Source organism: Muscardinus avellanarius, assembly GCF_963383645.1.
Source record: "Muscardinus avellanarius genome assembly, chromosome: 19".
Lineage (NCBI taxonomy): Eukaryota > Metazoa > Chordata > Mammalia > Rodentia > Gliridae > Muscardinus > Muscardinus avellanarius.
The window spans coordinates 9,221,658-10,375,090 of record NC_137805.1 but is presented as its reverse complement, the minus strand read 5'-3'; the positions used below and the strand labels follow the sequence as shown (position 1 = coordinate 10,375,090).

At 39.7% G+C, this 1,153,433-nt stretch overlaps 4 protein-coding genes across 5 annotated transcripts; 1 reads left to right on the top strand and 3 right to left on the bottom strand.

The window, feature by feature from the left end:
• Positions 1–30,750: 30,750 nt before the first annotated feature.
• Positions 30,751–89,058, bottom strand: HAO1 (hydroxyacid oxidase 1; the record flags this gene model as incomplete). Its single annotated transcript, XM_080716384.1, has 8 exons — positions 30,751–30,821; positions 33,019–33,088; positions 33,195–33,353; positions 42,281–42,372; positions 49,195–49,370; positions 57,398–57,653; positions 79,624–79,775; positions 88,922–89,058. 8 exons carry the CDS (start codon positions 89,056–89,058, stop codon positions 30,751–30,753), a joined length of 1,113 nt encoding a protein of 370 aa, XP_080572510.1.
• Positions 89,059–119,870: 30,812 nt separating this feature from the next.
• Positions 119,871–159,062, bottom strand: TMX4 (thioredoxin related transmembrane protein 4; the record flags this gene model as incomplete). The annotated part of the gene is made up of 8 exons (XM_080716167.1): positions 119,871–120,247; positions 121,845–121,908; positions 128,688–128,789; positions 134,924–134,969; positions 138,395–138,523; positions 139,346–139,391; positions 147,716–147,831; positions 158,896–159,062. The coding sequence occupies 8 exons, from the start codon at positions 159,060–159,062 to the stop codon at positions 119,871–119,873; spliced, it is 1,047 nt and encodes a 348-aa protein (XP_080572293.1).
• A 125,219-nt stretch (positions 159,063–284,281) lies between these two features.
• PLCB1 (phospholipase C beta 1) lies at positions 284,282–1,040,309 on the top strand (the record flags this gene model as incomplete). 2 transcript variants are annotated; one of them, XM_080716836.1, is made up of 32 exons in its annotated part: positions 284,282–284,380; positions 310,576–310,653; positions 534,263–534,331; positions 760,586–760,723; positions 790,580–790,659; positions 793,375–793,428; positions 794,625–794,700; positions 802,425–802,525; positions 803,763–803,929; positions 825,500–825,646; positions 837,512–837,669; positions 845,811–845,893; positions 854,181–854,265; positions 855,784–855,961; positions 861,385–861,452; positions 864,304–864,400; positions 867,680–867,764; positions 869,517–869,641; positions 874,377–874,531; positions 877,274–877,438; positions 877,909–878,008; positions 879,279–879,383; positions 880,982–881,091; positions 899,350–899,482; positions 902,258–902,311; positions 905,319–905,538; positions 913,323–913,503; positions 929,155–929,231; positions 929,342–929,431; positions 930,111–930,168; positions 932,606–932,692; positions 1,040,082–1,040,309. In XM_080716836.1, 32 exons carry the CDS (start codon positions 284,282–284,284, stop codon positions 1,040,307–1,040,309), a joined length of 3,651 nt encoding a protein of 1,216 aa, XP_080572962.1. The 2 variants fall into 2 exon arrangements, with proteins under 2 accessions (XP_080572962.1, XP_080572963.1); XM_080716837.1 differs by lacking the exon at positions 1,040,082–1,040,309 and adding an exon at positions 949,991–950,089.
• Positions 715,163–741,469, bottom strand: LOC308277085 (general transcription factor 3C polypeptide 6-like; the record flags this gene model as incomplete). Its single annotated transcript, XM_080716156.1, is given in 4 exon segments — positions 715,163–715,291; positions 715,295–715,320; positions 715,323–715,764; positions 741,290–741,469. Coding segments are annotated over 4 exon segments (777 nt in total).
• Positions 1,040,310–1,153,433: the final 113,124 nt, after the last annotated feature.

Here is a 1,153,433-nt window from a genome sequence, read left to right as displayed (position 1 = left end):
GATTAAAGTTTGTAGATGTTCCATCTCCCTACAGATAACATTCTAAAAGTTTAAAAAGTTCTATTCCCCTAAAGATTTAAGAAAAGATTCTGATTTGGTTTTTCAGTGTCTGGTGCTTAGAGAAGTAGTGAGGATATAGATAGTTTTGAGCTGGAGAGTGTCTGGCTGTGTTGTGTTTTACAAAGAGCCATGCAGAATTCAGATGCAGGAGGATTTAAGAGCCCCCCCCCTCCAACCCTGGGAACCAGATAGATGTTCGGTTTACTGCACCAGATCTTTGAGAAGCAACTGGGGCTTAACCAGGCAGATAGGATGGGATAAATGTGAGGAATTATTGATGTAACATGAATAGACCTCTGCAGCTTAACAGATGTGGGAACCTCACATTCACAGACAGGGTGAATCAGAGGTGACTTTTCTGAGTGAATAAAACCTTCTAGCAGGATCTGGGGGAAAATTGAAGCTCAAAGGCACAAGTTCACCAACTGATCAATATGGCTTTGAGGTCTTTTTTTTTTTTTTTTTTTTTTTTAGTAAAAAGATGACTGTATTTCACTGTGATAAAGGCTGTAAACGGGATTGGACCAGAAATGCAGAGGTTATAGAAATTGCCAAAGATCAGACCTGAACTACAAATCTGAAGATGTAGTTTTGAGTCCTGCTCTCTCAACATCTACTTTCATTTCTTTTAGAATATATTCACCCTTTTAGACCTTGACTCTCTGAAATGATTGTTCCATATCACTGGATACTGTATACTGTGCAGGACCCCCAGCAAAGTGCCCACCTTGTCTACCTGAACATCTCACCACGCCCAAAGTCGCCTCTGCAGGACTCGCCGAGAAATGTAAATTCCATGAGGCAGAGCCTTCCAACCAGGTACCTCCTTATTTACTTCTTGTGGAAGAAACAATTCCTCCTTCTTAAGAGCCTTCTAGCCAATGTGTGACCATGTAGCATGTTTCAGTCTAACAATACATAGGTAGAAATATGTTGAGATAGAAATTATGCAAATACTTTTACTTTCTTGGTTTTAAAAAAATGGAAAAGTGTCATACTCTTTTGTTATCTCCTCCTTCTTTTTCATCCCACCTTTATAATTTTGGAGATGAGCCAGTCATCTTGCAACCATGTGATTACCAGTGAGAGAATGAAAGGCAATATACTAAGTTGTAGATGACATAAAAGGGAGCCATGTCTGACTTTTTGAAGCACTGCACCAGCTCCTTATGTAATTTTACTCTTCCTGTCATATAAGACAAATAAATGCTTTATTTTCAAGCCCATGTAATCAATTTTTTTGTTTTTTTCTGTTTTTTGTTTTTGTTTCTGTTTTTACAACTCAAATGATACACCATCAGTTAGCTACTGCTGACTAACAAATAATCCCCCAAATTTGCAGGTAATCTGAGCCATTCTGCTGATCTAAGCCAGCCTTCTGCCAGGCTCCCCAGGCATCTAGAGGGAATGAAAGATAGGCAGTTTCCTCTGGGAAAGCAGTTCTCCATGTCTCTCTGATTTTCTACCTGTCTAGCCCAGTCTTTTGCACAGGAAGCAGCAGGTTTTTGGAGAAAGAAAAATGTGCTTTCCGTCATCACTTCTGTTACACTCTGTAAGCCAGAACAAGTCACTAAACCAACTCAGATGTCAGAGGAGGGACAGAGAATTGGACCCACTGTTTTGCTAAATCTATCCCACGGTCATAGAATGTGAGGATTGAGGCTGGGACGATGGGATTATTTGTAAATTCTATAGGAAGCTGTCCCTAAATTTATTTTTTATCTAAATGTTTTCTCTTTTTAATTCACAGGGCTGTTGAAAGAACCCTTTATTTCTGAGTCCACAGTAGGTTAAATGGGAGGCCTTTGGAGATGCAAGGAAACAGACACTGTACCACAAACTGAATTATGACTGGCATAATTATATCTTTGGATCCACACTTGTGGGAGCCAAATTTTCACCCATCTGTGGGGACTTTGAAAGAAGACAAGGAAGAAAACCAATAGATGGAAGTGCTTCAACTCTGGTTGGTGTACGAAAGCTGAGTTAATACAAAGTGATCCTTTTCTTTGCCATCCAGTAATGACTACTTATTCACCCATAGACAGTATGCTGTACCTTGGTTATCCACTTGGGATAATACTTGCATTTGTCTGAAAGTAAAATCTCCTACCTGAGATATATAGGATCCCCCAGGACCATCTTAAGGAAATCATCCCCAGAGTTACCCAGAATGAGAGAAAAGGATGCTTAAGAAACTTGTAAGGTAATTTCTTGCAAAGGAACATTGTTGACTTTGAACAAGTTGGAACCAGACAGCAGTATGTCCACTCTCTCAGAAAAAAAAAAAAAAAAATGATGAACATTCTATTCCTAATATGTCAGAGACCACCTAGATATTCACCAATTTTTTTTTCCTTCTTGGGCATACAGCCAAACAATACCCACTTGCCACCCTGCATCTAGGTAGAGACATGTAGCTGACTTTTGTCACTGAAATGCAGATGGAAAACATCCCTTTGGATGTAACACAGAGTTCTGAAAACTAGATAGTCTGTGGGCCAAATCTGTCCAATTGGCTGATCTATAAATAATAGTCCTATTGGAGCTGATCTATAAATAATAGTCCTATTGGAGCTGATCTATAAATAATAGTCCTATTGGACCACAGCCACCTGCATTCATTCATATACTGTCTATGGCTCCTCATGCAGCAAAATGGCAGAATGCAGTAGCGTTCATAAGGACTAGGTACTCCACAGAGCCTAATATGTACTGTCTGTCCCTTTTTAAAAAAAAAGTTATGCTCAACTTTTGCTTACGCTATTTATTTATTTATTTATTTATTTATTTATTTGGCAGTACTGGGGATGGAACTAAGGGACATTCTACCTCCGAGCGACACCACCAGCCCTATTTTTTTTTTATTCTTTATTTTGAAACAGGGTCTCACTGAGTTGCAAAGGGCCTCACTAAGTAGCTCAGGCTGGCTTCGAACCTGCACAATCCTCCTGCCTCAGCCTCTCAAATGCTGGGATTATGAGTGTGTGCCACATGCCCGGCTTGCTTAAGTTATTTAAATCAAATGCCGCTTCACTCTCTCTTTACTTTGTCATCTTGAAGATATCTGGCCAATTTTGAAGCTATGATTTGACCTTGCAGAGGCTCTTCATGAAAAAAAATTGGATTCATGAATGAATGCATGGATCAGAGGCCCCGTTCCATCCCCCATCCCCTCAAGACCCTCACTAACCATGCTATGGGAAATAAATCAATAACACTGTATTACATGACTGTACTGAGGTCTGGGGGTTGTTTGACTTAGTATCTAACATGACTTACCTTGACTAATGTGAATGGGTAAATAGTATTGTATACAAATATGAAATTTAAAAATTGAACAATTGTGGCACAGAAAAATAAAGTTTTTGGTCCAAGACCTGTATCAAAGCTTGGAAGAGACAAAAAGTGGTTACCATTTCCCTAATATCGTGATGAATTGGCAGAGAATTACTAGAGACAAATTTCAACGCTGGCCTTAAGGTCATCCTCATGTGATGTGACTTAAGATAATTCATTTTTTCAAGCCCCAAAGAAAATCCTCTTAGTTGCTTACCACAGATGTTGGACTAATTGTTTATATTATTAAAGGCTACCTTGATTTTGTTGAAATGTGAATGTACAAAAAAAATCATGTGTTAGCCTACATTAGGAAGAACTTTACTATAAATACTTTTAAAAACTAGATAAACAAACCAGAAATAGATTTTTCTGCTTTCAAGACAATTAGAATTATAGGCACCAAGTGGAGAGGGCTATGTAAAGAAAGGTAGGTAGGTGCTTGTTGGGAAGGTGGGAGGCTGCTAACTTTGCCTGCTGTGTGGAGGACAGGTGACTGTTTGAAACATTTTAACCAGCATCAGGAGCCTTGACCAGAGAGGCCAGGATGTCGCCCCATCCACAGGGTCCTCTCTCCCTCCCACACCTTGTCGCCTTCTCTGCATCATGAGTCGCTTCCCCTGGGAAGTCTTCAAACCAATCCCAGAGCAGTCCTTCCCTCGTCTTCCGCACCCCTGCACACAGTAAATGCCTCCGAAAGCATTTACCCTAGGAATTCACACATCTGTCTCCCACCAGGCTGTGGGCCAGGACCATTCCCTGGCATCAGCATCGCTGCTCGAATACAGACTGTGCTCACTAAATATGTGTGGAATTGATGGGAAAATATCCTCTAGGCCAGTGGGTCTCTAAATCTGGAGAGGACGCGCAGTCATTTGAGAAGCACATAAAAATATGGATTCTCAGAATGACTGAGTCAGAATCCCTAAGGGTCACACTTTTTTTTTTTTTTTTTTTTTTTTTTGGTGGTACTAGGGGTGGAACCGAGAGGCTTTCTACCTCCAGGCTATACTCCCAGATCTTTTTTATATTTTATTTGGAAACAGGGTCTCACTAAGTTGCTGAAAGCCTCACTAAGTAGCTGAGGCTGGCTTCGAACCCATGCGATCCTTCTGTCTCCGCCTCCCAAGCGCGGGGATTACAAGCGTGCGCCACCACGCCCGGCTAAGGGTCACACTTTGAAGCTGTGTTTTTCACAGAGTGATTGTGGAACATGGGAGTTCGATCCCCCAGACCTTCTAAACAGGACATCTCTCAATCTCAGAAATCTAGTCAAGTGTTAGTCCTTTCTTGTGATGCCTGAAGTTCTGAAGTGGGAGTGAGGTGCAGAACATCATTCATTCATTCAGTCAGTCAGTCAGTTAGTCACAGTGATTGAGTGTTCCAGCCATCGAGCACTGCTGAAGGGTGTGGGGAGGGAAGAATGAGTAAATTGGGCAAGGCTCCCTGCCCTCATAAAGTCTGAATTCCAGGAAGTTAGCGAGATAAATGAATACACATTATAATATAGCTATCATAAGTGCTAACTGAAAAAAAAATTGAACGAGGAAAACGTTAGAGAGAGCTCAATGTTAAGTACAGCATCCAAAGAAGGCCACAGGGACAGGTGATGTGGAGTATAGACTTGACGATTGTGCACATAAGGAAGGAGTCTGAGGATAAAGCAACCCGGCAAAGGGCAAGAGAGCAGACGCTGCTACCGTGGGAAAATCCCCGGCAGGTCTGAGATGCTGGCCAGAAATCAGGGTGGCTGAAGAGGAGCGAGGAAGCGATGGACAGGAGGCAGCCACACATGATCGGTCCATCATCTGAAAGATGCCAGCTGCTCTTAGGTCTTTGGTCTTTGTCCCCGCAAGATGGAAGGCCATAGGAAGGTCCTGAGCAAAGGAGAGACAGATTCCAGCTTAGCTTTAAGTGACATCACAGTGACTGCTGTGCTGAAACAAGATAGAAGTAGGGACGAGGTCTGAAGCAGGAAGGCTGGAAAACTGTTGTCTTAGTCCATGCAGGAGATGGCAGCGGGTGAGACCAGGTGCACAAGAGGAGTTGGGGAGAAGCGCTAGCATTCTACCTGAAAGCCCGAACCAATAGGCTTGTAGATCAGGGGTATACAGGAAAAGAGCGAAGAAGAGGGCAAACACAAGTCCCAGTTTGGGAGTGAAGAGACAGCATTGTCATTTATTTAGAGGTATCAAGATGTGGACACAGGAGCCAGGCGTGGTGGCGCATGCGTGTAATCCCAGTACATGGGAGGCTGAGACAGGAGGATTGCAGGCTTGTGGCCAGCCTCAACTACTTAGTGAGACTCTGCAACTTAGTGAGACTGTTTCAAAGTAAAAAATAAAATAAAATTAAATTAAATTAAAAAATAGGGCTGGGAGTGTACCTCGGAGGTAGAATGCTCCAGGAGTTCAACCCCCAGTACCACACACACAAAAAAAAAAAAAAAAAAAAAAATGTGGACATAAGCTCAGTTTGGGATTGGTTAAGTTGAAACGCAGGGAGGCCTCATTTATCTACACATTTTTTTCTTTGCTTGACCGTCTCTGGTCTTGATCTCTAGTAGCTAATTCAATTTGCTACTTTCTAAGGAAAGCAATACTTGCATATGTTTATAAAATTGTTCTGTACAAACCATAAGGCATTGTCAAGTGAACATTATTAGTGTTTAGATACTGTCATGCCAGGATGATGCCATCAACCCCAAGAAGGACCTTTCATTTGGGCTTTGAAAAATCAGGCAAGAGGAAACCTGAGTCTACAATACCCTTAGGGCTCTTGGGCAGAAAATACAGGTTAGGCTTTTTGTTGTTTGTTTGTTTGTTTGTTTTTGCTTTTTTTGCAAGCAATTACAGTGCTCTTTCTGGAAACCTTCATGGTTTGCTAAACTTTTGGAAAATGAAACACCCATCATTAAATCATAAACGAAGGGGACATAAGAAAGAACTGACCATGCACATTGGCTTCCTCTCACCCAGGAAGCAAAAGCATTATGTGCAGAGACACTAAATTTCAACAGAGAATATCCGGAACACGTGTATCTCCTTTTTAAAGAAACCAGAATCCAAGCTCACAACCATCTCCCACTTCTCCCTCCTTGCAACCACGGGCACATCCTGGTAGAAACAGCTGTCACCGCAAAAGTCATTCCGGTGGGACAGCCAGCTGGCTCTGTGACTCACAAACAAACTACCCTTTGGGTTATATTTTGAGCAAAGGGGCTTCCTCACCAGTGTTCTTCGCAGCTATCCGTATTTTTGATCTTGTGTAAACAAACGCCAACTCAAACATCATATGGAACCATATTGTGGGTTTTCAGGATCACTACCCATCAATGATTTTTAAAGTTTTGTCTTTTTCATCAAAAGCCTTATCTCTTAATAACAGCCAGTGAAGACACATGTCCTGTACAAGTAGTCTGACTCACACCTGAGATTTTGCTTCTCAAAAAGGAAGAGGTGTGAACATTGTGTTTCCATTAACGACTTAACGATCCTTCTCAAAGTGTAGGCAGAAGTCATAGAATTAACAGATGACATCATGCCATGTTTAAATTTTTTTAAGAAACCAGCAGATAGATGTGTTGCAGCACAGCGCCATCTACTGACTAGGTTGGGAAAGACAGTAGGAAAAAGGAGGGAGATGCTGGGAAAAACCTAGAAGACTGGTAGGAAGGAGGCAGGGAAAGAAAAAGAAGAGAAGAGGACTTTAACTGTCTGTTAATACAATTTTGCATCCCACAGATAAGAAAACCGAGCTCAGAAAGTTTATTTGGGCCCACCAAAGGTACAGAACACTCACGTCTCCTATTTATAAGGAAAATCACTTTCACGTTTTCCGGGTTTAAAAAGAGCCTGAGTATTTGAGAATAGACGTGGGAATCAATGGGTCAGAAGAGAGACCAGGTGTAAACTGACACACTGATTCCACCTCTTTTCTGCCCAGGTTCAAAGGTAATTCAACAGAGAAATGATAGTCTTCAGTAAGTTGTCTCAGGACAATCACACGAAACATATTCAACCTCAATCCATACCTTATACCTTGTACAAAAACTTAATATATAAAGCACAAAACTATAAGATTTTCAGAAGGAAATATAAATTGAATTCATTTTGACCTTGGAATAGGCAAAAAAAAAACATTGGATATGACACCAAAAACACAATCAGAAAAGAAAAAATGATAAAGGGATACTATCAAAAAATGAAGAATTTCTTCTCTCTTTGATAAACCCTGTTAAAAGAATGAAAATATGAGCAATGAACAGGAAAAATATTTGCAAGTAACATACCTTATAAAGAACATGTATCCAGAATTATATTGCACTTTTAAAATAGAGTAATGACAGCTGGGCGTGGTGGCGCATGCTTGTAATCCCTGTGCTTGGCAGGCGGAGACAGGAGGATCGCGCAGGTTTGAAGTCAGCTGCACTGGCTTAAGAGACCCTGTTTCCAAATAAAATATAAAATAGGTTTGGGAGTATAGCCCGGAGATAGAAGGCCCCTGGGTTCCATCCCCAGTACCACCAAATAAATAAATTAATTAATTAATTATAGTAATGACAAAGCAAACACATGAGCTTTGAAATGTTCAAAAAATTTAAGTAGACAAAATTCTCAATATTAGCGCTCAAATGGAAATGCAAATTAAAACATCTGTGAGATGCCATCACATACCCATGTGTTTATACTCCTTAAATACTTACAATACCAAAGGATATAGAGATTGAAAATTGTTTATATTGCTAGTGAAGATAAAAAAATAACACAACCACTTTGAAAAAGAGTCAAAAATTTATTGATTGATAAATGTACAGTTACCACAAGATCCAGCCACCCTGTTTCTAGTATTTTCCCAAGAGTGTGTTTTTACTAAAAAAAAAAATAACTATCCATGATTGTTCTTATATTTTATCATCAAATGCAAACCCTGAATAAGTAAGTGATAAAAAAAAATCTGTTGGGGAGAACAAGAAAACGGGTCAGTATTTTGTCTGAGATATTAGTTACAGGACTGTACGCATTTTTCTAAACTATCACAACTACACAATTGAGTAGATTTTTACCATATAAAGTATGTAAAGTATTGCAAAAAGAAGGTAAAATGTAATTAGCCCATATTCCAAAATACAGCATATTTTTAAAGATGAAATTAACATTTTCTACTCTCATACAATGTTCATACTAATCAATCTGTTCTTAAGAGAAATTTTATTTATTGATAAAATTAATACTGGTTCCTGCCTCAAATAACCCACATTAAAAATAGTGGACTCTTTTTGAGTGTGTGAGTGTGTGTGTGTGTGTGTGTGTGTGTGTGTGTGTCTGTTATTGGAGATTGCATCCAACGGCATACTATCTCCAAGATATACCCCCAGCCCTATTTTATTTTTTATCTTGAAACAGGGTCTTGCTGAGTTGCTGAAGCTGGCCTTGAACCTAGCGATTCTCCTGTCTCAGCCTTCAACTACAACCTACCCAGCATTAAAGTAATGGACTCTTGACTGCTAAATGTTTAACACACTCTGAATAGTTATAATGATCAAAATACATTATAGAGAATAGATTGGATTGGCATGTAGTGTAATCTTTGAGTACAGACTTTTTAATGGAAAATTTCATCCTTACAAAATGCCTCTATAAGTTTTGTCTGGTAGCAACCATAATAGGAATAAGCAAATACACATGTCTCTTCCTTTCAAGCTCCTAATCATACCCTATCTGCTTTGGTGGTAGCCCTACACTTCTTCTTACAACTCCATGAGCATCTCTTCCCCCATACAAAAATGCAAATGTTGCCAGCTATAAGCAGAACACTAGGTGTACTGGACTGATGATTCTAGGAGTAAGATCAACCAGCGAAAAGGGGGGAGAGAAATACTAAAACCTCACAACACTGAAGACAATTTTGCTGCATTTGCCTGATCTGTTTCTTGAGCTATTAAAGTTCATTTACGTAACAATTATCTCTCTTGTGTATGTCGAGCACGAGCACGTAAAGTGCTATGCTAAAAACAAAGTCTTGTGGAGACTAGGAAGACCAAGAACCCAGAGCAGCTCAGAACCATTGGGAGGATGTCTTAGACACGTGGAGTTAGAATTGAAGACGTAACGGAATCAGAATGTGTCGAGAAGCTTCAGGGACTACAGAGAGGATGGCAGACTCCCCATTCAGGTTGGCCATGACCCTTGGAGAAGACGTATTATGAGGGCATGAACATAAACTGATTTGATGCCTATAAACTATTCATGAACCAGGTTAACTGGAGAATGTGGGTAATGAGAGAAGATAGTAAGAGCCAAGTCTTCACGGCTTAGCAGTCTCTAGCTTCATATAATCCCAGAATCCAGGCTTTACTAATGATAAAGATCATGCTGAGAAAACATAAAACTCCATATAACATTTTAAAATTCAAATTTTGGTTTGATATATTTGTTGCTCTCCAATGGAAGTAATCGAATCGCCACTAAGTGGGGACACAAGGAGACTAATCATAGCTACGGAGAATTTTATCCCTAAATGAACTAGTCTCTCTATTTACTGTAGGGTGAATTATGATAAAAAACTGAATTTCCCCAGAATGTTGTAAGTTGAGTAAAAAGAGCCAAGTGTGCTTGTCTTTATTGTTCTTTCTAGTTCTGCAACTCTGCATTTGGAGGTGACATAAAACCACATGGATTCCTGAAAGATTTCATTTTAGAAATAGGTATCTCTTTCTTCTAATGAATTTCCTGCAATAGAAACATCTTGAACGCTGAATCTTGCTATTTCTTTGCATAGAACTTTGCCATTCATAAAGAAAAAAAAAAGGATTTACTGTGTCTCAAAATCCTCATCTGAACAGCAAGATGTGGTGGTGCTCACCTGTAAGCCCGGTACTTTGGGGGCTGAGATAGGAGGATCTTAAATTCACAGCCAGCCTCAGCAACTTAATAAGACCATCTGCAACTTAGTGAGACCCTGTTTCAAAATAAAGAATAAAATAGGGCTAGGAGTGTATCTCAGAGGTAGAATGTCCCTGAGTTCCATATCCAATACTAATACATACGTGTGTGTGTGTGTGTGTGTGTGTGTGTGTGTGTGTGTGTGTATCCTCATCTGTATTCTGCACTTGGGTAATGGCTCCCATCAGTCATATAAAAGTCTGAAGATGTACGTAAAATTACTTAACCAGTAGCTTAAATGCTTAGACAAGCGCTCCCTCAAACCTCAAAAGCTATAATAAAACAGAGTCTAAAATGTCACAAATCTAGCCGTATTTGTGATTTGTGCCATTTTTTTCAGATAGAGTTTCAATAAATATTATTTCTTTAGCATGTCATAAATTCACTTCTCTGTAGTTGCAATAGCTGAGACCTTAGTCTATAGTTCTTGGTTTCTGTGAATTCATCCTATTTCAACCATCGGTCTTTGTGCTTCCAAAATACTCTAAATAAATTATTCAAAATGGCATCTTTATTTTTCACTGACATTGTTTTTGTCATTTCTTTCTTTCTTTCTTTCTTTCCTTCTTTTCTTTCTTTCTTTCTTTCTTTTTGTGGTACTGGAGGTGGAACCCAGGGGCTTTTTCTACCTCCGGGATATTTTTCTACCTCCTGACCTATTTTATATTTTATTTGGAAACAGGGTCTCACTAAGTTGCTGAGAGCCTCACTAAGTAGCTGAGGCTGGCTTCGAACCTGTGTGTTCCTCCTGTCTCAGCCTCTCAAGTACTGGGATTACAAGTATGCACCACCACACCTGGCTTTTTTTTTTTCTTTCTTTCTAATTTTAATTTTATTTATTATTTATTTATTTTCATTTAATTGCATTTTATTTTAGTGTGTTAGTGGTGTCTATGTGTATATGTGTGTGTGTGTGTGTTACTGGAAATTGAACCCAAGAGCATTCTACCGCTGAACTACAGGCCTTCACCAAGTTTTTAAGGATCTCGTTACTTTGTGGAGGCTGGCCTCAAACATGCAATCCCCCCATCTCAGTCTCCCAAGTACTGGGATTGCGGGTGTGTTCCACCACACCTAGCTCCCTTCCTTCTTATTTTAGCACTCTAAAGCATGGTACTGACTGAAACAGTACACTGAGGTACCATTGTCTGAAGGAATGTCATGAAAGTTTACAGTCAAAACCCAACAGCAACGTGGCTACAACTGAACCACAATCAAACATCAGAGTTTGACAGTGACCAATACAGCAGAATCTTGAATGTGTTTCAATGAACTAAGCAACCATGAAAAGAAAATCTATCCTTTTTTTTCTTGTCTTTATGATATTCTGCCCTATGCCTTTAGAGCAATTTAATTATCAACTCTCATTTTGGGTTCTTATTTTTCCTGAGCAGAAACACACAATGAGCTGTGTGTGGATAATATATTGATTCAGGCAGAAAGAACATCCTGTAATGCATCCACTATGCGAGCCTGCTCCCTGACTGTCTTAAAACCTGGGCACAGACGGGGCCTGATGGTGCACACCTGTAATCCCAGTACTTGGGAGACTGAAGCAGGAGGATTGCAGGTTTGAGCACAGCCTCAGCAGCATAAGGAGACAATAACAAAAAAAGGATGGCTGGGGGCAAGCTCAGAGGTAGAACACCCTCTGGGTTCAGTCTCTACAATAAAATATAATAATCCTACAACCACAACAACTATAATAATAAAAATAATAATAATAATAATAATAATAATAATAATAATAAATGCTGAGCACAGTGGTCAAGGAAACACCAGGCAGTTGTCACTTTTTTTTATGTGCCCTAGCCATGAAACAACTCTGGCCGCCAACCAAGGCACCAAGCTGGGATGAACAAAGGCCTGTCATCTGCTCTGCCCCTGACTGATACAAGAGTAACACCATCCATGGGGTGTCTCTGCCCATTGCCAGGGGTCGGTTGTCACTGTTGAGATGCCAAGTATAATGCATTTTCTACCAGTGCACCTGCCCAAGGTAGAAAACCAGCCACTATCTCACTCACTCTCCTATAATTTTATAAGCCAAAAAAGGAACATACCAAAAAAAAAAGTCTGACTGCTATAACCAATAAAAAAAAAAAAGAAGACAAGAAAGGGGTGAATTTTTCAGATGATTCGGATAGTTTTTTTTTTAAGTACTGAAGTACTGAAGATGGAACCCAGGGACATCCTACCTCTGAGCTATACCCCCAGCCCTATTTATTCTTAAGTTTGATAGAGGGTTTCACTGAGTTGCAAAGGGCCTCACTAAGTAGCTGAGACTGTCCCCGAACTGCAAATCCTTCTGTCTCAGCCTCTCAAATGCTGAGATTACCAGCGTGAGCCACCAACCCCAGCTCGGCTAGTTATTATTAGCTCTTAGAAGGTAAAATCAGGCCGGGCGTGGTGGCGCCCACCCGTAATCCCAGCATTCAGGAGGCTGAGACCTGGAGGATCGCGGTTCACAGACAGCCTCAGCTACTTAGTGAGGCCCTCTGCAACTCAGTGAGACCCGGTTTCAAAATAAAGAATTAAAAAAAAAAATAGGGCAGGGGGTGGAGCTCGGAGGTTGAATGCCCCTGGGTTCCATCCCCAGACCTGCCCCCCCCCAAAAAAAAAAGAAGGTAAAATCATCTGGACATGATTGTGTGTGCCTGCAAGCCAATACTTGGACTCCTCAGCCAGGAGGAACTCAGGTTTAAAAACAGACTCAGAAACCCAGTGAGAATCTCAGTAATCTAGCAAGACCATGTTTCCAAATGAACATTAAAAAAGGCTGGGGTGGGGGGACAGTGTAGCTCAGAGATAGAATGCCCCTGGGTTATTTTTTTTTTTTATCACCAGTACCACAAAAAAGGAAGTTAAAATCAAAAGCAATGCAGGACTCAGACAGTCTCTGGCAGTGCCAGGGAAGGTTCACCCTGAGAAATCAGGGCACGTGTGTGACTGCCGTCAACATTAGACAACAAAGCTTGGCAGGAAGCCGCAGTCCACGGAAGCTCACTGAGGAAGAGCAGCTGCTCATGGCCATGCGTGTGTGAGCCGTGGATGTGGCTCAAGCTCACGCGGCTACCTTGGCACTTCTAGGCTGCTGTTCAACCTCACTTGCACACCCAGCGCTCTCCACTAATCCACTCTGGAGTCTCCACCAGTCCTGCACCTGCACGTCTTTACCTTGAGCCCCACCATGACTCGGAACTTGAGAGGGAGGGTGTGATGCAAACCTCTCTGGGAACTCTGCAGTCGGGTCCTCAATCCTACACCCACAACCCTCTCACCCACGCCATGCTGTTTCCTAGACAACTGGTTATGAGGAGGGCCTAATGAAGGAACATGGCCGCGCTCTGCTCAGAGCTTCTCCGATTCCTTCTATTAGAGCCCCGTGGCTCTGAATTACATAGTCTGCACCTGTGACTTCGTCCTGAAGGATGACCTTGAGTTATTGAAACCATTCTGCTGCCCAGAGGGCCAGAAGTGCCTGGAGATTTACGGCCTTCGTGGGTGGCCAACCAGCTCGGTTTGCCCCAGACTGAAGAATTTTCCAAGGTATGAGATTTCTGGTTCTAAATGCAGGACTGTAGATCAGGACATCTGATCACCCAGTGCAGCTCTAGCACCATTAACAGACAGCCGTTAGTCCATACGGGCCTGTGCAGGAGTATCAAAGTCTAGCTCCCTCTCTTTAAGTTGGGACAAACTCTTGAGTCAGACTATGCCTGGAGCCCCTGGAGGGATCAGGGAAGGATGGATTCTCATGTTTATCATCCTTCATAACTCTGGTTCTCTGCCTCTCATTCCCTGTGTTTCCTGGAAGTCCTTCCTTCATCGATTATATGCAATCCACTCTTAATGCAAAAAAAGAAGGAAGAAAGAAAGAGATTAAGAAGAGGAAGAAAGAGATAAAGAGAAGAAAGAAAGAGAAAGAAAAAGAAAAAAGAATGAAAGGAAAAGAAAAAAGGAAATAAAAAAGAAAGGAAAGAAGGAAAGGAAAGAAAGAAAAAAGGAAGGAAGGAAGGAAGGAAAGAAAGAAAGAAAAGAAGCTGGGCATGGTGGCAGAAACTTGTAATTCCAGTACTTGGGAGTCTGAGTCAGGAAGATCACAGGTTCAAGAACAGCCTCAGCAAGCCTCAATCTAGTGAGACCCTGTTTCAAAAATTTTAAAAAATGAAATAGGGCTCGGGTGTAGTTCAAAAATTGAATGCCCCTGGGTTCAATCCTCAATACCACAAAAAAGAAAAAAGAAAAAAAAAAGAAGGAAGGGAGAGTAGAAGGGGAACTCTTCTGGAGATCTATACTGAAGAGACCTGCCTCTATGGGATTGTTGGAAAACAGTGGTAAAATCTACAAGGCCGTCACAAACTTCAGTGCAGCCGAACTTTTTTTTTTCTTTTTTGTGGTACTGGGGATGGAACCCAGGGGCCTTCTACCTCCGGGCTACACTCCTAGACCTATTTTATATTTTATTTGGAAACAGGGCCTCTTAAGCCGGCTGAGGCTGGCTTCGAACCTGTGCGATCCTCCTGCCTCGGCCTCCCAAGCACGGGGATTACAAGCGTGCGCCACCACGCCCGGCATAGCCAAACTTTTGAGCTATAATTTTCAAACTTTGGTATAATAAGACTTTTGGTTCCTCTCCTGAGCCAAAAATGATAGTAGAACGATGGGGAAAATGCCTCTTTTTGGTGAGTTTCCATTTCTTATCATAGCTTAGGTCAACCTGGAGGAGATCAAGATCATAGAGATGACAGAAAAGTGCCAAGGTGCCACTACTGCTCCCAGCCGGGGCAAGAGGACACCCAGGGAATTGTGAAAAACAGACTTGAGTGGCCAACAGCTCTGTTTTTGCAAGAGTAGGGAACCAAGGGGTATTTTTCCTGAAATAAGAATAAAGCCCCCAGTACATTTTAAGAAAATCTGATTTACTGTGACAATAGTACAGTTATCCAACTATTACATATACTTAAAGATATAGTTCTGAACTTCAATAAAATATTAACCTATGCCGGGCGTGGTGGTGCACGCTTGTAATCCCCGCGCTTGGGAGGCGGAGGTTCGAAGCAGCTGGCTTAAGAGACCCTGTTTCCAAAAATAAAATATAAAATAGGTCTGGGAGTGTAGCCCGGAGGTAAAAGGGCTTATATATATATATATATATATATATATATATATATATATATGACCAGAATTTCAGAATTGCCCCTTTTAAAATATAACAATTTTAAAAGATCTCTTTCACTGACTTGCTTTTTCCTTGAACCATTAAAATTCTATATGATGAAGAGCAATTTGCAATAATTTACCCCCAAAAAATAATAATAATAAAGTAGCTGTATATCCTGTGTGTTTGATTCAAGGAAAAGCGTTCCCCTTTCAGGACCCCACGAACATACAAGGTTCAAGCGAAGTGCGGTGCTAATGAACAGACCCTGTTTTCCTGCGAAGGCCCCGTGGAGAATGACTTCATTCAGAGCTACCGCTCCACACGGAAAGTCTTGGTAAAAATCCCACAGAGTTCAGAGACCTTTTCCTAACTCTCTCCCCGTCTTGTTTGTCTTTCGGGTCTAAGCCAGGGATAACATAAATATTCATCAGCTGATATTTGCTGTAGCTGTGAAGTTATGAATGAGGCCATACGGCTTCCCTCCTACCCCATCTACAGAACGGCAGCTTCTCCACTGAGCTCTCAGCCAAACGACACTTTGTGAAATCCCCAAAGTACACCAGCAGGCTTTTCAAATTCAGCTTCCCCCCCCACTCCCGCTTTAATGCTCAAAGCAGAAATACTGTCTGCCTAATGTTTATCCTGGGATTATAGAAGAAGAAAAAGAAAAACATCGCTTTGCCAAGCTTTAAACTTTTCAGATACCTTGACGTAACAGGCAAATGTGTGAGCAGCCCAAAATATTGGTAACATATATCAACGGATATGACTGTGGTGGGTTTCTTTTTTTATACCAAATACGAGACAGATACCTGGGGCATTAATCGTGTGAAGAACAGAGAAAAGGAACTAAATCTTTGATCTCTTTCTACTGCTTTAGTTATCTGGACAGGTGTTAGCAAGATTTGTTGGGAAACATTTTTGAGTAACGTAACTTCAAATAAGTCCTCAGTGTTGAGATAGATGGATGGACAGACAGACAGAGGGAAGGAGGGAACTGTGCCTGCCACAGGGCCTGGGATGGAGTTGGTCCTTATTTTCATTTTTCTTTTTTTGTACTGGGGATGAAACTCAGGGGCATTCAACCCCAAGCTATATCCCCAGCCCTAATTTTTATTCTTTATTTTGAAACAGGGTCTCACTGAGTTGCAAAGGGTTTCACTAAGTAGCTGAGGCTGTCTGCAAACCCACGATCCTCCTATCTCAGCCCCCCAAATGCTGGGATTACAAGCATGTGCTGCCACACCCAGCAGAGTTGGTCTTTCTGAAATTCAGAGGTCTCACAAATTGACGCTTAGAATCTGTAACATTCTAGCTTTCAAGGTCTCATGAAAATAAAACTAAGCAGAAAATTAGTTGTGAGTCAGTCTTTGTGGTAATTAATAGCCCATAGCTAATTTATCAATCAATCCGCAGTAATGAATAAACATAAATAAAACATGTATGTTTGTATCACTATAAAAGGCATAATTACAATACATCAGTAAAAGTAAAAATAAATAGACCAAAGATGTTTTTATAGAAACAGGATGAATGTGTCCAATTATAATATTCTTTTGACTTTGCTCATGACTACATTTTATTCAAATATTTAATCTTTGGAGAAATGTTGCTAGAATGTCAGCTAATTGTATTGACCTAGAACTTGAGGATTATTTATAAGAAATATTACTATAAGTGCCCTACTGGGAAAAGTCTTCTTGGAAATGTTCTATATTTATGAATTTAAAGCCACCATTGCAGTTCAATATCTCTCATAATCACTGTTTTGTATTTTTCAAGGTTCAGCCATTTTATCCACACCTGACAGTGGAAATAACTGTCTAGATGACAAAACCATAGAGATGGAGCTCAGGGTCTCAGGTGTTCAAATAAGGACCAGATCCCAGCCTGGCAAGGAACTGGGTTGGAACAGACACTCATGGCTGGAGTCCTCTCTCAGTCTCCATCCTGGAATTCGCCTTGCCAAGGCTGGAATGGAAGCCGGGGGCAAGTACTCAACTGTCTTCTCTCTGGCGTCCAGCCTTTCCAGAACAAGGCCTGACAAAGAGCCATTGGAGGGAGTTAAAGGCAATGACCTTCCGCAGGAAAAACTAACCAGCAGACAGAAATGATGGATTGTCGCACATGCCCAGAGACATTTAGGAGAGCAGCTGAGTTAGCGTAGGCAAGCAAACATTTTCTCTCCCTCCTTTCCTTGCCCGATACTGAACATTCTGACCTGGAAGAAGCAGGAAGCAGAATTACTTGTTGTTCTCTAAGAAACTTTTATTAAAAAATCACACTAGATCTTGATATCAAAAAAGATTCCAGTTAGACACTAATTACTCTTATTTGTTGGGAAAGAAAGTAATCTGATTCAACGGTGGCCTGTATGGTTTTGTAGACAAGTGATTCCATGTTTCAATCTTGGAAATGAACAGGCTAAATTTTTTGTTTCTGCTTATTTTTCTTTGTTTTTCAAGGATTATTTACATGTTAAAGGCTGCTGCCTGTGTACTAGACTTTCCTTCATTCCTCTGGCTTCTCTAGTAATATTGATTTTTTTTCCCATAAAGTTCTCATTTGTTCTAGTCCACAGTAAAATTTTTTTGACAGTACAAGAAGACTTCAGATCAGTTGAGGAATATCATAAGAATAGTTCCGATTATTTTATCAACACAGTCTGTGCAACTTATAACCTAAATCAGGAAACTCTGAGGGTGAACAGGACATTGTTAATTATCATAATTACTGTGGGCCAACTGGACCATATGCCTATCCCTCACAGGTGTGTTCCAGTTGGTTACCTCTACTTTTCTCTTCACTCTCTTCTTTTGTTCTCTGGACAATAAATTGCTTTCTCTAAAAGAGATTTCATGCTTTTGTATTTGAATGCTAATCACAGCATCATTGATATACCTGTTTGCATTCCCCTGAAGTCACTTGTAAACTGCCTTCCTCCTGCCTTCTCCTTGATGAGATCAGAGATTATTAAAGCATATCGCATAGACAAGTGTGTGTTCTTTGTGTAAGGCCCATTTTACTATGTCAGTAAAAATAGAAAATCAGATGATTTTATTATTTCCATTGCTTCTGAAGACTCCTTAGTGGGTTCTAGATATCTGGGGTTTGCTCTCTATCACTAAAGGATGCTCAGCTCCTGGTAACAAAATCAAGATGACTGACAAGGAAGAAAGGGTCCTCAGAGCACGTCCGTGAGGTCAGTGTTCATAAGCCTTAGGGAAGAGCGCCTTTGCAGAACTGCAACTCCCACACACTGGTTTGGGATTTGAGGGTAACATGACATGGATTAGTTTTCCCCTCCTCTGTAGTGAACTCCTCTCACTCTTGTTTAATCTGGAAGAGCCACTATACCTACCTCTCTTGCTACTATTGTTTTTTCAGCATTCTAGGAAAACAGGATTGAACCACTTGAAGCCAATAATTATTTCAGTAATAATCGCTGAAGCCTACTCATGCTATTTCAACTGATTAGAAAAATTATGCCAGTGATTTGCATAAAAACTTTTTTATTACTTACAATTAAGTCATGATTTATATTGCTATTAAAACTTATTGCTTCCAGCCAGGCATGGTGGTGCATGCTTGTAATCCCAGCATTCAGGAGGCTGAGACAGGAGGATTGCAGTTTGCGGACAGCCTCAGCTACTTAGTGAGGCCCTCTGCAACTTAGTGAGACCCTGTTTCAAAATAAAGAATAAAAAATAGGGCAGGGGATGTAGCTCAGAGGTCGAATGCCCCTGGGTTTCATCCCCAGACCCACACACACAAAAAAACGTATTGCTTCCAACTTGGCTACTATTAATAGCTGATGTTGAGTAAGTCACTTCTTGGGTTAGTTCCTTAAGCTGCAGAGGAAGGGACTGGATTTTTCTCGTTTGTAAAGCATCTCACCATATTATTTGTACACATATACAAAATATTTTTAGTAAGCACCTAGTTTAACAAGGTAATTTGATTTTTATAAGATTTAAGATATGTTAATAGCAGAAGGTCTTATGAAACTGTAAGACTTTTTATTATATGAATCTCAAGTGTTCATGTAGATACTTTGAAGCCACCGAGAAGTTAAATGTGCATGAATGAACACAGAAGCTTTGGGATAGCATGTTAAATTTCCACCTAGAATTCTGTGGTCTTAAACTGAGAGTGTGGCTGTGGGTCACTGAGGGGGTTGAGCATGCCACGCGAGACTCTGCTCGCAGTGAGGCCTGGGAGGTTTCTGGGCAAGTACCTCATTTTCCAGGTGTCATGTGGTGCTGTACTCATAGGTATTTAAGATTAAGGTCTAGGTAACAAAAGAGACTCCAGCTACAGCAGGAGAGACTCTAGTGGAGCAATGGAGGGGTTTAGGAGAGAGAGGTAAAGGAGGAGATTTGATGAAGGAAACAGTTCAAATATTGCTATGTACATATATGCAATTATCAATACCAATCTCATTAACATATACAGAGAAGGAGAGAGAGCAGAGTGGGGTCCAGAGGGAGACACCAAGTGCTGTGTCCACGGATGCTCCTGACACTCTGATCCCCATTATGATGTATAATTACAATGCACCAATAAAAGCATATTTTTAAAAAACAGAAAAAGTAAAAGCTTTTGATAAAATCATTGATGTCAAATATATCAAAAAAACTAAGTCATCCCTTGGGATCTACAAGGAATAGATTTGAGCCCCCCCCCACACACACACACAGCTTCTTTTTTATTTTTTTATTTTTTATAAGTGGAACATATGGAGAGTGGTGTACATTTACATTGTGCTTCATGCCCTTCCCTCTCCAATTCCCTTCCCCCTCCCAATAGAGAGTGTCCAGGTTACGCATATTCGTATGTAGCTCCTCCATTGAACAACCTCAGCTTTCTTCCTCTCCTATCCTTCCATTCAAGCTTTGCTGAGGTTTCCGCTCCATCATCTGGAGTCCCTCTGGTATTACCACTACTCCCTAGCTTGGACATATTAGAGAAAACGTATGTCCCTTCTCTTTCTAAAGTCCACAGATGTGGAAGTCCCTCATATATTTCATGTAGCCCATCAGATCTGCATATAACCTACACATGTATATCCTTCTATGTACGTCAAGTCATCTCTAGATTACTATCATACCTCATACAAGGTAAATGAGATACGACCAGTTGTTGTACTATATTAAGAAATAATGACAAGACAAAGTCTGTACGTGTTCAATATAAACACAATTTTTAAAAATATTTTCAGTGCTGCCGGGCGTGGTGGCGCACGCTTGTAATCCCCACACTTGGGAGGTGGAGACAGGAGGATCACGCAGGTTCAAAGCCAGCCTCGCTGATTTAGGAGACCCTGTTTCCAAAAAATATATATAAAATAGGTCTGGGAGTGTAGCCCAGAGGTAGAAGGGCTTCCAGGAACCCCAGTACCACCCCCAAAAAATATTTTCAATGTGGCCAGAACTGGAGGCAGTTCAGAACCCCACACCCCGAGTCACCAGAACACAGCTAGGGACACTCTTACTATAGTTCTGGACATTCTATTTCTGTCTCTGTACTAAAGGATTAGTAAATTCGTGATAAATCCCCAAGATAAATGCCTAAGAAAGAAGAGTGTGGTAAGAGAAGGCTTTCTGTGGGAGCCCAAAGTCTGAGGTGGCAGGTCGTTGTCTCCTCTTCATTGCAGTAAGACCTCAATGCTCAGAAGGCTACCCCGTGGCCTTTAGGCAGCCCAGAAAAGGTAATATCCAACACATACACTTCCTGCCTTTTCTCTCACCCTCTCCATGAAACTGTTGAAAAAAAAAAATGATTGCATATTGCTGGTAGTGGTGGTGCACGCTTATAATCCCAGTACTTGGGAGGCTGAGACAGTAATATCGCAGGTTGAAGCCCCTTAAGCAACTTAGTGAGGCCCTCAAGAACTTAGCGGTACCCTAATTTAAAATTAAAAAAGAAAATAGGGCTGGGCTGTAGCTCAGAGGTAGAATGCCTCTGTGTTTAATCCCTAGTAACACACACACACACGCACACATACACAATTGCACACTGATTTAGTAACTGATATATCATCGTGCAATGGCTGATGACAGACATCATTATTCACTTTACTGAACTGCTTCAGTCGGGCAAGCAAGCTCTGAGCAGGAGCATATTTACTAAGGTCTTCTATTTCTCAGTTTTGTGTGTAACCTTCAGACTGATGGAAGCAAACTACAAATAAATCCAGACTGGTAAATTATACTGACCTTTATATTGAGTAGACCACTGGGAATGCCTGGTTTATGCTTTATTTCTGACTAAGAGTCAAAAAGTAAGAAGGGTCATAAAAACAGAAGCTACTGTTCAATTAATATGAAGAGTTATTTTCTTGCTTAGTGCACGCCTTATTTTGTTGCAATTGCAGTTATCATTCCCCCTCTATTGGACAACATAAAAAAATTAGAAGACCATGTGAGTCTTCATCATCATAAAAGTATATATTTATGAAAATTATTGGTCTGGATAATTGCAATTAATTCATCATGTATCATTTTTAGCCAACATAATAAATACACTTTGTTACCCTTTACTTACCTGAAGCTCCCAAGAACTTTGGAAGTAAAAGTATGTGCATGTATGTCATGACCACTGTGAACCAACTTATGATGTGAAACTTAGGGAGAAGAATCTCTTCCCATCTACGAAACACCCTCTCTGCTCACACTTCTTTTCTCTTTTTATACTTTTATCGGTAGAGGGGCATTTCAAATGGAGGTGCAGTTTGGACACCAACATCCTGTGCCCCGGTAACCATCCCCTTCTTGAGAATGGCCCGAGCCCTGTGGGGGAGCGCCTGGCTTCCCAGAGACCTCGCCTTCTGTGTTTTGCTTGCATTTACATCCATTTCTTTCTCATTTGCCTGTCCAGGAAAGGATAGACAGGAGATGGCGAAAGAGCTGAAAGCTGATGGACTAATCCTGGTTAAAGCGTTAGCAGACCTAGAATAAGAGTTACCGGGGTGCATTTGTCCAAAATAAAGTTTCTAGGGAAATCTGTGGATTTTGTTAAAATTCCGTTTACATGTCAACAAAGCATCTGCTGGACTTAATGGAAATCAGGCAAGTTGTTGATGCCACGGTTGTACAGACAAATCCATCAGTTGACCCAATGGTCACTTTTTCTAATGTATGAATTCTGGCTCTGGGATACACTGCGCTGGCCTAATCAGGACTATTTAATATTTGCATAAATTAAATTATTTTTGATAGATTCACAATTTACTACTGCCTGAGTCTTCAAATACGGTTGTTGTTTTATAGAAATGTTGTTTATTTTGTGTAGGGAGTTATATTGGAAAGAGTAAATTTTAATTTTATTCAACTAAATGAAAAATGCTTTAAAAGGGCTTCTATTTTAATGCATTAAATTACTACTTAATGATGTATACTATATTAAATTCCTATTATTTCAAAATTCTCAAAAATATATAGCATGTGTTTTGATTTGAATCTTGAATGTCCCACAAAGGTCCATATGCTAAAAGTCTTAGTTGCCAGCCTGTGGTGCTTTGGGGACTTGGTAGATCCTTTAGGAGGTGGAATCTAATTAATGGAAGTTGGGTTGTCTGGGGTGTGACCTTGATGGGGATATTGAAACCCTGGTCCCTTCCCCTCTATCTTTGTGTCCCGGCCTCATCCACTGCACACTTCCACCACCATGGACTACCTCACCACTGTTCAACTATTTATAATAACCATTGTTATTAATGTTGTTATAACATTGTTGGTGAGGGTAACAGAAAAATAGTGCTTCATAAAAAATATATGTTCACAGTTGATATAAGACATATGCTTGTTGTTTTTCTTATGTTTAAATTTAAAATAAAGCATAATGGGCTAGGCATAGTTCTGTTCTAAAATTGTGAATCATGGGACACTCAGCATTATCTCAGCTGAAGTTATTGAAATTCAAAGATAAGAAAATAATTTTGAGATATCAGACTGGGGCAGAGAGATGGGATTAAAATGGAGTGGAGAAAAACAGGCCAGTCTCAATTTTTCCAGATTAAATTCAATGCCTTCAAGCACCCCCAGCCCTAATTTTTATTCTTTATTTTGAAACAGGGTCTCACTGAGTTGCAAAGGGCTATGAGCTGAGGCTGGCTGTGAACTATGATCCTCTTATCTGGGCCACAAGTACTGGAATTACAAGCATGCACCACCAAGCCTCGCATAATACCTTTTATTTTTTTAAAGAAGCATCTACCTAAACTTTAATAATTTCTTCAATTTTACTTTCTCTTCTACTAAGTTCAAATAAAAAAATTGAATGAAACCAGACATGATGGCACATGCCTGGAACCCCAGCACTTAAGAGGCTGAGATAGGAGGATGGCAAGTTTGCTGCCAGACTCAGCTACTTAGGGAGACCCTCTACAACTTAGTAAGAGACTGTTTCAAACTGAATAAAATAAAATAGAACCGGGGCTGTAGCTCATGGATAGAATCTGTTCAGTCCTCAGTACTACAAAAAGAAAGAGACAGAGAGATTAAATGTTTCACTTAAATGTAACATTTATTACATAGTTTAATTTTGTAAAGCCATCTCTATTCATCCCGTGGCTACTAGATGTATACAGCAATGTATACAATAATGCCTGAGATGATATCCACCCATTAAATATTAGTTATCTCTGTATGGTAAAAACTTTGGGGAAATTTGCTTTTATTGTGTTGGGTTACTTGACATTTTCAATGATTTTTATAAAACAGTAAACTTTTGTCAAAGAAAATACTGTAAAAAGCCTCTGAAATTTATTTTCCTTTGAATGATGATTAGCAACTCACAATGGGCTCTCAGAAACTCCTCCATGCTAAGCTCGTGATGACCCAGCAGGATCCTCATCTCCTACCTGAGACCAGAGGGCACTGGAGTTATATTAAGATTCACAAGGTTAGTCGACAGGATCTTTAGGGTCCTGATGTCAGTGCTTCCGGTGGGTTAATTTTGACCTTTATTTAGTACAATTGGTAAGGAAACGCTAATATGTAATGTCAAGGATCTTGCCATAAATGACGCTATTGGTAAGAAGGTCTCACTCTTAGAAGCAAACCCAGTGGTCTAGCTATAGTAGAAAACAAATTAGCTTTGAAGACAGACAATCCATCTGGAGGACACAGAGAGGAAACCAAAGCAGGCCCTTTTCCCAGTGGTGGTAAATCAAGCCTAGTGCTCACTAAAATCCCACCTCTTGTTGGGCATCATTCAGGATCCCACAATTATTGATTTTTTAGAAGACCCTTAAATTCTTTCAGGTGAACATAGGCTCATTATCTAAGTTCACAAAATTATCACTGGAGGAGTGAACAGATACCTGGATTTTAAAACAAAGTATCCGTTTCATTTCCTCCAACCCACTATGGGCACTAATTAGGGAAGAAAGAAGATACCTATTCCTTAACTGAAACTTAGCTAAGACTGGAAATGGCACCTTTAAAATGGATCAGAACCAGGTGTGGTGGCACATACTTGTAATTCCAGGACTTGGGAGGCTGGGACATGAAGATCGCAGGTTCATGGCCAACTCCAGCAACTTACTGAGGTTCTCAGCAACTTAGCGAGGTTCTCAGTAACTTAGTGAGACCCTGTTCCAAATACAGTAGGGCTGGAGGTGTAGCTCCCAGGTAGAATGCCCCTGAGTTCAGTCCCCAGTACCACAAAAATACATATATACATACATACATACATACATACGTACATACATTAATTGGATCAGAATTGCCATCACATAAGCATATAATAATGGTCTTCTATCCTTTGAGTTAACCTTTACGTCACTTACACTCTCTCTCAGATGTCTCTCAATGACTGGCATCTCACAGAGGGCACGTTGGAGCAAATATAAGTTCAGAAACCATCCTCTCTCTTCATAAGAAATATTCAGACTTTCCCAACAGACCATCTTTACTTGTTGCTATGCAAGTGACATGCAGTACAGTCTATCAGACAGTAAACAAATTATGAATTTTGCAACAAAGAGAAAAGTCTTTTCTCCCTGTTTGAGAACAAGCCACAACTTCCTTTCATGCTCTCCGAATCCACCACAGGCCTTGAAAGCTATTCCACAAACACCTGTGTGCTTTGGCAAGACAAACAAATGAATAGCACAGCAGTGACAAAAAAATGCAGCTTGCAAACTGCGTGCTAAGAAGCATCAGGATCATTTCATCCGTTCCTACAGGCTAGGCACCCAGGCCCCAAACCTGGAGGAGAGAAGGAAGTTTATTTCACACCCACATCTTTTCAGGTAGCAGAATATAAACCAGCTTAAACAAAGGAGATTCTTGCAATTTCTTTTGGCGGGTACGGCTCACCTATACGGGTCTCAGGCATGAATCTGGTGAGGGCATCAGAGTGATTTCATCCATGAGGAAAATTGACATCTGAAAGGGTAAGATATCCTAAGAGTAATAACTTCGTGACTCATGAACCAAATTCAGCCATATCCATGTTTCCAGTGATCTGGTCATTGTCTAAGATGGCAAATATTTGTCAACATTTAAAATATTTACATAAACATCTAGATGGCTATCTTTGCTGGAAAAAAATTATATAATAATACCACAGGCAGGTGTGGTGGTGTACCCTTGTAATCCCAGTACTTGGAAGGCTGAGACTAGAGGATCATAGGCTCAAGGATAGTCTCAGCAAGTAGTGAGGTCTCATCAACATAGCGTGATCCTGTTTCAGAATAAAAATAAAATAGGGCTATAGCTATAGCTCAGAGGGGGGAATGCCCCTGGATTCAGTCCCCAGTGCCACAAAAATAAATGAAATAAAATAAAATAAAATAAAACTGCATTTGCATTTTCACAGAAATCATTTAGAAGCTGCTTCCAGCAGCAAACCTAGAAACAAGTCTAACACCTACCAAAAGGACAGATAGGCTGTGGTATCATTCTATGATCAATTATTACAGGCCAACAAGCAGAGATGACCCCTGATATGCTCAACAATATGAAAGTATTGCACATATGTGGAGAAAAAGCAACCCAACACTGAAGCACATACTACATTGGTACCATGGATGTGGTGTTCAAGGCCAGTCAAAACCAGTCAGCAGCAAGCGAAGTTGGCAGGGCTTACGTCTGGCAGAAGGCATACTTTGGGGATGCCGGACATGTCCTGCATCTCAACCTGAGAGGAGTCGGATGGATGCATAGGTATAGCTTATCCACCTGTGCACAGGTGTGAACACTTTGTACACCTCACTGTATGCTTTATATATTCCAACAAGAAATAAAATTCAACAGAAGAATCACTGTCCGCTGAGTGGCTGGCATTTTAAAGTGGTGCACAGCTTCTGCTTGTAAGTCAGACCCTGCAGCTGGCGTAGTCAGAAGCCATGGTGACAGGCTCTAGATGGCTCCTATACACTCCAGAGTTTGAGGAAAACCTACTCTGATGTGCACTAAATAGCAAAGAAGAAAAGCAGACAGCCTATTTAGCCCACTCATTCCCTACTGCCCCTTCCCCCAGCATACTCCAAGAAACTCAGTGGTATAGACACATTCAATATGATTTAAACATTACATAGTGTCCATATGTATTGAACTGTCATATAGTGCCTCAGTACAATGTTTATGTTTTTATGTATCAGTTTAAAATTAAATTTCATCTAATGTAATAAAAAAGAAACTCAGAAACAGAAAAGTCAGAAAGCTTATTCAAATAACTTCTGTCAAGTTTATGAAATAAATCCCCAAAAAGAGATATACAATACGTCTCATTCCTGTTTCAGCCATCAGGTATTATTATGGTTTTAGTATTATTACAACTGGATCCAAGTTCTTCTTTGAAAAACTAAAAGCAAAGAACTATACCTAGAACATTTACATCTTCTGAAGTTAAAAATGAAAATCTATATTTGAGGAGGTAACCTGGCTCAGGAGCTCATAAAAATGACAAGAAATTCACCAAGTAAGGCCAATAGTACCATTCTCACTATAACTTCCATAGAAAACACTCTGTGACTGGGTGTGGTGGCATACATCTGTAATCCCAGTACTTGGGAGGCTGAGACAGGAGGATGGCAGTTTCCAGAAGAGCCTCAGCAATTGAGTATAGTGAAAGCCTGCTTCAGAGAAGAAGAAGAAGAAGAAGAAGAAGAAGAAGAAGAAGAAGAAGGAGGAGGAGGAGGAGGAGGAGGAGGAGGAGGAGGAGGAGGAGGAGGAGGAGGAGGAGGAAGAGGAGGAGGAGGAGATGATGATGATGATGATGATGATGATGATGATGATGATGGAGGAGGAGGAAGAGAAGGAGGAGGAAGAGGAGGAGGGGGAAAAAAGAAAAAAGGCTGGGGTATAGCTCAGAGGTAGAATGCCACTGGGTTCCAGTATCAAAAAAAAAAGAAAAAAAAAGAAAAGAAAATATTTGTGTATCTCTATTTTCTGGGAAGTTATTAACACTTCAGGGGAACTACACTCAGACACCTACTCTGATGAAGCCAAAATGAACATTCTGCACCAGCAGCAAGGTGCTGACTATATATATATACCCACTCGTCAATTAATATTAAAAGGGGAAGCAATTATGTAACATGGAAACAATATAGAACAATACTGAAGAACAGTATTATGACCCAACAGTAATATGACAATAATATTCCATCTCAGCACTTAGAGAAAAAAAAAGAGTTAACACTTTGTTTTCATCAAATTTATTCTCTTTATCAAATATGAATATGATTTCGGGAATAAAATCTATGTTTGCATCCATTTTGGTATTTAAGGATGTGCTGCTGGCCAGGTGTGGTCACACACACCTATAATCCCAGTACTTGGGAAGCTGAAACAAGATGATCACAGGTTCAAGACCAGCCTCAGCAGCTCAGCTGGACTCCACTTCAAAACAAAACAAAACAAAAGAGCTGGGAGTGTAGTTGGGAGGTAGAATGCCCCTGTGTTCAATCCCCAGTACCAGAGAGAGAGGGAGAGAGAGAGAAAGAGAAAGGGGGAAAGAGGATGAAAGAGAGAACATCATTTAGAGATCATAGGTGAGAATGGAGAGGAGATCTGAGAATAACACAGCACAGTCATACAATAACATAACAATCACATTTTAAGCCAGGGCCTCTCCAGTACTTTTATTCAGCTGTTCACAGTGCTTGAACAACCAGTGAGATGGTAAGAAATCAACTTCAAAATTACTTTTGGCTACTAAATTTACTTTTAATTTGTCAGATGCTGCTTGGTTTGGCCATAAATCTAAATGGCGTATGACCGGGGCTCCATGGCATGCCACCAGCACACTCACTAACCCTCTGCTCTCAGAAGCGTGCTTGGGGCTTGATGCACTGTGGTTCTCAGCTTTAAATTGTTATACTTTGCCTTCGGGTTGCATGGGGGAAGTTTGATGGAACAGTGGAAAGCATACTGGGGATCGGAGCCTAACATGACACAATGTCTCTTTTCCCACAACATCCCAAGAAAGGGTTCTTGGCTACTGGCTCAGCCACCTTGCTCAGTACTGACAGTTCTGTATCCATGGCCAGGTTCTGGGCATGAGTATCAGATGGGTCAAGACAAAGCACTGGGAACTACCCCAGACATCCCATTTCTCCACGCCCAATGAATCTTAACAGTAAACAGCAAATAAAAACATGACCAATTAAAAAAAAAACCTGTAGAAAACAAAAAAAAAAGGTTTTATTTTTTTTCCTCTTTCTGAACCTTTTCCCAATTCACATTTTCATTTGGCACTGTCCCACAAATTATGTACCCAGCCCCAAATTTGAGATTTGGCCATAAGTCTAAAAGGAATATGACCAGGGCTCATTAAGGAACAAAACAAAAGGATAAAGAAAAATATCTAGGATGATCAAGAGAACTAATAGAGGATGCATAAAAGGAACTGGTTGATAAGGTTCAGAGATTTTTTTTTTTTTTTTTTTTTTTTTTTTTTTTTTTTTTTTGGTGGTACTGGGGTTCCTGGAAGCCCTTCTACCTCCGGGATACACTCCCACGGGCTACACTCCCAGACCTATTTTTTTTACCTTTATATGTGGAAACAGGGTCTCTTAAGCCAGCGAGGCTGGCTCCCAACAAGCACGATTCTCCTGTCTCCGCCTCCCAAGCGCAGGGATTACAAGCGTGCGCCACCACGCCCAGCAGGTTCAGAGATTTAAATGGCTGAATTTCTTATTGTCTCCATCAGCATTCTCACTGTTATAATCCAAAAAAGACTTACCATATAACTTAGTAGACGGAAGATTTCCTTGCTTGTATTTTCTGGATATTCCTTCTTCAGTCCATGTGAGGCTGGATCTCAGGGCAGAGCAGTAGGAAGAGAGAGAGAGGAAAAGAGCCAGAAAAGCACTAGAGAGCCAACAAGCAAAGGAATTCAAAGTCACAGGCAGGATTCCTAAGACCACACCCGCAGGGACCCACCATTTCCAGCCACCCCCCCCCACCTGCCTAGGTTTCCACCAAGAAAATGGATTTCTCTACTGATGAGATTACAACCCTCTTGAGTTTAATTATATCAACCCTGAGCTCTTCAAGGGACATACTATACCTGACCAAAACATATATTGTAAAAAAAGTACTATATATATTCTTTTCAAAAAATTCTTTATTTCTTTCTGATTAAGAAGTAACATGCACCACAAAACATTCAAATATAATCATATGCTCAGGATGCAACCGAAAATATGCATTTGAAGAAGTGCCAAAGCTCAGGGTGTTGGAAAATAAAAGCGTCTAGAAAATCACAAGTCACCAGCACCCATTCCAATGAATGCTACCTTCTCAGTGATGGGATTCCAAAGCTGGTGTTTCTCTAAGCATTTCCAACATTTCAAACCCAAGCTTGCAATTTAAGAACTGTTTTAAGGATATTCAAACACAATGCAGGTTAATAAACAGTGAGAACATTATCTTTTCACATCACATCAGCGTTTACCACCTCCAGTTTTACCAAAGGATATCTTTTGTTTTCCAGCACTTTAGCCTGCCAGGGGATGACGTTGTCTAAACACATTTTCAATGTTTTCTTTTTAACAGTTAATATATTTCCAGGATGCAAGTCCATTTCTTTCTAAAAGGTTCCTAGGACACCCATTGAAAAGTCAAAAGCAATGAACTAAAAGAGATGGCTATTTTGTTGGAAAGAACGACACCCTTTGTATCGAAGTGGGGAATTACAGACTGTGGTCACCCTCTGCACAGTGTCTCTTTGTCAAGTAAAACATGCTGAAAAAAAATAATACAGATGGGAAAATATTGTGCACTGTCAGATCTTGGAAACAGCCAAAGGATTTTTCCTCACCAATGTCTTGTCGATGACTTTCACACTCTGGCACCCTGAAAAAATAATGCATACATTTAATATGAAATGAATGCAATAATAATCAGGCAGGTAATCGTTTTCCCAAGGAATGTAAAACTTGACAAATGTAAGGTTTATGATTCAACGTAGGCTTGCCAAATCTTATGTGGCATGAGACCATTTTTATTACCTAAACAGTCCTTAACACAAAATGACTGGCACATATTTTTATTAACACAAAGAGTGTATTCTTTCTGCCACATTTAATAGAGGACCAGTAGCTGAAAGGCTCTCTTTTAGGATATGTCTGCAGCAAATTAAAATGCGTAGTGAGGATTCACAGAATGACATTCTTCTCCTGGAGTCTGTCTGTCAGGCTCTGCACAGTAGTGAGCAGACAGTTGACCTCCGGGGTTTTATCTCTGTGGACAAGCTGGATCATGTGGGGCACAAAAAGGGAATCCCTCTTTGCCTTACAGACTGAAGGAGTAGATAATTTACTTAAGGCTATTCTTTGCAGCTAGAAGTCCATTCTGAGTCAAATTCAATAGTTAGAAGTAAAAAATGGCACTTATTTAGCCACTTATTTTTTCAACAAGTAATTATTATTTATGTGCCAGGCATGACTCTGGGCATTGGGATAGCACAGTGAAGACACCACTTCACACTTTAAAATACTAGAGAGGATACAGACAATGGACCATGCATGTGATTTAAAGATAAATTCTATGATAGATGGAATTTCAAAGGTGACCGACGCCAAAGAATGAAATAACTCTGGGAAAGAAAACTGGAAGTTGAATGGATGGGTGGGATGTGGATTGTGATTCTAAACAAATCCGTCAAGACAGGCTTCTTCTAAAAAGCGCAAGCTACGTAAAAACTTGAAGGATGCGAGGAAGTTCTTCATATAGCTATGCAGACGAAAGAGTCCAGGAAGAGAGAAGGGTCAGCACAAAGGTTGAAACATGTCAGACAGAGTCAGGGAACATCAGGGGCAAAGCGAATAAACGAGGGTGTTGGCCGTGTCGCTGAGAGCAGAGGTGGCAAGGGTCAAACCGCAGAAGGCCTCGCACATCCCTGTGAGAACCGTGGCATTTACTCAGAGTAAAGCAAGGGCCGTAGGAGAGCTCTGATAGGAAGAGTAACATCATCTACATTAAAGTTGAAAGTGACCATCTGTATCTGCGGTATCTTTCCAAAAGGATTAAAGTCAGATCACTACAAGGATACACATATATCCATGTTTAGAGCGGCACAGCTCACACCTGCCAAATTATGGAACCACCTGGTGTCCATCGACGTACAAATGAAAAAGAAAATGTAGTACGGAATTTTCCCGACCATAGAGAATGGTCCGCTGGAAGAGAGATGCTGAGTGCTCTGGCCAGGGTGGTGGCATCCAGCGATGAGAGGGCACAGGTTCTAAAGATCCAGCCCGAGGATGTCAGGGCATGAGAACCAGGAGGCAAGAGTGACTTGACATGTTTGACCTGAGCAATTGATACTGTGGTGTTACACTGGATCTTAAGAGTCTCCCAGGCCCATGTGTTAAAGTCTTGATCTCCAGCCTGTGGTGCTACTGGGAGGTGGCCAAACCTTTAAGAGGTGAGGTCCAGAGGGAGGTGTGCCCTTGAAGCGGGTTTCAGGATCCTGGCCCCTGCCCACTTTTCTGCCCAGCTGCCCTGAAGTAAGCAGGTTTCCTCCCCCAGGTGTGTGTTTCCGCCATGACGTGAGACTTCACCCAAGGCCCAAAGAAACAGGGCAGAGTGACGAGAGACTGAAATCTCTGAAATCTTGAGTCTGAATAAACCTTTATCCCTCTAAGTTGTTACCTCTGGTTTTTGTCACAGCCACAGAAAGCTGGTTAACACATATAGTATTAACATGAGCTGAAACTGGAGAGACCAAAGGAGGACCTGTTTTAATGGAGAAGTTAGTTTTGAACGGGTGGAGTTTGACCTCCCACTTAGATAGCCAGGCGGAAGCCTTGAGGCCAGTTAATTTCAAGACCGTCAGAAATGGAAGCTAGTGAGTTGCCATAGACTACGCATACCATCAAAGCCCTCGGAGCACTCCGCATTGCAGCTGAAGTTACAGTGTCAACTTCAAACTTAATATGCCCCAAATGTTTCCCCCTTCTCCCCTTCAAATCTACTCCTCTTCACTAAAGAGCCTGGCTTAAAGAGCACAGTGGGGAAAAAAAGTTGTAAATGTGAATGAGAGCCTTACCACTCAGAGCCATGGCCAGCCGGAATTCTTCCTTCAGTATCTCAAGGACATCTTGGACACCTTTCTCACCCTAGGCAAATAAAAGGCAGAAACACTGGGCAAAGCTGTGGGACTGGTGCCTCACACTTGTTTCACTAGCAGATCATCTCGTCTGATGTATCTGTTTGTCTTGTTACCTGGAAAGCCAAACCCCAAATGATGGGTCTCCCCACAAACACAGCCTTGGCACCCAGGGCCAGAGCTTTGAGGACATCGGTGCCTTTCCTTACGCCCCCATCCAGGAAGACTTCCACCTTCCCTCCAACAGCTTCCACAACTTCCGGCAGAGCGTCGATCTGTAGAGAGAAGGGGTCAGTGAGAGAGGTCAGGGCCACTGTTAATGCTGCGGGGATCTTCAACTTCAACTTCACCCCCCATGACCACTGAAGGAAGCTAAGGAGGCCTGGGATCGACAGGAAAAGCCCTCAAAGAGAAGAAGAGCAAATGCTAGTAACTGAATAAACACACGAGTCTGAATTGAGCAGCTTACTTTACTTCCAAAGCCCAACACTGGCTTGGATTTCCTAATACTCAAAGTCAGGGATTAGTATTTTAAAATTATATTTATAACATAATTATATAATTAGTTATGTAATTATAAAACTATGTCAGAGATATATAACTGATTATATTATAAAGTTTAAACATTTGATATTTTACAGTTTTTTTCTTTTATAAAAGTAAAGGAAAACTGGGCAGGGCGACTCATTCCTATAATCATAATACTTGAGAGACTGAGATAAGAGGATCACAGGTTTGAGGTCAGGCTCAGCAACTTAGGGTGACCTTGTTTCAAAACAAAAAAATATAAAGGACTGGGTTTGGGTGAAGAAGCTCAGAGGCAAAATGCCTCTGGGTTCTACCCCAGCACCCCAAATAAATAAACTATCTTATTGATATACATTCTTCTTATTATTATTTATTTGTTACAAATCAGTGGTTAAAACTCCCTCTCCAAGCCAGGTATGGTGATGCATACTTGTAATCCCAGCATTTGGGAGGCTGAGACAGGAGGATTGCAGGTCCGTGGCCAGCCTCAGCTACTTAGTGAGACCTCTGCAACTTAGTAAGACCCTGTTTCAAAATAAAGAATAAAAACTAGGGCTGAGGGTATAGCTCGGGGTAGAATGCCACTGAGTCCCATCCCCAGTGCCAAAATAAAACAATAAACTCACTGTCCAATAAAATGCGAGCAGTTGTGTATACAACAAGCAACCATAGCTAGTTATGAAAAACTGAAGTCTAATTTCCTTGTCTAATGTACTTTGCTCCCAGATATATTTTAAAGAACTCTCTGTGAAAATATTTTCCTTGATTCTAAAGGAAGGTAACCACATGCGCCTCGAATGTCCTCTTGATTGACAATTGCTAATGGGCTTAGGTTAGCACTAGAGAATGCAAGCTCCTGACAGAGGTTGGTCTTGTGGCTTACATTATTGTTCCTGACCGTTCACACCTGTCTGAATCCACTTCCTATCCAATGTGACTTCATAGTTTCTCACACTGAAAGAAAAAGGATGCCTTTGCTCACTCTTTGACTTTGGCCTGGGTCATGCCACTTACTTTGGCCAATACAATAACAGGTGAGCAAGGGCGGCAAAGAGCCATTCCCAAGCATTAACCTCATGTATTTCTACTTACTCTTGCACTAGAACCGCATGCCCTGAGAGGAGTATCCCCAGGTAATCCCAGCCTCTCAGCTTGGGCCCTAGGATGGCCTCTTCAGGAAGCAGAGTTATCCCAGCCAAGGCTAGCTGGACCTGTAACTTGCAGTATTGCCAGCTAGCTAGTACCAGCTAGATCAATAGCCCCCGTTAACACAAAGTTTCAAGGAAATAGTAACTGTCGATTTAAACTACTGAGTTGGGGATCTTTTGTCTTGTAGCATCATGCAACAATAGCCAGCAGATACAATAGACTATCTTGATATTGACTTTCGCATTTGAGAATTGAAACACTTTCTGTAGGCAAAAATCTGTAGAAATTATCTATGGTCATCCCCAAAATGCTTAAATCTAAAGCAAAATGCTTAAATCTAAGCAAAGCCTAGACTCCATTTAAAAATGCATGCTGCCGACACTGCCGAGGGCTCAAGTGCAATTTTTCCAGAAATAATTGTGCTGAAATCATTCAAAGGCTTTCCTATTCCTCCACTAAAATTTTAAGGCTTAGCTTAAATAGAGTTTTATGTAAAAGTCTGAAAACCAAACACAGCTACAGGTTTGCAGGAAGTGGAGGCAACACTTGCCATACAGCCCCTCAGTGTTTGGCAGGTGATGTGATTTTCCCCCTTTCCTCTTGGCTTTTCTGCCTTGCCAAACATGCTTTGGGTCCACTTACATATGCCCCTTCCCTATACATAGTCCTCCTTTTACATCCAGGCAAGTTACATCAACATATAAGTGCTACAGTTTCCAGGCAATGATGCAAGCCATAATTAAGCATATTTCCCCCGTTTGAAACCAGAACCAAAGAAAAATATTAGCTAGCTTGGGTTCAATACACATTTTCAAAGCCACACAAATCAAGCCTGTTTAGGTTATTTCCAATGCCTAACCTGGCCTAAAAGCAAACTAATAAGCATACTTTACAAGTACATCCTGGGTTACAAAACGGAACCTATCTTTGTGTTCATGTATCCGTGGACAAGAATGTCCTGGGCATCCGTTGCTGGACATTTCTAGCCCCCCTTTTTCTTTTCATGAGCTGCAGTTCTATAAGGTATGCATTATACAAAATTCTGATCAGGGAAGACTGAATAAATAAATTCACTAGTCAAACATTATTTTGCAGGCCTGGAGCATCTCTTCTTATTCTATTGATGTCTGATATTTTAGGTATGGAACCCTTTGCTACAACCAAAGCAATTGAGCATAAATACAACTAGATAAAACCAGAGCTGCCTCAGTTAAAAGCAAAGGAGACAGAGTCCGAGCCACTATCTCCTTTTCCATGTAATTATTATTTTTTAACAATATTTAGTTAAAAGATTATCATTTCTCTGAAGTCTTTTCTAAATCCGATATCCCCAAGTCTTTTCCCAAACCCAGTTTTCACACTTCACTGGGGTTTCTCATCAGCAAGTTTAGAAAATCACTGGTCCACAGAGGTGTAGCTCATTGTTTTCAAATGCAAAAATAGCAGCAGTGATTCCTCTCTCTGTCAGCATCTCCTGGCAGGATTACAGGGCCCAGAGGCAGCAGGCTGGGATCTGAACTAGCCTTGTGGCTTGCTTTCACCTCTAGAACATGAGAGAAGTCAACGGTCTGTCAGTTCTGTACCTAGATATCCAGAAATTTGACTATTTTTAAACCTCTGTCTCTAGGAAACCGGCCACCTCATGAGAATAAGCCCACCTAACATGTTGGAAGATGTGAGACAATGTAGTCCCATCCCAGCTGAGCTTGACCTCGTGGACTCAACAACTGACCAGAGGCAGAGATGAGTGAGCCAGACAGAACCTAGGCCCACCACAGCAGATCTCAACCCAAGATGCCAATGCACAAAACTGTGCCATGAATAAAAGACTACTGTTTCTTGGCCAGCAAGTTTCAGAATGTTTTGTTACACAGCCAACGCCAACTGATACATCAAGGCTTTCTCGAGAGGGGAATACATGAATCCTTTTTATTTTACATGTATTTATTTATTTCTTATTGTGTTTTGGGGGATCCAACCCAGGGTCTTTCCTATGCTAGGAAAGTGCTCAAACATTGAGCTAGACCTGCAGCCCCATGGACCCCTTTATAACAAAAATAAATAGAATCCCTTAGATCTTACAAAACATGCCTAAGAACTCAATTTGAGAAATACCAACTCAACAACCCAGTTGAAAAGTTTCAGTGAAAGAGACTATTGTAGTTGTAAATTTTAGGTAATTTGGGTCCAGTTAGTATCAAAATAAAATGCAAATTAAACAGCATCAAAATAAAATGCAAACTAAAAAACATGCACTTAGGAGTCAAACATCCTCTAAAGAGAATCTATCTTTAGATGCTCACTTGAGGAGCTCCAGTGCTACAAATTTTAGGAATCAATTTGATTCTTGAATGATTCCAAGGCCAATTAATACTTCATTGTTATCATACTGATAAGACTGCGAGGTAAACTTGGGGTTTTGTAACTATTTTTGTGGGTAGCAGAGTCGAAAGAAGTTCTTGGCAGCAACCTTTTAGCTGGGTGTGCTGGTGCACGTTTGTAATCCCAGCATTCAGAAGGCTGAGACAGGAGGATCCGGGTTTGTGGCCAGCCTCAGCTCCTTAGTGAGGCCCTTTGCAACCCAGTGAGACCTTGTTTCAAAATGAAGAATAAAAAATTGGGCTGGGGACATAGCTTGGAGGTAGAATGCCATTGGGTTCCATCCCCCCAAAAAGGAAGCAACTTGTTAAGATGAACTGAAATTAAATTTTTGGCCTAGGAATTCTAATGAGTATTTCTTCAACCCAAGGAACCTGGTGATTTATGGAAATGTGGGAATTATATAGTCCAGTCACTTCTCTGGTGCATTGTAAGCACCCATCACATTGAGGCTCAGTGTGACAGACACACACATGCACACGGCACTCAGTGTGCTCCGAGATCCCACCCCTCCCTGCATTTATGGTGTTGAAGTTGGCGTTGATACACTGACAGCTTCATGATGGTCAGAGGATCTTTTGAACTCTTTCCTTCACCAGGGTTTTCCGTTCCCCTCACCTCTTTCCCCAAATCCCCTCCACTACTCTAATGATAGCTCTCCTTATTTATCTGAAATCATTTTTTGTTTCCCAACTTCTTTCCAGCTTCCACACATGAGAGAAAACATATGATCCTTGACTTTCAGAGACGTGCTACCACATCTTTTGCAGATCTTGAGAAAGCTCGATCAGGGGGTCCGCAACGGCGTAGATCCCCCATGAAGTATGTCTAGGGTTCCTTTCTTCATAAAATTATTTTAGGATTATTTGGATTAATATGTATAATTGGAATTTTACTAAAACTGATGGGCAGGGACTTGTGAGAGACTCAGGCAGCAAGGATTTTTCCCCAAGGATAAAGATATTGGGCCAAATATTAAGTTCAAACTGACCTTAGTTAGAGCCGCTATATAAGATTAAGTTTGAGTCAGCCTTGTGAAGTAAGACAAAACATGTTATTATTATTTAAATGTCTGACACCCTTGCCCCAAACTTTATAGAAAATAATAACTTTTACTGTCCTTGGCAATCCTGTTTGCATTGCTATGCCCTTGCTTTTCTGCCAATAAAAAAAGTATAAAAATTATAACAAATCCTTAATGAAAGGGAGAAAAATGGAGAAAGATTGATCTCGTGTAGCACTCTTCTCTCATCAGGCTCGGTTTCCCCCTCATCAACACATGAACCCCGACTCTGCTAGGGCTGGACCCCGGCAGAGACGGGCCGATCACACTTAGCACAGTACTCTGTAGGTCTATCCATTTTCTTGAAAATGCCATAATTGTGTTCTTTATGGCTACATAAAATCCCATCCTGTGTACCTACCACAGTTTGTAACCTGTCCATCCCTTGACAGCCACCTAGGCTGGTTCCGTAGCTCAGCTATTGTGAATTATGCTGCTACGAACATGAATATGCATTATTCCTATAACATTCTGACTTCTGTTCCTTTGGAACAATATGCAAGAGTGGTATAGTAAGTCATAAATTGACTGTTTTAACTGAACACAGTAAAACATTAGTCAGAGGCTCGTGCATATAAGTCTGGGTGACCTACCCCCCCATCTCATCCCCTAGGAGACGCAAGACGAAGTCGGATGAAGCCCTAGAATCCCATTCACTGATCCTCCCATGACATCGCCCTGCCCTTGAGGCTCTGACTTATGATGTAACCAAGTCTGCAGGGCAGTGCCTTCCTCCGTGCATCTATGGAAAAGTCTTACAGCTCGGCCTCCTTCATGACTCCCCCCACTCACCTCAGCACCCACCCACTGATGGAAAACCTCACTTGCCATAAACCAAACCTGTGCTCGCATTTCCTTCGTCATCACAGGGCTTAAATTTGTCCTAAAGTATGTGGCAAAACTCACGCAGGTATCTCCTCTCATGCACACAGCAGGCAAAGGGGAGGGTTATTGTTTTTTTAAAAACGGTCTCAGAGACCACAGCTCAAAAAGCCCTTTTAGATAAGTTTCCATATCCCCTCAGCCAGGGTGAAATAAATGACACCATTTAGATGTTTTCCCTCTTATGATCTAGTTAGATTTGATTTCGTTACATTTATATTTTATTTTTAGAAAACAAACTTAGTTTTGCCCACACACTAAGTCTATGTCTTCATACACAAGCAAGGCATAAATTTGAGAAAAAGCCTGGAGCGGTGACTGAACTCTCCACTCTGCTTAAGGAGGGCTTCACTTCCACCTCTGTTTACCTGTCGGCAACATGTAAGGTCACCTGAGATGGCAGAGCTCTAGGAGTAAAGGTGAGTTGGGGAAGCCCAACACTGTTACAATCCTAAATCTTTAGCTGTACCATCCTATCATGTACAGACATGGTTGATTGCAGCCATCAGTGCTTTAGAAAAAACTGTGAGTGTCTTATGCTTAACCAGTATCCCCCTGCCAATATTTCCTCTGCTTCAAGACTCATGCACATTGCCTATGAACCATCGACCAGCTACTGCAGCAGGACAACGATGCATTACCATGTGGCTCGGTTAGTTGTTCACCTTGATTCCTAGTTGCTTAAGTCGACTCAACTGGTCGCCCTAATTGCGGCCACCTGTATACTCACCATGATTTAATGATTGTGATAAAAGGGAGAACAACGTATGAGTGATGATCCTGTTCAAAGAAATGTTGTGGCTTAGAAGATCCATCCGTATTATTTAGTGAATATATATTTTGAAGTTTTGTTAGAGAATACTAATTTTATTGTGCCTCTGATAAATCAAATGATAAAACATTATAGTTCAAAGACAAAGAAACTATCCAACTGATGTCTAACTTCAAAAGATAAGAGAACCAAGATTTGGAGCAGAAGTTCCTTCCCAGCAGTTCCTTCCCTCATTCTCTTGGCTAAAGACAAAAGGTTAGTCCTTTTCTCTTTCCTTGGTTATGGTAATTATCAAGGCCACCTGCTTGCTGTCGGGCCAAAATCCAATTTAAAAAACTCATTGCTGCTAAACCAAGGCTTCTCTGTTGCATAGCCAAGGACTCCTTAGAACCTCCTCCCTTATCTGTCCAGGCAGGTGTATTCTCAGGAACCTACCCCATACACACGCTGCCACCAGACACCTCCAACAGAGTGCACTCATTGGTGTTCCCCAAGTATACCTCAATCTTTTTTATTCCACATTGCGGGTCACAAGTATAAGGACCAGGGTCCACCTGAAGACAGAGCAAGCCCAAAGTTACCTGCAACATCATTGCCTCATCTGCACAAATATTGGCCAAGGTCTCAAAAGTGGATGACGTATGAGAAAACCACCTTTTAACATCCTTTCTAGAGATTCTGATCACCATTCTAGATCACAGGTCCATGAAATCCTAGGATATGTATCTGTCTCTGTTTTATGGTTAGATGTAGAAGGTCCCCTGAAGAGCTCATGTATTAATGCTCAGACTTGATGTAATTAAATCAAGGGTTATAATCTCAGTTATCAGTAGATAAATCCATTATGATGGATTTACTGGGTGGTAACCAGGCAGGTGGGCTGTGGCTGCAAAGGGTGGGTCCCTGGTGGCGTGGCCTGAGAGACTCTGCTTTTGCTGGATCCCTCGGCTTGCTCTCATTCCAGCCTCTGTGATCTGAGGAGCAGAGCCTTGCCCTCTTCCCTCACTCTGCTGCCATCCCCTGAGCCTCACAGACGCTGGAGTAACATGGACTGAACCCAAATTCTCAAAAACAAAACAAAACAAAAAACACCTGTGAGCAAATAAATCTTCCTCTAAGTTGTTTGGTTAGTTGTTTTGGAATCTAGCACTGAGCATGTAGAGACCAAAACATTCTGTGACTTTTGATTCATTTTTCATCCCTAACCCATGATCTTAAAATCTGCCCCAGAGCCTCTTTTGGTATCTTTGACTGCCGTTGGGGCTAATTGCTACCTCTTACAGTTCTATCTCATTGCCTCGCCTTGCAAGCTAGCTGATATAAAGGCTTTATTTGACCTTTATTTTACTTAGATTCTGGACTCCGAGGCGCCTAGCACAGAGTGTACAGTGTATAGATATCACAGACGAGCACTGGAATCTCCTAGATAGCTTTCAAAAGTACCTTGTGTGCCTCCCTGTGACTCCAAGAGCCTGATGATTTGATGTGGGGTACAGCCTGGGCATTCTGATTCTTTGGAGCTCTCTAGGTGATTATAATGTGCAGCGAAAGTAGTTCACAACTCAACCAGACAGGCCTTCTTGCAGTTGGTTTCTTCTCACCTGTGCTGTAGGCCTTCTCTGTACCTTTCTCTACTCATTTTCTCTCTATGGCTTTTTCAACTCCCATCTTCAGAAGCTGGGGATATAGCTTAATGGGTAGAACATGTGTCTGACATGTACCAGACCCTGGGTTCAACCTCTAACACCACAAAAAAGAAAAAGAGAGAGAGGTGTCTTCAAGTCCCACCTCCACAGGAAATTCAACTCTGTCCCTCCTCTTGACTTCTTGTGAAAATTGTACCTGTGACCTGATATTGCTCCAAAGACCTTGTAATTCCCACAACTGTCTATTAGTTTAAATTTTTCATTGCTTAATTTTTTTACTCTGCTTTATTACAAATATTGATATATCTATGATGACAAGGTCAACCCCTTTCCATAAATACCTTATTACTGGACAGTGATTTTTAATAAGTTTACAAACACACATACTGGGCTAATTAGAAAAAAATGTATTAACCAGCCGGACGTGGTGGCGCACGCTTGTAATCCCCGCTCTTGGGAGGTGGAGACAGGAGGATCGTTCAGGTTCGAAGCCAGCGCGCTGGTTTAAGAGACCCTGATTCCAAATAAATATATAAAATAGGTCTGGGAGTGTAGCCCAGAGGTAGAAGGGCTTCCAGGAACCCCAGTACCACCAAAAAAAAATTTTTTATTAACTAACTTGGGTAGATCTGAGCTACCTAAAAAACCTGAGATCTCACCTATCCACATAGTTCTCCTGAGTGATTGCATAGAAGCATCCAGACAAGACCGGCACAGAGAAGGCCAAAACAGAGATGGAAACAGACTCGAGAAAGAGAAACCCCAGCACCTGCAGAAACTCACGGTGGCTGGCACCCCATCCAGCTGTCGAGCCCCGTGATTGGACACCAGGATTCCATCCACACCATGTTTAACTGCTTCCCTGGCATCATCACCTGGAAGAGCAAAAAACCTGCCCCATGACAATCTGCAACTACACTGCTGGGCTTAGAAGCCAGCCCCCCTCCCAAACACACACCTTGTTAAATGCTTTCAGCATAAAAGTATGCCCAAGGGTTACTACAGTAGTGATTATTTTCTTGGTCAATAAAGGTTAACATTTATCATTGTGAAATAAAAGTAACAAGAGAGAGCAAATTGTTATACAGTGAACATTTATTTTTCTAAGAGGAAAATGGGGAGCACAGGTTAAATCAAAGTGCATTCTACATATGTATGAAACTGTCACATTGACTCTCATTATTCGGTGAATTTAGTATGCACTGATAATTATAATAATTATTTTTCTTACTATGTATTTTTTAATCAATAAGGTCATACCAATTTAGCACTGGGCAGAAATATTCCTCTACAATTTGGATAGTATCAAAGAATATCTAAGTAGTAAACACATGAGTGTAAATGGCAATGACCAATCTATTTCAAAAACATGCTTAAATATAACTTTGCTATCACTTCAGTAACTATTTCAAGTTATATTGTTCTATAAATGTATTTTGTTCATTGACATTTATCAAATTTTTAATATTAAAATTATAAACTACATCACTAATCTTTAAAATGTATAGATTTTTGAAAAACACCTTTAAAACACATTAATGGCCGGGTGTGGTGGTGCACACTTGTCATCCCCGCGCTTGAGAGGCGGAAACAGGATCGCGCAGGTTTGAAGCCAGCCTTGCTGGCTTAAGAGACCCTGTTTCCAAATAAAAATATAAAATAGGTCTGGGAGTGTAGCCCGAAGAAGGGTTTCCAGGAACCCCAGTACCACAAAAATAAATAAATAAGTAAATAAATAAATAAATAAATAAATAAATAAAATAAAACACATTAATGTTCTCTTAAATCAATTTCCAAATTATTTTTAAATGTTTTATATTCTAAACTATTAGTGTTAAGCATGTTCTCTAGTAAAACATTTGCTAATAGAATCACGATAATAATGCTAGTTTTCAAGCTTAACTCTCAAAATGCAACACTAAGTAAAACCAGTTGGTTTAAGGTTATAGTAAAAATTTGGATTTGGAGATGGAGGTAGGTGGACAGAAGATTGTATATATCTATACATTCAACAGTGAGATCAAGGGAAGCATTAGATACAAATAATTTTTTAAAAGTACACAGATGATCTTTATTTCTGATTATTTTTAAAGTGTATATTAAAATGCTATTTTCCAAAATGTACTTCATATTAAAATATTTTCATTTTTAAAAATGACAATAGTAATGTTATTCTGTTATTCTTCCAAAATAATAAGTACATGAGAATATTAAAACTATGTGTTATGAGGGTTGTGTCTCCCCCAAAATTCATACTGAAACCCTAACACCCAATGTGATGGTATTTGGAGATGGGGTCTTTAGGAAGAAGTTAGGACTGGATGAGTTCATGAGGGCAGGGCCCCATGATGAGTTCTGCACCCTTATTAGAAGAGACACTATAAAGCATCTCTCTCTCTCTCTCCCTCCCTCCCTCCCTCCCTCCCTCCCTCTCTCCCTCTCTCTCCAAAGAGATCATATAAACAGAAGACAATTCTCACCAGAAACTATCCATATCGGCACTCTGAGCCTAGTCTTCCAGCTTCTACAACCACAAGATAGTAATTTCTGCTACTTAGACCTCTCCTATGGTACTTTGTTACAGCAGTGTGAACTAACACACATTACTATCAGTATTAGTGTTGCTGGTAATTCCAACTTTAATGAATACCATGAAACACTAAAATGCAATAAAATATTATAAAAGGTCATCTGTTATGTGAATTATCAGCATTTACCAACTACTGATGATCCCTGGTTGTTGGTGTTTTTTTTTACACTAGTTCTTTTTTTATTACTAAATAAATAAATAGTTATTTTTTTATTGTATTGTAGTCATACATCTTCCCCCCTCCTTTGGTGGTGGTACTGGGGATGGAACCCTTCTACCTCCGGGCTACACTCCCAGACCTATTTTTTTATATTTTATTTGGAAACAGGGTCTATTAAGCCAGCGAGGCTGGCTTCAAACCTGCAGGATCCTCCTGTCTCTGCCTCCCAAGCTCAGGAATTACAAGCGTGCGCCACCACGCCCGGCGTAGTCATACATCTTAATGGGGTACAAGATGGTGGAGGCATACATGCACACATCACTCATTTAGCCCTTCCCCAGTTCTCACCCCTTTCCATCCCCCTTCCCTTCTTCTAATTTTGGCTTAGAGATTGTCTTTGATATGTATGTTTGTGACAGTATATCATGTGCATTAAAAAACATTCCTGCCAGGCATGGTGGTGCACACTTGTATTCCCAGCATTTGGGAGGCAGAGACCAGAGGATCGCTGTTCACGGACAGCCTCAGCTACTTGGTGAGGCCCTCTGCAACTTAGTGAGACCCTGTTTCAAAATTTTAAAAAATACAAAATAGGGCAGGAGGTATAGCTCAGAGGTCAAATGCCCCTGGGTTCCATCCCCAGACCCGCATCTCTCTCCCATCCACCACAGTTCGGTCACCTTATTTGCTTTTCTGTGGTTTCTCTGGATCCCTGATATGACTTTTCCACTTTTCATTATGAAAAAGAGTTAATTAGACAACGGTTTCTCAGAACAAAAAGACACGGTGGAAATGAGGCAGCCTCGTTTTTGGAAAAGCAAAAAGAAAAAAAGAAACTCTAAAAAGAATTATGGCCTTACTCATAAAAGTCATTTGTCTGTTAGCCTGAGTTCTGGCAAGGGCCACATTCTGTCTGAAGTTTGTGCTTAAGGTCTCCAGCAGCAGAGTTTAACCACAGCAAGCGATTGCACCTGCATTCATGCTCCTGCAAATGCGATCTGCACATTTCTGGTAAGAGGAAAATGAAGAAAAAAACGGTGACCCTCTTGATCCTTAGACTTCCAGATGAAGACCTGTGAGATGGTGGGACTGAGTTTCCCAGAACTTTCCTGGACCCCCTTTCTTCTACCCAGACTGGATGGATGTGCTCCTTGATACAGATGTCACAGAGATGATTCTTGTTTGTTAAATAAATAAAACAAGTAGTTACAGAAAAGCTAACATAAACTTTGCATGAGTAAGTAAACAGTACCCTTTCAAACATCCCCTTCTCTTTAACATGCTTTTCAAGTTCTCTATAATTATACAGGCTCATATAATTTTCACTGAGTATTGTACTCCATAAACGCTTGGTCGGCTATGTGCAAAATATTGTAGAGACATGTAAAACTGAGCCCCAAAATCCATATGGATGAGAAAAAAATTAGGTGGGGTGATAGCATTGCTGGTCCCCAGTAAAATAAGGACAGTTTAAAATTCAAAGTTACTTTCAATATAATGAATGGTAGTACAGCTAATGCAATAGATTTTCATAATATCTAGAACAATGTTCTAAAAATCATATAAGTTGGGAATCCAGAAATGAAAAATTGCTAAAAAAAACACTATATCAGTTTTAGATTTGTTCCTTATTTAACTAACAAAGACAATTTTGGGATTAGATTAAAATTTTATTCTTCTGTAGTGATTTCAAGACAGTTTCCTGAATTTCTTTCTTTCTTTTCTTTTTACTTTTTTGTTAAGTACTGGGGATTGATCCCAGGGGATTTCTACATCTGAGCTACACTCACAGCCCTGTTTTTTATTCTTTTTTTTTTTTTGGTGGTGGTACTGGGGGAGGAACCCAGCTGTTTTCGACCTCCAGGCTATACTCCCAGACCTAATTATATATATATATATATATATATATATATATATATATATATATATATATATAATTTTTTTGTGTGTGTGTGTGGTACTGGGGTTCCTGGAAGCCCTTCTACCTCGGGGCTACACTCCCAGACATATTTTTACATTTTCATTTTGGAAACAGGGTCTCCTAAGCCAGCGCGCCGCTGGCTTCGAACCTGCGCGATCCTCCTGTCTCCGCCTCCCAAGCGCGGGGATTACAAGCGTGCGCCACCATGCCCGGCTATTTTATATTTTTATTTGGAAACAGGGTCTCACTAAGTTGCTGAAAGCCTCACTAAGTAGCTGAGGCTGGCTTCAAACCTGCGCGACCCTCCTGTCTCAGCCTCCCAAGCGCGGGGATTACAAGCGTGCGCCACCATGCCCAGCTTTATTCTTTATTTTGAAACAGGGTCTCACTAAGTTGCAGAGGGCCTCACTAAGTAACTGAGGCTGGCCGCAAACTGGATCCTCCTCTGTTTGGCCTCCCAAGTACTAGGATTGCAAGGGTGCACCCAGTTGTGATCTTGTATTTTAATTATGCTTTCTCCAGCCCTTCCCTCATGCTATACTAGGTCGTCCCACATTCACCTCCTAGCTGGGTTACAATGGTTCCTGAGTGTCCTCCCTGACTTCAGTTTGGCCACCTCTATCCATTAGATCTACTGATGAAAGCATAATTGTTCTAAGATGCCAATCTGTTGAGGTGACTTCCCTCATCAGGACACTTCAGTGATTCTCAACCTCCTCAAAGTCCACATCCTCCGCTGGGTGCAGTGACTTATGCCAGAAATCCCCACACCTGAGGAGGCTGAGGCAAGAAGATCCCAAATGTGAGGTCAGCCTGGGCAACTTAGCAAGAACCTGTAGCTCAGTGGATGAGCCCTTGGTTTCAAACTCTAGTGCCACAAAAAATTTTAAAAAATCACATTCTATAATATCCATTATATGTTGTAAAATTGTTACCCATTATTGCTTTATTCTGCCACTATTTGGGTGTGAAATAGTCTGCTGACAGGATGCTATGACTCAAGTATTATCACTCAAGTATCATCTTTCATTCTAAAATGAAACCCACTCTTACAATTATCCACAACCATCTTAACGCCACTGTCTTATATTGCATAGAGTTCTATCTCAGTATCTTCGCCATTTTATTTTACTTGAAATACTGGTTTATATGTCTATCTTCTACAAGAATAGGCTCTTATTTTAGACAAGGTGCTTACATTATTCTTTTTAAATAATTTTAGCATAAATCAGTATGATGAATATTCATGAAATGAAGGATTGAGTTAATAAGAGGATGGATGGATGGATGGATGGATGGATGGATGGATGGATGGATGAATGGATGCCACAGAACCTACATGTTGACATTCTTTAGTACCTACAGTTGCCTGTGGCCACAGGATGTAGCAGTAATGATCCTAGGTGGCAAGATTAGAGAGAGTATGATAAACAAAATTATTGTTTTATTTTTTATGTATTTATTTATTTTTATTATTTATTTATTTATTTATTTATTTTTGCAGGTCTGGGGATGGAACCCAGGGGCATTCGACCTCCGAGCTACACCCCCAGCCCTATTTTTTATTCTTTATTTTGAAACAGGGTCTCACTGAGTTGCAGAGGGCTTCGCTAAGTAGCTGAGGCTGTCCACGAACCGCGATCCTCTGGTCTCAGCCTCCCGAATGCTGGGGTTACAAGCGTGCGCCACCACGCCCGGCATAAAATTATTGTTTTAAAGGTGGATGTAAACCAGGGTAGATTCACAGAAGTATAAAACTCACAGAAATGTAGAATTAGGACAGTGATCAATAGATAACAGTGTAACGATATTTTTTCCAAACCCAAATAGTAAGGTATATCTGTGTTTCAACATGTCTCTCCTCATTAAGAGCTGAAGTGAGCCCATTTTTTAACTTTTATAAATTTAATTGTACATACATAGATTACATAGTTATAGTAGTTGGTAGCCTAGGGCTTTAGAAATATGGCTTCTGTGACTCACACATAATCATGTAAGTAAAACCCATGACGAAGATTTTATATATGTCATTAGACTCTGAGATAAGTGAATAGACTCTCTCATCCCAGAACCATTTACTCCAATATTTCACTTTTAAAAAAGGTTTTGGTAGCTATCTATATAGCCATACTAAAAGAAGTTTCCAAAAGAAAGAAAATATTTTTGTGTGTGAACCTATTTACCCTCCACCGTTGTCACAGTTACTATAGCTCCCTGTAGGATTTAGTTCAAGTTGATGTTGGAGTAAGTTATGCCTTCACAACTGGGGATTTAATGTCCAAGTCCACCATTCTCCACAGAGAAGATGATGGAGGTTTTGTCATATTCAAAAATTAATATTGGCTTGCTGAGTGTGGTGGTGCATGCTTATAATCCCAGTATTAAGAGGCAGAGACCGGTGGTTATCACAGGTTCAAGGCCAACCTCAGCTAATTAGTGACACTCTCAGCAACTTAGTGAGACCCTGTTTCCAAATAAAAAGTGCAAAAATCTGGAGGTGTAACTCAGAAGCAGAACATCCCTGGGTTCAATATGCAGTCACACACACACACACACACACACACACACACACACGCACACACACAATTAGTACTGGCCATTGGTACTTGGAGATAGCACAAGAAAAGGAAAAAAGGCTCGTAAAGCAGTCTGGCTATCACAATACCATCCTCAGCGATTCTTTTTGGTTCTGAAAGCAACTATTGCAGCTTTCAGGTAAAATATAAACTCATGATGGTCTTCCAAGATTTTTGCAAGCTACACACCTGAGAAACAACATCAAAAAAAGGCAATGACATCCTGATACTTTAAAAAAAACATAACTAACTTCTACTTAAGTGAGAGTTCATTTGTGTTGTAGAATATTACCTAAGAACAAGGAGGTATTTATTCACTGACACCAAGAAAGAGAACTGAGTTTGAATGTTTCTTTCCATTTTCATGATAACTATTCCTAACAAAAATCATAGTCGTGTCGACAGAAGATCATGAAATGAGTATGGGCTCAACTCTAGAAATGTACAAACCTCTTAAAATGCCCTTTGCGACAATGGGCAGCGATGTCAGCCCTCTCAGCCACTGGATGTCTGCCCAGCTGATGGATGGGTCAATAGCTTTTGCCACATACGCTGCAAGTCCACTGTTGTCTCCGAAATTTTCCTTTGGAGAAAATGCTAAATCATTGCTTTCAAAATTTTTCAACCTGAAATAAAACAAGAAATAAAATAAGAAAATTCTTAAGGTAGCAATATCTTTACAATGACTGATTCAGTGAATAAGGTGACCTTTTCCAAATCAGTTGGCTCCTCCTTCCTTGGTCACTTACTGGTTGGTCCCATGCTTTTCTTACACATTTTGCTGAAAGACTCTAGACTAAATGTCACAATCCAGTGGCCTTAACTGGACACCTTGGTTTACATTTGAGTGTTTATACCAACAAATCAGTTGCAAAGACCAATACATGGCCATGTTCAAGCATTTCCTGTGTCAGTCAGTTTATGGATCTAGACAATGGACTGGGTGCTATTTGCAGCCAGTGGTGCAAAGTAATCTTAATGAAAAACATTTGCATGGTGCTTTGTAATTTACAAAGGGCTCTTATATACTCATGGTTTCAAATTTTTCTTTAAAGAACCTTTAGAAAGCAAAGTTGATTCTCTATGACTCCCAGATTACATAGAAAATAAAAACAGAGGTGCAGAATGAAATGCCCCAAGAATAAAACCAGCCTTTAACAGCATCTGGGCTCCAATCTGGGTCTCTTGACGACTTGACTCCTGTTTCTCTTTCTTGGATCAATTGCACGCTGGCTGTTGCACCTGACCTCAGGGAACCTTACGCTGCTCTGCAGCCCTTTCTGTAGGAGTTGGAACTGCAGTAACACATGTTATCACTTTCTGTCTGTGGCCCCTGTGGATTCTTCCCTGCCAGGACATTAGGGTGGTGCTGATGGTGGGCATGGGGTGCAGGAAGTTGTTTCCCAGAAGATAAGTTGCCAATTCTGCTCGTACCACCTCCATTTGGTTGTTCTGTCTAAAGGTCTCAGCCTGCTGTCTAAACTTCCCTGATCACCCAGGGAACTCTGACAAGGGCAGGAGTTCCCCAATCATCACCGCCTTCATTTCATTGCCTGTGGCTTTTTCTCGTACCTGGGAAACCAACTTACCACCCACACAGAAGACTGGACGTGTCAGGGAAACTGATGGACCACATACACTCCCAGAATTTTCCAGAGGATTCAGCTTCATTTGCCCACAGCCGTAGCTACCTTGACAAGACACCATTTGATTTTTATTTTCCCTCCCTTGCCCTACTTCCCCACTCCCCTAACAATATTTCTTCACAGCCAAAACAAAGCACTGGTACTTAAACACTGGGTAATGGTCTGCTTCGAAGACAACCCAGACGGAGATATGCTGCCTCTGAGCTGCTGTCTTCCCCGGCTAAGATCTTGTGAATCTTGCTTAGCCCCATGTTTCTCTGATTCAAAGCTCTGATTCTGCAGCTGGATCACCCTGTGCATGAAATCTTTTCATTTAGCCTAATATTCTCATAGTCTGATTCGATTGTCAGGTCCTCAGACTAAAGGCAAATTCTTGTCGGCCTACAGTTTTGCCCAGTAGATAAAAAGATGGCCATCTACACACACAGTGACATCAACCACATGACTTAAATGCCCACAGCCCCAAATCCAGTAGCAAACGTTATCCCTTGGAAGCCTGCTTTTGAATGATGAGATGACGAGGGTATACCTTGCCCTTCTGTGTATTATAAATTATTCTGCTAGCCAGTCTCCTTTTTAGACAGAAGTGTAGCTATATCTCCATCTCTGGCTTAGTCTTAGCTCCTCTGCATCCAATAATGCTAACACTCTACACAGAAAAGACTTTGGAGCCATGCCTATAAAAGGTTTTATATAAAACTAGCAGTATTTAGGTACATTATTTTTTCATAAACCCCTATATTATTATTATTATTATTATTATTATTGTTGTTGTTATTGTTATTATTATTACTATTATTATTCATCACTTATTGGTACTGGGGATGGAACCCATAAGCATTTCTACTTCTGGGCTATATCCCTGGCCCTGTATTTTATATTTTTATTGATGCATTATAGTCTTTTATCATTAAAGAATTACAGTGATAGTGACATATATGCCCACAGCACTTGGTGGGCTTTTCCTCCCTTCACCATACAAGATACTGACATTGGCACTGGCATCCTCACATATGTACATGATATCGCTGGAAGTGTTTCCTTCACTCATCCTCCCTCTTTCTTGCCCCACCCTCACCTCCCTAAGACCACCTCCCTGAGTCCACAGAAGTTTCCCCTCCATTATCCAATGTCCTTCTTATTTCCTGATTTCTCCCTTGCTGACTTTTCCTTTTCTAGGTCTGGCTAATCTCACTTAACATAATGTTCTCCAGGTCTGTCTAGATATACTATTTTAACATATTTTTTCAAACAATTTTTAATACAAAACTACATTTGATGCCTTTTATACTTCAGTATATTTCAGCTAAATTGGTTGTGTAGCTTGGGCAGCAAGTATCATTATAAGGACATGGACAGTCCATCATAAAATGATTTAATTCATTGGCAAAGTTTTATAAAAAAGGATTGAATAATCCTATACTCTCCTGGGCTCAGATTATCGTTAAAGATGATAAAAGCTTCAATTCCTTTAGACTCATAAGAATATCCATTTACTTGTTGGTTTCCGTAGGAATTTTAACTGAAATTTGTTTTATAAAAATAAAACTATGTAGAGTCTTACATTTTATCACGGTCCTTGGTCTTCTGTGGTTACCCTAACTCAAATAGAATTAAATGTTCTGGTCAATAAGCATATCCTTACAGTGAAGACCTATTTCATTACTTACAAATGACATTAAGTTACAAATTTCTATATACTATTGTTAATAAGAAGTCCAAGCCAAACAGACACAGTGGCACATGCCTATAATCCTAGTACTTGGGAGGCTATAACGGGAGGATTGCAGGTTTGAGGCCAGTCTCAGCAACTTACCAAGACCTGCAGAAATTTAACAAGACCCTGTTCCAGATTAAAAAAATAAAATAGGGCTGGGGTTCTAGCTCAGAGGTTGAACAAACACACTTGGGTTAAATCCCTAGTGTGTAGAGAGAGAGAGAGAGAGAGAGAGAGAGAGAGAGAGAGAGAGAGAGAGAGAGAGAGAGAGAATATGAGAATGAGAGAGAGAAAGTCCAGTCTGTTTATCTCATAGCAAGACCAGGAAAAAAAGAAAAAAAGAAAAGAAAAACATCTGTATGTGTGTATAATCTGCATGGCACCCTACCCCCACACCAAACAAGCCACAGTGTTTCAGCAGGGGTGGGGTGAAAGGGTGAAATGGATAGGAAAAAACAGAAACATGGATAAAATTATATAAATAACTGTTGTTATTCTTGGACGATGAAATACAGATCAACACTTGAATGAATGTTGCCTTACAGAAATCTCAGTGCACAATGAAGCCTTGTTGTTACTCTAAAACTTTGTTCAAAGCCAGAAGCCAAGAAAAAGTTTTCAGATATCTTGACAGAGACCCACGATGGAGTGTTTTACCAATGGCTCTAAAAGAAACCACCATGAATGCTATTTTATTTGGATTGTGGTGTGTGTGTGTGTGTGTGTGTGTGTTACTTAAGGAACTTCTGATAAGCAAAGTATCCCATTCCATAAAGAAGGAAAGAAGGAGCAGCGACAAAATAATAACACAGTTACTTAGGGCTAATTTTCTGAATCCTAATTTATTTAATCACATGGGTAAGTACCTTCTTTGTAAGGTACTTGTTATGTCTTGAGAGGCCTTAATATAATTTTTAATCTAATATAGAAATTGTTTTGGTTTTTAGTAAGTTAGTATCATGGCAATATTAGCAACTACTGAAGGAATCAATTATTATTAAATAATTAATAGCAACATTAATTATAATGACATCATTGGATAATAGCTAATATTTTTTACAAATAATAATAATGTGATGATAAAGATAAAGCCATATCTCTATATCAGGAAACAAAATATATGTAATAAAATTAAATAAGAAATAAAATTAACTTATTAATATAGAATAAACAAAGAGAGACACTGAGAGAAATTCACAGTCCATACAGGATGGGTACATGGGCCACCATCCTTTAATTCTATGGTTATGAAAATACTTATGTTCAGAACATAGTGCTGGTATTTTCTTCCTCAATTATCCAATCTATTTTTTAAAAAAAGGCTGAGTATAAGTTTTTAGTTCAACTTCTTGTTCATCTTCTTCCTAGTTACATTATACTGGGAAAATCTCATTGTTCTTGTACGTTTTATTTACTGACTCCACAATTATACTAGGAAAAGTTTATTTCCTGGTACATTTTATTTGCTAACTCAGCAATGACTTATTAAGCACCTACTCTGTGCACTGTTTTAGATATTTAGGATGTGCCAGTAAATAAGACAGTCAGAAATCCCTACCCACTAAAAACATAATCAATATGTAAATTATAAAACAAGAGTATTGGGACATCAGTACTATAGAAAATTTTTTTAAAAAGTGGGGCAGAGTAAGAGGGATGTGAACTGGCAGTGACTGGAGTTGAAATGTTAAAGATGGCAACAAGGGTTGACCTCACTGAGAAGCTACTTTGAGAAGGAAATCATATTACATTTTTTATTAGAGCTGTAAACAAATGAACAAAGTTATTCTGGCTTTAAAATGCCACAAATTTGTTATATTACAGTTCGGACAGTCAAAGTTCCAAAACAGGTCTCTCTGAACTAAACTCCAGGTGCCCATGGGGCCCCATTCCTGGTAGGGCGACTCCACCTCGGCTTCTATTTTTCATCTCCTCTCTGATCTTATAAGGACCTTTCTTCCCCCACTACATTAACTCAATTTGGATAAAACAGGAGAGCATCTCCATCTCAAGGTAGGTCCTTAACTAAAAAAGATTTGCAAAATCCATTTTTCCATGTAAAGGGAGAAGTTCTGAGGATTAGAATGCGAACATTCTTGGTGTACTATACGTATCAATGAGAATGTGTCTCTAATCATCATTGCCTTATGCCTCGCCAGTGACCAGAATTAATTTTCTTCTCTTTTAACTGGTCCTGCATTGCACTGAAGAGAAAAAATTTAACCTAGTGTTGAAAAACCATCTCTGTGAAAATATGAAAAGAGCAAAAACTCCTGCCTCAAAGCCTCAAGCGTCATTCTCCAGCTGGATGTGGCGAGGCCTGCCTGTCATCCCAGTACTTGGGAACTTGAGACAGGAGGACCCAAGGTTCAAAGCTAACCACAGCAACGTAGGCCTTCAGAAACTTAGTGAGACCCTTTTCAAACTAAAAAATATAATAGGGCTGGGAGTGTAGCTCAGAGGTAGAATGCTCTTGGGTTCAATCCCCTACACACACACACACACACACACACATACCCTGTGTGTGCACAGGCTTCTTCCTCTCAGTTTCAAGAACTTGCATGCCATTTATGATGTGCATATATACATGTGCTCTGCATGCAGACCAGGCAGAAGATTACCAAGTCCCTGAACTCTTACTGCTCCCAGATGCCAACGGCAGGGACCCTCCCCCTACCCGAGCAGAGGAAGTGGGAAGGAGCCACCGCTTTACAGACTCTTTCTCCTCTGGATTTCCTGCCTCCCTCGCCTGCCAAACCTCACTTCTAAAGAACCAGGCTTCACCTTGTGTGAGTCAGGTCAGCTGCGGAAAGAAACCAATTTCAGATCAGGCTGTAACAGATGAGCCTTTCGGTGCACAAGGCCTCGGGCGGAAGCCTGGACCTCCCATGAGTGTGCTCTGCCTTCGAGGGCTCAGTGTGAGCCGCTGAGGAGTTGAGCAGACGGCACCGAGCTACCCTGAAGCCCATCAGACAAGCAACGCGGGTGTGCGTGCTGTGGGGCTGGGGTGCGGCAGCTGTGGGGTGTTCCCGACGTTTCCACAACCTGGATATGTTGCTCATTATATGATCATCTTCAGACCAGAGATGTGACTAGCTGGGGAGCCCCAGCTGAAAAGGGCCTTTGTTTTCTGCTCCTTTGTGTCATTTGGGCAAAAACTCAGGAGCAAAGGAAATGGGGGAACAAATCCACTTTCCTGCTCCTCGCTGAGTGGCCCCAGTGCTGAAGGAGCAGGATGTGCCAGCCAGGATTAACCAGGGATCATCTCACTGGTTTAATAAGATGCTTCTGTGAAATGCATTTTGCTACCCAGAACAAACAAACAAACAAAACCCTGCTGTGTTAGTAGTAGTAGTAGTGGTGGTGGTGGTGGTATCAGGGGGAGGAGGAAATGTAAGGGCAAATTCCTTTCCAATTGGCCAACGGGAAATGATGAGGAATGCTTCTTTTCAAGAGCCAGGACATAGGGAAACTATTTTAGAGTCTTAAGAAAAATAGGAAGTAAAAATAGAGACATAATGTAATTATAGATTGACTATTGGGGAAATTGGAAGTCATCTGCTTTCTGATGAATTTGGCAAAGTGTGGAACTATGTTAGAAGCTTTTGTTTTTGTTTTTGTGCTCATTAAAGACAAGTTGTTTGCATACCCCTATGTCTGTGATACACAGAGGAGCTTTATTGGAAAATCTGCAGGGAAAAGACATTCTCTCTGATATTGGCCAATACAGGTGCCATATGCAAAGTTAGTGTGTAATTTTTTGTGGGGGATTCTTCTGAAACTTCTTTTTTCCATTCTATTATCTTTCTTAAACCTCCCAGCCCCGGCCATTCCAAATACAGTTGAAATGAAGACATAGTGAACAACGGCCCCTGTGGAATAAGCTCTAGACTCCAGGAAGGCTGTCACACACTGACGGCTGCTGTGGGTCTACATCATCAAAATGCTCCCACTGAGATTAAGTGTTTGATCCCTGTTCAGGCATTTAAAGACACTGAGGGCTATCACACATCAGTCACGCCTTGGTATCAAAAATCCAAGAAATGATTCTGGTGGGAAATACAGGAAGGAAAAACAGGGAACATGGAAGTCTACTCTCTCAGGAAGTTGGAATCTTTACCAGCAAGCTCCAGTGCGTTCCTGGCTTTTACTTAAATTAATCCTAATCTTAAAGTATTGCAAGGAAAGAGACAATTCAAAGTCAGTAGTGAGGCTGAATGACCTAATAGCATCATCGCGGTTCTATTTTTGAATATTTGATATATTGTTTCTACTAGGATGAGTGAATGAACCCTCGTGAGCCTTGTGAATATTGCTGAAGGAAGCAAGGGATGAAGGCTGAAGATGTGGCTTCTTTCACTTTTACTACTTCAATTTTCTTAGCCCTAGTTGTTCCTCATGCAATTTACCATAAAATCTAGCCACCTGTTGTGGGGTGCGCGCCTGAAATCCCATTACTTGAGAGGCTGAGACAGGAAGACCACAGGTTTAAGACCAACCTCAGCAACTTAGTGAGACCCTATTTCAAAACAATAACTCAAAAAGGCTGAGGTTAGCTGGGCGTGGTGACGCAGGCTTGTAAGCCCAGCATTTGGGAGGCAGAGACCAGAGGATCACAGTTCACAGATAGCCTCAGCTAATTAGGCCCTTCACAATTCAGTGAGACCCTGTTTCAAAAATAAAAAGATTAAAAAATAGGGCTGGGGTGGGGGGAGCTCAGAGGTAGAATGCCCCTGGGTTCCATTCCTGGTACCACACACACAAAAAAAAAGGCTGAGGTTATAGCTCAGAGGTAGAATGCCCTCAACCTTCAGTAACACACACACACACACACACACACACACACACACACAATTAAATCTAAGGATAGCTCTTTGATTTCAATATACACAAAAAAGAAGGACCACAATAATATACTGCTGTTTAGACTAAATTCAATGTCTTTCATCTGTATGACATTTTGTACTTATCAAATCCTTGATGTATTCCAGTACTTGTATTTCTACAAGTGTATGGCAATTTCTGCCTTTATTTTGTAGCTCAACTACAAAAGAGGTGTTACTCGCTAGAGATTACATGGCTATTTAGCAATGGCACTATCCCTAGAATACACAGCCCGTCATTTCTTAGACAAGATCCCTCTTATTCATTCTTGGAGACCAATGGTTTTTGTGGAGAGATAATTCCTCAGAGCATCCATTTAGAAACCAGAGAGAGCTTTAAGCTATCAGCTCACAGCAGAGCAAAGAGAATTGGCAAGCCAGCTGGGGGTCCGTGTGGTCGCTGTTACCTGAGCTGCGGCGGCAGCTTGAACCTGTTCCGCACGTCATCGAAGCGGTTCCCCAGGTAAGGGGTGTCCACCGTCACAAATATGGCCTTGTAGCCCATCTGCTCAGCTCGCTTCACCAGCTGCCTGGTGACCTCCCGGTCCTTGTAGATGTACAGCTGCAGCCACCGAAGCGCCTCTGGACCAGCCGCTGCCACTTCTTCAATGGAGGAAGTGGCCCAGGAACTCAGCATCATTCCAGTTCCCAGGGTCTGACAGGCTGAGAAAGAACAAAAACAATCAATGCAGGCCCAGCATATGTCCCCCGCCTAGGCCTTCAGGTTGTCAATCAGAGGGGAGAAAACCTCTGTGAGCGCCACTAAACAACGTGATGTGGAGTCTTTATAAAGCTGATGCATCCCTGTTTACACTGTGTTATGTAGCTCCTGAAGGTAAATGAGTAACTCGCCAAAGATGTGCTCGACGTTAATGTGGAAACATTGAGAGCAACCTAAGTGCCCAGTCTTGAGGGATCGGTTAAAGTGTAGTTTCTATATAAAACAAAATATATACAACCATTGAAGATGCTGTTGTGCTGATTGATTTTAATGTGTCAACTTGGCTTGGCTATTGGTGCTCTGAGATATTTGGTGAAACGTATCTGGTTATTGCTGTGCAGGTATTTATAGAGTAGATTAGCATTACATCAGTAGACTTGAATTAAGCAGATTTCCCACCACAGTGTAGATGGTCCTCATCTAATCAGTTGAAGACATTAAAATAAAGACCGACCTTTCTCCCAAAGATGGAAGAATTGTGCTATCAGACTACCTCTGAACTTGAGCTACACGATAACTTTGCAGTTGGTCCACAAACTACTGCCTACTCTATAGCCTCCGTTATCATGTGAACCAATTTCTTAAATCTCTATCTACCTATGCATAAACATATAGATATTTATCTAGATATGTATCCATCTATACTGAGAGAAATCCTTTTGATTCTGTTTCTCAGGAGAACCCTAGTATAATTAAGACTATCTAAAGACATACAGAGATTTTCAAGGTATACAGATATGTTAAGGAAAAAAATCTACAAAGTAACATATTAAGACAAGACTTCAGATGTGCACAAATTATAATTATTGGTGTATGAAAATCGACAAAGTGTTAGTAATGGGTAGGGGAATTGTGAGTGAGTCTAATTTTTTTCTACTTTTTAATTGTCTGCATTTTATTTTTAAAGCTTTTACTTTAAAATGTTTTCTACAATTTATGTTGTCTTTTAAGTGTTTATGAAAATGTGTGCGATCTTAAGAATGCTCATATCCTTGTGAGTAAGGAAGCAAGGAACAAAGAAATGAAAAATAGAGCCATCTAACCAGTTGTCTTAACAGACTTAACGAGATGTGGCTGATAGATAGGTTTTCCTCCAAAAATAGGTAGTAAAATTGGAGGCAGGTGAGCGGAGGAAGAACTGATAAAATGTTTTCTTCCTCTTTATAGAATCCCAAGAGATACATTATAAGTATCAAAAGCTGACTATGTGGTTCCCGGTCATTGGTCTTCTCGGGTGCCCACCATGCACTGAATGGGAATAAATGTTGACCAAGTGATACAGGATGATAACGAGAATCTAGCAAGATGTTGCTTATACAACTACACTTGAGAGGTTAATTTATACTGCCAGGTGTAGTTGTTCACACCTGTAATCTCAGGGACTTGAGAGACTGAGGCAGGAGGATTGAACGCTTTAGGTCAGCCCAGGCAACCTAGAGAGACCTTATCTGAAACTAAAAAGTTAGGGAATACGTATCTTTATTGAAGTAAATATGAATGATTCTACTCCAATTGCATTTAACTTCTGGTCGGAATTTGAACAAATGAAAACCTAAATGAAACAGAAAAAGTTTCCCTGACTACTCAGGTGAAGATGAAAGCAAAAACAAAACAATAAAATAAAAAGGGCTGAGAATGTATCTCAGTGGTAGAGTGCCTTATAGCATATGTAAGGACCTGGGTTCAATCCCCAGTGCTGCACACACACACACACACACAAAAAAAAAAACATTTCCATGCACCTTGAACTTTAGCCAACAGCCAATGCCCTAAAGGAGTTATGGGAACAGCTTCCTGTACTCTGCCCATAGTTTCTGACCCTAGAAGTTCAAGATGAGGCCCAGAAATTTCCCTTTCCAGCCAGTTTCCAGACAATTCTCATGTTGCTAGCGCTGTATAACTCCTTGACGTTTAAATAGCAGCATCAAGAATCGATAGTAGAAGACCAAGTCCAAATAGTAATGAAATGGATTTGGGGTTTTGTTACTTTCCTTACGACTTTGAAGGTGTTTTCGTTTCTCTTCTCAGGTCACCAGCCACATACAAAGGATGTCAGCTGGAGCACATCGTGTCTATGGGTCATTAATTTGTTTCCCTGAGAGTTCCCTTGAGAATTTCTATCATAGGGATTCAGGACTTGCAAAATATTGTCCCCCCTCCCAAAACCCCACATTTTTCTGAGTAATAACACATGTGAACATCTGGACCACTGTCTGATTTTCATTACGATTTGGAAATATGGAAATAATGCCAGGGGACATTGATTGCTTGGGTCACAATCTTCTAACCATCAATTTTCCACAAAGAAATTATATCCTGGTGAGCTGTTACCTCCTTCACTAAGGTCACACAGACTTGGGCACCAATATAGCACGGAAACCCAACACATCTGACCACTTCTCCAAGGCAATGTTGCTTCCAGAACAGCCAGAAGTCCAAAAGATTCTCTGGCACCAAGCATAGACAAAATTCAATGTTTCAGAGCTATGACATCCAAGAACGTAGGTTTGTCATGGCCTGAGGGACACTGCAAGCCAACAGCCCTGGGGAGGTGTGGGGTCTTGGAATCCAGTGGAAAAGCCTACCCCAAACTATCTACGCACAGTGAGGCTGTGCAAAGGGGTCCAGCAGAGAGGACCACCCAGATGACAGGCCGTCTCTTTGTAGTTAACACAAAAGGAGCATATAACTTAGTAGCATCTCTGCCAATAGGGACATCAGAATTGGCAAAAAAAAAAAAAGATTCCCTTGACTTCCTAAGGAATATCAACAGACATTCCACATAGATTGGCAAATGCATATATGCACCACCCAGACCACTTCACTAGTGTAGGTATCAGCCTTCGCAAACAGGTTAGCCAAGTCGCTTGAGTGTGAGTGTCCAGAGAGAAAGAAGGACGATCCGTGCTCAATTTCCTGAGTCTGTCTCCTCTGGTCGAAGCAGTTCCTGCAGTTACTACTGCTCCACACTTGGTTTTTAATGATTAAACCATAAAGGACTAAAATTTGAAGTCAGGATCCTCAAATCTTAAGTTATTGTTTTTTATTGTAGACACTCAATAAATGTTGTTGATTTAATGTTTTTATGCCTAGAGAGCCTCCTGGATGCAGGAAAAATATCAGAGTCTGAGCTGACATATTATTTATTTATTTTATTTTATTTTTTGGTGGTACTGGGGTTCCTGGAAATCCTTCTACCTCCGGGCTACACTCCCAGACCTATTTTGTACTTTTTATTTGGAAACAGGGTCTCTTAAGCCAGCAAGGCTGGCTTTGAACCTGCACAATCCTCCTGTCTCTGCCTCCCAAGCACGGGGATTACAAGCGTGCGCCACCACGCCCGACTGAGCTGACATATTATCTGCTAAGGCTAAGTTATTACTCTCAGGAGATAATGGAGGAGAAGCACTTACAAGGCTCTATTTCACCAGATATTCAGATATTAATGGTCACCATGATTCCCACTCACTTGTGATTATTTGCTGTGAAAAAGGGAAATTGTTGATGAAATCTATTAATTATTTTCAACACAATTTTATATTAAAGTGAGTGAAAGGAGCCTAGGATTTTATAAGGATCATTCAGAGAGACAATTAAAAAGTTGCCTATTCGCTGAGTGTGGTGGTACACGCTTGTAATATGCTTGTAATCCCCGCGCTTGAGAGGCTTAGACAGGAGGATCGCACAGGTTCAAAGCCAGCCTCAGCTACTTAGTGAGGCTCTCAGTAACTTAGTGAGACCCTGTTTCTAAATAAAGTATAAAATAGGTCTGGGAGTATAGCCCGGAAGTAGAAAAGCCCCTGGGTTTCACCACCTAATACCACCAAAATAAAAAAATTTTTTAAAGTTGCCTATTCAACTAGGGGCCAAATTGGTACACACCAGTATGACAATTATGCTTGCCAAAATATTGAAATGTTTTCATTCTAACCAATAAATAACCATGACTCTGAAGGAAATCTCTCCCTCCTTAGATTCCTTCAATGTATCGATATGCTTCCTGTGCCATCGATTCTTTCTTTCTTTCCCCCAAGGAACCCTGGGGCCTCTCCACAATCCAGCAACTTGAACATCCAAGCCTGAAAGAGCTTGGAGCATCTGTACCTGTTAGAGCCCTAAAAGCCAGCCTGAGCATCACAGCTAGTTAGTCCAAGTCCTTTGCTGAGCTGACTGCTATGTATTTCAAATGTCACCTTTTTCTAAGAGAAAAAGCTGAAATCTTCTAGCTCACACTGTTCTTTGGAGGAAAAAAATGATAAACGTTAAACAATTTAGCATAGGCAGGCTTGGTTAAAATGTTGTCATTGGTGTTATCCTAGTCTAGGGCTTGAAAGCAAACATATGCCCAGTCCTTTGACTCTCCCTGTGCATAGATGAATCTGTGATCTCCTCCTCTCGAAGGGGCAGACTCCATTCTATGAAGGACAGGCAACAGCTTTCATTTCAACCCCCAACTTATGGTTATTTATCACACAGAAGATTCCCAGGTATGTCGCATTTCACAATGCCTGAGAAATGGAGCTCACAGCTCAGCTGCTGTTACCATAAAGTAAGGCCCACCTCTTAGCCATGATGAAAACCCCTGACGTCGTTCCGAATCTAAACACCTTATCTTTGGTAGTAGGCAGCACATCCTAGACATAATGTATCCTAGCACCGACACCGTCAAGTTAACGTTGACCCCAGGGACATCCCAGGACTCTATTTCTTTACTTTCACCAGCTCTTTTATGATCCCCAAGATATATCATCAAAATAGGCATGTAAACTTTTGATGTTCTCCAATTTCTTCAGACTCTGTCAATATAGTTATTCTTTCTCTTCTTGAGTAGGAGGCAACACTAACCCATTATAGAAAATGTGTAGGAAACGTAGGCACTGTCATTGAGGGACAGGTAGATAGCTTTGCAAGATGGCATGAGGGGGCAGTGTCTGCTTGATGGCTGAGAAATGAATTATGTTTCTAGAAATTGGCAAGATCTCTTTATATATCACATCTTAATAAAAACTTTTATTTTTGATGCAGGTAATCTGAATGTGGAGGAGCAAAGACAGAAAACATATTATGTACTTAAATTTTAGGTGCCTGGAGACTAAGCCTGCTCATGCCAGGCCTGTCAGTGGAAATTACTCTGAACACATCTCTCTCATTTGTCAAATCGACTCATTCCAGGCAACCATTTGGAATTTGACAGGCTCTCAGAAGACCTAAGAGGGTCTTTGGAAGGAATTAGTATCCATGCTACATCTAACACTGTTTTGCATTTGAAAAGTGTGTATGTGTGTTTCTTGGAATTGAACCCAAGGGTGTTCTACCTGTGAATACACCTCTAGCCCTATTTTTATTTTGAAACAGGGTTCACTATATTGCAGAGGTGGCCTTGAACCTGCAATCCTCCTGTTTCAGCATCAGGATTACATGTGTGAGCCACCACATCCAGCTCACACTTGAGGATTTAAACTATGCCTTTGCCAGGGAGCCATGAGGAACCTTCATACCAGTTTCTGTACAGTTCTTTTCACACTTTGATGTGCCTAGAAATCACATAGGTGTGATGACAAAACTACTCTGAGATTCCACTTTACTCCAACTAGAATGGCAATCATTCAAAACACAAACAACAGATGCTGGTGAGGATGTGGAGAAGTGGGAACTCTAATACATTGTTGGTGGAATTGCAAATTAGTGCAACCACTTTGGAAAACTGTACGGCAGGTCCTCAGAAGAACGAGAACAAACTTCCTATATGATCCAGCAATACCACTTCTGGGTATCTACCCGAAAGAATGGAAACCAAAAGAATGGAAACCAAACTACCAAACTAATGCATGCCTATCTATGTTCATAGCTGCGCTATGAACTATGGAACCAGCCAAGATGCCCACCAACAGATGAATGGATTACAAAACTTTGGGATATGTACACGATGGAATTTTCTCAGCCATAAAGAAAAACACATTTGTGTCATTTACAGGGAAATGGGTGGAACTGGAGGACATTACGCTAAGTGGGATTAGTTAGTCACAAAAAATAAGAAGTTGGATGTTCTCCCTAATATATGGAAGTTAGGGAGAAAATGGGTCACAGGATGAACTTAGAAGAAGGAGATACTATAGATGAGCAAATACGGCAACCTAAGGTGAGGGGATGGGATGGGGAAGAGGGAAGTAATCTAATATGCAAAATGTTCTTTAACAAACCTGTCAATGTCAACCACTAAGCCAAACATGAGAAAGAGGGAGGGGGAGGGGATGGGGTGGAGATTGGGGAAGGGGTGATTACGGGATGTGTGCATGTACGTACATCTTGGGTGATGTGTGCATGTATGTACATCTTGTACCCCATTGAGATGTATGACCACAGTGCACCAATAAAAATAAAGAAACTAGAACAAAAATGAATAGTGACAAAATTCAGCTTCTGACCCATTTGATCCGTAGTGGGTCCTGACACTGCGTTTCTTTATACGTTTATCGGTGCATTTTCGTCTCACTGTATAACGTAGTCCACGGGAACAGTGACCTGCTTGCACACAGCACGTGTGAGCTTCCTCCTGGCTCCTCCCCAGCCCCTCCCTCACACGAGACATTTAGATGGGTGTCGGTATTCTCACGTGTGCACGTGACGTCAACACAAGTGTTTCCTTCACTAATTCCTCCTTCTCACCCGCTCCCCAGCCTGCCTCCCTCACTCTGCTGGGGTTTCTCCTCCATTACCGAAGGCCCCTCTGGTATCCTGGTCACTCCTCAGCTTCCATACATGAGGGAAAACACGTGACTCTTCACTTTCTGCCACTGGCTGACATGGTGCATTTCTTAAAAGCCCCTGAGGGATGCTAATGCTGTTGACCCACAGGCCTTCATCTGAAGGCAATGAGGCCAACATTTTCTTTGGCAAGAACTTATCCAACATATTGGGATATATGTGTGATGGTCCTCCAGGCTTTGAAGGGCCTCCACAGATATTCCTTAAAGAAAACAGGAGGCGGTCAGTGATTGAAGAAGGCAATGATCGGAGGCCGTGCCCTGCTTGAAGAACCCGTCCTCCTCTGTCTGCCCCTCTGGAGCGGGCGCAGATTCACTTGCCAAGTTTTGTGGTGTATTAACGTTGTACTACTTTTAAATGTAAGGGGCTAAACTGCATTCCGGCCACGACCCCTCAGCAGACCTAATGATCATGAGGTCTATGTTATAAGCTTGCTTACCCACAATTTACCCAACTCCTTAGATTTTAAATTAGAAGGAATATATGTGTATATATATTTATATATTTACAGTACTATATAGTAAACTTGGTATATTTTCCTTTCTTTTTTCATTTTTCTTTTTTTCCTTTTTTGTGGTACTGGGGGTAGAAATCATTGATATATTATTATATCATTTCAGATTAGAAGGGATATATATATATATATATCATTTTATATATAACATTATACATGTAATAAAACAAAAATAAAATGGTGGAAATGAGAAACAAAAGGGAGAGGGTACTTAAGGCTAAGAAGGCACAATTTACCAATTATAAAATAGCTTCCAAATGTTTAATGTCAGGTCCAGCATTCTTACAGAGAGGATGTTGAATCATCAGGTAAAACTAAAGCACGTCACGCAAGGCCAGACACGGAAGGGAATGATGATATCTGAGACTGATGCCATCCACAACCCCCACCACGGGGAGATGTCATTTGTCAATGGAATCGCACGTCTATTATTGGGGACATTAATTCATGTGGGAGAAATCACATACCCAGACTGGGGCAGAACAACTAAGTAATATGTCTCTTTGGACACGAATAATTTCTTTGAAAATAGCTCTCTTTTATGGGAAAAGAAAATTGAGGTTCCTGAATTATGATTTTAAAGGAAAAGAAAGGAAGTCAACAGAGAAAGGGTAACTTGTTCAAAGGGCCTCACATTTTTTTTTAAGGTGCATTTGATTAAAAAGCTTTGGCAAAACTTAGTCACCACAACAGCTGCGCTGAGAATAATTTTGTTGAGGAAAGGAATGTCGTCACTGAGGAAAGGAATGTCGTCATCTGCGCAGGGAGTCGTTGTGTGATGGGGGACACGAAATGACAAAGCACAGAGCCCCGTTGGCTCTGAGCTAAGACTGACAGACCGGAGGGCCTGCACAGTGGGCACCGGCCCCGTGTGCGTGCCAGGCTTTCACCACACGGGTCTGTTAAAGACACAGCTAATGCTAGTGCACAAATGTCTAAAATTACCCAGAAAATAAAGTTCTGAAGTCAGTGACATAAGCAAAGAACAAAACTTCACTCACAATTATGCTTGAAATACGTAGAAGTGGTCAAAGAAATCTCAAGGTACATTGTAGGGAACCTGATCGGTTAAAACACTTTCAAGAAAGTCCAGAAAGCCAGACTCATCTTTCCAGGCCTCCATGACATCCCACTGGCTCAGTCAGGAGCTTGTAATCATGAGTGATGGTGCTGCCATATACCTATGAATCTCTTTTTGCTATATGAAAATATCTGTGAAGAATAATTAGTCCTAGAGACATCTTAGACCTTCCTGCCTTTCCTCCTTCCTCTCTTTCCCTCTTCTCTCCTTCCTCTCTTTCTCTCTCTTTTGCTCTCTCCTCTCTCTTCCTCCCTTTCTCTTTTTCTTTTTCCTCTCACTCTCTCTCCTCTCTCTCCTTCTCCTTCTCTCTCTCTCTCTATCTCTCTTATACAAGGATAATTCTACCTCTGAGCTATACCCTCAATCCTTTTTATTATTTTTTTTTAAATTTTGAAACTGGGTCTCACTAAGTTGCTGAGGCTGGCTTTGGAACCTACCGTCCTCCTGTCTCAGCCTCCCAAGGACTAGAATCGCAGGTGCGCACCACCACTCCTGGCGCATGCGCTCTCTTTATGTCTGCAGTAGACGACACCACCAGCTCTACTGCAATGACTCCCAAGTTGTCATTCTGGCATCTGAATGACCTGTCAGGTACTTGCATAATGGCAAATCTGATGGAAAACACACTACAGTGAGATGCCTTATAAAGATAGTTTTGAGAGCCAGGTGTGGTGGCACATGCTTATAATTCCAGTATTTGGGAGGCTGAGACAGGAAGATCGTGGTTCACGGACAGCCTCAGATATATATATTGACCGGAAGTGTAGCTCGGAGGTAGAATGCCTCTGGCTTCCATCCCCAGTACTGCAAAAATAAAATAAAATAAAATAAAATGATAGTTTTGAGAAGTATCACATTTGAAACTGACAACTCCAATCACCCTCCCACAGTTTAATAGTCTCTGTGTTGGGACATACATGTGAGCATGTGGGGATTGAGCCAAGCCATTCTATTTTTGAGCTACACCTCCCAATAAATCACTGAGAACTTCACCAGATTGCCGAGGCTGGCCTTGGACCTGTGATTCTCCTGTCTCAGCCGCCCAAGTACTGAGATCACAGGCATGTGCCATTATGTCCAGATTCACGGTCTCATTTTAACATCAGCTAGAACACAGATTGCATCTCATGCTCTCAGGAAAGCTGCCCAACAGCTTAATTTTTGAGGTAAAATCCTTAATATCATATTGTTTGGCAGAGGTCTTTAACATAGCTAAATTCTCTATTTTTTTTTTTTTTTTTTTTTTTTTTTGTGTGTGTGTGTGTGTGTGTGTGGAACTAGAGAATGAACTCAGGGGCACCCTACCTCTGAGCTACACCCCCAGCCCTATTTTTTTTTTTTATTTGGAAACAGGGTCTCACTACCTTGTGGAGAGCCTCCCTCAGTAGCTGAGGCTGGCCATGAACCTGAAGTAGCTCTCCCATCTCAGCCTCTAAAGTTCTGGGATTACAAGCATGCACCATCATACCTGGCTAAATTCTAATTTTTTTTAATGGGTGTTTGGAATGACACATTTTTGTCTTATTGCAGAGTGGTTTCAACAGCGAATCTACCATTTATGTGAAGGTGATCTTTTAATTTGTATGAAAATTTCTAGAAACAAACTATATATTTTATAGAGACAGAACACTCCCAGTGCCTAAGGGTTCCGCTTAGGGATTTTAACTTTGTGATGGTATAAAAGCAACGTGATCTTTTTCTGGACTAGAAACATGTCATAGCATACACTCTTGAAATGCCGGGCAGCTGCACAGTTTTCAGTTTGCCATAGGAAAAGAAAGGCAAACACCCAAACACACAGGGTAATGTGTGGCTAAGCCAGGGAGTTCGGTAAATTAGGTATATTTTTTTCTTCTTTTTTTTATTTTTCCTTTTTGGTTGTTTGTTTGTATGTGGTACTGGGGATTGAAATCAAGGACATTCTACCCCTAAGCTACACCCCCAGCCCTATTTTATTTTATATTTTTAAAGCAGGGTCTCACTAGGTTGCCAACGGCCTCAAACCTGCAATCCTCTTGTTTCAGCCTCCCAAGTACTGGGACACATTTTCAACCTGATGATATTTTTAATTTACAATTACAGGGCATTCATCAGTTCATAATCCCACTGTTAGGTCAAGAGGTTATGTCCTGTGAGGACAGAGTACTATAAACATGCCCAAGTATAAAAGAGGTCCATATTCTTTTCATACAATTGTGTATATATATGTATTTATGTATATGTGTGTGCATATATTTATGTGATATATATCTCATCTACTTCTTTCGATTATTGGAAAATCAGGTCCAAAATATGAAGTAGCATTAAAACTGGTTAAAAGGGGATGACTAGAATGTGAACTAGGTTTTATTGCTGTTAGTGTGTTTTTACTACACTAACACAAGGAGATATTCTCTACAAAATGTTTCTCAAATTTGATTCAGAACTTTTTCCTTTGTTTCCCCGTAGTTTTGTTTCTTTTTTGTACAAAAGGACAAACAGCAAGGTCAGACTCTAGAGCAAAACAAACCTAACTTCAAATTCCGTCTCCATCAGCATCTGGCACCAAAAGTGTCCTTTTTCTCTGTCAAATGGCAGTGACCTCGCAGGTCTGTCGTCATGAGGAGTAACAACAGGGATGTGAACTTCAAGCATGATATCTGGTGCATACAAAGTACTTCGTTTTGGGAAAAGTTCAAGTTTCCTTTAAAGCAAGTCTAGTGTTTCGCCTGGATTAGGCAAAATTGAGAAAAATGGGGATATTTTCCTCACAGGTATACTGAACTGTATATCTACTCAGTCACCTAGTAGAGCACATAAATACATAAATCGACAAAACTTTCAAAAGTACCTGGCTTGAGTTTGGAGCAAAGGAAATGACAATTTTTTCCTGTTGAATGGTCTTTCACTCAATGTTAAGTTTGATCACTTAATCTTGGAAAATCCAGAAAATTCAACAGCTAAAGCTCTCACCTCCACCCTAATTTGGTTCCTCGGGGTCTGTATGGCTCTTTGTGTCTCTCTGCAATCTGTCCCGCCTGCGCCTGATAGGTGGTCAACTCTCAGCTGAGTCTCAGAACTTCACTGTGGAATGTTTGGGCTTTTTAGGCTCAAGAAGAAAGTGTTTAGATTTAATGGTTTTATGGCCCATCAAATCCTGTGTGGTAGTCTCTAATTGCATCCAGGGGCAGGAATTTCTTTTTAAACTTTTTTTTTTTTTGACAGTTTAATAAGAACTTGTTAATATGCTGAGCATTCCTGGCAGGCATTCGGTGGGCTTAATTTCCCTCTATCTGAGGTCCCAGCACTCCCTCACGTGGTGCCCGTTCACATAACAAGTCAGAAGCCAAAGGATGAGTGGCTTTCATCTTTTTTTCTTTTAGGTTTTTGATTACCCATGCATAAAATCAGGAATTAAAAAGAGAGAGAGAGAGAGAGCTCATATAGCTCCTAGAAGATAAAGGAAAAAAATTTTTTTTTCTTTTTGGTGCTGAGGGTTGAACTTAAAAGCATTCAACCTCTGAGCTACACCCTGATCCCTTTTTATTTTATTGTTTTAAAGTAGGGTCTTGAGCCGGGCGTGGTGGCGCACGCTTGTAATCCCCGCGCTTGGGAGGCAGAGACAGGAGGATCGCGCAGGTTCGAAGCCAGCCGCGCTGGCATAAGAGACCCTGTTTCAAAAATATAAAATAGGTCTGGGAGTGTAGCCCGGAGGTAAAAGGGCTTCCAGGAACCCCAGTACCACCAAAAAAAATAATAAATAAATAAATAAATAAAGTAGGGTCTTGCTACGTTGCTGAGGCTGGCCTCAAACCTGAAATCCCTTTAAGTAGAGAGACAACAGGCATGCCCAGCTAAAGGAAAGTTTGATGATAGTCACTGAGCATGGAATCAGAAGATGTCCATGGTAGAACTCATAAAACATCAAATGGCAGAGTGTTCCGTTTATTAGTTCTTTGATAAATCAGAGATGCCCTACTTATCTGGCAAAACTAAAAATTTATTTTGTGTGTGTGCAACTGTGGATTGAGCCCAGAAATAGTCTACCTCTAAGCTCTACCCAGCCCTATTCTTTATTCTGAAACAAGGTTTCACTAATTTGCGGAGGCTGGCTGTGAACCTGTGATCTCCCTATCTCAGCCTCCCCAGTACTGGGTTACAAGCATGTACCCCAATGCAAGACTAAAATTTAACCTAATGATACCACCTATTTTATATACTGCGAGCACTTGTGTCTATTAGGTTTGTTTCCTTCAATATGCTAAATATTTGTAGAATAGATTCAGCATTCTTTCCTAAGGAATATTCAGAGCAAAACTTTAAAAACTTAAAAAAAAATAATCTACCTGAATCTCTAATGCATGCACCAGTACTAATAGAATCATTTATAAGACTGGTTAAGCCTGACAATTATTCAGATGTTGATAAGAAGTCTGCAACAATAAATATTTTATTTAAAGCACAATGCATAACAAATCCCACTTGATGCTTCAGTTATTTTTCTCCCTCTTCAACGTTTTAGGAATTGTGATTTTTGTTACCTATAATTAAAGACATTTACACATGCTCCTGAATTTTGCACAAGGCTCATGTTTCCTAAAAGATTATTTCATCCTTTCAAAGTCAAAAAGAAAAAACCATAGAAACACACTCTGCTTTCACTTAATATTCCAAGACTATAGCATAGGGCTTGCCTTGGGGTCTTAATGATATTTGGAAACATCAGTAACTGACAGCATATTATATACAACATTATCTTCAGCGAGGTACTTAGCCTCCCCTCTTCAACACAAGAGTTGAAAAATGATACTTAGGAGCCGGGCGTGGTGGCGCACGCTTGTAATCCCCGCGCTTAAAAGGCGGAGACAGGAGGATCGCGCAGGTTCGAAGCCAGCCATGCACGCTGGTTTAGGAGACCCTGTTTCCAAATAAAAATATAAAAATAGGTCTGAGAGTGTAGCCCAGAGGTAGAAGGGCTTCCAGGAACCTCAGTACCACCAAAAAAAAAAAAAAAAAAAAAAAAAAGATACTTAGGGCTTTGGATTTGCATGTTTATAAATGGTGGTAAGAAATAGATGAGATTATAAATTCAAATTGTCTGGGATACATTAATTGCTCCATAAATGTTAGGTATCACTTTTTCATAGGATTTTGAAGTATCACTTTCAGAATTAATGTATTATTTATTAAATGCATATTTGTGTTTTCAGCAAGACCTGAAGATAAGTATGTATCTGCTTGTTTATATCACAAGTCCGCAATGTGAGTAATAGAAATCAAGCCGGACATGGTGGCACATGTCTGTAATCCCAGTACTTGGGAGGCGGAGACAGGAGGATTGCAGGTTTGAAGATAGCCTCAGCAATTCAGCAAGACCCTCAACAACCCAGTGAGACCCTGTTTCAAACTAAAAAGGATTGTGCTGGGCACGGTGGCGCACACTTGTGATCTCAGCATTCGGGAGGCTGAGACCGGAGGATCATGGCTCACAGACAGCCTCAGCTACTTAGTGAGGCCCTTTGCAACTTAGTGAGACCCTATTTCAAAATAAAGAATACAAAATAGGGCAGGAGTGTAGCTTGGAGGTCAAATGCCCCTGGGTTCCTTCCCTAGACCCGTAAAAAAAAAAAAAATCTAAAAAGGATTGGTAGTGCATCTCAGGGACAGAATACATCTGGGTACAACTTCCACTACCAAAAATAAATTCAGGAAAATAGAAATTAGATACACATAGAACCTCAATCCCCATCACAACCCTATAGGGTTGGAATAAAATGTAATGAGATGGTGGAATTTCTAAGAAAGTACAGCTGTATGCTTTGAATTGTGTCTCTTTGGTTTTTGATACAAGGTGAAATGGGGATAAAACTGTTTATTTATATATTTTTTTTAAATCATGAAAATCATCCCTCCTGCTGAGAATTTTCTAGTTTTATTTTTGGAGCTTTCTTATTATAGAGTCTTATGTTGTTTGTTTTCATATGAGCAGCAGAGCCTTTTATTTCCCTTTAAGATATTTTCTTCTAAACACAATCGATCATCCAACATGAGAGGCTGCAAGCTCAGTGGCACGGGGTGGGGGCATCTCCAAGACCCCTGGGGACAAGCCCAGCTCCCTTGGGACAGGATAGCACACCACTGGTCTTTGCTTAAGAAGCTCACTTTATCAGCAAGGAAACGTAATTCTAGACAGCGAAAATGAGCTGCCACAAGAAACAAAATGAGTTAGCGGCCCATTTCCCCATAAATCAGATGTCCCTGCTGAACAGCCCAGGGGACAGTTGTAGCCCACAAAACTATTTGCTTTGGCCCACATACTGTTGCCCCAAATAGTGTTTTAGAGCATTTTGATTTATTTGCCAACTTTTCAAGGCAGGAGACTTTACGTAAAAAATCAAATTCTCTGGCTTTTCTTCAAATACTTGAAGATTTGGCAACCCCACCTCTTCACTCTGTAGATAGAAGAATCAGATGGAGCTAAGATGTGCTGCCGTCTCTGGGATAAAATGCAATGGCAGGGTGTATGGGATGAAGCACACCATCCAGGCTTACCACATGCTCCTCCACTGGGCTTGCACCCTTGCTTTCTTAGCTCTGCCGTCCCTTGGACGTTAACATTACACACTTAACCCTGAAAGGCATTTTTGAGGTCTCCATTTAAAGCTTAAGACAAAAATAGGGTTAACCAAAAACAAGTCATTTTCATTCCCAGTAAGGTATAAGTGACCTGTGCTTTTCTGAAAGTGAGTCTTTATGTATGAAAAAGAAATACTTGGGAAACTTTAGGCTCTGATGGGTAAATGAAATTGTGCCCCATTCCCATAAGCTTTTCTTGCATTTATTTCAAGACTCCTCATAAAACTCCCTGATAGCCCTTGTTTACATAGTGTTGTCACATTTAGCAAACACATTTAGGGCACTGAATTATAAACAATTTGTTATTTAGCTAAAATTTAAATGAAACTGGGCCCTTGCACTTTAACTGGAAACCCTATATTAATTCCTATTTGTTTTTTGTTTTTTGTTTTTTTAAAGTAAGCCGGGCGTGGTTGGCACGCATTTGTAATCCCAGTATTTGGGAGACTGAGACAGGAGGATCGCACAGGTTCAAAGCCAGTCTCAGCTACTTAGTGAGGCTCTCAGCAACTTAGTGAGACCCTGTTTCCAAATAAAATATAAAAAATAGGTTATAGAGTATAGCCTGGAGGTATAGGTCCCCTGGGTTCCATTCACAGTACTGCAAAAAAAAAGTACTGAAAGTGTGTGGTGCTTGCATACATAAGTGTATCACTTTAAATCTATGATGCATAGTTAAATAGCAACAATAAATATGTGTGCATGTTGTGTGTATGTATAGAGTGTAACTTTGTGTATATGTAGAGTGTAACTTTGTGTATATGTATAGAGTGTGACTTTGTGTATATGTAGAGTGTAACTTTGTGTATATGTAGAGTGTAACTTTGTGTGTATGTATAGAGTGTAACTTTGTGTATATGTAGAGTGTAACTTTGTGTATATGTAGAGTGTAACTTTGTGTGTATGTATAGAGTGTAACTTTGTGTGTATGTATAGAGTGTAACTTTGTGTATATGTATAGAGTGTAACTTTGTGTATATGTAGAGTGTAACTGTGTATATGTATAGAGTATAACTTTGTGTATATGTATAGAATGTAACTTTAACTTTACTTGTTACCCCACAAACATGGAGCAGTTAGAACAAAAGTGAGTCTGTGCTGCCGTGGTGACACGTGGGCCTTTCTGGAAGCATTTTCTAATTACTCAGCCAGATCTTTCCTGCAGATTCTGAAGGCCTTTCCTCTCCCTGACCAGGCTTGCTGATGGGGACACTATGTCCAGAGCAATTGCTAACTGACCTCTCTTTTCTGAACTCTGCCCCCAACTTCTCTTCCTCCCTAAGGGATACATCCCTGGAATCTGAAAAATTTAGGTCTCAGATCATCAAACAATCAATCAATCAATAACTCTCCAGCCATGTGTGGTAGTACATGCTATAATCTCAGTACTTGTGAGTCTGAGACAGGAGGCCTGCTGGTTTGAGGCAGTCTCGGTAACTTAGACCCTCAACAACTCAGTGAAATCCTGTTTTAAAATTAAAAAAATAAAAATAAAAATAGGGCTAAGAGGCGTTAGCTCACAAGTAGAATAGCCTGGGTCCAATTTAAAAAAAAAAATCCTTTCTAATAACTTCCATAGATTTTTACAATATTCCCAAGGATCAAGATTACTTGTTGAGACTTCCATATTCAAGTAACTGTTCTAATTCCATGATTATCGGTTTCAGAAAGGAATCTCTGTATCAAATATGAATGTTCTTGCGCTTACCAGCACTTGCCAGTGGCTATCATAGAGCCTTCAGTTAACTCTTATCTTGGTTTTCATTCTTCAGGAAGCCAACAGAGACGAGAAGCTATGAGGACACGCTGTTTTAGCTGGGAATGACTCAAGATGAGCTGAAGGGGTGGAGGGAGCGAGAGAGTGGAGGAAGGCAGCCAGTGGACAGAGCATGCTCATGGACGGGCAGGTAACTCCTGTGGACACCTGGCGCTCTGGCCTGCTGGGCAATGGCAGAGTTAGCAAAGGCTTTAGTTATTCTGATCAAACACAGATGGGTTATCTACCCACCAACTGCTGTACATCATGGACTCTCATAACAGGGGCATTCTACCTCTGAGCTACACCTCCAGCTCTATTTTTTTTATTAATTTAAAACAGGACCTCACTGAGTTGCAAAGAGCCTCATTAAGTAGCTGAGCCTGTCCATGAACTGCAGTCCTCCTGTCTCAGCCTCCTGAATGCTGGGATTTCAAGCATGCGCCACCACACTTGGCTTGAAATCTAATTTTTAAGTTGGGCATCATGATGCCAGCTTGTAATCCCAGTACTTGAGAGGCTGAGACAGGAGGATTGCAGGTTTGCAGCCAGCCTCAGCTACTTAGTAAGGCCCTTAATGAAACTTAATGAAACCCTATCTCAAAATAAAGAATAAAAAATAGGGCTGGGAGTGTAGCTTGGAGATAGAATTCCCTCCTGATAGAATCCCCAGTATCGCAAAATAAGCAAATAAATAAATCTAATTTTAATTGTTTTCTTTTTATAAAATAATCCAAAGAATAGTTTTCTGTATGGAACAAAAATCAAAAGAACATAAAATCAGAAATAATCTCATCATGTATAAATAAATATTTGCAAACATTAGCAGGTATTTTCATCTTTGAATATATTTTAGAACCTTTGTAACTATTTTGTTAAAATATCTAGTTATAACAACTTTCTATGTCATTACACCTTTTCTATAATACCACTTTAAAATTGCATTCCATTTTCAATGCATCCTATTTTTGGCAACCTTTTCCAATTATGGGACTTTCTTCCAACTTTTTCCTATTAAAAATAACATGTCAGCTGGGCGTGGTGGTGCACACTTGTAATCCCAGTCCTTAGGAGGCTGAGATAGGAGGATCATGCAGGATCAAAGCCAGCCTCAGCTACTTAGTGAGGCTCTCAGCAACTTAGTGAGACCCTGTTTCCAAATAAAATATAAAATAGGCCGGGGCTGTAGCCTGGAGGTAGAAAGCCCCTGGGTTCCATCCCCCATACAGAAAAAAAAAAAAAAATGTGGAGCAAGGTATGGTAGTATATGCCTGCAATCACAGTACTTGGGAGGCTGAGACAGGAGGATTGCAGGTTTGAAGCCAGCCTCAGCAACTTAGCGAGGCCCCCAACAATTTAGTGAGACCCTATTTCAAAATAAAAGATATAAATAGGGCTGTGGATATAGCTTGGAGGTAAAATACCCTTGAGTTCAATTCCTAGTACCATGAAAAACAATTCTTGCAGAAATGCCTTTCTTCACAATGATAATTATTTCCTTGCAGTTCCTAGAAGGTGACTTGTAGCATCATATGGAACTCACATTTTTCGAGCTTTAATATGTAATGTGTAATAATTTTTAGAAAGAATATTCCCTGTCACACTCTTCCATGTTTGAAAATGAGCAATTTATCCCTGGTTTCATTATAATGTATAATCTAAAAATAATGATATTGTAGACCAAAAATATATAGCAATAATGTACATCTCTTGGCTTATTAGTGAAATCAAATAATTTTCCATGTGTTTATTGGCCATTTTAATGTCTCCACCTGTGAGTTTCCTATCTTTTATTTACTTTCACTTTTTTGTCCCTTTGGGGTGACATTCAATTTTCTTTCCCAAATATAAGGGCTCTTTACATAAAATAAACAGACATTAACCTACTGTAGTATATATTTTTTTAATTTTTTTCTGTTTGCCTTTTTTTCTTTCTTTCTTTTTGGTGCTGGGGATTGAACTCATGGGCATTCTCCCTCCAAGCTATACCTGCAGCCTTTATTATTTATTTTGAAACAGGGATTCACTAAGTTGTTGAGGCTCTCCTTGAACCTGTGATTCCCAAGTATTGGAATTACAGGCATGCTCCACCACACTTGGCCTGGCTTGCTGCCAATTTTTATAGAAACTTTAGAACCCTGAAGTTTTAATTCGTTATGTTCTTTTGTTTGTCTTCTTTTATTGCTTCTTTCCGATAGCATCTCATCCCAACTTAAATAGACATATACCCATTTGGTATTTCCCAGGTTTTACCTTCTCCTTCCCTGTTTCAGGATTACCATAAATAAATTTCTGGATCCCTGAAGCCTCTTAATCTTCTTGTAGCCATAGAATTAAAGAAGCTGCCAGCTTTGACCTAAGTCCATCCAGCACAATCTCCCCCTGCCATTCCGATGCCCCAGGTGAATCCACAAGATCTGTAATTCTTCAAACTAAAACACTTTAAAATGTTATTTAGCTTGTTCACTTTGGGTCTTTATTTCCTGCTCTGCTTAGCATCAAAAGATATCAAGTAGAACTAGTTACTAGTTTTTATATACGTTATTAAAGCAGAATTTGTGAAGATCTCTGGATAACCTTTTAAGTGTTCCTTATTCTGAGGGAACTAGGGAGTTAATAAATTAGCCATAATAAGAGCCTTCTTTACATTATAGTGTCTTTTCTCTTTGCTCCTTTCTAAGGCATTTGGAAGTGGTCTTTTAGGATCTTAACCCATCCACAAAAGGAATCAGGACTCTACACCAGAAAAGAAAATACAACAGACCAGACAGCCTCTTTTCCTCTCATTGGCAATCACGTTGCTTCAGTCTATGAAAGACCAACTGTTGAATACTATCTCTGTTCCTACTAAGCTGTGTATGACCTTGGGGGAGTCATTTCTCTGACCTCCTTTTTCTGAGATGTTAATGATAATGCTTTGCATTATTCAGCTTTTTGCAATTATTTTATCAGTTTTCTGTTTTAATTTTTTATCTCTCACTTTAGTAACCATCCCTGGATTAATGTTAGGTACCTATATGCAAATTAATCAACTTGCCTGTTTGTTCACTAAGACAGTTAAGGATATAGCTGTTTTTTTTTTTTTTAATATGTTTCATCATGGATGGCATGGCTACTGCCCTTTGTAACTCTCTTCTTCATTCTCCTTGTCACTTTGCTTTTGGGGCCATGCCTGCCAAACTGTATGGTGAGTTTTGTCTCTTGTAGGCTTGAAGCTTTCAGACTTTGGATGGTTCTGCAAACGTAACCAAAGAGGAACATTTATCCAAGCCCTTAGATGGCCACAGAGATGCAAGATACTCACTCATCTGACTCCCTGTCAAAATGCATAAAGATACCCTAAGCCAGCCCCCCCCCCAGGTTACCCCTGTTCAGCTAGAAGCAGGTAATGACTGAGCTGGCATCCTTATTCCTTTGGTATGGGTACACGTATGTAGTAATGATAAGGAAAAATTGGATGGGGAGTAAGCTCATGTGAATTGTTAATAAAACTGTAAAAGTCAAAAAGCATTTTCTATATTTACCTTTGGCCTGACAGGTGTCAAGAAGTTCCTAGACAAAGGGGGGAATGTACCAGTATTGGGAAATATTTCCAATTTTCAAATATGTCTTTGGTAGTAAAAGAAACCAGGAACTTTGAGGAGAGGGCTGCAGATTTCTAGGCATCATGGGTAATTAGCAAAGGACTAGAAGAAGCCCAAGAGCCTAGGACCTTTTTACATTTCTAAAGAGAGGCAAACTTCCTCAAAGATACTGGGGAAATTCAGACTCCAGATAACAGCTTTTGGAGTGTAACAAAAGGCCTGGGAAGATCTGGGCTGGAGACAGAGCAGGATATCTACATATCATAAGACCTGCCATGGGGTCGGAGGACTGGGTATAAGAATACTCTGTGTCCAGGCACTATGTCACTCTGTGGCGTACTGCTTTACTCTAAGCTCTAGCTTCCCCCTTTCTAATTATGCCATAATAGTTACAATTTGTATTTTTAATCTTTGTAATAAAAATGCATTTAACTCTTCAGCAAGAGTCTGGGCATATTTATCCTTAGCCCAGGACAAGAACCTGCGGTTTTATGGGAATTGTTTCCAGGAGTCTAACAGAGGTCCCTGAGGATAGTTTCCCAAACCATAACAACTATGACCAAAATACCTGACAAGAACAACTCAGAGAAGGAAAGATTTATTTTGATTCATGGTTTCTCTTTCTTTTCTTTTCTTTTTTCTTCTTTTCTTTTCTTTTCTTTTCTTTTCATTTTTTGGTACTGGGGATTAAACCCAGAGGCATTCTACCTCTGAGCTATAGCCCCAGCCCAATTTTATTTTTATTTGGAAACAGGGTCTTGCTAGGTTGCTGAGGGCCTCACTAAGTTGTTGCGGCTATTTTTGAACCCCTGATCCTCCTGTCTCAGCCTCCCAAGGACTGGGATTATAGGCATGTGCCACCATGCCCAGCTCTGGTTCATGGTTTCAGAGTTGTTAGCTCCTGGTCAACCAGCTCCACTGCTCTGTGCCTGGGGGAGGGAGGACATCACGGTGGGAGGGTGTGGTGGAGAGAAGTGAGCTGCTCAGCTCCTGCCAGCCAGGAAGCAGAGAGAAGGTGAGAGGGAGGGGCAATGGACAGATGCAGTTCCCCAGGCCACAGCTCTAGTAACCTATTTCCTCTAGCCACGTTCCTCCTGCCTACAGTTACCAACTAATAGTGCATTAAAATGATTACTTCATTAAAGGTAATAATCATTAGAGCTCTAATGATTATTTCCTAGAGGCTCACCCCGTGGACATCCCTGCACTGCCTAGCACCGGAGCTTTTGGGGACACCCCAAATCCAAGTCATAACATACTCATAATATAACCAATAGTTCTGAGCCACTAATCTATGCCAGACACTTTGTATGTGTGAACTTATGCAAGCCCTCCCAGTAACCAATGAACCAGGCACTATTTTCATCCCTGTTTTACAGCTGAGAAAGCCAAGGTACAGAGAATATCTTGCCCAGAGCCACACAACTAGAGAGTAGGAGGAGAGCAGGCTGTGCAAAAATAGGCAGTGTGGTGGTAAGACCCACCAGCTTCATGGTTCTGAATGTGAAAACAGCCAGGGAAGTGTTTGCTTGGTGCAAACTGAGGACAGGGCTGCTAATGCTGAGCCCTTCTGGCCGGTGCTGAGAACGCTTCCTACCTCGCAGGGTCGCAAGCTCCCCGTCCACATGCGCCATGCACTGCATAGCGGTGGCGCCGGCACAGATTGGCATGCTGACCCTCTGTCCTAAGACAGTGGTTGACAGGTCGACCTCAGCAACATTCCGGAGCATCCGCGGGTACAACTTCCACCTAGTAGTATTAAAAAAGCAAGTTTTAGACTTTTTAAAAGTATAACCAGAATTCAGTTTTTAGAAATTTGAATTTTTAGAAAATTGAAATTTTTGAAAATTGAATTTTTAGAAATTTTAGAAGATCGAACTGAATTTTTAGAATTTTTAGCAAAATATTTAAAAATAAATAAATAAAAAAGAGAAAATATTGAGCAAACTCCTTAAAGCTAAAAAGAAAAGAGGCAAAATTGATGTTTATTCAGGTAGAAAGTGAACAATTAGATGATCATGTGAATGTTACACAACGTAACCCAGAAGCATGTGCAACATTTTTGTGAATCAGTTACACAAAACACAAAAATACAGCAACACACTCCCAGAACAGTTTTTTATTAAAGTGAGTTAACTAACATACAGCAGAATTCACCTGTGTCCATGTGCGTTTTTGCGAGCTATGACATACACGGTGACATAACTGCTTAATACGATCAAAATCTAGAGCAGTTTGGTAATCCCCCAAATTTCCCCATTTCACTATAAAAGGTGACTCTTTCCCCACCTCAGTCTGACAATCACTAATCTGTATTTGTGGGGTGTGTGTGTGTATGTGTGTGTGTGTGCTCGCACATGTGTGTAGTACTGGGGATTGAACCCTGGGGCAATCTACCTCTGCATGCCCAATCTAAACTCCCAGGCCTGCTCGCTCTCCCTCCCTCCCCTCTTTCTTTCTTTCTTTCTTTCTTTCTTTCTTTCTTTCTTTCTTTTTCTTTCAACATGGTCTCACGAAGTTGCTGAGGGCCTTGCTAAGCTGCTGAGGCTGGCTATAAACCTGCAATCCTCCTGTCTCAGCCTCCCAAGTACTGGTATTGCAAGTGTAAGCCACCACACTAGGCTATTTTTTATTATTATTATTATTCTGTTGTGGTTTGGGGGTTTCGTTTTTTTTTGTTGTGGTGGTTTTTTTGTTGTTTTTTGGGGTTTTTTTGTCCTCATCGTTTTGCTTTGCAAGATCATCATACAGCAGAGGCGTCACGAGCATTATCGCCTGCTGGGCCTGGCCTCTTCTGCTGAGTACCGTGCATCCAAGGCCCATCTGTGTTGTTAGATTCTGCAGCCTGTGCCTTGGAGTCGGTGGTTAGTATTCCACCGTACAGAAGCATCACAGTGTGTTTTACCCATTCTGAAGCTAAGGGACATTTGAAATGTTCCCAGCTTGGAGTGATTAGAAATAAAGCCACTTGGTGGGCACGGTGGAGCACGCTTGTAATCCCCGCGCTTGGGAGGTGGAGACAGGAGGATCGCGTATGTTCAAAGCCAGCCTGTTTCCAAAAAAAAATTATAAAAATACGTCTGGGAGTGTAGCCCGGAGGTAGAAGGGCTTCCAGGAACCCCAGTACCACCAAAAAAAAAAAAAAAAAAAAAAAGAAAGAAAAGAAAAGAAAAAGGAAAGAAAAGAGAAGGAAAGAAAGCCACTGCAAACATTCACATAAGGCCTTAGTGTGAACGTAGATTATTTTCCCTCCCTCAGGTCATTTTGAAGACAGTTTTCAAGGATTCTGAGGTGAGTTTAAGAAAATATGTCACATCTACTTTGTCTTCTTCTATAATAAATAATGGTTTCAGGCAATGACTTTGAAAATTAAAATTTGCCTTTTTTCCAAATCCCTGAGCTGTATGTTATATCTATTGAAGTGCGATTATTAGAGATTTTTTTTAATTTAGCTGAACATTTCTTAAAAAATGGTATTTAAAAGAAACCACATCTTTGGCTTGAAAATATTTTTAATGCCTTTTTTTGTAATTCTTTGTGTTGGAATGAAAATTACCAATGAGCCAACAATCAAAAATCTACTAGTAAAATTTACAAGAAACCTAGCTCTGTCTCCTCTCAGCAAAATGTATATCTATGATACACATTCTCCTCATTTGTAACTGGCTGAAACTGAAAAAAATATACGCAGGCCCACGTCTAAATAGTCTCATGGGATAAATGCCTTGTGTAGACTCCCTTCCACACCCAGCAACACTTGTGCTCCACTGCCAAGACTTTCCTTTGCCTCCAGAGAGACAGAGATATTTTTTAGTAAATATATTGCAGTGTTTCAGTAATGAAGTAACAAAAAAAAAATCCTAATTGAAGCATATTTCCTGAAACAGAAGGATAAATGCTGCCCCAGAATTGCTCTGTGAACTAGCTAAGAGTATGTAGTCTAACCCTTAATCACATAGGAAAAGTAAAACCTTAAGAAGCACCGAAAGCCGTCTGTGTGACTCCTGTGCTGTCCTGTGATGTTGCCACTGTTGTTATTTTGTGTCACACCGTAAGTCTTTCCTTCTGTGCTCACCCCCAAAGCATGACTCTCGGATCTCCACTTGAAGGAGAGGCAGAAGCTCTGAGGTGCATTTTTATTATCAGTCATCTTTAAGTGTTATTAGAATGAGAGAAAAAGATTTTAATAGCAGCCATCGGCCCACCAGCCTTGGAAGGCATTAATATTTTCTTATTGTTGAGAACACTGTGTGTGTGTGTGTGTGTGTGTGTGTGTGTGTGTGTGTGTGTGTGTGTGTGTGTGGTAACAGGGACCTTTTCAAATGTCATTCCTTTCAGCAAGGCTCAATCCTGTTTCCAAACAGCAGTTTAATACTTGTCCACCTGGTGGCGCTGTGGCCTTAGGAACTGTCGACCCTAGCTTCCCATGAATTCTATTCTCTAAGATATTACAGAGACTCCTCAACAATGCACAAAATAAAATAAAATGTGGCGATGGACAACGTTAGATGAAGTCAATGGAGTGAGCAAATGTACACTCTCTTGAGTCCTCTATTTTGACGTTCTTCAAACAGCAAGGTCAATAACTTGTTCAGATATTTCCAATAACTTTCCATTTCCCAGCCAACCTCACCTCAACTGGAAGTGCCTGCCTCACAACCAGGTTTAAAATAGTGCCTTGCTATAACGTTAAACTGTGCTGTAACCGAGCCTATGCTTTGGAAAAAGGCTGTCAAGTCGGACAAAAGAGTTGAAGCAGTTAAATAATAAGCTTTTTCAAGGATTGAAAATAAGATGCTGGAGTAAAGAACGGACTGATCATGCCAATTCTTAGACAGGCCTTTCGGCTCACATTTTACATCCAAACTAGTCCCTCAAATTGAACATATCAGGAGATGAACACACTCTCCAGCAGGGGCTTGCTGAAGGCATTCACAGATCTCCTGGCTTTAAAACTGTGTGTTTACTGATCGGACCAAGAGGATGTAGTGGATTAATGTTTTGTAAGTCCTGGAATACTGGCATGTTGCATTTCAACTTCTCCACCTTAATTTTTACATTGCACATTAAAGTATGAGGCAAGAAAGGTTCATCATCATTTACTGTATTAGGTCATTTGGGGACATTTATGCTGAGATTACTGAAAATGCCATGGTGAGTGTATATCATTTCTCAGGTATTAAAGTGAGGATGACATCGCTTTTACCCATCAGTTATTTCAAAGAAAACTACGTAATTATCAGCATCAGTAGGCGACACAGCAGGAGAGCGAGAGTTTCATTCTGAATGCATGAGGGCTTTGAAATACCCAAGTGCCCAAGTGATAGAATTATTTTCCATTAAGAGAGTTTCAGAAAAGAAGCCACAAGATAGGTGTAGGCCATGACTGAGAAGGTTACTTGGAATTAATGTGTCAGAGAAACAGTGCACTGATCGTTTTCAAATTAATCCCAATACGGCCAGGCGATGCAAAGGTAATAAGATGACATTTGACCTGTTCTTGTCCTATGAGCAATAGGAAATTTCACTCACTCTTCTGGGTGGTTTCATTTATTTTTTTTCGTACATATTTTTGGGGTTCTTTTTATGTGGTATTGGGGAATTAATAATATTTTTATTTTTTATTGGTGCATTATAGTCATACATCATAATGGAATACAAAATGTTAGAGGCATATATGTACACATAATTTTATCCCTTACCTAATTCCCACCCAGTTCCCTCCCCCTCCCTCCTTCTCATGTTTGGCTTAGTGATTGACCTTGATATGTTTGTGAATGTACCTTATGTATATTAGGGAGTTTCCCTCTCCCCGCCCCCATCATCCCAGTTAGGACTACTTATTTGCTCATCTAAGGTTTCTCCTCCTTTATCTAGAGTTTCTCCTATGACCCTTCTTCTCCCTAGCTTCCACACATTAGGGACGGCATCTGATTTCTTACTTTTTGTGACTGACTAATCTCATTTAGCGTAATGTTCTCCAGTTCCATCTATTTCCCTGTAAATGACTTAATTTTGTTCTTCTTTATGGTTGAGTAAAATTCCATTTTGTACATATCCCAAAGTTTTGTAATCCATTGATCTGTTGATGGACATTTTGGCTAGTTCCATAGTTTGGCAATTGTGAATTGTGCAGCTATGAACATAGATACACATGCATTGGTTTGGTAGCTTGGTTTCCATTCTTTTTGGTAGATACCCAGAAGTGGTATTGCTGAGTCAAAGAGTAGTTTCATTCCCATTCTTCTGAGGATCCTCCATACTATTTTCCAAAGTGTTTGCACCCATTTGCAATCCCACCAACAATGTATTAAGAGTTCCCATTGCCCACATCCTCGGGGCATTTGTTGTTGTTGTTTGTGGGGTTTTTTTTGTGTGTGTGGTACTGGGGTTCCTGGAAGCCCATCTACCTCTGGGCTACACTCCCAGACCTATTTTTTTATATTTTTGAAACAGGGTCTCGTAAGCCAGCGCAGCTGGCTTCAAACCTGCGCGATCCTCCTGTCGCCGCCTCCCAAGCACGGGGATTACAAGCGTGCACCACCACACCTGGCTTTTTGTTTGTGTTTTGAATGGTTGCCATTCTAGTTGGAGTAAGGTGAAATCTCAAGGTAGTTTTGATTTTCATCTCTTTGATTGCTAATGATGTTGAACATTTTTTATACATTTATTGGCCATTTGAATTTCTTCTTTTATGAAGTGTCTATTTAGTTCACTTGCTCATTTTTTGATTGGGTTATTTGTTTTCTTAGTTGCGAGTTTCTTGAGGTCTCTGTATATTCTAGATATTAGTCCTCAATCAGAGGAGTAGGTGGCAAAAATTTGCCTCCCATTCTGTCGGCTCTCTTGAGGTTCTTGACAGTTTTCTTTGCTGTACAGAAGCTCTTCAGTTTAATGCAGTCCCACTTATTGATGTACCTTTTAGTTTCTTTTGCCTTTGGGGTCTTGTTTAGAAAGTTTTTACCTGTGCCTTTGTGTTAAAGTGTTGGACCTATGCCCTATTCAAAGAGCTGCAAGGTCTCTCTTGTATGATTTCCATCTTGATTTGTCTTTAGTGCAGGGTGAGAAAATGTGTTTTATTTCCATTTTTCTGCAAATGGTTAACCAGCTTTGCCAACACCGTTTGTTGAAAAGGCTATCTTATTCCAGTATATGTTTCTGGCCCCTTTGTCAAAAATCAGTTGGCCAGAGCCAGGCATGGTGGCGCACGTTTGTAATCTCAACACTTGGGAAGCCGAGGCAGGAGGATCACATAGGTTCGAAGCCAGCCTCAGCTACTTAGTGAGGCTCTCAGCAATTTGCTGAGACCTGTTTCCAAACAAAATATAAAATAGGTCTGAGGGTATAGCCCGGAGGTAGAAAGCCCCTGGATTCCACCCATAGTACCACCAATATATATATATATATATATATATATATATATATATATATATATGTATGTATGTATTTCAATTGGCCATAAGTGTGCAGATTTGTTTTTGAATCTTCAATTCTGCTCCATTGACCTATGTGTCTATTTTTGTGCCAAGACCATGCTGTTTTTCTTACTATGGCTTTCTAGTATAATTTGAAGTCAGGTATTGTGATTCCTCCTACATGGTTCTTGTTGCTGAGAGCTACTTTGGCTATTCTGGGTTTTCTTTTTTGTTGTTGTTGTTGTTGTTGTTGTTGTTGTTGTTGTTGTTGTTGTTCCAAATGAATTTAAGGACCGATTTTTCTATATCTTTGAGGAATGACCTTGGTAATTTGATGGGTATTGCATTGAATCCATAGATCACTTTTGGAAGAATGTCCTTTTTTGTTTTTTGCGATACTGGGGATAGAACCCAGGGGCATTCTACCTCTGGGCTATACCCCTAGCCCTGTTTTCTTATTCTTTATTTTGAAACAGGGTCTCACTGAGGTGCAAAGGGCCTCACTAAGTAGTAGCTGAGGCTGCCCATGAACTGCAATCCTCCTGTCTCAGCCTCCCAAATGCTGGGATTACAAGCATTTGCCACCACACCCGGCAAGAATGGCTATTTTGATGATATTTATCCTGCCTATCCAAAACATGGGAGATATTTCCACTTTCTAAGGACTTCTTCAATTTCTTTTTTTAATGTTTTATAATTTTCTTGGTAGAGGTCTTTTACCTCCTTGGTTAGGTTTATTCCACTGAGCTACACCTTACACTCCAGCCCTTTTATTAATTAACTAATTTATTTATTTATTCATGATTTATATTTTGAAACAGGATCTCTTTAAGTTGCTGAGGCTGGCCTTGAACTTGCAATCCTCCAGTCTCAGCTTCCCAAGTGCCGGAATTATAGCTGTGTGCCACCACACCTAGCTATGGATTTTTGTTATTATTGTTGGTTGGTTGGTTGGTTGGTTGGTTGGTTGGTTTTTGGTCACAATAATATTAGAGTCCCAAGTCTTATGAAAAAATCTCTACCAGCAACTTCTGGGTTACATGAGTGTCTCAGTTCCCCAAATTCCAAAATATGGCTGTAAAACTCTGAGTACAGAAAGATGAAGTATGTGTCATAGAGAATGACTTTTTGTTGTACTTGTTAATGGAGGAAGTAGAGAAATTTCATGTCTTTGAAATGTCTGTGGCCTTACATCACAGCAGGTCATCTAAGGTGTTGCTGTTGTGCAGTCTCTGTTTGAATCATGCTATCGACCCAAAGCCACCACAACCCTGGCAGAAAATCTGTTAGTTCCCTGTGACCAGCAGGTGATAGAAGACAAATAAATAATCAAGGGTCATCCCGCAAGTCACACCACAAAGGAGGAACTGAGATGTAAGGCAAGTAACCGCTCCTCATATTTGTTGTGATATAGGTTCAAGTATTTCATATATAGGAGCATCATCCAGGCATGGTGGCACCTGCTCTAATCACAGTGCTTTGGAGGCTGAGACAGGAGGATTGAAGGTTCCAAGACAGCCTCAGCAACTTAGTGAGACTCTCATCAACCAGCAAGACCTTGTTTCAAAAAAAAAAAAAATACAGCTAGGGGTATAGCCCAAAGATAGAATGCCCCTGGATTCAATCCCCAGTAGCACACACACACACACACCATCAGCTATCCTCCAAAGAAAGCTGATAACACCCTTTTCCCCTTAAAGCTGAACAAAAGGGAGTGATCAAAGCTCGTAGAAAAGGTAGCATTGCAAACTCACTCACATTTTCTGTGCCCCATCCCTACATTACACAGTACACACAGACAATGGTAACATCCACCTGAGTGCCATCAGACTCACCTAACCCAAGAGACAATTTTCCAGTTTACAACTCATAAGTCACCAAGTTTTCTATGCCTCACAAAGTTTTTAGAATTTCTAAAGTTACAGAGATGATCCATCAGCTCTGCCAAATCCCTCTGCCCTGATCTGAACCTCCTCTAGGCCAAAGGTTTGGGGTATTTTTCACATCAGTTCAGCCTTCCAAAGGCCAATGTGCTTTCTCTGGAATGTCAGCTCCTATGGATGGAACTGTCTGTCAGTCCTCAATGTGAAGTATAGAATGCAGTCCATAGAGCTTGCTACAAGCTAAGTTAACGCATTAGCAAGCATGGGGTAAAGGAGCTAAGGGGAGAGGATGTACAGAAATGAAATAGGGGATCCCATGTAGCAACATAGTCCTACACATCTGTCCAAGGCCTGACATTTCCTTGATTATAATAGCCATTTGGGTCAAGGTGTTGTTTGCAGGAAACTACTCAAAGACCAACAACATTACCTGGTGAATAGACTTGGCATGGCATCCTGTGGAATTTTAAGCCCCTCCTCTCTTAGCCAACACTGCCTTTCATCCCCAGCATTTGTTGTGGTCAGTTGGGTTTGGGGGGAAACCTGTAACAAGGGTTGCAGGGGCTGGGGAGAGGCCCCACCCACCACTCCACACTCTAAGGCTCCTATGCTGCCCGCTAGGTGGGTCAGCACTGCCTGCCAACCAGCACCCTGCTTAGAATGATTTCATTTCTCCTGATTTGTATATATAAAAGGGGTTTTGCTCCAGATTAAAGAATAAATCCAAAGGAAGGCAGATTTTCTCTTCCTGGATATATATATATATTTTTTTTTTGCTTTTTTCCCCCTTAAAAATTTTCAGCATCAATGAGCACCCACAATATCCATTGCCTTTACTAAACGCCATGCTAGAAGATAAATGAGACTGAAAAAGTGTCATACATTGAAGACTTTCCTCCCCCGTTCTGGCAAATAAACCATTTTTTATCTGCAGAGAGAAATACACCCCTTTAAAGTTACGTTATTTCTTGTTTTCATTACAAACAGAAAACATAAACCATGACACCCACCATCTTGTGCCTTGAAATATGAAAGTCGAGGGAAAACTAATTTGGAAAGAGAGATGGAGCACTTTGGGAGAGAGATGAAACAGCAAAGGTGAAAGATTAATGCTGCGTAGACAAATTGAAATCTAAAGTGAAAATTTAGACGGCAGTAATCAGAATGAAGGATAACACAGCCTGTGGGGTGGGAACATTTGAAGCAATAATCCTATCTGGTTGAACAGATAAGATGGCTATCTTGCATTTAATGCTGTCTCCTACACTGTGAACAGGAGCACTCCCTGTGTACTCAGAAAAAAGAAAACAGAATGTTTACAATTGATGACTAGTTTTATATGTAGTTAAATGAATGATCATCAGACTTCCAAGTAAGGACATGTATGGTTGACTTTTCAGTCAACTGTTCAAATTTCTCAAGCTGGGAATTTTTTTTAAATTTAAGAACCCACAACTTCTCATAACCCCAGAGATTGTCATTTCTCTATGAAACACAAATATAGACAAATAATTTTAAACCATCAAGAAAAACCAGATCTAATTTTGCCACATCTTTGGGTGGTATTAAAACAATTTTAAATATTAAATGTTCTTACCTGGAAAATGCTGTGATATTATCAGTCAAGGTTTCCTGGTCATTTGCCCCAGACCTATAATAGTCATATATTGACTTCTGAAGCACCGATTTCGCATGTTGCTCATAATCGTTGACACACACCGGCCGGGAGAGCATGTTCACAGTTTACTGCAATCTCAGCTGCTGCTGGCTTTTTTCATGTATTGCCTTCTACGCCCTGACAATTCCATTATTTGTCAATTATTAATAGACTTTTGCCAAAGTTCATATTTAGTTCCCTTTTGTTTATACATCAAGTAAGCAAACATTATATGGTCAGACTTTGAAATTTCATTTGTAGGCTGTCAAAGAACAGCTAAGCTGCAAAATGTTGGGGTTGGGGAAGCAGAAGGAGGCTGTTAGATGTTTATCATGTTGAGAAAGCAGAGGAATGAGTCAAAAATTAAGGGCTCACGGAGTACTCTTGGATCAATTCTACCTAAGGCCAATGCTCCTGGCAGGCTGCATTCTTTGTTTGTTTGTTTGTTTGTTTGTTTGTTTGTTTGTTCTTGGTGCCCAGAATGAGCTGCCCACTCATTTCCCATCCACATTTGGATCATGCACATGTCACATGAAGAAGAGCTTACAAAATGAAACAGAGGGCTTTCCACAATATGTAACCCAGCTGATTATAAACATTCGCCTTTAGCACAATCCATTAAGACCAGATTTACAGCTTGTTCTTAAAGAATTTCATCTTGCCCGGGGGGCATCTAGGGAAATGCCATTCCCAAAGACTTTGTGATCTTAATCTAAAATTTTACCTAATCATGGAATACCTGGAGAAGATTCAGATTAGCAAGATGTGTCTAAGAAGGCAATGATTTTGAAGTTGGCTAGGCCTGGGTTTCCATCTAGGAGCCACTACTTCCAGCTGCCCCCAGCTGTTCCCCAGCTGAATTCCAATTGCCTATACCAATATAATACTTGGGAGGCTGAGAGGAGGACTATAGGTTTAAGGCCAGCCTCAGCAACTTAGTGAAACCCTGTTTTGAAATAAAAAAATAATGAAATGGGTCTGAGGGTATAGCTCAGAGGTAGAATGCCCCCAGGTTTAATTTTAAGTATTTAAGAAAGAAGGGAAGGGAAGGGAAGGGAAGGGAAGGGAAGGGAAGGGAAGGGAAGGGAGGGAAGGGAAGGGAAGGGAAGGGAAGGGAAGGGAAGGGAAGGGAAGGGAAGGGAAGGGAAGGGAAGGGAGGGACTTCTGAACTTGAAGCCTGCTTTTTTCATCCTCATGACTCGTTAAGTGTTATGAAATTGGTGCCTGGTAGAAAAGTCCTCAACCATAACTTTATGGGAGATGATGTATAAACACCCTAAATTCTTCCCCTTCCTGAGGGGATGATTACTCCTTGGTCCTTGCTCTACATTAATTACAGGCTTCGGCTGGCCACAGTGTGGTGGTTGATAATCTGCACTGTGTTAACCGTTTTCCTTCTGGTCTCATGTCCCTGCCCCTTACAGATGCTCTCTTCACACCTCCCTAATTAAAACTTACATTGTAATGTGTGTTGTGTGTGTGTGTGGGGGGGCATTCAAATATAAGTGAAACATGAAACATGACACAAAAAAAACTAGGGATACCTACCCTGAGGGCTGATTGTATGTCACTAGTGACTCAGTTCTTAGTAGGTATTTAATAATATCTCTGACTTTATCAATGTAGTTTACCAATACATTTTTCTAAGACTTTTGCTTAATGTCAATTATAGAAGCACAGATTCTTAACACGAAGAAAGCAGACAAAATATTCTTGAGTTTTAAAATGCCACCAAGGCTCTGCGGGTATGTTGGTCCTTCTTAGCATTTTCTTTCTAGATTTGCAATGAGCTCAACTTTTTTTCTACAGCCACGAGAGAAATGCCTTCCTGCAATAATATGTATTTACATATCCAGATCTTTGAGACAATTATCTTATCTCATGCTTTATAAAAGCTCCATAGAGTAAACAGGATAAGTATAGAATTATAGCATCTTCTCTAGGTAACGATGCTCTAAGTTTATTTTGTACAAGGGAAAACATTCAAGGTGAAGAATTACTTGGGCTTGGTGTAAATAATCAGTGACTTGATTTTTTTTTGTGTGTGTGTGTGGGTCTGGGAATGGAACCCAGGGGCATTCAACCTCCGGGCCCCCTGTCCTATTTTTTATTCTTTATTTTGAAACAGGGTCTCACTAAGTTGCAGAGGGCCTCACTAAGTTGGCTGAGGCTGTCCGTGAACCATGATCCTCCGGTCTCAGCCTCCCGAATGCTTGGATTACAAGCGTGCACCACCACGCCCGGCTAGTGACTTGATTTTGACACGGCACCAAGAGTATACACAGATCCCATCAACTGTTGTATAAGATTCCTAAGCTGTGTATCACCAAAGGAAGCAGGAGGGGGATGTGGATCAAACCCATTTGCACTACTGACTAGAAACCAAGGATGCCGCTGGGCACACCTGGAAAGAAACCAGCACCAAAGTGCAAGCCTAGCTAGATCTTCCCCAGCAATAATCGAAAATACATTTTCAAAAGGGAAATGAATTCTGATTTAATTAAAAAAAACATTGTTTAGATTATTATGTAGTTAAGATTGGCATTAATTATATACAGGTTGATTCTAAAGTTCACAAATGCTTACTTTTTGTATCACTGTAGTAATTGATAACATATTAAAATTATGACTGCATATGTTTATGAATATAATCACTAAGCCAAACATAAAAAGGAGAGATGGGCAAGGGAATGGGGTGGGAACTGGGGAAGGGCTAAATGAGTGATGTGTGCATGTATGCCTCCACCATCTTGTACCCCATTAAGATGTATGACTACAATGCACCAATTAAAAAAATAATAAAGTGGTATTGAAAATAATAAATAAAATTGGAGGGTTTAATTCTCAGCACCAAAAAAGAAAAAAAATCTCAATTTAAATTTACTATTAAGCCAGGTATGGTAGCACACACTTGTAATCCCAGTATTTGGGAGGCTGAGACAGAAGAATCACAGGTTCAAAGTCAACATTGGCAATTTATTGAGGCTCTCAGCAACCTAGTGAGACCCTGTTTCCAAATAATAAATTAATTAAGCCGGGTGTGGTGGCGCACGCTTGTAATCCCCACGCTTGGGAGGCAGAGACAGGAGGATCGCGCAGGTTCGAAGCCAGCTGCGCGTGCTGGCTTAGGAGACCCTGTTTCCAAATAAAAATGTAAAAATAGGTCTGGGAGTGTAGCCCGGAGGTAGAAGGGCTTCCAGGAACCCCAGTACCACCAAAAAATAAAATAAAATAAAATAAAATAATAATAATAATGATAATGATAAATTAAGCTGGGCGTGGTGGCGCATGCTTGTAATCCCCACGCTTAGGAGGCGGAGACAGGAGGATCACGCAGGTTCGAAGTCAGCTTCGCTGGCTTAAGAGACCCTGTTTCCAAATGAAAGTATAAAATGAGTCTGGGAGTGTAGCCTGGAGGTAGAAGGGTTTCCAGGAACCCCAGTACCAATAATAATAATAATAATAATAATAATAATAATAATAATAAATTTCTTAAAAATTGAACTGGGGTTAGCTTGGAGGTAAAATGCCTCTGGGGTCAATCCCCAGTACAATGAATAAATGAATGAATAAATTATTTACTTTTAGAATATGAAAATTCTGGCATATTTTTCTTCTTCCTTTCTTCTCCTCCTCCTCCTCCTCCTCTTCCTCCTCTTCCTCCTCCTCCTCCTCCTCCAACATCTCCTTCTTCTTCTTCTTTACTTTTGTTTGTTTCTTTGTTTGTGGGCCATACTGGGGATGAAAGTCAAAAGCCCTCTCTCACTGAGTTATACCCCCATCCCTTTTTACTTTTTATTTTGAGTGTCTCACTAAATTGTCTCAAACTTGTGATGTTCCTGTCTCAGCCTCCAAGTAGCTAGAATTATAGGTGTGTACCTCTACGCCCAACAAAATATTTGTCTAAATAACTCAGTTTAACAGTTCAAATCATGAAAGTTGATCCAAGAGGTCTTAATTGTTCTTGAATTTCAGTGAAATCCTCTGCAGATTAACACCTCAGCACCTCCACAACCTTGGCTCTTTCTCAAGCCATGAAAGATCTTGATCTCTCAGCTAATCCTTAATTTTAAGTAAAACTCAAGTTTGATGTAGCTCAACAGAAGCAATGAGAACTCAACACCCACAGTTGGATATTCTCTGTCTGTCTGTCTCTCTCTCTCTTCCCTCCTTCCCTCCCTTCCTTTCTCATTATCCTCTCTTTCTTTCTTTCTTTCTTTCTTTCTTTCTTTCTTTCTTTCTTGTGTTTTATTTGGAAACAAGAGTTTCACAAAGTTGCTGAGTTTGGTTTTACTAAATTGCAGAGATTGGCTTCAAATTTTCAGTTCTCCTGCCTCAGCCTCCCAGATCCTATGATTACAGGTGTAAACCACCACATCTGGCTCTTCACTTATGTTAATGGGACAATTTAGACTCCTGCTTGAATAATGTCTCATTTGTTTAATTTCCTGCCTTTACTCTCTTGCAAGGCTTCTTGTTTTAAATGAGGGTAAACTTTGATGGAATCTTGGTCTCTTCCACCATCCTGTGCACTAGAAAAGGCAAAAGTTGTAGGATGTTCTCCAGATAGCTGAGAAGAGTGCCTCTTACAAGTATAAAGGTTAAGCTGGGCGTGGTGGCGCATGCTTGTAATCCCAGAACTTGGAGGCTGAGACAGGAGGATCATGGTTCGCGGACAGCCTCAGCTACTTAGGCCCTCTGCAACTCAGTGAGACCCGGTTTCAAATTAAGAATAAAAAATAGGGCAGGGGGTGTGGCTCAGAGGTTGAATGCCTCTGGGTTCCATCCCCAGACCTGCAAAAAAAATTTTAAAATTTTAAAAAACAAGTATAAAAGTTATTTGTTTCTTGCTGAGACAGGAGGACCAGGGGGTCTAGGCTAGCCTGGAAAATTTACCAAGACCCTGCCTCAAACCAAAACATAGCTGGCATGATGGCACAGGCCAGTAATCCCAGTACTTGGGATGCCAAGACAGGAAGTTTGCAGGGATGAAGTCAGCCTCAGTAATTTAGGGAGATGGTTAAAAAATAAAAAAGATTAGAAATAAAAATGTTTTCTTGTTTTATTTTGTATTTTCCTGATCACTTGTGAATTCAGTTGACTTTTTGTGTGTTCTTTGTTCTATTTCCCCACCTTTCTGAAATCTTAGCTACATATCATAAGAGTTTTTTTATTGATTTAGCAAGTTCTTCTAAATATATTTTGGGTACACATCTTTTGTAGTTATTCATATGTAAGCCGCATTTTTACTAGGTTCTTGACTTCTTTTTATAAACTAATACCAATGTGAACCTCAAATCTGCATGATTAAAATTCCATGATTAGAGATGGGTGTGGTGGGGCACACTTGTAATCCCAGTAGTTGGGAGGCTGAGACAGGAGGATCGCAGGTTCAAGAACAGCCTAGGCAACTTAGCGAGGCTCTCAGTAACCTAGTAAAGTCCTGTTTCCAAATATGAAATAAAATTGGGCAGGGGTATAGCTCAGAGGTAGAATACCTCTGGGTTCAATCCCCATTACCCCCCCAAAAAAAGTTTATAGTTAGATATTCTGTCTTCTTTCTTCTATTTTTCTCTTAATTTTCCTTTATTTCTTTTTTCTCTTTTTATCTCCTTTTAAAATTAACAAAGAATCAGCCAAGTATAGTGGCACATGCTTATAATCCCAGTACTTGGGAGGCTGAGACAGGAGGTTCGCAGGATTGTGGTCAGCCTCAGCAACTTGGTAAGGTGCTTTGTAACTTAGTGAAAACCTTTAAATAAAATAAATAAAAATAAATAAAAATTAACCAAAAGCCATCCAGGAACAGTGGTACATGCCTGTAAGCCCCAGTACTTAGGAGTCTGAGGTGGGAGGATTGTGATTTTAAGGCCAGCCTGGGAAACTTAGGGAGATCTTGTCTCAAAATAAAAAAAAAAAATAAAAATAGAACCAGATGTGGTGGTACACACCTATAATCCCAGAACTTGGGGGCTAAAATAGGAGGATTGCATATTTGAGGCCAGTCTCAGTAACTTAGTGAAACTTGCTCCAAAACAAAACAAAACAAAGAAAAAAATAGGGCTTGGGATGTAGCTCAGTGCTAGAATGAACCTGGGCTTGTTTCCCAGTACCACAATTAAATGAACAGGAATCTAACTTTATGCCACAATATATCCTACAAGGTCTGCGATGAAAGACAATGGGTAATGGATGCTAAAAGTTACCCTCTATCTGTAAGTAGTGTACAGAAAGGCAAAGCAGCCTTTAAGAGGCTGTTCTTAGCTGGGCATGGTGGCACACACTTGTAATCCCAGTCCTTGGGAGGCCGAGACAGGAGGATTGCAGCTTCCTGCCATGGACAGATTCAGCTACTTAGTGAGACCTCTGCAACTTAGTGAGACCCTGTTTCCAAATAAAGAGGTTTGGGGAGATAGCTCAGGTAGAATGTTCCTGATTTCAATCTCCAGCACAAGGCGGGGGCATGGAGGGAGAAGTGGAGGGAAGGGGAGGGGAAGGAGGGAGGGAGGGAGGGATGGATGGATGGATGGATGGATGGGGAGAGAGGGAGAGAAATGTAAAATGCTCTTTTATATTTGTATATTTTGACTCAATTGTTAAAATATATTTTATGATAAATATAGTTGCAAATCCACAAAGGAGAGCATAAGAAGAAAACAACGTATATCTTTCAACTTATTACCATTATAGGGATCCTTTGGCAGGAATAATAATTCTCTAGGTGTTTTTCAATGATTGGCGGTTAACTGTTTGGTGTGAGACTTCGATAACATAGGTAAGTTAGGTGAAAATCAACTCTTAGTTTTTTACAGTCTTAGTGGAACTCATTAATATACAACATAAGTCAAAAGCTGCAATAATATATATCTACAAATATATCCATTCAACATATCACATTTAAATGTGTTATGTTTTATGTATAATATGGGGTGTGTGTGTGTGTGTGTGTGTGTGTGTGTGTGTGTGTATCTTTTACTGGGGATTGAATCCAGGGACATTCTACATCCCCAGCCCTATTTTACTTTTTATTTTCAAACACTGTCTCACTAAGATGTAGAGGGCCTCATTAAGTTACTAAGGCTAGCTTTGAATCTGAAATCCTCCTGTCTCAGCATCCCAATTACTGGGATTACAGGCAAGTGTCATCATGCCTAGCCCATTATATGATATCTTTATAATATATAAAATTATTTTATAAGGTCATTATACAGATCTTAGGCTGAGGCAAAATTAGAAACAATAATTTCTTATGATAAGCCATTTCTGTAGTGGCCCTGTTTTTAGAAAAAAATGGTTCGAGGTGGCATGAAGAAGGACAGAAATAAGAAATGAAGTTGCTTTTATCAGTGGCGCCACATAGGAACTGTCAACCTGGCACTTATGAAATCACAGTTTACTTTATACATGAGATAACCTGTAACTATGGCTAACTAGAGGCTAAATGTATAAATATGTGCCAGTGGTGGTGGTGCAGGTTTGTAATCCCAGCATTTGGTGAGGCTGAGACAGGAGGATCCGAGTTCACAGACAGCCTCAGCTACTACTTAGTGAGACCTTAGCAACTCAGTGAGACCCTGTTTCAAAACAGAGAATAAAAAATAGGGCTGGGGATGTAGCTCAGAGGTAGAATGGCCCTGGGTTCCATCCCCAGTACTGCCAAAAAAAAAAAGTATAAATATTGTCACACAGTATCTATAGTGATAGAAGACATTGAAATTCTCACTGAAAAACATCCCAGAAACCCTCCTTAAAATCGTGATTTTTGGTGTTTTCCATAAATTTACTGGAATAGGCATGGTTTTATTTCCTTATCAAAGGAAAAATTTTTTATTTGAGTGATGGGATTGAGCCCGTATTGACTCTTAATAAGAGCTCTATTAATTGTTAATAAGAATAAGCTTTCATATTTAGGCAAAACAATAAAATCCTTTTCTCTGGCTCTAAGCTGTCAGCCAAGAGCTGCAGCCAATAATGACCCCGGTCAGCTAAAAATTGGCTATTAGCCCAGCTAAACACAGAATGTTAAAAGACAAAGAAAGACTAAATTCTCACACTAAAGTTAAAAGGACTCTATAGTAATTACTAATTACACAAAAGAGTTATAGCCCAAAGCCATCATACTTTAAAGGACTATATCCCTGTATTTTTCTCTTCTCTTCATTATAAAATAAATTTTCAACATAATAAATAACTTCTAACAGATATAGTAAAAGGCTGAAAACTCCCCAAGGACACAGGTGAACAGTCATGCCTTAAACTCCAAAGCGGGCATATACTACGTAGTCCTGACACTGCCAATCAAGGTACATACCTTCATCTTTAATCTAACACCTTATTTTGTGGCTTATACCACAAAAATAATTGGCGGGCCTGCACCTGCATTTGGGGAGAAAAGAAAAACTACCCACTAAGGAGGATGAGAGAGGGGATGACGGGGTCCTGCCCCCCGTCAGTGGCGGGGCTGATGAGGAAAGTTGAGTGCCAACGATTCGCGCGCACGCGCACGCGCACGCGCGCACACACACACACACACACACAAGCCGAGAGTCAAGTCAAGCAAGATCTCATTTATTCCTCTTCAAGCAATCATATATATAGCACAAAACCACGAGGGGAATTTCCAATGGGAAATAGCCTAGCCTATCGGGATAAAGATCACTAGCATGTAGTTCACAGCCAATCCCCTGCCAGTACATGAGCCATTCGTGTGTGCGGAAGCTCCTTTAAAGGGAAAAAGGGGAAAACTGCTCAGTCTCCCCACCCATAATGAATGGGGAAACCACGCCTTTGTAGCTTCTTCCAGGTGCCATCTTAGCCCCTATTCTGCTGAATCATTTTACTGCGGAAGTTCTTAAACTTTACCTAAAGCTTTGCCTTAGCCTGCAGGCCGCTCAGGCCGAGGGAGGCTGCATCTCTCTAGGCGCTGTATGGACACACCCCAACAAGGGGAGATAATGAATTCTTAAAGAACGCGTGTTCAAACGCGTCAGTGTCTCCCTTTCGAGGTGCTCCACTGTGTTGCTCTGACCCAGTGCTTCGATTGTTCTGTCTCTTCTTCCTTTGTAATAATAAGACTTGGCGTAAGCTTACAGCAGTTCAGTTCTGGCTATTTTTTCTAAACTAGCAAAGGACGAGAACCCAAGGTGACATCTCAAACTGTTACACTGAGAATTCTGTGTTGGTTCTTAGCAACTACAATTTTCCAGTAGAAGCAAACACCAAGCCATGAGGGCAGGGCAGAAACCATAATGTCCACAGGGCCCAATCGGGGCTTCTGATGCCACAAGAAAGTGACTGAGTCGCTCAAGTTTGCTTATGAAGTGCACTTCAAAATCACATGCGAGAGCAGCTCAGTCAGTGGTAGAGCGCTTGGCTAGCATGTACATGGCTTGGGTTTAAGCCCTAGCGCTGAAAAAAAGGACCTGAAACCAACCTCATGCTGAAAGCCTATGTTGCTGAGGCTGTCCCTGCAATCCTCCTGTCTCAGCCTCCCAAGAACTGGGATTACAGGTATGCTCCACCTTGCCCCACTTATTTTTATTTTGAAATAGGATCTTGCTAGGTTTATGAGAGCCTTTCTACTTCACTTGGCTTTTTGAAATCTTAGCAAACGAAATCTTCTCTGTTCAAGTAGCTATAAGGCATATATTGTGACCCTGCACTCCAAGTGGACTTTAACCCTCATAGCAGTGGCAGGATGGTGCAGATGTAAATGTTGTCCTGAGTAAATGGGTCTTATTTCATAATGAATCCATCCTACAGCTGTCAAGTTGAAAGAAAGAAGAGAGAAAGAAAGAGAGAGAGAGAGAGAGAGAGAGAGAGAGAGAGAGAGAGAGAGAGAGAGAAAGGTAGAGGAGAGCAGGGCGTGGTGGCACACCCTTGTAATCCCTGTGCTTGGGAGGCGGAGACAGGAGGATTATGCTGGTTCAGAGCCAGCCTCACTGGCTTAAGAGATCCTGTTTCCAAATTAAAATAATATATATAAAATAGGTCTGGGAGTGTAGCTCGGAGGTAGAAGGGCTTCCAGGAACCTCAGTACCACCACCAAAAAAAAGAAAAGAAAGGGAGAGAGGGAGGGAGAGGGAGGGGAAGAGAGGTAAGAGAAAGGAGGGAGGTAAAAAGAAAGGAAATAGGGAGGAAAAGAAGGAGGATGGGAGGAGGAAGAGGGAGGAAAGGACAAAAGGAAGAAAGGGAAGGAGGGAGGGAGGGAGGGAGGGAGGGAGGGAGGGAGGGAAAGGAGAGAGAGAAAAACTCAATCTATTAAATGAGACTGTCACTATTCCAGCTCTCTGTTTGATAAAAAGCAATGGAAACCTTCCCAAACTTCTCTAGGTCATTATAAAATTATCTCATACCTATATCTTCATTATAATTAGAAAGATAAAAACTGCTTTTCAACTTCTGTGCAGCATTTAAATCTATTAGTCAGTGCATTGTAGAATACAAAAACGGCCAGTTTTTCAGCTGGTGGGTTTTTTTCTGTCTCTGGTGTCCCAGCCATGGGCAGCCCCTCCATGAAAAGGCAATCACAGGATTCTCAAGTGGCTTTCTTTCCAAGCTATAATACAATATTCTAATAAAAATTTGACGCTCATGTTTTGCTAATCTATGTTTTACCCACTGTGGAATAACTCCTGAAAATTAGACACATATATACTCAAAAACCCTATTGCACTCTTGAAAGAAAATCACATGCCAAAAAATAATCTGAAACACTGGAAATAATATGGTGTATTTGCCACAAAATGATACCTGGGAGCAGGAGTGAATTCATCTTCACATTCTCAAATCAACTGGTTTTCAAATTGTTTTCTAAGAAACTGGGCATTATGGTATATACCTGTAATCCCAGTACTTGGGAGGCTGAGACTGGATGATCACAGGTTCAAGGAAAGCCTCAGCAACCAAAGTGAGACTTATTCTAAAATAAAAAAGGTTTGTGTGTATCTCAGAGATAAAATGGCCTTAGGTTCCATTCCCAGTATCAAAACAAACAAACAACAACAACAAAATTATCATGTAAGGCAATTATCTCCTGTCTCTAGTCACCTTTGAAAGCAGTAAGAGCCCATTGTCTCTGGTGTTTTCTCCCAAGTCCTTAGCCCAGTCACTTCTATTTCTCCTCTCCAGGTCCCCTCATTCATCTCTTCAGTGAGACAACAAGCAGACAACATTGGGAACCAAGCCAACTCACAACTCTGCCCTTTTATCTTAATAGGATTTTCCAGAAACCATGTGGATAAGGATCATACCAATTATTCTGCTTTTTCAGTTCTCAGTAACAGGAGAGTGTCCATTAATGAGATTTTAGTACTGATGGATATCAACATTTTCCAGAAAGGATGACATCATTTTCAATAGGAGGAAACAACCTTAGGATGATGGTCATTTTCAAGATACACAGGAAGTAGAAAATGATGGAATTAAAAACCCTGGGCAAGTTGTTTATTTTAAGCATTATTTCTAAGTGGGAGTAAGATGTGTTTTTATTTATAATTCTTCCAGTCCAGAATCAGTGCCTACTGCTGCAAAAAAAAAAAAAAATCAACATTTAATCATGTTAGTTAAATAGCTCCTGCCTTTAGAGAATCTGTAAGTGCTCAGAATGTTTGGATTCATATATAATGAGCAGGACCTGGAATTCAAGGTCAACTATTGAGACACATAAACTTTGTGTGGCCTTTTCCCATCTTGCTTCTCTGGTACACTTACAGGAAGGCAGCGATTGTTAAAGAAGCTTCCCAAACTGGGTTGTGTGGATCACTAGTGTTTCTTCACGGAAAGCATACGTAGGGGGAAATGAAAGCAAAAGTATGCACACATGGGAAGCTATGGTTATTTAAATCAGAACCTCTGGGTTATTTGAATCTAGTCTCTTATTTTCTTTGAGCAATTTCCCAAATTAATAAGTGTACATCTATATGATAGAAATGCAAATGGACACATTCAGTCCTCATAATAACGGAACTTTAATGATCATTCACACGGGTGCCCTACAATCCTCATAATAACTGAACTTTAATGATCATTCACGTGGGTGCCCTAGCAGAAATCTAGGACATATCACTAATTCTTCTCTATCACTTTCACTGGTCTCAGCTTACCCAGTAGCAACTCCTATTGGCTTTAGAATTAAATTATATCCCAGTTTGTATTTTTTGTTTGCTTTGCTTTGTTTTGTGGAAGTCTTGTTGTTTGGTTTCTATTTGCTTGTTGGTTGGTTCGTTGGTACTTGGGATTGAATCCAAGGGCATTCTGACCTCTTAACTATACCCTCAGCACTTTTTGTTGTTTATTTTGAAACAAGGTCTTACTAAATTGCTGAGGCTGTCTGTGAATCTGTGATCCGCTAATCTCAGCCTCCCAACTGCTGGGATTACAGGCAATCTTAAACCTTTAAGATTGCTGTTCCTACTCCAAGAAACAATTGCCTTCTAGATATTTCTATAGCTCTTCATTTAAAAACCATCAAAATGGCACCTATTCGAAGAAATCTTTGCCCACCCTGTTTAAATTGTGTCCTCCTTGCAGAGCCCTGCCCCTTCTGATTTGTTTCCTTCATGCCACTTATGAAAATGTGAAATTATATTATGTGTCCACATTTGTATCTGTTGTTATCCAGGGGCCATACCAAAGTGCAAACTCTTAGAAATAACAGCTTTGTGTCTCTCTTTCACAGTTGAGCCTAAGCATCCATAACCGAGTATGGCATGCAGGATGCTACAGGAGGCTGAATAATGCCAGTCTTCATCACTGAAGATTCACATTCAAACCCTAGAACCTGTGAATGTGCTACCTTAAGTGGCAAAGAAACTTAACAGATGGGATTAAATTAAGGACTTTTCAACAGGGAGCTTATCCTTGATTACTTGATTACTTGATTACTTGATTACGGTCTCTGTCTCTAGGTCTCTAAATATAATAACAAGAGTCCGTAAAAGGAGGTAACAAGGTCAGTGGGGGAGAAGGAGGTGATCTAATGTAAAAGCCTGGGTAAGAGTGGAAGGCAGGAGCTAAAGGATGCTGGAGGCCCAGACCTGGGAGAGGCAATGAACCAATCCCCCTCAGCCTCCAGAAGAAATACCATCTGCAAACTTTAGATTTCTGACCTTCACTATTCTTAGCTGATAAACTGGTTTTGTGTTAAGCAAGTTTGTTTGTGATCAGTTGTTACAGCAGCAATAGCAAACACAAACGGAGTCAACATATACTTGCTTAATGAATCAAATCCTTAACAGAGGCAACATTATAATACTTTGAAGGACAGGTTGCACACAAACTCTCTAGGCTCAAATCTTATTTCTTAGAATAGTGAGATAGTCTATAAAGTACTGAATATGTTCACTCAATTAATGCCAACTCTTTTTATTTTTGCATTTTATAATTCAAATAAAAATGCTAGCTTAGCATGGTGGTACACACCTGCAATCTTAGAACTTGGGAGGCTGAGACAGGAAGATTGCAGGTTTGAGGCCAGCCTCAGCAATTTAGCAAGACCCTATTTAAAAAAAAAAAAAAAAAAGCAAAATGTCCTGGGGTATAGTTCAGAAGTAGAATGTCAGCCAGGCATGGTGGTGCAGGTTTGTAACCCTAGTACTTCGGAGGCTGAGACAGGAGGATCACAGATTTGTGGCCACCCTCAGCTACTTAGTGAGACTTTCTGCAATTTAGTGAGACTCTCTTTCAAAATAAAGAATTAAAAAATAGGGCTGGGAGTATAGCTTGAGGTAGAATGCCCCTGGGTTCAATCCCCAGTATTACATGCAAAAAAGAAGACAAAGAAGGAGGAGAAGGAGGAGGACCACCACTACCACCACCACCACCACCACCACCACCACCACCACCACCACCACCCTGGGTTCAATCCCCAGTATCAAATAAAATAAAATAAGTACAAAAATAAAAAAGAGAAAGAAGTAACGTCCCTGTTTTTCTTAACCCTGTCTGTACATTAAAATTCCCTAGGGAAGTATAAATTCTCACACTATCTCCTAAAGGCAAGGGGTAGGTACATATTCTGGGGAACCTCATGTAAAATGAAAGTACGTGACTCACTATTCATAAATTATTAATAATTTCAAAACAAAAGCAATAACATAGCACCCAAGCCAAGCTCTGGACCCTGATAGGTAGGACTGCACAGAGCTGCACCCTCTTACAGCCCCTTCCTGCAAAGCATGCTGAAATAATTGGCCTAGGGTTCTTGTACTAGTATTGGGAAGAGGTTTTAAAATGTATTAATGTACCAGTATTGGGAAAGATTTCCAATTTTTAAAATATATCATTTGTGCTAAAGAAATCCAGGACTGGCAGGAAGAAGGGACTTGTAATTTACATTTCTAAAGAGAAGGAAAGAAAGCCAGAGCCAGGGAAGACATCTCTTTACATTTCTAAGGAGAGACAGATGGCCTAAGGGATGGGAGGAAATCCCAGATTCCCAGGAGAAGCAATTTAACACATCTTGGGGGTGGTAGCAAAAGGTGTAGAGGTCTGTGTAAGGAGACGGGGCTGTCCCCCCCACCTCTGGGGCAAATCCACCTGTGATGGAGACAGCAGAAAACTGGGCTAGAGATAGGGCAGCATATCTACAGATCAAAGGACCTGCCCCAGATTTGGTCAGGATAAGAACTCAGCATGCTGGGGTTTTTTGGTGAATTCAGTTGAATTGCCCCCTTGTGCCACCCTTGGCACAGGGTTGTAACTACCTCCTGTATTTCTATCTTTTTAATAAACTTCTTTAAATCTTCAGCAACTGTCCAAGCTATGCATATTTATTCTTAGCTTAGGACAAGAACCCGCGTTTTTCTTCTGTTTTTGGTCGTTTGGGGTTTTGTTGTGGTTTGAGGGAAAGTGTGTCCAGGACCCTAGCAGGGGTGTCCGGGAACAGTTCCCCCACAACCATACTCTCCCAGTCCATAACAGTTCTGTTCTTAAAAGTCTGTGATGTTTGGAAGTCAAGTTGTTCTCAACCACAGATGAGAACCACCATTTCTTGCAGTCCAACAATAAAATTTAATAAATCAAAAATACTGAGACCCATGTGCAGTGATGGCTCTCCAGAATATGTTTAAAACAACTTGTGGATAAGACAGAGATAGAGCTTCTTGCTAACTCCCGTATGGTAGAGCACTACTTTGAAGGAGTCTTAAATTTCAGAAGGGCTGTGGGCAAACTTGAAATATGTATGAAAACTTGGAGTGGCTGGGGCTTGGTAGAAACTGAGTAAAGATCAATAAACAATTAATTGTACAGGATCAGTAAACACTGATTTAGCTTCTCATTGCTGTGACCAAACTGCCAGATTAGCATGACCTCGTGGAGGAAAGGCTCATTTGGGGCTCCCGGTTTTAGAGGTTTCAGAGGTTGCAGTCCATGGCTGGCAGCAAGGCTTTAGGGCATAGCAGTGGGAAGAAGCTGCTCTCACCACATGGGGGTCAGGAAGCAGAGAAATCAGGAAGAGGGGCTGGGGCAAATACAGTGGTCCCCCAGGCCATGCCCATGGTGACCCATCTCCTCCAGCCATACTTCAGCTCCAAACCTGGCTGCATAGTCTAGCATTTGAGCTTCTCTGGAGGATATTTTTATATCCAAACTATAACAACTGCCATGTGTTTGCCTTCTATCGAAGAGTATGATGGGTCTTTGGAAGGTCTCTGGGAGGAAATATAAATCAGTCACTTGTATCTTTGTAGGCAATTGTTTCCTGGTAAGTAAAGTTATGTTGATGAAGATGGTAGAATAATAAAGTCAAGTTAATGCAGATAGATAGCAAGTCGGATTGTCTAGACTCTCACCAGGAAGGTGAAATGGCATGCCCAGTTTTACACGGTGATGGGGGAATAGTGCTTAGTCCTCAAAGGTTCTGACTCAGAGGTGAGTCTCATGCTATCTTACAGCACTCCCGTAGAACGCAAGGATCTAACAAAACTTCTCGAATTACAGCAAAAATTTTCACAGAATTATATTTCAAGAGACAGTATATTTAATGGGCATTAGAATTCCAGGAAAATTTTTGGATAGTAAATTTCAGTTGAAAAGCTCAAAGTATTAATTTTTCATCATTATAAAAGATAGCATCTTTAAATTAGGGAAATTTATGAGTCAGTTTTTAAAGATTTTAAAATTGCTTGCTACATATGTAATAATTTATCTGTAAGTGATATATTTAGCAGAAAAGACTGAATTGGCTCAAGAATTGGAAGAAGGTTTCCCAAGTTGTTATTTCATGGCTACTGTAAATTGAAATATATTCCAAAGTTTTAGGCTCGCTTCTTTCCTTTTACTCAAATGATGTAGCAATACATACCTTAGAAATTTTTATAAGAAACCCCCACCTTTCTGTGTTCACCGAGTTGAGAAGTCTCCATTGAACGTTAGCTAAGCTAGGAAAAGTTTAGCCCATATCTTTGCAAACTTTTACAAAGAAACTAAGTTTTCCCTAATTTCCAATTGGCTTTGACTACTTTTCTAAAAGAAAACTGATTAATAGTGCCTTCCTTTGATTGGACGACTATCTCCCCCTCCTCCTGAGTCAATAAGGGTGTGATGAGGGAGAAGAAAAAACTGTGCACCTAGGGAGAATTTTGCATATTAAGTTGCTTACAGAAAAATGTACACTGAGCCTTGTACACTCTATGGGGAACTTCTGATGGCGAACTGGAAAGGAGAGAGGCAGGAGGAAACTTCTTTCCTATGTTGGGGGAGTAACGTGGAATTGTGTCTACACCATAGAGGCTAACGCCCTCCTTAAGGAGGCTAGAAGAACTTAGTAGAATTGGAATTCCTATCTGTGGAACTCACAATAGTGAGCTCATTATACCTTAAATTCAAATGTAAAACCTGCTATAAGTAAATGTTGGGGGAAAAAGGAAGAACAATAATTTTATTCCTGGTGTTAGGTGGATGATCCCAAGCAAAAGAGTAAGAAAGTGGCGGGCAAAAGCATAGTCCCTAGGGGCTCAAGGTATAGCCACAGTAATTCATTATCATTTTATTGTACTGTGACAGGGATGATGATTTGAGGATTCTTACTCCTCCCCCTCAAGCAAGGAATACCATAGCATTGTTCTCCTATTTCTTCCTTTTCTCATCCCCCCTCCTCCTAGACCTTATCATTTAAATTCAGAGCACTCAGGTGGGAGGGGAGAATAAAAGAAAATATAAAAAGATATATGGCAGAAAAAAATGGAAATGTATGGAAAGAGAAAAACAGACCTGAAAGGGGAGGGAGAAGAAAAGGCAAAACTCAGGCAGAATGAGGGGAGTGCTAGAGGGAGGAGGGGGTGTGGGGAAGAGAAAGGAGGAGGAGGGGCTGGAGGTTGAATGGTAGTAGCTCTGTAGGCCTGGAGAAGAGACAGCAAGGAAACAAATTGTGGAGCCTTTAGGCAATGCTTCTGTGTGTTCTACCTCCAAGATACGTCCCCAGCCTGATTTTAAATTTTTTATTTTTATTAATTTTTTTCTTTTTGCGGGTGTGGGGATGGAACCCAGGGGCATTTGACCTCCAAGCTACACCCCCTGCCCTATTTTTTATTCTTAATTTGAAACTGGGTCTCAATGCATTGCAGAGGGCCTCACTAAATAGCTGAGGCTGTCCGCGAACCACGATCCTCTGTTCTCAGCCTCCCGAATACTGGGATTACAAGTGTGCGCCACCACACCCAGCTTATTTTTAATTTTTTAATTTTTAAATTTTGTGTGTGTGTGTGTGTGTGTGTGTGTGTGTGTGTGTGTGTGGTACTAGGGATGGAACCCAGAGGCTTTCTACCTCCGAGCTATACTTCCAGACCTAGTTTATATTTTATTTGGAAACAGGGTCTCAGTAAGTTGCTGAGAGCCTCACTAAGTAGCTGAGGCTGGCTTCGAACCCATGAGATCCTCCTGTCTCAGCCTCCCTAGTGCGGGAATTACAAGCGTGCGCCACCACGCCCGGTGATATTTTTTATTTTTAATGGTTTCAAATCTGCAATCTTCCCCCTGCCTGTCTCAGCCTCCCAAGTACCTGGGTTATGCTCTAGGAAATGTTAATCCAACTGGGTGTGATGGCACATGCTTCTAATCATAGGACTTGGGAGGCTGAGACTGGATAATCAGTTTTTAGGCCCGCCTCAGCAACATAGTGAGACTCATAGCAATCTACTGAGACCCTGTTTCAAAACAAACAAACAAAAATATATATAAGGACTGGGAGAAACAATGCCACTGGGTTCAATCTCCCCAGTACCACAAAAGAAGGAAGGGGAAAAAGTAGGGAGGGCAGGAAGGGAAGAGAAGGGAGGGAAGGGAAAAGGGAAGGGAAGGGAAAGGAAAGGGAGGGGAGGGGAAAGGAAGGCAGGCAGGCATGTTGGCTGGATTGTTTCATCTGGGTTCATCTGGACAGTGAATAGGACTCTACTAAGATGTTTTTTTTTTTTTTTAGTATCAATTATTTATGCTTCTGAGTTTTGTTGGCTGGAAAAGGTGGGCCATGTTGAATCACTAAATTTTGATGGGTTCTGCTCTGGCAGTTAAACTCCATGTCTTCAGATTTCTGCTGCGATATGGCACCTTGGATAAATGGTGCCCGAGTCAAAACAACAGTGCGTATTTGGTATGGAAGCCAGGCTCTTGGCAGAATGGAGTAAAGAAGTGGGGACTGAAGAGTGGGTTCTTGAAATATCTTCAGAAAGCCAAAGCAGTGTGGTCTAATTTGGCAACAGGGCAGGGGGAGAAAGATGCAAGGTAGGAACAAAAAATCAGCCTATGGAATAAAAATGATGCAGTAAAATTGAGATTTTCTTTAAAAACTTCCCTGTGCAAACTGCAAAATGGACCTTGTCTTTGATATAGCATCAATAGCCATCTCATCTCTTAAGAAATTATATTACATCCTTAAAAGAGAAAGTCAGCCCAAGTCAGTACCACTTGGAGCAGTCAGAAACTGCAGCAGGCTTCCCTGTCTGAGCAGATCCATTCCAGACGGATCTGGCTGCTACCATGCAATTCAATGCCTCAAGCTGATTTGGACCAGTCAGAACAGGCTAATAGCTCCCCGAAACCTGAGAAACCTGTGAAAAATATGCCAGTAAGAGGTAAAAAAATAAAACCAAGGAAAAACCCTACTGAGCACTCTGAGTTGTCATTTGTGATTTGAGCATTTTGTGAAAGTGGTTCAACAAAAGATGCACAGAAACAAAAATAAAAAAGTCTGGCACCTGCCATCCTACAAGGGGGCCTTAGGAAGTGAAAGCCAAAGACGCCAAAACTAATGTTATGCATGGTTGGAGAGGATGTGCCCCTCTGTGGCCAGGAGAGTTCCTAAGGTAGAAAGTCTGCCAGGCATGGCTGATGAGGCTTGGCAAGCCTAGTGGGTGGAGTGGGTAAGTAAGTGAGCCAAAATCTGCTGCATTATCCCCAAAGCAAGAGACTGGTGAAATTTCAGCACCGATGTAGCTGACTAACCAGAGCAAAAGGAATGGTTTTCAATGGCCTTGAGGACCATCCCATGGGGCCCATATGAGATGCCTTGAGCAGGGACTTGGCAGCGATCGCAAGGATGCTGTATCGTCTTTGTTAAGCATAAACGGGGCCCAGATCCCACCAGGGGCCCCAGCAAGATAGCATTTCTTGTAAGAATGGGCACCAATTTGGTTCTAGCAAAAACAGATTTCCTGTGGTGAGGGATTAGAAGAAATCACTGTGGGCAAATCCACATGACAAGCATGCTCAGCCTGCCTGGCAATACTTGGAGGGCTGGAAGTGGCCAATACTTGCTTCTGGGGTAGAGACGTAGCTTCAGGAGCTAGCCTCCACCAGGAGGGTATTTACTAGCTGCATTATCGTTCCTTACAGGAGGAATGGGGACTGGAGGAGAAGACTGTGGATTCTCCAAATGGAAAGAAATATGGGAGTTTGGAATTAAATCCAGAATCTGAGCATGGTGGCTTTCTGGGAGTCTTCTGTTTTGTGCCACCAGAACTTATGGAGAAGACAGTGATAAACTTTGCAGAGTCAGTAGAGTCTGATAGCTCTTTATGTGAGAAGTGCCTGAGACAAATTCTGATCTACCTAGCATGAACTTCCAAAGTTTGGGGAAGGAGTGATAGTGGATGCAAAGCAGAGCAGACACTACAATTCCTGTGGATTCCCAAACACCCTTGGTCTCCCACCTACTGCCTCTCTATTAAGAATAATTCTGACCATGCTCTTTGGTATTTACTAATTTCCCAGATATCCATGGTTAGTGGTGCAGCAAAAAGAACCTTATATGCAAAAATGGCGTCATTATTTCAGAAAGGATCTATGGAGGAAGGCTCTTTCTCCAAAAAGAATAAAGATGGAGAAGAATAAGAGGAACGTAGTTGGGGAACGAGAATGATTAGCACTCCCACTTTGGGGACACCATAGAAAACTTTTAGGGATAAAGTAAAAAGTACAATGAAGCAGTGCATTCGTTTTAGAAATGGACTGCTTTGAAGACTAAAAAAGATAGAAAATGAAAGGAATACAGGCATTTTTACTTTTGACTATGGGTTGGATTATGGCCCTTTTAAATGCAAAAGTGCAAAGACAGGGCTTGTTTAGCCTTCTACCTAAACAAGCATTTTACCTAATAGAAAAATAAAAAGATAACCATAGTCAAACCCAAAAATATAATCATTACCAATAAACTTCCGTCCAACCTTTCTACTTGACTTCAGGATCATTTCATTTTGACTTCAGGATTTGGTTAGAGAAAGGATGAGTTTGATCTGTGCGGGTCTGTTTTCTTTTGGCTCATCCTTCTTTCTTTCTTTTTTTTTTTTTTGGTGGTACTGGGGTTCCTGGAAGCCCTTCTCCCTCCAGACTACACTCCCAGACCTATTTTAGTTTTAGAAACAGGGTCTCTTAAGCCAGCGGCTGGCTTCAAACCTGCGCGATCCTCCTGTCTCCACCTCCCAAGCGCGGGGATTACAAACGTGCGCCACCATGCCTGGCGGCTCATCCTTAATTCTAACATAATTTTTTTTTTTTTTTTTTTTTGGTGGTACTGGGGGTGGAACCCCGAGGCTTTCTACTTCCGGTCTATACTCCCAGACCCATTTTCTATTTTATTTGGAAACAGGGTCTCACTAAGTTGCTAAGAGCCTCACTAAGTAGCTGAGGCTGGCTTCGAACCTGGCTTTGTGATCGTCCTATCTCAGCTTCCCAACCGCAGGGATTACAAGTATGCCTCAATGCTGGCATTTGGGAGACTGAAACAAAAGGATTGCAGATTGAAGGCCTGCCTCAACAAGTTAGCAAAGCCCTCCTTACACAAAAGCTGTGGTGGTACATCCCTGCAATCCCAGCTAGTAGAAAGCTTGAGACCTGACCAGAGCAGGTTCAAGGACAGCCTGGGCAACTTTGTCTCAAAAGAACAGAAAAAATAAGTTGTTCTGGGGAAGCCAGGCATGGTGGCACATACTTTGATGCCAGTATTTGGGAGGCTGAGATAGGAGGATCTTGAGTGCATGGCCAGCCTCAGCGACTAAGTGAGGCCCTCTGCAACTTAGTGAGAACTTGTTGCAAATAAATAAAACAAAAAATAGGGCTTGAGGTAGAGCTTGAATGGAGAATGCCCCTTGGTTTCATCCCCAGTGTCACAAAAAAAAAAAAAAAAAAGTACCAAGGAGACTGAGTCCAAGGTAAGAGGGAAGATTAGCCAACCGTTCCACACCACTTGTGCAGGGGTTACCCCAGAAAGAAGAACGAGAAATTCTTTCTCGCTTTTTGTCTTTTTTTTTTTTTTTTTGGCGTTTTTTTTGCAGTACTTGGGTTGGATTCCATTGGCATTCTACCTCCGACCTAGGCCCCAGCCTTATTTATTTTTTAATTTTGAAACATGGTCTCACAGAGTTGCAAAAGGCCTAAGTAGATGAGGCTGTCTGCTAAGCTGCATCCTTACTTCTCAGCCCCCCAAGTACTGGGATTACAAGTGTGTACCACCATGCCCAGCTGCAATCCACCTATCCACCTGTCTTAGCCTCCTTAGTACTAGGGTCACAGGTGTGGCCCAGCACGCCCAGCTCTCAAGGATGTATTCCCCACCCCCTTCTTCTTCTATGGTGCTATAGATAAAACTCAGGGGAATTCTAACTCTGAGCTACATACCCAATCCTAATTTCATTTATTTATTATTTATTTATTATTTTTACACTACTGGGATGGAACCCAGGGGCATTTCTACCCACTACACCCTCAGCCCTAATTTTTATTTTTTTATTTTGAAACAGGGTCTCACTGAATTGTGAAGGGCCTCACTAAGTAGGCTGAAACTGGCTGTGAAATGCAATCCTCCTGTTTCAGTCAAAACAGGGTCTCATTGAATTGCGAAGGGCCTAAGTACGCTGAAACTGGCCGTGAAGTGTGATCTTCCTGTTTCAGTCTCCCAAATGCTGACATAAGACCTTCCACCCTTAGTAAATCTGTGTCAGCCAGACGAGAAGCTTGAAGGCATTGCTAAGCTTCTCAACACACCTGCCCCCATTCTTCCTTACAAACATCAAATGCTCAGTCCCAAGTGCTAGGATCACTCTTAGATCTTGGCCTGATACATTATAAACTTAATGCCATATAATACTATATATATTTTTAAAAGCAGCTTGTCTAGTTGATCTTATTGCAAGAGCTGGTAAAAATTCCCTAGATCTTTACTGATGGATGTGAGTCTATTATCCACCCTAAAGATGAGGCACAGAGAACTTACATAACTTGCATAAATTCAGGTCAAGGGCAAGTGGCGGACCTGGGATTCAACCCCAGAAATACGTGCTCCAGTGTGCATGTATTCTCAAGTATCTGTTCCCTGCTAGGGTAATACATGATGTTCCGGCATTTCAGAAACAAAACTTAGAAAATCCTGAGAAATGTTTTTCTAACATTCTGCCATTTCTTCCAACAATTATTAGTAAAAACAGTCTTACCATCAGAATGCTCAAAGAACTAGTTAAGTCGAAACACTCTATATGTCTGATAATAGTAAACTGGGTGTGTAATATGTTCATATAATGATAATAGGATCAAATTAATACATGCAAGATAGAGGAACATCAAATACATTGATAAAAAGTGCCTTATTTTGTATTTTATATTCCTTTTATGTTTCTAAGGTTTTTAAAACATTTATTTTTATTTAAAAATTGTATTACTGCAAGGGTCTAAGACAGTCTAATCCTGCTGTCTGCTGAAGTTTCCTCCTGTGATTTGTAACTGTTAATGTTTGGGTGTAACGGGCCTGTATGTTGCAGGTGTGGGGCCCAATGCAGCAACATCCAGAGGAGGGGCTTTCCAGAGTGACTAGAGCCTCAGTGCTTTGACCTCTTGGCAGCTCAATACATTGACAGCTGGAGTACTTCCAGGAGATGAAAACTTTGGCATGTGGGGCATAGTGTGAGGTAGTAGTTCAGTTTCGCCTGCGATCCTCCAGTCTCAGCCTCCCAAGTCCTGGGATTACAGGCTTGCACCACCATGCTTGCTTCACCTCAGCCTTTAAAAAAGATTATCAACTCGCCAGGCGTGGTGGCACACGCTTGTGATGCCTGTACTTGGGAGGCTGAGACAGGAGGATCGCGCTGGCTTAAGAGACCCTGTTTCCACATAAAAAAAAAAAAAAAAGTTAAAAAATAGGTCTGGGAGTGTAGCCCGTGGGTGTGTATCCCAGAGGTAGAAGGGCTTCCAGGAACCCCAGTACCATCAAAAAAATAAAAAGATTATCAATTCTCGCCAGGCATGGCAGCCCAACCCTATAATCCTAGACTCGGGGAAGCCTGAACCAGAGGATAGCAGGTTCCAGGCCTCCCTTGGCAATTTTGTGAGACCCTGTTTCAAAATAAAAAGAAAAAAGGGCTGGGGCTATAGCTCAAACACAGAATGTCCTTGGGTTCAATTCCTGGTACCAGAAAATAAAATGAAATGAAAATATACGAGTCAAAAATTGTGATTTTTTGCAGTGGTTTTTAAATTTGTCTGTTCCACCATACTTAGCAAATAAGTTTTGGCAATCCTAGAGACTCAACTCCTCCACAGAAATTCACATTCCTATTAAATTCACATTTAATAGGAATTCACCTATTAAATTCACATTTAATAGGAATTCACCTATTAAAGGTCACCAATTTAAAATTTCCTTTGACCCAAAGTCCTGGGGGCTGGGACAGGAGGACTGCAGGTTCACAGCCAGCATCAGCAACTCAGTGAGGCTCACATCAATTTAGTGAGACCTTGTCTCCAAATAAAAAATAAAATAGGGATGGGAGGTAGGTTGGAAGTAGAATGCCTTTGGGTCAATCACCAGCACCATAAAAAAACCTTTTGACATAATATATACAAAGATGTCTCCTGACTTGCACAGTAAGTATGATACACAGTAAGTGGTGGAAATCATTGTTGGCATTTTATGAATGAGACATTTCTACAGGCTAGTTTCTTGAGGTCATTACCTGAACCGATCACTAGGCCTGTGTTTGAATCACAAGATACAGAGCTTGTCTTTCTGGTATAGCCAAGAGCATATCTACAGTTTTAAAATAATGCCACTGCTACTCATGTATGTTAAAAAGCATAAAAAAAGAAATTGCTGTCTTCTATGCCCTTAAAAAAGACAACGGCCTCTGTGAGAAGACAGTTACTCCTACTTTTTCTCAGTGCATACATCAAAGTCTCTGAAGGGGTTTCCAATGACTCGGTGCCACATTATAATTGGATGGCTTGGCCTACAGCTGTTTCCCTTCTATGGGGCAGCTGAGGACATGAAAAGTATTAAGAATATACTGTATGATGTTAGCCAAAGTAATTAAAAATGGCCAATCTAAGCTGGGTGTGGTTGCACATGCTTATAATCTCAATACTTGGGAGGCTGAGACAGGAGGATCACGGTTTGAGGACAGCCTCAGCTACTTAGTGAGGCCTTCTGCAACTTAGTGAGAGCTGTTTCAAAATAAATAAAATAGGGCTGAGGTATAGCCCTGGGTTCAATCCCTAGTACTGCAAAAAAAAAAAAAAAAAAACAAAACAAAAAAAAAACTCAACCTACAACCTGCTGACTGTTAACGACCAACTTAATGATATTATATTGAGACTCAGAACTTGTACACAGAGCTAGAGTTCCAAAAGCATTCTCACAGAGTAATAGCTCTGCAATCTTGTGACCCTAGCAGCTTGTCCTTTGGGGGCACAAACATTCTCTGCATTAATCCTATGGTCTGTACCCCAACAACTGTAATTAAACATTTTAGAAAAGGGCTCTGTGACAATAAAACACAATAAATTCTGATGGCACAGACCTTCCAAAGGATGGCATTTACATTATCATTAGTGATTATCTAGCAACCAGAATTCCATTTAGGACTATTTAATACGTCCATAAATTACTGATTGGGTATCAAAGATGTTGAAAAGGGAAAAGAAAAGGTATGCAAAGATTAGCAAGTAACGATTAATCCATCGCTTTGTGAAGTCTTTAAAATACTGACTGGGTACCAAAGATGTTGAAATGGAAGAAAAGTTCAGGCAAAGGTTAAGTAACTATTAATCCACCGTGCCCCAATTAAAAAAAAAAAAAAGCCAGAATCTGTCATGCTCACTTAGTAATGGAGAATTCCCACAACGGATGGATAAGCAAGTTTATCTAGGCTGAGGCACAGGTAACAGACATACTTTTCTGTATGAAGAAACAGGAACTTGGAGGAACTTTCTTACTATATATTATACTACCATCTCCCATAGGAGAAAATCCCAACTCACTACAACTACATCTGAGGTGGTAAGGTCTTGTGCTTTCCTCTGCAGTCGTGGTGGGCAAGGCCAAGTGGACAATGTTGTTTTCTGCAAGTCTTAGGGGATCAGGTCAGTCCAATGTCCTGGAGGAACAGCAGCATGACTTGCCGTCTGCTCCAGGCTGGCCACCCTGACCGCAGGACAGAAAGATGGTAGTGGGCTGTGATGAGGAGAGGTCTTAGGTCTCTGGACTTGTCTTTGAGCAGTTGGCTGAAGGTGCACACTATTTGCATTTTATAAGCCAGAGTGGAACTGGGCGTGGTGGCACATGCTTGTAATGCCAGCATTCTGGAGGCAGAGACCTGAGGATCATGGTTCAAGGACAGCCTCAGCTACTTAGTGATGCCCTCAGTACCACACAAAAAATAAATAAATACAAGGCAGAGTGGGAAACGTGGGGAATGAATAGACTGATGAAGAATAAACACAGAGGAAAATTTTTTAACAAAGTAATATTTTTAACTGCTTAGGCAAATGGTTTCTGTGAAAATACTTATTATGAAAAGCAATACAACATTCTGTTTTTACTGAATCATCACTATAAGGGTTTGATGCAAAAGGAAATTTGCAATAAAATGAAATATACAGGATCAAAGACTATGCACAGTTCTGTGATCAGGACATTTGTAATTCAGGCAATGTACCGCTTGAAATGATACCTTGATTTCTTCATTTCACTTGCTGCAGATGGTATTTGAGGATGCAAAGATTTCATGGATAAAGAAAAAAAAATTAAATACACAGGGCTAAATAACCAAAAATATTACAAGAATATAAATAAATTTGACATTACAGTACAAATAAGCAGTGCCTTTAGTATAAAAATTGCATTTTCATGAAGAAGCTGTTAACTAACAAATCGATCAGATACATTTCAAAGTGTCTGAGTCACGCACATACAGTATCACAGTCTACATTGAACTTTTCTGAGAATAAGCCTTCTGAAGGCCATGTCCTGAGGCTGACACTACCGGAGGCCTCTCAACCCAACTTTCTGCTTCCAGAAAGCTGTTTTTAAAAAGCCCATTTGGTTTAATCAGATTTGATGTCTCTACATTTGGCTTTTGTAAGTCAAGCTGTAATAGTCTCAAGAGAATCAAAGTAAAAGACTGAGGTAAATAGATACTACACAAGAGAGAACTTTTCTGTTGGTACAAATGATTTACATGAATCCTTTCTCTTTTTTTGGTGGTACTGGTGTTCCTGAAAACCCTTCTACCTCCGGGCTACACTCCCAGGCCTATTTTATACTTTTTTATTTGGAAACAGGGTCTCTTAAGCCAGAGCGGCTGGCTTTGAACCTGCGCGATCCACCTGTCTCTGCCTCCCAAGCACGGGGATTACAAGCCTGCGCCACCACGCCCGGCTACGTGAATCCTTTCTTAAACGCTGGTATACTGGATAGGATGGGTCAACTATATATGTATAAAATTGACAGAAATAACACTGCGACACTGACACAAAGAACATGAGACCCACTGACCACCAGCCAAAGCACTAGTGTCCACTTTCTCTTATTTCAGGCCAAAGAGTCTATGATGAAATTTATCCTTCTTTTCAACCTCTTTATTTTCCTTCAGTCTTTATCGTTTTGTGTGCTTTACCAGCTCCACTCCCCAAAATCACACAACAGGCATTCCCTTAAATAGCATTTATATCATCTGCCCAGAGGTGTTAGAGGATATGCAAGTCTGCAGTTAAGTACACTCAAACCCTGTAGCAGCCTCCCAGCTATCAAAATGGGTTTGGGGCCATAAGAAGTCAAAACGTGGCTGTCTCACAGGCGTGGTGGCACACGCTTGTAATCCCAGCCCTTGGGAGGCAGAGACAGGAGGATCACAGGTTTGAAGCCAGCCTCAGTAACTTAGCTCTGCAACAGGAAGACCTTGCTTCCAAATAAGAAATAAAAAATCAGATTGGGGTATAACTTGGGAGGCAGAATGCCTCTGGTTTCCATCCCCAGTACTTCCCCCTCGAAAAAATAAAAGTAACTTCCTCAGTGTCAAAAGCCAACCTGGCCAAAGCTGGTTTACTCTTCACCACTGTAGTTGTTGTTAGGTAGCAGGGATCACGAGAGATTCTAAGCACATGCCACAGTGTGCGTGCGATGCCCAGGGAGCGGAGTCGGCGCTGCCCCTCAGGGCTCAGTAGTGAACACCCCAAAAGGGAACAAGGGGCGCGAGGTGGCGGGGGCTCCACTGCAGCACAGAGCTCTCAGCAAGCTGGCTCAGTGCAGCAGACCTAGCAAGAGATGAGTAGTAATAATACTACAACAGAAGGTAACGAGAAGCGTCGCACATCCTTCTAATCAATGACCAGGCATCTTGCTCCAACTGTCCACACAGGAAAGTGCTCTATGCCCCCCATATTACGAATGTTACTTTTATTTTATCCACCTAATTTTAATTTATATAAAATTCCAATCTGCAACTAAATAATCGAAGCCTGAATTTTTAAGTTTTTAAATCAAAATCATGTTTCTATGCCATTTGAGTCCTCAAATAAATAGAGAGAGAGAAAAAAAAACCCAAATCCTTTTGAAATGTTGTTCTAATTTTATGTTTAAATTATTTTAGGTTGACTCTTTCCTGTTAGTTGTATCAAAACAAACCCAAAGATTCTGAGTAGAAAAAAATTAAATTAGATATGTACTTATCAGGCAATTGCTAGAAACAGTATCTTTTGGCCAGGATGTTAAAAAAGAAAAATATCAGGAAAATTGGTTTCCCCTGACAGAAACTTAAACTTACTGGACCTTCTTATCCAGGATGTTCTTCTCCTCACCTTCCAACTTTTTAAGTATTGCAGAAAAACGAAATACAATTTTCTTATTATATAATTAGGTACTATTTGGGGTCCAACTGGAAATGGGCCTTTATTTATAAAAGCCAGGCAGACTGTATTTCTCCATATCTTCCTCTAGTCAAATATTCCACACAAAAACATAAAAAAGAAAGAAAGCAGTGAGGAAGGTACAGTACAGAAAAGCCAAACTGGGAAACCTTTATTCCATCACTTATGCTTGGACATTATTCTTTGGAAACTTTCAGTTGATTGTAAAAAAAAAAAGAAAAGAAAAGAAAAGAAAAAAACAAAGAAGCCCAGGCACAGGCCAAGGCTCTCCCAAGTCCATTGGGGGCTTTTGTTTTAGCTTTTGTTTTTCTTTTGTGCTGGTGATTGACCCCGGCCAGTCTACCTCTGAGCTACACTCCAGCTCAGGTTTTTTCTTTTGAAACAGTGTGTCGCTAGGTTGCTCAGCATCTCACTACTTGTGGAGGCTGCCCCTAAACCTGTGATTCTGCGCGGGCACTGGGACGGCAGGCTTGTGCCACCAGCCCAGCCTGGCCCATCAGTTCAGTTTTGAGGCTGAGGCTGTACTGCTGTATGAGGGCCACTTGTGGCAGCAGCTGTAACTTCAGTGGACCAGGGGAGACTCGATTAACTGAGCTGAGAAGACGAAAAATGACCATCTCTGAAAATCCCGTCTTAGGATACAAAGCTCCTTTGTGTGAGGCTAGCCATGGCCTCATTCAAACACAGGAGAGCAGGGGTTCCAGAATCCCCCCTCCAGTGAGCCCTGTGTTCTAGTAATATCAAGGGTTATCCAAACAGCCAGACAGACATATTCCATATTTTTCTTTTAAAAGATGACAGAAACCTTTTGAATCTCATAAACCTGTACTCATTATTCTGTCTGGACTCAAGGGGACTAAGATTGACTTGAGGCATTTTTCATCTGCCTAGAATCTCATTTTATGAATTTCTTCCAAGACATAAACCAGGTAAGAGAGTAGATGGATGGATTTTTTTACAAGTTGGGCTCCCTGGGCACTCACAGTACATTGGGTAGTGAGAAATTTACAGATACAATTCTCTAGAAGATTAAAAAGGATGGAAACAAAATCAAATCTTTCACTTCCCAATCTTGACTTTCATTTTTTTTTTTTACCAAAAGCCTATCACTGAAGAAAAACTAGAAATGGGTTTCAGTTGTTATTCAACAATTCAAGAGCCAGGTGCCCCCTGCAATAAATACCAAAGGCACAGTACTCAGGCTTTCTTCACAAGATGACCATGTCTCGGGGTGCCCCTGCTTCAAAAACTGCCAAGAAACTTTCTCAAAGAATGCCACTACATACTGGCAGAACTGTCCTTGAATCTGTGCTGTAAAATCCCCCTTCCTCTTGAATGTCTGAAGGTCACTCTTCACTCAAGATGCCTGGCAGGCAGGGCTTCCTGTACTGTGGCACCTGACTACACCTTTAAGTCAGAAGCCTTCTGGGGGTCAACCTGGCTATCCTGAAGTCCCTCACTATGGATAAATGAAGAGTGTGTGCATGGAGCCTGCAGACTGCTGGGAAAGGTGGAGAATTAGAGTAAGAAATAAAACCTAACCAAGGAGATTCAGGGTCTGGGATGCCATCCAAGCTCTTTTCGAAAATTGCCCTCTCAATTTCTACTTTTTCTTTTTTGGTGGTACTGGGGTTCCTGGAAACCCTTCTACCTCCAGGCTCCACTCCCAGATTTTATATTTTATATTTTTTTATTTGGAAACAGGGTCTCCTAAGCCAGCGAGGCTGGCTTTGAACCTGCGCGATCCTCCTGTCTCCGCCTCCCAAGCGCGGGGATTACAAGCGTGCGCCACCACGCCCAGCTCAATTTCTACTTTTAAAAATGTATTTGTACACAGTGGTACCTGACGTTTCTCGCAGTTTGACAAAATAATCAACACACAAAAAAGGAAGCAAGACTTCTGAACAGTTTGAGGGTGCTCGGGAGTAAAGGCTGTGTTGCGTTCCCTTCCTGGGGCCTCCCCTCGTCTCCTGAAGGTGCTCCTGAGGGTTTGGTTGACTCTAGCCCCAAGCAAGTTAACTTGCTCCCCCAACTCCCCCAAACATATTTTCACACCATGTTCTTTTGCTGTCTGCTGATTGTCATATCTGAAAGATTCTCCTTAGAATACATGAGGCATAATTACTTTCATGAAACCACCATGATGACAGTCGGCGTTTAAAGGGAGAAGCTTGCTCATTGATACAAATGTAGGGCTTGGCTGCAGACCAGAGAGAGGCTGCCATATTCTCCTGGCCCGCGGCTTGGCGCTCGCTTGGGAGACCTATGGCTCCTTATCAGCACGCTGACTCTTGCGCTGCCTCAGGGAGTCCTCGGCCACCTCCGTCTCAGCTGGACAGGGCTGCTCGCGTCCATCCTCCTCAGCTTCCTCCTGGGCTCCGGCGCCCTCCGGCAAGGGCCCCTGGTGGCAGGGTTGGCTCCTCTGCTCATCCACACCACCAGCTGGACTGTCCTCCTCCTCCTCCTCCTCCTCCTCCTCCTCTTCCTCCTCAGCTTCCTCCTCATCGCCCAGCTCTTCTTTCTCCTCCTCCTCATCTGCAAGGCTGTCTTTGTTCTCTTCTTCGTTGTAATCATCTTTTTCCTCCTCCGCATCCTGCAACTTCTCAGCCCTGTAAGCCTCCTCTGACCTCCGCCTCTCCTCTGTGGAGAGAGGAAGACACAACGGCAATCCCCGTCACTGAGGGTACAGCTGACGCAGCGGCCGAGTGGCCCAGCTTTCTGCAGGCTCTGCCTCACACGGACGGACGGAGGCTCTGGCTGCACCCGCCCTCTGGGGGACCTCGCCGCTGCTGCACCGAGCTCGCGGCATGGAGGGCAAAGGCTCCTCATGCTCCGTGCTATGGGCTTAGAGGAGGTTCGGCAACCCACTGAGGGTGACTGGCTCAGAAACGCACTTGAGCTGAGCCAACTGCAGTGCTGTCCAGGAGTCTGGGGCCAGAGGCAGGAAGAGAAGACACCAGCTCTCCAGTAGTTGTTAAACTGATCAGATGTGAGCTGCAGCTGCCGACAGCCACTAAGTGAGCCCATGGGGACAAAAACCAACATCACCTGGGCTGGGCTAGAAGCCAGAACGCCCTTGAATATTCTGCTATATGAACTAATACATTTTTACTTTTCCCCCTCAAAGATGTTTTGTATTAGGTTTCTGTCACATTTAAGAATTCTAAGGATTATATATGTTGAACTATGTTAGTCTTAAAGCCTCAAAAATTTTAAGACCTAATAAATATGAATTTATTTTAACTCCCCAAAATTGCCAGGAATAAAAGCATTCAAATCCAGGATCTCCAAGTCCCTGAAATGATGTGGAACAAATAAAAAACGTAGAGAGACTGCTTTTACTTATATTTGTTTATTTATTTAGAAACAGACTCTCACTAAGTTGCAGAGGGCCATGCTAAGTTGCTGAGGCTGGACTTAAATCTGTGATCCTCTTATCTCAGTCTCCCAAGTACTGGAATTATAAGCTTGTACCATTACACCCAGCTGAGAAAATGATTTTAAAAAACAGTGACAGTGCCAGGCGCGGTGGCACACACTTGTAATCCCCGCGCTTGGGAGGCGGAGACAGGAGGATCGCACAGGTTCGAAGCCAGCCGCACTGGCTTAAGAGACCTGTTTCCAAATAAAAACATAAAATAGGTCTGGGAGTGTAGCCCGGAGGTAGAAGGGCTTCCAGGAACCCCAGTACCACCCCCAAAAAAACAAAACAGTGACAGGTCTGGCATAGTAGCACATGCCTGTAATTCTAGCTACTTAGGAAGCTGAGACAGGAGGTTTGCGGACTCAAGGACAGCCTCAGCAGACCCTGTCTCAAAATTAAAAATAAAAGAGGGCTAGGTATTTGGCCAGGGTAAAGTGCCCCTGGGTTCAATTCTCAGTATCACTAAATAGATAAATACGTATCAGTAACTCCCAGTAGAGTCACTCCCTCCCTTCTCACTTCAATGTGAATGAGCAAAAGCTGTCCACTGATGGATGAAGGGCGTAACGTACAGGGAAAAGGCCACTGCCAATATGAAGTATTCTCTAATTTAAGAGAGTTGGGGGAAAGAAAGTTTTGTTCAAATCCACCTGGAAAACATATTTAAAGAAACTGAGTAAAGTGATAGTTTAGTCATCGAGCAAACCAGAGAGAAAATCTACTATTTTCTCTCTGAGCAAACAAGGTAATTCAAAGCCACAGAACAGCACAAAATCCCCCAAATACTCTATTCCATGAGCTTTTCACACTTACCAGAATGTTCAGATGAGCTCCTTGGAAGTGGAACACAGAAGCATTCTGATATGACCACCAAGACCTGGAGGAAGAACAGGGACTGGCCGTGAGCAGGTGGGGCATTTATTACCGAAGGCCTCAGATTAGGCCTTGTTTCTATAAACAAACATTCTTAGACAAATAATTAGGAGCTGGTCAAAAGTCTTCAGAAAGACAAAATTCTAATTAAGAATTTCCTAGTTTTAAATGTGACATCATATAGGAAATTACTATTAATTTAGAATGATGGCCACAAAGTCAAAGTCTATAGAGAGACCACTATAAAGTAATCAAGCAGGTAGAAGAAAATACACTATCCGTCAAGTCTGAAATGGTCCCTTAAAAACTATTTTAGACAAGCAATACTACTTTCCATTTGAGTTGCCCCTCACGAACACTCACTTGAGTAGAAGAGCAATGTAGGGTCTGGTATCTTTCTCTCCCTTCTCTATTTATTTACTTTTATATACTAGGGAATGAGCCTAGGGCATTCTATCACTGAACTACACCCCCAACCCTTGACAAGGTATCACTAGGTTACTGTGTGCTGGCCTTGAACCTGTGATCCTCCTGGCTCAGCCTCCCAAGAACTGGGATTACAAGTGTGCAACACCAGGTCCAGCTGAGGGCCCAGAATTCTTTAAAGTATCATAAGAGATTTCTAGCAGAGACAAACTCTGAGAAGACCTAGATGAGGTGAACTAGATTATACATGAGGCACAGGTTGACTGGTTCCATCTTTGACCTTGACAGAAGCAGAAGTCACCTTTTACTATACTAAACATGTATTTTCATCGATAAACTGCAAGCTCCTTGAGGACAGGACTAGGCAGTCAGGATCCATTACCAGGGAACTAGTGGGGCACACTGATGAAACTGGTGGTTGAAGTCCAAGAGTCAGCTGAGCCAGACCCAGGTGGAAACGCTCTCTCCCGCTCTCTCCCCCTGCAACCCCACCCTCCCTACAGCACCTCGTGACTCAGGAGCCATTTAGAAGGCTAGACATTCCTCCAGTGACTACTGGACACTACTTAGACTATGGACTTTCTTCAAATAATTGCTCAGTGTTTAAAAACAGGAATAATGCTACATCTACTTGTGTTTTACAGGTGCTCTCAAATTTTAAACTAGTCCTTTTGATTAGATTTTATAAGCATTAAATGAGGACCCTACTTTGTGTTCAGGATTATTACGAAGGATATGTTTATTTATTACTTAATATTTGGTTCATTAAGTTCAAGTACCATGTTGACATGGGGGGCTTGAAAAGGGGAAAAAATGAAAAGCTTAATAATAGAGATAAATGGAACATAAGTCTTAAACAATGAATAAAGCACTGTGATACTTAAGAGAGAGAGATTGCATCCAGTTATGGGGTCCTGGGCTGGTGAGGAGGGAACGGCAATGCCTGCCGCCCCGCTGCTCTGAGCTGCACCACGTGGTCACCAGGGCTCCTGGGGCCAGAGAGAGCAGCAAGCATGGGCTGGCCAGACCCACAGGGTGCAGCGAGGGGATTCGGGAATATGCTGTGGGCATGCAATGAGCTCCAAGCCACTGAACTGATCTGAACAGAACAAGGAAAGTGTTCCCTCTGTTAGGACTGCGGTTACAAACCTCCTGTTTTTAATGTGAGGGTCACATGTTTACTAGTTGTTCACAGGACATAGTGTCTCTTCTCCTTTCTTTATTCTACCAGGAGGGAAAAAGAAGAAGAACCCCTTCAGTGGCAAAATCCAGAGGGAGTAATTTGCGCCTGTGACAGGCCCTGGCCCCTGGAGGGCTGGCAGAGACCTGGCCCACAAAGGCTCTGAGGGCCAGTCTCACCTCTGTCTTTCTTGCACTAGCTACTTAACCTTAGGGAAAGCACTCAGCTGCTTTCTCACTTGCACTCAAATGGGCCTGCCTATTTTCAACATCTGCTTTATGTCTACTAGCAGAGACATCCACACTGTGTACAATTCTTTCTCTAAAACAAGGAGGAGAGCCTTTAACTTTTCATTAGTCACTCAGTCCAAGCTCTATATTCTCATCTAGTGATCCATCCAGAACCCGGGCCTACAGGGAATGGTGCCTTCCTCTTCATTTTCTACAACCAATGACCCTGTTAGGTTTCTGCATTGAACCAGATAGGTGCAGATAGCCATGCAACCCCAGGATGAATTTCTTCACAGTGGAGAACTTCTACGCCTGTAACACTGAAGATGCTCGCTGTGGGAGGCCCCAGGCTAGGCTGGCCAGCAGCCCAGCAGCATCTCTAAAAACAAGCTACTTAAGACCCTATTTATAGTCAACACAAGGGAGATCAGATAATAGAGGCAGCCCTTTATTTTTCCATGAGTAAGCGGAGTCTAAGAGTCTCCAGGACTGAGCCATCCAGGTCTGTATGTTCTGCAGGCTCTTCACTTCATCTAGACCTCCGCTGCCATCTCCCTCAGAGGCCCGTCACTAACAGCAGATGTGATACTGCCAAGGCAACCTGACAGAGAAGCTATGCACAAGGGCCCTCCTTTATTGGTTAAAAGTGCAAAATAGATCCTTGATTCTAAAACTGAGCCCTCTGTTTACATGTAAAAAATAACATTTGGTAAAATATTTGAACCATAAAACAGACTCAGTCAAAAAAATTAAACGAGCAGATTTGCTTAAGTTTTCAATCTTTTAAAATGCAGGGAAGATCTACCATATGATCCAGCTATACCACTCCTGGGTATCTTTCCAAAGGGCTTGAAATCAGAGAACTTCAGAAACATATGCATACCCAAGTTCATAGCAGCACAATTTGCAATAGCTAAAATATGGAACCAACACAGATCTCCATCAACAGATGAATGCACTGCAACATTATGGGAAATACACACAATGGAATTCTACTCAACAAAGAACAAAATCATGTCATTCGTAAAAAGATGTAAAGACGTGGAGAACATTATGTTAAGTGAGATCAGACAAGCACAGAAAGAGAAGCAACATGTTTTCTCTAATACGCCCAAACTAAGGAGTATTAGGGATACCAGAGGGACTCCAGATAACGGAGAGGAAACCTCAGCAAAGCTAGAAAGAAAGGGTAGGAGAGGAAGAAGGCTGAGGTTAATTAATAGAGGAGCTACATTCGAATATGTGTATAAGTGAGAATGTAGCATGGTTAACCTGGACACTCATTGTTGAGAGGGGAAAAAGGAAAGTGGGGGGGCACCAAGCACTGTGTGAATGTATGCCATTTTCAATATAATCTACATAAAAATAAAATAAAAAAAGAAAAAGAAAAAATATATTTTCAAATGAAAAAAATAAAATAAAATGCAGGGAGGAGCCAGGCATGGTGACTCACACTTGTAATCCCAGCATTCAGGGGGCTGAGACAGGAGGAATGTGGTTTGAGGACAGCCTCAGCTACTTGGTGAGGTCCCTTGCAACTCAATGAGACAAAGAAAGAAAGAAAGAAAGAAAGAAAGAAAGAAAGAAAGAAAGAAAGAAAGAAAGAAAGAAAGAAAGAAAGAGGGCTGAGGGTGTAGCTTGGAAATAGAATGCCCTGAGTTCCATCCCCAGTAGCAATAAATAAATAAATACATAAATACATAAATACATAAATAAATAAATAAATAATAAAATGCAGAAGGACAAGCATGGTGGCACATGTTTGTAATCAGCATTTGGGAGGATGAAACAGGAAGATAGCAATTGAAGGACAGCCTCAGCTACTTAGCGAGGCCTATTGCAACTCAGTGAGACTCTATTTCAAAATAAAGAATAAAAAAAATAGGATTGAGGAGCCGGTTGTGGTGGTGCACACTTGTAATCCCTGTGCTTGGGAGGCAGAGACAGGAGGATCGCACAGGTTCAAAGCCGGCCGCGCTGGCTTAGGAGACCCTGTTTCCAAATAAAAATATAAAAAAATAGGTCTGGGAGTGTAGCCCGGAGGTAGAAGGGTTTCCAGGAATCCCAGTACCACCACGACCAAAAAAAATATAGGGCTGGGGCTGTAGCTCGGAGGTAGAACACCCCGGGGTCCCATCCCCAGAACTGGAAAAAAAAATGCAGGGAAAAAATAGAAAATATGATAGTCAAGCTTATGAGCTTGAGAAGCAATGACTTCAAGAATACCTTTTTGAAAAGCACCCTGCTTGCCTGGACTCCAGGAGGAATCGTGGGAGGAAGGGGATCCCAAAAGGCATCAGGGCAAAGCCTGGAAAGTTACAAGCCTATGCTTGGCTTTTGGTCCCAGAAAATGGCGAAGCTGTGGAAGAGCGGGAGCCCACACGTGAAGACATCACCTGTAACTCTGCCTCCATGGAGCAGAGGCAAGTGGGTCACAAAACCTCTGCTGCCTGCGGGGTCCCTGCAGCGGAGATCAAACAGAATCTCAAAGGCTCTTTCCTTTGAGTAACAGGCTAATTCCTACTCTTCTATTTTGGGAAATCGTATACTCAGCAATTTCATCTCAGATGTATTCTGTGTTAACTATTAATTTACTTTTGACTCAGCTAGAGAAACTACTAAAAAAACTCATTAAATCCTGGCTTCCCAACAGATGTGCCATCCCTCAGGCAGTCTGGGCAAGATGTGGGTGGGGCAGCTGCTCCAGTGGGCCCTTGGGGCCAGTCTCCAGGGCGTTGTCCAGCAGCAGCAGCCCTTTACCCTAGGTGTGCTACAAAGTTATCCTTTTCTATGTGGTGATAAGGTAAAACAACCGAGGAAGGCTTCCTATCCCAGAAGCTAACAAAAATGCCATTCCGAAGTAGATTAAAAGGAAGGAAGGCGACTGCTTCAACTAGTATAATACATAAAAGGTAAGTTTACTTTTTTTATTTTTTTAAGTACTGGGGTTTGAGCCCAGGAGCATTCTACCTCTGAGCTACACCCCCAGCCTTTATTTTTTATTCTGAAAACAGAGTCTAAGTTGGGAAGAATGAAACTATTTCAAATATTCTAACTAATTCACAAAATGTAAGTTTTAAAACACACAAAGATTACTGAAAGTAAAAATTCAACATTTGATTGTAGAAAAGGGATTTTGAGTAGAGGTATGTATTTGCTATTTTTTGGAAATGTATTAATAAATTATTTTGCTAAATAAAGTTATATTCTCAATTTCTCGTAAGAAATGATACCATCTCTCAATCATCTGAACAGTCTGGAATCAGCTTTCTTCTTCCTTCAAGCCAAGGCCTTCCTGTACTGTTATTTCTATCTAAGGTTCCAAATGAACCTCAAGCACAGATAGCCTGACTCAATTTCTCAGACTTAAAATCAACCTGAAAGATCAGACTTTGAAGCTCCTTATGGAGAAGAGAGTTCTCACTGGTTTTCTGACAGGCTCGTGTCCACCCACATCCCCGCCCGCCTCTATCTCTGACTCACCCAGGACCTAACACTGGTCCCTACATGGATCTCACATGCATGTAGCCCCGATCCCTGCTAGAAAAATCTAGCCATAGATAATAGATCAGAGAAGCACAATTCTATTTAAATTCAAAGTCGAATCCCTTTCAGCTAGGGCAATGGGGGCATGGTGATTAGCAAGAGGATTAAAACGACAGAATAGAACTTAACTCGGGACCTAGCTCTATCCCCATCTACGGTGTTAACATCAGCAGCCAGATCTAAAGACCAAGCCATGTTGTGAATGAAATATATGCATGGAAAAATGAAATCAAATCTCCTTGGCTCCTTGGAGTTATTACTTTGTCATACTAAGTTAAAATTTGTTAGAGCTTATTATTAAAAAGACCTCGCTAGACAGTCAAATTTTATTATAAAATATAGATAATTTTATCAAGAATTCCTTTGTGTTTTGTTGTTTTTGTTTGGTGGTACAGGGGTTCCTGGAAACCCTTCTACCTCTGGGCTACACTCCCAGACCTATTTTATACTTTTTTATTTGGAAACAGGGTCTCTTAAGCCAGCGCGGCTGGCTTCAAACCTGCACGATTCTCCTGTCTCAGCCTCCCAAGTGCGGGGAAAACAAGCGTGCCCCACCATGCCCAGCAAGGATTTCTTGTTTTAATACAAGACTTTTATAATTGTTGATTATTCTCAACCTAGAGTGTTTAGGAATGATGTAATTACTATCTAATAAAATTTTAAAGAACTTCTTATAATTAAGAGTTCAACATACAATTAAGTTAATCAAGTATAGGTAAGAAAAATATTTTTTAAAAAACCCTAGCTGTTATCAAGAGAAAAACATGTCAACACATTTATGGCTGCCTATTTAATTAAGTAAATAAATTTATTATTCCAACTCTCACCTGAAACACCTAAGGAGAAAATGCAGATACCTACTGGATACTGATCTTCATGCTCAAAGAAGACACGGTGATTTGTCTTTGAATATTATATTTTTCCACAATAATGGCTGTGTTCTTTTATCTATGTTCTCTTATAAAACCCACCTTAAAAAAACCAGAGTGTATATATAAGTAGCTGGTCACGAGCAGAAGTTCAATTGGAAGATGTGAATAAGAAAAAAATCTTAGCTCTGCCCAAGAAAAAAACTGACAACTCTGGCTTTATCCCCACAAGTTCTGATCAAGGTGAGCAACGTGAGAAGTCACAGCTGACTCTGTCCACACCATTTCTTCTTCACCACTGGATATGTCCTGGGCAGCACTTATCTTCAGAATATTTAAGAGGTAGGAGTCAGGATAATAATCAGTTCTCAATATATCTCACATTACTACTGAAAGCAATATCAAACAAGCAAATGCTAATTCACACAGAAGAATGTTTCCTTATGTGTTTTTTCTCTTGGTCATGTTTTAATTTTACACGAAACCCTCTCTGCTTTTAAAGACAAAAAAGAAAGTTGGTTTTATCTCTTACCAGACCCATGAAAAGGCCAAAAACCAAAGTGGCCATGACGAAAAAGATGTACGAACACCAAGCAGGAATCCCAAGGGTCACTGTGAAATAGTTGTGAAGATGCTGTAATCCAAAGGAAAAATAAAATGTTTACTTGAGAGGAAGACCAGAATATTTTAATCTTGCCCATCGCTCCAGGCTGCAAATTATCTTTCCACATATAATTTTCTACATGTGTTTATATACCGAGAAACTACCACGGCCATATGTAGCCAGAGTTGCACTTCCCTAGGACTCAGGGTCTGGGGAAGACTCCGGTAAAAAGTGTTCTGTGTTCTGCCAGTTCTGTCTTCCACCATGATAGTTCTGGTTCCCCTTATCTAATAATTATACACACCTCAATGTTTAATTGTAACACAGCATCCATTAAAAACCATTTGGGGCCCTTTATCAGTTTTTAAGTAAAGGCAAATGAGTATGTATAGAACATCAACCACTTAAATGCTTAATATTTACTTTTTCTAACTAGACTTTTACCGCTGTAATGGTAGCCATCTTTAACAACTTTACAAAGTTACCATAACACATGCTGTAATACTGAGCCAGGTGCATGGTGCGCAGCTGTAATCCCAGTACTTGGGAGGCTGAGACGAGAAGATCACAGGTTTGTGGTCAGCCTCAGGAACTTAGTGAGACTCTCCACAACTTAGACCCCGTTTCAAAGTAAAATAAGGCTGGAGATGTAGCTCAGAGAAAGAATCCCCCCTGATTTTAATCCCCAGTACCAAAACCACAATAAACAAACAAACAAAACCAAATAAAGTAATACTGGGCAGAAGAAACTTCTTTGGTTGATTCACTGAGAGAGTACGAGATGCCATCATTATTTGACACTGTACATTCTCCCACACTTCCTGCTCTTCGAGACTCCACTTGATGAACACTTAGCTAGAGTTTGTCTGCATGCTCTGTCATACAGGAAACGTGATATGAGCACGCGCATTTAATGCCAAAGCCCACTTAGACGTGGACTTGCAGAGGATGCGCTTCCCCGTGATGACTTGGTCATCTGTTTTAGACTCTTAAGACTGTCATTAACTGTCACTAATTTAATCCAAGCAATAACTGCCAGCAAGTAGAGATAATGACTGATCTCCCCAAAACTGATAAAGTTGATGAAAATGACTTCAAGTTTCTCTATGTTAATTTCCTATTTCTCAAAATCAAAACCTCTCCCACTTGGTTTCTTAGTTTATTTCAAGCAATTAAAATACTTTAGCTTAGTTATAAATGACAAAGCAGCAGACAAAAAGTTTGTGAAACAATCTGGAATAATGTGATAGATTTTAATACTCAGCAACTATTTTAAACAGTGATCCACGTAATCAAACTATTCATTCAACATTGTTGAATAAGAAAAAATAAAGCAATGTTTGAAGTAGGCACAGGAAATATGAAGCAGCTCTTGACTTGTTTGTTGTTTATGGCACCTATCAACATCTGCATTCAACCAGGACAATCATTTATTATGTGTGGCCAGGCATTCTGCCACCTAGCAGGCAAAAGGGTATTTGAGATCTCAAAAGGTAGTTTAAGCCCTTTTCAATGCAAGCTCTAGAAGGCCACACCGCTCCCTAACATAGACACTGTGTACTGGACCACATATGCTTTTCTTGATGACTCAGTGTCATTCTCAGGATTAAACCCTGAAATGTGCCAAACAACCAGAAAATGATGAAAGCCAATCTGCGTCTGTACTGACTCATGGATGTATTCTGGAACTTGCCTTAGGAATATTTGCTGATTTACCTTATTCATTGTTGGAATGACTAAGTCAAGTTTTGAGATTAATAATGTACAGTTTTAAGTCTATATCCTTTCTGCAAAACAAATGACTAAAGCAACCATGGAGACACTTCCTAAGTTAATTTTTATTTCAGTAAATTATTTGTCTAAGTCAGTGCATTCTGAGTCTAACACTTCTTGGTATTTTTAAAATGTACTGTTATTTTAATAAGTTCCACTTTAATATTCTTGTATCAACTTAATTTTAATAGGATTTGAACTTCTAAAGAAATTCTGCCATCTTGTGGTCTTTTAGGTAATCATTGTTAGAAACAGTTTCAGAGGCTTTGGGGCTTCTTACAACTATAGGATTCAGTGTTACGGAGCTAGAAGATCTGGATGTAACTGATAAAATTGTTCTGCTGGTCCTCTCTTCCACTGTGATAGATTTTTTTGGTGCCCCTCATGTCTGTGTTGATGTTTGGTTCCAAAGCAATAACTGATTAAAAGGAATATAACTTTAGATTTCTGTGTTTCTGTTTAAGTACCAGCTTCCACAGCGCATGTCGATCCATGTCCCACGTCACGTTCCTATCACAGGACGTGATGAGAACTCCACTTAATTCACTGAGAGGCACTGAAATGTCTCCAATGGGCACACCTACATGTTATACACTGCGCTATAGGATGCTCACGTGTGGCCATGTAGAGAACTGAGTGAGGAAACTTAATGAAAACATCATTAAACTAGAATCAACAAGAAGAACATTAACAAGTAGGTCAGATGAACATCAGGAACAGAGACAGGCCAAGACTTCCATGGTGAGAGGCAAAACTTTTCTCCCCAGGAAGACCAGCAGTCCTTCTGAAGTCTGACCTACTGCACCCAGGGCACCCTCCTCTCATCCAGAGGAGTGCTGTGTGGTCTCTTCAGAGCCGCAAGGTCCCTGAGAATAGAGCCTTCAGAGGTAGCGTGACTGTATCACAAGTACTCTGAGGACTTCAGGGACATGCCCTTGATCTCTTACACACACAGATCAGAATCCCAAAATATCTTCCCTGCATGGGAGTGGCTTGGAAAGACCCCTTGGTGGTGGTGAGGGATCACTTCTTCTTCTCAGTACTTGCACAAGATACAACCTTAGATCTCCATGGGGTGTTTGGGACATGCCTCGTGGACGTGTTCCATCTCCTGTAACTAACGCTCCGGAAGACAGTCTAGACATTTATATAAGGAGGAAAAGAAGGAAAGAGAAGAGGTGCTGCTACTTAAATCAAAGAAAAACGGAATGCCTTTAAGTTTCAAAGTAGTTTTATTCAAGCCAGGCGTCATGGCACATGCCTGTAATCCCAGTTCTCAGAAGACTAAGACAGGAGGATTGCAGTTTAGAACACAGCCTTAGCAATTTAGTGAGACTTTCAGAACCCAGTGAGACCTTGTTTCAAAAAAAAAAAAAAGGCCAGGGAGTATAGCTCTTGGAGGTAGACCACTACTGGGTCCAAGCCCCAGTGCCACAAAAAAAGATAAATAAATAAAATAAAGCATTAAAAGTATTCTACGTTGCCTATAGCCAGAAGGGAAAAGTAAAATAATGAGTACAAAAATAATTAATAACTACAACTAATAGAAAGCAGTTTTCAAGTATATCCTAGGTCTGGTGTCAACACTCAGCATTCAAAGAGTTCTGGTTACAACAGTCTCTGGCAGGGAAAACAAGTTCAGAGACATGCACACAGGCGGAAACAAGGCTTGTGTTTCTGTGAGACAGAACAGTGCGTCTCTGCAGCACCGCGGCCAACTGTGAAAAGATGCAAAAGGCCGGCACACAAGCTCTGGCCAGGGACTCCTAATTTTGCCTACGATGCCAGACCCAACCCAACGGTAGCACTTCCTGAACTGACTACAAAACTGAGTGCTGAAGGAAGAACGACTTCGAGCTGCGTGTGCATCCACGCCACCTCAGTGGTTAACAACGATGGCGGGCAGTGCGGCATCACCAAGCTTGCCTGACGGGCTCTGGCTGCCCCTTCTTGCTGGACTCTTTTTCGTTGACTGTTTTCTCTAAGTTCTCACCTTCTTTGGGTTCTAGCCCCCTCTGTGGTCTGTTTCTCCTTCTTTGTCCATGTGCAGTGTTCCTTCTGTAAGTAATGGTTACACTGCATTTTTATATTATCTAGACCTTAGCAAAAACAGATTATATTCCAGACAGTTCAATGATGTGAGCCTCCTGAGCTACAGAAGAGCCAGGTAAATGAGCTACCTGAGCGGGCAGGTGGTCAGCTAGGCTGGCCGACACAGCCAGCCTGCCAAGAGGTGAGACCTGATGTGAAGTCAAAAACTGGGTCTCACCAGGCTGGAGATCACACACTTTGAGGTAACAAGACAAGCACCTCATTCTAGAATGCATCAATCATATCTCTTCCTTGACAGTTTTGGAAAGTACAACTCCGCTAACAGTCTGTGAAAAACATGACCAACTTCCATCTAAACGCTTCTTAACCTGCACAGTAAGTTCACCTCTTGATCTGCACTCATCATGGTGCCGTGCTGAAACAGTCAGTGCTGTCTGACATTCACCTATTACAATCTATTAAATTAAGATATTAAAATGCTACAAGGTGCAGACACCTATAAGACTATATAACCTCGTCAAAATTTAACGTCAAAAAGGCAGAATCTCTCATTCTCAACTCCCAGTTTGCAATTTATAATTCTTAGTCACTGATTAAATTTTTCACCAAATGTTAATAAAACAGAAGGAAACCACGTGAAACTCTAGCTATCTGGAGAGAAGGGAAATACTAGTTACTGTTTAACATGACGAGTAAGTGTCAGAAATTTGTATTTCATTTTTCTGGTACAAGGATTAAATTCAGAATTCTACCTCCAAGCTACACCCCTACCTGGTCCTTTTATAATTTTTACTTTAGAACAGGGTCTTGCTTGGTTGTAAATATTAGAAAGTTAAACCCAGTTAAACTGTAACCAAAAAGATTAAATCCAACTCTCTATTTGGCTTCTGTTGTAAAAACAAAACAAAATAAACCCTAAAACAAACAAAAAAATCTGACTAAGCATCTATCTCACAAGACAAAATATATAATGTAACTAAGAAATGTACATGGGAAACAAAGGTTTCGTGAGTTTTTTGAATACCAAGTTCCCAATATGATACCCTGGCCTACAATCATAGGATAGGAAAGAGCTATGCAGAAATATAGCTCAAAATATTTTTATTTTATTTTATTTTTTATGGTACTGGGGATGGAAAGCAGGGGCTTTTCTACCTCTGGGATACATCTCCAGACCTCGTTTATATTTCATCTGGAAACAGGGTCTCACTAAGTTGCTGAGAGCCTCACTAAGTAGCTGAGGCTGGCTTCGAACCTGCGCAATCCTCCTGTCTCAGATTACCAAGTACTGGGATTACAAGCCTGCGCCACCACGCCCGGCATTAGCTCAAAATATTAAAAAAAAAAATCTTTAGAAGTAAAGATCATACAGCACTTCTGCCAAATGTGTTGGACTTAGCACCTTCTAAAGAGAAGGAAAACAAAAGGTCCTATTCAAAGGACATAGTCAAGGTTACATCAATGTTTTTACCTGAGTAACAGTTCTAACACACTGAAATAACTAGGTAAAATGATGCAAACCCATACAACAGGGATCTGCGAACATTTTCTTTTTTTTTATTTTTTTGGTACTGGGGCTGGAACCCAGAGGCATTCTATCTCCGAGCTGTACCTCAAGCCCCATTTTTTATTCTTTTATTTTTGAAACCAGGTCTCACTGAATTGCAAAGGGCCTCACTAAGTAGCTGAGGCTGTTCGCAAACTGCGATCCTCGGGTCTCAGCCTCCCGAATGCTGGGTTAACTAGCGTGCGCCACCACGCCTGGCTTGCAAACATTTTCTTAAAGGCCGGGGAGTAAGTTTTTTAGGCTAGAAGGCCACAGCTGTCTGTCTCTGTATATCTACTCAACTGTACCATTTTCATACAAAAGCAGTCAGATGATAGACACTGAATTAACAGTTATCCTGAAACAAAGCCGTATTTACAAAAGCAGGCAGCCTGCCCACAGGCTACAGTTTGCCGACCCCGGACAGACACAACCACGGACAGACACAACCACCTTCACGGTTCAGACTACCTTTGATCTACAGGGAGATTTGCCAGTGGAAAATTAGAGAAAGTGAAAAAAACACACCAACTTTTTTTTTTGCTGTGATAAGAAGTGCATCACCGATCTGACAAAACAAGACTTTGACAGAGTCCCTGCGGATCTATATTCAAAATATGCCCCTCGGTACACTGATACCTTACCTCTGGGCACCACATGAGAAGAGCTGTGTGGTTTAAGGAGAAAAGTGGAACTATAAGCATTTACAATTGTTTTCTTTTGTTTAAAAGCTACATTATTATTTTTAAAAATCTTTCTGCAAATAAAATTATAATAGTTTAAGATAACTCACCCAAATCTTACCAGAGATGCTAAAAAGGCCAGCCATCCCAGACATTCTAAAAAAGTGAAAAGAAAAAAAATTCATTAACCATGTATATTATAAAAAAAAAAAAAACTGAGGCTGAAGGACATCCATCTCGATATTGTTCTCTTTACTAGACTCACTTCTATGTTTATGGCTTAGATTCTGTGACTTCCCTATAATTTGAATTTGCCTGCTGCAAATACATTCCACTTCCTTGGCCTTTTTTCCTCTTCATTGTATTTTCAGGGTTTATAAAAATCCCAACTCAAGTTGGGCATGGTGGTGCACTCTTGTAATCCCAATACGTGGGAGGCTGAGACAGGATTACAGGTTTGTGGCCAGCCTCAGCAACTCAGTGAAGCCCTCCACAACTTAGTGAGACCCTGTTTCAAAATGAAAAAATAAAACAATGCTGGAGGTGTAGCTCAAAGTCAGAATACCCTAGGGTTCCATCCCTAGTACCACTGCAAACTAAATAAAGAAATGCACAAATAATAGAAACCCCAACTCCAAGCAGTTGCATGTCTCTGGGGAAAGACCGCATGCCCAGTTGACTCTCAAATCAGAGAAAACACTCCATGGTGCCCAGCCCTACTGCATTTTTAGGCTCCATAGCACTAGCTCGATTCCTTTTCCTCTCTTTAAACCTTTATACATTCTCCACTCCCCACACACTCTGTTAACAAGCACTATGCATATCATTGAAAAGTCAGAAGCCATGTGATCTCCCTTATCTTTTCTTTCCACCACAAATCTAAGCCTGCTGTATGCCTGCATCCATCTTTCTTCTCAACAGGAAAGTCTATCTGCTCTACACTGGTCCAGTCCTATCCCTTTGTCCTGCTGCTGGCTCGGCTTTCCCAGTATCCCCTTTTTCCTGCATGGTTCTCCATCACCACTGGGTCAGTGTCTAAGCATACAAACACATGACCTTCTCGTCCACCTTTTAAGACGAGCAACCCTGGACTTGGGTGGCCCTCTGATTTTAGAGACAAATTTCTCCAAAGGGCAGTCCTGCTGGCGATTTCTTCTGCACCACACTCACTCACTGTAAGCCGCCTCCGTCTCACCGCTGCATACCACTTCTCTGGAAGGCCATGACAATCTCGCCTTGCCTCCTCTTGTATTTCAGACCTGACCGTCATCCTCTTGGTGAGATGGAATCCACATGACTACACCTTCCTGCTGAGCACCTGACTCGTGGCTTCTGAGAAATGGCACACCATGGTCTTCCTCCTGCTTTTCTAGCCCCTTTTTTCAGTTTTTTACTGCTGGCCCACTCTCTACCCAACATCTTAATTTGGGGGGTGGTTCATGGATCTATCAAAAACACTCTTCTCCTTTTCTTTCTTCCTAGGTGTTCCTCTCCCATCTAAGGTTTAAGTACAATCTAGGTATTTGATTTTTATTCCTGAATTTTCCAAAGAGCCCATCTCCATGCATCCAATTCAGAGGGTTTACAAAGTAAACAATTCAAATTTAACAAATGTAACACAAAATCCTTGATTTTCATTGGCCCAAATTTGTAACTACTACCAAGAACCACCAGGTACTCAAACATGAAAGCCAAGGGTTTTCACTTGTGTAATCTTCTCTTCCTATTGGCTCAGTCTACCTTCAAAACATAATTTAGCCAGGCGTGGTGGCAGATGCTTGTAATTCCAGTACTTGAGAGTCTGAGAAAGGAGGATCACAGGTTCACAACTTGCCTCACCTACTTAGTGAGGCCCTCCACAACTCAGGAAGACCCTGTTTCAAAATGAACAATAAAAATTAGGGCTGGGGGTATAGCTTTGGAAGAAGAACGCCCTAGGGTTCCATCCCCAGTACCCCTCCACCACACACAGAAAAAACCCAACAACTTTAAATCCATTCATCTGCCCCATTTCCACACTGATACCTGCTGAGGCTGGACACTATGAAGCCCTCTAAATGGTCTCTCCTCGTTCATTCTCGCTCTCTCTGATCTCTTAAATGGAAAATTCTTTCTTTCTTTCTTTCTTTCTTTCTTTCTTTCTTTCTTTCTTTCTTTCTTTCTTTCGCAGTACTGGGAATAGAAACTAGGGCCATTCTACCTCTGGGCTATACCCTCAGCCCTATCTTTTATTCTTTATTTTAAACAAGGTCTCACTAAGCTGCAGAGAGCCTAAGTTGCTGAGGCTGGCTGTGAACCTGCAATCCTCCTGTCTCAGCTCCCAAGTACTGGGATTACAAGTGTGCACCACCACGCCCAGCTTCAACTTATTACATACATGTACCAACTGCAGGTTCCTCACTGTGGCCGCAGACCCGCGTGGTCTAGCTTCAGCCCGCCTCCTTCCCGAAGGCGCGTGCTGCTCTCCCGCTTTTCACCATCCAGCCTCCCCCGGCCTCCACGCTCTTCCCGCACACACCAAGCTCCTTGCCAGTCTGGACCTCGTCCCAAGAGCATACTCGGTTACCACCTGAGCACTGTACGTTGCTTGTTCACAATCCTATCTCAGTTGCGATTCTTGCTCTATGTAGTTTTCTCTTAAGCTCCTGAGGGGAGTGAAGGGATCACGTCTGTCTTGTTCACTGATGAATACTTAGCACCCAGAACAATATCAGGCATAAAATCAGTACTCACTTATAGAATGGAAAGCCAGAGATGAACTACACGTTTCCTGAGTATTAATATAGATGCGAGTAGATGATTTATTCCCGAAATACTATACCATATGCTCCTATGTTAAAAGAGATACTTCTTATACCTACATATACTAAAATAAAACTCATTACAATTATGACTATTCAAATTAAAACTGTGAAAAGTTATTATGATTTGGCCTTATCTCCTTACCAAGTATACTTTATAACATTATAGCCAAAAGTTACAACCAGAAATATTCTGCCAGGCAGCCAAAGATACCAAAGACAGGTTTTCTCTTCCACATAAAATAAAATGGCAATCCCTCCAGGATTCAGGAAGGAGTTGCTCCTCCAGCTAACCAGTAACTTAAAAGGAGGAAAACCTAATGTACATGTTACATTCATAAACATATCAAAGTCAATCACTAAGCAAAACATGAGGAGGAGGAAGGGGGAGGGCCTGGGGTGGAGACTGGAGAAGGGCTGAGTGAGTGACCTGCGCACGTTCACATACCTCCGCCATCTTGTACCCTGTTAAGATGTACGACTACAATGCACCAATTAAAAAAGGAGGAAAGGGTAGCAACTGTATTCAAGACTACATTTTGTAAGAAGAAAACAGTTGGCATATGAAAGCCCAAGGAGAGGCTTTCTGTAATCCACACAACCTGCTGAAATATATGTGGGTCAAAACCCAGAAACACCACAGGACCAACCACATGCACATGTGATCTGGGTACCTAAAGTAAATATGAAGGGACAGGAGGCTCTAAGGCCCTTGGGCTCACTTGACAGCTACGCTGTTACCTTTAGAACACTTTATGATTTAGAACACTTTATAATTACGTCAGAGAAGCTGGGGATTTCCAGCCAGTCAGAGGCTCAACTGACTGCCATTTCTTCTCTAAGATGTAATTCTGGAGGTCTTCAAAGATGCCTGGGCCACGGTAACGGCGGAATATCCCATCCTTTGCACTACGGATTATAAAAACAAGAAAAAAATGTAAATAAATAAAAAACAGTACAAACTGAAGTAATTATTGGTCAGACATGTGAAGTCTTCTTAAATTTAAATCAAAAGGCACCCATAAACTTTCATCTATTACAAATGAGAAACTCCTACAATGAAAGCACTGAACATTTAGTTTTATCACTGCATAACTTGTCAGTATATGCCGCAAAATTTTTAGTAATGTACTAAGTTACTTTTTATTATTTTGGCTACTAATTATTTTGATGTTTTTCTTACATAGCAAAATAGCCATTGTTATCAGTCTAAAAATGTATCTACATTTTCACATTTATGGCATTCAAGTCTGTCCCTGATAATAAAAACAAAAGACAGCCTAATCTCGCATCCGCCTCCCTCTCTCCCTCCCTCTCCCCCTCCCAGTCCAGCTTCTCAGGAGAAGAATCTACGCGTCCAGTTTCATTACTAATTCACTGCTCCGGGGCTCTCAAAGGTGTCTCATTTTCCCTGAGCTTAGGTATATAGTTTCCTTTACTTGGAAAGTCCTCCTCCGCCTTGTGGCTTAACCCATCCACCTCTTATGTCACCAGGGAAGTCTCCCGGGCCCCCTTCCTTCCACACTGTCCCTGCCTGGCCGGGGCCTCTCTCTAAGGCACGGCGCACACCCCAGCACCCTTCGCTGCGAGCTGCCGCCATGCAGGCAAGGCAGGCCTTCTCTCCTCCAACATCACACCAGTGAGTGCAGGTCCTGGCAAAGGTCGGGGAATCGCTGCTGTACGCTTACTGTTCTCTCAGTTCTGTAACACCAGAAAATGATTTTAACTTACTGAAAAAACGCTGGGAGCGTGGTGACAAAGAAACGGCCACTCAGACCTACAGGAAGCACAAACAAAAGGTTAAAGGTCAAACTCACAGGAGCCGGGCAGTTAACTGGAGCTGCAAGAGAAGGCATCACCACGCCCGCTTCCACAACTGCCACAAAAATCCCGGCCTGCCACCCTGAGGCCGCAGGAGTCACCTCCAGCAGGGGCGCTCCTGCGGCTGGAGCCTGGGGCACTGCAGAACGTCCATCACCGCGCATAAGCTGTGACATAGGACAGTTACTTTTGCTCATTTTTATCTGCCTAACGCTTTCCAGTCACCGGTGCACATCTCACCCACCTTCCACGTGTTACCCTCAAGGTAGCGGCCTGTGCGTCGCTTGGAAATGTACGGAGGTTGAAAGACGATGCTGTAGTCATATAATCTGGGATAAATACTGACTAGCTTTAGTCTTAGATAAACTAACTTTTCTCAGTCCTAGTAACTGCAGAACTGCAGGACAGGTACATTAAAACCCAGTTTAATTGTTCTAAAGTTAAGCTAGGTTGGATCACGTATATTGAATAGCTTCACACGGTGCCTAGCGCACATCAGAGGATTCAGTAAATTACAGCCGTTCTTACGTGAGCATTTAGAAACAAGGAAGGGTACAGAATACTTAAAATCACATATAACCACTGCACAGTTATAAAATTCTCAAGTGCCATAAGGGAATACATATACTAACCATGTGTTTTCAATTTGTCCTAAGCAAATGTACCAAGTACCAGGTATATATCAAATGTTATACTACCTATATGTAAAGGCAAACATAATAAAACTTAGTCACTCAGAAAATATCTATTAAGAACCTTCTTCGTTCCAGAAACTGTGAAAGCTGCACAGAACACATAGGAACAAAAACTAGTAGTCTTTGTTCTCACACAACTCTCCGCCTCGAGGGACAGAAAAACAATGTAATCAAATAATCACAGTCATGATTCTGTGCAGATGATATCAAGAAAAGGGGCAAACAACAAAAACCTGAGCAGCTAGGAGCAGACCATCTCCTGCCTTAAATGGTTCACAGATAAATGGTGTTTACCAATAAATTATATCAGTGAGGGCCTCAAGAACAAACAGAAAGAAGAGTTGAGATATAGGTCAATGGTGAAGTATTTGTCTTGCAGGCACAATGCCCTGTGTCCCATTCCTAGTACCAAAATATTTTAAATAAATAAATAGAAAGAATACAAAAGAATCCAGTATGGGAAAATGACTGAGACCCTCGTTTTTTTATTATGGTATTAGGGTTTGAAAGCAAAGGTAACCCTCCCTCAGTCCTATTATTTTATTTTTTAGTTTGAAACAGAATCTCAATATGTTACCGAGTGCCTCATGAAGTTGCTGAGGCTGGCTTTGAACCTGTACTCCTCTGCCTCAGCCTCCCAAGTACTGGGTACAAGCAGGTGTCACCAAGCCTGGTTCTGAGACTCATTTTGACCTTCCCACTTAAGAACCTGGAAAAACAACCTGAAAATATTCAATATTGAGTTGTTCAAATTTCAGAGCTCTATGGTCACTTGAAACTTAAAATAGTGAAGCTTTAATTGCATGAGACATTTGCTTTTACTCGTTGTATAGTTTAAATTCACATTCAACATTATACAAACCCACACACATATAAATATACATACACTTTAACTCAGAGACATTCTACCACTGAGATATGACCCTGGCCCTTTTTATTTTTTATTTTAAAACACGGTCTTGCTAAGTTGCTGAGGCTGACTGTGAACCTGCAATCCTCCAGCCTCAGCCTCCCAAGTACTGGGATTGCAGGCATGCGCCGCCAGGCCTGGCTCATATTTTACTGATTAACAATGAGTCTTTTTACAGAAGGACTCTTTTTTCTCTTGTCAGACCAAATGAATGTTAAAACCCCCTCAACGTCCTTAAAAGAAAGCAAAGTAGTGTGGGGGAAATATAAGTAAAAGTCACAAAAAGAAACATTTCACACATTTTTCTTTCTACCCTTTTTACAAGTTGTACATCAGTTACAAAAGCACAGTGGTGCGGGGAGAGGCGGCCGAGGGTTTCATAGGACCTCATCCGAGGGTGCTCTTGCTCTGATGGTGCCTGGAGCTCTGCCCTAATGGGGAGCAAGGCTATTTAGCTCAGAGAATTTCCAACCATAACAGCCAAGGGAAAAATATAAATATTAGTAAGTGCTTAAAAGTCATTAAATGGTTTTGATTTAAGATAATCACTTTATGTAGTATCATATCTCCCTTCTTTCCCAGCTATTGATTATTATGCCTATCCTAAAAATTTATCTAACGAGAGTTATAGCATCGAGCAAGTATAGTGTATTTATGCGGCCTTTTAACGAAATGAACAAAATAAGCAGTATCTCATCTCACCTCTTAATGTTTCTATTTAGACTTTATTTTTATCAGAATAAATGGGATTTCTCATAAATGGTAGGTATTATTTAGAGAAATTCTTTAAGCTTCCTCTTTAAAATCCTTCATTTAGCATCAGTATGGCTATTGGCTATAGCACTAAATAAGTAAATACATGAAATAAGTAAAAGCAATTTCCTCGCCGGGCGTGGTGGCGCATGCTTGTAATCCCCGCCCTTGGGAGGCAGAGACAGGAGGATTGCGCAGGTTCGAAGCCAGCCGCGCGCGCTGGCTTAGGAGACCCTGTTTCCAAATAAAACAATGTAAAAATAGGTCTGGGAGTGTAGCCCGGAGGTAGAAGGGCTTCCAGGAACCCTAGTACCACAAAAAGAAAAAGGCAATTTCCTGAAACACTTTTATATACAGACTACACAAAACACCCTTCCCGACTGAGAAGCCAACATTCCTGGGATCAAACTCCATCAGATGATTTTATATTTATTTTTTTATTTTTTGGTACTGGATGTAGAATACAGGGGCCTTCTACCTCCGGGCTATACTCCCAGACCTATATTTATATTTTGTTTGAAAACAGGTCTCACTAAGTTGCTGAGAGCCTCACTAAGGTACTGAGGCTGACCATGAACCTGCGTTCCTCCTGTCTCAGCCTCCCAAGTACTGGGATTACAAGCATGAGCCACCACGCCTGGCATGATTTTATATTTAAAAAGCACATAGAATGTAGTAGCTGGCAGGACTATATTTAAAACTCTGATTAAATAAGAGAATGTAGCTGGATGTAGTGGTGCACGCTTGTTATCCCTGCGCTTGGGAGGCAGAGACAAAAGGATCTCGCTGGCTTAAGAGACCCTGTTTCCAAATAAAAATATATAAAAAAAAATAGGTCTGGGAGTGTAGCCCGGAGGTAGAAGGGCTTCCAGGAACCCCAGCATCACCAAAATTAATTAATTAATTAATTAATTAAGAGAACGTTAACAGACACAAACTAATTTCATCTTAAGCTCTTTGAAAATTGCACATTATTTACAAAACACAATTATACCCATACAAATGGATGTGTGCATAAAAATGAACAAATAACAAAGAAAATAAGAAAAATATGAAACAATCTGGGAAAATTTTCTGCATCTTCTTTGTTTATTATAGAAAGTATAATAGGACATCTGTTCCTAAAATTGCTCAATTAAAGGGCATATGAATTTTATGACTCTCATATAAGTTGCTGTGTTGTTCCCATAGCTTCTGTATCAATTTGCAAATAATCAATGAGATACGTTTAAAATAATGTGCCGGGCGTGGTGGTGCACTCTTGTCATCCCTGCGCGCTTGGGGAGGCGGGGACAGGAGGATCGCAGGTTCGAAACCAGCTTCGCTGGCTTAAGAGACCCTGTTTCCAAAAAAAAAAAAAAAAAAAAAAAATTATATATATTTGATGTCTGGGAGTGTAGCCCGGAGGTAGAAGGGTTTTCAGGAACCCCAGTACTACCTAAATAAATAAAAAATAAAATAAAATAAAATAATGTGCACTGTTAATCACCTATATCACCTAAAGTTGTGTGCATTTACACTTCTTTGTTAGAATGTATTCAGAGGACAATCCTCATGGAATAGTAATAAAGCTGCAGCTAGCTCAGACACTATTTTATCTGCTGTCTGGAATAATACACTGCAATTGAGGAAAACCAGCAAAATCTAAAGCAGCAGCAGTTGTTCTTGGACTGCGACACATCACTAAAACCCCTACAGGCCTGATGCCATCGAATATTCACCCTAAATTAACGCTGCTTCTAAGAGCCTCAATGCCTGGGTGTCATTTCAGTGCTAAACATATTCTATGTTAGGAGGTGTCAACAGAGCCCTCTTCTTTACCTGTGAAGTTAAAATATGACCACCTTGGCATAGGTAAGACCCATCTGAGGTCCTGGCTTCAGGGTTTGAAGACAAGCAGTGAAAATGGAGTGTGCAAAATCACTACGATACCAGGGAAGACGCCACTGCCAGGACTATATAATGATTCTGTGCAGTGAGCTTCAGAAATTAGAGAAGAACCCAAGTGCACCTCTAAGTCTTTAAATGAAAAGAGTTTAACCACAGCCTCCAAAAATTTCTGTATGCCTTTTCTATTTCCACTTTTAAGAGGTAACTTCTGCTTTTAAAGGGCAGCTTCTGCTTTAAAAATGAAGACTGTAGTGCAACATAAAAAGGACAGAAATCCAGAATGCAAAAAATCATGTTTTATGCGAACACTTACCTTAAACACTTTAATCAAAAGAAAAGCTTAAGAGAAAAAATATGGAAAGGAATTACGTGTTGATATACAAAACCAAAATTAAGGTCAATATTGAGAAAGCAGGCTGGACATGGTGGCAGATGCCTGTAATCCCAGTGTGTGGGCTCGAGGATAGCCCCAGCAACTTGGTGAGAACCTTCTCTAAAACACAAAATAAAAAGGGCTGAGGTGTAGCTCAGAGATGTCCCTGGGCTCATTCCTTGGTACACTAAAAAAAGAAGACAAAGAAAGCTAGCTAATCGCCGTTGTTCTACTATGTAACAGCTTGGTCATGTTACTATACCACTCTGAGGCTCAGTTTTCTGAGGAAGACAGTTTATTCTTCACGGGGTTATTTTATTCTAGAACACATATATATAACACAATTACAGGCAAAAGTGAATGCTGATTAAATGTTAGCTATCACCAAGGAGAGCAGCTGAAGAAAAACCCCACTGAAAAATGTAGGACAAGCCTTACCTCTGAGATGGAAATAAAGTGGCCAGTACGGCAGAATACAAAGAACAGCACTTACAATTACAAACTTAAAGACTTAACACACCGAAACAAAGTCACCAAAAATGGCTTCTGGATTAACTGATGATTTACAGGTGTCGATGGTCAGCCCTGGCTGGATTTGGCTTTCTTCTAATCTGATGACACAGCCGACACCCCGGGTGACGGATGAGCAGCTGCTCTTCCCCGTCCTGATAACTAAGCTCATCTGCAGCAACAGGAGGTTCAAGGACATACTCACCAAACTGAATTTCACAACGACAACGGAAACATCTCCTGATCTGTGCAGTATTCAACAGGCAGTGTAATGTAGCCTAATATAAGACCCATCCTTTCCTTGGCTCCTACATCTCAGCTATAGAAACATGGAAGTCCTCTTTTAATAATTCTGAAATATTTCTTATTTAAGATACACAAACTAATTTTAATTAGATATATCAATGAAAGAGTTATAAGATAAGAATATAGATGGACACTTCAAACATTCTTGCTTTCCCATTTCAAATGTTATTTGTAGAGAAGTTATTTCTGCCTAGCACTGCTGTGGCAAGGCCGTGTTGATGAAAGATACACAAGTGGAGGTCTGTACCCAAATAGAAATTTGTATACAAAATATCCAATAAAGTACTCAACGGTGGGAAAAAGTAATCAATAGTATTTCAATAGATTTCTTAATGCTTATTCAAGAGGTTAACTTTTGTAAAAAGTGGTCAAATTGCTTCCAAGAATAAGGACAAGCTGCCCCAGCAGCTTGCCAGAGTTGTATCACCTAAAATGTCCTCTCTTCACTTGGTTTCTGTGCTTTACTATTTTCCCTCTCTCTCCTATTAAACTGGTTACTCAGCCTTTGCTCCAACCTTTTTTTCTCCCCCTCCCCCTCCTTCTTCTTTGTGGTACTGGGGATGGAACCCAGGGTCACTGTTGGTTATTGAACCCAGGGTCATTGTACCTCTGAGCTACATCCCCACATCTCAGTCCTTCTTTTCTTTTCTTTCTTTCTTGTTTTGAAATAAGATCTCACAAGTTTTCTGCAAATCTCACTATATGGCTGAGGTTGAAACTTGCAACACTCCTATCTCAGTCTCCCAGTACTGGGATTCACCAGCGTGCCGGCTCCAACTTCCTGTGTTGGAGATACTGGAGCGCCCTGGTTCTCATCCTCGAGCACGCACCCCCTAGGCCATCTCAATTCTTCCCCTAGCTTCAAGCCTCTAGGCTAATGATACTGCATCTCCTTAGTTCAGCTCTATTTGGGTGTCTATTTCATACTCTGAACTTAATCCGTCTCAAATCTGCTAACAGTCTTCTCCATCTCCCCTCTTCACACCACCCACATCCCACAGCCAGTCTATCAGGAAATCCTAGTTTCAAATGCAACCATTTTTCCATGATGTCTACTGTCTAAGCCACCATCTTCTCAACTCCAGACTACTGCGCCAGCCTCCTACACGTTCTTCCCGCTTCCACTTCTGGCCCCTAAAGACAACTTTTCACAGAGCAGCCAAAGGAATTCCTTTAAACATAAATCACAAGATGTCACCGCCTACTCAACCTTCCAGCAGCTTTCTTCTTCTACCTCACATAGACTCTACACTCCTTGTCGCGGCCTACAGGACTACAGCGTCCATCTCTAGCGCCTCTCCACCCCGTTCACCTTGGCACTGCACTGGCCACCATGATTCTTCAAACGAGCCGGGTGTACTCCACCAGCACGCGGTGCTTCCTCTGACGTTCACTGTCTCAGTTAATGAAAACCTCTGGTTAAACAGTTCTTCCTTGGCCATCCTATCTAAAAGAAGTATCTCATATTACTACACTATTTTATTTTCCTCCATACCTCCTACCATGCAATGCATTCAGAACAGGATACCAAATAACTCAAATATGAATAGACAAGCTGCATTTTAAAGAATCCCATCATAAAATGTGTCTGGTGCCCACTAATTAACAAATCTAAAGCCAGATGTCAGCAGACTCAAACTACTAAAATAAAAACAAGTACTCAACAAAAATTTAATTAAAATGATTTGATCTCCAAAAAGAATAACTGATGATAGCAGCCCAAACCATGAACTAATCTCTAATAGAAGATGGACAGAGCCAGCTTTGTTTTAGATGCTTACACTGTAGAGACTCTAAGACTCATGGTTTTTAATAGAAACCTCTCTCCATGGGTCTGTCCACATATTCACCTTAATATAACATTCATTTTGGTGTCCAAGTAATTTGTACTTCATTACTACATGTTTAATTATCATAGTTATTGGAGAAAAGTCAATAGCTACTCTTCCATGCCTACCTTCTTTTTCTTTTATAAAGAGATACAGTAGGTACACAATGAATTTCAATAGGAAAACATGGATAAAATGATAGCATTCACAACAAATGGGTACAGACGCAATGGCAGATTTAGATACTCACCATTCTGGACCCCACTGATTTAGGCAAGATCCTTATAGATTGTAAAACCCCAAAGTGTCATCTCACCCATTACTTGCTAATAGCAAAGTGAGGTTGATTCCTAATCACTGAGATATTTACTGTCAGCACCTTGACAAAGGGCTCATATTTAAGCTAACGGTGACAATAGGTGCCTTCTGATGAGGTACAATGTATCACAGTACCACCTATAAACTACTCCTTCCATAAAAGTCTAACTTCAATCAAGTCGTCCCTCTAGATCAAACTTCCAGTTTATAAAAAAATATATATATGACAATAAGTTAAATGTCACCATAAGGGAACAGCTAGGGAAATCCTGGCCTGTTTTCTTCAGAATATCAATGCCATAGGAAAAAGGGGGACAATTTCAAATTGTAAGAGACTAAACAATCAAATACAATTTGAAAACCTCGAGTGGATCATAAACTATAAAAAGCCCTATGGGAAATAATCAGGAAGATTTTAACATGCTAAAGAATTGCGGGGTGGACCATTATTATATCTGCAACTTACTCTCAATGTTTCAGAAAATATAATAATTAAAAATACAGACTATATATGCACCTATGTGTGTTTAAGCACACACATATATAGACCCAGACGTGATAAAATGTAATCTGCTGATTCAAGGTGTTCAGTTCATGGGTAATCAACATTCTGGTCTTTCAATTTTTCTATATACTTAAAAAAATTCAAAATAAAGCTATTAAACTTTTGCATTTAATGTTCAGCATTTACAGTACCTGGTTCTTGTATGACATCTACCTTCCCCACACTGATCTGAAGAGTTTCACCATTCTTTGCAAAAGCCTCCCATTCAGAATCAGTCTGCTGGCAGGAAGGACACCATGGAGCGTAACTGTAAAAGAAGAGGATAGCTAATCAGTACAAACATACACGACAAAATCTGTAAAACAAAATAGAGAAATAAAATATTTTGCAAAAATATATTTTTAACTGAAGAAATTTATAAAAGCAAGCTTTACCAAAATTATTCTCTACAGAAAAGAAGAAGCCTCTTTTGACCCCAGGATTTAGTATTTGAATATCAAGTCTATGGGGGGGAAAAAAGATTTAGTATTTGAATATCAAGTCTATGGGGAAAAATAGCCAATGTTTGAGGATATGTTCAGAAATTATTGTAATATATAGAAATGTTTTCATGTTATTACAGTTGAACCAAATCTTGTCACTTTCAGTGACAGTGAACACTGTTCTGAGCAGTGTTCATGAGGGAGTCTCTGGAGCAGCCAGACCAGTTTCAGATTCATGGCAGCTACAGATCCGGGGACAGAGACCAGAAGATCCGTGACTAGTGGGTCCTCAAGCACACCTCCAAACAGCCAAACATCTGTTGCAGTTCTGAAGCAATCCAAGAAGAAAAGAAGCTATCTGCTAACCTATGCAATATTTCCTTAAATAGAAGAGAAGAAAAATATGCCTTCAAGCCAGAACCCTGCCGCTCACATCCCCCTTCAGTCACTACCACTAAGCGCTCACCAGTGAAGGGGATGGACTCAGGGCTCACAGCCCTGGAGATGAATAGAGACGCGCAGGGCAACCGCGGAGCAAGCGAAAAGGACTGAGGTACAGGCACCGCAGAGCGGCAGAGCGCAGAAAGGCCCAGCAAGGCCGCAGAAGGCAGGAGTAACACCAAGGAGATGTGAAGGAGTGTTCTAACCCAGGCAGAGAAAAGAACAGGAGCAAAGGCTCACAGCACTGAGAGGGGAAGGTGATGACACCACCCGCTGCCTTCCAGTAAAGTAAGACTTTACTGGAAGCTCCATGATACGGCCCTAAGTGCGAGAGAGTTAGGACCAGGTTTGAACTGTGGAGGATCTGAGGCTGTGGCTCCTGTTGATAGTGTATAAGAGAAGGGTGAGATGGAATCAGAGAGAGGACTGGGGCAGGGCCATCGGGCAGCATGTGAGTGGCTTCCCCTTGCCTTCCCATGTCCCAGAAAGGACCATTAAAGACTCATACCATGAAGCGCTGAACTCTTCTCAGGGTTTGGTCTGCAAATGATAAGATAGACATCTAAAGAAGTTTACTACGAAGAAAATGTGGATTGAGTAATATTCTCTTAAAAGACATATCCAAGTTCTAGTCTCAGAACCTGTGAATGTGGCCTTATTTCAAGAAGGGGTCTTTGCACATTAAATTAAGAATCCTGGAATAAGAGCATCTGATCTAAGATGGACCCTAAATTCGGTAACAGTTCTTTCAGGAGGAGGAGAAGGGGCTGCCCAGAGAAATGGGCAGAAGCCATGGGAAAATGCAGGTAGACGTTAGAGAGTAACGCAGCTCCAGGCTGAAGAACACGGCACCAGGGACGCAGCTGCCACAGACAAGGGGTGAGGTAGAGGGGCACCCCACGCCCCGGGGGCGCCAACCCTGCTGCACCTTGACTTTGGACTCTGCACCTTCAGACCTGTGCGGAAGTAGGGTTCTACTGTTAAAGTTACCCAGTCTGTGGTAATTTGTCATAGCACTCCAAGGAAAGTAATACAGAAAAGAAAATATTTTAAATTAGAAGGAATTCAATCAAATAAATCTTATAGAGAATTACAGAGCTGGCAGCTTAATATAAAATAATGTGGACAAACAATACCATATGCTGGAAATCCATTTCAAAATACTAATGACACAATTAAAAGGAAAATTAACATCCACAGAATAATGTCACAAAAATACAAAGGATCAAGTGGAAAAACATTTGGTTTTGCTTAATGATACCCAGAAAGCAGTAAATAAAATAACCAATGCTCACAAAATAGAACCAGATACTCCAGAAAACAAACAAGCACACAAACAAACAAAAATCAGGCGTATGCTTTAAATAATATTTCAGGATGCCACCAACAGCTTTTTTAAAATCTGCTTAAACTTATTTAAAATCTTTAATCCAAGTCAAAATACTGAGGAAAATAAACGTAAAAATGTCTTGCTATCATTAAATAATATAACAAGCAGATTTTATATAAATGAAAAACAAGGGCTACAGGGCAGGAAGTGCAGATGAACCAAAGCTGGAAATGTAATCACAGCAGCTGAACCCCAACAGAGGGGGGAAACCCCCTCTATTTTTATGTCTGTTTAAAAATAGTCAATTTTTTTAAAGACTTGATTAAAGAGACACAGAAAGTTGTCGAGAGCCCTATAAAAATTGTGAATCCTTTCAACTTAATATTTTCTTCCACTTATGGAAGAAAATAATTTACCTTACGTTTTTACGAAAGGTAACCGCTACATTCCTACATTAAGAGAGAAAAAAACGTAGGGGAAAAGAGGTAGAAAAAAACCCTGCACTCCCCAAAGCAAACAAAATGCGCACATGTGCACACACACACACACACACACACACACACACACACACGCCCGCAAACTCGCGCATCATCGAGGAAAGGAAACCAACTAAGGTGAAAAGTGGTAAAGTGCCCAGATTCTGTCACAAAGTTTGTGTTCAGCAGGATGCAGCTCTCCGTTCACAAGTCCTTTTAAGATCTTCAACTGTGCAAAGGCACGTGCAACATCATCAAACATCTGAGGCAACGATACACAGAAAATTTGCTAACAAAAAAGTGAAATCGGGCAAGATTTGGATCTTTCACATCATAAACAACATGAGGTAGGAATGTTAAAAACCAAGTTTAGAGAAAAGGATGCATTTGTATTAGGAAAAGCACTGGAAATTAGGCTGCACACAGAAGAAGGGCTGCACACAGCTGAGGCGGGCATCTCTCTCCCCAGAAGCAGCAAGACTGAGTAAAACTCAGATGCTTCCCCTCTTAGCCCCATCTCCAGAGGAGACTGCTACAGCCAACCCCCAAATCGCTCCTCAGTGCCATTAGTCTTTTCTTTTTGTTCCAGAGCTGGGACCCAGGATTCATGGACCTGAGAACAAGCTCCTGACGACTCTGAACATGGGAGTTTTTAATTTCCCTATTTCCAGAGCAAAGTATACTCCTGCCACACAGTAGGTATTCTATAAATGTATGCTGATAAATAAATGTATGATGTTTGGCAAAAATTATATTCACCCAAGAAAAGTTATTCTCTACATGTCTTCTAAATATCCAACTTAGTTGGCAAACTAGAAAATAAGGAATGCTGAAATAATCAGTATATTTCAATAGGCATTTCAGGACACTGAATAAGGGCCCTGCCACAGGAATCAGAAAGGCCAACTATGAGTTAACCATGTGATCTGGGGCAGATTAATCATCTCTCCAAGCCTCAGCAGCCCCAACTGTAAAATGGGATATCAGTAGTTCCCTTAGAAACCTCCTGGGAGATTGGATGAAACCTGCAAAACAAGCACACAGTAAGAACAATCCTTAATAGAAATCACATTTGACTGCTTGGTTTAGAAAACATTTTATAATACCTGAGCTCATCTGAGCCTCACTGTCAAGATGATAAAGCAGGTTCAGAGGCTTGCTTTATGGTCGTCTAAGATCGCTCAGAGCAAAAATCCAGGAGGAGGTATTTATGTGATTAAAAGAAAAAATGAACACTCAGAGAAAAAACAGAAGAGGCAAAAGAAAAAAAAATGTGCCAAAAATAAGGCAGAAATCTTAAAGCATAATGTAATAGATTTTAGACACTCTTTGCTTTACTCCCCTAGGACACTGTCTTTGCATACATGTGCTACAGTAGTAATTACTAAGTTACACAAATCTAATTAAATCAGTTCCTAACTTCTAGCTAGGCTATTCTAAAAATTGGTACTGTGGTGAAATTGGTCTTCAGATACACAATCATAACACATCCTCAGGCATGTCACTAAGGTGATTCTAAACTACTGAACTTTCCACATTGCCGGGACCCACTGCTCTCTGGCACTATCAGTGCCGCTACTTCTGAGATTTGGTCACAGCTGGTTGTGTTGGAATGCACCAACATGTTCTTTCCGTGGTGAAGATAAGACAGCTCTGAGTTAAGTGTGGGATTTGCTTCACGATTGATGCAGCTTATAAAATTATTACTATTCTTTTATATCTGAAGGACAATAAGTTAGACAAAAATTTAGAACCTGTTATCAATAAAATATCTACAGGGGTAAAAAGGCATGCAAGGATAAGTCATATGACCTTCACTGTCTCCTCTCCTTTTTTCTCTCTCTCCATACATAATTTATGCACATATAATTTATTCATGTACATATGCATAAAGAAAACTCATCAGAAAAGATTGAACATGATCTTCATTTATATTATTTAAAACTAGGAGCCAGGCACAATGACACAGACCTGTAATCTCAGCTATTTGGGAAGCCGAGTCACTAGGACCACAAGGTCTAGGCCAGCCTGGAAAACTTAGTGAAGCCCTATCTCAAAATAACTAATAAGAAAAGGGATGGGGTAGAGTAGCCCTGGGTTCAATCCCCAGTAGCACAGAATAAAATAACTAGCTCACAATGGCAGTCTTTTCCTAAGAACTATAAAGATCTGACTTGCCATAAACTTGTGCCTTGCACATAAATGAATCCTTCTTTGATTTAAAAGCCTTCATGGGGAATTAGCATCATTATTGTTCTAGAAAATGTAAAAAAGTATCTTTTCTACTTAAACTTTTTGAGGGTCACAGTAATAAGTAAAATTAGAAAGCATCATAAGGCATTTGAAATATATTTCAGATAGCCAAAATGCTGTCAAATTTCACCAACTCAGCTATACTGCAAAGAGTATACTCCATTCCTGGGGGAGCCAAATTCCACAGGTTAATATTCATGCACAAAGTAAGATAGTGAGGTTATGATGGAAGTAAGGACCTTGATTCCTTTATTACACAAAGTCACTGAACTTCATGTGAGATTTCATTAGATATACTAAATATTTTAGAGAAATGACGCATTCAAATATATTTTCTAGGAAGAAAATTTTATTAAAAGTAAGTTTTTATTCAACAATAGTGAATATTTTTCTTCTTCTGTCTTGGCTGTAATCTCCAGTATTTCTAGTACATCCTCTTTGTTGACTTTTTCATAACCTTGCAGAAATGAGATGGATGATCACAGACAAAATTTCGCTTAGAATTTGCCTCTAAACATTCAGCAGAAACAGTGACAACAAAGAGAAAGAAGTATACTAGGTTCATTTTCTACAACTTAAATAAAACTAAATCAAAATGTCAGCAAATGATGCCTTAACAACATCAAGTGTCATTCTACCTGAAAAATCTAGAAACAGTCTTCAAGAAGAACTGAATGGAGTGCTGAATGCCGGTGCGTCCCCATCACTCTGGATTTTATTATGATGAGAGCCTATAAGGCACCCGTAAAAGAATGTTAAAAAAAATTGAAACCCTTATGCTCATATCTATTTCCTTAACAAACCATTGCTAGAACACTTCATCTCAAAATGTAGAGAGAAGACAAAAATTGACAGCTATTTGAAAATGATGACACCCTAAAAATGAAGACTCCCTGTAGACAGTAACTTCTGTATCACACATCACTAGTACCTGGAACAGCAGGTCCTGGGTCTCAGAAATACTTATGACACAATGAACACATGGGAGATGGCAGTGGTTACCGTTAGTACTTAAGATACACAGATGCTTCTTTAGTGATATACTTGAAGAAACTCTTGAATCAAGAGACAAAGTCTATCATGCATTCACTTATTTTAGTCAAAAAGGACTAAACACTTATTTAAAAGTTTATTGCCTAGAAGAAGAATGAAACTAAAACCTAGAACAAAAGCAAATAAATTTATAACTAGTTATAGTAAGGATCATGATAGACACAGCAGGGCATTGTAAGACAGACTGTTCCTGAGGAGATGGGATAGAGGGAGGCCCAGGGAACTTTTTAAAAAGTAAAAATGAGAAAGACAACATTCCACAAGAATGCTGGAATGATCAGCATTTGGAATATGTAATGTAAGCATGCAACTGTTTACTCTAAGTGCTGAGAAGGAAGAGGATTTAGAGGTGATTTGATGTTAAGTTTCAGTAAAACTTTAAAGTCTTTGTGGAAACAACCCCAAATCAAATACTTCTACCTTTGCATATTTTAAATACCCATAACAATGCCTAGAGCAATGTCTCCAGTTAGAGGCACTGAGGTGTGCACAGGAAGTGGGAGTTAGAATTCTGTGATGTCACAGGACAGAATGCAATGGGCAGGGCCAGGAGGCCAGGGCTCTGCAACTTGTGGGCCATTCCAGCAAGTCCAACTACCCAGCTATGATGCCAACAGTGCCCTACTGCGAACCACTGATGAGTGTCAAACACAGAAGAAACACCCAGTAAGCATTTATTAAATACATGAGTGCTGTTTGTGCCACTTATTTCCTTCAGAGCAGTGTACAGTGCCAGTCCCATGAAACCAAGGTTGTAACTCATTCATCTTCACTTTCCCAAGTCCCTAACTGTAGAGAGCCATTAAGGTTTTCCACTTATCGTTACTAAAAGAATACTTCTGTCCTTCCTTAGCGATTGTCCTTCACTCAGCTGACTGTCCTTTGCCCAGAGTCAACAAGGTTTGGGGTCATGGAGGGTTCAAAGTAATTATGGTCTGAGAGAAGAATTTTAGGTTCGTGTTGTTCGTGATGGCACGAGGGTGTAGATTGACCTGCCCGTGATGTATGTACTTTGGATTGGTCATTATTGTATTCCGGTGTAACCTGAAGTGAGAAACTGTATGAATACCACAAGAGAAATAAACCCGGGATCGGCAAGTAGAGATATTGACCCAGGAGTAGACTGGCGATTCTCCCTTCCTTGAATTGAATTCTTTAATCCTCACTCCTCTCTTCTGAACCGTACTTTTGCCGGCACCTGACTTGACACAAAACAAGAATCTCTTAAACATTATATCCACAAATCAAGACAATGTATTAAACTGCAAGGAAGTGTAACTATTTGACACAGGCAATTTAAGGCAATGATATTCAATATATTCCCTAAAGGTATGGGAAGGATACTACAAAGACAACCCCCAAACCCAGGGGTCCTAGGGAAATAAATGAGGCCTTCCTCCATCTCCTGGTATTTAATCTATTTAAAACTGTGAACAGTCCAAGAACAAAGTCAGAAAAAAAAAAGTGTTTTATAACAGCAAATCTACTTTATGGAAGTAAATTAACTAAAGATTCACTTTTTCTGTAGATACTAGTTTAAACTTACAAAGGTTAAACTATCAAGCTATTAGAATATCTACTTACTTGGGGAAGAAAAGCCACCAGAAGAATACACAGAATAGATCACACTGCATACTTTGTGTTTCAAAAGAACAAAAGTAGTATTCTCCAAGACTGCATAAGGGAGTCAGCAAGTGTTTAAGAGAGCAAAAGGTTGCAAATCAACTGAAAGAAGGAGAGCAGGAAACAATGGCCAGAATAGGAGCATCAGAAGATCTTCTTTAAAAGCACAACAAGCCAATTATAGTGGCATGGCAGAAATGGGTGGACATTATAATCTAATACGTGAAAGCCAACAAAAGAGAAACAAATACAGTAAGACCACAGCGCTAAAGAAAATTAAGTAACAATGGAATAACTTTACAGATTTATAAAAAGATTTCAGAAAAGAAATGGAGAGTTACTGCAAATATATTCTCAACAGATATTTCTCTTTAACACAGAATTGCTTTTTTAAAACTGGAAATTCAATTGCAAGAATCCCAAAACTTAGCTCTTTGAGAAAGACAATTTAACAAGCTAAATTCTACAATAAAAGCTTTTTGTGTTTCAGAGCTTCCAAATGCTGGTAAACCCTTCAAAATTAAATTGAATTATCAATACCAATATCTGCATAAATTGCATTACAGGGCTATTGTATGGCAGGAGATATAAAAGAACAGATTCCCAGAAGAAAGGCAACACGTAAGCAATGAACAAATTAAGAAGTATCATTTACAGTGAGGCTATGCTGGCCGTGGTGGCGCACGCTTGTAATCCCAGCACTTGGGAGGCTGAGACAGGAGGATCGCATAGGTTCGAAGCCAGCCTCAGCTACTTAGTGAGGCTCTCAGCAACTCAGTGAGACCGTGTCCAAATAAAGTATAAAACAGGTCTGGGAGTATAGCCTGGAGGTAGAAAAGCCCCTGGGTTCCATCACCAGTACTACCAAAACATAAAAAAAAATTAAGTGAGGCTAAATTGTTATCAATTTTTAATACTATCAGAAAGGTTCCTAACTTGCCTCTTTAGAGAATTTAAGGATATCATCTGCAGATTTCTAATAGTCTATTGTAAGACTGAACAAAGTGTCGCCATGAGAGGCAGTACAAACACATTTTGTTCTCTCATATACATCAGGGGGGAAAAAAGTTGATAATGTGTGAATTCTGAGAAATTTACAATAGGTCCACTGTGGTACTGAGAATACAGTAATTTTATATTTTTTAAAGTGTTGGATTTTTTTCAAAGGGAAGAGGAGGAATATCATCTACTAAAACAGAGAAAAAGTAAAAACAGGCAAGAGCACAGTGTTTCTTCAGAGAGAGCACTTCTGAAGAAAGTTCTGATATGCACACAGAAGTTGGATATACAGCAAGTGATGTGCACACATATGGATGGATGGATCTCCTTGACTCTCACTATGGTGTACACTTACAGTGCAACAATAAAAATATTTTTAAAAAAACCATGGCACATCTGTCATCCAGGACTTGGGAGGGAGACAGGAGGATAGGCAGGTTCAAGGCCAGACTCAGCAACTTAGCTACACCCTGTTTCAAAAAAATTTTAAAAATAAATAAAAATAGCCGGGGGTGTAGCTCAGAGGCAGAATAACCCTGGGTTCAATCTCCATCACAAAAAATACAACAACAAAAAGCATATAAAAAAACGAAGTTGGATGTAACAGCTGAAGCCCATCCCCTTCCAGCCTGGCTTCCTATCCTAAGGGTGAGACCTGACAGCCTTACGTCCAGGTTTACGAGAGACTCTTCTTGTACCACATGACAAGTTGACAGCAACTCATTATATCATCTAGGTTCAATCACTTATAAAAAGGTAAAACTCGGGCCCTCACCACAGCCAAACACAGGAGTGGTTTACATTTAGAAGTTTTACATTTCACATTTAGAAGTTTACTGGGGCAATGATATTCAACACATTTCCTAAAGGTATGGGAAGGATACTGCAAAGATAATCCCCAAACCCCATAGCTTTAGTGTTCTTAGTTCTTTCACTTAAAAAAGAAAAAAGCATAAAAAAGGAACTAAAGGAGCTGATGTCATTAAATATGAGGCCTTTCTGCTTTGATACAGAATACAAACATAGAGACACAAATTCAGTTTAACCAGAAAACTAACATCTGAAAAAACTACATGGTATAAGAACCTAAGAAAAGAAAGAACTTCTGTAGTAGTTGCTGAAGAAACACAGTCTCTCTACAGTCCTTATGATTATTACAAACAAGGCAGTCCTAACATAAAGCTCCACTTAGCTTAAAAAACTCTTGTGGAATATAACCTTCTCACTTCCACCCAAAGCAGTTAAGCAGCTTAATAAGTTGTTCATGTCTGTAGCTTTAATAGTTTCACAGATTTATTATAACAAGGGCGTCTCATTTAGTGATCTAAATATCCCCTTTGCAAACAAAAGTGAAATGTCTGTTTTAAGGCATGTTCTTTGAGCAATGTGATTTGTTAAGTGACACAATCTTTGGCTCTGATCTCACAGTGAGTTTTTCAATCCTAGGTATCTGCCTGCAATCTAAATTGAAAGAATCAAAATTTGGGCTTGGATAAATAAAGAAGCTACTCTGAGTGTTTATGTTCTGAATGAGCAAGTGTCAAATATTAGTGAGTAAGCATTTATATTGCCTAATAGCACAGACTACAGAGATGTGGTCTCAGCAATTATTTCTCTATTCTTTATTTTCCATACAACATGATGGTCTCTCAAGCCTATTCAGTCCCCGGTCAATTTCAAGTCTTCCTTCAAATGATCACTTCCTGGCTGTTCAACTTTTTTTTTTTTTTTTTTTTTCTTGCAGTACTGGGAACTGAGTCCAGGGGCATTCTACTTACGAGCCACACCCCCACATCCCCAGCCTTATTTTTTTTATTTTAAAACAGTGTCTCACTAAGTTGCAGAGGCTATCCCTGAACCTGCTATCCTTAGGTCTCAGCCTCCCAAGTACTGGGATTATAGGCACATGCCACCATGCCCAGCTTTTCAAAGCAAATCCTTTGCCTTCTTCTAATTCAAAATACTGTTTTCCATCCTTTATTTTTTTATTTTGGTACTGGGGGTTGGGGATGGGTCCCAGGGCCATTCTACCTCCGAGCTATCCCTCCAGCCCAATGTTTTATTCTTTATTTTTTGAAACAAGGTCTCACTGAGTTGCAAAGGGCCTCATTAAGCATCCTCTTTAAGCGAGAGAAACATAAAACACTGTTTAACTTCTATTGTTGAAAGGTCAATGACCTTTTATGACATCAGCACAATTATGATATCTACCCAAAAGTCCTACCTCTAATAATTCTAATATCAGCATTTACTTGTAATCTTGTTGTAAAACTTAAAATAAGGAAGGCGCCTATGTTTATGTTTTGTTTTCACAATGACATCTCAAGGTCTTCCAAATAAAAGAGACTGCGCTATCCGGACAAACTGGTCTGCCTCTCAGTTCTGCCATGACTTATTCAACACCTACCTTAACTAGCCTGTGCTTGGCGTTCACAACGCACCTCGTGCAGGTGAATGCCTGTTCTTTCTCCTGTACATGCATATTTCTACCTCTGAGCTCACGGTTTTCTTGCATTTCCCCCCTGCTATCTCCTTCTTTTGGCAAACTGCCCATTCCACACCTGAAGTACCATCCCCAAGGTGTGAGCCTGGTGCAGGACGCGTCCATTGCAGAGGCCGCCGGGGGGTCGGACCCGCGCACGCGCAGAGCGAGCGCCCGGGCGGCGGGTCCCGGCCCCAGGTCCAGCCCGGGGCGACCGGGCGGGCACACTCACAATTTCAGCATCCACTCGCCCTCCATCACCAGCGTCCAGTTGGAGGCGGTCATGGGCTGGACCCGGCTGGGCTCCGCCGGCAGCGCGGCCTGCTCGGGGCCCTCGGTTGCCGTCGCCGCGGCGACCCAGGCGGCCAGGAGCGCCGTCAGCAGCGGGCCGCCCGCCATGTCGGCGCGGAGCGGCGCTGCCCGCGGGGCTGTGGCCGAGCGGCGGCGGGGCCGGGCGTGGGGCCGCCCGCTGGCGGGGGCTTTCTGTACCGAGGAGCGGGCGCCGAGCCGCCCCGCCTCCGCCCGCCGCGCACCGGACCGCGAACGCCACGCCGGGCCGCACGCGCGCCTTTTATAGGCCTGCGCCGCGAGGCCACGCCCCTCCGTCCGGCCCCGCCCCGCGGTTGGCCGGGACGTCGGTTGCTACGACAACGGCAGCTCCTCCCCCCGCCCACCCCGACAGCCTCTTGGAAACAAGATCCTAGGTGATGGAAGATAAAGCGCACGCTGCTGGCTGGCAGCCCCGGGCCAGGGCGCTCGGCCTGTGGGGTTTCTCTAAAGAGAAATGTGGCCGGTGCTTTGAAAACCCACCGTTTCTTCAGTAGTAGCAAGAACAAGGGCAATGGACGCGAGAAGTCGTATGGTTAATGGAAAATGGAGGGACAGGGTGAGCTTCTCGCTAAAAAAGAACATTAAGTGCTCTTTGCTTATAGACATTGAAGCATCGCCGCCTAATTGAGGATACTGATGAAACGAGAGGATGTAATTATGTAATGGTGCGTTTAAAATATGTACATATTTGATATGTAAATATATAATTATGTATACTATATAAAATATATATTACATACCATATAAATATATAATCATACATATAATATGCAAATAAATAAAATAATATGTATATACTACGTGTGTGTGTGCGTGTGTGTGTGTGTGTGTGTGTGTGTGTGTGTGTGTGTTACTGGAGATATAACCCAGGGACATTCTACCTCCAAACTATACTCCCAACCTTGTTTGTTTGTTTGTTTTGAAAACAGGGGCTCCTAGATTGTTGACAGTCTCACTATGTTGCTGAGGCTGTCTTCCAACTTGAGCTCCTCCTGTTTCAACTTTCCAAGTGCTATTTTTAGTTTTCTAGAAACTTAAAACATGGGCACTAACAGATAAATTGAATCAATTTAGTATGACTATCCTCCTGTGGTAGTACAGTAGACCTCAGATTTCTCTTAGCTACCGTTTTGTCAGATCTGAAACGAGAGTAACCTTAAATGATTTCCAAATCTCTTTCTAGATACACGCTAGATGAATAAACACTTTTGGACCACCACACCCTGAGTATGTAAGATTGATTAAAATCAGAGCGTGAGAGAGCTTTTTCAAGTTGTCCTTTATGAGCATTTATGGGGTGTGCACAGTATGAACTCAACAGTGTGGTTAATAGATCCTGGAAACGATGGGGTTTCTCTCCTGGGCTTGAAATAAAGACAGCTTTACAACTATGAGCACATCAGGCACTAGCAAGCAATCTCCAGTCAGTGGTATAGGGAAGATTAATTTTGCTCACAGAGAAAAGTTTGCTTGAATTGGGTGTTAATTAGTAGGAGATAAAGCTTACTCTTGATAAGACCCAGCTCTTATCATCAAAATATAACAGAGTTTATAAGCTATTGTAAATTTGAGAAACATCTGGGCAGTGAATATTACTAAGACACATTGTTATTGTATACGGGTCAATCCTAGAAAGTCAATGGAAAACATTTTACTGTGCTTATAAAAAGAATCATAAAATCCGGGCGTGGTGGCGCATGCTTGTAATCTCTGCACTTGGGAGGCTGACAGGAGGATCGCACAGGTTCGAAGCCAGCCTCGGCTACTTAGTGAGACCCTGTTTCCAAATAAAATATAAAATAGGTCTGGGAGTATAGCCCGGAGGTAGAAAAGCCTCTGGGTTCCACCCCTAGTACCACCAAAAAAAAAAAAAAATCATAAATAGGACATTGATCATTCTTTTAGTGTAGCGTTTTGGTATAGGATGTTTACTGGCATAAAACATTCTTAAAACAGCATTTGATAACAATTACTACTAATTTTGTTGAGTGCAATAAAGATCATATAGCTGTACTTTTTAAGTTCTTATTGGTTATAAATAGTAAAATATTTATGAGTGAAACAATATGATGTTTAGAATTTGCTTTAACCCCCCCCCCCAGAAACAAAATGTAGGGAGTAGCACTGAAATTCAGTGTTGATGTTCATCTACTGTTATGAATGTTGAGAAGTTTTCAAATGAGTTGTAAAGACAAAGCATTTAATCTGGGTGTGATGGCACACATCTGTAATCCGAGTACTTGGGAGACTGAAACAGGAGGCTTGCAGGTTGGAGGACAGAAAGCCCCAGTAATGTAGTGTCAGCAACCTAACAAGACCCTGTTTCAAAACGAAAATAAAAACAGCTGGGGGTGTAGCTCAGAAGTAGAATGCCCTGGGTTCAATCCCCAGGACCACGAAAGAGAGAGAGACAGCCTCTAAGACACAAACGCCCTCAGTGCTGAAGCAATTCTGCCTCTGATACAAATTGTATGTTCAGGTATGTTCTGATACAAATTGCATTTCTTGGCCTTTGGGTGGAGGAAGACAGAGAAGGAAGGTAACAATACAGCAAGTATGTGCTACAAGGACTTTGCCATGAAGGAACATAGACCAGAATAAAGGAGCAGTTACTGCTAGACCTCGATGGTAACCAGGTCTTGACACTTACTAGCCATGTGATTTAAAGCTACAACTTGTTTACACCAAGGTTCTGCTCAAATGCAGGTTAGTGAAAGGAGCTGATCTCCAAGGTATAAGCTGCTCTCAAGATGGTGTAAGTACATGTCATGACTCAGAAAGGGTTATTTGGAGGCCAATATATATTTTGGTTAGCATGACACACAGTGTCCTTTGCAGACCAACTTGGGTTTGCCCACCTTACATCCCGCAGCCCGTGCTCCAGTAGCACCAAGCTGCCCCCCGCCCAGCTCCCAAACACACTGTTTTGCGATGCCTGCCTGCCTCTTCATTCTGCTTGCAGTACTCTTCTCCAGTTGCCTAGTGAACCATTACTCTGCCTCAGTCATGTAGTTTACGTCTTACTCAAATGGCCTGAGTTACCAAGCTGCCTCCTAGACAGTAGGTGTCCTGGACCATTCCCTGGTTCCCAATGACCTTCACATAGGTATAAATTTTCCTTATGCTAGCCTATTCAAGTTATCTGTTGCTGCATAAACAACCATCCCAACACTCATCTCTCATGGCTGTGGGGGTAGAAGGCCTGAACTGAGCACATGTGTCAGCGTGTGTTCCTTCATATGGTGACAGCTGCTGAGAGTCTAAGGACAGAGTTACAGTCCTTTGCATTCACATCTGCCACCTGGTTCAGGATTGTTGGGACAGCCAGGGTCTGCTCAGGCATCTCTCTTATCCCAATGGTCAAACAAGGCACTGGAGGCCAGCCTAGACTAAAAAGGGAAAAGAAGTCAGATTTTCTCCCTTAACACGAAGCAGCAAAATATAAATTGTGGCCATTTTTGATCTACCAACAAATCACATAAAGCACACCTGATGGCACATGCCTGTAATCCCAGCAACCTGAGAGACTGAGACAGGGGAATCACAAGGACAAGTCAACCTGGGCAGCTTAGTGAGGCCCTGTCTCAAGAAAACAAAACAAAACAAAACACACAAGATTAGTACTGAACCTCTGTGGTGCAGTACTCTTGGCTTCCTCCCCACACCATGCATACAAAGTCACTGAAAATATGGAATTGTCACTGAGTATAATTTAGCCTTTTCTGTGGAAGCACATGCTTAATTTCAGTACTTGAGAGGCTGAGCCAGGAGGATCACAGGTCTACAGCCAGCCTCAGCAACTTAATGAGGACCTGTTTCAAAATAAAAAGCAAAATAAGGCTAGGGAATATAGCTCAGAGGTAGAACACCCCTAGGTTCAATGCCCAGAAGGACTACCAAAAGGAATTATGTAAAATCATGATACAGAACAAAGTAGGAACTATCTCTTTCCTTTTGAGTTTTGTGAGTAGGCCCCTATGAGATGCTTGTTTTGGCAAAAGATACTGGAGAGAATAATTTTCAAGCTCTTGGGAAGTCAAATGGTTTGATACCATGGTATTTACTCAAAGGACTTCACAAAATTTTTGTCAAAAACTGTTCAAAAAAGTTTCAAAAGTATGTGGTGAAACTCATGTAAACATCTCTCTAAGGATTAGGTAGTTTATCTTTTGTATTTTGAACCATTTTCCCCTTGAATAATGGGTGTTAGAAAATAATTTTCAATAGAGATAAAAATCTTATATTCTAATCATGAGAGTTTTCAATTACATAGTTACCAACCAAAGACTTGAATAAAATCGTTTACTTAGTTGGGATTTGATATCAAAAAGATAATTGATGAAAGATAAATAGATTACATTTTTGTCACAAAACTGGAAAAATACGGTATAGAAATAGTAATATACAATGGTTTTCCTGTGGAGGATGATGAAACTGATACGGAAATATTAAATAAAGTAAGCAATGCTGTAAAATTAGTCTATAAAGTAATAATAGTACAGGAATTTAATTACACAAACAGATTTGCTAAATGCCTTACAGGAACAAGAGGTGGAAAGGAAAATTTAAATAGGACACAGTAATATGTCCTAGAACAGATGGTAGAAGAAACCATGAAGGATGGAAATAGACTGAAGAGATTTAGGCAAATCCAGGTTTGGTAAGCCTCTAAACATTGACCTTAGGCCCATGTCTTGATAGGAGGAAAATAGCTAAGTTTTTTCAGAATAAATAGGCTCAGGAAAAGAATATCTGCATGTAAGAGAAACACAAATTAATTGTCTTCCTATACACTAATAATTTTAAATGCAATATAGCAAAGATTCTATCTAATAGCAACAAAAACTATTTTTTAAAAACATGGGGAACTAATACGAAATACAGGAAAACAGCTAGAGGAATTTATTTGGCATAGACGTCAGTTCTCCCCAGTTCATCTTTAAATTGAACGCAGTGTCCTTCAAAAATTGTATCTTAGAACTTAGTGCTTAAAACTACCCAACATGAGTTTTGAATTGTAGCAATGATGTAGGTCTTGGTCCCACTAGGTATTAAAAGTCACTATAAAGTTCCAGTGAAACAGGGGAGTATTGGCATAAGAAGCAGCAAATAAATGAATCAAAGTTAATACCCAATATATATGTTTGGAGGGTGTGTGTGTGTGTGTGTGTGTGTGTGTGTGTGTGTTTGCGTAAGGCAATATATCAGACTTAGGCTACAATAACAAACAGCCTCTAAGTCTCAGAAGCTTAACTCAACAAGTTTCATTTCTCTGTGATGAACACTCTACCTTGGATCAAAGCAATGCTCTGCAGTGAAGCCGTCTACCAGGCAAGGCGCATACACAGTGCACACTGCTTCAATCTCACAGCTCAGCTCTCTCAACATGACACTTTCTCCATGGTCATAGCACAAAAAAAGAAATGTCTGACTGCACGAAGCCTTTGCTCTCTTACTTAGGAGTAATGCACACCAATTTAGCTCACAGTGCTTTAACCAGAATAAAATCCTGCCTAACTGAAACAAGGAGGAGGTCTTTCAAGGAAACTCAATATTAATTAATGCAATATTATTCACAAATGACATTTTAACTTAGTAGGAGAAACTGGACTAATACAGTAGTATTGAGACAGTTTCCTTTTAATCAAGAAAATATATGTATATAATACAGATTATATACATATACATATATGTATATAATGCATATACTATAACCCCAAATAAGTGTCAGATTTACAAGTTAGAAAAATCCAGGGTTAGGTATGTAGGTCAGTGGTGGAACATTTGCCTAGCATACATGAGGTTCTGGGTTCAATAACCAGTACCAAAAAAAAAAAAAATCCAGAAAGTATTATTTCTGGAAGTTCCTAACCCACTAATGATGAAAATTGAAATACTCTTGGAAAGTTTTGGAGAATAGTTTTGTGTTCATCTTTTAGGCAAAGCCTTCCTAAACACATTTAAAAAAAAAAATCTCTGGAAACTCGCCACACGATACAATAATAAAATAAAGCAACACAAAACTCAGTAAAATGGTCTGAAGTATACACAGCACATAAATATTGAGTAGCATGCAAAGTCAAAGTAGTTCTACAAATAATTAAGAAAAAGGCATACAGTCCAATAGGAAAATAGAGAAGATTGCCTACAGAAGTTGGCATGGTGGTGTAGGCCTTAATCCCAGTACTTGGGAGGCTGAGACAGGTTTGCAGATTCCAGGACAGCCTCAGGAACTCAGGTCCTCGACAATTTATTGAGATCCTGTTTCAAAATAAAAAGTAGACCTGGGAGTGTAGGTCAGAAGAAGTAATGAGATGGATATGGAACGCTATCCACCTATGCTGCTCATCAGGAAAGTACGTTTTACCACTACTGATAGTTTATTCGATTTCCCCCCATGATTTCCATTAGAGCTCAATTAACTGTGAATAGGACTAGCTGCCTAGTATTGTACAGTGCTCAATGGACTCTGCTCACAATTTCCTTTTTATAACTATTCACCTCTACTTGCCTTATAATTATACTCTTTGGTTACATGATATTTATAAATTTGTCAGGTCTGTATCAATTTTAAATTATGACTAAATGGAAACTGGAAAAGAAGTATATTTTATTCCATATCATCATGAATCTCAAATATGGCAAATTGTCCATAAAAGGAAAGAAAATCTATAATGTATAAAAATTACTCATAACGTTGGGCGTTCTTCAATAACTACCAGACCCGGATATGGGGGCATATCAGTTGGTGTATTTATCTTATTCATCAAATTTCATTCAGCACAAATCGTGCACAGGCCGGATGTTAGATTCCATGAGACAAGAGAGGAGAATCTCTGTTCTTCATGAGACAAGTACTGACTGATTTAAGTAACAGTAGACAGTGTTTAGAAAATAGTAACCCAAGAGCTGCTGGGCAAACCATTGAACAATGGCTAGATGAATGTTTACATATATAAGTGTCAGTGATCTAGAACATTTTAGCATGGGAAGACTCAGCATATACCAAGGAAGATATTGAACCTGGGAACCACTGTGATAGGTAGGTAGGAAGAAAACAGATTTGGGGAAAATGGCGACATAAGAAAGTATGAGAACTCTAAAGTGGGGCTGAGGATGCATAGCGTAGTAGGTAAAGCACTTGCCTAAGCATGTGCAAGGTCTTAAGTTCAATCCCCAGCACTGTCAAAAAAAAAAAAAAATGAACAAAAATTCCTTAATGTTTAACTTTCAGCCTATACAAACCAACTGAAAATCTCGACCCCGCTAATTATGAACAAAGGGCTCTTCTTGCCTTTTGGCACTTGAAGTTTGGGGGGTTAGGATCTGCATTTGGGCCCTTGACACATTTAGTCAAGATTTCTTTTCATTGAAGAGAAGAAACTGGAAGGGAACACACATGTCCACTGAGTTTACTGCTGTGTCCCACAGTAATAAAACACACTAACTAAGCCATCATTCCTCACGTGTTTACCCAGAGTCCACTTCACTTCAGAGATATCTTTCAGGAAATATCCCTTGATGTTTGAGCTGAGTCTTTCTCAGCATACTTAAGTCGTGTGTGTGTGTGAGTGTGTGTGTGTGTGTGTGTGTGTGTGTGTGTGTGTGTGTGTATTGCAGTACTGAGGATTGAACCCAGGGGCATTCTGCCTCCGAGCCACACCCCCAGCCCTATTTTTTATTCTTTATTTCGAAACAGGGTCTCACTGAGTTGCAAAGGGCTTCACTAAGTAGTAGCTGAGGCTGCCTGTGAACCGCCAACCTCCCATCGCAGCCTCCCAAATGCCAGGATTACAAGCACGTGCCACCACCACACCCGGCCATATAATTTTTAAACTTTGTTTTGTTTATATTTTGATGAAGGTAGCAATCAAGTGTTCACAGTGTAATAAGCATAATTTTATGTTTCTAATTTATCATTTATCTTTGTTCCTGTATCAAACTCTTCGCTTATTTTCATATAAAATTGTGAAATCCAAAGTTAGACGCAGATAAGCATTGACATATTTGATAATGTAGGCTAAGAATTTAACACCTTCAACCCAGGTGTGGTGGCACATGCTTGTAATCCCCGCACTTGGGAGGCTGAGACAGGAGGATCACACAGTTTCAAAGCCAGCCTTAGCTACTTAGTGAGGCTCTCAGCAACACAGACCCTGTTTCCAAATAAAATATAAAATAGGTCTCGGAGTATAGCCCAGAGGTAGAAAACCCCTGGGTTCCACCCCCAGTACCACAAAAAAATAAAAAAAGAGAGAAAGAATTTAACACCTTTAATTTTACCTAATATAATATTTTGGAATAATTGCTAAGTAAATGTGTACTGTGTTCCTGATAAAACCTTAGAAAACATTAAAGATAAATTCTATAAAAGAAAATACAACTAAAATAAAAGTTTACATTTGCATACATCATACAATTTAGCATATATACAATACATTAAAAATTTAAATATAGTTAAGATAGAGTTCACACAGCCTTCAACCTATGCACCTGTGGTGTGCTGGCAACTATTTAAAATGGATGAGTGAAGACTATACTTTCAGGGACCATTTCTATAGTTCGCTACTAGAGAAGTTTCTCTGATCGTGTAGAGTAGCCGGGCGTGATGGCGCACGCTTGTAATCCCTGCGCTTGGGAGGCTAAGACAGGAGGATCGCGCAGGTTCGAAGCCAGCCTCAGCTACTTAGTGAGGCTCTCAGCAACTTAGTGAGACCCTGTTTCCAAATAAAATATAAAATAGGGCTGGGAGTATAACCCAGAAGTAGAAAGCCTCTGGGTTCCACCTCCAGTACCACCAAAAAAATAAAATAAAATGGATGAATGAGCTAGTTTTCTATGATCTGTTTCCTCACCTTATCTGATTTCAAACTGTAACTTAATATTCATTGGATATTAAAGTTTCTGGAAAATATCAAGTGGTTCTTACAGTTTGGTATGAGACAACTCCAGAACCACACTGCAAACACTGATAATAGTATATTACCACTTAACAAATTGCTTACCCTTTACTCATGCTAAGTACTAATGGCATGGACTAAAACTTTAAAAGCACATGCAGAAATTATGACTTTAGGTGTGCATGTTGCATATTTATGAACTTAAAATGCTACAAGTGATTCAATCCTATGTTTTTATTAAACTTCTTTTCTTAGCTTATTTTTTTTAAAGGGGTTCATTTTTTTTTTTTTTTTTTTTTTTTTTTTTTTTTTTGTCTTTTTTGGAACCGGGGATTGAATGCAGAGCACCACATCTGCAAAACAGGCGCTTTGCCACTGAGCTACATCCCGGCCCCTATTAAACTTCTTTTAAAGTGTTTTGCAAAATATAATCAAAGAACATATATATTATTAGGTTAATTCTTTTCTTTTTCTTTTTCTTTTTTCTTTTTTTTTTTTTGCAGGTCTGGGGATAGAACCCAGGGACATTTGATCTCTGAGCTACACCCCCTGCCCTATTTTTTATTCTTTATTTTGAAATTGGGTCTCACTGAGTTGCAGAGGGCCTCACTAAGTAGCTAAGGCTGTCCGCGAACTGCCATCCTTCAGGTCTCAGCCTCCGGAATGCTGGGATTACAAGCGTGCGCCACCACGCCCGGCTCAAGTGAATTCTTATAGGTGAATATAACTTGTACTGAGTTACTTCTTGTACTCGCACCCACACACACTGACACCCACACACACCTTTGAGTTTTTAAATGACTCAGTTTAGTACAGGTGGTTGGGCTGTGGCAAATGATGCTTTTTCCAACATAACTGAATGTTACTTTTTTTAATGTTCCCTGGCAGATTTCCAGACTGCTTAAACCCTAATGAATCATAATATTACTTTTTCTCAAAATGTACTTATATAAAAGACAACATGTACTTTAAAATAACCACAACAAAATATGGACCATCTTGTCAAGTTTTCAGCTTCTACCTTTTTAAAATAAAAATAAAAATAAGTCTACCTAGCTCTTAAAAATACTTGTTTTCCCATACCAAAGGCCAGAATACTTTTAATAGTATCAACAAACTAGTTTTTAAGATGCTTATTTTGAAAAGATAAATATGTTCTCTACTGATGCTGTTTCACGCCATGTAAATTAGAGAATTTTATCAAATCATTTAATATAATTAAATTACTCTTCTATAAACTAGGAGTCTTTAAAGCTCTCAGTGGTTAGAGGAACTAGGGAATAGAAGCGACCTCAAACCCTGAATTTGAGCAAACAGCAGAAAACCCTCCTGAGAGAAGGTACACAAATGTCCAGACTCTGCTTATGTGGTAGGTTTAAAATCCTGTTGACTATTGTGCAAGAATAGCAACCAGGTCTTGTGTTACAGATTTTCATTGCACAACTACTGTACCACTTGTGGGACATGACTTTGTGCCCCAGGGGACATTTAGCAATGTCTGGAGAAATTTCAGTTGTCAGTGGGGTCTCGTGGGTAGAGGTCAAGGATGCTACAAACATCCTATCATAACAGAATAGCACTTCCACTATAAAAGCCACAATGTCAAAAGAAACCTCGTCCGATACCTAAACAATTACACACATGTCAATCACACAGATAAAGAAATGAACCATCCTTAGCCCCATGAAAGCTGCTCACCCCGCCCTCCCTAGTCCTAGGACCCTGATCCCTTCCGGAGGTCATCTCGGTCTCTACTTAGGTGGCAATTATTTGCGGGCTTACCTTCATAGTTGATAGTTCTTGTCACTATTGGAAAACAGTTTTGCGTGTCTTCAAATTTTAATGAATATGATTTTTAGGTGACTGTGATACTTTTACCAGACATTCATTAGCATATTTCTTCTCTGCTCTAACATTATATCTACAAGGCTTGCACATTTCAGTCAGTGGATGTAGCTGTGTAGTCTTTTAATTAAAGTGTATGCATACTATTGCATTGTATAAACATAACATACTTTATGTATTTAGTGTCATCTAGATTATTGGTGTGTAGATTGTTTCTTGTTTGAGACAATTCTGGCATGACCCTATGGGTAGATGAGCTCTGTGATCCATGAATACCAGTTCTTTACTTATACACATATGGTGGGCATACTAAATATTGGGGAATGTACGGTTTCAATCTTATCAGTACTAAATTATTTTCCAATATAGTTGTACCAATTTATAATTCTCCCAGTAGGGTATGAGAATATCTGCTGAATAACATTTTCTCCAATATTTGCTATGGTAAATTCTTTAAACCTACTGACTTGTTGAGTCTGGACTGATATCTTATTGGAATCTTAAGTTATATTTATCTGATTATTAATAAGATAAAAAAATCCTTACAGATGTTTATTGGCCAATTCTTCCTCTTTAAAGATGGATCAGCTGAGGGCTTTTGCTCATTTTTTTTATCATGTTGTCTCATATTTTTTTATTAATTTATAGGAGTTTCTTACATGTTCTTGAAACGAATCCTTTGCCAGTCACATGTGATTATTTTTAACTAATTGAATGGTATCATTTTGATTAAAATGTACCACTTTGCCATAGACCACTTGTTTACTTATAATTTGATTTCTGATTTGTCTACTTTATTTCATTGAGCTTTTTGTCTTCTCTGTATTCTTACTATATATATATATTTTTTTTTGGTGTTTTGTTTGTTTTTTTTTTTTTTTTTTTTTTTTTTTTTTTTTGCTTTTGTGGTACTGGGAAATGAACTCAGGGGCATTTTACCTCTGAATTATACTCCTAGCCCAATTTTATTTTTTATTTTTTTTGAAATAGGTTCTTACCAGGTTGCTGAGGGTTTCACTAGGTTTCTGAGGCTGTCTTCAAACTTGTGATCCTCCTGTCTCCATCTTCCGAATACTGGAATTGTAGATATGAACCACTGTGCTTGATTCTAACCTGCTTTAATTATTATATTTATGATACACCTTGATATCTGGTAGAGAAAATCGTCTGCCTTGGTCTCTCTGTTTTCATGGGTTCCTTGGGCATCGTTTATTACTTTTTCAATATACATTTTAGAATTCTTTGATTTTGGTCAATTATAAAACCAACTAAACAACCCACCAAAAACTTTGGAATTTTTTTTAAATTAAAATATGTATGTAAATAAAATTGCAAGAAGTGATATTTTAGCAACTTAGAGTTTTCCAATTTATCAACAATATAGAGAATTCCTTTAAAAATACCACATTAAGCCAGGTGTGGCGGCACAGGCCTGTAATCCCAGTTACCAGGGAGACTATTCACTGGGCCTGGGCAACTTAGCTGAGATCATGGGTCAATAAAAATAAATAAAAAACAAAGCTATCATCCCAATAACTGAAGGCTGAGACAGGATGATTGCAGGTTGCAGGCCAAATCAGGTAACTTAGCAAGACCCTGTTTCAAAATAAAAAAGGGGTTCGGGTATAGCTCAGGAATAGAACAATCATAGGTTCAATATAGAGTACCAAAAAACAAAAATGCTTTTTATTAAAAAATAAAAAGGGCTGTGGGTTTAGATCAGTGGTAGAGCACCCCTACCTTATTTAAAGTTTAAATTAAATTTAATTAATGCTTTCATTAAATTTTTACATTTTTCTCCATAATTTTTTTGTCATATTTACTGATTACTCTCACTTGGTGGTTTTTTTTTGATACTAGAAATTGAACTTGGATTAGGGCATTCTAACTCTTATCTACACCCTCAGTCCCATTTTATTTTTTACTTTGAAATAGGTTCTCATTATATTGCAGAGGGCCTCAATAAATTGCTGAGCCTAGTCTTGAACCTGTGATCCTCTTGTCTCAGCCTCCCAAATACTAGGATTACAAGCATGCTACCATGTCTGGACTCATTGCTCTTTTAAATAGTTTATTTTAAATTTTTCAACTTTTTCTATTACTTAAAAATTCAAATGACTTGGTACATACATGACTTGGTATATACACACACACACACACACACACACATATAGTGTATATGTATATATATGTATGTATGTGTATATGAATTCTATATACACCTAACTGGCTAAACCCTTAAAAACATTGTCTGCTCTTGTGTTGCAGGAAGTGTTCTAGGTCCTGGATTCCTGCCCTGTGATGTGCAGGCCCCTCTAGGGTTGCGGGGCCTATATGATGAATTTTCACCCCATATTAGGTAACCTTTCAGGCAAAGGTAAAGGGTTTCTGAAGATATCACTAAGGTCTCCAGTCAGTTGATTTTGACTTACTTAAAATGGAGTTTAGAGCCGGGCGTGGTGGCTCAGGCTTGTCATCCCAGCATTCGGGAGGCTGAGACTGGAGGATCGCGGTTCGCGGACAGCCTCAGCTACTTAGTGAGGCCCTCTGCAACTTCGTGAGACCCTGTTTCAAAAATAAAGAATAAAAAATAGAGCAGGGGGTGTAGCTCAGAGGTCAAATATCCTTGGGTTTCATCCCCAAACCCGCAAAAAAAAAAAAAAAAATGGAGTTTATTCTGGGACTAACCTAGTCATTTGAAAATGAAGGGAGAGACCAGGCACTCCATGATGAAAGAAAGGCTCTCGTGATGGCCTTAGGAAGCAAGGAGGCTCCCCGCATGGCCTCTGCCCGGGGCTGGCCTTCAGCAGCTCAGGGCCTCAGCTTTTAACTGCAAGAAACCAGTTTCTGCCAACAACCTGGGCAAGCTTGGAAACGGTCCTGAGCTACAAGGAGAGCACCTGGGTCAAGAGAGAACAGGAGCAGAGCGCCCATGAGGTGTGGGTTCACAGCCCACAGACACTGGGAATGATACGTCTTTTAAGCCACCAGGTTTTGGCTTATTTTAATTTTTTACAAATACAACTTTATTAGTAGTAGTAATATTTTCTGCAGTACTGGGGCTGGAACCCAGGGGCATTCTAACTCTGAGCTATACTCCCAGCCCTAATTTTTTATTCTTTATTTTGAAACAGGCTCTCACTGAGTTGCAAAGGGCTCACTAAGTAGCTAAGGCTGCCCAGGAACCTGCAATTCTCCTGTCTCAGCCTCCCAAATGCTGGGATGACAAGCGTGCACCACCATGTCTGGCTCTAAATACACCTTTATTCTAAGTAAATAGAGTTTTATATCTTCCTTTTCTTTGTCTTTATACTACTTATTTCTAATGTTATAGCAAACTTTTATTGAGAGAAGCAATTTAGTCATGATACCTTAATCCTTATTATAATATTTTGAAATCATATCTCCAACATATTTCTTAAGAATTTTGCAGCTATATTAATGACTAAGAATGATAATTTTCTTTCTTTTTTTGTGTGTGTGGTACTGGGGATTGAACCCAGATGCATTCTACCTCTGAGCTACACCCCCAACCCTCTTTTATTTATGTGTTTTTTATTTTGAAGCAGGATCTCACTAAGTTGTGGAGGGCCTCACAAGTTTTCTGAGGCTAGCTGCAAACCTAACATCCTCCTGTTTCAGCCTCCCAAATATTGAGATTATAGGTGCGCACCACTGTGCCCAGCTTTTCTTGGTGTTTTGATAAAAAGAATATGCTCATCTCTTGCAATGAATTCTCTGAAATTGTTGCATAAGACTGAAATATCTCCGCCAACCCCATGAATACTAGAAACGAATGACAAACCATCTACTCCTAGGGGAACAGTGAAGACTTAAATATGGTAGCTACCGGTTGTCAGAATAAACATGGTAAATATGCTAATGGTTAAAACACCCACCTACATCCAGCTAAACTTGTTTTCTCAGCAGACTGGCATTGTAAAAACATGCCCACAGAGAGCAAATGAGACCCTGAAGCAGTACGCTGTAAACTTCTTTGGCCACAGAACGCTTCTTCAATTTTAACTTGCGATGTAGAGTGTACTTTGTTAACCTAAAACTTTCTTTTTTTTCATTCATCCAGTTTCCTAATCAGTAGATTCTGAATGAGTGGACAAATGCATGCCAAATTTAAACATTGAATGACATGCCTCAGTTTGTGGATAAAGGTTGCTTGGGGATTAAAGCTCTGATTTTTGCATTCATGCTATGAACAAAAGTATCAACCACGTGGTTCAGTTATGGAGCAAGAGTACAGTTCCGTACTCAAAAGTAATGTCGAAACACCTTGGCTTGCATTGCTCAAGTCTTATGAAAGGAAAGGAACATTCAAACCACAATGCTTCCTAGAAAAAGAAAAAAGTAAAGGAATAAAAATGTCATTTCATTTCTCCCATTCAATACCTAACGCATCACAGCTATTCTCAGGCCTCACCCTGACACGTAGACACACATGTGCACACTCCTTAAAGACTGACCTATTTCCCTACACCTTAGTTTCTCCCACTATTTATTTTTCCGTGGTACTAAGGATTGAACCCAGGGGCATATTCTATCTCTGAGCTACATCCCCAGCCATTTTGTTTTGTTTTGTTTTGTTTTTGAACCGGGGTCTCTCTAGGATACGGAAATTCTCACTAGGTTGTTGAGGCTCTTTTTAAACCTGTGATCCTCCTGTCTCAGCCTCCCAAGTACTAGGATTAGGGTGTGTGCCTCCACTCCTGATGGCTTCCTCTACTTCTTTCAAGTTACAGACTCATTAGCCGGGCGTGGTGGCACACTCTTGTAATCCCCACCCTTGGGAGGTGGAGACAGGAGGATCGCACAGGTTCAAAGCCAGCCTGTTCCCAAATAAATATATAAAAATAGGTCTGGGAGTGTAGCCTGGAGGTAGAAGGGTTTCCAGGAACCCCAGTACCACCATCAAAAACAAAAAAAAAAGTTACAGACTCATTCAAAGATGGGAGGAGAAAAAAAAAAAAAAAAAGCTGGAGGAGATGAGGCTAACTTCCGTAAGGCAAGAAGCCTACCAGTTCTTCAATAAGCCCTGAGCTTTCTGAGCTTCCTGACATACATTGCTAGACCATACCATTTACAAACGTGAGTTATTATATGCTATCAAGAGCATTGGTTATATATTTTTGGTCATTTTTACTTATATTCATGAATACTTTCAAAGAATTTATTTCTTATGAGTGATATTTTTCTTCAATACTACTACTTTCTGTGACATACAAAGTTTTCCAAGAAACACACATTTCATAGAATTTACTTTTCTATTATATTTTAGTTTACTTTTTTGCAGGACTGAAAATTGAGCCCAGGAACATTCTACCTCCATGCTAAACCCCCAGCTCTATTTTTATTCATTATTTTGAAACAGGGTCTCACTAAGTGCCGAGAGCCTCACAAATTTTAGGGGCTGACCGCGAACCTGTCATCCTCTTATCTCAGCCTCCCAAATACTGGAATTAGAGGCATGTGCCACCATGCCTGGTTCAGAGGACTTTCTTAGTCCTTTCTTTCAAGTCACCATCTTTAAGGTGACTTACAGATGTCCTTGTTGAAAGTGAATTATGTAATAAAATTTATTCCCAGTGTCAATCATATAAAAGCTACTAAGAAATTATAGCCTTAATTTGTTAGATGCCTTTATGGTTTTAGACATGTGAATTCAGATGGATAGTCTCAGCTTCATATATATCATAGACACCTCACAAGCTCAGATTTGTAAAAGATCCACTGAGTGTTAATAGCAGCACAGAAAAATATGTTGCAGCCAATGTATTTTCAGAAGCAAAAGTCATAACTCAACACGTTATTGCTAATGAAAAGTTTGAAGGCTTAAAATACAAAATTATGCTGGGCTCAGTGACTCATGCCTGAAATCCTAGTACTTGAGAGGCTGAGACAGGATGATCACAGATTTAAACTGTCCCCAGCGGCAAAGCAAGACCCTGTTTCAAAATAAAATAAATGAATAAATCAAAATGGAGGGTGAAGGGTATATCTCAGAGGTAGAATGCCCCTGGCTTAATGCCAATACACTCTCCAAATGCAAGGTTGAGAATATACAGATAGACCACTTCCTGTGGTTAAAACCGGATTCTGTTTCAAAGAGTTTTGATGACGAATATAGCAGCAAGAGGCAGGAAGGGATTGCCTTGGACAATAAGAAATGTGTTTGTCCCCTTTTGATGACCAATTGAGCCATGTACGCTTGCGGTTGTGAATGTTTCTCTGTGTGTATGCTACTTTAATTAAAACATTTAAAATTTTAGTTTACTTGAAGTTTATTAAGATGAGGTAATGCATACTACATTGGGAAAGATAATAAAATGAACCATAAAATAGCACGTTTATCCTACTCTCATATTGGAAAATATATAACTGTGTTTGATCACAAAGGAGAAAAACGCTTGAAAAACATATATCAACAATTTCCTAGTAGTTAATAACTAACTGAAGCTGATATAATTCGTAGATAATGCTACATTAGTACATAAAAATGTTCTCATTTTAACAGCTTCCTCATTTATGCATAATATTTTATGCAAAATGTATTTATGCAGATTTTCATTAATGCCATTAATTCATTTAGATTATTTCTAAACCTGTACCTTTGTAAACAGCATTGCAAGAAATAATACCCTCTATGCACTGTGTTGCATGTGTGCAAATATATCTGTAGAATAATTTTCTAGAAGCATAATTGTTAATTGTTAATTTAGAGGAAATGTATATTTGCAACTGACAGGCATGGTCCTCCCCAGCAATGGTCCTCCATAGATTTTTTTTTTTTTTTTGGTGCTACTGGGGTTCCTGGAAGCCCTTCTACCTCCGGGCTACACTCCTAGACCTATTTTATATATTTTTTATTTGGAGACAGGGTCTCAAGCCAGTGAGGCTGGCTTCGAACCTGCGCCATCCTTCTGTCTCCGCCTCCCAAGTGCGGGGATTACAAGCGTGCGCCACTACGCCAGGCTCTCCATAGACATTTTCTATTTTTACACTTGTAAGCAATGTCTTAAAGGGCCTGTTTACATACCTCTGCCAACATACTTTAGCGTTTTCTTCAGAACACTTACCAAAAACATAAAAATCACACAGATAAATAGTTTGCTGATAAGTGATTTTCTTCCCTTTTGTTTGTTTTCTTTGATTTTTTTGTTTAGGTTTTCAAATTAACTGGAAAAATTCAAGTTACAGAACAGTGTGTATAGTTTATTACCATTGGTGTAAAAATAAGAAAAAGCAAAAGGTATGTTTATGTATATGCAAAGAAATAATTTAGAAGTTGAGGTGACTCCCAGAATGCCATTAATCTGTGACATATTTCTCCATGTTGAGCTTTATTAAGCATAACAGTCCAGCCAGGCATGGCGGTGCATGCTTGTATTGCTAGCATTCTGGAGGTGGAGACTGGAAGATGGCGGTTCATGGACAGCCTCAGCTATTTAGCGAGGCTAAGTGCAAACTCAGTGAGACCCTGTTTCAAAATAAAAAGACTAAAAAACATATAGGGCTGAGGTGTAGTTCAGAGGTACAATGCCCCTGGGTTCCATCCCCAGTACCGAAAAAAAACCCAAAAAGAATAACAATAAAGCTGGATATGGTGATGACCATCTGTAATCCCAGTACCTGAGAGGCTGAGAGAGGAGGATCACAGGTTTGAGCCCAGCCTTGGTAACTTAGAAGGACTGTTTCAAAATTTAGAAGAAAAATAGACCCAAGAGCTATGTGCATGTGTGTAACTGTCAACATGATGCACATTATGAGACTATGAAGCAGCAATTAGAACACAAAAATAAACAATTGAATTTAAAAAATAGAAAGCGTGGCATATATATTGGAGTAGAATGTCCCTGGGCTCCATCTCCGCTACAAAAAAATAAATCAAAATCTCAGATAAAGCGAAGAGGGGCCTGTGAATTTCTGGTGGCTGAGCGGGTGCTCAGGGACCATCACCTAGAGATGGGCTCTCGACGTGAGGTCCAGGGGTCTGTGAAGCATCTTCATTCTGTGCTCAGGGACTGCCAACTTGACTTTCCAGGAGCCCCCCACCTTGGCTATTCTGGGTTCCCTTGACTATGGGCTGTCTTTAGCCAGGGACTGTCTCCCGAGGGTTCTTCAAAGAGATGCCTTTTCCTCTTAAGAAACATCAGTAAGTCTGTTTACCTGGAGATCCGAGACTTGAAGGTGAGACCTGGTCCTCTGCCTTTGCTCTGAGAATGTTTGCCTTGTAAAGAAAGCGAGTGCCACTTTCAGGCACCAGTTCCGCCTCCTTCCTCTCAACACATAACAGTGTTAAAGAAGCCATTGAACTAGAAACAGGGTAAGGAGATTTTAAACTGAATATCTTTGTTTCTTTGTGAACCTATCACCTATTAAAATGACTAAATAAATATAACTAGCACCCTCCGAGTGCTGTGTGCATGTACGCCACTATCATGGACCTATCACCTATTAAAATGACTAAATAAATATAACTAGCACCCTCCGAGTGCTGTGTGCATGTACGCCACTATCATCGTGACTTACGTTATGATGTGTGACAATAATGCACCAAGAAAAGTATATAAGAAAAAGAAAAAAGGCCCTGGGTCAATTCCCCAGCACTGACAAAAATAAAATCAAGCATACAGAGAGGGGAAAAATAAAATTAGTAAAAGTAGAGTTCAATCATGAAGTCTCTAATCAAAGGAATATGATATTGCTGGTTTCCTCTTTTGTCCATATAAATGGAAAATGCTTCTTTGCCGTACTTAAACATTGCCAATTTAATTTTGATAATGGAACATTTGGCATAGGGAAGATTGGATCCAGCTGGAGAATGTGACAAGATTAAAGTCCTTTGGCTAAGAACAGTACAGATCCTGTGTTAGATTTTGGAGCTCTGCCTAGTAACCCCCCATCCCCCTTCTGAAATATATTAGTGGATTTTATGTGCTTTCTGAATGTATTAATGAAATTACTAATTTTAGGTTTGACCATTGTTTTTTTATCATTCTTTTTGAAGTAATGATTAGGCTTCAGGACTTCACTATACTAGTCCCCTCTCCATAACTTCATTGCCTTAAACAAGACATAGCTCTTTTTTTTTTTTTTTTTTTGCTGTTGGTTTACTTTGTTTTTTTTGTTTGTTTGTTTGTTTTTGGTGCAAATATAGTTTTGTATGGTAAAGAAAGCCAGACAGATTAGGATGTAGATTGAATTTGGCCTGTTTAGGCAACTCCAATGTTACTCAACTTCTCTGTTTCACTAATACTATCTTCATTTATAATATAGGAATACCAATGGCAAGTGAGCCTAGATTCCTGAGAAACCAAAGCTCATGCAAGGCTGAGAGCACCAATTCTCAGTGTGGGAAGATGGGAGTGGGAATCTCCAGCTATACGAGAAAAAGAAAGAGGGGACATGGGGTAAATGGAGATATGGATACGCACCTGCAGACATATTGACCAGGCAGAAGTTTTCCTATGCTGCTAAAAATAGAATCCAGTTGGGTGTGGTGGTGCCCACTTGTAATCACAGTACTTAGTAGGCTGAGACGGGAGGATCACAGGTTTGAAGTCAGTCTGGGCAATTTAGCAAGATTTTTTTTTCAAAAAAAAAAAAAAAAGAAAAAAGAAAAGAAAAAAAAAAGGAGGGTGGTTCTAGTGGTGTAGCTCAGAGATAGAATGCCCTTGGCTTTAATCCCCAGCACCTACTCACATCCACAAAAACAAAACAGAATACAGAATCCATGCCTCTGTTCAGTCCATGGGAAGGAGCCAGAGGGCGCATATTGGCTGAGCTTGGCACACCTCCTCTTCCTCACTGGCCAGTTTACCTCAATGGGCTTTAACTCTGTGTGCTGCCAGGGGCTTCCTCCAGCTCTTCAGCTGCCTCTTGAAAAGCCATAGCCCATGTCCTAGCTGTGACATTTTACTGAAGTTGTCAAGTGGCTGAAAAGTCAAAATTCCAGAGGCGTGTGCCTGGATGCTTCATGGAGGCACTGGAGGAGCGTCAAGCATTCGTGGGACAAGTGGATGTGTGCTAGGGCAGTGCAGGGCAGCGTGGGGCGAATGGCATGACTCCCTTATGCCCTCTGATTCACAGCCTATGCAAGTATTCTTCATTCCTTGGGCATGTCTTCTAGCTGTTATTGTGATCAGATCAGAGACAAGATCAATACACTGCACTTGCTGATGTGTCCTTTACATTAGTATAAATGTTCTTCAACTTACAATAAGGTTATGTACCAACTTGAAAATACTGTACATCAAAACAGCACTTAATACTCCTAACCAGCGGGGTACCATAGCCTGCCTGGCAATGTCGCGTGCCGTGGAATAATGCCTGCCTACTTTTGTGATCACATGGCGGGGAGCTGCCCATGATCAGTGGGGTATCTTACCACATATCACCAGCCCCAGTGAAGAACAAAATTCAAGATTTTGAATTTTCAAGTTTCTGTGAAATTAATATCACTTTCCTACATCATAAAGAAGAGAACTAATAAGCCAAATCTCTGTAATTTGGGGACCGTCTGTATTGTATCCCACTTGTGTTTTGAAGAAATGTGGCCTTTGTCTTATAGAAGTTCCCTGATTTTAATTAGGATGATATAGCCAGTTTCATCTTCATTCTTTAATCCTGAAGATTTCTGATCTACTCTGGGTCGAACCAGTTTTTTTCCTCCAGAATGTCACAGAAATACAATCTTCATAGATAGCCTTTTAAGTCTGGTTTCTTTCACATATCAGACGTCTGAGATTTACCAGTGTTGGCGGGTGTGGCAGCATCGTGTGTCTTTCTATTGCTGAGTGTATTCCACTGTTTTACATGTTCCCTGGCTCAGGGGGATTTGTGCTACATCCAGGTTTTGGTAATTACATAAAGCTACTTTATATTCAAATACAGGTTTGGTTGCAAACTTAAGTTTTCATTTGTCTTGAATGTAATTTCTGAATTAGATGGTAAGGTGTTCAACTTTATAGGTATCTGCCAAACCCTAGTGACAGGACCATTTGGAATCCCTATGAGCAATGTATGAGAATTAAATCTGTTCCCTATCCTCATCAATACTTGCAATTATTATGTGATATAAACATGTACAATAAAACATTATTCAAGAATGAAGTTCTAATACATGGAAAAAATGTAGATAAACCTTAAAAACATTATGCTAAATGAAATAAAACAGACACAAAATGACAATTATTTCAGGATTACATTATTTTGTAATAACGACAACAGGCAGATTCAAAAAGATAAAAGATCAGAGGTTTCTAGAACTGGAGAAAATGGAGTGTTATTGTTTAATAGATAAAGAGTTTCTGCTTGAGGTGGTACAAAAGTTTTGGAAATGGTAATGGTAGTGGTTGTGTATCATCGTGGGTATAATTAGTGGCATTTAATCTTTGTGGGGCATGCCTGAAATCCCAGCTACTTAGCAGCTGAGGCAGGAGGATCACAAGCGTGAGACCAGCCTTGGCAACACGGAGAGACCTTGTCACTAAAAAGGAAAACCCAACAGGCATTTTCTGTTCAATAAGATGCACATTTTTACATATTCATATAAAAATAGAAAAGTGATTACTGAGATATTCTGATCCGTTTCAATAAGTGTATGAAAGGAAAGAATTGATGAGTACTCTCAGGTGTCACAGACTGTGGGTCTGTTTGTGCTCTTAAGACAGAGCACACAAAATAGTGAGGTGTGGTAGTACATACCTGTAATCTTGGTATTTGGAAAGCTGAGAAGGAGGGTTGCACATTGGAGGTCAGCCTCAGCAATTCAAAATAAATAAGTAAGTAAGAAAAAATATAAATAAAAATCTTCAAAAAGGCTGGGGTGTAGCTCAGTGGTAGAATGCCCTTGGGTTCAGTCCACAGTCCTGCTCCCCCAACGCACACACAGAAAGAAGATTATGAGAATGAGGAAGATATTGGTTAGGTTTTAATGACATTGAGTCTGAGATGGTTACGAGCTATTAGTAATACGTTCATACGGTTCTGAGTAATGGAAATGTAGGTTTGTAGATCATTAGTCTTTAGTTGTAGCTGAAAAAATTATATCATGATAATTAAAACTTGAGATGATTTTAGGGCAGTTTAAGCTTCTCTCCAAGTGTAATGAATTTGACTACATTATCTGAAAATAATCATAAAATAGCCTTTTCCTTAGCTGTAGTCATAATTCTCTTCTTGATGTTTGTGGAGATGGAAAAATCCGAGGTAGCATTGCTGTGACACTTCATAGCAACAGTCTAATTTGGTTTTTCTTTGTTTGTTGCCAAAAATTTAATTAGAGACATAATCCAGGGCCATTAGTAGTTTGTCTCTTTACTTCAGGAGACAATGGGCTTTTGAAGGCTAGTTCTGAGAATCAATTTACATATGTGACCGGTGCTTTCAGTGGGAGCGGGCATTGTTGCTAGGACTCTATGAACTTTTCCCAGACAGTTCATCATGCGCTAACCTGGAATGGCCTCACTGTGATAGCATCCTTTGCCAAAGCTCAAATGAGGCAAAGCATGAGAAAATCTTGATATCATTTAAAACTCTATAGAAATAGTACTTATTGTTGATATTATTACTGTTATGATACAATAAGCTTGAGTCATTGGATCAACTTCCTCATTTGCATAACAGGATAAAAGAGAAGTTAGGAACGTGATAATTTGAGCCTGTGTGTGTGTGTGTGTGTGTGTGTGTGTGTGTGTGTGTGTGTCACTCGCAGCTTTCCCTAAGGATTAGAGGACTCTGATATGGTTCCTTAGCTAGTATCTAAGAAAGCTACACCACCGGTATATTCAGGGATTCTCAGTATCAGCAGAATTAATGTTTTGGACCAGGTGATTCTTTTAATCAGAGCATCTCGTGTGCATTGTAGGATATTTATTAGCTTGGCTGACCTCTGCCTGCTGGGTGTCTGTTCCACTTCGCCAGTAATAGCAACCAACAATATCTCCCAACTTTGTTACATATTCCCTGTGTGTAGTGGAGAGGGAAGAATTACCCTGGGTTGAAATATCCCATGTATAGATCATGTAAAAGACACATGGGAAGTGTCAGTTTTCTGTGGTGGTTGCTGCCCTTGCTATTGCTGTTTGGAAAGTACAAACGTGGAGTTCATCTTCAGGTGCATAAAAGAGATCATCCTTCCCTTCGTTGATAAGTAAAAATAATAAAAGCTAAAACAGCATAAAACAAAAAAGAGGACTAATGTTTAATAAATATACAATATATTACACATTCTATTTTAATAATTTCAGGTATACAGAGATGTAGCAAAAATAGCATATAGTTTCAGCTTTTACTAATGTTAACATCCTATAATTATTAAAGCAATGATATGAATCTTGGTACATTTTTAATCCAAAATCTGAAATGCTCCCAAATCCAAAACTCTGTGAGTGACAATGTGACACCAGGAATTAAAAATTCTGCACCTGATCACAGTTAAAGTACAGGTGCACTAGCCGTCTGCATAAAATTTCCTTCAAGCTATGCATATAAGGTATATATAAATAAGCTTCATATATAGATTTGGGTCCCTATAACCCAAATAGTTTTTTTATGCATGCAAATATTTAAAACTGTAAAAGAAATCAGAAATCCCAAACACTTCTGGCCCTACATTATGAAGAAGGGATTCACAGCTTGTATTAACCAAGCCCTGTTAGTTTGATGTTCACCACTTTCTCCACTAGTGTTCCAAGGTCTGCATTCTGTTCCAGAGCCAATGTTCAGTTAGCATGTCCGCTTGGAATCCTCCAACCTGCAACACTTTCATCTTTCTTCGCTTTGCATGACCTCTACAGGTAGGCTGTTCCTCCAGTTGGGTCCATGTGATCTTTTCTCGTGATTTGATTGAGGGTTTGCATTTTTGGCAAGAATACCACAGATGTAATTCTTTGCCCTTCTCAGAGCATCCTACGAGGGGTTTGCTATGAAAACGTGTCTTATGATCAAAGGATGTCATTCTTGTTCCCTCGGTGTAGGTGGTGTCTGCCTAGCTTTCAGACCTTTGAAGTTCCTTATTTTCCTTTTGCACTTAGTTAATGTATTGGGAAGGTACTTTAAGATTATGCATGCATCCTGTTTCTCAAACTTTCGCCTGTAACCAGAATGTCCTTGGTAGTACTGGTGTGTTCTATTCCTCTCCTTATTTTTACATTTATCAATTAGAATCCATGGGTAGAGATTTCTCTGCTTATTTATTTATTTATTTATTCAACTATTTATTCTTCCAGCAGGGGCCCATGAATATTGCTTTTAATCTCTGGGCTATAATTCAACGTTATCATTTATCTTGTAGCTCTGCGTCCTGTCTTTGGACGTGGGGACTTTCTCAACCTGGTGTCTGTGTCCCTTTGACGTGCCCTTGTCCTCTTCCCAGCATTTCCTTAACTGTCTGGCTCCATCAAACCTTTGAGGCTCACCTCGTATTTTTTAAAATGAAATCTTCTCTTTCTTCTCATTTAAAAATCCTAGAATAAAAAGGCTTTTCATGCAGTTAATAAAAAATGAACTAGGATTTACAAAAGCCCAGTAATGATTTGGAAAGAAAAGAGATTTAATCTCTAAGAAGAAAGAAAATGATAGATTTGGGAAGAAAAATATGAAAAGGCCATACCAAAGAACAATACAAATGACACATACCAGAAGCAAGTGTGTTTGAGAAGAGAAAAAATTGAGCGTAGGAAGGAGGACTTTATCAAAACATAAATGACACTAAAGCACATTAAGTTTTTAAAATGGAACTGAAAAAGAGAAAAAAAAAGTAATGGTTTTAAGCAAACAGTAAATCTGAGTTTATAGAGACGTGGGGACCTTGTGATGTTAAAATTAAATATTTCGTTTACACCATGATAGCATTTATAAAAATTTATGAGAATATGAAAGTTTCCAATTTTATTGCTTGGGGTCTTTTGAATTTAGAATTTATTAGATTTGGAAGTAGCTGCCATCTCTGAGACAAAACATGCTATTATTATTATTATTATTATTATTATTATTATTATTATTTGCTTTGTTTTGTTTCTCTAAAAAACATGACATGGAGACAAAATGATTACATGTTTTAGCATGTTGACATGATTTCCTTCCCTGTTCTTCTTTTAGAGTCTAAATAACAAGGCCTATAACTAATAGATCAGCTCCCCCACACCACCACTCACTCTATTGTATACTGACAATGAGCAAAGAGAAACTCCATTCTATGGCGCTTGGTTCTTGAGACTAAGTTTGCAAGCTCCCAGGCAGGTGGGGCTCCCTCTGCTCTGCTATCTGGGTCTTGTTCTTAAGGTCTTTGACACTAGATGGCGATAGAGTTCATAATTGCATCTTCGGTCTTGTAGTCTACCAGATCTTTTAAGGGCTCCATTATTTATTCATTTGATTTAAAATCATTCCTTAATGTTCAGTTATAATTATTATTCGATAGCCTCAAGGCGCTATAAATTTCTAGAGGACATAAACCCTTTCTATTTTTGTGTAATCTCTTAACTCCTTGCATAAGCCCGATCTATAAAATGATACATATTTATACTGTGTATAAATTATATACCACATACATACATTAAGTATGTAAATGTAAAGCAGTATGAAAGGGAAGCATTAGACAGCAAAGTTTGCTGTTTTATAAATAAAGATTAACCCCAGAGTGTGTCAATCTTGTCACTTGAAAAACACTTTTTTGTTTACCCATCTAGTATAGAGTCTGAAAAACAGCACGTACTCTGTAAAGACTTATCAAATGAATGAATTTATTCAGTTGACTTTTGTCCCTCCTCGATTTTTAAGTTTAAATATTCAATTTAAGCTGGGCGTGGTGGTGCACACTTGTAATCCCTGCGCTTGCGAGGCGGAGACAGGAGGATCGCGCAGGTTCGAAGCCAGCCGTGCTGGCTTAAGAGACCCTGTTTCCAAATAAAAATGTAAAAATAGGTCTGGGAGTGTAGCCCGGAGGTAGAAGGGCTTCCAGAAACCCCACTACCACCAATAAATAAATAAATAAATAAATATTCAATTTAAAAACTGAATATTTAAAAACTAACTCATTTAAAAATATTCAATTTCCAAAAATCATTAAGTAGGTGACTATTAAATTTGACATTTGAAGTATAGTAGCAAATTTAAGCATCACAGTGACTTGAGACCGTCCCATCTTCTAAAAGAACCATATTTTCCGACAATTACTTTTAAACTTTGTCTTTCATAGTAGTCAGACACACAGGAAAGAGAAAACAACTCCAAGTGCCTAAAATCAGATGAAACTGAAAAGGATCATGGGATTGTTAAAGGAGACACAGCGAATTCAATGTCTGCTTGACACTTCACATGTACTGTGGAAGAGTCACTCAATATGGCCCAACCACGGCACAGTGAAAGCCCACTGATGTGGGAGATGCATAGAATATGTTCGGTGAGTAGCTATGTACTTCCTACCTCTCATCCCCAGAGAGCAGATTATTTCTGACTTTGTCTTGAGTTTTGGAATTAACTTTCTTATTTTTATTGCAATTATTAACAAATTTTAATTGTAAAAATTAAGTGTGATTAATCAGTGTGTTGTTTCTTTACATGTATGAATTGTAGTTTGAACATATCTACCCTCTACCTACTCCTTTCCTTTTTCACTAGTTATTCCCTTTTTATTCAGTTTATATTTATGTATTTATTTCACATATGAGAGAAAACACTGGATATTTTTTTTCTGTATCTGTCTTATTTCATTTAATCTGATGTCGTCGAATTCTACCCATTTTTCCTCCAAATTATATAGTTCATTTTTCTTTATGGCTAAATATTATTGCATTGTAAATATATGCCATTTTTGTGTGGGGGATTGAACTCAGGGGCATTCTACTTCTAAGCTAGACTCCCAGCCCAATTTTATTTTGAAACAGAGCCTCACTAAGTTTCTGAGGCTGGTTTCTCTCAAACCTGCAATCCTCCCGTTGTCTGCCCCCCAATCCCTGAGATTACAAGGGTGTGCCACCGCTCCTGTCTAATACCATGTTTTAAATGAATTTCTCTGTTGCTGGGCCCTATAGCTGATTCCACATCTTGGCTACTGTGAGTTGTGCTACAATACATGCAGGCATACAGAAATCTCTTGGCTGCAGACTTCATTTCCTTTAAGGATGTATCTAAGAGTGTTCTCACTGACTCCCGATGTTTTAGTTTTAGTTTGTTGAGAAAGCACCATACTGTTTGAAATTAACTTCCATATATGATGTTCTTTTCACTCTGTGGAGTCCCTCCTTTGAGCTCAGAGACACCAAGAGCTGCTGCTCCTGCCCGTCCTCAGAGGTCTGACCCCCTGTGGGGGGGTCAGATGCTAAATTTCTTGTGCTAAATTCTCATCCTCAGAATTGGTGTGCTTTGTGTCTCCTAAGGAGACACTGATTAATCTCTGATTTTCCTCTCAAATCTTCTCCATTAAATCTTTGCAAATTTCTCATTAATAATGATAAAAAGTGAATTTATCCATAGTACACATATATTCATATTCTAAGGGGTCTTTCTAACATACAAAGGGAGATCTAACAAACATCAGCTGCTTTTGCAGAGTACATGCCTTATTTCTACTGAAAAAAACTCATTTTTACAAACTATTAACTTAAACTTGTTAGAAAAATCTGGTCAAGGACTTCAAAAAGCAGAGGACCCTGAAATTTAAAGTATACGTAGCTTATATAATACTGAAAGAAAATTGAGTGTTTTAAGGAGTTCTGACTATTACATTGTCAGTTAAGTAGCAAAAACACATTGCATTTTACATAACTTCTTGCTTCTCTGAGTGGAAGAAAACCATTTGGACCTTGTTTCCTCTTTCTATAGCATGCCTTTCTCAAAAATGCAGCCATGGTTTAATTGGAAAGGAGTTCTGTCAGAGGAAAATGAAATTATCTGGCCTTAAGATTCAAGGAGTCTGATTTATCTATCTTAGTAATTCGTGTTTATATGGAATGTTTCTCAGACGGCATAATGGACTTCAGTAGACAGCTCAGTTTTAGTTTGTTTTGTTTAATGAGATGTCCTATCTTGCTTTCTTATTAAGGCATGTGAGTTACCATGGCTACTGTATTTTTGAAGAGTGAATTTTTTTTCTTATAATGAACCTACCTTTACCAAGTGTTTTAAAAAATATTATATAAGTGATACTCGCTTTAAAGCAATTTAGGAGGCAGATAAAATTATATGGAGAAAAGTTAAGTTTCCCGGAAATCTCACAGTCCTGTCTCATTATTTACAACATTAATTTATATTGTTTTTTTTTTTTTTTTGGTGGTACTGGGGTTCCTGGAAGCACTTCTACCTCTGGGCTACACTCCCAGACCCATTTTTAAATAATTTTGAAACAGGGTCTCATAAGCCAGCACGGCTGGCTTCGAACCTGTGCGATCCTCCTGTCTCTGCCTCCCAAGCGCGGGGATTACAAGCGTGCGCTACCATGCCCGGCCAAATTTACATTGTTTTATAAAAAGGTTATGATGGAAAATTTTCAACGCCACTTTGTGAAACTAGTTTGCATTATCTAGTGAAGATAACATTTATGCACCCTTTAATGTGGCAATTACAGCCCTAAGCATAAATACTCGAGAAACACTGGTCCATGTGTCCCAGGGGAAATATCCAGAGATGTTACATCCCAAATGAGGGAACAACAGCCTGTCCATCAACCGGAGTGGAGGTGAACAGTTTGTGGTATAGTCATAACTAGATAATTATATAGCAGAGAAAAATAAACTATCGGTGCGACTAAATAATCTTTTGAAATTATTATTATTGTTATTATTATTATTATTATTATTATTATTATTATTTGCAGTACTGGGGATGGAACCCACGGGTATTCTACCTCTGAACTACACCCCCAGGCCTACTTTTTATTCTTTATTTTGAAGCAGGGTCTCACTGAGTTGCAAAGGGCCTCACTAAGTAGCTGAGGATGTCCGCAAACCACGATCCTCCTGTCTCAGCCACCAGAATGCTGGGATTACAAGTGTGCGCCACCACGCCCAGCCTCAAAATTATTTTTGAAAGAAAAAAAGCAGTTGCAAATATGTGTCTGCAAAAAATCCCACTTTTCTATGAAGATGAGAAAGAAGAAAAAAATATTAAATTCTGTTTAGAGATATATGATTAATCCGTAAAGGAGAGCGAGGGAATGACAAAGCACCATACTCTTTCCCCTTTTTGGTTACCTCGATCCCTCTCTCTGAGCCGTGTCTTCATTTCTTACTAAACCCTGACGCATGCCTTCCATACTGTGATGGCCATGGACTTGCACTGCATCCATAGCCTTTCCAGAAAGAAATCAACATCTCACTGGAAAATTGGAGTTGGCTGACAGCCTCCATGGTGGGGCCCTCAGGCTGCCCGTGGCTTTGGATTTGCTGTTGCCCTCCTCCTAGGACCACACACAGCCCATGACTGCAGAGTGGGGCCTTAGGGCCATTTGTGCTCTATGTAAGGCTCCTGTAGGGGGCAGTCTTTGCTCCAGCACATCCTCTTAAGTCAGCCAAGACTTTGGCGCATCCAATTATAATGTAAAGTGTTCTATTGTATTTTGCTTCTTTCTTTTTGTTTCCTGAGCACAATCACAAGGAGAAAAAAAAAAGCTCTTTTAAAAGATGATGATGATGATGACGATGATGATGGTGATGATGACGACGATGACGACGACGACGATGATGATGACGGTGATGATGTTGATGACGACGATGATGATGGCGATGATGATGACGGTGATGATGTTGATGACGACGATGATGATGGCGATGATGATGACGGTGATGATGTTGATGACGACGATGATGATGGCGATGATGACGATGATGATGACGATGATGATGACGATGATGACGACGATGACGACGACGACGACGATGATGATGACGATGATGATGACGGTGATGATGTTGATGACGACGATGATGATGGTGATGACGACGACGATGACGACGACGACGACGATGATGATGACGACGATGATGACGGTGATGATGTTGATGACGACGATGATGATGGCGATGATGATCTGGTGTTGGGGATTGAACCCAGAGGCATTCAACCTCCCAGCTACTCCTCCAGTCCTTTTTATTTTTATTTTTGAAACAGGTGCTCACAAAGGTGCTGAGGCTTGTCTTGAACCTGCTGTCCTGTCTCAGACTCCCAAGTACTGAGATGCCGGGCATGCACCACCATGCCAGGCTCTCTTGCACTCTTAAGCTCATGTGAACATCTGTTTCCCAAAGGACCAGAATGAAGCACGTATGTTTCTCCATTCACCCAATTATATGCAAATGCATACATTAGAAAGCTTAGCATTGTTTACAAAATTGTGATAATAACCACAATTCTAATCATTTTGCTTTTCAACCACTTAACCAGTAGTGTGGACACACCTCCAAGACCACCATGGAGTCCCAATTCATTGTTTAATAGTCAGGTAACATTGTTTGACAGTGATATACCTCAACTTAGTAGTTTCCCCACAAATAGTATTTTCCCCAATCTGTTTGCACACCATAACACACCTGTAGCAAACACACTTGTAGTAAAAACAAGTGCTTTTATTTATAGATTTATAGATATTTATAAATTTATAGATATTTATAGATTTTCAGAAATAGGTTTCAGACAAAAGTGGTGGGGCACACCTATGATCTCAATACTTGGGAGGCTGAGATGGGAGGATTGCAGGTTTGAGAACAGCCTCAGCAAGTAGTGAGACACTCATTAACCAAGCAAGATCCTGTTTCAACATACAAATGAAGTAGAGCTGAGGATATAGTTCAGAGATAGAATGCCTCTGGGTTCAATCCCCATTATGCCTTTCCCCAAAATAAACAAAATAGAGTTTCTGGAACTAAAAGTAGGTGTGTTATAAACATAGTTGTTCATGCATTAGTTTTGTATTTTGGTTTTCATTCTTTTGGGTAGATACCCAGAGGTGGTATTTATTGCTGGATCATATGGTAAATTCATTTTCCTTCTTCAGAGGATCTTCTATGATGTTCTTCAAAGTGGTTGCACCAACTTGCAATCCCACCAACAATGTATTAGAGCTTCTATTTCTCTGCACTTATTCCCACTTACTGAAAACCTGAAAGCCAGAAGGTGAGGAACTTTGACAGGATGGTCCACTCACAACCATTTTTTTTTTAAACAGAGGTCACTTGGGTCTGGAAATCTGCTGGGAGATGAGGTGAGGCAGCTGCAGCTTCTAGTGCTTCCTGGCCGCACAGTTGAAGAAACCCGCTGAAACCCACTAAACCAGGTGTTCTTCAAGGAATGAGTGGATTTCAAAACTATGGGATATGTACACAATGGAAATTTGCCCAGCCGTAAGGGAGAACAAAATTATGGCATTTACAGTGAAATGTCACCAAAAAATAAGAAATTAGATGTTTTTCTTAATGTGCAAAATATCAGGGAGAAATGGGTAACAGGAGGAACTCTAGTTGAAGAAGGGACCCTACAGAGGAGCAATGAAGGTGACACATCTGAGGGGATAAGGAGGAGGATAAGGGAAACTCTTTAAAGCACATGATGGACTTAAACATATCAAAGTCAGTCAGGAAGCCAAGCATGGGTAGGAGGGAGGGGTAGGGTAGGGGTTGGGTAGGGGTTGATTGGGTGATCTGTGCATGAATATCTCCACAAGTTTTTTTGTTTTTGTTTTGTTTTGTTTTTTGGTGGTACTGGGGGGTTCCTGGAAGCCCTTCTACCTCTGGGCTACACTCCCAGACCTATTTTTATACTTTTTTATTTGGAAACAGGGTCTCTTACGCCAGCGCAGCTGGCTTCGAACCTGTGAGATCCTACTGCCTCCGCCTCCCAAGCGCGGGGATTACAAGCGTGCGCCAACATGCCCGGCTCTTCACTTGTTTTTTTTATCCCATTGAGATGTATGACTACAATGCACCAATAAAAATTTATTAAATAAAAAAAGTAGATGTGCATAGAATTTTACTAACACGTTGGTAGATCACATCCCGAAAGGCCCTCAACAATGACTATCCACGTCAACAGAATGGAAAGACACACTATCCCCCACATTCCTACTGGTGTAGTTTTAATATTTCTTCCACCATAATTATTGGTATTTTATTATTTTTTTATAATTTTTTCTTTTCAAGTGATTCACGTTTATTTTATAAATCTACAATCACTCATTTGGCTTTGGTGCCATTTAGTGTCTTTAAAAGAATAATTATAAGCCGGGCGCGGTGGCGCACACTTGTAATCCCCACACTTGGGAGGCAGAGACAGGAGGATTGCGCAGGTTCGAAGCCAGCCACACGTGCTGGTTTAGGAGACCCTGTTTCCAAATAAAAATGTAAAAATAGGTCTGAGAGTGTAGCCCGGAGGTAGAAGGGCTTCCAGGAACCCCAGTACCACACACACAAAAAAAGAATAATTATAGCTAGGCATGGTGGCACATACCTGTAATCCCAGTGCTTGGGAGGCTGGCACAGGAGAATCGTCATCTGTCTGAGGACAACCTCAGCAATTAGTGAGATACTCATCAACCTAGTGAGAACTGATTCTAAAATAAACATGAAATGGACCTGAGGGTGTGGCTTGGAGGTAGACGCTTCTGGATTCAATCCCTGGTCTGTCTGTCTGTCTGTCTCACACACACACACACACACACACACACACACACACACACAGAGTTTCCAGACTCTTATTAGTCTTATACTGTTGACTAATTTTGAGGTCAATTTTGCTATTTTTCATTTTTCTTAGAAAGCATACATTTTATCACAATTATATATAATCACCTAATCACCTGCTTTCATTTTTTATCTTTTCACCTATACAGCTCCTTTTTTAGTTCATAGTACTGAATATTTTCTACTTACTCTCTTTTATCCAGTAAGTATGTTTATCTGTTTAAGTCCAGGAGTTATCTATTTACTATTTCATTTTTGGAGGGGAGGGAGCTGAGGATTGAACCCAGGGGCATTCTACCTCAGAACTATACCCCAAATCTGTTCATTTATTTATGTTTTCTTAGAAACAGGGTCTTTCTAGGTTGCTGAGAGTGAGAGTCTCGCTACCCACTATGCTGTTGAGGCTGTCCTGGAGCCTGGCATCTTCCTGTCTCAGTCTCCCAAGTACTGGGAGGACAGGCATGTGCCACCACCACATTCAGCTTTATTATCTTTATTCACCTCTTCCCCTCACTTGCACTTATTTTTATGTTCTTTCATTTTCTTAAAATGAGTTTTGTTGATGAAAGGGTATAAACATTATTTTTAAGATGTACAGGTTCTGAACATTGGCTGGTAATAGATCTATAAATTAATTTGACTATGGTCATCAATACATAATGGAAAAGGATCTCAAATCACCACACTGTAAAACTTTAACATACTGAATCTTTATTTGAGAACTAGTTTTAAATGAAAATAATAATTTTTAACAGAATAGTGTTTAAGGGTATGGACCAAACTCCTCTGCCTTTAAAGCTTCAAGGGGGGATTTATTTGCCTTATACTTTTGTTTCATTTATCTAATGAGGAGTAAAATAATCGTATAATCATTTGTGAGCATTATATATTTTAACATATATAAAGAATATATAGTACTATCTAGATGTAGTGAGCACTCTGAAGAAATGGAACTGTTTCTTTAGCGGATTTTTTTCTCTTTCTTTTTTGGTAATAAAGATATTTCAACATATTGATGTAAAGTATTTTTCTTAATAATCCTTTCTATATAGATTTTTATGTCAACTTTATTTTCCTAACAAAATGAAACGTCACTTGTTTTATGTGTGTGTGTGTGTGTGTGTGTGTGTGTGTGTGTTACTAGTGATTGAACCCAGGGACATTCTATCTATGGGATACACCCGCCACCCTATTTTTTTTATTCTTTATTTTGTTTTATTTAATTAATTAATTTATTTTTTGTGGGTCTGGGGATGGAACCCAGAGGCATTCTACCTTCGAGCTACACCCCATGCCCTGTATTTTATTCTTTATTTTGAAACAGGGTCTCACTCAGTTGCAAAGGGCCTCACTCAGAAGCTGAGGCTGTCCACAAATCGCGATCCTCCGGTCTCAGCCTCCCAAGTCCTGAGATTACAAGTGTGTACCACCATGCCTGGCTTTTTTTCAATTTTTTGAAGATTTTTTTTGTTTATAGGTTATAGAAGATGTGGGTAATAAAGTAGAATTGTTCAGCTTTGAATGGCTAATTATATGATTAATTTTTATAAAACTCCCACATATCTATGAAATAATTTCATATTATTCTATACATGCTACTATTTGCTATTTCATAAGATCAGTTTTTGGCGTTTCAGTCATTTCTTGCTCAACTCTCATTGAGTTTTAACATTTTATATTACAATATCTTTCCAAAGCTGTATTTTTATTAAGTTCTCCTTGTGTTTCTAATTGTTCTTATATTGCACATTTAGTTGACACAGGCTATTGGTTTATAATTCTTATAACTTATTTATTAACCATACATTTCATCTTACATAATATTTCTTTATCCTGTTCATGCTTTCGATCTGAAACACTCTCTTGTCTACTATTAATATTTTAAAAGCTTGTGTCCCTTCTATTTTTGTTATCCCATAACTACAGTGTTAGAATCTTCCTTCTTTTCTTGAGGACTCTTTTCTTCCTTTCTTAAAGCCTTCCACAAATGTACCTTCAGGTTCAGGAGTTTTGCCAGGATGCACCAAGCCTCACCTCACCGTCCCTAGCAGGAGTATATTTTATCTTTTCATAAGAAGAATCCAACTTTCCTCCACTCGGGGTAAATATCTTCTATTGCTTAATTATTACCTCTCCTCCATCTGTTCCTTTCTGCCCCTTTGGAGCGCTTATTCATCACATATTAGATTCCCTGGAGTTGCTTTCCAAATGGATTTTGGTTTACTTCTTGATTTCCAACCCTTCATTACATGTTGTGAGTTTCGAGATACTAGGCAGCGTCTTGCTGGCTGATATGTGTGGTCTGAGCTCCCCTTCAATATATCTCCAGAATTATAAAAACTTTAAATCACTTGTTTCCATTTCCCAAGAACATCGTGTCTTATAATCGAATACACTCACATCCTTTATTTGTCCACTTACTCAGTTCCTTAGCCAGTTCCCATGTGTTTTCCAGAGTCGTCCTTTTCTTGCTAGAAGCCACCTGTGCGTGGCAGTCACATCCCTCATGCTTCCTCTGGCTCCTGCTTCAGCTCACTTTAATGTTTTCCCACTAGCTTGTAACCAGTGCAAGGTCTTTGCCTTGTGTATATATTGGTGTCGGTTGCAAATAACAGGAAAATACCTAACAGGGAAATACCTAACTGTGATTATAGATTTATTCTAAATCTATAATCATTAAAACAGTGTGGCAATAAATTTTTAGAAAATGTACCTAGAGGAGTCAGATATTCTAATTAGGCCCAGTACAAAATATCTTATAAATTCCAACTAAAGTATTGAACAAGGCAAGGAAAGCTATTATCATGGTCACTTGTTAGTGATTATAGCCAATGTCATAAAACAAGACATAAACTACGCACATTGATTAGAAGGGAGATGAGTAAACTGACATCATTTGCAAATCATGTCCTTTGACCAGAAAAATCTGCGTGTATAAAAAACCAAAATCTTCCTTGGAATAGTAAGATAATTGATTGACATGGTCAGATGTAAAATCTCAGATTGGTTCAATAATAGCAATAAATATCCTAAAATAAATAGAAATAAGTCCATCAAAGGACGGGTGGAAGATATAAAAGAAGGAAAACATGAGATGCTATAATAAAGTGAATAAAAGGCAATTAGTAGGTAGAGAAACATGTTAAAATTTTATATAAAAATTTAGGCCAGCATGCTAAGAACACCTGTCATCCCAGTACTTAGGAGCAGAGAACAGGAGGATCCCAGGTTTGAGGTCAGTCTCAGAAATTTAGCAAGATCCTCAACGACTTAGGAAGCTCCTGTTTCAAAAGAATAAATAAAATCTGGGCGTGGTGGCACACACTTATAATCTTAGTACTTGGGAGTTGGGAGGCTGAGACAGGAGGATCCCAGGCTCACGGCCAGCCTCAGATATTCACTGAGGCACTCCACAACTTAGTGAGACCTTGTTTCCAAATAATGAATAAAAAAAGGGCTGGGGATATAGCTCAAAGGTACAGTGTCCCTGGGTCTGTTCCCTAGTGCTGAACATAAATAAATAAATAAATAACTTATTAATTAATTAATTAAAAAGAGGGCTCAGGGTATAGCTCAAAGGTAGAATGCCCCTGGGTTCAATCGCCAGCACTACTACTACTACTACTACTACTACTACTACTACTACTATTACTACTACTACTATTACTACTGATAATAATAATCACAAATTTTCAATCTTCTACGTATTAAACTCTTAATTTAATGCAATAACAAAGTCAACATTAGATTTTTATATGAACTTGAGAAACCATATTTAAATTTCATCTTTAAAAGGACAAAACCAGCATAAGGAAATCTAATATACTTTCACAGAAGCCAAAAATAATATATTTTGTCTGACCTAATATTAGAACTTACTTTAAATCTATAATCATTAAAACAGTGTGGCAATAAATTTTTAGGAAATGTACCTAGAGGAGTCAGATATTCTAAATAGGCCCAGTACAAATGTATGTCCAGTGGGAAATTTAGTATATAATGAAAGTGACATTTTAAATTGGGAATAAAAAGATGGATTGCTCAGGTTGTGAAATTCAATATGTGATAAAGATGACATTTTAAAATGAAAGTAAAAGGATGGATTGCTTAGTAATATGTACTTAGGTTGTGATTTTGGCATTTGGAAGGAAAGCAAATTCAGTTATCTACTTCAAATTTTTTGCAGATAAATTTCTTCAAAGAGCAATGTTTGAGACAGAGATGTGTTGGCAGGATGCTTACTAAGGATTCGCTCCTAAAATCATGCTGTGAGCTGGGCATGATGGTGCATGTTTGTAATCCCAGCATTTGTGAGGCTGAGACAGGAGGATCTGGGTTCATGGACAGCCTCAGCTACTTAGTGAGGCCCTCCTCAACTTAGTGAGAACCTGTTTCCAAATAAAGGATTAAAAAATTGGCCTGGGGGTATAGCACAGAGGTAGAATGCCCCTGGGTTCCACCACAAAAAGAAAGACGGAAAGAAGAGAAGAACAAAAAGGAAGGAAGGAAGGAAGGAAGGAAGGAAGGAAGGAAGGAAGGACGAGAAAAAAAGAGAAAGGAAGAGAGAGAGAGAGAAAGAAAGAAAGAAAGAAAGAAAGAAAGAAAGAAAGAAAGAAAGAAGAAAGAAAGAAAGAAAGAAAGAAAGAAAGAAAGAAAGAAAGAAAGATCATGCTGTGAAGGGCGTACATGGAAGTGAAGCGGCCATGGACAGACAGAGAAGCTGAGCTGTACTTTGGTCTGGTTGAGGCCTCAGTGGATCTGAAGGTAGGTATACAGCTGGGGTGTCCCCTTACAGCTGCGCAGGTCTGGGATCAGGGATCAATTATGGGGGCAATCACTGAATGTGGGCTGCCCCTGGGAAGGGGGTATGAACTTGGGCAAGGCCACAGCCCCCCAGGTTTAATGTATGACATCCTTAAAATGAATGCCAGATGGATCTAAAAACAATGGTAGAAAACTTAAATATGGGATGGGAGTGACAAAAAAATCAAGATATATATAACCTTAGAGTAAGATGGTATTTCAAAGGACAGCTGAGTATCAAGCCCTAACAAAAATGTCTACAAACTTATCATGTTAAAAAAAAAGTCAATGGATAGGGGGAAAAAAAAGGATTTTCAAATGTTTTGGTTACTATGTTTTTAGGGATGCAATAAAAAGTAACTTCACTCTTGATGACCACATACATCCTAAAAATTGCCTAAGAAGAAGCCTCAGGGGCCCCATGATGTTTCTGACTTACATCCATGTTAAATTGGAAATGCAACCTTATTCTGGTCCAAGATGTTTATCAGTGCTTCCAACTTTCTTCCAAGAGAAGAGTCTCTTCTAACTCTTGCTGCATTTGTGGAAGGGGGATGAGGTTTTATCTCTTTCCACCTCATGCTCTCTTGGTAACTATGGTTTTAGACTCTGCCTGGCAGAAACTGGCGGAGGGAAAAATTGGACAGAGCTGGAAAGGTCTCTCTTGCCTGGGGAGGGTCTGTCAGAGCAGACTTCCTGTGTTCTGGCCTGGCTGATGTTCAAAGGAGAAGCTCTTACACAGGGAATTTGATCAGGAAATCCCAGTGGTCCTGCCAACCCCAACCACAGAATCCATGCCTCCCTGCTTCATGCTTTCAGTTGCTACTGGACCACTGTCCTCCTGCCACCATCTAGACATCTTGAGCAAGAGGCAGAGGCAATGAGCTTTGCACCAACTGCAACCCTGTGGACAATGTTGCTGACTCTAAGAGGAAAAGAAGAAGTCATGGGTACATGGGACAGGACTGGAAGAGAGTTGGAACCCACACTGGGCAGAGGGCTCCCAAAGAAATCCGCTAGGAATCCCTGCCCATCTTCTGTTGTGGGGAGATTATTATAATTTTTTTTTAGATTCAAACGTGTTCTTTTTGGGCACATTTCTTCATGCTGTATACAAGAAATATAATTAAATATATATATAAATAATTCATATGAAAAGCCTCTACAAACCAAGAAAAGAATGACAAGTAACTCAGTGGCGAACTGTGTTGGTGGCATAGTCATATACATATACATATCTTCACGAAAGACAAAGAGACAATTGAATGAAGCAAAGGGGCTCAAAGTCATTAGTGATCACCAGGATGTAACTTTGCTCAATTGGCAGTTGAGTTGTCAAAATTGAGAGAGTTTCAAGGCATCGGATTTGCCAAAGATGTGGGGAAGTAGATATTCTAATTCACGTAGTGTGAGTTCAAATTGGCAGTCTGGCAGACTTAAAATGTTGGAGGGCCGTTTATCTAGATAATTAAGATGTTAGTCCTCAAACCCTTCAGTCTGCTAGAAGTGACTATATTAAGTTTTCTAACGATGTTTGAAAAATTATTATTCAAGATTAGGAAAAATACACAGCTATGAAGTAGGGATTTATGTTATGCCATCTGATCTGTGACTATCAAAGCTGTGTCTGTGATATATTTTTTACTTTAATTTTGGTGAGAATATATTTCTATAATATTTGCATATTTTAAATAATTTTAAGAGAACATTCCTGAGATAAATTCCATTTATTGTTTTGCAATAAATTGGAACAATTGTTTATAAGACTAAAAGTGATTTCACTAGTAAACCCTTTTTTGCCTTTTTAAAAGGCTACTAGCCTTAGAGAAAAGCAACACATTTTAACAACCATTTTATTCAAAAGGAAGATTGCAAAATGATAGAAATCAAAGGACAAGTTATTCCTTCAAAGCTCTAGCTCCATCAGGTCATTTCCTGTATTCTTCTGAGATTTTAGAGCCTAGGTCCTCAGATGATGTCAGGTGATGGTATCCCTTGTCCTCAGATGAGGCCAGGTGATAGTATCCCTTAAGAGGCTGTGGACTTTCTGCAGGATGGATTGTGAACAGGCAAGGAAAGTAGGGACTCCAGAGCAAAGACTCATTCTCTTCTCTTGCTGAGTAGTGTTCTATTGTACGAATGCAACACAATTTGTTTTGTCCATTTACCTGCCAATGGATATTTGGGTTGATGTCGGCACAGAACATTTTTTTAGAGTAGTGGAAAAGGGCAAAGATGCACCTGGGCATATAGCTTAAATTTCTTAACTCCCTTCATAGTGCAGGTCATTCTGAGTTTTCTACTTAGCAAAACTTAGAAATCATCAATTCGATGGGAATCGCACAAGGGAAAGCAATGATCTTTTTCTAAATCATTATTTTCCTACTGAATTCCTTCTTGTTTGGAGCAATTGATCCTGTTTCTCAGCCGGCCAACATGTTTTTGGAGAGTGTTTAAAAAGGAATGTGTTCCAGTGAGTGGCAGCCGGCCTCACAACAACTGGATGACCAAGGATGACCCAAGTATATAACTTTAAAAATTGGGCCGAGAGTAGCCAGGTGTGGTGGTGCTTGCCTGTGGTCCCAGTTCTTGGGAGGCTGAGACAGGAGGATCACAGGTTCAAGGTCAGCTTCAGCAACTTAGCAAGACCCTGTTTCAAAATAAAAAAGACTGGGAGTGTAGCTAAGAGATAGAATGGCTCTGGTCTCAATCCCCAGTACCAAAACAAAACGACAAAAAAAAAAAAATGGCCAAGGGTTGGGTCAGAGGGTAAAGCACCCTCTTGGGCTGACTTTTAAGCCTCAGATCCTCAGATGATGCTGTTGTTTCGGTGGTCATGGGGTGGCTGCAGGTTGAACTGCACACAGGCAAGGGCAGGAGGAGGTACCCTGGATCCTGAAGAAATAACATGCATATTTATTTTTTCCCATTATGCAGTTTCCTCCCCGTGATAACTCAGAGCAAGTCATTGCACATGCCGTGCACGATTTCAATAGGTGAAAGCTAATTTTAAATCCATTAAAAATGATCCTGTCTCAGCATCATCTCTGTGACCCCTTGCCTTTCAAGCGAACGAGAACAAAGCAGCTTTGCCGCATTTCTCCTTCTATTGTGTCATTTGGCACAGAGCAGGTGTGCCACGGAGGATTCACCGCCAGCTCGACAGAATCTGCCTGCACAGTTCTCTAATTTCACTGTCAATGCGGCAATCTTCTCTCCTTTGTGAAAAAGACTCACCCTCGAAAATCACTGTTAAGTAATGCCAGGGCATCCTGAATTTAAGTCAAATAATACACTCATCTTTCCCACTAACTTTTGAATCTTGAAAAAGCAAGATCCAAAAAAACCCAGAGATTAGCCTTGGAGTGAATCACTCAGTACTGGATTTCTCTGGTTTTGTGACCGCCAATGTTTCTAAAAGGAAGAAAATGACAGGAAGTAAAAAAAGAAGTTGTCTAGTATGGTTGAAGCCTCAATTATATGTTTTATTTTTTATGGATCTATTTGTTTATTACCAACCCTCTTTGTTTTGTAATACTCATTTCAGTAAGAACATTTTCATTGAAAAATTAAATATCAGCCTACCATGGTGGTGCAGTTCTAGTTTTTGAGATGTTGAGGATGCAGGTTTGAGCCCAGCCTTAGCAACATAGAGAGACCCTGTTTCAAAAAGTAAAACAGGGTCTAAGTTGCAAAAATAAAATAGGGTTATAGATGCAACTCAGAGGTCAAATATCTTAGTACTGAATTCAATCCCAAGACTATATATATATATTATATTTTACATTACCCACAGCTGTTTACATTACCCATAGCATGTGCAAATGCATATATAAATACATAAAAAGAATCAAAGAATCAAGTAACTATGTGTATAATTTCTGGTGACGTCCCCCACCCCCACGGCTTCCTGCTGGTGCCAGTACCTGCCCCACCCCCACTGCATCCTTTACCTTCTTTTCCCTGCTTTTTATCATTCTGGCTCCACAAGCTTTTTATCAGCTTTTTAAATGCGCCAAGCTAATTTCTGAAACCTTATCTTTGCTCTCCATGTCCTCTTGGCCCAAGAAATCTCTTTTCTTCTCTGATTTGATTAAGTCAAATGCATTATTTGACTTAAATTCCAGATGCAATGGTATTACTTAATGGTGATTTTCAAGAGTCTTTTAACAAAGGAGAGAAGATTTCTGCATTGCCTATGACCAAGCCTCTCTCTTCTTGCTTGTCTCAGCTTGATATCACACACTTAGAATAATTTTTGTTGGTCAATTTTTATTTATTAATTTTTTGGTAGTGGAGATTGAAACCAGGGGCATTATACCTCCAAGCTACACCCTCAGCCCCATTTTATTTCTTACTTGAAACATGGTCTAACTATATCATTGAGAGCCTGGCTAAGTGGGTGAGGCTGGCCTGGAGCCTGCAATCCTCCAGTCTCAGCTTCCCAAGTAATGGGTTACAGGCCTGTGCGGCAACACGCCTGGCTTTCAACACACTTTTACTGTCTGTCTTTCCTTTCTTCTTTTCCTTCCCTTCTCCCTTCTCCCATCTAAACCATCCGTGACCTCGTACTTGTTTCAGGGTTGTGCTTCTGAAGCATTCGACCTAAGATGCTCCCTGAACTAAAATGTAAGATCCACTAAACGCAGACAGTGACTGCCTTGCTCATCACCCTTTGCCTTCCCTAAGGCCCAGCTGGGCACACGCTCAGCACAGGACAGATTTGTTGACTAAATAAGTACTCATTTGTGTATGCATGAATGTGCCGTAGGGTGTGATTGGGATGCTTTGAGAGGTTTGTTCATAACCTATGCAGTTTCTTCATTGGCGCTAGGACCTGCCTGTGTCCTAACGGAAAAAAAGCTCTCCATTGCTTTGGTGCCTAAAACATAAAAGAGAAGTCACAAAAGCATGCAGAGGACTCGCAAAAGACAATTTGGGACCTTGGCGGTTTTAAATTGATAGTTAAGACTACCTGAATGTTAAGGATCTGATTTCTGAAAAGAGGGATTTTTGTAGAGAGGATGATGGGTTGAGGACCTAGTAATTGCTTTTGCCATGCTGCCTATGTCCAACGCCATTTCTCCATCAACCAGAGAAAAGGAGCATATCAATTTAGTGAAGATTGTCAGTGGGTTAAAGTCATATGTTAACATCATTCAATCAAAAGTAGTTATCCAATACCTCTTCTATATTTCCCAGACTATTTTAGACATTGAGTTTATGATCATGAACCAAATAGCAAGAGATCCCTGTCCTGGGGGAGATGGTGTTTGAGTGGACAGAGGTAGATTAATGAAAACATTTTGAAAATTATGCTAAATGTTAGCCAGACACCATGGTAAACATCTGTGATTCCAATACTTGGGAGGCTAAGACAGGGTGATCACAGGTTTAAGGCCAGCCTTCACAACTTAGTGAGGTCCTCAGCACCTTGGTGAGACTCTGTTTCAAATAAAAGTATTAAAAGGGTCGGGATGTAGCTTGGAGGTAGAATGCCTTTGGGTTCACCGGGCGAGGTGGCACACGCTTGTAATCCCTGCGCTTGGGAGGCAGAGGCAGAAGGATCACGCAGGTTCGAAGCCAGACGCGCTGGCTTAAGAGACCCTGTTTCCAAAAATAAAAAAGTATAAAATAGGTCTGGGAGTGTAGCCCGGAAGTAGAATGGCTTCCAGGAACCCCAGTAGCACCAAAAAAAAAAAAAAAAGCCTTTGGGTTCAATCTCTAGTAACTATAAATAAATAAATAAATAAATAATAAATAAGGAGGAGGAGGAAAAAGATGAAGAAAGAGAAGGAGAAGGAGGAGGTAGAGGAGAAGGGAGAAGGAGGGGGAGGTGGGAAAGGAAATGGAGGAGAAGGAGGAGGAGGAAAGAGAGGAGAAAAGGGAGGAGGAGGAGGAAGAGGAGGAGAGTTGATTCCTATTTATGATCCAGAGGTCTTTGATGATACTAGAAATATAACTTTCAACTCATTAGAGTGACCCTGAAATATGGAAAGAGGATAATAATAATAATAATAATAATAATAATAATAATAATGAAGAAGAAGAAGAAGGAGGAGGAGGAGGAGGAGGAGGAGGAGGAAGAGGAGGAGGAGAAAGAGAAGGAGGGAGAAGAGGCATGGTGTAAGTATTAATCTAAATGGTGAAAATGAAGGAAGGAAAGAGGACAGATAGAAGTGGTGCTACTTGGATCGAGAGGTGAGGTGAGTCCCTCTAACACAGCACTTGGGCAAAGGCCACAGTAATTTGCAGAAGCCAGCTTAGCAGGTATCTCTGGAGAGAGGGCATTTGAAGTAGCTAAAATAGTTCCAGGCAGAGGCTCTGCATCTGGAATGTGCTCAGTGTGTCTGAGCAGCTGCCTGGAGACTCTGAGGTGCAGCTCAGAGAGGGAAAGAAAGGGTGGTGGAGGATAGGACCAGGGACCCTGGGAAGTGTAAGGTCTGTAGTTTCCAGTTCATCATTGTTGGGCCTCAGGTGTGTTGATCTGACTCTCATGCATTAGCAGAAGAGGTATTTGATCATCCATTTTCTTCAGAGTCACAGGATGGCTGCTGTCTCTCAGCCTATGTCAAAATGTCAGGTAAACCCGCAAAGGTTTAATTTCACCTATGAACTATCAATTGAAAGGTAACCTGCATACTCAGAAGTGTTAAATCCATAAGTGTGCAGATTGGTGGGTTTTCAGAAACCAAACATATCTATGTAACCAATATACAGATCAAGAAATAAAACATTATCCTTTTTTTCCACGGAGAACCACCATTTTGACTTCTGATACCATATATTACCTTTACTTCTTTTAAAATTCTATATAAATGGAATAAAATTGCTCACCAATAGCTTTAGAAAGAGCCATATATTTTACTACACATAACTGTGCTCCATTCTCTTTGCCATGTGTAAATTATGTTATGAATATATCACAGTTTATTCATTCTGATGTTAGTGAGCATTAGTATTTTTCATTTTGGGCTACTACAAATAGTGTTGCTGTGAACATTCTTGTATTTTTTGGTTAACATATGTGGATGCTTTTGTGGATATTTAACTAAAAATCAAGCTGCTAGGTTAAAGTATAAACATCTAGCTGGGCATGATGGCACATATCTGTAATTCTAGTTCTTTGGACTTTTAGACAAGAGGATCACAGGTTTGATGCCAGCCTCAGAAACTCATGGAGACTCTGAGCAACTTAGTGAGACACTGTTCCAAAACAAAAGATATAAAGGACAGGGAGTATAGCTTGGAGGTAGAATGCCTGTGGGTTCAGTCACCACTACCAAAAAAAAAAAAATTGACCAAAAAATTATTTAAGTTTTCCACTCCCAGTTTTTTAAATTTTTAAGTTTTTTAAATTTTTAAGTTTTCCACTCTTGCCAAAAGTGGAGAATAAAAAGTTAAAAAGTATAGGCATTGCCGGGTGTGGTGGCGCACGCTTGTAATCCCCGCGCTTGGGAGGCAGAGACAAGGAGGATCACGCAGGTTCGAAGCCAGCCGCGCGCGCTGGCTTAGGAGACCCTGTTTCCAAAATGAAAATATAAAAAAAATAGGTCTGGGAGTGTAGCCCGGAGGTAGAAGGGCTTCCAGGAACCCCAGTAGCACCAAAAAAAAAAAAAAGTATAGGCATTTATTAAGTTTTAGTATATTCTCCTGAACAGTTTTTCAAAGTGATTTACCAACTTTTTCTCCCATTAGCAGAGTATAAGAATTTCTATGGGTCCAGCTGAGATAACTGCTATTTTCTCATCACTTGGCTTTGAGCTGTTCTGTGCACAGGTCTTAAGATTTTTGTAGTTTTAATTTATATATCTGTAATGATTGGTGAAATTTTACACCTCACTTTTTGCTGGCAATGAGATATTTATACTTCCAAAACAGCTCATAAATCATTCTCAAAGTGGAAATGAGAGTTATAAATGGAAATAATAACAGGCCCCATGTTATGGGGTGGAGAAGATTACATGAAAAGACCCATGTAAAAACTGTAGTTGTGATCCCAAGCAGAGGGTTAGAGTGCAATTAATATTCCGTATTATTATCCTTATTATATAAGACAAACAATAGCCTAATATATGGTAGTAATTAATCTTTGATACTAAATATTCATTTGAAGATGAAATTCAAAGAAATTGCTATGTATAAATAAAAAAGATAAGCCTTTTTGATAGGACCAATAGAAAAAAATGGTACCAGAATATAAACAAACAGTCTAATCAAAATAACTTCAAAGGCTGTGCTATTTTTATTTCAAATTATAAACAGAGTCTTAAAAATGACGGTGAGGGTCAAAATGATGACATTGAGTAAGTTTTTGAATTTAGCAGCTTATGTACTTTGGGAGTGGCGATTGACAGATCTCATGGAGCAGGATATTTTCATCTTTGGCTGGGTAGTCATGTGTTTTGAAGATATATAAAATGTATCCAGTTATAGTCAGTGCAATTCATCTGTGGCCTATTTTCACAATTATCGCCATCAGGTATTAATAGTTATTTAGAAGGGTTTTAACTGATTTAAGCCACATCAGAGTATAGGCAGAGGAAATCAACATGGTAGAATGTTAGCATCAGAAGTTGGCATCTCATTTCTACTTTTAAGGATGAATTTTTAGTAAGTAAATTTTTAGTAATTTTTTTTAAGGATCTACTTTTAGTAGGATGAATTGCAGTCTATAACAAAGAAGGTTATAGGAAGACATTAAAATAACAACAGAAGAACTGACAAAAGTGCTACATGTAATGTGTGGAGGATTGTGAGGTCCGGGATTACAGATGTGCAATAAATAAGTAGAGGGACATAGGTTGCAAAGATACAAGGGGATCTAGATTTTGATGGATCTTGACTATCATGCTAGATTTACGTTGGTAGCCTCCAGGGACTTGAGAAATAAATGATGCTGAGTGGAGAAATGAGAAATGACATGTCCATAATCTGAGAAGGTAACTTTAGGAATCTTATACATTATGGATGAGGTGGCATTAGGGTTGGGAGTGACAAAGCCCTAAAGATTTTGTAGCAGTTGGTGTATAATGAAAGCCTGACTGTAATAGAGACAGGGCAAAAGAAATGATTAATTTGAAATAAGTTTTGAAACAGATTGGATAAAAGTTAATATAACTTGATAAAATAGTTGAATTGAAGCATAGCCCAAAACAACACCATTCAAAAAGAAATGACACAATCCTAGCCTAACGCTAGAACTTTCTAATTTTACAAAGTATTAACAGCACTCAGTAGAGACCAAATTTCTAGAGGACCATGAGTTCTATTTGAGACTTTTTGATGTTGATAGCTAATTCCTTCACATTTGTGAACCTATTGCAGATAGTAATTATAACTAATGTAAAGTCAAAGGTGGAAGCAGTTTTGATTGTGCCCAAAGCATCTATAAAGGAAAAAGTAAATTAAAGGAGGGAGAAGAGAGATAAATAATCACAACAGTGGGGCAAGTTTATGAGACAAACCAATTTGGGCAATGAAACAATGAAATGATATTTTGTATGGATGATATAACTTACGGTAAAACAGTTGAATACATAGATTTTTGTACATATCCATATTCCCCTCAGTATCTTTACCTCAATTTAATCCAATGAGGAATTATTAGCACTATAATAAAAAATAGTTAAGAGAAATTTTAATAATTAACTTATATCCATATTTTTATCCTCATAATTAGAAAAGAGATCTCCAAATGGGTTGTAATCTTGTTTTTCTTTTGTCAACTCTTTGTATCATATAATTTATTTATTCATAACATTTAAAAATTTTTTTACCATTTGGGGGTACTACTTTAAGCCATGGGTCTATAGCACACTATAAATCCCAAATCTCAGTCTTTCTCGAGAACTTTTGAATGAGTATCCAGAAAATAATACCTGGCCCCACATTCACAGGAACATATCTGTTTACTTATTTTTCTCTCCTTGCCAAATACAACTAGAATTAGACATTTCCATAATTGTTATAAACAACCTACATATTCTTGGCAATTGTGATAGGCTAAGAAACACCTGTCTAATAGAGATAAGTGGCATTATGATTTCAGCACAACTCTGCTAACTGGAAAATGCTAAATAAACATTTAAGGTGCCTCCTGTAATTTAACAAGTGAAGTCCACGTTTTATAACAGATATTAATCCACACTTAAAACCGTTCTAATTTTTCACATCATGAGAGATTTTGACACTGCAGTTTGCTTTCCCAGAAAGGACAGCGTGTCCTTAAAATAATTATTTAGCTAACCTCTGAGTGAACTAGCTCCCCTGTCACTGATAAAATTTGGAAGTACTCATTACATTAATAGGTTTTGGCTCATTTCTGCTTATTTCCCTTTTTTAAGAACAGTTCTTGTTCTCAGTGGTCTACATTGTGCAAAGATAAAAGGCACGTTTATAAATCAGTCCTACCATTCTTTTTAACTTTTCTTTATCTCTTATAATTTGGATCGGGAATCTCACACTGTTTAATCGCAGAATAAAAGGCATCGGGGCACTCATCACTATGAGAAACTTCCTTACATAATGTTGGCTCTCATCTCTGATATTTTATCTTAGCTGCAGAAAAGTTCCCAGGATTCGGAGTAAATATCTTTTCCTCAACTGTTCATTAAATCCCCAAATATTTACTACCCACATATTAGTAAATGCATATTTGAAAAAAAAACAAATTTGGACATGTTTGATTCTATTTTAAATACGGCCTCTGTGTATTATAAATCTTGCTTTGACAACCCATTGTTATTGTTACTTAGTTTTTGTTGCTTTAATGCAATTTTTCACTTCAATGAGATGAATTCCTGCCAGAACATCAAGACCACAGATACACTAAAATCTCATCGAAGCCAAGCAAAACATTTAAAAATAGCCATCTGGAAGAACTTCGAATTTTAGGAAGATATTCTCACCTTGAATGTGCAGCACTTCTATGCAATAAAGTTCTGATCTGTTGTATTTATAGAATTTTCCAGATGCCTTGAAATATGTGTTTTTCCTCTGAAAGAACATGAAGAAGACTAAGTATCTACAAGAATTCCCAAGATGGTATGTTTAAAAAAAAAAAAAAAAAACTATGTCAAGAGGGAAAAAAAGCAAAAAGGATTGAAAAGATTTTTATTTTTCTCAGAATACTGACTAATTTCTCTGGAAAAGGGTTCAGTAGAAGAAGTCATAAAATAAAATTACAAATAAGGTAGCTCGCTAAATTATGCATGAAAAACTTCCTCTACTGTGCGTTCCAGATGAAAGGAATTTATATCCATATTTCAGTGTTAGTCATATATTCACTACATAATCTGTTTCATTTCATTACATATTTCATAACCTTCAGATTAGATTTTGAATCTTTTTAATACACTATTACCCCCATTCCGGGTGTGGTGGTTCATGCCTGTAATTCTAGTGCTTGGAAGGCACAGACAGGAGGATCATAGATTCAAGGACAGCCTCAACAAGCAATGGGACACTCATAAAACTAGTAAGACTCTGTTTCAAAATAAAAATAAAATAGAGCTGGAGGTAGAATGCCCCTGGATTCAATTCCCAGTATCACAATACAAATTAAGTTAAAAAAATAAAAAAGATGAAAATGCATGATATCTCCATAGCTTACCTTTCCAAAACACATACTGAAGATAGCTTTTCTACACTTTTATTTTTAACATCATATTGAATTATAGGCTTACCCTGTCTGTAAGGCGCGAGTTGTATGGCTTATGTTGCATGTTCTTGCTTAAAGGAACGAGAGTTTATCTCTCACTGTACTGAAGGTCAAAGTATATTTCTCACTACTGTAGTTCAAAGTTTTTTTTTTCTCACTTTACTGAAGTTCTAAATTTAGTTCTCACTTTACTGAAGAATGCAAGATATAAGCAATCCATTTAAAAAATAAACCACCAAGAGTGTAGTAGAGATAAGCAACATTGGTATTTCTTCTAGTGAAAGTCAACCAGGTGACTGGAGTTTCCACAGTCTAAAACCAAGTCCACTGCATGTGTCATTTGAAGTATCAGAAAAAAAAAAATACCGAAGTATCTGTGTTTTAACTATGCCTTTGTATTTTAAGAGTGAGCCCAAACCATCCCAATTATGAAAATAACCATTATTGGGAAGGTATTCAGTCCCCTATAGCCACTATGAAGATACCAGGTGTTCAGACTTCAAGTGTAAGTAACAATCCAGGTATTTGTTGGAAGATCCATCGCTGGAGCAAGCCCAGGCTTTCTAAGGGGATGGCGTCGTGGGGGTGGAAGAGAGAGACTTGTGTTGTTTTGCTTCTGAGATCTAGGATGTCAAATGTTCAACTACATCACATTAGACGGTGACCTTCAGTGACCTTCAGATTTGTTGATTATCTGTATAGAAACCAAAGCAAGAAAGTCATAAAATAATACCATAACTAAAGAGAATGGCTTTAGGATGGATAATTTCCTTTCTATGAGATATAAAATTATAGATCAAATAAGATTTAAGGCTAAAGACAATATTTTCCAATTTCAGCTGGATATATATATGATATGAATATATATATGTATACACACATATAAAATATACATATACATGTATATGTATACATATACAGGAAAATTCAGTATATATATGAAAACATATATATGAAAATATTTATGTGTATATATATGAAAATATATATGTATATATATGAAAAAATATATATGTATATATATGAAAAAATATATATGTAAATTCAGTGAGTCAAATGCCAATGCATTATTTTAGAATCTTTTCATAGGTAATATATAGCTCAAAAATATATTTGTGGGACTCTGGGCCCCAGGCCGAACTGCGCATAGCACGCCAGACCCCTGGAGAAACCAGGCCCAGTAAGACACTGAGTTCTGGGCGGGGGTCGCGGGCGGGGCACGCCTAATGGGGCCCGGGTCGCGGGACTCTGGGCCCCAGGCCGAACTGCGCGTAGCACGCCAGACCCCTGGAGAAACCAGACCCAGTAAGACGCTGGGTTCTGGGCGGGGGTCGCGGGCTGGGCACGCCAGATGGGGCCCGGGTCGCGGGAGTCTGGGCTCCAGACCGAACTGCGCGTAGCACGCCAGACCCCTGGAGAAACCAGACCCAGTAAGACGCTGGGTTCTGGGCGGGGGTCGCAGGCTGGGCACGCCAGATGGGGCCCGGGTCGCGGGACTCTGGGCCCCAGACCGAACTGCGCATAGCACGCCAGACCCCTGGAGAAACCAGGCCAAGTAAGACGCTGGGTTCTGGGCTGGGGTCGCGGGCTGGGCACGCCAGATGGGGCCCGGGTCGCGGGACTCTGGGCCCCAGGCAGAACTGCGAGTAGCACGCCAGATCCCTGGAGAAACCAGGCCCAGTAAGACGCTGGGTTCTGGGCAGGGGTCGCGCGCGGCGCACAAAAGCCGGGGCCTGGGTCACGGGACCCTGGGCCCCGGCCGAACTGCGCGTAGCACGCCAGACCCCTGGAGAAACCAGGCCCAGTAAGACGCTGGGTTCTGGGCGGGGGTCGCGGGCGGGGCACGCCTAATGGGGCCCGGGTCGCGGGACTCTGGGCCCCTGCCGAACTGCGCGTAGCACGCCAGACCCCTGGAGAAACCGGACCCAGTAAGACGCTGGGTTCTGGGCGGGGGTCGCGGGCTGGGCACGCCAGATGGGGCCCGGGTCGCGGGACTCTGGGGCCCTGCCGAACTGCGCGTAGCACGCCAGACCCCTGGAGAAACCAGACCCAGTAAGACGCTGGGTTCTGGGCAGGGGTCGCGGGCTGGGCACGCCAGATGGGGCCCGGGTCGCGGGACTCTGGGCCCCAGGCCGAGTAGCACGCCAGACCCCTGGAGAAACAAGGCCCAGTAAGACGCTGGGTTCTGGGCGGGGGTCGAGCACAGGGCATGCCAGCTGGGGCCCGGATCGCGGGACTCTGGGTCCCGGCCGAACTGCGAGTAGCACCCCAGACCCCTGGAGAAACCGGGCCCAGAACAGAAAAAGATAAAGAAAAATATCGGAGAGGTGGTAAGAAAGCCGTTATGGATGCCAGGACACTGGAGATGCAGACAAAACTTATCTAAATGCACTGGAACTTATGGAAAAATTCGCCGTGAAAGAGGACTGCTATCTCTCTATATTGTTAAGAATCTCAGACATCACATATAAGGAGAGAGTTTAGCGGAGACCAAGGAGAAATGCGGTGTTGAAAGAGTTCTTCGCGATGGTGGTAGAGACTTGTATTCAGGAGAAGCAGAAACCGGATCTTACCAACTTTATTTTTTTGGAGAAATTACACCAAATGTCGAATGCTACCATCACGCATGCTTAGGAACACTGGACAACATTCAGAGTGGAAAAAGAGCCTGGGAAGGATTTGAAACGGTGGAGGCAGTGGCAATGCCAGTGGCCAATATTCGGGGGAGGCAGAGATCTGATACATTACAACTGGAACCTTTGAAATACTAACCACAGAGACAGTGATCGGAACCTGCTGAGGGGTTAGGCGGGCGCCGGGGCCAGTGGCCGACATCGGAGCTTGCTGTGAGACAGGGCCACTACTGAGGCCTCCGTGGCCGGGATTGGAACCTGCAGAGGGGTTAGACCGATGCTGGGGCCAGCGAGGCCGGCATTGGAGCCTGCCATGATGCAAGGCTTGTGCTAGGGCCTCCGAGGTCGGGTCCGGAACTTGCTGAGGGGTTAGGCCGGTGCTGGGGTCAGCGAGGCCGGCATTGGAGCCTGCCGTGAGGCAAGGCCAGTGTTGGGGCCCCCGAGGACGGGACCGGAGCCTGCTGAGGGGTTAGGCCGGTGCTGGGGCCAGCGAGGCTGGCATCAGAGCCTGCCATAAGGCAAGGCCGGTACTTGGGCCTCCGAGGCCAGGATAAGAGCCTGCCGAGGGGTTAGGCCGGTGCTGGGGCCTCCGAGGCCAGGATAAGAGCCTGCCGAGGGGTTAGGCCGGTGCTGGGGCCTCCGAGGCCAGGATAAGAGCCTGCTGAGGGGTTAGACCGGTGCTGGGGCCAGCGAGGCCGGCATCGGAGCCTGCCTTGAGGCAAGGCCGGTACTGGGGCCTCCAAGGCCAGGACAAGAGCCTGCCGAAGGGTTAGGCCGGTGCTGGGGCCAGCGAGGCCGGCATCGGAGCCTGCCTTGAGGCATGACCAGTGCTGGGGCCTCCGAGGCCGGGATCGGAGCCTGCCGAGGGGTTAGGCCGCTGCTGGGGCCAGCGAGGCCGGCATCGGAGCCTGCCTTGAGGCAAGGCCGGTACTGGGGCCTCTGAGGCCGGGATCGGAGCCTGCCGAGGGGTTAGGCCGCTGCTGGGGCCAGTGAGGCCGGCATCAGAGCCTGCCGTGAGGCAAGGCCGGTACTGGGGCCTCCGAGGCCAGGATAAGAGCCTGCTGAGGGGTTAGGCCGGTGCTGGGGCCAGCGAGGCCGGCATCGGAGCCTGCCTTGAGGCAAGGCCGGTACTGGGGCCTCGAGGCCGGGATAAGAGCCTGCCGAGGGGTTAGGCCGGTGCTGGGGCCAGCGAGGCCGGCATCGGAGCCTGCCGTGAGGCAAGGCCGGTACTGGGGCCTCCGAGGCCAGGATAAGAGCTTGCCGAGGGGTTAGGCCGGTGCTGGGGCCAAAGAGGCCGGCAGCGGAGCCTGCCGTGAGGCATGACCAGTGCTGGGGCCTCCGAGGCCGGGATCGGAGCATGCCGAGGGGTTAGGCCGGTGCTGGGGCCAGCAAGGCCAGCATCGGAGCCTGCCGTGAGGCAAGGCCGGTACTGGGGCCTCCGAGGCCAGGACAAGAGCCTGCCGAAGGGTTAGGCCGGTGCTGGGGCCAGCGAGGCCGGCATCGGAGCCTGCCTTGAGGCATGACCAGTGCTGGGGCCTCCGAGGCCGGGATCGGAGCCTGCCGAGGGGTTAGGCCGCTGCTGGGGCCAGCGAGGCCGGCATCGGAGCCTGCCGTGAGGCAAGGCCGGTACTGGGGCCTCTGAGGCCGGGATCGGAGCCTGCCGAGGGGTTAGGCCGCTGCTGGGGCCAGTGAGGCCGGCATCGGAGCCTGCCGTGAGGCAAGGCCGGTACTGGGGCCTCCGAGGCCAGGATAAGAGCCTGCTGAGGTGTTAGGCCGGTGCTGGGGCCAGCGAGGCCGGCATCGGAGCCTGCCTTGAGGCAAGGCCGGTACTGGGGCCTCGAGGCCAGGATAAGAGCCTGCCGAGGGGTTAGGCCGGTGCTGGGGCCAGCGAGGCCGGCATCGGAGCCTGCTGTGAGGCAAGGCCGGTACTGGGGCCTCCGAGGCCAGGATAAGAGCTTGCCGAGGGGTTAGGCCGGTGCTGGGGCCAACGAGGCCGGCAGCGGAGCCTGCCGTGAGGCATGACCAGTGCTGGGGCCTCCGAGGCCGGGATCGGAGCATGCCGAGGGGTTAGGCCGGTGCTGGGGCCAGCAAGGCCAGCATCGGAGCCTGCCGTGAGGCAAGGCCGGTACTGGGGCCTCCGAGGCCAGGATAAGAGCCTGCCAAGGGGCTAGGCCGGTGCTGGGGCCAGTGAGGCCGGCATCGGAGCCTGCCTTGAGGCATGACCAGTGCTGGGGCCTCCGAGGCTGGGATCGGAGCCTGCCGAGGGGTTAGGCCGCTGCTGGGGCCAGCGAGGCCGGCATCGGAGCCTGCCTTGAGGCAAGGCCGGTACTGGGGCCTCTAGGCCAGGATAAGAGCCTGCCGAAGGGTTAGGCCGGTGCTGGGGCCAGCGAGGCCGGCATCGGAGCCTGCCGTGAGGCAAGGCCGGTACTGGGGCCTCCGAGGCCGGGATAAGAGCTTGCCGAGGGGTTAGGCCGGTGCTGGGGCCAACGAGGCCGGCAGCGGAGCCTGCCGTGAGGCATGACCAGTGCTGGGGCCTCCGAGGCCGGGATCGGAGCATGCCGAGGGGTTAGGCCGGTGCTGGGGCCAGCGAGGCCGGCATCGGAGCCTGCCGTGAGGCAAGGCCAGTACTGGGGCCTCCGAGGCCAGGATAAGAGCCTGCCAAGGGGTTAGGCCGGTGCTGTGGCCAGCGAGGCCGGCATCGGAGCCTGCCTTGAGGCATGACCAGTGCTGTGGCCTCCGATGCCGGGATCGGAGCCTGCCGAGGGGTTAGGCCGCTGCTGGGGCCAGCGAGGCCAGCATCGGAGCCTGCTGTGTGGCAAGGCCGGTACTGGGGCCTCCGAGGCCAGGACAAGAGCCTGCCGAGGGGTTAGGCCGGTGCTGGGGCCAGCGAGGCCGGCATCGGAGCCTGCCTTGAGGCAAGGCCGGTACTGGGGCCTCTGAGGCCGGGATCGGAGCCTGCCGAGGGGTTAGGCCGCTGCTGGGGCCAGTGAGGCCGGCATCGGAGCCTGCCGTGAGGCAAGGCCGGTACTGGGGCCTCCGAGGCCAGGATAAGAGCCTGCCGAGGGGTTAGGCCGGTGCTGGGGCCAGCGAGGCCGGCATCGGAGCCTGCCTTGAGGCAAGGCCGGTACTGGGGCCTCGAGGCCAGGATAAGAGCCTGCCGAGGGGTTAGGCCGGTGCTGGGGCCAGCGAGGCCGGCATCGGAGCCTGCCGTGAGGCAAGGCCGGTACTGGGGCCTCCGAGGCCAGGATAAGAGCTTGCCGAGGGGTTAGGCCGGTGCTGGGGCCAACGAGGCCGGCAGCGGAGCCTGCTGTGAGGCATGACCAGTGCTGGGGCCTCCGAGGCCGGGATCGGAGCATGCCGAGGGGTTAGGCCGGTGCTGGGGCCAGCGAGGCCGGCATCGGAGCCTGCTGTGTGGCAAGGCCGGTACTGGGGCCTCCGAGGCCAGGATAAGAGCCTGCCGAGGGGTTAGGCCGGTGCTGGGGCCAGCGAGGCCAGCATCGGAGCCTGCCGTGAGGCAAGGCCGGTACTGGGGCCTCTGAGGCCAGGATAAGAGCCTGTCAAGGGGTTAGGCCGGTGCTGGGGCCAGTGAGGCCGGCATCGGAGCCTGCCGTGAGGCATTACCAGTGTTGGGGCCTCCGAGGCCGGGATTGGAATCTTGCCAAGGGGTTAGACCGGTGCAGGGGCCAATGGCCAGCATCGGAGCCTGGCGTGAGGCAAGTTCACTCCTGCGGCCTCCAAGGTCGGGACCAAAGCCAGCTTAGGGGTTTGACCAGTTCAGGGGCCAGCGAGACCAGAACTGGGTCCTCCCATGAGGCAAGGCCGCTGCGTGAGCCAGCGAGGTCTGGATCAGTCCACTGAGTAGCCAGGCCACTACTGGGACCATCAAGAGTGGGATTGGTACTTGCAACGCAGCATGCACAGAGAAATATCGCAGAAAATATAAATCAGACGCTTCTCTTAATCAGCAATAACTAGGAGGAAAAGGGCAACAGGAAGAGGTTGAGCTATAGAAAGGGCCCTATAGTGAAGCAACTAATGTGATCAATCAGAGGGTATGTAATACTGGAGGACGGAGCCTCTTTAAAATGCAGGAGGTACATAAATAAATGTATCAAAGTAAATCACCAAAGAAGTGTGGGATGGAGGGAGGGGGAGGGAATGGGACGGGGGCTGGAGGAGGGCTAATTGGATGATGTGTGCTTGTATATCCTCTCAAGTCTTGTACTCCAATGTGATTGATATATGACTACAATGCACCAATTTAAAAAATAAATTAATTAAAAAAAAAAAGAAAAAAAAAACATTCATAAATATTTATGTATAAATTAAAATTATTTCTTCTGTACCAATATATTACTATGCCATATATATTATGTTATAATGTAAAATAAATATTAATAAAACTTTAATGCTTTCTTCTCAAAAAAAATATATATATATATATTTGTGCATTCATCACTTTTGTGTGTGTGTGTGTGGGACTGGGGATGAAACTCAGGGGAGTTCTACCTCTGAGTTACACCTCCAGACCTATTTTATTATTTTATTTTGAAACAGAGTCTCATGAAGTTGTTGAGGCTGGCCACAAACTTGCAATCCTCCTGTTTCAGTCTCCCAAGTACTAGGATTACAAGCATGTACCACCATGGCTAGCTACCATTCTCTGAATTGAAAATGTATTTATTTTTTAAATATATAATACTACTTGATGTTCAATTCACACTGGTTCCTTTCTTACTTCCTAAGAGCCTTAATTCATTTCATAAAAATCAAGGAAAAGTTGATTTGTGATTTTTTTTTTTTTCTGTACTGGGGATGGAACCCAGGGGCATTCGGCCTCTGAGCTACACCCCCAACCCTATTTTTAAGTCTTTAGTTTGAAACAGAGTCTCATTGAATTGCAAATCTGCGAACCATGATCCTCCTGTCTCAGCCTCCCAAATCCTGGGATTACAAGCATGTGCCACCATGCATGGCATTAATTTGTGATTCTTAAGTGTTAAACTTTAGAAACTAATTACTGCCTTTAAGATAACAGTAAGAGAAATACTTTTTTGAATGTTTATTGTTACACATTCAATGGTAGAAGTCAACATCAAAATTTCTTCATCAGAGTGGAAAATGATATAAAACATAAAAGTCATATTTTAAGATTATGGCTCAGACAATAAATACTATAGAAATTTAAAGGAGAGATCTCCTGGGGCCAAGGAGGCTTTATGGGAACCCAAAAAAGGAGGCTGTGTTTTGTTTGTTTGTTTTTTGTTTGGTGGTATTGGGTTTCCTGGAAGCCCCTTCTATTTCCAGACTACACTCCCAGACCTATTTTACTTTTTTATTTGGAAACAGGTTCTCTTAAGCCAGCGCGGCTGGCTTTGAACCTGCGAGATCCTCCTGTCTCCGCCTCCCAAGCGCGGGGATTACAAGCATGTGCCACCACGCCTGGCAGGAGGCTGTGTTTTAAAGAGAAAATCAGTCATTCATTCACTCAACAAACTTCTTGTAAGCGCTTCACATATGCAAGAAGATCCACAAAGTACTGCGCCTATGGAAACAACAGCTATAAACAGGCACCACTATGGCTTGAAGAAAAAGATTGACCGGTCCATCAGTTATCTATTGCCGCAGCGATGAGGCATAAGGATGATCATAAAAACCTCACAAATGTTCATTTAGTTCATGAGTGTGGTTCTCCATGGTATGAGCAGGCCTCAGTTGCTGTCACCTGGGCTTGACCTTTGGTCTGGGGTTAGCCACGGGTTGTGAAGTTTGTTTTGCCGATCTTGTTGGGGTTCCCTCCTGTGGACCGGGTCTGAATATTGGCTGATGACCCTCGCCAATATGACTGGGGCATATTTTATCCTTCAAATATTAGCTCAGGCATGCTCTCTTTGCTTTGGAAGGGGCAACTCTTGGAATAAGCTCAGTTGCCCAAAAACTTTTGCGAGTTTCTGCCCATGTTGCTGTGACTAGCGTTCAGTTGGTCAAAGCAATGAAATAACTGCAAACGCGATTATAAGGTAGTTCACCAAAAATATGACAGTCCTATGGTCAAGGCAGAGACAGAAGAGGTGGGTTCAATAAGAATGCAAAGATCAAGGGATGGTGGGCCTGGTGGTGCATGCCTATAATCCCAATACTTCGGAGGCTGAGAATAGAAGATCACAGGTTCAAGGACAGCCTCAGCAAGTAGTTAGAATCTATTTGATCTAGTGAGACTGTATTTTAAAACCGAAATAGGGCTGGGGTATAACTGATAGGTTCAATCCCCAGCACCATAAAAAGAAAAGAAAAAAAAAAAACAGAATACACTACACTTCCATATCCATATGTTCCCCATTCATGGATTTAACCAACTATAGATAAAAGTTCTATACTAAACATATATAGATTTTTCTTGTTATTATTCCCTAAACACTACAACAAAACAACTACTTACATTGCATTAACATTGTACTGGGAATTATAAGTAATTTACAGATGATTTAAAAAATATAGAAAGAGAGGTACATAGTTTATTTGCAAATTCTATGCCATTTTATATAAAAGACGGGTATGTAAGGGGTGGTGCTGAATGAATCTCTCATGGATACAGGGAAAATATATTTGAGTATAAGATTTGTGTGTCTATGAAGAAAACAAGGATAAATTCAAGTTATGTTAGGCTCATGAAAGAGTTTTTGAAATGAATCGAATTTGAGTATGATTGTGAAAGAAAAGTTTGATGTGAAGGAATTTCAGTAGAAGATTTAATGGAGGAAAAACATAGAGGTAGACAAACTCAGAGAAAAACAAATTTAATACTAATGTTAGTTTGGGGTAGGGAAGCGTTGAGAGGCTGGGTTTCCAACCTGGACTTCGTAGGGGTCTGAATTGCTTGTGCTATTTAGCTAAGGAGTTTGGATTCTATCCTGTAGGCAATAGGAGACTTAAAATTTTCAGGAAGGGACATGCCTTTTTTAGGACAATTCATATTAAAATAGATCTTGTATTTTTCTATATAGATTTGCTACTTATTATGCCCAAATTGTTTATTTGAACTAACCAGAAAGCCATCACTACATCGAACTCCTTTAATAAGGAAATAGACTAATGCAGAAAGGATCAAAGTGTATATAAAACCTGTGTGCCATTCTGAGAATGACTTCTGAAATATGTTGCAGTCCATTCTTGTTTCAGACACTGATTTTGCAGAGTCTTAAATTTTTCTTTAGGGAAAGAAGAAAAATAAAGATTTCTCCAAGTAAATAGGGGTTGTGATTACTAGAAAATGGAATAAAGTACAAAGGAATTTTAGAATCAGATATATTATCTGATAGAATAGATATTCTTAATGGGAGAGAAGTAAAAGTGCAAAACAAATACAGTTAAAATATGTTATGGTAAATTAATATAGACATAGGAGTTTTCAGACAATTTTATGACAGAAACATATGTAGTTTTAAACTCATTAATAAGAGAGGCATCTGCTGAGCATGGCGGCACATGCTTGTAATCTCAGGATTTGCGAGACTGAGACAGGAGCATCATAGGTTCTAAGACAGTCTCAGCAAGTTGTGAGACTCTTATCAACCTAGGGAGACCATGTTTCCAAATAAAAATAAAATAGGACTCGGGGTATAGCTCAGAGATAGAATTCCCCTGAGTTCAATCCCCAGTAGCACACACACAAAAAAAAAACAAAAAAAAAAAGAAAGAAAGAAAGAAAAGAAAAAAAAGAAAAAGGAAAAAGAGTGGTCTTGTGGAACTAAGCTTTTCGGGAATTACATCAAAATCTCACTTGTACTTATTTGTCACAGGATGTTACTGGACTGTGGAGGAAACGCCACCAGCACCTAACTTTGTCTCTTTTGTGTCTTCCAGCCCATTTTGAACTGCCACTGTCTAGATCCCTGTGATGAAGACCTTTCTCCACAGCTGTTCACTTCCTCCTTTCTCACTGCCTGTGCACTTGGAGGAATGAAATAATAAGGACTTTTTACCCTTTGGCAATAGCCCTCAACCAACGACAGAGGTATTGATTATAAATCCCTTGATCCTAAACTGGGGTAACACTTTGTAACGGCTTGAACTTAGAATGTCCCCAATCCCTCGCAAAAGCAAGGGATGATGTTGGAAGCAGAGCTTGGTTACTAGGAAGAGGCCCCTGGGGGGGATGGCCGTGAGGACTATGTGTGCTTCTCTCTTTTCCCTGCCTTTTCTCTCTTCCTGTCTTGCTTCTGGCCTACATGATGAGAGTGCAGCCCTGCTCGCTTGCTCTTTCTGTTTCTGACTGCCATGCCCTGAGATATGCAGACCTTGGCCTCACAAGAACCAAGCCTCAAATCTCCAAATATTGTGAGCAAATAAATCTTCCCTCCTCTAAGTTGTGAGGTCGGTTCCTTTGGAATATAGCAGTAAGAATGTCGACCGAGACCTCATCGCCTGTGTGTTCTATGTGGCCTCCAAAGTCCCTCAGCAGGTGGAACTTCAAGGAATTTAGCAGCTGACCTGCTGGACAGCACACCCACCAAGCACACGCTTTCTTCCCTTCCTCATTTCAGTTCCCCACTTCTCTCCTGATAACCTCTCAGGTCAGCCCCCAAATCAACTTTTTGTACTCAAACTATGCATATATGTATATATACATGATAGGAATGCCTGGAGATGAGCCTACGGGGGTGCAAAGCTCTTAGGAGCCACGCTCCTAATAGTCTTTTCTCTTAATATGCTTAGAGCTCCACTGTGTCCTTAGCAACAAATCGAGAATTGTGTTCTGTTTTGCCTTTAATGATATGCTCTTCTAGCACATTCTAATACAATTGAAGCCTACTTAAAATGTTTCTAAAATGTAGAAAAATACAATAAAGATACAAAAATGTCTGAAAATTACAATTCCCTCTGCTCTGCTTTTGTTTTCTGTCTTTACCAAGCTTGAGGTGAAACTGGATAACTGAAGGTGATATAAACCACAATTAGTGATGAAAGAGAGCTCACGAGCAGTCAGAAAGATCCTTTTCTATGCATTCTTTAGTCATTCCTTATTTGCCACTGGATTTCAGAATCACAGATTTGATTGCATAAAAGTGATTTCAGAGTCCACTAGCATTATTAATTATATATCCTTTTGTGTGTGAAATGGTAATAATTCTCTCATCTCATGTGAAACTTAGAAGAAAGAAAATAGAAATAAAACAAAAGATATTGCAGGGAAGTATATGAGAAAAAATATCTTTACTGGTCATACTTAATTATAACTCATGAAACCTAGATTATATACCTGCCAGAAAATAACCATTTAATCTAAGAATTATAACATTGCTAATGGTTTTCTCAAAAATAATGATCTTATTAAGAAGAAATAGAATGAATTACAAAGCTCACCCCATAAAATTACATTCCTGAACCATGTTTATTTATGGAAAAATCTCCTACTCTTTTCAAGTCACGTTATCACTAGCATCATGCATTTCCCTCACTACAGCTCATTCTAGAGCAGCAAAGAATAAACAGACCTACACACTGAATACTGGCCAGTCCATTAAAATGATTAAGATAAGCTTTTAAACTATGATCTTGTTCTCAAAAGGAGAGAAGGATGACCTATAGAAAGGGCAATGACTTCCTTCCCATCCCCAGAACATCAGCAGAACTCCTGTCAGATATTGGACTGGTATCCTCCTTAGCTGTAGAGGGTAATGGCTACATTAAATCAAGTCATGAAAACAACTTTTCAAATATTAGTCATTCTTTTGTAGCATAACCTAATTAACCAAATTAGTTTTAGAAGCAGACAGTGCCTGACCAAGGTCCATTTTTTCAAGTTGCTGTTACTAGTTGCATTTCATAGATAATAAAATGTTAAGATAATAAAGACACTAGAAACTCTCCAAAAGTTGGTAAGTGCGAATCTAGAAACTGCCTTTTCTCTTTGTGCCATAGTTAAAAAGAAATAAGGCCCAAGAATAGGACATCTGAGCTGTCAATATGGGAGAGAGATGTAGAGATTTGGAACATAAGGTTCTGTCTCTAGGGGCTGGGACAACTCTTTTAAACAGTAAAGAAACCAGTCTTAATTTCCTTACATTACTTCCAATTATTCATCATTTATAAACCGCTCTCAAATTTATGGAAAAGAATAAAAATTCAAAGCAGACATCGCCTTTGAAAATGCAGATGTCTTGTGCCATTTGTTATGTCTTTGTTCAGGGGCCGGTTTTATTTATTTAGGGGGCAGCACAAGAGAGAAATCTCTTTCCAGAAACACTCTGCTCAGTTATTCTCCAGCTTTTCATTTCAGGTCAATTTGAAATCACAGTATCTTTGATTGTATGAGAGTTTTCATGTTAATAAAATGACTGTGATGATATGTAACTACTCATCAGAAGGGACAGAAACTCATTCTCTTTAGTTTCCACTGTTTATTTGGCAATATCTTTGAAGGATAAATAACTGGGACAAAGATATCAGCCATCAATGCACTGTAAATCTCAGTGATACATACTTCCTGTAAAGAGCAATATACAACAGGCATGTCATTCCAAATCTACTGACTAAAGTGTAGGGCAATTTTAATAAACTCTGGTAATGTTATCTAATAGTAACTGTACACTTGTTGAAGACTAAAAAGAATTCAAGTCATTAAAATAGGAATAATTTCATATAACACCTCTTCTGGTCCCCACACCCACATCTAGTAGCAGGAAGACCAGCCACAAATCAAAAAGAGCCCATCTAAGATTAAGTCATAGCATCAGCAAATGGCAGAGGGCCAATAATGCAGACACTGGGACTGAATCCTATTAGTAGCACTTGACATAGAACACAGGTCTTAGATTGTGCTCTTTAGAAGCAAATCCTGAAAACAAAACAAACAAAACAAAAAACATGTGCCAACAATCAATTTAGGAAGTAATTATTCCCAGAAGAAACCGGGAAAAATAAGGAAGAAAGAAGAGGAAAAGAGAGTAGACTAAGCCACGGCCCAAATTCAAGTGAAGTCCCAGCTTGGTCCTGACCCCAAGGGGAACTCTGGAGCACAAAGCACACCTCAGAGGTGGTCCCATCTCAACACAAAGAAAATGGCCGCTTTCTATTTCCGTGACATTATTGGCTACAGCTTGTCTCTGGTATAGGGCTTTTTTGCAGAAAGTTCCTATAGGTGGGAGTTGCTAGTTGTAAAGCACATAAAAGCAGAGGGTTGGGAATAAAGAACCAATGAAGAGTATCTGGGTACTCTCAGAGGTAGGGACAGCAATAGCACCCACTGTAAATGGAACGAGACGCCATACCTCTTGCCACTGTGCCAATTCATGTCTGAAGTCAGTTGTGTCCCATTAGCCAGCTGTGTTGGTTCAGGAAGAAATACAATGTGGCTGTCTCTTTGTGGAAAGGGCTGGATTTGGCCCATGCTCTGAGCCAGCAGGATTTGATGATCCCCAGTCAAGATTAATGGGATGAGATAAACTTTCTATGTGATGTTACCGCTGTCGACACTGAACCTCCGAGTTTGCTGTCTAAGACAAAACAAGGCAAATCTACTATTTCACACCATTCTCAAGGTATTGCCTGGTGCACCATAAATAGACATTCTACCTGTAAGTATCAAAATAATTCTATTTAATATTTTCTGTTCCCATTCACTCAGCATTTCTTGGCACTTTTAATAGGACACTTTACAGGAAAAAGGAAGTTTTCCCTTTCATATTGGAAAGGGAAACAGAACTGAGTGCACATGTCTCTGCTGTATGACTTTCTATTATGAATCAATGTTTACTGTGCATCACTAAGAAGTGTGGAACTACATACAAAATTGTCATACTGAAATGACTGTGCAGCCCTTACTGTGTGTGGGCACCCTGTAAGACGAATGATTCATGGCATTACTTATGAGTGGCTAGCAGTGAAAAAATTACAGACTCCTTGACTCTTTTTATAGATGTGAATGTCCGAAGCAATATCTATATATCTATATATCTATATCTATATCTATTTATCTATCTATCTATCTATATGTGCAGATTGAAGCAGGGTATAAAAAGGTGACAAGCTGTGACCAAGATGCCAAGATGAATTTTAAAAACACACAATCATTTTAATAGTTGTGGGATAACAATTGTATTCTTCTGGATTTTATTTTTTGGTGCTGAGGATCGAACCCTGGGGCCTATGCATCTTAGGCAATCATTCTACCCCTGCGCTACATCCCCAGCCAAAGATAAGGAATTGTAAAATCTCTATATTATAAAATCTTTCTTTCTCTATATATGTGTGTGTATATATATATATATATGTATATATTTACATATATACATATATACAAATATACATATATGTATATATGTATATATTTACATATATTTGCATATATTTACATATATACATATATACATATATACATAAATGTATAAATTTAAATAATATATAAATTTATAAATAATATAAATTTTTAATAATAATATATAATATTATTATAATAATATATATTATAATAATATATAATATAAATTTTAAAATAATATATAAAATATATAAATTTAAATAATTTATATAAATACATAAATTTATAAATTTAAATACATATATATATGTATTTAAAATTAATGTGAGGAAAGAAGGAAATTTCAAGTCTGCCTCAGATTAAAAAACAAAACAAAATCATTGTAAATGGTGAAGAATTAAAAAAATTCTTTGAAAATTAATTAAAAGGAGTTCTACTACTATTACTTTTACTAACTGTATTGGAGGTGTGGGTCAGTACAGTAGGAGAAGGAAAAGAAATGAGGAACATGAAAATTTGAAAGCAGGAATTACGACTCTCATTATTTTTCCCTCCCTAACTTCCTTTCTTCCTTTTCTTCTTCCCTCTATCTAGCCCCCCTCCCTCCCTTCCATCCTTTCTTCCTTCCTTCCTGTGCTAGGAATTGAACCCAGGGGCATTCTCTCTGAACTATAACCCCAGCCCTATTTTTATTTTTCTTTGGAAACAGGTTCTTGCTAAGTTGCTGACAGCCTCACTAAGTTGCTGAGGCTGACTTCGAACCTGCGAACCTCCTGTCTCAGCCCCCCAAGTACTGGGATTACAGGAATGTGCCACCACATCCAGCTCATTTCTCACTATTTCTATGAGGTGTTTGTTTACCTGGAAAACAAGAATTAAAAAATTCTTAGATGGAACCAAGTTTATTAAGGTTATTAGATATAAGATTAATAATAAAAATCATTTGCCTAATTATACACTTGTGTAACCGCCTCAAAACGTAGTTAAACAAAAGACATCATATATCATAATACCTGAGAATACCAAGGGCTTTGGAATAAATCTAACAAATATATGTCTTAACCAATCAGAAAATTTGTAAAAATTATATTAAGGGGTATTAAATAAAAAGATATAGATTTCATGATTAATAAGAGATATAATAAGAATATTTTAATTTTCTCCCAATTGAACTACAAATTCTATGCAATAATCTGACCAAGATACCAATAGAGTTTTTATCAGAAGTTGTTGGGATAATGCTACAATTTACAAAAGTGTAATAGGCCAGGAATATTAAGGACCTTTTTGAGGAAGGCAGTAGGGAAGGACAAGTAATTATACTAGGAATCCAGACATGTTATAAAACTGTAGAATTTAAGACAGGGAAGTAATAATATAGCAAGAAAACTATTAAACAATGAATTCAGCAGAAGTACATCAGTGAGCAATGAACTTTGATCTATAAGAAGAGAAGTGGATGAGCTATTCAGTTATAGAATGGGGAAGGGTAGCTATTCTTTTAGACAATATTGAAGTTAGATCGAATGTCCCATACTATGTTAAAATGTAAACTCTAGCTGGATTAAAGTCTTAGAAGTTTCTGGAAGCTTTAAAGTTGATTATATATAGGTAAGTATCCTTTAGTGATTCAATCATAAAATGAACATGAGGGAAGTTATGAACATAGGCTTCGTGATGATGGTTATTTATAGAGATGGGAGGGGAAGGGTGAGGGAAGAAGGTGCCATATTTAGAGGGCTATTATTTTAGCTTTTGTATTGGCTAGTTGATTGATGAGCATATAAACTATTATATAAAGTAACAGATTAAATACTGGAATAAAACCACAAAAGTAGTCTATACGTGAGAGTATTGTCAACAAAGGATGGCAATCAATCGAGTTTTGTACAGGTAAGATCCGAGTACAAAAAATGCTATCATTTTAATATATTCATGCTTTGCATTTCAATGTATATGAGCAATGGAGTCTACATAGCATATGCTTATAAACACAGACCTTTGTATCAGGGGGACATGAATTTTCATCCTGAATTGGTTCTCTAAATTTGCTAACGATTGATAAGTCTCCATGTCCTTATCTGTGCAAAATGGAATAGACATTTTGCATTATGTCAGTTCAAGGTCTTCAAAAAAGAACGTAAAATTATTGTTGCTATTGATTCTCAAATATTTTGCAGAAGTTTTAAAAATAGAAGAGGAGAATGAGTGGGCATCTCTGTGTAGAAACAAACACAACCTTCCACAAATATAAGTTTTATTTCTACTCTGGTTTATTGTCTCTAAATTTCATGTTAGCTGAGCCGAGTGTGGTGGCACATGCCTATAATCCCAGTGCTTTCAAAGCTGACTTAAAAGGATCGAAGGTTTATGACCAGCCTCAGCAATGTAGTGAGACTCTTACCAACTTAGTGAGATGCTGTTTCAAAACAAAAAAATAAAAAAGGTCTGGAGGTGTAGCTCAGAGGTGAAATGCCCTTAGTTCAATCCCCATTACCAATAAGTAAGCAAATAAATAAATAAATAAATAAATAAATAAATAAATAAATAAAACAATACATAAAATTTCATGCTGATTTTGACTATTTTTAGGATCTCTTTCTAAAATGTGTTTAATCATTTTTTGATCAGTGGAAATGGGGAAAATAAAACTTTAATAATAAAAGATGCAGTGAGATCTCAGTTTGTGAAGTGTGTGTTTGTGTGTGAGTATGGCACACAAAAGATGTCAGTGTGCACTTAGCTCTGGAATAAAAAAATGTGAATTGTCTAGAAGAAGGGAGCCAGGCATGGTGGCGCACACTTGTAATCCCAGCATTTGGGAGGCTGAGACAGGAGGACCATGGTTCATGGACAGTCTCAGCTACTTAGTGAGTCCCTTTGCAACTCATTGTTTTGAAATGTAGAATAAAAAACAGAGCTGGCGGTATAGCTTGAAGGTTGAATGCCCCTGGGTTCCATTCCCAGTAGCACACACAAAAAAGAATGGGTACACCTTGCCAAGTGTGGGGGGCACAGGCCTGTACTCCCACTAACTGAGAGGCTGAGACAGGAGGATTGCAGGTTTGAGATCAGCCTCAGCAACCTAGCAGAACCCTTAGTAACTTAGTGAGACTCTGTTTCAAAATAAAAAGTAAATAAAAAGGGGCTAGGTATAGCTCAGAGGTAGAATGCCCCTTGGTTTAATTTCTAATACCACACACACACACACACACACACACACACACACACACACACACACGGACGGACGCATGTGCCTCAAGATGAAGAGGATGTTGTTTCTGTGAGGCCCTCAGAGGCTTAGTGGGATCCGGTTTCAAAATAACAAATGAGCCAGGCGTGGTGGCGCACACTTGTAATCCCTGTGCTTGGGAGGCAGAGACAGGAGGACTGCGCAGGTTCAAAGCCAGCCACGCTGGCTTAGGAGACCCTATTTCCAAACAAAAATATAAAAATTAGGTCTGGGAGCGTAGCCCGGAGGTAGAAGGGTTTCCAGGAACCCCAGTACCAAAATAAATAAATAAATAAATAAATAAATAAATAACAAATGAAATGCCTGAGGGTGTGGTTCAAAGGTAGAATGCATCTGGGTTCAATCATTAATACACTCCCTCAAAATGAAAACAAAAGCAACAATAAAGAAAAGATTATTCTCTTAGAAACAAAGAAAACAATTCCATTCACTATAACCTCAAAACCAGTAAAATACCTAGGAATAAACCTAACCCAAGATGTAAAAGACCTCTACAACAAAAACTATAAAACATTAAAGAAAGAAATTGAAGAAGACCTTGGAAGATGGAAAGATCTCCCGTGCCCATGGATAGGCAGAATAAATATCATCAAAATGGCCATTCTGCCAAAACTGATCTATAGGTTCAATGCAATTCCCATTAAAATACCAGTGACATTCTTCAGAGACCTAGAAAAATCAATCATGAACTTCATATGGAGAAAGAAAAGACTAGAATAGCCAAAGCAATTCTCAACAGTAAGAAACATGCAGGAGGCATTACGATCCCAGACTTCAAACTATACTATAGAGCAATAGTAGTAAAAACAGCATGGTACTGGCACAATAACAGATATACTGACCAGTGAATTAGAATAGAAGATACAGAAACAAACCCACACATCTTTAGTCAATTCATCTTTGACAAAGGGGCCAAACACATACGCTGGAGAAAAGGCAGCCTTTTCAACAAGTGGTGCTGGGAGAACTGGCTATCCATTTGTAAAAAGATGAATCTAAACCTCTATATCTCACCAAACACAGGAATCAACTCAAGATGGATCAAAGACTTAGAAATTAGATCTGAGATGGTGAAGTTAGTAGAGGAGAGCATAGGTTCAACACTACAACATATTGGCACAGGCAGTAACTTTCTCAACAAAACCTCCAAAGCTCAGGAAATTAAAGCAAGAATTAACAAGTGGGATAGCATCAAACTAAAAAGTTTCTTCTCATCAAAGGAAACTATCAATAACCTAAAGAGGAAGCCTACAGAATGGGAAAGGATCTTTACCAGCCACCATTCTGATAGGGGGCTAATATCCAGAGTATACAAAGAGCTCAAAAGGCTCTAAACCAACAAAACAAACAACCCAATCAAGAAATGGGCAAATGAACTAAATAGACACTTCACAAAAGAAGAGATACAAAGGGCTAATAGATACATGAAAAGATGTTCTTCATCACTGGCCATCAGGGAGATGCAAATCAAAACTACACTGAGATTCCATCTAACCCCAGTCAGAGTAGCAAGCATAAAGACATCAAACAACAACAAATGCTGGCGAGGATGTGGGGAAAGAGGAACTCTTTTACACTGTTGGTGGGAGTACAAACTAGTTCAACCACTATGGAGATCTGTGTGGAGATTCCTAAGAAAGGTGGGAATAGATCCACCATATGATCCAGCTATACCACTCCTGGGTATCTTTCCAAAGGGGTTGAATTCAGAGAAATACAGCAACATATGCATACCTATGTTCATAGCAGCACAATTTGTAATAGCCAAAATATGGAACTAACCCAGACCACCATCAACAGATGAATGGATAGCAAAACTGTGGGAAATACACACAATGGAATTCTATTCAGCCATAAAGAAGAACAAAATTATATCATTTGCAAGACGATGGAAAGCCCTGGAGAACATTATGTTAAGTGAGATTAGCCAAGCACAGAAGGAGAAGGTACATATGTTTCCTCTAATATGCCCAAACTAGGAAACACAGAGGATACCAGCAGGACACCAGATAATGGAGGGGAAATACCAGCAAAGTTTGAATGGAAAAATAGGAGAGGAGGAAGGCTGATCTTGATTAATGAGGGTCTACATCTGAACATGTGTAAAATTATGAATATGACATGGTTAACCTGGACAACCATTGGTGGGAGGGGGGAAGGGAAAATGGGGGCGGGGGAGAAAGGGTACCAAATATAGTTTAAATGTATACTATTTATGTTCAATTAAAAAAATTGTTAAAAAAATAAGATTAAAATAAGATTAAAATAAAAAAAGATTATTCTCATTGGTGTTTGAAGATACTAGATTTTTATATTACGTAAAGCAAATATTTTATACCAACTATTTGAAAAAATCAAACAGTTTGAAAAAGTACAAATTGAGTTTATGGGAATTAGAACTCATATATTCCTTGTAAAAGTGTCAATGGTCACAACTGCTCTGAAAAATATCTTATAAAAATTAAAAGATGAGCCGGGCGTGGTGGCGCATGCTTGTAATACCCGCACTTGGGAGCAGGAGACAGGAGGATCGCGCTGGTTTGGAACCAGCCATGTGTGCTGGCTTCAGAGACTCTGTTTCCAAATTTAAAAAGTATAAAAATAGGTTTGGGAGTGTAGTCCGGATGTAGAAGGGCTTCCAAGAACCCCAGTACCACTAAAAAAAAAAAAAAAAAAAAAAAAAAAAAAAAAAAAAAAATTAAAAGATGTATACCTATAGCCCATCATATCTCCTTCAAGGTATATGCTCAGGAAGTTATGAGGAAAGGTATTTATTTTGGCATTATTTGGGATAGCAAGAAAGAAATACCCCTAATGCCTATATTATTCGAATGGTAGAGTCAGTCTTTGAAATTGCTTACAGAAAATAAAACGAATGCACTAGACCTATAATCTTTGGATAGAAGGAATACGACATAGTATTATAAATACATAATATAAATACATATTATAAATATGTTTTTAAGACATTCAAAATAATATAGATTAAATAGCATAACATAACAACAATCTTATTATTGATTGGTTTTATTATTTGTAAGAAAATTATCATGATCATCACCTTTAGAAAGGAATAATGGTCCTGTGGTAGGAAATTAATTATTTTTATATCTATTTCATTGGTTTTTATTCCTTCAAGTTCATTATAATTATCTACAGAATAAACATATTCAGATTTGGGGGTAATGGTGTGATAATTGTTATCTTTACCTTTTTATGGGGTATTATTTTTAAAATTATAAACAACATTCAAAATAAAAATGATTATATGTAGCAACCATTTTCTCATTACAATAAGTTATGCTGAAGAGGGTCACCCAGAGATTTTCAGAACACTACTTGAAATGATGTGCTACAATATTTTTGACTGCTGGGAATAAAAATGCCTACAAGGAAATCTCACTTAAAAGTCTATGACATGTCAGACTAGAAAGGTGGCATATGAGTATTTTCTATTCAACTTTAATACAGTTATTTTTAAACACAGATTCAAAGACAAATAACCTTCATTATCAACTGTCTTTGGTTCGCATTCTCATATTTCATTGCTGTAATCTAATCATAAACTGTATCACTTACCACTATATAACAATAACAAACTGCTCCAAGTCTCAGTGGTTTAACACAACAGCCACTTGCTATTTCTCATGAGTAGACGGCTCTACTTAAGAATTTCTGCTGCTCTTGGCCAGGCTCATTCACATATGTGATATTAGCATTGGGGTTGGCTGGAGAGTGGCTGATCAAGCATGGCTTCAGTGGGACAATGAGGATGCGTCCAGGTGTGTCTCGCCCACCCACATGTTACTCCACTTTCTTTTGGTAGGGGCAGGGGTTCGAGAAAGAAAGCAGAAGTACTCAAGTGCTGAAACTTGAGGCCGGGCGTGGTGGTGCATGCTTGTAATTCCAGCATTTGGGAGGCTGAGACAGGTGGATTGAAGTTCACGGATAGCCTCAGCTACTTAAGTGAGTCTCTTTGCAACTCAATGAGACCCTGTTTCAAAATAAAGACTGAAAAATCGGGCTGAGGGTTCAGTTTGGAAGTAGAAGGTCCCTGGGCTCCATATCCAGTAGTGTAAAACAAAACAAAACAACAAAACAAAACAAAACTTACTTGAGTCAGGCTACCAATTCAAGGCCAGAGAGAGTAAGGAAGATTGCCACTACTGCGTAGACGCCAGAAGATATGAAAAACTTGGAACACTTCACAGGCAATCTACCAGAGATACCTAAAAATTAGTCATGGTGTTTCTTATGTCTCTTGCAATAAGATTTTCTGAGTTGGCCATTTTGAGAGACATCCTATTATTATTATTATATAGGAATTCTATATTATTTGTGGTATAAGTAACATTCTTCAGTCAGTCCTTAGATTGCTGTATTTTATTCCCCATTTGTAAATATATAGAGCTGAAGTCCAGTTTATTTTTTTCCATTGTTTCAGTCTAATCCACTAAAGAACAGGACTCCATGCATAATTATACATACAAGAGCAATTCAGTCCATGTTGAAGCAATGTAGGTGGTAGGGTGGCATCTTGCCTAATGCTAGATTTCTCTCAAGGTTAAACTGACCCTTTGACAGGATGGTTGGTGCTCTTTAGCCCCTATCTGGGACATTTTTCCAGTACTAGTAGGCCCCCAAATGATGGAGAGGCAGTTTTTTGTTGGATCCTCTTGAATGGAGATCCAGACAGTTGTGTAACATAGCTTCCAGGACCACCATATCTTCTGTTGATATTCTTCTGCAAAATAATGTCCTATAGGCAGGTGAGATGCTAACTATACTAGGAAAAGGATCTTTGCTGATTGGGGAGAAACCTGCTCTCATCAAAGCCACAGGTGAAAACATGTTGTATCTGTTAAGATAAACTAAGGAGAGACATAAGTCCTGGATGTTACAATCCTCAGTGGCCAGCCCTTTCAGTTAAATACCCAGTGACGTTTTGGGCCTCAGGGAGATGTAGGTCTAATTAAATAACTCTTATATCAGAAATGCTAGTTCCTACAATGGTACCTTGCTAAACCCAAGTAGTATACATGACCTTTGAATTCCACTTATTTCCAAATTTCTAGCTTTTCCTCAACTCACCTAACCTGTGAGCATCATAGCATAGCAGCACTGCACACAGTAGTATATAATGGCTGGAGCTGCCCATCATCAAAAAAGAATATCTTCCCTACTACTGACACTGTGGTTCACCCTTATGAATATCTCTAATTTTTAGCCTTATTTATTAGAGAACAGATTTTTTTCTTCACAGAAGCTCCAGATGTCATTATACAAATTGGTACCTTCTCCGTTTGAGACAATTTCTGACAACCAAGCAAATTCCCTTCTTGGATCATTTTCCTTTGAGCATTACAAATTTACCTAACTGATCACATTTAAACTTTTTCTTTTTATCACTCTAGTCGTTGGATAAGTAGAGAAAATTAAATGGCAGGCTCCTTGAACGAAAGGTACAGCTTACAGAGACTGCAAGGATTTGATTCAGCATCATGTTTCTCATTACAGATGTGCGGCCACATTTTCACACCTAAATCTCAATCTATACTACATTTACTACACACACACAAAAAAAATGATAAAATACATATATATGTAGACCTATGAGCAGCACACATCTAGCATTAATCTGTTCACACCCTTTTCTTCAGTATCTACCTTGTCCCAGTACTGAGGACAGGAAATTAAACGTGGTGTAGTGGTTATTCCTGAGTTCTGTAAGAGTTTTAGGTAGAAAAACTATAGAAAAAAATGTGCATTTTGTCATCGGTATATATGGTCATTGAATATTTGCACAAATATCAACATCTATTATTTTTCAAAGATCAGAGATATTTGTGTGGAATTCACAAGGCTAAAGCCATTTTTCAGCATTTTGAGAGTCTTTAAATAAAAATTTCAGGACAGAATTTATCAGAAGCAGGCCCATTACATACTTGGAAGAGATAACCAAGGTTAGTCAGTTCCTGGCTTTTTCTTTTGATATAACTCAGATGATGGTGACTTTGCCAAAGTTATAAATGGCCAGCAGGCCCTTCACTGAAACACATTTTCCTTATCATGCAGTGTAAGTTTTATAACTTCTATGTCAGTAAATTTATAAATGTCATCTAGAGGCAGGCATTTTAGAGAAAAAGCAGGACTCAGGTTTAGTAGAAAGATCATTTCTTTGGCTCTTCACTGGTTGTGCCTTTTCTAAATTGTATTTTTGGAAATTCTCCATAGGAATAATTGTTAAATGATGGAATGTTCTGTCAACTGATGTCTACATTCAGGACCAAAAGGATTATAAAATCCCTCTTTTTTTCCCATTAATTATTTTACTTTGAGTGAGGTTTGATAATTACAAAGATGATCGGGCAATAAGACATCATTTCAGTCACAAGAGTTTGAAACATAGGATGATGACAATTTCTGTAATTCATACTCGGACTTATAGAAAAAAGGCAATGGCAAAGGAAGGAGAAGAAGAAGAAGAAGAAGAAGAAGAAGAAGAAGAAGAAGAAGAAGAAGAAGAAGAAGAAGGAGGAGGAGGAGGAGGAGGAGGAGGAGGAGGAGGAGGAGGAGGAGGAGGAGGAGGAGGAGGAGGAGGAGGAGTTGATTCCTACATATGATCCGGAGGTGAGGTGGAAAGGGGCTTAAGTCTTTGATGGTACTAGAAATATAACTTTCAGCTCATTAGAGTGACCCTGAAATATGGAAAGAATCCACTATAGTAATTTTTAAAACCTAAGGCCAGCAGTGTATTTAAAAGCATATGCCTAACACTTTTAGAAAGTATGAGACATTATGAAAGAATGCAAGTCATAAAGTAAAATCATTTTCTAACATTTAAGAAAACTGACTTAACACAATTAAGGATTTGGAAATGGATATAAATCAATCACAAATAATTAATAATTCACTTGGTAAAAGTGATAAAATTTTAAATGCTGAGTACAGCCAGCATGGGCAACCTTATATGGTCTGGAAGAGCAGTGACCTTTAGGGAGCTAAGCAGTGAGTCTGGTCTATATTTTTAGAAAGGCTTTGAACACATGGTTTAAAGTATTTCATGAAGAATCCTTAAAAGTTATATGATCAATTTTCAGGAAAAAAATGAAGCTAACCACTGTCTTTGTAAATATTTGTTTTTTAAATATATTTATTCTAGCAATAAACACATGAAAATAAACCCATAAGGCAATAGGGATATTGGGAATTGAGTCACTACTAATAATAAATTTTTGTCATTGAATGGACATTTCTTAATTATAGAAAGTTTCTAAAAATAGGTCTTCAGTTGAAAGGACAACATTCCCCGTCTATTTCTGAGGATGGACAATTTTCTAGTTAATTACTGGGCATGACGAATTCAGCTGGAGGACAGTGAACTCTCTTTGACTCTCAAAAAAGTCAAGTGGCCAGATACTTGAATCTGTTTCTCCCCAGGAAATCACAAAGCCAGAGACGTTAACAGACAGTTATCAAGAACCATAAATGCTAGGAATAAAAAAAAAAAAATGGATGCTGCCAGTATCCATATCTTTCCTGCTTCCTGAAAATGCCTGTCTGACCCCATGGCCATACCTGGGAAGAAAATAAACAATAGGGGTTTTCAAATATATTTGGTAGAAGTTCAAATATATTTGGTAGAAGTAATGCTCCCAATTAATTATTCATTTATATTCTCCTATGGTTTTCAAAGTAATTTAAGTTTAATGACATAAATTTGACAAATTTTGTTTCTAAAATACCAAATAAAATAAAAGTGCTTTTGAATGGCTTCTAATCACACTCTCCTCATCCTGCACGTGTGTCCCTTCTGTTTATAGATGGGCATGTAAATTGTCTGTATGTGTTCATATACTTATTAAAATATAGGTCACAAGTTTCCATATAATTTTTCCATGTTCATTACCTCTTTCATGAATTTTCTATGTATCTGTGAAATTCAAGTGAAGAAATATGGGCATATAAATATATATTTTTATATATGATTGGTTTCATATGGTTGCATCACTCTACCAGTCACTTAGAAAATCTTCAGTTATCTTTCCTTGTCAGAACATAGAGATCTGCTAATCTCTTTTTAACTGCTACATATATATTTCATAGAGGGGATTTAACAGACTTCATTTAACTGTTTCCATTTTGTGGCTCCGCACATGTGTGAAAATTTCCTAGCATAATCAGAAGCAGAATGGTTCAGAGGGATACATATATTAATTATAATTTAAAGGAATTCTGCCAAATCTTTCTTCAAAATGGCTGAACCAAATTATTCCCACCAGCCACGCAGGAAAGCTAATGTATCTCCCACTCTTGCCAACACTTGAGGCTAACAATTTTAGAAAGTTTTGCCAAACCAATGCAAATTGTTGCATCCAATTTGTTTGAATTTTCAGTTCCCTGGGTAACGAGTGCAATGGAACATATTTGGCATTTAGTTATGAGTCAGCTATATTTCCTACCTTGAAATTTCTTTCTACGAAATTCAAATGCAGAACTACAAGGATTATACTGATGTGTGTTGTAGTTTTATTTTCATCTATCTTTTAGCCATATTCTGTATAAGTATTTTCTTGTGGAATTGAAGATGTTTTTATATATCTAGAATACCTATTTAATTTACATTTTAAGTGGTTTCCTCCATTTAATTGCCACTTCTCTTTTAACTTTAACTAGGGTACATTTTATAATAAAACATGTAAATTATGTGATTTAAATGTGTCTGACATTTTCCTTACAGCATTGCCAGTCATTTTTCAAAGTTGTAAACATACTCTCATGTCTGCTAAGGTTTTGTAAGTCATCAGGAATTTATTTTTGTTCAGGGTGGGAGGGATATGGGATTTGAACTTTTTTTTCCAGATGAAAACTTGTTGTCCAATGTCATTTAGTGAATACTTTACTCCTTCACACATTCTAGTAGGTACTATACCATCTATCTATCTATCTATCTATCTATCTATCAATCATCATCATCCAGAAATTTATTACTGGCAATAATTACTTGTGATCTTGATTCACTTAACATCATGTCCCTTTCCTTTGTATATGTGTGACACTGAGTGTTGAACCCAAGGCTTTGCCTCTCTAGGCAAGTCCTCTACCACAGAGCTACATTCCCAGCCCTGTTGTTAACTTTATTTTGAGATTAGGTCTTACTAGGTTGACAGGTTGGCCTGGAACTCGATTTCCCTGCCTCAGCCTCCTGAATAGCTGGGATTAAACGCCTGGGTCGTCTCCCCCAGCTTATTTAACAATGTTTATTAGCTATCTTCTGTGTGTCAGTCATTCTATTTAAAAATCTGGGGAAGAACAAAGAACAAGACAAGCCAAATCCCCTCACTTACTGTGTCTCTTCTGATCTATATGGATTGGTGGGGGCAGAGAATACCACCCAGCCAATGGGTACGAAACAGCTCATTTGCTAGATGTGAAACTTTAAATTTTTAGAACTTCTCTTATGAAGGATTAGAGAATAGAGATCGATTTTAGCTACGTTGTCTATGACAGTATTTTTGTCTGGTATTATTTGTTTTCATAATCTGCTTAGTGTGTGTGTGTGTGTGTGTGTGTGTGTGTGTGTGTGTGTGTGGTGCTGGGGTTCAGCCAGGACCTCACATATGCTAGGCCAACATTGTACCGCCGAGTTTTCGCCCCAGCTCATTGCCCCATTTCCAAACTTTACACCATAGACAGTCAATATGCAAACATACCAAAATACCAAGAAAGTATTTGATTTGGCAGGTTCTTTGTCCTCAAAAGAAAAGAATCTAAAATTTATCTGGAAAAATGAGACATAAGCAAAAAAAAGATATGATAAAAAAAAGATAGAGTATACCTAAATAAAAGGAATAATACAGTTGTTTTAAGGTCGTGTTGCATTGATTTTCAAATTAATAGGATAAACTGTAAAGCTATGCCAGTCTGAGGGACCTGGCCATTGTGATGTGGAGAAACTGAGCTAGACTGTGAATGTAGTTGTGGAAGTACAAAGAAGTGACATAAACAGGCTTAGAATTTTTGATCAGAAGAATGTCTTAATTGTTCATATCAATTGTATAGAAATGAACAAAAAGGACGCATGCCATTGGTGGATTGGCTGGAAAAGGAAACAAGATTAAGCTCTGAGAAGATTTTAATAATGAAGTTTGACTGTATGATAGATATATATTAAAGGCAATCAACAGAAAGCAATCAAGCATAAGGGACACAGTCAATCTATGGTGTCAATCAATCCACAATTCTGGGAAATTTACGACAGCACTTGACAAAAATCTGCCTTCTTCACCTGAACTTGTAGAGTTCTCTCTTTTCCCCAAGGACTCAGTGTCCTTATTCTGACTTTGTGGTAGTGCTATTTGGTATTGAAAACACAAATACTATTTTCTACCCCTCAACTCCCATGGAAAAATTAAAATAGCTTCTGCCACATGTATCGAGTCTGAGGCTAATCCATCCACACTGATTATCAGGGGTGCCCTTGAGTAAACCTTTTCTATAAACTACATGTGCATTTAACATAATTTGATGAAGGGGGTCTGGAAGCAGAAATCTATTTTATATGAACATTTCAGTCTCTAAGGTAACCTGGGAGGAGAAATACTTTTGTCTTAAGGAGGACTTTAGGCTCTGTGGTAGATTTCTCTTTATTTATTTATTTTTTTATTTTTGGTGGTACTGGGGGTGGAACCTGACAGGTTGGGTCCCTCCCCGCAGGGGCGGGACCTTAGAAAAACAGGATACTCTGCTGGGCGATATCATGAGACAGGCGATATCAGGAGAGGGGCGGAGTTTCCACGCGTAGCCCCACCTACAAGACATAAACCTTAAAAGGAAGGGCATTTCCTTTCCAGTAATGGAGGAGTTCAGAGGTCTCCAGGAGCGGTCCAGCCCCTATCCCCGAGAGAAGACCGCTTTAAAATTCTTTTTGGCCCACCTGCACCTGTCTCTCTTGACTTTTTTATTGCCCCTAAAAAACTTAACAGAACCCAGAGGCTTTCTACCTCCGGGCTATACTTCCAGACCTATTTTATATTTTATTTGGAAACAGGGTCTCACTAAGTTGCTGAGAGCCTCACTAAGTAGCTGAGACTGGCTTCGAACCTGTGCAATCCTCCTGTCTCCGCCTCCCAAGTATGGGGATTAAAAGCGTGCGCCACCACACCCGGCTTAGTGGTAGATTTCTTTTCCTTCCTTCCTTCCTTCCTTCCTTCCTTCTTTCTTTCTTTCTTTCTTTCTTTCTTTCGTTCGTTCTTTCTTTCCTTTCTCTCTTTCTTTCTGTAATGGGGCTTGAACCCAGAGAAAATCTACTTCCTAGCTATACACTTTTTGTTTGTTTTTGAAACAACGTCTCCTTAAATTGATGAGAGTAAGCCCGGCGTGGTGGTGCACACCTTGTAATCCCTGCACTTGGGAGGCGGGGACAGGAGGATAGCGCAGGTTCAAAGCCAGCTGCACTGGCTTAAGAGACACCCGTTTCCAAAAATAAAAAAGCATAAAATAGGTCTGGTAGTGTAGCCCGGAGATAGAAGGGCTTCCAGGAATCCCAGTACCACCACCACAAAAAAAAAAAAAAAAAAAAAAAAAAATTGATGAAAGTATTGCTAAATTGATGAGGCTGGTCTTAAACCTGTTATCTTTTTGTCTCAGCCTTCCAAGTTCTGGATTACAGGAATGCACAACCACACCTGGCTTGTGGTAGCCTCTTAAATGGCTTCCAATGTTCCATACTACTGGGTGTTAATTTATTTATAGAATCCCTTTTTCTTAAGAGTGGGCTGGTTTTAGTGACTCGAGTCTCCTGAACAGGATATGTCAAAGGTGCCGGGATCAAAGACTAGGGCTTCCTCCATCTCACTGGGTCACTGTTTCTCTTTCTTACACACAGCTAATGTGAGTCAAAAAAGATGTAAACAGAAGAACAGAAAGACCCACTCAACAGGAGCTCCAGGCAGAATCTGCTCATCAGCCAATGAGGAAGAGAAGCCTGTCTGCTATCACGAGTGAATTCACCCTGTGCAGCTCTCCCTGACTGCAGTCCTGACTTTATTGCAGTCTTGTGAGAAGCCTGGAGATGAATGCCACCCTTAATCCACACCCAGAATCCTGATACACAGAAATCTGTGAGTTAATAAATATTTATTTTATTTTGAGCCATAAATAAATGGTGGTTGTTTGTTATGCAGTATTTTTACCTAATACAAGCCAACTTACAGTAGAATATTCTGAGTATTACAGAAATAATAAAAATACAGTAGAATATTCTGATTAGTACAAAAATTATAAAATTTTGAGATAGAGACTTTAAAAATCATGACACATTAGATATCTGGGAGTCTTCTAATATTCTTTCTCATGTTGGTCAATGTACCCTGGAATACCTACCAAGTTATGAATATTTTCACATAATTAATTTTATTTGGGTTTGGAAATTTCTCCAGGATTAGTTACTGGATGATGAACTGTCAGGTGTCTGTGATCAACTCTAACTAACACTGGCTTCTTGTGAAGGAGAATTATATCATTGGTTAAGACTGATGAAAAAAAATTTTTGCTATGTTAGAGAGGGTCATCGTACATAAACACGTCATCTCATAAAACTGAAATGGAAAATATCAACACAATTGTGCTCTAAGACTATGATAACTAGTGAAAATAGATTATCATTGTAGCTGTAATAATACTCACAAATATTTTTTTTAATAAGCTAAAACACATCTGATGAGTTGCACAGACATGTCAGTGGTTTGAATTGTTTAGAAAGAAAAGCGTCATGACGATAATCCAGTTCATAAAATTGTTTTATGAACTGCCCTTTGTTAACAACCATAGACAGCTGCAACACATCTTGGAATCCCATTTGCATTTCCCAAGGACTTTTTACCAACAGATTCAAGTCATACACTCAAAAGGGGGAAGCAATGCATTCAATAGCAGCTGTCAAGGACTGGTCAATGCAAACAGACTCTAAAGATAACTCAACTGGCAAAGACCATTGAAAAATTACCGCATTCCTGGATTACTTAAATATAGTGGGGGCTACTGATAGCTCGGAAGCTACTGATACCTCCCTCTTATCACCTTGGGATTTACTCCTACACTATGAAGGCTGCTAATTGCAAATGCCCCCTGTTCTCTTCTTGTGAGCTTTAATTCTGATACCACTCAGGGAAAACTAGAATTGCTGGGGGGAAGATAACATTCTGGATGCCAGCTTCTTTCAGTGTCGAAATGGAAATTGGATGATAGAGGCACCTTTTTTCTTACAGCTCTGCTGGCAAAAGTCTCAGCCATGTTCCACATCGTCTCTCAGAGATCCAGCACCACATATAAACAGCGGATATCGACAGTGGTAACTAGTTGTCTCATTTCCCTTCCTTATCTTGTTTCTCTACCAGTGTTTCCTTGTAATTATTAGAGTCCCCAAGATTGCATCAAGTATTTGGACTGAAATCTCTGCTTCTGGTTTAGCTGTAGAAAATCTGTTTGATAGTTGTACATTTAAATCAGGTATTCTGGCCGGGCGTGGTGGCACACGCTTGTAATCCCCGCGCTTGGGAGGCAGAGACAGGAGGATCGCGCAGGTTCGAAGCCAGCCGCGCGCGCTGGCTTAGGAGACCCTGTTTCCAAATATAAAAATGTAAAAAGAGGTCTGGGAGTGTAGCCCGGAGGTAGAAGGGCTTCCAGGAACCCCAGTACCACCAAAAAAAAAAAAAAAATCAGGTATTCTTTCATTACATTAATTCCTAGTATTTGTGTTATTTCCTTTCCTCTGATTATTTTAGGTTTAATCTGTTTCCTCCCCCCCCCCTTCCTTCATTCCTTCATTTCTTCCTTCCTTCTAGGGACGTTTTACCTCTGAGCTACACACCCAACCCTATTTTATTTTATTTTTAATTGGTGTAACAGAGTCTCACACTGTAATATGGATCATGTTGACAATGGCATATATTCACACAGTATTCTCACAGTACCCCCTCCCTGTTTCCCCATTTCCTTCCCTCTGAATACTGAGTGTCCAGGTTAACAATGTTAAATTCACATCATATAGTTGCATGCAGCTTTTTTTATTAATGACCATCAGCTTTCTTTCTCCCCTACCCTTTCTTACTGGCTTCATAGTTTTCCTCTCCATTATCTGGAGTCCCTCTGATATCCCTAATATTCCCTAGCTTGAACATATTAGAGAAAAAATATGTCTCTTCTCTTTCTGTGCTTGGCTAATGTCACTTAACATAATGTTCTCTAGGTCTTTCCATCTGCTTCTGAATGACATGATTTTGTTCTTTATTGCAAAGTAGAATTCCATTGTGTGCATTTCCCATAATTTTGCAGTCTAGTCACCTGTTGATAGAGACCTAGGTTGGTTCAATATTTTGACTATTGCAAATAGTGTTGCTATGATCATGGGTATGCATATGTTCCTGTAGTTTTCTGATTTCAATTCCTTTGGAAAGAAACCCAGGAGTGGTATAGCTGGATCAAATGATGGATCTATTCCCAGTTTTCTAAGGAATCTCCACACTGACCTCCATAGCAGCTGAACTAGTTTGCAATCCCACCAGCAATGTATAATAGTTCCTATTTCCCCACATCCTCACCAACATTCATTGTTATTTGACTTCTTAATGGTTGCCATTTTGATTGAGGTTAGATGGAATCTAAGTGTAGTTTTGATTTGCATCTCCCTGATGGCTGATGACGTTGAACATTTTTTCATGTATCTATTGGCCATTTGTATCTCTTCTTTTGTGAAGTGCCTGTTCAATTTAGTTGCTTATTTCTTGATTGAGTTATTTGTTTTGCTAGTGTAAGGCCTTTTGAGCTTTTTTTATATTCTAGATATTAGCCCTCTATCAGAGTGGTAAGTGGTAAAGATCTTCTCCTATTCTGTAGGCTTTCTCTGGAGGTCCTTGATGATTTCTTTTGGTGAGCAAAACTTTTTAGTTTGATGCCATCTCATTTGTTACTTATTGTTTTAATTTTCTGTGCTTTGGAGGTCTTGTTGAGGAAGTTACCACCTGTGCCTCTATGTTGAAATGTTGAACCTAGGTCCTCCTCTGATAGCTTCACAGTCTCTGGTCTGATTTCCGGGTGTTTGATCCATCTCAAGTTGATTTCTGTGTACGGTGAGAAGTAGAGATTTATTTCCATTTTTCTAAAAATGGATAGTCAGTTCTCCCAGCATCATTTATTGAAAATACTGTCTTTTCTCCAGCATAAGAATTTGGACCTTTGTCAAAGATCAGTTGACTATAAGTGTGTGGGTTTGTTTGTATATCTGCTACCGCATCTTTTGCAGATCTTGAGAAAGCTCCATCAGGGGATCCGCAATGGTGTGGATCCCCCATGAAGAATGTCTAGCATTCCTTTCTTTCTTAAAATTATTTTAGGATTATTTGGATTAATATGTATAATTGAAATTTTATCTATAAACATTATAACTAAAACTGATGGGCCGTGGCTTGTGAGAGATTCAGGCAGCAAAGGTTTTTTCCCAAGGATAAAATTATTGGGGCTAACAATAAGTTCAAACTGACATTAGTTAGAGCCACTGTATAAGATTAAGTTTGAGTCAGCCTTGTGAAGTGAGACGAAGAGTACTGTGATTATTTGAATGTCTGACACCCTGCCCTAAAGTATGTAAATAATAACTTTTTCCCATCCTTGGCTATCCTGCTGCATGACTATGCCCTTGCTTTTCTGCCAAAGAAGAAAGTATGAAAACTGTAACAAATCCTGAATAAAGATGAAGAAGGTTGAATCTAATTCATGTGGTCATTCTTCTTTCATTTTCAACCTCGGCTTCCCCTCATCAACACATGAACCTCGACTCTGCTAGGGCTGGACCCCGGCATATATCTTCTATTCTGTTTTGCTGGTCTGTGTGCCTGCTTTTGTGCCCATACCATTCTGTTTTAACTACTATTACTCAGTAGTATAATTTAAAGTCAGGAATTGTGATGCCTCCTACATGGATCTTTTTGTGTGTGTGTGTGTGGTACTGGGGTTCCTGGAAGCCCTTCTACCTCCGGGCTACACTCCCAGACCTATTTTATATTTTTGAAACAGGGTCTCTTACGCCAGCGCGAATGGCTTTGAACCTGCGCAATCCTCCTGTCTCTGCCTCCCAAGCATGGGGATTACAAGCGTGTGCCACCATGCCCGGCATACATGGATCTTTTGCTAAGAATTTCTTTGGCTATTCTGGGTCTTTTATTTCTTTCATATGAAATTATGGCTGATTTTTCTAAGTCTATGAAGAATGTTGTTGGTATTTTGATAGGAATTGCATTGAGTCTATTGATCACTTTTGGCTGGATGGCCATTTTGATGATATTTATTCTGTCTATCCATGAACAAGGGAGATGGTTCCATCTTCCAAGGTCATCTTAAGATTCTTTCTTTAATGTTTTATAGTTTTCATTGTAGAGGTCTTTTACATCTTTGGTAGGTTTATTTTTAGGTATTTTATTGGTTTTGAGGTCATTGTTAATGGAGTTGTTTTCTTTATTTTTTTCTTTGTGCATTCATTGTTGGCATATAGAAAAGCAAGTGATTTCTTTAGGTAGATTTTGTATCCCTCCACTTGACTGAATTGCTTAATCAGCTCCAGTATTATTTTGGTTGAATTATTTGGTCTTCTAGATAAAGGATCATGTCATCTGCAAACAAGGATAATTTAATTCCTCTCTTCCTATTTGAATTCCTTTGATTTCCTTCACTTGTCTTATTGCTGTGGCAAGAGTCTTGAGGACTATATTGAAAAGGAGTGGTGATAGTGGGCATCCTTGACTTGTTCCTTATTTTATAGAAAACTCTTGCAGTTTTTCCCCTCAATATAATGTTGACTTAATGATATTGAGATACATTCTTTCTTTTTTTTTAATTTTTTTAAATTGGTGCACTGTATTCATACATCATAGTGGGATACATACTTTTGTAGACATACATGCACACATTGCACAGTCAGCCCCCACCCGATCCCCACCCCATTCTCTCCTCATCCCTCCCTCCCATGCTTGGCTTAGTGATTGACATCTAGTATTATAGCAATTTATCAAAAATTAAAAATGATAATCTCACATAACAGTTTCATTTGTCTGATACCAAGCTTTTGATGACCTAAAGATAACATTTCAATATTTCTTTTTGCTTTCTTTCTTACCAGAGAATATTTTTTTTCTATTTTTTAGGTGAAGCTATCATATATTTATATATTTATTTTTCAGAAAAAAAACTATCCTAATATGGATTATGGACTCTAGGTACCCACAACGATCTTGAAAAAGAACAAAGCTAGTAGATGTATATTTTCTGATTTCAAGCCATATAAAGCTACAATAATTGAAACAGTGTAGTAATATTCTAAAGGCAGATATATAAACCATTGGAGTTAAATAAAAGCCTAGAGCTAAATTCTTCCCTATATTGTCAAGTTATTTTTGACAAGGTTTCCACGAACATTTGGTGGTGGAAATAATAATCTTTTAACTAAATATTGTTGAAAAAGAATAATTACATGAAAAAGAATAAAATTGGACCCTTACCTAATCCCATATACAAATATTAACTCAAAATAGATAAAAGACCTAAATATAAATCTTAAGACTATAAACTTTTAGGAGAAAATCTGGGTTATAAAACCTCACAACATTGAAATTGGCAGTGATTTCTTGGTTATGATTTCAATGGCACAGGCAACAGAAGAGTATACAAACTCCCTAAAAAAATAAAAAACATATTGTATATCCAAAGACAATGTAAACAGAGTTAACAGTTACTAATAGAATGGGATAAAATATTTCCAAATGCTATATCTGAAGGTATATTAATATTCCAACTAGAAATCCTAAAAATTAACAAACAATAAAGGCAAACAATACCCTTTAGAGATAGGTAAAAGACTAACATAAATAATGAATCTCCACAGATAACCAATCTTAGTTGTCTGTTGGATGGAAAATCTTGTTTCTCTAGTTCTGATGTGTGTTATCTATTTCTTCTTTGTAGTTAATCTCTTTAAGTATTTTCTCTAGTGCTGGTTTTGAAGACATAAATTCCTTCAGTTTCTGTTTGTCATGGAAGCTTCTTATTTCTCCATCTAATTTGATAGAAAGTTTTGCTGGGTAGGAAATTTTTGGCTGGAAGTTGTTTTCTTTCAAAATTGGGAATATGTTACTCCAAGCCCTTCTGGATCTCATAACTTGGTTTGGGAAGTCTGGAGTGATTCTAATTGGTTTGCCTCTGAATGTCACTTGGCCCTTTGTTTTTGTTGCCTTTAAGATTCTCTGCTTGGCTTCCACATTGGTCATTTTGACAATTATGTGGCGTGGGGATCCTCTTCTCCGATCCTGTCTAAAGGGAGTTCTATAAGTTTCCTGGACCTGCGTATCGACCTCTTGCTCTATGTCTGGAAAATTTTCTGCTATTACTTCCTTGAAGAGATTGTTGATCCCTTTGGTTTCTTTCTATTCCAATTTTCTGCAGTTTTTTTTAACATGAATAGGTGTTGAATTTTGTCAAATGCTTTTTCAGTATCTATTGATATGATCATGTGATTTTTGTTCTCAGTTCTATTTATGTATTGAATAACATTTACTGATTTATGTATGTTGAAGCAGCCTTGATTTTCAGGGATGAAACCAACTTGGTCATGGTCTACAATTCTTTTGATATGGTTTTGAATCCATGTAGCTAGTATATTTTTTAGAATTTTTGCATCTCTGTTCATCAAATATATTGGTCTGTAATTTTCTTATCTTGAGGTATCTTTATTTGGTTTTGGTATTAATGTGATACTGGCCTCACAGAAGGAATTTAGAAGAATTCCATCTCGTTCAATTTCCCAGAACAAGTTGTGGAGTATTGGGGTAAGTTCTTCTCTGAAAGTTTTGTAGAATTCAGCTGGAAACCTGTCTGGGCCTGGGCTTTTCTTTGGTGGTAGAATTTTTATTGCTGTTTCTAATTCTTAATTGGTTGATTTAGGCTTGCTATGTCTGTTTTGTTCAATTTAGGTAGGTTATATGTGCTTAGAAATCTATTGATTTCTTCCATGATCTCCAGTCTACTGGAGTATATTTTCAAAATAGTTTTTGATAATCCTTTGAATTTCCCCATTGTCTGTTGTGATGTCTCCTTTTTCATTTCTGATTTTAATGATTTAAGTTGATTCTATCTCTATTTTTTTTTGTTAGGTCAGCCAGGGGTTTGTTACTCTTAATAATTTTTCAGAGAACCAGCTTTTTGTTGGGTTCTTTGTATTTTTTTAGTCTCTATTTCATTTACTTCTTCTCTGATTTTAATTATTTCCTGCCTTCTGCTGGCTTTGAGATTAGATTGTGCTGTTTTTCTAGGTCCTTGAGATGTGTCAATAGGTTGTTTATTTGAAGATTCTCTGTTCTTTTTATGTGGGCATTCAATGCTATAAACTTTACTCTTAATACTGCCTTCGAAGTGTACTATAGATATTGACATGTTGTGTCTCTATTTTCATTTAATTCCAGGAATTTTTTATTTCTCTTCTTATTTCAGATTTTATCCACACCTCATTCAATAGTGTATCATTCAATCTGCATGTATTTATATAGTTTCTTTTGGTTTTCCTGTTGTTGATTTCTACTTTCTTTTTTTATTTTTGCGGGTCTGGGGATGGAACCCAGGGGCATTCGACCTCAGAGCTACACCCCCTGCCCTATATTTTATTCTTTATTTTGAAACCGGGTCTCACTGAGTTGCAGAGGGCCTCACTAAGTAGCTGAGGCTGTTCTCAAACCATGATCCTCCAGGTCTCAGCCTCCTGAATGCTGGGATTACAAGCATGTGCCACCACACCCGGCTGATTTCTACCTTCATTCATTGTGATCTGAAAAGGTGCAAGAAATTATGTCACAGTTTTCCAGAATTTCTTTCTCTTGGAATTTTCTTTCACTTAGAAGTGGCAGCCTACTTCTAAGGTGTTTTATCAGCAGGCTGAAGATCACTTTCACACAATACAAATGTCAAAAAATGTTAAGTAGATTCATCAGATCTGTCTATATTTTGAAGACATCACCCCATTGTCATCCTCTCACATTAGTTCTAATAAGAACCATTCATTTCATTTATTGACTCTTTCATTCCAGGCCTTGTTTTGATTTTTTCTTAACATCCCAATTTTCTCTTTTATCTTTGTACATTTATTGTGATTGAAGATCAGTATTTGGGACTCTCTTTCTTATATTTATTGTAGGTCATGTACTCATGATTTTTCTTATTTTCTCACTCTTCCTCATTCTCATATTTATGGAATTTTGGGGTTTGTGTTTCTGTTGTCTTGGCATCTTCTTTCTCTGTATGTGAGTTATTGTTTATAGGTGCTGTTCCAGATTGCTGTTACAAGAGATGGTTCCAGATGCCACTCACACTTTGATATTAACACCAAAGTCTATCACTCTACTGTTCTACCTGTAGATTGCCAATAGTGAGTTGCTCTGAGGTTTCTTCTGCTTGCTGATATGCTGGTGTTGATGGGTTTCAGGTGTTATGGTCAGGTATTCTGTCTGCCACTACCTTTATAAAGAGTCAGCTCAGTAGTGTGGGCAGAATAGTTTGTGACCTTTTTAAACCTTGATGTGAAGTCTGTTGAGTGTTTCCTTTTATCTTCTGTGGTTAGTTTATCTTTTTTTGTCTCGTCCTTGTCTATGGATCACCTCTCTGATCCAGTCTTAGCCATAGAGACTGAGAGGTGACAGCAGGTTCGTGCAGAGGGAAGTAGTATTGTTTTCAATGGTGAGTGTTAGGTTAGGAGGGAGAAGCTGAGGTAATGGATATAGGAATAGGGTAACGTAGAGGATATAATCAATTTGAGTAAGAGTTTAAGTATAATAAGGTAGGATCTGGTTGAAATGAGAGATAGTTAATATATAGTAGGATTCTTATACTTAGTATAGAGTATTTAGGTATAGATATATGTAATAGCTGGAATATAAAACAAGGAGATACAGAAAGAGAAAAAACATTTTGAGAGAAGAGAGTAGATTTCCAGCCCTGGGCTCTGTGTTTCCACAACTCTGGCCCTACACTTCCCTATCTGCACTGGCAGAGGGTGTCCAGTGTAATCTCAGAGCAAGCCCCTGTGATCCTGTGCGGGCACTGTGCCCTGGGCATTCTGGGCCTTTTCTGTGTTTCTGTAGGTTATACCCCAACCAGCTCAGAAGTGGGCCTCCAGATCTTAGCCCGCTAGAGTTTCTGTGACTGCTTTGGGTGGTCATCTTCTGAGAAACACGATTACTGTCCTGCAGGCCCAGGTCTCTGGAGGGTACAGTTCACTGCTGCAGGTGCAGGGTTCTTGGGAGCCCATGGGGTTTTGGAGCTTTTATTTTCTCTGTCCCTGAAGCGTGGTGCTGGCCACTTAAGATGTTGGAGTTCTGCCTCTTCTTACTTCACTTCAAGTTCTTGGTTTTCTTGCCAGGATTTCTTGGGGCCGCGAAACCAGCAAACTTGGCTTTGGCTGGTGGTCCGAGATGGCGCTAACATAGCAGGTTAGTCACATGCTTTCTTTGCTACTAATTTTGCATTTTGCCTACTGGATATTGTTCCGCCATGGTTCTCTTTTTTTGTGTTTCCATTCTTATGTATCTTTGCTGCTTTGCTTTAAGGACAGAGACCTGCAGGACAGTAATTTAACCACATTTCTCAGCAGATCATTGCCCAAAGTAGCCTCATCTATTTCCATGTGAATGATGTAATTGTGTTTTTCTTAAAGCCTGAATAAAATTCTATTTTGTACATATCCCATAGTTTTGTAATCCATTCATCTGTTGATTTACATCTTGGTTGGTTCCAATTTGGCAATGGTGAATTCTGCAGCTATGAACATAGATATGCATTCATTAGTTTGGTAGTTTGGTTTTCATACTTTTGGGTAGATACCCAGAAGCACTATTGTTAGATCATATGGTAATTTCAATCTCATTCTCTGAGGATCCTCCATATGTTTTCCAACGTGGTTGCACTAATTTGCAATCCCACCAATAATGTATTTAATGTATTAAGGTTCCCACTTCTCCAAATTCTCACCAGCGTTTGTTTTTGTTTATGTTCTGAATGATTGCCATTCTAGTTGGAGTTAGGTAAAATCTCAGGGTAGTTTTCTACTACCCTGAAATTTGCATCTCTCTGATTGCTAATGATGTTGAGCATTTTTTTTCATACATTTATTGGCCACTTGAATTCCTTTTGTGAATTGTCTATTTAGTTTACTTATCCATATTTTTTGTCAAGGAAGGAAAACTACAGGCCTATATCATTGATGAACTTGGATGCAAAACTGCTAAACAAAATACTAGCAACATGCATTCAAAACCACATCAAGAAAATCACATACCAAGACCAAGTAGGGTTCATCCCAGGGATGCAGGGCTGGTTCAACATAAAAATAATCATCCCATGTAATACATCACATAAACAGAACCAAAGCTAAAACCACATTATCATTTCAATAGGCTCTGAAAAAGCATTTGACAAAATCCAACATCCATTTATGTGAAATGCACTGCAGAAAATCAGAATAGAAGGAACACACCTCAACATAATAAAGGCAATCTACAATAGGCCCACATCCAACATGATATTAAATGGGGAAAAACTGCAAGAATTCCCCCTAAAAACAGAAACAAGACAAGGATGTCCATTATCACCTCTTTTTTCAATACAGTACTTGAGACTCTAGCCAGAGCAATAAGGCAAGAAAAGGAAATCAAAGAGTACAAATAGGAAAAGAAGAGCTCAAACTTTCACTATTTGCAGATGACATGACACTATACTTAGAAGACCCAAAAAACTCAACCAAAAGACTTATAGAACTGATCAACAAATTCAGCTAAGTGTCTGGGTATAAAACCAATCTTTAAAAAATTGGAAGTTTTTCTATATACCAACCATAAATCCACTGAGAAAGAAAATCAGAAAGTATTTCCACTTATTCCACAAAAAATGAAATATATACAAATAAACTTAACCAAGGCGGTAAAAGATCTTTACAAAGAAAATGATAAAACATTGAAAAAGAAATTAAAGACCTTGAAAGATGGAAAGATCTTCCATGTTCATGGATAGGCACAAATCATCAAAGTGGCCATATTTCCAAAAGTGATCTACGGATTCAACACAACACCCATTAAATTACCAAGGTCATTCCTTATAGACATAGAAAAATCAGTCCTTAAATTCATTTGGGAACAACAAAAACCCAGAATAGCCAAAGTAGTTCTCAGCAACAAAAACCATGCAGGAGGAATCACAATACCTGGCTTTAAACTATACTACAAATCCATAGTAATAAAAACACGATAATGGCACAAAAACAGATCATAGACCAATGGGGCAGAATAGAAGATTCATAAACAAATTTGCACACTTACAGCCAATTAATTTTTGACAAAGGAGCCAAAAACATACACTGGAAAAGATAGTCGGTTTAACAAATGGTGTTGGCAAAACTTGTTAACCATATGCAGAAAAATGGAAATAAACCCCAATTTCTCATTCTGCATGAGTCAATCCAAGATGGATCAAAGACTTGGAAATTAGACCAGAGACCTTGGGGCTCCTTGAAGAGGGCATAGATCCAACATTGTAACACATAGGCACAGGTAAAAACTTTCTCAATAAGACTTCAAAGGCAAGAGAAACTAAAAGGCAAATCAATATGTGGGATTGCATTAAATTGAAGAGCTTCTGTTCAGCAAAGGAAACTATCAAGAACCTCAACAAATAGCAAACAGAATGGGAGATGGGATTTTGCCACCTACTCCTCTGATAGAGGACTAATAACTAGAACATACAGAGAACTCAAGAAACTTGGCACTAAAAAAACCCCAAATAACCCAATTAAAAATGGGCAAGTGAACTAAATAGATATTTCATGAGAGGACTTTCTTGACAACTACCAACTAGATCCTTATAAAGGCTGACTCATTAGCCAATTTTCTGGAGATCATGCAAGTAAAAAGCTGAGAATATCATGTAAAATTGTAACAGAGTTGAGGAAGAAAAAAAGAAGATTGATATTACCAATAGTCTACTGTTAGATTTGTTTTCATTTGAAAATGAAGTTTATTTATCATTTTCTTTCTGACTGATAGATGAATGTATGAGACTTTACACATAAGCACACATGCACACATATGTCCATGCTCACAAAGGCCTACATACTCAGAAGTGACATTTTTAATTTGTTCCAACCCTATGAGTCTGTAATTAATTCTAACCATTTATCATTGATTGTAGAAGCTGCCAGGTAATGTTACTCATTTGGCAGCTAAAAAGTCAATGCTTATTGTAAATCTTGAAGTGGTAAAATTATTGAAATCATTTCTTTCTTTTTTTTTTTTTTGCCTAATCTGCCTCCATGCAACTACAGATTAGAGTTAATTTGTGCAAAACACCTGATATAGTGTCTGGTATAGTATATATACCTAATAATTCTCACTTTGTGTTTCAATGAATAAAAATTTGAGGGGATATTATTGAGGGAGAGAATAAATTATAATGAAAGAAGGCAAAATAAAAGAAGAGGCAAGAACGGTGTAGCACTTCTCTCAGAATAACTTTGCATCCACTCAGAATTAGAAAAAATGTTTAGATGACATAGTTAAATAATGAAGAACACAATTAATAAAACCTTCCTACCCAGTCAAGATCAAGTTAACAAGTTTTCCAAAAACCCTAAAAATGAGAATGTTAGCCATCATCTCCATTCATGTCTGGCTAATCACCATCTCAATCGGCTCTTTAGACAGTCTTTATTTTCAAGAGAATTTTGAGGTGACTCTTAAACGTGAAATGTAAGACAAAGTTTTAGGGAAGAAGATAATTATATTTTAAAGGTAGATGATTCAGGACAAATGATAGGCAGGCTTAAGGGACAAATGCCCACACTATTATAATCTTTCCCCCTTTTCATGATGCCTTCATACGTTAGTAAATAAGTTAGTATGTTTTTTTCTAAGTTTGTCTGCTCAGCATCATTAAAATGGGAATTGAGTACATAAGATATTAGGACTGTTCAGTGCAATATTCACAATATTTATTATCAGAGCATTTTATACAGTAAATATAGGCTTCTCGTTACATTTTCCTTTTAAAATAAACCATCGTCCAATATTATCGCCACCTTTCATGAAATTTTCCAACTGAAATTTGCTCTTTGGTCTTGCAGATGATTAGCAGTTTTATTCCAAGCCTATTGCATTGAGTCACATCTTTAGTTCTCTTGCTTTTTCTTCAACTTTTCCAACAACACAAGTTTGAATATTATGGGTGATGTGTTGTTATCTGCAGCTTCCAGGAAACACAGGCCCTTAGGTTTTCTAAACATTTCATCATAGGCCACAGCATTGTAAATTTGGGGAAGAGCTGAGTATCCACTTGTGCAAGACATTTCTGTAGCTGCCAAAATTATACTGAAGAAATTACATCTTTCTCCTCTTTCTTATCATTTAATAGCATGCTTTGAAGTGTACATATTCTCTAGAGAGATATGCCGTCTGCCCAGTGGTGTTACTGATGAGAAAGGTCCCCCACTGACCCTTTTCACCAGAGTCAAATCAACCTTTTTCTAGACTCAGTTTTTAAAATAATTTTATCATATATGCATTCAGCTCTGAATTAAAAAATAAATGGTATCCACGCCTGAGTGAGTTGGTGAACAAATGGTGCATGGAAATTGCATAGCCGTGCACTCTCTTAAATTGTCTCACAAAATTGGTTTATTGAGATGAAGACAACAATTAACTTTTCCCAATTATCATTACTCCAATTCTACATTCAGTGGCTGAGTATCAGAGAGAGCTCCACAAATCCTTCAGGAGTAAATAATTAAACAGCATGACCAGAGTTTTAATGATCTCGATTTCTTTTTTGAAAATGAATTTCAATATTCCTTTAATGTTCCTCTTTCATTTCAAAATATTAGTCCAGTGGGCACTACCTTTTCTTTCTCCCCAGAATACAAGGAAAACAATATATTCTAGAAATCAGAAAACTTCAAAGAATTTATCTTCAGATAGCAAGAACCACAACAATCTAAAGACCAAGACCTTGGGGATCAAGAGAATTGAATCTTAATTCTCTCTTTCCCACCTGTAGGGCATTAGCCAAAGAGAAAAGTGTCTGGATCATTCCCTGTAGACTGGGAGTAATATTAGTTATTTTATATAAAGCTGAAATGAGGAGCAAATGGATTAACATGCAAAATGCCTGATAATAAATATCACTTACTTTTTTTCATGATAAATGCCATAATGTGAGTTTGAAACGTATTCATTGCCAAATGTAGAGAAGTCAGAGTTGTAGGAATATAAACCTACGAGGATTTGTGGGTTGCAGAGATAGAGGGACTGTTTTACTATTATAAGGAACTCTGCCTTCTCTAAGCAGATTTTTTCCCCAAGGGACTTTTATAATTCATTTTAATATTTTCCAACCCATTAAAATCCTAAAGACAACAAACTGAAGTGAGGCATATAGAAAAAGTAGAGGAATACTTGATAGTTTATCTAAAGCTTAGCAGATTATTTGACTCTGTTAGCTTACCCTGGGAGCGGGTTGTGATTCAACTCAACTTTTGGTTTCTGCATGCCCTAAAATCACACCTTTGCCTCTTAAACTGTGATACCTCTCATTTTAATCTATGACTGCTCATCACTAAAAATAATTTGTGTACCATCTTTAAAAATATATTTATTTATAAATAATATTTGTATACCTCGGTATAAATGCAGTCTCTGTATTTAAAACATAGATAAAAGTAAATGGAAACAGAAGCCTTCATATATTCTGGGAATGTTGCAGTTGGTCATCTGTACATTCCTGGACGTGCATTTTATTTGGTTTAGGAACTTTTCCTTGTTGAAACTTGTGTGATGGGGAGGAATGGATGAGGCTGAGCAGTCTGTGCTACAAACTAGTGTAGCTTTGTTATAAATTGTTATAATTTTTTACAAGGCTATAAATTGACCATATTTGTGGTGTGGCAGATTCTTCTCTTCTTCTTTTATAGGCAGCCAAGTTAGACTTCTTTACTTCGCCAACAAGAGTGGGGAAGAAACTGGGCTCTTGGCTGAGTGCCAGCCAACCCTTTGCTAGCTTCATGCTTTTGTAACCAAACATTACACAGTGTCCTCTGAGATTCCAAAATTGGCTTGAATCCCACACTGAGTTCAGCACACATTTCCATGCTCTCTCCAAGATTTCCACAAGTCCCATGGAAGGTTTACATATCCATGGATGTGCCTCTCCTACTTTCTTACTCTTTTTCAATGCCCTGTCTGGTTTACTTTTTTCCTACTCTGCTGAAACACTCTCCTCTCAACCTGTCTCACCAAGTGCAAACATATGGGCACCCTTATAGCAGATGATTATAACAGCTGGAGGGTGGATGTTATATTTCAGCACAGAAGAGAGCAGATATCTATGCTCATCCTTTGATCTTTATTCTTAAAGATTGCAGCAATTTTTGTCTTTGTGCTGAATTGCCTCTGAGATTGCTTTCGCCTCCTCATTCAGTGATATATCAGTCCCTCTCAAAATTTTTCATCCAACTAGGTATGGTGGCACATGCCTACCATCCCAGCTACTTGGGAGACTGAGGCAGGACAATCATAAATTCAAGGACAGCTTGGGACACTTAGTAAGATCCCATTTCAAAATAAAATTGCTAAAAGGGCTGGGACTATAGCTCAGTGGCAGAGCATGTTCCTAACATGTGGGAGGCCCTAGGTTTAATCCTCAGCCCTGAAAAAAATTATCTGTCACTCACTATTTTGGGTAAGACTTTTCAAAGAGGTGAATTCTAGGACAAGAGGCCAACATTAGAGCTGTGTTATAATACTTTAAATAGCAGTTGTGTATCTTTATGTCAGGACACTGATGTATCATCAGTCGTGAAGTCAGCAATTTCTAAAAGACCGTGCATAATATTTCTTGTCACTAAATGTGAATAGCTTCATGGTTTCTGCCATTTAAAAATCTATTTTATTTCTTAGAGTTGTAATACAAATTCTAGAGTAGGAGAGAAAGGAGCAGAGTTGCAATAAATATATTGGGAATTTTGCCCAAAATTGGTTCATTCCTGATCGTGTATCTCTTATGTGAACATCAACTGTCATTAAAGTTTCAGCAAGCACACGTGGAGTTTAGCTTCTTTAGACCAGCTGGGCATGGTGGCACATGCCTATAATCCCAGTACTTGGGAATTTGAGAAGGGAGGAAGTTTGAAAGTCTGAGGCCAACCTCAGCAACTTTAGACCAGAGGATTTCTGATGTGGGGTCCCAAATAAAAAAAAAATGATTGGTTCAGCAAGCTACAATGAAAATATTATAGTTTATATTCATAGTTATATTTATGTAATGCTTTCAAAGCTATCTTTTGTGCGTGTGTAAAGTATACAGGCAGAAATTTTTAAACACATCTGAAAGTTTTTGATATTTTTCTCATCAAGATTTGAGTCTAGCGGTAGAGCACTTGCAAGGAGAGAGGTCCAGGTGTGATCCCAAGCTCTGCAAACCAAACCAAACGAAACCAAACAGAAGACTATGTCCTTTCCTTTGACTTGTATTCACAGGAGCAACTCAATAGAGTGTGGCAGAAGGGAGGGCATATGATTTCCAAGGTCAGGACATAAAAGGCCATGTGCCCTCTTTTATTTGCTAGATTATTACTTTTGCAATCCTGATCTCTCAGGTAAGAACTCCAAATACCCTGAAATCACCATGCTGCAAGAGATCCCAACCTACAAGAAAAGACCATAATTGGAAGTCTTGTTGATCAAAACTGCAAGTGGAACTCAGCCTCAGCAGCCAGATATGTGAGAAAAGAAACCTTCCAACTATTAGAGGCCTTAGCATTTTGGGTCACTTCCAGCTACTTGAGATTTCCCATTGATGCTTCAGGCATTATGGAGCTAAGACAAACCATCCTTTGTCCAAATTTCTCACCCACAAAATACATGGAAAAAAGATAACATCTGTTGGTTTAAGCTACTAAGTTTGGTGGTGGATTTAAATACAACAATAATATGGAACATAAACAGCATGATCTATTAATAAATTAAGACATGTAGGAAATATACAGATAGGTCTATGTTGTGATGGTATATAATATTTTTACCAATGGTTTTCAGGTTCAAGAAGTTTGGAGAGCACTAAACTAGAAAGTAGATGGTCATGCCAGGATAGACAGAAACTAAAGGTAAAGATTGTTACCTTTATGTAGCTAGACGGTTATGTAGCCAGATGGGTCAGTATGCTCTAGGTATAAAGCTGAACAATAGCAAGACAGTACACGGTATTGTAAAAACTAGTGGTCAGAAATCAAACTTGGCAAAGGAGAGAGAGTTAAAGACCACATAGAGGTTCGGTAAAACAAATCCAGTTGCATCAGTAGACAATGTGGTAAAATATCTCGGGCGCTTCAAGTTGACCTAGAGTCAAAGGCAGAATTTCAGCCACGTTAAGATCTCTCATGCATTTTTTATTAGAGTCGAAATAAAACTACAAGTTAGTGAAGCAATGGGAGCTAATAATGTGACCAAGGCGAGCTGAGAAGCACAGAGGAGAGTCAAGGCAATTTTCTTGACCAAGAGAGACTTGCTACTTTCCCTTAAGATTGCACATGCTGCTTTCAAAATACTGAGATGTAATTCATATGCTATAAAACTTCCCATTAAAAGTATGAAATTAAAGCCAGGTATGGTGATATGCACCTGTAATCCCAATAATTTGGAGGCTTAGATAAGAGGACTATGAGTTCCAGGCCATTCTCAGAAACTTGGAAAGACCATATTAAAAAAAAAAAAAAAAAAAAAAAGGCTGGAGTTGTGGCTTGGAGGTAGGATGCCCTTAGGTTCAATCCTCAGTGCCAAATATACATATATTTGGCATGCATACATTTGCATAAATACAAAGTTTAGTGTTTTTAAAATACAAACACAAAGTTGTACAACTATTACCATTATCAACTTCCAAAATATTTTCATCAAAAGAGATAAACTCTGTACAGATTGGTTGTCTTTCTCCATCCCCTCTTCTCTTCAGCCTCTGGCAATCACTAATCTACTTTCTGTCTCCAAGGATTTCCTATTCCAGACATGTCATATAAATGGCATCGCACAACACGTTACATTTGAATCTGGCTTCCATGATTTAGCAAAACGTTTTTAACATTCATTCATGTTCCAGCAGGTATCAGTCCTTCATTCACTTTTACGGTTGAATAATTTGAATAATATACCACGTTTCCTTTATCAGCTCATCAATTAATGCAAAATTCAGATATTTCTGCTTTTTGGCTATTACAGATAATATTGTTATCCGAACACTGGTATGTGAGTTTTTACAAAAACACGTTTTCAATTATCTTGGTTATCATTGGACTTTATGGTAACTCTATGTTTGGTATTTTAAGGAGTTTTCTATTTTTTGAATGGTTTGAACCATTCTACTTTCCCACCAGCAATTTATGACAGTTTCAGTTTCTATACATCTTCAGCAATACCTGTTGACATTTTAAAAACCGCGTGAGGTGGTATCCCACTGTAGTTTTTACTTGTTTCTGATTAGCTAATGATATTGAGCATCTTTCCATGTGCTTATTGGTCATGATGAACTTAGATGTAATTTATCTTTTTATATGCCATGTATTGTGCCGTAGGTGGTAAAATTTACAACGGGGATATACTCCTTTTTTGTTGTTTACCTTTCTTCTATAGTGCTGGTACAAAAGTAGGGAGCCAGGACTTTGGAAATTTTAGAAGTGAAAAATATAATAACTAAAATAAGAGTTGAATGGATGGGTTCAATGCAGAATGAAGAGAACAGAGAGAAAAAAAAATCAATGAACTGAAAGATACAACTATTGAAATTACCCAATCTGAGAAACAAAGGAAAATGACTGAGAAAACAAAATAAATAAATTCTCAGGGGCTTTAACGGACTTTTGCAAAAGACCTACTGTTCATGTCATTAGAGTTCCAGAAGGAGAGGAGAAAGAGCATGGGGCTGAAAAAATATTCAAATCGTCATCATCATCATCATCATCATCATCATCATCAAAAACTTCCTAAATTTGGTAAGAGACAGATATCAAGAGGCTTACGAAGCTTAGCAAACTCAAAACAGATTAAGCATAAGGGAATACATATTGAGAAACATTGTAATTAAAATTCTTTTTTTTGTGATACTGGGATTCCTAAAAACCCTTCTACCTCCGGGCTACACTCCCAGACACCTAATTTTTATATTTTTATTTGTAAACAGGGTCTCTTAAGCCAGTGAGGCTGGCTTCAAACCTGCATGATCCTCCTGTCTCCGCCTCCCAAGCACAGAGATTACAAGCATGTGCCACCACGCCTGGCTATAATTAAAATTCTAAAAAATAAATTCAAAGCAAAATTCAAGTTATCAAAAAAAATAACATCTCAGCTATATGGGAATATCATTTTGAATAAAATAGGATTTCTTATCAGATATATAATAGAGACATGAATAAAGTGGTACAGTATTTTTTAATGTGCCGAGAATTTTAATGTGCCCAGAATTCTACACCCATTGAAAATATCCTTGAGGATAAAGATATTGTCAGATGAAGGAACACAAATAATTTCTTTTATAAAATTAATATTTCTTCATATCAGAACCATATAGTATTTTATTTATTTATTTATTTATTTATTTATTTATTTATTTATTTATTTATTTATTTATGGTGGTACTGGGGTTCCTGGAAGCCCTTCTACCTCCGGGCTACACTCCCAGACCTATTTTTATACTTTTTTAAAATTTGGAAACAGGGTCTCTTAAGCCAGTGCAGCTGGCTTCGAACCTGCACGATCCTCCTGTCTCTGCCTCCCAAGCCCGGGGATTACAAGCGTGCGCCACCACGCCCAGCAGAACCATATAGTATTTTAAAGAGAAATTTACAAACAAGTATTTTACCTGAATATAGACATAAAAATCTGAACCAAATTCAGTAAATAAATTAATCAACATATAAAAATAACTACAAATATGGCCAAATGTTTTTTATTCCTGGGCTTTATAAGCAGTTCAATACTCAAAAATAAATAATGTTAACCATGTTAACAAGCTAAAGAAGAAAATCACATTAACTTATCAGTCAAGGAAGAAAACGCATTTAACAAACTTAAGATACATTTTGTGTAGAAAGCTCTCAAGAAAAAGAGTAATACAGGGGAACTTTCTAAACTTAATAAAAAATCTTACAGATAATATTATACTTATTGAAAGGCAATGCTTTCCCCCAAAGATCAGGAACAGGGTAAATGTATATACTATATCACTCGTATTTAACATAGTGCTGAAAATTCTAGCAGGTACAGTAAAACAAGAAGGGAAATAAAAGGCATACAGACAAGAAAGAATAAATAAAATTCCTCTTATTTGCAAACATCATGATGGTTTAGGGAGAAAATCTCAAATACCTTACAAAAATCTTGAACAAATCATTGAAACCAGTAAGGTCACAGATACAAGATAAATACATAAAATGAGTTGTATTTATAATACTATCAATGAACACATGAACATTAAAGTAAAATATATCATTTACAATTGCTCAAAAATGAGGTAAGTAGAAGTAAATCTAATGACACATGTACATAACTTCATAATATTGATGAAATAAATTAAAGAGGATCTAACTGAATAGAAATGTATACCATGTTCATAGATTGCCAGATTCAATCTAGTAAAATTCTCTCCATATTTATATACAAGTTTAATACAATTCCTGTAAAAATAACAGCACATTTTGTACATATAGACATGTTTATTTTACAATATATATGGAAAGGCCAAGAAAATAAGAGAAATCAAATACTTAATTTCAGGACACTTCATATAATTACAGTTGTGTTGACTAAGGTATAGTCATATAGATCAATGCGACTAAATAGAGAATCCAGAAATAAATACATACAATTTAGCCCAACCGATTTTTGACAAAATTTCAATAGTAATTCAGTGGAAAAAAACATCCTTTCAACAAATGGCAAGTGATGTGAAAACAATGGGACATTCATAGGACAAAAAGAAAAAAAGGAAGAAAAAGCAAAGCAGCCTCAACAGCACACTTCAGCCTAAAACAAAATCGAAATTGATCATAGACTTGAGTATAAAATGTAAATCTATAATATTTTAAAAGGAATTGTAGGAGAAAAATCTTTGGAATCCAGGGTTAGTCAATGTGTTTTTAGGCTTGACATTAAAAAAAAAAACAAAAACAAAAACATGATTACAAAAAGGGAAAATTCATGAGTTAAATTTCATTTAATATAAAAAAATTTTGAACTGGAAAAAACTCCCTTAAAAGAATGAAAATACAGTCTACAGAATAATGTAAGATATTTACAAACCACATGCCTGACAAAGGAGTAGCATATAGAATATATTTGAGAATTGTCAAAACTCAGCAACTAAAAGCAAAGCAATACAAACAGAACATAGTCAAATGGCATGAAGAGTTTATTTCACCAATGATGGCATACAAATGGAACATAAGACCATAAATAAAATGATATTCATCATCACAACCCCAATGAGGTATCACTAAATGCCAGTCATAATAACTGAAATTTAAAATGTTGGTGATACTAAGTGTTGACAATGTTGCAGAGAAGCTGGACTCACATGTTGCTGAATGGAATTAAGATGCTACACCGATCTAGAAAACAGTTTGGCAATTTCTCAAAAAAAATTAGCATGCAGCTACCATACAGTCTTGCAATTGTACTCCTGAACATTTATCCCACATAAAGATTTATAAGTAACAAAACACTATGCTAATGTTTGTAACAGCTTTACTTATAATAGCACAAAGATGGAAACAAACCTTATGTTCTTAAACAGGTGAACAGATACATTCTCATTTATGTAGCCTTATAATAGAATAATTCTGAACAATAAAAACAAATTATGAATATATGCAAAAACTCTGTGATTTAAGCCAATTGAATAAAGCCCAATCCAGAAGATGATACAGTATAGTATATGATTCCATTATATAACTTTTTTTTTTTTTTTTTGGTGGTACTGGGGGTGGAACCCAGAGGCTTTCTACCTCCGGGCTATACTCCCAGACCATTTTTTTTTTTAATTGGAAACAGGGTCTCACTAAGTTGCTGAGAGCCTCACTAAGCAGCTGAGGCTGGCTTCGAACCCATGCGATCCTCCTGTCTCAGCCTCCCAAGTGCGGTGATTACAAGCGTGCGCCACCACGCCCGCTTTTTTACATTTTTTTTTAGAAAAGAAAGAATGCTGGAAATGAAACCCACTTTGTACATGCTAGTCAAATACTCCGCGATTCATCTACATTCATCTCCCATATAATATTTTTGTTTGTGTACTTTTTCTGGCAGTATTGGAAATTGAACCCCAAAGCATTCTATTTCCAAGCCACATCTCCAGTCCTAGTTTTTCTTTTTCTTTCTTTCTCTCGTTCTTTTTTTCTTCCTTTCCTTCTTTTTTTTTTTTTTTTTTTGAAACAGGGTCTCTTTAAGCAGCTGAGTTGCCAAGTTGCTGGGGATGGTCTCAAACCTGTGATCCTCCTTTCTCAGCTTTCTAAGTACTGAGAATACAGGTGTAGACCACCCTAACTGGCTTGTATAGAGTTATTAAAAGTATGAAATTATAAAAATGAAAAACAGTTTAGTGGTTGCCAGAATTGAGGAGGGGAGAGGACAAGAAGATAAGAGTGTAGGAAAACAGAAAAGGTTCTTGTAAAAATGAGTCTTCTGTATTTTCACTGTACCAGTGACACTATCTGGTTGTGTTATCTCATTGTTTCTCTACATGTTACCTTTGACGCAAATTGAGTAGTGGATGCATAGTATAACTCTACATTATTTCTTAAAATTGGATGTAAACCTATAATTATCTCAAATATAAATGTTAAATTTTTAAAATATAGGTAGCGGGCTGTGAGTATAGCTTACTGGTAGAGCACATGCTTAGAGTGCACAAGGCCTTGGGTTCACTCTCCAGCATTGTGAAAAAATTACACACACACACACACACACACACACATACACACACACATGCAACTGGCATGTAATTGATTAGTTTCAACTTTCTAGTTTTGCTCTAAGTTTCAGTCATTATTTCATTCATTACCTTTATAATTTCACTAATATATTTGTTTTCTGTTATTATTTTTTGCTTCCAATGTTCTCAACATTCTCAAATGTTTTCTGTATTCAGCTGAGTTACATTATGAAGTAGAACTTTCCAGAAAATTGAGTTGTTAATTTTAATATTAGAAAACTGCCTTCATTTTTCCTTTATATTTATGCAACTGAAAGCTAGACTGAACACATAATTCTTAATTTGAAATAATTTTCTCTCCGGATTTGGGAGGCATGGTTATGTCATGCTCTGACTATGTTGTTACTGACAAGTCTGATATCGTCCTCATCCTAGTTTTTTGGAAAGAGAGCATCTACACACTTATTTTTTAATTAATTTCAGATATCAATCTTTTTTACTTATCTAGATCTCAGTGAGACTTTTAGGCAGAATATTTTTATTTAATTTAGCAATAGGAAATGTATTGCCATAATTTTTGTGGTTATTTCTAACAGTTCCTAATCCCCTTACCACCCAAATTCTGTTTTCTCTCTCTGGAACTTCTAGCGCATGGCTATTACACCTCCTCAAGTGACTCTTGATGCTTTGAACTCCTCTATAAACTAGCTTCCCTCTTTTATTTGTGCATTTAATCTCAGCATTTCATTAGTTTCTTCCCAACTCAGTACCCAGAAGGAGGAGGGTTTAACTTGCCAGGTCATGGCATTAGTCACTCAAACCCCACATTGTCTCACTTACTTGACAGGAAACCCCAAAGTCCTTAGAATGATGATTCAAACTTGACATACCCATGTCTTGACTTGGAATCTGTGGCTTCATCTTCCAAGACACTTGTACTCAGCCTCTCAGCCTCTGCTCTTTCTCCTGGGACACACTCCTGCCTTACACACTTGGCATAAACTATTCTAGCCCCCAAGAACTCCCATTTCCCCTGAAACTGTCTTATTACACCCTTTCGTCTCTTTCAAGTGTTAGTAGTTTATATCTTAAATTTACAATGACATTCCCACTGTATAGAAAGAACCCCCCCCCTCTCTCTCTCTCTCACACACACACACACACACACACACACACACACACACACACATTTATCTTTTATCCCCTCTTTTGGTACTGGGGATTGAACCCAAAGCCCCACACAGGTTAGGCAAACATCCTATCACTTGGCTACATAACCAGCCCTCGTTTTTCTGCTTGTATCCATTGTCTAACACATTCTGATTGTCTCTTGTTCCTTATGATTGTATTCATTGTCTCCTGGATCTCCAAGCTCAGCTCTCCAAGGATAGAATACTGTGTCTGTTCCATTCACAGTGCAATCCAGCCATCGAGGATATAATACTAGGACCAGGCACATAATAGCAATTAAACTAATATTCATCAAATCAGTGAAAAACTTCATGTCCTGAAAAATTAAGTGATTTGGCTTTTTTGCAGATCTTCAATTAAACATTTTATTCAGTCTTTCTCTTTTAACTTTGCTTGAACTCTTTTTCCTCTTGATTTGTTCTTGAATTGAGTTCTGTTCTTTATAGTTGCAAGATCATCGCATATTGCTCTGAAAATAGTGATTGGCCTATTTCTAAGTTCCTTTTTTTCTTAAATTTTCTTAAGAGAAAAGGTGAATTCTAATTTGTAATTCATTTAGTCATATTCATTTTAAGTTATATGGCAATAGGCCATAATCAGGACATGATTTTCAGTGCCAGATACTTAAATCAAATTAGCTTCAGCAAAGAAAGGATTTGTTCCCTTCCTGTTGATGTAATTGCAAAGACCATGGATACATCTGTCTTTATTTATGGCTGAATCATGTATCTCACTCTCTGTCTTTCAGAAAGACACTCTCCTTGTGGCCGGCAAGATGGCTCCAGTGCCCTAAGATTTCCATTCTGTCAGTTTGCCAATTCCAGTCGTACATGAAAGTTTGTTCTGGTACTTGTGACAAAATTGTTTCAGTGAAGAACGCTGATTGGCTTGGATTGTGTCACATGATTAATCCTGAGCCAGACCTTATGGTCAGGTGTTCGGGATTCTATGATCTTTCACTTGGGTCTCATATTCCCAAAGTGGAGAGAGGTACAAATTGAAACATCTCACCTAAACCACATGGGTTAAGTTTCCTCAAAGAGATTTTTATTGATGTAAGAATAAAGGAGGCAAATGTTGCTTATCAGGCATAATCTCTGTGTATTTTGAGGAAAACATTTTGTGTGTGTGTGTATGTGTGCAGCTGGGGATTGAACGCTACACCCCCAACACTATTTTATTTTTTCTTTGAAAACAGAATCTCACTAAGTTGTTGAGGGCCTCACTAAATTGTTTATGCTGGAACCTGTGAGCCTCTTGTCAGCCTCCTGAGTCCTGGGATTACAGGCATGTGCCACGACGCCTGGATCACTCTTATTTTTGATTAGTCATCTTCAGTTATGATGATAAGTAAGAGTATAAAGGATCTTATCTTCGGGGATAGTTACCTGAATACAACCAATTAACTATTTTATTAATTGCTTTTTAAAATAGAAGAAGCAGTATCTGCAAACTCCTACATGGGAAGTTATTTATAGCTGAACGGAATGCTTCTGAGACTTAATTTGTATATTCTCTCATAAGTCCCACTTACTGAAGAGGAAGTTAAATTCATATAATTAGATGATCAAGATATTGATTCTTTTAGCCTATGCTAGGCAAACTTTTTTTTCTAGAAAGCAATGTTACCTACATTACTAGAATGCCAGCAAGAAACAAACACTATAATTAACTTATTTTATACAAGTAAGGGGTAAGGCAAGAAACATATCAGTATTACTTCTACTAATAATAACTTTATGTTGAATATTCTTAAGTATGTTCAAATATTTTTACTAGTATCATTTAATCACTTGGTATGTAATCTCATAAAATCAGCAAGATAGATATCATTCTGCCCATTGACAAAACAAGAAAACTGAAGTCATTGTAGGTGATGTAACTTTTATACACACCATCATGTTGATTTTATCATATTGTATTAGATATCTATACTTATTACCTAACATCTTCTGTCAGGTTTTTGTGTTATATGAGGTCAGCTGTCTTGTATTATTTATTTCTGTATTTCCAGGTGCTAACTAGTGTCTGGAACAAAATATAACTTGGTTACCTATAGTCACAAATTTATGTCACGCATGGATGGGATGAAAACCAAGTTCTTGTGCTTTTATATACAGCATGTGGAGCCAGACCTTATGGTCAGGTGTTTGGGATTCTCTGATTTTTCACCTGGGTCTCATATTCCCAAAGTGGAGAGAGGTACAAATTGAAGCATCTCACCTAAACCACATGGGTTAAATTTCCTCAAAGATATTTTTATTGAGGTAAGAATAAAGGAGGCAAACGTTGCTTATCAGGCATAATCTCTGTGCATTCATTAAAATGCAGTCCTCAAACTTGGAAGGGTGAGACCGGAGGATTGCAGATTCTTGACCAGCTTCAGCAACTTAGTGGGGCCCTCTGCAATTGAGTGAGATCTTATTTCAGTATAAAAATATTAAAATAGGGCTGTGTGTATCTTGGAGGTATAACACCTCTGGGTTCAATCCCCAATACCAAAAACTATTTTAATACATTACATATGTTTTAAAATAAGTAAACACATGTCAGTCGTGGTGGTGCATGCCTATAATCCCAGTATACGGGAGGCAGAGACAGGAGGATAACAGGATGGAAGCCAATGTGCAGTAATTTAGTGAGACCCTGTTTCACAATAAAAAATAAAAAGGTCTGGGGGTCTATTTCAGTGGTAGAACACCCCTGGGTTCAAACCCTAGTACAACATGTGCACACACACACACACACACACACACACATACAAAATGAACACAATACCCTTGATGGGGTTAGTGAGAAACCCTCCAAGAAAGTGCAAGTTAGGGGTCCCAGCAGAAGCAGGTGACAGACTAGACTCAAGCTGGGTGATTAAGGAAGGCTAATTTTAAAAAGTACTATGAAATACGAGGCAAATAAACAATGGCTCTGGGCCTAGTGATCACAGCAGGAGCAGCTTCAGCTTCCAGTTCTGGACCTGAAGAGACAGAGAGAAGCGGTTTGCAGAGGGCAAGAGCCGTGGGGTTGCTCAACCAACCGATTCCGGGCCCTCAGTAGATACTGCGACATCTGAGACCCAGTGGGCAGAGAAGGAAGAGAATTAGTCCTACTTTACTGTTTTTCTTTCTTCTCATCTCATCCTGATGTACTTCATGGCTAAAGCGAGCCAGGAGACAGAGAGCCAGGAACCCCTGTAGGTGAATGCACCCCAGTTTGTTCCAGAAACCAGGGCAGACAAGCAGGGTAGAGCAGGAGAGGATGGATCCTACGTAAATCCTTGTGTGGCTGGGGTGAAAACCCACTTGACTACTTGGCCTACATTTGGGTGGTGACTGAGGTGGCTGGCAAACTCAGAAGGGCCTGATAAGGGAACAGGGCTGCCGCCGATCTTTGGAAAAGTAATTTGGTTTTGTCAAGAAGCCTAAGCAGATGGGGTCCATGGCTTGACTCTGCACTTGCTCTGTGTGCAGCCGTAGGTCATGGCTGCCATTCCGGGTCCCCGAAGGTTGCAGGCCATCATCTGTAGCCAAGATATTCCAGAGAACAACTGGCATACTCTTCGCACAGTAAGTGCAGGCTGGCCTACCCACACTACAAACAGCAATGCAGAGTCTTCACTAATTGAATGTGACAGTGCATTTACCCCTCCTTTCTGAAGGAACAAAATACTGATTCAAAGATTGTTCAGAGTCTGACCTCCCAGCAGCACACAGAGCAGAGGCCAGTGAGTCAGCTGGGTCTGCTTCCTTGTGAAAGGATGCTTCTGTGTGGTGCGCACCAGCGAGTCCTCGCTGCAGTCTCCACATCGCTCACCCTGACTGAGCCAGCAGTGCTCTTCCCTTTGGCTTAGTTGGCATGGTTCTTCCCCTGGGGTCACCATGATCTCAGCTGTATTAGTGTGCAGCTTGTACACACACTCTATGAAGAACCTCAATAAGTCCCTTTCAAGTAAGGGGCCAGACTCAGGCTTCTGGTATTAGTGTCTAAAATCTAGATGAAACACATCTGGTTCCATTATTGTGTGGCTCTGGTGAACTTAATAACCCCTCCAGAATTTGGTCTTTCTTTCCTTCTTCCTTCCTCTCTTTATTTTTCTTTCTTTCTTCCTTTCTTTCTGGGACTGAACTCAGGGGCATTCTACCTCAAGTTACACCTCCAGCCTTTATCAATTATTTTCATTTCAAACAGGGTCTCACTAAGTTGTTGAGAGTCTTACTACATTGTGGAGGCTAGTGCCAAACCTTGAGTCCTCCTATTGTAGCCTCTCAAGTACTAGGATTACAAGCATTTGCCGGCATGCCTTGCTCCATTCATGGAAATAGACACTCGGGACTTTGGGTATGAGTAGAATGTGTGGTTAGCATGCACAGGATCCTGGGTTTGATTCCCAGAGCCAAGAGTAAATTTTTAAAAGAAACATTCAACTCCTTCCATATTTTGAAATTTCCCCAAAACTACCTAATTATAAAATATTATAATCATATGATATATAGCTACCCCCAAAATAAATTAAATATCTAACGAATAGTATGTTTGTTTTTGTCTCCTGCAGAGTAGTTCATGTCACTTGTGAGGTAGACAGACTTCACTAGACAGGAGGATAGATATTTTTATTTCAACCTATCATGAAAAGTAATGTAAAAATGAAAAAGTCATCTACTGATTTTATAATAAAGATTTCCTATGTGAGAAATGAGGATGGTATACTTACTTCCAGAATTTCTCTGAAACTAAAAAATAAAGCATGAAAAAGCAATCAAATATCATAAAAATGAAAGTTGCTCCTGAGGGTAGTGTAGTCGATGAGTCATGATACTTTCCACGTCAATTTATTTTCATGTTGCGTAAATATTGTTCTGTTATTCTTGACTAATATTAGAGTCAGGATCGTAATCAGTGGAAATGGAGTTTTTCAGAGCTTCACAAATGAAAGTCATAACTCGGAAGGACTTTGGTCAAGTACAAATAAACCCTGGATTTCAAAAAGAAAAGACCTGAAAGAACTCATTATAAACAATAACAAATCTGTCATAAGTATAGTGCCGGAGCCAGCCGGCAAAAGTACGGGTTCTGAAGAGAGGCATGAGGATGAAGAATTTAACTCTAAGAATTTGATTCTCATAATATTTAATTTATTTTAACGTGGGGGGGGGCACCAGCCTACTATCTCTACTGGCCGACCCCTGCTCCTGGGTCAATATCTCTATTGGTCGACGACTACTCCTGGGTCAGTATTCTCTATTGCGCCGATGCTGAGTTTGTTTTTTCAGAGGTATTTATACAGTTACAGGTCAATCAACATCCTCCTGTTACCACCACCAGAATATAATAAAGACCAATCCAAAGCACATATATTACAGATAGGTTAGTCAGTACCCTCGTGCCATCACCATCTCATCTTCTCCCAGATCTTTTACTCTGAACTTTCCATGACCCCAAACCTTGGTGACTCTGGGTGAAGGACAGTCAGCTGAGTCAGAAATATTAATTTAGGGGAAAGCCTTAATGACTCCCACAGTAGAGCCAGAATTTGGTTTAAGAGTTACAGATATCCATACTCATATCCTTTATCTACCACTTCCACAGTGCTTTTATAAGCCACCTCAAAACTGGATAAAAGTGACAAATTTGTTACTGTGTACGAGTGGGTGGATAAGTTGGACAGGGTTTCTTTGACATGCTGAGGTGTGTGCAGTCATCTATGGGTTGGAGGCAGCAATCTTGATTCAGCTGGGCTAGCTCTAAAATTCCTACTTAGATACTGTTAAGATTTGATTTGTTTAAAATAATTGGAATTATGATTTGTAAATAGTTACAATTGATTTTATCGTTATCCAAGTTATCTATCACACTAACCTTTTTGTCAATATGCAAAGCTAGGGACCTCAGATTTCAGGGCATGGAGGCAGGAGGGAGAACACAGGGGTTGTTTACACATCACTGAGACCCAAAGCAAGAGAGCAAGCCCAGCAAAGAGGAACCATATGTATACTCTCCAAGGCTGTACTCCCAGAAACCACCTCCTTCAGCCATATCCTATGGGCCTTCTGGTGTCCTGGCCCATGAGCTTAGCTGGAATGACTAAGCTTCTTTCCCTTGGTTACTCTCATTGCTCCAGGGGCATAGCCTGGACTTATTTCTCATTTTCCCTGGGCCTGGTTGAGGATTAGGCTCAAAACTGGATTACCTTTGGCATTGATCTTTTAGTCTCATATTTTCAGAGTAGGCAGAAAGACTCCATCTCTGGATGGGGGAAACTGTAAAATCGCCTTGAGAAGGAGAAGTAGAGCATTGGGCCTTTTTTTTGCATTTGGTTTAGCACAGCACCCCACTTAAATTTCCTCAGAGCAATACTCAGTGGCTTGTAAACATCTGGGAAGCTTCAGAAATTTGGACACTCTAACATGCCACAACACTAGGCAAGCCAAATTTGTACTAAGAGGGATGTAAGGACATGCCACCAATTTTTATGAATGTACCAGTTCTGCTGGCATACATTTTCTAATATCTGAAACCTCCCATTTGCGCTACTCGAGTGATCAAATCATATGCAGACTCTGGTGTTGTGACTCCCTTCTCAGACATCCTTTCGACAGCATAATTCTTCAGTTGATACTTACTTTACATTTTGAATCTAATTTATAGCATTCTCTGTGTGTATGTGTTACTTGGGATTAAATCCATGAGTGTTCTACCTCCAAGCTACATCCCCACCCCTACTTTATTTTATTATTTATTTAAATTTTGAAATAAGGTCTTGCTAAGTTGCTGAAGCTCTCACCAATTTGCTGAGGCTGGCCTTGAACCTGAAAACATCCTGTTTTAGCCTCTTGTGTACTGGGATTACAGGCATGCACCACTGTACCTGGATGCATATGCCACTTTCTGAAAGCATTATCTCACTTGTGTTGTGTTTTTAGAAGGAGGAAGGCTATCTGCTGACTCATATTTTGAAATATTTGTCCTTATGCAAAGGTCAGCTAAATAGCACATTTACTCCAAAATCCCAATACTAAAAGTGTGAGTAGAAGAGTTATTTACCATTCTTTGCTCTTGAAGCTGTGGGTGATTTTCTTTGTGAGTTCCAAGAAAGCATTTAAATTAATGACAATAACATCTTTTTGCTTGTTCACTGTTCATGACAATGTTTTTGTTTATATGTTGCAGATGGGCAGAGTATAATTAAAGGGTATCATTGGGAAAATAAAATAGATCATTACAATGAAATCACTACAGAAAATATAAAATCGCATAGTTAAGGAAACAGTGATTCTAATGGCATTGAAGGCATAGATAATTCATAAGACAGAAAAGGCAATTTCTCAGTCTATGTTGGTTCCTAAGGTTGGACATGAGAAAATGTACCAGTAGTCCGACAGTTTTTTTTTTTTTTGTTGTTGTTGTTCTAGTTGGGCTTCAAAATATTGGAGAATTATATGTACTGGGAGTTACATGGAAAATCTACTCTTATTCCAATAGTTCGTGGTGTAATGGTCTAGTTAGAAATCTTGCTTTTCTTGATATTTCCTCTGTTCAGATTGTTCAGTTGCTTCCGAACCCCCAAAGTCTGTGCAGATTTCCATACTATGTGTGGAGATTGAAATCTTGTATAAGCCTTAGGTGTACAGTTCTGTGCTGACTTTTATTTGCCCAACATTACTGATGGTCTATTCACTGATATCATGCATGTAGTAGGGTGGGACATTTATAACATTTTAAAATAATAGTCTTTATTTTTTCTTTTTGTGACACTGGGGATCGATCCCAGGGGCATTCTACCTCTGAGCTGCACCCCCAGCCCTATTTTTTATTCTTTATTTTGAAACAGGGTCTCACTAAGTTGTGGAGGGCCTCACTAAGTAGCTGAGGCTGGCTGTAAACCCGCGATCCTCCTGTCTCAACTTTCCAAGTACTGGGATTATAAGCGTGTGCCACCATGCCTGGCAATAATAGTCATTTTTTAAATTCTGTGTTAGCAAAAGATAAGTTTTGGGTTCAAAACCTGTTTCTTACATTACTAATTATATGACATTGATAAGGCTGAAGTTTACTGACTTCAACTCCATTTGCCTAATCCTGCAATTGGGAAAAGAATATGATTTATCTCACAGAGTGGCTGTCATCATAAAACGAGACAATGCGCATAAAGTAACAGGTAGTAAGCATTTTATAAGTAATGGCGTCTAGAAGTCGCTTTAAATGTAATAGTGCCCTAACCTGTGAAAGTTCTTCGCTGGAGTATTTAAACCAATATAAGAGAAAATACTGAAAATATTAACATTGAAGTAATCCACTGAAAAGCCCAGTCTGATTACCTTATGGTGGGAGCCACACATTTTAAGCCCTGCTGATGCCCCTATGGCTTTCAATCAGTCTTTTCTCACTCCACATGTTAAAATAAAGTGGCAGCCAAAGATCATCAGATATTTGTGGAAAGTGTCTAACATGAAAAATGGAGAAAAGTAAGCAGGAAAAAGCCAGTAGATGGGACACAGAGAAGCCATCAGAGGACTTCAAGAGAAACAGAGTAGATCAACAGTATAGAGGAACTGGAAATGAAGACAAGAGCTTCTGAAAATGATTATTCAGAGCATAAAAAGGGCTACTCAAAAATCCTGAGACCAGAGAGAAAAATTGAGGCAGAAGAGTTAGAAGGGAAAGTTAGAAAGTTTCGCAGGAAGTAGAGGAAGAAAAGATATGAAAATTAGTTCAGGTGTGGTGACGTACGCCTATAATTCCAGTACTTGGGAGACTGAGACAGGAGGACCACAGGTCAAGGCCAGCCTCAGCTACTAGCCAGGGCCTCAGCAACTTAGTGAGATACTATTTTAAAATAAAGCATAAGAAGGGCTGGGGGTACAGCTACGTGGTAGGATGTCCCTAGTATTAACACTCAGTACCACAAAAAGGAAAAAAGGAAGGAAGGAAGGAAAGAAGAAAGGAAGGAAGTAAATTAAGAAAAGTAGAAGACTAATCTAGGAGGCCCAGTGTCCAAAACCTAAAGTGTTCCAAAGAGAAAATGCAGAAATTAGTAAAGTACTTCTAAGGCATTTTAAGGCATATTTCTCTAAGTTGGAAGACGCCCCTGAGTTCTCAGCAAAGTGAACGCGAATCACACAAATCCAAGTGCAAAATTCACATACATCCAGAACAGTGGGCACAAAGAGGGGGTGACACACAATTCTAAAGGGAGAACAAAACGCACAAGTCATTTTCCCATGAACATTTCTTTTTCTTTAATCATTACAAAAAGAAGAGAAAGAAAACTTGCATAAACCAAGATAAATAGCTTTTAAACATCTGAATATCAAAGAAATTAGAGGGCCAAACCCAAGGTTTTGAAGATAGCATTTCTTGAGAAAGACGATCAGATTTCTTAAAAGCCATGCTTCTAGAAGACAGTGGCAGAAAGTAAGCCTGGGAGATTCAGAGAGAACCTGAGTTCTCAACTGGAATTGTTTTCTTCGGCCATCTCACAGTTTATTGGGAAGGTCAGAAGACTGGCACTGTGATACAGCCCACAGATGGCTTACCTCCCTGCATCCCTTCTCAAGAAGCCACATAAAGATAAAACCCCCAAAAGCAAGAAGATGAAGCAGAAAGAGGGAGAAGAATGAGGAGTTCTAGCTCAGGAACAAGGTGAGGGGAGCTCAGCTAGATGGTACAGGGTGCAGGGGACGCTTCAAAAGGCAGCCCTGCAGGATCCTGACTTCAGTGGGGCGGAAGTCTCCAGCCAGGACCTGCTCTGAAGAAAAGCTTGGGTGAATACTCAGCGTGCCTGCACACATCACCGGGAGCTTTCAGAAACTGAGGCTCGGTCGGTCTCAAATGAGTGGTTGAGTCCAAAGTAGCTGATTCAATGATGAAACAAGTCTCAAGGAACAAAACTGTGCAGGAAAGAAGAAGTAATAATGGCAGTTGCATAACTCAGACTCAGCTATGAATGTATGTGTGCTCATGTCATCTATCAGTAACTAGCATATCACTATAAGATACAGGGTTTATATGGTATTCAGTAACAATATCACCATGGAATATGGAGCTAATCAAAATAAAGATAAATTTATAGGCAGGGTGGGAGTGTGACGGGGGGAGTATGAGAAATAATATTGACAAGAGCCAATTTCTCACCTCCAGAACTGAGAAGTCAGGGCACAATCAACAGAGTGGACGGATGAGTACAAATATAAACGTTGTATTTAGCCAGGCCCGGTAGGGGCACACCTTGATCCCAGTACTTGGCAGGCTAAGATAGGAGGATCACAGGTTTGAGGACAGCCTCAGCAACATAGTATGAGTCATGGCAACCTAGTGAGACCCTGTGTCAAAGCAAAAGTCCAAAAGAGGGCTGGGGGTACACCTTGGAGATAGAGTGATCCTGGGTTCAGTCCCTGTTACCATAAAAAGTCTCTAATTATAAAGGGCAAAATGCCAAAAAATCAACTAACATAACGGAAAGTATGTCTGTAGAGGTAAATTGAACTGGGTGAGGGCAGGACACAAGGATGCTTCTAAGAAGCTTTATAAATTTTATATCCCTGGCATTACTTCTTGGTTCAGGGTTTTAAAAAGGAAGACAGTATTTCCCCAAATAAACAGATCTGTGGGAGCTTTGAGACATGGACACACACATGCACACACACGCACACATATTTGCACACTTCTTAACATTATAACCACCACCAGGCAACTCTTTTCTAGATGTGAAACATATTTTTTTCCCGAGTATTGCAGTTCTTTGTTTAACTTTTATCTGTAGATTTTATCACACATTCTTGAGAACCAAAACCTGTTAGGCAACTTTACAGGGAAGGCTAGTCAGTCACCACACAGCAGTGGCCAAAGCTGCTTTTTCTGTTCCCTTCCCTGGAATAAAAATCAGGGGACACATAGAGCTTAGCCTTTACTACTAAAAACAATGTTCCCACAAATGAACCATTTTAATTGTCTCATTGAAATTTATAAAAGCACCTGACTAAATGAAAGATCAAAAATTAAAAATATACTAAGGGGACGAATAATTATGTAAGCAGTTAATGACAATATTTAGAAGCTCAAATATCAAGTATCAATCATTTATTTTTATTTTATTTTACGTTTGTGGTCTTGGGGATTGAACCTAAGGACATTCTACCTTCCATATACACCCATACCCTTTTTAATTGTTTGTTTTGACACACGATCTTGCTGTCCTTGTACCTTTGATCCTCATGTCTCAGCCTCCCAAGTACTAGAATTACAAAAGTGTTCTACCATGTCCAGCAAATATTAATAATTTGTAATCATGTAGTGCCTTGCTCATGCATAGCACTAAGAAAAAACATTCGGGGATGAAGAACAGGGAAGGCATTAGGAAAATTAGTTCTCTGATTATATAAATTAAGCACTATGTGAGCCCACTTCAGGTGAGGATGGGATTGGAGGGTCTCAGGGTTGAGGCCAGCTTCAGAAACTTCACTAAAGACTCAGAAACTTAGACTTTTTTTTTCAAGTAAAAATAAAATAAAATAAAAATAAAACAAAGATGGGGCAGTAGCTCAGAGGTAGAACACCACTCACTTCAAATCTCCACCATACCATCTTGATTTTTTTCCACCACAGCACATAAAAACATATTCTGTGAGTAACTTGTAACTAGGTGATCAGTATGTTACTTGTGGAATATGGTGTCAACATGGACTTTTCTTTTCTTTTTCTTTCTATTTGGAAACAGGGTCTCACTAAGTTGTTGAGAGTGTCACTCAGTAGCTGAGGCTGGCTTCGAACCTGTGCGATCCTCCTGTCTCAGCCTCCCAAGCGTGGGGATTACAAACGTGCGCTGCCACGCCCGGTTTAACGTGGACTTTTCATACCCAGCTTCAGTAGCCCATCAAAGCTCAGCATATTACCTGTTATACAGAGTTGAACTCTGCTGTTCTCTAAAGAATAAGCATCTCAGATAGACACATAGAAAGCACTATGATTATTTTATGTGTAATGGAATAGGTGTATTTTCCTCAATGCCAAAATATTCTTTGGTAGAAATTAGATCAACAGCTCAAGGATTATTTTATCAAGAACATGTTTTGCAAGGTGACTTCCTGAGATTTTTTTTTATTGTGGTTTTTCCTTCTGCTTGCTTATTTTCATTGCTACATGGTTGTTATGGACCCAAACTTTATGCTCAATTATTTTTATCTACTGAAGTCAGCTTCCTGTCTTCGTATATAAAAAGCATCCTGCTTTAGATCTGCTGTATTATATGGGATTGCTTGTTTACAGTACACTAGTGGAATTAATTAAAACCACATATTTTATGCCACAGAAAAGAAAGGAATGACATATTCATAAGGCATTAAATGCTCTATTATTTTAGGAAAGACAGTGAATTTTTTTTCAGTACTGGGGTTGAACCCAGGGGCATTCTATCACTGAGCTACACCCCAGCCCTATTTTTATTCTTTATTTTGAAACAGGGTCTCACTGACTTACAAAGGGCCTTACTAAGTAGCTGAGGCTGGCCGCGAACCATGATCCTCTGGTCTCAGCCTCCCGAATGCTGGGATTACAAGTGTGTGCCACCACACCTGGCTCCCTTTTTACTCTTTATTTTGGAACAGGGTCTCACTAAGTTGCAGAGTGTCTCACTAGGTAGCTGACGCTGGCCACCAATCTGCGATTCTCCAGTCTCATCCTCCCAAGTCTTGGGGTTACAAGCATGAATCATCACACCTAGCAACAGTGAACGTTTTCAGAAATCTTGAAAATATTTCTTTCTATAAATCATGGTTGGCAGAGCAAGGCCTATGGGCCAACTTTAGCTTGCTGCTTTTTTTGTAAATAAAGTTTTATTGAGACACAGGCACATCCTTTCATTTACATATTCCTTACATTTGTTGCAGTTTACAATAATGGAGGTGGATAGCTGTGAAAGAGACCACATGTCTTGCAAAGCCAAAAATATTTACTCTGACTTCGACAAAAAGGTGTCCCTTAGTGCCATTCACCTAGATATATGTTCTTCTTTCACATTAATTTAAAAAGATATCAGGAGCTGGCAGTATAATCTTCACTTGGTATGATTAGAATTACACTTTATTATGATTGCAAATTTCTTCTTGTTTCACTAAACAAAGCTCAGGTAACAGTGTAACTGGTTAGACAAGGAGGAGTTTCTCTCCATTTGCAACTTAATTTTTCTTTTTAAAAGCACAAAGGAAAAGCACTTACTGGCTCTTAAAGTGGTTTCTATTTTCTTGTTCAGGTAAGAAAATGGGGGTATTTTTTGACATCTTCATATTGACGATTTGAAATTGTTTTACCATAATTTTAAGAAAGCCATTTTCCCAGGTTATTTTTCTTTTTCCATTTGTGATGTAGCCGCTGCCATCTGTGGCTTAGTTGTTCTGTTTTTTGTACGTGTTTACATATGCACTAATGGGGCTAAGAAATAGTAGGGAAATGGATATTTTATAAAATATTTGTACTTACTCAATATGTATAGGTACAAAATGAATTCATTTCAATGTATTTGAAAGTTAGTGCCTTGAACTGCTAACCTGGGGCCTTATTTTGTGACTGCAAAATCCTAGCTCAACATTATTCTGTGTCTCTAAAATTCAGTTCAGTATCACAAAACTGGATCAGCGATGAGGTGGGATTATTTGTTTATTTTAGTCTTTAAAATCTGAGGGAAATTAGAATATGCTTTTTTCTTTTGAGTCGTGGCATTTAGATAAAGAATGAAATTATCCAAAGCCTCGTCTCGTTAATTTCCTAGCATATTGGGAATAATACAAAAAGATGATATTCAAGTGAGGGGAAAGTAAAACTTTGTAGCGTCTATGAATCATTACAGCTTGACATGAATAGTGATGTCTGCTCTAATTTTGTAGCTGCTCCAGTGCATTGGGACTGATTTTAATAAAATGCGCCATTTTTCTAGCTCCCTCATTAGCTATCCTTAGGAAGACTCTGAGGTAGAGTTTCTCCCCATGAAAACCAGTGTTTCTATGCTAGTCCTGGAAGTCCAGGGCAAAGTTATTTAAAATATTGGGAGGTCTGAGAACTAGTGATTTTCTTTCGGGAACATATGAACCCTAAGGAAATGCATGGAATAGAACAAGAGACATTTCTCCCGACCTGCTGGCACAGAGCTTTGGAAGTCAGTCCAAGAACCTGTGGATCAAAGCAATAGCATGGGAGGCTATAGGTGTTTGGCGATTGCTGTTTGTGTCTTTGTCAGTGAAGGTTAGCTGTGGCTGCGTAGGATAAAATTTCCCAAATGACAGGGACTTAAGCAACCCAGAAGCTCATTAGTTCCTTATTTAGCATCTCTGTGTCCCAGGGTGGTGCGGTGGTTGGGAAACCCAGCAATTGCTAGCTTTCTGATCTGCTGGTCTAGCTCCTGGATTCTGTTTTCTTCATATCTAGGAAAGAACCTGAGTCATGAAGGTTATATTCTAATATTCCTGTGTCTCCATCGCTATGTCTGAGGGGTCAAAGATGGCTGGGGGGAGACAGAGAGATTTATGATCTGCTGGTCTAGCTCCTGGATTCTGTTTTCTTCATATCTAGAAAACAACCTGAGTCATGAAGGTTATATTCTAATATTCCTGTGTCTCCATCGCTATGTCTGAGGGGTCAAAGATGGCTGGGGGGAGACAGAGAGATTTATGATCTGCTGGTCTAGCTCCTGGATTCTGTTTTCTTCATATCTAGAAAACAACCTGAGTCATGAAGGTTATATTCTAATATTCCTGTGTCTCCATCGCTATGTCTGAGGGGTCAAAGATGGCTGGGGGGAGACAGAGAGAGGTGGATTCAGTTGATCGGTCCTGAGGTGTTGCTTCTCTTTCCTCCCTCCCCAACACCTGCATCTTCTGTGAAATCCAGACTCCACCAAGCGCCTCTCCTTAAACACGTTTGGATCTGAGCTTCCAAATTCTTTTTCTGAAATCATGTCTAAGGCGATCAGTCAGATTTCAATGGAAGCCTTTTCTTTTTCTTTTGTATGATAGGATTTATGGAACTGAATTGTGCTATAAGGAAAGAGTTCAAATAAGAGCCTCCAGGGAAGGAAGGATAGGCATGGCTCTTTTCCATGTGCGGGTGATAATTTTAAGCTGTCTCCTTTGGAGGCTCGGTAGGTCTCACTGTGTCGGGGAGCAACAGACCTCACTGAGTCAGAACTTGGCAGTTTCATCCGAATGCATTCGCTCGTTCACCACTTAAAATGTGTAAACCTTATCTCTTATACTAGTCACATGTAATGATAATTATGATGTCAGTGACATTACATTCTTGGCTCAAATATTCTATAAACATGGTTTCATTGACATAACTGCATGGGGCAGGCGAGCGAGTTATCAGAGTGACCTTCTATACAGTTTTTCAGGGACTCTGGGTAGCAGAAGTCTTGCCTTCTTCACATATGGCTCCCTAAGTCACCGTGGTCATGAATGACCACCACCTTGATCCCAAACAGCCAGGCATGGGAGTGGGGTTGAACAGGGCACATGGAGGGTTTTGTGTGCCAAAGACTATTTGCTGTAGCCCAGATGTGGTTTTTATAAAGCTGGTCTTGGGTGGGTTTTCATAATTTCTTCTTCTTCTTCTCCTCCTTCTTCTTCTTCTTCTTCTTCTTCTTCTTCTTCTTCTTCTTCTTCTTCTTCTTCTTCTTCTTCTTCTTCTTCTTCTTTGAGAGAGAGAGAGGAACTCTGATGCTTAGATGTAACCAAAACTCATTAATTCATGATGAAGAAGAGCCTTTCAATTCTAGAAGGTTAGAGGACAAAATGGATATGATTAAAGTTTACAGACTCCATGCAGGCAAAAATAAGTTGACTAAATCATAGACCACAGAATTAGGATGCTATTTTGAAGGCTGAAAGAGTTATTTTAGGGCACAGAAAGGCAGTGTAGTATAATTTTAGAATAATTATAAGTGTGTTAACTGCCATTGATTAACATGAACTATGTGCTAGTGACTTACATACATGATTTTATTTGACCTTTATAATCACTGTTTCGAGATAAGCTTAGTATGGTGATTAAATGTGCAGGTGGGAGGGCGAAACTGCTTGGGTTTAGATTATGGTTCTTCCACTCAGCTGAAAAATTGGGGACAACCATTTAACTCTTCCCTGCTCTAGTTTCCTTAACTATAAAATGAAGATTAAAAATAATAATCAGCTTTATAGCGATAAGGAGCGAGTTCATGCATTATGAGTAAAAATACTTAGAAGAGGGCTGGGCACATAGCAAGCCTTAACCATCAATATTATCAACATTATTATTTCATAGATAGACAGACAGATAGTAGCAAGTGGTATTTCAGGAGGGGGACAAGGATTTCCCAAGGCCACACAGCTATTATTTGGTAGAACCAGCTGTTACAGGTATGTGTATTCAAACCAAAACATCTGTCCTTCCCATGATGATAGGTCTCACACAAATTATGAATTAATAAAAGATTGGGCTACATACCACAATCTAGTTTCTAGGGAAATTATGGGTATTTATATTATATTATGATTAAAAGTAGGGAGAAACTACCCAGATCTTGTAAGTTCTAGAAGTGATCACTTTGATGGATAAGAGTCAAGGCTGTAAGTCGGACTCCCTAGGTCTCCATCTCAATTCCATGTTGTGTGAACTTGGAGTCAATGCACTTCTCCTACCCTCAGCTTCATAATCAGTATAATAAGTGGTAATAATTTTACCCACCAGATCAGCTGATAATATCATTGCTTAAGCAATAAAGACATGTATAATTGCACTTAACAGGAAGTTTAGAGATGGTTCAAAGGGTTAAGTAGCTCAGGAAAGAAGGAGGCTATTTGTATCTTTCTACAGAGAGGGAGAGAGAGAGAGAGAGAGAGAGAGAGAGAGAGAGAGAGAGAGAGAGAGAGAGAGAGAATCTCAGAAGCACCCCAACCTCAACCAACCAACCCACTGGTAAGATCTGGGTCCTTTATGTATCTTTTAAATGCATTACAGACAAAAGGAGAATGGAATTACTGAAATTTGTTGAGACCAATCAAAGTTCATCCTGGAAAGAGGAAGGGGCCACCTTCACTAAGCATGGTTGCCACCTAAACAAAATAGGGCTTGCTTGTAAGAAACAGAGGGTGGAGCACGCTGATGAACAGTGAGGGTCATGGTGCTGAATGTCTAGGAGGTGCTTAGCTCAGTGCTCTGACCTACAGCCAGTACTCAGTGGAGGTTCACTTGGCCGACCCACAGGGGTCATCTTGTGATCTCACAAAACAGACAAAACAGAATAAATCACTGAATCTGTCAGATCACAAACCTGGCTTGCAGAACCTTAGAACATCTTGCAAGTCCCTTTGCACAGCCAAACACCCTATAGGTGAAAAACATTTCTATTTTGTATTCTAAGCAGAAGGTTCAGGGGAATGAGGGAGTTGAACTGAGCTGCTTCATGCCTCATGCCCAGGATGAAAAAATTTATTCTAACACCTTCCCATATTTTTTTTTTTCTGGTAGAAAAAAAAAAAAAGACACTTCTACAGCCTAAGTTTGTTTTGAGGACAGTATCTGCTTAAAATTCTACAGCCTTACTCTCCTTTTTTTTTTTTTTTTTTTTACAGTCCCTTTCATAGCAACTGCTGGGACGAATAAAGAATGCCTGGTTTGATACGCAACCACCCATGGCTGTGATATTGGTGCGTAACAAATGGCCCCCGACTCAGCAGCACCTGAGGATGAACATTTACTGTCCCGCTCCTGCTCCTGGCTCTGCGGGTTGGCTGGGTTCTGGCAGATCTAGGACAGTTTCTGCTGCCTTTGCCTCTAAGCTGCAGAAGATTGGGTCTCATCCTCCTGGCACCAGAGGCTGCCTGACGCCTGGTTATCCTTGGAAATGATAAGAAATCTAAGAAGGCAAGCCACATTCCCAGCCTCTGCTCCTGTCGCACCTTAAAACATCCTACTGGTTTACACAAGTCTCATTTCCCAATATCAATAAGGTATATAAGAGCACACAGTGTGTTTATTGGAAGCCTTAGGTCACAAGGGAAAATGCGTAGATATGGGAGGGGCAAGGAGTGGAGAGCGGATACCAGGAGCCAACCTACCTTCTCGTTTTGCATTGGCCCATTTCTAAAATTCTTCTTTCTTTCTTTCTTTCTTTCTTTCTTTCTTTCTTTCTTTCTTTCTTTCTTTCTTTCTTTCTTTCTTTCTCTTCTGCAGAGAAAGCCCTGTCCTCTCTTGCCTTCCTAAGCCACTCTGATAGGTAAACTTATTTGCTCAATACTTTTGGATAACTAAGGCGTTGAGGTGTGAGAGGGAAAACAAGGAAAAAAAAATAGAACAGGACAATCTGGTAGGGTCAGTTGTAAGGACAGTGGGAATGTGTGGAGCCCAGAAAACAGAATTTTGTTGTAGTCCTTGCAAGTAAAGATAATCGACATTGCTGGCTAGGTCTTTGGATGGCACATGCAGGTTAAGGGCTAGGAAAGTGTGATCTTAATGAACAAGCTAGTCTTTAGTAAATTGTTTTTGGGGGGGATTCTAAGATCAAGGCAAGGCCTCCAAAAGACAGTAGGAGTAAGGGTGTTGTTCACCAGGTTGTCCATGGTGGAAAAAACAGATTGTGCCAAGCATGAAGTTGTTGATGAGTGAATATTCTTTCAAAGCTCTAAAATATTAATAGTCAATTTCCCCATCAAATTTTTTATAATCTTGCATATGTGTTGGGAATTGAGCCCAGGGACATTCTGCCTCTGGGCTATACTCCCAGCCCATTTTATTTTTGTTTGAAACAGGGTCTCACTAGATGGCTGAGAATCTATGTTCTGGAGGCCGTCCTCAAACCTGTGATCCTCCTGTCTTAACCTCCCAAGTACTAGGATTACAGGCATGCAGCGCCAATCCTAGAAGAATTTTGGTAACTTTTTGATTGACTTTTTGAACTTTGTCCCATAGAGATTCCGAGAACAGAGAATAGAGAGAATCAAGATGTAAGAAAAAGTAATTTTTTCTTTCATCATATTCTGTTTCTTCTATTAAAAATTAGCTTTTGAGTGTGGTGTTGGTTAGTGGTACACATCTATAATTCCAGTATTTGGGAGGCTAAGACAAGAGGATTGCAGATTTGAAGCCAGCCTCAACAACTTAGTGAGGTTCTCAGCAACTTATTGAGACCCTGTTTTCAAATAAAATAAAATAAAATAGGGCTGATGGTATAATTCAGAGGTAGAATGCCCCAGGGTTCAATCCCAGCAAAACATGCACGCACACACATACACATCAATTTTTTGGGAATATAATTTAATTACCATGAAATGCACTCATTTTACGTGTCCAGTTTAATGAGTTTGGGCGAATGTAAACACACATGACATTCCGTGGAATGTTTCTATCTCCTTATCTCCTTTTAATGTTCCCGAGTGTTCCTTGTCTGTCTGTCCCTGTCCATCCCTAGTCACATGTAACCACTGATTGGCTTTCATGGGATACTTTGCTTATTCTGGAGTTCTTACCAATGGAATCATGCCTCATATAGCCTATTGTGTCCGGCTTCTTTCACTAAGCTTAAAGCATAAAAATTCACTTATGTCCTCGAATGCTCATTCCTTTTTAATCCAGAATAGTATTCCACAATTTGGGCATACCACAACTTGTTTCCCCATCCACCCGATGATTGACATTTGTAGTTTCCAGTTTAGAGCTGTTGTGAAAAAAGTTACTAATATCGCTGTACAAATCTATGTGGACATACTCATTTCCCTTGGGCAAATGCCTAGGAGTAGAATGTCTGGATTGTATGATAATACATGTTCAACTTTGTAAGAAACTGCTCTCCAAAGTGGCCCTGTCATTTTATAACCCTCCAGCAATAACCGCGAGTTCCCATTGGTCCACATCCGCTCCAACGTTTGATATCATCAGTCTGTAAAGTTCTAGCCATCCTTCTCACCGGCATCCTCTTCAAGGGAGAAATGTTTGATGAATGAATGGAGACAAGCACTCCCGAAGAAGCTGCGTTTAAATGAAATGTTCCCATCGAAGTGACAATTCTCTCTCTCTCTCTCTTTCCCCTCTCTCCTCTCTCCTCTCTCCTCTCTCTCACCACACACACACACACACACACACACACACACACACACACACACACCACACACACACACACACGCCCCACTGAGAGGAGAGGCCTTGGGAATAAAACCTTTCCTTTCCTCAGCCTGCTTGGCTTGGAGACCCACGCGCGGCCGATTGCTGTCAGGCGGATCAAGCTTTCTTCCAAGCCTTCTCTCCAAGGCTCTCAACTGCTCTCTTCTCTGTCCATAAACAATTGCCTTGAAAAAAACAAAAACAAAAAAACCCTGGAGAGCTCCAGCTAGAGCCGAAGGCTAAGGCTTGCCTCTGCGAACCCTCTCAGCATCCCCCTTTCTTCCGGTCTGGATCCAAAGATGCTCAGGAGCCCGCGCCCAAGTTCCCCGGGTACCCCAAGGAACCCGCTGCCCCGGGGCACCCGGGCACCCCTGCAGCCGGGCACGGGGCATGCTCAGAGGGCGCGGGAGGCGCAGGCGGTGGCTGCAGTGGGCCCGGGCGCCGGGAGGTGCCGCTGCGTCCCCGCTCGGCGCGCCTGACCCAGCGCGCAAAGTTGGGCTGGGAGCGCGGGCGGCGGGGAAGGGGCGGGAGGAGGAGAGGGGGGGCGAGCGTGTGTCACCGCTCTCCCTCTGTGTACAGAGGATGTGCTGAATGGTGCGCTCGGAGGCGGCGGCGGCGGAGGAGCAGGAGCCGGCGGCGGCTGCCGGCTCGGGTTGCCGGGCTCGGCTTCTCCCAGTCTTCGGAGGATCGGCGTCCACCGCGGGCTCCAGACCCCCAGTCCCACCCGGGGCATGGCCGGGCGCTGCGCCCTCGCCTGCTGAGCGGCGCCCGAGCGCGGTGCGGAGGCCGGGAGGCCGGGAGGCCGGCGGGGGAGCGGAGTCGAGCGCCGGGGAGCGAGGAGGGAGCCCGCGCCCGTCCCTGCTGCGCTCGCCGGGCCGCCGGAGCCCCGATGAGCCCAGATGGCTGGGGCTCAGCCCGGGGTGCACGCCTTGCAACTCAAGCCGGTGTGCGTGTCCGACAGTCTCAAGAAGGGCACCAAATTCGTCAAGTGGGATGATGTAAGTATCGGGGCGGCCCGGGCCGGGGCGCTGGCCGCCCCCCCCCCCCGGGCGGGCGGGCTGCGTGGGGGTGGGGCGAGGGGCGCGTTATGCAATGGGTGCGCTGGGAGCGGGCAGGGGCGGCCTCGGGCGCACAGGTGGGCATCCGCCGCGGTGGATGGCGGCGGGCAGGAGCCCCGCGCGCGCTCCGGCGTCCTCCGGGTTGAGAGTTGGCGTCCTTGCTGGATCTGCTGCGCGTCCCCTGAGGGTCTTAAGTCTTTGGGGCTCATGGAGCTGGGGCAGGCTGTGCCCGGTGACAGGTCCTGAGAGTTTGGAAAGTGAGCAGAGGGGAGTTGGGACCAGCTGGAAAGCGCTGGGCAGAGAGCGGACGCACCTCTCTGGCCCGCGAGCGCATCCCCGGTACCTCTTCCCCCCCCTTGGAAGAAGGAAAGGTCCCAAGAGTTGGGAACTGGCTGTGATTGTGGTTGCTAATCCTTTTGGCGCTTTTAGGAGTCGGCAAGCAGAGGGCTCAGCAGTCCAGCCGACAGGTGGTCGTCGATGCCAAACTTTAGCGCCTGGCTCCCGAGAGAGGGGCCCGAAAAAGATTTGGGGAGAACGCCTGGAGAGAAGGGTTAGCCGGCCATGAGGGTCGCAGAAGGCTTAGCGGGCCTCCAGACAGGCAGGCAGGCAGGGAGGGCTAGTTTCTAAGAACCAAGTTGGCTGGAGTCTTCAGTTTGAAACAAACTCTTCAAGACGCTCTCCTACAAATTATCTGAACCTTCTGCCAGGTAGGGTAGAGCCCAGCCCTGTCCCCAGGTGTCCAGTACTACAAGTGCAGTTCAGACCCCGGGACTTCAAATGACCTCTCCCCCCCTCTACCACAAATGCTCAGTAAACGTTTAAATTAACAAATCCAGCTGAAAACACTTGAATTTGGGGCTGAACATTATGGTATCAGTTTTTGTCCTGGGTGTCAGTCAAAGGGTTTGATGAAAAAACCCACAGGGGTAAACCTCAGATGTCAGTAGCTAAGGAAATTTAGGTCCCAATGACTAATACATCTCTTAATCAGGAGGAATTATAGGCGAATGAGGCGTTCCTTTCGCTGAAAAGATTTTCCACCTAGTAAATTATAGCCTGTTATCCTCCAGGGTATTTTTCTTTAATCTTCTTAAGCCAATTTCCACTGTCTGAAAACAATTTAAATATTCCAGGTAGCGAATCCAATTACTTAGCTGAGTGCGCCTGTGTCTATATTTTGTCCAGTTGGAAGCGCAAACGGAACTTGCAGTATGAGCCCCAGCTTCCTTGAAAGCTCATGCCAATTATTAAATGCTGTAGGCAAAGACGTAAACATGCATCTTTTCACAATGGACTTTGCACTTTTCTTTCTTTTTCTCCCAGCCTAATTGGACCGAATGTTTTTGTAAATGGGATAGAATCTAAACAATAAATTCAGACAAAGATTAAATGCTTTGTGTCAAGAAAAATAAAAGAAAATGCACTTTGGCAAATAAAACAATCTTGCCAGTTTTGAGATCCTTACTATAGAGCAAATGTAATGATGACTTTACTGAGAAAAAGAATGAGAAAGGCAGAGGGAAGACGAGAGAGAGAGAGAGAGAGAGAGAGAGAGAGAGAGAGAGAGAGATATCACAGAATAGAAAAAGGAGTTTGGCATAAGCTTTGAATTTCTTTAGAGTGATAACTTTAAACAAGTCTCCATAGTTTATTGTTTGGGAGAAAATAACCAAAGCCTGGGAATGAAGGTCTTAGTACGTTTTGAGATATCCACGTAGATGATCTGTAGGATGTTCACTTATGTAACAAATATTCCTTGTTCATTTAGCATCAGCCTTGGACTGCATCCTAGGGTGGTGAAGAACTTAGACCCAATCCCTGCTGTATGGGATCCTCTGTGCTAGGCGGAGGAGACGAAAATGATCGGGAACACCGGAGAGAAAGAGATTGTTAGGGCTGCACTGAGAGTCAGAGACCCCCAGAAGGAGGAGAAGGGGAACTCTCCCTGGGCATTGCAGCAGTAGGTTTCTGGAGAAGCTCTGTGGGAAGGGTGTAGCCACTAAGAAAAGAGCCAGCAGCACTCCAGGTTGTTTTAAAGAGAAAACAAAAGTCAGGTGTGAAGGCACACACCTGTAATCTGGTCCTTGGGAGGCTGAGACAGGAAGATCACAGGTTTGCGGCCAGCCTCAGCTACTTAGTGAGACCCTGCTTCAAAATAAAATGATAGTAATAGTAATAATAATGATGATGATGATGATGATGATGTAAAAGAAGGCTGGGAATGTATCTTAGAGACAGAAAGCTTCTAGGTTCAATCCCTAGTATCAAACAACAACAACAAGAAATAAAAAATGCAGACTACCTCCAGGAGAGAAGTTACCTGGATCATGATGAGTTACCCTGCAGGTGCTTTGTCTGTCTTGTTGTCGATGATCCGTGGGCTGAGAGGGACCTAGACTTTCTTAGGTTTGCCTTTATCTTCCCCTGGTGTCATCTCCTTACCTTGTCCTAGTTTATACAGTCAAGCTGGTTTGGTCTAGCCATTTTATTGTGGCTTTATGAGATTGTGCTCTGAAGACAAATGACTCCTAGATCTTGAGTCAAAGGCCTGGGTTAACCTGCGGGTGTTCTTGCCTTTCTGCAGTGTGAATTTCGGTAAATTATGAATCCTCTCTGAAGCCTTGCTGCTTTTGGTGCAAAGCTATGGTGATGCTGAGATTCCCTGTGGATTTCAGGTAGTTGGGAGATGCTAATGGGAGGAAGTCGCACTTCCCATAAAAACCCACACTGACCCATCTGGAAAGCGTGCTAACACTCAGTTCTCTGGGTCTCAGGGTCTCAGCTTCTAATGCAGGTCTGGGTTGGGGCTTAAGAATCGACATTTCTCACGGGGTCTTGATTTCTGCTGCTGCTGCAACTCAGGTGGGAAATCACACAGTGCAAAGCACTGGGATAAATAAGGTTTGTGAATAAATTTGGAAGGTGCAACAGACCGATGGTACAGTCTCCTCGGCCCATGTATGTTTTGACCGGCTTGTGAATTTTCTTTTATCTCTACATGTGCACTTTAGAAAGGTTCACCCATTGCTTACCTTTCCATCTTGGAGATGGAAAGCCCTCGATGACACAATCATGAGCCGTCGTTTTAGAGCTTGTGGAAGATTCTGTGATGTGTCCCAGGTGCTCAGGCTAGCTTAACTCTTACTCATACAGGTCTTTTGAATTGTTGCTATGCACTAACAATTATTCTTGAAATTTTCACTTGCTTCTACTGGGGCTCGTGAAAGGGGAGAGGAAAAAGAATTTTGAGAAGCTGCCTGGTTTGATTTCGTGTCTTTGGGCTGGACAGCTGTTTTATCTTTCCTTTGAGCACTGGCTTGGGAAAAATACGTGCTGTCCCCTGCCCTAGGGTCGCAGCCTCTTCGGGAAAAGTAAATGCTGGAAAAAAAAAACCTAAAAAATCTTTTGTACATTTGATCTCCCTTAAAAATGGGAGATACTGGCTTTCTGTACTATAAGAGGAAGAGTGAGTGAACTCAACACAGAGTATCCCTATCCCATTAGAGAGCATATCATATAAAAGAACATTAAAAATTATGAGTTTGGGGCTAGTTAGGATTGTGAGATTATTTCTTGTTCCTGAAGTGACTGAAACACCATAAGCACTGGTCCCATTGTCCTGGCCACCATACGGGATGGGAGATGTCACCCAGATGGTGCTGTGCTGTGCATAATTGGTTGGCTCCCTACCAATTCCTGGCGAGGCTGCGGATGCTGTCAGGGTGGTAGTCAAAGCTTTCTCATAGTCACTAACCAGGAGCAACAGACAGCAGGTGGATAAAGCAGGAACCCAGGCCCTTGTACCAGGCCAGGCATTAACTCTTTTGCTGCCTGATCGTGGGGAGGTCGGGGGCGGGTGGGGAGGAAATCTGGAATATTTCAATACTTGAAAACTAGTGATTGTGTATATAGTCTCAACACCAAGGCTAAGTCTATCCTGAATTCGGCAAGCAGATAAAGAATTGACATATCGTGGCTACCTGTTTTGCTAAGGACACTAAAAGAAGCAACATTTATATTATTGCTTCGATTTTACATTTTTATCAGGCTGTGGTGGTGGCAGGTGGGTCTAAAGGACTATAGACATTGATAGAATCCCAGTTAGTGGAGGGAGAGGTATTCTAGCTCAGCTAGGGAGCTGAGGAAATGACAAGACTGGGCCATCTCTCTTCTGGACCTTGGCTTTGCTCTGGATTGGAGTGATCTGAGAAGCAAAGAGGGAGGACCCAAAGGTGTACGATAGGTGATAGGCCTGTCAAGACTCAAGCTGTCTGTCTTCCAGGCCCAGGAGCCTGTCTTGTGGACCCACAACCTCCAGGGTTTTATTTGCTTGTTCTTCTTTCTCTTCTTGAATTTTAGTTTCCAAATTCAGATCCCATTAGAAGAAAGTTATCCATTGCATCCCAACCTCCATTTCCTCAGCTGGACCATGCAGATTGTAGTATTCCTTCCCTCATAGGAAAAGTGTCAAGATCAAGGCATAAACACATATGCATTGTGTCATATAGTACCTGGCACACAGGGAACCCTCAGTAAAATGTATTTTTTTCATGTTATTGTCCTCAGTAGTAAAAGGGACATGATTCTTTTTTCCTACTTAAATTGGTGCACTGCAGTCTCACATCTTAATGTAGTTCACAGTGATAGGGCCATGTGTGCACACAACGTGCACACAGAGTGCACACAACGTGCACACAGTGTGCACACAGCACTCGGAGAGCTTTCCCTTGGCTCACTGCCTACTCCCCAGCTCGCCAAACCATATTGAGGTTGACATCGGCATTCTCACATATGTACATGACATTGATGAAAGTGTTTCCTACATTAATTTTCCATCCCCCCTCACTATCCCTAGACCACCTCACTTCTTCCACTGGGGTTTCTCCTCCGTTATCTAAAAATCCCTCTTGTATCCCGATTATCCCCTAGCTTCTGCATATGAGAGAAAACAAATAACTATTCACTTTATGCGCCTGGATAATCTCACTTAACATAATGTTCTCCAGGTCTGTCCATTTTCATGCAGTTGTCATATTTTTTGTTCTTGATTGCTGCATAAAATTCCATTGTGTGTATATCCCATAGTTTTTTTTTTTTAATTTTATTTTATTGGTGCACTGTATTCATACATCATAGTGGGATACAAACTTTTGTAGACATACATGCACACATCGCCCAGTCAGCCCCCACCCGATCCCCACCCCATTCTCTCCCCATCCCTCCTTCCCAGGCTTGGCTTAGTGGTTGACATCTAGTATTATAGCAATTTATCCAAAATTAAAAATGATAATCTCACATAACAGTTTCATTTGTCTGATACCAAGCGTTTGATGATTTAAAGATAGCATTTCAATATTTCTTTTTGCTTTCTTTCTTACTAGAGCATATTTTTTTCTTTTTTTAGGTGAAACTATCATATATTTATATATTTATTTTTCAGAAAAAAATCGATCCTAATATGAAATATGAATTCTAGATACCCAAAACGATCTTGAAAAAGAACAAAGCTAGCAGATATATATTTTCTGATTTCAAACCATATAAAGCTACAATAATTGAAACAGTGTAGTACTGTTCTAAAGGCAGATATATAGACCATTGGAGTTAAATACAAGCCTAGAGCTAAATTCTTCCCTATATTGTCAAGTTATTTTTGACAAGGTTTCCACGAACATTTGGTGGTGGAAATAATAATCTTTTAACTAAATATTGTTGAAAAATAATAATTACATGGAAAAGAATAAAATTGGACCTTTACCTAATCCCATATACAAGTATTAACTCAAAATAGATAAAAGACCTAAATATAAATCTTAGGACTATAAACTTTTAGGAGAAAATCTGGGTCATAAAACCTCACAACATTGAAATTGGCAGTGATTTCTTGGATATGATTTCAATGGCACAGGCAACAGAAGAATATACAAACTCCCTAAAAAATAAAAGAAAATATTGTATATCCAAAGACAATGTAAACAGAGTTAAAAGTTACTAATAGAATTGGATAAAATATTTCCAAATGCTATATCTGAAGGTATATTAATATTCCAACTAGAAATCCTAAAAATTAACAACAATAAAGGAAAACAATACAACTTAGAGATAGGTAAAAGACTAACATAAATAATGAATCTCCACAGATAATCAATCTTAGTTGTCTGTTGGATGGAAACTCTTGTTTCTCTGGTTCTGGTGAGTGTTACCTATTTCTTCTTTGTAGTTAATCTCTTTGAGTATTTTCTCTAGCGCTGGTTTTGAAGACATAAATTCCTTCAGTCTCTGTTTGTCATGGAAGCTTCTTATTTCTCCATCTAATTTGATAGAAAGTTTTGCTGGATAGGAAATTTTTGGCTGGAAGTTGTTTTCTTTCAGAGTTTGGAATATGTTACTCCAAGCCCTTCTGGCTCTCATGACTTGGTTTGGGAAGTCTGGAGTGATTCTAATTGGTTTGCCTCTGAATGTCACTTGGCCCTTTGTTTTTGTTGCCTTTAAGATTCTCTGCTTAGCTTCCACATTGGTCATTTTGACAATTATATGGCGTGGGGATCCTCTTCTCCGATCCTGTCTAAAGGGAGTTCTATAAGTTTCCTGGATCTGTGTATCAACCTCTTGCTCTAAATTTGGAAAATTTTCTGCTATTACTTCCTTGAAGAGATTGTTGATCCCTTTGGTATCACTTTCTTTTCCCTCCTCTATTCCAATTATTCTTAGGTTAGCTCTCTTAAGATGGGCCCATATTTCTTCAATGTCAGATTCCTGCTGTTGGATACTTTTTTCTAGATTAGAAACTATGCATTCATTTTTGGATTGCTCATCTTCTAAGAGCAAGATTCTGTTCCCCATGTGGTCTAATCGGTTGTTTGTGCTTTGAATTGAGGCCTTTACTTCATTAATTGCATCCTTTATCTCTTTTTGGCTCTCTCTGAGTTCTTTTCGAAGCACCTCTATTATTTCTACAGTTATTTTCCTGATTTGATCTTCTAGAAATCTCTGATTTTCTGTTTTATCAGGTTCTGATGTTGTGGGGTTGTGCACATTCATTACTCCAGTGTTATTCCTCTTTCCCATGATTTCGGAGGTTTGTGCCTTCTCTGGGTTCTTCCCTTGGGTCACTATGGCTTCACTTAAGGTGCTCTGGATCTCGAGTCTGTATTATCTCAGACCCCACTACTCCTTTACTGGGTTGTATCACAGAGTCTCCGACCCAGGGAGTCGATAGAGGCTGCTTTAAACTATGGGGGGTGCCAGGTTGCACGTTCTCCTATGGTGTGATATCTCTGCCACCACCACTCCCTCACTGGGTCAAGTCCCAGGAGGCCCAATACTGCGATTTCTCCTCTGTGGCCCGCAATTTGACTCACTGTTCTTGAGTACGCAGATGTAGCTGTACTGGACTCGGTGAATTCACTGCTGCTGCCGCCGCCGGTGGCAATATGGCGCCTCTGCCACGCCCTCGGCCATGAGGCTGGCGTATTTTTTCTTCTCTGGTTTTGATTTCCACTCTGAATCCCTGCAGCGTGTGCTGAGCTCAGCCACTGGGAGCTTTAAATGCTGTCTGCGCCGAAAGATCCCGCCTGGCTGTTCTGCAGCGGCTCACCTGGCTTGCTGTAGCCGTCCGTTGAGTTCACCGCTGCCGCCGGCAGTATGGCGCTGCTGCCACGTCCTCGGGCGCGTGTGTCTCCTCTGTGGCCCTGAGCTCTGTTCTCAGTCCGCTTTCTCTCTGGAGCCTGGTGGTTTTTTTTGTTTTTCTGGTGATGGTGTTTTCTGGCTATGAAAGGCGCTCTTTTTGTGGTAATGGAGATTGGTTGTTAGCGGGACTCTTAAGCCCCGCTTTTCTCGGTGGCCATCTTCCCGGAAGTCTCCTCCCATAGTTTTGTAATCCATTCATCTTTTACATTTTTTTTTTTTTTTTTTTTTTTTTTTGGTACTGGGGGACGGAACTCTGTGGCTTTCTACCTCCGGGCTACACCCCCAGCCCTTATTTTATAATTTATTTGGAAATAGGGTCTCACTAAGTTGCTGAAAGCCTAAGTAGCTGAGGTTGGCTTCAAACCTGCACAATCCTGTCTCAGCCTCCCAAGCGCTGGGATTACAAGTGTGCCCAACCATGCCCGGGAAATTCATTCACCTTTTGATAGACGCCTAGATTGGTTTCATAATTTGGCTCTTAGGAACATGAGATTTTTAATCAATGAATCTATAGGTGGGAATGTACCACCTTTCTTCTCTTACCTTTATTGTGTGTTTTGATTTTATAGTTTATGTAGGGAAGAAAAATGTCAGCTTTTTACCCTTTTGTAAAATTTCAGATGTCTCAGAGAGAATAAATACACAGAGAGAATGAAAATTCAAGGCAAAACCCACTAATTTTAAAGCAAGTCAGTTTACAAATTAGACATTTTATTTCTGCTTAAGTTACAAATCATCTAGAAATTTTATTTCTATTTAAATTATGTATCTCTTTATATATTTCTATTTAAATTACATATCTACATATCTTATTTTTATCTCTTTGTACATTCTGTTTTGTAGGCATAATCTAACAGTCAAAAGTCATAATTGCTAGACTAAGTTGTTGTAGATTGGGGCGCCTACAGAGGTGGCTTTCTAACAAGAAGGCCAGAATGTCCCTTCTAAAAGAGCCACTTAAATATACCCACATATCTCCACTTTTTATGTCCAAAGAGCTTTGTGAATTTCTCATTGAAAGTCAATAATTACTATAATCTAAATGTAAGAATATAACTTTCTCTAGCAAGACAACGAAGGTGTGCCAAGCCCTCCATCAGCCTGTGACGTGCGTGGCAAATTGCACAGGCTGCATGTCCAGCTGCCCAGAGTGAGCATTCTATGAAAGCAGCACTTGAGGGAGAAGCAGCATCCTCAGCCCCAGGAGTTGCCCAGCATTCCTTTCTGGTCTCTACACCTCCCCACCCAAGGGTAACATTTATCCCAACTTTTAACTCCATAGATTGGTTTTGCCTGTTTCTAATCTACTAGAGTTATTTTTATTTTGAATGAAAACTAAACCAAACCTCTTCATCCAAAAGAATTTTTATTATTGCTGTGTTGACTCTCTTGAACTATAACAACACAAGTGACTTATTTTCAGTTTAGCTGGCCCTTGATTAGGTCCTTAACAGTCCTAAGGTGAAGACTTGAAAGTGCAGCAGCTGTAGTAAAGTCCCCCGAGGGGGAAATAGTTAAAGCTCTAGTAATTTAGCCAAGAATTGTTATGCCTACAGGCAGTTATTGGCATAGCAGAGTAGATTCATAAAGTACTATTTCCTGAATATATTTTTCTCTTATAGGTTTTTCTTTCTGATCTTTTTTTTTCTCTTCCCTTCCCTTATTGTTTTTTTTCTTCTTTATTGGTGGTAGAAATTGAACTCAGGGCCTTGAACATGCTAAGTATATGCTCTAGAACTAAGCTACACCCCTGCTTAAAAAAAACATTAATTTTAAATATTTTATTTTTACATATTAAAAATTGCAGTGAAATTTATACAACACAAAACTAACCATTCTAAAGTAAAAAAAAAAAATGTTTATGGTATCCTGTGCACTTATAATGTTGTACTAACAATCGCTCCATCCAGCTTCAAAATGCCTGATGCAGACATTTCCTACGTATGGTACATTAGGGTAATTTGCTTTGGCTATTAGCATATCTTGAATACTTCCCTTGAAAGTATAGCCTATCAATAAATAACTTCAAATCATATTTACCTGCAGTGATATTTCCATGGAGCAGGAACATTCTGCTTTTATACAGTGAACTTGGTAACCTGTAGTTAAATTTTTCTTATCGGGATTGTTTTATGTTATCATGAGCAGTTGGTACCAGCAGAAAGGGAATAGGATTGATTGTGAATTGTTGACTGACACTGTGGGTCTCCACTTAAATAACAAATCTCTGGTAACTGAAAATGCTAGTTTTCCTGTTACCTGAGCTAACATTAGGTTTATGCAGCCTTTCAGATGGCATCATAAATTCCAAATGCTCAGACAGATTCCATGGTCTAGTCCATCTAATCCTTTCCCTATTCCATGTCGGATCTGCTAATTAGAGCCATGTGCTTCTGTGTTTCAGTAGGCAAAGGACTAGAGACACATCTCTGAGATAATTTGCTCCTATTATCCTAAAGAAGCCATCAATTTTTGGAAAAAAAAAGAGAAAGAACTGAAATAGTAAATAGATGATGGTTAGTTCTTTAAGAGTCTTTCTCTTGTGCCTCTGATCTATTTTAATTCTAATATTTGAGTTTCTCTTTGCCATGTGCCAATTTCGATTTTGGAAATTTTAATTTTAGTTTGTATTCCAGGAAAATGTGCATATACATGTTAATTGACATGGATTCAATTTATACATTTATACAGAAACTAAGTGATAATAAATTGGGAAACAGACCATTATATAAAACAAGAAAAGTAGGCATTTCCTATTAAAACAGAATTACAAACATCCTACATCTGTTTTTTATTTCAAGGACTTTTTTAGTTCACAGTGTTTTGTTTCTTTTTATTGCATTGAAGTTTTATAAGCAAGTTTTTGGAGGAACAGATTAATTAGCAAAGGCAATATTTTTACCTGAACTAGTCATGGTCTATATGAGCACATAGCACTGATACCTAGAAGATTAAGATATTTCACTATTAAAATATCAAATTATCTGTGAAACTTGTCTATGAAATAAATATTGGAAAGTAAATTTGGATTCATTTTTATAGAGATCATATGATATCAAAAGAAGCTAAAAACCCACAGAACAAGTCTACAATTAGACTACTTGATTGAAAAAAAATTAGCTGGGCATGTGGTTTATACCTAGGAGGCTGAGACAGGAGGACTGCAAGTTCCCAGCCAGCTTCAGCAATCTAGTGAGGCCTTTTGCAGTAAGATCCTGATTCAAAATAAAAAATAAAATAGGACTGGGAGTATAGGTTAAAGGTATACTCCCCTTTAAGCCCTTTGGTTCAATACTCACTAACACACACATACACACAAACATGTACACGCACACGCACGCTAAAAAAAAATCAAGGAGACTAAATATGATATTACTCAGTTGTGCTGAACTAAATGTGTTGAGTCTCTACAGCTATTCCTATATCCTATTGGGACTTATTATAAAGTTATATTTACCCAAGTCCCTTGAGGCTAGTATTTTGTCTGCAAATTAAGTTCCACCAAACAGTGCATGTAAATGAAATTTGGTGGCTAGAGCTATGAAAGAGGCCAACTTCCTGCATCTTTTGGGTTGTTTCTTCACAGGTAAGGTACTGAAGAGTGGCATTTTCTGTGGCAGTTCTTCAGTGCCTCCAAGAGGCACAGGGGCATGGCCACTCCCTCCTTTCAGATTGCTCTTTCCTTATCTTCAGCTAAGTTGATGTGTTTGGACCCCAAACACCTTTCTGGATGTGATGAAGGCAGTAGTTCCCTTCAAGGGTCAGATCTATGGTGTTCTGGAATCATTGGTGGGGACCCAACCTGAAGCCCACTTCTCCAACTCTTTAGTGATTCTATCAAGTACTTAAATACCTGTATTAAGACCCTTTGCGTCTTAAATTCCAGAGAGATTTCTGTTTCCTGCACCAAACCCTGCCTATGTGGCCTTTTATAGTTCTAGGACTTCATGAATTTTAATCCTAAGGTGCAAGAGTCATTTAAACAACCAGTGTAACTTCTCCTATGATACTACATTTGAGTAAAGTGGAGTTCAGTAGAGAGAGCAAGTCCTAATAGCAGACACTTAAAAGGACCATTATTTATTTATGTTTATGCCCATTCAGTTATAGAGACCAATTTGGGTGGAGGGGAAAAGCAAGTGTTCTTCTTACCCTCTAGAGTGAGTTGTGACTTACTCAAAGATATACTACTATCAGAGTCAGAATCAAAATGTAAAACTAGGCCTTGTGTTCAATTCAAGGCCCTTTGCAGTCTACCATAATGACGCCGAAAGGGATCTTTTGGTAAAAAAAAAACTTCTAAGTTAAATGAATGCCAGGTAAAAGTCTTTGACTTTTTCAAAGACTTTCTGATTTTAGGATTCATACAAGTGAAGCCCAAATGATAACAAACTCATAAATACTGCCTTTTGCTGGATTGATTATTAAAGGTGGTCCCATGGCTTCTCATGGGAATCGTGGATCATGGAAGAAGATGGCCATGGTTGGAAGTGTAGAACATCAGTCTCTTGCTCCCAAGAAAGATCCAGGATTGCTCGGAATACAGATAATATCAACTCAGACTCCAGATCTGGATGGCCAAGGCAGAGAGTTATATATATGCTTTGTTTATTTTATAGCTAGCTCAGAGCTCCTGGGCTCTAGTTATAGGTTATTTATCTACTTGCCCTATGAATATTAGTCTGTAGCTTTGAAGATGCTAGTGTTCCCTCTCTTTCATGGACTGAAGAAGTGGTTTCATGTGTGTCCAGTTTCCAATGGACTCACACTGGGAGACAAGCAGACTGAGGCAGACCTGGATGGTGGCAACGTTCACAGGAGACTTTCACGACCTTCACCTGGGCATGTGGTCTTGAATGGAAAGCTCTACTCTGTACCCTCACATTCTATCTAAAATCTCCCCGAGTCCTAAAGGAGTCTGGCCTCTTTGAATACAGTCTCTCCATGTGTGTTTGAGAAGCATACTATTTACTGGCAATACAGAATTCATTGCAATCACAGCACTGATTTCCTTTAAGGCCTGCTTAAGGTTGAATCTGTATTCAATTTGATTCAATATTGGTTGGAAATTGTGGTGCTTAATGCATTTACTTCTCTTATTGTGATTATCAGTGGCTCCTGTTTTCTGAAAAAGATGCGCATATAGATAACCAATTAAATTCAGAAGTATTGGGAGTGACAGGACAAAATGTTGACCAGTGTGAAAACATTGTACCATGCTAAAGATTCACAAAAAGGGAAAGTAAATGTATCAGCTTTATTGCAATAATTAGAAAAATAGAAAACGAAGGCCAATAGTTCTAAATCTTTATTTATTGTATAACTTTCATGTACATAATTCCCTATGTACAGAAGCAGTAGAAGTACTCTTAATTTCCTCCATTATCATTTCAAGTTCAATATGCCGTGGCCACCTCCATCCTATCTCCTACAATTCTTCTCCTGAGAAAGCATCTTACCTTCTTCTATGTTCTGGTTACCGTCCTTCTGGGTGTCACTAAATCCTGGTTTTATTATTATATACCACTGTCCTCTCTTTTTACAGTGTCTGTGTACGTGTTTCCACTCTGCTGAAACTATCCTGAGAATGTAGCAATATGCCTGCACTAGTCAGCTTTCTGATACTATATCAAATCCCTGAGATAATCAGTTTATAAAGAGAAGATTTTTTTTTTTTGGCTCACCAAACTGGAAGTTTCTGTTGGATTGGGACTGTCACTTGGGGTGAGGTCTCATATTCTTTCAGAATCCCATTTTACAGCTCATGACCAAGGAGAAAAAGAGAGAAAAGGAAGGGACTAGCATCTCATAATCCTTTTGGGGGCATTCCCCCGGGGACCAAATGACTTACCAGTAAGCCCCACCTTCTGAAGGCTCTGTTGGGAAGTGGCTCACTTCCCAGTATTGCCACTCTAAGCCTTTAACACATGGGACTTTGGGGAACACTAAGATCCATACAAAAGCAATGTCTTTAGTAATAAAAGTCCCAACATGAAACATCTAAGTCCCTTAGATACTGTTGGTGAAATTGTAAATTAGTGCAGTTGCCATGGAGATCAGTGTGTAGTTTCCTCAGAAGACTGGGAAGGGAATCACCATAAGACCCAGCTATACCACTCCTGGGCATCTTTCCAAAGGAATTGCAGTCTGAATATTATAGTGATACATGCATATCCATGTTTGTAGCCCCGCAATTGGCAGTGGCCAAACTATGGGACCAGATTAGGTGTCCGTTAACAGATGAATGAATTACAAAACTGTGGTATATACATACAGTGGAACTTTACTTAGCCACAAAGAAGAACAAAATTATTTGCAGGATAATGATTGGAACTTGAGAATATTGTGCCAAGTAAAATTACTCAGGCTCAAAAAGTAAAGGGTTGTATGATTTCTCTCCTATGTAGGAGGTAGAGAAAAATTGGAAAACAAAAAGAACTTCAGATAAAGGAGGAGGGAGACCAGAAAAATAAGAGAAAGGGGATTTGGGGAGGGAGATGGAATTGGGATAAAAGAGACCTGATGGAGGAAATAGTTCAAACAATGCTATATGCACATATGAAATTATCAATTTCAATCTCAATAATATGTACAGGAAGGAGGAGGGAGTGGAGTGGGATCCAGAGGGAAACATATCAAGTGCTGTGTGCACGTGTGTGTACATGTGTGTGTATGTGTGTGCGTTTCTATCTCTCTGAACCTCATTCTGATGTGCACCAATAAAAGTCTATTAAAAGACCCATCACAATGCTCCCAGTCCTCCTTCATTTACCGTCCTCTCCCTCATTTCCCTCTCTCCACAATGAAAGCGTAGCTTCTCACCGCCTTCCTTTCTTCACCGCCCACCCACTTCTTCTCAGCCCTCTGAAGCCTTATTTCTCTTTGAAAATCCTCTTGCCATGCTATAGAACAACTTGCATGGCGCCAACTACAATTGACATTTCTTGGGGTCTTTCTGGCTTCTTTCTGCACAGGATCCTTCCACTCATCCATTTACCAATTCAGTATTCATACTTCAAATCTTCAATGACACCTCTTATAAGATATTGTGCTGATGTCACAAATTTATGCTGATTAATGGTTTGGTGCCTGTCCTCAGGGAGTTTGCCTTCTGCTGAAGGAGATGACGCTAATAGAATAGAGATATTGATATTTTATTATAACTGGTATGTGCTACAGAAAAATAAAGTACAACCGATTATAAGAAACATGGAAGATTTCCTTGGAGAAATTCTATTTATGAAAAGACCTGACTTATTTTTTAGTGAATAAGACTTATTTGTATTAATCAGGAAACTGAGTCCCGAGGAGTTTGGCGGTGAACTAGTGGCAAATAGGATTAGAATTCAGACACGGAGGCTGCATGAACATTTTCTAAGTATCACCAATGCATATGCATATCTTGCCCAGGTTCTCTTATCCAGGGAAAAAACAAAAAAAACAAAACCACTCAGGCCAAAGTATCTTTCTTAGTTCAGTGGCCACTTCCAACTCTGTCGGACACATACACATGGCCCCCATTTGTTTTATACATTAATTTGTGATCACAGTTTTGCATCATAATGCGGGTCCTGGTGATGATGATATACATGCACAAAGCACTTGGAAGGCTTCCCTGGGTCCCTCCCCACTGCCCCTGCCCCATATATAATATTGAGATTGCATTGGTATTCTCCCATAGGTACGAAGTGTCAATGGAAATGTTTCCTTTTTTAATTATCCTTCTCTACCCTTCCTACACCCAGACCACCTCCCTCGCTCCACTGGAGTTTCCTCTCCATTCTCTGAAGCCCCTCTGGTATCCTGATTACTCCCTAGCTTCTGCATATGAGAATAAACATATGACCCTTCACTTTCTGGGATGGGCTAATCTCACTTAACATAGTGGTCTCCAGGTCCATCTATTTTCCTGCAAATGACATAATTTTGTTCTTCTTTATTGCAGAGTAGAATTTCATTGTGTGTATATGCCACAATTTTGTAATCCATCCATCTGTTGATGGACACCGAGGTGGGTTTCTTAATTTGTCTAGTATAAATTTTTCTGCTTTGAACATAAATATGCATATGTTACTATAATGTTCTGATTTCAGTCCCTTGGGAAAGATACCCAGGAGTGGTATAGCTGGATCACATGGTGAATCCATTCCCAGTTTTCTGAGGAATCTCTCCACTGATCTCAGTAGTGTCTGCCCTAATTTGCAACCCTACCAGCAGTGTAATAAGATCTATTTTCTTACATCCTCACCAGCATTTATTGTTTTTTGACTTATTTATAATTGTCATTCTAATTGGATGTAGATGTAATCTCAGTGTATTTTTTTATTTGCATCTCCCTGATTGCTAATGATATTGAACATTTTTTATATATTTATTGGCTATCTTTATTTCTTTGAAATAAAGTAAAAGTAGGACTGAGGTCAACACAAGTAGAGTGAACTTGTGGGAACAATATATAGGATATTCCAAGCAGGCAAGGGACATGGGACTTTGAAAACCAGAGGCAGAAAGAGCAAGTTGGGATGTGGCTCATATATTGCTATATGGGTGGCCAGGGCTGCCTACATAGGGCTTTAGGTCTGGGGAGTTTTTGGACTTAGAGTCAGCAGAAAGCCAGTAAACACAATGTTTTCCAATTTCAGCATTACTGACATTTGGGGCCAGAGGATGGTTTGTTGTGTAGTTCAGACCTGTGTATTACAAGATGATAAACATCTTCCCTGGCCTTTACCTACTAGATCTCAGTAGCAAAACTCACAGTCATCTCTAGACTTTGCCAAATGTCCCAGAGAAACAAAACATTGCCCCTAGTTGAGAACCGACGATTGAAATGATATTCTTAACTAATTTTAGATATCTCATACCTTACTTCTTATATATAAACAAAGAAACACAGCCAGTAAAAAAGATAATCAACATCATTGGTCATCAAAATAATGCAAATTAAGACCACAGTGAAACTGTGGTGGTACACACCTGTGATTCCAGTCCTTGGGATACAGAGACAGGGGCATCATGGGTTGGAGGGAAGCACATGGTGACTTTTTGAGATGCTTTTTTAAAATAGCAACTAAAAAGGGCTGAGAGTGTAGCTCAGGGGTAGAATGCCCTGGGTTCAATTCCCAGCACTACACACACACACACACACACACACACACACACACACACACACACACACACCATGACCACCACCACCATCAGGTTAAAATGCAATTTTACACCCAACAAAACCCATCTTACTGGAGTGATTCGTTTTCTCATCTGATGCCCCACTTGAGGCAGAAGCATCTTCATTGACCAAGGATCCGGTATTTAACTCTGTTCCTTAGTTCTGTATCAGATGTTCTTCACATGGTATTAGAAGAAACGTACTTCCAACTTTTCCCAGTAGTCTGTTAAAAGGGAATATTTTTTTATCCTTGTCAGTAAAGGGAAGTATCTTAACTGTGCTTCTTTGTACTGTTTTGTATCTTCTACTCTGGACTTAATTGCCTCTCCTGCTTTCCTTCTTCTTGGGGAATTTCAGACTGGGACACCTCCTGGAGAAAGATGCTGCTCAGGGTTGATGCACATGGAAGTTTCACTTCCGGGCTTCTAATCCAGCTTTCTGGCATCACGTCCAAGACTGCCGTCAGTGTGGTTTGATTTCATAGTCAGGGCTGCATTGTTGTTTATGTTTGGCAGGCATCGCATTTGGTTTTCTGTTACCACTAGAATTCTTTACATCACATTCTCCCTCCAGTGGATACACTGCCACATTCCCCTTGACTGCTTCCTGATGTAAATCTTGGGCAATCCCTGTGGACTATTGCTTTTTACTTTCTTCATTAAATCTACAATATTGATTGGTTCAGAAGTGCATGTGTATATTTATGTCTATTTTTCTTGTAATAGGGTAAGAAGCTGAGAATCACTGTGAAGTCACAATTGTGGTCAACCTTGGCCAACAGACCTCTGACAGCGGTGCTAGGAATGCGCTGTGGGTCTGTGGACTGGTCCTTGATGTTACCCTTGAGCTTGAGGGCTTTGCTTTGTTTGCCATAAGGACGTACCACAGCCTGCGAGGCTCACAAAGCGGGGCTTTATTTTCTCCTAGTTCTGAAGGCAGAAAAGTCCAAGATCAAAGTGTCAGGAGGATCCCTTTCCTCTGTGGGCCAGGAAAGAAGGATGGGTTCCAGGCCTGTCCTCTTGGTTTGTAGGTGTCTAACTTCTCTCTTCTTTCCATGCATGTCTGTGTCCAGTTTTCCTCCTCTTTGATTAGATTGTGCCCGCCCTTGTGCCCTTCCTCCTTTTAACTTAACCATCTCTTTAAAGGCCCAAATAAGGTCACATTAAGAGATTCTGACAGTCCAATATATGACTTATTGGTGGGACGGGGGAGCAGATGGCCATTCATAGCATGCCTATCCTAGCAAATATAGCAACAGGGCAGTGCTGGATGTCTGGATTATTACACTTAGAGAAAAAACTGGATTTATTTTGTAATTAAATGTTAAAAATGAGACAGTAGCTACATACATAAAAAAAAATCTAAACTCAACTGGAATTGTTTGATGAGCATCAAGTATGCTTTATAGGAAGGATTTCTCAGTTAAGAGGCATCCCCATCAAGATTTAGAGCTGTTTTGTGTAATAAAAATGTAATGTGAGTCACAGAGGAACTATAAAGTTTTCTAGTAGCCATATTAAAACAAGTAAAAAAAAAACCCAGGTGGAGTTAATATGTTTTAATAACATTCTGTTTTGCCAGTGTTAAATAGAGTGTTTTATATACGTATAATATTATATATAATGTATATATCATATGTATATATATTATATAAAGTATAATATATACATGTTTTATATGTATACACATACATATAAAACACATCTATATATTTCATTCATACATACATACATACATATGTACATATATATTTTTCTTTCTGTATATCTTCCTGCACATTTTTATTTTCTGGTACTGGGAATGGAACCCAGGGGCATTTTACCACCGAGCTACACTCCCAGCCTTATTTTTTAATTCTCTTGAAAGAGGGTCTCACTGAGTTGCAAAGGGCCTCACTAAGTATATGAGGCTGGCCTCGAACCGCCATCCTCCTGTCTCAGACTCCCAAGTGCTGGGATTACAAGTGTGAGCCAACACACCCAGCTCTTGCTACACATCTTACTCATAGTAGCCACATGTCGGGTGCTCGGTGACCACAGAGGAGCCACAGTGGCATTTCCACAGTGTGGCTTCAGAGCCCGCACTCTCAACAAGGCCTGTAGCACCTCCAGGAAATGGCAAATGGTTCTTGGAAGACAAAAATAAAAATAAATAAATAAATAAACAAATAAATCACTTTTTTGGTACTAGAAGTTAAACTCGGGGAGGCATTCTACCTCTGACCTACACTCTTAGCCCTATTTATTTATTTATTTATTTATTTATTTTTCATTTTTATTTTGAAACAGGGTTTTGAAAAATTGTTGAGGGTCTTGCTAAGTTACTGAGGCTAACCTTGAACCTGCGATCCTCCTGTCTCAGCCTCCCAAGCATTGGGGTTATAGGTATGCATCACTACACTGGCCATAGCTTACTTTTTAAAAATATAGCATATATACATATACATATATATATGCTATATTTTAAAATAGTTATGCTATATATAAAGTTATGTTATATATATGCTATATATACTATATATTATATAATATGTATTATATATCATATAATATATAATATATAATATATTATATATATTATGCTATATATATTAAAAGTTATGCTATATAGCATATATGTTTATATAGCATATAAACATATAAACAGATATTCAGAATATCTGTCACATGAAAATGTCATGGGTAATGACTAAACAAATAAATGTCAAAAACAGCTCCTTAGTGTGCCAGTGATGAAAAATATGGAGAAGCTGTGGGCTAGTGTGTATATTTTGAAGGTTCATTTTCTCATACTTCTCTTATTAGCTTAACTGGGTTTCCTTCAGCAATTTATTTAGTCCAAGCCCTGGTCTATTTATCTGAGCAATGAGGCTAATATCATAGGGACTGCCTTTTAATGTACCTTATGCACAGACATGTGTTATTGAATGATAAGGATATAGTATCTCTGTGAAATGCTTCTTTAGACAATTTTGTTGTTCTGAGTACATCATAGGGTATATTTACACAAACCTAGATGATATAGCCTATTACACACCTAGGTTTTATGCTATAACCTTTTTTTTTTCTATTTTTAAATGTCCTTTTACTGGTGCATTGTAATCACATGTCATCATAATGAGGTTCGTGTGACAGGGACATACATGACCTAGTGCACGGTGAGCTTTCCCCCATCCCACCCCACTTCCTCCCCTTCCCTGTACATGATATTAAGATAAGCATTGATAATTTCATATATGTAAATAGCATTTTTTTATTTTGCAGTACTGGGTATTGAACCCATGGACATTCTACCTTTGAGCTATATGCCCAGCCCTAATTTTTATTCTTTATTTTGAAGCAGGGTCTCACTAAGTTGTGGAGGGCCTACTAAGTAGCTGAGGCTGGCCATCCTCCTGTTCAGCATCCGAAGTACTGGGATTACAAGTGTGCGCCACCACGCCAGGCACATAGCGTCATTTTCAGTGTTTTCTTTAAGTCTTCCTGTCCCTACTTCTCCCTCCGTAGACATCCTCCATCGCTCCATTGGGCTCTCTCCTCCTTTTCTGGAGTCTCCCTGGTATCCCTGTTCCTTTCTAACTTCCACATATGAGAGGAAACAATGGTTATATAGCCTTTTGTAGAGCAAAAGTCTGAAAACCTGTACAGCAGGTTACTGTATTAAATACCATAGGAAACTATAACACAATGGCCAATATTTGTGTATCTAAACTAAATATAGAAAAAGGTTCAGTAAAAATATCAGGCAATAAGACTTTTTCAGCTTTGTTATAATCTTTTGGGATCTCCGTCATACACGGGGTCCATTTTCACCCAAAATGCTGTTATATGACCAATGGCTGCATCAGAGCAGAAAATCCATGAGAAGCTTATACCACAGTGACTGGCTTTGAGCAAATGTTGAGAATGAATCCAGGATTATTCTGCCAGGGAACTTTAGAAAAAAGCATTCTGGTATTAGAAGTGAGTTTGGGCTACTAGTGCCTTTGTCTTTTAAAAAAATTTCTTTAAGCCGGGCGTGGTGGCGCACGCTTGTAATCCTAGCATTTGGGAGGCTGAGACCAGAGGATTGTGGTTTGTGAACAGCCTCAGTTAATTAGTGAGGCCCTGTTTCAAAATAAAGAATAAAACACCGGGCGTGGTGGCGCATGCTTGTAATCCCCGCGCTTGGGAGGCGGAGACAGGAGGATCGCGCAGGTTCGAAGCCAGCCACCCTGGCTTAAGAGACCCTGTTTCCAAATAAAAATATAAAAAATAGGTCTGGGAGTGTAGCCTGGAGGTAGAAGGGCTTCCAGGAACCCCAGTACCCCCCCCCCCACACACACACAGATTAAAAAATTGGGCAGGGGTGTAACTTGCAGGTCAAATGCCCCAGATCCCCAGACCCACACAAAAAAACATTCTTTAAGAATTATTATTGAGCCAGGTGTGGTGGCTCACACCTGTAATCCCCACGCTTGGGAGGCAGAGACAGGAGGATCGAAGCCAGCCGTGCTGGCTTAAGAGACCCTGTTTCCAAATAAAAATATAAAATAGGTCTGAGAGTGTAGCCCGGAGGTAGAAGGGCTTCCAGGAACCCCAGTACCACCACCAAAAAAAAAAAAAATTATTATTGATTTATATCAGCGCATTGATAAGCAAATTATTATCATATATAAAAAGTTACAGGAGCTGGGGATGCAGCTTAGTGGTAGAACTCTTGGCAAGCATGAGGCCATGGGTTTGATCCCCAGTACTGCAAACAAAACAAAAAACTAGTTCTGTGATAGAACATTTGCCTAACAATGTGTAAGGCCCTGAATTCCCTTACTAGCACTGTGCACAGAAAGTTAAAAATGTAGGCTAGCTGTGGTGGCACACACTTGTAATCTCAGTACTTGGGAGGCTGGCAGGAGGATCACGGGTTCGAGGCCATCTCAGTGATTTAGTTAGACCCTTAGCAATTTATTCGGTGTGACTGTTTAAAAAAAAATCTAAGAAGGGCTTAGAATGTACTTGGGAGGTACAATGCTCATGGGTCTAATCCCTTGTACTAAAAAGAAGAAGAAGAAAAACCTCCTTAAACAAGAGGTACAGGACTTGGTAATAGTAATTTGATCCCAACGAATGTTTTCTTGCTCAAATGTTACTCATTACTCTGGATGTTAATGTTTTGTGGGAGTCCTTTCTATTTGTTCCTTGACTGTCCTTTACTAGGTCTCAAGACTTTTTGGAGATTCAAACCAGCAGCTTCTTATCTGTATATGAGTCTTCACCATCGATGAGATAGGGACGGGAGTAAAATTGTTGCTTTCAAATAAAGAAGGGTAAATGTGAATTTATTGTACACCTTAAGGCAAGAGTGTTCATTCTCTCTCTATCCCCCCTTCTCCTCCTCCTTCTTTTCTTCTCCTTCTCCTTCTCCTTCCCCTTCCCCTCCTTCTCCTCCTCTTCCTCTTTCTCCTCCCCCTCCTCCTCCTCTTCCTCTTCTTCTTCCTCCCCTCCTCCTCCTCCTCCTCCTCCTCCTCCTCCTCCTCTACTTTCTCCTCCTTCTCTCTCTCTTTGCAGTACTATTCTACCTTCAAGCTGCACCTCCAGCCCCTATTTTTTTTTCATTTTTTAATTTCGAAACAGGCTCTCACTGAGTTGCAAAGGGCCTCACTAAGTAGCTGAAGCTCTCTACGAACCGCGACCCTCCTGTCTCAGCCTCCCCAAAAACAGGGGTTACAAGTGTGTGCCACCATGCCCGACTTCTTTCTCTTTTTAGAGGCAGATGCTTTTTGAGGAAAATGCCTTGGGATTTTAAATAAGTAAATTAAAGTTCATTCTTAGAGGTAATGTATTTACAAAATGCAGGTTTGCCAACATTTTAAGGTCTTTGGTTTTCCGGAACCTTACATTATTGTATTTCTCACCCTTGGAGGCCTGAATCGGTGGTTCTCAAGTGTGGTTTCTGAACCACCAGCATCTAATGAGCTCATAATAAGCGCAGATTCTCAGACCCCACCCCATCGCTAGCAAATAAGATACCAGTGGAAAGGGCCCAGCAATGTTTTAACAAAATGTTGTGGTGCTGCACGCCTCAGAAGCAGGAAAAAGCAGGTGGAATTGAAAATGGAGATTGGTGTATTTCTGGGTCAAGTCCTGCCTCGCATGGTCAGGATGCCAAGTTCCTGCTGATCCTGGAATGTTCAAGGTAATTATGGAGGAAACAGGCAGGGAGCCTAGATGAATGATCACTTAACAGAGAAACTGTGGCTGGAAGAGTGGGGCCAGGAAAATATTAAACAAAGGATCTTCAATTTCGAGGGAGGGGAAGGAAGAAGCTCGAAATAGTAGCTATCTGACACAAGCGAGCCTGGTACGGTGTTCCAAAATCTAAAATGGAGCAGTTGTGCTCTGCTTACTTAAATATTTGAGTGTCAGGAATCCTTAAACTGAATAGCCACCAAGATTGTGATTAGAATTTTGTCAGAAGCACTGATAAGAAAAGGAATTGACCTGAAAATGATAAGTTTTACCTACTGGATAATTCAGTTCATCTGGAAATGAATCTGTCCTGTGTGTGAGCTTCTGTCTTGGCCACCTCTGGAAGAATCGGTGATGAAAGTGGACGAAAGTATTGCTGTGATTTATTGGAAATATTACCTCAAATGAGTATGTATGTACTCTCATAGAAGAACCTAAAAGAAGTTTTAAACAATTTTTTCATTGAGATATCAAATTTGTTCCCAAATGTATTTTTTTTTTTTTTTGTCATTTTGAAAAGTTAAAATCCTAGGTGAAGTTCCATGCAACAGCACAATTCTTTTTTTTTTTTTTTTCCAGTACTGGGGATGGAACACAGAGACATTCTTCCTCTGAGCTATACTCTCAGACCATTTTTTAAAATTCTTTATTTTGAAACATCATCTTACTGAGTTGCAAAGGTCCTCACCTAGTAGCTGAGGCTGTCCGCAAACCAAGATCCTCTTGTCTCAGTCTCCCAAATGCTAGGATTATAAGCATCTGCCACCACACCTGGCTAGCACAATTCTTTGATCCCAGTGAATGTTTTCTTTCTAAAATGTTACTCATTATTCTGGATTTAATGTTTTGTGGAAGATATTTTGCAAACTTTACGTCAAGATTGTATTAAAAACATCAGGATAAAACACGATGGCAGTTCCTCAAAAAATTAAACACGAAAGTACCATACGAGCCAGCAGTTCCACTTTGGGGTATATACTGAGAATGATTGAAAGCAGAATTTCAAAGAGGTATTTGCACATCTATGTTCTTTGCAGCAATCCACAATTGCCAAAAGGTGGGAATAACCCAAATGTCCACTGGCAGAATGGACAAAGCACAGTATATAAAATGGACCATTATCTTGCCTTAAAAAAAGAGGATGATTGACACATCCTTGAACTTTGAGGGCATTCTGCTAAATGAAATAAGCCAGACACAAAAGAACAAGCTTGTGTGCTTCCATCTACAGGAGTTACAGAAAGGTGTCAAACTCAGAGACATCATGAGAATGAGGCGTGAGTGTGCAGTGGCTGTGGAATTTCTGTTTGGGAAGATGAAAATGTTCTGGAGATAGATGATAGCACAATAGTGCAAATGCACTTAATGCTTTTGAGCTGGACATTTAAAAATGATCCATTTTATATATGACTTGTCACAGTAAAAAAGCATAGGAGATAAACATTCATTACATGTCTTCAATACATTTTCCCTTTGGTTACTGATTTACAAAGCATTTATTTATCTTAACTACATAAATATATCCATTTACAGATGACCCTTTGCAATTTGTTGATTCTTTCAACAAATTGCATATATATATATATATATATATATATTTATTTATTTTTGTGGGTCTGGAAATGGAACCCAGGGGCATTCTACCTCCAAGCTACACCCCCTGCCCTATTTTTTATTCTTTATTTTGAAACAGGGTCTCACTGAGTTGCAGAGGGCCTCACTAAGTAGCTGAGGCTGTCTGCGAACCGCGATCCTCCGGTCTCAGCCTCCCGGATGCTGGGATTACAAACATGTGCCATCATGCCCGGCTCATTTAATGTTTCGATACATTTATTTTTAAATATGGCCTACTATAGTATTAATATATATCTTCACGTGTCCTGTATTTGCCCAGTGCTTTATCTAAATTCTATTAGTTTTCACAACTATCTTTTTAGTGACATCATCAGGAAGAAACTAAACTAAAGCCAGATCCCAAACTTACCTCTGCAAGTTCTAGCTTTCATTACAAGTTCTTTTGATTACATAGAAGATATGATGCACTATAGTTATGAGATGTTTACAAATATTGCAAAAAAAACTGGCAATTTATGCCGCTCTCTTTTTGTGGTACTGGGGCTTGAACCCAGGGGTGTTCCATCTCCAAGCTACACCCTTAACCCTATTTTATTTTTATTTTGAAACAGGGTCTTGCTAAGTTGTGGGGGGTCTTGCTAAGCTGCTGAGGTGGCTGTGAACCTGAGATCCTCCTGTCTCAGCCTCCCAAGTACTGGATTACAGGTGTGCATCACCTTGCTTGGCTAATTTATGACTTAAAACAGTGCAATTTCTGCAAAGGCCTGGGTATTTCAGTATAAGAATTCATATCAGGTGACATGTATTTTCTTGTACAGATGGCTTATCTCTCTAAAAATTGCCAAACGAGAAAGAATACATATTTTAGAAATGTTTGGTATTATAATCACAGGCATGCATTTTTTTTACTTTATAATATGCATGCATTAAATTGAGAAGACCCTTTTTAAAGGATGTTTCATTTTTGCCATGTGAAATCTCAATTTCCAACAGTTTTGTGTATATTTTTCCAAAGATGGAGAAGATGGCCTTATTTACCGTTACCTTGGAAACAGCAATGCCCAGATGTTATGCTTATTCTTTTTGGTACAATTAAAAACCATTTTATGGAGCAAATGTAATTTAAAATATTATCCTCAAGCAGGGATTCTAATTAACGTTAATCATCTGAAATAGGTAATGATAGTAAGTGTTAAAACCATTTGGAAAACTAAATATAGCATTTTAATAGGAGACATGTCAATGCCTTTAAAAACTTATCTTAATTGATCACTACATCATTGGTCTTTTTCTTTTACAAGTTGTGTACAAATCAATAGTCCTATGAAGTTAAAAATGCCATGTCTATTTTTTAAAGAATTTTGAAGTAATTGATAACTTTGGACAAATATCAGTTATTACTTTTTTGGTAACTCCTGGGTAGGACTTCCACAGTGATCGATGTTAATATATATGTTTTTTTCTTATGTTTTTAGGACTCTACTATTGTTACTCCAATTATTTTGAGGACTGACCCTCAGGGATTTTACTTTTACTGGACAGATCAAAATAAGGTAAGAAATGAAGTACGTCTTCAATACATTTTCCCTTTGGTTACTGATTTGCAAAGCATTTATTTATCTTGACTACATAAATATATCCATTTTACAGGTGACCCTTTGCAATTTGTTGGTAGATTTAGTAGAAGTATCCAAGGAACATCTATACTGAAATGTCTGTTGGCATTTCAAGGATACTAGTTTGAAATATTAGATTAACTAAATCTTAGAATAACTGGCATTTTTTCTGTTTTGCTTGTATTATTTGTTAGGATAAATACATGCAAATATGAATTGCATTTGGTGCCAAACATAATTAGACAGCAGTGCTGATTGAAGTCCTCGCCCATGAAGAATGAAGAAAAATGATGAGAAAATTACTTTTGGCCCTAATGAACATTTCCTTAGTTTTTCTTTTTCTCTCCCCTTGTGTTATTAAGAATCATCCCAATATCAGTAGGAATTTGCCTTTGATAATTTGCTCATGTTAGAAAAATCAAGGTTAAAAATTATGTTAACCTTTTCCTTCAGTTTTTAGGAAATTTCTAAAATAAGCTTTCTGCCCACAATACCATGAATTTAGTGTCTCACTTATTATGGGGTCAATTGGTGATTCCATATTGAATTAGTAAAAAGCAGGGCATCTTCAGACCCTAAGATTTATTGGGGGGTCTAATGCACACTTAGATAAGAATATTCATAGAAAGGTATTATTATTTCAAGAGTCATTGGCATAACTCTTACACCCGAGAGGCTCAGAATACAGAATGTTTTTGTTTTCTACGTCCTGCTATTTGGAGAGATGGGATATGATTTTATTGAGAATGCTGACTATATTTAAAAACCCTTAGTATAGCTGGGATCTCCAGGATTACTCTTCCAAAACTCCACATTCGATCTCTGGTATCCAAAGTTCTTGACATTACCAGTCTTACCTAACTCAGTTACACTGAGCAATGGTTTGGAGTTGGCCCTCCCCATGGCCAGTGAGGGGAGCCTGGATTCTGGGGAAACTCCCAGGGTACTGGAAGTAATGTCTATTCTCAAGGCCCGTTCTGAATGGATGAATTCAGCCTGTGGTCCTGGAGTTATTTTCTAATTGCCATACGTTTGTCCTGGGACCATCTGTAGTCACAGACGAGGGAGTAAATCATAGCCTCTACGCTAATGTCAAAAATTATGTTTGAGTAAGATTTCATGTTTAACGTTCATGTTTATTACTTGGTGTGTTAATCACTTTGGCTTAGATGTTCTGTCTGGTTTCCTGCTGTTATGTATAAAACAATGACTTGAAAGAGGTTTTTTTTTTTTTTTTGGTTTTTCTTTTTTTTTTTCTTTCTCCCAAAGGCTATTTTTAGCACTGTTGGAGCTATATATTCCTAAAAGATATATTTATAATGCCTAGAGCTTTTCAAGAGGTTGGATATTTGTACAAAAGACCAAACTGTCGGTTTGATTTTTCAACTTGTAAATCAAGCTTTCATAAAAGCAACAGAAGGTATTTTGGGGTTTTTAAATAATTCAAGGCAACTCAGTTAAGCTCCTCTTGAAGACCAATGATAAATATTTCTTTTCTAAAAAGAAAGAGCTTAGAACCAAAGGCTGTTTGACGCATCTGTACTGTTCTCTGAACACCAAATTCTGATCCATGCTTATTTTCAAATCCGTGAAAATTTTGTTTAGTTTTCTTTTACAGCAGCCTTTTTCTCTTGGTGGCAATGCTGTGTATAACTTATTGAAACAAGTAATGGGGTAGCAATTTCTTTGATCTCTTTACTGTTTTGTCTGCTGGATATTAATCTTACAGTTCATGCCAGGAGATGGTAAATTTCACTTTTTCCCTTTTAAGATAGCTAAGCCATCCATCGGTCACATATCGGTTTGGAGATTTGTCTTTTACTCCATGATCTTAGAATCTGAAATATAAGAGGATTTAAGAAAAAAAAAATACATACTTCCTGGGCTTTTGAGTTTTTCATTTTCTCTCTGGCTTTAAGCCTGGTCCTGGAACCAGAGCAAGAGATGCTTGCCATCTAAGGAGCCGGACTGTTGATGTGTTGGGGTGAGAGCGGGCTGGAAGCAGCAGTCTGCAGAAATGAAGGCTGCTCCATCAAGCTTTTAGACGATGCTTTGACATCACATCCTTTGAATGTACTTGACCAAATGGTATGATCGTGAAGCTACCTAGAGGACTATTTCCTCAAAAAAAAAAGTTTTTTTTTCTGGCAAGAAGTCTTAAAAATCTATCCCATGTTATTATAGAGATCTTATCTCTGAGAAAAATATGATACTTTAACGTCCATTCTTCTATTTTACTCTCTTGTGTTCCATTGGTTAGAAGACTTGCCTTGGTACTTACTGTAATAGGCCTCTCTTCTCCTTTTGCGTTTTTCCCCAAGATAGTCCTTTTTGGTCCATGAAGGTTATACCAAAGCGCTCTGATTAGCAATCACCTGAAGCCTGTTATGCTCACGAGTGATCTGAGTGGCTTTGAAAAGCCCTTGGTAAAAGCATCATTAACAAGAGCTTTCTTTTTATAGCATTGGAAGAAACTCCTTACATTTTACAGCATCTACCCCAGGTCCGTCTCTAGTCACGACTACACCACAGCTTTCCCAGGGCCACTGACTGCAAGCTTTGGGCTCTCCCCACCAGACAGCCATTGGCTTCCTTTCCCAACCCATCCTTTGATTTGCCACCATGGAGAGGCTAAGTGACAAAGAAGAGAGAGAGCAGAGGGTGGGTTTCAGAATTACAAACCAGACCCAGCAAGTCATTTTTAGGTAGCTGATATGTGCTTCCGTGACACACTGACGGAATGTTTGGGGTTGGTGGAAACAGACAAACATGAGTATTATTTTTAGGGATAAATGTTCATGCTTTTTACCAGCTCTGGACTTATTTTGACAATTCTTTCCACTTAGGATTGGATCTGTGAATCTTATTGAATATAATTAGCAAAAACGACTTTGTGAATGTGACTCTTTTAAGCCTGGTGGGTTTTCTGGTATAACTGTAGATCATGTGAAAAATATAAGTTTATTTCCAAATCATGGGTAAGAAGGGGCTCCTGTCCAGCTAAAATACTGGAGGACTGAATTAGGATATGACTTTTCTTTGGCTCTCTGCCACGTGGGTCCCAGGAACCATCACAGAAAATGCTAACCCTGAAAATCATGTTAACTACAAGAATCGGTACCACAATGTTAAAGAAAAGGCGAAGGGGAGAGAAAAGATCACTGTAAAAGAACAAAGAAAATCTAAGATGCTGCATAGACTAAAACAAGGTAGACCTTCACCTTGCAACTCGACGCCCCGCTTCCATGCCGGGTTGGTGTGAAAACAAAACTAGTTGCTACTAGTTCAGATCACAAGTTCAGTAAAACCCTTCCTTGTACCCGGAAAACAGGAGTGGGGGGAGGGAGGAACACATAATACATTGAAAAGGAAGGAAAGGAAAGCCACATTTTCAATGAGGGACTCTTACAGCTTTCTTTTTTAATTGTTGTTTCAGATTTCATTTTACTTCTGCAGTTAATATACAGATGTCTCTCTTTTTTTTGGTAAAAGAGTAAAGCAGGAGAAATATCCTTAAGCCATACCTCTTGTTGAGTTCAACACTAGTCTTGTTTCCATAGTCAACTACAGGTAACAGCATCTTGGTTTCTTCCTAGGTCTCTCTTTAATACATTCGTGCATGCAAAACCATGGACAGACTTCATTTTGTCTTTGTGCATCCGTTTTTATATGAACTGTCATCGCATTCTTGTTTGCTGTTCTGCACTTGCTAGTCACCTCACAGTATGGCTTAGGGAACTCTTTGTGTGTGAATCTTCCTCACTCTTTTAAGTTGTTCTGTCATATCCCAAAGAATAGCTTACTGAATTTTACTAATAAGAAGGTTCATAATGACGGACCCTTGATGTTTGTTTGTTTTTAATTTGGGGCTACAGCAAATGATCCGATAACAGACTTATAGAGAGCTTTGTTACCCTTCTCTGGGTATAACAGGGAACCAGAGGTTCCCTCAGGGGAACCCTTAGAAGTCAATTAATTAATTGCTGGTTAAAGGATGTGCATCTCCTAAACTGTTGTTATTGTACAACCCTGACAGGCTTAGGTGACAGGAACTGTTTGTTCAAACCTCACCAACACTGTTAGGACACATTTTAACTTTTGCCAGTTGGATGCAACCATCCCATCTCTTTTTAATCTGTCAGCAGCTGATTTGCTAGCAGAGTGTGTATTTATTGGCCATTTCTGATTTCCCTTACATAGATTGTCTCCCCAGATCTCTTACCTTTGTGTTAACTGTTCTCTCTGGTTCTAGATCTTTATCCTTTAGCTGTCATAAATGTTGAAAATACTTTCTTTCTGCCTGTGGCTGTGGCTTGTCTTGAACTTTTGACAATTTTATGTGTGCCAGAAGGTGACCTGAGGCCTTATACTTTGTGGAGGGAGGGTACTGGCGATTGACCCCTGGGCGTTGGGGCTTCAGACCTGACCCTTTTTATTTTGAAAAAGGGTCTGTGTTGATGAGGGTCTTGCTATGTTGTTGAGGCTGGCCTTGAACTTGCAATCCACCTGTCTCAGCCTCCCAAGTACTGGGATTACTGGAGTGCACCACCACACCTGGCTCTTTATCTAGTCTTCAAATCCGCACACGGCATATTTGGAACTCTATTTTCTTGAAAAGGGTGGTCCTATTGTTTGGTGCTCCTTATATTTCGGTGTTGTAGCCAGCTATGGTATCACCCACAGCGCCCCGACTCTGGGGGCCTCATCTGAGGCAGAGCATGGACGATGTGGAGGGGTGGGATCTACAGGTCCATCGAGTTGGGGCCCCCTTCCTCATCTCTCCCCAGCTGGTTTGAACGGCCCTAGATTCCTTCCTGCGTACCAATGCCTATGGAGTTCTACATTATTATTTCTTCATTTCAATTTATCTTTGCCTCTCATACCTTCTGGTTTAACCAGTATAGCCCTTTGCGTTTATCCGTGATCCTGGCTTACAGACACAAATTTATACCTGTGTATTTAGTTGTTTCTAGGGACTCGGGACAGGAGGGTTTGTCTCTACCATCTGCTCCATCTGCTGCCTCATTTTGCTTGGCGATTTCGCAGGAGGTGCCATTTGGGATCCTTGCACACCATGACGATTAAGTTTCTATAAATGTCAACTCTACATTGCCTTCTCTTACGATAACCTTACATTTCTACACTGAGTTCAAAAGCAAAGTTTAAAAGTTAAATATTTACCTAAGCCACAGTGACATTTTTTTCAGCGTGATATCAGAGTTCAAAAAAAATATTTTGAATGATGTGTTCATGTACCTCTACAAGAAAGTCTCGTGGTTTCCTATCAAAACATAGTCTAGCCTCTGTGAAGAACTACTGAACTTACATTTCAGGAATCAGTGTTAGCCGCAGAGCTTCCTCCTTTGGACATAGTTGTCCGGTAAATTCTGGAAACATCGATTTTGCCCTTTCTTGTGTGTAGGAAGTGGGATAGGGCACTCCTGAGTTGATTGAGTGTCTGAGTACAATGATGTGGTTATAAATTAAGAAGATGAGGTCTATTCATTTTTACGGGTTAGCTGTTCCCAAAGGCTGAGATGATCGCTGGAATCGCCTTAGGAAGCAGAAACAGGCACAGCAGGGTTGTTTGGTGATGGCGACTGGGCGGGGGGCAGAGCACCCACCCTTGCTGACTGATCAGCAGCGACTCTAGATGAAGTCCTCCCTTTTACCTCCGCTGCATTTTCTTTGCTATTTATTAGCAAGATGAACCACATCATGTCTGTGTTCTCTTTTAATTTTTTATCCCCCCATGGGACTAGGGATTGAATCCAAGTGTGTTCTACCTCCAAGATACACACCAGCAACCCATTTTTCTTTTTCTTTTCTTTTTTCATTTTTGCGGTACTGGGGATGGAACCCAGGGGCATTCTACCTCTGAGCTACACCCCCGTCCCTATTATTTATTCTCTATTTTGAAATAGGGTTTCTCTGAGTTGCAAAGGGCCTCACTACATAGCTGAGGCTGTCCGCGAACCCGGATCCTCCTGCTTCAATCACTAAGTTGCTGAGGGCCTTGCTACGTTGCTGAGACTGTCCTTGAACCTGCTATCTATCCTCCTGTCTTAGCGGTCACCTGTGACAAATGCTTGGATGGCAGGTGTGTGCCGCCATGCCTGGCTGTGCCTTCGTCCTTCCTCCTCCACAGGACACTGCTGGACTCTCGCACCCAGCCAGCACCTGCATTCTCTTGCTTTCTCTGGTCCCAAGACCTCAAGCTACCTCTAATGCAGTTGCTCAGAACTTTCTGGCAATTCACACTCGGCCTGACTAATGAGTTCTGAAGGAATATTATCACACCTCTGTCATCTCCAGGGGGGGGCAACTGAGAGGCATAGGCTGAAGGTAATTTTTCAGGGTGCTTCTGTGGAATTCAGCCCTGTTACCCCAATGTATCTTACTCCTGATATGTTCTAAGACTACCTCTAGAATCCTTGTCTGGGAACTTGTGTGTGTGTGTGTGTGTGTGTGTGTGTGTGTGTGCGTGCGTTACTAGAGGTTGAACATGGGCATTCTGCCTCTGAGCTACACCTCCAGCTCTATTTTATTATTTTTTTAAAATTTGAAACAGGTTCTTACTAAGTTGCTGAGGACCTTGCAAAGTTGCTGAGGCTGTCTTCAAACTTGTGATCCTCCTGTCTTAGCCTCCTAAGTACTGGGATTACAGGAGTGTGCCCAGCTGGGACCTTCTTAATATGGATATGCCATGCTTAACAGCTTAATGTGGATATCTTTTGATTAAGGATGTTAAAAGGATTCCTTGGTGAAGAGGCACTGGAACATATTAGGTGAATACTTTGTTTAAAGCCAGGGCTGGTTTTTCTAAAACACTTTTAATTTAGGGAGCCTGAAGCTGGTTATGCAAATAAACATTGAAGTTGTCGAGCAGCTGTGGCTTTGAGTTCTGGGTTTGCTGTGTACCTAATGAGTCATCTTCAGTGAATCGTTTCAACAATCTTAGACTTAGTTTCCTCGTCTATAAGATAATTACTTTTTGGCATTGCTGTGAAGGTTGAATGTGAAAAAGGGAGCACCTAGTATCAGGTGTATGGCTCTGTACACTCTCAGTTCTCTGTGGTGTTTTTGGTATTGTTATCTAATATACAATCAGTCTCTGACTAAACAGTTGTTCCCAAACGATTCTTAGGTACAAAGGTACTGTTTTAAAAAACCCAGTGACCGTTTATTTATGTGTAAATTTGTATTCCTTTTTTTCTTCTTCAATGAAATAGTGACCTGTTTTTTGTGTAGACTGTCTTGCAGTCTTTTGATCTTCAGTGTTGAAGCTGAGGTCTGTCGGCGCAAACAAGATGTTTATTTATGTATTTCATAATGTTTTGGGAGCAGAGCCATGGAAGGCAAAAGAAGGGATTTATTGCTTAAAAGAGTTTTCCTCTGAGGGAAATTTGCTAATAAATATTCTATCATAGGTGAAGGTTTCTTAGACCACTGGGAATTTGAAGAGTCTTGTGGAATAAGCTTTCAGATGATTTAAAGGACTCTGATAGGAGAAAATGGTATAATTCTCATGAAGAATTAGATTTCACCATGGCTGTCTGTGTCTTTTCTCTCTAAGATAATCATTTTAGAATTATTAGCACTACGTTGGCATCAGACAACTCTTTCTCCTTCACACTGACTACATCCTTGGATGTACTTATCTAAGATGTGTCTGAGATGTACATCCTTAGCATTGTTTGGACAGTCAGCCGCGGGTCAGATTCCTAGGAACAAGTCTCTCCTTATTCATTCCACTTCCAGATAAGTTCCATGTGTATCAACACTACCTTTTAGCACAGTCATAACCACCTCCAATTCTATAAACTCTAGTTAGCTTATAATTAATTGCCTTTAGCCTATGTAGATGGAACTTAAGAATAAATGTTGCAAGGATGACATTTTTTTTTTTTTTTTACAAATTCTTAAAGGAGTTGATTCATGGGTTCTGGGTAGATATTTCTAATTGAAAGATGGTCTCAAATTGTATCTTAAAACCAGCCTAGTTGTTATAAAATGGCATTATGGTAGCTTCTTTGGGGTCACTTTTAGGGTATAAGTATATCAATATGAGTTATATAAAGCCGGGCGTGGTGGCACACGCTTGTAATACCTGCGCTTGGGAGGCGGAGACAGGAGGATCGCGCAGGTTCGAAGCCAGCTGCGCTGGCATAAGAGACCCTGTTTCAAAAATATAAAATATGTCTGGGAGTGTAGCCCGGAGGTAGAAGGGCTTCCAGGAACCCCAGTACCACACACACAAAAAAAATGAGTTATATGCCATTGCAGCTGTACATTATCATGAGAATAATAGCATCACTGCACAGTTTAATATGTTCTAACTAGGGTTGAGAAACATATCATACTACCCTGACTTTAATTCGAATTCAGTATTTCTCGCATAATTTAATTAAACCATTCTGCCTCAGTTTTAAGCGTTGCTTATATTTAGCTCTTCCTAGTGTTAGAGGAGAAATTGAATTGGACATTTTCCATCTTATGAAGCTACTTTAATGGAATATTTGTACTTTTCAAAAGCAAATATGTGTTAAAACACTGAATTGGAAGAATTTATAAAGGAAATACTTTTATATATTGTTTATAACTTTTATTTTTTGTTATGGGGAAAATTTACTGTCCTTTATGTGTATAGAATTCCCAGATATCTGCAAACTGGGATCCTCCTGTCTCAGCCTCCCGAATGCCGGGATTACAAGCATGCACCACCATGCCCAGATCTTTAATTTATTTTTTGTAGTACTAGGCATGAAATCCAGGGACAGTTTACCTCCGAGCTATACCCTCAGCCCTATTTTTATTTTACGTTTTATTTTTGAAACGAGGTCTCACTAGTTTGCAGAGGACTTCACTAAGTTGCCAAGACTGACTGAGAACCTGTAATCCTCCTGTCTCAATCTCCCAAGAGTTTGGGATTACAAGCATGACCCACCACACCCCGCTGCACATACTATTTTATTTGTTTATTATTGTCATTATCATTAGCAAAAATAATAGCAAACACAAATATGTTTCCTACATGCCAGGCATCATTTTAATAGATCTATATAGACAGCATACATACGTTATACATTCGTTATATATATTTACAGGAAATATATAAGGCCGGGTGTGGTGGTGCATACTTGTAATCCCAGCTCTTGGGAAGCTGAGACAGGAGGATGGTACAGGTCCGAAGCGAGTCTCAGCTAATTAGTGAGGCTTTCAGCAACTCAGTGAGACCTTCTTTCCAAATAAAGTATATAAAAAAATAGGGTTTGGGGTCTAGCCCGGAGGTAGAAAGCCCCTGGGTCCCACCCCCCCCAGAAGCATAAAATAGATATGCAGTATGTGTAGCATATATCTGTAGTATATATAGTATTTATATTGGCTGCAAACTATGTTTATATAGTGTGAATTTATACATAAATATACACTGGGTACTAAAATACACATATACACACTATAATATAAATACACTATAATATATAACTACAGTACATGCAGGCACATTATTTAATCATTTCCTTAAGCCTGTAAAGGACAGTGCTGGAATTACTCCCAGTTTTGAGTGAGCAAGTTGGGGTGCAGGCCAAGGTCACACAATGACCCTAGGTGATATGAGGTGCAGGCTGAGGTCACATACTGCTCCTGGGTGATATGGGGTGCAGGCCAAAGTCACACACTGACCCTAAGTGATCTGAGGTGCAGGCCGAGGTCACGCACTGACCCTAGGAATATGGGGTGCAGGCCGAGGTCACACACTGAGCCTAGGTGATCTGGGGTGCAGGTCGAGGTCATGCATTGAGCCTAGGTGATCTGGGGTGCAGACTGAGGTCACACACTGAGCCTAGGTGATATGGGGTGAAGGTCGAGGTCATGCACTGAGCCTAGGTGATCTGGGGTGCAGGCCAAGGTCATGCACTGAGTCTGGGTGATCTGGGGTGCAGGCTGAGGTCACGCACTGAGCGTGGGTGATCTGGGGTGCAGGCTGAGGTCACACACTGAGCCTGGGTGATCTGGGGTGCAGGCCAAGGTCATGCACTGAGCCTAGGTGATCCGGGATGCAGGCTGAGGTCACTCACTGAGCCTAGGTGATCTGGGGTGCAGGCCAAGGTCATGCACTGAGCCTAGGTGATCTGGGGTGCAGGCTGAGGTCACTCACTGAGCCTAGGTGATCTGGGGTGCAGGCTGAGGTCACGCACTGAGCGTGGGTGATCTGGGGTGCAGGCTGAGGTCACTCACTGTGCCTGGGTGATGGACCAAAGTCACAGCTGAGCCTGGGTGATGTGGTTGTGTCGTGGCAGAGGCAGGAGCGGCATCATCAGGGCCAGCTTCATGTCCTGGCTCTCCCCTGTCTTCTTCCTAAAGAACTTGATTCAGGTGTAAAGCCACTGCCTACCTGCAGGGTTTGCTTCCTCGCATCTAGTCTTAAAAGAAGCCTCGGTAGGCATGGTACATTTGTCCCCCAAAGAAGGCAAGGAACACGGAGAAGGGGCTCGCAAGTGGGGCTGCTCTGAAATCCCCTGGGGAGCCCTCCAGGCTGCAGGAGTCTCCCTCTGTGGCCTGGAGATGGTGGGTGTGGTCTGGCACTGGGATTGTTTGTTTAAGGCTCTTATTTGATTCTAGCGTGCGTGCAAGGTTAACACTGATAGAAAGCCAGCTGAGATGTTTGGCTGAGTCAGTGGACATCCTGAGCAGCCAGACTCGCCCTACCTTTCACCTCTGCCGGGTGGCCTGCATCCCCCAACGGAGCACCCACAGGCCCTGCGAGATTCTGAATTATTCACCTGTGATTGGCTAATATTCTCTGTACTGTACTTAATAAGGCAGGAAATTGCTAGCATTTTTAGACTGATTCTCAGTATCCAAGAGTGAATCAAAATAGATTTCTTGGGTTATAGTCAGTTGATTAAAATTCCTTTAACTTCCCATTCCCTGATTGCCCCAGGTTTTAGCCACTCTATCTGTACCAAACCTGTCCTCTATATTCAAGCCCTGTTTACTAAACTTTGTTCTGTTTTTCTAGATTCTTCATTATATTAAGGTGCTTTTTAATCCTATTTTTAATTAAATTACCTGCATCTTTAATAGGGCATATGGTTTTAAGAAAAACCTTAGCTGGGTTTGGCGATACATACCAAGTGACTCAGGAGGCTGAGGTAGGAGGATAGAAGATTTGAGGACAGCCTCAGCAGCTTAATGGGACCCTATCTCAAAATAAAAAATAAAAGGGACCAGGGAAGGGGATATAGTTTGTTGATTGTGCACCCCTTTTATCAACCCTTAGTAACCCCTCCCCCCAAAAAAGAAGGAACGTATGACCTTAAAGGGCTAAGGGTGTTGCTCAGTAGCAGAGCACGTGCTTAGACCGTACAGGGCTCTTAGTTCAATCCCTATCACCAAAAAAAAAAAATGTGCTTTATAGATATAGTTCATTTTACATCTAAACTTTTATTTATGAGTACAAAGGCAAATGCAATCTTATTAAATTGCAACATGGTCATATTTCTTATCAGTTTGTAGAACCCTTTCCCTTTCTTGGCACATATACCCAAGAAGGGAAGCCACAGAAAGTTAATTTGCAGGTATGGTGGGAAGCTTGCCCTTTTCGTCACTTCTACACAATACATTTGAGAGCAGTAAAATCCGCATTTCTTCTACTGGGATATGTTGAGCGCTCACTCTGCCTTCGGTAGGGAATGTGAATTGGGAGGTGAGTGATTTTGCATGAGGGTTCTCCCTGCTATTGTGCAAGGCCCCCCACGTACTTAGGGGCTGTGTTGTGGACCTGCCGTGGCCTCATGCTGAACACTGCACCTTTGAGAAGCCAATGCTTCCATGAAAAGTTTTATGGGGCAGAACTAGTTGCTGTACTAGGAAGCTAATGACTAGGCTGCTATACATAATGGGTTCTATTTTTAGATGAACATTTGTTCCCCTTGCGTGGCTTTCTTATGCAAGAAGGCAGATCACAGTTTCAGCCCTCTATTGTGAATATTGAGATATTAGACTCCCAGAGTCGATGTGACCTTAGATATGTTGTGACGTTTTCGACATCTTGAAGCCCTGACATGGTTCGTAACTAGAGAGAAAATATTGAACAACAAAAACAGAGCACCAAACAATGTGTGTGGTGTTTGTAGGTTGAGTTCTTCCAGCAGCTGATGCCAAGGTCTGGTGGTTCATTCAGGAGGTAACCTCAGGAAACATGGCCAGGGCAGAGGGGAAATGAGAAGGCAAGGGAAGGAAGCTGATGCAGGGCGAGTTATCAGCTACGTTGCCATGGGAGACCAGGGAAGCTCCATCCTGCCAGGACTCTGGGAGAGAGTACAAGGGCCAGGGAACTATGCTGTGGACCCACCAGCTCGAGTCGGTGATGGAGGGCATTTTTCCCAGGGGTATTACCTCGGATTTTCTGCCAGCTTCTCTGGGTTTCCAGGGGGCAAAGGCAAGTGAAGCCAGTCTATTTTAATATTCTTTTATTGGTGCATTTTAATCATCCATCATTTTGAGGTTTAGTGTGATAGAAGCTTCTTACATCCACATAGTACTCAGTGTGTTCTTCCCCCAATCCTGCCCTGCTCTGAAATTGGTATGGATAGCTTCATGGGTATACATAGGATTGTTCAAGCTGATTTCTTCATCAGGTCTTCTCCCTCTCCTCTTCACCCCCTCCCCACATCTTCTCCCACTCTTCTCTGGTGGGTATGTCTCCTCATTGAGTTGAAATCTCTTTATTTCCAGATTTTTTTTTCTAGCTTCCATATATGAGAGAAAACCTACAACCCTTCATGTTCTGAAACTGGCCAATCTCAGTTAGCATAACGTTCTCCATTTCCACCCATTTTTCTGCAAATGACATAATTTTGTTCTTTTCGTCTGAGTAGAATTCTGTTTGGGTGTGTACACTGCAGTTTTGTAACTCATTCATCTGTTGATAGACACCTAGACTGGTTCTGTAGTTTGGCTAGTGTGAATTGTGCTTCATTAAACATGGATATGCATATATTGCTTTATTATTCTGACTTCAGGTCCTTTAGAAAGATACCCATGAAGCCAGGCATGGTGACACACACTTGTAATCTGAGTACTTGGGAGGCTAAGAAAGGAGGATCTGGGTTTGCAAGAGGCCCTCTGCAACTTACTGAGACCCTGTTTCAAAATAAAGAATAAAAAATAGAACTGGAGGTGTAGCTCAGAGGTAGAATGCCCCTGGCTTTAATCTCCAGTACCACAGAAAGAAAGAAAGAAAGAAAGAAAGAAAGAAAGAAAGAAAGAAAGAAAGAAAGAAAGAGAGAGGAAGAAAGAAAGAAAGAAAGAAAGGAAGAGAGAGAGAGAGAGAGGAAGAAAGAAAGAAAGAAAGAAAGAAAGAAAGAAAGAAAGAAAGAAAGAAAGAGAAAGAAAGAAAGAAAGAAATGATAGCCATGAGTGGATGAATTACATGCAAGTTCCACATCCAGTCTTCTGAGGAACCTCCAACTGGTCCATACTGGGTGTTGAGTTTTGGGGAAGCCACTCGGACATAGCTATGGCTGGAGTTTATTGGCCAGCATATGCGGGAACCCGTGGGTACCACCAGCTGCGACAACATTAAGGTGGGGCTTTTAATGTCCAGTCAATCAGACTTCCTACCTCTTCATTGCGAGGTGAAGCTGGAGGATGAACCCATTTCAAAATTAGGCCTGGCTTAGTCTGCACAGTGCTTTAAACACATCAATGTGAATTCCCAGGATTTATAAATCTAGGAAGTTTATATATAAATATAGGTTTAAAAACCAAAACCAGAAGGCTTGATAGTTCTGGCCAGCATCGCCACATGGCCACATATGGCCAAGGCAGGGCAGCGGCTGCCTGCTTCAGGGAGGGGAGGCGGGATCTCTTCTGCCACTGTCTCCACCACCTTGCCTGATTTACATGAGCTGTTTAGGTTCGGGCCTCCCTGGTACCATCCTATGCTGAAAGCTTCTGTAAGCTAGTGATCATGAGGCTTTGTGCGGAATGTAGTTAATTCTGTCACAGCGAGCCTGTTGGAGTGTCATGGCAGGAAGACTGAACTCTGCAGTGGAGAAGAGGGTTGAAGGTCTGCGTATCCTGCTCCTGCTCCTAAGTGCCAACAGCAAAGCAATTGATGCTCCTCCTCTTCTCTGAAATATGGGTCTGAAGAGTAAGAGCCTTGAGGTCTCTCTCCACTTTAAAAGGCTATTATTCCAAAGTGACTTTCATGTGACAGTGTGCTAGGTAAGAGTTATAAATATAACTCCTTGGCAAAGGATTTCATGTTGAATTGGGCCAGTAATCTAAGGGAAATAAGATTGGTGGGCTCTGGGACAACCTCGTGGGCTGAAGGGATCAAATTCACCCCCAGCCCAAGGAGCTCAGGGCACCGATTGGTTGAGCCAACTAGTGTAGCTTACCCTCCTTTGCCATAGAGCTGTGCTGTCTGAACCGTATCCTCTGAACACATGTGGTTTCGCAACTCAGTGAGACCCTGTTTCAAAATAAAGAATAAGAAATAGGATTGGGGGTGGAGCTCAGAGGTAGAATGCTCCTGGGTTTCATCCCTAGTACTTCAAATAAATAAATAAACAAATAAATAAAGAAATAAATAAGTAAATAAATAATATATATTTTAATTAAATGAACTGTAATTTAAAAAGTTCCTCAGTCATACTAGCCACATTCTGAGTACTTCATAGACACCCATGGACAGGTGCAGCCATCCATTTTCGTCATGCATAACATCGTGTTGAACATTGCTGTGTAGAGATTGGGTTGGGCCCCTCTAAAGTTTCCTCACAAAGAGAAGTTTCCTTGAACTTTTGGGGAAAATTTCATCCTCTCTGTTGCTGGATCCTGTTATATGATGAGTATGTTCTATCTAGATCTGCCTTTGTGATTTTGTTTCCGTGGAAGAAGATATTGTGCTAGTTAAGGTCCTACTTTGGAAGCCAAGTGGGTAAGTTAACCCTGCAGAAGACAAACCAGTCATTTTAGTCTGTTTTGTATCCCTATAATAAGATCACTGAAGTGGGGGTACTTTATAAAGTAAAGAGGTTTATTTGGCTTACAGTTGTAGTGAATTGTGGGTCCAGGTGTTAAGATTCTGGTGTCATGGTGATAGCCTTCTGGCTTCATTACAAAATGGTGGGGAAATAGAAGGAGGAACTGACAACTTGCAGATAGGGTTACGTGCATGGGGCCACTTTATTTATAATAGTTTTCATGAGAACTGACTCAGTCCTGCCTGAATGACACCAATCCCTTCTGGCAGTGATACCCCTAATAACCTACTGTTGAAGAGCCCTCCTCTTCAGGGTTCCACTCCTTCAACAATGCCACCCTGGGGACCAAGCTTCTAGCATAGGAACCTTTGGGATGCTCTCAAACCATATCTAAGTCATAGCATCGGTGAAGAACTAAGTCCTGATGGTACTATTTAATGTGCCATATTAGTCCATTTCAATTCCATAAGTTGGTGGTTCTCTTCATTGGCTGAGCCAGTTTAACATGGAATATTTTCTTTTTCTTTTTTTTTTTTTTTGTGGTATTGGAGATGAAATCCAGGAGCATTCTACCTCCGAGCTGCACAACCAGCCCTATTTTTTATTCTTTAGTTTGAAACAGGGTGTCACTGAGTTGCAAAGGGCTCAGTAAGTAGTAGCTGAGGCTGTCTGCGAACCATGATCCCCCTGTCTCAGCCTCCCAAATGCTGGGATTACAAGTTTGTGCCACCACGCCTGGCTAACATGGAATATTTTCTAACTGATTCATCAGACATTTGTTTATTTGAGGGAAGGCAAGGATGAAGATGTTGAGGATTCAAGTATATGTGCTCCATGAACTCCAGAGAGAAATAAAAAAAGAACTCATGAAGACTCTCTATACACTCTGGCTACCATTTTCCATATACATTTTTCTAAGTTGGATTTTAGCTATCAAGGCTAATTTTATTGGCTTCTAGCCATTGCAAGGAAGTGTATGTATTAAAAACATGGAGAAAAGTGAGACAAGTGAAAAGCAAACATACATTTTTGGCTTCTTTTTTATTATTAACCTGGGGGTGGTGGTGAATTGACCCCGATAGTCTCTGTTGAACCAAGGAAGGAAAGTAAAACTTTCGGATGAAACTTTGTGTTGTAGACATAGTGGAAAAGTCCTTTATTTTTTATACCTTCATTGGTACATTGCAGCTAGACATCCTACTGAGGTGTATAGCGGTAGGAATATACATGCACATGACGCTGGAGGCATCTCAGTGTCGCACTACCTCCTTCCCCTTCCCCATCCATGTCATTGAGATTGGGACTGGCCATTTTATACATATACATAACATTATTCAGACTACCAGCTTCTTTCCATCTCTACCCCTCCTCCCCATTTCCTACATCCCTCCATCACTCCATTGGAATCTCTGCTTCTCTACCTCGGATCACTTTTGTCTTCCAATTTTCATCCAGCGAGAAAACATACAACAATCTTCTTTCAAGACTGGCTACTCTCACTTATAACACTCTCATATTTTATCCATTTTCTTGAAAACTGACAAAATTGAGCATCTTTCTTTAAGAATTGAAGTCAGAATATTATAGCAATACATGCATATCCATATTTATGGCAGTACAATTCACAGTAGTTGGAGGTGGAATTGATGGAACCAGTTTAGGTGTCCATCAACAGAGGAATGGACTACAAAACCATTATATACACCTAATGGAGTTTTACTCAGCCATAAGGAAGAGCAAAATGCATTGTGTGGACTATCTTATTAAAGCATCATTTGGTTGGTTTTACTAAAGTTGCACTGGGGAGACTGAGGCTCTAGTTAGGGTGTTTTTTTTACTGGAAGGCTACCTTTAACTCTGATAGTTTAAAAGTGCTCCAAAAATATCTTGTGCTTTCCTTCATCCTAGCATTTTATTTTTATTTTTTAATTTAAATTTTTTTTATTGGTGCACTGTATTCATACATCATAGTAGGATACATACTTTTGTAGACATACATGCACACTTTTCCCAGTTAGCCCCCACCCAATCCCCACCCCATTCTCTCCCTATCCCTCCCTCCCATGCTTGGCTTAGTAGTTGATATCTAGTATTATGGCAATTTATCTAAAATTAAAAATGATAATCTCACATAACAGTTTCATTTGTCTGATACCAAGCTTTTGATGACTTAAAGATAACATTTCAATATTTCTTTTTGCTTTCTTTCTTACCAGAGGATTTTTTTTCTATTTTTTTTTAGGTGAAACTATCATATACTTATATATTTATTTTTCAGAAAAAAATCTATCCTACTGTGAAATATGGACTCTAGGTACCCAAAACGATCTTGAAAAATAACAAAGCTAGAAGATATATATTTTCTGATTTCAAACCATATAAAGCTACAATAATTGAAACAGTGTAGTACTATTCTTAAGGCAGATATATAAACCATTGGAGTTAAATAAAAGCCTAGAGCTAAATTCTTCCCTATATTGTCAAGTTATTTTTGACAAGGTTTCCACGAACATTTGGTGGTGGAAATATTAATCTTTTAATTAAATATTGTTAAAAAATAATAATTACATGGAAAAGAATAAAATTGGACCCTTACCTAATCCCATATACAAATATTAACTCAAAATAGATAATAGAACTAAATATAAATCTTAAGACTATAAACTTTTAGGAGTAAATCTGGGTCATAAAACCTCACAACATTGAAATTGGCAGTGATTTCTTGGTTATGATTTCAATGGCACAGGCAACAGAGGAGTATACAAACTCCCTAAAAAATAAAAAAATATTGTATATCCAAAGACAATGTAAACAGAGTTAACAGTTACAAATTGAATGGGATAAAATATTTCCAACTGCTATATCTGAAGGTATATTAATATTCCAACTAGAAATCCTAAAAATTAACAACAATAAAGGCAAACAATACCCTTTAGAGATAGGTAAAAGACTAACATAAATAATGAATCTCCACAGATAACCAATCTTAGTTGTCTGTTGGATGGAAAATCTTGTTTCTCTAGTTCTGGAGTGTGTTACCTATTTCTTCTTTGTAGTTAATCTCTTTGAGTATTTTCTCTAGTGCTGGTTTTGAAGACATAAATTCCTTCAGTTTCTGTTTGTCATGGAAGCTTTTTATTTCTCTATCTAATTTGATAGAAAGTTTTGCTGGATAGGAAATTTTTGGCTGGAAGTTGTTTTCTTTCAGAGTTTGGAATATGTTACTCCAAGCCCTTCTGGCTCTCATGACTTGGTTTGGGAAGTCTGGAGTGATTCTAATTGGTTTGCCTCTGAATGTCACTTGGCCTTTTGCTTTTGTTGCCTTTAAGATTCTCTGCTTGGCTTCCACGTTGGTCATTTTGACAATTATGTGGCGTGGGGATCCTCTTCTCCGATCCTGTCTAAAGGGAGTTCTATACGTTTCCTGGACCTGCGTATCGACCTCTTGCTCTATGTCTGGAAAATTTTCTGCTATTACTTCCTTGAAGAGATTGTTGATCCCTTTGGTTTCACTTTCTTTTCCCTCCTCTATTCCAATTATTCTTAGGTTAGCTCTCTTAAAATGGGCCCATATTTCTTCAATATCAGATTCCTGCTGTCAGATATTTTTTTCTAGATTAGAAACTATGTGTTCATTTTTGGATTGCTCATCTTCTAAGAGCGAGATTCTGTTCTCCATGTGGTCTAATCGGTTGTTTGTGCTTTGAATTGAGGCCTTTACTTCATTAATTGCATCCTTTATCTCTTTTTGGCTCTCTCTGAGTTCTTTTCGAAGCACCTCTATTATTTCTACAGTTATTTTCCTGATTTGATCTTCTAGAAATCTCTGATTTTCTGTTTTATCGGGTTCTGATGTTGTGGGGTTGTGGGCATTTATTGCTCCAGTTTTATTCCTCTTTCCCATGATTTTGATGTTTGTGCCTTCTCTGGGTTCTTCCCTTGGGTCACTATGACTTCACTTAAGGTGTTCTGGATCTCGAGTCAGTAGTATATCAGACCCCACTACTCCTTTACTGGGTTTTATCACAGAGTCTCCGACCCAGAGAGTCGATAGAGGCTGCTTTAGACTGTGGGGGGTGCCAGGTTGCACGTTCTCCTATGGTGTTATATCTCTGCCACCGCCTCTCCCCCACTGGGTCAAGTCCCAGGAAGTAGAGTATTGGGATTTCTCCTCTGAGGCCCGCAATTTGACTCACTGTTGTTGAGTACGCAGATGTAGCTGTACTGGCCTCGGTGAATTCGCTGCTGCTGCCGCCGGTGGCAATATGGCGCCACTGCTACGCCCTCAGCTGAGGGGCTGGTGTTTTTCTTCTTGGTTTTGATTTCCACTCTGAATCCCTGCAGGGTGTGCTGAGCTCGGCCACTGGGAGCTTTAGATGCTCTCTGCGCGGAGAAATCCCGCCTGGCTGTTCCGCAGTGGCTCACCTCGGCTTGCTGTAGCAGTCCCGTGAATTCGCCGGTGCCGCCGGCAGTATGGCGCTGCTGCCGCGTCTGTTGTGGCCTTGGGCGTGAGGCCGGTGTATCTCCTCTGTGGCTCTGTTCTCAGTCCGCTTTCTCTCTGGAGCCTGGTGATTTTATGTTTCACTGGTGATGGTGTTTTCTGGCTATGAAAGGCACTGATTTTGTGGTAATGGAGATTTGTTATTAGCGGGGCTCTTAAGCCCCGCTTTTCTCGGTCGCCATCTTCCCGGAAGTCCATCCTAGCATTTTAAATGCTCTGTTAATTCTGTTCGCCTCCCTTCGCTCGTCTGTCCATGATGACGTTCTTGAATGCAGGGAAATTGCCCAATTTGCTTGGCACCTTCTGGTACATTGCTGGTAGAGAGCGCTTGCTCAATCGGTGTTAACCAAATGAATTAGACTTAGAAAGGCTGGGCAGCTTGTCTAAAGTTACAGGTTCCTGAGTGGTAAGTGGCCAGATGTGTCAGGGTCCAAAGCCAATGCCCTTTCCTGCCAACACTCAGTCACTGAAACCTCCGTGTTTAAATCCCCAGCTGCCTCATTCTTAGTGTTTCTGGAACCTTCTGCCCCCTGGAGGAGAGAGAGAGAGGGAGAGGGAGAGGGAGGGAGGGAGGGAGAGCGAGCGCCAGCGAGAGCGCGAGAGAGCAGGCAGGGCCTCTGCCCACTTCCTGCTGCCTTTACCTTTGGCCTGTTAGTGTTTCCCTCTTCTCCAGCAGGTAGGAGGGCCAGGGCTCTGCTCTGCCTCTGTCCCCAGGTGTCCCTGCTCTCACACTTGACCCAGCTTCTTAATGACTTTAGATCAACATTCCTTTTTTCTTTCCAGTATAAGTACTTCTCCTATCACCAGATCCACACCATGAATATTAAATATGACATATCTTTTCTGCATTTAAAAAACCCATTTCCTGTCTTGAGCCTTGTGTTTGTTTTGCTTCCCTTCTCATTTCCCTTCTCTGTAAACTTTAGGAAGACTTGTCTGAACTTTCTCCATCCTCACTTTTCACCTGCTCTTTGGTCCATTTTTCACTCTGTATTCTGTTCCCATTCCTTTTCCAGAATATTCTTTCTAAAGCCACCAGCTCCTTCCTGATGTCAAAGCATAGTGACCATTTTGTGTATGCGTGTGGTACTGGGGAATAGAACCCAGGGATGTTCTATCTCTGGACTCCACCCCTAGTCCTATTTTATTTTATTTTGAAACAGGATCTCACTAGTTGAGAGTCTCACTAAGTTGCTGAGGCTGGCCGCGAACCTGTGATCCTTCTGTCTCAGCTTGCCAAGAAGAGGGATGACAGGTATACACCAAAACGCTCGGCTCATAGTGACCATTTTGATCTCTTGGTGCTTGGCTTTTAACAGAATTTTCACTATCGGTCACCCCGTTATCCTTGAAACACTTTCATTTCTTGACTTGCTTGCTCACAGACCTACTCCTGCCTCCCCATTTGCTCATCCCAGCCACTTTGTTGGATGGAAACTGCTGCCCTGTCGCTTCCTAGGGAATCTTCGTTTACACTGGCACCTTACTGTACCTTCTGAGCACCGGGCTCCCATGTGACATCCTCATCTCATACCCAGTCCCTGAGATGCTGGAAGCCAACATTTCCAGGATTGGTACCATGCTCTTCCTCTCTATGCCTCACCTGGTCTTGCTGTCTGGTTAGGTACCACCTTTCCCAGATGTGTAAGTCAGAGTGATTCCTTCTCCATCCTCCCCTTCCCTTCCTGGTCCCTTGTCTCGTGTGCTCTGACCACAGTAATTACACTAACCTCCTTCTATTCCCCCCATTGTGGCATATTCTTGTCCAGTTGAAGTCTTCATGCTAATTCCTCTCGGTTTGGAATGTGTATTATCTTCCCTGTTAAACCGCCCCTCCCTTGATTGGCCACACTTCTCAAGATTCCAATCAAATGCCATTTATTTATTAGTTCTGGAAGAACTCTTTCTCCTGTTACACTCTTGACTCACTGAGAGCACAGAGTCTAGTACTGTCCTGGTCAGTGTTTACCAGCTGCTTCTATTGCAAAAGATGGTTTGCAAGGTGAGCCGATTTCTGTGGTGTAAAATCTGCTGTGTCTGCTCAAGGACCATCAAAGATTTGCCACTGAGCATGGATTTGGGAAGCCAGAGGTAGGGGTGGCTCTCGGGAGCTTCTCAACTCACTTGAGCACATGCCTCGGGCAGACGGCTACATTCTCAGCTCGCCGGGCAGTGCTCGGCACTTTGCAGGGACCCAGAGTCTGTTAGTAGGAGGGATAAACACAGTGTTCTTATTCCACTCAGAAATGTGGTGAGAAAATGTGGAGATTTCAGAAAAAAATGACCTAAAATTTTTCATTTTAGATTTGGACCTGGCCTTGGAATTTATTATATCCAGTCCCTTCATTGTCTCTGTTAGAATTGGGATTCTGGAAATAGAACCTTTTGTAGTCACACACCTTGCTGGTAAGAGGGATCAAATGAAAATAGTCATCTCTTCTCTGAGTGTGGTGGAGCTCGCTTCTAATCTCAGTACTTGGGAGGCTGAGACTGAAGGATTGCAGGTTCGAGGACAGCCTCAGCAACTTGGCAAGGCCCTTCCCAAATTAGTGAGATCCTTTTTCAAAACAAAAAATATAAAATAGAGCTGAGAGTGTAGCTTAGAGATAGAATGCCCCTGAATTCAATCTCTATCCCTTCCCAAATATATACCTCTTGATTACCATGCAAGATTCTTTTCACACTCTGGCAATCTGTTATTTTCCCCCTCCCCTGCAAAAAAAAAATAATTTCTGTTATGCTAGCTAGCAATTTAGTGTTTGGTTTGAATTATTTGATGGTAAAATATTTGAACATCTAAATAAATCTGCTTTAAAACAGATTAAAAACGTTCCTTCCCTTCTCATCTCTCTCTTCTTAACCTCAATTTTTTCAGGTCATTCTTCCATGTGTTGACCCTCTGGCCACCTTTGATACTTTTCTGGTCTAGTTCGGCTCCTTCTGCTTCTGTGCAGTACTCAGGGTCAGACTGGTGGCTCTGCTGACAGTGCTGGCCGCTCAGGTCTGAGGCTCAGCAAGGAGGGCTCGCTGCCTTGTTTCTGGCCCATGTGGTCATCTCCAGTGGTCCAGTGTAGCTTGTTTTTGTAGGGTATTGGTGGAGTATGGAGGGAGTATAGAAGCTGAAAGGTGCTGGGAACTGAATTGCCATATTGGTGCCTCTGCCATATTTTATCCACCGAAACAAGTCATTCATAAGGTGGGGAAATAGATCCCACCTATCAACAACAGACCTGCAAAGTTATGTTGCAAAGAGGAATGCAGTCACAGAGAGGAATAATTTTGACAAGGCTCACCATCAAATACAGAAACAGATTTCCCCCTCAGATCCATAGAAAATTCTAATAGTGCAGTGTTTCCATGAGGCAGAGCTGATCAGCAGCGTCTTCATCTTCCAGAGATATGGAGACAGTGTGATACCCTGATCCCAGAAGCTGTGTTAATTGTGTACATAAAGCACTTACACCATTATAGCCTGGAGGTCCTCAATTAAAAGATCTCCGGGCGTGCTGGTGCTTGCCTATAATTCCAGTATTTGGGAGGCAGAGACAGGAAGATTGCAGGTTCAAGTCCGGCCTTGGCAACTTATTGAGACCCTGTCATGGTCTCAAAATAAAAAATAAATAGGGCTGGGCGTCTATATCAGAGGTAGAATATATCTGAGTTTAATCTCCAGCACCAAAAAAATTCAGGTAGCATCCTCCTAGCAGAAGCTGCGAAAACTAGAGTATATTTCAAAATCTACTGAGGAATGAGGTGGGTGGGGCAACCAAGACAAGAGAAGGGAGTCTGTTTTAGGATACTAGTTTGTTGTTGCATTAGTCAGCTTTCTGTCACTGTAACAAATACCTGAGACAATCAACTTATAAAGCAAGAAGGTTTACTTTGGTTCTTAGTTTGGGAGGCTCCAGTCTATGACCAGGTAGGCACCTGGTGGGGTTACCATCTGGCAATGGTGGGGACATGTGTCTGAGCAAGACTACGAACCTCATGGCTGGAAAGCAACAGAGATAGAGAGGAAGGGCCTGGGTTCCCGCCTTCCCCTTCGAAGGCACACCCCCAAGGTCCCACCTCCTGAAGTTTCCACTGCTTTCCAAAAACACCAAGCCCCTGGGGGATATTAAAGGCCCCAAATGTAGAAGTTGTCATCAATCTATCACTTCGTGTTGGTGGCCTTTTTCTTTTTTAATAATTTTAAACTGATTTTCTGGTACTTAACACAGTCTTGTTTTTTCTTTTAATTCTATGTTAGGACTGTGGAAATAGTTCAAAATGTGTAAGAGCACGGTGAATGTGGGAATGAAACCCCAGGATTCTCCACCATTAAAAAAAAATGATTGTGGGGAGTTTTCCGCAGCAGAGAGATGAGAATCGTTCCAGTCCTCCCTCTTCTTCTAGCCTGGGTCCACATCCTGCATTTTTTCAGGGATGAGAAGCACATGAGTGGATCTGAGGCAGAGTTCAGTAGGTTTTGTCAATGAAGCATGAGAAGGGATCAGTCCTTACTCTGAGCTCATCTTTTTTTAAGCTGAGTGTGCCCCGGGAAGATGCAGGCATCAGCGTATTTATATCTCACTGAGCCAACAGGGCATGCAGCGAAAGGAAGGAAGGCCGTTAGCTAGTGAATGTGTATTGGGTGGGGAGCCACTGAGGTTGAAAGTGCAGCTGATTGCCATCTCTTCTCTTTGTGCTGTGCAGAATTAGTTCATGACCTCCATAATTGTTCTTTAAGTAAGATCATAAACTCTGAAATCCCACTCCCTGGGTTCAAATCCCGGAGAGAATCTTGTGTTTCTCAGAGGAAGGCTTTTAACTAGTCTGTACCTCAGACCCTTTTTCTGCAACACTGGAGTTACAGATAGACTTCCTAGGAGTCTTTTTTAGGCTTGAGACGACACAGCTGAAATACTCAGCAGAGTGCAAAGGTAAGTGCTCCATATCTGGGAGCTAATTTTAGTGAAAACTTGTGAAAATTTGGATATATGTCGTGTAAATCTGAACTGTGACAAGAGTCCAGGCATTTCAAGTTCATCACCTACGTCTTTTGGCCAGTGCACTGGTGCATGCCTGCAATCCCAGTACGAAGGAGGCCGAGACAAGGAAATGGCAGGTTTTAGGGCAGCCTCAGTGATATACTGAGGCTCTCAGCAACCTAGCAAGACCCTGTTTCAAAAGAAAAAGCATTTTTAAAAAAAGGGAGCTGGGGTGTAGGTTGGAAGTAGAATGATTTTTGGGACTTGATTGAAAACTCGAGACCTCAAAGGAATGCCCATATCTCAGGTTGCAGATACCCTCACAAGTTATAAATGTGCTCTGTGATTGGAAGGCTGTTGATGTTTCTGTTCAGACTCCTGGCACTTCTGGAACAGAGATCATGGAGCCTGACCAACGAGGGTGGAGGGGCATGGTTCATGTAATGCATGGCTGCCATCTCCTGACCCCCTGAACTTAGGAAGGCTGAGTAAGAGAACATAGTTTGTACCCAAAGCCCAGCCCTGGACAAGCTAGGGGAGCCTGCTTGCTGGCATGCTTCTGAAGAATTAAATTAAGTATCTTTTTAAAATAGCCTGCTTGATTTTTCTTTGTGCCTCTGACAGCTTTCAGCAAAAAATTTGCAGGCTAAAAGAATGGCATGAGGGTCTGGGTCAAGACGGCTTGAGGTAATGGATTGGAGGGATCCTGGTGTATTCCCTCTATTGGTCAAAGCCAGTGCTCCACACAGGTTCCCTGGGATCCATGTGCACCTACCCCATGTATTTTTTAGTGCCTAAAATGTGCTCTTCACTTCTGTTTCTGAGCACTCTGGCTGGAGATGCCTGCTCAGATTGGCAAATTTCTTTATCTGTTGTAAGGAAAAATAGAAAACTTCACTGACTGGGGAAAAAAAATGGCAAGTGCGTATTTTTTTCGCCTAAGATTGCTAACCCTAAAGTGTCTGCAGTGTTTACACTTTAGGTGTAAACCCTAAAGCGTTTACAAAATGCACACTGAACTCTATTTACAAACAGGTCAAATGAAGGCAGCTCTTGGAAGTGCAACTTTGGAGTAAATCATTTTTATTCAAAATGTGAGAAATATTGGGGCAGGAAATCATCTGTAGGTTTATTTTAAATATTATATAATTTTTTAGATTTGAAAGTTCAGGTGCAAAAGGGAGCATCATTGCTTAGAATTTGTTAGGAAAAGATATAAAAAGTCAGGAGGAAATAGGCCAATAAATGGGAATTATTTCATTTGTTTTTTATAACATGCTATATTAAAAGGGTACACTTAGTGATCTTTAATCTCTGGCTTTATGTAAACCTAAAAACCACAAATAGAAAAGAGTGCTAATAAAAAAAAGGGAGGTTATGACTTTGTTGGGTTGAACTACATGAAAATGCCATGATTATAGGTCAAAAAATGGTCAAGCATGAGCAATTTCATATAGTCCCATTCTGTGGTCATTCTGAAAGAACAACACTGTCGCTTTTGCTAAATGGACCATGTAACAATAACAGTTTAGGACCTGACATTGGTGTGGCAAACAGAAATTCACTTATGTATTGTTAATGGCTGTGCTTTTACACTAAAACACCAGTGTATGGTGCAACATTTATAAACATCAGATAATATGTTACTTTCAAGAATCTGTACTGGCTTCTCATGTTTATACACATTTTTTTTTTGTGTGTGTGTATGGGTCTGGGGATGGAACCCAGGGGCATTCGACCTCCGAGCTACACCCCCTGCCCTAATTTTTATTCTTTATTTTGAAACCGGGTCTCACTGAATTGCAGAGGGCCTCACTAAGTAGCTGAGGCTGTCCGCGAACCGTGATCCTCCTGTCTCAGCCTCTCGAATGCTGGGATTACAAGTGTGCGCCACCACGCCCAGCTGTGTTTATTATACACATTGAAGGAGTGAAAATATAACTTTTACTTAAAGGTCAGCTTCTAATTGGAGGTTGAGACAATAAACTTCAAATTAAGTTTTTTATGTATTTATTATTCTGTTTACTTACAAGTTCTCCATGTAGGAGAGAAACTGATTTAGATTTTCTTTTGCAGAATAGGGTGGTAGTTGAAAGTATAGACTCTGATACGATCTGCTTGTGTTTTAATCTCAGTGTTATCAGTTCTGAGCTATGTGGCCTTAGGCAAGTGACCTAACCCTTCTGTACTTTAGTTTTCACATATATAAAAAGAAAATGATCAAGCCGGACATGGTGGTGCATGCTTGTAATCCCAGTACTTGGGAGGCTGAGACAGAAGAATCACAGGTTTGTAACCTGCCTGGGAAACCTAATGAAGCCCTCTGCAACATAGTTAGACCCTGTTTCAAAATAGAAGAAAATAAAATAGGGCTGGGAGTGTAGCTCGGAGGCAAAATGCCCCTGAGATCTATCCTTAGGATCTCAAAAAATAAATAAATGATAAAGAGAGAGATAGAGAGGGGATGAAAGAGAGAAAATGTTCATATTTCTTTAAAATGTCGTAGTAAGTATTATATAAACTACTTTAATATGTTTGGATCAATGCTTAATGTATATGTTTATCCATTATTTTTATTATGGTTTCCTTTATGAATCTTGTGTACATGAGCCATCTAGAGAATGACTCCTAGTCCTTTTTTCCTTTTTCTTTTTCTTTTTCTTTTTTTTTTTTTTTTGGTATTGGTATTGAACCCAGGGGCATTCTACCTTTGAGCTCCACCATTAGAAATTTTTTATTTTATTTTATTTTTTGGTTTTAAACACAGTCTCACTAAGTTGCTGAGGCTGGTCTCAAACCTGTAATCCTTCTGTCTCAGTCTCCCAAGCACTGGGATTAGAGGAGTGCGCCACCATGCCCGGCTTCCTTGTCTTTTAAAGTGAGAAATTCCTGCTTTTCCTGTTGTGCCAGCAGTTTACCTGTGGGAGCGTTTCTTTGTCAATACAAGGTGCACTCCTGCCAGGCCAGCCTTCAAGGTGGAACTTTCCCACTCAGCTGGCATTTCTCGAGGTGCCTGGTGCAGTGATCACCCTGAGTGTTGGTTTGGCTGGGAACTCTCCCACCTGCTGCTACCTTTTGTATGCTCAAGTGCAATTTCCTTTCAGGTGTGCTCTTTCCCAAGAAGCAGTTTGGCATCACCATGTAACCCGCAGTAGGGACAGGAGTAGGTAAGATGGAGCATTGTTGTGGTTATAAAAGGGAAACACGAGGGACTCTTGGGATGATACTATTCCCTGTCTCGACTCTATTGGGAGCACGAAAGATAAAGTTGTGAAGAATACACTCACACATAGAAATAAACACAAACAAGGCTTGGGAAGTCTGAACGAGAATGGATTGTACCAATGTCAATATCCTGGTTTTGATATTGTACTACTGCTTTGCAAACAGAATACCATTAGGAGAAAGGAGGTAAAGGCCACATGGGTTTCTGTGCATTCTTCTACATAATAGCACGAGAATCAATGGTTATCTCAATAAAAATGTCAGTGAAATAAAAAGGACCTCCAAAGTAGTCAAGAATCTTGGTGATATCATTGACCTCAAACCACCCTTAGACAGAACTCATAAAGTATCTCTACCAGGAGTGTTTCATGTGATATTATCACTACTGCCTTCCCAGAGATGAGCAGTGTTATGTTTACAGGTACCTGTCTGATGCTGTATCTATAAAGGGCAGCTGTTATAATCAAATTAAAATAATTTTTCATGAATGTGCAAAGGACCGGTAGATCTTTATGGGGTGTTAACATATTAGGGAAACAATGATGTTAGTTCAGATATGATTACTTTGGGGGAGAGAATTTGGGACAAGCTGGCTTTATTACTGCTTGCTCCTACTCTAGGTTTCTGCTTCGTTCTAGTTATACCAGGGCAGAAATCAGAAACTTGAACCTCTACTTAGGAAAAATGTGATGCAGTGTCCAAGTATTATTATTATTCCTGATGTGATTATTACTACTACCATATTTGGTCTGTGATAGGAAGATGCATTGAGGATAAAAAATTGGATGCATATAAAAATGATACACAAATAGAGATTCCTTACGACTACAGCAGAAACTGTTTGGTTTGGCAGAATTTGAAAAAAGAGAGGTTAAGTAGTAGTTACCAAAATGAGAAATACAGAGATGTGGGTGATATGCCTTTTGAATCTGATATACATCTCATTTTAAAAGTTTGTTAATCTCCTCTTATGTTTTAAATGAGAACTTGAGGTAGCTCACAAGAATATATATATTCTTGTGTATATATGAATTTATATATACAACATATATATGAATATATATATATATATATATATATATATATATATATACACAACATATAGAGCAAAAAGTCTATTGAAATGGGATTGATTGAAATATGCACCTTGTAACCCAGAAAACTCATGCTATAAGTGAACCGTGGAAAAAAAGATATGATACTTTAAGTAAAAATCAAACTGGCATTTTGCAAAGATAATAAATTCTACCCATATTCCTACCATTATTATATTTTACCCTTCTGTGAATACATACCACATTTGATGGCCTTATATTATTGAAAAATTGAAAAATAATACTGTATACACATACCTATGCATGGATGGATCAAAAAAAGTAGAAATTTTAAAGAGGAAGTTGAGCTGGGCATGGTAGTGCATGCCTGTAATCCCAGCATTTGGAGGCTGAGACAGAAAGATCATTTTTCACAGATAGCCTTAGCTACTGCTTAGTGAGGCCCTTTGCAAGTCAGTGAGACCCTGTTTCAAAATAAAGAATAATAAGAAAAAATAGGGTTGGGGATATAGTTCGGAGGTAGAATGCCCCTGGGTTCCATCCCCAGTACCACAAAGAAAAGTAAAGAGGAAGTTGGAGCAGAGAAAAAATTACGATATGACCAAAATAAACAGATATAGAAGTGATAAAGTAATATTCTTTTTTGTCTAACTCACAAAATTCATAGAGATTTACACATGGCTCTGAGTTTCCTAGCACTCCATGCAAAGATTGCTGGTGATAATTAGAGCAAACAGAAGAGGTACTTCAGGGGTGATGGCCACCGCAGCTCCTGATATGACTGATGTTTACATCTGAGAGCGTTTTCCAGTGTGTCAGCATAAGCGGTATTTCTATGAGACACAGAAGATAAAGCATGCACAATGTTTAGTCTCAAATAATTCCGAAAATTGGATCAAAATCTTTTCACCACTAACTCTTCTAGGAGAAATAAAACCAGGTGAACCAAGCGTGCAGCAGCTCTCCAGCAACTAGTGTGGAAGATTGGTGGCCCTCATAGTTCCCTTCTCTGTAGCACACCTGTTTTAGATTTTACTTTGTAGCTCCACCCACCAAGTAGTGCAGACTAAGTCCCTCCTCCCTCTGAGTCTGGCTGGGTTGTGAATATCTTTGCTTAGTAAGAATGTGGTAGGAGTGATGAAGAGTCATATCTGATCCTAGACTTCAAGCAGCTTCTTGTGCAGAATTCTGTTTTCTGCTATAAACAGCAGGCTCTGTCCAGAGAACAATCTGGGGCATGCCTGATAGAAGATGAAGGACCTTGTGCTGCATCAAAAGCCATCCCACACCATCCCAGTCCTGCCTGACTTATGTGTTGATCACATGTGTGTGGGTGAGCCATGTTCAGTTCATCTCACCCTGGTCCAGACCAGCGGGGACATTAACCTGACTCCATATGCTCATGAGCAAAGGCAAGTCCTTTATTATAGTCACTGAGATTTTAGAGTTATTTGTTAACACAGCACTATTGTAGTCATAAATAGCTGTTACATCTGGCTTCATGTATTACAGGGAAAGTGATTGGCTGTGTAGCCTATCCAGATTCTTGTTCTTATTTTGCATTTAACTAGCTTGTGTGACTTTCATTTTAACTGCTCAGAGTGGCATCTCTAAAATGGAAAATAATCTTTTGGTCCTATTCACAAAATTGTTAAGAGAAATGAAATATTATGAATGTATTTATTAGCTGCAAAGTAGAATGAAAATTTAGGTTAATGTAACACTCTTTATAATACTATACCATAGTTAAGCTTTCTCCAGTGCCTTTGACCTGTCAGCTACTAAATAAGACAAAGAAATGAATAAACTTAGAATATTTTGATGCCACACTAGCCAGCGTGTTAACATTATCTAGGTATGGTTTTATATCCTATAATATGTTTATAAATTAACTAGAGAAGAAACTTGCTTTGTTTTTTTTTTAAATGTCTTAAAGAAGGGATTTTGAAATAAAACAAATTGACATATTTGGGTATACATCTTTTCATACTTTTATGGATATATTATAGACTCATAGTGTAGTTCATATTGGGTATACTGAGATTTTAGTTTAAGGAAGCCAAGTATAAATATCAGTCTTTGGGGATACAAGGGTGTGAGGTAGGCCTTGAAAATAAAGTTTGGCTGCTTTAACTGGGTAATTGCATGAACAAAGAGATAGTTAAGACTTTTTCTATGGACATATATTTATGCCTTTGTGTTTTGCAATTTTTGGACACCTGTATGATTCTTAAATACAGGAAAGAATTTCTAGAGGTAAGTCTTATTAGTATTCGGAATTATTACATTTGTATCTACAGAGGTGTGTGTGTTTGTGTGTGCATGTGCATGAGTGCATGTGCGTGTATAACTGGAGACTGAACACAGAGATTCTACCTCTGACCTATACCCTTAGCCCTATTTTATTTTTTATTTTGAGACCAGGTCTTGAAAGGTCGCTGAGAGTCTCACTAAATTGCTGAGGCTGGCTTTGAACCTGTAATCCTCCCGTCTCCAAGTACTGGGATTAAAGGTCAGCTCAGAGCTAAAATTTGGCTCTTGATACTATTAAGTATCTTATTATTACAATTACAAAAATATGATTTTTTAATTTTTATCTTTTCAAAAAGGAAGGAAAAGTTTTCTTGGCTTGGCTATAAATTGCATTGTTTTCCTAGACCATCTTGAAAATTATAAATATTTCTTATTTTTAATTAATTGCCCTTAAAATGATGATATGTAACTATAATAAGATCTGAAGTGATAAAAAAAATTATAAGCTGGATGTGGTGGTGCAAGCCTATAATCCCAGTACTTGGGAGACTGAGACTGGAGAATGTAGGTTTGAAGCCAGCATCAGCAACTTATTAAGACCCTGTTTCAAAAACAGAAAATATAATAGGTCTGGGGTTGTAGCTCAGAAGGCTTGGAGGGAGAATGCTCCTGGGCTTAAACTCTAGTACAAAAAAAATAAGAAGAAATAATAAATGAATAAAATAGAACTTACTACAGAAACCTTTACCCAGAAGCATACCCTATTCCTTTTTTTTTTTTTTTTTTTTTTGCAGTACTGGGTATGGAACCCAGAAGCATTCTACCTCCGAGGCACACCCCCAGCCCTGTTATTTATTTATTTTTTGTTTTGAAACAGGATCTCACTAGGTTGTGGAGGGTCTCATCAAGTAGCTGAGGCTGGCTACGATCTTCCTGTCTTAGTCTCTAAAGTACTGTGATTACACGGGTGCACACCAACAACTGAAGCATTGATGTAAGGTCATTTAATTAATATTTTTTAGATTTAACTTTCCTTGAATTAAGCATAAAAAACTTGTATTTATGGTTAAATTCCGGACACTGGTTTTACTCTAGGATAACTTGGTCTAAAGCATCCCTCTAAAATTAGAGATAAAATGGTCATGAAGAACTTGAAGCTTGGTTCATTATTCATATTACTAAAATTTTCCCCATACCCATATGTAATTTTATATAAAGTAGATTTTATAGGCTTCTTTTTCCTTTTACCCTCTCAGCCCATAAATTTACTTGTTATAGTGTTATTTTTATATTTTTAAGTTTCTGCCATGCCATGATGTTCTTTGATAATAATTTTTGAAATGGTTTAAAATGAATTCTGTCTGCAATCCAGCAATCTAATTAAAATGGAAACTGCAAGCTGGGCATGGTGGTGCACACTTAGAATCCCTGCGTTTGAGGGGGCTGAGACAGGAGGATCGCACAGGTTCGAAGCCAGCCTCAGCTACTTAGTGAGGCTCTCAGCCACTTAGTGAGACCCTGTTTCCAAAAAATATATAAAATAGGTCTGGGAGTATAGCCCGGAGGTAGAAAGCCCCTGGGTTCCACCCTCAGTAACACACACACACACACACACACACACACACACACACACACACACACAGGAAACTGCAGAAAGTCCTTAGATATAAAAAGGGAAAACCCAGACCAATTCTTAACAGTACAAATGCAGATTATAGTCATATTGTTGATGGTCTAAAAGTTTGACCACAGCTTCCAGTGGGAGAGTCTGGGGAGGTTTATCATGCCTCGCTAGGGAAAGCGCAGTTCGTCCATTATGACTGAGGGCAATGTTGAACCTACCAGAACCATACATACCCTTAGCTTTCTGCCCATCAGTTCTGGTCTTGTTTATCTTTTTTTATGTGCCTGTGTTAAATGACATGCGTACAAGCCGAATCATTTCAGCACTGCTTATACAATCCTAACTTAGAAATAACACAAGCGCTCATCAGAGAGAGTTGGTTGAATAAATTATAGACTGTTCATGTGGTAAAAAATTTGCTGCTAAGGGGGACCAAAGGGAAGGGACCACAAAGGGAGAAAGGAGAGCTCTTCTTATTGATGTTGAAAGACCTCTACTAATACACCTGTTGACCAATAAGATATTCATGCTCAGAAATGAGAAGTAATGGGGATTAATATGAAGATATCTGTTTGTATTTGCACAAAGGACACCTATGCATCAGGTAGATGGGGACAGGACAGAACAGGGACCCGGGTACCGTCCATTCCTTCTGTTTCGTATGTCAGTTGATTATTCCAAAAGGAAAGTTAAAACATTAAGTGAGTTCAAGTCTCAACAGCACCTCTTTGCCTCAGAATCTTCCTCATTCATGACTTCTTTAATTTGACTCACTCTTTGGTTAGCTGGATTTTGTTGCTTAGTTAATTTTAAAGGATTCATGAATACCCTGTTTTCTAAGTTTCTACAGGAATGAAAATATCTATCACAATTTTTCTCACTTGAAAACCTTTAAAGCTTTTGGTTCTTGTTTCTACCTTAAAATTATGTTAGCATTCCATTATTTTTTAGAATCAGATTTTAGCATTTTCGCCAAAGTAGAGTTTTGGTTTTTGCTTTTTTTTCCCTCTGCCTTGCTTTTTTGTTGTTGTTGGTGATTTTTTTTTTAGGTGAAGAAGTTCACAATAAATGGCTTATGCTCTCTATTTCTAACCTTTTAGGGAATCTTTTAACATTGTATTATCATGTTGGTGTTAGTTTTATCTCAGACTTTGCACTACAGGATATATTCAGAGACCTTCTGATTTTTGCAGTACTAGGGATTTAATACAGGGGTATTCTACCTCTGAGCTATACCCCCAGCCCTATTTTTTATTCCTTAGTTTTTTTTTTTTTTACAAATTTTTTATTGAACATATTTGGTTTACATTTAAACTATGCTTGGTGCCCTCTCCCCTCCGCCCCCATTTTCCCTTCACCCCTCCCACCAATGATTTTCCAGGGTAACCATGCTACATTCATAATTTTACACATATTCAGATGTAGACCCTCATAAACACGTTCAGCATTCCTCCTCTCCTATCCTTCCATTCAAACTTTCCTGGTATTTCCCCTCCATTTTCTGGAGTCCCACTAGTATCCTCTGTGTTCCCTAGTTTGGGCATATTAGAGGAAACATATGTATCTTTTCCTTCTGTGCTTCGCTGATCTCACTTAACATAATGCTCTCCAGGACTTTCCATCTTCTTGCAAATGATATGATTTTGTTATTCTTTATAGCTGAATAGAATTCCATCGTGTGTATTTCCCAAAGTTTTGCAATCCATTCATCAGTTGATGGAGGCCTGGGTTGGTTCCATATGTTGGCTATTACGAATTGTGCTGCTATGAACATAGGTATGCGTAAGTTGCTGTAGTTCTCTGTATTCAACCCCTTTGGAAAAATACCCAGGAGTGGTAAAGCTGGATCGTTTGGTGGATCTATTCCCAGTTTTCTAAGGAATCTCCACACAGATCTCCATAGTGGCTGAACTACTTTGCATTCCCACCAACAGTGTAAAAGAGTTCCTCTTTCCCTACATCCTTGCCAGCATTTGTTGTTATTTGATTTCTTTATGTGTGCCACTCTGACTGGGGTTAGATGGAATCTCAGTGTAGTTTTGATTTGCATCTCCCTGATGGCCAATGATGTAGAACATCTTTTCATGTATCTATTGGCCCTTTGTATCTCTTCTTTTGTGAAGTGTCTATTCAGTTCATTTGCCCATTTCTTGATTGGGTTGTTTTGCTAGTGTAGATTCTTTTGAGCTCTTTGTATATTCTGGATATTAGCCCCCTATTAGAGTGGTGGCTGATAAAAATCTTTTCCCATTCTGTAGGCTTCCTCTTTAGGTTTTTGATGGTTTCTTTTGATGAGAGGAAACTTTTTAGTTTGATGCTATCCACTTGTTAATTCTTGCTTTAATTTCCTGAGCTTTGGAGGTTTTGTTGAGAAAGTTACTGCCTGTGCCAATATGTCGTAGTGTTGAGCCTATGCCCTCCTCTAATAACTTCACAGTCTCCGGTCTAATTTCTAAGTCTTTGATCCATCTCGAGTTGATTTCTGTGCATGGTGAGATGTAGGGGTTTAGTTCCATCTTTCTACAAATAGATAGCCAGTTCTCCCAGCACCATTTGTTGAAAAGGATGTCTTTTCTCCAGCATATGAGTTTGGCCCCTTTGTCAAAGATTAACTGACTAAAGATGTGTGGATTTGTTTCTGTATCTTCTGTTCTAATCCACTGGTCAGTATATCTGTTATTGTGCCAGTACCATGCTGATTTTACTACTATTGTTCTATAGTATAATTTGAAGTCTGGGATTGTGATGCCTCCTGCATGTGTCTTATTGCTGAGAATTGCTTTGGCTATTCTGGGTCTTTTCTTTCTCCATATAAAGTTCATGATTGATTTTTCTAAGTCTATGAAGAATGTCGCTGGTATTTTAATTGGAATCGCATTGCTATTCCTTCTTTTGAAACAGGGTCTTACTAAGTGGCAGAGGGCCTCCCTAAGCAGCTAAGGCTGCCCCAAAATTGCAATCATCGTGTCTCAGCCTCCCAAGTACTAGGATTGCAAGGGTACACCACTATGCCCAGCTTCAGAGAGACATTTTAATTTTTTAGTGATTTAACTAAAACTTTTCTCTATGAAATTACATATTCTCCATGAGTACATAAGCTAAATATAAGAATAATCTAACATTTTGTCTTGTTTTAGTGGCAATGTACCATAAAATTGATGTTAGTTTTCTAAGCTCTTTATCTTTTGAATTATAAGAGTGCTTTTAAACAAGGAAGTAGGGTATTTTTAGTATCTTTATTCTATATTGGCTGTGATATAAATCTTGTAGATAAAATTTTCTATTTGCAGAAGGTACAGAATGTTTCGTAAACCTTCTGTGAGTTTGCCTTCATGATGCTAAAACATCCTGAATGAGACAGCAAGGGAAGAGACACCATCCAGTTTCTCTGTGAGTCTGTGATTGTCCAGATCCTCCAAGCAGCAGGAGTCAAGATAGAATTATATGTGCAAAGATTTTGCTGGGGGGAAAATCTCTCTGTGCATAAAAAAGAGGGAATCTGGGGCTGTACCTCAATGGTAGAGGGCTCATCTGTCATATATGAGGATTTGAGTTCAATCTTTAGCACTGAAGAAATTATATATATACATACACTAGGAGAGCTCTCAGACTGTGATGTAAGTTGGACCTCAGTGAAGGAGAGAGTGAGAGGACGCTGTTTGGAAGCCTCCTTTACAGGGTTCCTTGACAGTGCCACTTCCCAAGGCTAATACCAAATTTTTGTTTGCCTGTGTATGTTTGTTCTTGAAGGATCTTGGACTGCCACCTCTCCTCAGCCCTTAGTACCAATTGCTCTCTTGTCTGTCTTGCTAAAATTTGCAACCCTGTAGAACCTTCAATCTCAGTACTTCACCATGAACTTGATTCTTTAACCCTCCCAGACTGTCACTGTTTAAAGTGTCTTGGTTCACCATATCCTCCTCCTCCTTCTTCCAGTGTTCCACACCCTATAGTCATCTGTACCTCTTCTTCCCTATGACCTCACACATTTAACCACGTGCCACGTCCTCTAGGTGAATTGCGAATTCTGGACTTTGGCTCCTCCTCCCTTTTTATATTGTGAGGATACTTATTTGATTCAAAGTTTTTCCTTTATAATTATATAGGTTAGGATGCAGCCTGCCCCTCTAAGTTCATTTTTTTTTACTTCCTAAGGGTCGTGATTGGCAGGGTCTCACTACTACCTACTGTTCTCATTTTTGGTCTCACTTCTCCAGAGTTCTTTGGCATTTATGGTCATTAAAAAAGTCAAAGTCAAGCCAGGCATGGTGGAGCATGCTTATAATCCCAGTATTTGGGAAGCTGAGACAGGAGGATCTTAGGCTTGAGACCGGCTCCAGCTATTTAGTGAGGCCCTCCACAATTTAGAGAAACCCTGTTTCAAAGTAAAGAATAAAAAATAGGGCTGGGGGTGTCACTTGGAGGTAGAAGGCTCCTGGGTTTGAATCCCTGTACCACAAAAAAAAAAAGAAAAAAGAAAAGTCTAAAGTGGAGGCTGCAGATAGGGTGATGGCTGTTTCTCTACCTGTGTATAATAACATACAGTTATTCTAGATGATAAATTGTTATTACAGTAAACTTCAGACTTCAGAGCCAGCAGGGCCTCCTCTCCATAGAGCAATATAGAAAGACTTACAAATAAATAATTAAACCAGTAAACATGTAGAACTATATATTTTGTGGGTGATGATGTTGATGACAGTGTATGTGTGTACCTATATACATATATATATGGTAAAGTCGGATATGATAAAAAGTTACATAGGTGATTATAACTCAATCAGTTCTTTGTGTAGCCCACAACCACAGAATCTCTGTGGCATAGATCATTGATCCTTCTTGGCTGTTGGTTGTCCATGGCTTGGCTGGAGTTTGTCTGACATAGGCTTGGTTCGTATGGACTTCATTTCAGGCTGTGTTAGGTCTTTTCTGCTGTAGTCTCTGGGTGTGGACTAGCCTCTGGCTCCCAATATGTGTGGGGTGCCAGAGTTATGGGTCCTTAGCTGTTTGGAGAAGCTCTCATCTTGGATGGCAGAAGTGCAAGAAAATAGATCAACTGCGGAAGAACATTTGAGGTCTCTGTGTATGTCTGGTTCCCTAATGTTTCTTTGGCCAAATCAGGTTCCATGGCCGAAGCCCAACTTCAAAGGATCTGGTAGGAGGAACCACAGAAGTAGACACAGGGAAGAGAGAAGTATTGGGAATGATAATGTAGCCCAACACAATAATGATTGCTTTGCTCCTCCTCCTCCTCCTCCTCCTCCTCCTCCTCCTCCTCCTCCTCCTCCTCCTCTTCCTCCTCTTTCTTCTTCTTCTTCTTCTTTTTTTTTTTTTTTTTGGTGGTACTGGGGTTCCTGGAAGCCCTTCTACCTCCGGGCTATACTCCCAGACCTATTTTATATTTTTGAAACAGGGTCTCTTACGCCAGCGTGTCTGGCTTCCAACCTGTGCGATCCTCCTGTCTCCGCCTCCCAAGCGCGGGGATTACAAGCATGCGCCACCACGCCCAGCTAACGATTGCTTTTCATAAAGGAAAATAATCATAAAAGCTCTTGGGCTCTGTTGTTATGCATATGCCTGTCATGCTGTATATTTAGTTTTATATGGGAAGGGAGATGATTTTCTTGTTTACATTAAATCAGAAAATATGTAGTGTGAATTTCTAGAAAAAGGGAAATTGATGGCATTAATACATTCAAGTACTCCAAGAGTGGCTACTAATTAAACAATTTTCACAAGTTTTTCAGAAACTTCCTGCAGATGGTGGATTTTCATTCACACTTGTAATCTCTGACCCATTGAGAGAGTGAAGTCAGCCAGGTGAGCTGACACATGCTTATAATCACAGCTACTCAACACTGAGGCAGGATTGCAAGTTTCAGGTCAGCTTGGGCAACTTAGCAAGATGCTGTCTCAAAATCAAAAACAAAAAGTGCTAGGAATCCTGCTCAGGAAGAGAATGCTTGCCTAGCAAGCATGAGACCCTGAGTTCATTCTCCACTACAAAAAAAGAAAGAAAGGAAGAAAGGGAAGAAGAGAGGGAAGGAGGGAGGGAGGGAGGGAGGGAGGAAGGGAGGGAGGGAGGGAGGGAGGGAGGGAGGGAGGGAGGGAGGAAAACAGAGTGAAGTGTGTTGTGATGTTTTTCTCTTTCAAACTTTGTCTTAACCAACCATATTACTGTACTATATGCTGAGAAATGTAGTCAAACATTAACACACATGCATTGAATATATTAAGAAATAGAATCCCAGAACAGAAACTTAAAATCCATAACATATCGTTGACTACTGCAATTAGTATATAATTGGTGACAGTGTGATTTGACTGTTCATTCAAATAGTTTGTGTTTCATAGAAGAATTTTGTGAAATAAACACTTTAGAAATTAAAATGAATCGCCGGGCGTGGTGGCGCACGCTTGTAATCCCCGCGCTTGGGAGGCTGAGACAGGAGGATCGCACGGGTTCGAAGCCAGCCTCAGCTACTTAGTGAGGCTCTCAGCAACTTAGTGAGACCCTGTTTCCAAATAAAATATAAAAAAGGTCTGAGAGTATAGCCCGGAGGTAGAAAGCCTCTGGGTTCCACCACTAGTACCACCAAAAAAAAAAAAAAAAAAAAAAAAGAAAAGAAATTAAAATGAGAAGTGAGGTAAATAGTTGTAATAGTTAGAATGAATGTTGCCTGTGTGTTTGACTTTTTTTGTAGTCTACATATAAGTGAGACTGTGAGATTTTGGTTCTTGGCTTATTTCACTTATAATGGCTTCCAGGTGTAGTATTCAGGATTTTTGCTAAATGAGATTATAGATATTTCTTTGCCACAGGGGGAAAACTGAGCAACTGTGAGGTGATTATCATGTTAATGTGTTTCACCATGGTAACCATTTTGTTATATATGAATCTCATAGCACCATGTTTTTAAAGATATCCTTAGAATATGTTTATCTCCAAGATTTATTTGATGAATAAAACATATGCATTAACATTTATTTTAAAATGTAAACTAAACAAACATGATGCATGTTTTATTTGTAAATATTGGGAAGGATTTTACTTGTACATGTAGACACAGGACATTTCCATTTGAACTTTATATAGAAGCAAAGAAATTACACAAGGAAAATGAGACTTCTTCCCTTTTTACAACCAAGATGTTGGCAGGCCCAGTATTACCCAGTCATAGGAGACTCAAGCATATATGGTTAAAAGTATTAGAATTGTCTACTAAGTCGTGAAACTTATCAAAACTGCAACATATTTATCATCTGTATATTGAGAAATGTGGATCTGACAATCCCCTTTACTTTTTAGTCTCCCAAATCTTATTCAACTATTGTTCCTGGAGAGATTTATCCGAGAAATTTAGCTGCTCTGGCTTGGGAGAATTTAAGAACTGTCAGCTTCCCTCCTCTTTTCTGCTTGTCACTTGCAGCATCTCTTAGGTACCTCAACACAAAGGGAATATTCCTGCAGGAAAGAAGTGGGGCGTGTGAGGAAGAGAAGGGGAAAGAAGAGTGTAGTGTTGGCAGAATCTTCAAGATACAAGGTCATGATATGAAACTAGGTAGCATCTGTCTAGCATGTCTCAAATCGGTGATGGGCATGCGGCTTCACTGGGGTGTTTTTCTTCGTAGACTAATTCATATAAACAAGTCTTAAGGAAGGAAAAATTCAAATAAGATTATATACATATATGAAGGGTTCACTACCAATTCCACTAACATGTATGGGGAGGGAGGAAGGGATTGTGAGTGGGATGTGGAAGCAAATATACTATGTGCTGTGTTAACATATTTATGTATCACTCTGAAACTCATTATGATGTATAGTTACAATGCAATGAAAGTTCTGGCGGAACTTTCAATCTCTAGAAAACTAAATTTAGATGGCATCTGACCAATACACTGCTGTGTGTTCCTGAAGTATGCTCCGAGTCCCCCATTTGGTCCATTGTATACATCCCTAATGCTCTTTTTGTGAAGCCTGGTTAATCTTTAAACTGGACAGAGTGTATGAACTACCTGAAATTCTGATAAGTAGTTTCTTGATATCTCTTTTATACTTGCTGTTAAAAAGTACTTAGGTTAATGTTATTTTTTGCTCGATTATTTGAAACTGTTAAGCCCAGTTATTATGAAATATCACAACGGTGATTTGAAAGTTTGAAATACCTTAACCTTCCCCACCAGGGACAAGTTATGTTTTGTTATTAGTGAGCTGGACATCCGCATAAAACTTTGTATTTATCACAACAACATGAAGATTTCAGACAATTCTTTTGGCAGTCAGGTCTCAGATCAGCTGGCTGCTGTGTTTACAGCAAAACAAGCTGGATGTTGAGATGTCTCCAGTCCTCTTAAGTACATAAAGGTTCGATGGCCGTCTATCTCCAGAGCCCAGTCTCTTGCTGGTGTAAGTCAGGTATTTAAGGGCGAGTGAGTATTAACTCCGGTGGGTCGCCAGGGAATCACTTAATAAGTAACCAGAAGCCTGGAGACAACTGTGTATTTCTCCAACTGCCCTGATTTTGTTACTGGTGCAGTTCACTGAAGGTCACTCGTGTGGTTTCAAATATTTGATGTCCTTTCCTAAGTGAGGGAGCTGGGTACAGTGAAGAAGCTGGCTGACTTGTTGTTTGTAGTTGGCCAATATGTAATCACTGATCAAGCTCATAACAATTATATTGTTCTGGCAAGAAAATGCTGATCAACAGAGGTAGTAGGAGACAGAATAAATCTGACTTAGGATAAAATGTCATCAGGTAAGAGCATAATTATATACACAAGGATTTTGAGCTGAATTATTTTTTCTAAATGTTTTTGTAACTTTTAACATTGATATGATGGCAGATTTTACAAACTTTGTAAGAAAATAACACCTCCACATTCTTCACACAGATTCACTGTTTCTAATTGTTCTAGTCTGTCTCATCAGTCTATCCGCATCTAATCTCTATGATATTTTTTCCTGAACCATTTGAGATTAAGTTGCAGGTATCATACCCCTTGAGCTCTGATAATTCAGGGTATATGTTATAAGAAAGAGGATAATTTTTTTTACATAACTATAGTTCACAATTATCGAAATCAGGGAATGTAATAATCATGCATATATACCATTACTATTATCTAATTGTGGGAATGTTTTTAATAATTTCTGTTGTATAGAGAGAAACCAGAAAATGAAAGCAAATGAATATGGTTCCTAAATGTTTTTGAATTGTTACATTGGATTAGATTATTAAGTCTCAATTTTTGGCCATTAATATTTTGGATTTCTGAGTTTACATATCAAGTTCAGTAGGAATGTAAGATAAAAGGCTGCCAAGATGCATGTAAAGGAGAAATATGAACGTATTTTGTACAAGTCAGTGCAATAGTGGAGAATGAAAATAAGGCATACCCTTCAGAATCTGAACTTTAAAAAATGTCATCCACTTTCTGAGATTTCTAATGGGCCATTATTGTAGCAATAATTAGAAAGGCTAAATTTCCCTTCCTAAAGACGGTAGGAGGATTCCTGCTACAGTCTGTGTTTCAAGAAATTATATCAGCTGGATTTCTATTGTCCAAGAAGCCAAGTGAATGAAACTTATTCACAATGTGAACTGTAGACTGCTAAATGGGGGGAGGGATGAGAGGAACACTTAGAACAACATAAAGGTCAGGTGAACCAGTAGCATCACTTACCTGGGAAGACGGGTTAGAGATATATCAGGGGAGTCCTCCCCTAGCTCAAACTCCTGAGAATCTTGTTCTCAGAGCTGTCTTGATGCCACTGGGAGTCTATTAAAGGAGGATGCAATATCACCTGTACTCTCAGGTCAGTTATAGATGCAGGACCTGCTCATTCCTAAGCCAGTTATAGGGGCAAGACTACACTGGTGCCATTCACAAGGAATAACTACCAGCCAACCAGCAGCAGTGTAAGTTCCCAAGGATTCAGAAGATGGAGGTCGTTATCTTGGAGACAAATAGAGAGACTCTTGAGAAAGTGGAAATGGAGATATGAGGGAAGAGAAAATTCTAATAAATCATGTAAATAAAAATAAATTGCTGCAAAGAAGCAGACAGCTGCTAAGTGGTATCCAGCTACGATGGGGAAGGAGGAGCAGTGTGTGTGCTGGGGGTCTTCAGTTCGTTGCTAATTCTCATGATTAAAGGATACATGCTAGGCAAATGAGAAATGATCTCCAACATCTGCTTAGTAGAACAGGCCACACGTCGCTCGCAGATGACTTTCACATATCCATTCACATCTGAAACACTGCTTAGACATGCTCACGTACGTCGCGACGTAAGGAGGTACAGCCCAGGAATTTCTGCCTTCACGTACACAATTTATGCATGTGTAACAGGATATAACTAGAGGGTGACAAAGGACATTCAGAATGAAGAGGACTGCTAAGTTGACCCATTTTGTAGGAGAGGCCATGGGAGAGCAGGCATGTTCCTGTAGTATTGGTGGAAGTGTCAATCATTGCAACATGGAGGGCTACTTGGTGTCGTCTATCAAAATTACAGACATGTCTTTTGCCTGGAAATACAGTTTCTATAATTTATCCTACAGATTCAACTATGCGCAGTGCAATAAAAACAGAAGATTGAAACCCAAACAAATATTTGAAAATAGGAAATGGACAAATAAATCTTAGTAGATTTAGTAGATTCAGCCATGGAATACTATGCAACTGTAAAAGCAAAATTAAAAGGAGAGAAGGAGGAAGAAGAAAAGGAGGAGGGATGTGTTTTTTGTACTGATATGGAAATATCTCCTAGGGGGAAGGCAAGAATAATCTCTTTTGCATATATTTGCATTAAAGAAACTAGAAAAAGATATAAAAAACAATAAAAGTGTCTTGTAGTGGGTGGAAACTGGCAGATGGAGACTGGGTGGGTGTGAAAGTCTTCACTGGGTAAACCTTTTTAGACTTTAAAATTTTTGAGCTATGGTCATGTATTAGTTAATGAAAAAAACATGGAAAAGAAGATTGTCGTGTTCTTAGAGAAACAGCGAGAACCGCTAATTTTCACCCGAACATCGATTCTCCCAGTTGTTTTGGTTTTAAACTAGAACATTGTCTTCTAGACTTTAAGTAATATCCTGCAGCTTCTCTTACAGCTAAATGCAGCTCTAAGACCAGTGACAGATGATAAGAATTGTGTGGTACACCTTGGTAGTTTTAGAGGGTTCTGTCAGCCACATGGACCTTTCTGCTTGCTATCTTCTTCCTGAACATACAAGTTGGTGCCCAGACCTTTAGCATATATCATGGGCACAGAAGGGACCTTGATTTTGAGCAGAAAGAGATGTCAATTCCTCTGATACTGTGAAGCCACCAACCTGGATGCCTCCAGGTTTCTCTTACATGAAAGAAAAACAGCTTCTGTCCTGTGAGCACGACTCTTTATGATCTTTATGATATTGTGAAGACATTAGGATCTAATCCAGTGTTGGCTCCTTCATTGAACCATGCTTTTATTCTAAATCTGTACTTTTGCGAACTGTGTTGGACACGTCTTTTCTTTCTTTACTTCTTCCAGTCTTTGGGGTTGGTGCAGCTATGGCTTTGTGTATTGCTGGAGAATGTTGAAGTAACTGATTTTGCATTTTTTTGGTCCAAAGTGCCACAGTTGGAAAAATCCCTATGAGTACTTCCTGTTCTTTTTTCTTTTCAAGGTAGATATATAACTAAACGTATAATATTTTACAGGCAGTTAAAATTGACATACACATGTCAAAATAAATGTTTTCAGGTTCTCAATCTTGGATTTAAAGATATGGAATTACATTGCTTTCTTTTCTGGTAGTACTGAAGATAGGACCTGGGGCATTCTACTTTCAAGCTACTACCCCCAGCCACCCTCTTTTTTATTTTGTGATACTGGGGGTGGAACCTAGAGGCTTTCTAACTCCAGGCTACACTCCCAGACCTATTTTATATTTCATTTTGAAACAGGGTCTCACTAAGTTATTGAGAGCCTCACTAAGTAGCTGAGGCTGGCTTTGAACCTGTGCGATCCTCCTGTCTCAGCCTCCCAAGTATGAGGATTACAAGTGTGCGCCACCACACCCGGCTCTCCCAGCCCTTTTTTAACTTTAAAACAGGGTCTCACTAAGTTGTTGGTAGCCTTGAACTAGCCATCTTTCTCTTTATGTCTGAAATACTGGGATTACAGGCACGCACTATCATGCTCAGCTAAATTACATTGATTTTAAGAAAGGTACATGCCAGTATTAAGACCATACTTATAATTCAAGCAAAAAAAATTTGTGATGAGTAATAGTAAAAGATGATGTAAATACAAATGGAATTTATCTTTTAGATGAATGGGAATGAAGTGGTAGTGGGGTGGGCTGATGTCTTTTCAGCTCATACTTCTATTAAGGTGACCATAATAAACTCTATCTATGAAGTAAACACTTAGCTGTTTTTCCAAAAGGGTTTGGTAGTAAGAAGATATCTCATACTTTTTTTTTTTTTGGTACTGAGGATTATATTCAGGAACATTCTACCTCTGAGTTACACCCTTAGCCCAATTTTATTATTTTTATTTTGAACTAAAGTTTTTCTGAGTTGCTGAGAATCTCACTAACTTGCTGAGAATATCCTTGAATCTGTAATTCTTCTGTTTTAGTTTTCCAAGTACTGGGATGAGAGATGTATGCCACCACACCTGTGGACTAATACATTTTAATATTGGAAGGGGAATGAAATTTTCATCGGAGGTCACACAGTTACATCTGCCTTTCTTTAGATGTCTGTTTAAACTTATGTTGTTCACTGAAATGCAGTACAATAATACTGAAAAAGCATAATCTAATAGAGTGAAGAAACAAACAGGTTTGACTGGTGTTGCATAACATCGAATTTTTTTGACCTGGGATGACTTCTTTGAGGCCCCTTATACTGATTCTAATTTGCATACCCAATTTAGCAGCCTCTTTCTCAGCTTTAAGGAGAAACAATATTTCAAAAGAAGTTTTAACATCATTATTATACATTATGGAGATGGGTTTACCCACGTGTTATTAGCAGAACATCTTTTTTAGGAACGAAAAGAATAAATCATTGCCAAAAATGATGGAAAGGGGCTTAGATGATATGGCATTAATTTATCACCATGTTATTCATAATAAGGTTTTGCTACAGACTGAATGTTTCTATGTCCCCCACTCCCGCCCCATCGACTCATTAGAAGGAATCCGTAATGGAGATTGAGGAAGGTGATTAAGTTTTTGATTGAAAGGACTCCACCTTTGTGAATAGAATGCATGTTTTTAGGAAGAGACACCAGAGATCTCTGATGACTCTTCTGCTATGTGAAGACATAGCAAAAGATGGCCTTCTATGAATCAAATAGCAGCTCTCATCGGATGCCCAATCTATCATGGTGCCTTTATTTTGGACTTCTCAGCCTCCTCAAGGGTGAGACATAAACTTCCATTATTTCCAAGTCATCCATCCAATCTACTATCATTTTGTTTTAGCAGCTCAAATGGACTGAGGCTTTTCCTCCTCCTCGTTCCTCACAAGCCTATCTCTCAAACATTAATAATAGTGACTCAGTCATCGAAACCGATAACCCTCCATCCTAAGTGTGTTTTGGTCCATTCATTTATGGGTTCATCATTCAGAAGATGTTTATTGGTCATCTCCTTTGCACTAGGACCACGGTCCTACCTGGAGAGAATAATTTGTTCCTGTTGTCATAGAGCTTGGAGTAGTCTTATAATGAATGGATGCCACAACAAATCCTGCTAATTATGCACTGGGATCCATGCTATGGGAGGAAAGCATGCCATTATGGGAGAGTTCATTCCAAAGGAACCTGATCCAAGCCTGGGCTCAGTGTCCAAGCAGGAGTTCCAGGAGAGTGTGGGTCCAGGTGGGTGCACTTTATGTTCTAAATATATGAACCTGTAGAGCTCTAAAACGTGAGGGAATTTTATCTTTCCCACTTGTGGCATTTTGCAGGGTGAGACTAGTGAAGGTGAAGCTGAGAGAGCAGGAGGAAGGGAAGGGGAATTACGAGGACAGGTAGGCAGGACATGGCCATTGAAAGCCTGAAGGGTTACATCTTTACCCTGAAGCCAATGGGAAGCCATTGAAAGGTTTTGGAAAAGCGATAAGTGACTCAAGAGAGACCAGAATCACAGCAGTCAGAGTGGATGCTAGAAATTATTAGAATAAACAGTAAAATTTGAAATGGGGAGATGGGAGAAATGTCAAAAAAAAAAAACAGCATGTGTGAAAAAAATTTAGGAAAACAAAATGGATAGGAATCGATGACGGGTAGGATAAGTATATTTTGGGCATTATTATAACAGTGATCAGAAAATTTGTTTTTCTCAAACTTTTGTTCAGAAATAACTGGATTTATGTGTCAATTGCAACAATAGTAGTGTTCCCTGCATCCTCTTCATCTGACTTCCCCTAATGTTGCCAGATCACATGATCAATGCACATTTTAAAACCAGGAAATTTTCATGGGCATAATAGCTTAAGTACAGACCTAACTTCAAAATTATCAGTTTTTCAACTGATGTCTTTTTACATCATTTTTTCTCCTCCATAAATATTTTCCTCCCTCCTTCCCTCCCTCTTCCTGCTCATGTATCACCTCAGAAAGCAAATGTATTGACATCTTTTTTTAAATGGTGCTAGGGGTTGAACCCCGAGACTTTCTACCTCTGAGCTATACTCCTAGCCTTACTTTTTATTCTAAATTTTGAAATGGGATCTCACTAAGTTGTGGAGGGCCTCACTAAGTAGCTGAGGTTGTCCATGAACTGCAATCCTCCTGTCTCAGCCTCCCAACTTCCAAGTACTGAGATTACAAGTATGTGTGACCATGCCCAGCTGGTATCTATATATCTATATATATCTTCAAATATATATATTTGACAGTGGTTCTGTCAGTCCCCTCGGCTAATCCACTTATTTTTATATCCAATGAACTGAACAATCATCTTTGTAATTTTTCAAATATAATTACAAACTATATCATATGAGGGCAACAACTTTTAATTTTATGATGATGTGATAAACATTTCATAAAGTTCTTCAAATAGACTGTGTAAAAGAAACACATACACACACACACACACACACACACACACATACACAGAGGAACCTGCTATCTGGATAGAAACATGTTAATTTTTAGAATAGATTTAAAAATTTTTTTCTCATGTGCCTGTACATAATCATTTATAAATATTTATTATTTATCCAAAGTAATGGGTAAATATATATATATATTAATAAATTAAGTCTCTCTCCATCTCTGTCTCTGTCTCTGTCTCTGTCTCTCTCTCTCTCTCTCTCTCACACACACACACACACACACACACACACACACACACACAGTATACTTGCTTTCATAACAGGAATCTCCTCCTTGCCGATCAGTATGGTGCAGTGCCATCACCTTGAAGGCTGCAGGGTCTCTTCACACTTGCCTCACAAGCTCCCATCCTGATGAAAACTTTGCCATTGTCCAGAACTTTAAAGTGGATCTCCTTGAATGTTGATGCCCTACTTGGCCTTGATGTTTCCCCTTGGGAACCCAGTTGGAATTACTATATAAAAAATATAGATACTTGAGTCTTTGGTTGCATGCAGTTACATTGACTTCCAGAATAAAATTGTGCTGATTTTAGTTCCCACCACTAATGTATAAAAGTGCCCGTCTTCATGGAAAACAATATAAAAATATGCCATGTTGCCTCAATGGTATTTCTTTCCTTATTTTGAAATGTAATTTTTTTAGTAAATTACTCTTTCTTTTATTTCATCATTTCTTAGACATTTGGTTATATCTTACTTATGTTTTAATTAGGTTGTATGTCTTATTTTTATAGATTTTATATTTTTATTTATTTATTTATTTTTATTTTATTTTTATTTTATTTATTTATTCATTTTTTTTTTTTTTTTACAGGTATGGGGGTGGAACCCAGGGGCATTCGACCTCCGAGCTACACCCCCTGCCCTATCTTTATTCTTTATTTTGAAACCGGGTCTCACTGAGTTGCAGAGGGCCTCACTAAGTAGCTGAGGCTATCCGCGAACTGCGATCCTCCCGTCTCAGCCTCCCGAATGCTGGGATTACAAACGTGCACCAACACGCCTGGCTAGATTTTACATTTTAAAGATATGAATTACTAGTTTATTTCTGCTTTTCAACTTATCTTTTAACTTCACTTATAATATTTTAGTGCCATAGTTAAAACATAATATAACAAAGATCTTTGTCCTTACTACTTGTATTTTATTGTAATAATGAAACAAATAATGGTGCGTGATTCCTTGGGTAGATAATGCCCTATGTACTTATACACTTGATTTATTTGATCCTTATAAAAATTACTTAAGGTAGGTCCTGATGTTAGGTCCATTCTTCAGGTGAGCATTCTCAGGAACACAGAGGTTGAATGTATCACCCAAGCTCATATAGCTATTCACTGGGGAAACTGTAATTCAAAGCCAAGCAATTGCTTTAGAGTTCTGTACTTGTTGCTGTATTTTTTTCAAGAATTACAAACATTTTTATTCTGAGTATTAATATTTTTGGGGGTGATACTGGGGTTCCTGGAAGCCCTTCTACCTCTGGGCTACACTCCCAGACCTATTTTATATTTTTGAAACAGGGTCTCTTATGCCAGCGCGGCTGGCTTCGAACTTGCGCGATCCTCTTGTCTCCGCCTCCCAAGCGCGGGGATGACAAGCGTGCGCCACCACATCCGGCTCTGAGTATTAATATTTGGTCAAATAATTTACATTGCAAATTTCTTCCTCCTCTTGGAAGCCTTTCTTTTAATTTTATTTATGCCATCTATTGGTATACAGAAGGATGTCATGACCACATAATGTGGTCAAGTTTTAAATCTTTTCCTCCCTAGGTTATTATTTTTTTTAATTTATTTTTTATTTTTTGGTGGTACTGGGGTTCCTGGAAGCCCTTCTATCTCCGGGCTACACTCCCAGACCTATTTTTACATTTTTATTTGGAAACAGGGTCTCCTAAGCCAGCGCGCGCGGGCTAGCTTCGAACCTGCGCGATCCTCCTGTCTCTGCCTCCCAAGCGCGGGGATTACAAGCGTGCGCCACCACGCCCGGCATTCCCTAGGTTATTTTTTAATAGTAGGCTTTAAAAAATTTATTCTTATGTCATAAAGATAAGCTCCAATATTTTCTCCCCCAATTCTCAAGTAACCTTTTTTACATTCAGAGCATGAATTTACGTGGAATTGGTTTCTAGTTTAGTATAAAGTAGAAACTTTATTATACCTTTTTTGGTATAGAAAATATGCAGCCTCAGCAATATTTATTAATATAACCTTATTAAGGTCTTGAACTTCATATTTTATTTACTCCTATGTGCTTTTGAAATTTTATTACTATACAAAATGAAGTCATTTTATCTGTCACCTTTCCAAATTGGTTATAAATTGGTTTCAAAACCAGTAACATTGCTCAACTATCTTTTCTAAAAAGTATCTTGGATTTTTATGTGGAAAAGTGATCTATACAAAATCTATACATAATCACATATTTTTTCAAATTCTTTTACCATTTAACTTATTTTTGGTCTTTTTGAATCATCTGGATTCTGGCATAATATGTTAAAGCAGAGCTATTTGGACCTGTGCCTTTTCCCTGTTCCTGGAAAAAATGCTTCTCATGTTTTATTATTCAGCATGATACCTGTTTTAGATTTTAGAAGATATTCCTGGCCAGTGAAAGAAGTTTTCTTTTATACCCGATTTGCTAATGGCTTTTGAAAAATCATGCATAGCTGTCAGGTGACTCCTCCGCTTATGTTGAAATAAGCTTTTCTTCTCTCAGACATTAGGATAAATCTTACTTGCTCATTGATGAATCTATTTGCTAATATTTTATTTTGTTCCTATATCACAAGTGAGAAAGGCCTAGGGTAGTCTTTCATTTATTTTCCTTGTTCAATATCAAGATAATTTTATAAATAACTTGGAGGTATTTTCTTATTTGTTTAAAATAACTTGGAGATATTTTCTTATATGTTTATTAGTTATTTAATGCCTGAAGTTCCATTTCTTAATTGTTTACTTTTAATCTTTGTCTTTTCTATTATACTTATTAAGAAAAGGCCACCCCCTCATTATTATAAAAATAATCATCTCCTTTCCTCTTATATTTTTGATATTATATTTTATTTTAATCTTTAAACCTTAAATAAGTAAATAACATAGAGTTGGCTCTATATACATAATCAAGACAGGGTTACAAAATTCTTATTTTAAAACCAGAGAGAAGAAAAATATCCCAAGCTGTTTTTAGCAGAAGTCTCAAATATATCTTTCATGGTACCAGCTGGAGTTCCCAAGAAATTGCTATAGGTTTCAGGCTTAAAATAAACCCAAGTCTCTACCTCGTTCTACAATATGATCCTCTCCTTAATGCAGAAGTAAGCCTTTATCTCAAAAATATAATGAGACACGACAATTTAATTTGAGAATCTTTCCAACGCCTATCTGCTATTACACAGCCAGCATTAAGGATTTACTTTAGCAAGCAGCAGAATCCCTAAGCATACCAAAGCCAGGTATAGCTAGCCCTCCCCCCAAAACAGCAGTGTGTGAAGGCATCCACCACTGGAGCAAAACCATCTCTTTCTTTCATCGTTGCAATTGATGATGCTAGTGATAATGTGATTTAAAAAGTTAATATTGAATGAACTCAAACTACGGTTCATTTTTGTACATATGCAGAGACCTGTAAAATATAGTTTATGTGCAGCATGAATGAAAGAACATATATTTTTTTTTCCTGTGATATGTTTTATAGGTACTTCTTGATTTCTGCATATTTACTGTGGATTGAACACAAGAACATTCTGCCCCTGGTCCACACCCTAGCCTGATTTTATTTTTAATTTTGAAACAGGGCCTAAGTTGCCTAGGCTGGCTTCCAACCTGTGATCCTTCTGTCTCAGCTTCCCCAGTACTGAGATGACAGGCATGTGCCACCACATCCAGCTTTCTGCCTGTATTTAATACATATGCTAGAGTAAATGTTTCCAACAGGGGTTACCTTAGCATTCAACTTATTCCTCAGACAGTGTATTCATGAAGGGTTTAGAACTTAAGAATATCATTCTGTTCTTAAATTTACTGACTCATCTTTTTTCTCATAAATGTCAATATTATACTATTAGAATTTCATTCATTGAAGCCAGGCTTGTAATCCCTGCGCTTAGGAGGCTGAGGCAGGAGGATCGCACAGGTTCGAAGCCAGCCTCAGCTACTTAGTGAGGCTCTCAGCAACTTAGTGAGGCCCTGTTTCCAAATAAAATATAAAATAGGTCTGAGAGTATAGCCCAGAGGTAGAAAGTCCCTGGGTTCCACCCCCAGTACCACCAAAAAAAAAAAAAAGAATTTCATTCATTGAATATATTATACCTGTGCATGCATACACATGTGCTTATTCCCAAGAGTTTTTACATGTCTGTGGAAATCTATGACAGAGGTTCAGGCATTCAGATGTAGAAGATATACAGGTCTTTGTGAATTACAGAATTCTGATATCGCCTATAAGATGTCCATTAAAATTCTGCTTATTTCAATAACATATATTGAGAATGCAGTGTGTGCCGATCAGTGCATTGTGTTCTGGAATCTCACAAAGGGGCAAGTGCTTCCTAATAGAGGATGATCATCAGACAATATGATGGTTAATATTCTATCTAGGATCATATATAATGATATGGAAGGCATATCATTTATAACATATAACATTATATCATATATAACTTTTTGGAGGGCACACAGAAAAGGAAGGAGTTTGTTATGCAGAGGATTGGGGGGAAATGTGGGGAAAGAGGTAAAGAAGAATTCACAAATAAAATAAGATTTGAGCTAAGCTTTGAAAGGAGATGCATTTTATGGAGCAGGGGCCAAGGCACTGGATCATGAGGGACCCTTGCTCCTTTGAAAAGGGCAAATAAGCCGGGTGTGGTGGCACACGCTTGTAATCCCCGCGCTTGGGAGGCTGAGACAGGAGGATTGCGCAGGTTTGAAGCCAGCTGCGTGCGTACTGGCTTAGGAGACCCTGTTTCCAAATAAAAATGTAAAGATAGGTCTGGGAGTGTAGCCCGGAGGTAGAAGGGCTTCCAGGAACCCCAGTACCACCAAAAAAAAAAAAAAAAAAAAAAAAGAAAGAAAGAAAGAAAAAAAGAAAAGAAAAAGAAAAGGCTGTGGGTGGTGATTCTGGGGCAGGTGCACAAGATGAGCTCCTCCATTCTGTTTATTTTTTAATAAATGAACATGAAAGTGGCACAGAGAATCATTCAGAATATGCGGGAAGTAAAGTAGAGACCTCTGTGGAGCTGAGGATGCAGCTGAGAATCTCAACCATAGTAGTTGGAACAGGAACACGAGAGAGACGCCAGAAAGAGACAGGATTGGTGATAACTTAAATATTGGAAATTGAGAAGAAGGAAGAGGAAGAGAAGGAGGAGAAAAAGGGGAAGGGGAAGAGGAGAGGGAAAAGAGGAAGAGCAGAAGAATGAGGAGAAGATTTACAATTGTCTTCTGGAGTAACCAGGTAAAAGGTTATTATTAGATTGGAGAATTAGGATGGATACATTTCTTTTTACCTATTTATTTATTTAGTATTGAGGATTGAAACTAGGGGAGCTCTACCACTGAGCTGCACCCCCACCTCTGGCAATTTTTTTTTTTTTTTTTTAGACAAGGTCTTGCTAAGTTACCAAGATTGGCTTAAAACTTGTGATCTTCCTGTCACCGTTTCCTAAGTACTGGGTTATGGGTATGCACCAGCAGGCCTGGCTTTTTTCCTTATAATTGCCAGTGTGGTCACAAGGAGGAAGTAGTAGTGAATTTTCATTTGAACGTACCATGTTGGAGGAACCTGCAGAATTGTGTAAGTGGATATATGGATCTTCATGAGGAAATGGTAGGAGCAGGAGGTAGATCTCTCCAGGACGTGGTGATAAAGAGAAGATGAGAGAGAGAGAGAGAGAGAGAGAGAGAGAGAGAGAGAGAGAGAGAGAGAGAGAGAGAGAGAGAGAGAGAAGAGGAGAGGAGAGGAGAGGAGAGGAGAGGAGAGGAGAGGAGAGGAGAGGAGAGGAGAGGAGAAGAGAAGGGAGGAGAGGAGAGGAGAGGAGAGGAGAGGAGAGGAGAGGAGAGGAGAGGAGAGGAGAGGAGAGGAGAGGAGAGGAGAGGAGAGGAGGAAGAGAGAGAAGAAGAGAGAGAAATGCTTAAAGGGTGTAATGGGAAGATCCTGGCTCTTGATCAGTGAGATGCAGGAAGAAAATTTGGACAATATTTTCCTGAAAATTTAGGGATACACATGTCCCCCCCTAGGAGATGTTTAATGAATCCCCTAACTTCCTTGCTCTTTAGTTGGTACAACCATGAAAGGAAATTCCACACAGTCTTGCAGAATTCCCCAGTAGGATTCAGCCCCGGTCACCCACAGTGAGTTATCTTTTCCCTGTAACATCCTCTCTTCCCTCTGTCTTATTTCTTACCTTCCCATTGGGTTGTCCCTGGGGTCTCCTTATGATCAATCACTTGCCGCCAAATCCTTGCATCTAATTCAGGGAGGGGGGCAAATCTAAGACAAAACAAAAGTCTGGGTTTTTTCTTCCTAAGAATATAGGACTGAGAAGTGTTAGAAGGTAGATGAACCGGGAGGAGAGAGAACCTGAAAGTGACAGGATAGAGAAAAAATTGAATAAATAGTCAATTCTCAGAAGAACCGAAGGGGTTGGAGTTGAAGGATTAGGAACTGTTCATTTCCTGAGCTACAGTTGAAGACAATGGAATAAATGTGCAAAGCTTTTTGTCATGCCATATGATCTTTTGTCATGGAAGGAGACAGAGTTTTTTTTTTATTGAGTACACACCTCTTGATAATACCCCAAAATGGTCCCTTCATCCTTAAGCCAGTTATCATTATTCATTCAACAAATATTTATAAACAAATACTGTTTCACACTTGGGATTTTAGTTAATTTTTTATTGGTACATTGTGATCATACATCTTGTTAAAGTTCAGGGTAACAGAGGCATACACACACACAGCACTCATTAGTCCCTTCCCCAGGTCCCGCCCTATCCCCTCCCCTCCTTCCCGCACTCAGCACAGTGATTGGTGCTCATAAGTTTGTGTGTGCGCATCCTGACCACTGAGCTGTTTCCCTCCCCCCTGCTCCCATCTCACTCATTAGGTCCCCTTTTTCACTCATCTAAGGTATCTCTGCCTAGGTCTTATTTTTTCCCCCCCTGGATTCTGCATATTAGGGAGAACATCGGACTTTTCACATTTTGTCACTGACTAATCTCGCTGCTTCTCTGGCATGGAGCTCAGTTAATTCGCCTTTACCTTTGCCCTCTGTGATAATAAATTATTATCCTATAAATATGTTCAGAATTTAAACTCAATATCCACCTTGAATTTTACTGAAATTCTTTGTGGTAACATTCATTTGAGTGTATTAGTCAGGAAAGACAGAGTAAGAAATATTTAAAATAGCCCATTTATTAATGTTGCTGTGAAATATAACAGGACTCTTGAGGAGATAATTAATGTTCTAAAACTTGCTGAAGTTGGGCAAAAATGAGATTTTTTTCTTGTCTGATTTTATCTGGCTTCTCTCTGGCTTCTCCCTTTATTAGCATGCATATATTAATTCTTTTTGATATATAACTATAAAGGAGTCTTGAAAAAAATCAAACCTGAAATTTATCAAGCCTGCAGATCAAAGTACTGATTTATTGAAAATACTGAGAAGAGAAACATGTTGCTAAAGTCATAGAATATTTAATCAATCTGTACTATACTATATAAGAAATGGGAATAATAAACCTAGTTTAGTTAACAAACAAATTGAAAAAAATAAGGAATTATTGTTTGGAATAAGTACAGGTTATTTTAGTCAACTGCAATGTATAATGTTTATTGAAAATAGATTTTAAGAAGAATTATGTATGACACTAAAAAGACAATTGTGAACATTTGACCATTTTGTGATATTTAGGAAGTACTGTTAAATTTTAAAGTTATCTTGGTATTTAAAAGGAAGAAACCACATCTTTACAGATAACATTTTAAGTGATCTATGGTTGGGCGTGGTGGTGCATGCTTGTAATCTCAGCATTCTGGAGGCTGAGACAGGAGGATTGCAGTTCATGGACAACCTCAGCTACTTAGTGAGGCCCTCTGCAACTTAGTGAGACCCTGTTTCAAAATAAAGAATACAGCCAGGCGTGGTGGCCCACATTTGTAATCCCTGCACTTGGGAGGTGGAGAAAGGAGGATTGCAATGGTTTGAAGTCAGCCTCGCTGGCTTAAGAGACCTTGTTTCCAAACAAAAATAGAAAAAAAAATCTCTAGGAGTGTAGCCTGGAGGTAGAAGGGTTTCCAGGAACCCCAGTACCACCAAAATAAATAAATAAATAAATAAATAAATAAATAAACAAACAAACAAACAAATACAAAATAAAAAAATACAAAATAGAGCAGGGGTTGTAGCTCAGAGATCTTAATGCCCCTGGGTTCCATCCCCAGACCCACAATGAATAAATAAATAAATAAATAAATAAATAAAGTAAATAAATCTATGGATACAATTTTATAATACCTTGGGCTTGATTACAATAAAATAAAGGAGGGGATAGGGATAGAGTGAGGGGGGAGGAGAGCCATTGGTGGAGATTCTTGAAGGCTGGTTTATCGGTTTAGGTTATGCTATTCTATCTTCTTCTGTATGTGTAGAAAATTATCCATGATAAATAAATATAGTAAAGTTACCTAGGTACAGTGATGCGTGTCTGTAAGCCCAGCTACTTGGGAGGGTGAGGCAGGAGGCTCACAAGTTCAAGGCCAGCATATACAACTAACTCAGACCCTGTCTCAAAATAACAGCGGGTGTACCTCAGTGGTGGGTATCGTTGCATTCCATTTTCAGATTTGGAAAAAATATCAGTAAAAACCCACAAACCTCAGGAACTTTAAAGTATTAATATATAGCCAGGTTACCTTCAGTGAGTGGACTGAACATAGTTTACTTTTCTACTAAGGAAAATAGTTATGCAATAGTATGGTTCTTAAATTCATCTCTTTCATAGAAATAAGGTTAAGCAAGTTCAAGAATCAATTAAATGATCTCAGGATAGGCTTCATTGCAAATGCAGTTTTGACCTTTACTCAAAGACGAGATGTGGAAAGAACACATTTGTGCATGTTCGTCTCCTTACCTGAGATGTTCATACAGTCTCTCTCTCCCTCTCTCTTTCTCTCCTCTCTCCTCTCTCCTCTCCTCCTCCTCCTCCTCCTCCTCCTCCTCCTCCTCCTCCTCCTTCTTCTTCCTCTTCTTCTTCTTCTTCTCCTTCTTCTTCTTCTTCTTCTTCTTCTTCTTCTTCTTCTTCTTCTTCTTCTTCTTCTTCTTCTCTCTGTCTCTCTCTCTCTCTCACTCTCTCTCATCTTTATCTGTATTTTGTTAGCTGACGTTTTTTCCATCTTTCTCCTCTTCCTATTGTACCTCTTTAATTTTTAATTATAAATGTATATTGTCAACATTTGTAATAAGATATCCAAGCCTTAGTTAGCATCCTTCAATTAAATTGTCTTAGTTTCAGAACTGCAGGATTCAATATCAGGAGGCAGAAACAAAGGGTACTTAATTAAGGAGAATGAAGGCATCTTTACCACTGTTAGATTTTTTTTAAAGCAAATGTCTCAGTTTGACTTGGAAATCATTAGTTTTTCTCATAATTATTTGGTAAAACTAATAAAATTCATTTTTGAAATTAAATGTAGATTTTTTTCTGCCAAAACTAATAGGAAATATAAATACTGTGTTGTTGCTAACATGATGAGTTTTATATTATTTTTACTTCTAAAATGGTAAGCATACAGAAAAATCAGGATTTCTTTGTTAAATAATATAAACCTATCCCAAAAAATATTTTGAAAAGGAAATAAAGTATACATGTACCAAGATAGTGAAAAGCAGTTTGAAGACTAAAATAATTAAAATTAATTGAATGATAATGATTTACCAAAAATAAACAGGTACATCATTATATTTAAAAACATGGTTTGAACTGCCATGAAAAATAAAATTAAAATATGAAGCAATATTGCCGGGTGTGGTGGCACAAACTTGTAATCCCCGCACTTGGGAGGCGGAGACAGGAGGATCGCACAGATTCGAAGCCAGCCTCGCTGCCTTAAGAGACCCTGTTTCCAAATAAAAAATATAAAATAGGTCTGGGAGTGTAGCCTGGAGGTAGAAAGGTTTCCAGAAACCCCAGTACCACCAAAAAAAAAAAAAAAAAAAAAAAAAAAGAAGCCGGGCGTGGCGATGCACATTTGTAATCCCAGAATTCAAGAGGCTGAGACCAGATGATCGTGGTTTGCAGACAGCCTCAGCTACTTAGTGAGGCTCTCCGCAACTCAGTGAGACCCTGTTTCAAAATAAAGAATAAAAAATTGGGCAGGGGGTGTAGCTCGGAGGTCAAATGCCTCTGGTTCCATCCACAGACCCTCAAAAAAAAAAAAAAAAAAAAAAAAAGCAATATGGAAAGATTTTATATAGCATCAGGGGAAAGTAAATAAAATTTGTTCATTCACTCTTACAACAAATATGTAAAATATGCTAGTTTTATACATAAAGACTGGAGGAAAAAATTCAAAAATGAAGCCAGCTGTTATGTTACAGTGTTGGTATTAAGGGTGATTTATTTTTTCTTTAAAATTCTCGTCTGTTGTTTTAATGATATTTGTAAAACATTTAAAAAGGCGCAGAGAACAAAAAAATGAATTCTGCCATGAAAAACTCTAATTATATTGAAAATGCAGTCTTAAAGGGAAGAAAATGGGAGATTAATTTTAAATTAACCCTAATGAACACAATGAATAAATTGTAATGGACTGCCATGCATTTTTAGTGGAGTTTGCATTTATGGAGATAATGCAGGGCACCTCATGGCTCTGTCTTCCTTAGACAGAGGAGAAATGGGGCTGTGAAATCTACACTGAGTGGATCGTTGTACTGCTAAGAAGGCAAGCTCTAGCCAGTGTGCACTACGCTGCTGGCCCTAGGTGGGCACTTGCCGAAAGCTCACAGAAAGTCTGAGAGGACACCAGTAATTCCATATATTGCAGGCTCTGTGCTTCTCCCAAGTCGTATTTTCTTTTAAAAAGTCACATTTTATTTCTGTAACATATTGAGTCCTTTTTTCAGTAACTGCCTTCTTTCTCTACCTGTTTTATAACTTTTAAATTGCAGATCCATGATTTCCAGGGCTAAAATGGAGTCTTATTCTCCCTCTATTCTTGTGGAACCTTGGCCTGCTGGTAGAAAAAGGAGGTGGAGGGGGAGTTGGAGTTTTGTTAGCAGTCATTTCACTGGGAATCATTTTCATATCCTCTAGATATTTGCTTCCTATCATCAGGATCTCAAGGAGTAGACAGATATTTAGACCCAAACTCACCAATATTTGTTTTTATTATTATTTTTTTACCGTTTTTTATCAGAGACAATGCGGGTTCTGCTCTAAGGGCTAAGTTATTTGGTCTATAGGCTTAAAGAAGTTTTTTCATATCTGGAACCAGAGTACAAAAGTCACATTACTGGGTAGAATGTTTCTTGAGCCTGTTATTATTATTTACCATGCAGTCAAGTCAAAATTAGAAACCGTAAGAAGATGGCTGCTTTTTACAAACAGATAATGGAGCTAGGCATGGTGGCGCATGCTTGTAATTCCAGCATTTGGGAGGCTGAGACAGGAGGATCACAGTTCGAGGACAGCCTCAGCTACTACTTAGCGAGGCCCTTAGCAAGTCAGTGAAACCCTGTTTCAAGAAATGAAAAGACTAAAAAATAGGGTGGGGTGTAGTACGGAGGTATAATGCCCCTGGGTTCCATCCCTAGTACCACAAAATAAATAAATAAATAATAAAAATATGGCTGGGAGTGTAGTTCAGAGGTAGAATATCCTTGGGTTCAATCCCCAGTACCCAAAACAAAACAAAACAAAAAGCTGATAATGGGTACACTGATAAAGGCTATCAAAGGGAGAGAAGATAGGAGGAGGCGGTCATTCTTCTCTAAGTCAATGAACCATAGACATGTTTGCCTCATTCCACCATTAGGATACTGCTCCTGGAGAGCAAACATTACCCTGTTTCTTGTTTTTGTGATGCTTTTTCCCCCCAGCTTAATTAAAGGCTTAACAAGCAATATCAGACTAAACACACAGAAGTCTGACAAACAGAGATACGTTTAGTACCATTGCATCTGTTCCATAGATGCTACGTGATGTGCGCTTGAAATATAATAACGCGATTCCCGCTCCCAGAGCACTTTCTGAGGCACATGTAGAAGTGAGGAAGCCTGTGAATCAGATGATCAAAGGAAAGCTAAAGCAATGCTTTTTACTTATTTCATGAGATTTGGGAAACAATTGAATAAAAGTGAAACTGAAGATAAACGAAGAATAAATAGTTCAATGATGAATTTAATTATTAAGTCAAAGCCAAAGATCGACTTGTTAAATAAAAGAGACAATGGGAAAAAAATCTTTTGTTATAAATGCTATTTACATTTTGTGCAGTTTTTGTCTTGATTCTTGTAGTAAAAATTCTGATCAGGTAGTCAAGATCGTATTAATGCTTTTCATGTTTTAATACTTTATTGGCAGTTTTTTTTTCTGGAGAGGAGAATTCATAGTGGAAGAGATTAACTTTAAAGAGAAATTGAGGTCTTCCAAGGGTGGCCACCTTGACCACTGGAACTCAGGCTTGCTCTTTTAATTACACTTGAGAGCAGGAAAGAAGAGAAAGGGGCTGTTTTGTTTTTTCTTTTCAAAGTAAGTATTGAGGTTACACAATGTGTTTAACCTTGGGATTTGTCAACATTCATAGAACAAACCAGTATGCCGTTGTTCAGTCTAGTAACCAAATGACTTTTCCATTGTAAGTGAAACCGGGGGAAAACTTTTCTCAGCAAATGTAGAATTTGTTCTCAGAGGAGAACAATGGGTACTTATCAAATGTAATTTAGGAAAAGAAAAGGAATGTGTAATCATATAATAATTTTACTGCGCTATGTTATCTTGTTTTAAGAGGTTATTTTGCTCTATTGAACTTAACATTCTTTCTCTTTTTTTAATTGCAAAAAGTGATTCTTTCTTATTAGGTGATTTTCAATTCCAGTGTCGAATTTCTGCTGGGAAAGAAGAAACAAAAAATAAAGAAATACGTGAAATACAAAGTGTGGTTCTCTTCAGTCCATGACCCACCCAAAGGTCAACACTGTTACCAGATATTATTTTTATCATCAACTGATGTCTGTCCGAACCCTGAATCTATTGTTTTAAGTCATTCAATTTGGTGGGCATGTTCTAGAAATAATCCAATTGGGAAACTGAGCCTCATTGTCAGGAAAAGTCTGATTTAATTTATCAATGGAGCTAAACGTGTAGACACATATGGCCAGGATCCCCATCTCATTTTTGAATTCTGCACAGGAGAGAGAAGAGGCACCGAGGACTGCCGTGGCCTCACCCTGTAAGGCATCTGAACTGTGAACATATGTCGGATGCAGGGACGACCTGATATCCCACTGCAAGCTCATCGTGCTTTGGATGAAGGAGGCTGATGGCCAATGCTTGGTTCCCTGGCAGATTCTGCTTCAGTACCCCTTAGCAAGCGTTTGGTTGGAGGAGTGGCATGACTGTCCTTTGTCAAGCTGAGCAGGCATCAGGGAAAGGAGAGGGAGTGGCTAGCACTTCTGTTGAAAACCCACTACCATCTTATTTCCTTAAGACATCCCATGTCCAGATTTCTCTTGGAAACTTTTGCTGTGCACTCCCTTCTCCATTTGAATAACACCATTCTAAATTATTCCAGTGGAAGAGCGAATTGGTCTTTATGAGGAAAATGCCAGTGATGGGCATGGACAAATCCTACTGAATTTGGACTTTGCGGTTCTCTACATGTAATCTTATCAGTGCTTTTCCACTTGTGGTGGGATGGAACCCTGATGAGCCTGTTGCAAATAAAAAATGCTGTGAGTTGAAAATTCATGGAATGTGCTAACCCGGGAAAGGTTCAACATTCAAACTTTGAAGTACTCTTTCTATCAAATAATATAGCACTTCTGCAGCAATGTAAAAAAAAATTAAATCAAATCATCACAAGTTGTGGACCATCTAAGTTCAAATGCAATTGTAGAAGGTATGGTTTGGTCCATAAAATTAAAAAAAAAAAAGAAGGCTGAAAATGATATTAAAGATGAAGTAAAATTGAAAACTATTGACTGTGTTGTTTGGGGCTGTGACAACCCTTTAAATTTTGCTTTTGTATCTTAGAGTGGAAAATGGGTTCATTCCATTTCCTTCAAATATGCACTGCAGTTCTGTCATGCGTTAGGATTGGAACAGATTGCAAAATCTCTAGGCGTATCAGTTTTCCTAAAATAAGTCTTCAAAAGCAGTTAATTATCTATCATTCTATCCTGGGTTAAAATAAAAATATGCTTTCTAGGTCAATCTTCATTAAGCTATTAATATCCTTTTCATATTATACGATCTTAATTTCCTTTATTAGCAACTGCAGGTGGCTGGAACATGGACACCATTGTTTTGAGTGTTAATTGATATTTGAATTCTTTTTGCTCTGATGTCAGCATCCTCCATCCTAACACGTACAGGCACAAGGGACTTCCCAACTTAATTATATTTGTTTTTTTTTTTTTTTTTTTTTTTGGTGGTACCGGGGGTAGAACCCAGAGGCTTTCTACCTCCAGGCTATACTCCCAGACCTTTTTTATATTTTATTTGGAAACAGGGTCTCACTAAGTTGCTGAGAGCCTCACTAAGTAGCTGAGGCTGGCTTCGAACCCGTGCGATCCTCCTGTCTCAGCCTCCCAAATGCGGGGATTACAAGCGTGCGCCACCACGCCCGGCTCCCAACTTAATTATATTTACTGGACTGTATTTTTTTTTAGTTTACTTATGGTGATGGATGTGTCTACTCTTTATGATTCGCATTGCAGCAAAATTCAAGAATTGTCCAAGGGACACTCACTCAGTTAATAGTACATTTTGAAAAGCTTGAATTTTATTCTGCTTTATTTAAAAAAAAAACAAAACCTTTTTAGCATAAAGAAATAATAAATCAATTTATCAAGTTCAGAACAGCATCAGAATTTTTGGTTCATGATAGTTGATACTTAGTTCTTCAAAATAATAGCTAAGGACTGTACATTTCTTTTGTTCTAAAAATTCACATCTGTGATTTCAAACTGTGGCTTAAAGCACTGTTTACCCTCCACCGTTTGCTGATGGCTGAAGCCACAGTGCCGTGTGAGCATGCCTGTGTTTGTTTACCTGTTCAAGAACATTGGAGCGCTCTGTAGCTTCTCCTGCATTCTACATGCAGCCACTCCCAAAGAACATTCTCGCACACACTCTAGACTCTGAATGTGAAAATGTTGCATCCAAGTCAGTGAAGTTTTACATTTTCACTTTCACTACCATAACAAAATAAGAAGAATGGACACAGGCAATAATTTTTAATGTCTTTGCAAAATCACCTGTTGAAAAACAAAATGTCTCCCTTCTTGGGTCTCTTTTTCCACCCAGCCTTTGTGATTTGCCTCTTAACTGAAACCTCCTTTCAGATCACACATCATGTTTCCTGTTGGAACAGCGCAAGTTTATTGTCTCAAAATAGAATGGTAATAAAAGTTATGTTTACTAATTCATCCCATATAATTTTTTTGAGCCTGGTAATGCCCTGGAGCCTGTGGCTACAGCAGTAAACAAAAGCTTACTTACAGAGCTTAAGGTAGAGGACAAAACCTTTAATTGGATAATGGCAGGGATGGATGTGCACTTCTGAAGCCAGGGACATCCTGTGAACACGGAGAGGCTGAGGGTGGTGGGACCAGAATGGCTCACTGGGAAGACGTCTTAGCTCTGAAGAAGAGTAAGAGCTAATTGCTCAAAGTAATGGAATAGTAAGTGGGCTAAGAAGAAGAACTGTGTCAGGAGAGGAGACTGGACATGCGGCAGGAGATAGCAAAGCAAGTTTGAGTTGCTGAAATGAGGCCATGAACCCTGAGTGGAGACCTCAAGGTGAAGATTAGTCCAAGGCAAAGCCAGGACTGGGGCTGAAATAAAGACCCCCCTGGTGGCCAGCTCTGATTACATCTGAAATGTAATTCGAAGCCAGTGAACAATATAAGCCAAGATGGAAACAAGGATGGTGAGTGTGTGTGTATGTGTGTGTGTGCGCGTGCACATGCGTGCCTGTGTGTGTATGCCTCTGTGTGTGTATGCCTGTGTGTGTGTGTGTGTGTGTGTGTGTGTGTGTTTGAGTATTTCCAGTATTTGAGTATTTCCAGTTTGAGTATTCATGAGTGGATTTTCAGTAACAATGAAACAGGAAAAGAATGCTTAATTTTTTTTTTTTTTTTTTTTTTGGTGGTACTGGGGTTCCTGGAAACCCTTCTACCTCCAGGCTACACTCCCAGACCTATTTTTTACTTTTATTTGGAAACAGGGTCTCTTAAGCCAGCGAGGCTGGCTTCAAACCAGAGCGATCCTCTTGTTTCCGCCTCCCAAGCACGGGGATTACAAGTGTGCGCCACCACGCCTGGCAAGAATGCTTAAATTTTTAAAGTTATGGCCTTGTTCATCTTCTACCAGTTACTCATGCAAGCAGAGCGTTCACAACTCCTTCTCTCTTTTCAATAATGAAGTTATTTTCTAGCGTGCAGCAAGAAAATAGGAATAGAGTCATTTTCCTACAGGGCAGAGAGTCCCAGTCCAATTTAGCATCCACAACTAACAGTTGCAAAAGAATGTAATGTACAGCTACTCCACCAAAACAGAGACAATAGTAAATGTGCTTTGAAAATCCTCTTGAAGCCAAGCATGTTGGCAGATGCCTGTAATCCCAGGATTTGGGAGGCTGAGATAGGAGGATCACAGACTCAAGTCTAGCATTAGTAATTTAGACAGACTTTCTTTCAAATAAAACATTTTAAAAGGGCCTGGAGGTATTGCTTGGAGGTAGAATGTCCCTAAGATCCATCCCCAATATCAAATAATGATGATTATGATGATGACGATGATAATAATAATTATAAGTATTTGGGATATACCTTGGAAGTAGAATGCCCCTCGGTTAAATCTCCAGCATAATAAAAATAATAAATAAATAAATAAGTAAATAAATAATCTTCTGATTAAGACAGCTGAAAGAAAAGTTAAAGGAGGCTGAAGTAAGGAGCAGTCTTAGAAATAACATTTCAATTTGGAGTGATTTACAAATCATAGTGTCATATAAATGGGTCCAGCATATCTTAATGAAAGTAGCTATGTCTTCGATAGTTAAAAGGCTACGAAAGCTGGGTGTGGATGTGTACGCCTGTAATCCCAGGATTTAGGAGACTGAGACAAGAGGATTGCAGGTTTGAAGCCAGTGTCGGCAACTTAGTGAGACCGTGTTTCTAAATAAGAAATTAAAATAGAGCTGGGGATGTAGCTCGGAGTTAGTAGAATGTCCTTGGGTTCCATCCCAGCACGTGCGCGCGCGCGGACACACACACACACACACACACACACACACACACACACACACAGAGAGATTACTAAAATATGTCTACTGCTATGCTTTATAAACCCTTGCTTTTTTCCCATTTAAGACTACCATCTTTAAATCAAGGACTAATGTTGGTTTATTCTTTTTTTTATGTGATAGCATCCATCCTTTGATGGATGATGCTTTGTGATGCTCACTAAGCTATCATGTGGTTCTTTTGTCACTCAAATAGGAAGAGAAACTAGGCATTGCACTTGAGCTATTTGAAGGATCATTTGGACTTTTTTGGCATAAGGAGTTAAGTCTGTTGGGCAGCTAATGCTCTAGGAAATACCACGCTAACTTGACAACGGTGCCGGTGCCGTTACTACTGAGAGATGTATCCGAACCTCGTTTTTCTTTGTCTACGACTGGCTAAGACAACAACAGCAGCTCCTTCTCAGCTCCACGCCAGCTTTTTATGGTCCTATTTCCATAGTGTGGTGATGCAGAAGTTCAGTGTTTAGCATGTGTGTTTGAAGCCACTTATTAGATTATTTTGTTTTTCTGATCTCCTGACCTCTTGAAAGCTCCCAGCAGCTTTTCCTCCTCCCACCTTCCACTCTATAAATAAAAGACAACCCACAGGCATATGGATATAGCACTTCTTAAACTTCTAAATCAACTTGGAAATCTAGAAAGGCCACAGCAACCTAAAAAAACTTATAGCTAATGGGGGGATAGAATTGAAACAAATTCCTGGATGACTTGGAAGAGAAGATGTTTGTGGAAGTTTGGTTGTTTGTTGAGGGTTTAGAATCAGTTACTGTCCTGTTTCCTAGCAGGACATAGGTAGGTAGCTTTGAATTGCTGCCCATTGGGAGCCATACTATGTTTTTGCAAAGTACTGAAGGCCAGCATTTTTTCCTTCTTATAAATGAGTGTTGACTTCCCCTGCCCACCTGGGATTATTACAGCCAGAAATTATGCAATTTGTTTGGAATTCTCCCTCTCCAGCTAGAGGCTAAGGCTAGTTTGAACACTGAGATTGTGGAGTCTGCCTTGACAAACTTCAGTTCGGCGGATGGTCTGACCATCTGCATTGTTTTGGTTGTATAGACCAAATGTTCTGGGCTTGAGTCCAAAACTCACACAAGTAGATCGGCCTCAGAAGACAGCCTGAAGAACTTTGCAACAAGCTCAAATAGGGCAAAACATTAGACAATCTGCAATACTTTAATTTTTTGTATCTTTATTTATTGACATTCATATATTTAATTCACAGAAGGGAAAAATAAGCACACCATGAATAATAGAGAAAACTAGTATCACGTGGAGTTTATTTGATGATATTCTACTTTTGAGGCTTCTCATCAAATCTATTTATATGATTTTGAGAAGTTTGTTAAAATTAGCCTATATTTTAAGATCATTTTGACATTTTACATGATTATAGGACATGGGGACATAAGTTCAGAAAAACTGGAAGGCTCTCACAGTTGAAGAATTGCCCTATTTGGGAGTGCTTGGCAAAGTTTTATGTAAACTGTATGTTTTTTCTTTCTTTTTTTTTTTTTTTTACTGAGGGAGTCTTTATAGTAGGATCACAAGCACCCATTATACTTTGTACACGGACTTGTAATCGCAGAATGAATTTTGCAAAGCTATTGAGCAATATGGAATTTGAGGCTGGAGAAAAATGTGGATCTCAGGCTCAGCACTGGGCTGCAGGATTCACTACTGAATGTGGAAAGAAGCCAAGTCAAGGATGATGCTGGGCTTCTGAAGTCTTGATCCAACGAGCTTAAGTCGAGTTTGTTGTGTTCTGTTTTGGTGTCCACTGAGAGGGATTTCCAAAACGGAGTTCAGAGAATTTAAAAATACAATTCTAAGTAAAGATTCAAAGTGGGAGTATATCTGAGTAGAAATGAAAATCTGATCATGATTTATAGTGTCTACTCAGCAAAAGGCTGTTTCCTGGGAAGGAGAAGAGTCTTATCCTCCAAGAGGGCAGAGAAAATGCTCTGCAGGTGTTCATATTTAAAGATAACTGCAGAACCACACAAAAATAATGTAGCAGAAAAGAGGGAGTTTCAGAATATTTCCCTTGCTGCTTGTGATTGTAGGAAACATTTGCTGTCTGCAATGGCAGTATAGAAACTTAAGGACTTGGAGCTCTCAGTCACCTACTTATGACATGTTCAGAATGCTAAGCAAACCAAGGAGAGAATGTCAATCCATTTCCATGACACAATGCAACCAGTGGCAGAGCTCCCTGTTCCTCTGCCTGCCCAAAGCCATTCTCCTGTGCAGGGCTCATATTGCATTTCCTCCACTCACTCCCTTTCTCTATATGACTTTAGTCCACCTGAGGGTGAGTGACTACTGTGAAGCCTTCCCTTACTCCTCCTAAAATCTTATTTTAAACCTATCTCACTGAAGTTGATATGATTTCCAGTCAGTCCCAGAACATGTCCCATGCACACAACTCCTATAGCTGGTACCATGGCACAGAGCTATCTCAATCAGCATTCTCACAGCTGTAGTCCAAAACAACTGATCACCACAACTTAGAGGAAGGTTTATTTGCTCACAGTTCTGGAGAAGTTAGAGGCTGAGCCCATGTTGGGCTTGGTTTGTAGAGTTCATAGCATGTCAGTGGGAGGCAGAGAGAGAGAGAGAGAGAGCGACAGAGAGAGAGACAGAGAGAGAGAGAGACAGAGAGACACACAGAGAGAGAGAGAAGAGAGAGAGAGAGAGAGACAGAGAGACAGAGAGACAGACAGAGACAGAGAGAGACAGAGAGAGATGTGTGTAGGTCTGTTCTTACATTTTGGAATCCAGAAACAAGAAAGCTAGCAATAGGATTCAAAGATACAAGCACAGTCCCCAAGGCCATACTCCAGGGACCTACCCTCTAGTCATACCCCATTTGCCTAAGTTATCACCAAGCAAATCCATTACAATGGATTTACCCACTGATAAGATTACAGCTCTCAAGATTTAATTATATCAACTCTGAACATTAATATATGAGCTCTTCAGGGGACATTCTGTATCTAATCATAATAGAAGCCAAATTATCTTGTCAAGATCTTTCAGGTAATAGGGGTCTAGAGCTAGTACTCAGATAAGTTTTCCCTGGAAAGTGAGAAGAGGCTGGGTCAGTTTCAGAAGATTAAATGAAGGGTCAGCTGACTGAATGACGTGGAAGAAAGCCTAAGAGGGGGAAAAAATGATGGAATCAAGAAGAGAAAGACAGGTGAGATGGGTACCCATCACTCCCTAAAGATGGAAGGAGAGAGAACAATACAAGGGAACTTCCAGGTGGGAAGAAGGGTGGAGCTGTACAGTAATGTAATGAAATAGACAGAAAGGAATTGGGGATAATTTGATAGCAATGACTTTCAACTTCTTACAAAAGTAAGAAATGAAGAAACCTGCCAGAAAGTGAACTGGGGATTTTTGAAGAGAGTCAGAAAGCTACTATTGAAGCTAACTACTGAAGTGGCTTTTTAATTCATGTTTATTTATCTACCTATCCAGTAATATTTATATTGCTCTTTATTATGTATCCAAGGCAGGCAGCTGTAGTTTTGTTGGTGAGGAAGATGTAGTTTCATTGATAGTTTTGTTGGTTCAGACAGTTGTACTTTTGCTGGTGAGGAAGATTGCCTGGGACCTTGCTATTTGAAATCTAATCCATAAGTTAGTAGCATCCTTATCCCAGAGACAGTGTCAGAAATGCAAGTTTCTCTGTACATTAGAAGAGAGAAGCATCAGTCTGTGGAGGACTGTTCATTCTGGAGCCGGACTTCCTGGGCTCAAATTACAACTCTTACTACTTATTAGCTCTGTGGCTTTGGGGAAATTCTTTAATCTCCTAGCTTCCTCTTATATAAACTGGGAATAAAAATAACACTTCACAGAGTTATTTTGAAGATTAAATATTTGGAAAATATCCTGGCACATAGCAAATATTCTATAAGTATTGATAAATAAATCACCAGTTAAGAAAGACCAAACCCAGAATGTAACAGAGCATGAACTAATAGGTTTCAGGAGCGAGAAATATACCATTCTATAGAGTATATTTTAAAATTTCATATGGGGAGGGGGAAGAGGGTTGCTTGTTCCATTGATTAGGGAATCACATTTCTGCAAAAGTTTCAAATTTCCTAGAAGACATTCATGCAGCTGGAGGAAAAAAAAACATTTAAAATGATCTAAAGTTGTGTATCACTCCATTTTATACTCTAACAAGATGCTTCAGAGTTTTATTGAGGCAAATTATGTATTTCATAGTTTTATTAGGTTTTGGATTTTCAGGACCCCAGTTGCTTAGTAAACTCAGAGATGATTTTACTTTGTTTTGTATAAAATGTTACCAAGAACTAGTGAGCCTTTCAGAATGTCACTGACACAACACCAGTCCTAGTGTTTGAGTCATGATGTAATGCAAATATGCCCATATGCAGGGGACACTGTGGCTTCCCTTATCTCTGCAAACATCTGAAGACTTCTCCATTTTGTTGAGTGAAACTAGTGCCTGAGCACTAGTACATTCAGATTCATATGCAGGTGGAATAATTTATTTCATATTTCTTTATATTGCAAGGAAGACATTGTGCTGGTGTGGCTGGATAGATTCATTTATCAGTGAATTTTACTTTACTACAAGTATGTGTTCGGGGCGGAGTTGAGCCTGAAATGGGCGAGAAGTGCTTGTATGAATGAAGGCTGTGAGCAGGTGTCAGTCAGAGGAGAGCAGCCTCCAGTTCTCAGGGACCACCCATGGCTGCTCTTGACCAGGAGGATATGCATCAAATGGTCTCAGGCTGTCATCCAAGGGACTGACTGCAGTCTTAGCTTGCCAAAGTCTGTTATTAAGGAATGCTATTGATGCTTCTCTTTAGGTCTTTATAAATAAGGGAGAAGGTGATGTCTTCCCGATGGAAAGCATGCTCTGCACCCAAACCAGCAGCTCGAATTTGTGTTCAGACCCATTCCCATTCTCACCCACTCGTGGGCTGAGGCTCCGTGACTAACTTGAGAGCATTCATCCCATGACTTCTTTCTGTGCATGACAGTGGTGTTATAAGAAGGACAGACAGGAATTTGAATTATGACATATAATTTATGAAGTACATTTGTACATTTTGATATAATTATTTACACACACGCGGTCCATTTAAACCAAATGAAAATTTCATAAGTGATATTTTTTCCTTAGTTTGCAAACAATTTGAGGACAGGGAGTCAATTTCAAATAGTTTTGTGCCCCTGGTAACTAACACAGTGTCAGACACAGAAGAAGAACACAATACATCTTTTTGGGTTTTGATACTGGAGATTGAATCCAGAGTCATATTTCCTCTGAGCTACAGCCAAACCCTGGTTTTTTACTTTGAAGTAGAGTCTTGATAAATTGATGAGGGACTTCACTATGTTGCTGAAACTGGCCTCGAACCTGCAATCCTCCTGTCTCAGCCTCTCAAATATTAGGATTACAGGTGTATGCCACTATGCATGGCTGCCTGCAATCCTCCTGTCTCAGCCTCTCAAATATTAGGATTACAGGTGTATGCCACTATGCATGGCTGCTGCAATCGGTCTTTGATGAATGAATGGACAGTGACTTGAGGGGCTGGTAAAGTAAACTGAGGGATATGGGGAGAAAAGTGAGTTGACGTCACACATTCTAGGCTGCACCTCTAGATCTGCCACTTCGTTGAGTTTTGATCTTGGATAAGTGATTTAAATTTCGGTTTCCTCATCCCAAAGCTGAGATTAATAATACATGCCTCAATTATGTAGAACATGCTCAGAAGAGAGAAGACAGATAAAACCATTTTGAAATTCGCAAAGTGCTAACCAAGTACAAGACTTAATAATTCATACAAAGATTATAAAATCAGATCTGTGCTTATTCAAAGATGAATTGTGCATTTGTTACGGAGTCATGGGCTGAAGAGTGTCTCCCCAAGTTCACATTCGTTTGGAACCTCAGAATCTAAACTTATTTGGAAATAGGATTTTTGTAGATGAAATTATATAAGATACAGTGATGCTGAATTAGGTTGGATCCTGGTATCCTTTTAACAAGAGAGAGGACACACAGTGGGGTACAGAGAGGATGACCACGGGAGGACAGAGGCAGACATGGGCGTGAAGATCTACAAGACAAAGGATGCCCAGGATTGCCAGGAGCCCCTAGAAGCTGGAGAGAGGTGAGGAAACATTCTTCTCTGGAGCCTTGAGAGAGAACAGGGGCTCTGCTGACACCTCTATGTTGGACTTATAGGAGAGAATACATTCTGTTGTTTAATGTTTCCCAGTTTGCAGTACTTTGTTATCACAGCCCCAGATAGTGAATGTAGGGGTAAAGCATCCTTTACCTCTTGTGAAGAAAGGGGCAGGCTCAGGGGTGAGATATTGCTTCTGGAAATATACCTTTTATCCTGGCATCATTATTGTTGTCCAGGGCTTCTTTATGCTAAGAGAAACAGCTAGCACAAGGGCTAAACATCAGCTTTTGAGGCAGGCAGAGGGGAGGGCTCAGTTCCCCCGCTTGGCAGCGCTCAGAGCAGCTGGGCATACCCACTTCCCACCTGTGAGCTCCGATGGCAATAGATCTCTCCAGGACGTTTGTTGCTTTGAAGAGTAAGTGGAAAATATATATATATATATATTCATATATGTACATATTCATATATGTACATGTATATATCTATATCTTGACTCTATCTATGAGCACAAGTAACTTGGACTACTGCTTCCTAAAGGTTACTGAGTCTTACTATTAACTAGGTAACTGGAAGCAATCACTGTCGAATTCCATACTGTTCTAATTTCCAAGATGGTGAGCCAAATACCTTAAAAATAATGTTGATAATTTTCACATTGATTCAAGATTCTTGTGCCCCCTTGGCAGAGCATCTGATTTTGCCTTTGTCATGATGACAGTAACCAAAACTGCTCAGTGAACCTCGCCTAGCTGACTTGCTTTCTCATAGGAGATGTCTTCCTTATCTTTAAAAAGTAACTGACTTTTGCCCGTTTTTAGTATGAACACAGATGGGGAAAGTTATGAGGAGCTTGAAAAGTACCTTAAGCCATATAATTGTGTTAGAGACTCTGAATGTGTTTTGAGACAGATGCAAAAGGTATGTATGTATGTATGTATGTATGTATGTATGTATGCTTCTGGAAATTGAACCCAGAAGCATTCTATCTCTGAGCTACACCCCTAAGCTTATTTTATTTTTTACTTGGAGACAGTGTTTCACTAAGTTGATAAACCTCACCGAGTTCCTGAGGCTGGCTTTAAATTTGTGATTCTCCTGTCTCAGTCGCCCAAGTACTGCGATGTTTTTTTCTTTTGGGGTGTGTGTGTGTGTGTGTGTGTAATGGGGATTGAACCTAGAGACATTCTACCTCTGAGCTACTTTCTTACACTAATTTCTTATTTGGAAACCGGGCCATACTAGACTGCTGAGTGCCTCACTAAATTGCCAAGGCTGTCTTTGAACCTGTGGTCCTCCAGTCTCACCCTCCCAAGTACTAGGATTACAAGCGTGTGCCACCATGCCTAGCTAGATGCAAAGTTTTAAATGTCCGTTATTATGGGAAGAAGCGTGGCTCTGCCAGAATGTTTAACTGAGAGGTGACCGTGGCAGGCCTTCTCCACTCAATCATTACCTTGTATGAGCTCTGTTGGACGCTCCCATACAACTGATCGATAAATGGTTCTTTATTAGGTTTCAAATCTCGAATAGCAAACTAACTGCATTAAGCAGAGAGGTATTATGAGAAGCATTCAAAGAAGTTCAAGGTCAAAGGTAAATTTCCAGCTTCAATATTTAAAAAGACCTGAGAATTCCCCACTCCATAGACTTCTGTGCTTAACTATACATCTCAAAAGTCTCCTTGCATGGTGCTGTAGATTGGATTCAAACAGAGTAAGTTTGATTATGCTTCTAACAGCGTGTTATGAGAGTTTTCAAAACCACATCAGTACTGCGTCTCATCATGTAAAAGTCATTGACGTGGTTCTTGTTTCCCGAGCAGAGGTATTTTAATTACGTCTCCATACATTCAGAACCCCAGAAGACAGTGTTACAATTTTGCTTTAAACAGTAATATGAATTTTAAATAAATTACGAAGAAATTTGTCTTTGTATAAAAATTTGCCCACATATTTACTACTTCTAATGCTTGTTATTTATTCATGAAAATTCAAATTTTCTTCAGCCTGAACAGCTTTCTTGTTTTTTTTTTTTTCTGTTATATATATCTGCTGGAGAATAATTTCATTTATATTACTGTGTTTTAAAATATCTCTTTTTACCTTCATTTTTTGAACGCTTTCATTTTTTCTGGATATAAAATCTTGAGTGACTTATTTATTTTCTTTCAGAATCTTATCAGTGGTCTTTTGATTTCCTTGTTTACCTATCAGTAAACCTTGCTTTACTCTAGTGGCTTTTAAATTTTTATCTTTCTTTTTTAGCACTAATATTGTGATGACTCTGTACATTGATTGATCGATCGATCGATTGATCGATCCATTGATCAATCCATCCATCCATCTATCCATCCGTCTGTTTACCTACCTACCTATCTACCTGGTGCTGAACCCTGGGGCACTTTACCACTGAGTAATATCTCCAGCTATTTGTATTTTCTGAGACAGGGTCTCCCTATGTTGCCCAGGTTATCCATGAACTAGTAATCATCCTGTCTCAGCCTCTTCAGTATCTGCAATTTCAAACATGTGTCAGTCTTAGAAATAATTTTTAAAATTTAGTCTATTTGAGTCTTGCTAAGCTTCTTCAATATGTACTTCCATCAAATTTGACAAAATTTTGGCCATTCCTTCAAATATACTGTCTCACTCTCTTTTGGAATTTAAGTTAGATGTATGCTACATTTTTGTATTATTACACTTTGGATTATTTTAATCAATATGTACCTTTAAACTGTGGTCAGGTGCAAATAGTTTTTCTTAATCTTTAAGCAGCCTCTGTAAAATAAATCTACTTAATCTTACATGATAATGAAGTTCAGAATGATAGGGATCCACATGGACTATATTCTTTTCATAGGTTTTTTTTTTTTTTTTTTTTTGGTGGTGGTGCTGGGGACTGAACCCAGGGGCATTCTACCTCTGAGCTACACCCCAGCCCCATCTATCTATCTATCTATCTATCTATCTATCTATCTATCTATCTATCTATCTACCTTTCTTTCTTTCTTTCTTTCTTTCTTTCTTTCTTTCTTTCTTTCTTTGGTGGTACTGGGGATGGAACCCAGGGGCTTTTCTACCTCTGGGTTATACTCTCAGACCTATTTTAAACTTTATTTGGAAACAGGGTCTCACTAAGTTGCTGAGAGCCTCACTAAGAAGCTGAGGCTAACTTTGAATTTGTGTGATCCTCCTGTCTCAGCCTCTCAAGCACTGGAATTACAAGTGTGAGCCACCATGCCTGGCTTTTAATCTTTATTTTTGAAAAAGGGTCTCACTAGGTTGTGGAGGGCCTCAGTAAGTACCTGAGGCTGACTGTGAATCAGATCCTTCTGTTTCAGCCTCCCACGTAAGCCCGGCTTCTTTTTATACTTTTTTTCTTTAAGAGGTACTGTTCAACTATGTATCCATCAGCATTCTTGCAGCCATAATCTAAAGGTCTGACCACATGACTTAGAGGACAGAAGATTTGTTTACTTATGGTTCTGGGCTCCATCTATGTGGGGCTGGGGATCATCATGGTCTCACAGCAAGGAGGCTGAAGGACAGTAAGTGGGTTGTGCTACTCACCTCGAGGAAGCTGAAAGGAAAAAAGGAGAGAGATAGAGATAGAGATAGAGAGAAAAGAGAGGAGAGAGAAGAGAGGAGAGAGGGAGAGAGAGTGTAAGCAAGGGGCCACACTCTCAGGGACCACTCCTGAGCCACACCCTGCCATTTTACCTGGAGGTACCACCCAAGTAAATCCTCTGAACTGGATTTATTCATTTCTGGGATTACAGCCCTCATGGCTCAATTCCATCAGCTCCAAACACCAACCAGGAGCTTTTCAAGAGGCCATTCTTTATCTAACTAAACTTTGCAACATATCTGTAGCCTGGCCTTTATGTGACTCTGCCATGGCCATGGTATTTGGTAAGTAACTTAACCATTTTGCTTATAAGTGAAATAGATGTCTCCATATGTCTCTTGGCTATTCTAAATCAAACATCTGTCCAGTTACAGTGATCACATTTCCACCGATGGAAAAATATTCTCATTTTCCTTTACCTCTCAGAAGTGTCTCTTAAGTGGAATTCTACTCTGCCTCTCCATCATTAGGATTTTTTTCCCCCTGTGCTCTATATAAGGAGTTGGTTGCATTTTTATTATAGAAACCATAGTACCAGACTGAGGGATCTCACCCTTGTAGAGAATCTCAACTAAACTACCAAAATACAGGCTTTAAAAAATCATTTACACTATTTTACAGCACTATTTATTTATTTATTTATTTACTTATTGTTGTTGTTGTTGTTGTTGTTGTTATTATTATTATTATTATTATTATTATTATTTTGGTGGTACTGGGGTTCCTGGAAGCCCTTCTACCTCCAGGCTACACTCCCAGACCTATTTTTACATTTTTATTTGGAAACAGGGCCTCCTAAGCCAGCGTACGCGGCTGGCTTCGAACGTGCGCGATCCTCCTGTCTCCGCCTCCCAAGCCTGGGGATTACAAGCGTGCCCACCGCGCCCGGCCTTTATAGCACTATCTAAAGCAGACTGTAAAACTTCTCTATCCTTAGCAAGGCTGAAAGACACATTTTTACCCGCACATGGCAAATACCCTGGAAGCCAGCCATTTAGAGGAACCCAAATTGAACAATTCGGCCTGAAGGCTTGTAGGCTTCCAGTTCCTTCCTTCCTTCCTTCCTTCCTTCCTTCCTTCCTTCCTTCCTTCCTTCCTTCCTCCCTCCCTCCCTCCCTCCCTCCCTCCCTCCCTCCCTCCCTCATTTTCTTTCTTTCTTCATAGAGAAATCACTGCCTACTACTGATTGCAATGTCTGTCAACTTCTGAAATTCAGCAATTGAGCGTTCAACTTATTTTGCCCTGCACATTTGCTTTTGTTGAATTAAATCCAGGTCTCTTCATTTCCCAGGGCATAAAATCTTGGTTTAATTCCATGGGAAAGAATTGCGTTCTGGATATATAAACATTTAGCCAAATACTTGTGGAATTCAGAAAGGGCATACGTTCTTAGCAGTGACTCAATTCAAACATGTGCATGTAGATTAAACCTCTTCATCAAGGAGGCATTTTGCATTAATAGTTTTGAAAATAGATTTTTTTTTCAATTTGCCACAAAGAACTCTCATTCTTTCAAAATAGAATATACTTTATGTCAGGTGGGAGAATTAGCATGACCCCTAAAGTCCTTGTTCCAGGAGAGGCAATTATACTCTAGAAAACACAAGTGGTAGAGAATTATAGCAAGATTTGATGATGAATTATAGCAAGATTTGGTGCACGCAAGGTTAATGGAATTTTTCAAAGTAAATCGTTGCTTACAGTTTCAAACTGTTTTCATTTTGAGTTACTTTGGTTAAAAACAGAAACCGAAATTTAAACAAAACAGTCTGCTTAATATAAAATAAACATGTAACTTGATTTGTGCATTTGTTGAATGCTTGTTTTGATACCATTGTGGTAAAATGGAAACAGTCACATAGGCTTCTGAGCCAGGTAGATGTTGAGATGATTCCTGACTGACTAGCTCTCTGGCTTAGAGTGGGTAGCTTAACTCCTCTGAGCCACAATTGCCTTTTTTATAAAGTAGAATTGATAGTATTTTTATGAGTTAGGAGTTCAGCCATTCAACTAGCATGGAAAGGATCTTCAGTAAATCCTTTGAGAATGTGTAGAACCAAAAAATGAAAGAGCTTTGGTTACAACTAATAAGTTCTGGGTTATGTTGTTTTTCTGCAGGTGTGGAGATAATGGAGACTACTTTGAAATCTTTGTATTGTGAAAGTTATATCATGTATATAATATATAATGCATACATTTATCATTGAGTTAATAAGTAAGTTAATGAACTTAAATAATGATACACACTTGTACAAACATCATTCAGTACCAGCAAGATCAAGGCCAGGCTTGGAAACTTAGCAAGATCCTGTTTCAAAATAAAAAATATTAAGGGCTGTGATAGAGCATCTCTGGATTCAATGTCCAGTACCACAATGATGTTTTAATGTGCACACAGAAAAGTATAAGAATCAGATGTGTACAATTCAAATTATGTTTCACAAACTGTTTTAACCCTGTAACCACTGTCCTGATCAAGCATTGTGCTTCCTACACTCTCTACCCAGACTCACCACCACGGCAGACCACGTCTCTGACTTCCATACGTTCTGACTTCCATACATTGCACTAGGTTTGCCTGGTTTTGGATTTAACATACATAGAATCATATGCTATGTACTCTTTTTATGTTTGGTGTCTTGGGGTCTGTATATCATGTTTGTAGTATTTTCTCTTCAAAAGCATCTTTATTATGAAAATGCCAAGTATACACATAGGACTAGAAGACATTATGATCCTTTATATTTCCATAACACTTCAAAACCTTCCATAATGCATAAATACCTTGTTTTACCTGAACACCTTTCTAGTTCTCTTCTATCCCCTGTGCACCTGATTATTTTCCCCAAACATCTTATTTCATCCATAGATATTTCAGTATATGTGATATTTAATAAAAGGGGAGGGTCATTTTCTCATGTCTAAAATCTAAACAATAAATGCATGATACTGGTATCCTCCAGGGATCAATATTTCCCCATTGTCTTCTAAAGATTATTTTTTTCTGTAGTTAGATTGCTCATTACAGGATCAAAGGGTATAGATTCTCTTTAAAATATCTATTTGTAAAGTTAAGGACTTTGAGCCGGGCGTGGTGGCACACACGCTTGTAATCCCCGTGCTTGGGAGGCGGAGACAGGAGGATCACGCTGGTTTGTGGCCAGCCGCGCTGGTTTAAGAGACCCTGTTTCAAAAAAATATAAAATAGGTCTGAGAGTGTGGCCCGGAGGTAGAAGGGCTTCCAGGAACCCCGGTACCACCAAAAAAAAAAAAAAAAAGTTAAGGACTTTGTGTTCTATTTATATAAGCTGAATATTTGAGTGAGATTGCAGTTCTTTATGGCTCAAATGAAGAAAGAAGAAGGTTGCATATTTTCAAATTAGGTATACTAAAATATTGGGGTACTCTTTTAGTTTCCTGGTTTTATGTGTCTTGACAGTCTTCAAGTCCCTCTCGCACTTTGGAGGTGAACTTTTACTCCGATATTTTCTTGTTAGCCTTCAGTCTTAAGAAGTCCCCAGTTTTTTCCTTGGCTCCTTTGATTTATCTCTGAAGTGACAAGCACAGTGGGTTATCTCAGCTCAGTGTGTCTGAAGAAATCCATCACCAAGACCCAAGAAAATTCCTCGAAGGGAGCAGTGTGGAGAGAGCCAGCGTCTTCTCACCCCCGGTTTTCTCTTCTGCCAGTGGGGCAGGAGAGAATGACTTCGAGGATGCAACAGTAATGCTGACATGATTGCACTTGCTCAAAGGATTTTTCTCTTCTCTTTTATCTTACCTTCAAGCAATTTTATCCCTGACCAGAGAGGAATATTTGATGTTTCCAGTTAGATAGCTCTCAGTCATTTGCAGTTTCAATCTTCCCCAGTCTTACATGTCTCCTTCTTTGCCTGTACTTGTCCCTCTGTACAGAGGTACAAGAGTTGTCTTTTCTGTCTCTTTCTTCATAAGGTGGTGCAGGGGGGAGCTCCACCTTGTCTTTGCAGTGGTCTTTAGTTGATGGAGGGCTCTCATACTTTTTTGATATCAAGCCATGTCTTCTGTGGTCATTGAGAATTGTGTGTCCTTTGGAGGTCATCCTGGCAGCCTTGCTGATGACTGCTGGGAACTCACAGGGTCACCTCTCACTGTCGATCCTGCCCTGCGCTTCTCTGTCCACCTGTCCTGTAGCTTGGTTTGGTCCTTCCCACACCTGATGCTGTCTCTTCGCTGTCTGTAATGTGCTGGGCTCTGACCTTTGCTGGTCACGTTCCTCACCTTTGCTGTTTGGCTGTGCCCTGGTTTTTTGGTGCACGCTGTCCTGGGGATGGCTGAGCTCTGAGAGCTCAGGGAGGAGCAGGAGCCACTTGCAATGTTTCTGGAATCTTTGAGCCCCAGATACGTGCTTTTTCCTATCTTCTGGGTTTTCCCTCAAGGGTTTACCAGGATTTTCTGAGTCCTGTCCTCTCTGTCTCTTTTATATCAGAACCCGCTTCTTTCTCTATGGTGTGTTTCAGTTTCCAAGATTGATTAAGTGATTCCCTTTCATCTTCATAGGAAATGTTAAATATCTTTTGTGTGTGTTGGGGTGGATGGAACTACTAAGGACTGAACTCAGGGACTCACTGCCCCTGAGCTACATCCCCAATCCTTTTTAGTCTTTATCTTGAAACCGGGTCTTGCTAAGTTACTGTGTGATGGCCTCCTACCTGCCATACTCCTGTCTCAGCCTCCTAAGTCCTGGGATTGTAGTCATTCATCACCATGCCTGGCTGGAAATGTTATTCTAATTGCTAAATTTAGGAAGGATAAAAGAGAACAAGTGAAACTAATTATTATTTTAATGTAACCTAACACATCAAAATACATTTTGACATGTTATCAGTGTAAAAATATTGAGAGTTTTTAAATTATTTTTCTTTCTTTTCTTGCGGGTGGTTATAGAGCCTTTGGACTCCAGGATGTGTATTTTATACCCATAACATGTCTCTGTTGGACCAGCTGCATTTCAGGACTCCTGGCTGCTAGAGTGGATAGTGCAGGTCTAGCTGATACAAAGTCAGAAAGGAAGAGGCCTCTGGATAACGGTAAAGAAAGAACCAAAACAATAGAAAAACTGAACTCAAAATGGTGCCGCTTTGGCTGCCTTTGAATTTCGTTCATTCCTGATGCCTGCCAGCCACCGCCACTGAATGTATGTAAAACTCGACTTTCACTGAAATAGCTTCCTTTTCATAGGACTCAAGTCTCTGGTGTTTCCTTGGTCTGCCCAGTCACCCAGCAACAGTACTGACCTCACGTAGATACTTAGCCAAATAATCCCCTATGCTTCTCCAACTTCCATTCTCAGAGAGGAAATTTCAGCTTCCTGAAAGTCAGTCCTTGGTGCTCTCTGCTCTTCTTCCCTGCCCACACATTTCCTAGTTTTATTTTAAGGTCAATAGAACTACATTTTAAGAACATCATATCCAGGCGTGATGGTGCCCACCTATAATCCCCGTAGGTGAGAGGTTAAGGCAGGAGGATCATAGGTTTGACACCAGCCTCAGCAACTTAGCGAGGCCCTGTTTCAAAATAAAAAATCAAATAGGGCTCTAGGGGTGTAGCTCAGAGGTAGATTACCTCAGGTTTCATTCCTCAGTACAAAATGGGGGGAAGGGAGATAATTTAGAACATCATTTTATTATGTAGGGTTTAACAGTCAAGAAAGAAAACTGGAAAGTTTATTAAGAGTAGAAACTATAGGACCCCAATAGTGTATATGCCTCAAGTTTAGGAATTCAATGACTTATTAATTAAAGATGAGTCCGGAGTGACTCCAAAATCTTATCTAAAAAAAAAAAAAAATATATATATATATATATATATATATATATGATATATGATAATAGATAACAGTGATAATTCTAATGAAATGTATTCTAATATTCTAATGAGTCAAACAAATCTAAGAAGTCTGCTATATTCTTCATGAGCTCTACTTGGAGATTAAAAAAATAACAGATGGATCACAATTGGCATTCATCTCTGCCCTAGCAAGAGGATGTTGCGTTACGTGATCAGCGTGGTTTACTGATAAAAGCATCCTCCCTGTCCACCCACACATAGGCACTCACCCAGTCACCAAACTTCATCAGCCCTTTAATTCTTCTCAAGCCCCAGATCCCTTTCTGTCCCCCTGTCCCCCTGGGTTGCTGGAATGTCCTCCTTTCATTCCAACCCCCACAGTTGTCCTCTGGCCCAGCACTTCCAACTCTCAGTGGAATAGACCATTTTTTCCCCTCAATCCATCACAGTCTGATATTATTATAAAACATATTACAAATTAACTATTACAAAAGTTGAAAGAGGAGAAAACCAAACACGAAAACTAGAAGTCTATTTTATGGGGGGGGGGGTACTGGGGTTCTTGTAAACCCTTCTACCTCCGGGATATACTCCCAGACCTATTTTATATATATATTTTATTTGGAAACAGGGTCTCTTAAGCCAGTGTGGCTGGCTTTGAGCCTGCGCGATCCTCCTGTCTCTGCCTCCCACGCACTGGGATTACAAGCGTGCGCCACCATGCCCAGTGCTAGTAATTAAAAATTATTGGGTAGCTGGGAGCTGTGTTGTGTAACTGTATTCCCAGATACTCAATGGTAAGGCAAGGGGGTGGATTTAATCTTAGGCAATTTACTAAGAAAAACTACATGTAACTATATAAAAACCTGTATAAAACTATTAAAAGTAATAAACATTGTGCTTTTTTGCAGTACTGGCCATTGAACCCAGTGGCAGTCTACCTCTGAGCTACATCCCCAGCCCTATTTTTTGTTCTTTATTTTAAAGCTGGGTCTCACTAAGTTACAGAGGGCCTCACTAAGTAGCTGAGGCTGGCTGTGAAACCAGACCCTCCTGTCTCGGCCTCCCAAGTACTGTGATTACAATCATGTGCCACCATGCCCAGTTATAAACATTATTCTTATGTTAAAATAATCCTGTTCTTGTACACTTTCTCTAATAGTTTTCAACTACTGGCTCTCAGTTTATGTACTTAGGATCTGGTGAGTTGATAAAACCACTTGGGTTATAGACTGTGATTTGAGTAGCAATGCTATAGATGTCTACCATCTGATGACATTGCCAGAAGCCATATGTGGCTTGTAGAACTTAAACTTTAATTATTTTAAATGAAATGAATTAAAATGCAGTTGTTCAGTGCATTGACCACACTTCAGGTGGTGTTTGCTCGCTCTGTTGGGCATGGCAGATAGAGAACATTTACATCACTACAGAATATTCTGTTGGACATTGCTGCTATAGTTCCTTGCTACCCAAACTGTGGTCCATGGACCACCAGCACATGCTTCACTTGGCAGATTCTTATAAGTGTAGACTCTTGTTCTTCTACCTACTGAAACAGAACCTGCCTTCTTAATAGGTTTCTCAGGTGATGTCTATGGACTTTAAACTTAGAAGCCCCACTCTAGAATGCTTCTAAGGCCACTTAAAATTCAAATCTGACTGGTGACCCATCATGCCGTACCTATCTGGACAATCTCTGTCCAAAATGGTACGCACCAGCCACATGTGGTTACTTAAGTTAATTAAAATTAAAGTTGAAGATTATTTCCTCTACCCCTCTAGGCACATGTCAAGCACCCCGTTGTCATCTGCAGTAGTGGCTATCATCTTGTGCAATACAGGTATTTTTTCTTCACTGAAAAAAAAATTGTCAGGACATACTGATCCAGCCTCTATTTTAGCATCTAGAGGTCTGTATTCCCTGGTCCTTCATGCCTCTAACTTCAACCCCCATTGTGTTCCTAGTTTACTTTTGTCTCTGACATGAGTGAGATACATAATTTAGTTTCTGTGCCCATTTATACCCCTTGTTCTTTTGCTTGAGCACTATTTTTTTCCCTTTCTTCATTCCCATTCACCTTTCCATGTTCCTCAACATCAGCTGTCTCATGGTCAGCCACTACAAGAAGCTTCCTAGAAACCACCCCACACCTCATTCGCACATAGATAATCTCTTTCATTCCGTAGATGGAAGCCTATGCACGTATGTATCACACTCTTCTGTTCCTGACTTGTTCTCTACCTTTACATCAGCATTTTTAAGTTTCAGCACTATTGACATTTGTGACCAGGTAATTCTTTGCTGGGAAAATAGAGAGCTGTCTCTGTGTGTTATAGAATGCTTAGCAGCGTCCCTGAACTCTGCCCGCTGAATATTCATAATCCCCTAGTTGTGACTATAAAAAATATCTCCATATATTGTCAAATATCCCTTATGGGTCAAAATTAGCAGTGTTTGAATCTGAGGAGATGGGAGGGGGAAGATGGAAACTCTCTAAAGCACATGATATACTCAAATAAACATATCAAAGTCAATCACTAAATCAAGCATGGGAAGAGGGATGGGGAGGGAATGGGATGGGGATTGGATACAGGCTAATTGGGTGATGTGTGCATGTATATCTCCACAAGTTTTTTTATTCCATTAAGATGTTTGACTACAATGCACCAGTAAAAATATATGTAAAAATTGTTAAAAAAGAAAAGTATTACTGTACTCTGAATTTCATAAGGAGAGATACTCAAGGTCTAGGAGGCACTTGGAGTCCATAGCACTTTATGTGGTGTTGCACGCGGCTGGCACGGCTGACACTGTGCTGGTACAAAGGCTGTGATAGGAAAGGATTGGAAAATCTGTGCTCTGCTTAGATCCCCTGTCCTCCTTTTCCCTTTCTTTCTTTCTTTCTTTCCTTCCTCCCTCCTTTCCTTCTTTCCTTCCTTCCTCTCTCCCTCCCTCTTTTCCTTTCTTCTTCCTTCCCTCCCTTTCTTTTTTCTTTCATTCTATTTCTTTATAGAGTAAACATCACATTCTCATGTCTAATTTGTGTTTTTGACTGAGCTCTTTGATCAGGATTGCTGGCCTGTAGAAGAGACCATCACTGTTTAGACATGTCATTCAGAGCAGTCTGTTTGGTTGGCTGATGCACAGGTCATGGGCGGGTAAAATCAACAGCCCCTTAAGTTGGAGATAAGATGAGGGTAAACCAAATGTTACAGAGTCTTTTATTTTAACTCTGAAATAGAATTTCTAAATCTATCAGCTTGTCAATCAGCTAACAGCACTGGATTTCAGAATTTCGAGCAAACCTAAAAGATTATGCATCTTTTATATAAGATATATATAAGAGATATAAGAGATATATATAAGAGATATAAGACTCTTCCCTTATATCTCCATATAGACCTTTTGGTCAGTTACTACTCCAGCCATCCTCAGCATCCTGGGTGAACACAGAATTTTGAGTTGCTATTACTTACAACCCATCAAATGCAGAGTTATGAGACAGTGACACTTAATCTAAGCCCTAAACCTTGCCTCCTTCCTGTCCACCAGCTAGTCCTCATGCACTATAGCAGTTACAGGATGTGCAGTCCCCTGTTCCTGACTCCTCTAGCCAAGTATAAAAGACCCAGGAGTTATCCATCATCCCAGTTTGCAACAGCTTTGGAATTGACTCTGTAGCTTCTCCCTCTTTCTAGACTGCTGCCAGAAAACAAATTCCTCACCCTCATTCTGAAAACCTAGACCATCTAATATTCGTCCTTCATGTTGGCCACCATTTCTGTCCTGAGTTTTAAAACGAGTATCTATATGCTTCTAATTGTCAGATTATTATCATTCTCTTGTTTTGGCTTGGGGACAAGATGATGTCCTCTTTTCTTTCTGGATTTACATGTATGTCAAAGCTGTGATGGAGTTTGACCCACCTTTGCGTTCATCAGTGATGGTCTGATACACCACCAGCAGCTGGGGCTGGCATCTCACTGTGGCACGGATACTGTGCTACAGGCTGGGCACTGCCTGGAATGTGCCTGGAGTCATCTCTTATCCCTTAGAGGCTTTTCAGTGCATACCTGAAACCTCAGCTACTTTGTCCAATATTACCATAGGTATTAGCAGCATTAGAGTAGAATTTATTTATTTATTTATGGCATTAAAGGTTGAACCAAGAGATATTCTGCTTCTGAGCTACACTTCAGCCCTATTTTATTTTTTTTTGTTTCAAAACGGGCTTAGCTGGATATGGTGGCGCACGCTTGTAATCCCTGCACCTGGGAGGCGGAGACAGGAGGATCTCACCTTTTCAAAACCAGCCTTGCTGGCTTAAGAGACCCTGTTTACAAATAAAATATATATTAAAAAATAGGTCTTGGAGTGTAGCCCAGAGGTAGAATGGTTTCATCTGCAGTACCAAATAATAATAATAATAATAATAATAATAATAATAATAATAATAATAAATAAAAATAAAACAAGATCTTACTAGGTTGCTGAGGTTGGCCTTGAACTTGTAATCCTGTCTCAGCCTCCCAAGTACTAGGATTATAGGCATGGGCCACTATGGCTGGCTTTTTTTTTTTACTTTAAAGGAAGCAGTTTAGGGCTTCTCTTTGGTGTTTCTGAGTTGCCAGCCTCACTACTCTTATATTTTGGAGCCAGTATGAAGTAAAATGTCAGCTAAAATAAATAAAATAAGCACTGTGGTACCACAACAGTTAATTTGAAAATAGAGACAGCAGCTACTCAGCAACTAATGGTTGGATATTATATACAGCCTGGATACACTAGACAAAAGCGTGATTCACATCCTGGGCAGGACAGAGCAGGACATTGCGAGATTTCATCAGACTATGAGAATGGCTTGCCATCTCAGTCTTCTCAATTGTCTGCTTCTGGAACTTTCCACTTAATATATTCTTGGATGACAGTTGACTGTGGTTTACTAAAACCACAGAAAGGGAAACAGCATATACAGGAGACTACTGTACCTCTCTTCACTCAAAAGCTCAGCTCCCTGGCCCACTGCAGGAGGTGCCTGCCTCAGCTGGGCTGCACTTCCGACCCTGAGCAGCTGCTCATGGGCCACTATGTAACTCAGCCCCTGGCAGGTCAGAGGGAGGAGCCAGGAGAATGACCAGCAAATCACTACTTGCAAAGTCATGAGGCTTTGTGATGGTCATTTATTCAGTCTCATCGAACATTGACCAGATACCAACTCTGGGCCCCTGTGGATACAAACAAGATGTCATGGTCTTCACGTTGCTCATCACCTACTGGAAAAGAAGCAAAGACAGGGTGACATTACAGTGGAGAATGAATATTCAAACGAGGTGGTGTCACTGGAAAGGGAGTCAGACAGTAGTGATAACAATAAACTTTTGGGGAAGAGGAACATTTTTTGTGTCTTTTTTCCAGGCAAAGTACTGGTTATTTTTTTTTTCCCTATAGTTTCCATTTCTGTTTAGTCTCCCAATAGCTTGGCGAAGTGGACATGTGTCATAAAATAGGGGAAACTCCCTTTATAAATTGATGCCTGGCTGAGTTAACTACTTTTTCCATTTCTTTTACTTTTTATTGAGGTATAAAATACAGTTGGAAAAATATACATTACAAATACTAGAGCTTGGCAGTCACTGTCGCTATTAACTGCATTATGATGCGGGACTATAATGCACCGATAAAAGGGTAAAAATAATACAGCTTTGTAAATTTTCATGACATGAGCACATCCATGTAACCAACACTCTGACACAAGATTAAGCAACAGGGCATGCCCAGCATCCTAGAGTCCTCATACCCAGCCCCTTAACTACACCCTCCTCCTCACTTCTAGATTCTGCTACCCTCCACCCAATGATGTTCTTGTGACTTTAACAGTATGCAAAATGCTGGCTTTTTACTTTACATCAATGAAAATACACAGTATGCACTCCCCTTTTTGCATGTCTTAATTTTTTACTCAACACAGTGTTAGTAAGTTTCATCCATATTATTTTGAGCAACTATAATTCTCATCGCTGTATATGATTCCATTGTATAATGCTATATAAGGTCTAACATTTATGTGTCTCTTCTATGGTTAAGGCATTAGTATAGTTTTTGTTTGTTTGTTTAGGGTCAATATTAATAACGTTGCTATAGGTCCTCTAATGCACATCTTTTCTTGTGCATATGTAAGCATTTCTGCTGGGCATGTACCTCAGAGGGAAACATGTTAAGTAAAAGGCAGTTGTGTCTTGAATGTAGAAGAGGAAAGAGATGCACAAAATCATCTCATAAGTCCTCGACATGGTCTCCTCACCCTGATGGTTAGAGGGAGTGTGTATGTCCAGCTTTAGAAGATAGCATAAATTTTCAAAGTGGCTATATCCAATCTTGTGCTTTGAGGAGAACCAAAAGTTATCTAGATGGGTAGTAAAACTGGGCGTGGCGGCACATGCCTGCCATCTCTGTACTTGGAAGGCTGAGACAGAAGAACTTACCTGTTTCAAAATAGAAAACAAAAAGTGCTGATGGTGTAAGCTCAGAGGTGGAATGCCTCTGGATTCTACCAAACAAAACAAACCAAACAAAACACACAAAAAAACCAGATGGTTAACAATAATGATAGCCACAACAATAGTAAAAAGAATATATAAAAGAAAGGAGCAGTAAAAGTGTTCCAGAAACGTGTTATGTGCGATTGTTCAATTAACTGTTACTCATTTCTTCGTTGTGCCTGAATATGAAATCCTGTCCTGAGTTCACTCTGCTTATTCTTGCCGGCAATTCCCAGCCATTAATGGAATGTAACACTCTACCCCTTTTGAACTTGTTCCTTCTCGACGCAGTACCACATTAAAGGTCAACTGTAAAATTTCCACATCCTATTACATACCAGTCTTAGAGCCGGATCTGATACTTCAGAATGATGTTTCTGCTCAAGGACGTGAGCATAAAAGTCATCCTGGAAAATCCAGTGGACATGAAATTCTTTGTTTCAGTATCCACATTTCCCCCCTCCATTGTCTTTGTTTTGACTTTGTAGATCTGGCAACAGTTGATAAATTGTTTGGGGGTAGAGGATTACTAGATTAAAAACAGCATTTTACTATAAATAGACTCTTGGCTCATGATCATTGTCTCAAGAGACAATGTGAGTGACTATTTTTGTAAATAATATTAAGTATCACCAAAACATAACACTGACTGGCTTAATCCATTTTTGTTTACTTGTCTCTTTGTAAAACTCTAAGTTGGGAGGGGTTGGAGACACACAGTGAATGTACCTAATGAGTAGCACTTTGGGGATTATTATTTTTGAAAGTAATTTCCCCCCAAAAGGTAATAGAGGAGTGCCATTTTTTTTTTTCTGGCACTGCACACAGAACCTAGGCCCTTGTGATACTGGTTGGGTGCTTTACTTCTGAGCTATATTCCCAAGTTTGAGCAGTACCATTTTGCCCAGCCAGATTCATGTAACATTTTTCTTTTAGGGTTAGGTTGTTTATTGGCTATTTATAAATAACAATATATGATAAGAAGAAAATATTTAGAAAAGCATGTGTTTGAGATAATTTTTAAAGAGTTTTTGTTCCAGTCTTGTAGAAATATATGTGCACCATGAAAAGAGTGAAATTGTGATGTGTTATTATAATAGGCTGTTTTTAAACCGTGCTTCCGAAATATTCTGTGGATGGTTGCGATTGAAGGTGTATGTAGATAAAACCTAGAAATATAAGAAAAATGCAGCATGATGGAGATTGATCCTGACATGTAAGAGTATTTTAATATTAAAAAACATATCCAGTCATGATCACAACAGATGGAAGGAGGGAAGCCACATGATCACACTGATAAAGTGACAAGAAGATAAACGATAAAATCCTAGTCTTAATACATTTCAAAATGTCTTGCAGATTAGAAATATTAGAATACGATCTCAAACCAACCTTTAGCAGCCTACGTGATAGTCACATTCCACAGCATTTCTCTTCATGGAGGACTCAAGCTTATTCACTGTCATTCCTGTAACTGAATACTGTTCAATCAAAGAAAGTAAGCACTGTAAATGCTAGAAAAATAGGAGCTCCTTTATAATTTTTGTATGATATGCTTGTCTACCTTAAACACCTAGGACAACTAAAAACTCATCTTAGTGAAGAGTTCAATAGAAGATTAGTTCCAAAGTAAATTTGTGCCATGAGTACTCTGATTTGATCCTTACACATCCTTTATATGTATCAGATTATCACACTATACCCCATAAAAATGTGTACCAAGTAATAAAAGCATAAAAGTATATCTTTATGTCCAGTAATCAAAAATTAGTATAGGTGGCATTCAAAACCTAAACGCAAAGAGAAACGTTAACATTCTTAAAAACTAAAGGAATGTATAGGATCCACATCCTTAAAAAATATGAACATCCTTCAATCATAAAAAATAATTTAGAGTAAATAAAGATGCCATATTTCTATATGGAGTCATAGTATTTTAAGGTACACATTCTTTCCAAGTTAAAACAAAGCAAATTTGCTTAAAATTACAGTTTGTTTTCAGATTTGGAAAATGACTCAAATGAATCTGAAATTTCTTAGAGAAACTACTTTAGAAATACCAAGAGTGGGTGTATTCATTTCGAGTCACCACTCCATGCCAGTCTGGTATGGAGCTGTATTTCTATTTTCTGTATTTCTATCTTTCTAATAAACTTCTTTAAATCTTCAAAAAATACCAAAAGCAATTTAGAACCATCTAAATTTCAAAGAGTATCAAATAATATAACATTTTGTTGGCATGGGAAAGAGTACCTCAAGTAAAACAGAGTGAAGAGTTCACAAATGTGCCCAATCGCTGTAAAAAAAAAAAAAATTAACACATAAGAAAAGTTCCAAATCAGTTGGGTAAGAGTAGGTTATTGAACAAGAGTCAGAATCTACAGAAGAATACTTAAATTTGGCAAGTACTCCTGCACAAAACACTTCATGAATTAAGGTAAAATGTGAAGGGAAAGCAGAACAAGCTAGGAATTTCTGTCTTTCTTTTTATTTTTATTTTTTTCACATGCATGGCCTTTCAGAACTTTAAATCCCAGCCTGTACGCTAGCCTTTATAAATTAAGTACAATAAAACCCACAAATAGTTAAAGGATATGAAAGGGAAATTATTTAAAAAAAGCAATATAAGCATGAGTAAATATAAGGAAAACATTAACTTTACTACTACTCAAAGATACAAATTAAAGCAATAAACATTTTCAACCATAAGTTTTTCTGCATTTCCCAAAACTATAACTATCTAGTGGTTGGCAAGATTGAGGGTAAACACAATGCTATACTCTTCTGCTAATAATTTAAATTGCTTCAACTTTTTTTTTGCCTTTAGCATACTTATTAAGAGCCTAAAAGCCCACAAACCCTTTCATTCAAAAATTTTAATTTTAATGACTTTTTAAAAGAAATTACCATGAAAGATATTACAAGAAAATTTGTCATGGTACTGACCAATAACATAACAAATTGAAAAATAAACTAAATATTCAACAATAGGAAATTATTTAAGTAATTTTGATAAATTTCTATAGTGGATTCTTTTGCTGGCATTAAAAATAATGTTGCCTAATTAAATAGTACATAAAACTCAGCATGCTCTACTATCAAGGGAAATATGCAGCCTACAAAGGAAAATGAACAACAGGATCTTATTTTTTAAGCAGTAGAGAATACCTAGAAACAACATGAATTGGCACCAAAATAGCAGTGGTTTTTTTGACTGGTGAATTATGGATGATTTTAATTTACTTATTTGTAATTGCCTCTCATTTGAGATTTTTTTCTAAAATGAGAATATATTACTTTCATCATTTGTCATGATAAAATCATATTTTATTTTTATAATAGATGTGTTTCATATTCTAAAAACAGAAAACAGAAATGGAATGATTATAACTATTAATTCAAAGTTTAAAAAAGGAACCTCTATTCATGTCTGTTTCTTTATTACTAGTAAATTGAGTAATACGGTTTTTCATTTACTCTGATATAGACAGAAATAGAATCCACAATATAATCTAGCACCAACCATGGTATTAATTAGCTAACTAATCACATAGATCAGATCCCAGTTTCAATAACTATACCTCTACAAGAATGTTCTTTTCTTTGTAAAAATAATTAAATAACAACTTAAAAATTAATAGGGCCAAGTAGTAAAAAGATTGTGGAATGTCCTGAGAAGAGATTTTTGAATAAGCCAGTTAAAGAAAATCTTTGAAAGATGGACAGATTTAAATGCAATAGACTCTTAGGATTTTTAAATTATTCTCAAGAAAGAAAATGAGAGGCTTGGAAATTCAGCAGAATTTTTCCATGTCCCCTCCCCCTCCCTCAGAAGATAGAAAGGTGATACATAATGATCTGTACTCTCAAGAAACTTATCAGAAGGGGAGGTGGCTTGGTGGAGGCCGGTGAGAATGGGTTAGATAAGGCTGAGATTTTTGGTAAGATGGTTTGAGTAGCTGGCAGGTGACACAGGTGGACATATCCCACAGGTCTTTAGGAGAATGGAATTGGCCTTAGAATTGAGTCTTACCAGTGGCAATTACATCGATGTCAGCTGTCTCAGGTTGACAGGGGAAACTCCATGAAGACTGGAATCTCCCTAGTTGCAAAACTAAACCCAGGGAAATTTCTTCTCACTCTCTCCTCTGGAGTTATACTCCAGGGTAAATCACTCACAGCAACTACATTATGAACCGGGCCCCTTCCATCCCCCCACCATGAAAGGTGGTTCCTAGGTCTCTCAAGAGAGCTAGAAAGAAGTATAACCACTCACACTAAGATGTGCAAGACAAAAGGGGAATTCATTCAACCTGTACGAAGGGAATTCATTCAATCTCTAAAAATAGGATGGATGAAATAGTGCAGCCCCCCCCCCCCAAAAAAAAAGTGCTAGAGAGCCACCTTTCAGGGAGAGTTTAGCCCAGGTGTTAAAATGGTATAGACAGAGCAGACACAGAGATATGCCAGGCAGACACTGACCCTAAAAGTGCAGAGAAATGGAGAACGCTGGAGATGGTGGAGTCCACTGAATATATGGGGGAAGGTGACCACCTGGATAGACCCAGTGTTTGAGGAGGAAGGGAGAACTGTGAGTTTAGATATTGCAAATAGGCCAGTGATGGATATGGATAAATTGAAGATATGGTCAATATATCTTGCAAAAATGATGTTTTATCTGCAGTAAGTTCTACTTAATTTTTCCAAGTAGTGCTTCAGTGTTCTTTTCCTGTGCCCTCTTTCTGATTCTTTAAAGAAAAAAAAAAGACAAGCTTCATTTAGATGTATTTTGGGATAACTCTTGAAAAGAGTATTGAATGGAATCCCAAGTTTATTGGTTAGTAATGTAGAAGGATATAGTCCGTGATAAAATCTTTTAGATTAGACATAAAGAACAGCATTTTATTCTCTGCTTTAGATTTTTTTTGTAGAATTGGCAATAATAGTATATTTTAAGCTCTTTTAGTTTAAAAGAACCATAGAACCTAGCCACAAATTCACTGTAAAATGGTATTCTTTGTTGATGTTGATGCGAAGGCTGTGTTAAATATTCTTTCTACAGTTCTAAGGATTTGAGTAATAGCTATAAAACTATTTCACATTTGTCTTACTTCTTTTTCGACATGATAGATAATTTTCAGTGATTTGCTTATGAATCATATATTTTTACAAAATAAGAGTATTAAGATTTCCAGATAGTCAATGGCCTTTAGTATTAACATTTCCAATTAGTAAGTTGCCTATAGTTTTCCAATAAAAACAGGACTAGGAAATTATTTGAAGAATATCTAAGCAAGAAGTGGTGGTACCCGCCTGTAACTCCAGTGCTTGGGCAGCTGGTACCGGAGGATCGCAGGTTTGAGGACAGCCTCAGCAAGTAATGAGACTCATCAACCTAGCAAAACCCTGTTTCAAAATAAAAAATAAAATTGGGCTGGGGGTATAGCTCAGAGGTCACATGGTCCTGGGTTTAACCCCAGTACCCTCGCCCAAAGGAATAGCTAGACAATGCCTCTGGTTTGAAAACTAATTGTAATGATGAACCTAATATATGAATACCTTCTTTGTGCAAAAATCAAAGGCAATACATGGGAAGTCCATATCCCCTTTAAGTCCTCTCTTAAACATCACCCAGGTTAATTATATTATCAGTGTGCTGTGCAACCTTCCAAACTTTTCATGAATATTGGCAAATGAATAATTCTGCTGAAAATAATCAACATTGCTTAGTGTGTCATTAATAAATAACATGGAGTGATTGTACGCGTGTATGCGTGCACGCATGCGCACCACATGCATATTGTATTTGGTGCTACATCTTTGAGGTCTTTGCATATTAGTAAGCGTACAGCTGCTTTGCAATTTTTTATCTGATTAAGTATTTCGCTGTATGGATTCCCTTTTTAAAGTTTGACTTATTATAAATAGAACTACAATGCACACGCTTCTTTGGGCAGATATACTGGGTTTCTCAGATATATAAAGATATTTATATACACTTTACATTTCAATAAGCATTGCTAACTTAACCCCCAAAAGGCTGTACTAGTTTTCTCTCCCATTATCAACCACTTAATTTTAGAAATATCAAAGGCGAGACACAGAGATTTTATACCTTGCCAAAATATCCTAAAAACACAAAAATCTTCTCTCCTTTCTATGTTTCCAGTTGCACTATTTTCAAACATATAAAATAAAAAGATAAATATTAAACTAGATGCCATGAAAGTTTATATATTTTATATATATTTTTTTTACTAACTTTCAAACCCAGTTCAGTCTGGTCACTTAAATCAATGAACTAGAGGAAAACAAAAATATATTATTGAATTATGGGGTTATGGGAAATTGTTGTGAACACAGGACTCTTGCTTGACTGTTTTAAGTTATTTTTCTGGGCTTCGGATTCTGTGATCTCACATCTGCTAAAGCTTTCATGGTTGGGGTATTTCCTAATATAACTGAAATTCTCCTGCTTTAGAATTTTTGTTTTCATAAAGTTATCATCAGAATCATCTTTATTTCTTCACTTGATGTTTTTCCAAATGTAAGAAAATATGCAGAGTGAGTTTATTAAAAAAATACTAGTGATCTACTTGACAATTAAGACTTTACTTTCTAGAAAACATAATTTAGTAAATTTTGGATTCTTTTTTATGAGTCCTACCATTCCTGGGGTTAGGTGGGGTGACAATTATCTAATGATTTGGGCTGAACTCTTGGTTAACCTCATTTACTAGTTTGGTGCAAGGAGAGTGGGAAGTTTTAAATCTGGAAGAACACATTGCTTACATTCTTGTTTGGGGAAGATGGGTCCCAAATCATATGTATTTTTAGATAAGTCATATGCCTTTGTAAACCCTTAGTGTCAGCTTGATGCTGAATTCAAAACATTTTTATGTAGAAGTCAAAAAATATAAGAAGTGCAATGAATTATTCATTGAATATCGAATAGAGGCAAGGAACCCGGCTAGGCATTTTTATGTGTTACTTAATACAAGCTCACAAGGACCCATGCAATCTATTGTACTTGACTTGATTTCTGTATCAAGAAGTAGAGGCTGAGAGAGAAAAGAACAGTACAAGTAGCAAGTGCAGAGGTCTCTAGTTTTCTCTATCTCATTCCACACACACTGCGTCCCACCTTGTCAGAAATCAGTGAAAATTAGACAGAGAGAACCTCTTGGTAGAGTAGAGCTTGAACCGAGTCCCCAAAGGAGGCTGCAATTTTGGACGAAGATGGAGGAGGGGCTCGCATAGGAGAGGCTGAGCTTCAAGGCTCTTAGATGAAGGTAGGCGAGGTTCTCTTTTGCCATTTACCAGATTGACCTAAGAGGACTAAAGCCTTGTTGAACTGGCTTCGGGCAATATAATTTTGGATAATAAAGGGCTTTGGCAAGAAACCCCAATGGAGCCTCATAAAGAACAGACAGAAAATAAGAACCAGGAACTGGGATGACTTCCTGTGTCTCTCTAGAGAACGCAGTGTTTTATTCCTCCTCCTCTTGACCTCCTTGCAACATGCTTGCTTGCTTATTTACTTACTATTAATTAATTTATTTTTTCGTTTATTTACCTACTTTCTGCAGAGTATCTTGCTTTCTCTGCCTAGTGTGTGGTCAGCCCAGCTATAGCAAAGATGCACTGGCCTCACTGAGTCTCAAGGCCAGTTTTCCTGGGGCAAATATCCATCTCTGGCCCAATCAAGTGTGAAGGAGAATATATCTGGGAATAGGTTCTTTTCTTTTCCTTTCCTTTTCTTTTTTTCTTTGGTCCTGGGGATTGAAGCCACAGGTGTTCTATCTTAGCTCTGCCTTTAGCCCTATTTTATTTCTTTTTCTTTTGAAACAGGTTCTCACTAAATTGCTGAGGCTGGCTTGGAACCTTTTCTCCCCCTGTCTCAGCCTCCCAAGTACTGGAATTACAGGAGGTTGCCACTGCACCTGACTGAGAATAGGTTTTGTGATAACGTGGTACAGGCAGCTTCTTTAAAAAGTAATTGGTCAACATTTGAACCCCAAAGAGCAAGAGAAGTGGAAAGGCAGTGTGGGCAGACTGTTTACGAGGTCTTGAAGACCAGTGGAAGCACTTTCACTTGCGCCTGGAATCCAGAGAGGATGGCTTGCCCAAGCAGGGATTTGGTGGGAGGTGAGTTAAAAGCCTGGAGAGACTGAGGCACACAGACAAGCTAGGCAGTGGTGTCAATCTTATAGGCTTAGGCTGTAATGACCAGATTTAGAGATGCCAGAGGAATGGCAGTTGCTGAATAGAGATGTTATTTTGAAAGGACCAGCAAGATTTATCGATATAAGGAAAAGGCCACTTTCAGCTTCAAGGATAAGGACAAAGTTGTGTGTCCTTTGGGGATAAAGGAAGGAGAAGGACCGGGAATCAGGAGAGAGAGAGAGAGAGAGAGAGAGAGAGAGAGAGAGAGAGAGAGAGAGAGAGAGAGAGAGAGAGAGAGGGAGGAAGGGAGAGAGAAAGGAGAAGGGAGAGGGGAAAGAAGAGACAGGAGATGCTTGGTTTGGGGAATGCTGTGTCCTGTTCAGTTGTGGCATGAAAATTCTGGCCTAAGGCTACAAGTGGGATGCACAAGGTGAACGGAGGCTGATGTAAAGCCCTGTCCATTGCAAGTTAATGAGAGGACGGTTGGTGCTTGAAGTCAGTAGCTATTAGCCTTCCAAGCGAATTTACATCACTGTGGGACACACTATTTCTGGGTTTGTGACAGAAATTCATTGAACTTCTAGGTAGTTAGGTAAGGTTATCAGATCGTAAGACACCTGAAAACTATTGTGCTTGAAGATACAGTTTTGGGGCTTGCTAAGCATGGTGATAATAGATGAGTTTTCCCTAGTAGGGAAACTCTAGAAGTAAGTCCAGCAATGACTGTGAATCCGAATAATGCTGGAGTCTGCTTTGAAGGCTGTGTCAGAAGGATGGCCAGTGATTCCCCAGCTGCATTACACGGCAAATGCAAACAGGAAAAGGTTAACTTTCCAAACACTAAATATTTCTCCCTCTTGCACCAGTAGGATCTAGCCATTTCCTAACGCAGGCAACACTGGTGTGAAGGAGTGGTTGTGTTTTGGCCAAACCACGAACTCCTTCCTGAGACCCTGCCAGTTCCTGGTGAAAGCCAGGAAATGTATTTTTAGTTGTCTATAACTCGGGCTAAGGCGACTCTGAACCTCCTAATGGTTGGTATCCAGTGGCTATAAATAGAACCTTTAAAGAGACAGCCATATGTTTTGTAGTGGTTATTTAACTCCAGATATGATTTCCAATTAATTTCATTCCTCAAAACTACTCGGTTTGATTCCTGAAGGATCTGCAGTGCATGTAGGAATGCTTTGTTAATTTGGCCGTGGAATCAGAAACCAAAAATACTTCCCTCTCCAAAACTTGCGATAAGGTCAAATGCAAAAAGGCCTACTACAGTCATTGTTTTTAGCTGTTTTCTTAAATTGAAATCAAATGCTTCCTAATAATAAAAAGATAGTGTGCTATTACTAATGTATTTGTATTGTTTAATTTCAGATTCTTTATCATTTTATGCCTTACCTCAAAATTAAATGTAGTGCTCTAATTTTAAATCATTAAAGGAACTTATTTTTACCAATTAAAAGCAGATATGTATTTTTTCTGAATTGTTGTTAAAATGTAAACAGTTTATAATTTTATATACTTTAGAGATATGTAAAGGTGTACTTCATATCTGCCAGAATAATGGAAATTAAAAATACTGACAAAACCACGTTTTAGAAAAGATCCAGATAATGGACACTCCCCTGTATTGTTGGTGGGAGTTTAAATTGGCTTCAGTACTTAAGTCAACTCTTCTGTATTGGTTATTACAGCGGCACATATGTCCACCATCTGAGCTTAAGAGAACTGTGCATATATGTCTATCAGAAGACAGCTAAAAGAATGATCATGCAGGGATTTTTTTAATAATGTTCCCTAACTAAAACAGCCCAGTCATCTATCATCAAAAGAATGGATAAGCAAATCATAATATGCCCATATTATAGAATATCATTTGGCAATAAAAATGGATGAACTATTAATGGCTGCCACTATGTAGGTGAAATCTCATAAATATCATTGTAGAGTCGGTTGAGGTGGTGCACGCTTTTAATCTTAGCACTTGGAAAGCTGAGACTGGAGGAGCGCAGGTTTGCAGTCAGCCTTAGCTACTTAGTGAGGCCCTCATCAACTTAGTGAGATCCTATTTCAAAATAAAAAATACGGATGAAGGTATAGCTCAGGTGTAAAATGCCCCCTGTGTTCAATCCCGCGTTCCTCAAAAACAAACAAACAAAACAAATAAAGACAAAGCAAACGAACAAAAAATGCTGAATTAAAATCGGACACAAAAGTTTAACATGATTCTTTTATATGAAGTTTAAGAAAGGCAAAGCTAATCAATAGCTATTGGCATCAGAACAGTACCCCATTCTTCTGGGAAGGCTGAATTTGAGAAAAGACGACCTCACAATTTGGGGGTGATGTGGAAACGTTTATAGACCTTGGTCTGCGGGGGAGACCTAGGGTGTATACACATGCTAAATATTCCTATAGCTGTGCACTTGAGCTTCAAGTACTTTACCGTGTGTAAGACTTACCTCAGCAAAAGTATGAAATGCGTGTTGCGTGCCTCCAAATGATTCATGACAAGTTATTTTCTTCTTTCCAATTCCGCAGAGAAGGGAGAGGCTAAGTGTAGCACAAAGGGTTGATCCTGGGCCAAAATGGGGAGGAGATGATGCAATTGAAATATCTAGGCAAATACTAAAGAACTTCAGCTTCTCTGTGCATCTGACAAAGAAGCAGATTTGTTCTCCTTGTAAAAGTAGTGATGTAGTGTGACCTGGGAAAAGTCCTGTTTGAACCAGGGCTGTAAAGTAAATGATACTTTTATGCTTTATACCACATCCTGTCAGGTACATTAAAAAGAAAAAAGAAGTAATTTCAATTTTAAAGAATTTTTTTTACTCTATAAAAATTCTATGCCTATATGTCCATATAACTTCTTATACAAGTAGGGTCCTATGGTGCCTGTGGGTTCTTACAGTGCAGTATTTGTGTTTGTTTTTCCTGTTTATTCTATCTCTTTATATTGCCTTTGTATGATGATGACTACTCTACAAGTGTCTTACATATTTTATTTATGCTCATACAATAAGGCTTAGTTAATGAGTTTCTTATCACTGTGAAATATACCTGTAGAACTCATCTTCAAAAAGCAAAGGTTCTTTTTGGCTCATGGCTTCAGTTTCACAGGTATCAGTCCATGGTCATCTGATTCCCTTCCTGTGGGCTTGTGGTGAGGCAGAGCATCATGGGAGATAGGCATGGGGGAACAGAGCCGCTCACCTCACGGCAGACAAGAAGCAGAGAGAGAGGGGGGAAAGGGCCCAAAACAAGATAAACCCTCCCACGGCATGCCTTCAGTAACCTACTTCCTCCGATGAAGTCCCCTACCTATAGTTTCTAGTAGCTTCCAATAACACCACCAAATGTTTATCTCACAATGACTGAGTCTGCTGACGAGGTCAGACCCCTCATGATCCAAGCACTGTGCAATATCCCCATGGCTGAACACTGCTGCACTGGGAAGCAAATCTCCATCACATGAGTCTTAGGGAGGCATTCCAATCCCAAACCATAGCAAAGGCATAATCAGTATATGTAGGTATATGTGCATGGATATGCATGTGCACACCCCTGAACATTCATCTCTGCAGGTAAGTTTGTCTTTGTGCTATACTATAGACTTTCCTTTACCTAATAAAATTCTGTGGACATTTCAGCAAGTTAACTGGTATATAATGGTGGCCTACTCTCGAGAGTGTAGATATGCCACAATATACTTGGCCAGTTCTTTGTTGATGGGTTTGGTTGGGCAAGGTCTTCAGTGGACTGAAGCAAGACAGTTTTTGACTTAGAAATAACCATCAGTGTTTGTCACTTAAATCGTTTGAGTCAATTCTCCTCTATCAAAGGGGGATATATTTATGCACTTATGCCAGTCCACTCATTCACTTATAAGAATACTGCAAAAATGTGTGTGAATAGAGCTTTGCCATACCTCACAATCAAATTTAGCTAGTGTTTAGTGCTTTCTGGGTGTGAGGCATTGCTGTAAGAGCTTTTAATATATTCATTTTATTGTATAAGAATACAATGAGATACTATGCTCTGTTTTCCCTATTTCAAGTTAAGATAACGAAGAAACATTAAGATAACCTGTTCAAAGTTGACAGAAGTCCTCAGATTCAGATCCTGGATTTCCCACTGGAGAATCTGTTATTTTATCTACCCTGTAATGCTATCTCTCAAATATGATGCTCTCTGTACCTTTTTTGTTTTTCTTTCTTTGGTGATACTGGGGTTCCTGGAAGCTCTATTTTATATTTTTATTTGGAAACAGGGTCTCTTAAGCCAGTGATGCTGGCTTTGACCCAGTGCAATCCTCCTGTCTCCACCTCCCAAGTGCGGGGATTACAAGTATGCGCCACCATGCCCGGCTCTCTGTACCTTTTATTTTATACATGAGTATTCATTGGTAACATGAGATAATTGGTTTTTGAGAAATGACATTGTCAATCATCAACTGTGATAAAATTTAAAATAAAAGATGAGACATGTATCATCTCTATTTATATATATATAAATATATGCATGTATATTCTGATGAATATATATGAATATATATGTATATATAAACATATATATTCATATATATTTATATATAACACACATATATGTATATATGTATATATGTATATATGTTCAGGACTGGGGATTGAACCCAGGGTCTCAAGAGTCCTACCACTGAGTTACATCTCTAGCATTAGCTCTCAGATAACTATTTTTGTGTAAGAAATTGTCCTAGAATGTAGTGGCCTTAACACAAAGTATGATTTGGACTATGATGCTATAAATCATCAGTGCGCTCTGGGCCCAGCTGGTGATTTTTCTGTCTTGCCTGGGATCACTCAAGCATCTGTGTTCAGCTGCTGACCCAGCGAGGAGCTCTGTTCCGTAGACTGCCTGTCCGCTGGGGTCACAGGGACAAGCAAGCCATGAGGCTACATCTCCCAGGAGGCTTTCTCAGGGTTATGTAAATGGTGGCGGTATAGTGTCCAGAGAAAGAGTGGAATCTTACAAGAATTCTTGAGGCCAACCTTTAGAACCAGCACAGCACGGCTTCCACCACATTCTCAAAGTCAAAACAAGCCACAAGGCTGGCCTGGATTCAACCACCACTGCAGCTCCTGCCAAGTCATATGGCAGAAGGCAAAGATAAAGGAGGATGAATAATTGTTGCTATTTTATTCAGGATGGGAATCACACCAAAAAAAAAAAAAAAAAAGAAAAGAAAAGAAAAAGTTTCTACTTATTTTAAAAATACATGCATTAGAACTCGGGCACTGGTGTCTTATTGTAGTGTGTATGTATATGACAGGAGGGTGTAGGTTTGCTCAGAATGCCTCCTATGTGTTTATTCCTCAGTTTTCAAACAGTTGGTCCTCTTCTCTTGGGGTATTTCTTTCGGAGACATTGGTTTGCTTGCTCTGAAGTCTAAGTTTAATTGAATCGATCTACAATCTTTTAGAGCTACACTCATGCTCTTTTTTTCATTTTATTTATTTATTTAGTGCTTTTATTGGTGCATTATAGTCTCACATCATATGTAAATCATGTTGACAGTGACATCCAAGCACATGCTCTTGGTGCCCCCTCCCCGCTTTACTTCCTACCAATACAAAGTACCCAGACTGTCCTTGGTATATATTCACATGTATACCCCTAGTCTGTGGTTACTCTCATGCTCTTGAGGTCTCTCTGACTGTAATGATTTTTTTTTAATTTATTTTCTGTAATGATTTTAATTTCCATTTCTTAGGTAGTCAAATAACATTATGACACTATGTGGCTTTTCATATCAGCAAGACTCTGGCTTTTCTAGGCATGGTATCCAAGCCATCCCAACTCACATGGTATAAAATGCATGTAAGCTGCACATTTTTCAATGAGTACTATCACACTTCTTTCCAAAATAAAAAACACTCCCAGTTCCCCAAATTTTTGTCCCATTGTGCTAAAGAAAGCCATGCATTTTGAAATGAATAAACTGAGACACAGGAAAATATCTGTTTGATACAGGGTTAATTTACTGAGATGCCTGGGTTTCTCATAGATTGTCTAATATAACTTTCAGATTATTAAGGATTTTCTAGAGAATACCTTTTTTGTTCTTTTTTTGATTTTTTTATTGGTGCACTGTATTCATACATCATAATGGGATACAAACTTTTGTAGACATACATGCACACATCGCCCAATCAGCCCCAACCCGATCCCCATCCCATTCCCTCCCCAACCCTCCTTTCCATGCTTGGCTTAGTGGTTGACATCTAGTATTATAGCAATTTATCCAAAATTAAAAATGATAATCTCACATAACAGTTTCATTTGTCTGATACCAAGCTTTTGATGACTTAAAGATAACATTTCAATATTTCTTTTTGCTTTCTTTCTTACCAGAGGATTTTTTTTCTATTTTTTTTAGGTGATACTATCATATATTTATAATTTATTTTTCAGAAAAAAATCTATCCTAATATGGAATATGGACTCTAGATACCCAAAACGATCTTGAAAAAGAACAAAGCTAGAAGATATATATTTTCTGATTTTAAACCATATAAAGCTACAATAATTGAAACAGTGTAGTACTATTCTAAAGGCAGATATATAAACCATTGGAGTTAAATAAAAGCCTAGAGATAAATTCTTCCCTATATTGTCAAGTTATTTTTGACAAGGTTTCCACGAACATTTGGTGGAGGAAATAATAATCTTTTAAATAAATATTGTTGAAACATAATAATTACATGGAAAAGAATAAAATTGGACCCTTACCTAATCCCGTATACAAATATTAACTCAAAATAGATAAAAGACCTAAATATAAATCTTAAGACTGTAAACTTTTAGGAGGAAATCTGGGTCATAAAACCTCACAACATTGAAATTGGCAGTGATTTCTTGGATATGATTTCAATGGCACAGGCAACAGAAGAGTATACAAACTCCCTAAAAAATAAAAAACATATTGTATATCCAAAGACAATGTAAACAGAGTTAAAAGTTACTAATAGAATGGGATAAAATATTTCCAAATGCTATATCTGAAGGTTTATTAATATTCCAACTAGAAATCCTAAAAATTAACAACAATAAAGGCAAACAATACAATTTAGAGATCGGTAAAAGACTAACATAAATAATGAATCTCCACAGATAACCAATCTTAATTGTCTGTTGGATGGAAACTCTTGTTTCTCTAGTTCTGGTGTGTGTTACCTATTTCTTCTTTGTAGTTAATCTCTTTGAGTATTTTCTCTAGTGCTGGTTTTGAAGACATAAATTCCTTCAGTTTCTGTTTGTCATGGAAGCTTCTTATTTCTCCATCTAATTTGATAGAAAGTTTTGCTGGGTAGGAAAGTTTTGGCTGGAAGTTGTTTTCTTTCAGAGTTTGGAATATGTTACTCCAAGCCCTTCTGGCTCTCATGACTTGGTTTGGGAAGTCTGGAGTGATTCTAATTGGCTTGCCTCTGAATGTCACTTGGCCCTTTGCTTTTGTTGCCTTTAAGATTCTCTGCTTGGCTTCCTCGTTGGTCATTTTGACAATTATGTGGCGTGGGGATCCTCTTCTCTGATCCTGTCTAAAGGGAGTTCTATAAGTTTCCTGAACCTGTGTATCAACGTCTTGCTCTATGTTTGGAAAATTTTCTGCTATTACTTCCTTGAAGAGATTGTTGATCCCTTTGGTTTCACTTTCTTTTCCCTCCTCTATTCCAATTATTCTTAGGTTAAGCTCTCTTAAAATGGGCCCATATTTCTTCAATATCAGATTCCTGCTGTCGGATATTTTTTTCTAGATTAGAAACTATGCGTTCATTTTTGGAATGATCATCTTCTAAGAGCGAGATTCTGTTTTCCATGTGTTCTAATCGGTTGTTTGTGCTTTGAATTGAGGCCTTTACTTCATTAATTGCATCCTTTATCTCTTTTTGGCTCTCTCTGAGTTCTTTTCGAAGCACCTCTATTATTTCTACAGTTATTTTCCTGATTTGATCTTCTAGAAATCTCTGATTTTCTGTTTTATTGGGTTCTGATGTTGTGGGGTTGTGAGCATTCATTGCTCCAGTGTTATTCCTCTTTCCCATGATTTCGGAAGTTTGTGCCTTCTCTGGGTTCTTCCCTTGGGTCACTATGACTTCCCTTAAGGTGTTCTGGATCTCGAGTCAGTAGTATCTCGGACCCCACTACTCCTTTACTGGGTTTTATCACAGAGTCTCCGACCCAGAGAGTCGATAGAGGCTGCTTTAGACTGTGGGGGGTGCCAGGTTGCACGTTCTCCTATGGTGTGATATCTCTGCCACTGCCCCTCCCCCACTGGGTCAAGTCCCAGGGAGTACAGTACTGGGATTTCTCCTCTGTGGCCTGCAATTTGACTCACTGTTCTTGAGTACGCAGATGTAGTTGTACTGGACTCGGTGAATTCGCTGCTGCAATATGGGGTCGCTGCTACGCCCTCAGCCGTGAGGCTGGCATATTTCTTCTTGGTTTTGATTTCCACTCTGAATCCCTGCAGCGTGTGCTGAGCTCAGCCACTGGGAGCTTTAGATGCTCCCTGGGCCGAGAAATCCCGCCTGGCTGTTCCACAGCGGCTCACCTCGGCTTGCTGTAGTCACCCAGTGAAATCGCCGCTGCCGCTCGCAGTAAAGCGCTGCTGCCGCATCCTCGGGCGTGAGGCCGGTGTATCTCCTCTGTGGCTCTGAGCTCTGTTCTCAGTCTGCTTTCTCTCTGGAGCCTGGTGATTTTTTGTTTCTCTGGTGATGGTGTTTTCTGGCTATGAAAGGCGCTGATTTTGTGGTAATGGAGATTGGTTGTTAGCCCTCTTTTGTTCTTTTGAAAACTTTTATGATATATTTTTAACTCACCCATTCAATATAGCATTTCTTCTAGGAAACCTCATCCCATAGAAATGATGCTATCTGTGATGGATCTTGGAAAACCATGTTTAAGCTGGGCATAGTGGTGCATAACGGTAATCCTGGTACTTGGGAGGCTGAAACAGGAGGATCACAGGTTTGAGGACAGGAACCTCAGGAACATAGCAAGAATTCTAGCCACCTAGCAAGACCCTGTTTCGAAATTAAAAAAAAAACAAAACAAAACAAACAGGGCTGGGGATGTATCTAAGAGGTAGAATCTCTTGGGTTTGATCTCCAGTGCCACTAAAATAAATAAGTAAATGAGCCATGTTTAATTAGGAGTTTGGTGATGCTTACGTTTAGTTTGTTTTTTAGACACATGATATAGTAGATGAAAATAATGCATTCAGAAATTAGCCATAGTAGAATTAAAATTTCAGTTCCACCCCTTATAAGATATATGAAATTAGAAAATATCACAGACACACACATACACAAAGACACACACAGCTTAACACCTGAAACACTGTAGTAAATGGCCAGTACATGTTTATTATTTCTCTTGAAAACAAGGGCAGTAGAGGAAATGACTTCCTTTAGTCAGATCAGGAGGGACTGGTCTGTGACAGTGAATGGCTGTGCAGATATCTGAGTTTCTCCTCTGTAGTTTTAGAGTTCTCTTTCAAGTGTACAGATGGTACATCCATTACCCTTGGGTACGAGCCAAGGAGAAAACACACAGGCAAGGCCTAGCGCAGGGCCTGGATGGGGTAAGTGCTCTGTAAATATTAACTTGCTTTCTCTTCTATTACATCTCCTCCTGGGGACTGGGCAGCTTTGAAACTAGTGCTTTGTCTTATGTTGGGTTCCTCGAAGCAGTCCCTGAGAGGAAGATTAGGGGAAAGTGATTTGCTAGGGAAGGGTCCCAGGAGAGCTGGGCTAAGGAGTGATAGAATTAGACCAAGGAAGGGGAAGAAGTCAAATGTGGGTTTTGCTTCAGATAAGGTCCCATCCTCATTAGGATCCCTTTGGTGAGAGGAAACATCTGTGGGCCTCAGAATATGCCCAGGGAGCTTGGCTTTCAGATGCCTGCTCCAGTGTGCATGGAATACAACTTCCCAGTCATTTTCAGCCAAGGGAAACCACAGAGAAATGCCCCCAGGGCAAGTACCCAGAATCTGAGCATGTATACGCTGGGGTGCAGAGAATCTGTTGAAAGGATTCAGGTAGCAGAACTTGTGGCAACAACAGTGACCACTGGATGCCTGCAGGATTCACAGGGACCAGATAAACAAATCTCTTGTTCAAATGGTGACCTCCTGACCATGTGTGGTGACACATGCCTGTAATCCCAGTACTTGGGAGGCGGAGACAGGAGGATTGGAGGTTCAAGGCCAGCTTCAGCAACTTAGCAAAGCTCTCATAAACTTAATGAGACCCTGCTTCAAAATGAGAAGTAAAATAGGGCTGGAGATGTAGCTCAGAGGAAGAATGTCCTGGGTTCCAGACCCAGTACAAGAAAGAAAGGGAAGAAGGAAGGGAAGAAAGAAGGAAATAAGGTCAAAGTCAATCATTATTTTGTGAGCAATTGCTAAAATAATATCAGTTAAAGGAAATGAGGTCCATTTTTGAAGACTAAATACCCAGAAAATCTTTCTCAAATCTCTGCTTTCCACTTAATTTTTTGTCAGGCCCAATCTGAATAAAGCTATAAGGACCTGATTAGAGCATTACTGAGTGAAGAAAGATTATGTTCAAGAATCAACTTTAATATATTCTCTTGTATAACAAAATGAGTGGCCAATTTTTAGGCTGTGTGGGATTATTCCTCCAAAAATAAATGGCCCAAAGAAATTTTCTTCTGAAGTCTTTGTATCTTAACTGGAGCCATTAGGAAAATACAACTTATCAAGTAAGCAAAGCAGATTTTAGAAAAAGCTGTCAGTATTTCTATTGTGCCCCATTTAGGGATATCTTGAGAAATTAAAATAAATTTCTGATAAGCATTCTTGAATGTTTTGAAGAGAAGTTACAGAATTTTGTCTCTGATGCATGAGTTGTTATATTATTTCTGTTCGGGTTAACGACCTGTCACTGAAGGTAATTGGAAAAAAAATTGCCTGAAGCTACGTAGGAACCAAAATCTTAAATGTTGAGTAGTGGCAAGAGTCCAAAAGTAATTATGAAGGCTCTTCAAGAAACGCAGTATCTTTTCACCTATTCTGATGGACACATGGTATCCTAAGTAGAGAGCTCACTTCCCCTTTGCTCTGTGCTCTGTGATCTGAGGTCACCTCTGCTCTGAATCCTGAGCCTCCATCAAAGCCAGGGCTTCCTATGTGTAGACCTGACACAGAAAGGCAAGACAGCCTGTCTGCGTGTGAGACTACAGCTGGTCCCATAGCCAGAAGGCCCTGAGCCGCAATTTGTTTCTTTTGATTATTGGGAGATTGCAGTCTGTGCCATTTCTCTGATGTGACTGTTTGAGCAGATTAGCCGTGCCCTGCTCTGATTATCCATGCTCTCAGTGGTACCCATTCTGAATTTATGACCATAAGGACAGTGGCTTAGAAGCCTGAAGAACTGAGGCTTATATCTGCTGCCAGAAGTTTACTGTCATTTTTTTACGTGCATAATATTATCAGGCAAGCCAAGTGTCTTTGATTCCCAGCTTAATACATTTAGTGGGAAATTATCTGAGAATGCGGACATTTTCCCCCACACAGCTGGGACATCAAACACACAGGGAGTTGTTGAAAAGTGGGATTTAAGTTTAATCCTATCATTCTAAATCTGATGGGCTTCATACCGTTCGTATCTGAATATCTGACCTGGAGGACTTAAATGCAAGCTTTGAAGAGTCCTTCTAAGGTGTGTAGCAAAGATGGTCACACCCTTCTATTTCCCAATAATTCCTTTCAAATTTTAGTGAATTAAAGGAAAATTACTTAATAATCATGTAGCAGAAATGGCAATCCCAAAACACCTATGCCTTCTATATGTTACAATGTGTTTTAATATGTTTTTAGTGGTGCATTGTAATATATATCATAATGAGGTACAGAGTTATAGAAACGCACATGCACACAGCACTTGGCGTGTTTCCCTCTGCACCCCATGCCTTTCTCTCCCCTTCCCCATACATATTACTGAGATTTGTGTTAATAATTTCCTATGTGTACCTAGCATTATTTGAACTGTTGTTTTTATCTGGTCTCCTCCCACCCCCCAACCCCTTCCATCACTCTCCTCTTTTTTTGAAAATCCCTTTTGTTACTGATTTCTCCCTAGCATCCACATATGAGAGAAAACATACAATTATTGGCTGTCTATGACAATGGATGATCTCAGCACAATATTTTCTAGTTCCACTCACTTTCCTGCCATATCTTATTTTACTTCGATATGTGTGGCCTGTTGGGTTTTGCGACCCCATGCTTTAAATGATTTTGCAGCTGTAAGGTAGCTGGAAGTTACTCTGCATCCAAACTTTTTCTATCTTTGTGCTGCTTTTTAAAAATATTTATATTTTTTAGATCCCTTAATATATATAAGTAGGAAAATACTGCCAATGAGGTATATTTACAGAGTCCTATTGCAAATTTTTACAGAGCGGGTGCATTTAACCTTCCTTTCTGTCTAGCAGTCAGCAAATATTTATTGAGCCCTAACAATACACTAGGGACATTTCTGGCTGCTGGGTCAGAGGACAAGAGCCATCACGATACATTTCATCTTACTTTGAGGCTGTCAGTCCATAAATCTTTATCGATACCCAATATTATTCCTGGGTCTTTGATAGTTGCTAGGAATTCAGAGATGGGAAGACACAGCTCCTTTTATTCCCAGAATTTGTTGAAATGTAGAATAAAAAATAATGTTGTAGACACAAGACATGTACTCTGATTTTCTTAGACTATTCAGGATGCTATAAAAATACCATAAACTGGATAACATAAAAAATGAAAACTTGTCTGTCATAGTTCTTAAGGCAGGGCAGTCTGTACTCATTGGTTGATGAGGGCCTATTCTTCATAAATTGTTCCTCTTAACTGCATCTTTACATAGCAGAAAGGCAAAGGGACCAAAAGCCTATTTTAGAAGAGCAGAGATACCGTTCATAAGGCTGGAACCTTCATAGCTCCATCATTTTTCAAAGCTTTCACATCTTAACAATATCGCATTGGGGACTAAGTTCCAATGTGTGTCTATGGGGTGGGAAGATACTGACCTGACATTCAGACCGCAGGACTGATGGAAGGCCGGGCCAAAGGACAGTGAACTCCTTAAGGAAAGGCTCTTACTTCCACCAGCAAGAGTAGGGAGGATCCTGGAGCTGAAACCTAGTGGACATAAAGTAATATGCTAGATGGAACAAGATTGGAGGCAGTAAGCATTCAGAAGCAAGGGAACAACATGGTCACAAGCAGGAAGGCCTGCCAGAGCTTCTAGGCTCCATCCATGCCTCTGGGTTATTGGAGGATGAAGTGTAAAGCAACAAGTGGCCGGCTGAGAGGCGTGCCATGGCCGGGTGGGCGTCAGATCATGAAGACACTGTCTATGCCGCTCCACACAGTTTCTATATTTCCTGCCAGGGACTTATTAGAAATGCTTGTGCCCTTCTAGAAGGTATGTGTTATGGTTGAGGGAACAGGAAAGGGAATTTCCAACAACATCTATCATACTGCTGCGAGACACAAACCAGGTCTGCTTGCCTTCAGAGCCTGTGGAGTTGGCAGAGATGGTGTGATGATAAAGTTTGTGGAGATATATGGATATATGGAGTACTGATAGCTGCCCTTTGCAAGCTCTTTGAAAAGAGCCTAGTGATTTTATTATTTGAGGGTTCCAACAGGTCTCTAGATATTCAAGACACGAAAGACTGATATTAAGAAAAGATAGATGCATGCCTATGAGTCCAGTATTGGAAGGCTGAGACAACAGCGTTATAGGTTTGAAGGCAGCCCAGGAATTCCGTGAGACTCTCAATAACCTAGTGAGACCCTATTTCAGATAGATAGATAGATAGATAGATAGATAGATAGATAGATAGATAGATAGTAGAGATAGATGATGATAGATAGATAGATAGATAGATAGATAGATAGATAGATAGATAGAAGAGATAGATAGAAAGATAGATAGATAGGCTAGGGGTGTAACTTGGAGGTAGACTACTTAAGTTCTTCAGTATTGATATACATACATATACACATTCATACACATACACACCCACACACACGCAAAAAAGAAGGGAGGTTGGATGGTCCACTCATTGTAGACTGGGTAAGAAAGAAGACACTCAGGAGAGGAGCTTTGGAGACTCCAGATCCAGTTTTCCCAAGAAGCATAGAGGTCCTTGGTCAAGCTTGACTCCTGAGGGACACGGCTTGTTGTCAGGCAGCTGCCACCCAGTTTCTGATGGGAGGGTGGCTCTTCCAGTCCACAATGCAAAACCATCGAGGTTTCTCCAAGGAGGCGCAACTGCTAGCTCGAGAAAGCCGTGGTGAAAGGTTGGAGGGTCTCCACTGGAGTTGCAGGGAGTTGCTAATACTGAGCCATCTTACTCTGGGCCGCCTTTCACTTGCCTAGGCAGACTGCTGGGGTGGGATTAGCGGGCATGCAAAACATGTGCTATCAATTGGTAATAGTTAATTCTATCCTGTGATCTCATGTAACACTAGAATAAGCGTGCACTTATACTAAATGAAATACTAGTTTTATTAAATAGTTGGGTCTTCCAATCTGTCTCATGTAATCGAACGCTTAAATGTATCCCCTAGAGCTTCTTGAACTGGATATCTAGGGAGATGATAATGCACCAATAAAAGTATATTAAAAAATAGTTGATTCAGGCATCAGTAATGTAGCTGGGCCACACTCTTCTACAGTATTCATTACTTTCAATATTACTTCACGGGCACACCAAGGCAAATTGAACTCTACTTATTAACTGTCCCACCTCCCTCATTTACCTCCACAGTGTAGAATTCAAGTGGCCAATTCACTTACATTTATTTATTTATTTATTTATTTATTTACTTATCTATTTATTTTGGGACTGGGGATTGAATTCAGGGGCATTCTACCTCTGAGCTATACCCCCAGCCTCATTTTATTATTTTCATTTTAAAACAAGGCCTCGCTAGGTTGATGAGTCTCACTACTGGCTGAGGCTGACCTTGAACCTGTGATCCTCGTATCTCAGCCTCCCAAGTACTGGGATTACAGGCATGTGCCACCATGCCCGCTTCACTTAGAGTTTTGATAGGGCTATTTGTAAAGGGAGTAGTTTTTATCTATGCTATATTTTCCTCTCATGGATATAACTCATTACTATAATTTCCATTAGGCTTGAGATGAAATACTTTCAGTAGTGATGCCATAATTTTGTTTTGCATTGCATTGGTATTTAAATAGGTTTTTCTGGGACAGCCTGTATGACTGTTTTCTCAGTATAATTCTTAACACTGCTTATTTTCACTCTCTAAAATATTCCAATTTGGCAGAAAAAATATTTCATTGTCTCCTGAAGCAAATGATATGGATATCCTACTAACCCATTGGATCTAAGCATTCTAGAATATTCTTATTTGCAATATCCTATTGATATTGTGTGGAGAGCATTCTTCTGAAACCTCACAGACTCTTCACCCATTCACTTGGCAGATTGTAATTCTTGCAATTAATTCCCCCCCTTAAAAAAAAAATAAGCATCCCTCAACCTACTAAATTGGTAGTCAGGTATCACTTTTTTTTTTTTTATGGGTGTTGCTTCAGCAGTATTTATTTATAAAATTTCTTTTTCCTGTTGTATTTCAGTGACACCCCAATCAAAAGTTAAGTGGCTTTATATGTGTGAGTCTATTTCTGGAATCTCTTCTAATCCATTGATCTGTGCTTATACCAATACCAGATTGCCATCATTATCCTCTGGTGATTGTAATTTACCATCAATGCTGAGATCTCCAGTTTAGATACACCTTGATTCAAATTATAGTCAAATACATTGCTGGTTTAAATGAATTTGGGGTTTTATTTATAAAGAGGTGGATGAGTTTTGATTTCATAAAAAACGGTGTTTTCCAAACATATATAGACATATATTAAGCTTTGTTTTTTATGAGTAGTGTTTTACCTAATTCTCTGAAACTACTAATTGTATTGATTTTTAAGTGATCCTTAGAATACGTCTTTAAAGTATATATAACACTTGTGATTGTGATGTTATACATATCTGGAAACTATTGCTTAATATGAATATTTTAACTTTCTGATATACTGGTTCTATTGAAATAAACCTCTAAAAGTTTTCAAACTAGAATTAGTGGGGTGAATTCAGGCCACCATATCTCATTCAAACATTAGTCTGTTGTACAAAAATAATTAAGAAAACACTGATAACAGGAGTGTCCTTGTCAGGACTTGGCTATAAATCAGGCCACTCATTTCTGAGGGGTGCTCATTGTGAAAAAAAATCTGTACTTAAATACAGGATTATATAATTGTTTCCTGACTACTTGTCTTGCAACTTCTTTTTATCATTGTTCAAAGTGGTATAAATTATAAATAATTTGAAAGTGTAATCTAATATGGTTGACTTATTTTATACAGTTATGAGAAGCTTTCTGGCTCACATATTGTACCTTTTCCAGAAGATACCTGTATATCATGCATTCAAAACTAAGTAAATTACCTGAACTTGGGAAAATGGTGTCATACATCTTAGTTACTGAAGGTTTACTTTATCTTGAATAATAAAATTACAAATCTACCTAGAATTGAACTTAATTGCAAAATATTGTGTTTCCTTTGTCAATTAGCCCAATGGAGGTTTGAGGTAATATATATGAAAAATACTTTGTAATCTGAAGAGCACCAGACAGTTGTTAATCCTTGTCATTACTATATTGGAAAAACTACCTGTGGCCACTTACGATGGAGAAAAAGTCTTAACAGTAAGGAAAGAACAACTCAACCCTTAGGCAAGTACTTTATCATCAAAACATTTCCTAATGACCCTGATTCATAGCAGATGAAAACCAACTCCAGTGTTTTTCAAAGTAGAGGTCTTGACCCATGAGTAAGTTGTGAAATCAGTTTATTGGATGGAGACCAGCATTTTTAAAAAATAAACTGAATACAATATAAAAGAATATACTAGAAAATATCAGACACAGTAAGAATAAATATCAATTTAAGGTGATTTCTGGGTATGTATATGTAAATACACTTACAAAAATAGTGGGCGGAAACATAAAATATTCTAATTGTAAATCACTGCTCAAAAATAAAACCAATCTAGTAATATGTCCTTGCCCTGATTTTTGTTTAAAAAGGTTTAAAATTGTCATAGTTATCCTTAGACTTAGCACTTACTATATTGAATTTTAAATGTAACATAAAATGTTAAGGCTTTTATAGATTGTATGTTTATCATTCCTGAATCCATATAGAGCCCGAAAGTTTAACCAGTTATATTCTTCCCAGAAAGCATTGAGACATTAAAGACAACCAAATATCCAGTTGAATTCAACACATTTATTGAGAATTAAGAATACACACAAAAATATCAAGTAAAATGTATTAAGACCATAATGAAACTTTATTTTAGATGGCTATTTTCTCTCATGGGAGAAATATGATTGATTTGATAAAGGTTGATACAAATTTTAAAATATTATTTGAATTATCTTCAAATATATTTCTTGTAACAGAGGCTATCTCAGTTAATTAATATGGTGTAACCAACCAACCAAGTCATACCCCAAAATGAATGTCTTACTCTGCACTTAGTGCCAGTTCTGTGGGCCATTTGCCTATTCTGTGCTTTCCTTAGTGGTTTCTCTGGTCTCAGTTGGCTTCCTAGCATGTCTGGTCAGCCATGGATCTGCAGAGCCAGAGCCATGCTGGTTCTAAGAGGTGGTTGGCTTTGGGCCGGGGTACTTCAATTCTCACCTAGGCAGGTTGGTTGCTCATCTGCAATAGAATAGTCCAGGTCTATTCAGAGGACGGAAAAGGGGCTTTGCGCTAGCAGAAGTATGGAAGGCATGTTGAATCCTTTGGCTGCTTGATGAAAGAAATAGCAAAGTCACAAAGGGAAGAGTAGAGATACAAGAGGCCATTAATTGGGGCTATTGTAGGTTCCTTGAAAGACTGGGAATGGCACCACCATACAACCTAGCTGCACCCTATGCTACTCCTTGGTAAATATCCGAAATAATTAATGTCAGCATACTATAGAATGCATGCATATAGAAGCAAAGATCACAATGCCAAGCTTCCTGTCAACACATGATGGATAAAGAAAATGTGTGTGTGTGTGCACGCGCGCGCACTGACGTTTTATTTAACTGTAAAGAAGAATGAAAATATGCCATTTTCAGGAAGACAGATGTAACTTGAGAACATTATGTTAAGTGAAATAAGCCAGATTCAGAAAGTCAAGGGTGGTATGCTTTTTTTTTTTTTCATATTTGGAAGCTAGAGAAAAAAAAGCAAATAAAAAGAGTGAGTCATATAAATAAAAGAGAAACCAGTAGGGAAGTAGAAGGAGACCAGAGAGAGGGATGAGGAGAAGAAAAGGAGATGGGCTACAGAATGAATTCCATATTCTGCTACGTGCATATATTTGTGTTATAGTGAATTCCACGGTTATATATAACTGCAATGCACCAATAAAAATTAATTAAAAGAAAAGAAAAACTTGGGGCCATCAATGCAATTAACCTACAAGTTGCTCTTTTTTTTCCCTATAATTTTCACCAGAGCAATATAAAGAAATCCTTTAGACAAATGCCCATAAGGACTCTCTTTCCTGCTTCTGGCTTAGCTCACAGTAAAGACAGAAGATTAATGTGGAAATTAATCTAATCCATGCATTAATAAGTAGAACATTTACTTAAACTGGGTAATTTTTTCTCTCAATTTGATTATAATAAATATTGAGCTTTTAAGAGTCTAATATTGCTAACAGAAGGATTATGTTTGCTCTGAGAATATTTTGAAACTTGTGTTACTGAAAAATAAATGTTTTCTTAAAAGGGTATGGATACATAATTTTTTAAATCAAGCCACATTTTATATGTTGAGCCCTGAGTTTAAAGTTATCACTTTACATATGTTATCTTTTCACAGATATTTCTGATAGTCCTAGTTTTTAGTTGTTTTGCTCCCCAAAGAAATCTTTACCTGTAGAACATAATTGCTATATTTAGCTCAAACCTTGGGCCAGAAAGGCTAATAACATGTCTTTTAAAGCTTGAGGAAGAAAATGAATGTAATCTGCTGAGAATAGTTTCATCAACTAAGTTTGAAATAACCAGTTACTAAAATGATTTCCACATAATCATTTGTTTTTTTCCTTGAACAAATTAGGAAGAAAATTAGAGAGAAAATTAGAAAGGATAGTGCTAAATATATACTCATATGGTAGTAATTTTATAAAGAAAAAATAACCTTAATGTGGCATTTGCCTCATTGCCTTGAGAATTTGGCAATATACTTCGTAATATTACGAAGTAGTTAAGAGGGCTAAGTTGACTTGGGCTTGAACGCAAGCTTTGCCATGCTTTCCCTCTGTACCCTGCATCCTTGATTGTTTTATACCTTGTACAAGATAAAAATGACTCCTGCTTCTTAAGGTTGTTTTGAGGGTTCTATCAGTCAGGATGTGTGGACTGCAAAGGACAGTGTACCATGGCGTGGTGACAGCAACTTCACGTCACTGCTCTTGTTGATTTTTATTTCAGCCCTCAGGCATCCTCGCTGATTCATTCCATAGTTGTTTGATTCATATGTTGGGTGCCTTTGCGGATAAAACACAAAGGCACCATCCCTTAGTAGCTCAAAGTGTTGGGCGGTTGCCCCTCATCAAACATCGAGAGAGATGCATAAATGGCGACGTCAGCATAATTGGAATATAAAACTTGAAGGTCATTCAGAATGTCCCCGAGACTTACTTTTTTTTTATTGGGGGGGGGTTTCTGGGGATCAGAACCAGGGATATTCTACTCCAAGCTAAACCTCTAGCTCTATTTTATCTTTTATTTTAAAATGGGTCTCAATAAATTGCAGAGGAGCTTGCTAAATTGCTAAGTCTGGCTTTGAACCTGCAATCTTCCTGTCTCAGCCTCCCAAGCACTGGGATTACAAGCCTGTGCCACTATTTCTAACACTTTTTTTGCTTTTATTTTTTAATGGTTACATGGACATAGGCTTTTTAAGATGCTAACTAAATTAAGGAGCTGAATTAGCCAGGTTTACTTAAGTTTTTATATCCAGTCTCTACGTTTCTTCGATTATAGAAATTTCTCAATATTATGTAAGGCATGCTTTATTTTATTTTATATTTTATTTTATTTTTTGGTACTGGGGAATAAACCAAGGGGCATTCTACCTCTGAGTATACCCCCAGCCCTATTTTATTTTTTTATTTGAAAACAGAGTCATGCTCAGTTGCTGGCCTACAACCTGCAATCCTCCTGTCTCAGCCTCCCGAATACTAGAATCAGAGGTATATACTAACACAGCCAGTTGTGAGATATGCTTTTAAAAAGGAACTTTTGCTAGGTGTGGTGGCGCATGCTTGTAATCCCAGCATTTGGGAGGCTGAGACAGGAGGATCGCAGTTTGCCGACAACCTCAGCTACTTAGTGAGGCCCTTTGCAACTAACTCAGTGAGACCCTGTTTCTAAATAAAGAATAAAAAAAAAAAAAATAGAGGCTGGGGTGTAGCTCAGAGGTAGAATGCCCCTGTGTTCTATCCCTAATACCACAATAAAATAAAATAAAATATAGTATAATAAAATAAAAATAAAGGAGCTTTTATATATATATATAACATATATATATACATATATATATACATATACATATATATATATATATGCCAGATTTTTACTCTTGTTTTGAATATAAGCATTTTAATCTTCAATTGGTGGTTTCTAATGGTCCCTTGAAATTATGCCAACCTTAATATTGACTAAATTCTGCTACAAAGAAAAGGAAGTGATAATAATTCCCTTTGTAGATCCTGGTTATAGTGCTTGCTTAAAGAACAAGCTGTGTCAATACCATAAAATTTTACTGCTATATGTCTGCTCTTGGTTTGATCACATCCCTTGTTCTGGATAGATTTAGGAAGTGGTGAGATATGTGATAGGAAAAGACCTGCTGTCTGAATTTCATTCAATTGTTGAAGAAATGGGTCTTGAATTCCAGCTTTCCCTACCATGTACTAAAGCCTACCAATCTGATTTGCATAGATTGCAACTAGTTGATTATAAAGAGGAATTTATCACATATTAAAATTAATCATTTCTGAAAAGAAAATACTTTGAATTCAGGAATCCAGTGTCCACAAGTGCACTGTGAATAAAAATTACAGTTATCATTAAGTACATGAATTATACTTTGAAGTTCTAATTAATGTTATTTTTGGTTTATATTATAGTATGTATATGACTAAACCAGACATCTTTTTTTGTATCTTTAACATTTCGATCATTTTACATAAAGAAAAATTTACCTGAATAAGTCTTTGATTGTACAAGATTTAACAATTATATACAATACTTAGAACTGCTTCCAGTCCATGGAAACCCCCATTGTGACTGGCTCTTTTAAATGCGTAGGTACTCTGTTTTAATGTTTTTGAATTTCTTATGCTCCCTCAAATTTGTGGTCTGTCTTATATTAAGCGTCTCCAACAAAATGCCATAGACCTGTTGGCTTCAACAGTAGACATTAATTTCTCAGTTCTAGAGCTGGAGAAATCCAAAGTCAAGATGCTTGGGGACTTGGTCCTAATTAGGGTTTGCTTCCTGACTGGTATATGGTTGCCTTCTTGCTGTGGGCAAAATGTTCACAGGACCTTCCCTCTATTTGCGTGTATGTGGGAGGAGGGGCCGGGTGTGAAGTGAGGGATGAGGGTCTGTCTTCCTCTGCTCCCAAGGGCTCTGATCCCTTTACAGCACCCCACACTCAGCTAAACTTAAATGCCTCTCAAGCCTCCCATGTCTGAATTGAGACCGAAGGCTTCAATATATGATGTTGGGGTGAAACGAACATTTGGCTCATTTGATCTTCCACCAGGAATGGTTGGAGATATATCTGGGGTGTTAGAGGAAAGATTAATAAGGAATTCTTGAAACCTGGACCCAGATTCCCCATCTCTTAACTCAGAGAGAAATTTACTCCTAAATAACTTGCCTTTTTATTTTTCCAGTATTGGGGATGGAACCCAGGGGCATTCTACCTCTGAGCTACACCCCCAGCCCTATTTTTTATTCTTTATTTTGAAACAGGGTCTCACTGAGTTGCAAAGAGCCTCACTAAGAAGCTGAGGCTGTCTGCGAATGGCGATCTTCCTGTCTCAGCCTTCCAAATGCTGGGATTATAAGCATGCGCCACCATGCCTAGCCAGTTCTTTCTGCTATGGTACATAAGTCTGATACATAAGTCTGATATTTAAAAACACAGGTTACGAGGTCCATGCCTGTAATCCCAGTACTTGAGAGGCTAAGACAGAAGGATCACAGGCTTGAGGCTAGCCTCATTAACTTAGGGGCTGGTAGTGTACCTGAGAGGTAGAATACCCCAGGGTTCAATTCCTAGTACCAAAACAGAAACAAACAAACAAACAAACAAACAAACAAAAAAGCATAGGTTGATGGTAGGTGTGCTTTGATTCAATCCTAGATCTACCAATGATTCTAGTCATTAGCTGTGTGCTTTTGAACAATCTCAGCTTTCTTATCAATAGACATGGAATAGTGCTATCCATCCTATGGAGCAGTTATGAGGGCTGAGTGAATGCACAAAAAAAGTCTGGTCCTCAATCTGCCACATGGTAGCATTAGGCTATTTATTATTTTTGAAATTGTCTAATTCAAAGCTTTTCATTTCTCAAGAAAATGACAAAATACCATTTTGAGATTTGCCAAAGGGTGGGAAAACTATCAAAAGAGCAATATAATTGATATTATGAATATTGCATAATATATAATAATATCACTGATCATTTCTTACTAAGTTGAGATTTTTAGCCAAAAAAATTTTTTTTGGTAGAATATGGAAACCACTTTTACAATAGATATTTTTATTCTTTCATTTAGCTTTAGAAAAATGCTTTTGTACCATCTACTATTTTTGCATATATCCCATATTTATATTTTAGTGTTTTCTTGTATTATTATTATTATTAACTATTATTACTAATAATAGCCACAGTATCACTAGTAGTATTATTATTAGCATTTTTGTGGTACTAGAGATTGAACCCATGGACATTGAGCTACACACCCCCATCTCTTTTTAATTTTGAAACAGAGTCCTGTTAGATTTCTGAGAGTCTCACCAAGTTGCTGAAGCTGGCCTCGAACCTGTGATTCTCCTTTCTTACCTCTCCAAGTACTAGGATTACAGTTGTGTGCCACCACCCTCATCTGCTTAACCTTATTTTCATTAATTCTGCACTGTGTAATCTGTAGTCACTTTAAAATAGAGACTTGTAGATAATAAATGCCTGTCTTTAGTTACAATCAAGTTTGCAAATCCATAATACTATTATTATTAACAGAATCATAGTGTTTTTTCTGGAAAAAGGTACTTAATACAAAGCACGTTCATTAGGTAAAGGAGCAGAGACTCCAGTGGAGTGATGGGTGTGGTTTAGGGGAGGGAGGGGGGACAGGGCAGAAGTAATTCAACAGTGAAATAGTGCTACATTCCAATCTCAAAGACAAGTGATGGAAGGGGAGGGAGGGAGCGGGACACAGAGGGAAGTGCTCCAAGAGATGCGTGTGTGCATCTATATTCTTATAACTCATATCTAATTATGGATAATTTCAATGCTCAGTATTTAAAAATAAAAAGTAACAGTTTTTTAAAAAATCGTCTGTAAAGCAAAGAGGAATACTATTTAGTGACTTGTGAATCATTGTTTCATTGTCTTTGTTTTTTTCTATTTTTCTATCATCACCACTAGGGATAAGACAAGTGTCACTGTAGAAATAAATCAACAGAGTAAGGTGGAGAGTTAAATTTTTATTTTAAAAACAACCACATCAATCTGAATATTTATTTTTAAATGAGTAAGCTCTCCTATCTTTTTGAGTTCTTTATTTTATTTGGCCAAATGCCATGTTAACTTGGTGTTCGGCCTCTGGATTCTTCTTGGCGATTCAATGTCAGTCCTGGGGCTTTGGGGTGGCAAATTTGAACTGTATTATCATTTAACCATTGACAAAATAATGCTAGATAGGAAGCTACCTCAAAACAGTAGGCTTAAAACAGCCACTTGTTTCTCAAATTCGCTTACATTCCTGATGCTCTAAGCCTGTCTTAGCGGGGCCCATGCGCGTGTCTGTCACCAGCAGGTCAGCATTGTGGTGTCACTGATCTCGCATGGGCTCGCATGTGGATGGGGCCTCAGCCCAGGGCAAGCTAGCTTGGGCTTTTTCCAGGCAAGCCAAGTCACTTTCATATTGAAGTCATGGAGCTGCCCCAAAAGGAAGCAGAAATGTCCAGTCATAATTTCTTCTTGCATCAAGTTAGCTGACACACCACTGCCCACAGCAAGTTGAGGGCCAAGCCAAGAGTCCAAGGAGGAGGGAGCTACAGAGTGTCAGGGCAAAAGATGTGGCTGCCTGGACACTATTAATTGAGCTACTAATAGGCACCGTCACAGATGGGGGACCACGTCACATGAAGGCCGTGTACTTTATGGGGGATTTGCCCCACTGAACCTCTTTATTGGTCCCTCTCTCCAGATGCCTTGACTGTCATTTCATCTCCCTGGGATTTTTTTTTTTTTTTTTTTTTTGGGGTGGTAATGGCATTCCTGGAAGCCCTTCTACCTCCGGGCTACACTCCCAGACCTATTTTATACTTTTTTATTTGGAAACAGGGTCTCTTAAGCCAGTGCGGCTGGCTTCGAACCTGCGCGATCCTCCTGTCTCTGCCTCCCAAGCGTGGGGATTACAAGCATGCACCACCATGTCCGGTGGTATCTCCCTGGGATTTTCTCTTACAGGTGGGAGCATCTGCTGGGTGTGGTGGCACTCATCTGTCATCCCATTACTTGAGAGGTTGAGACAGGAAGATTGCAGGTTCGAGGCCAGTCACAGCAACTTTATGAGGCTTGAGCAATTTATCAAGAACTTGTTTCAAAATAAAAAATGAATGACTCAGGGGTGGAGCTTAGAAGTCCCTAGTACTGCACACACACACACACACACACACACACACACACACACACACACACTTTACACACGGGTACATCTGAGATGAACAGGGAGGTATGCTATTACTGCTACCTTAAAGAAATGTTGACATTACTTGCCAGGAAGAATCCAAGATGCTGATGCTTAAGCTACTTGCTTTTACCCATAAATGCCTTAAGAAACCTTCTGATGGCTGAAGGCAGGTGACTTATTCATAGCCAGCGAATGATAATCATGTCTATGGGATGACATTGGTGCTGCGTCCAAACTCACAACTGCTGTTATTGCTGGCTGCTTGCTTCCTCTCCCTCCCTCTTTCCCTCCCTCTCCACACCTAGTTTCTGCTCTGGAGAATTATTCTTATTCCAAGGGCCCGAGGAAGCCTGTATGACAAAATGCCAAACCCGAACCATGTTGCGTCAAGGTGGCAGCACCTCTGGTGTCACGGTGCAAGCTCGCTAACTTCTTTGGGACGAGGTTTAGTTTGGATTCCAACTGAGACCACCTTGGCCTTGCTCAGCCCGCTCTCCTGCAGCACCTCTGTCCCTCCTCCCTTCCTTCTCCTGACAGCCACCCTGGATAAATCACATCTTTATCTCAACTTTCGGTTTTGGGAAACCCAAAGTAAGACACATGTTACCATGTTATTTTCTGTCATTTTCTCTATACACTTTTTAGCTTACCGCAGACTTGAAAAAGAAGGACTCCATACAAAATGAAACAAGATCGATGAGATATCTACTTTTTAAAAAATAAATATATTTTAAATGCTCGTTTCAAAATTGTGCTTATATGTATACTAAGGCAGTGTTAGAGAGAGGGATATCAAGTTTATTTTTGAGAAAGTGGGTTTATTTGCTCCCTCTGCCTAGCTCTGCCTTTTAATAGTCCCAAGAACTTAGGAAAATCTTTTAACTTGAGTCTCAATAACCTCATATGCAAAATGGAAATAATAGTGAGATTTTCAAGGAATAATGTTGAAAATTAAGATAAATAATGTATGACAAAGCCCATTTTTTAATGGGCTGGGCTATAGATTAGTTTGGATACTCTATACATTAAAAGTATCTATCGATAAAAAGTTATCTAAGTCTATAGATAAAAATGTTATTAAATTACCTAAAAGTAGATAATTTATAGATTAAAAATTTTAAAAACTGGATCCCAGGGAAATATTAAAGAACACTGGTTTTGTTGCTTACTTCTTTATTCAAATACTAATTTTTTTTGTTGTTGTTGCTTACTGGTTTTACCACAATCTGATGTTGTTGCCTACTGTTTTTATCATTAATCAAAATTGAAACATACATTTTGTGTCTCTATTCAGGAAATATGAGGACAGGTTTTTGGCTTCATCGCATCAGCACAGTGAGATAACGGAATGTTCACTTCATTTCAATATTATATTTTGACTTCCTCTCCTGGATGTTACTTCAGACATATGGCAAAGTAAACTTTCAATCTTAGCAGGCTTTGAGGATAAATAATTATTTCAACACTATTTGTGAAATGTAGATGGCTTCTTCTAAAAACAGCTAATTTTATTTAATTCTATGAAACTTTAGCAATTTGGGGGTATTATGATTGACAGATTGCAGATTCAAGCTGGAAATAAATATCCATGATAAATTTACCTGTGTTTTGGGTCAGTGCAGGGTTAAACTGGAAATAACATGTTCAAGCATGTGGCTAGTATTATCACCAAAGGGTCCTCACCAAAACAACCATTTGTACTTGATGAAAATAAAATGCTGCGAATTTACCTGCCGTCCCGTGATCCAGAATCACACGCGTGTGCTCAGGGCACCAGTGTGTGCAAAGGCCCCTTGCAATCACTTTTTTAATTACACTGCATTGATGCTGTCCATTTCCCTCTCTCCTGCTCTTCACCTTTGCTGAAACACACACTGTATTTTCTTCCTTAAAGAATTTTTTGTTATTGTTGCCCCCAAATATTTTCTTTAGGAATTTGAAAAATTCCAGGGAAGGGAGAAGACTGAACTCATTTAGATTCCAGTGAAGGCAGAGGGATGCTGATTATTATGTAATGTGGGTGTGTAATAAATGGAAAGGAAAATCAAGCTTGTTGATAGTGGCCAAGTTTGGGAGATTTTTCTTTTGGATTATGGCCCTTTCATTAATAAGCAAAAACAATATAAACTTAGGCAGACAGATTATTAATCAATATGAAGAAAAGTAAAAGAATGTGAAATTCTGCAAAGAACACCCAGTGGTGAGAATTATTAAGTGTGTGTGTGTGTGTGTGTGTGTGTGTGTGTGTGTGTGTGTTCCTAGGGATTGTTCCAGGGGCATTCTAACTCTGAACCACACCTGCATTTTTTGTTTTGTTTTGTTGCATCAGGGTCTCACTAAGTGGCTGGAGGCCTTCCTGGGTTTCTGAGGCTGGCCTCAAACCTGTAAACCTATGTCTCCACTTCTCAAGTACTGGGATTCTAGACACCACCAGCACTTTAAGGTTCTTCAGTTTAGTTCTGTTCCTTGTCTGTGACTCTCTAGACTGTGTTGATCCTGATGTTTGTGGTTAAAAGCCAGTATTTGTTCTTAAAAGTGAAAATTAGTGATAATTCTTGCTAATTTCTGCCAATAATCTATGGGATAATCTCATTTTTATTAAATGCCCCATTTATATAGCAGTATTTAAAAATGACAGAGCAAGTATTATGTAATTGGCTTCAATCCCACTTTGTACCCTTTTTTTGCTGATATAGCAAAACAAACCTACGCAAATATGGAAGAAATTATCCGCAACAGCTCCCAACCCACGTGCGACTCAGAAGAAGGGATCGTTGTCCACAAACTGGGGCTGGAAATACTGAACATTCCTCAGCCTTGGCTATGTGTTAACTGCCATGCTGCTGTGTTTCGTTTGCTATTTTAAATTTTTTCTCTGCAGTACGTTTCATTGAAGGTGGTGGACGTCATTCCCTTAGACACTTTTGGTTTGCCTAGAAGAAATGTGTGAATAAGCAAAGTGGAGAAATTTAAACTCTGGTTATCTTCAATTTTTTAATCATGGAGGTTGGTCCAATATCACTGTGATGTGTTGATTTTACAATATCTCCATTGAAGTCATTAAGTACTAGGTCATACCAATGAAACTTCTGGCTTTTTTATTACATGATAGAAATTACTGGCCATCTGTGATTTCGTGATGCTTTGTTCACAGCCTCCCCCATATAACCACAAAATCCCATTGTTTCAGTTTTATTTCTGATAGAATTAAGGGCCTATCTTTTAAAACTGATGAAAACTTTAAAATCAGATTCAATTTATTTTATGGGCAACAATTTCTATCACTTTAAATTCATGATTAATCTCAATTCCTCATGTGGTGATTACTGTCTCAATGTTTTCTGATCTCAGAGAAATGTTACGTGTGAAAAGTGCGTGGTGTGTGTGTGTGGGGAGAAGTAATTCCCCCACCACCACCACACAAACAGACAAACAGAAAAACCGTGGATTCTTGTCCTAAGCTAAGAATAAGTATTCATCGCTTGGACAGTTGCTGAAGATTTAAAGAAGTTTATTAGAAAGACAGAAATACAGAAAATAGAAATACAGCCCCATGCCAAGATGGCAAGAGGGGATGACTCGAATGAGTATGCCAAAGGGCGTACACATGGACCGGACTTTTTATACCCATGACCTCCATCTTGTTTGTGTGACTCTGACATAGTAAGGTACCTCCCCTAGCAAGGTGTGGTAAGGTGTCTCCTTTCATGAAGGGCAAGGTCAAACCCTGCCCCATCCTCCCTAGATCATCCTGTAGATCTGTCTTTAGAAAGAGGAAGCCCTAGCTCTCCTCTATTGACTTGTTAATTACTTTGAGCTAGGTTGCTTTACATTGGAATAGCTGCCTGTTTTAGGCAGAAACCAAGTCCTTTCTTTACCCAAGTCTGCCACCATTCTGACACAACTATTTTGAAATATACCAATTATTTTCTTTTGAAATATATTAATAATCAGAGCTTTCCCAAATCTTCCTAGGTCATTCCCAATACTGGCACAGAAATGTCTACATAAGTTCTTCCAAGAAGCACAGCACATCTAATAGCTACTGAGACATGAGAGAGAGAGAGAGAGAGAGAGAGAGAGAGAGAGAGAGAGAGAGAGAGAGAGAGAGAGGAGTTTAGCTTATAAACTATTGGATTAAGAGAGAAAAGGGGCAAGGCAGACACTCTTGTCAAAGATAAAGTTGCCTTTAAAAGTCTGTAAAATTAGAGTCTAAAGCTCTGGGAATCAAACAAGCCAGAAATAAAATTAATATTTATGTAAGTGTATGGGCTGAAGCACTCTACAACCCAATTACATAACAGAGACAAAATAAGGTAACCCTGGTTAAACATGTTAGAAAAGAAGAAGCAAGGTTATATAATTAGATTGCATTTATCAAGTAGCACATTCCACCTACACAGGCTCGGAAGAAAGACGGAAGAAGTGGGGAGGGAAGGGTTTCTAAGGAAAAATGAGTGAGAACAGCTTGATATGTTGTGCGTTGCTGTCATCCTTTGAAACTTTTCTATGTTAGTGTCATGCATTACATCACTCAGATATCTAATAACCTATACCATTTGATCCTTCAAAGGCCTGATCAAGCTGGTTTTTGTGGCAAAAATAAGATGTAATGATTTGGGGAAAAGCCAAGGCTTGCCCCTTAAGAACTGAAAAGACCTCAGACCAGCTACCTAAATATATGGTTACGTGGAAGGAAAATTTTCAATATTGGTAAGCCAAGTTATTGGATCTGTGGGGCACACACCCTTGGTGCCATAGATGTATGAGCGAGAGGATTGGGCTATTGTGATGGTACCTCTGTTGCAGACAAGAGGGAGAGGATGGGCTACTGTGATGGTACCTCTGTTGCAGACAATACAGTATCTTCTGCTGGTCCAGCAGGGTCATGAGAAGATGCAAAAAAGAGAAAGCAAAAGCAAAATGGTGATAAAGAGCTTTACTACGGTGATCAGCAGTTCTAGGAGGGCCACAAACAGAGCAGAATCCTTCTGACCACCACCCTCATAATTGTTTCTATCTCACTTATTCAAGAATAATCTTGATAAGATGGTTCTCACTCCTGTGCAATTAAGTCTGAAACAACACTAACCTGCTGAAAACGTTTATTTTGCTAATGGAGTGCACACAAATAGCCACTCAAACAGATTTCCACGTTGCGTTTTACGATTTCCTCCCATGTTGGTATTTTTTTTTTTTTTTTAAGACAGCCAGGGAAATGTCCTCTAACAAATTCTGTCAAACACCAAAAGTTAAGTGCTTTTTGGTTATTTCAAATTTGGGATGACAGCTTGTGGTTAAATTAATTTAAAAAAAATAGCCAAGTGCGGTGGTGCATACATGTAATCTCAGTACTTAAGAGTCTGAGACAGGAGATTCACAGGTTCGGGTCCAGCCTCAGCAACTTATGGAGGCTCTTGGGAAGTTAGTGACACCACATTTCACTATATAAATAAATAAAATATAAAATAGGGCCGGGGGTAGGGCTCAGAGGTACAACGCCTCAGGGTTCAATCTCCTGTATCACTCAATAAAATAAAGTTAATAAATAATGAAAACAAAATAAGTACATGTAAAAATTTAAAAAGTTAAAGTGCTTGCTAAATTAAATATAATTTTTGGAATTGCTGACAATGCAGTCGGCGAATGGCCTCTCAGTTACCATTTGCTTCTGTGTAAGACTACCGAGGACCAGGCTGGTGATGAATGTTCAATGCACGTGTGCCTTTCTCTGTTGCCATGTGGGAAAATGCACTCGTGATAGAATCATGTAACTCAAAGGGACGCAAAGTGATGCAGTGACCATAAACAGATAGCAACAACCCCCAAGACAGTGGTTGATCCCAGGTAAAAGTAGCCATAAATGTACCACAAAGACAGTCAAAGAGATGAGAAGAATAACCTCCAGTTCCACCTTCGAGAAATAATCATCATGAATGCTGAATGAATTAATTGCTACTGAGTAAGTTGGCAAATAACAGAATCAGTAGTTAAAGACATTTGATGGGTAATTTAATCTTTTCATAGCATTTATTTCTCATTTTATGACTTAGATTTTTATTTTGTTAATAGGAACCCACAAAGGCCCTCTTGGCTTTGATGGTCTTAAATCTAAATGTCTCTGAATTGAAGTTGTTTTTTTCGTGTGTGTGTGTGTGTGTGTGTGTGTGTGTGTGTGTGTGTGTTTTACTGAGGTTGGAATCCAGGGGCTTTCTTACCTCTGCGCTATACTCAGCATACCTATTTTATACTTTATTTGGAAATAGGATCTCACTAAGTTGCTGAGAGCCTCACTAAGTAGCTGAGGCTGGCTTCGAATCTGTGTGATCCTCCTGTCTCAGCCTCCCAAACGCTGGGATTACAAGCGTGCCCACCACACCGGGCCTTTTAATTGAAATGGGCAAGAATGAATTTCTCTTTGAACTTATTCCTGATTGTCAATTTTACTAGTCTTTAGAAAGAGGCTGGATTTTTTATATACCTCATTTGGCAACAGCAATTCACTTGTAAACCTTTATGCTAGACATTCAATCACCAATTGGATGGCCATCTGGGCAGACCCGTTCGTTACTTTACCAGCAAACTGGCAATGCTGTGCTGCTTCCAATCACGGAGCCTGAGGACTTTCTTCAGCAGGAAACCTGACTCCATTACCTGAGATGCTGTCAACAACTGGCTCTCCTGTGTTCCTTAAAACATGATGTTTTTACAGCTCTATCAAAATTTTGGATTTTTAGGAGCAGTAACAATTTTCACTTAGGTTGATGCCAAGTGAACTTCAAAGGCATTACTCTTCTGCATGGATTAGTTTTTAAGAGCACAGTGAAACAAAAATGTATTGTTTTTAAAATATTATAGCATAAATAACATGGGTTCTAATCTGAGATAGATTTGGGCTCTGGCATCCCACTTCTACTTAAGGTGTACAGACATCAGCGGTTCATAGAGGTAACAACACAGAAGATGCAGGTCCATTTTCATCTCTAGATACTTTGAAAGTGATAGAAAGGGAGACAGGAGAAATCATTAGCAGAATTAGTAGATGTGATGAACAGGGACAGGAGAAATTAGTTGAATACTTTTAATGTAAGAACTAATATTTATTTATTTATTTATTTATTTATTTATTTATTTATTTATTTATTGGTGGTACTGGGGTTCCTGGAAGCCCTTCTACCTCCAGGCTACACTCCCAGACCTATTTTATACTTTTTATTTGGAAACAGGGTCTCCTAAGCCAGCGTGGCTGACTTCGAACCTGCGCGATCCTCCTGTCTCTGCCATCCAAGCGCGGGGATTACAAGCGTGCGCCACCACGCCCGGCAAGAACTAATTTTTTAATGAACTATTTACTGTTGGCAACATTACATATGTGCTCTCAGTTTTCTGTTTAAGCATGACATTATTTTCTCATATACACCTTTATAAGTATTATATATGTATATAACATGCACATACACATATATGTGTCAAATAGTGAAAATTACAAAAATCAAAGCTTCTTTTTTTTTTTAGAAAACATTACCTTGAACTCCACCACGCAGAAGTCACCATCACTATTAATGGTTTAGCATCCTCACCACTCTACACCTAGGCATATTGCTGATATACATATATATGAAAAAAGAGTGGTTTTATAAAAATGGAATCGCTCTGTGTGGTACTATTTTTTGGTGCATTGTAATCATACATCTCATTGGGATACAAGATGATAGAGGGATACATGCACACATCACTCATTTAACCCTTCCCTACGTCCCACCCTGCTCATCTGTGGAACTCTTTTAACATGATGCCTTCAAGTACTTCAAATGTCTGCTTTGGTGCCCATTGCTTCTCTATCATGCACGATAACATTCCACATCTTGGTTTTTGTTATACGTCATTATTTTTACATTGTGCACACTCAAAATATCCGTGTTATCCTGGAACCATGGTTTCCATTTTTGGTTAGTACCGGCATCGTATTTGTAATAAATGCGTGTTCCTGAGTCGTTCATCTTGCTATTTCTCGAAACTCTTTCTCATAGTCATGGGCTATTTAAAACAATATGGAAAGGTTTATAGATGTGCGTGTTTTATGAGGTCGCCATGTTTGCCAAGGCAGCCCGACGTAACGTTCTTGGGTCACGTTTATGGCCACGGCTCCATGGTCTTTCAGCATTAAATGATGCTGGGCCGAAGTTTAAGAAGAACCTGTTCTTTCCCTGTGATGAATTATCTGCTTTTTATGCTCGGATGCTAAAAAAGTATTTTCTTTATTTTTCTCCAAACTAGGATTTTGCATAGTTGTTTTGCCTGTTTTTATCTTGCTTGGACGGCGCTTTTAAAACAACCTGTCTTTTCTAATGAAATATCAGTGGCTTCTTGACTTTGTCCCTTTATCTGAGCACAGAGTTTTCCATTCACGGGCTGTGGTTTGAGAGTGGGGTGTTTCCAGTTCTTTCTGTTCCTCTTGAAAAGGAAGGCTGACGGGTGCATGGATGCCGTATCCATTCTTAGATCAGGTCTATTTTTTCTTCTGACATTTTGTTAAATGTCGCGTACCAGGCTTATATCACCATGCGTGTGTGCGTGTGCGCACGTGGGCCCTTCCATTGCCTAGGGACACCCTGAGAGTTTAGTTACCTTTCTCAGTTCATTCTGAAACTTTGAATAGACTCATCCTTTTCTTCAATGTGAAACATGCTCTTCCATTTTTCTCACTCAGGAGCCTTTCTGCCATTTTTCAGACAAGGGAAGCACCACAAACACCTGTTCTCAACTCGTTTCTCTCCCAGGTTGCGGTCATGAAAACACATTCTCTGTGCGTCTGGACAGGGTGCTGGCGGGGAGGAGGCTCAGTGGTTAGAACCACTGTGACTATGGCTTCTCTCAGCCTCAGAAACCTCTGTCATTTTCTTAGCTGTCACTTACGGCGGAGGTCAGGCCTTGCATCTTGGTTTGGTTTGGTTCTATGTCCTTTGTACCCATTTGGGTCATTTTTCCAATGTATTCTGCGAGGCGGTACTCAAGCTCCTTCCATTTTTAACCTGAAAATCAGCACAGGATTTTGACCTAAGCACAGAATGTGGCTCATCTTTCCTATGAAGGTGGTTTGTTGTCTCTGCAGGCTACTTGTCTGGAAGAATATAGCTGCCCGAATGAGCTAAGCTCATCAAAACTGTGTTTAACCAAACACCTGCTGCTGGCTGTCCTTTTTTATTTTATTTTATTTTTTTTTTACTTTCAGCTCTTGTCAGTATCAGGAGCACCCTATTTCTATTTCACACCTCACTGGCTTTCTTTTTATTATAAAATTATTATTTTCCCTTGCTCTCAGGAGGTGTACAAAACAAGAGAGAGGGGGGGGGAGAAGAGGGAGGGGATCGGTCAGATAGGATACACTGTCTAGATTGTTCTTCTATTTTGCTTCCAAATGCTATTAATTGAATGAGATTATTTTTTCTCTTCTATGCACACACAGCATTCATATATGAAGACAAAAAAGTGTAATGCTGGATTCTCCCGCAGGATCTCTTACTTTATAGGGCACCGTTTGCGAAACCTGCCTTGTAGTGTGGTTGTGAGGATTAAGTGAGCGAACACATAGGACCCACTTGGTAAAGCAGTTATCAGTGTTATCGGTGGTGGGTGCTACTATTATTCTTATATCATCCAGTGGAAATTTCCTCATGCAGATTTTCTCTTATGAGACATTCTCTTTGAAATCATTAATGTCCTCAATGAGATTTTTGCATAATACTTAAAATACAAACTCTAATGATTTTACATTGCACTTTTGGCTGGAACATGTTGCTTTGTTGGTTAAAATATGATGAGTGAAGCTGATGGGCTTTGTTGGAGATAGTCTTCTCAGCCTGTCTCACAGGGCCCCAGGCAGGAAGGAAGCCAGAACATGCACCAGTGTATCCATCACCTCGCCATGAGAAATGCCACTGGAGCCGAGGATGTGCAGGTCCATCTTGACCCCACCCCTTACTTTGCTTCAAGACTTTGATTCCCCTGACACACCTAAATATGGTATGTGGAGTTATTTTACATGAAGATATAATACTATGTGAAGTTATTTTGCATAATGTTATGATACTCTCAGCTCACCAACAACAGATAAGACATTTTGACCCTGGCATCCTGAATCTGGATTACTTTAAATAGCCCCATGACTTGACTTCATGATGTGCTTAGTTAGAATTTCTTAAGTTGTTAAGCCGGGTATGGTGGCACACGCTTGTAATCCCCGCGCTTGGGAGGCGGAGACAGGAGGATCGCATAGGTTTGAAGCGAGCCGCACTGGCGCTCGCTTAGAGACCCTTTTTCCAAATTAAAATATAAAAGTAGGTCTGGGAGTGTAGCCCGGAGGTAGAAGGGCTTCCAGGCTCCAGTACCACCAAAAAGAAAAAAGAAAAGAAAAAGGAAAAAGAAAAAAGAAAAAAAAAAAGAATTTCTTAACTTGCTGCAACTATTTCATACCTTCCATGCTACTAAATTATATTCCTTACAATTGCAGCTTTGCAAGTTGCAGAGAGTTGGTTAGAAGCATGCAGTTTCAGGCCCAGATCCAGAACTTATGAATCAGAATGTGCCTTGAACCAAGACCTCACAGAAATTTACATGTGCATTAACGCTTAGAGTTACTGTACTGATCTAGCTGGAACTTTCTATGACAGGGGAAATCATCACATTCACAAAAACATGGCTATAAAAAGCCTTTAAATATATGAACAGATGCTCCCAACTCATGGTGAGAAATGGCGATCTGAAACCAGAACTACATACCTATGGTATCCAAATAGATCGGTAAAAATGCAAAGAAATAATGCACATACTGTCATTGCTAGGATTTACAGGAGAGATAGGAATATTCCCCAAGGGTTTCAGCCTATTTATCAAAAATCAAACCTTTAACTCAGTTCTCCTACTTTTGTGAATGTGTCCTACAAAATGCTTGCAAAATAATACATGCACAAAGATGTTCAACGTGCCATCATTTGTAAGCGTAGGTCACATAAGAGTCAGCAAGAAACTGATACAATATACAAAAGAATAACCACACAATGCAATGCTATACAGTTGTACAAAAGAATGTGAAAGTTTTCTTTGTACTTGTTGGGAAGAATCTTCAAGACATTGGTAAGGCGAAAAGCAAGGTGCTGAAAATGTGTATACTGTGCTTTGTATAAACAAAGAAGCAAAAAAAAAAAAAATATATATATATATATATATATTTGAATTAGCCTGTTTAGGCATTTAAAAATAAAAAAACAACAATTCTGCAAACAAATAAGAAATAAAGTAGATATTTATAATATAATTATTATGGAGCTTGTCAGGACATATTTTGAACTTCTAAATCTATAAGAAAATGACAGATGATGCACTGGGACAAAAACAGACAAAGATGACTAAGCAGACTGTTCATTATTGAAAGGACTTTTCATAAAGGAGAAAATCAAATAGCCAATAAATGCATGAAAGAGTGTTCAACATCATTAATAATGGTACAAATTCATACCAAGAAAAGCCATCACTTTGTACCTATCAAAATGAAAAGTTCTTAAAATAACAAGTGCATGAGAAGCTCAGTATGGCTGATGGAGTGGAAGTTAGTATAAATATTACAAAAAGCTGACATTTTCTATTAAGGTTGAACTTGCTAATAGCTGAGCAATCTCATTTCAAGGTAGGTGTTATTGAGAAACATATTCTACTCTACACTAGGAAATCGAATCAAGAATGTTCTTTTTGTCATTTTCTGCAATAGCCAAGACTGGAAACCAAAATACCTAGTAACAGTAAAATAAAAATATCCATATTTAGAAAGAATAAACCTAAAACAGTAGTCATTAACATAAATTGAAAAATTAGAGCATTTGTGTATTGATGGTGGAAATATAAAATGTGTAGTCACAGGTGGGCATGAGGCACATTCTTGTAATCCCTGCATTTGGGAGACTGAGACAGGAATAATTCAAGTTCAAGGCCAGTATGGGATAATTTAGCAAAACCCTTATTCAGAATAAAATAGGGCTCTGGGTGTATTTCAGAGGCAGAACACTCCCAGATTCAATCCCAAGTACAAAAAAAAATTAAACATAAAATTACGATATGATTTAGCAATTCTATCTACAGATGTATTTCCCCTCTTATGCCCCCCCAAAATGTATGCCTGCGTGCCTAGCTGGATTATATTTTGATAATGGCAAAGGGGAAAACAACTCAATGTCCACCCACAGATGAATTTTGTATAAACAAAATGTGCTATGCACATACAATGAAATGTTACTCGGGAGTGAAGTTCTGATATCTGCTAGAACATAGGTCGGCATTGAAATCGTTGTACTAAGTGCAACAAACCAAGTGTAAAGGACAGATTCTGTATGATTTCACATACACAAGGTACCTAGAATGGGCAAATTTATAGAAATAAAAAGTAGAATAAGCATTATGAGGGGCTGTAGGGGAGAAAGAATGGGGAATTTTCTTTATTGGGTACTCTGAACAGAGTTTCAGCTTGGGATGTTGAAAATATTCTGGAAATGGATAGTGGTGATTATTGTACAACAGTTTTACTGTACTCAATGCCACTGAATTGTGCAGTTAAAATGATATGTTTTTAATGAATATTTTGCCATAATAAAAAAGCAAATTATAGTATCCTCGTGCAAAATAATGTGGTAAGGCAGCAAAAAATAAATGCACTACAAGGACCCTCAATGCAATAAATCTCTTAAAAGGACGGCAATTATAGGAATCCACATATAAAAGATGGCATACAATTAAGCGAGCATATGTTCAATGGGATGGCATCAAATTTAAAAGCTTAGCAGAGCAAAGGTAGCAATGGAGAGTCTGAACAGAGAGCCAAAAGAATGGCAGAACATTTTGGCCTGCTACTCCTCTGACAGAATACTCATATGCAGAGTATATTTTAAGTTCAAAAATCAGCAACTCCATCAATGAACTAAGCAAGAGACACTTCTCAAAAGAGATATATATGATCAACAAATACATGAAAAAATTGCTTAACATTTTTATCAAAGAAATGCTCATCAAAACCACACTGAGTTTTACTTTCACTTCAGTTAAGAGTGCCAGTCTTCAAGAATACAAATAATAATGGTAGCAGATAGGTAGGGGAAAGCAACATTCATGCACTGTTGGCAGGATTGAAAATTAGTAACCACTATGGCGGGCAGTATTGAGGTCACTCTAAAGAGAAAGAATGGGCCCACCTTATAATTAATTTATACCACTTCTTAGTATTTACCCAAAATAATTAAAGTCAGAATACCATAGCGAGCCATGCATACCCATGTTTATAGCAACACAATTCATAATAGCCAAGTTATGGATGAAGCTAGCAGCTGTCTCTCAACAGATGAATGGATAGTCAGTCTCTCTCTCTCTCTCTCTCTCTCTCTCTCTCTCTCTCTCTCTCTCACACACACACACACACTCACACACACACACACAATTATGCTGTAATTTGAAATTTGCCTTATATTCAGAATCCAAAACTATACTAAGTTGCACTTTGAAACCTCGATTTTTTTTTACTTAAGTCCTTAAATATTAAATGTTTAAATATTACAAATAAATAGGCAAGTATAAAGAAAAATAGATTTAATTTTTTTCTTGTTTTTATTTTTGGTACAGGAATTGAGTTCAGGGACATTCTATCTTCAAACAATACACCCAGCCCTTTTTATTGATTTGTATTTTCACTTTGAGACAGGGTTTCACTATGTTGTTAAGGCTGGCCTTCACCTGCAATACTCCATTCTCAGCCTCCCAAGTACTGGATATTTGTTCCTTTTTCAAACTGAAGACTGGTCAAAGCCTGGATGTGCTGTAGTTTCTCCCACAGAGGGGACTCATGGCAGGCCTCTGTTTGGATCATACATTAAATTTCTGGGGGAAAAATCCATTTGCCTAGCAAGGATCTGGAGGCATCAATACAGCAGCATGTTAAGCTTCTGTGTTGTGAGTCTCAGCAGTTACCCTTGGCCCATTGCGCAGCTGGTTCTTTCCTGGTACTTGAGTCTTGTCCAAGTGGCCCTCTTCATGGCTCCAGAAGAGATTAATAGTCTTTCTAAAAGTAAACATCTTATAAAGTATCATTGCAAAACTCAATGAGAATCAGAATAAAAAAGTTGGCATGTGCCTTTCAAAACATGCATTTAGCACTCAAAGCAATGGCAGACTGGGATCTATAAAGTAACTCACCAGAAATTTTCATCTTGGAAAAAGGTACGTTTTGGAGAGGTTATGGTTTATATTTGAGTGCCCGTTCTCTACTTAAAGTCTCTAGGAGCCGGGCGTGGCACATGTGTGTAATTCTAGTACTTGGGAAACTGAAGGAGGAGGATCTCAGGTTCAAGGCCAGCCTCAGCAACATAGCGAGGCCCTCAGCCACTTAGTGAGACCCTATTTCAAAATAAAAAAAATCAATTATGGTTAGGGCTGTAACTCAGAGGCATAATACCCTGGTTCAATCCCTAGTACCACAATAAGTGAATAGTTAATAAATAAATAAATATATATATAAATTTAACAAGGCTGGGGGTGTAGTTCAGGGGGAGAATACCCCTGGGTTCTATCCCAGCTAAATTGCTGAGGGCCTCACTAAGTTGCAGAGGATAGCTTCAAACCTGCCATCCTCCTATCTCAGCCTCCCAAATGCTGGGATTATAAGTGTGTGCTGCCACAACCAACTTATTTATTATTTTTATTAAAGAAAAATTTGGCAAGGCGTGGTGGCGCACACTTGTAATCCCAGCTTGCAGGAGGCTGAGACCTGAGGACTGCGGTTCGCGGACAGCCTCAGCTACTTAGTGAGGCCCTCTGCAACTCAGTGAGACCCTGTTTCAAAATAAAGAATAAAAAGTTGGGCAGGGAGGAAGTAGCTCGGAGGTCAAATACCTCTGGGTTCCATCCCTAGACCCGCAAAAAAAAAAAAAAAAAAAAAAAAAAAAATTGGATAAGCTCTCATAAGAATATATGACTTGAATGTTTTAAAATTTAAAATCAGACTTGTTGATAAGAATATACCCACGTACATGTAAATATGTCTGTATATCCCACATATATCATATTAGAATGCTCACGTTATTCATTTTATATGTTGTGCCTGTGACTATCATTCACACACATACACACACACACACACACACACACACACACACACTATTCTGTATTTTATGGGTCACAGCACTTCTGAATTCAAATATTGCAGTTTCTATAACAGAATAAGTAACACTTATTGTAACGATCAGTTATGTGTCAAGCATTAGTGTTGTTTGTTGATTTTAGCTTGAAATACAAAGAAGAATACAGAGATGAAAGAGAAGCAATTATATCTATCTATATATCTATCTATCTGTCTATCTATCATTTATCTATATATGTGTGTGTGTGTGTGTGTGTGTGTGTGTGTGTGTGTGTTTGTGTATATATATATATATATTTTTTTTTTTTTCTTTTTTTGGTGGTACTGGGGGTGGATCCCAGAGGCTTTCTACCTCCGGGGGCTATACTACCAGACCTTTTTTATATTTTATTTGGAAACAGGGTCTCACTAAGTTGCTGAGAGCCTCACTAAGTAGCTGAGGCTGGCTTCGAACCTGCGCGATCCTCCTGTCTCAGCCTCCCAAGGGCGGGGATTACAAGCGTGAGCCACCACGCCCAGCCAAAAGAGAAGCAATTATAAATCACGCTTCCTAGACTGGGAATGGAGGTGCATGCTTGGAATCACAGTGGAGAGGCTGAAACAGGAGGATCATCGATTCATGGCCAGCCTAGGCAACTTAGTGAGATTCTGTTTCAAAATAAAAGAACAAACTAGGGCTGCAGGTGTAGCTTTGAAATAAAATGCCCCTGGGTTCCTCAATATTGGGCACAAACACAAATAGTCATGTTTCCTTCCCTGTATGATCTTAATTTTGACTTTTATTGCCTTATTGAGAATGAGGTTATACAGTCACACTGTTAAATTTGGGTTAGGTCAACTGGTCATGCTGAGTCAATCTGGCTGTTTGATTCTCAGATCTTAAGTCATCCTATATTTTACATTTGCATTTAGAGGCAATGAAGGCACGTGACCAATATTCTCTGTTCACTTAGATCTTTGGAGAGAATCTGTTTTATATCAACTCAGTGTTCATAATTTTGATTAATAATCAAGTAATTTTTGGTTTCTCTTGCACTAGCAAAGAAAACAACAGCAGCAATCTGGAGGCAGAATACAAACAGATTTATTGCCCCAAGGCTGCTTGCTTAAAAAAAAAAAAAGCACTCATACAGAAAAGGGAAAATAATCAGAAGAATTTTTTTGTCACTATTGTTTTTTTTGCCACCAAGCTGGGTCTTACCCCTTGCTTTCAGTTACACCCATACTTCTGTCTCTTTTGATGCTATTTTCTCCTATACAATTAATAAGATATCATGACTAAACTTTTAGGAAGTATGAGCATTAGTTAGGATGTGAGTCAGCTCCTATAACAAAGATGCCCGTGTCATGATTAGAGACCATTTCTGTACCACTTTGCTCTGAGTAAAGCAGCCAGGACCAGATATAGTGCTCCATGGACACGTCACCCATATATGTAGGCTGTCCTCCTCAAATATCATTTCCACCTCATGATGAAACAGGCTACTTCAACTCCAGCCTTCACGGTCATTTTCCAGTAAGGAGAAAAGAGAAAAAGATGCTCTGGACATTCCCAGAAATGGCACATATCACCTTCATTTAAATTACACCAGTCCGTGTCCAGTCACACAAATGAAGACTGGGAAATCTTGTCTAAATGCTGGATAGTTTTCTTCCAAACTAAAATTGCTGTTTCTATTACCTCAGGAAGAAAGGAAGTCTGGATATTGGAAGACAACTGATAGTCCTTGCTACAACATATAAAGATGTAAAAAAGAAATTAAGTATCATCCATAAACTTGCTACATGAAGATAGTCACCATTAAATTTTGGCTTATTTTGTTTCATTACATAAATTACTAAGTAACGATAAATAGAACTAGAAAGTATTATAATATGTTATTTTTGTTTAATAAGAATCTAATCATCTTATTACCTTGTTTAGTACCTTTAAAATACTGTTTTAGCAACTGAACAGTATTACATGCTACACATATAACTTTAATTGAATTCATAGTTTTGAGCATTTAGATCTTTTCTAATAGTGTTCTGAAAATATCAGTGTTAAAATATTTTAATATCTGTTTAAAATACTTAACTTAGAGGTACAAGTAATATTTTAAGGTTTTAAATATTTTTTTCAAATCTCCCATCAAGAAAATAGAACAAAGTTACACCTTCCAGTTGTGTCTGAGAATATTTCTTACTGACCCTTTTCCATTATTAAACAGTATAAATTTAAGATGATTACTAAATTTGATAGCTAACAAGTTATCTCTAATTCTATTTCTTTGCGAATAAAGTAGGACTTTTTTAAACATTTAAAAAAAATGTGTATGTCTGGTTTAAATTTCTTCTATATGATCTGTATTAGTCAGTTTTCTGTTACTGTACCAAAATACCAGAGAAAAGCAACTCAGAAGGAGGAAAAGTTTGTTTTGGCTCACAGTTTCAGTTGCTTTAGGGTATGTGATGAGGCAGAACACTGTGGTGGTGGCAGGTCATGGTTGATGAAAGCTACTAAGTTTATGATGGCCAGCAAGCAAACAGGAGCTTGCTTTTTATAGAAAAATCCCCGTCTTCAATTCCATGAAGCCATGCAGCCATCAGTGGGTGATGCAGAGGTCAGAGCCCTCATGATGCAGTTGCCTTCCAGAGGTCCTGTGTCTAAACACCTCTGCACTGCAAACCAAGACCAACACATGAGCTTTGGGGGACATTTCAGATACAGGCTGAAGCATGGCCTTTATCTGTTTGTCCAATTAAGAATTTATGAAAACTTCTTTCTGCAATGAGGATAAAATTTGTCTTTAAATGTGTTTCATTATTTCTCTCTGCCTGGAGTTAGCCTTCTGTTTCAATAAGTATTTATATTCTTGGTGATGTGTTGATGTATTTAGAAAAAAATATTTATGTGCATCTAATGAGCAATTGATAGATGTTTAATAAGGGATTGGGAAAGTGAACTATTAGAATTACTATCATTTTATGGTTCTTCATGCTTACTGCTGGTCTTTGCTTCTTTTAATCAGGTCTCTCCCAATCTGAAGCTTTTAGGTTTATTGGCATCTTGGATGACTAGCGCATACATTTTAGTAATAAGTTTCAGAGAATATTCATGTCTAGAAGGTTTGAAGCGCTCATGCATATCTAATTATCACTTTTTTTTACTTTACCCATGATTCTCTGTACAGATTGCATAGAGTCATTACAGCCCTTTCCCTTCATAACTCTTCTCCTATCTTCTGATTTTTGAAACAATGTGTCACAATACACTGTCTTTTATTTCTTTATAAGACATTGTTTTTTTTTTCCCCCCCTGGAAATTCTAAGGACTTTTTTTCCCCCTCCTCTTGGCATATTGAAAAAAAATCAACTCAATGTAATATGAGTGGATACTGATAACATTTCACAACTTCCCCCTGGAATCCGGGCAAGTATTTAAAGAAGACTTGCAAATGTTTTCTGTCATTCTGCTCTTCATTCTTATTTCTCTAGAGTATCAGTTCATAGTATCTGGGTGTGCTTTCTATGTTGAGGCCCTTTTTATCTTGTTGTTTTTAATCTGTCTTGTTGTTGTTGCTGTTGTTGTCATAGTCCGTTTTGCCTTTTCATTCTGAGTTGAAAAGCTTTGCTCCTACACCCCATGGTGATTTGAGTTTTCCGCTCTCACAATTTTGTTACCATTTTCTAATCAACATGTTAATTTGCTATGGTACTCTTTTTTTCTCTACTTTGTCTTCTTATCCTGCACAGCTCTTGTTTTGTTTCTCTGTGTATCTTGGTTCCTATTTTATCTCATTCCCTGGTCTTATCTTTTCATTGTTTATAGTACTCTTTATTTCAAGGAATTTATTGATCCTACAAAGCAGATACTTTGCTGTGTATTTGTGTTCTTTTTAGTAAATATTTTACCCAAGTATATGCTCTTGTGTTTCTTTTCACCTATCCATCATCAATCAATCAATTTATTTATCATCTATTTATTATGTAATATCTCCAGGGCTTAAGATCTTGGAAATTTTTTATTTCTTAAAGTATGTATTGATCCTTGAACAGGAGACATATAAATTAGGCCTATTATTTGACCGTAAATAATAGTAGTGGTTGGATTCTTGGATTTCTTTACATCTTGGTATTTATTAAAAATGAATTACTCTAATTTATTAGCCTGGAAGAGTGGCAATAATATTCATAGGTTCACATTGCCAGTTCCATGGCCTAGACCCTGAAGAGACATGAGCAGTTTTGTGTATTCAGCTTTCTATTGGACAATGTCTCAGGTGGATGGTGTAGCCTTTCATGACCTCTGCCTTGACCTTCTACATCATTGAATTGATGCTCAAGGTCAGCAAGACCGTCCAGAGTTTGCTTGGATAGCTGCTTGCTAAGTCTGCGATTCTCCATAGAGGCAGTCCATTCTTGTCACCTCCTAACCTACACCCACTAACTGGGAGGATTTCCAAGGATCCTGCAACGATTATTATTGTTGTTTTGTTTTGTGGTCCTGGGGATTGGACTCAGGAATGCTCTACCACTGAGATATACCCCTAGGCCTTTTTATTTTATTTTCAGACAGACTATGTTGCTCAGGCTGGCCTCAAACTTACGATCCTCATGCCTTAGCCGTCTGAATTGCTGAGATTACAGAAATGTGCCTGGCCTGCAGGGATTATTCCTGGTCACATGGCATTTGTTTCTCAAAATAATGAAGACTTCCAAGATAGGGCTTGGTATTTCCCTTCTAACAATTTTTTCTTTCACTAACAGCTAATGTTTCTCATTTCTGCAATATTGTTGACATCAGTCATAGGCTGGTGTGTTATTATTTACATGTGGTCTCTCAGATATTTTAGAGTGGATACAACAAGTATAGTTTAAGAAGGTAAGGTATGTTTTCTCAAGCTATCATCTTATTTGACAGTGCCAAGCTTATATTATGGAATTAACATAGACAGTATACACTTTCTACCCTCACTTCTCATATTAGATAATAACCACATTTCTCTATTATTTGACAGAATGGCAAAAAATAGTCTTAATGACCTCCTATTATTTTATATCTACCTATATCAAGATTTTGGTCCATAGAAATTGAAAAGCCCTGTATAGTACCAGTGAAATTTCCAGTGGACTTTTTTCTGTTATTCATCCATTTCTTTTGTGGATACAAACACCACACAACTCACCATAAAGGTGAACTCATTTTCATAGTCTCATCTCTTAATTATTTTAATATTTTCCTCTTAATCTAATAGGAATTTACTTTGAAATTTTGTGATAAGTGAGGTTCAAATAAAATCATTTTCCTTAGAAAGCAAGCCCATTTTTATAGTGTTGTTTTTAACTTTTTCTTACCTGTTCATGAGTGGCTTTCTTACCTTCCCTATATCCCAAAGGATTATATATATATATATATATATATATATATATTTTTTTTTTACATGAATGCATAACTATGTAATGTACATTATATATTGCATAAGACATAACTTCATATAATATAATGAAATATAAATGTAAATTTACAAACTTTTTATTCTTCTATTGGTATATCATAAATATATATAATACAGAAATATAGAAGAATAGGAACATACATGCACACAACTCTTGGAGTATTTCCCTCCAGGAATTTGCATATTTGTAAAGCTATTTCGCACAGTATTTCAGGAATCAGGGAAGTTTGGTAATAGAGAATTTGTGATTAGAATAAAGGATGACTTAAGATGTTGCCAGCTTATTGATGATGACAGACACCCCAAAAAGTGCATCTTGCCCCCGGGAGGCTGCTGAAGCATGTGGGAGGGACAGAGAGCAGACAGGGCTGTGGCTGGAAGTCTACGAATCCTGCAGGGACGGAAAGCAATTACTCAGTACCAGTCCCCGGGGAGGCCGCCGACAAGGCAAGCGTGTTCCCTGCATTCATCTCTACAAGGTGTGATAATTACGCCTGCAGAATCACAGCATCTGCCGATGGGCGTGTGGAGAGTCAGCATGGCCCCTCTTGGCTTGTCCTCACCTCTGTGGCACCAGCATGGACTAGTAATTACTCCAGGCATCCACAGCTCCGCCACGGGAATGCAACCTTTGTACATTCGTATCTCAGAAGCCTAAGGGACACTGATGGTCCAAACCCTGTTTATCATCAGCGTAGGTGCCTTCTTCTAACATCACCCTTAAGAAGGATTTTACGTGTCTCCATTAAGAAGAGGATAACGGTATATGCTGGACTTGGCCATCTTGATGTTTATTGTTGGCAGCAGCTTATTAAACACTCTCTAAATGTTAGAGGACTTCTCTATTCACAGTAGAGCTGCCTGTTGGGGTCTCACAGTGACTCAGACTAGTTGGCAGTGACCAGGCAGCAAAAGACCCTCCTAACCATTATATCAGGAATTCTTGGCAGAGCTTGAAGTTGTAATTTGGGGCTACCTTTCTCTACTTGCTCTTCCAATCCAGTGTACAATACAATGCAAACTGGGCAAGGGTTATTACCCCCATTTCATCTTCTTTAAAAAACTATTGTTTTTGTAATCCTAGAGCTCAAACTCAGGGCATCATTCATGCTAAGCAAATATTGTGCTACCAAATTACACAATCAGGATCAACTCCCTTTTCTTGAGGGGTTAGGGGGCTACAAAGAAATGCAAAGTGACTGCTCAGCTGGAGATCTGGACCTCTTGCCCTGGGATGCTGGTCGAGAAAGACAAGTCACAAAAAAAGAAAAGTTACTATTTTATGTTGGGTTCCCTAGGAGCGGCTGAGATGGGAATTCTCATGCCAGAGACCTATGGAGGGCCGAGATCTCAGAAGAGAGTGCACAAAGAAAATATGATAGGTCTGGAAGCTCTAAGTAAAGATGGGGCAAGAAGAGGGCTAGCCTCAGCTGGGTCTGCCAGGTTGCTCCTGAATATGAATTGTAACCCAGTTGTCCTGCTGGTGAGCAAGGTCACTGCTTACTAGCAGCTTCCCTCTCCCAGGGACATGTGCAGCACTCCCTAGGATCCGCTAGCCAAGATGGTACTCCTTAGCCAAGATCATGCTCCAGAGAAGAGCACAGGTGTGAGCTGTTAGCAGCCAGCACCGCAGAATCTTCAGGGTAGGTGTACCAGTCCAGAAAAAGGGTCCAGAATGGAGCAATGGAGTAGTAACCACAGGTAGGGACTATGCATGCTCATTCTCTGTCTCTCTCTCTCCACACCCCCATAGTAATAGCCCTTATCACTGTCTGGAAGTAGCTGATATATCTGTATGTTTACAGCTTATTACCCGTTTCCATCCACTCGACCTCACTCCTTGTCTCTCATCGTTGATGCATCACCAGCCCTTTAACTTGTGTCTGGCACATACTGGGCACCAGGACAGGATTTGTTGAATGCATGCATGAATGAGCAGGGCGTGAGTGAGGTCAGGCTGTTGGACATCTGCGTAGTGCCCACCTGCAGTGGACACTGTGAGGGACCTATTCTTCTGTTTCTGCATGATCACTCCTGACAGCTCTCATCGGCCACCTCGTTCAGCAGACAGCCTTGGGGTGCCAAGAGTTGTGGGAGCTTCCTTTTAGCCAGGTGGTCAGCCAGTGACTGAGCAGGGTGTGAAGTCCAGCTTCCTCACATCAAGGCCACAGGCAGGTGGAATTTCCACTCCGGGTGTCCTGCAAGATCAGGGCTGGGCCTTGGCTGGCATCTTCTCTACTTCTTTCTCTTCCCTGCCCCTCCACTCTGTTTTACCTGCGTTCTCTGTTTTCATAAATCCTATGCTCCTGGGCCTGCAACTGAGAGGCTGCTTCTGAGAAATCAAATGGGTGACACTATCTAATAGGTCAACAAGAAAGATCTGAATCACAGCTGAGTGTGGTGGCGCACACCTATAATCCCAGTACTTGGGAGGCTGAGACAGGAGGATTGCAGGTTTGCAGCCAGCCTCAGCTACTTAGTGAGGCCATCTGCAACTTATTGAGACCCTGTTTCAAAAATAAAGAATAAAAAACTGGGCGGGAGGTATACCACAGAGGGAAAATGCCCCTGGGTTCAATCCTAAGCACCACACAAAAAATTTTTAATTGTAGATTAGGTATTTACAAAATCAAATGTCCGAGTATGATTGAGGCTGGTGCTACGGAAGAATGCTGCTGCTGTTATCACTGAGGGTGTTTGGCTGGAGATCACTGAAGATGTTCTGGGGAACCGTCATTTTAGTTGAGATAACAATAGCAAAATATTGATTGGGCTCTGAGCCTGTCAAGCTCTGCTTTTGAGTGTTTGACATGTGTTGTGTCTGTGTATCTCCAATTTTATGTGCAGCCACGTCCCCTGGGAGTCTTGTTAAAATGCAGAAAGTCCGCAGGAAGGATGAAGGCCATTTCTCCCCGGTCCTCCTGGAAAGCAGGTCCTGCGCCTGTCCAGACCACACCAGCTCTGTGAAGCAGGTCCTAGACCTAGTTCCATTCTGTAGATGAGGAAAATCAAGGCACAGGCAGGTAAAGCAATTTGCTCTGAATTACTCAGCAGCCGCAAGAGATGGGACCAGGATTTAAACCCACTGAGACTGGCTCTTGAATGTATCATCTGAAGTGCTCTAGAGAATGATTTCCCTTGAAAGATGAAGTTGTAAATAGGATATCCAGGCCAGCAAATGGATCATCATGGTCCCCATGACGGATCTCAAGGCGAAGACAGCGTAGGCCCTGCCCCAAAACACAGGGAGCGCTAAGAAGTGAGTGTGACTTCAAGAGGAACTGTGCCTCCCTCTCTTTACACACCCTCTCCCAGGCCTATAAGGCATTTGGCTGCAGCTTGACATTGGTTTTCAGTGGCTTAAAAGTAAGTAATGAGTAACTGCCCCAGCCTCACAGAGGTGGGTGACAGCCCTTGTGACTTCTCAAAGATCATTTGACTTGTCTTTTGTGATATTTCAACATGGAATGTAAAATAGCAGGCAACTGGAGATTTATAACCTGATTCACTCTAATTGATTTCTTGGCTTCCTCGGGTCTAATTAATTTTTACTGTGCACCTTAAAATGGCGCAGTAGGCTTCCTAAACGTTGTTAGAAGGCAGTTGCATCAGAGCTTATGAAAAATTGAGACTTGGTAGGTAAATAGAAATTGATTTTTCTATTGAGGTCCAGACAGAAAGGAAGGATATTGACTCTAGAACTCAACAGAGGACCCTGGATTACTCTGTCTTGGTTTGGCTTCTCCCAAGAAGAGACTGAGTTGGAGAATTTAGCCCAAGCCATTTTTTGGAAGGTTGTGCCAGAAGAGTCGAATGTATAAAATTGATCTTTATGACTAAATTTATAGTTTTCTACATGGGGATACAGAATGTTTTATAAAATGTGAGATGGATAACTGTGTGCAGCACAAATAGTTGTTTTTTTTTGAAGGGTTGTGCCAGGAAACCCCTTTGGGGAATGAGAGAGAGAGAGAGAGAGAGAGAGAGAGAGAGAGAGAGAGAGAGAGCGAGCGAGAGAGCGCTCTCAGGGTTTATAATCAAGTCTGCTACACTGTAACCAGATGGCTTCAGTCTCTGGCGTTCTCTGGGAGGTGGTGTGGGCCTTGTACTTCAGAGGTTTTGTAGCCAAGGAACTGGAATATTTCTTTATGAGCTTCATAATTCAAGGGTTAAATGCCAGCCCTTGAGGGACGTCATGTTAGCTTCAAGCTCTTCTAGGCTTAGGCCTGGCAGGCAATGACAGCCAGAGAAAACTTTGAGTCCAAGAGCTGAAAGTGTTTCCTGGAGTGATGGGGTTGGTCTACATGGGAATGGTAAATGCCAGGGCAGTGTGGACAGGACACTGACAGCATCTTGTGCTATGTCTGAATACAAATTGTGTTATTTTGACCTTCTTTGGTGCACCTGAAACCCCCCGCATCCTCCCCAATTTTTTTTCCACTCGCTCAGCTTGGATGAGGACCCTGACCTGGACCACCTTAGCCACTGACTTGGAGACATTGAACTGGGGCTATTATCCATCTTACTTTTTATAATACAATCCTGTATCTCCATTTAGAAGACTATAAATGAAATTTTAACTCTAGATGAGATTAGGTAGACTATAAAGGGCTTTGGGATTTTATCCATCAGCTTATTCAGAATGCCCCACATAATCATTTGACTTTGAAGAGACCCTCAGTAAAAATGTGTGTGTGTGTGTGTGTGTGTGTGTATGTGTGTGTGTGTGTGAAGAAAAGAAATTTTTTTTAAAAAGATTCCCAGCCACGCTGAAAACTGGATGAAAGATTCTATATAGCAGTACTTTTTATGGACCTAAAATTTCATCTTGAAAATGTGACATTTGTGTTTAGCACACCTGTCAGCATGAAGGAGGAATAACATGCATTCTAGCTGACATGAAAAAAATTTGACTCCTTCGCCGGCCCAGCTCCTGCAGGGCATCATTACTTCAATCTTCTGACTGACACCATTCAGGCCTCTTCTGCCTCCCAGGCCTAGCTGCTGGCTGCTCACCTCTCCGCCTTATTCCTGAAGGCAGGAAGGAAACAGTGCAGTCACCGAGACTGGGCTCGAGTTCCAAGAAAGGCGTTGCCGTTGGTTTCTGTTGTCCTGTTTGAAGCCTCTCAGGTCCAGGAGCAACTACACATAAACTCACCGTCTCTACTCATTCCCTTAGAAGTCACGTGAATTTGTAAAAGATACAACCAGGAGGACTATTTCAGGGTCTATCTCTGATTGACTCTTTGATGTTTGGATATGTGTGTCCGTGTTAGCTTTCTTTAAATACCTCAGGTAGATCAATATATAAAAAGGAAAGGTTCATTTGGGCTTATGTCTTCAGAGGTCCATGCCTTTGGCCCTGCATCAGGGTAGCAGCACGTCATAGCAGGGCCATGTAGCAATAAAGGCTGTCCAAGACATGATGGCTAAGAAAGAGGGAGACAGGAAGGGGCTGGAGTCCCAGAATTCCTCCAAGGACACTCCCCCAATGACCTAACTTCCTCCCACAAGCCCCTGACATAGGAAGATCCTGCCACCTCCCAGTAGCACGCCCAACTGGGGACGAAGCCCTCAACACCTGGGCCTTTTGAGGGAACTCCAGGTCCAAGCTGTCACAGTGACCATCTTTGTGTGCTTTTTGAAGCCATTCAATGGCACATTTTTTATTTTCATTAACAAGCATAGTCTTGCCCATGTGCCAGAAAATGTTTGCAGTATTCGTCAAATTAACCTCACCTAGTCTTCATAATTTTGCTGTGAAGTAGGGGCTGTCTTTACTCCCATTTTATAGATGTGAAAGTGAAAAGTGCTAAAACTTCAGCATTTCACAAATTGTCCAAGGAAAGGATCTTTCAAATCAGGCAGCTTGTGAGATAACCATCAAATCCCTAGGACTGAATGAGGACTGGGTGAATGAATCAAACAGTTTCTTGCTTCCCTGCAATGTTGATTATTTTTAATTTTCACATCAAGCATCTTTAATCTTAATACCTGGCAACAGACGTATTCATTACCTTGAGAATGTTGCTCAGTATGGTTGAGCTTTGTGAGAATGTATAATGGTTAAGAAAAAGAGAGCAAGCTCAGAGTTTCAACATGTGGGTCTTCTAGGATACTCAAAACTGGCAAATTATACATACTACCCAAACTTCAACATTCCTATTGACAAAATCCCACATAAGTTACTATCGTATATGGTCAGTGCAAGGTTCAGGTTTGTGAAAACAATTGAAATGTGCCTGCCACTCAGTAGGGATGCTCTGAATGTCAAATGTGTTTATTATTCTAGACTCTAATACAGTCTGGAGTTTGGTCCTGCACAATACTACCTTCATGAATGGACATGGTGAGGGCCTGGTTCTATTACTTACAAGCTTGGGACCTTAAGCAAGTTCTCTACCTCACCAGGGATCCATTTCTTCAATGGCAAAATGAGGTTAATATTACTTTTCTCATAACATTCTTGGAAACATTCAAGGAATGCTTGGAAAAAAATCCTAAAACAGTGACTGCAATTTTTGTCTGTTATTATTTGTCTGTCTTAGAACCTATCACACGGTGTATATTCAGCAAATACTCATTAAATTGATGAATGGACTATCAATAGCTCCAGTAGGGAAGAACTTTTTACACTAAAAGAATCAACCTTTTGGTTGATTCTGTAGTTCCAAAGACATATTATTTGGCCACCATATGAACTCATGTCCTGGTTCATTAACGTCACCATTGACGTTGTCAGAAAAGTCCGTAGGGTTTGAGAAGCTGTCAGACTCATGGTGGTGGATGCAAGTTGTCCAAAATTCTGATTTAGGCCTAGAAGCTTGAATTTTATCATTGGTGACAAACACTGTCAGTTATGTACCTTGAAGTGACAGACTGACTTCACTCATTTTCAGAAAAATGTCTGCCACATCCGCGAGTCTGAATAGCTCGCCTCTGCCTGTCAGTCATCCTTTTAAGTAAAGCTGGTGTTTCATGGGAGGAAGGACTTGCTCAGGTCAGAACTCAATCCCATGGGTGATTCAGAACTCTAGAAGTATTTTACGCACACTTCCCATCTCGCCACACGGAATACTTACGAACACATTCTTAGGAGTCAAAATTCAGTAAAATTGATAGCTATTCCTGCATCAAGAATAATATTTTTAAGTATATTTTTGTTCTTTTTCGAGCAAGGATGCCAGCAGCTTCATCCACTCTTTTGTGCAAAGTATCAACACCATCATGGTGCAAAGGCAGTAACCTCACAGTATTGTTATGAAGTCATTTTGCCCTTGGGGACATTCTTAAGTGCTTTTGGGGAAACCCAGAGATCTATTGGCCATGATCTTATAATCATTAAGCTGTAGAAATGCCCAGCAGGTCAGTCACGGGCCTCTGTTGTTGATGAACGAAGGAAGACCTGAACTGGAGAGTCCGAGATGACTTAGTTTCCTGATCTAAGAAAATGGTTGGGCATGGATACCTTATAGATAAGTGAGAGAATAGGGGAAAAGTAGGTTTGTGATAGAAAAGATCAGATCCATTATGGAGCAGGAGGTGTCTGTTTGTAAGATACCGTGTTTGAGTTGCTCATCTTGAGAAACCTAGTACAGGTGTTCCTTCAAGAAAGGTTTATAGGGCCAGGCATGGTGGTACATGCCTGTAATCCTAGTTCTTGAGAGCCTGAGACAGAAGGATCACACATTTAAGGACAGCCTCATCAACTTAGCAAGACTTTCAGCAATTTATCAAGACCCTGTTTCAAAAACAAAAAATATAAACAGAGTCGAAGGTGTAGTTTGGAGGTAGAACGCACTTGGGTTCAATCCCCAGTACAAAAGGGAAAAAAAAAAGATGATTTATAGAGCATCCCTGTGTACTGGGGACAAATGGAATGTGTTTCATCCAGGCGTTCATATAGTAATCATTTTATAGCAACATTATAAGCTCCTTTAGAAGATAGCATACTTAGGTACTTAAGAAAAATTATGAACCTAACAAAACACAAGTCATTGACTTGTTTATGAAATGTGACATTCTCTTTCCCACGTCCCCACAATGATATAATTTTATTCCCTTTAACCTTAGTCAGAGTAATATCTATACCCATTCCAACCTTCATAAGTTAGGGAAATGCAAATAAAGTATTATAGTGAGATCTTATACATGGAATATACTTGTGAAAATTAGAAAGTCTAACATTGTTCGGGTCGAGGACAGTGTGGGATGTTAAGTGTGCTTAACTCAGGTGGGAGATTCAAACTGACACCACCATTTAGAAGACAATTTCATACTGTCCTGTGAAATTAAATGTTATATTTCTTATAATCCAAAAAATCAAGTTTTAGGAATACAGTGAACCAAAAATCTAGCACAAGTTTGCCAAGCTTAATAGCTTGCCCCCCAGTTGTGTATCAAAAGCCACCTAGCATGATCTTGCAGACTACGTGATTCTTGTTTGCCATTTTAAATTGCAGTCCCACCAGATGCCTGTTTTGTATAATAAGATGAAGCAACTTTAATTCAGTTTTAAATCTTGAAACCCATAGGAGTACTGGATAGATTTTACATTAACCTTTCAAAAGTCCTTTTCACAACAGGTGCTAAGAGAAGAAACAACACGTATTGCATTCTTGGTCTTCAGTCTACTTGATATTTTGGGAAATATCACCATGGTCATATTTTAATGCTTATTTTTAAAAGGATAAACTTTAAACTCCATGTACTGAAGAGTATACTTGTTCACTGACCGAATGCAACATTACAGTTAGAATCATGGAATCTGGGCTTGTTTTGACCCAATATAGATACTGAGTCTTTATGTGAGCATTTAAATTTTTGTTGTTTTGTTTGTGTGTGTTAGATTTTTCTCAGAAAAAAAAAAAAAAAAAACGATTCCATGCAAACATCTATTCTTTCCCTTCAGAAGTCTTCATTCAGCAGTTTCACTCAAAGATCTGAGGGTATAAGGCAGCTCACAGGAATTTAGATGCAGTGGAACATCCAAAGCCCAACACAACAGATGAGGAACCATGTGCTGCGCTAATGGGAGATGCTAAGTGGGTACCACTTTAATACATTTCACTAACATTGTAGGGACAGATAGACAGGTAGATAGGTTACAGGTAGTTAGGCAGATAGAAAAATAGATTAGACTAGTCATACATTCGTTTATAGATAAGATCACTTTTTGTTGTTTTTTTAGTGAAAAAAAACAGCTACCGCAGACCTTCCTAAAATCCCCCTCAAGCCACGCCACACTCGTTACGGAGCTGCTTGTGTGCTGCACCCCACAGCCCCTGTTCTCTAGGTCTCTTTTCCCATGAGAATCTTTGTGTCTTTTCTAATAGAAATCAATTTGAGCTTTTAGACTGTGCTCTCTACCCATTGCCCTAACCAAAAACTAAAGGCTTAGGAGACGAGAACTCCAATAACTAAACCAGAAAAGAGTGTTTTTGAGTCTCAGAAATTTTGTTTTTTGATGAAATTACAATGAAACATATATTTTATCATGTGCCTCAGTGTATAAACACACACACACACACACACACACACACACACACACACACACATCTACGCACATTACTTTTAGGCCCAGGCCTTCTGCCATTCTCAGTCAATGCATTTTTGCTGAAGGGCCTGTTGTCAGTTTCTTGGAGGGAGTCTCCTCCCGCCCACCCCAGGTCCACATCAGCCTATGCTATAGGCTCATAACAGTGACATCTCTCTCATGTGTCTTTCCCACATCCTCACCCTCATCTTCGATGAAGTCGGTTTCCACATGCTCCTCCAGATTTTCCTCTTTCATTCTATTTTGTTGGTAAATTTCACAGCTACCATTAACTTGCCCAGACAGGATGCTTAAGCCTCATTATTGGCGACCTTTAAGACTCTTATTTCCTATCTAGGTTTTTGCCTTGTTTGCTCCTTTCATATCCAAAATGTGTCTGTAATCCACCCATTTTTCTCTATGTTCACTTTCTCTTGAGATTCAAGGACTTTCTCTTGCTTTACATGGCTGACGTTTCCTTTGTGCTTAGCTTTAATGTCACTTTAGGTATCAGTTCAATCTCTCTCTGCTAAAGATTGACCCATTTTACCTCTGAGTTATACCCCTAGCTATTTTTTGTAGAGTCTAGTTAAGTTGCTGAGGCTGGCCTTGAACCTGTGATCCTCCTGTCTCAGCCTTCCAACTACTGGGATTACAGGCATGCGTGGCAGGCCACCATGGCCAGCTCTTATCAGTTATCTCTTGCTAAGACAATGTTGTGTAATAGCCCCAGGGCCTGTCTGGCTGACTGTGCAACAGTAGGCATTCTCTGCTCACACTTCGGGAGGTGAGTCTCCCCATCCTGGCTGAGCTCACTCCCATGTCTGGAGATCAGCTAGCTGTGGGCACATCTGGGATGGCCTCAGCCCGGAAACCTGGGGTCACTGTCTTCTGTTCCACGCATCTCATCCTCCAGTAGACTAGCTAGAGAGTGTCCTCATATGTATGGCTAGAGCACAAGTAAAGACACCAAGTCTATCTTCAATGCCTGGTATGTCACATTTCCTAATGTCCCATTGGCTGGAGCAAAGGTTATTTCTTTTCTTTCTTTCTTTCTTCTTTTTTTTTTTTTTTGTGGTAGTGGGGTTCCTGGAAACCCTTCTACCTCCTGGCTACACTCCCAGACCTATTTTTATACTTTTTTATTTGGAAACAGGGTCTCTTAAGCCAGCACGACTGGCTTCAAATCTGCGCCATCCTCCTGTCTCTGCCTCCCAAGCGCAGGGATTACAAGCTTGCGCCACCACGCCCGGCCAAAGCATTTTTCTTAACTTGGGGGTCAAGGGTCTTCACTTTGCTTCCTGGGTGGAGATGAGCTAATTCCACGGAGGAGAAGAACAACACAGACATGGGAAGGATGATGAATTCATTCATTCAATCCATGACTCTTGTGCACTAGTTCAGAAAGGTTCTTCCCCCCATTAAAATAGTCTTGTTTCTCCCATTAAACCCTCACAACAGCTCACAAATTTCCATGACTTCAGAGCCATTTGTTTAGAAACAATTATTTTTAAAGCCTGTTTACTATACAAACCTGCAAACTCTATAAGAGTGGAGGGAAATGAGCCTTATTGTATTTATTATTTACAGAGCCTAGTGCAGTGCCTGGTTCATTATAAGTACCAACTAGCTGGGCATGGTGGTACACCCTCATCATCCCAGTTTTGGGGAGGCTGAGATAGGAGGATTCCAGGTTTGGGAACAGTCTCAGCAAGTAGTAAGAGAAAAAATAAAAATAAAATAGGGCTGAGGGTATAGAGCTTGGCGGTAGAATGCCCCTGGGTTCAATCTTCAGCAACACACACACACACACACACACACACACACACACACACACACACACACACTATTCACTAACTGTGGGATAAAATAAATGATGGGAATACTGGCAGGAGAGGCGTCCAGGTACAAGTGATGGATCTATACCATAGCCTCATGCTAGGCTGATATTACTAGTAGAGAAGAAGGTAAGGACTGAAGGCTGTCAATTCACCTATCCACCACAAGACCCCCTGCCAGCGCGCCTTTGGAGAGATGCCCCAGTTTCCGTGGCTGTGGCTCTGCTGTACCTCTCACCCTGGACCGGAATTGAGGGCAGCAGCCAGTGGTACAGTATTGGTATTCCAAGCAGCCTTCCACGCCTATGTTTGCAGTCATAGGACCTGAGGAAGCCATATGCTTTCCCTGAATATTCAACTCTCCTTCCAGGAAGGCATTGTAAGACAATGTATAGCCTGCGAATGGCCTGTTGCAGCAGTATTGTTTTTTGTGAAACTCTCTTGTAGTAAAAAAGAAAAAACTAAAACATAAAAACAAAAAAACAGGACTTTTCAAAGAGCTGAGTTTGACACCTCAGAGTTCAATAGTCTAATCATTCACTATCTATTGTTAAAGGTTTTCAGTATAATTCATTAAGAACTAGAAAGCACTGAAAAATCCATAGCACTTTCTTTTTGACCAAATAACAAATGTGAGGCTCATTAGTACAATTGAATTCAATTGCGTGGATTAAAGCCTTCAAGATAAAAAGGAGCCAGACCACTGGCAGGAGAGCACGATCACTGCGCTACCAGGACCACCCTTCCTCATCCATCCTATTTCCGACACAGGAGACACATGAAGTGCCTGCTGCTGCTGCTGGATCACGAGCCCCGCTGCCCTTCTGCTCATGCTGTTCCCACCATCTGGAATCCTCTCCCCTACCTCTCCTGACTGCCCAGGGTCTACTCGGCATCTAGGCACTAAGTATAAATTGAAACTGAGCACAGCCTTTCACCCAGCAAATTTATTTGGAAGGATGTATCCTAAGGAATAACTGGAGTTGTGCCTTGAGATTGTGCAGCAATATGGCAGAATGTTAGCTGTGTGTATATCATCTCCAAGAGTTAGGATTGGGTGGTTAGGGATGTGGCTTTGGTGTCAGATTTCCTGGATTCATTGTGGTTCTTCAGTTTGCTCAATGTCTGACCTTGAACAAATCATTTGATAATTTTGCCTCGATTTTCATACCTAAAATTAAAGAGTCAATGTTAGCTATTACCTTCAGAGGGACTGGGAAGATTAAGAATGTCTGTACACGTGATCTAATTTGAACAGAGCCTGGTACCCAATAAGAACTCATTAGACATATAAGCACTTTCTCTACTTTCAGGTGTGTTTGCATTATTTATGCTTTTCTTTCTCTTGCATTGGTTGCTGCCATCGGAGGGATTAAACTCTTCTTTTTGTCTTCTTTGCAACCTTTAACTTAGTGCTTTAGCTAGATTTGAACAATTGATGACCTGCTAAGAAAAATAATGAAGGTTCTTAGCTTCCTTTATAGAGGAACATGTGCTAATTCTCCAGATGGGGGAGTGTTCTAAGTGGACTCAGATTGTGGGAAAAAAACAAAGCACAGTCTCAGTCATTTACAAAACTTTTATTATAATTATGATCAAGATAAGTCCTTTATTCATTAGCACTCTATGTGAACTTTATACAACGTATGCTATTTTAGGGAGAGAGAGATTGAGATTTGTACAACCTGGAAAGCAGATCAGGCGGTCCATTTACCACATGGCTGTGTGCAGGTCTCGGGTCCAGGCCAGCTGTGAATCTGGTCCCGGTCTTCAGGCCTGACTTTACCCAGTGCTCATCCAGAACCCAAGGTGAGGACCTGCCCGAGGGCTCCCAGCACAGCTGCCTGGTCAGCATTCAACCTCATTGTTGGTGGTCAGCATGGCCAAGTGGCAAGGCTCCTTGGCAGAAGTATCTGCAAGGTTTTAGCCTCAGATGCTGACAGTGATAGTCCTCAGGTTGCTAGGGATGCCATGTGGTTGTCAAGACACTCCTGGTGCGCAAGCCTTGCACCTGCACATCGTATATGAGGCCTTGGGTGTTGAATCTTGTGCCTGGTGCCTGTGTGGTGCCCTCAGTGCCCTGGTTGTACTGTGCATGCTGTCAGAGATATGCTTGTGCACCACACATCATGCTGGAGTGTGGTGGCCACACTGTGACACATGTGCTTTAAGACCTTAGTTCCTCTGTCTTTTATGGACCTTTGAAAATCATGTACACACAGCCGGGCGTGGTGGCACACCCTTGTCATCCCTGCGTTTGGGAGGCGGAGACAGGAGGATCACACAGGTTCGAAGCCAGCCGCACTTAAGAGACCCTGTTTCCAAATAAAAAATATAAAATAGGTTTGGGAGTGTAGCTCTGAGGTAGAAGGGCTTCCAGGAACCCCAGTACCACAAAAAAGAAAAAGAAAAAGAAAAAGAAAATCATGTATGCACACAAGAAGCTACTACTCTATTTTTGTGATAGCATCTGCAGATGTCATAACAATTGTCCAAGACCCTGGTGCTTGATAATATGACCCATGGATATAGCCAATTCCAATAGGCTCAACTGGGTCAAAAATAGCCTTTTAATTAGAATTTATCAAATGTCTGTATTGTCCCTTAGCTATTTATGTCTTTGACTTTCAATTAGAAATTTAATAGCAAGGTTTCAATGTCTTCTCATCACATGTTCAAGATGTGAATATTTAGTATTTTTCCCTTTGATTACAGAGCATTCCAATCACTGCTATTTGTAGAAATTACATATTGTATACTCTCATGCCCCTTTTGGATTTTAACTCTTTATTTTACTTTTAACATGCTCCTTTATTGAACCATATACAGAGTATGTCAGGAGATGTACTATTTTTTTATTTTTGAGTAAAAACTTAAATTCTTTTTATTTTCCAAGGAATAGTTTTATTTTTCCAGTATTATATCCTGTATATAGTATCTGGACATTTGAATGGAGCTTGTAAGATGGTGGGAGATGGTCTTGATATGCTATGATATGATCCAAGGTCAAATGGACAAAAATCAACAGATTAAACTGGGTGTACCCACGGCTATGATGTGAGGTAGGGATCAGTTATAAAACTTGGTGTATTTGCAGGGTGATGATCTCTACCAGATGGACACTTAGAGGTAACGAGCAGCTTTTCTTTATGAAGGCAGAATTGATCCCATCTTTGGTAACCTGTGTGTGTCTCTGAAATAGATGGATGGTCTGCTCTCAGGAGCAGCTCTTGAAAACTTGATGGCCTTCTGGGATGATGGAAGGTCTCCTATTCCCTCTTTGTTACCTGACTCTTTGTAGAGATCCAGGATTTCCAAGTAAAGGTCGTGGTTTTATCTGCTCGGTGGTTCTGCCTCTGGGCTCCATGGGCCTTTTTGGCAAGGGTTGCGGGTCCTCATGCTGTCATAATAACTATACTTATTCTTCACAGCAAATGGAAGCTAGAAGAACGTCATAAAGACAGATATAGATTTTTCAGGGGATTTGAGTGAGACACGAGAGAAATGCATGGGTAATAAATCATGGCCCTCTGTTCAACAGAAAATTCACTAACTGGACTCAAGCATTTTAGTTAAGTGACTTCTTTCAATTCTTCTTATACAAAGTTCATTATTTTCATAAGTGGACCAGAGAAGCACAGAAAAGAGGGCAATATTAAAATCTCCAAACAAGTCAACACTAGTTTGTTGTTGTTGTTGTTGTTTTTTCATTCAAATTGGCCCTTTCTGTCCAGTCCTAGGTAGGCTTCTTTTCTTTGGTAAAAGCAGAAGGAGCTTCCAGGTGTCGGGATCCACCCTGTGCATTGTTACCAAGAACATTTAGAGCCCATTGTTCGGAACAGAATAGCCGAGGACAACAGGGGGTTCTTCAAACGTGCCTCATTGAGCCCTGCATTGGAGATGTGTTTTTGTCATTTCAGAGTTTCAGCAGTAGGGTCTGGGATTCAAAGCAAATACCAGCTCCTACTGAACACAAGCCTTAATTAATTTCCAGCAGGAGATGAGCGATTGCCAATAAGCCATGAATTAAAATGGAGCAGCGCACCAAAAGCCAGGTTCTCATCTCAAATGAATAGCATTTCTTGCTGTTTTCTTGAAAGATCACCTCAGAGTGAGAGGGGAGCAAGCTCCTGTGACAGCTCTCTGTTTGGAAGGGGTGAATGGTCTGGCCAAGTGCACAGCAGTAAGTCCTGGCCTGGTAGAAAATGGGGACAGAATCTGAGGCACTCACAGATATTTCCTGAGCGTCCCCATCACAAAGCCTGTAATATAAAGCTCTCTCCCTGGATTCATTATTTCTCGCATAGTCATTAAACCTCCGTCTGGGGAGCATCTTAAAGGTCAGCTGTGTCCACCCCTCAATCAGTGTCTACGGTGCACGGGGGCTCTTTCTGCCCAAGGTGTCCAGGTGATGCTTAGACTCCCCTGGTGACCCCAGACTCCCTCTTTTCAGAAGCAGCCTGTTTCATCTCTGGTTTCCATTTTTCTTAAAATTGAGCAAAAACGAAGCCCCTGCTGCTGCCATCCTTTGAGGCTGGTCTATCCTGGGGGCTAAACACCATGAATCAAAAATCTTCTTGTGCATGATAGCTCTTTAATAAAAAGGATAGGCAGGTTTCAGGCTCCCCCTGAGGGGCCACTTCTGTGGGCAAAACATCTCTGAGCCTTTCAGTATTCTTCACTGGGCATGGTGTGTGTGTGTGTGTGTGTGTGTGTGTGTGTGTGTGTGTGTGTGTGTATTTGCTTTTGTATAAATGATAGCTGTTACTCTAACAATAAATTGCCAATAATTACCCAGTGTTTACAGTGGGGCATGCAAAGTTGTAACTGTTCATAGAATTTTCACAATATACAAACTGGTTACTAGGATTATCATAGTTTACAAATTATAGAAAATGAGATGCGCAGAGGCACAGCCTTGCCCTCGTGATCTGAATCCAGAATCTAAGCTCTTAACCATTACACTCTAATGAGTCTCATGGCCTTCCTGAAGACATCAACTATTTTTTATTTCTTCTGGGAAGCTACCATTTCTGTCCTCTATTCCACACTCAGTATGCACTGGGAACTTTAGATATGTCATCCTGATTAACTCATTCAATACTCAGCCAACATTAACAACCCTCTTTTCCTGGTGAGAAATGGGTCAAGAATTGGTGACACATTCTGGTAAGAAGTTGAATCGGTCTTTGAACCCAGATAGTTCTGGGGCAAAAACAATAGAATTTATATTCTACCAACTTGCCTCCAGGGAGGGAGCCAGCCACCTGTGGTGAATGAAAGAAGAGCCAACTTCCTGTAAGGCCACCTGCTGTCTATGACTAGTGCCCTCTAGTGGTTGAAGAGAAAGGGGAAGGGGAATTCTGGTTTATAGTTTGATTTCAGGCACTCAGAGGCCAAATATCCACAGATTCCCCCCACCCCTGCTCCCCTTCTCTCTGTAGAAAGAATCTTACTGTGGAATCTTATATACAGGATAACTATAAGGAAAAAACATACTACTTTTTTATAGCCAGATTGACTTGCGTTTTGGAGGCGTCCCTCTCCTCTCTCTCTCTCTCTCTCTCTCTCTCTCTCTCCCTCTCTCTCTCTCTCTCTCTCTCTCCCTCCCCCCCCTCTCTCTCTGTGTTAGTTACTGAGAGTTGAACCCACAGGCAATCTACTTTCTAGCTACATCCCCAGCCCTTTAATTTTATTTTTTTTAAACAGGGTCTTACTAGGTTGCCTAAGCGGGCCTTGAACCTGCGACCCTCCTGTTTCAGCCTCCAAAGTACTGGGATTACAGACGTGTGCCACTACACTTGGTGGCAAAAATAGCAGTGCTATTTTTCTCTTCCTCAAGTTTGAAGCCCTCATTCCACATCTGCTGCAATGAATTCAGCCTTCGGTGACATACTCAAATGTGTATTTCTATGCCAATGCAGCGATCAGCTTTGATTTTTATATAGATGTACACAAGAAGACAGAGTAGAGAATAGAGAGCTTGATTTGTGGGCTGCTACAGTAAATTGAGTCCACGTGTGTGCCCCCTCCCCAGGGCAGCTCTGGAGAGTGGGTAAGGTGCTACCTGTCAGGAGCTCCCGAGCGTAAATGGGGGCCTGTTCTTTACATCTTCTCCATCTGAAATGACTTCAGTATGACCGGGAGGTGTGAACTCCCGGAGATGTTTAGAAGCAGTGCCCCAGAAACGCTACCCGCAGTTCACTTGGTGGTGTCGAACTGTGGAATCGTCTACACAAGTCAAGTTTAAGACAGAAACTTACTACTTTTTGGCCAAATTCACTTCTGTTTTAGATTGAATCCTAGGTCTGTTCTTTACTTTGGGTAAAACTCTTAATGTCTGTAATTCTAAAAGTCTTTTCATCATTTAATAAAGCAGGGCTAATAATACTTTTTTGAGCCTTTTCTAATATTGAGGTAATGTCTAAAGCAGGGCTAGCCTAGTTTTGACGTGGTAGATGCTCAGTAAAATGAGACTGTATCAAAATGGCTGTTGATTTTATATTAGGTCGTGAATTTATTGAAAAGTGAATAAAGAGCTTCTCTCTTATACAGTCTCCTTTTCAATTTTTTAGATGAAGAACTTAAGGAGATTTAAACAGGATCTATATATATACATATATTAATATATACTAACATATAAGTATTTATATACATATTAATACTTGATTTGGAAGTAGTCGGTCTCGAAAGTTGAACCATGAAATATCACCATCAGGGAATAACTGCTGCTACAATTTTCAAGCCTTAATCACCTCCTCCTTTCTTCCCTCCCTCCCCAAATTAAACCAGAACCAAGCGCTTTCTTAACAAGGCAGCTTGGAGTTTTCAGATACAGCTCTATTTCTTCAGCTCATTTGCAAATACTTATCTCGGATTTAAATCATCCAAATGACTTTAGAAACACAATGGAAGTAGAGCAGAACTAAGTGTTTCCGACTGTCAGGTCTGGTGAGGGATGGTACAAGATAGGACATTTAGCGGGCATCATGGATGGGCTCTAAATAGAATTAACACAAGCTTCCAGGTTCCAGTGGCTAAAAATAGTGCCTGTTGTAATGGCAGCATGCTGGAGAGCCCAGGGTGGGGTGTGGGGCGCACAGGCCCATGTGGGTACAAGCAGGAGCATTTGGAGGGGTCAAGTGAAGGGCTCTTAGTCTCAGGATTCAGTTATAATTGGTTCTGTAAGAATAAAGCAGGAATGGCTTCCATTCTCTTTCCCGTGTCAGCTTCAAATGAATTATGGACACTGAATCTGCAGAGATAAAACTGGTTGATGAGTTCAGCAGTCCATTGACACTACAAATTATCAATTGGAATAATCTGTCAAAGACCCGAGTGCCCCTCTTTGGCACTGAGATGGTATTTCAACATTAATGATGTTTTGATTTTCTGTTTTATTTTTTTGGCCCAGCAGTTCCCTTACCCTGCCCCTGTTAATTGTTGCCTATGTTGATAGTTCAGAACATGGGTACTTGAGCCAGGGGTGGTGGCACATGTTTGTAATACCAGCACTTGGGAGGCTGAGACAGGAGCATTGCAAGTTCAAGGCCAGCCTCAGCTACTTAGTGAGGTACTCTGCAATTTATTAAAACTGTGTTTCAAAATGAAACATAAAATAGGGCTGGAAGTATGGCTCAGAGGTAGAATGCCCCTGGGTACAATCCCCAGTACCACAGGAAAAAAAAAGGGTACTTGACTCATAAAAAATTATTTTTTTAGAACTATTTGTTATCTGTATTATAGGGGACTATAGGTATCAACGTGGTTATTCCAGACTTTTTTTGTTTTTTACTTTGGCTGAGCAGCAAAATCGATTCCTGCTTTATATAGAAGATTTCTAGCTATGGGGACAGTTTTTCATAATGAGAAATTAAAACCAGGTGAGAGAGAGAGAGAGAGAGAGAGAGAGAGAGAGAGAGAGAGAGAGAGAGAGAGAGAGAGAGAGAGAGACCTCTCAAATTCCTTCTGAGGAAAACATTCGCTCTTAATTTATCACTTAATAAATTCATGTGTAGTGTTTACCACCTGAGAAGTATTTATGTTCTTTGTCAATATTAACAAATTAGTCTTCATAGTGACTTCATGAGTGAAAAGGTATAAATAGTCCCATTTTCTAGATGAGGTAACCGAAATACAGAGGGGTTCTATAATTTGCCCAAGATCACAAAATTAGTGTGTGCAAGAGGTAGATTTTGAACCCAGGTAGTGTTCGTGAATACTGCAGTATTTTTATTATATCTTTTAAGTGCAATTAAAAATAATATTAACAAACCCAGCGTGGTGGCTCACGCTTGTAATCCCAGCATTTGGGAGGCTGAGACAGGAGGATCGTGGTTTGTGGACAGCCTCAGCTACTTAGTGAGACCCTTTGCAACTCTGTGAGACCCTGTTTCAAATTAAAGAATAAAAAATAGGGCTGGGGGTGTAGCTTGGAGGTAGAATGCCTCTGGGTTCCATCTCCAGTACCATAAAATAATAATAATAATAATAATAATAATAATAATACAATAAAACCTGCCAGCATTAGCAGTACACTTCTTTTGTGCTTATGGTGTTGGGGATCAGACTCTGAGATTCTTTAGTTTTAATGTTAAAACAATCTCAAAATTTGTGAATGCAAGCTAAAGTCCAGATACAATTTAAAGTATGTGTGCATGTATGCATGCACACACACACACTCACACACCTGTAACTGAGTGTTATTGGGAGTAGACATGTGAGTAGTTTCTGGGGGCCTATGGGCTGTGAGGACTGGCAGGTGTAGCATCCTTTTACCCCTGTAGTTTGGGAGCTGAGGTGCCCGAGGTGGGGGAGGAGGAACGTTTGCATCAGGGCTGCGGGTCCCTCTGGTGATGCCCTTCCTGAGCACGCAGCTCTCAGCTGCTAGTCTCGCCTCTCTGCTGGGCCATTTTCCTGAAATTGCTTCAGAAGTCACAGCCCAGAAGATAGGCCAAGGACATGCTGTGCATTGAAGTCAGCAGATGTCCGCGCTCCTTTCTGTATTCCCCAGGCAGCTTAAGAGTCTTTTTTTTTTTTTTTTCCATAGGACTTAGAGTGAGGTGAGTGCAGGGCCTGTTGGAGCCATCTGTCTATTTAAAACATGGATGGTTCATAGGTATCACCTGGATTTGTTTCGTGCAATTGATGGCTAACTGTTTAAGATGATCCAAGTCTAGTTTCCTCATCTGTAAATGATGGTTTTGGATTGATTTCTAAGATGAGCTTGACTTGAGCTTAATCTTAAAAAAGACTAAGGACTCTTTGAGTGGAATACAATTGCAAGTGCTCCTTGCATTTCCCAGACGCCAGTAGAGAGATGGGGAAGGCCGTGGCAGGGTTGGGGGCTCCGCTGCTATCCTGGCCAGTGGGAGAAGCATCCCCTGGCTGGGAAGACTTCTTCCAAACCATCATGGCCTTGCACTGTATCCAAAGCATTCCCCCCATTTGTTGTGGGCGGGGGAGTTGGTGGCTCAGTGGGTCTTATGTGTATGCTGGGCTAAAGTTTTGCATTGTCCACATGGAAGCGGTTAACTGTGAGACTTGGGAGACTCTCAGAGCAGAGAGGACCAGTGAAACTGGACAATATCTGAAGTCTCAGCTGACTGTGATTGGTGGGCAGCAAGATGAGGGTCAGCTCCTCGCTGATTTGGCTGCCTGCTGCTCCCATAACACTTCCTACTCAGGGTTCATACTCTCTTAAACCCCTGGCCTCTGTCTGGTCAAACCTGTAAAAAGCCCTTAAGATAATATTAGCATTTCAGTACTTTATTGAGATAAATTTACACATAGCTAATTGAGCAAATCAGGGGTGTTTTGCTGCTGAGCTACACCCCTAGCCTTATTTTATTTATTTTATTTTGAAATAGGGTCTTGCTAATTTGTTGAGGATCTTACTAAGTTGCTGCCTGGGATTAAAGGTACTATAACTATATACAGTGAACTTTCTACTTGCATTATGAGGAAGATGCTTTCTTGCCCCCCAGAAGAACACTGGAGATCTCACTAGACCATAAATGTCATCCAAGTGGAACCAATGTCAAGAGAATCTTTATGCTCACATAATACCTGATTTAGGAAAGCATTCTTTTTTTTGAATAAGAAAACATACATTTGGAAGACTTTTAAAAATACACTTCTTATAACTGAAAACAGTAACCACATGTCACACTTGGTTGTCTGTATTATTCATGGCTGAAGTTTTGTTAGTTGGGGCTAAAAATGAAAAGTAGAAGCCATTGATGTGTGGTGTTGATGTCTCCCGGTTGGGAATAAAAGGAAGCCATGGGGTAAGATGCAGTGTGCCCAGAATCCCCTTGACAGCAGTGTTCTCCAGGGTTGATTCAGCTCATTTGCTCCTGCCTATAGCCCTGAGATCAGCAAAGCCATTCTGGTTTCCATGGTACTGATTTGCATACCAAACCAGGCCTTGTATTTTTGTGTTTGCCTCACACATTTCCAGTGCTAAGTGTTCTTCTAAGAAAAGGATTAGCATGCTAGCCAATTAAGGGAGTTTGCCAGAAATAAAGTACCCAGGGAATCATTCTTCAGGTTATGCTGCAGCTGCCTTGCCTAATTGCTGACGACCTGGTTGATTGGTTTTCTTAGGCCAGTGATGAGTCTTTCAGATGAAATGTCTGCCATGAAAACTGCAGCGTGTTTTCCTCTTCTTCCCTTGCTGTCTTTGAAGTAGTAGTTTTCATTGATTTTGTTTTCAGTTTTGTTGTGTAGCATGAATGGATTTCTGGGAGTTGACTTTCATTTGTTTTGTTTCTGTGGATTTCTCTAGTGAAAAAAAATTCCCTCATTCATTTAAGAACATTTTATTTAAAAATATTTTTAAAGAAGTTATCCAAATTATCTAAAGGGACATTTTAATCAGCTATACCCATCTGAATAAAAGCTTGAAAATGTTTGGTTCTAAATCAATCAATCAATAAATCTCTCTCTAACACTACTTAGTAACTCAGAAGAAAGAAGTATTGATAAACCTTATGGATTAATCTCAAAAACAGATGCTGAGCAAAAGTTTTTTACATTTTACATTAAGAAGAACTTCTAGAAAAGTAAATTTAATATATGATGTAAAAAGGAATAGGGTTGCCTATGGGTAGGAGGGGCAGAGATTATCTGGGAAGAGCCAGAACTTTGGGGGGTAATTCAAATGGTCCATATTTTGAAAGGGTTTTGGGTTATGAGCATATTCTTCAAAATACACAAATATACACTTGATAAGTTTACATTTCTTAAGATGTATAAATTCTATTTCAAAAGGAAAAAAAATACCTGGGAAAAATAAAGTTCTCCATTGTAAAATCTAGGCCAATCGTATCAGTGGTAGACAAACTACAAACTAAGAAAAAGTGAAATGATTCATGGCATTTAATCAGATGTATTTGGAAATTACGTGTGGACATATCTCTTTTATTAATTCAAACATTTATCTGGCTCTCTAGGTCCCTGTGGGAAGATGTCTTTTCTGAAATCACTGGCTTCCTTAATTGATAGTTTTATGTGGTCAGCAAGGGTTTGCGTTGGAAAGAAGATCATATGGACCTCATTCCGGTCTGTCTTCCTTCCTAGAAGTGAGAGGAAAGGGCATGTGTGCTTGTGGCTTTGATTGGGTGGCATTTGATAATCCTGCTTCTTGAGGCGAGCTTAGGGTTTATCTCCATTAAATGCATCTTCTTTCAGAAGTTGTCTTATGTGATCATTTGGAAAGTCTTTGAGGTTTGCACAGACTTGCTCTTGTAACTCTGGCGTGTCTCCTGCCCTTAGCTACGATGCTCTGCATTTCCTCAGTTGCTACCTGAATTCAGTTAGGGAGCTAAGGAGGTGGTGCCTGAAAGAGACATTCACAGGAGAGGTGGTTGTCATGTCCAGCCCTAAAATCATGGTCAGTTCATATCGGACAATTGACAGGAACCCACATGTGCAGATGGGGATTCCATTTTGAGCAATGGAGAAGGCCTTAAGTGACGTTCCTAGGAAGAGATTGAGTCCTTGGTCCCAAATGCTTAGTGAGCTCTCTTCTCCATCCATGCCCCTTCTGTCTGCTCACCACTTAACCCCTAAGTCTATGTCCCTTTCATATATAGATAGAGTTATAGGCAACATCGTGGGTGGCCCATCCAGATTCTTATAACCTGTTCACCTAGAGTCCAGCTACTGTGAAGGTTGTTTTTGAGAGCTTACAGTTGCCTCACTTGTCAGAGAATTACCCTTAGCTTCTAGGAGCTGTCTAACCAGTGAGGTTTCAGATCTGGCCCCTGCCCTACACATCCAGCCAATAAACCTGGAGATGGAGGAGGACTCTGTTCTCTATTTCATGTTCCAGAGCTCTCTTAGGATCAGACCAAAGACTGCACTCAAATACCTGACCTTCTATTATTGTCCTGGTGAAAACAGAAGGGAAGAGACCCTCCTCCAAACTTCATGACTGCAATTGTAATCAAATTCTTCCTTTACTAAGCGTCTTCCCTCATTGGTCCATCTGTGTTGCCAAAATGATGCAAAATTTCTCCTCTTATTGGGCTCCTTTCCCATGGATTTCAATCAATGAAGTCCAAGGACTAACTTGGACTAATGAAGTCCAAATGTGTAGAAATAGGAAAGTTTCTTTGTAACCCAAAGAAAGATAGAAAATAGAATAGTTTCCACACAAGGGAAAGGATGTCAAAAGGGAACAGCTATTGAGGTTCTTGGATGGTAAGCTCTTACTCTTTCTTGGGGTTCCCTGTCTGTTCTTTTGTTATTGGTTGGCATTGAGTTTTGGGGACCCAGTGTCTCTTGCCGAGTTTCAATCTTTTATTTGAATCATTATCTTGCAGGCCAATGGGCTCTAATCTCCTGGAGCCCCTTGTCTACTCTCACACCCCTGTTTATATGCATTGTTCTTAGAACGTAGCCCACAGAGGGGGATGGAGTTTTGATTTTCATAGTCCTTGTCTGGTCATTGCTACCCATATCTTTTATTAACCTTTCCTGCTTTTGCTCTCTATCTTTTCCTGTTCCCAAGTCCTGTATCCTACCTCACAAGGTATTCATCTTCAGGCAGGAACAATGATCGCCTATAAGAATATACATGTGGGTGTGTGGGTACCTGTAATTAGGTAGTAGCCCTTTAAAGGTTTTGGTGACTCTGAAACCAGCTGCAGATTATGCTTGATGAGTGCAACTAGCTCTTGTATGAAACAGAACCAGTTATTACTTTCCCATACGCCAATATGGAAAGGGAGTGAACAGGAAAAAGCATGGTGTTTTGTTTAACATCTCACTCCCGTTTCCTTACCCCACCCGCAAGGGCATAGTATACACTCTCTGTATCTAATAGAACTTTCAACAGGAGGGGCACACAGGGAGCGAAGGGAGATGCCGGTGCGTTTGCAGCTCCTGGGAGCCAAGAGCCTCCATGTTTTCTTCCTGGGAGAAGAAAATAAAAGACTCCAAACATAGGCCAGCCTCCCGGTGTTGGCATATGTTACCATTTGAAGAGTGGCTGTTCTCTTCCAAATAGCTGGGGTTACAGAGTCACAGAAAAACAGAACTCTTTACTCTGTATTTACTTGTGTTGAAAATGATGTTTATGTATAATCATATTTAATAAAATGTGAAAGGAAGGGAAAATGATTTCTCTCTCTTTAGAGGGAAAATTTTGTGGCCTCAGGGGTCTCTCAACCAGCCTAAATCATGAATCTTATTGGAAACAGAAAGCTTCAGCATTTTTTTTTCAAACACCAGAATATAACAGAAGAGAATTGTATCGATTATCTATTTGCGAAATAGTGCTATGGTGCTGTGTGTGTAACAAACTGTCTTGAATTAAACTAATTTAACTAGCTTCACAGATTCCTGGGCTCCAGCAGCAATTCCTCTGGTCCTGGCTGGACTCACTCATGTCCCTGCAGCTGACTCTTGCTGAGGACACTGGGGACACATGTCTCTCATTCCCACCAGGCCAGCGGAGCATGCTCTTCTGGAGATAGCTGACAGCAGAATGGGAGGAGGCTAGTTGACTTTGTTTATGTCACGTTGGCTAATGGGTGCCACAGAGTCAAGTGTAGGGTCATGTAGGATGATGTCACAAGATACATGTTTGCAATGGCGACTCCTGGTAGGAACAAGAGTTGGAGACACTGAAACAATCCACCTGGCATAAGAATGAACACACACAAACACACACACACACACACACACACACACACACACACTCATCTCTCGTTTGTGGGGGACTGATTCCAAGAACCTTGAAGATGAGAAAATTTGCGTGGTTTAAGTTCCTTACTTAAAATGGAGTAGTATTTGCATATAGCCTTTATATATCCTCCTCATATACTTTATATCACTTGCATTTTTTTTATACTAGGGATTGAACTGAGGGCCATTCTGCCATAGAACTATATCCTCTAGCCTTACTTTATTATTTTAATTTTTGAAATAGAATCTCCCTAAGCTATCTCACATTGGCCAAAAATCACATACTGGGCCTCAAATCTGTGATTTTCCTGTCTTAACTTCCCAAGAACTGGAATTGCAGGTGTATACCACCATGCCCCACTATTAGATTTCTTATAACATCCAATACAGTGTAAACACTATATAAATATTTGTTAGACTTTTCTTTTTAGGGGATCATGATCATGGAGAAAAGTCTATATATGTTTGGTACAGAAACAATGTTTTCCAGTTTTTATTTATCTGCAATTTATTGATCTATGGATGCAGAACCCACTGATACACAGAGTTGACTATATGTGAAATTTTGCCAAGTAATATATGAAACTTAGCAGCTGGAATCCTAAAACTCAAATTCTAACTTCAAATTTTTCCTGTCTCCTTTTAGACTTCTTGGTCTTGACCTTTTTCACTTTTGTTATCAGAAATTTTATACCTATCATTTCTATTTCTTGGAATGTCTTTTTATTTCAATCAAACTCCTAAGTACTTCTCAAAATCCAGCTCAAATTGACACCTTTTGAAACCTAATATCTTTGCCATTTTGACTCTTTTATATTACTTCCTGTCAATGTTTATTTTCATGGGTATAACAATGCTGTTACTTTAATAAAGTAGAAGCTCATATTTTATACTTAATGATATTTCCCTCAAAGGGCTTATGCTATAGTAATAGCCCAAAAGTATGTTGATTAACTAGTGGTTATGTTCTCCACATTCTTTGCGAATCTTCCCCTCCTGTTTCTGCCACCATTATACTCCCTCTACAAGTACCTTGATCTTGAGTGTCACCCTCAGTCTCTTGGTGACAGCTACTTAAGAGCACTGTATTGAGAACAGCTTTGAACTCAAAATGAGGAAGAGTTGGAATGAGCACCATCATGGGTTAGTACTCTCTTCCATGGATACAAGAGAGGATAGATGCAGAATCCCTAAAAGAGACTTGTTACAGACATATGAACTAATGCACTTTGTGGGGGCTGTTAAACACCCACAGTATTGTCTTTACATCAGAAGTGGAGATTAGAGTCCACTGAGAAGGGAAGATGGACATCAAGTGGGGACAAGCAAGGACAGGCTAGAGCCCCCCACAAGAGCAGACTGGAATGCTGTCAGTCTTCTCTTTTAAGGGGGTGGCATTCAGGAGATGTTGGAGCTTTTTTTCATGAAGCAGAACAGGTAGGTGTCTGTCCAGGTCGGTAAAGACGACATGGGTGAAATAAAAATTAGGGCAATTGCATGCCAAGTAAGAGAGCCATCCAATAAATGGTGGAGCACACCCGGCCAGACCTTCTTGAATGTGAAATTCAATACAGCTGCTGCTTCATTTCTTTCCCAACTCTTCTGAGAATGTCTCTTGTGCCCCCTTCCCCAATCAGAAATTCTGAGACACCACCGACCACGAATGACCATGTGGTGTGGTAGAGAGAGAACTTTCTAACAAGAGAGTTCAGGTCAAGAGCTCTGGTTATGTAACCTTGGGCAAAACCACTTAACCCTGTTGTGTTTCAGATCTTAAGCAACAGGGCAGGAGGTAGTTTTTCTTCATTCTTTAAGATCAGTCCCAGCTCTTAGTCTACCATTTCATCCCCTTACTTCCTACTACCATTAAATTTCTTGTGTTCCCAGTCTTGCTTGCCTGTGATTCTTGTACCAAGGCAGCCAGTGAAGCCAGGATGAACACCAGGTGAGGGAAAGAGCCCCGAGTGTTTGCCTAAGCTCTCATAGCTGCCCGAGTCAAATGCTGGGGGCAAAGGGCAACCGTAAGTGGTGCAATTAAATATTTACCCTGTTATCCAGGACCACTCATGGATTTCACAGAAATCTGACCATATTGACTGGAATTTTTACTCCAGTGTTTCTAATGATATGCCATCTTGACTGAATTTGCCAGCTCTCAGGGGGTTGAACTCAATTCAGCAACATTAATTTCTTTACCTACTTCCAGTTACAAGCAATTATAATCTTGGCAGTTTTACTTGCTTTGAATAAGCACTTGTACACTTTATTGATATCTGGCAGAGCGGACTTTCTCCACGCACAGCCTCAAGAGCTTCGACAGTGCTGATTCTATAAAGCGCGTCAGCAGTAGATCAACATTTGCTGAATGTTCCAGAAAAAAGGTGTTATTACTGAATAATCTGGAATGGAAGATTCCAAGAAAACTAAAGGAAATGTTTGTGCGTGCGTGCGTGCGTGCGTGCGTGTGTGTGGTGTGTTTTACCCTTACCTAAATCTTTTTGCTACTGCCCCCCCATCCTCAATTGGAGACTTAACCAGTCGTTGGAGGTTTTAGGTACAGGTTCACAATCCCTTATTGATCAGAGCTGTCCTGCAGATAGTCATGCCCTGTTCCACCGCACACATCCAATGAGTGTTGTTTCTAGGAAATGACCCACTCTGTTCATTCCCATTCAGGACCACATCAACTCGTGACTCAGTTCCACGAGGCTGCCTGAGACCTCTTCAGCAATTCTATCACGGTCCAACTTTTCCTTTTGTCTCCTGTTCCTCCCTTCCCTTTCCTGGCGTCCCTAGGTATTGATTCCACAATAGATGCTGATATACTTATCTTTATCTCAGAGTCCATTTAAGGAATCAAAGCTGTAACTGCAGTGACATGGAGGGAGATCAGAGTTTGCGTGGCAGAAAGACCCCAGGGTGAAACCTACCTACTCCTTCTTTAGATCATGGGAAGTTGAGTTTCTTCTTTTAATTTATAAAATGGTCTTGTTGAAAGGATTAAAGGAGCCCGGTTAGTATAGATCTCCAATCCCTGTTGGGGATATAAGCACACTCTGTTTTATCTTTCCATGCCATCTGTCACCTTCTAGCCTCTAAGATTTGATCATTTATTATATTTTATATTTTTTGTTTACTTTTCGCCTGCCCGTTCCTCAATGTCTGCCCAGCCACAAACAAAAAGGTAAACTCCAGGAAAATAAAGGATCCTTGTTGTTTCTATTAATGTATTTCAGACACATAGTAGGCATCAACAAGTACCAGATTAATGAATGAGTAAGTGAAAGGGGAAATAGAGGCAGGAGACCATTTGGGAAGCTGGAACAGCATTGTCATGTGAGCAGCAAAGAGGCTGAAAGACATCAAAACCTGGGAATGAGAAGTGGGTAGATTGTAAAACTTAGGGGAAATAGAACACACAGATAGCTTTTAAAGCACATAAACTTTTCATATTTGTAGTTGTATGAGATTTCTTTAGAAGCCATGTTAAACACAGATTCCTGTGCCTCACTACTACAGTGTCTGATTCTGGAAGTCCCGAGCCTCACTTGGGTAATTACTTCTTTAAGCAATACTCACAAGCTCCACAGTTCCACTCATCACGAGCTATCTCCCCACATCCACTGGAGTGCTTGGCCCCAGTTAGCACTGGACAAGACAATTGTATGTTGAGTTAAGTAATTTTATCCCCAAGCTCCATGCAACTCTAGGAAATCAAAGAACTTGGAAACCTTGAGTATCATAAAATGAAAATGTGAGCTGAAAGGCTTCTTATGCCATAAAAGTAACTAGATTTACTCTGTGGGGATGAGCTCAGCACTGGGCCCAGATTATACTTGACAGCATTCCAAGTCAGAGGATCTTGAACTTCTTTTGGTAATCATTATTTACCCTGAATGTTCTAATTTAATAAGGGTTTTGGCTATTTTGTTCATTGTGAAAGTAAAGAATGAAATGTTTGTATTTCCCTTGTAACAGTAAAATGTTACTGTGTTAAAGATAATGATTAAGTAGCCTATTAATCTGTCCTCTTTCCATTGGTTTAAAATTCTCTTTGTGCCCGGCATGGTGGCGCATGCTTGTAATCCCAGCACTTGGGAGGCTGAGACAGGAGGATCACACAGGTTCGAAGCCAGCCTCAGCTACTTAGTGAGGATTTCAAAAACTTAGTGAGACCCTGTTTCTAAATAAAATATGAAATAAGTCTGGGAGTGTAGCCCAGAGGTAGAAGGCCCCTGGGTTTCACTCCCAGTACCGTACACACACAAAAAATCTCTATTGGTTATTTCTTCTCAGGCACTATTGTTGATATTTTTCTTCCATTGACAGTTTATTAAGAGTTGTTTCTTTCCTTTTTTCCTTGTTTTGAAATTTATCAAGAACTTCAACTTTCAACAGAATATAGAGACCAACTTTGAGCTGGGAATCCACACATAAAATGACAGTATAACCAGATTTAATTTTTCTGTAGCCTTATCTCATGAGACATCTTAGTAACCATACTAGGTCTTTATTCAAGAAAAGTTTTAAACTGCTTAGGACCTTCTATGACCATTAGTATTTTTAAAAACTCCTTTAGCCATATCAGGTATGTTTATTTTTCTTTCTGACTTTACTGTATTTCAAATTTATTATCAATTCCTACTTTTAATTTAGGGGTTACGGATTTAAAACTTGTAATTAATATGATACACCTGATTTATTTCCATTTTGATTAGTCAAATGCAGGTATTTAACTTTTCCAAACCTTTCATTTTAGAATTCCTAATATGTTAAGATGAATGTTATTTTATAGAAATGCTTGCTTTTATTTCTTTTTCATTTTCTTTTCTCTTCTTGTGCTCACCCACATTGTTTCTCATTTATACAGATGAATGAGAAACCAGGAAAAGTCCAAGGATATTTTATTCATTCCTGGGTTTTCAGAGGTTAGCACAAGACCATCCACAAAGTACTATATACACACAAAATATTGTTTGTTGAATGATTGCAATCAGCAGCGTGTTACTCTTATTTTTACCTATGTGTACTCTAGTTTCTTCTGTATTAATTTTGTGCGTTTTTATGAAAGTATTATCTCTCTCAAAAACTGGATGTCTTAGTCAGTTTTGTGTTGTTATAACAGAATACTGATGACTAGGTAATTTATACAGAAAATAAACTGATTTGTCTCATGGCTCTGGAGGCTGGGAGGGTCTACTGGCCAGGGCATCCCAAGGCAGTGGGTGGACAGGCAAGACGGCGACGGCATGCAGATAGGAAAACGGATGGGGCTGAGCTCATTCTTTATTGAAGAATCCACTCCTACAATAGATCACCTCTCTCCTCAATAATCACTACTAATACGTTCATTGGGATTAAGTTTCTTACACAGGAGCTTTGGAAGACACATTCAAACCATAGCACCAGGTAGGGGAAAAAATGAAAATAGAAAAAGAAAATACTTTCAGTGAACTAAAATGATACCGATCTTGTAAAAAATAAGTAAAATATGACTATAACCTATATATATATATATATTATATTCAGATTTTCAAGTAGTCTGAGAATCAAAGAGTAAACACAACTTGCACTCCATTAAGATGTATGACTACAATGCACCAATAAAAAATGATACTCTTTTACGTTTTCAAAGTAAGAGTAGTACTCTTTCCTTGTTTTTTTTTTTTATAAAATAGTCACTCTTTGCTATTTCATCATAGTGCTATATTTTTACTATCCCTTCCTACAATCCCTTTCACTTAAAATACCCTAGGTTTAACCATATTATATCTGTTCCCAACCAACAAAATGTAACTGTATCTTAAGTAGGCATCTTAAGTTTTGCAATGACTGGACTTTTATAGCTACAAAAATATGGGTCTTAGAGCCTCCTAGTCACTAGCCTGTTCTAATGCTGAAATCTTACCCATATTGTTGTATTCATTATCTATTTCCAAATAAGGTTGCATAACAAATTACCCCCAAACTCAGTGGTTTCACACAATGAACATTTCTTGAGTCCAGATGTCTAAAGGATGGAGACCTAGGCTGGATCTGCTGGTCAGTTCTGCTAGTCTGGTTCACTCATATGTCAGACCGTGGGCTGGTTATGATGACAGAGAGACTGGTCATATGTTTCTCACCCAGCAGGCTAGCCCCAGCCTATCTGACAGAATGTGGAAGAGCATGAGGCGCTTTGAGGTCTAGGCTCAGCACGATACACTGTCACTTTTGGTGCATTCTATAGGCCAAAAATAAAAATCACAAAACTAGGCTGAGTCAAGAGGTGGGGTGGGGGATTGTAGGATTGTACTCCACTTCTTAAAGGCAAAGGGGCGTATTGATTCAGAGAGGCAGTAAGTCAGGCTGTATTCATTTACCATAGCTCTTCCTAAGCTGACTTGGAACAGTCTACTCTATTACCCAGCTCCACCAGATGAGGAAGGATTGGCCACAGTTTTTTTCTTTTCTCAATGGTCATCCCATGGATGGTGCTCCTTGGGTGAAAGGTAGATCCTCCTCACTTTAACTGCGGCATAGATGACCCAGAGTAGGGAGAGCCCTGTTTCTTATGCTACCGTGGAAGGAGGGGCCTCGCTGCAAGTGTCAGCACCAGGATTTTGGTGAAAGTGAATAGTGAGGATTGGGAGTGACGTTCTGCCTGCTGCGTATCCCGGGATTTGCCACAACAATATGTGGGAGTTTTTCAACAAGTATATGATTAGTGAAGTAAGGTGCTTCTCTATAGGTTGTGTGTTGTTTTAAATAAATAAGTGTGCTTTTCACATACACACTTGACAGCAATGTAGACACACATGCGAATGGAACTGGGATCTGTGGGAATCGACCACAAAACATCTGAGAATCTGGAGAACAGCGGTTGACACTCACTGTATGGGTCTTAGGAGCTGTCTTCTTGGGTCCCATCACTGTCTTGGGTCCCATCACTGTCCCAGGAGCTTCCTTCTAGTAGCCATTTTGGTTTGGGGAAAGCAGGTATTAGGCACAATGAGCATCCTTGTTTTGCAGGGGAGGAAATTCAGCATCCAAGAATCCTGCTCATTTACAGAATGCCCTGCTGGGTCACAGAGCTAATATGAGATGAGAAGATTTGACCCCGGGAAGGGCAGCTTTAGGCTCAGAGCCATAACTGTGCTGTGCAACTGTGGCTACAGTTAGAGTTTCCATGTGGACACCCTTGTGAAGTCACAGCCTCCTCTTATGCAAGTTCTCAGGAAATAAACCAGGACTTGGGTATCACTCCACAGCTGTGTCTCATCCTAGCCTGGCTTTGTCCTGACTCCAATACATATCTTATGAAGTTTCCTCTGCTATCCAACCACCTGTTGTCAAGGAATGCAAAATAGTTTTAAGGAAAAATAGTGTTAGAACCAGGCATGGTGGCGCAAGCTTGTAATCCCAGTACCTGGGAGGGTGAGACGAGAGGCTTGATCACAGGTTTCAGGCCAGCCTCAGCAATCTAATTAGGCTCTCAGGAATTTATTGAGACCCTGTTTCAAAATAAAAAAAAAATAAGGCCGGGCACGGTAGCACATGCTTGTAATCCCCGTGCTTGGGAGGCAGAGGCAGGAGGATCACGGAGGTTCGAAGCCAGCCTCAGCTGGCTTAAGAGACCCTGTTTCCACATAAAATATATACAAAAATAGGTCTGGGAGTGTAGCCCAGAGGTAGAAGGCCCCTGGGTTCCATCCCCAGTATCACAAAAAATAAAAATTAAAAAAATAAAGTAAGCATAAGGGTATAGCTCAGAGGTAGGACATCTCTGAGTTCAAGCTCCAATGCCAACAAACAAATAAATAATTTTAATTTTAACCAAAAAGTAGAAGTGATAAAATAAAAGAATAAAGAATTTTTAAAGGGGAGAAAAGAAGGAAGAAATAAATGAGCAAAGGAATAAAACAAGCAAGCAGGAGAAAAAGAAGAGGAAAGAAAAGGCTTATGGGGGCTAGTTTGTTGCTTAGTGGTAGAGCCCTTGTCAAGAATGCTCAAAGTCCTAGGTTTAATTCCCGTTACTACAAAGGGAAAACAGGTTGCAATGTTTTCCCGCCATCCTTTGATTCATCTACACCTCAAACATAGTTGAAATGTTATTTAGGTCATACGTTAGTTCCGTAGCATTCAAAAGAGACGTAGACAACGCTAAGAGCCCTTCAATTCTATTCTCGGTGATTTTTTGTTTGGATGGGTTTGTACATGTTCCCTTCTTTATAACAAGATGTAAACACATGTGAGAAAAATTCTTATTTGAAACATATTTTAAAACAGGAGGCCCTTTGCCTGCATCTAATTGTCACTCATCAAGTCCTCTTCCAGGCACTTTAAAAGCTTGTTTTCTAGTGCTCTGTTTCCTCCTGTAAACCTCTGTTGCCTGTGTGTTTGGCATGTATGTTTCTGAAAACTGGATTTTTTTGGGTACTAGAAATTGTAACCAGGGATATTCTACCTATAAGGGACTATACAGGCTCTTTTCCTTATTTATTTACTTATTTAGAAATAGGTCTCACTAGGTTGTTGACAATCTCACTATGTTGCTGAGAATGTCCTTGAATCCACAGTCTCCCTGTCTCTGCCTCCCAAGTACTGGGATTATAGACATGCATCACTATACACACAAAATTGACTTTTTTTTGTGGTACTGGGGTTCCTGGAAGCCCTTCTACCTCTGGGCTACACTCCCAGACTTATTTTTATACTATTTTATTTGGAAACAGGGTCTCTTAAGCCAGCACAGCTGGCTTCGAACCTGCGCGATCCTCCTGTCTCAACCTCCCAAGCGCAGGGATTACAAGCGTGCACCACCTCGCCTGGCAAAATTGACTTTTAATATAAGCATGTTTGCTACCCTAGAAGCTAGGAGTGAAATGTATATGTGTATGTGTGTGTGTGTGTGTGTGTGTGTGTGTGAGAGAGAGAGAGAGAGAGAGAGAGAGAGAAAGAGACAGAGAGAGAGAGAGAGAGAGACAGAGAGACAGAGAGAGAGACAGACAGAGAGAGAGAGAAAGACAGAGAGAGACAGAGAGAGAGAGAAAGACAGAGAGAGAGAAAGACAGAGAGAGAGAGAGAGAGAGAGAGAGAGAGAGAGAGAGAGAGAGAGAAAGACAAAGACAGACAGGCAGACAGATGCTGAATAGGGATTGACCAGACCCAACTTCTGCCTCTGAGCCTTTTCCCCAGTCTTTTTATTTATTTATTTTTTATTTTGTTTTGTTTTTGAAACAGGGTCTCACTAGGTTGGTGAGAGTTTTGCTACTTGCCGAGACTGTCTTAGAACCTATGATCTTTCTCTCTTAGCCTCCCAAGTACTGGAATTAGAGACGTGCACCACCATGAAGAAACTGGAGGCATGATATGTGTTCTGAGATGGAAAAACACATCTCATGATAAACCAAAGAGGTATACAGGTCACTTAAACAGTGTCTCAGTAGTCCAGAGATCGCAAAAATCACTTACCAAAAGAAAAAGAAAAAAAAACTTCATTGGATTTGAGTATAATGGCACACACCTATAATTTCGGTACTTGGGCAGCTGAATCAGGAGAACTGCATGTTCGAGGCCAGCCTCAGTACCTTAGTGAAACCCTATTTCAAAATTTAAAAAAAATAATAATAAAGGGCTATGGATATAGCTCAGAGAATGCCCTTGGTTTCAGTCCCCAGTAAAACACACACACACACACACACACACACACACACACTTAATCTTAATTGATACAAAATCAACAACAAAGTTAAACTGGCTTTGATAAAAAGTACCTGGTCTAAAATAGTTACCACGTCACCAAAATATTTCCAAATACATAAAAATCCAGATAAAGGCCACAGCTATTGGAGCACGGTGTTGCAGAAGGCCTCTGGTTCCTGAGAAGAAAAGGCAGGGTCCCTCTGGTACTCCCTCGGCCTGCTCTCTATGCTGTGAGCATCCCGGTAGAAGTACTTGCGATTTCCTGTCTAAGAACGTCCTCTGGCCTCCTGAGTGTCCCCAGCCATGTGTCGCATAGGCTCAAAGTGTCAGAGAATCAAGGCCCCTGGGTCTCCACCAATTACAGATAAAATTTGTTAGAAAAGTACCCCAGGTCTCTCAGATGTGTGGGATGTATCCAAGGCATATTCTTCTCAGGCTTCTAGAATTCTCCAAAAGATCAAGTCCCCGTGGCCAGCAACAGTCATTCATTTATGAATAGACCCCATTTTCTTACCTTCCTTCTCTTTCTTCCCTGCTCACTTGTCCTGGTTGCCTGGAATTGCTTTCTCCAGATATACTTGCACCCCAGCCTTTATCTGAGGGTGTGTTTCCAGTGGACCCTGCAGAGCACATCTGCTATAATGTTTCTGAAATGAAATTACTGAAGCTATCCTAATTATTTTATTATATTTTCTCTCTGTCCTGTCCTTTGCTCTGCCAATCCTTCTTCATTTCTTCCCCCCTGCACTCCAGGGTTATAAGTCCCATCCAATGAGGTCAAGTTCTTTGCATACCAGCTAACGAATAATTTAATAACATAAAAAATTTCAGTAGGTAGGCTACAGCACTAGAATCATAATAGTGCTTGTAGCAGTGCCCTTAGAGGAAGAAAAAAGGAACCAGAATTCATTAAACTACAAGATATAAGACAGTCATAAAAATAGAATAAGAAGATACTAGACAGTCTACAGTCATTTCTTAAATTAGTTTTTAAGAGCTTTAAATCATAAGACAGATAGTAGAAAAATACTTATCCAAGTCAACAGAAGGAACTTCTTCAGAAAGTACAAGAGTACCTGAATTGACTTCAGCAGTTTTGAATCACAAATGACAGACATGAAAATTCCTCAGAACTCTCCTTCTCTCACGAGAGTGGGCCCCCTCGGCCTGTCAGAGAAAAAGAGGTCTCTGTAATGGGCTGTGTCGGGTGACCAGCGTGTTAAGTTTTGACAGAACTGACATACACCTCAGGCTGTGTTAGCGTGGAAAAGAAAAGCCCCAGTGTATTAGAGGGGAGGTCTTCTAAAACACCGCGATGGTGTCAGAACCTCCTCTCTCCAATCGAGAAAGTTCCCTGTCAACCCCCCTTAACCATTCTTTTGGAAATACAGTCCCCAGATGGATTTGAAACTAGTGTGAACTTTGCTGCATGCACTGAGCCACACCCCCTGCCCTATTTTTTATTCTTTATTTTGAAACGGTGTCTCACTGAGTTGCAGAGGGCCTCACTAAGTAGCTGAGGCTGTCCGCGAACCGCCACCCTCCTGTCTCAGCCTCCCAAATGCTGGGATTACAAGTGTGCACCACTATGCCCGGCCTCTGATATGTTTTATGTATGTCCTTTCTAAAACATAGGCATGGATACTTTGAGCTCTCTATAAGATCCTCATAGAAAAATCCACTTATAAAGTATATAATGTTTCATTTTTCCAAAGAGTGATTGTTACTGTTGTTTATGGAGAATATCCTAGGGGTCTGCTTGGCACAGGTAGGTGGTGGTCGCTGAAGTTTTCTCAGGAATCTGCATTGCAGGAAGGGGCTGAGAAGACTTGGCTTATTCCTTACTCTCTCACATATCTGTTATGTTGGTTGTGAAAACTCAAATAGCTGGGTGTGGAGCAGCTGGGATTCCTGGGTGTCTACTGCTGCCTTCCTACGCTCTCCACGTGATCTCTCCAGCAGGATGCAGTCAGGGCAGCTAGACTCCCCACCTGGTGGTTCAAGGTTCCAAAGATTCATATCCCTAGAGGGAGAACCAGGCAATGGCTCTGTTACCTTTTATGATTAAAAGGTATACCTTCTGTCAGTTAGAAGAAAGCCGCTAAGGCAGCTCATATTTGGAGAAAAGACATAGTCTCCATGTCCATGTGCCAAGGAATTTGTAGCCTGTCACTCTGAACTCCATTATGATGTGAGACCACAATGTGCCAATATAAATATAGGAAAGAATAGATAGTAGTGATTCCAATTCCTCATCACAAGATTATTGCAGTGTTTATAAGCCTAAGGCGCTTAATACTATGCTTGGTGATTGCTTAAAATATAACTTTAATGTATTGAAGATTATAATATAATACTTTTTAATGATTTTATATTCTATCCAACTATTCTTTAAAATATATTTCTCTAAAGTGTTAAGTGAGAGAACTGGAGGTCGAGATGTAAGACACTGACTTTAAATAAATAAATAAAAATATATGTTTTTCAGTGAACTTAACCACAATCTACAAAGTGGCAACTATAATCATAGTACCATGCTGTGCTACTGTGTCGAATACAGATAAGTGCCGGAGGTTTTAAAGTTATAGACAGAACATAGTTCTAGCTCAGTTTCTAATGAGGTGTGTGTGTGTGTGTGTGTGTGTGTGTGTGTGTGTGTGTGTGTGTGTGAAATTCACTGATAAGGATTATTCACACATCATTATAGAAAGCATGATAACAAATTTTAACTGAAAAGCCAGATACGGCAGCACACACCTGTAATCCCAGTACTTGGGAGGCTGAGATAGGAGGATCTTGGGTTTAGAGAAAGCCCCAGCAATTTAGTGAGACCCTGTTTCATAATTAAAGAAAAAAATAGAGCTGGGGGTGTAGCTCAAATATATAATGTCCCTGGGTTCAATCCCTATTACTTACACACACACACACACTCTCTCCCTCCCTGTCTCTCTCTCTCTCTCTCTCTCTCTCTCTCTCTCTCTCTCTCTCTCTCTCTCACACACACACACACACACACAAATACTCTCTTGCACACACATACATATACAAACACACTTTCTCTCTCACACACACATACACACACACAATATTGAATTCAGGCTTTTGATAATATAGATGTTTCTCTGTATCCATAGAGGACTGAGAGGACTGATTCCAGGAATCCCTCAAATAGCAATATTCAGGATGCTCACATAAAACTATTCGCATTAAACCTGTGCCCGGCATCCACTGTACCTTAAATTATCTTTAGATCCTTCATAATACCTAACACAATGCTAAGGCTGTGTAAATACTTCCTATACTTGATTCTTTAGGAAGCAATAACCAAAAACAAGGCAGTTCATTTCTAGTACAGGTCTAATCACTGGAGGCCTGATTATAGTTCTCATCAGGTGCGTTGAACCCACAGATACAGCATCCTGACCATACTGAGTGTTGACACGTAAAGATTTTGGGGTATTTTTTGGTGAAGGTTTGCATTTCAGTTGACATTTTCTTCTTGTAAGAATCATGGCAAACATAGTTAGAAATACCCAGATATTCACAGGAGTGGGAATAATGGGTATTCACAGATATGACTGAAAAGAAGGAATATTTTAGAGATCTCTGCAATAAATAACTTACAACTAAAAATATCAATATTTTTTTTATTAGAAAAACTAAGAAACATTTAGGAATGCAGAGTTTTAGATTTCAGATTCCCTGTCCTCACTGTGGAAGCTACCTACCATTCTGAGCTAAAATTCGAGTATTTTAAACCCGTATTTCTGAATCTTCTCTGCTAGGCCCTGGAATAATTCTGCTGGGTTGTAGTTATCCCAGGGTTTCACTGAAAATTTAAGCAAAAACACTCATTCTAAAAAAGTGATACTCCTTAGTGAGATTCATGTCAATCTGCCAACTTGGCCAACTATTCTGTTAACACGCCTTTTTGTTCAAAGATTTTATCAGGCAGCTGTGAAGCCAGAAACTCACCTGGCGCTCATTTAGTTCTTACTGTGCTCTTGGTAGTGCTCTGATAAATTTATGATGTATTAACCTGCATGAGCTTCACAGACACCCACTTAATAATCTTACCTCTATTAGACGTATGGGTCAAGATGGTAAAATAGCATGCCTACGGCCACACTCATGTGATTTGTGGGTGTTGACCTTGAATCCTGTCTGTTTTTTTGAGTCTATACTCTGGACCAAAAGTGCGGCTCCATCTCCAGCTTGTTCTCAAGAAGTTTCTAGAAACGCAGAAGGAGGGCTCAATGAGGCAGTGATGACTGGGCTGGGACTTCGTTCCGTAGAATGTTCAGGAAGCTCCAGGAAGCACAGAGGAGGAAGGGCTTTGCCTTGGGTTGTGAAAGCTGGGCAAAGAACATCATCACTGACCTTTGCATTGGGAAAGTTATTTTCAGGGGATAAAATATTTTAGAAAAATTTCAAACTCCGTATGAAGCTACCAGTGCTGCTATCCACTTTTCTCATGTAGGTAAGAGTAATTAAAAGTTTATTCTTTTAAAAGAGATTTGCCCTTTGGGGTTGTCTAAGTAAATATTTTGTTCTCTGTTAAGTGTTCCTATTAGACATGTGTTTACATGGGCCTCTCTGACTTCAGAAAGATCACTGTTTTCATTTCTTCCAACTCTTCATACTACATAGTAGTTCTCTGGGAAAATAATGAAGTGATACATTGACTTCTGCCAAATATACTTTTAATCTAAAGTTACTTAGTTGGTTTAAATTTTGAGTTATTGCACATTTATCTAGATTATACATGCTCACCCATATCCTTAGTGTAAAATTCTAGGATTGGAAAGTTCGCATTCTGGCCCTGTGTCTACAACAGAACAGAACTATATTTCAGGACAAATAATAGTCAATTTCCAACTGTTTGTAAGCTTTCTAGGAAAGGAAAGTTATCATTTCCCTCAGCCCAAGATTTACTCAGTCTAAAACACATACATTTTATTTTTGTCTCATGACTTAGAAAATTGGTCTTGGTGCAAGTTATCTACTTTTTCAGAAAGCTTTGTGGGTGACTTAGTTCAATTTTTTTATATTTATTTACTTTGATAGTGAGGATTAATCCAGAAGCCTCTAAATTATACCCCCCAGCTCTTTCTCTATTTTAAATTTTGAAACAAGGTTTCTCTAAGTTGCTGAGGCTGGCCTCAAATCTGAGATCCTCTTGCCTCAACCTCCCAAACACTGGACTTACAGGCATGCATCACCAAGCCTGGCTATTTCATTTATTAACATATGGTATCTTTGAAACCATACAACACTTATTGCTAGTCATATTGTTTATCTGGGTAACTATTTATTTATTTACTTACTAATTTATTTATTGTGTGGTAGCAGGGATTGAATCCTGGGGCATTCTCTCTCTGTTTTTTTTTTTTCTTTTAAAAAAGAGTCTCACTAAGTTGTTTAAGTTGTCATTGAACCTCCTGTTTCAGCCTCTCGAGTACTAGGATTGCAGATGTATGCCACCCTGCCTGGCTAGTATCTTCTCCTTTTACTTAAAGAGGAAAAAATAAAAATAAAAACAGTATATCCTTTTTAAAAAAAAATCAGAACCAGATTGCATCTTTATTTGAATTTTATTCCCATGACTTTCCAGAAATAGCTCAAAAGTATATTTCCTTATCAAGACTGAAATGCAATGCTGAAACACATTAATATTTGCCAAAATGTTGACATGGCTGCTTTTACAGGGCCCAAATAATAATGGCCTAAACCAAATGGAGATATTATTCATTTTTATTTTTTACATCAAGATCTAAAATAGTGGCAGGTTAACGTGACTCTAGTTCATGTGATTGTCCTGGTGTCCAGGTTTCTTTGTGCTATTCTACCATTTACTAGAGTGTTCATGTGGCTGAACATGGGTTAGGACACCATGTCTTCATTCTGCTTGAGGGAAAGGACAGGGAAACTAAGGGAAATAGCTTCTCTTTTAGAACATGATACACAACTTTCATAAATTATTGAGACTACTGGTTGCAATTGGTCATCAGATGACCATGCTTAGCTTCAAGGGAAGGTGGGAAATGTCTACTGAATTCAGTAGACAAGAGTTCAACCAATATGTTTAAATTGCTCTTATCAAAAGAAAAAGAAATTGTAGATACTAAAGGACAGTGAGCAGTCTCTGCCATAGAAGGCCTGCTCATCATCGTTCATGTCAGTAGATAGCAACTTCTTTCTAGTTTTTCCTCTTGGCAGTTCCAGATTCTACTTTTTAAATTAATTCATGGTCTACTTAAGCCACCTGGTATTTTTCTGATGCTTTTCTGGCTGACATTCTCATATCACAGAAAAATTATATTGTCTTCTAGATGCTGTGACCAAAATACCCAACAAGAACTGCTGAGAGGAAGAAAGCTTTTGTGGATCATGGTTTCAAAGACTCAGTCTGTAGTTGGCTGGGTCTGAAGCATCATGGTAGCAGGGCACAATAGAGGAAAAGCTGCTTAACTCTGGCTGCAGGAAGTAGAGAGAGTGACAAGAAGGGGCCAGGGACAGATCCTAGTCCTCAAAGCTGTGCCCCCCCATTGGACCATCATGACGGGAGTCATTCCCTATCTCCAAAACCTGCTGCGTTGCCACCACAAGGAATTTTCTCGGAGACATTACATATCTAAACCATAATACCAATATATACAATTGTAATTTCACTAACTATATATATATATATATGTATATTATATACACATGTATAACATATACTACTTATATGTTATATTACAATATCAATATATAGTTATTTGTTTAAAATATTTATATGTATTACATATAACATATATGTTATATATATACACACAAATAATTTATATATACATATAGTGATACAAACCTATGTAGTAAAATACATGTATGCATTTTCATACATGTACACACAGTTATAAGTATATGAAATTATGGCTGTGGGTAATTTTTCTTAAATTGTTCATCAGATCACTTTTTCCTGTCATTTATATTGCTAAACTCCTTTTTTCATAGCTTAAATCTGAATTCTGCTGCTTCTGCAGAGTGCTTAAAATGGAAAGAGGAGGCAGATGCAGGAGTTGCGAATATTGGCAGCCAGCTTTTCTTGTCACTGTTTTGCCTTTTTTCATCTTAATTTGTAAGCATGTGACTAGTTTTTAAATTTTTTGGGGGGTGAATTGTCTGATGGTGGCCCTAACCATTGCATTTTAATTTCACATCATATCTATTTTATGTTTCACTTGTGATTTCTTTATTTCTGGATGACTAATAAACATTTACTTTATGTGTTATTACACATAAGTTTTTTAAATTTTACAATTTGAATAGGCATTTGTGTGTGTAAAATAATAGCTTACTCCTACTCAAATACACTGCTTTCAGCATACCAAGGTTGATGCTATTTTGAATTTTCATATGCTCTGAGACAGATGCCATAAAATAAAATAGCCAAGAGATATTACTGCCCCTGGGTTATTCAAAGACTCCCTGGTGAAAGATATTTCTCAGAAAGGTAACATGAACCATAATAGCATCTTATAGCCAAGTAATCACAAACCTCTAGTCAACTGACTAACCAGAGCTGCCGATCCTGAACAGTCACACTATCTTCCCAAATCAATGCCCGACCCTGACAGTATTGTGAGCTACAAACTGAATGCAAAATTCAAGGGATGGTTCTAAATCATTACTGCTTCTCAGCTCCTTCAGTTTAGGAGACTTCAAGGGAAAAAAATTGAATTCTGCATTTCTATATTCATATCTACTCTTCTGTAAATGGAGAAGTCTGGTGAAATGGGTTTATACATATCCCTGTGGCTTGAAACAAATCTGTCTCTTTCAGAGATTTCTAAATGTTTACTTGTTTCTCTACTATATGTGCTTAGCAATGGCTGAACATCTCTCAACTCGAAATGCTATATCTTTGAGGACGGGCAACTTTTGCCCTTCAACTCTAAGCGAAACACTTTATTTTTCCAATGCAGCTTATTTTGACTTTACTAAAGAAAGATTAGCCCATTGTACATAAATGAATATGCACACATATAAATAAGCATAATTTTAAAGTAACACTCTTAAATGACATTGTACATGTCCCATTTGCAGCGTACAAATAAGACTTTTTAAAATTAACAGGTTGCTCTACCCATAATTTGAATATTTTCTCCAGCTATATTAGAAATTGTTAGTATGTCTGAGTGTCTAAAATATGCCTCCTACTATGACTAAGTGCATCATCTCATTTAATTTTTTAAAGTTATTTTTATACTTTTATTGGTGCATTACAATTATACATTACAGTGAGGTTCAAAGTCAACAAACCCTCACACGGCCCTTGGTGTTTCCCTCTGGCCCCCACCCCACCTCACATGTTAGTAGTATCGATATTGATGCCTTCATATAGGGGTACAGCATTATTTGAACCATTTCCTTTGTCAGTTACCCTTTTTTCTTCCTTCCACTTCTCTCTATCAATCCCTTTTCATTACTCTACTAACTTCTCAATTATCTGAAGTCCTAGCTTCCACATAGGAGAGAAAACTAAAGAAAGATTTGCTTTGAATCCACCACATTTATAGCCATTGGTTCCTTCCTACCCCTGCGTGCAAACAACTAAAACATGTCTTTCTTTCAGTCCCAGGAAATTTCAGTGATCTGGGATCACCTCGAGGCCTCTCTCTTTTTGGACCCTATGTGGCAACAACGCTATGGATAACGTGATGTCCCTCTTTTCTATTGCAGCTCAAAGCCAGTTACCATGAGGTTTTGCAGCACTGCCCTTTTATTATAATCAGAGCTTGAGTTGGACGATGGTTTACTTTTCGAATTTGCTGCAGAGTCTACTATGCAATATTAAAAGCGGTGGCCCTGCAGACTCTCAAGTGTGGGTTGGGTCCTCTCTCACTGTAGCACTGCCACTTCACGAAGACCTTATCTTAGGAAATTCATGGTAGCTCCTCCACAGAAGAAAATAAATACTAAAATAAACATTGTTTAAGTGTTTGCAGAGGAGCTATGTTCCTTGTTTTCCTCTTGTAATTCAACACTGGCATATTTTGTAATTGATAATAAGAAAATAGGTAGGTGGCAAGCAGGTTTCAAGAAATAATACTTTCCTGGTACAGAAGTCACTATGGTAAAATTCCTTCCCACTTACTTTGATTAAAAAAAAAAAAGGAGCATGTAACTATGGGGCCTTATGGTTATGAATGGAAACAGTTACATTAAGTCATTAATAATGATTTTATATCTATCACTTATTAATTGGTTCTCATGTGCTGAAGCTTACTTGTTCTTGGCACTTTGTAGTATATTAATTTTAATCAATTATTCTAGAAAATGTAGGGATTAATATTACTTTCATTTTTGTTGTAAGGGAAGCAAAAAGCACAGAAAATTCAAGTGGCTTGTACTGAATCTCATATATATAACTGGTAAAGCTGAGATTCAAGCCCAGGTGGTTCTAGAATCCCATATGCTTAGCCCTCCTAATGAGGACATGATTTTGCCATATGTTGCATATAAGTACTCAAGAAACTGCATGCTGTAGGCACAAAAGAGCCAGCATGCCACATTGATAGGGTTCCTTAGGAAGCTCTCACGAGTTGTACTAGCGCACTGGATTGGATTATCTCTCTTGCTTTCATTGATTCAATTGGATAGGACCAAGAGTCATAGCTCAGATCCCACTATCACTCTGAGTTCTAAAAGTCTAGCAAATGCAGATCACTCTATGGCGCTTTTCTAGCTTTGTAGAAACAGTTGGTTCGTTTTTACTTTTTTTAAAAAATGTTTTCTCTTATGGCACTGATAATACAACCCAGAGCCTTGCATATTCTGGCCGGGTGCTCTACCACTGAGCAACAACCCCAGCCCTAGGATTCTGGTTTTCTTGATAGTACTCAAAGCATGCTGCAAAATCAGCAGAGTGATTTTCAAGTCCAATTTAGTCCAGACTCGTGGGCTGTAGCAGGTTCTGAAATGCTGTGCATCTAGAGATTTTGATGACATTTGTCACCAGTTAATTTGAAGAAATATCATTGGCACCTGTGACAAGAGCATATGAGTTCTTTACTGTGAGATGTATAGTGAAGTGAACTTTGAAGCAAACACGTAGGGAACGCGATGTTAGACTTTTTCAGGGCATGAAATGTGTTTTTAGTGAATAATCGGTATCTGATATAGGCACTCTGGTAAATATAAAGTTGAACCGTGAAATGCCATTTTTTTCTAGGTCCAAAACAGTGGGCAATTAGAAATTTTATCCATATACCTGCAACATATACACAGACTCATGTGTACACCCATGTAAAGATATTTGTGCTGCTACCTCAGTCAATAAAGGAAATAAAGCAAACTTATGTAGGAGTATTTTACTTGACTTTCATATATATATATATAATATATATTATATATATTATATATATATATAAAATATGTTTTGCCTTTTATATATATATATATATATAATTTTTTTTGGGTGGTATTGGGGGTGGAACCCATTTTATTTTGGAAACAGGGTCTCACTAAGTTGCTGAGAGCCTCACTAAGTAGCTGAGGATGGCTTTGAACCTACGCAGTCCTCCTGTCTCAGCCTCACAAGCACGGGGATTACAAGCGTGCGCCACCATGCCCGGCTCAGAGGATATTAAAATCAAATCAGGAGGTAGCTTTGAGGACCCATTCTTAGGATTCTCTCAGAAGAGGATGTTTTCCATCTCTTTTGGAATATTACACTTGTCATGGACTGCACATAGCAAAATTAATCTCAGCATAAAATGAGATTCTGCAGTCTGAATTTTTTCTACATTAAAATTGTGAGAGGCAGCTATTCAAAATCGACATCTTTGATGCAACTTTCCTTTTCAATTTAGTTTGTTGTTGCTTTTATACTCCCTCGCTGAAGGTGAAACCTTTAGGCTGAAGCCTTTCCCCCCCCTTTTTTTTTATGACTATGGGCACTGTGGTGTGAGCAGTTTTTCACACATCATTTTTTGACAGAAGTTACCGAAGCATAGTGTCTGAGTTCACCAAACCATTACATCTTTAGTTACCAGGCATTTGATTGAAAGGGGGGCTCGATGGAGCAAAGCATCATGTTGTTGTTTTATGAAGAAATGGGACCAAGTACCCATGAGAAGTAGAAACTCACCTTCTGTTTGGGGGAAATAGCCCTTCAACTTCAAGAGGTCTTTGCGCCTGGAAAAACTTGGTACCTAACAGATATTCTTTGGTCTTTCTGCATTTGCCTCATGTACTTTAATATCACATCACTGTATAGAATTATGAAGGGAACCATAATTCATCTGTGGAAAGCCTACAGAATGGGAGAAGATCTTCACTACCTACCCTCTGACAAAGGTCTGATATTTAGAATATATAAAGAGCTAAAAAAGCTTAGCATTAAGAAAATAAATGACCCAAACAGAAAAATGAGCACTGACCCAGTGACAGCACTCTTAAGCATCTTCTCAAAGGAACTGAAATTAGAATATTATAATTATACGTGCCTGTCCATGTCCATAACAGCACAATGTACAATAGCTAAATAATAATAATAATAATAATAATAATAATTATTATTATTATTATTATTATTAGTGGTGGTGGTACTGAGGTTCCTGGAAACCCTTCTATCTCTGGGCTACACTCCCAGACCTATTTTTTATATTTCTATTTGGAAACAGGGTCTCCTAAGCCAGCGTAGCTGGATTCGAACCTGGACGATCCTCCTGTCTCCTCCTGCCAAGCGTGGGATTACGAGCATGGGCCACCACACCTGGCACAGATAAATTATTGAACCAAAGCTGGGTGTGCTGGCCCACGCTTGTAATCCCAGTACTTGGGAGGCTGAGATAGGAGGATTGCAGTTCTCTTACAGCCTCAGCTACTTAGTGAGGCCTCCTACAACTTAGTGAGACCCTGTTTCCAAATATAGAATAAAAAATGGGGCTGGGGGTGTAGCTCAGAGGTAGAATACCTCTAGGTTCCATCCCCAGTACCACAAAATAAATAAATAAATAAATAAATAAATAAATAAATAAATAAATAAATAATTGAATCAGCTTAGGTGTCTGTCAATGGATGAATGGTCACAAAACTTTGGTATATTCACACAGTGGAATTTTGCTCAGCCATAGCATTATGGGATGTAAGGAAACACAGGTGAAAAGCAGAGAGGCGAGACAGTTGGCCCAAGAATTAGTAAAGATGGATATTGGACTCGTGTTTCCTGTTGAACCACTGACCTTTCTGGATGTTTGCCTCCTGTGGGAGGCGAGGTTGGGTGCAGGGTTGCTGTTCTCGGCCCTGGCATTTTTGGCACTGGGTTGGCAGAAGAACACGCAGGGGCATTTGACCTTGCTTCCATCTTTCACAATGCGCCGTGCTGCCCGCGCTTGGTATTTAAATGAGCGTGGTTCTACTGACTTGCTGTCAGTGGGGCTTGCACTCCGGGCTGATTTCCAGCTGTGGGGAAGGATTAATGCTGATTCATTGACACTCGCTTTCCCAGAGGCCACTGCTCCCAGCATCTACTGTACAATTGAGCAAATCTACCAAAGTCAATGACAGAGTTTGTTTCTTATAAATGGGCTAAAGTGGAAAATCCTAAACAGACTCCAAAACAGACCATTTCTGGCTAATGCATATTAGCCAGAAATTTCTATAGTATATAGATCATGTGTTAATTACCATTGGGCTCTATTTTAAGGGCTGTACACATATCGTATCACTTAAACTTCATGTTAACCCTATAGTCCAATAACTGTGATTATCTCCAGATGAGAAAATGGAGGGCCTGAGAGACTAAATCGCCTAAATTTCCTATGTGATTTAGTGCCTGAGGTCACGTGCATCTTCTCAGTAGCAAGGCCAAGGTTGGATCCCAGTCAGATTCCAGAAGCAGTGCTTCTATCACATGTTGTCCCTCTCTTTGAATGATTGTGCTGAATATGTTTGGTCTGCCTTCTGAGGCAGGACTTCTCAACTCGGGGTCAAAGGCCAGGGTTCTAGCTCTAGGATATAACCCCCATGTCAGAGAAACTACTTGCACCCAAACTTTATCATGTGTAAAATGCAACATAACACATACATGATTGATATTATATTTGGCTAACATACAAGGTTCCTATTAACCTGAAATGTAGCTGTGTTGAAAGGTGCAGAGCTGCGGAACACAATGCTAGATCACTAAGATATACGTGTCCTTCCATTAGGCTAGGCATATTACTATAAATATCTTCTCAGCGAAGAAGAGTATGACCATCTCTCCCCAATAAAATCTGAGAAGTGACGTGTGTCACTTTTAGGCTGAAGTGTTTATGAAAAGGATGTGCTTTTCTTTCTGTCTTTGTCCCTTTTGGGCTGCTATAATAGAATGTTTGAGTCTGGATGACTTATAAAGAACAAAGATTTATTTCACACAGTTCCTGGGGCTAGGGAGTATATGACTGAGGGATCTGCATCTGGTGAAGGCCATCTTGCTGTGTCATGGAAAAAGAGAGCGAGGAGGAAAGGGGGCTGAACTCGCGACAGTAACCAACATGATAGTGACATCAGTCCATTCACAGGACAGAGCCCTCGTGACCTAATTATCTCTTAAAGACTCCACTTCAGTCAACACTGTTCCACTGCGGATTGAGTTTCTAACAGAGGAACTTTGTATGGCACTGAACCATAAAAAAGACAGGTGCAAGGCAGAGCTCTACCCACTTCTTTCTGACCCTAAACCCTAATCCTAAGCAGTTCTCACTAGAGTCTGAACCTTTGCTTTTGTTCCCTGGGTTGCTAGACCAGCTGTCATCGTTCTCGAGGACATGCTACACACCCGTCCTGCTTGACTCCCCTTGCTATCTCTGTCCCAGGCAGTGCAGATCTATCCTCCTCCCATGCTTATTCTTCTGACTTGGAAACTCCTTAGCACCCCTTCATTGTCTTCTTTCAAATACACATAATAATTATTTTCTTCAGCTTCAAAAATGAATATTGAATTCTGTGCAGTTAATGCCATTACAGGGCCCTTCCTGGCATCTCCTGTACATTTGGAACACTGCAAGAGAAAAGCATTATAATGTGACTTCAGGACTTATTTGTTCTAGACTTTTAAAATGAAGGGGTTATTACTCAAAAGAAAGCTCTTCTGGAGAACAAGTGATTGCCTATAATAATGTCAATCAGGAGGAGCTGGATTTGGGAGCTGCTACTCCAAGGCCTTTTAGGATACGTGGGGAGAGGGAAGGAAGGGTGGTCAAGCAACGTGCGCTGGTGGAAACAATTGGAACCTTTGGCCTGAAAAAACGAAGTCCAAGAGGAGGCAGGAAGCTATCTTCAACTAAGAAAGAATTAATAAAACTGATACTGAGTTCTCTAGCCAACAGAACTAAGACTAAACTGTAAAAAAAAAAAAAGTAGTCACAGAAAGAAATGCAAACAACACTTTTGAAATCTGTTTACTAGTGTCAACACTTGAGAAGTTTTTCTATATAAAACTTAATCTATATATCCACATATGTATGCACATGTTATATATCATACTATTATGCTTATACATATTTTTACAAAAATGAGATTAGCGCTTCTGTGTTTGTCTTAAACTGGGACACAAGTTTGGATTCTATACAATAATGACATTCTAAGAATTGGAATATCTCATGACAGAATAGGCTGCCTTATAAGTAGTGAGCCTGCCATGAGTTAAGTAATTATAGTAGCAAAGGCAGGCAGGTATACAAATTTAATCTTCATGCATGTGTCTTGGAGATCTTATTAAAATGCAGGTTCCGATTCCAGAGGTCTAGGCAGGTGTTGTATTTTGCATTTCTAATGAGATCCCAGGTGATGGTAGTCCTAAGACCACTCTCAGGAGCCAGGGCCTAACTGAACATCTCCGGGCATGCTTAGAATGGATGCCTGTCTGGATTGGAATGAAACACCTTTCAGTTTCATTATAACTTGAAGATTTTCATTTGTTTTAATTCCATATATATCTAGGGAAAGAATTTTGATTCAATACAGCTGCTTCACCATTATTCATTAGTTCTTTCTATCCTCTGTTACAGCTTACAGCACTATGATGATAACTAGGGTTACAAACTTTTATATCTTAACAGTCGAAGCTAACTATAATCCTTAACTTCCCTGGTTCCAAATATCTTTATTTCAAAAAATACACATGCATATATTTTAGGATTGTTTCTAGGTATCTATGTTAGTTCCCATAGTAACAAAAATATATGAAAGTGATGTCCCTAATCATTCCAATAGAAGGAAGCAGAATAAAAATAACAATCAATAATAACATTTAACAACAATTTAAGCAAGTTTACATGCTGTGCACTACCTTTAGGGCTTATATGCATTAAACTACTTAAAGTATAGACCTATTAAGTAGGCACTGCTGTTATTTTATTGTGTAGATAAAGAATAGAAGTGCAGGTAAATTAATTGGCACAAAGTTACTTAACTAGTAAGTGCTAGAATTGGTATTTGAACCCAGTCAGTCTAGTTTCTGAGTCAAGGACCTCAACTATTCTAGCCACTTTGGGACAATTCATTGAGATTATACAAAATTAAATTTACTTTTCACTGATACAAAAATATTGGTTTCTCATTTTATAATCAATAGGGTACCATTTTTGTTTATGATTTAGCTGTTGAAAGACACACTTCTTAGCCTTTGAGGACAACCATGGCACAACTCAGCTAACTTTTATGGAGTTATCTTTGACATATATGGCATCTGCTTAAAGAACTGATTTGAATTTCACAAAATAAAGTTTAAGATAGCACTTTTAAGGTATGTGTGTGAGAGAGACTTTTGTAAATTCAGAATTATGACTTATTAGCACTAGCAAACACTAAAGAATGTCTGGGTTTCCATATTGGTTTGCAGCTAGGCATGGTGGCACATGGCTGTATTCCCAGTACTTGGGAGGCTGAGACAGGAGGATCACAGGTTTGAGACCAACCTCAGCAACTTAGTGAGGCCCTCTATAACTTAGCAAAACCCTTTAAAAAAATAAAATTGGGCTGTGAAGGTATAGCTCAGAGGTCAAATGCCTCTGAATGCAACCCTGGTAACACACACACACACACACACACACACACACACACACAATTGGTTTGAGTAAGTTAAAAACAATTTGTGAAGTTTTACCTAATGCTACAAGTATTATACACTCTCCTTAGGGGGAGAAGTTAATTGAGACAAACAACTTTGTTTACATATAATGATGTGGAATTCACTCATTAACATTTTTTGCTGTAAGAAAAATTAAAAGAAGCAAATTATGAGTGACTGTCTAGCATCACAAGCCTCAGAGGTGCTCTGGAGCTAGAAGAGCATCCCCCTCTCTGCACATTGGACCACTGCTAAGAGTTGGGGAGGAAGAGGAGTGGTGGGAGCAGGGTGGATGATGTCCAAGACCATGCTGGTGACCAAGACGGTGGTTCCCGAGAAGACACTGTGGGAACAGTGGAGATGCTTCAATGTATTAGGTTTTGATAGTAAATAATACATTCATGTGATTTCAGAATACAGGGGCAAGATTTTGTTCTTGAGAGGTATGCCAATTTGTCATGGTACTTGGCACTGTCATAAGGAAAGCTGAGATACTGTCCTGTCTTTCTGTGGAAGTGTATTCTGCTGATGGAGCCCCATAACTGAATATTTCATGATAATGGCATGTATGTTTTTTTTTATTAACGCCTTTTTATTAATACCTTCTTATTGGGAGAGAACATTAAAATAAATGTTCTATGCGTGAACAAATGTTGAGTAAAAGGTACAGCTCTGGTATTGCTCTGTTTCATTGAACCTTTTTGCATTGTGTCTTGTGTGATGATAGTCTGGAGTCTAACTGGCAAAGATGGCACAAGAGTGATGAACTTGAAATTGTCCATGAAGAAGCTGTCAGTATCCTTGTTCAGCTATCAGAAGAAGGGCAGTTTTTTTTTTAAAAGACACCTCATGTATTAATGGTTCTTCTGCACAATAGAATTTATACGCACAGTAGAATTTATATACACTAATATCTACAAACTCATTTATATCACTCAGTGAATTTGGATAAATGTGTACCTTTGTGTAGCCATAATGCAGGTCAAGAAACTTTTGCCATTTATCTAAGCAGAATCAGCTGGTATGTCTGTGTATCTGGCTGGGCATAATTATGTGTCAAGCAGCATAGTGTTTTGGAGATTGATCCAGGCTATTGCCTGTTCCATTTCTCTCTTTGATTGTCGTGTAGAATTTTCACGTATGACTTTACCATGATCTGTTTATTCCTTCTCCAGTTGATGGAGCTTTGAGTTCTTTCTAGTTTTGAGCCATCGTGAATAAAGCTGGCATGAACAATCCCGTACAGGTGTTTTTGTGGATGTATATTTTTATTGCTCTTGGGCAATTACCTGGGAATGGACTTGGTTGAGTCCCAGGGTAGATGCCTCTTTAACTTTATTAGAAACTCCAAGATTTCTGAAGTGTTGGTGCCACTTTATTCCCTCAATAGGTGGCTGCAAGACAAAGGATGGATGTCACTTCTGGCTGTCACCTGCTTCTCCCATGGGCTCTTCCACTATATTACATATCACCAAGTAGAAAGAGTGAGAGAAAGGGATTGATAGGCTGAGGTCAGTGGTGTATACAGAGTCAGTGCATTGGCGAGAGAGAGTGATAGGCTGGGGCTGGTGGTGTTGGAATTACAGTCAGTGCAGGGGAGAGGTAATGGATCCTTCCCCTGCCAGTAGGACAAGCTCATTTACTCTTTGAACTGCTCCTCAGCTGGCAATGCCTGCCAACCTTCCATTAAGAGTTACACCATGGCTGCTGGCTGTGTTACAGAATGAATTCTGGGACTGGCTTTCAGCCCACCTGCACCTTCCTCTCATCTCTGCTTTTTCTCTCCCACACCCATCCTGTATTCATCCAGCTTCGTGAAAACTCTCATCTTCTGTTTTCGGTAATTTGCTTGGTTGATCTCATCTCTGAAGTTTTGTAGTCATGTGTTCTCTCCCTAAATCGGTGCTCAACTTTGGACTACTTATGAATCGCCAAGCATCTGTTGCCTCGCCTGTGAAACGGGAATAAGAACACTGAATTAAAGTTAATGTGGTCATTGACACCTGTAAAGGCTTTGGCACCAGACCGGGCCCATAGCGTGTGCTCAGTGAATGCTAACCATTCTTATTCCCAGCATAACCCCTCTACTATACTTACAGATGATTGGATCCCCAACCCCCCCAGGTTCCCTTAATGGATAATTCTAGTAAAAGACCCTCCTGTGGATTAGTGACTTATTACAGGGCTGGAGGGAATGAGCCTGGCCCTCTTTGCTCTTGCCACAAGAGGACATAACAAGGTGCTGTCTTGGAAGCAGAGACCAGGCCTTCACCAGGCAATGAATCTGCTGGCCCCTTGCATTTGTACTGCTCAGCCTCCAAGACTGTGGGCAATAAATTCATGTTGTTTATAAATTTAAAAAAGAAAGGCCTCTGGGTAGCTGCCCTTGGAACTTCTGTCCAGAAGTTCCTCCCTTCCCAAGATTGGTTGCTCACGGTCGCTAAGACATCATCAAAATGAACTGGTCACCATTTCTATTACAGACTTTTAAGTTTCTGTCAACCTGACCTGGGGCCTTTTGGGCTTCCCTTTCTACATTTCCCAGGATGAAATTTTAAGGATAGCATGCTAAAAATAGGTATTGTGCAAGAACTTTAATTTATCGTCAGACTCTAGTTTTAGCACAAAAGACCAGTTCCCCTTTCAACATGAAATTGTTTCCAAATACTGAGTGCCTGAATGCGATGAGCCTATGTTTCTGGTGTGCTGTGACCTCACGGATGTCCAGGGAGTCTTGTCCTTTCACCACAGAGGAGACTCTATGTGCTCTGGGAACAGAAAAATCATTGTTTTTATCTTAAAAGATGTCATCTAAAAGCTGCTCCCTTCTTTCCAAGCTATCATCTTGCAGTTTTCAGGCGTGATGTCCAAGAACTGGTCCAGCTCTTTATACCCATCTTCTGCTGCCCATTGTGCTAGCCTTATGCTTAGGTGTCAGAAGGCTTCAAGTGGGCCTCCCTGCCTTCTTCTCCAACACGTCTATCTGGGAGTTTCTCTTACCCCCCCAACAACACATCCAAAGCGTCTCTTCCTCCTGCTTTTACTTATGTGTCCCTATCACTACCAACTTGAAATCACTCTTTTCTACTCATTTCTTGACTTTGCTTTTTCCTGTCCCAGTAAAACTCTTTAGATGGTGGCAGTCACTCATACTCTCTGCTTTTTCTCCTCCTATTCTAACACCCCTTCTCCAAAAATTAAAAAAAAAACACTCTATTATGTTGCTGTCCCAGAAGTCTGCTGAAAGTGGTACCAATGTCCAACTTCCAGTACTTGTGTTCATCTCACTTGAACCATTAGTATCCCTGGCAGGGGTGATGCGCCCACCACTTTCTCGTCATGTGCTTTTCCCCCCTGCCTTCTGATGCATCGTATTACTGCTTTTTCTGTCTGAATTGTCTTCTCCCAGGGTTTTATGGGAATGCTTTTTACCTAATTTAACTTTCATGCAGAGGCCTCCCCACGGCTAGACTATTTTACCTAAAGCAGCTTCCTGAAACCCTTTCAGGGGGCAACCTTTATTACTTGCTTTTGTTTTTTTAATAGCAATATTCATATCTGACATTTATGTGTGTGTATAGATATACATATATATGTTAACTTCGTGGTAGTTTGTAACAGTAAAATTGCACATTTGATAACAATGTTAGTTGACTTTTATTGGAGACCTGATAGACATCTTAGTTATTACTCTAAGCCTTGTGAATGCTCTAGTTCATTTCTTACCATTTCATGGTAATCTGATCAAGTAGAAACTATTATTTTCATTTTGTATATGTAGAAACGGTACAGGGAAATAAGAGAACTTGCCCTTGATTCAAAAAGTGTAAGTAGCATAGTGACTATTCAGAGTTGCTCATTCTAATGCCAAGATGGGTGATAGAAATTACTCAGGTGGAAACCACTGAATTAATCTGCTTCCCCATGCATTGCAAGAGCACAAAGAGACATTTGTTGACTAAAGACATAGTCAATGACACCAGTGGGAAGAAATAACATTGTGTTTCCTCTGGAGCTTTGAAAATGTAAAGGTTTAGCTTTTTGACACCATAACAAGTAACAGATCAAGCGGGGCATGGTGGCACATACCTGTCATCCTAGTACTTAGGAGGCTGAGGCAGGGGGATTGGAGTTCAGAAGCCAGCCTCACCAACTTAGCAAGGCTCTCAGCAACTTAGTGAGGCACTGTTTTAAAATCAAAGAATAAAATAAGACTGGAGGTATAGCTGAGAGAAAGAACACCCCGGGGTTCAATGTTCGGTATCCCTCCAGCCCTGCACACGCAGAAGTAATAAATCACACATGGAAAATTGTTCATCCCTTATTTTGCATTAATTGTGTCAAGAAGTTACCACATCATTTTAAAGTGCATTATGGGCTTGTATTAATCTTAAAGTAAGAATACAAATTTATGAAACTTATGGTTTATAAATAACAAGATATGTTCGTTTGCTCACTAATAAAACAGTAATCTGAGAAGGACCAGAACTAGTTCCTAAATGAAATTTTTAAAAAAGTTGATGAGCTAGTCCCAATTTCCTTCCCTTTGACTCTCCATTTCACCCTTAATGCCGCAGCCTTCACGGGTTTTTGGCAGCGCAAAGCAGAGTGTCCTGCACTTGGAGGCCAGAGAGAACACGAGCTTCTCACCTGTTTGATTCTGTTTCCTGGAATGAACTTTGCTTAAGACACCTACATTCCCTGTCTGGATTCCACAAAGCAGAACAAAAACACACTGGCAGGGCTATACAAATGACTTCATACACAGAGCCAGCTCAGAAATGTTTGTTTTTATGTTGTTGTTGTTGATTTTAATAAGAGGACAATTAGGCTGATGTGTAGCCCCATCAGATGAAAAGTCTTTATTCCTCAAGTAGAATATTCCCAAGAGGCCCGTAAATGTACTCCATTGGGTACACAAAGGGCAGTTTGTTTGTTTGTTTGTTTGTTTGTTTACAGTTCTAGGAATTGAGCCCAGGGATGCTCTACCACTGAGCTATACCCCAGCCCTTTCCATTTTTTCTGTTTTGCAACAAAGTGCTGCTAAGTTGCTGAAATTGATCTAGAACTGGGGGTCCTCCTTTCTCAGCCTTCCAAGTTTCTAGGATTACAGGTGTGAGCCACCATGCCCAGCCAAAAGATGATTTTATACCACTGGATTCTAAATCAAGTGTTGGAGGGAGAAGCTGTTCATTACTTGACCCAAGCATTATTTGACTCTGTCCCTCTTCACTATTCCTGCAGCCACTCCCCATGTGCAATCATATTGTTCATTTTCTGGTCAGCGTTTTTGAACTTAGTGTGCAGACCAAGCACCTGGAACTATGGATAGCACACAGATCTGGACTCAGCAGGTATAAAATGGGGCGCGAGACTGCATTTCTAGCTATTTTCCAGGGAATGTTCATGCCACGGCTCTCCTGGGTCATGCTTTGCTGAGCATGACCCTAGGTCAGCACTTTTAAAAAAAGGAGCTTGTGTCAAAATCTCCTAGATGCCTGGTAAAGCACAGATTTCTAAGCTGATAATGTAGCTCAGTGAGATATCACATACTTAGCATGCAGAAGGCCTAGGTTTAATCCCAGCACCAAACCCAATAAACAAAACAAACAACCCACACATACCCATACTTCTATGCCCTAAGGCAAGAGATTGCAGCATGGTGGTTCCCATTTTTAACAGGTTCCCAGGTGATACTGATACCTCTGTGCTGGGACCCATGCTTTGAGAATCTACATTCTAGGTTATTGTAGTAGCTTCTAACTTATCTCTCTGCTGCCTCTATTTGCACCATCACCAAAAATATTTAAAATTATAGAGAAGATTATGATAACAGTGCGATCAGCTAGTCTCAGAAAGTCAAGGGTCATATGTTTTATCTCCTATGGGGAAGCTACAGCAAAAATAGGATACAAAAGAAATTTCAGATCAATGAGGAGAGAAACAAGTAGAATAATGGAAGGGGACTGAGGAGGGAGATGGGGAGAGGAAAAAGGTGAATTGAAAAAGGTGAAATAATGCTATGTTCATACATGAAGGCAACATTACCAAGCTCATTGATATCAATGGGGAGGGAGAGGAGTGGCGGGGTGAGAGCCAGAGGGAAATACACCAAGGATTCTCTGCAGGCATGTCTCTATCACTTCAAGCCTCACTGTGATGTACAATTGCAATGAACCAATACAATTATATTAAAAACTCTAAAGCCGGGCGTGGTGGCGCATGCTTGTAATCCTCGCATTTGGGAGGCACAGGAGGATCGCGCTGGTTCATACCCAGCCTCGCTGGCTTAAGAGACCCTGTTTACAAATAAAAAAATATAAAATAGGTCTGGGAGTGTAGCCCGGAGGTAAAGGGACTTCCAGGAACCCAGTACCACCACCAAAAAAAAAAAAACCTCTAAAAATTATTATTCCATATACTTTCTTCTCTTGCTTATGAAACTGCTAATGGTTCTTAGTGGAATATTTGATATGCATTGGCTTGTGGCAATACTCAGAAATAAGCACCCCCCCCCCCAAAGACAGAATTTTGCCATGAGCCTGACTCTCTTAGTGGTGTCCATGAAACTGTCCACCCAGTTGACCTATCTGATTTATCAGCCCCTTTAAGGAGTTATTTCAGGGACTTATCCAGACTACAGGAGCATATGTTGAGGAGGAAAAAAAAAATACATATAAACAGCCAACGACCTCTGCAACTGTTTTAGTGATGCTGAACAAAGACCTGGTACCATCTCCCAAGTCATCGCACTATACATTGGCGTTCCGCTATCCAGCCCCATGTCCAGTGTCTTGAGAATGTGCCAGTGTAACATGGGAGAATCTGCTCTATGCTGTTTGACCTCGCCTGCGCTTCCTTCTGCCCCAGTTCTGTTAACTCTCTTCTGTGAGACCCCGTGCTACTTCCTTTCCAGATTGCCGCAACGCGAGGGTTATTTGTTGTTACTGCTGTTCGTTTTGTTGTGGGGTCTTGATTCTAATTCTTTTCTTCAGTTCTGTAAACACTCCAAGTGCAATCCATAAAGAGGCTTCGCTTGCCTCCAGTGTGCACTGCCAGATGCCGGCTTTCAGCATTACTAACCAACCCCAGGGATGGATTTTGTGGGTTTGTTTGCTCTCGCAGTTTGCGCCAACTGGGCACCGTGTCCTCGGTCCACCTTCTTTGCTCGCAAGCACAAAAGGGAACATTTATTCCCCTCTTTTGGTGGGAACAGTGGTTCTATTTATGGGGTCTTAGCCGGACCATTTCTCTATTGCACGATACTCTGGCTTTCTATGTATACCCGCGCCTCTTATTATTTGCTATTTCATGTTCAAGATTTTATTTATAGTCTTCTAATAGTATTTGGGCATTTTGTAGCCTTGGTCTTCCTTTCCAGTGTCACCTTCCAAAACTGTGGCACATGTATTTCAGCCAACTCCAGAAATGCCGTCCACATTTACACTTCCCTTCCTTCCCCATTCCCAGCGTTCTCTGGGGGAACAGACCAATAGAAAATATACAAAGGGGAATTTATTAGGCTGGCTCACACAGCCACAGGCTGAATAGTCCCATAATGGCTGGGGAGCCAGGAAAAACAACAGCTGTTCAGTCCAAGAAGCGGGAGCCCCAGAACAGGAGAGGCCAGCGATGCAGCCCAGTGTGAGGTCTGAAGGCCTGGAATCCCCCTCAGGAGTCAGCGGTACGAGCACACCTCCAGAGGCTGAAGAACCTGCATTCCCTCGTTCACGGACGATGCAGCCAAAATCCCCATGTGCTAAAGAAGAGGGCATCGCTCGTGCTTGTGCCTGCCTGCCCCCTTCTGTCTTCTGTTCTATCTGATATACCCCTTCCACCTTCTACTGTAGCCTCTCGGGGTGCCTCGCATGTTGGATTGGTGCTTCTTGTGTTCATAGTGGGTCTTCCCCACTACCCACGTGCCAGTCATTTCTTGAAACACCTTCACAACACACCCAGTGTGTAAATTGGTTTGCATTACCAATTTATAGGAGTCTCTCAATCCAGTTTAGATGACAACCAAGATTACCTATCACACAGCTTCCAAAAATGCCATCTGTCTGCAGCGTACCTTCTCCTGGTACCCGATCTCGGTTGGGTTAAGCCCACACATGCAGCCTACCCAGATCTTAAACTAAATCCTGTTAAGCCCAATGAGAAGCAGGTGGTATGTCCCCAAAGGCAGTTGACTCTTACTGGTTTCAGTTTCCGTTTTTTCTGGTTTTCATAGAAATGTATGGGTGAGCGAGAGGGGAGGTATTTGTTTGAACATTTGCAACAGAATTAGAGGAAGAAGAGACATAAAGCCTGGCAAGAGTTGCATTTGGCATACTGAAAAGAATTTTTGCCCCTTAATGATCACCGCTTTCTTTCTGTAAGTATGATCTAAGGCTATTAAAAGCAGAAAACAACTCTAGCCAAATTGACAATTATTTTTTAGTGTACTTGGTACACTGTATACTCACCATATTTTTAGAGGTTTTAAAAAGAAAAGAAGCTTCAAAACTGTCAGAGTCTGTTCTTCTTTCACTCTTTAGGATGTTTTAGTAGAAAAAAAGGAAAGAACTGGGCTATTTGTTCTGGGTCTTTTTATGGATGCATTTCAAGGATTTGAGATTGGTTGCAGTTAGAAACTTGGGCTTCTTTTACTTTTTCATTTGCCTTTGAATCTTTGCTCCTCGGCACTCTTGATTGATATTATATATTGTTTAGAGGCCAGGATGTAACTCAGTGGAAGAGCACATGCTTTTTCATGTACAGGCCCTGGGTTCAATTTTGAACACCAAATTAAGAACACTACGTACTGTTCATGTCGGGGAACAAGCCATGTATTTAGAATGTTGATTTTCTTAGTGAACACTACTAAGTGACCCTAAGCCCAAAAGGATGTCTAATGTTTAAGAGTTGTGTTTATTTCTTTTTGTGGTTTTGGGAAATGAACCCAGGGGTGTTCTACTGCTGAGCTACACCCCAAGCCCTATTTCATATCTTATTTTGAAAAAGAGTCTTGCTAAGTTACTGAGAATCTTGCTCAATCACTGAGGCTGGCCTCCATCTTGTACTCCTCTATTCCTAACTTCCCAGGTACTGAGATGATAAGCATGCCTGGCCTTACAGGGTTTGTTTATAATTATGTCCATGTTACTAAATCACAGGCCTCTTGGTCAGGCTGTGGAATTGGAAGCCTGGGGATGCTGAGTTGCCGAAATAACTCCTTTTTCTGATCAACACCAGCTGCTGCTCCACTTGTTACTGGTCTGTTCTCTACCCACCTACCAGAGTGACAACTAAACTAGCACCACACTTCAGCAAGTGCCTGCGGCTGGCGAAGGGGTCACGTGGCAGCAGTGGGCAGCAAGATCTGCCCCTGTTCTTCAGATCCACTGGATGATAGGGAGCCTGCCAATCAGCTGGGCAAAGGCCAGATCGCTCCCCCAGACTTACCCAAGTACCAAATGTAGCAGGATTCTGCAACATGGAGATGTGTCTCCTTATATGGCATCATCATTTTGTCTCTGCCTTATATTAGTCAACATTTTTAAGTGAAATTTTCAAGCATCTAAGATGGCAGAAAAGGGAAGATGCTGTGGTTTCTACTTTGAAGAGACCAGTGAGCGTGTGGGCAGTACTGGTCTGGAGTTAGGGAAGCCACAGATATTCTTGTTTTACCTTAGACTGTGGAAAGACACAAAATTGTGAAAAGAGACCTATGATTATCCTAGGCTTCTATAACTTTATTTAGTTTTTGTGATATTGGGTATTAATCCAGGGCCTTGCACAGGCCAGACAAGCTCTAACATTTTGAACTACGTGCCCAGCTTCTATTGTGCCCTTGAAAAGAAAACATATTCAATATAACTGCATAATAAAACTATTTGAAATGTCACCCTCAAACTGCGGACCTAATTTTAGTCTTTTCCTGTGAACAAATTTCATCCTTCCTTGTTCTCCTCAAGTTCAACCTACCTGTACAAGTCTGTCCTTCAGAGCTATGCATGAGAGAATGCTTGCACATCACAAAGATAATCCAGCAAACCTGATTTTCAAGACTTGGATAATTAATAGCTTTTATTTTTGGCATTTTGAGAATGTTATGTTGACCTTGTTTTTGTTCAATCCTGAGAATCCAATGTAGGAGAAGTATAGCCAAGCAGGGCCTCTAACTTCATAAAGATTTAATTTACATTGTGTTCTAACATTCTCTTCTTTTTAGTTGACATAGCCCATATTGTACTTTCCCCTTCCAAATAATCATTAGTTATAATATAAACTACTAAAAACACACTTCCCCAATCTTACATTTTCTCTCTATTAGTCAAGAGTGCTACAATCAAATTTTCCCCAGAATGCTTAATATGCTTTAAAAGCGAACTAATATTCACTTTTCAATGAGCCATTAAATAAATCAATTGATGAGCCGGGCATGGTGGTACACACTTGTAATCCCAGCATTCGGGAGGCTGAGACTGGAGGACTGCGGTTCACTGACAGCCTCAGCTACTTAGTGAGGCCCTCTGCAACTTAGTGAGACCCTGTTTCAAAATAAAGAATAGAAAATAGGGCAGGGGGTGTAGCTCGAGGTCATATGCTTCTGGGTTCCATCCCCAGACCTACATAAAAATAAGTAAATAAATAATAAATAAATAAATAAATCCATTGATGATTATGGTGAAAAATCTTTCAACATCCCAGAAGATCAAATTGCATCCAAAGGTTGCTGGTGGACTCCTCAACATAGCAGCAGGAGAGGTTCTGTCCCTGGAAGGCTCTGCCCAGTTCCAAAACACAATTCCCTTCCTTTCCAGAAAGGGATCAAAGAGACAGGAGTGGCCTAATAGAATACTCAGAAAGCAAGTCCCCAAGTTCTGTGACTTGCCGTGGAGCTCAAGAGAGGCAAGGACACAGGATTTCTTGAAAAATGGGTATTTGAAAGTGCTTGTGGAGTGGATGAGAGAAAACTGTAAACAAAGCCAAGAGCTAAATATAGAAACCATGGATATAAATAGCCCAGGCTCCCAGGATAGCTTGAGCTTTGAAGTTTTGCAGCCAAGCAGCTCCAAAAGGTTCCTGTGTAAAGCTATAAACAGGAAAGGATTAAGAATATGCTGGTTAAGAGAAAGAAAATGTGTTTTACTGCTGGATTTTTCTATTTATGGAATAAAACCCAAGAATACCAGGGCAAACGATGTGTATAATTTCAATCTCAGAGTTGATGGTGGAGAAAAGATAGTCAATTTTCTTGAAATATCTATTTCATAATTTTTTAAGAAGGTTTTTTTTTTTTTTTAAAAAAAAGCCTAATTCTAATAATGCTAAACTAGCAAAGAAACCTTGGACTGAACTCTGATGAGAAGGACTAAAGCCAAACCATAAAAAATGGCAGTCAAGGTGTTGTAATCCCAGTACTTGGGAGGTTAAGACAGACAGATCACAGGTTCCAGACCAGCCAGAGCAGGAGGGTGGGTAATAGAGCTGAAGTTAATGCACACAGAATTTCAGTTTGAAGTCAGGTGTGGTGGCACATGCTTGTAATTCCAGTACTTGGGAGGTTGAGACAAGAGAATCATGCAGGTTTGAATCCAGCCTCAGCAGCTTAGTGAGACTGTTTCCAAATAAAATATAAAATAGGTCTGGGAGTGTAGCCCAGAGGTAGAAAGCCTCTGGATTCCATCCCCATTTCCACAATAAAAAAAAAAAAGAAAGGATTTCAGTCTGATCAGACCTTAAAAGCTCCCAAGATGGATAATGATGATGGTTACATAGCAATCTGAATGTACTTAATGCCACAGATTTGGGACGGGCGTGGTGGCGCACGCTTGTAATCCCCGCGCTTGGGAGGCAGAGACAGGAGGATCGCTCACGTTCGAAGCCAGTCGCGTGCGCTGGCTTAGGAGACCCTGTTTCCAAATAAAAATGTAAAAATAGGTCTGGGAGTGTGGCCCGGAGGTAGAAGGGCTTCCAGGAACCCCAGTACCACCAAAAAAAAAAAAAAAAAACAAAAAAAACCCCACTGATTTGTACTGTGTGTGTGTGTGTGTGTGTGTGTGTGTGTGTGTGTGTGTGTGTGTGTTTTACTGGAATTGTGAGCTATCCCTCCAGTCCTTTTTTATTTTTTATTTTTGAAACAGGACCTCACTAGGTTGCTGAGGCTGGTCTCAAACCTGCTATCTTCCTGTCTCAGCCTCCCAAGTACTGGGATTACAGGCATGTACCACCACGCCTGGCTGATAAAAACATTTGAAAGTGATTAAAATGATAATGTATATGTTATATCTTCTAGTACAATAAAAATACCCAAATTCACAAATACATAGAAAATGAGAAAACCACCAGAAAGACTGAAAATAACAGAGAGAGAAGAGAGAGAGAGAGAGAGAGAGAGAGAGAGAGAGAGAGAGAGAGAGAAGGGGAGAGGAGGGGAGGGGAGAGGAGGGGAGGGGAGGGGAGAGGAGAGAGGGAGGGAGGGAGGGAGGGAGAGAGAGAGAGAGAGAGAGAGAGAGAGAGAGAGAGAGAGAGAGAGAGAGAGAGAGAAGAGAGGAAGAGAGCAAGCAATGGGGTTGAAAGGCAAGATGGATTAGATCCTACAGGGGAAAAAAATGCGCTGATTACTAGAACATCAGAAAACAAAACACCTTCTAAGAAATCCCAAAGAATAGTAGAATAGTACTCAGAGTTACACTTTTTATTCTTAGCTTTAAAGTTCACACACTTTTCTCCCCAAATCCTATTACAGGCAAAAAAAAAAAAAAAAAAAAAAAAAAACAGTTTTCTGTTTGTTAGCCAGTTAAATTTGATACTGAATGTGGAGCACAGAACACAAAGTAGAGGCCCTGATAGATTTTGGCCTGGAATATGGGCCTCTGCACAGGGAGAGCAAGGGAACCACGTGTTGCACTTACGGACTGTCATGGAGGAGCCAGGAATTGCACCGTATCTATCTTATGCATTATTGTTAATCTTCACAATAGCATTAGATGCTCTAATTTCCCACTTCGGAGCGGGTGTCTGAGATTGTTTCCTGTCGTTGACTTGAAATAATTAGCAGCGATACAAATTCCTATACACACACGGGGATCTAGCAGAATTTTTCAGGAAGTCTTTAACATTGAAGCAAACTTAGCTGATCCTGTTTAAGTCCCACAGTGCTTGCTGCAAATTTAGTGGCTTTCTGTGTCAGGAGTGAGGTATCCAGGCAGGTTGCGTGTGGTCTCTGGATCTAAGATCCGATCACAGTCATTCCATGGAGCCTGGGTCCACGCCTCACGTGGGCTGTGGGATTGCAAGTGTCTTCACATAGTGGCATCTTATTTTTACCATCTAAAAGCTGAGAATAAAACTGATTCTTTGCATATAATATAACCTTCCTTTTTAAATTTATTTTGTAACATTCCATATACCTATTCTTTTTTATTTTCCTGGGGAATGGATTTCAAGGGCTCTACCGCTGAGCTACATCCGTAGCCCTTTTTTTTTTTTTTTTTTTTTTGCAGTACCGAGGATGGAACCCAGGGACATTATACCTCTGAGCTCACCCCCAGCTCTAGTTTTTAGTCCTTTTTATTTTTGAAACAGGGTCTCACTGAGTTGCAAAGGGCCTCACTAAGTAGTTGGGGCTGCCCGCGAACCAAGGTCCTCAGGTCTCAGCCTCCAAAATGCTGGTATTACAAGCGTGGACCTCCATACCCAGCCTCAGCCATGGCCATTTTTTAAGGTTGTTTTTTTTTTTTTTTTTTTTTTTTGAGACAAGTTTTTCTTTTGAGAAAGTTTTTCTAATTGTGGAGATTGATCTTGAACTTGTGATCCTCCTGCCACAGTCTCCTGAGTCACTGGGGTTAAGGGTATGAGTCCCCCCACCTGACTTGCCTATAATTTGTAATGACTTGAGATAGTGGCATTTGTCCTTTTTTTAAAAAAATGAGTCGTATGTTGGGCTAGGGGTGTGAGTTGGTGCTATAATGCCTCTTATTTGTGAAGAACTGGTTCCATTCCCAGCATCACGAAAGAAGGGAAGGAAGAAAAGAGAAAGGGTCATAGAAGCCCTGTATTAATTGTAATAACCTAGCTATTAAAAAAAACAAACCCCAGCATTTCAATGGCTTACCACAATCTAAAGTATTTCTCATTCACTCAAGAGTCCAGTGTAGGTGTTTTCAATATAAAAGTAGGCGATGTCCATTCTAGTAGTGCCAATGGCCCCCACGTCCTTTTGTCCTCTGTACAAAGGAAGAAGGGGGAAGAATAAGAAGGAAAGGACCTCATCTCCTCCACTGTGTTCCATTTGAGAACCACTCCCAAACCCTCCAGAAATGCCAGGGGAGGGAGCCAGGAAATGTGGTTTGTGATAGGAAGCAATTTCCCTATCTTCTCACCACTGTGCAGGAAGAAGTACAAACCTTGGGCGGGGAGAGCCAGGGCCTCAGCCTTCAGCTCTGCCCCGGCCCATCCCTGAGGAACGGTGCAGACCCACCCACCTGTATAGGGAGAAGGGGCGCCATTCAAATAGGGGCATTCAGTGGTGGCCCAGTGTAATGGGGACGGTTAACCCCTCAGTTTTCCATGGTCTTTAAATGGCCTTGTAATAATCCCATCAGAAGGGAATTTTAAAGCATTTCGACATGTTTGCATATAATTAACACTAAAGATGTCACTAAAGTCCTAGCATTTAAATGTTCTTAAATGTAACAAAAGAACCTCTTCACCCTGCAGTTTTCTTCTTCTCTTTAAAAACAGACCTGGGGGGGCAGGCATGGTGGTTCATGTCTGGGTGCCAGCTCCTCCAGAAGCTGAGGCAGGAGAAGACCAAGGTCAAGATCAGGGTGTTCAACTTAGTCAGATCCTGTCTCAACAGAGGGCTAGGAATGTAGCTCAGTGGTAGAGCCTCCTTGGCTTTCATCCCCAGTACCAAAAAAGAAAAGACTTGCAGGTTAATATGATATAAAATGAGGTTCCATTATATCTAAAATCTGTTTTTCTTTGTATTTTCGCTGATATTTAGTCTGTTATAACTTACATATTTTCAGTTACATAATTTTTAAAAATAACATCTGTTCATCAGATTCATCATGTATTTTACTTAAATAAGAAGAGATGCCTTTCCTGATAGCTTTCAAGTTAATATACGTATTTACAAGTAAAGGGATATTAAGAACAAGGAACTCTGATATAGCCACATGTTATTTGTTACCAATCCATACATGTCCTTTCCAGAGACTTTCAAACTTAAGAGTGAATCAAAATCACTTGTGGGGTTTATTAGAACACCAACCATTACGTCCCATCCCCAGGAGTTTCCGGTTCTAGGAGTTTGGCATGGGACCCTAAACTGCGTATTTCTCACAAGTTCCCAAATTATACCAGTGCTAGGAACTATACTTTGAGAACCACTAATCTTTCCATCAAAAATACCAATAAAGGTAAGGGAAAAGTTTTCATATCTATGCACTCACTCCCAGATTGAACTATCAGATAGGTCCCAGCTTTTGTAATAAAAAAATTGCCAAAAGACATACAGTGCTTAAGACTCAAGTTAATTTAATTCCATATTTATATTGCAGAAAAGTACCAATTTTGGTACATGGAGACTTCTGTACTTACTTTGACTGACCCACATAGGGCAAATGTGGTGCATCTGATTTGCTATTGAAAACCTGTGTAACCAAGGCTGTAAAACACAATAGGGTTTTGTGATGAGGCCTCAATAGACCCGAAGGCGTTATTACAGAGACAGGAGTCACTGGGTGAGAGGTATAAAGGGAGTATGTTGCCTAGATATTAAGGGAAGAAAAACTAAAAGAAAAAAAATCAAAGAAATTTTAAGAAAAAGCAAGGTAAAATATTTTCACTAAATAAGAATTCAAAGTCCAAGTGAAGTGGATTTATTTTTCCTAGGTATTTACTTTTTTAATACAGGGAAGTCATGCTGAGGGAGATTTATTTTTTAGGTTTTACTTTCATCTGAGCAGGAAGAAATAGATTGTGTAATAATGAAAATGCGATCCATCCTCTTGGGTGCGCAAAGCCGATGTTAAAAATGCATGAGTTATTTATCTAGAAAAACTGTATGCCTAGGGATGGTGGCCCTGGTCAGTATTTAGGGTGCATAAGAGATTATAAAACTGACTCTTTCAAAACCCTAGGGGATGAAGTGTTTTATTATAACATTTTAAATTAGGGAATGAACAAGTGCAAGTCAAAAGAGGTCCTATTTTGAAAGTCAAAGTCTTCCTGGAACCTACATCCAGGACTCATTTCAAAAGGTGAAAAATTATGTTAATCGATAATGTGAACCTTTGAGACATGATCTGGAATCACAAAGACATCTCACGAGCCAGGAACTGAAGAAGCGAGGGAATCTATCTTAACCACTCTCTTGACTTCGGTGACAAGTTCTAATATGATGATTATTATTTTTCAGCTATATTTTCAAAGGAAGTGTTAAAAATAATAATACTGTATTTCAAAGGAAGGAGAGGATACATAGAAATTCTTCCCTGCCTCCTTCCCAAGGCAACTTTATTTGGGAGCAATTTCACTTCTCAATGCTTCTTAGTTCACCGCCCAATTTAATGTTTCAGAAAAGCCATCCAAGGACTGCTTTGTTTGTTTTGTTTTCATGATGGCTGCCTTCCTGCCACTGTTCTCTGGCTTCTCTTTTCTTAGAGCCCTCTTCTGCCTTGACCAGAGGAAGGTCATGCATTCATATGGTGCAGAAACCTACAGACAAGTGCACATCCCAGCACCTCGGAGTGAACTGTCAGAGCAACACGTTGCTTCGACTGCCATGGTCAGGCAGCCTTCATGGAAGGCAAGCAACTACCATAGTCAGGCAGCCTTCACATGAGACAAGCAACTGCCATGGTCAGGCAGCCTTCATGGGAGGTGTGGTGGGGAGGCAGCCCTGCAGGCTGGCTGCCTCTCTTCCTTTCCCTAACTGGGCTGTCTTATGATTTTCCTTGTACCTTGACACCATCCAGGAATGGCAGCCATAGGTTGACTGCTTTTTGGGGGCTGCATGCAGTGCCTAAGCCCATGGAGCAAATAGTCTCACCATGTCTACTCTTTTCCTCCTTCTCTGCTATCATTCCTTCTTTCTTACATTTCTTTCCTGAAGCATTTTTGGTAGATGACAGAAAATTATAGAGCATAATCAGAGAAAAAAATCCCTTTCAAGTGGTTTTGCTTTAATTTTTTTACACCGTCCCAAGACCTGGTTTCATTCATGTCCTGTGTCTTCCCAGAGCAATTTTACTCGATGTCTTCATTGCGCTCTGTCGCCTGTACTTTCGTCTCCTTTCCTCAGCTCTGCCATCTCCCTTTTCACTCTTTTACACTTTTCTACGCTGCACGTTTTTAAAGGTTCTATGCGTCTCACCAATTTATTGAAATCAATTGCGCTGCATTGCCACATTTCGACCTTTCTTTAATGAAGGGACGGAATGTAAGACTTCCCAGGGGATTTCTCATGAAGGTCAAGTCAAGGATGTGTTGGGCAAAAACAAATGTCTCCCATTAGCCACTCTTGGTGGTTTTGTTTCAATTTACTGTTCTGAAGCAGGGATTGGAGTAAACCCTGGGCCTTGTAAAGGAGCTTTTACACAATACTATTTCCTTTCTCATGGTTATGAAGTGCACATGTGAGGCATACAGGAATACGGCTCCTCGGATCTCTACTCAGAAGTTAAACAATTCCAAAGGGATGATTAACTTAAACCTCCTTTTTACAGACCAATCCCTTGGTACCCCTCAATTCCAGCCACTTCTTCCTCTGATAAATTTATAATGCTTCCTTTAAAACACTTCTGTTTGTAATTAACTTAAAGAAACGTCATAAAAGTTCCTTCCTTTCCGCATTAGCTATTGAAGTTTTATTTCTATAAAATCTTAAGTCCCGATTTCATCTCTGTCTTTCGAACCCAGGTCATCACTATGTTATGCCAAGATTTCTGGTGGGCAACCTTTATATAGATACTTGCTTTGGTCTTGAATTTTATCCTCAGGAAATATTTAGCTTGATCCCTTCAGAATTATCAGGTCTTTTCTTTTTCCTCTTCCTACAGAGTTCTCAAAAAAAAAAAAAAAAACAGGAACCTTTTTGGTATTTATTTGAAAAATAACAATTATATATACATATATATATATATATATATATAGGATACAATATGATGGCATGATATATGTATATCTTGTGGAATGATTAATTCAAATTAAAGAAGGTATCTGTTAGTTCACAAACCTATCGTCTCTAGGGTGATAGCATTTAAAAACAATTTTTGGACCGGTGTTGAGATAAGAGGTGCAGTCCTCCCTTTTTGGCTTTCCAATCTGTCCTATCTCGGTGGCCTTTCATTTTTTTTCTTCCCACTCATGAAGAGGTGAAAATCTTAAATTTAGTGTAGGCTCAAATGCCTGGAAAAAATGTTATGTCAATAAAGCTTTTAAAAATCTTTGTTTTTTTTTTTGTTTGAGTAATGATTCAATGAGGTAATAACATTAATCCTTTTTATTCATCTTTGAAATAAAGTTAGATACATCCTATTATGGACAGATTTTTTTTTATTTTTTTTAAAGAAGGAAAAGCCAGAATAGGTGGTGGAAATGAATTAAATATTTACCAGAAGGAAAAGAAATATAGTAGATTCAAACGTATTTTATTTAGCCCGAATATGATAAAAAAAATTAAGTCTGATTGGAGATTAGGTAAACTGATTCTTTTTGTAGCTTTTATTTTGGGTTTTTATTTGGTCAGAAATATTTCTTCTTTAAAATCAGACAGTCTTTGTGTGTGTGTGTGTGTTTGTGTGTGTGTGTAGTACTGGGGTTCCTGGAAGCCCTTCTACCTCCAGGCTACACTCCCAGACCTATTTTTACATTTTTATTTGGAAACAGGGTTTCCTAAGCCAGCGCACACGGCTGGCTTCGAACCTGAGCGATCCTCCTGTCTCAGCCTCCCAAGCGCGGGGATTACAAGCATGCGCCACCATGCCCGGTCAGACAGTCTTTTAAGTTGTGATTTGACACTGCTTTTGAGAAGACTGTTTGCACATCAGATTTGATAGGTTATGTAGCCCTGTGTCTATTTCTCAGGAAATGATTAATATAAACAAACAAACAAACAAACATTAAAATGGGCTCTCCAGAGATCAGAGCGAGAGCAGCAGAAGCAGGACAGGGGGGGTGGAGATCCCAGCCAGAGGGGACTTTCAGAAGTCTCAGCCTGAGCCTAGCCTGTTGAAAGCTCCAGAACATATTTGGCACCTGGGGGTTATTCTGCCCTAGGGCAAGATGGCAGGACAGCCCTGCCTCTGTCCCTGTCACTACAGCTCTGAATCTCTGGGGGAATCTGTGCTTCCCTGCAGAGACTTTCTGTTCTCTGCACATCTGGGTGAAGTGGCTCCAGGAAGCCAAAGTCATCCAACTGTGCTGACTGCTGGAAGTGAAGCCAGCCAATCCGGGGTGGGGTGGGGTGCGACTAGTCATGGTGCCCAGCAAGAATCCAGTAAGTATCCATTGCTCCCACCAGGAGCATTAAGCAAATGTCCCAAGTAATAGATCCATGGCACTGGACTTTATTCACTTTTTCAGTCATTTACAACTGGTGGTATAAATGGGTAGCTTCTTCCGTGAACTTGCACTAGTGTTGAGGTTGATCAACAGGTGATTAAAGGTGAGAGCGAACTTCTAAAGAATTTACAGCACTCCAGGGAGGACTATGGAGTGATGTATTGATTGACTCAGTGAATGATTTGCTCAAGAAATTTTATTAAGAATCACAACAGGAATCCCAGCACTTGAGAGACAGAGACAGGTTTGAGGACAGTCTCAGCAAGTAATGAGATTCTCATCAACCTAGTGAGAGGCCCTATTTCAAAATAAAAATATAACTCAAAGGTAGACTGCCCATGGGTTCCATCCCCAATACTCCCCCCCCCCCAAAAAAAAATCTTCATTCCCACTAGACTCCTAGGTCCATAGGGCAGAAATTAGTATTGGAAAGACTCAAGTGGATTCCTCTGTCTTGCCAGAAAAACCAAAAGAAAGAAGTCTTTGAAAAGGAAAAAAAATTTTAAAAGCCCATAATATTCTGTACTCATCAAACTTAAAACGTCTCACTCTAGAAAACAGATTAGCAGATTAATTCTTTGCATATTCAGAATGCCATGTATGAGGAGTTCCTCCAAATCCTGTGGTTGCTAGAAAACAGGGAGAGCCATTAGTGGAAGAAAATGTAAACCTTGAGCAGGAACCCGTGTGAGATATTTTGGAATAAGTAGCTGAAGGAGAAAGATGAAACTCTCCAGGTAGATTTTACCAAGCAAGGGAAAATGCCATTTATACTTAAGAAATCTCAGAAATCATTGCACATGGCGCAGTGTGTAAAGAAAAAAGGAACTATCTTCACTGCCAGCACGGAAGTATTGTGCACAAGGTTGAATTAGTGCACCTGGAAACAGGCCAGGCATGGGGAGACCTTCTTGACTCTGCATGGCCTCCGGACTCAGGGTGGAAATTGCTGATTTAATCTACGATGATCTTGGCGCTGCTGATAAACACAGGAGTCTAAAGACAACTTTTGTAAACAATTTGATTAGCAGTTCTCTCTTGGCTCTCAGGACTCTGGTACAATTATTTTATAAATAGTTTTAGATAGCCTGTCCAAGTGTTCAAATGTGCTATAAGCCCTTGCCCTGTTAATTAGTCTTCTCTGTGGGCAACCAATGTCTCTACTTAAGATCTAGGGCAGAGGTCCTCAGATTTCAGATTACATCTGAATCACCCTGAGATTTATTAACAAAACAGATGGTTGAGTCCCACCCAGTGGGTCAAGGGTAGAACCGGAGAATTTTCTTTTTAACTTGTTGCAAAGCCATGTCTGTGTCAGTAGCCAAGGGCCAAACTTTGAGGCCACTGCTCTGGGAAAATGAATAAATTTCAGTCAAATAAGCAGGCAATATTATACTTAGGTGAGATGGAGGTGATAGAGACAGGCTGCACTGCCAGATAGAAAAGCTCCGCTAGCTCTCCAGCCATAGTGAAAGAGGTGTAGACCAGAGATAACAGTTTAAACGATTCAGAAAGACAATCTGGCCACATTTAAGTCATCTGGACTTTTAAAGTGGAAACAGCTTTGTTTTTCGGATGAATCTTTATCATTTCTATATGTCTTTTCAAAAGACCTGTGATGGAAATTAAATCCTTTGCTGACCCCAGATATTCATGAACATGGTTTTCAGCCCCCATGAAACTATTTGCAAAAGGACGGATGCTATTTCTAGTTAATCTGATTAGCCTGAAATGAGGGCTTTTTGCTTAGCACAGGCAGAAATGGAAAATACTAAGAATACCAACTTTCTCTTTATAGTTGAAATTATTTTTAATGCTCTTGCCCTTAGCAAATACCACATCATTCATTCTCCCAAAATGTGAACCCTTGCACAAAATATCTGATAATATGTAACAAAACTAGTAAAATAAAATGTCTTTTCCAAAAATATTAAATATATTCCTGACATTGTTCATCTTCAGGATAACTATAGACATTCCATACTAACTCTGAGTACTTTCTCGGTTTGTTAGAAGGTAAATTAAATAAAATAAAAATGATGTCAATGATTACTATCATTTAAAACTTCACCTGGTTTGCCCTCATCATTTTTTAAAAGTTGTTAAAAGATATTTCTATTATAATGTGTGCAAGAATCCACAAATCCGGTCTGGTAATTTTCTCCCTCAGATTCATAGATGCATCCAGCTAGACTATAAATATTACAATTAACTTTTATTAATTTTATGTCTCAATAAAGCTAAGGACATAGCTTTATGTTTTGCTGCATATAACTTTCAACTTGAACATATTTTATTCTTATATGAGTATATAAAAATTTCTCAGGTTCCAGCAGGGCATGGTAGCGCACTTTTGTAATCCCAGCATTTGGGAGGCTGAGAGAGGAGGATCGCGGTTCGTGAACAGCCTCAGCTACAAAGTGAGGCCCTATGAAACTTAGTGAGACCCTGTTTCAAAAATAAAGAATAAAAAAGAGGACATGGGTTGTAGCTTGGAGATAGAATGCTCCTGGGTTACATCCCTAGTCCTGAAAAAAAAAAAAAATTTTTTTCTCAGGTTGCTGAAGAGAGAAGTAATAATAATAAAAAAAATGGCTATTATACAACCATAGTCTAAACTATCCCATGTGGTGACTTACAAACTAAGTTGATAGATGCTGATGTACAGTACATTGCCTGTACAGACAAAACCTTTGAAAACCAGTGTTGTGTGATTACCATTATGTTTTTTTCTTGTACGTGAACAAAGATTCGAATGGGTTTTATTTTCATTGATATTACTCAATACTTCTGGTACTTTAAGAAAAAAATAAATAAATTGGGGATTACATGGATTATTGTTCTAGTCTGCACTGGTCTAGGTGGCCTGGGGCAACTGACGCATTTTCTCTGGGATCCTGTTTTCCCGTTTGTGATCTCTTCCAGCTTCAAACATCATGCCTCTTTGATAGCCATTCTTTCTGGTTGGGCACACTCAATAATGGTGATGGCCCTGCAGTCATTTTTATTGTAGGTAGGGTGCCAAGGTATGGGAATTCATCCACATTCCTTTTTTAATTAAATGCATTAGAGCTTAGAAACAATAGGGCAGTGTGTCAGTTATCTGTTGCTTCATTTCAAGTTGCCACCAATTTAGCGGCTTAAAACAGCAGATAGGTATTAGCTCTCAGTTTTACTGGGTCTCAGTCTCAGTCTCCCTTGTTCAGGTTTCACAAGCTGCGGTGCAGGTGCCTTCAGGGCTGTGCTCTCACCTGGAGCTCTGGCTCCTCTCCCAAACTGTCCACAGAGTTTAATGCCTTGAGCTTCTAGGGAACAGGCTTTCCCTGGGCAGCTCACCACATAGCCATGGGGGTTGAGTCTCTGCTGCTTCCAGGCTTTTGCTCCTAGATCCTCTTTTGAAAAAATTCATCCAGGATATTTTTCTCTTGATTAAGTCCTCTGATTGGGAATCTGAATAACACCCACAAAGTTCCCTTGACCCTTGCTATATTACATAAGGTAATCACGGCACCTATAACCTGTCACCGTGCCCATATTCAGTTGGTTAGATACAAGTTGCTGGTCCTGTTTGTGCTCAAAGAAAGGAGATTTTCTAAGGCATAGATACCACAGGGGCAGGAAGCCTTATGGTCATCTTAGAATTCTGCCCACTGCAGGAGGCAAGATGTTGTCATTTGTGATGGACTTGCTCAGCTGCCCAACAGCAGTCATTTGCCTTCTGATAGCTCTTTGATCTGCAGAAGGAAGGACTGGAATACTGATGCTGCAGTCATGAGAGGGCTAGGGGATGTTAGAGATTATCTCTTGCAATTCTTAGCACAGTGTCGGTTTCTACTGGTAATAGTTTTGAATACTATTGCTGTTGTTATTACTATCATACTGCTTGACTTTGCTTCCTTAAGTGGTTGAAGCCTTTCATCCTATCATGATACTTTTTTTTCCCCAGTTTTTATTGTTTTCACTCAAATCTCCAACTGCATAGCTTAGGAGTATCGTTCAGCAATAGCGCACCTACCTAGCATGTATGAGGACTGGGTTCAATCCCCAGCACTGCAAAAAACAAAAGACAAGGAGAAAAAACAGAATAAACAAAATGAAACAACAATATAAAACTCATTTCTAACAGCTTTGACAGTGGCAACTACTGCCTCCTCTTGGGTGTGCTTTTTCTTAGCTTCCATGACACAAGAAACCCTTGTGCATCTCCTGCCTCCTACAATGCTTCTTTATTGCTTCCTTGTAGTTCCTCTGTTTCTGCCTACTCTAGATCTCTAAACTTCTGTTAAGTCTTAACCATGTGGTGTATTTTGAGGCAGAAGTGATCTATTTTAAGTGAAGATCTGGGCCTGTCAGCCTCTTACTCAAAATATTGCAGCAGTGTTGATTGCTTTTAGAATATAGACAAATCCTGAAGCTTTCTACATGTGGTTAGATATTAACCAAAATGCCTACTGATTTATATGTGTCCCAGTCCCTCCAGGACCTTCAGGCAGCCCTCCCCTCTTCTCTCCTTTCCCCTCCCCTCCTCAACCTCTCCTCTCCTCTCCTCTCCTCTCTTCTCCTCTCCTCTCCTCTCCTCTTCCCAGGCATTCTTACCCATTCCCCTATTCCCTTTGCTGCTGTTCTATTCATAAAATAAGCTCTGTCATTTTTCTCAAAGAGACTTCTCTGCCTGTGACAACTCTCGCAGGACCCTACACCCTCACTCTACTCATTCACCTGGGTGAGCACTGACACTTGCTGAAGCCGTATCCAACTCGCAATGTGTCTTCACCATGAGGGCCACCATTGGACTTCTATTTGGGCGCCAGGATTCAACTAAGTGTCAGCTGCATTGCAAGTGGTCAGGAAAATTTCATTAATGAAAAGAATGGGATGGTGAGTTTTGCAAAGCCTTTTCTTCCTCACAACCCCCCTTGGCCATAGACATTATAAAATAGCCACTCCAGTTGCCTTCTATTTGTCCAGGTTTCACCCTTTTTTCCTGACCTCTCTTTTCCACACAGTGGAATCATCAGTGCCACGCTGAGCAGTCTATTCAAATTAAAAGTGTGTTAGGTGGTAATACCTGGCTTTTTGGTTGTTTCTTCCTGTATATTAATCTTGGCTTTGGAAGAATGCATGAGTTCCAGGCCCTGATAGATTCCTTAACTCTGGAGGGAAGCTAATGGGATAAAGAAGGAAGGAAGGGAAGAAAAGACAGATGAAAATCACTTGCCACATTATCTGCCACATGGACTACATACCTGCTAGTGCCATTGAGACAAAAATTTGGAAGCAGGACCAGGGGTAGCATTTCAGACTCAGAAATAGGTCAGCTGATATCCAAGGGCATTCAGTCCTTCTCTCCCCACCACCACTTATTCTTTTACACTTAAGGGAACCTGATAGGGTGGTAGACAATCCACATTACTGTGTCACACAACTTTTTATGTCTCTCGTCTGCTTATAACAATTAGGCACTGGTTTGTTTTCTGAGTAAAAGGTGAATTTGATTACATTTTATACTGTGTTCTTATTAGAGCCAAAGTTAGATAGCACCTACTATCTTCAGCAGGGTGTCATTCTTCCCATAAACTGTGACAGAATATAGCTCATATGCTGGGCCCTTTGTTAATCACAAAGGAGATGAAAGAGCAAGGCATTGTTGTCAAAATATTTATGAGCAAGCCCAAGAACCCCATGTCAGTAGGTAGTTCATGTCTTAGGGTGTTTTTTTTCCTCTTAAAATGTTACTCTTATTTTGTGTTTGTGTGTGAGATACAGTGGAGTCCCTTTTTGCTAGAAGTTGCTTCTCTTACTTAGGCTTCACAGCTCCAGGAAATATCTATACATTTCTAGGTTTCCAAGTCTTTTTCCTTTGGTTCATTAGTATTCTCTATTTCTCTTCTAGATCTATCAACTTTCAACATTTCTACCTTCTTCTTCCTTCTGCTTGGAATGGGAAGAGTTACAAGCATAGGGATTCATCTGTCTGTGTTGCTCCTTCCTTCCTAAGTGGGGATCTGAGTCTAATGTCTCAGTTGATTTAGCAGCAAACCAATAAGGACGACGTTGCTGGCATCTGCATCTGTGTTTGACAGATGAGGCTACCAGGCAAACACAAACATCTGTAGTAACTTGCTTAATACTGCATTGATAACAAGTGATACTTCCAAGAAAGGACTCAGATTTCTTGCCTCCAAGCTTTAAGAAATTTGCATTACATTAGAGCTAAGTGTGTTTAAATAAAGAAATCCAGATGTGTCACCTTCCTCTGTCCTCTGCTGCGGTGGTTATTGATGACTGGCGCATCTCATTTCCATTGGTGTTATTATACTGAGTCTTCATTGCAGGTTGGGGAAAAAAGACAAAAGTCATGCCTGGGGAACAAAGGAAATGAGAGACCCTGTAGACACAGTGCAGGATTTTTTTTTCCAGAGTTACACTGCACAGTTTTTGCACTGTTTCACCCCCCTACACACAAGAAAAACAATAAAATGAAGAAGCAAAGATTTGAGTCTAAGTCCATCTGCTTCTCTTTAAATTAAAACCCTTTCATTAAAGAACTCTAAATTGGTTTTTTTAATTGTGCATTCTAAGGGTGTTCGGCAATCAAAAATACATTAAAGTATTCTACTTTGGGTACATTGAGGTTGAACAAATTAATGAACATACCACATGCAGAGGTATACATAATCACACCAGACCACTCACACCCAGCCATTAATATCTTCTGTGTGAAATGCTCGTGACTGTAATTGCTGCTCTGATTATATATTGTGTGAACTTGAAGCACGTTATTATATTGGGTGACTAATGGAATTTGGTAACAATGCACAGAAATTGGTATTCTGGAAAAAGCTGAGATTTAAATTGTATTCTTTCCTGAGTTTGCAGAGGATTTCATGGCTCATCTACCATCAGTAGGTTTGAGGCTGATAGACTGAATCTTTCTGCTAGATAGTGAACGTTAGAGACCACTCAGGCTTTTCTTAGCTGGCAGGTGTCTGTTTTCTCATCAGTCATTCAGAATAAAAAAATATAAAATGCCATCTGCCCAAACCCTTGATTACTGCTAATTTACTTTTTTTTTTTAATTCTTCCAAAGGAAGATGGCAAACACTGCAGGACATGTATCAGGGTTCCTATGAGTGTGACCTCCCATCTTTGCAGGTGTTTGGGGCCTGAAATAAAGCGTTCTAATTCTACTCTCTTCTTTTACTTCTCCAGGCAAGATACCCGTGTTTTGGCACCCCAAATTCCTTTTCTATTGTTGTATGAGCTTAGAGATTACAGGAAGCGAATTTCCTTCTACCTTTCTGAAGACATTTCTAATGTTTTGAAGTATAATTCATTTCAGCTAACATAAAACAATTGCAATGATTGCTTGAATTTCTGAACACTTATACACACTTATTTGTATAAGGTAAAATTTAATACGAGAACTTTTTAAAATAGAATTTGGTGCTATTTTTCTTCAGTGAAATAAAATTCAGGCCTATATCATTTACCAGCAACACACTGTTATATTCAGTAAGTCTGATATTTTTAACAATCTCCTGTGGAACGAAATGACAGCTATAGAGTCTTCATATAATATGTGAGTGTTGTATAGTTTTAGTCTTGGTCCCTTAAAAGGTCTTATAGCAACAGCCTTATAAGTGCGTGTCTGTTAGCATTCTCTAAGTGTGGTCCTTGAAACAGCAGAATCAGCATCACGTGGAGGTTTGTTGGAGATGCAGATTTGCAAACCTGCCTCAGAGTCACTGGACCAGAAACTCTGTTTGGAGGCCTCTAGCTAATCTGTGTCATAAGGAGCCTTCCAGAAAACCCTGATGGAGGTTCATGTTGAGAACCATTGGTATGGAAGGTAGTATCTTCTTCATGTAATAGATAATACAACTGCTGTTCAGCACGGGAAAATTACTGGCCGAATCATGACAGTTAACGTCAGGGCTTTTACTTCTGCTAGGTTTCCTGTTCACGTATATCACATGGCTTCTCTGTGTTAAAGGAGAGAGCAAAGGGAATTCCACAAAGTTGGGAAAGGGTCGTGCTTAAATGATCTGAGAAAGGGGCCATTTTGCTCTTCTGTAGTAACGAGAATGGGTTGGTGAAACTATTGAGGAAAATTAACCTAGAAAAAGTTTTAATGACACAAGTAACATTTTTGCCATCCAATGCATTGGGTTCCCATTTTCTTCTTAGTAGATGAGAGAAAAAGATGTAGTTAAGCCTCAGAGGGGTGCCTCTTGCGTGTTAATAGAAGTGGGAGATGCTATTTTAATCATTACTTTCTAGCGGAATGAGTCTATGAACAGCTTTTCCACCTGGGTCTTTCCCATGCCACATTACCCACATCAATGGTGCCCTGTGGCGGTTTGCCTGCACACACGATTTTCCATGTGGGTGAGAGAAATTTCTTAGTCCTGCTGTATCAGAATGAATCCCTAGGGCAGCTGGCAGTAACTAGCCCTCTGTGGCTTTGGGTATAAACGCTTCCCCTGGAGCTGAAAGTGGAAAACACTGTTCATTACCCGCAATGCAAAAGTCTGTGTAATGATGCCTGCTAAGATGTAGGTTCTTTGTGAACTCAGTTTGGGCTTTGTGTGTTCTGTTTGTGTCTGTTGTTTGTTCCATTGGGAGGAATATTCTTGAATAAAAAATGATGTTGATATTATGTGTATATGCAATGTTTTTATTCTCTGTGTATGTAAAGCATCAAGTAACATATATGAAAAAGTAAATCACATGTATGTTAGTGATTTATGAATAATGAGAAAAAGAACAGTCGTGTGATGACCAATAAGTATGAGGCTGACCTGTTACTGCTTTGCCTGCCTCTCTGCTGCACAAAAGGAGTGCTGGTGGTTTCCTGCACACAATTCCTGCCTCTGTGCATGTGTGCCTGCTTTTCCTCCTCTTTGAAACTACCTGTCTCCTCTTCCCACACAAGTCTACAAGACTCCTAAACTCCTTAGCCCATATCCAAAGCACAATGAAATGCCTCCTTCCAAGAATAAGAATTGGTTTGAATTCCTCAAAATGAAGAACCTGTTTTTGCATTTTGTGGTCTACTCCTCAGTACTAGCCTAGACCTGAAATATTGCCAGCACTCAATAAATAATGCCCAAGTGAATTAATGATTGGCACTTTCACTTGGATAAGCCTCCCAGACCAGTGTCTCCAAAATACACTCACATTTGCCCAGATTTGCAAGTCCTTGTGAGAAGCACAGAAATCCCAGTGCAGTTTATGATCCCTCCTTCTTCTGCCTCATTCTCCCTCTGGATTAGCTTTCCCATCTCTCTCTTCCTGTTGTGCACTTTTGTTTTGTCTCCTTGCTCTCAAATCTCCACTCAACCCCCATCTGCAAGATTACATATCGTCAAGCTCGGTTCCCTTCCTGACCCCTCTTCCGGCAAATGGTTTGGTGGTTGCTGCTGTGGCAATGTAGAGATGGCACCAGATGCTCAGCTTCCTCCAGTCTGGTTTTCCTTCCACCCTTCGTCCAGGGAGGTCTTGGGATGCATCTGCCTGAGGGAAGCACTGTTCTCAGGCTGAGGCCACTGTTTTCTGAGCCTGCTCGGGAGCCTTCGATACTGTGGGCAGAATGGCCTTACAGCAACAGCAGCAGCACAGTCCCGGCCTGCAAGGTCCTCTCCTGTGCACCTGTGTCCGGGGTTTGGAGGATTTCCACAGCGTCACACACAGTGTGGAATGGGCTAAGGGAACTGCTAGGATGGGGAAAATGAAAGGTTAAAAATGGAGTGAGCAAGAGGAGAGACCCCCCCTTATTTTTCCTGGCTATGTGTCATCCTTCAGGACTGGGGTCAGGTGCTCTGTTGGGTCTGCTGTGTGGGTCTGCTTTCCAGGAAAGTGTTCCAACTCTGATTCAACCCTTACCGTGCTGTAACCTTCTGACCATTTTGCACCAGACATTTGGAATTGGGGAGCTCTGTGAAAAGGATGGCTGGGGAATTTTGGTGCATGGCATTGAGGATCTTGGTGTCTAGGAGAAGTTAGAGAGGCTCCTGTCCAGAGGGTCTATTGGTGCTGAGTTATGATGCCGTGCCTCCTCTGGGAGAAGAGTATAGATGGCTACATCTACCTGGCTCCTCATTCAGAAACAATAGGTTGGATATCTGGAGTCACGTGGCAACGACTCCGCTCCTTGTACCTTAGACTATTTGGCTTGTGGCAAAATCCTCTGTGGCACTTGGTGAAATGAATTTCACCAACCCTGTGGCTCTGAGGTCTTCGCTAAGTGGTCAGGATTGCCAACCCCCGGCCTCCCCTCCCACATTGCTACCATACCCACAGTTTTGCTGTTCCTTAACCCTGGAGGGCTTCTTGATCCTTCTCTCTACTCCCTTTCCCTGCAGTGAGCTCGTCTCTAAGTGATCAAAGGCCATGAGTATCTCAAGATTCAGCCCCAACCTCTGGTCCATTGTTGTTGGGGTTCTTTGCTCAATGATTTCCTCTTACTGTGATGAGTCTTCTTCCTCCTCTCTTCTCTTCTCCAAGCTTAATGACTCCTCTAGAAGCTTTTCTTTGAAACTCTAGTGGAAAACTATCTTTTCTCTGTTTAATCTCTTGTAGCGGTTAACTTTAAACTCAATGTTACTTCACTCTCCCCTGTTTGCCTATGTACATTTTTGACCTCTCTATTTGATGGCATTCTAGAGAAGCAATCACATCTTATGTGCCTTATGCCCTAGAATTACTTACACATTATACATGTTCAATAAAATATAATGCATAAATAAAAAGATCGGGGCATGAGTCGGTGTGCCAAATGCTGGGGGTTGCTGGAGGGAGGTCCATCTCTCTGTCTCGGCTGGATGAGCTAGTTGTGTGTATGAGTTGACAGCGCCATATCTTCCAACCTCCTCCCTATCCTGTCCTCCCACTGACATCCCCTATATGCTCGCCTACAATTTGAGACTCCCAGGTTTATTTTTCAAGTGTAGAACAAAAAGGCCCGATTTCTCATGATTTAGGAATAATTTGGAGGATAGACTTGGCTCTGAAGTCACATGCTTTATTCTTTCAGGGTGTATTAGAATACTTAGTATATATTAATGGTTAGCAGTTAGAGATCTTTTTGTTTCCATCATAATTCAACTGAGAATGATAAAAGAGAAAAAAAAATATGTCCCAGCTGCAGAGAAATCTTCAGACAGGTCTCAAGCAATATTTTTTTTTAACCAATGTCAATGACATTACACAAAGAAAAAAAATATCTGTGTGGTGCTTAATAGTTTCACATTTTTGCCTTCCAGGAGACGGAGCTGTTAGATCTCAGCCTTGTCAAGGATGCCAGGTGTGGGAAGCATGCCAGAGCTCCCAAGGTAGGAAGCGGAGCTGGTTCATGTACCAGCTGCCGCCTTGATTATTTATCTATGTCATGATATCAATTAATTGCCCCAATTAAAAGTTTCTCTGTTGTCTATGTTGTAAAACATAACAGCCAGTCTGCCCTAAACACTTCCACTTTTATTAAAAGACAAAAACGATGAGTGAACATATGGGCAGGGAGAGATGGAGGCTTACTTTATGCCCTCTGGTTTAATTTTTCTTTGAGAGAAAAAAAAAAACTAACAGTGCCTAAGTGACAGGTTATGCATTCCTAATTGGACAATCTGAAATTGGAGATACTAAATCTAAATGTTAAAATCTGCAGTGGTTGAGGCCATCATGATGCCATGAGTGGAGAATTCTGTGGCTAAGGTCAGGTGATGGTGGGTCCCAGTTGAAACACACATTCACTAAAATTAGTGTAGAAATGACTTCCAGGCGCTGTGTGTAAAGTTTACCTGAAACATAAGTGAATTTTATGTTTAGACTTGGGTCCCATCTCCAAAGGATCTTATTATGTATATGCACATATCCCAGAATTCAAAAAAATCTCAAATCTGAAACCCTTTTTGTTGCAAAATACTGAACCAGTCCTGGCTAATTCTGAGTGGTTAAGATGTACTTGAAATTATTTGGAAAAATATTCTCGGACCCCATATGCATATTCTGAACTAACTTAAGATAGGATAATGGTGATCATATAAGGCCAAATGCCTCTACAATTTAAATGATTCCATCCACAAAGCCAAATGACACAAAGTCTTTATTCTACAAATGTTACTAGTGAAGACCAGTGTACTCTGGGTTCAGTTTTAAAGGATCTCAGTTTGTTTTGGTTTGAAAAATTTACTGAAGAAATAGTCAAAGAAGTGTTGGCATTATATTTTGTTTAAGATTCAAGTGTTAGATGAGTAAAACACTTATTTGTAACTTAAATTCTCTGGTAAGGTGTAGTAGCAAGATGGATGCATAGTCACCACCAAAATTGAAATCTATTTTTAGTGTATTTAAAATGTAGTATTTTGAATATTTCATTTTGAGCAAAACAAATTATTAGCAAGAAGAAAAGTACAGTTGCATGTACAAGCTCATTCTTTCTTTCCACAATTGGTATAAAACCAGCAGTTTTCATCTGAGCATGGTGCTACATGTGTGTGTTCCCAGCTATTTGCTTGGCAGGCCTCAGCAGGAGGATGGCAAGTTTGAGGCCAGGCTTGGGCAACTTAGTGATATCCAGCCTCAGCATACAATATTTAAAAGAGCTGGGAATGTAGCTCAATGGTAGAACATAGGCCCATCGTGTGCGAGGCTCTCAGTTCAATCCCAACACCATGAACACAGTGATTTCTTTTTGAAAAAAAATTTCCCATAACTTTGTTGGGTTTTTTTTCTTTAAAAGTCAAAGAGTTGCTTTGACATTCAAACTAATCTATCGCTTTGGAGATGCAAGAAAACAACCCACCTGGAAAGATTATTCTTCAGAGTCATAGGAAGGTGATAGGGAGGTACAAATTCTGCTAAGGAGCAAACAGAGACACAGGTGCTGGGTCAAAGGGTTAAAAAGATCTGCTGTCAAATGGGAAAAATAAAACATTTTAGAAAGAAAAATCAGAACTTGTTTCAGGAAGGCTTTTCAAAGTATTTCATGTGAAAGTGGTCCATTCCTTACTTTCCCTCCTAGTGACAGGAAACTTCAATAGTTTGATATTTCAGCTTCATATCAAGCTGATTGGAAGTAATGCTTTCTTGGTGATTCAAAATTGTTCAAATTTTTTAATGCAGAAAATAATTTGTTTTCATCTTCTCCCAACAACATTCCAGCCAAATTCCGTGTAAACCTGTTAGTTCCACGAGCTATGGTATATTGGTACCGTGGCTATGATGTTTGTCTTTATTGCATGTATATTGGCTTAACTTAAAAATCCACTATGCATATTGCTGGAAGACGGCTGTCTACACCACACCAGACCCCACTTTGTCTCAGGGATCAGGAGTCAAAGTCAATTCTCCTGCCACATGGGGAGTCTAAGGCTGGAATCTGTCTCCTTTATTGTTGTTAACAGATAGATAATTAAGTGTTTTGTTTATGGGTGCAGTTTGATAAATGTCTATTGAATATTGGTAAATGAACAGAAGTACCGTCCGTGCTCTGCTCAGCTGAGAAACCACTCTTAGATCCTAAAACGCTCCCCTTGAGGCTGGACTTTTAACACTCAGAATATTGTAGCTTTGTCATTTCCTTTCTTTAAGGAACCAACCCATTGCTTCCTTTGTGGATTAGTCTTGCTTTCTGGTGTTTCTGCTGGCCTTGAACCTGCGATTCCTCACTCTCCTTGCTGGTGTTTGAGAATATCACTCTAGTGTAATACTGTCAAATCCCTGTGCTGGTTGAATATTACCTGTGTTGTCTTCCCAGGATCCACTTTCTTCCTTAGAGGCTTAATGGTGATAATAATAATAATAATAATAATAATAATAATAAGTACTTCATTTGATTGCTATAGAGGACTAAATGAAATCATTCATCAGCAAATGCTTGGCACAGGAGTGCTCAGTTTTAATTGCTATGGTATTATCTGAGAGATTTTTTTAAAAGGCTATTGCCTGATTTCTACCGCCAAAGATTTTGGTGCCACACCAATCCAATTGCTACACACGGGGTAGCAAAGACATAGGGACTTATTTGTTTGTTTGTTTGTTTGTTTATTTATTTTGTGTGTGTATATGTGTTACTGGGGGGTTGAACCCAAGTATGTTATTCCTGTGAACTAAACCCCTAGGCCTATTTTATTTATTTATTTATTTATTTATTTATTTATTTTATTTATTTATTTTGTGGTACTGGGGGTGGAACCCAGAGGCTTTCTACCTCAGGGATATACTCCCAGACCTATTTTATATGTTATTTGGAAACAGGGTCTCACTAAGTTGCTGAGAGCCTCACTAAGTAGCTGAGGCTTGCTTCAAACCTGTGCGATCCTCCTGTCTCAGCCTCCCAAGCGTGGGGATTACAAGCATGCGCCACCATGCCCGGCTAGGCCTATTTTATTTTTATTTTGAAACAGAGTCTTTCTTAGTTGCTGAGGCTAGCCTTGAACCTGCGATCCTCCTGTCTCAGCTTCCCAAACACTGGGATTACAGGTGTGCACCACCACACCCAGCTCAGACAGAGTTTTAAAAGGCAAATTTGCAGCAAAACCTGAGTACCACAACTTTCGGTCTTTAGCGTATACTGAAGTTATGTAAGCATTCACTAAATGCTAAATATTGGTTACTATTGTTGATATTATCCTTTTTGGTTCTAAAGATGGAAACCAGGGACTCACACATGCTAGGCAAACATGCTAGCACTGAACTATACCTCTATTCCTCCCCTTCCTTATTTTTGTAATCTTATTTTCAGAAAGTCAATTTGCATTTTATTGAACTGAGTTTGAAAGGTTTGTGTTGGCTGTGTGGATCAACAGACAAGAGAGAAATTGATATGAATATCAGTTTGAGAATCTTAAAGTTGACAAAAAGTAAAAACCTTCCGTTCAAACTGAATGAATGGAAACATAATCGACTTGAAGTATTTGGCATGGATTGCCAGTGTCAGTGCCAGCGCTTGGTTCAGGTCAAGTCCTACTCAGCTGCTCAGCTAATGTCGCCAAGGACTAGGAGTCTCTTTTGCTCCCACACCTGGCTTCAGTGTTTCGGAGGCGTCCCTTTCCCATCCTCAGTTTCCCCAGAGTGGCTGATCCCTGCATCTCTCCCTAGCACTCGCCTGCCTCACACGACAACAGTTCTATCTATAGGCCGTGGGCGGGAAGAAAGACTAGCAGTGCCCTAGAGCCTTTCAGAATGATTGCAGTAAGATACCTTGTCAAAGAAGACTCCATCTGGAGGAGAACAGATAAATAGGAGACCATTAAGATGGCTGGGACAAAAGCAACAGAACTTAGAGTAGAAAATTAAAAAGCATAAAGACATAAAAGGAGAAAAGCTTAGAAACTGAAGGCACTGTAGGAGGGGGCAGATTGAGTGCAAGACTTTCTGCCGGAGCCTCTAGACCACAAAGGAAAGGAAAACACTTGTGGGGCATTTATCAAAATACTCAGGCACCCTGCAAATATTTATCTGTGTATTCATATTATTTTTGTTTTTCACAGCATCTCATTACATAAAAATTCAACATTTAGTCGAAAATGAACTGTTTTCTCTGCCTGCTGTGACTTGAAATAGCGTTTATAGGAAATGGAAAAAGCTTCCATGTGCTGCCCTCCTAATGAATATAAATGACAACTTTCGGAACAATGCATACAGCCCCAAATCTACTTTCCTGTACATAGCCTTTGTTCAAGTTACCTGTTTTGAAATTTCTCATTAGGAAACATAGGGAGATTTTTTTTTTTTACCCAAATGTAAAAAGTAGAAGAAAAATCACCTTATCCCTTTAAATACAAAACATGTTTATTTTTTCTTTCTTGTTCTCTTTTTCTACCCTGTCTTTCTCAGTTCGTGAAGTACACGGAAGGACCAAGTGCTCTGGTACATACTTGTCTATGCTCTGTACGCTGTATACGTGGACTGCCCGGATTGTCATTTGCAAAGCAGCTTTGCTTTTAAAAGGAGTGTTCAGCACCGTGGCTTCTGATCTATTAGTAGATTCTGACCCAGTAGATCAATTTAGTGGCTTCTCTGCAGCATTAATAAAATGCAGCAGACCTGACTAGAATTAAAAATACCAGAGTCTTGTGCAGAGCGAATTGGATTCTGCAACCTTTTCCTGTATATAAATATGTTTTCTGGGTCACAACGCAAAGTCTACTTTCTACTATGGGTCTATGAGAAAGGTTTCAAAGATGCTGCTAAGAAAAGATAATTTCGCCATCCTCAGCATTGTTAGGACATCTTGAGTCCTTAGGTGAACGAGGAAGTGGATATGCAGATTTGGACGCCAGCTCTGACGTTTACAAGCTTAAAGAAACTGTGCCTTCTCCTGCATCTCCACATTCTTTTTTGAGAAATAGGAATGTGGGTGTATTCCTGGTTCTAGATATGTGATTACTGTTAGTACTTGATTCCAAATTTTATTTTTATTTTTTTGGTGGTACTGGGGTTCCTAGAAGCCCTTCTACCTTAGGGCTACACTCCCAGACCCATTTTATACTTTTTAATTTGGAAACAGGGTCTCTTAAACCAGCGCGGCTGGCTTCGAACCTACGCGATCCTCCTGTCTCCGCCTCCAAGCGCGGGGATTACAAGCGTGCGCCACCACGCCCGGCTTGATTCCAAGTTTTAAAATGGGGGCATTAAACCTTTCCATATTCTAGATTCTAAAAGTGATGTGGAACAAGTTGAAATAATCTAAAATTTCTCACCTTGCTCATGGCAGATCAAGGAAACTTAAAAAAATCAGGTCACAAGGGTAGACACTATGCAGACAAGAGGAAAAGCTCATGTGAAGCTTTGCACATGGCTTCTCTAAAGCAAGACTAAATTGCTTTAGACGCTCGTGAGAGCAACCTCGAGGTTAAGGAGGCTCTCCCAACTTCAGTACAGGGAAACGAAGTGCAACTGACACCCATCGTTCAAGGATGCATGCAGTCATACGCTCGAAAAACATTTCTACGGTTTTACTTTGAAACTGTTTCTTGAGTGCATAGGAAACAGATTCACATTCTTATCTGATGATCCGTTTGTTCTCTTGGTAAAGACAATTTATTTTGAATATGTAGTGTTAATTTTAATGTGGATTTCTTGTAAATATCTAGGCCACAATTAAGTTCTAGATGGTATTTACGATCATCAGAATCCCATGAGGCAGATTAGAGCAAAATTGAATTTTAAAAATTGATTAGGCTTTGATTTCCTAATATCTCTATAAAAGTGGTGCCTTTTATCACTTCATTGTGTGTTGATTGGACAAGTTGTCATTGAGTGATGGTTTCTGCCAGGCCCCATCCTACACGCTAAGAAAACAGCAATGAACAAAAAGGAAAAACAATCCTGCTATGATAACTTATTTAGGAGTGATGGTACTGGGGACCTGGAGGAAGGAAGGAAGGAAGAAAGGGAGGGAGGGAGGGAGAAAGAAAGAAAGAAAGAGAAAGAAAGAGAGAAATTTCCAATGTGTTTGCTGATTTTTTTGGGAGGGGGCAACTATTTCCACCCCGGTAGATTTCAAGTCACCCACCTGGATGAATAGTTGAAAAGTAAAGCACATTTGCCCGCTAGGAACAGGTTGAAAATACACAGTGGGGAAGACAGATAACAGATAAATATAAGGCCCACTAGAAAAAAAAAGATAAGAGAAGATAGGAAACCACAGGTCACCAGTTATGGAGAGGTTGCTGTTTTATAGAGCTATCCTGGGGTAAGTTCTCTCAATAAGATGCTATCCAGTGGATAGAAACATGAGTCTAGTGAGAAATAGAACAAGACAAATGACCACAGGAGGAGAATCCCAGGCAGAGCACACAGCCTCACCAAAGACTCTGAGGTGGATCCATGAAAGGCACATTTAAAGAGTAGCAGGGAGGTTGATGTGGGTCCAGAAGAGTTCAGGCCTAGCCTATGCTCATGAATCAGAAGTTTCTCCTGGTGAGGAGGCTTCTGAAAGTTCTGTGCCGAGGAGTGACTAGATCTGAGCCCTGAGGATATCGCAGGTGGCTGTGATGAGAGTAGAGTCAAAAGGAAGAAGCAATGGAGACCAACTCATCGACTATTGCAAATGTCCCAGGCAGTGGCGATGGGACTAGTGGCCAAGGAGGTAGCTACAGCAGTGGAGAAAACATGCCTGAATTTAAGTATGTGCTGATAATGGAGACTCAGGGGCTGTTAAGGCAGTGGATGTGGATTGTGAGACAAAGGATGGATTCGGGGGCAACCACTAGTGTTTTAACTTGGGAAATTAGGAGAATTGAGTCGTCATGTCTTGAGACTGGAAAGAAGAAATGAACACTTTTAAACAGTAAAATCCAGTTCGATTTTAAATTTTTAAGGGTTGAAATGCTTGTTAGACTTCTGGCTGAGAATATCAAGAAAATACATCTGGAGTTGAGGATAGACGTTGGCCACGTAGATGGAAATTTGGCTACTTGAAGTTTGAGATTTGGGTGAGGTATCCTAAAGAATGTTAGTATAAAAGAAGAAAGTTTATAGTTTGAGACCTGAGGTCTCCAGCAAATAGCCTCTAAGGAGTTTAAGAGTCACTAAAGGAGATTGAGAATGGTACATTCCCCAAAGAATTGAAAGTAGGAACTGAAACAGATACATACCAATGTCCATCGATGGATGAATGGATAAATAAAATGTAGCAAACACTTCAAAGTATTATTCAGCTTTTAAAAAGAATGAAATTTATGCTGCGACATAAATAAACATTGAAGATATTTTGCTAAACATCCTTTTTCCAGGCACAAAAGAACAAATATGGTATGACTCCATTCATACATAAGGTACCCAGAGTCATTCAAATCCACAGAGAAAGTAAAATGGTGGTTGTCATAGAGAGGGTAGGAGGGTGTTATTATGGAATAGATATAGAGTTTCTTTAGGGAAGGATAAAGTGCCAGCGATGGATAGAAATGATAGTTGTGCAGTGGTGGGAGTTTACTTATGGCCAATGAGCTTTATATTTAAAATGGTAAATCTTCTGTTGTGTCTATTTTACCCCGCTAAGAGGGGAACGATCAGTGCAGAGGGCAAAGGGAGAAGAAATCATTTTCCAGGCATCTACAAATGTGTTTTGAGAAGAAGAAAGTCAAATAGTGTGTTCGGGTCAAATGGCTAATTCCCTCACAGCATATTTTTTTTTCCAACTTAAATTTCACTTTTGGACGCTTGTAGTTTTACCGAAGATAATATTTTTATGCATTTCTTCCTCTATATCATGAGCATTTCTTGCTAATAGTCAAAGTAGGCCATTTATTTAGGGGTTGTCGAATCTCAAATAGCTCATCATAGGATCTGGATGCCAATATATAAATCTCATAATGAGCTGTTATTTAGATGTTATACAACAGTGGTTTCAATGAATCATGTACGAAGCCTGGAGTTGAAATGAGAGCTTTATTTATCGCCCCCGTTTACTGGTTCTAAGCTTTTCCCTTCACTGTGGACCACTTTCCCATTGTGTGAAACCACAGACATAAAATTTGACTTAGATACTTGGGGATTAGGAAAGAAGAAAATACTGTATACAAGAAAACAAAGGCTTCTTCCTTTTTCCTTGATTGCTAATGAGATCAACCTTTGGCCATGATTCTTGGCTCCAACTATTTCTTCATTTATCTAACATGTTGCAATAATTTGGGGGTTTATTTTGTTTGTTTGTGTCATCCTGGTTCCATAAATGTGTTTATTTACATGTGTTCATTAAATGCAAGAAACAGGGCTGAGATTTTACAGAACTGCCTGTGTGTGTGCAGTGGCTCTGACAGTTACTCACATTTAACTTCAAATGTAAATTATATGGCATAGTTCCTTTTTTATGTTCATTAAATTCCATAGATGTCAGTGGTTTCCTTGGAAACAAAAACCTTTATATAACTAGTCAGAGATTTGGTAGCAGAAATATCTGGATGCTGGGGAAGGGGTGGTTAGGGAATGGTTCCCTTGGTATGTATTTGCATTTAAAACTCTGAATTCTTTACCTGCCCCCTTACTCTCATGGCCATTCCATAGTCCACAAGAAAATATATATTTTTAAAAGCTACCATTAAGGTATTGAATATCTTCTTTAGTGGTTAAAGCTTTTTATTTTCCTTAAAACAATCTCAGTATGCTAAGTCTTTCCTGGGATATTGGTATCATTTTCCAAATTTGAGAAGTAGTTGGAATGTCTCTTATGAGCAGTTAAATTTGAGCATTTGAGCAGTGCCTACATTATTCAGGCTATATTAATAGCTATCAATAGAATACACTGAACTGAAAATGTGTGTGGTTGTGTCAAGATTCTGTTGTGTGTGTGTGTTTTTTTTTCAATGAGTAACAAGTAAATTTTTTAGTACCACAGTGCTTACGAGTTCAAAAGGCCCTTGAAGGGTCGTAGAGAAGTGAAGGGGTGTCATAGTCATGCTGAGGGCTCCTAGTGGATAAAAGATTTGGCATCCAAGAACATTTTCATTGTGGTCCAGATGGGCCAGGCTGTTGAAGACAGGGCTAGAAGCATGCGTTAACTAAGCCCAGGTCTTTCAGAAAGTCGTACCTCATTTGTTCATTGCATGTATATCATGTCATTTTAATCTAAATCTGATACCTTCTCCATACAATGGTGCAGAGTTGCATTTTGGAACTATTTCTCAATTTTAATTCTTTCAAATGCAGAAGTACGCCATCTTGTGGATATCACTCATTTTAATTTCTTAAATTCATAGTCCCCTTCTCTCTAAGCTTTCAATCTTGCCTATCTAACATAGAGTTATGAGAAATACTTGGGGAGGGAGCTTTTAAAACGCTGATGTCCAGTCCACACCCAGATCAATTAAATTAAAGTGTCTGGTGTGGGCCTCAGGCACCATATTTTCTTTAAAGCTCCCTCGAGGTTCTGGTATTCAGCCAAGTTTAAGAACTATTACTCAAAGTAAAAAGATAATCAACTGAGATGGATAGGCTTACTTTTGTTAAATGGGGATTTTAGGCAGAAAGGAACTGAAAATTTTTCTACAAAATATTTTGTCAAAAGGACTAATATCCCATCTAATTTTTCTTAAACTTGACCACCATACTTAATAAAAAGAAATACCATAATATGTTGGTCTCCTCTAACTGCCAAAACAATACCACGGCTGGGTGGCTTCAACAACAGAAATTAAGTTTTTGCAGAAAAACAGTCTGAGATCAAGGGGTCAGCGAGGCTGTGTTCTATAGAGACCTCTGGCCTCAGCTTACAGACACCATCCTTTCCCTGGTCTTCATGTGCTCCTCTCTCTGTATCTATCTCTGTCCCAGTTTTCTATTCTGATTAATATCAAATCATATTTCTGGGCATGGTGGTGTGTGCTGTAATCCTGGTACTCAGGAGGCTGAGACAGAAGAATTGCAGGTAGTGAGATAGGCTCAGCTCTGAGGTAGAGTGCCCTTGGGTTGCATCCCAGTACCTCAGATAGATGAAGAGACAAAGAACAAGTCATACTGGATTAGCGTCCACCCTAATGATCTCATTTTACCTTAAGTATCTCTTTAAAGCTCAACCCCCAAACACAATTACATTTTAAAGTACTACCATTTAAGATTTCAACATAGGAAATTTGAGGAGACTTAATTTAGCCCATAAAAGTATTTCCTTGCAACATTACAAAACCAAGTTTATAATTTACTTCTTTATAAGCAGTAGCACTGAAGGACTATTTCATTGTTGATCTAAGAAGAATAAGTAGCCTTTTGTTTTATGAACAATATGATTGTCAAAGAGGTTAAACTTTACAGTAAGAATTGTTTTCAAAATAGATATCATTGCTTCTGTGAAGTGGCTTAATCCCAGAACTATGTGGTTTGGACAGCTCTTATTTTTGTTTTTTGTTTTGTTTTGTTTTGTGGCACTAGGATTGAACTCAGGGGCATTATACCTCTGAGCTACACCCCAGCCCTCTATTTTATCTTTTATTTTGAAACAGGAACTTAAATTTGCTGAGGGCCTCACTAAATTGCCAAAGTTACTCTTGAACCTGAAATCCACCTGTCTTAGCCTCCTAAGTACTTGGATTATAAGCATGCACCACCAGGCCTGGCAGCTCTCCTTTTTTTTTTTTAATGCCCTTGAGCACTGAACATGTGTCTTTGTACAATGTCAATGCCTAATGAAGATTAGTCATTAAGGGCACAAACTCTTGGGTCAGAGAGCCAAGACTCAAACCAACTAAAAGCTGTATTACCCAATCTGTTACATCTCTAAGACTTAGTTTTTCTGAATGAAATATAGGGAAAATCTCTATGTTTATTTCATCTCATTGTTATAAGGACTCCAGGATAAAATACATGTTAAGGACATTCTACTTCACTGTCACCCCATTGCATGTGCTGAATACAGTTTAGCTATCACTATTAATATATTTACTAACTAGATAAAAATGTCTAACTGATGTGCCTGGCATGAAATAGGCAAAATCAAGTAAAAGCTACACAATTGACCTGTTCTAATAGAATTCAATGCATAACTGTGGATTGCTTCACAATGAGAAATTTATACCTTCTTTGCTCTAGTATCTAAACCTATCTACAGAAATCCACTTTTTGTGTATCAACTACAGAAAAGTGAATGCAAAGCATATTTCTCTTTGTAGCCTACCACCTACCCCCAGAGAACCATCACAGCAATCCTGTTCTACTAAGGCTTGTAGTCCTCATTTAGAAAACTGTCTAAATTTTCTACCAGTTAAACAGATTTTTGCAACAATCAAAATAATTTTAGAGAAATTTGCATTGAGAACATATTGGTATCTTTTTTTGCACCCTGAGTCCATTGATGCAAAATCCACAGTACTCTTCTGAAATGGAATAACCTGGTTTGGGGTCAAAGAGATCCTGAGTCAAACGCCAGTGCACGCATCAGCAGTGATCCCAGAAAGGTGTCTTCGTTTCTCTGAATGATAACACCTGCCCAGATAGAGTTGTGCGACAGGAGGATTTGGGTCGGTAACAAGACACAAATTGTGTTTGACTTTTGGAGCTCGCTGGCTGCCACATTCCTCTCTGCTTGCTTTAAGTTCACTTCTTGTTTTATTGTTTCTAGCACTCAGTGGGACTGATAGATAATTATGCATATGTATGACTTGAACAGCTTCCATTTGGGAGATTAGGTTCTAAAGTAATTTGATAAGTAATATGACAGGAGGTCTAACAGGGGGAAATACTGGGTTGTAATTTCACACATGATATAACAGAGGAAAAAGTTTAAGACGGGAACACTCCCTGAAAATATAAGACACATCATGATGCTTCCTTTCCAGTTAGGACTCATGGTAGACTGAGCGCTGTGCTAGTATTTGGTGATGTGGGTACCATGTTTGTCTCTCTTCTCTCATTCTTGTTGAAACTTAACCTCCAGTGCAAGAAGTGGTATTAGAGGTGGTGCCTTGGGCTCACGGTTAGGTTATGATTTATTCTCCCTCTTAAGTGAGATTAAGTCCTATTATGGTTAGAGATAGAATGTCCCCCGAGGAGCTCATGTAGTAAGGTTCAGGAGCTGATATGATTAAGTCATGAGGGTTGTAATTTCACCAGTGGGTAAATCCATCGTAATGAATTTACCGGGCAGTAACCTACTCAGGTGGGGTATGGCTGGAGAAGGTGGGTCCCTGGGGTATAATTTTGTCCTTCAATCGATCCCCTTGCTCTCTCCCTCTCTCTGCTCTGGCCTGTGAGAGCAGAACTCCCGCTCTCTCCATCTTTGCTTCCTGCTCCTGTACCTTGAACCCTACAGATGAAACCCAGCCTGACAAGGACTGAAACTCTGAGGTCTCTAAACAACTCTGAGCAAATAAGTCTTCCTCTAATTTGTGTGGTCAGTTGTCTTAGCTTATAGCAGCAGGAATGTCGACCAAGATAAAGCTTTTATAAAAGAAGCTTCACGAATGAATCCACCCTTTTTGTCTCTCTACTTCTACCCTGTAAGGACACAGCATTAAAGGCACCACATTTTCTTTTTTTTATAGTATTGAAAAATTGAACCCAGGAGCATTCTACCTCCACGCTGTATATACCTCCAGCCATTAAAAAAAATTTTTTTTGAAACAAAGTCTGGCTAGGTGGCTGAAAGTCTCACTACTTGCTAAGGCTGTCCTCAAACCTGTGATCCTCCTGTCTCAGCCTCTCAAGGACTGGGATTAAAGGTATGTGTCACCACACCCAGCTAAAGGCACCATCTTGAAGCAGAGAGCAACTATCATGAGACATCTAAATTGCCACTACTTTGATCTTGAAATTTCATCCTTCAGAAGTGAGAAGTAAAGATTCCATTTTTTTTATGGACTACTCAAGTATTTTGTTATAGCTGCACAGATGGACAGGGTACATTCACTTGGAATCTTCAGATTATTGGGATCTTTGAAACTTTGAAGAGTCATCTTTTAAGGACTCATTTCCTCATCGCAAAAGGAATAAGATGAACAAAATGATCTCCAGGGACTGACGAGGGTATTTATATCCACTACAAGGATTAAATGATACCTCAAATGGCTTTTCCAGCTTTATTATGTGATTGAGTAAAATTTGTGAGACACCTTGATAGAGTAGAAGGAACTTAGGGATATATATATATATATATATCAGTTAATATGGAAATACTGAAATTCTTTCTATTTATCATAAAAATGTGATATTCTTTCATAGCCTTTGGATATGGTACCTAAAACCCAGTACATAGTTTTATGAGTAAAATAATTCTTTCATAATAATTTCTTTTTCCTAAATGGGAACAGTTAATATTCTTAGATATCTTTCTCAAGTACTTGAAGAAATAGACTGAATCCTATGTAAAAAGTGGTAATAAAAGCCAAAAGAAATTAGTACATACTTGCTGCTTAAGAGATCTTCATTACAAAAATGAAATTACTCATGACTACTGAAATTAATATCCAGAGAGATTTTGAGGAGATGAGATAACCTAGCTAATGAAATGATTTATTTATTGATGTTGAATTGGGAAATAAGACCAATAAGATCAATAAAACAAAGCAAACAGAAAATTCTGCTCATACCCCCTAATCCACTTTCTGTATGTCTTTTGATACTTCTGCACTTAGATGCTGCACCGTATGTAAATTTGTGTATAAATACTGCCTATTTCCGATATGACTAGGGGAGTTGGGAGACGGATTTGCTCATCACTGTCACCTTGGATAGGGCTCTCATTCCCTTTTTCTCAGAATCAGAGAATACTTTTTCAAGACCACCATAACTCACTAGTATTTCTCCAAGCACTCCTTGGTGTTATAAGATAAAGGTGTTGGAAGATGAAAGTAAACAACCTTGGGTTCAAACCCCAGCTCAAAAATAAAAAATTAAAAAGAGAGTTTTTGATGAAACAAGTCTGGAAGATGCTGGAATCCTTGACTACGGGATTTCTCAGAGGTTATACGTGAACTTGGGCCACTTTCTTTGCTCCTTTGTTTGTTTGTAGTACTGGGGATGGAACCCAGGGCATTCTACCTCCAAGCTCCACCCTCAGCCCCATTTTTTATTCTTAATTTTTGAAACAGAGTCTCACTGAATTGCAAAGGGCCCCACGAAGCAGCTGCGGCTGTCCGTGAACCATGATCCTCTGGTCTCAGCCTCCCAAATGCTGGGATTACAAGCATTTCCCACCACGTCTGGCCCTTTGATTGTTTTGCTGTTCCTTAACTATGTACCTCTTTATCACCAGCATACCGCAGTGCTGAATTCACACTGGTAAATGTTGCATTAGTCAGTTACAGTGAAGTAAATCATTTGGGGACTGGACCATCAGGAGTGATGTTTGTTCTTACAATCGGGAAGACATTCAAATTAACATGTTTAAAGACCAAGTTCTTGGGTCTTTAAACCCTTCTACCTCTGGGCAACACCCCCAGACCTATTTTATATTTTTTTAAATTTGGAAACAGGGTCTCTTAAGCAAGCCAACGAGGCTGGCTTCGAACCTGTGCGATCCTCCTGTCGCCACCTCCCAAGCGCAGGGATTACAAGCGTGCGCCACCACACCCGCCGACCTTGGTTTTTGATGGAAAACTATCAGCATTACCTACAGATGATGTTGATGAGGATGAGGATGGTGATGATGCTGGTACTGGGGACCAAACCTCCAAGCTATACCAAGTCCCTTTTTTTCCCATTTTGAAACAGCTCTCACTAAGTTGTGAAAGCCTGTGATTCTCCTGTCTGAACCTCCCTATTACTGGAGTTACAGGCATGTGCCACAATATCCTGCATCCACAGATTATTATGGATATAATAATAAGTACATACAAAAATGTATTTATTTCTATATTTCCTTCATCGGTTTGACATTTAGAGCCTCATGCCTGCTACAGCATCAAGTGTGGGATTCCATGACTGCTGGTAATTATTTCTGAAAACCTGTTTCCTGTAGATTCCCATCTTATCTCTTACATAAAATTGACAGCACTTGGCCTTCTCAGAATGATCTGGAGTTAACTTAAAATTTGAACGGAGGTTATGTTAAAAGTCGGTAGAAGTTACTTGGGGGGGATTTATTTTTAAAAGCTGTGGCTTCTTCCTGGGTCTTTATATCTGTCTCTCTATTCATCTGTCTGTCTAGAGAAAGACTTGATGGCAGTCTGGTTTTGTGTGAGTGTATTTTAGTGCTTTAAAACCAGACTCCAGCTCTGTGTCCTCACCTAAGAGAGGCGGCCAGTATCATGCTGTGGCCACCTCAGGTCATATAACTTCTTTATGTCTTGATTCTCTTATCCATAAACATGAAGCTAATGAAGGCTATTTCTCAGGGTTATTGTATTTTAGGACAGAATGTAAGTCTCATAGTTAGAGCTTCATAGGTGGTAGATATAGTTATCCTTAAACCTAGAGGTCACTGATCGATATGTTTAATAGAATAAAGTCAGTGTCTGTCTGGCAGATTGACTCTTCACTGCATCTGAATCTACCATACTTTCAAATTGTTTCTCTCTCTCTCTCTCTCTCTCTCTCTCTCTCTCTCTCTCTCTCTCTCTCTCTCTCTGTGTGTTTGTGTGTGATATGCAGAGAACTGCGCTCAGAGGCATTATATCTCTGAGCTATACTCCTGACCTTATTTTATTTTGTTTGTTTATTTATTTGTTATTTGGAAACAGAGTCTCAGGATCTTGCTAAGTTGTTGAGGATGGCTTTGAACCTGAGATCCTCCAGTCTCAGCCTCTCGAGTAGGCTCACAGGCATGCACATGCACCGCTCCCCCGGCAACTCTCACATTTTTTTCTTTCAGATATTTGCATTTTATATATATAATATATATTATATATAAATTATATATATTATATATTATTATATATTATTATATATTAAGTATTATTATATAGTAGTATATATATATATATATATATATATATATATATATATATATATATATTAGGGACATTCTCACTGTCTGGCAATTTTTTTTATTTTTTATGGTAGCTGTAATAATATTTTTTTCCCTGATACTGGGGATTGAACCCAGAGATGCTTTATCACTCAGCCACATCCCCAAATCTTTTTGTAAGGTTTCTGTCCTGAGACAGGATAAGACTCATTAAGTTGCCCAGGCTGGCTTCAAGCCCACAGTCTTTCTGCCTCAGCCTCCAGAGTTGCTGGGATTACAGGCATGTGACATCATGCCTGGCATTGACAGTTTCTTAGGTAAGTTCTGGGTATTGGTCCTTTGTAAAAATACAAAGACAATGTTTAAATTGTAACATTGGAGTTTCTTTACTAGACTGTTTCAGGATTTATAATATCCTGGTTAAAAATTGTTTGTCAAACATATTTTTTTCTTTTTAGCAGTCTTAATTAAACATTAAATTTCCTTGTCTGTCATTGGAATTTGAAAGTAAGCCATTTTGTATCTAGTATGACTTGCATTTGCTTTCATCCATAGAGTGCCTCAGCATAAATTTAATAAGAGTTTTTAAAGTTTCATGGGTTGGGACACATACAAATGATATGTGAAATTAAATAACTGTTTGTTCGCTATTTTTTTTTTTGCTGTCTCTACTGTCTAAAAGAGAAGTTAATAGGAGAGATTAATTTTGTTTTATGGGGCCCTGAAACATGCTTCTGTATTAATAATTTCCTTACACTATTATTTGAAGATTAAAGATTGTTTAGAGGTATTGTCTACATACGTTTGCTATGCAAATAAGGTTACCTACCAGATGAATAGCTAATTAAAAGTAATTTAAAATCTTTTATATTCTGTCCCACAATATATCAAAGAGTAGAATGGCAAATAAGATATATTACAATTTATTGCCGGGCGTGGAGGTGCACGTTTGTAATCCCCGCGCTTGGGAGGTGGAGACAGATGGATAGCGCTGGTTCGAAGCCAGCCCCACTGGCTTAAGAGACCCTGTTTCCAAAAATAAAAAAGTATAAAATAGGTCTTAGAGTGTAGCCCAGAGGTAGAAGGGCTTCCAGGAACCCCAGTACCACCAAAAAAAAAAAAAAAGAAAAAAGGTATATTACAATTTATGCTTAAACAGTTTTTAATTCAATGATGCTATTAAGTAAACTCTTTATAGATACTATTCAAAAAGAATAGCTCTTAGTATACTGATATAAAAATAGATGATTCAATGGGATATTTTATGCAGGTTAGTGACTGATAAAACTTTTCAAAAATATGTGAAAGAGTAAATTGTGTAAGCAATAGTAAATGAAACTTGACATTTAATTTACTGTTAACTGCTCAAAATTTCATGATTTGAGCCGGGTGTGGTGGCACATGTCTGTAAACCCAGTACTTGAAAAGATGAAACAGGCAGGTCAGTTTCAAGGATAGCTACAGCAAGTAGTGAAACTTTTGTCAACCTAGTGATGCACTATTTCAAAATAAAAATTAAAAAAATATAGGGCTGGGGAGTGTATCTCAAGGTAGAATGTACATGGGTTCAATCCCCAGTAACACACACACACACACACACACACACACACACACACACAGTTTGAATTTAAAATTTATAGTTCTTAAATAATTTATTTGAAGGAAATTGTAAAGCATTTGAAATACTGTGAAAATATGACAAAAGTGCTATTTTGCATTTTAAAAGAAAAACAAATTGTTATTCTAGTATATACAATATGAAAAGTCATAGTAATAGATTTGCTGTAAATATTTTTCCCCAATACTTAAGTGTGGATACAGTCAGGTCTAAATTATTTCAAGTAAATTCTTAAAAATGTCCCAAGTATCTTAGAAACTCATCAAGCTTCTTCTAATCACCTCCCTTAAATGTTCTGCTTTTAATTTACCAATATTTGTGCTCAATTCAAGATTGTAAATTGAGAGAATCTGAAGCCATTATAGATAATAATAAACTGAGCTGAACCAAGACTTGCTTTTGTAACTTGAGCTTGTTTGACAATAAATCATGTATCTAAAACCATATAGCCACCAAGAAAGAAGGGAGCAGAAAGTTCAGAAGTGTCCTCCAACTGCATTGCCCCAGTTAAGAAAGTGTGGCATTGTGAGCTGAAGGGCAGAAACACAGGCAGTGGTGAGTCCAAGTCAATTCAAAATATTTCTTTTAGTTCTATCAAAGCTTATCCCTTTAATAGCAGTAGTTGATATTAGTTGCATGTGGCAAGAATTTCACGCACTATTAATCCTAGCACTACATTGGAACAGTAGAATTATACATTCTTGGCACCAAATAAATTCTTTTGGCTGTATGACTGAGAAGAGAAAAACTAATTATTTTCATGGCCAGTCCTGAATTATAACCTTCGTAAAGGTTCAGTCTACAAAAATGGGACAGTTTCACAACAAGGTGAAAACAGCAACAGAAAGGAATTTGTATTTAATTATGTCAACATCTGAAATGACTACAGACATTTTCCTTTAAAACAATGTAAATAAATTGCTTTAGAAGTTGACTACTTCCAGATACACCTAGTCATGTGTTTATATGCCAAAAGATCAAACTGTGTTCGACTATGTATTTATACACATGGCGTATTAGTGTTCTTTTATCTAATATAACATAGTAGGCAAGGCCATGATTCTAGATATTTTTTCAAATATATTAGTTTTGTGGCCGGCTAATAATGCATTGATTTGAAATTTACTATTTAGTAGTTAGAAAATCCTCATTTTATTTTTGCTATTCTTAGTGGCTGAAGCAAATCTGCATCTTCATTTAGCATTCCTTAGTTTTATTTCTTTACATTAGAAATTTTGCAGTGGAATTTTAGGTCGAAATAGATAAAATTTATTATCTTAGGGATTTTACTTATTATTTCTTCTTCCATACATGCACTTTTCTTTTTCATACTGGCAATTCCGTTTCTTTGCTACATTAAAAAATTTCTTTTTTGTTACATCCTATACAAACTAATTCAAGAATAAAAATAGTGGTGCAACAGCAAGAAGATGCTGAGTTTTCTCTAGTTTGTTAAGAGAAAACTCAACGTCCCTTAATGTTCTTTTTATTTCTTAGATATTTCTCACTAAGGATGTATTACAAGGTTATTAAACTTATGTTATTAATTAGCTATTTAGGTTATTTATTTATAGCTATATTTTTAATTTGTAGATTCACTTATATTCAACTCTAGGGATTAAAGTATTCTTTTTATTAACCTTATGCTTTAAAAATGTGAATTATTTGCATGGTTCAATATTCAAAATTAGTGACTAGGGATACAGCTCAGTTATAAGAGCTCTTACAAACATGTGCAAGGCCCTGGGTTCAATCCTCAGTTCACCACACACACACACACACACACACACACACACCATATACCATACATACACACATAAAAAAGGTTCTTTTTGGCAGTACTGGGGTTGGAACCCAGGGGCATTCTACCTCTGTACTATGCCCAAGCCCTATTTTTTACTCTTTATTTTGAAACAGGGTCTCATTGAGTTGCAAAAGGCCTCACTAAGTAGTTGAGGCTGTCCACGGGCAAATTTTTTTTATAAACTTAAGTTTAAAAGAACAAACTTCAAAATTCTATAAATGAGAATACTCAGCGAAGTCTCCCTCCCATCCATATCCCCTTCATTTCATTCCTGTGTATCTCCTGTTTTTTTTCTCATCGTGTTTTTGTTTGCAACACACACACACACACACACACACACACACACACACACACACACACACACATGCAAGGTATCCAGTCCTCTCATATCAGTTAAAAAACCTGTCTTTTTCCAGCATTCAAGATGCAATATTTAAAAAATATGTATAAAATGTCCCTGTCGTTCTTACTCATCTTGTCTGTATCATTTTACGTTTTGCCTATTTAACTTAATCTACCCTCAAAACCACCCCAAGTAGTTTCTTCTTTCTTCTTTTATACAACCCCATATTACTCCACAGCATGGCTATGGTACAGGCTTTTCAGTCACACACCTGTGGGTAACCATGTTGATCACTCCCAATACCTTGTATGATGAAAACAGTTACAATTGGAAAATATGTCTTCTTTTACATTGGTAGAAGTAAATTCCTAAAATTGTTTGCTTTGTTTCAGAATAGCTTCCTAGAATTCTTTGATTTGCTAACATCTCCTTCCTTTATTTTTATTGCTGTTTTCTCTTTCTTTGTGTGTGTGTGTGTGTGTGTGTGTGCGCGCGCGCACGCACACTTGCAAGTGTGGTACTGGGGATGGAACCCAGGGGCTATTTACCTCTGGGCTATAATCCCAGATCTATTTTTTTATATTTTATTTGGAAACAGGGTCTTATGAAGTTGCCGAGACCCTCACTAAGTAACTAAGGCTGGCTTACAGTCTGCAGGATGCTCCTGTCTCAGCCTCCCAAGTGCTGGGATTACAAGCGTGTGCCACCACACCCAACTCTGGTTTGTTGTACTTGACCATCTTGTAATCTATCTGCAACATAGAAGAGGATCTTTGTCCCATTATTTCTAGCTTCACCACAAAGTATATTGTCAAGTTTTTTGTGTTTGCCAATTTGGTAGGAGATATTATTAGTATAGTTTCAATTTGTGTTTCTCTTAAATGTGAAAGTGAGCATTCCTTCTATGTTTAAGAGCCATATATGAATGCGTCTTAGTTTGGGCTGCTATAATAAACCACCATGGGCTGGTGGATAAAACAACCAGAAATTATTGGCACAGTTCTAGCAGATGGAATGTCCAAATGCAGTGATCTGTCTGGTGAAGGCTCGCTTCCTGGTTTGCAGTTGATGGTTTCCTTTCTGTGCCCTCAAACAGTACAGAAAGAGAGAGGGAGGATTAGCTCCCAGGCCTCTTCTAAGGGCACTAATCCCATTTTGAATGACCTCGTTACCTTCCAATGGCTCCATCTCCAAATGCCATCGCATTGGCGATTAGACTTCAGCATATGAATTTTGAATTCAGCGTAGAGTAGGATATTTGCTCGTATATTTTGCATATATTTATATCCAGCGTTTTGTTACCATCCCTAGATTTTTTTGATTGAACCAGGGGAGTTATATGGGGAGTTATACCTCTCAGCTACTTCCCCAGCTCTATTTTATTTTTTATTTTGGGACAGGATCTGAGTGAGATACAGCAATCCGACCATGAATTTGCAATCCTGCTATCTCAGGCTCCCAAGTACTAGGATTACAGGCACCACCACCACACCTAGCTCTTTGATTTTTTTTACATATCTTTAAATATTAGAGGAATCAGATCTTTATCTGTCTTAGATGTGCAGAAATATTCTCCCAGTTTATTTTTGCCTTTTGATTTTTCTTATGGCATTCTTTTGCCATGGAATTTTTTTGCTTTCACTTTTATATAGTTCATTTTTAAATATCTTCTTTCATTGCTTTTGGATTTTTTTTTCCTAATGTAGTTTCATCTTTTTACATTTAAGTCTTAGATTGTCTTGAATTTTAATTTCTGTTGTGTGTCATGAGGTATAAAACATGAAATTTTTATTTATATAAAAATATATTTTTTGTTGGTGCAATGTAATTAGCATAATGAAATTATAATAATAAAATTATATAAAATATTAATGCACACATAGCTTGGTACACATCCTGTTGTATGCTTCTTTCAGCCCTTCTCCCTCCCCAGGTATATTGGTGAGATTGGCAATTAGACCTCCTTGTCTGGATGTCACCTTATTACAACCTGTTCTTTTCCTCAATCTTCATTTTTAAGTTTGCTATTTTTTTGTCTCAATATTATTTTTAAGTCAAATTTTGAAATCCAGTTGGATCTTTTTACTTCACAATATTTTGGTCCTAAGTTCATTTAATTAGAAGTTTGTCTTTTGTACTATTTATTTAACTATTTATTTAAATTTTGTCCTGTGAATTAAGATACTGTCTTTTCACATATGGTTTTTCCAAATGAAGCTAGGTCTATTTCTAGACTATTTTTTTTCTCTTTCACTCGTCAGTGTGTCTATAATTTAAGACTTTAAATTTAAGGTCTCTAAGGAAAAGTGAATTCTTATTCAGGAGTGACAAAGAAAAATCAGAAGTTGCTACTTTTGACCAACTCATATTTATTCATACTATTTTCTCCCTTCTTCTCAACAATCTTCCCCCATAGAAAAACTATTTTTCCTCAGGGAAATTTTAATTTTTTTAAATTTTTCTATAAATTTGAGGTGATTACAGGATGCAATTTTTTTTGAAAATTATAATTTTTATTTTTTAAGTCTCTAGAAAAATGGAAATCAAAATTATTACTAAAACAAGCAATTGACATTGTGTTTTAAATTTAATCACAAGGTCCAGGAAATCAAAACAAGAGAAGATTTGCCATGAGTCTATTTCATAAGTGGTACTTCCAAAATCAATGTCATCATCTAGTGGTTCATTCTATAATTTCTGGGTGCATTTTGTGTAAAAATAACTCCTGTGCATTATTCATGTTGACAGGCCCTTTAAATAGTTATAAGGCATGCGGGAGCAGATTAACGCTGCATGTGCCCTGCACTTTTTAAGTCTATCAGTTTTGTGGGATGGAAATCCTACATACTGTTGGGAGTTTTCATACATACATCCTCATCTGCTCGTGGTGGCTTAGGAAAGTGCCTTAGCTGCATTTTGTGGGTGAAAATGTCACAGTTCCCGGTTGGATTTTGTCTGAGGAGGATAAGAAGTGTCAGCTTCACTTTCTAACTGATATAAAAATGCTCCAATTCAGGGAGGTTTCCTTTAAATGAATCTCAGAAGCAGCAACTCTATGTGACCTATTTGTGCCAGAGTTCTTTTGACAGTGGTCACCAGGAACAGGGCAACTCTCGCTATTTATCAGCTTTGGAAAATGAAAATTAAAATAATACTAGCTCCCTTGGGTAGCAGTTTGATTGAAAGTATTTAGACCGTTATTTAAAAAAAAATAAACAATTCATGCATCTACTCAAAAATAAATTCAAATGACTAAAGATTCAGTAAAACCCATTCCTCTCCACCCCATTAGTTTATTACGTTCCCGAAAGCAAAAAAAATTTAGTTTCTTGTTTTCATTTTCCAGAAAACCTATAGTTAGTTGAAGGCATGCCATCAAATGCTATTTAAAATTATGTCTCAGAAATTATGCCATATCAATACATATTTGTCTGCCTCATTTTTTTCATAGAGACGTGCTGGTACACATGTGTAATCCTGGTACTTGGGAGGCTGAAACAGAAGGTTTAAAGCCAACCTCATCAATTTAGCAAGACCCTGTTTCCAAATAAATAAGAAAATAACATAGAGCTGGGGTCTAACTCGTAGGTATAATGCCCCTGGATTAAATCCTCAGCACCACAAAAAAGGAAAGAAGGAAACTATGAGTTATTATTTTATTTTATAGATTAATCATAATTTATGTATTGCATCATATCTTAAGCATTTTGTGTTTTCCAGTTTTTTTGCTGCTGCAAAAAGTTTGTTAATATATACATTCATTACATATATCTTTGAACATAATAGATATATTCATATACTTTGTTTACATTAAATTATTACACCCAAGTGTGTGTTCATTTAAATGAATTATAAAATATGTTGCCAAAGCATTCAACAAAAAGACTGTATCAATTATACTTTCAACAACAGTGTTCAAGAGTACCTTTCTCTATACTTTCAACAATACCATCTTTAATCAATTTTTTTTATTTTTATACATACTATAAATGAAATATTAGTTATTTTGTTATTTTGTTATTTTTATTTTTGGTGGTACTGGGATTCCTGGAAGCCCTTCTACCTCTGGGCTACACTCCCAGACCTATTTTTTTATATTTGGAAACAGGGTCTCTTAAGCCAGCACGGCTGGCTTCGAACCTGTGTGATCCTCCTGTCTCCGCCTCCCAAGTGCAGGGATTATAAGTGTGCGCCACCACGCCCAGAGTTATTGTGTTATTTAAACTTGCATTTCGTCAGTTATTATCTAGAGAAGAAGCTTCCTACGTATCACTTGCATTTCTAACTGTGTTCTTTGTGCACTTTCCAATGAGTCGTATTTTTGATTACTGATTGTATTTTGATATATTAAGAGCTGCTTAAGCCAGGCATGGTGGCACATGCTTGTAATCCCAGCATTCTGGAGGCTGAGACCAGAGGATCATGGTTCGCGGACAGCCTCAGCTACTTAGTGAGGCCCTCTGCAACTCAGTGAGACCCGGTTTCAAAATAAAGAATAAAAAATAGGGCAGGGGGTGTACCTTGGAGGTTAAATCCCCTGGGTTCCATCCCCAGACCCGCAATAAAAAAAAAAAAAAGAGAGCTGCCTCTAATGTATTACAAGCAATATATCTGGCTTCTAATTAGAACTTGAGCAGAAAATTTTTGCTTTCCAAAATTATGCTTTGTAGTCACATTTATTAGTCCTTTTGTGTAGTTTTAATTTGAAGGACTGCTTAGCGTGTGTGCACGCACACAGACACACACAGACACACACACACACACACACACACACACTCATTCTAAAATAATGAAGAACGTTTTGTGTTTTCTTCCAGTGTTTTTATGGCTTCAAGTTTATGGTTATATCTCTAAACCATCTGGATCTTATTTTATGATCGTCACAGAGAACTCTTTGTCAGGAGAGGCTAAGTAGTTCCTGATAATAAACAACTCCAAATGTCAATGGAGCAAAACATCCTCACCACATCTTTTGCTCAATCCACAAAAGGTCTGCAAAGTGCTGGAGGTGGCCTCCCGCAGCAGTCTCTGCTGTTTCATCTCGGGCTCTGCCACGGCAGCATGTGGATTCACCTTTGCTATAGCAAGAGAGGCAAAACCGCTCTGGACTCTGGCAGAGCTTGTCAGCCTGTGAGTGACACACATCGCTCCACTCAAATGGCCTTGGCCTTATCCACTCACATGGCCCCATCAAATTGCAAGGAGGCTGGGAAATATGGACCCCAAAATGCCCAAAGGAGAGAGGAGAACCAATTATCAGTGTTTAGCACAGTGTTCTCTTTATCGTACTCCAGATGGCCAGTCATTGCTCATGATTAATTATTGCATAATACATTTTTTTTCTCACTGATTTGAAATGCAATCTTCATACAGAAAGCATATATAGAATTTCCATTCTACACGCTGGTATGATTGACCTTTCTCAATATTTAGGGGCTATTAATGGGATTTTATTTATTATATCATCATATTTTGTAATATTTTTGGTAGGAATGGGTGGCACAGTTCTATATTAGTCTTTATTTGCACTTAAAATTTTAATATGAATTTCAGAATCAATATTAATTGTTGCCCAAGAAGCCTTGTTGAATTGTTATGGGTTTTACTTTAAATGTTTAGAGTAGCCGAGTGGCGCACGCTTGTCATCCCCGCGCTTGGGAGGCGGAGACAGGAGGATCGCGCAGGTTCAAAGCCGGCCGTGCTGGCTTAAGAGACCCTGTTTCCAAATAAAAAATATATATAAAATAGGTCTGGGAGTGTAGCCCGGAGGTAGAAGGGTTTTCCAGGAACCCCAGTACCACACACACACAAAAAAATGTTTAGAGTACTGTAGTAACAGTTCATATCTATCAAAGTTGGCAAACTTTAATAAAATAAAAATAAAACTTTTATTTTTATCCAGATTGTTTTGTAGATCCTTTATAAATATTTTGAAGTATTTACTGTCTAGATCTTACATATTTGCAGTGAAGTTTCTCCTGAGTGTTACAAAACTTTAATACTATTATAAGTAGAGTATTCATTCACATTCCTAATGGCCTTTAAATTAAATAAAATTAATTTCAGTATATTTGTGTATATGCAACTCCTTCAACTGGTTTCTTTGTAAGACATTTCAGTTGATTTTCTCCATTCTAAAATCTCTGTGCTATGGCAAATGATAATTTTGTCTTCTCATTTCCAAATTTGATAACTTTAGGCTCTGTATCTTTGAACTTAAGATTATATATTTTGGCAATTCGAGAAAATACTCATTCTTTTGCATTTGGGCAAAAACTAATATTGAATACAATATTTTATTGGTTTTAAAATTCCTTGTGCTTAGAATTACTTAATTTAATAAAATATTAAATATCTCCCACAGGGAAATCTCTTCATTAGGTCTTACATGAAATAAACAGAGAAAGGAAATTAAGTTCTGGCTTTTATTAATTTTAAAATTGAAGCAGGAGAGTAACAGAAAGTATAGAAGTGGTTATAATACAAAGCCAAATGTGATAAATAGTATCAAAGGAATTCAAAAGAAGTGTTTGGAATAACAAGGTACTAAATTTGCACAGTGGTTTGGGAATTTTGTTAGCTGGAAAGGGAAAAGACCGGAAAATTCTTCCCAGAAAAGAGAGCGCTGAAAAGAAATCTTGACTGATATTCAAAACAACACAGGATGTAGAATGAAGAAATGGCCATCGCACATTTCAGGGACAATGTAGACTCCTTTTAAAGTTATTTATAGAACACCTATATTGTATATTTCTACAGATACTCGATTTGTTTTGGAAACTATCCATATACGGATATTATATATGGATATAGACATATATGGAGATATAAATAACTCATCCATGCATGGTTTTTTGTGGTACTAGAGATTGAACCCAGGGGCATCCTACCTCTGAGCGACATCCCCAGCCTTTTTTGATTTTTTACTTTGAAACAGGTTCTTCTAGGTTGCTGAGAGTTTCACCTCATTGCTGAGGCTATCTTACTTAAATTCACAATCTTCCTGGCTCAGCCTCCCGAGTACTGGGATTACAGGTGTGTGCCACTATACTAGGGCTGTATGCATGTCTTATTTTGAAATGTGCATGTGTATTCTATAGGAAACTAGACGAATTATGTGTCATTCAATGAGAAGGATGAATTTAGATAATTTTCTTTGTTCTTTAGAATGTATTCTATACTCAGATTTTTTTTTTTTTTTTTTTTTTTGGTGGTACTGGGGGTTGGAACCCAGGGGCTTTTCTACCTCTGGGATACACTCCAAGACCCATTTTATATTTTATTTGGAAACAGGGTCTCACTAAGTTGCTGAGAGCCTCAGTAAGTGAGGTTGGCTTTGAATCTGTGCGATCCTCCTTTCTCAGCCTCCCAAGCGCTGGGATTACAAGAGTGCGCCACCATGCCCGGCTAGACTCTAATTTAAATCAACCTTTTTTCTAATTCGTAACAATTTGTATATGGACAGAAATTTTTTATTTTTTTATTTTTACCATGTAAATACATTATCTGGGATTGCAAAATTCTTAGGTTCTCTTCACTCTGAAACATTTTTAACCAATTCCAATTTTGACTCACGTGTCTGGTGATTTGCCCTCCTCTCCTCCTGCTGACCTGAAAATTAGAGATTAAAAGCACCTGGTAAGAGAATAAAAGGAAAAATTCTGAAGTCTATTTCTCTTCCCTTCCCTTTAATCCACTAAAAAGCAGATATCATGCTCTTTGGGAAACTCATATTCGGGGAGAAATATTGCTTTACTGTTGGATTGCCTTGTCTCAAAATTATAGGATATTATTATTATTATTATTAATTATTTTATGGTACTGGGAATGGAACTCAGGGGCATTCTACTTCTGAGATACACCCTCAGCCTTATTTTTTATTCTTTATTTTGAAACAGGGTCTCACTAAGTTGCAAAGGGCCTCACTAAGTAGCTGAGGCTGTCCGTGAACTGTGATCCTCCTGTCTCAGCCTCCCAAATGCTGGGATTACAAGCATGAACCACCACACCCAGCTCAACAGGACATTATTTTGTGATTTGAAAATGCTATATTTTAAAATATACAGATTCTTTTAATAATATTTTATTAGAAACATTAGTGTTTTATGGGAGAATATTTTAAAAATAAAATCTTAGTTCTTTTTAATATAGTCAGTATTGAATACATAAAATATAGTAAGGATATTTTAGAAACAATATTTAACATTTAAAAATGGTGGTTGCTGGGTATGATGGCGCACGCTTGTAATCTCCACCCTTGGGAGGCGGAGATAAGAGGATCACACAGGTTTGAAGCCAGCCTCGCTGGCTTAAGAGACCCTGTTTCCAAATTTTAAAAAAATATAAAATAGGTCTGGGAGTGTAGCCCAGAGGTAGAATGATTTCCAGGAACCCCAGTACCATCAAAAAAGTAATAATAATAAAAAATAAAAATGGTGGCTGGGTATGGTGGCCCACGCTTATAACTCCAGCGCTTGGGAGGTTGAGACAGGAAAATCACACAAGTCTAAAGTCAGCCTCAGCTACCTAGTGAGACCCTGTTTCCAAATAAAGTATAAAATAGGTCTAGGAGTATAGCCCTGGCTTCCACCCCCACTGCCATAAATAAATAAATAAATAAATAAATAAATAAATAAATAAATAAATACATACATAAAAATGGTGGAGTTTTTGCTACTTATGACTAGTTTGAGGCCCAGGTACTATAGAAAACTATTATCCTAAATATAGTATCATGTCATCAGCAAATAGTGAAAGCTTAAGTTCTTCTTTTCCTATTTGTACTCCTTTGATTTCCTTTTCTTGCCTTATTGCTCTGGCTAGAGTCTCTAGTACTATATTGAAGAGAAGTGGTGATAGTGGACATCCTTGTCTCGTTCCAGTTTTTAGGGGGAATTCTTGAAGTTTTTCCCCATTTAATATGATGCTGGCAGTGGGCTTGTTGTAGATTGCCTTAATAATGTTGAGATATGTTCCTTCTATTCCAATTCTCTGCAGTGTTTTTATCATAAATGGATGTTGAATTTTATCAAATGCTTTTTCAGCATCTATTGAGATGATCATGTGGTTTTTGTCTTTGATTCTGTTTATATGATGAATTACATGGATTGATTTTCGTATATTGAACCAGCCTTGCATCCCTGGGATGAATCCTACCTGGTCGTGATGAATGATTTTCTTGATGTGGTTTTGAATACGTGTTGCTAGTATTTTGTTTAATAGTTTTGCATCCAAGTTCATCAGAGATATAGGTCTGTAGTTTTCCTTCCTTGAACTGTCTTTATTCGGTTTGGGTATTAGTGTGATGTTGGCTTCATAGAATGTATTTGGGAGAGTCCCGGTTTTTTCTATTTCCCGAAATAGTTTGAGTAGTATTGGGATTAGCTCTTCTGTAAAGGTTTTATAGAATTCACTTGAAAAACCATCTGGTCCTGGGCTTTTCTTTGATGGTAAGCTCTTTATTGCTGTTTCAATCTCTTTGATTGTTATTGGTTGGTTTAAGTGTTCTATATCTTCTTGACTCAGTTTAGGAAGGTTGTATTTATCTAGGAAGTTGTCGATTTCCTCCAGATTTTCCATTTTGTTGGAGTATAGTTTTTCAAAGTAGTTTCTGATAATCCTCTGGATTTCTACACTGTCAGTAGTAATGTCTCCTTTTTCATCCCTTATCCTCATAATTTGGGTTGATTCTCTCTTTTTTTTAGTTAGGTTGGCCAGTGGTTTATCAATCTTATTAATCTTTTCAAGAAACCAGCTTTTGGTTTTGTTGATTTTCTGTATTGTTTTTTTATTCTCTATTTCATTAATTTCTGCTCTAATTTTAATAATTTCCCGTCTTCTGCTGGCTTTGGGATTCAATTGTTCCTGCTTTTCAAGGTCTTTGAGGTGTGTCGTAAGGCTATTTATTTGAAGATTTTCTGTTTTTCTTATGTGAGCACTCAGTGCTATAAATTTTCCTCTTAATACTGCCTTCAAAGTGTCCTTAAAGTTGCATATGACCAGATTACCAGAAAAAAGCAATATTTTTTCAATTCTTAATTCCTACCTGTAAGCCTCTGATATTTGAAGGAGTACTATTTGCTTTAAGCAAACATCTCAATGGCGATTCTTTCATATGTTACTTCTGTTTGTTCAGTTGCTTTGGATTCTGGAAAAAAAAAAAGCTACGGGTGGTATAAGGAAACTGAATTTCTTAAACACCTATTTTAAAATCAGTGAAGACTCTGACAGCAAAAGCTGTTCTCCTCTTTCTTCAGGAGATCCAAACATGTGACCCTTCTCTCTTAGCTGCCCAAGGACTGGATGATAGACGTGTGTCATCACGCCCCCCAAATTCTCTTCTTTATATCAGATGTCTCGTGGTATGTGGTTTCACAGGGAGGTGCCCATCGTGGGGCCCGTGTGTAGTTGAAGGCAGCTAAGACTCAGTGTCGTGATTCTGAGCTTTGCGTGGCTTTACACCTTTAAGCATATTAGCATTTTTGTCTAAGTAGCCGAAATCACACTGTTAAAAAATCAACTGTGTTAGCGTCTATTTCTAGCTGTGCCACTACCCATTTGTGGCAACTGAGACAAATTACCTCATCTCACTTTCGTCAGCCTTTTGCCTGGGCCCTGCACATATCGCTGCCTGTTCAGGACACTAGAGAGCCATGTATATATAGTAACAGGAATAGTTATTTTTATTGCTAATAGCTATCATTTTAGCTAAATATTAATCTTTCATGTTTTAGTTGATTTAGGCTTCTGAAATGCAAGGTATGGTTAATGCACATTAAAATTTAATTTCCAGTATATATATATATATATATATATATATATATATATATATATATATATATGGGACCTGAAATTTATTTTTATTTATTTATTTTCTTAGAAATAAGTATCATTTTAGTGAGTCATAATTTGATAAGGAGAGACCACATCACTATCTACCTGCCATGTGGTCCTGACTAAATTGGCTGAAGGTGTAAGATCCCAGTCTCCATGAGGTCTGAGCTGCAGGAGAGGAATATAGGTGCATATTGGTGGGGCTTTACCCGGGTAAGGAAGCACTTTTCTCTGATGGCATGTATCTGCCCTAACACACTTCCTGCAAGAATGATCCCATTGAACCTGAATGAAACTTGCTGTTCTGTAGGCGGGGCAAACTTATATTAGCAGAGAAGGCTGTACGTATCATATTCTTGAGCCAAACTTGACACCTGCCAAGCCCTACAAGAACATGGTTCATGTGGATATTTTGCGCTGTAAAGAGTGGGGTTGACAATAAACAAGTGAACATATGAGGGTGACTGTTCAGAGTGACGTCTACCATGAAGGAAAGCAGACCAGAGAGAAAGGAAAGAGGATGGTGGGAGGTGGGGTCCTCCTCTTGAGTCTTATTTGATCTATTTGCACTTGTGTGGCATTGATGGTGTGTTGGATCTAAAGAAAATGATCATGAATCTGTTTCCCTGAGAGCTAAAAAAATAAATAATAGAACAGAGTCAGGCATGATGACACATGCCTCTAATCTCAGTAATTGGAAGGGGAGACAGGAAGATCCTGGGTTGAAGGACAACCTCAGAAATGTAGCAAGACTTTTAGCAACCTAGGAAGAATCTGCTTCCAAATAAAAAATAAAACAGGACTGGAAGCATAGCGTGGAGGTAGAATGTCCCCAGGTGCAATCCTCAGTAACACAAGCATACACACACACACACACACACACACACACACACACACACACATTATAATTCTATATAACTGTATTGTACATACTTGGGTATCTGGCTCTTCATTCTACATTATACTTATGAGACTCAGTCACACTGTTCTGTGTAATTGTAGGTTGTTCATTCTTGTTGCTGTGTGGAATATTTCATCGTATGCATATATTACAACTTATTTATCCCTTATTGATGTGTACAAAATACAGCTGACAGTCTTTGTATAGTTCTCAGTTTGTTGCTGTTAGAAGTCATGTTGCTTTCACATCTTAGCATGTGCCCCCTGTTGAACACAGACTCACAGGGGCAGAATTGCTGAGTGATAGAAAGTGAGTGTATCCATTAAGCCAAACATTTTCCCAAAGTGATCGCCCTAATTTATGCTTCCACTGATTGTTAAGAGGAATCTTATTTATCCTGGCAAAAAATGAGTAATGTTCCTTTTTTTCATTTACTCCTTTCTGGTGGGTATGCTGTGGTAACTCATACTCCTTATCTTTTGATTGTTATGTATCTGTTTAAATAAAATTTATTTAATTTTTATTAAATTCAATGTGCATCTTATGCCCAGTTGTAAGTCCTGTCCATAAACCACAATCCCCATTGGCTCATGTAGTCTATTTTTATTTTGTTAGTTTATTTTTATTATTATTTATTTTTTGGTGGTACTGGGGATGGAACCCTTCTACCTCCAGGCTACACTCCCAGGCCTATTTTTATATTTTTTTATTTGGAAACAGGGTCTCTTAAGCCAGCAAGGTTGGCTTTGAACCTGTGCTATCCTCCTGTCTCCCCCTCCCAAGCATGGGGATTACAAGAGTGTGCCACCACCCCCAGCTTGTTAGTTTATTTTTAAATGTAGTGGATATAAAGGTAACTGCCCAAACAATATTTTCATGTGGGAATCCTCAAACTTATAAATGTTATCTTATTTTTAAAAGCTTATCTGTATATGAATTTAATTTTCTTAAATGAAAAGATTATCCTTGAATTGTCTAGGCCAGAATTAAGTCCACTGACAAGAGTTCTTGTGAGAGACATTTAAGGGAGATTTCATACAGAGAAAAAGGAGGCATTGTCTAGATGGAGGCAGAGATTGAAGACAATGAATGCTAGGAACCACCAAATGCTGAAATAGTTAAGAATGAAATGTCTTTTAGACCCTTCAGAGAAAGCATGATCCCACTGACTCCTTAATTTTAAACTTCTGGGCTCCGTAAGTATAAAAATATCTGTTATTTTTACCCTTCAAGTTGTGGCAATTTGTTATAGCAGTCGTGGCAAACATACTTTTATATAGGAAAATTTATCACAGTATCTAAAATTGTACCATCCAATAGCCAAATTTGAAATGTGAATCTTCAAATTGGACATATGTAAGTGTGCCATACACACAGAATTTTGAAGTTTTAGCATGAAAAAAGAAATGCCCAGTACCACAAAAACAGCAAAAATGCAAAACATGGCATTAGTAGCTGCATATATTAATGAAAGGTTTAAATAATATTTTGGAAATATTTGGTTAAGTAAGATATAATGTTAAATTAATTTCAGCTACATCTTTTTCATTTTTTTAAAAATGTGATCCTCGACAACATAAAAGTTTACATATGGCTCACATTCTACTTCTATTGGGTAATGCTGCTCTATAAACAAGAGTGACAACAGTGACTCTTGTCAGCTCATCATAAATTTATCCTTTTAGCTGTATTCACCCAATAAAGAATAGAGACATTTATTGTGTTGGTGTTTTCAAGTTTTTTACACAGATTGACTGGGGTACGAATTTGGGAACTCTGTTTCCATTTTTGTCATTAAAATATCTGAAATTATACTCAAGATCTTTTGAACAAAAAGACATGGATTTATTTCCTGACCAAAAACCAGAGACATTTTTCCTTCTTGACCTTGCCAAATGAAAAGACAATTTCCTCATTAAAGAAATTGACAATTTTAAATAAGAAAACTACGAATCGGCTCACTCAAGTTATTGTGCACTAATGAACACATTGCAAAGTGTATTAGCTAGTTATTACTTCAATAAAGCTGCATAACAAAATCCCACAAACTCAATAGTTTGTAGGAAAAGGCATTTATTTTTTTGCTCAGACATTATGCTTTGTTATTTCAGCTATGTTACTCTGAGTTATGCTGAATGCTGGTTGAGTCTGGGTTTAGATTTCAAATTGGATTTAGATTTTCAACTCCAGTTTCCATAATGTCTTTGAATGAGCACCTACTTAAGGCTGTTCTTCCCATAGTGTGACAGGAAGTAAAAAAGATATACAAAATTCTCTCTGCTTGGTAAGGCCCTGGGTCATTTGAGATTCACTTCTACTTCAATTACATTCTGCTGGTCAAAAATAGTCACAAGGCCAAACCCAAAGTCAGTGTCTGTACCACTCATGAACCCCACCCTAGAGTTCCAGAGGGAATGAAAAATAGACACCAATAATCTCATTGATGAAGTAGGTTTACCTGTATGGACTATATAATATATCAACAAATTCTGCAATGGAATAAGTGGGAAGGCAGAGAATAGAGAGCCAGGCCATCGTCTAATAGAGAAGATGATCTCACCTTTAACCTCCTGTACTCCTCCTGTGTTAAGCAGAGATAATATTACTAAGTGTCTTCTACGGTTATCATGAAGATTCAGAAGTAGCACTAATGAAGGGTGATGAGTATATATTACAGGATTATAAAGATTATAGATGTTTTTTGTATTTCTCTAGATGTCCATCTGGCTATGCAGTTGGCCTTGACTTTAAAAAACAAAATCCATCTCCATTTAAGTGTACTTTGCAAAAAAAAAAAAAAAAAAAAACAAAACTTAGTAGCATGTCAGAAGTGCTTATATTGGGGTTTTGGCATAATGAAGGTTTTTATTCTTATTTGTGAATTTTGATGTTTACTAATATTTCTACAGTTACCCTTTGTGACCAAAAACCTTAATACAAATTTTAGAAGGTAACTTACTTAGTGAATTGGATCCGATTGTGAAATTTTTGCTCCAACATTTAGTTTGCTTAAGTATGAGACCAGATTCAGGTGATAATTACACAAACGGTAAAGTTTAGTTTGCCTTCATAGATACCATCTTAAAATGTTCTATTTAAAAAAAATTTTAATATATACTTATAAATTTCCTTCTAATAAATGACATAGTATTTATTTTAATCATACATGTGTTTAAATTCTATGAACAATGAAGTCATCCACTTTACTCATTTATTTCATTGCCTTACATTATTGTTGTTTAAAATTGCCTAGTATTACTTCATTTCCTCTCATTGACCAAGATAGGGTGTGCTACCATAGTCAGCTCTCATTACATGAAGGGTCTTCCAGGTTTATTATAATTGTTAAAACTTGTACTTACCAACATAAACATTGAAGAGTGAAGGGGTTCGAATTGTTCTTTTTCAAGTTATCAGCACAAATAAGTAAAGGCATTTTAAAATCTGAGGATTTGCTTCTACCAAAAAATTGTGGTAATGAATGTGCACATGGTTCATCAAACATTCAAAATAGGCCAAGGATTCTGACTTGATTACAAACCTGGAGTCGACTCAGCCTCCAATCGCTAATTTCAAGGTACTCTCACCCAGATCAGAAAGACTAACATCAGAAGGCTTCCAACACAGCTGTTTGACCACAAAGATAACACCTAATTAGGTACCGCCATGCAAATCCTTCTCTATTTTCATAATCAGAAGCATTTTAATATGTTTTGAAGTTTGATATCAGACAAATGAATCTGTTATGTGAGATTATCATTGTTAATTTTGGATAAATTGCTATAATATTAGATGTCAACCACTAAGGCAAGCATGGGAAGAAAGGATGGGGAGGGAATGGTGTGGGACTGGGTAGGGGCTAACTGGGTGATGTGTGCATGTATGTCTACACAAGTTTATATCCCATTATGATGTATGAATACAGTGCACCACTAAAAAAATTAAAAAATATGTTTTGAATTTTCCATCTTTTATAATTTTCCTGTATGAAATTAGATTTAAGAACTCAAGAGCTTGAATGATCAAAATCTTGCCATCCCTGGTGCCCTCTTGTTATGGCTTAGATCTGCAATGTTCCCCAAAGGCTCATGTGCTGAAGGCTCGGTCTCATTGATGAAGTAGGTTTACCTGTATGGACTATCTAATATATCTATGTAGAAGTGGGACTTTTGGGGGTGACTGGATCATGAGGACTCCACCTTTATCAGTGAATTCATCCACTAACAGCAGAATGAACTCTTGAGGGGTCAATAGCTTTTCTTTACCTTTCCTTCTTCCATATGTTCTATGTCATTCAGGCCCAAATCCATGGAACCAGCAAGTCCTATATATTGCTTTTATCAGCTGTTTCTCACAGCAACAAAGAGCTATTAGAAACAGAATTTCAGGGGAGCCACAAATATAGACTCATGAAATCAAAAGCAACTATGAAGGCAAGTTACTTCTGCACAGAAGGTGCAAAGTCACTGTAAAACCAGAGTGCACACACCAGGTTGGGCAGTCCATGCAGATTTTTATCCCCCTAACACATAGGCCACTGTGCTGTCCTTTGTTGGCTGGAGTAAGACTTCAAAATCTAATCTAGTTGACTAGTTTCACTGGACAGATTTTACAAAAGGAGAAACAGAAAACCAGTACATCCTGGAGAGGGACATACAGACATATATACAAAAGTTTCAAAATGTATACCTAAGCCATAGTTAAAAAATGGAAGCCTGGCCAGGCATGGTGGTGCAAGCTTGTAATCCCAGAACTTGGGAGGCTGGTACAGGGGAATCATGCAGGTTTAAAGCCAGCCTCAGCTACTTAGTGAGGCTCTCAGCAACTTAGTGAGACCCTGTTTCCAAATAAAATATAAAAAATAGGTCTGGGAATATAGCCCAGAGGTAGAAAGCCCCTGGATTTCATCCCCAGTATCCCCCCCCCCCAACACACACACACAAATGGAAGCCTACTGGTTTCTAAGTGAGCTTGTAACTTCAATAAAAAATGGTTTTTCCTTCTTACAGAGCTAACACACTTCCAGGCAAGTGTGCCCTATGGTGTATTTTGCTGTCACTTGTAGTTTTCTAAGCTGAATCCTATTTAATTATAATCAAGCCATTCATGCTGCGTTTCAATTTTGAGTACATCTTTATTTTCCAGAAAGATCGATATGTTATAACCAGTCTTGACTTATTGCTATTCTAACAGATTGAGATATATTATAATTATAAAGAATTTTCAGCTGTTAGGAAGATAAATACTTTTATGATTTAATAATAATTATATGAGTTTTTATGGGAAGATGGATTAGAAAATACTCTTTGGACAAAAATATGGCTTGCATTAGAAAAACCCTGTTATATTCAAGAGATGAGTGGTATCTACCTATTTTTTATTTCATTAAAATCAAGAAAGAGTATTGCTATAGCTATTAAGACAGAGAAAACATTTAAGCTGCATCAAATTTTAATATATTTGCCCCATACCATCTCTAAATTAATATTTTTAATTCACCCAGTCTACAAAAAGAAACGAGAAATAAGTGTGCTGATATTACAAAATTGCTCTGATATTAATTTCCAAAATGTAAAAAGCAGAGCCTGGGTGCTGTGTACACCCTCAGATACTCAGAAGGGCTGGTGGCTGTTAGACTGTTAGAGTTTCCTCTCTTTCTCCCCTTTGTTCTAATGATTAACTTATATTAAGAATGTAAAAGAAATTAAGGCCTTTAGCCTAAACACCCTAGAGACAATTGAAGTTATTAGTCCCGGAAATACTTAGACACAACCAGTGCCTCTGTTTACCTCCTCTTCCTTGTGACTTGGCCTGGGTATAGAAAAGGTAAACTCCATGTTCTGCCTCAAAGCACCCATAGTCGATGAGCAACCAATACAGCCCAATACAATAGAGGCAGAAGCCAGGTAAATTATTGACACGTGCACTTAGGAAGACATAACAATTCGAAATCTATTTAAAGGCTGGTTATGGAGAGGGGTCAGAGTTTCATTTTTGTGCTCTCCAGCATGCCTACATGCTTCTCGTTCTTCTCTTTTTATTTCCTACTGATTTTGTAATAAAGACTTGTTAAAGTTGCACCATGCTGCCTATTAGTTTAAATTTTCCTATTCAACAAATTTTACTTGGATAGAGAAAAAGGGCCCACAGTACCAGTCCAAGCATAACACAAGGATAGTTATGAATGGTTCATTGTTTTAAAGACTTATGTAGGGTTTTTTTTTTTTTTTTTTTTGTGTGTGTGTGTGTGTGTGGTACTGGAGTTCCTGGAAGCCCTTCTACCTCCGGGCTACACTCCCAGACCTATTTTTTTTAATATTTTTATTTGGAAACAGTGTCTCTTAAGCCAGCGCGGCTGGCTTTGAACCTGTGCGATCCTCCTGTCTCTGCCTCCCAAGCGCAGGGATTACAAGCGTGTGCCACCACGCCCGGCATAGAGACTCATATAGTTTTAAGCAACTATTTTAGAAGCTATGTATCCACTTAGGTCCCTTCTTCTGACTTTAGAATCCTGAATGAAGGGATAAGCAAACAAAGCAAAAGTCTTACAAACATAGTGTGTGGTGCTGGAAGAGTATGTAGAATTGGGAAAATAGAAAGAAAAAATCAAAAAATAGAAAAAAATCTGAGAAGTAATATTATCTGAGATAATTTCTTCAGCACTCGAAACATTTCTACCCAACAAAACTTTCTGCAGTGCTAGAAGTGTTCTTCATCTGTGTTGTTTAATATAGTTGCTACTAGCCACATGTGGCTATTGGGCTCTTGAAACAAAAGCTATGTGACTGGGGAGCTGAATTTTTAATTTGACATGTGGCTAGACACCACCTTAGAAGCACATGTTCACAGCTTTACCTCTCATCCTGTTGTCCTGCACCAGCACCATCTGTATCATCTGGAAGTTTATGAGATAAAACTTAATTCTAACATAGTCACAGTGATATATAATCAAATTAAAGGTGTTGCTAAAATATCCAAAAGGCATGGTCACACTGGCCATAGAGGGTAAAAAGGGTATGCCTGCTAATATTAAGAGACATAGTGTCCTTTTGGGAAGCAAAATATATTTCCAAGCAGGTAAAATAAGTTTACAAGGGTATACAGTTTACAGAGGGAGTAGAGGAGATTCTTGTAGATAGTCTGGAGGATTTATGAGTGAGAGCGCAGGATGTAACATTGTTAGTAATGACCTGCTTGAAGATGTAAGCATTTGAACCATGTTTGGAAGTATGAGGGCTATATGTTAAGACTGTGGCAGGGGAATTATGCAAACAGAAGTTAGCATAAATATGTTGGATTTAGGGCTCCAGATGGAGGTAGCCTTGCTGAAATGATTTAACCAGTAACAGAAGATGCAGTTGCAAATACCAGGGAAGAACCGTATACTAGACATAGGACTCTGGAGGAATAGTCCTTGATGGTGTTTCTTATAGCTGAGCACTTCAGAATAGATAGATATATAGTTAGAAATAGAGACATTACTTAGTGGTGGCGATACATTCTGAAGAATACAATATTAAGAAATTTCATCATAGAAGCTGAACACCATAGAAAAAACTACACACACTAAGATGGTATCGGTCAGTCACTCCAAATGGCCAATTGATGAAATCAGGAAACACATAGATCCAAGATGTTTGGGGCTACTACTAGTGTAACACAAAACACTTATTATTTTTTTTTAATGGTACTTCAGATGGAACCCAGAGGCATTCTACCTCCGAGCTACACCTCCAGCCCCACTTTTAACTCTTTATTATGAAACAGCGTCTCACTGAGTTGCAAAGGGCCTCATTAAGTAGCTGAGGCTGTCCTCAAACTGTGATCCTCCTGTCTCAGCCTCCCAAATGCTGGGATTGCAAGTGTGTGCCACCATGCCTGGCCACAACACAGTTTTTTACAGTAAAATTTTGTATATGTGTGTATGCATGTACGTGTCTGTGTATGTGTATATGCATGTGTGTGTGTGTGTGTGTGTGTGTGTGTGTGTGTGTGTTACTAGGGACTGAACCTAGGACAGTCTACATCTAAGCTATACCCCAACCCTTTTATTTTTATTTTAAAACAATATCTCCCTAAATTAGCTTAAACTGACCTTGATCCTGCAATCCATCTGTCTCAGCCTTTTAAGTACTGCTATTACAGATGTACGTACACCAATGAGCACTGCTTACAGTAATTTTATAAAAAAGCATGAATAGAATAATAAATGCATAAATCAAAAACATAGTTTTGGAATATCATTATCAAGTACTATGCAATATATAGAGTCATATGTGCTATCATTTTCTATGAGTGGCAGCTTTGATTACACGAGCTTCACCTTATATAGATAAGTAATTGTTTGTGCTCTGTTGTTTTGATAGCTACATTGTCACTAGGCAGCAGACATTTTAATATCCATTTCAATGGTATGGGACCACTATCATACACATGGCTGGCCATTGAAATATCACCTGCAGCACATAACTGCAAGAATTGCTCTTGGTCCTAGGACTCCATTGCCCCAGTGGATCATTTTCTTTCCAGTTCTATTTAAAGACTTTGCCATTAACTCATTACTAATGAATGCTTACACTGTTTGCAATTGAGTGCCTTGCACTTGCACTACATACAACATGTTCTCTCTCGTAGAGGAGCTGTAGTTGGGGGATGTGGCTCTGTGGTAGAGTGCTTGCCTCACATGTGTTTGGCCCCAGGTTCAATTCTCGGTACCACTAAAATGAAAAAAAAAAAAGTGCTTCTTTTAGCAGAGCCCACCATAGACATAAACAAACTGAAACATTTCAAAGCAACAAATTATATTAAAAGTGCCCAAGAAATAATATACAATCTAATTCTAATTAGCTTCTCTAATCGACTTGCTATTTAATTCTAATTCTCCCTTCTCAGTGGAGTCCTGTCTACTTTAGAAGGAGACAGAATGTCTGCACAGAAAACCTACAGGGAGAAAAATCCACTGAGTCAAATTCGAGAAGCCTATCTTCTTTTTGTGAACAGTAATTCTGTCTAGAAAGATTTCAGAATGCAGAGTGAATAGGTCCTCAAACCCGTCCTAAGAATAACCCTGCCACGTTCCGGCATGTGCACAGACGCTGCGGATCGGCATCACCTGGATGGCTGGGCGAGGCCTCTGCAGCCCGCAGCGCCAGGTGAACCTCACCCTCCAGTTTTTAGATGTTCAAGGCCTAGCGTGGGGACCATTGCCCAGCGAAGGACACCACTGTCTTCTGTCTTCTACATGTCCAACGGATTGCTAGAGACTATGGCAGTTGGATTTAGTATCCAGCTTTACCTATCCAGCTCTGCCGCCTCCTCCTCCTCCTCCTCCTCCTCCTCCTCCTCCTCCTCCTCCTCCTCCTCCTCTTCCTCCTCTTCCTCTTTCTCTTTTTCTCCTCCTCCTCCTCCTCCTCCTCCTCCTCTTCCTCATCTTTCTCTTTTTATCTTGCTTGCTTTTTCATCTACTGGCCCTAAATGATTGAATTTCTCTAGTAGAAACAATAGCAACAATCATCCACTAGACCTCTTTAGGAGTTCCTACAAATTTGTAAGCTGTAATAAGCCCAAGTCCACATACCTCTGAGTGTCTCTGCTTTCCTGGCCATGTACCAGGGGCATTAGAGCTTGGTGCCTAACCCAACCTTCAGCTCCTGGCAAGCACCATCACTACATGCTGTGCATCATGCTTGTAATATCTTCCTAATGTTCAAATCTGCTCTAAACAGGTCTCAGAAATGAATGCACAATCGTCTTGGTCCATTTTATATAACCAAACACAAGAGACCAGGACATGTACAAAGGACAGAAGTTTATTTGGTCACAGTTCCGGAGGCTGAGGCCTCAGAGCATGAAGCCAGCATCTGCATGGCAGTGGGTGGGAGCCTTCTGAGGGCATCACCTGGAGAGACAGAGTGAGCCCGTCAGCCCAGGCCTCCCTTTCTCCTCTCTGAAGCCCTACTGCCATCACAAGGTCCCACTCTCATGACTTCCTCTCACCCTAATTACTTCCCAAGGGCCCCACCTCTCACTCCCAACAACATGAACTATGGGATTATGTTTCCAATGCACGAGGTTTAGCGAGACACAGTCACACCAGAGCAATGCTCACAATACTAATTCTTCTTTTAACAAAATTCCCTGTGATTAATGATAGTGCCTCATCTACCTATTAATGTGTTACCTTCCAAAATTATTTATTTAATATAAATTACTTATATCCTTTGGTACTAGGGATTGAATCCAGGGATATTCTATTTCCAAGCTACACCACCAGCCCTTTTTATTTTTTATTTTGAAACAGAATTTCACCAGTTGCCGAGGGTCTTACTAAATTGCTGAAGCTAACTGGAAACCTGAGATCCTCGGTTGTCTCAACCTCCCAAGTGCTGGATTACAGGTGTGCACCACCACACCTGCTGGTATCTTTCTCTTTACTCTTCAAACATGATATTTTGGATTAAAAAAAATGAAAATAAACACAATATTTGCATTTTCAGGAAAAGGCAGTATGTTGTCTTTTATTTTTTATTATTTTTTATTTTTTGCAGTACTGGGATGCAACCCAGGGGCATTCTACCTCTGAACTACACCATCATCCCTATTTTTTAAAATTTTTTATTTTGAAACAGGGTCTCACTGAATTGCAAAGGGCCTCACTATGTAGCTGAGACTGTCATCCAATATGATCCTCTTGTCTCAGCCTCCCAAATGCTGAGATGACAAGCATGTGCCATTACACCCACTGTCTTTTAATTTCTTATCCAGTCATCATCTGGTCTACATACAGTCACTTAGCACTCTAGAAGTGTGGATTGGTGAGGACACTGAATACTCTGTTTCACTCACCCAACCATCCTACACAGAGAATGGTCCTTTTCTTTAGTGCCTCTTGTATCCTATTATATCCCCTGTCCACAGAGAGTAGAAGAATAACAACTGAGATTTAGAATCCCAGAGAACCAGTTCTTAAGCTCAGTCTGTATAAACTACTTTCTTATGCTTCCAGAAAAGCACATTAATGTGGCTTTCACATCATTATTACAGCTAATGATTATGTAAGCATCCTGGATCATGTGGAAAATTAAAGATGTTAAAATATTACTTGATGTTTTAAAGTCAAAGGTAAGCTGTCTCTGGTGTATAAAATTAAACATGTAATACTTGGAACTTCATACAACACTTAACAGCTTTAATGAGACTTTCTGTGATATCTATATTTGGGAATGGTTTTATTACTAAATCTTAATATTTTTAGAAATGTGTCTGTAGTCATAGTCTTAGAACAGTGCGCTATAAATAAAAGGGGTCTAAAAATGTGAGAAATTGTTATGATAATTTTATATGGAGGCTATGTAGTTTCAAAGTAATGTTTGTGCATCTATTCAGTCTCCTTAAAGTGTTTGAAAATTTTAGGATATGTATCTTATTTGTATTAATAAGGTTGTAATTGTCCCTGATTTTTAGTCCTTAAATATCTATAGGAAGAGCAATTTGTATATAAATTATCATAAAGGGATTTGCCTATTGGAAATGTACCTGTCAGAGTTCCATTATTAAATAATATCATAGTAGCAATTATGATTGATGGAACAGGATCTTGATAGCCTAGAGGATGCTTCCAAGACAGACCAGTTATGTATTTTTATAGTAGAAAAAGCCTTTAATTTTCTTACCTATAAAATATGGGTAACAATGATTCCTATTCTAAGGACAGTAGAGAAGAGAGAGAAGCTCCTGAATTAGCTAAATGAGAACAAATACATAGAGAAGAGCGATGCCTGGATGTCCACTAGCTGCTTCTGCTAGTCTAAAAACCCTGCCCCTGCCCTAGATGTTTGCAGGGACAGGACTCAAATATATAGTTTTCAGTGTTCTATGACCCACCATGCTTACTCAGGATAATTCAAAATCACAAATACTAAATCTAAGTAACAAGAGTTTACTGAGTAGCTATCGTGGCATTTTCTTAATGCTGCATTTTCAATAAATACAATTTCAAAAGCATTAGGTCTGTTTAGCAGATCAATGCACTTAAGTAACTAAATCAGAACATCATAACATGACATGAGGCTGTGCTTGAAAAATTCCAAGTGTATCTTGGAGAGTAACAGATCCAAATCAGAAAAAGAAAAATCTTCCATTGCTGTTTGGGATGTCTTCAGTTTCCTGGAGGTGCCTAGTTTTATTTTATTTTATTTTATTTTATTTTATTTTATTTTATTGGTGGTACTGGGGGTGGAACCCAGAGGCTTTCTAACTCCGGGCTATACTCCCAGACCTATTTTTTTATATTTTATTTGGAAACAAGGTCTCACTAAGTTGCCGAGAGCCTCACTAAGTAGCTAAGGCTGGCTTCGAACCTGCGCGATCCTCCTGTCTCAGCCTCCCAAGCGCGGGGATTACAAGCGTGCACTACCACGCCCGGCGTCAGTGCCTAGTTTTAAAGTCTGTTTTTGTTTTAGATACCCCGATGGAATCGACCATTTTGACAGTCTGAAAAGAAATTTAAAGATTCAGCTGTCAGATAAATATTGTGGCACTAGCAAGAGATGTACTGAGGGAAGGATGAAATTAAGAGAAATAAGAAACGGGTGTCTCAGCTTTTCTAGCTGTGCTCGTGAGAAGAATGAACATCCTTGATATGATGCAGAGAAAGTGAATGAATCATAGAGCCTTGTGATTATTTATGAGGCTCATTGGCTTAATGAAATTACATATCGTTATGTGTTACAAGGTTTTCTACCACCCACATCTACTTGTCTTAGATGATACATTGTCAAGAGTGGACAAACTTGGGCTTCTTGCTCTGAAAATTTGTGGAACTTTATCATTTCAGAGAGACAGAAGGAAAAATGCATGAAATAGAACAAGTTTTTGTTTGTTTGTTATTGTTGTTGTTTGTGGTATTGGAAATCGAACAAAGATTCTTCTACATGTTATGTAGCTGTTACACCTCTGAGCTACACCTTCAGCCCCTGCTTTGTTTCGTTTTGAAAAATGATCAATCAATTGAGAAAGCTCCATTGGACATAAGAGAACTTTAGGGTAGAAAAAGACCTCTAAGCTCCTGCCTTTTTACTACAAGGCACCAGATCCATTACTTTTTTTTTGTTTGTTTTGTTTCGTTTTTGCAAAGAAAGGATTCCATGATCCAATAAATTTGAAGAACCTCATGGAAATCAATACTATCTTGGAAAGCAGTACTTCATGTCAGCATATTAATATCTTTGTAAGTCTATGTATTAGGCAGCCTTCTGTCACTGTAACAAAATACCTGACAAAATCAACTTAAAAGAGTAAAGATTTGTTTTGCCACATATGTTTCAGAGCTTTCAGCCTGGGGTCAGCTGGTTCCATCACTTTGGGCCTGAGGCAAAGCTGATCATCATGGAAGAAATGCATAGCAAAAAAAAAAAAAAAAAGCTGCCTAGCTCATGGCAGCCAGAAAGCAGAGAAAGACAGAAAGGATGAGGTGGCAGGGGACAACATATACCCCTCCCTCAGAGGACCCCCTGGGGACCCATGCCCTTCAACTAGGTATCATCTTCTACAGTTTCCCCACCTTCCAGGGGTCCATCTAGCCAAGTCCATCAGTGGATTAACCCACTGATGAAGCCAAGGTCCTCATGAGCCAGTCAGTTTTTCAGAGTTTTACCTCCAGACCACCCCTTTCAGCACAGGAGCCTTTGGGAGCATTTTAGATCCAAACCAGAGTGTTAAAGCAATCATTCCAAGTTTAACCCAGTGGCTTCCAAACTTTGACTTGAGATCCCATTCATTCCATAAACCTTTTTGTAGCTATAACTGTTTATTCTGTCCAAGCCTGAACTGGTTCTTGGTACCTTCCCCCTTGCATGTTGGTGCTTTGTTGAACAGAATCAGCATCCTCTGTGGCCTCTTAGGAATGCAGTTTGAGGCCCAGCAGCAAACCTATCAAATCAGAATCCACATTTTAGTAAGATCTGAGATGTTTCATATGTAGGTAAAGTCTGCGAGTCAGAGGCCCGGTGTTCATTCTAATCTGGCACCCTCACTTCCATAGAGTCAGGAAGCTGCTGATTGGCATGTAAACAGCATGGTAACACAGACGGTCACACCTGCACACAGTATCTGCATGTGCTTGCTCTCTAGTTTTGGCAATAAACCCCTCACCTCTGATGAGAGCCCCCATTTAGAGGCTGAAGTGAGTCTTTACGCCCTGCTCCATTGGTTTCAGCAGTTGTGAAGTAATGATACTCTAGGTTACAAAGAGCAGAGAGACAAAAAAAATGAGCCTGTGCTTTCCACTCAGGCACAGCGTCAGCTGGTAGAGTTCACAGGACCAGGTGTATTTATGAAAAAGTGACTAACACTTCAAGGAAATTTGCAGAGACGCACAAAGAGCACGGAAGTCCAGAATTGCAGCTTACTGTTGAGAGATGTGATTGATCTTACTTTCAAATATGATTATTGGTTTGTTCTGACAGGTGAAACAGTTCTGAGCAATCAAACACTACTCATGCTTCAAATTGCCGGCAGAACTCTCTCTACTGGAAGCAGCTAAATTGTGTACCAGTGACCAGGAAGGGGCACAAGGAACCTCCCCTTGACATTTGAGATGGTCTATATCTTGATAGGGGTTATGTGAATATATGCATTTGTCAAACTCAATGAATTACCCACTTATGATATGTATGTCTTACTGTATATTTATTATGCCTCAGTGAAAAAGGAAAACATTGATCTTAGGAAACTTGATCACAGCCCACATTAGATGCCATAAATGTAGACTCTCTTGGATGCCGTGATGGGGCTATGCATTGGAATTGCTCCTCACTTGATATCTGGAGAGGTTTTGTTGGAGGGAAAAGCCAGTGTGTGGATGCTTTACATAATTGCAAGGCCTCCCAGCCTGCTATGCCGGCTCTCCAGGTACACGGTCACTTGGTGTAGGGCACCAGAGCATGGGATCTGGATATAGACTGTTTAAGCTCAAAAGAACTTAAAATAGACCTGACATATAGAAAGCACTATAAATATGCTTATTAGGTTAGTAAAATGGCTCCAGTAAACTCACTACAACCACCACTATCATCTTAGGCAGTTTTGTTTATTAAATAACATTTATCTCTATTTAAATGACCTTTTTTGTGGTGGTACTGGGGTTCCTGGAAGCCCTTCTACCTCCAGGCTATACTCCAAGACCTATTTTATACTTTTTTTTTTAATTTTTGGAAACAGGGTCTCTTAAGCCAGCGTGGCTGGCTTTGAACCTGTGCGATCCTCTTGTCTCAGCCTCCCAAGTGCAGGGATTACAAGCGTGCGCCACCACGCCGGGCTAAATGACCTTGTTTTAAATTGTTTCTTGGCTTGGTATTGCCCATCTAATTCCCAAGGCCCAAGACATAAAAGCTGTTCTGTTTTGCCCCTCTTTGCATTTCTTGTGCACTAGACAAGTGCCTATCACACAGTAGAGGCACAAGAACACATTGAATGGATTAAAATAAAAATGACAGTTTAAAATCAATTTATTTTTATATTTTTATTAGTACATGGCAATTATACCTCATAGTGAGGTCCAAAGTGATAGAGACATACACTCATATAGCACTTGGTGTTTTTCTTTTCGGGTCCCACCTTGCTAACCCACCCTTTGCTGTATGCATCAGTGAAATTGGTAGTGATAATGTCATATATGGACATAGCATTATTTGAACTGTTTCCTTCATCCACTCTCCTTTTCCCTCTGCTGTTAGGAAAGTGAGTCTTAGGATGCATTCTTCCTTCCTAAAATACTCATTCAATCACTCTGTACCTATACGGTGCACTGAGCAGTAGGTGAGCATCATACTGAAGTTGAGGCATCTGCTTTGATAGGATCAAAGAAGTCTCTTGGATAATGAGAAAGTACCATTAAGCGGAAAAATCTAGGATGCGCACTTTGCAGTTAGAGGTAACTGCCATGCAAAGCCCAGAGACTCAAATGATTGGACTCTGTCCCAGGATCTGAAGGACCTTCATATGTCAATATTTATACCACAAAACTTCTGCTTTTAAGGATACTTAAAAGCTTCAATAAGACATTATTATACTTAATTATGCTAGATTACCTTTTTTGCCCTTTAAGATAGTAGGTCAACTAAGGTTAAGCAATTTGTGCTATGATTGGGAAGCAAGCCAAATTAACAACACCAAAGTTTTGACCTTCAAATTTGGCAAACACTGTATTTCCATTAACCCAGGCACCTGGTTTCATACTCCACGAGGTTGAAACCTAATCAAACTCATTTATGCATCTCTCAGAGCTTCCCAGAGCACCTTGTACTTAATATGCACAATAAATACATAACAAGTTAAATGAATTGAATTGGAAAGTATACAACACATGCAAGAGCTTTGAACCCAGGATTTAAAGAAAGGCTCTGCCTTTTAGAAGGACAGAGAGGTCACCCACGTGTCCAGAAATCAAACTCACTCCTTATGTCTTGCAATTACTTATAGACCTTGAGAGACCTGCAATTTGTTTTCACAAAATATCCATTCTTTCACCCATGCACACATGCCTTCCTCCACATACACACAGAAATGATGACCAATGAATTTGCTTCAAGTGTCATGAGTTATAAAATAAGCTGTTCAGGGCAGGAGTATAAAACACTGCAACATATGTTGTGGTGAAGGTTCATGTTTGAGTCATAGGACAGAAATTTAAACATTTATTTCTAAGGGGCTTAGATAACACACATTAACTTTGGAAAGTCAACACCGTATTTGTGTAAGTACATGCTATTTCATATTACTTTGAGACTAACTTACTTTTTTTCATTTCCATCAGGCAGCACTGCTTTATTATGTAGGGTCTTAGCTCAACATTTATTAAGCTTTTTAACTGGGAAAATATCCTAAATACAAGACAAAATGAGTGTTTCCACTAGCTAACTCCTTTGACCTTCAATTCTGAAATTGTTCTAATTTTTCTAAAGGATGTCTTGCCTTGGTATTCGGCAAATGAAATATTAAGTATTTATCAAAGACTCCACCTTAATTTGGTAGTCTCCCTTTATGCTCAGGAGATAAGTTCTAATACCTGAAAGTACTGAATCCTTTATGTGCTCATTGAAGATTTTCACCTTTTCTTTCATAGGGACCACCTTGGGACTTCTCTTTGGCATATCTGAATTGCCAGCCTCACTACTCTTATATTTGGGGACCATTATTAAGTAAAATAAGGTGAATCTTACCTTGAATTCAACCACTGCAATTCCAGGGCAGTTGAAGTCTACCAGTGACTAACAAGGCAGAATCGTTTAGAAGTGTGCACAGTGTGGATACACTGGACAAAAGTATGATCACTTGCTAGGCAGGATGGGTTGGGTTACTATGAGTTTTCATCATGCAATTCAGAATGGCATGAGATTTAAAATATATGAGTTCATTGGCTCTGGGATTTTTCACTTAACATATTCGAACTGAGGTTGACCTAGATTAACTAAAATTGCAGAGATTGAGACCTCAGATGAGGGGCAGGCGGAGGGATTACTGTGCTTACCTACACTTACAGAGACCTAATCAAGTTACCTATGACAGTACTCCTCTGAACTATATTGTACGTCCAAATCTCCGGTTGATTTGAGTAGATTTGTGTTGGGCTTGAGATTCTGTGTCTCTAACAAGGGCCCAGGTGATGCCATAGGCCATTTCGGCAAACTAACCTCACTTTCTTTTTCTTCTTTTTCCCCTCCTTTTAAAGAAAATTTTTTATTCCTAAAATGTAATTCCATAGTCTTTGTCTCTGAGTGGGTGAGTAGAAATCTCCCAGGCAATGACGAGATTTCCAGCTATGTGGTCCATGTGCAAAACAACTATTAATACACATCGTCAACGGCAGTGTCCATGATCAATAGGGCCTTGATTTTTTTTAAATTATTTTCCTTTGCAGTGGGCTGGAATGTTATATCTACACTACATTCAATTTTGGAAAGAAAAAAATGTTTTGAGAAAATTTCTCCATGAGAGCATGCTTCTGTCTGTTTTGAAAACTTCTTTCTCATTTTTCTGATATCTTGCAGCAGGCCATGGGGAAACCTGGTTAAGCTCACTATTCTTTTACTTTGAGCTTTCTGGTGACACATTGCTGGCACCAGTGGCAGCAGATCTTGCTTTTAGGCCGAGTTGAAAGCAACATAGGAAGCACTGCTTCTCCTCTGCCTTGAAGAGCCAGGGGTATGATGAAATGTGATTTCTTCCCCTGAAATGTGGATGACTGGCAAGAAATGAAACAGTCCTATGATTATTCTTCAGTGAGGGCCGACTCCATGAGCAATGCACTACTTTAGCTCCCAGTAGTTTCTGGACCAGGCCTAAAATAAATCATAATTCTGAAAAAAATGTTCTTCATGTTCAGTGGTAGGTAATAAAATAGAAAATCCATTGCAATTTTCTTTTTATTCTATTGCTAGAAAACCAAATAAGTAAACAGGTTTTGTTTATTTGTTTGTGCGCGCGCACACACACATACACATGCACGCACGCGCCATAAATCTGAATGAATGAGTGAGATAGAATTTAAATTCAAGCTCCTCTTTTGTAGTCTGAGCTCTAGGCTTTCAAGAAATGGCGAGACGTAGGTCAAAATGTAGAAAGCAGCAAATAGGTAGGATGAGCAAGTCTAGAGATCTGTTGTCCAGCAGGAGGACCGAAGTTAATAAAATTGTGTGCTGCCGGGCGTGGTGGCGCACGCTTGTAATCCCCGTGCTTGGGAGGTGGAGACAGGAGGATCGCGCAGGTTCGAAGCCAGCCACGCGCGCTGGCTTAGGAGACCCTGTTTCCAAATAAAAATGTAAAAATGGGTCTGGGAGTGTAGCCCGGAGGTAGAAGGGCTTCCAGGAACCCCAGTACCACCAAAAATAAAAAATAAAAATAAATAAATAAATAAATAAAATTGTGTGCTGCTTAGGCTTTCCTTGTGAATACATAGATCCTAGGTGCCCTTGTCACACACACAGAAAGTAGGCAGATGTGAGATAATAGATGTCTTCATTTCTTCAAGATAGCAACTATTTTGCTATCCTCTCTCTCTCTCTCTCTCTCTCTCTCTCTCTCTCTCTCTCTCTTCTCTCCCTCTCTCCCTCTCTCCCTCTGTGTGTGTGTGTGTGTGTGTGTGTGTGTGTGTGTGTGTGTGTGTATCCTATGGTATTATGTTGTAAACCCCAGATATATAGAGAATTTATTTTAAAACTATATAAATGAAATTTTCAGAACACAGGAAAAAAAAAAAAAACAAGCTGAATGAAGGTTAGAAAGGGCCAAAATTGCGAGAAGATTATTACAACAAGATGATTTTTATTGGGAATAGGAATCTGGATATCCAAGATGTGTAGCTCCAACTCAGGGAAAATTAAAGTTCAGTTTGCTCTCTCAGACAGAAAGCCTAAAAGCCTTCTGATGATTTGAAGATTTAAACCTTGAATTCTGATTCTCTAATCACACGTGGCCTTCAAAGTATTGGAAAATAACCTTGAATTCTGATTCTCTAATCATGTGCCCTTCAATGCATTAGAAAATAAAAGGATCTGATGGAGCCTAAATTGAGGGTGTTGACTACACAGGGAGCTATATAGGAGAAAATTTTAAAAGATTCCATTTGAAAACTCAGGGAGAAAAATAAAAAAATGAGTGTAAATAATCTAGGGCATCGTTAGTAAAAGCCTGTATGACTTGCATCTCAAAAGAATAAAGGAAAAAAAAAACACCTGAAGACAGCTATAAGGGGTTTAAAAGCTATGTTTAGACAAAAGAAAAGAAAATTGCACAGGAAAAAATATACATTATGAATACATGGGCAGAATTATTCACTTTTCTTTGTATTCTTTATCCCAATAGAACCACCATTAAATTACAAAGCTACATCAAGCATCATGAAAAAGGAATTGTGACAGATTAAATGGAGAGACTTAGATACTTAAAATGGGTTTAGATAGCTCTGGGAAGCAGGTGACTGTGGACTCGGGTGGTCCAGGTTATCTTTGAGAAATGACAGAGAACAAAAGTAAGGTGAGAAATTAGGACCTTCTGTGGCTTTCATCTAGAAAGTCGCTTGACACCTTTGACAAATATGTCTGATATATTCAAGAATCAGTAGGGAAAAAGAGTTTAGTTTCAAGCCTTTAATATGGAATATCTGTGGGTAAGAATTAGTTGTGGGATTTGAGTGCCACTAAGGAGTTCCTGAAAGAGAAGGGTGTGGTGGTGCACACCTGTAATCTCAGTGCTTTTTAGGATGAAGAAGATCATAGGTCCAAAAACAACCTCAACTATTTAGTGAGGCCCTTAGCAACTTAATGAGATCCTGTTTAAAAAAAGATGGGGGTGGGATGTGCATTGTGGTGCATACTTGTAACCCCAGTACTTTTGAGACTGAGACAGGAGGATCAAACGTCCAAGGACAATCTCAGAAATGTAGGGAGAATCTCTGCAACCTAGAAAATTTCTTTCAAAATGGAAAATAAGAAAGATGGAGTGGTAGCTAGGAGGCAAAATGTCCTTGAGTTCAAAGTTCAATCCCCAGTAAAAGAGAGAGAGAGAGAGAGAGAGAGAGAGAGAGAGAGAGAGAGAGAGAGAGAGAGAGAGAGAGAAGAAGAAGGAGAGGAGGAGGAGGAGGAGGAGGAGGAGGAGGAGGAGGAGGAGGTGGAGGAGGAGGAGGAGGAGGAGGAGGAGGAGGAAAAGGGAAAGGAAGGGAAGGGAAGGGAAGGGAAGGGAAGGGAGGAGAAAAAGAGAAGATTCTTCAAAATCAAAATCACCCCCAGAAAGGTTCAAGGTCTCTGAGTCTGTGGGAGTGTTGAATATGGATCCTTGTACTAGCTTATGCCCTAAGAACATGTTCAAGATAGGCACAGATAGGTGCAACCTAGCCACAACTTTCTGCCAGTTTTGTGCATTTTAGGTTTGCTCTTGGGCTACCAATGTGGCTTTTACAAGTACATTAGTTCCCCATTATGTACGTTTTATGTTACCTGTGATTAGTTGTCATCCAAATATATTAAGTAGAAAATTCCAGAAATAACTCATAAGTTTTAAAGTGAACGTCATTTGGGGAGGCATGACAAAAACTCTCACTGCCCTGTTCCCTTCTGCCCATAACATGAACTCTCTCTTTGTCTAGTGTACCTGCACCTTGTATACTACCTACCCATTAGTAGCTATTTCCTTGTCAGTTTGACTGTTGGGGTACAACAGTGCTTCTGTTCAATAAGTAACCTTTTTTTCACTCAATAATAGCCTAAAGGCACAAGAGTAATGATGGTGGCGATTCAGATACCCCAAAAGAAGTCCTAAAGTGCATCCTTTAAGTGAAAAGGAGAATATCCTCAATTTGAAGAAAGGAAAAAAAGATCATTCTATGCTGAGGTCGCTGAGCTCATCATAGCACAAGTCTTCTATCCACTAAATTGTAATGGAGGTATGAGAAATTCATTCTAGTTTTACTGTTGCATCTTAGACTACCAAAGTTTCATCTACACTATGTGGTAAGTGCTTTGTTAAGCACTAAAAAAAGCACTAAATTTGTGCAGGTACATGTGAGGAAAACACCACATAGATAGATTTCACTACTATCCAAGTTTCTGGCATCGCTTGTAGGTCTTAGAATATATCCTTCATGGATAAATGGGGGAGAATAGGCCTACATATTCAGTTTTGTAGAGTAAAAAAAACTGAATTGAACTTTATAAAAATTCCCTCTTTCTTGTTTTCCTTTGAATCTGTCTCAATATACTAAGTTGCTGAGGGCCTTGACAAGTGGCTGAAGCTATCCTCAAACCTGCAATCCTCCTGGCTCAGCCTCCCAAGAACTGGGATTATATGTACAACCATGTCCAGCTGAAGATACGCATTAAACTAAAAGACTATTTCATGGGAGAAGTGATAAAATGTGGAAGGAATTTATTATATTTAGGTCAAGTCCAGGGTGAAAGAATGTGCCAATAATTGGAACGGCTAGAGGTAATCACCAGCAACTGAGAGCGTAAGGAAGAGGCACGCTGTCGCAAAACCTGGATGTGTTTAGAAGGAACCTGAGCAGGAACATGGCTCTTCCCAAACAAGCTTTAAGCTAAATGTGTCAGAAAACTTGCTCAGAGGCATGGATGGAGACAGCAGGTCGAATTGCTGTTATGGTTTGGACCTGGATTGTCTTCCAAGAGCTCATGGGTTGAAGGCTGGGTCCTCAGCATAGCAGAGATCAGAAGATGGAGGTCACTGGGTTGCGAGGGCTCTGATCTTATCAGTGCATTGATCCAACAATGAGTTCATCATGGTATGCACCATTGGGGATGCAGGGAAGGTAGGAGATGCACGAGTTGGAGGAAGTAGGTCACTGGGGGTGTGTGCTGGAAAGGCTGGGTATCTTGTCCCCCTCCCATCCTTCCTGTTCACCATGCAGTGAGCAGCCTTCTCCACCACATCCCACACTCCCCTGCCTCAGGCCCCAAACAGTAGAGGTAGTAGCTGACCATGGACTGAAGCCTCCAAAACTAGAAGCCGCAGAAACCTGTCCTCTTCTAAGTTACTTTGCTCAGGTGTTTTGTCACAGTGGACAAAAGCAATGAACAAAGCCGGTGAACCCGTAGACCACTGGTTTCAGCATCCCCCTGTCTGGGGACAGGATGGGCCCAAGGCCTGGCTGGGCACTCAAGCCCACAGTGCGCTTAATGGATTTAGCTGCCAGAATGTTAGGACTCTGATTAGTTCTGATGAAAACTGTTTCTTTTCAAAGAATCAGTCAACAGAACTGAAGCAGGGCTGATTATGAAGGACATTTCCTATATAGATAATATTTCTTTCATCGGAAAAGAGAAGAGAAAGTGGAAATTAAAGAAAAAGCCTATCCCAATTGTTCTCTTTATTGATTTGACATATCATTTATATTAATATTTCTGGTTATATATTAATACACATACTAATATACATCAATAAACATATTTTAATATTCTTCAATTAATTCTAACCTACAAATGAGATAGCAAATGGAACACTTGAAGAATTAGCTTCAGGCTTTTCTCAGAATGTTGAAGTTCTCTATGTGATTTAACAAAACCTCTAAAATTAAAACCAAGAGGCTGTTTTAACTGTTGCCTGCTGGCCACGAGCTTTAATTATGGAAGTGATCTGAGCAACCAAGTTACTCTGTTTGGATGGTGCCTTAAATGGTAACATCATCCTTTCTCCTTTTTAAAAAAGAAGCATAGGGGGCTGGCATAGTGGCCCACTCCTATAATTCCAGTATTTGAGAGAATGAGACAGGAGGATCACAGGTTTGAGGACGACCTCAGCAATGTAGTGATACTCTCAGCGACCTAGTGAGACCTTATTTCAAAACAACAACAGCAGCAGCCGGGCGTGGTGGCTCACACTTGTAATCCCAGCGCTTGGGAGGCTGAGACAGGAGGATCACACAGGTTCAAAGCCAGCCTCAGCTACTGTGTGAGGCTCTCAGCACCTTAGTGAGACCCTGTTTCCAAATAAAATATAAAATAGGTCTGGGAGTATAGCTCGGAGGTAGGATTCCTCTGGGTTCCACCCCCAGTACCACCAAAAAAAAAAAAAAAATGAATGAAGGAATAAATAAATAATATATAAAGGGGCTGTGGATATAGCCCAAAGGTAGAATGTTTCTGGGTTCAATACTCAGGGCCAAATAAATAAATAAATTGGGAGAAGAATTCTTCCAAAGTTAGCCAGTGAATAACTTATCACTTCAAATGTGATTTTTCAGCACTCTTAAGTTGTTTTGCATATATTCTTAATAAGCTTTGCCACCAAGTGAGTTTGCTGAAAAATTCATGGCCAGATTTTTGGTTCTCAGCAATTTCAGGAGTTTTGAACGACGGACAAGGTATTCCAGATCTGTGTACAGTATGTATGATATTAGGGACTTGAACATCACATCTACTAGACTGCATCTGGGTTTCTGAATGGGCAGTTATAAAGTTCTCCAGATGATTAAAAGGGCCAACAAAATTTACTTTTAAGTCTGAGTTTTCACATGAAAGGCTTAGAGAAGACAAAGTACTAGCTGAGATTTAATTTGAAGTTTTGAGTTGAGAGGGCTTGCTGCTGTATTAATCTGCTTAGGCTGCCACAGCAAAATCCCCAAATGGAGTAGATTTAACAGGAGTTTGTTTCTCATGGCTCTGGAAGCTGGGCGTCCAAGACCAAGGTGCTGGCCAGGTAGCGTGTACGTTTCTCTTGCCTTCTCGGTAGCTCTTATAAAAACACTAATTCCATCATCTCCAATTGGGACTCCCCCTCGTGACCTCACTTAGCTTTAATGACCTCTTAAAGACTCTATCTTGGGGCTAGGGTTTCAATATGTCAACTCAGGGGGACCACAATTCAGCCCATAGTAGATTTTAATATTCAGAACTGACTTTCTTTTGCTGTTTTCCCAAATGGTTATGGGCTGTAGTATGTAGCAGTTTTTTTTTTTTTAACTTACTTTCTCTTCATTCCATGTTTGTTTATTTTCTAAGAAATTCTTTCCTTCATGATCAAAGCAACGGGAACTTAGAAGTGGCATTTGAAGTTGCCAACGTTAAACCTTTTGATCGATCCCGCCTATTCCCAGCTGAGCAAAGAGGAGATCTATCATCTCTCTCAGTTCGCAGCTCAGAGGTGCAGAGATCCAGTTGGCTGGAAAGCATTTCCTGTTCTGAGTTAAATTTAACATGGAGCTCAGCACGCCTGGATGGTTTCTCTGAGCGGTGCCCACGGGGCAGGAGAGCCTTGGACCCCTTCTGGCCTTGCTATTTGTAGGTTTCCCCATTACACATGGTGTGCATTCATCAGCCCTGGCTGGAACCAGTTTTCAAGAGCAAACAGATTCGGCATCATGGACACAATCAGCTGAGGTTAACCAAAGCTCTAATTAGACCCAGGAAGGTGTATTAATACAGTTAGCTGTAGGGAGGACAGTTACAACAGGAAACGGATTCCTTTTGCAGCATCCGGTCCTGACCTAGCTCATGTTTTGATTAAGAGGAAACGCCTCAGACCTCAGAATCAGAGGCGTAATCATAAACATCTGGAACTTGAACTTTCTAATAATGGCAAGCTGTGACTTTCTAATAACTGCAGAGAAAGAAAAGATCTTTTAAAAAAAAAAAAAACCCGAGGAATTGTTATTGGATTGCTGACGATTTTTAGTTTGGGGAGAAAATGGTGACTGTGATTTTCAGTGTGAATGCTGCTTTTTCCCGTGTGTTGTGAAGGTCTTCTGTAAAGAGGGAGCGGATTACAAAGCGCAGTGCAGGCTGTGGAGTGAAGCCATGGGTGACCTGTTCTTTGCCTGACCTTTGGCAAGATCCTTCGCCGCCTGTGCCTCAATTTCCTCGTCTAAAAATGGTTGTGTTAAGACTAACTGCCTCACAGGGGTGTGCAAGGAGTACATGAGAAAAGGCTTAAAAGGGGAGCTGACACAATGAGTGTTTAGTAATGACGGGATCTCATGTTTAACACCATCATCGCCACCATCTCCATCATCCATTGGTTTTCTCCTTCCGTTGATGGTGACAGACATCAGATACCGCGCCTGTGTGCCTTGCCTCCAGGAATGGTGTAAACGGAGTCTGTTTGTAAGCAGAAGCTCAAACATGTTTTATTTTCGGTGTGACATCTAGAAGAGTCACGGTGAACACCAGGGATATGTTTTTTTTTTTTCTTTTAGCAAAATAGTATACTTCTTTCTATTAAAAATAGAAGAGTTAGCCCATATTTTTCCCTTATCATCAGAAAATAACAAGATGATTTTTAGTAACAATGACTTAGTTTCTGTGACTCAATGCTTATTTCTTTCAGATTCTGAAGAATTTGATTTTCTATTCTTCAGCTAACTAGCACAATAGGTATGATTGTGTGTGCCACTTTTTTTTTAATGAGGCAGGAAGTTTGCTGACAATTGTTTAATACATGCATTCATTCCACTTGTGTCTGCACTTCCTCCTGGATTTTAAACATCTTTGTAGGCATGGTCCCTATCTTTTTTTTTCCATTCATATAAGGATATATATGAATGCCTAGTTTGTGTCTAGCACACTAAATACTAAGGCTTCACAATAATCATTAATCTTCTTCTTTAGTATAAGTAACATGTAGCAGATAACACAATTAAAACTAATAAGAGTAAAATCTGCTATGTATGTAAGTCATGATCAGGAAGTGCAAATTTGTCTGGATCATTCCCTTGCCACAGTTCCCGAGACAATGCCTAGACCAATTCAGTGCTCAGTTAATATTTGTTCACTGAATTACAGCACCAGGCATTTCACATATATTAAATATTAATGTTAGAAGTAATATTTATTTTATCTAAATGCCAGGCACTGTACATCACGAACTAAAAACAAGTTTTAATGTTATAAAATAGTTGTGAACTTTGAGGTCTAGAGAGGTTATGTAATTTGCTTGGGGTTATCTGTGGGTATGAACCAGAAGTCTGCCTAGCAGCAGAGCCCGCTCTCTCATTACCGCCATCTATGACGACGCCATCATGGACTAATACTTCAATGATGCAGGGAGAGTTTCTCCACTTCTGAGATAAAACAGATTTTTTAAGGCAGCACCTGCTTAGTGGAAGCCACGTCCAAGCCAGCACTCCAGTGTGTGCACACTCCCACTGTCTCAGCCCCTCCTGCACATAGACCGTTATCTTACACACTTACAGATGATGTAGCAAAGGTCTATACCATGCCATGCAGCTGGATTTAATAAGTCTATGTCATAAAATATGCCTGTAGTTGAGTATCTGTTGAAATAAAATGGGTTGCAAAGTTAACCCACTAGGGATGAAACTGAGCCCGACGCTTAAAACTGCCCAGTGGCTTGAGTCTGTGACTCTTCACCACACGACTTCCTTCTTTTATAGAAACTCTCTAAGCACTGACAGGTTTTGTCCTTGCTGTACAAAATTACAGAGCATAGATCTGATAGAATTTGAAGATAGCCCATTATCTCCACCGATGTGTGTTCCTGTCTCCCGTAACCCCTGCCCTTTGGGAAGTTTTGCTAGGGGAAGAAGTTAGAAAAAGAATCATCCCATTGTATTATGGTCAGAAAAAAAAAAAAAAAACCTCGTGTGTGTGTGTGTGTGTGTGTGTGTGTGTGTGTGGTCTTGGGGATTAAACCCAGGGGATTCTAACTCTGAGCTATACCTCCAGTCCTATATTCTTATTTTTTATTTGTTTGTTTGTTTATTTATTTATTTATTTTGTGGTGGTACTGGGGTTCCTGAAAGCCCTCTACCTCCGGGCTACACTCCCAGACCTATTTTATGCTTTTTTATTTTTGGAAACAGGGTCTCTTAAGCCGGCACGGCTGGCTTCGAACCTGCACGATCCTCCTGTCTCTGCCTCCCGAGCGCGGGGATTACAAGCGTGCCCAACCATGCCCGGCTTTCTTTTTTCATTTTGAAACACAGTCTCAATGAATTGCTGAGGGCCTTGCTAAGTTATTTAGGCTGGCCTCAAAATTGCTATCTTCCTGTCTGTCTCAACCTTCCAAGTACAGGGATTACAGTCATCATGCTCAGATAGAAGAGAGAACATTCTAAAATATCACATAATAGTACCAGGAACAAATATAGCACTGTTCTAGAAGAGATGCAAAACTGTGCACGCAGGTGTAGCTCATTGAAGATGGCTGCATGGATGCTACTTCATTATACTGCTATCCTTTGAGAAATGCTTTTATACTCTGTCCAATATATGGAGACAAATACAGTATAGTGGTAAACAGTGCAGCGTATATGTGTTTCTCAAATAGCCAGTCATCCGGCATAGCAGAGTGACATGTGTTGTTTTTACCATCTGTTTTCTCTAGTGTGGTGACTATGTCTACCAGTATTTCACATTTTCATGAATATTTAGGGGCCAAGAGGGCTCTCAAAGATGTGCCCATGGCAGCTGTAGCACTGTTCTTAGGAATGGCAGAGACAAATATCCTATTTGATATTAGAAAGTCACTGTTACTAGCCTTCTGGGGACTTTTAAGACAGGGATAGAGGAAATATTAGGTCAAATTACTAATGATGTAGCTTATTAGATGCTGAGAGAAATCTCTAAAAGTCAATAGTCCACATACACACAGCTTAAGAAGATTGACAAGTACAGAAGAAAGTGCCAGTCAGAAATGCTGAGTGTCCATCACCATACGAACGATGCCTTCAGAAAGAACAGACCCTTTGCCGGGTGTGGTGGCGCACGCTTGTAATCCCTGCGCTTGGGAGGCAGAGACAGGAGGATCGTGCAGGTTTGAAGCCAGCCGCGTGCGCTGGCTTAGGAGACCCTGTTTCCACATAAAAATGTAAAAAATAGGTCTGGGAGTGTAGCCAGGAGGTAGAAGGGCTTCCAGGAACCCCAGTACCACCAAAAAAAAAAAAAAAAAAAAAAAAGAAAGTAACAGATCCTTACAAATAAAAACACAATATATTTATGCATTTTATGTTCTATGAATAATTTTATTTTATATTCATTTTACTACTGTACCTTTATCTATATATTATAAATTTTGTTTTAAATTTGTATGTTTCATTTCATTTTTTGTTTGTTTGTTACTGGAGATTGAACCCAAGAGCATTCTCCCCCTGAGCTTCACCCCCAGCCCTTTTTATTTAAAAAATTTATTTATTTATTTATTTATTTAGATGCTGGGTGTTGAACTCAGTGGCATTAAACCTCTTAACTACACTCACAGCACTTTGACTTTTTTCAAAATTCATTTTTAAAATTTTGGTACTGAGGATTGAACCCAGGGGGATCCTAGCTCCAAGATACGCCCATAGCCCTTTCCATGTTATATTTTGAAACTGGGTTTCACTAAATTGCTTAGAATCTTGCTAAGTTGCTGAGGCTATTCTCAAACTCAAGCTCCTCCTGTCTCTACCTCCCAAGTACTAGGACTATAGGCGTGCCCCACCACATGTAGCTATTTATTTATGAATTTATACATAATCTTATATATCATGTTTGTTTGGGGTAATTAAGCATGTAGTATTTGAGTGACATTTCCAATTAGTAGGGAAATGCTGTGTTCATAAAACTGTTCAGACAGTGGCTATCCATTTGAAATGTAGGTAATATTAGCATCCTGCTTGATAACACATAAGCAAATAAATTTGAGATGGAATAAATATCTAAACATTGAGGGAAATGCACATTACTTAGAATATGCAAAATACTTTTTATATCTGTACAGTGAGAGAAAACACTTCTACAAATGATATAAAACCCAGAAACCATAAAGGAAAAACATTGGCAGATTGTCCACTTAACACTGTTAAATTTCCAACTTTCAAAAGATACAAGAGAAAAAGGGGGAAAACAAATCACGTATTAGAAGAGAACATTCTCATGTTATATCAGAAAGAAAGTCAGTATGTTTTCAGCCCTTGTGGACAAAACACATCATGCATCATACAGATTAGTGAGAAAACAAGATGGATCCAAGCCATGGGTCATTTCTTAGCCACAATGAGTACTGTGCATCAGTGATTGGATGACGATAGTCTCTGGCCAGGTGCCCCTGGATCTGATATATGATGTGCCCCTTGATGGCTTATGGACGGCAGTCACCAGGTCCAGCTCATTCTTGTTTTCCTTGCCCCAGGTAACCTCAAAATCCTCAGTCCTTACTCCAGGCTAAAAGATGTGAGTCTCCTTGGAAATGGACCATTGGTTCTTTCTCCTGGCCAGAGATAAAGAAAGAGCTTATCGCTTTGCCTTTTAGTACTTTCTGTTTTTGTTGGGTTTATTCCAGGAAGGGAAATAGGAAGGGCACAGAGTCAGGGATATGTTCTCATCAGGACAACTCTAAGAATATCTAAGATGATTTTAAGCATCTCATTAGAGATATCTACACTGTATCCTTCTATTTGTATTTATTTATTTATTTATTTATTTATTTATTTATTTATTTATTTATTTATTTTTATGGTACTGGGGTTCCTGGAAGCTCTTCTACCTCCGGTCTACACTACCAGAGCTATTTATACTTTTTTATTTTTGGAAACAGGGTCTCTTAAGCCAGCACGGCTGGCTTCGAACTTGCGTGATCTTCCTATCTCCGCCTCCCAAGCGCGGGGATTACAAGTGCGCGCCACCACGCCCGGCCTGTATCCTGCTCTTAATCTACCTTTACCTCCCAGGTGCTGCAGGCAAAGTGTGTACTCAGTAAATATTTGACAAGAGTGAGCAAATGATTTAACAGTTGATGGAGTACAAATTGCCAAAACACCGCATCTTTTCCATGTAGAGAGCTCAGGGTCGGTTACGAAAGTAGTTCTAGTAAAAATTTGAAAGTTTGAGGCATCTAAGGGGGCATTAGATACTGAAGTACTTATTCAGATTCAGGAATATATTATTTTATTGGCTCTTCCCAACAATACCTAAAAAAGAAATGTCTTCTTTTAAAAGATTCTTCAAAGGATGACAAGGTACATTTTTCCTAAGACCAATAAAAATAAGTAGAATAAACTGTTACTGTTTCCTAAGAAAAACTGAGTTACAAAAATACTCAGACACTTAACCAAGGAAGCTGGAATCTACCTCAAATGCTTTTGAAGGGTTGTATGGCTCATATTACTCACAGCAAGTTCTAAACAGGAATTCATCATCCATAAAGGTTTTGTGATATTTAGATATTTAGATTTATGATATTTAGATATTTGGACAGATGATACTTGGCTATTTGGATGATACGTGAATAGAACATCTGTAAATAAAACTTGGATCTTGTCTAATATTAAGCTTCTACAGTATTTTCAAAGGCTACCTATCTATCTTAACCTTTTATCCTTTCTGTTTACTAGATTTTTTCCATTTCTTTTTCCCTCTAGGTTACTGACCTTTTTACAGGCATAGAAAATGCCCCTTACCTTGTTCCAGAATTCATGAATGTTTAAAGCTTGCTTTAAATACATTATGCCTTATACTCTCCTGAAAGTTTTATGACTTCTACTTTCTATTTCATTTTAGTTAACAACATCTTAGTACTTGTAGGCTTATTTGTATTGAAATAAATCATACAAAAGGTTATACTACCTTTAAAGAATGTTAAGGGATTGGTAAATTTCTAAATAGCAGAATTTTACAGAGTTTCCTTTCATACATGCAGTTGAAGTGTAGGCTGATCACATCAAATCACCATGAAATGGAATGATTTAAACTAGTTGTGTTTGGGCAGAAATACTTTGTAGCTTGAAAGCTAACCATAAATAAACGGCTGAAAAATATATTTCTTAGGCTGTGCAATCATTTTAATGGTGTCCGATATTCTGAAAGCAATAAAAGATTTAAACATTTGCTAATCCTATAACTACTATAGTTATGTGTGATGGGAAATAGCCATATATTCTTTTAATTATGATTTCATTCTTTAAAAGATTTGGACTTTAGTCATATTTCTATTATCAAGAAAACTGCTTGTCTATTATAGCTTAATTATTAATGGGAGAAAGGAAACCAGATCCAGTGAGTCTCTAGAAATTCTATATTGTGCTTGGACTTTCTGCAAGAATTGACAGTTACATATTTTCTTATTACATGTAACATTTTTTGAACCAGTTAGATACTTGTGTATATCTCACAGTTTGATATCTTCCAATTTACCCCTGCTTCCATATTTCTGGAAAGTTTGTATATTGTACCTAGAAAGCATATAAAGAGTTAATCTAACCCCATCATTTTATAGTAAAGAAGAATAAATTCAAGACACTTTTCTGTTGTCTTCAGTGGAGTAACTTTTCTGAAAAGATATCATTACAAGGAGCTCATTGTATAACATGCAAATGAGTCGCCACATGTTTTGGCAAGGTTCCAGTGATTGTTATTGTTCACAATTAAAGTTAAACCATTGTTTCTACCTGGGAACATTCTGTTTAAGTAGTAGCAGCATGTTTACTGGTATCAAGTCTCTATGGTTAGCACTGTAGAATTAGAGTGAATAATTTATCCATGGGATTTTTCTTTAATGAAAACCCAATAAAAAGTTACATGGCTGTGGTTGAAATCTTGAAAATATCAATTTACATACACACAGATCATAATAGGTTACTTACCGAAGAGTCTGATAACAAAGACCATCAGCCAAATATGATATGAATTTCTGTACGGTAGAGTGATTTTGCTACAAGAGAAAATTGCTTTGAGTACATTTCGAGCCAAGGTGTTTAAAGACTTTAATTTACTCGATGCAAGATAATCTGATGATAAAATAAGAAATTTGATCATTGTAATTACAACTCAGGTTAATAAGAATAAATACTTCTTATTCAGGAGGTTGGCAAGTGAATTTATATTTATCTAAATACAGATGGTCTTGCATAGACAGTAGACTGGAATGAAACGCTGCTTCTGAATGAACTCAGACAGACATGATGTACAATCAGTAAGCACATCAGAAGTTACCTCTGATATTATTCTTTCTGTGAAGGGGAGACAGGAGGAGGAAGGCAGGTCCTCCTGAGATGCCTTTTGACACATGGTGTGTCGGTCAGCGTTCCTTTGCTATGACACAGTGCCTGAGAAAATCAACTTAGGAAGTTAAAAGGTTTATTTGGGCTCCTGATTTTAGATGTTTCAGTCCATGGTTGATTGGCTGTTGCTTCTGAGTGTGGAGCATATGATGAAACCAAGCTGCTCAAAAATGTGTAGAAAATAAAATAATTGAATATATTCAGTTTATTTTTGTGTGCAGGAATGTACAAAATATATTTTATTCTGTAGTATTTTTCTTATTTCTCCTTTGAGAACTTTTTAGAAAATCTTTATAATTTTAATTGCTCAATTTTCACATCCTTTTCATCTTTTCCAGAAATTTCCTATGGATTTTAAAAATGTAAAGCTCAGTTCAGTCAATAGCTACACTAAAAGTTTAGTGAAGCCCCTATAAAAAATTTATCATTTTTAAAAGTAATTAATGATGCCAGGCGAGGTGGCGCATGCTTGTAATCCCTGTGCTTGGGAGGCAAAGAAAGGAGGATTACCCAGGTTCGAAGCCAGCTGTGCTGGCTTAAGAGACCCTATTTCCAAAAATAAAATAGGTCTGGGAGGGTAGCCCGAAGGTAGAAGGACTTCCAGGAACCCCGGTACCACAACCAAAAAAAAAAAAAAAGTAAATTAATGTGAGCTTTTCTTGACATAAAAATTATAATACCGTCTTTTAGAATATTTCTTAGTTTAATGATAAAACCTAGAATATTAATTTACCTTTGCCATACCATAAAAACTAATGAAATAGTCAAACATGAAAAGCAAGCCTGGTAGAAAAATATCATTCACTTATAAAATAAGTATTGGTTTATCTTTATTCTCTTGGACACTATCATAACACAGACAAACTTAGTAAAGCCCAGCTTTTTAGAGGTGGAAAAAACTTGCATTTCACATCTTACTAATAAAAGTACCTCATGAGTTTTAATGCAAATGGCACTTGAGAGTATGTACTGACCTTGGGCTCTATTTTTATCAAATATAAAATTATTGGCTGGTGTGGAAGATGCCAGTTCTTCCATCCTGATCCGAAGAGGTTCCTGGGCTTTATAAGGTAATGGAAGAGTATGCTGTTCAATATCAGTTTAAAAATAACTTTTACCACTGTGGAAAATAAATTGGCAGCAAGTGTATCGACCACTAGCCACACTAAGGAAAAACTATATAAGAACACATGCTTTTTTGAGTCTTGCTACATTGCTAAAGGTGTCCTTGAACCTGCAATGCTCCCAAGTACTGGGTTATAGGCGTGCATCCGGATCCTCACCCAGCACAAAGTGAATCTTAAGCGATGAATTTTTCAGGCTCCCTGATCTGATGTCTTCAGTTTGACTTTAGTCAGTAGAAGGGGATATCAGGCTATTGGACTAGAGGAGAGAGACAGAAGGTGTTTATCTTCCCAGTATCACATTTCCTGGAATGGCTATTTATCCACCTGCAGCTCCCCACAGGCAATCTTTCTTCCATGGTCCTGGTTGTCACCTGTTCCAGGGACTGTATTTGTCTTATACTCCTTCCTCCCCTGCTGCCCCTCCGTTCAGGTTCAGAGATGACAGTCCTCCAAGCAGTGGCTAAATTCTAGGGATTGGAACTTCTCTTGTTGCTTTTCCCGACTTGCCACTACCTCAGAGTTTTCTCTTAGTTGAATTCTTTACTTAATTTGTATGATTTGAATTTGTTTTTGTTCTGTTTTGATGTTGATTCTTTTGGTTTTGTATTTTTCTCTTTCTTTCTTTCTTTCTTTCTTTCTTTCTTTCTTTCTTTCTTTCTTTCTTTCTTTCTTTTTTTCTTCTTTTTTCTTTTTCTTTTTGGTACTGGGGATTAAGCCCAGATGTATTCTTCTTCCTCTAACCTACACCCACTCCCAGCCCTATTTTTTTTTTCTTTTGACACTGAGTCTTACTAAGTTTCAGGGAGCTGAGGCTGGCTGCAAACCTGAGATTCTCCTGCCTCCTGTGCTACCACACTCAGCTTGATGTAGATATTTTTTAAGTCCTTTCTTTAGAAACACTTAGGAAAAAGCACTGTGAACATTAGGAGCGAACTTGCATAGACCATTTCGTAAAGAGATTAGCAGCTCTTTGTAGAGTCCTCCCTAGTGCATCAGTGTTTATGATAGGGCATTTCAAGGCTATATCCTTCCTCCCCTTCTCAACAGTTATTTTTGATTATGAAATTCTGTGAAGCCACCGTGGAAGATTGTTTTTTTTTAATTTTCTCTGATGCACAATTTGGAGATATAATTAATTCATTGAATAAGATCAAGGTTCAGAAAGGTCTCGGGGATTTGGAAGTCTCCATGTGTAGAATTAAAAGCAGCACACAAGCCATAAGTATGCATGGGTGTGATTTGCCTTGATCATAAATCCAGTATGAGGCAGTATTGTGGTCTGTCTCTTAGAAATATTAATAACATTTAGCCATCATTAAAAAAAGTCAAAGGCCAAGTATACTGTGCACCAGTCAGACCACGTCGGAGATGTGTTTCCAGTTGGGTATGGCCAAAAAAACAGTAAAGGTTTAGGAGAGCTGTGTGGGAAATGGTTTTAAGCCAAAGGAATTCAGTGCTGGATTTGGAAGGCCTGCGTTTTACTCTCAGCTCTCTCTCTTATAAGCTGTGAAATCTGGGCAAGCAGCTCAGGCTCTCTTCCTTGTCTCTGGAATGGGGATTCTAAGTCTGAGGGATTACTCATTGAGAAAATGTGCATAAGGTAAGGTCTGATCCCATTCTAGAACCTCCACATCCGTAGTTGGAATCCTAGTTATTATAATTAGGGGGTGACTTGTCTGGAAACCACGCTGGGTGGCGATGGTTCTGGGACATGGGGACAGTTTAGCTTTAGGAAGGAAGGCTTGCTGAGGGGTGGGGGCTACTTTAGAACTTGAAAGCGAATTCTCTCTTGGAGAGAGGATTGCCCTGGGAAGGCAGAATGAAACACTCAGTGGAAGTTCCAGGAGAGATGATGTGCCCATATATCAGAGATCCCTCTCTACGCTCTGGCACCGACCAACAGGGAATCAGGCTGATGAGCAATGTGTCTCTGTGTCTTTTGTCCACAAAAGCAGGTAGTCATTGTCTGGGTGGTGATTTCAGCAGGCACTCCTTCAATACAGGCCAAAGAGGGTGGGTAAGCACAGGGGGCAAGGTGACACGATGACCTTTAGTTTCCCCTTGGGTCCTGTGATTGTGTATGTTGGACAGGATAGCAGGAAAGTGGCTACAAACTTTGTTTGTGTTCATGTTTCCTTCTTTCAAATCTGCACTTGGCAGGGGCCCTGAGACGTGTTGCCCCAACTTGGGATAGAAAAATCCCATGTGCATGTTCCTGCTGAGATGGCTTCCCCTGCCAGAGAATTATTGGGTGCACACAATGGCTTCTGTATGGCCAGTCTTGTAGACTTCTTAAAGAAACCGCATTCTGGAGTGAATCTCTTTGGAAATTCACACTTTTTTTTTTTTTTGACCAGAATAAAGAATGTCTCACATGGGGTACAAACCTTCCCAGTGTTTGTGTTTTTTCCATTTACCCAGCCAAGTATTTTTTTTTTTCCCCTAGCTGAGCTGGCTCTGGAAACCTTAAATGCACACCAGTCTTGTGCCTCTTACTATTCCTACCACTAGGAGTTGATAATTACAGCTTTTCAATGATACGCCGCATATGCCACATTTTCAGTGGGAGCAGAGCCTTTGTATGGTGAAGTGGCTGATATACTTCTAACTAAATCTGTAGAAGTGTTATGTTTAAAAGGCAGTGGAAGAAGTCTGAGCTGGCAGAATAATTGCTGTACTAGGATGCCACCAAAGACAAGTTGTGTGCCCAAGATTGTGAAAACCCTGTCTTATAAAAATGTGTTGCAAACCCAGGGCTCCCGCTGGGACAGAAATAATGCCTACCATCTCTGAGTAAGTTTGGAGAGAATGTCACTTTGCTATCTTCAGGATAATTCATTGTTTGAAAAATGAGAGTCTTGTCTACTGAATATGCCTTTTTCAAGGTTTTCTTTATATAAAAAAAAACCTGTGTTTTCCTCCTCTGTCTGGATTTTAGTGGTTTGTATGAGCAGTGATGATAAAGTAAAGAAATGAGCTCCTCACAAAGCAGTGTCAATTGTTTGAGGCCACCGAGATAGCTCTAGATTAAGAGAGGAGTATTCTCTGATGAAAGGCATGGCACTGGCTGTTAAGCGGAATGGACTCGGAGGTCCCTTCCAGTGTTAAGGTTCAATGGTTCCACAATCGCAGAACCTTCTAATGAATGCGACACTCACCCACTGGATATTTCACATGCCAACTAAAGTGGGAAGGGAAAAAGAGCATCCTTCAAAGCAAATTCAGACTAAATGAATTTGGACCTATTTATTTGGCTTGGTGGGCATCGCTGGTGGCAAAAGAGATGTTTAAAAATAGGAAAACGAAAACAATTCATCCTTACCAACTGCTCCTTGTATGCCAGGTGCTATATTGAGCACTGTGTTCATAATACACTGTTTTATGGATGAAGAAACTGAGGACTGTGGATCTTCGGCAGTGTCATGAAACTGTTGCTAGGCAAACACTCTTGGCTCTCATCACCCCTTTCTTCTAGCACCACATCCCTCTGAACCCCAGAGTTCAGGCGCCTGTCATTGACATTTCACTGCATGTCACCTATTCTATTTCCTTCAATAACATGTGGGGAGAGACACTGGAAGACCACTCAGCAAGAAGGTACAACTTAGAATAAAGGGAGGAAGGTTAACATAGCCCAGGGATAGCCTTCATCCAGTGGAATGATAGAGTCTGGTTTCTATAGAACCGCCAGCCTCTTATCCTCCGGCATAGTTCCAAACACATGATACAATTTTTCAGGATGTCTCCAGCAGCGCCAAACCTCCCCCTTTAGACAATGTGGTAAGGAGCTCACTCCTGCATGTTCCATTAATATTGCTTCCTTCCCCCGTCCATTGTCCTCTCTCCTCAGTTCCACTTCCTGGGATCACCCCTGACATCAATTTCCTGCACTCAAGTCCATGTCTAAGGTGCTGCTTTAAGGGAAAGTCAAACAAAAACACCCCCTAAGAGGATGAGACTGCTATGTTGTTCCTGGAATAATCTCAGTAATGGACTAGATTGTCTATTGGAACATGGGGTCAACCATCACAAAACCTACATTAATTTTGGAATGTCTCTGAGGCAGCAAATCTCTAACTACATGATGGGAGTTAATGGTAATATATTGAAATTTGCTTTTAACAATCAAATTATTCAGTAAAATAAAAAAGAATCTTCAGCACACATTATCGTGACCCCTTTGAAGTCTTCAGAAAGCATAATGACTTAGCATGAATATTTCAAGATAATTTTCGTAGGCTTCCTCCCATCCCACTCCAGGAAGTGACCTGCTATTAATTTCCTTTGTGGTCTTAGATGAGTCAGAGATTAAGATGAAATGGTTGTGTTCTCTCTCCTTCTGAAACATCTCTCCTCAAATCTCTTTCCATCTATCCCAGGACCTCATATTCAATGTGGATGGATAAAAACCACTACATCCATTTGGAGAAGAGTTTTATTAATGTAAGGAACAAAACCATCATGACATATTTTTCCAGTTTCTTGTTAATATTGGAAATAAATGAACAGCTATAGGCATCCATCTACTGGAACTATTCTTAGGTGTTATTTTACAAGTGAGAGGTTCTGCAGTTAAACTGTCACCTATAGTTTTCTCATGAGGATTCTGCCACTGTGCTGCTTTTGTTTTTTGTTTTTGTTTTGCTGGTCTCTCACTTCTCCAGTGTCTCCTCCTCAGACATCTGAGTGGCTTTGCTCAGTTCCTTAGGAAGAATACTGGAGGATATCCCTTTTTCCTTAGCCTTCCAGTGAAGACACAGTACCTTCTTAAGGACTCTGTACTTAATAGAGCATCTACAACAAATTCCAAACTTGGTAGATTTGAGGAATTCTGCCATCCTTCATTTATGGGCATATAATCAACCGAATTAAATCAGGCTAAAAAAATTTTAAACGGTGTTTGTTTAGAAGCTAATATCCTGCACAGTTATCAAAAATTTTGTGAAAGGACTATGGAGTTAGACCACATATAGAATAGTATGATTCTTCACACCAGACCTTGCCTTGTTGCTAAGTTTTAAAGAATGGGCTTGTACCAGATAGAAACATTTGTAAATTTGTATGCAGTTCCAGTGGGAGATATATACCAAGGACCAAAATAAGACAAGATTCTAACTGCTGCCATGTTGAGAACTGTAACAGCAGTGGAAGGAACGTCTAATCTTTGCAGTCGTATCTGAACTGTGCTCATGGCAGTTTTTATTTTTGACCCACATGGTGTTCATTCATGGATTCTGCGTTCACCCAAGGTCACTTATGACTACTCACAAAGTGATTTGCCTATGAAATAGTCATTCTGTCTTTGTGATAACAAACAAAAGAATTTGTTCAGAGGGGAAAAATGGACAATTTACGTTGGGTTAGAATTTGTAAATGAACTTGTTTATTTTTAACTCTCCTCCCGAACTCATTTCAGATAGCTTTCTCTAAATAGACATTTTTCTCTAAATAGACATGAGAAATGTGTTGTCCTTCCTTCCTCCCTCTCTCTCCTTTCCTCTCAATTCCTTCTTTTCCTTTTTTACTTACCCCTTTCTCCCTTCCTCCTTTCTTCCCTTCCTTTTTTCCTTCTCTTCTTTTTTTTCATGAATTGAAAAAATGTAGATCATAGGTGTTTGAGGAAATCATTTTTGTTTTTATATTTTCTGAATTGTTTCCGTATAATTTTAAAATTGAAGCCAACTATAGTAAGATATTTTAGTAAGAGATTTATTTTAAAAATTTGAACCATTGTGAATATTATGTGAAATTTGTGATACTCGTAAGACCACCATTATTTCAGTTGATGCCCATTTTGGCAAGCATCGTTTATAGTTCAGAGTTTAGATCTTTATATAGCACTCTGTTTTAATGCCTCTGCCAAGGAAATACATTTTTTGATGATAGGAAGAGATTATTCAACTTTTCTTCTTCTTTCCTATTTTAAATTTTAACTCATCACTTAGATTTTTTCCAGAGCCACAGTTCAAGAAAAAGACTATAGCCCCCACTCCAGGAATTTGTTAGCTACATAAAACCATAGGGTTAAATGACTTAGAGAGATGCAACATATGCTACCAGAAAAGTATGGAGGGTTTTGGAATAAGACTTAGATTTATTTCTCAGTTCTATACTTAACTTAGTCACCTTGCAACCATCGAGATCCTCCTTTAAATATTGACATTCAATTTTTAAGCAGGGATTGTATTTCTCCAAAGGGCCAGGCATGTGCCCCTTGGAGTTGTAGAATGAAGACTGTATGGGTGGTGTCTTTGAAGAATGTCACAGAGGAGAGCATGAGCTAAGACAAATGATGCTTCGTGAGCAAGAATAAAGCCAGTTTTACAGTGGGTGGTTCTTTCAATAAAGCTCAGTGAACCCTGGAAAAGAAACATTTGTTTCTCTCCAAAGAGAAAGATTCAGAAAGAACCAAAGCTAATAAATGATATTTAATTTGGATTCTGCGGGGTAAGTAGGGTTTTCTAAAGTATTGGTATTAGTGCATTATAGCCCTGTAGTCTCACATCTTAATGTAGTTCACAGCGATGGTGATGTACACCCTCACAGCAGCTGGCGAGGTTCCCCAGCTCCCTTCCTGTTCCTCCCCAACCCATACATGACCTTGAGGTTGGCACTGGCATTCTCACATGTGTACAGAATGTCAGTGAAAGTGTTTTCTTCATTAAATCTCCCTCTCCTGCCCCCTCCCTTAGACCAAACCCCTCCCTCCCTCCCTCCACCTCCATTGTCCAAAGCCTCTCTTGGGATAAATACCAGATGAGGACATTAGGATAAACATATCCCGGTAGGAGGGGCAGGAGTCCAGTGACTGCTGGACTCAGGGAGAGCTAATAATTAGTGCAGAGATGGAAAGTGTGTTGGCATAATTTTGATCTGTGATCGACAATGCCTTGTTCGTTTGCCTGCTCAAAATTTCTCTGAGTATACCAGCTGTCATGAACGCCAGAATCCCAGCAATGAAAATTTCTCTTCTGTTTATTTCAAACCTAGGTAACAAATCAGCTCTCCTTGGACCCTGCCAGGAGGACAGACTGGTTTCCTCTCCTTTATGAGTGGGAAAACTCACCTTTAGCATGATGACTACTATTTTTGACGTAGCATTTTTCCCTGGGTGTTCTTTTCAAAAGCTACCCTTCAGCAGCAGTCCTTGGGCAGAAAGTCCCTGGACCCTGTGGCCCAGTGATGCCCTCATCAAATTGGCCAGGGACCCGTGTCTAGAAATGGAATCTGAGGAGAGCAGTAGCTTCTGCAGCCAGCTCACAATTATTCTGTAAAGAGCAGAGAGGGCCGTAGATGGAGATGTATTCAACTGAATTAAAACCTGCTTCTGACTGAGGGAGCCAAGCCAATTTATTTAACTTTCACAAGCCTTATTTTCTTCTTCTGTGTCATGGAGTCGATCATACTAATTTGCTAGAATGGCTATGAAAATTTTGTTCCACAAATACAGATTGAGCACTTGCTCTATACAGGTTAAGTATTCTAAAGACTGGGCCTCAACGGAGAAGTCCCTGCCTCCTGGTATTCAGACAGGAGCAGGCAATTAACTATGTCATAAAATACCAGGTAGGGATTTGGAGACTGAAGAGAAGCAAAAGGGAGAGAGGAGGGAGGGAGACAAAGAAACCTGCAGTTTTACAAGGAGTTCCCAAGAGGACAGTACGCTTGCGTGAAATGAAGCAACAGATAGTACAGAAATAAAGAGAAGAGTGTTTCAGGCACAGGGAATACCACATGGAAAAGCTCTGTTCTGAACTAAATTATGCCCCCACCACCCAAATCCCAGGGTGACTATATTTGGAAAAAAGGACCATTAAGGGAGTAATTAAATATGCTCACAAGAGTGGACCTCCAGCCTAATCAGGAAAGGAAGAGATACTGGATCTATTTATCTGTCATCTATCTATCTAATCTGTCATCTATTTATATCTATTCATCCTATCATCTATCTTTGAATACACAGAGGAAAAGCATGTGAGAACACAGGAGAAGGTGACCATCTATAAATCAACAAGAGAGACCTCACCAGAAACCATTCCTACTGCAGGCACCTTCTAGCTTCCAGAGCTGTGTAGGTTCCTGTTGAAGTGGTCCATGGCAGTATGAGTGGCAGGCCTCGCCAACCAACACAGGCTCTGAGGATTAAATGACCTTGCACAGAGCTGAAGAAGAGTTTGGGTGGGAGAGAGTGCTGAGGAATAACATGTAGAAGTAGCCAGGAAGGCTCCAGGGCACCTTTGCCACAAAGAGGGGTCGGGACTTTATGGCAAAGGAGATGGATTGTTTTGGGGATTGTGCCCCATGGAGTGAAATGATCTGATGCATGGTTTTAAGAGATCAGTGTGCCTGCTGCACAGAGAGCTGACTATGGGCCAGAAAGCCTGGCTTTGACAGCAGGTGGGTGGATGAGGCATGAGCCCTGTGAAGCTGGATGGCGCCATGGATGGATCTGGGAGATGGAGCTGCCAGACTCTGGTGATGGATGGGCTATGAAGTGGGAAGGAACCAGCCAGGATGACTCACAGGCCACTGGACTGAGCCACCCAGTGAATGGTGGTGCCTGTGTGGAGATGGCCGCTCATGTCTGAAACACCTTTCTGCAGACACCAGCATGGCTCCCTCTCCCCCTGGCTGCACGCCTCTCCTTTTCCCTTTCCTGTTTACTTTGCCCTTTACTACTTGCCTCACCCGTTATATTTTACTTACATCTTTTGCTTTTTGTCCTTCTAGAAGCTGGTACATTTCATGAAAATATATGGGTTTTGTCTGCTGTGTTCTCGTTGGCTCATCATGCCTGTCACGTAGCAGATGATTACTACGTATTTATTGAATATAGGAATGAATGAATGAATGAATGGATGGATGAATGAATGAGAAAAACATGGAAAGGGTATCAAGGACTCTGTCAAGATTTTTACCATAAGTCAAATGCATATATCTAGTAGGCCATTGCGGTGTCATTAATAAAGGTGAGGCTATACAATTACTAATATCTTACCAACCATTATGTAATAGTTATTATTACTAGTTGGGTTTTTTCTGTTTCTAAGCCTGCTGCATCTACCTCTTTCTGTACCTTGGGTGAGATCATCTGATGGCTCCAGTTCTCAGTTCTGTGGCTCAGGCTGGGGAGGATGTGGGGAGGGAAGACGCTGGCCTTATGCTCGCTCCTGCCCGTTCCTCAACTCAACGCTGCTTATGCAGATTGCCTGGTTAGGCTCCTATCTTTGTTCTGAGTATTAATTCCCATCTGTACTCAAAGACCATAATCAAGCAGGGGCAGTAATCAAAATGATGTGTGTAGCAAAATCAAAGCTTTTTAAGTCATAATCAAAACCATGTGGTAAATTATAGGAATACATGCTATGGTTTAATCAACGACTGGTCACTCTTGCTGCTTGATGCAGAGAGAAACAAAGATTTGATTTAAAAGTGGCCAAGATTTTATCTTATGTAACTAAGCATGCTAATACTTATTTTTATTTAACAAGGTTTTGCTATATATCTCAGCATACCTCTCTTAGGGCATAAGCATCCAATTTTCTTGCTTTTATATAATACTTCAAAAAAAATGTACTTTTCAAATTTTTTTTTTTTACCAGTGAGATGATGTTGGCCTGAACAACAACAACGAAAAAAGAGGCAAATATGTTCATACCCAACAGCGTTAGCTGCTTATTTTATCTTTGTCCTTGATTGTGAATTTTGAGTTAAGGATTTGGGATGGTTATGTTGTTTCTCACTAAAAAGTGAAATATTAGTTTACTTAGTGAAGTTTTTTAAAATTATTACTTTCAGTGGACATTTTTGGACTTAATAAATTGCAGAGGACTCATAAATGAGTTGGTTAGTCTTTTAATGGGTATATATTTTGCTTTTATTAAACACCAAAGTTTCATGAGGAAAAGTACATAAGTATTAGTTTAACTTTAAAGTGGTTTGGGTACATACAACATGTATAGATGAGGAAAATAATTTTTTTTTACCTTTACTTAGTCTGTTGAGTTTATTATAACAAATGGCATAAACTGAGTACTTTATAAACACAGCAGTTTCTCATAGATCTGAAGGCTGAAAAATCCAAAATGAAGGCGCTGATCGATTTGGTGTCTGGAGGACCAGTACCCTCATAACAGCAGCTGTCTTCTCTAATATCCTCACATGGAGGAAAGAGCACGGGGTCTCTCTGAGGACTCTATTTTGTTGTTGGCTTGTCTTTCTTTTGTTTGAGGCAGAGTCCCATTAGATTGTCCAGGCTGGCATCAAACTCCTGGGCTCAACTAATTCTCCAGCCTCCATCTCCCATGTAGTTAGGAGACTACAAGCGCAGAGCACAACTTAGCAGCCTCTTTTATGATGTCACTAATCCCATTCATAAGAGCCCTTCCTTTCATAACCTAATCTCCTTCCAAAGGCTCACATTTTAATATCATCCCCCCGGGGTTTAGGATATCATCGCATGAATTTGGGGAGGACATTAACATTCAGTTCATCACAACTTCTTATGGTACATTTTATCCAAAAGTACATTCCTTGGACTTCCATTCAAGTGGTTATATTTTTAACTTACTACTGTTTTATACAATACCGCATATTTATGCGCACACCATCTCTAACTGCCAACGGGCCTCCTGATAAAATCACTTTTCTTTGCAAGCATCAGAAGCCCAGCTGGAAGAGCATTCAAGAAGGGAAGCTCTGTCTAGTGTTGGCAATGCACTAGGAAGTGCATTGCCTGCAGTGTGGCGTATGCACTAGGAAGAACATAAATCTTGCAGGTGCCCTCCAGGCCTCCCATCCTACCTCTACCACTTATCTTAGGCTGTTAGTTGTTGTTCATGGCTTCCTAACCTACTCTTCTCCACGACCACTGCCCCACAGAAATCCAAGTGATTCTCCGCTCATCTTCCCCCAATGCCGGGTCAGCCATGCATGCTCAGCATCTCTCATCTCCCTTACTGTATCCTCATTTCTTTTCCCACTGCCAATGTCTAGGTCTATGGCATTGCCATCTGGTCCACAGCGATGATGTCCTAAGTCGAGTCATCTCCCAACTTGAACATTTTCCATCTAACACCCATCAGGCCATTGGTGTGGCATTTCAAAAATCTAAGTATAAGTCTATCAGTCCCCATTCAAGTGTTTCCACTATTGCGTATTACTACAATTTTCTCCCTTAGTGACTTTCATAATATTCTTGTCTTCTTCAGAGCCATTGGCTCCATATGCCCTTAGACATGCACACACATTCACACCTTGCCTTACAGGCACGCTCAGATACCAGCACTACTCTTGACACGCTATCTGGCACAAGCTCTTGGTGCCGCTGCTCACCCTGAGGTCTCTTTTTTCATCCTCTTCCTGGATCTCTTTGTAAAGTTCTTTCTAATATGCATATCTAATAAACTACATAAAGAGCACTCAAATAAGAACAAACAAGGCAGGCGGAGAGTTCAGAAACCTCTAGAGTGTAAAGGGTGGACCTCATTGCGCTCTGATGGGAGGTTGCTGGCTTGGGGCAGCTGGAGTTAAACTAGGTGCAGGCACCTGATGAGTTTGCTTTGGGTGACAGATTTGGCTTTCTCTGGCTGGTCCTTGATTGGAAGGAGAAGGACAAAAACAGAGAGGCTGGAAGTCATTGACCAAGTCAAGACTGTCGGGGCAGAGTGCTGCAGAGGTTGTGGCCTGAATTCTATTGTCATATAGCGCTTTGCCACCATCCATTTATATATTCAATCTCTCATGCCCAATCAATATTTGTTGAGTGAGTAAATGGATATTTCATCCTAGTTAATTTTCATTCCATCTGCTTCCATCTTGATGATAAAATTGCAATGTCCCAGCCTTTTTATTTCTCAACAAATCATGTTTCCCTTTCTTAATGTATAGGAAAGGAAGTTTTCACACAAGTCTAGATTTGATTTCAAGAGAAAGACAGATTTTTCTTTTTGTCCCCAAGAAATTCCCCGAGGCTTTACTTTTAAGCACTCTGCTCTGCCACGATAAAACAGACATGGTCAGGAGAGATATATGTTATCTTCTTTTCCAAGTCCATTCTTATTGAATATCTAGTTTGGTCTACTTACCATATTTGCATCACCTGTCCAGGATGAAAGGCATTTGAATTTGCCATTCTGCACTCTTATGTAAGTTCTTTTATAGATTGAGAGGTTGACCTTCAAAGCAAACTTTTCCCACTTAATAGCAATAATAACACACCACCCACTTCAGAAAAGAAATCATGCCAGTGAATGAAATAATGTTTGTACAGGGTTTGACACTCCACAAAATATTCTAATAACATGGTGCCTACTCTTGGAAATGTTCAGATCCTATTTCAATAGAATTAACAGCCAACGTAGAATAAAATGTGAATTACTTGTCACGCTCTTACATAGAAACACACAGCTATATTGGTGCCATTAGACAGTCAAAAAACCAGTTCTTGCAAAGTTTCTGAGGAGCTGGATTCATTTGGAGGAAGTAATGGTGGGATTTATTTGTGCCTGTCTTTATAGAGAAGCTGGGGGCTACAACATGACCCAAAAACACTTATGCAGCTGAATTCATGGAAATCTATCTCCAAGGGAGAGTTTGGGCTAAGCAAGTTAATTTTGTCTTTAGACATTTGCATAGTAATTGTATTTGGTCTGAATATGCATCTGCATGAAAATCATTCCTTTCTCTCAGTCATATTCTTTGGAAAGGCATTAATACGGTTCTTGGCAAGTCATTAAATAATAAATCATTGATGTTGAATGCTTAATTATTATGCTATGTTTGGGTCTTTGATAACTTGGTGCTTGAATCGCTAGTCTGAAGTATGTCGCAGTTGCCTTTACTGTTGCTCCTAGATGATAGTCATTTGAATTTTAGGTGTGCAATAGTTTAGGGAACTAAAGGATACTTTCATAGAGTGTCACATTTAAAATGTTACTAAAAGTGATAATTAAATATACTTGATATCTAAGAGCAATACACTGTTTAACAGTTTTTTAATGACTGTTATAATACTTATAAAAAATGTGATCATGTATATCTAATGGGATTCTTCCAGGAAAATTTAAATGACCTCAGATCACTGAAACCATTACATGTAGTGATCAGCCACAGAGGTCTGTATATTCTTTACTGACCCACCGTAGCCAAGGTCAATTCACAAATCACCACTTTGTATGGCACCATCGGCAGGGCTTCTACAAATTAATTACTGGGGGCAATGACTGACAGTATTTTTCACCAATAGAATTTTCCAGAATTAGTGAAAGAGATATTATCAAGTTACCATGTAAAATCTTGCCCCCAAATTATGTCAACATGACAGCACTGAATAAATGCTCCTAAAATGCTATTCTAGGTGGCAATTTCTAGCTCAGAAATTGTTTGTGAACTAGTATTTTATTTCCCAGAGCCAGCTTTGTATCTGTAGATGGAAGAAATTTATTTGTGCAGATTTTAGAACTTTTCTAGTAATAGAAAACTGATAAAAATGATTCTACTGAACTCTCAATTGGACTGAGGACGTGAGAGATACTAGAGCAGTTAGGTCTGTTTTCTGGTACTTGTTTTGATCTTTCTCAGTTATTCATAGCGTTTTTCTAGACTTTTTGGCTTCAGCTACACATTGACGTCATTCAGTGTCTCTCTGACGGGACTCGATGACTGCTTTCCCGGCATTTACCTTAGAGCTGGGAAGCCATCTGTTTCACAAGGCTTAGAATATCCTTTTAGAATCATGAGCAGAGGTCAGCAGCACTCAAGCACTCTGCCTTAATGCATTCTTCCTGCATCTTTGTGAACCCTTCTTGTAGACTGTTCATCTATTAAGTTTCACCAAAACACCCCCTCTTTCCAAACAGTTGTCAAGAGACAAGGTGAATGCATTATTAACAAGAATTACTCTTCAACTATTTCTGTCTCAAAGAAGTTTTATCTTAACAAATGCAAAAATCTCTGTGTGATGCCTAGATATTGCCATCCATATATGATCCCATTATTGTGTATAGGAAGGGACTGGGATTTGAACCCAGGTACTGGAGTTCAACTGGAGGTGCTGGACCTCCAAACTACATCTCCAGCCCTATGCATGTATGTACGTATGTATGTATGTATGTATGTATGTATTTGTTTTTGTTTGGTTTTGTTTTTTTGGGGGGTTACCAAGGATGGGACCCAGAAGTATTCTATCTCTGGGCTACACTCCCAGCCTTATTTTTTAGTCTTTTGTTGTGAAACAGGGTCTCACAGAGCTGCGAAGGGCCTCGCTAAGTCATTAAGGATCTTGCTAAGTTGCTGAGGCCGGGCGTCAAACCTGGAATCCCTCTGTCTCAGCATCCCGAGTGATGGGATTACAGGCATGCACCACTACACTCACCTCTACATTATTTTTATTATTGCCTTTTTAGTGTTTATTCTGAATATAAAGTTCTCTATTTTCTCCTAAATGTTCCTCATTGTTTTCCTCACCTACCCAGAAGCCCACATAGTTTACTTGCTCATCAGTGTTTTGGGAGAGTCCTTGAAGCTTTTCCTTAAATCAGCCCATGTAGGATAGTAAGTAATATAAGCATTGATGGAGACTCTTGTTAGTATCCTTACGAGTTCTGAGTGTCCAGAGTGATGCTGAGCGTTCACCTTGAGTAGCGAGGCTCTAGCCAGCACTTTCTGACCTGAGATGATAGATAGCTTCAATATCTGCATCTTCTCAACAAGGGGCCTGTTGCTTTGGTGGTCACTGAGTACTTGAAATGTAGCCACAGCAACTGAGGAACTGAAATTTAATTTGATGTAGAGTCCTTAATTTCAGTTCAAATAGCTACCCACCCCATTTGCCCATTCTGGAGGACTTAGTTACAGTTTTTATGTATCTTTGGCTTTTCCCTGGCTTGAGAAAATAATCTCCATTTTTAGGGTTTCTTCTTACCAGTTTTTAAATTTCCAAATCTTTTTTTCTAATCAACAGAGAGAAGTTGTACCATTTTATGGATTATCATGTTTTTTTCTTCCCATGTATGTGGGCATGGTATAATATTCAAATCAGGATAAACTCACCTATCTCCTCATAAACATCACTTCTTTATGGTAAAAAATATTCAAAATCCTTTGTTATTAGTATTTTCAAGTATGTAGTATATTAACACTATCTATAGTTGCCTTGCATGTAAGAGAATGCCGGAGCTTATTTCTTCTAATTATAATTCAGTACATTGACCAACTGTTTCCCATCCTTCCCTGTACCCTACTTTCCTCAGCCTCTGTCAACCACTAATGTACTCTCAAGTCCTAAAGATCAACATGTTTTATTATATCTCTAGAATCTTGCATATGGCCCCAAACAATAAATATACAAAGTAAATGGCACTTCTATTAAGAGATCTAGTCTACGGTTCTGGGGGCAGATCCATAGAACTGTCAAATAACAAAAAGATTTTACTTTGAAGCTACACAACATGGTGGGTAAGTAATTCTGCCTCCACCAATTATAGCATAATTTCTGACAAGTCACCTAATCCCTCTAAGCATCAATTTCCTCATCTCAAAATAGCAATCATGATGATGGTAATGTAATACTTACCTCACAGAGCAACTGTATTGTTCACATGAAATTTTTGACAGGTGATTTTATTTTTAAAAAATGGTTCTATAAAATGCTATCAGCATGTATTCATTTCCCTTCTCTTTGGGCAAAATAATATAAAAAGATGCTTAGATAGACACAACTGTGATATAATTGAAAGGTTAAGTAATAACGGAATGATATGCAGTTTCATATCATTTCTAATGTGGAAAACACAGTTCGATAGTTCAGAAGGAAAAGTTTTTAGCAAATTTCTTTGATTTTATTGCATTTTATTTTATATGAAAAGAAACAATGTTTTTGGCCTGAACTTTCGTGTCGTTTGATTTCTTTCCCTAATAAAAATTGTCATAAATGCCATCCTAAGTAGATTTGAAATTGTGTAAATTGATCTCGTCTTGAAAATCCCCCACTCTAATTTGTCAAATACATAATTTCTTCCTTTTATAGTGATAAAATAAAAGCATTTTTTTTTGTTTTTCTTGAAAAAAATTTTGTTTCTCAAAGCCTTTGTTCACATATACATCCAGACACATAGATTTTTTTTTTAAATTTAAACCATTTTCTCTTTCATGAAAATAAATCACAATAGCTAACATTTATTACATGTGCAAAGCACTATTCTAAACTCATTGAGGCTGAATAAGTAATTATGCTCGTTTACTACCTGCTGTTGTATTGAGTTACGAAAATATTGATAGGCCTGTGATTAGTAGTAATGGCAAATGGAGTCATCCAAAAAACCTTTTCATGATCATGATTTATGTATAGGTTGAACTGGGGACTTCACCATTCAAGAATGATTGATTAAGACAAATCGTGACATTTCTTAAGAAGAACATATTGATTTTGTATTTCTTAAAGTGTTTATAGCTTATAATGCAGCTGTCCATTTTATATAGTCTTAAACAAGCCCCATTGACTTTATTAAATAATTTAAATGTTTTGTTTAAAACTTGATGTTCAAGTCAAACTAACTTTCTATTTGCATTCATCAGTGTTTTCTTTCAAGACATTTTACCTGTGTTCCACATTAGTTTTTAAAGTAAATCAACTAATCTAGATACATGTAAAAGCCAACAGAGTGGGTCAATAATCACCCCAAACTGAATAGATTTAGCAACTCCCAAAAACCTGTGGTTTAATAATGGGTGACTATTGGTTGGTTGGAAATAATTACTAAAATCACACACACACACACACACACACACACACACACACACACACGGAGGGGATAGAGGAAGGGGGAGAGAGAGGGAGGGAAGAAGGGAGGGAGAGAGAGAATTAAGTCCTCTAGAACACTTGTGAACATGATAACTATGCTGCATTATTAAGAACAGACCAATATCTGGTTTAATAGTTGCAAAGTTTCTATGTGCAGCCTACATGTTGAATATTGGTTCTAATGAGGTATTTAGTTCGTACTTTGTATATCATATTATCACCATTTCCAAAATTGTTCCATGGAACTTTAATAGGTTTAATACTAAAAGGAGATCTGTGGCTTATAAGTCTGAGGAACCATAGGCTCTATAAATAAAATGTAAAGCTTTAACTAAAGTGCTTGCTTGAGGCTTTAATATTTAAACAAACCCAGAGTGATCAAGAAGAGGGCTGGTCATGAGTATGAAACATTTTTTTCTTTCCCAATAATATCCTGTTGAGACTAGTGGGCTATAGAATCCCTATGGGAAGGCATTAAACTGAATTTCTCTAAAAGAAAGTATATTGCCTTAGACAGCTCTAGTTGGGACAACATCAGGGACGACGGCCAGTAGAAGAAGCAACAGCTTATAGGTTGTCTGTTACAAAGATATACTTGAAAAGGATCTGACATTTGAGCAAATAAAAATTAATATTAACTAAATAGAACTAAGGGAGGAAGCTAAGATTTGAGACAGATAGTTTGTGATTCCTCTCAGCTATCTGACATGTTTATTTTTCATTAGAATTCATAATTGACTCCCTGCTTTGTGGATTGAATTTTGCAGGCTTGCTTTGTTATTTTGGTGGTACTGGGGTTCCTGAAAGCCCTTCTACCTCTGGGCTACACTCCCAGACCTATTTTTTATTTTTGGAAACAGGGTCTCTTAAGCCAGCAGGGCTGACTTCGAACCTGCGCCATCCTCCTATCTCTGCCTCCCAAGCGCAGGGATTACAAGCTTGTGCCACCACGCCTGGCTGTTATGTATTTAAAAGAGCTATAAATTTAACACCTGCTGTTCCTCAAGTGTCAGATTAGAATAGCCTACCTTTCAAGTCCTGTGCTTTAGCTGGGTGGTCTTGCAATCTCTATTAAAAATTAGCAACTTCTTTGGCATAGCCAGTTTAATTCTAAAGACCTCCTTGTTTATAGAATATGTCGGTGAACCTACTCTTTTCTCATAAGTTTAGGGAGAATGGAACTGCTTCTGGAAATAAGAATTAAGAGTATGGATGGTTGTTAACCGGTTTTTATTTTTGTCTTTACTGCCCTCTTCAGAACCACAAAAAAGAAAAAAAAAAATACCCTGTCAGTTCCCATTGCTTTGGTAGAAGATATTAAAGATTTTTAAACTATCACAAGTTGATGATGATTTTTAATTTTTCGCCTAAGGGAAACAGCAATGTGTCTATTAGAAATTTAGCCTTTATATTTTATTCATAGAGAAGTCATAACTTTTTTTCAATGAAAATTAAGCACAAATAACTCAGTTGTACAGATATTATTGTTTGCAAACCTTTGTGGAATGTTTTTGGGGCCAAATTAAATCATTGACTTAAAATAAAGTTTCTTTTTTCATTATTTTATTTCATATTCCTTATTTTCTTGTTTGTATGGTGGTACTGGGGATTGAACACAGTGGTGGTTTGTGTCTGAGCTATATTCCCCGTCCTTTTTATTCTGTTTTGAGACAGGATCCCCCTATTTTGCCAAAGCTGGACTTCAGTGTCACAATCCTTCTACCTCAGGCTTTTGAGATGCTGGAGTCCAGGCATGCATTACCATGCCGATATTTTTCTTTATATATTTTAGTATTTGTTATTTATTTTAATCTTTATCCATATGTTACTGATAGGATTCTGGTAGTCATTTCATTTTATTGCCAAGTAGAAGAAGCCAGATGATGTCCAAACCAAGCCCCAAGGCAGCAGGGAAGACTTCTCCATTCGCAGAACCTGGTGTCTGACCCCAGATGCACCATCACTTTACAGAACGAATTTCTGGAGTAGAAAATTCTCTTCATCATTGAGATCTTGTATTAAGCACCCAGATATTTGGAGATTTGAGGAATCACAGTTATAAATACTATATTATAAAGATATGATGTAAGAGAAAGTGTTGAAAGGATGTCACCGTTCTTTTTGGTACTCTAGAAAATCTTCAGAGTGTTCCCAATAGAATTTCTTTTGTTGTTTACAGTCTATTCTTTCTGGAGAGCAGCTACCACTTAAGGCATGGCTCATAGATTCACAGTTCTCCAATTTTTAGGCCCATCGTCTGCAAATAGAGACTTCTGATTTAGCGTGTAAGGCTGGATCAAGCCAGAGAGGAAAGAGCATGGCACACCACCAAGAAAAGCTTTCTATAAGCACATGCTTTTGCTCTTTTCCCATTGGCTAATCCAGTCATTCCCTACCACCAGGGACACTGGGATATGTAGTCCAACATGTGCTTAACAAGAGAAAATGAGTTTGGGTCATCATGTGTATCTGGCCCATATAGCTGGATTTTTGTCTCTTCGTTTGTGTTATGAATCTGAATAATTAAATGGAGTTAGCTATCTCCAATGGAAAAAATAGCATACATACAGATTGCCTCTTAATTATACATTTAGGTCCCAGCCTAATAATTAATATATCAACATGCTAAGTAATTTTCTTAGCACATTATCTTCAAATTAATTCAAAGATGATTTTGCTGTTACTGGAAGGCAAATTTTATTGAGTGAAGCATTTGTTCTCAATTTACAAAGCAAATAACCAGCTCATATTTGTATCTCTCAAATCTCCTGTGAGCATCAGACTGAGTAGGATAGCATTGGGTAGAGCTCAAAAATGGATTTTGACAGCCCAGCCTATTTAGTGTGAAACAGATACCTTTAGCATGAAGAAGACTGAGCTGCTGCTATGGCACCAGGACATAATGGGAAGGAAATCTCCATCCAAGCTCTTGGGTTCTTTTCTGAAATAGAAAATGACATCATACAATTGGTTTTGTCTGAACTGCTCCGTGGGTGAAAATGTGAGTCAGATGAGTTAAACCATGATGTCATTATTCTCAAAGAGGATTCTCTCAAAGGCCGGGCAATCCGTAGCCTGATTCTTGGAGCCAGCATCAGTGCAGACACCTAGGAATGAACTCTACTCCCCTCTGTACAATGTGATGATTTTCTTCTCCAATGGAAACATGGTGGGCTATTTCTAAAAGCAAGAAAGAATTACAAACTCCAAAACTGCTGCAGCCAAGAGGACTTGTTAAGTCAATGAATTAACGATCTTCTGTGGTCTTGGGCCTGTCAGTCTCTTACGTAGCATGCATTGTCAACAAGACAAAGGTATTATTTTCATCTCTAGCTCATTTCCAGTGGCAAAGAAGAGTGGGACTTGACGATGGTATTTATTTATTTATTTATTCATTCATTCATTCATTCATTTATTCATTTATTAACAAAAACTGACTGCTATGGACCTGGTCATCACCTAGGTGCTAGAGATATAGCCAGGAATAAAAAAATTCTTCTTCCTATAGCTACTAAACAAATAAAAGTATAACTTCAAGCTAGCCAGAGCTAAGTCCCAGAGAGAAAGCTATGTGAGGCTCAAGTACTAGGTAGAGAGCGATGAGAGAATGACATCACATGAGTGGGATCATGTGAGAATATGACATTGGAACAGAAACTTGAGTGGCTCAAAAGAGAAAATCCTGGGGCTATTTGGCAGTCAAGGATTATGAGGTGTAGGGAAGAACAGGGACTGAGACTCTGGGTCAGGAATGTGCTGGACAAGTTTAAAGATCATCATTTGTATACAGTTGGTAGAAATGTAAAATACTATGGCATTACAAAAAACAGTATGGATTCCTTAAAAAATTAAAACTGAAATTACAGTATGATCCAGCAAACTCATCACTCTGTGTACAACCAAAGGAAATGCAAATGGTATGTAGAAGACACACATGCACTCCCATGTCTACTGTGGCACAACCACAGGAAACAACCCCAGGACCCATCACCTGATGAATGAACAGAGCAATTGTGGTACATCTACAACATGGAATAATACTCAGCTGATAAAAGGACAGAATCCTGGCATTTGCAGCAACATGATGTAAATGGATCTCATTATGTTATATGAAATAAGCCAAGCCCAGAACGACAAATACTGCATGATATAACTCATACATAGGGAATAAAAAAATATCCAGTGGTAATCTCAAAAATAGCTCATTAAATATCACTATTAATACAAAAATAATAATAAAGACCAACAAACACAAGAGGGAGAGCGATAGGGCTGCGGTGTGCAGTGGCAGGCTGAGAGCAGCATGGGGTGCTGCTCGCCACCATCTCGGGTTATCTATGGAGACGTAAAGCCAGCCCACCTGGAGCTACCCATTTTTTATCTCTGTATTTGGGGACTCGAGTTGGTCTTTTATGGGCTTTGAGTAAAGGTTGAGCAGTCCCAGGTTCAGGGAATGGGGAGGTTCATTGTTCATAAAGAATTTTAGGACAACTGAAAGTTTGACCAAAATTGGTCTCTTTTTACTATCACCATGTTAAAACAATTTTAGACAATTTAAATTGTCAAGAAGTCTTCAACAGAAGACTATACTACCTTTATGTGCACCAACCCCACCAGTGACTAATTAAACCAAAGCTTCTAGGTATCTAGTAACAATATACAATTGTCAAAGAAAAGTAAAAAGAAAGATCATATAAAACATACCTACACTCTTTAGAGTATATTTAGCCAGGAAAAATCTGCAGATAAATTTAAAATGTAATGGCTCTTACATGGATAGTGCTAAATTATTAAGATAAAAGAATAGAAAATTAATATTATGGATATGGAGCATACTCATGAAATGCCAGAAAATATTTTTATACGTTCTTTTAATTGTCTAAATTTTGTTTCATGGGGCTTGCTCTGTGCTACTGAAGATATAATGAAAATTTGGTTATGTCCTTGCAACAAACCATAAAGCGGGACGTGACTCTTCCAGATTTGCAAACTAAGACCACTGAGGCAGGGAGAAATTCACCCTGTGCTCAAGCTCACACAGCTGCAATGTGGACCTAAAACACCAGTTTGATTTTTATTCTATCACCTGTCTTTTAATAAAATATCTTCTCAGATAATTTACAGATATAAAGTATTATGATCCACATAGACTATTTGGATCAGTCTATCACATTTAGGATATAATTAATGTCTAATACAAAAGCAGTGCTTTCATAATACATATATAGAGAAACAATAGGGCAATCCAGTGCAAGGTAGGATGTGGTAATACAGGGTTGATTATGCTGACATACCTGGTAAATAATCTGTATGTTTGTTTGTTTGTTTTCCTTCTTTTCTATTTTTTTCTTTATCTTTATCTTTGTCTTTGTTTTTTTTTTTTTTGTACTGGGTACTGGGGATTAAATCTAGTAGCATTCTACCTTTGAGCTACACCCCCAGCCCTTTTCACTTTTCTACTTCAACGCAGAGTCTCGCTAGGTTGCTAAAATTGTCAAATTGCTGATACTATCCTCGAACCTGCCATCCACCTGTCTCAGCCTCCCAAGTACTGGCATTAAAGGCATGCACCACCACATCAGGCTGAGCTTTGTCTTCAGGACAAGTCTTCATCCCCCCTACCATCCTTCCAATCTTGTACATGGCTGCTATTCCACATAGTATCTAATACAGTTTTATGCACCATTGTCTCGTATCTAGTTAAAATGCACACCTGATTCTTGGGTCTGGGGTGGGACCTGGAAGTCTTCATTCCTAGCAAGCTTCCAGGAGATGCAGACGCTGCAGGTAAATAGGCCACATTTGAGATCAAGGCTGTTACAGTCAACTCCAGCAAGAGCTAAGGATCTGTACTTTGGACACCATCCCTAACACTTATTACTTTTCAAAGAGCATTTTCTTAGCTGAGTTTCTGGTAGAAAAGCTTACAGTATTAGAAAAAGGTATGGGATGATGATAGGTTTGATGAGATAAAACCCAAGAAATTAGAGTATCATCATGAGTTCTGTAGCTTCCTCCTGAGAAACGCACAGACCAGTTGTCTACTCCTGGTTCAGGTGTGTCATACACAAATAATTAATTTGAGGAAGCATGACCCACGCAACAAAGCTCTAATCACGTTGTGAATAAGTATGTTTCTCCTTGTTTTACTTTGCAGAAGCAAAACAAAACAAGAAGTATCCCTTATGCTATCCATTCTGGCTGGCTGCTGATGTTAATTTTCTTAAGTGCTCTGGACACTGTATTAACACTATCCCTTTTATCAAGCGTTCCAATGTGAAACTTTTGAAAATATGCAAGATAGTTCTCAAATTTTAATAAGCTCACAAATCACCTTAGGATCTTATTAAAAATATAAATTCTGGCTCAATGAGTCTGGGGATGGGAACTAAAAATTTGCATTTCTTCAAAGAACCGAGATGAGGTAGAAACAGTGAATCCTCAGACCACTCTGCAGAAAGAGGCCTTGGTGTGTTTGATCTTGCCTAGAATTAAGATGGTTCTGTGTGTGTGTGTGTGTGTGTGTGTTCGTGTGTGTGTTCATGGTATCCAAAGTGGTAAGGTAGTTATATATTTACATACCAAACAAAGCTCAGAATGATGGAAAGAAGTACTCGCCCCATCATAGAGGCTGATGATCAAAGACTCTGCAATTGCATTATTTCCTAACATGAAGGACTATTCAAACACCAGCTGTATAAGAAAGGATTTTTGTCAGAACGATGATGGTCCATTCCAGCTCTTCTGAAATTAGGCTCTACTTTAGATTACTCAGCAGGTTCTGAAGAGAACAGATGTTCAAGAGCCAGCCCTGACCAGCTCAATCAGCATCTCTGACTTGGGTCTAATGAGTAGTCTCTGGACCAGGAGCATCAGCAGCATCTGCAGGCTTGTGAAACTTACAGAATCTCAGGCCCCTGCGAGAGCTACTGCATCAGTATCTAGGGTCCAAAGAGATCCCAAAGCACACCCAATGCATAGTCCATTCTAAGAGACATGCTAAGTGAGATGCAAACCTTGATCAGTGACAAAGTGACTCAGTGATGAGGTATTAAGTCTTCTTTCTTGTCTAATGGCTTGGGCCTCTACCTGATATTAGGATATTTGGAGCAAAATCAGACCAGCCAGGCTGGAGGTATAGTCTAGTGGCTGAGCCCTTGCCTGAAATGCAGAGGGGACTGGATTCCATCCCCTGTAACATGGGGTGAGGAGAAAGACAGGCACATGTAACGACTTGTGTTCAGTCTGGTGATTGATTGAGCCTGAGTCTTCCCATGTGGTATCAAATAATAGGGAAGAAACTTTGAAAATATGTCTCATTCCATGTAGCTAGTGCTAAAGCTATAAATAGCAGTGAATCCATCTATTCATCCAGCTTCTCTGTGTCATAGACTTTTTTCAACTTTTTCTTCCCCAAAAGTCTTATTAGTTGCTTTCTGCTTTAAATCTACAGAGTAAAAGTTTACCTGAAGGGAACTGAATGAGTAATTCAAGTAAGAATCAAAGGATGGAGCCAGACAACTGGGCTTCTATTGCTGTTACGTTGCAGCGTAGCCTTTTATAACACTGGGCTAAAACTCAAGTAAAGAAAGCAGTGGTCAAGCATTTATTGAAGAATTGTTTAGTGCTTAACACCATGCTGAGGGTTATGATGGCAAATGGAAAGGCATAGTTGCTTGACACCTGTTGAAGAAGCATGTATTCAACTTATAAGTACTATGCACAAACAATATGTTAATAATGACATTACAATATTATTATATTAAATAATATAGACAAGTAGCTTCTGAAGCACTGAAAAAATATAAAGTAGGGGCTTAACAATGAAACAGAGAGAGTCTGGGAAATGACAAAAATTGTAAGGGGAAGTGTCAATTTGAATTGAAATTTCAAAGAGTTGAAAAAACTTGAATAAGTTTAAGGTCTTGGACATTCTGTTTAGAGGCCATCACTTGAAAAAGGAAAAAAGAAAGCCTATAGACAGCAAATAAGGCAACCTAACTGAGAGGGATGAGAGGGAACAAGAAGGAAATTCCCTAATGTACATTCACGACCATCAAAGTCAATCACTAAGCCAAACATGAGGAGGGAGAGGGAGGGAATGGAGTGGGAATTGGGTAAAGGCTAATTGGGTGATGTGTGCGTGTATGCCTTTACCATCTTGTACTCCATTAACATGTGCGACTACAGTGCACCAACTAAAAAAACAAGACGCCAGGCATGGTGGTGCATACCTGTCATCCTAGTATGTGGGAGGCGAGACAGAGGGATCACAAGTTTGAGGACAGCCTCAGCAATTTAGTGAAGTTTCTCAGCAACTTAGAAAGGTCCTATTTCCAAATAAAAAAAATAAAAATAGGGTGGAGTGATGTAAATTGCCTTTAGGTTCAACCTCTAATACCAGGGGGGAAAATGCAAAAAAAGAAAAAATATACAAAGATGACCAAGGAAGCCATGAAAATGAACTCTTGGTCTTAAAACAAAACACCATTTTGTACTTTATGTTTTTAGTTTGGGACATAAGATTTTACATATGATGAGGAAATTTTAGAAAATCTAATGCTTACTAAGGAAAGTAATTAGTTATGAAAATAGTTATAATTATTATTTTTCCCTAGGGTATCATGCATTGTTATGTTTCCTTGTAGTTTTTACTAATTCCAAAAATTAAAACATGAGGTTTAATAAAGTATTAAGTATAAAAAAGTGTTTCTAATCACTAATGATATAAAACCTTGATAATTTTAGTTAGTTTTATCCCATAAATTAAAAATGGTTAAATCATTGAATGTGATCTATTGCTGTTTCATAAACTTCATTCAATGAAGCTTGTAAAAAAAAATTTACTATATGGCTTATACAGCCAATTTTACACTCTGGCAATTATGCACAATTCTTCAGATAATTACTATTTGGAATTTCTGTTGCTATTAGTTTTTCAATGTAGGAAACTGGATTTACAACTCCAATCAAAATAAATATTCTCTATTTTGGAGTAATAATACTAATATATTCATAAAAATGCTTGTATTCAAAATAGCACCAACTGATAGGCCTGATCAGTATACTTATTTATTTAATAACCTTAACTTTTATTATGATTTAACCTTATCTATTTTAGTATACTAATTGTAACACAATACATCATTACTTTTCAGGCACAAGCCCTCAAATGATACATTTGTATATGACCACTTTTACTTAAATTATGAGAATGGAAACCTAAATATATACACGGCACACTATCAGCAGTTAAGATAGTGCTGAAATGTATTTCAGAAGATACAGTAAATCTAAGACTTACAAGAACTTGGAAGACATTAGCTTATGTGAAGTAATTTTCATGCTATATAAATAAGCTGTAATATCATAGAATCTAGACTATTAGCTGACACTGAAATGTTGAAAGATAAAAATAGTTGTATGCTATAGCTCTACTTTCAGTAACAGGAAACATTATGGAATATAAGATCTTTGACCAACTACAGATGCCTTCACAATATTAGCCATATATTATTCACTTTTATATCTCTGCTACGTGTGATGGATGGTGGTATTTATTTATAGTTCTGCTCTCCATCTTTGCCTTGCTTGAGTGTGGGTAGAGTTAACTACGTCTCTGTGGAATTGGCTCTATGATGTACGTTGTACAGTCAAATGTTAATGGATGTAATGCCATGTAGACTTTACATGTGCCTGTGTGGTATGACTTGATCTCTGGGACTTTTGCCATTCAGCACAAGAAAAAATACACTCCGGGTAATTGTTGATTCTGACAAGAGAGACACATAGGAAAATACCAGGGCCCAAGCTACAGCATGACAGTAGTCTAAGCAAAGTACCTGCCATGTGTCATATCTTTTTATTTATTTTTTTCTTGCTGTACTGGGGATAGAACCCAGGGGCATTTTATCTCTGAGTAACACACCCAGCCTAATTTTTATTCTTTATTTTGAAACAGGGTCTCACTGAGTTGCAAAGGTTCTCACTAAGTAGTAGTTGAGGCTGTCCTCGAACCGTGATCCTGCTGTCTCAGCCTCCTAAGTGCTGGGATTACAAGTGAGCGCCACCACGGCTCATGTGTCACATCTTAACTGTGGGATTTCTGGGTATGAGCATCACTTGAATTGAGCTCTAGAATGTGACTATGGTGATGAAATATCTAGATGTTTTCAAAGTAGTGCAGAGATAAAGGGAGACTTGGTAAGGCCCGGAGCCTTCCTCATCTCTGCAGTCTCCAAGTCTCCACTGGTTACTCCACTGAGTCTGAGATGTCACCATCACTCCTTTCATTCAGGGGAAGGAGAAAACATGAGGAAAGCCAGAGCCACGGTTCATTTACCAGGATGGTTATTATTTGACAGCAGCCATTGTCGACAACAGCCTTCCATTTCTCTCCAATAACATTAAATTCAAGTAAATAAAAACATATTCACTCTCTCCTCATTTCTATTGGGAAGCCTTTAAGAAAAAACACAAGTCTCCCACTTTGCCCTTCTGGATAACAACTGATGAAAAGTACTATCTGTAAATATGTTTTTTGTTTGTTTGTTTGTTTGGTGGTGGTGGTACTGAGGACTGAACCTAGGGGGATTCTAGCTCCAAGCTAGAATAAAACCCTTTTTATTTTTATTTATTAATTTATTGATTGAAACAGGGTCTCGCTAGGTTGCTAAAAGTCTTGCTAAATTGCTAATGTTGTCCTCGAACCTGAAATCCTTCTACCTAAGCATCTCAAGTACTGGGATTACTGGCATGTGCCACCATACTGAAAAATATACTATCATTAATATTTTCCACTGAGTTTTCTCATTCTTTCTAAGTAGGTTGGCCACGTTCATGCTATAAATACACATAGATTTTATAATCCCACTAGCCTTATGCCAATATACTGTCTTCAGATTGTTTTGTCAAATTATATTACATTTAGTGATTCAAAGTTAGCCCTCAAAAATCATCCTACACAACATACGTTCACCGTGATGCAGTGTTAGGCAAAGTCCTTCTGAATGTTGATCTCTTGACCCACCTGATCAGACCACATGTGCCTCAAACTATAAAGACTTGAACGAGTTCTTCTTTATAGTCCTTCTTATCAAAAATATTGAGTGAAGCCCTTAAATGTATAAGCAATGTTAAGGTAATTGGTTTAAGTTTGAGTGAAATAGATATTTCTAAATAGTAATCTAATGTTAACCACATTGTATTTCTGCCTGATCATGACATACTATAAGCACTTGTTACTAATGTTATATACTGTGATTTAATTTAAAAATTTAAAATATACTTAAAATTTCCATAATATGCTATAAGTACTTATTACTAATGTTAATATACTATGATTTAATTTTTAAATTAATAATACACATAAAATTTTTCATGTATACTTTTAGTCTCCAGTCCTCAAATAGAAATATAGTTTGGTAAGTCTGTTTTTCTTCCTTATTTTTTATTTTGTACTAGGAATGGAACCCAAGGGTGGTCTACTACTGCACTACATCTCTATTATTTATAATTTCTCTTTCTTTTTCTTTTTCTTTTTTTATTTTCAGACAAGGACATGCTAAGTTTTCCAGACTAGCTTCGAACTAGGGATTCTTCTGCTTTGACCTTCAAAATTGCTGGTGTTACAGGCGTGTGCCACTCACTGCATCCAGCTTCTTCTTAATTTTTTTTTTGTGTGTGTGTGTGTGGTACTGGGGTTCCTGGAAACCCTTCTACCTCCGGGCTACACTCCCAGACATATATATATGTATGTATGTATGTATATATGTATATATACATATATATATATTTTTTTTTAAATTTGGAAACAGGGTCTCTTAAGCCAGCTGAGGCTGGTTTCAAACCTGTGGGATCCTCCTGTCTCCGCCTCCCAAGCGCAGGGATTACAAGCGTGTGCCACCACGCCTGGCTCCCTCTTTTATTTTTAAGGCCAACGTCAAATGCTAATTTTTTTTATAAAGCACTGCATATAAAGAACCGTTTCCTGATAAAACAATCTAGTTCTTTTGCGTGTCTTACCTCATTCCAAAATATATCAAAGATAGCTGAGACAAAGCCTGTCATACACTGCGAGACAATACTAACATAAGAGTCAGGACTCCGAAATAGAAATAAATTAGGAAACAAAGATCAAAGGAAACAAGCCACGCATGTGCAGAGCTCGCAGTGCCACGCGGATCATGGATGCTCCCCCAATTCTTGGACCAGTTGCTTCCCCAGATCTTTTGATAGCTGCTTTTTTTTTTTTTTTTTCCTTATTGATTGTATCTCTTTTTGGAATGTTTTTTAGAGATCCTCTTGCCAGCCACCTTGTCTAAACTGGCTTTCTGGTGACTTTTCTCACCAATCTTTGCTTTGTTTTATTCAGAGAATTTATAAAAATTGGTGATCTCTCCTTTGCTTTGAGTTTGTGTTTTGCTGTCTGCCTTCCCCAATTCCAACACCAAATCCAGGGAAACCTGCTCACTGCTAGATAGATCCCCCAGGCTTAAATACGAGTACAAGGGAACACTTCATAGTGTTAAGTAAATAAGTGATCTTATGTTCTTATGTGTCCTTAAACTTTTTAGAAGCCAAAACAAAGGGAGAGAAATGAGGAAGATGCTTTTACCAGTGTTTCCCCCACGTTTATTTATATTAGAACAGACTTGAACCACAAGGGATTGAATACATGTCAATCACACTGGGAAGTGTTAAAAATAGAATATTATATAAAATAATATATAATTATAAGTAATATATACATTATAATACATATAATATAAACACACACACACACACACACACACACACACACATTCCTCTTCCTTGGGCTCACAGAACTGAGGTCTACAGAGATTTTATTGAAACCATCCCTGGACTTTGGAGGGACATACTAAGATGCCAAGAGTGGACAAGAGTATGTGGAAGATAAAGTGAAAGCAAGATAGAGGGGTCCAATCAATTAACAGCTCGAGCATGGAACCATTGTGATTATCACCCTTGCTGTGGACGATGCCAAGGGAAGACTCATCTCAGCACCATGACTCTGTTTCTCACTGACTTGGGGAAAGGAGAGGTGGGGTGGTCAAGCATCACCCTTCTTCCAGTAGTTTACATCCCAGGTGTTTAGGGATCCTAGAAGCAGACGCTATTGTCGCCTATGCCTTACAGAAATTTTTCCTCTGTATTTTATCAGCCAGGCACTCCAGAACCCACCCAGAATTAAATGCAGAGACAGAAACCCCTCTTCTTCAGGGAATATGTGAGGAATATGTGACCATCTCTGTGTGTGTGTGTGTGTGTGTGTGTGTGTGTGTGTGTGCGCATACATGTGTACATGTCTATGTGTCTGCTGCTAGGGAATGGAACTCAGGTGTGTTCTACCTTGCAATGAGATGCCCAGCTCTATATTATTTTGTTCTTTGCTTTGAAGCAGGGTCTCACAAAGTTTCGGATGCTGTCCTTGAACCTGTGATCCTCCTGTCTCACCTTCCAAGTAGTAAGATTACAAGTGTGCGCCATTGTGCCTTGCTAACCTGGCCATCTTTAGTCCATCCCTGTCGTAATAAACCAATGAAGCCTTAGGAAATATTTCACTGCACAAGTCCAACAGCACTCTTCATGTTTCAGCTCACAAAATCAAAGGCAAAAGTTGAAAACCTTTCAAACGACACAAGAGATGGATTCAATGTGTAGAATGATTTGAAAGTGTTTCTAAAACTACTCTTTTTAGACTTAGAAGAGTTTACTTGAAATAATTTTTCATAAAGGTGTATAAAAATAGCATCAGGAGGATAATTAGTCCTATCTTAATTTATTATCTATCCTTACTTGAATACTTAAGAAGGAAAGACAAATTTAAATAGCAGAGTAGTTCAATGTTGTGTTAAGGAAGAGAAATTTTGTTAGTGTGGCTATTTTAAGAGGCTTTGTTGTTGTGAAAGCTCCAAACACATTATATTGTCATGAAGAAAGAAACTGTAGAAACTCAACTTGACTAAATTGAATGCAAATGTCAATATGCTCGGTGTTTTTAAGTGTCAAGTGGAAAGATAAACTGGCAGACGTTTGAAAAATTAATTTCATTGTAGACATAAAAGTCTCTGGAGCATTGTATGCTGAAAATAAAGTTGCCGAAGCACTTACAGTCCAGGGAAAATGCCATTGTTGTTGACATTTGCTTCCTCACCTACCCAGTTCTGTAGCTGCACCTTAAACCTGTATTCTCAGGGTTTTACAGATTTGAATAATCACCCATTGTGGTAAACTTACAAGATGCTTTTATGCAACAAAACATCCCACTAGGGGTGGTTTCTCTTCTGCCCCTGCATCTTAACTGAAAAGCAAGCCATTTTTCTCACACTTTAATCTCTTATCAAATGAGTAATCAACAATGGGGAGGTTTTGTTTTGAATATTTTGATAGTTCACCTCTTTCACTAAGAACCAATTTAGAGCATTCTCAAATTCCCAATTAACTTCCCGACTCACCATTTTTATTGCCTCTCCAGCCTTAAACTTTTGGTGACTTGGTGGCATATTGTTCTGTTTTATATTGAATAATAATGGTCTTGTAATTGGCAACAGCCCTCTGTGTGGTTTTGAGATTCAAAACCAGATAGGAAGCACAAAAGTGGGTAAAACCAAAACAGCCATTGTTTCCACTGTCCATGCAATTAGTTGTAGACTTTTGTAAGAAATGTCCATGTATGTACACTGTTACTTATTTCTTTAAAATGGCACTTTTCAAGTGTCCACCAGTTGTGTTAAAATGCTATTGTACCATTTGTGTTGTAGATGGCTTTTAAAATAAGGACATGCAGATCTGTGACTTGATTTAAGAAGCATCAATGTACACAGTAGGAAAGCTGTATATATGTCAGAGGTGATAGACATATCAGTTACATTGACCTGATCATTATATATTGTATGCATATATTGAAACCCCACACTGCACCCTATAAGTTTGTATAACTACTGTGTGTAAATTAAATATAATTTAATATATGAATTTTTAAAAAGTAAAGAGAAAGGCCGGGCGTGGTGGCGCACGCTCGTAATCCCTGTGCTTGGAAGGCAGAGACAGGAGGATCGCGCAGGTTCAAAGCCAGCAGTGCTGGCTTAAGAGACCCTGTTTCCAAAAATAAAAAAAATATATAAAATAGGTCTGGGAGTATAGCCCGGAGGTAGAAGGGTTTCCAGGAACCCCAGTACCACCAAAAAAAAAAAAAAAAGGAAAGAGAAGCTGGGTTGTTGTAGCTCAGAGGCAAAGCATGTGTTTATCATATACAAGGCCCTGAATCTGACCTCCCCAAAATCACATTTTAAAATAAAAAGGAAAGGAAAAGAAAATTTAGAAAGGCATCAGTGTGCAGGAACTCACTCTGCAATTGGTGCCAGATACAGTGATACAGTGATTGTTCACACTTGAAGTATTATCATTACATATGATCAAATCTCTTCTCTTTCTTATTTCCCTATATTACTCAACCATTCTGTAGCACTCATTGACCCATAAGCTACTGTGAAACACACGGATAAACTATTTCATTATCTACTCTAACAGGAGAAACTAAAAATGTTTTTGATGGATGGTGGATGTGTCTTTCTCTCCCAAGCAAAAGGTAACTGACTGGAATTACACTTAATTGGCTGATAAAATCCAAAGCAATGCGCACTTAAAAAGCAATCCGATTATGCATGTGATGGTCCAGTTACAAATCTTCAGCCTGAAATGCTAGAGGAACCATGGCCTTTTAGTCCTGAAGGTTATGAATAATGGCCTATCAAGAAGGGCCTTTCTAGAAGCATGGTGGTGCACGCTTGTAATCCCAGTACTTGGGAAGCTGAGGCAGGAGGATCAAATATTCTCAGCCACTTAGTGAGGCCCTCCACAACTTCGTGAGACACTGTTTCAAATTAAAGAATAAAAAATAGGGCTGGGGATGTAGCTCGGAGGTAGAATGCCCCTGAGTTCAATCCCCAGTCTCATACAAACAAATCTTCACACACACACACACACACACACACATCAGAAAAATATCTTTCTGATGATGGATAATAAAAGCGATAAAAGGGAGGTAACCAGATGGTGTCTATAGATGCATTAGTTTTAGGTTCTAAATGATTTTCTAGAAACATGGAAAGTATAATTTCATAACAATATTCACAGTTTCATAACAATATAATAATAGCCTAACCTTCTTTGAACAATCCACTCTGATATACCATCCCCAAAAGCAAAATATTTACATACCTTCCCAAAAATATACCATCCCAATAAATATTTGTTTTGTCCATTATAGTATTTCTGTAACCTATGTGGAAGCCACAGAGCATGGTGGAAAAATTTAAGCATTAATATTCTGGTTTGATAATTTATCTACTAGATGAAGAAGCATGATTAGTTAATCAAGCTATCTTGGTCCACAAAATAAAGATCATAATCTATTCAAAACAGATAAAGCAGATTAAAAAACAAACTCTATCAGGTTTCTCATATATCTTATTCTAACTCATTCTGATGTATAAATTTGTCAAATTGCATTTACTTTTCCCTCATTAAACTTTCAAGTTGAATTTTTTCGAAATTCAAAAATAATAAAAAATCATCAGCCATGTATTACATGAATTTTTTTCCCCTCAATTGCTTTAATTCCAATATCTTTTTTAAAAAGTTCCTGACACGGTGGCAGGAATACACACGTTAAACTGTGTTTATCAACATTCTCTATTAAAGTGACTTCTAAGAAATTTTGTATTTTCATGTAATACAAAAATAGAAATTGTATTCCCAGTACTTAGAAGGCTGATGCAGGTAGGAAGGTTGCAGGTTTGAGGCCAGCACTAGCAACTTATGGAGACCCTCAACAACTTAGCAAGACCCTGTTTTAAAATAAAATAGTACTTGGGACAGATGTAGCTCAGAGAATGTCCCGGGGTTCAATCCCCATGCACCCTCCTCACACACACACACAAATTATAGCCATGGGAATTTCCATCTCAGTGTCAGGTAATAGGGAACCCAAATAGTACTAAACAATAAATGCAGAAAAATCAAATCTCTTAATATAACTCAAAGGTTTCTGTTTGGATAATGTGAAGTGCTTAGAATAATCTGTTTTACCATTTTTCACAGATTAAAATTTATCTATGGAAACTTGAATACACTTGTATAATAGTTAGAATTTGCATTCCTAGACCCACTTAGATCTCTGAAAACTCAGTGAGGGGCTGGACATGAAGTTCCATGACAGAGCAGATGCTAGCCTAGAGTGCCCAAGTCCAGTCTCCAACACCCCCCCCTCACACACACACACATTTTTATAAGCAGCAAATGGCTATTTTGAAAATTATTCAGCTTTCTCACTAACACAGACTCAAGATTTACGGCACATTTTTTAAAATAATGTATTAAACTGCAGTTGCTGATAACTTTATTTTTTCCTGGTAAACATAGTAAAACTACTAATCGAGGAATTCAGGGAATCCATGTTAATTTTTCCAGATTGAAGAACTTGGTCCTGGCAGTGCTGGCATGGAGCTTATATTATAAAAAATGTAACAAGTGAAAGGTTCCTAGAGCTGTTTTAGCTCAGCAGTGGCATGTTCAGAAGAAAAATGGAGATTGGAAAACATTTTCCTAAATAAAATACCTCATTTTATGTGGTACAGATAAGCAGAGTTTACGACATAAAATAATTTATTCCTTGTACATTTCTTACTACCTTAAAAGTATGTGAAGCTCCTCTAGAGACTGGGAACCCCAGAATTATAGAATATGAATCCTACTCTTAATAGGATACCACAGTGCATTGTGGGAAGATCAAAGACAATGTGAAGGTGAGCTTAGACCCAGGCACCTGAACACCTGAGCACCAGGCTTGTCTGTAGGGAGCATCTGGGCACCAGGCTTGTCTATAGTGAGCACCTGAGCACCAGGCTTGTCTATAGTGAGCACCTGAGCACCAGGCTTGTCTATAGTGAGCACCTGAGCACCAGGCTTGTCTATAGTGAGCACCTGAGCACCAGGCTTGTCTATAGTGAGCACCTGAGCACCAGGCTTGTCTATAGTGAGCACCTGAGAACCAGGCTTGTCTATAGTGAGCACCTGAGAACCAGGCTTGTCTATAGTGAGCACCTGAGAACCAGGCTTGTCTATAGTGAGCACCTGAGAACCAGGCTTGTCTATAGTGAGCACCTGAGAACCAGGCTTGTCTATAGTGAGCACCTGAGAACCAGGCTTGTCTATAGTGAGCACCTGAGCACCAGGCTTGTCTATAGTGAGCACCTGAGAACCAGGCTTGTCTATCGGGAGCACCTGAGAACCAGGCTTGTCTATAGTGCAGCAGAATATTATTAGCAGGGCTATGAAAACCTGCGCGATCCTCCTGTCTCCGCCTCCCAATTGCGGGGATTACAAGCGTGCACCACCACGTCCAGCCTAAATATTATTTTTCTCATTAAAGGTGAGTATTAAATAGCTAAAATATCTCAGTGGAAGGACCTGGAGAAATAAACAATCATATTAAATGCCTTCATGTCTTTATATAACTGCACAATTTAAAAAAACAAACATAACCATAGCTAGGCATAGTGATGCATGCTTATAATCCCAGTACTTGGGAGACCAAGACAGGAGGATTTCAGGTTTGAAGCCAGCCTCAGCAACTTAGTGAGACCATGATTCCAAATAAAAAAATAAATAGGGTTGGGGTGTCACTTAAAAGGCATTAGTCATTTTTTCCTCCCACCCTTCCTCCCCTAAATTCTTCGAGTCTGAAAGATATATTTGATTTAGTAGATTTTTCAGAATGTTTATCATAGCGAGTTCTGGTTTGGGTCAAGCGCGTGATGAAAATCATCACTGTCTCTAAAAATGAGATGGCTCCGAGCCACGGAGCAGTGCGGGACTTGGCAGGTGCAGGTGGCCAAGGCTGGCCAGAGCACAAATGTAACCCTGCCAACCATAGTATCACCAATCTTGCTAGGATGTTCTTACTTTTTGGAGGTATTGGCTTGGAAAAGGGCTGCTAACATGCCCATATTTAACCTGGAGCCTTCTATTTCTTAGTCTAAACGGGGTACTCTTTTATTCTAAGTGCAAATTTGAGATTCTCCAGAAAGTTCTGGGAATTGGGTGAGGTTCCACTGAGTGAGGTCTTTGGCTCACTTAATAAAAAATGCTCCTTGTTGGTATCTGCAGGCATCTTCACAATAGTCCAATCTTTTCTTGGAAGAAGACCAAAAAAAAAAAAAATACAGGTAAATAGAATAAGATTTAAAAAAATCTTGAACCAGACAAGAGAAGGCCTTAGTACTGTGGTTAGGTTTTATTATTGTTAGAGTATTCGCTGCTTTTCCCTACATCTCCTCCCACACCATACCCCTGCTCTCAAAAAGACGATTCTTCCTACCCATGGCTATGAGGCTCAAATACATGTGTTGCTGAGAACAATGCATTATAAAGTCAGCAAGGTAACTCATTGCTAAGGAAAACAATGAGGAACAATTAAGTGGTTCTTGCAGGCACTCTCCTGTTCAACTAGAGGGAACAGCCAAAGCTATGTATGGAGGAAATTGTGTAAGCAAGGAATTAAGTGTTCAAAAGCTACTGATAGCAGGGTGTGGTGGCGTATGCTTGTAATCCCCGTGCTTGGGAGGCAGAGACAGGAGGATCGCACAGGTTCGAAGCCAGCCTTAGCTACTTAGTGAGGCTCTCAGCAACTTAGTGAGACCCTGTTTCCAAATTAAATATAAAATAAGGTCTGGGAGTATAGCCTGGAGGTAGAAAGCCTCTGGGTTCCACCCCCAGTACCACCAAAAGCTACTAATAATTGGGGGAATGTTAGTTACTGAGACATTAATCTGCTGATGAGAATAACTTAGTTTCCAGTTTATGGTTATTATTATTATTATTATTATTATTATTATTATTATTAGTGGTGCTGGTACTGGGGTACCTGGAAGCCCTTTTACCTTTGGGCTATACTCCCAGACCTATTTTATACTTTTTTTTTTCATTTGGAAACAGGGTCTCTTAAGCCAGCACGTCTGGCTTTGAACCTGCGCCATCCTTCTGTCTCCACCTCCCAAGCGCAGGGATTACAAGCGTGTGCCACCACTCCCAGTGTTATGGTTATTATTTTAAAATTCATTCTGAACATTTTCTTGCATAAGATTTTGTGTATATACAATATGCTTTAATTTTTTGAAGATCACTACCCACCAGTGGCTAGCTAAATTATATAGTAATTGTGTCTTTAACTTCTTAAGAAACTGTTTTAGAAAATGACTGTGTGATTTTCTAGTCCTACCTGCAGTGGATGTATCGTTCCATATCCTTGCCAGCACTTGGTATATTCTGCGATTTTTTTTAATTTTAGCCATTCTAACACATGGGTAGAGGTTTATCAGCATGCTTTTAATTTGGATTCCTCTCATGAGTACTGATGTAAAGCATCTTTTCTAGTGTTTAGTTTTCAACCAAATTTCTTCCTGGGTAAAGCGTTTGAATCTGCTGGTGAAGGGCAGAGAGTTTCTTTCTTTCCAATTCTGAGAGTCCTTTCCTTGCATATAGAGTCTAAATACAAATCGTTTTTTAGCTATATGACTTGCAACTGTTTCCTTCAAGTCTGAGGCCAGTCTTCATTCTCACAACATTATCTTCCAAAGAGCAGAAACGCTGAACTCTCCTGAAGCAAGCACTTTGTTCTTTTATGGAGTGTGATTTCAGTGACCTATATTAAAAATCTTTGCCTAACTCCAAGATTTTATCCGTTTTTAATGATTTTGTTTTCCGCATAGATTTTATGCTTGGGTCTATAATTAGCAGCAAAATAGTGTTTGTGTATGGTGTGTGGTTCAGATTGGATTTTTTTCTTTTTTAAACATGAATGCCACTTGTTCCTTTACCATTGGTCAGAGAGATGAGCTCTTGGTTGCTGAATTGTCTCCTGCTTTCTGTTGAAAACCACTTACCTGTCTGTATACATGTATCTCTTTTTTGACTTTCTCTTTTTCTTTTTTCTTTTTTTTTTTTTTTTTTTTTTTTTTTTTTTGCAGTACTAGGGATGGAATCCTGGGACATTCTGCCTACAAGCTACACCCCCAGCTCTATTTTTTATTTTTTATTTTGAAACAGGGTCTCACTGAGTTGCAAAGGGCCTCACTAAGTAGCTGAGGCTGTCCCCGAACCTCAATCTTCCTGTCTCAGCCTCCCGAATGCTGGGATTACAAGTGTGATCCCCCATGCCCAGTTCTCCTTGTCTTTCTGTATGCTGCCCTGTCTTGACTATAGTAACTATAGAAATTATTGAAATTATGTAATTTTGACCATTTATTTTCATTTTCAAAGTTGTATTGAATCTAGATTTTTCTTACTCCCATGATTTTTAGGATCAATTATTTGTTTCTATGAAAAAATTTGAGATTTTGTTTTTAGATTATATTGACTCTATAAGATTAACTTGGAGACTAATGAATTCCTAAAAATATTGGGTCATTAACCATGGATATAGTATATCTATTGATATAGTTAGAACTTAAGTCTCTTTCAGCCTTGTGCTTTAGTTTTTAGAATAAAAATTCTTATATCATTTCTTTTTTAGATTTATGTCTAATTATTTAATAGTTTAGGCTGTAGTTTCTTTGATTTCCACTCCCAGTTATTGTTGTATACAGAAACAACATTGATTTTTGTATATTGATCTTGAATCCTACAATTCTGCTGAACTTGTTTATTAGTTATAATAGCTTTTTATAGATTTCACTGAATCACCTACCAGATGATCATTTTTGTTTGAAAATTTAAAGAAGTTTATTAAAAAGATAGAAATACAGAAAATAGAAATATAGAAAATAGTTACAGCCCCATGTGGCAGAATGGCAAGAGGGGAGGGTGGTCCGGGCCAATTCACCACCTCCAAGATACAGCACATGGACCAGACTTTTTATACCCATGACCTCCATCTTGTTTATGTAATTTTGATGTAGTGAATGTCCCTGTAAGGTACCTCCCCCAGCAAGGTGTGGCAAGGTGTCTCCTTTCATGAAGGTCGACCCCTCCTCCTGTCCTATCTAGCTTATCTAATCATGTAGATCTGTCTTTAGATAGAGAAAGGCTTAGTTCTCCTCTCCTACTGACTTGTAATTACATGTAGTTAAGTCAATCTAAGTTTCAATAGCTGTTTGCTTCCTGATCAAAGCCAAGCCTTTCTCTCTCCAGGTCTGCCGCCATTTTGGCACAATTATTTTTGAAATATTAATAATCAGAACTTTCTCAAATCTTCCTAGGCCATTCCCAATACTGGCACATTCCCCCCTCTGTCTAGTAACTTCCTGACACCTGTCAGGCCAAAGGTAGATACAGAAAATACATTTTGACATTTACAATTTTACAAACATTTAACATGAACTCAATTTCCATTAATTTTTTCCCCCATTTCTATCACATGAATATACCCCTCAGCAAAGGAATAAGGACGTCGAGTAGGTCATAAACTGCTTCAAGCTGTACAGGGGCGAAGTTGGGGGGCTACCAGATGATTTTGGTGTTCTTCCTTTCTAACCTATTTGGTTGGAACTTACAGTGTGACATTGAGTAGAGGTGACATGCCCAGAGTCATTTGTCTTGTTCCTGAGCTTGAGAGGAAAGGATTCAGTCTCCCATCATTACCGATACGTGCCTGTAAGCCCTTCTAGACATTATTTATTTATTTATTTATTTATTTATTTATTTATTTGGTGGTACTGGGGTTCCTGGAAGCCCTTCTACCTCTGGGCTACACTCCCAGACCTATTTTATATTTTATTTGGAAACAGGGTCTCTTTTTTTATTTAATTTATTTTTCTTGGTGCATTGTAATCATACATCACATTGGAATACAAGACTTGAGAGGATATGCAAGCACACATCATCCAATCAGCCCTCATCCACTCCCCATCCCATTCCCTCCACCTCCCTCATCTCATGCTTGTTTGGTAATTAACTTTGATACATTGAAACAGGGTCTCTTAAGCCAGCAAGGCTGGCTTAGAACCTGTGCAGTCCTCCTGTCTCAGCCTCACAAGCCTGGGGATTACAAGCATGCACCACCACACCCGGTTTAGACATCCTTTATGAGATTGGGAAAGTTCCTGTTTCCCTTTTGGTTATTTTTAGGCATGTGTGTTAAATTTCTCTAAAGGCTTTTTTCACATCCATTGAGATGATGATTATATGATTTTCACTTTTAGTATCATGTCATGGTGAACTAGGTTCATTAATTTTTTAAGTGATAAAATCAGCTTTGCGTTTCTGGGATGAAGCCCCCCTCTTAATTATGATGCATTGCTGTTTACATATAATATTAGACACAACTGGGTAAGTTTTTGTTTTCATTTTAGCATCTGCTTTGGGTGATATTGAGTGTGTTTTCTTTGCTCATGGCTTTGCCTGGGTTTTATAAAATGATTTGGGAACATTCCCTCCTTTTCAGTTTTACAGAAGTTTTGTAGACTTGAGATTATTTCTTCCCAGAACATTCTTACTTTTTGGAGGAATTGGTTTGAAAAGAACTTTTTAATTATCTCACGTTCACCTTGGAGCCTGCCATCTCTTAGACTAAAAGAGAACTATATTCTTTCTGAAAACTTGAGAGTCTCTAGAAAGTTTCATAGTCTCAGTGGTTTCCTGCTTGAATTTATCAGTAAAACAACCTGAGCTTGGAGTATGCTTTGTGAGAAGACTTTTATCCATCAACTTACATTCTCCAGCAGGCATAAAAATTTTTCAGATTATTTACTCTTCCTACTCCTTCTGATGTGAGCTTTAGAAGGTTACATCTTTAAAGGGTTTGTCTTGTGTGTGTGTGTGTGTGTGTGTGTGTGTGTGTGTGTGTGTATGGTACTGGGGGTTAAACTCAGGGTCATCATACTTCTGAGCTGTATCCCCAGCTCTATTTTTATATTTATTTCTTTGTTTATTTATTTATTTTGGCGCTGGGGATGGAACCCAGGGGCATTCTACCCCAAGCTACACCCCCAGCCCTCTTTCATTTTTTATATCTTCAATCACAGTCTCACCAAGTTGCACACGGCCACTCTAAGTTGCTGAGGTTGGCTGCAAACTGTGAAACTCCTGTCTTAACCTCCCGAATACTGAGATTACAAGCATGTGCCACCATGGCTGGCCCTATTTTAGTTTTATTTTAAAACAGAGCTTCATTAAGTTGCTGAGGGGCTTGCTACATTACAGAGGCTGGTCTCAAACCTATGATCCTTTTGTCTCAGCCTCCCAAGTGCTGGGATTACAGGTGTGCCTGGCTGAATCTGTCAACTTTTAACACTTCCTTTCCTCTGATTGTTCATAATACTTATTTTTCTCTTTTTTCTTTAAAGAATTTTTTGTCAGAAGTCTTGAGTAATTTGATTATGATGTCCTGTGATATCTTATTTTTTTAATTTCTTTTACTTGCGATTCTTTAAGCTCCTTGAATGTTGATAAGGAATGTTCAAGGGAGCCCCGCATGGTGGCACATACTTGTAATCCCAGCATTTGGGAGGCTGAGACAGGAGGATCACAGTTTGAGGACAGCCTCAGCTACTTAGTGAGGCCCTTTGCAACTCAGTGAGACTTTGTTTCAAAATAAAGAATAAAAAATAGGGCTGGCATTCAAGCCGGGTGGAGACACTTGTAATCCCAGCATTCCGGAAGCAGACACCGGAGGATCACGGTTCCTGGACAGTCTCGGCTACTTAGTGAGGCCCCTTGCAACTCAGTGAGACTCTGTTTCAAAAATAAAGAATAAAAAGTTAGGGCTTTAATAAAAATATGGTAAATTTTTGAGTATATTGACAGTGACTCGAAAATTTGTAGATGACCCCTAATCTGAAAGAAAACGAAATTCCGATTACTCTGATGTGAGACCACATTTCCAGCCTGGCTAGTGGGGACAGGTACCATGCGGGTGCTGGCCCTGGTTACCTCAGGTTCTCCTGGGTTCTGCTCTCCTTAGCCTCGAGAAGTTTTCCCACATGCTAGTTTTGGTCAGGCCTCAGATGAGTTCCTCCCCTCTCAAGCTCTTTTTTGTAGAACTTCCTGTGCAAGTGACTGCCTCAGTCTCCTCCTCGGATTCTCACTCAGCTCCACCTCCTCAACACAAAGACCTTCCGGGGATCCTCTTTCCTGCTCTTGTGGTTTTTCCCACTGTCTCAAGACAGCAGTGGGTGATAAGGCCAAGGACTCGCCTTAATTAGGGATTACTGTCTTTTGTTGCTGGTATCATAAAAATAGTTCTTAAAAACACGTGTTTTCCTTGTTGTGTTCTTGCTTTTTCGGACGGCAAAGGTAATCCTGTTTCTTTTGACTTCACTTTGACTGGACATGGAAATAAATAAGGTGACTTGGAAGTCAAGTCCATATTCTTGGTTCTAGGTGTGACAGGCTGAAACAGCTGTCTCCAAATCGTGTTGTGTGTATTGGCTCATCATTGGCTGGCAGATTGGTGCATATTTATTAAATGCCCGCTTTGCATTCACCTTTTTCCAACCAACTCTTTTCTGTTTGTTTTTTTTTTTTAAAAAAAGCAAAATCAATTACCCATTTCCTGTTGACTTACATAGAGTCCCACTATTTAGTCTTTTGAATATCATAGTTACGATAAAGAACTTACTTGACTTTTTGTGTGAGTCATTCGCTTTTATATAGTTTGCATTGCTAACGACATCTTCCAAATGTAATTCTCGTGATGCGCTGTTCAATAGGACTTTTGTAAGCTTGCATAAAAAATGATGGAAATGTCTGGCATAATTAAATGTCTTTTCTCATGTTTTTTTTCAAAAATAACATTGGCATAATGCTGAACAATTTAAGAAGGAGATGTTTGTTTTTCTTGAGTCAGATTTCCTCTGGTACCTATGATGAAGAGTCTTTTAGTGGGTTAGAGTTTCAGTGTGATAAAGTGGGGGGAAATGTGGCATTTCTTCTGTTCCCAATGTGTATCACAGCCAGGAATGAAGAATCTTTCTTGGAATATGCTACATTATTAAACCTAAGCACAGATATTTCCAGACGTATATTTTTCTTATGTTGACTTAATTTTAATATGGAAATTTCATGCCTTAATTGCTATAAACAAACTATCATAATACAAGTAGATTGCAATGTTATATTTTATAAAAATATAATTTATTAATTGTTATGCTTTATTAATTAATGATATGTTAACATGAATGTAGGCTCATTTTTATATCTGCAATGTTTGCTGTTGATTTCTTATTTTTAATAATATAAATATACTAGTAGTAGCATTCTCATTGTGAAGAGGTCCACCAATTCAGAGAAAATAAAATCTCCTTATTTAATTTTTTTATCCCTAATATCTTTTTCTCTCTGGAAATAATCACTAAAATGTCTTTAGTATGAATACCCCCTTATGCTGGCTGTAAGATCCCCTTCTGCATGACATATTTTGGGGGGGGGGGGTATGCATAGTTTCTCCAGCTCTCTCCTTTTGCAAAGTCTACCTGTATACTATGATTTTCTGTTTCAGTCCATCCTATATTCACCCACCTATCATTGATTTCTCAAATTTCTGGTCAGCAAAGTCACTCCTTTTTATTTTATCATTTTTAGGAGAAAGTAGCAAAAATAAACACATTTATTCTCAAAAACCTAATTTCCATCTGCTTTCATTTACAGGGAAAGCGAATGTATCATTGGTTACGTTTTCTATTGTAAGTGGTACAATGAGTTTACTTGCCAATTCCAAAATAGTGATAATCCATCACTAGATTTTTGATAATGTTTTAATTTTATTGCAGATTTCAAAGGTACTACTCTTTTGGATAGAGAAATGTCTCTGATTGTCTCTGGAAATTCTGTTAAATCTCCATGGTTTTCAGGATCTAGCGAATAGGAAGGTGGTGACATTTCATATCTCATAAAGTTTTTATAGTGCCCCATGCTTTAGCATAATTATCAGATCAACCTTAGATAGCAGTCCTTGCCTTGGCTTCTAAGAATCTGTATTTATAACTTACAAGATTCTGAAAAGGCATTAGAAAGTCATATATTAGGTATTCGATAAACTAGAAAATGATAAAATTTATTTATTTTGCTTAGATTTTTCTGAAAGTGTCCAGATTTACTTTAGGTTTAATTGCTAATAATAATAATTTTATTTAAGAATATTATTTAATATTTAAGGATATTTAATTTTATTTAATATTTAAATATTAATATTTAATATTGAAATAATTTATTTAATATTTAAGAATATTTAATAATTAAGAATATTATTTAATAATAATAATATTTAAGAAATTTAATAATACTTAAGAAATTCCAAGAAAGCAATTACCAGGAAATTAACTCAAATTACATAAGAATTTACAAGATGGGTTTGTTTTATTGTAATTGGAGAATTGCCATAATCCATCAAAGTATTTTAAAATTAATAATATATTTTAAGTACTTGAGGACCCTCTTTCACTGTGAAAGCTAGTTGGCTCTTAACACAGAAAATGAAGAGCTAGCTTACTAAAGCAAAGGAAATTCTTTAGGAACTAAAAAAGGAGATAAAATAAGTTTTTCCAGTCTGTATTTCAGGGTGTTCTTTTAAAATGTGTCAGAATGTTCCCTTTGAGAGCTCTTTGTTAAGTTCCCACTTCTTTTCTTATTGCTCAAAAAGTTCTAGAATTATCTTCCTTCCAATACAATTGTTGAGCATTTTTTTTCATGCATTTGTTGACCATTTGAATGTCTTCTTTTGTGAAGTGTTTATTTGGTCCACTTGCCCATTTTTTGATTGGGTTATTGTTTTCTTAGGGCTGAGTTCCTTGAGCTCTCTGTATATTCTAGGTATTAGTCCTCTCTCAGAGGAATAAGTGGAAAAACCTTCTCCCATTTTGTTGAATCTCAGTTGAGGTTCTGGATCGTTTCCTTTGCTATACAGAAGCTTTTCAGTTTAATGCAATCCTGCATATTGATTTGCCTTTTAGTTTCTTGTGATTTGGAGTCTTGTTGAGAAAGTTTTTACTTGTACCTATGTGTTACAGTGTTGGACCTATGCCCTCTTCAAGGAGTTGCAAGGTCTCTGGTCTGATTTCCAACTCTTCGATCCATCTTGAATTGACTCTTGTGTAGGGTGAGAAAGTGGGGTTTATTTCCATTTTTCTGCATACGGTTAACCAGTTTTGCCAACACCATCTGTTGAAGAGGCTATCTTTTTTTCCCCAATGTATGCTTTTGCTCCCTTTGTCAAAAATTAATTGGCTGTAAGTGAGTGGATTTGTTTCCAAGTCTTCTATTCTGCTCTTTTGGTCTATGTATCTGTTTTTGTGCCAGTACCATGCTGTTTTTATTACTGTGGCTTTGTAGTATAGTTTAAAGTCAAGGATTGTGATTCTTCCTGCATGATTTTTGTTGCTGAGAACTACTATGACTATTCTAGGTTAAGTCACTTATTCCTCTGTCCCTCTCTTATTTTTCCTAATGCCCAAGTAGGCCCATTTTGCTCACTGCGTAGTGCCCCGATCACCAAAATCAAGGAGTCTTGGTAAAGAGAGAGTTTATTCATGAGACACCAGTGGTGAGGAGACAGGAGCCCCAAACCTCTAAGCCCTTTCCAGGAGGATTCCAGTCAGGATTATTATGGTTCAAAGAAACAACATAGTCAGCAGTGTCAGGAATGGGGATTCAAGTCAGGCATTATTACTAAGGGCATTATGTGCATGCATAATCACACTTCATGTCTCTTCATAGACCCTATGTATAAAAAATGATGGCTTTAGCATGCTCTAAGAGCAGAACTTGCTACCTTTCTGACATCTACACACCTATGTAAACCCATGGAAGGGTGTTTGGATTCAACTGGTTTAAGATAAGACCATTGTGGCCTCCACATTCCTGCAAGACGGCTTAGGAAATGATCACCATGGTGACCTGGGAGTTATGCACAGAGAGCTGCTGTTATACTGCTCAGCTTTGTGGCCTCTAAATTGATGATAAAAAGCTAGCAAATAAATGCCAGGGAAGCTAGAGTGCTCCTTCAGGTTTTTCTTTGGTTTTACTACCTTTTTCCTTCTCTTCCTTCCTTTAATTTTTCCTTCCCTTCCCATCAGCCCTGGTTTAGATACTAGATACACGGCCTCTGGATTCTTTTGGACCTTGGATGGTAACTTAACCTTTGACCTTCAGCGTCAGGCTCTCAGAATGCGGAAGTAGAACACACTTTCACGGTGTTTCTATGAGGAAGATTGAGCCCCAGTATGTGAGAGGTGGCGTCTTTAATATGCAATGCACATTCTTTTCCCTTTTTCCTTCTTCTTTGTCCTACTTTTGACATTTTTTCATCCTTCTCTGAGATTTATTTTAAATCCGTAACACTGAAATTGAGTCGGTGGTTGCAAGAAAGTCAAAATCCAGCAGAGGAGTGAGACCAGGCACTTTTTACACTCCTGGGTGAGGTCTGTCAACCAAGAAACCTATAGGTCAGTAGAGTCGTGCCTGAGAGAGGAAGTGAGGGCATTTTGGTAGCGGAGTCTGGAGGTGGGGCCAAGGAGGCAGGAGAATGCCGGTCCTCTTGGGACATCCGGGGTCAGCCTCGTCTCCACATCTGGCTTCCTGGGTTCCGGGATCCCCTGTCCCAGTTGTAGGGTCCCTTGGGGGAAGGGCAACCTATCAAAATCTTTTAGTTTTTTAATCTGATAGAGAAAGAGCTGTGCATCTATTAGCAAGAGAATAACAACAACGAATTAATAGCATAACATTAGTGCCCATTTGGCATTAAATATGGGTAGCTGGGATTTCAAGCCCATCACTTGCATAAATTCACTTAATCTCATCACAAAACTATGTTGTGAGTACTGCTATTATATCTCATTTATACTTAAGAAAGGAGTCTTAGATTAAGGCGAGCACACAGACGTAACCGGTAAGTAGCAAGGTCAAAGTGCAGGTTACTTTGGCTTCAGCCACTGCACTGACTCTAAGCTCGGATGATATTTGAAACAAGACTAATAACCATCAAATGTGTATGTGGCATGGCTTGATTTGGGTTGACACGCTTTTCGTACCTAGTTCTGTCATGGACCTGCGTTGGCCTTGACAGCCAGCCTCACGCCCACCTCCCGGCCTTTTCTATTGGCTGTTCCAGGTCTCTGCAGTTTTTCTAGATCTTCCCAGCTCAGCAACCCCCACAGCACCTCCGTGAGCACTTGCTTCAAAGCAATGCAGTTCCTTTCTTTAGAGCCTCTCTTGTGGTCCCATCATTTGCCTTATTCAAAATCCCCATCATGCTGGGTGCGGTGGGCACACCTGTAATTCTAGTACTTGGGAGGCTGAGACTACTGGAGGCTTACAGGTTTGAGGCTAGCTTCAGCAACTTAGCAAGACCCTGTTTCAAAACAAAAAATAAAAAGAAAGAGGGGTATATCTTAAAGGTAGAATGCTCCTGGATTCAATCCCTACCACCAAAAAGAATACAATATTATCATCCATATTTATTAGGCTTTCTTCCCTTTCTTCTGGCCCTGAAAGGGTGAAAGTCATAAAAGAGCATGGGAATTGTCTTTCTATTATTTGCAGTTTGATCTTCAGTGTCTACTATTTTTCCCCTATGTAATAAATATCCCATATGAACTGAATTGGGAAGGTCAAGGGAAAGTTTTGAATATTACACTCTAATGAGGCTCCATCCCAGACTTTAAATACTTAATGAGCTTTTACTATTTAAAAGCTTCATCTTAAAATGATTAGAGATTTTTTTCAGTTCTCCCTCTCGTAGTTCTCCAAAGATATGCCAATGAACAAGATCAACAGCCCCTACCTTAAAGCCACTTTGCGGGGTAGATTTTTCCTCCCAGGATGTCTTTTGGTTTGGGGTTTGTTAAGGATATTCCTTTGGGTCTTGGGATTGAATCTAGGCCCTCACATGTGCTAAGCCCTCACTCTTTTACCCCCGGCCCTTGAGTGCTATCTTCTACTGTTATAATTAGAAATCAGGCCAGGTAAAGACTGGTAGAAATAGATCTTTAAAAGTCATGCCATGTATCAAGTTGACCTGTATCCTACAAAACAGTGTTTTGTTTAGTGGGATAGCTTAGTGGCAAACCTTCACGATACTTTACAAATTAGCTTTCAATCCAGGCGTGGTGGTGCATACTTGTAATCCCAGCATTTGGGGAACTGAGACCAGAGGATCACAGTTTGTGGACAGCCTCAGCTACTTAGTGAGGCCCTTCACAACTTAGTGCGACCCCATTTCAAAATAAAGAATAAAAAATAGGGCAGGGGGTATAGCTCGGAGGACAAATGACCCTGAGTTCCATCCCCAGCCCCCCCCCCAAAAAAAATAGCTTTCATGATTGTTTTTATAATAATGCTGAAGTTTAGGCATGAGGAGATATAATTCTACAGAGAGAGGAAGTAAGTCACAGAAATAAAGGACATGCATAAATAAAAGCTAGTTTACATGAGGTCCCCATATGCCAGTTTTGAACTATTTTGATAATATTAGAAGCTAACTTGACATGACATTTTAAAAGGATGTCATATGTAATATATGAGTGGCTAAGGAATCTGACAAAGAATCACACATTAGGTGTGCTCATGAATTTAATTGCTTGGAAATTAGTAAAAAACCATCAACTACATTTTATTTAGGCTCATGCATTTTATGTAAGGAAAAAAACATTGAGCTTTAGGAGTAAAAAGCAAATCTGTATCTCACTTTGGGTATATCTGCTACTCATATATATTGCTAGCAAAATTTTTAAGTTTTTAAAACATGTTAAATGCATTGTTGAGTATTTAAAGTACCCGTCTGATATTTGTTGTTGAACTTTATGCTATATGAGGGTTTTAGATAAATACAGTCTGTCTAAAATTAATTTGGAAAGCTATTCAGAAAATAATGTTTTGAATACAATTCTGCCAACAATTATTAAATATGTTTTGAGGGGGAAATTGCTATCCAAATTACCCATCTCCTCTTTGGCATTTTCTGAAATATAAGACAAATATTTCTTAGTTGGTGAAGGCTGCTTCACAACAGTTACATGCCAATTAATTATAAAAGATTTATCCATGCATTTGACCATAAAATGAATTGGTTGTGGCTGGTGAATTACAGTTTTCGATGATTTTTGTAGATCAAAGCATGCCTTGACTTACTGATAATTACTATGATAATTTGTGCAAATGACAAAAAACAAAAAATGGTAAGATAATAAGATATTCTGGGGCTAAGGGTACAGAGTATGTTTTGAACAAGTAGACAAGGAATTGAAAAAGATCTGAATTCCCCATGAATTTTTAATATCAGTTAATAAATATACAAAATCTCATTACAGAAATTCAGCCTTATTGATTAGAGATTATTTTAATCTCTGTATTCATTTGCTAGGCTAGTATTTTTCACAAGTAGTTAAGATCCTCATTTCTCTTTCTATGTGATAATGACTTCCCAATTCAATCTCTTTACCTATCTCTCTCTCCTCTCTCTTTCTTTTTCTTGGCCACTGTTTATCTTTTATGAACACAATAAAGACAACTGCAAAAATCTGTTCCTATAGTCAACTAAATAAGCAAGAATGAAAATGTGCATTTACATCATTTTATTTAACCTTCAAAATAAATCTGTGGAACACATTTACCTTGCAAACATTTACATCATGCCAATGTTTACTTTACAAATATTATTGATCACCTTAAAGCTGTGAACTTTTCTAAAAATTGGTAAAATAAAGTTGTCAAAGTCCCTATTCTCACAGGGATTACATTCCTCAGGGGAGAAAGATACAGTAAATAAAAGCTTAGTTTGTGATGCATTATCAGGTTTGGGGGCTGAAATAGGAGTGGATTTCCTATGGACAGTGTATTAGTTTCTGCTGTCTAACAAACTGCCCCAAAAGTTAGTGACTTAAGAAGATCTTTTATTTAGGCTTTTGCCTCAGCCAGTCTATCTTGGGTTCAGCTCAGTGGAGCTATTCTGCTGATGTGTGTCAGGCTAAGCTGGCCTCAGTTGGATGAATTAATGGAAATTTTGTTGACTCCAGATCTGTTGGAGGCTGACTATGTTGGTGGTGACTGGGATCTGAAATACAGTAGGAACCGCAGAGAAGTCAAACGTGTTGATCTTTGTTTCATTCCTTTGAGTATATTTTATATAAAAATTGACCAAGCCTGAGCATGTGCCTTTATATAAAAATTGACCAAGCCTGAGCATGGTGGCACATGCTTGGAATCCCAGCATTCCAGAGGCTGAGACAGGAAGATATGGGTTCTCAGCCAGCTTCAGCTCCTTAGTGAGGCCCTTTTGCAACTCAGTGAGACCCTGTTTCAAAACTAAAGAATAAAAAAGTGAGGCTGGGGGTGTAGCTCAGAGGTAGAATGCCCCTAGGTTCCATCCCCAGTAGAGAAAAAAATATTTTTTTACCAGGTTATGGAATGTATCACTTATCATAGTTGAGAAACTCATGGAGGGGAAGGACTCATTTGTTGCTTGAGTGATATTACTGAGAGTTTTGGCTTAACCCTCATGCCCTTTGTCTAATTTTGAACTATTATGTGGTTTTTATTCAGAACCTAAATATTTCACAGTGGCCTCCCTCATGAGAAACAACTACTATAACCTATACACTTGTAAGCTGCTTCAAGGAAGGGTGAAAAAATCATCTGAAAGAAATGCCAGTAGCCTTATTTCATAGTATTTCTTTGATTTTTTTCTCTTGTACCTTTTATGGGAGACACTTTCTCTCATATATTCACCTGAACTGTTGCACATCAAAGCAATATTAAATAAAGCGCAGCATTATGCAGGAGTTACACCGTCGAAAATCACCCAACTCCATAATTATTTTGTCAACAGGAAGCCAGAAACACAGAATCTGTGCCGAATAATTTTCTCTGAGATGCTCAACGAGGAGACGACAAATAACGTCATATGGGGGGAACCATGTTTATGTGCCCTGGTCCACACACTTAAGGCATTTTGTCTTAATTTAAATTCATATCATCTTATAGTTTGGGTGTGTGTGTCAATCTCAATTGCTTGGCACAATTTCTAATCCTTGGCTCTCTTTCAGGAGAGAAGAGTCTGTTGCACAATGCCTGGTGTATGTGTGTGTGTGTGTGTGGGGGGGTGTTTTGAGGAAATGAAGACACAGCACACTCACCCTCTGCACTGGAAGCAGTGGTCCAGGGCACCAGGCTGCATCCACGCCATCTTCCTTCACCCCTCACAGCAGAGCTCTCTGGGCCTGAACTACCATCAGGAGGTGCTTCTGTAGAGCCTCTCTTCCGCTGGCTTCAACGCCATCCTGAGCTGCTGCGCAGCAACCCTGTCCTTCTGGCTTTTCGGGCTGGGGAAGCAAAATGCCAAGTCAGTGTATGATGAGTACCATGCAGCGGGCTGCTGACTGAGGTCAGGCTACGATCCTGCACTGCATCCCAGAATCCGAGCCCGCTGCACAACTCCTCTGAGGAGTACAATTCCTCCTGAGTTTGTGACTGTGGCTTTTTAGTATGCTTTTTAATGTGCTAATGCGTATTTACAAAGTGTCTCCTTTTTAAAAGATAATAAAGGTGAGGCAACATATATAGTATCCTGCCAACTTAGGGAGACTCTCATCAACCTAGGGAGACCCTGTTTCAAAAAGAAAAAAATAAAAGGCTAATGGTATAGCTTGGAGGTAGAATTCCCCTGGGTTCAATACCCTGTAACACACACACACACACAAACACACACACACACACACACACACACACACACTACAATATACTCTGAGCATGGTGGTGCATGTATTTGAGAAGTTGAGACAGGAAGGTCATAGCTTCAAGGCCAGCCTCAGCAACTTAGCAAGACCCTGTTTCAAACTAAAAAATAAATAAAAAGATGAGGGTGTACCTCAGCTGTAGAATGCCCCGGGTTCAATCTCTAGTACCTCCTCAAAATGATACATATACACATGAAATATATATATATATATATATATATATATATAATTTATATATTTCTTAAATATATTGGGTAAATATTGGAATTTAAAATTTTTTAAAAAATACATACATATAAATATTAATTTAATAAATATTACTAAATATCTATTTCTTGCTTGCATTATTTCAGTGCCTTATTTCATTTCTCCAAGGCTGATACTTTCTTCTAAGAATGTAATTTCAAAAAATAAATAATCAAAAATTAAAATTAATAGCTTCATTTGTTAACTAATATACCTTCTTAATGCTAAGATTTTTTATCACTTTAATGTGTGTAAAAACTACTACATTGTATTTATTTTTTAAATGCTATTACATAAATTTAAGACTCCAATTTATAGTGATTCATAAGTCGGCCCTAAAGATAGTATAACTATTTCAAATACATATTCTTAAAGTATTCCAGGAAGGTAAAATACCTGACATGAACTATTTTGACATTTAAATCTCTCCTTATTCTTGTCAGCACTGTCACAGTAAATGATAAAGGTCTTATTAATAGCCATATAATTCTTTAAAATTAATTTTTAACATTTTTCAATTGACAAGATAGGTGGACATGCTTGCCATTTGAAACATTTTATTGTATTTTTTCAAGGATATTAATATACCTCTGTCCTAGTTCGGAAGAAAAAAATATGTATATTTATTTTTTGGTACACTGACTTGCATTTAATTAAGTGCTGTTTCTTCCTAAGTATGTTTATCCATTGGACATTTCCATGTACTAGTTATTCTTTGAGCGACTGCATTCTTATAGATAATGACAATTCTGAAGTTCTGCAGATTGGTGAATTGGTGATTCCTTTTCCATTTTTGCTTCTAAGTAGTTTTCTATCTGCTGATTCCCAACCTTTGAAGAAAACATTTTGTTCTGCAAGTATTTTTGCAGATTTTTAGAAAATTTTTTGCTAGACTAGTTGTACAGAACCCCGATTCCAAAATAATATTTTTGCCATTTGCTGAAAATACATACAGGAAGATAAATTTGCAAAATCATTTTAATATTATTTCATTTTTAATATAAAATGATATTTTTATTTTATGTCTCGTGTTTCATCCTTTTGTTTCCCCAAATTACAGAAAAAATCATAAGCCTAGGACAGATGAAATTCCTCTTTGTCCTCTCTTCTGAGTAATCATCCTTCTTCTTCAACCCTGGTCAAGATTGAAGGGAAGTAGAGAGGATGTGATTCTTCTGCTAAGCAGCTTGGTGCTGTGACATTTGGTCACCTGAGTTCATCATTATCTGGACAAGGATGAAAATGAGACCCACTGTGGACCTTCATGTGAATGTCAAATTAGTTATTAGAAGGAAATACTTTGAAAAGTGAGCCAAAAATGATACCAGTAGTAGCAGAACACTAGGAGGGGACAGTTCAAATCAGACGCGTTTTCTGACAATACACGGTACCCAAACTCATTACTGTAACATTCAGATCTCTCACCATGGTTAATTTCTTCTTGGGATGCCATGTCTATTTCTCAGAGATGTTGCAGATTCCATGTTGCCTCATATCTCCATTATTTTTAGAAACTGAATATTTTGGAGGATACACAGCTGTATTTTTAATTTTTATGTGGATCATTTTGAAAATGGCATACATTCAGACTGTGTTTGGTGCTCTCTCCTCCCTCTCCCCGTTTCCACTTCCCCCCAACAATGAGTGTCCAGGTTGACCATGCTACATTCATTCTTTTATACATATTCGAATGTAGCTGCTCCATTAATCAACCCCAGCCTTCTTCCTCTCCTACCCTTCCATTCTAGCTTTGCTGAGGTTTCCCCTCCATTATCTGGAGTCCCTCTAGTATTCCTAATACTCCCTAGTTTGGGCATACTAGAGAAAACATACGTCCCTTCTCTTTCTGTGCCTGGCTGATCTCACTTAACATAATGCATAATGCTCTCCAGATTTTTCCATCTTCTTGCGAATGACATGATTATGTTCTGTCAGTGGGGCCCAGAGTGGAGGTGGTACAGCCACTTAGTGAGGCCCTCCATTACTTGGTGAGTCCCTGTGTCAAAATAAAAAAGAAAATAAGGTTGAGGGTGTAATTCAGAGGTGGAATGCTTCCTGTTTTGCACCCCCAGTACCAAAAAAAATCTGCCCAGAAGTGATAGAACCTCTTCCACTGACATATCCTTGCTCAAAACAAACCCCAATGGCCACACCTACCTGAAAAGGGAACAGACATGCAATATAACCAGAAATTCTGAAAATAATAGGAGAGACTGGGGTGGAGTTTGCCTAGAATGGTAAGGTGAAAGCCTGGCATGCATGAGACCCTCGTTCAATTCCCAGCACCTCAAAAAAATAATAATAAGGAAAGAAAAAGAAAAAAAGGAACTAATACTAATAAATATTTTCCAAGAAACCTAAGAGTTGAATTTATTTTCATTTTTCATTTTTATCTGGGCCACAAGATGTTTGTGTTACATATGAAATTCACTTAATGAAAGAAGAATAGATGAGGATACCTCAAACTTCTGCCCCAACTTCTTTCTTAATTCTTGTTTTTTCCCCTCCTCTGCCTTTTATGTTTCTTTATGACCTCACTCCAAAAATATTTCAATCAGAAAAACCAAATCAAGCCAAAAGCAAAACACAAAAACAGCTGGGTACCCTCCAAAATATTAGGTTTCTAAATATATGGAGATATAAGACACCATAGGATTGTCCAAGATGGCCAATGTGATGTTGATAAATGGGCAGTTGTACTTTTCTGAAGTTATTGTTTTGAGAAGAAGTTTGCTAGTGCTTACTGTGTTCAACGAACAATATGGCTTTTCTCAAGGAAGACCCCATGAAAAAGTCCGTACACTCCCTGGGTTCTAGCAAGAAAGTGTTCATTTCTTCAGTCTCTTCCCTCCTCTCTGATTGAGCAGTCAGCCCTCTTGAGATTCATCAGTTTGCTCCATCTGAACCCACTGTGACTTATAGGGAAACCGGCTGGGAGGCAGGGAGTAGGTAATGGATATTGGTTTTTATTATCCTGCCAGGGACATCTTGAATTAATGCAATCGGTGAGTAGAGCAAGAATCGAAGTTTATGTCCTCCTCCCACTAGGGGAGGAAATGAGGAGAAAGTAGAGAAATAGAGCCTACTAGTCAGTTTAGTGTTTCTTTAAAAAAAAAAAAAAAAAAAAAAAAAACCCAAACGTTTGCAGGAAGAAATTTCTCATTACTGTGCCAGCAAGTGAAATGTTCCATAAACTACATCCTGTTTTGCTAGATATACTGTGGACAATTTTCTGAAATTGTTAAGTTGCACAGCAGTGTTAATTCTTCTCCAAGAGACCCCTGGAAATTTTAGCATTTAAAAGGGAGACGAGGGAAAATCCAGTCGCTGGGTTGAGGAGCAATCTCTTGGAGCTGGTAATTATGTCCCATCTGTTTGGAGAAATAAGTTGGCCTTCAAAAGAGTAAATGGGGTAACAATTTAATTAAAGGCGGGTTAGATTACATGCAAATTACTTACTATTATTATTGGAGGAATCTGTCAGATTGGACAACTGGGGGAGCTCTGTTTTCCATGTTTCTTGAGGGAATTGCTCTTGGCATCGCTGGAGAAATTAACTTTCAAGTTGGAGTGCTGGTGTGTAGAATGAGATCACTGCAGTCTGGGAACTTTCTCTGCCTCTGTCTGCCTTCTTTGCTTACTCAAGTACTGACACCTGAATAAGAAAATGTAAAAGCAACACTTGGTTTAACATAACACTTGAACCAGCACAGTATTACCTGGTTTGGTGTTGCTTTCTTTGGTTTGCAAGACTTTTAGAAGTTATCAGTTGCCAGAGAGAGAGGAAGAGGGAGAGGGGGAGAGACAGGGGGAGAGATAGACAAAGAAAGAGAGACAGAGAGAGATTGAGAGACTTGATTAAAAATTATTTGTTAGCACCTGGTCAGTAATTCTACTTAGTATTGTTAGCTTTTTGGACTTGAGTCTAACCCACCTAAACTTTTCTACCTATAATTCCTCCTGTAAAAATAGTGTTTGTAGGATTATAGGAACTCTTTCTCAATGTGAAATCGTCTGTATCAATCCAGTTGGTAGTGTACTCTAAGTTGATGTGAAAATTTGTATTTTAACATACCAAAGGACACATGAGGATCTATTATATAAATAATGAACTCTAAGCTACATATTTTAATAGCTCAAAGCACATCTCAGGAAAAATCAGACTTTTAATGACTTTACAATTGTACCCAGGTCTCAAAGGACACCAGGTCCTTTCCTGAATGAGTTTCCATGTATTGGTTGATTTATAGGATAAATTTTCAAACCAGGTAGAGTTTAAATGATCAATCAGTCTAGCTGAGCACAACTAATCTAAAAATACTTTCTGTAACCCAAGTTATGACAGTAGTGACTCCTTACCTTACATTATCTGACATAATTGTGGATAATATCTGTGTTTTAGTTTATCATTTGTCCCAAGTTTCTATTTTTAATAAGATATTATTGCTTGAATTTTTATTTTTAAAGGTTTACCAGTTATTCTTAGATATATCATGGATGTGTTTACATACACGTATATCAAATGGTACAGATTTATATGCATATAACAAATATGAAAGGTATTTTTTCATGCAGTTTGGATGTGTGTATATGTGTGATAATGCAGAAATATTTTCATTATTTCAATATATTTACATTTTCTCCAATATACGTGAACCAAAAACTCATGTTTATAAGGTGACCAGGCAAAAATTTTCAGAATGACTTTCATTAGCTCAAGTAGGAGCTCACAGTTCTGGGAGCTGAGAAGTCTAAGATCGGGGTGCTGGACAACTCCTTTTCTAAATGAACCTTTGCTTTCTTGTTTTTTCCTGTAGCTTCACATGATGGAGAGAGTAAATTTTTATTTTTTAAAAAAATAATTTTAATAGAACTATTATGTAGGTCTGTTTTTGTCTCACCAGTGTCCTGATTAAAACATAAATTACATGGTCACTTAGGTCACTCATTCTGGGTATAAACTTGATTTTCATCATTTGGAGGTTACTACGTAGCTGTAGTAATCTGATAAAATAACTGAGAAATAACAGTGGCCAGAGATCCCAGTGAGTAATAAGTTATGAATTCTTTGGGATAGTGAAACTTTTAAGGAATAGGTTTTCCCATGTTCCACAACAAACAGTAAGGAAAGATCAAAGTCAAGATAGAGTAGAAATAACAAAGGTCACCATCCAGCAATAGGACCAGAATCTACTGACCTAAGATGGAAGCCAAGAAGAAGGCTTAATGAATGTCAGAGAAGTAGCAGAGTTCAAATGCAAGGCAATAAACATTGCAACAAGGAAGTTGTATGCCAAAGCTGTTTCATGGGCTATGCATGAGTGTATTTATATATTTCTTCCCAAGAAAGGGATGAAGAGATGTGTGCCAGAGAGTTGGATAGGAAAGTGCAACTAGCAATCATAAAGGGGTTAAATATTTGAAAATAAATATTTTAGTAAAATGCCTTGATACATCTATTACAAAAGGAATAGAATAAAAAGAATATGTTAGCATCAAATATTCTTTTTTGGTATTTTATTTTTTATATGTCTCCTTTTATAATGCCATGTTATTTTCAGTGGTGTCCAAGACAACTTTAGAGTTTTAAAATTAATTTAACTTAAAATATTCCATAAAAGACAAGTCATTCAGAAAATTATGGAATTAACAAATAAATATTTCTACCTGATTTAGAGACACAGCAAATGCTTAGATATTTTCATTCCAAGCCCATTTTGTTGCTATGTCCATCTGTTAGTGGGTCTAGAAGAGATGTATGGAGAGCAGTAAATAAGGTGATTTTGAGAGTATTGTAAGTAAACCAATATTTGAATTTGAGTTGAAATGGCAACCTGAGATGCAACAAATATGGTCATATTGGAGTTTAAAATTTAACTTTCTCAACAAAAATATAACACCTTGAAGCTCATATCTTTTCACATATAAAATACCAGACTTGAATTGACATATGTTCTGAGTCTTTGTCTATACCACTGCTTTACTATCCTTGCTTATTTCTACCACTGTTTGAACTTTGTATATAATACCATGGCATCAGAAGATGCGCTCATTGACCAAAATGAGCAAATTTAAATAAAAACCCTTCTTACTTGTTCTAGAAACAAACATGTGGTGTTGAATCTGTTTATGTCCACTGTGTCAGAAGTTGGTGAACAAGTCCTAGAAGTAGGAGTAATTCAAAAGAATTTCATGGAGAATGCAATGGTTTTAAAAAGAATTATTCTTATAAATGCATGAAAAAACGCTCAGCATCACTAGCAATCAGAGAGATGCAAATCAAAACTACCCTGAGATTTCACCTAACTCCAACTAGAATGGCAATCATTCAAAACGCAAACAACAACAGATGCTGGCGAGGATGTGGAGAAGTGGGAACTCTAAGACATTGTTGGTGGGATTGCAAATTAGTGCAACCACTTTGGAAAACAGTATGGAGTATCCTCAGAAGAATGGGAACAAATCTACCATTTGATCCAGCAATACCACTTCTGGGTATCTACCCAAAAGATAGGAAACCAAACTACCAAACTAATGCATGTGTATCTATGTTCATAGCTGCACAATTCACCATAGCCAAACTATGGAACCAGCCTAGATGTCCATCAACATACGAATGGATTACAAAACTGTGGGATATGTACACAATGGAATTTTACTCAGCCATCAAAAAAACCTCAGTTACATCATTTTCAGGGAAATGGATGGAACTGGAGGACATTATGCTAAGTGAGATTAGTCAGTCACAAAAAATAAGAAATCAGATGCTTTCCCTAATATGTGAGAGTTAGGGAGAAAAGAGGAGCAAACAAGACAACCTAAAGGAGGAGAAAGGAGGGGGGAAGAGTAAAATCTCTAAAACACACAATGTACTTAAACATATCGAAGTCAACCACTAAGCCGAGCAAGGGAAGGAGGAACGGGGAGGGAATGGGGTGGGAATTGGGTAGGAGTTAAATCGGAGATGTGTACATGTATGTACACACAAGTTTTTTGCCCAAATATGATGTATGAACATAATGCACCAATAAAAAAATTTTAAAAAGAATTATTATTTAAATGTGCTAATTTGAATCCCATAGATTCTCTACATATTATTATATATTACACATATATTTTATTATATATACTCATATATACTCATACATATTACTCATATATATTATATATCAATATATAAAATGAAACTCAACAGTAACCCCAGCAATTATTTAAAAGTAACCAACAAACATTTTTTTGTAGGTAGAACAGTATTGTACTATGCATATTATTAAGAACTGCCATAAAAAAGGTGATAAAAACAATCAAATTTTATTTATAATTCTAAAATTCCTTATGACCTGCTCCCAAGGGCAGATCTCTCTGCCATCCCAGCCATGGTACACAACATTGCCTAAACTGTCTTATTTTTTAGACTATCTTTTGCCCTTCAAAACTTGGTTATTTGGAGTAGTAACAACTCAACATTAAACCTTCACTAGTACCCAGTAAGATCTGAGGTGCTTGTGCTGTGTGATGGAGACTGATCACACGGGTTTCCTCCCTGTGCAGCAGAAACTGTGCCTTGCTTCACAGTGCCTCCAAAACAGTCCACACAGGAGAGCAGCTGAGCATCAATCCTTGGAAGACAACTGGGGAATAAAGCTATCATTCTGAGCAGAAGCAGGAAAGATTATTGAACATATTTGCCCCGTGTTTTCCAAACACATGCAAATTCACTCAAAAAATCCTTCAATGAGACCCAATGAATCTGGGGCAGAAAGCAAAAACAGGCAATGATTGCTGTTTTGTTTGTGTTCTAAAAGAACCCCAGTTAGGTTTATTCATCAAACTATATTCCTTTTGATGGCTTATAAAACGCAGTGAAGAGAAAGTAAAGAAAGAGTGAGTGAATGAGCCCAAAGCTGTTTTACTGCTGAAGCGATGCCACCCTCTAGTAAAAATACTAGCCTGCGAAAATCCATTAAAAACCAGAGGTCAGTGAATAGAAATGTGCTGGCCATGTTAACACTGTTGATGTGGCTACGGCCTAGGCTTCCTTCAGAAGACTTGGGAATAAATTGTCTGTTTTCTAAGTGACCGCTCAACATAACATTGCTCCATTTAGCCATTTAAGGACTGGTCATAAATGCAAAAATAAATAAATAAATAAATAAATAAATACATAACAACAAAAACCATTGCTATCTGCTCTTCTGTGGCCTTGCATAGTCGGCCGCTTTCTTTTCAGAGGCTGTATTACGGAACACTTGTTCACCATTATTTCTGGCAAGGATGATAATTTATCACCAACAGGGCAGGACAGCGTGGCATCTGAATTGATGGACTGATTAATGCAGATTTTAGAGATAACAAGGAGAATGCATCTAAGAAAAATTTTCTGGAAATGTCGAAGCAATCATGCTGTCTAGCTTACATGAGACTGGAAAGGTCTTCTACAAATCATTTTACAGTGAATCAGGTGTCAGGTGTGATGAGGGCCTTGTTTGTTCTATCAACCAAGTGATTTCAGAACTGGGGATAGGTTTCTTCCACTTTGAAAATTCTTCAGCAGCCAATTCCAATCCTCTAATTCATAACACAACTAATGGTTTGAGGGTTTTTTTTTGGGGGGGGATAATACTGAACTTGTTCAAATTGCAACTGTTTTCACCGAAGTGAGTTGAATTGGGGGATGGTGGTATAGTAGGGACTGAATGTAGAGGCATTCTGTATCCAAGCTAACTCTCAGCTTGTTTTTATTTTATTTTGAGAAAGGATCTCACTAAGTTGCTGAGGGCCTTGCCAAGTTGCTGAGGCTGGCTTTGAACCTGTAATTCTCCAGTCTCAGTCTCCCAAGTACTGGGATTATAGGTGTGAGCCAGAATACATGTCAGTTAAATGATTTTTTTAATTACTGCTCTAAAGAAGTAATTACACTTAAACTGGGTTATTTCTACAGGAGAGGGTTTTTAACCAGGTACTCTTGTAAATTTCTTCACATTAGACCACCATTATTTTCATGTTAATTGGCAAATAATAATCATATGTATTTATGAGATTTATGCTTTTTGTATGTAGGGATTGTGGAATTATTGTACTAAAAGTAGTTAACATAGCCATTACTTCTATAGTAATCATTGTTTTTGTACTGAGAACATTTAATTTGAATGTTTTAGGAATTTTGAAATATAAAATACCTTATTTTTATCTATGGTTTAACTTTTTTCTTTTTATCTTATTAAAAAAGTCATTCCTCTTCTCTAAAACTTTGTACCTCTTGATCATCCCCTCTACCCGTAGCTCTCTTTATCACTATCCCACTCCTCTCCATTTCCCTAACTATGACTTTTCTATACTACATATGAATGAGAGCATGCTGTATGTATCTTTTTGTGTGTGGATTATTTCACTTGGCATGGAATATGCATGTTATTTAAAATGGCAGAATTCTCTTGTGAGGCAGAATAATATTCCATTGTGTGTGTATTTATACTAATTTCTTTATCCACTTGTTATGATTACATATAAAATGTCCCCTGAGGAGCATATATATATATATATATATATATTAAGGGTCAGAGTTAGCTGTAATTAAGTAATGAGGGTTGTAATATCCTCATTTGATAAGCCCATTGTTATGAGTTTACTGGACGGTACATGGCATGTGGCTGGAGAAGTGTGTCTCTGGGGGTGTGATGTGCTGTCCTTGAATCCCCCTGCTCCCCAGCCTTCGTGATGTAAGAGCAGGTCCCACCGCCATGCCCTGAAGTCTGCGGTCCTTGGCCTCACATGAACTGAACCTGAAATCTCAAAAAGCAAAAACAAGAAAACTGTGAGCAAATCAATTTTATCATCCAAATTTTGTGATCAGTTGTTTTGATTAAAATAGTGGGAAACTCATGCATTAATGTGCACTTGGGTTCGTTCTGTATCTTTGCTATTGTGAATACGGCTTCAAGAACATGGAGTAGGCCTAGCGTGGTGGCGCACGCTTGTAATCCCCGTGCTTGGGAGGCAGAGACAGGAGGATCGCGCAGGTTCGAAGCCAGCCACTCGTGCTGGCTTAGGAGACCCTGTTTCCAAATAAAAATGTAAAAGTAGGTCTGGGAGTGTAGCCCGGAGGTAGAAGGGTTTCCAGGAACCCCACTACCACCAAAAAAAAAAAAAAAAAAAAAAAAGAACATGGAGTATAGATATCACTTACTGGTTCCAGGTCGTGGCTGGATCTTATGATATCTCAGTTTTCAGTTTTCTCACTTCCATATTATTTCTATAAAATACACATTTACATTCCTAGTTCTCTTTTTACCACATCTTCACCAATACTTGATATTTGTTGTCATTTTTATGTGTGTGTGTGGTATTGGGGGTGGAACCCAGGGGCTTTCTACCTGCAGGATATACTCCCAGACCTATTTTATATTTTATTTGGAAACAGGGTCTCACTAAGTTGCCGAGAGCCTCACTCAGTAGCTGAGGCTGGCTTCTAACCTGTGCGATCCTCCTGTCTCAGCCTCCCAAGTGTGGGGATTATAAGCGTGCGCCACCACACCCGGCTTATTGTCATTTTGATAATAGACATTCTAGGAGTTTTGAAGTGATATCTTGCTTTGATTTTACTCTGTATTTTCCTGATTGATGATATTGAGAAATTGTTCATAAACCAACTGGTCATTTGTATGTCTCCTTTTGAGAAATGTCATGTAAGTTCTTTGCCCATTTTTAAATTGGATTGCTTTCATGTATTGAGGGTTTTTCATTTCTTATTTATTTTGTATGTTAATCTCTTTCAGATGTATTGCTTAAACATACTTTTTCCCACTCAGTGGGTTGTCTTTCAGCACAGAAATCCATAGTTTTCATGCATTTGGACACCCTTTCTCTTTTTATGTTGCTGGGGATTGAACCCAGGGCCTCAGGAATGACAGGCAAGTACTGTACAGGCTACCTCTCCAGTCCCCCAACCACTATTTCAAGTAGAAGCAGAAAAAGATTCTATGATCCAAAATTCCATATGGTTAAAGAACTACCAACATAGAATTGAAACATTTGGTGCATTAGGTACTAAATGATCAATTCGTTTGGCATTAAATCAATGATATAATTTTAACCATAAAGCCTATAAAGTTAACTATGTCATCATCACATTTAGTACATCTCTGAATCATTTAGGTAGGATAGAATCTGTGATGAAATCCCTGATCTCTGTAACATACTATAAATACAACAATAATCCAATGACAAATATTAGGATTAAATATATTTATAATACACTTTGATTATGCTATGTTTATAATTTCTCATTTCTAAATTTATAAGTTATAAGTTATTATAATACATTTATGTATTTTTAAAACTGGTGTTACAAAATAGCTTAGTTTTCTCTGTGTAAGAGAGAAAATGAAACTTAAAATACAAACCTCAAATTTCTCCAAAGTATTTTTGTAAATAAACATTTCAGATTTTGGGAGAACTTCTGGGATTTTGAATTTTCTCTCTATTTCTTAAAAACATCTAAGAGTTGGTTTTATTTCTGTCAGAAAACAATAATTGTAATAATCATGGAATTCAACCTACTTGTATGCATGTAGAGATTCTGGAATGAGCAAATCAAGTTAATTAACAAATCCATCACCTCATATGCTACCAATTTTTGTGATGAGAAAATTTTAAAACTATTTTTCTCAGCATTTGAAGTGCACAACATATTACTATTACCTATAGTCAGCTTGCTGTGCAATGAGTCACCAAAACATTCCTGATGCCTGACTTTAAAACTTTATTCCAATTGGCCAAAATTTTCCCTTTCCCTTACCCCTCCCCAACCTCTGGTAACCGTTATTCTACTCTCTCATTCTGTGAGTTTGAATTTTTATATTCCATATCAAACTGAAGATGTACAATATTTGACATGTACCTAGCTGATTTTATTTAGCATTATGGCATCATTTTAAAGTGTTTGAATCAAATAATTCAGTAAATAAATCTTTATACACAAGCACATACTATGTGATTTCATTCATATCAAGTTCAAGAACAAGTAAAATTCAGCAAAGAGAAAAGTCTAGAAGAAACCTTCATTGGTGTTGGGCATTCTTTTATCTAGGTGAAGGTCATAGAGGGGTATAGGAAGTTAACAATTTTAGTAAGCTATGCATAAATATTAGAGCCCCCAGGTATACGTGTATTATATAATATTAGACAACACATACACAATCATTCATACTCAGGGAAAGTAATCTGTGGCCAAGAGTGTAGCTCAGTGATACAGTGTAGGTTTAGCATGTGTAAAGACCCTGGGTTCAATCCCCACCTCAAAAAATAGTAATAATAATTTGTGAAGTGACATCTATGCAGTAAATGAATGTTATTTTCAGTCAGTTGCAGTAAGATAAACTGCAGTTTCTTACAGTGTAATTCACTCTCTTCATGTCTGTGTTCCAATTGTATTGGGACAGACTGGAAAATTTCAAATAAAGACTTATACCATAGGCGCTGAAACCAGAAAGGTACATCTCTCCAAAATGTTGTAACAATTATCTTCCTTTTTGCTGGTTGGTATCTTGGCTATCTCCTAATATGTAATAGGCTCCCCTAATGTCTAGGGACCAAAATACTTACAAAAGAAATGGTACAGGGATGCCTGAGCTGAAGAACAAAATTATGTTTAACCTTATCATTAAAAAAGAAAAAGTTTATTATAATAATAAAAAATGTGATCCCTTAACAATATTTTGTCCCATGGTATAAAACTATACTACTCTTATAGGGTTATTCTTACTCTAACAAAGAAAATCACTGCTAGAAGTTAAAATAATATATTTTTTTCTATTTCGCAATATATCCTATACTATATATCACTGAATACCCTTATAATATTTTGTTTGCTTCATATGTAAAATAATCCCTCAAAATGGGAACTTATGATCAATGATTCTTGAACATTAATATTCATTAAAATCACCTGAGGGTTTTGGTAAACCTGACCTTCTCCTGCATCAGTTCAGTACTGATTCTAAGACTTTTGTTTCTCACAAGTGTCCTGGTGATATTCATACTGCTTGCAGACCACACTTTGAGTAACAAGCTCCTAGACTATAAGATACTTAAACTCACTAACATTGATTAGCTTATGAAAGTCAGAATGGAAAGAGAAGGAAAAATGTTAAAATCAGGGCCCAAACTATTGTTTAAATAACAGCAGAGTTTACCAAATATTCAGCCCTAGATGAATATCTCCATACTTTTAATAGTAGTATCATTTATTTACTGTTTATAGTCGAAAGTGACTGTAATAAGACATCATCAATTAGAGAGCTGTTTCAGCAACAGCATCTACTTTATTACAGCAGTGGTTTTATTAAACTAATAATTGTTGGCATGAAGACACCATTACTGTAAATTACATTTATAATTATGGCACTAAATATTCTCAGATTGCATACGATTATTAGAAATTTCTACCCTATTTATTTCTCCTGTGGTTATTACTATGTAAACTTGTGTTAGTGTATGGAAGCTTTATATGTAGCTGTTTTCCTATATCCAATCCAATTATGCAAACTTATGCTTGGTCCTTCCAGAAACTTGTTTTACTATCTCCAGGAATTGTTCATTAGAACTTCCTTCCCACAGTCTGGGTTGGTGGTTCAGTGTCCAGTCCCTCATTCACAAGTAATTCACTGTCCAGTTGTGCATTGGTCTTGAAGGAGGCAGAGCATAAAGAAAAGTTCACATATGAAATGTGTACACTAAACATAAATGCATGATAAACACTTTAAAGTGAAGTGGTTGGACTGTGTATCCTTTACTATCACTCCAGCTGGGTCCACTGTGCTTAGCTAGACCCAGCTTAGCTAGGCAAGTGAGCTGAGGTGTCCTGACTCCACCTCTAGCACATGCACCTCCTTGAAGCCCATGATCAGCCTCAGCAATGGCCCAAGCACATGAGAGCCTATTCAATCACTACCGCATCTTTCAAGCCTCAACTGATTCCTTCTGCTCCATCAGCAAAAGTGAGTCACACAGCTTAACCCAACCCCTCCTCCCTCTGCTCATGGTAAGGCCAAAACAAATCACATGGCTAGCCCCAACATAAATGGAGCAGAGGAAGGTTCCCACTCATGCAAGAGGAAGAGAATGAGCGGCATTTCAGAATAAGTGTAATCTATCAGAGACCAACCCTTTTATCTATGTATGTACAGGTGATGTCTAAAATCTGTGAGTCAGCTATTTTCACAAAGTGCTACAGAGCCACAGCTGTAAGTAGCCAAAGGAGAAACACTGGGTTGGTTGGTATCTTTAGCGTCCTAGGGTTTTATAGAGTGAGAAATAATGTTTCTAATATACATCCTTAAGTATTATCTTTTAATTTCCATGCTATATATTTCCCATCTCATATAAGACTTTAAATTTCAACAAATTGGGGAGTAGATCCATAGACAAGATAGATACAGTTGAGTCATGGTCAAGGCAGCAAGACCATTTATTCAACCAAAAAATGCTTAGTGTGGCTGTATAGGAAAATACACATTTCCAGGCTTTTTAATTCTTACAGTGTTGACACAAATGAATAAGACCTTTAGTACAAGGTGGTAGATCTCACAAAATAGGCTTGTGCTTGTTCTTGAAGGAAATTAATTTAACCATCTGACAGAAAATAAGGTGTTATAGCTAATTCTTGAAGGCTGAAAAAATATCGCCAAAATAGAGAGGTCAGACATTCTGAGTAGAGAGGACACGACACCCGCTGTATTGTGGGAGCCTCAGGTCATGGCAGAGGTGCTGTTTATGTCCCGTACCTTCTGTCTGACATCCCACAATCCTGTGTGCTAGAACCTAGGGGGACCTGGGGTTGAGCGTGGCGTCTACTCAAGATGCAGGAAAAAGACAGAACTGGCTGGAACATGAAACACGGAAAACAGAAGTAGCTACCCTGAGAGAAGCAAAAGCTTCTGTGATGAAGGGCTTCTGAGCTCAGATTGGAGACGAAGTAGAAGCAAACTCCACGAACCAGCATGCGGATTACTGGGAGATAAGCTATAAAACAGAGCGAAATGCAGACACCGGCAGCAACAACGCCCTCCTCATCCTTCGCGCCCTCCTATCTTGCACCCGTCAGAATGAAAGATGTGAGGATGCAAGGTTTTATTAATATCTGGATATTTTAAATGATTACCTCTACTCTGTATCATTGTCTAATAATTGATTCACTAGGGTAAATAAAGGCAGTAGATGCACAAGGGACCAAATACAGAACTTTAAAACCCCACCACAGAAACAACCACCAAAATGATATGCAAATATAGGCACATATATCTTTGTATATATGTATTATATTCTGGTACTGGGGATTCAACTTAGGAACATTCTACCTTCAAGCTACGCCCCCCACCATCCTTTTAATTTTTTATTTTGACACAGGGTCTTGCTATACTCTTGAATGTCCTGTTGAGTTACTGAGGCTGTCCTGGAACCTGAGATCCTCTTATCTCAGCCTCCCAAGAAGTCGAATTACAGGTGTGTGCCACCATGCCCATCTAAATATTTCTGTATTTATGTCTTCCTTTACCCTTCAAAACATCCTCGTACAGACATAAGTTTTCATTTAACACTCACTTAAATGAATAATTTTAAGGAAATATCAGGACATTAAATTCTAAATAATGTTTAGCTTTCAAATTTCTTTTTATTTAATCAGTTTTAAGTAATATATTGCTGGGGATTTTCTGATCTAAAATGTAAATTTAAGATGTAATTTGGCTAGAAATATTATTGTAAGCCTTCCTCTATCATAAAACATCCTGATTTGGGCTATTTAATATAATTTCCTCTTTTAAAGCATTAATGTTTCAGAGTTCATATTTTAGTAAAGAAAGAACTGCATTTTTTCTCAAACCTGGCTGTCACAGAGCAAAGCTACTTAGAAATAACACTTAGGTGCCAGTGATAAGAAAAGTCCTTAGGGGCCGTTAGCACTTTGCCTGTAAAGAAACTGTTTGTAGTTCTCGACTTTTTAGCTCCACAGAGGCAAAGCTGTTGACAGGTTCTCTGTGAAACCGACTTGTTGACACACTTTATTCTGGAATCTCATTTTAGGAATTTCAGGGTGTCCGGTCAGTTAATTTAAAGCTGATGTCTGCTGGGTTTGGTGGTGCACACCTGTAATTCCAGTACATGGGAAGCTGAGACAAGAGGATCACAGGTTCAAAGAGAACCTCAGTATTGTAGCGAAGCTCTCAAAAGCCAAGCAAGACCCTGTTTCAAAACAAAAAATAGGCTTTATTCCTCTTGAAATGGCCCATGTTCTGCCTTGAACATGTGTTCTCCACTACCCTAAAAAAACTTATGTCTTTGACTCTAAACTAAACAAACAAACAAAAATGGCTGAGGATGTAGTTCAGAGGCAGAATGCCCCTGTGTTCAGTTCCCAGTATGACAAATAATAATAATAATAATAATAATAATAATAACAACAACAACAACAACAATAACAACAACAATAACAACAAAACTATAAAAATAAAGTTGGCATCTTTATTGCCATTCCCACCATAATCAATATCTAAAGTCTGTACCAGGTGGTGGGATTAAGACTAGAGTTTGGATAAGTCATACAAATCCTTCCTATAAAACTTTTTTTCTAGCTAGTCTGCCCATTACCTATACCCAACTGATCTTTATTATATGTAAACTTCCCATCTCAATTTGAATCCCAGACCCAAGTATCATAGTACTTCTTTTCTAAGGTAAAAATCTACCTTCAGTAAAATGCACCAATATTAAGTGCACAGAAAATGCAAAGAACTTTGACAAATGTACACACTCCTTTAACTACCATCCATACCAAGGTCTGGGACGTGACCTATAAATTCAATTCTTCTTCTCTATTTCATCTAAGTACCCCACCCCCAAAGGCAACTCTGATCTCATTTCTATGACCATAAATAATTTCTGTCTCTTCTTAATCATCCTATCATTAGAACCATAACATAAGGGTTTTTTTGGCTTCTTTTTTACTCAAAATCTTTGAAGATTTCTAAAGTATTAAAGATAACCCAGCACTTCTTGAAATATTACATGAATACACAACTTTATCTAAACACTGTCAGAAATCAGGTAATGCCTGTTGATCTGAAAGTTTCTGATTACAGCAAAGTGTTGCTGTAGGTAACAACCACATGAAGTTGTCTGTCTGCACAATACCTAAGACAACTATCCCGGGAAAATTAAAAATAGAAGCAAAAAGGCACGCAATAGATGATATGTCCAACTTTCTTATAAATCAGCTCATTGTGAGTAATTTTCAAGAGCAAAAAGAAAAGCCTAATTATAAAGTATTCTCATCCATCTATCAAGGCTGCTCCCTGAAGGGCCAGTTTTAGGTAATGCTTCATTAACCTTGGACCAGTTGCTTGTTCTTGATTTTCAAAAATTCATTTTTCCATGCTTTTCATTAATTCAGTCAGACTTTCCTCACTTGTATAAATTACTAAGGTCTTAACTCTATATGGAATTTTTAAAGCCCTTGATTGTTACAGTTTGGGGAGAAGAACAATTCCCCCCCAAACAAACCACAAAAACAGAAAAACCGTGGGTTCCTATCCTGAGCTAAGGATAAGTATTTAATAGCCCGGACTCTTGCTGAATATTTAAAGGAGTGTATTAAAAAGATAGAAATACAGAAGATAGTTACAGCCTTATTTTACCATGTTAACATGAGGGGGTAGTTCGAAAGAATTCACCAAAGATACAACACGTGAAGACCATTCTAATAGTCAGCCCGACCAGATCTGGGCAGGTCCTTTAATATGTAGATATCCTGCCCTATCTCTAACCCAGGTATCTGGCTCGGTCTCCAAGCCAGCCAGATCCATCCCCTCTGAGGGGCAGCTCTGTCTCTGGCACAGACCCCCACACCTTTTGTTATACTCCCAAGATGTGTTAAGTTGCTTATCCAGGATCTGGGGTTTCCTCACATCCTTGAGGAACCTTGCCTTTTTTTAGAAATGTAAGAAGGCCCTTTTTCCTGAGGAACTTTGCCTCTCTTTAGAAATGTAGAAAAGCCCTTTTCCCTGAAGTTCCTGGCTTTCTTTACTACCAAAGATATATTTTTAAAATTGGAAATATTTCCCAATACTGGTACATTGATAATAAAAAGCCTCTACATTTATGCAACCTATAGGAATGGGGGCACCTGACAGTTATTCGGGTGTATGACATTCTAATCCCTGAGAAGTTAAAATATGAAAAGATATGTCTTAGATTTAACAAAATATAGTACTTGCATAGAACCAGAAATCCTGAATATCAGGAATATAGCAGAGAGCCAATCATGGGGAAAGAGAGAAGAAGCAAAGGGTCATGTCAAAGCAATCAAAATATTCTTTGAAAGCCATTTGCTACAGATTGACCTGGACCACCCATGATGTCTAAAAGAAGAGGAGACACAGTTACCTCAAGGAAGGGATGATTGTGTTTCTGCTACATAGAACCTAGAGTCCCTAGATTTTGCATCCTTAGATGCAAAATCTATCCTCTTTCTTACACATATCTCCATAGAGGCAGATGTGGTTGGCACCCTGCCTTGATCATCAGCTGCCATGGGTACTGGTGCTGAGGCTCCAACCTGAAAACGCTCCTGGGAAGATTGTTCTTGACAGATTGTTCTTGGTAACCATCTTCTCTCAGTATGGTAGGGAGTCCCCTGAATACTTCTGTTAGTGAGTGATGGTGTCATAGTCCTTGCTACTATGAATGGAAAGAATTCACACAAAAAGTATAAATGGGAAAATAGAAAAGGTTTACTAGAGAAGTGGTGGTGGGATATAAGAAGATCATGATAACGAAAAAAGAAAAGGTGTGGATGGGGGTACATACCAGAGAAAAGATACAGGATGGGTTGCTTTCTTGAGTTGAAAATTTTGTGGAGTTTTCCATGTGTTGAGTCTTATTATTCCCTCTGGACATCTCCTTCCTCATGCCTATTTTATTTGGGGTGTTCAATGTTTTTTTTTCCAAGTCACACCTTGGTGACTTTAGATGCCTTTCCCCCTTCCCATGGTGAGGTGGTTTAAGTGAGGCCTTGCTAGGGCTTAACCTTCTCATATTTGGGTTAGAGGGTTTTCCTAACCTAATCTATGCTCATCTCTAACTACCTGATACCTCTGCACCTTAAAGCTTATAGGCAAAGACTCTCTGAGCATGTGATATAATAACTGAGCCCCTTGCTTCAACACTATGCAGATAGTGAGATGCAATTTGGATTCCAGCACTCTCCTTAGATCAAATTGAGACAACTGGTCCATTGAGCCTACATCTTACTTTCGTTCCTCCCTTAATATTCTGTCTGAAAGCTCTACCTTAATAAATCACTTTATAAGGATGCACTTATAAGGCTTTCCTTCTAGGTAGCCTAATCTAAGACTCCCATTTGTCTTCTCCCATATTCTGGCCCAAAAGGACAAAGGCCATTCAGCATGGCTCCCCACCACAAAAAAAATCCAAAATCTGTTCTTATTCTAGTACTTAGGCTCCAGACTTTACCTTCAACTGGACACACATGGTCAGAGAAAAATGCAATGTTCTTTTCTTGGGACCTACAAAAGGCAAATTAAGATACGTAATTTTTCAATGACGAAACAGTCTCCTGCGCACAGGAAGGTGATGCTACCATTTGAGGTTCAGGTATTTGAAAAACATGATGCTGAAGCTTCTTAGCCACGATCAATAAAATTAGAACCACTTGAATAGCTTCTACAAATGTGTTCTAAGCCACAAAAAATCTAAAAAGTCCTTGCCTCTACATTGTTCCAAATATAGGAGAATAATTAAGAGAAGAATATCAAATGAAGACTTGTCTTTAGTTGAGATTAATTTATTGAGGCAAGAAAATGAAAAGATGCCTCCACTTCTCTGATGAGGAAATCACAAGGTAAATCAAGGCCAGTCATGCTGGTATTTTGTCAAAGTGGCTGAAAGTGTGGGCACGCCAGTCAAATGGAATGTTTGCACTAAGCATCCTTCCTGGTCCTCCATGGAAAACATGGCTCCATGTGCTGTGCTGACCACTGTGGTGTGCTGACCACTTAGATAAACAAAACGGTCATAATCCTGGGAAAGTGAGTTGTCCAATGTGAGTTGGACAAGGTAAGTTGGTTATCTCTCTTGTGCTCACCCATCTAAAAAGTCCTCTACTCGGTGTTTGTAATAGAATGCCAACTCCAAACCAGGCACTAAGCTAGACACCAGGGATGTGGTGGGAAAGAGAAAAGACCCACAATGCTATGTCTCAGCAACAATTCAAGAGAAAGGTGAGCCAACCCATGGCATGAAAAGTAGATGCAAGAGGAAGTTTTGAAGGTGATCCTGAGTATATTGAAATGTGGGAGGGAGGAAGAATCTTCAAAGAAAAAAGAAAAAACAGCACATGATCATAAACAAATAGTATAAAAGGCTATAATGATTTGATTGAAAACTCAGAAAGGTGTGAGCACATGGTTGACCCCAGAGAGGGCTTGAGTGGAACATCATTTGGGATATTAAACTACAGTTTCAGCCACTGAAACGGGACAAATAGGACTGACCTGGAGTCTAGTTCAGGTTGGCCTGCAGATCCATGTGCGTGGTGGGAGGCGGTGCTGGCGTACTGAGCAGCTCTGGTGCCCCGGGAGCCTCAGTGACAGATGTCCAGTGGGACTCGGAAGGGCAGGACCTCAGACTGACCCAAGGGTCCACGCTGATCACGCGTTAGACAAACCAACACGACAGTGTTAGTACTCAAGACCTATTAACGTATTAAGGGGCCAATTAATTTTAAAATGCAAAAATTTTATCATATACATTTCAATAGCATAAAAGTTGAAAAATAGAAGTAATAAAAACATAAACAAAATTAAAAGGAGGAAAAATCTCCATTCCTTTCAATGTCAAATAATAAAAGCCTTCATAGCCGAAAAGTAGAAATATTGTTACAGTTATGTATTCCAACACAACCGTAATGTTCCACAAACTAATATGAGGGAATACAGATAAGGAAAAATAAATACTTAGATATTTATACATCTTTGGCAATTCAAGAAATCTAATAAATCATGAGAAAAATGATTCTCTCTGGGGATTATTTGGGGGCAAGGACACTGCTGGGTTTGGGGTGTGTGTGTGTGTGTGTGTGTGTGTGTGTGTGTTTGTGCACGCGTATTTATTTTTTAAGTTTTTCTCTGCGGGATACCTAGGCCTGGATTAAGTTTAGGTTTAAAAACTGTAACTCAATCTTGTTAACCTGCTCTGGGACCTTTTCCCTTCGTTGCAAATTCGGAGAGTAACATTTTAATGCGTCTTTGTCTTTTCAAGGTCATGTTTGGCCATGAGTATCCATCAGACTTTCTCTTTTCCTTTTTCCTAAGCAGGCAGCAATGATCTAATTAAATATTTATAAGTCCAGTTAAGCAAAGCTAAACGGAGCAGAAGATGCAATCAAGAAGTAAAACCAGGTGTCAAGCCGCAGAGTCTACAATGACACAAGGCATTAGGAATCTTAGGACTTTTCTTTGATACCAGTTAGAAGCCAGAGATGGTTTATTTGGGTATTTGATAAGTGAAGGTTGCTTTCTAAGATTAATTAATTGAGGTTCAGAAGTCACCTAAAAATACTGTTTGAGTAATTTATGTTCTCTCCCTTTTCTCCAGAAATAGTTTTACTGTGGTCCTATGAGTCTGGGTTACAGGAGAAGGAGGCAGATAATGTGACCTCTTACTCCCTCAGCTGGGAACATTTCAGCACCTGCTTCCAGGGTACCATCCCAGGCTCTTTAGGGCTCATTAAGAACATTTAGAGAGGTGTGAGCTCAAGTTGCATGTCCAAACATTTGCCTTCAGAAAAAATAAAAAGTAAAATACACACACACAAAAAACCATGATTAGTAACCCAAGGCTCTTTGGTTGCTTTAAAAAGGCTTCCACCAGCCAGGCATGGTGGTGCATGCTTGTAATCCCCACGCTTGGGAGGCTGAGTCAGGAGGATCACGCAGGTTTGAAGCCAGCCTCAGCTGGCTTAAGAGACCCTGTTTCCAAATAAAATACAAAAAATAGGTCTGGGAGTCTAGTCTGGAGGTAGAAAGCACCTGGGTTCCATTCCCAGTACCACCATAAATAAATAAAAAATAAATAGGCTTCCCCCATGTTCAGAGAAAGATATTAAAAATGACATTTAGTAGAGAGGGTGGGAGTGGAGTCATTTTTCAATTGCAGATTGAAAGCTGACAGATGGAGAAGGAAGCATAAATTCATGATGAAATATTCCCTTGTCCTATTCATAGGTAGGGAACAGAGGGGGCTACCAATTATGGGAAAAGACTAGTCTTGGCAGAAATGCAGGCTATTCAATTATAATTTGTAGTGAACATTCATGAACTTTTCTAGGTTTGCCTTTATTGGGGGTTGGAATGTCATAAATATTTGTCTTCATGGTAAAATTCTAGTTAATTTGATTTGGGGGTCGATAAGGCCAAAGTCAGGTAATTAATCTCAATTAGACTTTTTAGTTTCACACTAAAAATCTAATGGTGGGGGTATAATTTACTCCAACCCTAATTGTCCAACTTGTGCCTGAACAGCAGCGCTCAAGGGAAATCACTGTACAAGGACCCCGGAACGTCTGGCTCAGTTTTCTTTCTTCCCCACAATCAGTGTGCCGCTGTTGGATGGACAGTAGAGCACTGGGTGAAAATCAACTCTGTGCTATCTATTAATAACACGCAAATTAAATGAAGTCAACTTCCATCAGAAGTGAGGAGAAGTAAGCCAGCCATTTCGCCTGGGGACCAGAGGAGAATGTGGAGTTTTCTGTTGGTAACTCTGTCCCATTAAATCGCCCAAACAAGTGCTCAATTCCTCATCTGCATCTTGGTATTGGATAATAATTCTCAGTAGCCTTTTTTCCTAACTCACCAGTGTCTTTTCTTGCAGCCTTGTGATACTGTGAATGGTTGGTCACTCTTCAAGTGGAAGTTCACATAGTGTTCTAATTTTGGAATGGGATAATCAGCAGGATACCGTATGTGGGTAACTACTAAAACATAGTAAATGGTTTATTTTTATTTTTTACTTTTTGCGGGTCCGGGGATGGAACCCCAGGGCCATTCTACCTCCGAGCTACACCTCCTGCCCTATTTTTTTTATTCTTTATTTTGAAACCGGGTCTCACTGAGTTGCAGAGGGCCTCGCTAAGTAGCTGAGGCTGTCTGTGAACCGCGATCCTCCGGTCTCAGCCTCCCAAATGCTGGGATTACAAGCATGCACCACCACGCCAGGCTAGTAAATGGTTTATATTATAAGAAGAGTGGATGTACCTAGGAGGGTTCACTTTGTAACTCTTGATTTACTATATAGGCACTTGTTGTGCTACTTTTATGTGTTAACATTTTAATGCTCATGAAAAGAATGTATTTAAAATGCTGGGCTCTGATCTTCATTCCTATAGCACTCAGACTTTATTTGAGCACTGGCTGGCTACATGTTTTCTTTTTCTTAAAGACATTTCTTTGATGAATGAGTATTTATCTATATAATTTGATGTTTCTTTGACATATTTTTACCTATCTTTTCCTGGACTTTGTTTCTATTGTGTGAAACCTAGTTGCGATGTCCAATGTGTTATACTGTTTACTACCTTCCTCCCAGTAGAGATTAAAGTATCACGTGAGTAAAATGATATCCAAAGCTCCCAACTGGTTCCAGAAATAAATCCTGGCTTTGACTTACCTTTCTGACATCCTTTCCTAGGCAACAGACATCCTCACGGTCCCCCAGGAGGATAAAATGCTCAATGAAAAAACTTGACTTCACTCAACAGCACTTTAAATTCATGTGGTTTTCCCAGCATTGCTTACTCTGTTCATTACATTCTATACAATTTAGTATTTTGATGTCTTGGGGTAATAATTGCATTTTAATGAAAAAAGATGGTCCCAATTAGCAGCAATACAGCCAGCTGTGGGCTGCGATGTTAATATACACCTACTGTTTTAATTTGCTGGAAAAGCTGATAATGATAGAAGAACATTGTTGATTCTGAAAACTCTGCCCGGAAAATGACACCTCCGGACTCCTCATCAGCTGGCAGCTTGCTTTCTTCTGCCTCTGGGAAAGACACGAAAAATCAGGGCTAGTGTAAGCAAGCTTGGTTGCTTGTTTAAACTTCTGCCTGGTGACTGAGCCTCTGAGACCTTAAAGGTGGGAGTTAAAGCTTGTGCTGTAGTGTCCCAGGCAGCGAGATGGTGTCAGACGTGGCTCTAGGATGTCACACAGCTGTTGCACATTTTTCTTCAGCTGTGCCAGCCTCGTGAGCTTTGACAGGTAATTCTGTCATTTTTAATCTAAGGCTTCTTATACAGGAAAAGGGTATAGTTATATTTTTCTCATTGGATCATTGAAAAGATTAGATGAAGATTATGGATATAAATACTTTTAGGTAGGATTTGTTGTACACTCCTGGTACTTATTTCTTTGTATTAGATGTGCTATAGCTTATTCCCTTCCATATCAGAAATTAAGATTGGCCATGAATAAAAAAAATTATGTTGTCTTTCTTTTTTTTTCTTTCTTTCTTTTTGTGGTAGTGGAGAATGATCCCAGGGGCATTCTGTCTTGGAACTACACTCCCAGTCCTCTATTTTTTTTTAAGCAAGGCCTCCCTTAATTACTTAGGACTGGCCTTTGATGTGTGTGTCTTTCAAAATGTATGCGTGAAAATATAAATGTAAATGGTATGACTGCAGTTATGTGAAATTTAAGTGCAAGCATAATTATTTTATGGGATCAAGAGCAAAATGCTGGTTCTCTTTGTGAGACGTGATATAATCTGGAAATGACATAAAGGTTTCTAAATTTTGAAAATGCTCCAGCTAGACATGGTGGCACATGCCTATATTCCCAGTAACTGGGAGGTGAGACAGGAGGATTGCATATTTGAGGACAGCCTCAGAAATATAGTATGGCTTTCAGCAACTTAACAGGACCCTCTTTCCAAACAAAAATAAAATAAAAGGGCTAGAGGTGTAGTTCAGAGGTAGAATGTTTCTGAGTTTAATCCCCTGTACCACCACAACACAAGAAAACAAAACTCTCTATTTCTTATTCTGGGCCATAGCTGTCTAATTTTATATACAAAAAAGTAATTGAACTGTATATTTAAGATTGTCATACATTATGGATCTATGTTATAACTCAGTAAAGAAGGACATTAAAACAGTAATATTGCTCAAATTTAATAAGAGAACATGAACTAGTACATTCCTTGGGAAACTAAGAAATAATACAATACTCAGAAATGCCAGTTGTAGATTCTCAATTAAGTTCCAACAGGAGAAATGTCCCAGTAACAGATAAAAAGTTATTTGCATGAAGGTGTCATTGTAGCATTGTATATGAAAAAGCAACACTAAAAACAATATAAATTAAATGTTTAATAATCTGAAAACAATTACATAGTTACATCAATTGCAGAATCACAGAGTCATTAAAAAAAAGAAACTATTTGAAATGATTAAGCATTTTAGAGAACTCTGGCCATGTTTTATAGAGCCCAGTGCACATCAATTCCTTGGCCTAGCGATTCTACTTCTGTGTTTCTCCTACTGTATCTGAGTTCACACATGACGTGCGCATCAATACTCACAGCAGTATTTTTCATAATAGCTAAAAACTGGAAACAATTCAAATGTCTGTCAGTGGGAGAACAGAGAAATAAATAGTGGCCTATTCCTATAATGTTATACCACTCAGCAATTATTACAACATGAATAGCTCTCAAAATAACTAGTGAAATGAGAGAAATCAGACACAGAAGGTTACTCATACTACAAAAGATCACACTGACTGTGATGCCATTCACCTAAGGTTCCAGAAGAGGCAACATTAGTCTACAGTGATAGATACTAGAACGTTGGTTACCTTCAGTGGAAAGAGAAGGTACTGATTGGTGAGAGAAATAGTTTTATAGGAGCCAAGTGGCAAACACCTTTAATTTCAATACTTGGGAGGCTGAGACAAAAGGATCTCAGGTTCGAGACCAGTCTCAGCAACTTAGTGATAACTAAGTTACAAAATAAAACACAAAAGGGGGCTGGGGATGTAGCTTGGAGGTAGAATATCCCTGAGTCCAATCTATAGTACAGAAGGAAGGAAGGAAGGAAGGAAGGAAGGAAGGAAGGAAGGAAGGAAGGAAGGAAGGATATTTATATGGTTCACAAGGATGTGCTACAGCCATCTTGTGACCTTGAGGATCTGCCAGTAGAATTGTAAAATTATCAGTGCCAGATTTGTTGAGTGTTGAACCAATGCCAGGACCCCTCTACTATTTCATTTCTTTTCTTAAAGAATATAAAGCGCTATTTCTCCAAGCTAGTATGGCTGCTAACACCATGTAAGAGAGGATTCAAGGAAAGGCTGCTGTCATTCCTATTGGCAAACAAGGGATTACCAAGGAGAGCGCAGGAGTTCCGGATTTCCTTGCTTACTCTGGCATTACACAATGATGGGCCTGGAAGAGAATTAACATTCACCGAAAATGACACTAAGCCCAGAAAGGTTATGTGTCTCACCCAAGGATGCACATGTCCAAATTAGATCATATACATTCTCAATCTCTTTTTATGGAAAAACAAAACAAAAAAAAAGAACTGTGAGAGCTGTGAACCACCTTTCTGAGAACCAATTTCTGAGAAAAAACATTGAAAAGATTATTTCCTATTTAATGTTAAAATGGCATAAGATGTGAGATTAGCGGGTTTGAGGAGAAGCTGCTAAGGAGAGGATGCTTGGATAGTGACCTGAGGGCTCTGGACAGTAGCCTCCTCTGAACCCCCTCACTGCGATGGGCCTCCAATTTGCATGGCAGTCCCTTCAGGATCAGAAGCCATTCTTATCTCAAAATCACACTTGATGCTTGTTACATCTTATTGAATTTTTAAAGTTTATTTGTTCTTGTTCTATATCAAGAAGTATCAGTGGCACAGTTTGGATTATGTTGCCATTAAGAAATTTATGTAAAGGCTGGGTGTGGTGACACAAGTCTACTGTTTCAGCTACTCAGCAGGTGGAGGTGGTTGGATCAGCTAAACCCATTAGCAGTGTAGGCAACATAGCAAAATCCTGTCTACAGACAAACAAAAGAAAGAAACAAATGAAAGTGTGCAAATCTCTGCTAATTTTATTATTGCATTTAGTTATATCCATTCGTCATTTCTCAAGAGATTAAAACATGTACAAAATGACCCTCTAGGTTTCAGGACATTATTAACCATTTTATATATCTATGAGAAATAGACAATTTTAAATTTCCCCATGTTATTTCAAATGTGTCTTACTTCTCCCCCTCAAAGGAGGTAAGAACAGCAACACTTCCCCCACAACCTCCAACATATGCCCAAGGAAGACGTGTAGGGATTTTAAATAGCTCTGACACCTCCTAAGATATATATATTTTACAGATAGGGAAAAGAGATATCTTTTTAGGAAGTGACATTTCTATGACATTCAAATAGTTATTGATACATTTTAGGGTCAGTCTTCTATTAGTGACTGAATTAATAAGAACCAGATGGTTGTGGTGTTAGTTGGTAATGCCATTTTTATGTATTTTATCAATAGTCACAGAATTCAAAGAAGCATGCACATCCGTCACCCTCGCAGCCTTCTCCAGCCCTGCTGCTCCCTTCCTGAAAAGTAATATTTTGATAAGGTTCAACGTAAGAAGTGTATGAGATGCTAGCTAGTGAGAAGTCCCTTTTAGCCACCTATCAAATTCACCTCATGAACTTCTTCTCCAACAATGCTCTTAATTGCGCATTTATATTCAAATACATTATTTTGAACTTACCCATAGTTAAATATATATTCTTTATCCTGTTTTCAAACAAATGTTGGCATGCCATGCAGTATTTAAGTTTTATTTTTACTTAACAGTGTCTTCAAGGTCTTTATAATTGCATCCATAACGAGCTTTGGCGATCTTTTATAAAGCTCCATTGAATTTCATTGCATGGAAGAACAAGGATACATTCAACCTATCGCTTATTGATAAGCTGTAGAATGCTTCCGGTATTTAACTATTGTGGAGGCTGCCACAGTGCATAACCTTACAATACATCATCATGCATTTGTGGGTGTTAACTTTCTCTCTGTAGAGCAGTTCCATGTAACAAATAGTGTTACCGGAAGCCTAGGTATTCCTCCTCCAAAAACTCATTCCAACACTCTTCCCTATCTTTAAAAGGAAGCCTAATACTACATTTTTTCTCATTTTCTCTCTCTCTTTTTTTTTCTTTACAGTTCCTCTGAATATATACAGACCTCTAAACTCTGTGTGCATATATTCCTAAATAGCACTTTGTTTTTGAACACGTCTGTGGAATTATACTGTATAAATTCTCCTAAAATTCCCATCTTGCATCGAAACACTATGTTTTTGAGATCATCCATGCTAACACCTAGAATACTAGTAGTTTCGTTTTTCAGTGTGGTGTGCTATTGCAAGAACACACTGCAATTTTTCCATCCATTATAGTGATAAAATTTCATGCTAATTACTTATTTTTCTCTTTCAAACAATATTGTTAGGAACATTCCTGTCAATGTCGCCCATTACACATGATTTCAAGAGTGCTGTAACTTTTGGAGCATAATAAGAAATAAAATTTCTGCATTTTGTGCTGCATTACTATAACCATATAATTATTATCTATTTTCCTAAAAATTTATCTTCCTCTCTAGAATAGATGGAAATTGTGGTTAGTTTACATCCTTGCTTACAACTGCTGCTGTCAAGCTTTTCAATCGAGTAAATATAAAATCATATCTTTCTGTGGTTAAGATGTGCATGTTCCTGATAATAATAAAGTTGAGCTACTTTGCAGGTATTCATCCAGCTTTTTACTTCTTTAAGTCACTCTTCAAGTATCTGCCTTTTTTAACCGAGTATTTTTTCTTTCTTATTGACCCATATATGTACCTTATACTATTGTATGGACCCAAGTATTTGTCAATTATATTTTAAAAACACTGAAATTAGATTCAGCAACTCCTCATTCCAAGCCTTCTTTGACCTCTAATAAAATATCAAGTGTCAATTTCTAAGTCTTATTTTAACTTTGTTAAAAACTTTGATTTAGCCGGGCATGGTGGCGCACGCTTGTAATCCCCGCACTTGGGAGGCTGAGACAGGAGAATCGCACAGGTTCGAAGCCAGCCTCAGCTACTTAGTGAGGCTCTCAGCAACTTAGTGAGACCCTGTTTCCAAATAAAATATTTTTAAAAAAAGGTCTGGGAGTATAGCCCGGAGGTAGAAAGCCTCTGGGTTCCACCCCCAGTACCACCAAAAAAAAAAAAAAAAACCACTTTGATTTATAGTTTGTGTGCTATAATTCATTTTGAAAATATAGCCTAATTTTCATTATTTCTTATTTGACCCATGAATTATTTAGTAGTTTATAATTTTGCAATTAAAAGTCAATGGAACTATCTTTGTAAATTTTTAATTATTGAATTAAATTGAATTACAAAGTCATCAGATGATATATTGCTACAAGCAGAGTATTTTTTTTTTTTTTGTGGTACTGGGGTTCCTGGAAGCCCTTCTACCTCCGGGCTACACTCCCAGACCTCTTTTTACATTTTATATTTGGAAACAGGGTCTCCTAAGCCAGCGCGCACGGCTGGCTTCGAACCTGCGCGATCCTCCTGTCTCTGCCTCCCAAGCGCGGGGATTACAAGCGTGCGCCACCACGACCGGCCAAGCAGAGTATTTTTTATTTTTTATTTTTTTGGTACTGCAGATGAAACTCAGGTGCTTTCTACCTCCGGGCTACAGTCCCAGACGTATTTTATATTTTATTTGGGTATTTGGAAACAGGATCTCACTAAGTAGCTGAGGCTGGCTTTGAACTTGCACGATCCTCCTGTCTCAGACTCTCAAGTACTGGGATTACACGCATGCACCACCATGCACGGCTCGGCTCTAGATACTTTAGAATTTGTTTGGTACTTTAGAATTTGTCTGGGTACTTAGAATTTGTTTAGATTCATTTTATTGCTAAAATATGGTCAGATTTTACAACTGCACACATTTATTTAAACATAATTTATATTCCGCACTAAAGCAAAACTGTGATTGTACTTTTCAACTATCCTATGCCTTTACTGTTTGCTCTTCAATGATGAAACAGTCAGATACGTCTACCACTAACCTAATGTACACTCAGTGTTTATATTCAGACATCCATTGTGTGAGGTTATTACCAATTTTTTTTTTTATTTTTCAGTTCCCAAATCATAAAAAAAAGTTTTTCTTTGTTCTGGCAACTTTACAATAAATCAAACTTTACAATAAATCAAATAAATAAATCAATAAATAAATCAAGAAAATTTGTTTTCTTGTAGACTTCTATTCTATTTTATTCTATTGCATTGATGTGTCTATTCATGCAATGACAGAACTTTTGAGTAAATGACAATCAGTAATGAAAATTAAAACTGGGTCCTGCTACAGTAATGTGCCAAGTAGCCCAGGACGGAATTGAAGGAGATCCAGGAGGAGAAATAGGATCAGTCTTTTTACTCTTAGGGGAGAGTGTGCACATAATGAATGCAAGTACAGATGTTATCTAAGGGAGTACACATCGTTAGCCATTACCTAGACCATATAAAAAAGACTGATTCTTTGTTTTGTAAAAGACATAAAATTAAGAAGAAAAACATCACGTCAAATTATACTTGAAGGGCTTATCCATGTCTCCAGAAAAAAGGGTGAATATAGTTAATATATGTGTTATGGTGGTTTAACTCTAGTCTAAACCAACTATATTAAATGTTTACTTTTTGAGTAAAAATATCAAGATACAATTGTTGTGTTGAGGATGTAAAGTGTGTGCATGCATGCTTGCCTAAAATGATTCTTTTAACTTTAAACTTCTCTCCCTTATGTGTTCAGAAACTTAATTCTGACCATCCCCAGGAGATAGGAAAGAATGAGTTTTAAAACAAGTAGTTTACTGAAACTTTATAAATTCCTCCCAATTGCTATCTACCACATAGGCATATATTTTGCTTATATCAAATATAGTGATGGTATGTATATTGTGATGATATCAGAAACTAAATCATGTCTACTCATTCAATATTTTAGGACCTATAAGTCTTTAAAATCATAAATCATTTTGTTTTATAACTTTTCTTTTGATTTGCCCAGATTACGTAAATAACTAGAAATGGAAAATAATCTAAAGAAAAATACAAAAAATAGTGGTAATTTTAATGCCAAAATCTGATCTCCTGAGCTCTGCTCAATGCACAAAGCTCAAGCCATAGGCAAGTTAGGGTATGGAAAGTACCTTCTACATGACATTAGTGTTTTAGTTTCTATCTTGGTCCAACATTAGTGTCTTATTTGCCAGTAAAATGTGTTTTTTGAGTCAGTTCTGTGCTGCCTGCATTTTGGGAGTATTTCTGTAAATAAAACAAAATGAGCATTTAAATGGAAAACTACTAAATTCTTCTGAGTTGTTGGAAATACCAGATCCTTCAGCAAGAAAGCTGTTCTTCCAGATCCTACGTACGCACACACTGCATGACCTTGCCCAGTAAAAGCCAGGTCAGGCGTGCTTCTTGGTTTAGGCAGCCGTTGAGAAGCAGTTACTTCCAGACCTGAGGTTTATGCCCCACATATTTCATGCCCGTCTTCCCCGAACTTCTCAGATGGTTCTTAGAAAGTTCTCCCTCACCTTCCGTTTTTCTTTTTTCAGTTCTCAGTTGTGCATTTTTTTCTTTAGCTTTTATCAGGGACATTACTGGAAGCTAAATATGGTAGATTTATTAAATGATTGTAAAGACCCACACTCAACAGACGTATATCTAAGACATGAGCAGCCATTTCTGGGATTTAAGAGTATGGATGAGAATATATTAAGACTAAAAGGCAAGCCCTATTTTATCTCCATTTTTTAATGAAATCTATTTAAAACACTTTGAAGGCAAAAAAATAAAATGGGACAGTTAAGACAACTGAGAGAAAGGGAAGAAAGAAAATAAATTAGGGACTTGGGAGGGCGGGATAGAGGGGGAAGAAAGAGGGATCCGGAGGGACAAAGGGGTAGATGGAAGGAGACTAATAGTTTTAAAATATTTTTTCCCGAAGCCTGCCTGACTGTCTTCCTCCCTCCCTCCCTCCCTTCCTTCCTTCTCAAAGACAAGAAACATTACATGTGAATGTGAACTGTGGCGGAATATTTTTTGTGTGATATATTTTTATGAAACCTCTATGGCTGCCTAAACTATGTCTGCAAATCTTACCAGTCCTCTAGTTCAAAGCTTTGTTCTCCCACCCAGTAGTGGGAGTGAGGCACATTCTGTAGGAGGGGCTTGTGGGCCCCTGAAGGGCAGAGCTTGCTGGATTCCTCCTCTGTGGTCTTGAGTCCTGGAAGAGGGTAAAACGGCAAGAGATGTTGCTTTCAACCAAAGAGCTAAGAGGGCCCAGGATTTTTCTCCAAGAGAGGGAAAATCTAGAGGTGACATCAGAGAAAGCAAAGCAAATGTTGTTTTTTGTTTTATTTTGTTTTAATTCTACTCCTGATTTAAAAAATAAATCCTTGCTTCTCTTTGGAATATAGGTAGGGTAGAGGAAGAATGAAGGTGTTTTGTTTTGTTTTGTTTTGTTTTTGTAACAGCAAGGGGAGAAAGAAAAGGAGGGCCACAGGCAGTTAATGTCTCATCCTGACAGCATAGACCAGGCTATGAAGCCCAGTGTGTTTTCTTCCATATTCATAAAACACTACCAAGCCCAGGAAGCCCACAGTTTTCTTCCAAGTAGAATATGTTGAAACAATTTTACCTCTTGCTTTGAATCCACATATCAATTTTGCCTGTGAAAGGCTGAAACCTGTAGACAGTAATCGGAACAATAACCTAAGAAGTCATCTTCAAGTCTTTTCTCCTGATCGACTGGTTAAACAGAAGAATTCTTTTCTGGAATTGAATTTTTAGAATTTTTAAATTTAAATAAAAGACAGGTAAGCCTGAGCAACTAGTAAGTTTTTGGCAAGTACAAAATTTGTCAAAATTTTGTCAAATTACAAATTTTATAAAAAATTTACTAATTTACAAATTTTTGACAAGTTTACAAATGTTGACAAATTAGTAAATTTTGACAAATTAGTAAAAATTTGTCCTAAAATAAAGTAAGAAGAAAGAAGAGCCAGAGATGCAGCTTTTTGGCAGAGCTCTTGCCTAGCACATACAAGGCTCTGGATTAAATTTTCAACCCAAAATTTCTTTGCTGATAATTTTTAGGATGGTAGCTTTATTGAAAAGAGAGTTTGCTAGTAAAATAAATTGCTTTAATTATAAAAATCCAAGCATAATATACAGCTAACATATTTTATTAACATGTAACTCATTATGATATTTTAATATATTAAATTTATCTGTATCTGTAGTGAGATATGTCTCCCTATATTTGAGATGAGTTTAAGTCTCTTGGGGACTAAACTAAAGAGTATATATCAAAAGCCATGTTAGTGCCTTTCTCTTTAACATAGCAATTTCACTCATAAGGGAAAAATGTTAAAATCTGAATAAATTCATAAGTGTAAAAACATGTTTCAATCATAATGATTCAAAACAAGAGTGCAGGTAACCAAAGAAGGAGATTGATTAGGGCAGTTGCTCTCAAAGGGAGGGTTAAATTTATATTCACAACTAACTCAGGAGCCAAAAGACAAATGGTCCTTTCCTCCGTTCTTCCTTTCTCCCTCCCTCCTTTCCTTTTATCTCTCTTACTTCTTCTCTCTTTCTTTCCCCTTCCACTCATCTTTCCATCTTCCTTTTGTTCTTTGATTTTCTGTTGTTTAAATGAGTGACATTAATAAAATATAAAGGTGTTGAAAGCAGAGTTAAGCACAGAGAAAGCTTGGCTGGTGGGTTTGAGCAAATGGATTTTCATATGTTAGCAACCCTCCTGGGTTTGGTTGTTTAATCAGTAAATCTTATTCCCCACTGAACCTCCAGCATTGGCCCAATGGCTTGACAAAAGAAGTAATCAAGTAATAATATCATACTAAATGAATTGAATTCATCATCAGTAAATGGTCAATATTTTAAGAGACAGATATGTTACTCTAATTAAACATTACACAATGTATACATATATTAAACTATCATTCTGATACCCTGTAAATATGTTAATTTTTATATATTTATTCATCAGTTATAAATGTAAAATTAAACAAAAATTAGCAAATACTATTTCCACATACAACACCATAGTCAGTGATGCTTATAAAACTAATACAAACTTTAAAAAAAAAAGCCAATGATATACATTATATTAAATTAAAAAATGAAAAAGTTTGTAGCTATTGAGGACTTTTTTCCTTTATTTACCCGAAAATTTTATTTAGATGAACCCCCACTTAGCTTTGGTGTCTGATGATGAATGAGCTTTTTACTTGATATTCTCTTGCTTTCCCATCTAGAAACCAGAATGAGACTTCCAATTTCTCTATCTTTTCTGCTGTGTTGAAGTTTCTATCAAAACATCTTACCTTCCATTGCTAACTCACTGCACGATTTTCAGAGCCTCACAGGTGGATGAGACCCAACCCAGTTGTAAATCACAACATGGGACAGTTTCTGCCTATTTTAAAAGACAGAAAAGGAAATACTTTGTCAGCCAGTAATCAGAAGCACATTATATCTCAGAAAGTCTGCCCCTTATACCTGTCAGCCTGAACAATTTCTTTCACATAAACCTCCCTGCCAGTTTCTTTGCAGCGGCCAGACAACTCCCTCCCATCTATTAAGTTACTCCACATGTCTTAGATTTCCTTTAAAATGTTTCCAAACCACTGGAACACACCTCTTCATAGACTCCCATTGACGAAAGGCAGGATTGAGGTTGTGTCAGATATAACTAATGATTAGAATTATTCCCACCTTCCCCACGTTGTTGACAGACAAGGAATAAAGGCAATGCTGTTATACCTACAATTGATCTATTGAGGTTAGGACTTGGTTTTGACTCATGAAAATACAACCTTTTTCCAGGGCTATTCTAAGCCAATGATTTAGTGCCCCGGTGCCCTGTATTTATTTTCTTTCCTAATACTTCCCCTGCATACCAACGAGGCATGTTATTATTATTGCACGGTGGTGTGTGGCACAGACACAAACACACAGCGAGAAAGGCAGACAGAGTCCTCCATTAAAGTTGAGAAGGGGAAACTGCCATGGTTGTTTTCTACTGTCCCTTCCCTTTCAACTAATGAGACTCTTGCCTCTTTCAGCATTGCGGGATTAAGCAAGATGGCGTGCAAAGCCATCTGAGTAGAAATTAGGAACTTGGGCTTTGGAGGCAAGCCCATTTGGGATGATATTTGGGCATGGCCATGTAAGAGCTCTGAGGCTGCATGCAAGGTACCCAACTTTGCAAATATTGCAGAAGACTGGAATGTTGTTCCAACAGGTTTAAGCTTTCTTACATAGGCAGAAGAGAGCCTTTGAGGGTCTTGAGATGGAGGAATAGCATGGGAGGAGGAACTCTGAGAGAATGTGTACAAGGACAGATGTCAATGGAGGGAATCACTGAGTTGCCTCCTCCTGGGCACTAGACCTGTTCTGTCCAGTCTCATGACCATGTCTGTCTATAAAGAAATGAGATGATTGAACAATTTACCAAAAAGTCCAGTAAGCAAAGACAGATGGTAAATTGGGGACATAGTGGCTAATGGATGACAATTCACCAGTGGATACAATTCATAATTTCTTTTACATACTGTATATTAACTTTTGAGTAATAGCTAAGTAAAATACATAATTTTATCTACACCTCACAGAATAGCTTTATAACAAAGGAGGAATGAATCAATACTGAACCTCAAACCATGTCTAGAATCCAGACGTCAGGAAGTATTCTGAGATGGAACTTTCCTTTCAAACCTCCCTCCCTTTTACATTTGCATAAGGTTTTGAAATAGCAGGACAATTTGGATCCCACAAAGAGGAATGAGATGGCTTCAGCTAGCTGCAGAATGCAGATGTGACTTCATTACCCAGCTGTGTGTAATTTTCCTCCCAATTGGAGGTAGAATTTGAACATACTGAAATGTGTTCTGTGCAGGAGCCCAGGATGCTCCATTGATTCAGGTGCTCATTCATTTAACTGGTATAAGGGGCTCAGATAGATATACATCCTCTTTCTCTACTATGGAAATATCTTTATGAATAGCCAGGTAAATGGCCGGGAAGTGTTTGGTCTCCAAGGCTCCCACATTTTCACAGTCTGTCTTCTATGGATATGAGCTTGGTCCTGTGACACTGTACTAGTCCTTATGCTCTCCTGCAGCCTTTGCCTAAGCAGAAAGTTGGGGCTCAGAGCTCTTGAACCCCAACAAGTGAGATGCATAAGCACAGGCCAGTGGGAAGGCTGAGAATGGGCTGGTGAGACCCGTAAGTGTCTTTGACCCTTTTAAACAGCGAGCATATTTTCCATGTTCTCTTCCCTGCCTGCCTTCGTATCAACAGTCTACCTGGGTAATATGTCATTTTGCCTAAGATCCCTTGTGGCTGTTAATACAATCTGAGAGCCTTCTTTTTTTTTTTTTGTAATTCACCACACAATTATTCTGAGATCACAAATTGAAGTACATAGCTAGAAACTCTTAAGAGCAGGGAAGATAAAAATAGTAGAATAGCCCTTAAAATAAACAGAAGAATTTCAATGACATTTGCACAATTGCTAACCTTCTCATTTAGTTGAAACTATTTTTTTAGATTCTATGGACCATTTCTCATAGAGTTCACAGAGCATCGTACTTTAAGCTACAAAGAGATATATTGTACTTTAATCCACCTTAGAGGTGATCTTCAGGGTTCTTTATACAGGTCAAGAAACGGATAGCCAAGGAAGTTAATTGACTCCAAGTGGTGTCTGCAGAGTCAAACAGTGAGTTCCCTACGGAGTCATGTTTTGTTTCCTTTATTTAAAATTCATTCATTCATGTGTCTGTGATGTCATCAACTATTTACCTATTTACTGAACAGCTACCATGTGGCAGGCATTATCCAGGCACTAAACAGATCACATCTCTGCCCTTCACTCACCACAAGTGCTTTAGTCCCTTCCTGGTCAAAAGATGTCAGTATCTTCTAGCAGAACGCAGAATTGCAGACACTCAGGCCCTGCCCTAGACCCACCAAGTCTGAATGGCTGCTTAAGCAATATTCTCTGTGGATTCATTTGCATATTATAGTAGAGAAGACACAGTGAAAGTAAAGTTAAAAAGGGAAATTGGAAGTGTTAGAGGAACTTGGTGGCAGATAATTTGATAAAGATACATAGATTGCTGGGCATGGGGCACATGCCTATAATTGCAGTACTTGGGTGGTTGAGACAGGAAGATCACAGGTCTGTGGCCTCAACAACTTAGCAAGACCTTGTTTCAAAATAAAAAATTTAAAAAGGCTAAGGGTATAGCTTGGGGGTAGACTGTCCGTGAGTTCAATCCTCTGTACAAAAAGAAGGAAGGAAGGAAGGAAGGAAGGAAGGAAGGAAGGAAGGAAGGAAGGAAGGAAGGAAGGAAGGGTTCTGTGAGTCATTTAAAATGAGCTTTTACTCTGAATGAGAAGACAGGAAGGCCTAGGGAATAGGTATGGGGTAATTTGATTTACATAAACAATGTATGTATCCCAACTGTCTTATAATTAAAAAAATAAAAATAAAGCTGGGGATGTAGCTCAGTGATAGAGTGCCCCTGGGTTCAAACCCCAGTACTACAAAAGAAAGGAGAAGGAGAGGAAAAAGAGAAAGATGGAGGAGGAAGAAGACGAAGAAGAGGAGGAGGAGGAGGAGGAGAAACCAAGATGGTGAAAGACAAGAACATCACTTTTGTAAAGAGAGTGAATTAACAAAATTGAAAGGTACAAAATATATTTGATACGTACTTCCATATTCATGTATCCAATAACATTTTCTTGAGCATGTGGTACTGAAAAAGTCTGGGAAGGATATACAAAGGTAAATGAAACACAGTCTTCACTGTCAATGATTTGACAATCTAGAAGAATGAATAAGCTATCTCAAAAAATAACTTCAAGCCAAAGCCATATGTGGAAAATACTTTAAGAAAAAATTGAGAGCAATGGAATTGAAAACAAAACATGGAAATCCTTCTGAGCCAAGGGGTCCTAGAAGTGAACATGAAGAGATTAGCGGGAATGTGCTAGAACAAGAAGGCATCCCAGGTAGAAGGATGGATGGTACCTGTCACAGGATCAGGAGGATGCATGGTGTTTCTCCAGTGATGTGCTGACCAGCATGCTTGGGGGAGAGCTTGTGTCTAAGGCACCAGTGTGAGGTGGGAGATCAGGCTGACAAAGTTGAATTGAGGACAAGTCCACAGAATTCTTTCCATACCAGCCTATTGGGGCCAGAAATGGAAAGGTCCAGGAAGTTTCTGAGCAGCAGTGAATGAGGATGTGGCAGCTCCATCAAATACACATTTGTGTTGGGAGAGGCCAGAGCTAGGGAGGCAGATTCAAAAACAGACACTGGGACAGGGGGGATTTCTGGTTCTGAAGCCAACTTAAGGAGACCCTGCTTCAAAATTAAAAAGGACTGAGGGTGTAGCTCAGAGATAGATCACTCTTTTGTTCAATTTACAAGAGAGGAAGGAAGGAAGGAAGGAAGGAAGGAAGGAAGGAAGGAAGGAAGGCAGGCAGGCAGGCAATGCAGTGGTGGGGGTGAGAATTTCAACTGGTATAGTAAGTATAGGGATGGACAGATACATTCAGATACAAAGCTGGTATCCAACAATTAGCTCGAATTTAAATCCGTTGGATGTAGGAAGTAAGAAAGTGTCAAAGATGACTCTCAGATTTCTAGTTAAAGTGAAAAGACTTGGAAGAGTGCTCAGTTGGGTACCACATACTGGATTTACTTTTAACACATGATGAGTTAGCAGTGCTAGTGGAGAACTGACATTGTTGAATACTTCTGAGCTGCACACATTTACATGCATTATCCTATCTAATCTTCAAATGAGTGCTGTGTGAAGAGTATGGCATATCTGTCTTATAGATAGATTGAGAGTCAAGAGGTAAAGTGTCTTGACTAAGGTAGCAGAATCACCATTCAAAAGAAATTAAAATATTGTAGCTTTGTATGTTATCATTTCACAAATCTAGTAGACAGTTGGACAGCAAAAACAGAATTCAGAGAAAATAAATTCTTTCACTTTGGTTAAATAGTTTTATTGATACATTATAGTCTCATCACAATGTAGTTCACAGTGGCGCTCTCAAATCTCTCCAATATATCCTGCCAGATAACAAATTCTAAAAAATTGGGACAATTTTCTGGTCCAATGATTATTTCTAATGGATACCAATGAACTCCTCCAATGAACATGTAATTAGTCTTCCAATGAATATTTAATTAGTATTTTGATAATATTTGTGCATTTGCAAATTCATTCCTAAGCTGCATCTTAGGAGTATATCATGATTCAGAATATTCTTACATTTCTAAGAATGCTTCTGATTCTACATGGAATTTCAGACCATACACTTAAGATGTGGGGGGGAAGTAATTTATTCAACCTGTGTTTAAAACACAAACACACCCTAAATAGACCTTGCTGCAAAATAAGTATATTCAGCACACAGCTGATGGACCACAGCTATGCAGCTAAAATTATCAGTCAATGATATTTATAATAAACACTATCACCATTGTTGTATTCTGGCTGTTTCTTACTCAAGTTAAGTTTGTTGAAAACAGCTAGAATCATAAGCCTTCCTGACAAAAATCACATGTCTATTTTCTCAATATGTTTTCTTTTGTCATAATAAATGAGTTCTTCTTTTGAATCCAGCTGTGCTCTTCTGAGTATTAGCTTCTAACCATGGCTTGCTTTATCTCTACTCTGCTATTTCCAGATAGCATATTTTGCTTTATGGATCTGAAGATTTGTACTTGTCTCCTTCCTTATTAGAAATAAAGGCTTGGCCTTAATTAACAATAACAGGCAGAGTGACCCACTGATAAAAACAAATCCATACATCTCCAGAATAATAACTTGAATTCTTCTCTGAAGATTCCAGAATATCAGACTGTCACTTCCCAGAACTTTCTCATTTCCCACAAGTTGTAATAAAGCCAGCTCATTATTTCTTCAGACTACGAGGCATCAAGCGATTGGTTTTCTGTGCTCATTCTGTCTGCTCATGACTTTTATGCTCATTGTAGCCCTATGGTAGACTGTAGGATTTAACATTGTTTCAATATGTATATAACTACATATACACATTGATTTCAAATATGCATATATGCATAGGCAACAAATCTTAAATATGCCTATCATCAAAGGAATTGTCTAATTCTCTAGCCCATCACAGATTTGAACCAGGCATTTATTGCTCACAATGCCTCAGGATGAGGCTCAGGAAATGACTTCTGCCTGGGGACCCATGTCAGGTGCATTATAAAAGTATTACCTCCTTTGTCTGAATGGCGCTATCACCATTTATCCCATCATCTCAGTAGGGAAGCTGTAATGAGGATTTCAACTAGTGTAGTAGGAATATGGAAGAGCAGGTATGTATAAATAACACTGGTATTCAAAAATTGGTGTTTAACCTCCCCCTTCCTGATTGTCCATATCCAACCCAGCCTGTGTTTGGAAATATTACTTCTGGATTAATTCTACCCTATGGTGCTCTTGGATCCATCCAGTTTCTTCCCCTTCAGCTCCCCCCACCTTATTGGTCTACATGGCATTCCCCAGTCATCTCCCACTGCTTTCCCCTCCACTCACACACTCATACTCTTCTCCTGTCTGTTCTCTACCCTTCAGTGACAGTGGTCTTTCCAATTAACCAGAGCGTCAAGTGAGCCCCAGACTTAAAACTCTATAATAGTTTTCACTGCTTTTAGTATAACATCAAAATCCTTATCTTGTCTTCAAAGCCCTGCATGTTCTTCCCCATTTACTTCTCCAGATCATTTGTTGGCACAACTCTCCTCTTCCCTCGGAGGAATAGATATCTTCCATGACGCCTGCTGTCTGGGTCAGCATTCTCACTGCTTTGACCCGATAAGCCTGACCACGAAACTCAGAGGAAGAAAGATTTATTTGCTCACAATTTTGGAGATTTCAGAGGTTCAGTCCATGTCAGGCCAGGTCTACAGAACTCAGATGGTGGGAAACAGAGAGAGGGAGAAAGCAAGGGCTCTGCTCTCACATCGTAGAGGCCAAAATTAAGAGAAAGAGAGCAGGGAGGGGAGAGACAATATATAATTCCCAAGGCTACACCACCAGGGACCCTTGCTTGGGGTTCCACCTCCAACATAGCTGCTTAGTTGCCATGAAGTCTGAAGGAACATTCTGAATCCAAGCCACTACACCTGCTTTTCTTCTTCCATCTTTTTAATTGTTTCTTTTCCTTTCTCTTTTCATATCACAACTTAAATGTTGGTTTCTTAGAATAGCTATCATGACTACCCCGTACTTCTGCCCCTGGTATCTATCCGCCTTCCTTCCTTCTTTCCTTCCTTCCTCCCTCCTCCTTTTCTTTTCTTTTCTTTTCTTCCTTCCTTCCTCACTTCCTCACATCCTGTCTCTCCTTCCCTCCCTCCCTCCTTCTTTCTCTCTCCCCTGCATATTAAAAAGATATACTGAATATGCTGACCATAGGGTGATAACTCAAATTGTTTAAGAGGAAGTGACTAGTTAAGCAAAAAAAAAAAAAAAATGCAAAGATGCTGCATCTACCAAGACCTGAAGCTGATTTTCTTTTGTTGTCACAGCCCTTCCCACTGATTAGCAGGAATAATTGAATCGAGTGTAATTTCATAAAATATTAGTGACTGCATTTACCACAAATCACTCATAAATTTTTCTTTGTCTAAATTGTGGGTTTTCAATTTTGTAGAACTGAAGGGCAGGAAGTTTACATTCACTTGTCTATAAACCTAAAATATGAAGAAAAGTAAAGTTCTACTGAGTGATAAAAATAAAATTCTATGGGGTGGTCACCGGAAGAGATCTACCTTAAGGCCTCTTTCTCCAGGAAGATCAGAGCAGTGCAGACTGGCTTGAAGGGAGAAATGTCCTCAGACTTTTGTTCTGATTTATGAGAACTGTTTCTTGCCTGATTTTTGTCCTTCCATACTTATTCTCATTCTTGTCTTCAGCCCAAATCCACGTGAAGCCTTCCTTTTTCCTGGTCATCATTTCTTGTAAAGGAATGGACGATGCATGTTATTTGCAGGGTGTGGCCTTTGCCGTCCTGTGCACATCTACCGTCCTCTGCCCTGTATCTGGCGTGTTCCCTGGTGGACTCTCCCTAAGGGCTTTTTCCTCTGGGATGTCCTCTGGAGAGCTGGGAAGGGAGCAGTCCCAGAGCAGCCATCCCCAACAATGGTCTGCGGGAATTGGGGGGAAAAGTCTCAGCTCTGTCCTCCCTAAAAGGCTCCTACTTCTGAGTGCCGGGATGATGGGGCCTCAGGAGCCCACAGTGGTAGCCTCTCTACGGTGTGTTCTCTTCCACACTTCTCTACTCTTCTACCAATATTTTCTGTCATTTCTTCTCTAAAATCACAATCTTAGCCGGGCATGGTGGTGCATGCTTGTAATCTCAGCATTTGGGAGGCGGAGACTGGAGGATCGCGGTTTGCGAACAGCTTCAGCTACTTAGTGAGGCCCTCCGCAACTTAGTGAAACCCTGTTTCAAAATAAAGAATAAAAAATAGGGCAGGGGGGTGTAGCTCAGAGGTTGAATGCCCCTGAGTTCCATCCCCAGACCTGCAAAAAATAAATAAATAAATAAATAAATAAATAAATAAATAAATAAAATCACAATCTTGATGTTTTCTCTATAAAAGAATGACTTTGGGGAAATATCCTGTTTCTAGCAGAAAATCCAACCTAAAGAGACAAGGTCTTAGGAATCTCCAAGGGCCATCTTTAAATTGAGATTTGAGGCTTAAATTCAAGGCTATGGCACCGTTGTGTCTTACCAATAGAATGACTTATCAGTGTCTGAAAACATAAACTTCTAGCCAGGATCATGCCACATACCTGTAATACCAGTACTTGGGAGGATGAGAGAGGAGGATCACAAGTTTTTGAGGCCAGTCTCAGCAACTTAGTGAGATCCAGTTTTGAAATAAATAATAAAATAGGGCAGGGATTGTAGGCCAGAGGTAGAATAGCCCTGGGTTCAATATCTATTACATCTTTCTATCTATCTTTCTATGTATCTATCCATGTATCCATCTATATTGGACTTGTATATTGTATATAATATATATAAAAATTATATATATATAATTTTTCTATATAATTGTATTTACTATATATTGAGTTCTTTATATAGTATCCATTATATATTGAGTTATTTGCATACACATACCACACACACACACACACACACGCATATATATTTACATTTATTATATATATTGTGTTCATTATATATTGAATGCTTTTTTGCCATTTGGTGCTCACCTGCTTCACCCAACCCTTAGAGGGCACGTTCACAGCTCTGGTCACCTATTTCTTCCCAGGATTCAGAAGCTAAGAATTAACACTGGCCATGGCGAGGGCTTCTGAGAAACAGATCCATCTATCTGGAATAGAGTGGGTGCTCTGAAAGGTGTGAAATAGTTTTACTGTTTTTTTTTTTCTGGTTAACTTGGTAACCTCCGGACTCAGATTTCACATCTTGGTCTTCATTCATTTGCCGTGCAGAGAAGGCTTTGAATTTACATCCTCCTCACTCAGCCATTGGTCCCTCTCTGCAGAAATGTCCCTCTGCACTAGGTATCTGATTGCTACGTGGTAGATTCTGAAAGAACTGAAGAGTGAAAGAGAGCAGAGAAGGAAGAGAAGAGAGAACCATCAATATTGATGATGAATTTCTGGGAGATCGTGTGAGCATTTTAATTTGAACTGGCCCTGTATCTGGCCAGTGTCCTATATTGTAGTCTTATTGTGCTTAGGACCAACAGAACATCTACTCGAGTGCCATGCATCAGACTTGTATGACTTTATGCTTATATTCTTGATATTGTCTTTGTTATGTTTTCTTGATTCAAAATGTTCTAGAGGGAAAAAATATAGAACCCAAAGTCACATGCATATTCATGAAGAAATGCATTCCAGAAAGAATGTTTCTTGTTTGGGCCAGATTTGTGGGGAAGATTAGGGTCCAGGCCCAGCACGAGCAGCCAAGGAGCCCGCCCCACATCGTTACCCCTGGGTATGAGACAGCTAGTATCCAGGCTCCAGCTTCCCATCCTGATTGTAAGATTTATGGCCAGAAAGCCTTTTTTATGCTCACTTCATGGAGATTGCATGTGACTCATTTCAGGGAGTTATTAAGAATTCAGGAGAAGCCTGGGTAGTGAGCAAGGGTTTATATGTCACAAGAACAGTTCTTCTTGGGCTGATGTATTTGATGATTCTTCAGAAACAGAGCAGGGATGAAGCTTCCTAAGCTGAATGTTGTTGCAAATACCAAAGTGTAGGCCACAGACAAATCAGTTATCAGAACCAGGGTGATTTTACAGCCCGAATGTGTTTCATAGTTTCTCCTAACAGAGTAATCACAAACTTCAAAAGGCACACTCTTACAAGTGTGAAAATGGCAATTTCAGGCTTTCTTTTTGTTTCTGCTGTTGCAAGGCAGGATTTAAATAGTTTTTCACTATTTAGATTTCCTATTGAATGTTTAGTGGAATGTCAAATATTGCAGTTAGCAAGTTTCAGTAAATAATGCCAATGCAACTCCAAGCACAAGGTGCAGTTGTTTCTTGAAATACAGCACTCATTTGGTAGTCAGAAATTTTGCTTTAAGATAATACAACTTCTCAGCTCTTGATGGCTCTTTATCTTTAAAATATATATTATTTTAAAAATAATATAATACTTTTCTCCCATCCCTGTTATTTCTACACATGTATAATGAAAGTTTGGGTTTTTTTTTTTTTTTGTAGTACTGGGGAGTATAACCCAGGGGCATTGTATCCCCAAGCTACACCCCATGCCCTATTTTTTTTTTTATTCTTTACTTTGAAACAGGATCTCACTAAGCTGTGGAGAGCTTCACTAAGTAGCTGAGGCTGTCTGCGAACCACAATCCTCTGATCTCAGCCTCTCGAATGCTGGGATTACAAGCATGCACTACCATGCCCGGCTGAAAGTTATTTTTCAAATATTTAATTCCTATGTGTGACCCTGATAGCATTTTGGGTTTCAAATTTTTGGTCAATCAAAAATTACCTAGAGTAAAACCCCAGCAAATGGATTCAGCAGGAACATTATTATTAGGGGAAAAATAGTTTTTTACCTCACTAAAGCTATAGCACCACAAAACTCTCACTAAAATGGCAAATAATCAAGATTAAATGTTGGTAAGATTGTACAATAGATAAAACTCTTATCTTACACCTATTTTAGAAAGCTTTTTGGCAGTGTCTAAGAAAGTTAAATATATACACACCCATCCTATAGCCTAGCAATGGCATTACTAGGTATTTACTGAAAAAAATATATACATATAGTGACCTGTGAAAGAATGTTTGTATTACTTTCATTCATAAAACCTGAAGTTGAGAACAACCCAAATGTCTACAAAGGAATAAACAAAGTATGCCATATTCATATAATTGAATAGTACTTAGCTATAGATGGGAATGAATTACTGATATATTCAACCCAATGAGTCAGTCTCAAAATCATGATTTTTTTTTTTTTTTTTTTTGCATTACTGGGAATCAAATCCAGGGACATTCTACCACTGAGTTACATCTCCATTTTGATGTTACATCTCCTGTATGAGTTACATACAGGCCATTTGTTTGTTCATTTATTTGTTTATATTTAGACTGAGTCTTGCTAAATAGCCCAGACTGACCTCAAACTTGTGATTCTCCTGTTTTAGCCTCCCCAGCTTCCCAAGTAATCAAAATCATGTTTTTGAAGAAAACTAAAGAGATGCAAAAGAGAACATATTCCATAATTCCACTGATAGTAAATTCAAAGAAAGGCATGACAGAAACTAGACATGACAGAAACTAGACATGACAGAAACTAGACTAGTTTCTATGACAGAAACTAGAATAGTAACTGAATATCTAGTACAAGAGGATTGATTAGAAAACAGTATAAGAAAAATGTTTTAGATAAATGTTATATCATACCCTGACTGCTAATTTCATGGTAATATGCAATTGCCAAACTGCAAATATTTAAGCTTTGCCTTTTCAGAAAAGCAAAATGAAGCAGCCAGGCATGGTAGTGCATGCTTGTAATCCCAGTACGTGGGAGGCTGAGACAAGAGGATTGCAGGGTCAAGGCCAGCCCTTAATAAGGACCTCATCAATTTATTGAAGCCCTGTTTCAAAAACTTAAAAATAAAAATGGCTAGGAGAGTCGTTTGGAGTTAGAACACCCCTGGGTTCAAACCGTAGTATCCCATTCCCACCCCCCCCCAAAAAAAAAAAAGAAAAAAGAAAGGAAAAGGATGCCCTACAGGAAGAATGCATGGCCGTGGTAGTTGTGGCTGCAGAGTCAGATATAGAGAGACTGCGGAGCACCGTAGTAATCAGACCCATTAACTCTGTAAGAATTTTCAAATACTAAAAGCCTAGATCCTTTATTACTTACTGCATAGATCTTTGACGAGGCAAAGATAAGCAGCCCAGCATATGACCAGCTAATCAATAGACATTCATGGTCACTGATAACACTTCTCTTCGTTTAAAAATCATTCCTGTGACTCAGTCTATCTTTCAGGTAATTTCCATCAGCTCTAAAATGATTTAAAAATTTTTTCTCTGAAAAGAATTATTCTTGCCTTTGTGGAATAGAGAAAATTGGCTCTATCTCTACTGATGATGAGAATTTTCTAGGTTGTCAGTGTCTGATTATTTGGGGCAGACATGGAAATTAGAATCTATTTTCTTCCAATTCAAACAATTTTCAGACACTTTTGATGAAGCCCTGACAAGTAAATAGGTCTTATAATACTGATGATAGAGCTCCTGCCATATTCTGCTCTGACAGCCACACTGGTCTCTACCTTATCATTAAAACTAAACATTTCACTTGCTTTCTATTTGTCATATTTGAGCGAAACAATAAGAGTTAAGAGTGAGCCAGAGATTTATAGTAAGTAGATGAAGAAGCATGACCTTCTTAGAGAAAACTTAAAATGAACCAGGAAGTAGAGCGTGTGTCTTCTTTGGTGCTTAAATCATAAAAGCCCAAGGCCTATGTCCTGTGGAGTGATGTAACATCCCAGGTTGTTATGGGCAGCCTTATTCTCTGTGTGGTGTTCTCTTCCTGCTCTGGATTATATGAAGTGGGCGAGATCAAAAGATGGAAGGTAGAAGAGCCGGTACATATCCAGATGATGCCTCTTTGGCTTCAAAGCTCAGTCACTGGTTTGGCATCATGGCCCATCACCTGCTCTGTCTTTTGAAGCCCTTCAGTCCTATTAACAATATAGCTTTGGGGGCATGAGAGTGTGCATGTGGTAGACCACTTACCTTGTATGCACAGGGCCCTAGGCTTGATCCTCAGCACCTCAAACAAAACAAAACAAAACAAAAGGATATATGGTTTTAGATCCAATAGCATGAAGGATGGTGGTCAAGTCAGCAAAAAGGTCAGAGGAGGAAATACCATGGTCCCATTTTGACTTCAAAGAACTGATAAAACAAGCAAATACTGTCAAGATCAACCCCTGTCAAAAGTCTGAAAAATAACCAAAGGTTTAAGGCATCCAAGCAAATGCTGAACCAAGAAAAGCTGATGGTGACGTTGGCACGGTAGGAGGCTCTGTACCTTTAACATAGCCTTGGTACACACTGTCGTCAGCATGGCAACAGTCTACAAGATGGCCGCCCACGTGCCCAGCAGGGATACCTGGTTCTGGGAGGAGTAGAACAGACCTTATTACTAAGGAATTGGGTTTTCCTGTTTCAACCAATCTCGGGGTTCCTGAAAAAATGACCGCATGCTTACTTTTGGTTTGCCTAATTAAGGAAACTCTCGGGGAAGCTGTACAGAAAGTATTCTTGAAAAACATGAAGAAACGAACAAACTGTTGCCACCTAGGGCAAAAGATGAGGGTTGGTATAAACAATAGACATGCCTAAATCCTAAGAGGAAAAGCTAAGGGGACGGTTACTCTGGGGGACAGTAGCTTTGAACAAGCTCTCTTGTACTTAGAAATCTAAGAAAGTTATGCACATCCCTAGGGTAATCCATGCTCAGAAAATATTTGAGAAAACCCTAAGCTTTCACTTTCAACATGAGAATGTAAGCCTCAGCGCCAGCAGGCAGAGTTGTAAATAGACACGTTAAGCATTGAAAGTGCTCAAAGGAGAGCCAGTCTACAAAGACCAGGTGAGATGTGCGTTAGCGGTGTGTAAAGAAATCTCTGTGAAAACACTAGCTAACAAAATAGAGAATTCAAAGATACACAATTTTAAAATAGCCTTATAAAAGAGTCTAAAAACATGAGTGATGACTAAATAGACATTTTCCCAAGGATATACAAATGGACAATAAACTCATGAAAAGATAACACAGCCAATCGTTAGGGAAGTAAAGTGAGGGATTATTTTATATTTATTAGGATGGCTAATACTAAAATATAAGACTGGATTTGGTGTGGTGATACACTCCTGGAATCCTGTCTACTTGGAGAGATAAACCAGGAGAATCAGTAGGGCAGCCTGGACAATTTAGCAATAATCTCTCTCAAAATAAAAATGAAATAAGGATTGGGTATAGCTTGGTGGCAGAGTACTTGCCTAGAACATGCCAGGCCCTGGGTTCAATCTCCAGTACCACAAAGTAATGATAATAATAGCCAGGCATGGTGGCACATGCATGTAATCCCAGTACTCGGGAGGCTGAGACAGGATCACAGGTTCAGCTACTTAGTGAGGTCCTCTGCAACTTAGTAAGACCCCGTTTCAAAACAAAAAAAATAAAGAAAGAAAGAAACTCTCCTGGAGGAAGTGCACATTGGATGGTTAAGACTTAAACTCAACTCCTAGATGCACTCCGAGAGATAAAGAAAACCAGAAAATGACATCTTTCTGGTCAATAGAGTTAAATTACTTCAGGGGAGAATGTGGTGCTCTATCAGGATGTGGGAGAAGCCAACATAGTCCTCACTTGAGGCCAAAGGATGGGAAAGGCCATGGGTAGAGAAGCTTGAATTTGGTGAGGGGCTACTTCAGATAGAATGCTGAAGACCTCAGTAAAGAGAATTAGCCAAGAGTGGCCCATGCCTGTAATCACAGCTACTCAGGAGGCTGAGACAGGAGGATCACAAGTTCTGGGCCAGTTTGGGCAACTCAGTGAGATCCTGTCCCAAATAAAATAAAAAGGATTGGGGGTATAACTCAATGGTAAAACTCTTGCCTGGCATGTGCAAGACTCTGATTTCATCCCCAGCACTCCCCCTACCCAAATAAACAAGTAGAGAAGATTTACCTACATATGTGTGCTAGGGATGAATGCAGAGGCTTTCTACCTCAGCTACAGCTACAGATCATTTTTTTTTTTTTTATTTTAGAAACAAAGTCTCACTAAGTTGATTAGGCTGGTCTCAAGCCTGTGATCCTTCTGTCTCAGCCTCCCAAGTACATACCTGACTATACTCCTGTATCTTTGACTTAGAATCTCTGTGCATGTTTCACAACTTTGTTGTCCATGGTGGATACACCTTTAAGCCTAAAAGGATGGAACTAGATTAATATTTACCATTGTAAAATTTGGTATAGTTCACTTAGAATATAATACAATAATGATTGTATAAATAAGACTTGCAACCAGAGCAGGGGGTGATGTAAAAGAGTAGGGACTTTATCTTGGTCTTTGGTTCTAACACAGTTGAGACAAGAACAGCCCGTTTTGCTTCCATTCTAAACTAATGAGCTTTAAAATATTTTTTCCCTTTCCTTGTTACCATTCCTGACATTTTTAGTAACTGTGTTTGGACCCTTCAATATGCAGGAGGGTTAAATTTTGTTAATAGAAGCTATTATTTGAAAGTACAGTTTATAGGCTAAATCTGTTTTGTAACAAAACCTAATCAACATAAAGATCATTAATGTGATTGACTTTAAAGAAACTTAAGCCTACAACCAATAGTGGCTTTTCTTATAATATTAAGAACATTCACTACAGTCAACATATATGGACTAAGATGTAGCCCATCCCATCCCACTGTCTGAATGACAGAGTTAGTTCCATATGGTATTCTTGTAGCAAGAATATCACTGACATGAGATGGAATAAAGTCCACTTAAACATGCTTGCTTTTCCCTTTTAGCAGATCTTCCCTGGGGTGAAGAGAGACAGAAGGGCGTTGAGGGGTCTTTGCTGAGTTTACTATTAGCCTACTTAGCTGCACACCAGAGCTAAATACAGACGGTCTGCTGGTTGTGTGGGAAGCAGAAAGTAAGTCCCACGCTTACCCACATCCTACTCACATCCTGAGTCTTGTCTCTCGACAGCAGCGGCTCTCAACTTTGGATACATATTGGAATTACCTAGAGTGCCTTAAAAATTTGAATGTCCACGCCCACACTAGGCATCTGTTGTAATTGGACTGGGATGCAATCCAGTCCCTAAGAGTTTGAAAAGCTGCCCTGTGCCCATGTTAGAAATGTGGCCATCACTGAGAGATTCTGCTTCCCAGCCCACAATGCTTTACCTGTGACCAGGTGGAATAAGGATATGCTTGGGAACTTGGGGACACGGAAGGAGGTGCCCTAAATAAACAAAGTTGCTCTGGCAAAAAGCAAGTGAGTGTCCCTTGTAGCCTAAGTAAGGAGCAACTCTGCCAGACAATCTCATTTGCTCTGGCTACATGCTATTAACTAGTGTTTGTATGAAGCCAGCCTGCCTGGCAGAATGACATGCACTATTCCAGACAAACAGTACATTGACTCATTTATGGACTCATAACTGCTTTTTTTTTTTTTAAGTGATGTGGCAATGTGATTTTAAATGGTGTCAATCTTAATATGAGTAATACCTGAAATAAAGTAGTTGCTAAAGCATTCCAAATCTCAAATTACTACCTTTGGTAACATTTCGGGTGATGTGCTATTTTTATTAACTAGGATAAATTCTAAATCGGGAAAAAAACATAATCAAGGCCTGGCTTTTGGAGTAAACAGTCTCCCATCTTTTATGAAATTCATGTGGTTGACTAAACATGGCCATTAACATCATTACCCCCCTACCACTTGCAAGAGACTGTACCTTCTTGGTGGTTTATAGAGTATAAGCCTACGAAACTTAAGATTTAGTAGACAGATAGCCAAAATATCAGTATACATAATATTTCGAATCACAGGTTAGAAAGTTAACCAGTTTGTAAATAATTTTTTCAGTTGGAATAGCCCTTGTGAGAATTGTCAAGTAAGGATAGCATTCAAACAATAAAATAAAACATTTTCTTAAGAATTAGAAGCGGCCGGGCGTGGTGGCCCACGCTTGTGATCCCCGCACTCGGGAGGCAGAGACAGGAGGATCGCGCAGGTTCGAAGCCAGCCATGCTGGCTTAGGAGACCCTGTTTCCAAAAATAAAATAGGTCTGGAGTGTAGCCCGGAGATAGACGGGCTTCCAGGAACCCCAGTACCACCAAAAAAAAAAAAAAAAAAAAAAAAAAAAAAAAAAAAAAAAAAAGAGAGAGAGAGAGAGAAGCAAGGAATTTATTTTTTAAAATGGTATGGGAAGTCGTGCAGCTTTGGTTTTTATTGGGAAAAATCAAATAAGTAAAAAGGTCTCATTTGAAAAATACTTTAATCCCTGGAGCATAGTAATAATGACCCTATCATCTCCTTAGTCCCACCTCTCTGTTGGTATATTTCACTTCCAAACTCAAAAGGAAGCCCTTTTCTCTTCCTGATAATCTGTAACGCAGAGATGAAGACCAAAGCTCTAGCTGCCTTGTGGACCAGGAAGCAGCTTTACAGTTGGAAGATACTGATTGCTAAGAAATTTAAGAAATAATTTAAGAAATTTCACTGTAAGAAATTGACAAGAAGCTTGGGTCTCTAGTGATAAAAACCAGCACTTAAACCCTGGGTTCTTACTCTGGTCTCCTTTTCTGTGAAGGAAAAAATCAGTCCTTATGTATTAAAAAAATTGATAGTTTAAAAGTTTAAACTCCTTTTGTATTTGTTATCCATTACATAATCAAAGTATAATGTAGATATCTTTAAATTCCTGCATTTTAAATTTAGTTTTAAGCAAACTTTTGGTAATTTCCCCTAAGATACCTGACTGTTTTACATTGGACCAGAGTCAGCTTGTGAGCTGTACTCATCTGAGATAGAGCTGTGCCTTGTCAATAGACAGGTACAATCCTTATGTATCAAGAATGTTCATTTAGTGTATGAAGTGACTGGATGGACTGGACAAAGGAAGCGTCCCAAAGTACGTTGGGTTTTCAGCTTGTGAACCAAGTGCACACCTCATCAAAAGGCTGTTTCAAAATAATTAAGAAAAGTAGGGCTGGGGGTGTTGCTCGGAGGTAGCGTGCCCCTAGTCATAAAATAAAAAGCTGTTTCTTATAAACATGACAACAGATACTCTAACACCCTCAAAGTCAAACAGAGCTGGGAAATGATGTGTGACTTATCCTTGGGAATGTGAAAGACAGCATTTCCTAAGAAGCACAAGAATATGAGTGAGAGGATGGAGATCATTCTTTCAGTCTCACCAAATAAATACAATATATCTGTTGGACATCTTTCATAAACAGATTTTCCATGGAATATACTTCCGTTTTGTCTTGCTTGGTCGGTAACTATAGCACTGAATTTAATTAGAGACATTATTGAATTTCCTTGAAATGTTCACGATATTATAACATTCATAGACAATTGGCTATATACATAATCACTTATATACAGGTGAGGGAGATTTTTTGGTCCTTAATTATCTAGTTTGAACTATCTAGAGATTATGTCATTAAAACCTGCATTCATGAAATATAGCATCAACGTGAGCATTTTTGCCCTGTGATCCTTTCTGTGATCCCACCAGCACAACAGTATGTTGAGACAATTTTGCTAGTGTCATTGGTGCTTATAGGTTCACTGGACTTGTATGTAATAGTTGGTTAATTAATTGCAAGGCAAGGAAAACATCACAGATTTGTAAGTATGCCCCCAAACCTATAATTAGATATCCTGATTAGACCACATCAAGTTTTACTTCATGGGGGCATTCTTGGCCTTTTGAACTCTTGTGTGACATTGACTGGCCATTGGTCCCATAAACACTAGAAAGGAGCAACACTTTCAGCCTGCTTGAAACAAAAATACTAGAAAACTTCTCATTTCCATCTTGAAACTTTACTTATGAAACTACAACACCGAGTCATGGACATGTAAGAACATACAATCAGTGTTATGTTCCCATTGGAAATGAAAATTGTTATCACTTAAGGAAAGAATTAGCAAGTGCTAGGAGGTTCTAGGATAGCTTCTTGATTTGTGTGTTCCTGACCTCGTGCTCAAAAAATGATGGGCCAAGTCTGGAAGCAAAAACTAGAAGTTTGGAAAGTTACTGTAGTAAAAGTAAAAAGGGAAGAGATACAAAATGATATAGGTCACACTGACACAGGTCTGTGGCAATACAATTCAATTTTCTCCTCTGTCTTAAACCCTTTTAACTCAATTACATTAACAGTTTGTGGCCTAAACTTGCCAGACAGCCAAGGCTCCACTTCATTTCTTCCTTGTAGACAGCTTGACATATGAGGACACAATGTTCATAAATTCAGAATTTTACAATAACATCAAGATCATGATAGAAGCACTCTATAAATTGTGATGGGAAAGTCTTCCTTCCAAATTGCAAGTATTTTGAGTAACATCATGTGCCCATAAAACAAAATTCACTAGCATATATCAGAAACTACTTTGGGGTACTTCAAAGTAGTCTAGCAATAGCCATTATTGGTAGGTGTCATGTGCCTATTCTGCTTAAAATGAACCAGTGTCAAAATGTATATTTAAAGTTCTTAAAATTTTTAAAGACAGTATTTAGAAGTTGTGACTTAGCAACCAAAGCTGTGGCTTTGAAGTAAATTTATACTTTAAAGGGAATTTATGAGCAGTTAAGTTTTCTGATTTCATATCTAATTGGAAATCTAAAAAAAAAGTCAGAGATTTGAAAATGCAATGTCTTGAAAAGGCATGCATATCCAGCTATGATATTGTTTAAGCTGCAACATTTATTTTAAATATAATTTCTTATTTTGTTAATTTTAAAATGCCAGATCAGGTTCTAAAGTATGAATTGGAAATAGTCTCCAAAGCCATATGTGTTTTAAGGCCTGGTCATCAGACTGTGGTGGAGAGGTGACAGAGCTTTAAGAGGTGGGGCCTAGAGGAAGGAAGTTAGGTCTTTGGAGTATGCCTGTGAGGGGGCTATTGACACCCCAGGTTCTTTTCTCTCTTTCTGTCCCCAATGCCATGAGATAAGCAGCCTCCTCTACCACACTCTCTCCCCTCTGTGATGGACAGACCCAAAGGCAACAGAAACCTCTAAAACCATGAGCCCAAACAAACCTTTTCTCCTTATCAGTTGATTCAGGTTCTTGTTACAGCAGCTAAAAACTGACTAACACTCAGTTGTACTTGGTAAACAAGATGTCCCTGCAATCTATGAAGCACCATTTGAACTCCAAGTGAACTGCAAACACCCAAGCCAAATATATGCTGGATAGAATACATTGTGGTTGCTGGAAAGCTTTTAAAATAAGAAAAGTTCCCATTACTCCTCATGTTTGACTTCTGAGAATTTTTCTAGCCAAGGTTCTATTTGAACTGAAGTAAAAAATCAGTTACTGTGTGGGCTTTTCTTCACGGATGATTTTAATGAAAAGGCCTAGTTATTGCAACATATGCTGCCTTCTTTTCAAAAGATTTCCTTAAAGCATAATGATTAAAGCTCAGGGAGAAAGAAATTTGTACTTTCCAAAAGCTTTAAGGTGTACCCCACAGTGGGGGAAATTTTCTGAGACTCGTATATACTGAAGAAATACTCCTTTTAGCTTTAAACTTATAAAATGTCAGTTATTTTTGCTTCTTTCTTGAAAATGTTTTTAAAGACTGGGGTACATTATGCAAAATACTCTTTTTTATTCCCAAAGAAAAGTGAACTGCTTTATTTATTTATTTATTTACTTATTTATTGGTGATACTGGAGATTAAAGTCAAGGACATTCTACCTCTGAGATACCCCCCCTGCCCGGCCCTATTTTATTCTTTATTTTGAAACAGGCTCTCACTAAATTATCGAGGGATGAGAAGGGGGGCTCACAAGTTGCTGTGGCTGACCACAAACCTTCCATCCTCCTGTTTCAGCCTTCCACGTACTGAGATTACAAATGTGTGCCAACATGCCTGGCTGAACTGAACAACTTTATTTAAAAACATTTTTAAACATAAAGTAGAAAAATTCCATAATTTTAACAGGTGTTTTTAAAAGCCTATTACATAGGGCTGGGATGTGGCTCGGTAGTAAAGGGTTTGCCTGGCATGTGCAAAGGCCATGGGTTCTATTATTTGATGAGTGTCTTAAGCTGGATTTCCTAGAGGCAGAGTCTGAGAGAATGGCTGGTGTATGAAGCATTCTCCTGCAGGATGGTTTCAACAAGTACCAGTTTTGGAATAGGGAACAAAAGGAAGGCAGCCAATATAGTGTCAGTTAACAAGCAAGTTATCAATGTGGGCAACTGGATCCTAATCTCACTGGAGCACTCTAAACAAAGATAAAACACAGACCTAGTGTCATCCCACCTGAGGACAAGGGAGCCAAGGATTCCAGGTATCCATCTACCAACTCCTATTCAATTTGTGGGGATGGATGTGTCTGGTTCATAAAGGAAGGGATTTCATTCAACCACTTCCTACCCATCCCACACACGGGACTACTAAACACCAAGAAGAATGCCCTAGGCATAAGGCTTCGATGCTTTACTTTGAAAGCCGTGAGTCAGAGGTCATGGGAATAATGAGAACCCAGGAGAATATTTCTTGGATGCTTACTATACCTGCTACAATGAAAAACTGACTATAAAATTCAACTCAACAGTGAACAAATAGTTTTTCTATATATAAATAATAAAGGAGAAATATACCTCAGAAATTATCTAACCTTCTAACAACTTATGAAATATAATTTAAAATATAGGATGAAACCAGTTATTCCTTATTATCACATTTTCATTAAAAATCATTCTGTGATAAAGTCTAATATAGACAGGGTACTGATGCTAGTAAAATATTTGAGTCAGTTTTTGAAGCCATTTGGCACTTTATTTCAATAAGTAAAGCAGCTTTCACATGTTTTGACCTAATAATTAGATTTCTAAGAAATAAATATAGAGGGAAAGAAAGAAGACATGAAGAGAGGGGCAATACTGGGTGTCCAGCAAACAGGGAAATGCTTAAGTAAATTATAGTATATACCATCACTTTTATTTATATAAGCAAGAAGATTATGGTTGTGCAAATATATATCAGCATGAAAATAAATGCTTAAGCTGTCACAATAAGTAGATAATATGATACAGAAAAATGCACATGCATTCTAGCTATAACTACCTTATTTTATTTTTTAAACAGTGTTAAAAACTCCTGGAAGCAATACTGTCCAAATACAATGATTAAAATTTACTGCCAGCATCAATTACAATGTTTTATTTGAAAATACAGGAAACCCAGCTCCTACCGGTTTAAACAATGAGTTTTACTGGCCTGTGTGGCTGGAAAGCCCAGCAGCAGGGCTGCAGGATTGACCCATCCAGCAGCTCAACCAGCTCATTAAAGGGCCAGTGCTTTTCTCTCTCTCTCTCTCCACTCTTCCTTCTAAAGTCTACTTCACACAATTCACAATAGCCAAATTATGAAACAAACCTAGGTGTCCATCAACAGAAGAATAGATTACAAAATCATGAGATATACACACAATGAACTTCTTCTCAGCAATAAAAAACAAACAAAACAGTGTTATTTGCAGCAAAATGGACAGACCTGTGGAATATACTGTTAAATGAGATTATCTAGTCATGGAAAGTGAAGCGTCATTTTTTTCTCCTCATATGCAGAAGCTAGAGAGTGATTAGGATACCAGAGGGACTTCAGATACTGGAAGAGAAGCCCCAGTGGAGGCAGAGAGGTGGTCTAGGGGAATGGAGGAGGAGAGAGAGGGAGGATCAGTGAAGGAATCACTTTCATTGACATTAAATCCATATGTGAAAATACCAATGTCAATCTCAATACCCTGTGTGGGGAAGGGGGAATGGGGAGGGAGCCGGGGGAAAAGCCCGCCAATGCCGTGTGCATGTATTTCACCCTTTTTGTGAACTACAACACGATATGAGACTATAATGCACCGAAAAAATTTAAAAACTTAGAAAAATTCAAAGTTTGCTTCATGCTAACTTTGATCTCCTCTTAATCATCATTTTGATGGCAGCAGACCTGTAAGTAGAGACCAGCTTGATTTCATAAGGGTCAAAATACCAGCTCTTTCCCTCAAGCATTTAACAAAATCTTGAAGTTCATTCTTATTATCTGGGCTACATGCCATCACGGAACCAAAAACTAGCTGGGGAATAAAATTGGTTGTGAGCCAATAGGAGCCACCCTTCTGCAACAGTGGACGGTCAGTCTATGCTAAACACCCATTAAGAGAGGAGAGATCAGGTTCTAATTAAGCAATGCCAATACACACTCTAGTGTACAAATATATGTATGTGTTTTTGCATGTGGATATATATATATATGCAGATGCCTGCACATCCATCATAATTAAACTTACCATGATAGTTCACGTTCTCGTTTATTCATTCAGTCTACATATTTGCTCAGTACCTACCTTGTTCCAAACACTTCAGACACAATACTAGATGAGACAGATAAGTAATTTATGGAGCTAACATCCCAGTGGAGGAAGTGGAGGATGTGGAGGAATAGCAAATGAATAAATAGCAAAAATAATGTTAAGGAACTAAAGCAAAATGCCAGCTGGGGTGACCAGATGGATTTTGCTTTTTAGAGAAGGAGTCTTTTTTTCTTTTTCATTTTTTTAATATGCTTTCATGGGTACATCATGATTATACACCATAGTGAAGTTCAGGGTGTTATAAACATACGTGCACAAGACACAAGGTGGGTGTGTTTCCGTCCATATCCCAGTCTGCCCCTCCTCATACATTTAAGCGACATTGGTAGCAATGCCTTCACATATGGACGTTTGAACTGTTTCTGTCCAGAAGAGATCCTTGTGAAGGAGAGATTTAAATGGAGATCTATATGAAAAGCAGAGCCACTTGGGGAAAAATCAGGGTGTGGAGCACACCAAGTGAAAGTCCATGGTACAAAAGGACTAAAGGTAAAAGCAATCCCGGGATTTTGAAGAAAGCCCCAGAAGTGTGCCAGGACTTACACTCTATACAGTGTGTGGAAAGACAAGTCCACTGGGAAGAGCTTGGCATACAGAGCTCTGGGAGCCAGGACACAAGTCTGGGCTTCACGCAAAGGGCAGTGAGGCTCACTGTAGACTCATTCAGTAGAGAAGGGGAGGTATCTGTCGATGTCGTTAAGGGATCCCTTTAAGATCTGTTTACAAAATGAATTGTGAAGGGACCAGGGAAAATCCAGGTCAGAGCAGTTGTGCGAGTCCAGGTGGGAGACAGTATGAATGGAGCTCAGGAGCCGCAGCTGGAGAGCTGGCCATGGCCTGGGTTTGCTTTGTGGAGGAGATGCTGTTTTATGTGGTGATGATGAAGAAAATGGTTGGAGCCATGGAAGTCAAAGCATAATGGCTGACTCCCAAAATTTACTTAATCAACTAATGAACCTGTAGGCCATGATTACAATGAAAAAAAAAAAACTAGGAAGGGGGGAAAAGAACAGAAAAACAGGAGAATTAAAAAATTAAAGTTTGAATATCTGTCAGTCATTCATGAAGGGCCAGTTACTATTTCCTAGCATAGTCCAAAAATGAAAATGAGGGTCCTCTTTTTGAAAAGGCAGAGAGAAAAATGCCATTAAAATTACTAAAATGTAGACAGGCATGGTGGTGCATGCTGGTAATTCCAGCATTTAGGAGGCTGAGACAGGATGATCGCAGGTTTATGGCCAGCCTCAACTACTTATTGAGGTCCTTGGCAACTCAGTGAGACCCTATTTCAAAATAAAGAATAAAAAATAGGGCTAGGATGTAGCTCAGAGGTAGAATGCCCCTGGGTTCAATCCCTAGTACAAAAAAAAAAATTACTAAAATATAAAGGTTGATTTTTTTCCCCTTCCTATGGTTTTTCTCTTGACTTGTATGAAATTTTAAAAATCTGCAATTCACTATCATTCTAAGTAAAGAAAAATTGCAATTTTCTATTATCAGCATGAATTTTACCATTAATTTTATATGTCAGAATTTTTAAAGCAAATACAAACTGATGCAGCTCCCATTTCCTAGTGTGCATGCTGTGTACTTTCATCAAGGTAGTAGATATGCTAGAGAAAAGGAATTTGAGAGTTGGAGCTTCAGTCTTTGAGATGTGCGCATTGAAGCACTTGCTGCCTTTGGCTTCCGGATGGGCAGAAAAGGACCAGAAGAAAAAGAATGAAGGGCTGCCCTGGGGCCCTCTCCTTTTCCACGTCAGCATTTTCAGTGTAGGGGTTGAGTAGCATAAAGAAATGACTCAGAAAGGATCAGACTTATTGAATGCCAGTGCCTTCTTTCTGCTTTTAAAGCATTAGAATCATCTAATGGGAAGTGTGGCTCTCAGAGCATCCAAGTGTCCTGCTGACCTCTCAGGCCTCATGGGTCCGTTGCAGTCTCTGCTCCTGAGCACTGCAAATGCTGTCTGAATGGGCAGCAAGGAATGGTGTGCCGGTGTTGTGCACAGATCTCCTCTGCTCCTGTGTATTCTCCATTGACTCAATGGCAAAATGCAAGCTCAGACAAAATACTTACCACTGGGCCAGGCACAGGCTTGAAATCCCAGTACTTGGGAGGCTGAGACAGGAGGATCACAGCTTCAAGACCAGCCTTAGCAACTGTGTAAGGTCCTCTGCAACTTAGCAAGACCTTCTTTCAAAATAAAAAATGAAATAGGGCTGGAGGTGACTCTGTAGATTACCCCTGAGTTCATTCCCCTGTACAAACAAACAAACAAAAATTCAGGACATTGGCTCTAGAACATTAAGCCAAACATGAGTTCTTCGATATGCAGCCCCTGTGTGACTGTACAAGGCTCACAGTCATCAAGCCGACCCTGTATTCATGTGAAAATGTGTAGGAAGTACACATTGGAATCTGGAATTCTAAGGGAAGGGTCACTGCTGGAGACATAGACTGGGGAACTATTTGTATTTATGTATAAAATATTTTTGGCTATATACAGGATAAGAATACCTAAGGGAATTGTACAAATGGATAAAATGTCTCGAAAGGAACTCCAGACAATCCAGTGCCATAAAAGGGGATGGGCAAGTAAAGGTGTATTGAGAAGGAAAGTCCAGTTAAGTGTGTGGGAGAGGGAGGATTGGAGGAGGAAATACTAAAAAAACATCCAAAGGCAATATTTAAAATAGAAGGGCCTGGTTCGCAGACAGCCTCTGCTACTTACTGAGACCCTTTGCAATTCAGGGATACCCTATTTCAAAGTAAAGAATAAACAAAAAAAGGCTAGGGGTGTCTCTTGGAGGAAGAATGCCCCTGGGTTCCATCCCCAGTAATGCAAAGTAAATGAATAAATAAATAAATAAATAAATAATTAAATAAAAAATAAAAGGGTCAAGAATTGTACAATTGGACATGGTGGTACACCCTTGTAATCCCAGCATTTGGGAGGCTGAGACAGGAGGATCACAATTCCCGGCCAGCCTCAGCTACTACTTAGTGAGGCCCTTTGCAACTCAGACCCCTGTTTCAAAATAAAGAATAAAAAATAGGGCTGAGAGTGTAGCTCAGAGGTAGAATACTCCTGGGTTCCATTCCCAGTACTGTAAAAAAAAAAAAAAAAAAAGATAAAGAATAAAAAATAGGGCTGGGGATGTAGATTGGAGGTAGAATACTCCTGCTAGGTTCAATTCCCAGCACCATAAAAATTAAAAATTAAAGAATAATACAACAAAAAAGAGGGTTCTGGTCACTGTCAAAAGATGCCCAGCAGCCAAACATGAGGAGGAGAACAGGCCTATCAGTGTTCAGTTGTGCCATGTGGACCAGGCGAAAGCTGTCTCCCTAAAGAAGTGGGGACAGGTTTCAGGTGAGCATTCAGAAGAGACAGAAGGTGAAAAGAGAGACAGCAATATTGATGGCTGTTTCCAGAACTGTGGTAGGAAAAGGAGCAGAGGAACGGGGACGCATTTGCTGAAAGTTATGGTGAGGGGTATAATATTAGTTGGTATGCAGTAATTCGTGTTAATACTCCGCATTATGCTATTCTCCAAACCTACTCTTAAGTTTCATATATCTCTTCTAAATTTTAGACATTTTAAGTGTTTCTATTTTGTGCACGTTTTAAAACTAGACTTTTATGAGTGTTTCTGTGTACGTATGTATGTGTGTATGTGTATAGATACTTTTTTCTCAAAACTGTTTGCCAATTTACCCTCCCATCAACAGAGACAGGAGTCCCCATTTATTCACATTTTAGTTGGAGCTTGTGAACCTCTAGCCAGATGACCTTTTTGACCTCTCTGCGAAAAGCTTATGCTTTGAATGGTCTCATTTGGGGTTTCACTTTGATCTCTGCTCATCAAAATTTACTCTAGGCTTTCTCTCCGTGGCACAAGAACTTGTTTTCCTCTGTTTGTTGTTTCTCTCTGAGCAGGACTCCAGAGCCACAATGGGCGATTATAGTGATAGTTTCCTCATGGCTCTCAGGTCATGATCAAATGAAAACAAGACCAGGAGCCAAGAATTCCATGCCTTTTTAAGCCTGTTATTTCAGGTAATTGAACATTTACATTTTTGCAGTTGGTGGCTAATGGACATCATTCCATGGGCAAAAGACAAATAAGATAAATGTAGATCTTTTTAGAGTTTCCTCTAAGACTTTGTTTTTTAAAGTCTGATTCATGTTTGAAGCATATAATTAGATCTCAGAAGGTTCCAGAAACCAGTTTACACAACAAAACAGAAAGATTCAGGACCAAAGAATAATGTTTTTTAACATCCTGGGTTTAAGAATATGTATCCTAAGGGCTGGGAACATAACTCAAGGGTACAGCTATGTCTGTGTATGCAAGGCCCTGGATTTGATCTCTGGCAGCACAAAAATCAAAACAAACAAAAAACAATACCACATCTTAAGATCATAGGTTTTAAATTTACTTGGAAAAAAACAGAAGTAAATGTTTACCATTCCTAACCATTTTTAGTGGAAGTTTCCTTAGTTTCCGTTTTCCAGATATTGATTCTGGGTCCAGGACTTAAGTGAAAATAGCTTATTTTGAAGATGTTCCTGGAAATAGCATTATAGATGTGCAGAAGTGAGACAGAGAAGAGATGTATTAGTAAAGGATGTTATCAAGTCTGTTTATAGTATGGATAGCCAGAAACAATCCCACTAGTAACTGGGAGACAAGAATCAATATGTCGGTGTTTCCCTGTCTGAGGTCCAAGGGAGTTGGAGTATTTATCCACCAACATCCTTTAATCATTGCAAGAGGGCTATTTTTTGTTTGTTTTTGTTTTATTTATTTATTTATATATTTACTTATTTATTTTTAATACTGGGGATTGACCCAGAAACATTCTACTTCTGTGTTATTACACCTAGCCTGATATTATTTTTTTATTTGGAAACAGGGTCTCACTAAGTTGCAGAGGGCCTCACTAAGTTGCATGAGCTGGCTTCAAACTTGCTATCCTCCTGTCTCAGCCTCCTTTGTACTAAGATTACAAGTGTGCACTATCATGCCTAGTAAGTCAACTTTTCTATGTTTGAGATGTTGACATGGGTTCTTGTTCTTAGCTAGTTTAGAAAAAACAGCCAGAACTATACTGCTGCAAGCTTGCTTAAGCAAATTTTATTATTACGAAAGTAGAAAGAAGGGACAGAACATAAAGCACTGCATTGGAGGGACGCAGTGGCGTGCCTTGAAATTAAGACACTGAAGTTTCTGAACATAGAACAGTTTTTATAAGGATTCATTATTTCCCATCCTGCTTAACCAATAGTCTTTCTATCTGACCTGATGCAGGTATAGGCCCGCCCATTATCTCAGGTGCAAGTCTTTGTTATGATTTTAAGGATTCACTATCTCCATTTCTGCGTGACCAGATCTTTCTATCTGCCCTGACCTGATACAGGTGTAGGCTTACCCATTATCTCTGATGCAAGCCAAAATGTGTTACATGTTTAACAAAGTCAGGGGTCACATGGTATATGCCGTCTTTGATGAAGGCCTGTACCATCTTCCTGCATCCTTGGGGAGTTTTAGCCTTTTTTATCTCAATCTGCTAGAAGTTAGTTACTATGTAAACTCGCCTTTAGAGTATGGAAGCCTTGGACTAAAACTCTTTTGTGTACTTGGTAATCAATATAGGGTTCTCGTACCAACTTTAACATTCCATGTTTAGCTGGGCTAATAGCTAACCTTTAGCTGACCAAGGTCAATATTGGCTGCAGCTCTTGGCTGACAGCTTAGAGGCAGATAAAGTATTTTATTGTTTTGCCTAAGAATGAAAACTTGTTCTTATTAGCCATTAATATAGCTCTTATTAACAATACAGGCTCAATCCCCATCATTTTATATAAAAAGATATTTTAAGTTCATGACTAGTTCTACAGGAAACCGTTTATTTAGGAGAAATTTCTAAGGCAGTATCTTGAGTTTCAATAAAAGCAGAACCTTCTGTCTCAGAAGAAGGGATATCAAGAAGACGACCAGAACCCCCAGTATCCAAGTTCAGTGGCTTCTCCTGCTCCTAGATCAGGTCTAAACTGTCTTTCATCGGATATCTTGCTTTTCCAACTCCAAAGAGGTATCTAAGGCTGGAACTACAACTTCATCTTTATTTTCATGCAGAAAACTACAATTCATATTGGGTCTATAGGAGAAGCCATTATCCTTCATTTGTAGCTGTTCTATACCACCTATGTTTTCTTCTCCTTCCTTCTTTTCTCTCAGAAAAGTTCTTGTCATGCTGAGTTTCATCATGATATTGCGTTTACATTTTAGCACTATTTTATCAATGCCCTCTGCATCTGCCCATTCAACATTTTCTTCGAATATAACACAGGTTCCACGAGTATCTTCATATTTCTCAGCAAAGAAATAGCTATCCAACTGTAGAATGATCTTGCATTTCTTTTCACATTTGGAGATAAAGTCTGAATCAGTTATCCCTGATAATTCTACCAGAACAAATTGCTCCTCAACCACCTCCTCCTCCTTGTCCTCCTCTTTTTATCCTCTTCCTCCTCTTCTACTACCCCAGCATCCTTCCAGTGCCACTCCTCCACCACTGCCATGGGCCCACAGGTCCTGTCCTTGGTGCTGCAGACACTAGCCACGCCCACCCGGCTCGGCCATCTTGAGACTGAGGGCTACTTCTGAAGGACATGATATCTGTGACACTTTCAGCCTCGGCACTCAGCAGGCTCTGGCCACAGGAAAACAAAAATCCACTCTAGCCAAAAGATATAAAGGCTGTAACTAGAAGTCAACTTCAAATGCAGTAAAATGATCAAGGGAGAACTAACCCTGGAAATCAGCAGAGGTTTGAGATGGGACTGGAGGCAGTGGGGACTCACAACAATAATTAAAACAAAGCCCCTCCAGGAACTGGGGTTCATACTAATCCAAATGGGGACCTCTCACAGCTCCTTTATAAAATAGGCACCTAGGGCCACACATCCATTATGAGGACATGGAGGTACCATGACATTCAGTGACTTCTTCAACAATACACAGGTATAGTAGAGAGAAAAAACATCTTGATGTTTTAACATGCGAGTATCATGAGCATCAGTAAAATGTACCTTTACATAGTTAAAGGGGAAGCAAATAGCTGTCTTACACATTCAAGTAAAGCATTCCACAAAGAAAACTTGCTAGCTTAAACTCTGCCCCAACCAGACAAAGACATGGGCACTAGGCAAGACAGTATTAAGATTCCAAGAGTTTTCTCTTTGCTAAGCAGGACTATTGTTCCCATAAATTATGTCTGTGGATAGAATCCAAGTGATTCTCACATTTTTTTGGTTGACTCAGACATAATTTCAACGAAAGAGAGTCATGGGAAGTGGACAGAATCTTCCTTCTGTCCTTCAAATTAGACCAGATTCAAGCAGTACCCCCCAACCATCCCCCACACACACACCACAGCAGTGTATCTGGAAGTGAATTATCCTGCTTTACCATTCTGGCCATCCTTTTGGGGGGACAGGTTTGATTAGACAAAAGTAGAAAAATTCTTGGCCATCTCTCAACTCACCAACAGGGCTAACGTAGGGCTCCCATTATCTGGCTCATTTGCATGGTTACACTATATCAGATACCAATCAGGAATTTCAACCTGAAATCTCCTTGATTTGATTTCCCTCTGCTTGTAATCCCAGCATTCAAGAGGCTGTGACAGGAGGATAGCAGTTCAAGGCAGCCTCAACTACTATTTAGTGAGGTCCTTTGCAACTCAGTGAGACTCTGTTTCAAAATAAAGAGTAAAAAATAGGGCTGAGGGTATAGCTTGGAGGTAGAATGCCCCTGGGATCCATCCCCAGTACTGCAAATAATAATTAATAATAATAATAATAATTCATATTATTATTAATATTCAAATATAAATATAATTCAATTATTAATAATAATTCATATGAAGACATGCTTCAGTCATACTCTGAAATTCATTAATTAGAGTAAGAAATAAAGTCCCTGCTTAATGGAGGAACCCAGCATTCAAATATTTGTATATTAATTAAGTCAGAAGTACTATAAACTAATTTATATGATACAATAAAAATATCCTAGTAAAATTCATACATCTCACATATTTTCACATAAGTAAATATGCACTTTCTAAAAGTGTTTAGAAAACATAACTTCTTAAAAATAGATTTTTTTCTTTAATTTTATAATTTACTTTCCAGCTGGTCAAATTAATAATTGAAAATAACTATCTGCCAGTTGATGGGGATTTATGCCCAATCATTAAAGGAAGTAGTTATCTTCTCTTTCTGAAGCACTTAGCCTGATTTCTTATCTTAATAAAGAAATGCTATTTAGGAGTTCAGGGACTGTGTGATGCCATTAAAGGTATTCCTAAGGGCTCTTCTTTGTTATTGATGAAATTCTTCCAGTCTGGGATGAACAAACTATAAAACATATAAAAGACGTAGGAGAAATGCTCATTGACCAGACATTTCTTACTCTAAGTGTAGTTTTAATAATCTCTCTTGATTTCATTTTAACAAAAGATTTGGAAATAACACTTCACACTGACATACTTTTTAAGAAAATTCTTCTAAATAATAATTTAAATTTGTTTTCTTTATTTTAATATAAGTATATATATGTAATTGCTAAATAATGCAAGCTTATTTTAGATATATTTTGGGAATATATCTTGTTAAGAAGAAAAACATAATTCTTTATTCATCTCTTCTCCCAAGGACAAGTTAACTTTTTTGCATCTCTCCTTGTAGTACTGATTATTTTGTTTCTTGAACTCTTTCTTTCTCTCTTTCTTTCTGTCTTTCTTTCTTTCCTTCTCCTTTTCTTCTAATAGTGGGAATTAAACCCAAGGGTGCCCTACTATTGAGCTATACTCCCATCATTGATTGATTGATTGATTGATTGATTAATGCTGGCGATTGAATCTAGGATATACCTCTTGGCTATACCTCCAAGCTATATCCTTAGCCCTGTTTATTTTTTTTTAAATAGGGTCTCACTAAGTTGGTGAAAATCTCACCATTTGCTGAGACTGTCCTGGAACTTGTGATTCTCCTGCCTCAGCCTCCCAAGTACTGGGATTAAAAGCATCAGCCACTACACCCAGCTACCTTTTATATTTTGAGACAGGTCTCACTAAACTGCCAAGGTTAACCTTGAACTTGTGATCCTCTTATTTCAGCCTCCTTGAGTAACCAGGATTGCAGGTGCTTACCTAGCATCTAGCAGTGTTTTTAAAGCATTCATTTGGGGATTTTTACAAGAAGAAATAAAGTCAAATGTGAGATTGTGTTTTTTGCCTTTTTTGCTTAAATATTTTGAAGTTGTAAACATTAACTACATAATGATTACACAGTAATTTATGAATCATTTACATTTCTATAAGTTTTTCAAGGTGCTGTACGACAGTGAGTGAGGCATATGGTTGAGATTCGAGCTCCGTGCACTGTAAGAGAGCGCAGAAGTATGGAGAGTTTAATTCTATCGTGCTAGGTCATGGAAAGGAAGTAGAGAAACCCAACAGAGGAGCTGGGGAGGAAGAAAGAATGACAGTTTGATGATAAATAATATCACTGAAATACCAACAGTCAAATTACATATTATTTGTAAACATATAAGAGATAATTACATCTATATTTCCAAGTCTTGAAAATAACCACATTAAGTCCTAAGACTATTTCACATTTTCCTTGATGACTTTTTAAGTTAAGCAATTTTAAATGGTAAAGAAAAAAATACCTTAAACATTTCCCCATGTGGTGTGTCCTAGTTTAGCTTATAAGCCTTAGTACCTAAGGGGTCTTATGAGAACTGACATTTAAGAAAAACATTTAAATAAATTTAAAAGGCTAAAGGTAAAGGCATGGGCAATAAATTATGTGACTTCTCTTCTCTTAGCTAATTACTAGATTATCAATTATTCTGAGATTTTTCCTCCCTGTCTTCCTTATTTGATTCTATTTTCAATATTAAAATGCCAAGAAGCTCATTATTGCTTCCTGTACTTGGTTCTCTTATGAAAACCACTTGTGCCTTTACACGCACCAGATTCTCATTATAACTGTGTCCACACATGTGGGCTATGGGGCCCCTGCCTCTGTGAATATGTCTTTTAAAAATGCCCCAGTAACTAATAAACCTGACCCCTTCAGCCCATAGGGATCTCTTACATCTCTGTTCTAATAAAACCTACTAACAATTAACTCATAATCCTAACCTTTGTTAGCCTCTGTAATTTATTTTTGGTGTACTCATTTCTGTGTCTTCACTGTTTAATAGTTTAGTAAGGGCAAAGACTACACAAATTTCTTTTTGTGTGTTTTACAGGCATTAAGCTAGCATTTGGCACATAGTATACCCACTGTTAATATTGTGGTAAGCAAGACCAATTCCTTTGGGTGGGCATAAAATAGCCACTTCTGTAATATTCTTCTCCTTGGGGAAATTAAAGTGATATTTCATTGCATAAAGGTTGTAAATAATCAGATCTGAACAGCCCTTGATCTACAGAGACAGCGAGTGAGCGAAGGGAACCGAACTGTTTCCATAAAGAATGAAATAAAAAGAACGTTTCCCAAACAAGAAATGGAGTGCAAAGGATAAGTGTTGACCAATTGCAAGAATCATGATGAGAAGTTATGATGGAGAACACATCTAAGTTATCTGTAAGAGGAGTGAACATCTTAACAATAAGAAAATTCTATGCAAATTGTTCCAGCTAATATTACTTAAAGGACCATCTAAAGTGCAAAAAGTCAACTAAATTCCTAAGGGAAAATAGCCCTTGCTTGTTTCCCCAATTATTTATCTGCGCTTTTTAAACATTATACGTTTCCTCTTTGTCCATTACCACTCAAGGTCATTTAAAAAGAAAGCAACCAATGACCTAGATTCCTGTGAATTAAGTTACAGTCCTTCATAGCACCTCCCATTATAACTTGAAGCAGTGATTCAAACTCTTTTAAGTATTTCATATGTAATCATAAGTGAGTAGATCAATAAGAGGAATATTTATATATTGACCTGATGAAATTTCTTCTAACAGCCACATCATAATATGAAAAATATTGGTTTAGTAGAAATTATTTAATAAATGTAAGCCTGAATTCCCAAGCATTATGGCAGGTGATAGAATATTAATCTCATTTGTTTGCAGAGCAACTCTTTTCCTTTGCTTATACTTGCTGGTATTTATTTGTCCGAAGATTGATTGTGTTATGGGCCCCAATTCTTCATCACCACCACCTCCTGTATTCATGCCCCTAGAATGGAACTTTATAATTGCCTTTCACTCTGGCCCAGCAGACTCCCATTGCAAATAAGATGTTGACAAATGAGATGTACATAAAGAAATAAAAGCACTTGTGCTATTGGACTTGCTCTAGGGTTGGCCTCTGACATGTCTATAAGAAGGTGTGTCTAGGCTAGCCTGCCAGAAGAAACACATGTTGCAGAGTTGAATGCCCACAGTTGTCCCAGCCAAGGTGACCCTTCAGGAGCCAAGGACAAGTCCCACTCCACATGTGTGAGCAGGCTCAGGCAAGACCAGCAGAATCCTAAAGGCAACTTTTGCTAAACAACTGCATATTGTTTTAAGCCACTGTGTATCGGGGCACTTTGTTGTATGCAATGATATAATAACACTTGACTCATACACCTTGATTTCTCAATATTTAATTGTTTCTTATTAATCACCAGTATAGAAGCATATAGAAAAAGAATGGCAAGTCTTGAAATATGTCCACAATCCTCTTATTATAATGTGTTAACAAATTTAAAATGTAATGGATTATTTTCTGCCAAATGCTAAGAAAGACTGAACTATTATTTCTCCCCCGCCACACACACAAAAAAACCAGCAACTGCCTAGTAGTGGTCTACAGCCAATGTTGTCTCATGAAGCCTAGCAGTCATCCCCAGCCAATATTGCCTCAATTATCAGTCCCTTAACCCAAGTTAGGACCACACTGTGGCACTATTCATACTCAAGAACTCATCTTAGGATCAGGCTGCGACTCATCTCCAGCTGAAACTACATCCATGGTTAAGCTACTTCTTTTTGCTCATTTTTCTTTCCTTATTCCAGCATATGTTTCCCCTGAGAGCCTCTCTTAACAAATCACCACTTTATGGATTCTCATCTCGGGCTCTGCTTCTGGGCAACCTAACTTAATATACCTATCCCAGGAGAAGTTTTATGTAATGAACACATATCTGCAGTATGTATCTCATACTCTAATGAGCAAACCCTTGGTACAACTTTATGATGATCTGCATGCTTATTTCAAGCAAGAGCATACCCTTTGATTCCTGAGCTTATCGGAATGGCATTCTGTCATTTCCCCTATTTCCTTCTGCATACCTAGTAGAAACCTCCTTTAAAATGCTTTCAAGGGAAGTTTTTAATTTTGCATTTTGAACTTTGGATCTGCCTTTATCTAACTAAGTGAGAGAAGGGGAAAGGAAATTCCAGGGTATTAGCATGGCATTTAAGGTGGAGACATTTAGCAGTGGTAAGCAATCATGTGAAGCAGCCATTTATGGCTGAATTATACCAGTGTAGCTACTTAACATGCTGAACCATTCCTCTCTGTCTGGAAAAATCATAAAAAGGGGCCCGTCAGCACTCTGAGTCACTGCTAAGAAGCTTATGCATCCTCACACCTGCATTTAGATGAGGATTTCCGGGGCAAAAAATAAGGACCTTAGAGATATGAAACGAAATACTTTAGCAGAGAAAAACAATATTGGTTTCAGTCTGCATTTGTAAATTAACTGCATAAGGAACACATTTAGAATTAGCTTAATTATTAATAGCAATCATTTTGAACTGTTTATTTGTTATGTGCTTCTTAATGAGGAAGGATTATTTAAGACAGATTATAACCAAGTAGAAAAATTTGATGGTTCCCCAAATGTAAAAGGACCATAACTGATAACAGGCCAGATTGGCTTTGCCCCAATAGGAATACTCTAAACATGTCATAAATACATAGGTCATTTCAAATGTGGAATTCAGAACCAGGACTTAGAGAATGCTTTGCCTTGAGTTTCTTTGGGCTTAAATTTTACTTCTTAATAAGGTATAACTCACATAGAGTACAATGTATAAATTCTAAGTATATATCCTAATGAATTTATACACAGAGAATCACAGCCTTTGTTGAAGCAAAGAATTCCCAGTATCCCAGCAAGCCTCCTCAGTTACCTCCACACCAAAAGGAAAGCACGATTCAGATTATATACCAGACATCTTCCTGAATTTTCACACAAAAGAATTGTCTCTGGGAACAGCAGCCACAGTAATCTAGTCAGAGCCCTTTGCTTTTTACTTCTGGCATCTCTCTAGGTCCCCATGATCCCAAGAAAGTATGAGTCTGGCTACTTATACTCAGAAGAACCCATCCCCTGCATGGTCCCCCCTGGCTATTCTTACGTATGCTGTGGCACATTCTCCAGCTGATCTTTGGGGCTTCTGTTCTCTTCCACGGGCAAAGAGCTTCTAAGACTGTCAGCACTACTATTCTAGGTGAATAACTAGATGTATATTCTAGGATACATAGTCGAATTTTTCAGGTCTCTCTTACATGCCAGAGATAAGACTCTCCATGTCCTGGAGCCATTGTACCCATGCTGTGCATAAACTAGGGCCTGTGGCAGGGACAGATACCATGGCCAAGAAACCAGGTCACTGACCCTTAACTGTGCACAGATCAGATGATGCCCCAGTTTGGCTCATCCTTCTAGAACATCATCTTGTTGCAGCTGAGATGGAATTAGGAAGAACTACACCTTTTCTCTTTCCATGAATTGTCTTCATCTTTTACTCCAGTGATATTAAATGGCTTCTAGTTTCTGGTAGTCACATTGGCTCATATCTCCCTGTATTTTATCGTGTTCATGCCCATTTTAGAACTTTCACAACTTTAACCTTTCTTGACCTGGATGCTTTATTATTATTATTATTATTATTATTATTATTATTATTTTGCTGAAGTCTCATTTGAGTTTCATATTTCTGAATCCCCAAATCAACCAAGTCTCTCCTCTTCTTTCATTTAATTTTTGGTGCAAAGGTGAGTCCTGGGGTGCTCTACCACTGAACTGCATCCCCAGCCCTTTTGTTTGTTTGTTTGTTTCTGTTTGTTTTGAGACAGAGTCCCACTAAGTTGCTTAAGGCTGTCCTAGAACTTGAAGTCATCTGTTTCAGTCTCCTGAATCTCTGGGATTATAATAAGTATGTACCTGGACCTAATCTGCTTCTTTAGTATTACTTCCACTTTTTCCTTAATATGAGGTGGTCCTTGTTCCTTGCCAGCTCCAAGTGCACCAATGCTATTTATTTTTAAAAATTCAAATATAGATATCTGCAAGAAATATTTCCACCCTCTCTCTAATGGAACTCATTGTTTTTCCTCTACACAAACTTGACAGTTTATTAATATGCTCTATTGGTTTTCACTTTTTGTTGTTGTTGGGGTTTTTGTTTTTTTGTTTGTTTGGTTGGGTTTTTTTTTTTTTTTTTTTTTTTTTTTTTTTTGCGAGTCTGGGGATGGAACCCAGGGACATTTGACCTCTGAGCTACACCCCCTGCCCTGTTTTATTTTTTATTCTTTATTTTGAAACAGGGTCTCACCGAATTGTGGAGGGCCTCACTGAGTAGCTGAGGCTGTTTGCGAACCGTGATCCTCTGGTCGCTGCCTCCGGAATGCTGGGATTACAAGCGTGCGCCACCACGCCCGGCTCTGGTTTTCACTTTTTAACACTCCTGTTAGACTAAGAGAAAAAAAAAAAAAAAAAAAAAAAGAGCCCTGAGAAAAGGATCCCTGTCTCAGCGAACACTGGATTCCAGTCCATTTCAGTGCCCTGCTTGGTACCCCAGGTTCAACAAGGACTTGCTGAATGACCACATATAACCTTTGGTGGATAAGGGATCCTCCTGGATTAATGATATCAGTTGAAATGAGCCACAGACGTCTTGTGATACTGGATGTCATCTATCTGACTTTTGCGAAGGCAATGTGACCTGTGGAGGTGACGTGCCTTCCGTGTCACTCAGGAGCTACCCCTTCTTCAAATACCCTATTGGCACTCCTTTTTCTCAGAGTTTATGGATAACCTATTTCTATCATGGTCCTAAGTAGCTGTCAACTTTGAGATTTTACTCTCTAATTCTTCTGAAACTTTTTTTTAATGCCTAAGGAGCATCATTTTTCTTAATCTCTTAGACTTTGGCTATCTTTCCAAGGATATTTTTCATAAAGAAACAAAGTTGTTTAGAGATGGTAGGGAAGTTATCTTCAATATTATAAGTAGAGAAGAACAAATTTGCATTTCAAAGCAGATACTAGGTCCTTGGCAAGGCCAGGCTTGTTAATTAATTCCCTTCTTTAACATTGGTTGTGCCTTAAAAGACCTTGATATTCAAAATGGCAAATCACCACACCTGCCAAGGACTTCGGTGCACACAAATAGGGGAACCACTCAGAAAATTTGCAAATTAAGAGTCACCTTTTTATAGTTGCTACAAAATTCATTGTAATATAATCAGATTAAAAAGAATTTCACATTTCCACAAAGGTAAATGTAGTACTACTCTCAGCATCTCACAAATACCTTTGTGTTTGTGATCCCAAATTTCATTTCCAAAACCGAGAACTTTTTTTTTTTTTATTAGCTTAAAAGTCTGAGCTGCAAAAGCCAGGGTTAATACACTATGGAATCTGTGAACTAAGTTCCCAGCTCCAGATAATATGTTTTAGTTTGAGACTGTAGAGGATAAGCCTAAGTTATATAACAATACAATTTTTATTAAATTTGCAGGGCTAAAAATATCTTTTAGGAGGTGAAATTATTTTTTACTTATCAGAAGTGTTATTAAGCTTATAAAATTGTGTCAAATTTTTAAGAACAAAAAATGATCTGCTTTCTTTGCTATTGTGTAAGACTAATGCCAGAACTATCAAATTTAAAAGCCACATAAGAACTCAAGAAGGGGAATGTTGTAGGAGATAGTTAGCTTTGAGCTGTACCAATGAAGAATTCTCTGAGGACTTACACTAAATGAGTTGGGTTATTATTAATTAGTAGAAATTAAGACAATTATCAGACCGTGTACAACAGCATTTATAATGTAGCCTGCCTAGGGACTCTCTTAGAAGAACGTATAGCAGTTTAACAATTTGCTTTCTTATATAATGATATAAAGGCCTAAGTGAGGGGGATTCCACAGGAATGTCTACTGAAATAGGCCTACGTGGCATCCCAAAGTCAAACAAAACCAGGACAGCTGTGATGGGAGCCATTATGAGTATTTTGGTTTTTCTTTTTCTTTTCTTTTTTTTCTCTTTCAAAAGTACTGATATTCATCTCTGCAAGGTTGTATGGGGAAGAACTATTGCCTTTGTACCTTGCTAGCCAGCTACTGTGTTCTAGTTCAGACCTCTCTTGCTTAAGGTTATTAACTTCTCAAAGTACAGAGGACCCTTTATCTAAAATGTTTGAAACCAGAAGCCTTCCAGATTTCAGATTTTTGGATTTCAGAATATCTGAACAGACTTTAAGAGTTGACATCCCTAATTCAAAAACCCTGTGTTGTGGAACATTTCAGATTTTGTATTTTCAGATGAGGGAGACTTGTTTTATAATGGGCTATTAGTGCCGAAATCTTCATACTGAGCTTTGTTTATGTAGCATAATAAATAAATCCCAAGAGACAAGTAGCATAGGAAGTCACAGGTCCTAGGTTGTTTGCTCCTAGCTGGGTCATAGACTAAATAGTAAACATTTACCTATATTTTTCCAGATCCCTACAGCATAGAATTATGAGTAAGACAACTTCTCAGGTCACTTCCAATTTTGAAATTGAAAAATTCCACTTAATCTTCCCACCACTAACAAAATTTTAAAAATTATAAAACCAAATGTGTACCAGATTAGCATACCCTGAAAATGTCCTTTTGTTGTTGGTGTGAATAGCCATAACTCTCAGATACCGGAAGAATATTTGACAGTTGAGTAAAATGCTATTCAACACATGTTTGTTGGATGTATACCTCATGCAAAGATCTACTCAATGAATTAGAGAAAATTCTAAGTATATTTAAAACATAGCTTTTGACCAGGCATGGTGATGTGTGCCTCTAATCCTAGTACTTGGCAGGCTAAGAAAGGATGACTGCAAGTTCAAAGCAAGCCTCGGAAGCTTAAAGAGGTCCTCAGCTACTTAGTGAGACCCTGTTTCACAAAATAAATTAATTAAATAGGGTGGGGTGTACCTCAGAGGTAGAATGCCCCTGGTTTTAATTCCCAGTATCACCGGGAGAAAAACAAAAAACATTCTGGCATAGAAGCTGACTACCCTACTAGAGTATCCAGGTGTAGAGGTGACTAGACCACTAGATTATCCATTTAGAAGAATTTAGAAGAATCCAGATTTACTAGAATTTTTAAGTGTAGAGATGACTATCCCATTAGATTATCCAGGTATAGAGATGGCTGCTTCGCTAGATTATCTAGGTGTAGACACGACTACTCCGTTATTAGATCATTCAGGTGGAAAAGTGACTACTCCACTATATTATCCAGGTGAAGAAGTCACTACCCCACTATATTATCCATGTGGGCCTAATATAATATTGAAGGTCCTTAAAAGTATTCGAAGAAGGATTCAGGAGAGAGATTGGAGCAACATCAGGATGAGAAGGATGGAGTTCAATGTTGCCAGCTTTGTCAAAGAGGGGTCAATATCCAATAAATGCAGGCAGTCCCTAGAGCCTGTATAAGGCTAAGGGACAGACTTTTTCCTAGGGCCTTCAGAAAGGAATGTACCCTGGAGGCACCCCGATCAGCCCATGTCAGACTTCTGACCCATAAAAGTATAAAATAGTAAAGTTGTGTTGTTTCAAGACACTGACTTTGCGGTAACTTGATGTAGCAGCAATAGAAATAGTAACAACAACAACAAAAAAAAAAACATACCAAACAACAAAGAAATAGCCTGTAACAATTTTATTTCCTACCGGATTGAATTTAATTATTGTATAAATAATTAAATTCCCACAAACAGAGCTGAAAATAAACCAACTGATATTGCTTGTATATTTTACATTTGTATAATGAGTTGGAAATAAAGCAAAATTTATTCAGAAATTAACTTTTGTAGAATTTGTGATAGGGGCAGTTTTTCTTACTCTACCTAGCTCTGTTATTCTCTGGATAGACAAAAAAGGAATTCTTTAAAGACATCTCATATTTGTTATTTCCAGGTTCCTAGTGAGGCTTCCTAATGCTCCTTGCTCAGGCTTCCTTTTCTCTATTTTTATTATTTTATTGAAATCATATTTTTAATTGGTACTAAATGGGCTGAATTATTTTCCCTCTCTACCTGCCCTGACTCATATGTTAAAATCCTAAACCTGAAGGAGATGGTATTAGCAGGTAGAGCCTTTGAGAGGTAATTCATAGGAGAGACTTCATGAATAGCATTAATGCACTTATCAGTAAGACGCCAGAGAGATTCCTCAGTCTTTCGACCACACAGGTAGACAGCCTTTTGCGTACAGACAAGGAAGTTGGACCTCACCAGACACTGAATCCACCTAAATATTAAACTTCCCAACCTCCAAAAATCTAAAAAATACATGTGTTGCTTATTAGAGACTACTCTAGACAGGATTTTTTTTTTATAGCAGCCCAAAGACAACAAGACAGAGAACATTTCCTGTTAAGATAAAGAACTCCACTGTCTTGTCCACTGAAAGAAAGTTAAGGTACACCAACCTAGAGAACAAAGAGTTTATTTGAGACAAAATGAAGATGGCCACCAGGGGAGAAAACACAAATTCCAGTTGCCCAGAATAAGTGTTCCAAAATGTGTCTGACAGATCTGGATTGTTTTTTAAATAGACCAAACAAGGAGGAGATTATAGCAAATCACTTGTTACTATTCCATTAGTGGACAAACATAGCACAAGCACAAGACACTGAATAGTTGTTGGTCACCTACATTAGACTTTTCAGGTAAGAATCAGGAAATGCAGGATTATCTTCAGGGAATCAAGGAGTCCGCAGAAACCTGTTGTGCTAGGTCAGAATGACATTGGTCACCGTGGTCTCGGGTCTCATGTTTCTTTTAGGGCTGAAGAGTCTTGTTACCTCATTCTCTGTGACATTGTCTATCTTTTCTCATTTATCCTTTTAAATCAAGTCTTTCTCTGGAAAGCATTCCTTGATGATCCAGTGTGGGTTCTCAAGGCTTAAGAGCTGAGAGTCCTAGGTGACTCAGAAGGCTTGTACCTTAGGTAGTCATATCTCGCAAAGCAGGGAAAGAAAAGGCTGCAGTTATGAGTCCAGGGTGAGATCATAGAGATAAACACAGGGTCTCCCGAGGGTCTCAGTCCTGAAAATGCATTAAATTCCCAAATCGTGTCCAATCACTGAGCCACCATGATTTTAGTTTTTTTCTACCGTTCTGATATATTGGGAGACACACACACACACACACACACACACACACACACACACACCAGTTTAAATAAGACAAAACAGAAGAGTCAATAATAATCAGCGAAAGAACAACTTAAAATCTGGATCTCAAATTTAAACTCCTGGGATAATCAATCCTCACACTCTAATATAATATTATATTATACCCAGTAAAAGTTAGGTCCAATTTGAATAAATGACCCTTCCAAGAAATATAAAGAATGACAAAAACTATATATAAAGACAAGTACAGAAAGTCATATATTTTCAACAGAAACTTAGCTTTTTCATGATTGAGGAGATATGTGGGAATAGGGTAAGGGCTAATTGGATGATGTATGCATGTATGTACCCACCATCTTGTACCCCATTAAGATATATGACTACAATGCACCAATAAAAATTTTTTAAAAGATTGAGAAGTTATTTTTTTCTAAAGTATTAAGGACCTAATAAGAGCATAAGCACAGGAATTTTCTTAAAATATAGAATCTTAGTTTCCTAGGCCAGTTACCTAAAAAGTAGAAAAAACAAAACCCTTTTTAGTATTTCCCATCAATAATACATTAGACAAGGCATAGTGGCATGCACCTGTGATCCCAGTGCTCAGGGGGCTGAGATAGATAGAAGGATCACAAGTTTAAAACCAGCCTCAGCAACTAAGTATCTCAGCAACTTTACAAGACCATGCTTCCAAATAACAAAATAAAATAGGTCTGAGTGTGTAGCTACCAGTTAGAGTGCCCCTTGGTTCTACCTCCAGCGTGCGCACACACACACACACACACACACACACACACACACAATCACTACTATGAGAGTTACTCTTTATTTTTGCATAGGAGTCTGTCAGTTAGTTTTGCATTGCTATATTTTTGATAGGAAAATTTAGACTATAAATTGTTCCTTTTTATTTTAGACAACTTGGTTGGTCACACACAAAGTTTCTTTCATAAGATTCATCTTCCACAAACCTTCCATATCCTACTCAGACCCTTTACAGCTTGCTTCAGTTTTTGTCCAGTCATGTTTTTCTTCTCATTTTGGCCACAGAAGATTCTTTCTTGAATAAAAACTACTCTTTAACTTTTCTTGCCCAAAACACATCCTCATGCTTATATATTTCTTTAAAAACACATCTTACTTTCCTTACTTATAGAATTCTTGATATAAATTAACAACTTGGCTTTAAGAAAAACAGAAAATTGTTTCTTCTGAACCAAACATGAGTGACTGTGGTCTGGGAATGGGAATTCAATTACCCTGAATGACGTGCTCTACTGTGGGAGAGGTTACAAGAACTTTTTATGGTCGTAGAACAAAAGAGCATCATAAATCAATACATGTACCAATTACATTGGAGGGAGCATCAGTTAGGCAGGTTGTGATACTGAAAGTTCAGTTCTTGTCCCTGATAGTGATTCACATCATCATGGACAAGGTTCTGAGAAAAAGGAAAAAAAAAAAATTTCATTGATTTGCTGGCAAATGGGGAATACACTAAACTAGCATTCAGAAATACCTGGTTTCCTTAAAGCACAATGAAAAACATGGGTTTTTATAAGAGGAAATGCAAGCCTGAGCTGTGGGTGAAATCATAATTCATGTCAAAATGGTGTTCTTGATATTTTGTTGCTTAGAACCAAGGTACCAGTCTTTAATTACTAAGGTCTGTGAATGACAGGACACAGTAAGAAAGATAATTTTTTTTCCCCAAAGGTTAGGGGGGTAAAATAGTGGAGGAAGGAAGATAAGGAAAATGTTTTAAAGTATTAGTTTTAAAATAAGTCACTTGCTCGCTGAGCAGTTAGGTTCATACTCATAGAAAGAAATGAACCTCCTTTTATACTGCCAGCAAGGTGGGGCAATCTCTTCTATAGGTGTCGCCTGTCATCTTATGTATGGTCCACTTAGCTTTAGGTATGGTGAGGCTAGAGGTCTGTTTAGTTTAGAGACACATTCCCAGAAGTCTGTTTATTTGTCCTGAGAATTTTAGGTCAGACGCAAAAGTTAAGATGTTAGGTTATTGAAGAGCCTAAGATAGCCCAAGATAATATTGGCTTTTGATTGGCGTATGTTGCCACAGTGTTCTGTTCAGCCAACGTCAAATAGTTATCAGGATCTGTAATATAGATGTTGCTCCTTTGGAGAACTTGGGCTCACAGATGCTCTTTTCATTCAACTTTTTAGTTTTAGTTACCACATCCTAATCCTTAGCAATTGTGAAACAGCCCCAGTAGACCAACAACAATTTGTAATTTCTGGAAATATAGACTTTTTCATAACACAACCCTTGAATGTAGAAATAGATTCAAATATACTAAACATATATATATATATATATATATATATATATATATATATATATATATTTTTTTTTTTTTTTTTCTTTCTTTCTTTTCTGGTGGTACTGGGGGTGGAACCCAGAGGCTTTCTACCTCCAGGCTATACTCCCAGACCATTTTTTTAAATAATTTATTTGGAAACAGGGTCTCACTAAGTTGCTGAAAGCCTAAGTAGCTGAGGCTGGCTTCAAACCTGTGCGATCCTCCTGTCTCAGCCTCCCAAGCGTGGGGATTATAAGTGGGCGCCACCATGCCCAGCTATACTAAATATTTTCTAAAGGCATATAAAATAAAATGTTAAAGTACATAAGCTCTCAACCTATGCTTAAGAATTGATGTTTTAGTGATTCATATCTTTAAAAATGACCTAGAAATTTAATAAGAAGTACTTAGTTTAGTATAATATGATCTTAGAATTTTCTCAAGTCAGGTAAATTTTGAAAAATATTTGGGTTCATTTTATTTAATTTATGAGTTTTCATTTAGTTTTTTTTAAACATGTGGACAATGTACAAACACATGTATGGACAAGCATATATAAATTTAGGCATAATATGAAACACACGTGTACACAAACATATGTAAAAACACTATAGACCAAAACAATGATCCTCAGGCTCTCACTTAAACTTTTCATTGGCTAAATTTTAAATAAATATTTTCCCCTAAGACTATCAATCTTTTGATTGCCCTAAGCCACCTGCATAGTTAGAAAACCTTAAATTTGCATTTTTAAAGGTATGATTCATTGGTGAAACAAGGAACAAAATTAACATTTTTAAAGGAACAGAATTTCGATTCACATACACGTATTTTGTTGAGATAAAAAAGGGCACAGATAAAGGCTCAGTTAAAATAAAATGGTCCAGAGGAGGCTTGTTATCCAGCTTTAAGTTGAAAGAGTTAGTATGCAAAAAGTGAGACATCCTTAGAAATGGAAATTTCCTTGATAAGATGTAAACTTCTATTATAAAGAGTTTTAAAATAGCCAACTAAAATGTCAAAAAATTATACTTCAGAGATCTGCTTAGTAGATTGATAGTCAAGTCCTTCTAATGAAGTTTTTTTTAACTAGATTACTTTTTATGAATTGGGCGAATAACAATTTTTTAAAAATTCCTGTTTGACCAGAGGGAGCACACACTGGTAAAAGCCATTAAAAGACATTTAGACATTTAGAAATTTCAAAAGCTTTTTTTTGTTTTAATTTATTACCAGTTTCAGTACTTTTAAAAAGGAAATCTTATAGAGAAGGGCATTTAGTGTCTATTGATGATCAGGATGTCTAAATCTGGGTATTCTGGTTTCTCTAATTTCTCTAGGTTTAAAAAGCACATCCCCTTTTGAAAGAAGAAAATGTATGTTGGGAGTTTTTAACAAATTCAGAAGGAGAAACTCTGTGTGTACAGACAGGACAATCAGAGAGATTGGTGAGAAGGTGCCTAGGACATGAAGACTTATGAGAGTGAACAGTCCCAAGAAACCCTCACCACTGGGATGGCTTCCAAATACAAGGAAAGTTGAAAGTGGTTCTTTTGAGAACCACGGTGTGGCTCCAGCCAGTTTCTATCAGAGTCAGTATTTCTCCAAGGTGTTAGTAAAGAGAAAGGGAGTGACCTCTGCTGAATCCGTGGAGCACACAGAGAAGTCCTGTGGGCATTAGGTTCTCTTCATAAGATTTTTTAAAAGAGAGAGAATAATTGTTGCTAGAATCCTGGGCCAGAGTCTTGACTCTGGAAGTCCCTATAGATCAGGTCTGGCCACTCATCCCCAAAACCAAATGAAAGTAATGGTGAAACACAGAAAAGGAACTTTAATCAGTATAGCTATAGCAGGAGACAGCGGGCCAGCCTTGCCAGCCCTGCCTTCCAGGGTACTGACCTGAGCTGCCGGATTACATAGAAAAATGCGAACAGAAATATGCACAGTCAAGCATTCTTAGTCAAGCCCAAGGTCTGGTTGATCATTATTCCAGGATTGGTCAGCAGGATCTTGTCAGCTATTAAAAAGTTGCTGTTACCAGGAGGGTAGTTTCAACTCATCAGTCACATGATGTTTATATCCCTCCAACTTGCTATTCCTGGAACCCAAGGTGTCTGATGCAGAGCAAAGGAGATAGATGCAAAATGGCGACAGAGGTGCTGAGTTTTTCTCATTTGCAGTCCCATGTAAAGAGACAGTGCTTTCAGCAGAAGCAGCCTCTCTCACCTTGTTAGGGGAGGCACATCTAAGTCCTCAGAAGTATCTAGGTTCTCTGACCAGAATTTGCACCCAAGCCATAGCAGGGAGAAGCCTGAATCCCAGGCACTAGTCTGCCCAGTACCTGGAGAAGCTATGGTGGTAGGAGCCTGCCTAAGGGAAAAGCAGCTTTACAAGATGGTTAGTTCAGAAACAGTCTTTGTTGACTTTTTTATTTCCCCTTTGGAAAGAGGCTTTATTTTTCTGAGCTGTATTTAGAAGCTTTTAAGTATTCTTAAAAATGAGCCTCCTACACTTTTGCTTGGTTTTAAAACTGAATTTTTCCAATTGAATGTGCAAATGTACCAATTTTAGAATTTCCAAAGATCTCTATTTTAGCCATGGGAGAATAAGCTTACCCTTAGCTTAGGCTGGTTTCCTACCAGCCAAGTGAGGCTTTATAAGTGGTGTAGAGAGAACCAGGTAGGGATTTTAAAGGAGGCTGTCCATCTCTGAAGGGGAGGCTCAGGCCTTGAGGAGTGACTTTTGGTAATTTGGAGTTCTCTGAGATGTGACCACCACACTGGGGCTGTGTGTCTAGTGTAAGCTTGTGAGCTTAACTCCCTGGAGCTCTCCCCTGGCCAGCAATTCTGCCCTTTTATATTCCTCAGAAGCACATTTGTTAGGATGGGGTGGGAGTTGGAATGGCAGGTGGCCAACATTCGGAGGAAGTCTTACCCCTGTGTGATGTCTTCAGCTTGGGGGTATGTACCCAGGCCTTGTGGTACAGGCCTATAATCCTAGTACTTGGGAGGTCTAGACAAGAGGATCACAGGTTTGAGGCCAGCCTCAGCAATTTAGTGAGATTCTTTCAAAATAAAAAGAGGGATAGGGTGGAGGTCAGAAATAGAATGACCCTGGGTTCAATCTGAAGCCCCCCCCCCAAAGAAAACCTAAAAAAATCTAAACAAAACAACTCGAGGTCATGCACATGCACCTATGTACTTGGGTCATTGGCCTTTTCTCACCTAGTGCTACTAAGATAATATCATATGATACTGAACTGACCCTTTGAGCAGCTAGTGGTACATGTGTAACCTCGGGAGCAAGATGTGTACTCACATCTATGGGAGGGAGTGCTGGGCTTCTTTCTGGAATATGGAAGACAGCTGGCTCATTTAGGTCAATTCCCAAGTAGGAGCTTCTCTCCAGTTTTATAGTCATTTCTGTTTTTATCTAGCTAATCAACTACAATAACAGAACCTCGTGCTCAGGAAGGTGAAAAGCAGGACCCATCCTATAGAGACGGAATCCTACTTGCAAAGAAGAGTTGGGAACAGTTCAAATAAAGCCCAGTCTCAACCAAAGGAGACTTGGGATCCCAAGAGGACTCACCTCTGACCTCTGGCTGAGCCCTGAGTCAGAGAACAATAGGTTCGGTTGCTGGTACCTTGAACAGTCAGATGAGAGCTGCTGAGGAAGGTCACTTTGGGGTCATGCCATGGTCTCCATAAATGTCAACTGAGAAGACAAGTTAAGGCACACCAAATATGAAAACAAAGAGTTTATTCAAATCAAATGAGGAGGATTGGAGCCTGCCGAGGGGTGAGGCTGGCGACGGACACAGCAAAGTTGGGATTGGAGCCTGTTGTGAGGCAAGGCCGGTGCTGGAGCCTCCGAGGCCAGGATCAGAGCCTGCTGAGTGGTTAGGCCGGTGCTGGGGCCAGTGTAGCCGGGATCGGATCATGCCGTGAGACAAGGCCAGTGCTGGGGCCTTCGAGGCCAGGATCGGAGCCTGCTGAGGGGTCAGGCCGGTGCCAGGGCCAGCGTGGCTGGGATCGGAGCCTGCCATGAGTCAAGGCCGGTGTTGGGGCCTCTGAGGCCGGGATCAGAGCCTGCTGAGGGGTTAGGCCGGTGCCGGGGCCAGCGGCCAGCATCGTAGCCTTCCGTGAGGCAAGGCCACTATTGAGGCCTCCAAGGCTGGGATCGGAGACTGCTGAGGCGTTAGGCCGGTGCTGGAGCTAGCGAGGCCGGCATCGGAGCCTGCCGTGAGACAAGGCCAGTGCTGGGGCCTCCGAGGCCAGGATCGGAGCCTGCTGAGGGGTTAGGCCAGTGCCGGGACCAGCAGCCTGCATTAGAGTCTGCTGCGAGGCAAGGCCGGTGCCAGGACCTCCAAGGCCCCGATTGAAGTCGGCCGAGGGGTTAGGCTGGTGCCGGGACCAGCGGCCAGCATCAGAGCCTTCCGTGAGGCAAGGCCACTATTGAGGCCTCCGAGACCTGGATCAGAGCCTGCCAAGGGTTTAGGCCGGTGCTGGAACCAGCGAGGCTGGGATTGGAGCCTGCCGTGAGGCAAGGCCGGTGCCAGGTTCTCGGATGCCGGGATCAGAGCCTGCCAAGGGGTTAGGCCAGTGCCGGGGCTAGCAGCCGGCATCGGAGCCTTCCGTGAAGCAAGGCCGCTACTGAGGCCTCCAAGGCCTGGATCGGAGCCTGCCGAGGGGTTAGGCCGATGCCGGGAGCCATTGGCTAACATTGGAGCCTGCCGTGAGGAAGGCCGGTGCTGGGGCCTCCGAGGCCGGGATCGGAGCCAGCTGAGGGGTTAGACCAGCGTCAGGGCCAGTGAGACCAGAATCAGGGCCTCCCATGAGGCAAGGCCACTGCTTGAGCTAGCGAGGTCTGGATCAGTCCACCGGGTAGCCAGGCCACAATTGGGACCATCAAGAGTGGGATTGGTATTTGCAGCGCGGCATGCACAGGGAAATACCGCAGAAAATTAAAACCAGATGCTTCCCCTAATCAGCAATAACTAGGAGGAAAGGGACAACAGGAAGCGGTCAAGCTATAGAAAGGGCCCTATAGTGAAGCAATTAAGGTGACCAATCAGAGGGTATGGAATAGGGGAGGATGGAGCCTCTTTAAAAAGCAGGAGGTACATAAACATATGTATCAAAGTTAATCACCAAACAAGCATGGGATCGAGGGAGGGGGAGGGAATGGGATGGGAGTAGATGAGGGCTAATTGGATGATGTGTGTTTGTATATCCTCTCAAGTCTTGTATTCCAATGTGATGTGTGATTACAGTGCACCAATAAAAATAAATTTTAAAAAAATCAAATGAGGATGGTCACCCAGGGAGATATCACTAACTACAGTTGCCCTTAACAAGTGCTCCCACAATGGCAAGGGGTCTGGAGTTGTATAGAGTAAGAAGGAGGCTACAGCAGTCCACTTGCTACAATTGCACTGGTCAACAAGAATAGCACTGTACCTTGATTTGCTATTGTCCTGTGTGATATATTCTAAGTAAGAATTGCAGTAAATACGAAAACACTTTTGTGATTCATTTCTGTGGGGCTGGGGATTGAACCCAGGCCCTTGTGCATGATAGAGAAGTGCTCTACCACTGAGTTATACCCTAGGAATAAGCTTTTACTGCGGTTGGTTTTGATCTTCAGGGCATCTGGGAGTCTTTAGAAACCTACTACATGAGGTCAGAATGACTTGGGTGAGTGACATTTCATGCCTTATATTCCTCCTGGGAAAAAACATTTTGTGACCTCATTATTGTGATATTTTAAATCTTTTCTCACCCCCGAAGGCAGGGACTGTCTTATTTTGTTATCTTATTTGACTATAAATTCCAGAAAGGAAGGATTTGGGTTTGTCTTGGCCCCTGAAGTGACTCCTCCTCAGAACTATTCCGGAGCGCAGTCCACATGCTGCGGCCTCTCCCTGGCTGACCTATCATGAATTCTGACATCACTCACAAGACACTTACCTAATTGAGTTCTCTGTTCAGATATTTGCAGCAGGTTTTTTGTGCTGGAGGGTGGGTATAAGTGTCTCTCCCTAGATCATATTCCACTCTGCTGATTGGAGGGGGTGGTAAAAAGAATTATAAATATCAGAAAGTCAACAACATGGCAGACGTTCCTATGTTCCTACTCTCAGAAAATCGGCTAAATGCATATGCTCAAGTTTCCATGACAAAATAACATGCTCAGCGCCTTAAACAAAATAAATCTTATTCTCATGGTTCTGGAGACTGAAAGCCCAAAATCCAGATGTGAGCAAGTGTGGTGTGTCCTGAGGCCTCGCTTCTGAGTTTGTAGATGGTCGCCCTCTTGCTGTGTCTCAAGTGGCCTCATCTGTGCATACACTGCCCTCGTGTCTCTTCCCCTTTTTATGAGGACACCAGTTCCATTGGATAAGTGTCCTGCCCTTCTGATCTCATGGAGCCATAATTAATGCCCTGATCTCCAAACACAGTCACTTTAAGGGTTACACTGAACAGATGATTTCAGGGAAAGACACACTTTAGTCCGGAACATCAGCTATGTAAGTGATCAAACATGAGCCCGTTTCTATACATAATACTAAAAATACTACTTTGTGGACACTACAGCCACAGATCTCTGCCTTGGCTGAGCGTTTGAACCACATGAGCCTTTGTAAAAATCCCAAATTCCAGTCTTTGGCATCGGGCCAATTAGTCAGAATCTTTGAGGGTGGGATCCAGGCAGCTAAGTTTGTGAAGCTTTCCGGAGATTCGAGTGTACAGCCAAGTTGGAACCTAGGACTCTTTGAACCCAAGCTCACATGGTTTTTTCTGTCAAGTAAAAAGTATTACCCGGGTCCTTCTGTACCTCCTGCTTCAGTTCCTTACCCTTACTGACCCCAATCGCCTATGTATTCTTTTGTTACCAGTTTATTTAGTTTTTTTCACTTGGTGAAAACTAAAAAAAAAAAAAAATTCTTGCAGTCTTTCATATATTCTCAATAATTATGTGGCATTATTTCTATATAGAACAAACTTTAGTGTTATTGGTGGGAGTATTATAGGGGTTTGGGAGGATGGTTGAGTTTTTCTAAGAGAAATTAACATTTCTATGAATTATGTAAAATTAAGTAAAATATCTAAGAATGTATCAAGTCAGCCAGACATGGTGGCGCACGCTTGTAATCCCAATATTCGGGAGGCTGAGACCAGAGGATCGTGGTTTGCAGACAGCCTCAGCTACTTAGTGAGGCCCTCTGCAACTCATTTAGACCCAGTTTCAAAATAAAGAATAAAAAATAGGGCAGGGGTGTAGCTCAGAGGTCGAATATCCCTGGATTCTATCCCCAGACTCGCAAAAAAAAAGAATGTATCAAGTCATTTTATACACAAGTAATATTGATGGGATTGACATGGCTGTATGACACTTTCCGGGAAAGTTCTCTTGATATGAGGAAAATGGTTTACTGCCTCCAAGGGACAGCCCGGACATTTAAACACAGTTTTGCGTTATTTCAGAACATTATCCTGTACCTCCATTCGGTGTTTCCAAACCTAACTGAAAATAAAAGTTCATGGAGCAACTTTTGATCTCCTGAAAATTCTGAAACTGCCTTAAAAATAAGTCTGGACTGGCCTTAGGAATCCGTATCTCTAACCTTGGTCTCTGGTATCCCTGGGCTGCTCACCACACTACAGTATATTTTCGTAGATCAGGGCTTCTTAGACATTCCTGTGCACACACATCACTTGAGGGGCTTGTTAAAATCCAGAGCCTGATTGAGTAGGTCAGGGGTGGGCATTCCTGCCTGCCTTTTAGTGATGTAATGCTGCTGGTCCATGACCTGCAATTTGAAAAGCAACATAGTACCTGCTAGCTAAACTTTCTAAGAGCAAAGTTCTGTGAACACTGATGATTCTCCACTCAACCCAGTGTCTCTTATGGGCATTGATTTTTGAGGAACTCCTGAGTGTGTCCTTAAGAAAACAGCAGCAACAAGAGCTTTTTAGACAGCAATATCAGCATGATCTCAGTGCCTTAAATGCAATCTGTAAATAGTATCACAGATAAATTAACCTCCTTTAGAAATAAAACATATCTTGTCACCATCAGACATTAAGCACATGTCTGATTCATTCTTAGATAACAGCATTCCTCCTCCAAATTAGATGATTAAAAAGGCATCACATACATGAATAAATAATTATATTAACCTTTGAGTTGTTTTAAAAGCAGATCTTACCTATTATAAAGCATATTCTATCACCTAAGTGTGCGCGAATTGTCATTCAAGAGTAGCTTATGTAACATAAGCTTCGTAGAAGATGCCATGAAATTATGACTCCAGCCCATTAATAGATTCATAATTTGATGGCATTCCCTGGGAGTGGTAGAAAATATATGATGTTGGGCCTTGTCCTAAGCTTGCTCACTTGCTTTTCTCTCTCTCTCTCCTTCTCTCTCTCTCTCTCTCTCTCTATGTCTATCTCTATCTCTATCTCTTTCTTCTCTCCTGCCATGGGTCGTAGCTTTTCCCCATCACACCCTTCAGTAACTAGGCTGGCCACCCCTGAAGTGACACTTCTAAAACCCTTGACCAAAATAAACCTTTTTTTCTCTAGGCTACTGTTTTTAGGTGTTGTGTTACAGCAACGAAAAGCGGACTCTCATATCTGGTGACTGCCCTACTTACATGGCTGGTGTGTTTCCAAGCTGGGGACATACTTAGGTGGTTCATCTCTAAAATAGGATGCCTCTGAGCAAGCTTTTTTTGTATGACAGTAAAATAGACGGGTGAATATTTGTGGGAAAACTTCTAGACATGAGTGGAGAACCATGTTGCAAACTGATGTGAACCTGCTAGAGTTAACGTATCTGCTCACTCCTTGCTTTGAGGGAAGGCTTGTTCTGGAAGGGCAGTCACGGGTCTCTCCATAAGTCCCTTCTGGCTTCCTCTCACCTGGAACACCTCCACTCCATCCTGGGGTCTGTATGGCTCCCAGGTTCTAGTATAGCCAATGATCATCTAATGTCGCTTCATCCATTTTACTTGAGCCGTCGTCTTTTCTCTGATGAAGCTACTTTGAAAGGTTTATCACATGAGACAAAGCATAATATTCCAATACCCATAAGGTTTTTCTAAATAAAGGTGAATATTTGACACCTAGTTCTTTTCTTTATAATCCAACAGAAACAAGGTTGACGCTTGGTATTTCCAGAATAGAACTTCTTATGACAGACCTTAAACTGCCTTAATTTAAAGCAGGTGTATAAAATGCAAAATGGTATTTAAAGAGGTGGAGAGATATTAATTAAAATGGGCTTTCTCAAATGCCAAGAATATCATCACTTCTGAAAATTGAATTAAGCGCAGAATGTCAATGCTGAATTAACATGAATAGACTTATCTATTCCTGTCCAAAAGTATTTCGTCCACAAAAATGTGTAATACATGATGATTAACCAGAGGTTATGGATTCTAGCAGAAACCCAATCAAACTTCTCAAAATTCTAATAGAGGGATGTATTCAGGTCAGAGAATATTAACAGAAAAATTTCCATCACTTAAAGGGCAAGCAGAGTGAGTGTTTAAAGAACTGTTGGAAGTTCACAGAATTGTTCTTTTCATGAAAACCCGTGTGCTCAAAGTTAAACTAGAGTCATGTCAAATATGCAGGTGCTTCTATTTTTTTAAAAAAAGAGTTTAATTTCTGGCACTTATGAGGGTTATAGAAACTGGGCGCATAGGTGAAAGCTGCTGTCTTAACTTAGAATGTTCCTGTTCTTCCCAAACAATAGGAATTTTCTAAACACATGGAGTTTCTAAACACAGGCATGGCACACCCAGAGCTCCTTTAGAGGCTCAGGATTTGGAGTTATTTAGGAATTTTATCCTCATTATATCTTGTGTTAGAAAAGTCCCAGATAAACAAAACACATTAAATTTTTGTGTGTGTATGTGATACTGGGGTTCTTGGAAGCCCTTCTACCTCTGGGCTACACTCCCAGACCTATTTTTATATTTTTATGTGGAAACAGGGTCTCTTAAGCCAGTGAGGCAGGCTTCGAACCTGCGCGATCCTCCTGTCTCTGCCTCCCAAGCGCGGGGATTACAAGCGTGTGCCACCACGCCCGGCTAAAAACACATTAATTAAATATTATGTTGGATAATATGCCTGAAGGTAAACTCCAATAAGGAAGTCGATCTAACAGTCTAGGCAGGCTGGCTCCCAATGCCAACCCACCCATTCCCCATGAATCACAGGCTCAATAGCATCCCATTTGTAAAGCCAAAATCGGGGGTCCTCCTTAATATCTCCCGCCCCCTCAGGACCAACTAATTTCTCCCACATGCCATCCCATATGTGGTCTGTTGCATCCCTATCCAAATTATACCGGCTGTATCCATTTCTTTCCAAGTTCATGGATTCCCTGTCAGTCCTACCACTAGGATATAGACTTTGAAATAGCTTCATACTTGGACTCTCTGCCTTCCATTTTGCATTTAGAAAACTGAATAATCTTCTGAAAAAAATTATTATTATTATTATTATTATTATTATTATTAATTATTTTGTGTGTGTGGTACTGGCGATGGAATCCAGGGATCTTCTACCTCCAGGCTATACTCCCAGACCTATTTTATATTTTATTTGGAAACAGAGTCTCTTAAGATAGCTGAGGCTGGCTTCAAACCCGCGTAATCCTCCTGTCTCAGCCTCCCAAGCGCGGGGATTACAAGCATGTGCCACCACGCCTGGCTCTTTATTTTTTATTTTGAAACAGAATATAAAGATGTTAAGTTGCTAAGAGTCTCACTAAATTGCTGTGTCTTTCTAAGTTGTTAAGACTAGCCTCCAACCTATGATCCTCCTGTCTCAGTCTCCCAAGGACTGGGATTACAGAAGTGTGCCAACTCAACCAGCTCCACAAACGTAAATCAAATAATGTCACTAACTCTGCATTAAACCTCTTTCACTGTGTTTTGAAAGCCCCCAAGACTTAAGCCAGAATGTATCTCCCATCCTAATCACCTCATCACAGGTCACTGTCCACTCTTGAAGTGTCCGAGCCTCTCTGGACTTTATGTTCCTGGAAGAATTCGATGCATTCTCAACCTCAGGTCTTTTGTATTGCCTGGAACCGTCTTCCCCATACTTTTGTGTAGCCCCTTCTTCTATTATCTGTGCTACAGAAGTCCCTCTTTCACCACCCATGTAAAGTCGCCCCCACCCCCAGTTCATTATTATGTCATCTGGCACGATTTTATATTCTTATGGTCTTACTTATCCTACTCTGACATTTTCTCGTTCATTATAGTTGGTTAATTTCTCCTCTGTCTAGAAGCTTTACGTGTGTTATTAACACATGCCTGGTGCAGGTTTCGCTTTCACGAAATATGTCTTGAATCAATGAGTAGATGATTGCATGGATGAAGTCAGAATGATAAAAATAGATGAATTTGAGACATTTTAAAATAAACATTTTTAAAAATCAGATATCAAAAGGACCAGAAAAAATTTATGTGAGGTATTGCATTTACTAATTAGCTTGATTTAACCATTCTTGATATAGTATATCAAACATTATACTATATATTTAGCATGTATATATGCATATTGTATATCAAATCATCATATCATACATCATATAGATATATGTACAATTTTTACATGTTAATTAAAATTAATTTTAATTGACTAGAATATATGGTTGGGGCATGTGCTGTATCCTAACCTGCATGTGATTATAGGAAGTATACAAGCATAAAAATCATCAAGCAATTCACTTAAAACTAATGCAGTCTGTGCTTTTTAATGCCTACATGATATCCCTTAAAAATAAATAAATAAGCCAGGCATGGTGGCTCACGCTTGTAACCCCAGCATTTGGGAGGCTGATACAGGAGGATCCAGGTTCCCAGACGGCCTCGGCTACTACTTAGTGAGGCCCTCTGCAATTCAGTGAGACCCTGTTTCAAAATAAAGAATAAAAAATGGGGCTGGAGATGTGGCTTGGGGGTTTGAATGCCCCTGGGTTCCATCCCCAGTACTGCAAAAACATAAATAAATAAATTAATTAATTAAATATCAATAAATCAATAATAGCTGGGCGTGGTGGTGCATGCCTGTTATCCCTGCACTTGGGAGGCTAAGACAGGAGGATTGCATGGATTTGAAGCCAGCCTTAGCTACTTAGTGAGGCTCTCAGCAACTTAGTGAGACCCTGTTTCCAAATAAAATATAAAATAGGTCTGGGAGTATAGCCCGGAGGTAGAAAAGCCCCTGGGTTCCACCCCTAGTACCACCAATAAATAAAGAAATAATATATAAATAAATAAATGTTTAAAAGATCTAAAGAAAGAACAGAGTTCAAATCATATACTTAACTCAAAAGCTTTCATTTTTATGTAGTCTAGGACCTAGAATCACACGAAAATTTAAAATTTCTTTGAGAACGAACTTTGGGATTCTTTAATGATTTTAAGCTTTAGCATGTGATTGATGAACAAAATTGTTATCTTTATTCAAGGTGATAAATGGACTTTCAAGTAAGGTAGTAATCAACTCTGGCTTAAAGGAAAAGGGTACGCCCATAGGGCAAACTTGTTGGAGATCAATCAATAATTTATCATGTGATTTTCCATTGCTTACCAAAATCAGGCATTATTATCATGTGACACTTGGTAACTATCAGAATAAGAAAATAATTCTTGATTTTAGATAATGACAGATTCATGGGGGTGGTTTCTCTCCTGGCACTCATGCCTTTAATCAAATACTTCATAAATGTATTTTATGAAAAGAAGTAAGAGTCAGTGGGCATACTGGCTTACCCCGCAACTCAAATATTTTCTGAACAAACAAGTAAATTCATGAGGGCAAGAGTAAAAATATTAGAGGTAATCATTTGGACTTCAAATAAGTCTTTAATTTCAGTGTCTAACATTTGAATGCATTCGGTATTTATTTTACCAGAATTAGAAGACTGCAATGATTATCAGTTGCACAACTGTGATGTTTTGTGTAATTTAGTACTGCTAGTTCTGAAAATGTTTGGGGATGTATAAATATAGGCACCTTGGTCTTTTAAATGTTCCTCCCCAAACTGACATTTGTATTTCTGGCACTTTTTGAGCTAAAAAAAAAGTTAAATACCCTTCTCTTATTCCCTGTCAAATAAGAAAAATGTATTGATTTGCAGATGTTATTTTTCTCCAGTATTTTCCCCACTTACTTTTATTCATTTTCACAACAAGTGGATCAATAGGAAAAATAAAGCGAGTGTTGGCTATTAGAAGTTAGCTTACCAATGTTAAATAGCCTTCTGTTGTTACTATGCATATCCCAAAGATGCTACACATGATTTCAACATTTTACTTAGAACATCAGAACAAGGGTAAAATTTGGAAACTCCCTAGCATTTGGGTGAAGTGGGAACAATCAGGTCTAGCTGAAGGGGGTTTAGCATTCCAAGTCATTATACCAAGCTAAATGTATCTCTGCAAGCTGTGCCTATCTAAGTGTGGACTCCAAGATATTTATCTAGTCATCTTCTGCTGTTTAATTATCTTCTTTCCCTTCAGCTCACCTCCTATCATTGGGCCAAGAAAACTTTATCACCTACCAATAGAAAAACTATTTTCAAGTTTCCTCCCTTCAAATGCACTGAATTTCATGGTTCACACATATTTATGTATGTATGTATGTATGTATGTATGTATGTATGTATTTATTTATTTATTTATTTATTTATTTATTTATTTATTTATTTATTTGTGGTACTGGAGTTCCTGGAAACCCTTCTACCTCTGGGCTATACTCCCAGACCTATTTTTATACTTTTTTATTTTTATAAACAGGGTCTCTTAAGCCAGCGCGGCTGGCTTCGAACCTGCAAGATACTCCTGTCTCCACCTCCCAAGCATGGGGATTACAAGCGCGTGCCACCACGCCCGGCCCATTCACACATATTTATAAGTGAGTTTTTTTCAAAGCATTGTGCATGCATGTCAGGTAGGTACACAGGTACCTTAGTGTGAACATCTCTGCTCACACACCAATAAAGTAACCCTTTAACATGTAAAAGTCAGCCATTTTTATTATATTCAACATTTTAGTATAGTATTCAGAGTTGTACAACCACTGCTTGCACCACTTTGCCCAACTCTGTCTTTTTTCCTTCTTGATAGTTATGTCTGTAGTACAAGGTTTTTATTTTTCTTCTTTTTAAGTTTTTGGTGGTTCTGGCAAACCTGGGGGCTTGCACATGCTAGGTACATACTCTACTACTGAGCTATACCCTTAGACCACTGTATGTGTATATGTTTGTGTGTGTGTGTATATATGTTTCTATTTATTGTGTTACTAAGAATTGACACAAGGTCATTCTACCACTGAGCTACACCCCCAGTCCTTTCTATTTTTTATTTTTTAAACAGGGTCTCACTAAGTTCACACATTGGCTTTGAGCTTGTAACATTCTTCTCTCAGACTCCCAAGTACTAGGATTATAGGTATATACCTCTGTATCCAGCGATGTTTCTATTCTCAATGAATTTAAATTCAGCTATTTTTGTTTTCTTTTGTTGCTTGTGTTCTTACTATGTAAGAAACATAAGCAATTCTTCAAACACATTTGGTTTTCTTCTTCGCATGGCTGGAGATTGAATTCAGGGCCTTGTGCATTCTAGGCAAGTGTTAGACTACTGAGCTATAGCCCCAGCACTACAAACTTGAGAGTATATTTACCTCAAATTTTCTTTGCTTGAAAACCAACAAACTATGTTTTACCCCTTTTAACTTGCTTAAACACAGTGGGCTGGGCACCTTCTATGTTAAAAAAAAAAAGTACTTATCTCATTATATTCAAGGTGTTATGTTTTGTTTTTATTTTTCAAGAACAAGATCATTAGAACCTTGTGAACAAAGATGGTGCCACATTCACAAATACATCCTACTGTAGAGAGTAGCAGTAAAATTATAGTTTGTGGGTGAATAAAAATCAGGTACAAACCAAAGAACAGATAAAAGAAGCATGTTATGATATTTGTAGAGCTACTGGAACTTTGGTTTGTGTATCCCTGAGTCAATTTTTGAAGTAAAAGTCACTTAGAGAAACATTCACAGTTTAGCTGAGATTCTATGGTGTAAAAGTCTAAAGGGCCATTTAGCAAAATGGCCTCCATCTTTATCATTTATGGGATAGACAAGGAGGGCAAACTGGGGTAGATCTATCATAGCTGACTCCTCTCTTACCAAATTCTCGCAAACATTTCAGATTTAGTCTTCTCATGGCTTTATTTGCATGCTATCTGTTACGGTTTGGGAAACTGTCCCCAGGGATCTTTGTTAGACCCCTGGGAATAATTTCCCAAAAACTCCCCAAAGAAACAAACAAACAAAAAAAAACAGAAAAAGAGAAAGAGATAGAAATACAGAAGGTAGTTACAGCCCATGCCAGAGTGGCATAGGGGGAGTGGCCCGAGCCAATTCACCACCCAAAGATACAGCTTGTGGACCGGATTTTTTATACCCATGACCTCCATCTTGTTTATGTAATTCTGACATAGTAAACAGCCCTGTAAGGTTCGTTCCCTACCCTGTAAGGTACCTCCCCCAGCAAGGTGTGCCAAGCTGTCTCCTTTCATGAAGGGCAAAGGTCAACCCCCTGCTCTCATCCTCCCTAGACTATCATGTAGATCTGTCTTTAGAAAGAGTTAAGCCCTAGCTCCCTTGTCCTATTGACTTGCTAATTACTTTTAGCTAATTACTTTTAGCTATTGAAGTTTCAATAGCTGTTTGCTTCCTGACCAAAGCCAAGCCTTTCTCTCTCCAGGTCTGCCATTTTGACACAATTATTTCTGAAATATATCTATTAATCATCAGAGCTTTCTCAAATCTTCCTACGCCATTCCCAATACTGGTACACTATCCTAGAGCTCTTTATGTCTCTAGTAGAAATCCAATCTGCAGATGACCTCAGACCCTTCTGCCCAGTGACAGGGCTACATACCAGGTTTCTTAAATTCCTATCATCCCCTCTGTGACCTAGAGGCTGAAGCCCCCTCCCCAACAGGGCTTTTATTATATCAAAATGAAACTACTGATATAATTAATGAAATATCCATAGTCCCTTATGTTTGATGGACATTTTCTGAGGCACTTGAGAAAGACACCATCTGTTAGTGACTTTTCAGGAAGAATCTTGGATTCTAACTGGGAAACCACATTGAACCATTTCCCTCCGACATGGCCCAGTTTATCACACATGTAAAGCAGAGGCGGATCCGGATGTGAGATGTGAGCAGGGTGTTATAAAGACATTCTGTTTGCTCTCTTTTTAACCATAAAGAGAAAGAGCTTGAAATTGTGAATGTTAGCTTGTCAGCATACAATGATTCTACTTTTTCTCTAAAAGAAAAAGAAAAGATAATTCAAGGCTTTCCAACAAGTGTCCATTATTCTTTAATACTGCTGAAATTGTAATTTCTTTTATGCACTGAGGAGCCAAAGCACCACATTTATATCCCAAACAACAGTCCTAAAAATTACACCAGTGACCATCAATTACCAAGGCTCACTTAAGTGACCTTTACTAAGCACCTGATTCATCTGCACATGGTTTCACACCAAGGATTTCTATTCAGGTATTCAGGCCCTATAGTATAACAATGGCAGAGCCATTTCAAGGTCTTCTGGGACCAAGAGCTCAACAACGAGCTACATTTAAGGGCAGAACTTCAAGGACAGTGGTTTTGCCCATTAAGCACACCTGTGAGTAATGTATTAACTCCTCCAGGGGTATTCAGATCGCGGGCTATTTTTACCCTTCTGTGCTGGTACATAATTTTCAGTCAATATCCTAAGATTGTTTTAAAGAGTCTAAAATAAATTAATTAATTAACCAATTAATAGTCTAGCATTTGTAAATCCTTAACCGTAGCTGAAAGAAAACTATTAGCACAAGTTTCCATTAAAAGAAAGCTTGATTTATGGTTCTTTTGAAAGAAAGATTTCCTTTTATGTTTTTCCCAGTATTACGGTACACTAGTGTATTAAGCGCGCATGGTGAACTGGGCTGGAGTGGGTGGCACACGCCTTGTAATCCCAGTGACTTGGAAAGATGAGTCAAATATGGATCTGGACCGATTTCATCATTACCAAAAGTTCCATTAGAGATCACTGGTCTATAAAAATGCCACCATCATCCTCTCTCTCTATGCTTTATTCTGGCTGGCAGGATTGAGAGTTAATTTCATTTTATTGTACTTTTCTAAATTGTTTGAGTTTTTATAAAAGTAGGCAACAGTTTCACACACACTTTTAAAGCTCTATACAGTTTCATCCTTTGTAATTAAATAAAATGTTATATTTAGCATTTAAGATTTTTGAAAATCATTTGGATTTGGGAAAATCATGTTCATAAGGATAACAGTAATTCGTAACTTTTTGTTTTGCATACAATAATACTGAATACAGCCTACTTTAAAGATATTTTTAGTTCTAAATCACTATTCAAAACTACTTACATAAAATACAATAGGCTTCAAAATCAGCATTTTCAATAAAGTGCCTTTATTATTAAAGTATCCTTTTACACTACTGAATGCAACTTTTTGCAGAAATCTTGAACATCTGTCTTCCACAAAGACTTATCAAACCGTGTCACCTCTCTTATAGTCTCTTTAGAAGCTATTCTTTAGGTGAACATACTTCATTAGGCTTTCCTGGGCTATATTTTAATAGAAAATGGCTTTACTTGAGAACCGATGAAAAGAATATTTGTGGGATGAGAGTACAATGGACTGAGTTCCATCCACGAGGTAAAAGTGTAACAGATCTATTTGACATCTCACGCTACTGGTTGCTTTTGCCATTTTGAGAATCTGATCCAGAATAAAATGGAAACCAGGGGCTTTGTTTTCTACAATCATTTCCTGAAAGATGAGACCTTTCCCATCGGCTTAAGTTCTGCAAGTAGGAGTAGCTGAGAAAGCACCTCAGATTTAGTATCTCAAATACAAAAAGCATCATTATATTCCTCACTAACCAGAAACGTGGTCTTTCTCCAGGCCATCTCTTTCTCCCTTGAGTACAGCATCATTCTCTCAGTTAGCAGTTCAAAAATTGGGAGTTATTTCTGACTTCTTCATCTCTTCAGCCCCCAATGCTGACCCTAATACCACGTCTAGTTGATTTTGCCTCTTATGTATCTCTCAAAGCTGTTCAATTACACTACTATACCCCTGGCCCAAGCTACTATCCCCTCCCACCTCAAATGTTGCAGGTGCCTCCTCTGCCATCTGTCCCTCCAGTCTAGCTAATGACACCCTGCCCCCACCATTAATGCCCTTCAGTGGCTCTCCTTGCTCAAGGGCTAAGAACCCCTTAACAAAAACAACCCATGCTTCCTTGCACAGAATGGCCTTCTATCCATCACTCATACTTTATTTCACTCAGACTCTTCCACTAGCTTTCAAACAGGCTATTCTTCTTTCTACCACAGAGTATTTTTATGTTCTTTCCCCCTATCTGAAATGTTTCTAATTCCCCCTCCTTTACCTAATTACAATGCTTCTACGTTTTGCAAATTTCAGTTCATCAAATACTTCTTAGAGAAGCCCTCCCTGTTATCCTTCATTATATGAGACTTCACTGCTATCTTCTCTTGCATTTACTAATGAAGTTCTTTGAGTCTTTTGATCCTCTTTTCCTCACCAGATTATAAACACCAGCAAGGTATTTGGTATATGGTTTTGTTCACCCATGCAGCTCAATCAGGTAGCACAATGTCAGGTGAGTAACAGGGGCTCCCTAGACATGAGTCTAGTGGATGAATAAAGACAATGAGGAAGATGCCCACCAGCACAAGCAAAGTACTGAGTCATCCACAAAGGAGCCTCTACATATCTCACAGTATGCCTTAGAGGAGAGGCAACTGTGAAGCCATCTCCTTCCAAGAAGCAGAAAGGCAGAAAGCCAGAGGAGGGCTAAAATGGAAGCCTTGATGCCTGTGGAGATTGGAGGCAGTGCTGTTCAAATTGATGCCTTCCTTGTTTCCCAGTAGTAGAGGGGTTCTTCTAAGGCTTAATTTGTAACTTGTACAGAGCATCTCTGTGTGTAAGAAGTGATATGCTGGAGCCAACTTCTGCCAGATCATGAAAGTCAGTTGTTAATTTTTGGTAAATTTGCTATTGTTCATTGAACAGACATTATTATACATTCAATCATATAATAAACCTTCAACTAAATAAATTAAAATATATAGATATTCAAAACTCACAGCTTTCTAATTATTTTATTAAATGTTATGATTATGATCTTGAGGCTCTTTATACCACTTTATAGATGATTGATTAAATATTATATAATAAATAGTATGCTACTATTAATTTCTTTTCAACACAGTGGACATCAGTAAATACTAAAATTCAAAGGCAATGGGGAATTTTTTGTTGTTTATTTATTTGGGTTTGAGTTATCTTTTGTTTTGTTTTGTAAGCCTATTGTTAAACATTTATCAACATATTACAAGAGGCAACCTCTTTTCTGATGCAATGCAAGCCATTCTTTTGACCTAATTGATGAAGTTAGCTGGCAATATGAAACCAACAGATGGATGTAAAAATATAAATCAACCTCCCAGTCTTCTAGAGTTCACAAAAAGGTGCCGAGAATCATTAAGAAAGAAAGAAAGAAAAAGAATATCTATGTATTTCTAGATCCATGTCATATATTGCTATTTCTTGAGTACCCAAGATAATATTTGCCATAATTAACCATATGGTAAATATTTTAATGCATTAAGAAGTCAAGTAGTGAAACGATTTTACTTCTTGACAACAGTTTAGTTTGAAATCTCTTGATAGCAAAAGTGACGTCGCAAAATATTTTATGCATTAAATGTCGTCTTCTGCTCAGGTCAGTAACACATGCCCGTATTGGGGAGGCTGAATTAGAGGATCAAAAGTTAGAGGCCAGCCTGGAAACTTATGGAGAGCCTGTCTCAAGATTAAGAATAAAAAGTGCTGGGGTATAGTTCAGTGGTAGAATGCCCCTGGGTTCAATCCCCAATGCCCCTCCCACACAAAATGAATAACTGAATAGAGAACTTTACTCTTTTTAAATTCTCTTTTTATTTTCTGTTTAGGATTGTACTAAAATTTTTGGTGACAGCTTTATGGCATACAGGCATCATTAACCCAACTATACTGAATAGACAAAATCACATAACTCTCAGGAGAATGTTTTTTCACATTGAAATTTGAGGTCTTTGAGGAGACAGATTTAGTTTTCCTGCATAATGTCTTTTGATGGATGAATGTAAGGGATTTAACACTTTTGTTTTTTATTTTCAAAGAGAAATACACACGCATAAAGGCATATTTAAGACAGGATTTATTTAGATTCTACTAGTTAATTCCCTAAAATAATATGACATCAAATCTCTTGAGACTCGATTGTAAAGAGTTTGATATCCCTGAGATTCTGAGGATATAATGCATCATTGATCTTTATGTCTTATGGAATATAGTTAACTCATATATCTTTAGGATGATAGAAAATAGATGTAAATAAAAGAAATCTGAAAGTCAGATATTTAATGAGAATTCATATATAAATAAAAACAAATCTGAAAATAAAATAATATTTAATCTTGAAACACTTTAGAACCTTTATCAAAAGCGTACATATCTGTTCAGACAGCTATAGTTAAATTATCCATTTACTTCCAACTCCTTTAGTTATTTATATAGAATTCATGGGAGATTTTCCCCTCCTTTTTAACTCCTACAAGCATTTGTAAGTTTCATAAGTAAAAAATAAGTAACAGGTAACATTTCTTTTACTGCTGTTTTTCATGACATACTTAAAATAAGTAATCATGGAAGTCACTATGAAAACATATTAATTCTTCATGTGCACATGGCACATTCCAGCGTGTAGATTTGATTGTGATCGCCACACTCGTGCTTGAAGGGAAGCAGGCAATGCTATCATTATCCACCTTGTGTAGAAACCATCCTGAGGCTCAAGGAAAACACATTGCATAATTTTCAAAGTCAGTTAAATAGAGAAGCCAGAAACTGAAAAGTTCTAGAAACAGCTTCTTTTATAAAACCCTAAATTATCTTTCCCGTGGAAAAGTGAATTAAGAGAAGTATAAAATCCAAATGTATGTGTTTAGAATATAGCTAGTCGAATATACATAAACCATATAAACACAAATTCAAGTACATATATATATATATATTCTGATTTGCAAGTCTCAAAGTCATAAATATACAAAAACATATATAGTGAAAGGTTCTGGTTCCTATGAGAGGTTAAATTAGTCAGTATGTACCGCCATATTTCCTTTCGTTTGCAAGCATTTGATTTAGTTTTCAGCTTTGCACAGCTTTTATATGCTGCTCTGAGCACTTAACATACAATGACTCCTTTATTTCCCATAGTAACTATTTTTTTTTTTTTTTGGCGGGTCTGGGGATGGAAACCAGGGGCATTTGACCTCCGAGCTATACCCTCTGGCCTCTTTTTTATTCTTTAATTTGAAACCGGGTCTTACTGAGTTGCAAAGGGCCTCACTAAGTAGCCGAGGCTGTCCGCGAACTGCGATCCTCCTGTCTCAGCCTCCCGAATGCTGGGTGCTGGGATTACAAGCATGTACCACCATGCCCGGCCATAGTAACTATTTAAATAGACACTGCTATTGTCCTCACCACACAGATGAGAAAACCAAAGCCCTGAGTGATTAACAAAACCCATCGAGTCACATTGTTTTGAATGATGGAGCCAGCCGGGCGTGGTGGTGCAAGTTTGTAATCCCAGCATTCAGGAGGCAGAGACCAGAGGATCTTGGTTCACGGACAGCCTTGGCTACTTAGCGAGGCCCTTCACAACTCAGTGAGACCCTGTTTAAAAAATAAAAAGACTATAAAATAGGGGATGGCGGTGTCGCTCAGATGTAGAATGCCCTTGGGTTCCATCCCCAGGACCAAAAAAATAAATAAATAAATAAAAAAGATGGAGCCAAAACCCCAAGTCAGGCAGAACACAGACCCTCTGCTGCCTCCCTCTGGGTGGAACTGTCAGACCTCCCTCCTTTTGGGGGCATGTTTGATTTGAAGAGAATGGGAAACAAATATCACCAATAAAGAAACCAGCAACCAGGAAGGTGAGGCACATTCATGAAAAGTGCTGTGTGTTCTTTTAACAAATGGGTGTCACTGTGCTTTTACAAGCCAGGAACATGGATACGGAGCTGCAGGGGAGTGGAGAGTGAGAGTGTGTTTTGCTGTCCCTGCGGGGTTTAAAGGTGAAGGAGCAAGGCACATATGCTGTCTGTCACTGGTCGACAACGTGGATAGCTCTCAGTGTGCTGCGCTGGCCAAGGAAGGTGATGTTGCTGGCAGTTAGGTGGTGACTCATGCCAGAGAACAGAAGGGGGTGGGAATAGTTAAAAACAAGGGACAAGGCCAGACATGGTGGCGCAAGCTTGTAATCCCTGCGCTTGGAGGTGGGGACAGGAGGATAGCTCAGGTTAGAAGCCAGCCTCACTGGTTTAAGAGACCCTCTTTCCAAATAAAAATATAAAATAGGTCTGGGAGTGTAGCCCGGAGGTAGAAGTACCACCAAAAAAAACAACAACAAAAAAAAAAAAACCCACAAAAACACAAGGGACATACTTCAGAATGGTTAAAGTTAGCAAATACAAGGAGTCTAAGGACATTTTCCATTGATATTAATTAATTAATTAATTAATTAATTAATGTATTTATTTATGCGGGTCTGGGGATAGAACTCAAGGGCATTCGACCTCCAAGCTACACCCTCCCCAGGCCTATTTTTTATTCTTTATTTTGAAACAGGGTCTCACTAAGTAGCTAAGGCTGTCTGCAAACTGTGAAGGTCCTGTCTCAGCCTCCCAAATGCTGGGTCCATTGACTTTTGTTAAACAGTTATATGCCTTTCAGTAAGGATTATTGTGCACATGATCATTAAACTTGACCACCATTTAGAGCCCATTTTTTTGTAGAAAAGCAACTGATATCATTGAGGCCATAAGGTCATATTTCTTTCTTTCCTCCTCCTCTTCATCGTCCTCCTTTTTTAAATTTCTTTTTATTGTGATACTTGAGGTTGAACTCAGAGACATTTTACCTTCAATTTACAGCTTCAGTGTTTCTTTTTTCTTTTCCTTTCTTTCTTTCTTTCTTTCTTTCTTTCTTTCTTTCTTTCTTTCTTTCTTTTTTTCTTTACAAATATTTTCTTTTAAAACAGGATTTCACTAGGTTGCTAAGAGTCTCACCAAGAAGCTGAAGCTGTCTTCGAACATCAAATCCTACTGTCTCAGCCTCCCAAGGTCTGGGATTAAATGTGTGCCATCATGCCTGGCTTTTATCCTTCCTATTTTAACATATGAATTACTTTATATTTTTAATAAACTTCCTAAAATATCTCTGTAGTAGATGGCTTGGATGGCTGCTGATTTATTTTTATTCTGTCAGTTGAAACATTTGCCTTTTTTTATATGAATCTCATATAAGTATAACAAGGAACCCATCTCTTTTATTTCCAGTTGCTTTATTGTCAATGGAAAGACCTTCCTATATCTAATATTTCATATAAATGACAGATTAACATTGAATCTATATAACGGTGATGCAGTTTAAGAATATTATATTATGTGCTGAGAATAAAATTAACCTAACATACAAATTGTTGAATAAGCCTCCAATCCAATAAAGATGTTTTAAGGTATTTGATTTTATACAGATAAGAAAGATTTTTTTAAAGTCCTATTAAAGGATGAGAATTCAAACTGACATTTAAATCTTTTCTTTAAAAAATCATTTCTTATCTTGAACTTATTCTTTCATTCATCTCTAATTTTTAATTCTATAGTACAGTTACAGAAATGTGTGCAGTAGTTGAGTCCTTCTTCCTTAGGTGCAGAACAGGCTCTTCTTTATTCAGTGGCCAATTACCTAGAAATGGGAACCAGTAATGAGCTTTAAAAAGAGCACAACTCAACTTTCTTTGCAAAGGACATGAAGTAATTTAATCAGTAATCCTGGTGATTGAGAGAAAATGAACTTCCTTAAACAGTCTCAACAGTCTCTATTTTGTAACTCTAATGGGAATAGAGATTATTTGGGGCTTATCTTTAAAAGTGGAATTAAATTACAATTGCCAGGATTCTTAGTTGATCTGATGAACTCCCAACATGGAGACCTATCTAGGATTTTCCCACCACACAACAAACTTTGAATGACAGACGAGAAAAAACTATAAATTCCAAGTTCACCTCACCTTTTACCTTTTTCTTTTTTCCTTCCTTCCTTCCTTCCTTCCTTTCTTTGTTTTTGTCTTTTTCTCTCTCTCTCTTTTTTTTTTTTTTGACTCTTCTGGGGATGGAATCCAGGGGCATTCTACCTCCAAGCTACACCCTGTTTTTTATTCCTTAATTTGAAACAGGGTCTCACTGTGTTGCAAAGGTCTCACTAAGTAGCTGAGGCTGGCCAAGAATCGTGATCTTCATGTCTCAGCCTCCCAAATGCTGGGATTTCAAGTGTGTGCCACCACACCCAGCACCTCTTATGTTTTTCTGAGCTGCATTCTTTAGCATTTGTCAATGAAAAAATAAATATTATTAGAGTTATAGAGTTATTTTTTAAGTTCATGGCATTTATATAAATTCCAAAGGCCATCAAACATGTTTAAGTCTGCTAATAATCTCTGCTAATAATCTGGCCAGGTAAATTCTTCTGAGAATTTGCCGGGAGGTTCAATCCACAAAACTCATGTAGACATAAAAATGCTAGGTTTTGGAAACAAGGTAGTTTATGGGCAAATAGTCTGTAGGTTTTTGTTATTGTTGCTACTTTAATTTTGTTTGTGCCAGGGATACAATATTTTCATATTTGAGAGTGCTAATTCAAGAAATAATTGAATTTTAGACATCCAGATCCATTAAATTCTCTGTCTATAAGGTCTTCCCTAAACATCGTACTTCTGAAGTTTGTCATTTTTTATAATTCTCTTTGCATATCCTCTGATAGTCTGAAAATGGCTGAGAGCAACTTTTGATACTGAAAAGTACTGGAAGATCTTTTACATTATACCCTCAGATATCAATGATCAAAAATGAGTTGTGTTCAAAACTGGAAAGAGTATAGTCTAGGTAAAAAGAAAAACAAAGTTGTTTCTTTTCTTTCTTTCTTTCTTTCTTTCTTTCTTTCTTTCTTTCTTTTCTTTCTTTCTTTTTTCTTTTTCTTTTTTTTTGGTGGTATTGGGGTTCCTGGAAGCCCTTCTACCTTCGGGCTACACTCCCAGACCTATTTTATATTTTTTTTATTTGGAAACAGGGTCTCTTAAGCCAGTGAGGCTGGCTCTGAACCAGCTCCATCCTCCTGTCTCCGCCTCCCAAGCGTGGGGATTACAAGCTTGCGCCACCACGCCCGGCTAAGCAAAGTTGTTTCTTAAAGGAGAATTCTACTATAACAAAGTTTGTTGTTGATAAAAAAAAAAAATAGGTAAAGATATAAAGATAAAACTATCAATGGTAGAAAAGAAAGTAAAAAGTTGTTTTAAGTCAGTATGCTTCATGACCAAAAATGAACATTAATAAGTAATATTGGGATATATGTGAAAGTATTTCTCTGTTTATCCAAGCAGGGCATGATGACACAAGTCTGTAGTCCCAGTACATGGGAGGCTGGGACAGGAAGATCGTAGGTTTAAGATCTAAAAATACATGCTTTTAATTATAGTAGTTCCTCCTGAAAAAAATGTTTGTCAAATCTACCTGTTCCTTTACTTCAGGTTCCATAATGCTATTTAAATCATCATGGCTTGAATGCTGATTTCCAGATGTAGAGCCAACAACTCCTCAGAAACCTCCCCTCACGGACAGTCATCCTTCACATATGTTATGCCAGACTGCTTCTTAATCCCCATTCCAATCATTAGTGGGACTTTTTTTTTTACAGAGATGCCACAAGGAATTGGTCATTTTTCTCATTCTTTTTTTTTCTTTTTCTTTCTTTTCTTTCTTTTTTTTTTGAGGTACTGGGGATGGAACCCAGAGGCATTCTGCCTCCAAGCTACACCGCCAGTCCTAGTTTTTATTCTTTATTTTGAAACAGGGTCTCACTAAGTTGTGGAGGGCCTCACTAAGTAGCTGGGGCTGGCTGCGAACCTGCGATCCTCAAGTCTCAACCTCCCAAGTACTGGGTTACCAGCGTGCGCCACCACGCTTGCCTCTCATTAATTCTTGTTGACTACTCTAACAGGGACGTTGGGAGGGCCACTGAATTCCCAGAAGCTCTTTTCCAGAATTCTTTTCTATCGTGGGCGCCTCTTCTCGGGGTGGTGAATTGCCTTTACTTCTTATTCCTTCATAATTCAGGTGAACCTCCAACCTCCATTTCTCATCCCTGCAATCTTGAGTTCCCTCATCAGTCAACTACTTAAACAGTGAGCAAAGTACCTTTTATTTCCCCACAGTACTGGAAGTTGAACCCAGGAGTATTCTACCTCTGAGCTATACCCTTAGCCTATTTTTTATTCTTTATTTTGAAACAGGGTCTCTCTTAAGTTGCTGAGGGCGTAACTAAGGAACTGAGGCCGCAAACTTGCTATCCCCCTGTCTCAACCTCCCAAGTACTGGGATTACAAGTGTGCACTATTATGCTTGACTGTGTCTGTTGTTGTGGTGTTGTTGTTGTTGTTGTTGTTGTTGTGTTGTTGTTGTTGTTGTTGTTTTGAGATGAGGGTTTCACTGTGTTGACCAGGCTAGCTTCAAACACACAATCCCCCTGCCTCAAGCTCCCAATAGCAGAATTTACAGGCATGGTCCGCCATGCCTGGCTAATGAAAGTATTTTTGATTGAACACAAGAATTACACAGTAAAGCAGTGTAGATTGAATAGGAAATGTTTGTGATAGAAAAAGCCAGAGGGTACATGATATGGGCCTTGCTAAAAGGAAAGAGTCCAAAGCAGAGAGCCAGTTCAGTCCCAAGTATTTTCCTCTTAAATGTTATAGAAGTAGAGATACGAACTCTTTTGTCACTGATTTAAAACTTGCAATTTACAAATAAAGTTTCAGGTGATTTCTGACTTTTTTTTTTTGGTCTTCCATGTAGACAATAAACAAAATTACAAGTACCGATCAAACACCTTTTCTTACTAATTTTGCCTCACGAGTGTTCAAAATCCGCCCTGCAATTAATCATTTCTCAGAACAGCTGCTATCATTGTTTAATTAGGCTTCACAAAATGTTTATTCTTCCAGACATTCTTCTTTAATCTTTCATTAACACTGGAGTGCTAAAAATTTCCCTTTTTTGCTATTAGTATTTCATAGATTTTTTTTTTACTCTATTTCTCTTCTTTTCTGGGTTGTGTAAATTGATGCTTTGGGGTAGCTTTTGATCTTTCTGGAATGCCTAATTTATTTGATAAGCTCTCAGCCTAGTAGACTATTTGAGGAGCTGAGGCTTCAGTGATATCAGACCAAGCTTTGAAATAGGGTTTCTGAGTTCATAATTTACCTGAAAATGTTCCTCTTCATGCAGTCAAACAGAGGAAAGAATTTCATTAACCAAAAAAAGAGAATTAATAGTACCAAATAAAGTAACTCGGCTGGAAAGGTTTTATTTGTTTTCATTTTTTGATTTTTAATTCTTTCATTGTAACGATAGTGTGTATATTAAAAAAAAAACAAACAGCCAGGTGTGGTGGCGCACGCTTGTAATCCCCGTGCTTGGGAGGCAGAGACAGGAAGATCACGCAGGTTAGAAGCCAGCCGTGCTGGCTTAAGAGACCCTGTTTCCAAATAAAAATATATATTAAAAAAAATTAGGTCTGGGAGTGTAGCCCAGAAGTAGAAGGGTTTCCAGGAACCCCAGTACCACCAAAAAAATAAAAACCACCTCAGAAGGAAAGTCATTTTAATCAGGCCCTGTTGGCCCAGCATTTAGCTAAATAAATAAGGATAAATAAGGATTATAGTTTATTTCTTTGTCAGAATCTTGCAGCAAATTTTCTAAGTGATTGATTTGATATTACTTTTCTGCATGGACTGAGAAGTGCTTCAAGGCCTGTCCTGCAGGAGGAAAACACATTCAGCCAAGTTGACTAAGTCTTCTTTGAGGTTTTATTTTGAGTCCTGCAAGTTTGGAAACTTCCCTTCCCTAGAAGCACTGTATCTGCAGGGGATTCTCACTGATGATTTCCAAACAACACAGCTTGCTCTGAATGGACAGCCGCAGTCACTGATGTCCAAACCCCTGCCTTTCTGAGGATGGAATTTTTACTAACAGCTCCTGGCCGATGCTATGCTGGTGCCTCCCCCAACACGCTGTCCACTCTTCCTCAGCATTGGGGATGGTTGGTCCATGCTGAGCCATGGCTGTTTTTGTCCCAGTCCAGATGGCATTATATCAGTTATCTTTCTGTTATGACAACAAATACCTGAGATAGTATATTTATAAAAATAAGACGTTTCTTTTAGCTTACAGTTTGGGAAGTTCTGGCCGATGGGTCCATGCTCTGGCAGATCTATTGATTTCATGCCCCTGTGAGGGAGGGACAATGCTTTATGAGCTGGTGACATAGCTAATCTATTCACCACATGGCCAGGAATTAAAAAAAAAAAAGACAGGAAGAGGAGGAGCCGGGGTCTCAATATTTCCAACAAGGACCTTCCCCAACTCACCTCCCCCACAATCACATAGGCTCTCCACTAAGCTCTTAAAATTTTCCCCATCTCCCAATAGCACAAAAGCTGACGTCTCAGCCATTAGCACATGGACCTCTGGGAACTACTTAGTGTCCAAATTATAGAAAGCATAATAATGTATTTTGATCCCACTAGAACTGCCTTCTGGATCTTAATATAATCCATAAATCAAGACAAGAGATAGAGATTTCTCATTCAACATGCAATTCATAGATGACTGGAGAAAATAGAGATATATAGAGATGTCTGGCTGGATGACAGGAAGAGTATTGTACCGAAGGGCACAGGTCTTGATCCAGAAATTATTTCTCCGTCACCTTTGAGCAAGTTGCTTCACTTCTTTGGGCCACTGTGAGTGGAAATCGTTAACTGATACCATTTTCTTTTTCCTTTTATTTATTCTTATTTTTATTATTTATGTATTTTTTTTATTTTTTGTGGAACTAGGGATTGAAGCCAGGGCCGTTCTACCTCTGATCTACATTCGCAGTCCTATTTTTTTATTCTTTACTTTGAAACGGGGTCTCACTAAGTGGCAGAGGGCCTCGCTAAGTAGTCGAGGCTGTCTTCGAACCTGCGATCCTCCTCCTGTTTCAGCCTCTCAAATACTGGGGATTACAAGCATGTGCCGTCACGCTCGGTCACGCTCGGTTACTTCATGCCATTTTCAATGAAAAATAAAAGGCAGCTTTGCTTTGATACCAGTCTAGCTTGAGTATTTTTGAAGTTGTGCTATCATATTGGAATCGGTAGCTGTAGACTAATTTGTTTTCAATATTTATTACCTAGGACCCCAAGTTGCGCGAACTTCTGGATGTGGGGAATATCGGGCGCCTGGAGCATCGCATGATAACCGTGGTGTACGGGCCTGACCTCGTGAACATCTCCTATTTGAATCTCGTGGCTTTCCAAGAAGAAGTGGCCAAGGTAGGTTGGCCTCTACCTCTATCCCCCTCAACCTGAATTCTTGTGAAACTCTCTGAACACCCGTATAAGGCTTCAGATTTTTGTCATATTTAACTTGTGCTAAAATTCCACCTAAAAATAATTCAGCTGCCAAGTATAAGTGTAATTTAAACACTTCCAAATAATAGCATCTACTTTGAATCATGAAGGTTTCTTTCTTTAGAAATAAGGCATTTGGCAATTGCTTAGCAAAACAAGATGTAGATAAAACCACATTCAATTTCACCCCAACATCTTATCTGAAGTCACTCTAGCTTATCTTCATCCCCCTGTTACTTCCAACCCCACCTCCAATCTCACTCTCACCTGGAGGTCAGGAACTTCAGCACTGTTTTAACTTTTTTCATGGACACCACATAGACCATCATCATTCCTATAGCACTTATTAAATTAATTGGGAAACAATTAAAAATAAAAATTAAATTAGGATAAATATTATCTATTCAGTTAGCTATTTATTAGCTAGGAAGTAGGATGACAGATACAGCCTTTCCTTTCAGGAATTACTACTCAACTAAGATTATGGGCCTTTCAGGTGCATACATAAATGACTAGAGTACAAGTACAATATAGTAAGCAAGATGTTTACACCTTCTGGGACCTCTAGACTCCAGTATGATGCTTTCCCTAAAAATGTCCAATTGCTGTTAAAGAATATTGAAATGAATATCTTTCAAGAAGAGCTTTCTTTATCCATGTTTATACTTTATAAAAGTACAAACTTAAAAATATGATGCTTTACTTTCCTGTAATTTCCTTCAAGAGTTAAGAATATTTTGAAGTCATCATATCACATGTGTGCCTTAATACAGCATCTTATGTCACAGATCACAATCACAGTATCACTCCAGTCGGTGTGCATTGTCCAAGCATTGTAATCTGTACTTTTCTAATCCTCAGTGTTCTGACAATTTTATGAGCTTCACTGGATATCCTAGCCTGACTTCTAATTCACTGGTGATTATTGGCAGGAATTTATTTCCAACATTTACCTAATATTGATTTCAGGGCTTGCAATAGAATGGAAAAAAAATGCCAGTTAGTTAATCCTCTAAGGTATTTAGAAACTACTCTCTCCAAGTGTGTTAAAATGTAATCTCTTCTCTCTTTAACAAGCAAGCTGCCCATTTATTTCTATGGAATAATACTCTTTCAGTCACTGAGATTTCAGTTCAGTGACAATGTGTGTGACAGCCTTGTACTTGCCCTGCAGTCTTTCTTATTCTGGCACCTTTCTGTTAAGTTGCTGAATTGTACATACTTCATTTCTGAATATATGGATGGGCATTTGAATGAATGGATGAATACAGATTAAAATATGCTACAGTTTACGAAATATTTTCAACTATTTTCCCCACATACACCATATTCCCTTTCAAATATGACCGTTTATGAGAATCACTAAATCTCAAGCTAAGATATTCAATAAATTACAATGGCATTTGGAGAGAGAGGTTTTTATTAATAGTGAATATAGATTTTATATGGTGTACCGATCTTCATACCTTAAGTTGCATTTAACCTTTGTTCAGACAGGTTTAAAATATATTTAATTTTATCTTCTCTGTAGTCCCTAACCACTAATTTTCTGTACAAGTTTTTATGTCTGTTATTCCTATAACATTATTATGAATGCTTCTATAAAGATTTTTCTTGCAGCAACATGATGTTCCTGGTAGAATTAATTAATCTAAGAAGTTTATTTTGCCTCCCATGACTATCATAGTCTGTAAGGTATCTTCCCCCATTGAAATTGCTTAACCAGACATTGAAATTTTCAAATACAATTTTACTCTTAAATTTACTTCCCATACATCTAATTGTAGTAGTACTGTCTGAGAACATCACACATTCTCTTTGATTCCTGGGCCAATGTATTTGATACTTTCTTTAGTGCCAACACCAAAAGAGACAGTCTGTTTCATTGTGTAGAATGCCAACAGAAACCTGATATTATGGTTAGGATATGTAATGTTTCCAAAAAGTTCGGGTGTTGAAGGTTTGGTCCCCAGTGCAGCAGCATTCATAAGTCAAGATTTGAGGAAGTGATCACATCAGGAGGACTCTAACCTCATCAATGGGTTAATCCATTGATGGATTCATAAAGGAATGGATATTGGGAGTTCTTGTGGAAACTAGAAATTAGGATCTAGTTGGAGACTTACCCTTGAAGATGATATCTTGTGCCTGAACAACTCCTCCTCCTCCTCCTCCTCCTCCTCCTCCTACTCCTACTCCTCCTCTTTCTCCCTCCTCCCTCCTCTTCCTCCTTCTCCTCCTTCTTTCTCTTTCTTTTTTTCTTCTCCTTTCCTCCTCCTCCTCTTTCTCCTCCCCCTCTTCCTCCTCCTCCTCCTCCTCCTCCTTCTTCTTCTTCCTCTTCCTCTTCCTCTTCCTCTTTCTCTTTCTCTTTCTCTTTCTCTATTTCTCTCTCCCTCTCCCTCTCTCTGCTTTCTGGTCACCATGAGGTAAAGAGCTTTGCCCTTCTCATCCTTCTTCAATGATAGTCTACCTTCCATGACCCAGTAATGATATTAATCCTGGATCCTGGGCCCATACCCTTGAAACCATGAGTCTAAATAATTGTTTTATCCATTAAATTATTGTTCTCAGGTATTTTATCGTAGTGATGGAAAGCTGACCAACATGCCTGAGCTTCTCTGAAAGTTGAATGTCTTTAGAACAAGTCCTTTACAAATTGATTTCAGCTCATGTTTTATTCATTCAATCCACATGGTTGGCTGGGTGCTTTCTCTGAGCCAGCCACAATTCCAGTGTTAGGGAAACAGCACTAAAAAAGTCCATTTTCTCTGAGAGTCACGTTCTAGAAAAATTAAACAGATAACTCACAATTAAGTTGTGAACATATTATATATCAGATGGATCACTGTGCAAGAATGAAACAGGAACAAAAAGCGTATAAAGGTGGAAAGGCCAGGCGTGGTGGCACACGCTTGTAATCCCCGCACTTGGGAGGAGGAGACAGGAGGATCTCGCAGGTTTGAAGCCAGCCGTGCTGGCTTAAGAGACCCTGTTTCCAAAGAAAAAGTATAAAATAGGTCTGGGAGTGTAGCCCGGAGGTAGAAGGGCTTCCAGGAACTCCAGTACCACCAAAAAAAAAAAAAAAAAAAAAAAAAAAAAAAATCTGAAGGAAGTTTCTCAATCCCAGTAATATCATAGATTTCTGAGAAATCCCTTGGATCAATTAGATAAAATAGAATGAGGACTTAAACTTTTCCAAAGAGACGATTCCAGATTTGCATGATTTTGTTATTGTTGTTGTTGTTACCTGAATCACTTAGAATTAAACATTTCCTTTGTTCATAAAGTCGAGTGAATCATTTAAGACAGACATGGGGAGGAAACTCTTTCAACTTCACCCTCTATAATTAGACTAGGAAGATGGTATCCCTTGCAAGTAAGCAACACTCATACTTTTGTTGCATGGCATGATTCGCCGGCGTTTCCAGAACAGTCAGCCTCCTCTGCTTTCTCAAGGGTGCCTCCCTTGAATGTGTCTGGGAAATAAGTGGTTTGTTTCACATTTCCTCTCTGAGTCACACAATTCTCTGCACAGCCCACTCCCCTGAGAACCAGGGGTCACACTGTCTTCGCTACCTCTCTGAGGTGCATTCTGTCCACTGCCTGGGATGTGCTGACTTCTCTACAGAGCTGCAGGGAGAGGTGTTGAGTGTTGCCATCCTTCCTTTTACCCCCCTACCCTTGGTTTCCAATAGTCCTCCACTTGTGGCTGCATGATTTATGTCAAATTGGAGGTATCAGCAAAATAAATGGAAACAGAGGTGTGTGTGTGTGTGTGTGTGTGTGTGTGTGTGTGTGTGTGTGTGTAAGCTGTAGGGTAATATGGTGCCTCGTGGTCTGATGAAAGAGAATAGAGGTAAAACCTGGAAAAGATAATCCTTTTGGAACTCACTTGCACGTGCTAGATGGCTCCCCAGTTATCTATATAATGGGGTTTCCCTTGAAAAAACCCACAGTGCCAGTCACTAGCCTCACTCGGGGCACTATCTCTACTCACCACTGTGAGTTTTATCTTGGCCCTTGCCCCTTATATTTCAGTGCAAAGCCTGGTCCCGAACACCTACTCAGACAACTCCTTTACCTCCATTTACCTCAATTCTTCTGTATTCAAAATCAGCTCAGTATATATCTGATTTTTTCCAATGGTCTGGAAGAAATTTAAAATCTTCAAATCTTGGTCCAGTCTCCCTCAAGATTCCCACCAATGAAGGCTGCTGGTACACTACTTCATATCCTTCCCCACCTTCCTTCATTCATCTGTTATCTCCTAGAACAGAAGCAGGCACGGGGACAATCACTAGTCATCAGAGACAGCACAGGATAACATAAGGTTTGTGGACATATATTTCTACAGTACCTGTGTAGGTGCATTCATAACTGCATTGCATAGAAGAAACACAGAGAGAACTGGGGGAAATGAGAGCCACCTGACAATCCACATAGGTCCTTCTAATTAGTGTAGTTCTTGCTTAGCTCCTTCTAATTGTTGTCTTGGAGTAGTGAGTACAAAACTTCGCATTGTATAAGACTCACCCAAGAGGCCAAGACACTTTGTGCTGGGCTCCAGCCCCAGCAGGTCTGAGAGGAGAGCTCATTTGCATCTCTGACACATTCTAAGGTGATGCTGTGCTCCAGGTCTGGGCACTGCACTATGAAAAGCTCTTCCTTAGGGAAGAGTAGACTCAGTGTCTCCAGATCCTTGTGTTTTCCACCAAAAGGAGCTGAGGAATCTGCCTAAGATGTTAAATATTAGCAACAGTTTTCTCATATATCATGTGAGTCAACCAAAACACAGCTTTGGGCTGAATAAGACTAGGGAGCTTCCATTATACAGGTTTCTGGTCTAGATTCATATTAAGAAAAACATTATTGTCTTATGTGAAATCTCTGACCCTGACCACCGAGTACAATGGGGAAAGCATTTAATACTATTTTGTATTACATAGAGCAGAATCAACATTTTTCAGCATATTTGTGTATTCTCTAGCTTCCAAACCATTCCTATAGTCAGTCCTGTGGGTGCCTTAGAAATACAGCCTCTCCACATGCTATTTTTCAAGAAGCAGAGAGCCATCTGCTCCATTAATGGCCATTGTGGGAAGTTTTCAAAGATTTTATAATAGCCACTTCTCTGTGCCTCTGATTGGATGATTTTCTTACCCAGAGCATCTTCATGCCCTACAAAGGGAAAGGAGACAGAATAACATAAAATAAAACCTGTTGGGTGTTTCTAGTCTCCATTTTTAAGCATACACCTTGAAAGTTAAAGAACAAGGGAGACAAATCATGACTAAAGTAGGGCAGATTTAAAAGTCGGGAAATGCACAAACACTGCACAATGTTCTACAAACTCATCTTTCAACAGTCAGCCCATTAATTAAACAAATGCAAACCAAGTAATTGAGAAATTGTTCCTGAAGGAGACAAATAGGGACTGAGCTTTTGCTGCAGAAAATAAGACTGATGCAAATGAAATGTTTTCCCAAAAAGGCCACAGCTTGGGCTGTGCAGAGGAAGAAACTCAACCCGATAATACAAATCCTGAGATTGAGGCTCTGGGACAGAATACAGTAAAATGAAGAGAGCTGGAAAAGAGTAAGTAAATCTCAGCTGTACTTTCCTTGCAAATGGATGTGATCCTTTAAGAGCCCTGACAACTTGTGCACATTCTTCACCCAGAAAATGAAGATCATGGATTCACTAACTCATTGACTTAGTTAACAAAGTTTATCAAGCTCTTCTATGAGGTGCCAAGCTCTGTTCTAGATGCTGGGGATAAAACAGTGACCTGAACATACAAGACCCTTTTTCAAGTGCAACATGCATTCTAGTGAGGGGTAGACAGTAAGATAAATAAGTGAGCATTCTTCACTCAGAAATAAATAACTGAGCCATGTGCTGTATTAGGAAGAGATGGTGATGTCTACACAAATAGATTTGGGAGTGGTAGGAAAAGGCTCAAACTAGAATGGTCAGTCCAGTCGTTTTGAGATGGTGGTGCTTGAGCAAAGACTTGAAACAGAAGAGGAAGCAAGCCAGGAGGCTCGCTGGAGAGAGAAGATTCCACCTAGAGAGACCAGCAGGTTCAAGGCCCTTATTACACAGGTCAACTTAAGAGCAGTAGCTGAGGAGGGTAGCAGGAGCAGAGAGAAAAAGATGGAGAGGTCAGTAGCAAAGGGCCGAGGGGGCAAGAGAAGTTGATTTTTATAGGATGGTTCAGGCTTTTGAAGGACTCTGCCTTGGACTATGAGTGAGATCGAATACAGGGGCATTTTACCTCCACGCTACCCCCAAGCCCATTTTATTTATTTATTTATTTATTTATTTATTTACTTACTTACTTACTTACTTACTTATTTGGTGGTACCAGGGTTCCTGGAAACTCTTCTACCTCCGGGCTACACTCCCAGGCCTATTTTTATATTTTTACTTGGAAACAGGGTCTCTTAAGTCAGTGTGGCTGGCTTCGAACCTGCGCGATCCTCCTGTCTCCGCCTCCCAAGCGTGGGGATTACAAGCATGCGCCACCACACCCGGTGTTTTATTTATTTATTTTGAAACATGGTTTTGCTAAGTTGCTGAGCGCCTCTTTAATTTTCTGAAGCTGGATTCAAATCTTTGATCCTCCTGTCTCAGCTTCCCAAGTACTGTGTCACCATGTCCAGCTTACTGGTACCCTTATTAGAGCAACTTCCATAGAGTCTAATCCATGATTGGAGTGAATGTTGGTAATACTGGAAGAGACAAATGAAGTCATCAAAAATTTGTGACCCAGACATGTTGGTACATGCCTATAATTCAAATATTTGGAAGTTTGAAACAGGAGGATCACAGGTTCAAGACCAGTCTCAACAACTTAGCAATACTCTCAGCAACCTAAAATACCCTGTTTCAAACAACAACAAAAAGTTGTTGTTGTTATTCTTGTTGTCTTTAAAGTTTAAAGGAAGCTGGGCGTGGTGGCGCACGCTTGTAATCCCCGTGCTTGGGAGGCTGAGACAGAAGGATCGCACAGTTTCAAAGCCAGCCTCAGCTACATAGTGAGGCTCTCAGCAACTTGGTGAGCCCCTGTTTGCAAATAAAATATAAAATAGATCTGGGAGTATAGCTTAGAGGTAAAAAGCCTCTGGGATCCACCCCCAGTACCACAAATAAATAAATAAATAAATAAATAAATAAATAAATAAATAAATAAGGTTTCAAGGAGTAGCTCAAATGTAGAATGCCTCTGGGTTCAATCCCTGGTACCACATAGCAACAACAACAACAACAACAACAATAATAATAATACTTTCAAGAAGTATTTGATTTAAGAGCAGCAGAGACATAAGAATATAGTTGGAACAGGAAATGAGTCAAGAGGTTATTTTTAAAATGGGAAAAATAAGCCGGGCGTGGTGGCACACGCTTGTAATCCCAGCATTCGGGAGGCTGAGACCAGAGGATCGCGGTTCGCAGACAGCCTCAGCTACTTAGTGAGGCCCTCTGCAACTCAGTGAGACCCGGTTTCAAAATAAAGAATAAAAAATAGGGCAGGGGGTGTAGCTCGGAGGTCAAATGCCCCTGGGTTCCATCCCCAGACCCGTAAAATAAAATAAAATAAAATAGGAAAAATAATACCATGTTTTTATGCTGGTGGTAATGATTCTGTAGAGGGACACCAAGTGTTGATCTAGACAAGCAGACATGAGGCAAAAGCAGGAGGGTAAGTTACAGCCTGAGGACCAAGTTCAGGCCGTACCTGTTTTTACAAAGAAAATTTTATTGGTAACATAGCAATGCCCATTTATTACATATTGTCTGTGCCTGCTTTTGCACAACAAAGCTGAGCGGTTGTGATATAAGCCATGTAACCCACAAAGCCCAGAATACTTACCATCTGATCCTAAGCCAAAAAAAAGCATCAGTTTCTACTGCACAGAGGCACTGGGCTTAGACAGGATCCCTGGGTGTTTCGTCCATCTAGAAGAGATAAAGTATAGTACCAGGAGAGAAATGGAGGCAAGCGGTGCATGCAGTGGGAAGAACTGTAGACGTTCTTTCTTGATTGCCCCTATTTTGCCAGTGACAAAGGAGACAGTAGTCATTCACCAAGAGCAAGGGCTATTTGATTTCTCAAGCCCTTTAAGCACTCCTTAGTGAATTGCTCTAAAGAGCCAGCTGGCAAGGTTAACTTGGACTATAAAAGACAGATCATGTACATCTCTCCACAAAAATGGAGTTATTTTGAGCAAGCTAACTGATTCATCAGATTGAATTTTCAATCGGTCGATACATCTGAAGTCAAAATAGTTTTCTTCAACCTGCCCAATTCTAGTCTTTATCCCATATTCTGTCTTCTTTTGGGGATGCTGCTTAGGAATAGAGATGCAGGTGTGCATACCCCTCTTGAACACTGCAGCAAGCACCACTGTGTAGATTGTAAAGGGCAAATTGCTGTATTTGCCACCAGATGTCATAGGTCCAATGGGTAGCTATTGGGAGGCCAGTCATTTTCTGGAAAATCTCAGCAAAGTAATGAAGTCTGCAACATTATTTAGTACAGAGAAACCCCAGTATGCAAAGGAAACAAAGGTGAAGCCTTCCCTATTTGCATTTAAACATTTAAAATGGTTTCTAACCTATCCTTCCTCTATCTTCTGCTTCATTTTCTGATCATCTATGATGAAAATTGAACAGTAGGCTTTTTAGAAAGGTGAGAGCTGGTGTTGTAGGAAAAAACTAAGTCTTATAGGTGATGAGATTGAAAATAGGCACGCCTGTGGGTCCCCCCTCCCCCGTCATCTCTTTGTCCTACCTCTGCTACCTGTTCCATGCAATGTATCAGTGAGGCGGCCTATCACCTTGGCGGGCGCAACGTTGAACCACCATCTATTTTGGAAATTTTACCCCGAATGTTCCTTTAGTCTATTGAGAAGTAATGGATTGGACCACTAAGGATCCAGTGGGTTGAAATCAAAAGCTGAAGGATTTTAGTCATGTAGGGGGAATTCTGTGTTTATTTATCTACACAAGATCGGCAGGCACCATTGTTTTCAAACTTTATTTCTTTACACAATAAATTCTCCTAAGCATTTACAAATGGAAAAAAATCCACTTTTTGCATGTGTAGTTAAGTTATTCAGAACAGAGCCACCTTTCTAATGTTATATTGAAATATAGCATACACAGAAAAGTGCACAGAAAGCCTGGCTTGGCGGCACAGGCTTATAATCCTAGTACATGGGAGGCTGAGATGGGAGGATCAGGGTTCACAGCCAACCTCAGCTACTTAGTGAGACCCTCCAGTACTTAATAAGATCCTGTTTCAAAAAATAAAGCATTAAAAAATAGGGCTAGGGGGTAGCTCAAAGGTAGAATGCCCCTGGGTTCAAGCCCCAGTACTGCAAAAAAAAAAAGAAAAGAAAAGAAAAGAAAAGAAAAGAAAAAGGCATAGAACCTAACTATATATCTCAATGAATATTTGAAAAGTAAATACAGCACATATACCCAACATCCAAATGGAAAAACAGAGTATCTCTAGGACCTCATGTATCTACTGTACTAACCAGACACTATTTTAGATTCTAATATTATAGATTGGTTTTACCAGATTTTAAAATACCTATAAATGGAACCATACAATGTATTCTTTTTGGTCTGACTTCTATTATTCACTATTTTATTTATGAGATTCTTCTCTGCTGTGGTTGTGATGTATTTATTCTCTTTGCCAAATAGTATTCTGTAATTTATCTATTATTGAGTTGATGGACATTCAGACAGTTCCCAAATTAGGGCTATTACAAATAGTAAAGCTCCCAACATCTGCTTTTCTGTAGGGTATATATTGGGAAGTATAATTTCTACTCATAAATCCTCTTTGATAGATGCTGCCAATTTTCTCAACTGGCTGAGCCAGTTGGATTTTTAAATGTTATTTCACACATGCAAAAAAAAAAAAAAAAAAAAAAAAAAAGCCTTTAGCAGAAAATCTCTGTATGGCACATTATTACATTTTTAAGTAGCTGTCACAGAATAAATGAGCTCTCCCAAAATACTTTCTATACACTGCACATCAGCCTTAAGTGTCTGTAATTTTAGATTTCTAGTGTGTGTACGGGAGGGAGGGGGGCTTCTTCCACGCTGTAGCTGTATCTTAAAGAATCTGACTCACTTATTTGAAAGTTCTGATGTGAGATTTCCTGGAAGTTGTCCTTAACTTTCTCTACACCAATTGCTCCCCACCACCCAAATAACATCCAAGAGCCCTGAGCTCCTAACTCTTCTCCCTCTTCCCCCTTCCTACTGTCCAGTTCAAGCCCACGACAGTCTTATCTAGACTCAGCTCCTACTTGCTTTCCTAGCATTTTCTCTTTTCTTTCCATCTGTACCTACCCATTTGCATAGGAATGATCCGGAAGTAACCCAACAACTTCAATTCTGATCATACTTAGGGTTATTTTCATTCTCTGTTACGTACCTAAGACAGTGTCTGTCCTTATCATTTGCTCATTCGTTTATTTAGTGGGTAAATATCTCCTGAAGACCTGGTAGTTGGCCAAGCCCCTCAGTGGGCCCTGGGAACTCATAAATGACCAAAACAAACATAGCACCTACACTCTGGTGGACCCATCCACCATGTGGACCCTCGCACCTCTTTGCTCCAGCAGTTCCTTACTCCCTGCAATTTTTCTCCCTTTATCATTTTAAATTGTAAGACAACTGTGATCTTTTCTAAACTGCCCTGCTCATCCACCTCCCATCCCATCCCATGATTTTTCAGGAATAACTCATTGTTCTCTCCTCTGTTCTTCCATGAACTCCAGGAGTTTATTTTTTTGTTTCCTATTGCATGTATCACTCTGTAACCTGCCTCAAAATAAACAAAAGGGTTGGCATGTAGCTCAGTAGTACAGATCTTATCTAGTTGTCACAAAACCCGGGATTTAATCCCTACTGCTTAAAAAAAACTTAGACTGTTTAATTGTTGTATTTTATGATATCTTCCTTCTCCACTATTTCTTTTGTTTGTTTTGTTTTGTTTTGTGGTATTGGGAATTTAACCCAGGAATAAAGGACCTCTGAGCTACACCTCCAGCCCTATTTTATTTTTTAAAGTTGTTGAGAGCCTCAATACACTGCCGAGGCTGGCCTCAGATCACCAATTCTCCTGTGTAGGCCTCCCGAGTACTGGGATTATAGGCATGTCCACCATGCCTAGCTCCACTGCTAATTTTGACCTTCTCATATTATCAAATTTTCCTATATAATTTTCAGCTGGTTCCTCATCAACTCATAAATAAGGACTTTATAAGTAAGTTCTCACTATGTCAGTACATTGGACAATTGGTTTTAGAGTTATGGATGTCCTTTGATGGAAAATGAGATTTACCCCAGAGTCTACACTAGAATTTTGCGTGTGTGTCAGGCAGATAAAGGCTGCACATCCTAAATTTTTATATTATAAAAATATCACCAGTCTGGAGTACCAGTATAAAAGTTTAAAAGTTCATAAGTCAAAAGAAAGATATAATAAGAAGAGAAAAAAAGGGCAACCAGGACTCCAGTCTCCTCACACACAGATAAGCAGCAGCGACAGGGATTCTGGTGATGGTGAAAGAAAACAGCTGTTGCCTCTGTCCCCTGGGAATCTATTTTACCTTTTCTGTATTTGCTGAACAAGAACTCTGTTGGAGACAGACAGTGTTTCAGGATGGCATGCAATGTCAATGCAAGGAGAAAATATAAATCTTGAGGCACAGAAATGAACATGATGTCAGATTGAGGACTACTGTTGGCCCAAGCCCACCTTCCTCCAGAAAGGGAAGGCAGAAAAGGGCTCCAGCAGCCGCATCATCCTCCCTCCATCCACTCACCCCTCTTGTTCCTCTGCCACCCTGGCTTCTGGTGCTGGGCAGCTGAGTACACCGTGGCTGTGTAATCCACATGCCTCACCTTGAGGAAGGAATGAAGAAAGAAAGAAAGAAAGAAAGAAAGAAAGAAAGAAAGAAAGAAAGAAAGAAAGAAAGAAAGAAAGAAGAAAAGGAGAAAAATCACAATTTTTAAAGAAGAACAAAGAGTTCTAGGAAATATAACTTCCTTATTTAATATTTTCCTCCATATATAAAATGTTCAGTGAAAATATTTGACATTTTTTGAGAAGGATGTCAAATACCTTTCTGTTTCTGCCATCAGGAGATTATCCAAACATTCCCAATGAATATGTTACAACTAAGGATAAAATTTCTTTGAATAGTCTTTGTTCCGAATCTACATGATAATACTCATCTGTTCAAAAATATTTAATTATCTACTGTATATCACACACTATCTTAAGCACTAACGGTATAAATATAACCAAATATACAAGATTGGGTAGACTGACAATAAAATGAATAAGGTTGGTGATGGAGCTGGGGATTAATAAAACAGAGGTGTTAGGAAGTGCTAGAGAATGGGACTATCATGGTTTGGCTACAAAATGTCACTCAGAAAAACAAGTGTTGACAATTCAAGAATTGTTCAAAGGTGAGATCATTGGATCAGGGTTCTAACCACATCAGTGAATCAATCAAAAAAGGGATTCATAATTTGAATGGATTAGCTGGATGGCTACTGTCAATGGGTAGGATGTGTCTGAAGGAGATAGGTCACTGAGCCACAGCCTCGAGGACTTTAAATATCCTTGGTGTCTGTCTGTCTGTCTGTCTCTCTGCTTCCTAGCTGCCATGTGGTATCTTTCCTCTGCCACACACCATGCCACCACGATGTTTCTGTCTTGAAGTCAGCCAGCTATTGGGATGAAGCTCTGAAACCATAAGCCAAGTAAATCTTTTCTCCACTAAGTTGCTCTATTCAGATATTTTGGTCACAGAGATGAAACCCTAATGTAGAAAGTACATTTTGAGTTTAAATATGTCGGTTAGACAGGCCACACTGAGAGGATGCTATTTGAGGAAAGCTCTAAAGAAAATAATGGAATGAGTTAAGTAAATGTCTGAAGAGAGAGCAGCCCCTGAGATATACTTACCAAGAATGTTGGCAGAAATCGCCAGGAGGCCATTTTGGCTGGAAGGGGTAACAATTGACCCAAATGTTAATAAGTAAACACTGAAAATTTGAGTGTTATTCTGAGTGTCATAGAGAACAATTGGATTCCATTAAGCAAGGGGTTGATTTGGTGTGTTATATTGTAATAGGATTATATACTGGCTGCACTGTTGAAAAACCCCAGTAGGAACCGGGAATGGTAGTGCATAGCTCTAATTCTAATACTTGGGATGCTGAGACAAGAGGATTGAAGGTTTAAGTCCAGCTTCAGCAACTTAGACTCTAAGTTACCTAGAAAGACTCTGTTTCAACATAAAATATAAAATAGGGCTGGAGTAGAATGCCTTTGGGTTCAATTCTTAGAACACCACCAGCCCCTCTAAAAGAAAAGAAAATCCCTGGTCGGAATGTAAAAGCACTCGTAGAGGGAGACTAGAGTGCTTGGGGTGGTTGTGGTAAAATGGTAGGACTCTGGATATGTTTTAAATGTAGAGCCCAAAGACTTGCTGGTGGATGTGATTATGGCATGGGGTGGGGGGGAACCAAGGATGGCATAGATTTTTGTTTTTTGTTTTTGTTGTTATTTGTGGTACTAGGGATTGAACCCAGGAACATCCTACCTTTGAGCTACACCCCCAGCTCCATTTTATTTTTATTTAGGAACAGGATCTTGCTAAATTGCAGGGGCCCTTACTAAGTTCCTGAGGCTGGCCTCAAACCTGTCCTCTTAGCCTACCACGTACTGGGATTACAAGCATGGCCCACCATGCCCAGCTTGGTGTTTTTTTTTTTTTTATCGCACTTATTTAGATGGAGAGCCAATTAGCAGGAAATATCAGAACTTGGGTTTGAAACAGAAAGTTTAAAGTAGTATTAGCCCAAATTAGCAGAGTGAATACACATGTGACCTTTTATCTCTGTCAACATGCTGTAAAAATGATGGTAAAGACTTGATGTCAAATATCCAGCAAATGGGTCACTGGAAGATAGATTTTTCAGAAGAAAGTGGAAAGAAGAGAGTATTTAATGAAACAGAACAAAAACCCTCAGACCATAGTCCGAGTTACATGAAAAGCTTCAGCCAAGCAGCGTGCAGTGGTTCACATCCTTAACCCCAGCTAATCAGAGGCTGAGACAGAAGGATCACAAGTTCAAAGCTAGCCTTGGCAACTTAACGAGACTCTGTCTTCAAGTTAAAAACTAAAAAGGGCTGTAGCTCAGTGATAAAGCACCCTGAGTTCAATCCTCAATCTCTCTCTTCTCTCTCTCTCTCTCTCTCTCTCTCTCTCTCTCTCTCTCTCACACACACACACACACACACACACACACACACACACACACACTAGCTTCAGCCAACGACATCACAGACCTGCTCAGAAACTATTTGAGGTTCCTGTAGGCTTGAACCTTACTGGCCCAGCAAAACATGGATTGAGAATGGTAGGGGAAGGTAGTGAAAACGTGGGCAACAGAGGCTGGGGACGGAGCTCAGTGGCAAAGCACATACTCATCATGAGGAAGGCTCTGGGTTCAACTTCAGCACCAAAAGTAAGGGGGCATCAAGTAATTAAAGAAACACAGACAAAGCTGTCGACAGCTTCTGTCTTTCCTCCTCCTATTCCTCATACAGAATAATTTATAACCATTTAATTTCCAGGACAAATAATTTAGGACTTACTTATTTTTAGGAAATTGAACAAGTATTTGAAAAGAAATATGGTGACCAGCAGTAGAGTTAGGCATCCTAAATAAAACTCTTCTCTTTTTATCATTTTGGGAAACCATACCATAGTAGCTGGCACCCTCATGCTTACCCTGAAGAAAAGCATACAAGCCCTTAAATCCCACTCACATGCTGGGGCTTCCAGTTAGCTTTTCCCTTGTCCCACTTCAAATGGAAGCCAACAACAAAATGTCTACAAGCTTTTAAGAAAAGCTGCAATAACAGGTGAGAAGAGTGGCCACATTAACAAAAGGAGTGATTATGGGAGACACAGGAAATTCAAGAAAAAATTAATTTTTTTAAAATGGAAAGCATGTGCAGAGAGGATTGGCTACATAAGAATACAAGACCCTACAAAGAAAGGTTAAAAAACTAGAAAGTTTTGTTCAAATTAAAAATAAGCTAATAGAAAAAAGCTTATATTCTACAGAACTGTTGTAAGAGGAGCTGAAGGAAATATCTCTTGGATCGTAGAAATGAACAACAATGTAGGCAGCAAATATACAAAAAGGGGAAAATAGAGAAAAGGGGTGAGGTACAGGTGCAATCATTCTAGAGAATGCAACAGCCACTGAAAGTAGAATACAGAGAGAGGAAAATAAGAAAGATATAATACAAAAAATATTTTAAAGATACTTTCTTATCTCATCTTCTCCTTCCTCCACTATCACTCTCCACAATTATTATTTTTATATATTATTTTTATATATTATTTTTATATATTATTTTTATATTTTTATATTATTTTTATGTATTAAAATAAATTATTATTTTAGCTAGAGTTATTTCTGCCCTAAATATGAAAGAAATATGTTTTGAAGTTTCAATAGCAAGTATAAGAATTGAATAGGTTCAGGCAATTTGAGGAGAAAGCTGGATAATAGAGAAAATCAAGGATAGAATGTTTTCTTCCCAAAAGAAAGTTAAGGTAGAAGGAGAGAGTAAATGTACAAGAAATGTATTATTCAAAAGAAAAATCTTGATGAAGTATGCAGGCTTTTCACACCTGTTATTAAGAACAGTTTCTTCCAAAAGCCATGTGGTTCTTAGAGTTGGAATTGTATCGAATAAGATGACTGTGATGTAGCAGATATCCCTGGAAAAAAATACATACTATTTGCATTTAAATTTTTATTGCATTGGTTTTAAACTTTCAGAATCATTTTTTTCTTTTTTTTCAAATAATTGATATCATAATTATTCATACTAGGCAAAATCAAAACCTTGGCAGTTTAAGAGTAAGCTTAAGTTCTAAAGAATTGGAAATAAGGATTTGCAGGCAAATATCCTCCTTTTTCAAACAGAAGAGCCTAGTGAACCTATGTCTAATTGGTGAAGCAAGAGACGGCTTAAGCATGTAGAGGTTTTTTTGTTTTGTTTTGGGAGGGCAGAAATAACTCTAGTGATAAAAGTAATCATTGTGGAGGATGATAGTGGAGGAAGGAGAAGAAGTAGATAGGAGATGAAGTCAGATATTTAAAGCCTTATCAATCAGAACAGGATATCAATTGTCAAATTCACAAGTCAGATAATCAAGGAAAAGCATTACATGTATATTTAGAAATATGAAAGTAATCCTCAAAACCTTAAGAACAGAAATGCTGAAAATTACAGTCAAGAATCAAAACCAATATGCAGAAGCAATCATTACTTTTCATTTTAAGCCCTCTGAACAATTTTAGAAAAACTATATCTCTTTCATAGACAGGATTTTATAGATTACTACCATTTAAGAAGAATTTGTTGTATCTGGCATGGATCTAAGCATTTAACAATCATTAATCCAATTTCTGTGACTGACCTATAAAGTTAAGTCCTATTATTACCAACACCTTGTAAGATAAATAAATAATGAACAGCTTATAAAGAAACCTGTCCAAAGAATTCTATCAGTCAGAAGTAACCTGTACAAGAAAATTCTATCAGTAAGAAGTAAAATTTACCTTTGGGCAATAGAAAACCAAACAGTAGTTTGGGCAAAGTAATAATCACTTATTTACTTGTATTTTGGTTGATTTTGATGTGTTGGGTTTTGTTGTTGTTGCTCTTGTTGTTTCCATTATGTAGCAGAGACCTGAAGGTAGGCAGGTTTTGGCAGATTCCATTGTCCCATGGATAATAAGACGGAAGACCCTGTTATTCTCATGGCTGTCCTCATAGACTAAGATACTTCTGCTGCTTCAGCCATTACATATATTTTCTCAACAACAGAAAGAAAGGAAAGGAACATCTACATCAGGAAACTACATTTCCCCAGAACCCATTTTTTAATTATTCATCAAAATACTTAGTAGTGAGATAGATTATATTATAGGACCTACTTACATGTTTTTATTATCTATAACACAGCACAGTTCTGCTTAAATTTGATTGGTCGTGGGGCACATGCCGCCCTAAAGCTGAGGAAACTGGAAAATGTAGTTTTCTGCTGGGCCGGCTGCTAACCTGGGTACCACTGAGCCTCTGGCAGGTTACAAGGAAAAGCTGGTTATTGGATAACACTCAATAGTGTGTGTCATAGCTAGAAAGTGGTGGAGTGGGGTTTTGAAATCCAGGAAAGTATGAGAAAAATCAATAGCAGGAGTCAGGAAAGACCATTAAGTAAGCTGATCTTCACGTTCTATAGGAGGCAGAGACAGGAGGATCACAGATTAGAGTCCAACCTCAACAACTTAGTGAAACTTAAAAAAACCTAGTGAGACTGTGTTTCACAATATAAAATAAAAAGAGCTGAGGATGTGGCTCTAAATTAGAACACTACCCACCCCCAGGTTCAATCAATTCCTAGTACAAAAGAAAAAATAGCCGGGCGTGGTGGCGCACACTTGTAATCCCCGCGCTTGGGAGGCAGAGACAGGAGGATCGCGCAGGTTCGAAGCCAGCCGCGCACGCTGGCTTAGGAGACCCTGTTTCCAAATAAAAATGTAAAAATAGGTCTGGGAGTGTAGCCTGGAGGTAGAAGGGCTTCCAGGAACCCCAGTACCAAAAAAAAAAAAAAAAAAAAAAGAAAGAAAGAAAAAATAAAAAGTTTCTTTACCTTTTTAGTGTTTAAAAAAAAAAAAAAGACTTTCTTACCAAAGGACAAATAGCCTTTCATTTGAAGAAGAGAAATCCAAAATCCAGATTACCAAAAGATTTTTTTTTCAAAAAGTTCGGAGGTATAATTAAAGTAATTTTAAGCAAATTGATTTCCAAATGAGAAAATTATAGTTTAACAGAATTCTATCCTTATGTTATATGTTAATACGAACTACCTGTGCATAGTTCACTAATCAGTTTTCAAGGAATGCAGTTTTAATTTTGTCAGATTCCATTCAGCACGTAGGCAGCACCACTTAACTTCCAAGAAACTGTGATCACTCCCCTTTCCTGTCGACATACATCATACCAAGGAGATTGACTGTGTTTTTGAAAATATCTTTTTTTTTGATCTTCTCAAATAAAATCACATTACAAAAAATTCACCATGCTATCACTTATAATTACAGAACCTGCTTACATGCATTTATTATCTAGAGTCCTAGCACCAAGGCAGATACAAAAGAGGTCATAATTAACATCAAGACTGCTAGTGGTAGAAGACAAAATAGCAAGTGTTTTAATAAACGTCATGTGCAGCTGCTGGAGGCCACCACCCCAAGGAGATGGCAGATTGACATGAAAGCCGGAGTGATGAAGATTTGGTGGGGTTTTCACTTGAACGCTCAATGAGCATTTTCTCAGTTGTACAAATGAGCAATGACCCTGGAAACTAGCTGGAGAAGAAGAGGAGGTCTCCCCACGTGATGCTAAAAACGTACTTGAGGCTCATAATGACAGAGCTACAGACCTCTCACTGTGAAAACTACAACCAAAGCAAACATCATTTTCTTTTCTTCTCCTCTGCCTAGGATATTGTTCCTTCAGAGGAAGTCTTGGTTCATTTTTTGTTGCTAGAACAGAGTACCCCAATTGAGTAATCAGTAAAGGAAAGAAGTTTATTTATCTTTTTGTTTTCGGTATTGGGCATAGAACTCCAAGTTACACCCCCAGCCCTAAGTTTTATTCTTTTTTTTTTTGAAACAGGGTCTCAAGAGTTGCAAAGGGCCTCACTAAGTAGCTGAGGCCGTTCGCAAACTGTGATCCTCCTGTCTCAGCCTCCCGAATTCTGGGATCACAAGTGTGCACCACCACGCCTGGCCAAAGTTTATTTATTTTAAGAGTGTCTAGAGGCTGAACATCCAACTTTGGGCAGTTTCATCAGACAATGGCCTTGTGTTGTTACATAAAATGACAGAAATGCCAAAGGGCAAAGGAGGCACATGGAGAGACGCAGACGTGAGAGGTGACCTTGCTTTATAATAAACCGCCCTCAGTAACTAACTCAGTCCCATGAGAATGAAAACTCACTCACTATCACAAGAATTAACTTAATCTCCAGGGAATTTTTTCTGATGACTTCATTGCTCTCAATACTACCAGAATAGCAGTAAAATTTTAGCATGAGTATCAGAAGGGATAAACCACATCCGAAGCCCTCGCAAGGGGTTTAATTTTTTTTCCTTTGAAGAATTATCCTAATGATCACTTTCATTTTATTACACTACATTAAACTTTTCTTATTTGGTAGAGGAACATATGTTAAAAAGACTAGAAATGTACTAGACCCATCACCTTTCAAAAGTAACTTAAAACATGGGTACCTGAACATGTAAGTCTTCTACACTGTGCTTTTTTTTTAAATATATTTTTATTGGTGCATTGTAGTCAAACATCTCAATGGAATACAAGATGTGTGAGGATATACAAGCACATATCACCCAATTAGCCTTTATCCAATCCCCATTCCATTTCCTCCCCCTCCCTTGATCCCATGCTTGATTTAGGATTGACTTTGATATATTTAAGTACATCATGTGCTTTGAAGAGATCCATCTTCCCCCCTCCCATCCCCTTAATTGCATCCACCGTAATTGCTCCTCCATAGGGCCCTTTCTTCAACTAGATTTCCTCCTATTACCCATTTCTTCCTAGGTTTTTCATATTGGGGAAAGCATTTGATATTTTATTTTCTGTAATATTTCCCTGTGGATGCCGCATTGCAGGCTCCAATCCCACTCTCAAAGGCCCCGGCACCGGCCTTGCCTCATGGCAGGCTCTGATCCCAGCCTCGTAGGCCTTGGTACAGGCCTCCCCACATGGCAGGCTCCAATTCCGTTCCTCAGAGGCTTCAACACCAGTCTTGCCTCATAGCAGGCTCCTATCCTGGCCTCGCTGGCCCTGCAGGCCCCGACCCCAGCCTCATTGCCCAGCAGGCTCCAATCCTGGTCTCCTTGGCCCCGGCACTGGCCTCACCACACGGCAGTCTCCTATCCTGCCCTCACTGGCCCTGGCACCGGCCTTGCCTCACGGCAGGCTCCTATCCTAGTCTCAGAGGCCTCAGCATTGGCCTCGCTGTGCTGTGGGCTCTGGTCTCTGTCACTGTGAGCAGGTTGTCTACAGAAGTTCCCTTTTATCCTCCTTTTTTTTTTTTTAATATGAGAAAGCAATTATTCACTTATCTGGGAAAAGATAATTGAGCAATGGTCCTTCAGAATACAGCCCCAAAGGTAGAATAAAGTACATTTTTATAGCCAATGTATTTACCCCAAACCATAACACTAAAGCTTCTCTACTTTATTAATTGGTGAACTCTCTCAGCCCTGTTTACAGCCAGTCATCCTAGTTTTTATACCCTACTCCAGTACAGCTCACATAATAATAGATTACTTGCAAAACCAGCTTTCCCAACCCTGTTACCAAGAATGGTGATTGAAGCTTGTAACTATATGAGCGACATAATGGTGTCTAAAACTTGTAACTGTAGGAGAGACATAGGTTAATATTAAAAGGCAAATTTATTTGAAGAAAGAATTCTTTTGACCAAAAAAAAAAAAAAACATTTTTACTCATACAAGCCATTCAACTCAGTATGAATTTTCTCCCTATTTTATAAAAAGAATAAGACTATGAAGTCTATGAACTATGAAGTCTCACTTGAGTTACAAGATGATAAAAACCTTTTTCTTCAGTCTTTTTTTTCCACAGAACTCCCATGGGAAACCATTCTTAGAGATCCCCACACCCTTCCGTTCCTCCACACACTGATTCTTGATTCTCCCCTAGTCCCAAATATTGACTCTCATAGACATTCTGGGTTCTTGTCCGCCTTGATTCTTAGAGGCAGACAGGTCAGATCACTCCCAGAATTCTGCACATGGGAAGCTAGAAAATGAGTCAGACTCTGTGGAAGTAGAAGATACCATATGTAACATCTCTTGGTGTAGTTGGTATCCATGGAGAAGCACCTGTCAGTAGGGGAAGACACCTGCTGGCTGGGAAGAGAGATTAGTGTGAAAGCAGAAAAGAAAGTCTCCAGGAATTCAGGCTCCAGATTCCTCTCCATCTTGGATTATTAATACATTCTCTTATGGTAGTGTCTAATTTTTCCTTTATTTACAATAAATAGTAACCCAGTCTCCTTGATAAAATCTCCTATTTTCCAATTAGCTTTAGTTGTGATATTTTTAACTGTAGCATAAGAAAATACATTTGAATCACCTGATCTGTAACAATTGCTCAACTATCTTTGATAGTGCACCATTTGAGTGGTATGAAAGGCTAGTATCCTACTAGGGATAATATTGGGTCCTAATATGTTTCCTGTCTGGAATTTTCATTGTTGTTGATTTTTTTTTTTTTTTTTTTTTTGGTGGTGGTGGTACTGGGGTTCCTGGAAACCCTTCTACCTCCGGACTACACTCCCAGACCTATTTTTATACTTTTTTATTTGGAAACAGGGTCTCTTAAGCCAGCGCAGTTGGCTTCAAACCCACGTGATCCTCCTGTCTCCGCCTCCCAAGCACGGGGATTTCAAGCATGCGCCACCACACCCGGCCATTGTTGTTTTTAATGCTTGGTATTTATGTTTTGAGGGGGAGAATAGTCAACAACCATTTCTGAGTATGAGATGAAAATGAGAATATTTGACTACAGAGTCTAAGACTTACACTGCTACCTAATACAGAGAGACATGCCAGAAATTTTTCTGAAATTCTAAATGTTCCATATAGTATCATGAATATAGTGACTTCTTAGTTCTTTCTGATTTTAACAAAAGGCTCTGCAGCTCATGCACCATCTTTCACCATGAAAAGATTCTTTGCTGCATTATGAAGACAAATGCCCAGGGGGATGAATTCTGATACATTCCAGGAGATGAGAGCCTAGTGCTCAGCCAGGCAGGGCGGCTCTGAAGGCGCCACACAGCGTCCCTCCTTACCCAAATCCCAGGCCACCGCACACTTGTACTTACAGGTAATCAGGGTGATACCATTAGCAATGGCAGCATTAGGAATTTTCCAATAAATAGAATATTAACCAAAGCATTAAAAATGGGACCTTTGTATGTCCTGCATATATTAAAATACCTTATTTTAAGTTTTATGTATTTAAATTTTTCTTTAAGAGTTAATTAAATGGGCGGAATACTGATGACTTTTTAAATTATCAGTGCATTACAATTGTACACATAGTAAGATTCATAGCAATACTTTCATAAATGCATGTAACATTATTTGATCTGTTTCCTTCTCTGTACCTCCCTTTGCACAGAAGACTTTTATGGCAATGAAACTAGTCTGCCTGGGGCAGTAATTATCAATACATATCATTATAGATCTGTCAAAATTCATAGACTATATAACACAAAAAACTCAACCCTAATGTAAATTATAGATTCTGAGTAATAATAATATGATCATATAGGTCCACTGATTATAATAAATGTACCATTCTAGTGGGGGAGATTAACAATAGGAGAAGGTTATGCATATGTGCGGGTAGGGAATATGTGGAAAATCTCTGTACCTTCCATTTAATTTTCCTATGAACCTGAAACTGCTTCAAAAAATAAAATCTATTAAAAATGTAATCACAGCCAGGCATGATGGTGAATACCTTTAATCCCAGTACTTGGGTAACTGAGACAGGAAGATCAAGGCCAGCCTCCATAACTTCACAAAACCTTCAACAAGTACCAAGACCCTATTTCAAAACAAAATAAGTAAAGAAAGGAAAAAGGGTGAGGGTGTAGCTTGGAGGTAGAATGTCCCTGGGTCCTAGCCTCAGTACACTTACACACTCAGGAAATGAAGCCTTCTAAATTGGACTCCTTGAAAATCTGCTGTCAGACCACTGACATTTGTTATTATTTTTACTTTATGACAGCAATCACTGACTTACAATTGTACATATATGTATATATGTATACATATGTCTTTCAGCATAACTCTTCAAATGAGTATATATTTTGGAAAGCTAAAGAACATACTGCCCTTTTGGGGGCTCCAGCTGGTTAGGTTGTGGAAAGCTGGAAGGCCCTGGAAGGCTTCAGATGTCCCCAGAAGCCATTTACAACGTGCATCCACGATGCCATGCTCAGTTTCCATCAAGAAGAGTCATACTGAAACTGGCCTGTGTTTGAGATCAAACAAACAAAAACCCCTTTAAAACAATACTTTTAAGAACAATGAAAGGAAAAATGGGTGACGAATACAACAGGAAATCTGCAGAAAAGCAAAAGCAGAGGAGCCGCAAATTATAAAATGATGTTCAATTATGTTGGTAAATTGAAATGTCACATGAGACAGTGCAGGATTCTGCATTGCGTTCATTAGATTTGCAAAGACTTTTCTGAATGTATTTTTTAATTTTTGCGGTATATTGTAGTCATACATCTCAATGGAGTACAAGATGGTAGAGGCATACACGCACACGCCATCCCATTAGCCCTTACTCAATTCCCACCCCATCCCCTCCCCTCCCTCTTTCTCATGTTTGGCTTAGTGATTGACTTTGATATTTTTTTTTAATGTTCACCATGTACATTAGGGTATTTTCCTCTTCCTCCCTCCTGTCCCCTTAGTTATTTTGCCTTATTTGCTCATCTACAGTTTCTCCTTTGTCTAGAGTTTCTCCTATCACCCATTTTCTTTCTAGCTTCTGCATATTAGGGAGACGCTCTGATTTCTTATTTTTTGTGACTTATTTCACTTAACATAATGTTCTCCAGTTCTATCCATCTCCCTGTAAATGATGTAATTTTGTTCTTCTTTATAGCGGGGTAAAATTCCATTGTGTACATACTCCATAGTTTTGTAATCCACTCATCTGTTGATGGACATTTTGGCTGGTTCCATAGTTTGGCAATGGTGAATTGTGTAGTTATGAACATATAGATACCCATGCATTCGTTTGGTAGTTTGACTAATACTACCAAATAATAATTGTGAAACAGTTGTTAGTAGTATTAAGCAAATACATAAATTCTATGGCATGAGAATGTCAGAACTTAAGTGGGTTTAGAAATAAAAATATGCAGCCGGGCGTGGTGGCGCACGCTTGTAATCCCCGCGCTTGGGAGGCGGAGACAGGAGGATCGCACAGGTTCGAAGCCAGCCGCACTGACTTAAGAGACCCTGTTTCCAAGTAAAAATATAAAAATAGGTCTGGGAGTGTAGCCTGGAGGTAGAAGGGTTTCCAAGAACCCCAGTACCACCAAAAATAAATAAATAAATAAATAAATAAATAAATAATAAATAAATAAATAAAATATGCTTGTAATCCCAGTACTTGCGAGGCAGAGACCCGAAGATAGCAGGTTCAAGGACAGCTTCAGCAATTTTGTATGACTTTGTTTAAAACTAAAAAGTAAAATATGGCTAGGGTGTAGCTTTGGAGATTAAATCACCCTGGATTCAATAAAACAAAAAAAATTGTGATATGATAGGAAAACTCGGTATCTTCAGTGGTATCAGCACTGGCACCTCCGTATCGACAGAGGGAGCAAACAAGAACCTGGCAGACTAATGTGCAAGCATGAACATTAAAACTCCAGCTGAACTCCATGGACATTGATACTGAGAGTCATTTTCTCCAGTAAGGGTCTCTGTTGCCCCCTTCATGAGAAGAGATTGATCAGAAAGCAGAAAGCTTCCTTTAAGAAGCTCCAGGGTTGGCCGGGCGTGGTGAGCACGCTTGTAATCCCCGCGCTTGGGAGGCGGAGACAGGAGGATCTCGCAGGATCAAAGCCAGCTGCGCTGGCGTAAGAGACCCTTTTTCAAAAATATAAAATAGGTCTGGGAGTGTAGCCCGGAGGTAGACGGGCTTCCAGGAACCCCAGTACCACCACAAAAAAAAAAAATAAAAAAAGGAGCTCCAGGGTTTAAATAGCAGTGGCTGACCCAAACTGAGTGACAATCAGACCTTTATCAGAAACTTTGTTTCTGAAAGTAGAAAGCAAATCCCAGACTTCCTTTATTTAATCTTAGATTAAATAAAAAATCTCTCCTTCCAGACCATATTAACCAAAGCTCAGCACTAGATTTATGAAAATACTGCCACAGCAGGATTTGTCTCCCCTGTATCAAATAATATTTTATAATCTCATGAAGAACTGAAGTTGCATTAAGCTTTCTCTTGTCATATCCCTTTAGCCATATTTTTCTTAATGTAGCTGAAAGTCTTTTGAGCTGCGCAAAAACTAATAGCTAAAATAACTTTTTTTATTTGTTTGAGAAGAGATTAGACAAAGACTGGAATAATGCTTCCTAAACCAGATCCTGGAACATCTTGCTACTTAAAATGCTATGTCTGGGCCAGCAGGATGCTCAGACTTGACTATATACATAAAACATAAAGTTTCCTGGGAAAGTGCAAGTTCTGTGTCAGCAGATGTGTGGAGGCCAAAATCCTATATTCCTAACAAGAAATTAGTCAATCCTACAAGTTTTCTTCAGATTGCTACTTAGGCATGGTTTTGCACAGACCTCACTTGGGGACTCCTAAAAATTGCAAAATCTATGCCAGGCGTGGTGGCACACTTTTGTAATCCCCGCGCTTGGGAGGCGGAGACAGGAGGATCCCGCAGGTTCGAAGCCAGACTCTCTGGCTTAAGAGACCCTGTTTCCAAATAAAAAAATATAAAAAATAGGTCTGGGAGTGTAGCCGGGAGGTAGAAGGGTTTCAGGAAACCCCAGTACCACCAAAAAAAAAAAAAAAAAAAAAAAAAAAAAAAAAAAAAAATTGCAAAATCTTTGTCCCTTCCCTCAGATCTACTGATTCAGCGTCTGCATTTTAACAAGACCCCTAGTGACTATACAAGTGATGATTTGAGAAGAGCTGCTTTAGAACACTTGTGAACCAATTCTTCCTGCTTACACAAGGTGGCTACTTCTGGTGCCCAAGATCCTTGAAATACAAATGACTGTGCTATAGAAAATTCTACCAAGGGCTCTGCCCATATTCACTTTGATTCCTTTATCATTTTTACACACAACAGCCCAGTGGGCTTTCACTCCCATCAGCAATCCCTGTGTCTCTGTCTTGGCTCCTCCTTCTGAATTCTGGAACCCACTTTCTAGCAAGGAGAGCAGAAAGTGCCTGGGGATTTCTCATCCCTTTTTGGCAGCCCTTAACTAAGACTAACAGGGACATGGATTTCGAAACTCCAGCTGCCTTCTCACTAATTAGAAAACTCAACTTAGTGAGGCCTTTTGCAACTCAGATCCTGTTTCAAAATAAAGAATAAAAAATAGAGCTGAGGGTGTAGCTTGAAGGCAGAAAGAATGCTTGGGTTAATTCGAAAGAAAGAAAAGAAAGAAAAAGAAAGAAAGAAAGAAAAGAAAGAAAGAAAGGAAGGAAGGAAGGAAGGAAGGAAGGAAGGAAGAGAGGGGAGGAAGGAAGGAAGGAAGGAAGGAAGGAAGGAAGGAAGGAAGGAAGGAAACAGATAACTCAGCTGTGAGGTGTGATGTACACGTGGAGGGGTGAAGCTAGTGTTGCCCTCCGTAGACTTTGCTTGGCTTCTAGCCTTTCAGCCTCCTTCCTCCGCAGTCCTGCTCACTTCTCTGTGCAGGGCTAAAAACTGCAGGAAGCCATTGGATTCTAGGTGTTCCACACTTGGTCATTCAGATGGTTGAATTCTGAGAATGTGATGAAAATAAATTGTGCTTCTCCTTCTGAATGAGCTGTGGCTGTGCAGTGAAGCTAGTGATGGTGCTGTCCCTTTGTTGGCTTCATGATGGGCTGGAGGAAAGACCTAAGCAAACAGGAGACTTGTGATGACCAGTGTGGTGTCCACAGACACATGTGGCCGTGGAGCACTTGACGTGTGGCTCGTGCAAATTTAGACAGTCTACTAAGCATACAATCTACTGTACTTCAAATGTTTAACATATCAAAAGAATGTAAGATATCTCATAATTAATTTTATGTTGATTACATAATTTATACAGGTTATGTATCTCTTATCCAGGATTCATGGGAACAGAGTGTTTCTGACCCTGCATTTTTTTTCTGAGTTTTGGAATATTTGCATATACATAATGAGAAATATTGGGAATGGGACCCAAGGTTAAACGTATATTTTACTTATGTTTTATAAACCTCTTATACAAGTAGTCTCAGTGGTAATTTTACAGTTTTTATTGCACCTACAGTTTGAATGCAACCTGTCACATGAGGACAGATGAATTTTCCACTTTTAGTCTCATGGAGGTACTCAAAAAGTTTTGCATTTTGGAGTTTTGGAAGCAAGAGGATGTGCAACTTATAATACTATTTTTGAAATATTGGCCTAAATAAAATGCCTTAGTAGAATTACTTCATTTCATCTGTTTCTTTTCATTTATTAACAGAGAATTATAAATTAACAAAGTGTCATTTTGGAGTCTTAGCTTTCAACCTCAACTTTCAGGATAATTTAAATTTGCCCAGAATTTTGAAATCCTTCACTGTATCTACTTCTGGTATGGATTTGGCTCCCAGTAAACTTACAAAACTGCATATTACCTTCAATTATAAATACTTTCTCTGATACATAAAGGTCCCAAGGAACTAGAAGTAGATGAAGTTTGACACTTACCCCAGAAAATATTATACCAGATACATATTTTAAACCAGCACCAATAGTTACTACTACTCATTTAAACATTTAATTTGAAGAAAACTGATTTTCAAGCTTTTAAAAGTATTTTGATGCTTTTCTGTGTGCATATCAAGTTCTATGGTCCATATTTGTTTTTGTAGGCAGTTTTTTTTTTTTTCGTAGCTATGCTGTGTTGTCATTTTTAAATTTTCTGCCAACAATCAGTAGAGTTAAAAGCCTTAGTATTTCTTACCTGGACTCTTGCGGATTCCTAATTAAATTATTCAGGCAAATGCAGACCCAAAGAGAGCAGAAGTGGCTATGTGCATGTCAGACAAAGTAGACGTTAAGTCAAAAACTGTAAAAAGAGACAAAGAAGGTCATGATATTTTGATAAAGGTATTGACTCATCAAGAGGGCAAACTAGTTTTAAATTGTGATATGTGCGCCCTTGGAGCATGACTGTACATAAAGCAAATATTAAGTCAGGCAGGGTAGCACCTGACTGTAATTTCAGCTACTTGGGAGGTTGAGGCAGGAGGATAACATGTTACAAGTCAGCCTCCTCAGTTTAGTGAGACCTTTTTTTAAAAAAATTAATAAAAAGATAAGTGATAAAACACCCCTCCTCCAATCTTTTCTAAACTGAAAAGGCAGGTATTAATAGAGCTACAAAAATGAGATAGACTGAAATACAGTAATAAGATATCAAGTGTTATTTCACTGAAAAGAGATCCAAGCCGGCCGAGAGTGGCAGTGCAGACTTGTCATCTCAGTATTTGGGAGGCTGAGACAGGAGGTTCGGGGGCTCACAGCCAGTCTCAGTGACTTAGTGAGATCCTATTTCAAAATAAAGAATTATAGATAAGTCTTTGGGGTATAGCTCCGAGGTAAAATGCCCTTGGGTTCAATCCCCACAACCAAAAAAAAAAAAAAAACAAAAAACAAAAAAACAAAAAAACTCATGTCATTTGCACATAGAGGGAAAGAAAAAATTTGAAACCAGAATACTTATTATACGTTCTAAACTACCACCCAAAATGGAGATTCAACCCTTTCACAGACTTGTTCTTTTTCACTTTCTTGGGAGCCAGGTGAGATCACTAATGAGTAGGTGTGAGGTAGGGATTAAGATTAGATTAGTGAGCTAGTGAGGATTGATAGGTTTGGAAGGAGGGAGAGGATTGTCTGTTGTTTGACTTCATGACTACAACTGGTTTAGAGAACTTTAGTGAACATATAAAGATCCCTAATATAGCCACTTTGGTATAGATAATAAATTAGGGAGATTGTATTTGCAATTCTATTGAAAATATATTTCCTCTGTATTAAGCCTTTCTATTAATCTATTTCTAATTCATGGAAAATAGTAAAAAAAAAAAAAAAAAAAAGCATGTATTGAAGGCAGAAATCAGTGGAGAGTTTTTTGTTTGTTTGGTTTTTGTTTTTTTGGTGGTACTGGAGTTCCTGGAAACCCTTCTATCTCTGGTCTACACTCCCAGACCTATTTTTTTTTTCCTTTGGTGGTACTGGGGTTCCTGGAAGCCCTTCTACCTCCGGGCTACACTCCCAGACCTACTTTATATTTTTGAAACAGGGTCTGTTAAGCCAGCGCGGCTGGCTACGAACCTGCGCGATCCTCCTGTCTCCGCCACCCAAGCGTGTGCCACCACGCCTGGCTCCAGACCTATTTTTTTTATATATTTTTTTTTAAATTGGAAACAGGGTCTCTTAATCCAGCGAGGCTGGCTTTGAACCTGGGCGATCCTCTTGTCTCCACCTCCCAAGCGCGGGAATTACAAGCGTGCACCACCACACCCGGCCAGTGGAGGTTTTTAAAACAGAAAAAAAATTTTTTTTGCTTTTGTTTAAAGAACATTTTCTCAGAAAAAGAGTCATCACGCAAGGATTTTAATTTATGCCTTTTCTCTCTTCTGTGTGTGTGCCCCAAACAAAAGAGGTAAAGGGTGCCCTTTGACATCCAGATTGGATGATTGTGTTTTCCTGGAAGCTGAGCTGAAAGCATGTCTTACAACTGTGTGATATTTGAGCTAATGCAAGTGTGCTTTCCGTTTCTCAGGAATGGACAAGCGAGGTTTTCAGTTTGGCAACAAACCTGCTGGCCCAAAACATGTCCAGGGACGCGTTTCTGGAAAAAGCGTAAGTCACTCACATTTTACAGCTCAGGGTGTTGCTGCAGCTTCTGAGTCAGTTTCCTCTGTCTTTTGTGAGTCTTTGTGTACGCTGTGCTGGCTTCTCACATTGATAAACATAAGTTTCCCTTTGAGATTTGTTAGCGCGCTGATACCTCCACTGTTCAGAGTGGGAAGACTTCTGAGAAAGATCGCTCTTTTCTCCCAGCCGCACAGCCGCGTCACGCCTGGGCTGAGCTTGCCTGGATGCCAATGCCTTTGACACACAATAAAAAGACACTTCCAGCTCCTGGCAGCTGTGCTCAGAGCTAGAAATTATTAATTTCAGAGAGCCCTCCGCTCTGGCGTCTGCATCTGCCTGTGTCCTCTGGAATTCACCCGGGGAAGAGAGTAGTGAACAGCCTATGTTGCTTGGCCCTCTAGGGTCTCTGTGACAGATGCGGCAGTAACTTCCCTGCCCACTTCAGTCCATAGGCCCAGGCCCGTGCTCTGAGTCCAGCCCTTGTAGACAATCACAGCAAATATTAGTAAGAAAAGAGAAAGGATACAGAGGATAGAGCTGAAGCAAAAGGAGAGAAAGAGAAGCAATGCAAGTCAACAGAGATTGCTTTTCTTCCTTTCTTTTTTCTTTCTCCTTCCTTTCTTCCTCCTTCCCTCCCTCTTTTCTTTCTTTCTTTCTTTCTTTCTTCCTTCCTTTCTTTCTTTTGTTCTTTCTTTCTTTCTTTCTTCCTTTCTTCTCTCTTTTCTCAGTACTGGGGATAGAACCCAAGGGCATTCTACTTCCAAGCTACACTACAGCCCTATTTTTTTTTGGTGGTACTGGGGGTGGAACCCAGAGGTTTTCTACTTCCGGGCTATACCCCCAGACCCATTTTATATTTTATTTGGAAACAGGGTCTCACTAAGTTTCTGAGAGCCTCACTACGCAGCTGAGGCTGGCTTCGAACCTGCGTGATCCTCCTGTCTCAGCCTCCCAAGCGCAACTGCGGGGATTACAAGCGTGCGCCACCACGCCCAGCTCCAGCCCTATTTTTTTAATCTTTATATTTTTTTAAAACAGGGTCTCACTGAGCTGCAAAGGGCCTCATTAAATAGCTGAGGCTGTCCCTAATCTGTGATCCTCCTGTCTCAGCCTCCCAAATGCTGGGATTACAAGCGTGTGCCACCATGCCCGGCTCCCTTTTCTAAAAGTTATTTGACCAAGGAAAATAATAACATGTGCTGAGGAAATAATCACAAGCCATGGGGAAAGCTGCCTGTGTTCTTTTGGAAGCTGGGGAGGTTGGGGAACCTTTAAATCCAAACCACAAGCAGAAGCATTAATGGGTGGCCCTCTGTTGGACTGAAGAGCTTTCTTTCTTCTCTCTTGTTATACAAGACATACCATCCTTGAAAGGCCTCGTACTTGAGCCTTTTTTTTTTTTTTTTTTTTTTTGGTCTTTTCTGTGAAACTTTTTACTTTTAGCCAGTACCACACAAGTCTTCATTTCAGTGTTTTTGTTTTTTTTAAATGGGATCATCTCCTGCCCTGAGTTTGTTACCCACCTGAGGATCCTTCCTACATGCCCCTATCTCCACCCTTCCTTTCTCCCCACTTTTTATTTTGATTTTGATCTTACCATCTTTCATACAACAAACCTTTCTAGAACATCTATTCTTCCGGGCAAAGTTAATGGGCAGAAGTGTAGAGATAAATGACATGGTGTATTTGATCTTGGTGACTAATCATCATGTATTGCAAATGTTTAATCCGGAGAGGTGTCTACTTACAATAACTGCTATGGATACTCTAGAACATGTTTTTGGGTGAGCACATTGTACGCTTTTCTCTTGTGCCTGCACCTAGATGTGGGATTGCCGCATTGTTAAGTGCACACTTTTCTGAAGTATTATTTCTCACACTCACCAGTAATGGTTGAAAGTTCCCTTGCTCTACCTCTATATCTCTGTGTCCATAAGCAATTGAAGAGGTGAATACAGTTTTTGTGTTCATATAATTGATTTCCATACAGTGAGGAGAGGGTTGAGAAGCCTTCCTTTCTTTTCCTTCCTTCCTTCCTTCCTTCCTTCCTTCCTTCCTTCTTTCTTTCGGAATGCTACTACACTGGCAATCGTCTGTTTATTCATTGGGTGGTGATTTGATTATTCTATGCAATTTGTACAAATGCAGCAAACTGAGCATAGGCATGAGCTTTTCTCATGCATTTTATTCTTCGATAAGAAGTATTTATAGCCAGGCGTGGTGTTGCATGCTTGTAATCCTGGCATTTGGGAGGCTGAGACTCTTTGCAACTCAGGAGTCCCTGTTTCAAAATAAAGAATATGCCGGGCGTGGTGGCGCACGCTTGTAATCCCAGCATTTGGGAGGCTGAGACCAGAGGATCACGGTTCACGTCCAGCCTCAGCTACTTAGTGAGGCCCTCTGCAACTCAGTGAGACCTGGTTTCAGAATAAAGGATAAAAAATAGAGCAGGAGGTATAGCTCGGAGGTTGAATGCCCCTGGGTTTCCACCCCCAGACCCGCAAAAAAAAAAAAGAAAGAAAGAAAGGAAGGAAGGAAGGAAGGAAGGAAGAAAGAAAGAAAGAAAGAAAGATAAATAGGGCTATGAGTGTAGCTTGGAGGTAGAATGCTCCTGGGTTCCATCCCCAGTACCGCAGCAAAACAAAACAAAAGAAGTATTTGTGCTTAAATTTAACATGCATTTTTCTGCTTCCGTAACAGCTACACAAAACTGAAGCTGCAAGTCACTCCAGAAGGTCGGATTCCTCTCAAAAAGTAAGCCTCCTGACTCTTCACGTCATTAATGTTCTTTATCTCAAAGACTGAGTCTGTGCCATGGCTCTGATTGGTTTCTCCGCCACCCTAAGCGGAAGCCTGGAAATGTGTGGTGACTCCATCCACATGTCTCACATCAGAGCATCTGGTTTCCTTGTAGGGTTTCCCTGGGCCCCCCTTTCCTGTTGCCAAAGGTGGAAACTCATGACTATACCCCCAAATCCAGCTGAGATTCAGATCTAATCTAGGGGTGCAAAGAGGTTGACTGCAGTGTCTCTTTCTACCAAGATGACTCTAGCCCTAAGGGCTTGAAAAATCAGATGCCAGCAGGAGCCAGGCAGGGAACTTGTCCAGGCAGAGCAGGAGGAGGAAGAAAGCTAAAACACAGGTCAGGTCGAAGGGAAGCGATGGCTCACCCCTACTGAGAACCTGAGGGAGGGGTCAGTGAGCTCCTGACATGAGATTTTATACTGTTATTTAAGAGAACCCATACTTCCTAAGCATTATATCCAATTCTCCATCACTTACATTCTGTTCTTTAAAACCTAATGAGTGAGCTGGGCGTGGTGGCGCACGCTTGTAATCCCCGCGCTTGGGAGGCAGAGACAGGAGGATCGCGCAGGTTCGAAGGCAGCCGCGCGTGCTGGCTTAGGAGACCCTGTTTCCAAATAAAAATGTAAAAATAGGTCTGGGAGTGTAGCCCAGAGGTAGAAGGGCTTCCAGGAACTCCAGTACCATCAAAAAAAAAAAAAAAAAACCTAATGAGTGACCTAGACCATATTAGCCAAACGTGTTCAGCCTTTCACTTGCAAGCTATCAGGGAATTTCTGTCAATTAAAAACAAAAGAAGTTGAACTATTAATAACACAACATACGAGTTTGGAGCAGTGGGGGCAACAAGGAGACAAGGTTGTTTATTTCAGTGTTTCAGATAAGAGGTTATTTATAATGCAAGAGTTTTGGATTGGGCCATCACCATTGTCTCAGAATATTGATTTTATAGTCAATGATATAATTTTTGAAAAGTACGTCTTTTAGAACACAGGTGCAGAGGTATGTGGGCAAGAACCTTTTTTTCCGATCATGGTGAATAATTAATAGATTTGATTCCACGGGATGTTTTGAGTTAGAGTCGTCTATACGCGCTGTGATCCGCACACCCTTGACACACTTCTCTGTGTCATTTCATTTCACAGCATCTACCGCTTGTTTTCAGCAGACCGGAAGCGAGTGGAAACCGCATTAGAGGCTTGCAGCCTTCCATCTTCAAGGGTGAGCACGTCCTCGTACAATAGTAGCACGGCAAAATAGCTCATGATAATTCACACTAGACACACATTGCGCCAGTGTTACCGAGACATAATTTTATAAAATAAGGAATCCCATAACTTATGTGTGAATATTTGCCATGTAGAATACCACTGCTCTATTTCTTCATGTCTACAACCCCAGTATTTCCGTCTAGAATGACCCTTGCTTCTTGTAGATTAAAAAGAAAATCAATATGAGAGTTGAAAGTATAGCTCAGTGGTAAAGCTCATGAGTTTGATCCAAAGAATCACACATAAAAAAATCAATCATAATCTGGTCAGGCAATATTTTTTGAAAATAACCAAAATAGGTCACCACTGTCAAAAAGACAATTTGTAATGTGAATTCAAATCTATCCTTAAAGACAGACCTGGTCTTGATGTCTCTTGAAATATCGACTAATTATGGTGTTGAGCCATTAGCATTAGAAAAACATTCAAAATGCTAATTTCTAGTTTTAAAATATATGTATATATATGCATATATATATATATATACACACACATATATATATATATATATGTTATAAGCCAAGCATGGTGACATATGCTTATAATCCTGGTACTTGGGAGACTAAGACAGGAGGATCACGGGTTTGTGGCCAGCCTCAGAAACTTAGATCATCTCAAATACAGAATTAAAAGGGCTATGGGCATAGCTCGGATGTTGAATGCATGTTCAAACCCTAGTACACACACAAATTATAAGTTATATGCATAATTAATGGGCAGTACATGTTTATACAAAAATCCAGTATGCTCTGCAGGGCTGTGCTCAAAAAGTTTGTACTGAGGAATGAAACTTGCTTGTAGGCGGTAAATTGATTGAGAAGACAAGCGTGTACTATGCTTCTGCCTTTTTTTTTTTTATTAATGCCTGACACATACGAGGCATTACATATACATTAAATACTGGGAATAGAGTATATTTTCTTCTTTTAAATTCCTTTCTGCATAACTGACTCTAAAATGATTTAATACCATTTTTTCTGGGAGAACATAGTCTAGTGCCTAAGCCCTTTTTCTCATGCTATATGCAGAACCCTCTTTTCTATTTCAAATTATTTTTATTCTAGTATCTAAGCAAAAAGTAAACACCTATGGACAGAGCTAATTTTATAGGAAGGGACTCTTGAAACACACAAGCAGTGTTCAAGTCACATGAAACAAAATTTGGAAGCCACTTTTAAACTCATGATTGAACTATAAAAAAAAACACTGAATGCTAGTTATGAAATTTATCAGCAAATTTTTTATGGTGGTTATTATTTGCAAAAATTTTTTTTATTTTTTTATTTTTTTAACAATGTTTTTAATTGAACATAAATAGTATACATTTAAACTATATTTGGTGCCCTCTCCCCCCTGCCCCCGTTTTCCCTTCCCCCCTCCCACCAATGGTTGTCCAGGTTAACCATGTCTTATTCATAATTTTACACATGTTCAGATGTAGACCCTCATTAATCAAGATCGGCCTTCCTCCTCTCCTATCTTTCCATTCAAACTTAGCTAGTATTTCCCCTCTAATATCCGGAGTCCCACTGGTATCCTTTGTGTTTCCTAGTTTGGGCATATTAGAGGACTTTGGTAGGCCACATAAAAAAATGAAAAAGGTCGGTAATGCTGCAAAGGCTGCATCAAACATGGCTATTTTCACACTGCTCTTCTGTTAGATGCTTTATGGTAGGAGAACAATGAAGGTCCTGCCACAGACCCAACAAACATTTCTTGAGCTCTTACCTACTTGCCCACAGGCTTTGAGAATATAGTAGTACACAACATGACAGTTGGAGTTTCAAGGACCAAAGAGTTTTCTCAGGAAACTAGTCAGTAAACACATCAACAAATGCACTTGTAAATTGGAACAAGTACTATAAAAAAAAAAAAAAACAACAACAAGAGAAAAGAAGATCGGAATGCTGCTATTGAGAATAAGGGAAGTTCTTTTCAAAAAATGAAAACATTGTGTGCTGAGCCTGGGAAGAATTGACTGGGTTTGAGAAACTGAAAAAAGACCACTCATTCGATCACAAAGAGAAAGACTAAGAGATGGGTTTATAAAGACATGCAAAGAGGTCAGACTTGGTGCACGCTTGCAATCCCAACACTTGGGAGGCTGAGACAGGAGGATCGCACAGGTTCGAAGCCAGCCTCAGCTACTTAGTGAGGCTCTCAGCAACTTAGTGACATCCTGTTTCCAAATAAAGTATAAAATAGGTCTGGGAGTATAGCCCAGAGGTAGAAAAGCCCCTAAGTTCCACCCCCAGTATCACCAAAAAATAAATTAATTAAAATAAAGTCATACAAAGATTTTTAATTCTGGAAATTCCTTCTTACCTTTCCTGAAAAATATCTTTAAAAATGATCAAAATTTTAGTTGATATTATACATCTAGAAAAGAAAAAAAGAATAGAAAATAAAGCCAACCAGAAAACCAAACCCATCAATCAATTCTCTATAAATTACATTTTTATAAACAATTGGATTCTGAAAATTCAGTCAATAAACATAAATTGAGTCTTTATAGGTTCAAACTTTCAGACCAATATCAACTAGAGACACTTTAGAAGGAAAATGAGATTCAAATAGCAGGAGTTGTGTTTAAATTGGGAAAAATTTATCCTTAGCAAATTAAATGTAATGACAGTTTTGTGAAAACAAACTGAAGATATTTTTAAAATATAATCAACCTCCATCATAGTTTGAAAGATCATTATTCATAGTAAAGTATAATTTTCTTGGAGGACTGGTAGATTCAGAATGCTTTTTTTAAAAAAAAAATCTAAAAACCAAAGACAGTTTCTGAGCCAGTGAATAAATATTTCTGTGAACTGCCAATAGTACCTCAAAACTGTATTTTAAAGCCTAGTGGTAATTTCATATCTACAGAAAGCAGATATAAAAAATATCCATTAATTAGAAAAAAAAAGAATTCTGGCTAGTGTGTGTGTGTGTGGGGGGTGGGTACTAGGGGTGGAACCCAGGGGCTTTTCTACCTCTAGGCTATACTCACAGACCTATTTTATATTTTATCTGGAAACAGAATCTCACTAAGTTTCTGAGAGCCTCACTAAGTAGCTGAGGCTGGCTTTGAACCTGTGCGATCCTCCTGTCTCAGCCTCCCAAATTCTGGCTATTTTAACAAGAGGTATTTTAAACATTTCATACAAGGAAGGGGATACATGAATGGTTTGATAGTTCTGCATACACTGGGAGCCTATTTAATAGCCAGCTATCATTCAAACTAGATGTAATTGTGTTCTGTAAATAGACACATTACCAGAAGCCCAGTGGATATCCTGTCGGGATTTTTTAAACATTATCTTTGTGCACATTGTTAGGGATAATTAATGCACTTGAACTCCTATCCTGGCTTACATGCAGTGTTGGAATAACACATCCCTTCAGAGGATAATCCTTTAGAGGTTAGAGTTGCCAGTCTCCAGTTACCCTAATTGTTAAAAAGTAGTGCTGTGCCTAAAAAGAGACAAAGCAATTACTGTCCTTCTATTAATAATCCAAACATATTTTCCAATGAGACCTTTGAAAACCTTTACATACTCAGAAAATTACCACTCTACCCACAAGCTGAGAGCTGAAAATAATTTATTTGTACCAAATTCCCTTGATTTTAGGCTTATTAACTTGAAAAAGAGCTCAGTGACATTTGGAATTATATTGCAGTCACGCCCTAACATTGACCTATGGGGTGGAATTTTAATAAGGATGATGAGCGAGTTCATGATTTGTTTTAAATAGCAAAATTTACTGTAGTTGCTGGATATTCTTATTTATTATTTATTTATTTATTTATTTATTTATTTATTTATTTAGTGGTACTGGGGATGGAGCACCCAGGGGCTTTTCTACCTCCAGGCTATACTCCCAGACCTATTTTATACTCTATTTGGAATCAGGGTCTCACTAAGTTGCTGAGAGCCTCACTAAGTAGCTGAGGCTGGCTTCGAACCTGTGTGATCCTCCTGTCTCAGCCTCCCAAGCGCGGGGATTACAAGCGTGAGCCACCACATCTTGTGATGGACATTAATATAATACAAATGAAAACTACTTGAGATTTCAAGACAACTGTATGTTTTACTGAGGAATTCTATAAATAAAATTTATAAAAGAACCTCTTTGTATAACTATAGTTTATTGCCTTTTTGCTGTGCCTTACATCTTGAATATAAAATAGAAACTTAATTGTTCCTGCAATTGTGATTCTTAAAACCACTGATATCAAAATTCAGTTTTAAAGCAACATTAAGTATTCAGTACATTAGGACTGATTTATTTGTAATTATTCCATGGACTCTGGATAATTCAACTTTTAACTTATAGTTTTGAGATCAAAATATTGAAAATAGGCTAAATTTCTGAATTTACTAGAAATTAACCCACTGACTTGGCAAGAAAAACCTACATGTAGATTCTATTCATTAGCATCTATTCATTTTTTGTGTGTGTGGTGGTACTGGGGTTCCTGGAAGCCCTTCTACCTCCGGGCTACACTCCCAGACCTATTTTTACATTTTTATTTGGAAACAGGGTCTCCTAAGCCAGCGTGCGCGGCTGGCTTCGAACCTGTGCGATCCTCCTGTCCCTGCCTCCCAAGCGCGGGGATTACAAGCGTGCGCCACCACGCCCAACGTTTCATTTATTCATACAGTAAATCAGTATCACAATTTTGGGGTGTTGGGTCTATATTCATCATAAAATTACCTTTTTTATCTAGAAATGTATGAAGGAGAAAATGCAAACCATTGTCATAAGACTAAAAGGAGTACTTACCTTACTGCTTTTTAGGAGGATAAAGTATGGGAATGAACTTTGTGAAATTCAGCCTTGTTTAAAATGTAAGGAATAGAAAATTGTCCATAACTCTTCTCTACACACCTCCCCAGCAACCTCCCACTTTAGCTTTCAATGATGTTCATTTATTTCAACTATTTTCTATAAAACATTTTCTCTCCCATTTTTACCCACTAACGCCAAAGATTTGGGGTGTCTTCATTAAGTTGAACGAGAGAAAAATGAAATAGAGAAAATCAGCGGGGCTGAAATATTTTCTTTTGCTATGTACAAGTGAACGCACAATGAAAATATTCTTTTATTCAAATTATCTCATTAATTTGTTCACTTTAACAGAAAATCCTAATTCACAGCTGATGAATAAACAATGGTTGGACCTTAGTAAAGCATAATAGTCTATGAAATTATGTCTATAATTATATGTAAATGACTTTAGTTCAATCTGATGCTCCGTAGGAATTATAAAAATGTAAGTCTTCACCCTCAATTTTCATTAGACTCATAAATCATATTCATTTACTCAGTGAATATTTAATGTGTACTTAATACGAGCGACACCCTGGAATTAGAGCAGTTTACAGGCAAAACACACGTCCTGGCAGGTTAGAGAGGAAGAGGGGTAATTGTATGGCTAAGAGCACAATACGGTTAAGTGAGTGTTGAAATCTAAGACAAGCAGTGTGTGATGGGGGAGCAAAGGCAAGACAAAAGCCAGTCCAGAGAGAGGCGAGGCTTCCCAGATTATCCTGGACTAAGACAAGAAAGAAGAAAAACAGGTCCGCAAGAGAAGATGATCACTGATGTCCCTAGAAACAACCAAACAGTGCGTGTGCTTGCTGTGTCTGGGGGAGGAGAGGCGAGCTCAGTTCAGAAGTAGGAATGGGAAAACACTCTCGGAGTTCATAAAATCCAGTAACACTGGATACACTTGAGTTGACCTGCCGTACCACTGAGTGTTTCGCAAATCTTTTAAAGTCTTTCTCCTTCCTGGGTTTCATAGTCAAGGTAGGTAGGTAGGGTCATTTCTCTTTATCAATAAAACTATTTAAAAAGGTGTGTTAGCCAGGCCTGGCGGTGAATGCCTGTAATCCCAGCCTCTCTGGAGGCTGAGGAAGGAGGGTCACAAACTCAAAGGCAGCCTCAGCAATTTAGCAAGATCCTGTGTCAAACTAAAACATAAAAAGAACTGAATATGTACTCAGGGGTAGAGTACTTGCTTACCACACACAAGACCCTCTGGTTAATCTCCAGCACTACAAAAAAAAAAAAAAAAAAAAAACTAAAGTAAAAAAATCTATTAAAGAAAAGAAGAAATGTGTGTATCTAACTGAGACAATGGATATCATCCTCTAGCCAACAGAATTCTTTTTATAAATCAAATGAAGCTGGGCATGGTGATGCAGGCCTGCAATCTTAGTAGGTTCTAGGCCAGCCTCAGCAAGTACTGAGACTCTCATCAATTTAGTAAGACTCTTTCAATCTCTGGGTTCAATCCCCAGCACCAATCAATCAATCAATCAATCCAATTTTGGAAACCTTTCTACAGGTTGTACCTGTCCCTATTTTATGAATAGCAAAACATCAAAAAGATAAACCATAATAATTCACCATTGTTCTTGGATTTGCTTATTATTTCAAAACTTTTGTACAACTATCTGATGGTATAAATTATCTATGTAAAATGATTAATGTGTTGTTTGGTTTCTCAAAATTGTATTTTACAAAATGTCTTCCCCTCTCTATAAGTGAACTTAGTAAAGAAAATATTTCTTCATTCATTCATTCCATAATATGTGTCTTCTGCTATCTGCCAAATGGAAAGCTCAGTTTTTTTTTTATATTAGTAAGCAGTATACAGTTTCAAACAATGGTTTTTGAAATTTCTATAAAAATACATTTTAAAACATATGACTCTGGTTAAAAAAAAGTAGAGTGTCTTCTTTGATTTAAGAGCTTGAAAGTAAAAATAATTATGTAAACACATATCTGACATAAGAAAACTACATGAAAAATGTCCTTGCTTTAACAAAGGCTTGAAGAAATGCTTCCGGTTTCCATGGCAGCCCAACCAAACAGAAAACACAAGCCACAGAAGTAGCCCTTTATATCCCTGACTTATTTTCCAAACAATGGGACCAAGAGCAATCAGTGAGGAATAAGGACTGGCGCTGCCCTACTTAGGAAAACTGTTTTACAACTTAGATTATTTAAACTAGAAGGAACATTGTTTGAAAAAAAAAAATGACCCCAAATTGGAATTTGTTTTCATTAGACAATGGCTGTTTCCAAGGTCATCCTTTTAAAAAATATCCATTCAAAAACCTGATAAATAGCTATACAATGTGCATATACTTTATGCTACCATCATTCTGTACACTTAAAAATAGGCAACATGGTAAATTTTATGTTATGTGGACTTCACCACAAATTTTTTAAAAACAAGATTCAAGCCAGAAAATAAAGAAAGAAACTAAAAATGTTTTACTAAACAGACTCTGTCCTTCCTAGGTCTAGCTTATTTTAGTAAATGTACTTAGGAAGTTGCCTTAACATCCCTTTAGTAGGTGAAAATTCTTATGGTTAAATTAATATAAGCAAGGCAACCGAAAGTAAGGATTTCCCCAATGTTAGTGTCCAGATGGGCTCCTTAGAGGTGTTTTGAGTGTTTCCCCTGAACTGCTAGAAGGAAGAAAAAGATAAAAGAGGGATGAGGAAGAAAAGATGATAAGGAGAGAGACAAGAAAGAAAGAAAGAAAGAAAGAAAGAAAGAAAGAAAGAAAGAAAGAAAGAAAGAAAGAAAGAAAGAAAGAACTGGGAGGGAAGGAACTGGGGAGGGAAGTGACCATTTGCTGACCTTGTCTTTTTATTTCCCAGAACGATTCAATACCTCAGGAGGACTTCACTCCAGACGTGTACAGAGTTTTCCTGAACAATCTTTGCCCTCGGCCTGAAATTGATAACATCTTTTCTGAGTTGTAAGGGAACACGTTCTAATCCGCTTCTTTTCTAGTTTACCTTGATACTCGGGGCATCCAGGGCAGGGTTCTGAGCAGTAGCCGGGGAGGTGAAAAGGTGTTGTATACCATGTCTAAAAGCGATGCTCCTGGGTAATCTGTTGGACTCCAGCACATATTTATTCTTAAGTCTCAAAGTACAACTGCTGCTCTTAAGGAATAGCTTACGATTTATTTCTGGGTGTTTTAGCATGCACAGGTGGTTTGAAGATTTTAGGTAGAATAGAGAGGAGGCATCTTGGTTAAGTGGGCATATACTGATGTAGCAGAAAGATCTCAGACTGGGGACTGGTCTTTTGATCTCTCTGAATCATATTAGTGAATGAAGAGCAGTTCTAAGTTACTAAGAACAATCCTAGCTAGGAAATGATTTGCTTTTATGTTAGAAACTATAAAATTACATAAATATTGCTTCTTTTAAAAGATGGAAGAAAGTCAAAAAGATAAATAAACCAAAATCAAGGCATATGTGGGGAAGTAGCAATTTACCTTTCTTTAATATGCTAAAATCTAAATAATGACAGAAAATTAATACAAAATTGATAAACAAAATAAGGAGGCTAGTGAAGCAGTGGCAGCTCACAATGGCATCATATTTTGTATTATTTTGCTTTATGGTATTCATTACCCTGAAGTAATTATTGAACATCTGCAATATGTATACCACTGAACTTTGGATTATCAATAAAATTAAAATTTGAGTCACACTATTTTGAAGAGTTACAAACTTTTATGAAATCATAACTTTAATAAAATGAAAAATGCGCCCAAGCAGGTTGTTTACTTCTGTAAAGTACCGAATGAGTAATAAATAAAACTTCAAATGATTCAGAGGGATATTGGAGTTTGATGACTAACTCATAATTTTTGTGTTATAATAAATAGTAATTAATAATTAGTTCAATTTAGACTGCATACTTACACATACTTTGCAGTGTCTTCCTACCATGAATTTTCTTAGACATTTGATAGTTCTTAGAGACATTGAGATTTCATGGCGGTTATTATAAAAGACAATTCAAAGCCTATAGGGGTATAGAAATTATGGTGGAGCAGCACCATGATTTTAGGGCAAGATAGTAATTTTAATAAAGTCTAAATTTTTAGACGTGGCATGATTTTGTCTGCTTGTAGCTAAATGCACGAATAACATTCGGTGGGGAAATATTATAAATTCCTGGTTTTTAATTGCTTTTAGCGGTGCCAAAAGCAAACCATATCTTACTGTCGACCAGATGATGGATTTTATCAACCTTAAGCAGAGAGATCCCCGGCTAAATGAAATCCTTTACCCACCTCTGAAACAAGAGCAAGTCCAAGTATTGATTGAGAAGTATGAACCCAACAACAGCCTCGCCAAAAAAGGTCAGTACACGCAGTTCCGCACCACAGAGGAGCTCTTGTTTTAATTGTGAATTAGTAGTTAGGGACATCAAAGGCTGTGTAAGGCCAGTTGTGCCATTTGTATTCCTGCTTTCCTTTCTGTCTGGAATCTCTGGTGGTTTAGGCCAAAGTAGATATTTTTTTTGTTTTTTGTTTTTGTTTTTGTTTTTGGTACTTGGGATGGAATACAGGGGCATTCTACCTCTCAGCTACACCCCCCAGCCCTATTTTTTAAAATTATTCTTTTATTTTGAAACAGGATCTCATTGATTTGCAAAGAGCCTCACTAAGTAGCTGAGACTATCCAAGAACTGAGATCCTCCTGTCTCAGTCTCCAAAATTCTGGGATTACAAGTATGTGCCACCATGCACAGCTAGTCCAAAGTAGATTTTTTTCTTAAATTTGAAACTTTTATTTATCATTTATTCTGTTGTTATGTCTATACGTGCACAAAATATTTAAACATGTATTATTATTTTTTGAAGATTTAAAGAAGTTTATTAAAAAGATAGAAATACAGAAAATGGTTGCAGCCCCATGCCAAAATGGCATGAGGGGGAGGGTGGTCCGGGCCAACTCACCACCCCCCCTAAACATGTATTATTATTAATTATTACTATTGTTGTTATTTTGCTTCAAATTTGCCCAGTGACCGACTGCATTTTTCTCAAACAAGTAATTACTAACTTAAAGGTTGTCCTTTAGAATCTCTAAGAACTTTTATAAAATACCCTATAGATTTTTTTCTAAATTTCCCCAACCAAAGACAATATTTAGTCTGAAAGGCCCTTGTCTTATAGCAGTTTACAGATGATGAATTTTCCAATTGGGGAAATATTATGAAATTTTCCCATCCAGATAAAAGAAAAACATAGTGTTTGTAAAAATTATTATTAGTCAAAAAAAATTCAGGTCAGAGAGACAGCTCTAAATTGTCTAGAAGTTATTATGAAATTTTACATTTTTAAATAAGGATAAATCAAAATGCCAAAATATGATTAGAAGCTGTTATTGCCTAGAATTCCATAGTCAGGGAGCACAAAATACATTTGACCAATTATTGAAAAGAAGCAAATTGCAAGTTAATATGCAGGCAATGTATAAAATAAGAAAAATAGCTATATCAAGTTATAGTCACAAGTAATAATGATTATCAGAAAAGCAGATTAAAAATCTTTTGGCATATTGCATTCTTCTCTCTGGAACTGATCCTATGAATAGAAAATGAATGTATTTACAAATTTTAAAATTAAATATTTTTCAGCATGTTATCAGTAGGGAATTTATAAATTCCCTTTTCTTTGTCAAACACTCCGCCTTTGTTAGTTATCATCCAATTGCTGCTGCGGAGGGAAGCCAGTCAAAGGATGCGACCAACCTAAAAAGTTTCGTGGCCTCACCTAGCCTGTCCCTCCAAACCAGCTTAAATATGATGCCCTTTCTTCCCGCATATACCTTCTATTTCTCATTGTCATTAAGCCGGGGCAACTTCATGGAGATGTTTTTGCCTACAGAGCTTGCTCTTTGCCTCATGAAATCCAAACTTCTCCAAGTAAAGCTAACAGTGTGAAGGCAAATATACAGAATGACTTCGAAAAATGACTAGCCGGTGACACTAGGAAAACAGAAAGCTCTTGTGAAATCGATGAGGCCTCCAAAGGACAGATTCACCCTTTGGCTTTCTTTGTGTCACGGTGCTGATGGCCCAGGCTTCAGCTGCTATGTGACACTCCGTACATCATCCTCTGAAGTCTTAGCTGGCATAGAAAGTACAGAGGGAAACATGGAGGTCGGTATTGCACAACCCCCTGATCCTAGAGCCAGTCTGACTTGAATGGAAGATGGTGTCTCTTAGCATTTACACAACTATTTTGTGCCATTTTATAAGCATATGAGGTGTGAATTCTGCAATCACAATTCAGGTCTTTTTAAAAACAACCTTATTAGTCAGGCGTGGTGGCGCACCCTTGTAATCCCCTCACTTGGGAGGCTGAGACAGGAGGATCGCGCAGGTTTGAAGCCAGCCTCAGCTATTTAGTGAGGCTCTCAGCAACTTAGTGAGAGCCTGTTTCCAAATAAAATATAAAATAGATCTGGGAGTGTAGCCTGGAGGTAGAAAGCCTCTGGATTCCACCCCTAGTACCACCAAAAACAAAATAACAAACAAACAAAAAAATACCCTTTATTTCCCTTGACATAATGTAGTGTTGATTGTACATCCTCTGCATCACCTTTAACCACTATAAAGGCAACATAGAACGATGGCTCCACTCACAGGTCCAAAGCTGGGGTCCACTTCACTTTCTGTGCCTTGATTACCTCATCTTCAAAACTGAGAGGAAATGAGTTTTTGATCCATGTGTGGTAAATTTGGGGTTTTTTTTCTTTTTTATTTCTTGTTGTGGTCATACATCTTAATGAGGTACAGGATGGTAGAGGCATACACGCACACATCACTCATGTAGCCCTTCCCCAATTCCCACCCACTCTCTCCCCCTCCCTCCTTCGTATGTTGGCTTAGTGATTGACTTTGACATGTTTGTGAATGCACGTCATGTACATTAGGGAACTTCCCTCTTCCCCCTTCACATGCCGCTCAGTTAGGTTGCCTTATTTCTTCATTTTTTGTTTCTCCTTCTTCATGTAGAGTTCCTCCTAACACCCTTTTTTCCCCAGCTTCCCATATTAGAGAGAGCATCCTATTTTTTACTTCATGTGACTGATTAATTTCACTTCGCATACTGTTCTCCGGTTCTATCCATTTCCCCGCAAATGACATAATTATATTTTTCTTTATGGCTGAGTAAAATCTACTGTGTACATATTCCATAGTTCTGTAATCCACTCATCTGTTGATGAACATCTTGGCTGATTCCATAGTTTCACAGTTGTGAATTGTGTGGTTATAAATATCGATATGCATGTCTGTTGTAAATCTGAATCAAATAATATCTGCAAAGCATGTAGAAAAAAATCCTTGTGGCCAATGGTATATGGTGGGTAAGTATTAACTTTCTCCTTGGTGTGTTGAAGTATAGTATATCAGTTATAATTTCTTAAGTGTTTTCATCTACTTTCTTTAGAACACAGGATATCTAGGCCTTAGACTTTCTTTGATTTTTCCCAGCACCTAAAACTCATTCCTATTCGTGATGCGATGTTTGATATAGATGTGTAGGTGTGATCTTGTCATTAACACAAGACATTTGTTTCTCAACTTTTTACTGGAGAATTTCTCCTGGAGGTCTCTGAACAGAGGAATTTAGATTGATACAATTTCCACAAAAGTCTCATCTATCGTGTGGGTGGGATAGGGGCTTTGGAGACCAATACCTGGAATGTGGCCAGAGGGCCAACCACGTACTAGGATATGAGATGTACCTCCTGTCACCCCAGGGGACAGCAGAGACAGCTCAGCGGCTCTCCGCACTCCACATGGAAGAAGTCCAGTTATCTAGGAAGCAAGCAGTCAATTTACAAAAGACCTCGCGAGGGCTATTTCAACTCCAAGGCAGGTACACAAAAAGGGACCCATGGTAACCACCTTGTTTGAAAAATAAAGTGAGATTATCGATGCTAATATTTACTTCAGCACCAAATAGTCATTCTTTAAGTGTGACATCAATTATGATAATCAGCTGATGCTGCTAGACCAGGGGGCTCTGAGCAGCAGGATTTTGAGAGATACAGAGGAAGTGCAGAGAGCAGGAAGGTGGAGAGATGTCTTCCTGTTGGGAAGGTTCATTGGCAGTAGAACATTAAGCAAAATTCATTTCCACAGGTTGGAGGTGGAGCTACTACTCTAGAGATGGAGGATAGCATCCTTTTATTCATTCACTTGCTCAGTCAATCAACATTTCTTGAGCACTCTTAATCTTTCTTGGTCCATATTAAGCACCACTAAAATTTAGGACAGCTAAGTCTGAAGAGGTCTGAGGACAGGCAATGGTATTTATACATAGGACCAAGATAATTATTTCCCCTAAATTTTCTATTATCTATCCAAAGTAAATCATATTTTCCAGTCACAGCATTTGCTTTGTAACCCAAAACTCGAGCAAGAAAATGATGTTGAGCTATTTTCTACCCAGTCCTTTGTTTGCTGCTTTTATTTGAACAAAGAAAGCTAGACAAGATTATCTTCTAGTGTCACCTGTTATTTTATAGTCAAAAGGATAAGGATTTTGAAATTTATTTGTAGGACTAAGAAATTGCTGGATCCTTTTGTAACTAAGAGTTTGAAATATATTTTTAAAGGTGGTAATAAATTGTTCTGTTTGAGTTTGCTATTCATGACATTCGATGTTTGACTCTAGGATATTTTCATGACTTCCTTTTTGTGTCTTATTCATTAGGTAACCATAAGTAAACTTCAATAAAGTACAATTCAATAAACCTTTTGTTTAGCTTTAATATAGTGACTGGTATGTATCTGCAAGGAAACGCCTTTCACTGTGTGACTTCAAAACTGCTCATAAATTCAGACACAGTGGCACAAGCCTGTAATTCCTGTACTTGAGAAAATGAGACAGGAGGATTGTAGGTTTGAGGCCAGCCTCAGAAGCTTACTGAGACCTTGTTTCAAAATTTTAAAAAATTAGAAGGTTTGGGGCTGTACTCAGGGGTAGAACACCCCTGGGTTTGACCCTCAGTACCATAAAAAAAAAAGAAAGAGAGAAAAAAGATGCACATTAATGTTTAGCAAAGAAGCAAACTCAAGTCTTACCTAAGTACCAATACCAACATTCTCTTTTTTGTTTTGTCTTGACCATGCTACATTTACATTTTTATACATATTCAAATTTAGCTCCTCCGGTTAATCAACCTCAGCCCTCTTACTCTCTTATTCTTCCTTTCTAGCTGTGCTGAGGTTTCACTTCCATTATCTGGAGTCCCTCTGGCATCCCTCCCTAGTTTGGGCATATTAGAGAAAACATATGTCCCTTCTCTTTCTATGTTTGGCTGATCTCACTTAACATAATGTTCTCTAAAGACTCGGAAATTCGACAAGAGACTATGAAGCTATTAGAGGAGGGCATAGACTCTACACTACAACATATAGGCACAAGCAGTAAATTTCTCAACAAGATCTCCAAAGCACAGGAAATTAAAGCAAGAATTAACAAGTGGGATGGCATCAAACTAAAAAGTTTCTTCTCATCAAAGGAAACTATCAAAACCCTAAAGAGAAAGCCTACAGAATAAGAGAAGATCTCTACCAGCCACCACTCTGATAGAGGGCTAATATCCAGAATATACAAAGAGCTCAAAAGACTCTACACTAGAAAAACAATAACCCAACCAAGAAATGGGCAACTGAATTAAATAAACACTTCACAAAAGAAGAGATACATATGGCCAATAGATACATGAAAAGATGTTCTACATCATTGGCCATCAGGGAGATGCAAATCAAAACTATACTGAGATTCCATCTAACCCTAATCAGAGTGGCAAGTATAAAGAAGTCAAATAACAACAAATGCTAGTAAGGATGTGGGGAAAGAGGAACTGTCTTATACTCTTGGTGGGAGTGCAAACTAGTTCAGCCACTATGGAGATCAGTTTGGAGATTCCTTAGAAAACTGGGAATAGGTCCACCATATGATCCAGCTCTACCATTCCTGGGTATCTTTCCAAAGGGTTTGAAATCAGAGAACTACAATAACATATGCATACCCATGTTCATAGCAGCACAATTCATAATAGCTGAAATATGGAACCATCCTAGGTCTCCATCAACAGATGAATGGATTTCAAAATTATGGGAAACACACACAATGGAATTCTACTCAGCAATAAAGAAAAACAAAATCACATCATTCCCAAGATGCTCTTTAAGAAACCAGAGGTTGGCTCAGTGGCAGAGCTTTTGCCTGGCATGCTCAAGGCCCAAATTCAGTCCTTGTCCCTAGGGGAGAAAAAGCATAAGAAACCAAATTTTCAAATTTTCAGCCAAGTATTTAATACCCTCTGATCTATATAAGGCAATAAGTATGGAAGTTCAATATTACATTGTAATTTTTTCTGCCATTTTTATTTTGACTAGTTCCTCAAATATGCCCACGTATTAGTTAAATTGATTGATCTGATTGCTTAACCACAAATTCAGTCTTTATTTTTATGAGAAAGACACTTCCATAATATCTATATTTGTTATAAAATTGAAGGCATAAAAACATAGATACTATATATAATACAATATACATATATATGTATTTGCACATATATATTCTTTATTATGAAAATATATAAGATATAAATATCTCCATAATAAGATATATAACCATATCTCCAAATATATACATATATATGGAGAGAATGATAATATATATATTTTATCATATATATTATATATATGTATATATATATTTGTAGTGAGTGTGGGTGTGGGTGAGGGTGTGTGTTTTACTGGGGATTGAAGATTGAACCCAGGCCATTCCACCTCCCAACTACATCCCCAACCCCTTTGATCTTTTGCTTAATGAAACAGGGTCTCACTAGGTTGCTGAGGCTGTCCTTGAACCTGCAATCCTGCCGTCTCAATCTTCCAAGTACTAGTATTATAGGCATGCACAAGCATATATAGATAAGAAATATATTTTAAAGTGGGTTTTAAATAACACACGAAGCTGACATGTTACTATTTAGTTTTCATATGTATTTTATATCATTTTAAATAAAAGATAGCCTAAAATTAAATAAAAAATATTCGATACGGCCTAAAGCATAAATATCAAAGCTGACTATATAGGCTGGAACACTAAGTGTGCAGCTGCAAAGTGTGAAATGAAAATCCAGAGGACATGATGGCTTTGAGGCTCTGTGGGCCTGCTGTAGCTAGCATGTTGGCCACGTTTCCACACTGGAGTTTCTGTTTCAGGAGATATGTATTATATTGGATATAAATAATCTAAGGGGTTTTGTGCATTCTAAGCTAAAGGCTCACATCCTCGAGTGCCACTAATACAGTATTTGTATCTTATCTCATAGGATAGTATTTTCAAGGAAATATGGTTTATTTTTTACAACAAAATATCAGACGTTGAGAAATGTCATGGTCCCTGTTCAGCAAACGTTTCTTTCTTGCCAAGTTATTTATACCACAGACCTCAGTATGCTGACACAGGAACTCACAATTACTCCAGCCTCTTCCACACAAAATCGTCATGAATATTATAATTTGAAGACTAATGTCTCCCGATTAGAGTAACTTTTTAATCACTTAAAACCTTCAGAAAAATGACAGCGCCTAAAATTTGCATAAAAATATAATAGCCTTATTGATGCCTTGGATAATAGAATATAGATCTCAAGATTCAACTGATATATTAATAAAGGAAAGCCAATTTTTGCATAATACAAACCAACAAAAGCACTTGAGTCTGCTCATGCTTTTATTTTTCTGTGAAGAGCAGGTGTGCATGTGTATTTGTTAAATAACTGAATTAATATAGCAGATTATAATATTAGCAAATGTTTCAAGCTCCATTCCTTTTTTTCTCCTTAGATCTACCTCTTAACTTTTTATAAGATGGATTTTATAAAAACTTCCCCACCTTGTTTCAATTAAATCATAAAAACTACATGATATACCTTTAGTATTTGATGATATACCTTTAGTATTTGATCAGTACTCACCAAGTTTATGGTTTGGTGGTTGAAATGAACTCAAAATTATAATGGCACAGCAATTTGTTTTTAAGCAAATTGAAAGTTCAGCTACAACAAATAATTTTTCCTCTAGATCTGAAGTAATGATTATATCAGCCTAAATAACTCTATTGTAAGAAAAGGAGGGCTGGAGGGGGAAAAAAAAGAACTCTTTTGTATTTTCACTATCATTATATTATACAATATTGATACAACCAAGCTAGAGTGTAGTGTTATTATCAATGCATGAGCAGAGTGGGATAGCACCCTGGACTGGGAAATCTTGCAATCCCTAATACTAGATAGGACTCCTTCATTAGAAAAATGACTATTGAAACTGAAGCACAGAAAGGAATTTACTGGCACCTATGAGCAAAAAGTCTAAACGTCCATGGTCTTAGGCATAACCATACCCCGGGCCTCCAATGACCTCAACAGTAGACCTTGTGGACTGACAATGAAAGAGAAGGGGTTCCCCAAAGCCAAACAGGATATGCTTCCTAGGAAAAGAAGAAATGGCCCTAACAGAAGCAAAGGTGCTCTATGAGAAAAGTAAGAGCAATTTTCTCTTTTTTTAAAGAGAAAAAAATGGACAAGAACCATGTCTACCTTTAAATTCCTTTAAATTGTCACATGAAGCTGGTCAGTGGCTTCATATCATGGGACTTCTAACTATAAGGAACTTAGCTATTTAGCCCAAACTCCCAGATCATGAAGAAGACAGCTTAAGGAAGTGGCAGTGTTGTGACCCGGGCCCCTAATTTCTTTGTTCCATTGCAGCTACTTTCGATTTCCTCATGACACCCTCCATCAGGACTTGCATAGGAAAGAGATGCATTACTGACTATTTGGAAGGTAGCAATTGGCATTAATAGCAGTGGTTCTTAAACTTGTCCTTGACATAGCATCTTTTTATGTCTATTGTATATACAGAAATATTTTATGTATAGTTTGTGTATATTTCTTTTAATGACGTCCTACAAGAAAAGCCAACATGTAGAAGAAACCTTTTAAAGCAAGCACTGTTTCGGTTGAACAGAGAAGAGCCTGTTGGTGTCGACAGCCCCGCCGCGTCTCTCCTCCTGCTCACCCCACTGTCTGCAGCACTTTTGCCAAAACCCCAGGAGATGCAGGATGCGGGGTTTAAGAACCACTCATCTGGAGGAAATATTGACAGGCTTAAAGATCTGTCTCTCATTTAAGATGGCATTCATTTAAATATGCCTCTATAAACAACCTGCATAGCAATAGAGGAAATGAAAGAATTGAAATAAATGAACAAAGTCAACTCAAATAAGATAGATTTTCTCCCCAAGACAAAGACAGATGCAAATTCTATGGCATCCTTAATTCTTTTCATGCCTTCATTTATACACTAAGAATGTTGCTGAAAGCCACTGTAGTATTTTATTGATTGGGATCCTATTTAAATTCCACCTATTGACTTTCTAGCCTCTACGGAAGGTCAAGGGAGAATGACATTGTGAGTACATCCACCTTTTAACTCTGGTTTCTTATGTTCACACACTTCTCTGAAGTATTTGAGTTTGGCTAAAAATGAAAATATCCTCTTTTTTTTTTTTTTAAAGATTTCTGCTCCAGGTCCATTGTTAATTTGGTGACTTGGCAACTTCCTTCATTTTCCCTTCCTCTAATGCATTTCCTTCTCTCCCAGGAGGCAGGGACCAAGTGGGCCCCAGGAGAGGCCAAAGCCTGGCCCAGGAATCCTGTTTTGTTTAGTTTTTCTTCCTCTGTTTTTTTTTTTTTTTTTTTTTTTTTTAAGTGACCTCAGCGTCTGCTCAGCAACTCAACTCTGGCCAGAAAGTCACAGCCATGTCTTGTCACAGCTGAAATTCTTTTGTGCAGAAAATAGCCAGACAGGAAAAATATAAATAGTAAAAGGCAAATTCAAATGCCAGCTTTCAGGGTTAGGGAAGTGAGCTGGGTAGGCTAAGCCACCCACAGTCTGCTGAATTTTGATAACACCTTTTCTGCTGGTCAGATGAGACCTTCCTGAGGTGCCTTGCTATTGCTTGTGTGAACTATTGGGACAGAGCAGAAAATGGATATGTTTTCCTCTTGACATAACCTCCCAGCAGAACACTGTGCATTGACAATTGCTGACACTCTACTTTTCCCCTTCTCCACAGGGGTCGGGTAGGACTCTGGCTCAGTCAAAAACAACAGCTTGGCAAGTTATACTGTGTTGGGAGAAAAGCCACAAAGCCACAGGCACTTGACCCCCAACACGGCCATGCCCAGAATCTTGTTTAGTTAATAGGCAATTTGCACCAAATAAATAAGAGGCAAATGTGTCAAATGCAGGGAGAAACAAACCTTGACCACAAGGAAGCCAGATCAAATAGGTGTGGACCATCTTCTCTAACACAAAGCTAGAAAATGTGCCACGGCAGGGAATAGCCCCCAGAAGCTGAAAGTGCCCAGTAATGTCATTAATGGGTTGTCGAGATTCCGGGGGCTCTGCCTGAACTCTGAATCACTGCAGTCTCTATGACTCCAACTGTAAGAACAAACTTATCGCCAGGTTAAGAACCGCATTATTTAAGAGGAGCCTTAATTGAGGATGATGGGCAAAATCAATCTTGTTACCTCAGACTCTGCCTAATAGGGAGAAAATGAGCCAGAAATGCTTATTAGTGATGCTTCTATATGTTGGCATCTCCTCAGAAATGGATTCTTAGAGCAGAATTCCAGAGCAAAGAGCTTATTGGAGAGGTGATCGTGGGAAGCAATAGCAGGGTGATTAGGAGTGAGAATGGTTAGAAGTGGCTAATAAAGGCTGAGTTGTCAAGCCAGTTATCACTGGAAATAAGAGAAACTCAGTTCTGGGCCAAATCTGTGTTTGTATATGAAGACCATCCATCACTGCACTTGAGGATGTCCTTAGGAAGCGTTAGCTCTCCTGCACTTGCAGACTGTTGGCTATGAAGAAAGCCATCAGGCCATGCTAATGGAAGTCCATCCAACCACATCTCCTGGGCCACCAAGACAGTCTTCTGTCATTTTATTACCAGCAAAACAATGTTTACTGTGATAATAGTTGTATAAAAAGAACTTTTCCATCCAGCTCTGCAATATAACAAGAACCTTCAGCCTGTCAAAGGAGCAATCCTTCAAGGAGTCTCATTCTCACTCTTATAGTTTGGACCTTAAACGTCCCTGCAGGCTCATTTGCTAAAGGCTTAGTCATCAGCCCCTGGTGCTACTGGAAGATGGTACAGCCTTAAGGAGGTAAAGCCTAGTGGAAGGAAGTTGGGTCATTGGCGGTGTGCTCTTGAAAGGAATGTTGGGACTCAGCCCCTTCTTTTCTATCTCTTGCTTCCCAGTCACCATGAGATGCTAAAACCTTCTCTTCTCATATTCCCTTCCATTAAGTGCTGTGCTACCCTAGGCCCAGAGTCAATAGAGCCAAGCAAATATGGACTGAAACTTCTAAAATCATGAGCCAAGATGAACCTTTCCTCCTTTAAGAAGTCTATAATTCCAAGGGAAGATGGTATTACAAATAACTGCAATGCAAGATAAAATGTTATACATCTCCATTCATGCACCTAGCAAATATCTATTGCGTGTTATCTATTTGTTAGGGAAGTTTGGAGAAAAGTTTTATTTGTTATTGAGGTTCTAGCAAATTTCAAGATTTTCTCCAAGCTCTTTACCTGCTAATAATCTTACACAAACTCCATATCAATAAATCTTCAAATTCATGTTATTATCTCCAATTTGTGATGAAGTAGTCATCTTTTGATGGTCAAGGTACTTGGCTAGTTCAGCAGGAGCATCTGCTATTTGGGAAGTTAGTGACAGCTAGTCTTAAAGTGCAGAAATAGTGGCTTTAAAGCCACTCGGCTATGTGTAAGGGGATAAAAAGGTTCTAATCTGGATTCTGTGTTTCCCCCTCCATGTCAGTTTAAAGGTACTGTTGAATCTTCTTTGGGGTCACACTTTGTTTACCTGTGATGTTAAGTAACACAATTTTGTCCCACATATTAAACAAAATAGTGAGGAGTAAATAAACTCACTGAGGTGAGAAAAAATTTTAAAAAGGGAAAGTGCTAAATCAAAGGTAGATGCTATGAACTTTCACACAAAACTAAATCAACGACTAAAATTTACACTGTACAGGGAAGATGTGGGGATGAAGAAAGCTGTGACGGCAGGTTAGGGTTGGATCGGCAAAGACTTTTGAGAAGAGCAGACAGACATCATTACATGCTTTTTGTCTGTAGTTATGGTAAAAGAGCAGTTTTTGCAGTTAGGATGGAATAATGAATAATACTTTTCAATTTAAGATAACATGAGAATGTATGTAGAACATATCAATTATGTTACTGGAAAAAATTAATAAAATAGATCAAGAAGTCTACAAAGTTCATATAATATTAAAAATACAGAGTTAGTTGGCCCATGCAATGGAAAAGCTATGACCAAGCAAGGAAAATTGAAAGAAAATTGAAACAGTTAATAGAGTGTTTCCAGGAGCAGGCAAATAGGTTTTGCTGAGCCCTGCCATATTAATGCCATTTGCACTAACTAACTGAGCTGGGCTAGAAGAATTCACGAGGGTCATAGCACTGGCAATAAGCGTAAACCAAGAAGTAGCTTCTTCTCAACACTGTGCTCAGAAGCAATTTGAGGAGGTGCTAAGCCATCGGGCCTGGAGTGTCCCAGTGTGCTCTGATATCATTACATGTAGAGTGACGATTGAGAGAAGATGAATGGGTTCTCAATCACCTAATCCCAGTGACATCCAAACATCTGAGTGTCAGATCCTGCCTAATTGGCATTTGGCTCAATAGAATGAGGACGGTGCCCATGCTAGCTGGCAGACACATTGTCCAGTTCACCCATCTCGACTGTGCAATGATTCTGTGTGGATTTATGGGCCATCTGTCTTCAAGGCAAAAATTGCACTGAGCTGCAGGGCTTTGATGATGTTATTTGCATATGTCTTTTATTCTTTCAAGCGAACCTGCATTTTTTAAAAAAAAAAGAACACCAAAGAATATCACCTCTCCTGTTCAACATTTCTCTTGCCCTTATGTTCGCTTAACCAGTTTTCTATTGTATTTTGTTTTTATTCTTAAATGTTAGACCCGTGGGTTGAAAAAGAAAAATGCCAGAGGGTGCCTTTAAATTACATGCAGAGATTAGAATGTAAATTAGGTCTGGAAAAGAATTTTGGACCTTGATAGACAAATTCAATTCAAAGAGCTAATCCTCAGGCTGTGCCAGATGGGTCATTTGTCTGCCTGAGCCTGGCTTCTTTTAACAGAAAGATTAAAGTAACACATTTTAAAGAGATAAGTAAATCATGGGAAAAACTCTTCCTTGGTCACATTCAGGGCTATTTTTAGGACTGATGCAGGGTGACCAGATTGAAGTCACTGCCAAGGAGGCAACACCCTCCCCCCTTCCATCACCCATGTCCTGAATCCAGGCCAGTGCTGGGAGAGTTATGAGGATAAACATCACCAGCCTCACCCACCACCATCTGTCTTTTCATCACTCGAGATTTTATACTAGTTAGCCCTGTGCGCCCAGATTAGTCGCTTACCTCGATAAACCTCAGTTTACTCCACCGAAAATGGGCATTGAAATTGCTTCTCTCCTCGAATGTCTGTGCCTGGTACGTGGTCACTGTTTGGTAACGATCGCTCTTAAGATTATCATTTTGCTTTCTATTATTAGCTGCGGTGTGGTGTCTTCTACAGCATCACAGCATAGTGGTTAAATGCATGAAAGACAAAACCTGACTCCCAATTTCTCCTCTTATGAATTATATGACATTGAACAAGGTATTTGCCTTCCGATTTCTCACCCATTAAGGAGACCAGAAAGGAGCACACACTGAAAGACTTGCGATGAGGATGAAATGACTTAATAATTTTGCATCTAGTAAGTAAAGGTTTGCTAAAGAATATTCTAGTAGTGGATGGAGAGATGAAACTCTTCAGAACATTGTTCTCCTCTTCTTCCTTTCCCATCCTGCTTGTACTTATACAGCACAGTTCCTTTTAAGTCAGAGTCCATTATGTAAAAATGAAGTATTGTGTGTGTAAACACTGCCAACCATATTTTCTTTCTTCGAAACTCCACACATTTTTTTCCTTTGGCACTTCACTGCAGCTGCCTTACATCTGCTTTTCAGACTAAGCTCAGAAGCAGTTTGATGCCTTGTTGAGGATGTTTCCTAGGCAACCATCCCAGCCCCCCCCCAAAAAAAAAGCATACTGAACAGGAAAGAGCATGACTGGGGAACTTTCCAGACACCTTAGTTATGTGCAATGAATTCCATTTAGAGATTAACTTTCAACCATGGCCTGGTCACCTTTCTCCTCTGCTGGGTCATGGAGTATCATGAAAGGAGGGTGGTTTGGACTCAGCCACTCAGCTCAGCAATTTCAGTATAAATGAGGAGCAACTGCTCGTGCTACCTGGGCTAATCAAAGGTCATATTCTTAGATTTCTAGGCAGAAGATGAAGGCCTACGGATTTTTTTCAGATACACATTTTTACTTGTAGATTTAATAGGAAATTCTTCCAGAGTTAAGTAAAGGTGTTTAAGATGAGTGTGAACCAATGGAGCAGTAGGTAGCCATGTCTGATTTGATAAAGTACCATGGTACAGTTGACTGGTCTTTCTTTTAAGGATTGGCTTATCATGTTCTGAGTTATCTCAGTCTCCTTTTATTTTTTTTTCTTCTTTTCCTTTTTTGTGGTACTGGGGATGGAACCCGGGGACTTTCTACCTCTGCTATACTCCCAGACCTATTTTTATATTTTATTTTCTTGGGGTGAGTCCTCAGTGCAGGAGCTCAGGGTCTGCAGGGTCCTTGGCTAACGTGACAGAAAAGAATTTCAGCACACGCCAGATAGAGACACGGACAGAGTGTGCAAGGAAAATGGAACCATTTGTAGTCACGAAAAACTCTAGAAATGTAAAAATGATGGTGCTCTCCTCAGGAAGCTACTGACAGATGTACTCCAACAAAGACTGAAAAAGTGAAAACTTGTCATGAAAGAAAAAGACGTGGTCTATAAAAATAAAAGGGATTTATCAAAGAATAGATGTAAAGGAAAGAGAAATTGATCAGTCTAAAATGGAGCTCCAGGAAAGACTTTTTTTCAACAGAATGTAACTGAGAGAACACTTGTGTTTGAAATATTGCAAAGAGGTGTAGATAACTGGTAGAAAGTTCAGAGTTAGGTTAGCTATATTTGAAATAAATTAAGCAAACAACGAAGCAAGATATTTATTAAATTTGGGAGAAAATAAAAAATGCTGAAAAGAAAAATAATTTTTAGGTTACTATGTGAATTAGTTCCCAATAGAACACATAACTATGATAATATAAACAATAAATATTGACCTCATTATACTAACTATAGCATAACTATCTCAGAAGTATAAAAATATATAAATATACATACATATATTCTTATATATTCTTCATATATATATATATTCTTCTAAGAAGAATGTGTGAGTGTGTGTGTGTATATGTGTGTGTGTTTTGTGGGAGTTGAGATACAAAAGACTAATACCCTCATCTTCTATGCTGGGAAGTCAAAAAAGAGTAATACGAGCATATTATTTTGAGACTTGAAAGTAAATATCAAAAGCATCAGCTAAAAGAATTTGAAAGTGTTTGCTTCTAGTTAAGGGGAAAGAAGGGAGGTTGTTTCTACTCACTGTCCTAGCAAAAGCCCTTTTGCATAGCAGCTATAGATAATTTAGAATTCAGCACTTGACTTCTGGACCATCCTTTTTTCCCATAGTCATCAGCTGCGGTGTTATCTGTGCAAACAGCAGACACACAGTGGACCTCTTGACTTTGTATGCAATCGTAAGCCTGAAGTCCATGCAGTTGAGTGGCACTGGATTTACTGCAGAATTTTATGCCATGATTTTGAAGCATCTTTAGAAAGAATTATTATATCACAGATTTGCATTTGCACCTTCCTGACATCTTCAGAAGGGTGTTAGCTGAGCCTCTGTCATTATCTACTTCAGGGAAAAGAGAAGCCAGAAGGAGAGAGGGTACCATGAATGGCCATGCCATTGCTGTGAAGCTTTATGACTTTTGAGAGTTTCTTTGGAGTAAAGGTACCACTGAAGAATGACTGGACATATGACCCCTGGGGACCATCATTTGCTCTTGCATCTCTTTGATGACAGTTCTTCAAGTCAGACCCATTCCCCATTTGAAACACTGGTTTCCTTTTCATTGAACACCAGAACATCTTTCGACCAGCTTCATAGAACAGTATTTCGTTCTATTCCCGGATGGATTTACAATTTTCCTATGTGTGCTCTACATGGTTCAAACAATATACAGGCTTACAAAGATCTTTGGGTGCCACTATGTGAGTGACATGTCCAAGTGAAAGCCTACTGATCTTTATTAAGAAAATATGCAATGTTTTTTTTTTATTATTAGCCTTCTGTTTTGTAATCTTCTTCTGATATGGGACATGCTGTTTTAATTTAGTTAGTATCCATACCCAATATATTGGCCCATTGAACTCATAGAATTTTAGAGCTAGAGAAAACTTAGGAGTCTATATATTTTAATGATCCCCTGGTTAAAGAATTTCTCCCTAACGAATTACTAATGGCAAAAGTGGAAGCTATATCCTTTATACCGTCACTAATTTGTTTAGAAAAGCAATGTTTCTCCATCTCAGTTCTCAAGGTTTTTCATTCTCCCTGCTCTTCAGTGAGCTAGAAAAAAAAATGTAAGCAATTTTGTGAATAGAGTACAAGAGTTTTAAAAATAAAAAACAAGGACTTGTCCATTTGAGTCAAAGGCAACAGCAATCTTGCAGCTGTTGATTGTATGGAACCAAGGACATTTCTCTGAGCATCTGTTCTCTGTCCCCATGACTTTAACAATCAGAACTATTTTTAGAATAACTTATTATGCCAAAACATCTGTGTTTTTGTAAATGAACTCCTGACCTTTACATGATACCTTCTAGTCACATACTGGCTACTTCTTATCCTTACCTTTATATTGGCTTTTCTTGACTTTGACATATCTCTATCTCATTTGAGACATCAAACATCTGGAGCACTTGCCCCGTTTGTTAGCAAGACAAAGCTCAGGAGTTGAAGAGCTGATACCCGGTTAATGCCTACAAACTGAACTGCCCTCTAGAACTCAGTCATTGTTCTTATCCAAAGTTAGGTCAATTTCTTCACTGGGGATTCTTAAGTTATTAAATATAGTTATAAATGATTTTTAAAAACACTAACTTACCTAACTTTTTAAAAATTATTTCGGTCAATGTTAAACATTATGTTATGGGTCTGGGAATGTAGCTCAGTGGTAGAACACCTATGTAGCGTGATCAAGGCCATAGGTTTCATCCATAACATCAAATATATACACAAATAAAATACATTTTTTACTTAAACTTTTAAAGTCTATTAAATAATAAAGGCAGAAAAAATAACCAAAAAATGCATTGTTCATTTGACATATGAGACATTAATAAGCTCTGTATTTAATAGAGTATTGTTCATCTACATTTTATATTTTTGTTTCTTGGATTTTGGTTTTGTTTTTTGCTGACAAAGAAGGCACTTGAAAACCCTGGGGGATGTGGTTCCGTAGTAGAGCACGTGCTTAGTGTGTGTGTAGAGCCCTGGGTTTAATCTTTACCACCAGTAAATAAATAGATAAAAAATGAAATACTTTAACATATTCTTTACATATGGCAAATTACCTCTTGGCCTGAATTACAACTTCATTTGAAGATGACATTTGTAACTTGTATGTCCTCAGTGTTCTGCCCCATACACGGCAGACATCAAAATTAATTGCAAGCATAGTTGAGAATAATTTTAAACCCTGCTGGGGCAGGTACTGATGATACGAGGAAATTGATACTGAACTTAAAATTCAGTTGTCATCCCAGCCTTATTGACATATATCTTGTTTTAATTACCTTTAAAAGTTGCAAATCAGACTCAAAAATATTTATTCCTGTAAAATAATAGTTAAAAACTGACAGTCTCAGGGACACACCCAGTACCATGAAGACATTGTTTGGCCACATCATCTTCTATTGATGTAGTTTGCAAGAGTTTAGAAGGACCATGCACTTGCCGGGTTTCCATTCAATTCAATCTCCTAGTCTCCACAATCATCCTGCAGGTGTATTACTTTCCTTTCTTGGCCCTCAAAAATGCTTGTATTTGCCGGGCGTGGTGGCGCACGCTTGTAATCCCCGCGCTTGGGAGGCAGAGACAGGAGGATCGCGCAGGTTCAAAGCCAGCCGTGCACGCTGGCTTAGGAGACCCTGTTTCCAAATAAAAATGTAAAAAAAAATAGGTCTGGGAGTGTAACCCGGAGGTAGAAGGGCTTCCAGGAACCCCAGTACCACCAAAAAAAAAAAAAAAATGTTTGTATTCACTGTCTGTCTTCTGAGGACTAGCTGTGGTTAGAAATTGAGTTGTACAAAATTTCCATTTGCATAGGTTTAAAAATACCAAATTTTAGCCATTTTATATAATTTGACCTAATCAAAAGAGAACAATGAAATGAAATTGTGCTAACATTGGTGATCTTCCAGTTTCAAAACAATTCATTTTCTATTTTGTATCACTATAATCATGCGGAAGTGATTTCACAGTATGCACGAAGCATCATGCTAGACTCCAAGGGAAGGAGGTGTACCGAACACCTGCTTCTGAGGTGCTCGTGCCTGGTATTCAAGTACTGAATGGTCTTATTTTCCACTAAGGCAGGATCTGTGTTTAATGTTCTGTGTATTAGCACATGATAGGTGCTAAATAAAACTTTGATAAATGAATAGAAGGCAAGAAGAGTAAATGAAGGAAAAAAAGGAAGGAGGGAGGGATGGGAGGAGACCTTAGATTGAGGAGTACCAGGAAAGCTGGCTTATCACAAAAAAAGAGAAAAACTGCCAAGTAATTAGATTTTTTAATAAAACTTTACTGCAATGAGTTAATATATTCCAAAATGTTTTAAAAACTGTTTCTTGAAATAGCTTGGCTCTAAGTTGACTTTGGTTCATTTCCAAAAGTCAAAGTCCTGCAAAGAGATATATGCAATCCATCATAAATGGTATTTGTGTATGTGTGTGTGTGTGTGTGTGTGTGTGTGTGTGGTACTGGGGATTGAACCCAAGGGCTTTTCTACCTCGGGGCTATACTCCCAGACCTATTTTATACTTTTTTTGGAAACAGGGTCTCACCAAGTTGCTGAGAACCTCACTAAGTAGCTGAGGCTGGCTTTGAACCTGGGCAATCCTCCTGTCTCAGCCTCCCAAGTGCTGGGATTACAAGGGTGCACCACCATGCCGGCCATAAATGTATTTTTTTATTATTATTATTATTATTATTATTATTATTATTATTATTATTTTGGTGGTACTGGGGTTCCCGGAAACACTTCTACCTCTGGACTACACTCCCAGACACCTATTTTCTATTTTTTATATTTTTATTTGGAAACAGGGTCTCTTAAGCCAGCGAGGCTGGCTTCAAACCTGCGCGATCCTCCTGTCTCCGCCTCCCAAGCACGGGGATTACAAGCATGCACCACCATGCCCGGTCATAAATGTATTTTAAACAGAAAGCTTGAATGGCTATAACCAAGTGTCAATTTCAATAGCAGCAGCATCATTGAAGCACTTTTTTTAAAATCATTATTAAAATTATCAGGGTAGCCAGGTTTGCTGGCGCACACTTATAATCCCAGTATTTGAGAGGCTGAGACAGGAGGATCTGGGTTCATGGCCAGCCTCAGCTACTTAGTGAGGCCCTTTGCAACTCAGCGAGCTCCTGTTTCAAAATAAAGAATAAAAAATGGGGCTGAGGGAGTAGCTCAAAGGTAGAATTCCCCTGGCTTCCATCCCTAGTACCACACACAAAAAAATGATCAAGGTGTATTTTTTAGTTCATTTTTAAGAAGTTAATGGTGAAAGTAATTGTTCCCTTTAATGTTTATTTTAAAAGATGTTTCTTTTATAAAAAAAAAGCCATTCTCATAAAAGACCCAATAACCAAATTTTTTTTATTTTTATTTATCTATACCTAGTCAGTATTAAAGATGATTTAGCTATAATGTTTGCAGGATTTGGGAAAGGAAACTATCAGTCACTTTGAGAACTTATTAGATGCATAAAAATTTTTTACTATGGTAAGTAGCATTAGCTGTGCCATTTACAAGCTACAAACCTCTTGTGATTCAAGAAAAATGTTGCTCAAACCAGTAAAAATTAGAATTGTGTATATTTTTGTGTATGTGGTGATGGGCAGGGATAAAAAGATAAAAACGCAAGTATATTCATATACCATTATTTAAAAAAATATATTTCCTAGAATTTAACAGAAAGAAAATCGGTAATCTGCATAAAAAACTTAAAGCATGCATATTTTTGGAATTAGCAATTCTATTTCTGGTGATTCATCCTACAGAAATAATTAAGGATACACATAAACACTTAACAGATTATTTAGCATAATATCAATCTTTTACTGTGAAGAGACTAGATACAACTTTAATGACCACTGATTACGTTATATTATATGATATATAAATAATAGCCATATATATTAAATGTTATAGGTAAATGTTTATCTGTATGTAATTCATTTTCATATGACAATGTTCAGTTAATACAAGTTTGATGTATTACATACTACATTAAATACAGTAAAGGATGCTAATAGGTTATGTAAATATATCATTATATATTGTAATTTCACATATACATATAAGTATACGTGTGCATAAGCCAGGCACAGTGGCATACACCTGTAATCCTAGCCAATCAGAAGAATTTCAAGTTCCAGGTGAGATTGGGCAATGAAGAAAGACTTTGTCTCAAAACAAAAAATAAAAATGAGTGTGATTTCGCTCAGTAGTAGAACACACCTGGGTTTCCCGTTACCACAAAAAATATCTTTTTTTTATTCTGAAGGAAAATTCAATTGTGATCATTTTCATTTTCTGTTTCAAATAAAATAATTTTTGAAAATATTTTACTTCATTTTAAATACTAAAATCACTTGTGCATAATTTTTATTATAAGTCACATATATTCATAATAAAAAATGTTGGAAATCACCTCAAATTCCACCCCCAAAGCTAAGCACTGATAGCATTTTGGTGTCCATCCGTAAAGTTCATACTCATTCTTACTTTTTTTTTTTCTTTTTTGGTGGTACTGGGGTTCCTTGAAGCCCTTCTACCTCTGGGCTACATTCCCAAACCTATTTTATATTTTTTTTATTTGGAAACAGGGTCTCTTAAGCCAGCGAGGCTGGCTTCAAACCTGCGCGATCCTCCTGTCTCTGCCTCCCAAGCGCGGGGATTACAAGCGTGCTCCACCACGCCCGGCTCATTCTTACATTTAAAACAGGAGGTTGGCCAGGCATAGTGGTGCACACTTGTAATCCCCGCGCTTGGGAGGCGGAGACAGGAGGATCGCCCTGGTTCGAAGCCAGCCACGCTGGCTTAAGAGACCCTGTTTTCAAATAAAAATATAAAATAGGTCTGGGAGTTTAGCCTAGAGGTAGAAGGGTTTCCAGGAACCCCAGTACCATCAATCAATCAATCAATGAATAAATAAATAAATAAATAAAACAGGAGGTTGATGTTTAGTTTTTTAAATCTTCAGAAGAACCAGTAGAGACTAAGAAGCTACCTTTTTTTAAATTATCTATGTTATTTGAAGATCACTGTAACAAAGAAGCACAAATCTAGAAGAGTTTTCGTCTTCTTCCAGAAAACACTACCAGGGTTTTCTGGGAGGGGGGAAAAGTAGTGAAATCAACATGGTACCGGCAACCTTTAAAACCAACCCATTCACATCCTCTTAATTCTCATTCCCCCCAGGACAGATATCCGTGGATGGATTCATGCGTTATCTGAGTGGAGAAGAAAACGGAGTCGTTTCCCCCGAGAAACTGGATTTGAACGAAGACATGTCTCAGCCCCTGTCTCACTATTTCATCAATTCCTCACACAACACCTACCTCACAGGTAAGAATTGACAGTTCTTTGTTGTTCTTGCTAATTTCACCAAGCCATGGTTTCCACTGTTCCAAAATGAAGGTGGATTCTCTTATGGTCACTGTGAAATACTGCTGAGAACTCTGGATTCCACCCTCAAAGTCCCCACCCCTAACCTAAGCAGTCACATCTGTGTTGTTGTGAAGCAGGTCATTGCTTCCCCACAATTTTCAAGTATAAAACGTACCCATATCTGATATTTTTAGACCAATGGAATTTTTGTCAAACAGAACTGATTCTTAAAGCCACTTACAATCCCACCTACCTCTCTGACCTGTGTTCGCCTACAGGAGGACACAGAAGCCCTTAATAGCTTCTGCTAAAGGTGAATTGCTTTTGTTCAAAAGGATACAGGTGTAGGCAAAAACAATCCATGAATGACAGCTTATACTTTATAGTGAATGTTATAATATGGTAGAAAAAAACAACAACACATGTCCTACCTTGATCCTAAATTGAGCACTGCCAAGGTTTTTTGGTAGATCATTAAAAAGGAAAGTATAGAACAAATGTACACATACTTAGATACACATATGTAAACAGATATATACATATGTATACCTGCCTCTGTAGGTTAGAATTAATATTTTAATAGGTACAGATTTTACTAAGCTCAGATTATTTTTATAATCAAAATGCATTCCTTCCAAAATACTTTCTATGTGGCAGATAATCACAAGTCCTGAAAAATCTGAAGCTGGCAACACACACACACACACACAGTTTGTGTGTATATATATATATATATATATATATATATATATATAGCTGGCAACACACACACACACAGTTTGTGTGTATATATATATATATATATATATTTACATATATATATATATATATCTTTTTATAAACCATATCATTTTCTCCCTTCATGCAGCCTAACATATATCAGATATTCAGACCTAACACAACAGAAATGTGGGGTCTCATTTGCTATGTGTGTCCGTAGATACTCTCCTTGCCTGGGGGTGGGTTTGATGAGCTAATGCTCGTTGCCTAGGAGTGTACAGTTTATGCCGTAGGGTAGAACACCAAGGATATGCACGTAAAGACGAGAGAGATCCGGGTCCTAGATAGCCATAAGGATGTCCAAGAGAGTTTCACGAGATCAAGGCATCCAGCCTCTAAAGAGTTCTTTCTGTAGAATTCCTTAAAAAGATTCATTCCCCCTTGTCTCAAGCGCATTTTATGTTGGTGTCCAGTTCAACATTGGCATCCCTATTAAGTGAAATAGAACTTAGAATAGAAATGAGTCTTGGTCAGGGACAGCAGGGGAGCTGCACTGCAGCCAGGATGGGGTACCTCAGGGGGACTCCGTATAAACCATCTAGTGAGGTTCATATAATCTGAGCTGTGCAGACAATTGAACTGCAACTTACTGGTTTTTCACAAAAATTGCAAGGCCACTTGTGTTCTGTTTCATTTCAAGTGATATGATCTACTAAGAAAGACTGGTGATACAGAACTATGTTTGTGTTGGGCTCATCCTAAACCCTACTGCGGTTATCTACTGCTGCATAGCGAATTACTTCAAAGCTCAGTGGCATAAAACAGACACTGTTTTATTTTGATCCATCTTCAGTGGGTCAGGAATGCCCACAGAGAACAAAGGGGATTGCATGTCTCTGCTCCGTGGTCTCCTGGTTCTGGCATGGGAAGTGAATGGTGTCCTACCTAGCTCTTACTTGGGAAGTGTGACTCCACTTTATTTGTCAAGAGTCACAAATCCAGTCCATTTTAAAGAGAGGGTTCAAAAACCACAGCTCTCAATGGGAGAGTTTCACAGAATTTTCAGTCTTGTTTGAAAACACTGCAGGTTCTGTAAGTTTAAGAGAAGAGTGTCCCCTTAGCCATCCTTCTTATATTAAGTTCCTTAGGACTGCTATAAATATTTTACAGCTCCCATTCAAGTTCATAAGCCTTTGAAAGGATTTTTTCCCTTCTAAGAGTTCTTAATCTTATTTGGTAACATTAACCTATTTGGCAGCCTCATGAAGCTAGACCCTTCTCAGAATGTTAATACATCGAAGTACCTAGGATTAAAAGGAAATAAATTTCACTGAAAATTTTTCAAAAAATATTAAAAATAGCCTGGCATGGTGACACACACTTGTAATCCCAGCCCTTGGGAGGCTGAGACAGGAGTATCACACAGCTTTAAAGCCAGCCTCAGCCACTTAGGTGAGGCTCTCAGTAACTTAGTGAGACCCTGTTTCCAAATAAATATAAAAAAAAAATAGGTCTGGGAGTATAGCCCAGAGGTAGAAAAGCCCCTGGTTTCTACCCCCAGTACCATCAAAAAATATTAAAATAATTTTGGGATAAAATAATACATATTTTATTAGCAATTTAATACGTGATATTTGCAACAACTGGAATATGGTATGAAAGTATCTGTGATTTCTACTGGTGAGAGTCACAGATCTTGCCAGCACCACTGTGACTTATAAACTACATTCGTAACAGGAGAATGTTAGATTCCATGTAGAAGTTCCAACTAACAGGGTAATATTTTTGCTTCTCACCCAAGTTCAAGGAGGGCTGTGGAATGTCAAGTTAAGAAGCCAGATCTTTGACTTGATAGGAGCCAAAGTATGACTTTAAAAATCCTTAGCATATAATAGAATCTTGTATTTTTTATAAACTGAATGTAAGACTCAAGAAGTACTTAAATATTTGTCCAGTTGAATCTTGGGTATGTGGTTTTGTCTACCTGGAAGTAATTCTACAATAATCTTTTTAAGTCCAAAATGCCTTTCAGTTGATGTATTCACATCTCTTACTTTCTGTATCATTTTTCATATAATAAATAAGTCAGTAATATCAAAATGATTGAAGCTGGGCCATGGTGGCGCACGCTTGTAATCCCAGCATTTGGGAGACTGAGACAGGAGGATCTCAATTGGAGGACAGCCTCAGCTACTTAGTGAGGCCCTTTGCAAGTCAGTAAGACTCTATTTCAAAATAAAAAATAATAAAATATAGGGCTGGGGGTGTAGCTCAGAGGTAGAATGTCCCTGGGTTTCATCCCCAGACCACCCCCCCACACACATACACACAAAAGATTGAACAACAATTGTAACTGAATGTACAAGTATTCTTTTCACCTTCTTTCAGAATATATTAGATTTTCTCTTTCTGCATATTATATAGACTTAAAATTTTCAGGTTTAACTATGTTCATCCAGCCACAGCTGCTATTCTTTTGATGCTCAAAGTGTCTCAAATTTGGCAATTAGAAGCCCTTTTCTGGCTGGTATCTGTGTCTTCTTGACATGATCCATTGATCTTTGGAAATTTTCTTGCTTCTGACACATAAAGATCTTCAGGTATACTTTATTCTTTTTGCCTCTGGTATAGAATCACTTTCTCCAATAAGCTCTAATTCCTTTTTCTGGGGAACAAAAACAGTCTAAGTAACAGCAATTTGGACCCTGCACTATGAAACATTATATCCAGACCATTTTAGTGAACAATGCAAGAACAGAAGAATTTTATTATTTGCTTTTAGAAATTTATGTATTTATTTTTAGGGCATGGTTCACAAACATATTTTCACTTTGATCTTCTTATTTAATTTCTTAATTCTACAGCTCTGCTTCCTTTAGCAATCTTGATACCAAACAAATTATACATTGTTACTTGCTTGCTTTACTAATAACACAATCATAGTTCTAAGCAAATCATACAATAGTAATACAAATAATAAAATCACAAAATATATTTCAAATTTCTTTAATATACCTCAAATTTTTAAGCTGTATTTTACTAAGGGTTTTCAGTCAAATTAACTTACTAATAATCCCTAATATGCCCTTCCTCTGCATAATTGTAAAAGCAGGGATATGATGGAGTATTTAGCTCCATGGTATCAGATAGGTTTAAATTTAAGAGGTTTTTTTTTTGACATGTTTATGGATGACAGTTCTCAGAAGGTAGAGGTTTCAACTAATAGAAAAGGTTAATCAGCTTTTCTTTGATGTGACCAAAATAACTGACAAGAATAACTTATAAAAGGAAGCCATTTATTTTGGTTGGTGGTTTTAGAGAACCATGAAAAGAATCATCTGATTCAGGAAGAAATATCACGGTGCAAGTGGTTGGCCGGAGAAAGCTGCTCAGCTCATGGTAACTAGGAAGCAGAGAAAGAGAGAGACAGACAAGATAAGCCCTTCCTGTGCACACCCCCGTGACCCACTTCCTCCAGTGAGGTCCTGCCTCTCAGTAATCCACTCAGTTACCAATAGATTTGTGTACCTGATAAGGAGTCAGCCTCATGACCTAAATATCGCCTAAAAGCCTCACCTCTGCATCTTGCTGTTCTGGGGATGAGGCTTTTAACTCATGAGCTTTTGGGGGACGTTCCATATCTAAACTATAGTGATTCATAATAAGGATACAAACTATTTATTGGTAAAAATATAACTCAAATAGCTGTCTCCAAAGTTCTGTATCTGATTCATATGCATGATTTTTGGTCCACATATTTAGTTTCTAGTAGTATTATAATGCACATACTTTTTAAAAACCCATTTTTATAAAATGCAAACTCTGTTATATTCTATTCTGATCTTCAGTAATTTCTTATTGTTTATTTTATTCCCCTTTATAAGGTATGTATTATTATTCTAAGGTTTGCATTAGATTAAGTAAATTCTTACAGTACTAACTTGTTCTAGTATAAGCCAGTCTTCACTTGATGCACTTTTTGATGCCCCATGTCTTCCAGTCTCATTGCGAGTTCAAGGAATGGTTCTCTAACCTTCTAGCTGGCATGACTGAAGGCAGCCAAGAGTATAATGAAGGTCTAGTCAGACGTTCCTTGTGAGGATATAAGGGAAAATTCAGTATAATTTTAAAACATAAAAACGTTAATATAGGATCTCAAGGTTTTGCCTGAAACCCTATTTTGACTTATGGGCCAGACTTTAATTTTACTTACTGCTTCATTGTTTCAATAATCAATAAAACTAATATAGAACTCATATTTCTCAGAGACCTTTGGATAAATTTGAATACCTCTTCTGTAAAAATTCAGATTCCCTAAAACCTATAAAATGAAAATATAACCAAGGTCTAATTAATAGAATCCAATTAAAATTTAAAGCTAATACCTAGAAAATAAGTTATATTTTTACAGCCATTCCTGAAACAAATGAAAATGTTGTCTAAAGAAGCCTATTTTATATAAGGGAATCTTTGTAGGAAAAGGAAGGTTTCCTATTTGATTCTAAGAAATGCTGGGTGCAAACACAAGTTGCTACCTATATAGTTTCTTACAAATAAAGGAAAAATGACTCTGGTATTCACAATTAATAAGGTGATCATCAACCCTACATGTCTCCCTTATCAGCACTCTGCTTCTTTTCTCAAAGCATTTGAAGAACTAGTATTTCTGAAAATAAATATCCATCCAAGTCCAAATAAGGACAATTTCATTATGTGGAATGTTTTCTTTTGAGACATCAAAGGGACTGTAAAAATTAAATATACAGTATGAAAACCCAATCCATTTAGCAAAGCCTTATTATCACGTCTGTCTCTCTATTCATTATTGCCCCTTGTTGACTATCAAGACGTCCAGAAGGAAAAATAAATCAGATCATTGAGAGAAATATATGCGCAAAATGTGTTGGTTTTTAATTAGTGGTCAATTTTGAGAGTTTTGGATGGTCTTCATGGTGTATTCAGAAGTGATTATGTTTAAAATTATTATTTTTTTGAAGAATCCACACTGAAGACTCCCAGGAAACAAATTCTCCCAGGACAGAACAGTGTGTGATCATATCATTTTATATCTTAGCACTATTTTATAAATGTTCCCATGTTTCAAACCCTTTGGGAGATAATGGTTCCATGGAAAGGCAAGGAAATGCGCTGTATTTCTATGTAATTAACATCCTTATTCAACTTAGGAAAAAAAAATACATTCGAAGATTTAGTTATCCCTATGAATTGGATAAATTGAATCATATGACTAAATGTCTCAATTGTTTGACCCCTCTCCTAATATATGTTCTTGGCTATAGAAAGGTCTAAAACTGGTTCAAGGCCTAGTGGTACCCTTGTCAGTGACCCTCTGTCCACCCATTCACACGAGTATCGCTCACTCCTTCAAGTCTAATCCCACTCATTAGTCCTTATCATATGCACCTTTTGTTTACTTTTTGTTTAAAGTGCACAGACCTAAGAAAATTAGATGGCAGAATGGAAAGATGTTGAGCTTAGGAAATAAACAAGCCAACTTTAAATTCACCTTTGACTATGTACTTACCTCTTCTGAGCCTTGCTTTCTTTATTTATAAAATTATGATAAAATAAAACATCCAAGTTCTTGTGGTTATTATTCAATAACTTAAAGATTAAGGAATTTCTTACTTCACACATCAAGAACTCCAGAGAAGACGTGGTTGCAGATTGTTTATAAATCAGAAACTCATTAATCAATTAATTAATTAGCACTGGAGACTTGGGTGATATTTTTTGCTGTGGGTTTTGGTCCCCTACAGTTTGAAGATGGCCATGCATCCAAAACATTGCTTTTCCATGAACCAAAGTCCACATACGGCACTAGAAAATTCTATGTTTTATGACCCTTTCTAATAGTAAGGAAAATGTTCTTAGAGGTTTCCAATACCACTCCTCCACCCCTGCCCAATAGATATTCCTTTATGCTCTGTTTTTTATGACCCAGAGTTATATCACACAGCAGTGTCCACATTAATCACTATCATGGACCATGAAACTTTAATGACGGCCTGAGAAGATTCTAGGTTACTCCAGGGATAGGAAAGGGACCCTGAGCCATATCAGACCCTAAATATAATATCCTGTTGTAAGGAGAAAGAAAAAGAAAGGATGACCAGGAAGGTAAGGTTAGGATAAGAGTTTAATCTCTTGCTGAATGAGTATCATCTTCTTTACTTGTATTTCCCCCTCTTCCTGGGTGGTAATGTAAGGACTATGTTTCTTATCATATTTATATCTCCAGTAATCAGTATTTTATCTGCTACGGAAAATGTGTTTGGGAATATGTATAAACATTGATGGTGATCCTGCTCTGAGGAGTAGAGCACATGTTTGAAGCTGTTTTCCTAGGAATAAGGATTTATTTAGGCCTTTCCACACTTTCTCAGCTAAGGTATCTCATGGCAGTTGGGTCTGTATTCAAGAAACCTTTATGATTTCACGGGGACAGCCACAGATAATATGGTAGAAAGAGGTTAGGTCAAATTGATACCCCCAGAGATGGTCAAAACCAACTCCACATTCTCTGCTGTTTAGACTGTTCCTGTGGGTGTAGCTGTAGGACGATAGGCCCCAAACGACCATCACAGATGGAAAGTGAGGAGAAGGCGTCCCCCGTGTCCACTGATTAAGAGAGACGGTGTTTCTTGATGAAGGGCACGGAGTTAACCAACGCATCAAGTTCTTGGAGTTGAAGGGAAGACAGCAAATAACGATAAACATAAAAGTAGACAGTTATTTGTCAGCCTTTGCAAGATGAGAAGCTTCTTGGAAGTCTGTCCACAGAGAAACTGTTATGTCCAATTTTATGGTTTTTTGTTTGTTTGTTTTTTGTTTTTATCCCTGGATGCCTTGGTTAATCTGAGACAAAGTTCTATTAAATGTAACCAGCCACCAAAAATGAATGTAGTCCAGTGAGAAATCACAGAACCATGACTTGAGGCAGTATTATGAGTTAATCTGAGATGGAACTCTAGCTCCAAGTTCAATCATAGGTTTGAAATAAACTCCAGAGGATGTTCACAGCCAGGCGGAGATGATGTCAAATATTAGTTTCAGAAATACCAAGGGTTGAATGACTCATGACATATCACCAGTCCCAACCTTCAGGGATCCCCGGGTCCAGAAGTTATATTTATTGGGTCAAATCAAATGGAAATATAACATGTGGGTGAGATGTAAAAACGAGAAGCTAAGAATATAAAAAAGGAAAAAATGAACCAATTTTCAGACATTAGGCAGAAAAGGAGAGGATAATGGAAATTGTCAACACTTGTATTTGAAAAAAATCTCCATAAAAGAAGTTAAACATACAGGGAACCTAATATCCATCCCATGCAATAGGACACTTAGGGATACATATAGGTTTTTTTTTTTTTTTTTGAGGCACAAGGGATGAACCCAGGGGCATTCTACCTCCAAGCTATGCCCCCAGCCCTGTGTTTTATTCTTTATTTTAAAACAGGCCTCACTGAATTGCAGAGGGCCTCACTAAGTAGCTGAGCCTGTCCGCGAACCATGATCCTCCTGTCTCAGCCTCCCGAATGTTGGGATTACAAGTGTGCGCCACCACGCCTGGCTAAGCTGGTGTTTTAACCTCTATTTTTATTTTCATTACTTATTTTTATTTTGTACATATAGGTTTTCTAAAGTATGCTTTCTTTGGGAAACCTCCATTTCTAATAAGAATTATCCATTTTAGGAATGAGCAAAAGTTAATCCTGGAGGGATTCTCTTAGTTTTAAATGTTGGACAATAAACACACATACTATTTTTTCCCCCGTATTTCCAGTAGTTTTTTTTTTCCCCAGTATTTCTTTCAGATACATTTGCATCTCACAAAACTCAACACTATCTATTATCATGCCTTTCAAAAAGCATTGACTGTTCAACACTAAAAAAAAATACATTAAATTTCTTTTAATGAGCCTTTGAAAGACAAAAAAAATAAAAGCAATGAAATCCAAAGATGTGTTTCCAGAAGTCTTCGAATCCTTAATGATAGAACATTCTAGCATTGGTTAGGTATTTATCTACTTTGCTATGCCATTAGTTCTGATCTAGCTTCTAAGTAGATGGTGACATCCCTACTAAAGGGTTTTTGTTTTTGTTTTTTTGAGGTACTGGGGATGGAACCCAAGGGCATTCTACCTCTGAGCTACAACCCAGCCCTTTTTTTTTTTTTTTTTTTAATGTTTGAAAGAGGCTCTCACTGAATTGTGAAGGGCCTCTCTAAGTAGCTGAGGCTGTCCACGAACCAGGATCCTCCGGTCTCAGTCTTCTGAATGCTGGGATTACAAGCCTGCGCCACCAAGCCCGGCTCCCTACTAATGCTTTTAACACTCAAGAAAGTATAAATTAAATAGGCTCAGGAATTTCAGAATATGTCATAGTATTGATTTCACTCAGGAATTGCCTGGGCAGTACACATGAAAAAAATCTGCTGGATTTTTTTTTAACATCAGTGAATTTTTTACAGGAGCAGAAATTACCTAAATTCTTCAGTTTCTTGAGTTAAGAACAACATAAATGCTTATCTTTCCCCCTCACTATGACTGTGTCTTGGCCCTTTATGCAATTAAAGCATCTGTAAATAATTGCAGTTACAGTAAACTTTGAGACGATTTTAAATGGCAAGCTGATTATCCAGGATCAGAAACTTTCTAGGTTGTTTTATCAACATTTTAGTTTTTGCAAATACATTTGTTCCTTTAAAATGCCTGTATTTTACTTGGAGAACTGTGATTTTGCAAAGCCATTTCATCAGCCTGTCTGTGCACTTACTAGGGCTCCATAGAACTCAAGAATGTCAGCCTTTTGTTATGCTGATATCAGCTGTTGTGACATGCATATAAAAATAAAATTAAACCCACAGGCTTAATTCCATTTTCTTTCTCGTGTGAGTCTCCACCCCGTGGATCTTGTCCATGTCAATGTCGTTCTGACAGTTTTTATCAACATGCCATGTGTTAACTGGCTATTAAAAAAAAAAAAATGAAGGCTTACAGAGCATAAGTCAGATGCTGTTTTATATGGAAAACACAAGACTCCAATTTGTATGGTTGATAATGGGCTTGTCTCAGAAGTCATTTATTATTAATCTTTGGAAAATAATTTGTCAAGAAATGAATGATTTCCTTTGACTCCTCAATGAAAGAGGAATAGCTTGGCTGCCATCCCCTGTGGATTCCTGCCTCCAGACCTCAAGGTGCCTTGATTATTACAATTTCCATCACTTCACCAGGGCATTTCAGTTCTCTTCACAAAAGGTTTTAATTTTGATGAGGCTTGCCTACTTTTTCCTTTTGTTGCTAGTAGCAGCATAGCTACAAGAGTCATCGATTCGTCCAAGATTCACTGTTATGTTTTCTCCTAAGAATTTTATAGTTTTAGCCCTCACATCTTGGAACTTGATCCATTTGAGTTATTTTGTGGTATATGGTTTGAAATAAGATCTAGCTTCATTCTGTGACTTGGGCTAGCCCTTGGTCCCAGGTCAGTTCATTGAAAATATTCTTTCTGCACTGAGTTGTCTTGGCAACCTTGTTGAAAGTCGATTGACCATAGATTAAATGTTTATTTTAGATTGTCAATTCTATTCCATTCATCTATATGCCTTCTTATGACAGCACCGTACTCCCTTGACTTCTATAGCTGTATACTAAATTTTAAAATTGGGAAGTGTGATTTTTCCAGTTTTGCTCTTAGTTTTCCAGATTACTTTGTCTTAATTAGGCTCCCTTATATTTCTATGTGATGTTTTGTCTCAGCTCGTCCATTTCCGTAGGTAAAAAAGCAACGTGGGGTTTTGGTAAGAATCTGCCGGTCATTTTGGGGATGGCACCATTTAACAATATTAATCCTGGTGCTCTGTGAACAGAATCTTGCATCTTCTTTTCTATCTGAAATTCACTTTGTATTGTTAATACAGTAGTCATCGCAGAGAGATTATTATTTTTTACTGGTGCACTGTAGTCTCACACCACGATGTGGATCGTGTTGGCAATGGCATACATTCACACAGTGCTTAGTGCCTTCCACCCAGCCTCCATCACTTCCCCATTTCCCTCCCTCCCAATACCGAGCGTCCAGGCTAACAATGTTCTATTCACATGTACACACATATTCGAATGTAGCTTTTCCATGAATGAACCTCAGCCTTCTTCCTCCCCTCCCCTTGCTTTCTGGCTTTGCTGAAGTTTCCCCTCCATTATCTGGAGTCCCTCTGGTATCCCTAGTACTCCCTAGTTTGAGCATATTAGAGAAAACATATGTCCCTTCTCTTTCTGTGCTTGGCTGATCTCACTTAACATAATGTTCTCCAGGCCTTTCCACGGAGAGATTATTTTTGAAGACTAAATACTTAATGCCTGTGAAGTCCAGCAAGGTGCAGCAGTTCCTAAGCATGTGTCCTGGTTATTGTCAGGACGTTCTCTTCCTTCTATTCTCTCTTCCCCCATCCCACTGCTATGGAAGCATCATTCCATCCCAGAGCATGTCACCATTTAATTTTTAAAAAAAGTTTCTGAGACAGAAGAAAGGCTGAGAAAAACTGTTACAGCTTTTGGGTTGTTTGTTTGTTTGGTACTAGGGGTTGGACCCAAGCTACAGCAAGCTAATCTTCCAGCCCTATTTTATTTTTAATTTGGAAACAGGGTGTGACTAAACTGCCGAGGTTCTCGCTAAGTTACTAAAGTTGACTTCAAACATGCAATCCTCCTGTCTCAGCCTCTCCCGGGTTGAGATTACAGGTGTGTGCCTGCTGTTTCTTGTTTTGTTTTCAGTACAGGAATTGAACCTAGGGCATTGCAAATGCTAGGTAATCGCTCCCGCACTGAGCTGCATCCCCAGCTCTTTATTTATTTTAAGAGGAGAACCTTGCTAAGTTGCCCAGGCTGGCCTGGAACTTGTGATCCTCATCCTTCAGTCTCCCTAGCAGCTGGGACTGTGAGTGTACAACACCATGCCCAGCTGCCCCAGCTCTTAAAGGCTTCATTTTCCAGTTGCTGAAGAGCCTTTCCTGGAAGCTACTGCTCAGTACCTTGATTCATGGGCTTCTGGGGATGTTCTGTTGGTGTTTTACAGCTGGGCAGCTGGCTGGAAACTCCTCCGTGGAGATGTATCGCCAGGTGCTTCTGTCTGGCTGTCGCTGTGTGGAGCTGGACTGCTGGAAGGGGAGGACCGCTGAAGAGGAACCTGTCATCACCCATGGATTCACCATGACAACCGAAATATCCTTCAAGGTAGAGTGGGAATGGGGCTGAAAGAGGCAGCTCGGGGGACCTGACTCTTTTTAGAAAAATCCACCTAAGGTAGAAAGTCTCAATCATCACAACTAAGATTATAGGCTACTAATCATCTTTGCAATGAACATAAGTTAAAATTCAGCAGTATATCCATGATTAATTGGCATCAGGGAAATTATGCATGCTAACCACATTTTACAGAAACTGTCTTATGAAAGGAAATATCGAGGTATTTGTTTTGCCTTATTTAGCATTAATATTGTTTTAATACATTTTAATATTGTTAAATATGCAAAACAAAGGATACATTCAACTCATTTGTACAGATCAACTAATAAATATAAAATACATATGTTTGTAACTAGCACCCAAATGAAGAAATAGAAGCCAGGCAGGAGGTGATATGCCTGCAATCCTACCACATGGGAGGCTGAGGCAGGAGGATTGTAAATGCAAGACCATCCTGGGAAACTTAGTAAGACAGTCTCAAAAAGTAAGGACTGGGAAAATAGCTCAATTGTAGAGTGTCCCTTGGTTCAATCCCCAGTACTGAGAGAAAGAAGAGAAGAAAAGAGAAAAGGAAAAAAAGAAAAGAAGGGAAGAGAAAAGAAATGAAGAAAAAAAGAGAAAAGGGGATGAAGGAAGGAAGGAAGTAAGGAGGGAGGGAGGGAAGAAAGGAAGGAAGGAAGGAAGGAAGGAAGGAAGGAAGGAAGGAAGGAAGGATCATTCCTAAGGACTTGGGCCGTTTTGTTAGGTAAATCTGTGGTCCAAGTTACCTAGGAAGGATTGGGAAGGAGGATGCTCTGGCTTCAGGACACGGATTCTCCTAGCTGATTCTGGTTCCCACACTTTAGAAGGAAATCAGAAGAGAGAGGACTGAAGACAAGCCCCAGTTCCCAGCCTGAGCCCTGTTACTTGGGCTACCTGGGTCTCAGAGTAACACTGGCATGGGGTCACGCACTCTTGCCCTGAGCAACCGAGGAAACAGAGCCCAGCTGTGTGGGTAGCTAAGATGAGTAAAAAGAGAAAGTGAGACTACCAAGAGCCCAGGGTACTGGCTGAATTCGAAGTTAACTTACCAGATTGGTGACAAAGCCCTGGCTAAAGGTGGCAGTGAGCCACTTGCCCATCTTTATTGAATGAGAGGGAGCTCAGAACATGGCCGAAGTGAGGGAAAAGGGATTTGGTTGTCTCAGGAGAACTGTGTGTGTGTGTGTGTGTGTGTGTGTGTGTGTGTGTGTGTGTGTTACTAGGGATGGAACCCAGGGGCCTTCTACCTCCAGACCTACTTTATATTTTATTTGGAAACAAGGTCTCACTAATTTGCTGAGAGCCTTACTAAGCTGCTGAGGCTGGCTTCGAACCTACACCTGTCATTCTTCTGTCCCAGCCTCCCAAGTACTAAGATTACAAACATGAACCATCATGCCTGATTTGGGTTTTTTTTTTTTTTCAAGATTGAGATTTGATGTTTCAGAAATAGCTTTGTGGGTGAGGCTCTGAGCAACTTAGTGAGACCCTGTTTCCAAATAAAATATAAAATAGGTCTGGGAGTATAGCCTCTGGGTTCCACCCCCAGTACCACCAAAAAAAAAAAAAAAAAAAAAAAAAGAAAAGAAAAAAAAGAAAGGAAAAGGGGGAAAAAAAGAAATAGCTTTGTGGAAAATGATCCAGAATCCCAGCTTTTAGCACTGAGACACTTGAGATGTGCGATAATAAACATTGTCACTGAAGAGAACAGCAATGGGGAAAAAGTTTTCAAAGGACAGCCAAGCTTCAGTTCAGAAATCAAATGGATTTTTTTCTGGTCAAAGTGACTATATTTAACAATAGATATAATGTATTCAGAAGTAATACCATTAGCACCTTAAATATATTTATTATGCTATGTCCAGAAAATTTGACTTTGCATGATTTGTTAAGCATAGGCTATAATACGATAATTAGAGAAAATTAGTGGCACCATTTACTAAGTTTTCCAACAAAGTTTAATATGGGGTAGACCTTAATTCCAGTCAAAATCTTTATAAGTTTTATCTGCTTCTGAAATTGACTGTTCTGAAACTTCTTGGATTTTATCTTTTCTTTCTTCCTCTCTTTCTCTCTCTCAACCTTCCTTCCTTCCTTCCTTCCTTCCTTCCTTCCTTCCTTCCTTCCTTCCTTCCTGTCTTCCTTTTTTCTTTTATACTGAAGATTGAACCCAAGGATATTCTACCTCTTTTTATTTTTTATTTTGAAACAGAGTCTTGCTAAGTTGCTGAGGCATTGAGGCTGGCCTTGAACCTGTGATCTTCCTGTCTCAGCCTCCCAAGTATTGAGGTTCCAGGCATGTGGCACACTATATGTGGCTTGAGTTTTCTTAAATGAACAACCAATGGATTCTTATTTTATCCCTGGACCTCCTCCCTCTTGGTCCCTGCTGTCATCCTTTGTCACGTATACCAGCCTGCACGGATTGTGCTCTGTAAGAGTACAAGAGACAGATGAAGGAGGGGGAGAGTACGGTTTGGCTTCTCCATAGATTGGTGGGGATGGTCCTGGAGGGGCAAAGGCTCCCTCTGATGGAACTGAAGGTCAGCTGGCCTTGCACGCTGACCATTTCTAGGAAGACCTGCCCACCCCCTTGCAGCGACCCACAGTCTACCCCTCAGAGCCCTTGAGCAGAGCAATTATATTTTCTTAGAGACCTATAGTCTTCAGATTTCCTTGAGTTTCTTGAGCGAGAATATACACCGGGCACACTGTAAGGCGTGTTTGTTTTGTGTGGAGCTCGTGCTTCGAGGCTTTTGCCATCAAGTCCTCTTGGAGTGACTCTCCTCCTGCACTTGACTGCCCAAGTGCTCCTTCAATTACATCTGGGATCCCAGAGTCACAGGCTCCTCCAGTTCCCTGCCAGACTCCGGCATTCTCAACCACATCTACACGCTCGACGACAGGTTTAGAGGCTTAAGAACCAAACCTAGCCCAGGATTCTGCTTCCTCTTGGCCTGCTGGCTCTGTGGGTGGGGAGGTGGCCAGGAGGGCCACAGAGAAGAGGCGGGCCACTGGTCACCCCAGTGGTTGGCTGGTCAGCTGGGCCCGCTGCTCCTGCCCTTGATTGGAGGACGCCTGATCGTAGCTGGTGGGTGATAGTGTGCAGGGATATAAGCAAAGAAACAAGGGACAAGGTCCTGCATGATGCCCCAGTCCTAAATGGCCTAGACTCTTCCTACCCCACTGACTCAGCTCCCACTGCACTATCTCCTGGATTTCCCCAGCCTGCCAGACAGGTCCTGCCTCAGAGCCTTTGCCAGGCTGTTCCCCCTGCCTTGCATGCTCTTCCCAGAGTATCCATGCAATTCTCTCTCTCCCCTTACTACCTGAAGACGTTCATTGAGGCTTCATGGGACCCCCGGTTTCATACAGCCAACAGCCGTCACTCCCAACTTGATCCAGAGCCCCTCATTCCCCCGCTTCCTTTCTTTCTTTTTTATTTTCCACACGGCACTTATCACTCCCTAACACTGGCTCATTTGGTCATTACCTTCCTTGTTCATTGCCTTTGAACATCCTCCTATGAACGCAGGAGCACCACAGAGATGGGCCTTTGCCCTGCATCCACATCTGTTCAAAGCACTCTGAGCAGCCCTGGCGGACAGTCGGTGCTCAGCAGATGTATGGAGTGAAATTTCCCATCCCAGAGCAAGTAGAGAAAGCACAGCGTTGCTCCTAGGTTTAGTCTCTATTCTCTCTGTTCATCACATAAATGAATTTTGGGGTTCCTCATTTTTTGTGGCACAGAGGATTGAGCTCAGGGGCATTCTACCTCCTAACTACACCCCCAGCCCTGTTTTATGTTTTCTTTTGAAACAGGGTCTCACTAAGTTGTGGAGGGCCTCGCTAAGTTGCTGAGGCTGGCTGTGAACCCACAACCCTCCTATCGCAGCCTCCCAAGTACTGGGATTATAAGCGTGCACCACCATGCCAGGTTCATCCTCCTTTTTTTTTTTTTTTCATGTGAAATTCCACGTGCAACATATTGTTAGCAGGGAAAAGCTTCTCCCAGTTTTTGCCACCTCGGGCTTTCCCATATACTTGAGTTTGACCTTCGTGGCTGAATTTGATAGCTACATCACAAATACCTCGCGGCAGTAAAATAAACTGATTGCAAAGTTCATCATTTTTATGTTACATGGTTTATCTGCTTTCAGTGGATGCGATTCAGAACAATCCCATGCTATACAGCCCCCAAAGCAAGAGTTCTATGGGCATTTGATGCCTATTTATTGTATGAGCCAAAATAAAAAGTTATGTCCAGGGAAAGAGGACATGCTGTAATTTAGCCTCTTTATGGAGGGCTTTGTATTCTGCGGTCTAGCTTTATTTGTTATTTATACCATATATCTACTCTTCTGTTCCTGTGCCTCGATGCCCAGGGCTTTCTGATGGCCATGACCTAGTCATCCACCTTTTGTTCACTTTCTTTCTGCTCCCAATCCATCCTCTCCCCCTACACTGGACCCATCCCCTCCCTCCATGTGCCCACTCCATCCCAGACTGGCCCTTCCCTGGCCTCAGGCAATCCCTTTTAAGCAGTGATTGTTCAGGATGGAAAACCGGGTAATGTGAAAAAAAATACATGGTGGAAATATATCAAAAAATGAGTAGATTGTTAAATCGAGCATTTCTGAAAATAAGGCTTCATTCCCTGAGAGAAATAATAATAATTTAGGATGCAATTTCATGGCTCCAGAAATGCACACATAAAATGGATATCCAAATACGCCCTGCTGCTGTCTGTCAAGGATAAAGGATTTCAAGGGCAGTTTTCCCCACTGGAAGTTAGCAATTGAACCATATGGTTAATAGATTATTGAATCCAGTTAGAAGTCTCTAGAAGCCTGCTTTGGCTTGAACAGGAGCAAATGAATAGGAAAGAGCCTTGCCATCCAAAGTGCAGTGATTATAGCTTGTATACTAGAATGAAACCTAAAAGCTATAACTGGATCCCTCATCTCTAACGATCATGCACACTGCAAAGTATTTCAAAGACACAAAAGAACTAAAGTCGTCCTGTAGAAATTTCTAGGGCTTTCAGTTACTTGCAACTAAAATTGTTAAATGAAATCAGTACTTTTTTTTTTTTTTTGAAAGGCTTGAAAGATTTCCTAAATGGGTAGGTAAAGTTATCATAGAGATGGGGAGAGATGGGCAGAGAAGCAGGAGGAAGATGATCAGCAAAGAGGAAAAACACAGAAGTTGAGGATGCTGCTCAGGTGGGGTACCAGAGTCCCAGCATCAGCTTCCCTATTCACTGGTGGCAAGGCCTTGAGAAAGCTCCCTCATCAAGCCAAGCCTCATTTCTGATCAGGGAAACAGAGGATAATGGTACCAACCTCCTAGGTCACTGAAAATGAATACTCCGTACCACTGCTTGCTACAGAGATAGAAAGATACCTGGCCTATGTAGGCCACTCCTGTGATCATGAAAACGCTGAAGCCGAGACTTAATATTCTTTCCATAAACAGAATGATCATGGTGTTATAGAGGCAAGGGATTCCCCTTAAGCCAGAGTGAGGAGGAGGAGTTGAATTAAGTCATGTTGAAAGTCTGCCATGGTGGAGCCTGGGATGCTCTTCGTGCCTGACCCATGACATCTGCTTCTGGTGACTTGAGAGTCTAATTAGTCACCAGAAGCCCAGACAGTACAGTAAACCCAATGCAGGCCTTGGCTGGGGCCCAGAGGTTGCCGAAAAGGGTGTGACAGGTGATCTTGGAAACACTTGAAGTATACGATCTTGGATTTACTTCTCCATGGTCTGGGGCAAGTCAGTTACTATTTCTGAACCTCAATTTTGTAATCTGTAAAATAATACATAATTGTTTTCCTTATTGAATGTAGCATAGATAAGATACCTATCTGGAAAAGCACAAATGCTCACTTAATGGCAGGTCTTGGTTTTATCAGTGAGAGTCCAAAAGGGGAGGCTAAGGTTAGTAAGTGGGGAGGGAGGCAGGTAAGTAGAGGATATATGCCCTTCGAAAGCTGGCTCCTTCACAGCAGATCTGTGGAATGAAGTTCATCAGCCCTACTTTACAGAGCAGCAAGTCAAGTCAATGCAGATGCAAAGAGCCATTAGGTGATTATTTTCCCCCAAGGCCACACAACTCTTGAGTCTGAGAGGTAGCAATCAAACCTAAGTCTGAATCCACAGCCTTTGTGAAAACAAATGAAGTAAAAAATTTTGGAGCTGGAAGATGCTGCTTGCTTTTTATAGCGCACTTATTTTGATGGACTGAACTATCGTAAAAGTTAAATTGCTTGTGTATGAAAGGCGGTCTGTGAACTCACTTCGAAGAAACAATGAGAGTGATTCTTCTTGCTCCATGCAGGCAAATCCTTCTCTGAGGATGTATGCAAATGAGGCACAGAATTAGAAAGCCTTATTTATACTCTGGGGCAAGGGAAGTAGCTTAATGGCAGAGCTCTAAAGAAAGCTACGTATTGTACCGGGAAGGTAGAGAAGATAGCAAGAGAGCTTCAGACATAAACAGGAGTAGAAATGTCTACATGAAAGCAGACTGTGAAAAAAGATAAATACAACTAAAATGCAGCATATGGTAATGAGACACTTCAACGGTATTGACAGGGATATAATTAAACAAGATGTGAGACTGCACTTCCGTACAAGTTAAATAAGAAAGACATTCTGATAATACAATGCCCAGAGCTGGTGAGTCTACATCACGAGCCGGTCCTTCATGCTTTGCTTTCAAAGCAATTTGGAGATTCATGGGAGACCATAAAATATTCATATTCTTTATTTCAATAATTCCCCTTCTGAGAATCCATTCCTAGAAAATCATTCAAAATACAAAGAAAAATGAAGATGTTCTTTGTAGTATTATTTGAATGGCTGCTCTTAATATATACCCATCCAACAGTTGAGAAATGGTTGAATCAATTATGATTCTTTCATGTGTCTAGAGTTTTATACAGATATTGAGGCACATGACATACTTTTAAACAACACAGATGGAAGAATGAAGTACTGATATATGTTATAACACAGATGAACTTTGAACGCATGCCAAGCAAAAGACAGGAGAAATGGGCAAAAAAAAAAAAACCCACATATTATCTGATTCCATTTATATGAAGTGTGGTTGGGCTGGGTTGGGAAGGAGGAACTGGTAGTAAATATACAGGCTCTGTGGAAGGGGAGAAGATTGTTCTAAGGAAGGTCGAAATGGCGGCTGCACGACTCCATGAATATACTGAAAGCAGCTGCACTGAACACTCTCAAGGCTGAGTTGAATCTGTTATGTCTTAATAACAGTGTTTTAAAGAACACGCATTGAGTATGTACTATAAAACAAAGTTATCCACATGCAAGTAAAATAGACTAGAAGTAAATGTAACCAAAAGCTCGCAGTAGATTGGTCCAGAAAGTTGATTTCTGGGTGAAGATTTAGCCTTTCATTATTATGAAAACTTTTTAAATGATGTGACCAACTTTCTATTATTATAAAAATAATAGATGTCATTAAAAATGGAAGAATCTTCCCCTTCACAACTGCGTCTCCCCTTTCACCCCAATTCAGTCTTCTTTTTATTTTTGTGGTACTAGAGATTGAATCCAGGATTGATCATTCTACTTCTGAGCTGCACCACCAGCTCTTTTTTATTTTTTATCTTGAAATAAAAATAACTCGCTAAATTTCTGAGAGCCTTGCTAAGTTGCTGCGGCTAGCCTCAAACCTGTGATCCGCCTGTCTCAACCTCTATATCCTGACATTTCTGGTGTTCGTTACCAAGCCTGGCTAGTCTTCTTTCTTTTTACCTTGAACAATCACGAGTCAGTAATTTTATAGTTCTGCAGTGCTCGCAGCCCCTTCTCCCGATTTTACGTCATTTAGTACAATTCTGCAGATAAAACATCAACCATTTGGACTGCAGGTATAGTCGAGTGGTGATGTGCTAGACTAGCGTGCTTGGGGCCCTGGGTTTGAATCTAAGTACCACATAAGTAAATGAATGAATGAATGAATTAATTAATTAATTAAATAGCATATTAATGGGATGAACCCCAAAGGAAAGAAGTCTACACTTCTGGCGTACCTGACATATTGAATGCACACGTGTTCTCACTTTTAGGAAGTGATCGAAGCCATCGCAGAGTGCGCCTTCAAGACTTCCCCCTTCCCAATCCTCCTGTCATTCGAGAACCACGTGGACTCGTAAGTATTCAGTGCATTCACCGAGGAGTCTTTTTCCCAAATAAGGCATATTTACTCGTTTACCAATTTAATCATCATTTGTTAGATTTAAGATCGTGTGGCATTATTAATGGTGTTCTTTAATCATGTTTTGTAAGAAGTGACACATTTCCATCTGCGTATGATGGAACTCACTCTTCCAAATCTCATCAGCATGAAAACAGCCTATTGGACTTGGGGAATCTGTTTTCATGCCATGGTATGACTTTATTTTATTAAGCTAAGGACTTTTTTTTTTATAATATAGTGAAACATATTTTCTTACATAATACATGCTAATATTCTAGATTTGGTATGCCAGAGGCCACTTCATAACCTTTCTTCATCAGTTCTTTCTATTGCATGAAAATTTATAGTCAGTTTCATCACCATAAATATGGCCACTTCCAGCCTGGTGTGGTGGCGCACTCCTATAATCCCAGTACTTGGGAGGCTAAGAGGGGAAGATCACAGGCTCAAGGCCAACCTCTGCTATTTAGACTCCCGGTAGCTTAGCTTAGTGAGGCCCTGCTTCAAAATAAAAATTTAAAAAGGCTGTGAGTTTGTGGTTTGTAGGCAAAATGTTCCTGGGTTCAATCCATAGTACCAAAAAAAAAGTCAAGCTCCCTATCTGAGGGCTGGTGAAGGGAAAGCTACTTGACCTACTTTATATTCATTTATCACAAAATACCAAACTGAAACATTTATATCTAAGACATGTATATTTATTTATCATATAGTTACTCACTTTAAAGGGCCTCACAAGAAAAGAGTATGCTTTAGGACTAGGAATGGGAGTGTAGCTCGGTTGCAGAGTGCTTACCTAGCATGTATAAGGCCTTGGGTTTAATCCCTAACACAATGAAGGAAAGGAAGGAAGGAAAGAAGAAAGGAAGGTAGGAAGGAAGGAAGGAAAGGAAGGTGGGAGGGAGGGAGGAAGGAGAGAGAGGAAGAAAGGGAGAGAAAGAGAAAGAGAGAAAGAGAAAGGAAGGGAGAGAGATTGCTCAACCAAGGCCAATGGTGCCTGCGCTAATTGTGCTCACAGGCTGCCCTTTTCTTCCTTCCAAATGAGACTCTTTTCCAGGACACTGACTCTGTGCAGCTCATTTGCAACACATGCTTCCGTTCACTAATTCTTCAAGAATTCACTAAGCCTTAAAGAAGCAGCTTGGCCAGGATCAAATTTCTAAGTAGTTAAGTGTGGTAATTTGTTAATATATACGTAGATGGAGGCCTTCTTTCTACATAACCAATTTTGTAATTAAATGAACTTCTGGTCGTCCCTGGGGAAAGCCATAGTACATTTCTGGCTGCTGATCCTGTTTCCCTGTAAAGCACGATTCAGAGTATGATGTAATCACTTGGCACCTCATGTTTCTAACACTGCGAGGGTCACTGGGAGAGAATGCTCTCTTTCTGTGGCACTGCTTTTTCTCTGGAGCAATTCTTTGGTGCCTGCATTTAATACCTGGATGGCGGTGACAGCTCTGACTTCCGAGTGACATCAATGGAGTGCGTTCTCATCTCGTCCATCCACTTGACCTTCGGCTCTCCATTCGTTGCTATCTTTCTTTCTCACACAGTTGTTCCTAGACTTGTTGATGTGGGGTTTGCTTGTTTGTTTTTGTTGCTGATTGGTTGCCACTGAGGAATGAATCCATGTAGATGTTCACGCCTGCTATACTGAGCTCTCCTTTGAAGGAGCCAGAGACTTATCAACAACTGTCACCACTGCAAACATAATAACAGCTAACATATATTGAACTTGTATTTTGTGCCCCGGTGGTTGACATGCCGGAGCTCATGCAAACCTCAATAAGAAGTGCAGGTGCTCTTCAGAACAAATGTTACGATCATCCTTAGTTGACAGATGAAGGAATGAATCCCAATGTGGGTGATACCCAAGGCTGTGTAGCTAAAACATGGCAGATGGGATTCAAAACCTGCTCATCTGGCTTCAGAACTCCTGCCTTCATCCAATGCCATCTCCTTTGCCTAAAGGTTAACATCGAGTGTCTCCAAAAAAGTTAATTAAGCTGGGTATAGTGTTATATTCCTGCAATCCCAATACTTGGGAGGCTAAGACAAGAAGATAGCAAGTTCAAGACCAGTCTTAGCAACTTAGCGAGACCCTCAACAGCTTAGCAAGACCCTAAATAAAACTAAAAAAAAAATTTTTTTTAAAGGTCTGGGGAGTGTAGCTTGATGGTGGAATGACCCTGGGCTCATTCCCTCATACCAAAAACCAAACATCTAAGACAACAAGATAATGTACAAGGCCACTGCTTTCAATGTTCCCGTTCATGTGGCTCGTGACCTCCAACCACTGGATGTCTTGTGCAATCCTTCCACACTCATCACACAGAGATCCAAAAGTGAGCGTAAAAACGAATTCCTATTTTGTGTATGAAAACCAGGAGAACAGCACTCTAGTCCTGCATTTCTGGGTAGCTTTAGCTATTAAAAGTTATTTTTTTAATTCAAAAAAAGAAATTGTAACAAAAGAAAACGGAAACAACCTTCCTAGGATGCTATAATCATTCCCCAAACCATTGAGATAATCCAGTGGCAGTGAAATCCTGAAAGGCTGACCCCTGCCATGAACAGAAGTTGTTGGCTCTCTATCTCCTCTGTCCTTCAGCTCCAGATTCCAAAATTGCTCAAGCCACAAGTCTTTCCAGAGACGGGTATCATCGCACACCCAAAGAAAGCGATAGATTTGCCTTTTGTGGGTGGGACCCTGGACTTGCCTGTGGCACTCCTCACCTAGTTCTGAACTCGTCAGAGACACCGGTTCTTAAGTCCCAGTGCTCCTTCTCACTTTAGTGAGAATCCTCAACACTTTAGCATCCCAGCAACACACCCTCAAAAGACCTGAAACTTCTTTGCCATTTCTGGTGAACTACTTTAACCTCATGCTGGTACCTCTGCAGAAGACGGGGTTCAGAGCTCTGGTCCCCACTAATTTGGACGGCAGCTCCAAAACAAACTCTTCTTGGGAGGAAAATGAAAGGCATCAGCTGATTTTATGGTTTTTCTCTCTAAAGAATTTGAAATCGCCTTTCTGAGGATGGCACAAGTGATTCTGCTGTTAGATGTTCTCCATTGATCCACCTGCTACCCCCAAGCCCCGATAGAGCAGTCTAAAATGCGAAGTCCTAGATTGCCTCCCCAAATTAAAATTTCTAGAAGAAAAGGCCTGGAAGTCTTGTTTGTGTATGGGGAGGTGTGTACAGGGGATTTAACTCAGAGGCATTCTACCTCCAAGCTACACCCCCAGCTCGACTTTATTTTTATTTTGAAACAGGGTCTCACTAGGTTGATGAGAGTCTCACTTCTTGCTGTGGTTGTTCTTGAACCTGCCGTCCTCCTGGCTCAGCCTACCAAATTCTGGAATTACAGGCATATGTCACCAAACCCGGCTCAAGCCTTAGAAATCTTTTTATTAAAAAAAAAAAAAGCAGCCAGGCATGGTGGCCCAGGCTTATAATCCCATGGGAAGCGGAGACAGGAGGATTTCAGTCTGCGGACAGCCTCAGCTACTTAGTGAGGCCCTCTACAACTTAGTGAGACCTTGTTTCAAAATAAAAAATAAAAAAATAGAGCGGGGGTATAGCTCAGATGCAGAATGCCCCTGGGTTCCATCCCCAGTCCAAAAAAGAAAAAAAGAAAAAAAGAAAGAAAGAAAGAAAGGCCTGTTTATTTACCCATATCTTCTACTTATACAAACTAGCACTTTCATCAAAGGAATCCTACGCTGAAGTCAAGCGAGCTTACTGGTCTCTAGCCGTGGTTTATCCACAGCCAATTATGAGATTTCTGACACGGTCCTTTATTTCAATGAGCTATAAACTTCTTCTCTTTCCAGAAGGTTGATATAGTTCAACTTGGAGAATTTACCTCATGAGATGGGGAGCATCCCTTGTCAGAAAACAGCCCCCTTGTACTGTATGTGTATTTTATTTTATTTTATTTTTTTATTTTTATTTATTTATTTATTTTTTTGGTGGTACTGGGGTTCCTGGAAGCCCTTCTTCCTCCGGGCTACACTCCCAGACCTATTTTATATTTTTGAAACAGGGTCTCTTACACCAGCACGGCTGGCTTCGAACCTGCGCGATCCTCCTGTCTCCGCCTCCCAAGCGCGGGGATTACAAGCGTGCGCCACCACGCCCGGCTTTGTATGTGTATTTTAAAGTATTTGTTTAATTATTTATTAAGCTACGCAGTGCTGGGGATTAAACTCAGGATCCCACACCATTGAGCTACATACATTCCAGCCCTTTATTATTATTATTATTATTATTATTATTATTATTATTTTGCGGGTCTGGGGGTGGAACCCAGGGGCATTCGACCTCCGAGCTACACCCCCTGCCCTATTTTTTATTCTTTATTTTGAAACCGGGTCTCACTGAGTTGCAGAGGGCCTCACTAAGTAGCTGAGGCTGTCCGCGAACCGCGATCCTCCTGTCTCAGCCTCTGGAATGCTGGGATTACAAGCGTGCGCCACCTCCAGCCCTTTTTAAAACATTTTTTGAGACCGAGTCAAGCTGAGTTGCCCAGGCTGACCTCCAACTAGGATCCTCCTGCCTCAGCCTCCCTAGTAGCTGGGATTACAGGTCTGTACCATCATGCCCTAGACTATTTATTTATTTATTTATTTAATTTGGTAATGGGGATGGGACTCGGGGGAATTGTTTCTCTAAGCTACACCCTCAGCCCCATTTTTTATCCTTTATTTTGAAAAAGGTTCTCACTAAGTTGCAGAGGACCTCACTAAGTAGCTGAGGCTGTCCACGACCCTGGATCCTCCTGTCTCAGCCTCCCAAGTACTGGGATTACAAGTGCTCACCACCACATCCGGCTTGGATATTTTAATATGTTTACAAATATCTGTTATGTCCTGAAACTCAAAATGTATTTGTGAATTTTCTTTTCTCACTTTATCTCCATGGTAGCTGATGTCGAAGCTCTACAAAGTACAGGATGTTGTTGTTGTTGTTGTTGTTGGTAGTTAATTGCAATTGCAGTTTTTCTCTCTTTGATTACTGTGGATCTGACCCACAAAGTCACTCTGTTTTCCTCTAACTTTCTGTATTTGGTTTGCTCTCTGCTCGGATTAAGTTATTTGGGCTTGAGTGTTGGTTGATAACATTTGTCAGCCTGATTTCTACACAATACGTTCTACTTTTTTTTTTTTTTTTTTTGGACAACTACCTTTTGCTCTCTCCATCTCTGACACAAGTCTTGGCTCCTTCAAGTGTGGCCTTCCAACCAGCACTATTTGCATCCTGGGGATTTCTTAGAAAAAGCAGCAATCTTGGCCCCGTCCTGAATTCTGTGTCAGAGTTGGCCCTTTAATAAATCCCAGGTGATTTGAGTTAAGTGTTGGCAGCTGGCTCTGAACACTGTTCTTCATTAATCACCTGCACTAGAATCACCTACAGGCTTGTTTAAAATGCAGGCTCCAGTTCTCTCCCAACTCTGTGAATGGATGAACTGGACTTGGCTTTATTACCTGCAGCGTTAATGGCTCACGTGTTTCTTTAGTGAAATTGACTTAGAATCCTGGCTGCAGCACCATCCTCTTGGGGCTTGGTCAGGGGACCGCCTGATAGGGCACACTTGCTTAGTGACACTGCCTGGATCATCTTCTCAAAGTCCCTCTACTTGTTAGATTATGGTTACAAGGAGAATTCTGAAAGTCAGGCATCAGGGTAAAACTCTTCCCTTTCACTCTTGGCCACTGATCATAGAGAACTTGGGCTCCCAACTTCCAATACTCAGGAAAAAATCACACCAGCTACCTCAGGACCTGTTGATTTGCATTAATAGACCACAGTGGAATTTAAGCTTGAACACCCATCAGAAGAACAAGGAAGGCTTTGTGAAGATGTGGATTCCTGGGCCCCATTTTCCCCGAGGCTCTGATTCAGTAGTTGTGCATCTAACGATGATCTGTACACAGGTTAGATGCGCAGATTTGGAATTGGAGGTCAGTCGGCTGATGTTGACGCTGCTATGGATGGACCACACTTGGAGCAGCAAAGGTCTATGGTATTAAATAGGGTCTCTCTGTGACACTGGGACGGAGGGTCTGGCTAGTTTGCTTAGTGCGACCTGAAACAGGAGGGGGAACCCAAGCACATGGGCTTGTTCTCGGCTACAGCCAGAGAGCTGGTTGGCTTGGTGGAGCCCCTATTCGAATTCTCAGTGGGGCAAAGAACACCTGTCCAGAGATGCCTCTGCCAGGCCAGCAGCCACTTCTCTGCAGGCTTCCTGAGTCTCACTGACAGTTTCTAAGAAGTTGTCCAACCACCTACATGGCTTGGCTTTTCTGATCAGCAGTGACTCCTCCTCTCTGACACTGCCCAAGATTTTCACAGTCAGGTCTAAGGGCTGCATAGACCAGGCAATAAAGTTTTTTATATACTGAGAAAGGCACAATGAGAAGGTGTAAGATTCTTTGTTGGCCTTTGCAAGTTTTTTTTTTTTTTTTTTTTTTTTTTAACCCAGGGGCTTTCTACCTCTGAGCCATACTCCCAGACCTGTTTTATATTTTATTTGGAAACAGGGTCTCACTAAGCTGCTGAGAGGCTCACTAAGTAGCTGAGGCTGGCTTTGAACCTGTACGATCCTCCTGTCTCAGCATCCCAAATGCTACAAGTGTGCCACCTGTCTTTTGTCTTACTCTGGAGTTCCAAGAAGGCAAAAAAACCCTTGGGGGTCCATATGTGAACCCTAAAGAACTCACCTGGCCCCTAAACCACATCCTTTGCTTTTAAAAAAGAAAAAGGATGTAGTGAGACTATTTCCCATTGCATTGCAATTTGAACCCTTTAAACTCCCCCTTCCCAGAACAAGACAGCCTACAACCCAGGCTTTTCATTTAAGGAAGAGGGACTGAAAATAAGAAGCAATTTGAGTGGCCATAGAGCAATCTCTCCATCACTGATACCTAGTCTTAGCCCAGTCCCAATTCTTCTGCAATGCGTTGTCATGGCGGCACGCAGAGATCACTATGGGAAATCAAGTTTGACAGCCTATAGATCAAAATCAGCCTCCATAAAACCCAATGGAATTTGATACCTTATAACGATGCTTAGCATTGTGCAGAATGAGAAAAAATTGTATTGCATTTGAAAAGGTCAAGGGAAACGGGAGCCTTGAGAGGATGTGGGTGTTGCTCTCCATCAGTGTGCTGAGAGCAGGGTCTGTCTGGTCTAGCTACAGATGCTGCCTCTCAACAGCGGGATCGTCTTACACCTGCCCCCTATTGGAGCATTTCAAAGGCCTGTGTATCTTCTCCGCATTTCATCTTCTCTGCAACCTCTGTCCCTTTCCGGGAGCTGTTATGACCCTTCTTGGTTCGTAGATTCAAGGTGGTTGAGGAGCCCAGAGCTCAGCTTGGCCCCTTCCCGGCAGATCTGTTTCCCCAGCAGCGCGCTCTGGCTGCTGTCTCCTTCCCTTGTATCCATGTAGGGGGCACAGATACCTCTCTGCAAGGTGCCGGCTGCTTCTGTCTTTCTGTCTTTCCTCTAGGACTGTCTGTTATTTTCTCTTCTTTATTTGTAATTCCCTCTTTTTCTCTCCTTCCTTTTTATTCACCTTCTTCCCTTCCCTTTTCCCTCCTCCCCCATCTCCTTATAAACATCTTTGCAACTCTCTCTAGGTTTATAATTTTGTTTTCATTTGGGTACTGAAGATTGAGCCCAGGGGCATTTTACCTCTGGGGTATACCTCCAGCCCTATTTTTTTTTTTTTAATGAAACAGGAACTTGTTAAGTTGCTGAGGGCCTTGCTATATTGCTGAGGCTGGCCTTGAACCTGTGATCCTTCTGTCTCAGCCTGCCATGTGCTGAGGTTACAGGCATGTGCCACCATGCTTGGCTCTCTGTAGGTTTGATAAATTTCACTCAGGATTTCCCTTGAAGTGGTGACACAGTTTTCCTCTAAAAGTGTTAACAACTGACTTAGAGTCCAGGTGAATTTTGAAAACCCCATCATGGGCAAATGACCTTCTGTCCCCTCCATCTGGGCCTGTACAAGTCAGCCTTAAGATGAGCCTCCCACAGCCTGCACCTGCCTTGTTCACCTGTGTATTATTTAAACTCACCCAAGTCAGGATAAGGATTTAGAATGATAAAGATTGACCCTGCAGGGGTGGGATCTGGGGCCTGCTTCTTCCCATAATAAACACTGCCAAGGGACCCTGCTCCAGTTCTTGAGGAAACTCTCTGCTTGTTTTATTTTTTTCCTCCCTTAGCCCAAAGCAGCAAGCCAAGATGGCGGAGTATTGCCGACTGATCTTTGGGGACGCCCTACTCATGGAGCCACTGGAAAAATACCCAGTAAGCAGGTTTGACATTCACACTGGAGGGAAGGCACATAGTATTTATGATCGGGGGCGGCGGGAGGCTTGCTCCTTCCTTTCCTTGTTTGTATTACTTGGTGAGATTAATGGAGTTGTAATGAACTTTGTCCAGAAGGAGACCAGCAATGGGCCCCAGCGAGGGTGGAAGACATGGGTCTGTTTTCTTCCTCTTCTCAGTCTCCTCCCTCCCTTCCTCTCTGCCTGATGTGCAGAATTCCCAGTGATTCCAATCAGTGCCCAGAGACCGTCCAAGAGCCAGGGCTCTGCAGACCTCTCCCCACCCCTTGAGATCAACACCAAATGGGGCGTGTGGGTGCCACACCGGCCTTCTGGCCTGTCTCTGCCGCTTCTGCCCACACCCTTCATGCACCTTTGAGGCAGAACTCAGGCCTTCTGTTGCTGTGGTCATACCCTATTTTTGTAGAAAAAACACAAAATAGCCTAAAAAGTCACCTCTTCGCTTTGGGATCCCTTGGCCAGTCTCCACACGCAAGTGAGTTCAAATAAGTCCCCAGACTTATTACCAAGAATAGAGAACTAACTTACAGGCGTTCAATAGACTTCCTAAAAATAACCCATCTTGGGGCTCGCACACCTGCTCTCTGACACTATCTCACAACCCTCTCATGGGAAATTGATTTTCCCATTAGATGTGCAAGCCTGAAATGACAGAACAAGGTTGGCAAATATGGTCACTTGAATCTCAAAGCGAGAAGGAAATCAGAAACCACTGTGCCCACCTCTGCTGAAACAATAGAGATCTGGGGCTCAACTGTCTAGTTCCAGGACAGGAATTTGGCTTTTTTTTTTTTTTTTTAACCTACATTTGACAAGTAGATTCCAGGCATCCATTGGGAAACCACTGCCTGACTTTACCAACTCTTCCAGCCAGACCCCTGATTTCTTTCGTTTGAAAATTCAAACCAGTGCCTCCTTGCCTGTTTTAAATCAAGATGGGCTGGATTCATACAGCCCACCAAAAACTCATGCAAGCTCAGGTTCAATACTCAAGTCTACTGGCACATTCTTATTTTAAAATTTCTTTTTAACTTTTATTTTTTTATTGACGCACTGTAGTCATACATCTTAATAGGGTACAAGATGGTAGCGACCTACAAGCACACATCACTCAATTAGTCCTTCTCCAGTCTTCCAGTCTTCCCCCTCCCTCCTACTCATGGCTTAATGAACCATTCTAAGCCTTAAGAATGGGTTAGTGACTGACTTTGATATGTTTGTGAACCTACCAGTACATTTGTATGGTCTTATTTATGTAGATTTTGTGCAAAAGTGCAGTAATTAAAATATATCTTTGATGTAAAGAAAAAGCTACAAATCGATCCCCACGTAGGACTGGCTTAGGAGAATTTAAGGTGTTGTGGAGAAGTTAGAATAACCAGACACTCCCCGTTATCCAGAGCTGTGTCACAGGCTCAGGGTGGGACTCTGAAAGACAGGGGCAATATTTTGAAAGATTGTGCTTTGCTTTTGTTAGCTGGAATCTGGAGTTCCTCTTCCGAGCCCTATGGATTTAATGTATAAAATCTTGGTGAAGAACAAGAAGAAATCACACAAGTCATCAGAAGGAAGCGGCAAAAAGAAGCTGTCAGAACAAGCCTCCAACACCTGCAGCGACTCCTCCAGCGTGTTTGAGCCCTCCTCCCCGGGAGCGGGTGAGTGCTGGTGGGGAGAAGCACCAACTCTGCTTGCAGTGAGCCCAGGGGGGCTTTTCACATTCCTATTTGGGCACAATCTAGGCTGCATTGGTTTTCTTTTGTTGTTAGAAACTTTGATTGTTTTGTTAATGTGGGCGGATGGAACCCAGGGGCATTCTACCTTGGAGCTACTCCCCTTCCCTATTTCTTATTCTTTATTTTGAAACAGGTTCTCACTGAGTTGCAAAGGGCCTCACTAAGTAGCTGAGGCTGTCCTAGAACCTGATCCTCCTGTCTCTGCCTCCCAAGCCCTGGGATTACAAGCGTGCACCACCATGCCTGGCTCTACTTTGATGGTTTTAAAGTACTCAGATCTTTTCTTCCTCAGTTCTGTAGGCCCAGAGCAACACAGGCCCCTGAGGGGCTCAGCCCGAGGTGTTGGCAGGACCTTGCTCCTCTTTGGAAGCCAGGAGGAAGACTGTGCTTCCTCGCCTTGCTGGCTTCTCGAGGCCACCACCCAGTGTGCTGGCCCACAGCCCGAGCTCGGCCTCAGAGCCTGCCCTGGGCTGGCCAGGACCCTGTTCTCTATTCACATCCTCCTCTGACAACTGCTTGGAAATGTCCTCTGATTTTCTTTCTTTCTATCTGCTTGTCTTTTCTTTCTCTTCTTTCTTTCCACTTTCTTTGTGCATTCGAATTATACCTGATAGTGAGATTCACAGCGACACATTCATCTATGAACATAACATTATGTGATCTGTTTCCTTGCCTATCACTTTAAAGACTCCTCATACTTCAGCAGACCCACCCAGATAATACAGAGTAACCCCGCAGTGCTAGGTCCTTATTTTAACCTCTGCTACAAAATCCTTTTTGTTGTGCAAGGTAAAGTGTTCTGAGGCAAGGAACTATTTGGGTCCTTTCCACTTTAGACAGATAATCTTCATTGTGACCACGTGGTTTTAAGCTTCTAACAGGAAATAGCCATAGGTCTGAGGACAAGAGACTGATGGAATTCATTCTCATTGATGAGTTGAAGCAGGAGGGCATCTTCATTGTCCATATATCGTAGAGTTTTTTTTTAAAGATGTGAAATAGCAAAATTATTTGAATTACCTACCAAAGTCACTAAGAGATGTTATTATAATTCCTGTCCTTTCATATTTATGTTGAAATGGATTTTTTTTAATAGTTGTTGATGAGAAAAGAATTCTAAGTGGTCACTCATTTTCTTTATTTTCCAAGTCCAGTCATAATCTTGACAGTTTTACAGCACATTAGAGAGATCTTTCTCTCTCTCTCTCTTTTATTTTTTGAAACAGGGTCTCACTGAGTTACAAAGGGCCTTACTAAACAGTAGCTGAGGCTGTCCTCGAACCATGATCCTCCTGTCTTAGCCTCTCAAATGCTGGGATTACAAGCATGTACCACCACCATGCCAGGCTTCAGAGATCTTTTGATTGGAGGGAAATTATGCTTGGCTCTGAAGTTCTTCAAGTGATCATTTAAAATTGGTGCTGGAGGTGGTTCAGCAGTAGAGCCCTTGCCCATAGTTCCAAGACCCAGCAGCAAAAAGAAGAAAAAAAAAAAAGTTTAGCATTGGGACAATCTCTTTGAAGAACTATTTAGTATATCTGCAAAAGGTGAACATAGGTACAACCTGTACCCTAAATATTCCATGCCTAGTTAAACAGCCCAACAGAAATGCATACTTATGTCTACTAAGAGGCATGTACAAGAATTGTTTAAAGAGGCACCATCAAAAATAGCTAAACACTGGACACCAACCAACTACCTATCAACAGATTAATAAATCATGCTATATTTACACAAGAGGAAATATACAGCAATGAGAACGATCAACTATACATAAAATTATGGATGATGTTATAAAAAGAAGATATGTATATATATACTGGGGATTGAACTCAGAGGCATTCTATGTACTAGCTACATCCTCAGTGCTTTCTATGTTTTATTTTATTTTATTTTATTTTATGTGTGTGTCTTGGTGCATTATAGTTTCATTTCATAATTTAAATTATATTGACAATGACTTACATGCACACAGCCCTTTTTTTTTTTAACAATCCCTCTATGTTGCTGAAGATCTTACTAAATTGCTGAGGCTGGCTTCAAACCTACCATCCTCCTGTCTCAGCTCCCCAAATAGTGTGCCACTATGCCTGGCTTTATGTTTTATTTTGAAACAGGGACTTTCTAAGTTGTGCTGAGGCTGGCCTCAACCCTGCAACACTTGTAGTGGGACTATAGATATGCCACCATGCTCAGCTACAAATTAAATGTATATATGTGTGTGTGAGTTTACACACACACACACACACACACACACACACACACACACACTGTATAATTCCATTTATACAAAAATGTGAGACTGTTCTCTTAGAAGACAGGGTAAGGATGGGGGATGATTATCTTCTAGAAGAAGCAACTAGAAAGAAGTCCTCCATTGCTTCTTGAGGCTGGTTGTATTTTGTTTTTTGATCTGGATTCTGATTACTGAGACATCCTCATTTGGTGAAAATTCATTCTCTTTACACATATGATATGTGTGCTTTTTATGCTTATCGAATATGTCATTTAAAATATTTTAAAATAATGTAAAATCCAAGTATAGACTCTAGGGACAAACAGAAGAAAAAAGGAGTTGAGCAACACCAATTTAACTTTTCATCTATTTTTCTGTCTCAATTACCAACTCTTTTTATTGCCTGGACTGACGACCTTATCAACAGACATCCACTAATTCTTTGAGAGGGTTTTGTTTCGCAGCTCCTGAATGTGCATTTAAAATATTATTACACAATTCTGGTGCATTTCTCAAAAATAACTTTCATTCTCGGCAGAATGTTCTTTTTCAAGCGTTGAAATGATGGTTAGTAGAAGCCACCCGTTTCCCAACACACCCCTGTGCCTTGGTCTCCAGCAAGCAAACCATGTCTTCCTTGGCACGTGTGCGCTTTTGTTTGTACCATCTGCCTTTCCTACTCCCGGTCCTCTCCCTCTTATTAACTAGATGTGTAACACAAATAATGATTTTTACAGGCAGTGAACATCGTTGCTTAACACAGAGCAGCAATCTGTTAGTAATTCTGTAGATTTCCTAAACTCCCCAGCTCCTGGTGTTGTGCAATCATTATTTATTTCAATGGAAATGTGGGGACATTTTCATAATAATTAGGCAGGCCCTTTAATAGAGAGTACTGCTAATTTACCAAATGGTCAGAGTGTTGGGAACTCAAGTTTCTTGAAAAATATCAAATTAATCTTATTTCAAAACTCATTTGCTTATCAAGGCCTCCTTGGCTGGATATATCTTTCAGGAGCCTGCATTCAAGAACTAGAATCAAGTAAGGTTTTTTTTCTTAATATCTGCATACGATTCCTTGAAGGTCCCTCTGAAGACTTATGAGTGAACCCCCTAAATATGAGCAATTACTATGCATAATTAAAAATAAATACAAATAAATAAATAAAAGTTTTTAACTCATGTAGGAAAAAGGTCTTTATAGTAGAGAAACATAAGATATTTCTTTCCCACATAAACCAAAGAATGGCCCAGTTGGGCATTTGACGTGACTTGTGTCCCAAGAAACATTCTGTAGAAGACTCTGCCAAATGTTTTTTCAGATTATTTAAAAGAATCTTATAATTTTAAAAAACTATAAAAATAAACAAAATTTTGGCAAAAAATTAACTATAAAAATACCTATAGCCTCCTCAAAATATGTGTCTCTAAACATAATAACACACATTTTGTACTCAAAATATAGTTGATTCGCCTTAGAAACACAATACTGGCATCATAAAGTGGATTTATTAGGCTTTCTTTAATAAATAAACCATGAAGAGTAATCTTTATTGGTACCAGAAATCTTTGTTCTCTAAAAAAAATTTTATAAATGCTTTTCTTAGTACTATCATTTAGTAGTTGATTAAATTTTTAGCCAAGGGAAAAAAATATGAGCTTCTTGAAAAGCTGGACTTAAGGTACTGTCATATATTTATATAGGTGGGACAGAGCTACTAACTTTCAGAAAGCTGAGCTAGGCAGGTGTGGGGAATTTGCAGCCTGCCTCTTTATTGAGCTAGTACTGCCATCTATTGGCAAAGTCACACTATTGCACCACGTGAAGCTTGAAAGTCAAATGGACTTAAAAATGTACCTTTTTACTTGAAACTGTTTCCATGTAACTGATGTTACTGAGTCTAACCAAAGCCTCAAAAATGTAATGCTTCATTCTAGTATATTTTACCTAGCAAAATTCTATTAACTCCTTTTAAAAATAATCCATTGAAATGACCACATATTAGATAAATATGAAGCCAAATTAAGTCTGACTAACCTCTATTGTTTTCTCTTTCTTTCATTATCTTTCTCCTCCCCCTCCTTCTTCCCCTCCTCTTTTGCCTCTCCCTCCTCCTCCTCCTCCTCCTCCTCCTCCTCCTCCTCCTCCTCCTCCTTCTTCTTCTTCTTCTTCTTCTTCTTCTTCTTCTTCTTCTGTATTAGGTATGTTCTACTACTTATCTACATCCCCAATTCTTGGTCCTCTTTGTTTTTTATTTTGAAACAGGGCCTCACTAAGCTGCCCAGTATCACCTTAAACTTGAGATCCTCCTGTCCCATCCTCCCGAGTAGCAGGGATTACAGGTCACACACCTGGAATCCCAACTACTACCAGTTGGTTTTCAGGCATAATGATTTGGAAGGGTTCACCCACTTTACCTTGCCCTTTTAAACAGAATGCCTCCATTTTCTATGATATGTGTACGTTCAGATGATAATGTTCATATCCCATAGGCTTGCAGACAGTCTTTGGGATGTGGCAGGCGCTTCCCAGTTTTCCTACAGTTGTTTGTGCTACCATCACTCCACAGTCCCGGCCCTAGGTCACATCATCTTCCTTGACTTCTGTCATATCTTCTCTGTCTTTGGGAAAAGTCCACTCAAGGTCATTGGGTTATGTGCTGACCAAACACTCCATCAAAGCCCCAAGGCGTGAACAGGGAAAAATGAAAAGGAGGTGATTTTATCTGTGTTAGGGTCATAGAGCCTAATATTCCTGAAAAAAACAAACATGTCTACATCAAAATGTGATGCATGTACACAGAGACCACATGGGAACTGATGCCATATACTTTAATAAGCAGATTAAGAGTGTTGAGAAGCATTTTTGTATAGAACTTGGAAGTTTTAAATGACATTTAGTCACAAATCAAATTTTTAAAAAATCCGAACTCGATCTTCAAGATAATTCTCTGTAATAATTGAACTTAATGTCCTAAAAGAATCATTTGAAAATAACCGGAATTCCAATTTCCCAGGAACTCTCAAATCAATTTTGGTAGTACCCTTGTTTACAAGTGCTCTGAACTTGGAAACATTGATGCCATGATTTTTTTTTAACATTTGACAGGGGAGGCTGATACCGAAAGTGATGAGGACGACGACGATGACGACTGTAAAAAATCTTCAATGGATGAGGTGGGTCCTGGGGCCCAGATAGGGGTGCCGACCTTAACAAGAGCCACCTAATATCATCTGCGATTCTCTTCTGCCATCTAGTGGTGAAGGACTAAATGTATGCTATCCAACTGCCAGCTTCAATTTTTGAAGCATTAAGTGGATTGTCAAATGATCCAAAGTCCTGAGAAGATGTGCGGCTGGCAAAATATTGACATGTGTCACTAATTTAACTGCCGTAACTGTGGAACCACTGGAGATACTTATTGATACAAGCTCCAACATCCTAAGTCTCATCATCAGCTCAGAAATATTAATAGAACAGAACCTAGATGGAAATCAGAGATAGGTCAGCTGGAACTTTAGAATTCAGTTTCTGCAGAACTCCTGGTCAAAAAGGTTGCACCAAATCTGATTTCAAATGTGTTAGACGGCCTCTGACTTAGTACTGGTGCTTGTACAGTTTAAAAATAAATAAGTCAGTAATGCTGGCACATGTACTTGGGAGGTTGAGGCAGGAGGATCGTAGGTTCAAGGACAGTCTCAGCAACTTCACAAGACTTTCAGCAACCTAAAAGGACTCTGTTTCAAAATGATGAAATGGGTCTAGGGGAGTGTAGCTTGGAGGTAGAGTGTCCCAGGGTTCAATCCCCAATCTCGTAAATAAATAAACAACATTTGGGTATTCTTACTTGATGTTTTTTCCTCTTCTAATGATTTTCATTGGTTTATTTTTAAATATGGGTCTCCCTATGTTGCTCAAGCTGGTTTTGAACTTGTGGATTCAAGCAATCCTTTCACCACAGTGTCCTGTGTAGCTGAGAATACAGGCACGCTGCCACACCTGGCTTGGTGTAAATTTTGGCATTTTTATGTTCCCCAACTAAATTCTAACTCACCTTCCAAGAAGGAAACTGTTAGACCATCTGGTAAACTCTACGTGCCTGAGAATAATTCCAGTTGTGCAGGATGTTTTTCTAGTGTTTCTGGATTACCTAAAAACCCTCTGTTTGCAAATTGGTATTTCCCAATTCACATTTAATCTAAATATTTCCACTGGAGTTTCAAAAGAAATTTTGTCTTTCTATGAATTTTTTTCCTGTAGAAATGGAAAGAAAATACTAATTCTTTTCTATAGGAGTCTGTCTTGTGTTGATACTCCAATTTTGGTTTTTTGCCTTATCAAAATCAAAGAAATATGCTATAACTCATGAGAGCTTAATTAGTATGAGATTTTGCTACATGCCAAACACTGTTCTGAGCTCTTTGACATAAATTAACATTTAAAAATGATACAAATCCTATATACTACAGGGACTGCTTTTATCTACTTTTACAAAGTAGTAACCTCTGGTAGGAAGCATTTAAGTAACTTGTTCATAATCATACAGCTTCTAACTAGTGGGCTTAGGACTTAGGGTGAGATAACCTGGCTTTAGAGTTGAATTATTAACCCTACACTTTACCACACTCCTGCCTAACAGGCACCGAAGAGGAGGGATGGAGAAAGGGAGGAAGTTTTTGAAGAACGACAGAAATCATTTGCCCACCCCAACTCACTCCCACAAAGCAACATTTTTTAAATATGATTAACAATTGTAAAATCATCCAGTGGTCACCTACATACTTCTGCTATGGAAGACATCTGTGCTGCTCAAAATTTAATGTTTATTTGTACCAGGTTTCCTGTGTGTCTGGAGGGAGGTGGTTCTGGATATTGAATCCAGGAGCCTTTTACCTCCAAGCTATACCCTCAGCCTGCTTATATATATATATATATATTTTTTATCTTGAAATAGGGTCTTACTGGATTCCTTAATTTTTTATCTTGAAATAGGGTCTTACTGGATTCCTTAGAATCACACTATTTTGCTGAGGCTGGTCTCAAACCTGTGATCCTTCTGCCTTCGCCTCCCAACCACTGGTATCACAGGCATGTATCACCAAGCCCTGCTACAGCATCTTATTAAAGTGCAGATACGTACTCCTGAGATCTGCTGAGGCCCTGCATCTCACGCAAGAGGCTGATGCTGTTGGTCTTAGACCACGCTGCCGGCCAGCACTGCACTGCCTCTTTCCCGCCCCCTCCCTTTGTAAAACAAGAATAGGCTAAGCATCCTTAATCTGAAAACATGAAATCTAAAATTCTCCAAGATCCAAAACTTTCTGTGTGCTGACATGACAGGGCAAGAGGAAACTTCCACCCTATGAAACTTTAGTTCATAGCCAAAGTTTTTAAAAAGATTGTATAGGGCTGGGGATGCAGCTCAGGGGTAGTCTTTACCCAGCTTGCAAGAGACCTCAAGTACCATGGGAAAATAATTGCCTTTAGGTTATATGTATAAAGTGTTTGTGAAGCTGGGCGTGGTGGCACATGCATGCAATCCCAGCATTTGGGAGGCTGAGACAGGAGGATTGCAGTTCACAGACAGCCTTAGCTACTTAGTGAGGCCCTCTGCAACTCAGTGTGACTCTATTTCAAAATAAGGAATAAAAAATGGGGCTAGGGGTGTAGCTTGGGGGTAGAATGTCCCTGGGTTCTATCCCCGGGGCCACAAAAAAATAAAATAAAAGTACATGTGAAGTATAAATGAATTTCATCTTTACACTTGAGTCCCATTTCATATATTCCAAAATTGCTAAAACCCAAAACACATCTGGTCCCAGACACATAGGAGTAGGGACGTTCAGCCTGGGTTGCCTTTTCTATATGTTTGTAATAAATTTCTACTGTCAATAAGTACTTCCAGAAGAAGAGGGATGATTAAATGCTAGTTTGAGTCATGTAACTATTTTCCTGAGAAAATTACTGTTGATTATCTAATGCTGACTCTAGAAATTTTTATTTTATAATTTTTAATTCCTCTTTCAGGGGACTGCTGGGAGCGAGGCCATGGCCACAGAAGAGATGTCTAACCTGGTGAACTATATCCAGCCGGTCAAGTTCGAGTCATTTGAAATTTCAAAAAGTAGGTTTTCCCTGGAGAAAAATCCCCGACACACCATAAAGTGAATACACTTTAGACACAAGGTCATTAGATCAAAGAATGTTTGTGCTGGTGAAGTCTTGAATGTATGCATGGGCTGACCATTCAATTTCTTTAAATATATATAATTACACATGCACCTATAACTGTGTGTGTGTGTGTGTGTGTGTGTGTGTGTGTGTGTGTGCACATGTGGGTGTGTTTTGCAGTGCTGGGGATGGAACTGAGTGGCCTGTACATGCTTGGCAAGTCCTCTATTCCTGAGCTACACTCCAGCCCTATATGTGTATCTTAACATATACAAATAACCATATGAGACAGTATCCCATGATGTTCCCATGAGATATTTAATAGAGTTACTGGCCACACATGGTTATCTGAAAAATATTATCTCAGCATACAGCTACTTGAGTTTTACGTTTGATTTTGGTTTGCAACAGGACTGTGGGACCCATCCCTTATGTAAATGACAGCACTGAAAATAAACCCTGTATCCACTCCCCAGAAAGGAAACAAGACAGACTTGGATAATGCCAGCAACTCAAACTAGAGCCAGTTCATCCAGATCCTGTTGGCTAGCACTATATATGTGTGTGTATATATATATATATTTTTTTGAGAATGTGTTAGTTCTCCAAAAAAACAATGCTTCACATTGTGTTTTCTCTTAATCCAGCTAGACATCCACACTGAATATGAAATAAAATTAATACGTCTTTGTCTAGAGAAGAGAGCCCTTTTTTGAAAATACCTTTTTTATTCATATAGATTGTAAGACTATCAGATTAAGAGGCTTCTTCAAATTTATTAACTTCTTATAATGATATGCTCTCAAAAACTGGAATTGTAGACAGGTAAGGTGGCAGGCTCCTGTAATCACAACTACACAGGAGTCTGAGGCAGGAGGATTGCAAGTTTGAACCCAATCTGGATGACTGAGCAAGACCCTGTCTTAAAAACTACAAAGGGGGGTCTAACTCAGTGCTAGAGTGACCCTGAGTTCAGCCCCCACACTGCCAAAAAGAATTGGTTTTTGCCTTTCACAAAGCCTATGGATATACCAAGCCTTTATATAACACACGCTACTTATATTTGTATAACTTTTTCCAAAGAGTCTTAACTTAGTGGCATATGGAATCTAGATCTTTACAATAAAGTTTTGCCTTCCAATATATATTTATATAGAAAGATTTCAATGTTTCTAAACATTTAAAAAATTTCTGATGTTTGCTACCACAAGTTGTTTAACTCGAAATATCTTAAGATGGTTATTTTTATATTGTGGTAACTTTTACTAGCTGTGAAAGGAGTTCTAATGCATTTGTTAAAAACCTCCTGATAAGCCAGGCATGGTGGTGCACGCTTGTATTCCCAGGACTTGAGAGAGTGAGGCAGGAGGATGATCACAGAAAGCCTCAGCTACTTAGCGATGCACTCAACAATTTAATGAGACCTTGTTTCAAAATAAAGAATAAAAAGGGGGGGCTGGAGTATATCTTGGATGTAGAGTGCCCCTGGGTTCCATCTCTAGTGCTGAAAAAACAGACAAACAAACAAACAAAGGAAAACCTGAGAAGCAGGGAGTACAGAAGAGCAGATGCTCAGAAATCCTTCAGAGCCACACACAGCAGTGCCAGCCACACCTCCAAAGACTTGCTCTCCTCCTTGTGTTTTAGAGCCTTTTTTTTTAGGAAAAAAAATGCTGAATGTATTTTACAAAGTACCCATCGTATTGACTTGATTCTAATGAACAGCTATTTTCAAAATAGGCATATGAAAATAGTTGTATTTATTTGAGGAAAGAGTACTGGAGTTGAGTCCAGGGGCATTCTGCCCCGGAGCTACATCCCTATCCCTTTCTACTTTTTAAAAATTGGAAACAGGGCCTTGCTAAGACGTTGAGGCTGGCCTCTGACTGGCCATCTTCCTATCTCAGCCTCTCAACTACTGTATTATAGGTATGGGCCACCATGCCCTGCTTGAAAATAGATAATATGATGGACTAGCTAAGAGAAGCCAGGGTTTCCCTGAGAGTAAACTGGAAAAAGTAGGGAGGTGGATAAGGAAGGTGTCTAGGGGTGATCAGAAAAAAAGAACGAGGAAAAAATATCATCAAAAGTCACCGAGTTTTAAAAGCTTAGAGCCATCTGCCCCTATGGCAGTACCCTCGCCTGAGGCTGTGCATACCTGTGGATTCTGAGTTTGGGAAGACTCTCAGTCTTTCTAAACCAAGATGACTTTGTTGTGTCCCTCCGGCTCTAATGGGAAGATAGCATTTCACATTCAGCCTGTTTTCATAGCACCCTTACATTTAAGAAGATACATCTTCTAGCTTTGTTCTTCTTTGAGACTGTTTTGGGTATCTAGAGTCCATATTCCATATCATGATAGATTTTTTCTGAAAAATAAATAAATAAATGTATGATAGTTTCACCTAAAAAAAAAAAAAAAGAAAAAAATATTCTCTGGTAAGAAAGAAAGCAAAAAGAAATATTGAAATGTTATCTTTAAGTCATCAAAAGTTTGGTACCAGACAAATGAAACTGTTATGTGAGATTATCAATGTTAATATTGTATAAATTGCTATAATACTAGATGTCAACCAGTAAGCCAAGCGTGGGAAGGAGGGATGGGGAGGGAATGGGGTGGGGATCGTGGTAGGGGCTAACTGGGCGAGATGTGCATGTATGTCTACAAAAGTATTTTCTTTATACCACTATGATGTATGAATACATTGCACCAATAAAAAATAAATTAAAAAAAAAAAGAAAATGAGCCACCCTCCTGGCCGCCCTCCAAGGAAATGTATGCTTTGAAATACTATGAACACTTGGAAATGCTGATGTCACAGCAGTGGCCGCAAGGTTAAGAGACAACGGTGATGATGCCGGGATGAATGAGTCAGTCAGCATTAACACCAAGGTTCCCCACAGTACCTTCCCATCTCCAACAGTGACACAGGGAGCCAATCTGAATGGGTTTATAACAGAAATTGAAAAAAACAAAAACCATAGTGGCTTGGCTCTTTCAACCAAACTGTATTCTTTGCCACACATCCCCCTAAACACAAATCATAAATATTAGAAGAGACAATTAGTAAGACCTAACTTTCGTTTCAGTCAACAGTTTACTGAAAAAAATTCGAACGTGAAAGTTATGTTGAGCGTCAATCACCAAACATTGAACTACTTCTGTTACAGTATTCTAATTTATAACATTGAATATTATTTCTTACCTTTCTTTTTCTGTTCTTGAACTCAGAAAGAAATAAAAGCTTTGAAATGTCTTCCTTCGTGGAAACCAAAGGACTTGAGCAACTTACGAAGTCTCCAGTGGAATTTGTAGAGTATCCTTGATTTGACGAATGACTGCAAAATCAACATCACTCAAGTCGTGTGCTGTTTGTTTAATAAGGAGAAATATTGCATAGATGAGTTAAGTCTACTACCAGGAAATGCCAAATGGTCCCTGCATTCCTACAGAATGCTGACCCAGGTAGCCCGGCCAATGGAGAAGAGGATTGACCATAGAGGAAAAGAAACCAGATTGCAAGTTCCCCCACACCATCAAGCTCTGTTCCCTTGGCAGGCTGCTTTATCCTGATTTTCCTAGCTGTGCACAAAAGTAATTCAACGAGCCTCATAAGTCACTGCTTGGAGTAGGTAAAACATATACAACAAGTATATGTAACACACACATGTATACTTTATACCTATGTGATAAATATGTGATGTTACATGAGTTGGTACTGCACATTCTTATATGTAATATATATCGAGTTATAAAATAGATGTAGTGATAATGATGATGATGATGATGATGATGGAAATACAAAATAATGGTTAATTCCTATCAATTTTTTTATTATTAAATGTGAACCAAAATAAAATTCACAGGCCTTTAAATTTTCATAAATTAAATGCTAAGTATTCCAAAGAATTCTCATTTCCACAGGCAATTTCTAGAATATAAGTCACCCTTAAAACTCATCAATGGTAGGAGAGAAAATAAATGTAGACATTAATAAAGTCACACCAACTGTGAACATCACTATCATTACCATTCATTGCTGACTTTGTAGTAGGTATTTTGTCAAATGTCTTATTTAATTCACATTACAATCTTGTTATGTAGGAATTGTTCAAGTTACTTTGTAGACAAGTAAACTGCATCACAGAAATTCAAAATAACTTGCCCTAGATCATACAGCTACCAAGTTCCCAAATTAAGACTCAAGTCCATTTTGCCTGGCACAGAACCTCAGCCAACTTCTGCCTAACTTGATAATAGGAACTAGTTAATGGTGTTTGTTTTTGTTTTTGTTTTGTTTTGTGTTGGTGTGTTTTTTTTGTTTTTTTTTTGTTTGTTTGGTTTTTTTTTTTTTTGGTGGTACTGGGGTTCCTGGAAGCACTTCTACCTCTGGACTACACTCCCAGACCTATTTTATACTTTTTATATTTGGAAACAGGGTCTCTTAAACTAGTGTGGTTGGCTTCGAACCTGCGCGATCCTCCTGTCTCCGCCTCCCAAGCGCAGGGATTACATGCGTGCACCACCACGCCCGGCATTAATGGTGTTTTAAAGATAAAGCATTGTTCAATAACTACAAAGTTCTTAGCATGAAAACTGAACCAAAATACGAAGCAAGGTCAGAAACTTCAGGGCTCTATTCCCTTTATCAATCATGAGGAGTACCAAGTTCCCAGAGAAGGTTAAGAAAATGAGCAGAGAGCATTTCAGAAATAGCCAATCAGCTCATAATACCTGCTGCTGCCAAACACAACACTGTCTTCTCACACGACTCAGCACACTTTGCTTCCTGCTGTGCCCTTGATATTTCAGACCATCCTTCACAATTTCCACAAAATCACATTGCCTGCGACTCAAAGGTCTTTGCACCCATCAGGCTGTGCAAAGGCCATGCCCTTTATAAGAGCACATTTGTTCTGTCTGTTCAGAAAGTTTTCTGCACTAACCCAAGGTGATCACCAACATTTTCGCCTTTCTCCATTGGACACATGAAGTCAAGTAGCCTCGGCGAAGTTGCTATGATTGACTGTGTTTGTAATTGTATTCACTACTTAACATGATGGTCCAGATATAACAAAATGCAGCTGAGCAGGATCTACCCAAAAGGGACCCGCGTGGACTCCTCCAACTATATGCCTCAGCTCTTCTGGAACGCAGGCTGCCAGATGGTCGCGCTCAACTTCCAGACAGTGGGTAAGTGGCCGAGTCTGTGCCCACTCCCGTTCCCTTTCAAAGTCACGTTCCAAATCTCCAGAAACCATGCCCGCATAATGGGGGGGGGGGCTGACTTGATTGAAAACAAATGAATAAATACATGTGAACAAGTTTCAATGAAGAGAAATTAAAGCCTAAACAAAAATCAGAACCAAAACCACAACTTTGAAAATTGAGACGTTTTCTTTAACTTTATTTACAAACAGGTATTTATTTATCCATATTTATTTATTTATTTGTTTGTTTATTTGCGGGTCTGGGGATGGAACCCAGGGGCATTTGACCTCTGAGCTACACCTCCTGCCCAATTTTTTATTCTTTATTTTGAAACCGAGTCTCACTGAGTTGCAGAGGGCCTCACGAAGTAGCTGAGGCTGTCCGCGAACCGCGATCCTCTGGTCTCAGCCTCCCAAATGCTGGGATTACAAGCATGCGCCACCACACCCGGCTCAAACAGGTATTTATTTTTATGGGCTTCATGTTTTGTTTTTGTTTTTGTGGTCCCAGGGATGGAACCAGGGGCATTCTACCTTCAAGCTACAGCCCCAGCCCTATTTTTTTAATCTTTCTACTTTTGAAACAGGGCCTCACTGAGCTGCAAAGGGCCTTGCTAAGTACCTGAAGCTGTCCACAAACAAATCCTCCAGTCTCTGCCTCCCGAATGCTGGGACTACAAGCATGTACCACCATGCCCAGCTGCTTCATTTAATTTATTTTATTTTTATTTTTTGGTGGTACTGGGGTTCTTGGAAACCCTTCTACCTCCGGGCTACACTCCCAGACCTATTTTATATTATTTTTATTTGGAAATTGTCTCTTAAGCCAGCGCGGCTGGCTTCGAACCTGCTCGATCCTCCTGTCTCCGCCTCCCAAGCGCGGGGATTACAAGCATGCACCACCACACCCGGCTTCATGTTATTTTTAAAGCAAATTTTTTTATATTTTTTAAAGCCATGTGAAATATTTTTTAAAAGATGAAAAATTCAGAAAAAGTATAAAGAAGCCAGGTGTGGTGGTGCATGCCTATATTTCCAGTACTCAGGATGCTGAAACAGGAGGAACACATGTTTGAGGCCAGCCTCAGCAACTTAATAAGACCCTGTTTTAAAATAAAGAATAAAAAAGAAAGGGGTATAGCTCAGAGGCAGAATGCTCCAGGGTTCAATCCCTAGTACTAAAAAAAGAAAAAGTATAAAGAAAAAAAACAGAAATACAATGATAGAGATGTAAGATGGATATAGTTGAAACAATGCTGTGTATATCTATATTAAATTGCCATTGCCAATCTCAAAGACATGTACAGGGAAGGAGAAAGAGGGAGAGGGACCCAGAGGAAAATGCTCCGAGAGTTGTGTGTATGTATGTTCCTATTACTCGACGCCTCAGTATGATCCATAATTACAATGCACCAATAGAGGTATAAAAACATTTTCAAACTCAGTATATGCATACATTTTCATGAATGTATGAGTTTTAATAGTTATATATTAGCCGGGCGTGGTGGCGCATACTTGTCATCCCCGCTCTTGGGAGGCGGAGACAGGTGGATCGCGCAGGTTCGAAGCCAGCCAAGCTGGCTTAAGAGACCCTGTTTACAAATACAAAGATATTAAAAAAAAATAGGTCTGGGAGTGTAGCCCAGAGGTAGAAGGGTTTCCAGGAATCCCAGAACCACCAAAAAAAAAAAAAAGAGTTATATATTAAATACACTAAATTTAAAAATATATAGCTATAGCCGGGCGTCGTGGTGCATGCTTATAATCCCAGCACTTGGCAGGTGGAAACCAGAGGATCGTGATTGACAGACAGTCTCGGCTGATTAGTGAGGCCCTTCGCCACTCTGTGAGACCCTGTTTCAAAAATAAAAAAGACAAAAAAAATAGGGCTAGGGGAGTGGCTTGGAGGTAGAATGCTCCTGGCTTTCAATCCTGGTACCACAAAAATAAACAGAAAGAGCATATTGACTTTTATTTTGTGAAATGGAGAAAGAAGGTTTTTATGAGGTTGGATTAAGTACCATTATATTTTATGCCTTTTGGCTTTTTTCCCCCAGTACTGGGGATTGAACCCAGGGCCTCACAAATGCTAGGCCAGTGCTCTGCCCGAGTGACATCCCCAGCCCAGTAAGTCTCTTCTACACCAACAGCCTTCCTACCTAGCCATATTTAGTTTAATGACTTCTTTTTTATTTGTAATTCAATCCTTTTATCCATCCAAATTTAATTTGGGTATATAGTCTCAGTCGCACTAATCCTTTTTTAACCTAAGGAGTTATCCAAGCTAAGCATGGCGGTGTACAACTGTAATCTCAATATTTGGGAGTCTGAGACAGTAGGATCACAGATTTGAGGCCAGCCTCAGCAACTTAGAGAAGCCTTATTTTTTTTTTTAAAGTAAGGGCTGAGGATGTAGTTCAGAGGTAGAATACTCTGGGTTCAATCCCTAGTACCACCAAAATATAGAGATAGAGATATTCATTCCACTAAACTGGATTTACAGTTTAATAGTCGTGTCCGTTTTTGTTAAATTGAATCCATCTTTTCTCTTTGTATCTTTCTTTTACTAAATCTGTCTGCCTTCAGGATACAGCAATTCACTGTCTCTCTTATGTTTTAGAATATGGCTTACTACCTGGAAGGCCAGTTCTCCTCCATTACGACTCACTTTCAGTCCTTGTCTTGATATTGCCAGCAGATCCTTTTGCAAATGAATGAAATTTAACTGGATTATGTTTCCCTCCTATCACAAAAAAGTTTTGACTAAAATTGGACATCAAGTTTATAAATGCATCTTATGAAAACAAACTTTTTAAAGAATTTTTCTATCATGTAACTTTTTTTCTTCACTTTAAAAATTCTAATATTAAGCCAGCATGATTTTAATCCCAGTACTTGAGAGGTTAAGACAGGAGGAACGCAGTTTGCAGACAGCCTCAGCTACTTAGTGAAGTCCTCTACAACTTAGTGAGACTTTGTTCCAAAATAAAGAATAAAAAATAGGACTGGAGGTGGAGCTTCAAGGTAGAATTTCCCTGGGTTCCATCCCCAGTACCTCAAAATATAAGAATAAAAATAAAAATAAAAATAAAAATTGTAATACTAAGTACCTCAACAAAATCACTAATCTTCATTAGAGGTTTAGTTCCTTTAGATGGACTCGGTCTTGCATTATATTTTAATTTATTTTTAAATTTTATTTTAATTCTAGATATTGATATGTGTATCTTTAGTTTACAAATAAATATATTTTTGAACGATCACCTTCCTAGCTCTTTTAATAGCCTATTTGGGGCAAGAAAGTCTATTGGGTTTTTCAGACACACAAACACAGTAATTTAATCACACCTAATTTCTCTCCCTTCTTATTGCTTTGGACTGACCCTCATAGAGTAATATTAAATGAAAGTATTGAGAGTAGGCATCTTCTTCTTCCTCTTTTAATGTCATGTCATCAAGTGCGATGGCAGTTATGATTTTGAAACAAATATTCTTTAATGTTCTAAAGATACACTTGTCCTTACTGACTAATGGTGTCTTGGGAACTTATGCTGAATGTTATTAAATGTCTCTTGGACATGAGTGGGATGATTATTTTGAACATTTGCATGAGAATTATCTTAATAGGTCTCCACATGTGTAATTATAGTTTGTTCACAGAGTAACTCCAGTTTGTATATTATTCTCTAAAGCATGTGACTGGCTAATGTCATTTCTTTGGCGTTTAGAGTTAATTTTTTTAAGTATGGTTGGTCTGTTTTTTTTCTTTTTTTGGTACTTTGATTTTTATATATTAGCTATCATCATTTAATAAGAGACTTTTTTACTTATTTTTTCCTGCTCTAAAATGATTTGTTAAATAGAGTTTTGAAATCCATCATATCTTTATTTGCCATATAAAGATGGATCATGACCCAGATAATTTATAACAACAGAAAAGCTTCTCAAATATTCCTTGTGGATGTCTTTATTCATTTATGGTGCTGGGGATTGAAACCGAGGCTTCATACATGCTACACAAATGAAAAAGAGCCAATGTATAATGAGTTATGACTGAAATGAAAATGTTACAAAGGAAATTATTTTTCCAATATGTTAAAAAACAAAGAATTATAGCATCCTCTTTTAATGAATTATATAGAAATGTATCCTTAAAATTTTCTTATAGGGAAGTATAAATTGGTCTAAGCTTCCCTAAGTGCCTTTTACCAAGGCTTAACAGAAAAAAAATTTCAATACAACTATCTTTTGACCTAGAGATTCTACTTCTAGGAAAATCATTGATGAAGTCTTCAAAAATTTCACTGAGATGGTGTTCATCAAAATATTATATGTTGTGCTGAAGAATTAGGAGACACATAAATATGCCAAAGACGGGGCTGGTTAAAAACATGTATTTAAATACACTTATTCAAAGGAATTAGATATAGTTTTTAAAACTTAAGCAGAGAAATATTTAAAGGAACTGACATACTGTTTGTGAAAATATATTTGAAGTGGAAAAGAAGATTATAAACCAACCTATTGACATTGTTACCTCTGAATTGGGGGGGTTGCAGCAGATTTATATTTTAAATCCTTGTTTCCTACATTTTTACAATGAGTCACTGTTGAGAACAGTCACACAATTAGACTGTAATAAGTTGTACTTTATAATCTCACTTTCTTGTTTCAAACATAAGTATATTCACCTAAAGGCTTGTGTTTTTGATATTCAGACCTGGCGATGCAGATAAACATGGGCATGTATGAATACAATGGGAAGAGTGGCTACAGGTTGAAGCCAGAATTCATGAGGAGGCCCGACAAGCATTTTGATCCATTCACCGAAGGCATCGTAGACGGGATAGTGGCCAACACTCTATCTGTCAAGGTATGTACCCCCTGTCACACACTCATCCCTAACAAGAGTCTTGGACATTGTCTCTTTTGCACAGAGAAGTGGATTAGCTATTAAAGTTCAGTAGCTAGCAAAGTCTCTACTTCCTTTATACGTTTTTTTAAGGATCAAATTCAGATTAGAAATTGTCACCAGTCCACATGGAGGAGATAAAGGGGCTGATCTTCAGTCTTTATATGAGAGTAATTGGAACCTAAATAAATCAAATGAGTTGGTGAGACCCACCCAACATAGTCAGTCCTCTCTTTTGCTGTAAAGGCCCCATCATAAAACCTACATGAAAATGAGTGACCCACATTGGAGAGCTCTCTCGTCTTCTTTTCCCTACTAGTTCCTATTAGTTCTGAGAAAAATTAGAAGGAAAAAATTTCTCAATGTTATAAAATATTGAACAAACACTTCCAAGTTACCAGATTTTTAAAATATTTTCCAGAGTATTCAAGGATTTTAAACTCATATTAACAATATCAAATATATTCACATGTTAATATGAGCTATTCACAGCATGTAATAATATAGAATATACTCACATTTGATATTAAATGTGAATTATTAAATAAATGTAATAGAAAAATTAATAAATAATAGTTATTTAATAACATAATAATGTTTAATAATTCATGTTATATAAATATATCAGATATATTTATTAAATACATATCTGATTCTAAAAATCAATTCTAAAATGATTTTTTCAGTTTTTAAAATAGATGTTACAGCAGCTACATTGTTTTTAGCTGTCAGGAAATATTTTATGTACTGCTAAAAGGAAATCCATCACATAAAGAGCTTTTTAAACGGATTCTGTAAACCCTCGGTTGTTGAAGGTAAAATTTTAGTGACTTAAAATAAGAAATATTACTTATATTATGTTTAACTGAATAATTATGGAGCTAAGAAACTTTTTATTGCATATAATGCAATTTTCAGACTGGAAAATTTTCAGACTGGAAAACCATGTCAAAAGAGGCCCCATAATAGTTTCACTAATGTCTATCTAACCTAAGCAATTGACCCTCCTTTAACCCTAAAACTTAGATCACTTTATAGCAAAAATTTAAAAATACAATTTCAAGGAACTATCTTGTCTTTTGAAAAGTTATTTCAAGCCACATATAGAAAGAGTGAAGTTGGTGGAATTTGAGCTTCACGACTACATTTATTTTAAGAAATTGTTTTCAGCAAAAGATGCTTAATTCCTGTCAAGTGTGATTAAGATAAACTAAACTCATAAACCTCATGTGCTGATAGAATGCTATTTTTAGAATCCTCAATTGTTGTCATTGCTGAATCAATCTAATAATATTTTTGCCTTGTTTACAGTTGTCTTATTTTGTGCAATTCTTTTTATTTGTTTTGTTTTGAAAGCTCTACTGTGATAGGGGAGCCATTATAAAACCATGACAGAGAGACAGCAAAATGAGTTGAGTTTAAGGGGAAATAGTGTAAGCTCAGGTGATGGTAATGGGCGTCTTCCGTCCAAAATGGTTCTGGAGCCATCCATGAACAGAGTCCTTGCGATGGAGTCCTTCCTCCCTTGAGCCAGGATGCAGTTCATTTCTGCCAGTCGTGCATTTGTTCTAGTCTTCTAGTATGCGTTTTATCATTCCACAATGGATGCATGAACTCACCTATTTTTCTGATGTGAGCATTGTGGCTGAGTGCCATTAACTTATTTAGGACTCTGCTTTGATCACACATCAAAAGCATCCCAATTCTTCAGTGCCTCTGAATTCCCAGTGAAGTTCACATTGCTTAGTAGTTTCAAATATGTTGCAAAATGCCTAAGAGGTTATCATATAAAACCTCACATAAAGAAATTGCTGCTGGCAGGCCCGAACACTCAGATCAAAGACAACTTGCAGAGCAAATCAGCTGTCCCAGGACAAATTCAGAGAGCTTTCTGGAAGAGCCCCTCTCTCACTTGTTCAGAATCTCTGACCACATAAGTACGCAGCTGACTCTGACTCTAAGCAGCCTCCAATGACAATTCTCATGCCACCTTTGTGTTTGATTTCTGGCCCCACCATAATTTTGGAAATACTGCCCCCTTTCGAGGACTTGAGCTCACAAAGCTCTTGATCTGCAGGTAACTTTCTTCCAACCACAAAACCCAGATCCACCGGGTTTGCTCCATCTCCTTCTACCTGCTGCTTGTCCTCTTTCTAGGATAAAGCACAAAGACATCTTTTGTGTCCATTAATCCCCCAGATTTGGACAATTGAGTTAGGAAAAGAGGCAGACATGGGAGACAGCCTGTGAATATGTAACCTAAAATCTTTTAATTTCAGAGTATCAGTGATTTCTGTAGTTAGGCAATTTAAGGAAATTGTTTTCAGCAAAAGATGCTTAATTCCTGTCAAGTGTAAAATTCAACTCTTATTTTTCATTTTGGGGGGTATTGGGTGTTGAACCCAGAACAGTCTACTTCCTACCTGCACCCCTTTCCCTTTTTATTAAGTTTTGAAACACAGTTTTGTTAAGTTGCTGAAAGTCTTGCTAAATTGCTGAGGGTGGCCTCAAACCTCTCTCAGCCTCCCAAGTACTAGGATTACAGGCGTTTGCCACCATGTCTGGCTCAGAAATCATGTTTCCACTCTTATTTTTCATTCTATTCAGAATTCAACATTTACCTGCAGTGTTTTTACCTCCTTTAAAAACCTCTTATGACTTTGTTATTCCTTTGTCAAGACTTCCATTTTTATTTTTGTCTAGATTATTTCAGGTCAGTTTCTTTCTGATAAGAAAGTTGGAACTTATGTAGAAGTGGATATGTTTGGTTTGCCTGTGGACACAAGGAGGAAGGCATTTAAGACCAAGACATCCCAAGGAAACGCTGTCAATCCTGTCTGGGAAGAAGAACCAATTGTGTTCAAAAAGGTGGGTCTCATGTTCTTGACATGAGAAGAAACGTTTTCAAGGGTTTTGTTTTGTTTTTTGTTTTGCTGTTGTCGTTCCTCTTTTTACTTAGGGGAAAATAAGTACTTTTGTGGTTAACTTAGAAGTTTATAAAGAATTTTAAAGTGCTTTTAAGTTTATAAATTTTATTTTGAGAAGAAAAAGCTACATACGTGTGGTTAAACACACTTATGTGAAGAGAAAATTGCCTAGGTTGTATACAAATATATTACTGGGGAAAATGATAAAACATAGATGAAACTCTTTTCTTGGTACTTGGTAACCTGTGACTTTTCCCTCTGAAAACCTAACTTACAGAGTAATAGCCTAACTTTTTACCTTAATAGTCTAAGTAGAAACTTCTTGGCTTTGAAGGAACAAGACTTGGTTATATAATGCCTTTCTTGGAATTGCCTGTTCTTGTAACCACGTGTGCCTTGAACGTTCCATAGGTGGTTCTTCCTTCCTTGGCTTGTTTAAGGATAGCAGTTTATGAAGAAGGAGGTAAATTTATCGGCCATCGGATCTTACCAGTACAAGCCATCCGGCCAGGTATGAACAGTGGGATGGTAAACTATCAAAATTGCAGAGAAAATCATCACTACCTTACATAGTTATTAAAGAATAATCTAGGCAACTATTTACTGCATTGTAACTTTTCTATATAAGAAGGGCTATAAGATTACTTACTTAAATCTTGTAATTTGTGGTTTATTGAACACACTATGGTATACAAGTCAACTCTTGACACAATAATTATGAGTCATAAATTATCTGAAAACCTAAATGTAAATACATTTCTGGTTCATGGGTCTGAGGGTTGGCACTGTTATTTATCTGTTTTTTACTGCTATAATGAAAATACCTGAGGCAGGCTGCCTTATAAAGAAAATGGTTTGCTTAGCTCACAATTTGCAGAGCTGAAAGTCCAAGATCAGGCAGCCTTATCAGTTTTACCTCTGGAGAGGGCCTAGTTGTTGGTAACATCATAGTGTGGGGAGGGAGAGCTAACTTCACCAGACAGAAACTAAAAGAGTTAGGTGGAGCAAGGCTTGTTATTTTTATATTCTCAAGAGCTAACTCATATTCCTAGAAAACTCCTTTAAACCCTTTTGAGAGCATCACTCCAATGATCCACGGACCTCCCACTTGGCTCCACCATGTCTCACAACACCAAACTGGGCCAGGCCTCCAGTAGATGAAGCCTTAGGTGAAAAGTCATACCAGACCATAGCATGTGGTTTGGCTGATCTAGCCTGGGATCAGCAGCAGAGCTTTGCTGCAAGGTTCTGTTGGGTCTAGATATGTTCCCTGTGCACTCACTCTGAAGGGACAGTGGCTGCCTGAAGGGGTAGCAGTTCTCACAGTATGGAATTCTCTTGGAAGACCAATGGGCTATTAAAAAAAAAAAAACAAGCATAGTTTTCACATGTGTTTCTAGCCTCTGCTTTGCCACATCACTAAGATCCCATTGGCCAAAGCAGAGCATATGTTAAGCCCCAGGTCAAGAAATCAGGTCAAGTATAAATCTATTTTAGGTGGCAAATTTGGACCAATAGTTCAAACTCTGGCATATGATTTTGAATTCTCTTTTGTGGGAAAGAATATGGCTGGAAACATTTAAAATATCAGAATCAACAATGTATCCCTATGTAATGAGTAAAATAATATATTGTCACTCAAAACCATGACATTAAAATGAGAAGTGAACTGCTTGTCATCCAGTCACCTAAAATAAACACTTCCATCACATAGATGTTCATGGTTGTAATTAATGTTGTGAAGAAAATACATGATGCACAATATTACTGTCACCCTCCAGGCTATCACTATGTCTCCCTGAGGAATGAAAGGAACCAGCCACTGGTACTGCCAGCTGTCTTCGTCTACATAGAAGTGAAAGACTATGTGCCAGATACATATGCAGGTAAGCAACTAGCTCAAGGGATCTCTCCATCTGGGATCATCCATACTTGTGTGGCTTAGTGGAAGAAGAACCAGACCAAACAACATCAAGAGATTCTGGCCTTAAAATCACTTCAATTTTAGTATATATGCTTCAAGGCAAATGGTTCAAGCCTTTATAAACACATCTTAATGTAATTTATTTTAATTTAAAACCCAATACTTAGTTTTGGGTGTATGTAATAACTGGTCGTCTTATTTACATGGGATCAGCATTGCTTAACCCAGGCTTCCTAGTGCATGCGATAGCTATCCATCTAGATTTGCAGTGGTTTTGCCTTCAGCTAGTTTTTAGAGCCCTAACCCCTTTAACGAGTGAAGTCCTACATTTATAAGAATTAACTTTGATGATGTCAACCAAGAATCACAAATTTAAATGCTTAAAGTCTGTCTCAGTCAACACTCTCACTGCTATCATCCAAAACAACTGACCACACAATTTACATGAAGTAAGATTTATTTGCTCACAGAGTTTTGAAGATTCCAGTGGTCAGTCTATGTCAGGCCAAGTCTGCAGAGCTAAGAGTAAGGCTGTGGGAAGCAGAGAGAGGGAGAGAAAAGACTTCATTCTCATATTGTGAAGGCTAGAAGCAAGAGAGCCAGCAAGCAAAAGGATTCAAAGACAACAGCACAATCACAAAGGTCACACTCCCAGGAACCCAGCTTCTCCAGCCACACCCCATCTGCCTCCATTACCACCCAGTAAATACAATGGATTTATCTGCTAATGAGATTACAACCCAATGACTTAATTATATCATCTCTGAACATTAATATGTGATCTCTTCAGAGGACATTCTATATATCACCATAACATAGTCCCAAGTGTCCGGGTGTTAGATATTGGGGAATGGTGGAGACCATGGCAAACTTGGAGCATGTGTCTCATGCAAAGATGGTTGCCATAACTCATTTCACCTAGCTACTGCTGTGCAAGTGAGACCTATTACCAGATATTTGAGTTTTTCCCAATGGGCTGGAAAATAGGCTTTGTAAGTGTAATATTTCCATTTATGAAGCCCCACTTAGACCAAATGACACAAGTGTTCAGGTCATTACTAGACTGGATGGAACCTTCATAAAGAAACTAGAGAATCTGGAGTTTTGAGGCATCCTGATTTAGAACCTGTTCATTTTGGCTCTCATAACTGAACTCCTTTTGATCTCTATCTTCTTGAGGTTTCAGCAGTGCCATCTCTCGTTTGTTTCCAAATGTTGCATAGATGAGAGGATAGGTACATGGATAGATGGAAGAATGAAAGATGAATGCTGAATGGATAAGTGGATGAGTGTGTAGTTAGGTGGATGAATGGTTAAACTGGTGGATGGATGGTTGGCTGAATGAAATGAGTGGATGGGTAGATGGACATATGATTGTATGGGTGGATGGATGTGTTAGATTGTTGGATGGTTGGCTGGCTGGCTGGATGGGTAGAAGGGTAGTTGAATGGATGGATGGGTGGATAGATGGATGGATCCATGCATGAGAGGATGTTTGGATGTATGATGGATAATCAGTACCTCCAGAACCTTTGATCTAAACTGCTTCTTTCTATTTAGATGTGATTGAAGCTTTGTCAAACCCAATCCGATATGTAAATCTGATGGAGCAAAGAGCTAAACAACTGGCTGCTTTGACATTGGAGGATGAAGAAGAAGTAAAGAAAGAGGTAAGGGGTGTTCTAATCTTATGCATGGATTTAAGCATTATTTCTCCATCTACTTTTTAGCATTACCTAAGTCACATTATACCTTAGAAGGAGAAATGCCACATTAGAACAAAACTGCCATTGAGTTCAACATCATGACACATAACATCTAGATGATTAATTAATTTTTTATATTTTATTCTCCTTATGTTCTGTGAGCACCATTAGCATTTTATCTTTTGGTTATGTTAAAAACTATATATCTTGATTTCTTAGGTATTCTAGATTATTGCATGCTGATTTAAGGTAATTATAATACTGAAAAAGATAATTAGTTCATTCAATATTTTCCTTTGTTTTTAAAGTATAGGCTGCTCAAAGTGCTCTTGTGATTTTTTACGATACACAAAATGCTGAACACAATGCTTGGTATATGCTATGGGCCATAAAATGTATAATTTTATTATATTTACGTGCTTATAGATTACCAAAATATTTTGTTTATTACTCTAAATTGGATGTCCAATGTCATGTGTGTGTGTATGAGTGTGTGTGTGTGTGTGTGTGTGTGTGTGTGTGTGTACGTGTGCTCAGTATTGAAGATTGAACCCAGGGCCTCACACCAGTGCTAGGCTAGGCCTCTACCACTGATTCACATCCTCAGCTCTTTTTTGTTTTGTTTTGGGGAGTATTAGAGATTGAATCCAGGGGCATTATACATCTGAACTATGCCACCAGCCCTTTTTTAAATTTTTTACTTTGAAACAGGTTTTGCCAAGTTGCTCAGGGTCTTGCTAATTTGCCGTGGCTGGCCTAGAACCTGCTATCCTTCTATCTCAACCTCAGTACTGAGATTACCAGCATACACCACTGTGCCTGGCCACAGCCCTTTCTTATTTTATTTTTAATTTATATTTATTTTTGTAAAGACTTTATTTTATATTTATATTTGATACAAATATCCATGCACACATCACTTGGTATATTTCCTCTACATCCCATGCCACTTCCCTCTCTTTCGATCTTATTTTATTTTGAGAATGACTCCCACTGAGTTGCTCGGGCTGACCTTCAACTTGTAATTCTCCTGCCTTAGCCTCCTGAGTCACTGGGATTACAGTGTATGCCACGGTGCCCAAATTCTTATTTAAAAAATGTTACTTGTGTTATGCAGAAAATAGGCTTCTAGAAAGAGTTTGCACTGTCAGAAAATTATACTGAAAGTAGGCTCAGAGAAACATTTTACACTGTCAGAAAATTATACCTAATAGTAGGTATTAAAATACATACTTCAAAGTTATTTCTACCTCTTGTATCTATGCTTCCTGTCTGCAGAGGGAAACGTAAAACAACAAAAACACGTGGGCCCTGCTTGGATTTAATAAGAGAGTAGTCCCAGCAATCCCTTCTTGCATGGGACCCACAGAAGGAGTTGTGTTTACAGGCTTGAAAAGAGTGCAGTGGGAGGCCTACTCAGAGGTCCTCAGCAAGCTGCTATTGCAGGAGTTAACTACAAATCACACATGGCTGCAGAGTTCCCTCAGCACCGGCCTGGGTTGAGGAGTTTCAACTTACCTCTTTGGAGGGCTGATCCAGGCCTAGCGAATGGCAGAGCTAGGCGAATAACAGCCCAAGTGCCCTGCTCTGGGATGGGCAAGCTCATGCTCCACGCAGCTCCCAGAAGGACCAGTTGGGGCTGGACTCTGAGACCCCATTTCAGTGGCTCTTCTCCCCCTTATAGCCCCTGCTCTCCTCTCAGGTTTCCTCCTCAGCGTATACTGCAACAAATCCTGTGCTCAGGCGCTCTCCTGGCCAGTTCTGCATGTTAAGGAATCCGCCGGTGATGAAGAGCCTGCTGTCTTACAATTAAGTAAAAAATTGAGGGCTTTCTCTAAAGGTTTTGTATAGGAAGTAGAATTTAAAGATTTGAAGCCGGGCGTGGTGGCGTATACTTGTAATCCCAGAATTCCGGAGGCTGAGATGGGAGGATCATGGTTTGCAGCCAGCCTCAGCTACTTAGTGAGGCCCTCTGCAACTCAGTGAGACCTGGTTTCAAAATAAAGAATAAAAAATAGGGCAGGTAGTGTGGCTCGGAGGTCAAATGCCCCCCGGGTTCCATCCCCAACCCGCAAAAAAAAAAAAAAAAAAAAAAAATTGAAAATGGTTATATCTTCAATTTTTTGTTTCTTCTAAGACATTAGTATTTCTTGTTTTGGGTTTTTTTTTTTTTTTTAAAAGAATACCAGGAGTATCACAGGTTTAAGACCAGCCTCAGAAACTTAGTGAGGCCCTCAGCAATTGAGTGAGTGAGACTCTGTTTCAAAATAAAAAATTAGCCGGGTGTGGTGGCGCACGCTTGTAATCCCAGCATTCGGGAGGCTGACCAGAGGATCGTGGTTTGCAGACGGCCTCAGCTACTTAGTGAGGCCCTCTGCAACTTAGTGAGACCCTGTTTCAAAAATAAAAGAATAAAAATAGAGCCGGGGATGTGGCTCGGAGGTCAAATGCCCGTGGGTTCCATCCCCAAACCTGCAAATAAATAAATAAATAGGGCCAAAGATATAGTTTGTAGGTAGAATATCCTTTGTTCAGTGTTCAGTCCTCATTCACACATACACACACACACACACACACACACACACACACACACACACCCCTCTAGGACTACAGAAGTCTATGAATTCTTGCTTTGCTACCATAGACACCAATATGAAATTAGATCCCCTCCCTAGGATCCAGCAGAAGCTCTGAAATTATTTTCTACTTTTCTTCTTTTATTTTTATTTTTAATTTATTTATTTATTTATTTATTGTGGTACTGGGGATGGAACCCAGGGGCATTCTATCTCCAAGCTGTACCCCCAGCCCTATTTTTTATTTGGGAACAAGGTCTCACTGAGTTGCAGAGGGGCTCACTAAATAGCTGAGGCTGTCCACGAACCACGATCCTCCTGTCTGAGCCTCCCAAATGCTGGGATTACAAGTGTGCACCACCATGCTCGGCTTTTCTTCTTTTATTGAATGAAATCAAACATAATTTATTTAATAAAATGTCACTTAGGCTAAAGGTAGTTTGCAGAGGTATAAATAAATCTCCCAGTAGCATTCTTGTCTAAACAGAAATCATTTTAACTAACTGGGTAGATCTTATTTTCCAAATACCAGGAGTTGACCTGGGCGTGGTGGTGCACACTTGTAATCCCAGTGCCTGTGAGGCTGAGACAGGAGGGTCACAAGTTCTCGGCTATGCTCAACTACTTAGGCCCTCCGTAACTTAGTGAGACCTTGTTTCCAAAAAAAAGAATAAAAAATAGGGCTAGGGGTGTAGCTCGGAGGTAGAGTGTCCCTAGTATATAATAAATAAATAAATAAATAAATAAGCACATAAATAAATAAGCACATAAATAAATAAATATCAGGAGTTAAAGCGTTTTCAAATAAAATTGCATGTATTTTCACTCTTTAGAATCAATATTTCTTATGATAACAATGCCTACGTATTTGTTAGTTATTGCCTCTTGGAGTCCACACTTGCTTTAAGAGAACATCTGTAGATACCTGCATAGCTTAGCTTTTATAATATAGCAATTGAGGTGAAACTCTTATACTAGAACTTTTGGCTGGCAGTGCCTCAGAGACTATTTTTCTAAAGGTGAGGTTAGGGGGGAAGTGTCATTCCAAGGAAATAAGTTGAGATCGCAAGGATCCTTTCTCAAAATGGTATCCTTTGAAAGCCTTATTTTTATACCAGACATCACTTATCAAAAGGCTATTCAGGGAGAGCAGAACATTACAGAATATAAAAATAAAAAAGTTGAGTTTTAGGTCAATCTTATTTTTGTTTCTCCTTTCTACAAAGTGATCAGGGAAAAAAAATTTAGAAACGGATGTTGGTCAAATTTAGAGAGTATTTGGATGTTTTCAGTTTTAGAAATAATGTTAGAGGCATTAAATTGCATATTGGTCTCAGAGAGAAAATAGGATTTTTCCCACTGGAAATGTCTAACTTTCCTAAATGGCCTTATTTTTGAAACTCTATAAAATTATCATTTGCCCTTATCATGCATTGCTGGGAAAGAAAAGCCATTTCATGTTGTTGAACACCAGTGTGCCTCTCTTATCTTGTCCTGCATTCCTGCACGTTTGTTTGAATGAGGCCACTGAAAATAAGTAGCCATGGTTTTCTCAAAAGAAGATGCTACGTGGGACATGGCAGACAGTGGAGACACGATTTTAGCAGTGCAGGCTTTTTCTGTAAGAACCTTTTAACGTGGTGCTTCGCAAGGTAATTTCTATCGGAACATTGAAGACTTCACTGGACTGCAAAAAATAATTACTAGATTTTTAATAGTCTAATAAGTTATCTTCACAGGGTGATTTTTAAACCTAACAGGTAGGAAAGTCGAATACTGCCTTCCTGCTCCACAGGATCCTGACAATAGGCATTTTCTTTGGCTCATATGAGAAAATATTATTCAGTTTATAGATATAATTTAATTTCAGATCATACATATTCAGTTATGATATTTATGTTGCATATAAAATTTTTATAATGGTTGGAAGTCAAAGGAATCATAGATATTTTAGCTTCTGGATTTAATTATTTCAAAAATTGTGACTCAGTATGGAGGGCTGTAAAGAATAAAAACCTAATTTGAATCCTATTAAAGTCCTTATGCCATTTATATTTATTCTTCCAAATAAACAGTCATGTAAAAAATTATAGCATGTAAGCCAGGCGTAGTGGCGCACACTTGTAATCCCAGCAGTTGGGAGGCTGAGACCATAGGATCGCGGTTCACGGACAGCCTCAGCTACTTAGTGAGGCCCTCTGCAACTTAGTGAAGACCCTGTTTCAAAATAAAGAATAAAAAATAGGGCAGGGGGTGTAGCTCGGAGGTCGAATGCCCCTGGGTTCCATCCCCAGACCCGCGGGGGAAAAATAAAGAAAAAAAAATTATAGCATGTAAAGAGAAGAAACAAAGAAATTTCTCAGGAACCTGTAGATACTATTAATATTTTCCGTATATGTTCTTTAAGCGTGTTTTCTATGCATATATTTTTTTTACAAATTAAAATATTTTTTAACCAAAATATTCAGTGTAATTACCGAGATGCCCAGTGAAACATCAGTGACACTTATAATTTCCTATTTTTTGTTTTATTTGTTTTTGTTTTGAGACGTGATCTCACTACATTGCTCCAGGCCACCTCAAACCTTTATCCCACTTTCTCCTTTTGAGTAGCTGAGATTGTAGCAGTGTGCCTCTGCACCCAGATGATGATGATGATGATGATGATGATGATGATGATGATGGTTGTTGTTGTTGTTGTTATTATTATTATTATTATTATTATTATTATTATTATTATTATTATTGGCTTGGCAAGGCAATTTTACTTTTTTTTTTGCAAGAAAAAAACAAAACAAAAAAAAAGGTGCTCCCTGGTATGTGAGAGAGAACACCTAACAAAGGACCAGGTGGGTCTTATATTCCTCCTCCTATGCTAAACTCTTATTCCTGGGAGTTACTGCTTCACCTTCTTCTGGGTCAGCTACCTGGGAAAATTGGGGGAGGGTCAGCACCTGCAATCTCTTAAGAGATGCTAATTTTGCAAAGAAGTGTAAGTCCCTCCCTACCAGCTTACAAAATGATGGTGTAAGTTTAAACTACTCCTTTGACAGAGAAGACAAAATATATTTACACAATTTCCCCCTCTTTTATAAACACTCTTTTCTTCAAGTCCTATTAACAAAAGATGACTCTTGCTCTCGAAGGTGTTTGATAAGATATTATTCTGGTAATCTATGGAAAATGATCTTGTTAGAACAGTCTCTGTCTGTCTAGGGAATATGGCCCTGATACAAAGGATTATACCACATCCTGGTATTATTCCAAATATTATTAGAAATATTATGACCAGATTCATTATTTTTCCCTGTTTTTCAAACCATAGTTTCATCAGGCTAGAGAAAGGATCATCTGTCCTTGAACTTTTTGGCTAGCTCAGCTGCTAATGCAGACAAACTTTGTAGGCTTTCAATTAAAGTACTATTTGTTGCCCTATTGTCTGGGATATAGATGTAACACTGAAACCTGTTTATGGCACATAACTTTTTTCTTAAAATCATATCTAAGGCTAGTCTATTTTCCTCAATTCCGTTTATTTCCTGGATGGCATCGAGGGTGTGGCAGACAACCCTCTGTTGATTGGAATAAATATCATTTATCCAATATACCTTTTTATTAGTGGTGGACCACCAAAGTAATATTGGCATAAACTATGTAGCAATTTAGTTTTTAGCCTTAAATTCCTTGGGACCACACTTTGTTTTTTGTTGTTGTTGTTGTTAAAATCTTTTATTTTATTTTTAATTTTTATTGGTGCATTGTATTCGTCCATCATATTGGGGTAAAAAACTTGTAGAGACATGCACACATCACTGATTTAACTCCTACCCAATTCCCGCCCCATTCCCTCCCCTTCCCTCCCTCCCTTGCTCGGCTTAGTGGTTGACTTTGATATGTTTAAGTACATTGTGTGTTTTAGAGATTCTCCTCTTCCCCCCTCCTTTCTCCTCCTTTAGGTTGTCTTGTTTGCTGCTCCATAAGATTTTCTTTTTCATCTAGAGTTCCTCCTATGACCCAATTCTCCCTGACTCTCACATATTAGGGAAAGCATCTGATTTCTTATTTTTTTGTGACTGACTAATCTCACTTAGCATAATGTCCTCCAGTTCCATCCATTTCCTGAAAATGATGTCATTGAGGTTTTTTTGATGGCTGAGTAAAATTCCATTGTGTACATATTCCATAGTTTTGTAATCCACTTTGAAATATTGATTGAATTAACATAAATGCGGGGGTCTAATGACTCACTTGGGTTTGAAATGCCAGGGTGAAAGGGATCGCCAGGTGTACTAGAGTGGAAATTTCAGGCCAGTGGTCTGGTAAAGTCTCAAGTGACAGTCCTCCACAATACCACCAGACATTTGCTCAGGCACCTGCTACTGCAGACATTATCTAGCCTCTTAAAGGACCAGCTTTGCTGCAGCCAGAATCATTGCCTCAAAACACTGATTGTCCCTCCCATCTTGAGAAGCACAAGGTATAGTCAGTATTTGAGACTGGAGGCTTATCAGTTTTGGAAGCTCTTGCTTTGGACCCTGAGCCACTGAGAACAGGAGAGATAGGGTCTTAAAAGACCAGTTGCCCCGTGTTAGATTGTTCTGGAAGAGAGTTATCATACATCTCATGCTCAAAATGGGACCACTCGAGCTTCAGGCCTGCCTGCAGCAGAAATGTAAACGGCCATTTTTAAGGTGCTGGCAGAATTTTTAATCCATTTTTGACCAGGCATTTATTTTTTACATATCCTGGTCTTAACTCTTATCATCTAGTATAACTCTTTAATTACCTTTTCTTGGAGATGACCATAATACAATTTAGGAGTACATAAATATAAACCTTAAAAGCTACTATTAATTTTTGATTAGAGGACATCAGATTGGTAAAGTATTTTCTTTTTTTTAAATTTTTTATTGATGCACTGTATTCATACATCATAGTGGGATACAAAAAAACTTTTGTAGACATACATGCACACCTCGCCCAGTAAGCCCCTACCCTATCCCCACCCCATTCCCTCCCCATCCCTCCTTCCCATGCTTGGCTTAGTGGTTGACATCTAGTATTATAGCAGTTTATCCAAAATTAAAAATGATAATCTCACATAACAGTTTCATTTGTCTGATACCAAGCTTTTAATAACTTAAAGATAACATTTCAATATTTCTTTTTGCTTTCTTTCTTACCAGAGAATATTTTTTTCCTTTTTTTATGGTGAAACTATCATATATTTATATATTTATTTTTCAGAAAAAATCTATCCTAATATGGAATATGGACTCTAGATACACAAAACGATCTCGAAAAAGAACAAAGCTAGAAGATATATATTTTCTGATTTCAAACCATATAAAACTACAATAATTGAAACAGTGTAGTACTGTTATAAAGGCAGATATATAAACCATTGGAGTTAAATAAAAGCCTAGAGATACATTCTTCCATATATTGTCAAGTTATTTTTGACAAGGTTTCCACGAACATTTGGTGGAGGAAATAATAATCTTTTAACTAAATATTGTTGAAAAATAATAATTACATGAAAAAGAATAAAATTGGACCCTTACCTAATCCCATATACAAATATTAACTCAAAATAGATAAAAGACCTAAATATAAATCTTAAGACTATAAACTTTTAGAAGAAAATCTGGGTCATAAAACGTCACAGCTTTGAAATTGGCAGTGATTTCTTGGATATGATTTTAATGGCACAGGCAACAGAAGGGTAAACAAACTCCCTAAAAAAAAAAAAATATTGTATATCCAAAGACAATGTAAACAAAGTTAAAAGCTACTGATAGAATTGGATAAAATATTTCCAAATGCTATATCTGAAGGTATATTAATATTCCAACTAGAAATCCTAAAAATTAACAACAATAAAAGCAAACAATACAATTTAGAGATAGGTATAAGACTAACATAAATAATGAATCTCCACAGATAACTAATCTTAGTTGTCTGTTGCATGGAAAATCTTGTTTCTCTGGTTCTGGTGTGTGTTACCTATTTCTTCTTTGTAGTTAATCTCTTTGAGTATTTTCTCTAGTGCTGGTTTTGAAGACATAAATTCCTTCAGTTTCTGTTTGTCATGGAAGCTTCTTATTTCTCCATCTAATTTGATAGAAAGTTTTGCTGGGTAGGAAATTTTTGGCTGGGAAGTTGTTTTCTTTCAGAGTTTGGAATATGTTACTCCAAGCCCTTCTGGATCTCATGACTTGGTTTGGGAAGTCTGGAGTGATTCTAATTGGTTTGCCTCTGAATGTCACTTGGCCCTTTGTTTTTGTTGCCTTTAAGATTCTCTGCTTGGCTTCCACATTGGTCATTTTGACAATTATGTGGCGTGGGGATCCTCTTCTCTGATCCTGTCTAAAGGGAGTTCTATAAGTTTCCTGGACCTGTGTATCAACCTCTTGCTCTACGTTTGGAAATTTTTCTGTTATTACTTCCTTGAAGATATTGTTGATCCCTTTGGTTTCACCTTCTTTTCCCTCCTCTATTCCAATTATTCTTAGGTTAGCTCTCTTAAAATGGGCCCATATTTCTTCAATGTCAGATTCCTGCTGTCGGATATTTTTTTCTAGATTAGAAACATGCATTCATTTTTGGATTGCTCATCTTCTAAGAGCGAGATTCTATTCTCCATGTGGTCTAATCGGTTGTTTGTACTTTGAAGTGAGGCCTTTACTTCATTAATTTTATCCTTTATCTCTTTTTGGCTCTCTCTGAATTCTTTTTGAAACACCTCTATTATTTCTACAGTTATTTTCCTGATTTGATCTTCTAGAAATCTCTGGATTTCTGTTTTATCGGGTTCTGATGTTGTGAGGTTGTGGGCATTCATTGCTCCATTGTTATTCCTCTTTCCCATGATTTCGGAAGTTTGTGCCTTCTCTGGGTTCTTCCCTTGGGTCACTACGACTTCACTTATGGTGCTCTGGGTCTCGAGTCTGTGGTATCTCAGTCCCCACTACTCCTTTACTGGGTTGTATCGCAGAGTCTCAGACCCAGGGAGTCATGCTTTAGACCATGGAGGGATGCCAGGTTGCGCGTTCTCCTATGGTGTGATATCTCTGCCACCGCCACTCCCCCACTGGGACAAGTCCCTGGGAGTCAGTACTGGGATTTCTCCTCTGGGGCCTGCAATTTGTCTCACTGTTGTTGAATATGCAGATGGAGCTGTAGTGGACTCGGTGAATTTGCTGCTGCTGCCACCGGTGGCAATATGGCGCTGCTGCCACGCCCTCGGCCGTGAGGCTGGCATATTTCTTCTCTGGTTTTGAGCTCCGCTCTGAGTCCCTGAAGCATGTGCTGAGTGCAGCCACTGGGAGCTTTAGATGCTCCCTGTGCCGAAAAATCTGCCGAATCCCGCCGGGCTGTTCCGCAGCGGCTCACCTCGGCTCGCTGCCTGCCACTCCTCTCTGGAGCCTGGTGGGCTGTTGAGTTCGTTGGTCTGTAGCTGTAGCCATCCTGTGAGCTCACCACTGCCGCTGGCAGTAAGGCGCTGCTGCTGCGTCCTCAGCCGTGAGGCCGGCGTATCTCCTCTGTGACTCTGAGCTCCATTCTGGGTTCTCCTCCTCTCTGGAGCCTGGTGATTTTTTTTGTTTCTCTGGTGATAGTGTTTTCTGGCTATGAAAGGCGCTGATTTTGTGGTAATAGAGATTGGTTGTTAGCAGGGCTCTTAAGCCCCGCTTTTCTCGGTCGCCATCTTCCCGAAGTCTCCAGTGTTTTCTTAAGCTTTTCATTTTAGAACATACTTAGGAAACACAAATATATCTAACTCACAAAGGAGCCAGGATATGCCAGATCATCTTCACACCTGCTAAGTCTCATTCAAATACTTCCCACCAGGCCTTCCTGGTTGTATACAAACACTATATGCTTGATTGAGTCTCCTCCTGCTGGGGTCTTTAGCATGCCTCCCTCCATGTGCTTGGTCTTCCTCTGACCTTCTCCCTCATGGTAAATGTATCCACAGTAGACACTAGGCACTTCTCAGAGAGCCAGTTAAAGCCCCTAGCTGGCTCCCTCCCAGAAAAGAAACCTTGTGTCAAATGCCAAGGATATCCCCAAACCACATGTTCAAACTCCACACTCGCTCATTCAAGCACACACACACACACACACACACACACACACACACAACCCCCTGAGATACCTCGATGCCCAGGTGATATTTGCTTCTCACTGCAGTGTTTGTACCTGGGTCAACAAATGGCTTTCATGTCACCGCAGTATCTCAGACCTTCCCCCAATGACCTCACAATTTTCACCTGAAGGTTTCTTGCCTGCTCCAGCGATTGTGAGGTCCCCCTTTCCCCAAGGCTCCTGCAATAGAGCGATGCATCCTTGAAAAGAAAATCCTGAGTGCCAGGTTTGCTAGAAATAACTTTTTATGGTGTTAGGAAAAGACACGTGGTTGAAAATTGCTTGGCAAGCAATTTACTTTTTTGCAAAAAAGGGTGCTTCCAGGTATATGAGAGAACAACTGTTTTCTATTTTTAATATACGCTTGTAAAGGTAAAAAGTAATAATTCAATACATTGATTAGAAAATATTATACAATAACCATGCAAAATGCAGTATTTGAACTTGATTTTCTGTAGCACGTCAGAGTTTACACATCTTAGCAATTCTTAAGAAGTAGAAATTCTTGAAATTTCTGTGGATGACCTGAAGGGGTTCTGGGTTCATTTGCCTCAAAAGGGGTGAGGTCAGAAACTTGAACATTGAAATCCATTCCAGATTCAATAGTATAGATCACCTGGGCATCTTGTTACAGTACAGGTTCAAATTCAGTAGGTCTGGCCTAGGCTACAAAATTCTGCATTTTTAAAAAACTTCCAGATGATACTAATGCTGCTGACTCACAGACCCTGTTTTGAGTAGCAAGGATTTCAAACTTCAGCATGTATCAGCATCAACAGACGGCTGCTGATGGCTCGGATTGACGAGCCCTATTCCCAGAGGTTCTGATTCCGCAGATTTGCACGGACCCAGGAATTTCCATTTCCATCAGTTTGCAAGAATTCAGCTGTTAGTCCAGGGACCGCACACACATGAAGAATCCCTGCTTTGGAGCCCTGCATCTGTCTCACACATATGCTCTCTCCATGTGAAACCCACATTTGGCCTGCTCCAAGATGTCAGCTTAGTCACAGAAACCAGGGAAGGGCTCCAGGAGAAATTCTCTTCCCCAGAAATTACCCAGAATCTGCTCTATGAGTTATTGGCCATAGTCTTTGCAAAATGATTTGTCTTAATTTGAAAAAAAAAATACACTCCTATAGTATTTGTCAAGGGTGTCAGACTACTTTTTCCTTAGAAATGGAACCCATAATTTCTTTCTGGCTGCAAAGAATTTCTTCCTTCATATTCTTGTATCAAAAAATTGCCAATAAAATTGATAGTGTGTGTGTGTGTGTGTGTGTGTGTGTGTGTGTGTGTGTGTGTGTTACTGGGGATGGAACCCTGGGGCATTCTACCTCCAGCCTACACCCCCAGCCCCATTTTTTATTCTTTATTTTGAAACAGAGTCTCACCGAGTTGCAAAGGACCTCACTAAGTAGTTGAGGCTGTCTGTGAACCGCTATCCTTCTGTTTTAGCTTCCCAAATGCTGGGATTACAAATGTGTGCCGCCATGCCTGGCTGATAAGAATTTTATATACAGGTGGCCCTCTGTATCTGTGGGTTCCACATTCATGGATTCAACCGGCTGCAGATTCAAAATACTTTTAAAAATTGCATCTATACTGAACATGCGCAGATTTTTTTCTTGTCACCATTCCCTAAACAATACAGTATAAAATCTATTTACATAGCCTTTACATTGTATGAGGTGTTACAAGTAATCTGGAGATTTAAAGTGTGCAGAAGGACATGCATAGGTCATATGAAAAAATGACACCTATTTTATATAAGGGGCTTGAGCATCTGCGAATTTTGCTATTGAAGGGTTCCTGGAACCAGTCCTCTGGTGTAAGGGGGACAACTATATATAGCGCTTACATAAGATAGCAGAGTTACATTCTTCTACTCTTCATAGCTTCTTTGGTTTTTGGTATTGATTTTGGTTTTTGTTCTCAAGGTTGAACCCCCGGGCGTTCTACTCTGAGCTACTCCCCTGCCATATTTTATTTTGTATTTTGAAACAGGGTCTCACTGCTTTGCCTAGGCTGGCCTGGAACCTGTGATCCTTCTGTCTCAACTCTTCAGGTACTTGGATTACAGGCATGTGCCACCACACCCAGCTTAATAGCTTTCTAAGTACCTGCTACGATTATGTCAACTGCAGATTCTCTACAGACAACAGAAAGAACAGCATCCTTGCTGTTCATTAATTTTTTCATTTAAAATATTTTTATGCCAGGTGTGGTGGCTCACGCTTGTAATCCCAGCATTCGGAAGGCTGAGACAGGAGGATCGCTATTCATGGACAGCCTCAGCTACTTAGTGAGACCCTCTGCAACTCAGTGAGACCCTGCTTCAAAATAAAGAATAATAGCCAGGCGTGATGGCGCACGTTTGTAATCCCCGCTCTTGGGAGGCTGAGACAGGAGGATCATGCAGGTTCGAAGCCAGCTTCAGCTGGCTTAAGAGACCCTGTTTCCAAATAAAAAATAAAATAGGTCTAAGAGTATAGCCCAGAGGTAGAAGGCCCCTGGGTTCCATCCCTAGTACCACACACACAAAAAAGTCAAAATAAAATAAAAATAAAAAATAATAATAAAAGGGCAGAGGGTGTAGCTCAGAGGCAGAATTCCCCTGGATTCCATCCCCAGACCTGCAAATAATAATAATAATAATAATAATAATAATAATAATAATAAAATAAAATATTTTTATTATTTTATTTTAATATTTAGGTCATTGTTGGTTTCAGTATTTTGCCATTAAAAGTATATCTGTCACCAGGCATGGTGGCACACGCTTGTAATCCCCGCGCTTGGGAGGCGGAGACAGGAGGATCGTGCAGGTTCGAAGCCAGCTGCGCTGACTTAGGAGACCCTGTTTCCAAATAAGAAAAAGTATAAAATAGGTCTAGGAGTGTAGCCCGGAGGCAGAAGGGCTTCCAGGAACCTCAGTACCACAAAAAAAAAAAGTATATCCGTCGATCATCCACCACCAGGAGACTAAATGTAGATTGTTCTTTCATTTATTACTTTAAGATAAGTTTTTTAATCCAACTATATGTCAGTCACTATGCTGGGCATTACATCATTATGGATTAGAAATAACGATTGTTCTCATTAACATTACAATCTAGAGAGAGATACTGACATTAATAAAAAGTCGCACATCTGCATATGGATTTGCCGTTCTCACTAATGTCTCAACAAAGCGAGGTGTGAACGCTGATGACTCCTTATTAAGAATCCGATGGATCCATATTCCAGTTACTAGAAGAACTTCATGAGCATAAATTGTAAAACCACCACACAATCATTTTACTTGATTAGAGGTACCTTTAAAAGCTTTTAAAAACTGCCAGGCCTGTAATCCCAGCTACTCAGGAGGCTAAAGCAGGAGGATGGCAAGTTTCTGGCTAGCCTGGGCAACTTATTGATTCCCTGTCTCAAAATAAAAATCGAAAGGGCTTTGGGTGTGATTCCGTTGGTAGCATGCTTCCGAGTTTAATCCCTAGTACAAAGACAAACAAAAAGAATTATAACAAAACTGTAATCAACAGGTGAGTTTATCCAGCTTCTTAAAGCTGTCTTTTGCTTCTAACTCAGCTTCATAGTAATGTACATAAATATTGAAAGAATTATGGAATTACACACAACTATTTATCAATCACGTGGACTCCAAAATTAAAATACCGCTGCATTCCTTTTATTACCTAAAAATAAATCCCCATCACATAAAAAGCTCTCCAGTTACCAATTTGTCTTGGTTTTGACGCATTTAATAGTAAATTGCAAACATTAGTGTACCTCCCTCCTAAATCCTGGAGAACACAGGCGTCCGAACACAGTTTTTAGGGATGATTCTCTGTTTTCTCAGAATGTAAAATGGATGTGTTATCTAATTTTATTCAGCTAGTACAGTTTTAAGGTACAAATTGTTCACATGTTTGCAGAAGCTCCTTCTTAAGGGAAAGGTTGATTCAAACAAGACCACAGCACTGCCCACATCTGCAGAATGAAATTATGAGTCTCTCCCATAATAGTCCGGAAAACTGATGAGATTGTCCCCTTACCCATCTGGTGTCCTAACCAGCTACCTGGAAGGGACTGCACTGTTTAGATGACTCAGCTTCATTAAAGGCCCCTAATAACTCACTCGTCCATCTGGCATTTGAAAGAAATCTTACTTATCATGTTAACCACTCCATTGAGTTCTTCAAATCCCCATCCACACCTGCCTCATCATCAGAGCCACATACGTATTCAGTGCCCAGGTGGAAATCTTTGTAATTGGCCTATCATATGGCTTCCATAAAACTAATAAAAACGGCCTTTTGTGTAATAATCTTACTGACTCGTTTGTACTATGTTTTCGAGACACTTCTGCTCATTTTCAGTCTAGGAAATATATAAATTCTCTTCATTAATTTTTCAAAGCCACTTTTACCATGTTTCAAAGAAAAATATATTGTGATAATATGATTTTGCCACTAGAGGGCAGAAGATTACTTCTGCTGTGGTTCACGCTGAGCTTTTGCTAAAGAAAAGAGGAAAATCAAGTCAGGCAACTAAAGCCCCAGCTTCTGAACGCAATTTCTCTGAAATTTGTTTTATTGAGTCCTAAGAAATTTTCAGTTATATTAATAGAATATATTTCTGGATCCCTTGATTTTTTATCATAATTCCTAGCACTATAAAAAAGGATTTTGTGCTTATTTTATTCAAATTCATAAAATTGAATATTTGCACATTCTTTTGAATGGAAAAGGAATCTGTATTTTTAATTTTAATTTATATATATTTGTATGGTGGGAATTATTTTGTCATATAGAAGTTATAGTATTATCTTGTTATGGGTACTTTTTAAAATTTTCCAGCTGAGGTCAACCATTTTATTAAATTGTTTAATTTTTCTATGAGTGCCTTTTAGTGCAACAAAGTAAGCTCTTCGAGAATTATGTTCCCATTTATGTATCTCTGTATAGCAGCAACAAGTTACATTACTATTCTGTTCCATTAAGCTGGTATTATCATAGAATACAGAGTGCCCTGATACTGTAAAAAATTTAGAATTTAGACAGCAACACATAGTTTTAGTTGGGCTTGGTGGGTACACCTGTAACCCAGTACTTGGGGGAGGGTGAGACAGGCAAAATTGTAGGTTAGCTAGACTGTTTCAAAATAAAAATATATACAGGGCCTAGGGTATAAATTCAGAAGTAGAACATACTGGGTACAATTTCCAATAACACACACACACACACACACACACACACACACACACACACACAGCTGTGCTATTTTGTGTGTGACCTCTGGCAAGTTACATGACTCTTAAAAAAGTCCTTAAAAAGAACTTTCAGCCAGGCGTGGTGGTGCACTCTTGTAATCCCCACGCTTGGGAGGCTGAGACAGGAGGATCGCACAGGTTCAAAGCCAGCCTCAGCTACTGAGTGAGGCTCTCAGCAACTTAGTGAGACCCTGCTTCCAAATAAAGTATAAAATAGGTCTGGGAGTAGAAAAGCCCCTGGCTTCCACCCCCAGTACCAAAAAAAAAAAAAAAAAAAAAAAAAACTTTCAGTGGTACCTCCAATTTCTTTGCTTCATAATGGTGCTGAGTGTGGCCTGCCTGGCTGGCTGAGAGTGAGCCGGTGTACTCTTTAAGAGTGTCCCTGCACACAATGATCCATAGCTCCATCTTTATCAGTCACCATTAGGTAAATGTAGTCAACTTAAAAAAAAACTTGTAAATGTCATCCTGATTTATTTGTCATCATATATTTTTCACTAACTAGTTTATAACATTTTTTTTCTAGAATGTTATATTAAGTCCCTTACAAAAATCAGACCACACCAGAACCCCAAATTCCTGAGTTGAGCACTTAATATCCTCTTTACCTATCCTCTTCTTTCCACCTTTTTCTTTTTAAGGCAAAATATTTAATTTTAATTTTTGCACAGCCAAAAATAATACAGGGATTTATAATCAGATGTTTGTCAACTCATTAATTAAATAAATGGATGTCCCTTTAAGAGTTGTGAATGAAGCCAAAATCTTGAGACTGGCAACAATACAATACTGCCAGATGGGCAGGTGGAAAATGGTGAGGTGCAGACAAGCTGGGTCCTTCCCACCACTGTCCCTTCAGAGGTAGCTAAGGGTGTGTTGCTCACCCTGACACCATGTCAGAATTCCAAGCATACTCTGTTCCTCTGAGCAGAGGGTTCAGACTGGCAGCTTCTGGACCTAATATGGCCTGAAGGTGTGCTTTGATTAGACGCTTGGTGATGTGAAATTTTGCGAGTTTACATAAAAATTTAGTTTTCCAGTTTTTCTTTCTTTCTTTTTTTTTTTTTTTTTTTTTTTTGGTGGTACTGGGGTTCCTGGAAGCCCTTCTACCTCCGGGCTACACTCCCAGACCTATTTTATAGTTTTGAAACAGGGTCTCTTACACCACCGCGGCTAGCTTCAAACCTGCATGATCCTCCTGTCTCCACCTCCCAAGCGCAGGGATTACAAGCATACGCCACCACACCCGGCTCTAGTTTTCCAGTTTTTCTCCAAACCTGGGCAGCAATAGACTGAGACTAAGCAGCAACTTCCTCCTCTGTGGGCACTCTCTCCTACTAACACACATATTTTAACTATGCCAGTAGGTATTTCTAAGGACTTTTCAAATATTACTCTATTTGACTCCCTAAATAACCTTCCAATATGGGTAATATTATGATTCCCAGAACATTCATATCCTCATCTATGTTAATGAAAAAACAGAGACCCTGAGAGTCAAGTGGTTTGCCCAAATCCCACTGCTAGTAAGTAGAAGGACCAGAATTTGAACCCAGGCAGGTCTAGCTCCAAAATCAGGGTTCATATCCATCACGTCAATTAGTTACTTATTGTCAAGCAAATAATTCCTCCATTTAAGTGACTTAGACTATGAACTACTAGTACTTCTCCCAGTACTTGTCATTTGTTCAACAGGGCAGTATTGCTGACCTAAACCAGACTTAGCTCTGCTGCTTCTCTAGCTCACTGAAGTGCATTCAGACTGCAGGAGTTGGATAGTTTGGCCTTCCTGGCCAAGATGGCTCAGATACCTTTGGGAACACCTCTCATCCACATCTCTACAATGAAAGTTTGAGAAAGAGCAGAAAAATTTACGAGCTTCTTATGATCCCTGCCTGCATCAAGTTTGTTGCTTTCTTATTTGAGGAAAGCAAGTCAAATGGTCAGGTCCAAAGACAGCGTGAATGTTTTATTTTACATATTTATAAATAAATACCTAAGGGCAAGAAGAAATTGGAATAAAATTTGAGGCCTTTAATACATTCAATCCACAATTTTGATTCAACACTGGGCTGCATTTAATTCTCTTTCCAGATAGCTTAAAATCTAGTATTTCAGATTCCAAATGAGTTGTGAAAACACTATAACATGTAGCCCTGTTGTTCTAGGAAGGCAATACATAAACAATATGAAAAGTGGAAACTGAAAGGGTGTTTGTGATTTCAGGCTGAACCTGGGGAAACACCATCAGAGACTCCAAGTGAAACCAGGACAACCCCAGCAGAAAATGGGGTGAATCACACTGCATCCCTGGCACCAAAACCACCACCCCAGGCTCTGCACAGCCAGCCCGCCCCAGGTAAGCAATGGGGAGAGAGAGAGCTGCAGAGAAGGAGCTGAGCTCCAGCCTATGCATGCCACAGAAGGAGGCAGTGCCATTCAGCTAGCTGAAGTATCAAGGGAGGAAAACAGAGTGGACTGTGGGATGGATGGATGCATGGATGAATTATTGCATCCCAAGGGACTCATAGGGTCTGCAAGCAACTTAGAACATCCCAATTTTCCTGCATCTTTACTTGATGGTGGAGTCAGACCCATCTGGTGGCCAGGTTTGTGAGGAGTTCTTCATGCAGTTTATAAACGACTATGCTCGATAAGCGTCTTCTTGGTCCTACGGCATCATCTCTGCCCAAACCTCCTTACATCTTCCTCCACCTTACTTTACAGTAATGTTGAGTATCTACCATGTGCTGTACCCTTACATGGGTCAGTCTGTCTTACCCACAGGCAAGGCAGGTAATGTTATTGTTCCTATTCTGTAGATGAATAGCCTGCAGTTTTGAGGTGATAAAATACTTCCTAAAGGCCAGGGAACCAGAAAAAACCTGAAGCCAGAATGGGTGCATTTCCCAGTAGGACTAAAGAATTCTAGTTTTTAAGTTCTGTACTTCAACCAAAGCTACATTCATATCTTCTTTCCCAGAAAATCTTTCGATAACTCTGCAGCCCATTTTGACATTTAATCTTACAGTGGTTTATTTATATTTTATTTTTTGGTGGTACTGGGATTCTTGGAAACCCTTCTACCTCCGGACACTCCCAGATCTATTTTATGCTTTTTATTTGGAAACAGGGTCTCTTAAGCCAGTGCGGCTGGCCTCCTGTCTCCGCCTCCCAAGCGCGGGGATTACAAGCATGCACCACCATGCCCAGCCCTTAATCTTACAGTGGTTAATGCAGTTATCTCTTGTGAGTCTGTCCTAACCTTACAGTAGATGGTGGGTGTCCTCAATAGGCTTTATTTTTATTCTTCCCTTGCACCTCACACAGTGCTGATGAATAGTATTCACCTGATAACATTTTTATAGAATTGGCTAATAAAATAAATAAAGGATCTGGGCATGGTAGCACACACTTGTAATCCCAGCATTTGGGAAGCTGAGACCCAAGGATCTCGGTTTGTGGACAGCCTCGGATGTTACTTAGTGAGGCCCTTTGCAACTCGGTGAGACCCTGTTTCAAAATAAAGAATAAAAAATAGAACTGGGGGTATAGCTCGGAGGTCGAATGCCTCTGGATTCCATCCCCAGTACTGCAAAAATAAAATAAAATAAAATAAAATAAAATAAAATAAAATATAAAGGGGAAAAGAATTTCCTTCCATGTAGATGAATCTTGTGTCTGTTCTCTTTCTTCCTTACCATACTATAGCATTGTAGTGACAACATTCACATCTATTATTTGGAGTGGAAGGGTCTTTCTCAAGAGGAAGGGGGTAACATTTAACAAAAAAAATTCTATTTAGTTTTCATCAAACATGCATGACCTGAAACTGTGCTTTATAAAGGTTGTTGAGATCAGTAATAGTAAGATGACTGATCACAAAGAAGAACTAATATTTTCCAATAAAAATTATTATATACCAAGTACAAACATTCTGAGTGCTTCTAAAACAGAAACAAGCCATTTAAATATGTAAAAAAATCTAGTCTTGTGCTTCTGAGAGTAAAAGAGAATTTAGCATTTGGCTCTTTAAATTTGATATTTTAGAGCAGTCTGTCTAACAGAAAACATTTTTTAAATGGCACAAAATACATGACAAGAAGTCTCCTCTTCCCCAGACATCAGCATCTGGTAAGATCATGGTACTCATTGCAAAACCAGGAAGTTAACAATGTCTGGGTACACAGAGCTGACCCGAAGCCCTATTTGACCCTCCCAGCTTTCCACTGATGTCCTTTGTTTGTTCTCGATGCCCACGCAGGGCTTAACTTGTGATGTCTCCTTAATCTCTGGCAGTCCCTCAGTTTCCCCTGTTTTTAATAGCCTTGGTGTTTGAGCGATTCTTGCTAGTTATTTTGCAAGCATGCTCTTTGATGTGGTTTGCCTATATGTTTTCTGATGACTGACTGAGGTTCTGCATTTGGGGGAGGCACTAGGTAAGGGGCAGTGACATGTCATATCAGGCGTACATGATGTCAATTTGTCCAGTCACTTGCTGATGACATGGGGCACTTGGTTAAGGTGGCTTCTCCATGGAAAGCTATGATTTTCCCTTCTTAGGTATTTCAGGGGGAGAGCTGGGGATATAGCTCAATGGTAGAGCATTTACTATTACTATCAGGTACAAGCCCCTGGGTTCATTCCCCAATATTGCAATCAAATAAAATTGAGATATCTCAGGGGAGACACTTTGAGAATTAAAAAAAAAAATCCTATTTTTTCTTAATCTTTCGCCCTCTGATCTTGGCATCCAAGGATGAATTGTCTGCAACCATTATTACTACCGCCTGCTCAGCAACTGATTTTAAAAACCACTTGTCATTCCTGATTTTTGCCCAAAGATGGCACTAGCATCGCCTAAACTGAATTTGTCATTTTGATGGAAGGAAAGGGATGGCCTTGCTCTCCTTATAGATGGAGCGTCTATGTAATTTCACACTAATTGGGTTTGTCTCAAAGTTACAAAATGCAGACATGTTTTGGAATAATTTTGTTATTCGGAGTTCTGTACCACAATTTTTCATTCTCGATATAAAGACTTCAGAGCCACAGGCCAAACTATTTTTTTTCCTAACATAAAAAATGAAATGTAAAGTTAAAGGAGGCTCCTTATTTTGTCTCTCTGCTTCAGGTTCTGTGAAGGCACCTGCCAAAACAGAAGATCTTATTCAGAGTGTCTTAACAGGTAAATATTACCCTATCCCCACTCCCGCCCAAGGAATTTGGCAGCTAAATATTGCACAATAAGTATTTGGAGGAGAATAGGTTTCCATTTATCTTATTAATGATATAATTAATATTTACTTTTTAGAAAAAAATCTACAGAAGTACAGTCCTAGGTTCAGCCACATTACCTGATCTAATCACAGAAAAGTGACTGTAGTTGGTAAATAGGACCCTATTGACATAAAAAAATAATATACTTTCACAAGATGGCTATTTCAGAACAGAATAGTTTTCTATTGGAGATGTGAGTCTGGAAGAGGAAAGTCTATCTTTCTAGAGTGCCAACAATTGACTGCAGTTTAGTTATGTAGAATATGGTCCATTTGTGGCCACTAAAATGCATGGTGTTTAAGATCTGTGATACAGTTTAAAATTATTTTATATTTGCTTACTTACAAAAATTAGTGCTACTAAAATTGGTGTGAGCTTTCTTGGAAATCCTAGCAGTATGTTTAAGATATTTGGCTCAATACACAACAGGAAAGCACACACATGTTCACCAAGAGTGCCATGGGCTGGAGCCAAAGGATAACAACCCAAATACCCATCAACAGTAAAATGGGCAAATAAAGAGTGGTATGTTCACAGGATCAAATATAAAATATGGGTTTAGCTATATAACACAGTCCCACACAACAATATGGATAACACCTATGAACATGACACTGAGAAAAAAAGCCACAAACACACAAAAAATGTGATTTCATCTATATAAAGTTCAAAGACAGGCAAAATTAAACTCTATGCTATTAAAAACACAGGTTTACCTCTGCAACTTAGTGAGACCTTGTTTCAAAATAAAGAATAAAAAATTGGGCTGGGGGTTTAGCTCAGAGGTAGAATATCCCTGGGTTAAATCCCCAGCACTACACACACACACACACACACACACACACACACACACACACACACAAGCCGGTTCAAATTGTATCTGTTGAGTGGGAAACAGGGTCCAAAGGGAAGGTATCTGAGATACTTAGCAGCTCTGATTTTCACCAGGGTGGGGGTTACGAAAGCATGGACTTATGCATGCATTTATAATTCACAAACATACATGAGATATGCATAGAAAAATTACATGAGGAATGTATGAGAAAATTCAGTTTCATAAGAAACTATGCAACACTGGTGTATATAACAAGAGACTGAAGAGTCTAATGCCATTTAAAAATACATAAATGCATAGACAAAAGGCAGGTGGTTATACCACATATTAGCTGTGATTATCTCTTGGTGGCTTATTTATAGTGAATATTTGCGTCTTTATATAAGTGGAACCTACCTTCATACTTTCATCTAATGACTTTCAAAGGTATTATTTTATACGGAATTGTGTCAAAAGTTGGAGCATCCGGGATTCCATTTGTAAACAACTCGTAGCTGATGTACCACGGACCATTTTAAAAGAAGTAGGTCTGAGTCAGTTGCAAAAATTCAGCATTTCCTTAGGATTATAAATTCTTAATGCAATAACTAATTATGCAACCACTTGTGAGTTTGGGCCTGAAGGTAATCATTTAGTAAATGCATCTGGTTCTCTACATGGCTTCTTTCTCAACAAAGAAAGAAAAATCAAATATCAAGAGAACAAACACATTTTAATAAAATGAAGTGTATACCAACTGTTTAAAGACCTTAGCCTTTAAGGGCATACATTATTATTCTGCTATCAGTGTTTATCAACCAGACATCTCATTTTCTATTCAGGTCTGTTGTTATTCATGGCATATATTATTTCTGAATCTCTTGACAATTCTAAATATTTGTGGTACTGTTTTTCTTTTGTTCCCAGAAGCAGAAAGTTCAGATCAAAAAAAGATGGAAACATGAACTTTGACTTAATCTAGGTCCAAAAAAAAGAACAATTCACTGAAGCTAATACACCATCCTTTGAAAGGCACCCAGTTGTTCAGGCACTGCTAATAAAGGAAATCACTGAGAAATTGTGATAGCTCACTGGCCATAAGATGTATCTTGATTTCAGAAATGTGAACATATTTTGAAAATGCATATTCTAGAAACAATGAAATATGTCAGTGAAACACATAGTGTTTTAATTTAAGGTCAGGCTGTCACATTAAATGGCACTAAATGCTATGTAGTAGTGTAGGCTTCTATCCACCCTTCTCATGCCTTTGTGCAAAGTAGATGAAATTAGCCTCTTTCAAGATATTTGCCTGCTGTATACTGTGGAGATCAATGAGATAAAGATACAAACCTATGGTGTCTACAGTGTGGATAGTGTCTCTTTGGGATGGCACATAAAAATCCACACAATTGTTTACTAAACTTCTATAGGCAATGTCAAATTCCACTAAACACTTTCCACAAATTCTTTTATTTCTTCATCATAACAGTACTGCATGTGTTATCAACCCTTAAAGTGGATGCTGTCTGTGCCCTGCTCGGATTCCCTGTACGTTAGCACACCCTTGCCCAGCTGTGGTGAGGTTGGCTGCTAATGGGCCATAGCTTCCCATTCTCTGCAAAATTTCCCTTAGCTAAAGGAAGTCCCTATCATATTAGACTGTCCTGAACGTGCAAGAAGCTGACTCACTTCCCTTTGAGGAGATCTTAGACGCACTTCACACTCCAGAGGTCCCGAGATCAGGTGGAATCCATGGTGCAGCTGAGATGCGTTGTTGCTCAGCTGCTCCTCCTCACTCCTCTACTTTGGGAGGCCTTCAGTAAATCACGTGCCTGCATCCCTCTTTTCTCTGCTTCTCTGGGAACTGGGGCTTTAAACATAATTACAAATGAAGAAGCAGGGTCTTTGAGAAATTTGGTGACACAGTTGTACAGTTAGTGATAAAGGCAAAGTAGAACCCAGGTACATCTGACATCCAAACGTTGCTCAGAGTTCACCTAGGATAAGACAGGCATCGCTCTCTAAGCAGCTGCGGCTCCCCTTAGCACCCGCACCATCAGCCCTTCCTGACCTGAAGCTCTTGTGCTCCTCCTTGCAGAAGTGGAAGCGCAGACCATTGAAGAGCTAAAGCAGCAGAAGTCATTTGTAAAACTTCAAAAGAAGCACTACAAAGAAATGAAAGACCTGGTTAAGAGGCACCACAAGAAAACTACTGACCTGATCAAAGAACACACTACAAAATATAATGAGATTCAGAATGACTACTTGAGAAGGAGGGCAGCTCTGGAGAAGACCGCCAAGAAGGACAGCAAGAAAAAGTGAGTCGGATGAGCATTAATTGGTAGTGAGTAGGAGGAGTCAGTTATTTAGATTGTTGATCTTCTTTACCATGTTCTATACACCACCAGAGGGAAAGCCCCAAACCCTCTCCATTCTCTATATCTCTTGAGTAATTTCAGCTTACTTGTGCTTGTGCAATGAAGTACTGTTTTTTGTTTTTTTTCTTTTTTACTTTTTTAAGAGACAGGGCTTGGCCATATTGTACAGACTGGACCTGAATTCTCTGTTGTTGTTGTTGTTCTTGTTGTTGTTGTTGTTGTTGTTGTTATATAGGGGATTGAACCCAGGAACATTCAACTTCTGAGCTATACTGCCATCCTATTTTATTTTTTAAATTTTGAAACAGGTTCTCACTAAGTTACTGAGGGCCCTGCTAAGTTCCTGGGCCTCGCCTTGAACCTGCGATCCTCCTGTCTCGGCCTCTCAAATACTTGGACTGTGGGCATGTGCCACCATGCTTGGCTTTGAATTTATTTAGCTATATCCTGAGTGTAGATGTACAGGAAGTTTTCCCTTAGCTCTAGCCTGTGGACCTTCTAGTAGTTGGCTGACTTCCTACATGACAGCTGTCAACCTGGCAATAATATAAAAATACACCTCATATCCCCAAAACCTAGTTGAAGAAGTAATATGTCTTAAGAAAAAGAGAAGTCTCTTTTGCTGCCCTCTATGAAATCCATGATGCCCCGGCCCCTGTATTTAGCCTGGGCTTTGGACAGCCTCATGTCTCCTAACCTTGCTGAAGAAAAACATCTCTCATGCACTTATTCAACCAGTTCTTCTCAAATGGACATTATACCCCAGAGATACAGCAGTGAACACCACGTAGGCAACTTTCACCTGCGAATAGTGATCATAGTAGATCAAGGGAGGATGAACAATAAACAACAAAAATATACAACGTAATTTCCAGTTGTGACAGGACTCAAAGAAAGAGCAAGGCAATATGATAGAGGATAATTAGGAAGGGTTCTTTCAACATGTCAGCCTGAAATGAAGTGATGCATACAAAAATAAGCCATAGCTGACTATGAAATCATAAGAGATAGTCTGCGTGGTGTCACATACCCATAATCTTAGTACCTAGAAGACTGAGAGAGGAAGATCACAGATTTGAGGCCAGCCTCAGCAACTTAGTGAGACTCTTAGCAACCTAGCGAGACCGTGTTTTAAAATAGATCTGGGGTGTAGCTCAGAGGTAGAATGCCCCTAGATTCAATCCCAGTATCCTTCCCCCGCAACAAAAAAGAAAGGGAATGGAATGTTGTTCCAGGATGAGGGAATAGCATCTTCAGAGTCCCTGAGTCAAGAAAAGCATTAGAGCTAAAGCAAGCGTCAGATAATTCAGAATTTATGTAAGTGCAATCAGAATCCACTGATGAAGTCCTTTGGTGGAAGCGATGAGTCTGGTTAATATCCTCAGAAAATGACTGTAGTTGCTGAGGAGAAAGGAACCCTTGAGCCAGGTGTCACAAATAGGTATGAGTCACCAAGGACCTTGTTAGATGCAGGTTCTGATTCAGCAGGTCCAGGTCAGGGCCTGGGTGGCCCCAGGTGATGCTGATGCTGCTGAGTGGCCCCAGGTGATGCTGCTGCTGCTGATCCCTGGACCACACGCTAAGAGTGAGCACCGAGGGCTCAGGGCATCCTCAGGAAAACCAGCTGGGAAACTTCCTGGGTCCAGCTAAGTCATGGTGATGGTTTGGCCTACGATGATGGTAGTAGGAAAGGGAAGAGGATGAATAATTGATTTTAAAAGGAATCTACAGTATGGGGTCAGAAACCCGCTAAAAAGGAAATCTGACTGTATGGCTCTAAATGAAACTTGTAGTCACCCCAGGCCAAATCCATTCACGGTGTTCCATTATCTAGAATAGACTAGTGCAGCTCACGTTTTAGGATGCGTAAGAGTCACTAGAGAGCTTGCTCAAACACAGACGCCTGGGCCATGACCCTAGAATGTCTGACCTAGGGGCCTGGGGTGGGGCCTGAGTTTCCACATTTCTAAAAAGCTCCCAGGGGTTGTTGATGCTTCTGGCCCCACACTCCCCACTGATGGGCTCTGGTCCAGAATCCTTTTAGGGTGTTCCAAAAGTAGGAGGGTGGCATGGCGGCCTTCTTTGGTCCAGTCCCTGCCGACCTGCTTTCCCAGTCTCATCCACCAGTGCCCCACATGAAAACCTGTAGACCCTGCTTGGATCCCACCATGATGAAATGGGAAGTTAGGATTCTCTGAGCTCATGGATTCTTCCTCAACTGCAAATCTTTTACATAAAGATGACGAGCCCTAACTCTGAACTATAACAAAGGCCGGTGCCAACTGTCCGAACCTCAGCTTTCAGATGGCGGATTCCCATGTGAATTTCAGAATTCCTCATTGGGTCTTGGAATTTTACACTGTACTATTCATTATAGCTAATTCCTGGACTTTGTGGACTGGTCCAGCTGATTGCACTGGGATTTCTCTTTTCTCCCTGGTGAGGGGCCGCTCTCAAGCCCTTCCTGAGTCCCAGAGAAGTTCTGGGCATAGTGCTGTACTGGTTTCCTAGGACTTGCTTACAAAATACGACAAACTTGCATGCCTTAAAACAGCAGAAATGTATTGTTTTACTTTCTCTGGATCTTAGCAATAAAAAATCAGAGCATCTGTCCTGAAAGGCCTAGGTGAAGAATCTTTCCTTTTTCTTCTAGCTTTGGCTGGTTACAGACAATTCTTGACATACATTGGTTTGTAGATTTATTATTCCAGTTTCTGGCTCCATTACCATACGTCATTCTTCTGCATAGATGTACCTACTCAAATTCCGTTCTTCGGAGGATGGCAATCATTAGATCTGAACCCACCCTAATCCATTCTAGCCACATCATAACTACTGTGTTTTCAGCAACCCAATTTCCAAGTTAGGCGATAAGCTGAAATTCTCAGAAGATAAAGTAGGAGGGGATACTATTTAACCAAGAACATGTACTAAGTACTTGCATGCACTGTTCCCTGTATTTCACACAGCAGTTCTGGGAAGTAGGTATAGGCATCACGCACACTGGACAAGCAAGGATCCGAAGCTCAGTACAGTGTGCTCCCAAGCAGAAGCACATGCAGCACACAGCTGGGGAGACATCGCAGCCGGCATGGTGCCTCCACCTTGCCACGACCCAGCCGTATCCCGTGAGATAGTAGGTCTAGAATCTGCACTTCTCCACACACATGATTGCTTCTTAGAAGTGGTCCTTATGTTTTTCAAAGGAATATATATATATATATATATATATATATATATATATATATATATATGTATGTATGTGGTACTGGGGTTCCTGGAAGCCCTTCTAGCTCTGGGTTACACTCCCAGACCTATTTTTTTTATACTTTTATTTGGAAACAGGGTCTCTTAAGCCAATGCAGCCGATTTCAAACATGCACGATCCTCCTGTCTTCACCTCCCAAGCACGGGGATTACAAGCGTGCGCCACCATGCCCGGCAGGACTTAGATTTTTTTAACTGCCTCTTCAAGCATCTTACACTATGAATGGAAGCATCAAATACCAATATCCAAGGAAATTTACTCAGTTGGCTCCAAAGTTACAAGATTACGCTTCCAAGTTTAGATGATTGTAGGGTTTCTTTGAGCATCTTATGTAGGCTTACAGTATGGACTTATTATTATTTTGCAATATGAGGTTCTCAAATCAGTGTGGTTAATTTTTATGTAAAAATCTTCAAAGTTTAATAATTTGGGAAATGGAAATAAAATGCAGTTACCTTATTTTTTTTGTTGTTCTTTTGTATCACAGACATCTTTTTTGTCTTCCTTGGGGTTTATTTAGTTAAACATCAAAAAAATTTAATTTTCAATTACTTAGCGCTAACAGGGCAGTGTGTAAATTACTGTTCTACAGTCCTCATAAACATCAACTCACAGCATTTTAAAAGCAAAATGTTCATGTATCTCTAAATATGTAGTTTAGAAGATGTCATTATCAAAAGCAAATCTATTCATTAGTTCTATTTTAATGTATTCTTGGTATTTTAATGAATTTTATATCACAAAGGTGGGAAAAGCTTTTAACCCATTTAAAATCATCTCTCTGCTTAATTTTCTGTAGCTACGACACACAACTGATCAGATATCCAGGTTTTTTCATATGTTGGCTAATGAATGGACAAAATACTCTCAGAGGTGGTCTTAACAGCTCTAACTCTGTGGAGTTATTCACAGAGGAAACATCATCATTGGCTTTCCCATTAAAAAATCTCTCAAGGGTTTGAATTATAGTAATTGACACTGAGAAATAAGAATTTATTTTCCACCTGGAAAATTTATAAATCACCCTGAAACTGCAGAAGCATGTACTCTACCTGCTTATGAGCCAAGCACAAGGCAGGCTGTATTCTGTCTTTCCTCTCCATCCTTATTGAATCATCTTATTTCCATTCCAGGTTGTAGAGAGAGGTAGGATGCATGTTTTAGATCCATATTGTGGCATATGATATAACATATGCTTATTTGAAAGCACAATCAAAATGCATTCTCAAGTTTTACAAAACAACAAGACCCTATTTCCTTAGATCTGAAACAGACTTAGAAGTCACTGAAGTGAAATTTGTCATTTCTCTATGGAGAAAGTTAAATGCTAGCAAAATTAAAATTTACCTGTAATTTTACAGCCAATGTAGGAAAAGATTGGCCTAAATGTCTCAAAAAATTCTCCTTCAGTGATGTGCACATCACTATAATGTGTTCGTTTGTTTGTTCACCTATGTATTTACTCAAATGTCATACCCCAAAGTTTCTAATAGTCTACCAAAATAACAACATAGGAAACATTTATGTAGAAACCCTATGCAAATAGAAAAAGAAAAATAACATATACACATGACCTGACTGAATTTTTTTGTGTGTGTGTGGTACTGGGGGTGGAACCCAGAGGCTTTCTACCTCCGGGCTATACTCCCAGACCTTTTTTTTTATATTTTATTTGGAAACAGGGTCTCACTAAATTGCTGAAAGCCTCACTAAGTAGCTGAGGCTGGCTTCGAACCTGTGCGATCCTCCTGTCTCAGCCTCCCAAGTGCGGGGATCTGACTGAACTTTTGACTGTGTCCAATAGAGCAGCCACCAGCCATATGCAACTATTGAGCCCTTGAAATATGGCTCATCTGGGCTGAGAATAGAGTTCAGTGGTAGATGCATGCTGGGCATGCGTAAGGCCCAGGCTCCATCCCCAGAAATAAGAGCAATAAAATGTGGCTCTTCAGTATTGAGATGTGCTTTAACTATAAAATATACACCAGATTTCTAAGGCTAGAATGTAAAATAGTTCCTATTTATTTATAGATTTTGTTTTAATTGCATGTTGAAACAATAATATTTTGCATTAGATTACATTAGATAATATTTTGAATTAGATAATATTTTGCATTAGATTAAATGCAATATATTCAAATTAATTTCACCAATTTATTTTTACTTTTAAGGCAGCTACTCAAAGTTTTAAATTACATACATAGCAAAAATCACATATGTAGCTCACATTGTATTTCTACTGCACCTCACCAACCATTTCATGTAATTTCTGTTCTTGGACACTGAATTAACCTCTTAGCCTCTGAGAATAGGAAATATGGCTCAGATAATTCCCCTCATCTGATTAAAGGAAACTTCTTGTTCTAAAAGGAACAAATGTCTTCCCAGAATTGAATTACCAAAGAATTTATTTCATGAATCTTCTCAAAGCAGCATTTGGGGAAATGCCTTCAATCCTGATTTTACAAGAGAAGCAGAAACATTATGCACTTAATTATTTTTGTATACTGTCCTCCAAAAAACAAAATATCCCTAAGACCTGGTTTATAATGGTACACGGAGAGAAGCAAAACCATTAAGGTCTTGCTTATGTCTGTCTCCTAGCTCCTCTAGTTTTGATAAAACCCTGACAATACCTCAGAGTAATGAGTATCATGTCTTTTAAATTATTCTCTTACTTGAATTATCCATTGTCTCAATTGAGTTTTCCATATAATGCAAAGAAGAGTTTCCTCAAAGATCATTTCTGTTCAGACAGGGCACATGATGATACTGTGCTGTTCTTAAAAGCATGGGTTTTAGCGGGGCAAGGTAGTGCACGCTTGTAATCCCTGCATTTGGGGGGCAGAGACAGGAGGATCAGAGACAGGGTTCACCGACAGCCTAAGCTACTTAGTGAGGCCCTTTGAAACTCAGTGAGACCGCGTTTTAAAATAAAGAATAAAAACTAGGGCTGGGGGTGTAGCTCAGAGATAGAATGCTCCTGGGTTCCATCCCCAGTATTGTGTCCTTGGATGATGTCTCCCTGAGCCCCAGGTCTTCACATGAAGTGGAAGATGGCCATAGCTAACTAGGGGGCCATTGTGAGTGTGCCTGGACATGGAGAGCGGTCAGCCTCTGCTGTGGTGGTTATGGTTGAGTGAAGAGACACCTTCATGTTCCAGCTACATGGATTTCCTGGAATATAGGATGATAAATATATTCTCCATTCATGTCAAAATAGAGGGCCTCCCTAAAACTGCAGTCTAGGGATCCAGGTGTCTGGGAGGGCTTTCATTTTCACTTGGCATTGTACGTAAAAATGCACAAATCAACTTTTGTGCATACCGTATTTGAAAATAGAAGATCCCAGAATCAGCTTCAACCAACTGCCCTCTCCATTTGAGGCCACTGATGCTGGCCTAGTTCAAAGAAAAAGCAATGGGAATTGGTGAGACCTGATCCTAAGAAGCTTCCTCTCCTCATGCTGTCTGACTGAGAGTATAAAACCTGGACTGTCATGTGCTGGGTGCCATCGGTGGTTTGGTCTTCTTTCTGAAGAGCACTCTATATAAACAGCATGCCTCCTCTCTGTTCCCTGTTCCCAACACTCTGTCTCCAATACCCTCTTTCTATTGTTTTCTCTACGTGATAAAACAGGGTACAAAATTACAAAGGATCATACCATGAGGTGGTGAGAATCGCTTGAATTCATTTCAACATTAGTCCTAATCTTCTAAATATCTGTTTAATTATCTAAGACCAGTGCAGAGAAGGTCCTCCTGCATAGGAAGAACACTCAGTGAATATTTTAGAGTACAGCGAATGCACTCCTTTTCCTTGGTAACTGGTCCACTTGAACGCTTTGGGGTAATGATATCAGGTTATACAGCCCCCAGAGAACTTTATTTTTATTCTGTGACCTTGCCATCTGAAATCTTAAAATACAGACCTCAGATGTCAGCTGGGAAGGTTATCTACCTGTGACGTCTACACATGTACTCTACTTTGAATCTCTATTACTCTAGATGTCAAACAGGACACCTCTGCAACTCTACCCAGTAGAACTCATTCAATGTTATCAAGATTTTATGGGGGAAATGGAGCTGGAATGATGTTATACATACCACATTAAAAATACATAAATAAAAAGACAAAGACCTTGAGAATCCTCACCAGACGTCGTTTTGCCAAAGGGGGATTGTTATCCTCACCACCCCCACACACGCTGGGCTCTCAGATTCCTGGCTCGTCTTTCTGCCCTTCCCTTGTCCTAGGGCAACACAGACTTCATTCACTCTCTGTAATTAAAGGCCTGTGGCTAAGCTTGTCTTTGGGGGTCTCACCCTCTGCACCAAGTGGTTGATCAAAGTATTTGCTTCCAAACATGGTACCAAGGAGAAAGTCTAGTGAATCTCCTTCCCTGCACCCCAACATCGCCTGTGCGTGTGGAGAGTCGAGCTCTGTGTCTTTGCAGGTCAGAGCCCAGCAGCCCTGACCACGGCTCGTCAGCAATCGAGCAAGACCTGGCTGCCCTGGATGCTGAAATGACCCAGAAGCTAATAGACTTGAAGGACAAACAACAGCAGCAGCTGCTTAATCTTCGGCAAGAACAATATTACAGTGAAAAATACCAGAAGCGAGAACACATTAAACTGGTAAGCCCAAGAAATGTGATTTATGTTTGCACAGCTCCAACCCTCTTTTCTATAGAAAATGTTTGATGCTCTGGTGTAACTCAAAGGACACGAGGCAGGTACAAACGGGACCAACTTGGGAGACTGCACAGAGCACTGGGTGTCTACCACACTGATATTTTATAAACCCCACTATTGACAGGCGTGGTGGCACACGCCTGTAATCCCAGTACTTGGGAGCCTGAGACAGGAAAATCACAGGTTTGAAGCCAACTTCAGCAATTTAGCAAGACCCTTAGCAACTTCACAAGACGCTGTTTCAGAGAATAAATAAAAATAAGTAAATAAACCCTACTATTATTCTCTCTGTTCCTTCCTTCAGTGAGGCTGTGTTTTAATACCTTTTTTATTAATTTATTTTGGAGGAATCATTGGAATTGCACAAAGAAGTAAAAAGTTCTTATCCTTATTTAACAAAATTAAGAACACAAGGCAAGAAAATTTTTACATTTTTCTATCACAGGGCTTTGCAAGAACTAAAGAATGATAACAATAATAACAATAAAAATAATAACTCAGCTTTCTCTCCTATATTTGTTTTTGGTGGTACTGGGGTTCCTGGAAACCCTTCTACCCCTGGGCTACACTCCCAAACCTATTTTATATATTTTTTATTTGGAAACAGGGTCTCTTAAGCCAGCAAGGCTGACTACGAACCTGCGCGATCCTCCTGTCTCCGCCTCCCAAGCACGGGGATTACAAGCATGCGCCTCCATGTCCAGCCTCTCCTACATTTTTTTATGTAGTGCTACACTCAGGGTAATTCTACCTCTGAGTCACAAGCTACATCCTCAGCCATATTTTATTTGGGGAACAGCGTCTTGCTAAGTTGCTAAGGGCCTCACTATGTTGCTGGCATCAAACCTGAGATCCCGTTGTCTCAGCCTTCCTAATATTGGGATTACAGGCGTTCACCATGCCCTCGTTTCTTCTACATTTAAAAAAGTCAGTATCTAAAGGCCTAATAGGAAATGTTGTCTTCCAAATTTCTGAAATTCCCTAGGAAAGCGAAGGCCCTCATCTCCATTCATGGTCAGCTTCATACTCTTCAAATGGTTTTTCTTGGATTGTGATATTCTCTACATTGTTCATGCCTTGACACCTAGTATATTATAGATACTAGCTGTATATATAATATTTAAAGACAGATAAAGTGCATTGAGTAATAAAGCAGTAGAAATAAACAATGAACAAGCTTGATAGAAATGAAAGTAGTTAATCCAGAGGAAATAAAGCAGTAGAAATAAACAATGAACAAGCTTGATAGAAATGAAAGTAGTCAAGCCAGAGGAAATGGGTTCTACCAGATTATTGTATAGCCTGCCCTTTTCTTGCTGAGGGTCTGCACCTATGAGAGCCTTCTGAAGCTGTTTCTGCTTGTAGAGTTGGTAATATGCATATGGTTAGCTAGCCCTGTGTGACAGGTGACACAGGCAAATGCAGTTGTCCTAGGGTGCTCCACAATAATAAGGAGATGAATGGGTCACATACACTGAATATCAAAAATCATGTTCCATTTGATCAATTATTCCCAACTTAAATGGACATCAGGATCCCCTGGGGGGGGGTCTGTTAAAACAGAGATTGTTAGGTATTATTCCAAATTCTAATTCAGTAGGTCTGTTTTAGGGTTGGTGTTAGTGATTCTCCTGTTCCCAGGACCATACAATGAGAACCAGTGCCTGATACTTTCCTGGGAGTCTCAGAGTTTTGTTTTTAACCATGTCCACATACTTTTGATGGGCACCTTGTTTTGAACTTCTAAAATAAAATGAAAGCAATAAAAAGACAGTTGACCAGGTACTGGAATGAGTGTAAGGAAGGAATTGCTTTGACAGACCTCAGAAAGTCCAAGTCAGTTTTCATAGGGAATAATGGCTTTGAGGCCCATCTGACTTTCTCCAGCTACCCACACCTAGTATTCATTAATATAATGGTAATAAAAATAGAAATAGCAGCAGCATATTGAACAATCACCATGCCATTTACAGGGATTGTTCTACTTAATCTTCACAACAACTGTTGGCATTTAGTCTTATTTTTATCCCATTTGTATATTAAGAAAAAAAAAACTTATAGAAAACCTTTGTGACTATTCCAAGGTTCCACAACTAGAAGGTGGTATTTCGGGGATTGGAGCCTTGTCTGCCAACTCTAGAGCTCCTACCTCCAGCCTGTGTGCAGATGCCTCTCCTGATTCACATCCCAACCCAACGCCATCATAACAAAGGGGATGAGTCTACATACACAGCTCATTCTGAGCACACAAGCTGACTCCTTCATTACAGTGGCTGGGATGCCGTGTCTCACTTTCCCTTGTTAATAGGCTTATTTCACATACATACAATTCACTTATTTAAAGTGTATGGTTCAAGCCAGGCATGGTGGCGCATGCTTGTGATCCCAGCCTTTGGGAAGCTGAGACAGGAGGATCGCGGTTCGCAGACAGCCTCAGCTACGTAGTGAGGCCCTCTGCAATCCAGTGAGACCCTGTTTCAAAATAAAGAATAAAAATAGGGCTGGAGTGTAGCTCAGAGGTAGAATGCCCCTGGGTTCCATCCCCAGTACCACAAAAAAAGAAATAAAAATTAAAAAATGAAGTGTACCGTTCAATGGTTTTTAATATATTCACGGATATGTACAACCAGCACCACAATCAATTTTACATTTTCATCACTTTATAAAAACCCTCATTCATCCATTCATTCATTCATTTAGCAAATAATTATTAGACACAAGCTCAATAAATATTTTAAAACAATAGTGGATAAAAATGCCGACATTTCTATGTGGAATTCCACTGGCATAGCATGAGGAAGTGATCAGCAGTCTTTCTTGTGAGGGTGGAGGTGGGTTGGGAGATGCAAAGCTGATAAAAAGGACAATCCCAGCAAGGAGCAGGGCAGATGGTAGAAATCCTGCCAGCAGTGGTACCTCCAAAATAGGTCCCTCCATCCCCTTTCCCTCAAGAAGGAATGTGTGCACTGTAAAAGTTTAGAAGAGTTTTCAGAAAGACACAAATACATTTCCAAGACAAGCTCTGATGGGTCTTTGTTAAGAAGGCTAGGACTAAAACACTTCAGAATTAGAACCTCACAGATGTTTTTTCAGGGACATTGGGGGCTTTCACAATTTTTACTACAAGTCTTTAGCTGCTACTTGTACCAGAGCTTCCTAGAAACTCCCGTTAGTAATAACTAGAAATTATTCTGCCAGGGAATCTATTAACTGAAAGGCACCCAGAAGCGTCAGTTCTATCTTTGCTGGTGTTTCTGAATGATGAACAGGTCTCCCAGGCTAAATTAGACAAATGAAAGTGTAATTAAAAAGCGAGTAGGCCCCAGGTAAGAAGAAGTATCTGAGTGATGAGGAAAAATTAAGTAGAAGATATTTCATCTCCCAAAATTGTGCTGGGCACTAAGTACCAAAATGCTTTTTGTTAGAGATTATGTATTAACATGCTGTCGTCCATAGTTAAAAAAATCAAGAAGGAAACTATGGCATCAATAAAGTTTCTATGAAATGTTTACTGAAAACTTAATATTTACCCAATATTATAATATATACTAGAAATAAAAAATGAATTAGGTAGATGACATGATTATCACACACACTGGGGGAGTATTCATAACAAATAATTCTAATGATTGAAAGCAAAGATGTGGGAATAGTTTTTCTACTTGTATGAATTAGTAGACACTGAGAGATGTATGTGGTGTGTTTGTGTGTGTTTGTGCGCATGTGTGTCTGTGTATGTTCCTTGGGATGAAACCTAGCACCTTGCCCATGCTACACACAAGCACTCAAACACTGAATTATATTTTCAGGTCCCAAGATAATATGTTTCACAGCTTTATTAGTGAAATTCATATGGTTTCTCACATCCATATAGGCTCATCTGTGAATAAAATCATAGATGTAAAATGTGCACCAGTCTCTACAGACTACAGCTTTATATACTATCTGCATGTCCTAACGAAAACTGATTATTTTTGGCCTTGGGAATTGATCCCAGAGATATTTTATTTTCTAGATAAACCCCCAAACCATTTTCATTTGTCTTGAAATAGGGTCTCACTAAGTTGCTGATGCTAATCTTGAACTTCCAGTACTACTGTCTAAGCCTCCCAAGTACTGGGATTACAGGCCACCAGGACCAGCAAGGATCTGAATTCTTACAGTTCTACATGCAAAAATACTGCTACATCCTGGTTACTGGAAATGTGGTCTCAGAGTCACCCAGGAGCGACTCTACCTGCAAATCTCTCCATGCAAATCTCAGCACATTATCCCAAACTTACTAAGTCGCAATTTGTGACTTAATATGAGTCCCACTTTATACACATTTAAGTTGAGGAAACTGCTGCTTTAGAGCCTATCAGTCCTTATCTTTGTTCAGAATGCATTTTAGAGAAAGCCTAAAATCCCTTTTGGCTGAAAATGGAAACATAATGTGCTCTTCACAGCTTGATCGTTAACTGGATGGGTGTCTATCGGTGACAGAGTCACAGTTCCTGTGGCGATCACTGTGGGTGCCTGCCCGTCTTCACGACAGAAGGAAATGTGTGTGAAAATAGTCAGATGTGTGTGAAAATCAAGATGGAAGCCACTCTACCCCGCTGAAGTTGTTGCAGTCCTGACTGACATCTCTATGACGAGCTTGAGGCTCTGTGGGTCCCAGTTAGAGACCCTGTACCAGGGAAGAACTACAGGGTGGGCGAATCTGTTCCAACTTGTTAACTGATTTTCATGAGCTGCCTTGGATCTACCCTGCGTTTTGTCCATATCATTAGGATTAGGTTTTATGTTTTTTTTAATTTTATAAGTTCTTTTTTTGATGCATTGTAGTCTTACATCATAATGCAGATCAGAGTAATAGCGAATCTAAAAGTGTCTTTGGCAAGTGATGGACAAGAGACCCGTGTACGGTTCCAGGCCCCTCTCAGTATCCAGCACTCGCATCACATTCAAAACTAGCCCCATCACCAGTGCTAAGGGATTTCACGCAGTGAGGTGAATGGGTTTGTTTCTCAGGCCCAGAAGCTTCACCCATCGTCACATCTCCTTTCCTCTTCCACCCTTCTGGTGGCTTCAAGAAGACATTTCTTGTTTGGTTTCATTTCCAGTTACCATAGACTTTATCTTCTGCAGAGACTTGCTTTGCTTTTTATCTTTTTTCTTCTTTTTTATATTCTGTTTCCTTCCCTTTCTCAAGCAAGTGCTCGACCACTGAATCACACACCGATTCTTCCCATGTGCCCAATCCATCCATCTCGCCCTTCCTCTACCTTTAACTCACTGATTCATATTTTCTTCTAAATCCTTCTATCTGTCCTACGAGCAGTCATTCCAGGAGCCCAAACCAAAGTCAGTATCCATTCACTCCGGCTCCCCAACTCCCTGCCAGTGCCAGGAGGTTGAAAGTTATGTTTTCAGACTGAAAGCCCTGAGTGAGCACTGGTCCGCGGTGAATGGGAGGGTGCAGCTGGATAGGACGGGGATGCTTGGGGCTCTAGAGAAAGTGCCCTCACTCACGATTCTGCTGTCCACTGAGCAACTCTGAGACCACTCTGAGCTTCAATATTCTCAGCTTCTCAGTGGATAAAAACAAAGACTCGCCTCATTAAACTGTAAGGAGGAATAACAAGCAGGTGGACATAAACTCTGTTTCCATTGTACAAATAGAAAGCCTTTTTTCTACAAGACACAAGTTGGCTAGGGAATCGACACTTCAAATATAAATGTATGATAGTTATTGACATCCTGCTACAGCTTGAGAGAACACATCATCTGCCTTTTGATGAGTCGCACCAGCACCGTGTGCTGTTCCAACTGCCTGGAAAACATACTTAAATTTTCTCCTTTCGTGTGTGTGTGTGTGTGTGTGTGTGTGTGTGTGTGTGTGTGTGTGTTACTGGGGATTGACCCAGTCATTGTACCTCTGAGCTACACCCCCAGCCCTATTTTATTATTTTAAAATTGTGTCTCACGAAGTTGTGGAGGGCTTCTCCACATTTTTCACCAAACAAAAATGACAAATAAACAAAATATTTTAGTAGCAAAATAGAAATAAATAATCATCATAATGTGTTTATATTTGTCAATTTTCCTGGCCACTGCCCTAATCATATATATATATATATATATATACATATATATATATATATATATGTAATTTGGGTATATATACCCAAGTTCATATGCTGTCTTTATGTTCTGGCTCCCTTCACTTAAGCATTATGTCATGGAAATTTTCTTTTTTATAGAACTAGGGATTGAAGCCAGGGGTATTGTACTTCTAAGCTAGACCCCAGCCCTATTTTTTTATTTTATTTTATTTTATTTTAATTTATTTTATTTTATTGTGGTACTGGGGATGGAACCCAGGGGCCTTCTACCTCCATGCTACACCTCTAGACCTATTTTATATTTTATTTGGAAACAGGATCTCACTAAGTTGCAGAGGGCCTCACTAAGTAGCTGAGGCTGGCTGTGACCCCGGATCCTCCTGTCTCAGCCCCCCAAGTACCGGGATTACAGGTGTGTGCCACCACGCCCGGCTATGTCATAGCAATTTTTTGTTTTTTGCTTTTAAATGTTGTCCAATAACTCCATATTATTGCACTGTATAAATGTTAGCTTTATTTATTCATTTCCCTGCCAATAGAATTTTGAGTTGCGTTCAGGCCATTGATACTATTACAGTTATGCTGTGGAGAACATTATTCTAGAACCACTGGCAAATTGCTCTCCAGAAAGAATATGCCAGTGTGCACCACCGCCAACAATGTGAGGCATTCTACTTCCAACCTACACCCCCAGCACTTTTTACTTGTTATTTTAAAACAGTCTCACTAAGTTGCTGAGGCTGGCCTCAAACCTGTAATCCTCTTATCTCAACCTTCCAAATACTGGGATTACAAGTGCATTCTGCTTAGGGTTTTATCTCTTTTATTTTTTAATATATGTCAGAGAAAACACTTGGAAATGGTATTTACTGTACATTACATTGCTTTGCTTAGGAACAAGGAGGAGCATATTTCCTTAGGTTTACTGGTGGTTCGCATTTATTTTTTTCTACCAACTCTGCTCACATCTGTTTTCTCTTTTTCTGTTCTTTTGGCCTCTCAAGTTAACACTGCACTTTTTTTCATTTCGTATTCTTAGGAAGTTGAATGAGGATGCTCATATAACTAACTATTCCTTCTTCAAAAGTACTGTGGTCCACATACTGGTAGAATTCAGTGCATCTCACACCTAATTGTGGTCCCTCCGCTCAGAAACTGACAGAGGTTAAGATACAGGTTCTGAAGTCAGAAACACCTACAATTAGTATGTACATATTTATCAGGGTTTTTTTTTTTTTTTTTGGTTGTATAATGTTTACCCCCAAACTTATTGGGTTAAAGTAACCATTTTGTTAGCTTTAATGGCTGTTATTATTAATAGCTAGCTACATGCTGATTCTGCACATCAACAACCTGGGCTTGACACACCCGGAGAGTTCTTCCAGCCTTGATTAGGCTCCTCCATGTATCTTTGGTTCAGCTGCCACCACCTCAGGGCCCGGCTTCTGGGGTTGGCCATCAGCTGGTCGATACAGGTGACCGAGCCACTGTCGCTCCTCATCTGGCTGTCCAGCTGTGAGGGCTTGTTCAGATGGGAGTGTAAATGGTTCCTGTTGAGAGCAAGTGGAAGTGTGCTAGATCGCTAGAGAGATCTCACCACTCCTTTCTCATTCTGTTGGCCAAAGTAAATCATAAATGTGGCCCAGAGTCAATGGCTGGGGAAATGGACTCTACCTCCTGTTCAGAGCAGCTGTGAGTCATAGTTCAAAAAGTACAGATATGGGGAGGAGTAGACAATCGGAGCTCTTTTTGCAAAAAATATCTATGCACAGACCTCATAGTCTGGATGTGAGATTCAATAAAATAATTCATGGAATTTTAACAAAGCTCCTAGAATATAGTCATCATTCTTCACTAAAGAACAATTTGCACAGGATTTCAAGTGAGGAGACATGATTTCCATTTTTATTTCCATAACTTTAGCTAAATTATTTTACCTTTGTGAGTGTCTATATTATCATTTCTACAACAATAGTTATATATAAGAATATTTATAGAGTCTCCCTCTGTAATGCTAGTTGCCCTGACATTCTAGAAGGTAAATGTGTTAGCATAACAATCAGGGATTTTATATTTTTGTGCATAATATATTGTCTTAATTTTTTTTAGAGTTCGTTGTTGGCTACTTAGGAAAAATTAAGGGGAAAAAGGCAGTAAACAGAACCAAAGGCAAAAACAAAGAATCGCTTTGATTTGCGTCAATTTAAAGAAGCTTATGAAACAAAAGAGATTCTGCTGTAAGGAAAATTCCAAAATAGAACCCACAAGTCTGATCATTTAGTTTCTGCCCCCTGGAAATACAGACTCGTTGCATTACATCTGGCAAGTGAGGGAGGCTGAAATGATATCTTCTGCACTTAGAGAAAAAGGAATCGACATGGTATTTATCTTCATGGCTCTTCTGGACCTGCCTTCCAAATGCACTGAGAGTCCATGATTTATTGTCCTAGTTTATTTATCAGCAACAAGACAAATCTCGTCTCCTGTAGTCAGATCTCCTCTGCTAATTATTTGAAAATCTCTATTTGAACACCGTTACTACCTTTCTACATCTGAATGGTAATATTTACTTAATTTAAGTTAGTTGGGCTTGACCTTTAGAATTATAAAGATTTATATTAAAACTTAAGTGGTTTGGGTGGGTTTCCCCCTAATTGGCTCAGTGAAATATAATCTTATTTAATTTGATAATATACAATTTTTCTTCTGTTTTAATCAAGAGATTAATAATTACATCATTCATTATTCTATACCTATCTTAATAACTCTTGCAAATACCGTTATCAGCATTTATAATTACAAAGGGACAATTTTTTGATCCATTCTAAATTCTTATTTCAAGCTAAGTAGGACTTAAAAATGAAGCTAGAGCCGGGTGTGGTGGCGCACGCTTGTAATCCCCGCTCTTGGGAGGTAGAGACAGGAGGATCGCACTGGTTTGAAGTCAGCTGCGCTGGCTTAAGAGACCCTGTTTCCAAATAAAAATACAAAAAGTAGGTCTGGGAGTATAACTTGGAGGTAGAAGGGCTTCCAGGAACCCCAGTACCACCACCAAAAAATAAAAAATGAAACTAGATATCACTGTGTTGCCCCGATTGGTTTCCATTTTCTGGGCTCAACTGATCCTCCCATCTCAGTGTCCTAAGTAGCTAAGACTACAGGAACATGCTACTGTGCCTGGCTTATTATAGAGGAATTATTTTAAGTGAAACTTATTTATTATTAAATATATTATTATTATTAAATTATTATTAAATATATTTTATATTAAAATAAATGTTTTTATGTATGGCCATGCATACTTATTTTTATTGTTTTCAAAATATGTTAAACTAGGCCAGGTGTGGTGGCACATGCTTGTAATCCCCGCGCTTGGGAGGTGGAGACAGTAGGATCACGCAGGTTTGAAGCCAGCCTCAGTGGCTTAAGAGACCCTGTTTCCAAATAAAAATGTAAAATAGGTCTGGGAGTGTAGCCCAGAGGTAGAAGGGTTTCCAGGAACCCTAGTACCACCAAAATATATATATATATATATATATATATATATATATATATATATATATATGTTAAACTATTATTAAGTTCTAAAAGCTCACATAGTCATTTATCAGAGAAACTCCTAGAGATATTTAGTCCCTATATTTTGCTGATACAGAAGCGAGGCCAAGAGAACTGAGATGACACTTACAACCCAAGCATTTCCTACAGTGATAAAACACTGAAACAGTAACTCCTTTGACCAAACTTTTTGATATTTTGAAAAGTTTTAGAATATTTTGAGTTGATAGCCTCATAAAAGAACATCAGTAATATCATTGAAAGAAGTATTTTACACCAACCCATTTACATTTCCCAGAAAGCTGAAAGGCTGAGATTTACCTTGACATAATTTAAAAGTGAAAAATAAATGTAAAACATTATGGGTCAATTGGATAAACTTATTTACATGGGTAGGAATCTTTGTGAGATTTTTATTTTTGTTGTTTTGCCCATTAAGAAAGAAAAAAAATAAATCTTTAAGATGATTTAAACACAGCTTCAGGGTTGGGGTATAGGTCACTGTAGAATGTTTGTCTATCACGGACCACTACCACTGCTCTATGCATGAGGTCCTGGTTTCATTCCCCACCAGTGGATTGAAAAAGTTACCTTAAATTAAGCAACTATATATCCTATTTAGTTATATAGAGAAAAAAAATAATAATTTCCTAGGCATGATAGAGTAGCTCAGAAAATGAAAAAGATGGTTGTTGCCTTTTTAGTCCAAGACTTCATTCTCTTTCTGAAAAAGAAGGGAGTTAATGGAGAAAACCAGCCCCATCTGCTCACAGTTGGACCTTTAGTACTTTGGCATAACCTGGGTGCTTAGTGAATATTCATTGAATGAATGAATGTTTCTCAATTTGAATGGCCAGAACACACCTTAGAATAAACATTCACCTCATTTTTCCTGTGTCAGTAATGCGTTTGGTCTGTAGATCATTATTAGTTCAGATGTATTTTAAATGGATTATTTGTAGAAGAAAACTGATTTACAGTGAAAACTTAGTTTTGATGAGCACCAAAGGAGAACTCTCCTCTAGACATTAGCAGAAGGCAAAGGAACATACATTGTGCCTAAAATATGAATGTTCTAAACTTGGATTTTTGCCCATTTTCCACAATCGTCTTTCTTAGAAAAGATTCCAAATACTCCAATTTCTGTCCACACATTTTTGATCCCTTTTGATTTAGCACCAGGGAATTATTCTCTTCCATGGAAACCGCTTTCTCACCCACAAATGACTAAACCAAGTGAAATTTAGCATGGAGTTGAGAATGAGGATAAAATTATATTCCCCCGGGCTTTTCTTTTGACTCCTTAAAAGGTTTGGAACATTTATCTAGGGGAGCTGTCAGGACTGGTAAACAAGTAAGCAAAGTAATTGAGATGGCTATCCCTTTGGGGCAGCGAAACAAAAAATCATATCAGAAGTTAAAATTAAATTGTTTACAGAATTTCAGCTTATTAAATGCCCTCTTGGTGTATGTCCTAGGAATTCTAAATTAATATTAGCTTCCTTTCTGCCTATAACAGACAGTTTACTTTCAGTGAGGTTTGTGGCCAGTAATGATTGAATAGCTTTCTGAATAGGTTTTGCTTTTATTTGACAGTCTGTCTACTAATAAATACAGCAAAAGCCTGTGGACTCTGCCCCAAAGATAGGTTAAAAATTTTCAATTACTGTGTAAAAAATTACTTTTCTGGGACCTGTTTTCATATCTCCTGTAATCAAAACTTTGGGCTTAAACTCGGATGTTTCTTCATTTTATCTGGAGACATAGAAATTTTTAATTGTTGGCTTTTTTCAGGGGGTGGGTCCGGATTCTCTTGATTGGAATAGAAACCTGTTTAACTAACATAGGCAAGAATATATACTTAAAAAAATACGCAGGTTATAAGACATAAAGGGAATCGACTGTCCAAACCAGGCTTTCAGGAAGTGGAAGACACAGAAATGGGACCCAGAAATCACTCTATGGCATTTTTTTACAGCTTGCAAGCTCACACCCCCACCTCCTGCTTTTCTCTGAATAATAGCATTCATCTTTTCCAAAGCAGCATACAGGCTCACAAATACCAGTGCCAAAGAAATAAAACTGACATACAGGAAAAATCTTGGGAAAAAGCTGTTTTAGGGTCATGTGACTGATCAAGGTTACAACCTTAGAGAAATCTCCAGGTGTCAAAATGTCAAGATATGTCTGACCCAGCTTGGATCACTGCTTCCCCTGGACAAATTACCTTGTACAAAGGATGGGAGTTGATGTTTGAGCACCATACAGGAGCCTCAGAAAGCACAAAGGAGCATGGGATAGGAAAGTGATCAGTTACTGATGCACGTATATCAATCATCTCACTAACAGTTTATTATGAGCTTGACAATAGTGGCATGCTATTAGCAAAATCACAGTATTAATCATTCTGCCTCATGCAACTTAAGTACAAAAAGTTTAAATGAAAACAGTAAATGCTGTTTGGGCAGAATTATACTAGAGTGATCTTTTAAAAATAGCTAGGAAAGGCAGAATGTTACTGGGAGGGGTCTGTGGTGAGGGAGGGGGGACCAGGAAGAACTGAGTGCTCCAGAAAGCCATTTATATCTTAGTCATATCAAATACAGAGATGTTGTCCCTTTTTTTCTCTTTCTTTCTCTCTTTCTTTCTTTCTTTCTTTCCTTCTTTCTTTCTTTCTTTCTTTCTTTCTTTCTTTCTTTTTTTTGTGTGGTACTGGGGATGGAACTCCCAAGTTCTGGGATTACAAGCATGTGCCACCATGCCTGGAGAGATGTACTTTTTAAACACATATTCTTTGAGACTCGATGGAAACACCATTTTCATTACTTATATATAAAAGCGACATTTAAAAAATACATCTGGATTGCATATTAAGGTATTCATTCCTAAAACAAAGCTTAGCTTATAATACTTTTTAAAAGGATTTCTAAGAGCCGGGTATGGTGTTACTCACTTGTAATCCTAGCATTTGGGAGGCCGAGGCAGGAGCATTATGGCTCGAGAATGGACCCAACTACTTAGTGAAGCCCTTTGCAACTCAATTAGACCCTGTTACAAAATAAAAGAATAAAAGATAGGGCCGGGGGTGTCACTCAGTGGTAGAATGCTCCTGGGTTCCATCCCCAGTACCACACACAAAAAAAAGTATTTCTAAGAAAACAACCCCTGGGTTGGATGTGAAATTCCATAGCTAGTGCTGGGGTTGGAGTGAGTGTCATTTAGAAAATTTAAAGGTTTATTCGCAATCTTTTTGTAAGTGCCAGATTTGTGTAAAACCTGGAATGCCAAAAGATTATTTAAAAGGGAAGTTGCAATAGTGACGTCCTTTGGGGGAGCAATAATAAAGTATTTACATATAAAAAGGGTCAATATCTGCAAATGATGTTTTATAGAAAAAATAACTAAAGGACCATACAGCTGTATAATCTAAGAGAAGAATCACCAAAGTCTGGTTTAGGAAGGAAAAGGGTATGAGGAGGAGACCAGGCTGGTACCCACCGCCTTTCAAAAGCAGTGGGAGCAGCAAAATGGGTCATAACCTCCCGCAACAACAGGAACAAGATGTATCTGGGCTATGTCATATTTACATGGGATATATTTGAGGGGGAAGAAAAACATGAGACAAAGGATGGATGCAGGTTTGTGCTTCTGAGAGCAAAGTACTACATCCTTTATTGGCACATGATGGATACCAATATCAGGAAGGAAAGTCAGAGCTGGAGCATGGCCTCTATAGGGACAGAGAGCCAGTTAAGTCTTTGGGGCATCGAAAAAGGTAGAATATCTGGGATAGAGAAGAAGAGATGAAGAAAGACTGGGGTTCAGGAGGGAATTCTTGCTAAGTCCAGAGTAGAAATACGAATCAGCACAAACTTTACCTGTTACCACAAAGCCAAGAGATACACGAGAAATTAAAAAATCTCGACTCATAGATGTGAAAGCCCCCAAGATGGAAGCCAAAGGTAAAGTGCACTTTTGAGCTCAATTATACCTGATAAAATATGGGAAATACACTACCTGGTCTTCTGTAAGAGACAGATCCTAAACTTGCTTGTAGAAAGGCTGAGATAGGGATGGAGGAGAGCCAGATACTAGACTTGGTCAACAGGTCCTTAGAGATGCTAGACAGAATCTAAGTCACCCAAGGCCGGGCGTGGTGGCGCACACTTGTAATCCCCGCGCTTGGGAGGCTGAGACAGGAGGATCGCACAGGTTCGAAGTCAGCCTCAGCTACTTAGTGAGGCTCTCAGCAACTTAGTGAGACCCTGTTTCCAAATAAAATATAAAATAGGTCTGGGAGTATAGCCCGGAGGTTCCACCCCGAGTACCACCAAAAAAAAAACAAAAAACAAACGAAAAAGAAGAATCTAAGTCACCCAAATAAAGCCACTTAACTGAGGGGATGGGAGGGGGAAGACGGGAATTCTCTGACACACATGATGTGTATTAACAAAGATATCAATGTCAATCCCTAAGCCAAACATGAGAAGGAGGGGACGGGGTGGGAATTGCGGAAGGGCTAACTGGGTGGTGTGTGCATGCATGCCTCCACCATCTTGTACCCCATTAAGATGTTTGACTACAATGACCCAGTAAAAAAAAATTTTTAAAAAGACAAGTAACAGAGGAGGAACTGTGGGATTTCCCATTGACCTTGGAAATGAAGGAGACAGAGTTATGTGGTTGGCCACTGGTATTCAGACAGCTACTCTCTGATGCTGCATTGATATCACAGAGGCATCATGAAATATTTTGCTATTTTATTATCTGTTGATTTTATTTGCGGTGCTGTGGATCTATCTGATGACTTCATATGCGCTAGGCACACTCTACCACTGAGAACCACTCACAACTCCAATATTTTACACTTTTGAAGAAAACAGAGCAACATCTGTAAGATCTTGTGAAAACTATGACTCACAAGTTGTTGGATTAGTAAGTTTTGGGATCTAATTACTTAATAAATTAAATGATTCTTTCATTTCTTTTGGCCTACGTGTACTGTGGAAAACTTACTGAGTTACTAAGGGCTCTGTGAGCCTGGAAAATTTAGGAATACCTGGAATAATAAAAGCAAAATCCTGAAATGTAGTCCATAAGCTTAGTAGCAAAGAATGGTTTTGAAATCTTAAAACAAATTCCAGTTTTTAGACCAGAGTGATATGGTGGAGTTGAGAGACATGGGGTTGGAGCACTGCGGCACTGGAGGCCCCCAGTTTTCTTCCTTTGTAAGAATAGAAATGAATCGGATAAGTGGTGCATGCTTAGAATGCTAGTACTTGGGAGACTGAGACAGGAGGATCACAGGTTCAAGGCCAGCCTCGGCAACTTAGCGAGGCCTTCAGCAACGTACCCACACAAGGGCATAACTATTAATGTCTAAGATGGGCAACAACTTATGCCATCCTTGAAGCAATTCTACAGTGAATGGTAGCTGGAAAGAATTCCAACTCATTGTTGATAATAACATATTTGCATCAGGCTCACTTCCATTTTACATGTCATAGTACCTCCAAGAAACACAGCAGCGATGATCCCATTTACAATCAAGAATGTAAATTCAGAATAAGTAGGTCTTTTCCCCAAATCCCACTTTCAATAAGTCACGGAGATAGGAATCTATTTTCATATTGTTAGTTGTGTTTGCACTCAACCACGCCGCAGTGACTGGCACAACAAGCTAATGAAATTAATTTAATTAAAAAGAGATTAATAAGCATTTCATATTAAAACCCATAGGCCCAGATAATGTGATGGTTTGAAATTAATTCTCATTGCTGTTGTTAGATATCGGGCCATTTTAACCATTGTTAAATATTCATCCCAGGCTCGATTACGACCGATCTATTGTTTGGGGTAGAATGGATGGGGGAGGAGGTCTATTTGTGATCATGTCCAACAACAAACTGGCATTTTCTTTCCCCAGCTCATTCAAAAGTTGACAGATGTTGCTGAAGAGTGTCAGAACAACCAATTAAAGAAGCTCAAAGAAATCTGTGAGAAGTAAGCCGCGATTCCTGCTACCATTGGCATGTGATTATCCGTTCACTAAGCACACATTGTCATTTCATCTGCCTGTTCTTTTCCTCCTTGTATTTGCATTTTCACTTCAGAGAGAAGAAGGAGTTAAAGAAGAAGATGGATAAGAAGAGGCAAGAGAAGATAACAGAAGCTAAATCCAAAGACAAAAGCCAGATGGAAGAGTAAGTGGGAAGGACCCTTCTCCCCACCTTATACCTGGCAATTATTTTATTGTGTATTGCAGAAGCGCGTTCTTAACCAGACAAGGCCTCTCTCCTCCAATTAACCTTTCAAGTGAGCCCCTCCGGAAGGTTTTTAACAGTGAACATTTAGAGGAAGGATAGTTCAAGAAAAGATTAAGGTGCATGCCCGAGCCTTTTAGAGAAAATGTAAAGAGTTCCCTTCAGGAAGTGGCTTAATTTGCAGACAACCATTTAATGAAGACAGAGCTGGTGCCTTGGGAGGTACCTGGCCTTTGTGCAGGAGCCGGCAAATTGTACCTCTGTTGTACCACTAATAAGAGTGTCAAGCCAGGAGTGGTGGTGAACGCCTGTAATTCTAGTACTTAAGTGACTGAGACAGAAGGATCACAGGTTTGAAGCCAGCCTCAGCAATTTAGTGAGGCTCTCAGCCACTTAGTGAGATACTGTTTCCAAGTAAAAAATAAAATAGGGCTGGGGGCGTCACTCACAGAATGTGTCTGGATTCAATCCTAAGCAACACACACATGCACACACAACACAGACACACACACACACACACACACACACACACACACGAACATTGAGAGTTTGTAAACTTTCACCGAGAGGTCTGGGGTTCCAGAAGAGTTGGTATAATGATGTTTACATTTGTTTTTAGGGAGAAGACAGAGATGATCCGATCCTACATTCAGGAGGTGGTTCAATACATCAAGAGGGTATGTTGAGTCCTGACTCTTTCTCCTTTACAAACTGCAAGTGAACATTCTGTGAGTTCCCCTAGAACCTTTGGAAGTAAACCCTATGCCTTGTTTTGCCTGCTTTTCACCAGCACCCAGCAGAGCAGTTTCACAGAGTGGGCATTCCATGATCAATGTTTCTGCAGGTTAAATCACAAACCACTCTATGTATAAAAGGGTAACCTGAAAATAGACCAGGTCATTTTCAAAGTAAGGAGCCAAAAATAGACGATATAAAAGGGATTTTTCCAGCCAGGCATGGTGGCACATGCTTATAATCCCAGTACATGGAAGGCTAAGACAGGAGGGGTTGCAGGTTCAAGACCATCCTCAGCCAAGTAGCTAGATTCTCATTAACCTAGCGAGACCTTGTTTCCAAATAAAAATAAGATAAATATAGCTGGCATTGTAGATCAGAGGCATAATGCCCCTGAGTTCAATCCCCAGTACCAGAAAAACAAATTTAGAAAGGGAGTTTTCCCAAAATAATTTTTGTCAGTGATAGAGAAGAAAGAAAGAGTCAGGACCTGGGTCCAAGCTGCTGGCCACTAGAGAGCCAATAGAAAAAGGAGAAAAGTTGGGAAGGAAATCAGGTTTAGTCAAGGGCCATCTTGGGGGATGCATCTTGGGGTATAAAGGGTTTTGATGGGGAGGGAAATGGGTAATACGGAAATGGGTAATACGGTTCCTTGCTAAGCAGGGTCTTCTTCATCCAGGGTATGCATTTCCTACTTTTTGTCATTTTGCCTCTGGTGAAAACTTCCCAGGGCTGGTTCCTATATTTTCTTTAAAAAGACAGAGTACTTTATTGCAAGTTAAACCTCACAACAATTTACATGCTTTGTGTTAGGTGCTGTGCAGAACTGGAGACTAAAGAGAAACATGACATCTGAGTTCTGTAAATCTAAAGACAGATGACTTAGTAGTTACCATCTTAAACATTTAGGTGTAGATTTCCTTTAGAATTTAGAGTGCTGGAAAAAGGGGAAGGCATATAGCTTGTGGAAGAGCAAGCGGAAGGAAAAAGGAAGGGCTCCTGCTAAGGACATCTTCTACAGGAGCCACCTCTGGCATTTGGGGGATTGAAACCTGGGGCACTGTTCTACCATGAAGGTACATCCTCAGCAGTGTTGTAAAAGATTTTTTTTTTTTTTTGGTGGTACTGGAGTTCCTGGAAGCCCTTCTACCTCCGGGCTACACGCCCAGACCTTTCTTTTTTTTTTTAATTTGAAAATAGGGTCTCTTAAGCCAGCAAGACTGACTAGGGACCTGCATGATCCTCCTGTCTCCGCCTCCCAACCACGGGGATTACAAGCGTGCACCACCACACCTGGCAAATTTTATTTTTATTTTTATTTATTCATTTTTCTTTTTTTGTGGTACTGGGGATGTAACCCAGGGGCATTGTACCTTCAAGCTACACCCACAGCCATATTTTTGTTTATTATTATTATTATTATTATTATTATCATCATCATCATCATCATCATCATCATCATCATCATCATCGTCATCATTATTTTGGTGGTACTGGGGTTCCTGGAAACACTTCTACCTCTGGGATACACTCCCAGATCTATTTTTTATACATTTTATTTGGAAACAGGGTCTCTTAAGCCAGTGAGGCTGGCTTCAAACCAGCGCGATCCTCCTGTGTCCACCTCCCAAGCGCGGGGATTACAAGCGTGCGCCATTACGCTGGGCTTGTAAAAGTTTTTATTTTGAGATAAGGTCTGGCTGAAATTCTGAGGCTGCTCAAGAACAATCCACCTGCCTCAGCCTCCTGAATAGCTAGGATTACAGGTGTGCACCTCCATCTCCCTGCTAGGAGTGGCCACGTCTATACAGAGGCAGACCTTCATTCTCATTTTCTCTCTCTCTCTCTCTCTCTCTCTCTCTCTCTCTCTCTCTCTCTCTCTCTCTCTCTCTTCTCTCTCTCCCCTCTCTCTCTCTTCTCATTTAGTATTTTGGGAATTTCCAGACATTTACAAAAATGTAAGTCCCAGCCAGGATGTGGGAGGCTAAGACAGGAGGATCGCAGTTTCGCAGCCAGCCTCAGCTACTTAGTGGGGCTCTTTGCAACTCAGTGATACCCTGTCTCAAAATAAAGAATAAAAATAGGGCTAAGGGTATAGCTCGGAGGTAGAATGTCCCTGGTTTCCATCCCCAGTACAGCAAAGAAACAAAATAAAATAATATGTAAGTCCCTTGATCATCACCTCATCCACAAGCTTCAAAACTCATCTGCGGTCTTCCATATCTGAAAAGAGAGTTCTTGACCGCGATATCACATAATTCAATGTATGCCACAGATTTAAAAAGCTTTACCTTTTCCCTAAGAGCATGCACAAAAGCTTGTTATCTTTTATTTTCATTTTCCTGAAAATGACCTTCTTCTTGGGTAACTTTATTACAGTTAGAAGAGGCACAAAGTAAACGACAAGAAAAGCTCGTGGAGAAACAGAAGGAGATCCGCCAGCAGATCCTGGATGAGAAGCCCAAGGTAAAGGGAATTCAATAATAACTCGCCACCACTTCCTTTTCTCTTGACTCAGTAAGATCAAAGCCCACATGGTCACGTAAGTACCTCACACGGTCTTAGATGGGTGCTCTCAAAGTGAGATGTTTATCTTGCTCTTCAATGACCATAAAAAAAAAAAATCTTGATGGTGATATTCAGAGGTATTTATCACCAACTGGTGAGCTTTCAAAAGCTGTAAGTGCTCAGAACCTTCTCCAGAGATCCCATTTCAACTGGTCTGACGGGGAGGGGCTCGGACACAGATGTTTTCAAAGTCCTTCTTCCCCTGACTGATGATACACAAGATTCAGCAAGCTTCCTCCCAAGTAGCTAAGGTAATGTTGTAATGGCAAGCTCTGTCCAGCAGAGGATGCCCTGTACCAAAACCACCCTGGTTTTTACCCAATACAATATTCTCATAAACTGGAAAAAAGTCTTTTTTTCCCCATAGCAGCAGTTTAATGGGCCTCTGCTTTAAAATTATATTATGCCTGAGGATATATATATCTATATATATCTATATATATATATATATATATATAGATAGATAGATAGATATATCCATCAGTGGTAGGGTGCTTGATTACCATGTGGAAGACCTTGGATCTAATCCCCAGCAACAATTAAACAATACAATCATATTATCCTCACTATTTGTTAAAATCAATCATCTCTTAAATATCAACTTAAATTGAGTGAATATCTATAAATAAAATACTTTCAGATTTCAGTTTTAGAACATGCCACCCATTTTGAGTCTCACTATTTTTCTGCATATAGAAAGTGCTTTTCCGTTTTCCTGTCTCTATCTGTAGTTTAAAATGCATAATGTGTGTGTGTGTGTGTGTGTGTGTGTGTGTGTGTGTATTACAGGTAATTGAATCCAGAGGCATTCTACCTCCCAGTTATACCCCCAGCCGATTTTATTTTTATTTAAAATCGGGATCTCACTAAGTTGCTGAGGCTGGCCTCAAACCCTCAATTCTCCTACCTAAAAGTATCACTGCTCCAATGAGTGCTTTTAGAGTCAGCAACACTCAGATGTTACTTTTATTTTGTTGTGTATTCCATTCTCAAATTTATTTCAGATAGATTTATCATGATGAATTCTAAATATACTATCATACTTATTTATGCTCCTTACTTTAATATTTATTGTACAAGACATTTCTTTAATCTTTTTATGCCTAAAGTGCTTAGGCTCATAAATATAGGTCCTAAGGCAATAATTAATGCGAATTACTTAGATATGTGGTTAATTCTTTTGTTTCTCATATAAATACACAATTTACATATTCTTGGCCACCTTCTCAGGTTATTTGTTCGTAGGTAAAATGGGATCCATTTTAACATTATTTTAGAAATTGTTGTCAGTACTCTCTCCTTAGACCCAGCTTTACTTTTCCTGGTTTTAGTTACCCAGTCAGCTCTGATCCAAAAATATTTAATGGAAGATTCTAGAAATAAACAATTCATAACTTTTAAGTTGTATGCTTTCCTGAGTAATAAATAAGCCATTGTCTCACCTCAGTGCTGCCCTGTAACCGTGCTATCCACACTACCCACCCATTAGTCACTGATTTGCCCTCTCTGTGCTGAGATTGACTACAGAAGTATTGAAATGTTGTATAACCTTTCTTTAAAAATTAATAATGGACTCAAAGCATAACAGTAGTGAAGCAAGAAGGCACCAGGGCTTAAAACATGGGAGAAAATAGTAACTCTAAGATTCTGTGGCAACGCTACGTGGCATATAGGAAAAAACATAAAATACCATCCCTGGATTCAGACATCCTCCTCCAATATATCCCATGGATAAAGGGGTCCTAATGAAGTTCCCATTTTTAAAGATACCTAAATATTGTGCCAGGTGTGGTGGCACACGCTTGTAATCCCCGCACTTGGGAGGTGGAGACAGGAGGATCACACTGGTTCGGAGCCAGCCTCACTGGCTTGAGAGACCCTGTTTTCAAATAAAAAAATACAAAATAGGTCTGGGAGTATAGCCCGGAGGTAGAAAGGCTTCCAGGATCCCCAGTGCCACCAAAAAAAAAAAAAAAAAAAAAAAAAAAAAAAAAAAAAACCCTAAATATTTGGGATAAAAGATTCAAATTTTAACCAGGTAGATATATATTTAGATAGGTACCTTTTTAATCCATGTTGTATGAATTTAAACTTGTCATTACTTACTATACTGACATAATTTTCTCAGAAATATCTTATTGGCCAGACTTTTTTTTTTTTAATTCTCTTGAAAAAGATTGTTTCGAGAGTTTTATTTTGCTTCAGAGAGAGAAAGAGAGAAAATGTGTGTGTGTGCATACTTGTGTGTGTGTGTGTGTGTGTGTGTGTGTGTGTTTGTCTGTGTTTTGGTCTAACATTATCAAATATTTTACTCAAAGATAAATTATCATACAAATGTGTTAAAATTGCCTAATTCACCATGAATATCTCATACGAAGGTTTCCATATGACTGCACTAGGTCATCATTATTAAGATCAACTTTAGTAGATGGTGAAGCATCTTTAAACTTGACTGGATATAACCAAACGTTAAGGGAACTAATAACTTTGGCCAATTGATCAGGCAGAGTGTAATCAGTCACCGTTTTGCAGAAAACCCTTTAAAACTAGCTTAAACACAAATAAGTTTAGAGAGTCACATTACTGGAAATTTAGAGATTTCTCAGTTCTAGAGATAGTTAATCCACTGGCCTAATAACCTCATGAAGAACCTGGGAAGTTTGATGTGGTGGCACACACCCGTAATCCCAGTATTTGGGAAGCTGAGACAGGAGAATCTCAGATTCAAGGCCAGCCTCAGCAATTAGGCTTTCAGCAACTTAGTGAGACCTGTTTCAAAATTAAAAAATAATAATAAAGTAGGGTAGGGGTTATAGATCAGCAGTAGAATGCCCATGGATTCAAACCCCAGTACAATTAATTAAATTAATTAAATGGGTATTTTCAGAATTTTTATCGTTAAATTCCATTCCCAGGCTGTAAAGGCATAGGCACTGCCACCAAATGGCTGCCAAAGTTCCTTGCATCCTGTCCTTACATAAAACCATCAAAAGGCAGAACAAGGAATGTTTTCTTTTTGTAACCCTTTTTAGAATGTTTGGAAACTTCTCTAAATTCCTCCAATAGGTCTCCCCTCGATGGCTATAACAATACCATATTATCATTCTTACACCAACTACAGGCAAAAGGGTATAATTTCCACGATCGGCCTAGTGTGATTAAGATTCATCCATAAGGCTAGGGGGAGTTCAGCGTCTACCAATTTCACGGTCACCAGGTACCTAAGCAAAGCCAGTGTTTCATCATTAAACAAATAGAGAATAAATAGCAATTAATTAGACATTTATCAATGTACACTGCAGCTACATCTCTAGAAATTTTCTATTCCCTTGTTCTTGGTCCCCATTCTGAACTATTAATATGAATTCATAGTAGTTCAGTTGTCCTCATATTTTACTATAAGGAGGTACCATTATAAATTTCCTTTTACTTCTCATTCATGAAGCTGATCTTATGACCATTGTACTGTAAGTGGATTTGAGGTTTACCCTTAAAGATTGTTGGTTCCAGGTCAAAATAAAGAATTTACTGAAGGTTGTTCTTTGGGACTTTGAAACCATTGCTTTAACAGCAAAAGAAGAAATTAAGTCTGCTAATATTCCAGGACATAACATCAAGTAAAGAGAAATAACAATAACAAGAAAGAATATGTTAGTCAGCTTTCCATCACTATGTCAAAATGCCTGAGATAATCAACCTCAAAGGCAGAAAGGTTTACTGTGGCCCATGGTTTTTAGAGGTTTCAGTCCATAGCTTCTTGGCCCTTTCTGGGCCTGTGGCAGCTTCGTATATATTTGGCAGGAGTGCATGACAGAGGAAGCCTACTCGCCAGAAGGCAAAGAGAGAGGAAGGCTCCAATGCCTTTCAGGCCTGCCCCCAATAGCCTAACCTCCTTGCAGTAGGCTCCACCTCCTGAAGGTTCTAGACCCCCTCTAATAGAGTCACAGGCTGGGGACTGAGCCTTTAACACATTGGTCTTTGGAGACATTTCAGATCCAAGCTATGGCAAGGAGCAAATAATAAGCAATTAAGTAAAGCAGTAAGATCTAGTGCAGAACACGTAGAGAAAGAGTAAAATACAGGAGAGCACATGCTGGCCAGAGCACTGATGCTCTTGAAATCAGGGGACACGGGTCTAAAATAGGAAAGCATTGGCTCTGAAACAATCCCTCTTCACATGCAAGTGTCTCAAGGCCTTTGAAGTTGGACGTAGATTTCAGTGAAATTAAAAAGAGCAAAAACAAAACAAATAGAGGAGTAGCTTAAGAAAGTGAAGCTGATTAACAGTGCCAATAAAACAGGTTCATTGAGTCATTTCTGTTCATTCAGGAAGATGAGAGCAGAGTGCGTCATGACATCTAAAAGGGTATGAATGATTTCCCTCCTGCGTTTTCCATGAAGAACTTGAGCTGACAATACAACAGGTCATATTTCGGGCACTTGCAACCTTCTAAAAAAAATTCCAAACTGCCATAATATATGGAATAAAATATGACTCCTCCCTCAAGTACTTTATGGATGAGATAGAACTAACTAGAGACTGATTGTGGGTAATCATTTGCTACAGCAGAAACATATACTATGTAGCCTCGTATTTCTTCCCATTCTTTGGTTTCTTTCACCATATTGTTGTATATAGTCATTTAATTTTCTCTCTGCCACTGTCATTAAACAATGTAATAATGCATTTGATGTCTCTAATCTTGTCCTTCACAAGGAGGAAGCTCTTTCTACATCACTCTTTCCCCCTTGTTTGACTATTTTAAGCTATTCCGAATCCAATTACATCTGCATAATTTTCTAAACTGCCGGTAAACAAACAACTCTTAAAGTAATAAAGAGGTGTAAAACTATTCTAAGAAAATTAATCTGAAAAGTCAGTTGCTGAAAGCGAACAATTCTCTATTGGTAAGGAGGCGTTTCACTGGCGAGATTTACAGGAAATTACCTTTGAAGACTAATTCAAAGTATAACTTTGCTGGTCATTTTCTTCATAGTGAGCTCATGATTTGGGAGGACGAATGAAGGTCTCAACATTTCCACTCCTTTCTTGTTCAGTATTCTCACAGCTATAATCCAAAACAATTGACCACATGACCTAAAGGAAGGAAGATTTATTTGATCACAGATTTTGGAGATTGCAGGTTTAGTCCAGTGAAGCTGAGATTTGTGGATCTCGGGGCACAGTGGCTGAAAGCAGAAAGAGGGAGAGTGCAAAGGCTGTGCTCTTACACAACAGAGGCCAGAAAGAAAAGAGAGAGTGAACAAGCAAGGAGATTCAAAGACAGGGCATGCCTTCTCCAGCAACACCCCACTCGCCTGGGTTAACACTCAGCGAGCCCATTACAGTGGATTTATTTACCAATGAGCTCAGAACCCTCATGACTTAAACCCATCAACTCTGAACATTAATACATAAGCTCATTAGGGAACATTCTATCTCTATTCATAAGAACCACTCTGCCATGCAGTATTTACAGGAGTATTTTGAGGAGTGTTTACTCCTCAAAACCAGGCGAAAAATTCACTTCCACATATGGACCAGTATTTTTGTTCTCACTGGTCCATATTTGTTATGGAACCAGTAAATATCCCCAGTGTAAGTTTATTTTAGGTTGTCCCACTTGATAATATATATCAGGCCCTTTTCATATATAGAGTTCATTGCCTTTTAAAATTATTTTTGGCAGTACTAGGGATTGAATCCAGGCATTCTATCTCCAAAATACATCCCCAGCCCTAGTTTTTAATTTATTTTTAAACAGGGTCTCATTAAGTTGCAGAAGGCCTCACTAAGTAGCTGAGGCTGGCTGAGAACCTGCAATCCTCCTGTCTCAGCCTCCCAAGCACTAGAATACAAGCATGTGCCACCACACCCAGTGCTTTTTTAAAGGACATTTAATGAGTTTATTCCTCTTGTGTGCAGTGTTTTTTTTTGTTTGTTTGTTTGTTTGTTTGTTTTTTAGAGAATTGCATAAAATGGAGGTGGATAGTCTTTAGAGGTTATAATGGATAAATATTTGGGACCTCAGTTTGACATTAGATCAAGTTGTACATTGCTTATACATAAATCCCAATCCCACTGAATGCATTATTTACTAAGTTATAAACAACAATAGATCTTCTTAAAAGAGAATACTTGGCTCTTTTTTTTAATAGGATTCTAAAATCTGGGTAAAAGTTCAGTTATATAGTTCCAAGCAGAGAAATGTTTGATTTAATCCCTAAAAGTATTGATTTGGGGCTTTGTTCGAGGCGCATCTTTTTATGAAACCCAGAGCTGCAGAATTCTTAAGATGGATGGAGAAAGCACTGACCAGTCTTCCAATTGAGTGACATAATTGGTTTCCTTGGGATTTCGATACCTGACTTTGCTGAAGTGAACGGGAAAGAGTTTATTTGTTCAAAAGTGTTAGAATAAACTCACACAGTACTGCTAATGGGGAGAAAGCAAGCTTCTTGTGGTCATGCTCAACTCTGAATTGATCCAATTTACAAAGGACCTTCTGCTTTTTCTTCTGAACACTTCAAAGAGATTTATTTTAACATGTTGAAACATCGTTAATCAGGAGTTGCCCCGAATCTGCTGCAAATATTCCAATGTATATTGATTACTCCGCAGCTACTGACTCTCATTACAAGAAGAATCATCTGTGAGAGGACTTTTTAATGAACTGTCTCCCCAACCTCATAAAACAGTCAATAAATGTGTAATTTACTTTTTTCTCTGACACTTAATTTGTCTTTGATGTTTCTTAGGACACAGGTTTTCTGTTTTAATTTAGCTCATCATCAAGAGAGAGAATTCCAGGAAGCTTTAGGGCATTTTAATTTATTCCCAGAGAACATTTTATCATGGAGCTAGTGGTTCTGTTTTTTTCCCCTACCAAGGGAATATAGACTGATTTTCCTCATTTCCCCTCTGACATCTTTGTAAGGAGCCAAGTGACTCATCTCTCTGCATGAAGCTCGTCTTGTCAGACTTGACTGCTGGCCTCAAAGAGAGCCCCAACGGTGGCTGATATTTCCCCCAGTGTTCTGGGACAAGGAGAGATTAACTTGGGAATTTAAAGTAAAACCTTTCTTCTTAGATGATTCATCTGTGCCTTCTCTAATCTTTTGCTGTTTCTTGCCAGTACCTTTTGGACCTGCTCATAGAACCAGATGGCACAGTGGAGAGTACCTATAGATTATATTTTCCTCATATTCAGATCTTGATTCACCCACCCTGTAGTTTGATTTTTGTTTATTCTATAAGTAATTGATTTCATTTTTGTCAATGTATTAAATTGCCTTTTTAGAAAACAAATATAGTTATCCATTATTTTCTTGAATATAAAACTTGGATATGTTTACTTTTCTGTCAGGAAAATTACCAGGATTTAGGGCCATTTTTGCTTCGTTTGTCTACTCTCAAAATATTTTTAAAATTTAATTTAATTTCATAGACTTTTAGACATATATGACATGATTTTCTATGTTCTATCATGTGTTTATTTATATTTGCTTTTATGTTTGCAACTGTTTTTGCTAAACTTCTGTGTCTCAGGCTATTTGGAAACAGTTCCTGGTATTTTCTCTAAATGTTCTTTTCAGGAAGTCTGCTGGCAGTAAATATATTGGGTTTATTTTGTTTGTTTTTCAAAAATGTTCTTATTTGTATAATGGAGTTGAAAATCCATATTTCTTTCATTCTGGAATGATATTCCTACTGGGTATAGAATTTTATACTGGCAGTTATTTTCTTTTAGTACATTGAAGATAAAATTCTACTAACCTCTAGCTTCTCTTTTCATGTATGTATGGCACTAGGGATGGAACCCAGGGGCATTCTACCTTCAAACTACACCCCCAGTCCTATTTTTTATTCTTTATTTTAAAACAAGATTTCACTGTATTGCAAAGGGCCTCACTAAGTAGCTGAGGCTGTCCTCGAACCGCGAACCTCCTGTCTCAGCCTCCCAAATTCTGGGAATACAAATCTGCTCCACCCTGTCCAGCTCTAGCCTCTACTATTTTTAAGATAACTGTTAGTGTAGGTTTTTTTTTTTTTTTACCATAATTTGTACTTGCCCTTCCCTTTGACTCTACATTTAGAATGTTTCTTATATTTTATACATTTTCTCTATATTTAATTATGTGTTTGAAGTGGCTAAGTAGATAACTTTTTAAAGTTTTATAAAATCTCACAGCTGTTATGTCATCAAATAGTGGCTACTGTCCAACACTTTATTCTTCCTTTGTGATTTTTTTGAAAATATTAACTTATGAAATCTAATATACTGTCTGACTCTATCTCTTAACTATTCAGTGAGTTTCATCTTTTTGTCTCTGTGCTGCCCTGTGGACAAATTTTTTCTGACCTTCAAATGCACTAATTCTTCATTGAAATATCTATTCTGCTCACTCACTGTGTTTTTAATTTCAGATTTGGTATTTTGTTATTTTTACAAGTTTTATTTATTTTAAAATTTGCAAATCTGTGTGTTCTAGCTTGCTGCAGAGAAGGTTCTATGAAATTCCTCAATCTGGGTAGGCACCATGTTTAGAGTATAGGGTCTTTGTCTTTTAAGGCTGTCAAAGGAATTTGAAGCATTAGCAGAAATTCATCATGGCAAAGACAGCTTTCTTGCTTATTGTCTTGGTTCAATGGTCCTTTAAGTATGACTCTGATTCTTCTTTAAATATTATGGTTCCTATAGTCTTTAAAAAAGATAGATTTAATTCAAATCTGCCTTTTTTTAAAATGGTTTTCCATGGGAAGGCTAGTCCAAATAGCCCAAGCAGCCATTATAAGAGAAAGTCCCCACATGATATTTCTAGAAATTTTAAATTAGCTAATGTCTATATTAGTAAAAATTCAACTAGAGAGGCATAGTCAGTAGAGGTGTGTGTGTGTGTGTGTGTGTGTGTGTGTGTGTGTGCGCTGCATGGAGTTGGTTTACACAGTCATGGGGGCTGACCATGCTCTCAAAAGGCTGTCTTCTCATGTAACGTTCAACTCGGGAAGAAAGGCAGTTAGGAAGGTAAGATGAACAAACAGGCTTGGTGACTGAAGTAACCTGCAGAAGCTGAGACTCTCACAGAATTGAATATGCATACACATACCTGGCCCAGGAGTCAGAACAACTAACTACCCGAGGGGAAGGGAAGGGATTGCTGACAGAGCTGCTGCTTTTCAAGGACCCAGCAAATGGACAGAGCAGTAACAGTGCCTTAGTGTTATAAAATGACTGCTGTCCCCTCATCAACCCTCCAACTCTCCATACAATCCACTAGGACTGAAAGCCTAGAGAAAGGAAAACTTGGGGAAAATACTTTAGCTAAGCCAAGTTGGCACATTACAAAACCATCACAATGTTGTTTTAAAAAAGGGACTGAAATCAGAGTATTACAGAGATGCATGCAAATCCATGTTTATAGCGGCACAATTCACAATAGCCAAGTTATAGAGCCAACCCAGATGACCATCAACAGATGAATGGATTACCAAATTATGGGATATGCACACAACAGAATTCTATTCAGCAAAAAAAAAAAAAAAAGAACAGTCTTATCATTTGCAGGAAAATGGATGGACCCGGAACATTTGTTCAGTGAGATTAGCTAGTCACAGAAAGTGAAAGGTTATACGTTTTCTCTCATATGGAGAATGTAGGGAGTAATCCTGACAAAAGAGGGGCTTTAGGTAATGGAAGAGCAGCCCCAGTGGGGCAAGGGAGGTGGTCTAGGGGAGATTTATGGTGGGAGGAGAGAGAATTAACAAAGGAGACATTCCACTGACATATGAGAGAATACAAATGCTAATCTCAATATTATGTATGGGGAGGGTGGGAAGAGGGGAGAGAGCAGGCGCCAGGGGGAGGCTCACCAAGAGCTGTGTGCATGTACACCACTATCACTCTGAACTACATCATGATGTGAGACTACAATGCACCAGTAAAAGCATTTAAAAAATAAATACAAGCAATTTATATTATAAAAATTGAAAACATTTTTATTTTTAAAAGTATCTATTTTTTCTTGAAAAAGTAGGCTATATAACTACAATAGAAACAAACGAACACATCTCTAGAACTGCAAAGAGACAACTCCATAGGCCCCTGCGGTACTCCTAGGCTGTTTCATGGATTTCTGTCGTTTGTTGGCCCCTAGAAGGCAACTGAGTTTGCAATTAAACCAACTATAATGAGAAATCCATTATTTCTTCTTCCTTTTTCCTCATCAGTCTTTTTCCCACCTTTTCCAAATTTTTCTTTCCTGAGGATGAGATAATGTAGGCATATGAGAATAGATGTACTAGACAGAAGACAGAGGATCAGAAGAGTAAACCCCCCCCCACACACACACACCTGCTAGAGTAGAGGGTAGTGTGCCCTGGAGTTCAGACTCTACCTACCATCAAGAATAGGATGGGATGGGATTTGACAACATGGGACTTCATCTTCCTACTGTTAGGTTTTGGCACAGAAAAAGGTGAGAGAGAACGGATATAGGAAAAGAATTTTAATGTGGTCTTCTCTCAGGGATAGGGGCTGGACCGCTCCTGGAGACCTCCGAGCCCCTCTGCCTCTGGAGAGGAAATGCCCTTCCTCTTAAGGTTTACATCTTGTGGGTGGGACTACACATAGGAACACCGCCCCTCTCATGATATCGCCCAGCAGAGTCTCCTCCTTTTCTAAGGTCTTGCCCCTGCAAGGAGGGACCCAAACTATCATCCCACCCTTTTGGTGTTAATGAGCAGAGATTCAAATCTTAAACTACTTCCTGCTGTCAAGGGACATTGTAAGGGGGCCCCTTGGCCGGGAGAGGTCGGGTCCTCCAGAAGTGGGCAGGTGGGAGTATGGCTACAGCGTGAGTCTGAGGTTACCCTGGACAGCTTGATGATGTGTGCTCGAGGAGACATTAGCAATGGGGAGTTATGGCAGTATGGCATCCAAACAGGAGAGTACCATAGTATGTGAAAGAGTGGATCTGCTAAATTAAAACATCAAAGAGAATTATGCCGAGAAAAATGAAGCTTAGTAGGCCCCAACACTGTGCAAGAGAATTTGTCATGGGGCTATTTTAATGGAGCCCTTTTTAGTTGGATAAGATGATGCCAGTTGGGGTTCCCTAGCAGTTTGGCTGCGGTAGGTGTGGTGAGGATCACTGTGAAGGGCCCAGTCCACCGTGGTTGGAGATGTTTTGGTTGAAGTGACTTGAGGAGGACTTGATCTCCTGGCTTAAGGGCCTTGACTGCAGGGTATGGAGCTGCTTTTTCAGTCCTGGTTTGGGGAAGATACCAATCAGCATGTTCTTTAAGAAGGTGCCTGAGAAAAGATAAGTGAGGAAGATAGGAAGCCAAAGGAGGGGGATCTGAAGGGAGAGCGTGATTAGGCAGGAAAGGGTGACTGTATAGCAATGCAAAGGGGCTCATAAAGGTGGGGCTTTGAGGGGTGGCCCTTATATGGTCCAGAGCTAGTGGCAGGAGTCCAGACCATTATACTCACAGCTCTAGAGAGAGTTTTGTTAGGTGGTTTTTAGGGATCCCACTCATTTTTTTCTACCTTTCCTGATGACTGTGTTTGATATGGGATGTAGAGCTTGCATGAAATGCCAAGAGCTTGTGCCTCCTGTTGAGTAACCTTAGAAATAAAAGCTGGTCAGAAAAAATCCTATAAAACTCAAGAAAGATTGGATCTGGTCTGCTGAGGTGGGTGGCTGCAAGTCTCGTAAGGCCTTGACCTGGTCAACAGTTAGTCCTTGGGTGTTTGGGGTGAGATGTGGGCCTAAATACCGCACCTCAGGCACTGATAACTGGGCTTTATGTGGAGCCACCCTGTAACCCCTACTTCCAAGGAAATTAAGGAGAAGGGCTGTGTGCTATTTGGATACTTCTAGGGAGGGGCTACAAAGTAAAAGTTCATCCACATATTATAACAGAGAACTAGGCTCCAAGGGGCACTGGAGGAGGTCCTGTGCTAGAGCCTGTCCAAACAGGTGTGGGCTATCTCGAAAACCCTGGGGGAGGCCAGTTCAGGTTAGTTGTTGAGCAACCTGGGTATTGGGGTCCTCCCAAGTGGAGGCAAAAAGGGGGTACAATTCATGATGCAGATAAATTATATGAAACACATTCTTTAAGTTGAGAACTGAAAAGTGGGTGGTATTGGGGGAATCTGAGATAAGAGGGTAAGGGATTAGGGACAATTGGGTGGATTGGGACTACTGCGTCATTAATTAAATGGAGATCCTGGACTAAATGATAAGTCCCATTAGGTTTTTTAACTGGGAGAATGGGGATATTATAAGGAGAATTAGTAGGAATAAGCAGTCCCTGGGCCAGGAGATGAGAAATAATGGGTTTAAGCCCATGTCAGTGAAGGAGGGATATGGGAAACTGGGAGTGGGCAGGGAAAATAGTGGGGTCATGTAGGAAAATCTGGACTGGGGTGGTGGTATCCCATACTAGAGGGTCAACCAAATCTATTGGAAGGGGAGGTTTGGCTTCCCGGTCATCAACTGTAGCTGCAACCATTAAAAGTATATTAGAGGAAACAGAAGCCATGGGGAAATTAAATGAAAGTTCAGCCCCAATTTTGGTTAAAAAGTCTCTACCTAAAAAGGGGGGTAAAAACATGAAGGGATAATTAGGAATGGATGGTAGACCATAAAGGTCTGTAAATGGCATAAAAGGGGGCCTGTATTAAGTGGAAGAGAGCATGTCATCAATCCCCTGAACTGCGATTTGGGAAAGGAAACTAGGTCCTGAGAAGGAAGGGAGAACAGAGTAAGTAGCTACCGTATCAATCAAGAAGGACATTGGCTTACTGGCTACCTGGAGAGTTTGAAGCTCAGCTTGAAGGCATAGTATTATGTGTTTTGTCTTTTTTATTCCCTGACCCCTGTCATTATAATCCCAGTGGGGATCTTCAGAAGGAACTGCAGCTGTTCCGGTAGGGAGCTGTGGACTGGTTAGGTGAGTCTGATTGGACCATTCCCTGGCAGCCTTAAGAATACGATCTCATTCGTCTGGAGTTAAAGAGGAGGTTAGAATGACATGAAGATCCCGCCAAGTTAAATTATATGCTTGTACAATATGTTGTAATTCCTTAATAAAACCAGAGGGGTTGGCAGAAAAAGAACCCAGTCTCCTTTGAAGTTGAGCAAGGTCAGGAAGGGAAAAAGGAACATGGACCCGGACCCTGCCTTTTGCACCAGCCACCTCACAAAGCAGGGCCAAGAGAGAAGGTGGGGAGTGTCTGGAATGGGTTGGGTGACCTACAGGGGTAGGGAAGGGGGAGGTAAGGGTTGGTCCCTTAAGGGAGAAAGGCGGGGGAGAAAGGAGTGGGTTAGAATGGGAGGCTGCCCCGGAATAAGATGACGACCTCGGTAGTAAGAAGAGGTCTTGTGGGTCAGGGTTGTCAGGAAATAGGGCCTGTAACTCGGCCAGGTTAGATTCTGGCATCCACGTGTCATCACAGAATGGTGACCGTGAGTCAGCAGAATTACAGGCCTGTGACCCAGAAAGACCATCACGTAGTGCATGTGAGTTGCCACGTGGTGACTATGATGGTAGCTGTGGCTGGAGGGAATCCACAGCAAGCATGACTGGAGCAGTAGAGCCAGGAGGGGTGGAAAGGGAAAGCCAGGAATGCATACACAGAAAAGCCTGTACGTACATAACCTCTGACCATTTGCCTGCCTCTTTGCCAAAGTTACTGAGATCAGTCAACATTTTAAGATCTAAGGTACCCATCTCAGGCCACCAAGAACCATTACCCAACTCATAAGTGGGCCAGACGTTTGTGCAGAAAAATATGAGCCGCTCGGGGCACAGTTCCCCGGATAAACCTAGAGTCTGGAGATTAACCAGAACATGGCCTAGTGTGGATTGGGAGTCTATTTTGGATGGCTGGCTTCCCCCCATGACTGGTCAGCAGGTGAAGACGAAATCAGGAATTTGGCATCCCAAGATTCTGCTTAACATCCGGAAACAGCATGGTTGTGTTAGAGAAGGTCGTCTCCATTCCCTTTACACAATCATAGGGCAGCCTGGCGACCCTTGGAGAACTTGGACACCAAATATTTGGGGTTATTTAACAGCCATGAGCCCAAGTCCGGAAGAGGCTAAAAGCCAGAACCTGCTTGTCCAAGGAAGGGGAAGCTTACCACAGAGTAGTGTTATCAGCCAGTGCTGACTGAAACTGTAGCGCTGAGCCGGGAGGGCACGCTGTGGAGCTGTTGGGTGGAATCAGGGCCAGATGAGGTCTAAGATAGCCGCTAAGACTTGGCTGGGTGGTGAGATGGCCACCGGCTCTGAGCGTGTGTAGGGTGTGTCAGGGGAAGCTGGCCGCCGGGTCTCAAGGAGGGCATGCGGCTGGGGAAGCTGGCCACTGGCTCTCAGGCAGAGCGCAGGGCCGGGAAGATGGCCACTGGCTCTCCAGAAGAGAGCGTGGGGCTGGGCCTGGGTAAGATGGCTGCCGGCTCAGGAAGATAGCCACCGGCTCTCTGGAAGAGAGTGTGGGGCTGGGGCTGGGGCAGATGGCTGCCGTCTGTCAGCAGAGCTTGGGGAGGGAAGATGGCCACCGGCCCTCAGGAAGAGAGTGTGGGTCTGGGGAAGATAGCTGCTGGTTCTCCTGGAGAACGCAGGGTTGGGGAAGATGGCTGCCAGTTCTCCAGAAGAGAGTGCGGGGCCAGGAAGTAGCTTATGGTCTGGGCAGCCAGGGGGCAGCGGTGGTGGTGGTCCTGGGGCAGAGGTGGTCCTGGAGTGGTCCCAGGGGATCAAGCACCCCGGCAGATCCAGGCGGAAGTTTCCACCAAGGCCTCCCAGTGCATGCTGCGGCAGTGGCAGAAGGAAATTATTTTAAAAATTAAAATAAAATAAAGTAATAGTCCCAGGTTTTGGCACCAGATGTTATGTTTTAGCACAGAAAAAGGTGAGAGACCGGGTACGGGAAAAGAGTTTTAACATGGTCTTCTCTCGGAGATAGGGGCTGGACCACTCCTGGAGAACTCCGAGCTCCTCCGCAGCTGGAGAAGAAATGCCCTTCCTCTTAAGGTTTATGTCTTGTGGGTGGGGCTATGCATAGGAATGCCCAGCAGAGTCTCCTCCTTTTCTAAGGTCCCACCCCTGCAGGGAGGGACCCAACCTGTCACCTACCTGCTATGCAGAATATTCTATACAACCATGGATGGCAGAGCTTTGGGGTTCATGTATTTCTACTTCAGGATGTCTGTGATTATGAATGATTTTTTATGAATTTTCCAGTACTCTTTAGATTTTTTATGCTCAATATATCTCTAGTTCATTTTAAAGTAAACACACACACACACACACACACACACATACACACACACACACAATTTTTAAAGCAAATTATATAAAAATTCAGTTGATGTCTGGAAACTATTACCTAACTTTAGTTTAGATGTCAACATTTTAAGGGAAAAGATGTCCAAATTTAAACCAAGATAAATACTTGCAAAAAAAAATTCAAAGAGAAAACACATTAGGTGCTTTGAAAAATACGATGAAGTGGAGTGTAGAGGTCAGAGTAAAGTCTGTCACAAGAGGTCAAATGCAGAAGGACCCAAGCAGAAAATTTAGGTTCAAAATAGGAAAAAAAGAATGCTAAGAGTAAGAGTTATCTTTATTTTCCATGTATTCTGACTAAAGCCAAATTAGTGTAACAAATCAACCACTTGAGTCTTTTATATACATATTCCATGAAAATCAACTGACACAGTTGTAAGTCTTCAATATATCATTATGCCTTTGTTTTAAGTAAGACCAAGAAACACTAAAACTTTAAAAAATCATAAGGCAGTTAAGAGGTATATATACTATAATGGCTAAGGTATCTATTGTAGCACAAACGCCTTAGCCAACGCCAACACCATCTCTCACCGATATTTCCAGCTGGCCTCCTAACTGGTGCTCCCACTACCATGTGAGTCCACTCACCATCTCTTCCCAGCACAACAGCCAGAACCATTTTTGGAAGCAGACCCCTCCCCTATTCAAGACCCAGCAGCTCTTGGCTCCCTTGGAGTAAACATTTACAAGACCCCATGTTATCCAACCACCCTCCCTGTATCTTGTCATTGACCTTCATTGACTTTCTCTTTGCTCAGGCCACAGTAGGCTCCTTGCTGGCTGCAGAGTGGTTTCTGGGTCCCATCTCTATCCCTTCCATTCCCCTGGTTTGGACAGTCGATCCGCTTTATGTATTATACCTGGATCCTCTGTATATATTATACCTGGAGTATCAGTTGTTTCCTTATCTCCCAGGTACCTGCTTGGGCAGTCTTCTGTCTTGCAAGTGTTTCCAAAGCTATTTTCTCAAAGAGGCTTTTCAATGCTCTTAAATCTGCAACCCCCTTGGCTACCTCCCATTTCTGGTCTCCTTTCTCCTTTTTATTTTTACTCTACTTTCTGTTTCTTCTAGCTCTGTTTCTTCTAGCGCCTATCACGTCATTCTCTCCTTAAATTATATACTTTTTTCCTAAGTATGCCATTCAGGGTTGGTCCTTCCTATCAGGGCATGAGCTTCACAAGGAAAAGAGTTTGGCCGCTTTCTTCTCTGTGCTTGCTGAAGGCTCTGCGTTCCAGACTCCCAAGGACAATGAATGGTATATAGTTGGTGCTCAATAGCTATTTTGGTTTTTTTAAATGTGGAATGCTTCATGAATTCACACATCAACTTGCTCAGGGGACATGCTCATCTTCTCTGTGATTATAGTGTAAGTGCTACTGAAATGAGCACCAAGAAATATTTTTTTGAGTGGTTTATAGAGAGTGCTAATAACCTTGACTTTGCATTAAAAATATTTCTCTCTTTGGGGGAGAAAAGTAGAGCCATTTCAGCTACATTGTTCCACTGAACAAAAGCTGCCAATCATTCAAAATCATCTTCTCTTTGGTCTCTTGATGGTGGAGGCACTGGGAGAATTTTTTGAAAGTAAGAGTTGTGATCATACTTCATCTCAAATCCCTGGAGAGGATGGGGAGGGACCAAGGAGAAGTCGATTGTCACTTCCATCCTATCTCTGGTAGGCTGGGTACCATTTCACCCTGAAGGCCTGAGGAGAGCGAAAGGCAGTCAGAGGTGATAATCTCTATTTCAGGGGACACCAAGAGACCTCCCAAACTAGGTGACTTAGAAAGCAATTTCATTGCCATAAAATGACAGCCTCCCTTTTTTTCCCACACAGGGGGAAGGTTCCTCCTCATTCTTGTCGGAAACTTGCCATGAGGATCCCTCTGTTTCCCCCAAGTTTTCTCCCCCCAACCCTCAAGCTCTCAAGTGGTGACCACGGTCCTTCCGGCCAGGTAGGACTGGAGGGGAGGGGTCGCTTCCGAGAGAAGGGTGGTGTGCAGCCATCCGGTTTCAGGCACCAGGGACTCCCTCCTGCCCCCTTTGCTACTATTCTGTATTTCTCTTGTTAAAGCTCCCAGCCACACCCTTGGCAGTTCCCTGTCCCTTCCTGCCTGCCTCTGGTCCTTATTTCTTCTTCCCTGTGCTCTCTCTTCCTGATATGAATTCCATCCTTCCATATTTCTTTCTTTCTTTCTCTTTTCTCTTTTCATTTCTCTATTTGCAAAACTGGTTTTCTTTGTCATCTTAGTTTTCCTTTCTTGTGCTCAGACCGTTTTCTTCTCTTTTGAATTTTTTCCCCATTCCCTTTTCTCACTGCACTGTTTTCCCACAGCCCTATCATCTTAAAACCTAAGGGATCACATGAGCTCCAGGGGTATTCCCAACCCGCTCCCCTCGTCTGGCCCCACCTCTCCTTTTGTAAGTCCAACAAAATCTGTTTTACTCCCACATGGCATTTTGGGTTAAGAGCACAACTCACAGTTCCCTGGGTCTCTAGAAGCAAGAACTCTAAGGAAATATTTTATGAGTAGAAATGCTCAGGCCAGGAGCTGTAGATTGGAGCTGACAACAGCTGCAGCGAGAAGATCTTAACTTGCTCATGCAGTTGCATGATGAAACCAGTTGTATTCCTTTCACTAATAAGAAAACTGGTCCCAGCCTTTCTAAAGGATACACATTTTGGGGAGAAAAGAGGCACTCTTGTGATGCTAATAATGAAAAAGCAAACTTCTGTTGCACAGTAGGCTAACTATGGTTGATGGCGTGTAATTGTGTAAAATCCTAGTAGAGAGGATGTCGAAAGTTCCCAGTGCAAGTAAATGGTAGGTGATTGTGATAATAGATATGCTAATCACCCTGATCTGATCCTCACATATCTTATATATATACTAACTAAATAACTATACATATATATAAAATATATATGCACACTATACCCAGTAAATATGCATAGCTACTATGTATTAGTTAAAAGTTAGAAAATATATATATATATATATATTTTTTTTTTTTCTTTTGGTGGTACTGGGGGTGGAACCCAGAGGCTTTCTACCTCGGGGCTACACTCCCAGACCTATTTTATATTTTATTTGGAAACAGGGTCTCATCAAGTTGCTGAGAGCCTCATTAAGTAGCTGAGGCTGGCTTCGAACCTGCGCGATCCTCCTATTTCAGCCTCCCAAGCGTGGGGATTATAAGCGTGCACCACCACCCCCGGCTAAGTTAGAAAATATTTTTTAAAATAAAACAAAAAATTTTAAATCATAAGCTTCTTCTTTCTTTCTTTCTTTCTTCCTTCCTTCCTTTCTTTCTTTCTTTCTTTCTTTCTTTCTTTCTTTCTTTCTTTCTTTCTTTTTTTTTTTTGCAGTACTGGGGATGAGGCCCAGGGGAATTCTACATCCAAACTATACCACCAGCCCATTTTTTATTCTTTATTTTGAAACAGGGTCTCACTGAGTTGCAAAGAGCCTCACTAAATAGTAGCTAAGGCTCTCTTCGAAGCACAATCCTCCTGTCTCAGCCTCCCAAATACTGGAATTACAAGCGTGCGCCCCCATGCCCAGCATAAGCTTCTATTTTGATGTAATGAAAATAGTTTGATAATAAAGCTGGTAACATTTTAGTCTTCAATCATTTATTGATCTGTGAGATAAAAGAGCTCAGAAACATAGCAAAGAATTACTGAAAACAACTCTTTACTGAGAAAGGGGCACAAGTTCCTTGGCTTTTGTTCCATTGACTGCTGTAGCTTAGTGCTTTCTGAACTTTGAAAAGTGTGAGAGTTTCTTGGGCATCCTGTTAGAGTGCAGATGCTGATCTAAGAGGCCTGAGTGGGGCTGGAAGTCTGCCTTGCCCACTGGCTGTTAGGGCACACCAGTCCTGCCACATTTCCACCAGCTACCTTCCAACTGCCACGATCGAGTACCTTCCTATATTTCCTGGCTTGAGCATGTGGAAGAAACTTTAAATTGCCTTCGTGGTATTTTCCCTTATTTGAACTTCTATTTGTTTTACCTAGTCATAAACCCAGCCCTTTAATTTTTTATTTCCTTATGATAATGAGGGAGGGAGGATGGGAGAGAGAGGAAGAGAGAGGGGAGAGAGAGAGAGAGAGAGAGAGAGAGAGAGAGAGAGAGAGAGAGAGAGAGAGAGAGAGGATGCCATTTGAGAGCAAAGCCACAGCCTGGCCATGAATTGTGTCCATGTCGTTTGCACAGTGACAATTTCGTTCCCGTGTGACCTTGTCACAAAGCCCATGTTGGAAGGTGGTGCAGAGGAGGGCCACGCAATGTCAATTTTCAGCTTCTATGGGAAGCCATCAGGGAGACCTTGAAATGTTTTTTTCGTGTGGACATAAATGCTAAGACTATTTTTCAAGTCATCAGTTATGAGCATCTTTGGAGTCTTTTTTTCATTGCTATTGTCCTGGCAGTTTCGAGCACAGCTGCGAAACATTTCATACCATAAGTAGAATATTAGACTTTCTTAGGAATGCAAATGACAGCAGAATTCAGGAACATAACAAATGCCTAGGGGCACCTCTGTTACATTCTGTCCCCCTGCTTCGTCTTGTGATGGCCTCTGGACAAGGTGCATTCCCTTCGGGATGTCAACCAAGCTTCCTGCTCAGCAAAAGCATTTATTTTTAAAAGATGCAGATATTCCCACAATACCTGGACTTCCAAAAATCTTTAATCACCTTGTTAGCTTGTCTGGTCCTTTTAACTTCTCACGTATAAAAGGTGACATAAAAATAAACCGGTTTTACACTGTTCATGACAAAATAGGTCTTGTTGTTAAAAGAGAAAAAAGTAATTATACTGTCTTATATTTAAAAAAAGAACACAATCTATATGGAAAATAGACTTTGTAACAATTTTAATACTTCCCTAAACCTTTCTTTCTTGCTTGCTTTTTTTCTTAAGCATTTCCATTTCTACACTTCAGCTGAAAACAAAGTGAATGAATTAAAATAGTATATAAAGCTATCACACTTTATATACTATTTATATACTATATTTATATTATAATATATATAGTATATATAGTACATATAGTATATATATAAATATAAATATATATAGTATAAATATATAGTATATTTATATACTAATGAGGTCCCTTGGCCTGCACAGTGGGCATTTGCTGAAAAAATAACTTATTGTAATAAAAATTAATCCCTAGGGTACGTTTTTAAAATTGTGGGTACAAACCTTTATTGACAAAAAAAAAAAAAAAAACTATGTTCCTTGTTGCTAGTTACAGATCACGGGGTGAAGCTGACCAGGTGAATCCGGATTTTAATACTTATAATTTCTGTTTTTAATCACTACAGATCACTGCAGAGCAAATTTAAAGCAAACAAAAAATAACGTCTGCCCATTCTGTGTATATATGAACCTTTACACAAAGAATTATAGAATGACCAATTTCTAAATATACTGATGACATAGCATTGCGAAATTATATATTTATGCCAGGTTATCAATTAAGTGCTGCTTTATTCTGCATTATACCAATTTCAAAGAGAGCATGAAATAACAGAAAACATAGTTCCTACATGCTTTGAAGTCATGAAAGTCTGCTTAAGGCTATAGAAGGGCGTGCAAGCTTTTTCTTGATAAAAAGTTATAAAAACAATAATGATGAGCTTTTATTGACCACTCCCTACATTATCAAGCACCTTCAAAGCACCTGATATGTACGATCTTCTCAGTGTTGTATCTTTGCAAGCACTAAGGTTCAAAAAATTAAAGGTAGTGCGAAAAGTGCCAGACCTTGCACACACCACATGCATTATGCTCTTCAGCATTGCAGTGAGTCTCTGAAGCCTTGTTTTATGATCCCCATATCAGCCTGTTTGATGTCTCTTTCTTGTGTTGACATGGATAGGCAGGCAGTAAGGGTACACCATGTGTACCTCAGTATACCCATCTGTAAGATGGAGAGGCTACCGGTTCCTTCTAAAGGAAGCAAACTCTCTGAGTGTCTGGGAGGGGTTGAGCCTGGCAACTGCTGTTCATTAACCCTAGCCTCCATAAGATCCTGGCCAAATCCTGCCAGAGATTTAGCCCCCAAATGATCACAGCAGCAGAAGTCCTTAAAATCACGAGCAGGATCTTCCCGCAGATGGAAATCACCTGTTTTTAACTAATGTTTTGGATTTCACAAAATATCTAGCCCAGTGCCAATGGGACTCACCTCTGGAAAACCACCATGGGCCATGGGTCTTATCCTTGTGAGGCAGGCGGCGATTTTCCGTTTACCACATTCAGCAGGAAGCAGCCAAGCAGAAGGGAAAAGAGGTCCCTTGGCCTGCACAGTGGGTTAAGAGGATGTGTGTGTGTGTATGTGTGTGTGTTCCTAGAGATTGAACCCAGGGGCATTCTAACTCTGAGCTATACCCCCAGGCCTATTTTTTATTCTTTATTTTGAAACAGGATCTCAATGAGTCACAAAGGGCCTCACTAAGTAGTAGCTGAGGCCGTCCTCGAACCCCCATCCTCCTGTCTCAGCCTCCCAAATGCTGGGGTTACAAGTGTGCGCCACCAAGCCCGACTGTTGTTGTTTTGAGATGGGGTCTTGCTTGGTTGTTGAGGATAGCCTCAAACTGTGATCTTCTTATCCCAGCCTCCCAAGTACTAGGATTATAAACTTGTACCACCATGCCCAGAAGGAAGAATTCTTTAGTCTTTTATGGGTGCACTGTAAGTATACACCATACTGCAGAATAATGTGATAGAGACACGTGCACATAGCTCCCAATGTGTTTCCCCTTGGATCCTACCCCGCTCCCTCCCCATTTCTGTACATTACATTTAAATGGGTATTCATGACAGCTTCACATATGCACTTAGGGCTGTTTGAACTTTTAATTTACTAAGTAAAGTACTTACCTGTTTGCTTTATTCCATCACCTTATCCTCTCCAACCTTTATCCCCAAGTCCCTTTCACTACTCTGGTATCTCTCATCATTTATCTGAAATTCCTCTTGTTTCCCAATTTCCCTCTAACTTCCACATCTGAGAGGAAAAAAAAATATATAACCCTTCATTTTCTGAGACTGCTAATATCAGCCCACTATTCTCTAGTTCCATCTATTTTTCTGCAAATGACACAATTTTCTTCTTCTTTATGGCTGAGTAAAATTCCACTGTGTGTATGAACTGCAGCTTGGTAACCCATTCATCTGTTGAGGCACACCTAGGCTGGTTCTGAAGAGGATTGTGACAACCTCACCCATGCACGGCTGCTGAAAAGCCTCAGCTCCTCTCTGAAGCAGCAAGACCATTGCCCCACCCACTTCCAACCTTGGTGTGTGTGTGTGTGTGTGTGTGTGTGTGTGTGTGTGTGTACTAGGGAGTGAACCCAGAGGCATTCTACTTCTGAACTACACCCCCAGCTCTTTAAATTTTGAAACAGGGTCTCACATGAGGCTGGGTTTGAACTTACCATCCTCCTCTCTCAGCCTACCAAGTATTGGGATTAAAGGTGCCCAGCGTACCTGGCCCGGCCTTGGTGTTCCTTCATCTCTCCCTCCATTCCTCCTTCTCTACACTCTTGCCATCTAGCTTACAGGTGTAGATGCTGAAGTCAAGTCAGAGACAAAAGACTTTGCTTCCCTTGAAATCTTCTTGCCCTCCCTTCCTTCCCTACATCCCCCAATAAAATCTCTCTTCCCCCAGCCCTGGACCAGCATCCTTGTTGGTTAAGCCTACTTCTGAATCAAACCAGAAAAGGGTTAGGCTATATGGTGGGTCTTAACAATTGCCCTATTTTTATTTGTTCAGCAATTGCCTTTTATTTGGATGTCATTTATTCGAGTTCAGTTTACTAAAGTCCAGTGTTTATCCCTGGGGATTCTAGTAAATCTACAGAAACATCTTGAAAGAGAAGTATCTCCTTTCAGATTGCATTTAAGTCACAGTCACTGAGCAGGAAGGGGCTTATTCAAAGCATGTGAGAAAAGACCCTGTTCTCTTTCTCTGGAGTTAAGAGGAAGGTGAACTGCTTCAGGCTACATTTTGAAATATTTTAGCAAGAACTAAAGTTTTCTGAGAGTAAGAAGATCTAAATAGGTAAACAGATTCCCAGGAGTTATTTTCTCTTTGAAGATATTTAAAGGTGGAGACAAAGAGGCTGTCTACTAGCAGAGGGTTGTGTACTGGGTGACCTTTTTAGGATCTCCTTTGAGTCTGAGAAGGAGCTGATTAATTAAAGTCAGAAGTTCGCCACTAAAATAATAGATATGAGATCCAGAGAATTCAAGGTGTTGGAGGACTCATTAAATAGAGTTGCATAAATATCATGCTGAAATATTTAATGAGTCCATGGGGTCACTTATAGAACAATGGAGCAGAGATGGCCTAGAAAAAATAAATTAGAATCGATATTGTGCTTCTGAATTAACAACTATAGATTGCTATATTAACACTGGAGAGATGAATTCTATAATTATATCTTAATGATGCAGGGTGGTGTTCTCATCCTGGAGAAAATGAAAAGGGCTTATTTTTAGTTTCTTACCCATTAATAATAAAAATAAATTCACATATATGTGCTTATAGCTGTGGTCTCTGAGACGCATGAATACCTGTGTCGCAACAATTGGGTGAATAATCATTATTTTCCTTTGTCAATTCAACCTACAGTTAATGAATTCTGTAGTAAGCATCAAGCTAGGTATAAAATAAAAAGATGCACCTCACTTCAAGTGGATTACTACCTCCTTCTATATAATGATGGATATTTTTCATGGCTGAGTCTTCAATGCAGTAGCCGCTAGCCACAAGTGGTTTTATATTTTTATTTTTTTTTTTGTTTATCTACTTATTTTGCAATACTTGGAACTGAACTTAGAGCCACTTTACTATTGAGCTATACTCTTGACCATTTTCACTTAAAAAATTTTTTTTTATCTTTTGGTGGTAGTGGGGTTCCCAGAAATCCTTCTACCTACGGGCTACACTCCCAGACCTACTTTTTAAATATATATTTTTATTTGGAAACAGGGTCTCCTAAGCCAGCAAGGCTGGCTACAAACCTGCGCGATCCTCCTGTCTCCACCTCCCAAGTGAGGGGATTATAAGCGTGCGCCACCACGCCCAGCCACTTTTTTTTTATTTTGAGAGAGGATCTCAACAGGTTGCCCAGGCTGACCTTGAACTTGCCGTCCTCATGCCTCATCCTCCCAGGGATCTGGGATTACAGATGTGAGCCACAGGTGGTTATTAACCATTTGAAATGTGCCTAATGCAAGTCACAGGAATGGAAGGGTTATATGTTTTCTCTAATATATGGAAGCAAAGGAGTGATAGGGATACCCTAGGTACTCCAGGTAATGAAGGGAAAATCTCAGTGGAGCCAGGGAGGTGGTCTAAATGAAAGGGAAGGGGAAGAGTGAGGTTTATTGAAGGAATTACTACCGTTGGCTATGTGTGCATATGTGAAAATACCAGCGTCAGTCTCAGTATTCTGTGTGGGAAAGGGAGGATAGGAAGGGGGAGGCCCAAGTACTATGTGCTGTCAACACAATTTACCTTATGATGTGAGACTATAATGCACCAATGAAAGCACAAAAAAAGGTATGTGGCTAACGCAGCCAAATAATTTCATTTTTAATTTGATTTTAATCTTACTGAAATTTGAGTGCAAACATCCACATGCTTAATTTCTGACATGTAAACCACTCTTCCATAAAGGAGTTACATTAGAACAAAACACGCTGATAATAATTATTAGGAAAGCTGTTCACAGGGGAGAAAAGGCTGCCCTATACTTGGGCAAAGGGAGGAGGGGGGAAAAGGTTCTGTTTGCAACCCAGAAGAAAGACCTCGCCAAAAACTAACCTTTCAGCAACCTTGATATTGGATTTGCAAGAGAGTGGGTTTCTGTTGTCGAAGCCACCCAATCTGTGTGACACATGGTTATAGAAGCCTGTGCCAGTGAATCCGACAGAAACACAGGAATTGCATGCTTCCCCACAGTTGACAGGAACCGCCATCTCAGACTTCCTTCCTGTCTACCCTTCTGCAAACTTGCCCTCAGTGCTGTGGGTCTCAGCTCAAGGGCTGCCACCTCTGGGAAGCCTTCCTCTCTTTGCCCAGGAATGTGGCAGCCTTTTCTCCTTTATAGAAGAATGGTGGGACATTTGAGAGGTGGCTGGGCCGTTAGACTTCTGGTCTCATGAGTGGACTCACCCATAAGTAGAGAAATAGATTAACGCATTATCATAGAAGTGGCTTCGATATAAAAGGGAGTTCTCTCTGGAAGGCTCGCTCTGCCATGTGGTGCCCCTGCCATGTTCTGATGCAGCAAAAGGCCCTCACCGGGAGCCGAGGAGATGCCAGTGCCATGTTCTTGCACTTCCCAGCCTTAAGAATTGTGAGCTACATAAACCTCCATCCTTTATCAATTAGTCAGTCTCTGGCATTTGGTTATAGCAACAGAAAATATAACTAAGACAATGGCTTCAGACATTATTAACCCTTCCTTTCATATGGACACATTGTTTTTATCCTTGGTTCCCCTGTCGCTCTTGCTTTTCCTCCTGTTTCTTAGCTTGCTCCCTTTCCGCTCCACTGGACACTTAAAAGTTGAGAGTTATCCAGAATTATGTCCTGGAATTCCTTCTCTTTTCTCAAAGTGTGGCAAGAATTTCATCCGATCCTGTGCTAAAATTCAATCTCGATTCTTTTTTCTCAAGTTTCACACACAGAAGTTTCACTTGGAGAAAAGAAAAACCTCTAAATCATTTAACCTTTTCTGCTTGAATTCTTTCTTTTATAATCATCTTCTCAACAGCCTCTTAAAATGGGATGATGATAGAAGAAATCATAAAATAATAGGCCGATAGTCAGAAAACACATGTACTATGGTATAAATTTGAAGAGAAGGACCAGACCAGGGCAGGCAATTGCTTGCTATAGACAGAAAGAAAATAGGTCTGGAAGTGTAGTCCACAGGTAGAATGCCTTGCGCTCCATTCCCAGCACCTGTTCTATATTTGATTTGGAAACAGGGTCTCACTAAGTTGCTGAAAGTCTCACCAAATAATTGAGGCTGCCTTCGAAACTGTACGATCCTCCTGCCTCAGCCTCCCAAATGCTGGAATTACACAGCTGTGCCACCACGCCTGCCTTCAAACAGAATCTTTTAGCTTTGTCCTTACCTTATTTTTATTTATTTATTTATTTATTTATTTATTTATTTATTTATTTATTTTTGCAGTACTAGGGATGGAACACAGAAGCATTCTACCTCTGAGCTATATCCCCAGCCCTGTTTTTTATTCTTTATCTTGAAACAGGGTCTCAGTGAGTTGCAAAGGGCTTCACTAAGTAGTAGCTGAGGCTGTGCTCGAACCGCAATTCTCCTGCCTCAGTCTCCCAAATGCTGGAATTACACAGCTGTGCCACCACGCCTGCCTTCAAACAGAATTTTTTAGCTTTGTCCTTACCTTATTTTTATTTATTTATTTATTTATGTATTTATTTATTTTTGCAGTACTAGGGATGGAACACAGAAGCATTCTACCTCTGAGCTATATCCCCAGCCCTGTTTTTTATTCTTTATCTTGAAACAGGGTCTCAGTGAGTTGCAAAGGGCTTCACTAAGTAGTAGCTGAGGCTGTGCTCGAACCGCAATTCTCCTGTCTCAGCCTTCCAAATGCTGGAATTACAAGTGTGTGCCACCATGCCGGTCTCACCTGATCTTTCTTCTGTGTACATCCAGAAAGATAAAGAGAGAACTCTTGGTCTTCATCTCCAAATAGCAACCTTGATAGTTAGGACTTCAACATGTGAGTTGAAAGGGGACTGAATTCAGTCCAGGACACACATCACTCAGGGAGCAAATACCTCTCCTCTGGGTTGGTTTCTTAGAAAAAGGAAATTATGTATTCATAATTTATATATATATATTTTGACACAGCTCTCACAAATGATACAGAAAACTGCCATCTATTTATTTAGCATTTGGAGGATTCTAACCAGTGCCTTTGATTCACATATTAATAACAGAATTCTAGAATATTAACAAGTATAAAAAACACCCAGCCCCAAAAGTCCACCTCACAGACCTCAAATGTCACTAAGTATTACTTACGTAAATAGTAATGTTCTTTTATACTTTGTGGACAAAAACCAGTGTTGAGCTGGAGTTGGTGACATTAGCCCACAAGAGCCCAATTTTAAATTTTTTAGGGATTTGGTGAGTCAGTTGTTAAACACAGCATTATTAAAAATTAAATTCTATAAACTTACTCATAAATAAATTATATTAAAAGCAAAGATAACAAATAATCAAAAGTCATCATTTTCTGACCCTCTAATAGCTTCCCACATCAGGCACAATGGCACATACCTGTAATCCCAGCTACTGAGAAGTGGCCGAGGAAGGCTGAGCTCTGGGCAGCAAGGAAGGAAAGACAGACAGACAAACAGACACCAGGGTCAAATAGAGTCCTCAAGGCCAAAACTCCAGTGACTCCTTCACAAGCCACAGCCTACCTACCTACTTTACCACCCAGCGAGTCCATTCAAATTATTAGTCTTACCAGTATTCACTGATGAGATCAGGGCCCTGATCCGATTATTTAACCTCGGGACATTTTTGCATTGACCATCCATGAGCTGTTACAGGGGCATTTCACATTCAAACCATAGGAACCTTTCTAAATTGCCTGAGCCGGCCTCGAGTCTGTGATGCTCTTGCTTCAGCCTTGTGAGTAGCTTGGATTACAGGATATGCCACCACCCCAGACCAGCAAGCCCATGCTCCAAACGACTCATTAGCCAGTTAACTGCATGAATAGATTGATTCATGCACTGGGGCCCTAATCACCTCTTAAATATCCTACCCTGTCCTACTTCTTAATATCTCATAATGGAGATTAAATCTCACCATGAGTTTCAGAGGAGACAAACCATACTCAAACTGTAGCACCCATCTTTAAAAACAAAACTTTCAGCTGAAATATACTACCTTCTTATACTACCCCTTTTTTTTCTGTTTCTTACACCAGAGACAGTTTGTACTGTATTGTTGACTTATGAACTCTCAGATCCCCAGTGTAAAATATTTGGAGGAAACCAAGAATCCCCACCAACACAAACCTAGCATTGACAGCATTTCCTAACCCATTTAGCAATATCCTCCACCTGAAAATTGCCTCCGCTGCAACATAACAGTCCTCCCAGCAGATGCTACGCAACACTTGCCTGATGTATTTTACACGGGGACTTCTTCCCCTCTAAAAGTTCTAAGGAGCAGTAGTATGGATACTGGGATAAATAACCATTTAGGAATTACATTTTATTTTTTGCAGGGAGCATAGCTCTCCAGCATGGCCCTTTTAAACCATCTGCAAACAAGGAAGGAGTGCTCAGACTTTCAAATTGAAATGCCATTGGGCGGAATTTACATTCAGCCTTTCCCTAAATTTACAACTAAGTCACACTTGTGGATTCTAAAATCTGAGGCCCAGGAAGTCTCAGTGACACGTTCAAGGTCATGCATAGAATAAATGACAGCAAGCAATTGCCTGCCCTGGTCCTTCTCTTCAGATTTACACCATAGTGCATGTGTTTTCTGACTATAGGCCTATTTCTTATGATTTCTTCTATCATCATCCCATTTTATGAGGCTGTTAAGAGGGTGATTATAGAAGAAAGAATTCAAGCAGAAAAGGTTAAATGATTTAGCGATTTTTCTTTTCTCCAGGTGAAACTTCTATGTGCAAAACTTGAGAAAAAAGAATCTAGATAGAATTTTAGAGTAGGAATGGATAAATTTTTGCCACATTTTGAGAAAAGAGAAGGAATTCCAGGACATAATTCTGGATAACTCTCAACTTTTAAATGTCCAGTGGAGCGGAAAGGGAGCAAGGTAAGAAGTAGGAGGAAAAGCAAGAGCATCAGGTGAACCAAGGATAAAAACAATGTGTCCATATGAAGGGAGGGATTAATAATGTCTGAAGCCATTCTCTTAGTTATATTTTCTGTTGCTATAACCAAATGCCAGAGACTGACTAATTGATAAAGGATGGAGGTTTATGTAGCTCACAATTCTTAAGGCTGGGAAGTGCAAGAACATGGCACTAGCATCTCCTTGGCTCCCGGTGAGGGCCTTTTGCTGCATCAGAACATGGCAGGGGCACCACATGGCAGAGCGAGCCTTCCAGAGAGAGTTTCCTCTCATATCAAAGCCACTTTTGTGATAATACACTAATCTCTATTTGTCTACTAGTGGATCAGTCCACTCATGACAACGGAGGTCTAATGGCCCAGTCACCTCCCAATGTCCCACCGCCTCTTAACACCGCTGTATTGAGGACCAAGTTTCCAACACATGAAATGAAATGTGATGGCCTCATTCAAACCACAGCTGGGTTGTACCGAACAGTATCCTTTGGAGTGAGTCACCAGGAGCTCAGGAGAGCACTTACTCAGTATCCGGGAGGGATGAATGGAAAGGCAGGGCGAGAGTCAGATAAGGGTGAATAGACAGAAGGTGGAATGAGAGACAGCTTGTATGACATGCTTCTGAAAGCTCAGACTTGAAGGGAAACAGGATCCTAGAAGAATAAAGTAGAAAATACAGGGAATAACAGAAAATCCTATTGAGGAGAAATTAGTGGTCACTTCTCCTTAATAACTCAATCTAGTTTATGATGAGGTTTTAAATAAAATGATAGCCAAGGAAGAAGAAGAAAGAAAAGACATTTTTTTCTTATTTTACTTATTGGCAGGGTTGTTTTTCCCCTCTGCTGAGTGAATATTCAATAAAGGAAAAAATATCTTAATGAGTGTGAGGCACGCATTATCAAGAACAGTAAAGAGAAAGTGTTAGCTGATTTTCTCCTGCTATTTGGTACATTAACGATAATACTTCCACAGTTTATATCATGGTCAACAGGCCAGAAGGCTTGATGTGACCACAGGCCTCAAGAACAGCCTGGCTAAAATCATGAAAAACAGAGACTGCAAGAGAGGAAGCAGTTTCTCCAAATTCCTTTAGTTTCTTGTAGTACAGAGGCCAGCCTTGAGGGGCTAGAGTTTTCCTTCATATTTCTAGTGATCAAACATAAGTCATAGAAGTTATCAACCATGGAAATGTTAGAAGAAAGGGAAGAATAAAGCAGTAGGTGAGCATCCAGATGTAATTCTCTGACATTTTTCCAAGCCCAAATCTAGAAGAGTCTGGACAGGGCTAGCGACTCCTCCCAGCCCATGTGTCTTAGGAAGGCAGGAAGGTTCCTGCATGGCCCTGTGATGGGGAAGGGTCGTGCTGAGGGGCTGGTAGAAGGCTGACGCCAAGACAAAGGGGCTCTCTCTAGTTGTCCTCAGCCCTGGCCTGGAATAGTGTTAGCAAGTGGGCTCTTCCAGATTCTACCTGAGCACCCATCACCCTGCAGTGGCCAGCAGCCATTAGTCAGTGGGAAATCTAAACAACGCCCTGCAAGGATACAGAGGAGAGCTTTGTACCTCAAGCCTGCTGCCCTCTTGTCTCTGCAGAGATGCTGAGCTCCATAATACATTAAATGACCCTATGTGGAAGATTTTGAAAGACTCCACTTAACTCAAAGAGACTGATTTCTGCAAGAAACTTTAAAACAGATTTAATGGAGGGGGAAGGTGGAATTTTGAAGCACCTCTAAGGAAATTGTCCATTTCCTTTAATAGTTAGAAAAGGCGGGGGCTGCCTCTCTTGGTGTCCATGGAAGTGTGGCTCCCAAGCCTTCAGGGAAAGCAGTTTGGAAAAATTTCTGCTGTGACTTAAATTACAGCCATTTCCCAGGCAGGCAGCTCAGGGGCTGTGGTAGGCAGTGCCAGCTACTCGAGTCAATTGAAAGGGAATTGGTCGCCTGGGAGTTTTCTAACCTAATTTCAGGTTTCCTGGACACCGTGTCCTCTCCCGACCCAACACCTGCTGCGACACAGAGATGTTTCTAATGAGGTGAATAACAAACAGGTTCATGCACAGTGGCCCCATGGGGACAAAGGCACGCTCGCACGCTCAGAGGAAGCTTTGTAGAGATTTTTGAACACCTCCGTTAAACTTGCATGTTTTAGGAGAAGCACTGTTTGCCGTTGTGTTCGTTCCTTAAAGTCTCCATTCTGCTGAGTTACAGTCAGATATTTGTTTGGTTTTGTAGTGTGGTACTGAGAATCAAACCCTGGGCCTCTTGTGAGCTAGCTTCCACCACTGAGCTGTGTCCCCCTGTCGAGAAATTTGTTGTTCTTGTTGCTGTTTTAATGTCCGTTTCCTACGTAAAAGCTCAGAAAATCATAATATGATCAGCTCTAAAATAAAATATTTCACCACATACACAAAAACACGCCCATAATAAAGGAGGCAGAGAGAAAGCATTAGGGAGTGACATATATGTTAAGCACTTCATACATGTTTCTAATAGGCAACTTAGGCTGACTTCTGGCCACTTTTCTAGTGATATTCCAGTAGATTTTTCCTGCAGGGGCATTACTAGGCAAATGACTGTACGGGTCCCTGTTAGAAGAGCTTTCATTGTGATCTACGGCTTCTTCCTTTGCCCTGCTATGCTTGCTAGAACTGGGTCTCAGCCAGCAGTTTTAGATTTTTTTTTTCATTTCTTTTAAAGTGTGCACCTAAATTTATTATCTGATGCGTTGGTCAGCACTTGACCGTGATCATTTACATTTCTGTAGTCACTCGGTTGTATTTAAGTCTTCCTGGCAAAACTAAAACAGGACAAAAGCTATTGTGTGAGATTTTACTGAAGCCCAAGATGTATGGTGTCCATCAGCCAGGCTGCACTTAGCTCTCTGCTGTCCAGGTGTCTCACCTTTTGGGACATTTTCTCTATAGACTAAAGTGAATTGAGTCAGAAAAAATCTAGATGCTGCATTTTGACTACTGTTTCAACACTTTGACTTCCGATCTTGGAATTGGAGTACTCATTTACTCATGAGACAGTAATAGAAAATAAGTCTTTTCCTGTACCTGGAGGGCAGTTGATTTTATAGTATCCATCCATCAGTCCATACCAAAATCTGGGAATGCTCAAGTCCAAATAGAAAATGGCTTAGTATTGGCAAAAAATCTATGCATATCTTCCTTAATACTGTGTGTGTGTGTGTGTGTGTGTGTGTGTGTGTGTTGCTGGGGATTGAACCCAGGGCCTTGTCATGGTATGCATACCTTCTACCAGAGAGCTACATCCCCAGCTCCTCCTAAAAAGTATTGGGGATATGGTTCAATGATAAAGTACTTCCTTAGCATGTACAATACCCTAGATTCAATCTCCAGTACTGAAATACATACGTACATACATACATACATACATACATACAGCTCCAGATTGATTATAATACCTAATACAATATGAATGATATATAGATATTAGTTATATTGTTTTGTTTAGGGAAAAATGATACGAAAACCAGCATCTGTACATATTTAATATGGAAGCAATTTTTCTCCATGTATTTTCTTTTTTGTGTGTGGTACTGGGGTTCGTGGAAGCCCTTCTACCTCCGGGTTACACTCCCAGGCCTATTTTTTATATTTTTATTTGGAAACAGGGTCTCTTAAGCCAGCACGGCTGGCGTGGAACCTGCGCGATCCTCCTGTCTCCGCCTCCCAAGCGCGGGGATTACAAGCGTGCACCACCACGCTCAGCATTCTCCATGTATTTTCTATCCATGATTGGTTGAATACACGGATGTGGAGCCCATGAATAAGAGAGCTCACTGAGTGTGTGGGGTGTGTGTGTGTGTGTGTGTGCGTGCACGTGTGCAAGGCAGGTGACAAGGCAGCTTGTCGCATTGCTTTAATTCAAACCACTGAGGAAGTTCATGTTGTTACTTGGAAACTTATGATAAAAGCATGTTATAGTAGAAGACCAGGGAGGGAGGATGGGTACCTTCAATGTACTTGCTGTCTTTGAATTTTGTACCACGTGCAGTACTTATCTCTTAAGTTTGTTTATCCAGTACCATGGCAGCAGCAGGAAGACACCTCACTAGGCCTTTCTACCCAGCTACTTCACACTGGCTGCCCACAATGCAGGAAGTGCGATGCCTTTGATGTCCAGTCACGTGCTTCCGTTCCCAGTGTGCAGAGGTCTGACCAATGGGCCATTTTTGCTCTATCACACTGTTTGTTCCAGTCTCCTTTTCCCTGTGTGTTTTCTTTTATTCATCCTCCATCCAGCTGCTATGAATTTATACACAGTGAAAGGGGGAGGGAAGCATATTAATTGAAAAATTGATCGTGCAACTTTGTGGCCTTATTTTTAAATGGTCTCCAGTGTCCCGGCGTGTCATTTCAATAGATTTATTCAGCCTTCCTTCCTTCATAGAGAATTTTTTCACTGGACTTCTAGCAACATGTCCTGTTCAGACTGTAGTGCCACTCCACAATATTGATATCATTCAATGAAAATGCACTCATTAGCTACGGGAAAGCTACGTTTATAAATAATGGTGGGAGCAGAGAACTATTGCTAACTATTGGCAGCTAGAGAATTTTAGAAAATTAAATAGATAATGAGATGCAAGAGTTTGACATAAGTTGGGCTGACATCTACATTGGCAAGGTGGTCCACTCACGGGTGATGGTGCAGCCAGGGCGGAAGTCTCCTCTCCAGCCTCCTGGCTTTGATTTCTTAACCTCACTGTCAAAAATCCCTTTCTTCTTCCAGCTGTTGAAAATAAAAAAATAAAAATAAGATCAAGAAATATTTGACTATTAAAAATTATCTTCAGATTATAAAAACAACTGAAAACTTACATAATGAAAAAGAATTCACTTAACAATTTAAATTTTGAATGTCAACAGTTTTCCCCTACAGCAACAATATCTGCCTATCAATCTATACCTCTATATTCATAAAATTGTGTATGATATAGTATAATATAACCAAAAGCATTGTGTATGATATAGTATAATATAACTGAAAGAACACATATAAACCTCTAGATAGATATGCTTAAGACATCTTATATATTTCTGTGGGTCAGATTTTTAGAAGTGATATTTGAGATTCTCATAGGATAGTGAAGGAAAAAATAGCCGATGAGTTCAGTAGATGAGGTAACCATAGATAGGAGATCTATAAATAATTAGAAGATAGAAAGAAAATTAATGATAGATTGTTGATTTTGCAGAAAAAATGAGGTGTACAACTAGTGCACTAACCAAACAGCCCCAAATGAGAGGGGTGCCCCAAAAATAACCAAGGGAAGTAAAAGAAATCAACAAAATGGGATAAGAAATACTTTCATAACAACAGAAAAATAATTACCAGACTCCAGAGACAAGCTGAGTGGTCAGTAACAGGGGAAAAGAAATCCTATACAAAGGTCCCAACATGGAAAATATTAAAATATCAAAAAAAAAGAAAAATTTCTAAACATTTCCAGAAAGAAAGCTATAAGGCACAAATTGAAAGGTAGAATGGGGTCAGGCTTCTCTGTAGAAAATCTAGCACAGAGATGAATTAAGCAAAACCTTCAAAACTAGCTGGACATGGTGGCACATGCTTGTAATCCCAGTGCTTGGGAGGCTGAGATGGGAGGATCTCACAGCCAGCCCCAGCTACTTAGTGAGACTCTCAGAAACTTAGTAAGATCCTGTTTCTAAATAAAATATAAAATAGATTTGGGAGTCCAGATGTAGAAGGCCCTTGGGTTCCATTCAGTACCATTAAAAAAAAAAAAAAAAACCTTCTAAACTATAAAATGATTTATGGGGAATTCTATAGCTTTACAATTAAATAGTACAAAATCATGCTTATATATGCAAAATTTCTATATTTTCCCCAAACTCAAAACTTCTGTGTATGAGCATGTGTACAGATATGAATATGATTAATATAAAGAGGTTCTGCACTTTTTGCACCACCATTAAGCCATGATTAACCTGGGTGAATGTCTGCGGAGCGGAGAATTGGTCAAAGGGTGCTTTCCAGCTATTAACGTTTAGTGTTTCCCAAAATTATGTATTTATGTATTATCTGGGTGACTAATTCTTACTTAATTCTTACCTAATGTAAGAGACTTAATTACTGGCAAAAGTTAGCTTTAAGGGGGAAGGTTTTTTAAAGCTTTTCTCCAAGTGTTCATCTGGATCCATTCTATTCAAGTGCCCTCTTTCTAGCTTTTGAAAAAGTTCAGTTCAGGCTAAAAGGAGCCACTGTGTTTTCTTGATACCATCCCACTCCTGCTAATGAGCTCTTCCAACCTGATTGGGTGTTAGTAGAATTACAGCGAGTCTGAAATCACCTCTTTCCCTCTGCTATATAGAAATCCCACATCTGCTGCTGATATGATGCACAATTTGAAATTATCAAGAAAGCAAGATAGGAGAGACCTGAGTTTCCAAGAAAAACTTTGCACGCCTCTTTTTTTATTTTTTAAATTTTTTTACTGGTGCATTATAGTCATACATCTTCCAATTAGCCCTTACCCAATTCCCACCCCATTCCCTCCCCCTCCCTCCTTCTCATCTTTGGCTTAGTGATTGACTTTGATATGTTGTTAATTTGCATCATGAACATTAGAAAATTTCCTTCTTCCCCCCTCCCATGCCCTCAGTTAGGTCGCCTTATTTGCTCATCTACAGTATCTCCTTCTTCATCTAGAGTTCCTCCTATGACCCATTTTCTCCCTCAATTTGCCATATTAGGGAGAGCATCGAATTTCTTATTGTTTGCGACCCACTAATAGCAATTAATATAATGTTCTTAAAAATGTGTTTAAAGGCACCAAGAGAGAGAAAGAAGTAAGGATCCCTCAAAGGACACAGTCCAGGCGAAGCAGGCACCAGAGAGGTTGGCAGAGCAGAAACGCTCCCTCACTCCTCTTAGGATGTGTGGATAATGGGAGAACAAGAAAAGAAGCCAAGCCGGGCATGGTGGTGCACGCTTGTAATCCCCACGCGCTTGAGAGGTGGAGACAGGAGGAGCATGCAGATTTTAGAGACCCTGTTTTCTCTGTAGAGGTCTTTTATATCTTTGATTAGGTTTATTCCTAGGTATTTTTTTTATTGGTTTAGAGGTTATAGTAAATGGAATAGTTTTCTTTATTTCTTTCATTGTGGATTCATTGTTGGCATAAAGAAAAGCCACTGGTTTCTTTAGGTTGATTTTGTATCCTGCAACTTTGCTGAATTGGTTAATCAGCTCCAGAAGTTTTTTGGTTGAGTTCATTGGATCTTCTAGATAAAGAATCATATCATCTGCAAATAAGGATAGTTTTAATTCCTCTCTTCCTATCTGAATTCCTTTGATTTTCTTTTCTTGTCTTATTGCTGTGGCAAGAGTCTCAAGGACTATATTGAAAAGGAGAGGTGATAATGGGCATCCTTGTCTTGAGCCTGATTTTAAAGGGAATTCTTGCAGTTTTTCTCCATTCAATACAATGTGAGCTTTGAATTTATTGTATATAGCCTTAATGATGTTGAAATATGTTCCCTCTATTCCAATTTTTCTGCAGTGTTTTTAACATAAATGGGTATTGGATTTTGTCAAATGCTTTTTTAGCATCTATTGATATGATCATATGGTTTTTGTTTTTAGTTCTATTTATGTGGTGAATAACATGTATTGCTTTGCATATGTTGAACCAGCCTTGCTTTTCTGGGATGAAACCAACTTGGTCATGGTGTACAATTCTCTTGTTATGGTTTTGAATGCTATGTATAGCTAGTATTTTGTTTAGAATTTTTGTGTCTATGTTCATTAAGGATATTGGTTGTAATTTTCCTTTCTTGAAGTATCTTTATTTGGTTTGGGGATTAATGTGATACTGGCGTCATAGAAGGAATTAGGGAGAATTCCGTCTCTTTCAATTTCCTGGAACAAGTTTGAAGTATTAGTATTAGTTCTTCACTGAAAGTTTTGTAGAATTCAGCTGGAAACCCATCAGGGCCTGGGCTTTTCTTTGATGGAAGAATTTTGATTGCGGTTTCTATTTCTTTGTTTGCTATTGGTTGGTTTAGGTTTGCTGTGTCCTCTTGGTTCAGTTTAGGTAGGTTATATGTGCTTAGAAATCTATCGATTTCTTCCATGTTTTCCAGTCTGTTGGAGTATAAATTCTCAAAATAGTTTCTGATAATCCTTTGAATTTCTTGGCTATACCACCCCTGGGTATCTTTCCAAAGGGCTTGAAGTCAGAGAAATACATTAACATATGTATGCCCATGTTCATAGCAGCACAGTTTGTAATAGCCAAAATATGGAACCAACCTAGATCTCCATCAACAGATGAACGGGTTGCAAAATTATGGGAAATACACACAATGGAATTCTATTCAGCTATAAAGAAGAATAAAATAATAGCATTTTCAAGAAGATGGAAGGAACTGGACAACATTATGTTAAGTGAGATTAGTCAAGCACAGAAAGAGAAGGGGCATATGTTTTCTCTAATATGCCCAAGCTAGGGAGTAGTGGTAATACCAGAGGGACTCCAGATGGATGATGGAGTGGAAATCTCAGCAAAGCTAGAATAGAAGGATAGAAGAGGAAGAAAGCTGAGGTTGTTCAATGGAGGAGCTACATCCTAATATGTGTAATAGTATAAATATAACATGGTTAAACTGGACACTCTTTATTGGGAGGGGGGAAGGGAAATGGGAGGGGAGAGGGAACAAAGCACAATCTAAATGTACACCATTTTCAATATGTTCCACTTATAAATAAAATAAAATATGAAAAAACTTATTTTATTTAAAAAAGGAGTGCTTCCATTACTATCCATCAAATTCATTATATAAATTCTATCATAAAATAAAAATTATAGTGATGGTTAAAAAAAGAAAGACCCTGTTTCCAAATAAAAATATAAAGTAGGTCTGGGAGTATAGCCCAGAGGTAGAAGGGTTTCCAGAAACCCAAGTGCCACCAAAAATTAAAAATAAAAAAAATAAAGGAAGCCAACATGATGGACCAATTAAATCCATCACTTAAAGCTGAGACCCAGCCAGGCGTGGTGGCGCACGCTTGTAATCCCAGTACTTGGGAGGCTGAGACAGGAGGATCGCAGGTTCATGCCCAGCCTCAGGTACTTAGTGAGGCCCTCTGCAACTTAGTGAGACCCTGTTTCAAAATAAAGAATTAAAAAAATCAGGATTGAAGTGTAGCTTGGAGGTTGGATGCTTCTGGGTTCAATCCCCACCACCACCAAAAAAAATAAAAATAAAAATAAAAAATCAAAGAAAATAAACCTGAGATCCCAAAGAGCCACATAAACTCAGAATATGCATAAAAATAACAATAGAACTATTATCAGGAATTGCAATAAAATTGTTGTTCTCAAAACTTAGTATGGAGCAGAGGAAGAAAAGTATAATGGAAGCTACAAGTCTGAATTTACATCACACAACTAATTCAAGATTTAGTATAAATCCCTCTTATCCTGGAAATCCTATGGACCCTGGCATAATTCATTATTTTCTTATAAATAAACCCATCTTCAGCCAGGTGTGATGGAACAAACTTGTAATCCCAGTACCTGGAAGGCTGAGACAGGAAGATCACAGGCTCATGGCCATCCTCACCTACTTAGTGAGGCCCTCTGCAACTTAGTGAGACCCTGTTTCAAAATAGAGTACGATATAGTGCTGGGGGTGTAGCTCAGAGGTAGAATGCCCCTAGGTTCAATCCCCAGTACTGAAAAAAAAATCCCAAGCAAATGTCTTACTGAAATTTCAGAAACCCAATGCCATTTTGATAATGAAATCAATAAAGACATTTTAAGCTCAGCTCAGGAGGACAGGAGTTGAGGCCATGGGTAGAGCCAGAAAAAATTGAGTGTTTGCCACCAGCAGACCTTCATTAAAGAAACTGGAGGAAAAATTATCCCAAATGGAAAGTCTAAACAGAGATCAAAACCAAGTTCTAAGTGGATAAACAAATCTAAATGAGCCTTGACTACTTAAAATAACAATGATATTTTATGGGATTAAATAAAAATAGAAATAAAATATAAAACAATACCTTATTAAAAAAGAGATAATAAGGTATTAAAGTGTTTTACTTATAATAGTCCAAGTATATTGATTAAGGTAAACTATGATAAATCCTGAAATTTCGAATACCACTAAAAGAATACAAAGAGTTTATAATTCCACAAATTGCTGAGGTAAAAAAAAAAAAACAAGTTTAGAAAACATAATTCAAAAGAATGCAAGAAAAAAGTAGGGGGTATAACCATAAAAAAGAAAGTATAAAAGAAAATAATAAAAATAAATTTATTAGTATAGTAATTATAGCATATGAAAAAATGTTTCATTTACAATGGGCCTATTCAGATTCTAGTATCCGATGAAGTATCAGAGAAATCTTATAAGCAGCAGAAATGGAACATTATGGAAAAACATGAAACACAATAAAAATATCTAACTACTATTGTGATATTCTTAAAAATCAAAAGAACCAGCATTCCGGACATGGTGGCGCATGCTTGTAATTCCAGTACCTGGGAAACTGAGACAGGAGGATTGCAGGTTCATAGCCAGCCTCAGATACTTAGTGAGGCCCTCTGCAACTTAGTCAAGTAAAGAATACAAAATTGGGCTGGGGATGTATCTCAGAGGTAGAATGCTCCTGGGTTCTATCCTTAGTACCACACACACAAAAAAAAGACCAGCTGCATAAAAACAAGTTTTTCAAAATTGATCTATATATTAAATGCAATGCCAAAAATAGAAAAAATAATTCCAAAATGTAGGACCAATTGTAAGGATTTATTATATATTAGAAGCCATCATGAATGTATAATACTAAAGATATTGATGAAATATTGGCAGATTGAACATTGGCACAAATATATGTATATTCACAAATGTGCATGGATGTGAAAACTTGATTTTTGACAGTTGGTCCTGAATATCTATGGGGAAACTCAGGCTTTTCATAAATGGTGCCAGTACTATAGTTATCCATGTGAAAAAAGCAAGGAAAAATCAAAAGTGGATTCCTACCAGATCCCTACCTCACAAAATATACAAAAATTCACATTTGGGTGGTTCCAAGAGTTAATTTAAAATATAAAAGCATAAATATGTAGAAGATAACATAGAACATTTTTGAGCACTTGGAAAAGAAAGGATTTCTTTACAAATATAGACGAGAACAAAGTTTAACAGAATAACTGATAATCTGATCTAAATTACATGTGAGATATTCTGTTCTGTGAGGCGAGGCCAGCATCGGAGCCTGCCGTGAGACATGGCCAGTGCTGGGGCCTCCTAGACCGGGAACGGAACCTGCCGTGAGGCTAGGCCGGTGCTGGGGCCTCCGAGGCCAGGATTGGAATCCTGCCAAGGAGTTAGGCCGGTGCAGGGGCCAATGGCCAGCATTGGAGCCTGGTGTGAGGCAAGTTCACTCCTGCAGCCTCCAAGGCCGGGACCAAAGCCAGCTTAGGGGTTAGACCTGTGCAGGGGCCAGCGAGAACAGAACTGGGGCCTCCCATGAGGCAAGGCCGCTGCTTGAGCCAGCGAGGTCTGGATCAGTCCACTGAGTAGCCAGGCCACTACTGGGGCCATCAAGAGTGGGATCGGTACTTGCAACGCAGCATGCACAGAGAAATATCGCAGAAAATATAAATCAGATGCTTCTCTTAATCAGCAATAACTAGGAGGAAAAGGGCAACAGGAAGAGGTTGAGCTATAGAAAGGGCCCTATAGTGAAGCAACTAATGTGACCAATCAGAGGGTATGTAATACTGGAGGACGGAGCCTCTTTAAAATGCAGGAGGTACATAAACAAATGTATCAAAGTAAATCACCAAAGAAGCTGGGATGGAGGGAGGGGGAGGGAATGGGATGGGGGATGGAGGAGGGCTAATTGGATGATGTGTGCTTGTATATCCTCTCAAGTCTTGTAATCCAGTGTGATTGATATATGACTACAATGCACCAATTTAAAAAATAAATTAATAAAAAATAAAATAAAATAAAATAATAAAATAAAATAAATAAAATATTCAAAATAAATGGTGAAAAAAAAAACAACAAAAGATACTTTGAAGCCAACAACAGTGGCACATGCCTGTAATCCCAGTACTTGGAGGATGAGACAGGATTGTAGGTTTGAGACCAGATTTAGCAATTTAGCAAGACTGTTTCAAAATAAAAAATAAAAAGGGATGGGGGTGTAGCTCAGAGTTAAAATATACCTGGGTTTGATTCCAAATACAAAAAAAGGTATTCTGAAAACTTAAAAAAGAGATAATTCTTATACATAAATGTACCAAATATCAGTATTATATTTTTAATATATAGGCTATAATGCATAGTAGACATATTTAATATACATAGTATATAAATTTATAGAATATATAATATATAGTAACATATTAATATTAGTATATATAAAATTCCAGTAGATTTAGAAAAACAATAAAAATGTGTAACAACTGAAATAGATGTGCCTACCATGGAGAACCCAAATAGTCAATCACACATAAATAGTTTCAGGCTCATTAGTAGTCAGAGAAATATCAATTTAAACCCTAATGTTGTGTTATTTTACAACTTTAGCAAAGTATAATGATATCAAGTGATCTGCAAGGAATGGTGTAACTGGGTCAGTCATAAGCTACGGTGGGAGTGTAATTGGTGTATACTCAGGGCAACGATTGGATATTACCTATTAAAGATAAAGATCTACAGTCCTCATGGCCAGAAATGTCTCACCCCCATGGAAATTCCCTAGGGGAAAATATATAAATAAATAAATATACACACATATGTGTATGCATGTTACTCAGCAGAGTTCTTCAAAAGAATTCATAGCAATTCTTTGCCTTAGTAGAGAAACTGAATAAACTCATCTATACTTTAAGAATGTAATGAAGCAATGTTAATATATTCCTTCGAAAGCCCATTACACAGCAACTAAATGACTAGGACTAAGAGCTACACACAGCAACTTGGATATTTTTCAGCAGCATCATGTTGAGTGAAAAGGAAGTTGCAGGAAAATCATACGGCATAACTACAATCCCGTAAATTTAAAATGATGTCAAAAATTGATTATTATTTAAGGATACAAAAATGGTAAGACTAATTTTTAAAATGTGGCAATTGGACAAGAAAAAAAAGTTTAAGGTTGCCGGGCGTGGTGGCGCACGCTTGTAATCCCCGCGCTTGGGAGACGGAGACAGGAGGATCGCGCTGGTTCCGAGCCAGCCTTGCTGGTTTAAGAGACCCTGTTTCCACATAAAAATGTTAAAAAAAAAATAGGTCTGGGAGTGTAGCCCGTGGGAGTGTATACCGGAGGTAGAAGGGCTTCCAGGAACCCCAGTACCACCAAAAAAAAAAAAAAAAAAAAAAAAGTTTAAGGCTGCTTTTGCCTTTGAGGAGTAATGGAAGGTGACACCGTGTTATATACTGGTTGGTGGTTGTTTATTGCCTTAATGTTCTTTATAGCTTATATTTTACTTTCTTTGTATCTACCAATATTTTATTTATTTATTTATTTATTTATTTATTTATTTATTTATTTTTGTGGTACTGGGGTTCCTGGAAGCCCTTCTACCTCCGGGCTACACTCCCAGACCTATTTTATACTTTTTTTAAATTTGGAAACAGGGTCTCTTAAGCCAGCAAGGCCGGCTCCGAACCAGCACCATCCTCCTGTCTCCGCCTCCCAAGCGCGGGGATTACAAGCGTGCGCCACCACGCCCGGCTCTACCAATATTTAAGAAACACAGGATTCTCCTCCCAAAAGAAGGAAGGAAGTTGTGCTATATTGGTATATGTAAATATGATTTAGACAGATGGAATATTTTCATATGTAAGCACCTTCAGCATCTTTCATTATGCTGAAATAATTCATCATAATTACATTGGGAAATATGGAGTCAACTCATTCAGAGCAAGCGACTCCTGTGCTCACCCCTCCGTGGGCTCCACAGCAGCCATCTCACGGGCTGGTCCCACGTCTCTCTCCAGCCATATTAATGTGCTTTGTTGCTTGTTTGTTTCTTTTCTGACCTCTATATAGGGGTGCATCTCTGTTTTTGTGCCAAGCTCCTGGCTTAGAGTCAACACTTCACATTTTATTATATAGTTTATATTTTTAGCCTAAATATTTGGCCAATAGCGAGTTAGACAAGTGCCATTTTGCTCCGTGGGCATCTAAGCGTGCATTCCTGCCACGGACTCAGTGGCTTTGCCAGCTTCTCACTGGTCAGCAGCGACACCCATCCTACATCCTGTCATCCAGCCCTGGGGAGCGGCTTAGCAGCCTACCTCCTTGCTTTTTGGAACCATGAATCTAGCACTAAGGCTGTCCATGTTGTGTAATAACCACCAAACAGAACTGCAATACAAAAAACAAAACAAAACAAAACTAGGAAGCTTAATAATTTTGTTTAGTATTAAGCCACAGATTGTTAAGCCTGTAAGTAGGTCACACATTGTGTTAAGTGATCCAGCTCCATCCTTTGCCATCTGGCTATGGGAATCAATGTCAGATGGATACAGTATATCTCTAGAAAGGGGACCTTGGGTAAAAGTGTTGATATACCAAGCACAGACCCTAGGAGAGTACCTACTCCCAGAATAACATTTTCAAGGTAAATTCAAAGACATCGCAACTAAGTTTAAGTGGCTGGCTTATAAGATTTCTCTGATACATCATCAGATACTAGAATCTGAATAGGTCCCTATCCTGCTTCATTATTCTGACTTTTATTGCATGTCCAGAAATCCAGGTAAAGTCAGGATGGCAGGAAGGAGATTAGTACGAGTGTGTGATAGAAACTACAAGTATCCCTGGGTGCAAAAAACAGAAATGAGGCTTGTACTTCAGTGGCTTGTCTTACAGCCACCAGAATGGTTTTTCATCTTGGGTTGAGAAAATTAGCAAAACAATAAGGACTGGGATTCATAACATTAATTATAAATATTATTTATTTTGTGATAACAAAGGAATGCCCACAACAGCAATACACGGAAATATAAATACATGGAAAGATAAAAATCTTTGAAGAATGAATGAAGAACATGAGATTTCGTTTGAGATGACTGGGGTTGTGGACTGTTATATGCTTGCAAATGATCACTTTGCATGTTTCAGAAGGTGACATTTCCTGACTTGCTTTTGCCTGCTCGTTCCTGCAAGCTGTCTAACAGAGATACAGGATTTTGTAATAAATAATTGAGTGAACAACAGAAAATCTGGAGTTCGCGCTATACAATAGTTTTGGTGACTCAATATTAGATTTTGAAAGTATATGTCGAAAAGGGGGGAGAAACACACATTACTTGATAGCCATGTAGCCCCCTCCACTTACATGATAACATTCACTAACTTGATAGTGATGGAATGCAAAGAACTCCCCTGTGTGTGGGTGGGTGTGCATGAGTGTGTTAACTATAGGTATTTGCCTGTAACATTGGATAGTTGTGACAGAGACCATACAGTCTGTACAGTCTAAAATATTTATTCTCTGGCTTATTACAGAAAAGTTTGCCAACACTCGAGCTACAGAAAGGAAAATAGCAGTGTCAAACTGCTAAAGTCTACACAGACTTTAATCAGTCTGTGTAGATTTGGTAAATGAGAGCAATAGAGGGGTAAGTGTATCCAGAGGTGGTACCCTGATTTGATTTCTGTACCCTGAATTTTGTTGTACACTGATTTGATTGCTATACCCTGAATTTTGCCCTAGAGTTTCCTGAATTTTAGGATTTGATGTCGGATCAGGATAAAGTCCCTAGAAGCATTGGAGGTAGCCCTTAACAGGTATCCCAGGAGACTCATGGAAATCTCAGCTTTCTTGTTGTCTTCTTGTAATTCTTTTAAGATATTCTCCAAAGCTCACGTACCTTTATAATCCACTGTCTTCCCCATTGTCAAAAGGCAAATTAAGTTCTCTCACAGGTTTGACAACATGAAACAAGAAAATTCACTTACCCTCTTGACAGCTATGCCAATTTTCTCTTTAACCTTCTCTTAGGCGAATGACTGAGACAATGACAAATGATTTTGCAATGGGACCTGATCCAAGCCGACATCAATCTGTCTCATTACTGCCATCTCTTCCCATCTCTTGAGAATGACCCGGATAATAATACCATGTCATCTCTCATTGGGCCGGGCTTAAATACATGCATGAGCTTCATTCATTAAGTCATTTGCTATCAGAGATGTCACTACACCATTGAGGATTTCTGCAGGAGCAGGATTGTATGCTCTCTACCTATTATTTGAGTGATGCCATGAGAGGGTGTCCTAGCAGGACCAGCCAAGTCATGTAATTATATTGATAGGTAAGACTGTAAGATTATATTGATGGGTAAGAAAACATCTTGTTTTCTTTTTTCTTCCCTGATTGAAGTATTTAAGAAACAGACACACAACACTAAGAAATCTAAATGTAGAAATGCATGGCCATTTCCTAGATTGACTTCCACTTTGGCAACACCTAGAGGATTCCTAGACCTGGGAGATTTCCGTTTAGGAAGAAGAATTAAGCTCTACTTGAAGATCTCCTTTTCAACCCTTATGAATCTTAGTGAAAGACAAGAATTCTAAAGTATTTGTTTTGGTGTCTGCACCTTCCTTTGCAATGCAACCAAAAATTAAAGTAAGTACAGTGGAGTGTTAATGGTAAAATCTACTTGGTGAGTATAACTGGTGTCCGCTGTAAAATTTTTTCAGCCGTTGTACATGTTTGAAGATCTTTATAATAAAACACCAGGGGGAAAAATTCCCTTTTCAGAAGTATATTTTGTCCAAGTCTCTACTTCCTCTACATTAGCCTTAATCATAAATTACTTCAGATTTCTCACATAGGACTCAGGTTCAGGCACAACCACTAATCTCCACTTCAGCACTGGGTGCCCACAGACTTCACCCTGCACTCATTGGCCACCTGGAAGTAACAGCACAGCACAGTAGACAATTGTGAACACTTGGACTTCCAGGATTTAAAATTATTTTGAGCTTTATCTTTAAGACTACTGATTCTTTCCATACCTCTGCACTTAGACTGACTGGTGTTTCCAGGAGTGCTCTCTAGGTAACATGAAGGACTTCTAACTGGTCACTGTTTGATGCTCTGCTAACGCAGGAAAGAGTCCATGGACTGTTAATTTCCATACCCAAAGGGAGCCAGAGGACAGTCATTTCTACTACAACATTTAGATTTTGTAGTGTTGTGTATCTGTTTATTTCATTCAATTTAAATTTAAGGAATAGCGAGGGTAGACCAAACTATTTGCAATGTATAGCCATTAGATTTTTTAAAATTTGAACAGCTACTCAAAGTAAAAATTCATGCTAATCAGGTCCGATTCACCAGCACTAATATTTTTTGCATTACTAAAAGGATTTTTAAATTATTCTTGAGAGCCCTGCAGCATCATGTTAGCTATGAATGTGCTAAAATTTTTTTCAACAGAGTATCCAATGCCAAGTAGATAGTTCTGAAAATGTCATGAAGCCAACCTGTCTTCAATAATTGCTTTTAAATTACTGCATATATCATCATAAGTCTCTTTTTCAAATGCTTATACTATCAGTTGTCTTTGATTTATAAATACTGGACCAAGAAACAGCCCATTAACAGTAAAACAGAGTCTTAGCATCATTGAATGCATCTTGTAGATGATCAGTTACCTTTGCAAATGAGGCTAAACTTTATCATTATTTTTGTTAAAAAAGATTTAGAGTCCCATAAGAACCTACTGAATATGAGTCTCCATGTAGTAATTATAATAAAATTCATCCAAAAACTGGCATTGGCATATATCTTAGTTTGTCTACTGTTGCTATAACAGAATACCACAGACTAGGTAATTTATAAAGAAAAAGGCTACTTTAGCTTATGGTTCAGGAGGCTGAGAAGTCCATGTTGAGAGCAGCAACACCTAGTGAAGGTCTTTATGCTGACTTATAACATGGCAAAAGATGCACCAACACATGTAAAATAGAAGGTATGAGAGAGAACTCGCTGATATAACAACCCATTCTTACAATAACTAACCTATTGCCAGGATGATAACATTAATCCATTCAGGACTCCCCCGACCTCATGAGCCAAGCACGGCACATTCAGCCCCACCTTCTAATCCTGCCACTTTTGAGAAAAGCGTCCAATACATGAACTTGGGGGACACACCCAAACCATTGCACTATATATTTTAGCCCAGATATCACATGGGTAGCCCAGAGAGTTCCAGAATCTTCTATATTTCAGCCATAACCTTCAAACGCAAGGCAGCTCTTCCCAGGTGGGGGTCTCCACCACTATCAGAGTCTATTACAGCTGCTCATGTTCAAAGCAGTGCACCAGATGTGCTGCTGTGTCCCTGCCCCACACATCACTGCTTCAGGATGGACAGTCACATCAGGTTTCACCCCAGTATTAGCCACAGATTAACTGCTGACCTTTCTTTCTCTTCATCCTGACTAAAAAAGTTTCTCTAGTCTCTCTGTTTTTGTTTCTAACTGGATCATTTGGCCGTGGTTCACTTTTTTTAAGGGTGATTATGAAAAAGGAAAACACACCACTTAGACTTTGGTACCTAATTTAGATATTGGGATGTTGACTAATCCCCACTAACACCTTTTATTGTAATAAGTCTTTTTTTTTTTCCTGAAAACTAAGTCCCAAGCTAGAATTTTAGTAGTCTGTTTATTTTCCAACAAATGGAGTTTTTGAAATAAATATCACAGTTAAGTTTTTTCTCAGTTAAATTTAATTTTCAAAGGGTCTTAGAAGTCATTATGAAAGCCGGGCGTGGTGGTGCACGCTTGTAATCCCCGCGCTTGGGAGGCGGAGACAGGAGGATCGCGCAGGTTCGAAGCCAGCCGTGCTGGCGTAAGAGACCCTGTTTCAAAAATATAAAATAGGTCTGGGAGTGTAGCCCGGAGGAAGAAGGGCTTCCAGGAACCCCCAGTACCACCAAAAAAAAAAAAAAAAAAAAAAAAGAAGTCATTATGAAGATGACAGGCATGGTGGCACACTCCTGTAATCCCAGTACTTGGGAGGCTGAGACCAGAGGATTGCAGGTTCAAGGCCAGCATACACTAACTTAGCAACACCCTGTTTCAAAATATAGAATGATATAATATTAAAATAGAACTGGAGGAGTAGCTAGAGGTAGTATGCCCCTGGGTTCAATCAACAGTAACACACACACACACACACACACACACACACACACACACACACACACATCATCATCTTTGTCAGACTTTTTAATTCATCCATTAGATGTCACTTGCCTTTGGTATATAATTTTTTTTTTTTTTTGGTATGGGAGACTGAACCTATGAACATTCTCTCTCCAGGCTAAACCCTTTTTATTTTTGTTTTTTTGAAGTAGGGTCTTGCTCAGTTGCTGAGGCTGGCCTCACACCCTTAATCCTCCTGTCTCAGTCTCTCCAGTGCTAGGATTGCACTTGTGGGCCATCACACCAGACTATATTTTAATGAGATCTAAGGAGGCTTAAGAACTCATATTTGCATGGTTCCAATTTTGATGGCAAAATATAAAACTACTACCTACTATAATAAAATGTAGGGGGTCTTACATTTTCAACAGAATGGTTATATATACTAACTCAGGGAACTGAGAAGTTATATAGGTCATTTAAACAAATTGCAGAACACTGGATCCTGAAAATCTCTCATTATAATACCTTAAGTGAATTAAAGCTCCTCTGAGGTTTCAGGCATCCCGAATGTTCATGGAAGGTGAAATTGCCTCCAAGGGCCATAGAGGTTAGGACCAGGACAAACGGCCACGAGTTCTGAGCTTGGATCTCTTCTCTGGTCCTCGTGTTGCATCCTTGCTTAAAAGATGATCCTGATGGCACTGACATTTTCAAAACTTGAGGGTAAAATGCAGTATGTTCCCTTCCCATGGATTAGAGCATGTGTTGACTCCTGAGCAGATTATAATCATCCCAATCATGAGACAGTGCAAAGCAAGCGGATAGAATCAGAATCGAAAGCCTGACCCTCAGCTGACTCTCTTGTCCAAAGAAACATTTGATCTTTCTTTCAGCATGCGGCTTCCTGAAAGAGAGATCTTTGCTATAATAAACAACTGCTTAAAACTTTACTGGACAATAAATTTGAGTCTATATGGAACCCCAAAGGGGTTTGGTTATCTTCATGATAAAAGCCCACATTCCCCAGAAAGCGCCCCAGGTCAGCAGTTGGAAAGGACTGTCACTGGGGAAGAACAACACACTCCAGTATTCTACTCTGTTGCCAAGGTTGGGTGAAAGACCCCAAAATGGTATGTCAATGCCCTCATTCCTGGAGCCTGAGAATGTTACCTTGTTTGGAAAAGGGGTCTTTGAAGATATAATAAATTTAAGAATCCTGCAATGTGGAGATCATCCTAGATTAGCCAGTGGGCCTTAAGTCCAGTGTCATGTGTCCTTAAAAGAGCAAGGCAGTGGGGGATGAGACACAGAAGAGGAGGAAGCACCCGGTGTGGTGTGCACACTTATAGTCCCAGGCCTTGGGAGGCTGAGACAGGAGGACTGCATGTTGGAGTCCAGCCTCACCAACTTATGAAGACCCCATTTCAAAATTTAAAAAGTAAAATAAAAAGGTTTGGAAGGGTAGCTCAGAGGTAGAATGCCCTTGGGTTCAATACCCAGTAACCTCAAAAGAGAAGAAAATAGAGAAGAAGGAGGCAATATGACCACATGGACAGAGAGTAGAATGGCGCGGGCCTAAGTCAAGGAATAGTGTCAGCTACTAGAAGCTGAAAGAAACAAGAAACCAATTCTCCCAAGGAAATGTGGCCCTCGGGGTACCTGGACTTCAGCCTTCTGGCTTTAAGAATTGTGAAAGAACAATTTATGTCATTCTAGGCCATCCAAGTTTTAATAACTGCTATAGCAGGCACAGAAAATAGTAAATTAACAATCAACTTTATTCCTTCCTGTTAAGGTTGGGATATGCTGTATCTGGTCCCCAACATTGCAATGGTTAGGGGTGGGGACTTGGGGAAGTGGTCGGGTCATGAGGGCTCTAACCTCTTCGGTGAGTTAATCCACTGATGGATCTGTAGCTGAATGAGCCACTGGGAGGAGGCAGGAACTGTGGGAGGTGAGACCTGCTTGGAGGACCTGGGACCTTGGGGACTGTATCCTGTCTGGCCCCTTCCTCTTGCTCTCTCTCTGCTCCTGGGCCACCATGAGATGAGAATCTCCGTCCGTCCCAGCACACCCTCCACGCTGTGGTGCTCTTCCTCACCATAGACCCATGGCAACAGAGTCAGCTCACCTTGTACTAAAACTTCTTTAACCATGAACCAAAATAAAGATGTCTTTGTTGAAGTCAGTTTTCTCTGGTATTTTGTCACAGCAATGAAAAGCTGACTATGATACTTTCATTTCTCTCTCTATTTCTCTCTCAACTTCTACTTTTTCCAGTGACATATTTGAATAGTCTTTTTTGTTTTCATGTTCTTCTGGAATAGTCTTTATAGCAGTTCATGCATACCATCCCAACTACATTTCTTCTGGGTTTTGTGGTGAAATCCACAAAAGTAACTATTGAGCCAATGAATTGCTCTCTTCTTGATCTCACTCATTCAACAAGTACTTACTAAACATCAGGTACTGTTCTGAGTGCTAGCGATAGGTCCTGCAGACGGAATTTCATCAAGAAGAATGTGGCCTGAGCCACCCAGTTTGCTGTGTGACTGCCTTCTCTTTCTTATATTTGGAACCAGCTTTTATTTTATATAGAAGCATGGCATCCCACAACAATTGTGAGTTAAAATTAATAAGACACATTCTATTTTCATTTTATATGATTGCGGTTTTGAGGCGAAAGTAACCTGGCATTATCTCATGAGACCGTCTCCTTAAAATGTGCAGTAATGGCTACTGAGTCACTTTATGGAGTCATTTCTAAAACAATGTATTTGTCACTGTTAATTTAATTACCTTTAGCCATGACTGTCTTTTAAAGAGCAGAAACCCTTATCACGACTGTTAGAAATACAAATTATTTTTTGTCCTTGTGGGGATTTTGAGGCTAGTTTATTTGCCTTTTTCCTTTAAATTTATCATTATTAAAAAAGAAATAAGAATGATAATAGTAGTAAAGATCATCAGTATTCTTAATTCTATATGTAGCTGAATCCCAAGTTTTATTTTTTTCCAAGTCAAATCTTTTTGCCAGTAAGGGACTCTTTAGCAAGCCCCCTGTACATGTACATGCTGCTCCTGATTTACAATTTAAGCTCTTACATTTATGCTAACTAATATAAAGATTAGAATTTGAATATAAAGATTAGGATTCCAGGGCAAGTGACAACAAAATAAATAAACTTTGAACCGTGCCTGTCAGTCAGTTGTGTTTGTGTATGGAGCTGCGAGACCCCAGCAGACGCTCAGCTCATGACCTTTTTGCGTGATTTACACTTGTGGTATTATCTTGGAGTCATTTTAGAGAAAGGTCAAGTGTGTTTGGAGGAGGCTTAACTTAATTCTTTAGCTTAGTACAAGGAAGTGGACATTTTGGCGTGTTCTCTGTCTGTGGGTAATAAGAGAGTAGACGTAAATAAAGCATCAACATTGTTCAACCTGTCCTTGTTAGTATTGCTATAATTTGTAATTATTAAAGCATCCTGGTGTATGTGGCTTCTGCTGCAGGCTGTAATACAATTAAGATAAAACAGCGGAACCTTTGTGTAATATGGCACAAGATTTGACAAGCAAATGCCGTGCTGTGAAACCTTCTGAAAACCTGGGGTGTAGTTCAGCGGCAGAGCCTGCGCTTGGCATGTCTGAGACCAAAAATTTTAAAAACTAAAAGAATGGAAGCCTTGGGGGAATTTGTAATGGCCAGCTTACTCAAGCACAGTGATAAGCAAATAGTAAGAATGCGTACAGAAAGTATGAGATGGTATTTTTACTATTTGATCAATTTTCGTGGATTTTGTCAACCTTGTTTCACATAGAGCTGTTTATTATTATAATTTCTTGCTAATGACTACTAGTTTTAGATATCTGTAGTCTAGCCTTCAATTTCATTCAGAAACACAGTCTTTGAACCACATACAGTGCTTTATGGCAGTGCAAAATCTTCTACTGAAGTGTTTCAAAGGACTTCATTTTGAATTAACAACGTGGATATGACAGGTTTAGGTCATGGAGCTGACAGTGGAATTATTTGAGAATAACAATAGGCCAAATATGAATAAGAAGAAGTCACATATTGGTGAAAGTGTGCTTTTTAACTGATGCTAAATTACACCTTAAGATTTTAAAATATCAAGGAACCTATAAAAATCCGCCGAAATGCAACTATGAGTATTTGAACTTGGAGAGTGAGAGTATTTCACCCCTAGGTGTTTTACCAACTCGTGAATAAATCATAATCTCATAGCCTCATCTAGACAGAAGATCTGTGAATCTCCACAGTGTAAGAATAGAGAACGTCTGTAAGCAGTAGTTCAAAGTTAGTGTCTCTTGGGTTTGGAAACTTTTACTTTCTGAAAAGGAAAAGGAAAGATTGGCAAGACACTGGCCTTTAAGATTTTAGGCTTGGTGAACTAAAAACAAGATATCTAGCTAGAAAACAAAATTAAATAGTAAGCCAGAATTTTAGGGTAGTGGTATCCAGACTTTTCTGTTCCATGCCCCTAAAACTTGAATGCTTACTCCTCCATCGTAGATTATTTACTTATACATTATAAGTATTGTGAGACTAAAGCCCACAGTCATTATAAATGAATCATAACATGTAAGCATATTTTAAAGTTACAATGAGCCAGGTGTGGTGGCACACACTTGTAATCCCAGCATTTGGGAGGCTGAGACAGGAGCATCGCAGTTCGTGAACAGCCTCAGCTACTTAGTGAGGCCCTCCGCAACTCAGTGAGACCCTCTTTTAAAATAAAAATACAAAAATAGGGTAGGGGGTGTAGCTCAGAGGTCAAATGCCCCTGGGTTCCATTCCCAGACCCACAAAAATAAATAAAGAAATAAAAGAAGGAAGGAAGGAAGGAAGGAAGGAAGGAAGGAAGGAAGGAAGGAAGTTATAATGAATTAAAAATGAAAAAAATGATACATGGAAATAATGCTCAGTGTTGTTAATACTTCAAAACAATGCTTTGCTCTCAAAGTAAGACAACATGTGTTTGAATAGATTTTATAATTTTCAAAACTCTTGATCTAATGCCGGGCGTGGTGGCTCACACCTGTAATCCCCACACTTGGGAGGCTGAGACAGGAAGATCACACGGGTTCGAAGCCAGCCTGAGCTACTTAGTGAGGCTCCAGCAACTTAGTGAGACCCTGTTTCCAAATAAAATATAAAATGGGTCTGGGAGTATAACCCGGAAGTAGAAAGCCTCTGGGTTCCACACCCAGTACCACCAAAAAAAAAAAAAAAAAAAAAACCCACAAAAAAAACAAAAAAAAAACCTCTTGATCTAAAATTGTGATACAGAGATCCAAAAGTCTCATTCTAAATTGAGAGATTTTTTTTTCAATACTTGGTTTTAATGACTCTGACTGCTAGGGGGGGAAAGACTCCTTGCAGAGATTTAAAGATTGAAATAAAAGATCATTTTTTGCTATAGTTACTATATCATTATACATTTTTTAAAATTTTATAACATGTGCCAAGTGTAAAGGTTTCAATTTATAATAAATGTTTAATTTTTAAAGTGCCCAGCTAATTTTCAGGGCTTCTAACTTTCATTAATATGCTATACACTTAAGGCAAGGGTCATTGTTAACTATAGAGGAAATAAATCTGTATTTAAATTTTTTTTTATCATTGTGGTATTGGGAATTGAACCCAGGGGCAGTTTACCTCTGAACTATACCTCCACCTTATTTTATATTTATTTTAAAACAGGATCTCATTAAGTTGTGGAGGGCCTCATTAAACTGCTGAGGCTGGCTTTGAAACTGCAATCCTCCTGCCTCAGCCTCCCAACTACTGATATTACAAACATGAACATGCACCGCCATGTTTCAAATAGATTTCAAGTATTCTTAATACAACTATTCTTTTGTGTGTGGGTGGGTCTGGAGATGGAACTCTGAGACATTTGACCTCGGAGCTACACTCCCTGCCCTATTTTTTAATTCTTTATTTTGAAACAGGGTTGCACTAAGTTGCAGAGGGCCTCACTAAGTAGCTGAGGCTGGCTGCGAACCGTGATTCTCCAGTCTCAGCCTCCCGAATGCAGGGATTACAAGTGTGCATCACCACGCCCAGCTTTACAATTATTTTTAAAACAGATTCTTCTGTAATGCTGTGATAATCGTGCGTGTGTGTGTGTGTGTGTGTGTGTGTGTGTGTGTGTGTTTTACTGGGGTTGGAAGCATTCTATCTCGGGGCTATACCCCCAGCCCTATTTTTATTCTTTATCTTGAAACAGTCTCACTAAATTGCAGAGGGCCTCACTAAGTAGCTGAGGCTGGCTGATCCTGCGATCCTCCTGGATCCTACAATCTTCCTTCACTGTTCTTACCTTAGTATGTTGGCAAGGCAGAAATGTCAGCTACCATTTTCCTTTTGTTTACTGCTTGCATAACTGCTGATCTGGCCCATCTCCATTTTTCTGCAGAGGTTTATTTTGCAGAAAAAAGTCCATTTGGTGCTGATCTGTTTGAGTGAAGCGTAGCCTAAATCCATTGGACCTTGGCACACATGAACTGAATGTGTTGCAGCAGGCTGAATGTCGTTGTAGAAACAAGAATACCACTGTCTAACCTCAGAGATGCAGCGCCTTCCTCTTTGCTTAGAAGGCCTTGAGCATCCGAAGGTACTCATGACCATCGGTCACAGCTATAGGACACTGGAGTCAAAATCTACACTAGTGGTGGGGGGGTGCACGCCGGTGGGAGGCTGAGACAAGAGGAATGCAGGTAGTGAGATTCTCAGCGACCTAGCAAGACCTCATTTCAAAACAAAAATTAAAATAGGGCTGAGGCTATAGGTCAGAGGTAGAATGCCCCTGAGTTCAATCCCTAGTACCATACAAGATAAAAATAAATATATCTATAATGAGAATGAGTGAATCCATTTTTTAACACGTAGAAGTTCTAGTATTCTTTTCCCATACCCTAGTGGATTACCTATATTTTTTATGTTTTAGATATGTTTTTGGAGCACATGCATGCTTCTTTGGAGACCACAGGCTTAAGGCACCAAATTACTTTTTCTTCCCAAGAAAACAGAGCGTGGGTTCCTGTAGTTACTAGGGAGTTCTGGCACTTTAAGTTCAGGAAGAATTTGTTAAAGTCTCCAGGTTATAGGCATTATGTCATTGAATTTCTTCATGCAGTCTGAAGAAATAATTATTGGGTGCATCTATTTTTGGTTATGTTATATTTCTCTATTAAATTATATCTTTTTCTTTTTTATTTTGCATTTGGTCTGGTGACTAAATCTAGGGTTTCATGCCTGATGAATTGATGTGTCTGTGTGTGTGGGGGGGGGAACTGGGGAATGGAACCCATTCTACCTCCAAGCTACACCCCCGACCCTATTTTTTATTCTTTATTTTTGAAACAGTGTCTTTTTCAAGAATTGTACAGCCTTTATCATCCTGCTTTAAAATAATACTATCCAATAGAGTAGGCACTAGAATATGTGCCTATTTAAATTCCAATTAATTAATGATGACTTTTAAAACCCAGGTCCTCCTTTGCCTTTGCATTAGTCAAATTTCAAGAGCTCAGTAGCCCACACGTAGCTAGTGGCCACCCTCTGGGACAACAACAGAACATTTCCATCATCACAGAAAGTTCTGTTGAAGAAGGCTGCCTTCAAGCCCCTTCATCTGACATTGAAACAGCCACATACATTTTCTGATGATTGAAGGAACAGTTAAAAACATAATGGTGATTGAAGGAACAATTAAAAACATAACCATAGAGATCTTTACTCTCTGTTATTGACAGAAGCAACTGAAGAAGAAAAAGTAAGAGAGAAGGAAAGAAAGTCAGTAAGAACACAGAGGTCTTGAGTGACACAGTTAACCAATATAACTCATATTTTGAATATACCACATCCAATAACTATGCAACGCATATCCATGTACACACTAAAAATTTATAGAGAGAGACTATCTGTGAAGACAGAAATATCTCAAAATTTTAGATTATTGAAATCACATAAGAGTATGATGATGATGATGATGATGATGATGATGATGATGATGATTTGTGTGTGGAGGGGTACCAGGACAGTGGAGGGGTACCAGGAAGCCAGGGGCTTTCTACCTCCGGGCTATACTCCCAGATCTATTTTGTATTTTATTTGGAAACAGGGTCTCACTAAATTGCTGAGAGCCTCACTAAGTAGCTGAGGCTGGCTTCGAACCTGCGCGATCCTCCTGTCTCAGCCTCCCTAGCGTGGGGATTACAAGTGTGGACCACCACACCTGGCTCTTAAGAGTATGATTATTTGACCATAGTAAAATTAAGCTAGAAATCAACAGTGGGGAAATAATTAGAAAATCACCAAATATTTGGAAAACAAGAGACAGGCTCCTAAATAATCCATAGGTCAAAAAAGAAATCAGGATTAAAATAAAAACATATTTTGAATTAAACAATAAAGAAAACAACATTCCAAACATATTAGGTAAAAAATGTTCAGTGTTTGTTGAAAACTGCATAGCTTTAACGCATAAAGAAAGAAGAAAGGAAAAAATCCCATTATATAGGCTTGCATCTCAAGAAACTAGAAAGAAAACAACATATTAAACCCAGAGGAAATAGAAAAAAATATTAAAAATGAGAGCAAAGTAAAAAAGAGACAATTCTAGAGGAAATCTACCAAACACTTGGTTTATATGTGTAAAATTATTATTAAAATTGATTTTTGTGGCACTGGGGATTGTACCCAGAGACAGTTAACCTCTGAGCTAAACCCCCAGCCTGATTTTATTTCTTATTTAGAAACAGGGTCTCATTAAGTTGCAGAGGGCCTAAGTTGTCAAGGCTGGCTTCGAACCTGCGATCTCAGCCGTCCAAGTACTGGGGTTACAAGCATGCACTACCATGCCTGGTTAAAATAGATTTAAAAAAAAAAAAAAAAGGTCTACAAGACTGATTTTTCTCTAGTGAACTCCATTGCATCTTTTGTCCAGATAAAAGAAGTTCACTGCGCGGCATGGTGGTGCACACTTGCAATCAGTTCCAGGTATTGGAAAGACTGAAGCAAAAAGATCACATGTTCAAGGTCAATCTTCGCGATTTAGATAGACCCCATCTCAAAATACAAGATGAAAGGGGAGAGGGGTGTTCTGTATTAGCAGAGCATCCCTGGGTTCAATCCCCAGTACCTCACCAAAACATTTTTTAAAAATTTACTTTGAACCTGCAACTTGGAGCTAATTCTCTGTCTGTTGTGCCAGGGAATTTAAAGTCTATTTTTCATCAGCTAAATTGAATTACAATGATAAGAGAATAATTAGGGTCACAAAAGTGCTGAGAGAAGGAAGAATGCTAAGGGAACGGAAATCCGTGAACACGAGGAGCCCTGGGGTTGTGACATTTAAAATGAGTCTTTTCAAGGTCCCCAGTGGACAGTGGAGGGAGAAAAGGACATTTTAATCATAATTTTTGTTAAATAAATGAAAAAGACTTTCTCTTCTATTTTGTCATCAGAAAGGCTGTGAGGAGCCAGTTGTGGTATCACATGTTTGAAATCCCAGTACTTGGGAGGCTGAGACAGGAAGATCTCCAATTTGTGGCCGGCCTCAGTAACTTAGGGAGGCTCTCCACAACTTTGTGAGACCTTGTAATGCCCCTGGGTTCAATCTTTACATTAAAGTCATCTCTGCATCCTGGCGATCAATTGCATGTCAGGTCTCCTTGGGGACAGGCACTGATTGTGAAAGACACACACACATTTACAGTTTCTTAATTATGAAACTCTGCAAAACTGGTCACACACAAAGGAATCACACCTACATTTGGGGTTTTACTGGCACTAGACCCGTGTCACCTCCTCCTCGGCGATTCTCAAACTTCAATGTGCATGCAGGTCAAGGGGGAGCGAATTAAAGTACAGATTCTGAATGGGAAGTTCCAAGTGGACATCATCACAGTTCCACCTCTATAGTCCAGTTCTACAACAAGCCCCTGGGTGATGCTGATGCTGATGCTGATGCTGATGCTGATGCTGATGCTGATGCTGATGCTGATGCTGCTGGCCCACGGGCCACACTTAGAGTAGGAAGAGTCTAACTCAGAAGTCTAACCCAGTAGCAGCCTGAACACCACGTCACGGCAGAAGCTGTTTCGCCTGACTTGCGTCCTGTTGATCACGGTGTACAAGCAGTTGCTAAAGTTTACAGGGTGTGAAACTTCACGCGAGTGTCTGAAGTTTCTCTTGAAAACTGGGGCGATCTGGCCATACATCCGTGACGTGACATCCTATTGTGTACATGGGACAGTTAGCAGGAGCCAAGTGACGGCTGCCAGCTTTAGGAAGTCCAGCGCTCATCCTCTCTCCTAAGCCCCCGCCCCCACTGTCAGCTCCATTCTGCTGTCACCTGCTGGTGTTCTGTCTCCCTGTTTACCTGGGAAGAAAACTGGGCATCTTAAAAGCTCCCCAGGTCAGGCCAGGCGTGGTGGTGCATGCTTGTAATCCCAGCATTTGGGAGGCAGAGACCAGAGGATCACGGTTCGTGGACAGCCTCAGCTACTTAGCGAGGCCCTTCTCAGCTCAGTGAGACCCTGTTTCAAAAAATTAAAAAATTAAAAAAAAATAGGGCTGGGGGTGTAGCTCGGAGGTACAATGCCCCTGAGTTCCATTCCTGCTACCACAAAAAAAATATATGTACATTTTTATTATATTATAATAAATAATATAATAATATAATATAATAAAAATAAAAATAATATAATAATATGATAAATAAAATATATAAATAAAATATAAATATAAATATAAAATATAATATAAAATATAATTATATATATATATATATATATATATATATATATAAGCTCCCCAGGTAATTCTTCCCTGCAGCCAAGGCTGAGGTCCAATCAGTGTGCTGGCCACACTAGCAAGATGCTCAGAGTAAAATTCAACAACAGATCTTTTTGATACAATGGATCCATTCCCAGTCCCCCAGTGGAAGCCACAAACTGCAGGTAGTACCAAACTCTATATATACCAGGTGTTTTTCCTATGCACACATACTTATGATAACATTTTTTGTTTGTATAGCATTGTTTGCTTATTTATTTGTATAGCATTATTAGCTTATTTATATATTTATTATTGGTACTGGGGGTCAACTCAGGGCTGTTCTACCTCAGAGCTATACCCCAGCTTATTTTTTTTTAAACAAGTTCTGGCTAGGTCACTGCAGGCCTCCAATGTGTAATCCTCCTGCCTCACCCTCCCAAGTACTGGATTACAGGTGTGTGTCACCATGCCAGGCTGAAGTTTAATTTACTCCTTAGGCACGGCAGAGATTGGCAACAATAACTATTAATAAAGTATAACAATTAAAATAATATACTATAATAAAAGTTATTTAAAACTTAGTTTTTTTATTTCTGAAATTTTCAAATTAATTGTGCCATTGATTACAGATAAGTGAAACCACAGAAAGGGAAACTGCAGGGTAAGGAGGGTTATCTATTTGCAAGACATAAGGGAGATTGCCATATTTACAGGACACAAAGGGGACTGCAGTATTTGTAGGATGTAAGAGGGATTACCTTATCTGCAGGACCTAAGGCACAAAGTCCCCCAGCCCAAGGCCCTCCCCTTCACTTCCCACCCCACCCTCTTCTTTCTTATGCTGTGGAGGATTTTCTGAGTGTAGAAATGGACAACCCTACACAAGGCCTCCTCTACACACCCTTGCACTTGGACATTGACAGAACGACTACAAGGTCTGCTTTCAGGAGGACTGACCTGGAGACTGTGCGGGCCTGAAAAGGGGCACGAGGTGAAAGGGGCTTCTAGCACATTCTCACTTGGGAGCTGAGCACTCTGCCCTACCAGCAGATGTCCAACAATGCAGTTCAGTTTCCATGCTACCTGGAGTTAACGTAGACCCCATGGTTTAAGGGTTTCCACAAGACCACCCCACTTCAGTCGGTCCCATTCTGGATCACCTGTACTCCTTACCAACTGGCGGGTTCCCCAGTACCCCCCTCAGCTCGAATAATTTGCTAGAATGACTCACAGAATGGGAGACGGCATTTTATTTACATGCGAGTTCATTATGTAAGTTATAAGTGAACAGCCAGATGAAGAACATAGGCGTCTTTTTTTATTTTGTGTTGCTATAACAAAATACCAGAAACCGATTAATTTATAAGGAACAAATTTATTTTCTTATGGCTTGTGGAGGCTAGGAAGCCCAAGATCAAGACACTGACAGATCTGATGGACAGGTAAAGGCTGCATTTTCCAGAGGGGAGGAACACTGTGTCTTCACATCATGGAGGCAGAAGGGCAAGGTTGCTGAAAGCTTCAGGACGCTTCTTTCTTAGGGTTTTTGTCTCATTCTTAAAGGAGGTTCTCTTTAAAGACCTTACCTTATAATACAATCCCATTGGCCATTAAGTTTCAGCCTTTGAATTTGGGAAGACACATTTGAATCATAGCATGAACCAAATTCCAGCAAAGTCCCAAGTGCAAAACCTTCTGTTACTGTGAAATGTGGATGCACCACCCTCTGTGCACAAAGATGCTTTAGCACACCTAGAAAGCCCCCTCCATCTTTACTGTTTGTTTAAGAGGTTTTACAGCTGAGTATAGTGGTGCACTCTTATAATCCCAATACTTAGGAGGCTGAGACAGGAGGGTCACAGTTCAAGACAAGCCTCAGCAACTTACTGAGACCTTCAGCAACTTAGCAAGACCATACTTCAACTTTTTCTTTCAATTAAGAGGGCTGAGGGTATGGCTCAGAGACAGAACACCTCTGGGTTCAACCCCCAGTACCAAAAGAGAAAGGTTTTATAGTCCACACTTAGCTCCTCTACTGAGTCAGGAGGTAGAGATAAATGATTCAGCCCTCTGATCCCTCCCTTGGTCTTTCTGGTGATCAGCCTCATTCTACCCTATCAAAGGACCCTACCCTGAATGGTCTTATTAGCATAAACTCAGATATGATCAAAAGGGACATGTACTGAGTAATAAAAGACATTCCTTCCACACCAGAACATCTAAGGATTTTAGACACTGTATGTTAAGTTCTCAGGACGAAGACTAGATCTATTTCTTACTCTACCCCACCTGAGAGCTCCAGCCCTGAGAAGACCACACTGCAAGGTGAGCAGTAGTTGAAGGGAGGTTGGTGCAGGGAAGACCCAAGGCCAGCCATCGGAGATAAGCAAGCAAACAAGCAAGCAAAAGCTTTATTAAGACAGCCCTGCTCCTTTTTATATCAGGCAGCTGGGAGGAGGGGGCTTCCGCTCACAGCAGAAGATCTCACAAAGTACAAGGTGTTTACTGATTGGATGGTTCATACACCAGGGATGAGGGTAGGTGCTATCTCTAGGATGACCCGGAACACTTGTGATATGACACCCAGCCTGAAAGGGATGAGGGTCAACGCTATCTCTAGGATAACCCGGAACACTTGCAATGTGATAACCAGCCAAAAAGGGATGAGGTTCAGCGCTATCTTTAGGATAACCCAGAACAATTTTGATGTGACACCCAGCCTGAAAGGGGTGAGGGTCATCACAATTTGTAGGATGACCAAGATCACTTGCGATGTGAAACCCAGCCTGAAAGGGATGAGAGTTGGCGCTATCTCCAGGCACTATCTCCAGGATGACCCGGAACGCTTGAGATGCGACACCCAGCCAGAAAGCAATGAGGGTCCTTGCTATCTCTAGGATGACCCGGAACACTTACGATGTGACACCCAGCCTGAAAGGGATGAGAGTCGGCATTATCTCCAGGATGACCCGGAACGCTATTGATGTGACACTGAGCCAGAAAGCGATGAGGGTCGTCGCTATCTCTAGGATGACCCGGAACACTTGCTATGTGACACCAAGCCAAAAAGGGATGAGAGTCGGCGCTATCTCTAGGACATTTGCGTTATGATACCCAGGCTGAAAGGGATGAGGGTCATCGCTATCTCTAGGATGACCCAGAACACTAGGGTGTGACACCCAGCCAGAAAGGGATGAGGGTCCGTGCTATCTTCAGGACTGCTATGTCTAGGACGACCCGGAATACTTGCAATGTGACACCAAGCCTGAAAAGAATGAGGGTCTCCGTTATCTCTAGGATGACCCAGAACAGTTGCAATGTAACACGCAGCCAGAAAGGGATGAGGGTTGGCGCTATCTCTAGGATGACCCGAACAATTTCGATGTGTCACCCAGCCTGAAAGGGATGAGGGTCCTTGCAATTTGGAGGATGATCAGGATCACTTTCGATGTGACACCCAGCCAGAAAGCAATGAGGGTTGAAGCTATCTCTAGAAAGACCCAGACACTTGTGATGTGACACCCAGCCTGAAAGGGATGAGGGTCATCGCTATCTCTAGGATGACCCAGAACACTAGGGTGTGACACCCAGCCAGAAAGGGATGAGGGTCGTTGCTATCTCGACCTGGAATACTTGCGATGTGACACCCAGCCTGAAAAGAATGAGGGTCTTCGTTATCTCTAGGATGACCTAGAACAGTTGCGATGTGACACCCAGCCAGAAAGGGATGAGGGTTGGCGCTATCATAGGATGACCCGGAACAATTTTGATGTGACACCCAGCTTGAGATGGGTGAGGGTCGTCGCAATTTGTAGGATGACCAGGATCCCTTGTGGTGTGACACCCAGCCTGAAAGGGATGAGTGTCGGCGTTATCTCCAGGATGACCCGGAATGCTTTTGCTGCAACACCCAGCCAGAAAGCGATGAGGGTCCTTGCTATCTCTAGGATGACCCGGAACACTTGTGATGTGACACCCAGCCAGAAAGGGATGAGGGTCGGCGCTATCTATAGGACATTTCGGGACACTTGTGACATGATACCCAGGCTGAAAGGGATGAGGGTCAGCGCTATCTCTAGGATGATTCAGAACACTTACAATGTGCCACCCAGCCTGAAAGGGGTGAGGGTCGGCATTATTTCTAAGATGACCCGTAATGCTTGCGATGTGACAAACAGCCTGAAAATGGTGAGGGTTGGTGCTATCTCTAGGATTACCCAGAACACTTGTGATGTGACACCCAGCCTGAAAGGAATGAGGGTAGGCACTATCTCCAGGAAGACCCTGAACACTTGCTTTTGACACCCAGCCTGAAAGGGATGAAGGTCGATGCTATCTCCAGGATGACCTGGAGCACGTGTGATGTGACACCCAGCCTGAAAGGGATGAGGTCATGGCTATCTCCAGGAAGACCCTGAACACTTGTGATGTGACCCCCAGCATGAAAGGGCTGAGGGTCAGAGCTATCTCAAGGATGACCCGGAACACTTGCTTGTGACACCCATCCTGAAAGGGATGAGGGTTGGCTCTATCTCAAGGATGACCTGGAACGCTTGCGATCTGACACCCAGCCTGAAAGGGATGAGGGTCGGCTCTATCTCTAGGATGACCTGGAACAATTTCGATGTGACACCCAGACAGAAAGGGAATGAGGATCAGCGAATCAAATCACTTGTGATGTGATGCCCAGCCTGAGAGGGGTGGGGTCAGCGCTCTCTCTAGGAAGACCCGGAACACTTGTGATGCGACAGACACCCAGCCTGAAAGGGATGAGGGTTGGCGGTATCTCTAGGATCTTCTCTCTCTTAGTTTCTTTCCTTCAAAATCCCTCCCTTTCTTTTGAGGCCTGCCCACCTCTAAATCCTGCCTCCTTACTACCGGAAGCCACAATTAACCGTCCTTCTCCCATACACAATAGCTGCGAAGTTTTAGAAACCTTTCTTCCTTGTCCCTCAACCATCTTGGGAGAGGCATTAACAGATCCTGATTTTACTTGGTTCATTGATGGGAGCTCATTCCTTCTGGATGGAGCATGGCAGGCGGGCTATGCCATAGTCTCATCCACCGAGACAATTGAGGCCCATCCTCTTTCTGTTAATACCACCAACCAACAGGCTGAGCTAATGGTGGCTATCAGAGCCTGTACATTAGTGGCATAGAAAACTCTCACCCTGTACACAGATTCCAAATATGTTCACCATATCTTAATTTCCCTTGCTGCAATTTGGAAGGAACGTGGTTTTCTCAATTCTAAGGAATCAGCCATTATTAATTCTAAACCGACAGCCAAACTCCTCCAAGTTTCTATCCTCCCACAGCAGTTAGGTATTGTTCACTGCAAGTCTCATCAGACTGACTCATCCCCAATCACCCAGGGAAATTCTAGGGCTGACCAGACGGCACGGGAGGTGGCCCAAAAAACTTATCAACCCCTTCCCTTCATACTGTTATTACAAGATGCTGATGACATTCCTTCGCCAGCCCCTAATAATTTGGATTCCCCCTCTGATTCCAACCAGTCCCATTTTGATCTTTTACAATATCTACATTCCTTATTTCATTCAAACCCACAAAGTCTTGAGATATTCCCGCAGTCGTTCTTCCTTCTCACACCTAAAGATAAAAAGAATTCCTTCTTCGTCAGATTACATCCAATTGTATCATCTGCCAAAAAATAAACCCAGCCACACCCCTTAGACCTCAGGCCTTTCCGGCCCACCAGGCATGGGGACATACTCCAGCTGCTGACTGGCAAGTAGATTATACCAATATGCCCAGGGTTGAGAGATTCAAATACCTTCTTGTCTTCGTTGACACTTTCTCGGGATGGATCGAGGCCTTCCCAACCTCCAATAAAAACGATTCTACAGTATCTGATCTCCTAATTTCTCAAATTATCCCCCAAATAACTCAATCTGTAGCCCGAGCTCTATCTCTGCCTTGGCAGTTTCATTGCCCACACCGTCCTCAAGCATCAGCAAAAGTAGAGTGTTCTAATCGCACTCTTAAAGAAATTCTCACAAAGCTGTCTCTGGAAACACATTTAGATTGGACAAAATTACTTCCCCTGGCTCTTTTATGCATTCGAGCCTTACCGAAAAAAAACCCTCCCTTTTATCTCCCTTTGAGATTATGTTTGGCTGCCCCTTATTTCCCCTAGGAATTTCTCCTCATTCCAATGTCTTTCCTCCACAAATAGCCTTTCCTCTCTTATCCCATCTCAGATCAGAACTCTGGAAATATCAAGACTGGCTACTCCCTGACCCCAAGCAGGCACCCACCATCTCCTCCTTAACCATAGGACAACAGGTCTATTTCAACCCCCTGGGAGACAAACCTACCTCACAACCAAAATGGGATGGCCCAGCTCAGGTTATCCTATGTACTTCTACTGCTGCAAAACTTAATTTGAATGATAACCAATATACTCCTTGGATTTATATTTCTCGGCTCAAACTGGCTTCAAAATATATCTGACCACGTGATTCAGCAGCTTCACAAAAACCCGGATGCCTTAATTAAATTATCTTATATGTCTACTATCTTATATGTCTTACAACTTATATGTCTACTATCTCCCCCCATAATCCTCTAAAACTCCAAATATTTCGACTTTGCTTGGGTTCTCCCATACCTGAAAATGAATAACTACCTTTTTGTATTCACTAGTTTCATATGCTTTTCCGTAATCTTTTCCTCCCCTTTTGTCTGGAGATTCTAGGTTCAGCAAACCTATACCGAAAACAATACAATGGTCACCAAACTAGCTGCAACGGCTAATTGCCCCTTGGTGGGATGCTCTCATAGTATAAAATTAGCCTTCCCTCCTACCATTAAGCTGTTTCATCAAGATATCTGCCCTTATCTTTGTTTTCTTTTTAACCAAACTGAAAGTTTTTGCTGCAACCCAAATTGGGATAATGTATATGGCGGATGCCAATACTGGTCATGCAAAATCCACGATACCTATCTAGGACAACTAAGATCAGGAAATTTTAAATTCAATTCCAAAATGAAAACCTACCTCTATACTATTCCTGACCCATGGGATCCAAGATGGGCTACTGGAGTTACAGCCAAGGTTTACTGTAACGGATATGCCTCTACCCTTTGCAGTCCACTTTATTTTTTCTGTGAATATATATCCACTGGCACCCAAATTTCACAAGTTCCCACAGATATCCAACATTCAGCTCAGGTGATACTTAACTCTCTCCCAAAAGTCTCTAACTCCACTCCATCTTTCTCTGCATATACGTGGTTTCAGTTAATTACAAAAACTCTATCGGTTCTAAATCTCACCTCTCCCGCCTTGAGCCCCTCAAACTGTTTCCTTTGAGCATCGCTTGCCTGGCCCTTGTGAGCTGCAGTACCTATAAATGCCTCTCAGTGTGCCTTCGCCCCTCAAACTAATTCATTTCATACTCCCCAAAATATTCCCTTATGGGAACCCAAAGAAGACACTATCACTCACAAATAGAGTGTGCACTTTTGTGATATTACCTTCCTCCTGAGATCCCACTTGTCAGTACATTATCACTCTTGCCAGTCCCAGTTATACCCAACCAGGCCATTTCTTCTGGTGCAATGGGACTCTCAGCAACGTCATATATCCCAACTCCACCACTCCCTGTTTCTTGGTCACGGTGGTCCCACAACTGACTCTCTACAGCTATGCCGAACTACAATGTAAACATCTATTACCAGGAAGCCAATGGTAGTTGTCTTAGCCTGAAGAAAACAAAGTGTATTATTTTTTAGTGACAATTTTGAAATTTTTAATAAACTTAAACCTTTAAAAATTTAAGCCACATGAACTAATATGTAATAAGAGTAAACTTCTGATAGCCCAGAGCTTCAGCCAGTGTTGACCTTGGTCAGATAAAAGTTGGCTGTTATCCCAGCTGAACTCTGAATGTTAAAAGACAAACAGTGGTACTTTTAAAGTTTATGCCAAGTGAAGCTGTAGGCTTGAGTGATATAACGGAATTTTCTGATATAGATACCAGGGTTGGAGGTGTAGGAGCCTAGCTTGGTATGAATCTGGGACAAATCTGCCATGGAGAAGGGGATGTGAACTCTGATTATGCCCTTGGTCCCAGTCACCTCACGGAGAGGAGCCACGACCAAAGATACTGGGGTGGCCGGGGGGTTGAGAGAGATTGAGCACGAGATCTTGTTAATGGGGAAGAGAAGAACACGGAGAAAGAGATAATCGCGCTGGAGGGATTTGTGGTGGGGGCGTTTGTGGGAAGGCAGGCAGCTGAGAAAAAGACACTTGTGCTGAAAGCGCACGCCTATAATATCAGAGGAAGGGTTTTTAGAGGGAATTGCAGGCTAAAAGCACTTGCTGGGAGGTGCAGGAAGGACACAGATCAGGGTAAGAGTGTACGTAGATCTCCTTCCACCCTTTTAAGCGCTCGCAGTAATGAAACAAATCACAGAGGAGTAGAGGGTCAAGGGATCCCTCGGGACATCAATGGTTGTTATTGTCCAGAGAGTAATGAGGCCAGTTTAGGTTTAATGTCTGGAATAAGGGAGAGATGGCTTAAATGATTAAGTAGATACCTTAAAGGGGCAATATTTGGGATGGAAGAAGAGGCTCCCATGGTGAAAGGTTATGAAAGAGGGAGGGAGAAGTTAAAAGAGAGAGGGTTAGGTAAGGATAAGAGAGATAGAGAGAGAATGGAGAGTTCCAGTGTTTGAGGAGGTATGAGTGAGAGAGAATGGAAAGTCCAGGATCGGTAAAGGAATAAAGGACCAAAATGGGAGTCCCCAGATGGCCGATTACTCCCAGAACCCAGTAGGGTTGGATAGGCTGAAGACATCGTCAGGTCGTCACCCGAGAACAGTCTGCTTAGGCCGGAGCCGGAGGTCACGGGACACCTAGCGCCAGGATTTTTGGAGGGTTGGTAGTCGGACTTTATCAGTCGGACAGATGGTACAGACAGTATCAGAATGTTATCAGAATGGAGAATGTTAAAAGGAGGAAAAGACGAGAGTGGAAAGAATAGCAGGGCCTATTCTTCCTTCCTGTTATCTTGCAATTAAATGAAGCAGTAGACTATCATGGGAGTCCACCGTAGCCTTGAAGGCCGTGGCGGGGAGCAGTCTCCCCCCAATCCTGGCATCAGGACAGAGCTGGACAATCATGGTCAGATACTCTGCTATAGCCAGACTCATGCAGATAGCCTACGGGGGACTTACCCAGCTGAAGCGAAGTGACAGAGATGGTCGGGATGACCGGTGGTGGTGGGTGCGGAGAGCAAGCGCCCAAAAAAGAGGATGAGGACGGCTGGCCAGGGGAGAGCCAGGAGGAGGGAGTCCTCTAGATAGTGAGGTCTCCCTCCCAGGTTTCAGCACCAATGAAGAGGGGTCAGCGCAGGAAAGACCCAAGGCCACCCGTCGGAGATAAGCAAGCAAACAAGCAAGCAAAACCTTTATTAAGACAGCCCAGCTCCTTTTTATATCAGGCAGCTGGGAGGAGGGGGCTTCCGCTTATAGTGGAAGATCACACAAAGTACGGGGCATTTACTGATTGGATGGTTCATACCCCAGTGAGTGTGTTATCAGGGAACTGGTTGTTGAGCATCCCGTGGCCCCTTTGGCAAGCTATGAGATAACCTGCACAATCCAGAAGAGAACCCGGAGAGGTGCCACCTTTGACATGACTGGGCTGCTTATCCTAACAGTAGTTGTAGTCTTGTGGCCTCAATTGAGTGGACAGGTGGGGTGGGTGGATGGAGGAGACCAGGGAGCCACAAGAACCCACCCGACGGGCCTTTCTGACCCACATCGGGAGGTCTGCAAAGGGGCCTGTGCATCTCTTTCTGAGCCTCTCCCCCACCGATTCAGATGCAGACCACGCACAGGATGCACTGAGCAAGCGAAACTCAGCAAGAGAACCAGAGCCAGAGAAGAGCTTCCCTCGCTTCAGCCCCTAGCACTTGTCAGAGGCTGGCAGCCACGTGCAATGTCAAACCAGGGATTTGTCATGCTTTCCAGATGGATCCTGTTGTAGAGGCTTGGAAGCCAAACACCTAGCTGCAAACTGTTTATTGCAGGATTGCAGGAGAGTGGCTGCAGGCACTGAGAAAATGGGGGGTGGGGATGTGGGGTGGCTGCCCTCTTCCTCCTTGCAGGTCTTCCTGTCAAATGCCACTGTCACGTGGGATCTTAGAAAGAAGTCAGACTCCAAAGTGGGCAGTGCCTCTATCTGAGTTCTCCCCAGAAAGTAAACACCGCCCAGGCTCCGGGATTGTGAGATAATACAAGGTTACATTGTGTGAGTTCTTGCCTGCCCAAGCGCAGAGCTGTCTTCTGTCATCTCCAACTCTATCTGTGAGGCTGACTCTGCCATCCTCATTTTGTACAAGGAAACAGACAGAGACTGGCTGCTGGCCCAAGCTTTGCAGCTATCCACTGCCAGAGTTAATTCAGAACAGGCAGCCTGGCTCTACCACTCTCATATTCTCTAAGCTATCACCCTAAAATGCTTCTTTAAACCACATAAATGTAGGTGGGCCACAGATTTCAGAAGAGTGATTTCTATTGGAGTGGAGGGGGAGGTACTGGGGATTGAACTCTATTTTATGTTTTGAAACATATTTTCAAATATGTTTCACTAAATATGTCTCGCTAAATTGAGGACCTGGCTGAAGTAGCCGAGGCTGACCTTGAACCTGTGATCCTCCTGTTTCAGTTTCCTCAATACTTCCCAGTATTAGGATTACAGGTGTGTGCAACCACACTTGCCTTATTTTTTTCCTGAGCAAAGGAGATGGTTCTAGGAATGTTACTGTTTGTAATGGCAGAGCAGAACCCAGTTAGCTTCAGGGTTAAAACCAAGATGCTCAAAAATACTCACAGGTGTGGCACTCTCCACTTACTCTCACAGAGCCAAGAAAAGTGTTTAGATATTGAACACACTTTTATAAATGCCCGTAATTGTACCAAGATTGCTCATGAATTAAGGATGTACAGGAAGTTCAAAGGCGAACATTGAAGAAACCAGGCCAGATTCCCAAAGATAAAAGACTAAACTTCCTAGGGCAGTTGAGTAAAGATTTTCATCCTAAACATCTATAGAAATAGGAATAATATTCCCCTATTGCTATAGTTTGAGTGTTTGCGTCCCTCCCAAATTCGTGTCAAAACTTGATCCTCAATGTGATAGTATTGGAAAGTAGTCACTAGGAGGGGGTTAGTGCTAAAAGGGCATGAGGTCGCCTGCTCAGGCCATTTTGCCCTTCCAAGGTGGTGGACCCAGCAAGATGGTGCCATCTTGGAAGCAGAGAATTAGCCCTTGGCAGAAACTGTATCTACTGGTACATTGATCTTGTACTTTCTAGCCTCCAAAACTGAGAAGAAAAAAAAGTATGTTATTTATGGGCTATTCAGTCTTAAACTATGGCAGCAAGAACAGACAATTTATTCCAGGAACCGGTCTCTACTGATCCAACCAAAACTCTCCAATGCCTGAGGTTGCAAATTGGCAATCTAACCTGAAACAGCAAGCAAACAGAAGTCGAGGCACATGTTGTCATCGTATTTTTTGTTGTGGTGGTTTACTATTCTTTTAATTTCTTTTTGAACTGGCCACCAACTTCTTTTAAAAATCAGGTTTTTTTTTGTTAAAAGAAAAACAAGTGCATCCTTGATTTTTTTGAAATATTCAAAGATTTGGCTACCTTAGATGCATATTCAAGCAGACTTGCAGCAAGTAGCTGAACCTGAAGAACGAGTCTCTCCTCTACACAGGCTCCTGTGCTCTCTTTAGCCATAGTCACCAGCTCTCATTTTGCCTAATAGTCACATACCACCAGGCCTGCGACTACTTGGTCTTTCTTTCTTCCTTTCTCTCTTCCTTTCTCTTTCTTTCTTTCTTTCTTTCTTTCTTTCTTTCTTTCTTTCTTTCTTACTTTTTACTATTTTCTTCCTATGGGCATGTGCATTTAGTAACTTCTAATTCCCCCCTTTCCAAGGTCCTTGTAATTTGTGATATATGCATTTGCCTGTATAAACTTTGCTTCACCAGCCACACTAATTTAGGAGATAGTCATTGCCTTGGGGTCTGTAGTCATCTGCAAATTAACCCTGCAAGGCCAAACATCAGTCCTCAAAACCGTACTCTAGAAAAGAGCAGATTGTTTTTTGCATTCTAACTCCAACACATGGTCTCTGTCCAAAATGCCTGGGCCTTTAAATGGGAAAAGATTCTGACGGTAACTAAGTTCCCTGGAAATCCTGCCAGGACTGATTGGCGGTGTCTGGCAAGGTCACCGTGGCTGCCGCTGTCCATCGGAAGTCACCAGCTCTGAGCTTTAGTTCCTTTTTCTCTATTTTGTGCTTCTTCCCAGCCTCCTAATTATTCTGTCACTCAAATCACATTTGGGTTAATGAAGTATCATTTCTAAACTGTACCTATGGATATCAGTGAATTAGGTTCTTGTTAGGTCTCCCAAAATAAAGAGCAATCATTTTTGAACCCCTAATTGAAGACATTGAGAAAATTTCCTTGTTGCAAATGTTCCTCCTCATCAACAGCAAAGCAGGTACCCCAGCTCTCTGTAACCTGCTGCTTCTAACCTGGCCTCAGGCTCCCCTGCAGGACTGAGAACAGGTACTCAGCCAGCCGGCTCTACTCATCTGGCTTATTCCTCTTACTCTACACTGACCTCACGCCTCTGTCCCAAGAAGTGGCAGAAGTCTTCCCAGGTACAGGAGCCCAGCTGGCCACATCCTAGTGTTCTCAGAATAGGCCTGTGGCCTTGAGCTTTCTCTTCCCATCCCTCCTTCTGTGTGGCACAGAAGCCACAGCAGCAGCTACAGGCCTTTCTATTTTATTTTTATTGGTGCATTGTAGTCATACATCTTAATAGGGTACACGATGGTGGAAGCATGCATGCCCACATCACCTAGTTCCCACTCCATTCCCTCCTCCTCCTTCCTTCCCATGTTTGGCTTAGTGATTGACTTTGATCTCAATCTGTGATCTTTCTGTCTCAGCCTCCAAGTACTGGGATTATAGGCATGCACCATTGTACCCAGCTAAGAATGTTAAGTTACACATACACACACACATACACACACACACACACACACAGAGAGAGAGAGAGAGAGAGAGAGAGAGAGAGAGAGAGAGAGAGAGAATAGGAGGCAGTGGTAAGGCCATGAGTGGGGAGGCACTTGTTTTTGCTGAGATTGATTGGGTAAGTTTGAGAATGGTTTATTTTATGTCTTAAAATTGGAAAGCACCCAAGGTCGCCACATACTACACATTGCTTCCTCTCTGCTTTTTGTCATCTCCTCTCTCTGTAATGTTCACTGTTTTCTTATTTACCAACCATTCTTCCCTCCCCAATGCTACATACTCGAGGCTCAGGGTAGCAGAAGTATCGCATCCCTCCCTGGCTGGCCTAGGTGTCAAGGAAATGAGCTCTGATTTTGTCCTTGCCTGGGTGGTGGTGAGAAGTTACACCTTGTCAGTCAATCTATGGCAAGACAGGCCATGTGACCAATGTGCTGTGAGGGTCAGGGAGGGAAGGTGAGTGTCCCTCAGCTGATGAGGAGAAGTACCCCCAACCCAACTTCTACCAAAGACAGCATGCAAACACATATGTACATTAAAGTTTCTGGGGGAAAAAAAGTCTTATCAAACAAACATTTATCAGGGCAGTGATTGCCTCATAAAAGAAATAAATCCAATAGCTTACTTTTGAGAATCAGTTATAACTAAAATAAAGAAGACCTTTTTGTCCATCAGTGATTGCCCAGGGGATATTCAATGACCAAGTCATAAGTGCATAGCTTAAATTTTTTTTTTACAAAATTTATGAAGTTACCATTTATACCAAGATACGGAATATTATCAGGTCCCCTGAACCTGACTTCATGTTCTGATATCATCAGTACCACCTCTGTTCTAAAGTAACAACCATTCTGGTTTCAGTTGATACCGAGATTAGTTTCTCTGATGTGGAAGTTCATAGTAATGGAGTCATGCAGTCTGTTGTTTTTTGCATTTGGCTTCATTTTCTAGTGATATACAATGTTGTTGTTTTTTTAACCACTGCTACTGAATGTTTGGAGAATCAGTTTATTTATCCATTATTTGTCTATCCTTTTGATGGGGATCTGGGTTATTCTGGGTTGACTATTACAAGTAGCACTGCTATGAACACTTGTAGTAGGGAGTAAAAAAAATTGTGAGGGTTAAATGTAGCTGCTTCTACATTTTAAGTCCAATGGAATCAAAGAGGGGAAAAAAAAAACACTTTCTAAAAAATATATTCCTGCATGAATCTTTCAAATGCTAACACCCCAAATGGGATGCTTTCTGCCCCTTTGACTGTCTTCTGTGCTTATATGTTTATATGTTTGTGTGGTCACAGCATTATCCTACCAAGAAAACATTTCTCCCAGTCTCTTAAATGCTTGTTTTAAGCGTTAAAGCATTTCTGTGCTGATAATGTGTCATTTCACCACTAGAGGGCAGGCACGACCCCACAATGCTTGGCTTCGCTTGATCTGCAGCCAAAATGATTAATCATGGTGGCAGAAACAAGAAGCCAGAGAGAAAAGAGGAAGAGCACACGGAGGCGAGACAAACACCCATAAACTCAAACTTCCCCAGGCAGGAAGGGTGTGGAGATGTCCACAGCTTCCCAACACTCCTTCCCTGTCTCCTACTTTAAAAGATCTATTGCACATCCCCCCTCCCCATGCAGATGGGTAAGACTAGGTTAGACAGGCAGACCTTACAGAGTATTTTCCAGCACAGCACAGAACCTTGCTGGTCAGAAAGGACACACTCATAGAGCCTCAGATCCCTTGGGTCCCTGAGCAAGTGGCATGGGCCCCTGTGACTCCTTGCTTCCAGAGAATATTTCTTCCCATAAAACCATGGTGTTTACAGAAATGCAGGTGCTGACGGTCAGGCTGTCAGCAGTAACACCTCGTTTTTTTCTCCTCCTCTCCCTCTGTCTAGCCCTTCCCACCTCCCACAAACTTACCAAGATTATAGAGCCAGAGACGTGTTATTTTTTAATTTTTTATTTTGCAGTAGAAGGAGAGATAAGAACATTAGTGAAGAAGTTGAGTTGCCTTTAAACTATTTGTAATAAATTTCTATTCAGTAAGGACAGTTGGCTGACAGTTGCTGTCTTCTGCCTGGATATGACCAAATACAGTAAGAATTCAAAATGCAAACCAAAAAGCAGGAAGGAAGAGCCGTTAGCTGGAGCAGTCTGTTTTCACAACCGGGAAAGGCGCCTCCTGAGGATTCCCTGTCCTGCTTATCTTCTCTCCCTGCTCAGAAGGGCTAAGAAGGCTTCACCGTTAGCCAAGACTCCTTCGCACTCCAGCTTAATTTTCCTTGCGTAATTTTAAATACAGATCATGTCTACAGCGCAGCAATTAATGGATAGCCTAAAGACTTATTATTTCAAACTAATTGATATGTAGGAAAAGTTTAAATAACATAACAGGGATAGGGGAAATTTTAAATGATGTGTGCACGGCAAATTTAGAATTTTTCTCTGTTGTGAAAGGTAGTGACATCTGATTAAAAAGGGGATGGGAGCAAGATGTAGAATTCATCTGGGAGTCTTTCCCCTTTGACATTCACGAGCATATGGTTGAAAAGAAGATGCAGAGGATTCAGAAACGGGGCCGGGAGCGGGGGGCAGGTTCTCCCCCACCCACACCCCCATCAGTTTCAGGAGACATCCCACCAGAGAAATGATGGTCAGAGCTGGGCTCTTAGGTAGGGAATAAGAAATGGGAGAACAGTGCCAGGATTTTCTTTGTAGCTCTGCAGCCAAATCTCCCTCTTGATATTAGCTTCAGAAGCATGTCCACAAAGTTCACCCAGCTGCAGCAGGACCTATTCCAAATCACCAGCACATCCCGGCCCGGGCTTCTGAGTTCTAAGAAACATGCTGCATTAATCACACTTCTGGCCAAAAAATAAAAAAAAAAAGAAAGAGAAATCTAATTTTTCCATTTCAGCATGTTTAATGGGAAAGCTCAGAAACCTAGCTGAAGAAAGAATACTCCTTACGTAGAAGAAAACATAAATAGTTTAGGAAGCAATTGAGACCTATGATGCTAGGTTACGATGACAATATTTTAAACATTAGAATGCAGAGCTTTTTGTAAGGAAATAGGATTCATGCTAAGCATAATCCATAGGGAGGAAAATACTTTAAAATGTATTTATTTCATACGAAATTTATATCAAAAGAATAACTGCAGGACTTCAAGCCAAATCGCTTAACCTTCTGGCCCATTTATCTTCCATATGTTAGATCTGCCTCATAGATTGGCTACTTTTCAGAACCTTTCATCTCTAACTTCCTATGTTATATGAGTAGCCCTATGCATCTTAAAAATTAGAGAAATGATCATCTTTAACACATGACACAGCCTTCCTATTGATCCACATTGGTGCTTATAATATTTACCCATGAAATAGTTACACAACACAAAAACTGGAATACCCATTTCTACCTCTCTGCTACCTGCTCCCCTTCCCCCACGCCCTACCCTTCAAGGTAACCATGATCTGAATCTCATGTGTATAATTCCCATACCTATTTATGTACATTATTTAGCTATAGATATACAGAGGCATCATATACATACATATTTTTAGCTGTTTGTGTGTGTGTGTGTGTGTGTGTGTGTGTGTGTGTGTGTGTGTGTGTGTGGTACTGGGGTTCCTGGAAACCTTTCTACCTCCGGGCTACACTCCCAGACCTATTTTTATACTTTTTTATTTGGAAACAGGGTCTCTTAAGCCAGCGAGGCTGGCTTCAAACCTGTGCAATCCTGTCTCCACCTCCCAAGCACAGGGATTACAAGCGTGTGCCACCATGCCTGTTTTAGCTGTTTTAACTGAATAAAAATTGCAGCATATAAAGTTGAAAGTATCATATCAAAGCATGATAATATATGTAAAACTGTCAAACTCAACTATCATGATGTATATAATCTTTGTGAATATACATTTTTTACTTAAAAATGTATTGCCAAACCCAACAGAAATATGCACATAAAATGACCAAAAGACACATACTAGACTGTTCATAGATGCATGGTTTATAAAGCCCCAAACTGGAAGTAGCCCAATGCCTATCTACAGTTACATAATAAGTAAGTTGCAGTCTCTTCACATAGTTGAATCCTGTACAACAATAAGATTGAAAAATCTCCAGTGTCACACAATAAAATGAATGGTTTCACAAATGACATATTGAGTGAAAGGAATGAGACACAAAAAATATACAAAATATTACCTTATTTATATAAAGTTAATAAGTATCTTGGGTAGGGGACAGGTGGTAATTGGAAGGTATCAATGTTCTCTTTCTTGATCTGGGTGCTGGTTAAGTGGGTATGTTCACTTTGTGAAAAAAATGGTATGCCGGGCGTGGTGGCGCACGCTTGTAATCCCCGCGCTTGGGAGGCAGAGACAGGAGGATCACGCAGTTTCGAAGCCAGCCGCGCATGCTGGCTTAGGAGACCCTGTTTCCAAATAAAAATGTAAAAATAGGTCTGGGAGTGTAGTCCGGAGGTAGAAAGGCTTCCAGGAACCCCAGTACCACCAAAAAAAAAAAAAAAGGTAAACATAAATTGTGTGTGTGTGTGTGTGTGTGTGTGTCTGTGTGTGTGTGTCAGTTAGCTACTGCTGTGTAACAAATACCACCTCAAGACTCAGTGGCTTAAAACAAAAAGCATTCATTACTATCTATGAGTTGGTGATTCAGAAAGCCCTTTTGGTTTTTAGTTGCTCTTACTCATAATCTAGAGTCAGCCTAGGGTCAAGTGCACAACTCTGTTGATGATATTAGCTAGATGCTATTTCATGTTTAAGGGTCAGCAGGCTATAGGATGATCTACGTTGGCCTCAGTTAGAATAACTGGGTTTTTGTATATAGTATCTCATCACCAACAGACCAGCCCAAGTCTGTTCATGCTCAGGTACTGGGGTTCAAGGAACAAGAATGGAAGCCTGTGAGGCCTTTTGAGAAGACTCAGAATTGATTAAGTGCAACTCATGACATACTGTACTGACCTAGAGACATCACAAATAAGAAGTGAAGAATTGTCTTTTTGAAAATCAGTCAACTATACTTATATACACTTTTCTCTATTATACTAATACAAAAATTTTAATAAAGTATATGTTCATGTGATTTATCCATAATTGTTGAATGTGGCTTTAGTTTTTGACATCTACTTGATGAATATATTACAGTATTATAGTTTATTTATTGAATCTCTTGTGATAGACATTTTAATGATTTTGTTTAGTGCTATCATGAGTAGATCTGCTATGAACATCCCTACATGTATCCTACACCCCTCTCCTCTCCTCTCTCCTCCTCCTCCTCCTCCTCCTCCTCCTCCTCCTCCTCCTCCTCCTCCTCTTCTTCTTCTTCTTCTTCTTCTTCTTCTTCTTCTTCTTCTTCCTCTCTCTCTCTCTCTCTCTCTCTCTCTCTCTCTCTCTCTCTCTCTCTCTCTCTCTCTTTCTCTCTTTCTTTCTCTTCCTAGTACGTTGAATCCAACCTAGGAACATTATACCTCTGAGCTACACCTCCAGACCTAAATTATTTATTATTTTGGAACAGAATTTTGCTGAGTTGTTGAGATTGACCTCAAACCTGTGGTCTTCCTTTCTTAGTCCCCCAGCTACTGGAATTATAGGGGTGTACCACTACACCCAGCTGTTTATCTCTTTTTTTGGGGGGGGGGCTGGGGATGAAACCCAGGGGCATTCGACCTCCAAGCCACACTCCCTGCCCTATTTTTTATTCTTTATTTTGAAACCAGCTCTCACTGAGTTGCAGAGGGCCTCACTAAGTAGCTGAGGCTGTCCGCGAACTGCGATCCTCCGGTCAGCCTCCCAAATGCTGGGATTACAAGCGTGCGTCACCATGCCTGGCTGCTGTGTATCTCTTAATATGCAAACTCTATGCAACAGCTTTTCTTATTTGCATACCAACTTGGAGAGTTTTTGTGCCATAGTGAATATGAATGTTCAGCTTTATAAGATAATGCTACATTGCCTTCTAAAGTAACTGTACCAGTTAAGATTTTCTTTAGCGGTGTGTAGGAGACCCTATTGATCCAGGTATTTGCGAGAAGTTGCTACAGAAGTCACGGTCCTAATCTTCTCCTCTAAGGTGGTTCAGATCACATCTTGTTGTGGTGTTGATCTGAATTTTCCTGATCAATGAGGAGAATGGGCATGCCTTCTTTTGTGCTCAGGGTTGTTTTGTTTTGGGCTACATATGTTCTTTCTTAAGTGCCTGCTTGTGTTTCACTCCTTTTTAAAAAGGGGTTATCTTCTCTCTTGATGACAATTTTTATCTAACTTCATACTACTCTTTTTGACATGTGTTTGCTGTGAACATCTTTGCCCAGTTTATAATTTACTTCTTTTATTAATGATATCAATTAAACAGCAGGTCTCTTAAATTTTTAACTCTTTGACTCTTAACTTTTATCATTAGCTTTACTTAAGATTTGTTTAAGCAAACCTTAACTACATCAAGATATGAAATATATTTATTTGTATTAGCTTCTGAATTATTTAAGTTTTATCTTTTACTTACTTTTCAATCTTTAATGTAGCTGGAATTTATCTTGTGTGTGGTGTTATTTTTATTCTTCTTTAGAAGTGCCTTGGCTACTGTGTTAATCAGTTTTCTGATATTGTAACAAACACCTGAGACAATCAACTTATAAAGAAGAAAAGTTTATTTTTACTCACAGTTTTGAGAGTGTAGTCCATGAACAATTGACCCCACTGCTTTGGGCCTGTGGTGGCAAAGAAGATCATAGCAGGGAGGCCTATTCACCTCCTGGCAGCAGTGTGAATAAAGTAAAGACAAAGAAATGGGAAGGATCCCACTGCGACCTAAGACTTTCAAGAGCATTTCCCCAAGTGACTTCAGAACTCCCACAGGCTGCACCTCTTAAAGTTTCCAACACCTCACAATAGTACCAAGCTGGGGACTAAGCTTGAACACATAGATCTGTAGGCGCTATTCCCAATTCCAACTACAACAGCTATTCTCTGCGCTTTACTTTTCAGAGGAATTTTATAAATTTTCTCTTCCCATGTAAGAAGGGTTTCAAGCCCTTAATACTATTCTCCTAAAAAATAAATTTAAAACCACCTTGCAGTTTCATTTATATTTTTTCTATTTTTGAATTGTCCTTTGAACCCATAGTAAATTTTGTGCAGCCTTACCTGTAAGTTCATTTCTGAAACACACACACACACGCGCGCACACACACCATAGCCTGCCCTTGTATACAACAGTTGTGATAATGTTATTCTTGTGTTTATTATCAAATATTTAGACAGTCAGTAATAGTGTCTAGGTATCAAGTGCTCAAGGAGTCTAATCATTCTGACAAGTCAACCCCAAAGAACATTTACTTTTGGCGCTAGATGCTAATACCATGTAATATAGGAAATGTCTCAAGTGACAGGACAGGAATGGCCCCAGGTAGAACAACACAAGAACGGTGTAAGGGTGCAGAAGACTAAGTGGAACCCTCTGGTGAGTCTTGGATTTCTTCCGCGATAGAGGCTGTCATCAGAGGTCACAGGGCTCACCAGGATGCCTTCCATTTGATGTGTGCCATGGGCCAGAGATGGCACCTCCACATGACCTCCCTTCATAGCTTAATGTCCTGAAGTGGGATCAGGGTATGGGAGTATTTCAGGAGCATAAACAGTTCATCTGGCATTCTTGCCAATTTTTTTATGGATGACTAGATAAATTGAACTAGGTTCTTTATTTCCTTCCTTCCTTCCTTCCTTCCTTCCTCTCTCTCTCTCTCTCTCTCTCTCTCTCTCTCTCTCTCTCTCTTTTCAGTACTGGGGGTTGAACCCAGGGGCATTCTATCTCTGAGCTACACCCTCAGTCCTATTTTTGTTCTCTATCTTAAAACAGGGTCTCACTAAGTTGCAGAAGGCCTCACTAAGTAGCTGAGGCTGGCCACAAACCTGTGACCCTCCCGTCTCAGCCTCCCAAGTACTGGGATTACAAGTGTGTGCCACCACTCCTGGCAGTTCTACTTAAGAACTCAGTTCTTAAGTAGAATCTTATTTTTATTTTTATTTTTTATTTTTTTTTTTGTGGTGCTGGGGTTCATGGAAGCCCTTCTATCTCTGGGCTACACTCCCAGACCTATTTTATATTTTTATTTGGAAACAGGGTCTCCTAAGCCAGCGCACGCGGCTGGCTTCGAACCTGAGCGATCCTCCTGTCTCCACTTCCCAAGCGCGGGGATTATAAGTGTGCACCACCACGCCTGGCAAGTAGAATTTTATTTTTTAAAGAGAGCTAATTGTTTCTTGTTAGTCCTAAAGCACCTCCACCTTAGAAGCACTGATAACAGTGCCAGCTACTTCTTTACTGGTCCCTCTCCCCCAGAGTCTCTGCCTGGGAAGTGGCAACTGACTCCTACTTGGTTCATCCATGTCCAAGGCCAGCACATAGAAAGAGTGACCTTGTTCTTGTTGGGCTCACTGACTTAAATTCATCTCAATGGAGCAACAAGTCTGGGGTAGCCTTATAAATAACATCTGCTGAAAAACTGAAGATAGCCTAGCCTAGAGTTTTTTTTTTTTTTAGCATATCCCTTCCTCTTCACATTAGGAAAATCATAACAATTAAACTAATGCATCTAAAAATACAATGAGCATATGAATTACCGTGGATCTTGTTAAGATGCATATTCTGACTGTAGACCTGGGCAGCATGAGGTGCTCCTGCTGGCCCCCAAACCACCCTGGGAATAACAAGGACTTATAAACTTCTCTTCTCCCACATAACTAACTGAATTAAAGAAATGTTCCTTTGGATGATAGCAGTTTGATTATCATTTAAAAATCTTTCAAACTTTCTTTTAATCTCAGTTCTATTAATTCAAGAAATATGGTCTATTGTCCTTATTTAAACATCTCTTGGACATTTAAAAAATCTCTTTCTAGCCGGGTGTGGTGGCGCACGCTTATAATCCCAGCGCTTGGGAGGCTGAGACAGGAGGATCGCACAGGTTTGAAGCCAGCCTCAGCTACTTAGTGAGGCTCTCAGCAACTTGGTAAGACCCTGTTTCCAAATAAAGCTTAAAATGGGTGTGGGAGTATAGCCTGGAGGTAGAAAGCCCCTGGGTTCCACCCTCAGTACCACACACACAAAAAAAAATCTCCAATTTTGGGTGTTATTCAGGTATTTCTTGTTGAGGTCTTTTTCCCAGTGTAAACTCTAGGTCAAATTATATTAAACTCAGTTAATTATCTTTGAATGCAATGGATAATTCCAACTGAATAGATACTACTAGTTGTGGCAAGTCATAAAAAATGCAGGGGACTAGAAGAGGGGAAAAATACAGCAATATTTCTCTAGTTTTCCTACCATGATAATGTATATTGATTTTGTCTTCATTCCTCCGTTATTGTGTAGGAAATCTTCTGCCGACCTCTTCATTCTACTGAGTCATTGAGGGAATACAAATGTGTGGGCTTCTTGCTAGAGCCCATTAAGGGAGAAGATTATTATACAAAATTGAAGACTGTAGAGTCAGGATCACCGGGTTTGAATCCTGACTTTATCATTTGCCAACTGCAGTAACCATGAAAATGCTAATAGTATTTATCAGCAGAAAATAATGTGAGAATTCAAAGTAATCCATGCAGACTATCCATACCAACCACTTAACCTAGTGCTCAGCATAAACCAAGGGCTAAATAAACGTTCAGAGTTGTAGTCATTGTCTGATAACTATAACAGCTGGCTTCTAAGGGCCTAGGGGAAGAACATGTTGTATCTGAGACTGACAACCATTTCCTTTTCCTGTGTATGAACTGGAGACTTCGTCTTTGTGGATTAACTCAGAGGGACGTTCTCACTAGTGATTTATAGCTCCAGTGTTCATCATTCTTGCTGGATGCCTCACTGATTTGGCATTTCCTCTTGTATGACTGGCTCACGTATGATCTCACTTTTCCTTGGCTCAGCATTGCCAGTTGAGGTGTCACGTTTTTAAGAAGCAACGGTTTCATGCCATTCAGTCTACCCCACACCAGCGATCACTGGGCCATCCATTCACATTAGTAGGCGTTCAATAGGTGTCCATTAGTCACTTGAAGGGTTAATTCAAGGAATCCATACATAGCCACAGGGATTCTGGCTGGTGGAATCAGGAGAAGCATCTTGTGGCCTGTTCCTCTTTGAGATACAAGTATCCTATCAGTGAATTCTCGTCTGTCCTGGAATATGATGTTCCTGACATCTGAAGAGGATTCACCATGGAAGAATTGATATCTGAGAGAACAGCCACTAATTACTTTTCAAACTAGTTTTAGTTAAAAAAATAAGTCATTTCATTCCGTTTCTTAACTGTCAAGTTATTGTTTTGACTTAAGGGTAGACAGCTTTCTTAGAAAAATCAGTATCATTATGTTTCTATTGGACCTGACAAACATCACAATTTTATTGTGTTACATGTTTTTTTGAACAGGTTGGTTACTAATTTTATTAAGTGATTACAAATATATGTTTCAGGGGCATGAAAATTTATGTGTTAGAGAAAAAAGAAAAATCACATTTCTCCTTCTGAGCATATCTTAATTCAAAAGGCCATAATTTAAATCAAATTATATGCTTTTTTTTTTTTTTTTGCCATACCGAGGATAGAACCGAGTGGCATTATACCTCCAAGCTACACCCCCAGCCCTATTTTTTTTTTGTCTTTTTATTTTATTTATTTTATTATTTTTTATATTTTTGGTGGTACTGGGGTTCCTGGAAGCCCTTCTGCCTCTGGGCCACACTCCCAGACCTATTTTATATATTTTTTATTTGGAAACAAGGTCTCTTAACCTGCGAAATCCTCCTGTCTCTGCCTCCCAAGCGCGGGGATTACAAGTGTGAGCCACCACGCCAGGCATCTTTTTATTTTTAAAACAGGGTCTCACTGAGTTGTGAAGGGCCTCACTAAGTAGCTGAGACTGTCCCTGAACCGCGATCCTCAGGTCTCTGCCTCCTGAATGCTGGGATCACAAGCGTGCCCCACCACGCCCGGATCAAGTTACATACTTATAAGTAGTCATATTTGTACTTCAAAAATATTGAATGTATTTGGCTCACAAATATAAAGCAAACACATTTTATGTTTACATTTATATGAACATGTGTTCAAGAAACAGGAAATATTGGTGAAGAATCATATATATGTTATGTTTGTTTCAGAGAGGAACAAGATAATTGTTAACTGGTGGTCATTGCCTTTGAGAAAAAAAAAATATTTGTTTAATGGCAAAAGAAAAAGAAAAAATGTCAATGATTTTTTATTTGTTGGAAAAATACTAAAACTACACCTGGTGACAACTGAATGTATTAAATATTTATTTTAGTACAAAAACTTCTTTAAAACACATTGTATTTCTGGCATAACTGTTTAATTATTTTAATGTAAAAACTATTTTCTTTCTTTTTTTTTTTTTCTTTTGGTGGTACTAACTCGGAGGCATTCTATCATGAAGCTATACCCCCAGCCCATTTTATTTATTTATTTATTTATTTATTTATTTATTTATTTATTTATTTATTTATAAAAGGGGTCTAACTAGATTGCTTTGAGTCTCACCCAGCTGCTGAAGCTCTCCTCACACCACCAATCCTCCTATCTCTGCCTCTCAAGAACAGGATCATAGGCATGTGCCACCATAGCTGATCAAAAGCTTTTTTTTTTTTTTTTTTTTTTTGTGGGTCTGGGGATGGAACCCAGGAGCATTCGACCTCACACCCTCTTCCCTATTTTTTATTCTTTATTTTGAAACCAGGTCTCGGTAGCTGCAGAGGGACTCACTTAGTATCTGAGGAGGCTGTCCGCGAACTGCGATCCTCTGGTCTCAGCCTCCCAAATGCTGGGATTACAAGCATGCACCACCACTCTGGCCTAAAATCTATTTTCTTAAAGATACCGTTATCTCTCTGCTTTTTTTTTTTTTTTTTTTTTTTTTTTTTGCTGGCCTGGGGATGGAACCCAGGGGGGGCATTCGATCTCTGAGTTATACCCCCTCTCCTATATTTTATTTTGAAACAGGGTCTAAGTTGCAGAGGGCCTCACTAAGTAACCGAGGCTGTCTGCAAACTGCGATCCTCCCATCTCAGCCTCCCTGGGATTACAAGCATGCACCACCAAGCCCGGCTTATCTCTCTGCTTTTGAATATAGTACAATAACATATTTCCTCCCATAGAATGCATTGATCTTGTTTTGATGGGATAAATTACTTTATAGTATATTCACATGCCATACATGATTTATTTAAATGTTCGGCATAAATTTTCTTGATAAACTTTTCTTTCACTTGAAATGTTATGTAACAAAAACACCAGGAACAATTGGCATCATAGTTCACCTGCCTGTTCTGCATTTTGCCAGATGAAAAGGAAAATGCAGTGTTGCTATGCTGGGTACATTTCAGCCACATTCTATCTTTTCTCCTGTACATCAATTCTTCTCTGTTGAAATCATTTTATAGCAGTTTTTACTTCTGTTATGCGACACTGAGGTTAAGGTCTATAGACGCAATAGGGGTCAAAAGATACCCAAATCGAAATTTACTTGGATTGCTGCTTGAATTTAATCTGTTTCAAGCCCAGTTTGATCTGGAAAAATTCAGAAAGGAATGAATTACTTTTCAATATAAAAATATAGAGAGACAAATAGGTATTTCTACATATATAAAAATAATCATTGTCTGGTCGTGGTGGTGCACACTTGTAATCCCCGTGCTTGGGAGGCGGAGACAGAAGGATCGCGCTTGTTCGAAGCCGGCTGCGCTGGCTTAAGAGACCCTGTTTCTAAATAAAAATTTAAAAAAAAAAATAGGTCTGGGAGCGAAGCCCAAAGGTAGAAGGGTTTCCAGAAACCCCAGTACCACACACACACACACACACACACACACACACACACACACACACACAGAAACACACACACACACACACATCATTGGATAATTCATGAAAAAATTTCATTTTAAGTAGTCAAATAATATCAACATGCATCAGGGAACAGGGTATACCCATAGCATAGTGTAAGAATACCCTGCAATTTTTCCAATCAATATATGACAGTTAATAAATATTAATCAAGTACTTAATGTCTTAATCTGTATCTCCCCAGAAACAGACCCTAAGACAAAGATTTGCATATCTGAGCAAAGATCCCAGAAAAAGACAATAGAGAAGCAATTGAGGTAAGGGAAGAAGGCCAGGGAAGGGTGGTTTTGTTAAGCAGGGCACATCTGTGGATGAGCAGGGTTCGATTCCAAGGGAACCCTGAAAGAGCGTGTGTAACGTGTGCCTTTGAGGATTCCCTGCAAAGGGCCAGCCGACTGCTGTGGTTCACATCCACCAACTGCAGGGCGGTGCTTCCAGCCAGTTGCGACCTCTTGCAGAAGAAGCAGGCGGCTGGAGTCCATGACAGTCTGCACAGTAGCAGTTAAGCCAGAGGCTTATAAACTGAGCACTGACAATCAGGACGATAGTGAGCTTCAGAATTAAAGGCAAAGGTCACGAGGATTAGAATGCCGTTGCCTTAATCAGCTGGATTTCAGGAGCATCTAACCCCATACCTTGCATCTGACAATAACCAAGGGTGTTTGGGTACAGAAAATGTTTTCCCAATCAAACACTTCTTGTTTGACAAGACAAACTAAATACAGGAATGATTCTCAATGTATGTAAATAAGACTCACCTGCAAGGCTCCCTTGGACTTCAAATCAGTGGTTCTCATACTATGAGATGGTCAGAATCAATGAGTGGGTTTAATAAAACACAAATGAGTGGGTCCCTGCCCCTAGGGTTTCTGACTTAGTGAGATTTAAGTGGGCCCAAGAATTAGCCTTTCTAGTAAGATTCCAGGCAATGCTGGTACTGATGCTCATGGTGGTGTTCTGGGGCCAGAGTTTGTGAACCTCTGCTGCAGAAGAACACACATTGTGCTTTCCCTGCCTCAGTCTTTTCTGTCCTTCACCATTACTATGACTCAGAGTAAGTATATCATAGTCTTCAGATAAACAAACTGTTAAGAGGCCTTGACATACATTTTCAATCTTTTTTTTTTTTTTTTTGGTGGTACTGGGGTTCTTGGAAGCCATTCTACTTCCGGGCTACACTCCCAGACCTATTTCTTATATTATTATTTGGAAACAGGGTCTCTTAATCCAGCGCAGCTGGCTTCAAACCTGCGCGATCCTCCTGTCTCCGCCTCCCAAGCGCGGGGATTACAAGCGTGCGCCATCACGCCCGGCTTCAATCTATTTCTGTCTGGAAGAGTTGAGCAAAGGAAGTCTCCCCACCTCTGAGGAAGGCAGACAACTCCAGGCCAGGGCCTTCTATCCACAACTGCAAAGCCTATCATATTTATAACCAGTTTGGGTTGATATGTGTTGGAAGATGGCCATTCATAGTAAGGGCTCATATATAGCAATTAAGTTGGTAGGTTTTTTTTGGGGGGGGATGGTATTATATATAGCACTCTGAAAAGTTATGCCCCTGCTGCTGTTTTTATTATTGGTGGGCCTTGAGCTTTGCTGTACCATGGGAAAGTTTCAACTTTTAGGGCGTTTTAATCTATTCGGCAGACAATTAGACAAAATATTCAGATTTTTTTAAATTTCAGAATTCTGGTTATTTTTCTTCATGTAGTCATTTTAGAATGTAATTGAATATGTGGTACAAAGGGGCAAGTGATGTGGTGTGTCTTTGATGAAGTGTCCTTCATCTGAGCAAACATACAACAAGACTGGCGCTTACGAATGTCCAGCACTTGTGGCCACGGGTAATTCCCACTTGCTGATGCCAAAGGAGAGGCGATCACTCCCTCTTTTGTGCTATGATTGAACACTGTGCATAATTTCATCATGGCATATCCCTAACAAAATTTTGATGGAGGAATAAATATCAGGGAATGTGTGAGGAAGTAAAAACAAAGAAAAAGTGAATAAACATAAACGGAGGAGGGGTAATGAATCAGTGGCCTTCGCCGTCCTATCCCGTGAGCCAAGTATTGGGAAGTCTTCCGTGATCGAGGTTAGGATAGCTCTCAGCTGACACTTTGGTAGAACAGAGTAGATTTTCTTGACACCTGGAAGTTCAGCTGTAACTGTTTTTAAAGCCATTTGGCCCCAGGTAAACAAGTATGCCTGTCATTCATCAGAAGGACCTTCAGTTCCCCAAGTTGGGTGATTTAAAGATATCTCCTAAAGTTTTGAAGCAGCCCCAAGGATTATATGTGTCAAGACAGAATTATCTAATAAGAAGATAGAAGTAGAAAGTCAAATTTAGCTTACTAACCTAGCCTTGCTAGCCAAACAAACAAAAAATAACGTCTTTAAATTGATTTAAAATACTACTGAATTGAGGTTTCCCATGTCTCTTACAAAAGTAACTTTGCTATAGGTATATACCTTAGTGTCATATATGCATTAATTCATGGCAGAAAGGTGAGATTGTTTTATTTCATCCTTGCAATTTCCTTATCGAGGGACAAAAAGATAAAGATTCTTGTAAAATAATAATGCCCCTGGGTTTCATAGCACTAGCTCTTTTTCTCTTATAACCCTAAAGTAGCTATAAAGTACTCAAGATTTATAGTTAGAAGTATTCTTTAATTCTTTCAGATTCAGAAGCAAAAAGCCTCCAGCAACTTTAAGAGACTGTCCTTACAGTATAAAAAATGGTAATAATAGTGAAACACTCATAACATCTAGATTTTTAATCATCATTTCCCTAACCTCACCATAAATCAGTTATGTGACAATACATATTATATAGGTGAGAATGTATATGTAACTCACCACTAGATCCTATGACAAATAGCACCTAAGTTTAAGTGACTTCTTACAATAGAATTTTTTTCTTTTTGTATAACAGTTCAACATGAATGTTCTGGGTAGTGGAGAGCTTTTTTCTACAGGATGATCCAGAAAATCAGATTTCTGTCATCACATGATTCTATCACCCCCTAGAATCTTGCTGGAAATGGGAATAAGACAGAAGAGATTCTCCCATGTGCCTGGAAAGCACCCCGTCCTAACATTTCACTGGCGAGAACAAATTAGATGTGTATCTGTGGATGTAAAGACAGTGGGGAGGGCTTACCAACATCATCCCAGGCTTGGCAGCCAGGCGTAGCAGGAGAATGTAAATTCTGAAGATAACTACTTATTTTTTGCTGTGGAAAGCAAGACAGTGGAATCTGAATCTGCTAAACGTGGAGTTTCTCTAAATTGACACCCCTCATAGAAGATCCTAACGGTAGTCAGCAAAGTAGCATCTTTGTATTCCAAATCACCTCTTGAAGAAATTGATCCATCAATAGAAGCATCTGGGCTATGAGGCTTACAAAATATGGTTTCTATGGGAACACTTTACAAGTTAGTGCATCATATTACCCATTCCAAACCTGGTGCATTTAACATGGTTATATCACCATACTAATTTGACAAATGAAGGACTGAATTGGAAAAAAGAGAGGGCTGTCTCAAATTCTTCAGTAAGTGCTTTCTAGCCTAGAATAGGACCAAAAGCTTATCTAGGGATAAATTGTCTTCTTCTTAGTGCTAGTTACCTGATCAAAGTCTCAGGACACTCTCATAATGGGATCCTGTCTCCCCCCAGGGCAACAAAGTGGAAGCTGGAGGCCTGTCCATGCAAAGAGGGTGCCAGGAAACTTTGGGGTGGTTATCTTTCAAGCCCAAAGATACCAATACGGTATTAATTACTCAGATACTCTAGAAGTTGCACATTGACCTGCCTGATGTTTTGTAAAATTTTAATTTAAACGCCAACACTGACCGATCAGGAGATTTAGTAAGAAATCCAGATTTCTGGCTTCTGTTGAAAAATCAGATGAGCTACACTTGGACATACAGCAGTGTGGCTGATAATATTGGGCAGCTGCTGTCTGTAACTAAGGCACATCCTCTGCATTGAATATAGTCTCCATCGTCTGCTCTCACTTATATACCTGGCTTTGTTTTAGTTTGCAGAGAAACTGCATCACAATTTTCACTTTTATCTTGGGTGCAGAATTCAGGCCCCCTGACAGTCAGACTGTGAAATTGGGAAGCACATGTCTAATCTCCTTTCAGTTTTAAATGGTAAACCTAAAACCACAGCAATTTAAGCAGGAGACATAAACATCATGTTTAGAAGGAGTGGCTATATAATTAGGACATGCTCACTCCCTGAGCATCAAAATCAATTATCCTGATAAAACCCTAGGCCGGCTTACCACTCTCAAAATATACGTTTATAAAAAGAAAAAGAAAAACCCAAACTAATTTTAGGTGATCAGGAGAAGGGCGTTCTCCAGAGACAGAGTGGAGTTCATTCTAGGACATTTGACATCGTCAAGTCTCTTGTTTTTTAAATGCAATACACAGGGTTTGAGTCAAGGGAGAGGGCGTGTGGCTAGCTGAGGTCTCAGACTGGTAGCTCTTAAAGGAATTAGAATCAAGTTGTGTACAGATGAGGAAAATCTGATGTGAACTGAGACCCACATAAGGGCAGAACCTCTCTGCAAAAGCTTTTAGAGACTGGAGACTTCCTGAGGGGGGCGTTTCAGTGGGACTCCGGTGCACCATCTGTGCCATTAACATTTGCGTCCAATGTGACTCAATGTAAAAATTACCGTATTGTAAGTTCAATTTTTCCCTGTCGGTGGTATTCCCCGTGATTGAAAAGAAATACGTGCTGCATCTAAACATAATTAGCTTTTGAACAGTCTTTTGTTTCAATTGACTTGAGGCTATTTATTGATTATTTTGGGGCTTATGTGGTTGAGAGAATGGGATTCCTCTGGTGTTGTCTTTCTTGGTTTCTCTGGGGTAGATATAAATCACCTCTTGCTGGTAGTTACGGTCTTGCTTCTAAGATTTTGAAAAAACAAGGAGCCACAAATGAGTGACTTGCAGCCTTTACTTTGACACGTAGCATATGTTAAAATTTATGAATTTGAGTGTTTTAAACAAGAAATACAATTCTAGTTAGCCACAGTTACTACTATTTCTCTTTTCTTACACCAAAGCCAATTCACCAGTCAATGTTATTTTCTGGGCCCTGTAGATACTTGGGTTCAGAGATCCTGAAGTTAAAGTATACGTGTGGCTAATATGTGTAAAATACTGAACAGCATCTGCCCCACAATATGCACCGAGTAAACTGTAATTATTGCTGTCATGATAGCACTGCTATTATTTCTGTGGTTCTAGTAATATTTATTAGCTTAGTTATAGCCTAAGAGATTTTTTTCTTTTAAACTTTGATTTTTTTCCTTATTCCTGTTTTCCATCCATGCTTGCCCATTCTTATAGTAACTGATTTTTTACAGAAATAGTCCAATTCAATTAGACTGCACTCTTAATGGCAAACAGAAAAACAGCCAGCTGACCAAATAAACATGCTCTGAACTGCAGAGTCACATATGGGGAGTGGAAAGTCAGTGTCTTCCCAGCAGGACAGACACAAATAGAAAAGTCCAGTGCATTTAGAAATAGACTAGGGTAATTGCAACTGGTCACGGGTATCTCACTTTTCCACAAAATCATATTCTATTATTCAGAGGATAGCATGTCAACGAGGCCTTGTGCCATGGACCTCCTCTCAGCATCACTTTCAATGAAAGACGCTTTCCAATTATTTTGTGAAAGAAACTTTGAAATCCTAGTCATGCAAGGAAAATATAATGGAATTATTTATTATTCTTCCTTTGACATACAGAATATCATATTTCTGAAATCTTTTCAAATCTGTTTTTTTTTTTAACATAGTGAAGGGTTAGCTTGGATTGGTGGGGATGGAGTCCTGGATTAGGGGCAAGATGGGATGGGGAGGAGAGAGAGAGAGAGAGAGAGAGAGAGAGAGAGAGAGAGAGAGAGAGAGAGAGAGAGAGAGAGAGAAAAGAAGAAGAAGAAGAAGAAGAAGAAGAAGAAGAAGAAGGAGGAGGAGGAGGAGGAGGAGGAGGAGGAGGAGGAGGAGGAGGAGGAGGAGGAGGAGGGAGAGGGGAGGGAGAGGAGAGAGAAGAGAGAGTGTGTATGCGTGTGTGTGTATGTGTGTGTGTGTGTGTGTGAGAGAGAGAGAGAGAGAGAGAGACACAGACAGACAGACAGACAGACAGACAGACAGACAGACACTGGGGATTAAATGCAGAAATGTTGTACCTCTGAGCTACACCCACACCCACAGCCTTATTTTATTTTTATTTTGAAGTGGAGTCTTGATAAATTGCTGAAGGTGTAGTGACTAAGGTGGTCCAACCTGTGATCCACCTGTTTCAGCCCCCCAAGTACTTGAATTACAAGTATGTTTTACCACGTGCAACATTTGGGGTTCAGGTATTATTCTTCCCTAAGACACTTGCCCTAAATCCTAAACAATAAGATCTGTTGAACAATGTGCTAAATTGTGATATAAGTTGCTTCTAGATTTTGAATGGAGAGGGTCTGTATTCACTCAAGATGATAAGTCTCTTAGGCTTCCTTAGACCAGCACACAGCTCTTCAAAGACTTTTACAGTCCTTTGGAAATTTAAATATAATAGTAACTGCTGAACAAGGTGTTTCTGGACTACTTGAATTATTAAAAATTTTAGTGAAATCAAAATTGCGTTTCTCATTTATAATCATTCTTATTCCCAGCATTAATAGAACCTAGCTGAGTCTTCCCACAGAAAGTTCCTAACTGAAAATAGAAAACTCCTAGGTCTCGGTAAAGGGAAACTACTCCAGCGCTGACACAAAAATGTGAAGGTCTAGAGGTGCACATTAGCTGAGATGAAGTGGTTTTCTGTGTGGCATAATTGTTGCCTTAAATTGTGGTGTAAGTTGCTTCTAGATATTGAATGCAGAGGGTCTGTATATAAGGCAACCAAAGTCTCGCTCCTAGAACATGGTCAACAACTCATTCCATATCAAGACTACAGAACTTAATGTATTCTTTTGAGTAAAATTATAGGAGTCATGGGTACGTATCATAATAGTGCTGCACAAAAGACCCCAAACCCCCGGCATACCATAATGGACAGTTATTGGCGTGTGAGCGTTTAGGGTCCAACTGTTCTTGACTGAGTGAGGCTGAGCTTAGCTGGGCTTGTTCACCCATCTGCACTTGCTTCTATCTCTGGGCATCAGCTAGATGCTGGACCATCTAAGGATGATTTCGGTCATGTGGTTGTGATGATTGGGGTAACTCAGATCTGTTCCAAATGTCTCATCTTCTACCAGACTTTCCTCAGCATATTCCCATGACATGGTAGAACTATAATGAAGACTAAACAACAGCTTTTTCAAACCTCTGCTTAGGCTATGTCTGCTAACATCCCATTGGCCAAAGTAAGTCACACGACTGCCTCAGAGTCAAAGGATGGAAAAATAAACTCAACATCTTTGGAAGAGGAACATAGAGTCATAGACAAAGGCTTTGAATATAGGGAGAGGGGGAAATGGTTGAGTCATTAATCCAGTCTACCACAGAGAAGAATTGAACAGATTCTAGTCATAGTGCTGGTACTAGTAAGCCATATCCTTAGAAAGCCACTAACTACTCTGGGCCACAGCTCTGTGCTAAGGAAAGGGAACAGGATTGGCTATATAATTGCAAATGATCCTTTCCAAGACTTTGAAGTCCTGGAGGATTTGACTATATAATTGCTAACACTTCTTTCTAAGCTTTCTGCAACAATCTCTAGATGCCTGTAAGATAATTACAAAAGAAATTTTGAAATATATTTTGAGACTCAGAGGTATAAAGTATGGGTTATGTTAGGGCTTTTTAACATTTCAGGAGAGGTATATTAAGGAAGGTACTGGTGAGGGGAGAATGGGGATAAAGGAACGAAGGCAGAGGAAAAGTCAAAGAAATGTGTGTTCTTCACTGTTTTAAGCTATGTATAGAGAAGTTTACACGTTAGAGCTATGTGGAATTGCATTTGCTTTTGGATTAAAATAAAATTTAAAATGCAGAGGCACAGCCAGGTGTGATGGTGCACACCTGTAATTCCAGTACTTAGCTGAGACAGGGACATTGCAGGTTCAAGGACAGCCTCTGCAGTAAAGTGAGACCTTCAGCAACTTAGAGAGATCCTGTTTCAAAACAAAAAAATAAAAAGGGCCAGGGGTGTAGCTTAGAGGCAGAATGCCCCTGGCTTCAATCCCCAGTATTCAAAATAACTAAACAAATAGATAAATAAAAAGTAAATAAATAAATGCAAATGTATGTTATGCTTGGCAAATCATACAATCTCTGGCTTCTGTCTGCCCTCTTTTATCGATTCAGTATTTAGATTTTTTTTTTTTTTTTTTTTTTTTTGGTGGTACTGGGGTTCCTGGAAGCCCTTCGACCTCCAGGCTACACTCCCAGACCTATTTTATATTTTTATTTGGAAACAGGGTCTCCTAAGCCAGCGCGCACGGCTGGCTTCGAAAATGTGCAATCCTCCTGTCTCAGCCTTCCAAGCGCAGGGATTACAAGCGTGCGCCACCACGCCTGGCTTCAGTATTTAGATATTCTTAGCATCTGACTTTCCTTGTTTTGACTTCTCCATCTTTCCTGTGCACTTAGCAACCTCCATTCTGCCCTTTACCCTGCAGCTTCTGACGAACATTTTGAATCCAAACCTAAATATCAGAAACCACAGAGGTTGAGACAGATGAAATCTACAGAAAATGATATTTTAATGTGTACTTCTATACTGAATTAATTTTGAGGAGGTAAGGGGATACAAAAAAGAAGAAAACTGCTGGAAGATCTTTGTCTAAAGATACTAGTGAGAGCTTGTTAGAAATTCAGAATCTTCTTCCCCACTCTTTTTCTACTGAATCAGAACCTGCGTTTGAACAAAGCCTCTCTACATGCACTGCTTGCACACTGATGTTTGAGAAGCACTCATCTGAACTTTGAGCACGCAGATACCCTTCACAGAAGTGCCTTCCATCACAGGCTATGTGAGTCTCTAGTCTGTGGCAAATTGCAGATGAACAAAATGTAGTCATGATTTAATTGGTATATATTAGAGTGGATTCAAAGATAGATATTCACATTCTCATTGAATTTGCATACTTCCAGGGCACACGTGTAGACAGAGGAAGGATGGGCTGTTACAGCCAGAGAACTGTCTCCCCAGTGAATGTCAGGTAGTGTATATCTCATATAAAAGGGAAAAGGTTGAGAGCTTGTGCCCTTGGATAAAGGTAATATCAAGTGTACAGGCAGAGCCTATACGGCCCGACTTCTTAATTCCAGTCTCTTCCATGAAGCATTTTCCATATTGCTCTAAATTTACAATCTGGTCCTCATTTTCAACAGCCTATCTTGGTCTATAGTGCCCATTCATCCTGACTTCTTATTTATTCCTACACTTGTAACCTTTCTGGATTCTTAGTCATTATCTGTGAATATAGCTCACATAGGAAGGACCTTGCACTAATCAGGATGCTCAAACATATTACTCATTGATAAATACATCAAATCAACAACAAACCAGCTCACAATCCACAAAGAGAGCTCCAACAAGTACCATGATCGTAATGCATTAACCGAAAAATGACTCAAAGGATAAACTAGAAAAGACAAGGATCACTTAGTAGACAGGATTTCAGATGTATTTGGGTGCAAATCCTTTTCTCTTTCATCTTATAAATAAGATTATACAACAATGATTAATAAGCAATCACAGCATACTAAACACTTATCATGCATGATCTCATTTAAACCTTTTAACAACAGTCTGGCAGAATTGGTAGAGATGAACAACTGGAATTCTAAGAGATTGAATAAGCTGTCCAGGTCATATTTGGCAAAATGCAAGCATTCCAGGCCAAATGAAGGAGAAGAATCTTACCTCTTCCAAAATAAATTATTCACTTTCTGTGGCAACAGTTTAATTTGTGGTTCTTAGCCCTTTGCAATAAGTTCCATTGCTAGCTGATATTGTTCACAAGATGAAAATTAATTTTAAGCCATTTTTAAGTAAATGTAATTACTTCAGAAAATCTACCCAAGATATAGTTATGCACTTTTCTCCAACATCTAATACAAATGCATATCCATTGTGAATTAGTTGTATTTTTCTCACTGATGTGAACTTTTCTTTTAGGTCTGGAGTATTTTCCCCTTTGATCTAGAAGTGCATGGATTACATTTTACTTTCTTTCTTTAGATTGCAGTTGCCAATGGCAACCTTGGTTGAACAAAAGTGGCATTTTACATGAGTGGTTTATAACTTTGAACTTGAGTCACTGTCATTCACTGTCAATGGTTCATCTCTAGGGGTCACTCCTGTTATGGGTTATGTGAGAATCTGAACTAAACATGCTGTACCTTTGCTGAGACCCTGTGGGTTATATTTTTTAATAATATTGAGCGTGGGCACTCAATTCACCTGAGTAACATGGACTTGAAAACTCTCTTTTGGTGTGGATTGGATTTCTGGTTCCCTTGACAAAACATTCTTCCTCCAGCAGATCCTATGAGTCAGCTTCCTTGTTCATCCCCCAGTTTATGTATTGAGTTTTCTTAATTCCTGTTACAAGGGTAGGGACCTCCGGCTTTACACAGGGACTTCAGTTTCACCATACAAACACCTGACATCCGAGGCCTTCTGTCTCATTCTCTGGGGGAATTAAATCCCTATGTCTTCAAGATGAAGAGCCCATCCTGTGCCTGGGGAGCCTCTTAACTTTAAGCTCTTTTATTACTTTCATGACAGGCATTTCCTTTTTTTACATCCATACTTAGCCACAAGTTTGTTTTTTTAAATCGATATTTATTTTAATTATTGGTGTATAATTATACATCATTTATGAGGTACAGGATGGGAGAGGCATACATGCTCACACCACACATTTAGCCCTTCCCCAATTCCCACCCCATTCCCACAAGTATTGATAAATGTGTTTATTCTCTTATTCAGCATTTCCCTGTGTGTGGGATAGTAAAAGAATTTCTTACTTAGTGGGCCATGTTGACCTAAAGCACTGTTTCAATTTATTCTGAGGAAAACAAAGAAACAAAAACTGGAATGGTTAGGATATATAATGTAGTCTGATTTTCCACATGGCGCCTTCCAGAAATCCTTGGGTAACCTGACCAAAATGATCCTGTTTTTTCTATTCTTAGTTGAAGTAAAAATTTATAAGATTATTCTAAAAATAAGATGAGGCCTTTTAAGGTTGCACAGGCAAATTTTGAAACCACCCATTCGGTGAATGTATTTTATAAATACTTTCCCCATCATTACACATATCCTCTTAGTTAACCGATGTTGTTAAAATATTATAGTCCTTGAAATGATTCTTGATAAAATTTTCCTATTCACTATATCTCACACTTAGAGTTCTGCATTTTGCTGTGTGTGTGTGTGTGTGTGTGTGTGTGTGTGTGTGTGTGTGTGTGTGTTTGTGGTACTGGGGGTGGAACCCAGGAGCTTTTCTACCTCCAGGCTATACTCCCAGACCTATTTTATACTTTATTTGGAAACAGGGTCTCACTAAGTTGCTGAGAGCCTCACTAGGTAGCTGAGGCTGGCTTCGAACCTGTGCGATCCTCCTGTCTCAGCCTCCCAAGTGCTGGGATTACAAGCATGTGCCACCACGCCCAGCTGCTGTGTGTTTTAAAAAATATATTAGAGGGTATATTCATTTCGAGTCACCCCTCCATGCCAGTCTGGTATGGAGCTGTATTTCTATTTTCTGTATTTCTATCTTTCTAATAAACTTCTTTAAATCTTCAAAAAAAACCAAAAAAATAAAATAAAAATATATTAGATTATTGTTTCATTTTAGAATACTATTTTCATGCTAAAAATAAAATAATCATATTACCATAAAATGAGAAATAGACAAAATAAAAATATAATCCTAACATAGTTTACATTTTAGTGTTTCAAAGTAGTTCTCAATTCTTAAAAAAAAAAAATTCTCAAGGCCGGGTATGGTGGCGCACACTTATAATTCCTGTGCTTGGGAGGCAGAGACAGGAGGATCGCGCAGGTTCTAAGCCAGCCGCGCTGGCTTAAGAGACCCTGTTTCCAAATAACATATAATATCACAATTCTTTTTCTTTGTTTTCAAAGCCATTTATTAGTTTACACTTGTTTAGCAATTTTTGAAAGTAGAAACATTATTTACTTTACAGAAACACTTGGTTTTTATTGGTGTTTTGCTATTTTTTTGATTATTTATTTTACTCTTTTTATCTTTAGCAATAGTTTTTAAAGTGTTTTGGGCAAGGTAATTACCATACTGGGAGAAAGGAAGAAAAAGAGAAAAAGGGGAGGTTCTGGGGAATGAAATCAATCAAATTATATTATGTTCATATATGAATATGTCAAAATGAATCCCATGTTTATATATAACTATCATGCACCAATAAACATAAAAACATAATGGAATGTTGTTGAAACATCATTTTACAAATTATAATTATAGTCCTATATTACCATAGCTGCCTTCCAGAGGGCAGGAGATATAGTTTGAAAGGGTTGAGGAGTTAAATTTTAAAAATGCTCCCAGAAAAAAGAGAAAAAAAAAAGAGAAATAATCTAAAATGTCTAATGAGAAAACATATGGAAACAAATGACCCTATATGTATAGGTAAGATCATAAAGCCATACAAAAACAAAAATTATTTCAAATAACCTTCATCAGGGTAAAATAATTGTGAGATATATTCTATGAATGAAAAGAACCTCGTGGAAGCCTTAAGAACTTTATATGGTTATTTTATTGCTAGGTCCTAATGTTAAAACTATTTCTGTATACGTGTGTGTGAATGAGTGTGTGTGTGTGTGTGTGTGTGTGTGTGTGTGTGTGTGTGTGTGTGCGCGCTGTGGTACTAGAGATTGAACCCAGGAGCATTCTCCCTCTGAGCTATACTCCAGGTCTATATTATTTTTTATTCTGAAATAGAGTCTCACTAAGTTGCAGAGGGCCTCACTTAGTTGCTGATGCTGGCCACACACCTGTCATCCTCCTATCTCAGTCTCCCAACTACTGACATTGCAGCTCTGCAAAACCGCACCTGGCTCTATTTATTTATATTTTAATGTAAAGCAAATGAGCATACATGCCAAAGCTATTAGAAAGCAAAATTTTCACTGTAAGACGAAGTTATACAAATATAAAATCAAGGATGTTAAGAAAAATTCCATAATATAACACATATGAAATATCAGTGTGTTTTAATAATTTTTCAAAGTATATTTCTTAGAAGTTCACTGACATCACCTAGAAGCAGTGATGCTCTAGGAGCAAGGAGCACTTCTAGGATCCAGGGCTTGGTTTATTAATGCCTTTTCCACTGAAGGAACCAGAGCTCCTTGGAAAAGCAGCTTATTCGAGGTCTGGGACAGGGAAAATACAAGGTATCTTATTGTACTGAGATACATTATTGCACTGAGAGATGCAAGGGAAAGCAAGTCATTTGATTGCCCCAAGCCAATGAGGGCTGGGATCTGGTCTGAAAAGGCTCCCATTGGTCAACCATGGAGCAAGGGAAAGCAAGTCATTTGATTGCCCCAAGCCAATGAGGGCTGGGATCTGGTCTGAAAAGGCTCCCATTGGTCAACCATGGAGCAAGGGAAAGCAAGTCATTTGATTGCCCCAAGCCAATGAGGGCTGGGATCTGGTCTGAAAAGGCTCCCATTGGTCAACCATGGAGCAAGGGAAAGCAAGTCATTTGATTGCCCCAAGCCAGTGAGGGCTGGGATCTGGTCTGAAAAGGCTCCCATTGGTCAACCATGGAGCAATTTGAGCATCATAAGGAATAGTGATTACAGCTGATTTAATGCAAGGAATAAGTTAAATACTGTCTCTCTTTTCAGAGAAAGAACGAGAGAATAAAAAAGAGAACCCATTTGTCATTTATTGAAATGATCATTACCCCACCAACTCCTGACTCAGAATATGTCCAATTGAAGGGAAAGAATAAAACATTTCTCTGCCTTTATAGGGAGAAATTAGTTTCATCTGCACAGATGAAAGAGAGCTCTCCCTTGCAGAAAAAATACCAGTTAAATGCAAAAGAATTAGAAAATCACTATTCATCCCCAGTGAAACAGCCAAATATAATCAATTACACAAAGGTATGAAAGAAGCATCATATGAACCCAGAGATTGACCCCACAGAATAAATGCCCATTGCAAAAGCCAAAACATGTCTCGATAACACTGAGGTCTAGCCTTAGCTGAGTGACCGAGCCACAGCACCGAGGCTGGGAACCCACCAACACATTGCAGTGTGAGATGTAAAAGAACACCTATACACCCCAAGGCCCTTTGTCCCTCGTTTCCTTTTGAGCTTCCACAAATGAGAGAAAACCTAGGACCCTTGACTTTCTGAGGCCGGCTGACCAAACAAAGCATAATATTCTCTAGTACTATCCATTTTCTTGCAAATGGCAGGATTCTGTTCCTTCTGGCTGAGTAAAAATTTTTATTTTTTTTTTTTTTTTGGTGGTACTGAGGGTGGAACCCAGAGGCTTTCTACCTCCGGTCTATACTCCCAGACCTGTTTTTATATTTTATTTGGAAACAGGGTCTCACTAAGTTGCTGAGAGCCTCACTAAGTAGCTGAGGCTGGCCTCGAACCCGTGCAATCCTCCTGTCTCAGCCTCCCAAGCGCGGGGATTACAAGCGTGCGCCACCACGCCCGGCTCCTGGCTGAGTAAAATTCCATTGTGTGCGTAGACTACATTTTCTTTCTCCATTTATCTGTTGACAAACACTAAGGTTGGTTCCCTAACTTGGCCATTTTGAATTGTGCTGCGATGTTCATTGATATGCATGTATCCCTATAGTATCCTAACTTTAATTCTTTGGGGAAGATACCAAGGAGTGGTGTGGCTTGGGTCGCATGATGATGCCAGTCCTAGTCTTCTGAGGAACCGCCACGTTGCTCTCCATCCTGGTTGTACTAGCTTGCAGTCCCGCCCACAGAGTATAAGGCTTTCTATTTCCCCACCTCCTTGCCAGTCACTTATTATTATTTGAAGGGACTTCAAATAAATATGGAAAGACCCATAGAATAATAGTGGGAAATGACTGGGGGAAGGAAGCACTTGGGGAGGGGAAAAGGAAGAATGAGGAAAGAAACAATTCAAGTTATGTTTTGTCTTGTTTTTTAATATATGAAGACATCACTAACAATGTTGCTGATGTCTGGGGAGGGAGAAGGGTGAAGTGGAGCCGGATGAGGAGGAAAATCCTAAGCTATGTGCACGTGGACGACTGTATCACCTTGACTCTCATCATGACGTATAACTTCAATGCACTAATAAAAGTATAAAAAGAACTAAAAATAAAAGTACCCATTGCCTATTCCTACCCAAACCTCAGGGTTTGACTTTTAGTTTAAAGATACATGAGGTTTCAAAGGCCCACATTGAAGTCATTTAAGACACTACAAGCAAATAATCAGAAAAAAAAATCAGAATGTGAATGCTCTGGATGAAAATTAGACAGGACTCTTAAAATACCCAAGTATTACAAAAATTTAAACCAGTAAGAATTTCAAGTGGAAAAATGAGAATGTCATAACAACCAAATGTCATACATGAAGTTTGGATTCTGATCTCAAAAGATAACCTAGAAAATATTTGAATGGGATAACATTGGAAAAAATTTGAACAAGAATTACTGTTAGATAACACTAAATAATTGTTATTAATTTTTAAAAATTATTGATATTGCTATTATGTAGGAAAATATTTCTATTTTAGGAAATACACGCTGCAGTATTTATGGGTAAAATGTCATGATATTGGAAACATTTCAAATGAGTCAACAAAAATATAGACATTTGATAATCCACATAGCCTAGAGTTCGGATTTTTTTCAAAGGTTGCTCTTTTGGTTTGATATTTACTTCAGTACTAAAGTAAGTATCCTAGTAAAGTAAGTAACCTTCTGTGTCGGTGCTTGGTGCTTTTATTTCTATAAGCCAGGTTAACAAAAGTGGAATCTCTAGATCAAAAGCTATGTGTATTTTTTCTCCTTACTGCTCTCTGTTTGAAAGTGTCCTTGACTCAGCGGAGAACTGGCCTGGCATGCACAAGGCCCTGGGTTTGATCCTCAGCCCCCCTCCCCAGAAAATAAATAAGAAAATATGTGATTTGAATTGATTGCCGATGATAAAAAATCATAGCTCTCACATGTAATTTTCAATTTCTGACTTCTCTCTAAAAAGAAAAAACAAGACTCTGACAATCGTCAACTAGAACTGAGTGGCTGACACCTGTGTTAGATAGGGTCTGCCCTCTCTAGCTCTCCAGCCTCCAGCACCCCACTCCCTCCTCAGCCTCTACTACTCCTGCTTCCTCCCCAGCCTACATTCCTCTCAGCCTCCACCAAGCCCACTTCCTTGCACAGGACCTGCTTCTCTTACTTTTGACTTTTCCTATAAACATGAATTTGCAACCCTGGGGATGGAATAGCTCCAGTACTGGTGGAGAGGGCCATTCAGATTGGAGTCAGACATTGTCATGCTTATATGTCATATTTCTTCATAATAAATATCAAGTTTATATGCAAAAAGGAAAGCTCTAACTTAAAGCTAAATAGTAAATATAATTTTGAGATTAATTTGCTAATAACTGAATGGTTCTTTCTTTCTTTCTTTCTTTCTTTCTTTCTTTCTTTCTTTCTATACTAGGGCTTGAACCCAGGGACATTCTACCAGCAAACTATACCCACAGCCCTTTTCTTGTTTTATTTTTTTATTTTGAAACAAGATCTTGCTAAGTTTCTGAGGGTCTCATACATTGCTAAAGCTCGACTCAAGCCTGTGATCCTTCTGTCTCAGTCTCCCAAATATTGGAATTATAGATATGTGCCATGGTGCCCATCTGTGAATGAGGTTTTTGCTTTTTGTTGTTGTTTGTTTGTTGTGGGGTTTTTTGTTTTTGGTGGTACTGGGGTTCCTGGAAACCCTTCTGCCTCCGGGCTACACTCCCAGACCTATTTTTTATACTTTTTTAAAAAATTTGGAAACAGGGTCTCTTAAGCCAGCTTGGCTGGCTTCAAACCTGCGCAATCCTCCTGTCTCTGGATTACAAGCATGCACCACCACGCCCCGGCTTATTTATTTATTTATTTATTTATTTATTTATTTTTTTGGTGGTACTGGGGTTCCTGGAAACCCTTCTACCTCCAGGCTACACTCTCAGACACCTATTTTTTATATTTTTATTTGGAAACAGGGTCTCCTAAGCCACAGAGGCTGGCTTCGAACCTGTGGGATCCTCCTGTCTCCACCTCCCAAGCGGGGATTACGAGCGTGCGCCACCACACCCAGCCTAGTCTTTTTATTTTTGAACAGGGCCCCACTGAGTTGCTAAGGGTCTCGAAGCTGCCCTTGAACTGCGATCCTCCAGTGTTTGCTTCTGAATGCTGGAATTTCAAGTGTGTGCCACCACACCCAGCTTCTGAATGATTTTTTAAAAAGAGTAAAATATAAGACATTTCATATAAACTAGGAGGCAGTGACCTACTTCAGAATACAATGAAATCTACTACTGTCTCATGATAAAATAGAGTCCAATAAAGTTATAATTTGCCCGCAATTGGGTCAATGATTAAAAATTGTTAAAAATAATTACTAAAATTAAGTTATCAAAATTAAGTTTTTATTGGAATTAAATTCCAAGTATATTTTAAAGTGTTGGTTTAGCATTTGATATTTTCTCACATTTTTCTTATTTGTTTTCTTTAAAAAACAAACAGCACTTTTCAAGCATCATAGAGTAATGTCCATCAATGACCACTAACCTAAGAGAAATTGTCTGCTAGCTCAGGTACCATGTGTCACTTGCTAAGGGTCCCCCAGTCCAACCTAAATGAAAATGTGACCTACTGGGTCCTGAAAATGGGGACCCTCTCTTTTCTGTTTCCCTTCCTCCCAACCAATACATATGATTGGTTGGAAATGAAACCAATCATATGTATTGTTGAATTGAAATCCAAATTAATTGATAAGGGTTGGAGGATTACAAATAGAAACTGTCAAACACCAGGATGAGATTTTACTCATGCAAAAGAGGGAGACCTAGCTAGGTACGGCAGCTCACGCTTGTAATCCCAATACTTGGGAGGCTGAGACAGGAGGATTGATCACAGGTTCAATGACAGTAACATAGCAAGACTCAGCAACCTAGAAAGACCCTATTTTCAAACCAAAGAAAAGCCGGGAGTGTAGTTCAGAGGTAGAATGCCTCTCTGTACGATCCCTGAGGGAGGGGGGGGGGAGAGTGAAACATTGTAAAAAGCCTCACTTCTATATGGCTGGGAAGGCAGAGAAAGAGCTGGCAAGTGTGTTCTGATGCACCAGTGACTTGCTGGACATAGAGAGTGCGGCTGTGTTCCTGCAGCCTCTGTTCCACCAGCACCTTAGCACCACAGACAGTGAGTACCCCACTCACTCTGATTCCTTTCTGGCTATTAGAATGTGTATGTTAGCACAGTATATCCATAAATACTCTGCACTTTATATATGGGGAGATTGGTTGGCTTTTCAATACTCTGAGCCATTTTTATCAGACACCATTTGACGTGGAAAAAGTCACTTAAACAAGATCCAGCATCCATTATCTGAGAGCTTTAGGACCAGCTATTCTTCAGAAGTCATAGCTTTCCTGATTTCAGAAAGGGAATATGGTGCATAGACCACGAGTGGAATACTCCAGGGGGCCCGGTTAGCCCTCATAATTGAACAAATTAATTTGTCTGAAATAAAATGCCTGGATGGTAAATACAGAAAATACATTTTGACTTTTACTGTTCTTATTAACAGTCAACATGAGCTCAATCCCCACCTATTTGTCTTCCATTTTCCCTACATGCATGTATCCCTTAGCAAAGGAATAAGGACGCCAAACCGGTCATAAACAGCTTCAAGCTGGACAGGGATGAAGTTGGAGGCCCTGGCTTTAGGGTACCATGCAAGCAGGTTGGTGGTGAGGGAGTCAGATGGGTGAGTATGTCTCTATCGCTGTCCAAAGGGCTGTTTCTCTTTGGGTCCGCTCATACCACCATCTGACGTCTGAAAGCTTCAAGCCTATGAGATGATACTCACAATACAGGTTAACCATGAAAAACTAAAAACAGCACTTAAAAATGAGAAGTTAAAACCTGTTTTGTTGACTTAGGCTGAAACACACAAAAGTGGGATGTATTTAGTTTATTTTGCACCATGTGAATCTAGAAACTAGTACTGTGGAGACCTGAAATAGGCTTTAGAATAAAGATTTTAGATGATTTGATAAGTACCAGGTCACCTAGACCAAACAAAGTTCCCCCTTCTGCTCGGCACTGTTTTTACCTTTGGCCTGACAGGTGTCAGGAAGTTACTAGACAGAGGGGGGAATGGACCGTATTGGGAATGGCCTAGGAAGATTTGAGAAAGCTCTGGTTATTAATAAATATATTTCAAAAATTAGGTGAGGGGCAGATCTGTGAAAGGACTTGGTTTCTGCCTAGAAGCAGGCAACTATTCCAATGTAAATTAATCTAGCTAAAGGTAATTAGCAAGTCGATAGGATAGGGGAACTAGGACTTCCTCATCCTCATTCTAAAGACAGGTTTACATAATTGGATAATCTAGCTAGGATGGGAGGAGGGGGTCGACCTTCATGAAAGGAGACACCTTGGTGGGAAAGTAAGGGGAGGAGCTTTGCAGGGAGTTTTATTACATCAGAATTACGTGAAACAAGATGGAGGTCATGTGTATAAAACGTCTGTTCCATGTTTTGTACTTCGGTGATTTCGTTCGGAGCACCCTCTCATGTTACCCCTGGGTAACATGAGGCTATAACTATCTTCTGTATTTCCATCTTTTTAATAAACTTCTTTAAATCTTCTGCAAGAAAAAAAAAAAGCCTGGATGTGGTACCCAAAGAAGAATGAAGAAGTACTAGAAATAGCCTTTTACTGATTAATGTCAATGAGTTTGCCACAAATTTACCAAAAATTTCTAGGTTTCAGAAACATGGGCATTTTAGAATTACAGAGACTATGAAATGTAGATTGAACTACTAAGATTTGACAAAATGTCTCTGGCATAGAAACAGGAGCGAAGGCTTGAGCAAGATTGAGAAGAGACTGACATTGTCCAGAAAGAGGGTAGTCCAGGGGTCATGAAAGCCCCAGGGATGCACATAGAAGACATAGAGCCAGAATGGGGACACCAAACAGGATCAGTCACATCGGCCTCACCCTGGAACTCATGAGGAATGCAGGGTCTCAGGCCCTGACCACCTGAATCAAAGTCAAGAGCAAGTGTAAGGAAGATCTGAGTCTGCTTTAAAGGTTGAGAAGCACAGAGCTAGTTTTTTTTAGATTTGTTTTTGTTTTTTGGGGTGCTGATGATTGAGCCCAGGGGCATTCTACTCTTGAGCTACACCCCTAGCCATCTTTTAAAAAAATGTAAATAGTGTCCAGCTAAGCTGCTGAGAGAATAGGTGAAGTGCTAAGGCTAGCCTTGATCCTGCAGTCCTCCTATCTCAGCCTCCAGGAATTACAGGCAGGTGCCACATGCAGGGGCTTGCTTACAGGTTTTAAGCATCTAGCTTAAGAATGTTGCCTTAAGCTAATGAGAGGAGAGAGAAGGCACATTCACTCAGCAGAGGGAATTTTATTTAAATCCATGCTTTACACTGGGCTCAGATAGCAGAGCTTCCCAACAGACATCTATCACGGTACCCCCCCCACCCCATTCCTACCCAAGAATTCCAGCTTTTACGATTGTTTTATGAGTAGGATTGCCATAGAAATTGCACAGGAGAGAGATTTGACTGACATTCAGAAGTCTGAAAATTCTCCAGGGCATAAAGCAGACAAATTAAAAGACATTTAAGAGATGGCTAAGACAGTTTAAAAACCAAATGAAATCACATTTTAAAAAAATCACAGTAAGAAAGTGATAGGAAGTCAAAGTAAAAGTAAATGTGGATGCATATGTGTGTTAACTCTGTAAAAATGCACGAGACTTCTCTTTATTTTTTAATTTATTTACTTTTTTGTGGTGTTGGGCAAGCACTCTACCACCAAGCTACAACCCCAATTCCTCAAATCACTTCAGAAGAACCCATGAGGCTGAGCTGTAGACTAGTGTTAGAATTTGTGCTTACCATGGGAGAAGCCCTGGATTTAGTCCTCATCCTTGAAATCAAAATAAAGCAAGCACCTTGCATTGGCTTCTCCCACTCTCTCTGAAGCTACTCTATGATGCCCACTTTGCCACTTTGTTTACCCCAGTCAGCTTCCCAACTACCTCCAGGTCAATTCATGGTTGACTTTGACACTCTTATCAGCTACCATTGTATGTTACTTCTGCAAACTCTCTCTCTCTGTGTGTGTGTGTGTGTGTGTGTGTGTGTGTGTGTGTGTGTGTGTGTTTTGCTGGGGATGGAACCCAGGGCTTCGTGTACACCAAGCAGACTCTACGGCTGAGCTCCATCCCCAGCCCCTTCTGTAACTTTTTAAGTTTTGCGCATGCAAACGCATGCAAACGTATGTCTGTAGATGTGTTTATCTTAGTTCGAGTCTTTAGCCCTTGGATGCCACACATACCCTGAACCTGAGTTTCAGCAATGGACAGAGGACCTGGCCAACTAACCGCCAGTTTTCATCTTCTCTGTAGGTGACTCTGTTGGGTGTTCGTGAGAAGAGTTGTGGGTAAAGTCTGCAAGGTAGAGGGAGGGCCAGAGGAAATTTTGAGGAAGTAAAGATTAGGGCACATTGAATTCCATTAATATATTTGATTCTACAGTTCCAGTGATATCTTAAGTTAACTTAGTCTTCCCCCTACCCTCTGTACATCTCTTTCAAGAAATTTCTATGGGGATGGACATAGAAACCCAAATGATCTCAAATTATTCTCCTCTTTTGATGTTTCCTAGCTGCAGACGGAGCTGGAGCAAGAATACCAAGACAAGTTCAAAAGACTGCCCCTGGAGATTTTGGAATTCGTGCAGGAAGCCATGAAAGGAAAGATCAGTGAAGACAGCAATCATGGCTCTGCCCCACCCTCCCTGGCCCCAGACCCTGGAAAAGTGAACCACAAGCCTTCGCCCAGTGAGGAGGGGGAAGGAGAGAACCCAGGAAAAGAGTTGGATACCCCTCTGTGATTGTCATTGCCGGCCTTCCGGATATGCATGGCCACACAAGCTCCATCAGACTCTCTCTTACCACAAAGATCACTGCCCAACCCCATCTTCCCAAGAAGCATCCCTTAGCCTCAAATCCACACCAAAGGAAGTGTTCCAGAAGGATCCGTGCAGAGGTTGCACACCCATGTGTCACGCGGGGACTACTACAGGCCTACTGGTGGAGAGTGCATGTTGTGGGATTGTTTTCTTTCCAATAGTAAATTCAAAGCAGGCAACTCGCAGGCTCTTTGGACCATTTAATGAAGGACAGTGTGTATCTTTTCTGAAAAAAAAAAATTGAGCTCGTGTTTGATCTGAAGCCCTGGTGTAAAGTATTTCAAAGTAATAGAAGTAGTTTGAGAAATGCATAGCACTATTTAACACTATCCATCATCAGCTTTGAGCATTTTTATATATATTTTTCCTAACTGCCCCTCAACTTCATGTCTTCAAGTTAACTTGTGTATTCAATTGTTCCAGCCTTTGCTTTGCAAGCACAGGTGGCTTGCAGTTTGCTAATTTATTTATCATACAAGCATCGATGTATTCATTGCTGACATGGCTTTATTAGAAACCATAGTGATTCAAATAAGCTGTTTTTTTGAAAAAAATAAAATAAAATCACTCAACTGTGTCCTTGCCCATGAAGCCATCCCAAACTTAGCAATATGGATTGTATATCCGGCTGCATGAGTAAGCTGGCTGCAAGCATTCAGGCAGTGTGTTCTCCAAATAGACCGTGTGCACTCAAAGTCTTAGTATTCATTGATTGTTGGCCTCAAATGATCAAATAGCTACAAATTACCTGTTCTGTTAAATCCAAGAGTTGAGTTGATATATGTTAAGCAGAAATCAAATCAGAATAAACAAGTTCCAGTGTTGTTTTTTTTTTTTTTTGCTGTCTGACATTTTTTATGATTCATTTATTTTTATAGAAAGAAAACTGAATATTTATCAAAAGGATACACAGGCTCATGTATAAATGACTTGTATTATCTCTGTGTATATACGTACGCACTTAGCCGCACATGCATGCGCAAGTGTAGATACATGTCTATTAATTGGCAATGACCCAAATCTCTTCCACAAGACTTTCTACCAAATTCAAGGATAAATGGTTGGAGAAGAAAAGGGTCAAACATCTAGCATATGTGGATACTAAATTATATGACAATACTAAGAAAGAGTTGATGAAGGTGTTGTTACAATTTCAGGAAGATTTAGAACTTAGATTATGAATTCAATAAATATTTTGCAGGACCAAAATTGGGATTTTTAAGTGCTAGATTTTAAGCTTGTTTTAATGGTCATAATGTATAAAAATGTATAGGATGGTGATATGGAAATTTATTAAGTATCTTACATAATTTTTAAGTTGGACTGATTTCAATTTTATTCTAGCATTAAAGCCTTTCATTATGTATCTAGTATTGTATCATTATGTATCTAGTATGTACCTTCAATTCACCTAATGATATTTTTTTAAGTTCCTGTTTTTAAGTGGTGTAAGAGAAATTATATCATGATAAAACTGATCAAACCCATTATTAAAAGATCTTAAGAGAGATATTATATAGAAAAATATAATTTAGAGAGTGACACAAAGAGCATTGCAGTTAAAGCCCGGGATGAAAAGACTCACTACTTTATTTTACTTTTTAGTAAATCTGTCTGGTTGTAGCTTAGCAAAACATTTTACAACAATGCAAAAGCCAGTTGTATCCTGGAAGTTGTGTTTCAAGAATTTAATATTTTTATGGAAATTATTTTATTTAACTTTAAGCAATAACTAGGGATAATAATTAAGTTTTAATCAAAATGAAGGCTTATTTCAAACATTAGGAAAGACTATTTGATTAAGACAACACATCTAGTGAGACACGAGGGGAAAATCACATCCCCTTTGGAGATGATTATATTTTGATCTGAAAGATTTAGAATGTTAATTAGACAGTTAACAAAACCTAACTTCCACTGAAAGAGAAGTCTTTTGTAAATAATTCTACTTTTGCACTTTGAAAGCAAGGCATTAATCATAAAGAAGCAAGAATGGTCAAAATCGAATGCTGCATTTTTATAAACAAACGTACAGACCGTCTAACACTGCAGAAGAATGAACTAACAATGGCGTTCAAAACCCAACACAACGGTAATCATTGCAGAACACTGTATCACATTTTAGTCCAGAGACAGACTAAGGTTGAATAGCCTTTGAGTTACACAAAACCATTTTGGTAGTTGGATTTCATTATCCTAGTGATTCTAGTCATTTTACAATCTCTTTGTATTTGGCCATTTACTGTAATCACATTTTTATATCTGTACAGTGACACTTTTTGCAGTTGTGGGGTAGTGTGTAACACTGTGCATCTTCCATCATTGAAACTACTACAGTGATACTATCATTTAATAATATTAATATTACTTGAAAATAGACAAAAGACAAAGAAAAAGGGTCTATATGATGTTCAGTTTTGTGCCTTTATGTATTTGCCTTGTTCTTTGTTGAATGTGTGAAGTTATGTACTGTGGTTTTTCCTATAATAGAGAATAGAGTCGTGTGTTAAATTAGACAGTGTCCCTGACACCTTTACACTACTGAGAATGGTGTGGTTTGGGCCATGTAAACCAGTTTTCAACGTTCTAATGACATGCCATGTGTTCTGGTTTTTAAAAATTCATTTTAACATTTCAGTACCGCCGTACATTAATTATTACTCCTTTAATAGATAAGCAGTCATTAAATAATTCTGAGAGAAAGGCCATTGCTTGCATTCCTTTGAATTTAATGTTATGCTTGTATATTGTATTAATATCATTCACGATGGATTGGACTTTGTGACTTTTACCTTTTAAGAAGAAAAAAAGAGAGATAGGACAAGGTATTTGAAGCTCTTAAAAATGTACATATTTTGGTTCTTCTCTAATTATTTAAAATGCATAATCCACATTTTGTAATAATTCTATGCAATTTTGTGGCATGATGTTTCTTCCACTTGTAATTTTATGTGCTTTCATCACAAATCCAAAGGAAATAATAAAAATTTCTTAACACATCCCAGTGGTTACTTCTTGATATCAGAGCCAACCTTCTAAATTTCTTTCTTTTTATTCTCCCTCTTTTTCCTTTCTTTCTTTCTTCCTTCCTTTCTTCTTTCTTTCTTTCTTTCTTTCTTTCTTTCTTTCTTTCTTTCTTTCTTTCTTTCTGTACCAGGGATTGAACCAGGGGCATTCTATCTCTGAGCTATACCTTGAGCCCTATTTTATTTTTGATTTTGAAACAGGGTCTCACTGACTTGCTGAGGCGGCTCCAAACCTGCGATCCTCCTGTGTTAATCTCCCAAGTACTGGGATGAGAGGTGTGTACCACTACACCTGGCTCCAACCTTCTTTCTATGGGGAGGCTGGTGGGAGCAGGTGGATAGCAGCATCTAAGGCTGTGCCACCCATCTGAGGGAACACATCTGCTCCTGCACAGGCAACTGAGATCCTGCAGTGCGCCTGCCTGGGACACTGCTCCCACCCACTACCCTCCATCCAGGAGTGGTACTGCACTTGTCATTGCATCCATAAGGGAAATGCTCCCTCTCTTCTTCCCTTTCTTCCTTTCTTTCTGAGTTAAGAAAGGTAAAATAGTCAAAGAGCTTTTTAGCAAATAGTGGAAATGACGGGACCTTGATTTTTCTTATCAAAAGTCAGCAACATTGATGGGAAAGAATACACGCATGTAGCCGGGCGTGGTGGCTCACGCTTGTAATCCCCGCCTTGGGAGGCGGAGACAGGAGGATCACGCAGGTTTGAAGCCAGCCTTGCTGGCTTAAGAGACCCTGTTTCTAAATAAAAAGCATAAAATAGGTCTGGGAGTGTAACCTGGAGGTAGAAGGGTTTCCAGGAACCCCAGTACCACAAAAAATAAAGAAAAGAATTCATGCATGTAAATTTGGTGTACCTCCAGATAATAAGAATGCTCTTTTATGTCTCCTAGCTTTGGGGAGTCAAGAATTCAGGCAAAGAGGACCAGAAATGGCTTAGTCCTACTCCACAAGGTCCAGGCTGTCAGTTGTCAATTAGAAGGCTGGAGGCTGGAATCTACTTGCACCTGGTGCTTGATATCTAGCGGCTCAGCTGAAGGCTAGCTGGGGCTCTAGGCTGAAGCAGCCATAGATGACCTGTCCACGAGGCCTGGGCTTCCTCACATTGTGGTAGCTGGATTCATAGGGGGAGCTTCCTGACAGAGCCCAAAAGGTAGTCCCCCTTTCTATAATCTAACCCTAAATTCCATACATCCTGCATACAAGACTCTCTTCGTTGGAGCTAACACAAACCTTTCCCAGATTGAACGTGAAGGAAGAAACACAGACCCCGGCTTACCTGAGGCCAGTGTTGGTCACTGAAGAACAGAACAGTTGAAAAGAATCACAGAGGTCTGGCCAGCTTTGGCAAGTACAATCTGGCAAATGTAATATGCACCAACCTAGATTTGTGTTACCCTTAAAGGTTCTCCACCTCCTTTGCTTTCTACATCAGTTTTTAAAAAAATTTCAACCTATTTTCCCAAGACAAAACATGGGCACCGTCCTTAACATTTCTTTTCTCTCATCCCCTTTCCAATAAATCACCGAGTCACATCGACTCTGACGTTGCAATAACCCTCGGGTTCATTTGCTTTCTGTCCCATGTCGTGTTCTTTGAGCTAGGGGGCCAGCCCCTCCCACCTGCCAAGCTTTTCCCAAACGGACGTACATCACGTAACTATTTGTCCATACTACAGCTAAACTGGTAAACAAATGCAAAATAAAATGGGGTTGAAAGCCTTTAATTGATCCCGGCTGTCCTCAGGATAAAGTCTAAGCCCTTTAGTAGAGGTCCGAGGTCTCACACAGGTGGTTCCTATGTAGCTGTCTGGCTCGATGTCCTGGTATTGAACCACACATATGGCCTTGTGGGCCATGTCACCTTGTGGGCTTTTTAAATACTGTTCTTTCAGTTACTTAGACCTTTCCTTTCTATGTCTCTGTCTCTTGAATGCCTCCCCTAACACACACACAACATCCCTCCCTCACACTGTGTGAACACTGGGTGGTTATTACTGGTGGTCATCAGATATCTATCCACAAAATTTGCTGTTCTTGCTTCTCCATGTATAATACATGCCAACTCCAATGTCATGGCTCTTACTTAAATATACCTACCAGCCAGGCATCGTCATGCATGCCTATAATCCTAGTACGTGGGAGGCTGAGACAGGAGGTTAGAGGCCAGTCTCATCCACTTAGTGGGACCCAGTTTCAAATTTTCAAAAAAGGGCCGATGTGCAGATTGGAGGTAGAATGCCTCTTTTTTCAACTTCTAGTACAAAAAATGAACAAAAAACGTTACTGAGGGTATAGTTCAGATGTAGACTACTCATGAGTTCAATCCCCAGGAAGAAAGGAAGGAAGGAAGGAAGGAAGGAAGGAAGGAAGGAAAAAGATATTCCACGAGCATCTTTGATGTTAAATGCCATGTCTCCGTTACAATGGAACACCCACACTTACTACAATATAGTCCTTTAATAAGGATTACATTCATTATTAATAAGTTCACTTCCTCAGCCGACTATTTGTATTAAAGTAGGAAAAATAAACACTTGGTAGCTAAATGTTCTATGCCATGAGCTCAAAGATACAATATTGTTTAGGCAACTCCTATAATACTAGAAGAAAAAGGCCAACCATCCAGGATCACACTTTTTATCTTCTGACACCTACCCCCAAACACAAAACAGCTGAGACTAATGAAAAGAGGCCAGTCATCAGTTCTCAAATGATGCTCTGTCCATGTACGAAGGCATCACTATTGTGTAAGGGAAGGGGTGGGTATCGAGGTGAGACCTGAAAGGATTTACCAGGACCTGTGTGCATGTTTATTTGTATGACTTTGAACCCCACTAGGATTTATGACTGCAATACACTAATACATAAATAGGAAAATAAAAGTGATCAGTCATCAAATATTAGGTTTTGAGACATTGGTGAAGAAAGCAAGGTACACCTTGGATCTCAAGGGTTCCATCCAGCCTCCCCATCCCACAAGAGAACACTCAGAAGATGTTTCTTTCCAGTCGCTCCTTTGAGTATTCTGGATATTTATTTTCCCTCATAAAAGCTTTATTAGGCTATAAGTCATGTACCATAAAGCTCACTGTTTTAAAGCACACACTTCAGCGGGTTTTAGTGTAGTTGCAGAAGAGCTTATAAATCATCACTTTATAATTCCAGAACATCTTCATCATCCCAAAAGAAACTCCGTACCCATGAGCAGTCACTTCCTGGTGCCCTCTCTCCCACAGCTCCCTTCCACAGTCTTTGGAAACTACTAACTGACTTTCTAACTTTGTGGATTTGTCTATTCTGGAAATCCCATACTGTCGGGGCCCACTCAGCTGGACCAAGATGGCGTCTAGGCTTGTTGCCAGCGTTGACTCAAGATGGCGCCTTGGATCGCTGCCAAGTCATAAGACTCACAAGATTGATGTCTCCTTGAGCATGCGCAGTGTGTCATATCAGGCGCCCTATGGATGATCAGTGATGCAGCGCCTTGTGCTACCACCAGCCCGCCTATGAGAGGGTTAGAAATGCGCATGCCCTAGCTGTGGGAAGCTTGGGGTTGGTGGAGTGATGAGGGAGGGGTTATGAGACTGATATATATTTGCCTGCTGTGTGCATAGGAGAGGCGTTAAAGAAGAAGCATCATCAGCAGACTCGGCGTTTGTGTCTTCTTTCCCGGGGCTCTGCAGGACGGAGCCTTAGGGATGGGACACCATACTATTACATTTATGCTATCGCTGGCCAGGTGCATCTGCATCCTTTCACTCCGCGTAGTCTTCAAGGTTCATCCATGTTATAACGTGTATCAGTGCTTCGTTCTTTTTAATGGTTGAATGAAACACACGATGACATGGATCAGCACTGAAAACTTGGTGTTAGGAATATTAGTGCACAAGTCTTTGGGTGAAAATTTGTTTTCAGTTCTCTTGGGTATATACCTAGGAGTAACATTTCTGGCTCATAAGGTTTAACCTGTTTACCCTTCTGGAGAACTGCAAAACCACCTTCAAAAGTGGCTGCACCGCTGCATTCCCACGGTGCACAGAGCTGCCTGCTGTTCCCCGTCCTTTCCCAGACATATTTTTCCCTTTCTTTTTGATTAATGATATCCTGGTGGGTGTAAAGTATATTGTGGTTTTTATTTCATGTTACTAATGACTAATAATGTTGCATATGTTAATAATGTGTGTATCTTTTTTTGGAGAAATGTGAATTTTCATCTTTTATTCGTTTTTAATTGAGTAGATATTGATTTTTAAAATCTAGGTTCCCTTTTCTTGATTTGTGATTTCAGTTCCAGTTTGGCCTGTCCATCCCAAAATGCTATCTAAAGAAAGCTCTCTGTTATTCTTCCTGGGGCTACTGAACAGTAGTATTTTAGGAAATGGTTCAAGATATTTTCTATGTGAATCAAGAAGCCATTTATCTGCCTATTTTTATTAAATGTCAATTTTTCCTCAGATTTCTCTTTCCTCCTGAAAATAGGGTGCAAAGTGTCTGATAAATGTGGGTGGAATTCACTGGGATTCTGTTTCCTATAGAAGAAAATGTATTGAGGACAAGTGAAAATTTTAACAATGTGACGGAAATATTTGCCACATGCCCTTTAAAAGCTGCAGTGAATTACATAATGTGTTATCCAATTTACGCTGTCAAGAAATTTAATGTGTCAATAAGAAATGTACCAATAAGAGAGAACACAACGATCTTGCCAATTAAACTGACTCCTGTCAAACAAAAAGTCACATCCCAACTTCAGAAAGGTTAAAATCAAAAGTGTATCTTAGAATCAATGAAATAACATAATTGTTTTCTTTTTCTTGTTTCCAAGAAGTGCTTGGTTTACAAGAACTTAAGGTTGTACATTCATTTATTCCAAACCAATAGAAAGCCCAATCTCTGGGCAGTATTTTATTCAAAGTAACAATAGTCCAATACCAGAAAAATAGCTGAAAAGGAGAGGTAAATTTGTACTTAAATCTTTATATGAAGGGCCAAATAGGATTTGATTCATAACGAAGTTTCTCAAAACTGCTTTCTCCATTTCTTTCTGTGCACATGATTGCCACAGATAAAAGAAGTACTGCCCAAATCTCCCTCACACTGGACTCCATGCATGCTCTTTTCCCCTGCAGCTTCCTCTCTGGATTTATTCTACTTTTCCTTAGCCATCTTTAACTTTCCCGTCAATCCTTTAACCTCTCCTACATGAATCATTCCACCCTCCATGAATGCCCTAGTGTTGAATAAGTCAGCCTCTCAAAGACTTTCAAACCAACCAGGCAACAAGAGAATCATCCTTGCACTGGGAGGCTAAGCACATGCCTACATCCACGTTTTCTCCCAGCAATACAGTCCATCAACACATGTTGCGTAAAGACCTCCTATGTTCTAGGCACCAACTCAGACCTCAGCTCAATCAGGTTAAAGTGTGGGTTTCTCACTTGGCCATCAGATGGGACAAATTAGAAACTCTAGGGATCTGGTACCCCAGAGGAAACCCTCAACCAACGAGCGATGGGCAGTGGTGGATACACATCCCAGTTCTTCATAGCTTAATGGGTTAATCTTGAGGGGTGCTATACAAGTCTCTTCAAGACTGCCTTAAGGAATTGAGCCCTGTTTCTCACAGTGATGACCTGCACATAAAAATAACTTTCCTTGACCAGGTGAGATGGTGCATGTGTGCAAACCCAAGGACTCCAGAAACAGAGGCAGGAGGATTGCAAGTTGAAAGTCGATCTGGATAACTTAGTGAGACATGTCTCAATTTATTTTTCCTTTGGTTGTACTGGGGTTCCTGGAAACCCTTCTACCTCTGGGATATACTCCCAGACCTATTTAATTAATTTATTTATTTATTCATTAATTTATTTTTGGTGGTACTGGGGATAGAACCCAGGGGCCTTCTACCTCCAGGCTACACTTCTAGACCTATTTTATATTTTATTTGGAAACAGGGTCTCTTAAGCCAGCTGAGGCTGGCTTCAAACTTGCGCGATCCTCCTGTCTTTGCCTCCCAAGAGCGGGATTACAAGCGTGTGCCACCATGCCCGGCCTGTCTCAAAATTTTTTAAAAGGCTGGAGGTGTCGTTCAGTGGTACAGTGTCTCTGGGTTCAATCCCTAGAATGTCAAAAATAAATAGATAAACAAAAAATAACTTACTTTCCTCAGATTTCCTCACAATTTTCTTTACATAAAGAAAATAGAATAAAGACAGAAAATAGAATAAATCTACTGAGAATAGAGAAGATGCTAGAAGCAGATTTTTAAAATCTGAAATTCACTGGAACTAGAGCTTTGGGGGGGCATATTTTCAAAATCCATAGCAATCATACGGAGAAGGGAAAAGATGGAGAAAGTAGCTTATAGAAGTTGGTGAATCAATCCTAGTTTGGCACTTTTAAAAATAAAAGTTTGGTACATGTTTATATCTTAAACTGTCTTAACTCCTACACCATCTCAGAAGAATATGGGTTATATCCTAGGTTTAAAAACCTGGGGTTGTCCTTTGGTGCTTGTAAGCGGAGTATGTCTTAAAAAAATCAACTATAAAGATACAAAGAAATAGGGGCATGGTGGGCACACCTGTAATCCCAGCTACTGGAGAGTCTGAAGCGAGATGGCCATCCTGGGCAAACTAACAAGATCCTTTCTCAGAAAAACAATTTTCTTTTTTTTTTTTTTTTTTTTTTTTTTGGTGGTACTGGGCTTCCTGGAAGCCCTTCTACCTCCGGACTATACTCCCAGACCTATTTTTACATTTTTTTATTTGGAAACAGGGTCTCCTAAGCCAGCGTGCATGGCTGGCTTCGAACCTGCGCGATCCTCCTGTCTCTGCCTCCCAAGCGCGGGGATTACAAGCGTGCACCACCACGTCCGGCCAACAATTTTCTTTAAAAAGGCTGTGATGTAGCACAGGAGCAGAGCGCTGGCATAGCAGGTGGAAGGCCTGGGGTTCAATCCCCAGTGCCAGGGATCGGGAGGAAGGAGGACCAGTGGTTGGAAAGAGTGTAAAAAGCTGTTATTTGTCATTTGATACGGAAGACTCCCTTTACCTAGATTCCTGGGGAGGTGTGCGTGCACGTGTGCATGCTTGCAAGAAGAATAGACCCTTCCTTCTGCCTAACGCTGTTGGCATAGAGACACACAGTATGACTCATACCCTGTGAGAGGTAGCCTGAAAGATATACCAATCTTGGCATAGTTACCATGCAGAGGCATCACCAGGAAAGGCCAGAGGAAGGGGAGCCCTCAAAGCCTGGGGCCCTAGGCAAGCCTCCCTTCACCTAGATCCTGCACATGCTTCTTCCAGCAGAACATAATTTTTGTTTTGTTTTGTTTTGGTGGTACTGGGGTTCCTGGAAGCCCTTCTACCTCCGGGCTACACTCCCAGGCCTATTTTAACATTTTTTTTATTTGGAAACAGGGTCTCCTAAGCCAGCGCGCGCGGCTGGCTTCGAACCTGCGCGATCCTCCTGTCTCCGCCTCCCAAGCGCGGGGATTACAAGCGTGTGCCACCACGCCTGGCAGAACATAATTTTTAAAATGTCAGATACCATAGTATCCCCCCCAACACACACAACACACAAATGTTTTCTCCACCTGACCCTCCATGTATTCACAAAGCCAGGCCTTCCCAAACTCCGTGACTTGGGGAGTGGGTGCAGCTAAATAGATTGCTCAACCTCCTCCTGTCTCTGTCACCTTCAGGGGACACCTGTACCTTCGGGGGAATGGGAGGGATTCCAGTTATGGGCAATATGTTTGCAATAAATCAGGAGCCAAAGTAGCTTCCTCCTGATGTGAGAGAAATAAATGCTATAAGGGATGCATCAAGAGTATAGTGTCAGAGGTTCCCAAAGGAGGAAAAATTTGCCTCTTTTAAAAAATAAGCCGGACGTGGTGGCACACGCTTGTAATCCCAGCATTCGGGAGGCTGAGACAGGAGGATTGCGGTTCGTGGCCAGCTTCAGCTACTTAGTGAGGCCCTCTGCAACTTAGTGAGACCCTGTTTCAAAATAAATAATAAAAAATAGGGCTGGAGGTGTTGCTTGGAGATAGAATGCCCCTGAGTTCCACCCCCAGTACCGCAAAAAATAAAATAAAATAAAAAATAAGATAAAGCTGTCATTGTATGATTGAACACCCCTGTGTTCACTCCCTAGTACTATGACTACGACTATTACTACTACTATTACTACTACTACTACTACTAATACTACTACTACTAATAATAAAATAATGTTGCACAACCTACTAAAGAATTCTAAATTAATATAAGGAATCATTGTGTGCAAAAGACCTGAGATCATCCTAATTTTCTTTATGGCCTGAAGTTATACACTTCTGTGATATATAAGATAAAATGCTGTTCCGCTGGGCGTGGTGGGGCACGCTTGTAATCCCAGCATTTGGGAGGCTGAGACAGGAGGATTGTGGTTCCAGGATAGCCTCAGCTACTACTTAGTGAGGGCCTTTGCAACTCAGTGAGACTCTCTCTAAAAATAGAGAATAAAATATAGGGCTAAGGGTGTGGCTCGGAGGTAGAATGCCCCTGGGTTTCATTTCATCCCCAATACCACACACACACACACACACACACACACACACACACACACACACACAAAGTTGTTCTATAGTTCCACTAACCAGCCCTGATGATTTAAACAAGAAATCCCCTGAAGGAATTCTCATATTGATTACTGACCCTCCTCTCAGTCCTTGAAATGTTGGTGATAATATTTCAATCCAAAATTTGTCCTTATCTCTTCTAAAACCAAGAATACCTGAATTTTCCTGTCTGTATATCTGATGCCACAAGATGTCATTTCTATCCCATAGCCCCTGGTGGTCTATGGTCCAATACAATGGATTGTTCTATCTTACGTGCTAGATTCTAATTTTTGGAAAATAAGGTCATAGTCTAGGCTATTTGTCTTATTGATCACCTGTCTAAACCCTGATCAATCCAAGAGGAGAACAGCTAACTGTATGTGTTAGGTTGGCTGTTTCAGCTGTCCATGCCCTTCCAAATCTCTGCTCTCTTCTGACTCCCTCCTGTCCCATAACGCGTTGACTTTACAATGGCTGAGGAAACCATCGTTTTCAGCTCACTTCCTAGTTTACATTTCCTCTGACTTAAAATTCACTGATTTTCTTTCCATCTGCCTCTATTCTGCTATCAGCTCTGTCATATCTGATGTTTATTTCAGCCACTGCATTGTTTTTAACTTTTGGATAACTCTATTTCATATTCTTCTAATACCATTAGGTCAGTTTTTTGTTCCATGAAGATTATTTCTAGTTTTCTTTTATTCCCTTTATATTTAATACAGTTATTTTATATCTGTCTAGTTCACAGGTTGACGTCTAGCGCTGCTTGATTATACGAATGGCTTTATTTTCTTTTGTGCCTAATTTTCATGAAATAATACTTATCTTCTTTAAAAAATGATTCATGGGCATTCTCTGAGATCTAGGGTGGTAATTTCTTCTAACAAAAAGAACTGTGTTTGTTTCTACAGAGTGTCCATAGGAGTGTCCAACCCAGGTCCTTAGTATATGGTTTTTGTTTTATTTTGTTTTTTCAATGTTTCTGAACCACAAATGTATGTGACAAACTATTTTAAGAGGAAAAACTTCTTAGTACATAATATAGATATATTTTTATTTGATATAACCTCTTTGGAAAAATATTTCCCCCGGATGAAAATCAAATAAACTTTCTTTAAATTTTCTATTATAAAGATAATGTTAGGATTACTTATAGTTTTCCTTTAGCCTGATTTTGAACTCTACAGGATACCAGTTTAATGATTAAAGGTCTTCCTGTGCCGAGTGTGGTGGCTTAAGCTTGCAATCTCCGTGCTTGGGAGGCTGAGACAGGAGGATCGCACAGGTAGCCAGCCTCAGCTACTTTGTGAGGCTCTCAACAACTTAGCGGGGGGGAAAAATGGGTCTTCCTGTTAGACTCTGACTTAAATATTTAAATGAACGGAGATTTTTTTTTTTTTTCAGAGCTGGGGATTTGGACCCAGGGACTTGTACATACACTAAGTAAGCTACCTCTCTGGCTCTTTTAGAAATTTTATTTTGGGATAAGGTCTGGCTAAATTTTTTGTCCACACTGGTTTCAAACTTGTGATTCTCCAGCCTTGGTAGTTTGGATCACAAAACGTGCAGGAGTGTACCTCCTAGACTTTCATTTTCATCGGTCTCATGAGGCCATCAACATTAAAGATCATTTTGTCCTGGACAGGTAAATAACCGCAGAATGAATTGGCTTCAGTGTTCTGCTTTTTTTTTTTTTTTTTCCTTTCATCATTCTCATAGATTTTGACCTGGTAATTACTTGCTATCTTTTTGTCTTTTCCTTCTATTTATCTAAAAAATTGTTTTCTATTTTATCTAGCATTTCAGTGGTTTTCTCTGAAGAATTTCTTATTTTCTATTTTGAAAATTTTCAACAACTTTCCCAATGAATACCTTTTATGCTACCCAGACCAGACCCTGCAACTGAATAGCATGAAAAGTTTGCTGCCATTCTCTGGGGGAAAGGAGCCCATCAGAGTCTAAAAATGAAGAGGCCCACGTGTTGCTTGAGGACACTCTGTGTCCTCACTCATAGATCTCCACCACAATAGCAATTAAATGATCAAATATCACATAGAGATGGAAAAAACCTCTTACAAAGACCTTCAAGTTGTCAAATGTATGCATGATATCCTTGTAAGTTAAATTTAGCACTTGGAGCTCCAATTTCTCTCTGAGATGTGTAAAAACTCATCTAGCCTGACAGTTCCCTGTTGGCTGCACCTCTGAGAAGTCAATTATTCTCACCAAAGCCAATTTTAATTTATGCACCCTACATTAATTTATGCACCCTGAATTTCCATGTGATTTTTTTAAAAATAGAAGGTATAATATTAAATTTAAGGACTAAAGATTTTCTGGACAGCGATGTAAAATCTAACCCTGAATCACCAGATTGCCATGAACACGATGTTTTGATTACATGATATTTTTCAGTAGAAAGTAAGCATGCGATCAAGTATTATTCTTCCTTTTATCTCCAGCACTATAATAGCACCAGGACAGGCACAGTGGGAGACAGTCAAGAAAGGCCAAGTGAATTAGTTACCCTGTGGCAGACTGACCGCAAAGATGGCACTAATTCTTCACAGCCTTCAGTATTTTCAAGTATGCCTTGGTAGACGACGTCTCTCTCCTACCCTTGCGTCTGAGCTGCCTTACAATGGACTTGGCTCATGGAGTAAAATTACTCCATTATTCTAGCTCCCAGTCCAGGCCTCTATTCTTTGGAACCCTCACATTACAAGAACAGCCCTGTGGTGGCAGAAGAGCAGCATTACAAGGTGTAAGAGCCCAGCCAAGGTTAGCTAAGCCATCCGGCCACCAGCAGCCAACCAGGGGTGCATGCATGAGCCCAGCTTAGGTAGAGGAACTGCCCAAAGAGGAAGAGCTGCTCAACTTGCAAACTCTGATTCACAAATAAATGGTTTTCGTCTTGAGCCACTAAGTTTTGTGGTGGTTTGTTATACAGCAGTAACTAACTGGTACAAAGTCTTTGCAACAAATCTTCTTGAGTGAATTCGAGAGGAAAGAACACCAGGTTAAAAATGAGAAGTCTTCAATTCCAATGTATTCTTGGATATGAGCTTGCTGGCTTGCACAAAAGACTTCACTCTTGCTGTGCCTTAGACTTGAGATTCCTTTAGCTCTAAGCTTAGGTATTGTATAAAATTCTTTAGATGCATTATCATCCCTGGTGACAAACAATGGCAACAACTGGTTGTGTTTAGATAGTTGAGAAAAGTAGAATCCCAACGGGATCGATTAAAATAAGCATTTTTGTTAACCAAGGGTTAAAGGAACATTGTACTCCGTCTTTATCTCAAAGAAAGAAACAAAACAGAAACTTAATAATGCAACAAAAATACTAAACACAAAGGGGCACCTCCTTATCCATGTGCTTTTGATTAATTGATTATATTATAGAGATAATTGTACCTGAATAATTCTCAACTCTGAGAAGAATAATGGATTTATATATGCCAATGGAATCAAACATTCACATTGTGTTTATACAAATGGAGCTGATAGGAGAGTGATGCTTTTGAGGAAGAGGGTACAGTGATTTTTTAAATCAACTTTTTACTGGTGTGTTGTAATTATACATGAAAGTGAGATTCAAAGTGATACTTTCATATAAATACACACAATATTTTTTTGTCTGTTTTCCTCCCCAAACCTCCCCCACATTGATTCTTAGTATGTGGGATTAGAGATTTCTCTGGGAATTTTTTTTTCCTTTTTTTCTTTTTGCGCTACTGGGGATGAAACCCAGGGGCATTCTTCCTCCGAGCTACACTTCCAGCTCTATTTTTTATTCTTTATTTTGAAACAGGGTTTCACTGAGTTGCAAAGGGCCTCATTAAGTAGCTGAGGCTGTCCCTGAACCACAGTCCTCCTGTCTCAGCCTCCCAAATGCTAGGATTACAAGCGTGCTCCATCATGCCTGGCTCCTTCTTTGAGAATTTAATGAAAAGTAGGAACATATGATTTAGAAAATCAGACATATGCACACATCCCACAGTGAACTTTTTCATGCCCTTTGCCTGCTCAACACCTTATGCTTTTATTAATATTAAGGTATTTTTTACCATATTAATCTGCATATACCCAGAGTAGACACCAGAAATCCACTTACCATAGTTGCAGCTAAGGCTTAGACACAGGGGATTAATGCATAGGATTAACCACTTAGGTACATATGCGTAACACATCTCTCGGGAAGCAAATGACATTCAGAAGCAGATACTGTAGAGATCTACTCTGGAGGCAGAGATCATGAGATTTTACATTGTAGTACAGCCCGGGAATGCTCCTAACTCTGCAGTTTCCAAACCTAATTCCCAGACCCCTTCAGAGTTGCTCTGAGCTACCCAATGCCCTTCTATAATTGTTGCTTTATACTTTTTCTACAACAGAGGGCTATGACAGATATATGAAAATCAGTTTCACATACAATTCCAAGATAGCCTAAGACCTTCCTTAGACTATGCATAACTGAGATCTTTTAGAAGACACAGGCACTCACACATTATCTTGTCAGAGAGAAAGGTAAAAATGAAAGGAAGAATGGAGTCACACAGGGCTTCTTTGTTCTAAAAAATTAACAGTAGCTTTGCTACTAACTACCTACTCTTTAAGAACTAGGTAATGTCTGTATTTCTTGAATCTAGGCAGAATCATGACGAACTGAACATGTGGTAGTAATACTGTGTGATTCCCAAGGCTAAATCAAATGACACAATAGACATAGCTTCTGCCTTCTATCCCGCGGCGCCCTAAGCCACTATGTTAGAAGTCTGGTTACCCAGAGATCACGATGCTCTGAGCAAGCCCAGACCATATGAAGGGGCCATGTGAGGCACTTTAATTGAAAGACCCTGCTGAGGTGCCAGATAAGCCAGTATTAACTGCCAAGCACAGCTCCATAGATAGATAGATATAGATAGATAGATAGATAGATAGATGATAGATAGATAGATAGATATAGATACACTTTTTGGTGGTACTGGGGATGGAACCCTTCTACCTCCAGGCTACACTCCCAGACCTATTTTATATTTTTATTGGAACACAGGGTCTCTTAAGCCAGTGAGGCTGGCTTGGAACCTGCACAATCCTCCCGTCTCCGCCTCCCAACCACAGGGATTACAAGCATGTGCCACCACACCTGGCCCCATATATATACTTTTTAAATACAAATTGATATATTATCCCAGGAAAAGAGGTATTAACTAGAATCGTACTGGGCCAAATTGATGCACAGTCACCCTTGAGAGTATCTACTCTGAGCTAAGTGCTTAGAATCCTGTTTGCCTCCATGGGTTTCTTTTAAAATGAGTTACAAATGGTGGAGCCTGTTGATGATTCAAACAAACAAACAAACAAACAAACAAACAAACAAACAAACAAAAAGCCTCAGTGCTGCAAGGGTAAGACAAGTGACATCTGAGACAGCTGAACGAGTTAAAGAAGATGGTGGCGGGGTGTGGTGGCTCAGGCCTGTATTCCCAGTACTGGGAGCCTCCAGTACTTGGAAGGCTCAGGTTCAAGGACAGCCTCAGTAACTTAGCGAGACCCTGTTTCAAAATAAATAATAATAATAATAATAATAATAATAATGATAATAATAATAATAATAATAATAATAAAAAGAGATGTGGTTATAGCTCCAGAGGTAGAATGCCCCTGGATTCAATTTTCAGTACAAAAAAAGAAAAATAACAAAAGCACAAAAAGAAGTCGGAAGGGATAATCCGGGCGAGGTGACACACGCCTGTAATCCCAACACTTGGGAGGCTGAGACCAGAGGATCACAGGTTTGCTGCCAGCCTCAGCTACTTAGTGAGGCCTTCTGCAACTTAGTGAGACCCTGTTTCAAAATAAAGAATAAAAATAGGGTTGGGGTGTAGCTTAAGAGGCAGAATGCCTCTTGTTCAATTCCCATTACTGTAATAAATAAATAAATAAATAAATAAATAAATAAATAAGACGGCAGGAATATTAGCACACTGAAAAGCACACACTCGGGCCAGAGGGAACACATACTTGGCTCCCATATTTATCATAAGAAGGAAATAGAAGCTCTAGCTCTCCCAATGCTTTTTTTTTTTTCCCAAATAGGTTAAAAGTCTGTCATTTACAAGTTAAATTCAAACTTTTTCAGACAGTTTGTAAGGCAGTATCATGAATGACAGGATTTCAATGAACTCTCCAAACATACAGGCCCAAATCCATTAATATGATAGCCTACTGCCATCCTTATTCCGTATTTATCCGTATTCCTGGCTCTTCCATAGGCCCCCTTGGGGGGAGGCTGTCATCTTCCTTAGAGGGAAGCCCACTGTATTACCAGGAATCCTTTTTTCTTATCTCAGAATATCAGATTGAAGCCAATAAAAGCTCCCTTTGTGTGAAGGGAGTTTTAAACTATTGTGTTAGTTTACATGGATGTCCACCTAGATGCAGAAAAATATGCAAATGATCAAAATAATCAAAGCCACATATTAGTCAGCTGTTGTGATGATGCCATATAAGGAACACCTAAATAACATAAGCATTAGCATCACAATCACAGATCTAGGGTTTGGCTAATCTATCCTGGGCTCAGCTGCCTGGCTCAGCTTTAAGCTGTGGGTCGGCTAACTGTGGATTGGATTCAATTCTCATCCCCTGGTATTTTTTCTTTTTTCTTTTTCCTTTTCACTGAAACTCTGGGAGAAAGGGCTGCATCTACTCAGCAGCACTTCCTCCCACAGCTGATCGTAAGAATGCAAGAATCAAGTCTGAGTGCAAAAGTTCAACCCAGGTCGCTGCTCACCTCACCTCTGCTTAAGTTTTCATTGGCCAAAGCAAATCACATGGCCAAACCCAAACCCCAAAGGGCCAAGAAAGAAATCCACTCCACCCACAATGAAAAGGGGGACAAAATGAAGGCTTGTTAAAATGAATGCCAACTCCCACAGCCTATCTGTCTTTTTCAAAAGCTGGGTGCTTTTCTAAACAGTCCCACAAACAACTCCCTCCCCGGCCTCACTGGCTCCCCGTGGAGCGCGGGGCCCTGGACAGCGCGCCCCAGTGGGCTTTGGCCCGCTGTGAACCGGCACGTGGTGGGTGGCAGCAGATGCCGAAGGCTTGGAACTCTCAGGTCAAGTGCTCTAAATTAGAAACAAAGCATTCCACAGCTACGTCAAAACTTTAAAAATAAGCCTTGCCTCCACGCACAGCTAATGACCTTGCGGAAGCCCGGTCAAAACGCCTCATTTAAGATGTTTAAATAATTACTCAGGAGCAGCGACCACGAGGTTTTTCCACCCCATCTGCGCCCGGCCTCGGAGGCCTCTCTTCCCCCTGTTTGTCCTGGGTTTTGTTCCCATGCAAACTATTCTACATAGAAAACAGTCCTTGGGCCGATTCTGCAGCCATGCTATGTGCAGTCACACCTCTGGGGTACATGGATTTAATGTAAGGAATCTGCAAGGAAACCATGCCTTTAAGTGATTTGTTTTGCTGTGACTACTCTGGCGCTTTCTCTCCTTTTGATGACTTCTAAGGAGATAAGACAACACTGGCACACTGAGTATTTCTTTAAGGCTGGTCCACGGGTACCAGAGGAGGATAGGGGATGTCTTCTTTTATCCTCCAAACACAAACTATCATAAATTATCCCTTTTTTGGAAGAACTCATGGGGCAAGGTATCCTGTTGCCAATTCAAGCCTAGGTCGAAGAAAAAAAGGCCTCATCTATTATTACCTAATATTTTGCAATAGATTCATGGAAAAATTGCTTGGAAAATGGGCATTGTACCAGTATTGGGAATGGCCTAGGAAGATTTGAGAAAGCTCTGATTATTAATATATTTCAAAAATAATTGTGTCAAAATGGCAGCAGACCTGGAGAGAGAAAGGCTTGGCTTTGGTCAGGAAGCAAATAGCTACTGAAACTTAGATTGGCTTAGCTAAATGTAATTAGCAAGTCAATAGGAGAGGAGAACTAGGCCTTTCTCTATCTAAAGACAGATCTACATGATTAGATAAGCTAGCTAGGACGGGAAGAGGGGTCGACCTTCAGGAAAGGAGACACCTTGCCACACCTTCCTGGGGGAGGTACCTTACAGGGATATTCACTACCTCAGAATTACATAAACAAGATGGAGGTCATGGGTATAAAAAGTCCGGTCCACGTGCTGTATCTTAGGGGTGGTGAATTGGCCCAGACCACCCTCCCCCCCATGCCATTTTGGCATGTGGCTGTAACTATTTTCTGTATTTCTATCTTTTTAATAAACTTCTTTAAATCCTCAGCAACTGTCCAAACTATGCATATTTATTCTTAGCTTAGGACAAGAACCCGCAGTTTTTTCTCTGTTTTTTTGTCATTTTGGGTTTTGTGGTGGTTTGAGGGAAACTGTATCCGGGACCCTAACAGGGGTCCCCAGAAACAGTTTCCCCATCCAAATCCATAACAGGCATCAGTCATAATAAGACTGAAAGAAAGAATGGGCCCACCCAGGCTCTGTGGTTCACTACTAACTAGGCGATACAAATATAATTGAGACACTTGGTGCCCAAGCTTGGCATATGGTTATATTCCAAAGAAATACAAATCTCTCAGCAAACAAACAAATATAAAGTAATTCAAATCTCCTAGGATGACTTGAAGCAGTATCAAAAGTAGAGGCAATTCTTTTAATAACATGATAGATTTCTCTTTCCTATTGTTTCAAAATCCTACATGTCATGGCAGCTATTTAACCAAATTCTTTCCTTTTGGTTTTTCCCCTTTGTTTCTCCAAAAATCATTTTCAAAGGTCTGGGTCCTGAACAGATAAGTAGGAGATGGCCTGGAAGGCCGTGTTAGTGAGTGTGTGGCAGGGGAAGGTATGTGTAGACAGACTTGCTTCAGTAGACTTCCAAGGCCCTGATGGGCAGAGTTTTACATCAGCCAGGGCGCCCCCTGTCAGGCACTGCATTCAAAGTCACCCTCCAAGGTCAAGAAAAAGAGCTGAAGCTGGGGGTGGCAGCACCAGCCTGTGATCCCAGTGCTTGGGAATCTGAGACGGCAAGCTCAAGGCCAACCTTAGCAACTTGGTGAGTCCCTGTTTGAAAAAAAAAAAAAAAAAAACAGAGGGGGAGGGGAGAAGAATAACTGACATTACAGACCAGTTCACATCTTGGTCCTATCTACTGGGTGGCCAGGCCAGTGCGGGGCCTTCAAGAGTGGGATCGGAACTTGCAAAGCGGCGCACACAAAGAAATATCACAGAAAATGAAAAAAATCGGATGCTCTCCCTAATATGCAAAACTAGGAAGAAATGGGTAATTGGAGGGAATCTAATGGAAGAAGGGGCCCAGTGGAGGAGCAATTAAGGTGACCAATCAGAGGGGATGGGATGGGGGAAGATGGAATCTCTTCAAAGCACATGATGTATGTAAGTAAATATATCAGTGTTAAACACTAAGCCAAGCATGGGATTGAGGGAGGGGGAGGGCGTGGGATGGGGATTGGATAAAGGTTGATTGGATGATGTGTGCTTGGATATCCTAACAAGCCTTGTATTCCATTGTGATGTTTGACTACAACGCACCAATAAAAATATATTAAAAAAAAAACAAATCTTGGTCCTATCACTGGTTAGGTGTCTGAATTTGGACAAGTTTCTTCATTTTTATGAACCTATTTCCTATAAAACAAGGATTAAAAAATCACCACTTCAAAGCATCATTGTCAGGATGAGAATTCTGAAAAGCAATCAGGGTTGGGAAGGGCTTAGGTTACCTAAGTAGGTTATTTCTCAAAATTTGTTTTCTCCTTTATATTATTTTTCTCGTTTATATCTTGTTTCCTAAGAATCGCATTAAGAGTTCCTAACTACTGTTTGTCTCTCCCTCCCAAATTCCTAGGTGAAAGCCTTACCCCCCGTGTGATGGTGTTTGGAGGTGGGGCCCTTGTGAGGCACTTAGGTTAAAAGAGTATCACCCCCATGGTAAGACGGGGTCCTAATAAGAGGAGACGTGAGAGAATTTTCCTCTCGGCCATGTGAGTTTCTCGTTCTCTGGGATTCACCCCCACCCTAAGTTTCATTCATAGGCCTGCAGTGTTGGGAACTTTTATAAACTTAATTGGGGCCAGGCGTGGTGGCACACGCTTGTAATCCCTGCGCTTGGGAGGCGGAGACAGAAGGATCGCGCAGGTTCGAAGCCAGCCGCGCTGGCTTAAGAGACCCTGTTTCCAAATAAGAAGTATAAAATAGGTCTGGGAGTGTAGCCCGGAAGTAGAACGGCTTCCAGGAATCCCAGTACCACGAAAAAAAATTTGTCTCTGCCTGCTTTCATTGACTAAGTGTCTAAGCAGGGCCTGAAATGTCTGGTCCTCTGGGAGCACTCCCCAAGCTATCTGGAGTATAAATTAGATCGTCACTTTGGCGCCTGGTGTCAAATCCAAGGGAGGGCTTCAAGACTGCTGCCTGGGCTGCGGAGTCTGAAGCGCCCACCGAGGAAGCGATGGAGGGTGAAATTAGGCCCTGAGTCCTGACACCAGGCTGCAGCTCAGCCTGGTATGTCTTCTTTACAACTCTACCGCCCGGAGGAAAAGCTTGCTTGTACTGTACAGCATAATGCCAAGAAAGATTCTAGGTGCTGACAGCATTTCTGGGCCGTTTCTCCCAGTTAGCGATCTGAGGAATTGAGAGAGCGATTGATATTTATCAGAACCTGTTAGAGGACAGATGCCATTATGTGGACAAAAATCTATCCTTCCCTTGAAAATTTTTCAGTCCTGCCTACCCAGGAGGAAATCAAAAACAAAAACAACTTATCTATTGCCCACAGTCCAAACTTCCACACTGAGTAAAGAATCTCAGAATAACAGAAAGAAGTGCACACTTTTTCAAAACAACAAGGTGGGCGTGGTGGTATACATCTGTAATCTTAGTATTTGGGAGGCTGAGACAGGAGGATCACAGGTTCAAAGCCAGCCTCAACTTAGTGAGGCTGTCACCAACTTGGTGAACTCTCGTTTCAAAGTAAAAATTAAAACAGGACTACAGGTGTAGGTCAGAGTTAGAATGCCCTTGAGTTCAATACCCATAAAAAGTACATACATGCATACATACATACATGCATACATACATACATGCATACATACATACATACAAAAGTTAGTTCTTGTGGAGTTGGAATCCCACAGGTTTTTAACAATTGGCAGCTTCATTTCCTCCACTTCAGCTGTGTAAAAGAGGTGTTCCAATTTCTTCTATTAGAAATTCTTTATTATATTATTTATCAGCTGGGTGTGGTGGCGCACGCTTGTAATCCCAGTGCTTGTGAGGCTGAGACAGGAGGATCGCGCAGCTAGGTACTTAGTGAGGCTCTTAGCAAATTAGTGAGACCGTTTCCAAATAAAATATAAAATAGGTCTGGGAGTGTAGCCCAGAGGTAGAAAGCCCTTGGGTTCCATCTGCAGTACCACACACACACACACACACACACACACACACACACACACACGTTCTTTATTAAGACAACAGCCATTTGTTGCAGTCTCATGCTTTCCCAGACAAGAATGATTTCTCATTTTGAACCTGCAGGGTTGACAGTTTCAATAATGTGTTTAACTGAAATGTCTTCTGCTTAATAATGAGTCAAGCAGCTTCCTTCCTGAGATATGCCAAAGGAGTTCCATGAAGACCTCTCTTACCAAACCTGCCAAGGTGCTTAGGAATGTGTGTTTGTCCCTTTTAGACTCGGAATCTTCACCCCCTACTCCAGCTTGGGACATAACCTTATTTCTCTCCCGACACCTGAGATATAATGGGTTCTCAATAACCACTTGTTCTCCTCTCTCTCTCTCTCTCTCTCTCTCTCTCTCTCTTGTTTCATTACCTCCACTTAAGCCGTGAGGTGTTCTGATTTCTTATATTAGAAGTTCTGTATTATTATATTATTTATCTCTATCCCCCCTCCCCCTCCCCCTCCCCCTCCCCCTCCCCCTCCCCCTCCCCCTCCCCCTCCCCCTCCCCCTCCTTCTCCTTCTCCTTCTTCTTCTTCTTCTTCTTCTTCTTCTTCTTCTTCTTCTTCTTCTTCTTCTGTACTAGAATTGAACCCAGGAACATTCTACCTCTGAACTACACTTCCAGTCCTTTTTTTTATTTTATGTTGAAACATAAAATAAAAAAGTTGCTAAGGCTGGCTGTGAACATTGTATCCTCCTGTCCCAGCCTCCCAAGTACCAGAATTACAGCATGTGTCTCTATGCCCAGCTTATATTTGTTAGTTTAATGACATTTAATGACATTTGTTAGTTTAATGATATTTGTGTTACCACTTTACAATGTTTTTATTTTCAAACTACAATGTGAATTTTTTTCTATAATAGTCTAGCAGGAAATTCTCCTTTAATGTGGGAGTCCTATACATATAATAAGATAAAATATATTCTATGTACTACATAAACTGTGAGAGTTTAAAATAACAAGAAAGGATATATTCTTGGTGAATAAAAATGTTTTATATGTACACATATGTGTTTTATGTATCTTATACTCTGTATCTATTATATATTTAATTATAAGTTCACACCTACACAAAGATTTTTTTATACTTTACCAAAATCCATAACATACATCTACCCACTGTTAAAAATTAGGAGGGAGATAAAATTTAGCATTCCCTCTTATTGATGACCCAGAAGTTCCCAAGTATCACCTTTCTCAGTCATATAGATGTAACTTGAAAAATGCACACTTTCTAGTACAATAAAGAGGCTTTCTTAAACGATTTCTCCTCAAATTGTGGTCCATGAACATCATCTTGCAGCTTGTTAGAAGCATACAGTGTGGTGTCTATCCTAGACATACTGAACCAAAATCTGTATTGGAGCAAGATTCTCTGCTATACGTCCAGATAATCCAAGTTCCCAGGCCTCAGTAATGAACTGGTCTACACCTGGACCAGTAGCCAATGACTACAACAAGGAAGTCCCACCAGCCCTTCCCAGCCCTGTATCTTTCTCTTTGGCTTTATAATAGATGGGAGGTCAGCCATTCCCAGACCTACTCCATGTTCTCAGAACTATCAAATGAAGAACAGTAGCTTTGGATAGGATGGATAAAGACAAAGCTTGATGCTTCACAAATTTTTTAAATTATTACATCTTGTGCTCTGGTGGCTGTCCCTTGTCCGCCTGGGCTCCCCTTCCTAGGATGAATCGATTATTTAGTTTACACTAAACCTTGTGCAGAGTGCTATAAACATTTAGTTTTAGTGTTTTCTAAAGATAATGATGATGATAATAATGACCGTGATGGTAATGATATGCTGAGAGCACTTCAAATGCCTCCTAATCATCTTTACCAGTCTGCTCAGAATTCTAAGTCACCAGTGATTTTCTGACCAGGACTTAGAGCCAGAAGTCCTGGGTTAACACCAAGAGAGCAGAGAGGCATCTGAGTAACACAGCGGACCCACAAGAATGGAAGGCAACAGGGCATGCCCACCTGAGCATCTCTGCTCTGACCTGCTTGTTTTGTAAGTAAGACCAATAAAAATTTCCTTTTAACATAAATTTTCTTTCAACATAAGGTTCTCCAAAAATTTAAGCATTCAGGTTATTAATGTAGTCCTACAATTAGAGATCCTATAATAGTTAGTGTTAAGATTTGGGGGCAGGAAAGAAAGAGAAACATTTAGGATAATAATGAGTTTTTAGCTTAAGTGTGTGTGTGTGTGTGTGTGTGTGTGTGTGTGTGTGTGTGTGTGTGTTACTCGGGATGTAACCCAGGGTCTTGCACATGCGGAGCAAAGCAAGCATTGTTCTGCCACTGAAATACATTCCCAGCTCTTGAACTATATTTTTAAGTCCATGGAAGTTGATAGAATTTGTTTGCATATTTTGGATTCAGATCTGCCTTTAGTAATACCATAAGATTAGTTATGATGATGGGAATATCAACACTGAAACATTAAAAATCTAAGGTCTTGAATTCTTTAGAAGAACCTGGAACACACAATCAAGAAATATCACAGAAGAGTCTCCTTGTATGGATACATGCTACACAGGGCGATTTTAAAAACCTCCTTGGAATGTGTCTAATTCAGTTTTGTCTGGAGTCAAAGAAATGTGCTAGATGCCCCCTAATGATGTGATCCATTACAATACGTCTATGATTCTAAGTTTATATTTTTAGTCCCGAGGTAGAAAGTCATTTCATAAACCTGACAATTTACATTGCATTGACCACAAACCAAATTTCCAGTCATTCCACTGTCCTTTCCTTTTGTCTTCACTGGGGTTCACAGTCTCATAAGTCCTTAGAAACATACTAGAAAAATAGCAGGAATTATGTCTACTTCTGCGTTGTTCCTAGGATATGTATATGGCAGGTTATATTTTTCTAAAATGACCAAGAAATGTCCCATTCCAGATTTTTTTTGCAGTATTTGGGATTGACTCAGGGGCATTCTAACACTTAACACATCCTCAGTCAATTTTGTTTTGTCTCACTGAGTTGCCCAGGCTGGCCTCAAACTTGCAACTCTCCTGCTTCAGCTTCCTGAGTAGCTGGGATCACACTTATGCATCATTGCATCTCACTCCCCATACACTCTGATGTGACAGTGACACTCCTCCCATCAAGAAGTAGAACCTGGGAAGACTGTCTGTGATTGCTCTGACCACTTCTGCCTTGGTGTCTTGGGCACTTGCTTTTGGAACCTGGCTACCATGTTGTGAGGAAGCCCAAGCTCTACGGTGCTTCACTATCTACCAACACCTTAGGAAGCCTTCAGCTGACTCCAGCCGTAACCATAGACTGACTCCAGCCTACAGAGGAGGAAAGACAACATTTCTTTCAATACATTTATAGACATAACATATAAGTGTATTGGCTGAGGTCACTATAACAATAGACAGATTAAAAATAGAAAACATGAAAATTAATATGTTTTATAAGACACAGGAGCCCTCATCTGGAAATGAAGACCAGAAGAGGTGGCTAACCTTGGGTGTTTTTGTATGAAGAGGAGAAAGTCCTGGTGAAATATTATAAGACAAAAAGAAGAGCATGAGCTAATAAGGATAACACTCTGGGGGAAATTTAACAGGACTCATTGGTTCAAATTCTTCTCAGTATCTCCTGTCCTGGAGATAAGAATATGCCTTCCCTCCTCATCAGAAGACCTTTTGTGATGTGCTTCAGAAAAAAAGGCCAGGAGAAGGTCAGAGTGACATTCCTGCACGATGCTGTTTTTCAAGTCCTTTCAGCCTAGAACATTCCATATAGTAAGGCACCATATTTTGGGGTAGAAGTCCTGAACGCCTCCAAGCCCAGTGAGACATCCTACCACTCTGATCGCAACTGACCTTCAGTACCATGAAACATAATAAGAAAATGCGTATGATGGCTATTTTATTTTTTAATTTTTTAATTGGTACATTGTAGTCATACATCTTAATGGGATAAAAGATGATGGAGACATACACGCACACATCACCCAATTAGCCCTTACCCAATCCCCATCCCATTCCCTCCCCCTCCCTCCTTCCCATGCTCGCCTTAGTGATTGACTTTGATATGTTTGTTAAAGTACATCATGTGTTTTAGAGAGTTTCCCTCTTCCCCCCCCTTACATCCCCTCAGTTATATCGCCTTATTTGCTCCTCTACAGAATCTCCTTCTTCATCTAGAATTCCTCCTATTACCCAAATCTCCCTAGCTTTCTCATATTAGGGGAAGTATGGCTATTTTAAACCATTAATTTAATACTCAACCTCCTGTGTTAAGTAGGGCAGAAGACCCTATGATCCTGAAAGGTCAACTAAATTTTCTGCCCTGAGCAATTAACTCATCATTAGAAGTGGACGTTATTAATTTTAGGCTATACTGTAATAGGCTTCCTTTCCTCAGAGGACCATTGGACTTATTTGATAAACAGATTATTCTACCCTCAAAACCAGCTCCTCTTTCCAATTTTCCTACTGCTGTTAGTGATGCCAATTTTCCAGCCACTTCGAGATCATCTCTGACTAATTTCTTTTTTATCATAACTAACCATGTACTTATCAAAGTCTACTGATACTTTATGTTTACAGTGTCTTCTGAATTACATCACACTAATATTTTATCTAGCAACTTTAAGCTTTTTAGCTTGTCTCCACATTCCAAATCCTACCTACTACAAAAAAAAAAATTCTCAAAATTGCATTTACCATGTATCAATTGACTACCAATCCTCTCCCCAAATATGATCCCACTACTTAAACTAGAGCTGCAAACTAAAGCTGATAGGGGCTCAGCAGGCGATGAAAATAAGCAAATTAGGACAGGTGTAAGATAATAGGAAGTAGTGAGCATTGTGGGAAAGTAGATTATGTTCTCATCTTAGAGAATTAGATCCACCCAGGTCACAATTATACAGAAATTCAAGCCTACTATTTCTTTTCCATAAGATGTTTTCAAGGTAAGATATTGTCCCAGATGTTGATGAGAAATCACCAGTTTTCACTGTTGACCTCTGAGTAAGTTCCTTCTGGCTCTGTAGTAAACAAATTCAAAGTAAAGAAGCTTCAAGCAACAACTCTTACTTGACTGATGATTCTGCAGATCATTATTTTGGGCTGGACTTCACAGGGTAGTTTTTCTGATCCCAGCTGAGCTCAATGTTGGATTGTGGTCTGCAGTCAAGTTGGATGGGGGCAGGTGGCATTTGCTCTAGGACACAGGGTGAGGGCTTTTGTTTGCTCCATATGACTCCCAGCCTGCAGCAGGCTAGCTCGGGCTTTTCACAGAGTGGAAACGGGCTTCCATAAACAAGTAGAGATATGCAAGGCCTCTTGAAGCCTAAGCTTGAAATGGGCACACCGTGGTTTCCTTTGTGTTTTGCTGTGCAAAGTAAACTGCCAGGCTAGCTCTGATTTGTGGGATTCAGGAAATTGACTGTATCTACTAACGGGAGGGGGTTAAAATTGCATTGTAGAGCGAAAGGATATGGATGTGGGAAGGAGAAAAGGATTATGACCATGTCTATATATGCTGTCATATTTTAAAAAAATGTTCATGGTAAAAAATAGTTTGGGCCAAAATTATGTCTCCGTTTGGCCTCCCATGCTTTTATCTTCGGCCCTCAGTCATAGAGCCATACTTTTCTCCCATTTCCCTTCTCTCCCCTCACTATTAACCCATGGACTCCAGGCACAGCTTTGTGCGTATCTTTTATGTCTCTTTTCTTCTGTCCTGCTCATATTTGAACATGGGATCTTTGATCACCCATCAGGAATATCTTTTATTACCACTTCTGTAATTCATATTCTCATTTCGTCAAAAGCTTCCTTAAGTCACTGTCTCTCAATAAAGTGTTCTTTGAGCAAACCATATTTAGCCTCGCCGCACTCATTACATTAGCATTTGCGATTTTTTGTGCTTCTTAAAGACTTGATCGCCATTTCATATAACTTTTTAAAGAGTTTTTAATTGTAAATGCATTGTTTTTTCCAAAATTAATTTTTTTATTAAAAACCATATTATGTAATTGTCTTGTAATATCAATCAAAAATTAGGAAGACTATTATCAGTTAGCTGCTGCTTCATAACAAATAATCCTGAAACAGTGATTCATCAGCTAACATATATTTATCTCTCAGTTCCATGGACTGACATATTTAGGCTGGACTTAGATGGATGATTCCTTTGTCTCAGCCAGGCTTCCTGAGATGAGTTGGCATTACTGACCTTGCATACAATTTAACATGTCTGAGGAGTCACTTGGACAAATGGGCAGACTTCCAGAGCCTTTGTGATCTATTTTCCTTCAGCAAGCTTGCTTGCAACCATTTTTTACAAATAATCGACCAAACAATATCACTCTGGTTCTTCAAGGACCCTCATAGATTTATTCTTCACACTGTGAGGAATTGCTTCCTCTTCAATTTGAGCTATGTTTATAGCTCAAATAGGATTTGTATCCTCTTTCATAATCAATGTCTCCTTAGTCAAAATAATGGGGAAAGGCTGAGCTCCTGTCCCAAGTGTGTCAATCCAGTAACTTGCCTGCCATCTTTACTTTCAGTTCCTCCAGCAACGATCTTCAAATCTGATCCAGAGTTGAATGCATGGCTCACTCTATTTTATTAAGAAACTACTCCAGGATACTGTCATTATAACTGATCACAAAGGGCTATTTTTCTCCTTCTTTGTTCTTATGTAGCAGCCCAGCCCTGCCACTGCCCATGTGCTCTGCCTTATGAAGAAGTCTGCCTAGAGCAGGGGAGATGGAGCTAACACTCAGAGGGAACAGATAAAAGACCAAGAAAATCCAGGTCATGTTCAGATCCCTGTTTCAGCTTACTTCCTACCACTTAGTTTTATGAACAATCTACTTGTTTTACTTACACCAGATCCAACTGAGGTTACCTCACTTGTAAGGAGAGGGAGTTCTAACAAATGCATTAGCAAAATCCTCCCAAACCCAGCATGGTGCTAGGTCCAGGGTGGGTTATTTAATAAATGCATATTGAAGTCAGAAAGAAAAAAATCAGCACAGTGTGATACTAGACAATCCAAAAGAATAACTAAATTCTAGAAAAACACATAATACTGAGTTTGGCAAAGATGCAGAGCAACTGGGACCCTCTTGCTGATCACAATGAAAATTAACATAATCATTTTGGAAATTTCCTTTTCAGTATCTAATAAAGTTGAATATGCCTGTATACCCAAGAACCAGCAGTTCTATCTTTAGGCACACACAAAATAGAACTAGAGATATAAGCTCTATAAAGAACATGTCTAAAAAACTATTCAACATGACCCCAAACTAGAACAATTTGATTTTCCATCAACAATAGGATGGATATTCATGAATGAAATATTATAAACTTCACCCTCTGTTTCTATATAAGTTCAGCCACTACAGATGAAAACTATTTGGGGAAAAAATTGCCCTTGTAGTGAACATATGCATTCTTTTTTTCTTGTCATTTCCTCCTAAAAAACACAATATGGCATGTACATTGCATTAGGCATCCTAAGTAACCTGGAGGAATTTAAAATAGACAAGAAGATATACATATGTAATATGCAAATACTAAGCCATTCATATAAGGGACTTGAGCATCCACAGCCTTTGGTATTCTCAGGAAATTCTGGAACATTGCAATCCCCATGGATAGTGAAGGAAATGGTACAATAATCCGAATGATTGAACTAAAGTTGATGTAACAGACATGGATGAATTTCCCAACATAATAGTAAGCAAAGAAGCCAAGTACAAAGAATACATAACTGTGTGATATTATTTACAAAGTAAAAAACAGGAGAAACTAATTTTTACTGCTGGGGATTAGGAAAGTCATTATCTTTTGGGGTAAAGCTATTACTAAAAAAGGGTACAGAGCCCTTCTTTATTGACCCATGGGATGAGAAGGTTATGGCTTATGCATCTTTACATATGTGTGCCAAACATCAAGAGACAATTCATCTAAATAAATCTGAGAAGAATTGGTTTTGTAGTTCTTTGGACAGTTGCCTGCTGGCCAGTTTCTCCCTTTGCCTGACACAGCCGTTCTCTGTAGTGGAGGGGACAGGAGGTGAGAACTGTAAGAAGCACAGCTATCCCCATAAAGGAGCAAAGCCATCGAGATAAAACATTCTGTGACGAGGGGAAAACATGTTCCCCGACTTCCCCCATCTGTCACACCATATGCAGCCGCATCTACCAACACCCAATTTGCTTATGCGGTAGAGGACATTCCTTTCATGTAGGGAAATAACCTGTCCTAATTAGAACTAAAGATGAAAGTATTTTGGAACCTGATGCTCTATGAGTCAAGTCAGTATCATTTTAGGACCCTCCGTCGACCACAACGGAACCTTAAACTCATCACAGCCCAGGACTCCACGTATAAAATCTTTAATTCCAGCAATTTATCAGAGTCCACTATCTTTCCATTTCCATTCCTTTCCCCCAAATGTTTCTGCGTTTGTCCTTCACTTACTTCTTGATTCCACAGACCATTCTGCTTTTAGGCATTGTATAAGCACCTCTTCTAAGTGTGGTTAATTTCACTAATCCACCCACAGGGATCTATTAATTCCATTTAGTCTAATCATTAACTTTTATTCCTTTGCCCCTTTGATCTTCAATCACTTTTCCCCGGAAAAATCTCACCCCTACCATTCCAGCTGTTTAATCTTGTTATTTAATCTTTTAAGGGTCAGGAGTAAAAAATCACAATCAGTTCTACCAAATGATGCTCTCCAACCACTGCCAGGCTCTCTTCCTTACTTGGTAATTCTCTTTCAAGTCCATGGACCCCTCTCTCTCCAGTTCCCCTCAAGAACAACTCCACATTCCCACACATTCTCTCATTATAGCTGCCTCCTCTCATTTTCACTTTCCACTTCCATGAGGCATCCTTCCTGCAGGGCGTGCTTCCTAGATGTGCAAACTGCACAGTCATAAAAGGCCCTCACTTACACGAGCCCCAACTTGGTTCAGTGCCCTGCTGTCAGGGTCTTAAAATCCTTGACAATTGTAAACAAGGAGCCATGCGCTTACACTTCACACTAGGCCCTAAAACCATGTACGTGGGTGAAAAATCACAATCATATTACAGAGCATAATGGTTTTCAAAGCCAAGGTGAATTCATGTATTTCATTTTTGGACTCTAGTTCATTTACCTCCGCACACCGTTGTTTCCTGAGTGGATCTCTATCATTCCTTCTACGCACTCTGCCAGTGAATGATGATGAATGTCTTCACATTCCATACAAAATCTTTTCAACAAAATTCTTTCTTTTGGGCTGGTTATGGTGGCACACGCTTGTAATTCCAGTACTCGGGAGGCTGAGACAGGAGGATCACAGGTTTATGGCCAGCCTCAGCTACTGAGTGAGGACTTCCACAACTTAGACCCTGTATCAAAATAAAGAATAAAAACTAGGGTTGGGCCGGGCGTGGTGGCACACGCTTGTAATTCCCACGCTTGGGAGGTGGAGACAAGAGGATCGTGCTGGTTAGAAGCCAGCCTTGCTGGCTTAAGAGACCCTGTTTCCAAATAAAAAAGTATAAAATAGGTCTGGGAGTGTAACCCAGAGGTAGAAGGGATTCCAGGAACCCCAATACCACCAAAAAAACACAACAAAAAACACAACACAACAAAACAAAACTAGGGCTGGAGGTTTAGCTTGGAGGTAGAATAGCCCTGGGTTCAATCTCTAGTACCACACAAAAAAATTCTTTCTTTCAATTTTATAACCGATTTTACTAATATTTTCTCTCTCCTTCTCCAATCTGGCTTCTATTCCCATCAGGCCAAAAGAAACGCTCCTGCGAAGTGACCAGAGCATCCTTTACCTCATCAATGACACTTTCTGCCTTTGGCTTCCTGAACTTGCCTTCCGAGTGTGCCATGGCGGACTTTCGTCTTCCCTAGTGGGAGACAAAAGTATCTGCCTCTTCTAGACTTGGACCCTTAGATATAATTGCCCTTGATCATTTATTTGTATGACAGATTTTCATTCCTAAAATTTACTCGTAGGCTTTTCCCGAGAGTGTACACCTGAGTCCTGCTTTCTCCTGTTCCTTGTCGCTCTCTCCTTTCCCATTGGCCTCTTAATCTTTTCTTCATCTCTCTGACTATCCTTCTTTCCATTTTATTTTTAACCAGAGTCTTCATATTTCCCTCAGTCCCTAAGTTCCCATACTCTGTGGAACTCTACATTTGGTTACTACTTCTTACTCTCTTTGTATAGATTTTCACCTGAACCTTCATTCAAACGGAATGATCACCTACCTGTGAAAGATTACCAAGTCTTTCTTTCGAGACCTGTCTTATTTCCTGGGTTTCAGACCCACTTGCAAATGTCTGTTGAATATCTCTCCACCTGGATTTTTCCAGGCTCCTCAACCTCCTTTAAACATGTTTATAATTAAACCCACAATCTTTTTCTGAACCTATTTAAGTGAATCAGAGATTTTTATCTTCCAAACTTGTCATACCTAGAAACCAGTGCTCACCAAAAGTTTCAAAACTTTCTCTTAGCCCAAATCCAGTTAATCTCTAGGTCAATTTTCCTCTGTCGATCAACATATTCCAATCAGCGTTGTCTCCATCTTTTCCTCACCAGCCTGCATCACCATTGGTAGAACCCTCAGCCCTACCTTGTTTTAACCAATGCATCCATAGTGCTCACGAAATGAGCTTTCCAAAGCTCATGTCTTACTACCCCTTCATGTGTTAAATTCTTAGCTGTGAAAATAAGGTTTAAAGTACCTCTGTGACTTTAGCTCTTGCTGTTCTTAATCAAAACATGTCATATCATTGCACAGCTCCTCTTTAAATACATATTGTTTTCTCTCCTGGAATTGCTCCCATCTGTCACCCTCATCTGTCAGGCTAAAGGACGTCCTATAGCTCCATAAAAATTTCCCTGAGCTCAGTCCCTCCAGAAGTCTTTCTGGAAGACTTGATATAATTTCGATTCTCCTTTAGGCACTGACCATGCACATCTGTCTAACTGCATGCTGGGCAGCATTTAATACCTTTATTGTCTTTATCCCCTACCTAAGTATACGTTCTTGATCATCATACCATTTAGCCTTCAAATCTCTGTACCTAGTCATGTGAACAGCATATTGGAGGGGCTCAGGCAATTTCCAGTAAATGAAAGAATAATAAGCCACTCCCAAAAGTTCCCTACGATTCTATGGTTCTTATTCTCGTTGATTCTTGAACAACATTTCCTATGGGGAGCGGCACACTAAATGCAATGGTTTGGAGACTGTGTGAAGAAGACAGGGCCCTACCAACCTAACTGGTTTGTGGTTATTTTAGCCAGCATTTTCACTGCGGTGACCTAAACACCTGACAACCACAGCTTAGAGGAAGCAAATTTTACTTGCTTACAGTTCTGAAGATTTCAGTCCATATGCATAAGCCATCTGAGGTCAGTAGCTAAGCAGCAACCAGGGCTAAAGGTCCTCAGAGCATGTCTGCAAGAAGCAAAGAATAAGGGGGGGGGGGTCATGTATGATCCCGAGGCCACACCCCCACGGACCCGCCTCTCTGCATGGCTGCCTCAAGAGCTGGAGGTCAGAGGGATATTTTGCTCTCAAATCATTCAGTGGTCATTGACCCCTTGAAGAATTTGATTAAATCTAAACCCTGTCCCTTAAAATGTGCTTGAAGAAATTCAAAAGATTAGGGACAATTTTGGTAAGTTCCTAAAATTTATTCATAGGCTTTCTTGAGAATGTAAACCTCAGCTCTGCTTTCTCCTGTGCTCTGAGCCTACACAGCTTCCCAGAGCAAACTCCTTCTCACTACCAGAATTGGAATAAACAGACTAGCTTGAGGGCATAAGGACTTGATTAAATGCATTAACATATCAAAAGGAAGGCTGTGAAAAGCTGAAGAGAAAGAGCTTAGCCCAGAAAACACACACACAAAAAATAGCCTTATAAGGACAAAACTTCATTCCTCTCCATAGGTATTGGATCAGGGTGTTGTTAGAAATCTGGGCGGTCGCTCACGGAACAGGTGGGTTTCCAGTCTGCAGGACAGCAACTTCCCTAATGGGAGACAAAAGTACCTGCCTCTTCTAGACTTGGACCAATAGATACCATTCCCCTTGATCATTATTTATTTATTGAGCACCTGCTATGTCAACTGCTATGCTAGGACTGGTAAGACAAGTGTGAGGAAGACAGACTGAAACTCAGCTCTCTTGAAGTTTGCCGATAATTTATTTTCCACACAGAAATCTTCACATTCTGATGTTGCAGTAAACTTTTCCAGAGACTTCGACTACTAGAACTCATAATTCAGTTCTAGACCCTCCTCTCCCCCCACCTCCCCAAAAGCCCAATTAATTGAATCTAACTCTGTCAAAAAAATTCATGTACGCCGGGCGTGGTGGCGCACGCTTGTAATCCCTGCGCTTGGGAGGCGGAGACAGGAGGATCGCGCAGATTCAAAGCCAGCCGCGCTGGCTTAAGAGACCCTGTTTCCAAAAATAAAATAGGTCTGGGAGTGTAGCCCGGAGGTATAAGGGCTTCCAGGAACCCCAGTACCACACACACACACACACACACACACACACACACACACACAATGTAAATGATGTCCTTACTTATTATAAATGGAGTGTGTGTGTGTGTGTGTGTGTGTGTGTGTGTGAGAGAGAGAGAGAGAGAGAGAGAGTATGTGTGTGTGAGAGAGAGAGAGAGAGAGAGAGAGAGAGAGAGAGAGAGAGAGTGTGTGTGCCTCTGAGCTATATGAGCTATATTCCCTGCCCTTTTAATTTTCTTTTTTAACTTGGAAACAGGGTCTCACTAAGTTGTGGAGGGCCTTCAGTTATGTTGAGACCATCCTAGAACTTGTGATCCTTCTGTTTCAGCCTCCCAAGTACTGGGATTACAGGTGTGCATCAGCATGCCCAGCTCCTGTGTGATTCTTAAGGCTTCTGGATGCCCCATGTTACAAGGGGAGGGGATGGCTGGGATCCTACTGAGCGCTGGTCTTGCCCCAGTGCAGACTCAGTTGCAATCTGGGGATGAGGTAGACAGTCAGACCAAGATCTTTGGCCTGAAAAACACCAACTATACCAGGCATCACCTTAAAACCAAGCCAAGCATCTAGGTGTCATCAAGGTGCTGGCATCTTGCAGTTCTCCTGATGCCAAATTGTGGATGGTTTTTCCAGTGAGGACAAACCAGCATTCACTGGAGACACACACACACACCCTACTCACCAGCCCTGTCCCTGGGTCACTCTCCTCTGAATGCTGCCCGCCTCTATCCCGGCTTACAAGGCAGTAAGCACCATGATCCAACCCATCTATCCAGTACAGAGTTGGACCCAAGGAGCTTGGTTCAGCTTAGGTGACAGGTCCCTGCTGAGGTCTCTCTGCTGAGAGACAGCTACCGGCCTCTACCGAGCCAGGCAAACATGCTATCACTTGAGGATAACAGGAGAACAAGAAACCCTCATTCCACACCATCATCTCTCCTCGGTAAAGACTAAACAAGGGAAGCTTCTACTCAGCCAGCTGGTTCCCTCCAATGTAGTTTGGGGGCTGAGACAGGCTGAAGGGGAAGATATTATTTCCCCGAGATTCAGCTGCAAGAATCAAGGACCCCTGTGCAGACACAGGGGATGGTCATGGGCCCTTGAATGAAGAAAGACTTAGCCACTGTCCTACCCACTCGGACTGTTATTTAGAGATTTGAGACAGGGATCAGGAAACTATTTCTAAAAATAGCAGCTGTTTTAGCTTTGCAAGCCATATAATCACTGCCCCAGTGCCCCATCTCTTCATCTGCAGGAGGAAAGCAGCTAGAGAAGGCACCTGCAAGAATAGGCATGGTCTTGGCCCTCTGAACATAAAGCTGCCCATCCTCAGTTGAGCATTGTATTCTGGGAAACTCACAGGGGCTCTCTCCATCCTTACAATCATGTAGCCTCCAATGTTGCTGTGCCCTGGGAGAACACTAAGATGAGCAGAAGCTAACCTACAATGTTTAGATCTCTGTGCCACTTAAACTAACAAACTTGTCTCAAAGAAGCCCACTTCTTGGTGATTAGCTCAATTCTTCCTGGTTTTGGTCCTTCAGAGCCCAGGACTATCTTCATATATCCAAAGGAAATGCCTCATATCTGAGGTTACTGAGGAATTGCTTCATTCACTGCAGAACTACATCTGAGTCAACAATGGATTGTATGTATATACAGTGATGATCCCGTAAGATTATACTGTCTAATGATGACTTTGTCTGTCTCAGCTTATATAAGCACACGCTATTACGTATGCACAAGTATGACATTTTCTAATGAAAGATTCTCAGAGTTATCCTGTCATTAATCAATGTGTACCTGCATTTGTTTAATTTTTTTGCTAGTTCTTTACAATTGCCGGTAGTAGTTGTTTTTCTTCTTGTGGAGGTACTTATTCAGGTATATAGTGTATGGAGACAGAAGGAGATATGAAGACTCACATCTCACATGACATGACATGATGCAGAATCTCCCCATCTCTACTCCAGGGAACTATTGTATTGCTCCTTTTTTTTTTTTTTTTTTCCTTCTGGAATTGGGATTGAACCCAGGGGCATTCTACACTACCTGGTCCTTTTTATCTTTGATTTGGAAACAGGGTCTTACTAAATTGTTGATGATCTCAGTAAGTTGCTAAGGCTGGCCTTAAACCTGCAACCCTCTTGTCTCGGCCTCACAAGTACTGAGATTAGAGGCATGTAGCAACCCAACTTTTCTTTTATTCTTTCCTTTCTTTCTTTCTTTTTTTAATTTTTATTTGGAAACAGGGACTCTTAAGCCAGTGCGGCTGGCTTCGAACCTGTGCAATCCTTCTGTCTCTGCCTCCCAAGTGCGGGGATTACAAGCATGCACCACCATGCCCAGCGTCTTTCTTTATTTTTTTCTTTATTTTTAGGTATGCATGTGGTGCTATGAATTCTATCTCCAGGCTACACTTTTAGCCCTCACTTTTATGAACCAGCATCTAAGTTGCTGACTTCCTTGGCCAACATTCCCACTGCTACAATATAAAATGACTGACCACACAACTCAGAGGGAAGAAAGTTAATTTGCTCACAATTTTTTGGAGATTCTGAGTTCTTTCCATGTGATGCTATAGGGAATGGCAGCAGGAAGAAGAGAGAGAAAACACAATGCTATCATATCTAGGAAGCCAGACGGGGAGAGGAAGAGAGAGAGAGAGAGAGAGAAAGAGAGAGAGGGGGGGGGAGAGAGAGAGAGAGAGAGAGAGAGAGAGAGAGAGAGAGAAAGAGAGAGAAGGAGAGAGAGAGAGAGAGAGAGAGAGAGAAAAGGAGAGAGAGAGAAAAGGAGAGAGAGAGAGATGGAGAGAGAGAGAGAGAGAGAGAGGAGACAAAAGATCCATAGGTATTCCCAAGGCCACATCCCCAAGGAACACCCTTTTGCAATCAAGTCCTATTTCCAATATTGCTACCTTGTGTTTGTGAAGGCTAGGGGGACATTCTGAATCCAAACAATAAGTTGCTGAAGCTGTCCTTGAACCTGTGTATTTGACTTCTATCTTTAGCTTCATCACACTACCTGTTCCTGGTATCTTTCAGAGCATCACAAGGCTCTAGTAAGAACATGAGGGAAATTTACTGCAAGAAGGAAAATTTGGATTCTTACATGGAATTATTTGAGATGCACTACACCCTCTGTTTTTCATTTTACAAACAGAGATGGATAGCTGGGCAAGGTGGTACATGCTTGTAATTCCAGTATTTTGAAAGATAGGATAGGAGGTTCACAGGTTCAAAGCCATCCTTGCAACTTAGTGAGGCTCTCAGCAACTTAATAAGGCTCTCAGCAACTTATTGATACCCTATTTTCAAATAAAATATAAAATAGGTCTAGGGGTATAACCTGGAGGTAGAAAGCTCCTGGGTTTCATCCCCAATACCACACACAGAAAAACTTTTCTAGAGCACCTAATATGACAACACAAGGGGACAGTTCCACATCATAAAATTTTGTTTTGTATACAAAATTATTATTATTGGAGGGGTCATACTGAGGATTGAATCCAGAGTTCAATCACCCTCCAAGGTTCAATCTCCAAGATACATCCCCAGCTTTAATTTTTTATTTCTTATTTTAAAACAAGGTCTAAGTTGCAGAGGACCTCACTAAGTAGCTAAGGCTGGCCATGAACCTGCAATCCTCCTCTCTCAGCCTCCTAAGTACTGGGATTACAAGTGTGTGCCGCCATGCCTGGCTCATATGCTACATTATTAAAAGTATTGTAGAATATTTTCTCCAACACTTACGGTATATAAGAAACATAATGAATTTCACATTTAGACTTGTATCTCATCCCTGAGATACCTCATTATGTATACACAAATTTCCCCAATTCAGGAGAAAATCCCAAACCTAAAACACTTTGGTCCCAGGCATTTTAGGTAAGATATACTCAACCTATATTTGGCAATCATTAACCAAGGTTAGAACCAATGCCTTTGCCCTGTTGTTTTAGAAGAGTTATCTATCTCACACTAATCAAGAGTCATGATGTTTCTGGGATGGAGACCAACTTGGGCTTGTTTTGAAATGAAGACTAGTTTATGGCCGTAGTCATTTGTGTTAGCCCATTTTTCATTACCATGAAATACCTGAGACTGGGTACTTATAAAGCTTACTGTTCTGGAGCTTCAAGGGTATGGGCTCAGTTCTGAAGAGGACTTCATAGAAGATGGCATCACCATGGACAGAGGGATCACACTGCCAGACAAGAAGCCAAATTAGCTGGAGCATGGCTAGGCTCATTCTTCTATGATGGTTTTCTTATGAGAACTAACTCAAGGGTCCCATGAGAACAGGGCACCCTTTATCCTTTCAATGGCACATCCCAAATAACCTAAGATCTCTCATTAGGCCCCACCATATACCAAGGACCAAGTCTACAGCACATGATCCACTGGGAACAAACTATATCCAAACCATGGCACCATTGTCATGAGTAACCAGCTGCTGATACTACTTCAAATCAATGAACCACAGCCCATCGGAGCATCCACTGGACCAGTTGGATTAGAAAAGCATGACAATGCCTCTTGTACCACCATCTACAGTAAATTCCAATTGATAATTTAGCTGAGCAACTGCAGTGACTTGCATTTGTATCATGTCTTGTCTTTGCTCTCAATTCAGCCTCCTGAACCCCTGTGTCCACTTTAACCCCTTCTTAGCCTTTCTGTTAGCTATATATGAAGATCTATCATTATACAGAATGTGATTTGTGACTTGAATGTTATGGGTGTTAGTATTTAAGATCGCCTGTCACTTTGCATGTCTTGTTCAGCATAGACAGTGGGCACAGAGGAGGGACACCTTCTTTTCGCTGGCTGGCTTCTGTGTAGCCAACAAACCTTAGTGAAATGAGTAGTGTCTTGACAAACTCAGAGAGAAGAGATAAAATGATGAAGGTCATATTGGTGTAGGTGGTGAGAAGTGGTAAATTATAAATGTATTTTAATGAACAGCTGCCAGAATTGGCTGGATGGATTTGGATAGAGACAATCCATTTGGGTGGATTGGATGGCAGGTGTAACAGAAAGAGAAAAGTAAAAGATGACCTTAAAAGTATACAAACATAGGTGAGCTGCCCAGTAACCAGGCTACTTCATGAGCATGCCCACAAGTCGCTTGGGGAATCTTGTTAAAATGCGGTTCTGATTCAGTTATCCTAGGAAGAGCCCAAGAGCCTGTGTTTCTAACAAGCTTTTAGGTACTGCTGGTCATTCTGGTCCTTGGACAGTGGTATGATTTGGTTCTCAAATGTCCTCCAAAGGCCCATGTGTTCAAGGCCTTTGATGTCACCAGCCCTTGATGCTACTGGGATGCAGTGGACCCTTCAGGATGTGAATCTACTTGGAGTAAGTTAGGTCATTGGTAGTGTGCCCATGAAGTGGCATCAGGGCACTGGAACCTTCGCTTTGTTTCTTGGCCATTATGAGCTGAGAAACCTCCCCCAGCATGCACTCCCACCATGATTTACTGTGCTGCCATAGGCACAAAGGAGGAAGGCCAAGCTGCCCTTGAAACCAAACAGGCCTTTACTCCTTTAAGTTGTTTAAGTATTTTGTTCCAGCGATGGAAAGCTACCACAGACCACGCTTCCTGGAGAACCATGCTTTGAGAAATTAAGTACATCTTAGTAGTTCAGAAGCTGAATCTGGAGCCAGAATATTTAGGCTCATGTCCCCGCTCTGCCATTTCCACGTCACCACCAGACCATATATCTGCCCTCGCCTCAGTTTCTTCATCTGTAAGATGAAAAATTTTGTGAGAGTTTTGTGAGTTAGAAACATCAAGTGCTCAGAACAATGCCTGCCAAATAACAAACATAGAGTGGATTTTTTACTGCTATTGTACGATTTTCATTATTTCCTCAAGAGGCTTCTTGCTCTGCACGATGGTGGCAGAGGTGATATAATACCGACACCCCTACCTAGTCCAAAACATTGTGCTATTTACAGAAGGTTAAAGATCTTTGTAGGGAGAATCCTACAACTTTACAATGGTATCAGGGAATATCTTTTTTCTAATACAAGTCCTTGAAGAAAAACAGATGGCAGTAAGGAAGTCTACACTTCAGGAAATGAGAAAGATTATAGGTAGAAAAGCATGGAGATGACACAGTGATTTTACTTCAGGGCTTATTTCTATGGTGTGACACATATGTGACTCCTGCTGCTATTGCTAACCTTACGTTTCTGCTCCTAATTCTGTACCAGGACAAAGAGTAAGTATATTCATTTTTGGTTTTGCTTTGGCAAGTCCACACAAGGAAATTCTTGTTTTAGCTGAGCAAAATTTCCCCCTTTCACAAAATACCACAGGTATAAGAAAATACCAGTATTGGTTGTGACAGCTTAAGATTCCTCCCCCCCCCCAAAAAAAATATGATGAAACCTAATAATCAACAGAATAAATAGGGAAACTATTGCATTCAGTAGCTTTACAGAAACTGTAGGGAGAGAAAAGGCAGGGGATGATTTGTTGGTGAGATTCAAATCCCAATCATGTTTATCATGTTTAAGTAAAGCTTCAGTCTTATCTGTAATTGACGCCCTAAATAGTCTCATAAATTTTGTGAGACCAGGTATCACTTGAAAAATCTTTCTACATATATATATATATATATATATATGTGTGTGTGTGTGTGTGTGTGTGTGTGTGTGTGTGTGTGTATGTATTTATTTATTGCAGTACTGGGAATGGAACCCAGGGGCATTCTACCTCCAAGCTATTCCCCCAGCCCTATTTTTTATTTTTTATTTTGAAACAGGGTCTCACTGAGTTGCCAAGGGCCTCACTAAGTAGCTGGGGCTGTCCATGAACCACAATCCTCCCATCTGAGCCTCCTGAATACTGGGATTACAAGCGTGAGCCACCACGCCCGGCTCATTTATTTATTGTTTATTGGAGCTGGGGACTGAACCCAGGTACATTCTAACCCGAGCTACACCCTCAGCCCTATTTTTTTGTTATTTATTTTGAAACAGGGTCTCACTAAGCTGCAGAGGGCCTCACTAAGTAGCTGAGGCAGGATGCAAAATTGTGACCCTCCTGTTTCAGTCTCCCAAACGCTGGGATTACAAGCATGTGCCACCGTGCCTGGCTTCTGAAAATAATCTTTCTTTCTGATACTGCTCATGGTGGTTTTAAAAATGTTCAAATTTGAGGGGATCAAAAGTTTGGTTCTAGCAGGATGTGGTGGCGCATGCATGTAATCCCAGCATTTGTGAGGCTGAAACCGGAGGATCTCAGTTTGCGGACAGCCTCAGCTACTTAGTGAGGCCCTCCTCAACTTAGTGAGACCCTGTTTCAAAATAAAGAATAAAAATAGGGCAGGAGAGGTAGCTCGGAAGTCAAATGCCCCTGGGTTCCATCCCCAGACCCACTTGAATTTCAGCTAACCTTATTTATAACTTGCTCATAATACGTGAGATACAGAAGTCACACTGGGTAACATGCAAGGCCAGGTCAGAAAAGGCCATGCAACTTCTAGTTCTCTTGGTATATTCATTGTGAGGAAGCCAGTTAAAATGCAAGGAGTCCAACTGCTACCATGCTGGAAAGGCCATGTTAAAGTGGCCCCTTCAGGGACACAGATGAACTCCTGGCTGCCCTGTGAGCCCATCCTGGACGTCGAGCCCGATCAAACCACGGGGTGACGGCAGCCCAGGCTGAGCTTGGCTTCAACTACAGAAAAGATCTCAAAAAAAAAAAAAAAAAAAAAAGCCCTTCCCAGATTCCTAACCCATAAAATTCTGAGCAGAAATGGAGTGACTATTTTAAGCTGCTACATTTTATGATCATTTTGTTCTGGGATTATTGAGCTACTACAGTTATTATGTTTAGTGGATTAATAGCAGAGCAAGCAAAGGGCCCTGCCGACTGCACGCTCCGCGAGGGCAGAGGCACATCTGTTGCAGTCCTTCTCTGTCCTCGGGTGGGTGGGGTCCACAGAAAGCGCTGGCCAAGTGAGTCAATAAACAAACAATGCTGCCTCTGAAACTTGAAAATAATATTGCCCTTATAATTTCAAATACATTTTCTTTTAGTCTGTCTTTTGTCATAATTGCTGTTGCTGTAACAGAATGCCTGAGGTTGGAAATGTTATAAAGTATTTGTTCAATTCATGTGTCTGGTGGTTTGGAGTGCCCAAGCAGCAGGGTGTCTATGAAAAAGATAAGTATGTAGGGTGACGTGGCTTTATAAGAACTCACTTTCACAAGAACTAACTCACTTTGTGAGACCAGCATCGATCCCTTCTGAGAGTGGCTCCTCATGCCCTAATTACCATGCGTGAGCCCCCATCTCTTAAAGGCTTCCTCGGTTTCCCCGCCTCAACACCACCATACTTGGTGTTCACCAAGAATCAGACACATGAACCATTGAAGGAAACACTCAAGCCAGATACACAGCACAATGAAAAAAAAAAAAAAAACTGTGGCTAAACTTTAAAAAATAAGAACTATGTTTGCCTAGAAAATCCACTTATCTTAGTCTTGTTTAGGATTCCACTTTTAGCTGTAGTTATTTGTTTATTTGGGAAAATAAATACTCTTTGGTCCAGACCCAAGGGCCACTACATCAATGCGTGACTTCTAATTTATGTTGAGAATCACACACACACACACACACACACACACACACACACACACACACACAGAGTTAAATTTAAGTCAACACTTACAAAGAGGCCAGAAGCCGTTTGCAAAAAGAAGTAAGTCGTTAACTGGAAGGTCAGAGGCCTCTTAAAAAGCGCAGAGTGATGTTTCCAGTTGCTTAGCTGGGCTCATCGCCACCAGCCTGAGAGGACGTGGTCCTGAATTACTGGCAGTTAAGACAAAAAGGAAAGCGTGCTAGATTTAAGATGGGACACCAGTTTTGCCTCTCCTGGCAAGCACATCACAGGAACTAAACTCAACCATCTGTGTATTGCAGCAGATACATCGTCATCCCCAACCGACAAGACAGAGCTACTCACAGTTCCTTTAGAGCGACTGAGAACAGGGCCAGTGATCACCCAGGAATCGAAGGCAACGTGGCCCTTGGCTTGCTGCCACTTGCTGACTTCCTGGTGGGACACCCATGAAAATGTGGCCTGAAAAGGGCACAGCTCCCTGACAGCAAGAAGCTCTCTGCTCCCAGGTGAGCTCGCCAGACACATCTCCATGTCTTCATGGAGTGTTCTTCAGGGTGTTCTCCCCAAACCTGCCACTCTTGTTCCCTCTGCCTCCCTACTGGATGGGGTAGTAGAAAGATGGCCAAAGGTCAGGTCCTGCTCATTGGGCCTGAAAGCAGCGGTAGAGCTGCTCCCTTCCCCTATCTGCTTCTGCCAATGGCTTTCACTGCTCAAAAGATCTAGCAATTTTGGCAGCAGATGCATCAGCAGTCAGGCCCATAAAGTGTGTCCCTGTATCTTCCAGGGAAGCAGTCTATGGAGCCCTTCTCACTCGCTAGGGGTAAGAAAACACATCCTTTCCCTAAGATCCTACCGGAGGAAATAACTTTCCAGCTGGAAACTCAGTCCCTAGGTCTCCAACAAACTCCACTAACGCTTTTTCCTATAGGCAGGGGGGTAATGGGGAGATGGTTAGAAATTCGGGCCCTGTGAGATGAGCCTGGCAGCTCTGTAGTTTCCATGTGGCACTTGTTGCCTTCTGTCCAACATTCAAAGAACAAAAACAGTTCTATGCAATATTCTGCATGGCCCCAGTGACCCTCTAGACTGGCCTCACGCTCTGTCTCCCCTTCCAGACTGTGGCCTTCAGGAAACAGGTGTCTTACTACATCACCTATCTTAAGGCCTGGATACATATTTCAGTGAACAAAACCAACCTAAGGCCAGAATTTTATTGACCCTGATATCTTTGCTGTCAGCTTCATTTCTGCACAGCTTTTATAATCCGGGTTCTAAGAAGAATTACTTAGGTATTCCGTAACTTGCTGAAAAGCTGAATTGGGAGGAATGTTAAGAAATGAAAGATTGGCAGTTTGGCCTTGATAGAATCAGAGGGGTAGCTTCACCTCACCTCTTTCAAAGTGCCAGGCAGCTAGAAGGAAAGGTTCGACTCCCAGAGCCTGCAGGAAGGAGGTGATTTCCTAAGAGGAAGGACTCCTCACACATCCTTATGAAATGAGACCAGGAACAGTCTCAGAGTGTGCAGAGACACTCTGGCTATGTAGAATTGTCTTTAAGTGGCTACCACAGAAACTATGTTTCATCTTGATGGTTTAGAAGGGACAGATAAAGACCAGGAAAGTGCAATGCACCGAGGTCCTGGGAGATGCAGGCTCAGAAACAAAACAACAGCAAAATATATCCATCTTGGATTTTGTCATATGTCGACAAAGCCAGTTGGGTTAAAACAGTTTTTAAAAAGTGGGAAGCTGGGCACAGTGGCGCACCACCGGAAAGGTGATTAGGTGACAACGAGAAGAAATTCCTACGCATTTTGATGACCAGGGTTGAAGTATTCTGTGTTGAAGCGATTTCAGGGGAGTGAAGATGAGGAAAAGCCCTTCGACTGCTCGTGTATCATCAGAGAATTTAAAGGAGGCCACGCCTGATGATAATAAGTAGTCACAGCTGCTGTACACTCAAAAGAATTAATGCTGCTTAAAAGTTATCCCCAAGCCAGGCGTGGTGGAGCACGCTTGTAATCCCCGTACTTGGAAGACTGAGGCAGGAGGATCTCAGGTTTGCAGCCAGCAGCAGCTACTTAGTGAGTTCCTCCAGAAATTAGTGAGATCCAGTTTCAAAAAAGAATAAAAAAATAGGGTTGGGGTGTAGCTCAGAAGTAGAATGCCTTTGGGTTCAATTCCTAGTACCCCCAAAAGAAGTTATCTCCAATATCTCAAAAGGAATCATAAGCAACACGGGCATGGACCTCAATGCATTGCTTACATTATGTCTCCCATTAGATTCCACTGTAGCATCACTGATAAGCCACAACAGGTATGCACATATTTAACATTTCCAAGCTGTGTTGTTCACTGCAATACCAGCATCTTCACCACCTCCTTGATGTAATGGTTCCAGTAATATGTCACGACTGTAGTTCTGATTATAGTTCTATAAGTATTACCGCTACCTGACAAATTGCCCCCGAAACGTAGCAGCTTTAATGATTTTATTTTGCTTTCAGTTTTGCGGCTCAGGAATTCTGTAATAGCCCATCTGGGCTGTCATCTCTTGGGATCGCTCAAGCAGTGGCAATCAGGTGTTGATGCTAGGAGCATCCGAAGCTTCCCTCGGGATAGATATCCAAGATGTACTGATCAGGTAGCCGTGGTAGCAGCCAGGCAGGCACAGCTGAGGCTGGTTACTTAAGCACCTGCATGTGATTCCCCAGCACAGGAGGCTACCCTGTGTGGCTCTTGTCTTCTATCTGCCCCACAGTGAGTACTCTCAGAGAACCAGGGCACTGACAGCCTCAGAAGGCACACAGCTTTGCTTCTGTTGCACTGTGGAAGTAAATCATAAGCCCAACCCAAGTCAAACAGAGGGGTTTAAATCCACCTCGTATTTTATAAAATTGCCACACCATGTGATCACTGCAATGACCAAAATCAACTTATGGATAGCTTTATTATCCTCATGTGCTCTGTGGTTTTCACCTAGAATCTGACATGTGGTCATAGAAATACAAAGCAACTAACCACGCTATTCCACTGGATTTATTGGCGAAGAAGCCAGAGATGTTCCCATGTAACATAAACATTTTTTTTTTTTTTTGCATGTTGGGGATGGAACTCAGGGGCATACTACCTCTGTGCTACACTCAAACCCTATTTTTTTTATTATTTATTTTGAAACAGAGCCTCACTGAGTTGCAAAGAGCCCCACAGAGTTGCAAAGGGGCTCTCTAAGTAGTAGCTGAGGCTGCCACAAACCTACATCCTCTTGTCTCAGCCTCTTAAATGCTGGGATTACAAGTGTGCACCACCACACCAGGCTACAAAACCATTTTTACAGACTTTGTTTCTCTATTTCTGTGTCAGAGTCCTTGTTTAGCCCCTCTTCCATTCCAATCAACTGAAACCTAAAATGGCCAACAGTCACCTACCTGTTTAGTGATCAGGCTAAAATTTGGACTTACATTTTCTGACTAAATCTCACATTTACACATAGCTCTCTGAGGGTTTTGAGTTTGGATACATTTCAGTGATTCCAGAGACATCCCACACCAAGTCTCTAGATGATTTGGAGATACGTATATCTTACATCGGTCACTGCATCCTGGTAGACTCAGACCTGGTTTTGTTTAAGCTGGGCTTGTGCTAACACTAGCAGAGTGAAGTATTACCGGCCCATCATTTGCTTCTCAGTTTTGAGTCTGCAGATTCAATTGGAGGAGACTGAAAATATTCAGAAAAATACTGTATTTGTGCTGAACATGAACAGAGAAACTTTTTCTTGTTTTTCTCTAAACAATATAAAAACTATTTCATAGCATTTACATTGCTATAGGTATTATAAGAAACCTAGAGAGGACTTAGTGTATAGGAGTGTGTGTGGAAGTTACATGCAACTATCCTACCATTTTATCTAAGGGACTTGAGAATCCTAAGATTAGAGTGTCCTCAGGGGTCCTGGAACCAATTCCAATGGATACCAAAGTGCTGCTGTATCTGCTGCTCTTTGGGTCACAGAAAAAGAAGGGGGAAAAAAAGATTTTTAGAACTGTAATGGAACCATGCACCCAGAAGCAAAGACTTTTTTATTCTGGGTGAAGAATGTCTACATCAATTGCCTGGCTGAAGGAACTGGGGATTAATAAGGATTAGAGTGGCAAGAAAAATGAAGTAGAGAGAGTTTTCGAGGTCTCAAGGGACCAGACTAGAATTCAATATGATCCCGAGCAAATTAAAAAGACAGCTTGTTAGGAATGAGATAAATGCAGGGGGAACAAATGCAAGAGGGCTCATCCATCCAGGTGAAAACCTGCATAGACACCAAGGTGGGCAAGAAGCACTTGCACAACCCCAGATGACGTGGCCACCAGGGCCAAAGAGCAGGGTGTGATGGTGAGAGTCTGAAATGCTGACTCCAGGAAGCTCATGGGAAGGACCAGATGATATTGGATTAATACATGGGGGATTTCTCTCAACTCATCCTCAAACTACACGAGCATCTTTGCTCCACTCCCCTATCATACATGCACGAAGCTGCTTTGTCCTTCTTAATCACTACTGCAGACTTTAAAATTCTGGTGAGATTCTGTGATGAGCCTGGTCTTCCAGCTAGATGGCCAATTTCGTGACAGCAAGGTCTGCCTCTGCTCCATCTAATGGGCAGCTGAGGTCTTCACAATATTAACTAGTGAATAAATTACTATTAGGAGGAAAACGATCTCTATCGTGGCAGTTTGCCAACCACGACATAGCTAACATGATTTTTTTCATGGCCTGTGAACTAAGAATGGTTTTACATTTTTAAATGGTTGAAGGAAATCAAAGCATAAATAGTATTTTGTGAAACTCAATTTACCAAAAATTCAAGTTTTTGGTGTTCATCAAAAACGTTTCCATTGGAGCAGTGCATTTGTGGACCGATCATCTGTCTGCTTCTGCTTCCTATAAAAAATAATAATGTAAGAGTCGTTACTTGCAATGGAGATCCAAAGAACCACAAAGTTTAAAATATTTACTACCCTTTACCAAAAAAAATGCTGCTGACCCCTGATGTAAACGGTCTGGCTCCTATCCTTTTGAGGGTCACATCAACTAATGGGGGTATATTTCCAAGATTTTGACTGAAACTTAATAGTTAAAGTAATTTTTGTGGCCTTCATACTGAAACATAGAAATACCTACTTTCTATATTATGCTAGGATAAAGGCTGTAAAAAAAAATGCTCATGTCTCCAGACTGGAAGTAGTGACTGTTAAATGAATTAATCCATATTAGAGGGAGAATCATGAAACCTGTTGCCTGGCCATATTATGAGCTTTAGATTTATATGGATCTGTATCTAAGCCCACGTTTGGCCATCCAGATGCCAAACATCACTAACTTTTCTGTAAAGTGAGAGTAAAAATATCCTTCCTCATAGGATGCTGTGGTGTTTGATTCAGATATGATAGACACCTTTTGGGCATGCAAAAACTATTTTTTCTGGGACTCATTCCCCCAGCAACAAGGGCATTCTATACAGCCTTCCTGCCTTCTCTCGTTGGGCCACAATTACTTGGACAAAGTATGAATTACTAACTAGGCCAACTGGATTTCCCCCTGAAATATTACTGAGCACTAAGCAGAAACTCTAGTTAGTCCATTTGAGGCACTTGTTCGGACCACAGCAAGGATAGAAAACAAAAAATCAGGTCTGTGGACCAAAGAGAACAAACACACAGCAAGATACTTGTGCAAAGAGAATACAAGCAATCTCTCCCTGTTGAGAGGAGAGCCCTCCTGAACCTGTTGTGCATGGCAGCCAGGCACCAGCTTTCCCAGCTCATGGGTCCAGTCTTGTCACAAGTCTTGTCCATGGACCATGTCAAAGCTGCTTAAACATTTTAGACCCTCGAGTAGGCACATCCTCTTATGGATTAGCCACAGACACAAGGGAAACTAAAGTTTCCTTGCAATCCACTGTTCTATACATTTGCTGCAGAATCTTTTTTTTTTTTTTTTTTTTAGTTGTTTGAGTTCTTTTATTTATTTATTTTTTTTTTATATAACAATTTTTTTATTGAACATAAATAGTATACATTTACACTATATTTGGTGCCCTCCCCCCCCCCGCCCACATTTCCCCCCACACACACACCAATGGTTGTCCAGGTTAACCATGTCTTATTCATAATTTTACACATGTTCAAGTGTAGACCCTTATTAATCGAGACCGGCCTTCCTCCTCTCCTATCTTACCATCCAAACTTAGCTAGTATTTCCCCTTCAATATCTGGAGTCCCTCTGGTATTCTTTGTGTTTCCTAGTTTGGGCATATTAGAGGAAACATATGTATCTTCTTCTTCTGTGCTTGGCTGATCTCACTTAACATAATGTTCTCCAGGGCTTTCCATCTTCTTTCAAATGATATAATTTTGTTCTTCTTTATGGCTGAATAGAATTCCATTGTGTGTATTTCCCATAGTTTTGCTATCCATTCATCTGTTGATGGTGATCTGGGTTGGTTCCATATTTTGGCTATTACAAATTGTGCTGCTATGAACATAGGTATGCATATGTTGCTGTAGTTCTCTGAATTCAACTCCTTTGGAAAGATACCCAGGAGTGGTATAGCTGGGTCATATGGTGGATCTATTCCCACCTTTCTTAGGAATCTCCACACAGATCTCCATAGTGGTTGAACTAGTTTGCATTCCCACCAACAGTGTAAAAGAGTTCCTCTTTCCCCACATCCTCGCCAGCATTTGTTGTTATTTGATTTCTTTATGCTTGCTACTCTGACTGGGGTTAGATGGAATCTCAGTGTAGTTTTGATTTGCATCTCCCTGATGGCCAGTGATGAAGAACATCTTTTCATGTATCTATTAGCCCTTTGTGTCTCTTCTTTTGTGAAGTGTCTATTTAGTTCATTTGCCCATTTCTTGATTGGGTTGTTTGTTTTGCTAGTGTAGAGTCTTTTGAGCTCTTTGTATACTCTGGATATTAGCCCCCTATCAGAATGGTGGCTGGTAAAGATCCTTTCCCATTCTGTAGGCTTCCTCTTTAGGTTATTGATAGTTTCCTTTGATGAGAAGAAACTTTTTAGTTTGATGTTATCCCACTTGTTTATTCTTGCTTTAATTTCCTGAGCTTTGGAGGTTTTGTTGAGAAAGTTACTGCCTGTGCCAATATGTTGTAGTGTTGAACCTATGCTTTCCTCTACTAGCTTCACAGTCTCAGGTCTAATTTCTAAGTCTTTGATCCATCTTGAGTTGATTCCTGTGTTTGGTGAGATATAGGGGTTTAGATTCATCTTTTTACAAATGGTTAGCCAGTTCTCCCAGCACCACTTGTTGAAAAGGCTGTCTTTTCTCCAGCGTATGTGTTTGGCCCCTTTGTCAAAGATTAATTGACTAAAGATGTGTGGGTTTGTTTCTGTATCTTCTATTCTAATCCACTGGTCAGTATATCTGTTTTTGTGCCAGTACCATGCTGTTTTTACTACTATTGCTCTATAGTATAGTTTGAAGTCTGGGATTGTAATGCCTCCTGCGTGTTTCTTGTTATTGAGAATTGCTTTGGCTATTCTAGGTCTTTTCTTTCTCCATATGAAATTCATGATTGATTTTTCTAGGTCTCTGAAGAATGTCACTGGTATTTTAATGGGAATTGCATTGAACCTATAGATCAGTTTTGGCAGAATGGCCATTTTGATGATATTTATTCTGCCTATCCATGAGCACGGGAGATCTTTCCATCTTCCAAGGTCTTCTTCAATTTCTTTCTTTAATGTTTTATAGTTTTTGTTGTAGAGGTCTTTTACATCTTGGGTTAGGTTTATTCCTAGGTATTTTATTGGTTTTGAGGTTATAGTGAATGGAATTGTTGTTTTTATTTCTTTCATTGTGGATTCGTTGTTGGCATAAAGAAAAGCTACTGATTTCTTTAGGTTGATTTTGTAACCTGCGACTTTGCTGAATTTGTCAATCAGGTCCAGAAGTCTTTTGGTTGAGTTCTTTGGGTCTTCCAGATAAAGGATCATGTCATCTGCGAATAAGGATAATTTTAATTCCTCTCTTCCTATGTGAATTCCTTTGATTTCCTTCTCTTGTCTGATTGCTGCAGCAAGAGTCTCAAGGACTATATTGAAAAGGAGTGGTGATAGTGGGCATCCTTGTCTTGTTCCTGACTGTAGCGGAAATTCTTGCAGTTTTTCCCCATTCAATATAATGTTGGCTTTGGGTTTGCAGTATATTGCCTTAATGATGTTGAAGTACTTTCCTTCTATCCCAATTTTTTGCAGTGTTTTTAACATAAATGGGTGTTGGATTTTGTCGAATGCTTTTTCAGCATCTATTGCTATGATGATGTGGTTTTTGTTCTTGGTTCTATTTATGTGGTGAATAACATGTATTGATTTGCGTATGTTGAACCAGCCTTGTTTTTCTGGGATGAAACCGACTTGGTCATGATGTATTATTTTCTTGATATAGTTTTGAATGCGTATAGCTAGTATTTTGTTTAGAATTTTTGCGTCTATGTTCATTAAGGATATTGGTCTGTAGTTTTCCTTTCTTGAGGTATCTTTATTTGGTTTGGGGATTAATGTGATACTGGCCTCATAGAAGGAATTTGGAAGAGTTCCATCTCTTTCAATTTCCCGGAACATGTTATGCAGTATTGGTATTAGTTGTTCACTGAAGGTTTTGTAGAATTCAGCTGGGAACCCATCTGGGCCTGGGCTTTTCTTTGGTGGAAGAATTTTTATTGCCATTTCTATTTCTTTGGTTGTTATTGGTTGGTTTAGGCTTGCTATGTCCTCTTGGCTAAGTGTAGGAAGGTTAACTGTGCTTAGAAATCTATCAATTTCTTCCAGGTTTTCAAGTCTATTGGAGTATAAATTTTTAAAGTAGTTTCTAATAATATTTTGAATTTCTTCCCTATCTGTGGTGATATCTCCTTTTTCATTTCTAATTTTGATAATTTGAGTTGATTCTCTTTTTCTTTTGGTTAGGTTGGCCAGGGGTTTATCAATTCTATTAATCTTTTCAAAGAACCAACTTTTTGTTTTATTGATTCTCTGAATTGTTTTTTTGTTCTCTATTTCATTTATTTCTGCTCTAAGTTTGATGATTTCTTGCCTTCTGCTGGCTTTGGGAATAGACTGTTGCAGAATTTCTAGATCCTTGAGCTGTGTCATTAGGATCTTTACTTGGTGGTTCTCCGTCCTTTTTATGTGGGCACTCAATGCAATAAACTTTCCTCTTAGTACTGCCTTCATGGTGTCCCATAGGTTTTGGTAGGTTGTGTCTCTGTTTTCGTTTGTTTCCATAAATTTCTTTATTTCTTCCCTAATTTCTGCTCTTACCCATTCGTCATTCAATAGTGTATCATTCATTCTCCATGAATTTGAATACTTTCTTTCGAGTTTCCTGTTGTTGATTTCTACTTTTATTCCGTTGTGGTCTGAAAAGATGCAAGGAATTATATTACATTTTTTGAATTTGCTGGTATTTTCTTTGTGTCCCAGGATGTGATCAATTTTGGAGAAGGTTCCATGGGCTGCTGAGAAGAAAGTGTATTCTGTAGTTCCTGGTTGAAATACTCTGAAAATGTCTATTAGGTCCATTTGGTTTATGGTTTCCCTTAGTTCTAAAACGTCTTTACTCATCTTTTGCCTTGAAGATCGATCCAGTGGTGTGAGAGGCGTATTAAAGTCTCCCAGAATTATTGTATTTGGGTCTACTTGGGATCTTATGTCCAGAAGGGTTTGTTTTACAAATGTGGTTGCACCCATATTTGGGGCATAAATATTTACTATCATTATATCTTCTTGGTATAGTGTTCCTTTTAGTAAAAGGAGGTGCCCTGATTTGTCTCTTTTGATGTGTTTTAGTTTAAAGTCTGTTTTGTCGGATATTAGGGTTGCTACCCCTGCTCTTTTTTGGTCACTGGTGGCATGGTATATCTTTTTCCATCCTTTCACCTTCAGCCTGTGAATGTCTTTGGCTGTGAGGTGTGTTTCTTGCAGACAGCATATATTTGGATTATGTTTCCTAATCCACATTGCCAATCTATGTCTTTTGATTGGTGAGTTAAGTCCTTTGACATTAAGAGATATTATTGATATATGATTTTTGTTTTCTGCCATTTTGTGTTCTGTCTACTCTTGGGTGGTGTGATCATTCTTCTTTACTTAAGTGGCCCACTTATTAACTTCCTCTCTTCTCTGATTCTGAAGTCTGCTTCTTTTTTCTTCCTTATGGTTTATTTCTTTAAGAATTTTCTCTAGTGTTGGCTTTGAATTCATGAATTTTTTGAGATTCTGTTTATCGTGAAAGACTTTGGATTCACCATTGATCTTGAATAGTAGTTTTGCTGGGTAGATGAGCCTTGGTTGGAAGTTATTTTCTTCCAGGGTCTGAATCACATCATACCAGTCTCTCCTAGCATTCATGACCTGGGTTGTATAGTCTGGGGTGATTCTTATTGTTTTGCCTCTATATGTCACCCGTCCTTTTGTTCTCACTGCTTTTAAGATTCCTTCCTTGGCCTCTATATTGGTCATTTTGGTTATTATGTGGCGTGGAGTGGTCTTTCTTTGGTCCTGTCTCAGTGGAGTTCTGTATGCCTCCTGGACTTGAAGATCGAAGTCTCTTTCCAAATTTGGAAAATTCTCTGAGATTATTTCCTTGAAGATATTACAGATGCCCTTGGTCTGTACCTCTATCCCTTCCTCAATGCCTATTATCCGTAGATTAGGGCGCTTCATATTATCCCATAATTGCTGGATGTTTAGGTTTTGTTGCTGTAAAGATTTCTGTATATCGCTGACTGTGTTTTCGGTTTGGGATGTACTGTCTTCTAATATTGATATTCTGTTTTCCATTTCATCTAATCTTCCAGAGTTTCTTTCAATTGCTGTCTTCATTTCACTTATTGCCTCTTTCATTTCATTCCAGACCTCTTTCTGATTCTTTTTTAGTGTTTCTAATTCACCTTTAACCTCCTCTATACTTGTTTTGAATCCTTTCATCATATTGAACAACAAGATTCTGAACTCCCCTTCTTGCATTTCTAGTAGGTCAGTATTCGTGATTTCTGCTGTCTCTTCGTAATTCCTGGTTCTCATATTTGTAGCGTTCTCTGTCCTGTTTTTCTGGTTTCTACCCATCGTTCGTGAGTATTATGCTTAGTCAAATCTTAATATTAGGAGTTGGGGTATCGGCTAGTCAGCAGAGCCTTTAGAGTGTTGAGGGTGGGTGATGTGGGAGGAGCTGGGGTGATTAGTAAAGGAGTCAGATTAGGTAGAGGATATGTTTAGGTTGAGAAAGACTTTGAGTATCGTAAGGTGAAATCTTGCTAGGAATGAGAGAGAGTTAACTACTAGGACTCTTGTCGTTCGTGGAGTAATTATGAATGTAAGAGATACTTAGAGTATTAGACCAGGAGGTATATTATGTGGAAAAGTTTTGGGGGGGGAAAGTATGTAGGGTTAGTGTGGGAAGGTTTGTAAATAGGGGTGATGGAAGGAGTAGACAGACACAAAAAAAGAATAGAAAAAAAAAATCCACATAAGATACCAAGACTATTATGTAATCCTAGAAAAAGGGAGGAAGACCAATCAAAGGAGGAGAATGAATATAAAGGAAGGAAAGAGGAAGAAAGAGGACAAAAGAACAAGAATAAAATAAAAGGAGCTAGCAGCTGTGTGAAATAAAAAAATAAGGCAAACTATCCAATATATATATATATATAAAAAAACAACATGTGAAAGTAAGAGAAGTATGGGGTGAAAGAAAAAAAAAATAACACAGCAATAACCATACCAAAACAAAAGCACTGTAAAAGCAATATAAAACAAAACATCCACATTAAAAGTAAAATAAACAGTCCTCCTTATTTACGCATATGGGGTCAGGCCTATATAATATGTGCGTATGTGATTGCTTTAGTAACTTTCAGAATACCATCCAATGTCTCTTAGTTTTCTTTGTACTCTATTTTTTTATCTTCTTAGGTCACTCTGGGTGTTTGGACACCTTCTCTCCTTTAGCTGCTTTAGGTTTATGTGTCCGGATGTCTGGTTTCACTGTTATTTGATTCTATACAATTCACAGGTTCTGCGAAATTCTAACCTGTGGTCAGTACCTCTGCACTCACCACCCTAGACTCCAGCCTGTGCTTCCCTACGACACGGGTGGAGCATGACCAAGGTATAATTAGAACCTCCCCCTGAGGTCCTGTGCAGATATTGTGGCCCGATGGATTTTCCTGTGTCTCTGGAAATTCCAGCTGGGTTAGCCGGTGTGGTCCCAAGATGTACCCTGGGCAAATGGGTGCTGGTTCCTGGGTGCCCACGCTTGCTGCCAGAGCTCTGCCTATTCCAAGGGTGCAGGCTGGGTGTGCTGCTTTTACTGGAACCAGGAGTGAGTGGATGCAGCTGTCTGTTGCTGCTGGTATGCTCTTCCAAGGTGTATTGAGCTGAGTTCTCGTTCTCGCTTAGAATTAAGCCTCTGGCTAGCAGGAGGGTGGGAACACCCAGCGGTGGGCCAGGAGTGCAGGATAGGTGCTCAAGGATCCAGTGCGTGGTGCCCAGTAAAGGCCTCTGCCTCCCGCGGGACGTAGAAACTGGGGGTGCCCCAAGGAGATTTCCAGTTTACACAGGGCTTTCGCAGCCTTGAAGGCAGTCTCTGGCAAGGTGGCGGGGGGGGGGGGGGGAGAGCTAGACACCCAGGTAGGCTCCAATTTAGTGGAGAGAGTTGGACAGGCAATGACTGCTAGCAGGGAACCGGGGCGCCGACAAGGTGCGCAGAGGGGAGTGCTCGGGTCTGAGGCTTGGGCGTGCTGGGGGGTTGGAGTGCAGCGCACGCTAGGGTCCGCACTTCCCGTTGCCCGCAGGTACCTGTCTTTCTTGGTCCAGGATTCGTGGGAGTCTCTATGCTGTTGTGATCCAGTCGCTGGTGGGCACACAAAATTCTGACGTGGGAGCTGCTCGCTGTTTTCAGTCCCGGATTATCTTGCTGCGGGACTATCGGGGCTATCGGGCAGGCAGCTCCGCGGGCCCGCGAAGGCAGCCCGCAGCCGCCGATCAGCGTTTGCAGCTGGTCCGGTGTCCGGGTCTATGTTCTTCTTCTTCTTCAAGTTCAGAGTTCCCCCGAGGTACCAGGATTTGTTTTGGTTCCTGGTATGTATTTTTTTTTTGTTGATTAAGACACAGCTTTCTAAGTATCTGAAGTTTTATTTGCTTCAGCTACTGAGGAGTACTGTGTCCCTCAGTCGCCATTTTGAAAAAAAAAAAGCTGCAGAATCTTTTATTTGGAATTCTTGGGCCTCAGAGAATATGGAAGTAAAAAAAAAAAAAAAAAAAAAAAAAAACTACACACAGAGATAGGTGATCCCCACCACAGAAAACCAGAACTTGGGAATTTTGCCATCAAGTCTGGCAATCTCAGGACTGACATTGCTAGTAACATACTGTTCAAAATCGAGCTTTGGATCAAAATTAGCATAGCAATGGCCCTGATTGCCTTCCCTCAGAAGACAGCTGTTCAGGAAACTGGCTCGATACAGGGCTTTATAAGAGAACAGCCGGGAAGGGGGCAGAGATCTCCCTCACTACCGGGAAACACGTGGCAGCTTGGGGAAACCCCCAAGCCAACACCTTCCCGTTCCCTAGATCCATTCCTTGGGTGCAAACCGGCTATCTTCTTGTTCTGGGTTCAAGGAGCTCCTCATGCACGAATCCTTTTAAAATTATCAGTAATGAACTCCAGTCTTTGCTCACAAACCTGCTGTGGCTGAAACAGTATGCTGGCCTTGAGCAATGTAATAGTTTCTATTATATTAAAAATATTATTATTTGGCATTATGCTATGGAAGAAAGTAAACACTGTGTTTGTGGATACATACTACATTAGGTAGACACGTAGCAACACGTTACCTGACATTTGCTTCAGAAGAATTCAACCGTAAAACTTTCTTTTTTTTTTTTAATTTTATTTATTTTTTTATTGGTGCACTGTATTCATACATCATAGTAGGATACATACTTTTGTAGACATACTTGCACACTTTTCCCAGTCAGCCCCCACCCAATCCCCACCCCATTCTCTCCCTATCCCTCCCTTCCATGCTTGCTTAGTAGTTGACATCTAGTATTATGGCAATTTATTTAAAATTAAAAATGATAATCTCACATAACAGTTTCATTTGTCTGATACCAAGCTTTTGATGACTTAAAGATAACATTTCAATATTTCTTTTTGTTTTCTTTCTTACCAGAGAATATTGTTTTCTATTTTTTAGGTGAAACTATCATATATTTATATATTTATTTTTCAGAAAAAAATCTATCCTAATATGGAATATGGACTCTAGGTACCCAAAATGATCTTGAAAAAGAACAAAGCTAGAAGATATATATTTTCTGATTTCAAACCATATAAAGCTACAATAATTGAAACAGTGTAGTACTATTCTAAAGGCAGATATATAAACCATTGGAGTTAAATAAAAGCCTAGAGCTAAATTCTTCCCTATATTGTCGTTATTTTTGACAAGGTTTCCACGAACATTTGGTGGTGGAAATATTAATCTTTTAACTAAATATTGTTAAAAAATAATAATTACATGGAAAAGAATAAAATTGGACCCTTACCTAATCCCATATACAAATATTAACTCAAAATAGATAATAGACCTAAATATAAATCTTAAGACTATAAACTTTTAGGAGAAAATCTGGGTCATAAAACCTCACAACATTGAAATTGGCAGTGTATTCTTGGTTATGATTTCAATGGCACATACAACAGAGGAGTATACAAACTCCCTAAAAAATAAAAAAAAATTATTGTATATCCAAAGACAATGTAAACAGAGTTAACAGTTACTAATAGAATGGGATAAAATATTTCCAAATGCTATATGTGAAGGTATATTAATATTCCAACTAGAAGTCCTAGAAATTAACAACAATAAAGGCAAACAATACCCTTTAGAGATAGGTAAAAGACTAACATAAATAATGAATCTCCACAGATAACCAATCTTAGTTGTCTGTTGGATGGAAAATCTTGTTTCTCTAGTTCTGGAGTGTGTTACCTATTTCTTCTTTGTAGTTAATCTCTTTGAGTATTTTCTCTAGTGCTGGTTTTGAAGACATAAATTCCTTCAGTTTCTGTTTGTCATGGAAGCTTCTTATTTCTCCATCTAATTTGATAGAAAGTTTTGCTGGGTAGGAAATTTTTGGCTGGAAGTTGTTTTCTTTCAGAGTTTGGAATATGTTACTCCAAGCCTTTCTGGCTCTCATAACTTGGTTTGGGAAGTCTGGAGTGATTCTAATTGGTTTGCCTCTGAATGTCACTTGGCCCTTTGCTTTTGTTGCCTTTAAGATTCTCTGCTTGGCTTCCACATTGGTCATTTTGACAGTTATGTGGCGTGGGGATCCTCTTCTCCGATCCTGTCTAAAGGGAGTTCTATAAGTTTCCTGGACCTGTGTATCAACCTCTTGCTCTACCTTTGGAAATTTTCTGCTATTACTTCCTTGAAGAGAATGTTGATTCCTTTGGTTTCACTTTCTTTTCCCTCCTCTATTCCAATTATTCTTAGGTTAGCTCTCTTAAAATGGGCCCATATTTCTTCAATATCAGATTCCTGCTGTTGGATATTTTTTTCTAGATTAGAAACTATGCATTCATTTTTGGATTGCTCATCTTCTAAGAGCGAGATTCTGTTCTCTATGTGTTCTAATCGGTTGTTTGTGCTTTGAATTGAGGCCTTTACTTCATTAATTGCATCCTTTATCTCTTTTTGGCTCTCTCTGAGTTCTTTTCGAAGCACCTCTATTATTTCTACAGTTATTTTCCTGATTTGATCTTCTAGAAATCTCTGATTTTCAGTTTTATCGGGTTCTGATGTTGTGGGGTTGTGGGCATTTATTGCTCCAGTATTATTCCTCTTTCCCATGATTTCGGATGTTTGTGCCTTCTCTGGGTTCTTCCCTTGGGTCACTATGATTTCACGTAAGGTGTTCTGGATCTTGAGTCAGTAGTATCTCAGACCCCACTACTCCTTTACTGGGTTTTATCACAGAGTCTCCGACCCAGGGAGTCGATAGAGGCTGCTTTAAACTATGGGGGGTGCCAGGTTGCACGTTCTCCTATGGTGTGATTTCTCTGCCACCGCCCCTCCCCCACTGGGTCAAGTCCCAGTGAGTACAGTACTGGGATTTCTCCTCTGTGGCCCGCAATTTGACTCACTGTTCTTGAGTACGCAGATGTAGCTGTACTGGCCTCGCTGAAATCGGTGCTGCTGCCGCCGGTGGCAATATGGTGCCGCTGCTACGCCCTCGGCTGTGGGGCTGGTGTTTTTCTTCTTGGTTTTGATTTCCACTCTGAATCCCTGCAGCGTGTGCTGAGCTCGGCCGCTGGGAGCTTTAGATGCTCTCCTCGCGGAGAAATCCCGCCTGGCTGTTCCGCAGTGGCTCACCTCGGCTTGCTGTAGCCGTCCCGTGAATTCGCCGGTGCCGCCGGCAGTATGGCGCTGCTGCTGAATCTGCAGCGTCCTTGGGCATGAGGCCGGTTATCTCCTCTGTGGCTCTGTTCTCAGTTCGCTTTCTCTCTGGAGCCTGGTGATTTTTTTGTTTCACTGGTGATGGTGTTTTCTGGCTATGAAAGGCGCTGATTTTGTGGTAATGGAGATTTGTTGTTAGCGGGGCTCTTAAGCCCCGCTTTTCTCGGTCGCCATCTTCCCGGAAGTCCGTAAAACTTTCAATATGTTAAGATTTTAGTAAAACAGAAGTGAGCCCTGTTGAATAAGTAGATTCCAGCAGCATATAAAAATCTCATGCTCCCAAAGGACACAGTGTTATTTTGTGAGTGGCTGACATGGTTATATTCTTACCTGACTATACAGATGGCAGAAGAAAATGATTTTGAAAAGAAAATTAATGGGAAAGAAGCATATAAAACAAGTTTACCAAACTTTTTAGTAACTATTGAATCTCTAAGCGGCAGTTATATTCATTCTTCTTTGTGCAGCCTCTGAAATTTTAATATGAAGAAATTTGTATTCAAATTATTTTTAAAGGTAATTAGTAATTAAACATATTAAGTTACCTAGATAAAGGCTCTAAAAACCTTGTTCATCATGGAGGCTGCAAAGAATGCTTTAGAATGTTTTATTCTTTAAAAATAATATATGTTACATATATGTATAATATATATATATATATATATATATATATATATATATATAAATTATAAATCCTGGATGATGTATAGTGTACGAGACAGAGAAATGGACCAAATAGCATTTTAAGATTTCTCTTCCCCAAGCACATAGACCACTTTCCAACTCTGATATTCTGTAGTAGAAACTGGAACATTTATCCCCTAAACACAGGGCAAAATATTCTCCTTCCTAAGAATATTTGGAAAGCCATTAAATAAAACATGGAAATGTAAAAGAACTGCTATTTCTCTAAGTTTCAGGGTGGGATGGGAGGGCCCAAATCACATTATAGACTTTCTCCTTTTCCAATAGAGCAAGCCGATGACAATGAGTTACTTGGTGCTCTCTGTTCTCCTGGGTCCTATGAAGCCAAAGGTTCTGATCTTCTGTGGCCTTGGACACCGTCACCTGACTGGCCTCCTTCCCAAATGTAGGAAGTGGCCAGGGAGTTCTGAGTTAACCAAGCCCAATTGCTCCATATACTGGTTTTACCTAATTAGAATAGAAATAAAGACCAGATGGGGCCTGGCCCGAGTCATAAGCATCACTCTGCTGTGTAGCATGGGATGGAAGAGGTGGGGGCCAGCACACTGAGCAGAAAGCCCAGGAAGGTCCGAGGCGCAAGTGTTCTCTGCTCCGGAGCAGTCAGGGCAGTCTACGGAAGGGGAAAGCCACACCACAATAAGCAGGAAGGGTGTGCAGGAGACTCTTGGTGCCTCCTGGACCCTTTATCGCCTCATGGCCACAGCCCACAACTCCCAGCTCCTGCCCATTCAGGCTGGAGAACTCAGAAGCGCTTGGCCTTGAAGGAAAGGTGATTCCTGCAGGCCAGTCAGTAACCCTGGATTCCCGGAACTCATTCCAAAGACAGGAACCAGGCAGTGCCTAATACAGAGGCCAATGCATTGTGCTTCTCCATACATTCCTTTATTTATTAGAAATAATGCCACGTAGGTACCTCCTAGGTGCTCTGTGCTAGGAAATCCAACCTCAGGAAAATGGAAGAGAGGTCCAGGACTGCTTGGAGCACAGAGGCGGCCACTGGGAGGACTGGTGACCACACAGATAAATATTCAGTTGCAGCTGGGCATGGTGGAACATGCCTGGAGTCCCGGGTCTTGGGACACCGAGACAGAAGGATCACAGGTTCAGGCCAGTCTCAGAAACATCAAGAGATTTTGTTTCAACATTAAACAGTAAAAAGGGTTGGGGTTAGAGTTAGTCTTAAAATGCCCCAGGGTTCAATCCCTACTACCAAAAGAGAGTGTGTGTTTGTATAAAATTTTATAAATATATAAATTATATTATAAACACTATGTTATATATATATATATATATATATATATATATATATATGTATATATGTATGTATGTGTATATATATATGTATTTTTTTTCAGTATAATTTTGCGGTACTGGGAATGGAACCCAGGGGCATTCTACCTCCAAGCTATACTCCCAGCCCTATTTTTTATTCTTTATTTTTTGAAACAGGGTCTCACTGGGCTGCAAAGGGCTGCACTAAGTAGCTGAATCTTCAAGTGTTTCATGCTCAGAGGCACACAATAGTAGTCACTAGGAATCCAGTTACAAGAAAGAGATTCTTTGGATTCAAGCCCCAGTTCGACCTCTCCCTACCTGAGCAACCCAATGCCAGTTACTTAGTGTCTCTGTAAAATAGCGGTGGTAACAGCAAAGTGAATCTGAGACCCAGGCTCAGCTAAGAACAGGAAGCTCATCTCTAATGACTCTCCTGTCTGGCTCCCCTGCCCTCTGGCTTCTGATTGAATTTGATCAGTGAGGACTGAATTGAATTTGACCAGCCAGGACTGGGGACTGGAGGGCCATGGTTTGGCAGTTACCAAGTTCTCTGTTTGGTGGGTGCCCCCTCCTACAACTCTTATTAGCTATTAAAGCCTCCCCTTCCAGGCCAGAGTCCTGTACAAAAGAAAAGCTCTTTCTTTCCCCTTTCTAACAAGGCCACTTCCGATACTGGTTTTCTAAAACAGTCCTTCACTGAGCACCTGGTGTTGGTTATCTTTTTTGAGTGTTCCAGTGGGGCTTTGACCAGGGTACCTGAAAATAATATTCAGTTTTGATAAATAGTCCCAAGCAAGGTATTATTTTGAATGCGTTCAATTTTACAACAGATGTCTTTGGCCCACCCCCATTGAAAACACTGAGAGAAGTTAGCCTAACGTCTCTCAAACTCTCTAGAAACACATGAAAAGAAGATAAGAAAATTAGGATTCTGGAAGACAGTAATATAAGAGACCGTTTGGGTGTGGCCAGATCGTAATTTTGATCACTAGCAGCTTCTGCCAGTGTACAGAGGTCATGACGCCATGGTAGAAAATAAAATTCCTATAGGCCCTTTGACAATCATGAGAAAAGAAAGATTTTTCCAACAAGAGGACCTCGGCCAAGTTTGAGGCGGTTATTTACCCACTTAAGACAGAAACGATCCTCTCTGGACTCCGTGTGATCTAATCCTTTAAGCCTTCTGCTGGCACTGGAAACAATGTTAAGCTTTGGGATCAGGCCCTTTGGTTTTTATAATCCATGGGAATTTGAAAATGATAAATTTGTGGAGAGCCTGAAAGTTCCTAACATGTAATTGGAGCCCAACGGGGAAATAATTAGAGAAGAGCCATGCAACTCCATGGAGTCTCTGGAAGGCTCTGAATTATATAATTCCCTGGCTGTAGCTTCCTTCTCTGCATGTTCTATTTTGCCATGGAATAAGGAGAGAGAGAGAGAGAGAGAGAGAGAGAGAGAGAGAGAGAGAGAGAGAGAAAGAAAGAAACAAGTAAAGGACAATGAAGGCAAGTGAAAAGAGAGATCTGTCCAGTATGGCTATTATTTTCATTTGCTGTGAGAGGTCTGGTGTAGAAAGAATTCAAACTGCTGACACAGATAAGGGGCAGAAACTAGCATCAGACACAATGTGGGCTTTCCTGGCCCTGTTACCCTAGGCCATTCTTGCCGAGGATAACTGACAGCTGCGTGGCACAAAGAGTACCTCTGATCTGGTCTTATTAGGAAGATTTGCAGGGGCAGGATAGTCCTAATTTGTGGTGACATGGGCTTCGCTGTTGAAAGAAGGAGGCTGAACAAGAAGTCTCTTTCATCTCAGCTGTAACTGTCACTATAAATAGGGCGTCTGTTAAGAGAGCGGCCTTTTGTGGGTTGTTGGAGAAATGGTTGTGAAAGGTTTCAGCAAAACCTCAAAAAATCAATTCTCATTTCTCTGATTGTCAGAGGCACTGACCCAAATTTCCAATCACATTCATGTCCAAAGAGCAAAAGAGACCCTGTGAAAGCTGAGTGGGCTCTGTTGCCCGTGTGTGGGCACTGCAAAAGGTCTGGTGCAGGGAAAACTGGTTGGAAAATATTGCCTTCCCCAAAGAGCCCCTTTAGAGAGCAATTCCTATAAAATCTCTCTCTCTTTCTCTCTCTCTCTCTCTCTCTCCTGTACTAGAGACTGAACCCCCAGGTGTGTTCTACTTCTTAGCCACACACCCAGACTTATTTTATTTTGAAACAAGGTCTCATTAAGTTGCTGATGGCTTTGCTAAATTGCTGAGGCTGGCATGAATCCACAGTCCTCCCATCTCAGCCTCCTAAGTACTGGGATCACAGATGCACACCACCATGCCTAGCTAAAATCTCCTGTTTTTACAATATCTTGGAATTTTCTATTTGTCTTCTCATCCTCTAACCCACTTAACCCTCAAATAATGATAATTATTATTGTTATTTTTTTTAAATCAAGGTGAGATCTTTCCTGGTAACTACTATCTATATAGGTGAAGAAATGAAGATCTGCGTTCTTGACATAAAAGGGAAATGTAATTTAGAAATTGGATTCTGGGCCCGGCATGGTGGCACACACAGTGCTGGGATTAATCTCAGTCCTTAGGAAGCTAAGATAGGAGGATCACAGGTTTGAGGCCAGCCTCAGCTACTTAGTGAGGCTCTCTGCAACTTAATGAGACCCTGTTTCAAAATAAAGGAGAAAAAAAAAATAGGGTAGGGAGGTAAAATGCCCCTGGGTTCAATCCCTAGTACCACAAAAAGGGAAGAAATTGGATTCGGGCATTCTTGGGCAGGCGGCATAAAGTGTAGACTTATTTTGCAGAACAATTTTTTTTCCCAGCTGGAAAGGCAGAGTCCAGGGAGGCTTCAAGATCCCTGGCTTGGGAGCAGAAAGAAGAATCCACTCCAGATCTCCAAACGAACTTCGTGTTGCATATGGTATGTTCTGAATAATTTACCAAATTATTCTTAAACTTAAAAACAGAGCCAAGACCCTGACATATGGGTAGATCTTAAGAACACTTCACTGTGGCGGTGTGTGTGCCATCAGACAGAGTGCCTGGTAGATTTCCTTGCACCCAGGTGGCAGCAGATGTCCCTGTTTGCAGGTTCCTCAGGAGACTACTGCTGTGTCTCCTGCTGCTCCCGCCACTGTGCCTGCAGACTTCCTCGACAGGCTTGACTGAGCGTTCTGATTGGAGAGTTTCCTGGAAAGTTCCTGGGCAGCAAAACTGGGTACGGTCTGAATTTGAAAACAGCCTGAATTTCAAAACATGTATCTACGCAGAGACAGGAGCCAGTGGGCTCAGAAGAAAGAATTAAAGTGTTACCATACAGTGGTTCCAGTGGGTTTAGAAGAGTCAAAGAATCTTTGCCGAATGGTGGTTCCATTCTTTGTTTGTTTGTTTGTTTTTGAAGGACCTTCAGACTGATCTCCAATGTAGTTGTGCTAATTTACAAATCCACCAACATTGTATAAGAGTTCCTATTCCCCACTTCCTGTCTAGTATTGGCTATTATTGATATTCTTGATGACTGCCATTCTAACTGGAGTGAGGTGGAATCTCAGTGTCGTTTTGGTTTGCATTTCCCTGATTGCTAGTGATGCTGAACATTTTTTTCATTTATTTATTGAACAATTGAATTTCTTCTTTTGAGAAGTTGAAAAGTGTATATTCAGTTCTATTACCTATTTTTTAACTGGGGTTATTTGTTTTTTAGTGTTAAGGGTTTTTTTTTTTTAGTTCTTCATATATTTTATATATTCTAGATATTAGTCCTCTATTAGAGGGATAGCTGGCAAGGATTTTCTCCCATGCTGTAGGCCCTCTCATTAGACTTTTGAGTGTTTCTTCTGTTACACAGAGGCTTTCTAACTTAATGGCATCCCATTTATGGATTCTTATTTTCATTTTCTAAGCTTTGATGTTCTTATTAAGAAAGTCTCTGCCAATGAATCTTTGCTAAAGAATTAAAGTCAGGACACCATACTGATACATGCATACTCAGTTAATAGCAACACAATTCACAATAGTCAAGTTATGGAACCAATGTCTATCAACAAATGAATGGATAAAGAAAATTTGACAAATATACAATGGACTTCTACTCATCCATTAAAAAACAAAATTATGTCATTTTCAGGGAAATGGATGGAACTAGAGAATATTATGCTAAGCAAGATTAGTCAGTCTCAGAAAGTCTAGGGGCATGTTATCATATGTGGAAGGTAGAGAGAAAACAGGAAATATAAGGAACTTTATTTTATTTTATTTTTGAGATATGGAGAATGAAACTTAGGGACATTCTACCTCCAAGCTACACTCCCAGCCCTATTTTTTTATTCTTTATTTTGAAACAGTATCTCGCTGAGTTGGAAAGGGCGTCACTAAGTAGCTGAGGCTGGCTGCGAACCACAATCCTCCTGTCTCAGCCTCCCGAATGCTGGGATTACAAGCCCAAGTGTGCACCACCATGCCTGGCTAAGGAACTTTAAATAATGCAGAAAAAGAGAGACCTGTAGAGTAGTGGAAGGGAGTTAGTGGAAGGAAGAGGAGGAGAAGGGAGAGAAATGAAGGATGGAACAGCACTATGGCAATATGTGAAGGTATCGCCACCAATCTCACTAACTCTGCAGGGAAGAAGGAGGGAAAGTGAGAGCAGGGGGTGGGATGTGGAGGAAAATACAAACAGATCTGTGAGCGCATATGCTTTTATCACATTGAATCTAGCATGTATATTTGCAATGCACTAATGCAATCATTGAAAAGTGATTATTGTCAAGCATAGGTGTTTGAAATAATATGGCATAGCTATAGGAGACAAGTACATGTACTAAAGAAATGTTCCAGCCGGGCGTGGTGGCGCACGCTTGTAATCCCCGTGCTTGGGAGGTGGAAACAGGAGGATGGCGCAGGTTCAAAGCCAGCCTTGCTGGCTTAAGAGACCCTGTTTCCAAATTAAAAAAAAATATATAAAATAGGTCTGGGACTGTAGCCTGGAGATAGAAGGGTTTCGAGGAACCTCAGTACCATAAAAAAAAAAATGTTGCTTGGATAACATCTGCTCAGTAAAAATATGTATTTTTGTCATTGTCTTCAAGTACCTTTTGCTATATCTCACCTCATGGCTTCTTTCTGTCTTGGCTTGAGCTGAGCTGGCACGCGGTGTGGCCAATGCACGCTCAGCCTCCTTTACCTGGGTCTGCTTTCCCACTTCTCTCTTGCCCTCCCTCCCTCCCTCCCCTACTCAGACTACCCCCAACATTGGCATTTCATAAAAATTCCATACCTCCATTCTGTATGTTTTAGTCTAATTTTCCATTGCTGTGACCAAAATACCTCATACAAACAACATAGAGGAGGAAAGGCTTATTTGGTGTTTCAGAGGTACAGTTCATAGTTGGCTGACTTCAAGACACATGTCATGTCATGGCACACAGCATGTGGCATAGAATGGTAGTTCCTCTCATGGAGGTAAGAAAGCAGAGAGAGAGAGAGAGGCAGAAAGAAAGAAAGAAAGAAAGAAAGAAAGAAAGAAAGAAAGAAGAAAGAGAAAGAAAGGGAGACAGAGGAGGGAGGGAGGGAGGGAAGGAAGGAAGGAAGGAAATAATCAGGGACAGAAATAATCCCCAAGGCCACCAATGATTTACTTCTTCCAGACATACCTCACCTGCCTAAAATACCACCCAGTAAATCCATTAAATTATCAGTCTTTCAGTGGACTTATCCACTGATGCGATAAAAACTCTAATTCCAATATTTCACCCCTGAGCTTATTTGTATTGCCAACAAATGAGCATTCCCGGGGCACACTCTATATTTAAACCATAACACTGACCCACATCCATCCCACTCTTTTCTTGACCTGGGTGGTCCAGAAAGAGCTCTCAGAGTCTCTCTGAATTCTACTGATAAAGAACAGGTAGACTTGACAAAGAAAGCATCACAGAAAGGAGAAAATAGTGCTCAGACAACTTCTGTTTCTTGACTGTATCAGTCATCTACTTTGCTAAACAAACCAACCCCAAAGTTAGTGGCTTAAAGTGGTCACCACCTAAATAGCTCTCAATTTATGAATTGTGCCTCAGGCTTGACTCAGATGGGTGACTCCTCTGGTCCCTTCTGGGGCTCAGCCGTCCACGGACTGAGCTGGTGTAAGATGGCCTCATTCGTTTGGCTTGTGGTTAACTGGGCTGAGGGGGCAAGAGAACCATGTGCTTCTCATCCACTCAGTACACTCCTAAGAGAAAACGAAGCCTGTAAGATCTACGATGGCCTTACAGAACTAGCGTAGCACTTCCATTGCATTCAATAGACCAAGGAAAGTAAAAATCAACCCCAAATCAGAAATCGAGAAAGTTGGCCTCTTGATGGGAGTTGCCTCAATGGGAGCTAGACAAAAAAAAATTGTTTTCTCTTCTAGAAAGAAGAGAAAACAATTGAGGCTGTTTTCACCTGGCTCAGAGTTGAAGTGCACTGACCAGAGACCAGAAAAAAGTGGCCTAAAGCATCCTTATCCCAGACTCCATGGGTCTCTCATATTGCCCTTTGTGCCTCCAGGAGAAAGAAGCAAAGAGAAGTCAGTAGACTTAACGGAATGCATTTGCATGAATCAGCTCTCTGTACCATCTTTCCAATACATCTAGTTTCCTAGATGAGCCTGACGATGTTTGACCTCTCTGAGAAGCATACTCACCAACTGTCAAGAGTCCCTTGTTGGCCTATTTCCCATGGGCCACGGTCACCCAACCCAACCCAACCCAGTGTGACTTATCGGTTGACATTTCAGCTGCCTGGGTGGCCCGGCCTGATGGCATAGAGTAGATCGATGAGATTTATTTGGGGGAACTGAATTTGTAAAGAGAGGGACAAAAGCTGTGAGCAACAAGATAGGCACTGAAAAAAACCAAATCCAAATTCCAACACTGGATCGACTCTTTGATATTACAACAGACCCCAGTGGCGACCATTTCATTGACTAAGCACCATGTACTGTTTTTGACTCCACTCTTCTGGAATATATAGAAGATTGCATAGATGAGAAATGCAATCAAACTTACCTCTCTTCAATCTTCTCATAAAATAATCTAAACAACCGTCTGCCCTTCTCTGCCTTCTGGGCTATATTATCTTTTTCTGTGAGACAGATTTTGCTTGCTGCTTTGGGAAACATTAACATATACAGGCTGCTCTTTGTTTCAGAATAATGTTGCATTCATTCTGAACATGACAGGTGCTCAGAGCAGTAAAACTGAGGGCGAAGAAGATAAAAATGAGTCTTAATTGTGAAATCCCATAAACATGGCCTCACTGTTGCAGAAAGGGAGTGTAGGCTGGGCGTAGACGATGCTCCCAGCCACAGTCGCACCTGCCTTTATCTGCCTTTAGTTTCTTTGTTCCTGCAGGGCAGAGTGAGACCCTGAGAGGGAGCACAGGGCCAGTGGGTGGAATGTTCTCACTTTGCTTCTGATCTTTTCATCTTTCTTCCTTTCTCCTCAGAGTTCGAGATACACAGTGGGGGTGGTAGAATATAAAACCTAAGAGTTGACTCATTTGAAACACTGGGTACAAAAGTATTTTCCCTAGTGTCCTAGCCCATTTGCGTCGCTATAACCAACTGCCATAGACTGGGCGGCTCATAGAAAACAGCGATTGATTTCTTACAGTTTTGGAGGTTGGGAGGTCCAAGGTCAAGCCGCTTGCAGACTCCTAGGAAGGCGTCTCCTGCTTCGTAACTTTGTTTTTTTGTCATATCCTCATGCAGCAGACGGAGCAAGGAATCTCATAATCTCTCCTGTGGTCATTTATGTATTTAAGTATTTTGTATTTGTTTGTTTGTTTTGCTATCTCAGAGAATGAATGCAAGGGTATTCTAACACTGAGATACACCCCCAGTCCTTCTTATTTTAAGACAGGGTTTTACTAAGTTGCCCAGACTGATGTCAGACTTGAGATGTTCCTTCCCCAGCCTCTCCAGGAGGTAGTATTACAGGTGAGTGCCCTTGTGCCCAGCTCTGTGGTATGATATAAGGACAATAATCTCGTTCATGAGGACTACGTTCTCATGACTTATCATTTCTCAAAGGCCCCAGCAGCTAATAGCATCAACTTAAGAGTAGATTTTAATATATAAATTTAATATATACAAACACATAGAATATATAATGTGTAATATGAATATATATTATAATATAAATAAAATATCAATTTAAGGCAGATATATGTATATTCATAGCATTGCAACTTCCTATAGCTGCTATGCTGTGAGCCCCACCGCACAGCCCCTCGGGGTGCCCTTGAGTCATTTATAGCTCCCCTGAAGCAACTGCATCTCTCTTTTTTACAATTCTAGGCATTTCTACGGACTCTCGTTAATTTTCTCATTCTATCTGCAAGGAAGTCGGAAAAGTGGGGATTTGATGCCTGGAGGAGTAGCCCCCAATCAATGAGAAGAAACAGAATCGAGCAGACAAAGACTTCAGCTTCTTCCTTTGTCAAATGTGTTCTATACAACACCCCAGAGAGTCCCCAGTAAGGGAAACCCAGTTGCCCAGGGTTGGAGCCTGCTTATGACACACGCTTGATAGGCTCCCCTCCTTCCCAATTCTCCACTTTCCTTTCCTGGCTTTAACTCCCAGATAAGCTACTCATACCCAAGACTTTTTCTTAAAGGTCTGCCTTTGGGATAATTCTTACTAAGACACAATGAAGTGGGAAAATATGACCCTTCTCTTAAACTTTTTTAGCTCTGTCCCAAGACAATGCACCATGCACCGGTTGAAACCAGGAAGACAGTAAACACTTGAAGTCACTTGGGAAAGCTGGACTGAAGAGATCAGCGAGAAACCAAGATGACACGAACTCTATAAAACTACATGAAGCTCTTTGCAAGTTTCAAAGAGCTCTCACTTCCTCATGACACCTTATTGCATCTCTTGAAGCATTTCATAATATGAGAAAATACTTTGTCATCTGCCAGAAAATTGTCATAATAAATATAAAAATGTGAAAGTTCCTAAGTCCTCAACTTTTCACAACCATATGTGATAACTCTGCTTTTACTTTAGTTTGAATTCCAATTCTTGTTTCCCTAAAGATTAGCTATACCTGGGTTCCTACCTTGGGTTCTTTCTGCCCTTAAACAGACCTTGAGTAGGTCCCTAGCCTTGAAAACACCAGAAAAAGTCCTCAGTCACCTTTGTAATTACTATGGATGGGGCAGGACCCTAGGGGCCAGTGGTAGAATCAGTTGTTAACTCTAAAATTTGTTAAATAGATATTGATGAACTCCAGATAGGAAACCAGTTCAAGGTAAGATCAAGGTTAATTATACCAACTAATTATCTAGCACACAATTGTTAATGTTGAATAGATTTTTAAATATATTTCTTCATTAAAAATATATATGATATCTGGGCATGGTGGTACAAGCCTTTAATTCTTGGAGGCTGAGTCATGAAGACTGCAAATTCTGGGGCAGTTTCAACAACTTACCAAGACACTGTCTCAAATTTTAAAAAATACATAAATATATAAAAAGGGCTGGAGATGTAGCTCAGTGGCTGAGTTCAATTCCCAGTAGCCACCCACACGCACATAGACACAAATAATCTTTGTGTTTTCAGGTTTGTCTAGTAATAATGCTCTATACCAAAGAATTCCAAAATCTCAGTGGCTTAAAACAGCAACATTTATTGCACTTTCACAGGTCTAGAGATTGGCTGTGACTAGGCCACTGTCACTTGGGCTGAACCCCGAATTGTGAGTCAAGATTCAGGAGGGTTCTGCATTTTTCATTCTAGGATATAGACTAAATGAAAAACAGCTACCAGCACACTCTCTTCTCATGGAAGAAGGCAGGGTACAGGAGACCAAAACAAGCCATGCAAGTGCTTCCTGTATGACTTTATATTAATTTGCTTGAGTTAGCCATTTTACAATGTGTGAGTGTGTGTGTGTGTGTGTGTGTGTGTGTGTTCACACCATCATGTGATATCCCATAACTAGAGTTTTTTTTTTTCTCACCTAATCACTTAATCAGGTATCTATTTTTTATTTTTATGAGGATCATATTGAAATGGCATACATTCACACAGTGCTTGGTGCCCCCCATTTCCCTTTACTCTCTCCCAACAATGAGTGTCCAGGTTAACCATTTATACACATTCACACTTAGACACATATTTGAATGTAGCTGCTTCATTAATCAACCTCAGCCTTCTTCCTCTCCTACCCTTCCTTTCTAGCTTTGCTGAAGTTTCCCCTCCATTATCTGGAGTCCCTCTGGTATCCCTAATACTCCCTAGTTTGGGCATATTAAAGAAAACATATGTCCCTACTCTTTCTGTGCTTGGCTGATATTACTTAACATAATTTTTTATTGGTCAATATTAAGAATAGACAAAAATTGTGTTATTTGCATATAATAAAAATAACATAAGCAAAAAAGTCTGATTGCAAGTGGCCCCTTCCAGGTCTATCCACATTCCTTTGGCTAAAGCCTCCTCTTAGGCCCAGTCCCATACCTGAGAAGAGATATTATCAGTGCCTTGCAAAACAAGACATTCTGTGCACTGAACGGCCAAGGGTGTGCCTATAAAATTCTATCACTCAGAGGGAGTGAAGAACTGAAAATCTAGCACAATATAGAAATCCTCAGACATGCCCAAAATCGACAGGAGTTTTGCTGGGGCAACGTCACCTCGCTGCCAATCCAACCTCACTCCGCCTCGCTCTCACATTATTAGGAAGCAAATTCTGCTTTTTATGAGTGTCATCTAAGGGGGGAAATTAATTTATATCTTTGAAAGCAGTGGAAGATTATTTAGATGCCAAGGAACTCAGAAAATAACTTAAAAAGACTTGCTAACATGTCAACATGATGTGACTAAAGCAGAAGCGCATGCGCAATAGTGACGCGATGTCGTCATCCCCAAGACGCTGCACATGCGCGTTCCACGCTGAATATTGATGAGTTTTATATTAACTGCCCATTCGAGCTAGAATAATGAATACCACCCAAGAAAAATTAAAGTAAATGCCCACTCTCTCTCTCTCTCTCTCTCTATGTACATTAATCTCAGAGGCAAGAGAAGGGAAAAGAAAATTTTCAGTAACAGAATTTTAATACACAAACCAGCAATACTTCATCTGTGGATTAGAATTGTACTGCTTTAGACCAAAACCTCACTTCCCCCCACTTCCACAAGATACCTCCTTCCATCTGTGGAAGCACAAGATAATTACACACACACACACACAAAACCAGTTACCACAGTATACCTGCAACAAAATACAAATATGAAAAAAGAATGAGGCTAAAAAGAAGTACAAGCAGGGCTTCCTGGCACATCTGTAATTCCAGTACTGGGGAGGTTGAGACAGGAGGATCGCAGGTTCAAGGCCAACCTCAACAACTTAGTGAGACCCTATTTAAAAAAAAAAAAAAAATTCTGGCCGTAGTGGCACATGCTCTTAATCCTAGTACTTGGGAGGCTGAGACAGGAGAATCATGGTTAGAGGACAGCCTCAACTACTACTTAGGGAAGCCCTTTGCAACTCAGTGAGACCCTGTTTCAAAATTAAGAGTAAAAAATCAGCTGGGAGTGTAGCTCAGAGGTAGAATGTCCCTGGGTCAATCCCAGGGCCACTAAATAAATATATAATACATACATACATACATACATACATACATACATACATACATACATAGGGCTGGAGTGTAGCTCAGAGGTAGAATGCTTCTGGGTTCAATCCCAGTAATACACACGCACGTGTGCATGCACCCCCCCCACACACAAGACAAAAGTGAGAATTGTCAGGGTGGGTTTAATAGAATAAATAATCAGATCAACTTAGTATAATAATTTTTAACCCAAACCTAAAATAACACCTGACTTTCTGAAGTGGAGAATGGAAATATATCGTGGCTGGCTTAAACAACAGAAATTTATTTTCTCCCGGGTGTGGAGGATAACTATTGCAATGCAGGCACGAGAGGGCTCGGCCTCCCTGGAGGCCGAGGCTCCACAGTCCGCTGACAGCCAGCTCCCACAGTGTCCCCCCCGGCCTTCCCTCTGCCCACCCACTATCCCGCTGCTTCGCCCTCTTTTACTTTCCTCTTTGAGGGGTTGTTCTGCCACTGAACGACACCTCCAGCCCTCAGAGTCTCAACTGTTACTGCATGCTGGCCTTCCAACCTGCGATCCTGCTGTTTCAGCCTCCTCAGCACAGGCACGCACCACCACACCCAGCTCATAAGGACAGGAGTATCGGATTAGGGTCCCATCTTTGTTTTTAAAAAATAACAAAACCTGCCGGGCGTAGTGGCGCACGCTTGTAATCCCCGCGCTTGGGAGGCGGAGACAGGAGGATCGTGCTGGTTCGGAGCCAGCCTCTCTGGCTTAAGAGACTCTGTTTCCACATAAAAAAATGTTAAAAAAAAATAGGTCTGGGAGTGTAGCCCGTGGGAGTGCATCCCGGAGGTAGAAGGGCTTCCAGGAACCCCAGTACCACCACCAAAAAAACCCACACAATAATAATAATAATAATAATAATAATAATAATAATAATAATATAAAAAATAACAAAACCTTAGCAAAACTTTATTTAATCAATTACATCTTTAGAGTCACATTGGGAATTAAGAGTTTGAACATATGAATTTGGAGGGGGACACAATTTATCCTTAATAATGACATCAGTCATTAGGTATTATTTCTATTACTTAGACCTAATATTGCTATTGGTAATATTAATTAGCTAATAACATAATAAAGCTAATAACATAATAGCTAATAAAACATAATTAGCTAATAACATAATAAATAAAACATAATATATAAATAAAATATAACATAAATATAAATAAATATAACGTAAATATAACATATAACATATATGACATAAAATATAACAAATATAAATAAAATATAACATAATAAAACATAATTAGTGAATAACATAATAAATAAAAGTTAATAGATAGTAATATAGTCTTCACTATGTTCCAGGATCTTTTCCATGTGTTTTTGTGGATTAAATACTAACATTAATCTCTTTAGGACTTGAAACAATCCTATTTCATAGGTACTATAATTTCCCCCATTCTGTAAATAAGCAAGCTGAGGCACTGGAGGGCTAAATAAAGTTAGCTTTTATTTAGCTTGTTGAATAAAGGATGACCAGTTAAATTTGAATTTCTAATCAATAATGAGTGAGGTTTTTTTTTTTTTTTACTATATGTATGTTTCAAATATTGCATATAACATGCTTATACTAAAAAGTAGGAGTTGATGCCGGGCGTGGTGGCGCACGCTTATAATCCCCGCGTTTGGGAGGCAGAGACAGGAGGATCGCGCAGGTTCGAAGCCAGGCGCATGCGCTGGCTTGAGACCCTGTTTCCAAATAAAAATACAAAACAGGTGTCTGGGAGTGGAGCCCAGAGGTAGAAGGGCTTCCAGGAACCCCAGTACCAAAAAAAAAAAAAAAAAAAAAAAAGTAGGAGTTGATCTGAAGTTTAAATGTAACTGATCATCCTTATTTTTACTTGCGGAATCTTTTATAACACTAATTAGAGGAAAGATTTTTTTTTTATTTTAGTGGAACAGGGGATTCTTTTAAGATATATTATTAGGGGTCTGTTGAGAGAGCCAATGAGAAGATGAGTGGTCCATTCCTCACCCTTCAAATATAGCAATTCCCTCATCATCTTTTTATACACTGAGATTTCCTATAAATATTCTTTTGAGGAAAGAAACATATTTCCTAGACTTAAAAAAAATTACATTAGCAAGACTATTTTCAGGTAAAACATAACTTCTAGGTGTCTTGTTTGATTTGCTTTGGGGTACTTTCCCCCCAAATTTTTGCCATTCTATTCTCCAAATTTGACATTTTCTAATTTTCACACTCCCTAAAATGTCATGCAGGACTCGTCCATCGGGCTCTAACATAAGGGTTTTCCAGCCCTGGCCAACAGCCTGGAGGTTGCAGCAGTTATTATAAATAAAGTTGCCCTGGAGCACATCATTGTCCATTAATTTACATTTTAGCTATTGCTGCTTATGCACTACCAAAGCAGAATTAAATAGTTGCAGTAGAGACCATTTGTCCCAGAAAGCCAAAATGTTTACTATATTGATCACCAAAAAAATCTGCTGACTCCTAACGTCTGAGAACCTGTTTCTGATGGCTGACAGTGAGGCTGAGAAACAAATCCTCACGAAGTCCCTTCTGAGTTTAGAAGAGGCAAGATTAACTGAGCAGATTGATTTTCTGTGATAACTTTTAATTGCTTGGTGTCACTTGGTAAAATTGCCTCATAAAATAGCAAAGCTATCGGACAAAGTGTTTGTATTGAAAATTCGGTCGCATGGATTGGTGCTGATAATGACCTGTAATTCTGCAGAAATGACAAAGAGACGAAGCTTTTACTAGAACAAAGTCTATCAATATTTTCTGTCCTGTCTATGGCTCTTATCAAATGTAAACCTTAAAGCAGAAATCCAATCGTTTCTTCCCTGATTCCAAACCACTTTCGAAGTCAGTACTCCAGTAGATTACAATAACCTGTCACGCTGGAATTCAGACAAGACATTTAAGGCCATAGGCTACTTACCATAATATAAAAGGATTTAGGTTGACTCTTCCAGGATCAGCACTGAGAGTTTTAAAGAGCTGCAGTGTCTTTGAAGTCACACCTTCCTGATACTTTAGTTGGCCTTCATAAAGTTATCCATGTGCATTTTATCCACCTCTTTACCCTAGGGAACTGGTTCATCTTTGAGGTTTCATTTCGTATTTTAAGCAGTCATTTTCTGTAAATCCCCAGATTATTCCTGAACAATCAATAGCTATAATTATTCCAGGTCCACGAAGAACTCAGGAGGAGTAAAACCCTTCGGAAAATGCTCCCCTCTGAACACTGATCCCTACGTACTTAATACTGTGAAAACCAGGCTGCCAGTCTTGTCAGTACGTTTCTCAGTGATCTTCTTGCTTTTTAGTTTGTTACGCTTTTTTTCTGATATGAACTATTGGTTATTTTAAAAATTCAAAGTGTCCAAACAAGTTTTTAAAAAGTTAGAAAAAAAGATGTTATGATAGGACTTAATGAAGCCCATAAAAAGACAGACATACAGTCGGAGTCACTGAAACATCAACTTTAGCACTACTATCATGGTTTGGATTCCCTTCTCTTTGAAGCCTTGGCTAGAGACATAGTAATGGTATGTTTGAAAAACATACTTATTATAAATGGGAAGCCAAGGCCTTTATATCATTTATGATGTCCATGTCATTTATAAAGTCCATTTATGAGACATAAACATGTTAGGAACTACCTCCTTAGGAATGATCCATCTCTTTGGCCCAAAAAAGGATCATTTTTCAGGACTTTTTGAATGTGTAAGAAATGTTTGATACAAACAGTGTCTCGGGGAGGCAAGTGTGAGCCATCATATCTGATCGGCGTTACCTGCAGTAACCTCTACAGTGTCGAGCGTTTGCTGATTCATTTGGGACTGCTTCGGCCCAGAGATGCCTCATTAGGAGGAAGCAAATTGATCTGTGCTCAGGGCTTGAAGAATGATTTCTCCCAAGAGCCACAGTAAGATGCATGTGGGTTTTCAGGTAGAAGTTGGGTGGAGGATCACTCCAGTAAATATTAGGTGGCTGAATCCTCACTTTCTTCCTCTAACAGACATGGCAACAGAATATTTGGAGAACAAGATAATAGAGGAATAAATATGCAAATAAGTGAGCTAGGAAAAAAAAAAAGCTAGTGGTAGAAAAAGAGTCTACACCGTAGTTTTTTTTACATGGCTATGGAGTAGACAAGTAAGTTAAGATGTGAATGAAGAGTCAGCCAAGGAAAGACCAAGGAAAAGTACAATACAGACAAGAGCACTATCTGGTGTGAAGGCCCTAAGGAAGGAAGAGCCCAGAGTGTTCAAGGAACAGTGAGGTGGCCAGGCTTGGAATGTAGGGACTGAGGGATTACACTGCAACAATAAAAGTATAAAAATTTAAAAAAACATGAAAGTGTCAGCTAATGACCTTCTCATGCGGAAAAAGAAAGAGTACAAGGTAAGACCAGAGAGGGAGGGAGGTGGGCCAAGTTATAGGAGGCTTTGTAAGCCAAACAAGGAGATTAGACTACCTGCCAGAGAAGGCCTTTGTGTTCTTTGGTCTCCGGCCTTGGCCAGGCCACAGGGAAGCTGCTGGGGAAAAGAAAATCAACAGTCCCATTCCTGGCTTTTGTTAAAGGAAGGGGAGGGACCCAGATGCAGGCTCCTGGGTTTGAAAGAATTAGAAGAAAACAAAAGGGAGGGGACTCCCTAGACTGGCCGGGCACTGGAGACCTGGAGGCCTCCAGTTCTGAGGAGCCAAGGCAGAGCCCTCAGAGGGCAGGACCTCTAGTGGGTGGTCTCGGACTCTGGGCCTTCTCTAGGCTCTGCGGCCCTGGGTTTAGCAGCACTCCTTCTCTGGGAACTGCAGGAATTCTACTGGTTTAATTTTGAAGAAAACTGTGAAGGCTCAGACAAGGAGCACAAAGGGGCCAGCCAGGGTGGCAGGAGGAAGGAGCAGCCTCACCAGTTGTTTCTGTGCCTGAGCCCTCTCCTCTTCTCTGTCCAGGCCTCCCATCACCTTGTACCCCCATTGAGGATGGGAGTCTAATACTGGCTCAGAGAAATGCTCAGCAGCCCAGGGCCAGGGGTTCCAGATAATTTGGTTAAAAATATTTTTAAAGGTACCATCTGATTCTCAAAAAACAAAAACATTATGTTGATTGAAAGAAACATGAGAACCGAGCATGGGAGTACACACTGGTAATCCCAGTATTCGGGAGGCTGAGACAGAGGATCCAGGTTCACAGCCAGCCTCAACTACTTACTGAGGCCCTCTGCAACTCAGTGAGACCCCCGCTTCAAAATAAAGAATAAAAAATAGGACTGAGAATAAAAAAGAATAAAAAAGAAGGCTGAGGTTCATTAATGAAGGAACTACATTCGAATATGTGTAAAAGTATGAATGTAGCATAGTCAACCTGGACACTCATTGTTGGGAGGGGAAGGGGAAGTGGGGTGGAGGAGAGCACCAAGCACTGTGTGAATGTATGCCATTTTCAATATGTTCCACATAAAAATAAAAAATAAAAATATTTTAATAATAAATAATTATAATGAAAAAGAAGGTAAGACAGGAGGGTCACAGGTTCTAAGCCAACCTCAGCAACTTATTGAGCCCCTGTTTCAAAATAAAAGTGCTGGGGGTGTAGCTTTAAAGTAGATTGCCCTTGGGTTCAGTAGCCAGTATCAAATAAATTTAAAATAAAAGGGCCATGAGAGAACCTTTGAGAGTAGTAGGAATGTTCTCTCCATCAGCCTGATGGCCACACCACCCAGCTGTACACTTAAGATTCATCTGTTTTACCGTATGCAAATTATGCTGCCAAGAAGCATGGATGCAGAGCTCTTGGGGTATCCTAAGAACAAAGGAAGAAAGGATAGACGGCATGGAGAAAGAGGGAACAGAGGAGAAAATATAGGTGCCAGCTTATCTCAGGCCACTTTTGCTGATTCACACTTACCATTGCACATTTTCCAACCATGTGTTACACAAAATGAGCATCTATATTGTGAGGAGTTTTTGCCAAACAGCTAGTCTGTGTCGAGTGGCCAGAGAGAAGAAAATGGTAGTGAATAGGTCAACAACACACAGAGCTTGGACCTGGTAGGAATTGCTCTGCCTAAGGGCAAAAGAGCCAGGCTCTTGGGAAAGGCTTAACAAGTCGGGCAAGGGGCCTGTGGGCTGCAAGAACAGGGATGCTTTGAAAATATGCAGCTGTGCTTGAAATGTGCTCTCTCCCTAGGAACCTACCACAGCACGGGCTTTCTGTAAGTCTCTGCTCAAGGGGCTTGTCCCTAAGGCTCATGGAACCTGGAAGCCTGGGAAATGATTTGCAGGACAATGGGCTGTTGGGGACCTCAACAGACATAGGCCAGCTGGTTATGCTGGCAGATTTCTGCAGATCTTGTGCTCAGGCTACGGGGTTTCCGCTTGTCACTGACTTGTTACGGCAGAGGCAGAGGAAGCCCTCTTAGCCCCACTGTTCCTTTCAGGAAAGGAGGGACCAAGGGCTTCCCTGAAAAATCTTGGGAAAGTGACATTTCCTCAGGCTTGAGGACACTACTGGGTGACTTTCCAAAACACTGGGCTATGTTGGCCTGATTGTTTATCTTCTTCAACTCTCTTTAGGAAAAAACAAAAAAGCATGTTCCTCTGAATCTTGATATCAATAAAGAGAGTCCTTGGGACTACTTATAAACAATGATAGGCATTTGTCTAAACCAACAGAAAATATCACCACCATTGAACATGACCACACACACACACACACACACACACACACACACACACACACAGTCTTCCACGTCGCTGCTTTTCCTGTGCTTATAGACTGAGGGATTTTCAGCCTCAGCTTCTCACCACTTTGCTCTTAGGGAACTCAGGAAGCATCAATTCCAACGTGTTTAAATGAAAACTTCTCAGGAATTCCATAGCTAAGTGTTGTCAGTCAACATTGCAGAGAATGAGGAACTCATCACAGTAATAAAAAAAAGGCTACTCATATTAGATATACTGTTTATCACTCAGAGTGGGTTCTTAGGACAATAAAAATCATCCTGACACATCTCATCTACCTGGGAGGCCGAGGCAAGAGGCTCAGAGGCCTGGACACCTTAGCAAGACTCTGTCTCATAGTATAATACAGCAGGGCTGGGCTATGGCTCAGTGGTAGAGTGCTTGCCTAGCATGCTCAAGGCCCTGGGTTTAGTTCCAAGCACTACAAAAATAAATAAATTAACTAATAAAAATAGTTACATTGGAAGAAATTTCATTACAAGTTCTCAGGGCTTATTTCCAAACTCCCTGAAAGAGGCCAGCTTTCACTACGGTGCCTGCATTCTCAGCCGGGTTGGGCTAGAAGGGACACAGAGAGGAAAACAAGCTAAAAAGGAGGAAACGGGGTAAAAGGAAGCAAATGTGCTTTCCTCCTGGCAACTTTGACTCAAGAACCCCGATTTAAAAGAAAGAAAACAATATTTTAAATAATATATGCACAGTATTCATTCTGTATTAATAGTCCAATAAATTGTTCTTAACTAGTTGACAATTGCCATGGTACAATGCAATGGTTACTCATCTGTATATTTAATTAATGCTGTATAGATTTTGTATTTCTTTCTAGTTCATTAAAATGTAATATTCTGCTGGGAGTAGTGGTACACACTTGTAACCCCGGAATATGGGAGGCTGAGATAGGGGGATCGCAGGTTCAAGACCAGCTTCAGCTACTTAGTGAGGCCCTCTGAAACTTAGTGAGTCCCTGTTTCAAAATAAAGAATAAAATAGAATTGGAGAGTGTACCTTAGAGGTAGAATTCAACACACAACACCATTAAAGGTAGGCTTTTTAAACAAAAATAGCCAGATTGCTAATTTTTCTTATTTTTTAAATAAAACCATTCTCACACATGTTAACAACAAAAAGATCCTGATTAATTTACACACTAATTAAACAGCTAGGTTTTCTGTGGCCCGAATGGAGGTCACCTTCCCCAAAACCAGGTCATTGCAGGTGATTACAGAAGAGTCCCAGTCTCCCCATCTAAGAGGCACTTGGTGCTCAAGGACATTCGCGGGCTAGTCACAGCAGTGATTGCCCTGTGGGATGAACGTTGGTCCCCTCCCTTCCTTACAGGGGACTCTAGCCTCTGGCAGCTGTTTAAATAGTCAACTAGAATGATAAGACCAGAGCTGCGTAACAACATCTCTTAAGTGACAGGCCACTTACACTCTTGTGATCACTCAAGATCGTTTTCCATTTGGACATGTGGCGACACAGAACATCGTGGTGGGGATCGTGGAGGTGAACATGGCAGATCACCTCCTGGCAGCCAGGAAGCGGAAATAATAAAGAAAAAAGGCTGAGATCTCCCAAATCCCCTTCAAGGGCACACCCCAGGCATCTACCTTATCCCATCAGGCCCACCTCTGAAAGATTCTACTACTTGCCAACAGCGAATGGAGCCTTCAACAGACTCTTCCAAATCACACCGGAGTTGAGGAGGGAACCAAATAGGCCATTCTGAAACATCGATTCATTTCAAAGATCTGGGAGGTAAAATGCAAATCATCTGATGTCAATGTGAACTTCAGTGTACCATGCAACTGAGTACAAAATTCACATGCACTTCTAGATGAAACAAGAGCCTTCAAAGGAATTGTGGGTTTTCTATGAACTACTCTTGGTTCTTCTCAGAAAAGCTCTGAATACTATACAAAAAGTTCTAAGACATGTTCTTTCCAAATCCTGGCAGTAAGAGAACTGCCAGGGAGGGAGACATAAGCCCTCATTTCAGAGACAAAATAGAGGCCCTAAGGAATTGCTTCCTAAAGCTGAGCTCTGGGAAGGGTATAAAGAAATCCTCCATGAGTCCTGACTGGGCAGGACTGGGGCAGGTTCCAGGTTTCTGCATCTCTGGCACACTCGGCTCAGATCCAAGTTGCTGGACCCTGATCACTCTCTAAATAGCAAGGCTGAGGTGCCCATCCTGCCACCTGCGCGTCCACTGAGGTTCAAAATATGGATTTTCCCCAGCCTGTAGGGTGGGGTGTGAAGGGCAGTGGGTACACATCCTGCTTCAGAGCATCTGTGCTTCTGGAATCAAGTCCTGGTGGCAGCCAGGTGAGTTGCTGGTGGGCTCCCTGGCACTACTCCTGCCTCTCTCTCTAGAAATAGCCCAGCTCTGTTGGACTGCGGGGATAGGAAAAAGAAGGGTCTTAGACAAAAACCCCACAGAGCAAACACAGGACAATCTCCTGATAGTCCCTAGATCTGCTGTTCACCCAGTATCCCTCAAGAAGATGGTCCATTTACTAAGACCTAACATATTTATCCACCAAACAGTAATCAGTAGTTGTCTTGACCTCCATAAGAGGCCCCAGGTGTCAGGTTCCTCTGCTCCAGCAATAAAAAACCTGCCACCCTGAGCACATGCCAGAAATCTCCCCAGCACACGGCTCATCTAATCAACATAAAGGTTTCTAGCCAGTGTGAATATGAGCCATGCCTCAGAAACATAACCACAGGGAAACAATTTTTTTAATGAGGTTAAATTCAGGTAATATAAAATCAATCACTGCAAAGTGTACAGTCCAGTGGCATGTAGTTATTCACAATAGGTTGCAATTATCTCCTCTAATTCTAAGATGTCCTTGTTTAGCCCAAAGGAGGCCTCATAACCTATCAGCAGGTCATTTTGCGTCCCCTGGCAACCTCTGATCTGATTTCTTTCTCTATAGATTTGCCCTTTTGCATATTTCATATAAATGGAATCAAATTAAGCGTGGCGAAGCAGACCTGTAATTTCCATATCTGGAAAGCTGAGACAGGAGGATCACAGAGTCAAAGCTAGAACTGGCAAATCAGGAAGCCTCTGTTTTAGCAAAATATAGATAAAATAGAGCTGGAAGAGTAACTAAGAGGTAGAATACCCCTGGGTTCAGTTATCAGTAACACACACACACACACACACACACACACACACACACATGCACACACACACCATATATATATGAAATCATGTACTATGTGGCATTTTGTGTCTGGCTTCTTTCTTTTAACATGTGTTCAAAGTTCATACATACTGCAGCAATTATCTAACTTAATTCCTTTTAGTGAATGAATAACATTCCATTGTATGGATATACCATATTTGTTTATCCACTCATCCTTGAGGGGTACTGGGATGTTTCTGCCTTTGGGCTGCTGTGGCTGGGTAGCACATTCTTGGAGCTCCCCATGGAGTCATTGTGATTCACAGGAAGAAGGAGAGTTCCATCACTTACTCACTGCAGCCTAGTTTTTTAAGATGTGGCCTGAACTAACTTAGGACAATTTAAAAGAATTCACTCAATGCTCAACAAATGGAAATTTTATACCACTGGAGAGCTCAATCAAATATTCTCTGGGTGCTACAAACAGTCGTAAAAAAGGAAGAAGAAGAGTTCCATCACTTACTCACTGCAGCCTAGTTTTTTAAGATGTGGCCTGAACTAACTTAGGACAATTTAAAAGAATTCACTCAATGCTCAACAAATGGAAATTTTATACCACTGGAGAGCTCAATCAAATATTCTCTGGGTGCTACAAACAGTCGTAAAAAAGGAGCTTCCAATTGTTGGAGCAGTGGCAGATTCCGTACAATAAGAAGCTTGCGTCCCTGTGGACCTTGCTTGGCTCTGGGCTTGGTACTTGATGGGTCCCTCTACTATCCATCACACTTGAAGATACTTATGTCTAGCTTGTGTCTGTACTTATGTCTATCCAGGCTTCATGCATGCTTTCCTAAACTGGGGTTCCCTAAATTGAACCATGAGATAAGAACTTGGGTGCAGTAGTTGAAGATGATCTCAAGAAGCAGAGTGGATGGGGTGGTGGAGAAAGACAAAGGATGAAGAAAATGTGACAGTATATTAATGAGCATATTACCATCTGTACACAGAGCAGCATCCCCATGGGAACACACAGCAGGAAAAGCACCCCAAAGGCAAGGTAAACAAAGTCTTAGCCCACTAAGTACTGTCCTTCCTGTGCTTCTGTTTGTTCCTGGGCTTATTAAATCCCTGGCTAGTCCAATCTGAGTCATCCTCAAGCCAAGAAAACACTAGCCAGGAGAGCAGCAGGTGTTTTAGATAGCAAACTATACGCCTGCATAGGAATTGTCCCCCGACACTGCAAAGGACCACAGGCAGGGTACCAATGGGATGTCCTGCAATGCTAACCTGTTAAGCCATTAAGCCACAAGAGATGACCTGAGTGGGGAGAGAATGATGGCATTCATTCCACAGCAGGCTAACTTGGTCATCAGAGAATTCTTCTTAGATTGGGAGAGTTCCCTGCTGGGCTTTACAGGGCTAAGAGGAGGGAAGGCAGGATCTGGCATGGGGATGCCGCCTGATGGAAAACCACCAAGAAAACCATTTCAGTTGAGGTCCACCATCATCCTAAGGGATGAGCCTGAAATAAACTCTTCCATAAAGTGGCCAAAGAATTACTTTGTGCTCAACACAGAAGCATCTTGGTAGGGTGGGGCTGAGCTGCAAAGGAAAGGAAGTCCCATTTCCTGCCCTTGGGATATCCTGAGGAACAGCATTTAATCAGAGATTTGGAAGGAAATTCAATATCAGGTTAAGGAGCAATGGGTCAAGTAGACTTTGGCCTCTCATGTTGTTACTTTAGTCCTCTTAATGGGCTTCAGTAAATTTCCCATAATATTCACATTCCAACCTATTAGTTCTATCACATTGGTTTATTTCATGATATGAATTCAGTCAGTTAAATCCACAATAGATAGTAGTTACTTTTAAAAAATAATAGATTGGGATATTTCCATGTACCTATCAGATGTCTCCATGGTTGGGGCTATTATACTTTACATTCATGGACTCAGACCTGAGAGGGGTAGTCTGGGGAAACCCAGGAACTCCTCCTCTGAATAATGTGGATCTTGCTTCTAATGGTTTTGTTGAGATATAAATTCCTTGGTCATAAGTTCAACCATTTAAGGTTTATAGTTTAATTGTTGTTAGTATATTCAGAGTTGTGTTAACAATCATCAGAATCTACCTGGAGACTATCTTCTTCGTCCCCAAAAGAAGCTCAGAACTCATTAGCAGCCTCCCCATCTCCCCTTTCCCCAGCAATTGCTAACTTACTCTTTGTCTCTATGTATTTTCCTGTTTTGAAAGTCTGTAGGTGGAAGGGTACATCATGTCTTCCGTTGTGACAGGCTTTTTCACTTAACATATTTCTGAGGTTCATCTATGTTACAGTACTCCATTCGGAATAATGTTTTATATGCATAAAATAAAAAATAGGCTTTCAAAAGAAATGAAAATATTGAAATGTAGTTAAAAAAATTTTTTTTGGTGGTACTGGGGATGGAACCCTTCTACCTCCTGGTTACACTCCCAGACCTATTTTATATTTTATTTGGAAACAGGGTCTCTTAAGCCAGAGAGGCTGGCTTCGAACCTGCATGATTCTTCTGTCTCCACCTCCCAAGCGCGGGGATTACAAGCGTGCGCCACCACGCCCGGCCATAGTTAAAATATTTTAAAAACAACTTTCTGATGTATACCTTATTAATGTTTGAAGTAATAGCATCCCAGCCTGGTACTTTAAAAGAAGCATAATTTCCAGAGCCCTCTTTCAGGATGCATTTCTAATTCAATGTTTCTAATTCAAACTTAGGAATGTTTCTAGAACTATGGTTTCACAGTTTTTCTTGCAGGCTTTCTTACAATTGCACATGCGTTGTACTAGTTTAAGCCTTTAAAGCTGGAAATGAAGAACCCCAGCCTAAGACTTAAAAGGAACACAATTCCCATTGCCCTACCTCAGAATTTGTCCAAACCCAATTTAGGAATGAATATTCCTGTAACTATGGTTTCGCTGATGCTGTTTTAGGCTCTCTCATATTGTGCATATATTGAACTATTTGGCCTAATATATACGATAGCACTATAATACTAGGTAGTGAATGACATTGAGAGTGAGACTACAACTGTCACAGGATAAGAGCTATGCTGCTTACTGGTAATGAAGTCTCAGAGGGTCTACCAACACCTGTGCTCTTGTACTGGCTGCATTCGTGATGGAAGGAAATGCTACAGTTTAGTTGAAAATGACTACGAGATAGATTTTTCCATCTCTGGATGGCCTGCTGTATTCTGTCCATGAACTCCTCTGGGGTCTGTGAATGTCAAGTAAAGAATGCCTGTAAAGAGTGGAGTTGGACACTACACCCTGCCTGGTTTGAAGCCTGTCTTAGCCACTTTGTTACCGTGTGACTTCAGGAAACCTAGGCAACTTTCCTCTGCTTTATTCATCATTTGAAAAGTAAGGATAATAAAATTTGGAGTACGTTGAAATTAGATAGCGTAAAGTTCTTGGAACTATACGTGATCTGTAGTAATTGTTCAACAAATATTTATAATTCTTTTCCCTAAAGAAGCTTAAGGTATCCTTTCAGGGTGAGACATGTAAGAAGAAACACTCCAGGTGATACCTCTCAAAATATGACGTGCACCCACCTGAGCTGGGGTGGCTCTCAGAGTTGGCATATTTGAATAGTGCCTCCAACACTATGAAAGAGTTCACAAGTTCACAAGGTGTAAAAGAACAGGAAAATAATTTCCAGGAGTAGACTCATATCTAAAGGCACCACAATTTGGAAAACCATGTACTGATAAAAAAAAAACCCTAAGTATTCACTTTTCAGTATTAAATCAAAGAGGCTATACTTATATATACTCATTTCATTGGTTTATGTTTTGCAAATTCTTATGGGTACCATAGTAGGGATTTAAGGTGAGGTGGGTGGGTCCAGCTTAGATTGTGATCCAAGGAGAACCACATAGCCTCTATGATCCATGTTCTTGTCCTTCTCATTGGAAGCCATTATTTATATTATAATGTAAAAAAAAATCTGTTATTTTTAAACTGAAATATCTTTAGACCAATATAGAGTAATTTTGGTAGACTGGATTTGATTCATGGCCCCATCACCAATATTGAGCCCAGGAATACACTTAGAAGATGCCCAATAAACGTTTATGGGAAATGGCAGAGAAAATGTAGGGGATCCCTTCCTGGGCTGCTGAACTGTTCGTGAGAGCTTGAATAATATTTTACTTTTAAAAAGTGTCCCATTGTTTGATTTTAAAGAGTCTAGAAAACACTGAGTTCAATTCTCTTATTTTGCAGTGAACAATCTGGGGTCAGATGATAAATGCCTTTCTGATTTGTATCTTTGCCATGACTATGAGATTTGAAGTAGGGCAGATCTGGATTTTTAATTACAGCTCTTCTATGTCCTAGCAGAGACACTCTGGGCATAATCAGCTGGCCTCTCATCATCATAGGCAAGAACCTGCCTAGTGTCCTAAGTCCCAAGGCTCTCCAAATGCTGACCACACTAGAGGATGACATGCAAGACATATTCTCTACCTGGTACAATTTGTGCTAATGTTATGGTTAGGTATGGAACATGCCCTGAAGAGCTCATGTATTAATATCCAGAGTTGATATAATTAAATCATGATGATTGAAAATTCTTCAGTGTATGAATTCACTGTAATGAATTTACTGGGTGGTGACCTAGGCAGATGGTGTGTGGCTAGAGAAAGTGCATCCCTGGGGGTGTGGCCTTAGGGACTATGCTTTTATCTTTGAATCCTCTTGCTTGCCTGATCTCTCTTGCTTCTGGCCTCCATGATGTGAGAACAGAGCCTGCGTCCTCACTCTTTCTTCTTCCCTCCACTGTACACTGAGCTCTGCAGACCCAGCTGACATGGTCTGAACCTTCGAAATCTCTAACAACTGTGATCAAATAAATATTCCTTCCTCTAAGTTGTTTGGTCAGTTGTTAGAGGTTACAGCAGTGAGAATGTTGACAAAGACAACTGGAAATGCACTCTGCAATCCACGGGCATGGAATGAGATGTGAATACACGTGGTTCCTGGCATTAATGTTTCTATTGAAACATTGCTAAACTGTCCAGTTTCCTTACTTCCCCTCTCCCTCTTTCTTTTGCAAAGTCCTATACGCAACTTGGGTATATATCTGTCTCCCCTAGTGAAACACAGGGGTTTTGAGAGCAAGTGTCACTCTTTTTGAACCAATTTCTTTTCCCACACCTGCTCCTCACACCCCTTCCTCACTCCACAACACAATAATCATCCTAACTTCACAGCAGTGGGGCCTCTGTAAGTGGCTATAAGTTAATGCCTTTTCTTCTCCATGACCCTCGGCAGCCTTTTGGAGAGAGATGACTTCAAGCATGTTTTCCCTGAAATGTTGAGCGTACTAAAACTAAAGAAAGTCCCATGTTATCCGTAAAGGTTTATCTGTAGAAACTGGCCCAGCCCAAGTGCCCAAATGTACAAGAACAATGAAACCCTTAGAGCCACTCGAAACCATTAAGGTCATTGTCTCTGATTTCAAATAAGTAGAATAAACAAACTCCTTTCCAAGTGGGAACTGGTTCTGCTGTCTTCTTTTAAGCTTTCCAAAGACAAGTTAACAATGTTTGAATGTTCCAGAAGTTTCCTTCTAATGGATTTCCTCTTATTGTATGCTCCAGATGGCCAGTGGATCGAGGATAGTACATCAGGGTGCCCATTTTAAACTATGACTTCATCTGTTTAGCACTTTTCTGGTATTACATGTGCATGCTTCAGGAAGAAAGGCGTGGCTACTACATTGTTCTATAACAAATGCAGCTGTGTTTCTCCCCACTGCTACTCTAAATACTGTCGCTTCTGGTTGCTCACAGGCTGACAGTGAGAGAAGTAGGTGTCTAGATGCACACACACACCCCCTCTACACAGCACTCTGGAGGAGTGACCAAATCCACCCTCCCCCCTGAAATTCAAAAACCTGGTGTAAACTTATAGCGGATGCTATAAGCACAAAGGAAGATGCACGTCAGCCACTCTGGTTCTCAGAATTCATGAGCTCAGACACATTTACTTTTCTATATATAACTCTCTTCCTGCACCTGCTTTCCTAAGACTGGAAAAGTTGATAAAACTATCTGATTATAAAAGGGGGCTTCTACTCTACGTGTGTGAGCAAAACAGGTAAAAACCATACTGGGTCTTCAAGTCACACTGCTGTCCCGCCTCTGTAAAAGCAAGACTGTTCAGATAGTTTGTTTACCACAGCCCTGAGCTGCATGACACCGTGACACCATCCAAAGCCCTCAGTGCTGAGCAAAGCTGGTGTTTTAAGTGGTCAAGGAGTAAGCTCAGTCCATGAGAGGAAACTTAATCCTGACCAGTGAAGATGGCAGAGAGCAGGGGAGAGCTGAAACAGAGCCCTTGTTCTAGCAGGATACAGTTTCCCCTCGGCTCCCCTTACAGATTCAAGATCTGAAGGCCAGTCCTGCAAAAAGAGTCATCTTAGAGGAGTGTTCACCTCCAGAATTGGCCTTCAAGGTTCAGCCAAGTTGTTCCCATTTTTCCTGAAGACTATCTTATCCTACCCTCCCCAGACATGGCTAACTATGTCCTCCTGTCTTGAGCCTGTGAACCATGTATATTTTGTCATTACCGCACTGATCACACCATTTAGTCACTTTTCATTTATATATTTGTATTTTTTTTTTTTTTGGTATGGTACTGTGGATTAAACCCAGGCGCAGTCTACCTCTGAGCTACACCACCAGCCCTATTTCATTCTTTATTATGAAACAGGGTCTCACTAAATTGCAAAGGGCCTCACTAAGGAACTGAGGCTGACCACAAACCTGTGATCCTCCTTTCTCAGCCTCCCAAATTCTGGGGTTACAAGCGTGAGCCACCAAACCCAGTTTTTCATTTGTCTCTTCTAATAAACTCCAATATTTTTTAAGGGAAGGATAATGAAGACCTCCTCAAAGACCATAGCTCTGTAGCATTTTCATACAAATGACTCATATCACCTAGTGCCTGCAGATACCAGGTATCTGTGCATATATATCTCTACCATCTTGTACCCCATTAAGATGTATGACTGCAATGCAGCAAAAAAAAATTTAAGAAAATTTAAAAAACAGGTATCAGCAATTGTGATCTCTTCTGAATGCCAAGAAAATATTGAGAGAATTTATCTGTGGCTGATTCTTTGACATCGAGACACTTGTTTACCTACTTCTCCTCAGCTTAGCCTGATCCTACTCTTTTTCCTGCCCCACCCCATAGCCACAGGTGATGGGAGAGACCCTGTGGATACCATATGTCCCACCGCTCCATGACCATAGCTTGGCTGGACCAACGTGCCCAATATCATTTAACCAATATGATTGGGGATACTGGATTATCTGACTCAGGATTCTAAATGAAAAAGTCTACAAGCTGAAAATTACTTGGCAGTGATGGCTGTACCCGAGGTTATGTGGCCTTAAGTTGAAGCAACCTCTTTCTATTTATGGCCACATAGGATGAAGAATGGTTGTACAGAGGAGAACAGAACAAATACATAGGGAAAAAACAGGAAATCGTCTGCTTCATTTGTCCCCAGAGAAATAGAAAGACAGAGATAAAAACAATATAGAAGGGGAAGGCCCAGAGTTTTTCTTTTCCTCAATTCTTGTTCCAAGGGAAGCCTGCTATTCTAACTTTCAATTCTATGACCCTCCCACCATACATTCAATATTTAATTCTGCTAACTTCCGTGGGTTTTAGTTTCTTGTCCAGAATACATTATTCCTAACTAAAGCACTGTACAAAAAAGAATTCAATCTTCACCCCAAGTACTCATTCTTGTAGGTACCCATACATTGGAACTACATTATTTATGTTCAAGGCAATAAAAAAATCTCTCTGCAGGACTCACCCATGAATATAACCCTAACAACTAAAACATTTTTATATTATACTACAATCTTTGTAATGTAAAAATGACTGATATTTTTAGCTAAACTAATCTGTATTCTAATGCCATCTCTGTTTCTTTAATAACTAAGCTAATTTTTAAAAAATGAATGTAATTCATCCTGCTTTTTACTTTTTAAAGTTTATTTATACTGTAGAAAATTTTAAATGTAACCAAATATAAATAGAATAGAGGCAGGCATGATGGCACATGCCTATAATCCGGGTACTTGGGAGGTTGAGACAGGAGGATTGTAGGTTTAAGGACAGCTTCAGATATATGACAGGACTCTCAGCAACCTAGCAAGACCCTGTTTCTAATAAAAAAAATAAGCCAGGTGTGATGTCACATAAAATAATAAATCAAATAAGGGTGGGTGTGTAGCTCAGAAATGTAATGTTCAATCATATTGGGTTCAATCCCTAGTACCACACAAAATAAACAAATAAAAAGGACTGAAGGTGTAGCTTGTAGCTCAGTGGTAGAATGCCCCTGGCTTCAATCCTTAGGACCACCACACACAGGACAGAGAAAGAAAATCAAGGTATGCATCACTTGGCTTTGGTGCTTATCAGCATAATCTCAAACTAGTAACAACGACACATCAGGAAAACCAAATTGAAGGACTAAACACCGTGAGTGATGAGAACCTTCAAATGTGTCAAGAGCACGGAACATAGGAGCAATGGAGAGACCGTCACAGACCAGAGCAGACGAAGGAGATGAGAGAAGTGGCCAGCGCAAAGTGGGACTCCGGCCTGGATTCTGAGGAGACCAGTGACCTTAGCAAGGATGGAAATGTGAAGGGAGAATAAAATCAGTCCATCATGCTTTATCGTCGTCAATTTCTTGGTTTTGATCACCGTGCCATGGTGACACAAGATGTTGGTACACGTGGCAGTATAGATTGGAGCCTTCTGTGCTTAAAAAGAAGCATAACTTTTTTTGTTGTTGTTAATCTGAAATTGATTCACAGTTTTAAAATTAAAAAATGTTTTAAATGATATTCATTAACATTCTGCCCTCTCCTGTCTCATTTCTACTCCTCCCTGACCGCCCTTCTTAGCGTGAGTCCAAACAGGATATAATTTCAGCATTCCTGATAAGGGCTCTGTTCCATAAGGTAATTGTAATAACATGACCACACCTAACAAGATTAGCGGCAATTCCTTAATACCTATTACCTAGTCCCTGTTTTATTTCACCAAATGTCTCAAAGATTCCTATGAATGGTTTATTTTTAGCCAAATAGAGTTTCCAACAAGATCCTGATACCGCATTGTTTCTATGTCCTTTAAGTATCTCCTCTTATGACAGTCCCTGCCCCTCCTCCTGTTTTTAAGCCTCCTTCATTTAAAAAAAATTTTTTAAGTATTTGGGCCACTTTACCTTTAGAGTTTCCTACATTTTGTTTTGAGAAGCTATAAGCCTGTGGCTAGTTTTTATTATATAAAATAGGGACAGTAGCACTCACCTAAAAAAGGCTTAAGTGAAAAAGATACATGAGGAGGAAAGCCCAAGCTTTAATAAATGTGTTTCTTGAACCCTTAGGTACCACTTCCTCCTTCAGTCATTTTCAATAGTCACCAAGTGTTTGATATGAAGTCATATTTAGGTTTATCCTCAAATGGCACTGTGTAAAAAATGATGTATCATAAACCAGGCGTGGTGGCGCACACTTGTAATCCCCGCGCATGGGAGGCAGAGACAGGTTTGCGCAGGTTCGAAGCCAGCCTCGCTGGCTTAAGAGACCCTGTTTCCAAATAAAAAATATATAAAAAAAAAACCCCAGGTGTCTGGGAGTGTATCCCGGAGATAGAAGGGCTTCTAGGAACCCCAGTACCACCAAAAATAAAAATAAATAAATAAATAAAAGTAACCATGTGACCTTAGACTCAAAATATTGTGTATGGACCAGTAGCAGGGCAACTTAGTGAGACCCTGTTTCAAAATAAAAAGTAAAATAGGACTGGGGGTGTAGCTCAGATGCTCTTGGGTTCAATTCCCAGTACCACAGGAAGAGAAAGAGGAAAGGAAGGAAGGAGTGAAGGAAGGAAGGAAGGAGAGAAAGAGAAAAGAAGAAAAGCAGAAAGAAAGAGAATTTCAGACCTCACTCCAGAACTGCTAAACCACAATATGCACTTTAACTGGATCCCCCAAATATCTATAGTGTAGGCACACACTATAGATAGGAAAGCACTTGTCTTAAGTATACTAAAAGATTATTTTTGGTGCAGAAATTGGGAATTCCCTTTTTTCACTCTGAGAGAAGGTTCTGGTCTCTCTTCAAACTGCAGAGTCTTGTCTCCTGACCTCAATTCTTATTTCTTTTTACAGTCCAAAAAGTCCCTGTCCAACTATACTTCCACGGGGATAGGAGAGCAGGGAGTGTGACATTTATTTTATTTCTTCCTCCAGGAACTCCTCAGAAGGAAACTGAGAAAGAGATGGGCAAATGAACCATAATTTCACATTTTCCTCAGCTGCATCTACAAGAAAGTTCCCTCAAAATTCCTTGAAAGTTATCATATTTTCCAAAGATAATGTTCACTTCAGAGCTTCCAACCTCATTTTTAAAATTTTTAAATTTTTATTTCTATTCATATTTATGCGTGTGTGTGTGTGTGTGTGTGTGTGTGTGTGTGTGTGTGTGTGTTCATGTGTTATTTACTGGGGATTGAACTCAGGGACATTCTATTTCTGAGTTACACCCCCAGCCCAATTTTACTTGATATAGTCTCTTGCTAAGTTGCCAGAGTTGGTCTTAAACCTGTAGCTCTTTGAGCTACATCCCCAGCCCAATTTTATTTTATGTTGAAACAGGCTCTTGGTAAGTTTCTGAGACTCGTCTTGAACCTGTGATCCTCCAGTCTCAGCCTACCAAGTAGTAGGATTACAAGCATATTCCCCCCCCACTCAGCTTTGACTCCACTTTAGAATGGAGTTGACCTTGCTTTGGTTTGAAGAGACCCATCTACAAGAACATCTGAGGTGACCTTGAATGCTTTCTTATTGTGTGTGGGCCATCCTGACCCCACAAAGTCAGTTACTTCCAGGAAAAGAGAAAATTTCAATTATACTTGAGCTTATCAACGGACATACACTTTTAATAAGAGAAATTTGAATTTGGTTTAACATGGAATAATTCTGAACATATTTGTGAAACTTCCTTATTATTTAGACTCCAAGTTAGAACTCAGTATCTACACTTACACCCAGACCAAATTAACAGCTCAGGGTATTTCAGCTTGAAAAACAAACAAACAAACAAGCCAAAAAAACCTGATAATTGTACAAATAGTATATGGACATATCTGAGTATTTTAAAGAAATCCCCAGCTATATATTTTCACCCATAATTACTTAAATGTGTATCTCTAACACATAAAAAATTTAAAAACATAGCCAAATGAATTATTGTATAAGAAAATAGCTCTCAACAGTCCTTAATATAATGATAGCAGATCCTGTTCAATTTCTCCAGTTTTCTCAATTTATTTTTGTTTGTTTTGGCTTTGACAGTTGGTTCATGAGTCAAGATTCCAGGCCCATAGACTGTACTTGATTAATATGTCTCTTAAGTCTCATATTATGTAATAGCCCTTTCTCATTTTTATGGTACTAATGAATTGAACAAACATGGCCACTTGCCCATAGGATTTCCTCAATTCTGAATAATGTTGGTTTCCTTGTGATATCTGGTACTCTCATGTGATATCTGGTATTTCTCTGTCTCTGTATGTCTCATAAATGGTTAGTCAGCTATTATGTGGTTTTAAAGTTAATATCAAGCAATGCAAAGTATTAGTGCTTATAAAATACTATAAAATAGCTGTGTGTGGTGGTACACGCTTGTAATCCCAGCGTTCGGGAGGCTGAAACCGGAGATTCGCGGTTCGCAGACAACCTCAGCTACTTAGTGAGGCCCTCCGCAACTTAGTGAGACCCTGTTTCAAAATAAAGAATAAAAATAGGGCAGGGGATGTGGCTTGGAGGTCAAATGCCCCTGGGTTTCATCCCCAGACTTGATATGTATGTATGTATGTATGTATGTATGTATGTATGTATGTACTTGATTAATATGTATATATTACTTGATGTATATATGTACTTGATTCAATATATATATATTGAACTGAATTTTTGTACCCCTTGCTCCCTCAACAAAATTCAGAACTTGAAATCCTAATACCTAATGTGGTGATATTTGGAGGCGGGGGCTTTGGGAGGTGTTTAGGTTTTGAGATAGAGCCTTCATGAATAGGTTGAGCCCTGGGAGAGAAGAGATACCAGACAGCTCCACCACCCCCTTCCTACATTTGAGAATACAGTGAAAAATCAGCTATCCACAACCCAGAAAGGAACTCTCACCATTACATGGGAAGGCAACCCAAACTCAGACCTCTGGCCTCTAGAGGTCAATCCATGAAAGATAAATTTCTGTTACATCAAGACACCCAGTCTGCAGAATATTGTCTTACCAACCCAAACTGACAAGTAGAAGGCAGGGTGCAAGAGATGGAGCATGGTTTAGAAGCCCAGGGAGCCAGCTCTGCAAACCTGAGCCTGCCACTTCATGCCACGATTTTTCATATTATACTTCTTTTTCTCATAATACGTTGTAAGTATGCAAGAGGTTGCCAGGAAGATACGATGTTTGCAAAGCCCTAATTTAGCATAGAGTTAATTCTAAATAAATGTGTCTCCTTTCCATTCTCCATCAACTGAGATGCGGATGATATGGTTTAAGTTTTCTTTCCAGCCATGAAATTCCATAAACTCTTTAACATTTTATGTTGCACATGGTTGAAATAAGGAGATGATCAGATTATGAGTTCATGAATCATACGGTTCATTGCCATACAAAGAGAATTTCTCTTAGGTTCACAATGCTTAAAGAAGCAGAAAATGATGTAAACAAACCTCACAGAGAATGCACTAGAATAGACAAGGTGCATTAACCCCATAGGGAATGAATTCCAGAATTTATAAAAAAAAAAAAAAAGGCCAGTGTTTAGTTAGGATAAAAGCAAGCTTCTGTGGAAAGAAAGAGTCTAATTCAAATTTGAGGTCTATCTTTATACAAACGGTTCTTAGAGGAATCCGTGATGACACATTGGGTCCCTTCCTGCTCAAAGATGGTACCAGTATTGCAGGCGAGACTTCAGAGCCTGGCGGCCAACAGGGTGGTCCTTCACAGCGTGAGACAGAGAAGTGGCTGACATCTTGCAGCCTATCATGCCACACTCTCCTGGCTACGTGAGACCATAGCTGAGAGTGTGAGACCACACTCTCCTGGTTGTGTGAGATCCCGGCCACAGCCTCAGCTGTCAAAGTGTCACACTCTCCAGTTCATGTGTATTTTGAAGTCCGTTAGTTGAGGTCAGTAACTTATGTACTGGAGGTCTGATAGAGGGTGATGTAACATTCCTGAGGGCAGGGAGAGTTCATTCCCAGTTCTCACAAACAGGGTCTGATAAGATATTACACTCTCAAAGGAGATAGAAAACACTCCAATACAAAAATGTCATGTGGGACACTGTTGTCAGTTTGAAATCTTTTCAAAGCTACATAACATCTTAGGAACAGAATGTGCAACCCCCCTGTCTTAGCCTCTCAAGTATTGGGATTACAAGCACGTGCCACCATGCGTGGCTTTAACTTAATTTTTCATTAAAAAAAATATTCACTTGCCTCTGACTATGTGCAGATACCCTTCCTGGGCGATATAAAGATGACCAAGACATAGTTCTTCCACCCAGACAGCTAGCTCACAGTGTGGGAAAAATGAACACACAAACTGAAGGCACTACAGTAGGATCTGAGGAAGGTGATTTTTCCAGAAAGGTAACATCAGAAACAAAGATGGCGTCGGCATTTGACGTGTATTTGCGTCAGTGAGGGAGGGGTTGGGGTTGGGGGCAGGTCTGGCTTTTCTCTTTCTGTTTGCCTTCTGTCTTCCCTGTGACTAAGGATACGCTGACCAATTTATTAAGGAATGGGCAACAGAAGTGAGGGATTGGAACCAAAGCGTAGTGTGTTTGTAAGGAGCCAGCACACTCTCCTTTTTAATCAAGATCATTCCTCAGAACGCTGCCTCCAAGGCCGGCTTCCTAGGAGACGCCATTGCAAGGGTTGGGAAGGAACAGCCTGGAATTAGGGTAAATGACTCAGACTATAGAGAGTTAGTTAAAAGAAAAAGGCAGGAATACAATGCAAAAGACAGGGAGAAATTCATCTTTAAAAATTAAAAGTAAGCGAAGAAATGAAGCAAACGTCATTTTACACAATTAGAATTTTCTAAGTACACAATGATAGCAGAGTCAGTCGAACCAAGTTCAGCTACACCAAGAAAGAATGAAGGATCTTGACCAGCAGTTTCAGATTTTTTTTTTTTTTTTTTTTTTTGGTGGTACTGGGGTTCCTGGAAACCCTTCTATCTCCGGGTTACACTCCCAGACCTATTTTTATATTTTTATTTGGAAACAGGGTCTCTTTCAGATTTTAAAGTCTAGGCTTCGATTTTGGTTGTAGATTACTGCTTTTCGCACACTGTACAATAGATAAATACCTTCACACACCTCTAAGGATATAGAGTTTACACTCACCCACACACAGACACAAGTTTATACTAGGGACCTAATATTATTTAATATTGCATTACATATTATAATACTAATGCTGTGGTATAGACGGTATTAAGTACACTAGAGCCCTATGACTACGACACATAAGTACTCTATAATATGCATCGTCTAGTAAACTGGGGCTCTAATATTTTTAAAGTATTTTCTACCATACTTCAATTCTCTTAAGTACAGTATTCACAAGTTATTATAGGTGGCTTGAGACAAACAGAAGCATCATAATAGAATTTTATCCATGACTTTCCTTGAATTGGAAAAGGAAAAGCAGAATTTTAAAATGCCGTGAAATAGCAGGAAAACCACCTTTGTGACAAATGATCAGCCTCAAAACAGCCACCCTCCCTCCTTCCCCATGAGCACACCAGAGAACCCAGCCCAGAGTGCTCCTCTGTAGTAAGGATAAAATATGAACAATGTGCAACTATCAAAAGCTTTCAAGAAAAAGTGAGAAAGAGAACTCCTTATTCCAAAGTTTATTGCATGATGACCTACACTTTCTTAAAGTCTCAAATGCCCAAGTGCTTAATACTGGTGTGTGTGTGTGTGTGTGTGTGTGTGTGTGTGTGTGTGTTGTATTTTGTGGGTGGAGATAAGGTAAGCAGGACATGTCAGCTCAAATATTATCTCAAGCCAAACCGGATTAATAGTAACACAAATTTGGGTAAGACTTAGGGCTTCAGAAATACAAAGTTACTCTAAAACTACAAGGAATTTTCAAAGTATCCTGTGCTCTTGTGCTTCTGGCTCTGGGTTTCTCTTAGGATAGTTCTGGGGAAGCTATGTATGGTGGCGCATGCTTGGAATCCCAGTACTTGGGAGGCTGAAACAGAAGGATCTCAGTTTGAGGCCAGCCTCAGCTACTTAATGAGGCCCTCTGCAACTTAGTAAGACCCTGTTTCAAAATAAAAAATAAAAAAATAGGGTATAGCTCAGAGGTAGAATGTCCCTGGGTTCCATCCCCAGTACGACAAAAGAAAAAAAAAAAAAAAGAATAATAAGAAAAAAAAGATAGTTCAACGGATCCTGTTATGGACTTAAGTTCCAAGGTAGAAATTTGCAGAAAGGAATTTGAAAGCTTAGCATCAGTAGGCTATTAGCTCAGTTCCTAAGGCCATTGTTCTGTTTTGGCTCTATTCTACATACCACTAAGGAGTCAACACTCTGTCCGTGGGAGAGATGGGCAGTGGGCCACTATTGACTGCATACTGGCCTTCAACCGTGAACTTACTTCAAACATGAACTTACTAGTTATGAAGTAGTTTGTCCACAGGCATGCCTTGCCTAAAGCAACAGAGATGTTTCTAAAACGTGAGTTGCAATGAATTGTTATTACTGGAATCCTATTTAAGTGAAAAAAGAAAGATTACTATCTTGAACAAATCACTTAACATCTTGGGCCTGTGGGCTAATTTATCTAGTCTATATTTTTATATATAATATTTGCTTAAATCATGGTACATGGGATTGTATTAAGGATTTTTTTTTTGAGGGTACTGGGGATTGAACCTAGGGGTATTTTATCTCTGAGCTCTACCCCAGACCTATTTTGTTGTTGTTTTTTAGATACAGAGTCTCATTAAGTTACTGAGAGCCTCACTGAGTTGCTGAGGGCATTAAAGATTTTTTTAAAAAATAGATTTTATTTTCATCCACTGAACCCACTTTAAAGACCTCTATCTTACTTGAAGAAAAAGGTCTTTAAATACATACAAACACATAGGCAAATGCCTTCTCTTCAGAAGTATTTTGTTTCCTAAAGTAACACTTTCCAGCTGGGGTTGCCTTTTGAAACCACCCTGAGCTAGATTTTGAACTACGAACTCTGAATGTTCATTCATCCTTATAAAAGAGTCTCCAACATGGATGGGAAATTCATTCCACATGAAAATCATCATTGATCTGTTTGAATGAACTTTTAAAATACAACTGGAATTGTGTCCTGCCCCATACTGTGAGCACTTATGATCCTACAAGATGCATGGCTTGCCAACCAATATCTTCCACATTCCTGCGAACTTTTAGCAACCTCTGGCAGGATGCCGTGGCCCAAAGGAGTTTCAGATTTGAGCATGTATCAGAATGACCTGAAAGTCTGATAAAACACAGGTAGATGGGTTCCTATCACCAAATATTTTTATTCTTTAATCCATTAAGTCCCGAGTGTTTAGTTCTGTGAACATACTAACGATTGAAGTACTATTTCAAAATTACCATAAATGGTCTAATCATTGCTCTGTTGAAGTTTTTATAGGTGCTCCACATCTGGGATGATGGAACGAAATGGACTAAGTTTGGAATGAGGCAGCAGAATGTATGTTCTAACAGGTTCTCTGACAATGTCGAATCTAGTAACCTAGAGCCAGCAGAGAGACATTAGCTGCCAGCAGGTGCCAGGAAATGTTTTCCACCATAGACTAGATAATAAATATTTTAGCTATTGAGAATAGTGCTACAATAAGCATCACTAAACTCTCTTTGAGATCCTGATTTCAATTCTTTTGATAAATATTCAGAAGTAGGATTGCTGTATCATCTGGTGGCTCTGGTGTGTGTGTGTGTGTGTGTGTGTGTGTGTGTGTGTGTGTGCATACCCATTACCGGGGATTGAACCCAGGGGCATTCTACCTCCAAACTACACCCACAGCCCTACTTTTATTCTTTTTTTTTTTATTGGTGCACTGTATTCATACATCATAGTGGGATACAAACTTTTGTAGACATACATGCACACATCGCCCAGTCAGCCCCCACCCAATCCCCACCCCATTCTCTCCCCATCCCTCCCTCCCATGCTTGGCTTAGTAGTTGACATCTAGTATTATGGCAATTTATCTAAAATTAAAAATGATAATCTCACATAACAGTTTCATTTGTCTGATACCAAGCTTTTGATGACTTAAGATAACATTTCAATATTTCTTTTTGCTTTCTTTCTTACCAGAGAATTTTTTTTCTATTTTTTAGGTGAAACTATCATATATTTATATATTTATTTTTCAGAAAAAAATCTATCCTAATATGGAATATGGACTCTAGGTACCCAAAATGATCTTGAAAAAGAACAAAGCTAGAAGATATATATTTTCTGATTTCAAACCATATAAAGCTACAATAATTGAAACAGTGTAGTACTATTCTAAAGGCAGATATATAAACCATTGGAGTTAAATAAAAGCCTAGAGCTAAATTCTTCCCTATATTGTCAAGTTATTTTTGACAAGGTTTCTACGAACATTTGGTGGTGGAAATATTAATCTTTTTAACTAAATATTGTTGAAAAATAATAATTACATGGAAAAGAATAAAATTGGACCCTTACCTAATCCCATATACAAATCTTAACTCAAAATAGATAATAGACCTAAATATAAATCTTAAGACTATAAACTTTTAGGAGAAAATCTGGGTCATAAAACCTCACAACATTGAAATTGGCAGTGATTTCTTGGTTATGATTTCAATGGCACAGGCAACAGAGGAGTATACAAACTCCCTAAAAAATAAAAAAAATTGTATATCCAAAGACAATGTAAACAGAATTAACAGTTACTAATAGAATGGGATAAAATATTTCCAAATGCTATATCTGAAGGTATATTAATATTCCAACTAGAAATCCTAGAAATTAACAACAATAAAGGCAAACAATACCCTTTAGAGATAGGTAAAAGACTAACATAAATAATGAATCTCCACAGATAACCAATCTTAGTTGTTTGTTGGATGGAAAATCTTGTTTCTCTAGTTCTGGAGTGTGTTACCTATTTCTTCTTTGTAGTTAATCTCTTTGAGTATTTTCTCTAGCGCTGGTTTTGAAGACATAAATTCCTTCAGTTTCTGTTTGTCATGGAAGCTTCTTATTTCTCCATCTAATTTGATAGAAAGTTTTGCTGGGTAGGAAATTTTTGGCTGGAAGTTGTTTTCTTTCAGAGTTTGGAATATGTTACTCCAAGCCCTTCTGGCTCTCATGACTTGGTTTGGGAAGTCTGGAGTGATTCTAATTGGTTTGCCTCTGAATGTCACTTGGCCCTTTGTTTTTGTTGCCTTTAAGATTCTCTGCTTCATTGCAACATAATTCATAATAGCCCAAATATGGAAACAACTAAGTGTTCATCCATAGATGAATGGATTAAGAAAATGTAGTGTATACACACCTCAGAATGCTATTCAGCCTTTAAAAAGAAGGATATTCTTCAAAATGCAACACTGTGGACAGGTCTTAAAGACATCATGCTAAGCGAAATAAGCCAGTCACAGAAAGACAAATACATTGTGCAATCACACTTATATCTAACATAGTAAAATGTATAAAATCAAAGAGTGAGATGGCAGGTGCAAGGAGCTGGGGCCTTGAAGAAACCTGGGAGGTGCTAACCAATGGAAATAATGTTTCAGTCAAGTAAGAATACACTCTGGAGATGTGTTCTGCAACATGGTCCACAAATAACATACTGGGCACTTAGATATTTATTATGAGGATAGATCTCATGTTAAATGTTCTTACCACAGTTTTTAAGAAAATGAATTCGCCGAGAATAGTGGTGTGCGCTTGTAATCTCAGCATTCAGGAGGCTAAGACCAGAGAATCGTGGTTCGCGGACAGCCTTAGCTACTTAGTGAGGCCCTTTGCAACTCAGTGAGACTCTGTTTCAAAAACAATAGAAAGACTAAAAGACTTAAAAATAGGGCTGGGAGTGTAGCTTGAAAGTAAAATGCCCCTGGGTTCCATCCCCAGTACTGCAAACAATAATAATGATGATGATGATGATGATGATAATAATAATAATAATAATAATAATTTAATTTATTATAGAAATATGGTTTATAATATACTTATAGATAACATTACTACTGTATTATACACTTAAAATCTATGTAGAGGGCTTATAGATAATGTTACTGTATTATACATTTAAAATCTATGTAGAGGGTATATCTCATGTTAATTATTCTTATGCAAATAAAAAATTAAACTCAAAAAATTTAAGATAAATATATTAATCAAACTTGGAATGGTGGCGCATGCCTGTATTCTTAGGACTTGGGAAACAGACAGTAGGATCATAGGTTTGAAGCTAACCTCAGCAACTTAGTGAGGTTCTCAGCAATTTAGGGGAACCCTGTTTCCAAATAAAAAGTAAAAGAGGGCTAAGAGTGTAGGCCAGTGGAAGAATGCCCCTGGGTTAAATCCCCAGGACCACAAACACACACACACACACACACACACACACACACACACTATACATCTATTTATTTAGCGATTGGGCTATATGTCTCTGTGACACTGCTCTACTCTGCCATTATACCCCCAAAGCAGCCACAGATGGTGTGTAAACAATTGGCTGTGTCTATGTTCCAATAAACTTTTACTTATGAAAAGAGACAAGGGCAGGAATGGGCCAGTGAGCTGTAGTTTGTCAACCCCTGGGCTATGGGATAAACGGTCCTTAGGTGGGATCCTAATGTCATTTTCCCATTCCCATTCCACGCTGGACTCCAGCTACAGCAGTCACCATGCATTCCACAGCAGCCAGTCTCCTCGAACACACACTCTTGCCAGCATCATCAACGTAGAAGCAGGGTCAGGTGGAAAGGGGAGGAAAGGCAATTAATGAGAAAAGTAGAAGGAAACTTTTCCTTGAACTTACCTCAGTGAGTCCCACACTAAACAGGTTTCAAATCTGAAATCTTTCGCCCTTCATCCAACTCAACTCCTACCCTAAGTTCAGAAATCGCACATTCTTTCCAGCATAGCAGTCTTTGGGGTTTTCCTGCGTGGAACATCCTCCTAAAGCCTCAGTTTTCAAACATGATGGAAAAGCTTATTCTGAGTTATATGCTGCTGCTCTAACAGGAAAAAGAGTGACTCCAAAAATAAAGCAAGAAGAACATTTAATGGAAACCAAGGGGTGTTGTGCTGTGTCTACCATTGATGCTGTCTTTGTGAGACATCCGAAACCCGTCGGTGTTTCTGAGTCTCATTTCTGATCTTTCAAGAAAAAAAGGCACTTTCTGGTCTTTCCCTTCAAACGGACAAGCCAAAAATAATTTAATAGATAACTCATATTTTTAGTTTTCTCAAAGGCACTAAATCTGCTGGATAAGTCCTATGTCAGTTTCTCTAGTTCCATTACTATTACAAAGGGAAGGGCAGGAATGAGGTGACCACATGAATTTTCCATTTACATGACCATAGTAGTCATCTACATGAGTGCATTATCTCCATAGGTAAGTGCCGCACATTAAAAAATAAATTACATTGTTGTGAATGCTTTCCCTATTTTCCACTTAAATAACAAATGACAATGCTATCTTGCTATTTAAAAGCACCAACTAAACATTAAAAACAAAAGGTCCAAAAGATCTATCAGAATGCCTGGAGCTGAATACCACTGTCTCTTTCTCCCATTAAACATGAGCGGCAAACAAATGACAGTGTCTTTCCTGCACATTCAGTCCCAACTGAATAATCATGTTCCCAGAGCAATGTCTATGAGCAGCAGTTTTCTTCCCTCTTTTGATCTGGAATGCTGCACGAATTATTAAAAGGCTTTCCATTGCCCCGATTCTGACAGACACTTTGATCGTTCAGATCCTGACATTAGTACCAGCAACTGCGGCGATACCAAAGCCCTCGACACAGACCCTTCAGTGATTCCCCACAGTTTCACTAGCCGGCAGAAACTTTCTGAAATTAGATATAATTATCATGAACTTATTAAATGTCAGTAAGAGAGCACATAGGCTGCGGGGTAAGATAGAAATGTTTTAAATGTTTTAAATGTCCACACATCATCAGTGTCTGGGAAACACTCTGAGGCTCAATATTCTTCAAAGACACAAAGAGATTCTTGATTCTTTCCTATTGTGTTATACAAGACTCACACCCAGCACAGAACAAATAAGGAAATTACACACGTCAAGGCTGAACAAATATAATTTACCTGTTGTCCTCTGTGGCAACAGTTCCTGGTTCCGGGTCCATTAACCTGTAGGAGTCCAGATATTAAGCACCTCTCACAGCTTTTTGTCTTGCTTATCCACCTTGGTTTCGTGGTTATCTTTCATTTTGTTCTGAAACTAAAAAGCCTTAAGGGAAAGCCCTTCTGTAGGTTGGTCCTCTTGACATTATAATCGAGCTTGGGTCTACCAGGAATGCATTCAGTGGCCAAGCTCAGAGCGCAAGTGGCTATATATAAACGTAGCTCACCTTCTGTGCTTTGGATACCAGAACATTTTTTTTTAAATAAGTAATATCCTTTTTCTCCCTTGTAACTGGGATTTTAGTTCTAAGGGGAAATCACATAAAAAGTAGGTTATCATAGATAGATATAGATAGAAATATAAATATATAGAGAGATAGATATGGTATATCATTGTTAGTGTAAACTATATAGAAACACCAATGTTTTTCTCTTTCTATGCAATCACGTTTTTCAATTTTAAAGTTCAGAAAATAACTTTCTTGTTACAATTTGAATTTTATATATTACCATAAATTCTATTTCCAGGTATGTGTCTTCTTAGACTAGGTTTATTAAGGTAATTGATCTACCAAAATGTTAAAATCTATGTGGTCTGCATTTCATAATAGACCACTGATTCCTAACCACAGTTTTGTGGCACCAAAGGATTGACCCCAATTATATTGGAAAGTGTCTCAAAGCCCTAAGTTCATTTATTTTCTCCTAATTGAATTGTACACACACACACACACACACACACACACACACACACACACAGCACAAAGTACGTTGAAGGCAAGGAGAGAGTTTTGTAAAATTTAACTCACAAACTGATGGAATCTAAAGAAATTACAATCATGTGTATTGATTCGAATTATACCCATTCTTAGATCAACCAATTTTAAAGCTCCTTTTCATGATGTCAACAGATTATATCCACAAATGTCCTGTATTTTTCAAACTTTAAATGTCATGGGAAAATAAGGTTAATGAAATATTTCAGATTAAAGAAGACTACACAGAATTTTTATATTCCTGTTAAAGACATTAAGGCACTATCAAAATTTTAATGTGTATATTACAGATAATAGCATTGAACTATATTATATTTCCTGACTTTAATCATTGTACTGTAGCCATGTAAAAGAATACACACTCGTCTAGGTAAATGCATGCAGAAGGGAAAGGTGATTCAGCGACTTACGCTCACATGGTTCAGTAAACACACATCCCCTCTTAATTTCCATCGGGTCTGGTTCCTGGGCTCACAGATAACAAAATCCACTCAAATCCTTTATATAAAATGGGGTAATATTTGCATTTAATCTATGCTTCAAATAATCTAAAAATTACTTTTAATACCAAATACAATGCAAATAATAGGCAAATAGTTGTACTATATTGTTTAGGAAATAATAACAAGAAAAAAAGTCTGTGTATGTTCAGTACAGATACACAGATACAAGTCTTCCCCCCCCCTAAATAAAACCCAAATATAAGAAGGGCTAAATTATCACATTACAAATACACACACACACACACACACACACACACACACACACACACACACTGTAAAAAGGGGCAGGAGATACAGTCAGAGAGAGGAAGCCAATGTGATACAGTGTTAACCACTTGGTCAATCTCCATGAAGGATATATGAGAGTTCATTGTACTGTTCAGTGAACACTTGAATATTTTCAAAATAATAAAGGTTTATAAATGTCAGCACAATTGACATTAACTTTGATGAAAGAAAGTTATTGAGAAGTTTTTACACTTGTGTTTAATATAATCAGTTCTTTCCTGGATCACGATTGTAATAAATGTTTTGCTTTTTTTTTTCCTGTGAATGAGCTGAACTTTCAGAAGACACAGTCAGTTACGTAAAAGCAGGGCCCAAATCTTGGCGTCGTACACAGAAACCAAGAAACTAACGACATAACTTCAACTTAGACAATGTCCAATTACTGCTTATTAAAGCTATTGGTGGTTTTTATGAACATTTTTGAGGACATGAAAGACTTTTGTAATCACAGTGGCTAATTTCCCAGTTGAGAATAGGAATAAATAAATATATTCAATATGCTTATTCATATTCATATGTGATACATAAGCATAGTCAATGGGGAGAACATTGCCTTCTACAGGCCATTTTCGTTGCATAAGAGGAGGACAGTAGAAGAGGGTATTTGAGGAATATCAGCCCAGGAGAAAAAAACAAAAAAAAACAAGACTAGAAGATGCTGTGAATGAAAATTTAATAAAGAAACCACCAGAATATCTACCAGCTTCCCCTCACCACTGGCTGAGTTTTGCCATCTTGCTAGAAGTCTGAGCCGCTAAATACAGACAACAGAAGCATAGAGAACTGTAAGACCGAACTAACTTCAGGCGCTATCTGCACTGGGGCTGAGCTCACACAAATGCCCACTGCAGGAAGAGCTGAAATCAGAGGATACGCCAGAAGACTGCGACGTGGGGAAGTAAAAGTGTCTTTTCCTGGCTGATTTCAGGAGACATCTGCCAATATTTCATTCCTCTCACCTCTTCCATTCATCAGTTGATCTCCCCAAAGAACTATTGATTCATTCAGTTGGAGAGAGAGTGGTCATCATCATTGGGCCTGATTTCACGAGAGGCTAAGTTATTGTGTCTCCAAAGCAGAAACCTCATCTCTGTTCTGTCTCGATAACCACCTAAACTCAGGCACAGATGGCTAAAACCTGCTCTCTCACTCAGCAACTTACGTGTAATAGCACCATGCTTTCTGTCTCTATGTGGCAGGGACATCCAGCAAGGTCTGCCAAAAGAGACCTTTCATACTCCCTCCTTGCTCTGCCAAGAGATGAGGCAAACCAGCCAGGTCTGTACCATGGAAAAAGATGTCTCCAATTAAGTGGCAGTACCTACAATCTTTGGTTTAATGGGTGGATGATGGACCATGTTTCTATTAACAAATGTGGATTAGGAAGTAAATTTGTTTAGTTTTTTTTTTTTTTTTTTATCCCTAAAGGATACTGAAATAGGACACGGAGGTTATTAACATTTATAGGGTGAATTTGAAGACCAGTCACCTAGATTTTTTAAAGGTGAAAATATAATAGTTCAGTAAGAAAACTAAAAGATGAATTAAGCAGCAGACTAGGTAGTGCTAATCCTGAAGAACCGGATATAAAGAAACTAAAATACAACTCACAGGGCTAAAAGAATAGCTCAGTTATAAAACTGAGCTATTGGCTAGCATGTGTGAGCCCACGGGTTTGATCCTCAGCATCACAACAAAACTATAAAATACGATGCAACTAGAACCACAGAATAAAAGGCAAAATATAAAAGTCAAATTTTTGAAAGAAAAGTTTATTGCTGTAGATGGCCGAGTGAGAAGTTTCTGCACACAGCTTGTCTTTCAATACCAGAAAGAGAAGATCAAGTCAGTGGGAGAGTGTATTTGAGAGATAATGCCTATCATCTTCCAAAACTTGCTTAAATTCATGAAGTACAATAAAATCTTGAAGAACAATAAAATCTTAGCAGCATAAATAAGAACCCTCACCTAGGTAGGTATTTGTAAGCAAAGAGGTCTTAAAAGCAGCCAGGGAGAAAAGATATATTACCTTCAAAGTAATAAAAGAGGTTGATAACTGTTTTCTTCCCAAAACATTAGAAGAGAGAAGCTAGAATTCTGTAATCAGTAAAAATATCCTAACAACATAAGAGTGAAATATAAATGTTTACGGGTAAATAAAAACCGAGAAAGCTTAAACTTGGTGGTGTTTATTTTCATGTTGAACTTTATTTTTATTTTTATTGTGGTACTGGGGTGGAACCCAGAGGCTTTCTACCTCCGGGCTATACTCTCAGACCCATTTTATATTTTATTTGGAAACGGTCTCACTAAGTTGCCGAGAGCCTCACTAAGTAGCTGAGGCTGGCTTCAAACCAGTGTGATCCTCCTGTCTCAGCCTCCCAAGCGCGGGGATTACAAGCGTGCGCCCCCACGCCTGGCCTGTACTTTAAACTATATACTTTTACATCATATTTTATGAGGGAGAGAGGGAAGAAGTCAGGGGATTTACTGTCAATAATTCCTTTTCAAGTGATCTTTTAAAAAAGGTATTTTGGAAGAAAGCAAAGGTATGTCTGAGATGCAAGAAGGATCTTTTTTTTTTTTTTTGACTGCAATATTTATGAGGAAGTAGCATTTGAGAGCAGACTTATTATTTGATTTCAGCAACTTCCTGTTTTGACAACAGGTTGAAGAAAGCCTGCTGAGACGAGTGAACATCACTGGCAAAGCAAGGAGTGAAATTACGAAGGAATAAAAGTTTTAAAATTATTTGAAAAACCATTGAAAGGTTAAAATGTGAAAAATTATTATCATGGAATTTGAATCAAAATTAAGGAGTTTGCATTTAATCTGGTACTATTTTGTCTGCAGTTATTTTTACTAGCAATATAGTGAACTAGTTAAGAGAATACACGTGTAGAATAAAATTAAGTATATCTTGGTAAATTTCCACCAACCATACAAGTAATGGTTCATCGATTAAGAGTCAAAAATAAGGGGAGATCCATTATAATACTTAGCACAGCTACATTATCACCAGGCAAGGTCCTCCAGATCAGCAGTACCCCAGAAGAACTGATTAAACGATGTTGTCCATAGGGCAGTCTCAGACTGCCACAGAAGAACAGGGCAGGAGATTTTCAGGGTTAAATCTTTGACTGGAGCCTCTCTTGAACATCATTTGAGAACTACTAAAGCTCCCACCTACATATTTTCAGAAGATGAAGCTTGTACCATACATGTATGTATTTTTTGGCGGTATTTTTTACTAGGTATTTTTTGGTGGTATTTATTGATTATTATTTTTTTTTTAATTGGTGCATTGATGCAAGAAGGATCTTGACAAGAAAGTTTCCTTAGTTAAGGAAGAGTCTGAGATCGTGGCTTCTGCTAACAGGTCATGAATACAGCAAATAGCAGTGAGCCACAGAGGTCAGCATGACACATGCACACTTTTTCAACAGAGAATATAGAAAACAAAAAGACTGTTCCCGTCTCCTCATCGATAAAATGGGGATAGTCATCTCTATCAGACTAAAGAAAAAGATAGTATAGATGAGCAAATAATGGCGAACTAACTGAGGGGATGGAAGGGAGAAGAGGGAAATTCTCTAAAGCACAAGATGTACTTTAACAAACATATCAAAGTCAATCACTAAGCCAAACATGAGAAGGAGGGAGGGGGAGAGAATGCGGCAAGAATTGGGTAAGGGCTAATTGGGTGATGTGTGCATGTATGTCTCCACCATCTTGTACTCCATTGAGAGGTATGACTATAATGCACCAATAAAAACATTTAAGAAAATAAGCATATTAACTCAATATAAAGCATAATAGCCCATAATAATTTATTATCATGTTTCCTAATTATTATAATCATAATAAACCATTATTATTAATGTGAACTTTAACTGGCACTCCCGGGGCAGTCCTGTCATACAGAATGAGGATGTTTCAGTCAGCCTCCACTGATGCGGCCCAAAATACATGATGACCACAACTTAGAGGAAGAAGATTTACTTGAATTTACTTGAAGTCTGGAGATTTCAGAGGATGCAGTCCAGGTGAGGCCAGAGGTCAGAACGTGGAGACAGAGAGCAGAGAGAACAGGAGCTGAGGGACTCTGTTTTCTCCCATCATTGAAGCTAAAAGCAAAGCGCTCTAGGGAAAGGGGACCCTGGACACATATTCCCCCAGGCCATACCCCCAGTGACCCTCCCCCTCCACTCACACCCTGCGTGCCCCCACCCACTGGGCGTATCCACTGGCAAGATTAGAACCTCATAATTCAATCATTCACCTCTGAACATGAGCTCTTCAGAGCACATGCTAGATCCAAACCATAACAGAGGGGCTAGATGGCAAAGCTGAAATAATATTAACCGAGGGCCAGATACTTCTGAATAGGGCATTATTCTCAAAGAGAAGACTTTGAGGGCAGAAATGTTTCCTATGTGGCCAGAGAAGCAAATGCTGAGGACTCTGGAGCCCAGGCAATAAGGAGCCCAAGAGAGAAGAAATGGAGATCAAGGGCCGATCACCCTTCCTCCAGTAGTCCTCAGGACCTCCAGTGCCTACCTTAGCTCCAGTAGGATGAGTGCTGGTCGTACGAGGGTTAAAGTTGAGGTGTTGAGCTCTAGCAAAGTTAGTTATGTCACTTTTAGGAGAAAAACAGTATCAGGCAACAGCAAACATAAAATGATCCATCTCTTCTTTGGAAACTCTCAAAGAGAATGAGCTGCCTGTCCAGCAAACTACTGAAATCCTATTACCTAGCAAGTGGGAATGCTCGGTGGAGGGTGTCATTAATAAATAGATCCCTGACTCCATGAAAGAATAGGAAATAATTTTCTGACCAGTGCTGATAAAAGCTCCTTACAATGGCAATGATCAGGGTATAGCAGAGTGTTTAGCTCCTTACGATGAAGTTATGGGCTGAACATACTACACTTAAAAAACACTTGTTCTTATCTAAGGGAGAGCAAATCATTCGCCTCTATTCTCACTAGTTCCCCATTGGCAGAAGTTCAGACTCATAGATGTCCCGGGGATTCATCTGAGATCTTGTGTGCATTCTGATTGATGTGGTTAACTATGCGGGGATTCACCGTCACAGCGCTGACTTTCACTGTTGGGTACTGAAGACTGCAGGCTTCTTTGCATCAGCTGCTCCAAATCTTCCTGTGTTCTGATCATTTAATAGAAAGCTAAGAGGAAGGCAGAGAGTAGAATTGTTAGCTAAGTAGAAATCTTGTAAAGGTACTTTCATAGTCAGAAGCAACAGTAACAGTCCTTCGTCAAGGTAGAAGGCCATTTCTCTGCAGCAGGGTCTGCTAATTGTCAAGCTGTATTTAAATTCTTGGGGGTTAAATTTTTTTTTAACTAGTCTAAAGGTCATTTTAGTTCACAGTGATAACCATGAACCTTCTACAGGACAAAGAGATCAGGCTGAACGTATTTAATTCCGGGAACGTCTACATGAGTAATTTTTTTTTTTTTTTTGAGAGGGG